The sequence below is a fragment of the Macaca thibetana genome, chromosome 18 (assembly GCF_024542745.1).
Source record: "Macaca thibetana thibetana isolate TM-01 chromosome 18, ASM2454274v1, whole genome shotgun sequence".
Classification (NCBI taxonomy): Eukaryota; Metazoa; Chordata; class Mammalia; order Primates; family Cercopithecidae; genus Macaca; species Macaca thibetana.
Genome location: NC_065595.1, coordinates 67,595,437 through 68,560,796, shown reverse-complemented (window position 1 = coordinate 68,560,796; position 965,360 = coordinate 67,595,437). Strand labels below are relative to the sequence as shown.

The 965,360-nt window shown below is 43.1% G+C and overlaps 6 protein-coding genes, 3 long non-coding RNA genes, 1 other non-coding gene and 4 pseudogenes across 45 annotated transcripts in view; 4 read left to right on the top strand and 10 right to left on the bottom strand.

Moving 5' to 3' along the window:
* Nucleotides 1-34,327: 34,327 nt before the first annotated feature.
* On the bottom strand, nucleotides 34,328-169,684 carry ANKRD12 (ankyrin repeat domain 12). Of its 13 annotated transcripts, none has more exons than XM_050767337.1 (13): nucleotides 169,345-169,684; nucleotides 129,408-129,545; nucleotides 116,617-116,764; nucleotides 107,522-107,590; nucleotides 103,281-103,427; nucleotides 100,308-100,508; nucleotides 95,253-95,395; nucleotides 90,128-90,275; nucleotides 52,563-57,271; nucleotides 47,493-47,591; nucleotides 42,407-42,550; nucleotides 38,469-38,564; nucleotides 34,328-37,174 (listed from the first exon to the last, which is right to left on the bottom strand). In XM_050767337.1, the coding sequence occupies exons 2-13, from the start codon at nucleotides 129,492-129,494 to the stop codon at nucleotides 36,989-36,991; spliced, it is 6,177 nt and encodes a 2,058-aa protein (XP_050623294.1). In that variant the 5' UTR covers nucleotides 129,495-129,545; nucleotides 169,345-169,684; the 3' UTR covers nucleotides 34,328-36,988. The 13 variants fall into 13 exon arrangements, 12 of the variants coding, with proteins under 12 accessions (XP_050623294.1, XP_050623297.1, XP_050623293.1 ...); XM_050767340.1 differs by having other exon boundaries at nucleotides 103,287-103,427; XM_050767336.1 differs by having other exon boundaries at nucleotides 169,476-169,684.
* On the bottom strand, nucleotides 40,306-40,406 carry LOC126941601 (small nucleolar RNA U13). The gene has a single exon (XR_007721383.1). It is a non-coding gene; the product is annotated as a small nucleolar RNA U13 (small nucleolar RNA).
* LOC126941137 (uncharacterized) lies at nucleotides 154,916-168,559 on the bottom strand (annotated as a pseudogene). The gene is made up of 2 exons (XR_007721088.1): nucleotides 161,388-168,559; nucleotides 154,916-160,114 (listed from the first exon to the last, which is right to left on the bottom strand). The product of XR_007721088.1 is annotated as an uncharacterized LOC126941137 (transcript).
* Nucleotides 169,685-172,432: 2,748 nt separating the features above from the next.
* NDUFV2 (NADH:ubiquinone oxidoreductase core subunit V2) lies at nucleotides 172,433-507,438 on the bottom strand. Of its 3 annotated transcripts, XM_050767405.1 has the most exons (9): nucleotides 507,429-507,438; nucleotides 207,166-207,318; nucleotides 189,531-189,596; nucleotides 188,071-188,133; nucleotides 187,869-187,985; nucleotides 184,454-184,622; nucleotides 182,083-182,192; nucleotides 180,172-180,248; nucleotides 172,433-172,583 (listed from the first exon to the last, which is right to left on the bottom strand). In XM_050767405.1, the coding sequence occupies exons 2-9, from the start codon at nucleotides 207,217-207,219 to the stop codon at nucleotides 172,490-172,492; spliced, it is 750 nt and encodes a 249-aa protein (XP_050623362.1). In that variant the 5' UTR covers nucleotides 207,220-207,318; nucleotides 507,429-507,438; the 3' UTR covers nucleotides 172,433-172,489. The 3 variants fall into 3 exon arrangements, with proteins under 3 accessions (XP_050623362.1, XP_050623361.1, XP_050623363.1); XM_050767404.1 differs by lacking the exon at nucleotides 507,429-507,438 and having other exon boundaries at nucleotides 207,166-207,347; XM_050767406.1 differs by lacking the exon at nucleotides 507,429-507,438 and having other exon boundaries at nucleotides 182,083-182,144; nucleotides 207,166-207,347.
* LOC126941135 (adenylate kinase 2, mitochondrial-like) lies at nucleotides 201,206-203,115 on the top strand. Its single transcript, XM_050767413.1, has 2 exons — nucleotides 201,206-201,684; nucleotides 201,993-203,115. Exons 1-2 carry the CDS (start codon nucleotides 201,225-201,227, stop codon nucleotides 202,196-202,198), a joined length of 666 nt encoding a protein of 221 aa, XP_050623370.1. The 5' UTR covers nucleotides 201,206-201,224; the 3' UTR covers nucleotides 202,199-203,115.
* On the bottom strand, nucleotides 285,918-287,084 carry LOC126941130 (40S ribosomal protein S4-like; annotated as a pseudogene).
* Nucleotides 331,631-413,866, top strand: LOC126941139 (uncharacterized). The gene is made up of 6 exons (XR_007721092.1): nucleotides 331,631-331,692; nucleotides 362,310-362,441; nucleotides 396,884-396,994; nucleotides 397,560-398,007; nucleotides 398,265-398,416; nucleotides 401,951-413,866. It is a non-coding gene; the product is annotated as an uncharacterized LOC126941139 (long non-coding RNA).
* On the top strand, nucleotides 429,980-440,580 carry LOC126941141 (uncharacterized). Of its 2 annotated transcripts, XR_007721100.1 has the most exons (4): nucleotides 429,980-432,479; nucleotides 435,707-435,893; nucleotides 436,100-436,591; nucleotides 439,201-440,580. It is a non-coding gene; the product is annotated as an uncharacterized LOC126941141 (long non-coding RNA). The 2 variants fall into 2 exon arrangements; XR_007721099.1 differs by lacking the exon at nucleotides 436,100-436,591.
* On the bottom strand, nucleotides 444,461-569,759 carry MTCL1 (microtubule crosslinking factor 1). 10 transcript variants are annotated; one of them, XM_050767353.1, is made up of 16 exons: nucleotides 568,602-568,752; nucleotides 557,786-558,010; nucleotides 555,944-556,102; nucleotides 499,192-499,251; nucleotides 497,983-498,060; nucleotides 492,325-493,638; nucleotides 491,074-491,229; nucleotides 483,837-483,959; nucleotides 480,394-480,624; nucleotides 478,538-478,735; nucleotides 469,784-469,951; nucleotides 463,652-463,906; nucleotides 458,341-458,637; nucleotides 456,042-456,073; nucleotides 451,297-452,830; nucleotides 444,461-445,630 (listed from the first exon to the last, which is right to left on the bottom strand). In XM_050767353.1, the coding sequence occupies exons 1-16, from the start codon at nucleotides 568,635-568,637 to the stop codon at nucleotides 445,397-445,399; spliced, it is 5,100 nt and encodes a 1,699-aa protein (XP_050623310.1). In that variant the 5' UTR covers nucleotides 568,638-568,752; the 3' UTR covers nucleotides 444,461-445,396. The 10 variants fall into 10 exon arrangements, with proteins under 10 accessions (XP_050623310.1, XP_050623316.1, XP_050623313.1 ...); XM_050767359.1 differs by having other exon boundaries at nucleotides 458,341-458,553; XM_050767356.1 differs by having other exon boundaries at nucleotides 483,837-483,929.
* A 45,208-nt stretch (nucleotides 569,760-614,967) lies between these two features.
* LOC126941144 (uncharacterized) lies at nucleotides 614,968-663,681 on the top strand. The gene is made up of 4 exons (XR_007721103.1): nucleotides 614,968-615,034; nucleotides 615,499-615,758; nucleotides 648,244-648,341; nucleotides 662,666-663,681. It is a non-coding gene; the product is annotated as an uncharacterized LOC126941144 (long non-coding RNA).
* On the bottom strand, nucleotides 644,909-672,872 carry RAB12 (RAB12, member RAS oncogene family). The gene is given in 8 exon segments (XM_050767396.1): nucleotides 644,909-646,116; nucleotides 647,684-647,788; nucleotides 648,421-648,510; nucleotides 650,708-650,846; nucleotides 658,062-658,122; nucleotides 672,318-672,597; nucleotides 672,600-672,772; nucleotides 672,806-672,872. Coding segments are annotated over 8 exon segments (1,029 nt in total). The 3' UTR covers nucleotides 644,909-646,002.
* Nucleotides 672,873-721,185: 48,313 nt separating this feature from the next.
* On the bottom strand, nucleotides 721,186-722,459 carry LOC126941104 (aldo-keto reductase family 1 member B1-like; annotated as a pseudogene).
* A 116,974-nt stretch (nucleotides 722,460-839,433) lies between these two features.
* On the bottom strand, nucleotides 839,434-841,116 carry LOC126941119 (E3 ubiquitin-protein ligase COP1-like; annotated as a pseudogene).
* Nucleotides 841,117-846,140: 5,024 nt separating this feature from the next.
* Nucleotides 846,141-965,360, bottom strand: part of PTPRM (protein tyrosine phosphatase receptor type M) — an 835,753-nt gene continuing 716,533 nt past the window's right edge. For 7 of the 11 annotated variants that reach the window (XM_050767360.1, XM_050767361.1, XM_050767363.1 and 4 more), the window contains 15 exons: nucleotides 958,678-958,765; nucleotides 939,974-940,050; nucleotides 935,616-935,652; nucleotides 909,537-909,634; nucleotides 881,689-881,805; nucleotides 880,884-880,934; nucleotides 876,867-877,021; nucleotides 876,473-876,608; nucleotides 874,653-874,802; nucleotides 873,485-873,658; nucleotides 872,385-872,516; nucleotides 868,155-868,280; nucleotides 865,615-865,778; nucleotides 858,619-858,754; nucleotides 846,141-846,886 (listed from right to left, as the gene is read on the bottom strand). In XM_050767360.1, coding sequence (XP_050623317.1) covers nucleotides 846,833-846,886; nucleotides 858,619-858,754; nucleotides 865,615-865,778; nucleotides 868,155-868,280; nucleotides 872,385-872,516; nucleotides 873,485-873,658; nucleotides 874,653-874,802; nucleotides 876,473-876,608; nucleotides 876,867-877,021; nucleotides 880,884-880,934; nucleotides 881,689-881,805; nucleotides 909,537-909,634; nucleotides 935,616-935,652; nucleotides 939,974-940,050; nucleotides 958,678-958,765 — 1,695 coding nt within the window. In that variant the 3' untranslated portion in view covers nucleotides 846,141-846,832. The remainder of the gene's footprint in view (nucleotides 846,887-858,618; nucleotides 858,755-865,614; nucleotides 865,779-868,154; nucleotides 868,281-872,384; nucleotides 872,517-873,484; nucleotides 873,659-874,652; nucleotides 874,803-876,472; nucleotides 876,609-876,866; nucleotides 877,022-880,883; nucleotides 880,935-881,688; nucleotides 881,806-909,536; nucleotides 909,635-935,615; nucleotides 935,653-939,973; nucleotides 940,051-958,677; nucleotides 958,766-965,360) is intronic. The other 4 variants (XM_050767362.1, XM_050767366.1, XM_050767369.1 and 1 more) reach the window with 1 other exon arrangement.

The following is a 965,360-nucleotide window of genomic DNA, read 5'->3' as shown; positions in this document are numbered from 1 at the left end:
GAATGAAAACAGCTGATTGGCTGAGGGGTGGATTGCATTACTGATACTAGCCCACTTTTGTACAATAAATATAGGTTTTAAAAATCATCCCTGAAAATTATCCTGGAGAAATGATTAAGGGTATACCCAAATTTAAGGATAAGATTCTTATTCTTGGCATTACATACTAGTTAAGTGAATTAGGAAACTTCCGATCAATGCACTAATTCAGCCATTAAAAAATGATACTGCAGATCAGAGGTTCTCAAACTTTTTGGTCTCGGAATCCCTTTACACTCTTGAAAATTATGGAGCATGCCAAAGAGGTTTTGTGTATGTGTGCTACATCTGTTAATACTTTCAAAATTAAAACAATTTTTACATATTCATTATTTCATTTAAAAATAAACCCATTATATGGTAACAAATATTTTATGAAAAGTAAGTATATATTTTAAAACAGTAGGAAGAACAGCGTGGTTTTACATTTTTGCTATTGCCTTTAATATCAAACTTAATAGCCACTGTTTTTATATCTGCTTCTGTATTCAAACTGTTGCAGTATCATGTATTATGTAGTCTCTACTTAGTATTATGTAGTCTCTCTAGTAGAGAGAATGAGAGAGAAAAAGTCAAATAATGCCTTAGAATTAAAATTAAAATAGTTTTGAGCTCACAACCCCCTGAAAATGTCTTAGGACCCCTCCCTAGCAGCCCCAGATCACACTATGACAACTAGAGTTGCAGACGAATATTGCAACTAGAGATATTCATGATACATAAAAAATGTTAAAGTACCGCATAGTGTTTGAATAATTAATTTTGTTGTTGTTTGTTTTTGAGACGAAGTCTTGTACTGTCACCCGGATGGGAGTGCAACGGCGTCATCTCGGCTCACTGCAACTTCCGCCTCCAGAGTTCATGAGATTCTTCTGCCTCAGCCTCCCCAGTAGCTGGGATTACAGGCGCACACCACCATGCCCGACTAATTTTTTTGTATTTTTAGTGGAGACAGGGTTTCACTATGTTGGCCAGGCTGGTCTCGAACCCCTGACCTGGTGATCTGCCCGCCTCGGCCTCCCAAAGTGCTGGGATTACAGGCCCAAGCCACCGCACCTGGACTAGAGTTATTTTTAAAGTGCTGGAAAGATAATGATGGTGTTAGTGATTATCTCAGTGAGCTGGAGTGTTGTCTGTTGTTAATGATGTTTTTTTCTTTTTGCTTGTCTGCATTTTCTGATGTCTTTGCCTGTATTAATTTGATAATAAGAAAATTAGAGTTATTTTTAATTTAAATTAAAGATCCTCTTTGATAGGACCTGGAAGGTCAAACGGTAGTTGAGCCCTCAGGTGAATATCAAGTAGTTCTGGATCTCAAATGGTTGGCCATTTGGGAATCTGGGAGCCACGGGGGTCACTGCAGTGGCTATTTTATTTTACCAGAAGACTTTCTGATCATTGCAAGTGAGTCTGACAACAACATGATAGACCTCCTTGTAGAGTTTAATGAAAAGGTCAAAGGATTCCCTCCCAACCCTCAATCAGATACAGATGTGTCAGTGGGTGGAGTCTCTCAGCCAGCCACAGCTGCTCTAACAAATTACCTCATATTTAGTGGCTTAAAACAATACAAATTTGACAGGGCGAGGTGACTCACACCTGTAATCCCAGCACTTTGGGAAGCCGAGTCAGGAGGATACTTTGAGCCCAGGAGTTCAAAACTAGCCAGGGCAACATGGCACAACTCCAACTCTACTAAAAAAAATTTAAAGATTAGCCAGGCATGGTGGCATACACCAGTGGTTCCAGCTACTTGGGAGGCTGAGGTGGGAGGATCACTTGATCCTGGGAGGTTGAGGCTGCAGTGAGCTGTGGTCATACCATTGCACTCCAACTTGAGCATGGTAGTGAGACCTTGTCTCAAAAAATAAATAAAATAAAATAAAAGAGCACAAATTTATTACTTTACAGTTCTGGAGGCCAGGAATTCTAAAATCAGGGTGTCAGCAGGGCTGTGTTCCTTCTGGAAGCTCTAGGAGAGAGCCCATTGTCTTGCCTTTCTAGCTTCTAGAGGCCACCTGAAATCCTTGGTTTGTGGTCCTTCCCTCCATTTCAAGGCCTGCAGCTTTAGCATCTTCACATCAATACCTCCCTCCTATTTTTCTCACTTTTTGTCTCAACTCTTCGACCACAATCACACTCCCTCTGCAATTCTGACCCTCCCATCTCCTCTTTACAATGCCTTGGGATTATGTCCAGCCCACTTGGATAATCCAGGATAATCTCCCTATCTCAAGATACTTGGCTTAAACACATTTCCAAAGGCCCTTTTGCCATATAAGACAACATACTCACAGGTTAGGATACAGAAGTCTTTAGGGGTTGGTGGGGCAGCATTATTCTGCCTACCATGGGGTTATAACAAGGACAATTGTAGTTTGTGAATTTCTGATCTAGAACTCACTTCTCAGGGCTGGTGGATTATACCTTCTCAATTCTAGGCCTTCCTTTGCCCCAGCTAATCCACCCCAGAGAACAAGGAATGAAAAGAGGTTGAAGCACAGGTTAAGTGCTCCTATTGGTCTGTATTCCCCACTTCTAAGCTCCACATTGTTGGTTCTGTATGGCGGGAGGGCAAGCCCCAGCCCTAACCTGCAGGAGGTAGGGTGAGGAGTCTGGGAAGGGAAGCTTTCCAGCATGAGGCCCTGCAGCCCAGTAGAGGCCTGAAAATCACTGTCTCCCCTGGGTGATCAGCTGACTGGCAGATTGGGATTTTGGTTTAGAATCCATATGCCCATTCTTATCTCTTTCCACTGGAGTGAGTCAACTGAGTGAGCTGATTTGGTTTTACAGATTTGGAATAAAGTGAGCTACACTTTCTCAGCCCCTCAGCCTGCTCTTGCGGGAGGGAAGACGTGCTGGGGGTAGAAGCCTGTATGAGGAGAAGCCTCCTCCTCTCCTCTGCTCTCCTCCCTCCTCCCTCCCTGCTTTGTTAGGGGAATTACTGCAAAGGGGTCAAAAGAATGAGGAAAGAAAAAGGAATTACTTCCAAAGACCTCTACACTCTTCCTGTTTTAAACAAGAAGAAATATAGGAATTATCAAGGAGGTTTTGGTTTGTTTTATTTTGAATTCTGAAGTCCCTGTACTTCCCTCTACAATTAAGGAGTTGTTAATCCACCAGGCAAACGTAAGGTGCAGGGGCTTGGGGGCTGTAGGATTCTCAGGTAGAGCCTGGAAAAGGAAGCATGCAGGCCCCTCCATACTGCTCTTTCAGCAAAAGATATTTGCAAACAGTTATCAAGAGCTATTGAGATATTTACAAATGTTCTTAAAAACCTCTCAGGCTTTACAAAATCCAATATTTATACCTGGCTCATTGGTGCCTACCAAATTTGGTCCAAACACTACAGCTTATATATTTAAAATATTTAGTAATTTTCATTTTAGCCCTCTCTCCCATTACAGAAGCAATATATGCTTGACTGGGGAAAATCCAAAAACTATGGAACTTCATAATGAGAACCCCATGCCATCAAATCCCCTAGATATTACTCCTAGCAAGAGTTTCAGGTATATCCCTGCTTTCTTTTTTTAGTTATGTATCTTAAGATGTATTTGCAAAAAGAAAAGAAAAAGAAATTATCTTAAGCACACTACACTGTAATTTGTTTTTTCCACTTAATATAGGCATACCTTGGAGATATTGTGGTTTCAGTTCCAGACCACTGCAATAAAGCAAATATTGCAATAAAGTGAGTCACATGAATTTTTCTGTGTCCCGGTGCATATAAAAGTTACGTTTACACAAGAATGTATTAAGTGTACAATAGCATTATGTTAAAAATGTACATACCTTAATTAAAATATACTTTATTGCTAAAAAAAATGCTAAAGATCATCTGAGCCTTCAGAGGATTGTAATTGTTTTGCTGGTGAAGGGTCTTGCTTGGATCTCGATGGCTGCTGACTGATCCAGGTGGTGGTTGCTGAAGGTTGGGGTGGCCGTGGCAATTTCTTAAAATAAAACAACAATGAAGTTTACTGTATTGAACAACTCTTCCTTATATGAAAGATTTCTCTGTAGCAAGCAATGCTATCGTATAGCATTTTACTCCAAAAGAACTTCTTCCAAAATGTTGAGAGCCAGTCCTCTCAAACCCTGCTGCTGTTTTATCATCTAAGTTTATCTGATATTCTAAATCCTTTGTTGTCATTTCAATAATGTCCTAAGCATCTTCACCAGGAGTAGATTCCATTTCAAAAAACTACTTTCTTTGCTCATCCATAAGCAGCAACTTGTTATCCATTTAAGTCTGATCATGAGATTGCAGGCTCCATGTTTTCAGGTTTCACTTATAATTCTTGTCCTTTTGCTATTTCTACCACATCTGTACTGAAGTCTTGAGCCTCTCACAGTCATCCATGAGGGTTGTACTCAACTTCCTCCAAACTCCTGTAAATGTTGATATTTTAACCTCCTCCCATGAGTCACAAACATTTTTAATGGCATCTGGAATGGTGAATCCTTTCCAGGTTTTCATTTTACTTTGTCCAGACCCATCAGAGGAATCACTATGCATGGCAGTGATAGCCTTACTAAATGTATTTCTGAAATAATGACTTGAAAGTTGAAATGACTCCTTGATCCATGGGCTTCAGAATAGCTAGCGCATTAGCAGGCAGGAAAACATTAATCTCCTTGTACATCTCCATCAGAACTCTTGGATGGCCAGGTGCATTGTCAATAATCAGTAATATTTTGAAAGTACTTTTTTTTTTTTTAGCAGTAGGTCTCAACAATGGGCTTAAAATATTCAGTAGGCCGGGCGCGGTGGCTCAAGCCTGTAATCCCAGCACTTTGGGAGGCCGAGACGGGCGGATCACGAGGCCAGGAGATCGAGAGACGATCCCGGCTAACACGGTGAAACCCCGTCTCTACTAAAAAATACAAAAAAACTAGCCGGGCGAGGTGGCGGGCGCCTGTAGTCCCAGCTACTCGGGAGGCTGAGGCAGGAGAACGGCGTAAACCCGGGAGGCGGAGCTTGCAGTGAGCTGAGATCCGGCCACTGCACTCCAGCCTGGGTGACAGAGCAAGACTCCGTCTCAAAAAAAAAAAAAAAAAAAAAAAAAAATATTCAGTAAACTATGCTATAAGCATATGTGTGCTGTCATCCAGGCTTTGTTGTTGTTCCATCGTTAGAGCACAGCAGACTAGATTTAGTCTAATTCTTTTTTTATTATTATTTTAATTTTTTTGGAGATAGGTTCTCTGTCACCCAGGCTAGAGTGCAGTGGTGCACAATCTTGGTTCACTGCAGCCTCTAATTCCTGGTCTCAGGCAATCCTCCCTCCTCAACCTCCTGAGTAGCTCAGACTACAGGAACACACCACCAGGCCTGGTTAATTTTTTAATGTTTTGCAGAGATATGGTCCTGCTATATTGCTCAGACTGGTCTTGAACTCCTGGCCTCAGGTGATCCTCCTACTTTGGTCTCCCAAAGTGTTAGGATTACTGATGTGAGCCACTATGCCTGGCCTAAATTCAGCATAATTCTTAAGGACCCTAGAATTTCTGGAATGGTAAATGAGCATTGGCTTCATCTTAAAGTCACCAGCTGCAATCCCCTAATAAGAGAGTCAGCCTGTCCTTTGACATTCTGAAGCCAGGCATTGACTTCTATTCCTAGCTACTCCTAGATGGCATCTTTTCCCAATAGAAGACTGTTTTGTCTACATTGAAAATCTGTTGTTTAGAGTAGCAGCCTTCATCAATGACCTTAGCTATGTCTTTGGAAAAACTTGCTGCAGCTTCTGCATCAGCACTCGCTGTTTCACCTTGCACTTTTATGTTATGGAGACAGCTTCTTTCCTTAAACCTAATGAAGCAACCTCTGCCAGCATCAGACTTTTCTTCTGTAGCTTCCTCACCTCTCTCAGCCTTCATAGAATTAAAGAGAGTTAGGGCTTTGGTCTGGATTAGGCTTTGACTTAAGGGAATGCTGTGGCTGGTTTAATCTTCTGTCCAGACCACTCACACCTTTTCCATATTAGCAACAAGGCTACTTTGCTTTCTTATTGTTTGTGTCTTTACGGGAGTAGCACTTTTAATGTCCTCCAAGAACTTTTCCTTTGCACTCACAACTGGGCTGTTTGTTGCAAGAGGCCAAGTGTTCAGACTATCTCAGCTTACAATGTTTCTCACTAAGCTTAATCATTTCTAGCTTTTGATTTAAAGTGAGATACTTGTAATTCTTCCTTTTTCTTTAACACTTGCAGGCCATTGTAGGGTTATTAACAGACCAATTTCAATATTGTTGTGTCTCAGGAAATAGCAAGCCCCGAGGAGAGGGAGAGAAATGGGGAATGCCGGTCAGTGAAGCAATCAAACACACAGTATTTATTAATCAAGTTCACATCTTGTATGGGTGTGTTCATGGCACCTCAAAACAATTATAACATCAAAGATCACTGGTCATAGGTCATCTTAACAGATAAAAAATGTTGAAAAAATTGAAATATTGCAGGAATTACCAAAATGTGACCTAAAGACACAAAGTGAGCACAGGCTGTTGGAAAAATGGCGCTGATAGGCTTCTTGACACAGGGTTACCACATACCTTCAATCTGTAACAAACATAACATCTACAAAGTGCAATACAGCAAAGCTCAGTAAAAGAAGGTATGCCTGTAGATATGTAAGACATCTTTCCATACCAGTCTAGGTAGTTCTACATCATTCTTTTGGATATTACACAATTCCACTCCATTGGCCAAGCTGGTCTATTTTCACACTTCACACTTTTCCACTCTTATATTTCTTCACATTCTTCTTTTTGCTTGGGACAAGATTCTTTTTTTTTTCTGGCAACACAAATTCTACTTACTCTTTAAACCGTATTCAAAGATCCAATATCATCTTCCATGAGCCAACACAGTGCCTGGCACACAGCAAGTGCTCAATCCATGGTTACTGAATGTATCGGTTAAACGAAGGGCCCTCCCAGCTGAAGTCCCCAACAGCCTCTGAGCTGCTAAGCATGTATTTGCACTGGCCTTTCACTACTATTGTACATATGTTTTGTTTTTTCAGCTAATTTGAGATGCTTCCTCAGAGCAGGAATTGTGTCATTCACGTGTCATGTCACTGTGCGCAGGGATTGCTGAGGTACTTAGAGGACCCACAGAGACTAGGACTTGTGGTCTTCCCTGTATTAGCCAAGATGGCAGCAGTAGTCCAGAGGTAGAGATAAAAGAATTCATGAAAAGAGAAGACTGCATAGGCAGAGTCAAGAGCTTAATAGGTACTTTAAGAGATTAGGAAAAACAGAAATCAGTGAAGCTGCAATAATTAGGAAGACTTCCTCAAGACTTATGCTTGAACTGAAGGGGAGATTGAACTTGAAGGGGCAGAGGGGAAGGAGACATTGCAGTGGAGGTGAAGGAGGGGTAATGATGGTAGGATGTTTGGCTAGCAGGACACCTGAGTTCCCTGCAGCAGGCCACCGGGACAACCATAGTCCCTGCTGGCAGAGCCACATTACTGTGCACAAGAGGGATCATTCAAGCGCCCAGTAGACTTAATGCTCATTGTGTGCGCATGGTAAAGTTTACATATCATAAAATTTACCATTTTAACCATTTAAAAGTATACAATTCAGTGGCAATTTAGTGGTTCAATTTAATACGGCCACAATGTTAAGCAACCACCATCACTATCAAATTCCAGGATGTGCTTATCACCCCACAAGGAAACTCAGTACCCGTTGAACAGCACTCCCCATTCATTCCTCCTCCCCTATCCCATGGCAACCACTAATCTGCTCTCTGTCTCTAGGAGTTTGCCTATTCTGGACATTTCATGTAAATGGAATCATATAGTATGTGGCTTTTTGTGTCTGGCTTCTTAGCACAATATTTTCAAGATTTCTCCCTGTTGTAGCATTTATCAAAATGTCATGCCTTTTAACAGCTGAATAATATTCCAATGTTTATATATACTACATTTTGTTTATCTACTTATCAGTTCATGGACATTTGAGTTGTTTCTGCTTCTTGGCAATTGTGAATAGTAGTGTGCTGTGAATGCTCGTTTACAAGTTTTTGTTTGAACACCTATTTGGGTTTTTTTTTTTAACAGATCAAAGTGTATGTATTTATCATGTTGTACATGATAAATGTTTTGAAGTATATATACATTGTGGAGTACTTAAATATAGCTAATTAGTGAATGCATTAACTACCTCACATAGCTATCATTTTTGTGGTGAGAATATAATATCCATCATCTTTGCATTTTTCAAGAATATAATGTATCATTATTAACTATACTCACACTGGATTTCTTGCCCTTATTCCTCCTACCTAACTGTAATTATATATCCTTTGACCAACACCTTTGACCATGATTCTAGTTCTCTACTTTTTATTTATTTATTTATTTATTTATTTATTTATTTACTTTGAGACAGTCTTGCTCTGTCACCCAGGCTGGAGTGCAATGGCATGATCTGAGCCCACTGCAATCTCTGCCTCCCAGGTTCAAGTGATTCTCCTGCCTTAGCCTTCCGAGTAGCTGGGACTACAGGCACACACCACCACGCCCAGCTAATTTTTGTGTTTTTAGTAGAGATGGGGTTTCACCATGTTGGCCAGGCTGGTCTGGAACTCCTGACCTCAGGTGATCCCCTTGCCTCGGCCTTCCAAAGTGCTGGGATTACAGGCGTGAGCCACTGCCCCTGGCCGCTCTAGTCTCTACTTTATGAAACCAACTTTTTAGATTCCACATATGATAAGATCATGTGGGATTTGTTTTTCTGGACCTGGTTTATTTCACTTAACATAAGGTCGTCCAGGTTCCTCCAAGTTGTTGCAAATGACAGGATTTAATTCTTTTTTGTATCTGAATAGTATTCCATTGTGTATATATGTCACATTTTCTTTCTTTCTTTTTTCTTTTTTTAATTGAGACAGCATCTCACTGTGTCATACAGGCTGGAGTGCGGTGACACAATCATAGCTCACAGTGGCCTTGAACTCCTAGGTTCAAGTGATTCACCTTCCTCAGCCTCCTGAGTAGTGGGGACTACAGGTGCATGCCACCACGCGCAGCTAATTTTTGAAAATTTTTGGTAGAAACAGGGTCTCGAAGTGTTTCCTAGGCTGGTCTAAAACTCCTGGGCTCATGCGATCCTCCCACCTAGGCCTCCCAAAGTGCTGGAATTGCAGCATGAACCACTGCACCAAGCCTCATTTTTATTTTTATTTTTATTTTTTTAGAGAGAGGGTCCCACCCAGGCTGGAGTGTAGTGGCTGTTCACAGGCTTGATCATGGCTCACTGTAACCTCAAATTCCACACTAACAGGAGTGAGGCAATATCTCATTTTGGTTTTGATTTGCATTTCTTGAACACTTGTTTTTAGTTTCTTTGGGTATATACCTAGGAGTAGGATTATCGAGTCACATGGTAATTCTACGTTCAGCCTTTTGAGGAACTGCCGAACTACTTTCCACAGCAGCTGCGCCATTTTCCCATTCCCACTGGCATCGTGTATGGGCTCCAATTTCTCCGCATCCTTGCCAACATTTCTTATTTTTATGTTTTTTGTATTGTAGCCATCCTTGTGGGTGGATGTTTGTATCCTGCCTTATTCCATGAAGGATTGGAGAGGCTTACAGAAACTCATACAATATAGAAAAGGCCAAGCAAGAAGGGGGCATAAGGTTAAGATTCTCTTAATAAGATCTTAAAAAGATTGAGGCACAGAGTGGCACGAAAATGACTCATCTAGATGAGTGTAACATATTAGTTCTAAGTATCCTAGCAGTAAAGGCAAAGATAGAAAGCACAACCTATTATGATATGAACAGTGTTTGTGGGATAAAACTAGAAGTATTACTTAATACTGATGTTTGAGAGGAATTTATCCCACAGGTTCCCATGAAAAAATGCATTGAATGATTCAAAATAAGTATATATTTGATCAATAGGTTGAAGATCTATTATATGCCAAGCACTGTGTGTCAGGCACTGTCTATTGCTAGTGTGTAATTCTGGACAAGTAACCTAGCATTTCCATGCCTCAGTGTCCTCATTTGTAAAATGGAGAGAATAATAGTATCTACTTGTTTTGATTGTTTTGAGGATTAAATAAGATAATGTCAAGTGTCTGGCATACAGTAGGCTCTCAAGGAATGTCAGCTGCTGCCACAGTAATGATGATGTTGGTCATGATGATAAAGAAGATGCTACCCGAACTTTGGAGCTAACATTTCAGTGTGCATTTGGGGAGGAGGGAGACAGATGATAAACAGATAGACAACTAAGTCTATAATTACAAAATAGGATGAGCTCTTTGAAGGAAGTTAACAGCATGCCAAGAGAGAGAATAATAGGGAGAGCCTCACTTAGATAGAGTGATAAGGAAGGTATCTGTGTGGAGACGACATGGAAGCAAGAACCAGGGAGAGTTCCAGGCAGAGGGAACAGCATGGATTAAGTCTCTAAGATGAGAAAGAAGAAATGAGGTTAAAAAGATAGACAGGAGGCGCCAGATCGTGCAGGCTCTGGAAGCCCTGGGAAAGATTCTAAGTGCAACGTGAAACTGCCGAAGGTTTTAAAGCAGGAAGTGGCATGTGTACATTGATGTTCTTAAAAGATTGACCCTGGCCATGATGTGGAAACTAGATTTAAAGTAGGTGAGGGTGGAGCAAGGAGACCAGTGAGGCTGTTGAGACAAGGACGGTTTCAGCTGGAGTGATGGCTGTGGAGATGGACAGATATGATGTATATTTTGGAGTAGAAATGAGACTAGGTAACAGACCAGAAGCAGGAGGGTGTAAAGGAGAGAAAGAGGACGGTTTGAGGATGACTCCTAGGTTTCTGGGTTGAACTGTTGGTGGTGCCATTGAGTGAATTGAGGAAGAAGGGGAAAAGAGCAGGTTTCAGAGAGGAAATCAAGAGGCTGGGTCATGGAAGTTTGAGATGTTCGTTAGGCATCCACATGGAAGTGTCGATTAGGTTGCCACATATGGCGTTTGGCACTTGGAGGAGAGATTTGGGCTGGTGACTTAAATTTAGGGATGCCTACATCCCTAAATTTTCAGTGTCAGTGACACTGAAAGTCCTGGAAATGGGTGAGCTCCCCAAGTGAAAGAGTTATATAAAGAGAGAAGACAAGACGACTAAGCCTTGAGGAAGTCTCACATGTAAAGATTTGGAAGTGGTCAGAGAAGTAGGAGAAAACCAACTCTTGCTCCCCTACATGGTGTAGGATATGCTATCCTTAGCACCAGGCTTGAAATAGGAAAGCATTCTTGAATAGAGAGGGAGTACAATACAGAGACATTTAGCTTTTCTATGAGGCACCAAAACAATGTGGCTCAATTTACTCAATTCTCTGCACTTGAGTTGTCCCCTTTCTAAAGGTCAGTTTCTTAGCTCATTGCAAGTTAATTATTTTTTTAAAAGCCTAGGTCTACTTGGGGGGAAAAAATGAAAAAGGCAATGGAATGAATATAAGCTGGTGCAAAGCAATGGAGACAACTGCTTGGATTCACCTTTTGCTTTTGTCGCAAGTGTTATGTGGTGGCCCTCTTTCTCCACACATGGAGCAGACTCTAGGATCTGCAGTTACTGTATGATGAGCCCTTCTGAGTATTTTGCTTGGTAAGTGCACACATGTCATGTCCCTGATTACAGCAATGCGATGTTGGACATTTTATCACCAAGAAAAGTGGGCGTGATTGTCTGGCTCCAATTCAAATGCTGGCATTTGCCAACTAACAATAGTTTCAACTGAAATTCATTTAACAGGGAAAAGAAGGAATGGCTTTGATGAGATTCCAAGTACAGTACAAACACCAGGCTGACCTGCAGGTTGGGCACAGCAGGGTCAGAAGCAGCAGGGGAGCCTTGCTGGGCTCCCCACTCTCATCTGAACAACAACATAACAGCAGGACCTTTCACATAGAGTTCCCAACCATGTGAGAACTGTAAGAGCCACGCAGTCTAGTCCTACCTCCTCGTGGGGCAGCTGAGGAAGGGGAAGCCTGGGAAACTGGGGGTTGCCCAGGGATGTGGGGGTATTTTGTAGTCAAAACTCTAAGAAAGTAGTGGGGATCAGGCCCTGAGTGTTGACATATTCATGGAGCAACAGCCATGTGTCCAGCACAGGGTGAGGCACTAAAGATATGTCAAACTTAAATAATGAGATTTAGAAAACATTAGTAAGTATATAGTTTATTTGAGCACAAACCTTGAGAACAGCCACTCAGGGAAATAGACTCCAAATGAATGGGATCAGCATTCCAAAGTGGAGAAGTTAAAATTTCACTTATGTAGGTAGAGACAAAGAAGTTTTAGCTGGATTATGATATTTTCCATATGAGACTAGTGCATACATCATAACTATTTGATTGATTACAGATTGCTACACTCCAAGGAAGTTTACTTTATTATTTGATGAGGAGGGATAATGGTCTGAGGGGATCTTATCTCTGATGCCATTTGGTCTTCATAATTATTTACAGGAAAAAAGGGCGGAAGTTGCAGCTGCATGCCACGTGACTCAGGCTGCATGGCCACATTCCTCTCAAGGCTCAGAATAATCTAAAGTTCCAACAGCTTTAAGTTTGAATTATTAATTGCACAGATACAAAGAGGAGCAAGACCAAGAAGAGATAGAGAGCTGTAAACAAATAGCCATGAACAAATAACGAATGAAAGAATGTGACCAAGTTTTCCAACAAAGGTGTGAACACAGTGCTATGGAAACCAAGAGGCCAGCTGGCTCTAACTTTGTTTTTAAATCTAAATCAGAGTCAGACTGATAATTGCCATTTTTTACTACAAATTGAGGATATAGTGTTATAATCAGTGCTTCGGGCTGAGACGGAATGATAGTTAATGCTCTCAAACCTATAGTGGCCTTGTTTTCTTTATATCTCTAAGCCTGAGTCACTGTATAGATCAGAATAAAAATGTGATGATGTTATATCCCATACTGGGAACCTGACCATTCATGGATAATAGAACCTGGTGCCTGGCACAAAATAGGTGCTCAAGTATTTTAATTAATATCTCTACAAATAGATACATTAACACTGCTCAGACTTGGAAAATAATTTAAGCTCATAAAAAAACAAACATTGGTAATGCAGCTGATGATAAATACATCTGTAGCATTTTAACTTAAGTTAGATATAAATACTGTCTGCCCAGGTAGCATGTAGTCCTCTTTCTTTATCTTTCAAAATCATCTCAGAAAATTTCCTTGTGCATATGTCTCATATTCCAGTTACTATTGCTACATGACAAATTACCCCAAAACTCAGTGGGCTACAACAACAACAACAATCATTTTTCTTCTCTCATGTGTTTTGTGGGTCAGGAATTCAGGAAGGGCTTGGCTTGGTGGTTTTCTTCTCAGCATCTCTCATGCAGGTGCTGGTGGACAGAGGCTGGAGCTGGAAGGGGGAGGGCAGGTGTGCAGTTGCAGCAGCTGGGGATGGGCTGGGCATTGTTCTTGCTTCATGTAGTCTTGGGTCCTCTCAGGTGGTGGCTTGGATCATCTCCTTGGGCTTCCTCCCAATATGGTGGCTTCAGGGCAGTTGTTCTGCTTTTATGGCAGCTCAGGACTCACGAGTGTCCCAGAAGAACCAGTTAGGAGCTTTTTTTTTTTTTTTTTTTTTTTTAAGACGGAGTCTCACTCTATCGCCCAGGCTGGAGTGCAGTGGTATGATCTTGGCTTACTGCAACCTTCGCTTCCTGAGTTCAAGCCATTCTCCTGCTTCAGCCACCCGAGTACCTGGGATTACAGGCATGCACCACCATGCCCGACTAATTTTTGTATTTTTAGCAGAGGTGGGGTTTCACCATGTTGCCCAGCTGGTCTTGAAACCCTGACCTCAGGCAGTCTGCCCGCTTCGGCCTCGCAAAGTGCTGGGATTACAGGTGTGAACCACTGCACCCAGCCTGAGCTGTGTTACCTTTTATGACCTAACATTGGAAGTCACATAGTACCACTTCTGTTGTCCCAACCTCACCCAGATGAAAGGAGTGTCATTGTAAGAAGAGTATGTGGAATGGAATTTATTGTCATGGCCAACTCTGGAAAATACAATCTATCACATCCCACAAAACCCCAAGATTCTTATAATGGTTCCTTTTTATTTGTTTTTGTTTTCATTAACTCAGCTTAGAGATAACTTAAAACTTGCCTTTGCAGTTGTCTTCTCTGAGTCTGGTCTGCCAGATAAGATAGCAATAATGAATCAGTGTGTCTCAAAAACGCGTCAGTAATTCATAGTTTCAAGAGACCTGATTAGATGTTGCTTGAAAATAGTTAGAAAAATGAGGGATTGAATAGGTTTCTTTTTTATAGAGCTTTTCAGAGCTCTTAATTTACTAATGAACCTTTTATGATAGATCATCTGTGGAGCACTTGCAGGACTAGAGTTCCAGCAACACTGGCCACTAATTATTTTGGATGCTTTGCTGGATTCAACTATAATCTAACAATAAGTTTCTTTATGTATCAGGGTGGAAAGTTTCTGTGTCAGGTATGTGTATTTATAATTAAAATCAAATATTGTTACCATAGGCTTTGCACCTGGCGAGGTAACATTGAGACTAGATAATCTCTACACTGGAATCCATCTGGAAGACCACTCAATAACTCATCATTAGCGGGACATGTGGTGCAAGCCTGGAGTCCCAGTTACCCAGAGGCTGAGGTGGGAATATCGCTTGAGACCAGGAGTTCGAGGCTGCAGTGACCTGTGATTGTACCACTGCACTCCAGCCTGGGTGACAGTGCAAGACCTCACCTCTTAAAAAAAAAAAAAAAAAAAACTCAAAAAACCTCATCATTGAGCACCTATAATGTGCCAGCAACTGTACTCAGTGGTGGTGATTCAAGGGCGAAAAACCAGGGTCAAGACCCTTGAGCAGTCACCATCTGATCAGTTAACTGGGAAAGATGAATTAATGCCCTTCCCCAAGATTCTTCTCTGATCCACAAATTCAATTACCAAGTTATTTGTTCACTGCTCTTAAACTTAAATTTTTTTTAGTAGGTAATAAAGATATACCAATGTAAACACTCTTAAAAAGAAAAAATACAAAAAGAAGGAAAAGGAAGGTCTATTCAAAATAAAGTATTCCAGATATCTGACATTGCCGCATTGCTGTATCATTCATTAACATTCACAAAAAAAAAAAAAAAAAAAAAAAATGAGTACCTTCCGTGTGTGCAGGCACTGAAGATTTCGCATTAAACCAAAACTTCTGTTCTCATGGCACCTACCTACTAGCAGATCCAAGCCATGGTAGTTGTTTAAGAGCCTTCAGCTCTTTTCTGCTCTGTTGTCAAAGGCTTCTAAAATTGGGTCCCCTCCTCCTCAGTTCTTCCTGACATCTGACAGGGATCCTGTGCTTCGGTCAGGCTCCAATCCCAACCACCACCAACAATGAAATCACAAGAAGACACCTAGGCTATTATTCTTAACCTGTTTGCCAGTTTCAATTTGTTAACCCCCTCTGGATTAGGCATTATTGTCTTTGGTCTTGAGTTTTGTCTGCCTCTATGTGAAGAGTCTATTTTTGCTCACTGAATTTTTACTCATTAAACTTTACTGGTGCTATGCTTGCTAACTTATTTCAGATAATTAGAGCTTTTGGATGCTTTCTCTAGGACAAACTGTTCCTTTCCCCATCCTCAGTCTTCCATGCTGTTAATGTACAAAATCAGATGATTTAAACAGAAATAATCTTGAACTCTAGAATGGCCTGGTCCCCTTAGGGAAAAGCCATGGCATCCAACACTGCCCCTCAGTAGTGATGGCAAGGCTCTATGGGCAGTTGTTTAACCATCATCCCCAGGTGCCCTCACCCACAGCCAGCCTGCTGGAAGGACTATTTCCCATTCAATAATGACAGAGCTAGGAGGGAGGCCGAGACTAATAAAGACATATAAGATGTTACTGCAGAGGCCGGGCGCGGTGGCTCAAGCCTGTAATCCCAGCACTTTGGGAGGCCGAGACGGGCGAATCACGAGTTCAGGAGATCGAGACCATCCTGGCTAACACAGTGAAACCCCGTCTCTACTAAAATACAAAAAAAATTAGCCGGGCGAGGTGGCGGGCGCCTGTACTCCCAGCTACTCGGGAGGCTGAGGCAGGAGAATGGCGTGAACCCGGGAGGCGGGGCTTGCAGTGAGCTGAGATCCGGCCACTGCACTCCAGCCTGGGCAACAGAGCCAGACTCCGTCTCAAAAAAAAAAAAAAAAAGATGTTACTGCAGTGCAGCACACCAACATGGCACAAGTATACATATGTAACAAACCTGCACGTTATGCACATGTACCCTAGAACTTAAAGTGTAATAATAATAATAAATAAATAAATTTAAAAAAAAAACTTATTTGATGCCAAAAAAAAAAAAGATGTTACTGCAAATTCTTCTTTCTATCCATATGAATTATAAACTAACTAAAAACTATTGACAAATATTAGCAATTACATTGAAAGAAGAAGGTGGTTGTCAAAAATAAAAACCATTGTTATGTTTTATAAATGTTATTGAAATCTACAGGAAATACATTAATGTGGTGGTTGTAAAATTGGAAGAGTTGAAAAATGTAGGCAGTGGTGTAACCACAAACACAATCATGACATTTCCCTCCCTCCAGAGTTTCCTTTTGTTCCTTCTCCCAATCTCTGTTTCCTGTCAACTAATTATCTGCTTTCTATCACTGTAATATTGCTTGTTCTAGGAAATTATATGAATGGAATTTTCTATTATGTGGTCTTTTGTGTCTGACTTCTTTCACCAATTATACTGACTTTGAGATTTATCCATGTTGTTGCATGTATCAGTAATTCATTCATTTTCATTGCTAAGTGGTATTGTATGAATTCAATTTATCCGTTCATCAGTCGATGGATGTTTGGGTTCATTCCAATTTTGAACTATTATAAATAAAGTTGCTATAAATAATATGCAAGTCCTTATGTTAACTTAAGTTTTCTTTTCTTCTGGGTAAATTTTCTGGAGTAGAAATGCTGGGTCATATGGTAAGTATATGTTTAACATTGGAAGAAACTGTCAAGGAATTTCCAAAGTGACTGTACCGTTTTACATTTTATCAGCAATGTATGAGCGTTCCAGTCGCTCCACACTCTCACTGACAGTTGGTATTTTCAGTCTTCTTAATTTTAGCCATTCTAGTGGTTGTGTAGTGGTGTGTCATTGTGATTTTAATTTGCATTTCCCTAATGACCAGTGATGTTGAGCTTTTTAAAATGTGCTTATTTGCCATTTATACATCTTTTTAGGTAAAGTATGTTCAAATTTTGGCCCATTTATTGGTTTTTGTAGTTACAAGAATTTATGTATTCTGGAATCAAGTATTTTATCAGATACATGTTTTACAAATGTTTTCTCCCAGTATGTGGCTTATATTCTTATTTTCTTAACAGTGTCTCTGAAGAACGTATGTTTTTAATTTTAATGAAGCCCAATCTGCTAATTTTTTTGTTTTACAGTTTGTGCTTTTTCTATGCTACTTAAGGAAACTTTGTCTCACCTAATGTCACTAAGATTTTCTCCTGTTTTCAGCCGGGCGTGGTGGCTCACGCCTGTAATCCCAGCACTTTGGGAGGCTGAGGTGGGCGGATCACCTGAGGTCAGGAGTTCGAGACGAGCCTGAGAAACATAGAGAAACCCCATCTCTACTAAAAATACAAAATTAGCCAGGCATAGTGGTGCATGCCTATAATCCCAGCTACTTGGGAGGCTGAGGCAGGAGAATCACTTGAACCCGGCGGGGCGGAGGTTGCAGTGAGCCAAGATTGCACCGTTGCACTCCAGTCTGGGTAACAAGAGTGAAACTCCACCTCAAAAAAGTAAAAATAAACAAGATTTTCCCCTCTTTTCTTTTCCTTTTTCCTTCCTTCCTTCCTTCTTTCCTTCCTTCCTTCCTTCCTTCCTTCCCTCCCTCCTTCCTCCTCTTCCTCCCCTTCCTCCCCTTCCTCTCCTTCCTCTCCTTCCTTCCTTCCTCTTTCTTTCCCCCTTTCTTTTCTTTCCTTTCCTCCCTCCCTCCCTCCCTCCCTCCCTCTCTCTCTCCTTCTTTCCTTCCTCCCTACCTCCCTCCCTCCCTCCCTGTCTCTCTCTCTCTTTCTCTCTTTCTCTCCCTCTCTCTCTTTCTCTCTCTCTTTCTTTCCTTCTTTCCTTCTTTCATCTCACTCTGTGTCCCAAGCTGGAGTGTAATGGCCACAATCTCAGCTCACTGCAACCTCTACCTCCCAGGTTCAAGCAATTCTTGTGCCTCAGCCTCCCGAGTAGCTGGGATTATAGGTGCACGCCACCATGACTGGCTAGTTTTTATATTTTTAGTAGGGAAAGGATTTCACAACATTGGCCTGGCTGGTGTCAAACTCTTGAGCTCAAGCGATCCACCCTCCTTGGCCTCCCAAAATGCTGAGGTTACAGGCATGAGCCACCATTCCCAGCTGTTTCCTGTTTTCCTTGAGAAGCATTATTCTTTCAACCCTTACATTGATGTCTTGATCCATTTTAGGTTATGTCTTGTATGTGGTGTAAAGTAAGGGTAAAGGTTTATATTTTTGCGTATGGCTGTTCACTTGTTCCAGGACCATTTACTGAAAGCACTATCCTTCCCCACATTGAATTTCCTTGGCACTTTTGTTGCAAATCAATTGCCTCTACATATGTGGGTCCATTTCTGCATTTCTAGTCAGTTCCCCTAATATATGTGCCTATATTTATGCCACTACCATGCTCTTGATTACTGTAGTTTTTATAGGAAGTCCCAAAATTAGGTAGTATAAATACTCCAACTTTACCCTTTTTCAAAAATTTTAGGGTATTCTAGATTATTTGCATTTTCATATAAATTTTAGAATCACCTTGTCAAAATCTACAAAAAAAACCCTGCTGGGATATTGATTTGATTTGTGTACAGACAACTTTCTGTATTGATTGGAATTGTATAGACAACTTATGATTGACATGTTAACAATATTGAGTCTTTCAATCCATAAGTATGGTATCTTTTTTTTTTTTTTTTTGAGATGGAGTCTCTCTGTGTCACCCAGGCTGGAGTTCAGTGGTGCAATCCTCAGCTCACTGCGACCTCCGCCTCCCAGGTTCAAGTGATTCTCCTGCCTCAGCCTCCCAAGTAGCTAGGACAACAGGCATGCACCACCACACTCAGATAATATTTTGCATTTTTAGTAGAGAGGGGGTTTCACCATATTGGCCAGGCTGGTCTTGAACTCCTGACCTTGTGATCCACCCACCTCGGCCTCCGAAAGTGCTGGGATTACAGGCGAGTATAGTATATCTTTCCCTTTATTTCAGAATTTCTCTCAGCACTATTTTTTGGGTTTCAGGATATAGAGCTTGCACAATTTTCTTGAGTTTATCTTTATTTCATATTCTTTTTTATTATTTTATTTTAATTTCCAGGGTACATGTGCAGGATGTGCAGGTTTGTTACACAGGTAAACATGTGCCATGGTAGTTTGCTGCACTGATCAACCCATCACCTATGTATTTTGCCCACTATGCATTAGCTATTTTTCCTGATGCTCTCCACACTTCTGCCCTCCTCCAGCAGGCCCCAGTGTGTGTTGTTCGCCTCACTGTGTCCATGTGTTCTCATTGTTTAGCTCCCACTTATAAGTGAGAACAAGCAGTATTTGGTTTTCTTTTTTTTTTTTTTTTTTTTTTTTTTGAGACGGAGTCTTGCTCTGTCGCCCAGGCTGGAGTACAGTGGTGAAATCACAGCTCACTGCAGCCTCAACCTCCTGGGCTCAAGCAATTCTCCCACCTCAGCCTCTTGAGTACCTGTAACTATCAGCATACGCCACCAAGTCCAGTTAATTTTTGTATTTTTGTAGAGACAGGGTTTTTCCATGTTGCCCAGCCTGGTTCTGAACTCCTGGGTTCAAGCAATCCACCTTGAGCCCACCTGCCTTGGCCTCCCAAAGTGCTGGGACTATAGGCATGAGCCACTGTGCCAGACCCAGGGTGTTGTTTTAATCTGATAATTTATAGTAATTTGTTATTAGGAATTTTTGCTTGTTCGTTTTTGTTTAGAGTCTTGCTGTGTTGCCCAGTCTGGTCTCAAATTTCTGACTTCAAGCAATCCTCCCACCTCAGCCTTCCAAGTAGCTAGAATTACAGGCTCATGCCACTATGCCCAGTTTATTAGTAATTTGATATGTAGTAATTTGATACTAGTGTAGCAGCAATAGAAATCTAATACAAAAAGCCTTTCAGAACTTTGAAGACTTTCCACTAGAGGCCACAGAGCATAGTTATGATCACACGCTCTGGAGCCAGACTGCTTGAGTTTGAATCTAGCTCAGCCACTTTTTAGCTGGCTAATGTGTACTCTTAAGCAAGCTGTTCAACCCCTCTGCGCCTCAGTTTCTTCAACTGTAAAATGGGCATGATAAGAATACTCCTATCCCATAGGTTTGTTGTAAGGATAAAATAAGTTAATAAAGTGCTTTTAATAGTGCTGATGGATGTAACGGCAACCATATATATATAGATAGATAATGCTTGCTATTTTTCCTTTTCCTTTTCCTTTTTCTTTTCTTTCTTCCTTTTTTTTTTTTTTGAGATGGAGTCTCACTCTGTCTCCCAGGCTGGAGTGCAGTTGTGCAATCTCAGCTCGCTGCAACCTCCGCTTCCCAGATTCAAGTGATTCTCCTGCCTCAGCCTCCCAAGTAGCTAGGATTACAGATGTGTGCCACCATGCCCGGATAATTTTTGTATTTTTAGTAGAGACAGGGTTTCACCATGTTGGCCAAGCTGTCTCGAACTCCCAACCTCAGGTGATCTGCCCGCCTTGGCCTCCCAAAGTGCTGGAATTACAGGCATGAGCCACTGTGCGCGACTCACTTGCTATTATTATTCCATTGCCTTTTAGCATCCTGTTTTAGTTGAGAAGTCTGTGAGCTGATTTGATGCTCATTCTTTGTAGTTTATCTGCTCTTTCTCCCTAGATGCTTTTAGAATTTTCTTTTTCTTTTTAAGGTTTAGAAATGTCACCAGGATGAGCCTAGTTAGGTATATGTCTTTGCTTTATTTCCATTTGCCATTAAGCCCTATAGACCTGAACACTCAGATCTTTATAAAGCTAATAATTATTGTGTGTGTGTGTGTGTGTGTATGTGTGTGTGTTTGACAAAGAATCTCGTTCTGTCACTGAGATTGGAGTGCAGTGGTGTGATCACAGCTCACTGCAGCCTCGACCTCCTGGGCTGAAGCAATTCTCCCGCCTCAGCCTCCTGAGTAGGTGGGAATACAGGTGTGCACCACCATACTCATCTAATTTTTAAAATTTTTTGGTAGAGACAGGGTTTTGCCACATCGCTCACGCTGGTCTTGAACTCCTGGGCTCAAGCGATCCACCCGCCTCAGCCTCCCAAGGTGCTGAGATTACAGGCGTGAGTCACCATGGCCAGCCTTTTGTCTCCTTAAAAAAAAAAAAAAATTATCCCCTCTCTGTTTCTATGCACAGTCTCTGTAATGACTACTCTATTTATAATGGAACTCCTGGTTCACTTATTTATGTTTTCTTTCTTTCTTTCTTTTTTTTTTTTTTTTTTGAGATGGAGTTTCACTCTTGTTGCCCAGGCTGAAGTGTAGTGGTGTGATCTCGGCTCACTGCAACTTCCGCCTCCCGGGTTCAAGTGATTCTCCTGCCTCAGCCTCCCAAGAAGCTGGGACTACAGGCATGTGCCACCACACCTGGCTAATTTTGTATTTTTAGTAGAGACAGGGTTTCTCCATGTTGGTCAGGCTGGTCTCGAACTCCCAATCTCAGGTGATCCACCCGCCTCAGCCTCCCAAAGTGCTGGGATTACAAGTGTGAGCCACTGTGCACAGCCTTATGTTTTCTTAATTTTCCATTTAAAATTTACATTTCTTTTGATAGGAGATGGCAAGTGCCCATGGACTCCCATGGATGCTTCAAACAAACCTAATGTACTTTGTTTTGTTTTTTTAAAAAATATCTGAACAAGGTGATTTAAAATTTCGACCAAAGACTGAATATTTAGGAACAGGCATGAGATTTTTTTTAAAAGGATAGTATTGAACTGACATATAAAAGAATAATAAAAATGATTTAATATTAGTACCAAACAAATAGATTAAAAAGAGAGAATCCTAAAACACATTCATATATACTCAACTTTAATACCATGGTAGAATCAGTATTTCAGATTGGTGAATTTGTGCAAAAAGCAGATGAATTCCCAGATATCCTCCTAGTCCAGACTGTGGAGCAATAGTAGTCTATTTTCTCTATCCCGACAGATAGAGTTTTCTAATAGCTCTTGATTTTCAGAATACAAATAGAGTAAAATTATAGTATGGCCACCCAATAGATTCATTTTGCCCACTGCCCATATACAGCCAATTTATCAAGACAGGGGAATTGCATCAGAGAAAAAGTTTAATTCACACCGAGATGACTGCATGAATTAAACCCTGTATGGGATACCAGAGTTTTCTTGTGACTCAAACCAGCCTCTCTGAATTCAGAGGCTAGGGTTTTTCAGCGGTAGTTTGGCAGGCAAGGGAATGAGTGCTGCTGACTGGTTGGAGACACAGTTGCAATGGTGTGGAAAATGGTTCTCATGTGGCTGAGTCTACTTCTGGGTGGGACCACAGGGCCAGTTGGTAGATCCAGGTGGAGCCATCAGTTGTCAGAAATGCAAAAACCTAGCCAGGCCTGGTGGCTCACATCTGTAATTCCAGCAATTTGGGGGGCTGAGCTGGGCGGATCACCTGAGGTCAGGAGTTCAAGACCAGCCTGGCCAAAATGGCGAAGCCCTGTCTCCACTAAAAATACAAAAAATTAGCTGGGCACAGTGGCGCATGCCTGTAGTCCCAGCTACTCAGGAGGTTAAGGAAGGAGAATTGCTTGATCCTGGGAGGCAGAGGTTGCAGTGAGCCGAGATCATGCCACTGCACTCCACTGCAGCCTGGACAACAGAGCAAGACTCTGCCTCAAAAAAAAAAAAAAAAAAAAAAAAAAAGAAGCAAAACCCTGAAAAGACATCCCAAAAGGCCAACGTTAAGTTCTATAATAGTGATGTTATCTGCAGGAGTAATGAGGGAAGTTGCGAATCTTGTGAGCTCTATAATAATGGCTGGTCGTTTGTGGCTACCCCTTAGCAGAATTCAGGCTCCTCTCATTCTGCTAGCCTGGTGGTCTTTCATCAGCTTTACAAAGTCAGTTTAGTTTGGGGGAAGAGCTATTATCATTTAAACTATAATCTAAATTTCTCCCAAAGTTAGGTGAGCCCAAGCCCAGGAATAACTAAGGGCAGTTTGGGGGTTAAAATCAAGATGAGGGTTGATTAGATCAGATCTCTTTCACTGTCATAGTTTTCTCACTGTTATAATTTTTACAAAGGCAGTTTCAATGGAGTACAAGTCTCTATGTTTCCCTTCTCTTCTCACTGCCAGCTCTGTTCTGCACCTTAAGGACCCTTGCCTGAATGTCACCTTGAATGAATGTCACCTTGAATGAATGACACCTTGCATTATGATCTTCCATGAATGATGATCCTGTGAGGACCTTGCATGTCATCTTGCAAGAATGTTGCCTTGTGGGAATGACACCTTCCATGAATGATGTCTTCAGTGAATGACACCTTGTCTGAATGTCACCTTGCATGAACATCCTCTTGCATGAATGTCGCCTTCCATGAATTACACCCGTGAATGACACTTTGCATGAATGTTGCTTTGCGAGAATGACGCCTTCCATGAATTACACCTGCCATGAATGTTGCCTCGCATTGATGTCGTCTTGCATGAATGTCCCAATTCTGTCCACACTCTTCCAAACAGCAGCCCCTTGGCCACTACTTGGGTGTTGACACCTGCAGAGAAATTCACCCTCAGGGAACAGATCCAGAGGAAGGAACCATATGGACCCTGAAAGTGGCCTCAGGGTTAATTGGGTAGGGGATTAGTGTCCAGGAAACTTGTAGCATGGTTAAGAAAGGGGCTGGGGGAATGCATGTGGAGTCAGTGAGCACGTTCCCTTGCCTGGCAGATGCCCCATCCTGTGAGGACCTCTAAAGCACAAAGTCTAGGACAGGGGCCCCTCCTGGTTGGGGCTAAGGCAGCTCTGCCCATACGGTACAGTTTGCCCCAAACAGACTCTATTTATACCTACTGTCATGATGTGCTTTTTAATAGAGCTTCCTTTCACTCATTAAAAATGTCCAAGTTTGGATGACAAATTCTATAGTCACTCCGCATGTAGACTTCAGTTCTATGAGGGCAGGAACCACATCTATCTGGCACCTAGCATAACATCTGGCACCTAATAAAGGCTAAAAAAACCCTGCTGAATGGATAGTTTATCTTTCATCCATATTGCTGACCAAAAGAGTCAAACTCTCTCTGTAAAATATTTGAAGAGGTTTATTCTGAGCCAAATATAAGTGACGAATGGCCTGTGACACAGCCCTCAGGAGATCCTGAGAACATGTGCCCAAGGCGGTTGGCCTACAGCTTGGTTTTAAATATTTTGGGGAGACGTGAGACGTCAATCAATGCAGGTAAGATGTATGGTCTAGAAAGGAAGGACAACTCGAAGCAGGGGCTTCAGGTCATAGGTCAAAGATTTTCTGACTGGCAATTGGTTGAAAAAGTAAAGTTATTGTCTAAAGACCTAGAACCAATAGATGGGAATGTCTGGGTTAAGATAAAGGGTTGTGGAAACCAACTTCCCATGATGTAGAGGAAGCCTCTGGTAGCAGACTTTAGAGAGAATATATTGTAAATATGTCTTTTTTTTTTTTTTTTTTTTTTTTGAGACAGAGTCTCACTGTGTCGCCAGGCTGGAGTGTGGTGGTGTGATCTCAGCTCATTGCAATCTCTGCCTCCTGGGTCCAAGCCATTCTCCTGCCTCAGCCTCCAGAGTAGCTGGGGTTACAAGTGCATGCCACCACACCCAGCTAATTTTTGTATTTTTGATAGAGACGGGGTTTCACCATGTTGGCCAGGCTGGTCTTGAACTCCTGACCTCAGGTGATCCACCTGCCTCAGCCTCCCAAAGTGCTGGGATTATAGGCGTGAGCCACTGCGCCCAGTCTGTAAATGTGTCTTATCAGAGCTGATTCTCTTTCAGATCAGGAAAAAGGCCTGGAAAAGAAACAGGATTCTCTTCAGAATGTGAATTTTCCCCACAAGAGACAGCTTGCAAGACTCCTTCAAGACACGGCAAAGAAACGTAATTTGGGGTAAAACACTTCAATTTCTTTCAGGACCTGTGATCTGTCATGTAATGCTATACTAAAGTCAGGCTGGAATTTGGTATCTTATTGTTACCAACAGTCTTCTTTGTCAGTCGTTAACACCTGTTTTAATGTTAATGCTGGTCAGCTAGGCCTGACTTCCAAAAGGGAGGAGGGTGCAATGATGGGTGTCCAGCTCCCGCTTCCCACCATGGCCTGAACTAGTGTTTCAGGTTATCTCTGGAATGCCCTTGGCTAAGAGGAGGGGTCCATTCAGATGGTTGGGAGTCTTGGAATTTTATTTTTGATTTACAATATGAAGTTATATTTGAATTTGTCATGAAGTAGGGATCTATCATTTTATGTCCTCCAGCTGACCCAGTACCACGCATAATCAATATTGTCTGTTACACACAGACAATATACAGGAAATACTGCCTATATCATGGTACAGAAGTTCAGTATATATGAATCTGTTTCGGGATTCTCTCCATTTGATTTATTTGTTCTGCACTAATATCATATTATTTTTTGTTTAGCCCATTAGAGAATGTATATTTAAACCATTATTGTTTATATAATCTGTTTGTATAACACATCTGTAGAATATTTTTCTTACCAGAAGTGTTGTTCCAGAGGGTGGAGGCCCTGGAGGAAAGAATTTTCGAATAGCCACAGCTGTTCAGAAATAACAGGCTGGGCGTAGTGGCACATGCCTATAGGCACCTCAGTTTCAGGAGGCTGAGGTGAAAGAATCACTTGAGCCCAGGAGGTTGCTGCTGCAGTGAGCTGAGATCAGGCCACTGCACTCCAGCCTGGGTGACAGGCTCTAACAACAAAACAAAACAAATTAAAACAAAAAACGAAAACCAAATGACTTAGAAAAGTGTACCTACAATGTAATGTATTAAAAGCAAAGTGTCAGATCTCAAACTCAGGAAGCCACCGGGGGAATTTAATTCTTATATAGCACCAGCAGCCATCAAGGAATTGGTGTGGGGGAAAATTTAGGTTTCCATTTAAATTTGGCAAAAACCAATCAACCAACCATATAAGTCTAGTTCCTTTCCCTTCTGTTATATTTACACAGTAACTCACTGGGCAAATTTATAATATATTTTTACTCACCTTTATTTTATAGAAGTGCTAAGTCAGCAGTTCTCAAAGTGTAGTCTACAGACTTTCTAATGATAGGAAAACATTCTTTATTATTTGCAATTGTAACAGTGTTGCCATTTGTACCCAAACAATGGTACATGAAACTCTTGGTGCCTTAGCACAAACTGAGGCAGCTGCAGCCAACTGTACCAGTAATTATTGCATTCTCCACTGCCAAGCTCTCATTGTTGAAAGCAAAAACCAACCCCCACCCTGCCAAAAAAAACCCACCAAATTAGCTGGGAGTGGTGGCACGCACCTGTAGTCCCAGCTGAGGTGGGAGGACCCAAACAGCGGAAGAATACAAGGTTATAGTGAGCAGTGATTGTGGCACTGCACTCCAGCCTAGGCGACAGAGCAAGATGCTGTCTGAAAAAAAAAAAAAAAAAAAAAAAACCAACCTTTTTTTTTGAGACGTAGTTTCACCTTGTTGCCCAGGCTGGAGTGCAGTGGTGCAATCTTGGCTCACTGCAACCTCCACCTCTTGGGTTCAAGCAATTCTCCTGCCTCAGTCTCCCAAGTAGCCAGGATTACAGACATGTGCCACCACGTCCCGCTAATTTTGTATTTTTAATAGAGATGGGTTTCTCCATGTTGGTCAGGCTGGTCTCAAACTCCTGACCTCAGGTGATCTGCCTGCCTCAGCCTCCCAAACTGGTGAGATTACAGGCATGAACCACTGAGCCTGGCCAGAAAAGCCAGCTTTTTAATGTTGCTGATAAAACAGTAAAAATCATTGATTTTATTTAACCTCAACCCTTGGATCCACATCTTTTTGTTACTCTGTTTTAAAAAATGGGAGAATGCATAAAATACTTTTGTTGCATACCAAAGTAAAGTGATTGGAGAAAAGTCCTTGACTGAGTTGCAAATCCAACTGCTTTTTCCATGAGACATCATTTTTACTTGAAAAAATGACTGACTGACAAACTGTGGCTATATAACCAAATATCCCAGCCTTGAAAGGCATTTTGAAACCTTTGTCGCTTGGGCCAGGCGCGGTGGTTCACACCTGTAATCTCAGCACTTTGGGAGGCCAAGGCAGGTGGATCACCTGAGGTAAGGAGTTCGAGACCAACCTGACCAACATGGTGAAACCCTGTCTCTACTAAAAATATAAAAATTAGCCAGGCGTGATGGTGCACGCCTGTAATCCCAGCTACTTGGGAGGCTGAAGCAAGAGAATCGCTCGAATCTTGAAGGCGGAGCTTGCGGTGAGCCGACGTAGCGCCATTGCACGCACTCCAGCCTGGGTGACAAGAGTGAGACTCCATCTCAAAAAAAAAAAAAAAAAAAGAAAAGAAAAAGAAACTTTTGTTCATTTTCTTCCTAACCTCAAAACATAGCCTTGTACTTCAAAACTCTTTGTTTCTCTCCCTTTGCCACCAGGCAGTTTCCGTGCACAGCACCTACTTGTCTAATTGCGTGTTTGCTTACAGATTCTAGGGGCCAATTTTAAAACAAACCAGGCGGGGTGACCTCGTTGCAGAATCCCTTCCCTAGAGGGAGTTATGAACAATTAGTCCCTCACCACAGGCCAAGTCAGTATGATGCAAACTGGACGTCCAGATAGGCGGTTCCTCAAGATAACCACGGGAAGGAGACAGGGAGTCCCCAGATCCCTTCACTCAGCCCAGAAGGTTGAGATGGCTTCTTTGAGGCAGAAACCTGGCCATCTCCCATCTGCTAACATTTGATCAAAAAAGTTGCTTTCCTGCCAGGCGTGGTGGCTTACACCTATTAATACCAGCACTTTGGGAGGCCAAGGCGGGTGGGTCACTTGAGGCTAGGTCACTTGAGGCCTGGCCAGCATGGCAAAACCCCATCTCTACTGAAAATACAAAAATTAGCTGGGTGTGGTGGCACACATCTGTAAACCCAGCTATTCGAGAGGCTAAGGCAGAAGAATCGTTTGAACCCGGGAAGCAGAGTTTGCAGTAAGCCGAGACTATGCCACTGCACTCCAGCCTGGGCAACAGAGTGAGACTCTGTTTCAAAGAAAAAAAAAGAAAAACTGTTATCTCAGCACTTTGGGAGACCAAGGTGGGCGGATCATGAGGTCAGGAGTTCGAGCCCAGCCTGGCCAACATAGTGAAACCCCGTCTCTACTTAAAAATATATACAAAAATTAGCTGGACATGGTGGTGGCGGGCACCTGTAATTCCAGCTGGGGAGGCTGAGGCAGGAGAATTGTTTGAACCTAGGAGGCAGAGATTGCAATAAGCCAAGATCATGCCATTGCACTCCAGCCTGAGCGACAAGGCAAGACTCTGTCTCAAAAAAAAAAAAAAAGAAAAAAGAAAAAAAAAAATTGCTTTCCTTTCATCACACCTGGGTTCTCACGTTTGGCCTCTGTGTGGCGTGCAGCCAGACTTGAGCAGGTTGCAGTTATGCACACGTGGCTCCTTCACAGACATATTCTTGAAAATAAATGAAGCGAGCATGTTACTTTTTAAGGAAAACAATGGCAATTGTTTGTTGCCAATGAGAAAGCCTATGCCTTCAAGTGAAAACTGGGATTTTGGAAAACTTGTGTACGTCATGTTAGGCAGGAATCTAGACCCAACATGGTGGCATTACCCGGCGTAGCAGACCTTTTGTTAAAGACTCCCTTCACCCTTGTACACACCCGCAGACTTACATACGTCAGAGGTTCTGGCTGGGCAACCACACTTCAGCTCACCTGCAGCTCACCTGCATTCCACAAGTTCGTAAACAGCAGTTTCGGTTAACAGTTTCCAAAGACCCCTTCCTCATGACCCTTACTCAACTCCTGCCCTAGTAGTTTCAAGACCCCCCAGGCTCTGTTTGCACAACCAGCTTCCCTACCTCTCGGGCTATAAAAAGCCCCTACCCTCCTCCCTCAGCGCGACTTCCTCGGCCCGTACCTTTCGACAGAGGAACCTTGCCCACGAGTCCTAATAAAGGCTATTCTCACTGCCATTTGCCTTGTGTCTTCATTCCCGGTTTGGCTCCAGCCTCAGTTTACCTTTACACGTCATATAGAGTTTAAGAGCTTCCTACTACTTAGAAGATTTTTCTGATGAGATCACTGGTGATAAAAATGTGAATTTTTTTTTTGATATTGTATAATGAAAGGTGTCAGCATTTGGAAGATCTGAATACTTCAGTGAAACACTATTTTCCAAATGATGAAGGCATGATGGTACAAAATAATGCATTGGCAAAAGATCCATTCAAAGTACAAGACGGTCAAATGAATTTTAATGTAACAGAATTAGGAAAAGTTCCTAAAAGCTCATGGATGTGGTTTCCGATTCCACAAGGCAACTAACCTTTTAGAAACTGCTTGTCATGTTTTGATGTGGAATTAAATAATAATGCCCATAATTATCTAAAAATCTATTAAAGTATTTCTCTTTTCCTACTACATATTTGTGATGTCATGTTTTCTTTAACACCAAAAGAGCAAAACCAAAACAGATCCCAACACACTGAGTGTGGATGCAGAAATGAAATTCCAGCTGTGGCCGGACACAGTGGCTCACGCCTGTAATCCCAGCACTTTGGGAGGCTGAGGCGGGCATATCACAAGGTCAGGAGCTCCAGACCATCCTGGCTAACACGGTGAAACCCCATCTCTACTAAAAATACAAAAAAATTAGCCAGGCCTGGTGGCGGGCACCTGTAGTCCCAGCTACTCAGGAGGTTGAGGCAGGAGAATGGCGTGAGCCCGGGAGGTGGAGCTTGCAGTGAGCATCATGCCATCGTGACAGAGACTCCATTAAAAAAAAAAAAAGAAATTCCAGCTATCTCCTATTAGGCTACACATTAAGAAGATTTTCCAAAATGTAAAATAATGTACTTTTCTGATTAACTTTGGGAATATATTTTTTATAAAAATAAACACAAAATGGGTTTACTGATCAATATTCTTTAAAATTGTTTTAATCTCTAATATAGTAAATATCAAGAGATCTCACAGAGACAAAAGCTCTCAAAGTACTTTAGCAGTCCAGAGGGTACTATGACCAAAATGTTTGAGAACCAATGACCCAGGTAAATGCTGTGTAAATCCTCAAGTGATACAGACCCTGACACAACCCATGGAGTCCTAAGTGTGTGCTGGTTGGTTTCATGCATAGATGCATGTAAATCAGCAGGAGGGCTGGAAACTTGCTCACGTGACCCAGTTCAGACAATTTATCTCCTTCCTAAAGTTCACTATGATACCGGGCTTTTTCATGACCATCCACCGTGTGCTTAAAAAACACCCTGTATTAAGAACAACAGAAATACTTGTTCTACAACCCAGGCAATATGGAAAGGGTGTCAAGAAGTAATAGGTTAATTCAGGAGGGGGTTTTGAAAACTCCTTAATGTAAAATACAAATGGCCTTAAAATGAATAGAGGTAGTGCTCCTAAGAGACCAACAGGTACTGTGTACCCATGTGGCCTCATGATCACTAGTTATTAAAGTGAAAAACTTGTTTTTTGGGGTGACTTAAGATATCTACTAAATACTCTGGGAGGATCATCATCAATTTAAAGGAATGTTAAAAGGTGAGGAAACTAGTCGCTAAGAGAAATGGAAAGGCAAGCCACACACTGGGTAAAAACATCCATGACAATTGTATCTGACAAAGGACTTTTATGCGGCTTATAAAGGACTCCTACAAATGAATAATAAAAAGACAACCCAATTAAAAATAGGCAAAATAGGATATTTCACAAAATAAGATGTATAAATGGCCAGTAAGCATATGAAAGGTATGCTCAATCTCTTCAATCACCAGAGAAACGTAAATTAAAACCACAGGATACCACTACACATCTAGGAGAATAGCTGAAATTGAAGACTGACAATACCAAATATTGATGGCGATTCAGAGTAACTGGGCCTCCTGCTGGTTGCTGGTAGGGCTATAAAATGATACAACTGCTATTGAGAACTGCTTTTTTTTTTTTTTTTTTTTTTTTGAGACAGAGTCTTGTTCTGTTGCCCAGGCTGGAGTGCAGTGGCACGATCCGATCTTGGTTCACTGCAACCTCTGCCTCCCAGGTTCAAGCGATTCTCCTGCCTCAGCCTCCCAAGTAGCTGGGACTACAGGCACGCACCACCATAACCAGCTAATTTTTGTATTGTAGAGACGGGGTTTCACCATGTTGATCAGGCTGGTCTGGAACCCTAGACCTCAAGTGATCCAACTGCCTTGGCTTCCCAAAGTGCTGGGATTACAGGCGTGAGCCACCATGCCCAGCCGATAACTGTCAGTTTCTAATAAAATGAAACATGCACCTACTCTATGACCTAGTGTTTGTACTCTGTGGTATGTACCGAAGAGAAATGAAAAAATATGTCCACAAAATAGGCTTGCAGATTCACAGGTTTATTAACAATAGTCCCAAACTGGAAACAATCCAGATACCAACAAGAGAACGAATAAACACATTTGTACAATATACTACTACTCATTAATAAATTACGACTCATTACTGATAGGTGCAACACGGATGAATTTCAAAACGTCATGTTGAGAGAAACAAGGCAGACACAAGAAAGTATGTATGACTCCGTATCTATGAAGTTCAAGGCTAGGTACAACTACCGTATGGTGATGGGAAATCAGCACAGTGGCTGCCTCGGGGGTAGTGACTGGAGAGAGGCATGAGTGAACTTTCTAGAGTAATGAAAATGTTTTACAATATCTTAATTTGGGTGATGGTAACATGAGTGTTTACATTTGTCAGGATTTATCAAACTGCCTAGTTGAGATCCGGGTAATTTTATTGAATATAGACTATAACAATGAAAAAAAAACCTGAGAAAGTTATTGATATTCTCGAGTGATGGGTGCATAGGTGGTGCCTTTTAAACTTGTAAACACATGCTACATATGTGATAGACTTTTTTTTTTGGAGACAGAGTTTCACTTTTGTTGCAACGGCATGAGCTCACTGCAACCTCCGCCTCCAGGGTTCAAGCCATTCTCCTGTCTCAGACTCCCAAGTAGCTGGGATTACAGGTGCCTGCCACCACCCTTGGCTAATTTTTGTATTTTTAGTAGAGACAGGGTTTCACCATATTGGTCAGGCTGGTCTTGAACTTCTGACCTCAGGTGATCTGTCTGCCTCGGCCTCCCAAAGTGCTGGGATTACAGGCGTAAGCCACCTCACCTGGCCTGTAATATACTTTTTAAAAAAAAGGTGAGAAAAAAACATGGCTACCTAAAAGCTTCGTATCTAGTACTAGTCAGATACGTGGATATGGAATCCAATTTTTAAGAAATGCAATTAAAAGCTCATCAACAGAATAAATCAACGTACTTTATATATTTGTTCACTTCTCTGAGTAACTAACGGACCTAATAAAACTGAATCCCCATACAAGCAGATTGCATTCATCTTTAGGTTAAAAATTTTAGGCTGGGCAGAGTGTCTCATGCCTGTAATCCCAGGACTTTGGAAGGCCAGGGTGGGAGGATCACTTGAGCCCAAGTTTGAAACCAGCCATGATTGTGCCACTGCACTCCACCCTAGATGACAGAGTAAGACCCCGTCTCAGGAAAAAAAAAAAAAAAAATTTATATATATATATTTTTTGGAGATGGAGTCTCACTCTGTCGTCCAGGCTGGAGTGCAGTGGCATGATCTCGGCTCACTGTAACCTCCACCTTCCAAGTTCAAGCAGTTCTCCTGCCTCACCTCCCAAGTAGCTAGGACTACAGGCAGGCACCATCACGCCTGCTAAGTTTTGTATTTTTAGTAGAGAAAGGGTTTCACCATGTTGACCTATTTTGTGAGGATGCCATCCATGTACTATTATCTGCAATTATTATATAGGATTTAACCACTGGGAAAACCCAACCATTTTTTTTTAGTTTTGCTATTTTTATGCTAATAATTTGTTTAAAGCCATTTGTTTAATTTAAACAAATTAACTTGTTTAAATTAATTTGCCTCAGTTTCTTCTATGAATTCTGCTTTTACTGACTGGAAATACTTTGGGTGACTATTTCTGTGGAGGTTTAAAAGAAAACTCCATTTTAGGTACAAAGACAACTCCCAAGAAGCCACTTGAAGAATGATGAATTACAAGATATTTTAACCACTAAACTCACACAAGCTTTTCCATTAGTATCTAACAATTTTGCCCTAAATATTTAAAAATAATTTTTACAAATGGTGAAAATGCTTCCTTTAAACTTAAAAAGAGGACTATTTCATTGAGTTTTACAGAGTCAATTTCTTCTATATAAAAATTTGGGTTTTTATGTTTTAAGGTATCAGAGACAATAATTTTTCTTTTTGGAAATGTACTTAGGTCTGCACTCAGTTTCTAGAATAACTGTCTAATTGTTAAGTCCCATTCAAATGAGCTTCATGGGGTCTTTGACATGTTTCCAGTTAAGTTTGTAGCATGTCTGATACAGGCAATCCTGTTTTACTGTGCTTTGCTTTATTGTGCTTTGTATATATTGGCGCTTTTTACAAACTGAAGGTTTGTAGCAACCCTGCTTCAAGCGTCTATTGGTGCTCTTTTTCCAACAGTATGTGCTCACTTTGTTACCATTTTTTAGCAGTATTTTTAAACTTATGTACATATTTTTAGACATAATGCTATTGCACGCTTAATAGACTATAGTATAAACACAACTTTTATACACACTGGGAAACCAACAAATTCCTCTCGACTCGCTTTGTTGTGGTATTTGCTTTACTGTGATGGTCGGGAACCTAAAGTCTATCTGAGGTATGCCTGTACTTAAAAATTCACTTGTGAGACTTCCCATTATTAAATAGATTTGAACTTGAAAGGCTAATTCTTCAAAGGCTGTTTCTTTTCCCAGGATGAATATTTCTGCAATTTTGCTAGCTGCCCAAGTAAAGTTAAGTAAAAAACAGTTAGCACACATTTCACTCTTATTTTTTCTATAAAAATATAACTCTTTATTAAATAACATGCACAAATATCAACTAGTCATTAAACAGATATTTAGAACAAATTGTAAAGAAATACAAATCCTTAGGTACAATTTAGTATCTTGTTCATGATATTTGAAGAGTTTAAAAAGAATCACTGATTAAACTGACCATCCTTTATTTTTCTTTCTGAATTCAAAACCTTTTCAGGCATATACTCCATTCCAAATTTTTTTCTAGCATTTCAGAGCTTCAGAATATCTTTAATACCAAAAGCCCTTAACTACTTATTTGATTATACATTTCCAATGAGAAGGCATTAACTTTTCTTTTAAGCTATCATTAGCTTTGAGTCTCTTTACAAAGGAAATTTGTAGAAGCATAATCATGGCAGAGAGGCTCCAGCTTTTTGAGGTACCATTGAAGAAAGTGAGAACTGTGGTTAAGACTAAAAAGCTGGGATGACTAAAATTCACCAGATTCCTTCTTGCTCGCTTTTATCTTCTAAAAGGTTGTTCTGTTTGGTCCAGCAGTGCTATTTCCCAGCCCTCTGGTTGAACCATCAGAACAAAATGCCCTAATAAACTTACCCCTCTCTGATTTTCTATAACTTCAAAGTTCAATTATCTGGTTTTTGATTTTTATGATTTGCCACAGTATCCCATCAAATTTCCTTTTTTAGGCAAAAGTATAAACAAACTTTGCAGTAAGTTTTCATATTAAAAAGTATTGCTTTTATAAATTAGCTTTTAATGTTCCCAGGCTTAATAAACTTAACTTCAACAGAACCAGTGCTTCGAAATCTACCCTGCCTTTCTGGCCCAATTTATGCAATAAAAAAGGCCAAAATCTCTCACCTAAATTTCTAAATAAAACTACATCCAACCTTTATAATAAAGTCCTTGCACTGTGTATTTTTTTTTTTTTACATGTGCTGCATTATTGCGCATGCCAAGTACAGTAAGAATTAAAATATAAATTGACGTATAAATTCAAAAATTCCTAAGCTTAATATGTACCTTTGCACTCAAAAACATTTACATTCTCTCCCATTAGCTGGAATTTCCAACTTCCACTAGATCACCTCATTCCTCACATATTTGCTTCACTTTTCTCTATTGGAACAGAAAACATTCAGTATTATAATTCAAGAAAGTACTGTGGAAAATTTTGCAAATTTTACCTCATATACTTATGATATTGTACACTAACCTAATTTCCTTTCAAAAATGTCTAACAAGTTCAGCAGCAGATTTCAGACCTGAAATATTCCTGAATATTTAATTTACATCATGTTATAGGAGAAACTGGATTTTTTTTCTAAGTATATTGCTAATTTATTATAAAACAGCATACCAAGTTTTATTTCAATTATAAAATTTTGCAAATTATGTTTTGCATCTTGATACAAGGAAAAAAATACAACATATTAACCTGTTTTTCATAAACATTTCAGAGACTGACTGGAATATTCCTATATTTCTTTTACTTATTTTGACTACCAAATATCTTTTGATTTGCATACTTGGTTTTTATTTTAAAAGTGCAAAGGCTATTAAGCTTAAAACATTAAGCAATGTAAAAAAGTTTTACAATGATTTAACATGACCAATAAAATTTATTAAACATATTTACATATATTCACAGATTTTTTCATAGTTGAATATTAAAATAGACATTTACAATTTCAGAATTTTCATTCAAAGGCATTTATTTTTTTCCTGGGGAAATAGGCTCTACTGTGAGATGAAAAAAGAGCTAAGTTTCTTTGTATGACTAAGTCTAAATAATATGTCCAACACAGTAAGTCACAGGTCTACTAGAGGAGACTAGTATGAAACGCCTTACACTATTGCAGGCATCAATTATGGAGAGTTAAATTATAGGAAGCATGCAATACAACTAAGCCACATCTTTGCAGTTATGGTGATGAAAACAAGCTAACTGAAACACATGCATGCTGTATTTAAAAGTTTTCTACCTGTACACACTACTACTACACTCCATACAAACCACAACTTTGGTCCAATAAAACATGAGACAAAACAGTTTTACAGGTATTTCTTTGTACATGTTTTGACTACCAATCCCTTTGTATACAGTTTGACCATTAATTACAAGATTTACATCTGCACAATATGTATAAAATAAGTTATTAAAAAGGAAGACAATATTAAAACTTTGAAAAAGAAAACTGTACAATTAATTTACAGATAATAAACTGAAGAAATTTTGTGCCAAGTTTTTCTCCCACATTAGAAATTTTTTGGTAGGAACTGAACCTTTTAGTTTATTGATATTTTTTTAAATAAAACCTGAAAGAGATTTGAATACTAGTGGTTATTACTCAGAGTGCTAACAACTTCCAGCGCTGTTAGCAGATTCTCAACTTTTTAAATATCTACCAGTCTGCCAACATGCTCTAATGCAATAGTTACCTTTCCCAATATAAATAATAGTTTTCTATTAGAAACTGTGTTTGGATCTAAGATCCAAAATAATTCTCATTTTTAATAAAATGACAGTGTTTACTACATAACCAACTATAATCGAACTTTACTAACAATTGTAAAGGCATGAGTATTTTTGTCAAAAGGCAGTATTCCACAGTATAATGCCTGAGCATCACCAGTTTAGGACAAGACCATCAGGAAGTACTGACTGCTATATAGGAGTCAATTCAAAGTCGTCGTTAACATCAACAAGGGGAACATAAAACTCCTGGATTTCATAAATGCTGATAGATTTATAGGTGGCAGGATCAAGTTCCTGGAGTTTGAGCTGCCATTCTAATCTCTGGACAGCATTTAAAGCCGCAGCTTCATGTTGTTGCCTCATTAAAAGACAGGTCTATTTAAAAGAAGAGAAGAGTTACTTGATTATTCTGTTAACTTTGCTTTGTTTAAAAATTAATCTCATCCAGTTTCTTTAGGGACTAAGATGGACACATCAGGAGCATAAAAAGCATTTGAATTACAAGTCCATTTCTTTCTTTTTTTTTTTGTGACAGAGTCTCGCTGTCTCCCAGGCTGGAGTGCAGTGGTGAGCTCTTGGGCTCACTGCAACCTCCGTCTCCTGGGCTCCAGCGATTCTCCTGCTTCAGCCTCTCAAGTAGGTGAGACTATAGGCATGTGCCACTATTCCCAGCTCACTTTTGTTTTTGTTAAAGATGGGGTTTCACCACATTGGCCGGGCTGGTTTTTAACTCCTGATCTCAGGTGATCTGCCCACGTGGGCCTTCCAAAGTTCTGGGATTACAAGTGCGAACCGCCACACCCGGGCTACAAGTCCATTTCTGTTTCATCCTGTTTGTACACACATACCAACTATTTGTGGGTCTGCAACTTCATTTTCATCTTATACAGCAGGGGTCCCCAACCCCCGGGCCATGAACTGGTACGAATCCATGGCCTGTTAGGAACTGGGCCACACCGCAGGAGGTGAGTGGCAGCAAGCAAGCATTACCACCTGAGCCCAGCCTCCTGTTAGATCAGCAGTGGCATCAGATTCTCATAGGAGCTCAAACCCTACTGATAACTGCACATGCGAGGGTTCTAGGTTGCATGCTCCTTATGAGAATCTAATGCCTGATGATCTGAGGTGCAAGTTGCATCCCCAAACAATCCTCCCAGCCCAACCCATGGAAAAATTGTCTTCCACCAAACTGGTTCCTGTTGCTAAAAAGGTTGGGACTGCTGTTACAGATTTTAATTTGAAAATATTATTTCAAATTATGAGATTTCAAGTTATCAAAAGAAACATGAAAATCTAGGGGGAAAAGACTTCTGAAATGATTCAAAATCTCAAAAAAAATAATTTATAGATTTGAAAATTATATTCCTTTTCTTACCATTCTCCTATTCTTTTATATGTTCAAACTATAACTAGACAGGTACACTGGATAATAAGCATGAAGACCCACACTAGAAACTGAATCTTCTGTGGTAATTTCCTCTTTCATACTACAGCTAGTCCTTAAAATGGGCTTGTGGTCTTTATCTTTCCAATTGTGACCCAGTGTGAGGATTCATGACTAACCAGTATTTCCTCTCCTAATTATTTCTCCCTAATACAGCTGTAGAGCTTTTTTTTTTTTTTAAGAAGGGGGAAACATTCATTCAAACTGACTTCTAAACATACATACCTTTAATTTGTCAAATTTATCATCCACATCTTGTAACCAAGACATGAATTGTCTTGCATTAAAGCGATCCCTCACAGAAGTTTTACTGTCATCAGACTAAAAGAGAAAAGTTGAATATTACAAAATACAATAAACCACTTTAAAATCTATATGCCATTAGAGTATTTTTATGGGATATGCCCCTTTCTTAGTAATGATGAAAATATATTTTGAAAAATACATAAATTGAATACTGTTGAAGTTTGGTAAAGCTTTTATTTCCACATTGTGTAGACAGATTGGTTATTAGAATTCTTGGGATGGTAGGTTTAATTATTAACTAAAATAGATTCCTATTGCTCTAAGTCAAAGATGTTTCACAAAAAGGCATGTTACATTAAGTACTGTGCCTGTGACATTATTACTGTATAATCAATTACAGATTTAATTTTAATGTTATAGTTTACTATCTGTAGGGACAAAAAGTATCCAGTTGGGAGAGAGCTGCCTTTGAGGCCAAAATTTCTTCCAGGACCAATATCTGGGGTGCTTATGAAGAAATTCTTTTTTTTTTTTGAGACGGAGTCTCGCTCTGTTGCCCAGGCTGGAGTGCAGTGGCGCGATCTCGGCTCACTGCAAGCTCCGCCTCCCGGGTTCACGCCATTCTCCTGCCTCAGCCTCCCGAGTAGCTGGGACTACAGGCGCCCACAACCGCGCCCAGCTAATTTTTTGTATTTTTAGTAGAGACGGGGTTTCACCGTGGTCTCGATCTCCTGACCTTGTGATCCGCCCACCTCGGCCTCCCAAAGTGCTGGGATTACAGGCGTGAGCCACCGCGCCCGGTGAAGAAATTCTTTATCAACACTTAAGAATACCAGTTTTGGAATTAACACAGTATATTCAAATTTCAGCTCTGTATCTTATTATGTAATCTTGAACTAATTATACAGTTTGATTCTTCTACTCTGTAAAATGTAGTAACGGTACCTCTCTTCAGCTTGTTTTGAGAATGAGAAGTGTCTATAAAGCCCTCATCATAAGGCTTAGGTACACAGGAAGCACTCAATGCAGCACTCACTCCCTCTATTACTACCACTACCAGTGCTGTCAGTCACTTCCAGGCAGCAGGTAGCCCCACACTCACAATTTTTTTTTTTGAGACAGAGTCTTGTTCTGTACCCAGGCTGGAGTGCAATGGCGTGATCCTGACTCCGCCTCCCAGGTTCAGGCGATTCTCCTGCCTCAGCCTCCCAGGTAGCTGGGATTACAGGCATCCGCCACCACACCTGGCTAATTTTTGTATTTTTAGTAGAGACGTGTTTCGTCGTATTGGCCAGGCTGGTCTCGAACTCCTGACCTTCTGATCTGCCCACCTTGGCCTCCCAAAGTGCTGGGATTACAGGTGTAAGCCACCGTGCCTGGCCACTACTCACATTTTTAGTCGTTATAATTTCTTCCTTGGTCTCCAAGTTACATGTTTTGACTATTTAAAATGTATATTGTTGGCTCTTTTAAATATTACAAGTTTATTTATTTTTCTTTACCACATTTCAGGTGCTCAAACAAGTTTATTTTGAAAAGGAAGAAATGATAAGAGAGTAGACTAATGGATGATCCAACCCCTACCCAAAGAAAAGTAGACTTTTTTCCCTTTAGTTCCTTCCAAGGCTATTCCCATAGGAAATAACGCATGCCACCTGAGACCTTCTACTCTAAAGCCAGCTGTAAAAGGGTAGATAACAGTTCCATATTTAAGTAAGTCACCAAAAATGCAGAAATGTTTTTAGCCTAAGTTTCTCTCTGTCAAGAGAATACACCTCACATTTTGGTATCTCATCAAGCTAAATTTCTTACCCCATGTCAGACAGGTAATGCGTGCACAATGCAACAAGGTTTGAGAGAGGCCTGTCTCACACAGTGTGAAAACCCAATCATCAGGCTTATGATCCACAAAAGGATCTCGGCAAGCTTAATTTAATCTAAAGTCAGGTGGTCTGGATCACTAAGAAAATCTGGGGCAGGGTAAAATGAATTACTCAAATTCTCAAAATCCCTTTATAGCTGAAAATTTATACTGTTCTAGGAAAACGCATTTTTTAAAAAATTCTCTTTTTAATCTATATGATACTGGGCATTCCTCAACTCTGCTGTATTTGATTACCAGTATGTTTTCATCTATTTTAAATCTTATCAGAAATTCCTTAATGTTTTTGTCTAACAGTTAGTTTCCCACCTCAATTTCCAGGTCTGCTATGAATTTGTTTTTATTTTTAACGAATTTAATTAATTACTTTATTTTTAAGAAACAGGGTGTCGCTCTGTCACTCAGGCTGGAATGCAGCGGCGCAATCACACCTCACTGAAGGCTCGAACTCCTTGGCTTAATCCATCCTCCTATCTTAGCCACTGGGGGTAGGCTGGGGCTACAGGCATGTGCCACTGTGCCAGGCTTTTAAATTTTTGCGTCTTTTGTCATTTCAATGAGTTTTGGGAGAAAGAAGAAATCAAGAGGTATGTATGTTTACTCAACCATTCTGAGCTAGAAATCTTCAAGAGACTTTTCATTGTAGCTTGATTACAAAGCTCAATTTATATTGCTCTGAAATTCATTTCATTACTCTATGCCTGCTCAAAACTTGAAAAGACCTCAAGATACCACTGTTTAGTCCAGCCTATAAGAATATGGTTAAACTGTTAATTGCAATTATTAAAAACCATCCATTCTTCCCTTTAAACATCTTTAAATATGAAAGTTATAGAAAGTCCCTCAGTGGCCTCTCCAGTGCCTATTTCTTTAACACACAGTTCTTTCTGAAGAGATTCAATTATTCATGTTAATAGCATCCTCAGATATCTCTGAACACTTTCATTTGAAATAAAAGTTGATGCCTTAAAGTTTTTTTTCTTTTTTTTTTTTTTGAAACAGGGTCTTACTCTGTTGCCCAGGCTCGACTGCAGTGGTGCAATCCAGCTCACTGCAGCCTTGACCTCCCAGGCTCAACAGATCCTCCTACCTCAGCCTCCTTGGTAGCTGGGACTACAGGTGTGCCCCACTACACCCGGTTAATTTTTGTATCTTTTTGTACAGACGGGGTTTCACCATGTTTCCCAGGCTGGTCTTGAACTCCTGAGCTCAAGTGATTGCCCACTTTGGCCTCCCAAAGTGCTGGGATTACAGGCACGAGACACCACGCCCATCCGGTGCCTTAAGTTTGAAATCTACCTATCTAGTTCAATCTTGATTTTTTTATAGATGAGAAAAATAAAGCTCAGAAGAGTCTAAAAATATTTTTCTGTGAAATACCATATTATCCTTTGTATTACTAGCTTATTTCCTTAACACAGCATTTCCTAGTCTGTTTTCAGGTGATAATCCTTCACTGTTTGTTATAAAAATTTTAATCATTAAATTCTTTCTTTTCTGGTTTATGAGCCATAAAAAAATTCTGAAAACTAATATGACTGGTTCTGAGTTCATGTAATTTATATGTAGCAGTAAACTTTATTGAAGGTATTTCTCCAGTCTTCCACCATTCATGTATTCCACCAACATTCAAAGTTAAACCAGAAGATTCGCTGTTTTTAGGACTGTCACAACCTAGAGGTACCATCTAGCTGCACTATTTTTCAGTGTACAATAGCTTTCTAGCTGCCTGAAGGTCAGAACTAAAGGTATAAACACTCACTTTAGAAACAAATTACGTGTACCTATAAGGGCACTATCCTAAACGTACAGGTGTTTTGTGATCATCTGCTTTTATAATAGAAACCTAATGTTTACAGTGCTTTAGAAAATAGAGGACCAGTTGATCTGGAAGTACTCTGGCTTGAAAGAGTTTTTCTTCTTTGACCTTAATGATTGTTGAATTCAAGTTCTTTCCATGGAAATAGATTCTAAAAACACCCAAGTTGCATTTTTTTCAGAGCATTCCTTCTAAATGTATCAACAAACATTTTACCTGAGAGTCCAATGGTACATTGTATACTTCGGCATCCAGCAAAACAGTACAAGCACTAAATGGCAGTGTTTGATTTGCCAATGTTCTTGCAGCTCTGTAATGAACTCGCAAAACTTCTTGTTCGTTGGATACAATGAGTTTTTCCTAGTTGAATAGAGAATTAAAAAAAATAAATTCTTCAACAGTTTTTTTTTTTAAAGAACAATCTTACTCTCTCGCCTAGGCTGGAGTGCAGTGGTGTGATCACAGTTCACTGCAGCCTTGACCTCCTGGGCTCAAGTGATCCTCCCACCTCAGCCTCCCTAGTAGCTGGAACTACAGGGGTGTGTCATCAAGCCCAGCTAATTAAAAATATATATATATTTTTAGAGATGATGTCTCACTATGTGGCCCAGACTGGTTTCAAAATGCTGGGCTCAAGTGATCCTCCCACCTCAGCCTCTTAAAGTGCTGAGATTACAGGCGTGAGCCACTGTGCCTGGCCTCTTCTCACTCTGTCACCTAGGCTGGTGTGCAGGCATGATCATAGCTCATTGTAATCTCGAAATCCTGGGCTCAAGCAATCTTGCCACCTCAGCCTTCTGAGTAGCTAGTACTATAGGTGTGGACCACCACACTTGGCTAATTATTATTTTAAATTTTTTTGTAGAAATGGGGGTCTCACTATGTTGCCCAGGCTGGTCACCATCTCCCGGGCTCAAGTGATTCTCCTCTCTCAGCCTCCCAAAGTGCTGGGATTACAGGTGTGACCCACATACCTGGCCCGCATATTTTAAGTGATTTTATCTTATTTCAAAAACAATTTGTTAGGCCAGGCATAGTGGCAAGACCACATCTCTACAAACAAACAAACACACACATACACACACAAGCTAAAGAACCCAAATTTCAGAGTAGTCTTTTCTTCACAGTAGGCTTAAGAAATTTGAGAACTCCCAGTGTTTCAAAAGTAGAAATATATTCTCTCTCTCCAAAACCAGCAGTTTCTCTATTTTAAAATTATTTTTCAAAGTATGGTGGTATAAAATAGTGGCTTTTAGTGTATTGACCAAGATGTTCCACCATCACCAGAACATTTCCATCACTCCAAAAAGAAACCTGCTACCCATCAGCAGTCACTCCTCATTCCCCGTACCCCTTCCTCTATGCTCCTAGTAACCACCAACCTAACTTTGGTCTCTATGAATTACCTATCTTGAACATTTAATATACATGGAATCATACAATATGCAATATGTGGTCTTTTATGATTGACTTCTTTCATTTGGCATAATGACTTCAAGGTTCATCCATGTTGTAGCATGCATCAATACTTTATCCCATTTTATGGCTGAAAAATATATTCTACTGCATGGATATACCACATTTTATTTATTCATCAGTTGACAGACATTTGGGCTTGAAGGGTGGCAGAAAATGCTACCCCAAAATATGCCTCTTTGGCATAAGGATTATTTTGAGCTAAAGGCAATTTGAACTCAGCAGGCTCAAGAGTGCTCTGACCTCCCCTTTCTACCTGAAAGCCAGAGATAAAACTCCCATGGGAAAGATGGTCTCCTGAAACCAGGAGGAAAGAAACATTCTTATGACTAGTGACAGGGAGTCAAGACCAAGAGAATTCTGTACAAACAGACCTTGTTAAAATAACTTTCAGGCCGGGCGCGGTGGCTCAAGCCTGTAATCCCAGCACTTTGGGAGGCCGAGACGGGCGGATCACGAGGTCAGGAGATCGAGACCATCCTGGCTAACACGGTGAAACCCCGTCTCTACTAAAAAATACAAAAAAAATCTAGCCGGGCGAGGTGGCGGGCGCCTGTAGTCCCAGCTACTCGGGAGGCTGAGGCAGGAGAATGGCGTAAACCCGGGAGGCGGAGCTTGCAGTGAGCTGAGATCCGGCCACTGCAGTCCAGCCTGGGCAACAGAGCAAGACTCCGTCTCAAAAAAAAAAAAAAAAAAAAAAAAAAAAAAACTTTCATCTTCCTTTAGCCTTCCAGTGGATTTTAGTTACTTTTCCACAGCCGCCTTTCTTTCTTCAACCTAGCATAAAATCACTCAGGTTTTGCCAGTTCTTTGGCTCCCATGTGACATAAATCTCATATGAAATAAATCTGCACATTTTTCTCCTGTTAATCTATGTCAGATGAAGTAAGATAAAAAATCACTTAAAACATGCTGGCCAGGCACGGTGGCTTCCGCCTGTAATCTCAATGCTTTGGGAGGCTGAGGTGACCTTAAGGCCCAGCTGGAGATCTTAAGATGGTGGAGGTTAACTTTTGCCTCCCCTACAGGCTGTTTACACTTTGAGGCTAATATAAAAAATGCTGCTATAAACGTTCACACTCAAGTTTTTGTCTGGATGCGTGTTTTCATTTCTCTTGGATAAATAAGTAGGAGTGGAACTGCTGGGTCATCTAGTGACTCTGTTCAACTTGTTGAGGAACCATCGAACTGTGCCACAGTAGCTATGTCATTTCACATTCCTATCAGCAATGGGAGGGTTCTAATTTCTTCACATCCTCGCCAGCACTTGTTACATCTATCTTTTCGATTACAGCCATTCTACTGGGTGTGAAGTGGTATGCCTTTGTGTTGGCAGCTTTTTTATACTGAATATTTTTATAGAAATAAACATACTGTATGATGACGCCAACTACTTGTAAACCTGCCACACACAATAAAATCCTGCCTGGATGTATTCAGTGGGGCCCAAAACTAATGTAATATGCAGAGTCACTCTACCACAAGGTTCATAAAACGATCCAGGCAATCTTCTGCATTTAGCAAACTGAGAATTCCTGGGGTCCAGCTACAGATCCCAACCCATTCTAATCTTGGCTACAGATTGTGCCATCTGGTCCTAACTACATTCTTTGGCCTAAATATCAATGGGGATAACCCTGGGACCTGTGGCTAGCTAGAACTTCATGGAGAGGTAAAGTGACTCCAGGAACTCGCCAGTTTCATAACAGATATCATTTTATTGGCCCTGTCTGGAAGGCTGGGCTGGGAGAATACAAAGAATGTGCCTAGTCTTCTCCTCCCCACCATGTTTCCCATTCTCTCCTCAACTCCAAGGAACTTTGGTCTTCTCCTGATGGAGAAAACAGGCCACAATATATCCAAATATGTATTATTGCAGAGTTTTAATGTTTTCATAAATTCACGAAAAAAAGAAGCATGGTCCTAATTAACTTAATTCTTGTATGACAAACGATATTCAAAGAGGTAGGCCTAACGCTTTTGATTTATTAAGTACAATTTAAAGTGTAACTTGAAGTAATACATATCCAAAACCTTGACGCAAAAGAAAAAATAGCTAGATGTGTCTTCCTAAAAAGTTGGCTGTAGTACTGTAGAGATTAAGAGCAATAACCAAAAATCCCTCAAAAGCAAACACCATGTGAGAAATACATTTTCTTTTTTTTGAGACGGAGTCCCACTCTGTCGTCCAGGCTGGAATGCAATGGCGCGATCTCGGCTCACTGCAACCTCTGCCTCCCGGGTTCAAGTGATTCTCCTGCCTCAGTCTCCAGAGTAGCTGGGACTACAGGTGCCCGCCACCACACCAGGCTAACTTTTTGTAGTTTTAGTAGAGACGGGGTTTCACTGTGTTAGCCAGGATGATCCCAAAGTGCTGGGATTACAGGCGTGAGCCACCACGCCTGGCAAAAAAATTTTTTAAAAAATTAGCTGGGTGTGGTGGTGCATGCTTGTAGTCCCAGCTATTTGGGAGGCTGAGGCAAAAGGATGGTTTGATCCTGGAAGGTTGAGGCTGCAGTGAGCCATGATGATCACACCACTGCCAACCTGGGTGATAGTGAGACTGTCTCAAAAAACAGAACAAAACAAAATCCCTGCAGTTATGAGATTTGCTGCTACATGACACCTAACTGCAGTTCTGTGTAGAGATACTTGTATGACATAGCTGGCCAGGATCAAGCAATTTGGTAGCTAGTAGTTACTGAGCCACCAGATGGTGAAGTGGTTTGTTCTCACGTTGGTGAGACATTTAAAGTTGCCCTCGAGTATTCTGCAATTCTAAATTGTTTACTGGTCAAATACATGGAAGATGTATCATTCTGTTATGTGTTAAAGTTCTACAAATTGCACAATTCAAATAAGAATTCTTAACTGTAAGGTGGCAAGACTTTCTGTAACCTGGACAGGTACACAGATGAATATACACCAGGTGACTTCAAATGTCTGATAGTTGAAATAGCTTTTGATGTGTGTTATATTACCTAACTTCTTATTGCTGACAAATTGCTCACTGTCAATGGGTCATGCAGTGTTGTAAATTCTGTATTGTGCTTCTTTTATTTGTTGCTTCTCTTTGTAATCCTATGAATGTTTTTTTATTTAAAAACATTCTGAGAAGAGGTTCCAAATTTCCCAGACTGTTACAGAAGTCCACAGTAGGAAAAAAGTTAAGAACCTGTGCCAAGAAAATCGATCATATATGAATCAAAGAAATTATACACAAATTTTATTTGCATATGAGTATGTATACATTTTTGTGAAGAAGGATCATAGTTTACACCACATTTTCAGAGGTCCTCAACCCTCCCCCAAAATTAAGAACATACTATATTTTGTAAATCCAAGTGAAATGACTTATAATTTCTATAAATACTCTGAAAAAGGTTTTTCTTCCTATAATTTCAAGCCAAGACTAACCACCGGAAGGCCGATACTAAGGCAGACCTACGTGGACAAATAAGCATAGCCTTTATAAGTATTTTGCCCTTTTGCCCTGAAATAGCTGGAACCAAGCAACGATTCCAAAACTTGGAAATTCAAATACTCCACTAGGAATCTACTGTTATAATTCTACAAATTCAACAAATAACAAGATGACAGAGACTTACATATTAAAAATATATTCAACATAAATTATAATATGGGAGCAGCAATCCTAAAATAGGCTTAAAATTTTTCCATCTAATTAAACACAAGATAAAACCAAACCATTTCTCAAAATGGTTCTAAATTTTAAAAATCCACTAATAAAAAATTATTGGCCATTTTAATGTATTGGTAAAAACCAGTTATTTTTAGTGTAAGTACAAATTTAAACATTTCTTACCCTTTCAATACTGTGTTGCAAACGTAGTTTCATCCTTACAACTTCCTGTTGCCGAAAAAGCTCTTTAAGTGGATCTGACAATGAAGGTGGTGGTGTAATCTAATTAAAAAGACATATATAGTTTAAAATATTAGGTTTTATTTACAATAATGGGCTATTCTTTTAAAATTAAACCCTTTTAGTGCATAAAAAAATCAAATTCCAATGTCCTGTGAATTAAATAATACAGCACTAATTATAGAACTAGTTGTTACTTCTGTTTGAAACATTGAGCACAGTTTAGATGTTTTGATTCTAAGGCCACAACAAATTTCAAACAGCAAATCAGAAGGACTACCAGACACATTTTAGATCCTCAGTGTCAGCTCACAGACAAGGAGGGAAGGAGGGAAGAGTCGCAAAACCAGAAAAGCTGGTATAAACATGGAGGAAACACTCCTTAAGATTAAAGCAGTTCAACTGTATCTATATAGTGAGGTCTGTCTGCAGACATAATACAATATCAAACACTAAAGTCCTGAGTGTTACACTTAATTCTTTTATAAAAGTAGATGAAATGGTCTAACGAATTTTTTTCAAACTTTATCCCACATGACTTTGTCTATTCATACTCCAAAAAGCTTTTGGTTAATCTCCAATTTGATATTGTAGTGAACTGTGTTTTCTGGTAAATGCTGGAGGTTAAGGAAGCTGATTCAATCTATGCATGTAACTCCACTCTTAAAGTAAGATACACTGGCCAGGCACGGTGGTTCACACCTGTAATCCCAGCACTTTGGGAGGCTGAGGTGGGTGGATCATGAGGTTAGGAGTTCGAGACCAGCCTGATTAAACGGTGAAGTCCTGTCTCTACTAAAAATACAAAAATTAGGCAGGTGTGGTGGTGCATGCCTGTAATCTCAGCTTCTCAGGAGGCTGAGGCAGGAGAATAGCTTGAACACAGAAGGCGGAGGTTGCAGTGAGTTGAGATCATGTCACTGCATTCGCATTCTAGCCTGGGTGACACAGCAAGACTCTGTCTCAAAAAAACCAAACAAAAAAAGGGACATCTTGGCTGGGCATGGTGGTTCTCACCTGTAATCCCATCACTTTGGGAGGCTGAAGTAGGACTGCTTGAGACCAGTAGTTTGACACCAACCTGGGCAACATATTGAGACCCCATCAAAAAAAAAAAAAAAAAATTTAAAGTTAGCTAGGTGTGGTGGCGTCTGCCTGTAGCCTCAGCAACTCAGGAAGCTGAGATGGGAGGATAGCTTGAGTCCAGGAGTTTGAGGCTGCAGTAAACTATGATCGTACCACTGCACTCCAGCCTGGGCAACACAGCAAAGCCCTGTCTCGTAAGTTAAAAACAAAACAAAACAAGAGATGGCAAAAACCATCTGTGATCCCTAAATACTCTTTTTCTACCCCTTGGAGAATTTGTATTTTCCCCCTCTTATTCTTGCTTACAATTCTTGCTAGCACATTAGTGCAAAGGAAGGTATCTCAGTATGTTTTGGCAAGTTATAATACTTCTGGTTTAATAGTCAATTCTATATGAAAGTGGGACAACCAGGTATTTTCCACTTCTTGATGTAGTGCCACAGGAATCATAATACACCACCATATATGAAAAGCTCGACAAAAATCACACCTGGCTCTACAGACTCTGTAATCAGCAGAGACTGAAAATATGTTAAATACAACCACAAAGACTCAATCAGTTCAATCACAATGTGGAAAATTCTACAGGACAAATAACTTACTGGAACTGATCATTTCTCAGGCCTCTAATAGAAGTAATCCATTTGTTGGATTTCTGCATCCTGTGAACTGCTTTAAATTTAGCATGAGTTATAGGTAGTTTGGTGCTGTTTTAGTTCTAGAAAACCATATAGGCCTCTAGTTATTTCAAGGAATGTAGAGGACGGATTATCTGTCTGATACTGAGGTGCCAGAGAAAGCTTCCTCAAGAGGGTAAATGCCTGACCTGCATCTTATAGGAAGTGCCGGAGTTAAAGAGTTAGTGAAATGAGTCATGTGGGAAGAAAGGAAAAAGAGGGAGAGAGGTAATTCCCAGAAGACAGGATGTCATGCAAAAACAAACAGAATGGTATCTGCAGACAACTCCAGGTTGGTGCAAAAGTAACTGGGTTTTGCCATTACTCTCGTTATCCTCATTTCACACCATTTTGTCCAACTTGATCTTCTAAGAACTTAAGATCGCAGAAGAGATCAGCAGGGGCAAAGTAATGCAGGCTGCAGTCTACACTGTAAATGTGCTTTTCTTAAAGTATGTTCCACAAAAGATTGGGCCCACAATTTCTCTCACAATTCTTTACAATCTTACAATTCTGTGAAGATCCACAAAAATGCTTCTAAGAACAAGTTTGGAAAACATGGTATAAACGTACCCACTTAGAAAACTCCCAATACATCAAAGTTTCTGGTAAGTTCTGCAGTGAACCTATTTTTAGATTAATAGTGCTTCCCAAACTTACTTGACCATGAAAGCCTCCCCCATTTGCACAGGAGGTTTTCAAATAACATACTGTGGAAGAGATATTATGTAGAACATGTTAGAGTTAAGTAACAGAGAACCATGAAAGGTCTGACAGCTTGCTGCTGTGTGTGAACAGACACTATGGGGACAACATTGTAGGCAAGGAATTGAGGAAGCAGATTACTATTGTGTTGGTGTGAGATGGAGGAGGGAGTGAAGGAAATGGGTTGGTTCAAAAAATACTGGTGACTGGCCCAATAAACATAAACAAGAGGGAATACCTCAGAAGGACTTGAGGCTTAGTGTGAGAACTGGAGGGTGGTAAGAGAGGCCACAGGAGGGAACAGGAGAGGAGAAAGAGAAGCAGGTTATTGGGTAAGTTCAGCTCAGTGCTGACTTACTGAGTTTCTGAAGCTTATGGACATTCAGGTGGAGCTATGCAGTTACAAAAAAGAAGTCAAGGAGAGAGATCTGGGCAGGATATTTAAATGTAGGAAACATTAACATAGATCGCATATAGCAGAAAGGGAAAATCACCAAAGAGATACGGAGGTTTTCTGAGGAAGCTTTCCCTCTGCTGTTTTCCTCCTCTATCTTTTAAGTAAATCATGCTTGGAGATTTTGTCTTTCAATATCCGGGTCCCAGGAGTCTTGACAATACTCCCTTGACAGCTTCTCATGGATTCACTTTCCTTTGATCATCCACTGTTGGAACCCCTTCAAGATTTCTGTAGTGTGTAATCAGTGGCCACAGCAGAGACTAGATTGTAACAAATCTCATCTTCCTCCCTGTTCATTTGATTTTGGGGATTTGACCTGCAGTTTTACTCCCCTTGATTTCTTCTGGAAAAATGGCAGCATTTTGGTTAAATTATGATTAAAGTACTGGAAGAATAAACAAACTGACTCTGGGTATGTTTTACCATATTTGTTTCATTTTTCATTTTTAGTTTTGTAGACATCTTGTTGGTCTTGAACTCCTGGCCTCAAGTGGTCTTTCCACCTTGGCCTCCTAACGTATTGGGATTACATTTATTGTCATCAGGCCTGGCCTCCACTTCACAATTTCTAATGGGTTTTATAATTGGAGTACATAAATGTGAGGAAAGATTACTTTCATAAAATGGCAATTAGTTGGCTGGGAGGAAACAAATGGATAAAGCCATATTGGAAAGTAAGAAAAAGAATGTAGTGCCCACAAGATTTTTGTTATTCTGGTCTTTATTATTTTTCAAACTAAATTTTAAGTAAACGAGTTTCAGTCCAGTAAACTCAAACACACAGCATTTTATGTACAAGTCTGGAGTTCATATATTAGCTTGAATAAATACGACCCTTACAGTGATTTGCAGCTGTATAAAACAATGGTAACCACCTTAAATCTATATAGTGTTTTAAAGTTTTAATGGGCTTTGGCATATACTATTTCAACCTGCTTTGAAGTAGGGTAGACATTTATTCTTGTTTTACACATGTGAAAACTAAGGATCAGAGATGGGAAATGAATTATTTAAGATCACACAGTGGGTCTGTAGCAAAATCCAGACTGCAGTAATATATGCGAATTGGAAATCTACAGTGCTTTCTATTATATTGTGCTGTGTTTTGCTACTTTAGTAATTCTCATTAAAAAACGAAAATTAAAAAAACTTCCCACTACATCCAGGAATATTTCTCACCTCTGCTTATAGTCCCTTTTAGAACAGTATTCGATACAGCTAAACTTCTAATATAACTAGACATATCCCAAGAATCGTTTCAAGGAAGTCAAACTTGAATTATATCACCTTTGCAAGAGTAAGAAAAGGTGACAGTACAAATATAACAAACACATTTAGGTGTTTACAATACATATGCAGATTCTATGTAGTCTATGTGTATAAATCCCTGGATAAATTTATACAATAAATGTATACATATATAAAGTCAACAGACTGATTTAAGGCAGCAACCTAATATGGTTCATCTGAAACGATTTTTACTGAAATTGTACAAAGTTCTAATTTAAATTTGTTTTTTATAGTTGTACCTATATTTCTTTTTTTTTTTTTTTTTTTTTTTTTTTGATACGGAGTCTTGCTCTGTGCCCCAGGCTGGAGTGCAGTGGCGCGATCTCGGCTCACTGCAAGCTCCGCTCCCCCGGGTTCACACCATTCTCCTGCCTCAGCCTCCCGAGTAGCTGGGACTACAGGCGCCCGCCACCTCGCCCGGCTAATTTTCTTGTATTTTTAGTAGAGACGGGGTTTCACCGTGTTAGCCAGGATGGTCTCGATCTCCTGACCTCATGATCCGCCCGTCTCGGCCTCCCAAAGTGCTGGGATTACAGGCTTGAGCCACCGCGCCTGGCCAGCTGTACCTATATTTCAAGGCTATGTCACTACATATTATTTTGGCTAAAACTTCTTAAAGGGAAAATAAAGTTGGGGAATGAAAGAAGAACGTTACTAGCTTTATATTTCTTGACTCATTAACAGACAGCTTTGCTGAAAGAATCTACCTACTAGAAAACTTCAAATTACCTATGTGGCTAGCATTATACTTCTATTGGGCAGTGTTACAGGTGTATAGGAAGGGATGATGTTACTTACTGTGGGAATACAAATCTTGCTTAAGGGGTTTCCATCCAGGAGATATGATCCGTTAAATGTTACATATTCGTCATAATACTGAGGTGCTTGAGGAATCACACTACACAATAATTTGCGTTTTTCTTCTATTTTTTTCCTTATGTGCAAGTACTCAAAATATGGATTTGCTCTCTCTGAACTGTATGGCTGAATCTCATCTAGTTTCAGAGAATCTACAATGGCTGCCAGAGATTGCTGAGTTTTCTCTTTTGCTTGTAGTAAAGAGGGACTCACTTGCACAGGCTGAGGTACACGTGACACTTTCCTTTTCCGCGGATGGTGAATTTGTGGATCGTCATCTTCAGTTAATCTTATTCTTCCTCTAGGAGATGAGGATTCACTGTCTTTTTCTGATAATAGTGTACAGCTAGCAAGAATCTGTTTGCTTTGATTTGCCATTGTATTTGCTTTGTTTCTAGTCATTCTTTGAGGAATTTGGTTTTCAGTTTTATCATCTTCGGCATTTTCTTCTAATTCTACTTTAACTAACTGACCATATTTATGCATTTCTGGTTGAGCTGACTGTTGTGAATGGTTTTCCAGACTTGATAAAATGCTTTGTTGAGATTCTTCATCTTCTATGGAAAGCAAACACTTTTCACTTTCAGGACAATGTTTTGGATCTTTTTCATTTAGGTTTCCTTTTGGCATCCCTGCGTTCATTTCACATAAATCAGAATCACACCTATTCAAATGAGTTAAAACCAAACCCTCCAGTTTTTCTTTTTCATGTGAAATGACCTGAATATCAGTTGTGCTATTCTCAACTTCATGGCCACTGGAAGACTTATAAGTTAGTTTGCTAAATGCATAATGTGTATTTAGCTGGGTAGAGGCATCATTTCCATTAAAGTCCTTTTCTGATGGTAACACAGGTAAAGTATAAGCCTTCTCAAAGTTTGGTGATGCTTCTTGAATAGTGCTGTCAGAGTACACTGGGACAAAGGCATCTGTTTTTTGAACATCTCCTAGGACAAAAGTATTTTCTGCATCTTTTGTAGATTCATTATCAGTATCTAAAACAGAACTACTAATCTGAACTGCATTTTTTTGCTGTAAAATACCTGGCTCTTGATTGGCAACATATGACAAAGACATATGTTTAGAAATTGATTCAGCATCTGAAAGTGATTGGCCGGGGAAAGAGCAAGGCTGCTGTGAAGGCATAAAGGATGCTGGATCCTGAGCGCAAGAGTTTCCTGGCAGTTCAGTCTGGGGCAGGGATAAAAAATCAGCATTTTCTTTCAGTATTTTATTTTCAGAATTACAAAAACTCTGAAGAGAGGATTCTTGATCGGGTATGTTAGAATTTGGGCAGATAAAGTCTCTAGTGCTTAATGTCTCTAGTCTATCAACAGGCATCTCCCATGACTTATTCTGGATCACACCAACCTGACTAGATGGCTCTAAATGCACTGGACTGTCCATTACAGTGCCCACTGGGGCAGTATTTTTGATGACATTTCTATCAGCTGAAACATATTTGCTGTTTGAAGCTCCAGTTGGAGAAATTGCAAAACCGGAATGTATGTTAGACACATTTGAAAGGTCTCTTTCAGGCACATTTGAGAATACCTCAGGTTTGGGAGAAGGACTAGTATCTCTTGGCACAGTTAATAAGCTACCTTGATTGCTCTCTTCTGATATTGTCTGGAATTGTTTTGTATGTTCACAAATGACAGAAGGCATGCTACATCTTCGAACTTCTACAGTAGGTCTCCCCTCGCTTATAATTAGTTTAATATCTTCTACAGAAGATGACCTAAGATGGGATGTTGAAAGTCTGTTTGCATATGGTGGTTTAATCCGCTCTGGCAAGTCAGCCAGGCTGTCCAATTCCCTTTCATGCAGGGCAGGAGATTTGGCAATTGACAAAAAAGGTGACTGGGAAAAGGACATTTGGGATTCTGAACTCTCTAACATAAAGTCAGAGTCATACTCAACTGGAGGCCTTGGGGTTGTCACTGTAGTATGGCAGGAATCTTCTGAACTAGCAACAGAAATCAAGGATACAGATCTGGAGCTGAGACCCGGCTTTTCATTTTCTGATCTAGGAGACCTGTTTAAGCTATTATCTGAAACAAAAGATGACTTCCCTAAAGTCATTACATTTTTGGTGTCAACAGATTGTGATCTGTTACTCACAGCATCTTTAGGTTGTTTCTCCTTGGTATATGCATCAGTCAATTCTGAACTCTTTGACCTAGTAAGTTCTTTATTTTTGGATTCAGTTGGTGTATGCTTTGTTTTTTCTTTATCTTTTATTTTAAGTTCTAAACAGTTACGGTTTCTCAACCGTTCCTTTTCTTTTTGTTTAATTTTTTCCTTATGTTTTTTGTGCCACTGCTCTATTTCTAGGTCTTTAAGGCTTAGCATCCGTTCAAAACTTGTCTGCATTAAATCATCATTCACTAACCTCTTTTCTTTAGGCCGGGTATCTTTTGATGCTGGTGATGACTTAGGTTTAGGCTTATCTGCTTCAGATTTTAGTTTGAGTAAGCTATTTAGTTGAATTTTATCTTTATGTTTGTCTCGTTCTTTGTATCTATCTATATCTTTCTTATCTTTTTCTTTTCCATCTGGAGTTTTCAAAGGTTCATCTTTTGTTTTTTCTTTAAGGGATAAGGGTTTTTCATGTTGTGCTTTATTACCGTCTACTATACTTGATTTTTTTTCTTCCTGTATGTGTTTGGAGTTAGTTATATTTATACTTTCTTTATCTCTAGATTTTTCCTTTTTATCTAGCTCCCTGTCTTTTTCCTTATTTTTGCCTTTTTCTGATTTAGTATACTCACTATTATCTGATTGTTTATTTTTTTTCTCCATCAAGTGCTTTTCTTTGCTTTCTGTTAGATGCCTCTCTTTTTCAGGCTTTTCTTTGTCATGTTTCCTATCCATCTTTTCTCTACTTTTCTCTCTGTCATCAGTTTTTTTAATAGCAGCAGTATTTTTGCTCTTCTCACTTTCTTTATGGCATTTTTCTGTGTGATGCGAATATAGCCTGTCCTTTTCTTTTATTTTATCAGCACATTCACTAAGATCTAATTTGTCTTTTTCTGACTTATGCTCATGTTTTATCTTCTTTTCTTTTTCAAAGTTTTTTCTTTCCATCTTCTCAATGTCCTTTTCTTTAGTTTGAGATCGCTTCTCAGGTTTTTCTTTACTTTCCTTTATATGCTTTTCTTGTTTTTCAACATCTATTTCCTTTTCCACTAAATGAAGCCCCATGGATTCCTCAATGGCACTCATACCCAAAGTAAATTCTGAGTCTTTATCTGTGGGTATGTTTTCTCTCTCTTCTTTTAGATCTTTTATTTTTTCCTCCCTAAAAGATTTCTCGCTTTCCTTTTTAATCTTGTCTCGTTCCTCTTTAAAGTTCCTCTCTTTTGAGACATGCTTTTCCTTGGTTGATTTATCTTCTTTGATGTTTTTTTCCAATTTTGATTTTTTTTCTAATGTTAAGGATTCATGTTCCATATTTAAAAAGAGATCTTCAGTTTCATCACTTTTAAAAAAATTCTCTTTCCAAAATTCTCTATCAAATTCCACACTCCTCTGCAGTTCTTTGGCACTATCCTTATTTTTGTATTTTTCCTTTTCACCTTCGATTTCTTTTTTATGCTTTTCTTTTTCCCTCTCTTTATGCTTCAATTTATGTTTTTTTAATGTTTTACCTTCTTTATCCATTTTTTTCAGTGTGCAATCTGAATTTTCAAATGCTGGACTATGATCTTCATCCTTTATTTTGGCATTTGATTTTTCACCAAATTCTAAGTGGAAATCTTTCTGATGTTTGCTTTTTTCTTTATGCTTACAGGATTTTACACTTGAACTTTCTGGCAAGAATTCAGATTCTGTATTATCATACCGAACAAGATCAGGTTGTAATGACATTTCGGAACTTCCTGGTGATAAACATGTTTTAGTATGTTCTTGTTTTAGTGGTGTTGACTGTTTTTCACTTAATCCACAAGAATGTTTGGGAGATTTACCAGTCGAAATATGAAATAAATGTAATGAAGTATCATCTTTTGGGCTAAAAGATTTCCTAAAATTCCCCTCCTCTCTGGTCTTTTCTGAACAATCTAGTCCAGTATTTACTGTCAAGTTTGTTATTCTTGTATTTTCTTTTCCTTCCTTTTCTTGCTTTAGCTCTTGGTTCTCTTTATTTTTATTCTGATTTTTCAATTTTCTTTTAACTTTGCCTTTCTGTTTGTGTTCACCTGAAACTACATATTCCTTTTTGGTCTGCATATCAGAATTTGATGTTTCAGGGATGACAGAACATGAAGTAGAAATCTTTTTATTCTGAAGAGCTTCTTCATCAGAACTTTCAGTACTTGAATATAAGACCCTAGATGGCTTTTGTTTTTTACTTTTAAATGATTTAGGATAGAAAGCTTTCTCCTGTTTTGCAAATAAATGAGTTTTTTCTGCTTCAGGTTCATTTTCTTTTCGTTGTTCTTTCCTAAGAATATGCCTATCATCAATCATCTTATTAATTTCTTCATCATCATCATCTTTGAACTCATACTCATCAAGGGCAGATGGAAGAGGTGCTTTACTGGGAAGTATTTGTTTACTTTCACAGATGAGAGAGTCCTTCTCTGTTTCAGAGTCAATATTTTCATCAACACTAGAAGGATTTACAGATTGAGCCTCTTCGGAATCTAGAATAAAAAAAGAAAATGTGGTGTTGGTCAACACACAACTGTCAGAATTTTTTTTTTTCTTCTGAGAAAAAGATATAGCTTATACAATAAACACTTCAAATTCATAATCACTTCAGATTTATACGGAAATAATGTAATAGCAATATGTAAGAACTCTGATAGTGTTGTAGAACAGCTTTTCTAGAGAATATGCTTTATGGTGAGGCTCCTTTTGACACTTCTAAAAGCACAGTGTATGTTAAAATCACAATATATAGTATAAAAATATAGTCCTGCAGTCAACATAGAAGTGCATATCTCTTTTATATACTGATTCCCTTTCTTTTGGGTGTATACTCACTCAGCAGTGGGATTGCTGAATCATACGGTAGCTCTATTTGTAGTTTTCTGAGGAACTTCCAAACTGTTCTCCAAAGCGGCTGCTTCCCACCAACAGTGTACATGGGTTCCCCTTTTTCCACATTTATGCCAGCATTCATTACTGACTACCTTTTGGATAAAAGCCATTTCAAATGGGGTGAGAGGAAATTAGTATATGGAAGAGATAACTGCACTCCCATGTTTACTGCAACACTATTCACAATAGCCAAGATATGGAATCAATCTAAGTGTCCATCAACAGATGAATGGATAAGGAAAATGTGGTTCATATACACAGTGGAATATTACTCAGCCATAGAAAAGAATGAAATTCTATCATTTGCCACAACATGGATGGAACTGGAGGACAGTACTTTAAGTGAAATAAGTCACGCACACTAAGACAAATATAGCATGTTCTCACTCGTATGTGGGAGTGAAAAATTAAACTCATAGAAATAGAATGACAGCTGTCAAAGACTGGGAAGGGTTGTGGAAAGGGGGAGATGAGAGAATTAATGGGTACAAAAATATAGTTAGATAGAATAAATTAGATCTAGTGTTCAGTAGCACAATAGGGCAACTATAGTTAATTATTTATTCCCTATTTCACCATAACTAAGAGAGGAATTAGAATGCCTCTATCACAAATAAATTATAAATGCTTGAGGTAAACCAATTACCTTGGTTTGATTTTTACACATTGTATACTTTAGCAAAATATCACATGTACCCCACAAATTACATACAACTATTATGTATCCATAATTAAAAATTAAAAAAATAACCAAAAACATACATATTTATATATACATTTATATACATACGCATTTATATATATAACCCAGGGGTCTTAAGGGGAAACATTAGGTAGTAAAATGTGTAAATTCTGCACATATGCACTTTTTTAGGAGAGAGAATATTTAACTCGAATAAGATCCTTTAATCCAAAACTGACTAAAAAACACTAACTTAAAGGGTTTAATTATATAAACATCACAAACTGTTTTATGTGTTTCAGAATATTTTTTGTATTTTTGGTAGAAATGGAGTTTCACAAATTGCTCAGGCTGGTCTTGAACTCCTGAGCTCAAGTGATCCACTCGCCTTGGCCTCCCAAGGTGCTGGGAATACAGGCATGAGCCACTGCACCCATCACCCAGCCCTGTAAATTCTCTTAAGGGAGTTAAACATAAACTGAGATATCCATGGTTTGTCATTTGTGTTCCTGATTCATCAACTTGAAGCAATGCATTTCAATTCAGATATGTCTTTTTCTAAAGGTTTTTTAAAAAGATGCCTACTTTTTTTAAAACGAAAGAACGTAAATTCTAACATAAATAAGTTTTCCTGACACTAATGTCCATGATGAAAGCCAAGACATTTCTACAGCTGAATGACCCTCACATGGCTCTGGATCCTGGGACACACATGCCCATCAGACTCATCCCTCTGAACACTGGTTTCTCAGTGTCATCTGCAATGACCCTGTGTTGCTCAACCAGAGGCTGGCCAGCCTGTGGGCCTCAGCAAAGACCACTACACCCCCATGATGCCATTTCACTTGCAGACCACTTCCCTTTCTTTGCCTGAGCAGTCCCAATTTTTAAATTTACTCTAATCACTCAAGAACATAGCTCAACCTGGTCCTGGACTCCAGTGGGGCAGTAACTCTTCAAAAAAAAGTTTGTTCTGCCTTTCTTAGTAGATGACTGCTATGGTGAGAAATCACCTAAAATCTCCAAATCCTCAAGTTCCCTTAAGTAAAAAATGGCTATGTTTATCATTACACTAGTTATTTTCCATTTTCCCAATTTTTAAAGTCTCTGCTATCTATAAATTTAAACCTGTATTTAATAAAATATTTTATACAATTATTTTTAACAAAACGCTCTTTAAAAATTTTTAATGTTGATCATCTCAATTTATTCTCAACAATTTTATTTGGCAAACTAGGAAAGAAAGTGAGAAATAGGTTAAGCAACTGTTAAAACATTTTATTAAAATTTTTATTAAGACATTTTTCTTTTTTCTTTTGAGATGGAGTCTCACTCAGCTGCCCAGGTGGAGTGCAGTGGCACGATCCTGGCTCACTGCAACCTTCGTCTCCTGGGTTCAAGCAATTCTCCTGTTTCGGCCTCCCGAGTAGCTGGGATTACAGGCACCTGACACCATGTCTGGCTAATTTTTGTATTTTCAGTAGAGACAAGGTTTCACCATGTTGGTAAGACTGGTCTCAAACTCCTGATCTCAGGTGATCCGCCCGCCTTGGCCTCCCAAAGTGCTGGAATTACAGGAGTGAGCCACTGCGCCCAGCCAGCATTTTTCTTCTCCGTGAAAAAAAATTAAGTTCTATCTTATTATTTAAATGCATTTAAATACATTCAAAAGTTCTTGTACATCTCAAGGCGGCTTCAGATATTTGCAACTAAAAGTGTAACATTTAAAGAATGGTGAAAATGTTATCCTTAGGCTTAACTGTTCTCCTGAACCATCAATTTCCATCTTTTCTTGTATGGTATGCAAATGGAACTGCAACCAAACGAAGCAGATGTGGCTGATGTGGGGAGATAATAATATATAGTGTAAATCCCTCCCTCAAACTCTCTCAAAAAAATAATAGGCAGAGAGGTGTTGACACATGACATCTATTCTCATGTTGACATCTGACGAAGTAACTACATTTCACATGCCTAATAAGAGATGATTTAAAAACATTTGAATTGTACTAATTACATATTTTTAGAAAATATAATTATGACTGTCACATATATTTCAGGGGTAGGTGATAATGATACAAAACTAAATATACCATAACTAAAAAAACAACAAACAAACAAAAAAATTATAGTCATAAGTTCCAGTCTTTACTTCCAATCTTTCCTCTGATATTCAACCTGGATATTCCTGGACTCCTTACAACTACCTCAAAAACAAGACAGAAAACATTCAACTCATTACTTTTCCTTCCACAACTGCTTTCTCTTACTGCTTAAAGTCAGTATTCCTCACCTCTGTGGCACACCAACCAATCCGGCTATTCATATTTAAAAATCTTAAGAGTCATTTCAAACTCTCTCAATTCCTCAACTTCCAAATTCAACTGCTCAGAGTTTTCATTTCTGGACTCTCTTGTTTTTTGAGAGACAGGGTCTTGTTCTATTGCCCAGGCTGGAATGCAGTGGTACAATCATAGCTCACTGCAGCCTCCTACCTGGGCTCAAATGATCTTCCTGCCTCAGCCTCCTCAGTAGCTAGAACTACGGGTGTGCGCCACCACACCCGACTAGTCTCTTTTTTGTGTGGAGATGGGGACTCACTATGTTGCCCAGGGTGGTCTTGAATTCCTGGCCTCAAGCAATCCTCTCACCTTAGCCTCCCAAAGTGCTGGGATTACAGGTATGAGCTACTGTGCCCAGCCTGGACTCTTAAATCCATTTTCTCTCTATTCCCACTACTATTATCTCAGCTCAGGGTCTCATCATTCCTTGGCTAGATCAGTAATCACCTTAAACAACAACGTGGCCAACACTATCTATCATCTCTCTTCTCACCTGAGGGCTCCCCACTGTAAGATAACGTAAAAACTCTGACAAGGATAAAGAACTCTCAAAATCTGGACCACCATCTCCACTATAACCACCATTTTCTTTTAAAGCTAGTCAAGTGAAGTAGTGGGAGTGGAGCAGCAACAAAGATATCCGTAACTAGTTGTAATCAATTAGCTGTAAATACCAGTGCACTCAGAATGGCCTCTACCACTATTTAATAAGCCCTATCATTAGCCGAGCAGATAATATATGGTCTTTAAAACAGCTGTTATTATCCCCATTTAAGAGACGAACCGAGCTACTAAGTAGTTTTTCCAAGGTCACCTACAAAGCAATGCAGCCCAGAGTATTTTTGTCTGATTTCACAATGTGTTATACCATGACTCCCCTCTTTCATTGCTTCTTGCTATACACATTAGCCATAATAGTGGAGTACACTTCCTCTTCCCCAAAATTCCATGCATATTTATGTGGGTTCCAATCAGTTTCTCTATTATTTTCCAACTTTTTAGGAGATATTTCAGATTAATGGTCAGGGAGAGGAGCAGTTCAGGAATTTATACCTATGTTAGTCCAAGTGCAATGGTGTTTAGAACTAACTGATCACAACCAGTTACAGATTTATTCTTTTTCTACTCCCACTGCTTTATCTGACTAGCCTTTTAAAAAAACGTATAGATAGGGATTAGGGTAGTAATCTGTTGAGGGAAGGAAGATGGGAAGTAGACTTGTCTTGAGAGTGTATTTGCATTGGAATTTACTTAGATTATGTTTATTTGAAGTGGTTTGGAAGGAGGTAAAGTTAACCTCCCAATCACTCCTTGGGAACATCACTGGTTTAGAATCATTTCAAAGGTATGCATTTCTACCACAATATCCCCAATGCATTCTATGTATTCTAGATGAGTAAGTGCTCAAACACACACATTATTTAGCTTTCTGTAAACTTATCAAAGCACCACTTTATTAAGAGCACCATTTATAGCACCCAGGGAATGAAACTTTCATATGTCATATATGTTCAGTGAAGGATGACAGGGGTGAGAGGGTGAGAGTGTGGTTACTGAGGGAAAAAAGGCCCATTTATGGAATTTGGAAGTCTTCTGTAGAGAAGGTAACGTCATTATGGTGGCTGTAAATTTCTCCTTTTGTTTTCCACATTATTCAAAAGTTACTTCCAATATAAGCCTGTGATCTACACAGAGAGACTTTCGTAATGTCTAGCACATAGTAGGTGCTTAATGTTAAATGTCCAATGAGTTTTAGAACTGTATTAAGACATCAAGAAATTAAGTGGGGGTGCTTATGGTGGGATAAGAGAGAAGTGTAGAAAGAGATACAAGCATCAAATACAAATTTATTTACCATATAATTTTGTGTAGTATCCAGGTGGCAACTACTGTCTGGATAATTCACTGCTGATGTTTCCTCTAAACTCGGCAATTTGAAGAGGTGCCAAATGTTTCATCCATATGCCATGATTTCCTGTACTGCCATGTGGAGCACAGACATGCTATTTGATTTGCTTCCCATGCCATCCATAGCTATCACATAGGATGCACTTTCACACATGCACTGACTTGCCTGTCTTCCTACTTTTCTCAGTTGTTGAACATTTTTGCCAAACAAAATTTCTTATTTTATACAATGGAGCCACGTTTATATAGTGGTGTTCGTATAATTATTTGTATATGTACTTTATGAATATAAAAAAACTGCAGACACAGTAACACAATTAAGATAAAGGAGGAAATGATTAGGTAAAATGAATCTTTAGCCTCCTTCAGAAGCTCACTGAAAGACTGTTCAATTGTGAAGCAAAGGAAAATTAAAGAACGTATATGAAATACTTATGTCACTTAGAGAGACTGAGACACAGAGTCATTAAGTCTGTCAACATTTTGAGAAACAGCAATGAAAAATAAGGTTTTAAAATTATGGGCAAGTCATTATGTAAATGATTTTAATAATTGTACAGCAAGTTTATGTCAATACTGAGTGCCAGAAATATTTCAAAAGAAGTCTGATGTTCATTTCAGTCTTGACAAAAATTAAGAAAATCGATCAGAACCATTACAATTACGATCTCATGTTAAACCCCAGCAAAATCCCCACATGCAAGTTGTTCTTCCCAACATTGAAATCACTACAGGTTAACTGTAAAAACTTGAAATAAGATAAGAAAACACTTGAATAAATGTGCTTTAAAAGAAACTATGGGTTGGGCGCGGTGGCTCATGCCTGTAATCCCAGCACTTTGGGAGGTTGACATGGGCAGATCACTTGAGGTCAGAAGTTCGAGACCAGGCTGGCCAATATGGTGAAACGCTCTCTCTACTAAAAATACAAAAATTAGGTGGGCGAGGTGGTGGGCGCCTGTAATCCCTGCGACTTGGGTGGCTAAGGCAGGAGAATCACTTGAATCCGGGAGGTGGAGGTTGTACCATTGCACTCCAGCCTGGGCAACAAAAGTGAAACTCCATCTCAAGAAAAAAAACAAAAACAAAAACAAAAACAAACCAAAAAAACTATGGAGATGCAATACTCAAAATCCTGACTCTGGGAAAACTTATCAGGGAGATTTATCACATTATTTCAACAGAAAATTGCAAGAACATAAGAAAAAAAGGAGGGGGAGTATCTATAGATTAAAAGATACTCAGATATATCAACCAATTGCAATATACGAACTTTACTATTATTTCAAAAAAGCTTTTTAAAACACATGTTTTTATGAGGCAATTAGAATAACTGGATATTTTAAGATAAAAATTAATTAGCCTAGATATAATATTGTAGTACACTTAATCACAATAACAAGCAGCCCTATAATTAAAAAAAAATTTTTTTTTAGATAGGGTCTCTGTCCATTGCCCAGGCTGGAGTGCAGTGGCACGATCACAGCTCACTGTAACCTTGAGCTCCTGGGCTCATGCGATCCTCCTGCCTCAGCCTCTCAAGTAGCTAGGAGTACAGGTACACATCACCACACCAAGGCCATTTTTTTTTTTTAGTAGAGACGGGGTTGGCTGTTGCCCAGGTTAGTCTCGAACTTGTGGCCCCAAGCGATCCTCCTGCCTCTGCCTACTAAAGCGTTGGGATTACAGGCACGAGCCCAAGGATTTTAAATTAGTTAATAGTAGGCTCTATGGCAAAACAAACAAAATCATTAATTTATTTCATTTTCAGCATCCTTTTTGCCCAACAGAAGGTGTAACAGTCAAACATAATGAAGAAATTGTCTTGGCACACTTCAAAATAGGTGTAATTAAATCAAATAAATGTACACAAAATTCATATTCCAGTTACATGCTAACAGCAGGATCATCTGACTCTAAACTTCCTATACTCAGTAACAATCAGCCTGGTGTAATGCAAAGTCACATTGGTTCTGGCATTAGCCCTAGGTTCAAATCTTTGTTCTTCCATGCAAAAGGTCAGTAATCTAGCATGAGGAATTAATACTCACAGGACTGTTTTAAGGATTAACTAATTTATGTAAAGTGCCTGACATACACCTGGCACATATACCATGCATGTGATAAGTAGTAACTCACTGCCTACAAAAAAGAGAAGAATGTATCATGTAAATTAAAAACTTTTAGGCCAGGCATGGTGGCTCATGTGGTCAGGAGATTGAGACTCGAGACCATCCTGGCTAATACGGTGAAACCCCGTCTCTACTAAAAATACAAAAAAAATAGCCGGGCATGGTGGCGTGAACCTGTAGCCCCAGCTACTCGGGAGGCTGAGGCAGAAGGATGGTGTGAACTCAGGAGGCGGAGCTTGCAGTGAGCCACTGCACTCTACCCTGGGTGACAGAGCTAGACTCCATCCAAAAAAAAAAAAATTTAAATAACATATTTTTGACATCAAACACTACCAAATTCAATAAAGCACATATGTCAATGTTAAAAGGCCAAAGTCTAATCCCTTATTTGTTTAACACTGTACTATAAGATTGAAGACAGAAAGATTCAAGCTTGCTCTGGGCACTTATTTCACTTATTACAGGGCTACAATGGAAGTATGTGGTCCTTTAGAATAAGGGCAATGGAAACCATCAGTCTTTCAAATAAACAATGGAAATATGTAGACAGTAATTTTTCATGGGCAGGGAAGGAAGGGTACAGGGAGGCATAAGGGGAAAGAAGAAGTAGAGTGAACCAAGAAACTTATTTTCTTATATCTAATATTTCATGTATTAGTGTTTGGTGGAATTTATACTATTATTATAAAAGTACTAGTCATAATTGACAGTTATTTGTGTAACATATTTTCCAGTACTCCTTAAAAGGGAAAGGAAATGGAGTGGAGACAGCAAACAGGGGAGGGACACAATAATATCAACTTTGTTGCATTTGCTAACTACAATTTAATGCCAGTATATAATGTTTAAAAGTTTCTACAGCTAAGCAGAGAACTTTTCACTGAAAATAGGCCTTAGTAAAAGGTTAAAATGAATACTGTGTTTATGCAAATCTATAAACTGTCTCATTCATCTAAGTCTATCTTACATGTCTAGAATACCACTATGTAATGTTAATAATACATCTGTCATGACCATAAAGCTAGTAAGTGGCAGAGCTATGTCTTCAAATCCAAGTTTCTCTGACTCCAAAACTGGTATAACCATTGTGCTATGTTACCTCCTAATATAGGTAAGACAGAACCAAATATAGGTACCACAACCGTATAAACATCCAAAAAAATGATGCCATACTTTGTAACCTTTCCGTAAGTATTTGAATATTTTCTACTTCTATCTTGATGTCATGATTGAGTATACTGACAAAACAACCCTGCCACAAAAATCTAGGCTCTAGAACAAAGTATTATTTTAAAGGAGATTTACTATTATTGATTTACATAAGAGTTCAATTTATAAGTTTTAAATTAAGAAAACAAAATGCTATGAAACATACTCACCTGAGATTAAAATTGAATTTCAAATATGAATTTTGTGTTTGTCTATTCTTTACCTGATTCTGAGATATTCACAACTCAGGCATAAATATCTTGATTTACATATAAACTATTAATATAGTTTATAAAGAAAATAGTGATGCCTTGACCTTAAACAATTACAAACTAGTGATTATAAACTGGTCTTTTTATTTTTTTGACAGGGTCCAGCTCTGTTGCCCCAGCTGGAGCATGGTGGAGTGACCAGTGTCCACAGCTCACTGCAGCCTCAACCTCCTGGGCTCTCCCACCTCAGCTCCCTAAGTAGCTGGGACTGCATGTGTGCCCCACCACACTCACCTAATTTTTTTCTTTTTTTTCTAGAAATGGGGTTTTGCCATGTTTCCCAGGCTGGTCTCGAACTCCTGGGCTCAAGTAATCTGCCTGCTTTGTCCTCCCAAAGTGCTGGGATCCCAGGTGTGAGCCACCACATCCGGCCAGGTATTCTTTTAACAGTAGAATTACTACTAAGAAAAACTGCCTTTACATTGGGAACGGTATTTGTTTATATGGCCTTTTTTATTCAGATGGGCTAAGTGCATAAAAAAGTCCTAAGGTATATTTTAGTGATTATTTTATTTTAAAATAACATTTATTGTGCTTCTGTTATAAAACTTCATGTCAGAAAGTCACAAAAACAGAGAGATGGGTAAAAGAAAAGAATAAACGCTACCTATAAAATAATCTCACCACCCAGGAGAAACATTTTTAAGCTTATTTTAAAGTATTATGGTTGATTTTATCTGAATTTAATTAACTTGGAAATAATAAAGAGAACTTTTAAACCTTAGGCTTGTCCTCTTGGCCCTTTTAAATTATCTGATCTACGACTGTCATTTCAGAAAGCATGCTTATACTCCATGAGAAGTCCAAAATCATGCTATTATTTTAGCCTGCGTCATACTTACTGAAATTTTTGTCTCTTTTCTTGTTCATCAGCACAAAATGCCATCATATCATCAACAGCATGACACAATGAACTCTCAGAATCAAAATCACACAATACAAGTACTAGGAACTACTCTTTTCTTGATAACATTCTTCACAAAGTTCTCTGAAATTTTGTTATAAAATACGTCAATTGCTTGTTGCTGTCATTCTGGAATTTTTTATCAAAATCTTGAGTTAGAGCTGGGCATGGTAGCACACATCTATAGTACTAGCTACTCAGGAGGCTTCAACAGGAGGATCTCTTGAGCCCATCAGTTCAAGACCAGCCTGAGCAATACAGCAAGACTTCATCTCAAAAGCAAACAAACAACAAACGGAGTTAAGCCTCCATGTCGTTTAGTTTTATATTTTGTGTCATTAAAACGCAGTATTTTTGAATAATTTTCCAGAAAAGGAATAGAAAGTATATCCAAGGATGTTTTTAGCCTTTTTACCTGATTGATGGTTGGCTGATGACAGCATTCTAGGTTTAAAATAACTCCCTTTGATCTAAAAGTCTGTCTTCAGTTAAGAGATACTTTCATTCATTCATTTTTTGAGACGGAATTTCGCTCTTGTTGTCCAGGCTAGAGTGCAGTGGTGCGATCTCGCCTCACTGTAACCTCCACCTCCTGGGTTCAAATGATTCTCCTGCCTCAGCCTCCCGAGTAGCTGAGATTACATGAGCCTGGCTCATTTTTCTTTGTATTTTTAGTAGAGACGGAAACCGGTTTCACCATGTTTGTCAGGCTGGTCTTGAACTCCTGATCTCAGGTGATCCACTCTCCTCAGCCTCCCCAAAGTGCTGGGATTACAGGCGTGAGCCACCGCACCTGGCTCAGGACACTTTCTTCAATTTAAAAAACTATCTTCTTTCTAATATTTGCATTTTGTAAGATAAATAATGTATGTTTTGTCCATTTTCTTAAAAAACCATTTTCCTCATATTTCCAACATCTTTGTTTTCTACATGCTTCATATGTTATCAAATTAGATCTTCAGCAATGTCTAGTCTATTACTTAGTTCTCGATAGAATGTTTACTTTAGTAACCATGTATTATCTTGAATTCCAAGGACTTTCTTGGTCTCTGATTACCCTTTTTCACTGCAGCTTTTTGTTATGGTTGGTGGATCCACTGCCCTCTGTAACCTCCAAGGATACTCGTAACTTACCCTTCTGTTTCCTACATTATCTGTTTGAGGATCAACTGTTTTGTTTGTTCATGCTGTCCCTTCTTATCTGTAATCCACTTGATTTTCCTCAAATCTCTGGATTTCTTTTCATATTGATACAGGGAAAAATTCATTTTTCAGCGGTTTTGTGGAGAGTCTCCTCTGAGTGAGAGGCCTGTCAGTAGTGATCTCAGCTGAATCTGGTTCCCTGAACCAGCTGACTCTGAATTTCAGAGATTCTCTGGGGCATCACTGGGAGGAACATTTCACATCTGCAGCAGGACTCTGCCTCCTATTGAGTGGTTCCTTTGTTACACAAACAGCTCACTAACTAAAACTAATGTATTCAAGAATTATGTACATGTAACTGTTATTTATGTTGCCTAAACAAGTAACAGAAAAAAGCACCTGCACTTTGGGAAACAAGTCTTTACAGCTTTCACATCCCCAAACTGATGGAGCAAGGTAGCTTCGAGACAGGAAAATCAAGTACGAGGTAATTTTACATAGTCTCTTCTAAATTTCCATTTCTAAATCTCAATTTTCTAAAGGAAAGGTTATGAATTTTAATTCTACTTTACAAAAGAAAAGTAGTCACAAACATCTGTTCAGAGATAAGTATGCCAGAAAAGAACTTATTTTCGTTGTATTACTATAGTATTACATACTGGTAAGAGAATTACAGTTAGGACTTTAAGTGTGAGATGGGGAAGGAAGAGAATATAATCAATAGCTGAAAATACCTGTCTAAAAGCAAAATCTACATACAAAATAAAATCAAGTACCTAAGTCTAAAAGCAAAATCTACATACAAAATAAAATCAAGTACCACAGCACTCTATGTACTCCCCTCAATCATACAATGCCTTTCTACTAAATTGTAACACAGAATCTGATTCTATAATTAATCAAGAATTTTTCCTCTGAAAATAAGACTTGTATCACTACAAAAATTTTGATGTCGCTAAAGGAAACTGACAAAATTACCCAGTCTCAGCTCTTCCATCATAAATATATACATTACATGAAGGTCCTTTTAACCCATGGCTAGACAAAACATTTTTCTGCAGACAGGATGAGATCACTAAAGCTGAACTCATTTTTTTTGTATGCATATATGATATTTTTAAGCCAAAGGTATTTTTTAGTGTTCTGCCCAAGTGTACCCTTTACGCAGAGTTTTAGTCTTAAATATTCAGCAATATCTCACTACTATAATTATGTGACAGACTCACTTTAAGTTGATAGGCACTGATAGAAATTCAGTTTCTAAGGAAAACACATCGCTAATATTTTAAACAAAAAAACTATTAGCTTTGGTATCTGCAATAAATAACTACATTTTTTGGGCAAATACATTTGAAATTTGTCTACTATATTTACATGAACTTCAAAGAAAGATATTTAATAGTCTTATGTACCATAAAGTTTAAAGACTTACATTAATTTGCAGCCATCCAGAAAACACTGCAGCTGCAAGCACAATTTGCCATTTATTTTTCTGGTATGTCTGTGTGTGTGCGCGCGTGTGTATGTACACATATATATGTGTGCAAGTCAAAGATGTTTCGATTTATAGACACTGCTAAAAGTGATTTCTTACAGTGTATGTTAATTTACGTACTCGCAATTTCTTTCCTTTTTTCCTCTGCGTAACACTGACATATATTTTTCTTTTGGGGGAAAAAAAAATCTACCTGGAATTTAAAACTCTTAGGCTTTGGAGCTAGCCTGATATAATTCATTTACATTTGTATGTGTTCCGTTCGCTTAAGACAGAGGCAGAAGTTGGTGATATATACATTTAAAAAGTTTAAAAAACTAAGATTCAGAAATCTGTGTGTAAAGCACACCACATACGTTACAAAGCAGAGCAGGAAAAATAAAGCATGCAAAACACTTTAAGTGTTCATTAAAGAATACCTCATTGCCTATCATGCTCTATGCTCAGCCCTCTGCACATAATAGATACTTAAGTGCCTAATTTTTCTAAGCACTCGTATCACAGGGATACGAGATAAAGGTGCTGAACACCAAACACGATGCTTGCTGCTATTCAACAGCCTCAGAAATAGGCTTAATCAGGGAGGTAGCTAATAGTCCTGGTTAAATAAAACAAGGTTCTTGGTTTACAAATGGATTGCAATTTTTTGTATGAAGCCTGAATTATTACCTAACACATACACTGGAAGCTACTAAGACGTCATTTAGAAAGGACAAAAATAAAATACTATTTACATTTTAACTACATGTGAAATGAAAAATCTTGTATTCTAGGTATACTAATATGTAAACTACTCTATAAAATGCTCTATGAAGTCTAGATTCCCAATGATCAAATTTGTTGATATATGTATTTGGACATACTAAAAACACCCAATGTAACCTCTTCTTGTAGTCTTTATGCTTCTAGGTTAAAAAAATTTACTTTAAAACTTCCTAAGCTGGCGCTTCTCCCGATTTATGGTTAACTGTTAACATCATATAATCCATTTGATAAAAAATTCTGGTATATTTTGACTTAAATAATTGGGTTTTTTTTTTTATCTCTTGATTTATTAACTATTAAAACTCCATGTAAGTATGTACCAATAGTTGTATTTTCATAGTTCCTGAAATATAAAACTGACGAAATAAGTTGTACAAATTACGACAATATATTTATAATAGTACAATTTACTGTTATAACACTGAGAAAAGTAGGCTTCAAAGGCCTGGTCATTTTTTTTTTTTAATTTTATGACACAGAAATGCACTCAGTAAACCAATGGGTAACAACATATTACTATAATTTCCAATCTCCTAATCTGTCTTCAGTAAGCTCGAAAAGTAGCTTGTCTATTTATTAATGAAGCATTTTCTTGATTAAGTTGAAGTATGCAAGTGAGGAACATTTATAGGAGCCGCTTAATAAACAAAACCAGTTTAGACAAAGTAAGGTAGAAAATGGTGACTAGCTCTTTTGACAGTGACTGGCATTTTAAACTTTGTTCATCAGACACTCTAAGTAATAAAACCAGTGTCTGGCAGAGTTGTTAACAAAATCTCTACTGGCAATTAATGAGTGTCAGAAAGTATGCGGGAGGGGTGTTATGTGACATAAGTTACCCACTTCTCCATTTCCACGATTATGGTTTATGAGCAAGATCTGGTTCTCTGAATATGACTGAGTTCTCGCACAGTAGCAAGAAGCAATCATTTGTAGCAAACACTATTGCTGGATAGAATTTCTATACAGGAAGGTAACATGTACTTAAACTAAGGGAAAACGGCAGAAGTTAGGGGAAAAATGACTAAATAATTGGCCGGGCGTGGTGGCTGATGCCTGTAATCCCAGCACTGTGGGAGGCCGAGATGGGCGGATCACGAGGTCAGGAGATCGAGACCATCCTGGCTAACACGGTGAAACTCCGTCTCTACTAAAAAATACAAAAAAGTAGCCGGGCGAGGTGGCGGGCGCCTGTAGTCCCAGCTACTAGGGAGGCTGAGGCAGGAGAATGGCATAAACCCTGGAGGTGGAGCTTGCAGTGAGCTGAGATCTGGCCACTGCACTCCAGCCTGGGCGACAGAGCGAGACTCCGTCTCAAAAAAAAAAAAAGACTAAATAATTATGTACATCTAAAAGTGCCAAACATTTATACACAAATAAGCTGTATTAACCAGGACATGTATTCCTGCAACAATATCATAAATGTCTGATATACATGATATAAAACTACTACTCAAAGTGTGGTTCATAAACATAGGCCAATCTGCAAATTATTACTGACCCATCATAAAATAAGGAGCTGGTACCAAACATGGAAATCAATTATGTCACTAAGCACACTGCTTATTTTAGTGGACATTTTTTCCATAGTATTTTTTCCTTTCTAATGAAGGAAGCAATGCACTGACTGACATTCTGGCACAGGCTCCTTATCTTGAGGGCTGGTAACAAACAGTTAATGGAAAGGCTACTCTGAGTAGCACTGGCATAAAGCGCAATGACTAATGGAATAAACCGCATTTAGAATGCTACATACATGACACCCTCTTAGTTACTCCAAATTTATTAAGTTCTGAAATTCATAATTTTGGTTATTCTTTAACTTTCAACACTTAAAGTGTATCTGTCACATAGATGATGTGCTGTATTAGATTATGCTACTCGGCTTCATATATACAAACATCTATGGGCACTTATATGATTATACCCTCATATGTTCTGAATTTAGATTGGATGAAGTTTGGTACAGTTAAATCTAATAAGGACCTCATGTAAATTAAGTAATAAATTTTGGGTATTTTCATCAGTCTTTTTCAGCAACTCCAAAATCTTTATATGATACTTACTGATGATTTTTGTATCATTCCTTGAGGGACTTTGACCAAGCAATAATTCAGGCACATTCACCATGTGGAAAATAAATATTCTGAAAAATCAATATATAGCTGATGAACACATGAAACAATCAAGATCAGTGAAAATCAAAAAGGTTCTAGAAGGTGTGTTCTGCACTAATTAAACATGTAAGTTCAAATAAAATACCTCCCTTCTTCCGTGGGAAAATTTGTTGCAGCACTTCTTTCTAAAAGCAAGTTTATAACAAAGCTGCTTTTCATAGCTACAATCTTCAGAAGTGACAGCAATTAAAAGAATTAGCTGATTTTTGGGATTTCTTAATATCCAGAGGGCAGCCAAATATATAATATTTAGAATAGCATAACAGTTAACATACCATATAAACATTTTTTACCTTTAAAATCTTATTTTCTTTCCTTGGAGACAGGGTCTCACTCTGTGTCGAGGTTGGAGTACAGTGGTGCAAACACAGCTCATGGCAGCCTTGACCTCCCAGGCTCAAGTGAACCTCCTACCTCAGCTCCATCCCGAACAGCTGGGACTCCAGGTGTGTGCCACCATGCCTGGCTAATTTTTTATTTTCTGTAAAAATGGGGTTTCACCACGTTGCCTGGGATGGTCTTGAACTCTTGGACTCAAGCGATTCATCCATCTTGGCCTCCCAAAGTGTTGGGATTACAGGCGTGAGCCACTGCATGCACCCAGTCTTAACATATTACTCTTACTTTCTCACGGAAGTTAATGCAATTCCAGCTATTATAATCTTTATTCCAGTTTAGATTGGACGAAAACGTTCAAAGGACTCTTGGCTTTTAGCGGGAAGATGGATTTACAAATATTTTGAAAGCTGAAATTGACAGGAGTTACTGGATTATGTTTTCTCCATTTTCTTAATCAGCTGTATCCTCAGTACTTAAGCAATGCCTAACCTATAATGAGTGCTCAAAAACAGATGTTGAGTAATTGAAAGAAGGAAAAGGAAGGAGTTTAGATGACTCTCGAGTGTATGACTTATATGTGCAGATGAATGACGTTACACTAATTAAGTGAGAAAAAAACACGAAGAGGAGTGTAATGGTGGGGGTATGCTGATTTTTGAGATTTAGCTGAGGAAATCCAGGTGGAAATATTCAGAGAGCCGCCAAATATGTAAGTTTGAAGCTTAAGAGAAATGTCTGAGACAGATGTATTTGCAAATCATTATATAAATGGCAGTAAAAACTCTAAGTGTGGGTGAAATTTATTTGAGAGAGTATGCACCATGAGAAGAGGGGTCCAGAAAGTAAAAATCTTGGGAAAACCAACACAGGGGTATTATGGAAAGGAAATGAGGATGCTATGAAGACCAGGAAAACCAACACAGGGGTGTTATGGAAAGGAAATGAGGAAGCTATGAAGACCAGAATCTAGGAGGAAACTGAGAAGGAAGAGTCTGGGGAGCTGGATGAAAGCCAAGTTTGTCCCAGGAACCAAGGCAAGAGAATTTTAGGAAGAATATGGTCAACGATGTCAAATTCTATGGAGAATTTCAAAGGATAAGGACTGAAATATGACTGTGGGATCTGGCAGTGACAGCAAGTGCAATCTCAGTAAAACTAGGTTCCATGCAGGAGAGTCAGTCAGTCTACAATGTACCTTAAAAAGCTTAGTTGTAAAGGGAAGGGCATAAATGATTAAACAGCGATGCAGGGCAGAAGATGATTTTGCTGAGTCTTGTAAATATATGTGTAAAAAAATTATCAATGATTGTGTTCGACTGTACTTCGACCCTTCTATCCATCCAAATCATCATCTCCTCTGCCACTAGCTCCCTAAGACATGTCTCCTTAATGGCCTGGTACACACCCTTCCAGATTTTGCTCCATGCTAATAAAATTTTACACAAACATATGTACATAAACATACATACAGATTTTAAAAACAATTCATCTTACAAAAATGAGACATAACTGTTCTTGATTTTTTGAACTCAACAATACTTTATAAAAATGTCTTCAAGTAACCTTACAACTCCAAGCACGGCACTGACATGTTTTTTTCATGGTTGTGCCATAGTTTATGGTGAGGCTATACACTGATTTAATCAACCAATCCCTTAGTGATGGCTATTATGTTTTGCCCCTAAAAAGAATGTTATAACAAACATAAGATACTCCCACAAGTCTGACTGCTAGATCATGAAGCCTAAGTATTTTTAAGAGCATTTTTGTGATGGTAAATTTTTTACTTACACAAAAGTGAACAGAATGTTATAGAGACAATTTGTCTCAGCTCCACTGACCATCAATCTTTGACCAGTTCACACCTCCATTCGCCCCATCCCTGTATCATTTTGAAGATCTTGTTCATATCCTATCATTTCATTGATAGATATGTCAAGTATGTATCCCTAGGACTCCTGAGTTTTGTTAGCTGCTGTTAGACTCTTTTTCTAAAAGATGGTAAAATTTACATAACCTCCATTTTTACCCCTTTCCTTATTAGGTAACCATTTTATAAGTTGTTGGTTTATTCTCTCATTATTTCTTTTTTAAAAATGTGTAAGAAAATATATGTATTTATAGGCTTTTAAAATCTTTAAATGTTTGCAATTATCCTTTTACCCTGACAGATGAGTAATATCTCAGCCAGGGACAGGATTCTTATGTTGCAGTTCTTTTCTCTCAGTAGTCTATCTTCCACTATTGCAAATCTGAAGTTCAGTGCCAACCTGACAGTATTTCTTTGCCCATAACTTGTCACTTCACAGCTAAAGAATTTGGCCAATGTATGTCAAGGGGTATGTATGTGTGTTTTCACCAAATCAATCTGAAGTCCACTGAACTTCAAAACTGATAGGCTTTTCCGGCTCAGAAAAATTTTCTTCTATTATTTGCATAAATATTATCTATCTTCCATCTGTTTTTCTCCTTTTTAAATTCCTATAAATATTATTCCCATTAGCTCTGTTATGTCTCCTGAATCTGTTCCTTAAGTCTTTTACCTTTTCTTTCATGATTCTCTTCCTATTTTTGCTCTACATTGTGAAGATTTATCTTACTTTATTTTTCCAGTCTAATAATAGAAGTCTCCAGTTGAATAATTTGAAGTCTCCACAGTGACCATCCCCCGTTTCATTGAGTTTTAAGCTCAGAAAAGTATTTTTATGCTGTACTTGAATTTTCTTAAGTGCCCATTTTTGTTGTTGTTTAAGCTGTTTCCTCTAGTAGTTTCACTTTGGTGGGTTAACATTCTGTTTGTTCAATTTTATCATTCTCTCACTTTTCTAGGCAATCTTGGAGGGTTGGTAAGCTCGTTTATTTTTACTGGATAGTGAAGAGGTGAAAATAGATATTAAAAGCAAAGTTGCCACCTTCACCATTTTTTCTATAGTTTTAGCTCCATTCATTATTTCCTTTAAATATCGATGTCAATCCTTTACCACTGCTATCTTTTTCTTCTTCATTCCCCACTTCCCCTGTCTCCTCTTCCTAAATTAGTTCCACTTTTGGACGGGTAGATAGTTTAGTGGAAGCCGTAATTGTTTCCTAAGCTAAACAAAAGAACTATCACTATTGCTGGTCTCTTCTCAAAAGCGTGGAAAACGTATCAGGCTTTTCCCTTAACATATAATCAAAAATTTCTCAGTACTAAAAAAAAAAAAAGGTCCCTCAATATCTAGATATTATATATGCCATTTATCTTACCTGAGTTTTCTATAAGATTTTCCCAGAGAAGAATAAATCAACTATTAAACACATACTTCTCAGTCTTGCCCATTAAAAGTCTGATGTGCCTTTTAAATCATTTTTATTTTTTTCTACATGGTCTTCTTCTGTTTCTTTTCCACACAAAATATCTGTTAAAGAACCAAGGCTGTTTGGCCTTCTCACAATCTGGAATTTGCTGATTGCATACTCTTGGTATAGTTCAACTTGCTCCGCTGAACTTGGCATTTCCTGCAAATTGGTAGCTGGATCCTAAGGATGAAGAGACTAAGGTTTGACCCCTTTGATAAGGCTATAGCAGGAGTACAGTATATTCTTTCATCAGGTGTGCAAGAATATAGTATATTCTTTTTCTCTTTAGTGTTAGCAAGTGTTGATATTCAATGCTTAGATATATTAACTATGGCAAAATAGTCATATTTTAACTTTTTTCTTTTTAGCTGGATTAATATTACAAAGATACTTCTCCTTACCTGTGACGAAATTATCCACTGACAGAGTTCATATAACGAAGGCAAGATAAAGGAATTTTTTCTCCTCCTATTCCACTTTTGTTTTCGTTAACAGACATGATCTTTCTATGTTGCCCAGGTTGGCCTCAAGGGATCTTCCCACCTCAGTATCCTAAGTAACTAAGACTTCAGTTATGCATTATTAGGCCTAGCTATTGGCCTGTTTTTTAAGATGACAAACTGGTTCTCTATCACCTTCTTGTGATGATGAATTAATTTTTAACTTATCATAAAGAACTAAGCAAGATGGCAGACTAGAGATGGCAGACACCCACCCTCTCCAGAGTGAGCTAAAATTACAAATAGGTAATCATATCTTGAATAGGTTATCTAGGAAGAGAACATTAAAGTCCAACAGAGAAGTCACAGGAAACACTTGAGGCAGAGAAGGGGAAGGAACCAAGCAGCCTACTTGTCTGAGATCTGCTGGTGGCCATGAGGGGCTCAATATTGGGGCAGGGGAAAGAGTACGTGAGAACTTTAGTAGTCCACAACCCCATCACAAACTGCTGCAATCTCAACCACAGGAGAGCTCCTCTACCCACACCAACCCTGAAACTAATGTGGGCAGTGATTTGGAGACCCTGCACAAGCACTGCACCAGACAGGGAACTTGCACTGGGTCACTACCCCATCTCCCTGCCCCTGGTACCTAAGCAGCTGGAGTTGGGCACCACCGCGAGAGCCCAGCTATCATGGGACTTCATCATGTGCTGGGAACCATAGCCCCCGTATCTCCACATCCCAGGAGCTTCCATTGACACTCCCCCAGTCTCTACCCAGAGGGCTAGAGTGGCACAGTGCTGGCTGGACCCAAAGATGCTATGGGGTTTCTGGTACTCTAACTCAATAGAGTATTCTCCAGGGAAATAATAATGCACTGTACCAAAAGGGAAGCCCGTGGGACAAAGGAAACTAAAGCACCAGCTTTCTAGAGCCCAGAGCTCCCTGCATACGGCTGTGAAAAGTGACCCCACCACCAGCAGTGGCACAAACTCTATGCTCAGCCTTGTGGGAGTGAGACCCCCCACCTCCTACTAGTGGAGCAGCTTCTGTGCCTGGGCTCACATGTAGAGTGGGACCCCTTCTCCCACTCCAAACACCAATGCAGGCACAGCTGCTGCTGCTACCACTGGATGTTGGGGGGAGCGAAACAGAGAGCTGCCTGTCTAGGCCTGTGAGTGGTGATTGTGCCCCTACTGGTGGCATGGCCTTTGTGCTGGGGCTTGTGTACGAAGGCTGTATTCCCTTCTCCATTCTGTGCAGCTCTGCTGAAGAGAGTGAGAGAGCCTGAGAGTTGTGTCTGGGGCTGTGCGGTGACCCTGCACCACAGCCATTGCCAACACCAGCATTCACTACTTAGAATCCAGGGGATCATCCCACCACTGGCACTGCCCATACCACACTGGGACCTGAGAACCTGCTCACCTGCCCAGCCCACTGTGCCGTTACCGGCATCTAAGCAAGCTACCTGGACGTCTAAGAACTGACCCACCTGGTCCTGCTAACACCAGTGCCAGAATATGCTAGGCTGGGGCTCAGAATAAGCCATGTTCAGCCCACCACTGCCACCACTGGGGCCAAAGACTGGCCCACCCGACATGTCTGTCCCTAGCAAAACTTCACCATAAACTCCACTAAGTGCACCCTAAACTACCAAGGAAATCACAGACACCAATAACACTGTTTACAGCCAAAGAAAATCATACAGAGTACACTGCACTATCATACGCACTCCGAACCAAAGCCAAAGGGCCCTATCAAACTAACACCATTGACACATCCTTGGGAAGAAGCTCTCCCCTATGAAAGCAAGTTCGAAAAGCTGGAAGAAGTACTATTACACCAGATACACAGGTATGAATGCAGGACACAGGAAATATGAAAAAAGAAGGAAACATGTAATTCCCGATCAACAGATCCCAATCAAAAAGAAATTCAAGAAATCCTGGGGGGGAAATTTCAAAACCATGATACGAAGCAATCTCAGTGAGATATAAGAGAATTCCAAAGATAATACAAAGAAATCAGAAAAGCCATTCAAGAGAAGAATGAGAAACTTACCAGAAAGAGATCATAAAAAAGAACCAAACAAAAATTCTGGAACTGAAGAATTCCTTGAATGAAATACAAAATACACTAAAAAACTTCAACAACAGACTAGACCCAGCAGAAGAAACAATCTCAGAACTTGAAAACAGGTCTTGGCCAGGCACGGTGGCTCATACCTGTAATCCCAGCACTTTGGGAGGCCGAGGTGGATGGATCACTTGAGGCCAGAAGTTTGAGACCAGCCTGGTCAACATGGTGAAACCCCCGTCTCTTATAAAAATGCAAGAAAGTATCCAGGTGTGGTGGTGCACACCAGTAATCCCAGCTACTTGGGAGGCTGAGGCACAAGAATTGCCTGGACCTGGGAGGCAGAGGTTGCAGTGAGCTGAGATCACACCACTGCACCCCAACCTGGGCAACAGAGCCAGATTCTGTCTCAAACAACAACAACAAAAAATTAGGTCTTTTGAAACAACCCAGACAAAAATAAAGAAAGAAACAAAAAAAAGAATGAACAAAGTCTTTGTGATATATGGGATACTATAAGCAATCAAATATATGAATTACTGGTATCTCTAAAGGTGAGGTGAGAACAAAAGGGATGAAAAACCTATTTATCAAAATAGCAGATGAAAACTTCCCAAGTCTAGCAAGAGATTCAGACATCCAGATGCAGGAGGCCCAGTGATCCCCAATGCAAAAAGGTTTCCACACCACAGTATAGTCCAACTGTCTAAAGTCAGTAACAAAGAGAAAATTCTAAAACACTAAGAGAAAAGTATCCAGTCACCTACAGAGAGGCCTCCCTGCACCACCGTGAGACTAACAGCAGACTTCTCAGCAGAAACCTTATAGGCCAGGATATAATAGGAAAATAAGTACTGAAAGAAAGAAACTGTCACTCAAAGATACTACATCCAACAAAATTATCCTTCATAAACGAAGGAGAAATAGAATCTTCCCCAGACAAGTAAATACTGAGAATTCATCACCACTAGACCTGCCTTACCAGAGATGCTCAAGGGAGTCCTAAACCTGGCAGTGAAAGAACAACAGTTACTACCATGAAAACACCTGAAAATATAAAACTCACTGGTAAAGTAAATACACAAATGAGGAAGAGAAAATAATCAAATGGTAGTACCACAGAAAATCAGCAAACAATAAGGACAACCAAGACAAAAAGGAACAAAGAATAATACACAAAATAACCTGAAAACAACAATACAACAGAAACAAAACTTCACATATCAATAAAACTGAATGTAAATGGGTTAAATTCTCCACTTAATAGATACAGACTGGCTGAATGGCTAAAAAAACATGATCCAACTATATGTTGCCTATAAGAAATGCATTTTACCTGTGAGGACACATATAGATTGAAAATAAGGGGATGGAAAAAGATATTCCATGCATATGGAAACCAAAAGCAAGCAAGAGTAGTTATAATTATATTGGATAAAAAATATATATATTTTTTGAGATGGAGTCTTGCTCTGTTACCCAGGCTGGAGTGCAGTGGCACAATCTTGGCTCACTGCAACCTCCGCCTCCCAGGTTTGCACTATCCTCCTGCCTCAGCCTCCCGAGTAGCTGGGACTACAGGCGCCTCCCGCCACGCCAGGCTAATTTTTTGTATTTTTAGTAGAGATGGGGTTTCACCGTGTTAGCCAGGATGGTTTTGATCTCCTGACCTTGGGATCCACCCACCTGGGCCTTCCAAAGTGCTGGGATTACAGGCTTGAGCCACTACGCCCAGCTCGGATAAAATATCTTTAAGTATAAAAAAGTTTAAAAAAAGACAAAGAAAGTAATCATATAATGATAAAGAAATCATTACAGCAAGATAATATAACAATTCAAAATAATATACGCACCCAACACTGCAGTACCCAGATTTACAAAGCAAATACTCCTAGATACAAAGAAAGACTCCAACACAGTAGTAGTGGGGGACTTCAACACACCACTCTCAGTATTAGACAGATCATCTAGATAGAAAATAAACACTGGACTTACAATGGACTTCAGACGAAAGGACCTAACAGACACTTTCAGAACGTTTTATCCAACAACTGTAGAACATACATTCTCATCAGCACATGGAACATATATATGACTGACCATGTTAGGCCACAAAACAAGTCTCAACAAATTTTTAAAACTTGAAATCACACTGTATTCCACAATGGAATAAAACTAGAAATCAATACCAAGAGGAACTTTGGACACTACACAAATACACAAAAATTTAAAAATATGCTCATGAACGACCACTAGATCAATGAAGAAATTAGATGGAAATAAAAAAAATTCTTGAAACAAATGAAAGCAGAGGCTGGGCACGGTGGCTCATGCCTGTAATCCTAGCACTTTGTGAGGCCGAAGCAGGCTGATAACTTGAGGTCAGGAGTTCAAGACCATTCTGGCCAACATAGTGAAACCTCGTCTCCACTAAAATAAAAAAAAAATACAAAAATTAGCCAGGTGTGGAGGCACACATCTGTAGTCCCAGCTGCTTGGGAGGCTGAGGCAGAAGAATCTCTTGAGCCTGGGAGGCAATGGTTGCAATGAGCCGAGATCGTGCCACTGCACTCAAGCCTAGGCAACAGAGCTAGACTCTGTCTTGAAGAAAAAAAAAAAAAAAAAAGAAGAAGAAAGTAGAAACACAACATACCAAAACCTGGGGACACAGGAAAAGCAATGCTAAAAAAAGAGGTTTATAGCAATAAACACAAATAAATATTTCAAATAAACACTCTAGTGATACACACCTCAAGGTACTAAAAAAAGCAAACACAAACTAAACCTCAAGCTAGCAGAAGAAATAATAAAGACCACAGCAGAACTAAACAAAATACAGAGACTTTAAAAAATGCAAAGGATCTATGGAATGAAAAATCAGTTCTCTGAAAAGATAAACTGCTAACTACACTAACCAAGAAGAGAGGAGATCCAAACAAAATCAGAAATAAAAAAGGGATATTACAACTGATATCACAGAAATACCAAAAATCACCAGAGACTATTATGAACTAAACACAACGAACTGAAAAACCTAGAGGAAACGGATACAGTCCTGGAAATATACAACCTGCCAAAATCAAACCAGAAAGTAATAGAAAATCTCAACAGACCAATTCAGTAATAAAAAGTCTCCTAACAAAGAAAAGCTGGGGACCAGATGGACTCACTGCAGAATTCTACCAAAGAATTACTACAAAGAAGTACAAAGAATTACCAATTAGTACAAAGAAGAACTAACACCAATCCTCCTGCAACTATTCCAAAAAACTGAAGAGGAGGGGATTCTCCCTAACTCATTCTACAAAACCAGCATCACCCTGATTCCAAAACCAGACAAGGACACACCAAAGAAAGAAAACTATAGGCCAACATCCCTGATGGGCCAACATCCCTGATGAACAAATGTAAAAATCCTCAACAAAATATTAGCAAACTGAATCCAATGGCACATCAAAAAGATAATACAACATGATCAAATGGAATTTATATCAGGGATGCAAGGATGGTTCAAAATATGCAAGTCAATAAACATCATACATCACATAAACAGAATGAAGGGCAAAAACCATATGATAATTTCAACACAAGCAGAAAACACATTTGACTAACAACTGATAATCAAATTCAGTAACGTTGCAGGATACAAAGTCAAAATACAAAAATCAGTAGCATTTTTATACACCAATAATGAAACAGCTGAAAAAGAAATCAAGAAGGCAATCTCATTTACAATAGCTATCAAAACAAAACAAAACAGAAATAACTTTAACCAAGGAGGTGAAAGTTCTCTACAAGAAAAACTACAAAATGCTGATGAAAGAAACTGAAGCAGACACAAACAAATGGAAAAACCTCCCATGCTCATGGATCCGAAGAATTAATGTCATTACAATGACCAGGCTGCCCAAAGCAGTCTACAGACTCAATGTAATCCCTATCAAAGTATCAATGTCACTTTTCACAGAAATAGAAAAAACAATCCATAAACATGTATGGAAACAAAAAAGAGCCTGAAAAGCCAAAGCAATCCTGAGCATACAGAACAAAGCTGGAGGCATCACTTCAAAATATATTACAGGGACTGAGAGAGCACAGCATTAGTATAAAAATAGACACAGAGACCAATGAAACAGAATAAAGAACCCAGAAATAAATCTGCATATTTACAGCCAAATGATCTTTGATAAAGCCACCAACAACATACAATGAGGGAAGCACACTCTCTTCAATAAATAGTGTTGGGAAGACTGGATAACCACATGCAGAAGAATGAAACTGGATTCCTATTTCTCACCACATATAAAAGTCAACTCAAAATGAATTAAAGACTTAAATGTGAGACTCAAAATTATAAAACTAGTAGAAGAAAGCACATGGACAACTCTTTAGGACATTGGTCTAGGCAAAGATTTTAGAGCTAAGACCTCAAATGCACAGGAAACAAAAACAAAAGTAGGCAAACGGGGCTATCAAACTAAAAAGCTTCTCCATAACAAAAAGAATCAAGAGGGTGAAGAGACCTCTCGAATGGGAGAAAATATTTGCAAATTACTCATCTGACAACGGACTAATATCCAGAATATACAAGAAATTCAAGTATCTCAACAGTAAAGAAAACTCCAAATAACACCATTAAAAAATGGGCAAAGGACTTGAAGACATTTCTCAAAAAAGATATACAAATGGCTAATATATGAAAAAATTCTCGACCTCACTAATCATCAGGGAAAGGCATCAAAATCACAATGAGATAGCATCTCACCCCAGTTAGAATGGCTATTATCACAAAGACAAAAAATAACAGTTACTGGCGAGGGTGTGGAGAAAAGGGAACCTCTTTTACACAGTCAGTGGGAATGTAAATTAGTACAACTGCTATGGAAAACAGTTTGGAGAGTTCTCAGAAAACGAAAAATAGAATACAATCCAGCAATCCCACTACCAAGTATCTATCCAAAAGAAAGGAAATCAGTACATCAAAGGGATACCCGCACTTACACGTTTATCGCAGCACTGTTCCCGACAGCAAAGGTAAGGAATCAACCTAAATGCCCATCAATGGATGAATGGATAAAGAAAATGTGGTGCATATATACACTAGGAAGGAAACCAGTCACACAAAGGAATGAAATAATGTCATTTGCGGCAACATGGATGTCATTTGCGGCAACATGGATGGAGTTAGTGAAGTAAGTCAGGCACAGAAAGACAAATACAGCATGTTCTCTCACTCTTATGTGGAAGCTAAGAAACTTAAGCTCATGGACATAGAGACTAGAATGACAGATACCAGAGAATGGGAAGGGGATTGGTGGTGGAGAGTGGGGAAGCAGTGGATGTGGATACAAACATAGGGTTAGATGAAATAAGTTCTAATGTTTGATAGCAGATTAATGTGACTATACTTAGTAACAATATTATGTATATTTCAAAGTAACTAGAAGAGATGACTTGAAATGATACCAACACATAAAAATAACACTTAAGGTGATGGATACCCCAATTACCCTCCCCTGATCATTACACATTCTTTGCATGTAACAAACTCACATGTACCCCATAAATATGCAAATTATTATATAGCGATAAAAGGGGGAAATCATCATTATAAACTCATGGGTTACAACATATTTGATGGGTTTCAAACCATGGCAATTTACACTGTTCTTGAAGCTCACACTGTCCCATCTTTGGTCAACACAAAACTGCTCCAAATTGTCTCCTAATACCTTTCGGTAAGATCTTATATTAGTCTTTGATAGCTTCCCTGAAACCTGCAATTTTAAGATATTCCAAGCTCAGATATTTCCTGCCCCAGACCTGGAATCATCTTCTAAGAAATCTTGGTTTTCTTTTTGTAGAAAACATTTTTAGATCATAATCTGGGAGGTAGGAATGATAATTGCTATTTTAGTCATTCCTTTTAGTTATTTGTATATATATTTAATTTTATTCAGAAATAATTTCACACTCACAAAAACTTAGAGAAATAAAAATACTGAATACTATATATCTGTAACCCAGATTTATCCAGTTAATGTTTTACCTCCTTGCTTTATAACTTGTTTTCTTTCTAGATATATATGTATATATATTACATATCTTCTTCTGAAGTATATGAGTGTAAATTAAATGCATCATGGCCCTAAACCATATATACTTTAGTACTTTCCTAAGTACTAAAGGAATGTCTTCAACTTATTATATAAGTCCTAAGACACAAGAATATTCTCTTCTGTCAGCACAGTAGTCAACTTCATAAATTTACACTGATATGACACCAATCTACTGTATATTTCCTTGTTAAATGATCTAATAATGTTCGTTATAATCATTTTTCCCCTCCAGTACAGGATCCAGTCTAGGAGCAGGTACTGCCTTTAATTACCATCTCAGGAGATAATTTGGCATATTTCTACTGCCTTTATTGGTCTCTTATGATAACTGCCATTTCTTAATCTTTCATTACATAAAACTGGCTTTATTTTTTTTAAAAAAGAGCACTTCTCATGATGATGCATTCTCAGCTGTAATACTAATAAAGTGATGTTATATCCCTCTTAGGTATCCCATCTGGAGGCAGATATGGGCATATCTCCTTCCTTTGATGATGTACATAGAGATCACACAGTCTAGGTGCTGCTGGATTTCTCTACTATATAATCATTGGTCTATTTTTCCTCTACCCACCCTTTCTGATTTGAAAAGCGTATGTAAAAATCTACCTCCCAAGTTTATCAGCAATTAGTCATTACTGTCTAATCATGTTTACCATGATGGGTATAAAATGATCAGTGGAAGGGGCAGGAACTGACCAGGAAGGGGCATCAAGGAACTTTCAGGAGTGATGGAATTTTTTTTTTTTTTTTTTTGAGATGGAGCATCGCTCTTTTTGCCCAGGCTGGAGTGTAATGGTGCGAACTCAGCTTACTGCAACTTCTCCCTCCCAGGTTTAAGTGATTTTCCTGCCTCAGCCTCCTGAGTAACTGGGACTACAGGCACGCACCACCACACCTGGCTAAATTTTTGTATTTTTAGTACAGATGGGCTTTCACCATGTTGCCCAGGCTGGTCTTGAACTCCTGGCCTCAGGTGATCCACCCACCTCAGGCTCTGAAAGTGCTGGGATTACAGGCGTGAGCCACCGTGCCCGGCCTTGGAAACAGTCTGCATCTTGATGGTGTTGGATTATACAGGTGGAGGCATTTCAAAAACTCATATGTACATTATATTTAAGAATTATATCATGAATATTGCAAAAAAATTTAAACTCTAGTTAATGAAATGCACGCTTAAGTACTTAGGAATGTCTTCAACTTATTACAAAATGTATCAAAAAATAATATGGATTGATGGATAGCTATGTGATAGTGTAATAAAGGAAACAGAGCAAAAGGTTAACAACTGTTAAATGTAGTTAGTGGGTACAGGATGCTCATTATACAATTCTTGAGCTTTGCTACATGTTTGAATATTTTCGTAATAACATATGGGGATTTTTAAAAAAGTACTGTAAGTGGTTATGTTATAAAAAGCACAAATTTTAAGTGGGTAATCTGGGATAAATTTTCCTATGGCATCATATTTGGATTTCAAAAGTACTGAGTATCTAAGGTTGTGGACAGAGAAGTTAAGATGGAAAATCATTCGTGGCTAAAAGGTGGTTCTGGTGTTGATGAAAACATTGATTTCAAAATATGTGAACAGTTTTTACAAAATCATTTCAGGACAGAGTAGGGGGAAAATTAGTATTTCTACATTAATACATATGTTATCTCAAATGTATATATTTGAATACTTTTTTTTAAAGATAGTCAGGCTCTGTCAACCAGGCTGCAGTGCAGTGGCACGACCTCAGCTCCTTGCAACCTCCACCTCCTGAGCTCAAGCCATTCTCCCACCTCAGCCTCCTGAGTAGCTGGTACTACAGACACACGCCACCAGGCCTGGCTAATTTTTGTATTTTTTGTAGAGATGGGGTTTCACCCTGTTGCCCAGGATGGTCTTGAACTCCTGGGCTCAAGTGATCTGTCCGCCTCGACTTCCCATAAGTGCTGGGATTACAGGCATAAACCACCATACCTGGCCAAATAAATACTTTAAATAGATGACTATTTTATCCCTATATTGTTTATTTATTCAAATAGTTCACAAGCCTTTTGTGTTTTTAAAATCTTTATTTCCATCTGTTGTCTCTTAATTACTAAAGAGGTGTTCTTTTTTTTTTTTTTGGAGGCAGGAGCTTGCTCTAATGCCCAGGCTAGTCTCAAACTCCTGGGTTCAGCTCCTGGAATAGCTGGAATTGCAGGCACATGCCACCATGCCTAGCCCACAAGACTTTTTAATTTTTTAATTCTTACTGGAGGAAAATGTAGATTATCTTTTATTTTGGTATATACAGTATATAGAAGAAACTTAACTATATCATTAGAAAAATTTACAAACACAATGACTACACAAGATACATAAACTTTAAAAATTATTTCTCTGCCCATTTTGGGGCATTTAAGTCATTCTAACTTTTTATTACAAGCACTAATATGTTAACAGCTTTACACACATATATAGTCAGCACTTCTGGTTATATCTTTGCAGCACTTCTGGTTGTATCTTTTTGAATTTTTCACACTTATTAACAAACTGTTTTCCAGAAAGCACTCTCAACAACAGTGTATGATGCCAACTTCACTCCAAGCTCACCAACATCCGAATACTATTTTTTTTAAATCTTTACCAATTTTATAGGGCAGTTTTATTCAAGCACTTCTGTATGTTAAAATTACTGTGTTAAACTGAAGACTGTTCTGCAGTTTTCTAGTCTCAAAGTATCAGGATTTTGCTGGCTTAAAAAAAAGCTGCAGCTGTTTCTACTTTTATTCCATTAGACCATTTAACAGTATGGCAACCTGAGTTTGCCTACACCTACCCCTCTCTCTGCCTTCCAATCTTTCTCCCTTCATATCCCTCTTTCTGTCTGTGTTACTGTCTGCTCTGTGTTGATCATTTTTAAATCTTTTTGGTAACATCTATATACAGTATTCTGTTAAAGTCTGAAAAAACATTTTATACTTTTGTGGTTCTATCCATTTTCTTACTCATCAGTGACGTTTATGAATTTCTACTCATTTTTCCTTAACTAGACTTCCTAGATGTTCTAGTTAATCTTGTCAGAAAAGCAACTCCTGGTTTCATTCTGCTGTATCGTCTAGAAATATTAGGACATTTGTTTCTTTATATAATACTTACAAAATTTGTTTTCCAGTCATTTAATTGTGCTCTTTATTATCTTGCTTTTCTCTGTGGATCTGCTTTTACTTCCTCCTCTTGATTTCTTAAGTTCATTTATTTTCATTCTTACCAAGTTTAATGAAGGTAACTATGAACTTTCAGCGAACACAGAACAACTCTGGTCTCATCACATAAGTACTAATGGTTATGTATACAATATCTATAACTGAGACTTTCTACTTAATAAGAAACTGCATGTGCTGGAAAAAAAAAAAAAAAACTTAGATTCTAGATTCCAACTAGTATTCTGTTTCTGGTCAATTTTATCTTGTATTTCTAACAACTTTTGCTTTATATATTTTGACAGTGTTATCTAGTGCTTAAGGCAGTACACTTTTCTTATTTTTTTTCCCCAAACAAAAGCTACATTCAATTAAGAAGGCAACAATACATTTTTATCTTTGCTTTGTTCATATGCTTCTATTATCACAAAATTATCTTTTGTCATGCGCTATTTTCTGACTTTAATTCTTTGTCTAACGTCAATACTGAAATTCTTACTTTGTCTTCAAAAGCATTTTTTATTTTTATTTTTTTTTGTATTTTTCGTAGAGATGGGGTAAAAAACAATTAGCTGGGCATGGTGGCATGCCCCTGTAGTCCCAGCTACTCGGGGTAGGCTGAGGCAGGAGAATGGCATGAACCGGGGAGGCGGAGCATGCAGTGAGCCAAGATCACGCCACTGCATTCCAGCCTGGGCAACAGAGCGAGACTCCGTCTCAAAAAAAAAAAAAAAAAGAGATGGGGTTTCACCATGTGATCTGTCCGGGTTGGCCTCCCAAAGTGCTGGGATTACAGGCATAAGCCACCACACCCAGCCCTGAGTTTACTATACTTTTATCATCACCTCTCAAACGTTGTTGTTGGTTTTAATTTTATACTTAAATTTCAGATAATTAAGTTTTTTCATTTTTCCCTTTTCAAGTATGATGATATTTACATTCAATTTGACAATATTTACCACAGTTATTTAAACATCTTGTTTGTAATCAGTGCTCACTGCCAAAAGTTTTTATTCCGTGACTTCATTTTTTTTTGTTTATAATTTGGCATCATCTCAATCAGTTGGAGTATATTTACAATTTTTGTTCAACAAGTAAAACGTTATATTCAGAAAGTGCATTCTTTCAATTGCCTTTCCATGTGAAAGATAATTTAACTATATTACATGAAAATAAAGGGTAGAACTTTCTGCCTCAAAACTATAAATGATCCACTGCCTTCTGGCAATGGCTGACATTAAATGAGTAAAGTATGGTTTTTACTCCTTCATGCGTAATATAAAAGTAACATTACCTAATTGTTTATAGGAATTATTTAAGACTTTATGAGGAAACAGCCATTTGTAAGACTGATGAAACTCTTTTTCATTGAATTTTGCCTGAAATATGGTAAACCCCTTCTATATAAAGACGACTTTCAACACAGTAAAGGTTTTTTTGTTATCTTCGAAACAAAAATTGTGTTTAAAAAAAAATTGTCCTTCCCTGCAACAATGATCAGAATTCAACCATCTAAATCACAAAAGTAAAACCATAGAGATGACTCGTTAACACCAGGACACCAGAAAAAGACATGAAGTGTTTAGTTAGTAGCTCTGTAATTTATAACAGAATGAAAAGAAGTCAGAGTAGCAGTGGTGGCAGCTATGCATGGGGAGAGGTTCTGCAGCAGGCTTAAAAGTAATAATGAGTACTTCAGCACTTTATAGAAAACAGAAATGGGGCAATGGCATTATGACTCCATTCACACAGGGTGTATGTAGTAAACACCTAGGTTACTAACTTCATCATTCTTAGCTAGTTAGCTGAGTATGATTCTAGCTGGCCAGCAATATTCTAAGGTATGCAAACATTTTGTATATTATAAATGAATCCAGAATGTTCTATCAAATATCATGTTAAATGAACGAGATGAATGTAGATTATCGGAAACAAACCTGTGTAACTTTCATCATCATCAGATAAAGGCACCTCTCTCTTTAGTAGCAACTCCAACTCCTCTGTTTCTGCTACATCCACTGGACGCTCCCCATGTTTATTAGCTTGAAATGGATTTCCACCATGACGAAGTAACAGCTTTACTATCTGCAACAATAAAAAACAAGACGACTTAGTCCCTTCACAGACTGTATCACTGCACCCATTCTCTTGATAATACTCGTAGTATCCTTCTGAGTGTTATCTCATTTACTCTGAATCCATTCCTCACCATCTACTCTAAATTGTTATTCTCTTCAAGATCCATTTTCACTGACACTCCCCTATCAGATGACCTCAACTACTACAAAAAAATTTCCTCCTTAAAATTTAAACTGGGTTACTTTAGCAATTAATCTCATCATTTTTTCATCCTGTTCCATCATAAAGTCAAATATTTATTGAGAACTTGTAATAACTACATTTCCGAGTTCTGCTAATAAACCAATGAACAAAAATAACAAGTTCCCTGGCCTCTTGAAATGTGTATCCTAGAAAAAGTTTCAAAGAAGTATTTCCCTTCTGCTTTAGGCTAATATCACTGTCAATGCTCTTTAATCTTACTCTATTTCTCGTAGCCCAGGAACTGTAAGTATCATGAACTCCAAAGCTTAAACTTCAAGACCCTTCACTTTCATGGGTCCTTACAGGAGGATGCTCTATCTAATTTTGTAGTCATCACTTTGAAAGGACCTCTCTCCTTCTCTAACAAATTACATAAGCTTCAAGTTCCACATAACCAGGATCTGCCCTGTTAGTTATTACTTGTTTTTTCTACATATCCTCTTCCTTTCATAGTTTTAACCTCTTTTTGGTTGGCTCCTTTTTAGAAGCCCATCTTTCCACAGTTCATATTTCTTGCAACTTAAAAAATAATGGCATTAAAGAAATGAATCATGGACAAAACAAGGAAACTTTGTTGAAACCTATATCCTCTTCCCCTAGCTAACCTTTCTTCTTCACTGTCAATCTCCTGAAAAGACATCTGCCCTTGCAGCTGTTACTTGTTGGCCCTTCACTCTTTCACCTACAACTCTGCTACCATCAATCTTATGGAATGGCTCTTTTAAGACCTGAAAAGATCTAAACCAATGATGGTTTCCCTATGATGCTGTCCTTGATATACTTTCTCACGTTCTAATATATATATCATCTCTTTGGAGAACTTATCCACTCTGAATGTGATGACAATTATGAGATCCACCCATTCATTCTCTTGTCTGTTTTCTCTCTCAGCTCTCTTGAGCTCCAAACCCAAACATTCAAATATTCACGGGATACATCCAACTGATTGTATTTTGATACAAAAGCATAAAACCAACAGGATCTGAATGGAGTTCACTAAACTTGTACTATTATCTTTTATCTATTTCCATTCTCAATAACTGCCACCAAAATTTACCCAGTCACTGAAGCCTTGAAGCCAGAATTTGGGAGTCATCATTAATTCTTTTTCACTCATACTCTACATCAAAGAGGTAGCCAGGTGTTATTGATTCTGCCTCCTTACCATCTCTTCTTGTTTTGATATTTTGTGTATTTCCATTAACACTGGTGTGTTCTATCATACATATAAATTCAAGTCTCTATTCTATCATACATAAACCCATACTACAATTCATTTACACATTTCTCCCCTTGAACTATAAGTTTCATATAAAATCAAGTCTCTATTCATCTCTGCATTCCGAGGACATAACTATGGTGTTTTCTGGTACTTAGAAAATATCACACCTTTAAAAATACTTAAATGAATAACATGAAACAGATGAATATTGACTGCATTTACCATCAAAGGAATAATTTAAAACAAGATGCTGAAATCAGAAATTTGTAACGAATTAAGAATGATTCACAATGAATAAAGAAAAAAAATTTCAAGATTACTGCAGAAAATGTGAAATGTAATAATGTGTAGAGAAAACAAATTACTCATACCAACTGTAACTGTTTAATTTTTATCAAATTACACATGCTTATGATTTTAAAAGATCAACTAGGTTTCCAAATCTGCTGGTGAAGAACAATTGTCCCTGATACTTATCTCCATATTCCAGTCATCTACCAGGGTGAGAGAGGTGCAATTACTGGGCTGTTAAAGATTGGGGAGAGGATGCGAAAGCTAAAAAAAACCTTTATCTAATAGCTGTTTCCAGTCATATCTTAAGAAGCACTTCCAGAGGTCATTGGTGCTACCAATTCCTAAGCTTTTTTTTTTTTTTTTCTTTCTAGGATTCTGTGTTGTAATGGCTTTGGTTTCAATTTTCTTGTCTCTTTTAAATCAGAGGTGGGCAAATTATGACCTACGGGCCAATCTGGTCTGCCAGTTAAGAATAGTTTTTATATTTTTAAAGGACCGTTGAAGGAGAAGAGTTGGAGACGGACGAGGTGAAGGAGGGAGTATGTGGCCTGCAAAGCCTAAAATATTTACTATTTGGCCCTTTATTGAAAAAAATTGTCAAACCCTGTTCTACATCAGTAACTGCTCATTTCTCCAATTTCCATCTTCCAAAATATTTGTTTCTTCTGTTCTTTGCCCTTGTGGGTCTACGTCCTTTGAAACTTCCCCTTACTGTCATTTTAGGGATTTGAGAAAGTAACTGAAAAAAAAATCTTCTAGTCATTATAAATAATACTGCAGTGGATATCTTTGAGTTGAAATTTTTCCAATTTTAGGCTGATTTCCTTAGACTACAGCCCTAGATTGAGAAAACAGAATAAAGAATTTTGATATTGCTGAAAACTTTCTATCCCCATCAGGAATACATCAATAAATACTTATTACATGACTATGAAGAATCAGGTACAGCTGGTTCATTCATGTTACAAACACCCTAAATCAAATAATCAAGATTTTACAGATCATCCTCAAATGCAAGTAATTGTTCTTAAAGTTGCTTAAAACGTTAACAGTCAACAATTAGAAGTAGGTAAAAATGATGACAAAAGAAGACAGGTATCTAAAATAGAACTAGAAATAAGGCTAGTATTAAAATGTGTATTATGGTGAGGTGCGGTGGCTGACACCCATAATCCCAACACTTTGGAAGCCTGAGGCAGGAGGACCGCTTGAGCTGATGAGTTCAAGACCAGCCTGAACAACATAGGGTCTCCACAAAAAAAATTTAAAAATTAACCTAGCATGGTGGTGCATGCCTGTACTCCAGCTACTTGGGAAGCTAAAGCAGGAGGATCACTTGAGCCCAGGAGGTTGAGGCTGCAGTAATCTGTGACTGCACCACTATACTCTAGTGTGGGTGACACAGCAAGATGCTGTCTCCAAAAAAAAAAAAAAAAAAAAAAAAAAAAAAGGGTTTTAGGAATTACTACACATTTACAAACAGCAAGTCAAAAATTGGGTTCTTAGTAAGCTATGTCAATCCTCTCTATAATAATTTAGACCTGGCTACAGAACTGTTATGTTTCTGCTTTTCCCATCTTAAAAACGCTTTATGGATGGCTGAAGTTGTCATGACTACTACTGAAAGAAAGAAATCTAATTATTTGGGAGCGGCTCAAAAATACACATTATGGATATACAAAAATGAATTTTTCATGACTCTCCTTCTTCTTCCTAAGGCACAAGTAAAAGGAACAAGGAGAAAATAGCTCTCAATAGCTCTTGAATGGTGACTCCTACTATCCTAGGCATGCTGGTAGGAGGAAAAGCCAAGGTCCCTCCCTCTGGGAAGAGACTGGAAATAGTGTGAGTCCTTGTAAGTACATGAGCTCAAAAGGTCAGCTTCTGGAAATATCTGCAGCTATGTGCATATTTAGAAACTTGTGTTCACAGAAACCATGTCTTAGTCACAGGCACAATTCTTTAAAATTACACTTTGAAATCGGGAAACCTTTATTATCATATTCAAAGGAAAATCATTCATTCCTGGTAAACTATTTTTTAAAAGGGCAATATTTAAAATATCAAAGCCAGAAAATAAGTCATTTTCCAATAAATTCAGAGGAAAGAGCAACGTACCCTACATGTTGTCGGACCTGATGGATTAAGTTTTTGTCATTCTGCCTATCCTCAGTTACCCATTCATCTACCTATCCATCTGTCTACAAGTGCATCCATGATGGATTTACTGAACATTTCTAGGTGACAAGCAGTTCCAGAGTAAATAACAGAAAACAACACAAAATGCCAGCATGTACGGTAGTATTTACAGTCTAGTGCCAGAAACATGACATTAGACAAGAATACCACTAAAAAATAAGGTAGTAAATGCTATGACATACGTTTGTACAAATCGCCAAAGAAGCACAGAGAAAAGAGTAGACCACTGGTAAGCAAGAATCAGTTTAGAAAAATTATTTATAGGCTACATTTTTCTTCATTCAAAATAAGAGTTCTTTACTAAGAAACATGGAAAAATGCCTTATAACAATGTAATTGAGAAAAATAGCATTTTTAACTTCTGAATTTTAGGTGTATTTGACTGCACCCATAAAGGCAACTTTTAAATCTTTTACCCCTGATATTTCTAGACCATCTTAAATTTCAATGTGCATTTACATGTAGTGTCTTTTTTTTCCTTCGAAGTATCAATTTTAGATAGGTATTATTTATCATATAATTTAAAGATGAGGAAATGGAAGTTCCAAGGAGGGAAGTAACCTGCTCAAGATTACAGAGTTAGTAAACTGGCCAGGCCAGAACTGCACTTGTATCTATCTTTACTCCAAATTCTATTTTTGTCTCAAATAAAGTAAAATGCCTTTCAAAAGATAGGCAATTCAACACTGTACAATTTTTACTATATATAATATAGTAAAATAAAGTATATATATACCCTTTAATACATCCAATTGTCTTATAAAAGAATGCCTTGAAATGAAAGTTTTGCCAAATTATTTAATCAACTATCAAATTAAATGGGTTTTATGAAAAGAAAATGCTAAATCTAAACTATGAACTAATAGTTAGAAAGTAGAAAAAAGGGAAAACAAAATATAGATGAGTTGATCAAGCAATGAGTGGAATATGACACAGATCATATGACTAAGAAGTAAATGAAATTACTTTGGGTTAAATTTGTATTTTGAAAATGTGTATTATTGATTTTTTTCTATTATACTTACATCTCTGTGCCCACTACTAGCAGAATCATGGAGTGGAGTGTCATCATCTAATCCTTGTGTGTTAACATCTGCTCCAGCTGCTATAAGTATCTTAGCAACATCATAATATCCAACATTGCAAGCTTCATGCAGTGGTGTCCAACCTAAAGTTAGATTATTAATTTAACATGATTCACTTGCGCTACTTCAAAATAAATGCTTTTCATATACATACCTATGTGTGACACATCAATTCTAAAATTGCACATCGTGCAAAAGAAAAAAGAAGTGATAAAGAAGCTACTAAAAATAAATATCTAAGAACAATACCAATTTACTGAAGGTTCATTCAAGATAATATTACAGTTGACCCCTTGAACAAGGTGAAGGTTAGGGGTGTTAACCCCCATGCAGTCAAAAATCCACATATAATTTTTGACTTCCCAAAATTTAACTACTAATAACTGACTGTTAATTGGAAGCCTTACCAGTAACATGAACAGTTTGACTAACACATATTTTGTATATATATTAAATATTGTACTGTTACAATAAAGCAAGAGAAAAATTATTATTTAACAAAATCGTAAGAAAAATCTATTACTAAGTAGAAGCAGATCATCAAAAAGGTCATCTTCATCATCTTCACGGTGAGCAGGCCGAGGAGAAGGGAGAAGAGGGGTTGGTGTTGCTGTCTCAGAGGTGGCAGAGGGAGAAGACATAAAAGTAAAGGTGGGAGAGGCAGGCACATTTGGTGTAACTTTACAAAAATACACTGTAATTTGTGTCTGACGTTTTTGCTTTTTCATTTCTCTAAAAATGTTTTAACACAGTACCACCGTCCTTCTTCCACTGTTTGCTTTGGTTTCAGTGCCTGGATCATACAAGCGCTCATGTTTTTAAAAAAAAAACAAACTCAAAGCAACTTTAAATTATTGGAAACCTCTAAGGTCAATCTGTTTACTGGCAGGGCTTCTTCTGTCTTCTTCCTCATCACCTGAAACTGGTTCAGAACCACTCAGCTCCATCAAGTCACCTATTAATACCTCTGATGTGCTATCTACTAGCTCCTCAATTTCTCCAAGATCCATATTTTGAAACTTCACCCCCTATCACCTTTTTTGCCATATCCACAATCTCTTTCATGATTTCCTTGACTGGTCCTGTGGTAAATCCTGCAACGTCATGTTCAACATCTGGACACAGTTTCCTCCAGGAGGAGAGAGCTTTCACAGCTTTTTCTTTAACAACGATGGCATCTTCAACGGTGTAATCCCTTCCAGACTTGCATGACATTCTATCGGAGTTCTCTTCTACAGCGTTGTGTAATGAGCCTTAAAGTGCCTTATGACCCTCTAATTAGAGGCTGGTTTAGAAACACTGTGTTTGTAACCCACTTCAATGCCTTTGGTGTTGAATTCATAGGGTTCCAGGAGGCCAGAGGACACTAAAAGACAGCCTCCTTCCCAGCAAAGTACTTCCTGACTTCGGGAAGAAATTAATGACATCAATCCAGAAAAGAGTTCTCATTGTCCAGGCCTTCTTGTTATATAACCAAAAGACTGGCAGCTGGGTTTATCTTTTCCCTTCAGGGTTCAGGGGGCAGTCCTGACCATAAACCCAGCTGTATTTACATAAAACAGGAGAGTTAGCTAATCCCTTCCTGCCCTAAATCTTGGTGCTTCTCTTCCTAATAAATGTCCTTTGTGGATTTTTCTTTTTCCCAGAATACAGTACTTTTGTCCACATTAAAAAACTGTTCAGGCAGATATCCTTTCTCCTCACTGATTTTCTTAATGGTATCTGGGAATTCATCTGCTGCTTATCAATGGACAGAAGCCACTTCGCCTGTTATCTGGGCATTTTTTTTAAAACTAAACTTGCTCTAAAATTATTAAACCATCTTTGCTGGCATTAAATTCCCCAGCTTTAGATCCTTCACCTTCCTTAAAATTGTTGTATAAGATAACTTCACGTTTTCTTCAATCTAACTTATAGGTACACTTTTTTTTGTTTTTGTTTTTTTTAGCAATCTTGCATCCACATAAAAGCTGCATGAGACAAAAGAATGTTTTACAAAAAAGTGCAAGGTTTTCAAACCCACTAGCATAGATGCAGCAATAGCTTCACAAATTTCCTTTCCTTTTTTCCACTGGTCCTTATGCTGGATTCATTTATCTTCAAATGGCAGGTAACCACAGCTGTAGACCTCAATGTATTATTACCAAGTACATTATCAAGCAATTCACTTTTTTCTTTTAATGTCTTAACTTTTCTGTTTCTTAGGAGCACTTCTGTTATCACTAGGAGTACTTAAAATGGGCCCCTGGCGTTATTCAAGGCTTACGGTATCCTACTAAACACGATGAAAAACATGCAAGAATCAGATGTTTCACTGTGGCATGCAACTTACTAGAGAGATGAACTGCTTATGTGGAGATGATTTGTGTCAGTCACATGGTGTTTTAAGCAGATAGTCCCAACATTTGAGCTCACCACAATGGCAACAGGAGGTAGCTATGCAATTATTACAAGAGTACAATATGTACTATGGTAAATTTTATGTAGTTATGATTTAATACTGTATCTTTATGTCAGCTTACATTTCTCCTGACTCTGAATGGTGCTATGTATAGCCTATGTTTGTATGCATATGTTTTAACTTTTTAGAACAGATTTGTTTATATTTTACGGTAGTAAGTGATAGAATAGTATCTAGGTATCTTTTATGCACTTATAATGTATTTAATTTTTTCCTATTTTCAACATTTCTAGGCTATGCAGTTCATCTGAGTTTTTCCAAATTGTTCCAAATCTCAAAAAAATTTTCCAACATAATTACTGAAAAAAATCCACATATAAGTAGACTTACATAGTTTCAAGGGTCAATAGTATTTCCACTGTGCTAAATTATTTGACAAAAGTATTAAATATTTAAGCTTCCAATAAATATAAGCTTGATATATTTTCAATAATTTAAACTATGAAAAAGAATATTAAAGGGGTGAAATATTAATAAGCTTGATTAGTGTCTTTCAGTAAACAAAACTCCTAATATCTTAAGGGCTTTATTCTGTTGATACAATGTTTTCTGGACTTAATACTTATTTTAACTAAAATAAACTTAATTACTTTTGTAATTAAAAAGTTACATGTTCACAAAAGATTAGATAAAAATACAAAGAAAAAAAAACTGTCCATAATCTTACCACCCAGATATAATAATTTCAAGAATCCAACATAATATCTACTAGCTCTCCCACATATTTATAAAACTTAGAAGAGTAACAACCTGCTTCCTCTACTTACTAAAGTGAAAATAATTACCTATGTCATTATACCTTCCTACAACATAGTATTGTACTAATCAAATACACCATAATTTCCTTCAACGAGTTCCTATTACTAAGGGTACAGATTATTGCTAGTTTTTAATTAGAAACAATGCTGTAACAAGTATCATTACAACTAAACCTTCATGTTCATCCATGATTAACTATTTAAAATAAACCCTTGGAAGTGGAATTGTCAGATGAAAGAAATATTTTTTTAGGTTTTTGATAAATAATGTCAAGTTTTCCTCTAGAATAAATGCCATGCATTTTAAGTCTCATTATTTAAGGTAGATACTGTATATCCCACTCACACCAAATAAAGACCTAAATTCCAGGTGTATTATAATAGGGCTACATGTAAAAACAAAACAGAAACAAAATTTGAAAAAAACAGAAAATATAGGAATAGTTTTATGATACAGAGAAAGAGAAGGCCTTCTTAAATAAAATACCAAACCAAGAACCCATAAAGGTCAATTGATATGATACATAAAAGATGAAAACTTTAGTACAATAAACACTGTAATGACAGTGTATTCAATCTAAGCCACAGACTGTGAAAATCTTTACATATTTGATAGAGAAAATCTAGACTAAATAAAGGCTCTTGTAGGTTAAAAACAGTACTAAACCAAAAGAAAATGAGCAAAGGAGTGGACCCAACAATTCACAAAATACACATAAATTCAAAATAAACATAAGAAATGTTTACCATCACTACTGATCATGAAAATCCAAATTAAGATTTTTCATTCATCAGATTGTTAACAATCAAAAGTTGATAATATCCAGTTTTAGTGAAGCTATGCGGAAAACGGCTCTTTCATATACTCTTGATGGTAGTATGAACTGATACAGAATTTTTGGGGGGACAATTTCCACTATTTCAGAAATTTAAAACATGTATCTCTTTTGATTTAGCAATTTCACTTCTACTGAAATACTCCATAACTATACACAAAGATGTTTCTATATAGGTATTTACTACAGTGTTGCCTTTGGAACGCTATACCAGAAAATATTATGCAGCTATTAAAAATTAATGAAGGCCTACCTATATATACTGACCGAAATATCTGTAAGACATTAAGGCAGACTGATAAAGATGCAATAATTTCATTTTAAAAAGTTGATATGTAAGTAAATACTTTATATATATATAAAATAAAAATGAACTGAATGAGTAACCTCCTAGGTGTTAACAATAGTTCTATGGAAGAGAAAGAACCTGTGTGGGAGGCAGGGTAAGGTTGTGCAGTATGTGAAGTTAAAGAAAATTTTTGTATTGTTCTCTACATACTTTTACTGTTGAATTATTTACAGTAAGAATGTACTGGTATGCTACTTGAATACTGAAAATGAAAGTAACACCACACTCTTACAGTCCTCATGGTTCAAGCTAATAAATGTTCTTAAAATACTTGTGAATGAATCAACTACTTTGAAAACATATAACTCAATCTCATCTAGGGCAAAACCTAACATGGATAGACAACGATACAGCAAGTAATACGTCAACTAAAGTATAAGTTTAGTATGTAAAAATATGAGTAAATTATTGACATGGAATTGCAGTAGAGATCAGGGGTTTTACGTGCAAACCTCAAAAGTTTTGTAATAAAGAATATTTTTAGAACGCTTTCATTTCAGCTAAAGGAATAAAAGAATATGGATTAAATTGTAATCAGGATCCGTTTAAATGTTAGTGCCTCAATAGTAGGTATTGAACTACTAGTCTTACCTGCAAAATCTTTCACATTCACATTTGCCCCTAAACTTATTAATTCTTTAACTTGTTTCACATCTCCTCGAATAGCAGCCATGTGTAAAGGAGTTTCACCACGTTCATTTCTTTTATTAACTTTATCTTTCTGTCGAGATGAAGAACTAGGAGTTTTCTTTTGGGCAGGTGTTGTTTGTGACGGATGATTTGGTGTGGAATCTGTAAGAAAGAAGAAAGTTAGCAGAAGTTCTAGGCTAAATATTTTGTATACTTACTTAAAGGTTTTTATTGGTAATATGCTAATCTCCTGAAACACAAGGAACACCTTCTCCCCCTAACAACCTAAACGTTAACTTGGATGATACGTTAGTGACCCAAATACACAGAGATCTTCCCTTAGGGCTATCATATATCATGAGCCAATTAAAAAAAATGTTTTGTCAATTCATAAAATTGGTTTAAAATGATAAAGTATCAAATATGTACTCTAAAATGTTTGCTTAATGATGTGATGAACTACAAAATATTTTTCCTAGGTATGTCATGCTATTATTCTAAGACCTACAGGAAGTGAAATTGAAGGCTGGAGTCCACACCTCTGACTCAGACAAAGCATTGGAGTTCTGTTCTTATATTATGTGTAAATCAAGGTCATGATGATTATACTATGAAAATGAAAGAGAAAAGTTACAAAAAAATAAGGGCAGTCTGGAAAAGGGCCTTTAAAAACTGTACTTTGCCTTCTCATATTTTGATATTTGTTCTAGTTTCTATATTTAAAATAAGCTAAATTAGATGATGCCCAAAGTCTCCCCTCCAATTTCAAAACTACAAAAAAAAACAAAAACCGGTTTCTTAATTAAGGATTCAAGACATACATACAGTGTTAATTAATTCTGAACATTTACAACTATCTAAAAGAAACTGCTCTAAGAGAAAAGAAATCTATGGAAAAGAACTTTTTACCAGTTTAAAACCTAACATGATTAGAGCTCTAAGGCAATACCATCCTTTCCTCAATAAAAAAAAAAAAAAGTGTTAAGGTTCACCTTTTAGACTTTTTTTTTTTTTTTTTTTTAGATGAAGTCTCGCTCTGTTGCCCAGGCTGGAGTGAGGTGGTTTGATCTCGGTTCACTGCAACCTCCGCCTCCCGGGTTCAAGAAATGAAATTCTCCCACCTCAGCCTCCCGAGTGGCTGGGATTACAGGCGTGTGCCACCATGCCCAGCTGACTTCTGTCTCTTTTAGTAGAGACAGGGTTTCACCATGTTGGCCAGGCTGGTCTCAAACTCCTGGCCTCAAGAGATCCGCCTGCCTCAGCCTCCCAAAGTGCTGGGATTACAGGTGTGAGCCACCATGCCCAGCCCTACCTTTTGGATTTTAAAGTACATTGTCTCAGTAACAGTTTCCTACATAAGTTTTTCTAGAAATTTACACTCCTTAAGAGAAGGGCCTTATCTATCTTACTCATCACTGCTTAGAAGACTTTTTACATACCACAGTGGTATTCAAGAAATATTTGATGAATGAATAAATTTTAATATAATCCTTATAGTCAAATTATTTGTCAAGAGAATTTGCTTGCTGAATTTCTTAAAATCTAAAGACGTATCTAATGAATAAAACAACCATAAACTCCGAGTGTATCTGTATGATGGCAAACATCTTGATATTTCAAGTTTTCTATTTTAATTCTATACATATTAATACAGAGAGTTGACTAAGAATCACCCTTAAAAGGACCAACTGCAGAACAGTATTATAGCATACTCCTATTTATACTAAAAAAAATTAAAAAAAAAAAACCCATAACAAAAGATACATATTTGTATGTTTATGCCTAGGAAAGCCACACAAATAAAGATAAGGAACTGTTAACAGTGGTCACCTCTTGAGGGGAGGTGACTGGAGATGAAAGACTTTTACTTTTTATCTGTTGGTCTTTTAATTTATTCTAAGAAGGACAAAGGTTCACGTTATTTTAAAAAATCAGTTTTAACAAATGTCTTTCCATTTAACTATTAAATCAGACTTAAAGTCAAAGTCAAAATTTTACAGAAACAAAGTTTTTACATGGTAAAATGTCTTTAATTTGGTCACAGACTTTCCCACATTGGAGGTGGAAAAGGTAGGAGTAACCACAACGTACTCTATTTTTAAAAGCAGGAAGCCCTAAAACGTTTTTTTAGCGGTGACAGATATTAGACACACTTATGCTTTGAAATTATAATACTCAGAAACTCTTAAGAATTTAACCATGTCATCCCATTTTTTAAAAAGGGCAATACAGGAAAAACTCACTGAAAAAAAATATCTTTTTCAGTACATTTCAGCATGATCTGTTATGTAACCCAGAGTCTTACATAAAATTGCTTTGAATTCAGGGCCAACAGAAATTTTCTCCAGACAAAAGTGATTTATTTTCTTGAATCAGTCAATGAGAACTATGTAACTCAAAATTTTTCCTCTGTACTTTTAGCTGCCAGGATGTGAATAGTAATAACTGTCTCAGGCCAGCTGTCTGGATTTTATCTACCTTTTTAGCTCCCTTTTATAAATTAGCATGCTGTTTGGTTTGTTCCCTTTTTGTTTTTGTCCTGCTGGTAAGTCATCATCAATTATCTTTGGAGCACACAGTATATAAACAAACATACATACATGTGGCACAACACCTTAATTGGAAATGTGACATAAAATATGAAATAAACATAATATACTGCTGACATTTTTCCTTATAAAAGAATTCAGATCTTAATAAAATATGGCTTACACACAGTGTGAAGAGCCCTACTCTCGTATAGCTTCTACTTTAGCAGAGGATACAGATGATAAACTGTCACACAAATAATCATAAAATTACCACTGACTTACGAGTAATTCTGATTAAATCCAAGAAAGAATCAAAATTGAAAGCAGTTAAAATAATTGTTAAGACTACAATTGTGTGAGGAAAACTAAGGATACACATTAACTCAATGATGGTAGGTATCACCTGGACTGTTGTCTCTTGCTGTCATCTGCATAAGAAGTGCCATCTGTTTTCGCTCAGAGAGTGGATAACCAAAAAGAATGCTAACTGGTGTGGATTTCTTATTTCCAGCTTCCTTTTTTGTTTTCTTCTTTTCTGGACCTTCTTTCTCTGGAATTATTAACACATATGTAAGAATTTGAAACAAATCCAAGTACTCAAAAGCAAGGGTAAGATGATCTTTTTGATAGATGCTGTACATATATATGACAAATGTGTACAATATATGAACTAGTACTAGCCAGACAAAAGCACAATGGGTTTTATATTATATAAACAATTTTCTTCCTGACTGCTTTGAAAAACATAGATTCTTAATTCTATTGTTTTCAGAAAATTAGTAATACTTGGAAATTTATTACTAGTAAAATTTTACCTTAATGACTTATTCTAGTAAAATTTAATTCCTTGATTAACAGTGCAGACATTCTTTAGTATTGCATCTTTGAAACCTCTTTTATTCAATTTTATTCATAATCGCTGATAAGCCTATATAGCAATGCTCCTTCAAATTACTTCCTTAATTCCAGCAATGATTCATACAATCTTCCAACGAGCTAAATATTTAAGACAAGTCTTATCACACAGAATAACTACTGAAAAAAAGTACCACATCATTTTATTCCAGTCACAGGATAGCTGAACATGAAATAGTCAAAGCCAAGAATGTGCAAATTAAAGATTCTGTGTGGCTATGGGTTAACAGATCTTGCAAAGATCCAAAAATTTTCAAGGATCTTTTCAAAGAGATCTGACCCATCATCAAGTTAGCTCTCAGATTTAACTATCTGGAAAACCCATTAGCAATGCAGCCTGCATTCCCCATTAAGTGTCAGCACATTCAGACTGAACTGAATTCTATAAGTAAGAGATACAGATGTTTGTCTTCTCTGTAAGACTCCTTTGGGAGTTAAGGCAGGTGCTCTGTGCAACCAAATGCAAAGGTCTGGCTATTACCTGTCCAGGCATCTATTTCTTGGGAAACCCTATACAAATATCTGGAATTTATTGATCCAGGATTGAGGGTACCTGCAAAGGGGAGCTGCAAAAATAAATAAGTAAACTAAAGAATATTTAAAAATAGCAAAAATGGGAGAAGGAAAGGCTTAGCAGTCAAAACAGTGTCTTTTTTCAAGCATATATGAAGAGCAGCTAAAAAACTCTAAAAGAAAAGCATGTTTTAATCTAGCAAGTTTAAAAAAACGAATTAAAACCTGATATTATTAGCAGGCATAAGAAATTAAAGTAATAATTCTTCCAGTGTGCCACTTAATCAGGATACTGTCACCTTTATGGCTGAGAAAAATCAGAGGTCCTAATTTTAAAAACTCTGCTGCCCACAAATCTTTCAAAATTAGACATTTCCTAAAAAGTCCATTTTCTTGAATATTTGATTTTGCATAAAAACAAAATTTCAAGACTTATTTAAATCGACTTTATTTTTTCCAGTATAATCTTTTTTCATATTTATTTCATTATCATAAATGATCCAATTGAGTATAAATCCAATTTTAGCACAGTACTTTTCCTAACTTACACTGTATTATAAAGCCCTAAACAGATCTTTGGAGAAGCCAATTTTTTTCCTGAAGCATATATGGATTTTTTCTCTTAATTTTCTGCATATCCTGGTTCTCTAGTATTTAATAAGGAACCACAACCATTCTTGTTTTAATGGTTTTCCATTTGAATAACAAATCTTTACCTATAATGAATGTATTTCTCTCCTAAAATAAATATATTTAACTTTATGAAAATTTTATAGAAAATAGAAAAGATGTTTCAAAGACAAGAAATAAAATCTAGTAATAAGAGGAAACAAAAAATACTTAGCATCTATCCTCAAAATGTTTTCTAAATATTGGGGAAAATTTCGTATTTTTGTTTGTAAAACGAGTGCCTTTTTTTTTTTGACTGCATTTTAACACAAGGTTTAAAAAAGCCAGTCTAACGTGATAAAAGTAATATATATCCAGGCAACAGTAAAAAGATACTTATAAATGCATCATTAGAATGCCATGCTGCCAAATATTTAAAGATGCAATTATTTTGGAAAGAAACAAATTGTATACATTCCAAATATTTAAAACAAAAATTCGAATCAGATGCTAACATCCAATATAAACTCTATTTTCTTTGAGTTACGATAGTCATATGTCTGAGTTCATATTCTGCATGAGACAGGAAAGTAAGAAAACAGCAGCCGGTGTAAGACAGCTAGGAGAGAGACAACTATACTGTTTGTCAAAACTGTGTTAGACTAGTATGTTCCAAAGTATGCGTTTTCAAGTTTAAAGCAGTCAACAAGACTATCTGGGATTTGTCCTAGAAATAATTTGTTTCCTCTGATCCATCGTAAGTAACAAATGATAATATACTATATATCTTATAAAGAGTTACCTACTTCTCTTATCAGGAAGGTGATTCAGTAATACTTAAAAACAGAGCTATTTCTCAAGATTCAGTACCTGAAAAATGTATTTATTTGCCCTAATAGACAAGAACTTTAAAGTTTAAATGCTAAGTATACTGACAAATGTGCTCATTTAGCACAGTCTACTATAAACTTCCATTCAGACAGCCTAGGGATTTTTTTAAGAAAATATACATGAGATTCAGTTAAGACTATTCAAAGCAAACAGAGAAATGGACTTTTCAGCGCTCCAACATTCTTTCAAGGTTTAGAGGATCTTCAGATATACAAAGATGTTCCAGTTTTATAATGCTGAAAATTAATGCTTTCTTTTCAGGTCTTGTCAGAATAAATAGAAAGCTCAATGTCATCACATCCCAATTAAGTATTAAGTACCTATTATGGAGAAGAGACAAAATTGTTTTTCTTAGGGAACTCGGTTCATAAACCTATTAGTGTCTCAGAAATTAAAGAATATAACATCTTCCCACAAAGCAGTCACTATAAGAATCAAACAATGGAATCACAACTCAAAGATGAACATAATTAAATCAATCCTGTTTGCAATGTGCATACTTCAATTCTGAAAAAAAAATTGCCATTACTCTCTGGTTCTAAAATATCTACATGAATCTTTTAATTGAATGTCTGCATCTTTTGATTTCCAGCAATGATACTCAGATTTTGGATGGCTTCATATACATACAGCTCTTTCAGGGGCACTTTGGTGCTTAGAAGTCACCTTTTAGAAAAGCATGCATAATTCCACAGTAACTGACTGTAAATATGTGCCACCCCCCTCAATTTTGGTAACCAGGCACTACTGATTTATCAGCTCAATTAAAACTTTCAGGATAATTTGAAGAATAATTATTTGGTTCTTCCACTGCCCCTACCCAACCCCACAAATGTATAAAATAAATAAAAATTGTATAAAAACAGGTTTACTTTAGTTTTTATAGCTAAATGTCATATGCTGAAAACTAGACACTTAGACACCCCGGGACTAAAAAAATTAACATTTTTATTTAAATTCAGAGATAACAAAGTTAGTCAATTTAAAAAAAGATAATCAAAAAACATTTAACTAATTAGCTTTCACATACTAGAAAACACATTTACTCTTTAAGAGGACACAATACTTGTATATTCTCTTGTATTCTATCTGGAGCAATTATGGATCAGTAACATATAATAACAGGTGCCACAGCTTAACAGAGAGGTTGCAACACAGTTAGTGGTAACGCCATTTCTCTAGGTAACCTGGTATTTTAATTTAGTTATAGTTAAATTTAACCTAGGCAACAAAGTCAATAAAGGCTAATGAGTTCAATGGAAAAAAATTGTATTAAACGTGTTTTTTAAAAAACATCACATGACTAAAGGGTAAGATGACACTGTCTACTGAAATCAGTACACTTGGTATACCTTGTGAAGGGTATACAACAAAACACTTGGGTATCTTCCCATAGGAGTCACTGCACTACGCAATACCAGGGGTTGACTTTCACACTGTTTTCTACATGAATGGTGTTCCCCACATCGTGCTGTAAAAAATCAGAGTGGAGGTATATAGCAGTCCTACTACAAGGTTCACACAGCTTGTGTTGGATATGATACACTGAGTACCTCAGAGCAAAAATGGGAAAATGTGGTGTCACCCATGTAGTTCATTTATTTAACCAAAAATATCTATATACTGGTTTGAAAATAAGTTACTTATAGTACAATAATTAATTGTAAATGTGACAGAAACCACTGGCTAAACAGGAGCACCTGATAATCTAATTACCTGAGTATGTCCTGTAAGAAGATATAAGTCTCTCCCCCCAATTTTCACTTGTATGTCCTGGATCTGAATCTACAGAATGAGAAGAGACAGGAGAAGAGAAAAAAGCACACGGAGGGAAATGCAGAATTCAACAAACCAACATTTTTCAAAAGACCACCAGTTAATAAGCTGTCATTGTTTTGCCAAAAGATTATTTTTAAAGTAAAGCCAAAATTATATTTAAAACACAGGTTTGATCAACACCTAATATTTTAAATTCTTCAACAAAAATATCTTAAAGTTGGGAAATTCAATCATGCAGTTTCAATAACAGGTATTACTGATGTCATATATTAAAACATACTATCTTTTTTGAGGCTATGTATTTTTTCAACCTCTGAATAACAGTAAAAGCGCCAGTACTTTATCACTGGTTTTCTGTTTAGAACTTGTCTTACGCTTTTTGTTCTGTGAGTGCCAAAACTACTCTGGAGATAGTAGAACACTCTGGACTGCACTATCATCCTACACCACAGACCTTTCCACAAATTATATACACTTCAAATGGTATAAATTACTACAGTGATTACTACTGAAGACCGCCTGGAAAGAAAGTAACCTAAATCAAAACAAAGTTTATCAGTTAAGAATATGGAATTCTGGCTGGGCGCAGTGGCTCACACCTGTAATCCCAGCACTTCAGGAGGCCAAGGTGGGTGGATTACCTGAGGTCAGGAGTTCAAGACGAGTCTGGCCAACATGGTGAAACCCCATCTCTACTAAAAATACAAAAATTAGCCAGGTGTGGTGGCGCATGCCTGTAATCCCAGCTACTTGGAGGCTGAGGCAGGAGAATCGCTTGAACCCGGGAGGCAGGGATTGTGGTGAGCTGAGATCGTGCCACTGCACTCCAGCCTGGGTGACAGAGTGAGGAGACTCCGTATCAAAAAAAAAAAAAAAAAAAAAAAAAAAATATATATATATATATATATATATATATGGAATTCTGCCTAACAATTCATGACAGAGAAATATGAATATGGAGAACTGACTTTGGTAATATGGCCAGAGCAGATATTTTTACTTATAAATATATTTTGACTTACAAATGCCATTTCAACTCACAATATTATTGTGATCTTCATATCCTTAATTGACAAACTTTTTCCCAGGATCACTGTTACACAGTATTCATGATTTCAGTTAGGTATAAGTAACCAAGTGTTCAAAAAAAAAAAAAACAACTTAAGAGAACAAATAAACCCTAAGCATCGTATTTGAAAATTTTACAGATAACCCTAAAAGTTTAGTGATGAGAAAGTTCACTCAACTGAAAGAGGAATCATCAATAACATTTAGACCAACTCTAAACAGGTAAATGGGCTGAATGGTAAAACTTTCAATGACCACATATTTCAAAATGGAATACATTAAGTTAGCAACTAAAAAATTTCATGAAAAATAGTATTTGACAAAGACAAGCAAAAAAATTTAAATAACCACCACAGATTGCAAAGCAAACCAGCAACCATTAAATTGTGCCAATAGGATTAAATGAATTGTTGAAAGCAGATATTATTTTAATAGATTAAACCACAGTGAATAAACTAACCTTTCAATTATATTAATGTAGTTTAACAGTTTATCCAAATCTTCCTTTGGAAGTAAGCAACCACTCTGACCCCACATTGGCTTTTACTCAAACAACTATATTTCTATTGGTGGCATTTGCATAGTCTACAAAGCTTTAACTCAGGAACTAGAAAATTAAAGCTTCTATTAACATATCCCTGTCCCCTTCCTCAACTACTTCCTTTTATGCTGTACTAAGACTAGGCTGTATGAGATTACCACCGTTTATGAGACTGATACAAAATATTGAGTGCAAAGCAGAGCCACTCTCTCTCCCACACATGTTCTTCATAGTGAGGCAAAACAAGTGATACTTGCATTTTAAAACCAATCTTTTTAAGTTAGTATTCTGCTTGGGTTGCAAGGAAATAAGAGAAAAATACTAAAAATAATTTTAAAAGCCTGTACTGTATGTTTGAAACTTTCATAATGAAATATCAGGAAGGGGGCAGAGGTAAATGTATCATGAATAACTGCCAGGAAAAAAATCACCAAAGGTGATTATTCTTACTAAGCAAAGCACTAATTTTATCTATTTTAATATAGTTCCCAGAAAAATTGTATCTATCTGTTTTCTTTTCAAAAGAAGCTCCTCTCCTCAAATTTGATTGAGTCACATTATAATATGGTAAACCCTTAAATGGCATCTAAAGTCTTAGGAAAATAGAACTAAGGCTGGCTGGCAGAGATTTTGTTAATAAAATTTCAACACATTCTACAACTGCCTCCATAGACTTAGTGAACACATCATACTGTGTTCTCTGAATTTTCTCATATTCTTTTTAAAATGCCAAAAAAGGTTGGGCGCAGTTGCTCACGCCTGTAATCCCAGCACTTTGGGAGGCCGAGGTGGGTGGCTCAATTGAGGTCAGGAGTTTGAGACCAGCTTGGCCAACATGGTGAAACTCCACCTCTACTAAAAATACAAAAATCAGCCAGGTGTGGTGGCGCATGCCTGTAATCCCAGCTACTCACTCAGGAGGCTGAGATAGGAGAATTGCTTGAACCTGGGAGGCAGAGGTTGCAGTGAGCCAAGACTGTGCCACTGCACTCCAGCCTGGGTGAAAGAGCGACACTCTGTATCACTAAAAAAAAAAAAAAAAAAAAAAAAAGCCAAAAAAATTAGTAAACTATTTGCCTACTAATAATGCTAAGAGGAAACAATTACTTAAAGAAAAAAGTGAAAGACATTCAATCTTTCTGATTATTTAAACATGCAAACTAAAATGACAAAGGACTACTGGTTTATCTCTATAGAACATCAGATTTATCAACCTAAAGAAAAACGTGTCCCCCAATGCTATCTGAGGTTAAAGAACATTCATGTACTGCTGGAGGCTTTCTAACTAGGTATAATTATTTCGGAGAAACCTGAAGAATCATAGAAATGTTTAACCCTTATAACACTGTAACCTTACTCCTGGGAATGAATAAAGAAACAACTCAGTGTATGACAAACATCACAATCTGCAAAGATGCTCTTGATGGCATTATTCACAACAAAAGAATTATAAATTTAGTTTGAGGGCCAAGAAGAGACTCTCTCATGTAGCCTCAAGACAGCTGTTTAACACTTTCACATTAAGAGAGTTTGGCTTTCCCTTGGACACTGTAAGACTAGGGAAGAAATTAAGTATGATTTCGTGACTGATAACGCAGGAATAAAGTTCACTTAGGTGGAAACTGTATTAATTATTAAAGACAACAAAAGTTATCAGTTATTGATTACACTATATATGGTGGCAGATATTATATGATACCTATACAACATTCATTCTCTTTTTCTTACCAGGAGTACCCCAGTTTTGATCAGAGAAACAATATGCCCGGCTGAAAGTATGATTTTTCAGACTTCCCTGCAACTAGAATAGCCTAACCAATCAGATGCAGAAACAAAAAGGCCAAATCTCACTGGGAAAAAAACACTTTTGTCCTTGGTCTTTTCCCTCCTACTTTCTACCCAGGAAGAAGCAATAATCTTGTGATTATAAGGCAAAATGATTAAGGATAAAGCCCATGTATGAGCTAAGAGTGGCACAGCATTAAGATGAAAAGAGATCAGAGTCTGATGGCATTATTGAACTGCTATGCCAACCCTGTACTGCCTATGCTTGGCCTTCTTACTGCATTAAACTGTAAAATTCCTATGTAATTAAACCAGTGTTAGTTTTTGGTTATGTTTAATTTAGTTTTATAAGCTAAATTTACATGCTATGTCACTTGAAGATCACAATTCTCTGAAACTGATACTATTATATGTACTTTTACAGATAAGGAAGCTGGGACTTACAAAGAAGTCAAATTACTGGGCCAACGCTTGTAGGGGACTGAGGGTCAACACCAGTCAGATTCCAAAATCTTTAGTAATAAACACTGCCATGATTTACCTCTGCTACAACTAAAAAATTTATCCTGTCAATTCTAGAGTAGCAGAGAATGAAAGGAGAAGGTAAAAATTAGTGATAAAGCAATCTGATGTAGGTGTTAAGAAATGTCTTTTAGATAAGCAGTTGCTTTTTACTTCCATAGGTTCAATGGGTCATTGTATATATTGGCTTAATGTTCCACAGGACAAAATTCATGGGAATTCTTTGACACAGTAAGACAATGTTAGTGATTTGTTGAAATAAATTAATTCAGAATGAACATAGTACTATGATAGAGCTACAAGGACCCACTGGCCTGATTTCAAATTACGTTGTAATTCATTCCCTGATTTTTTCTGTCTAGCCAAGCACTTACTTTTCTAGAAAGTGTTTTCTTTTTTAAAAAAATTAGTAAGTATTAAATAATTGAGAATTTAGAAAGTTTAAGACACACTATGATGCCTTGCAAAACGGAGGCTAGGAATCTCTCATTCAGTAGACAGCACTGCTGCTAATCTGGGGTGCCAGTGGGCTTTCCTTGGACAATGTTATGAATATCTCTTTTGAAAAGTAGTGACTTTATAAAAGTAACATATGTCCATTATTTCAAGAATTCAAGCCATACAAAAAGGACCAAGAAGAAAGTAACAGATACCCCACATCCAAGAAATAAAGTGTTAACCTCTGGCAAGCATCATTCCCAGCATCCATCTAAATACGTATTAATGACAAAGGAACTAGCAGAGACAGTAATAAATTTATGTAAGAACAAGAAAATAACACACATATGCTGTTTTGAAATAAAAGGCTTAAAGACTTATTTTAATCCAACATTAAAAAAAAAACTAAAGGCATTGCTTCTTCCTTATAAAAGATACTACTATAAAATATAAACAAAAATATAAAGAAATTTTAAATACAGGAACATTAAAAAGTTTATATAATCATTTTAAGAAACTATATACTTTAGATAATATCAGTTAATCCCTTGCTTAGAGATAAGATGATATGCTTTCTCTTTATTCCCTACCCCTTGTTCTATTATTTCCTTAAGTCAAGGTTTAAAACATTTTTATTTTGTTCTGTACCTAAAACACATCCAACAGGTATAGTTCCTACAGTGAAAAAAGTCTTATATTTAGACAGTCTTAATCTTTCCATGTGTTAATATACATGTGTGCACATATATACACACGATAAATGTAAATACACAAATTACAATTTTAATGCAAATAGCACATCCTGTTTCATAATCTAATTTTTTACTTCCAATATATCATGATCATCTTCCCATATTATGTATTCTTCTACAGCTGGAGTACCGTGGCATGATCACAGCTCACTGTAGCCTCAACCTACCAGGCCAAGCAATACCCATGCATCAACATCTCAAGTAGCTGGGATTACAGGCGCACACCACCAAGCCTGGCTCAGTTTTTAATTTTCTTGTAGATACAGGGTCTCACTCTGTTGGCCAGTCCGGTCTCAAACTCCTGGCCTCAAGTAATCCTCCTGCCTTGGCCTCCCAAAGTGCTGGGATTTCAGGTGTGAGTCACCATGCCCAGCCTTACAACATTATTTTTAAGGGTGAAAACTATTTCTTCATTGAATTTATCATAATTTAACAAATCCTGTATTAGTCAACACAATTCTCCTGATTTTTTTGCTATTATAAAGAAAGCTCAGGCTGGGCACAGTGGCTCAAGCTTGTAATCCCAGCACTTTGGGAGGCCGAGACGGCGGATCACGAGGTCAGGAGATCAAGACCATCCTGGCTAACGTGGTGAAACCCCGTCTCTACTAAAAAAAAATACAAAAAACTAGCCGGGCGAGGTGGTGGGCGCCTGTAGTCCCAGCTACTCGAGAGGCTGAGGCAGGAGAATGGCGTAAACCCGAGAGGCGGAGCTTGCAGTGAGCTGAGATTGCGCCACTGCACTCCAGCCTGGGCGACAGAGCGAGACTCCGTCTCAAAAAAAAAAAAAAAAAAAAAAAAAAAAAAAAAAAAGGCTGAGATAAACATCCTTAAAAACAAATGCTTTCATCAATAACTATTTATTAGAGGCCAGGCATGGTGGCTCACTCCTGTAATTCCAGCACTTCGGGAGGCTGAGGCTGGCAGATCACTCGAGGTCGGGAGTTAAGAGCCTGGCCAATACAGCGAAACCCCGTTCCTACTAAAAATATGAAAATTAGCTAGGCAGGCACCTGTAATCCCAGCTACACGGGAGGCTGAGGCAGGAGAACCACCTGAACCCAGGAAGCAGAGGTTGCAGTGAGCTGAGATGGTACCACCGCACTCCAGCCTGGGCGACAGAGTGACTCTGTCTCAAAATAATAATAGTTATCATTATTATAATAAATGCCCAAAGAAAAAATTAGTCAAATGTTAAGAAACAATTTTTATATACATTGTCCTATTTACCTTAAACAAAGTATTTCTATAATTTAGACCCACTAAAGCAAATTCCTATGTCCAACCCGTAACTACTGGGTGATTCAGACCAAAAACAATTTTGTCATTCATCATAAATTGTATTTCTTTGACTACTACTGATGTATTTTTTCATGTATTTCTTTGCCAACTATAATTGTTGTTCTGAACTGTTTGTATTTTTTGGTCCATTTTCCCATTTTTGAGTTTCCTTTTCACACTTAAGAGATCTTTAAATGCTACATATATTAAGGGTTTTGATGAATGCTGCATATGTTTCTCCCTTCTGTATCTTTATCTTCACAGTTTCAGCTAATAGTTTAAAATATAGCATACTACACAAAAAAGATAAACGTCAAATATGAAGTCTGATGCTGTATTTTTCATATGGGAAATATCACTTAATGGTACTGAATTCTACTTTTGTTTTAAAGTTATATAAAAGACACTTGAATCTAAATAACACATTTTGTACTGGTACTAGGGAAATCCTCCTTAATGTTTTCATTGTGTGTGATATGTTAAACCAAAGACGTCATCTATTACTTTCTAAAATTTATAAACAAAGCCTACCAAAAAAATAAATACAATTGACCTTGAACCACCTAATTTTGAACTGCACAGATCCACTTACACAGGAATTTTCTTCTGCCTCTCTGTATCCCTGAGACAGCAAGATCAACCCCTCCTCTTCCTCAGTCTACTCAGTGTGAAGACAATAAGGATGAAGATCTTTATAATGATACACTTCCATTTAATGAACAGTAAATATATTTTCTATTCTTTATGGTTTTCTTAACATTTTTTTCTCTAGCTTAAAGAGTACAGTATATAATATAACATGTCATCTAAGACTTAGTAAAGAAAAAAATAAGAGTACACAAAAGATGTGTTAATTGTTTATGTTATTGGTAAGGCTTTGGTCAACAGCAGGCTATTAGTAGTTAAGTACTTGGGGAGTCAAAAGATACACAGATTTGACTGTGTAAGGGGGGGAAGGATGGGGTTAGCGCCCCTAGTCCCCACATGGTTCAAGGGTCAGTTGTGTTTTAAATCCATCAAAATTTTGTTTGGTGACAACATGTAACTTTTCAAATGAAAGAATAAGTGTTATGAAACAGTCTTACAGAGAGTTACAATATCCCAACTAAAGTCCAATAGTAGAAAAAAATGTAAGGGGGAAAGTGTATATAACCCAATTTTAGACATATGAATTAGGTTACATTTATTCAATACCTAAATTTTTATCTTCCTAAGTAACATTTTCTCCTTTATTTTATTCTAAATAAAATAAAAATCCATCTGATCTAATGACAAAGGCTCTCATGAAAAGATTATCTTGAAACTTTATTCCTTAAAAATACTAATATTCTTCAAATTTATCGAAATCTATTTTTCGAACAACTATTAGAAATATACTCATTGGAAAACAAAACCCGAGTAACATAATTTAAAAATGACTAGCAACGAAACTTTTAATATGCGAGAAGAGCTCAATCTTAAATGGCTGTCCAAAGGCACATAAGCACCTTCTTCTCAGCTAAGCGACCTAGTAATAGCTTGAGAATATCACTTAGGATGCTTCGAGGGGGAAAAAAATAGGTTCTGAATCTCCCAAAGAAACCAGTGTAGCTTAAAATGAAAAAGCACATGATTTCGTAATCACTGCAAGAAAGAGCAATCTTCAAAGTTTAAAAATGTCATGAGTGTTTAAGAACAATTTTTAATTCACACAACAGCAGTGGCAAAATACACAAAAGGAGACCTGGCTACCAAAAGCGTATACTACACGATTTTCTAAAGCTATGTTAGTATAGAATGTTTCAAAAATCTTATGAGTATTTTCAGTTTCTGGAGTCAAGATCATTTCTGAACTGACCATTAAAATGACTAGAAAGATATAGGCAGAATATAATCTATGTACATAAACTCAGAATGGAATACTTTCTCTGAGGCTAAAACATTTTTAAGAACAGTTCATTATTAATATTTCATGCAATGACTAAAACTACAGTAAATACATACATTCAAGTTTGTATTAGTTTCAAAAATCGGTTAGTTCAGGGCTAAAACACAAGCTAGTAATTTATTAGATAGCAATAATAAGAATCTCATCTGCTATGAATAACTGGGATTGGTTGATTTCAAGTATCAATTTCTGGTATGTAGGAGTTTTGGGAAACAAAAATTCTATGGAAAGCACTGAGGCAGTTTAGCCTCAATGTGTGTGTGTGTGTGTGTGTGTGTGCGTGCGTGCGTGCGTGCGTGTGTGTGCGTGATGCATGTTTCTAATTCATTTCTGAATCTAAAGTGCCTAAACTTCTTTGGGGTGTGACCTTATGTTCATAAAAGCTCAATAACTTTTTCTCAAATCTGCATATTCTATTGCTTCCTTATCACTGAGTAAATTTTAATCATTTGAGTGCTCCCCCCAAAATTAATTTCTTGATGAAGAAATTCACAATAAACATTCAAAGAATAAGGAATAAAGAAAATTGTTGTCATCTCTGGTTAGAAACCACACTTGGCATGACAGATGAATTTCTGCCCCAAAATGATAAATCTGAAACAGTGAAATACAAATATTTCTCAATAAACTGGGATGTCAAGAGGAGTGGTGTACAAGAAACAAAAATCAGAATTAAAGAATGAACAAGATTTTACCAGAGAACAGCAAATTATTCTACCTGTGTCTGAATCTCGTTCTTCATTTCTTGATGGGCTAATGGTAAAAGGAAGTTTACGTTTCATGGATGATTTCTCTTTCATCTCCTTGCTCACATCACTGCGTTCAATTTTTGGAGTTTTGCTGTAGGATGCAATCTTGTCTTTACTCTATTAAAAAGTCAAATAGAGTAAAGTTATATCAACATTAGCTAAGCAATACAGTATAGAAACCCCTCCTTACTGGGGAAAAACATACACAAAAAGAGAGACAGTGTTACATATCACTGTATTCAATATACTCATGACTCAGCTTCAACAACTGTATTTTTTCCTAACCTGTTTCATATTTCCCTACTCTTATTTAATAACATAATTTTATATTTATTTTTAAATATTTTACGTTCGGGGTACCTGTGCAGGTCTGTTATATGAGTAAATTGCATGTCACTGGGGTTTGGGGTAAAGATTATTTCATTACCCAGGTAATAAGCATAGTACTTGATAGGCAGTTTTTTGATCCCCTCTCTCCTCCCACCCTCAAGTAAGCCCCAGTGTCTGCTGTTCCCTTCATGCCCATGTATACACAATGTTTAGCTCCCACTTATGAGATCACGTGGTATTTGGTTTTCTATTCCTGCATTAGTTTGCTTAGGATTATGGCCTCCAGCTCCATCCATGTTGCTGTGCAAAAAAACACGATCTCATTCTTTCTAATGGCTGCATAGTGTTCCATGGTGTGCATATACCATGTTTTCTTTATCCAGTCTACTGTTGATGCGCATTTAGGTTAATTCCATGTATTTGCAACTGTGAGTAGTCCTGCAATGAACATACGCATGTATGTGTCTTTGTAATAGGACAATTTATATTTTTTTGGGTAAACAAAAATGGGATTGCTGGGTTGAATGGTACTTCTAACAACAATTTTAAAACAACAGTAAAACAAAATATCTTGAATAGAACCACTATATCTAGATGTAGCGCCAATGAATATGTAAATTTTAAAAAGCAATTCTGAATTGAATCAAACTGATGGTATTTTATTTAAAAAATAAAGTTGGCTGGGCATAGTGGCTCATGCCTGTAATCCTAGCACTTTGGGAGGCCAAGGTGGGGGTATCACCTGAGGTCAGGAATTCGAGACCAGCCTGGTCAACATCGTGAAATCCTGTCTCTACTAAAAATACAAAAAAGTAGCCAGGTGTGGTGGCAGGTGCCTGTAATCCCAACTACTCAGGAGACTGAGGCAGGAGGATCGCTTGAATCTGGGAGACAGGGGCTTCAGTGACCTGAGATCATACCACTGCACTCCAGCCTGGGCAATGAGAGCAAAACTCTGTCTCAATAAATAAATAAATAAATAAATAAATAAATAAATAAATAATCTGTATCAGCAGTTCTCAAAAGGCTTCTTGACTAGCAGTATCAGCATCACCTAGAAACTTACTAGAAATGCAAAATCTCAGACCTACTGAATCAGAATCTCTGGGGCTAGGGCCTAATGATCTGTTTTTAATAGTCCTGCCACATGATTTTGATGCATAGTAAAGTTTGAGAACCACTATTATTTATCAATAAAGAAGAAAATATGTAAGGGTCACAGGAACCAAAGAATAATCTATCCAGGTCAGTAGATTACAACCCTATTTCTTAAATCAGAAAACCAGAAATGGATTTATAATTCAATTCAGAAAAAGAATGACATACCAAATAAAAATACTGTGTACTTGCCCAGTTAGGTGAAGTGACCTATAGGTAATATGAAGTTCACTCCTATAATTAAACATCCAAATTGATATGGCACATCTAAAACCAGAGCATGACAACTCCTTTGTGAGAAATGTGCTTCATACTGATAACTAAGCCACACTGCCTTAGCAGGAGATCTTAAAAGAACATTCCCAAGCTATGATAAGAAGTGATATTTATCATGATTGCCAAGATCCTCAAAAGCAAATGAAAAGTAGATTCAGACTATAAAAGATACCAGTTTTCAATCCAAGATGAAAAATAAAGGAGAGATGAGGAGGAAAAAGGGGCATGACAAATTAATACAAAAGATGACTCTAAAAGAGCAAATGAATAAACAAACCTTTGGTGAAATCTAATAATGAAAATCAGAGAAAAGATTAAAAAAAACAACAACACTGAGATTGAGCCTCAATACAACTATAGAGGGAATATTAAAAAGTTATGCAAGAATGCTGTTGGCTGGGCATGGTGGTTCATGCCTGTAACCCCAGCACTTTAGGAGGCCGAGGTGGGCGGACCACTTGAGCCCAGGAGTTTGAGACCGGCCTGGGCCACATAGGGAGACCTTGACCTTGTCTCCATAAAAAAATTTAAAAGTTAGCCAGGCATGGTGGCATGCGCCTGTGTTCCCAGCTACTTGGGAGGCTGAGGCAGGAGGATTGCTTGAGCTGGGAGGATTGAGGCTGTAGTGAGCCATGTCCTCACCACTGTGCTTCAGGCTGGACAACAGAGTGAGATCCTGTATCCAAAAAAAAAAAAAAATGCTGTATTTAGTTTTATACTATTAAAAAACTTACAGACTGTAAAAATTCGGTAATTTCCTTGGAATATATGGATTACTAAAAATGAGCTCATGACAGGATGACAGGAAGGGAAAACCAGAATAGACCAATTACCATAGAAAACAGTAAATCAGGCTGGGTGCAGTGGCTCACATCTGTAATTCCAATGCTCTGGGAGACTGAGGCGGATGGATCACTTGAGGACAGGAGTTTGAAACCAGCCTGTGCAACGTAGTGAGACCTCATCGCCATAAAAATTTTTTAAAAACTAGCTGGGCACAGTGGCACACAACTGTAGTCCCAGCTACTCAGGAGGCTGAGACAGAAGGCTGCAGTGACCTATAATCACGCCACTGCAATCCACGCTGGGTGACAGAGCAAGACCCTGTCTCTAAAAAAAAAAAAAGAGGAAAAAAAAGATAAATCCATAGTGAAACATACGTTTAAAAAGGCACCTACTCCAGAAGATTTTACAACAGAGTTTTAACCAAATAAACAAAACTTCAAGAAACAAGTATTTTCCATTTCTTATAAATACCAGAGCACAGAAAGATTAGAAGTTACCCAATTCATTTTAAAAGTCTAAAATAAAACTGATACCAAAAACAGTACAAGATACAAAATTACAGACAAAAATCAACTTATGAACATAAATGCAAAAGTCCTTAACAGACTATCAAGCCAAATTCAGTATCTCAGAATATATTATAATCAAGCAGGGCTCATCTAGAGAATGCAAGGATAGTTCACGGATAGAAAACCTCTTAATTCACTGTATCAAAACATTAAAGAAAACCAGATGATGGCAAGAACAAAGTGACAATAATAACAATAAATTCTACATTCATTCTTGATCAATTTCCAAGCTTTCAAGCAAAATCCTCGAGTTATTTTTTCACTTCTGCCAATGAAATGGAGCTTCAAAGACAAGGTGTTTTGCTTATAAGGTTGTTCAAAATGTAGGTTTTATTATATGGTGAGACCAACAAATCAGGATATTACTGCTATGGAAAAGATTGTTACTCACAGTTCCAAGGGGTGGGGGGCATGCCATGCCACATCATGCCACTCCAGACCACACAGGGAAGCATCAGGGTGGTTGGTCAAGAGGTAAAAGAAGAAAGATGAAATGTGAGCAAGAGCCTTTATTGTAGTTTCCACAGGAAAGAAAGTGTGAAGCAGGGTAAGCAGGCTTGGGATTGGCTACCTTGAATAATTTCAGCGGGCTCTGGGATATAGGAGCTGTTTCTCTAATTGATACCTGGTTCTGGGGTGATCAGGACAGATGGCTAGTGGCCCAGAATGCGAGAGCCCAACAAAGTTGGGAATTTGGATGTGGGGTCTAGATAGGTCAGTCTGCGAATGAAAGATGTGTTCACAGTGAGTTTATTATCTCTAGGAACTGGCTAGGCCTGGTAGATATAGTATCTCAATGGTCAGCAAGGCCTGAGAAGTCAAAGCATCAGAAATACAGAAAATAAAAAGACACAGCTAATACACAGGTTAACCAACAAAACTCCAGTAACTTGCCTTAGAAAATGAATCATTGTTATGAATAAAAGATTTAAGAATCACTTAAAAATCCCTTCTCCCTTGCAGCTATATAGGATACAGGTCTGTGCTACAAAATGAGTTTAAAAAAAAACCTATGTGATACCATATTGAAAGAAAACAGCATAGGAATATATGGAATATGTTCTCCCGTGCAATACGGTGATAAGTGTAACTATTCATAACTGCTAACTACTTGTTATGTCCTCTATAAAACTGTCCTTCAAGGCGTATTTGAACAAAGGGTTTCTGTGAGATTCTTAACACTTTAATTTTCAAAAGAAATATTTTTGATAGTCGTGAAATTTCTGTATTACCGAAGAGTAGAAATACTCTATCGAATTCAAGAGACCCTCATTAGCACATACTAGGCCCATAACTCTGTTAGGTTTATTATCTTCAAACATTTCTGGAGTCTTTTCATTTAACATTATTGTCCCAATAACTGGCAACAACCATCATACATAATAATGAAAGCATCAATGGTAAGAATTATCTTCTATTAATTCTATTAAATGATGTATTGATAGCCTCTGTCATCTCAGTAAGATAGAAAAAATGGTAAAAAATGTATCCAGAAAACAAGAATATATATACACACATGCACATATATAATCAGAAAAGTCGGGAACAACATCAAGGCATACCTTGGAGATATGGCAGATTCAGTTCCAGACCACCATGATAAAGCAATTATAATGATAAAACAAGTCACACAAATTTTTTGGTTTCCCAGTACAAAAATTATGTTTACACTATGATGTAGTCTAGTAAGTGTGCAATACTATTATGCCTAAAATATATATATGCCTATTTTAATTTTAAAGTACTAAATATACTGAAATATGCTAAGGATAGCATGGGCCATCAGCAAGTTGTAATCTTTTTGCTGGTGGAGGGTCTTGCCTCAGCTTGATGGCTGTTCGTTGATCAGGACAGTGGTTTTTGATGGTTGGGGTGGCTATTACAATTTCTTAAGACAACAATGAAGTTTGCCGTGTGAACTGACTTTCTCTCACAAGAGATCTCTCTGTAACATGCAATGTTGTTGACAGCTTTTACCCACGGAACTTCTTTCCAAATTGGAGTCAATCTTCTTTAATTCTGCTGCTGTTTTATCAACTAAGCTTATGCAATATACTAAATCCTTTGCTGTCATTTCAACAATGTTTATAGCATCTTCACCAAGGGTAGATTCCATCTCAAGAAATACTTTATTTCCTCATCCACAAGAAAGATGAGCTATTTTTTCTCTTTTGCCAATGAAATGGAGCTTCAAAGACAAGTGTTTTGCTTATAAAGTTGTTTTAAAACTAGGTTTCAAGTTTGATTATGAGATTTCAGCAATTCAGTCACATCTTCAGGCTCCACTTGACTCTCATTCTCTTGCTTTTTCCAATCCCATCCACGGTTACTTCCTCCACTAAAGTCTTGGACCCCTCAGTCATCCATGAGTGTTAGAATCAACTTTTCCAAACTCTGGTTAATATTAGTATTTTGACATCGTCTCATGAACCACGAATGTTTTTAATGGTATCTAAAATGGTGAATCCTTTCAAGATGGTTTTCAATTTACTTTGCATAAATCCATCAGAGGAATCACTCTCTATGGCAGCTACAGCCTTACAAAGCATATTTCTTTAACAAGGCTTGTTTGAAAAGTTAAAATTATTCCTTGACCTATGGGCTGCAGAATGGATTGCATGCCAGCAGCCATGAAAACATTATTCTCCTTGTATGTCTCTGTCAGAGCTCTTGGGTGACAGCTCATTGACATGTTGTCAATAAGCAGTAATATTTTGAAAATAATCCTTTTTTCTTAGTAGGTATCAACAGTAGGCTTAAGCTATTCAGAAAACCACGCTGTGAACAGATATGCTGTCATCAGGCAGTGTTTTTCCATTTATAAGCTACAGGCAGAGTAGATTTCACATAATTCTTACAGGTCTTGGCGTTTTTGCAATGGAAAATGAGCACTGGCTTTAACTTAACAGTCGTCAGCTGCATTTGTCCCTAACAAGACAGTCAGCCTGTCCTCTGAAGCTTTGAAGCCAGGGATTGACTTCTCCTCTCTAGCTTTCAAAGTCCTAGCTGGTATCTTTTTCCAATAGAAGGCGATTTCATCTATACTGAAATCTGTAGTGTAGCCATCTTCATCAAAGATCACAGCTAGATCTTCTGGATAACTTGCTGTAACTTCCACATTAGCACTTGGTGCTTCACCTTGCACTTCTATGTTATGGAGACAGCTTCTTTCCTTAAACCAAACCTCATGAACCAACTTACGCTAGCTTCAGACTTTTCTTCTGCAGCTTCCAAACCTCTCTCAGGCTTCACAGAATTGAAGAGAGGGCCTTGCTCTGGATTGAACTTTGGTTTAAGGGAATATTGTAGCTGGTTTGATCTTCTATCCAGACCACTCCAAACTTCCTCCGTATCAGCAATAAGACCGTTTTGCTTTCTTATGGTGTGTTCACTTTAACAGCAGTTTTAATGTTCTTCAAGAACTTTTCCTGTGCAAAAGCTGTCTCAGCTTTTGACATACCTTCCTAAGCTTAATCATTCAGAGTTTTCAACTTAAAATGAGAGACATTCCACTCTTCTTTTTCACTTGAATACTTAGAGACCATTGAAATACAATTTCAAAATTGCTGTTTCAGGGAACAGGAAGGCCCAAGCAGGGGCGGAGTTGGGAGAACAGCCAGTAAGTGTAGTAGAACACATACAGTATTAAGCTTGCCATCTTTTCTGCATATAGCTTGTGGTGCCCACAAAACAATTACAACAGTAACAAAGATCACTAATAATCATAATGATAATGAAAAAGTTGGAAATATGAGAATTATCAAGATGTGACACAGAAACAAGTGAGTACGTGCTGTTGGAAAAATGTTGCCAATGAACTTGCTCAAAACAGGGTTGCCACTAATCTTTAATTTGTAAAAAGCACAATTATCTGCAAAGCACAATAAAGTGAAGGGCAATAAAATGAGGTATGCCTGTAAACCAAAATGTTAACAGCTATCTGTCAGTGGTGCCATTACAGTTGTGCTGGGACATAATTCTCTATGTCTCTCTTGCATTTTTGCACATCTTGCAAGCAGAAACACTAATTTCCTTCGTCCTGGACTATCTTTTCATGGGTATTTGTATGATAAACAGCCTAGAAAGAGAGACATAGTGTCTCCCTCTAAAGCAAAGGACATACCTGTTTGCTGTCCAGTGTAATAATGTCTCCTTCTAGGGAAAAGTGCAGGCAGACTTACTGCCCATCATAAAAGATTTGGGGTTTCTACCCTGTAATACAACCCACTGCATATGCAGTTGTCATCTGCCCATCACTGCATCCCCCTTGTGAGAAGTGAAGCTCAGGGAACAGGCACACACACTGATACTCCGGCTACTGCTATTGCTGAGTAGCAAATATTCCCTCATCACTGACCTAGCAACTGTGTCTTCTGCCAGCATCCATGAAGCTAATTAGCTTACAAGTAGGGTAAAATCTCAGAACCTTCACAGTTGTTGACAAGGTAACTGGTAATTTCTATTTTCATTATTCTTAAATGTATTTTCTAATTCTTCACAATGAACATGTATTATAATACTTGGATAATAAAAAAAAATTATCAATAGTCACTTGGAAAGGAAATAATGAATGTCTGAACTACACTGATGATGAAAAGATACGAAAGAACTATTCAGATGGTTAAAACAATTAACATCCCCTCTCACATTTTATGAATTTAACCAGGTTTTAGATTATCTTAACAGATTTTATAAAAGATCTGTTTTGCAAATTATAAATACTGATTTACAGCTAAAAGAGTAGTAGAGAAATTTCTAAACTAAACTAGAATCAATGGGAGGAAAAGAACACAGATGAGCAGTGAAAGGTGTGAATATTCTTGCCAAAATCCTAACTATTTTAGTATTTAATGAGAGGACTTTACATAAAAATTAAATTGCTATAAAATACGATTATTTAAGTTATGCTCTACTTAAATGAATTTAAGGAGTGAAATTTTGGTTTAGGTTATTTTGTTAATTTAGGACCTCATAACAGCAATAGTCTGTCATATTGAACTGTAAACGGGGTGTCTACTTACCTAAGAGAACTGTTCAAAAAAATCAGAAAGGAATAGAGAGAGACAGGCTCCTGCTCTGCTGCCCAGGCTGGAATGCAGTGGCACAAGCATAGCTCATTGTAGCTTAAAGTAATCCTTCCACTTCAGTCTACCCAGTAGCTAGGAATACAGTTGTGTATCACCACATTCAGCTAATTTTTTTTTTTTTTGGTAGAGATGGGGGGTCTTGCCCAGGCTGGTCTTGAACTCCTGGCCTCAGGGAATTCTCCTGCCTTGGTCTCCCCAAAGCACACACTACAGGCACGAGCCACCATGCCCAGCCTCATTTCTAAAAATGTTATGGGGGAAAAACAACTTAGCAGAACCCAGAAGCTGGCTTCAACGCCACTCACTATGAAAAGACAATCAAAGAAACATGCAGTGAAAATATACACATGAATAATGGTCATGCCTTCTACCCCCAACCCCAACTTACTCACTTTGTCTTAAAAACGAGCAGCAACATGGTCTACACCTAGCATCTTTGGAATAAAAACTACAGCCCTTCCTCTCAAGGTAAAATAAGGGGTTAAATATTCACTAAAAAACTGAGGAAAATACTTCTAACAATAGCTTTTGACATCAAATTGCACTGAAATCCCAAAGCATGGCAATTTAAGTACAATGCATGTTGCCTTAAAAGAGCTTCTGATCCTTACCCAAACTAGTGATCCTGAAAAACATACAGTTAAACAGAGACTGAGAATAAATACATCCCTTTATGTAAGCCAAACATTTGTTAACTAGAGGAATGTAATAGTTTGTATTCATTCTTGCCATTTATTTCATAAATCCAATGATTAACAAGTATTGTTAACTAATGAATGTTTTAAATAGAAATACGTTAGTGAAATATTTGGTTTTTGCTATTGTTGTTACACTTTTAAGAAATCACACTTTTTTTCGCACCACTGCACTCCAGCCTGGGCGACGGAGCGAGACTCTGTCTCAAAAAAAAAACCAAAAAAAAAAAACAAGAAAAGAAAATAAAAGAAACTACAACTTTTAGGAGGGCAATATTCAGGCACTACTTATTTAGTGACAACTTTCAAAAGATACATGAAAAGTACATAGGAACAATTAAAGCTTCACTGAGTTTAGCCTTATAAATTCAAATCCAAAAAGTGGCATCAAGCAGCCCAGATGAATTTCCACAAATGTAACCTTCACTATACCTAAACATGCAGAAATAAAAGTTCTGATGCTTTCTTAAAGTCTAACATTGTATTCTGTCTCCACATCTCCACGCAAACTACTTTGATCAAGGTCATTTAAAATGCGTCAATGGCCTCATCTTTCCTATTAAACTCTCTGTTGCATTTGGCAATGCAGACTCTCTCCTCCCTTAGCCATTCTCTGTGGAAACTCCCTTGGTTCTCTCTCTGTCCTCCTCTTCCTTTGTCTCTTTACTCCTCCTAAAATATTTGAATTCCTCAGAGTATATCCTCCTCCATTCTTGGGCCACTTTATACACACTTTGTACACTCTTTTGCATACTTACTTTCTACAAATCCTAGTATATTTATTTCCAATCTAGCCTTGTTTTGAGTTCTTACACTCTCATGTAACTGCCTACTAACCACTTCTACTTGGATGTTCCCAGGGCCAACTCAGTTCAGCAAGTACAAAGCAAATTTATTCAAACAACCTGTTCCTTCTCTTGAATTTCCTTTCAGGAAATGGCCCAATCATTAACCTAGTAATGTAAACAAGCATCAGAGTGGATCCAGACAATTTTTTCTCCACGTACAAGTTTAATTCATTCAACAGCTTTTTGATCAGCCAACTTCTCTTCATCCCGAAAGCCACTGTCCACACTGCCTCCTACTTATATTTAATTAAACAGCACTCTGACTGCTCTTTCTATGACCCTTCCCTCCCAAGTCACTGACAACAGAATAAGTTCCAAGATCCTTCACAAGGCACACAAGGCTATAATGAACTGCTTTTTGTCTAGTGCTAGACTCACCTCCCATCCTCCATAGGCTACATTCCAACAAGTTTTTCATTTGCTGTTTCTTTCACTTATACTACCCTTTACTTTCACTTTCCTTCTGGTCAAATATGTATTCAACCTTGAGAACCCAGATTAAGTACCTATTCTACTGTTAGGCTATCCCTGAACCTGTTAAGTAGCATTCTCTCCTTTTTTCCTCCCATCACTATACACTCAGTAGTTTCATTAATGAGCTTATTACACCGGTATAGCAGTTCTTAAATTATGGTCCCTGAGACCAACTGAGGAGATCTGCAAGGTCAGTATCTTCATAACAACATTAAGATGTTATTTTTTATCTTTCTCATTATCTCAAGAGTATATATTGGGGTGAAACTTCTAAAATTGATTGTGGTTGTGACTGTACAACTCTGTAAATATAAAAACAATTGAATTGTATACTTTAAATGTATGATATGTGAATTATATCTCAATGAAGCTATTTATTAAAAATGGCAAAATCAGCCAGGGCATGGTGGCTCACATTTGTAATTCCAACACTTTGGGAGGCTGAGACAGGTGGATCACTTGAAGCCAGGAATTTGAGACTAGACTGGATGACATGATGAAACCCTATCTCTGGGCATGGTGGTGTGCACCTGTGGTCTTGGCTACTCAGGAGGCTGAGGTGGAAGGATTGCTTGAGCCTGGGAGGTCAAGGCTGCAGTGAGCTGAGATCATGCCACTGCACTCCAGCCTGGGCAACAGAGCAAAACTCTGCCTCAAAAAGGAAAAAAAAATGGCAATATCAAGATATTCCTACCTAGATCAAAAAAAGACTGACAGAATTCATGGCTGAAGACTTGCCTTATAGTAAGTACTAAGGAAAATTCTTATACCAGATAGTAACTTATATCTATAGGAAGAAACTAAGAATACCAAAATCAGTAAATTTATGGGGAAACCCGAAACTTCATAAACACAGATTTCTCTTGTTTCTTTAAAAGATACATTTTGTATCAAACAATTATAACATTCTTTTGTTGGGTTAATAACATATCCAGATTAATCGATGTTATATAAATAACACGAAGGAAGAAAATGGAGCTATATTGAAACAAAGCTGCTATATTTTACTGGAATTGTGTCAAGATCAACCTGTAAGTAGACTGTGATCAATTAGGATGTGTATTACAATCTCTAGGATCAACATCTAAAATAATAAATCAAAAAACACAGTTTTAAAAAATCAGAGAAATTAAAATAGTACACTGAAAAATATTTAAAACCAAAAATGGCAACATAAAAGAGGTAACAAAAAACACATGGAATACATAATAAAGAGCAAAATTGCACATATAAATTATCATCAGATATAAGTCATATCAATAATTACATTAAATGTAAGTGGACTAAATACTGTAATCAAGAAGAGTTTGCCAGTGCAATCGGGGGAAAAAAGTGGGGGAATAAAGGTAATCAAGCAAAACAAGAAATATCCAGACTGGAAAAGAAGTAAAATTATCTTTATTCACAGATAATATGATGCCATACGTAGAAAGTCCTAAGGAATTACAAATTGTTAGAACTAATAATTGAGTAACATCACAGGATACAAAGATAACTACATCAAAAATAATTATATTTCTGTACTAGCAATAAAGAACCCAAAATAAAACTATCCATAATAGCACTGAGAGAATAAAATACTCACAAATAATTTACCAATAGAATGCAACACTTTTACACTGAAAACTACAAAGCACTACTGAGACAAACTGAAGATCTAAGTAAATGAAAAGATATTTCATGTTCAGGGATTGGAAGACAATATTAAGATGGCAATACGACTCAAAGTGATCTACAGATGCAATGAAAAAATTCAATAAAATTCCTTCAAAATCCCAGCAGGTATTTCTAGAAACTGACAAGCTGATCCTAAAATTTATATGAAATCATGAAGGACTCAAAACGATTTTGAAAAGAATAGTTTGAAAACTTATACTTGATTTTGAAAGCAGATTTGGGGTTGCCTGGAGGGTTTGGGGTTGCAGTGGAGACTGACTACAAATGGGCAACACAGGTCTTTCCAGAATGATGGCAAAGTTCTAAAACTTTATTGTGATGATGGTTGCACAATTTCATTAGCTAAAAATGTCTGGGAACACCTCAGACATCTTTCCATAAGAAAATGGCTTTAAAAAAGACTTACAAAAGCAAACAGAAAAAAATTCAAAGACAATGTATAAAACCAGAGATAAGGAGAGACTAGGAATAGTGAGACCAGTTAGGAGACAAATTGCAGGAGTCCATATGAAGGTTCTGAGGGTCTAAATTACGTAAGAATGAAAAAGGATAGATATAAAAAGACAGAATTACATGTCATTGACAATGACTAATAAGAAAAATTTTTCCCTCTCTCAATCATTATTTCTTAATTGCACAATCTTAGTAATTGTGTTTTACTTAGTAGTTGTGTGTTCACCTTAGGGAATGATAAACAATCACTTCCCCAGGAATCCAATTTATTTCTAAAGAGCATAAATGGTTTGGGTTTACCCAGCATCCATACTGGTTTTTATCTTATGAGAAATTACTAAAAATACTTAATTGGGAGTCTTTTTCCCAGTTCAAAAAGTCAACAAATCTTTAGTATAATCACATACCTTTCTTCCATATGGTTTCTCTACCATATTGCTGTCACTGTCAGAATTTTCACTCTGAACTGGTTTTGTAAACCCAGATTTGGGCATTTTATAGCTGTTCAGCTAGCTGCTTCTTTTGTCAGTCTTCTCATCCTGGATCTGTAAAGAATGGATAGGTAAGGGTTATTTGAATACATATACAATAGAACCTACTTGAAGTTTATGAACCAAAGTTAGTTCAATTTGTTTTCTCTCTGTCTCTGTAAGATACCTTATTTTCTCAGAGAGGCTATCCTAAGCTAAAATAAGTTTCCGCTTTATTTTAGCTTCTGGTTCTCTTAGTCAAGTCCACTCAGCTTGTCACCGAAAAGAAAGGAGAATTACTTTTATAAATATCTTCCCATATTCTCTAGACAAGTAACATCTCCAGCTTTGGGTATCCAGAAGCAGTGAAAGTGGAAGCCGTGACAAAACGTTTCTCTTTTCAGTAGGAATCCATAATGGGAGCTCCTAATCGATGCCCTTGTAGTTTTGTGTTGGTTTGGAAGTCATTTCTGAAGACCCAATCAAGAACCTGCTAGGTTTGATCAGTAATTTTACAACAACTAATTCCCTACATTAAATCCTTCCCGTTTAAAATCCCTAGAGCAGTTTATTTTCTTTACTGAACATCCTCAGCCATTTAGTCACTTTATCAAACTATTCACTAATATACTTCTATTGTACTGCAATCACCACTGTATACATTATTTTATTTCCAATTCATTCAGCCTTCTCTTTCCTATTCTACAAGCTTAATAGGTCAAAGATTCTCCCAAGAGCTTATGATTATGACAAGTTGATGACTGAATGATGCAGAAAAAATTCCAAGGGGTTTTACATGTTAAAGAGGAACCTATGAGGCTACAACTATGTTGCTGTCAGATAATCTATTACCTACATGTGGCAATTTAAAATTAATTAAAATGAAATTAAACTACCCACTGTACTATACAGCATAGATATACATTTATGTAATCACAGAAAGGTCTACTGCACAGCACTGGGCTAGATTGAGGCTGTTGGCCAAGGGGAGTATTACTTCGGCTACAACAAGCAGAATGACTGACAAGATTACTTTGAACTCTTTCATGCTATAAATCTCCTACAGATGGATATCATAGATATAAGTCAGCTGTCATTCTAGTATCTACGTAAATTATTAAAACTCAGACACCTTGAACAGAATATTAGTAAAATCTGCTGTCCTGTTAGTGCTTTAAAATTTCTTTCATTTTGACAGAAACAAAACCAAAACTCCCTTAAATAAATTGAACTAATTTGTAAACTATCAAAACCATATTAATCTGGCAATAATTAAATTAGACTACATTACAATACAAAAAACTACTAAAGAAAAATTGTTCAGATCTTTCATTTTATAGAGAAGGAAACAAACTTGAAGAAATTAAGAAACATTTTTAACATTACACTCAAGAAGCAGAACTTACCTTGGGGCCATTCAACTGTTTCATTAACATAAACAATCATTTAAACATAGCACTGTCCTCAAAGCTAGCCATTGGTAAAGCGTATGGAGTTAAAGTTATGAGCCACATGAAAACAAAAAGACTGGCTCAAAAGCAAAACTGAGCTTTTGCTTTTGATATAAACATCGGCCTAAGTGAGACTGTGAAGATAAAACGATGTCTCCTTTGTAGATGAAGCAAAGCAAGTTATTAGTGAACTAAAGGAGTGCCAAATATTTTCTGAGAACATTCCACAGGGCAATATTATTATTATTATTATTATTATTTTTTTTTATTTTTTTTTTTTTGAGACAGAGTCTTGCTCTGTCACCCAGGCTGGAGTGCAGTGGCCGGACCTCAGCTCACTGCAAGCTCCGCCTCCCGGGTTTACGCCATTCTCCTGCCTCAGCCTCCCGAGTAGCTGGGACTACAAGCGCCCGCCACCTCGCCTGGCTAGTTTTTTGTATTTTTTAGTAGAGACGGGGTTTCACCGTGTTAGCCAGGATGGTCTCCATCTCCTGACCTCGTGATCCGCCCGTCTCGGCCTCCCAAAGTGCTGGGATTACAGGCTTGAGCCACCGCGCCCGGCCAGGGCAATATTATTATACTAAATAGATTCTATGTAAAGAAAAGCTTATATTATTTCTCAATAACTACTTAGAAAAATGCCACCAGTAACAATAAAAATCACAACTGGATTCCAAAAATATTCCTTCAATCAACAAACATTAAGCATTTAATATTGAGTTAGCTTCTGGGTGCAAGATGTATACTGTAATCCCTAAAGCAATCACTATATAATAACTACACAAAAAGTAATACAAATCACACTAGGTAAGTTAAAATGGAATATTAAAAAAATACAAATAATCCAATGGAAGGCAGGAAAAGAAAAATTGAGCAACAAAGAACAGAAAGAACAAAATTATAAAATGATATAGATCTAACCCCAAATACGAATAATTATATAAAACACAAATGGCTTAAACACACCAAAAGATAGAGAATGTCAGATAGTGGGGAAAAAACCAACAAGAAGTTCGCTTCAAATATAACAATAGGTAGGTTAAAATAAAAGAATGGAAAAAGAACCCATGGAAGTACTTGAGTTTCCAAGTGCTTAGAAAGAAAGCAAGCTTGAGTGGCTATATTAACAATATCAACAAAACAGACTTCAGAACGAAGAGGGACATTATATATGACATATTGATAAAAGGGTCAATACACTAAGACAACATCCCAATCCTACATATGTACGCAACCAACAACAGAGCTTCAAAATACATGAAAACAAAAACTGCCAACTGATAGACAAAACAGATAAATTCATAACTACAGCTGGAGGCTTCAACTATTATACTTTTTATTGACAGAACATCAGCAAGGATTATATAAGAACAGAAAAACACCATTAATCAGTTGGTTCTAATTGATATTTACAGAAATATCTGCTCAACAACAGAATACTCTTTCAAGGGCACACGGGACATTCCCCAAGATAGGCCACATTCTGTATCATAAAACAAACTTCAACAAATTTAATTAAAACCATACAAAGTTTGTTCGTAGACAACAAAGAAGTTAAACCAGGCCAAGTATGGGAGCTCACACCTGTAATCCCAGCACTTTGGGAGGCCAAGGTGGGCAGATAGCTTGAGCCCAAAAGTTCAAGACCAGCCTGAGGACAACATGGCAATACTCCACCTCTACTAAAAATAAAAAAATTAGCTGGGCATGGTGGTCCGTGCAGGTGGTCCCAGCTACGTGGGAGGAGTGCTTGAGCCCAGGAGGTTGAGGCTGCAGTGAGCCATGATCACGCCACTGCACTCTAGTCTGGGTGACAGAATGAGGCCCTGCCCCTGTCCCCGTAAAAAAAAATCAATCTTTATAATTTACTGTATTAATTCAAACCACAAAAATATATGACCATCTCAACAGATAAGAGAAAATGTGTTAGATAACATTCAATACCCATTAATAATAAACAACTCTCAGCAAACCAGAATTAGAAGGGAACTTGAATGCTTTCTCTTCTAAGATCAACAATGAGGCATGGATGTTGAGTTCGCTTTTACCATTCCTATTCAACATTGCACTTACTGGCAGTCCCATATAGTTCAATAAGGCAAGAAAAAAAGGCATACAGCTTGGAAAGTGGTAAAATGGCCTTATTTCCAGATACCATGATAATCTATGTAGACAAAGATATCTACAAAGAAGCTATTAGAACTAATACATGCGTATAGGAAGTATTCAGACATAGAATACATGATCAATATATAAAAATTAATTTATTTCTACATATTAGCAATAAGCAATTAGAAATTAAAATTAAAAATACAACCTACAACAGCACCAGAAATACTAAATTCTTAGGGATAATATAACAAAATATGTGTAAGAATACATGGTGAATATGTGAAAAACTTTTTCTACATACTAGTAATAAGCAATTAGAAATTAAAATTAAAAACATAACCTATGATAGCATCAAAAACACAATTCTCAGGAATATAGCAAAATGTATATTATAAGACTGTACAATGATAAATACAAAACACTTCGGAAAGAAGTGAAAAAAGATCTAAATACATAGAGAGATATGCCATGCTCATGAATCAGAAGACTCGATGTTGTTAAAATGTCAGTCTCTCCAAATTGCTCTATAAATTCAAGGCAATCCTAGTCAAATTTCCAGGATCCTTTTTTTTTCTTTTTGGAAACTGACAAATTGTTTCTATAATGTATATGAAAATGTTAAGAACCTAGAAAAGTCCAAATAATGTTGGGAAAAAATTAATTGGTAGACTCACATCACCTGACTTCCATAGTTACTAACAAAGATACAGTAAGCAAGACAGTATTTACTAAAGACAGACTTATAGATTAATGGAACAGAATGGAAAGTCCAGAAACAGATCTACACATATACATCCAATCCAACAGATTTTCAACAAATCTGTCAACGTAATTCACTGGGAAAAGGATACATTCCTTTCAATAATGGTCTTGGAAAAACTATATATCCAAATGCAAAAAAAAAAAAAGAGAGAGAACCTTGACCCTTACCTCACTCCACAGAGAAAAATTACCTCAAAATGCATCATAAACCTAAATTTGCCGGGCACGGTGGCTCAGGCCTGTAATCCCAGCACTTTGGGAGGCCGAGGCGAGCGGATCACGAGGTCAGGAGATTGAGACTGTCCTGGCTAACATGGTGAAACCCCGTCTCTACTAAAAAATACAAAAAATTAGCCGGGCGTGGTTGCAGGTGCCTGTAGTCCCAGCTACTGGGGAGGGTGAGGCAGGAGAATGGCCTGAACTCGGGAGGTGGAGCTTGCAGCGGGCGGAGATCGCATCACTGCTCTCCAGATTGGGGGACAGAGTGAGACTCCATCTCAAAAAAAAAAAAAAAAAACAAACAAACAAACAAAAAAAAACCACTAAATTTATGAGCTAAAACTACACCACTTCTAGCAGAAAAAAGAATATTTTAGTGGCCTTGGATTAGACAAAGATTTCTTAAATAGGCAATGAAAAGCAGAAATTACGAAAGCAAAAAGTGGATAAATTACACATCATAAATACTTCTGCTCTTTAAATGATCCCGTTAAGGCATTAAAAAATGAAAAGCCAGCCATACTGGGAGAAAATACTTGCAAATCACATCTTTATAAAGGACTTATATCCAGATTATATAATTCTAAAGGAATTATATCTGGAACATATAAATAACTCTTATGAATCAATAAGATAACCCAATTTAAAAGTGAGCAAATGATTTTTTAACAGTTCAGCAAAGAACATATAGTGAATGGCAAATAAGCACAGGAAAAGATGTGCAACCTCACTAGTCACCAGGAAAATTAATGAGATGTTCTCACTCATATGTGAGAGCTAAAAAAAGTTGATCTCATGAAGGTAGAGAGAATGACAGATACCAAAGGCTAGGAAGGGTATCTGTGGACGGTGGGGGATGACAAGAGGTTAATTAAAGGGTAGAAACATAAATAGAAGAAATAAGTTCTAACGTTTGACATCACAGTATGTGACTATAACTAACAACAATAGGTTATATATTTCAAAATAGCTAGTAGACAGGACCTGAAACGTTCCCAACGCAGAAATGACAAATACTCAGTGATGAATATCCTAAATAATCTGACTTGATCATTACATGTTCTATGCATAGAACAAAACATCACATGTACCCCCATAAATATGTACAAATATTATGGGTCAATTAAACGATTAAATTTTTAAAATAATAAAAATGAGATGTCACCCACCGGAATGGTTAAAATTAAAGACTAAGAAGACCAAAAATGTTGGTGAGAAACTAGAACTCTCAAATGTGGCTGGAGGGTGAGAGGGGACGGGCAAGATGTATAGCGGTACAGCCACTTGCTAAATGAAAATACTTGGTGGTATCTTCATGTGGCTAAGAAGAGTTCTTCATATTCCTCCAATCTTTGTGTAACAATCTTGGTGGCTATTACACAGATTGCACTTCAATTTCCATGCCCTAAGGGCTGCACAGAGGTATTAATACTTGTTCAGGGCTACTTTCCTGTGTAAGCCAACCAGCTGCAAGCTCTACTGTAGACTTTGTTATCCAATGGCTAAATGATGCAGTTTACAGATTCTGTTCTGCCTTTGAAGATGTTTCTTCCCTTAAAATTAGTATGTTCTTGCTCCTTACAGACCAGTCTATGTATTGAACAGCAACTGACTGGCAGGATTATCGAACAGCAACTGACTTTCAGGATTAACATTCTCTAAATGTATGCTATTAGACCGTTTTCCACTCTAATTTACAGCAGTAAAATATACCTTCTTCTAAAACAAAATAACCCAGTATTCTTTTGGTGTTTTTTTTCAAATGGCATTACTACTTGGGATCACTCAAGGGATACTAAAAATATATTGTTCAATATCACTGCTATTTCTAAATAATTTTGTTTATAATGAAAGCAAAACATTCTAGTTGCTATTCTGAGGTACCAAGATATACATACATCAAAAACTCTAGTGTAAACTAAACATCATTTGGGTGAAGAAGATGTACAGATGCCTTTTTTTTTTTTTTTTAAGTATATGCACCTTAAGAACTGAGTTTGGGCTGGGCACAGAGGCTCACACCTGTAATCCCAGCACTGTGGTAGGCTGAGACAGACTGCTTGAGCTCAGGAGTTTGAGAGCAGTCTGGGCAACATGGTGAAACCTTGTCTCTAGAAAAAATTTTAAAATTAGCTGGCCATGGTGGTATGTCCCTGTAGTCCCAGCTACTGGGGAGTCTGAGGTGGGAGGACTCCTTGAGCCTGGGAGGCAGACGTTGCAGTAAGGTAAGGTTGCACCACTGCAGTCTGGCCCGGGCAACAGTGCTACTCCAACCTGGGTGACAGAGCCAGACCCAGTCTCAAAAAAACAGAACGGTATTTGTCTGTTTTCTAATTCAGTCAAAACTATAACCAAAACTAAAATTTTCTATCATTCAAAGATATTAGGCAAACAGAAATGTTCACCTAGCTGTGACTCCTCATAGATAACCAGTATCATTATCATAGCAATGTCACTAAACTAATGCTAAGTTATAATAACAAGACTAGCAGAATCAAAACACACAACTCAAGACAACAGCAATGATACACAGATAAACATCCTTCTTGAAAGCTGAGGTAAGTGCAGTACAACAAGTCTTGTTTGACAAACTTCTAACTACAATAACTAAATTGACTCTTCAGGAAACAAATAGTTCTTTTTTGTTCATGAATTGTCCTTCATCCTAAGGCTAACAATTTGAATTTGGAGAAAATTTTATCTTAGCAGAGGGTACAAAATTACCTATAGGATGAGGCTGAACTTTGTCAAAAAGAGGTTTTGGCTGGGTGTGGTGGCTCACGCCTGTAATTCTAACACTTTGGGAGGCCAAGGCAGGCAGATTGCCTGAGCTCAGGAGTTCAAGACCAGCCTGGGCAACATGGTGAAACCCCATCTCTACTAAAACACAAAAAATTAGCTGGGTGTGCTGGCACGCGCCTACAGTCCCAGCTACTCAGGAGGCTAAGGCTTAAGAACTGCTTAAACCAGCAAGGCAGAAGTTGCAGTGAGCCGAGATAGTGCCACTGCACTCCAGCCTGGGTGACAGAGCGAGACTGTCTCAAAAAAAACAAAACAAAACAAAAAAAAAACAGAGGAGGCTTTGAAAAGCTGATCAAGTGATCAAGAAGGACAGAAGCCTTGGGACCATTTCTGTGGAGGAAAAACTACTGAACACTGACAAAAGGAGGGAGAAATGGAGGAAAATCCAGTAACAGAGAAAGACAACTCAGACTATTTACAAGATAGGACTGAGAGAAAAAAACACCTCTAGTTGCCAATGTGGCCTAGAGGACTACGGGGAACAGAAGTAATAGAATTTGCAAATCTATATGCTACAGACATGGAGACTGCACATGTATAACACAAGTGAGTATCTACAGAAGTGTTCCAAATACAGAAAGTCTATTTTCAGATCACTTTATAGTCCTGCAGCATTTAGTGAGTTCTCTCAGAATCAATGCTTTAAATGCTTTGGTCATATAAAAACTTAGCCAAGAGTGGTGATGCACGCCTGTATTCCCAGCTACTCCAGAGGCTTAGGCAGGAGTTGCTTGAACCTGGGTGGTGGAGGCTGCAGTGAGTCGACATCACACCACTGCACTATAGTCTGGGCAACAGAGCAAGACTCTGTCTCAGGAATGAACAAATTAAATAAATAAATAAATAAATAAATAAATAAATGTTTTGGTCTGTTTGCTCTAGTCACTATCTTCCAACTTAAGCTTGACTTGAAAATTCTTCATAGCAGTTTCACAAAGCACTGGGATTATTCCTCAGCTTCCACCTGTAAGACAAGAAGGGGGCAGGAGGGGCCAAGATGGCCAATTAGAAACAGCTGCAGTCCATGGTGCTCTCAGAGAAGAATGACAACAGCAAGTGAATTCAGCATCTTCAACTGAAATGTCTAGGTTCTCACACCGGGACTGACTAGGAGGACGGCATGACTCACAGATAACAAAAAAAAAAAGCAGGGTGGGGCAATGGCCCACACAAGAGCACTGGGGAGCCAAAGGAACCGCACCCCCAGCCAAGGGAAGCGGTGAGTGATTGTGTAACCCCACTCAGGAAACCATACTTCTCCTACGGATCTTTGCAACCATGGATCAGGAGATCCCCTCATGAACCCAGGCCACCAGGGCCTTAGGTTCAATATACAGAGCTGTATAGAGTCTTGGCAGAGCAGCTGCTCAGGCTTACACAGAAACCCGAGAGTTTTACAGACTCCAGCCTTGAGAATCCCAGCAAAGTGAGAAATCTACCCATAAACTCCCCTAGGAAGGGGGCTGAATCCTGGGAACCAAGCAGTGTCGTTCTGCGGGCCTCACTTCCATGGCACCTCAACCCACTGGCTTGGAATTCTAACCAGCCGGTGCAACAGGCTACAGACTGCCTAAAATGGATGAGTTCCCAGGAGGAGGGGCGGCTGCCATTTCTGCAGTTCAGTTGACCCAGCTGTTCTAGCCTGCTCCCAAAAATCCAGGTGGTCCTGATGAGGAGGAGTCCCTCACAGGGCAGCACAGTTGCTGTGCCAGACCATGGCCAGACTGCTTTTTTAAGTGGGACCCCAACCCATCCCTCCTCACTGGGTGGGGCCTCCTGCAGGAATTTCAGCAACTCCAGCCAGGGTTAAAGGAACAGTACTCTCATCTCTCCCTGGGACAAGCCCCTAGGGGGAGGAGTGGCCAATGTCTCTGCGGTTCAGTTGACTCAGCCTTTCTAGGCTGGCTGGCTCTGGAGAGTCCAGGCAGTCTGGGCAAGGAACGCTTACTCCCAGTGCAGCACACCTGATCTCAACCAAAAAGCAGCCAGACTGCTTCTTTAAGCAGGTCCCTGATCTGTCCCTCCTGATTGGGTGAGACCTCCTAACAGGGATCTCCAGACACCTCCTACAGCAGTGTCCAGGCTGGCAACAGGTCAGTACTGCCCCCCAACCCCCCACCGGGATGGAGCTCCCAGGGGAAGGAGCAGGCTGCCATCTCAGCTGTTTCATAGCCTTCACTGGTGATATACCTACAGGTAAGGGAAAGACCAAGGCAACTAGGGTCCGGAGCGATCCCCCAGCAAACTATAGCAGCCCTATGGAAAAGTGGACTGACTGTTAAAAGAAAAACAGAAAACAACAGCAGCATCAACAAAAAAGACACCACAAAAACCCCATTTAAAGGTCAGCAACTGGCCGGGCGTGGTGGCTCATGCCTGTAATCTCAGCACTTTGGGAGGACAAGGAGGGCAGATCACCTGAGATCAGAAGTTCAAGACCAGCCTGGCCAACATGGTGAAACCCCGTCTCTACTAAAAATACAAAAATTAGCCGGGCATGGTGGCAGGTGCCTGCAATCCCAGCTACTCCGGAGGCTGAGGCATGAGAATGGCTTGAACCCGGGAGGCGGAGGTTGCAGTGAGCCAAGATTGTGCCACTGCACTCCAGCCTGGGCGACAGAGCTAAACTCAATCTCAAAAAAAAAAAAAAAAAAAAAAAAAAATCAGCAACCTCAGCTGGGCAGAGTGGCTCACGCCTGTAATCCCAGCACTTTGGGAGACTGAGACGGGCAGATCACGAGGTCATGAGTTTGAGACCAGCCTGGCCAACATGGTGAAGCACCATCTCTAAAGATACAAAAAATTAGCTGGGCATGGTGGCGCGTGTGCCTGTAATCCCAGCAACTCAGGAGGCTGAGGCAAGAGAATTGCTTGAACCCAGGAGGTGGAGGTTGCAGTAAGCCGAGATCGTGCCACTGCACTCTAGCCTGGGCAACAGGGCGACACTCTGTCTCAAAAAAAAAAAAAAAAAAAAAAAAAAAAAAATCAGCAGCCTCACAAATCAAAGGTAGGTAAGTCCACAAAGTTGGGAAATAATGCAAAAAAAAGCTAAAAACTCAAAAAGCCAGAGTGCCTCTTCTCTAAATGACCGCAACACCTCTTCAGCAAGGGCACAGAACTGGGTTGAGGCTGAGATGGTTGAACTGATAGAAGTAGGCTTCAGAAGGTGGGTGAAAATGAACTTGGCTGAGCTAAAGGAGCATGTTGCAACCCAATGAAGGAAGCTAAGAATCATGACACAATGGAGGAGCTTCTAAATGGTATAGCCAGTTTAGAGAGGAGCATAACTGACCTGATGGAGCTGAGAAACACAACACAAGAAATTCACAAAGCAACCACAAGTATCAATAGCAGAATAGACCAAGAACAGGAAAGAATCTCAGAGCTTGAAGAGTGTCTTTCTGAAATAAGATAGACAAGAATAAAGAAAAAAGAATGAAAAGGAATGAACAAAACCTCGAGAAATATGGGACTATGTAAAAAGACCAAACCTATGACTGATTGGGATACCTGAAAGAGATGAGGAGAACGGAATCAAATTGGAAAACATACTTCAGGGTATCATCCAGGAGAACTTCCCCAACCTAGCAAGAAGGGCCAATATTCCAATTCAGGAATTCCAGATAACCCCAGTAAGAAGATCAATCGCAAGACACATAATCAGATTCTCCAAGGTCAAAATGAAAGAAAAAATGTTAAGGGCAGCCAGAGAGAAAAGCCAGGCCACCTACAAAGGGAAACACATCAGACTAACAGCAGACCTCTCAGTGGAAGCCCTACTAGCCAAAAAAGATTGGGGACCAATATTCAACCTTTTTTTTTTTTTTTTTTTGAGGTGGAGCTTCACTCTTCCTGCCCAGGATAGAGTGCAATGGTGTGATCCCAGCTCACTGCAACCTCTGCCTCCCGGGTTCAAGTGATTCTCCTGCTTCAGCCTCCCAAGTAGCTGGGGTTACAGGCATGTGCAACCACACCCGGCTAATTTTTGTATGTTTAGTAGAGATGGGGTTTTGCCATCTTGGCCAGGCTGGTCTTGAACTCCTGACCTCAGGTGATCTACCCACCTCGGCCTCCCAAAGTGCTGAGATTACAAGCGTGAGCCACCGCACCTGGTCTCAACAGTCTTACACAATTTCCAACCCAGAATTTCATATCCAGTCACACTAAGCTTAATAAGCAAAGGAGAAATAAAATTCTTTTCAGACAAGCAAATGCTGAGGATATTCATCACCATCTTGAAGGAGCTCCTGAAGGAAGCACTAAATATGGAAAGGAAAAACTTTCCTATTTGGCAGACATAAACAAGTCTGCCAAATAACCAGCTAGCATCATGATGACAGGATCAAGTTCACACATACCAATATTCACCTTAAATGTAAATGAGCTAAATGCCTCAATTAAAAGACACAGAATGGCAAAATGTATAGTTAAGACCCATCAGTATGCTGTCTTCAAGAAATCCATTTCACATACAAAGACACACACAGGCTCAAAATAAAGGGATAGTGGGAAACTTACCAAGCAATGGAAAACAGAAAAAAGCAGGGGTCGCAATCCTAGTTTCTGACAAAACAGACTTTAAAACAACAAAGATCAAAAAAAGATGAAGACCATCACATAATGATAAAAAGTTCAATTCAGTAAGAAGAGCTAACTATCCTAAGTACATATGCACCCAATACAGGAGCACGTAGATTCATAAAGCAAGTTCTTAAAGACCTACAAATAGACTTAGATTCACACATAATAATAGTGGCAGACGTTAACACCCCAATGACAATATCAGACAAATCACAGAGACAGAAAATTAACAAAGATACTCAGGACCTAAATTCAGCTCTGGATCAAGCAGACCTGATAGATATCTACAGAACTCTCCACTTGAAAACAACAGATTATATATTATTCTCATTACCACGTGGCACTTACTCAAAATTTGATCACATAATCACAAGTATTAATAACACACTCCTGAGCAAATGCAAAAGGACTAAAATTGTAACAAACTCTCTTAGAATACAGCACAATCAAATTAGAACTCGAGACTAAGAAATTCACTCAAAACCACATAACTACATGTAAATTGAACAACCTGCTCCCGAATGACTCCTGGACAAATACAATTAAGGCAGAAATCAAGAAGTTCTTGGAAACTAAGGCAAAGAGACAACGTACCAGAATCTCTGGGATGCAGCTAAAACAGTGTTAAGAAGGAAATTCATAGCACTGAATGCGCACATCAAAAAGCTAGGAAGATACCAAATTAACAACTTAACATCACAACTAAAAGAACTTGAGAACCAAGAGCAAACAAACACCAAAGCTAGCAGAACACAAGAAATAACCAAGATCAGAGATGAACTGAAGAAGACAGAGACACAAAAAAATCAAGTTGGCTTCATCCCTGGCATGCAAGGTTGGTTCAACATACACAAATCAACAAATATAATTCATCACATAAACAGAACTAAAGACAGAAACCACATGATTATCTCAACAGATGCAGAAAAGGCCTTCATCAAATTCAACATACCTTCATGTTAAAAACTCAATAAACTAGATATTGAAGGAACATACCTCGAAATAATAAGAGCCATATATGACAAACCCACAGCTATTATACTAAATGGCAAAAGGTGGAAACATTTCCCTTGAAAACCAGTACAAGGCAAGGATGCCCTCTCTCACCATTTCTATTCAACACAGTATTGAAAGTTCTGACTAGGGTAATCAGGCAAGAGAAAGAAAGAAAGTGCATTCCAATAGGAAGAAAGGAAGTCAAATTATCTTTGTTTGCAGAAGACATGATCCTATATGTAGAAAATCGCAGTCTTCGTGAAAGCTTAAGCTGATAAGCAGCTTCAGCAAAATCTTAGGATACAAAACCAATGTGCAAAAATCACTACCATTCCTATACAGCAACAAGCAAGCAAGCAGAGAGCAAATCATGAATGAATTCCCATTCACAATTGCTACAAAGAGAATAAAATACCTAGGAATACAACTAACAAGGGAAGTGAAGGACCTCTTCAAGGAAAGTACCAATCACTGGTCAAGGAAATAAGAGAGGACACGAACAAATGGAAAAACATTTCATGCTCATGGATAGGAAGAATCAATACGGTGAAAATGGCTGTACTGCCCGAAGTAATTTATAGATTCAATGCTATTCCCATTAAACTACCACTGACATTCTTCACAGAATTAGAAAAAACTACTTTAAAATTCATATGGTACCAAAAAAGAGACTGTATAGCCAAGACAATCCTAAGGAAAAAGAACAAAGCTGGAGGCATCATGTTACCAGACTACAGGGTTACAGTAACCAAAACAGCACAGTACAGTACTGGTACAAAAACAGACACACAGACCAATGGAACAAAATAGAGAACTCAGAAATAAGATGGCACACCCACAATCATCCGATCTTTGACAAACCTGACAAAAACGAGCAATGAAGAAAGGATTTCCTATTTAATAAATGGTGTTAGGAGAGCTGGGTAGCCACATGCAGAAAACTGAAACTGGACCCCTTCCTTACAATTTATACAAAAATTAACTCAAGATGGATTAAAGACTTCAATGTAAAACCCAAAACTTTAAAAATCCTAGAAGAAAATCTAGGCAATACCATTCCAGACATAGGCACAGGCAAAGATTTCATGATGAAAACGCCAAAAACAATTGCAACAAATGCAAATATTGACAAATGCGATCTAATTAAACTAAGGAGCTCTGCACAGCAAAAGAAACTATCATCAAAGTGACCAGACAACCTACAGAAGTGGAGAAAATTTTTGCAATCTGTGCATCTGACAAACGTTTAATATCCAAAGTCTACAAGGAACTTACATTTATAAGAAAAAACAACCAACCCCATTAAAAAGTGGGCACAGAACACAAACAGACACTTTTCAAAAAAAGAATTCATGTGGCCAACAAACATGAAAAAGAGCTCAACATCACTGACTACTAGAAAAATGCAAATCAAAACCGCAATGAGATACCATCTCATGCCAGTTAGAATGGTGATTATTAAAAAGTCCAGAAACAGATGCTGGCGAGGTTGTGGAGAAAAACAAATGCTTTTACGCTGTTAGTGGGAGTGTAAATTAGTTCAACTATTGTGGAAGACACCGTGGCGATTCACCAAAGATCTAGAGGCAGAAATACCATCTGACCCAGCAATCTCATTACTAGGTATATACCCAAAGGAATATAAATCATTCTATTATAAAGATACATGCATGTGTATGTTCACTGCAGCACTATTCACAATATCAAAGACGTGGAATTAACCCCAATGCCCATCAATAACAGACTGGATAAAGAAAATGTGGTAAATATACACCACAGAATACTATGCAGCCATAAAAAGGAAAGCGATCATGCCCTTTGCAGAGACATGGATGGAGCTGGAAGCTGTTATACTAAGCAAACTAACGCAGGACCAGAAAACCAACCACCACATGTTCTCACTTCTAAGTGTGAGCTCAATGATGAGAACACACGGACATACTGGGGTGGTGGGGGGAGACACACACTGGGGTCTTTAGGAGGGAGGGGTCGGGAGAGGGAGAACATCAGGAAGAACAGCTAATGGATGCTAGGCTTAATACCAAGGTGATGGGTTGATCTGTGCAGCAAACCACAATGGTACATGTTTACCTACATAACAAACGTGCACATCCTGCACATGTACCCCGTAACTTAAAAGTTGAAGGAAAAAAAATTAGCTGGGTATGGTGGCATCCCCCTATAGTTGCAGCTATTCAGGAGGCTGGAGTGGGAGGATGGTTTGCACCCAGGAGTTTAAGGCTGCAGGGAGCTATGATTGCGTCACGGCACTCCAGCCTGGCAACAGAGTTCGAGACCCTGTCTCTAAAAAAAATTATAAATAAATAAATAATGTATGTAAATGTTCTCACTGCAACAAAATATGTAAGTATGAGCGATAATGAAAGTGTTAGCTTGGTATAATCATTATATATATACATGCATATATATACACACACATACACACACGTATATACGCATATATACATATACACATATATATATGTATCAACACATCACATAGTACTCCGTAACTATATAAAATTCTTTTTTCAATTAAAAATAAAAACAGAAATTGAAAAAAAAGGACAAAAAGGGATCAAAATTAAAGTCTGTCTACAAATCTTTCACAACTAAGTTTTCAGATATACTTAGCTTTACCATGGCTACATACTGAGCAAGAAGTACACACTCTTTAAGAGCTCATTTTTACTAAGGTACTGGAGGTCATGGAGAAGGATGGCTTCCCTCTGATTGAACTAAGGTAAGCAGGAGTTTTTAAAAAATTTAAGGAAAAAAAAAACCACCACCACCACACACACACATACACACACACAGGCCAAGTCAAGAGGACTGTTTGAGCCCAGGAGTTCAAAACTAGCCTAAGCAACAGAGTAAGACCTCATCTCTACAAAAACAAACAAAAAAAAACTAGGGGAAACCAAGGAGAACAAAACACACCAAAACTAAAGTGATGGACGAATAATGACTACAGATTAAATTTACCCGAAATCTAAACATGGATGCAACAAGCTAACAGTTTATAAAATGATTTCTTTATCTCATTTCAATCCTATCTAAGATGACTTTTAAAGACAATCAAATTGTGTTGGCACTGTTTTTAGCTTTGATTAGGTGCTCCTTGATTCATAACAACTGCTTCTAGAACATTACAATTTATTCTCAAATTTAATAAGCTGTTCTTTTAGGCTCATAACACTTGATAATGCAAACTTGCCAGGATACCAGAAGCAAGTAGAATACTTTTTTTAAAAAGATACAGATCCCTACCTTCATTTTCAGAGCTACAGAATCGGAGTATCTGAGTAGAGTGATAAAAAAACACTTTTTAGAAAGCTCCATCAGTGCTTGCCAGGGGATTAGGAAAACATGGAGTGACCGCTTAATGGTTACAAGGGTTTCTTTTGGGTGATGACTGTATTCTGGAATCAGGCAGTGGCAACAGTTGCACATCATTGTGAATATACTAAAAAAAACCACTGGATTGTATACTTAAAATAGTTCAGGCTGGGCGTTCATGCCTATAATCCCAGCACTTTGGAAGGCCAAGGTAGGAGGATCACTTGAGGTCAGGAGTTTGAGACCAGCCTGAGCTGGTAAGAACCCATCTCTAAAAAAATTATTTTTTAATTAGCCAGGTGCCTTGGCACACAGCCTGTGGTCCCAGCTACTCAGGAGGCTGAAGTGGGAGGATCACCTGAGTCCAGGTAGCTGAGGTTGCAGTGAGCTGTGATCATGCCTCAGCCTCCCAAGTAGCTGGGACCACAGACTCACACCACCACACCCAGCTAATATTTTGTATTTTTGGGAGAGACACAGTTTCACCATGTTGCCCAGGCTGGTCTCAAACTTCTGAGCTCAAGCGATCTGCCCACCTTGGACTCCCAAAGTGTGGGGATTACAGGGATGAGCCACTGGGCAAGAATAAAAAAATATTTTAAAATGAGCTGCGTGTGGTGGTGGACATCTGTAGTTCCAGCTACTTGGGAGGCTGAGGCAGGAGGATCACTCGAGCCCAGGAGTTTGAGCCTGCAGTAAGCTATGATCGTGCCACTGTATCCTAGCCTGGGTGACAGAGCAAGACTCTGTCTCAAATAATTTTAAAAAAAGAAATCTGAAACTACTATACATGTATAAAGAAAATGAACAATTAAATATTAATAAATGGATGGTGAATAGAAGCCAGATTTCTTGCTGTTGGAGTGGGAGATTACAGATAGACAAGTCAGGAGAAGGCTAGAATGTGGTAATGGATTACAGCTGGAAATACGAATATAGACTCATGTTTAGTTTAATGCAGATACAAAGTTACATAGGCATTATAGATATGTATATAGAGTTAGTAATATACACATACATTTCCTTACTATGTCAGCTAGAGAGAATCCACAAGCTGCAACAACCCAGTAGCAAGAAGCACACCTAAAATGCAGATCTTGGTTATTAACCTTTCTCAGTAAAAGGAGAAATGGCTGATCCCAGGCCAAGGCAGGAAACAAAAGATGAGTCTGGATAATCTTGCACTCCCAGAAAGGAAGTACTCAAAAAGTATACATAAATAATAGTGATATGTCAAAGGCATACGGGTGCAAAGTGAAAGGGGTCCCAACAGACAATGCCAGAAAAAAACTGAGAAACAGAATACAGTAGTATTGGATTATAACCCAAGGTATCAACATCTGTAAGTCCACACTGATTAGTAAATTGAATAAATGAGAGAGAAAGAGTAAGTCTTCCATGAAGAACTAAATGAGAGAGAATGAATAAATGAGAGAGAATGAGTAAGTCTTCCATGAAGAACCACAGATAGTTTATGTAGACACCTCTTCTCAAGGAGGAACAGCATGGAAGTGTGGGCTGGGCAGAGTGACTTTCTTCCAAAGCATACAGCACGGAAAGAGGAGTAAAAAAGAGTAACTGTACTGTGGAGAAACCCGACAAATACTGTATCAGCCAGGTGATCAAGGTTAACACTAATAGTGCTAAGTCATGTTGATAGTATGTACACTTGATGTAATGTGATAAAAATGACATTTTAACTCTGTGATCCTCCTCCTCAAAGCCATAACCCCAGCCTAATCATGAGAAACCTTAAGACAAATTCTAATAGTGGAGCATCCTACACTTACCTCACCGTAATCCTTAACACTGTCAAGTTCATCAAAAATAAGGAAAGTCTCAGAAACTGTCATGCCAAGAGCAGCCTAAGGAGATATGATAACTAAATGTAATGTGGTATCCTGGATGGGACCTTGGAACAGAAAAAGGACATTCAGTAAAAACCAGGGAAATCTGAATAAAGTATGAACTTTAGTTAACAATCATTTATTAACATTGATTTTTTTTTTTTTTTTTGAGACGGAGTCTCACGCTGTTGCCCAGGCTGGAGTGCAGTGGCGCGATCTCGGCTCACTGCAAGCTCCGCCTCCCGGGTTCCCGCCATTCTCCTGCCTCAGCCTCCTGAGTAGCTGGGACTACAGGCGCCCGCCACCGCGCCCGGCTAATTTTTTTGTATTTTTAGTAGAGACGGGGTTTCACTGTGGTCTCGATCTCCTGACCTTGTGATCCGCCCGCCTCGGCCTCCCAAAGTGCTGGGATTACAGGCTTGAGCCACCGCGCCCGGCCAAGATTGGTTTTTTATATGTGACAAATGTATCATCCCAATTGAGGCAACTGGTATAAAGGTGTACAGGACACCTCTGTACTATCTTCATAGTTTTTCTGTAAATCTAAAACCACTCTACGAAAGTAAAAAGTTTATTTTAAAAAGTTTCTCAGGTAACTGCTGGTTTGGAAGCCATTAAGCAACGACTCCATCCTTTTCAGAGCAAGCTTCTACATCTCTAGTTACTTGACCTCATATTGACTTTGTGTCACTCACAGCCTTTATCTCTATGTCAAATCCTGTCCCCATCCTGGTTTCATGTCTATACCCCATCTCAGTCTGACCACTTAGGTTCTTTGACTTCTCAAAATTAAAAACCTTTTCTACTCCACTTAAGCCACTTACTTTATTTTTGTTTTTCAGAATTTTTGTTAGTATCTTTGGTCATTTTTCTGCTGTAGCAATCATTTTCCTATCAATTTGTAAGAGAAAAACCGATGCTGTCATTTTTGTTACATATGTTCTAAAGCTGTGATTAAATATACATAACATACTGAGGCAGAAGAACTGCTTGAACCCAGGAGGCAGAGGTTGCAGTGAGTCAAGATCACGCCCTGCACGCCAGCCTTGGAGACAGAGCAAGACTCCATCTCAAAACAAACAAACAAACAAAAATACACACACACACACACACAATGTACTATTTTAACCATATTTAAATACAGATGGTCCTCAACTTACAATGGTTCGACTTACAATATTTGGACTTTATAAATAGTACAAAAGTGATACGTATTCACTAGAAACAGTACTTCGATTTTTCAATCTTTACCTTTTCCTAGGCTATTGGTATGTGGTATTACACTCTTTTGTGATGCTGGGCAGCTTCCAGTCAGCCACACAATGACAGGGGTAAACAACCACGAGATGATCAACACTTTATTATAAAATAAGCTTCATGTTATTTTGCTCAACTGCAGGCTACCGTAAGTATGCTGAGTACATTTACAGACGCTAATCTAAGCTATATGATGTTCAGTAGACTAGGTGTATTAAACGTATTTTTAACTTACAGTATTTTCAACTATTGTTTAGTTGGGATGTAATGCCATTCTAAGTCTAGAAGCACTGTCTAGAGTTCTGTGGCACCAGGTAACATCCACACTGTCATGCAATCATCACTACCATCTACCTCTAGAACTTTCTCATCTTTCGTAACTGAAACCCATTTAACAGTAACAACTCATTTTCCACTTTTCCCAGCTCATTTCCCACTTTTCCCAGCTCCTGGTAATCACCATTCTACTTTCTGTCTCTATGAACCTACTCTAGGTACTTCGTGCACGTGCAATCATATGATATTTTTCCTTTTATGTGACTAGGTTATATCACTTAGCATACTGACTTCATGCTGTAGCATGTGTCACAATTTTTTTCAATGCTCTCTACACAGCCAATACTTTCCTTTTTAAAGCTGAGTAATATTCCATTTACGAATATACCACATTTTGCTGAGTGGATATTGGGTTGTTTCTACCTTCTGGCTATTGTGAATAATGCTGCTATAAACATGGGTAAACAATGAAAACACATTTTTGATGCTTGTAGTTTTCTTGATAAATCCTTCCTTTGCTTTTAGATATAAAGCTTCTATAGCTGAAGATCAGAATACATTCAATCTTATTTCAACTACTTTTGATGTTTAACTCTTTTCATCCACTTATCTATAATGCCAACTTTTATTTTTAAACCACAATCTTACTCCTTTATATGTTAATAACTAAATCTCTTTTCAGGCTTTCTAGTCTATTCCACCACTACTCTGTCTTTCCACTCTTGTATCAATACTGTATTGTTTTTATTGTATAGCTTTCTAATACTAATTTTACTCCCTCCTCACCATTTTTCTTTTTCAAAATTATCTTAATTCTCACCAAATGAAATTTCAGAATTAATTCTGACAAGGTAAAAATGTTGGTATCTGGGACAAAAAAATATAAAAATTAAACCACAGAAGTATTAGGGGAAAAAAATCCTTGGAGAGAGAAAGCCTTTCCAAAATACGATATGAAAGTCAAAAGTTTTTTTTTTTTTTTTTTTTTTTTTTAAAGACAGAGTCTCACTCTGTTGCCCAGGCTGGAGTGCAGTGGTGTGATCTTGGCTCACCACAACCTCCACCTCCCAGGTTCAAGTGGCGATTCTCCTCCCAAGTAGCTGGGATTACATGCAACACCACGCCCAGCTAATTTTTGCATTTTTAGTAGAGCTTCAGTTTCATCATGTTGGTCAGGCTGCTCTGGAATTCCTGGCCTCAAGTGATCCACCCACCCCAGCCTCCCAAAGTGCTAGGATTACAGGCGTGAGCCACCATGCCCGGCCTTAAAAGCCATTTTTACAATGTAAATATCATAAACAGAAATCAGAAGACAAGTGAAAACATTTGCAACACTTACGAAAAAGAACAAACCAAGAGGTATAACAAAACAGTGAAAAACAGAAAACTCATTACAAAAAAAAATCAGACATGAAGAACAAAGAACAAAAAACACACAAGTTAAATAAACATACAGAAGTATGCAAACTCATTCACAGTTTTGAATCTATAAAACAATGACATGACTTCTCACTTAAAAGTACGACCAAGATTAAAACTGTTGGCAAGGGCTTGGGAAAACCAGCATTTTAATCCACTGCTGATGGGGATACAAACTGGGATATTCTCTTTGGAGACGTATTTGGCAGAAACCATAAAAATTTAAATGCTCAGCCTTCTCTTCTAGTAATTCTACTTAAGGGATTATCCTACAGGTGTACTTACACAAACATGTAAAGATAACATAAAAATATATTCAACAAACTGTTACTATAGTATGCCCAAAACACTGGAAGGGAAATCTACATATCCATTTATACCTGGTTAAACGAATTATGGCGCATTTTTATACTGAAAATTATCTTCAAGCATTTATCCTTTGTGTTGCAAACCCTATTATACTCTTTTAGTTACTTAAAAATGTACAATTAAATTATTTTTGGTTATAGTCACTCTGCTGTGACAGCAAACACTAGGTCTCACTGATTCTTTCTACTTTTTGTACCCATTAACCCTCCCCACTTCTCCAAAAAGCAGCTTTCTTATTTTTTTAACCTCTTCTTTTCTGAAGAACTTGTAAATATTAGGAGTGCCTCAACATTTGAGGCTAGGTCACTTTTTATTCACTAACCCAGGCTACCTAAATGTGTGAAGTTAGAAAACCTAATCCAGTCTCACGGCTTTGAATACCACTAATAAGCTACTGATTTCCAAATTTGTATTTCTAGTCCTAGACCTTCTCTAGAACTCCAGATTTGTGTATGTAAATACCCACTTGACATCTTCACATGGATATCTAATACACATAACCAAACCAAAAAGGACTACAGAACTCTTGTCTGTTAATCTTCTCTATTCCAACACATGCCACCAACATCCATCCATCACTTAAACCAGAAATGCTGATTCCATCTCTAAAATATACCACAAATTAAATTCATGTCTTCCCATCTCACTTGCTACCATCTTATTCCAAGCCACCATCACCTCTTGAATAGACTATTGCAAACACTTCCCAAATTATCTTCCTGCTTACATTCTTGTCACCAACTCCACCTTATATCCTATCTTCTACAGGGAGTAGCCAGTGTTTGTTGTTATTGTTGTTGTTTAAGAGACGAGTTACACTACGTTGCCCAGGCTGGCCTTAAGCTCCTGCCTCAAGCGATCTGCCCACCTGTTGCCCAAGCAGCTAGGAGTACAGGCAAATGTGCTTCTGCACCTGACTTGGAGTAATCATTCATTCATTCATTTATTGAGACAGGATCTCGTTCTGTAGCTCAGACTGGAGTGCAGTGGCATGATCATGGTGCACTGCAGTCTCGACCTCAAGTGATCGATCCTCCCACCTGAGCCTCCCAAGTAGCTGAGACTGCAGGCACATGTTACCACATCCATCTAATTTTTGTATGTTTTGTAGAGACAGGGTTATGCCATGTTGCCAAGACTGGTCTTGAACTGCTGGGCTCAAGTCATCCTCCCGCCCTGGCCTCCCAAAGTGCGGGGGATTACAGGCTTGAATCACTGTGCCCAGCCGCAGAGTAATCTTTTAAAACTAAAAATGAAATTATATCACTGCCCCGCTTGAACTTTTGTATTGGTTTCCCATTCAAACTAAACTATGTATACAAAGCAGAATTAATGGAAAAGACATATGAAGAATTTTTAAAACATTTAAAAGCCTCTTAGAGCTAGAAGACTGATAACACGTAGAACTAAGTAGTTACAAAAAAGAACCAATACAGAGTATGAACATACATGGGTTGAAATAAAGAACTCTTCAGATTAGGTATATAATAGATAAGCCAAAGAATGAATTAGTGAGCTAGAAGAACAAGTAGAGAAGACAGTCCCACAGAAGACATCAGGAAGGGATTATAAAAAAAAAAAATATATATATATATATATATATACACATATATATATATAAAGCTTAAAAGATATAGAGAAACCAGAAGTGAAAAAATCCATATAACAGAATTCTCATAAAGAGAAGAAAACAAAATATTGGAAAAAATGACCAATTTTTTCCATAAAGAGAAGAACATGGAGAAAACAAAATATTTGAAAAAATGACCAGTAATTTCCCCCAAATGAGAAAAGGTGAAAGAACTGAGATTAAATTGACTGGAATACATCCTGGGACACACAGTAGGCTCCCAACAAATTCAATATTTGGTAAATGAGTAAACATGAATCCAAGGGCCAAACCAGGAAAATGAACTATACACAGACACATTATAACGAAACTGAAAAAGACGAAATATTTCAAAATGTTCTAGAGAGGAAAAGAAATCAAACTGACATCAGAACTTCCCCAAAGTAATATCAGAGATAAGAAAACAATGTAGTGATGTTCTCAAAATGTTAAAGGGAAAATATTTAAAACCAAAATCATTACTTGAACTAAGCTACTGGTGATAGTAAGCTATCAGCTATTCATGAGGCTTAACTAAAAATATTTTCAGACATCAAAAGGCTTTAGAAGGACATACAAATACCCTGTTTGAAAATCTGCTTTTGAGTAGGCACTCAAATAATAGAAAAAAATCTATGGGCTGGGTACAGTGGTTAACGCCTGTAATTCCAACACTACGGAAGGCTGAGGTAGGAGGACTGCTTGAGGTCAGGAGTTGGAGACCAGCCTGGGCAACATTTGAGACCTGTCTCTACAAAAAAAATTTTTTTAAAAGAAATATATGAGGATATTATGTAATATATGGGAGTAACAGTGAGTTTATAATCTAATAAGTCTATTTCATACAAAAAGAAAAAGGACAAATATGTAAAAGAATACCCCTATCAATCAACATGGCTTCTGGGAAAGGGTATGGGTCGAGGAGAGGGAAAAAGGCCACAGGAAAGTGAGAAAGCACTTAAAGGACTTATCTGGCTTAGAGGAAAAGTACACATTAAAATTTAAAAACTGTAGAAAATGAATAGAAATATAGGTCTCAATAAATCAAATGGATACCTTTGAAAACAAATGAACATTCAATCTATGTGACAGAAAGCAGAAAAAAAAATGTTTTTAAGTGTGGTAAACAGAATGTAAATAATTTCCAATATATATGTTACTAAAATAAATGAAATTCACTAATCAAGAGTCTGTAAGAGTGGATAAACAGAATCCAGCAATATACTTTAAAAAAAAAAAAAAAAGGCAGACCACAAAAGAAGACCAAAAATGGTGACAATAAAAAGACAGGAAGAAGTTATATCTGGAAATACAAACCCAGGCTGGTAAATGGCCTGTTTTTTAAGGCCCTATTTATGAAAAATTGAGAGTCCTCCTGGTCTGGACTTTTACTCAAAGAGCCCAGTCTCGGCTTCCTGCCATTCCTGGGCCGATGGATTCCACTACTACATTAAAGCTCACACACTAAAGGTATCTTTTTATTTTCCCTATAGGACAAAGTTTCAACTTACGTTCTCTGTTATGACTGTGTTTTTTCATTTCAGGCACCTGCAGATTCCCCTTTCTTTAAATGTTTTATTTTTATCTAGCATTTCCATGTTTGAAAAAGAAGGGGGCATCTCCAGTCTATCCTTTTGTCCAGAAGTCCCTAAAACATTACTTTAGATTAAATACAACTGAGAGCAAGTTCAAATTATTTTTTTCTTTTTGTTTTTTAAGTATTGAGACCAGGTCTTGCTTTGTTGCCTAGGCTAGCCACAAACTCCTGGCCTCAAGCAATCCTCCTGCTTCAGCCTCTCAAAAGTGCTGGGATGACAGGCATGAACCAATGCACCTGGCCTAAATTACTTAATTTCATCATCTATATTATGAATGATAAAGTTCAATCAAAAGGCTATGAGAAGTAACTAAAATTATACCTTAGCATAGACCCCAGTGCATATAAAATATTCAAACTTACCACCCACTTTGTATTCTAACTGGAGAAAGTAAAGAGAGAACTCTGAGCATGGAATGCAAGTTCCTAACTTTATTTCAGTTCCAGCTTCCACTGAGCTGCAGCCGCTTTCAGGGCAAAAATGCTTTCTTCGAAATTGATTTGAGAAAAAAAGACAACTAGTAAAGGACCAAATCATAGTAAACAATTTTGAATGGCCCTTAAGGGTCATTCAGTTAGGAAAGTGACCATCACTTTTCATGTAGTTTGATCTGGGAGCTTGAGGTCCAAGATTCTACTGAGATCTACTAAAGACTTTTTGGTTGACCTTCATCAGTTCTCATTATTTCTGTTTCTTCTTGAAAGTAAAATTAGATTAGATGACATTTAAGATCCTCTCGTTACAAAATTCTGATTCTTGCATAAGAGGTTTAGAATGATTTCACTTCAAATTCTAGTATTTTTTTTTTCTTTTTTTTTTTTTTTTTTTTTGAGACAGAGTCTTGCTCTGTCGCCCAGGCTGGAGCGCAGTGGCCGGATCTCGGCTCACTGCAAGCTCCGCCTCCCGGGTTTACGCCATTCTCCTGCCTCAGCCTCCTGAGTAGCTGGGACTACAGGCGCCCGCCACCTCGCCCGGCTAGTTTTTTGTATTTTTTAGTAGAGACGGGGTTTCACTGTGTTAGCCAGGATGGTCTCGATCTCCTGACCTCGTGATCCGCCCGTCTCGGCCTCCCAAAGTGCTGGGATTACAGGCTTGAGCCACCGCGCCCGGCCTATTTTTTCTATGAATGCAAAATGATACCTTAAATTATTACATGTACTTACTGCTGTTTTCCTCACATGCAAAAAATAAACCATTAGACATGAACACTAATTCCTACTTAAACCGAGCAAACAGCTTAATTCCCTCACATTTTTAAAATGGTTTTGAAAAAAATAATGGAAAAGGCCTCAAAATAAATAGCCGTGCTTCTGAGATAGTAACTGGACTTCCCTCCCTGCCTTAACTATTTAAGCCATTCAAGTGAGAATTCAGTCTATAAAAAGGGAACATGCTCTCTTTATCATATTTTCCTAAAGTAATGGTTAATTTTCACCACGATGTTTTCTGGCAGTTATTCCATAACATTTTCCCACAAAAACCTAATGGCTGCACTCCAGATCAAGAAATTAGTATCCTTTTTTTTTTTTTTTAATCACAAAATTGGCCGGGTACAATGGCTCACGCCTGTAATCCCAGCACTTTGGGAGGACAAGGCAGGCGGATCACGAGGTGAGGAAATCGAGACCATCCTGGCTAACATGGTGAAACCCCATCTCTACTGAAAATGCAAAAAATTAGCTGGGTGTGGTGGCAGGTGCCTGTAGTCTCGGGAGGCTGAGGCAGAACAGTGTGAACCCGGGAGGCAGAGCTTGCAGTGAGCCAAAATCGCACCACTGCACTTCAGCCTGGGCAACAGAGCGAGACTCCATCTCAAAAAATAATAATAATAAATAAAAATAAATTAAAAAATCACACAATCACAAAATTTAACCACCAACAGCATGCAAAAGATGAAGAAAAAAGTACAGGCATCTACAATCTTTTACAATAAACTGTCCTCAATGATGTCCTTAAAACAATGTTCTTAAAAGTTCTTAAGGAATTTTTATGGTCTATTTTATAAAGTTCTCTAAAGTTTTAACTTTAGAATGGACATGTATTGCTTTTATCAGCAAATAAAAATTCTTTTAAAATAATAACATAGGTCCATTTCTACTTGATTTCCTCTGGAGTCCTAGAGCATTCTGGGTAGAACTCAAGAGGAAGTAATACATGAGGCGGCAGGTAACAGAGTGTTTCAGACAGTGGTAGATGAAAAGAGATAAAAGGTACTTACATATTTTCTAACTCTAAAACCACAACAGGGAAAGAAGCAAAAGATTTAGGACACAAGCTCAAACCATTAAATATAGGCTTCATTTTTTATTAGTGTTGCTAAATATTATACCTTTCAGGAATCTGAGCATGAGAGAATTCAGAAGACTATACAAAATAAATACATTACAGGCCAGGCACGATGGTTCACTTCTGTATTCCCAGCACTTTTGGAGGCCAAGGTGGGCAGATCACCTGAGGTCAGGAGTTCAAGACCAGCGTGGCCAACATGGTGAAACTCCGTCTCCACCAAAAATACAAAAATTAGCCGGGCGTGGTGTGCGCATGCCTGTAGTCCCAGCTATTCAGCAGGCTGAAGCAGGAGAATCGCTTGAACCCAGGAGGCGGAGGTTGCAGTGAGCCCAGACTGCACCACTACACTCCAGCCTGAGTGACAGAGTGAGACTCCTTCTCAAAAAATAAAAATAAAAATAAATAAATACATCATTACAAATAGCCAATTTGCTTTAGCTATATGTCTATCATTACTTTCAAAATTCCACAAAGGTAAACCTATAGGATAGAGTTCTATATAGATAGTCCAATTACCTGAAATAATAAACAACCAATATCTACTAATCCTAGCCAAATCTAGGTAAAATACATTAGAAGGAAATTAGGAAAGTAGAAAATAAGCACTACAAGACTTGGGTTCTAATTGTAACTTGAAATTTCTAGTACACTCTTTGGCTTTCAGTTTCCTATTTTAAAACGATGTCCATTCCAATTCTAAAATTCTACCATTCTTTATCTCCCCCAGCCATCACTTTCCTTAATATAGACATCATGAAAAGTATGTTCAATAAACACTAGCTAGTCTAAATCAACTAATTCTCCTTAAAACTTCAACAAAAATGAATGAAGTCTGTGATGTTAACTTATTTAAGTGTGGGTATTTCCTTTAGCTATCATATCCTAGTTTGCTCATGCAATTATTCTATCACTTAGCATTTACTAAACACTTAACATGTCACATAATGGAACTAAGATGAACAAAACACAATCCTAGCCTGAAGAGAACTGACAGCCTTTAACAGGAAAAAGACAATTTAATTACTACGCAGAATAATAAATGCTATGTAAGCAAGCACCCAATTTGGGTGCATGTGTACGGAGGTAGGGGTGGGGAATTACAAGAAAAGGGAACACTAAAATAGAGTCTTGAGAATGACTGAGGCAGGTAGATATAGATGGGGCTGGTGTGGGAGCAGGATAAGCATATGCACAGGTGTACACACATGCACACACAGAAGCAGACCACAATGAAGGAACAGCAAAAGACTGAAGCAGAGTGGGATAGAAAATGAGGCTGAAGAAAGCAGGAAGGGATCTCATCATGAAGCCCGTTGTCATTGTGTAGTCTGTTCTTTATGGTAACAAAAAAGGGTTCCAAAAAAGTAGTGACATAATTCGAGTAGTGTGTTCAGAAAGGTGCCCTTGGTGAAACTCTGAAAGACGGACTTGAGAGGAATTAGCTAAGACACAAGGAGACCACTTAAAGCACAATGACCAGATTGTGGTGGGAGGAGGGTCACAGGGGGCAGGGGTGGAAGAGTAAACAAGAACAAGAAGGCTAGAATGAAACCTAAGTTTCTGGCTCCAGCAATAAATAAGAAGTAAAATTCCTTTGGAAATAATTTAAATAAGCAATTAGCATTTATCTGTTGTATTTATCTTTGAATAGTAATAATACCTCAAATTTTTAAAAAATAAAATTCTTGTTATCTCATCAAATATTTACAAGACATTAAAGAGATGTTTTTGACTATGTGAAACACCTGATTATAAGGGATCAATTCTAACAATGCATTTAGAGTTTGTAAATAAATATGGGCAGTTGTATTTACAATTATCTATTTGCCTAGGGCATCTTATATATACATACATATACATACGTGTGTTTGTGTGTGTATATAGTCTCCCCCCTCCAGAATTGTTAAGGTAGGTATACAAAATATTCATCTGCAATTGAGACGGTTGGCACAGATGACTTCTAAAGGTCTGAGATTTTTAAAATGAGTTGCAGAGTTTACTGACCTTCTGGCCCTAACAGGTTCTAAATTGCTGCAACTTCCATAAACCAGTAGAGGGCTGCAACAGCTCAGAGAAAATGGTTAGGCAGCTTTACTTGCATTTCTGGCACAGGGAGCAGAAAATACTACCAATGCTGAAAAGCAGAAACCTAACAGCCACTGTATTCACTTCACTGTCAACAGGGAAAAAGCTTACAGGTTCTAAAAGGATTCTAAAATTCTGAAAACTAGAAACATCCACAATTAAGAATTCTGCTATCTCCTTTCTCTTCTAGCAAAACGGTAAACTGTTTGAAGGCCGAGTAAAATTTCATAAAATAAGTACGGGGAAAAAGTCTATCAAAATGAGTTGGCAATTCACCACTTCCTTTTAGACCTATTGTGCCACACAACTGATCTTCCTAAAATAATTATTTTGTATCTTTCCTCTCAAATCTATACTTTATCAGTTTTGTCCTGCATATAGTGGAATGTTGAAGTTTAGCTTTCACAAGATTTCTAGGTACCTTCCCACCTCATACATAAATCTTATTTTCAACTCCTCTAGTCACACTGCTCTCAATACTATATACAATGTGCAACAGAGTTAAGATGGAAGAGGTCAGGCTTCACTGAATAAGTCACAGTTGAGATGAACCATGAAGAAACAAAAGGATTTAAATAGGTCTAGAGAAAAGGGAAAGTTCATCATGCTATTTTTTGTACCTTTTAAATTATCTAAAATATTCTAAATAATTTTTTTTTGTATTTTATTTTTGCTCCCTCTGCGGCCCCCTCCAAAAGATAGGCTATTGCAGCCAATCTTTGCAACATATCATAACAATTATAAATAAGGCTGGTGCTACTCTTAAGTATTACTCACAGCTTAATCCCCAAAAGGGCCCTGTCTCACTTTTACTGCTTTCTATAAAAATGATAGGCACACACTTTAGCCTTAAATGAAAGGATTTTTAATTATTTAAATAATGGATACAGTTTTAGCAGTGGTACATAAGATAAATGAGATTGGGATAGGTCATTAAGAAACCAGAATAGTTTACAATAATCACTGCCTCTGCAATATAAGCCTGAGATCCTAAAAACTATGTCCAAATTCTTGATGCAGTTGTGGAGAGCTGAAATCAATCCCTACGAGACAGCAATCCAAGTAACAAAGTATTTCTAACTTACATACAACATCATTTCCACCCTGATCCAACAATATGATGAGTTATAACACTGCTCAAATTACAGATTAAAATTGACACTTCCATGACTATACCAGGACTGAATTGTTTGGGCCTTTATTTTAGTCTTGATCTGCTACCTTTTTCTTTATCCTGCTTACTCTCCAACACAAACCTACCTCCTACAATACACACTAGATTTCAGAACAACTGTACATTCCAGGGCATTCAAAGGAAAACACACTTTAAACTGGTTTAATGTAGCATTATATGTCACTGGTAGCTCTTCTGACCAAAGTCATTTAGAATTATAAACTGTTTTCCCTGACAAAGCATGTTGATAAGAAAGAGAAATATGGTAATGAAGGACCAGAACAGAGTAATTTCACTGTATTCTAATAGCTGAAAGAAAGTAGTATGAAAAAGCTGATACTCTGAAAACTCCAACAACGCAAAAGAATAAGAGTGTATTTGGTTGGTTTTTACTTTTTTTTTTAGTTTTATGGAGATGGAAGCTCATTATGTTGGCCAGGCTACTTTCAAACTCCTGGCCTCAAGCAATCCTCTCACCTCTGCCTCCCACAGTGATGGGATTACAGGTGTGTGCCACTGTGCCCAGCCAAAACTCCTTTTTTTGTGGATGGAGTCTCACTATTTTGGCCCAGGCTGGGCTCAAACTCATGCTCCTCCCACCTCAACCTTCTGGAGTAGCTGGGATTACAGGCATGTGCCACTGTGCCAGGTTTGGTTTTATTTTTAAAATAGAACACTTTCTGACATATAACCACACAAATGTTTTTGAATCGGGGGAGAAAAAGGCAAATGTCACTGATGGTGCAAATGTTAAGCAGGTTTACTAAAGGAATTGTATTATAAAAAGTAACGCCTAAAAAAGAAATTAAGGACTCTCTAAGAATCTAAAAGTTCTACAGCAAAAACTGAACCTACATTTCCAAGTCAGTGATTCTCGGCCTCTTTGAAGAGACCTATTTCAGTACCTAAAACACACAGGTCCTTTTCCCTGAACTCATATTTACCAAAAAATCTACAACTTCAAAATACACACAGAACCTCTTCCTAATTATGCATCTTGATTTTAGGTAATTACCTCTTCTTGCTAGATTTTAAGTTGCCCATAAACAGAGAATGCCGTCTTCAGATATGTGCTTACAACTGGGGCCTAAAACCTTAAGAACCTTTCTAAATAGTTACCTCCTATTTAAATTCTATACCTCTAGAATTACTTTCTAAGAAAATGCGTATTATATCATTTCCCACCTTGGAAATTAATTTTTATTAAGCCCCTCATCCTAGTAATTGTGGCTGTTCTCAACTGCTACCCACTTTTAGTCCCAGTTCATCCTCTTATGCCAGTCAGACCATCCTCTTGCCACTGTCACTGAGGTGATTCTCATTGATTCAATAAATATATGCTAACCATTTACAACACGATGGAATAGAGAACAAAACAGAATGATTTGTGTCTTTACACGGCTGACCATGTTCCTTTCCACATCAACTAGAAAGCAATTTGGATGATTAAGGAATAATACTATCCTCCTATGTGATTATGTCTGTATTTTGTTTCCTGAGTGTGAATTCTTAAAGAGACATATACTATAATATTGCCTTCACTTGTATCTTCCCAAATCCCTGCCTCAACAATGCTAAATGTAGTGCTGTACCTAGAGACATTCCTTTAAAAACTGTTAATTATGTGTTTAAAATTTCACTACATCCAGAGTCTGGCATGGTGGCATACACCTGTAATCCCAGCTACAAGAGAGGCTGGGACAGGAGGATTCCTTGAGACCAGGAGTTTGACGCTGCAGTGAGCTATGATGGCACCACTGTACTCCAGCAGGGGCAATAGAGCAAGAACCCATATCTAAAAATAAAACTAATAAAAACTTCATTATATCTAGAGTACTTGTTCATTGTGGTAAAACTGGAAAATTCAGAAATGAGAAGATAAAAATTCCAAGACTTTCAAATTCAAGAACCCATTACATTTTCAGACTGAATACTTCATGACTTTTCACTTTTTACTCCTTGTAAAAATCCATAATCATAATACAAATTACATATTTTCTCCTAAAGTGTCTAAATTTATCATTTTATCTTTTCTTTTAATATCATCATCTTTGAAGGCGCAGTACTGAAAGGAAGCAATACAGTCACCATCACTTACTAGATATGTGTAACTTTAAATGATTTAACTTGAACCTTAGCTGCCTATGATCAACTATGGAGTAGTTTTAATTATACCTCTGCCAGTCTATTAGCACTTCCTAATGAATATGACTCAAGTGTGAGAGTACATGTTTCCCCTATGCTCAAAAGATTCTGTTTTCTGCTACTCCCACCCTAACATCTGAGTATACAAAAGCTATAGGGAGGGGAAATTCTTAGACTAGGAATGTGAATGGAATAATAAAAGAGCATAAAGAGTAACCACCCCAATAAGGGAGTAGTACTCTGGAGACAGCCTGTTTCTTCTGGGGTTTCTGAAGGGGCACTGGTGCTATAAAATAAAATTTGTAACATATAGAAGACTAATAATCACTAATATACAAAGATTATGCAAAAGGAGGTTGGAAAATTAATAATCTTTTATTACAGTCTTTAAACAATAGCATACAATACTTGCATGCTGTAAAACCCTAATAAAAATGTTAAAATATTATTTGTTTAAATCATTGATTGCTACTCCTAGAAGTTTTGAGTAAGAAAAAAAGAAAAATGGCCAAAGGATATGATGTGTCAAGTCACAGTAGAGAAAATGCAAATGATTATTTTCTCCGGCGTTAGCTAATGTAAAATGAAAGTAATATAATTTTTAAGTTTAACAACACAAATATAGGTATGTAAGGCTCTATGTAAGTATAGACTAATTTTGAATGGGCCCTTCCAAGAAAGAGCGCTAGTGCCTGAAGGAAGAGGAGGAGCCTCAAAGGATGATAAAGGACAAGGGAAAGAATGAGTAAGCCAATTTGCTGTCAACCATTCTTGCTTACTTTCAATAACATGAGGACAAATAGAAACACAGTAAAGGGGGGGGGTGGTGGTGGTGTTTGGTCATATTCAACTGCAGCTTAAAGAGAATTCTTGGCAGGGAGCAATGGTTCACGCCTGTAATCCCAGCACTTTGGGAGGCTGAGGTATGTGGATCACGAGGTCAGGAGTTCGAGACCAGTCTGGCCAAGATAGTGAAACCCCGTCTCTACTAAAAATACAAAAAATTAGCCAGGCATGCTAGTGGGTGCCTGTAATCCCAGCTACTGGGGAGGATGGGGCAGGAGAATCGCTTGAACCCGGGAGGTGGAGGTTGCAGTACGCCAAGATCATGCCATTGCACCCCAGCCTGGGCGACAGTGTGAGACTTCATCTCAAAAAAAAAAAAAAAAAAAAAAAAAATGTTCTTCACTCCTGATATGTTTTTACAAATCCTGGAAGATAAGCATAATTTCTGAAGGCTGAATAACCACTACTGGATGATCACGTCAACTATAAATACACTAGTGAATTGGACTGATCTTAAGAAAAAATTTCTCAAAGTAACAAACTTAAATTTATATAATTTATAAATTTCAACTTAAGTTCTTGAGTAAAAAAGATCCAGTTAGAGATATTCTGACAACTTTCTGAAGTGTTTTCTTAACTAGATATTTAAGATATCTGCACTTACATGTAACATATATGAAGGTATCTAATAGTATGCAGCATACAGACGCTCAAAAGTAGTTCTTTTCCTTGATTACCAAGTAACTCCCAAGTAGTGAGAATTAAACTCTGGTAGAAAGGATTTATTTTAACTCAGTGGTTCCAAGACTAACATGGAACACTAGAATGCAAGTCAAGGCTTTATTCCTAGTTACAATATTCTTGTGCAAATTACAGTAGGAAATGTGTTATGAAATTTTAATTTTCTTATCTAATCGTCTTTATCATCATTAACCATTACAACTAAATTGTTTTTTTTTTTTGAGATAGCATCGCTCTGTCTCCCAGGCTGGAGTGCAGTGGCTCAATCTTGGCTCACTGCAACCTCTACCTCCCAGGTTCAACCAATTCTCCTGCCTCAGCCTCCCAAGTAGCTGGGATTACAGGGGTGCGCCATCACACCCAGCTAATTTTTTTGTATTTTTTAGTAAAGGGGGTTTCACCATGTTAGTCAGACTGGTCTCAAACTCCTGACCTCAGATGATCTGCCAGCCTCAGCCTTCCAAAGTGCTGGGATTACAGGAGGGAGCCACTAGGCGCCTGGCCCATTACCACTAATTATTAAAAGCCGTACAAGGAATGTTTTTAATGTTTACCTCTACTCTGTTTCAGAAGAGGTAAACAGAATAGAAAGTTGTGTACAATTTGAATTTCGTGGGAGAAAATAAAAGTGCATGTCTCTCCTTTCTCTTCCTTTAGGTTTGCTAATGCTTCTCTTTCATGAGTGAATTTCAAAGGAATCTAACATTACTCCAGATAATTTTAACCTGGATTCAATCCATGGCTCAATATCATCAGATTACCTGACAATCCTTGTTTTGCCTTACTGAGCTGTGAGGTTCAAAAGAGAATCAGATGTAAAAAGCACTGTGTGAACTACAAAGCACTACAATTTTTAAGGTACTACTTTTCTTTTATCTTGAGAGTCAATATAGCTATTTCTAGGCAGAAGAGAGAGCCACAAATGGTTTTTGTTCTCTATTAGAAGTCAGAATGCCGACAAAACTCCTATGTGGGAGGAACAATCTGAAATCTGAGAAGCTATAGAGGTCTATTATAACTCTTTGCTATTGTTACAATAAGAGACTACATATCCAGGTAAGGTGGCTAAGACCTGTAATCTCAGCTACTAGGGAGGGTGAAGCAGGAGGACTGCTTGAGGTCAGGAGTTCGAGACCAAAACTAGTCTGAGCAACACAGTGAGACCTTGGCTCTAAAACAAAACAAAACAAAAACAAACAAACAAAAAAACCCCTATTTATTTTGAAAGGTTAACAATTCCCCAACCTATGCATATTATTAAAGATTATTAATCTTATATTGTCAAAATAAGACAGATAACAGACACAGGGTAGTTAAAAATGTACTTATCGTTAACATTTGTGTTATTTTTCCCAGTTATGGCCTAAATACACACCGATAACCAGAAAAGTAAACTATTACATATTTTGAAACAATTTTAGCCCAATAAACAGATGTTAAGGAATTGGCCAAAGACGACACAATTTTTTTAATTTTTAGAATTTTTTTAAAGTCAAAGAAAAAGAAATGACTTCCACCCTGTAACTTGCAGCTTCATAATCTACCTCCTTCAAGTTGGAAGTGTCTCCATGTTACAACTGAATTTTCTAAGGACTTATGTTTGAATTTAAGTTTCTTAGAATTTTGGAGGATCGCACCAATCAGAAAACCTGATCTTGGATACTGTTTTCTAAGCTGGACAAACTCAGCAAATTTTCTATTGCTGGATCTATTTCCTTATGAAAGTCCTAAATGAGTTTGGTTAGTTTTTTCTTCACTCACTGTGACGAAAGAATGTCTCTTTAGAAGAATGGTATCAATAGAAAGGTGGAATTTGTTAGGATAGCCAACAACCATGGCCCTTTCCGTAGGTGGTAAGAATAATGTGCTCTGACAACTAATAAAAAACCACCACCACAGCAACAAGTATATCTGCATCTCATAAAAAGGGTTGCTGGCCTATGTTCTATGATTCCCATAAAGGTACTTCTTTTTTTTTTTTTTTCCGAACCACCAAGAAGGTAGAATAGCTGTCCCCCAAATGTTTTTCATGAAATCTGAAATTTAAGAATCCTTGCCTTAAAACTCTTAGAAAACCAACTTAATTAGAGGCACAGCAGATAAATGGTTAATAAAACAGGACAATGAAATCTATTATTTAGTGTGTAAAATCTACACATCACATAACTGTTCACAGCCTCAGTTTCCTCTCCATTTTACAAGGTTATTATGAAAATTACCTAAAATGTTTCACTTAAAACGAAGATTTGCATATTCTAAGTGTTCAGCAAATATTATCTATGATTATTAGTAGCTTTATTTTCAAAACTATAAAAACTTCGATAATCTATGTAATACTACAATACTGATGTTGGTTTCCAGGATTATCAATTTACAGCACTAAGAAGTTTCAAACTTAACAGCAAAGGCAAACAAAAACTGTTTTTAACACTTCTAAATATTTTAGATATACCAGATAACCATAACATGAACTATTCAAAGACGAGTTTTTAAAGGAAATCATCTCCTGCTTTTGCGTATCTGAAAACTAGCAAGAGTCAAATAAATTAACATTGCTACTAAGATTACTTTCACTATTACTTTTAAAAAGCCATTGTCTGTTACAGAAACAGATTATGAATGCATGAGTATGTATGAGAATATTTTCAAATGCTAAAGAAACTTCATATTCTCCAGGGAAAGTCAGATTAATAACTGCAATATTTAAAATGTTCATAAGCAGCTTAACTAAGGTTAGAACTAAGTGGGGATCAGAAAATGTATCTACAGGAGTTATAATCTGTAAAACAGCAGAAGATGAAAACAAAGCTAGGGCTATGCAAAAATTCAGGGATCTAAACACCTTGTTATGCTTTAAGAATTGTATTTTCTTTAAAAATAACATCACCACGTTGTACAGAAGTTTACAGTATACAATGTGCTTTCTAAAATATTCTCATTTGTTCCACAGAATAACATTAAATTATGCAGGAAAATTACTTTTGCAGGTTAAGAAGGCAAAGTTATTATTATTATTGTATTTTTAAAGTTGCAGCTGATAGAAGGCAAGGTTCTGAAAGTGAATGCGATATGTCAAAAACCATTGTTAGGAAGTGAGGAAGTGATAAATCAAGAATTTAAACCCAGGCCTTCTCACTTATATTTCAATGTCCTTTCCACAACTCCATAAAACTTCTGAAGAGGCAAATTAGCATCTTCACAGAAAGAAACCTCTCGGTCAAACCACAGGTTGTTTTTAACTAGCTGCAGACTAGCTTCAAGTGTTTTCACCTTTATTTTCTCATGTGTAAAAATAAAGGAAACGAATAAGAAAATCAGAGGTCCCTTCCAGTCCCAAGGATAAATCTCAACACTGTACCCTTTATAAGGCATACGCATTTTACAAATACATGTTGTTAGCAACAAATTCCAAGTTAGAAAGCAGTGTCAATAGCTCTTAAGCAACCTACAGCAATTATTAGACAAATTCTTCACGACCACGTGATACATGTTACCTTAACATGACTAAGTCTATATACAGAAAGTAGTAGGAGAAACCTCTTATGAACTAGGATGGAAATGACTCCATTAACCATCCTCTTTTTGGACTGAAATAATGCTATTAAAACGTAAGAATGGTTTAAAGAAAAGTTTACGTGTCAGCTAATAGCAAGAAATCAAAATGATACTTTTACAACCACTCTTAATATTTTTTTAAGAATAAAAATCTCTTCTCCAACGAAGTGTTTTCCAAATATCCTACCATTTCTCCAATCTACTTCAAAAGACTATCAGTCATGTTTTCCAACTTCTATAGGGAAAAAGTAGTATCGACAGCTTGATAAAAACATCTTCCTTTTAAACTCATTCTACCAGCTGGACACTAGTCTGCAAATAAAATTCAGGCTTTTTTCCCCCCTTCGGTATTAACAAACCAGTATAAGTCTGCACAATGTATTTTCAGCTAAATTCTTTCCTCGTCTGAATATTTTTGTTCTCTTTACTCCTCCTCAAATATTCTTCATGGAATACACACCCAGAGATTTCCACTTTCCCAGTTCTGTGTAGTTCATGAAACTATTCCAATAACTAATTCTTAACAACTACTATGAGAACTATGAGATTAAGAACATTAAAAGTATCCTACATAAGTACACTTAACACTCATTTTCCTTCCATTTTAACATCTCGTCTATCTCTAACATAAAACACATAACGAGTTAAACTTGACCTTAGCCAAGATGCCTGTAGAGCTTCAGAAATGTATTCAGTGCCTGTATCAAATAAAAGATTCTTAAGCACTAAAACCTATCTCCCCTTGTCTATAATCTCCAGGGGAAAATATTTCAAATCTTTAAAGATTTCGCTTTTAACCCAAATTAAAGATTTTTCTCAACAAGATTAGTTAATATAACGACTTCATCTTACACAGTGGACACTATTTCATTTTGCTTTTAAGCCACTTGGCACCAATAGAGCATATGTTCGGCCAGTTCTGAGCTAATCTCCAGGAAAGGCTTTGTATAACAATTGAAGAAACTCAGATCTGTGCCCAAGATTTTTAACGTCCTACTTCAGCATATGTTTTTGGTTTTTTTGTTTGTTTTTCTGTTTGTTTTTGAAAAGGAGTTTCACTCTTGTTGCCCAGGCTGGAGTGCAGTGGCACGATTTCGGTTCACTGCAACCTCGGCCGCCTGGGTTCAAGCGATTCTCCTGCCTCAGTTTCCCAAGTAGCTGGAATTACAGACATGCGCCACCACGCCTGGCTAATTCTGTATTTTTAGTAGAGATGGGGTTTCACTATATTGGTCAGGCTGGTCTCAAACTCCTGACCTCAGGTGATCTACCCACCTCGGCCTCCCAAAGTGCTAGGATTATAGGCATGAGCCACTGCACCCAGCCGTGCATATGTTGTTAATAAACAGTTAATTTATGTTAAAATATCTATTTCCCTAGCCTTTCTTTATAATTTACACAAACCATTCTAAAATGAAAACGAAATACACGACGGAAGATGCAGACTCATTTCAACTTTAGGATTAGAGATAATTCCGAACCATTACATACACAGCACTGGATGTGCAACACACTTCACCTTAGTTCGCAGTTTAACCACGGGTGTCCAGTGGAAATTACAATCCCTGTGACAACACTGCTTTAAATGTTTCCTAAGGTTTCAACGAGTGCAACAGTAACTTCCTATCCCAGACAGCGTCTTACTGTTATTACTAAAACAGCTGTCAGCTAAGCTTCGGATACCTCTTTGTACAACCGTTGATTCAACGCTTTGGGATCTGGAAGGATGCGTCATTCCACATCACTCCTCAAAACGAGATCTAAGCACCTGACGTGCTCCAGGGGTCTTGAAGCATCTCAAGTGGGCACTTGAAAAACGATGAACCGCCTGCCCAATGCGGCAAGGTTAGATTACGCCGACATTTAAGACAGAACTGTAGAGTGGCAGCTCTTTCCCCGTACACTACTAAAGCAGCAATTTCCCCTTCCTGCTTTCATCCACCTCTCCCAGGACCCGGGTACCTCCAACGCTCCCGGCCCGAGCGGCCCCAGCAGAATCCCCGGCGTCGGCGCACGCCCGGCGGCTAGCGACGGGAACGCGCGGCGGGCCAGGCGCGCCCCCGACCCCGCGGGTCCGACCGCCGCACGCCAGCGGCGCCCTCTCGGCCGCGCACACTCACACTCGCACGCACACGCTCCTCCGGCCCCGCCATGTTCCGGGAGGCGGCGGCAGCCCAGCCCCGACAGCCGCGGTGAGGGCGCCCGCGCCCAGGCCAGCTCGCGGTCCTCCACCCGGCCCCCGCCCCGCCCCGCGCGGCGCCCCCGCCCAGTTGGCGGCTCCCACCTGCGCCAAGGCTCCTCAAGACGCGGGGAGGGGCTGCGGCAGCGAGGCAGGCGGGGCCCCGGCGGACCCGCGCCGGGGGGCACTAACGGCCTGTCACTGTCAGGCGGGCTGCGGCTCGGGCCAGGCTAGGCGGGCGGCGCGTCGGGGCCGGGTGGGGCGGGCAGGGCGCGTCCCCTACCTTGCTCTGGGGTGGGGGAACGGGAGCAGCGCAGAACTGAGGGGGTCTCCTCCCAGGCGCCGGGGACAAGCTCGAAACCGCGCCCCTCCTTCCTCCTTTCCTGTCGCCACGCCCCCCTCACCCGCACGGACCCGAGGCAAGGCCGGCGCAGGAGGCTTCACCCCCGGAACGAGTGCCTCGGCGTGGCCGTCGCTGTCGTTGTCTTCGTCGCCGCTGCAACCGCCTGTAACACCGCCGGGGCCGGGCTTGAAAACATCTCCGGTCTCGGTCCGTCTCTCACCACAGCCTCCTCGCTCCCAGGACAGGGCCGCCCCGCGATTGGCTGCGACGCGAGCACGTGACACCTGCGGACACGTGACTCCGGCGGGCACGGGACGGGCGGCGTGACCGCCCCGCCCCCCGGCGCCCGCCCCTCCTGCTGCTCAGGCAGGCTCCGCGAGCTGCAGGGCGGGGAAGCGGGACGTACCAAGCGGCAGGCGGCGGAGGGGTGCGGGCCGGAACTCCGCCCTTTGTGTTAGTCGGTCTCCACGCCCCACTCGGGCTAGTGTTACCGCCTCCCCGCCGCAGACACCATCCGACAAAGGAGGGGGAATCAAAGGCTGGGTGAAGAGGCAGGGCAGGCGCCGCTGACGCTGCTGGGCAAGCGGGCTCCGCAGAAGCATTTGTGGCGACCGTGGCAGTGGCTGTGACTGGAAGCTTCTGGAAAAGGCGGCGGCGATGAAGATCCCCACATAGGGTATACACCTGTTATTTTTACACGGGATGGGTGGACGAGCGTGATCCAACTCAGGCAAAATGACGCTGTGACCGCAGCTCGAGGACTAGGCGAAGTTCCCCCGCTAAGCCGGCGGCGGCCGCCTGGCCCCGCACCAGGCCGGAAAAGCTGCACCTGCGCCCAGAGCCCGCGGCCCCCCGCCCCAGGTGGAGCCCTGGGCCCCGCCCCGAAAGCGCGGTAGCGTCCACCTGCCCTGGGACCAGGGGATCTAGAGCGCGTCCCCTTCCAGCCACGCCTTCCAGTGGCCCCTTTAAAGAGGAATTCAGTGCACGTTCCCACACGTAGTGTTGGGGATTCGAGAGGGAGCTGCTCAGGTACTGGGAAGGGTGCCTGAGGAAGATTGACCGTCGCAGCGTGGCAACCCCGTGTGCTCACTTCCTTCTGGGCGCGTATTATTTACGCAGAGGTTAATCTGCAACAACAGCGTCCGTTTATGACTTACTGCATGCAGTTACAAGTTTATGTTAAACTGTCCTTTAGTCTTGATGAACTGAGGGTTCAGATGTGATCACAGCAGATGAAATGACATTCAGACCTGACAGGGACGGCGAGGTCCCATCAAATTACTATATAAAGCATAAACCTGCATTAAAGATCAGGAGTTTTCCCTTTCCTAGGTTCCCGATTTCTCCCATCTACAAATCATTAGGGTCAACAAGACTAGAAAGAGAGCACCTTACGGCTAGAGGTGGAATAGTGTTATTTAATTTGGTTATGATGTGAAATACAAAGAAAAAGTCGCCTATGAGAAAGTCAAGAGAGCTCCAGGCTAGGACATTTTCATTACTTTTTTGTGCCACTTGGAAAATTAACTCTTGTTTACCGTGTCTCAATTAAAAAAAAAAATTCTTAAAGATATACCTAAAAATAATCGTTATAGCCGAACGCGGTGGCTCACGCCTGTAATCCCAGCAATTTGGGAGGCTGAGGCGGGCAGATGGCTTGAGCCTGGGAGTTTGAGACCAGCCAGGGCAACATAGTAAGACCCTGTCTCTAAAAAAATATATGAAAATTAACCAGGTTGGTGGCACCTCTCTGAGGCCAGAGTATTGCAGTGAGCCATGATCACACCACTGTACTCCTGCCTGGAGACACAGCCTGTCTCAAAAAAAAAAAATAAATAGTGAATGGTCTGTTTCAAGTACAAGTGACTTTGAGAAATCAAGGATAGATAAATCTAATATATATAAATTTATTCATGCATTAAAGCTGGCTAATCCTATTTGTAAAACTAATGTACTACAGCTAGTTTTTCTTTTTTCTTTTTTTTTTTTTTTTTTTTTTTTGAGACGGAGTCTCGCGCTGTGTCACCCAGGCTGGAGTGCAGTGGCGCGATCTCGGCTCACTGCAAGCTCCGCCTCCCAGGTTCACGCCATTCTCCTGCCTCAGCCTCCGAGTAGCTGGGACTACAGGCGCCCGCCACCACGCCCGGCTAGTTTTTTGTATTTTTAGTAGAGACGGGGTTTCACCATGTTAGCCAGGATGGTCTCGATCTCCTGACCTCGTGATCCACCCGCCTCGGCCTCCCAAAGTGCTGGGATTACAGGCTTGAGCCACCGTGCCCGGCCTACAGCTAGTTTCTTAATACACAAATGGTTTTATCCTTTTTTCTAAGTTGTAATATCCATACCACTGCAGAGTGTATACAATCATGCTTCCAATACCTTCACCCAATTATTTTTTGTGTACTTGCAGTGTCAGAATAGCTAAGGATAATGTCAAAAGTGTTTTGGACCTTTCTTTTCTAAAAATGGTAATGCTTTGGTTGGGCACGGTGGCTCATGCCTGTAATCCTTGCAGTGAGCCGAGATTGCGCCACTGCACTCCAGCCTGGGAGACACAGCCAGACTCCGTCTCAAAAAAAAAAAAAAAAAGGTAATGCTTCTAGAGACTAGAGACAATTACCATATCCTCCTTAAACCTACAGTGCACTTGAGGTCTCACCAGTTGGAAATACAGTAACCATTATGTGTTGTAAATACAATAATGTTTCCAAGGAACACTGACAAAAGTTTATAGAAAGATCATGTTAACTTAAAACTTGGCTGTGGCTAAAGATGGGAAAGCAAAACATGTGAAATTTGACCAAATTTTTACTTCACAGTAACCTGATCTTGATAAAAGCAATCTGGAAATTGAAAATGGGTGACACCAGAGTAACTGTTAACTAGATTATGTAATGTCTTCACAGTCATAGATAGAAGACTTTAAAATGGTCCTCTGTCATTATGACATAATACTTAGAGCTGCAAGTTGCTAAGGTTACCACGAGGATGTACACAAAGCAGAATAAACATAATATAAAAAGTTTATGTAGATTGGAAGTCCATATTTTATTTCTCTAGTGACATATTTACAGTTCAATATAAATTAAAGGCCTGCTTGTACACCAAAGCCAGGTCCCTTGGGTGGTTCAGTCAAAGAGGTAAGACCTCCAGCTGGCTCACAAGAGAAACGTCCACTCCTGAAATGAAAAGTAATATTAAACTATTAATGATTAACATTTTTAAATTTCTACTTAAATTGTAATTGTTACCTCACAAGAGCCCAGTTAAGTAACTATTTTTACCCCAAGAACTAGCATGGATTATTTAATTCAAACATTTCAAGTGATGCAAGATCTTCTCTTCCTAAATATAGAAAAACATCAGACTTCACCATAAACATAAAAAATACAAAAGTAGCACTAACAATAGTTCCTGTTTACTGAGCAGTATGCATACATTAGCTCATTTAATCTTTACAATGCCACAAGTGATACTGACTTTATTTTACAGATGAGAAACCAAATTTGGGAGCTTCAGCATCTACCCAAGAATCAAAGCAAAGAACTATGGCAAAAATACCCAACCCCAGAGAACATTTTTAAAAACCATGTTTTAATAAACTAGAGCACTGTATTTCTTATAATTGAATTTTATTTAGATCAAGATCCACAGTCACAGTGAATACAGGGAATACACACACTTATATATTGTATTTGGAAATAGAGAGAAACTGGATTCCTTGAGGAAATATGATTTGGGACAATGTCCCTTAGAAGCAGCGAAGTCAAAATCAGTTTGTATTTATGTATTATAAAGACTGTATTAGTAGCAGTAATTTTCTGGAAAAGTTTCCAAACCAGGATGGCCACAGCAGCCACAAAAGGAAGCAAACAAGAACAAGTCCTGATGGAGCAATTTATGAAGACAGGCAGCATAGAGGGAGAAGAACCTGTCTGTCAACCCCACACACACTTTCCCAGGTAATTGCTCACCTCTGCCCTATCTGACCTCTGTTTCTAGAGCCCAGCTCAGCGCTTACCATATCATGTCACCCGTCCACCACTATTGCCTGGCTTTGCTAATTTACCTGTTCCTGCCACAGATTTACCTAAAGAAAGAACTTGTTCAGTTTATATCTTTTCAACCCCCTCTGGCTTTGCCCTTCACATTGTGTCATCAATCCTTTAAGTCCGTTCTTTACAGCCCTAGGAAATCATTTTTTGTTGGAGCCTGGGAAGTGACACCACATAATATTTATAAGATCTTTCAAGACAGCATATAATACAAGTTACTAAGTAATGAACAATGTCTACAAAGTCAGAAATCAGTTAATATATTTGGATTACAGGTCTTGTTCACTACAAAAACAGATCAAAAAGCAGTCGTATATTGTAAGAGCCTGAAACTTGTAGAGTAAGCAGCAAAATGATACTTAACTAAAAAAAAAAAAAGTATTATATTTTGCAATTTTTAAATTTTATTTATTTTTGAGACAGGATCCCACTTTGTCACCCAGGCTAGGGTGCAGTGATGCAATAAAGGCTCACTGCAGTCTTGACCTTCCAGGCTCAGGTGATTCTGTCACCTGAGCCTCCCGAGTAGCTGGGATTACAGGTGTGCGTCACCATGCCTGGCTAATTTGTGTATTTTTCATAGAGACGAGACTTCACCATGTTGCCCAGGCGGGTCGTGAATTTGTTGGCTCAAACAATGTGCCCGCCTCAGCCTCCCAAAGTGCTGGGATTACAGGTGAGCCACTGTGCCCGGCCTGTAATTTTTTATGTTATCTATTGATAGGCACCACTGCTGCTCTTTAAATGCCAATGAAATTATTTTGGAGAAACTTTATTCGCCTTTACTAGGTTTCTTCTTACGGTTTAAGCTCAGCTACCTGTTTTCTGCCTAAAACTTTTGATCAAATGTCAGAATGGAATAGGATTTGAAAGTTTCATTTTAGATGTCTTCTGAAAGCTGAGCATTTGGTATCTTAAAGTGTCTTACCAGTTTGGATAGATACGGATCTTCTAAAATTAATAAGCTCCTTAATATCGACACACAGTTTTTCAACACAAAGGATCAATTTAGGAAGATTATAAAAACTGAAGTTTCCGGAACAATAAATGGGAGAATTAATCGTAAATACTTCCTGAGTTCTTCACAGGATTATACAATTTTATATATGGAAGTAATTTTATTTTATTTATTTATTTTTTTGAGATGGAGTCTTGCTCTGTCACCCAGGCTGGAGTGCAGTGGTGCGATCTCGGCTCACTGCAAGCACCACCTCCCGGGTTTACGCCATTCTCCTGCCTCAGCCTCCCGAATAGCTGGGACTACAGGCTCCTGCCACCACGCCTGGGTAATTTTTTGTATTTTTAGTAGAGATGGGGTTTCACCATGTTAGCCAGGATGATCTCGATCTCCTGACCTCGTGATCCGCCCGCCTCGGCTTCCCAAAGTGCTGGGATTACAGGCGTGAGCCATCACGCCTGGCCGGAAGTACCTTTAAAAATAATTTGGTCATTTCCTAAAGTTTGTTCCATAAAATTACAATCCCATGGCATTGTCTAGAAAAACGGGAGTTCCAGTGATCCAGTATGTCTGGCTGTAAACCTCCCTTCCTTGCCATTCACACAGTATACCTTAAAATACTACAAAGGCTACAAAATCCTCCAATAAAGCCTATCATTTTGTTTAATCTACTAAAAATGTAACCCCCCCTTTCATCTGTAAACATGCTTCAGAACACTCAAGAGGCAGTGAGCTAGCCCTATCCACTCACCTGACAGCCACAATTTACACTAGTGTTTTTCACTTACTAAACAAAAAATGATTTTCCTGATATCTCATGCTTAAAATGCCATCTAGTAATTACCTTGTCTTCACTAAAATTCAAAAAGTATGGTTCGTCAGTCATTCCAACGCTATACGTATGTGTACCATTTTAACTCATTTGCATTCTAGAAAACTTGGCCTTTCTGTAAACTTTCATGGCTTAAAGTAGTTTGTATACACAAATCACTTTATGAAAGTTTAGTGCTTATCTTTTTACTATTGCTGAGCTATATCCAGCACTGTTCCTACTTTTAGTATAAAAAACCAAAAGTGATACTATTGTCTAGAGTCATCTACCAACCGCACTGGAACTATAGCCTGGCTCTATATTTTTTACATCTCAGATATTACCTGCACCCCATGGAATTATGCAAAATTTAAAATGTCTTTATAAACTAAATATGCAGAATTAAAATTGGATTTAAAATGAGTTATAAACTAATCCACGCTAAAAACTTTCTATTAGTAACCTGAAAACAAGTTTAGAATTTTTCAGTACTTTAAATTCACTGAAAATAAGAACAATCTCAGCACAAACATATTTAGTAATGTCAAGTTTAAGAGAGTACAGCTGACCCTTGAACAACACAGTTTTGAACTGCATGGGTTCACTTATACATGGATTTTCTTCAGCCTCTGCCACCTCTGAGACAGCAAGGCCAACCCCTCCTCTTCCTCAGCCTATACAACATGGAAATGATGACGAAGACTTGTATTATGATCCACTTATTGAAGAGTAAACATATTTTCATTATGATTTTAATAACATTTTACTTTTTCTAGATTATGGTAAGAATACAGTCAATATATAATACAACATGCAAAATATGTGCTATGTTATTCGTAAGGCCTCTGGACAACTGCAGGCTATCAGTAAAGTTTTGGAGGAGTCAAAAGTTACACACAGATCTTCAACTGCATAAGCAATCAATATCCCTAATGCCCATAGTGTTCAAGAGTCAACTGTACTATCTTACCACTGCTTTAATATTTTCAGTGGTCATTCACCAACAATAATACAAAAGCAGTTTTGAAGCACAAATAGACATCAATCTTTTACTAATTTTGGCCAGGATAAGACCTGGCAGTGGTACTCAGGGATCAGTTACTATTGAAGCAGTTTAATTCCTCTCGGTTTTTCATTACAGAGACTCACCATTAGTACTTCTTTCAAAGAGCAGAGATATTTATTATTAAAATACCAATAAAAACGGATCAGACAGCTTTGGTTAAAGAGTTAACTATAACTGTATTATGGTTATTGCTATCCCAGTCTCTGTCATTATCCTATATATCCGAGATACTGGGTAAGTAAAGTGAAAAGTTCTTGTTTTCATATGCTGACAAGACATTCTAGTATTGCTATGTCTAAATACAAGCTTTATATAATACAGCATTGGTGGATGCTTGCAATTATTGAAACCTAAGTAGACTTTTGTCTGCTTTTTAAATGAGGTAGTAAGTTAAAAAAGTAGATTCAGACACTAATAATTTTAAAATATCTGGTTCAAATCCAGAACACTATCAAGAAAATCTCAGTGAAAAACTATTCATGATTACTGATAAACAACATCCCTATTATTATCAGATGTTGTTGAAAATGCTTAACTGAGTACTTAGTTCCTGCTTATTGTTAAAGTACAATGTTATAGTACCTCATATTACAAATAAGATTTTAATTTCACCCCGATGTCATCCGGATTTATAACTTTAAATACTACCCTTAATAACTGATGAATCCCCAATTTGCATTTCCAGCCCTAACCTATTCCCTATATTCCAGGTTCATATCTACCTATCAGCATCACACCATGGATGTCTAGCAGGCATCTCAAACTTACTATGTCTAAAACAAAATTTGACTTTTCTTCCCCAAACTTGCCCTACCACAAATCTCCATTTTCGGTAAAGGAACCTCAGAGATGCTCAAGCCAAAAAGCTGGAAATCACTCATAAATCCTTAGTCCCACACATCTACTAAATTCTAATCTCCACATAGCAACTATGACAATATTTTTTAAGATGGCTCATTTCATTCCCTACTGAAAACATTCCAACAACGGTTTTTATTGTATTTAAGATTCAGCCCAGATTACTGATCTGGGCCTTATCTCTCTGACCCCTTCCACTGCTTGCTTTCTTGAGCACCTCACTACAGTCACACTGTTACCTTACTTTTCTTCCAGGACTTTGATACATCCTCTTTCCCCTCCCCAGAACACTGTTCCTTCCACTTCACATGGTTCCCTCTAGCTCTTCATTCAGTTCATGGCTCAAATGTTACCACCTCTAAGAGGCCTCTCCTCACTAAATTTACTCCCAATCTATCCCCTAACCCTGCTTCATTTTATTGTGTAGCCTTTTTATCATTCACATATTACACTAGTCATCTGTTTCCATCACTAGAAGATGAGAACTTTATTTTGTTCATAATTGTACGCGCAACCTAAAATAATGCCTGACACAGCAGGCACTCAAAAAAAGTTTGTGAAAAAAATGACTTTTGAGTATGTAATGTAATGTGACATAACAAAGTAGACAAAGCAACTATCAATTTGTGTGGCAGGAGAGTAATAACTGGATTAATGTTGTGAACCATAGATCCCACAGTTCACAAGAAGCAAAGCAGAAAATTCTAAACACCAAAGTGGCCGGGCGTGGTGGCTCATGCCTGTAATCCCAGCACTTTGGGAGGCCAAGGCAGGCAAATCACTTGAGGTCAGGAGTTCGAGACCAGCCTGGCCCACATGGTAAAACCCCGTCTCTACTAAAAATACAAAAATTAGCTGGGCATGGTGGCACATGCCTACAGTCCCAGCTGCTCAGGAGACTGAGGCAGGAGAATCGCTTGAGCCTGGGAGGCAGAAGTTGCAGTGAGCCGAGATCACACCACTGCACTCTAGCCTAGGTGATAGAGCAAGACTCCATCTGGGGGTGGGGGGGGGGGACCCAACAAAGTTATGACTATAGAATTTAAAACATCTAATCAGAAGAGAGGGGCCATCTAAAGAACCCAAGTGGATTTCACAAGGAAATCTGCACTTGAGATATTCTTTAGAGTACCCAAAAGGTGAAAGAAGTTATGGGTTGAAGTACAAACCTAAGAATAGCATGAATTTATTTTAAAATACCTGACTCCTAAAAAGCAGGTGAAGCTTGTGGAAAATACTATGGAATTTGTACTTTTAGTGGGGGGAGAGTGTCTGTCTAAAGCAAGAATAAGTAAGAGATAGGAGCACTAGCTAAAAAGATACTGTAATGTTAGATGACTAAAGATTTCACTTCAGTTGCCTCCATAAAGGAGAATGATTTTTCACCAGGGAAATGATTTACCTCCTTAAAAAGGGGGTATACCCAAGCAAGTGAGGAATTAGGAAGAAAATGCCAAAACTCCTTAAGGAAATTCAATTCTATACGCTCAGGGTGTTGAAAACAGTATGTGTTTCTTAGAAAAGAAAGTAATGGTCAACAGAGGTCAGCTAACATTTACTAAACTTAAGTTATCCTGAATCGACCTCATTTTCTCATTAAATAGGGTATTATTAGTAGTTTTAGCAAACTATAGAACCACTCATACCCTCTTAGTAATTCTACTTCAGGGAATTTTTATTTATAATAAAGCTTAAGAAAAATATTTTAAAACTGGAGTAAGAGCACATCACAGCTGTTTTAAAACATTAGAATTACCGTATGGACATCAAAACCTCCAAATGTGCTGAGGGAAGAAAAAATTTATATATATAAACACAAAAAATTTGAGGGATTATGACTAAAACCATGCAAACATTTGCTAGTATTAAGAGAAAATTTTGAGTGATTTAACACTTATATATGGAATAAGGGTTTGTTTAAAAGTAAAAGTTCAAGTTCATAACTGAAAGGAAAGTAATTAATGTAACACAAGTATGGGATAGGAGCAACCTGGATAAACTGAATAGAAAAAGATCTATGTATTATTAAGTGCAGTTAATTGCGTAATGTCTCTGAAGTAGGAGTTGATGTAATTAGGCAGAATTATTACAAGCATAATGTCTGGAACAAAGGAGGCAGTCCCATAATGCTCTGTGCTGCTCAGTATGTATCTCAAAATACCATGATTAGGCTGGGCGTGGTGGCTCACGCCTGTAATCCCAGCACTTTGGGAGGCCAAAGTGGGCAGATCACGAGGTCAGGAGATCGGAGACCTGGCTAATATGGTGAAACCCCATCTCTACTAAAAATACAAAAAAAAAAGCCGGACGTGGTGGCAGGTGCCTGTAATCAACAGCTACTCAGGAGCCTGAGGCAGGGGAATCGCTTCTACCTGGGAGGCAGAGCTTGCAGTGAGCCGAGATGGTGCTACTGCGCCATTGTACTCCAGACTGGGTGACAGAGTGAGACACCGTCTCAAAATATTTAAAAAAAAAACATGATTAAGCATCACATTAAAGCATTAAAGTCACTAGCCAACTAGAAAACCCACAGAGGAGGGAGACCAAAGCTATGTCATATGAGAAAAACAATGAAACAATTTTGGATATTCCATCTAAGAAAAAGATACGGGGAAGACAGGGTAGCTATGTCAAATAACTGAAGAGCTGTCATTTGGAAGAGGTACTAAAATTACCTTTTGTTGATTCAAAGGGCAGAACTGGATTTTGAGGTAGAAATTAAGAAGGAGATAGTCTTTGGGTCAATCTTCTATCAGTATGAACTTCTAAATAATGGAATAGATTTCTATTTGTAGTAAAATTTCCTTCTCTATAAATATTCAGATAGGTATCAGATGATTATCAGACACGGTTTTAGAAAAAAAAAATTCTTGCTGTAGATAACATTCATACAGATAATACTATCCAAAGCTCCTGCCAATTCCTATGAACTTAAGGTATAAAATTTTTTAAATTAAGTTTATGTGAAAGATTAATTTAGGTGAGCCACTAAAACTTCTTATATATAAATAAAGCATACCTTGGCCCAGGTTTTGGGATTTTGCCAGCCTTGAGCTCATCAATAATTTCTTCAATATCCTTAGGTGTCAAATCCTCCTGGAAAAAAATTAACAATAGTCATATTGAAATTACTTTCTTTTATATCAATATATTTATAGAGACAAGGTCTCACTATGTTGCCCAGGCTGGTCTCCAACTCCTGGGCTTACGCAATCCTCCTGCCTCAGCCTCCCAAAGTGCTGGGATTATAGGCATGAACTACCACGCCTGGCACAAAATTACTTTCTACTGCTGAAATCTGTAAATCCCTAATGCCAGTTATTTTATTGTCTATCTCAGCTCACAAGATAGTTACCAAGGCATCAACAATTAAGTAACTCCTATATATAGTACACACTGCTAAATATAATATGCAACAAGAGCTGCAGCTGAAGAGGCAATACAGAATATTGCTTTGAATTGAAACATATTTGCATTTGAGTTCTGGCTCTATCACTTACTAGCTAGTAATCTTGGACAAGTTACCCAGCCTCCTCAAGTTTATTTGTAAACCTAATTCAGCATGTTTTTGAGGATTAATGAGAAAATATATAAAGTAGAACAATGTCAAGGTACATACTAAATAAATGCTGTATTCTTGAAGAAACAGTAAGGTACAAAGTACCTGTAGTAACTTGTTAACTAGATGCCTAATATCTATCCCTAAAGATCTAACTACTGCTAACTGAAAGAATATCTATCTCAGACAAATCCGTCTACAGGCTACTATATTTAGACTTAACAATGCTTCACACAAAGCCTTGATTGTCTAATTCCTATTTAAATCACGAAATAAGTACCCAGAGGCCAAATTCTCAAGGAAAACCAAAGAAAAAAAGTGGAACATCAAGCAAACTTGGCTTCAGGGTTTCAAAGCTTAGAGGGGCAAGGGGCAAGGGACCCAGCCAGCCCCAGAGAGTCTAACAGAAGACCATATAAGCTACACAAGTTAAGGTCCCCAAAAGCTTTAACCTCAGTATAAGGGTAAACTATCCCTCAAAGAAAACTGCTAGTCTGGAACCTTTCACACCAGAGGAACAGAGGCCTAGGGTATAAGGAGAGGGGCTTTTCTGGGGCCAGCAGTAGTGCCAGGAGCAAGAGAGAAAGCAAATCCCTTCTTAAAGAAAATCTACCTTAAATACAGTCCCTCCAAAATTTCCATAAACAAATTTCTAAGAAATATGAGCTAACAAGGTATCTTGAATTAAAATTGTGATATAATTAGGGTAGCAAGCAATTTTTAAAGAAATAACTAGAAAATGCCATATATATGGATATTAAGAACATTTTTAGAAACTTACAGGTCAAAGGAATCAAAATGAAAAACTTAAAAAAACAATAGAAACAATCAAAAACAAAAAAGACTGCAAAACTTGTGAGATCCAACTGCAATACTCAGAGGTATGATACCATCTCTATAAAAACTTTTTTAAAAGCCATATAACGTATTAGTATGGCTGCATACATATATAGACACAATTTATGATAATGATAAAAGATATCTCTGGGATAAAAGGAAGAGAAAAAGATTTGGGATGGAGTATTTCACCTGTATCTGTAGCTTATTTCTACAAATGATGATGATAATATCTGAAGTAAAATGTGGCAAAATATTACTCTTAGTTAAGTCCTGATAGTTGGCTACACAAGGATTATTTTCTGTACTTATATCCAAATTATTAAATTTTTCATAATCTAAAGTTTTAAAATTTGTCTTCTGAAGTTAAATGCAAAAATGTTTAAAAAATTTTTTTAAACCTGGATATTTATGGTAACCATTTCTTCTAAATGAATAATTCAGAAACCAACATCTAAGGACATAAGATCAAATATTTAAAATATTTCAAATATGAATCATACAACTTTAACTTATATTACATGAAATACTCACATAGTAATTGTCATTTATTTGAACCATTGGTGCGTTCACACAGGCCCCTAAACATTCCACTTCTATAAGAGTAAAAAGTTTGTCAGGTGTAGTCTCCCCAACCTTTATTCCTAAAAATATAAACAAACACTCTAAGGACCAGGTTATATTTTAATAGTGATTTGGTTAAAAAAAAAAAAAAAAAAAAAGAACAATTTTTACAGAAGTAAATTAAAAGTTTAAGACTATTAAGTTATTTAAAAAGAGGCCAGGCACAGTGGCTCATGCCTGTAATTCCAGCACTTTGGGAGGCCGAGGCAGGTGGATCACGAGGTCAGGAGATTGAGACCATCCTGGCTAACACTTGTGAAACCCCATCTCTACTAAAAATACAAAAAATTAGCCAGGCATGGTGGTGGGCGCCTGTAGTCCCAGCTACTCGGGAGGCTGAGGCAGGAGAATGGCGTGAACCCGGGAGGCGGAGCTTGCAGTGAGCCGAGATTCGGCCACTGCACTCCAGCCTGGGAGACAAAGCAAGACTCCATCTGCCCCCCAAAAAAAAGAAAAAAAAAAGTTTTTTAAAAAGAAAAAACTCCTAGGCCAAATGCAGTGAGTGGCTCAAGCCTATAATCCCAGCACTTTGGGACGCGGTGGTGGGAGGATGGCTTAAGCCCAGGAATTTGAGACCAGTCTGGGCAACATAGGGAGACCCAGCTCTACAAAAAAATTAAAAATTAGTAGCTGGTATGTAGTCCCAGCTACTCAAGCAGCTGAGGCAGGAGGATTGCTTGAGCCCGGGAGGTTGAGGCTGCAGTGAGTCATGATTGTGCTACTGTACTCCAGCCTGGGTGACAGAGCAAGACTCTCTCAAAAAAACAAACAAACAAAAAAAAACCCAAAAAAAACCTCTTTATGTAATTTTAACATTCAAGGAAGTTTTTAGTGGACTTGTTCCTTTAAAAGCAATCATATTTCAGAGGACACAGTGTTTGTTGTTATACAGAAGTGCATCAGGCTGTATTATTTTCATTTTGATTGCAATAATTAAACTACTAAAATCACAGTCACATTATCAGATTTGCTAAAGACTCAGAAAACTTCTAACGTCAAAGATTATTAAGGGATGTGAAGAAAATGGGTAGTCTCATACATTTACGGAATGCATTTGGGAAAAATACAGCAAAGTCTGACACTACAATTCTACTTCTTGTAAACAATCTCAGTATACAACAGGACAAGTATGCAAAGATGTGTGTACATCAAAGTAATTGTAACAGAAAAATGAGGCAGGCCAAGCATGGTGGCTCACACCTGTGATCCCAGCAGTTGGGAGGCCAAGGTGGGAGGACTGCCTGAGGCCAGGATTTCACAACCAGCCTGGGCAACATAGCAAGACCCCTCTCTACAAAAACAAAAATCAATTAGCTGGGTTTGGCAGTATGCACCCATAGCTCCAGCTACTTAGGAGGGTGAGGTAAAAGATCACTTGATCTTTTAAATGCAAAAATGTTTAAAGAATTTTTTTAAAACCTGGATATTTATGGTAATTGGAGGCTGCAGTGAGCCATGATTGAGCCACTGCATTCCAGTCTGGTGACAAAGTGAGACCTCAACTCAAAAAAAAAAGAAAAAAAAAAATGAGGCAGACATATATATTGTGCTGTAGAAATACAGCCAAAATAAAGTCTAAAAAGCAAGCATACATATAGTACGTTTATATATTTAATAATTAAAATGATATAAAATCTACAACTAATATATCCAATTGTTATCAGGATTTATACCTTGATGGTTTTGGGGGTGGGGATTTTGAGCCAACTTCAGCTTTCTGTTTTATATATTTCAATACCACCCAGCTATTTTTACAACATGCACGTACTTTATATTCAATAACAAAATAGTACTTAATTTGACATATATAGTTAGAAGTGTAGCAATAGCAGTTTTCTAGGGGAAAGTGCCTGTTTACTTTTAAAATGCTACTATAATAACATCTGTTTCAAATTTCCCTTCCCAAAGCATTCTTACTATGCTTATATCTTATTTGTTCCATGACTTCTTTAGAAGAATATGAGGACAATAATGGGTCACTTTTCAATATACCACATGCTGTCACAGAATAATAAGTGAAACAATTTTCTAAGTGAAACAATCTTCTAAACAATGAATATTTTATAACTTCTAGAAGCATTTCAAACACACTGATTAAAAATGAAAAGATTAAAAACTCAGCTTTAAGAACCGAGGAAGAATACCAAATAGGAAGAAATAAAGATGTGGAAACACAGATCCAGTAAGATGGCACAAGTTGGAAATTTTAGATAGAAATGTATCAAATCTAGAGAGACAATTCTATTTTTTATCCATGTTACAAATATCATGTATTCCCTACCAAGCTTTTTCTGAATGGCCTCCAGTATGCTGTCAGAGTTTCGAAGCATGCAGGGTGTAGTAGTGCAGACCTGAATGTGATACTTTCCAACTGGCTTTCGATTATACATTGTATAAAAAGTTGCTACTTCATATACTCTCATTGGAGGTACTTGTAAAACTTCTGCAACCTAAAATATTAGGACATTTAAAAATAAGATAATTACAATGTTAGTAATGGAGCTTTAATTATGTTGTACAAAGTATAATTTCAATATTGGCTCAATTTGGTAAAAACAGAAAAGTTCTTCAAGAGCAGAAAACATACTTGTCTTGGGTAACTGGGAGATATAAACTCTTCAATTTTTGCAGACAATGTACTTACACTTAAACCATACAGAGCCCAAAAGTTAATGGAGTTAACAGAACTTCCTCCTTCTACCCTACTTCTCACCTCTGTAAAAGGATATTCTTTTTCTCTAAATCTTTAAGTCTTTCACTATTAAGAATTTCTACTTTGATCAAAACTCATATTTTGTAATCTGTCTAAATGGCAAAAAATTGATGGCCAAACTCCAATAAAGGAAGCAATTAGATTTTTAAAACCCTCACCAATTTTTTTCCAAAAAGCCTACATACAAATGGTACAGCAACAGAAAAAAAGGTTGAAAATCAAAGCTAATTGGCCCATATTTTAAATATGTAAACTCAAAATTTTATAACTCTACATATATGTATACACATATTATCATACTTACACAATCACACACTCTTCTCCCACAATAATCCAAAACACTACTTCTATTTCATATCACAATACTCTTTTGAAAGTTGGATCATATAATCTAGTACTTTCTAACCCTTCACATCAAGACATTAATCGAAAACAACTGTTTTGACATTCTGGTGTTCAGAACTAAGGGGATCACCAACTCAGCATGCTTTTCTTAGGGCAAGTCTGTTAGGGAAAACAAGGCTTTCTAGCTGTTTGCCAGGGCCGGTCCTTGTCTATTGTAATTTATAATTCTGTCTACAACTTTCTAGGTGACCTATTATCATTAAGACTTACTATCTGGTATTCTTAGAAATTATACATATATCCATATTCTGATATAAAAGAAGAGTGGGCATTTCAGACAAGTATGTTGAACTTTCTCATACTAGGAATTCTAAAGGAAATGTATTCTCAAAAGATGTCTAATCATGACTCACTTGTGACAGATAAAGTAGTTGTGCTATTTCATTCGGCAGTTCTAAATCAAGGATGTATTCCCAAATCTGTGGAGCTCTCCATCAAAATATACATGCTGGAACCCTACCAAAGGAATAATTTAATAAATCTGGAATGAGACCCTGGCTCATTTGAAAAGGCTCCTTCCTGGAATTCTGCACATCTCCCTACACCTTAGTGATGGTTAAATATTAAGCTTCTGGATATTTTTTGTTGTAAGGTTGGGTGTTTCATGGGTTGGGGGGAGGGGCAGTAACATTAAAATAAATGTCCCAAATGTAAAGTGCAAAGAATCTTGAGTCTATTCCCTATACCCTGAACTTCCTGCCTTTCGCCGACACAAATCCAACCCTAAATATAATAGGACAATACATAAATACGTATTTTTTAAGAGATAGGGTCTCACCATCTTGTCCAGGCTGGTCTTAAACTCCTGAGCTCAAGCAATCCTCCCACATCAGCATCCCGAGTACCTAGGACTACAGGCGTGCACCACCATGCCTTATTTTTTAAATGTTTTCACTTTCAGTTTCTTATTTATTTTTAGTTTGCTCTGCTAACGTGACACTCAGCAAGATTTCCAACAGGCTTATCATTATTAAAAACATGATGTTTTCAAAATAATAATAAAATTATAATTAGAAACATATACCTAAATCATTATAAAGTTGGCTATTTTAATTTTTAAAAAATGTTAAGTAACTTCTCAAGAAATATATAATTTATCGAAAAAATAACCACCTATGTTTAGTCAGGATAGTAACTCACTAAACTTGCTTTATAACATTTTTCATAGGGAAAAAATACCAAGGATCCACACAGTGTTATAATACTATACAATGCAATAAAAGATCAATAAACTAAATCTAAAATTTGCATTTAGGATCCTAGTAGATAAATTGAGGATATTCCTATTCTCTTAGAAAGATGATAGTCTAGCCTAACAGTTATAACAAAATAAAGTTTAGAAAGTGGTAAGAATGAAGTACAACAAAATCTCTATTATAGTCGGTCAAGTAGAAAATGCATTGATTTAGAAATGAATTTAGTCCTAGTACTACTGCTTAGAAATTGTAACATAATAGGCCAGGCACAGTGGCTCATGCCTGTAATCCCAGCACTTTGGGAGGCCAAGGCAGGCGGATCACAAGGTCAGGAGATCGAGACCATCCTGGCTAACAGTGTGAAACCCCGTCTCTACTAAAAATACAAAAAATTAGCCGGGTGTGGTGGTGGGTGCCTGTAGTCCCAGTTACTCAGGAGGCTGAGGCAGGAGAATGGCGTGAACCCTGGAGGTAGTGATTGCAGTGAGCCGAGATCGCTCCACTGCACTCCAGCCTGGACGACAGAGCGAGACTCCATCTCAAAAAATAAAATAAAATAAAATAAAATTGTAACGTAATAATTGGAAGAGATCTACCTAGTTCAAAACTTTCATTGCCAATGAGGAAGCTCAGAGAAAAATCAGGTGTCTTAGTTCTAAGTCAAAAATACTTTCCATTATATAACACGGCTTTAATAGTTGTGTAATTCTCATCAGAATCAAACTTTGTATATGGCACTTTATAAATGATATGCTATAATACATCACCATACAAATGTAATTATTTATATTAATAGGATATGAATAAACTTGAAATTTGGATTACTGCTGAAAACTATTAGAAAAAATGAATCTTATATGAATAGAGTAACTTCGTATAAAATGGGTCATCCATAGCATTTCTATAGGTCGATTCCAAAGTAGCATAAACTGTATAAACATCACATATTATACAGATTTTTCTTACAGCCTACAGCCAAAGATATAAAATATTAAAAATCTTCAGACTGTTGAGCAGATCTTTTTTTCTGTAATTCTAGTGTTTAAATATTACATTCATTTTCAGAATATCTTGGTACTAAGTTATACACATTTGGAATCTTTTATCTTTCCTATGACCATTTCCTTCAAAAGAAAAAAAAAACCACACATACCCTCTTTCACCATAATGCCTTCCCTATTTCCTGCAAGGTTAGAAATCACCTCTATGCATTAAGGGAACGAACAAAAACACAAAGACAATTCAAGGAAACATACAAATGGCTAAAGGGCTCCAAAATCCTAGATTCTGACACTGGAGATGATCAGAGTAATTTCTATAAAAGGAAATTATCATACACAATCTCTTCTCTTTTGGAACTAAGGCAAAAATGAATCCAGTACCTTGTTCATAGCAGAGATGGGCAACCACCCATTCTGCCTTTGGGCTAAATCCAGGACTGGAAGAACAGCTGCTGCTTTATGGCCTTCTGGATAGTTTTTTACTATTGCCTCTATCCTCTGTGTAAAAGAAAGAACATCATTTTCCACATCTAGAAAATATTACCTATTTGGTACATTAATTATAATGTTAATTTAGCCATACCTGATAGTTTTCTGGTGTGAAATCAAATGGAGTATCAGGGTTATTTTCAGGAGTATCTCTGTGCTACACAACAAAAAAAGGTTTTCAGAATTATCCGAATTCTCTCAAGTGTGAATAATACTGTACATTACTATACTATTACTTATTGTTTAATCTCTCCATTTTAATTCCAACATGATATATGGCACCCTATCCTTCCATCAAAAAGAATGACTAAACACACATTTGATGAGTATGACTACCAAAGTAAAGTTAGAATTTAAAATTTTACAAAGGACCATTTAAAGAATAAGAAAAGTACCTTTAGGAACAAAAAACCCAAACAACAAAAAGTGTTATCTAGCTTCATTAGAGAATAAGATCTTCTGACAGAATTACCAAAACATTACCAATTATTGGAAGCCTTTATGAAATTAAAACACAAAATTTTAAATGTGAACATGTGTATTTTCCCAAAAGAGAGGGTATCAGATTGTCAAAGGGATCTGGGATCCAAAAGGGTTAAGACCCATTACTTTAGGAGGGTACAAAAGGACCATCTCAAAAAAAAAAAAAGAAAAAAAAGCACCATCTCTTTCCCACATTTTCCATAATAGCCAACAGCAAGAAGCTTGATTTCTTCTTAAAAGAGCAGACGCAGGCCCTCTTCAAAAACGGACAAGAAATGGCATGTCAACAGGAAATCAAATGAGTCACACTGAGATTAACACTTACGATCAATTAATGTTATGTATGTGTGGTGAATACAGAAATGAATCTCTTGATATGTTAACTCTCAGAGTTCTGCTTTTTAAAGGACATAAACCAAAAGAGGAAAGAAAACAGAAACTCTAGACAATGATCTCAAATATGTGGCCAATTTGATGATTGATATGTAGCAGGAAGCTACTTCTTACACCACTAACTAAATCATCACACAAGTCCACTATATTTCCTTTACAGAAGAGTAATCCCTGAAAACTGCACCTTGTCAGAAAAGGGAGATACAGTATCTTATCCTTTCCAAATTGTGCGACTAATCTGGGGAGTTCATAGACTTCTATCTATAGTTAAAACTCCGGAAACTAAAAATATAAAGACCAGCTGCTTATCTAGTTACTACATTACTAAAACCCATAAGTTTCAAACTAGTGTCATTTTGGGATTCAACAAGTTACAATCTTCAAACCCTCAGTAAGCCAACATGACTGAGAATCCAAAGTGTGATGAGAATCAGGTTAGGGCTCACACAGTAATTTCACTGGAAATAAATTCTTATTCCCAGAGTTTTCCTGGTACTAATTTAAACTCATGAGGTTCAACTGGAACTACACGTCTTTTGAAATGTAGTAAATTCAATTAGCTATATGTAAATTCCCACAATTTTAGACAACGGTATTTAAGATATTTTGGATTTTTACAACGGATTTACCCAAATTTCCAAGTCTTTTCTTTCCAAAGAAATGTAAGTAATTACTTACCACAAATAAAGCTCCTCCAGCTCCATTTTGCATAGCTGTCTTATGTAAATTCCTTACATGTCTTCCCTAAAATTTAAAATTTTAAGGAAGTTTAGTAAATCACAGCCTTACAAATTTTTTCATAAAGAAATACTTTAGGATTCATAATTTAAAACAATGGAATCAACTTATAAAAGATCTTAAGAAATACGGTATACTACCCTACCCATCTCTATTTCAGGAGAGGTATTTTACAAATGGAGATTCAAAGGCAAGATTCACCCGCCTAACATCACACACACGAGTCAATAGGAGAACCAGGACAACCCAGATCTGCTGAGTTGTGTACCTTCCTGCCATGCTCTGCTGGCATGCATTTGGTGAATTAATGTACTATTAACTTCTTGACTTTCACTTTTGTCTGAATCAAGTTGGATGCCAGCTTTCACTTAGTGTGAAACATGTTCATAAACATGTTTTCATTCTGTACAAATGAGTCATATACTCTGTACAAATGAGTCAACTGTATCCTCCTTTTCAATCCTTTACTAAATTAGTTCTGAAACTCCAGCTGTAAAAAGTAGTTTCTAGCCGGGTGCAGTGGCTCATGCCCGTGATCCCAGCACTTTGGGAGGCTAAGGCAAGCCGATCATGAGGTCAAGAGATCGAGACCATCCTGGCCAACATGGTAAAACCCTGTCTCCACTAAAAACACAAAAATTAGCTGGGCGTGGTGGCACACACTGGTAGTCCCAGCTACTCAGAAGGCTGAGGCAGGAGAATCGCCTGAACCCGGGAGGCAGAGGTTGCAGTGAGCCGAGATCACACCACCGCACTCCAGCCTGAGCAACAAAGCAAGGCCATCTGGGGGGGCGGGGAAGAACAGTAGTTTTAGAAAGCTATTTATGATGCTATGCAGACTGACAATGTTCAGTTGCTTTGGAAGGAATCTGATTATTCTCTCAGCTGCATTTCATTTCTCTTGGCCCTCTTGCTCCTATCCTCCACTCCTACCCTGTCCCCCACCCCAAGTATTTCAACTACTATTCTGGATTCCTCCAATTTCTGAGTTCTGCTAACCACAGACGGCAGAACACTGGGTTAAACCAAGCATGGAACTAGCAAAGAGTTGGACAATTCAAAGGCAAACATAGAAGAAAGTAAATGGAGTAATACAACACAATAGTATATTTAACTTTTCCCTAGGTCCAAATGGTATTTCAGTTGAAGAAATATTAATAAATAAGTTTACATGGAACATCTGCTTTAATTAAGAAAAGACTAAGGTACACGATGTGAGACAGGTACAAAAGATGGGAGTGATAAATATCAATTTCAGGATAACTGGGAGGCAGGGAGGGATGCAGTCAGAGAGAGGTGCACAAGGGGGCTTCGACTGTGTTGGTTTTGTTTTGAAAAATTAACTGAAACTAAAATTTAGAAGACAGTCACTGTCATCTTAGCTCAGAAAATTTTTTTAATCTAATAACAATTTTTGAGTAACATCAGTGAGTTACTGAACTAAATCCTGAGAGAAAAGACTGTATATTTATAATAAAGGAAGGATTAATTTTAAGAGGAGGGAAAGTATTCAATCTTCTCTTTAATTTCTGAACACTAAAATTTTCTGTTTATTGGCTTTTTATCCACTCCTTGCAGGTTGTCCTCAGGGCTCAGTTCACACTTCTATCTTCTATTCTCTATAAAGCCTTTGCCTCTGAGAACTCATCCGTTAACCCTACACTGGTGAGTCTTAAATCTTGCACATGTTTGATGACAAGAGGCTAATAGCCTGAAGAGATCATAAATGCATTTAAAAAATGAAAAAAATGAGTAAAGATCATGAACAAGTTTCACAGAATTCAAATTGCTTACTAGTAACTAAAAGCATGCAATTTAAAATAACATTACTAGCTATCAAACTACCAACTCTACCAAACTTGGTAAAGATAGCACTCCATTCTGTTGAACATATAGAGAAACAAGCACACTTAAAAATTCATATAGCCTTTTAGAAAGCAAATTACCATGAAATATGGAAAGCATAATAAATATGTGTCTTTTTTCTTTTCTTTTTTTTTTTTTTTTTTTTTTGGAGACAGAGTTTCGCTCTTATTGCCCAGGCTGGACTTCAATGGCATGATCTCAGCTCACTGCAACCTCCGCCTCCCAGGTTCAAGCGATTCTCCTACCTCAGCCTCCCAAGTAGCTGGGATTACAGGCATGTGCCACTCACTATGCCTGGATAATTTTTTGTATTTTTAGTAGAGACGAGGTTTCTCCATGCCGGTCAGGCTGGTCTTGAACTCCCGACGTCAGGTGATCTGCCCACCTCAGCCTCCCAAAGTGGTGGGATTACAAGCGTGAGCCACTGTGCCCGGCCCCAAGTGTCCATTTTTTAACTTAGTAATTCTAACCTAGATATTTTTCCTATAGTACAAAATGAGGATAAAGCTGTACATGAAAACATGTTGTTCCTATCATGTTTACTACAGCAAAAACACAACCTAAAAGCCCAATCTGAGCATATTTTAACTAAATACTAATAATTCTGACACTAGAACGTGATATAGCTACCAAAAATATTTTGTAAAAATAATCACATAGAAACTGGAATCAGGGTTAAATAAAGCAAAAAAGCAAAAATGCATAAATTATCTCAATTTACAGACACTGATTAAAAGACTAGAAGGCCATAAATAATTAAAAGTGCTTATCTCTTATTACGATGTTAATGAAATAAGGGACTCTATTTTATATTTTTATATTTTTCTCTATTTTCCAAATTTCCTATTAGCATGGATTAACTGGCCCAAAAAATCCTACTTAAAACACTCATCAGGTGTAAGAAAAACTTTTCTCTATTGTAAAACCTATTTCTCCTTCTAACCTCCTTGTATATCAAATTAAATAACACCAAATCTCTAAATTAAAATAGCTTCCATTTTGGATTAATATTTGATCCCTTTCTCATTAATCCAGGATCTGGCATGCACTTTTATTTAAAATAAAAATATAGAGATAATCTTGAAAATTATTATTTAGGCCCATGTTGCTACATATTGGAAAATCTATTCTGAGGCATTCTCTTGCTGACCTGTGAAACTCTGGATATGCACATGAGTTCACAGACATATTTCTAAAAGTGGTTTAAAGTCCAAATCATTGAAGACAGACTACTGATTGAGAAGGGTCAAGATAAAGTAGCTAAATTCTAGGAAAAAACAGACTTTCAGATTTTTTATAATTGTTGTTGAGAACTTGGGTTTAGATCACCATTCTGCCACTTACTAACATCTGACCTTGCACAACTCACTTAATTTTTTTTAAGCCTCAATTTCTGTACCTATAAAACAGGGTTATCTTCTCATTGGACTATTTTGAGATTTAAGTCAAGTTCTCTGAAAGTACTATATAACCTGTAAAGCATTATAACCTGTTTAACTGACATAAGGATAAAACATTTAATAACTAAAAAAAAATCCAAACAACTGCATTTTAAAAACTACACCTATTTTTTAAAATTGTGCTGTTAGTTGACTTTATCAAAGAGTTACTGTCAAATACAACATACTGCCAATATTCTTGCATTTGCACATAATTAGTTTTTCTTTATATCCACATATATAAGGCTTACAGTTTTTCTAGTGAATTTATAATGTATTTGATGGTTAAAAAACCATCTACTTCTCCACTGAAATTAACTTATAAATTTCTTTTTTAGTTAAAGAAAGTGGGGAAGGAGGAAGAAATAGGCTGGTAGAAAGATTTGTGGGTCTCAGGTTTGTGCACATTTTGTGAGCAGCAGCGCTGAACAGCTTTTGTTTCAGACTATCTTCTCAATTATTTTTGTAGAGAATATCTTCTCCTGGGGCAAAAGCTGAGTGAGTTTTCTTACAGACAGGGTTTCCCAAGCTCAAGGTCCCTTAGCTGTGATGCACAGCATTCACCTGGGCTGTTCCATATCACTCCCGTTGTACCAGGACAAACCGCAGACGAAACCCCCAAGACACCGAGTTAAAGAAGGAAGGGCTTTATTCAGCCGGGAGCTTCGGGAAGACTCACGTCTCCAACAACTGAGCTCCCCGAGTGAGCAATTCCTGTCCCTTTTAAGGGCTCACAACTCTAAGTGGGTCCATGTGAAAGGGTCATGATCAATTGAGCAAGCAGAGGGTACGTGACTCGGTGGGGGCTGCATGCACCGGTAATTAGAACGGAACAGAACAGGACAGGACAGGGATTTTCACAGTGCTTTTCTATACAATGTCTGTAATCTATAGACAACACAGCCAAGTAGGTCAGGGGTCGATCTTTAACTACCAGGACCAGGGTGTGGCTCTGGGCTGTCTGCTTGTGGATTTCATTTCTGCCTTTAGTTTTTACTTCTTCTTTCTTTGGAGGCAGAAATTGGGCATAAGACAATATGCGGGTGGTCTCCTCCCTTACCATTAGATATGAATGTCAGGGGGAACTAACATGAAGTTCATGCTGCCTACTGACCCAGGATGCTGCCCCCTGCCAGTATCCATGAAACTGAGGCAGGTTAACTTGTTAGCTTACAAATGGGGTAAAATTTCAGATCTGTCAAAGTTCTTTTTAAGAAAGTCAATAAAATCTAGAAATGTGCCAGTTTCCATTTTTTACTGCTTTTTCTATCAAAATATCTCAACAGAGACATCATAAAAGAAACCAGTAACAGCTGCTGTCTCTAAGCAGAGGAATCAAGGATCTGGAGTGGGAAGAAAATCTAGTCTTTACTGCCAGGAGAATATTAAGCACTTTACATGAAATACATCTCTTTTTTTTTTTTTTTTTTTTTTTTTTGAGACGGTGTCTCGCTCTGTCGCCGGGGCTGGAGCGCAGTGGCCGGATCTCAGCTCACTGCAAGCTCCGCCTCCCGGGTTTACGCCATTCTCCTGCCTCAGCCTCCTGTGTAGCTGGGACTACAGGCGCCCGCCACCTCGCCCGGCTAGTTTTTTTTTTGTATTTTTTTAGTAGAGACGGGGTTTCACCATGTTCGCCAGGATGGTCTCGATCTCCTGACCTCGTGATCCGCCCGTCTCGGCCTCCCAAAGTGCTGGGATTACAGGCGTGAGCCACCGCGCCCGGCCGAAATACATCTCTTAATGCTCTCAAGAACCCTATGAAGTACACACTGTTATTATTCTGTTTCTGCAAATGAGGAAACAGGCTCTGGAGCTGGGCTTTTAATTGTTTTGTTACATTGTCTCTCCATACATAGAGTATTTATGGAATATTAGATAACAGTGATACATCCCACTTTCAGAGGTATTATAATGTGGAAAGTTAGGACGTGGGATGTATCATGGGTTAACATATATAATATATGCAACATATATTTTTTATAATACATATTCTTGTATCCCTACTCTGTACTGTTTTATATATATATATATATATACACACACACACACACTATAATATGTAGCCTTGCTTACTGTTTGAATTTTTTGCCATTATATGTATTACATTTAAACTTTTAAAAACCAATGAAGGGCTGGGCACAGTGGCTCACACCTGTAATCCCAGCACTTTGGGAGGCCAAGGCAAGAGTGTCACTTGAGGTCAGGAGTTCAAGACCAGCCCGGTCAACGTGGTGAAACTGCATTTCTACCAAAAAATACAAAAATTAGCTGACTGTGGTGGCGCACACCTGTAGTCCCAGCTACTCAGGAGGATGAGGTGGGAGAATTGCCTAAACCTGGGAGGTGAAGGTTGCAGTGAGCTGAAATCACGCCACTGCACTCCAGTCTGGGTGACAAAGTAAGACCCTGTCTGAAAACAAAACCAACCAAAAAACCCAATGAAGTCTTTAGTTCTGTCCCTGTCTTACTATCACCACTATTTCAGACATTATTTCATGTCTGTACATTACTGTAAGTCTTCTAGCTGATCCCTTTGTCAATTCAAAACATCTTGTCTAATGTCACCAAACTAATCTTAAAAATACCATCCTTCTGGCCAGGCACAGTCTGTAATCCCAGCACTTTGGGAGGCCAAGGTGGGCGGATCACAAGGTCAGGAGTTCGAGATCAGCCTGTCCAATATGGTGAAACCCTATCTCTACTAAAAATACAAAAATTTGCAGCATGTGGTGGCGCACACCTGTAATCCCAGCTACTAGGGAGGCTGAGGCAGGAGAATTGCTTGAACCTGGAAGGTGGAGGTTGCAGTGAGCCGAGATCGAGCCACTGCACTCCAGCCTGGGCGACACAGCAAGATTCTCTATCAAAAAAAAAAAAATCCTTCTGATGTTGAGTGTGGTGTAAAAGACAACCAACACTAAACACGTTCTAGTATAGGAAGTGTCAATTTCAGCATTTCTAAAAAGCACATTTTCCACATTCTAGCACTCTGAAGGTGGGATGTATCACTGTTATCTAATATTCCATTAATACCCTATGTATGGAGAGACAATATAGCAAAATGGCTAAAAGCTCAGCTCCAGAGCCTGTTTCCTCATTTATAAAAAGAGAAAAATGATGGCATGTACTTCATAGGGTTCTTGAGAGCATTAAAAGATGTACTTCAGGCCGGGCACAGTGGCTCACACCTGTAATCCCATCACTTTAGGAGGCTGAGGCGGATGGATCACCTGAGTTCAGGGGTTCGAGACCAGTCCAGCCAACATGATGAGACCCTGTCCCTACTAAAAACACAAAAATTAGCTGGGCGTGGTGGTGCGTGCCTATAATTCCAGCTAACTGGGAGGCCGAGGCAGGAGAATCGCTTGAATCCAGGAGGCAGACGTTGCAGTGAGCCTAGCACACGCCACAGCACTCCAGCCTGTGAAATAGGGTGAGACTCCATCTCGGGGGAAAAAAAAATGTACTTAATAAAGTGCTTAATATTCTGCCTGGCAGATGGTAAGTACCATATTAGTGCTGGCTATCATTAGCTATTATTATTAGAAGTACTACATGTCAGGCACTAAGCTTTTTATACATTATTTAATTCTTAAAGTTTCCTGCAAGGTGGGTATAATTTCCAGAAATTTAAACAAGTTATGCAAACTTCTCAAGGTTAGGTCACATCACTAATTATTGGCAGAAATTATGTTAGATCCTAGGGCCACATGACTACAAAGGCCATGGCCTTATTATCAGCCACTTGACTATTTGATGCCATCAAAGCTTTAAAAGAACATAGTAGGTCTAAGAAACCAAGGAGTTTAAGGAAGAAAATTAGGCCTCCATATATATACAGGCAGGCAGATAAGAAATGAAAAGCCCTGCCTACTTGGCTTACAATGCTCCTGTTAAGAGAGAAAGATGCAAATTATTTGATCTTTTTTTAATCCTTGCCACCATTCTCTTCTATTCCTGCAAAAAACCTGAATGTATACACACTAGCATAACATTTGAGCAACTTAATTTCAAAGTCTGAAGTCGACCTCTTCAAAACTGCATTAAGGGCTGAGACAATGTTTATAAAATAAAAGAAGCTGGCCAGAAACAGTAGCTCATACCTATAATCCCAAAACTTTGGAAAGCCAAGCCCCGTAGATCGCTTGAAGCCAGGGGTTTGAAATCAGCCTGGGCAACATAGTGAGACCCTGTCTCTACAAAAAATACACAAATTAGCTAGGCATGGCGGCACATGCCTGTAGTCCCAGCTACCTGAGAGGCTGAGGTGGGAGCATCGCTTGAGCCCAAGAGGTTGAGGTCGCAGCGAGCCATGATCATGCCACTGTACTCAAGCCTGGGAGACGGAGTGAGATGCTGTCTTAAAAGAGTAGTAAGTAAACAAACAATAAAGAAGTAAACTAAATAGTGAAGATAAACTGATAAATCTTAGCGCTGTTTTTTTCAACTGGCACAAACTGTTACTCATCCCTATCAAGTTACAGGTGGCCTGAAAATGCCTTTGAAAATTGTTTTTTTGTGTGTTTAAAGAATATCACCTATTTTACATTCATTGTAATGTCTATGTCAGACACTTTCAATAAAGGAATAAAATATTAAAACTTCTCATTAACATCTTTACACTACTTACTGGGCCATTTCAATTTTGTTTCACTTTGAAATAAAGAGGCATTCCAGGACCAGGCTTAAAACTGGAAAAAACAACTTAGCTAGGCTGGAATGATTCAAAGAATAAGCTGAGTTCCCACCCATCCCCTTCTTTGACTACCTATAGTCTTTTCTCTAGAATCTGGCTTCTCATTGGACTCTGAAATGTCTATACCTCAAGAAATTCCAATTGAGTTCAATTGAAAATGCAAGTAACTTCCCTTTTTTAAGAAGAAAAGCATGGAACCAAGTAACTTTTTTAAGTAAATAAGATCATAGCCTAATATACAACTAAAAATTATCAGTGGGTTTGAATTCTAGCTTGTGTGTGTGTGTTTCAGAAGGAACAGAGATTTAAGCAGGCCAAAACAGTGGCTGCCTTTGCATTGGATTCAAGGAAACTTGAGTGCCTCTGTGTTAAGCTCTTCTACATACTTTTTTTCAATTCCTAAAAAATCTGTAGTGAGTCATCATTTCCATTTTACATTTACAGAAACTCAGGCTCAAAGACAGTAACTTGCCCCATACCGCACATTTAGTGACAGCTGGATTTTGAGCCTAGGCTCTTTGAATCTAAGGACCCTGTGCTCTTTCTACCAGCCGAAATTTCCCTTTCACTGTCACTGGCAATACCAACAGCTCAAAATGACAAAAATTAAAGTTTTATATTCTCCTCAAGAATAAGATTCCTTCATTGTTTTTTCATGGGCTCTACTCTTTTTCTGAATTTCTTCTGTTGTTCAAACAATACTGCCATCCAACGAAGCTCTCCTTTCAGTTCTATCAGACATTTGCATTACAGAAGGACGCATCCAGCTAACAGAAGTTAATAAGAGACTCAGAAGCCAGTAAAACAAAACTGACAGAAGCAGTAATCTAATTATAAAGACAAGACTAAGGTCAGGCAATTCAAAAACTCTTTTTTCCCCCTTATCAGAGGCCAGCTAAGGCAAGGAATATATCTTTTAGACGATCCCTAATATTTACAGATTAAATCCACCAAGATGTGTATTTGCCTATGCAAGAGTCACAGTGCACACGTGAAACATCTCCGGTGAATCCAAAGTGGTCTGAGGTCCCTCCCTCCGTGCTTTCCTCTCACTGTTCACATCATCTGCTGACTTGTTACTTACAGCGTTCCCCATTGCCAGTTCAAGCAAGAAACTGAAACCTCCTCAAAAAGTCAGCGTCTGTAATACATTCATTCAGACTAAGTATTTTTACATTAAAAAAAAAAAAAATCCTCGAGGCTGGGTGCAGTGGCTTATGCCTGTAATCCCAGCACTTTGAGAGGCCAAGGCAGGTGGATCACCTGAGGTCAGGAGTTTGAGACCAGCCTGGCCAACATGGTGAAACCCCATCTCTACTAAAAATACAAAAATTAGCCAGGCATGGTGGCATGTGCCTTTAATCCCAGCTACTTGGGAGGCTGAGGCAGGAGAATCACTTGAACCCAGGAGGTTGCAGTGAGCCAAGATCACGCCACTGAACTCCAGCCTGGGGGACAGACTGAGACTCTGTCTCAAAAAAAAAAAAAAAAAAAATCCCTGAAAAACAAAAGTTTTTCAGTGCATTTTATTTTAACAAAGTTGATGCTGGGTTAATAATTGTGAAATCTATTTCAAGGATAATCGTAAATACAAACGCTTACTCTATGTCAGATTTCATGGTATAAACTTTACAAATCTACACTATAATTCATTTAATCCTCTCAGCAAGCCTACCAAGTAGGTATTATTATCTTATTTTACAGGTGAGAAAACTAAGGCTCAAAGAAGGGGGAAAAACTCTCCCTATATCACACAGCTAAATAAATGAAATACTACATACAGATTTTCCTGACTTCAGTACATGCCTTAACCACTAAAATTTAAGTTTTGCTGTATTTTCAGATAGACATAGGAGGACTTTTACAAACATCCTCCAAGTAAAATTCCATCAGTAACTTAGCTAAAAATGTTATTCAGGTTAAAATGTAAGTAATTTTTACCATACTATGAGAGAATTAACCAATGTAATTTGGCTAAATTTTATATTATAGAAAAGCTGCACGAACAGCCCAGGTATTACAGGCACTGTGCATTACAGATTAAGATAACAACATTAATGATTCCGGTCATCTTGACCATACATTAAAGAAAACATTCTTTAAAGATATAAAATCCCACATGGATACAAGCAACAACCAACTGTTCTAAGGACAAGAATAATTTATAGAAATGAAACACCCATCCAGTGGACCTGAGGTTCAGTCTCATCTCATGTTCTTCACTGTCCTTGTATATGTAACTAGCTATACCTACGGCATTATCTCAACTTACACCTTCCACTCATCCATCATGACCAAGGTTAACCTCCTCCTTTTACCCCTTTAAAGCCCCTAAACCTCCATCTCTTTTCCCTAAGCAAAGTGAAATCATTTCCCTAGTCTGCTTACACTGGCACACCTTTTATTATTAGAGTGCCTATTAAATTTAAATCTTCACCATACATAGTGATTTCCCTTAGCAACTTCAATTGTTTCAGCAACTTCAGAAAGGTAGATTAAAAACAAAACAAAATAGGACTTGCAAATAAACCCAGCCCTTACTACTGTGTGATCTTGGGCATTTATTTGTCCAGCAATCTTCATATATCTTACAGGTAACACCTAGCAAAATATCCCACAGATAAAGCCACCTTCCCCCTAACCAAAATGTGTGTAAACTGTCTTTAATGTTTTGTTGAATGAAAGACATTTCCTACAACTGATTTATAACATGCTTCCCGAACTGATTCAAAAACTACTGACAAGGTTCCCCATTGGAAAATCAGACTGACTTTCACTTAATAGGTTATACACCATGGTCAATAGACTTATAATTTATTACTCAATGTACTGAGCACTAAGGTACTCAACAGTGCCCAAAGAGAAGGGAAAGCCAACTATTTATAACTTTGAAACGGAAACTGAGTTCGCGTGTCTAATAAAAAGGTCACGTCTCTAATAAAAAGGCCTACTGAAGCTCACTGCATAGTTTGTTCATTCTCTCTCTCCTTAAACTGCTAATTTATGGCTATGGCAGGCAGAATAATGGTCTCCCAAAGATAACTACATCCTAATCCTGGAAACCTGTGAATATTAGTTTACACAACAAAGGAGAATTAAGGCTGCTAATCAGCCAACCTTAAAATAGGGAGATTATCCTAGATTATCTAGGTGGGCCCAATGTCATCAATCACAGCATTCTTACAAAGTGGAAGAGGAAGGAGAGTCAAGGAAGAATATGTGATGAATGCCAGAAGTAGGGTCAAAGTGATGCATGTAAGAACTAGACCTGCCTTTGCGGGGTTTGGAGATCAAAGAAGGGATCAAGAGCAGCCTCTAGGAGCCGGAAAAGCCAAGAAAAGAGATTCACCTCTAGAGCCTCCAAAAACGAATGAAGCTTGGCCTACACTTTAATTTTAGCCCACTGAGACCTATGTCACTTTTAACCTCCAGAACTGTAAGGTAAAAAATGTGACGTTTTATGCCACAAAGTTTGTGGAAATTTGTTACAGCAGGAATAAAAAACTAAATGTTTTGGGGTGTTTTTCCTACATTAACTTCTTTAGAGTCCTTTGAGTCACAATGGAGATACACTGGGAAATTACAAAATCAAGTTTAAGAATCTCTAATGGAGAGTGAGAGACTTCGGTGGACATGGCTCCCAGCGTGCCAGCAGCAGAACCCGAGTATCCTAAAGGCATCCGGGCTGTGCTGCTGGGGCCTCCCCGGGCCTGTAAAGGCACCCAGGCACCCAGATTGGCTGAAAACTTCTGTGTCTGCCATATGGCTACTGGGGACATGCTGAGGGCCATGGCGGCTTCTGGCTCAGAGCTAGGAATAAAGCTGAAGGCAACTATGGATGGTGGGAAACTGGTGAGTGATGAAATGGTAGTGGAACTCACTGAGAAGAATTTGGAGACCCCCTTGTGCAAAAATGGTTTTCTTCTGGATGGCTTCCCTCGGACTGTGAGGCAGGCAGAAATGCTCATGGAGACGCGGAAAGAGCAGCTTGATTCTGTGATTGAATTCAGCATCCCAGACTCGGCTGATTCACCCAAGAGTGGCCGTTCCTACCATGAGGAGTTCAACCCTCCAAAAGAGCCCATGAAAGATTGCATCACGGCCGGGCGCGGTGGCTCACGCCTGTAATCCCAGCACTTTGGGAGGCCGAGGCGGGCGGATCACAAGGTCAGGAGATCGAGACCACGGTGAAACCCCGTCTCTACTAAAAATACAAAAAATTAGCCGGGCGCGGTTGTGGGCGCCTGTAGTCCCAGCTACTCAGGAGGCTGAGGCAGGAGAATGGCGTAAACCCAGGAGGCGGAGCTTGCAGTGAGCCGAGATCGCGCCACTGCACTCCAGCCTGGGCGACAGAGCGAGACTCCGTCTCAAAAAAAAAAAAAAAAAAAAAAAAAAAGAAAGATTGCATCACTGGGGAACCCTTGATTCGTCGATCAGATGATAATGAGAAGGCCTTGAAAATCCGCCTGCAAGCCTACCACACTCAAACCACCCCACTCATAGAGTACTACAGGAAACAGGGGATCCACTCTGCTATCGATGCATCCCTGACCCCTGATGTCGTGTTCGCAAGCATCCTAGCAGCCTTCTCCAAAGCCACATCCTAGTATCAGAAGGCCAGACAAGACTACACCACTGCTCATCACCCCGCGGCGTGATCCCTGCTCTTAGGTGCTGGGCAGAAGGGAAGGGTGGTCAGGGTGAGGATGGTGAGGGAGGGCTGGTGAGGGGCTCAGAGGAATACTGGGAACAACAGCAGTGTTATTGTAGTGTGGCAGTTTCTTTTATACATAGGTGGGAGTTTTTAAAGTGTAAGGGAAAAATTAATTTTAAAAAAAAACCATGCTTGGAGGGTGGGGGTAGAAATAGAGAGATACAGTATTGTTTCTAAGGAATTGGGTTTTCATTTACTCTGGACTGGTGAAAATATTTTTTAAAGCCAGTGCACTAAGACGTCAGCTTTTATCTCAGAACCCCATGGGTTCCAGACCAAGAGTACAGGAAATCAAATTGTCGTCCTGTGTGTCTATAGCTTGCAACAGGGAGGCTTTGATTACTGACCCTGGTTCCACACACTGTAAGATCAAAAAACCGTCTCCACATTTGAAAGAGACGTAAGGTGTATTCACAGGGATGGTGGCTCAACAAATCAAGCATACTGGAATCAAGGGGAGGGGGAAGGGAATGGAATGGAAAGGGAGGCTGATTCCCTTCCCCTGACTTACCACTGATTTACTAGGCTACCTACTCTCATGAGTAACCTCTCACAGCTACCCAGCACATGCCAGTCCTATGCTTCTTTTAGCTGCAGTGTGTGAAGGGACTCTTTTAAATAAATGAGCAAGTGTCCTAAGCTATGTCATCCAAAGATTGTCCTTTCCATTATCAAATCCTGTGACTGGGATCACTCAACAGCACTGTGATGTATTATTTTCAATGAGGTGCCTTTCTTAACTGACCAAATGCTGCTTTGTTTGGCCCCTAAATCAATAAAATGTTAAAATTTGTTTAAAAAAAAAAAAAATCTCTAATGGAATGGGGAAAACATTTCATTGTACAAAACTTAAAATTTGGAAGGAAAAGTGCCACCACACAAGATGGCATACTTCTAGTATGGCTAAGTAGACACTGTCAGGGCAAACCACTGAATAACTATAAACTCTGGACAAAATATTTTATAAAAACAAAAGCTTTCTGAAGGCCCTGGGGAACAACCAAACAGGCAGACACAGAAGGGGAGTCTACATGCATAAAAAGCCAATGAGGTTTTTGTTTTTCCTTTACATCTTTTAGCCTGAAGGCAGGCCTCACTTAGAGTTTAGAACAACAACAGACATGGTAAAGTGGGAAATCCCAGAAAAGGAAGAGTCAGAAAGGGGGAGGGAGTCCTATACATTCGGTATATAAATTCTACGGAAATCTCTGGCTGAACCCTGAACCATGCATGTACATGCTGCAGACTCCAAGGAATCTAGCTAAAAGAACAGAACCAATATTTGATCTGCTGCCCACAAGGGATATGGATAGCAACAACAAAACACACTATTTGGAGGAATAAAACAGGATCTAGAACCTCTACAACATTATCATTCACAAAATTCAGCATACAATCCAAAATTGTTCAACATATGGGAAACAAACAAAAAAGGAAAACACATTTTCAAGAAGAAAGAATCAACTAGAAACTTCAGGACAGCTATAATCATGCTTAAAGACATAAAGGAAAATATCCTCAATGAATGAAAAAATATACAATACAGATGATCCCTGACTCACAATGGCCTGTCGTGCAATTTCCCAACTTTAAAGCATGATGAATATTCAGCATGCTCCTCGATTAAGTCCAGATAACCCCACTGTAAATTGAAATTTACATACTTTCAATTTACAGTGGGTTTAATCAGGATGTAATCTCATTGTAAGTAAAGGAGTATCTGTAATTGAAAATGCCACCACAATCCTCTCACCTTCAAAGCTACAGTAGCAGCTTGGGAATGAGGCAGTGGTAAGTTCTAAAGTGGCATCAACATTACAGAAAAACCATGGGCAATTACTGAAGAAGGGAATAAACTTATTCTGATTATCTATTACTCCATAATTTATAACTTTTAGTCAATTACTACAATCACCTATGAGGTATTATCTCACTTTACAGAAAAGAAAAATGAGGCTCAAAGAGATTGTGATGGCTCAAGGTCACACAAACTAGTACTTAATTCTGGCCATATTTTAAGCAACAATGAGCTGAAAAGCCTCTTCAAGAGAATGGCAGCTAGCAAAGCAGAAATTAGAATAGGCAATTTATTTGAAAGCATAATCATTAAAGGTTTCTCATTTAGGCCGGGCACGGTGGCTCACGCCTCTAGTCCCAGCACTTTGGGAGGCCGAGGCGGGCGGATCACCAGGTCAGGAGATCGAGACCATCCTGGCTAAAACGGTGAAACTCTGTCTCTATAAAAACACAAAAAATCAGCCGGGCATGGTGGCGGGCACCTGTAGTCCCAGCTTCTCAGGAGGCTGAGGCAGGAGAATGGTGTGAACCCGGAAGGCGCAGCTTGCAGTGAGCCGAGATCGCGCCACTGTACTCCAGCCAGGGCTACGAGCCAGACTCCGTTTAAAAAGAAAATAATAAATCAATAATAAAAAATACTACTAAAGGTTTCTCATTTAGGAAAGGAACTTAGGTAGACTTTTCTTGTACTTTTCTTGATACTTGCTCGGTTTAATGTGAAATCCCACTACTTGTGAAAGGTTAGAAGGGCCTGGTTATATAAGCAATAGAACAGCCTCACAATGGAATGCTATGTAGCATTAAAATGACAGTGTAGAAATGTCCACTGATAAGGAAAGCTGATCAGAATACATTACAAAAAAGTAGGCTACCAAACAGTATAAATAATATCTTCCCCATTTTGTAAAAACTAATTATCTGTAAGGTCTGTTAAGTGTAGACATCAAAATGTTAACAATGGTAATTTCCAGGTTGACAAGACAATGGATGATTTTTATTTTTTGAGCTTATTCTGTGTGGTAATCTCAATACTGTTTTTCCTATAACGTATTACATGTGTAATAAAAATTACTTATTCATCAACTCAAATATTGTGTACATACTGCATATCAGGTACTATTTGTTTAAAAAAAGCGGGGAGGGAGAGGCGGAGCGGGAGGGAGACAGAGAGGGAGAGAGGGAGAGGGAGAGTTGTAGAAACATTAAACCTGATTAAAATGGTCCTCCACTACCTCAAGTTGTTCTTTTTCATTGTTAAAACTGCTTTTCAATTTATACTTCTAGCCCCTTTGCCTCAAAAACAAAAGAAAATCTACAGGCACTCTTATTTCTATTCTTTCTACCATGTCTGATGCTCATCATCTTTCACCCAGCATTCTGCAAGAGCCTCTTATCTACTTAGTCTCCCAGTTTCTGGGTCCAAATCAAACCCATTCCACCCTCAGTCGTATCCAGTGACCCACCCAAAACAGAAACCAGATCTTATTTCTGTACTCTAAAACCTTTCACTGACTTCTTACTGCCTCTGAGATAAAATCAAATTCTTCAGTATGGCACGCAAGGAGCTCCAATATCTGGCCCCTGTCTCTCCCTTATTTCATTTGGGAACACACCTTACCTCCAACAGCAGAGGTGGCTTCTCATACATACCGATCTTTTTCTTGCCAACAAGGCTTTTTTTAAGTTGTCCTTTCCACCTAGAATACCCTCTGACCCCATGCCCAACCTGTTAGTACTACCTTCAGGAAAAATCTTATGCACCTTGAAACCACATTGGATGACCCTATTCACATCTCTAACACTGTGCTTTTACATCGTCTCATATTTATCTTAAAGTTCCTCTTACGTGAGACTATCAATTCCAAAAGAATAGGAACTAAGTCTTTTCCTTATCTGTAATATGAGGAAAAAGTAATATCAACCTCAAAAATGGGATGTGTAATGTAGATATTTAACTCAGTGCTTGGCATACAGAAAACAGTTATCAAATGACTATCATTATTATCCACACTGTTACCTAGAGCTCAGCAGTGCATGACCTACAGTAAGACTTCAAATGTTTACTGAAAGACTGAACTCTGCAAAAAGGAATATTCCCATTTTACAACTGAAGAAACTGAGGAAGATTAATAGCACAAAGTCATAGAGCCACAAAAGGCAGTTAAGCTACCATCCAAACTCGAGTCTAACTCTTAAAACCCTGAATTCATTCTCAACGAACATACACTATCTCCCTCTTGCTGAGAAATGACTTAACCTATTTTACTCCTAGAAAACAAACAAAACTAAGGCTTCTTTCCAGTATTACTTGTGTAACAGGCCCTGTTGTTATAATTGACATTTCTGGAATCTGCATTTTTAGATTAACATGAAGGAGTGTTTCAACTTCTCTGCAATTCAATTTCCTTGCCTACAATGAGATGTACTTGGATCTCAAACAGACCATTTAACCTCTAAAATCCTGTGGTTCTTTAACTGGGTGCAGTTATTTGCGGCGCCGTTCTTTCAGAGTTAGTTTGATACCATTTATTTAGCCAGCATTTCCGATATGCAAAGCACAACTGCAGTAAATCAAACATTGGTCACCCTCTTCCAGCCCTAAGGAAGTTCTCCGTAAGCCTTCACGAAACAAGCCAGAGCTCTCCAGTATGCTGCAACCTAACAGCATCCAGGTCACTAGGCTTGAAATGCGAGGTGCCTCCTTCGGGGCGGGGGTCTTCGAAACTGATCTGGCCAGGGCAGGCCTAGATTCTGCGCTACAGCGAAATAGCAAAAAAATAAAACAAAACAAAACAAAACAAAACACATCACCAAGCAGCCCCTCTTTTCTGTCCTCCTCGACCAAACTAGGAGTACACTTCCCAGTCTGGCAGCCCTCCCTCGAGGCTTCTCTCTCACGGTGGGGCTGCAGCGGCCTCCCTAAGAGGGCGAAGGCCGCCGTGTCCTTGCTGCCGCCTGCAGGCCCGTGCAGAGCCCAGGGCTCTCCTGCGCCCAAAACTAAGGGAGACACAGAGAGCAAGAGAAGGGCGGCAGCAGCGCCGGGCTCAGCTCGAGCCTCCTTACCCAGTGGGCGGTGAGGCCAGCCGCCCTGGCCCGGAGCGCCGCGGAGAAGAACATGGCGGGCCACACTGTTCACCTTTCCCCGGCCGCGCCAGGCGAGAATCCCGAACGAGCCCAGGACGCACAGCGTGCGCGTTCCCGACCCCAGGCCTAGGCGTCCCGGGCGGCACGCCGCTCCCTACGCCGAGGGGCGGTGGCCGACGGGAGGGAGCGAGGGCGCGCGGGGGCTGCTGGGGCCCTGTGGGCGGAGACTTCCCGGGGGAGGGGCGGGGACCAGCCCGTGCTCGGAAAGGGCGGTGTCCCACGGGCTGCCGCAGGGGTCCGGGCCTTGAAAGGAAGTGTCCGGGAGCTGCGCCCTGGGCTCCTGGGTAACGAAGCGCCCGCCTGGATTTATAGGAGTGAGGTTCCCTCATGGAGAGCCTTGTGAGGTTTAGCCACCTCCTCTTATATTGCTGTTAGTTAAAAATAAATTCGGGTTGCAACCAACTATAAATCTTGTTCTACATGTTATAAATTCAAAACACAGAAGGCTGCTACCCAGTGTGCTAGCCATAGACACCAAATGTCTTGGTTCCCATTCTTTTGCATTAGAGATATGTGCGACATATTTAGGGGTGAAATGGTATGATGTCTGGAATTTGCTTGAGAATAGTGAGGAGTGGGAGGTGAAAAATAAAGCAAGTTGGCCGTAAGTACGGCCATAGAAGCTGCATGGACGTTCTTATTTACTATTCTCGGTATTTTTGTACACATTAGATATTTTCCATAATAAAGCTGAAAAAAAAAAACCCACTTCCTTCTTCATGTTTGTTTGGTTATCTCTGGAAATTCCAACAAGTATTTACTCAGTAACAGCTCTAATGTGCACAGCACTATTTCCTGGTGTGGACTACCTCTTGATTTTTTACGTCACTGCCTTCTTTTCTGGAGTGTCAAGTCCTGTACCCACCCCCTTCCTTTTGCCCATTTTCTTTGCTATAATAAACTTGTGAATAGTTTCTAGAACATTCACAGTAGCACAGGGATTTTTAAAATTTATCCCCCATTAGTTTAAAAACTCAGAAATATTCCATTGCAACCCCTATGAATCATATTTCGCAAATTATAGAATTCAAGACACGGAGGACTGCTGCCCAGTGAGCTAGAAATAGATACCAAATGCCTTAGTTCCCACTCCTTTGCCTTATATTTTATGTTAGTTTGCCTCTCCTAACTCAGCTTCAGTATTTCCCTTTAAAAGGGAAAGACAGTCTGGCTCTTAAAGTAAATGTATTTTGTTATAAAGTTACCTAAATACTTATACACCTGGCCGGGCGCGGGGCTCACGCCTGTAATGTCGGCACTTTGGGAGGCCAAGGCGGGCGGATCACGAGGTCAGGAGATCGTAGACCATCCTGGCTAACAGAGTGAAACCCCGTCTCTACTAAAAATACAAGAAATTAGCCGGTCGTGGTGGCGGGCACATGTAGTCCCAGCTACTCGGGAGGCTAAGGCCGGAGAATGGCGTGAACCCAGGAGGCAGAGCTTGCAGTGAGCTGAGATCGTGCCACTGCACTCCGGCCTGGGCGACGGAGCAAGACTCCGTCTCAAAATAATAATAATAATAATACTTATACATCTAACACTATTGTGCACATAATAGTTCTTACTGCTTATACAGCTAAAACCAAAACATGTCACAAATACTTGATGGATGATACAGACATTATATGGATTCTTTTTGAATCTGTAATGCATGCTTTTACTGGATTTTATTAGGGCCTTCTCTGATTCCCAATCCAGATTAGTCCTCAAGATACCGTCCCAAAATATGCCTGCCCGCACTTTCACTACATTTATGACCAGATTATAACCTCCATGGATGGAGAAACCTGCCCTTCCCATATTGTTTGGTGCAGCAACTTGCACTATACCTGGCAAATGGAAGGCATTCAGTAAATATTTGTTGGCTGAATGAAAATCTTGCTTATAGTGCAAATATTGTGCCTACCTAAAAGGGTTAGAATTATGCTCATTTCTATTTGTCTTAGGTCCGAATTATGCTTGTTTCTATGTGTATCAGTGAGAGTGCTTTTCACTACAAGCAACAGGGGATCTAACAAGTAGATTAAAGGATACTGAGTTCATCATGTCACATGAAAAACAATTCCAGAGATAGAGTAGTTCCAAGGTTAGTTAATTCAACCCTGCCCAATGATGTCTTCAAAATGTTTAGCAGCTTCCATCTTTTTACTCCAATATACTCAGCCGTGTCTCCTATTATAGACACAAGATACCTGCAGCAGTTCCAAATATCATATGCAGATGACAACATTCCAAAGAAAAAGAACTCATCTCTAAAGTGTCCCAGATGTTCCTCCAGCAGACTTCTTGTCTCACTGGCTTACAAGACATAGTGGTTAAGAGGGAAGCTCTAGAATCAAACTATGGGGGTTCAGCTGCTGCTTTCTAGCTGTGTGACTTTAGGCAAGTTAATCTCTGTGGGCTTTGGTTTAATAATGGTACCTTCCTCATGGCTTTATTATGAGAATGTGAAAGGAAAATAAATCTCGGGACCCCCAAATCACTAAGCCGAGGGAAAAGACAAGCTGGGAACTGTGTCAGGTAATCTACCTCCCATTTTTTTTCCTAAATAAGATAGCTACAAAGATAAAAAGCTACATACCTCCCTCACAATTTGCCCACAAGGAAATTCCTTATGGACGAAGGAGAGACGCAGCTCGATGTCATCCCTCTGAGGCTCGCCTGAGACAAGAGCATATCTGATTGCTTTCTCTGCCCTATTGTTCGTGTGAAAATGCAAATTCACTGAGCCAGACTAAATTTTGTATTCAGTGGAGGGCTGATCAAGGACTCAAAAGAATGCAACCTTTTGTCTCTTATCTATTTAGGATTTGGAAGCTCTCCCTCAAGTTGTCTTGCCTTACCGAAGTGAACCAATGTACATCTTACACATATTGATTGATGTCTCATGTCTCCCTAAAATGTATAAAAGCCAACCACCTTGGGCACATGTCAGCAGGATCTCCTGAGGCTATGTCAGGGTGTGTCCTTAACCTTGGCAAAATAAACTTTCTAGATTGATTGAGAACTATCTCTTTTGGTTTACAAGAATGAAACTGAAATGGCATCACTGTCTGGGGTAAATATCCAGGGTTCGGCATCTCCCGCCAAGAGGATTAAGGAAACGGACACGTGGGTGGGTTAAGGAGCTTAATAGGCATAAGAAAGGGGAGAGGAGAGCAGCTCCTTGTAAGACGTCTGAAAAAAGGGGCAAGGGCGGACCACAGCAGATTTTATAAGCAGGCTTGAGGAGGCAGTGTCTGATTTATGTAGGGCTCACAGATTGGTTTGACCAGGTGTGACGTGGGGAAGGCTGGTCTCCCAACCCTAATCTTATTATACAAATGGGCTTTCCACTTGGGCAGTGCCATCTAGTCTGCTTCTTACTGTACATGTGGCTGGCAAAAAGAGAAGATGGTGCTGCCACTTTGAACATGCCTCATCCCGAGTAGTATATTCCCATGGGCACAACTGCCGGAATTCACCTGTGCAAGCTCCTAGTTTGCTTGTCTATGTCTGCAGCTCGATTTTACAGGCTGCTCTTTGTTAGAAAAGAAAATGATTGGGGGCTGTTTTTATTAAAAGGAAAACCTTACTGAGGACTCCCATACCCTCACTATCTGCCTAAGCAATTTCTTCTTAACTCCTGTATCGAAATGAGTTGATACCTTTTAAAGTTCTTTAAAAAGTACCTAGCACAGAGTAAACGCTTAGAAAGTGTTAGCCTTCATTATCATCATCACCATCATCAGAACAAGACATTACAATATTATGATGATTAAGCCACTAATTAGAAAGGAGAATGGAAGAGCTAGTTTGGGGCCCATTAGCTCCTGAACAAAATAGCTCTGCCAGCAAGGAAGGGGCTGAAGAAGTAAATCTAGGTAGGCAACTAATGGGGTCATCCACAGTAGACCACCCTCTTTTTGAGTTCATGACCTATAGAGAAAGTGTATATCCCATTGGTGCCTGACACTAATCAAGGACTTACCAGTTGCCTCCAATTTCTGTTACCTAAGAGCAGAACCAAAAAGTGCAAAGAGTAATGTTTAAAACAGTAAGGATGAGTGCTAAGGGAGCGTCTAGCCTGTTAACACCTTCTTGAAGATGTTACAGAAAGTAAGATGCTTTTAGTTCAATTCAACTTTATTTCAATACAACTGCCAGTAAATGTGGCACCACACTGTTCACCAAGTCAAAAGACTTGTTAACGTCCAGCACAACTTTGGCTTATCCTTAGCCCAAATATTTATTTAGTGAGAAAGTCAGGATGAATATCTTTTAACATCCAGTAACGTAAGTTAATTTCTGGAGCCACTCCACTTATAAAGTAACCTCGTGTGCAATCAGCTATTCTCAGAGTCCTTAGGATAGAATTGTGGGGGCTGTTTGGAAAATTCATCTTCTTCCTCCCACTATCAAAGTCATTATTTCTGGGCACAGACCAGCATGGACATCGATGATTTCAAGTTACTGACCTAACCCTACAAGCTTGACTGAAATTGGCTTGATTATGTAATGAACCTGTAATGAACACCATGGCTGCCTGGTTTGATATATTGCACTATTCTAAGTTGGCACTAGTATCATAAGCCCAGGGAAATTGGACCTAACTATAATGGTCAAGCTGTTAAATAAAGAATGTGTGGGCGTTGGGGGTGGGGAGTGAGGGACTGGAGGCGGGGGAGCTAGGATAAAGTCTAAAGGGATGACCAAATGTGGGAACTTTGACTCTTTCATTCCTGATTTCTTGGCCATTTAAACCATCACACACGGGCACTCTCAAGGACGTGGTATAATGAAAACCATGAGCTTTGTAATTGGATTTGAATTCTGACCTTATCACTTACTCACTTTTGTGAAGCTTTGGTTCTCAGTTTCTGAAAGTATAATTAGAACATTAAATCATTCAGTTTATGGAAAATGATGAACATGGTGCCTGGCACACAGTAAGAGTTCAGAAAAGCTTTGGGTTTATTTGGTGTTTTTTTTGTTTTGTTTTGTTTTTTTTCAGTATCTAACAAGTTGTCCACTCCATCTATGGAACAGTTTAGTCAGATATTCTATATTGTGATTATCTCCTAAGTCACATCCTACTTATTAAAGCAGCCACAGGTAGATCGTGCACTCTGGCTCTCAGCATGCCCTCACATAACAATATTGACCTGCCTGCCTTGCTGGGTTTTCTAATGAAAAATGTGAGCTGCAGGCCCAGTCCTGCTTTGCAGGAAGAACTGAGAGCCAGTTGGTATAAAGTCAAAACTCAATGGAAGGGAAGGATGGGATAAGGTTACTGCTGGTGTGTGTGTGTGTGTGTGTGTGTGTGTGTGTGTGTGTGTGAGAGAGAGAGAGAGAGAAGTATTTCCAGCAGGAAACTGGAGCGTGTAAAGAAGAATGATCTGGTCACGTTGGTAAACTGAAGTGTTAGACCCATTTCGCACTGAAGTGAGCAGGGACATGAGGTTGGCGAATGAGTTCTGCATGATTCTTCCAGATTCTTCTCAAGTTATTCTTGCATGTGCAAGACCAAAAGGGAAAATGAAAATCAAAACAGCCAGTAACTTAACTATATAGACTTCAAGAACAGAGTGTTTTAAAAAAATAACATAAGCAGAACGTCGCCTAAACCATTATCAGATTCACATCGCTCGTTACTTCCCCAACATGGGACTGATCCTAGCAGCTTCCGTGGCTGAAGTGAAATTTTCTGTCAGAATTGGATCCCTGCTTCCCTAGCAAGTAGTCAAAGTAATTAAACAACAATGAATGTAATTCTTGCCTGATAGATTTGCAGATTGCTGATCACTGTTGTTGTGGAGCTACATGCTCTCATTGGTGATGGTAGGAGTGTGATAAAATCAGCCTCTGGAGAGGGTAATTTGGCAATATGTATTCGGTTTCTTAATATGCATTTATCCCAAGGAAGTAACTGAAAAAGTATACAAAAATGTTCATCACGGTGTTATTTGTAATACTGAAAACCTGGAAGCTATGTAAATGACATCAACAGAGAATTTATTAAGTAACAGTGCAGACATACAATGGGATATTGCTCTGCAGATTTAAAAATAATAATGAAGATCAATATTCATTGTAAAGGAAAGATGCCCATAATGTGTGGCAGCTTAATAAAAAAAGATTACAAAACATCATGTATAACATTACTACATTTTCTGTATATGCATAGGAAAAAATATGGAAAAGTAAAATGTTAATGAGAATTCTTTCTGAGTGATGGGATTAAAGGTAATTTTCATTTTTTTCTTTATGCTTTTTGTATTGCCTGATTTTATTTCAATTAACACATGCTATTTTATGGTAAGAAAAAATAAAGCTATATTCATTTTGAGAAATAGTCTAATAAAGGAAAAACAAAAGTGAAAAATTTAATAATTCTCTTTTATACTCATTTATTTTTAGTGAATGTAAACCTCTTTAGAGTATACTTCTTTTGATTGCTATTAATTTTTATTCAGGTTTGAATTTAGGGTATTGAGGAGTGTGGGCTGAGAAGAGGCAAACAGGCCAGTTCTTAGATTCTTCAGGCAGTTTGCATTCTAGACAGAATAGCTCTGGACTCCCTCCCTCAGACTGCTCCTTAAAATCCCTGTAAATATTTGAATTCATGTCTTCCTTGACCGGTTACAAAAATATTCACATAAAGTTTCTTTAAACAGTCAATTTTCTTGCACGTTAAAATTTTCCTTGACTAAGAAAAATCATAATGCATCTCAGTGGTTCATTTGCTGCATATGCTTGTGTAGCAAGATGTAAATAGTCTAAGCTGTATAATGAAAGAGTGGTCGGAGCAGGATGAAATTGGTCAGAAAAGACTTTCATTTATGCATTTACTATGCAAATATATGTTTAGCTCCTCTTATATGCCAGGCACTAGGGTACTGGAGATACAAAGGCAAGAGACATAGCCCTTCCTGGGAAGACCTTACATGCTAGCAGGGAAAAGATTATAGTGTATGTGCAACATGAATTGGGAACTCAGAGAGGAAGGAATCCCAAAGTCTTATTGGGGATGTCAGATGTCACAGGGCATGTAACACTTGAAGATTACACAGGAATTTGCCATAAACAGGGTTTCTTGGAGGTATGTTTTCACCTGAAAGAAATGAAAGATAAGCATTGCTAGAGAGCAGCTAGAAGGTCAAGGTGGCACATAACAAACCTAAACAGATTCTGATAATAAAGGTTACAGCAGACGTTGTTCCCCTTCTTCCTCTGGGGCCCACTTCCTGCCAGGTCATTTCAGTGCATAGTAACAGAGGCACGTGATGTTGGTGCCGAGGCTTTCATCGTCCTTTGTGGATGCTTTTGGGAGGGCCTCGCATACTGTGTGTGTTAATTGTTGTGTGCTAATGGCAAGATGACATACGATAGAACTTTCAAGCCAGATAATAAGGGGCTTTTGCTATCAGGGGAGTGGAAGGACAGGAACTGTTGTGTGGATTCTGAGATAGCCTGACTTGATGGGCCCTGGTGTCAACATTTTAGAGCAGGAAAGACTAGAAAACATCTGGTCCAATCTCCTCATTTTATAGGTTAAAAAATAAAAAGTTACTGAGAACGCCAAGATCTTAGCAACCGCCTTCTTCATGAATAAATTATTGAGTGTGATAATTTTGTGTAGTGTTGCTCTAGTACGTCTCTATAAACCTTAAGGAGAAGATTCATTTTGTTCATCTGGCTGGCAGAGAAGTCCTGCTTAGTTACCTAGCTCTAGCTCATGTGTTTCTTATGTTTATATAGTCAAAGGTCAAAAGCTGACTAAGAACAGACGAGTTCTTTCCTTTTGCATCATTTTTCAACTTCTCAAAGGGCTTAAAATAAACGATCATTTTCCACTATTTACTTAAGGGATTTGTTTTTGCAGTATCCGTAGTTCTTGGGAACCCCCCCACCACCACCCCGTTGTAGTTATGAAGTGCACAATCTGATTCTTACTCATCTATCAACATCTAAGGAAGGCTAGTGTTAATATGTATGGTCTAAGTCACCCAAAACGGAATAAGAATGTTGAAATGGCCGGCGATGTTTGTGACTTTCCACAAATATCTTACATGTATAGAATCAGGAAATCACTCCTCCTAAGACAGAGGTGATAGACAAATTTGTCAAAGGAAAGAGAGTGTGCCCTTACTTTCTCAGGGACCATACCTACAGCAGGGTGTGAAAGGCTGGCTTCTAAGATAACCATAGCAGGCCAGTTTGACTTTGTGTAAGCATATGACGCAGGGGAATGGAAAGTAGTAGGGTTAGCATCATTTAATAAACATGTACAGTGGTTACAGAAATTCCAAGTTCAGCTAAAAGCCTCCACCAACAAGTGTCATGGTGTATCTAAATAAGAAGAGTCATGAAACGCAATATGAAATTATCTATTAAAAGTATTGGCCAGGCATGGCGGCTTGTGCCTATAATCCCAGTATTTTGGGAAGCTGAAGTGGGAGGATCACTTGAGGCCAGGAATTTACGATCAGCCTAGGCAACATTGTGAGACTCCATCTCTAAAAAAAATTTTTAAATTATCCAGGCATGATGGCATACGCCTGTAGTCCCAGCTACTTAGGAGGCTGAGGCGGGAGGATCGCTTGACCCCAGGAGTTTGAGGCTGCAGTGAGCTATGATTATGCCACTGCTCTCCATCTTGGGTAACAGAATGAAAGCCTGTGTCAAAAAAAAAAAAAAAAAAAAAAAAAAAAATCAGTTTACTCCAGCTGAGGCTTAATTGGGTTATGCAAGTAGGCTATCTTTGTGAATACTGATTTTGCTTAAAAATAAGAGAACCGCTCAGAATGTTTGTCATTTTTATGGAATATCCCAGTAAAACAGTACATATGTGTATTGAAAGAAAGCCGGAAAGGAAAGAGGGAAGGAAGACAAAGAAGAGAGAGAGAGAGGAAAAGAAGGAAGAAGTGAAAGAATGAATGAATGAGCGTTATGTATATTAGTTATGAAACCAAGGAGTAATTTCTCTTAATAAATGAACTTCCTTTTCTTTTTTTTTTTAACAATTTTGCATGTTTAAAAATATTTATTTTTTTCTTTCACTTTTATACTTTTTAAAATTTTTTTTGTCAATTATACTTTTTGGGGTTTTTTTTTGTTTTTATTATACTTTAAGTTCTAGGGTACATGTGCACAACGTGCAGGTTTGTCACATATGTATACATGTGCCATGTTGGTGTGCTGCTCCCATTAACTTGTCATTTACATTAGATGTATCTCCTAATGCTATCCCTCCCCCCTCCCCCCACCCCACGACAGGCCCCAGTATGTGATGTTCCCTACCCTGTGTCCAAGTGTTCTCATTGTTCAATTCCCACCTATAAGTGAGAACATGCGGTGTTTGGTTTTCTGTCCTAGAGATAGTTTGCTCAGAATGATGGTTTCCAGCTGCATCCATGTCCCTACAAAGGACATGAACTCATCCTTTTTTATGGCTGCATAGTATTCCATGGTGTATATGTGCAACATTTCCTTAATCCAGTCTATCATTGATGGACATTTGGGTTGGTTCCAAGTCTTTGCTATTGTGAATAGTGCCACAATAAACATACATGTACATGTGTCTTTATAGCAGTATGATTTATAATCCTTTGGGTATACACCCAGTAACGGGATGGCTGGGTCAAATGGTATTTCTAGTTCTAGATCCTTGAGGAATCGCCACACTGTCTTCCACAACGGTTGAACTAGTGAACTTCCTTTTCTAACCAGCATTTCTTCTGAGGTAAATGCTAAAACAATGGACACATTCTTAAACCCACGGAAGTCCCAGACTTCTAAGAGCTTACGAAATTTTATAGCTGTCCTTATATAGAGAGGAGAAATTTACACAAGTTTTCACAGGAATTTCCTCTTCTGCTGAACTTCGACTCTGAATCTCTGTGGGCACTACTCCCCAGAGCATATGCAGTTCCTAAATGCCTGCTGGTTGACCTCACTAGATAAACCTAGATTCACATTCTGTTTGCACAGTGTCTGGGCTCTAAAGGCTCATCCGACTGCCCTGGCAAGTGTGGATTTTACTGGATACAATTTCTATTTGTTCACATTATAGGTGTTCTCAGATTTGCATTTTGAAAAGTATTATTGAAAAATGAAGATAGGCAGGGCCAACATGGGGAAAGCCTTGTTGACATTCATTTAATCAAGTATTCCTGAAATAGGCTGGGTGCGGTGGCTCACACTTGCAATCCCAGCACTGTGGGAGGCCAAGGCAGGTGGATCACAAGGTCAGGAGATCGAGACCAGCCTGGCCAATAGGGTGAAACCCCATCTCTACTAAAAATACAAAAATTAGCCAAGTGTGGTGGCACACATCTGTAATCCCAGCTACTCAGGAGGCTGAGGCAGGAGAATCCCTTGAACCTGGGAGGTGGAGGTTGCAGTGAGCTGAGATCATGCCACTGCACTCCAGCCTGGGCGACAGAGCAAGACTCCATCTGAAAAAAAAAAAAGTATTCCTGCAATAGTAAATTTACCCTTTTTATGACCACTTTCTAAATTTCATAATATTTTGTTAAATGCGTACCCTGGGACATGGGATAGATTTGTCATTCACTAGACCATTCCTCAAACCCTTTAATGTTTTCCAAGTTTCTTTCATGTGTCAGGGAAGGGTACGCTAAGTGTTGAAGATGTCAAGATATTGGATATAGTCTTGCCCTCACGGAGCTCACAGTCTAGTTATTAGTACATGACCGGGTTCATAGTGGACTTGTCTGCTAAAGAGTATGAAATTTATAACCCCAAAGCCAGGCGCAGTTGCTCACGCCTGTAATCCCAACACTTTGGGAGGCCGAGGCAGGTGGATTACGAGGTCAGGAGATCAAGACCATCCTGGCTAACATGGTGAAACCCCGTCTCTACTAAAAATAAAAAATAAAAAAAATTAGCTGGGCGTGGTGGTGGGCTCCTGTAGTCCCAGCTACTCGGGAGGCTGAGGCAGGAGAATGGCATGAACCCAGGAGGCGGAGCTTGCAGTGAGCCGAGATCGTGCCACTGCACTCCAGCCTGGGTGACAAAGCGAGACTCTGTCTCAAAAAAAAAGAAAAAGAAATTTATACCCCCAAACTCTCCTATTTATGGTCTGCCCCCTCTGAAATCTGATATTTGTGTTGCTGTAGAGCAATCTTTCAACTTGTTTTGTTGTCTTGGGAATAGTAAGCATTCAAAATAACAAATATTATCAAGCTAGGCGGTAAGAACACATGATAGGCAGACTTATAAGATGGCCACCAATGATTCCTTGTGCTCATGGCCTTATGTAAGAAACCCCCTCCTCTTGAGTGTTGGCTAGACTTAGTGACTTGCTTCTAACCTATAAGATACAGCAAAGGGGATGGGATGTCCCTTCCTTATTAGGTCAGAAAAGATTGTGACTTCTTTCTCTATTGCTTTCTTGGCTTGTACACTTTGGTGAAGCAGACTTCCTATTGGAGAAGCACACCTGGCTAGGAACTGAGCCCTTCAGTTCACCAGTCCATGAAGAACTGAATCCTGCCAACTACCATGTGAACTTGGAAGCAGATTCTTCCCCAGTCTGTCCTTCTGATGAGACCAAATTTTTGGCCAACATCTTGATTACAGCCTTGCAAAATACTGAAAAAAGGACCCAGTTAAGCTGTGTCCAGATTCCTGACTCACAGAAACTAAGACAGTACATGCATCTTGTTTTAAGATGTTAAGTTTTGGGATAACTTGGTATGCAACAACAGGTAATTAATTTTAAAAAATTCTGTTCTTGAGGCTGGGCGTGGTGGCTCAAGCCTGTAATCCCAGCACTTTGGGAGGCCGAGACGGGCGGATCACGAGGTTAGGAGATCGAGACCATCCTGGCTAACATGGTGAAACCCCGTCTCTACTAAAAAATACAAAAAACTAGCCGGGCGAGGTGGCGGGTGCCTGTAGTCCCAGCTACTCGGGAGGCTGAGGCAGGAGAATGGCGCAAACCCGGGAGGCGGAGCTTGCAGTGAGCTGAGATCCGGCCACTGCACTCCAGCCTGGGTGACAAAGCGAGACTCCGTCTCAACAAAAAAAAAAAAAAAAATTCTGTTCTTGAGGAGTTGACAGTAGAGCTGGAGTAAGGCAGGATGCCAACTACAGCTCAATGTTAAAGGTAGTGCCATCTTCAGTGATTCCACAGAGGTTGCTAATTCTGTGCATTTAGCATTTTAATTCTCGTGTCAAGCCATCTTGATTTCTGTTCTTATAGATTTTCCAGCTGGAAAGACTTGACCAACCCTATCTCTGCAGCTTTCATCCTGTATTCCACCTCAAAAGAATGATGATAAATAGTTTAATGTCCAACAAGACTACAAGTTCCTTGAAAGTAGGAAAAGGACCAGGCATGGTGGCTCACGCTTGTAATCCCAACACTTTGAGGAGGCCGAGGCAGTAGGACTCCTTGAGCCCAGGAGTTCAAGACCAGCCTGGGCAACATAGCGAGACCTTGTCTCTACAATAAAATACAAAAATTAGCCGGGCGTGGTGACACACTTGTAGTGCCAGCTACTCAGAGGCTGAGGCAGGAGGATCGTGTGAGTCCAGGGATGTTGAGGCTGCAGGGAGCCAAGATCATGCCACTGTACTCTAGCCTGGGTGAGACCCTGTTTTGAAAAAAGAAAGAAAGAGAAACAGAGAGAGAGAGAGAGAGAGAGAGAGGGAGGGAGGGAGGGAGGGAGGGAGGGAGGGGGAGAGAGAGAGAGAGAGAGAGAGAAAGAAAGAAAGAAAGAAAGAAAGAAAGAAAGAAAGAAAGAAAGAAAGAAAGAAAGAAAGAAAGAAAGAAAGAGGGAAAGAAAGAAAGAAGTATTTTATACTTAGTGCTCTTTCATAGCGCCTAGTTCATGCCCTTTCATGTGGAGGGAAGGCTCACTAAATATTAAATGATGAACTATATTCTCAGAGTTAGTAAAAGAGCAAAAAACACAGGAAAGGCCTCTGAGAATTCTGGATGCATCTGGACGTAGGTTTTGGTGGGGGGCTTGCCTGAGCAGTGTTATATAGGGCTCTGATGCACAATTCATGAGCTAAACATAAGGTAGGGAAGAATTCTACAGGTAATAATTTTGTGATACTTACTCCAGAAGCTTTCCAGAATGTCCAATGCAGCAGCTTTGAGTGCTGTTTTTACTGATTTTTATTTATTGTAACTTTGTTATAAATCATAAAATTCATAGCACAGCTGCCTGTGCTATGCCTGTAAGCCCTAGATACTCACTATCACCATCACCATATATCACAGGGCAACCTACTGCAAGCACCCACAACTTTCCACTTGAGGGCTTCAGTCTGAAGTGCAGGTGCACCCCTCAGCCAATGACCGTGGTAATGGGAGGGAAAAACCCTAAGCTTTCTTGCCTTTTTTATGTGGCAGGACTCTGAGATGTGCTCTATGCTGTCATTCATAGTTCTCTAGTGGGACTGAACCCCATGGACTCACATGGGTAATTCATTCAGGAATACTTCCTTGGGTCACCCCTAAAATAAACTACTTGGACTCAAATCCTTGTCTCAAAGTTGGATTCTCAGGAAATCCAACTTATGATGCAAATGAACAGAGACAAAGATAGGAGGCTTGGCTGGGCACAGTGGCTCACGCCTGTAATCCCAACACTTTGGGAGGCTGAGGCCAGAGGATTGCTTGAGTTTAGGAGTTTGAGACCAGCCTGGGCAACATGATGACCTCATCTCTACAAAAATTGGCTGGGTGTGGTGGCATGCACCTGTAGCCTAGCTACTTGGGGGGCTCAGGTGGGAGGATAGCTTGAGCCTGGGAGGTCAAGGCCGCAGTAGGCCATGTTTGAGCCACTGCACTCCAGCCTGAGTGACAGAGCAAGACCCTGTCTCAAAACAAAACAAAAATAAAAACAAACAGAAAAAGAAAGACGGGAGGCTTAAGTGCTAGTCATTGATTTAGTCAAGCACCTCAGGAAACAGCTAGACTTAGCTTGGTGAAGTGGGATCCAGTGGAGAAGGCTGGGAGGGGCTGGACTTATAAGTTGACTTGCTCACTGGGGTGGGGTGACAGCTGAAGCCAAAGGGTGTGTAACAGGAGCTGGTAGCTTATGGGAGCAGCTATGGCACTATGGCAGGGATCTGGCCTGCAGGAGTCTGGTAATGTATCAGACAGGAGAGCACTGGGTTGGCAAATCCTGGTTGGATTTGGATGTCCAGGCAGCCAGGGAGTAATGAGAAACGTCATCAGCAGGGAGCCAGATTCTGGCTTCAGTCAGGGTCGGAGGGGGCTTTTCATCCTCTAAGGATGAGCTGCTGGGACAGAGCGGCACCCCAGTGCTTAGGGAGACTTTGGTGCTGAACATGAAACAACACATGGCCTCAGGCAAAAGAAACGCAAGAAAGCTGAATCCAAGACCAGGCATAAAGACTGATGAGAGAGCAGCATGGGCTTTGGAATCTGAGAATCCTTGGTTTGAATCGGCTTCCTAACTTTCCAGAAGTGTGACTTGGGACATTTTGATTAGTCTTTCCGAGCTCAGTGTCCTTATCAGGAGAATGGGGACAGTGGTTCCTCCCTCACAGGGTTGTGGTAGAATTTTAATGACGTAAATATGAAGAGAGAACACGAGGACAGTGGATCACTTCTATATCTGAGTAAACAAGGACGGCTCTGAGAGGCCACGCTTTCCACTGGAATCGGAACTTGCTTTGAATACAGATAGAAGATAATGATGTTCTCAGAAACATGATTGATCAAAGAACCCTATCATATCCTTTCTTACGTTACTTCCTCGTACCAGGCAACCACTTTTGCTGAAGATGATGCTTTTCAGGCAGAAGGCAGAGGAAGCTGCGTGACTCAGACATCATCACCAGGGATGTTAAGCAGGCTGGCCCATCGCAAGAGCCAAGGAGTGTATGTGAGTGCGTGTGCATGCATGTGTTCCAGAGAGGTGGGGTGCAGGGGGTGGGATGGGGAGGTCTTCAAGGTGTCAGATCGTGTTTTCGCTCCTGGGGAACTGGCATTACATCCATGTTGATGAGAAGAGAGGTTCAAATAATTCCTGCCTAAGGTTTGATGGGTCCTAGAGACTGGAAGAGGTCAAGGGTAAGGACGAAGAAAATAGCCCAACAATGAGAAGAGAAAGGTTGGAGAAGCTGTGGAGTAGGAAGGGTCCAAAGCCAGATTTCAGTGCTGAGGCACTAAACATGCCAAGACCCATGCACCTGGGGCAATAATGCCCTCCTGGGCCAGAGTAACATTCACGATGCTGAACTACTGGTAAGGTTCAGGTGCTAGCAAGTTAAGACGGATGCTGGCCAGCAGTACGTCAGTGTTTTCAGCCCTGGCTCCAGGGGTCTGCCAGATAGCACCAGGAGTACGTATCTATTGGTGCCCCAGGTAGTAATTACTACCTAGAATCTGCTGAATGTTCTATTTCCAGGACTCACACATATGAGGCTAACTTTGTATTAGGCCTGTTAGAAAAGAGAGGAGGTTACAAAAAACACAGGAGCTTTCTGGGAAATGTGGCTATTTAAATAACAACACTGACGTTAAATGTCCTTAAACTGACCGAGAAATCTAGGGGAGAAAATTCTCAAGCTGTATGTTTCTCAAAAAACAAACAAAAATAACCAAAAAAACAAAACCATACTACTTTCCGTATCTTTGGGCTGACAGATAATATTTTTTAATGATGTAGACTTCCCAACAACTTTTACAATACTGACAAATAAAATCGTGGCTAACAACTATAAATCAACACAGAACTCGATTTCCTTCGAAATCGAGCTGGAGGAAGGCTTAAGTCATTTCCACAAGCCCCATTTCTGTGAGGCAAGGTCCAGTGAAGTCCCAAGGAAGTGGCTATAGTCTTGTTGTGGCTTCTCAACCTCCTAAACCCTCCCAGCTCTTGAATGGCAAAAGCCAAAAAATATGGGTCACTTTTACTGCTGCAACTGGCTCCAGCTCTAGCCACCCAAACCAAGCCTGCAAGGGGCCTAGTAACACTGGGGAAGTGCAAGTGTTTATTCTTAAGTAAACAACTTTTTTTTTTTTCCTAGTTTAATCAAAAAACCTCTGATAAGGTTTGGTTTTAAACTATATGCAAATATCGCAATCTCTGAAGAATTTAGCAAAGATTTATTTTTTTCTCTTTCCAGATTCTTGACAGACACAGCCTTGCGTAAAAGCAAGCTGATTCTAAGAGCACACAAATCGGCAAACGCATTTTAGTGCATAAATTCATAAATTCGACTGTGGAGTTGTACCTTGGTTTCCTAGTTTCTGCTTAAACATTTATAAAAAGCAGAGTTAGGTGCAGTTTTCAGTAGATAGCCTCCACTGTGTGAACCAAGTCAGATTTCAATTCTTCATCTAAAGGTACTGATTGATGTTGTCAGATGCTTTCTGACGTAGATCCCCAATCCAAGGGCCAGCAGGTGAAACAGAAGCAGAGATGGAAGAAAAACCTTCAATAATTCTTTTTAGAAAATACTCCCTTTTGGCCAGGCGCAGTGCCTGTAATCCCAGCACTTTGGGAGGCTGAGGTGGGAGGATCACTTGAGCTCACGAGTTCAAGACCAGCCTGGGCAACATGGTGAGAGCCTGTCTCTACAAAAAAAAAAAAAAAAAGTAGCCAGCCACAGTGGTGCATGCCTGTGGTCACAGCTACTTGGGAGGCTGGGGTGGGAGGATTGCTTAAGCCTGGGAGGTGGAGGTTGCAGTGAGCCATGATCATGCCACTGTACTCTAGCCTAGATGACACAGGGAGGCCCTGTCTGAAAGAAAGAACGAAAGAACGAAAGAACGAAAGAAAGAAAGAAAGAAAGAGAGAGAGAGAAAGGAAGAAGAACAGAACTCCCTTTCATCATAACACATGTGTTGTTCATGCTAAGAGATGTTGTGTGCTTTGTATGTTTGTTTAAAGAAGTTATCTTTTGGGAAGTGCTATGGCTTGAATGTGTACCCTCCAAAATTCATCTTGAAACATGATTCTGATTGTGGTTGTATTAAGACTCAGGGGTTTTTGGATGTGAGATGTGATTAAGTCATGAGGGCTTCCCCATCAAGAATAGATTCATGCCTTATAAAAGGGCTGGAAAGAACTAGCTTAGGCCCTTTTGCCTCCTGTCCATTCCGTTATGTGAGGACACGGTGTTTGTCTGCTCTGGAGGATGCAGCCACAAGGTGCCATCTTGGAAGTGGAGACTGGACCTTCAGCAGACACTGAATATGCTGGCACCTTGATCTCAAACTTCCCAGCCTCCAGGACTACGAGAGTAAGTTTCTGTTCTTTATGAATTACCCAGTCTATGATATTTTGTTACAGCAGCACAAACAGACTAAGACAAGGGGAAGATTTCAGACCAACCTGACTAATCCTGTGTCCAATCTGAGTTTTTCTTCAAAATGCTTTCAACTTATCTCAATGTGATCTTCCTCAGGCCGAAAGCTGTTTTATTGCTCTGGTGCGATCAGCGACTATTTTCAGGGTGTCCGTGAGTGAGGTTCATGCTGGGCATCAAGTAATGTTTTTTGCATGTCATGACTGTAAATGGAAATTGAAGTTAGAGCCCTGCTCCATCCCCATGCTGACTAGGGTACAGTTGCACCCGCAGGCCCTGCGGGTCCTCCTCCTGCAGCCCCGGAGCTCTGCAGCTCGGTGGTCAGAGGGCAGACAGGAGGCTTGTCAGGATCTATGGCGAAGAGCAGCAAGAGTCTAAACACACCACTGCTATTTTTTGCAATATGTTTTCACTTATTTATTTATTTATTTTTGAGACAGAGTCTCACTCTGTTGCCCAGGCTGGAATGCGGTGGCGCAACCTCAGCTCACTGCAACCTCTACCTCACAGGTTCGAGTGATCCTCCTGCCTTGACCTCCCTAGTAGCTGGAATTGCAGGCAAGCACCGTTACTCCCGGCTAGTTTTTGTATTTTTAGTAGAGATGGGGTTTCATCATGTTGGCCAGGCTGGTCTCGAACTCCTGACCTGAGGTGATCCACCTGCCTCAGCCTCCCAAAGTGCTGGGATTATAGGCGTTAGTAACCATCCCTGGCTGCTTTTATTTTTTTAAATAAAAGTGACATAATATTCAGATCAGGTCCATTTTGCTACCTTTTTAAATTACTTTCCTCCACTTCTCTCCCCAGAGACAATAACTAATAGTTTCCTTTAGTACATGATTCTCTTTATTATTTTCTATGTATCCATTATCAATATATTTGGTGTTTTTACAATTAAAACAATTTTATCACACTATGGAAATATTTTTGCAACCTGCTTCTTTTTTCTTCTCAATGATTTTTTGGTAATCTATGTTAATAACATCAATACCTAGAGCCCTGGTTCATGTTTTAAACTGCTGGGGATTTTTTGTTTGCTTTTTCTTGCTCTATTGCCCAGGCTGGAGTACAGTGGCACAATCATAGCTCACTACTGCCTCGAACTCCTGGGTTCAAGGGATCCTCCCACCTTAGCCGCCCGAATACATGGGGCTACAGGTGCATACCACCACATCCAGCATCAACTGCTGTTTTAATGTTCTTGGGAATATTCAATTTATTTTTCATTTCCCTACTGATAGACTTCTAGATTGTTTCCAACTTTCTGTAGATGTCTTCTATGCAAATATTTGCAAGTTTCTCTAGAAAAAGATTTTCTGGGTCATAACATACATTTTTGTTAGATATCAGTAATTCAATATCAAAATGGCTGTACTAGCTTTCAGTCCCACTACTAGAATATGTAAGTTCCTATTTTTTTTTTTTTTTTTTTTTTTTTGAGACGGAGTCTTGCTCTGTCACCCAGGCTGGAGTGCAGTGGCCGGATCTCAGCTCACTGCAAGCTCCGCCTCCCGGGTTTACGCCATTCTCCTGCCTCAGCCTCCCGAGTAGCTGGGACTACAGGCGCCCGCCACCGCGCCTGGCTAGTGTTTTTTTTTTTTGTATTTTTAGTAGAGACGGGGTTTCACCGTGTTAGCCAGGATGGTCTCGATCTCCTGACCTCGTGATCCGCCCGCCTCGGCCTCCCAAAGTGCTGGGATTACAGGCTTGAGCCACCGCGCCCGGCCGTAAGTTCCTATTTTCTACATCCTTTTCAACATCTCATATGTCTGGATAAATATTGTAGATAATCAGAGGTATATACCATGGTATCTCATTTTAAGTTTTTTCTCTAATTATAGTGAGGCTGAGCACACGTTTGTGATTTTGGTGATTTTGTTTTCCTTTTCTGCTTCTTGTTCATATTTTTGCTCATTAAACAAATTTTTTTTTTTTTTTTGCTTATTAATTTTTTCCTTGTAACTAATACTTTGTTATACGTGTTATACCTTTCCTTGGTTCTGTGGCTTGTTTTGTAACTTCAATTTTAAATTAAGCTTTTAATTTTAGTGTCATCTATAAAATACAAGCAAATTTATAAATCTTTCCCTTTATAGGCCAGGTGTGGTGAATCAGGCCTGTAATCCCAGCACTTTGGGAGGCCAAGGCGGGCAAATCACTTCAGCTTAGGAGTTTGAGACCACTCTGAACACCATGGTAAAACCCTGTCTCTACCAAGTATACAAAAAAAAAAAAAAAAAAAGAATCCAGGCATAGTGGTGCATGTCTGCAGTTCCATCTGCTTGGGAGGCTGAGGCAAGAGGATCACTTGAGCCCAGGTGGCAGAGGTTGCAGTGAGCTGACACACTGTGAGACCCCGTCTCAGAAAAGAACTTTTCCTTCATGATTCATGTCTTTTCTGTGTTAATAAAATTTGCTTAAATTAGTCACAATAACAAAGACATGGAATCAACCGAGGTACCTATCAACAGTGTATTGGTTAAAGAAAATATGGTACATATATTCCATGGAATATCATGCAGCCATAAAAAAGAATGAAATCTTGTTATTTGAAGCAACATGGATACAGCTGGTCATTATCCTAAGTGAATTCATGCAGGAACAGAAAACCAGATATCACATGTTCTCACAAATAGGAGCTAAACATTGGGTACACATGAACATAAAGATGGGAAGGAACAATAGACACTGGGCACTACTTGAGAGGGGAGAGAGGGAAGAAGGTCAAGGGCTGAAAAACTACCTATTTGGTACTATGCTCACTACCCAGGTAATGCAATGATTCATACCATCATGCAACACACCCATGTAATGAACTTGCACATCTAAATCCAAAATAAAAGTTGAAGTTGGCTGGGTGTGGTAGCTCACACCTGTAATCCCAGCACTTTGGGAGGCAGAGGTGGGGAGATCGCTTGAGTCCAGGAATTCGAGACCACCCTGGGCAACACAGGGAGACCCTGTTTCTACAGAAAATAATAATAATAATACAATACCCAGGCCTGGTAGCTCACCACACCTCTAGTCCCAGCTACTCCAGAAACTAAGGGGGAAGGATTGCATGGACCCGTGAGGTAGAGGCTGCAGTAAGCTGTGACTGTGCCTCTGCAATCTAGCCTCGGTGACAGAGTGACACCCTGTCTTAAAAGAAGACATTTTGCTCGGCCGGGCGCGGTGGCTCAAGCCTGTAATCCCAGCACTTTGGGAGGCCGAGGCGGGCGGATCACGAGGTCAGGAGATCGAGACCATCCTGGCTGACACGGTGAAACCCCGTCTCTACTAAAAAATACAAAAAACTAGCCGGGCGAGGTGGCGGGCGCCTGTAGTCCCAGCTACTGGGGAGGCTGAGGCAGGAGAATGGTGTGAACCCGGGAGGCGGAGCCTGCAGTGAGCTGAGATCCGGCCACTGCACTCCAGCCTGGGCAGCAGAGCGAGACTCCGTCTCAAAAAAAAAAAAAAAAAAAAGAAGACATTTTGCTTCATTCGAAGTCATGAAGATAATCTTATAATAATATACAGTGTTTGTTTCATATATTTTCTACAGTTCTATCTGTAACTAAACAGTGAATGGTGTCCGTCATGGATCTAATATTATTTATTTAAGTACAGGAAGCCAATTTTTTTAATGCAGTTATTTTTACAATGCAAAATCTTTAATGGGTCCTTCTGATGAAATAAATAACGATCATTGTTAAAATTCAAATAATAATTGGCTGGGCGTGGTGGCACAAACCTGTAACCCCAGCACTTTGGGAGGCCGAGGCAGATGGATTGCTTGAGCTCAGGAGTTTGAGACCAACCTGGCCAACACTGCAAAACCCCGTCTCTACTAAAAATGCAAAAATTAACAGGGCGTGGTTGTGCATGCCTGTAGTTCCAGCTACTCAGGAGGCTGAGGTAGGATAATCACTTAAACCCAGGAAGTGGAGGTTGCAGTGAGCTGAGATCACACCACTGCACTTCAGCCTGGGCAACAGAGCAAGACTCTGTCTCAGAAAAAAAAAAAAAAAAAATATATATATATATATATACACACACACACACACAAACACACACACACACACACACACACACACACACATATATATATATAGAGAGAGAGAGAGAGAGAGAGAGAGAGAGAGAGAAATATATTAAAAATCACCAGAGGCCAGGCATGGTGGCTCATGCCTGTAATCCCAGCACTTTGGGAAGCCAAGGCGGGCTGATCACGAGGTCAGGAGATCGAGACCATCCTGGCTAACACGGTGAAACCCTGTCTCTAACTAAAAATACAAAAAAATTAGCCGGGCGTGGTGGCACGTGCCTGTAGTCCCAGCTACTCTGAAGGCTGAGGCAGGAGAATCACTTGAACCTGGGAAGCGGAGGTTGTGGTGAGCCGAGATCGCGCCACTGTACTCCAGTCTGGGCGACAAAGCCAGAGCCAGAGCCAGAGACACCTGGGATTACAGGCGTGAGCCACCTCTCCTGGCCACAAGTTTTTTTGTTTTTTGGTTTTTTTTTTGAGACAGAGTCTCGCTCCTGTTGCCCAGGCTGGAGTGCAATGGCATGATCTTGGCTCACAGCAACCTCTGCCTCCCAGGTTCAAGCAATTCTCCTGCTTCAGCTTCCTGAGTAGCTGGGATTACAGGCATGCACCACCATGCCTGGCTAATTTTTGTATTTTTACTAGAGACGGGGTTTCTGCATGTTGGTCAGGCTGGTCTCGAACTCCCTACCTCAGGTGATCCACCAGCCTTGGCCTCCCAAAGTGCCGGGATTACAGGCATGAGCCACTGCGCCCGGCCCCACAAGTCTTTTAGTATCACATCTAGTATGCCAGGTTCATCTCACTAAATGTTTTCAAATTAAGACCACTAGTACATCATCTTACAAATAAATTATTTTTAACTTTGTCATAGAAGTATGCAACGAAAAACAACCAATTCTTAGAAGAGCATGATATAACTTACTTTGCTAGAATGTGAAACGGGAAATACCTGAATGACTCTAATTTGGAGGTTCTATGGAAGGAAGTCATTTACTGTATGTTGTCATCACTGAGAAACAGACGATTATCTTTCTCCTGCACATGAATACCATCTTTCAGGATGTTAATAGTTGCCATTCTTCATGAACTTCATAGTTAGATTCTTTCATGTGTACATTAAAATATATTTGATTTGTGAATTAAAGTATCAATCCCACACATAGACTATATTTATCTGCCTTTAAGATGAGAGTCCTTTTATTTTCTGCCCCTGGGTCTACTTAGATGTCAAATGAACACTGATGGGGTTATTTAGTTTTTATGTAGACATCCTACAATATATAGAGTATGGGTTTTTGCAAATACATTCAGTCATCACTCATTTCTCTTCCAAGGTAGTTTAAAATGCTTTAAATGATTATTCAGTATAGAGTTCAGTTATAAATTGTGGTACTGTATGAAGAGATTTGGAAGAGCTATATAAGGATTAAGTCCTTCACCTCAAATATAGCAATATAGAGAAGCTAAATAATAAGATACATGTCTTATAATTTTGCCTTGTGTCAGTTCTGTGTCTTCCCCTTTTGACACAACCTAAAACCAATTGTCAAGAAAAGGAAACAGCTACCGAAAAGCACAGCTGGTGCGTTAGTGGGACTGAATTCATAGCACCAGTCACTCATGAATTTGTGTACACACAGGTGGATCGGAAGGACTTCTTTTCAAGGCACATGCAATTTAGCCAGGCACTGACCAGCTCCAAATTCTCCTTAACCACTTGCTACCTGAATACCCAAGGCCCACTTGCTTCTCAATGCAAAATTAACTCAGGCTACTAGAGTGTTCTACTACCTTAACCTGTTAAGTTTGGAAAGCTGTTTTCCTCGAGAACACTCACAAGGAGAAGAGCAAATACTGCTCATAAGTATTTCTGAAACGACTTCGAGAGGTTTTTAGCAGGCAAACATTTTCCATCGTGTGAGTCTTTTTGGTGCCATCTGAGCGATACTGTGGTTTTCAGCCAGCTTGGTGCTGTTACTACAATCACTTTACCTGACCTCTTTCTCTAAACAGGCATAAGACGAGGCTGAGCTCATACTTTCAGGAAAGCCACTCTGCCACCTAAGCAGAACTAACACTGTTAGAAGAGCATGCAAATTGTAATTTAAAAAAATCCATAGGCCAGCAGTTTCTTTTAACCGCAGTGGCTTTTTTCCCCCTCCTGCTCATTCTGCTGATATAGCAGCACTGGTGTGCACGGCAAAGCTTTAGCTTTCTGCTCTAATTTGCTGTTCCTCTGATGAGAATTGTGCATTTGAGGATGCCTTTGTCTCGTGTGTGTTGAGTGCTGCACATCCAGCTGGATTTTAAGTTTCCGAAGGCATGGACCCCCTCCCTTTTATCCATCTCTTCTATAGGACCCAATATAGTATTCTATTGTAGGTGCTCAATTACTGTATGTTGAATGAATGTATGATTGAATCAATGAGTGGCTGAACAGATATTTCCAGTCTCCCATTTTGTAAACTCAACAGTGCAAACTGGATGGGATTAATTTTAATCAGAAAGGAAGGTGTGTGGCAATGCAGAAATAAAATGATGAGTAAGAATAAGAAATAAAGATGAGATCAATATAACAAATATATTTATATATTATAATCAGTTTCATGAGAAATAAAGATGAGAATAAGAAACAGACTAAGGCAGGAGCTAAAGAGTTCACTAATTCCACAGTGAAGGTGGTTTAGATGTGTAGATGACTGAATCTGTGCAGTGGAGTATATCTATATGTGTGTATATACATGTAATATGTATCATAGATTTAAATACATATGTATTTATGTGCCAGCGTGGGCAACATGTCTCTACCAAAAATACAAATTAGCCAGTCGTAGTGACACGTGCCTGTGGTCCCAGCTACCCGGAAGGCTGAGGTGGGAGGATTGCTTGAACCCAGGAGGTGGTGGTTGCAGTGAGCCAAGATTGCATCACTGCACTCCAGCCTGGGTGAGAGTTGAGACCCTGTCTCAAAAATAAATGAATAAAATAAATAAATAAATATGTATTTGTGTAATTATCTGTATACTTTATATATTATATACATATCTATGATGCATGATATATGATGTATGTATATGCATATATATTATATATGTGTATATATGTATGTGTTTGTGTGTATATATGTGTATATGTGCATACATGTATATATATTTTTTTTAAAGAATTTATACCAAAGTTCCTCTTAGAGAACTATCTTTGTCTGGAAAAATGCCTTGATTAGCCACTTGTGGGTGGAAAGTAAGACCCTGGGGCCATTGGATGAAAGAATATAAGGTAGTAAAGTTATAGCTAAACCACTCCACGTCTAAACATCAACAATAATTTGTAAGTGGGAGTAGAACAGTCAAGAGAAGAAAGGGAGCCGGGTGCAGTGGCTCATGCTTGTTATTCCAGCACTTTGGGAGACCAAGGCAGGCAGATCACTTGAGGTCAGGAGTTTGAAACCAGCCTGGCCAACATGGTGAAACCCTGTCTCTACTAAAAATATTTTTAAAATGAGCTGGGTGTGGTGGCACATGCCTGTAATCCCAGCTGCCCGGGAGACTGAGGCAGGAGAATCGCTTGAACCCAGGAAGCAGAGGTTGCATGAGACTAGCTCGCACTACTGCACTTCAGCCTGGGTGAAAGAGCAAAATTCGGAAACTGGTCTCAAAAAAATTAAAAAATTAAAAAATTTAATTAAAAAAAAAAGAGAGGCGAGGGGAGAGAAATTAAAGATATAGAGATGGGATTATATAAGGCTTTGCCTTGGGAAAGTGGTTTGGAAGAAATCAAAGAAAAGAGGTTGCATTCCAGGACAAGATTGTCCCAGGGCAGAAAAAGATGACAACAGCAGAAGTAGACACCAACACAGGCATGCATTCAGCAAGGGCAGGATTGTGGAACTGGAAGTGAACATGTGTCTGCAAAACCTCAGGAATTAACATAAACCCAGGGAAATCATTAGACTTCTTACAGAGCTTGGGAAGAAGGCTTAAGCACATTTTAATTAAAACTTAAGGCCGGGCGCGGTGGCTCAAGCCTGTAATCCCAGCACTTTGGGAGGCCGAGACGGGCGGATCACGAGGTCAGGAGATCGAGACCATCCTGGCTAACATGGTGAAACCCCATCTCTACTAAAAAAAATACAAAAAACTAGCCGGGCGAGGCGGCGGGCGCCTGTAGTCCCAGCTACTCGGGAGGCTGAGGCAGGAGAATGGCGTGAACCCGGGAGGCGGAGCTTGCAGTGAGCTGAGATCCGGCCACTGCACTCCAGCCTGGGCGACAGAGTGAGACTCCGTCTCAAAAAAAAAAAAAAAAAAAAAAAAAAAAAAAAAAAAAAAACCTTAAAAGGTACTCTTACTGGCTAGGCACAGTGGCTCATGCCTGTAATCCCAGCACTTTGGGAGGCCAAGGCAGGTGGATCACCTGAGGTCAGGAGTTCGAGACCAGCCTAGCCAACATGGTGAAACCTCGTCTCTACTAAAAATATAAAAATTAGCTGGGCGTGGTGTCAGGCGCCTGTTATGCCAGCTACTCGGGAGGCTGAGGCTGCAGAATACCGTGAACCCAGGAGGCGGAGGTTGCAGTGAGCCGAGATCACACCATCGCACTCCAGGCTGGGGGACAGAGCCAGACTTCATCTCAAAAAAAAAAAAAAAAAAAAAAGAAAGGTACTCTTATCTCAATTTATGTCTCCGATTTCCTTAAATCCAGATTTAGGGCAAGTAATTTGGAAACCCTCTCCTCATTCCAACCGATAAGTTTCTAATACTATCTTCTTAAAGCCCTGAGTTACAAAACAAAGGAAAACAAAACAAACAAAAGCAAGAAAATGAACAAATAAACAAAGTCTACATCCTCTTTCAGGGGTTATTAGCGATTGATATTGGACCTGGGAAGACATCACAAGCAACCACAGTCCTGATTCCAGTGCCAAATCTGAGCAGACCCAGCACTCCACACAGAGCGTCCCTGATTCAAACTGGTGCCCAACAGGCCTCTCCTCAGTAGTGTGGCCAGGTTAGGGCACCAAAGGGGGTAAACTGTGACAATGTGGCAGGTTGGTAAAAATGTTCCTAACCTGGTATTGAAATCTTTTCACCTTTTTCTCTGGGGCTATTTTCGTTAATATATGAAAATGCCAGTGTCATTGTTACACTTCTCTGATGTAGATGGTTATTGTTCCTGTTTTACAAGTAAGAGAACTGCAACAGAAGCTTGCTCAGCACGCCCAGAGCAGGATTCGGAGAGAGGAATTATGATTTCCCAGGCTGGGCTTGGTTCACTGGATACCATTGTCCTCTACAAAGGGTTTATTGTGAAAGGTTTACAAAAGCACTTTTAGGACGAGTTCAATGTCTATTTCTATCTTGGTGAAAATGTGGGTGAATCTGTGTGCGTGGTGGTAGAATCCCCTTGTAGAAGGGAGCAGGGAATGAACACTGGCTGTGTTCTTACCATCAGCCCAGGACCAGAGCTCTTTCCTTCCATTCTCTGCACTTTCTGAAAGATAAAGCAGCAGTGACAAACTCTGGGGCGATGTAATAATCTATAACTTAATAGGATGCGTGCAAGATATGCATTTGTAGAAAAGTATCAGGCAGGGTGCAGTGGCTCACACCTGAAATCCCAGCTTTAGTAGGCAGAGGTGGGAGGATCACTTCAGCCCAGGAGTTTCAGACCAGCTTGGGCAACATAGGGATAATCTGTTTCTACAAAAAATAAAAAAATTAGCTGGGCGTGGTGGCGTGTGCCGGTAGTCCCAGCTACTTGGGATGCTGAGATGGGAGGATCACTTGAGCCTAGGAGGTCAAGGCTGCAGTGAACCATGAGGCACCACTGTGCCTGGGTGACAGTGTGAGACCCTGTCTGTAGAAAGAAAGAAAGGGCTGGGCATGGTGGATCACATCTGTAATTCCAGCACTTGGGGAGGCCAAGGCAGGCAGATCACAAAGTTAAGAGATCGAGACCATCCTGGCCAATATGGTGAAACCCCGTCTCTACTAAAAATACAAAAATTAGCCAGCCGTGGTGGCACGTGCCTGCAGTCCCGGCTACTCAGGAGGCTGAGGCAGAAGAATTGCTTGAACCCGGGAGGCAGAGGTTGCAGTGAGCTGAGATCGCGCCACTGCACTCCAGTCTGGCAACGGAGAGAGACTCAGTCTCAAAAAGAAAGAAAAGAAAGAAAAAAGAAAGAAAGAAAGAAAGAAAGGAAGGAAGGAAGGAAGGAAGGAAGGAAGGAAGGAAGGAAGGAAGGAAGGAAGAAAGGAGAGAGCATCAAATGGCACAGTTAAGATTTGCGCAGCTTGCTCTTTTTAAATTTTACCTTAAAGGAAAAAGAACCATCAGCTGGGGGCAGTGGCAGTGCCTGTAGTTCTGGCTACTGAGCCTGAGACAGGAGGATTGCTTGGGGAGTAGTTCAAGTCCAACCTGGGCAACACAGTGAGACTACATCTCCTAAAAGAAAAAGAAAAAGAACCATAAACAGATATTGAGCTCTAGTTAATTACATGGATGCTGAAATGTTTCATTGTGAAATCTTCTTATGTCTAAAACTTACTTTGAAACGCATCCAAAAATTACGATGGACTGATGGACGGTTAGAGGGATGGTTAGATGGATAGAAACGTGATGAAGCAGGTATAATAAAATGTTGCTTGTGGAATCCAGGTGATAGACACCTGGGTGCTTATTGCGTAATGCATTCAACTTTTATGTCTGAAAATTTTCCTAATTAAATATTAGGAAAATGGCTGGGTGTGGTGGCTCATGCCTGTAATCTCAGCACTTTGGGAGGCCGAAGCGGGTGGATTGCCTGAGGTCAGGAGTTGGTGACCAGCATAGTGAAACCCCGTCTCTACTAAAAATACAAAAAAAAAAAAAAAAAAAAAATCAGCTGGGCGGCCAGGCACAGTGGCTCATGCCTGTAATCCCAGCATTTTGGGAGGCCACAGCGGGTGGATAACCTGAAGTCGGGAGTTCGAGACCAGCCTGACCAACATGGAGAAACCCCATCCTTACTAAAAATACAAAAGTAGCCAGGCTTGGTGGCACATGCCTGTAATTCCAGCTCCCCGGGAGGCCGAGGCAGGGGAATTGCTTGAATCCGGAGGCAGAGGTTGCAGTGAGCCAAGATCACACCATTGCACTCCAACCTGGGCAACAGAGCAAGACTCTGTCTCAAAATAAATAATAAATAAATATTAGGAAAATAAAAATGGTACTAACAGTTCCTACTTATCTGGCTACTACAGAATGTGGGTAAAAGGTGCCCTTGAAAATAAACCAGCTACTCACGGTTGACATTTCTACAGAGGTATCTTTTCCTTTCTCATGTGCAGTGCTCTCCTCTTTGAACTGCTGCTGAGCGCTTGGCAAGCTTTACTCATGGGTTGTATTCCCAGCTGCCTTGGGCACTGCTGGCCACTTCCTCCTTATGGAACTTTCTCTTCTCTTGACTTGTTAGACACCACACTCTCCTGGTTCTTCTCCTACCTCTCCGGTAGGTCCTGCTCCAGCTCTTTAACTGCCTCCTTCTCCTTTGCCTTTTTTTTTTTTTTTTGTTAAGATAGGGTCTCACTTTGTGCCCAGGCTGAAGTGCAGTGGCACGATCACAGCTCACTGCAGCCTCGACCTCCCCTAGTTCAGGCGATCCTCCCACATCAGCCTCTCGAGTAGCTGGGGCTACATGTGTGTGCCATCATGCCTGGCTAAGTTTTATATTTTTAGTAGAGATGAAGTTTCACCATGTTGCTCAAGTGATCCTCCCACCTTGGCCTCCCAAAGTGCTGGGATTACAGGTATGAGCCATGGTGCCAGCACCCTTTATCTATTTTTAAGAGTAGAGGTTTCTCTGGGCTTGGTTCTGGATCTTCCTTTCTTTTCATCATACTCTTTTTCCCAAGATGGTCCCATCAGTTTTGATGAATTTTATTACCATCTCCCAAAGCAATTAGCTCCAACGTAAGGCTCTCTTTTCAACGACACTCTTAAATTCAAGTGCCTCCCTGACATCTCCACTTGAATGTCTCCTAGACAGCTTGCCCCTAATAAGTCTACATCTAAGCTCCTGATGATGCCACCTCCCCAGTCACCAAAGCTGTTCCCCTCCTGTTCTGCACCTTCACGAGTGACAAACCCACGAGCTCTTTATCAAGCCACACTTTGGAGGCATGTCCCTCTCCCTCACTCCTCTCATCCCATCCAGCACCAAGTCTGGATGCTTCCCTTTCCTGTCACCTCCTCAGCCACCGCCCCAGTGCTGTCACCACCATCTGTCCCTGGGGCCTCTGCACTGATTTCCCACGCGGACTCCCACTCCATTCTAACCCAACAGAAACTGCCAATGCCATCTTTGAAAAGGTCTGATTATGTCTCTTCTCTACTTGTAACTCAGCAATGGCTTGCCACTGATCTTCGGATAAACACAGAGTACTTAAGATGGGCAGCAAGGCCTCTCTCACCTGGTCTCTGGCCACACACCCCTTTGCATCGTCTGCTCTGCCCACATGAGCTTTCTTTCAATTCTTCCAACAAACTAAGCATTTTCCTACCTCAGGGCCTCGGTATAGGGGAGTTCCTCTTCTTGAAACCATTCCTGAAATCTTTCCTTGTAAATCCCTACTCATCATTTAGGTCTCAGCTTAAATAATACTTTTATTATTATTATTATTTTTAGATGAAACCTCACTCTGTTGCCCAGGCTGGAGTGCAGTGGCGCCATCTTGGCTCACGGCAACCTCTGCCTCCCGGGTTCAAGAGATTCTCCTGCCTCAGCCTCCCAAGTAGCTGGGATTACAGGAGTGCACCACTATGCCTGGCTAATTTTTGGATTTTTAGTAGAGATGGGGTTTCACCATGTTGGCCAGGCTGGTTTCGAACTGCTGACCTCAGGCAATTCACCTGCCTCGGCCTCCCAAAGGGCTGGGATTATAGGTGCGAGCCACTGCGCCAGGCCTAAATGATACTTCTTGAGAAAAACTTCCTGCCACACCCCTCCTCCATCCTAATTATGTCTCTTTCCTGCTAGTGTCTCTCATAAAGTCTATTTTTTCGTTTCCCCGTAGAATTAGTAATGATGTGTTTGTCTTTGTGCTTTTCAATGTAATGTCTCTCTCCTGCTAGACTCCAAACTCCACGTAGACAGGGAGCCTGTCTGCTGCTCTCAACTTTGGACTCAGCATCTAACGTAGTCCCGGGTGCTTAGGAGATGCTCAACAAATACTTAACAATTGGGTGAACACATGGCTATGTTGCCACAGAATTTGAAAGGTAATGGACAATGTGATAAATGAATGTGGTATTAGGATTTAGCATGGGCTGGAAGCAGTGGCTCACACCTATAATTCTAGCACTTTGGGAGGCTGACGCGGGCAGATCACTTGATGCTAGGAGTTCGAGACCAGCCTGGGCAATATGGTGAAACCCTGTCTCTACAAAAAATACACAAAAATTAGCTGGGCGTGGTGGTGTGTGCCTGTATCCCAGCTACCTGGGAGGCTGAGGTGAGAGGACTGCTTGAGCCTGGGAGGTCAAGGCTGCAGTGAAACATGATTGTGCAACTGTACTCTAGCCTGGGCAGCAGAGTGAAACCCAGTCTCAAAAAAAAAAAAAAAAAAAAGATTTAGCATGAATAATACCTGTATTGCCATCCTCCCAGAACCCATTCCACATTGGGAGTGAGAGCATTACAGGTGCTCACAGGCTGCTCTGGGTCACTTCTGTCCTTCTGTGCTCCTCTTCACTCCCTCCAGCTCATTCCCCACATGCGGATGAAGAAGAAGCAACAAAGAGCATCTAGCACATTGAATGCCTGGTGAAAAGGCATCCTCTTCCTCATCGACATGGATGGAGCATTCATGCCATGCCCACAGAAATGAAAGGCAAATAGCCTGACTCGGAATCAATGCTTAGTTCTTCCCTGGCTCTGTGATTGCATAGATGTATGGTCTTACATGGAGAAGTTTGTATCCCTATGGATGCCCCACCCATTTCATGCATCTAATAGGAATATGAAATGTGCAGAGGTAAGTGAGAGTGCTTCTTATGCTCTAAACCTGTGAACCACCACATGGATATGTCACTGTGTGGTGTAAAGAATGACAAAAAATATTAGATATACTGGTTTTGCTGTTTTTAACAACTGAAGGTGCTACTATTAGGTATCTTACTAATTGTCTTCATGGTAAGAATAATGAGCAACTTGATCTTTCCTCTTTGAGAAGAATACTTAATTATAGATAAGAATAGGTAGAAGTGACCTAACTTCAAAAATATTTCCAAAATCGGCAATTCATGGTCAAGATGAACTTAGCACTTAAGTTATGTGACCTATTAGTAATAACTTTCTAGGTTGTGCTATACTAAAATGTATGTTTTTCTCTGATAGTTATGTATTATTCTATAACAAAACACTTTTATTTTTCTGTTTGTAAAAGTAATACATACTCAGATTCAGATGATACAAAAATGTCATAAATTCGCAAGAGAAAATCATTCATAAATGTCTTCTCTTTAGCTACTTCAAAAAATATTTTAAAATAAGTAAAACTTCTAAGTTAATATAAAGAAGTTTTATGAACAAATATTACCTGTGGGGATTTTAATCTCTCATACGTGTGGTTATGTCAAAAGAATATGATCATATTGCATAAAGCATACATTTTTGTTTATGATACATTTCCAACTTATCAGCTATTAGTTCTTGCAGGGAAAATGTCTTGCCAATGTGTACTTGAGAAGACCATCCTTTTCAGTTGAACAACAAGAACCAAAATGTTAATCAAATATGTTCAGTGACTTTACAATTTGCAGAGCAACTAAGAAATATAGAAATTGGGCTGGGGGAGGGGTGGCTCACACCTGTAATCCCAGCACTTTGGGAGGCCAAGGCGGGTGGATCACCTGAGGTCAGGAGTTCAAGACTAGCCTGGCAAACATGGAGAAACCCTGTCTCTACTAAAAATACAAAAATTAGCCAGGCACGGTGGCACATGCCTGTAATCCCTATTACTCGGGAGGTTGAGGCAGGAGAATCACTTGAACTCGGGAGGCGGAGGCTGCATTGAGCTGAGATCTTGCCATTGCATTCCAGCTGGGGCAACAAGAGTGAAACTCCGTCTCAAAAAAGGCCAGATGGGGTGACTCACGCCTGTAACCCCAGCACTTTGGGAGGCTGAAGCAGGCCGATCACGAGGTGAAGAGATTTAGACCATCCTGGCCAACATGGTGAAATCCCATCTCTACTAAAAATACAAAAATTAGCTGGGCATGGTGGCACGTGCCTGTAGTCCCAGCTACTCAGGAGGCTAAGGAAGGAGAATCGCTTGAGCCTGGGAGGTGGAGGTTGCAGTGAGCCAAGATCGTGCCACTTCACTCCAGCCTGGGCAACAGAGTGAGACTCCATCTCAAAAACAAACAAACAAACAAAAACAAAAGAAAAATACGGAAATTGTTAGCAATGAGAATGATGTGAGGAACTCAGTATTTTTAAGCTGTTAGATGGTAGGGGGCGAGAGATAAAACCTTCACGGCATACGCTTACCTTGTAGGTCATTAATAAATACAGACAATACTACGGCTCTGACTTTACACAGCCACAGTTCATCCACATTGCCACAAGGAAGTAGCCAGGGATATTACTAATTTTAAATACCAGCCTGTCAGCAAGAATGAAGCTGAAATTCAGGGATGTTCCAAGAAAGGGCAGAAACATGCCAGGAGCATTAAGTAAACTTTCAGGCGGAATCTTTGTGAATTACTGGGGAGTCCTGGATTTCGAAATTCTTTTGCAGTTCACACCACCCACGTGTCAGTAAATAGGCTGGGGCTAAGGCTATTCCTGTTCTATACTGCCACCTAGTGGATGATGATACTCGCGTTCCTTCGTGCATTTGCTTCAGAGAGACTTGCCCTAGTTAGCAAACCAGCTGATGAATATTATTTGAGACACAAATGAACTAACCTTTGAGTTTGTTTCCTTTGGACTTTGAAATATCTGTTTACTGAAGCGAATGTGGCATTTCATCATCTTCGATCAGCCTGTAGGAAAAAATAAGCAGCATTTATAAATGGCATCTCTTTTCAATAATTAAAAATGCATAAGGGTGGTAATATTCCCACTGAGTAGCCATCAATAATTAAGTTTTAAAATTTCTCTTTTTCTCCTTCTCTGTCTTTCCCATTTACTTGTGAACCTTTAACTACTCTACTGTGTCATTTCAGGCAAAAAAACAATGTTAGACCCAGGTTTCAGATTCCATTGTTGCAGAAACAACATATTGGCCAGGCGCAGTGGCTCACGCCTGTAATCCCAGCACTTTGGGAGGCTGAGGCGGGTGGATCACGAGGTCAGGAGTTCAAGACCAGCCTGGGCAAGATGGTGAAACCCCATCTCTACTAAAAGTACAAAAAAATTAGCCGGGCGTGGTGGCAGGTGCCTGTAATCCCAGCTATTTGGGAAGCTGAGGCAGAGAATTGCTTGAACCCAAGAGGCAGAGGTTGCAGTGAGCCGAGACAGCACCACTGCACTCCAGCCTGGGCGACAGAGTGAGACTCTGTCTCAAAAAAAAAAAAGAAACAATATATTAGTGAATCCTGGTATCAATATAGCAGGTCATGAGCAGCATCGAAAAAAGGAAAGATCTATTTTATTTATTTATTTGAGACGCAGTCTTGCTCTGTCACCCAGGCTGGAGTGCAGTGGCTCAATCTCGGCTCACTGCAAACTCTGCCTCCTAGGTTCAAGTGATTATCCTGTCTCAGCCTCCCGAGTAGCTGGGGACTACAGGCACGCACCACCACACCTGGCTAATTTTTGTATTTTCAGTAGAGACGGGGTTTCAGCGTGTTGGCCAGGCTGGTCTCAAACTCTTGACCTCAGGTGGTCTGCCCGCCTCGGCCTCCCAAAGTGCTAGGATTACAGGTGTGAGTCATTGTGCCTGGCCAGATCTATTTAAAATGATTTGAAGAGGCCGAGCTCATGTTACGTTTTTACCACTTTTTTTTTTTTTAAGATAATTAAGGAAGACTATGAACAAAAATTTTAAAAAAAGAGAAAGATTAGACTAGAATCTAAAATGTCAGAAGGGGCTGGGTATGGTGGCTCATGCCTGTAATCCCAGCACTTTGGGAGGCTGAGGCAGGTGGATCTCTTGAAGTCAGCAGTTTGAGACCAACCTGGCCAACACGGTGAAACCCTGTCTCTACTAAAAATACAAAAATTAGCTGGGCATGGTAGTGCATGTCTGTAATCCAGCTACTAGGGAGGTTGAGGTGGGAGGATCACTTGAACCCACGAGGCGGAGATTGCAGTGAGCCAAGATTACACCACTGCACTCCAGCTGGGCGACAGAGTGAGACTCTGTCTAAAATAAAGTAAAATAAAATAAAATAAAATAAAATGTCAGAGTGCTTCTCACAGATAGAGTAAATGTTGCTCTGTGAAATTTCTGTTGCACACGTGTGTATTTGTGTATACTAGGGCATGACGTAAAGGGCTTTTCTTTCTGTAGGTCAAGGTAAAAAAAGTTCAAAAGCTTCTGTTCTATTGTTCTAAAAAAATCAAACTAAAGCTAAAATCCACATTGTATTTCAAATAGGTTTTCTTGTGTATAAACAGGTTTCTATATATTTCTTTTTCCTTTTTTTTTTTTTTTGAGTACTGCTCTGTCGCCCAGGCTGGAGTGCAGTGGTGCTATCTGGGTTTAAGTGATTCTCTTGCCTCAACCTCCTGAGTACCTGGGACTACAGGTGCCTGCCACCACGTCTGGCTAATTTTTGTATTTTTAGCGTTGGCCAGGCTGTTCTCGAACTCCTGACCTCTGGTGATCCACCCGCCTTGGCCTCCCAAAGTGCTGGGATTACAGTGAGCCACCATGTCCAGCCAGTTTCTAAATATCTTTGTTTTTTTTTTTTTTTTTTTTGAGACAGAGTTTCGCTCTTGTTGCTCAGACTGGAGTGCAATGGTGTGATCTCTGCTCATTGCAACCTCTGCTTCCCCGGTTCAAGCGATTCTCCTGCCTCAGCCTCCTGAGTAGCTGGGATTACAGGCATGTGTCACCATGCCTGGCTAATTTTTGTATTTTTAGTAGAGATGGGGTTTCTCCATGTTGGTCAGGCTGGTCTTGAACTCCCGACCTCAGGTGATCCACCTGCCGTGGCCTCCCAAAGTGCTGGGATTACAGGCATGAGCCACCGTGCCCGGCCATATTTCTTTAAAAGGCTGTTAAAATGCCCATGGCAGTAAATGGGATGGAATTTGAGGCACATAAATGGGAAACCTATGCTTGCCAGTCCAGTCTATTCTTTTCTCCTTGATGCTGGGGTAACATATGACTGACCTCTGGAAGTTCCATCATGATGACGCCAAGCCATTCAAGCAAGACAATCCTAGTTTTGAATTTCGATGCATAAACTTGCTAGCTGAACCTCAGCATCCTAATCTGAAAATGAGAAGCCAATAGGTGATGTGCCCACCACATGGTAGATACTCAACATTAGGTAGGTAGCTATTAGAAACAGCATGAGTTGCCAGGTGCCACAGCTCATGCCTATAATCTCAGCACTTTGGGAGGCTGAGGTGGGAGAATCACTTGAGCCCAGGAGTTTGACACCAGCCTGCACAACATAGCATAGGGAGACCCTGTCTCTACAAAAAATAAAAATTAGCCGGGCACAGTGGCTCATACCTGTAGTCCAAGCTACTCAGGAGGCTGAGGTGGGACGTCAAGGCTGCAGCGACTGATGATTGCACCACTGCACTCTGGCCTGTGCCACAGAGCGAGATCCTGTCTCAAAAAAAAAAAAAAAAAAAAAAAAGAAATAACATAAATCACTAATTCACAGACACCATTTAAATAGCTGCAGGAGCCTTCATTGCCCTAGATTTCTCTATCTTAGAATTGTAAATATCTCTAAACAATTTAAAGCCTACAGCTGAGCCTGAACCCCAACAAGGACTTTTTACCTTTTTGGGGCACTCTGACAAGACTCTTAACTCTATTCTTTTACTCTGTTTACAGCTGTTATTTATTACCAATCTCAGTGGAACTGCTTTCCTTCCTTGTGTAGTGCCTTATATATTTTACAGAGCACATAGGTCCCTGGTAGTTTTCCTCTCAAAGCAGGGCACCCTTCTGTCACCCAAATGTCAGGATGGTGTTCTGCGGGAGTGGGACGGGCCTGGAGAGGAGTGAGGGCCTTCCCTTCCGCGTGGTCTCTCTCCCCCCGTCGTCCCACTCTGCTTCCTCCTTCCTCTGCTGACCTGCTGCAGCTTATCCCAGAGGAAGTGGAACTGACAAACCATTGCTAAAAATACCCCCAGCTTGCCTCCTCAAGGGGGTGTCCCGTGAGGAAATGAGAAAATGAACCAGCAGTCTATAAGACCAACAAGGGCTACACAAACACCAGAGGCGGTTTTTATGTTATGGATCCACTCCCAGTAATGTTAGGGGCAGGGACTTGGTGAGGCAGCCGTGGCCTGCCCCTTACTAGCTGTGTGACCTCAGGCAAATCATCAAACGTTTTGAAGCCTGGGTTAATTCCTTTGTAAACTGGAAAATAATACCTACCATTCTCAGGGTTCTTTAAGAATCAAAGCACACAGGCAAGGTAGTGGAGACCTTAAAAACATCCTAGCCATTATAAGTGATCCATAAATACCAATGGTTGAGTTAAAATTTTTTTTTTAATTATTTTATTTACTTTTTTTAGAGAAGGTCTTGCTCTGTCCTCAGGCTAGAGTGCTGTGGTGTGATCATAGTTCACTACAGCCTCAAACTCCTGCCTCAAGCCATCCTCCTGCCTCAGCCTCACAAAGCACTAGGATTATAGGCACAAGTCACCATGCTGGTCCCAATGGTTTTTATAATCATATCTCCTCAGATTTGCTGCCTTTGAAGGACCAGAAAAGTGTTGCTCAAGTTCAAGTTAAAAAGTTGAAGTTGGCCGGGTGTGGTGGCTCACGCCTGTAATCCCGGAACTTCGGGAGGCTGAGGTGGGTAGATCTCCCGAGGTCAGGAGTTTGGGACCAGCCTGGCTAACATGGTGAAACCCTGTCTCTACTAAAAATACAAAAATTAGCCAGGTATGGTGGCACACACCTGTAATCTCAGCTATGTGGGAGGCTGAATCAGGATAATAGCTTGAACCTGGGAGGCGGAGGTTGCAGTGAGCTGAGATAGTGCCACCATACTCCAACCTGGGCAACAAGAACAGAACTCCATCTCAAAAAGAAACAAAACAAAACAAAAAAAGTTAAAGTTTCCCTTAAGCTATAGTTAAAATGTTATGCCCTTTAAGACTCGTGAGTTGTGGGGAAAACGGAGGAAAGGCAAGAAATGTGGGGCAGAGGAGCCTTCTTGGTGCAGACACTCATATCACATCGTGTCAACTGCAGTGACACTGCACCGTATCGGGTGAATTTCCAAACTTGAAATTTGGCTTCAGAGTGGCCAGTGTCACGATGAGCTCCATGATGGTCTAGTATTCCATTTTCAGTTAACAGTGTTTTCAAACCACAGAGGTTGCTTATCACTTTGTAAGTCTCGCTGTAATACTGTCTGCTTATCTGCTGGAAATCGCCGTCTCCCTTAGTTTATGTCCTTCTGAGTCATAGAAGGCAGGCAGACCTCAGGTGCAAAAGGCACTGATGGTGAAGATGTGGGAGGAGGAGGAACATAAGAGACTGAAGGAGAAAGGCAAGGCGTGGGAGAGACAGTGGAGTGCTGGAAGAGGAACTTTCTGATTGTGTTTTTAGGGGAAATGTTTCATCAAAGGCTGCTATGCCTACCACTCCTAATGGAGGAGATGATTTTAGGTGGTAAACAGTTGAACATATGAAACTTCAGGCCAAAAAATGAAAAAAGATAAAAATAAAATAAATTTTTAAAAGAAATAAAATGCCAGGTCATGCATGGTGGCTCACACCTGTAATCCCAGCACTTTGAGAGGCCGCGGCAGGTGGATCGCTTGAGTTCAGGAGTTTGAGACCAGTCTGGGCAACGCGGCAAAACCGTGAGAACAGATTGGGGTTGGGCCCGGTTTCTGACAATCGTTCCGGATTCGAAGGCTTGTGAGGCGAGGGTCCTTAGGAGTAACCTTGTCTACTAAACGAGCTCTTTGCCCAGGTAAGCAAATCACCTGCCCAAATACATTGATTTGCAGGAATTTTCTGAAGCAAATTGCCAAGTTACATATTGGCTTACACTCTTATTTTCCTGGGCAAGTGTTTCCTGGAACAAAAAGTTGTATCATATTGATATAGATGGACTCAGTTCTCATAATTATTTGTTTAGTTAATGTGTGTTTGAAAATATATAACTAGGCCAGGTGAGGTGGCTCACACCTGTAATCCTAGCACTTTGGGAGGCCAAGGTGGGCAGATCACCTGAGGTCTGGAGTTCCAAGACCAGCCTGGCCAACATGGTGAAACCCTGTCTCTACCAAAAATACAAAAATTAGCCATGTGTACTGGTGCATACGTATAATCCGAGCCACATGGGAGGCTGAGGCACAAGAATTACTTGAACCCAGGAGGCGGAGGTTGCGGTGAGCTGAGATTGTGCCACTGCACTCCAGCCTGGGCGACAGAGTGAGACTCTGTCTCAAAAAAAAAAAAAAAAGAAAAGAAAAGAAAATATATAACTAGTGACATTTTGAGGTGGATGATTCAAATAAAATAAAAAACAAAACAAAAAATAAGAAAAAAAGTAAATATATAACTAGCACATCCAACCACTGATCTTGAAGGTAATATTATTTAGGACAACACTGAAGAATATTGGGTTTAAAGTTAAAAACTAAGTTGATTTAAAGAAAAATACATTAAATAATTAATAGTACGGATGATACTTATTTATCTATGACAAAATCTATTCATCTAGGACAACAATCGTGACCACTGTAAATGAAAGACCGAAATGTGAAAAGCACTGCTCAACACTCAAAATATCCCGGTAGGGTCTAGGCTAGAGGACAGCCCTAGCACAGGGGCAGGCATGTAACTCACAGGTGAATCATCAGAAGGAACCAGGGGAAGAGAGTGGGGTTGCAGAGGGGGTCACCTGATCTGGGAGGGACATGAACACCCACTGGGTTTGGTGTCGTTTCTGTTGTGCAAATGAACTGAGAATTAGAAAAGTCCCCGGGCTGGAAACAGAGTTTGTAGTGGACCTACTTGGGTCTAAAGCTTTCAAATAGGAAGTAACAGCTGGGTTGGAAGATCCCATGCAAGGCAGTTGGGTTCCCCAAGAAAGGCACCTGCCATCGCGGTCACCAGGCCACACTGAGAACAGGCCAGGTGCCAACTGAACAGCACAGTGAAGAGAGGCTGAGATTCATTTAAGGTCAAGCCAGCCTATACGGCTTGGTGAGGAATATTTCGGACAAACCGAGAAGGACAGAAGGCAAAGGCAAGGGCAGCTTCTGGTTTTCTAGGAGTCTGGGCCAAAGAAACTTCTAGGGTGGAGCCAGTATAGGGAAAAGGTAACATTCAAATCAATGCAGGCCAAGGTTAGCTTGAATCCAAGAAGAGGAACCTTTGGGACCAGACAGGGAATGGCCTTTCTTTGGTAGAAACACCAGCAATCAGGGCAGAATCCTGAGCATCTGCTGTTCTTAGGTGGCTGCTGAGACCAAATAAAGCTTGGTCCTGGGTCAGGGGCTGATGTAGCAAGCACAGACGTGGGTTCTGAAAGTTGCTGAGAATCTCGCTGCTGGGAATCACCCGGGGACCTAAACCTTAGATAGCTTTACCAGCATTCTACTCAAGCCAAACCGGGTGGGATCCATCCTAGAGTAAAACCTAGAGAATCCAGAAAGAAGACATTCTAAAAGTAACCCTAGGCCAGGTGCCATGGCTTATGCTCATAATCCCAACACTTACGGAGGCCGAGGCAGGAGGGTTGCTGGAGCCCAGGAATCCAAGGCTGCAGTGAGCCAGTGAGCTTGGGCGATAGAGCGATACCTTGTCTCAAAAAGAAAAAGTAATCCTAGCCCTAGTCCCTTTCCTTCAAGACAAGGACAAAATATTGTCGATATTCTACAAATCCACGATTTCTAGTGATTCTTGTAACAGCTGCAGTGTTACTCACTGCCTTGTTAACTCCTTGGTAGCTTCCCCGACCAGTGTTGCGCGTTGCATTGCGGCTAGAAGTGGCTCCATGGTCAGACTGTTTAGGTACACGTGAAATGAATGTTCCATCATTCAGAACTCAGAGCACCTCACACCAGTCACTTGCCCTCTCTGAGGCTGAGATTTTTGCCTTTGTACCTACTTTGTGGACGTACTGTGAAGTGGGAGTGACAGAATTTATGTAGAATGCTCAGCACATGGCGAGCACTTCATAAATATTAGCTGTTAGCTCTTAATTAATTAATTTAAATCTTTTTTTTTTCTTTCTAGCTCTAATTTTTATGAAGCCTTAAGGGAATTTTTGATTTGGGATTTTTGCTTCCCCTGGACCTGGAGGAAGAGAAAGGAAGGCCAATGAGTGAGCGATGACAGTGCAGAGGCACCTGGGCAAAGCTCCGTGGCCTTTGGGAAAAGAGGCTACTCGGCTCAGGTGATTAAGTACATGTGTGACCTTAATTCCTCTGTCAAAACAACAACAACAAAATCCCCAAACTATGAAAAGCCACAGACTTCTAGGAATAGAAGACAAAAGGAGGAAGGACGGGGAGGAGGAAGATACCAAGGGGAAAATGATGGGAAAAGCTGATTTTGTAGCCCTGAGCATATAGGAAACGCCCCCACGCTGATGACTTCTTCGAATAAATGTTGCTTGAAGAAAAGAAAGGCACCAGAAAGAGCAGAAAACAATTGGGTGAATGAAAGAATGTCCTGCAGAGGAGACGTATGTGCAAATGCAGATATTCCATGAAAAGCTATAGCTTTTTTTTTTTGAGAGGGAGTTTCACTCTTGCTGCCCAGGCTGGAGTACCATGGCCCAATCTCGGCTCATTGCAACCTCTGCCTCCCAGGTTCAAGCGATTCTCCTGTCTCAGCCTCCTGAGTAGCTTGGATTATGGGCACCCACCACCATGCCTGGCTAATTTTTGTATTTTTAGTAGAGGCAGGGTTTCACCATGTTAGCCAGGCTGGTCCCAAACTCCTGACCTCAGGAGATCTACCCACCTCAGCCTCCCAAAAGTGCTGGTATTATAGGCGTGCACCACCACACCTGGCTAATTTTGTCTTTTTAGTAGAGACAGGGTTTCATCATGTTGGTCAGGCTGGTCTCGAACTCCTGACCTCAGGTGATCCGCCCACTTTGGCCTCCCAAAGTGCTGCGATTACAGGTGTGAGCCACCCCCTGTATAGATTTTATGTACTATAGATTTTATGTGCATATAATTGTAATTTTGTGAAACATGTATCTACCTTCATAATAATTAGAAGAGAATTTAGAATAATTAAAATAAATTCTTCAGTAAATATTTAAAGATACTTAATTCATAAAAAATATAAAACAGCCTGTAATCCCAGCACTTTGGGAGGCCTAAGCAGGTGGATCACTTGAGCTCAGGAGTTTGATACCTGCCTGGGCAACATGGCAAAACCTCATCTCTAGAAGAAAAAATACAAAAAATTAGCCAGGTGTGGTGGTGCGCGCCTGTGATCCCAGCCACTCGGGAAACTGAGGTGGGAGGATTGCTTGAGCCCAGGAGGTTGAGGCTGCAGTGAGCTGTGATCGTGCCACTGTACTCCAGCCTGGGCAACAGAGCAAGACCCTGTCTCAAAAAAAAACAAAAACCAACAAAACAAAACAAAAAACAAAACTATGTTCCCATAGGAACATTGTTTTTGTTGACTCCCAGGCTATTACTTTTTTTACAATTTTATTTTATTTATTTATTTATTTATTTAGGAGACAGAGTCTTACTGTCAGAGGCTGGAGTGCAGTGGTGCAGTGGTGCAGTCTCAGCTCACAGCAACCTCTGCCTCCCGGGTTCAAGCAATTCTCCTGTCTCAGCCTCCTGAATAGCTGGAATTACAGGCACCCGCCACTACACCTGGCTAATTTTTGTTTTCAGTTTCACCATGTTTGCCAGGCTAGTCTTGAGCTGCTGACCTCAAGTTATCTGCCCATCTCGGCCTTCCAAAGTGCTGGGATTACAGGTGTGAGCCATGGCGCCTGGCCCCAGGCTATTATTTTTGGTAAGAAAATGTTTCGTCATTTTGCATTTGCCTACGAAGGCAGTGACTGACACATCTGACACATTTATAATCACAAATTCAAACAAAAGCACCAGAACTCCCCAGGTCAGATAGGAGGCTGTTTATGCCGAATCGGAGCATGCAGGATGTCAGAGGACTTCTCTGAGGGCGCTTATATTTCCTTATTCTTTATTTGCATCTGGTTCTCCTTTGTGACTCTGTAATGCCCTATATTTCTCCAAATATAGCACTTACCCACCGTATTATAAGTACCTGTTGATTTGTCTCTCTCTCCGCCTTGAACTGCAAATGAAAAAAGTGATGATAAATATGAGTTGAATTAATGAATTCAACAATTTATTAGATGCCTAGTGTATGACAGACACCTTTTAGGCATTGGGGTTTGGTGCACAATGGCAAATAGAATCCCTGACTTCATGGAGTTTTTATTGTAGTCAGAGGAAACAGATCATAACAAGGAAATAAACATCTGTACTACCTCAGACAGTGATAAGTGCTATGGATAAAAATAACACGGGGGCCAGCCGCGGTGGCTCATGCTTGTAATCTCAGCACTTTGGGAGGCCTAGGTGGGAAGATTACTTGAGCTCAGGAGTTCAAGACCAGCCTGGGCAACACGGCGAAACCCTGTCTCTACTAAAAACAAAAAAATTTAGCCTGGTGTGGTGGCGGGCACCTGTAATCCCAGCTACTAAGGAGGCTGAGATAGGAGAATCACTTGAACCTGGGAGGTGGAGGTTGCCGTGAACCAAGATTGCATCATTGTACTCCAGCTTGGGCAACAGAGTGAGACTCTGTCTCAAAACAAACAAAGGAATGGGGAATGCTGGGGTAGGGAGCCCTGAAGGAGCAGCAGGAGCAAGCCCCATGGACAGCTGGTGGAGGGGGCACCTGGGCAGAGGGAGGGGCTGTGTACATGCCAAGGGCCAGGCACAGGCATCTGTGTTCCAGGTATTGGGGGCAGGGGGATGGGGAGGCCATGAGAGGACAGTAGTCAGATATCAGATCAAAGAGATATAGAACCTGGCACGTCACTACAAGAAGTTAGCCGCCTTCTTCTCCTCCTCCTCCTCCTCCTTGTTCTTCTTTCTTTGGCTAAAGCCATCATCCCCTCAGCCTCTTGAGTGGCTGGGACTACAAGTGTTCACCACCACACCTGGCTGGCCTTCTATTCTGAATGAGTTAGGAGTCAATGGGAGGTTTTGAGTAGGAAGTGATATGATGTGGTTTTCCATTTTGAAAGGACCCTGTGGCTGCTGAATTGAGAACGGTGTGAGAAAGTAAAGACTGAAGCAGCAAAACAGTTTGGAGGCTACTGCAACAATCCAGGCAAGAAATGATGGTGCTTCAGCATGGAGGAAGGCAGCCACTCAGGTTCTGGATAGCCTGGGGGGTTGAGCGAGCTATGAAATGGGAGAGAAAAAGAGGAATCAAGCCTGATTCCGAGGCTGCTGGCGGGAGCGCCTGGAAGGATAGCAGTTACCTTCTCTATGGAGGGGAAGCTATGGGAGAAGACAGCATGGTATGTGAAGAAGTCCAGAAGTTTGGTTTTGGACATATTAAGTTTCAGTCGCTTAGTAGACATATCTTTCCTATTTATGTTGAATTCTCCATCCAACTTAGAGGGTAGACAGGGTTTCTTTTTCAGTGTTACAACCTAACAGGAACTGAGAACTTACATAACAGACCAGTAGGAACTGAAACAGTAGAAGGGATGGGGAAGAGGGTTTTGAGTGTTTTTGTTTAAATATAAGGAGACAAATTTACATCCCACAATCCATTTTCCTTCAGCAACTAGTAGTACTTCTCATGCAGTCTTTAACAGTTAGCCCAGGGCCACTAGCTCTCAGTGTTGTACCCCCTTGGATTAGGTAATTCTGAAGGAAAGATTGCAATAATGAGAAGTATGTGGGTCCTATTGGGAAAGGCAGCCCACCATGGACCCTGAAGGTCCCTGCCTGTTCTTGCTGAGTGTGCTGGAATTTTTTTTTTTTTTTTTTTTGAGACGGAGTCTTACTCACTCTGTCACTCAGACTGGAGTGCAGTGGCATGATCTCAACTCACTGCAAGCTCTGTTTCCTGGGTTCAAGCTATTCTCCCACCTCAGCCTCCCGAGTAGCTGGGATTACAGGCATCCACCACCATGCCCGACTAATTTTTGTATTTTTAGTGGAGACATGTTGGCCAGGCTAGTTTTGAAACCCTGACCTCAGGTGATCCGCCCGCCTTGGCCTCCCAAAGTGCTGGCATTACAGGCGTGAGCCACTGTGCCCAGCCGAGTGTACTGGATTTTAGGACTGATCTGTCTCCTGATACTGAATGGTTTCTCTGGTTAGTCACACAGGCAATTAAACAGGTCAAAGTGGAGAAAGACTGGCTCCTTTGTTGCTTGCTCAAGGGCCAGGCCCTTAGCCCTGGGTTCCTCTCCTGTAACGCAACCCACTGCATGTGCAGGTATCATCTCGGACTATGATGTCATCCCTATGTTGTGTATGGGGAAGAGAACTAGGGCAAATATGCTCATGTTGTTTGCTGTGCTGTTAGTAATAAAGTCCTTTGTCTCTGACCCAACAGGCTTCTGCTAGCATCAATGAAACAGTTAACAGTGTAAGTTGGAGAAAGTTCCAGAGCTTTTACAGTTCTTGACAGGCCTCATCTCTCTCAAAGGAGTCTAAAGCCCCATCTGGGATTAAGGGGTAGCTTGGGGTGAAACATGATGGGGATCTGGCCAGATGCCCCAGGTCCAGCTAGGAAGAAATCCATTTTCTCTTGGGGACTTTGGTACTGAATGAAATATTTGGGGATAGGAGCAAAATGAAGGACACAGATTATATGGAGTTTAAAGGATTAGGCTAATTTCCAATTTGTTGATACTCTTTGACCCAACATATAGTGGTAAACATAAGTCCTTTTTTAATCCCTTAGGCTTGAGTGGAAGATGGGGACAGGTGGAAAGTGCATTTTCAGAGTAAAGACAGCAGATAATGACTGCTGAAACAAAAGAAATCCAAGTCCACTTTCACCTAGGGAGAGACAGTTGGCCAGGCTACAAAAAAAGGAAAAAAAAAAAAAGAAAAAAACAGCAGGACCTGAATTTTTACAAAGAAAACCAATTTGCCATTTCCTTTTAAGAAATTTTAGCCTGGCTAGCCCACTGGTGTGCTGACCCTCCTCATTCACATTAATTACTATCAAGTCCACCTCCCTTCTCTGTGGCACTGATGCCCAGTGAGAGACCAGCCAGCAGACGCCTATGGAAGTGCTCGGGGAAGTACAAAGGCCTAGAAGAGTTTATTTATTGTCTATGAGAACACCAGAAGGAGATACCATTTCAGTAAGCATCAACCTTTTAAAAATGGACAGTAGTAATGTAGAAATGTGCCAAATACCTGAAGATCTGCAAATTTATTATTATTATTATTATTATTATCATCATTATTATTATTTTGAGACAGAGTCTCACTCTGTGGCTCAGGCTGGAGTGCAGTGGTGCAATCTCAGCTCATGCAACCTCTGCCTCCCAGGTTCAAGGGATTCTCCTGCCTCAGCCTCCCGAGTAGCTGAGATCATAGGCACGCACAATCACACCTGGCTAATTTTTGTATTTTTAGCAGAGATGGGGTTTCACTGTCTTGGTCAGGCTGGTCTTGAACTCCTCAGTTCAAGCAATCTGCTCACCTCAGCCTCCCAAAGTGCTGGGATTACAGGTGTGAGCCACCACACCTGGCCCCAAATCTATTGTTTATACTATATGTGGTATAATCCTTCTTCCTTCTATTGGAGCCCATCTTTTTTGAGTTGATACCAATGATGAAAAAGGGAGAGAGTGCATGATGGCGTTTGTCTGGAACCATTGACACAAAAAGCACACAGATTAATCAGTACTGCAGCAATGGGCTTGAGTGAGACACAGGGAAATCTCATGTTCCCACCAGTGATTTCATCAGTGGTTTATGCCGTGGCCCCTCTAGCTTCTTCAGCCCTCTGGCTTGCCAAGTCTGTTCCTAGAGGGATGAGGAGAGGGTTAGTTTGACACACTGTGACAAATGTTACATAAGTACCTGATGTTGACAGACATACTCTATCTTGATAGTCTTTCCCTTGCCCCCTTAAGAAAGTAGAAGGCTGTCCCTGTGGCTATGCCTGTAATCCCAGCACTTTGGGAGGCTGAGGTGAGAGGATCACTTACTCCTGGGAGTTTGAGACCTGGGCAACAAAGTAAGATCCCATCTGTGGAAAAAAAAAAAAATCAGCCTGGCCTGGCACGGTGGTACATGCCTGTGGTCCCAGCTACTTGACAGGCTGAAGTGGGAGGATCGCTTGAGCCCAGGAGGTTGAGGCTGCCGTAAGCCCTGATCATGCCACTGCCCTCCAGCCTGGGCGACAGAGCAAGACCCTGTCTCAGAAAGAAAGCAGGAAATACTTAATTCCTATATTTCCTTTTATTCCTTTGAACGACACTGCCATCCCCAAGAGAAAAAGATAAGAAAATGGAAAGATGATGAAATTAAAAGATGCCAGAAGCCACTTTGATAAGAAGTAGAAGCTCTGTACTTCTATACATAGATAATACTCTTATTTCACAGAGTGTGTTGGCTGAATTTTAAAAAAACTTTATCTTCCCCCATACAGAATAGTCTGTCTTATTTTAATGTGCAAAATTTCTTATTACTCCTCTTACTCACTGTTCCAAGTGTTTCTATAAAAGGACAAACATGATATCTCAAACTGAAGTCTACATCATCGACTTCCAAATTAGATTCTAATTATTTCTATCCTCTTTTGCTCTCATGTCTTACAACAAAAAAATACATTAATTGCAGACAGTCTCCAAGTCAGGCTCCTGCAATAGGGTTGGTGAATTAATGGATGTTTCTGCATCATTTAAAAAACGAACAGCACTAGTACAAATGCTCATTGTTTCTACAGCAGGGATTTTTGTGGGTAATCATTATCCCACTGAGTCCAAAGACACAGATATAATTACATTCTTCTCTGGGGAGTGGTCTGTTGAGAAAAACACTTTCAGCTTTGTTGCTGAGAAGCAGTATTAGGGCTAGAAAAAAAAAGAAATATCGATTATCATGTGTTCTGGAAGGGAAGGACTGATGGTCTGAGAAGGAAGCATGTACACTGCAGGTTTTTGAGTAGAGAAATGTTTCCTCTCGGTCCGCAGCTTTTCCTATGCATTCCAGACAATCCCTAGGTTGTGGTAATGGGTAACCAAACAGGCCTATTTTTCAGGGTACCCGAACAGCCACATATCAGCCCTCTAACTATAGGGTTGTCATTGTGCTGTCCACTCCAGGACGTCAGACCTTCACACATCAGTCATGTGTTGTTTCCCATACAGTGGGTGGGTTTGGTTGCTTGGTGGGTGACAGCCCAATGACCAGAACCAAAGAGGATTGTTAACAAAGGGATTTTCTTACTTGCAACAGAGCAGAAGAACACCTGGGATAGCTCCCAAAGCAGTACCTCCCTGGACTGGGAGCTGGATCTGGTTTTTATAAGCAAAGGGTAATGAGGCATGATCTCACTGGATCCTGCCATGGGGTGACGCCACAGCTCAATCTGATTGGATCCTGGATCCTGCCATGTTGTGTCCATTTCTTAATCCAGTCCCCCATCCTCAGCCTGAGCACTTAGGTTTCCCCTGTGATTCTTGGTTCATCTGGGCATGCCCAAGTCACGTGACCCGAGGGTCCAGGGCAGCTGAAAAACAATCCGTAACTTTGTTATATAAAAGATGAATCAGATGGGTCTGGTGCTATAATGTGACTATGGAACCTGAAACCTAGCTACTTTAATTGGAATGTGTTGTAAATGTAAAATACATTTTGGATTTCTAAGACTTAGTACAAAAAATATGTATGTAAACCATCTCATTAATTTTTACACTGATTACATGTTGAAATGAGAATATTTTGGATATATTTGGCTAAATAAAATATATAATTAAAATGAACTTCACCCATGTCTTTTTGCTTTTAAAACTGTGGCTACTAGAATTTTTTTTTTTTTTTTTTAAACAAAGTCTCACTCTGTTGCCCAGGTTGGAGTGCAGTGGCACAATCTCGGTTCATTGCAACCTCCACCTCCTAGATTCTAGCGATTTTCCTGCCTCAGCCTCCCAAGTAGCTGGGACTACAGGTGCCCACCATCACGCCTGACTAATTTTTCTATTTTTAGTATAGACGGGGTTTCACCGTGTTGGCCAGGCTGGTCTTGAACTCCTGACCTCAAGTGATCCCCCTGCCCTGGCCTCCCAAAGTGCTGGGGTTACAGGCATGAGCCACTGTGTCTGGCCTGGAAAATTTTAAGCTAGATGTATTTCTATGGGAAAGCACTGCTCTAGAAATTCAGAAAAATAGAATAATTGCACGTCAGGGAGAAGGAAAACAGGAAAAAAATAAGTATGCTGACTTTTCTTCCTCCTCTGGGTCCTGAGGGAATTAGAGAAGAAAAATATATCTTATATCTTAGAATTTTAGAGCTAGCAAAGCTATTAGAAATGATTGAGTCTGATATGTCTCAAAGCAGAGAACCTATCAGCTTCTGATGTAGAGGAGTCCTCAGAACTCAGCTTGAGAAGCTATGGTGGCATCCAGCAAACTTACTTTGCAGATGAGGGAACAAAGACTGAGGGAGTCTAAGAGGCATAAGGGCACCCTGCTAGTCAGTGGAGACCTACGACTAGAAACCAGGTCCTCCCTTAGCCTGCTCTCCTCTCTGGTACCCTGTGAAAATGTTTGCTTATTTCTCTTCTTAATAAGAATATCAAATAAGAATTTCATGCTTTTATTTTTAAAAACATATCAGTACTGCACATATAGAAAAGTGATATTATCCAAATAAATGTCAAGTTCAGTTCACTTCCTTTCACTCAACTGCCATGACACTTCCATATTTCCCTTTTATTCCAAATATTCTTAAGACTCCCCTTTGAGGCTTTATATTCTATTTTCTGCCACCTTGATGAGCCTTAAAAAAACCTCATTTGGATAGCTGCCTCTCTGGATCCAGACATGATTTGAGCGGATATTTCCTTTCCAGATTCCTCTCCTTTTCAAATTAATGTTTCCTCTTTAAAATATATACCCTCAAGCTATTCAGTCTTTTCTTCAGGATGCCTGTTAATAAAATGTGTCTTGTAACAACAGTGTCTATGGCCTCCCTGCAGCCAATTCAGCTCACTGAGAGGCGGCCCTCTATAGTACACTCTGATAAACTTCTTTAGTTTCCTTCTATTGTAGCTCCATATTTCCTTAAAAAAAATCAGCCAGGCGTGGAGGCTCACGCCTGTAATCCCAGCACTTTGGGAGGTCGAGGCGGGCAGATCACCTGAGGTCAGGAGTTCGAGACCAGCCTGGCCAACATGGCAAAACCCTATCTCTACTAAAAATACAAAAATTAGCCAGGCGTGGTGGTGGGCACCTGTAGTCCCAGCTACTTGGGAGGCTGAGGCAGGAGAATTGCTTGATCCTGGGAGACGGAGGTTGCAGTGAGCTGAGATTGCACCACTATACTCCAGCCTGGGCAACACAGTGAGACTCCATTCTCACAAAAGAAAAAAAAAAGAAAAAGAGAAAGAACATTCTAGGAATGCTCCAGTTGTGTTTTTGCTGTACTTTTTGTCTTGCTTGGTGTAGATGAAGCCCTGTAGTGGATACCTGGCAGCCTTTGCCATAGTGTTTCCTTGGTCTAAGGGAGTTCAGCCTTGCACTCAAGTTCTTCACCCCGAGGCAATTGTGAAATTGACTTTAGTAATTAAACACAAAAGTTCTCTTTCATCTTTGTCTACTCTGAATGCTTTAGAATCATTAAATACAAATATTAGAACTGTCAGTGGTCTTTAAGATAATCTACTTAGCCCACCAGTACTTTCTCTTTGGAGTCTCTGTGATTGCTTTGCAGAGGAAAGCTATTATGAAGAAATAGTCTAACGAACTAATTCATGCCAGGTAAGTCTGTTTCTGTTTATCTGGTGATGACTAATACTGGCATTCATCTGGCTGTTAAGTGTAACGATGTAAAATTATTATATTGTGTAACCAAAAGATGGCAGTACTCCCTCTTCCTGTTTGGTTTTAGGACAAAACGGAAAGGTCATTTTGTTCTTATTACATTTTTCCCTTTACTCACCACAAAATGAAAATAGTGAGTAAAAATTACATAAGCAAATAAATAAAATATATTCGCAACCTCTTTAGTACAACCCTAATTACTTGATATAGCCATATCTACGCAAAAGAATGCAAGTCATTTTCTTTTCTTTTATTCACTTGGTTTACTTTTCTAACAGTAGATGTTTGCTTCTATTTAGAACATTTAAAACGCTGACACCAGAAACCTCCATGATCCTTCCCAAAGGAGAGAGAACATGTAAGTTTCACTGAATGGTAGTTCATGTCCATACATGCCAAGAGAATATTGGACAAAAGCAAAATGTAGCAATAGTGATAGTTTGTTTTCTGATCATTACATTTCCCAAAATTATTACTCCACTCACCCTACTCCATCTTTTCTGAGGCATCTGTATTGATTTATCCTTTAAATCCCAGCAATATTTTTCTTTTATTTATTTCTTTTCTTGTGAGATAGGCCACTAGATAAGTAATATTCTATCTAGAACATTACAATTACACCTAGACCAAATCTCTGTTTAAATAGAAAACCATACAGTTTGGCATAGCCAATAAATAATTTGACTCCTGATGGTGCTAAACTCCCTCAAAAATAATGATTCTAATTCATTCTCTTTCAGGTGGCTACATACAAAGCAAACTTGTGGGCATCTGTGTTGACACATTGTATGTTGTAGTCAGATGGGCTTGAATTCCTGCCTAGACCTTGCTAGGCACTGTGATTTGGAGTGAGTTGTGCAACTTTGGGCGAGTTTCTGCCTAAGAAAAATGGGGATAAAATACCTACTTCTCAGTCTTGTTTGGAGAATAAGGTGAAAATATATCTACACTGTGTTTAGCAAACAGTAGGCACTCTGTTAACCTAAGTCTACTTCTTTCCTATTAAAAAGACAAACATATACATCCACTATTACTGTTGGCTGCTCAATGGAAGAAAATAAATAGGCTATATGTCTATAAATATTCTGTTCCTTTAGGAACAAATATAGCAGTAACTAACATTTACTGTATGCCAGGGCCTTTCTAAATGCCTTTACACAGATTAACTCCTTTTCCTCACAGCATCACCAAGAAAAGATGCTATCATCCCTATTTTACAGCAGGAGACTTGGAGTCACAGAGCTGTTAAGTCACTTGTCCGAGGTCACACAGCTAGATGAAAATCCTAGGATTCAAATCCAAGCAGACTGCCTCTGGAGTTTGGGTTCATAACCGTCATGCCATTGCACATCTCTGAAACCACCTTTGTGAAAGTTCTAATAGTGAGAACCCTATGGCAGTGAAAGAGATCTGACTTAACCAACTCCATCTTGCCTGTAACCTCCATTCCTGGGTGTGGGCCAAGCTAACTATGAGAGAAATCTATCCTTAAAGCAAGGATGATAGTAGCCCCTCCCCAAACCAAATTGCCTTTGTAAAACTAATGAAAGCCCACAAGGTTAGGGTTATGAGAAGAATCTGAGTTCTGCCAAGATGTAGGCATAGTTAAAGGATAACCAGCCATCGTTCTGGAGGTCACAAGATTTGTAACTTCTCCAATTACTCCTGTAAATAACATCTACTATTGTAGAACCTAAGATTGGCCTTTGGAGATATCTTTTCAGACTTTAGCTTTTCTGATGGCCAAGATGACTCCATTTGGACTTATGACTCAATGGGTCCTGTGGCCCCCACCCAGAAGCAGACTCAGGGCATGAGGACCATTTTCCACATCCCTGTGATTGCATTCCCAACCAATCAGCAGCACCCATTCCCTAGCCCCCTGCCCGCCAAACTATCTTGAAAAAACCCTAGCCCCTGAATGTTTGGAGAGGCTGATTTGAATAATAATAAAACTCTGGTCTCCTGTTGAGCTGGCCCTTTGTATATTGAACCCTTTGTCTATTGCAATTCCCTTGTCTTGCTAAATTGGCTTTATCTGGGCAGCAGGTGCGAAGAACCTGTTGGGCAGCTACAGCTCCAGTTTCCCTGCTAAAAAAGAAGAGGAAAAGTACACTGGAAGGATGTTTTTTCTCCTGATTTTTGGAGAATATGAGGGACCTTTACTGTTAAGATATTAACTCAGCAGAGAAAAAAGGGGAGTGGACAAACAAGAATATATCTAAAAATGGTGAGGGTAGCAAAGAATTATGTCAGAGCTATTGGGAATCCCAGTACTGGGAGATCTTCCATCCTGAAGCTGTGAGTTACCATGGATATTTCTCTTTGTTCATTAAGACATTGTAGGGACATTTAGTATTCTTCAGAAGCCTCAGCTCTCCATTTCTCCATGGGTGGTTATTAGTTCCATTAAAAGGTGAAGGCTTTCAGAGTGAATAAATTCTCCTTCCCTTACTGTCAGAGAACGAGCTTCTCGGGTATAAGATAACACGACATTGTTCCATATTCCATTCCCAACTCTGAGCTAAAGCTAGTGAAGGTGGTACACTTCCAAGGTCATTTAGACCCAAAACATTCATTGGGGCCCTAGTATGCACAGTCACAGGTCATTGCTCTGCCCATTTTATTACTAACTTGAGGATATGAAGCCTACCATATTTCACCATATTCTGCCGCTGCCATCCAAAATGCCAATTTTCCTGGTCTTCCAGTCCCTCCTTTTCCCAGCCCCTATTCCTGTGCTTCCCCTTGTTGTCAACCTCCCGTCTTACACTTTCCACAGTGTTTGCTGGATTTCCTATTCCACTGTAAAATCATCCTAGCCTGCCATTTGACTTTTAGCATTTAAAAAATTGAAAAATGTTTAGTCAAATGTACTGAGTTATTTTCTCAGTCTTTCCTTCCATTGTTTTTATGCTTAAGAAGTTAGTAAACCATTTTTAAAATCTCCTTACCCATCTTACAGAATAGTTTCCCCACAACAGGTAGCTTGGGTGGTTTTAAGAGCCAGTAGAGACCAGAGTTGTGAAATTCACAATTCATATTTAAAGTTGATACTTAGGCACTTAAGTAGCTTTTAATATTTATATAGTAGGTCTAAATATTCATATCACTGGGTTTACATATTATATAGTAGGTCTAAATATTCGCATTTAACAAGAGCAAAACTCCATCTCAAAAAAAAAAAAAATCAGATCTCATGAGACTTACTCACTACCACAAGAACAGTATGGGGGGAACTGCCTATGATTAAATTATCTCCCACTGGGTTCCTCCCACAACATGTGGAAATTATGGGAGCTACAGTTCAAGATGATATTTGGGTTGGGACACAGCCAAACCATATAATTCCACCCCTGTCCCCTCCCAAATCTCATGTCCTCACATCTCAAAATCAATCATGCCCTCCCAACAGTCCCCCAAAGTCTTAACTCATTTTAGCATTAATTCAAAAGTCCACAGTCCAAAATCTCATCTGAGAAAAGGCAAGTCCCTTCTGCCCATGAATCTGTATAATCAAAAGCAAGTTAGTTACTTCCTAGATACAATGGGGGTAAAGGCATTGATAAATACACCCATACCAAATGGGAGAAATTGGCCAAAGTGAACGGGGTAAAGGCCCCATGCAAGTCTGAAATTCAGTGGGGCAGTCAAATCTTAAAGCTCTAAAATGATCTCCTTTGAATTCACGGCTCACATCCAGGTCACACTGATGCAAGAGGTGGGTTCCCATAGTCTTAGGCAACTCTACCCCTACAGTTATGCAGGGTACAGCCTCCCTGCCAGCTGCTTTCACAGGCTGGTATTGAGTGTCTGTGACTTTTCCAGGCACATGGTGCAAGCTCTTGGTGGATCTACTATTCTGGGGTCTGGAGGATGGTGGCTCTCTCCTCACAGCTCCACTAGGCAGTGCTTCAGTGGGGACTCTGTGTGGGGGCTTCAACCCCACATTTCCCTTCTGTATTGCCCTAACAGAGGTTCTCCATGAGAGCCCCATTCCTGCAGCAAACTTCTGCCTGTATATCCAGGCATTTCCATAAATCCTCTGAAATCTAGGCGGAGGTTCCCAAACCTCCATCCTTGACTTCTATGCACCTGCAGGCTCAAAACCTTATGGAAGCTGCCAAGGCTTGGGGATTGCACCCTCTGAAGCCATGGCCCAAGCTGTACCTTGGGCTTTTTTAGCCATGGTCAGAGTGGCTGGGATGCAGGGCACCAAGTCCCTAGGCTGTACACAGCAGGGGGGCTCTTGACCTGGCCTCAGAAACCATTTTTTCCTCCTAGGCCTCTGGGTCTGTGATGGGCGCACTGCCGCAAAGGTCTCTGACATGCCCTGCAGATATTTTCCCCATTATCCTGGAGATTAACATTCAGCTTCTTGTTACTTATGCAAATTTCTGCGACTGGCTTAAATGTTTCCTCAGAAAATAGGTTTTTCTTTTCTGTTGCACCATTAGGGTGCAGTTTTCAAACTTCTATGCTCTGTTTCCCTTTTAAAACTGAATGCTTTTAGCAGCACCCATGTCACCTCTTGAATGCTTTGCTGCTTAGAAATTTCTTCTGCCGGATACCATAAATCATCTCCCTCAAGTTCAAAGGTCCACAAATCTCTAGGGCAGGGGCAAAATGCCGCCGGTCTCTTTGCCAAAACATAGCAAGAGTCACCTTTACTCCAGTTCCCAACAAGTTCCTCATCTCCATCTGAGACCACCTCAGCCTGGATTTCATTGTCCATATCATTATTGGAATTTTGGTCAAAGCCATTCAGCAAGTCTCTAGGAAGTTCCAAACTTTCCCACATTTTTTTGTCTTCTTCTGAGCCCTCCAAACTGTTCCAACTTCTGCCTGTTATCCAGTTCCAAAATTGTTTCCACATTTTTGGTTATCTTTATAGCAGCGCCCCACTGTACCAGTACTAATTTACTGTATTACTCCATTTTCACACTGCTGGTAAAGACATACCCAAGATGGGTAATTTATAAAGAAAAAGAATTTTAATGGCTCAGAGTTCCACATGGCTGGGAGGCCTCACAATCATGGTGGAAGGCAAAAGGCACATCTTACATGGTTGCTGACGAAAGAAAAGGAGACCCAAGCAAAAGGGGAAACCCTTTATATAAACATCAGATCTCGTGGGACTTATTCACTACCATGAGAACAGTATGAAGGAAACTGCCCCCATGATTCAATTATCTCCCACCAGGTCCCTTCCACAACACTTGGGAATTATGGGAGCTACAATTCAAGATGAGATTTGGGTGGGGACACAGCCTAACTATATCACCTATCATACATGCTCTTCTGGAAATTTGCCATTTCCTCATCAAGAGGTGGAATGTGTCACTACTGGAAGACAATTCTCCATGGGTCCCTCACATTTCTGAATGTCTTGTGAGCATAAGTACTGGTGGCTTTTCTTCTGGATTATCTTTTCAAGGATCTTAGAAGATAGCATAGAGGACAGGGTTGTTTGCTGTCCAGTATAATAAAGATAATGCCTCACCCTGGGACAAAGGTCAGTTAGGTTTTCTTGCAGTTTAGGGTTCCTCAGATGTGATGCAAACCCACTGTATAACATATAGATGCGTAACATCTGTTTGGATCCATGCAAGTTGCCCCTGTGGGACTTGGTGGGCAAGGGGAACTGACACAAACCTGAAGCTCCAGCTTCCTGTTATGCTATGAGTAATAAAGTCCTTTTTCTCTGACTCAGGAGTCTCGTGTCTTCTGCCGGCATCCATGAAATAGTAACAGGCTAACTTGTTAACTTGTACAATCAGTGCAAAATCTCAGACTCTTCCCACTTCTTGCAGTTCTGGTGATGAAAATGCGATTCAGAAAGAGTCATGTCTTTCTGGAAGGGGAATGAAAATCCCTGGTTAGGATAGGTGACGTGAGAATAATTCCTGGGATTTGATTGTGAATGCTCTTGCCCAAGTGTTGGTGGGTAGGGAGTAAGATCTCCCAGTTCTTAGCTCTTAATGAATGGTTTAGAGGCTATATGGCAAGAATTGAAACAAGTACCTTCCAAATGGTGCTTTAGTTGTCGCTCACTCTCCTCCAGGCGGGAGGAAGTGCTGGGTCACACACACCTTTCTAAGTGCACCGGGAAACTTAGGTGATGGGTGGAGGCTAATCAAACTTTTATGGCTCTGTTGAATACAGATACGAAGGTGATTATCATACCCAGTTCTGTAGGGGGAAGGGCAGAAAGATTCCCCTGATGGGGTTTGGGCAGGGTTCTCACTGGAAAAAGAAACCTAACAGGAACTTGTGGATGGGGCACTTTGTACCAAGTCCGTGTACTGTTGTTGGACCCGGTTTGAGCTGAATTCTTTTCAGTGTCCCCGTGCACTCAGATAGACCGTACGGTTTGTGCATCTACCAGGTCAAAGGTGCTAGGAAACCAGCAGACTTTTGAGGTCCTACAATCCTAGTGACCTCTTTGAGCTACAAGTCTCTGTGACTGATCGATTTTGCCAATTCAAATTTCTTACAAGAAGAATCAAAGGGAGACTAACCCTGAAGAGTTAGAAGAGCTCCATAATTTCCTGTGGGGTCAGCTGAGGCCTCTACTGCAAATAAATTGTAACTGGACTTCTCTGTCTGCCCAATTCTGCTTCCTCTTCCTTCTTACAAATGGTGTTGTCCAACAACCTCCCATGTAAAAATCTCAGCCTCAGGATGTGGGTTCAGCAGAGGAGGTTGGGAGAGGTTGAGAGGTTGTGGGAGTGGTGAGGTGAGAGATCAGAGGAAACTTGGACCTTCAGCATCAGGTGCATAACGGCAGTGTCTAAGCTCCTACCCACCATTCTTTTTTTTTTTTTGAGACGGAGTCTCGCTCTGTCGCCCAGGCTGGAGTGCAGTGGCCGGATCTCAGCTCACTGCAAGCTCCGCCTCCCGGGTTTACGCCATTCTCCTGCCTCAGCCTCCCGAGTAGCTGGGACTGCAGGCGCCTGCCACCTCGCCTGGCTAATTTTTGTATTTTTTAGTAGAGATGGGGTTTCACCGTGTTAGCCAGGATGGTCTCGATCTCCTGACCTCGTGATCCACCCGTCTCGGCCTCCCAAAGTGCTGGGATTATAGGCTTGAGCCACCGCGCCCGGCCTACCCACCATGCTTTACTGCTTCCGTTCTGCAAATACTGGCCTTAGTTTCAATAACTGGGGAACAATACCATCAAAGTACAAACTTGGGGGAATCTCTGCCCAGGATTATATTTTAAGACACAAAAGGCCAGTCATTGGTTCATTGCCTGATAAATCACCATCTTCCATATGGCAGAATGGGAAGGAAGAGAACTGACCTAAATTTTCAATTTTATTGAGTAAGGAGTTGGTTGTGGATAGAGAGGAAGAGAGAGGGGGTTATAACTGAAGTTTCATGAAATTGAAATCAATGTTCTAGAAATATTTTGGATGCAACTTTAATGAGGGAGACGCCAACGAGGGCAACATAACCATGTGGCTGATCTTCCCTTGAGAGCCATCTAGCGATCACGTAGCTATTGCAGCAGTGATAGCCCTTCACAGCAGACTCCAAATAACAACACACTCCTCTGAATCTCATTCATGTTATTTTTAACATAGTGTTTTGTTTTGTTTCGTTTTTTGAGACAGAATCTCGCTTTGTCACCCAGGCTGGAATGTAGTGGTGTGATCTCAGCTCACTGAAACCTCCGCCTCCCAGGTTCAAGCGATTCTCCTGCCTCGGCCTCCTGAGTAGCTGGGATTACAGGCACGTGCCACCACGCCCGGCTAATTTTTTTGTATTTTTAGTAGAGATGGGGTTTCACCATGTTGGCCAGGCTGGTCTCGAACTCCTGACCTCAAGTGATCTGCCCACCTCAGTCTCCCAAAGTGCTAGGATTACAGGTGTAAGCCACTGTGCCTGGCCTTAGCATAGTGTTTTGAAATAAGCTTTTGAAGTAAAATATTCAGGGCTGGTAGCCTTAAAGCTCTTTCTTGTATCCTTTCTACATATGTAAAACCAATACTTCCATACTTGCAATTTGTATAGAATTTTTTAAAAAGGGCTTTATGTAGCTGTGGCCAAACAATTAGGTGAACATTATTTTGTCACAAATATTGAAAAGCTCCTTAACTGCTGGCACAATTGTAAAATTGGATCTCTATTGACACTTCAATGAAAAGACATAAATTTGTTTATTAAAGTGTTACATATCTTATTTCTCCCCCCATTATTAATACTTTTTCAATACTTTTTTTTTTTTTTTTTGCTTACTATTTTGCTTCAGTAAATTATCTCAAGTCAGAAAGTGGAAGAAATTGAAATGATGCTACATCAAGGCAATTCGCTATCTGGTTCTTGTTCAGATAGGCAGATCCATAGTGAAGGTGCATTTAACTTTTCTAGTAGGGGACAATAATAGTAATGCAGTAATTACCGTTCATTAAGGACTTACTCTGTTTCAGGTACTTTGTTAAGTACTTTATACAAAAATTTAGTTTAATCCTCAATTTAACTTTATTAGGCTGGTGTTAAATTTCCATTTTACACCTGCAAATTTAGCAGATACAGCATCTTTGCTAGGGTGATGTGAAAACGTTTATGTAACACAACGTCTACCTAGTTTATGATCAGAGCTGCATTTGTTTTCATTTTCTCTGGTGAGGAAGTGACCTACAGTGGTTTGGCATTTTAAGCAACAGATCTTTGAAGAGGGTGGATGTGTTTACGGTTCAGATTGATGTTTTTCTCTCACTATAAGTATGTCAGATGCTTATTTCTTTGAACTAGAATTTAAAGTGAATACAAGTCAGCAGACATGTATTTAGCACCCAGGGTTCCAGGCATGGGGCATACAATCCCAGGACGGTGCTTTACCCTATACCTTTTAGCTCTCACCCTCCTGATGGCCCATCCAGCCCCAGCCAGAAGTAACCACGAATCTACCTTCCGTCTCTATAGACTTGCTGAGTCTGGACATGTATATAAATGGAATTGTATAATATGTGGTATTTTGTGTCTGGCTTTGTTCACTTGGAATAATGTTTTCAAGGTTGGTCCATGTCATAGAGTGTATCAACATTTCATCCTTTTTTATGGCAGACAGTTACGACGATACTACATTTTGTGTATTCATTTGTCTGTGGTTGGACATTCGGGTTTCAACCTTTTGGCTGAATAGTGTATTTAAAAACATTTATGTACTTGTTCTTGTGTAGACATATGTTTCCATTTCTCTTGGGTATCTATCTAGGAGTGGACTCTTGCTGGGTCATATGCTAACTCTATCTTTAATTTTTTTTTTTTTGAAACAGAGCCTTACTCTGTTGCCCAAACTGGAGTGCAGTGGGATGATCTCAGTTCACTGAAGCCTCCACCTCCTGGGCTCAAGTGATCCTCCCACCTCAACCTCCCAACTAGCTGGTACAAAAGGCGTGTGCCACCACACCCAGCTAATTTTTGTATTTTTTGTAGATACGGGGTCTTACCATGTTGCCCAGGCTGGTCTCAAAATCCTGGGGTCAAGCCATCCACCGGGCTCAGCCTCCTAAAGTTCTAGGATTACAGGTGGGAGCCACCATGCCTGGTTCTTTAACTTTTTGAGGAACTGCCAAAATGTCTTCCACAATGGCTGCACCATTTTACATTTTCACCAGCAACATATGAGGGTTCTAATTTCTCTATAACCTTGCCAACATTTGTTATTTTCTTTTTCTTTTTTTCTTTTTTTTTTGAGATGGAGTCTCACTCTGTCGCCCAGGCTGGAGTGTAGTGGCCGATCTCGGCTCACTGCAAGCTCCGCCTCCCAGGTTCACCCCATTCTCCTGCCTCAGCCTCCCGAATAGGCGGGACTACAGGCGCCCGCCACCATGCCCCGCTAATTTTTTTGTATTTTTAGTAGAGATGGGTTTTCACCATGTTAGCCAGGATGGTCTCCATCTCCTGACCTTGTGATCCACCTGCCTCGACCTCCCAAAGTGCTGGGATTACAGGCGCGAGCCACCATGCCCGGCCAACATTTGCTATTTTCAGTTTTTAAATTCTAGCCATCCTAGTGGGTGTGAAGTGGTATCTCATGGTTTTGATCTGCATTTCTCTTATGGCAAATTATGTTGAACATCTTTTCATGGGCTTTGCACATTTTTAAATCAGGATTTTTGTTTTGTTTTGTTTTACGGTTGGGTTGTAGGAGTTCTGATATATTCCGGATATTAACTCCTCATAAGATAGATAATTTGCCAGTGTTTTCTGTCTTTCCATGGGTTATCTTTTCAGTCTGTTGTGTCCTTGGATGCATAGAAGTTTTAAATTTTGATGTAGTTTAATATATCTATTTTGTTGTTGTTGCTATTGTCTATGTTTTTTGGCAAGAAAGTATTGTTAAATCCAATATCATGAAAATTTTACCTATATTTTCTTCTAAGAATTTTACAGTTTTAGGTCTTAAATTTAGGTTTTGGGTCCATTTTGAATTAATTTTTCTATGTGACATGAGGTAAGGGTCCAACTTCATTATTTTGCGTTTGGATATCCAGTTACTCCCAAGATTATTTGTTGACATACCATTCTTTCCCCCATTGAATAATCTTGGCACCTTTGTTAAAATTCAATTGACCATTCATGTATGGGTTTATTTCTATTTCATTAGTCTCTATTCTATTTCATTTTATTCTATTTCATTAGTCTATATGTCTCTTTGTGTCAGTACCACACCGTCTTGGTTATTGTTGCTTTGTAGTAAGTTTTGAAATCAGGAAGTGTGTCTTCCAACTTTGTTCTTCTTCTTCAAGGTTGTTTTGGCTAGTTGGGGTCTCTTGCATATCATATGAGTTTGACGTATTCTTATTCTCCCCTGCAGTGACATTCCTACTGGTCCAATTTGGTCAAGAGAGCTCTTTGCCAGAGCCACAAGGATACTGCTCTTTTAGTTCACACTCATGTGCTACAGTCATTCTGCAAATACAGCACCCAAGCCTGAGTCACCTCCCTCAGGCCCTTCAAGAAAGAGTCCTTTGTGTTCTTTCTTGCTAACATTTATCATTTGGAATGCCTTCAACCTATTAGAGCTGTTCTAACATTGAACTCAAAAGAGAAAGGCCCAGAACCTTTCCTCCCAGGAGACTCCATAGTCTGTATGCAAATGAATCCACTGCCACCCCAGTGTCAAACTTGTTAGATAAGTTGGTCTAATGCAAAGGCACAGAAGTCACCAAAGTGATTTTGTCTATAATAGTAAACATTTTCTCTAGAGTGACTTACAGCCTTCACCTCTAAAAGGAGATACAGGCCAGGTGTGGTGGCTCACACCTGTAATCCCAATACTTCAGGAGGTGAAGTCGGGTGGATCACGAGGTTGAGATCGAGACCGTCCTGGCCAACATGGTGAAACCCCGTCTCTAATACATGGGGACATGCACCTGTAGTCCCAGCTACTAGGGAGGCTGAGGCAGGAGAATCTCTTGAACCTGGGAGGCAGATGTTGCAGTGAGCCGAGATCGCACCACTGCACTCCAGCCTGGCAACAGAGTGAGACTCCATCTCAAAAAAAAAAAAAGGGAGATACAACTAACATCATTTGTAAGATTGGCTGTGTCAGCACCTTGCTACAAAGGAGCGAATCCTCCCATTCCAGAGCAAAGCATAACTTTTGTTTTATGTCCTTCATTAAAGAGGAAACTTAATAGGGTTCCTCCAGCTTTGTGCTAGAGCAGTGGTCCCCAACCTTTTTGGCACCAGGGACCCGTTTTATGGAAGACAATTTTTTCCATGGACAGGGGTTGGGGGATGGTTTCAGCATGGTTCAAGTGCATTACAATTATTGTGCATTTCATTCCTATTATTATTACATTGTAGTACATAATGAAATAATTATACAACTCACTATAATGTAGAATCAGTGAGAGTCCTGAGCTTGTTTTCCTGCAATTAGGCGGTCCCATCTGGGGGTGATGGGAGACAGTGACAGATCATCAAGCATTAGATTCTCATAAGGAGCATGCAAGCTAGATCCCTCGAATGCGCAGTCCACAATAGGGTTTGTGCTCCTATGAGAATCTAATGCTGCCACTGCTCTTATGACCGGAGGCGGGGCTCAGGTGGTAATGCAAACAATGGGGAGTGCCTAGAAATACAGAGGAAGCCTCACTCACTCGTTTGCCCGCTGCTCATCTCCTGCTGTGCAGCCCAGTCCCTAACAGGTCACCGGCCACTACCAGTCCATGGCCTGGGGATTAGGGACCCCTGTGCTAGCGGAAGGAGGAAGAGAGGGTAGGAGGCAGCTGTGATTCCATGAGGGGGCAGAATGACTGCATCCCCAGGTCTCTTACTAAGGATCTCAGATTTCACAGAATCTTGGGGGTATTTAGTGGCAGGCAACCTTAGGAATCATCTCATCCATAGTCTCTCCATGTGACACTTTTCACAAACGTGTGCTTCCTTTTGAGAGGCTGTGAACTTTTTGTGGAGCTGAAACTGTGTCTCCCTATAATCCATATTGGATTGTCTAGACAACACAGACCGGGGCAGGAGAAGGTAGGCTTAGTGAGGATAATAGCTAATACCTAATGAGTGCTTATTAATGCTAAGCACCGTGCCATGCGTTTTAAGTAGTTTTTCCTTCTAATGCAACAAAATCTTACCGGTAAGTCCAGTACTATGATTCTTGTCTGGATTTTACAGCTGAAGCTGTTTCCAAAGGTCACCTAATAAGTTTTGGCACTTGTCTTCACCTTTATGAAGTCTCTGTGATGGTGGCTAGTGTTCCTGCTCTTACCCCAAGGGATACGGTCTCTTAGGACACTGGGATGCTCAGATTGCTCCTGGGATAGGTGTCCAAAAGGAGGAAAGGACTTGAAACTTTTTTGCTTCCTCTCCCAGTTTTGCCTGGGACTTGATCTGAGGTTGTGGCTGCCTTTGGATTTCCTGATTTACCAAATGCCAAAAGATGAGGATTAAAGATAAACTAAATCCCCAGGTGAGTGGAGCCAGTAGCTTCATAGACTTGAAATTTCAGAGCTCTAGAGAGTAGAACCACCTTCATGCTGAAGTTCCTTTTGGTCCTAGTGATACTGCTATTTGTGCTGAGATCTGCACCAATGCAACGAAGATTTTTAAAGTCTCAGGTGAGGCTGAGTACAGTGGCTCACACCTGTAATTCAAGCACTTTGGGAGTCCGAGGCAGGTGGATCACTTGCGTCCAGGAGTTCGAGACCAGCCTGTGCAATGTGACAAAACCCCATGTCTACAAAACATACAAAAATGTGCTGGGCAAGGTGGTGCAATGCCTGTGGTCCCAGCTACTCAGAACGCTGAGGTGGGAGGATTGCTTGAACCTGGGAGGTTGAGGCGGCAGTGAGCCGTAATCATACCACTGCACTCCAGCCTGGGTGATGGTGAGACCTTGTCTCAAAAAAAAAAAAAAAAAAAAAGTCTCAGGTGAAATATCCAGATAGGGAGGTAAAAACAACTATTGTTCCATGATAGTCTAAGCTGTGCTATTTTCCAGGCATGATTTTCTGTATGCGTGTTGTCTGCCCTTTCCCGATAGATGTATTTGAATCCTTGCCCCTTTCTCTGTGTTACTTTTCTTCCCTGCGGTGTTTGTCTATAACTGGTCTTTGTTGTTTGTTTGTTTTTTGAGACAGAGTCTTGCTCTGTCGCCCAGGCTGGAGTGCAGTGGCGTAATCTCGGCCCACTGCAACCTCCGCCTCCCAGGTTCAAGCGATTCTTCTGCCTCAGCCTCCCAAGTAGCTGGGATTACAGGCGTATGCCACCACACCTGGCTGATTTTTGTATTTTTAGTAGAGACGAGGTTTCACCATGTTGGCCAGGTTGGTCTCGAACACCTGACCTCAGGTGATCTGCTCAACTCGGCCTCCCAAAGTGCTGGGATTACAGATGTGAGCCACTGTGCCCGGCGCCTCTATAACTGGTCTTAATATAAAAATAAAACATATTTTAATTTATATAATCATTTACTATGTATATATTTCTTGTTATTAATATAAAAGGCAAGCATGTAGAAGATTTTAAACTTTTTCTTCTAAAAATAAAATTTCTTTTTAAAAAGAAGCAGAAAAACAAAACCAGGTGGCTTGTAACTTTTTCTCTTTCTCTTCCTGTGGATTAATAATTCTTGATTTAGAAAAACGTTCTCTAGCCCTACTTTAAGAGACAATTAGGCCTGAGTTGTTTTCTTCCTTCACGTCATACCTGAGAGAAGCACTGAGGGGGAGATTGTTAGTACCTGTTAATTGGCCTCAATATTTAGAATAATTTTTTTTGTTTGTTTTTTTCAGATGGAGTCTTGCTCTGTTGCCCAGGCTGGAGTGCAGTGGCGTGATCTTGACTCACTGCAACCTCCACCTCCGGGGTTTAGGCGATTCTCCTGCCTCAGCCTCCCGAGCAGCTGGGATTACAGACACTCGCCACCTTGCCCGGCTAATTTTTGTATTTTTATTAGAGACAGAGTTTCACCATGTTGGCTAGGCTGGTCTCAAACTCCCGACCTCAAGTGTTCTGTCCGCCTCGGCCTCCCACAGTGCTGAGATTATAGGTGTGAGCCTCTGTGCCCAGAAGAATAACTCTTAAACAGAATATCTGAAAACAAAACCGCCAGATAGTGAAAAAGCTTTTAAATATTCAAACTTGAGGAGTCTACAACTCTACTTAGTTGGTGATTAAGAGAAAAAAATAACCATTTAAAAAATATTTAGGAATGTGCATTATTCAATTTTATTAATATATTAATAGCTGTTCTATCAGATTTAACTCCTACATAGAATAAATTATGTATTTTATTCTGAGTGTTTCCCTGCTTAACACTCAGTATTGAGACTTTTCCTATGGAATTTGGAATAAAAAGTCTAGAACATTTGGATGTACATAAATGTTGTTTCCAAGTACTTTGAAGTGTATCCTACCCTGTTTTCTGTCTGTGTCATTTAAAAAAAATTATGTTTATTTTACTGTAGTAAGAATACCTAACAAGAGACCTACCATTTTAAGAGTTTTTTTTTTTTGAGATGGAGTCTCGCTCTGTCACCAAGCTGGAGTGCAGTGGCACGATCTTGGCTCACTGCAAGCTCCGCCTCCTGAGTTCAAGTGATTCTCTTGCCACAGCCTCCGAGTAGCTGGTACTACAGGCACGCACCACCACGCCCAGCTAATTTTTGTATTTTTATTAGAGACGGGGTTTCACCATGTTGGCCAGGATGGTCTCGATCTCTTGACCTAGTGATTCGCCCGCCTCGGCCTCCCAAAGTGCTGGGATTACAGGCGTGAGCCACTGTGCCCGGCCAGTTTTTTCTTTTACTGTGGTGTCTGTCTCATTTTGGCATCAGGATAATGCTGGCTTCACAAAATGAGTTTGGAAGTGTTTTCTATCGTCCATCATTTTGTTGTTAACTTTTCTAATTTAGTATATACAAGAAGAACAATGCAAAAATCGTGTTGATACTGAAAGTTACTAAGTAAAACCTGCTAAAATGGCACCTGGGTACTGTTGCCATGGGGACAGGCAAGGAGAAGAATGAATGCAGCTTGAATTCTTAGAAAGACAATATGTGAGTTGCTCTTCAGTAAACTTGTGATGAAAATATCTTAAATGTGGGCACTTGGTTGCTATTTTTTAACAAAAACAAACAAAAAGCGGCAGCAGCATTAACAAGGGCAAAGAACATCACCAAAATCCTAAATCAAATAACTTCAGCTCAGTTGACCTTTGATTTGTGTGTGCTTGTTCCTTATGATAATTACCTAAGTTCCTCTGCAAAGCAGTGAGCCTGGGAGGCATGACATCTAACATGGGTGCAAATTAAACCCTCACTCCCACCCCGGCCTCCTCAGCCTCTATCTCTGAAGAAAATATGGGATTTACCTAACGTCTATTCAAATAGTGTATATTGAACTAGAAGACAAAAAAGGGATTTTGCATGTTAAGCTGCAGCTGGCATAAGAAACACATTCATTCTATCAGAAAATTGGGTAATCTGGATTATAGTCCTGGCTTTGGCACTGCCATTGGCACAGCAATGTATTTCAGTGTGTGTGTGTGAGGGGCAATTTATAAGTATCTGCAGTTCTCAGCCTCCAGCTTCCAAGGAGGAAGGGTGCTTTGTACAGACTGGAGTTGTATTATGCATATCCCTGAAAGGATGAAGTTGAGAGAGTTGGATGGAGCTGAAAAAGGCCAAAACAATTTACATTTGAAAGAAACAAATACAATATTCCTCAGAGAGGAATGGTTCTGAACAGATGAAAGGAGGAGTGAAAACAGAAACCCAATGAAGCTGATTTGGAGAGATGGAAAACTATAGGGAAGAAAGGATTTTTCTTCTCTTTTCTTTTTTTTTTTTGCGACAGGGGCTTGCTCTGTTGCCCAGGCTGGAGTGCAGTGACATGATCTCAGCTCACTGTATCCTCCGCCTTCTGGGCTCAAGTGATCCTTCCACCTCAGACTCCTGAGTAGCTGGGATTACAGGCGCAGGCCACTAGGCCTGGCTAATTTTTGCATTTTTTATAGAGACAGGGTTTCGTCGTGTTGCCCAGGCTGGTCTCAAACTCCTGGGCTCAAACCTACACCCACCTTGGCCTCTGAAAGTGCTGGGATTACAGGCGTGAGCCACTGCTCCTGGTGGAGAATTTCTTTAAGTTTACATACACTGGAATGCACCCATTATAAATGTACTATCTGATGAGTTTTGACAATCGTACTTTTAAACAAAATTATGGGAGGCTGTTGTTTTAGGCTGAGCTCCTGTGCTAGGCCCCAACAGACCAGACCAAACCAAAATAGAGTCACTGATGCTAAATGCCACATAATCAAACTGAAACTTCAAGGAAGCAAGCGGATAGATCCCCAGCCAGACCAGTTTTTTGAGAACAGGAGATTCCAGTCTACCTGAGTCAGCATAATAAGGAAGTTCCTCTGCTTTAACTTTCAGGAAAAAAAAGTAACCTGATATTAATCAGTGCTATTGTTCTGTTTCCTTGTTTTCATCTCACAAAGCCCAGTGTTCTGCCTTAGCTTGGTGGGAGTTCTCATCATATTTTGTAGAACGGAGGCTGTCCCAATTCACAAGTCTTGAGCAAAGCTAAACAGATCTATAACCAAATCTGTGGTAATTTTGTCTGTTGACAGTATACAGCTACGTAACTACTACTGTGATTAACATGAGCATTTCTGTCACTCCACAAAAGTTCCCTTCTGCCCAGTCTTCTTTCTGTTACTAAAGATTAGATTTGTCTTTTCTCATTTCATATTAATAGAATCATACAGTATGTACTATTTTGTGGTTTCTTTTGCTCGTTGCAATATTTTTGAGATTCAACTAGGTATCAGTAATTTGGTTCTTTTTATTGCTGATGTGTTTATTGCAGGGATATATACAACTTTTTATTCAACTACTGATAAACATTTGAGTTGTTTTCTGTTTGGGACTATTATGGCTGATGCTATTGTCATTAGTATACAGATTCTTGGACATCAATTTTTATTTCTCTTAAAGAAGATACTTAAAACTGCAATAGGGCTGGGCGCAGTGGCTCACAGCTGTAATCCTAGCACTTTGGGAGGCTGAGGCGGGTGGATCACCTGAGGTCGGGAGTTCGAGACCAGCCTGGCCAACAAAATGAAACCCCGTCTCTACTAAAAATACAAAAAATTACCTGGACATGGCGGTGGGTGCCTGTAGTCCCAGCTGCTTGGGAGGCTGAGGCAGGCGAATTGCTTGAACCTGGGAGGCGGAGGTTACAGTGAGCTGAGACTGTACTCCAGCCTGGGAAATAAGAGTGAAACGCTGTCTCAAAAAAACAAAACAAAACAAAACAAAACTGCAATAGCTAGGTTAGATGGTAAGTGTATGTTTGACTTTATAAGAAATTGCCAAGCTATTTTCCTGAGTGGTTATACTGCTTTACATACTCCCCAGCAATGTATAAAAGTTTTGATTGTCTTAAAGCCTCTTCAACAGTTGGTATTTTCAAGCTTCTTTTTGTTGTTGTTGTTTTGTGAGATGGAGTCTCGCTCTGTTGCCTAGGCTGGAGGGCAGTGTCGCAATCTTGGCTGACTGCAACCTCTGCCTCTTGGGTTCAAGTGATTCTCCTGCCTCTGCCTCCCAAGTAGCTGGGACTACAGGTGCACACCACCACGCCTGGCTAATTTTTGTATTTTTAGTACAGATGGGGTTTCACCATTTTGGCTAGGCTGGTCTCAAACTCCTGACCTCAAGTGATCGGCCTGCCTCAGCCTCCCAAAGTACTGGAATTACAGGCATGAGCTACCGCACCCGGCCCTCAAGCTTCTAATTTTAGACATTCCAGTGGGTGTATAGAGGTATCTCCCATGGTTTCAATTTGCTTTCCCTAAGGACTAATGACTTTGTGCACCACTTCCTGTGCTTATTTGATATTTGTATAGCTTCTTTGTTGAAATGTTGTTTTACCCATTTTAAATTTGGTTATTTATTATTTTATTATTAAGTTGTAAGAATTATTCATATATTTTCAATATTAGTCTGTCAGATACTGCAAATATTTCCTCTCAGTCTTTCTTATTCGCGTTTTTTAAAGAGCAGAAAAATTTAATTTTGAAGTCTATTGGTCATTTTTTTTCTTTAATGATCTATGGTTTGGTGTCTTTTTGTCTATTGATGAGACAGAATCTCACTCTGTTGCCCAGGCTGGAGTGCAGTGGTGCAATCACTGCTTACTACAGCCTTGACTTCCTGGGCTTAAGCCATTTTCTTGTCTCAGCCTCCCAAGTAGGTGGAACTACAGGTGCATGCCACCATGCCAGGCTAATTTTTATATTTTTTGTAGAGACATTGACGAGGCTGGTCTCAATCTTCTGGGCTCAAGTGATCCACCCACCTCAGCCTCCTAAAATGCTGAGATTATAGGTGTGAGCCACTGCACCTGGACTTTTTAGAAATTTTAGTGTTTTCTACATATGTCATCAGCAGACAGGGATAACTTTAGCATTTTCCAGTTTCTATGCCTTTTATTTTTTAAATTAAACTTATTTTAATTGATAAATAAAAATTGTACATATTTATCATGTGCAACGTGATTTTTGAATTATGTATGCATTGCAGAATACGTAAACCAAGCTAATTAACATGTATTACCTCACCTACGTATCCTTTTTGTGGTGAGAACACTTGAAATCTACTCTTTTAGCAATTTTCAAGAATAAAATACACTGTTACTCGTTAGCGTCACCATGTTGTACAATAGATCGCTTGAACTTGTTCCTCATATCTAACTGGCCAACATCTCAAACCTCCACTGCTTTATTTCTTTTTCTTGTCTAATTGCTCTGGCTAGAACTTCCAGTACTATCTTGAACAGTACTGATGATAGTGGGCATCTTTGCCTTATTCTTGGTCTTAGACGAGCATGTGATTTTAATTGAGCATATTAATCACTTGGAAGGCATTACAAAATTCTATTGGATTCTCCTCTTGATATTTGCTTTTTAGCAAATCATTACATTGTAGACAATCTCTTCAAATTAAAGGTTGTGTGGAAGCTCAGGATTGCACAGTTAAACGGGTTTTGAAAGATGTAAATTTCCTTTGTACTTGCATTGAGGTCTACAACATACTACTGGGACTATAGTTTGAACTTGAATAATATATCCAGTGCAAACTTGTGTCAGGATGAAGATCTCACTTCTCATTTTAGCTTTTGTTAGTACCAGAAGTAGACAAAGCAGATTGACATTACTTATGATTCAAACATTAGTAGTGGTCAAAATGACTGTCTTAGTCTATTTGTGCTGCCGTAACAAAATATCATAGAGTGGGTAACGTATAAAGAAGAGAAATTTGGCAGGGTGCAGTGGCTCAAGCCTGTAATCCCAGCATCTTGGGAGGCTGAGGCAGGTGGATCACCTGAGGTCAGGAGTTCAAGACTAGCCTGGCCAACACGGTGAAACTCCGTCTCTGCTAAAAATACAAAAATTAGCCAGGCATGATGGGTGCCTGTAATCCCAGCTACTCAGGAGGCTGAGGCAGGAGAATCGCTTGAACCTGGGAGGCGAAGGTTGCAGTGAGCCAGGATTGCACCATTGCACTCCAGCCTGGGTGATGAGAACGAAACTCTGTCTCAAAACAAACAAACAAACAAACAAAAAAAGAAGATAAATTTATTTCTTACACTTCTGAAGGCTGAGAAGTCCAAAATTAAGGAACCAGCAATTGGTGTCTGGTGAGGGTTGCTGTCTGCTTCCAAGATGGTGCCTTGTTGCTGTGTTCTCACCTGTTGGAAGGTGGAAGGGCGAAAAGGGATTAAGCTAATTCCCTCAGCCCTTTTATAAGGCAATAATCTATTTATGATGGTGGAGCCCTCATGACTTAATCACTTTCCCAAAGGCCCCACCTCTTAATACCATTATAGTGGGGATTGTATTTCAATATGAATTTGGGAGGGAATACAAATGTTCAAACAGTAGCAGTCCACCCCTTGGCCCTTCAAATTCGTGTTTTTCTCATATTCAAAATACATTCATTCCATCCCAATAGCCCCCAAAAGTCTTAACTCATTCTAGTATCTACTTTAAAATCTAAGTCCAAAGTCTCATCTAAATATCATCTAAATCAGATATGGATAAGACTCAGGGTGAAACTCAAAATATGACTCATTTTGAGAAAAATTTATCCTAACTGTGAGCTTGTGAAATCAAACAAGTTATATACTTCCAAAATAGAGTAATGGGACAAGCATGGCATAGACATTCCCATTCTTAAAAGGGAGAAAAAGGCAAGAAACAAGGGGTAATAAATCCCAAGTAAGTCCAGAACCCAGTGAGGCAAACAACATTACATCTTGAGGCTTGAGAATAATCTTTGACTCCACATCTTAGCTTCCAGACACACTGGAGTGGGGATTGGGTCCCCAGTCCCCCAGGAGACCCCACTACCATGCCTTTGCTGGATGAAGCCCACGCTGCAGCTCTCAGGAGTTGGAGTTGGATGCTTATGGCTCTTCCTGGCTGGCATTGCATGCTGGTGGCTCTACAGGTTTGCAGCCTTTAGGAGTGGCTGTCTTGCATTGCCTCACTAAGCATTGCCCTACTGGGGGCTCTCTGCAGTGGTCTTGACCCTGTGGCTCTGCTGGGCATTGCCATAGTGGGGACTCTCTGCCACACCCTGCCTTGTGGCTGTTCAGAGCTCTGAGACTGAGGTTGTGAGGCATCCTTTGAAATCTAGGTGGAGGTAGCCATGCTTCCACCGTTCTCACGTTCTGCATGCCTGGAGAGTTAGCATCACATGGATGCCATGAAGATTTACATACTGTGCCTTCTGGATTGTTGACCTGAGTTGCATCTGGACCCCCTGAGCCACAGCTGGGGTGGTCAAGGAGTCTATGTTGTTGCATTCCAGTGGCACCAGAATTCAGGGAGCAGAAGCTTGGGGTGCCCCTGGGCTGTGAGCCCCAAGGTCCCATGGGTGTCCTGGGATCCTCCTTTGAAACGTTCTTCCCTCAAGGCCCTAGCACTCTGGGCCTGTGATGAGAGTCGCAGCCTCAAAGATCTCTGAAGTGCCTTTGGGGTCATTCTCCTATTGTCTTGATGAATAGCAACTGGCTTCCTTCTGTCCATACTAATCTCCTTAGCAATATTTTGCTTGGTCACACCCTTGATGTTCCTGCTCAAACACACTTTTTCTTTTTTAACGACATGGCTAGGCTGATAATTTTCCTTCTCTTTAACCAGGCTGAGTGCAGTGGCACAGTCTCGGTTCAACCGCAGCCTTGATCTCCCAGTCTTGAGTGATCCTCCCACCTCAGTCTCCCAAGTAGCTGGGACTACAGGTATGCACACCATGCCTAGCTAATTTTGTTTATTTTTTGTAGAGATGAGGTCTCATTATGTTGCCTAAGCTGGTCTCAAACTCCTGGGCTTGAGTGATCCTTCTGCCTTGGCCTCCCAAAGTGCTGGGATTATAGATATGAGCCACTGCACCCAGCCCTTTGTTCCCTTTTGATATAAATTCCATCTTGAATTCATTTTTCTCTTTCTGAATTTCATTATAAACAGTCAAGAGAAGCCATGCAGCACCCTGAAACACTTTGCTTAGAGATTTCTTCTATCGAATATCCTAGTTCATCACTCTTAAATTCTGATTTCTACAAAGTACTGACACAGACAAAATTCAGCCAGGTTCCTTTGCTAGTTTGTAACAAAGATGGCCTTTCCTCCAGTTTCCAGTAAGATATTCCTTATTTTCATCTAAGATCTCATTAGAATGGGCTTTACTGTTCACATCTCTACCAGCATTCTGATTGCAACCACTTAGATAATCTCTAAGAAGACCGAGGCTCTCTAAGCTTTCCTCTTCTTCTGAGCCCTCACCAGAACTGCCTTTAATACTCCATTTATGGCCATCTAGGATGTTTCCAGTATGCGGTTCAAAATTGATCCAGCCTCTACCCATTACCCAGATCCAAAACTGCTTCCACATTTTTAGGTATTTGTTATAGCACCATCTCATTTTCAACACTAAAATCTGCATTCGTTAGGGTTCTCCAGAGACCAGAACCAACAGGATATAGATGTAGATATAAATATATAAAAGGGGATTTATTGGGGAAATTGGCTTATGAGATTATGGAGGCTGAGAAGTCTCATGATAGGCCACATGCAACCTGGAGAACCAAGGAAGCTGGTAGCATGGCCCAGTCCAGGTCAGAGGCCTCAGGACTAGGGAAGCTGATGTGTAATTCTCAGTCCAAATTCCAAGGCCTGAGAAGCAGGGGCGCTGCTGATGCAAGTCCTGGAATCCAAAGGCTGGAGAACCTGGAGTTCTGATGTCCAAGGGCAGAAGTGTGTCCCAGCTCCAGAACAGAGAGAGAGAGAGAGAGAGAGAGAGAACAAGAGAGTGCACAAATTTCCTTTTCCTCTGCCTTTTTGTTTTATCTAAGCCCTCAGCCAATTGGATGTTGCCTGGTCATACTGGATGAGGGCAGATCTTCCTTATTCAGTCCACTGATTCAAATGCCAACCTCTTCTGGAAACACCTTCACAGACATACCCAGAAAAAATGCTTTATAAGCTGTCTGGGTATTCCTTAACCCACTTAGAAGGTTGACAACTAAAATTAACAATTACAATGACTTTACCACAGTGTAACATTTGCATAGAAGTGCTGTTTTGCCTTGTAATTTTAGCTTGACTTAATGAAGACACATTGTCAAATCTGCAGCAAAAACTGATTTTCTTGTTTTGAGACAGAGTCTCACTGTGTCATCCAGGCTGGGGTGCAGTTGCACAAACATGGCTCGCTGCAGCCTTGATCTCCCCAGCTCAAGTGATCCTCCTGCCTCAGCCCCACAGATAGCTGGGAATACAGGCAAATGCCACCATGCAACCATGCCTGTCTAATTTTTGTATATCTATATCTATCTATCTATATTTTTTGTAGAGACAGGGTTTTGCCGTGTTGCCCAGGCTGGTCTCTCCAACTCCAGAGCTCAAGCGATCCACCTGCCTCAGCCTCCCGAAATGCTGGAATTACAGGCATGAGCCACTGCACCTGGTCAACAAAAAGTAATTTCTAAATCCATTCAGTGCATAATAATGACAGGGACAGGAGGCTGGGAAATTCTGGGCAGAAGAGGGTGGGTTCCTGGCAAAGGCTCCACCCTCAAGGCGAAAAGCCTAATAATACTGTGGCCAAAACGAGGACTTACATCCCTGTTTTCCCACGCTCATGTTGCCTTTTCCAAAACCACCCTTAGCTCACCCCACCCCCTATCTTGTGCCCATAAGAAACTCAGAACTCAGCCAGCAGAGAGGAGAAGCCGCTGGATGTCAGAGACTACAGTTGGACATCAGAGAGAAGCAGCTTGACTTCAGTGATGAGCAGGATGGGAAAGGAAATTGGCCAAAGCCAGGTAAAAGGGCTGAGGAATAGCCATAGAGGGTTGGGGTCTAACCTGGAGTTTCACGAATCTGCCCAGTTGTGTAGCTTTCTTTAGCCAGTTGGATATAGAAGTCTATGTTGTTGCATTCCAGTGGCCTAATGAGTAACATGCTTAAAGTAAAAACAAAAAGCAAAGGAAAGTCAAAATACTACCCTCATTATGGATAAAACTGATAATTGAAGATGTGGCTTATATAATCAAGTGGACTTCCAAATACTGATCCCTAGAATTAGACTCATCCATCAGCCATAGGCATTGCTGAGGCACCTCAGGGCCCTCATTCCCCACTGGAGGCGGCCCCTATAACAGGGAGGGTGTGGGGAGCAGGGCCACTTGGACCCAAGAGAAAGATGTCCCCCAGTCGTGAGAGCCTTCTCCCCAGGATCATAAAGATAGAATGGAATCATCAGTGTGCAGTCACTGATCCCATGTTCACAATACTTAAATCAATGCCTCCTCTCCTGTTTTAGAAGTATCCTGTTTTAGAAGTATCTGGCATTAAGTGCTCCATTCTATTAAATCACACAGAAAATTAAAGTGCACCCTTTTAAACCAATACACATGCCCCACGAAGGATGCCTTTGAAATGTGGATGACAAATGGTTCCAGGCACCTGTTTGACCAAGGCTTAGCTGACCACAGATGCCTCTTCTGGTTCCAGGGTGACTTACCACCCAATTCTGCCATGAAACTACCCTTGCAGGCTTTCTAGAGTCGGAGGCTACCCAGCAATGAATCAATGGGCTGAGATGCCTTATTGCCATCAGACGTGTTCACGCACTGGATGAACACTCAAGCACTGTTTCAGAGGATACAGACGAGATTCCTATGGGCACAAGAGCTTTAGAACCACAACCACCAAGGAATCTGAAAATTCGAACACCCTATGGTTTAAAGGAACTGTAGTTTTTCTGAATTGAAGCATAAAGCTCATATCATCATCTCTCATCGTGATGTACGCTGCTAATGCTTTCATGAACAGTCCATGGAGCAAAATGATAGAAAGTCTGTTCATGAATTTACTGGCTAATCTAGCATACACAATCTAGTTACTGTGAGCAGTCAGATGGAGAAAAATGATTATGATGAAAAGACCCCAGGGAAAGGATTTTTCTGCTCGAATAGATGAATGTCAAAATTAAATTACTTCCACTGGGAAAAGCATATCAAATTCAAGATGGAAGGAACCACGCACTAAGAAATGGAGACTAGCCCCAGAATAATGTTTCTTCAATTTTTTAAAAACCACAATCCAAAATATACTTAACATCATGATGCAGCACACACACACACACACACACACACACACTTCTAACAAAAGTTTCACAAAACAACACTTACCCTTATTATAGGCAATGCGTTCTGACTTCTACTATATTCGGATTTTTAATAATTCTGTTATTGAAGCATAGCAAATAGGCAGAAAAGCACACGATTATAAGTGTAGATCTTGATAAATTTTCACACAATAAACACATCTATGTAACCTATATTTTATTCTACTTCTTTTTTTTTATTGTAAAATATTTATAACAGAAAAAGAACCTTGTTAATTTTTAAGTGTGTGGTTCTGTGCGTTAATTACATTCGCACTGCTGTGCAACCATCACCACCATCCATCTCCAGAACATTTTTCATCTTCCTAATCCCAAACTCCATACCTATTAAACAGCCATTCCCTATTTCCCCTCCTTTGCCTCTGGTAACCTCCATTCTACTTCCTGCGTCTGAACTTAACTACTCTAGGTACTTCATATAAGTGGAATCATATTTGTCCTTTAGTGACTGGCTTCTTTCATTTGGCATAATGCCCTCAAGGTTCTCCATGTTATAGCATGTGTCCAAATTTCTTTCCTTTTTAAGGCTGAGTAATATTCCACTGGATGTATATGTATCCACATAGATAGATAGATAGATAGATAGATAGAGAGATAGATAGATAGATAGAGAGATAGATAGAACATTTGGTTTATCCTTTCATTCATCGATGGACATTGCATTGCTCCTGCTTTCTGGCTATTGTGAATAATGCTGCTATGAATATGAGTGTACAAATATCATTTTTAAAAATACTAGTTGCAACACATTAAATTGATTTTCTTGATGTTGAAAACTCTGGTGTATTAGTTCAAAAATGGAAATCAAACATATTCTTTCCTTTGAGCCTGATTAAGCTAAACAGGCCACTTTCAGACTCTTCATTTCCCTGATTTTTTGAACTGAGAAGAGACTTAGTGTGCCTCAGAAGGGAAGCTGTAGGAGTAGATTTCCTTCCCTTTCACTTTGGAAGCTGCCCAACAGTGAAAGCAATGCCTCACCGGGACGGGGGGACCCCTTCACCTAGCCACCCTCGACACACACTCAGCCTTCCACTGTCTCTTTGTGAAAGTGAGATAGTGTGCTGAGTCGCCAGGTTTTTGGCATGCTCAGGGTTGAGATGTGGATCCATAGTTCCTACACTCCCTGCTAAATGAGACGAGCTGAATTGGACTTGCTCAGAAAATTTCTGAGAGTCCACAGGCTACTCTGAAAGTTATTTACCTGCTGTGACTAACATACTGTATATCCTTTCAAAAAGGTTTTGGGAAGAGAAACTACTTCCCTGAGGCATGGGTTTTCTATTGCTGCATAATAAAGCACCTGAAACTTTCAACAACAGCAGGCCTCTGGGTTGATGATTGGGCTGGGCTTGGCTAGTATTCCTGCTGTCTGGCCTGGGGTCACTTGCATGTCGTCCACAGGCTCCAATGGGGCTGGATGGCCCATGACGGCCTTCCCACCTGTGCTGGTTGCTGGCTCTCTGACTCTCTCATCCTTGTGGAGGCACCCAGGCTTTTCATGGAGGACTCAGGGTTCAGAAGGAGACAGAGGGAGCCACAAGGCCTTTCAAAGCTCCAGCATGGAAGTCCTATAATATCACTTTCTCCACATTCTATTAGCCAAAGCCAGTCACTAGCCAGCCCAGATCCCAGGAGTCAGGAAGTCAACTTGACCTTGGATTAATGGGTACAAATATATATGAGAGAGAAGATATAAGACCTGATGTTTGATAGATCAGTAGGGTGACTATAGTTAACATTAATTGATTATATATTTCCAAATAGCTAGAAGAGAATAATTTGAACATTCTTAGAATCAAGAAAAGATAATTATTTAGAGTGATGGATATTGGCCGGGCGCAGTGGCTCACATCCATAATCCTAGCACTCTGGGAGGCCAAAGCAGGTGGATTGCTTGAGCCTAGGAGTTTGAGACCAGCCTGGGCAACATGGCAAAACCCTTTCTCTACAAAAAATACAAAAAATTAGCCGGGTGCGGTGGCACAAGCCTGTGGTCCCAGCTACTGGGGAGGCTGAAGTGGGAGGGCCGCTTGAGCCTGAGAGGTCCAGGCTGCAGTGAGCCATGAGCATGCCACCACACTCCAACCTGGGTGACAGAGAAAGACCCTGTTTCAATTATAAAAAAAAAAGTGATGGATATCCCAATTACCTGATTTGATTATATGAATGTATCAAATTATCACACGTGCTCTGAAAATATATACATGTAACATGTGTCAATAAAACTAAATGTGTAAATAAATAAACGTGACCTCTTGATGATAGGCGCGGCAAAGTCACAGTGAACCGGAACATACAGAGAGACGGGAGGCATAACTGTAGCCATCTTTGCCAGAGTCTACCACTCTCCACCACAATCTACCAACAATCTATAACATCCTGTTATTGCTTCTTTTTACTTTCCTGCAAATAAGCTCATGCAAATCTTGTTTCTAAAGAGTAGGGTTTTGACTCAACATCCTTACTTCTGATAATTTACTTACAGATCTACCTGCACAACACAAAATGATCTATGTACAAGATTACCCATGTAGCACACTTCATAATTAAAAACAACCCAAGTATCCATTAATAGAGGACTACTTAAATAAATCATGGTACACCAACAGGAGAGGACACTGTCCAACTATAAAAGAAAAAAAGAAGCCCTTGCGTATCGACCTAGGATATACTGTTGACTGACAAAAATCAAAGTGCTGAGCAATATCCACTGTATCCCAAAAGTCTTAGTGTAGTTCGAAACTTTTTATAATGTTAGAAGTACAAGTACTATAAACATAGAGGAAACACGACTTGAAAACTTAATTGTATAAATTTCTTTCTTTTTTAGATTAATCATGCCATATAATAATTATTATTATTTAATTAATTAATTAAATAATTGTTGAGACAGAGTCCTACTCTGACACACAGGCTGGAGTGCAGTGGTTCGATCTTGGCTCACAGCAACCTCTGCCTCCCAGGTTTAAGTGATTCTCTTGCCTCAGCCTCCCGAGTAGCTGGGATTACAGGCACAAGCCACCATGCCTGGCTAATTTTTGTATTTTTAGTAGAGACGGCGTTTTGCCATGTTGGCCAGGCTGGTCTCAAACTCCTGACCTCAGATGATCCACTCCCTTTGGCCTCCCAAAGTGTTGGGATTATAGACTTGAGCCACCACACCTGGCCCATATTATTTTTAATTACATACAAAGATCTAACATGTCACTCAGAGACCATTTCACCCACTGCTCTGTTTGGTCACCAGTCTCTTGTCTATCTCTTCAGCAATGGTGAAGTGCATACCCCTTCCTTGGGGAAGAGAAATCCAGGGTTTGTTGAGGTTGCTGTTGGCATCTTTCCCATGAACCACATCAAAAGAACCAGGGTGCCTCTCTCTGTTGGTGACCACACCAATTCTTCCCAGGTTAGCACCTCCAGTCACCATACACAGGTTTCCAGTGTCGAACTTGATGAAACCAGTAATCTTGCCATTCTCCAGATCAATCTGAATGGTGTCATTCACCCTGATGAGGGGATCAGGGTAGCAGATGGTGTGAGCATCGTGAGTCACCAGATGAGGGGTTCCTTTTGTGTCCACAAAAATTTTTCTCACTTTGCACAACTTGTACTTGGCCTCCTCAGGTGCAATATGATGTACAGGAAAGGGAGCCTTGGTGTCATAGATCAGAGGGAAATTCTCTACATCTTGTCAGTGCTCATGACATCCATGAATCCAGCAGGGTAGGTTACATTAGTTCAGACCTTGCCATTGATCTTAATGAAACTGTGCATGCAAAGCTTCTTTGCTTCATCTCGTGTCCGACATACTTAAGTCTCTGCTCTCTAGGAAAGGATGAGGGAGAAACACTTTCTTAGCTTGTGTGGATGGGTGGATTGATAAGGAGCAAACACACGGGTCAATTTATCCAGCATCAAATGCTATGAAGCTGCTGCCCGCTTCAGCTGCTTCTTGGGACCACAACCATGACTGCGTTAGGCAAGGAAAGAGCTTTTATTTTTTTTATTTTTGAGACAGGGTCTCTGTTGCCCAGGCCGGAGTGCAGTAGTGCCATCACAGCTCACTGCAGCCTCAACCTCCTGGGCTCAAACGACCCTCCTACCTCAGTCTCCGAAGTAGCTGGGACCACAGGCATGTACTACCACACCTGGCTAATTTTCTTTTTTTGGGGGGTAGAGACAGGGTTTTGTCATGTTGCTAGGCTGGTCTCAAACTCCTGAGTTCAAACACTCCACCTACCTCAGTCTCCCAAAGTGCTGGGATTACAGGCGTGAGCCAACATGCTCAGCCTTGTATACATTTCTTATTCACTTAGTCTTGTGAATTTGGAATAATAAATTTTAAACTTAGTATTTTTGTTTCGTTATTGTTTTCTATCTTTGATCAGAGATACTGAAACAAAAAATAAAATGTGCTATTTAAAATTCACAAAACTAAATAAGCGTAAAAGAGATTTATACAATAAAACTTCCAAGTGATGTTTGTAGCATTTATAATTCTGAAGTTATTAATGCCTAAAGTTCCACCAAGGCTTTTGGGTTACCCTATACAGGGTATGCTAACTTTCATTAAGAAAAAAGTGGATTCCATATCTTTGCTATTGTGAACAGTGGAAATAGGGTACATACACACCACGGAGTACTATGCAGCCCTAAAAAGAAAGTGATCATGTCTTTTGTGGGAACATAGATGGAGCTGGAAGCCATTATCTTTAGCAAACTAATGCAGAAACAGAAAACCAAATACTATATGTTTTCATATATAAGTTGGAGCTAAACGATGAGAACACATGGACACAAAGAGGGGAACAACACACACTGGGGCCTACTTGAGGGCAGAGGGTGGACGGAGGGAAAGGATCAGAAAAAATAACTACTGGGTATTAGGCTTAGTACCTGGGTGATGAAACAATCGGTACAACAAACCCCCATATCACGAGTTTACCTACATAACAAACCTGCACATGCATCCCTGAACCTCAAATAACAGTTAAAAAAAAAAGAAAAAGGTGGAAATAGTTGTGTTCATTTCCTGTGCTGTCTGTAACAAGCTACTACTAACTTAGTGGTTTAAAATAACACAAATTTGGCCAGGCGCGGTGGCTCAAGCCTGTAATCCCAGCACTTTGGGAGGCCGAGACGGGCGGATCATGAGGTCAGGAGATCGAACCATCCTGGCTAATACGGTGAAACCCCGTCTCTACTAAAAAATACAAAAAACTAGCCGGGTGAAGTGGCGGGTGCCTGTAGTCCCAGCTACTCGGGAGGCTGAGGCAGGAGAATGGCTTGAACCCGAGAGGAGGAGCTTGCAGTGAGCTGAGATCCGGCCACTGCACTCCAGCCTGGGTGACAGAGCAAGACTCAGTCTCAAAAAAAAAAATAAAATAAAATAAAATAAAATAAAATAAAATAACACAAATTTATTCACTGCTAGTTCTGGAGGTCAGAAGTCTAAGGAACGCTGCCTTCCTGGAGGGTCTAGGAAACAATCCATTTTCTTGCCTTGTTAACTTCTGGAGGCTGCCTGCATTCCTTGGTTCGTGGCCCCTTCCTCCATCTTCAAAACCGACAGTATAGCATCTGCCAAGTTCTCTTTTTTTTGGACTCTGACCCTCCTGCCTCCCCCTTAGAAGGTCCTCTGTGGTTACACTGGGCCCACTGGGGTAATCCAGAATAATCTCCAATCTCAAGATCCTCAGTTCAATCACATCTGCAAAGTCCTTATTCCACATAAAGTAACAAACAGGTTTTGGGGATTAGCACAAGGACATTTTTGGGAGGCCATTATTCTGACAACCACAGAAGTATATTGATTTTTGTTTATATCTGCATAATGATACACTGGAAGGATGTATTAAAAAGTAGTAGAGGCCGGGCGCGGTGGCTCAAGCCTGTAATCCCAGCACTTTGGGAGGCCGAGAAGGGCAGATCACGAGGTCAGGAGATCGAGACCATCCTGGCTAACACGGTGAAACCCCGTCTCTACTAAAAAATACAAAAAACTAGCCGGGCGAGGTGGCCGGCGCCTGTAGTCCCAGCTACTCAGGAGGCTGAGGCAGGAGAATGGCATAAACCCGGGAGGCGGAGCTTGCAGTGAGCTGAGATCCGGCCACTGCACTCCAGCCTGGGCGACAGAGCGAGACTCCGTCTCAAAAAAAAAAAAAAAGTAGTAGAAGTGGTTACTTATGGGGGCAGAGAGGAATGGGAACAGAATGGAAGTGAGAATTCTTAACGAATATCATTTTATGAGGATTTGATATCTGAATATATGAGTGAATTATCTATTCAAAAATAAAATGAATAATACGTAGGGTCTGTTTAGTTTCAGGTATCTCTAGCTTAGAGACACTTAGATTTTTGTAAATTCAGATGTCATGGACATAACGCTAAAATGGCTGAATTGATCCTATAGATTTGGAACCACATGAGTTTACTTACATGCAATGAACTATACATTCTATGCACAGCAAGTCTGGAATCTGTCTTCAGTTCCTTCTCACGAAGGAAATGTGAAGTCAGTGTGACTAACCAGTGGCTCCGGTTCACCCTGGGACATCTTAGCATGGTTCAGGCTTCCCAGCTCTTCCTGTGGGCACGGTGTTTCCTGCCTTCAGGATTTCAGGATAAGCTGCAGCCCGGGCGTGGTCTCTGCTGTGCACTCACGTATGCTGGGGTGATTTGCATTCTCAGCCTCTGCCTGTCAAATGAACTGCACTGGGCCAGGTTTCAGGAACTGTGGGCCCACCCCACTGAGATAGGGGGAGGGAGGATAGGTCCTCGTGTCCTTAAAGCACTTTAGTCCCTGAGGCTGCTGCTTGGTGTTTGTGTGTGAGCCAGCTCTGACTCACCACATCGAGAAGAAAAAACTTCCACTGAGGACAATTTGCCAAGGAAATGTGCTCAGGCCCACGCGGCAGTGAGTCCAGCAGTTAGGACGGAACCTGAGAGGAGGCAGTTGGGGAAATAAACAGAGCGCCAACTCAACAATCAGAGCCTCTGTGCTGGCAGCCTGCGATGGGAGAGGTTTCTCTGCCTTCATGGCTGCTTGCTTCACAGATTCATGCAAGCAGGTGACCTGCGAGCTCTCACATGCGTTCGGTGGGCGCCCCGGGGACTGTCTTCCTCCCCGCCTCCTCCTTGGGCAGGAGCCTGGTTTGTGTTTATTTTTGGTTGTGCCAGAGGGAAACTGCACTTTGAGGAAGAAAAACAGTTGCTGGTTGTTTAGGAGGGGCAGTCTAATCCGAGACGGCCTTGTCTTCTGCAGAAAACAAGCGAGGCGCAAATCAACCCAGGCGCAGCCAAGGGACCGCGGTCCCGCTGAGTCACAGCCGGCTCAGCGCTCAGCGTGACTCAGGGCCGGCCGCCTCCCTGAGGCATCTGTGAGTGATCCCAGGCGGAGGAAGCGGCAACTCTTTCGTCTACGGCATCTCCAGACTCATTTCCTTCCTCTGGAGGTCAGGTGCCCCGTGGGGCGCGGTTGGGGGTACCAGGCACCTCTGCATGCAGCTCCCAGAGAGCGGCCATCCGGCAGGGCCCTGGGGCCCACGGCCTGGCTTGAGGGGCTGGGCCTGCCTGGCCCCACCTCCGCCACAGGCTGTACCCTCAGACCTTGCCAGCCTCTTTCCAACACACCCATTGGTCTCAAGGTCAAGTCGGGTAAGAGGGCCTGGAGGGATTACAACAATAGAAATGTAAGACAAAGTAGCAAATGTAAGAAGTCACGTGTGCTGCTTTCTGCCTGCAGCAGAATGTCACAAAGCCCCAGCCCGGTGGCAACTTGCTGCTCTTGGGGAAAGATGCTTTGAGGACCAAACAGGCTAGAGCACACGACCCCCAACTCTCTTGCCTGAGTCACTATATTCCTCAAAAGATAAATGAGGCCAGGAGCAGTGGCTCCCGCCTGTAATCCCAGCACTTTGGGACCTGAGGCGGGATGATCACTTGAGCCCAGGAGTTTGAGACCAACCAGCCTGGGTGACAAAGTGAGACCCCCGCTGCAATCTCTATGAAAAACATTAGCCAGCCATGATGGCCCACACGTGTGGTTCCAGCTACTCAGGAGGCTGAGGAAAGAGGATTGCTTGAGCTCAGGAGGTTGAGGCTGCCGTGACATATGTTTGTGCCACTGCACTCCAGCCTGGGCAACAGAGCAAGACTGTCTCAAAAAAAAAAAAGATAAATGGTCCCAGTCCTTGCCTTTTTCTACACATAAGATCATGTCTGGCAAGTTAGTGATTATGCCTATGTAATCTATAACCAAATGCACTTTACACCCAATGCAACTTCTAAGGAAGTTTGATGAGATTTTGCAGAAACAAAATCTCCACACCGGTATATAAGCAGTGAGCTGAAATGCTGCCGCTGTAGTTTCATGGACCTCTCTAGAGGTCTGCTTCTGGGCTGTAGCCCTCAGTGATACGTCTGAATAAAACGGACTTTAATTCTTCTTCTTTTTTTGTTTTTTTTTTTTTTGGTTTTTTTTTTTGAGATGGAGTCTTGCCCTGTGACCCAGGCTGGAGTGCAATGGCACTGATCTTGGCTCACTGCAACCTCCGCCTCCTGAGTTCAGTCGATTTTCCTGCCTCAGCCTCCTGAGTAGTTGGGCTTACAGACGCCCACCACTACACCCAGCTAATTTTTGTATTTTTAGTAGAGACGGGGTTTCACCATGTTGGGCAGGATGGTCTCGATCTCCTGACCTTATGGTCCGCCCGCCTTGGCCTCCCAAAGTGCTGGGATTACAGGCGTGAGCCATCGTGCCTGGCCTCTCTATTTTCAACAATACAGGTGGAATCATGTTTTTAGAAATTTGATTTTATGCAATTTAAAGGCCTTCTGGTGATTTCAACATTTGGGGTCTCCTGTAGTTGTTCTGTCTAATCAATTCCTTCTGAAGGAAAAGAATAAAAGATGACATTTCCCCCTCTGCATATTACTCAACCTGGAAAGGTTTCCCTTAGAAGCTAAGAAATGTTCTATTGCTTAATTACTTACCATGACAAACATCCTTTCCTTTAAATGGAAATCTGTTGGACAATAACTGCTTTAAAGGCATCCTAATGGTAGCTAAAAGTGACAAAAATGCTATAGATGAACTTAAATATGAACATAGACTGTGCTTTCCTGACATTCTGGATGCTTAAGTTTTACTCTTAGGTCAGCTGTTTGCACAAAAGAACTGGAGAAAGTGACTGTTCCCCATTGTCCTGAACCTCTAAATCGACCTGTGCTGTTCCACCACCCTGCCACAGAATGACAATAAGGTTAATGAGTGCTTTTGATGACAAGGATAGATGGCAAAAGTCCTAGCTCTATCTCAGATCTCCTGTGTCACCTTACTTACCCTCTTCGAGTTTATTTACTTGTCTGTAAAGAATCTGACAAAAAAATATGAGGCAACCACATTCCAATCCAAAGAGCTAATGGTAGGAAAAAGAAACCAGCACCAAACAAGATTAAAGACGTAGAATTCACTAGGGGCTGAAAGCATCCAACATCAACAGATGCAGAGGAGCCATCGCAGTGGATTAGTGACTGTGAGGTTTAGGGGGCTACGCACTAATCCGGGATTCTAGAAACTAGGGCTGCAACTAAAAGATAATACATGTTTTGCCCTATGCTAGTTAAAATGCTTTTAAGCAGCACAAATATAGAGGCATCTGCAAAATGAGGGCATCCAACCATCTGTTACCACTCCTGATCACCTGAATACAGCATTCCTCTCAGCTCCCTCGAAGCTAGGCAGTCCTGCAGCCTGCAAAAAGAGGAGAGGCTGGGGGAAAGAAGAGCACAGAGAAGAGGTGGTTTCTAGAGTGGTCTGGATACATTTGTGTACATACAATAAATATTTTTGGCAACTTCTATATGAGACAAATTAATACTGTGCTTCATTTTCCTGGAAGAAGAAGGACAAATATGGTATCGGTCTGGATATACTTTATCTACCTTTACCCAAATGTCACTTACTCATTTACTGATCTACTCATCTATCCAGTCAATCAATATTTATTGAACACCTATTATATGCCATGTTCCATTCTAGGTGCTGGGGAGGCAGATACAGATGTAAAAGATACTCAAATAAAATGCTGTGAAGAAAAAAAAAAACAAGATAAAGGGGGATAGTAAGTGACAGGGGACATATCGCAGCATAAGGAGGTGGTTTTATTTGAAGAAATATGATATAGATAATGACTTGCATAACAGCTGATAGGGAAAGATTTTGTGTTTTTAAATAACACTCAACTTTTTGTGTTTGTATTCCAATAATTGTTCTATAAAAGAACCAGTTTCCCCTATGAAGAAACATAATACATTATTTTCAAGAGTAATGCATTTATGTGTAGAGGTATATAGATAGTATATCAATTACAAATTAAGCAATTAATTTCCAGGATGTCACAGGTTAGGTATTCTAGAAACAGATGCCAGGTTGAAATTTGATGGGCACTGTGTTTGTTACAGATCAACACTTGTGGAAAGGAGATGAAGGAAGCAGGGTTTCTCTAGGGGAGTGGTTGAACTACAACGCAGATCAGTAATGCTACCCTGTGGAGAGCTCGGGAGTGTCAATGGCTTGCCAGAGCAGGACCATGGTGGGCTGAAATGGCTGGACCTTTACACCCTACAACAACTGGTCCATGGATATGGGTCACAGGAAGAGCATACTCTTGGGCAAGGCAGCTCTCTGCAACTGAGGCAAGAGACAGCTGGCACCAATCTTCCTTGAAGGGGTTGTAGGCAGTACATCTTCATGTCCCCCACATAAGGATATCTATGTGGCAAACTAAGAGAAATACTTGCAACATAGTAATAGGCAGATATAAGATGCCTAAGAGCCAAATAGACCTTAGGAATCAATGAATGAAAAAAATTAACACTACAATTTAACCATGAATATATATATACACAGCATTTGATCAAGAGATACAGAAAACAGATAATAAATACATGAAAAGTGTTCAACCTCACTGAACTTTAAAACTATATAAATCAGAGTAATAAAATAAGATACCATTTTCTATCAGAAAGAATAAAGAATATCAGAAAGAATAAAGAAAAAATGTAGCACTTAACAAGAGGAAGGACTGAGAACATGAGCACTCTTATGCAATTCTTCCTGGGAGTGTAAATTGGCATAACATTTCAGGAAGGCAATTTTGCAATCTACATGAAAAGCCTTAAACTATACATACCTGATAAGCCAGCTGTATTCGTTGTCTATTACTGTGTAACAAATTAACCAAAGCTTAGTTGCTTAAAACAAAAGCATGTATTATTTCACAGTTTCTGTGGAATTTGAGAATAGCTTAGCTGGGTTGTCCTAACTGAGGGTTTCTCACGAGGCTGCAGTTGAGCAGTCAGCTGGGGCTGCAGTTATCTGAAGGCTTGACAGGGGCGGGAGATCTACTTCCATGATCGTGCCCTCATGGCTGTTAGCAAAGGGCCTCAGTTCCTCAGTTCCTTGATGGCTGTTGGCGGGAGGATGCTGTTTTAGGCCCCTCCATAGGGCCACTTGAGTGTCATTGAGACATGGCAGCTGACTTCCTTTAGACAAGTGTTCAAAGAACAAACCGGAAGTCACAATGTCTTTTATGACCTACCCTCAGAAGTCATGCTCTGTCAGGCTGGGCGTAGTGGCTCATATCTGTAAACCCAGGATTTTGGGAGGCTGAGGTGGGAGGATCACTTGAGTCCAGGAGTTCGAGACCATCCTGGTCAACACTGTGAAACCCCTGTTTCTACAGAAAATACAAAAATTGTCTGGATGTGGTGGTGTGTGCCTATAATCCCAGCTACTTGGGAGGCTGAGGTGAGAGGATTGCTTGAGCCCAGGAAGTTGAAGCTGAGTGAGCTGTGATTACACCATGGCACTCCAGTCTGGGCCACAGAGTGAGACCCTGTCTCAAAAAAAAAAAAAAAAAAAAAAAAAAAAAAGAAAGAAAAGAAAAGAAAAAAGTCATGCTCTGTCATTTATGCCACATTCTATTCATTAGTAATGAGTCACCAGGTGACTCACTCAAGGGGAGGGGAATTAGCTCCACAGAAGGGAGGGGTGTCAAATAATTATTAAAAACTCCTCTGCCCACTGACCCAAAATTATTTATATTCCCCTACACATACAAAATGCATTTACCCTCTGCTAAGACTTCCCAAAGTCTCATTTCTGAACAACATGCAGTCAAAATAGGACATTGATATCTTAATTCATTCCAGGTGCAGATGAGCCTCCTCAGTGATGGTCAAGGAAATACAGCTTCTCCAGCATAGTTGTTCTTGGTCTGAAGATATGTGAGGTTCTGAGCCAAGTTCTATTTCTGGTAATTTATTCTGTCAAAGCATAATTTTCAAAAAGTTAAAAACATGACTCTCATACAAATATACAATTAGAACATGTCAAATATTTGTTCATTAGTGAGAGATTCAGTAAGGTGGTAAAGCTGGTTGAGAAAGCATTTTGAGGAACTGGGCATTCAAAGGAATTTTTTTTTTTTTTTTTAATTGAGACGGGGTTTCACCATGTTGCCCAGGTTGGCCTTGAGCTCCTGAGCTCAAGTGATACACCTGCTTCGGCCTCCCAAAATGCTGGGTTATAGTAACATTTTTAAAAGAACGTTCAAATAGGCCAGGTGTGGTGACTCACACCTGTAATGCCAGCACTTTGGGAGGCCAAGGTAGGTGGATCACTTGAGCTCAGGAGTTCGAGACTAGCCTGGGCAATATGGCGAGACCCCGTCTCTATTTATAAAATTATTTCTTTAAAGAAATAATTTTTTTTTTTTAAAAAGGATGTTTAAATAACATTGCTAAGTTACATACATAATTGCATCATATGGTGCAGGACAATGGTACCATAACCTTTGGAATAAGACCTTCTACTGGATGGAAATATATAAGGCCACAGAGACCTCCACAGTGTCTGAGTTATATTCAAATAGTAAATACTAAAGGCAAACACAGGGACATTCTGTTAGAGAATTAAATAATCTTCAGTGGGCTTTTTAGACAATGCTCCAGCATGTTGCTGAAAGGACATGCACGCTCCCTATTAATATCCTTAGAATAAAACAATTTTAGGGAAATTTTTTTGCTGACACACATTAATTCAGTGTTTAAGGATGTTCATCACAGTTCTCTTTGCAAAGCATAGTTTGGAAACTGGCACCCGGGAAAAGGAGACTTTTTCTAGTGTGCTAGCTTGAGCTCTTGCCATCTTTACTCCCTGGAACCCTTTCATCTAACCATCTAGTCTCACCAAGCTATTTTCTTTATTTTTGCTTCTATCATTTCTACAAAAAGGAAGTGGATATGGGCCGAATGTGGAGCACTTTTGTTCTTTAGATTTTCTTTTGAAGGTCTTCCTTAAATCCTGAAGAAGCATGGATACTTTTGGATATTATCCCATCCATACCTGAGAGGGTTGCTCTCACCATTGTTTCAGAGAAAGAAAGGCTAAGATTTATTTATTCTGTAAATATGTGTTAACTTGATGTTGGTCACCTCATAAGTGTTGGAGATACAAAGATGAATAAGAAGGTCTCAAGTCCAATACCAGGAAGACTAAGTATAGCAACACACACAATGACTCACATTCTTGCCACCAAAGTGTGGTTCCTGGACCAGTAGCACGGATGTCACCTGGGACATGGGAGCTTGCTAGACATGCAGAATTACTGGCCTCGTCCCAAATCTACTGAATCAGAATCTTCATTTTTAACAAGATCCCAAGTGATTTGTACACACATTTGCTATAGGTTGGATCTGTGTCCCACCCACATCTCATGTCAAAATGTAATACTCAATCTTGAAGGTAGGGCCTGGTGGGAGGTGATTGGCTCTTAGGGGTGGATATCTCTGTTTAGTGCTGTTTCTGTTCTCATCATAATGAGTGAGTTCTCACGAGATCTGGTTGTTTAAGTGTGTGGCACCTCCCCACTCTCTCTCTTCCTCCTGCTCCAGCCATGTAAGACATGCCTGCTTCCCCTTCGACTTCTGCCATAATTGTAGGTTTCCTGAGGCCTCCCCAGAAGCTGAGCAGATGCCGTCAGTGTGCTTCCTGTACAACCTGCAGAACTTTGAGCCGATTAAACCTCTTTTCTTTATAAATTACCCAGTCTCAGGGATGTCATTACAGCAGCGTGAGAATGGACTAATACAACACTCAAATTTGAAAAGCCCTGTTAGTCCATTCTGAACCTACTTGTGTTTTCTACTTATCACCTCTTATTTAAAGTGCAGAGATGAATCCACTTGTTTTTCAATAGCTGGTTTGCAGAGCCCCCACCACCACTGGTCTACAATTTTAAAGCTTATATTTCGACATGGTAATACTAGAATGTCTTACCAGCAGGTGAAAATAAGAACTTCCCCTCTTCTTTCCCAAGTTAGTTTCTTGGACCTGTAGGATACAGAGAGAGACTGGAAAAAGAGCAGTAACCAAAATGTAGTAACAGTTACTCTGTTAAGCTTAATTTCCTACAAAGTCTTTTAATAAAGGGTGGTTAATTAAAAAAAATACATTTATTTTTATTAGACTTTATTTTATAGAGAAGTTTTAAGTTCACAGCAAAATTGAGAGGATGGTACAGAGATTTCCCATATACTGCCACCCCACACACCCACAGCCTCCCCCGTTGTCAACATTCCCTACTAGAGTGGTACATTTGCTACAATTGATGAAACTACATTGAGATATCATTATGCAAAGTTGATATTTTACATTACGCTTCACTCTTGGTGTTAAACATTCTATGGATTTGGACAATTGCATAATGACATATATCCACCATTACAGTCTCATAGGGAGTATTTTCACTGTCCTAAACATCCTCTGTGCCCCACCTGTTCATCCTTCCCTCCCTGCTAACCCCTGGCAACCACTGATTCCTTTACTGTCTCCACAGTTTTGCCTTTTCCAGAATATCATATAGTTGGAACCATAGAAGATGTTCAGATTGTCTTCCTTCACATACTAACATGCATTTAGAGTTCCTCCATATCTTTTCATGGCTTGATAGCTCATTTCTTTTTGGTAATGAATAATATCCCATTGTCTAGATGTATCACGATTTATATTTATCCATTCATCTAAGGACATGTTGTTTGCATCCAGGTTTTGGCAATTATGAGTACAGCTGCTATAAATGTCTGCATGCAGGTTTTTGTGTGGGTATGTTGTCAACTCCTTTGGGTAAATACCAAGGAGTGCAATTGCTGTATTTTATGGTGAGAATATGTTTAAGTTTTGTTTGTTTGTTTTTGTTTTTGTTTTTTGTTTTTTGTTTTTTTGATATAGAGTCTCACTCTGTTGCCCAGGCTGGAGTGCAGTGGCATGATCTTGTCTCACTACAACCTCCGCCTCCCGGGTTCAAGTGATCCTCCTGCCTCAGCCTCCCAAGTAGTTGGGACTACAGGCATACGCCACATGAAAATGTTGCTTGTAGAACTTTAAAAGCATCTCTGGTATGTCTCTAAAAAACAAGAAACTGTTTCAGGATTTTTTTCCCCCTAAATAGGGCAAATCTGCAAAGATGGAAAGAAGAGGAAATACTAAAAATAACTTTCCCCAATTAGTGAGAGCCGAACACATATGGTAAGATGGAAATAGTTTTAGATGGCCCAAAGTAACACTGTGATGCAAAATGAACTCCCCAGGCAGAGGGGATAATTAGAAACAGCCACAAAAATTTACTCAAGACGTGATGGGAACAACAGCTGAATATGATATTCAGGGGATGTGGAGACCCTGAAGAGGTGAGTATGGTCTTGCAGCTTTTTGGAACCTGGAGAAATTGAGGAACTGGTTCTGAAAACGTTCCTGCCTATTCCTTCCCATGAAGGTTCCTTCTTGGGAAGTCAGACATTCTGGATCTTTTACTAGAAATTCTAAGGGGTATGAGATCAGAGTCGCACATTTCATGAAACCCACAGGCAAGTGGCTGGGCCGCTCCTTCTCTGCTGGCAGGGATTCTGTTTCCTCCGGCATGCAGGAAGAGCCACCTGTGGGCTGTGGCCTGACGCGAGGGCACAGGACTGCGGAGATCGGGCTGCGAGCCTCAGCAATCTGGGCTCCGGCCCAGCTGGCCAGCTGGCCACCCTGCCCCGGACACGTGGGCTGCCGCTCAGCCAGCCGGACAGGTGCTCGCTGCCAGGGCCACCTTCCCCGGCAGGGAGGGTCACCGGTGGTGATGACAGGAGCCTGATCTGACCTAAGAGCAGCTTCTCCATGCTGTGCCACGTTCCCTTTTGTCACTGACTGGCGTGCATGTCCTTTGGTGACCTCGGGTATTCAAGTTTCTCTCTCCTCTTGCCTATACCCCGTGCAGACGTTCAGCCAGTGTGCGCCCCGTGAGAGCAGCGGTGGGTAAGACCCCGGGCTGCTCCATCCTGGTCAGGAGCTGGTGCCCTGAGCTCCCGAGGGCTCCAAGCTGCTGGGCACCTCTCCAGGTGTCTGACAATCTGTCTGACTGCCCTGTGTCCCATGCCCACGGTCATTCTTTTTTTTTTTTTTTTTTTTTTGAGACAGAGTCTCGGTCTGTCGCCCGGGCTGGAGTGCAGTGGCCGGATCTCAGCTCACTGCAAGCTCTGCCTCCCGGGTTCACGCCATTCTCCTGCCTCAGCCTCCCGAGTAGCTGGGACTACAGGCGCCCACCACCGCGCCCGGCTAATTTTTTGTATTTTTTAGTAGAGACGGGGTTTCACCGTGTTAACCAGGATGGTCTCGATCTCCTGACCTCGTGATCCGCCCGTCTCGGCCTCCCAAAGTGCTGGGATTACAGGCTTGAGCCACCGCGCCCGGCCGCACGGTCATTCTTAGTGTGAATTTTTCTGTCTACACCTGTTATTTCTTTCCTTTCCTTCCACCCACCAATCTTTAATTTCCTATCTAATCACCCCCAAACTCTGCTTTTGGGCACCCCATTAATCCCACGCTCTCCTCACACAATCTCTGGGCCAGGACTCCTTTCTCTCAGAGTCCTGGGCCTCACTCTTCACTTTTCCCATACTGACATGATGGTCTTGCTTTCCTCTGCATGTCCCAGCAGCGACCTGCGAGTGCTTAGTCCCCTGCTGAGGAACCTCATGCAGGATGGTGACGATGGCTGAAGGTGGAGAACCCGGGACAGCCTGTCACTTACAACATAGCCACACTCCCAAGAGTCAGCAAGCCTGGCCTGGTGCAGTGACTCATGCCTGTAATTCCAGCACTTTGGGAGGCCAAGGTGGGCGGATCACCTGAGGTCAGAAGTTCGAGACCAGTCTGGCCAGCATGGTGAAACCCTGTCTGTACTTAAAAAAAAATACAAAAATTAGCTGGGCATGGTCATGGAGGACTGTAATCCCAGCACTTTTACAGTACTGGGCGTGGGTGGGGGACGCTTGTAATCCTCAGCCTCCTAGCACCTGTAATCCTGGGAGACTGAGGCAGGAGAATCACTTGAACCCAGGAGGCAGAGGGTGCAGTAAGCCGAGATCGCACTACTGCACTCCAGCCTGGGCGACAGAGCAAGACTATGTCTCAAAAAAAAAAAAAAAAAAAAAAGAAGAAGAGTCAGCAAACCAGTGACATTGTTTTCCTTGATGCCTCTACTCAGCCTGCTCCAGGATGGAGCTGACGGAACTCTTTGCTCCCTGCCTGCTGATCAGTTTCCTCAAAATGTGTGAACCAAGACTCACTGTTCCCAGGTGGTCCTGCCTCCAGTCTGGCTGCAGGTCTCTCTTCCCCTCTGCCTCTCTCAGTGGTCAGTCCCACGTCTGCCTTTGTTACATAGAGCACCACTAGTTGACCATCCTCCTCCTATGAGAACAGATTAGAATGCAAATAACAATTCCCTGGGCTGTTGTCTGACACCAGGGATCCTTATATACCTTGGGAGATACCACCTCAGAATGACTGAAATAGAATAACAAATTGAAGCTGCTGCAATTTCACAACCTGGATGAATGAATTGAGTAACCACCTCAAGTGAGAATCTGTGTGTGCACACACAACACAGCAAAGGACGATGTCCCTCCTGGAGTTGGAGTCTCTGGTTTAGAGAAAGAGAAAATATAATCTGAATGGCATTAGGAGACAGAAAGGAAGTGCTTGCAGAGCAGAGAGATGACACTTTGGCTGGGGAAATCAAGAGACGCTGGATGAGAGGAGGGTCATGGGCCTGGGGAAGAGACCAATTGGGTTCAAATCCCAGCTTTGCCATGGACCAGCTCCAGGACCTCACTGTGCCTCGGTGCCCTTAACCATACCTATCTCAGAAGATTTCTGTGAGAATTACATGAGAAAACACTCATAAAGCCCCCAGCACACGGCAAGTGTTGATTAAATGGAAGCTGTTGCTTCACAAGTTTCATGGAGACCACATTTGATCTGGATATGGACATGTGCACGGGGAGGGTCCATGGCAGTGTCAGGCACTCCCACAGGAGAGGGCTCTCAAAGGAGTAACAATCCCCTTCTTTTGTGCGGAGAAGCCTTAATGGTACCAATCCTCAGTGATACCAATTTTCAAAAATTTATCTTTAAATGTAATAGGCCTTGGAATCAACTGCTAAAGAAAGCCACTAATTAAAAAAAAAGACAGGGCGCACAGGCGTCCATTGTGGGAAGGACTAAGGACTCTCCAAGTTTCATGGTCTAAAGCTACCCACCTGTAAGTGGGCAAACAACATTCAAGTCTGGACGGACTTGCCCAGAGAGGGCATTTCTCCCCGAGGTGGCTAGGTGGCGATAGAAGCACGCTGAAGCAGTGAGGATGTACCGGTCCCCAGACGGCTCTGCAGCTCTCAGGCTCAGGGTAGCAGGCATCCCCCACCCCCCAACACACAGCCCACCAGCACCCCACACATCCCCACCGCCTTCCTCTCCTCTCATCCTGCCTTTCTGTCTTCAAATATTTCCTGAAAGACTAATATGTCTCAGGCAAACACATGCACTACGATGCAGAAATGTATGAAAAATTCTATGGAAGGCCGGGCGCGGTGGCTCAAGCCTGTAATCCCAGCACTTTGGGAGGCCGAGACGGGCGGATCATGAGGTCAGGAGATCGAGACCATCCTGGCTAATACGGTGAAACCCCGTCTCTACTAAAAAATACAAAAAATTAGCCGGGCGAAGTGGCGGCTGCCTGTAGTCCCAGCTACTCGGGAGGCTGAGGCAGGAGAATGGTGTGAACCCGGGAGGCGGAGCTTGCAGTGAGCTGAGATCCGGCCACTGCACTCCAGCCTGGGTGACAGAGCAAGACTCCGTCTCAAAAAAAAAAAGAAAAGAAAAGAAAAGAAAAATTCTATGGAAATACCAAGTTTTATGTTTAATATGAATGTTACGTTGTCATGTTTGAGAAATGCATATCTGTTAAGAAGTCTCATCAAAACCCTAAAAGGTCCCCTCAAAGCTTTTACCTACCTAAACGCTGTTCAACGTTGTTGGGACTACACTTGGTTTAAGAAAACAAAACAAAACAAAACAATTTAACAGTAAGTATGGAAAGAGGACGGCTTTGCCAAAACACAGTCTTGAGTTCAACTCCTGGCTGCAATACCAACAGCAGTGTGACCTCAGACAAGCAATCCGATCTCTCTGAGCCTCAGATTCTACAACTATAAAAGGTGATAGATCATTGCACGTATATGGATATGACATTTAGTAGGTGCCCAACAGACTGGAGATCCTTGCACTGTGCTCTCTAGAGTAGGAAAAGCTCAGCATGTGGCTACCTGCGTAGAGAAAAGAGGGAAGTGTCTGAGCCAATGAGTAGAGATACTCACTCTCCAGGCTCACCTGGGGAGAGACTGAGGGACTAAATGCACACAGCTCTGCACGCATCAAACATCGGTTAACTTAAGCACCCCCAGCACTTGAAACTTAGAGGGAGAAGATTAAGGTAGTCTGAGATGTGCTTATTACCAAGCAAGAAGAGTTCACGCCAAGATTTTTCTTGAGTGCTTAATCTGGGTGAGGCCCAAGTCAGGCAAGAGAAGAATTATCACAAACTGAGTGGGAAACTGTCCAGGTGGCGAAGCTTTGTGAGCAATGGTGTGATGCCTGGGCAAAGACAGAGCGGGGGCAGAGAGAAAGGAAAGAGAATCGAGTCGGGAGATCTGTTCCCTGGCGTGCATGCCATTATTAGTCAATTTTGTCAGCTGGTTTCTGGGTAATTGATGGCACAGGCTCAGAGCTGACTGACTTGTACCGAGAGGGGACTCCCAGGGGAATCTGGGTCTGGATTGAGCCGCAGTGAATTTGACATGTAGTAAAGTATTAGGAACTGCAGGTGCTCCAGATGACCTCATAAAGGGTTCATTTTGAGATTGTGAAGTTTGCTGTTAGAACAGAGCTGTGATGTGTAAGAAGAAACTTAGACTTGTCTAGAAAGGGCTATTTCTCCCCAAGGTGGGTTCAGGACCTTTGCTTGAGGGAAGGTCCAGTGTCACTATCTGTCCCCCGTGGGACTTTAGACAGGTAACTCATAACTTCTAAATCAGGCTAAAGCAGGGCTTGTGGTGGGCAGAGTCCTGGGCCTTCCTCCTGGTATACACCCCCTGGATAACCCCCTCCCCTGAGTGTCATGGGACCTGTGAATATGGTGGGACATCACACCCATGATTATCTTTCATGGTATGGCAAAGGTGAAGGGTTTCTGCCACTAGAGTATCCAATCTGTTGATTCTGAGTTAATGGAGGGGAGGTTATCCTGGGTGAACCTGGCCTAGTTAGGTGAGTCTTTGAAAAGAGGGTCCAGAAGCCAGAGACAAATGGGAGTCAGGAATACTCTCCTGATGGCATTTATTTATTTATTTATTTAGAGATTTATTTATATCTCACTCTGTTGCCCAGGCTGCTCTCAAACTCCTGATCTCAAACGACGCTTCTGCCTCAGCCTCCCAAAGTGTTGGGACTGAAGAAGCAAGATGCCTTGCTGTGGAGAAGACCACACAGCAGAGAATGATAGGCAGCCGCTAGGAGCTTAGAGCAGCTCCAGCTGACAACCAGCAAGAAAGCAGGAACCTCAGTCCTATACCCATCAGGAACGCTGGCTGCCATTGCAGGGGGGGCAGGTCATCTCTGGAACCAGCCACTAGTGGGCTTGGACGAAGACTTCAGTGAGATGAGATGAAACGAGACGAGACGAGACGAGATCACAGCCCAGTTGACAGCTTGGTGGTGTCTCAGCCTTGAGAGACTCTGAGCAAGGGACCCAGCTGAGCCATGCTGGACTCCTTGACCCATGAAAACCATGAGATAATAAATGGGTCCTATTTTAAGCCACCAGGTTTGTGAGGATTTGTTACATAGCGATAGAAAACTAACAAAGGACCTGTACTGCCTACTTTGCAGAGTTGTTTGAAGATTAGGAAAAAAGTATGTAAAGTACCTGGCATGAAGAAGACTACAATAAATGGTAGCTTTAAGTCACGCAGTCCATAATGATCCAGTTCTTTTTTTAGAGGGAATGTAAATTTCTTTCTTTTTTTTCTTTCTCGAGGCAGAGTCCTGCACTGTCGCCCAGGCTGGAGTGCAGTGGCGCGATCATGGCTCACTGCAACCTTTACCTCCCTGGCTCAAGTGATCCTCCCATTTCAGCTTCCCGAGTAGCTGGGACCACAGCATGCACTGCCATGGCTGGCTAATTTACGTATTTTCAGTGGAGATGAGGTTTCTCCATGTTGCTCAGGCTGCTTTCGAACTCCCAGGCTCAAGCAATCCTCCCATTTTGGTCTCCCAAAGTGCTGGGATTACAGGTGTGAGCTACTGCACCTGGCCAAATCTTTTCTTTGCAGAATAAATCTTGTGAAATGCTTAAAACTGTTGAGAGGACTGAATGAGATCGTATGTCTAACATGCTCTAGTGCGGAGTCTAGCACACAGTCAACAGTAGGTAATAGCAACAATGAGGATGATGTTTGTAGTGGTTTTTATCCTGGTAAAAATGAGGCATGTATTGTAATAGACATAGATCTTTTTTTTCCCCCTTAAAACCACTTTTGCCTTGCTTTACAAGTAGCATTTCTTGCAGAAGTTCCAGAGACTGTAACAGAATTATCCACTGTTTGAATAGAAATGAACCTTAGATATAATGTGGCCCAACTTCGCTTTTCAAATGAGAAAACAGTGAGTCTGAAGTCAGCTTGTTTGACGCCACAAAACAAATTAGTAGCAGAATCAGGATTAGAATTTAGGTATCTTGATGTCAAGGCCACTTCTGTAGAACCATATATAGTTGTCCCCTACTATCTGTGGGGAATTGGTTCCAGGGACCCTGAGAATAACACAATTCCTGTATAAAATAGCACAGTATTTGCCAATAAGCTATACAATTCTCTAGTATACTTAAATAATCTCTAGACTACTTACAATAAGAAATACAATGTAAATGCTATGTAAATAGTTGTTGTATTGTTTAGGGGAAAACGATAAGGAAGAACGTCTATATATCGCAACCATCTATGTTTTTAGATTTTTTTTTTTTTTTTTTTTTTTTTTGAGACAGAGTCTGGCTCTGTCACCCAGGCTGGAGTGCAGTGGCGCGATCTCGGCTCACTGCAAGCTCTGCCTCCCGGGTTCATGTCATTCTCCTGCCTCAGCCTCCTGAGTAGCTGGGACTACAGGCGGCCGCCGCCGCTAAGCCCGGCTAATTTTTTGTATTTTTTAGTGGAGACGGGGTTTCACTGTACTAGCCAGGATGGTCTCGATCTCCTGACCTCATGATCCACCCGCCTTGGCCTCCCAAAGTGCTGGGATTACAGGCGTGAGCCACCGCACCCGGCCTTTTATAGAATATTTTTGGTTGAATCTGCAGATGTGGAATGCAGTTCTGGAAAGCCAATTGTATTTATTTCTCTTCTGAAATGTTTCCTCTATTTAAAACTCAATGCCATCTTGACTCATAAAGTATCAATATTCCCTTGTAAAACTCACCCTGCACACAATTTATCAGTCACGAACGTTTTTTTCCAGCTACCTCTCCTGAAGTATTTATCATTGAGAGTGATTCTTTCCATTAATGTTGATTGAGAGCCTACTTTGTGCTACATTTGGAATCAAGCTTGTTAAACTGCAGTCCCAAATCACTCCAAAATTAGACACCAAATTTATTGCAAACCCATGGGCCATAACGACCCTATAAAGGAGGTCTGCTGTGACTAGTATTTTGACAGATGAGGAAATTGAGACATAAGGAGATTCAGGGGCTTGCCTGGGCAGGTCCAACAACTAAGAAGACATGGAGTTGGGATTTGTACGCAGAGCTGACTAGCTGCCACTTTTAGCTTCTGTCCACTTTTAATTAGACTGCTTCCCAGAAGCTGGTTAGGCTAACATTTTACAATAATAAGTAGGATGGGTCTAGACTCCCCTCCCTTTGGCCCCATCACTAGTAGCTCTACTGGATCTGGGCTCATGTTGCCTCCTTGGTCCTAAGGGCCAACAGCACAAAAGCTCACAGCACTAAAGACGCATGATGAAGGAGCTGAACTTTGCCTTCAAGAAAAGGTCTTTCTTTGGGCCTTTTCCTCTTGTTGGGAGAAGTCTCAGTATCTTCTTCTTCCCCTTCTCCTTGCAGCTTTGTTTTTATTTTTTATTTTTTATTTTTAGAGAGAGGATCTTGCTCTGTCACCCTGGCTGAAGTGCAGTGATGTGAGCATAGCTCACTGCAGCCTAGAACTCCTGGGCTGAAGTGATCCTCCTGCCTCAGCCTCCCAAATAGCTGGGACTACAGGCATTTGCCACCACACTTGGCTAAATTTTTTTTTTTTTTTTGTAGAGACAGGGTCTTGCTACATTGCCCAGGCTGGTCTTGAACTCCTGGCCTCAAGTGACCCTCCTGCCTTGGCCTCTCAAAGTCCTGGGATTACAGGTGTGAGCCACCACACTGGCCTCCCCTGCAGAATTTAAGAGAGAAATCTGAACTCCCCCTGTTCTTGGTTGCTTTGGTTGAAGCTCCTTGAGATTGTCTGAGATTGTCTCCACAGTGGTCCCAGCTGCCTTCTCGGCCTCTCTCTCAGTTAGATATTGAAATACTTCCCCAGAGTTTTTAGCTCCCTTTTAACCAGAATTCTCCTTTTTCCTTGGCAGGCATCTCAGACACTCGGTCAGGCAGCAGCTGGAGTGTCTGCGATGGTTTCCCCGCCCCTCAGGAATGACCCTGCCTCTCTGCAGATGGCCTCTCAGACCTGCCTTCACAGGAGGGCGGCCTTTGTTAGGTAACCATGCCCTGGCTTCAAGGTGGGGTTAAGCTTGTCTGTAGTGAGAGCAGGTGTTCAGGTGTCTGTAGCGAGAGCAGAAAACAAGTGCCAAGGAAATGCCACTAAAGAATGGAGAGGAATCTTCCAGCCCCAGGGGCTCATAGACCACTCCCTCCTGCCATAGGCCTGTCCTCTGAACGCGACTCCCAGGGGAGGGGCCCTTCCTGTGAGTCCTGCGTTTATGAACCTGGACAAGTAGGAACAGGAGCAGAGCAAGCCTGAGAATGATTGAAATGTTGTCTTTCCGTCCAGCAGAGCAGAAAACCTGTGCTTGGGGAACTGAAGTTTGAGAAACGCAAAGCGCCTTGGTGTTCCGGGATGAGCACATTGGAGCTTAGGTCCCTCCATTCCTGGTAGTAGAGAAAGCAGTGGAGGGTTCAGCCTGGAGGCGGAGAAAGAGCCCAACAATTACAGGGAAGCTCAAGGTCAGCACAGGGATAAGGCCAGAATCTAACCACAGATGCATATGATTTCAGCTTTCCGCATGCACTTGTGTTGAAAGTAACTGTTGGAAAATTGTAGTCTGCTCATTCCAATTGTTCTTTTAAAACCATCCACATGTTGTTCTTAGCAAAGTCAGTGTCTGAAAACCCCTGTGAGGCTCATCACGCTCGAATGCCACCAAGTACATCTGTAGGCTGAATTGTACATAGCGTGTGAGGGCGCTGTTGCCATCTGTAAAACACAGCATTCATTTTAAAATGTCACTTGTCAATCACATCAGTGCACTCCAGCCTGGGCAACAGAGTGAGACTGACTCAAAAGAAAAAAAAATGTCACTTGACAATAGGATTTTTAAAATGAATGATACAAGCACTGTTAATGAGACCTATGAAGTTTCCTAACGTTACAATGCATCTCATACTCGAAAAGGTGGGGAACCGTTGCCTTAAAGATCTAGCTAAGGTCGGGCACAGTGGCTCATGCCTGTAATCCAGCACTTTGGGAAGCAGAGGCAGGCGGATTACTTGAGATCAGGAGTTCGAGACCAGCCTGGCCAACATGGCGAAACCTCGTCTCTACTAACAATACGAAACTTAGCCAGGTGTGGTGGCGGGCACCTGTAATCCCAGCTACTCAGGAGGCTGAGGCAGGAGAATCACTTGAACCCAGGAGGCAGTGGTTGCAGTGAGCTGAGATCACACCATTGCACTACAGTCAGAGTGACAGAATGAGACTCTGTCTCAAAACAAAAACAAAAACAAAAACAAGTCTAGCTGTGGAGGTTTCTGGAACTAGGTAGAACTGCCACTCGTCCACCTTCATCGTTAAGCTACTGTACGGACAAGGGAAGCTACCCCTTAAGTTTGCATCCGCATCTCATGTTCCCTAGTACCTGGTACTGCCCTAGGAGAGGTGTCTCATGTGGCACCTGATATATCTGGTCCCCCTTCCCGGCCTAGGAATTACCAAGGCAAACTATAAAAAAATTTTTTTTTACACTGGATTTATAAGATTTATTATAAAAGCACATAGAAATACATTTATATTTCTGTGCCAGTGTTAGACTGATTAGTCCTCAATGGTACTTATGAGAAGTGAACGGCCAGTGAACAGCAACAAAAGCCACATTAACAGGGAGCCTAAGTAGCTATTGGAAAAAAAATCAATGCTAGCCTGCCTGGGTGCGGTGGCTCAAGCCTGTAGTCCCTACCTTTGGAGGCTGAGGCAGGCGGATCATATGAGGCCAGAAGTTTGAGACCACCCTGGCTAACATGGTGAAACCCTGTCTCTATTACAAATACAAAAATTAACCAGATGTGGTGGTGCACGCCTGTAATCCCAGCTACTCGAGAGGCTGAGGCACGAGAATCGCTTGAACCCGGATGGCAGAGGTTGCAGTGAGCCGAATCGCGCCAACTGCACTACAGTCTGGGTGACAGAGTGAGACTCTGTCTCAAAAAAGAAAAACAAAAGCAATGCTAGCCTGCATTGATGGAGGTGTGAGGGGGTTCTGTAAGGCATAAACTGCTCTGGGCAAGAGATAGTTGGGACCACTGATGAATTGTTTGCTTTCTATTACTGCAGACAAGCATGGATGATTAGCTCCTTATTATTTCTGCTCCCAGGCTGTCTCCAGGGCAAGCTGTTTCTCCCGCTCTCTGTACAGTCCATGAGACTAAGCAGGCCCTTGACTTTAAGTGAGGTTCCCTCAGTTCTCTCCTGTTCCTTGAAGTCTGGGTCCATTGGGTAGACTTGGCCTGTTCAAACAAACCATTAATGAGCACACCTCCGGCAGGGCATTTGGAAATAAAGTCAGAAAGCCAGCGAATGGTTTGGCCTTTTCTTCCCATCTTTCCATCCCCTGCTGGGATTCACCTCCTCCTCTTGCCCTGGGGCCTCCTGTGCCCTTTCTTCTTCTCAGCCTGGTCTTACCCTCCTCCAACCGCTGCTGTTGCAAGTAAATGAACTAGGAGTGGAATCTTTGTTTTCTACCTCAAGGGTATTTGCTTTGAAAACCTTTTCTCTTGCTGTGGATCAAAATGTCCTTTGCTCCTTGTTAAATTAGGTTTAGGCTCAGTGGCTCTGGTAGAAGAGGTTGTTTAAACTCCACAAATCACACAGTTACCAACTTTCTCTTTCTCTGTGTACAGTGGTCCAATGGACAAAACTCAAGTGAGTGACAGTGGTGGTGGTGACTCTGTGGGTGTTCATCTGAATCAAGTGCTGTGTTGAGCACCTTGTTCCATTGTGGCTGTGACCCTGAGGCAGGTACTTGTTTCCTTTTATGGAAAAGGAAAGGAGGCCTAGTGAGGTTAATATCATGCTCAAGATGACTCCAGAATTGAAAATTCCAATTGTCCCACTCTGAACTTTTAATTCCCTTCAGGTTGTCCTCTTCTTTTCTGAGTAGCATTGATCACATCTCCTTTCTCCTTTAACTTCCTTGTTGATTGGTTTATTGCACACGGTCAGTCTCTCTGCCTCTTCCCTGTGCCCCAGTGAGAATCCACCTGCCCTACAGAGGCAGGGATTTTTGTCAGCTCACTGGGGCATCTCAAAGGCATAGAACACACACACAGTAGGGACTGAACAAGCATTGTTAAATGAATAAACCAAAGTAGCCAAGGTAAGATTTTACACGTTAGCACCAACTTAGATAAAATAATGAAAAATAACCTAAAATAATCAAAAGGGTCAGAATCTAGTTTTGAGCACAAAGTTTGAGGACAGCCACTCAGGAAGCACAGATTCCAAAGAATGGGAGTCAGTGTTTCAAAGTACAGAAGTTTGGGATCATTTATATGGTCAAAGTTTAGGGAAGCTTAATAGAATTCCACTATCTTTCTATATAAGGCTGATTGCATAGTTACAATTATCCGATTTGTCAAGGTAATTTTTTTTTTCTTTTTGGGAAAGGTATATTTAACATTCCATACTGCAGATTTAACAGTCAGGGGTCTTTTGCACCGCCTGGTCTAAGTTTGATACAGGATAATAAAGGAGGCAGTTAATCTATAGTGAAGAACAGTGATTAGAAGCAGGGGAGGTCTGGTCTCTGTTCTCTTAGTCATTTACAGAACAAGAACAATGAAGAAGAGAGTTCATCTTACTCTAAGAAACAGAAGTTGCAAGCACCTACTATGTAACTCAGATCACAGTCATAGCTCTCTCAAAACTTAAAGTTTTTTAAAAGCTTTTAAATTTTATTTATTTTCAAAGCTATCACCCAAAGCCCTCAGAGTCCTCGTTTTCTTTTCTTCTCCTCTCTTCTCTTTTTCTTTCTTTCTTTCTTTCCCTTCCTTCCTTCCTTCCTTCCTTTTCTTTCTTTTCCTTTTCTTTCTTTCCTTTCCCTCCCTCCCTCCCTCCCTCCCTCCCTCCCTCCCTCCCTCCCTCCCTCCCTCCCTCCCTCCCTCCCTTCCTTCCTTCCTTCCTTCCTTCCTTCCTTCCTTCCTTCCTTCCTTCCTTCCTTCCTTCCTTCCTTCCTTCCTTCCTTCCTTCCTTTCCTTCCCTCCTGAAAGATATGCAATTTATTTCTTCTGTCCTGTCAGAAAATAGTGTTTGGAGATTTTACGCAGTTGAAGGAACCCATGTGGCCTTCAGCTGAATGAAGTCACCAGCAGCTTTGGATTTCCTTCCACCCACCTTACATGGAGGCGTTTTCCATTGCTTATGGCCACAGATAACCATATTCATTATAAGAATTGAGCTTGGCCAGCAAGGTGACTCATACCTGTAATCCCAGGGCTTTGGGAGGCCCAGGCAGGATGATCGCTTGAGCCCAGGAGTTCAAGACCATCCTGGGTAACGTGGCAAAACCTTGTCTTTAAACAAAACATGGACAAGAAGAGTTGAGCTCTTTGAGCGTCACTGTGGAATGTGTTGGTGCCACCTAGGGACTCACATTGTAATTTTCAAGACCCTCTTATGGGCATTTCTCCTTTTTGGCATTGGATTTTTCCACACTGCCACTGGCTTATGTATGTTTCTGCTTCCAGTCCCAGTCACGTTTGTAAATAATCTCTCACCTCTTCTCCAGGCCTCCCTGCCAACTGCCTTCCAAAATGAACCTGACTCTGTGGTTTGAACACATTTATCTGTGTGCACGTCCTGTGCTATTTTTCTGTCTGTTCCTTCTATAGGGTTGTTCTAGAATTATTTTTCTCTGTATGTGGGAGTCTGTGTCTGCTTCAATGCTCTCTTACATAATTATTCTCTCTAGTCATAGAGTTCTCTATTCATATCGTTAGCTTCAAAAAAAATTCTGCATACAGTCTCCCATACAACTCTCCCACTGCCCATGGGGCTGGGCAGGTCAGGTACAATTATTGTATTGTTTTACAAATGAGTAGCCTGAGATGAAGGAGGGTTAAGTTTATTTTCTAAGGTAATAACGCGAGGAAGAAGCAGAACGGGGGCCAGAACTCAGTTCTGCGGAGGCCGACCTCCAGGCCCTTCCCACTACACTGGTCCAGCTCCTCATGGCCCCTCGGCCATGCTCCTTGTGCAGTGGTATGCACTGTCAGGTGCTTAGTAAATGCTTTGCAAAGCGGGCGTTTCCTGAAGCTGAAGTAATGGTCCACGTGAACGGTATAAAAATAATCAAGCTAAAGAACAAAAATATGATCCAAGGCAATCAGAGAGGCTTAAGGGCATCATGTGAGATGCAAGGAATAAATAGATAGTAGATCAGGTGGAAAGCAGATCATTCTGACGGTGAAAGGCCAGGGATGGGCTGAATGGGGGAAAAAAGACTTACACTGGAATAGTGATTTTTCACTTTCAGGTAAATTATCTCCTTTATTCCTCAGACCAAACGTGTGGGTAGATGTTAGCAGAATCTCCATTTAATTTATAAAGATTTTGCATATCTTTATACATTTTTATAAAGAGTTTAGTACTTTTTTCTCCCTCCAACACCACTCAACTAATTAGAAAGGCCCATATTCAAAGCAGCCCCTCTGACTCTAAAGGCTGAATTCTTTCACTCTAGGGCAGGACGTAGATTGTTTTGTCCCCCAAGAATGCTAAGTAAGCCTGGGTCCTATGTTAGACCTATGTTGTTCTTCTATAGCAAAAATGGCTACCTCTTTGGTTTCCCCTTTTTTTACAGTAGGTTCTAGAGGGGCTGGAGGGATTTAGTAGTACACATTACAGATATGAGTTCAAATCCCTGCTCTGCCACTAACCAGCTGTGGCAGCTGTGTGAATTCAAGCAAGTTATTTCCTTTCTCTGTGCCTCAGTTTTGTCATCTGTAAAATGGGGATAATCATGTGTCCAGCACACAGGATTATTTGTAAACCAAAAGTAAAATTCTAAGTGCCCGCCAACCAACTGAATGGATCCCTCCTCTTGGCGAAAGGCTTTCTAAAGTAAACCTGAAACAGGCCATGATGAGAAGGGGGATCAGACATTCCTCATTGTACCTTCCTCCCTTTGGAATTCAGGCACAGCTGACCAACAATATTAACATTAACTGAGATGTTAAGACTGACAAAACAGACTCTTTGTAGCAATAAGATACCAACATGACAGATAGTAGGCCCTGATACAGATCAAAGTATTTTACCCCAAAATACATTTCTTTGACATATTTTGAAATGGTCTTGCAATACTGCCTCTGGGGAAAATCTATATTCAGTACAGGATCTCTTTCCTTTTCCAAGTCTTTTTCCTGACCCAGGAGAGAATTAACTAAGAGTCTAGCACCTTTTCAACGCTGATAAGAAACATTTACCACCTATTTCCTCTGAGGCCTGCTACCTGGAGGCTTCATCTACATAACAAGAACCTTGGTTTCCACGATGCTTCTTTCAACCCAGACCCTCCCTTCTATTGATTAAAGGTCTTTAGATAAACTCTTTCAACCAATTGCCAATAAGAAAATAAGGAATCTACCTAAGACCTGGATGCCCCCCACTTTGAGTTGTCCCACCTTTTTGGGTTGAACCAATGTACATCTTACATGTACTGATTGATATCTTGAATCTCCCTAAAATGTGTAAAACCAAGCAGTGGGCCACACCCGGCCACCTTGGGCACATGTTCTCAGGATCTCCTAAGGATCAAATGAGATGTATATAAAGTGCTCAGCACAGAGTTTAACATCTAGAAAACCATCAATGAATATCCACTGTTGTCATTGTGTTGTATAATAAAGAATGTGTCTAGTTTTTGTTTTAGGTTCCAGGGACATGGCGTCTAAATCCCTGGGGTTTCTTGAGTAATAGCAGTATCTGTTATTCATCATGGGCCCTTGGACCACAGCAGAGTTGATGCTAACAAGGTGACTCAGGATGGGGCCAGTCTTGTGGAAAAGCCAGTCCTGTGATTAGAGGGTTGGGGCTTTGAGTCACTTAATACAGGCCCGACCTCCTGACCCCTGGAGAGGGGTGCTAGAGATGGAGTTTTATAACACGGCCAATGATTCAGTCAGTCATGCCTACCAAATGAAACCCATTCAAAGCTCCAGACACCTGATGATCTCCCTGGGTATTGGTAAACACATCCATGTGCCAGGAGGGTAATTTTGCTCTGATGCTGTGGGGAGAGGGCACGGCAGCTCTGCATTCAGGACCCTCCAGACCTCATCCTGGGCATCTATTTATATGGCTCATCCTGACTTGTATCCTTCATAATGAAACTGTAATCCTAAGTGTAGCGCTTTGAGTCTTTCTAGTGAATTATTGAAACTGAAGGAGTCATGCAAACCCTGAATTTGTGGCCAGTTGGTCAGAAGTGCAGGTGGCTTTGGGATCCCCAAACTTGAGACTGGTTCACAGTAAGGGGTAACTTTTTTTTTTTTTTTTTTTCCCAGAGAGGATCTCTGCTCTATTGCCCAGGCTGGAGTGCAGTGGCAAGATCATAGTCACTGCAGCTTCCAACTCCTAGGCTCAGGCAATCCCCCTGCTGCAGCCTCCTGGGCTGCTGAGACTACAGGTGTGAGCCACCACACCCAGCTAATTTTTTAATTTTAATTTTTGTAGAGAGAGAGTCTCGCTATGTTGCCCAGGCTGGTCTTGAACTCCTATGCTCAAGTGATTGATCCTTTAACCTCAGCTTCCCACGTAGCTGGGACCACAGATATGTGCCACCATGCTTGGGTAATTAAAACCCATATTTTTTTTTTTTCAGAGACAGGGTCTCACTATGTTGCCCAGGCTGGTCTCAAATGCCTGGGCTCAAGCAATCCACCTGCTCCAGCCTTCCAGAGTACTGGGATTACAGGCGTGAGCCCCTGCACCTGGCCAGTGAGGGCTGTCTTGACGGGGACTGTGCCCTTGGCCTGTGGAATCTGTGCTAACACCAGGTGGTTAGTGTGAGACTTGAACGGCAGTAGCACAGGTTTCTATCACTGGATGAGACAGTGCCTGACTGACAAGAGAAACTAGATTGTTACAGAAAAAGAAACACTTCCAGAGGGCCAGGTCCTAGATTGTAGGGGAAGGAAAAACAGGCCATGTTTTAGTCAGAAACTCAAATTCCACAGAATCAAGTCCTCAGTCTTCTTTGGATGAAGAAAGAGGGTCTCTTCTTGGATGTTTCTAGGAGCGGAGATGGGAGGGTGGGACAGAGCAGGGATAAGGAACAATATTAGAACTGTATCCCAATTTAATTTCTCATTTTTATTTATAAGTAATGTAATATTCTGAGGACACAGCAATTTTTTCTAGAATTAAAATAACTATGATATTATTATCTTATTTAAAAAATTTTTAAAATTCTTGTGAGTACATAACAGGTGTATATATTTGTGGGAGTCATGAGATGTTTTGATGCAGACATGCAATATATAATAATCAGATCATGGAGAATGGGGTGTCCATCACCTCAAGGATTTATCTTTGTGTTACAAACAATCCAATTACACTCTTTTCATTATTTTTAAATGTATAATTAGGTTTTTGACTATAGTCACCCTGTTGTGCAGCCAAATAGTAGCTCTTATTCATTCTTTCTATTTTTTTTGCACCCATTAACCATCCCCACTTCTCATCTACCTCCTACTATCTGTTCCAGCCTCTAGTAACCAACCTTCTACCTCTATGTCCATAAGTTGAATTGTTTTGATTTTTAGATCCCACAAATAAGTAAAAACATGTGATGTTTGTTTTTCTGTGCCTGGCTTGTTTCACTTAACATAATGACCTCCAGTTCCATCCATGTTTTGCAAATGACAGGATCTCCTTTTTATGGCTGAATAGTACTCCATTGTGGATATTATTAATAATTAATAATATTTATATATAACATATATAAATACTATTAATAATTTAAAAATCCCCAAAGTGGCTTATTGAAAATTGAATGTATTTTGAACAATCCGTATTTGCCTGGGCATTGGGCATCCTTTTAGGCTCTCTCATCTCCAAAGCAGGTTCTATTACCAAATGATGGTCCCCACTTCTCGGACCCCTTCCAAATGCTCCTAGTTGTGCTGTATTTTCCAGTCATGCTTCCTTTTAGAGGCCTGCTTATTCCCTGAAGTTGACCTGGCTCTTACTGTGCAGGACGAGGCAGACATTGGGAAGCCTGCTGTTCTCCCAGGGCTTATCCTCTTGCTTTGCTTATTTCTTCTTTTCACAGGGTTTCAGGTCTGCTCTCTGTAGCCTCCTGCCATCCTTGCAAGTTCCTACACGTGGAAAAAGCCTTCTGTGGCTTCTGTGCCAAGTCTCCTGCTTTTCCTCAAGTTCTGCCTTAAGACATGTATCTTTTCTGAAGTCTTTTATGGAGATTTTCTCACCAGAGTCTTCCCATGATTTGTAGCAACTGAGCAGTTGTTTTATCTTTCAGATTCATCTTGGAGGATAAGCAACAGCAAGAGCCCATGGAGGCAGGGAAGAAGCCTCTGTCAAGTGGTGCTGTTTACTTTTGTAGTTCTCTAATAAAAATGAAGTTTTCAATCTCTATCAAAATACCAATGATATTCTTCACAGAAATAGAAAAAAAATTCTAAAATTTATACGGAACCCCGAAAGACCCAGAATAGCTAAAGCTATCCTAAGCAAAAGGAACAAAACTGGAGGAATGACATTAACTGACTTCAAATTATACTACAGAGCTATAGTAACCAAAACAGCATGGTACTGGCATAAAAACAGACACATAGACCAATGGAACAGAATAGAGAACCCAGAAACAGCCGGGTGCGGTGGCTCACGCCTGTAATCCCAGCACTTTGGGAGGCCGAGGCGGGCGGATCACAAGTCAGGAGATCGAGACCACGGTGAAACCCCGTCTCTACTAAAAATACAAAAAATTAGCCGGGCGCGGTTGTGGGCGCCTGTAGTCCCAGCTACTCGGGAGGCTGAGGCAGGAGAATGGCGTGAACCCGGGAGGCGGAGCTTGCAGTGAGCCGAGATCGCACCACTGTACTCCAGCCTGGGCGACAGAGCGAGACTCCGTCTCAAAAAAAAAAAAAAAAAAAAAAAAAAGAGAACCCAGAAACAAATCCACACATCTACAATAAATTCATTTTCAACAAAGGTGCTAGGAACATACACTAGGGAAAAGACAGTCTTCAATAAATGTGACTGGGAAAACTGAATATCCATACGCAGAAGAATGAAACAAGACTCTTATCTCTCACCATATACAAAAATCAAATAAAAATGGACTAAAGACTTAAATCTAAGACCTCAAACTATGAAACTAATATAAACAAAATTGGAGAAAATCTCCAGGGCATTGTTCTGGGCAAAGATTTCTTGAGTAATATCCCACAAGCACAGGCAACCGAAGCAAAAATGGACAAATGGGACCACATCAATTTAAAAAGCTTCTGCACAGCAAAGTATACAATCAACAAAGTGAAGAGACAACCCACAGAATGGGAGACAATATTTGCAAACTACCCATCTGACAGGGGACTAATAACCAGAATATATAAGGCGTTCAAACAACTCTAGGAAAATGTCTAATAATCCAATCAAAAACGGGCAAAAGATTTGAATAGACATTTTGCAAAAGAAGACACACAAATGACATTTGAAACAGGCATATGAAAAGGTGCTTAACATCAGTGATCATCAGAGAAATGCAAATCAAAACTCCAATGAGATATCTTCTCATCTCAGTTAAAATGGCTTATATCCAAAAGATAGATAACAAATGCTCTTCAGAATGTGGAGAAAAGGGTGGGAATGTAAATTAGTACAGCTACTGTGGAGAACAGTTTGGAGGTTCCTCAAAAAACTAAAAATAGAGCTGCTATATGATCCAGCAATGCCACTGCTGGGTGTATTCCTAAAAGAAAGGAAATCAGTGTATCAAAGAGGTATTGGCACTCCTATGTTTGTTACAGTACTGTTTACAATAGCCAAGATTTGGAAGCAACCTAAGTGTCCATCAACAGATGAATGGATAAATAAAATGTGGTACATAAACATAATGGAGTACTATTCAGCCATAAAAAAGAATGAGATCCTGTCATTTGCAACGACGCAGATGGAACTGGAGGTCTTTACGTTAAGTGAAATAAGCCAGGCACAGAAAGACAAACATCACATATTCTCACTTATTTGTGGGATCTAAAAATCAAAACAATTGAACTCACGGAGATAGAGAGTAGAAGGATGGTTACCAGAGGCTGGGAAGCGTAGTTGGGGGAGGTTGTGGAGGGGAAGTGGGGATGGTTAATGGGTACAAAAAAATAGAAAGAATGAATAAGACCTACTATTTGATAGCAAAAATTGGGTGACTATAGTCAATAATTACTTAATTGTACATTTTAAAATAACTTAAATAGTATAATTGGATTATTTGTAACTCAAAGGATAAATCCTTGAGTGGATGGATACCCAATTCTCCATGATGTGCTTATTTCACCTCGCACGCCTGTACCAAAACATTTCAGGTAACCCGTAAATATATACACCTACTATGTACCCACAAAAATTTAAAAATTAATAAAAAATCACACATACACACACACACACAAATGAGGTTTTCCTTGAAGACAACGATGTTGAGAACTAGCAAAATGCACGTTCTCATTCTAAGGCCAGTCCACATTCCCTGAGCCCCTGACGAGTTGTTCGGCCGTGAGGGGCAGGTGGGAGACACTTACCATGGAGAGAAGGAGGTCAGCTGTGGCCATACCCAGCCTCCAGCCCTGGGGACAGATGCCTCAGTTCAGCCACAGAAAAACATCCTTAATCCTGAGGGGCAGTCACACTCGTTTGCGGCGTAACCGGAGCCTCTTCACATTAATTGTGAAACCCATTTGAATCTGTTTGACAACAGTACTTTCGCAGCAAAAATCAGAGCAAGGACCAATTTCCAAGAGACTTTACAGTTGTCTCCTCAGTCAAACACACCCTTGAGAACCCACCTTCATGGAGGAAAGTGTTTTTCTTTTTATCCTGCATCCAGCCTTTCTCCTTTAACCGAGGGAAACCTGCTGAAAACACTTTGTGTGAGAGAAGCTGCTCCTCCGTGTCCAGCAAGCAATCAGTGTAGCTCTGCTGTTCCAGCTCTGGCTATCTTGACACAGTTTAAAAGCTGTCTCTGTGACCTCATGGGACCTCACTGAGCCTCAGTCCTCTCAGACGGGGGTGACATGACAGTACTTTCCTTAGAGAATTGCCTGAGGATTAAATGAGAGAATCCACGTAAGCACTAAACACAGTGCCTGGCATATGTAAGCATTTTGTAAATGTTAGGGGGAAAAGGAAATAGCCATTAAAAAACAAAATCCACTCGGGAAGCTGGGGTAGGATCTCTTGAGGCCAGGAGTTCGAGACCAGCCTGGGCAACATAGCAAGGCCCCTGTCTCTACAAAAATAAATAAATAAAATTAGCCAAGTGTGGTGGCAGGCGTCTGTAGTCCCAGCTACTCAGGACGCTGAGGTGGGAGGATTGCTTGAGCCTAGAAGTTCCAGGTTGCCATGAGCTATGACTGTGCCACTGCACGCCAGCCTGGGCCACAGTGAGACCTCATCTCTTAAAAACCAAACCAAACCAAAAAAACAACCAGAACTCCCTAAAGTGACTGTTTGGCTTCCGCACCTGTGAGCAGTACACGAGGCTCTGTCATTACCCACGGTGTCTTCAATTCTCCTAATGCCTGTCAGGAAATTCAGAGTGGGTGTGATGACTATCACCTGCCAATGAGGAGACCCAAGCGATGAGAACTCATAGATCTTCACCAGAGGGCACACAGCTAGTTAGTCGCAGGAAACCTCTTACCTAGCGTCACCCACCTGAGACTGTGGAACTCCACGCTCACTGGAGAAGTGAGGAACAGAAACAGACAAGTGTGGACAGGCGGTAGAGTTGACTCTGCAGGCCTAGGTCATTCAAACCCTGCACGTCTAAGAGAAAGGTCTGGCCTTTGCCTGGTTCCTGGGAGATAACCTCCAAGCCCTTGGAATATTCTGCCTGATAGGAGTGTCTTTGATAATCTCAGACCTTGGGCCACGCTACCTAGTCTAGCCTAACAGTGTTATCTATGGTGGGACCTTGGGCCACACTGTTCCGCCTCTGGAGAGGCTGAAATTCAAATAGCTAAAGTCAGTAACAAGGCACTCATGCCTGAAAGCCTAAGCCCAGCAAAATCCCTGGACACGGAGGCTTATGGGAGCTTCCCTGGTTGGCGATACTTTGTACATCTTGTCCACAAGGTTCCTGGGGAATTGAGCACCATCTGCATGACTTCACAGAGAGTAAGAACAGGAGGCTCACCCCCGCCACTCTCTGGGCTCTGGCCTGTGCATCCTTTTCCTTTGACAACAGTCTGTATCCTTTTACTGCAACAAACCATAACCACGAGCACAGTGGCTCTTCTGAGTTCCAGGAGTCCTTCCAGTGGATCACAGAATTTGAGCTTTGTCTTGGGGACACCTGGCTAAGTGGGGAAGCAAGGATTTGCCCCCTTAGGATGGGGACGAAAGCTCTGGAATCTGGATGCTGCATTTTGGTTTGGGACCATCTGTCTCCTCCTTCAGCAGTGGGCTCCTCCCTTCCTCCTTCCTTCCCCCCTCCCTTCCCCCCTCCTTCCCCCCTCCCTTCCCCCTCCTTCCCCCCTCCCTTCCCCCCTCCTTCCCCCCTCCCTTCCCCCCTCCCTTCCCCCCTCCTTCCCCCCTCCCTTCCCCCTTCCTTCCCCCCTCCCTTCCCCCTTCCTTCCCCCCTCCCTTCCCCCCTCCCTTCCCCCTCCCTGTCGTGCCTAGGTTGTCCAGCCTCAGGCCAGAGGCAGCCCTCTAGGGTGGTTTTCCTAAGAATAACCATTTTTGAAAAGGGCTAGGGAAGACAGGAAGCCTGCCTTTCTTGCAGCATATTTGGTTTCACTCAGGAAATGGACTAAACTGAATTTAGAGGACATGTATTTGGTTGTTGAGTCAAACTCTGACCCAGGTATTTATTGCAAACATGGTATTTATTTCCCTGCTCTTTGTTGAGGCATGCAGAGGGAGAACTGGCTCTGACTGTACAGGCATTGACAGGATTCAGAGGCTCTTACACCACTGGCATTTTGGCAACCCATACCAAGACGATGTGAGTACTAACCTGCAACCCCAAGCTGTGATATTTATATGGCATGACTGATTTTACTCCTGGGTAACATCTAAAAACAAAAGCTAAGATATCTGTGTGATCTGAACCTCACCCAGCAATTTCCTTGGCTGGAACAAGGAGGGAAATGAGGAATGAGGGGAAGGACGTTGGTGGGCAGAGGAGAATGAGGATTGGGCAGGGGTTGGAAGGGGATGGCAGGGAAGTAAGAAAGATGAAAGGGCCAGGCATGGTGGGACCTGTAGTCCCAGCTACTCGGGAGGCTGAGGAAGAAGGTTTGCTTGAGCCTAGGAATTCGAGGCCAGCCTGGGCAATGTAGCAAGATCCCTGTCTCAAAAAAAAAAAAAAAAAAGAAGAAAGAAAGGTGGAAGGGAGGGAAGGGTGAGGAAGGTGTGACACATCAGGTGAGTTTGGAAAGTGGCTTCTCAGTTTATTGATTTCGATTCACTTAGATGCTAAATAAAAGTGTTATGTTTTTGTTTTTGTACAAGTTTATTCTTTGGGGACACATTTTTCCCTTTTAAAATTCCATTTCCTTTTTAAAGCACAAGATTTTTCCAGACAACGTTTCTTTTAATGGGATTCCAGCACTCTGGGGAATCTCTCCCTTTCCTCCATCCAGCTGCCTCCTGATCTCCTTTGGGCCTTGGCTTAGATGTCACCTTCTCTTTGGAGACCTGCCCCAACTCCAAGTCCAGGCTAGTTTGCCATCTGGGTGGCTTTACAATGTGTCAGCGTGGCAAGGCAGAACCGCATTTTCCAGAATTCCCTTCCCTCCACGTTTCCAGTAACGGTCAGCACTGAAGAGAGTTTTGCAAAAGGGAGGCAGCGGAGACAGAGCAGCCGCCATTCCCGGGGCTGCCACAGGCGGTCTCGCCCCCACGGGCTCTCCTCCTGGGCATGAGGTCTGGTCTGGGCCTGCCACTCCACCCTCCCGGGGACCTCCTTCAGCATCTCCAACTCTGGGGCCAGGTGTGTGCGTTTTGGTCCATGACAAAGAACGCTGGCTCATGCCTGACACCCACATCAAGGACGGGGCAGTAAGGTGGACGTGGACATTAGTCCCTCCTTGTAGGCTCCAGTTTGTGCTATGGGTTCCAGCATGTTCTACATCTCCCCAGTCTGCAGCCATCTTTCCTTCCGCGACTCCCTGCCCCATGGACATTAGACTACAGCCTCAGACGTGAAGGTAACAGCCTCACAATGACCGCATAAGGCCAATCCCTGCCACAGTTCTATTGAAACCTCTTTGTGTCTCCCTTTCTCTATCCATTCACCCACCCACCCACCTACCCACCTATCCCACCTACCTATCTCCTATCTCCCACGGGTTCTCCTTCTCTGAGTGAACTATCCTAATTGCCGTCTAAGCTCTCCAAACTTTCCTCATTTTAACCTTTACAACACCAGGCTTTGATTTCCTGTAATTCCCAAATGTTCCCCAAGCTCTTCAGCCTTCCCTTAGTGTGACATTCTACGTACTTGACTGAGGACAGCACTTCATGGAGGCAGGAACTATGCTTGGCTTGTTCTCAGCTATAGTCTCTGGGCTAACATAGTCCCAGTCCCTGGCATATAACAGACACTGAATAAATATTTGATGCATGAAACACTGAATGAGTTTTGTTTCTGTTGAATCTTTTTTCCCCCTGTTCAGTAGGAATTTGTTTTAATAGGATCTGGAAAATAGGCCCGTTTCTTGTGCACACACAGGGTAAAAAAGGTCAATGTGCAGCAATGGTGGGGAGAGGTAAGCATTTGGTTCTGGAATCTTCTGGCAAACTAAAATGGTTTAAATCATTGTATTGTACTGGAATCACATGCATAAATGATTCCCATGCTGTTACCTTTGGTTAAGTGCACACGTGCACATACTGTTCTGTCCACTTTGCTCTCTCCATTTTCTTTTTGAGACAGGGTCTTGCTCTGTTGCCCAGGCTTGAGTGCAGCAGTGCGATCACAGCTTACCATACTCTTGAACTCCTGGGCTCAAGCAATCCTGTCACCTCAGCCTCCTAGGTAGCTGGGACTAGAGTTGTGCACCACTATGCCTGGCTATTTTTTTCTTCTTTTTCCTTTCTTTTTTTTTTGTAGAGACGGGATCTCACTACATTGCCCAGGCTGGTCTTCAATTCCTGGGCTCAAACCATCTGCCCACCTCAGCCTCCCAAAGTGTTGGGATTACAGGTGTGAGCCACTGCCCCCGGCCTGCTCACTCCATTTCTTAAGTGTGTTGTAGAGGATGAGTCTAGCCTCATCCTGCCCATTCTGTTGCTTAAGTGTATTATAGAGGATGAGTCTAGGCAGGCAAGTCGAAGTTTAAGTATCATGAGCCATCAAAGCCTGACTTCCCCCACTGTGTGACCTCACTCAGGCTACGTGAACTCTCACCTTCCACCTCTGCAGAATTAGCAGGTAGAACTAGTAGATTTCTAATCTAGCTTAAGACGTCCTGGTTCTGCCCTCAGAAGTTTCTATTTATTTCTTCAGGCTGGCTGCTTCTACCTGCCGGTCTTGCAGAAGAGCATCTCATGACCACCTAGCAGAATAACATCATGTGAGAAAAATACTTTGTGTTCACAAATAGAAGAGGATATTTAAGGGAAAAATCTAAATTTCCGCCCTTGTGAGTTTTCTTTTTTTAATTGCAGTAAAATATACATACCATAAAAATTATCATTTTAATCATTTTAAGTATACAGTTCAATGGCATTAAGTATATCCAGATTGTTATACAACCAACACTATCATCCGTCTCCAGAAATTTTTCATCATCCCAAACACAAACTCTGCACCTGTTTGTGCACACTAACTCCCCATTCTCCCTTCCCTAATCCTAACACCATCGTTTTACTTCCCATTCCTATGAATTCGACACTCTCAGGCTCTCATATAAATGGAATCATACAGTATTTTTCTTTTTATAACTGGCTTATTGCTCTTAGCATAGTATCTTCAAGGTTCAACTATGGTGTAACCTGTGTCTGAATTTCCTTCCTTTTTGAGGGCAAATCATATTCTCTTGTGTGGACACATCGTATTCTGTTTATCCATCCATTCACCCATTGATAAACCCCAGAGCTGCTTCCGCCTTCTGGCTACTGTGAACAAAGCTGCTATGAACATGGGTGTGCAAATATCTGTTTGAGTTTCTGCTTTCAGTTCTCTTGGGTATGTACTCAGAAGTTAGATTGCTGGATCATATGGTAATTCTATGTTTAATTTTTTAAGGAATTGCCATACTGTTTCCCACAGCAGCTAGACCAGTTTACATTCCCATCAGTGATATATAAGGGCTCCCATTTCTTAATATTCTCACCAAAACTTGTTATTTTCTGTCTGCTTGATTTTTAGAGACAGCATCTCCCTCTGTCACCCAGGCTGGAGTACAGTGGTGTGATAATAGCTCACCACAGCCTCGAACTCCCGGGCTTAAGTAATCCTCCTACTTCAGCCTCCCAAGTAGGTGGAACTATAGGCACACACCACCATGCTCAGCTAATTTTTAATTCTTTTTTTTTGTAGAGACAGGGCCTTCCTGTGTTGCTCAAGCTGGTCTCGAACTCGTGGCCACAAGCCATCCTCCTGCTTATCTTCCCAAAGTGCTGAGATTACAACTGTGAGCCACTGCATCCAGCCTCTGCTTTTTTGATTATGGACATCCCAATGGATATGAAGTGAATTTTTTCTTTTAAAATTCTGTGGTGTTTCTACATTTCTGAGCAAAGCTGGGAAGTTAGGGTCAGGAAAGCTGTGGCTCTCTGGACCCCAGCTGCCCATTAGAGAGGCTCTCCTTGCATCCACTTTAGACTTTAGACTGGTTGTAGCTTCCAGTTTTCATCTTTGCCAGAACAACCTTCTTAGTCATTGTGTGAGCCATGGCAGCTGTTCATGCAGTAGATTCCGGATAAAAGATAGATGCTCTATTCTCAGAAAATGAATTTGAAAATCAAATTCATCTATATTTATATTTCAGTAGAACCAATGGTATCAACCCCTCTATTTCAGAAGCTCTTGCTGGCCTTAATCCTCCTGCAAGGGTATATGATTTACACAACCCATTTCTTTCTACATTCATTTCAAATTTAAATGAATATACTAAATGCCTACTTTGAGCCAAGCACTATGCTAGATGCTGCTGTATATATTATCTCAAGGAATTCTCTCATTAAAGGATGATTATTCTCATCTATAAGAGAGGAAAATGAGATTCAAGTCTGTTGTTTCTCAGAATATGAGCGCCTACATCAGAATTCTTTGGGAAGTGTGTATTACGAATCGGGCACCAGGACCATCTCAGATTTTCACAGGTGCCCCAGTAACTCTTGTGCACTTGGAAGTGTGAGACTTATGGCTCAACTGGTAAGTGGGGGCTGGACTGAAGCCCTGGTCCTTTCCAGAGCCTCCTCCCTTGATGTGGGGTGCTGCTAGCAGCGCTTGATGGGGTAAGGGGTTGTTGACAGATGCTGAGAAAAGCAGCTGCTCTGCAAGGGCAGGAGAGGACACCGCTGAGATGCTGCCACAGAGAAAACTGCATGGCGAGGGGGCTGGGATCAGAGCCAGGCAATCTCAGGGTGGTGGGGACGTTGGAACTGCTGTTGCAGCCATGAAGTTTCATGGAAGAGCATTGATGGGTGGAGCTTGGGAGGGTCTCGGGGTGAGAGTTCGAGCAGGCAGTCTTGCTGCACCGTCAGAGGACGGTGGTGTCCCAGCTCCCAGCCTGTACACGTCCCTCTGGAGAGAAAGCTTCTCTTCCATAGGTTGTAACTTACCCTTCCTGGGTGAATATTTGCAGATTTGTTTTCTTTTCTTAATTCAATGCCTCCCTAATACATAACACTCAGGGTACTTGTAGTGTGCACATGCCCTGCTGCTCAGTCAGGTAGATTTTTCTAGGTTTCTGGGAAGGGTTAGACCCAAATAGGCTGAGCAACCCCTGCCTAGCAACCCACACTCATGTGCTAGGTGGAGCCCCTGAGTGCTGCATGCAGTTCCATGATTGCATCTGAAAACAGGCCTGGAATTGATGATGGTGCCAGAGGGAGCTGGAATATCAATCATGTTCATTAACAGGAAGCTGGGATCCTAATTTTCAAAATATTGTTATTGTGATAAAACATATATCACATAAAATTTACTATTTTGACCATTTTTAAGTGCACAGTTCAACAGCATTAGGAACATTTACATTGTCACATGACCATCACCACTAGCCATTTCTAGAACTTCTTCATCATCCCAAACCGAAACTTTATACTCATTAGACAGTAATTCCTATTCCTTTCTTCCCCTACCCACTGGTAACCACCATTCTACTGTCTGTCTCTATGTATCTGACTACTCGATGGACCTCTTCTAAGTGAAATCAAATAAGAGTTGTCCTTTGGTGTCTGGCTTAATTCATTTAATATAAAGTCTTCAAAGTTCATCCATGTCATAGCATGTATCACAATTTCATTTCTTCCTGAGGCCAAACAATATTCTGTTGTATGGATAAATCACATTTTGTTTATCCATGTATCCATCAGTGGGCATTTGGGTTGTTCCTACCTTTTGGTTATTGTGAATAATGCTGCTATGAACATTGGTTTGCAAGTATCTGTTTGAGTTTTTGTTCCCTTTCTTTTTTTAAAAATTTCTTATTTATTTATTATTATTTTTGAGATAGGATCTCACTCTGTTGCCCAGGCTGGAGTGTAGTGGTGGGATCATAGCTGACTGTAGCCTTGAACTCCTAGGCTCAAATGACCCTCACGCCTCAGCCTCCCAAGTAGCAGACACTACAGGTGCATGCCACCATGTCAGACTCCTGCTTTCAATTTTTTTTTTTTTGAAACGGAGTCTTACTCTGTCTCCCAGGCTTATCCCAACTCAGGAATCACAGAAGCAGATTTTGAATAATGAGTGGGATGTTGATTTGTGGAGAGTAAGGGAAAAAGGAACTCCACATAGAAGAAATAGCAAAGCAAAGAGAAAGAGTCATAAAAGTGAATAGCATTGCCGGTAACCACAAGTGAGATGGTGTGGCCAGTGTAGGTTTCACTGGTCAACGTCATGAGAAAACCAACAAGGTGGTTTGGGACTATGTCATGGAAAGTTTTGAACCTGAAGCTAAGGAAATCTTAATATTTTAAATTAATAATCTGCACCTTTTATTTCCAAATTATATTGAAAGTTAGGGGATTTACTTATATTTAAATACAATTTAACAATTGTAGAGTGCATTGTCATAAAAGTTTAAGCCTGATGCTTTTTACTTGGGTAAAAATGATATTTAAATGACAGTAAGAAATTTTTAAAAACCTTTCTTACATAGTCATCTATCCACAGTGAGTCTCTCTGTGTGTATGTATGTGTGTGGTATGTGTGTGCAGTGTCTGTATGTGCCTATCTGTGGGGGGCATGCAGTGTGCATGTGTCCGATGTCCATGTCTGCATGTGTGGTGTGGTGTATGTGTGTGTAGTCTGTGTGTGTGTGTATGGTATAATGTAATGTGTGTGTCTGTGTGTGTGTGGTAGGTGGGTGTTCAATGTCTGTGTGTGTGGTGTGTGTGTGGTGTGTGTGTGGTGTCTGTGTGTGGTATGGTGTGGGGTATGTGTCTGGTATTTGTGTGTCTGTCTCCGAAGGGTGTGTGTATGTGATGTGTGTGTGCTCTGTGTGGGTTTGGTGTCTGTACATTCCTGTGTGTGGTGTATCGTGTGTGTGAGTGTTTGTGTGTGTGTGTGTGGCAGCTATGGGAAGGTGTCCCTCAGATCTCCAACTGCAGGGAGTGTGACCGGGCAGCCCAGCTGCTGTGCTCTGAGATGCATTGCTACATCCACTCCAAGACCCTCCTTCCTGGACGGAGGGCTGCAGGTCACTAAGGCAGCCTTCCCTCGCAGTCTGATGGGCAAGCTTGGCTCAAGGATTGGGCAACAGCCTTGTTGAGCTCCTGAGCACTGCAGAGCAGCCTGGAGCTTCTGTCTGAACTTCCTCCCTCCCTTCTCCTTCACTCATGGCCCAGGCTTGCCTTGCAGCCTGATGGCTCTTCCTGTCTCCTCGGCTCCCTCCTCACTGCCTCTCACAGGCCTTTCCCCTAATGAATTTCTGGCACAATCAATCCTGTCGTGGCATCTGCTTCTGGGAGGACCCAGAAGACACAGTGGGGACAGGAATGGGTTGAGAAAGTAGGCACGGAGCTGGGATGTGGAACTGGCCCACCCGCCCTAGCAGGTGGAGAGGTTGCGTCCTGGCTGGGAGCTGGGTCACTTCGAGTCCCTGGCCTAAGGCTCCAGATTTGACCAGTAGTGGCCTGGCAAATGTTCTGGGAGGGGACAATGCGGCGCGTGCCATGATGCAGGCGTTTTAAGAATACGGGTGGAAAATGCCTACAAAAAAAGGCAGAGTGCGCTGGATGTCACTCAGCTGTTTTGATGCACACAGAGGAAAGAGAGACAAAGGCCTGTTCATGCAGGGCCCTGTGACCGCTGACAAAGAGGCCTCCAGCTCCTGCAGAGGAAGCACAGACGCACAGCTGAGACGCAGGCTGAGGACCTGATTGTTAGAGTCATGGAGCTCCAGAGAGGTTTAAATGCTCGGCCAAGGCAGGTCTGTTATGCAAAGGTCAGGGCCCTTGTGGGGAAAAGCTAGGATCCTAAATATGGGACAGGGCTATGTAGGTGCTGGCTGCCAGATCGCCCCTGAAGATCTGGACTCCGCACTCTGCTCAACCCCTTGGGCTTGTGGAGGTGGCCCACCCCTCCCTAGGAAGGCCTAGCCTTCCCACTAAGCTGGCAGATGCTGGCAGGTTCCCCGCACCCACCAAGGCAGCAAGTGCCCGCTGAGGAGCCATGCCTGCCCTCCTCCTGACTTCAGGGAAGTGTATTAGCAAAGACATTCAGTGCCAGAAGAGAAGGTGAAGGAATGGAGTCTGACCATTAGACCTGCTCCTGCGTTAGACAATGCTGGGAGCAATCCTTCACTACCTGCTCCATTAAATTCTTGCTCTTGGAAGATAACACTGTGAAGCAATTAAAGTGGCTTCTTATGAAAACTAACAGCTTGCTCATAAAGGCTCACTTCAACACCCTCATCTCAGCGGGGCACAGTGACTCACACCTGTAGTATCAGCACTTTGGGAGGCCGGGATGGGAGGACTATTTGAGGCCAGGAGTTCAAGACCAGCCTGGGCAACTTAGTGAGAACCCATCTCTACAAAAATAAAAACTAAAAAATTAGCTGGATGTGGTGCCACGCCCATAATCCTAGCTACTCAGTAGACAGAGGCAGAAAGATAGCATGAGCCCAGAAGTTTGAGTCTGCAGTGGGCTCTGATGGCACCACTGTATTCCAGCCTAAGTGAGAGAGTGAGACTCTGTTTCAAAACAAAACAAAACGAAAGACCCTCACCGCCTTGTGTTCACCTCTTCAAGCCTATTATATCTTAATTTTGCCCAATCTCATCTCGTTTCTTGCCAAGCATGTCTCAAAATCACATAATCTGGGCCGTAACACCCTCCAACACCCTTTCCTAATTTCTCTGTTTTGAGATACTTCTAAAACTCTGACACTGTAGTATTCTCCCTTACTGCTATAGGTCTCATATACTCAGATTTGCTTGATCAACAGATTTTTCTGGTGGTCCCTTTGGAAAAACAATAACGAACACAAAATATACATAGATCATAGTAATATAGAATAAATGTAACATACTAGCCATTCTCACTACAGTGCTGACCTATTCTACCCATGGTGTGTCTGGCCTGAGTCAGTTCTGATCCGCCCACTTTCTCAACAGGGAAAAGGTAACACACATTTCAGAAATGCATATCAGTCTGAGAACGGAATCTAATCCTGAAATATATAAATGAACGCTCTTCACATTTCAGGTTTAAAGAAACAGTATTTGCCTCACCCGAAGGAGGAAATAATGATTTTTTTCCTCCTGTAAGGGTTCTTGGTTAACTCTACCCTGTTTGTTTTACTTAAAATGTTACATACTTTGCATTTATTCAGTTGATTAAGATTTATCTTGCTTAGTTAATGACTAACTTCTGGCTGGCCTTTTTAGGTTGTGAAATAGTTGTCAGGTCTGTGTTTGCATATATTAGAGATATAAAGAACAGTATCTAGTACACCTAGGCTATTTGAGCACTTAGAGCAAAGATCAGATTTTGACAGGAATGCCCCTGTTAATGGATCCAGAGTTTGGCCCCACTAACAAGAGGCTTCATTGTTCGAATTGGTCATTTGGGAATTATTGTAATTATTCTGACAAATGAAGAAAACAAACCTATCAAAAGACTTTATTTATTTGTTGCTGTTATTTATGATTTTAAAATGTGTTTCTATGTGTTTTAAAATATGTTCATACTATAATAGGTATGAAAACAGACATAATAACTTTTCCCACATACTGCTCCTGTCTCAAATACAAATTCTGCACAAACATATGCAAATTATGCACAAATTCTACCCCCTGCTCTGTAGATACTCCTTGAAAATTGAGTACAGATCCAGGGTTCACAAATCTGGTTTTCGTTCCTCTTAGTTTCCTTTATAATTTCTAGTCTCAGGCCAGGCACGGTGGCTCATGCCTGTAATCCCAGCACTTTGGGAGGCCGAGGCAAGAGGATCACTTTAGGCCAGGAGTTTGAGACCAGCCCGGGCAACATGATGAAACCCCATATCTAGCAAAAATACAAAAATTAGCGAGGTGTGGTGGTGTGCACCTGTAATCCCAGCTACTTGGGTGACTGAGGCATGAGAATTGCTTGAGCCTGGGAGGCAGAGGTTGAAGTGAGCCGAGGTCAAGCCATTGCACTCCAGCTTGGGCGACAGAGTGAGACTCTGTCTCAAAAAAAAGAAAAAAGAGAAACAATGTCTAGTCTTGTCATCATTTCTAATAAGAAATGTGTCCTGAGCATTTGCCATTCATTATTTGCTGCCTCCATCCCAGAGAGTCTGTAATGCAGTTCTCTGGTCCTAGTTCTCATTGCACATGAGATGGAAATTGTAGTTCAAAAGAGTAGGTGACTAGTGCCGGCTGAGTAGCCGGTCGATAAGGGTCTTAGTGCTAATTGCTAACCCTTGAGCTTTGAATATTTGTCTCTTTCCTGATGACCCAAGGCTTTCTGCCAAGTAGCTAATCTGTAAACATATGCTTAAATATACTCAAGGCGTTCCTATTATTAAAGCACTATTTTGATTGTACTCTTGATTCCCTGATCAAAACTTTCCATTGACTACTGAGAAAAGTCCAAAGCACTCAAGCTGAAATTTCCAGCTTTCTAAAGTCAGATCTCTATTTGCCTTTCCAACCTTATCTTCTGCTATTCTCCTGTGCACTCCAGAAATTTCAATCAAAAAGAGCTACTCAATACTCCCTGCAGTGCTGGCATTGCTCTGCCTAACCCTTGCTTATCTCTTTCAATATTTCAGCGCCATCCTCCCTCCCCTGAGAGGCCCGGTCAGGTGAAATGTTTAGGAAGAACCAGCCTGTGGTAAGGTGAGAACAGGGAAGGGGGTGGATCTGCGCTTCAGTTGCGATGGGATAATTAACATAAAAATGCATCACTCTTGAAGATCTTTCTCTACTTCTCTCATGCTCCTGTTTTCTTACTTTCAGTTAACATCGCTTTTTTTTTTTTTTTTTTTGAAATTGAGACAGTCTCACTTTGTCACCCAGGCTGGAGTGCAGTGGCACAATCTCAACTCACTGTAACCTCCACCTCCCAGGTTCAAGCTATCCTAGTGCCTCAGCCTCCTGAGTAGTTGGGATTACAGGCGTCTGCCACCACGCCCGGCTAATTTTTGTATTTTAAGTAGAGATGGGGTTTCGTCATGTTGGCCAGGGTAGTCTTGAACTCCTGGCCTCGAACCATCCATCCACCTTGGCCTCCCAAAGTGCTAGGATTACAGGTGTGAGCCATCATGCCCAGCCTGGTTAACATCTTTTTATCATGATTTTCACAAGGGTCGTGTAAGCATACCTTCAAAACGGATGGGGTGTGCTCAGGGAGAGTGCCTGCTCCTCTCACTGCAGCGCCACCTGCTGTGTTCAGCCTGCTTTGTCTCTGCTCATGGATGGCTCACCCTTCTCAGTTCCAGCTCCTGCCCCCACTGGATTCCCATGAACTTCCTTTGTAACCAGTGGTACGGTAATGAGGTCCTTCACACATGCAAATATTCTCTAAGTATTTCGGTTCCTCCCTCACCTGTTGTTTGGGAGCTGGGATTCTGCTTTATAATCATCTGTACCTCTTCATCTCCTAGCACAGGGCTTTGCCTGTGGTACATGGCATTGAACCCATCAAATAAAAGCAACCAAAGAGCAAAATATTTTTGCAATCTGAAGAATATATTTACAATGAGAAACATCACTTGTAGCTGCCTGTAGTATATGGCAAACACTGTTGAAACAGAGCCACATGTATGGATGGTCGAAATGTTTTCCTGTTTGTTCACCCTGTCTCCATTTTTACCTAAGTATGGAAGAAGGCAGGTGTCCGCTTTGGTCCCATTTCATCTGGGCAGTGGTAGAAGTGGCCTGTAATTCATGCAGTAGGTTGCTTTGTCTGTAAAGCGCCAAAGAATTGATATCACTTGTTGTTGTTGTTTTTAATTAATGAGTTGACTTCAGCAAACCGTGGTTTGGGTATCTCAAAACAGCTTGAATCTGACCAAAGAGAAAGACTCACAGAAAAACAAAGAAATTTCATGTAGTGTATGAGGTTTCATCTTTGAGCAGGAAGTTCCCAAGATTTCAAGGCAGAAGCACAGAAGAGTAGGTGTAGAAACGTCAGCAGCACCAAATTCTTATCCTCATTCTGACCCCAAAACTCTTGGGTCTTCATGAGAGGAGTCTTTTCTTTCGTTGAGTCTCTTCTTTGCACAGGCAGTTGCTAGGAGGTCACTTTCTTCTGTCTCCTTTGCCCTCGAAAGGATGTTTTAGGAGGCCACGTCATGATAACCCGGTCCTCCTGAAGAACAGGTCAGAACAACATTAAATGGTTTATTTGCTTCCTGAACCTATGTTTGTTGCCTTCCAAGGCACTGGAAAACCAAAGGTTGCCTTTCTGCTGCTGTGAGAAATTATTCTGTTTAGAATATTTGATCACACACCCAAACAGGTGCCAAATGGAAAATATCATGCTAGATGTCAACCCAGGCAGCAGAAAGTTGGCCAGGACACTACATCTCTGAATTTAAATGGTCCAGAACTTCACATTTTTCCTGAATGGTCTTCTTATGCCAACTCTTCAGAGATCATAGAATCCTAGAGTGCTGAGCAAACAGATATCCTGCAGCTCACTGCATTCATCTTTCAGAAATCCAAACAGGTGAGATGATGTCTCTAGCAATTAATACCCAGTGGCAGATCCAGTTCTAGAAGAAACCTAGGAGAATCCAGGTGTTCTACCTGCAAACTGTGACCAAAAAAGTGATCTCTACTCATATGCTTTGTGTTATTTCAGAGCCTAGGATGGAGACATTTTATTTCAGAAGTGATGACCCACTCCTAGCCAATTTCAGCAGATAACATGGAACAAGCTAAATCTGTTGCAGAAAAATAGATAGTATTTGTCAAATACAGAAAGGGGGGTGTTGAATATGCATTAGGTCAGACTCCAAATTTTTCTCCCCAAACGGTTGGTTGAGAACAGTCACATGTTTTATAGTCATGTATCCCAGAACTGTCTGTTACAGCAACACCTTCAGATTCCTCACAGGCTGGATGTGGAGGCTCAGGGCTGTAATCCCAGCACTTTGGGAGACTGAGGCAGGAGGATTGCTTGAGCCCAGGAGTTTGAGACCAACCTGGGTAACATAGCAAGACTCCATCTCTACAAAAAAACTGAAAAATTAGCCAAGCACGGTGGTGTTCACCTGTAGTCTCAGCTACTCAGGAGGGTGAGGTGGGACAATCATTTGAGCCTGGAAGGTCGAGGCTGCAGTGAGGAGTGATCACACCGCTGCACTCCAGCCTGGGCAACAGAGCAAGACCCTGTCTCCAAAAAAACAAAAATGAAAACAACAACAAAAAACACTCCTTGCCTATCTTTAAGAGATTAACTACATGAGCAGGCTTTCATGAGCAGCTGAATTTTTACCCTGGATGCATTGTGAGCAAGCTTCTTGGAGTCTGGTGAGCCTTTTGACTGTAAACAAAAAAAAAAAAAAATTTTTTTTAAATAAATAACTGAGGCAAGTCTCAATCATTTTTAGAGGTTTATTTTGCCAAAGTTGAAGACATGCCTGAGGGAAAAAAAGGGTAAAAACCACAGGAAACATTTGTGTTCTGTGATTTTTTCCCAAAGAGGGTCTGGGGACTTCAATATTCAAAGAGAAAAAGAGCAGGCAGTAGGGGAAAAAGGAAGGAGGAAAAGAAAGGAAAGGGTAGATAAAAGAGGCAAACAATTGCATTCCTTTGAGTCTTTTGATCAGTGAAGACACTTTTTTCATGTAAGGAGGGAGGAGAGGAATAGTCAATTATGCGTTTGTCTTGGGCTCAGTGAATCTCCATTTTTACATAAGGTAAAATAAACATAGGAAGTAGAGGAAGCAGTTAGATATGCATTCATCTCAGTTGAGCAGAGAAATGATGACTTTTAGTTCTTGGTTTTCGTTCCCTCTCTGCAGAAGACTAGCTGTTAATTTATTAACACATTGTAGGGTGAAATTCAACAGAACTGTCTTAGGGTAAAAATCTTGGGGCTCACAAGAGATTTCCTTGTGAGGAAATTGTGAGGGAAGAACGTAGCCTTTTATCTTGTAGCTATCTATTTAGGAACAAAGTGGAAGGCAGGTTGGCCTGACCCAGTTCCCAGCTTAATGTTTCCCTTTGGCTTAGCAAGTTTGGGGTCCCGAGATTTTATTTTCCTTTCAGATGCCACAGGAAACGTAACAACTGTAGAAGCGAGATTTCTGAGCTGGGCCTCTCAAGACCCATTTGACTACAAGGTCAGAGAGAGAATGCTGGTCCTCATAGGCCTGTCCTGAGTCTGCTCTGGACACCTGGAGGCCACAGCTGCAAGAGGGAGGGTGAGGTCAGTGACCAGAAGGAAGGTATCACTAGGGAAAGAGCATGGAACCCTCAATTCCAACTGTAACCCTTACCAGCCCTGTTATGAACTGGAAGCTTGTGTCCCCTGGAAATTCATATGTTGAAATTCTAACCCCCAACGTGATGGTCTTAGGAGAGGCATTTGGGGGTAAGTAGGTCATGAAGGTGGAGCCCTCACAAATGAGATTAACACCCTTGTAAGAAGAGATACGAGAGCTTGCTCACTCTTTCAGCTCTTCACCACGTGAAAATGCAATGAGAAGGCATCACCCACAAACCCAAAAGTGGCCTGGAAAGTCCAAGATCAAGAGGTTGGAATATCTGGAATCTGGTGAGGGCTGCTTCCTGGCCATCCCTGGATGTTATTTCCTTAGGCCCCTAGTCTACTAGTGGTACCCTGACCCCTTCACTCGGGCACCCCAAGTAGCCTTGCCATCACCTGGTCCTCAGTAAAACCCCTATCCCCAAGTTCAGTTAGGTGTTAGAAAAGAAAGATGTCTGATTGAGTGGGTCCACACTCAATAGCTATTAGCTTCAGAGTCCTCTGGGAAATATGCATGTTTTGAAAAAAAGGAGCTCAATAACCAAGATGAATCGCAAATCAGTTGAATTTCAGACAAGATAAAAAGTTCAAAAGGGAGTGTTCTGAGAAGCCATGATGGGCCAGGAGTGATGGTTTATGCTTATAATTCTAGGACTTTGGGAGGTCCACATGGGAGGTCTACTTAAGGCCAGGAGTTCAAGACCAGCCTGGGCAACATAATGAGATCCCCATCTCTATAAAAATTTAAAAATTTGGGTATGGTGGCTTGTGCCTGTAATCCTAGCACTTGGAGAGGCTGAGCCAGGCAGATCACGAGGTCAGGAGATTGAGACCATCCTGGTTAATACGGTGAAACCCCATCTGCACTAAAAATACAAAAAAATTAGCTGGGTGTGGTGGTGGGCGCCTGTAGTCCCAGCTACTCGGGAGGCTGAGGCAGGAGAATGGCATGAACCTGGGAGGCAGAGCTTGCAGTGAGCCGAGATCGTGCCACTGCACTCCAGGCTGGGCGATAGAGCAAGACTCCGTCTCAAAACAAAACAAAACAAAAATCTAGAAATTTAAAAACAATTAGTCAGGCATGATGGTGCACATCTGTGATCCTAGCTACCCAGGAGTCTGAGTCAGGAAGATCACTTGAGCCCAAGAGTTTGAGGCTGCAGTGAGCTATGATCATGCCATGGCTGGAGCTATGATCACTCCAGCCTGGGCAACAGAGCCAAACCCTATCTCAAAAAAAAAAAAAAAAAAAAAAAAAAAAAAGAAAGAAAGAAAAGAAAAAAACCTACAAAAACAGAGGAACCATCACGACAGTTTCACTTGCGTCCATGTGAAGAGACTGCCAAAGAGGCTTTCTGTGAGCAACAAGACTGTTCATTTCACCTGGGTGCAGACGGGCTGAGTCCGAAAAGAGAGTCAGTGAAGGGAGATGGGTTAGGGCCGTTTTATAGGATTTGGGTAGGTAAAGGAAAATTACAGTCAAGGGGGTTGTTCTCTGGCTGGCAGGGGCAGGGGTCACAAGGTGCTTAGTCGGGGAGCTTTTGAGCCAGGATGAGCCAGAAGGAATTTCACAAGATAATGTCATCAGTTAAGGCAGGGACTGGCCATTTTCACTTTTGTGATTCTTCAGTTACTTCAGGCCATCTGGATGTACATGTGGAGGTCATGGGGGATATGATGGCTTAGCTTGGGCTCAGAGGCCTGACAGACAGCAGATCCAGTCCTGCCTCAGAGCCTAGAATATGTCATCAATCAGAATATTCTTGCTTTTCACATAGTCCTCTTCTTCTCATCCTTTTCTGAACACTGCATCACCCACCCCGCTTTGATTGCCAGGGCTCTGGCAGGTATAGTAAGAGGGTGCTTGCTGAGCCCTTTGATGGCAGGGGTCATACGTAATTCCTGGATTTGCATTTCAGGGACTGTCCAGTCTGTTTTCCTCTGGGCAGTCATTCCTCTGGGCAATCATTCTCCATCTTTTAGGAGACAGATATTCCAAGTGATGTAATTGCTTGAGTATGGGTGGTCAAGGTCTCAAACCTCACCTTTTCCATCCTGAGATATGGTGTCTTCTGATTTTGAGGGCAATTAATGTACTTTATATGCATCTATATCCATCACAAGGTCTAGAATTTAGTACAGGCTCAAGTAAGTGAATGAAATACTAAAATCTGATAGATATTACTAGTGCTCCTCTCCATCAGGCACATGAAAGACTATATGTCAAACCTCCCTGCCATTAAATGGGGTCATTTGAGTAGTCCTGGCCAATGGACTGCAAGAAGTGATATGTGGCCCTGTTGGTCTGAACTATAGATGTGAGCTGTCTGTGCAGGCTTTTCTCTTGCCTAGGCCACTGGCCACATTACAGACAACAAAGCCTCATTTACCCTGGGTTCCTGAGTGGCTATGTGGAGCAGACTACCCCCCCTTACCTGCTCACCTGTGCTGGAGAAATATCATGAACAAAAATTATACCTTTGTTGAAGGATTTCAGGGCCTGTTTGTTCTGCAGCATAACCTAGCCTGTCCTGACTAATACAGCCAATGGCCACTTGAAGGTACAGGCAAAGAGGCTGCATATTTTGTAAAAATCATAAGTGCTCTTGAGGATATTTTGTTGTCTAAACTTTGATTATTGTGAGGCTTCACTCTGTGAGTCACGAAGGATCTAAAGTTTAACAGCCCCTTGAAGAAGTTTACTCAATCTGCAGAGTCTTCCTGGTGTGAGCTGAAAGGCATGCTGCCCTGCAGTGATTGTGAGTCAGTTCCCTGGCTGCACCACTGGCTAGAAGAAGGCCAGATATCAAGAGGATATGCAAGACACTCTGACAACCACTTCATGGCATCCTACTCACATCCTTGGAACCACATTCTCGGTGGATCTGTGCATAAATGTTTGAAACGCATTTTATTTCATTTTTTGGTTTTGAAATAAGTTGACATTTGCAGGAATGAGCACCATATGTGCCTTGTCATTTCTCCTCAGCAGGGCAAGGCCATCCTACTGCATGGTGCCATCTACTTTAGCAATCTCCTGGGAAACCTTGTTTTTCATCCATGGACAGCATTTGGCCAGAGACTGCAAGCAGAAGGGATAGAAATGGGAAGAGTCCATTTTTTGGCAGTGTCTCCAAATTCACCTCACCAAAAATTCCAATTATTTTTGGTTTCTGCGTTGGCAATGAATTTTGCTAGGATGGGTACCATATGTTCTAGTGTTTCTGAAACCATTCCAGTTTCTAATATTTTACTTGTCTCTGTAATACAGCAAAATGCCCCAGAAATTTCAATATTTTAGTATACAAACTACATCTATCCGACAACTTTTCACTCTAGGAAGCAATACAAAAATTCATTTTGAGATCCCGTGCCTCAACGTTTCGTTGAAACTAATGCACTTCACCTTCACACACCACAAACTGTATAATGATATGGTTTATTTCTGCCCCAGCAAATTCTGGTCAAAAGGGCAGTGTATCTTAGTCTGGAATATCCATTTTAGAATGTCATCTCCCTGGGTCACTTAGAGCTGTAATCTGTTCTTTAACAGAAAAGTATTTGCCCAGTTTACCATTAGCATATTTTAAGAGTTTTATGAGATGAACCTTTCGGGCTTGAAACATCGCTTCGTCTTTCAGCAGCTGGGTCGGAAGTGTGTGCCGCCTCTCAGTTTCTGCCCGGTGACTGGGTGCGTTTGGTGTTTTAGGCTGATAGTCCTGTCTGCTCCAACACAACGCTTAGCACCGGAAGAGCAGGCCATGGGGCTCAGTGCAGGGTCCAAAGTGCATAGTGAAGACGGACTGCTCGTCACCATCCCTAGGGTTCTGTCCCAAGTGTCTGAAGTGCTGTCATTAAAGATTCATCCTCAGGTTGAAAGCTTAAGCCCTGTGAAAAGCCAAGTGCCCCAGGGAGCCCCTCATGTTAAATCATGGACTGTGAACCCCTTGGTTTCAGGGCACTAACGAGCTCCTTCCCAAAGCACATCCTCTAAGAAGGAGCCCTGGAAGAATGGAGCTGGGCCAAGGCAGGAGGGCTTTCCAGAGAAGAGTGGAGAAGGACACATGAGCAGGGCGGTGCAGGGGTTGCAGTAGGATAGGACACGGGCTTCCAGGTGGAGAGTTTGTGGTCATGAAATGCAAGAGACTGAGGGAAATGACCTTTGTTGAGCCCTTATTCCATGCCGGCAACTACGCAAAATGTTTTCTATGTATTTTTATCTGCTTTAGTTCCCTCTGTCCCCTGGGAATTAAAGAACATGTTTCCTTTATAGGTGAAGACAGCACCAGTCAAGGTGGTTAAGTGACTTCCTGTATGGCAGGTGCAACTGATAGCAGTAACTAAAGCAGACCCTGAGAATGACCCTGTGGTCTAAGAAGAATGTGTGTCTCGGAGTGGCCAACCCAGAGACTCACTCCTTATCTATGAGGGACATCCAAACCCCTGGTCCATTCCTTGGAACACAGGCGTACAGGGGATTGAAGCCTTTGTTTTCATTTAAACAGAGGTTGATAGACGGAGGGTGCGAAGTGAAAATTGCCACATAAACGGCATGCCTTTTCAAACAATGGCAGTTGTCATGTCTAGCCCCCTGTTCCTGGACTGCCCTGTACGTGGGTCCTCACTCAACTCTTTCTCTCGTCTGCTAGCTCTGGGTCTCTTCTTCAGGCTCTCGGACAGGGTGCCATCTTTGTTGGAATCAACAGGGGTCCGGCACAACACTTCCCCAGAATCATACACCTGGGATGTAATGGAGCCATGATCTGAACCCACGTCTACTTCTAAAACACTTACTGTCCCACCAACTAAATTGGCCTGGACCTCTAAGTCAATTCTAATAGAGTTGGGATGAGTTACTTCTCACTAGAACTATTGCTTCTTACTAGACCTTCTGTCCGTGAAGGGACAGAAGGGAAGCATTCACCAGGCACTTGGAATTGTGTTGGCCACTATCTCAGTCTGTTCCTGCTGCGATAACAAAATACCTGAGGCTGGGTCATTTGTAAAGAACAGAAACTAACATTTCACAGTTCTGGAGGCTGGAAGTACAAGGTTAAGGCATCAGCTGGTTCAGTATCTGGTGAGGGCCGTTGTCTGCTTCAGGTGGCAAACCTACCACCACGTTGGGGATTAGGTTCCCACACCTGCGTTTTGGAGGGAGGGACACAGACATTCACACCATAACACCACCTTCACATATCCCACGTAATCCTCACACCAACCCAGCAGAGCAAGGGCTATTATCCTTATGTTTACTTATTGTATCCATTTTTTATGCTGCATAACAAATTACTGTAAACTCAGTGGCTTAAAACAACACACATTTATTATGTTTCTGTGGGGCGGGTGTCTGGGTCCTCAGCAAAACTGCAATGAGGGTCCTGACCAGGGCTGTGTTCTCATCTCGAGATGCTCGTGGGTAAGAGTCTCCTTCCAAACTCACCAAGGTTGTGGAAAGATGTAGACCTCATGGTAGCTGGCTTCTTCAAATCTTTCAAGGAGACCAAGCCTTATACAACTACATAATCCTGAGAGTCACACTGCATCACGTTGGTCATATTTTGTTGGTTAGGAGCAAGTCACAGGGGTCGTGGGGCCACCTTGAAGTCTATGCCATACACATACTCACAAGTGCAGAAACTTAACCTCAGCTAGATGCTCATTTCTTTCAGCGTAGTTAGATGTCATGATGGGATGGAGATGGCGTGATGCTGAGGAACCTTTGACTGTGGTGTTCCTTATGTGCATGTCCTCTTCCAAGGCCTGGGGAGGGGCCCGTGGGTGGGCCTAAGTTTTGTCCCTGAAGCTTGTGCATATATGCAAAATAACAAATATAAAAATTGCTAGTGCCCCTCCCAGGACTTACAGGTGACAGGCCTTACAGCTTAGGTTTCTTGGTAAATCTGCCCCCTGGGGACATGTCATCACTATTATTCGAATTTCCTTGGGGTTGTTTACCATTTAGTCTATCACAGGATCTGGAAAATAGCGATCATTCAAAATACTGCACATCCCTAAGTCAGTAGAGGCACTCTCTCCGTGCGACCTCTTCTCCCGCCGTTTGCTTCCCCCACCTCCCCCCTCCGCTGCCACACTGGCTCTTGGTGCCACCTGGTTGGAAGTGGTGCCGCAGCCTCTGTTTCTCCCTCTCCCTCAGCCCTCACCTTTCTGTTTTCTTCTGAAACCAGCTAGGTGTTCACAGAACCAACTCCCTAGCTCATTTTTTCTTAGTGTTGTACTCATCTGGCAGAAACCCAATCCCAGATGAGACAAGAAGTATCATATATATGTGTGTCTGTGTGTCCACGTGTGGGGGTCTGTGCCTGTGTTTCTGTGTGTATGTGTGTGTTTCTGTGTATGTCTCGGTGTGTGTCTGTGCATGTGTCTCGGTGTGTGTGTGGGTGTCTGCGTGTGTGTCTGTTTCTGTGTGTGTCTGTGTGTGTGTGTCTGTGTCTCTGGGAGTGTGTCTGTGTGTGTGTCTGTTTCTGTGTGTGTCTGTGTGTGTGTGTCTGTGTCTCTGGGAGTGTGTCTATGCGTGTGTGTGTGTCTGTTTCTGTGTGTGTCTGTTTCTGTGTGTGTGTGTGTGTGTGTGTGTGTCTGTGTCTCTGGGAGTGTGTCTGTGTGTGTGTCTGTTTCTGTGTGTGTCTGTGTGTGTGTGTCTGTGTCTCTGGGAGTGTGTCTATGCGTGTGTGTGTGTGTCTGTTTCTGTGTGTGTCTGTGTGTGTGTGTCTGTGTCTCTGGGAGTGTGTCTGTGTGTGTGTCTGTTTCTGTGTGTGTCTGTGTGTGTGTGTCTGTGTCTCTGGGAGTGTGTCTGTGTGTGTGTCTGTTTCTGTGTGTGTCTGTGTCTCTGGGAGTGTGTCTATGCGTGTGTGCGTGTCTGTTTCTGTGTGTGTCTGTTTCTGTGTGTGTGTGTGTGTGTGTGTGTGTGCGCGCGCGCGCGCATACTTTCTCTCCGCTCCAAGAGAGCCACACCCCAGCACGCAGGTCCTGCCATGCTCAGGGGTGTGATGCTTGCCCCTCGCTGTGTCTGTGGCCCCCTCGCCCTCTCACTCTGCAGAGCACCCATCGCGCCGTCCCTCTCCTGGCTCTCAGCTGCCCGCTCCTGCCCCCTCCTCCTCCTCCCTCTCAGCCACTGACTGAGCATCCCGCTTCACAGAGAAAATAGAAGCTACCAGATGGCTGTGCCTGTCTTTCTCCTACCGTGTCTGCGAGCCCCCTTTCACCCTCCGCATCCTGGTCTTCCTCTGGGGAGAAGTGGCTAACTCCACACCAGGCTCACTCTCCACCTGCGCTCTGGGCCTCCCTGCCCCCACCCCTGCTGCCTTCTCAGAAGCCTCACTGTATGGAATACCCTTTTCCCCTTCGAATGCTCTGTTTTATCTTTATATCCAACCCCGCCCCCCCAACCCCCGAAGGACTTTCTCATCAGTTTTTAGACATCTGGAAACAAAACCAATCTGAGTCAAAGGAGAGGAAGGGAAAATGACTCTGAGTTGTCCCTCCACACCCCTCACCCCTGCAGCTCCGCCCCATCTCTTTCCACCTCTGCACAGCCAAGTTTCTGGAAACACTTGATGATAGGCGCTGTCTTCATTTCCTTATTTTATATTCATTCTTCAAGGCTCCACTTCTGTGATGCATGGTTCAGCTTTGTTTAGGTGTCCTGCCATCACTAAATTCTGGACGGGTTCATTGTCTCTTTCAACCTCGTCTGACACTGCCAGCCTAACCACTCCCTCCTTGCAACACTGGCCTTCCTTGCCTTCTGAGGAAGATACTGTGGGCTGACTCATTCAGCATTCATTCTATTCCTGCTGTGCATACCTTCTTGACAGTGGGGAGAAAGCTAAAATTGACATTTTCCATATTCCCCCTCCACTCTTTCCAGTTGAGGTTTCAATTCCACCCGTCAGGCGCCCTCTCTGGGACTGTCATTTGAAACTGAGATGCTGGGCAGGCAGGCAGGGCTGGAGGCATCACTTTTTGCTGGTGTGCATTGCAGCGGGGCAGGAAGGTTCTCTGGCCAAGAGCAGGGACATAGCTTCCAGATCGATGACTGCCCGATGACGGCAGAGGCAGCAGCTCCTCTGACCGTTATTCCTGGAAGCTCAGCCTAGCCTCTGTGTCCTTGCTTTTCCTAACAATTCTATGAATTGCTAATGACTTTAAATACATGTATTTTATTTAAATTAGCTAGAGCGTATTCTGTTGTCTGAGACAGCATTGATCAAAGCAACGGCCGTAACACAGCACTAACTTCCTCTTCTTGAGCCTCATGGCTTCTCCTCCTGTTGGTGGCTTTCCGACTGGCCATGTAATGGAGCAATCCTCATGGCCCCGTCCTCACCTCCTTCCTTGTCTTCTTCTTGTCTTTTCTCCTACGCTCAACATTCCTATCCACGTTCATGCTGCAGTCAGCACCTAGATAAAATGATGCAGGGATGCGACGTCCAGCCAAACCACCTTTCTGTAAACCACTCAATTTGTGGCAATTTGTTAAGGCAGCAATAGAAAATTAATACATTGGTAGAAACTAAGTTTCTAAATAACCAATGTATTCGTTTTCTATTGCTGACCTAACAAATTGCCACTAATTTAGTAGCTTAAAACGATATCCATTATTATCTCACAGTTTTGTGGTTTCAAAGGGTGTGTGCAGTGGGGCTCAGCTGGGTCCTCTGCCTAGAGTCTCACAAAGCTGAAATCAAGCTGTCAGCAGGGGAGCATTCCATTCGAGGCTCTGCAGGTGAATCTCTGCCAAGTTCACTCAGGTTGTTGGGAGAATTTGGTTCCTTGTGGCTGAAGGACTGACGTCTCTGTTTCTTTGCTGGCTGCCAGCCAGGGCCTTTTACAGCTCCTTATGGCCACCTGCATTCCTTGTCATCTTGCCCTTTCCTTCTTCAAACCACCAAAGGTGTATTGAGTCTTTCTCTTGCTGTGAATCCTTCTGGCTTCTTCTTCTGCCTTTTTTTTTTCCTTTTTCTTTTTTGAGACGGAGTCTCCTTCTGTCTCCCAGGCTGGAGTGCAGTGGCGTGATCTTGGCTCACAGCAAGCTCTGCCTCCTGGGTTCACACCATTCTCCTGCCTCAGCCTCCCGAGTAGCTGGGACTACAGGCGCCTGCCACCACGCCCAGCTAATTTTTTGTATTTTTAATAGAGACAGCGTTTCACTGTGTTAGCCAGGATGGTCTCGATCTCCTGACCTCATGATCTGTCTGCCTTGGCCTCCCAAAGTGCTTGGGATTACAGGCGTGAGCCACAGCACCTGGCTTCCTTCTGCCTTTTTTTCTGATTGCAGTTGGAGAAAGTTCTCTGCTTTTTTGTGTTGTGCTGTCTCTTTTTTTGAGACAGAGTATCACTCTGTCTCCCAGGCTGGAGTGCAGTGATGCAATCTTGGCTCATTGCAACCTCTGCCTCCTGGGTTCAAGGGATTCTTGTGCCTTAGCCTCCCGAGTAGCTGGGATTATAGGCGCCCAGTACCACGGTCAGCTAATTTCTGTATTTTTAGTAGAGATGGGGTTTTGTCCATCTTTTTGTTGGCCAGGCTGGTCTCGAGCTCCTGGCCTCAAGTGATCCTCCTGCCTTGGCCTCCCAAAGTGCTGGGATTACAGGTGTGAGTCATCATGCCCCATCTGTTTTTGCTTTCTTAATTCCCTTTTTTTTTGCAGTTTTTTTATTGAGACAAAAATTCACATAACATAAAATGCATCATTTTAAAGTGTACAATCCCATGGTTTTTTAGTATATTCACAATGTTGTGCAACCATCACCATTGTCTAATTGCAAATCATTTCCATCACTGCAAGAAGAAACCATGGAAACCATAAGCAGTCACTTTTCCCCTCTGCCTGTTCCCTGGCAACCACTAATCTATTTTCCATCTCTTTGAATTTGCCTATTTTGGACATTTCACATGTTGCTACGTGACCTTTACTGTCGGGCCTCTTTCACTTAGCATAATGTTTTTAAGGTTCATCTCTGTTGCAGCATGAATCAGCACTCTGTTCCTTTTTATAACTGAATAATATTCCATTGTATGGATGTACCACAATTTATTCATTCATCAGTTGATGGTTATCTGGGTTGTTTATATTTTTGGCTATTGCAAATAATGCAGCTGTGAACATTCATGTGCAGATTTTTGTGTGAACATACATTTTCAATTCTTTTGAGTATATACGTAGGAATTGAATTGCTGGGTGCTATGGTAACTTCATGTTCAACTTTCTGAGGAACTGCCAGACTGTTTTTAACAGTGGTTACCTCATTTTACATTCTTCCCAGCAATGCATGAGGGTTTTATTTCTCCACATTCTTGCCAACATTTGTTATTTTCCTTTAAAAAAATTACAGTCATCCTAGTGGCATCTCACCATAATACTGAAGTGGTATCTCACTGTGGTTTTAATGTGCATTTCTCTAGTGAGTAATAACATAAACATCTTTTCATGTACTTGCTGACCATTTGTATAGCTTCTCTGGAGAAATGTCTATTCAAGTCTTTCACCCTATTTTTGATTGGGTTTTTGTCTTTTTATTTCTGAGTTGCGAAAGTTCTTTGTATATTCAGGATACATAGTTTCCAGTAAGTGTTGTTCAATAATTCAATAATGAGCTATTATTGCAACCATAATAGGTTTGTTGCCTAATGCACACAGCAAGTCAATATGCCAAGACACCAGTTGGCAGCAGAGGAAGAGGTTTAATTATAGAGCCACCTACTAAGGAGTTGGGAAGGAACCTTAAATCCATCTCCATGAAGAGTTTTAGACTAGGATTTTTAAGGGTTTGGAGTGAGCCAAAGTGTGGAGATTGCTGATTGGTTGAAGAGTGCAGGGTGAAGTCATGGGACAGGGAGATGAAGAAGCTGTGTTCTCATGCTGATCCCATTCCTCCATGGGGTCTTCAAACTGGTTGGCGTCAGCTGTTTCACTGGAATTTGGGGTCTGAGAAACATCTTAAGCATCCTTAAGCAAAGACTTTATGATTCTGATGTCAGCGATCCTATGTCTAGGAGCAATGGAGATGCCAATCAATTCTTAGGCAGTCTTAGGACCTTAATGTCAGCAATCCTGTCTATGGGAGCAATGGAGATGCCAGTGGTCAGGTGACTTTCAGCAGCAAGGAAGTGGACCAGAGTGCAGCCTGATTAATGCTTCATTACAACTATATTTCTGTCTAGAACCCAGCATGCAATTCTTGTGGACCTGTGGGGACAGTGTCATTATGTTGCAGTTGTTGCTAGTGTCTGGATAGAGACAAAACTCCTTAAGGGTGCCTATGAGACCCTGTGTGGCTTGGTCCCTTCCTCTCTCTCAGACTTCACCTGTCATTGTCCCCCATGCTCTGTGTGCCCCATCTGGGCTCACCTTCATCCACACCCTCGTACACCCCATGACCTCGGCCTGGATTTTCCTTCTCTTTCCTCTTCTTCACCTGGTAAACTCTTAAGACTCTTCAAATCTCAGTGTAAGTGCCACTTCCTCGGGGAAATCCTCCCTGGGCTCCCTGACTTAGGCCAACTGTTTTAGGCACTCATGCATGGTGTATGGCGCCTCATCACAGCTGCAATTTTACATTCATTTGTGTAATTATTTAATGTACCAGTGTCTCCCTCACTAGGCTGGAAACTCACCAAATACCTCTAGCCTCTAGCACACTGACTGGCATTTAATTAGATTCACAGTAAATACTTGTTGACCAAATGTAAATTCTTGTAGAATCCAAAAGCATGAGGACACTAGATCAATCATTTAGTCTACCCTGTCTCATGTGGAAATGAATGAAGACCACCCAAATGAGAATGAGCAAAGGCTGTGTAGTCAGAACTTCTAAGGGAGTCAGCCACCATCACTTGCATTTTGGCAGAGATTCAAAGGCAGGCAGAGATGTGGAAAAGCTTTCTAGTAGAAAAAAGAAGGCTTGGCCAGGCACAGTGGCACCTGCCTATAATTCCAACACTTTGGGAGGCTGATACAGGTGGATCACTTGAGGCCAGAAGTTCCAGACCAGCCTGGCCAACATGGCAAAACCCTGCCTCTACTAAAAGTACAAAAATTAGCTAAGTGTGCTGGCTTGTGCCTGTAATCCCAGCTACTTGAGAGGCTGAGACACAAGAATTGCTTGAATCTGGGAGGCAGAGGTTGCAGTGAGCCGAGACTGCACCATTGCACTCCAGCCTGGGCGACATGAAAAAGGACAGCTTCAGATTGGAAGCTGTCACCACGGGGAAGGTATGAGTGGCTAAGTAGGAGTAGGTCATCCCATGCGATTGGTTAGGGGTGCATATTTTATTTTCTCTGATTGGTCCTAATTTGGGAGCAGGGACAAAAAGTAGGGAAGCTGCCAGTTAATTATTAAGTCTTGAACATTTGGGGCCAATTGTTACAGGGGGTGATTGTCCAGTTTGGATTGTTTGCTGGAGAGAGTGATCTGACTTTCTCTAAGGGTGACTCGTAAATAGTAGGTTGGCTTCCTGGGCTGGTCACTGCAGATTGCGGGTCAGAGTTCTATGTTTATATGTGGTCTGGCTGTTGTCCATGTTTCTATTCAGTCTCTCACTCACATATACAGGAAACAGGATACAGCAAGGATGTTAATAGACTTGTCCAAGTTCACACAGCTTGCTAAGAATGAGTCTGGGACCTGTGTCTAGTAATGTACACCTTATCCTGCCACCTTTTTCCATTCACCCAAAGGCAATCTGTGCCTAGGATGTAAATGACCAAGTTGTGTCCTGTAACCTCTGAACCAAGGACCGAGAGTCTTTTATGGTACCCTTAAAATTGGCCGGGCACAGTGGTTCACGCCTATAATTAACTTTGAGAGGCCGAGGTGGGTGGATCACTTGAGGTCATAAGTTCAAGACCAGACTGACCAACATGGTGAAACCCTGTCTCTACTAAAAATACAAAAATTAGCTGGGCGTGGTGGTGGGTCCCTGTAATCCCAGCTACTTGGGAGGCTGAGACAGGAGAATCCCTTGAACCTGGGAGGCGGAGGTTGCAGTGAGCTGAGTTTGCGCCATTGTACTCCAGCCTGGGTAACAAGAGTGAAACTCCATCTCAAAAAAATAAAAAAATTGTGGATAAACTATAAAATAAGAACCTTCAAGGTTGATAATATGGTCCTAGTGTTACGAAAAGCTCCACATGTTCCCTTGACAAGTGAGTTAGCTTCCGCTTTCCCTGGTTTGGTGAGAGGGTGTGGACCACTCATTTCAGTGCACTGCTTCCCTTTCTTTAAGCGTGTGAGACTCAAGCTAGCTGACGCTCAGGGCCTGTTGGGCACATATGCCCTTTGGAAGGTAATTGTGCCAGACATGGGAATAGAGAACTATAATTTTTAGACCTGGGAAGGATCATTTTTAGCTTCAGGGAATTTCTCAAGGAAGCTCTTGTCTGGAATGTAGGCTGACCGAAAGACGAGTGTATTGGAAATCTGAGTCCCTGTGATTATCATCAGAGTACGAGTGTCTCCTCGGTAGCCCCTGTGGCGTGGGCTCCCCCTGTGTGAACCACATCACTGGCCCATCCTCGGACTGTGTTATGGAGCTCAGTGGGGAGCAGTGAAGGCATCGAGGGAAGAGGCCCTGCAGGACCCTCAACGGTGTGCCCAGGACACAGCCAGGCCTCTGCTGGTAATGTGGCAACATCAACCTTGTCTGGCTGGCTGGCACTAAGGCCCAATGGAGACAAAACATTTCCAGAACTATTAATATTCTCATTTTAAAATAAATACTTTTAAATTTTATTTTAAATTATAATTTAATTTATTATATATAAATATATAAAATGCAAACACATAATATACAAATATAAAATTTTAAAATGAATATTTTAAATAAAAACACTATCAGCTCATCTAAATATATTTAAATGAATTATGCTATCAAAAGGAAGCTTTCCAGCGGAAGGAAAGAAGTTAGCAATATGGCAGGAGTGTTGATGTGTAGTCTTAGTCGGAGTAACAAAGAGAACAAAAGATAAAAGAAGCCAAATGCTGCTTTGCATGAGAATGGGCCAGACGTTTAGACTCGTCGGGGGAGACACTGTTTTTCTTAAACCATCTATTATGGAAAATTTTCAAAAGTGCACATTCTTCAGAATATTTTAGAGCAAATCCCATAAGTCATGTCTTTTCACCTGTAAATATTTCACTGCATATCTTTTTAACAGATGAATACTTTTTAAAGTAATAAAAATACCATTGTCACACTAAAAAAAAATCCAACAGTAATTTCTTAATACCATCTAAATCTCAGGCAATGTTTATACTCTACAGATTGTCTCAAAACTGTTTTATCAGGGTTAGTTTGTTTGAATTATGCACCAAACAAGATCCGTGTATTACATTTCGCTACTGTGTCAGTAGGCCCTTTTGAGTCAAGGGAAACGTTTTCTTACATTAGGTTGACACAGAGGATGAAACTCAAATACCTCTGAGAGTCAGGCAGTAACTGTAAATGAGTGAAGTTAGTTTTTAAAAAATAGTCTTTTATTACATGCATGCTTTGCATATTAAACACCTAGGAATACACTTTGCTTCCAAAGAAATCTGAGGAAAACATTTTCTTATATTAGGTTGATACCAAGGATGAAACTCAAATACCTCTGAGAGTCAGACAGTAACTGTAAATGAGTGAAGTGAGTTATAAAAAAGTCTAATTACAGGCATGCTTTGCATACTAAACATCTAGGAATACACTTCACTTCCAAACTCCCCATCTCATGTCTTGGTCTATTCTTTTTTTTTTTTTGAGACAGAGTCTTGCTCTGTCACCCAGGCTGGAATGCAGTGTCGCAATCTCGGCTCACTGCAACCTACCTGCCACCCCCCTCCCCTGGGTTCAAGAGATTCTCCTGCCTCAGTCTCCCGAGTAGCTGGGACCACAGGTGCATGCCACCATGCCAGGCTAATTTTTGAATTTTTAGTAGAGATGGGATTTCACCATGTTGGCCAGGCTGGTCTCGAGCTCCGGACCTCAGGTGATCTGCCCGCCTCAACCTCCCAAAGTGTTGGGATTACAGGCGTGAGCCACCGTACCTGGCTTATTTTTGGTTTTGATTAAGATGTAGATGCAAGAATTTCCTGATATTGCTGCTGATAGTTAAGAAGCACATTCTTGCACTGCTATAAGGAAATACTTGAGACTGGGTAGTTTGTAAATTATAAGAGGTTCAATGCCTCACAGTTCTGCAGGCTGCTTAGGATGTATAGCAGCTTCTGCTTCTGGGGAGGCCTCAGGATGCTAACAATCCTGGCGGAAGGCCAAGAGGAAGCAGGTGTCTTATATGGTCAGAACAGGACGAAGAGAAACTGAGGAGATGACACACACTTTTAAACAACCAGATCTCACGATAACTCACTCATGAGAATAGCACCAAGGGGATGGTGCTAACCCATTCCTGAGAACTCCAACCCCAGGATCCAATCACCTCCCACCAGGTCCCACGTCTAACCATGGGGATTATAATTCGATATGAGATTTGGTGGCACACAGATCTAAACTGTATCACCCTCTGAAGGTTCACTGAAAAATCAACTGACAGAAGGCAGATTTAGTCTTACAAAGATCTCAAAGCAATGGCCAAATGGTTGATGCTTTCACACCATTGGTGACCTAAATGGAAGAAGCTCAGGTAAAATGAATATAAGTAGAGAGTTTATTGGGGCCAGGTTTGAGGATTCCAACCTGGAAGCATAGATTCAAGTTGACCTGAATAGAATCTCTGAAGTGCAGCAGTTACAAGTGGATTTTTATTTTATTTTATTTTATTTATTTATTTTTGAGACAGAGTCTCACTCTGTTGCCCAGGCTGGAGTGCAATGGTGTGATCTCAGCTCACTGCAACCTCCATCTCCCAGGTTCCAGTGATTCTCCTGCCTCGGTCTCCTGAACAGTTGGGATTATAGGCATGCACTACCACTCCCGGTTTAATTTTTGTATTTTTTAGTAGAAATGAGGTTTTACTATGTTGGCCAGGCTGGTCTGGAACTCCTGACCTCAAGTGATCTGCCTGCCTTGGCTTCCCAAAGTGCTGGGATTACAGGCGTGAGCCACCGCGCCCGACCACAAGTGGATTTTTATAGGCCAAAAAAAGGGGATCTGGCAGTGGGCAAATGCAAAGTTGTTGTCAGGAATTCTCATTGTTTTATAGAAGTAACATTGATTAGTGATGGGTTATAATGGTTAAGCTATAGGGTGTGAGTTTTAGTGTCTGGTGCGATGTTATTAGGTTAATTTATAGCTACTTGTGGCAGTAGCAAGCAGTTTCAAGAGATGATTACATAGCTCAGGCAGGGAGTAGGATGTGATTGAGGTCTCATTTTAATGTCTCTCCAGGTGTGATAATTAAAAGGACTTGCATTCCTCAGATAAGTTCTTTTGTTTTCCTACCATCTTGAGGTTACAGAAAGAACAGAGGCTTGGATCGTGGCAAAACAGGTTATGGTGGTAAAACGAGTTTATGGGAGGGAGAGAAAAGGAGGCCTGGCTAGTAAAGGGGGTCTTGTTTTGTAGATGAAACCTCAGAGGTAGCAGACCCCAGAGAGGATAGATGGTAAATGTTTCTCTCAGGTTTTCAAAGGTGTCAGACTCTCAGTTAATCTTTCCTGGATCTGGACAAGGCAGAAAAAGAGAAAGGCTGGCTGCATAAAAGCAGATTTTCTCTACAGATGCAAACCTCACCCACGAAAAACAGCTTTTCAGCTATTCTTGCATTTCTAGCTCTTCTGAAGAGTCATATTGAAATATGTCAAGGAAATATATTTTGGGGTGACATAGTTTGGTTTCCTTCACTAGGTGATTGTCCCAAAGCCGCACCCTGTCTCCACGCCCCCATGCTCCCAGGCTGTGCCTGTGTTTCGGGAAGTCAGGGACTCTGAATGGAGGGACTGGCGGAAGCCGTGGCAGAAGAACATAAATTGTGAAGATTTCATGGACATTTATTAGTTCCCCAAAAATAATACTTTTATAATTTCTTATGCCTGTCTTTACTGAAATCTCTGAACATAAATTGTGACAATTTCATGAACACTTATCACTTCCCCAATCAAAAGACAGGTACAGATGATTTCCTGCACCTGTCTTTAATCTCTTAATCCTGTCATCTTCTTTGTAAACTGAGGAGGATATATGTTGCCCCAGGACCCTGTGATGATTGCGCTAACTGCACAAATTGTTTGTAGAGCATGTGTGTTTGAACAATATGAAACCTGGGCATCTTGAAAAAAGAACAGGATAACAGCAATGTTCAGGGAACAAGAGAGAGAAGACTTCTGGCCACCAGTGAGCCAGATGGAACAGAGCCGTATCTCTCTTCTTTCAAAGGCAAATAGGAGAAATATTGCCGAATTCTTTTTCTCAGCAAGGAACATCCCTGAGAAAAAGAATGCACCCCGAGGGTAGGTCTATACATGGCTCCCTTAGGGTGACCGCCTTTTACAATCGAAGAAGGGGTGAAATAAGCCCCGGTCTCCTGTAGTGCTCCCAGGCTTATTAGGACGAGGAAATTCCCACCTAATAAATTTTGGTCAGACAGGTTGTCTGCTCTCAAACCCTGTTTCCTGATAAGATGTTATCAATGACAATACGTGCCTGAAACTTCATTAGCAATTTTAATTTCGCCCTATCCGGTGGTCCTGTGATCTCGCCCTGCCTCCATTTGCTTTGTGATATTTTATTACCTTGTGAAGCATGTGATCTCTGTGACCCACACCCTATTCGTGTACTCCCTCCCCTTTCGAAAATCACTAATAAAAACTTGCTGGTGTTACGGCCGGGGGAACCTCACGGAAACTGCCGACATGTGATGTCTCCCCTGGACACCCAGCTTTAAATTTCTCTCTCTTGTACTCTTTCCCTTTATTTCTCAAACCAGCCTAGACACCTAGGAAATAGAAAAGAACCCACATTAACCATCGGGGGTGGGTTCCCGATACGCCTGCAGACCTCACCTCTCTCCAGGAGAACACTTCATCCTCCTTCCCCTGTCTTACTCTCTAAAGTCCTTGCCCTTTGTGAAATGAAATAATTCAAACTTAGAGCTGTTGGAACTTTAGATTCTTCTGAGCCTTGGGAGGAATGTGGCTATGTGGCCCGAGTCACGTGGCATGCAGCTGCAACATCTGCCCTTTTCTTTCCTATAAAAAACAAGAACCCCTTAGATCACTGCCCCTACTCATGGAGTAATAAAGTAATCTTCCTTGGAACGTAGTGTAAACTAAAAATAAAATCCTAAGTCCCCGACCAACTGAACAGACACCCTCTTGACAAAGGGGACCCCAGAAAAACCTTAAAAACGGAATTCCCAGTCACAATGGGAAGGGAGGTTGGACACCTCTTCTTATACCCTCTCCTTCTGGAGTTTAGGCACAGTAACTGATCAGTATTAACGTTAAAATAGAGATTATACAGCTGACAGAACAGACTTTTTGTGGCAATAAGATACCAAATCATAAACAAGACTAAGGCCATGCAAGGCAACGGTTAAGTCATATCTGCAAGCCATGAATCTTGCTACATAGCATTCTCATCATAAAACATTACTTTCTGGCCGGGCGCGGTGGCTCAAGCCTGTAATCCCAGCACTTTGGGAGGCCGAGACGGGCGGATCACGAGGTCAGGAGATCGAGACCATCCTGGCTGACACGGTGAAACCCCATCTCTACTAAAAAATACAAAAACTTAGCTGGGCGAGGTGGCGGGCGCCTGTAGTCCCAGCTACTCGGGAGGCTGAGGCAGGAGAATGGCGTAAACCCGGGAGGTGGAGCTTGCAGTGAGCTGAGATCTGGCCACTGCACTCTAGCCTGGGCCACACAGCGAGACTCCGTCTCAAAAAAACAAAAACAAAAACAAAAACAAAAACAAAAACAAAAAAACAAAAAACATTACTTTCTGCTGACTCCAAGTTTTAGACAGAGCCTTACTCCTTTAACCAATTGCAAAATAAAGAATCTCTGAATCTACCTATAACCCAGAAGTCTCCACTTCAAGATATCCCACCTTTTCAGGCCAAACCAACGTGTACCTTCCATTCACTGATTTATGTGTTTGCCTGTAATTCCGGCCTCCCTAAAGTGTACAAAACAAAACTGTAGCCCAACTTCCTTGGGTGCACTTTCTCAGGACCTGATGAGACTGTGTTTCCCTAGGCTTCAGTCATTCATATAGGCTCAGAATGGAACTCTTTAAAATAACTTACAGAGTTTGACTTTTCCGTTAATAGTAGCAATCTGTAACCAAATTGCTATAACATTGATATAGGAGTTAAGAGGAAATTATCTAGGCAGATAGTGACATTACTGGAGTCCTCAGTAAGGTTTTTTTTTTTAATGAAAAGCAGCCCCCAAATCCTTTTCTAACAAAGAGCGGCCTGTAAAATTGAGCTGCAGACATAGATAACCAAGCTGGAAGCTTGCACGGGTGAACGCTGGCAGAGAAAGCTACTTGGGATTAGGCATGTTCAAAATGGTGGCTCCATCTTTCCTTCTCCCTTTACCAGCCACTTGTACAGTAAGGAGCAGGCAAGATGGTGCTGGTCAACTGGAAAGCCCATTTGCATAATAAGATTAGGGTGGAGTGGCCAGCCTTCCCCATGTGCTATGTTACATCACACCTGATGGAACCAACCTGTGGGCCCTACGTAAATCAGACACTGCCTCCTCAAGCCTGCCTATAAAATCTAACGGACTCTTCCACCAGCCAGTCTTTTTCCTCTCAGGAGCCCCTCTCTCTTACTAGAGAGAACCGTTTTCCTTTCTCTTTCTTTTGCCTATTAAACCTCTGCTCCTAAAATCCTCATCTGTGTTCATGTCCGAAATTTTCCTGGCACGAAATGACGAACCGGGGTATTTACCCCAGACAATGCGGCCACTTCAACATGTGCACTGGTCTCCTATGGAAAATGTTGTAATCCTGCTAAAACTTCTCTGTCTCTGCCTACATAAGTGAAACCTGAACTTCTCCATCTTGGAAACACTAATCCCCGTCATTTGGAGTTGATGTCTCCCAGGTGGCCATCTTCAACCTTTGGGCTTGAATAAACTCCATACTTAGTCACATTTTCTGAACCTCATTATTTAAAATTGACTTAAAGCCTTATCTTTTACCCAACATTCACCCCTCCCATCTTTGCTTTCTTTATTATTTTGTTTGTTTATTATTTTTACCTCATCCTGGACTCCCCAAAGGCAACCCCTCCCATCTTTAAAGCCACCTTTGCAAAGGTTATGACTGACAGAAGCCTGGCATAGCTGACTCCATCTTGCTGCTAGCCCCACAGGCTGGCTGTCTTCGCTCATTCCTGGACATAGGCCAAGCTAATCGTGGGAGTAATTTAGTTTATAGTCTAACTTTGAAACAAGGATGATAATAGCTTCTCCCTAAAACTAACTTCCTCCTTGTTCAGGGACTGAAAACACCTTTGTAAAACTAATGAAAGGCCACAGGATTAAGATTATGGGCGGGGCCTGAATTCTGCTAAAATTTAAGCATAATTTCTATAATCCCTTACTGCTCAGCAGTCATGTGGCCAGGGGTCATAAGATTTGTGAGTTCCCCAGTTGCTCCTATAGATAACATCACTATTGTAGAACCTAAGAATGGCCTTTTGAGGTGTTTTTCAGATTGACCCCACCTGGACCCAGGTCTCCTGATTCAACCGGTCCTGTGGCCCCTACCCAGAGGTGGACTCAGCACACAAAGACTGTTTTCCATAACTCTATTATTACTGGTGGAGGGTGTCCAGGTTCTTGGCATGTTGAACAAAGAATTGGACAAAACACACCAACAAAGCAAGGAAAGAATGAAGCAACAAAAGCAGAGATGTATTGAAAATGAAAAATACACTCCACAGGGTGGGAGTGGGCCTGAGCATAGGAGCTCAAGAGCCTAGTTACAGAATTTTCTTGGGTTTAAATACCTTCTAGAGGTTCCTTTTGGTTACTTGGTGTATGCCCTATGTAAATGGAGAGGATATTTCCTGCCATAATGGAAGCGTTTCCATTTGATTTAGTTCTAGGAAGTCAGCGTGAATTGGCCTTATGTTCCCCGCCTCCAGATCCTGTTCTCCTGCCTCCTTATGATTGCATCCCCAACCAATCTGCAGCACCCATTCTCTAGTCCAGTGTCCACCAACTATCTTTGAAAAACTCTAGCTTCTGAGCCTGTGGAGAGAGTGACTTGAGTTCTCCCATGTGGCTGGCCTCAAGTTAAACTCTTTCTTTACTGCAATACCATGGACTCAGTGAACTGGCGTTGTCTGTGCAGTAGCAGGAAGAACCTGTTGGGTGACTACATCTTTTTTGGATGTACTAGTCTTCCACACCAAAGAGAAGTCCCAGCATCCTTGTCTGGTCCGTGTCCTGCAAATTCTGATGCTTTGGGTGTTTTAAGGATTTCAAAGGCTTATTTCTCAGCTCAAGAGACTAGTGAGATCTATAACCACACCTATTTGTAGTGTTTGTGTCTTTGGTTTCCTTACTTTGTAATAAAGAAATTTCTTTTCTCTAACCTTTGCTACTCAAAGCGTGTCCATCAGCTGGTAGTATTGGCTGGCCTAACCTGGGAGCTTGTTACAAACACCAAGACTCAAACTTCATCCTAGACATGAAGATCCCAGGTGATCATATGCACATTGAAGCTTCAGAAAGTCTGTTCTAAACAACCAGATGAGGCCAGGGATGGTGGCTCATGCCTGTAATTACAGCACTTTGGGAGGCCGAGGTGGGTGGATCACCCAAGGTCAGGAGTTTGAGACCACCCTGGCCAACATGGTGAAACCCCATTGCCACAAAAAAACCACACAAACGTTAGCTGGGCATGGCGGCAGGTGCCTGTAATCCCAGCTACTTGGGAGACTGAGGCAGGAGAATCGCTTTAACCTAGGAGCTGGATGTTGCCGTGAGCCAAAATTGTGCCACTCCACTCCAGCCTGGGTAAAAGAATGAGACTCTACTAAGAAAATAAAAATAATACTCTGATGTTGAAACTTTTCTTTGAGTTAGTCCTTCATCCTCAAATGACTTGAAACTGACCTTCATGGAACAAACATTTAATTCTGACAAGCATCAGTGTTTTGCCCTGATGTAGTTCACAGAACACCCTTCTGTATGATTCTGGTTCCATGGGAGCTATTTTACAGTTCTGTAAATCACTGTAAATCACCCGCCCACTCCACAGTGTAGGATGCAAATTATGTCCCGTCTGCTGGAGGTTCAATTAACTTCCCTCCCACTGTGGGAAAACCATTGTGCCTCAATTTGCATATCAATTTTCATACAACTGATCCATAAATTTGCTCTTTGGAGTTTCTTTTAAACTGGCTATAGTATTTGTCTGCTTCCCTCATGGGTAAAATAGAATCTTTACCATGGGTTCATTTTTAATATCTGTATGAGAGTCATGATCTTGTCTTTTTTGAAAACTACCATTTAACAGTGATAACTGCCTTTCTTCTCTTAGGTTACAGAGCAATGCTTCTACCTCAACACCACTGATGTTTTGAGACAGATAATTCTATGTGGTAAGGGCTGTCCTCTGCATTGCAGGATGGTAGCAGTCTCCCTGGCCTCTGGCCACTAGATGCTCCTAGCACTGCCTCCCGCCAAATGTCTTCAGACATTGTAAAATGTCCTCTCAGGGGGAAAATTACTCACCCACTCCCCAGGTTAGAACCACTGGTTTATCGTTAATAAACACGACAACACGTGTCACCGCTATTGAACTAACAGGGAAAATGCAGTTACAGAAATAGCACATTACTTTTTGATAATGAAGGAAATAAAAATATTTTACTCTAAAATACATTTCTTTGACATATTTCGAGATGGCTGCCAGAGAGCCAGCATACAGAAGTAGCCCTGCAAAGCTGTCTTTTGTGGGGAAAATTTGCATCTACAGAGAATCTGCATAGAGGAAGCCAGGCTCTCACTTGTCATAATCCAGGAAAGATGAACTAAGAATCTGTCAATTTTAAAGGTCTGAAAGAAACATTTAGCATCTATTCTTTCTGAGGGCTGCTGCCTGTGGTTTTATTTACATAACAAGACTTTCTTTGCTAGCCAGCTCTCATTCCCCTCCCCTCCCATAACCAGATTCATCACCATAGCCTTGTTTTGACCATGCTCTGAGCTCACACAGAAGCTTCTGCAACCCATTGGTGGGTTGGGTAATCACTCTGTGATGCTCCCCATATTTTGTATGCTTTTCCTCCAATTCATCTGACTTTTGTAAGTTGATTTTTCAGTAAACCTTCAGAAGAAGTTTTCCTTCTGCCCCTATAATATTTTCCTAAAAATAGAGGAATGAGCAAGCTGCTGGGAATATCATGTTTCACACATTATGAAAGGTCATGAGCAGGAGGAAAAACAAATAATACTGAAATCCAAAACACAAGCCAAGTGATACCACCTTTTGGCAGAAGTCCTTGGCATAAGGGCAATTTGGAGGCTGTAGCACCCTCAGGTCCTGAGGAACTGGCTGGGGGAGGCCACTGGTTACCACATGAAGGTAAGTATTTGCTTTGGGCTTAGATGGAATGAAAGAGGCTGAATGTCTGAGGTTGGTGCTGTGGGTGATATTCCTGAGCTTCCCTGTCTCCAGCCATTCCGACCCCAGGAGACCCCCCTGGACAATAGGTTGATTTAACATGCATTCATTCATTCACTCATTTGCTCACTCATTCATTAGCTGACTCTTGACCAGGGGCCAGGAGCTATGTGTCTGAGTGAGGGAAAACGTGAAATCGCCTTTGCAAATGTTATGACAGTGACAGAAATCTAGCAGGGCTGACTCCATCTTGCTGCTAGCCTCACAGTCTATCCTTGCTCATTCCTGGGTGTGGGCCAGCTAACAATGGGAGAAATTTAGTTTATATTTTAACTTTGAAGTGGGGATGATAATAGCCCCTCTCTGAAACTAACTACCTCCTCGTTCAGGGGACTGAAACCATCTTTGTAAAACCAGCGAAGGCCACAAGATTAGGATTATGGAAGGGGCCTGAATCTGCTAAAATGTAGGCATAGTTTCTTCCTTCCTCCCTGCCTTCCTCCCTCCCTCTCTCTCTTTTTCTTTCTTTCCTTTTTTCTTTTTCTTTTTTTTTTTTTTCAGTCTCACTCTATCACCCAGGCTAGAGTGCAGTGGCACTATCTCTGCTCACTGCAACCTTTGCCTCCCAGGTTCAAATGATTCTCAGGCCTCAGCCACTGGAGTAGCTGGGATTACAGGCATGTGCCACCACACCAGGGCCACACTGTGGCCCAGGCTGGAGTGCAGTGGTGTGATCTCAGCTCACTGAAACCTCTGCCTCCCGGGTTCAGGTGATCCTCCCACCTCAGCCTCCAGAGTAGCTGGGACTACACACATGGGCCACTATGCCTGGTTAATTTTTCTATTTTCAGTAGAGATGGGGTTTTGCCATGTTTCCCAGGCTGGTCTGGAATTCCTAGGCTCAATCAATCTGCCCACTTTGGCCTCCCAAAGTGCTTGGGATTACAGGGGTGAGCCACCACACCTGGCTTGTAGGCATAGTTTCTATAATCCTAATCCCTTACTGCTCAAGAGTCATGTGCCAAGGATCACAAGATTTGTGACTTCCCCAATTGCTCCTATAGATAACATCACTATTGTAGAACCTAAGATTGGTTTTTTTGGATGTCTTTCAGAATGACCTCACTGAGACCCATGACTCATGACTCAACTGGTCCTGTGGCCTCATGAAGGAGTGGACTCAGCACATAAGGGCTGTTTCCACACCCTGATGATTACATCCCCAACCAATCAGCAGCACCCATTCCCTAGTCCCCTGCCCACCAACTATATCCTTGAAAAACTCTTCCCTTTGAGCCTTCAGGGAGACTCATTTGAGTGATAACTCCAGTTCTGTCATGTAGCCAGCCTTGCGTTAATTTAACTATTTCTTTACTGCAATACCACAGTCTCAGTGAATTGGTTTTGTCTGTGCAGCAGTCAGGAAGAACCATCACGCGATTACAAAAGGGGTACAGAGGTAGATATGTTCTTTCTAGGGAGGATTCAGTCTACTGCTATAAGAATAGGGATGTGGTCATCATAGCAATGATTATAGCATTTATTGAGTGCTCTGTGCTCGTTGTGTATGGCCGTTTAATAATGCTCAGAGCAATTCTAAGAGGTAGGAATGACTGCTCTGCTTTCCATTGAGGAAATTCAGGAAGGCTAAGTAACTTGTCCAAAATCACACAGCTTAGGACAGAGCAGGGACTGGAATGTAAGCTGTGCTTGGTCCACTCTGTTAAATCACTGTCCCTCCCCCACTCCACCCTCTGTAATAGACACACAATCATTCCACCAGAGCACAGAGCATGCAGGCTAAGAGAGGAGAGCTTCTTGAAGGAGATGACATTTGAACTGGGCCTTGAAACATGAGTACTCATTCATCAAACATTTATGGGGCATCTTCGTGGGCTCAAGGACCCTGCACTGTGAATTTAAAACTAGGCTTTAGGCCAGGTATGGTGGCTCATGCCTATAATCCCAGCACTTTGGGAGGCCAATGCAGGCCGATCACCTGAGTTCAGGAGTTTGAGACTAGTCTGGCCAACATGGTGAAACCCCATTTCTACTAAAAATACAAAAATTAGCTGGGTGTGGTGGCGTGTCTGTAGTCCCAGCTATCAGGAGGCTGAGGCAGGAGAGTTGCTTGAACCTGGGAAGCGGAGGTTGCAGTGAGCTGAGATGGTGCCACTGTACTCCAGCCTGGGAAACAGAGTGAGACTCTGTCTCAAAAAAGAAAACAAAAAGTAAAAATAATAAATAAATAAATAAAACTAGGCTTTCACTCTTTCAGATTTTTGCCATTTAAGAGTCTATTTCCTATCCTCTTCCATTTTATGTGTAAGTCGTATAACTCAAAATTGGTGGTGGTGGGATGGGGTGCTATTGTGAATAATGCTGCAATAAACATTCATGCACAAGTCTTGGTGTAAATCCTTGCTTTCAGTTCTTTGGGTGTATATCCAAGAGTTGAATTTCTAGGTTATATATTAATTCTATGTTTATCTTTTTTTTAGTAACCACCAAACTGCTTTCCACAGCAGCTGTATTGTTTTGTATTCCCACCAGTAATGCACTTGCATTCTAATTTCTTTACATCCTGTCCAATATTTATTTTCTATTTTCTATTTTTAAAAATAATAGCCAATCTTGTGGGTATGAACTGATATCTCATCATAGTTTCAATTTGCATTTCCCTAATGACTAGTGATGAATATCTTTTCATCTGCTTATTGATGTCTATTCAAGTCCTTTGCCTATTTTTTAATTGGGTTGCTTATTTTTTGTTGTTGTTGAGTGCTTTATATTTTCTGGATATTAATCCCTTATCAGACAGATGACTTGCAAATATTTTTCCTCATTCTGTGGGGTTTGTTTTTTACTCTTTTGATAGTATCCTTTGATATGCAAAAGTTTTAAATTTTGATGTAGTCCTATTTATTTATTTATTGAGAAGAAGTTTCACTCTTGTTGCCCAGGCTGGAGTGCAGTAGCGTGATCTCGGCTCACTGCAACCTCCGCCTCCCAGTTTCAAGTGATTCTCCTGCCTCAGCCTCCTGAGTAGCTGGGATTACAGATGGCTGCCACCATGCCCACTAATTTTTTTTTTTTTTTTTTGTATTTTTACTAGAGACAGGGTTTCACCATGTTGACCAGGCTGCTCTCAAACTCCTGACCTCAAGTGATCTGCCTACCTCAGCCCCCCAAAATGCTGGGATTACAGGCATGAGCCACTGCACTTGGCCTGTTTATTTTTCATAGACTATGCTTTTGGTGTCATACCCATGAAATCATTGCCAAATCTAATGTCATGAAGGTTTTCTCCAGTGTTTTTTTCTGAGTTTTATAGTTTTAGGTCTTACATTTAGACCTTTAACCCATTTTTAGTTAATTTTTGTTTATGTTGTAAGGTCTAAGTTCATTCTTTTGCATATGGATATTGTAGGTGTGGAAAAAAGTATTTTTCTCTACCCATCTTAGGTTCTCCAGCTGGGGTCCCGCAAATAAGACTGGACAATGGCAGATTAACAGAGGACCAAACAGAAGTTCATTAACGTGTTCGTTGCACAAGTACACATGGAAGCGCCTGGAGATGAATTACTCAAAAAAGAGGTTAGATCATGGTTTCAAATATCTTCTTAGGCTAAAACGAAAGGGGCTTTGGGCTTCTGAGTTGGGGAGGCAAGTTACAGAAACAAGACCAGTGAAATTATCATTGTTTAGTAAGGTATGTTATACAGATTTAAGTTGGTGCCATCTCCATTGATTAGAGTAAATGTCCTTTTCTTTCTGGTATAGGAGACTCAGAAGTCATCTCTGCAAGGGGAAATTTCCTTTAAAAAATAAAAGAAAAACTTGCACACTGTTTTTAGAGCTTTTCCTTTGTCTGTGTGTTCTCACTGGCCTTAGCTTGAGACAATCCACATGCCAAAAAGGCGTATTTGTGGTGGTATAATGCCACACTAAAATCTAGTGCCCTTTAGTGTCCAGCTTTTCCAGCATCATTTGTTGAAAACACTGCCCTTTGCCCAATTTAATGATCCTGGCACCCTTGTCAAAAATCAATTGACCATATGTGCCTGGTTTATTTCTGGGTTATCTATTCTCTTCTGTTAGTCTATGTATTTGTCTTCTTGCCAGTACCATATTGTTTTGATTACTGTAGCTTTCTAGTAAGTTTTGAAATTAGGAAGTGTGACTTCTCTAACTTTGTTCTGCTTTTTGAAGATTGTTTTGGCTACTCGGTGTCTCTGAGATTCCATATGAATTTGGGGATGAGTGCCACTACTGGTTTTAATGATATAATTCCTAGGGTACTTTTTAGTATTCAGAAGTTCAGCTCTCATTTGATGCTTTAAATTCTCTCTACTAAATCATTATCAGGGCTCAGAAAATGCAACCCCAAACTTCTTTGAACTGAAGATGATGGGGTGGATCTCAGAAGCAAGAAGGTTACCCCAGCCTTTCTGTGTGACAGCTGGACATAAAGGAATTCTCTGATCTACCTTCCCTGGAAGGAGATCTTAAGACCCTCATGTGCAGGTGGCTTGCCCTGTACCTGGAGGAAAGGACAGAGAGGCCAAGAAGTACCTGAACAGACAAGCCTTGCTGAGTTCCCTACAGTTTAGTACCATTAGGTCATACCTGCTTTTTGTACAATCACATTTCTATATGACTGTCCATTCTTCATAACATCCAAGCATAAAAATACACTTTTCTCTGGTTCTTTGGGTCTTCCTTTCTGAAGGTTCCCATGTCATGTAAAACTCTGTTAAATAAATTTGTACCTTTTCTCTTATTAGCCTGTATTTTGCTATAGGGGTGTCATTTTGGTGAACTAAGGTAGCGTGAAGCTTTTTATCATTTGAAGAAATACAGGTAGCAAGCAAGGGAGCAATAAGCAGGTTTCTATTCCTATTGTAACTCCTATTATAAGAGTTTTAAATCTTTTTAGCCCTGGGAACCATTTTCCAAACATGGCCCCAGGATCAAATCCATGCCACACTTGCACGGGCACATGTACCAGTTTTGTCATCTCTCTAACTATGTCTTCAACTACTTGCCCTTGATCATCTATGTGTAGACAGCAATTAGTAAGGTTAAATTTTCTACAGACCTCTCCTTCAGCTGTTAGCAAGTAGTTGAGAGCCAATCTATTCTGATAGCATTTCTCATCGGAGCTTCTTGCCAGGCCAGAATAGTCAAGGCTCTGCCAGTCTTATTAGTGATTATTTCTAAGACAGTTTGTAACCGTATGATTTGGTTGAGCGTGTAAATGGGGGTCTGGCATCCCCATGAGCTATCTTGTGCCCAAGTACCAGGCCTGTAATATTGTATTATTCTCTCAGGGGGCCATTCATCATCTTTTAAATTTTTTATAACTATGCTTCTCTTTTTGCAGGAAGCCCAGACAGGGAAGCCCAGCAGTTCACCTGTTTTTATGGGCAGTAGGAAGAAAGATGGTTTAATAGTGCCAATAACACAACTACTTTCCCACTGGTCGGGTAATTTGGTGTAAGCTCCATGCCCACATGTCCAGTATAATCCAGTGGGGGCTGTCCAGTCCCGGTGGGACTCCGGGTGGGTTCACACAGTTTGCAACTTCGGGAATTTACTAAATGGATTTTTCTTAGTGTGGTTTGAACTCCACTAGGTGGCTGTTTTTGGAGTATTATTGTACAGTTTTTGCCTAAGGCAGCTGAATCTTCCTACAGGAAGGGTGAAGTCCTTCCTTACTCTTGCTATATACAGTATTGTCTAATGATTGAGGCTTTTAGGACCTAGAAGTTATCAGGTGATTCTTCTGAGCTGGGAATTCATCAGGAACTGGGTCTGTAGGTACAAATTCTCGGGCTTCCCATGGCCATTGATCTCCTATTACAGTTCTTCTACATACATAAAATGAAGTGACATTGAGAGACTGGGCTACATGCTCAGCTAATTGCAAAAACAAATTTTTTGTTTTTCCTGGAATTTCTGGTACTGGCACATTCAGTTCATCATAGAAGGTTTGACATATTGGCTCAGGAGAGCGTTTATAAACTTCTCCTCAAACCACGATATTTACTCGAGGATCTAGTCCAGCCCTCTCATTTTCTAGGGTTATACGCTCCCCTTTTTTCCAGCGAGAATCAAAGGGGTTGGTTATTACTAATTCTGAGGGGTTACACTGACCACTGGTACAGGAAGGGCCACTTTTCCTTTTCTGAAGGTGGACAGGATCTTTTTTATTTTTTATCCAAGTAGCCTAAATGACACAAGACCAGTATCCACATTCATTTCCACACAGTCCTAATTCTGAAAAATGTACCTATTTTCTGCCATATAGCCTCTTTCCTAATTAAAATAATTGCATTCTATCCCTAACTTATTACTTTGAATGACAGCACAGACATCAAACTTCAAGGTGACTTGTTTGGGCACCCTTTTTTCTTTCGTTTTGGCTAACACTTTACTTATATCATTTATGAGCCTCCACAAGTCCTCAGTCCTTAATCTTATTTAAAAAACTGTGGTCATGGGAGGCTAAGATGGGTCAAAACACACATCAGGTTGGTCATTTCCTGGGCTACATACCTTGCATAGAATAGCATTATACAAACAAGTTTTTTTTTAGAGTCCCGGTACACTTATAATGATCGTAAAATTATAGGACTGCAGCAACTTTTTGTCCTACCTCCATGACTTGGTGTATACACTGGGAACAGTCCTCAGTCTGAGGAAGGTCAGTTAAAGTCCTTACTGTACAATTCTAAATTTTAAGGAAAATGAGTCCTGCGATGTTTTCTCATGCTTTAGCCATGCGTGGACCAGTGAGCTTCTGAGTATGACTGGAGCAGGGCATGTCGTCTTCTTCAGAGTCACTTTGCAGGGGTTGGCGAGGCTGCTCCCGTCCACATACCACTCACAGTATACTGATGTTCAAGGATGGTTTCAGAGGTTGGGCCTGCTAGAATAAACTGAGTCCAGCACTTCTACACAGCTATGTTCACCTGGGGTCTCTGATACTGGGAGCAAGGTGGCGGGGTTTAGGGTGTTACAAACTTCAATGGTTATGTGGGGATTTTCACATAGCAAGCTTTAGTACTTGGTTAATCTAGCATTTGTTAACCAATGATGTCCTTCGGTAGTCATTAAAGTTACCACAGCATGGGGGGGGGCCTTTATATTCAGGTTTTGCCCAAGGGTTAGTTTATCTGCTTCTTGTGCTAACAGGGCTGTTGCTGCCAGGGCCCTTAAACATGGGGGCCAGGCTTTGGAAACCTCGTCTAGTTGTTTTGAGAGATAGGCCACTGGCATTGGTCAGAGCCCCACAGTCTAACTGCCATTTTTTCTCTTTCTGACACATAGGGTGTAAAGGGTTTTGTCAGGTCAGGTAGCCCCAGGGCTGGGGCCGACATGAGTTTTTCTTTTAACTCATGAAAAGCTCTTTGCTGTTGGTTGTAATAGATGTAGTTTATCTAATTTACATTTTTATTAACTCTCACCTACCAAAATATTGACTCAAATCCTGTAGCTATTTGATTTCAAGCTTTAAATTGATCTGGTATTCCCCATGAGACTCTAATTGTGTCTAAATGGACGTGAGAGTCAAAAGACCCATAAGGGGCTTCTCTTGCTTTATGACATCTTATTTTTTCTCCCTCTGGTTGATGAAATGCCAAGGTGAAAGGGATAACCAACTGGACTAAAGCACAAGTGCCACTCCAGTTATTCGGCAGAGTGCCCAGTAAAGGTCCACCACAATACCACCACACATCACAGAAAAACTGGGTGATACCTCTTTAACTTTAGCTAATATGTTTACACACAGAATGTTTTTTATAATTAATGTTTTAAAGCTTGCTTAAACTTTCAAAACAATTTTTTTAACCTTTTAATGTAGGTAAAAATTTACATTCTTATGCTGTTGTAACCAAGCGAGTTAGAGAGATGCCACACTTTGAGACAAATTCAGGAGTCCTTTATTAGCCGGTGACCGAGAGACAGCTAATGCTCGAAATTCTCTCGGCCCCGAAGAGGGGGTTAGATTTTCTTTTATATTTTGGTTTAGAGAGGGGAGGGGGATTTTAGCTGTAGCAATCTTACAGAAGTAAAACAGACAAAAAAGTTAAAAAGACAAATGGTTACAGGAAAACAAACAGTTCCAGGTGCAGGGGCTTTAAATTCATCCCAAGGTGATAGGTGTGGGAGCTCTGGATGTTATCTGCTGGACACAAATGTGGGGGCTTTATGGTACTATCTCCTGAGCAAATTCCTGGAAACTGCAGGCATTACTTGCCTCAGTACCTTATCAGTTAATTGCACTCTTTGATATGCTGAGAGTCAGCTTGCACAAGTTAAGTCTTTGAGGAAAGGGATGGGTAAGGAGCCCTTGATGTCTTGCAAATGAAGGAGCCAAATGGAGTCCCTCAGGTTTTCTCAGCTAAGGGTGAGTCTTTTTACATTAAAACAAGGTGAGGTATCTAACAAGGTGTGGTTTCTAAGGGAGAGTCTATTCATGTTAAAACAAAGTTAGGTATTACAATGCCTCCTTATAATCCTTTACCAAAGGTATATTTTACTTTTCGTATACACCTTGCACACAAACTGTTTTTTTCCCAATAGTTTTACATTCAGGAGGCCTAGTTACTTTTAAATTATACAATATTTCTTGCATAAATTCTTTTTTTATAACATTTTTCTCTTTAACGACTTTCATAGACAATTCTTCGACATGCCTCAACTTTCTGACTTATTGCAAACATTTCTTTCTTTAAACAACCAGTTAATTTATTTCAGGACAAGAATTTACCATATAACACTCTTTTTACATAAATTCTTCCCCCCCTTTCCCCACCTCCTTTTTTTTTTTTTCGAAGATGATAACCATTCTTTTCTAAAGCAAACTTCCTTTATGTCTGTGGACTAGACTGTCTAAGGCCACAAGATTAGAAGTTACTATAATACATGTTACACTGTTAACTTTTAGCAAACTTTACTTCTGTTGAAAACCTTGTAAATTTGGGATTTTAATTATCTTTTGCTATTAATAAGACCTCGTTTTGTCCAAATTAACTTAGATTTGGTATAGATGGCTTTTCTTTTTTCCCTCAATTACCTGGGAGGAACCATCGATCGTCCTGTCCTGAAGGGAGTTCCTCCTAGGTCTGGTCAGACCTTTTTATGGTAATTAAGATTTAGATTCCCTGTTAGGAAACCTGCTGGGTTAAGGGAATTTTCAGTGGTTAATGTTAAAACATCCTTTTTCCCCCCCGCCGCCCCCCGCACCTTAGGATACTTCTGAACTGGTGAGGGTGAGGTGTACTCACAATGAGGTTTCCTCTAAAAGTTTTTTTGTACTTTTTACTGTTAGCAAAGCAGTTGCCGCTACAGACTGAATGCATTTGGGCCACCTGTGGGTTACCGGGTTAAGGATTTTTGATAGGAAGGCCTCAGTGCTTTCAGGATATGCCCTTGTTTACACTGACAGCAAAATGGTATTGGAGTGTTATAGGGTTATGGAGAATACCTTCAATTATTAATTATAGGTTTTAAATTTAACTTGGCTTTTAAAAGAATAGGGTACATTGTTTTTTGGTTTTTGTTTTTTTTTTGAGACAGAGTCTTGCTCTGTCGCCCAGGCTGGAGTGCAGTGGCATGATATCCACTCACTGCAAGCTCCGCCCCCCAGGTTCATGCCATTCTCCTGCCTCAGCCTCCCGGGTAGCTGGGACTACAGGCGCCCGCCACCACGCCCGGCTAAATTTTTTTTATTTTTAGTAGAGACGGGATTTCACCATGTTAGCCAGGATTGTCTCGATCTCCTGACCTAGTGATCCGCCCGCCTCGGCCTCCCAAAGTGCTGGAATTAGAGGAGTGAGCCACCATGCCTGGCCTGGTTTTTTTTTTTTTCATTACTACTTGTATATCTCTCTCTTTCTTTTTCTCTTTGGTTTTCTGTCTCTTCTTCTCTTTGACTTTCCTTTTGCCTCTGTCTCTTTCTCTCTCTCTCTGCCTCTCTCTCTCTCTCTCCCTCTTTCCTTGACTTCCACTTTGTCTCTCTGTCCCTTCCTGTTTCTCTGTCTGCTGGTCTTTCCTTGCCTCTGTCAGCCCCTTATGCTGCTGTTCTCTCAACCACTGTTGGCGGGAGGCTAAAACCAGCTGTAACCAAGTGTCTATGTATGGAAACTGGTCTAGGTACCCTGGCTTACAGGTTACCTTGTGCCATACCTTTGAAACAAGGGACCCATCCAGGCTTCCTTCTGATTGCCAACCCATCTCTAATGCTGGCCAGTCTGTCTTACACAAAGTTTTAAGTTTTCCTGGTGTCATAGTACTCTATAGCCTCCCTTAAATCCTTTCTTGAAATTTTTCAGCATAGTTCTTAGTGGGGTGGGCTTACTTTGTGCCTGACTTATGCTTCTTCGAGACAAAACACCACGCTCACACCATAGGCACACCACAAAACAAAGAACGGGTAAAAAGGGTACACACACACTCTTACAGTTTATACCAAACCAGAATCAAAACCAAAATCAGAGTATCAAGAAATCCAAGCCAGGTCAAAACCAAAACCAAAGTATCAAGCTATCCAAGTCAAGTCAAAAACAAAAACCAAAGTGCCGGTACAGGCACACTGTGGGTGATCAGGCCACGCTTCCACTCAAATGGAGTGGGCAAGTTCCAAAGAGTAGTCTTACCAAGTTTCAGATGTCCGGACTCCAAGTACCAGTTCCTTCCAGGTGTTCAGCCACTGTGCTGATCCTCCACAGGGGCCTGCCATGCGCTGCTCTGGCGAGGCATTCCACTGGGGCAATTGTCTACTCAGGAGCACTCTCAGGATCTGCTTCGCTCAAGCTGGCCGGAGTCCCTCGCAGGGATGCTCCATAGGGCAGGCCTAAGCAGCCTAAGGGGTTGCCTCGACCATCCGTTAATCACCTCGTTTCCCAGTCAGGGAACCAAGAAATGTAGCAGGACAAGCCGCAGACAAAACCCCTCAGACACTGAGTTAAAGAAGGAAGGGCTTTATTCAGCAGGGAGCTTCAGCAAGACTCACATCTCAAACAATCAAGCTCCCTGAGTGAGCAATACTTGTCCCTTTTAAGGGCTCACAACTCTGAGGGGGTCCGTGTGAGGGGGTCTTGATCGATTGAGCAAGCAGGGGGTGCATGACTGGGGACTGCATGCACCAGAAATTAGAACGGAACAGAACAGGACAGGGATTTTCACAGTGCTTTTCTATACAATGTCTGTAATCTATAGATAACATAACCAATTAGGTCAGGGTTGAATCTTTAACTACCAGACCCAGGGTGTGGCTCTGGGCTATCTGCTTGTGAATTTCATTTCTGCCTTTTAGTTTTTACTTCTTCTTTCTTTGGAGGCAGAAATTGGGCATGAGACAATATGAGCGGTGATCTCTTCCCTTATTCCGAGTAGCTGGGATTACAGGCATGCACCACCACCACGTCCAGTTAATTTTTTCATTTTTAGTAGAGATGGGGTTTCACTTAAAATTTTTAGTGTATAAATAGGAAGGCTGAGTGTGGTGGCTCATGCCTGTAATCCTAGCATTTGGGGAGACCAAGGCTGGAGGATCACTTGAAACCAGGAGTTTGAGACCGCCCTGGGCAAAATAGCTGGACCTTATCTCAACAAAAAAATTTAGCTGGATATGGTGGCTCACACCTGTAGTCCCAGCTACTAGGGAGGCTAAGGAAGGAAGATCGCTTGAGCCCAGGAGTTCAAGGCTGCAATGAGCTACGATTGTGGTACTGCACTCTAGTCTGGGAAACAGAACGAGACCTTAACTCTTAAAAAATAAAACAATAAATGGGGAAAGTTGCACTTCTAAAAATAACCTCATATGTATCTACTTGTCAGATCTGCTAAGTATTTCTACTTGTAAGGGCATAACTATCCTTTTTCTCACTCATACATATATTTAAACACTAAATTAGTCAATGCTACTAGGCCTGCCTTTTATTTCCCAGAATAGTGTGTGTTTGGAGAAAATCTAGAGGCATCTGACTCTTACAACAAAATGCAAAAACAAAGCATTCTTAGGCAACTGGGTGTTTTAAAAAAGAATGAAACAACCAAACACAACTGTGGTCTTTGGCTAACTTTCTAGAGAAAAGAAAACAAGCCATCTGCCGGTAACAGGAGGCTCTGGGGATGGCTGATCACAGGGCCGAATGAAACATTCATAGTAATTAGTGGCAGCACCAAAATAGAAACTTCAGCAGTGCTTTTCCCGTTGTTATGGTGACAGCCCCCCAACAGCCCACCTCCCCACAAAGGGCCTGGCTTGGTGCGTTCTGCGGCCTTCCATCTGGTGTCCTCCCATTGAATGCAGGGAAACTAAACTCACTGCTCATTGGTCCCCTCGGGGTTGTGTGTGTGCTGGGCTGCCAAGAGGAGGAGGGCGTGGACTGGAAGATTCCACAGGGCTGGGCCAAGGCTGTCCCCAGTGCTCAGCCAGAGCCACAGGAGAGCAGCTGATCGCCCAGGCCGCCAGACAGGTGCTGCCAAGGGGCCGAAAATTCACTGATGTCAGGAGACGGCACCCGGGTGATGATGAATGAGGCCTGGCCTGTGGCCAACAGGTTCTTAACCTGCCGGTGCGGCAGGGGGGAGTGCTCCCTAGGGCTTCCAGTTACCTGAGCGGCCCACGCATCTGCACCCTCTTGTTGAGCAATTTCCGTAGGTCCTTCAGAAGTTGTTAAGTGTCAACATTCTTGTTGCTCTGCTAAAAATCTAAGAATTTGGCCAAAAAGTCTGGTTTGCTCCTGCTCAAAGATTGAAGAAATAGAAATTGGGCTGCTTATTTTCCTTAGTCTTATTTTGGAGGTCAATGTTTAAAACATTGATTTGAGCATATCAATATCACATGCTGCTGTCAATGCCCTGTCTCTGGAGTCTCCAGGGGCTGCAAATTGAGGAAACTGTCTGCAGTATTTGTGTAATGGATAGAATTGATATAATTTGTCTGCTGCCTAGTGAGATGATCTCATGACATTTCTGGGTAAAGGCTACTGATAGGAAACACACACTTTCTTTTTTTTTTTCCTCGAGACAGGGTCTCATCCTGTCACCTAGCCTGGAGTGCAGTGGTGCAATCATAGCTTACCGAAGCCTCAAACTCAAGGGCATAAGTGTTCCTCCTACTTCAGCCTCCTACATAGCTGGGATTACAGGTGTGCACCATCACACCTGGCTAATGCTTTATTTTAATTTATTTTTGTAAAGATGGGGTCTGGCTATGTTGTCCAGGCTGGTCTCAAACTCCTGGCCTCAAGCAATCTTCCCACTTTGGCCTCCGAAACTGCTGGGATTACAAGCATGAGCCATTGTGCCTGGCCTCAGGAACACAGGCTTTCAAGCCACAGCAGTCCCTATTTATATAAACCACAGCCTCAGGGTCTGCAAAGTAGGTGGCTAGCCTTTTTTCTTTGCCAGAGCCTACCTGGGGGTTGATAATCTGCACATAGGTTGGATACAGTCCTGTGAAATAGAATCATTTTGGGTAGCAATTTACTAGATGATCGACTGTTAGAGCTGGAAGCTCTCAGGAGTTATCTAGTCACATTTCTCAGAAAAGCAAATGGGTCAGTGAACTGCTGCTTACAGGCAGAGCAGGGCTTGGGGTCCTAGCACCTCCCTCCATCCCAAAGCCCTCTATAGTCTAATTTAATTGGAGATGTTTGCACATGTATAGTGTGTGTGTGGCGGGGCGGAGGATGGGTGTGTCAGATGGACTAAAAAGAGAATAGATGTGGCAAATTCTGGTCTAGTAGGAAAGATGAGACACAGGAGTATGTCCCAGCTGGAAAGTGTTCTAAGGCTGATGAGAAGCACATGTGGTGTCATGTGACCCTCTCCTCGGTGGGTCCCCCGTATGGTGCTGGAGAAAAATAGTGACAACCATAGGTTCTTAGTTGGAACAGATTCCAGTTATAAAAGACAGATTAACAAGAAAAAACCCAACAGTTTATTCACATGTTTGTTTCACATACACATGGAATCACTCAGAAACTGAGTAGTTCTCAAAGAAGTGGCTTTGATTTCAGCTTATATAGCATCCTCAACAAAGAACACTAAATTCATTTAAAAGTGAAAGCAAGTTTATTAGAGAAGTAAAGAAACAGAAGAATGGCTCCTCAATAGACAGAGCAGCAGTATGAACTGCCTGACTGAATATACTTATGGTTTTTCTTTCTTATATGCTAAACACAGGGAGGGCAATTCATGGGTTTTTTTTGTCTCTCCAACCCCCACTTTTATTAAAAACCAATCATGGTAGACTGATTTGTTTGCAAGATAAGTTTTAACCTGACTACACTTGGCCTGATTATTTGTATAAAGTGCATGAAGAATAATTATTCACCATACAGGCTCTTTTAAAACTGGCTTTGATGGAACTTTGTTCCACAAGGAATCTCAGATTGGACCTCTCAAAGTCTTGAGCCCAGCCACGGGTTTGTACTTGCAAATAACTGCCTGAGGGGTAAATTCCTCTCCTCTTGAGGTCCCAAGATAACTTGCAGCTCCTGGGCCTGTCAGAAAGTGACATTCTTTATTCTTTACCTACCGCAGGTCAGGAACCTTGTACAAAGACTGTGTAGACAAGGAATGAGACTAGCTTTCCCTAGGGGCTTTTATTGGCTCTATAAGTCAACTTTGATTCCTTAAAGCACTCTGTTTATATTTAAAAGAATACCATTCCAGCCAAGGCCCTGATAAAATAACCAGTTTCTCCAACTGTGTCCTGTTACAAAGAAAACAGATTTTTATTGCACTTATGCAAATAACTATATTGCCATAAGTTAAGAATACTCATGAATAGTTTTGAAATTCTAGAGAAATCAGGTAGAAGGAGGGAGCTACGCTCCAAATTTTGCTCATAGGTGTATGCTCCACTCAATTGCCAAAAGCTGTAAATAGTAACCCCCAAAAAGTTTTCTTGGCTCTGAAAAACAAAACAGAAAGGATTGACAATATTTCAAGCAGAAACCCACTCTGTGCGTTATCTGTTTACTGATTATTTCTTTTGCTGTAAAGAAACTTTTTAGTTTAACTAGGTCCAAACTATTTATCTTTGTTTTTGTTGCATTTGTTTTTGAGTTCTTGGTCATGAGCTCTTTGCCTAAGCCAATGTCCAGAAGACTTTTTCTAGTGTTATTGTCTAGAATTTTTATGGTTTCAGGTCTTAGATTTTAGTCTTTGATCCATCTTACATTGATTTTTGTGTAAGGTGAGAGATGAGAATCCAGCGTCATTCTTCTACACGTGGCTTGCCAATTACTTCAGCACCATTTGTTGAATAGGGTTCCTTTCCCTACTTTATGTTTTTGTTTACTTTGTTGAAGATCAGTTGGCTGTAAATATGTGGCTTTCTTTCTGGGTTCTCTATTCTCTTTTATAGGTCAATGTCTTTATTTTTTATACCAGTACCATGCTGTTTTAGTTACTATAGCCTTGGAGTATTGTTTGAAGTCAGATAATGTGATGCCTCCAGATTTGTTCTTTTTGCCTCGTCTTGCTTTGGCTATGTGGGCTCTTTTTTGGTTCCCTGTAAATTTTAGAATTGTTTTTTCTAGTTCTGGTGATGGTATTTTGATGGGAATTGCATTGAATTTGTAGATTGCTTTTGTTAGTATGGTCATTTTCATAATACTGATTCTACCCATCCCATGAGCATGGGATGTGTTTCCATTTGTTTGTGTCACCTATGACCTCTTCTAGCAGTGTTTTGTAGTTTTCCTTGTAAAGATCTTTTACCCCCTTGATTATGTATATTTTTAAGTGTTTTTTTTTTTTTTTTTTTTTTTTTGCACTTGTAAAAGGGGTTGAGTTCTTGATTTGATTCTCAACTTGGTCATTGTTAGTGTATAAACAGTGTTACTGATTTGTGTACATTGATTTTGTATCATGAGACTTTGCTGAATTCATTTATCAGTTTGTAAGAGTCTTTAGGGTTTTCTAGGTATACAATCATATCATCAGCAAACAGTGACAGTTTGACTTCCTCTTTACTGATTTGGATGCCCTTTATTTTTTTCTCTTGTTGGATTTCTCCAGCTAGGACTTTCCGTACAATGCTGAATAGCAGGGGTGAAAGTGGACATCTTTGTCTTGTTCCAGTTCTCATGGGGAATGCTTTCAACTTTTCCCTGTTCAGTGTCATATTGGTTGTGGGTTTGTCATAGATGGCTTTAATTACCTTGAGGTATGTCCCTTTATGCTGATTTTGCTGAAGGTTTTAATCATAAAGGGATATTAGAATTTTGTCAAATACTTTCTCTGCATCTATTGAGACATTCGTATGATTTTTGTTTTTAATTCTGTTTATGTGAAGTATCTCATTTATTGACTTGCATATGTTAAACCATCCCTGCATGTCTGGTGTGAAACCCACTTGATCATGATATATTAGCTTGTTGATATGCCATTGCATTTTGTTAGCTAGTATTTTGTTGAGGATTTTTGCATCTATGTTCACCAAGAGTATTGGTCTGTAGTTTTCTTTTTCTGTTATGTCTTTTCCTGGTTTTGGTATTAGGGTGATACTGGCTTCATAGAATGATTTAGGGAGGATTCCTTCTTTCTCTGTCTTTTGGAATAGTTTCAGTAAGATTGGTATGAATTCTTCTTTGAATGTCTGATAGAGTTCAGCTGTGAATTCATCTGTGTCCTGGATTTTTTTTTTTGTTGGCAATTTTTAAATTACTGTTTCAATCTTGTTACTTGTTATTGGTCTGTTCAGAGTTTCTATTTCTTTCTGATTTAATCTAGGAGGGTTGTATATTACCAAGAATTTATCCATCTCCTCTAGATTTTCTAGTTTGTGTATAAAGGTGTTCAGAGCTTTGAATGATCTTTTGTATTTCTGTGGTATCAGTTGTAATATCTCCCATTTTGTTTTTAATTGAGTTTATCTGGATCTTCTCTTTTCTTTTCTTGGTTAATCTCACTAATGGTCTATCAATTTTGTTTATCTTTTCAAATGACCTGCTTTTGTTTCATTTATCTTTTGTATTTTTTTGGTTTCAATTTCATTTAGTTCTGCTCTGATCTTTGCTGTTTCTTTCCTTCTGTTGGGTTTGGGTTTGGTTTGTTCTTGTTTCTCTAGTTCCTTGAGGTGTGACATTAGGTTATCTATTTGTGCTCTTTCAGACTTTTTGATGTAGGCATTTAATGCTGAGAACTTTCCTCTTAGCACCACTTTTGCTGTATCCCAGAAGTTTTGATAAGTTGTGTCACTATTATTGTTCACTTCAAAGAATTTTAAAATTCCCATCTTGATTTTATTGTTGACCCAAAGATTATTTAGAGGCAGATTATTTAATTTTCATGTATTTGTATAGTGTTGAGGGTTCCTTTGAAGTTAATTTCAAGTTTTATTCCACTGGGGTCTGAGAGGGTACTTGATATAATTTCAATTTTCTTAAATTTATTGAGACTTGTTTTGTGGCTTATCATATTGTCTATCCTGGAGAATGTTCCATGTGCTGATGCAAGGCATGTATATTCTGCAGTTGTTGAGCAGAATGTTCTGTAAATATCTGTTAAGTCCGTTTGTTCTAGGGTGTAGCTTAAGTCCATTTGTTCTCTGTTGACTTTATGTCTTGATGACCTGTCTAGTGCTGTCAGTGGAGTATTGAAGTCCCCCACTATTATTGTGTTGTCATCTATCTCATTTCTTAGGTCTAATAACAATTGTTTTATAAATTTGGGAGCTTCAGTGTTAGGTGCATATATATTTAGGATTGTGATATTTTCCTGTTGGTCTGATCCTTTTATCATTACATAATGTTCCTCTTTGTCTTTTTAACTGTTGTTGCTTTAAAGTCTGTTTTATCTGATACAAGAATAGCTACTCCTGCTCGCTTTTGGCTTCCATTTGCATGGAATATCTTTTTCCACCCCTTTACCTTAAGTTTGTGTGTCTCCTTATGCATTAGGTGAGTCTCTTGAAGACAGTAGATACTTGATTGGTGGATTTCTATCCATTCTGCCATGCTGTATCTTTTAAGTGGAGCATTTAGGTCATTTACATTCAATGTTATTATTGAGATATGAGGTACCATTTTATTCGTCATGCTAGTTGTTGCCTGAATACCTTGATTTTTTTCCATTGTGTTATTGTTTTATAGGTCCTGTGAGATTTATGCTTTAAAGAGGTTCTGTTTTGAGGTTTTGTTTCAAGATTTAGAACTCCTTTAGCATTTCTTGTAGTGCTGGCTTGGTAGTGGCAATTTCTCTTAGCATTTGTTTGTCTGAAAAAGACTTTATCTCTCCTTCCATTATGAAGTTTAGTTTTGCTGGATACAAAATTCTGGCTGGCAATTGTTTTGTTGGAGGAGGCTAAAGATAGAACCCCATCCCTTCTGGCTTGTAGGGTTTCTGCTGAGAAATCTGCTGTTAATCTGATAAGTTTTCCTTTATGGTTTACCTGATGCTTTTGCCTCACAGTTCTTAAGATTGTTTTCTTTATCTTGACTTTAGATAATCTGATGACTATGTGCTTAGGTGATGATCTTTTTGTGGTGATTTCCCAGTTGTTCTTTGAGCTTCTTGTATTTGGATGTCTAGATCTCTAGTGAGACCAGGGAAGTTTTCCTTGATTATTTCCTCAAATAAATTTTCCAAACTTTTAGATTTCCCTTCTTCCTTAGGATTACCAATTATTCTTAGATTTGGCCACTTGAAATAATCCCAAATTTCTTGGAGGCTTTGTTCATTAAAAAAACTTTTTTTCTTGGTCTTTGTCTAATTGGGTTAATTCAAAAGTCTTGTCTTCGAACTCTGAAGTTCTTTCTTTTACTTGTTCCAGTGTGTTATTGACACTTTCCAGTGCACTTTGTATTTCTCTAAGTGCATCTTTCATTTCTGGAAGCTGTAATTGTTTTTTCTTTATGATATCTGTTTCTCTGGAGAATTTTTAATCCATTATACTATATGTTTTAAAATTTCCATAAGTTGGTTTTCACCTTTCTCTGGCCTCTCCTTCAGTAGCTTAATGATCAACCTTCCGAATTCTTTATCTAGCAATTCAGAGACTTCTTGGTTTGGATCCCTTGCTGGGGAGCCAATGTGGTCTTTTGGGGATGTTGTAGAACCTTTTTTTGGTCACATTACCAGAATGACTTTTCTGATTTCTTCTCATTTGGGTAAACTACTTCAGTGGAAAAATCTAGAACCCAAGGGCTGCTGTTCAGATTCGTTTGTCCACAGGGTATTCTACACCATCTTCCCCTAGGGATGGGGCTTCCTCAGAGCCAGACTGCAATGATTGTTACTGCTCTTCTGCATCTAGCCACCCAGTGGGGCTCCAGGCTCTTGGCTGGTTCTGGGGAATATCTGCAAAGAGTCCTGTGATGTGATACAACTTCAGGTCTCCCCGCCATGGATACCAGCACCTACTCTGGTAGAGGTGGCAGGGGAATGAAGCAGACTCTGTGAAAGTCCTTGGTTGTAGATATGCTTAGTGTGCTGGCTTTCTTGAATGTATGCTAGCGGTGAAGTTGTCATGTGGACAGACTCAGGACCCCTGGTTAGCCAGGATGTTGTAGGCAGTAGTATTAGCTATTGTATTCTCCTTCCTTGGAGCAGGGTTATTCTGTCATGAGTTGCTGTAATGGCCTGAGTTGGTTGGCCTCCAGTCAGGAGGTGGCACTTTTAAGAGAGCACCAGCTGTAGTTATAGTAGGGAATATAAGCTTGCCCTGAGTTGACCACAGGAAGTACTCTAGTTTCCCAGGTGATGGGTGGGGCCATAAATCTCCCAAAAGTTTATGTTTTTTTATGATTGGGCTATGGGGGCAGGTAGAGAAATACCATTAGGTGGGGCAAGGTTGTGGGGGTCTGAGCTCAGACTCTCCTTGGGCAGGGCTTGCTGTGGCCACTGTGGTGGATGGGGAGTGGTTCTCGAGCCAATGGAGTTATGTTCCCAGGGGGGATTATGGCTGCCTGTATCACCAGGGAATGAGGGAAAGCTGGTAGCAATAGGCCTCACCCAGCTCCTACACAGCTGGCGAGGTCAGTCTTGCTCCTGCTATGCCCCAATAACAGCACCAAGTTTATCTCTAGGCAGCTTGCATGCAGGACTCAGACCTTGCCCCAGGCTATAAGCTTCCCTTCTGAGAAAGCAAGCATTGCTTTCAGCGTTCTTTCCTCCCCGTCTACTCATACTGTCAGCTGTGGTTCCTGCACTCCTTTCTGTAGCAGTTCCTGTTCACCCCCCGGATTCTGCTCAAGAGAGTTTGCCCTTGTCAAAATTATTACAAAGTTCATTTGGGAGCTTTTTTCGTCCTGTAACCCCTCCCAAATTCTGCTGGCTGCCTTCCCCGAGGGCCCGTGTGAGATAGAGTCAGGGATGGTTTCCCCTGGGCTTGAGCTGGAGAATGGGAGTGCCTACAAGGCTCTTCCTGCCACCGCTTCTACATTTATGTTTCACACTGAATCCGTTTCAGCTCCAGGTAAGGTTAAATCTTTCTCCTGTAATCTGGATTTTCAGATTCCCCAGTGGGGATATGTGTTCAGAGGCAGGTTTTCCCCCTCTTACACTTTGAGGACTCACAGTTTTTTACGTGTCTTTCAGAATTTGAAGCAGCATGCTATTTACGTCAAAGGATCCGTGAATTCTTTCGGTTTTCCTAGTATGTTCCTGCAGTGATTCTTGCAGCAAAAGTCCACAGTGTGAGTCTCCACATGCTGTTTTGTCTGTTCCACAAATCTGTCTGATTTTAATCAGTTTGACCATAAGGCAAGATTCTCATAAACCTTTTATAACCCTTCACAATTTTCTGAAAATTGTAAAATTTACAGAAAATTTACTGAAAATTCTGTAAACTGTAAAAAAGAGCAGATTAGTGTTTTATGATAATCCTGTTGTGCTTTTATTTCAATGTTCAATTTGTGTAAAAACTAAATAATACCTGTTTAACTTTAACCAACGTAAGAACAGTAAACTTTTAGAGAACTTACAGGACAAGGAAAAAGACTTTGATTTTCTGGAGGTAAGATCTTGGAATAAGACAAATAAATGGCAGCCAAAGGTTGGTTAGCAAAGCATTCTTCATGTGTCATCTCCAGGCCAATAAGAGTCCAAAGTTGTCTTCAGTGGTTAAACTTTGTTCTCTGTAGGAGAAGTGGTGGGTGGCCAGGATACCTTTTGTCTTTGGAAATCTATGTGTTGATTTTAGGCAAATAGAGGGAGAGCAGAAAGCTTTCCTGGGTCTGTTTCTTCCTAACTGCCTTCAGCTCAGCAATACTTCATACTTCGGGGCAGCATGTGCTGGTCTGCCCCAGTGTGGGGTCAGACCGCCTAGGTCCAAGTCACCATTGCACCTCTTGCTAGCTCTGTGTCCCTGGGAAAATAACTTGACTTCTCTGTGGATTTCATTTTTTTACTTGTAAACTGGGATTCGTAATCCTGAATCTTCTCTGGAGTTTTGGAGATTCGATGAGGTGACACAGAAAGTCTGGGCACACTGCTTGGTATGGAGTAAATATGCAGTAGATCAGTTATTCCCATTAATCAAGCAAATTCCTCATTGCTCCTTCCTGCCTGGCTTTTGCTCATGATTTCTTAGACCTGAAGCTTCCCCTTCAGACTCTTGGTGGAGAGATGGCACGCCTCTCCCTGCTAAGCAGCTGTTCAGGTTCCAGTGGCAGATGGCCAGCGTCCTCATGTCATTAGCATCTGACAGCCTTTGTGAACAGCAACAGCCTAGGCCTGCCTTGACCAGTAAGGCCCAAAGCATCAAACCCAGGGCTCCACGGCGGCTCCTGCATGATGGATGGGTCCTGCTGGGGAGGGAGAGGGCTCCCGGTGGCAGGGCCAAGTCGAATTTCTGAGAGTCTTGTTCTCTATGCTGCCAGCCTTCCTTCTGGAGGCCTCCCAACCTTGAGCCTGTCTCATCTTTACCTGTCAAGAGAAATTGATTCAACAAACATATCTGAGCACTTACCACATGCCCAGCCCTATGCTCAGCGCCAAAGACACAAAATCAAAACAATAGTCTGTCTTTGAGTTGCTCACAATCTAGTGAACTCGATGCCTAGATAGCAAGATGGTAAAGACAGTCAGTGATACAAATTTCATGGAATTATCATAGAAGGAATGGACACTCCTGCCACATTTAGGGCTGACCCTACTTCCAGCACTGTTCTGGAGAGATCTTAGTTCATTGAGTCCTCACCAAGTGGCTCTGATGTAGGTACAAATATCCTCACTTTATGGATGGGGAAGCGGCAACCTGGGGGGATTAATGGCCTGATCAAGGTCACCCAGCCTGAATGATTGCAGTGGGAGTTGAAATTTATGCAGTACGCTTAGATGTGCAAAACCAACATACCTCTATTATTTCTGTTTGAGCTCATCTGGATCTGGGTGAGATTCTTGCTGATGGGACAAACTTAAATGTGTCCTTTAAATGTACTTCTTCCAGCCCTTTGCAGTTTAGAACAGTCAATTTGAAGGACACTCCCTACCTAGCCTCTTTCCTCTATCTTCCTCCTCCTTCCAAAGGTGCATCTGAGTTTAAGGAAGAACTTCCTCCTGACATGTTTTTCTCTGTTGGCTCCAGCTGACCCCGGTATTGAAGTGATGGCCTGTGGTCTCTGCTCTTATATGGTGGCCTCACCTGATTTTTTTAATGTGTTGTTGTTGTTTTGAGACAGAGCCTGCTCTGTCACCCAGGTTGTTATGCAGTGGTACAATCATTGCTGACTGCAGCCTTGAATTTCAGAACTCAAGTAATTCCCTTGCCTCAGCCTCCTAAGTAGCTGGGACTGTAGGTGCATGCCACCACATCTGGCTAATTTCTTAATATTTTTTGTAGAGACAAGGTCTTGATATGCTGCTCAGGCTCTTCTTGAACTCCTGGACTCGAGCAATCTTCCTGCCTTGGCCTACCAAAGTGCTGGGATTACAGGTGTGAGTCATTGCACCTGGCCCCCACGTGACTCTTTTGGTAGCTGTGCAGGCCCTGGGCACTGATATATCTGAAGCTGATCTGTAATAAGTTGGGGTCTGGTGTCTTAGCACAGAGTCTGGGGCTTTTATAACTCACCTGTCTGACCCTACCCCAGCTCTGGGGAGCTGCAGGGTCTTCCCAGCCTCAGCCTGGACCTCCATCTGACCCCAGTGGTAGCGACTGCCTTGCTCCTGGTCAGCTCACCCATATGCACGAGCCCCATGGCAGGCTCCCCAGCTCTCTGTGAGCCTCCCCCGAAAGTCAGTAGGACTGTCTGACCCCAAACTGTCTAGTTCAAGTCAGCCTGTAAGGGGAGTCTAAAAATCCCTTTTTGTCCCCAAAAGTCTGAATTGTTTGATTGTTGTCTCATGACAGGCTCCAGAAAGTCAGCCTTGACTTTCTGGTTCAAAGCAGATCAAGGACTTTTCTGTTCTAGGCAGTACCTGCTCATTCTTTTTACTTGAGTGAAATCCCTGATGGCTGAGCTTCTTCAGTAGTATAAAGCAAAGTGATGAGTGATAAGGGAGAGAAACATCAGGAGACACATCAAAGACACAGCTACCCCATGGCATGCAGCAGAAGCTACTGTGCCGTTTGTGTGCATGTGCTGTTCACCATGCCATAGCCCTCACAGTGTGTGTGGCTGTTCTGGGAACACAGAGGAGAAGTGGGGTGAAGAGCAGGGAGACACCAGGAAAAGGGAACTTCTAACTCTGACTTTTTCTTTTCTTGAGACAGGCTCTCGCTCTCTCACTCGGGCTGCAGTGCAGCTGTGCCATCATAACTCACTGTAACCTCAAACTCCTGGCACAGCGATAATCCCACCTCAGCCTCCCCAGTAGCTGAGAAAGGTGTGTGCCACCATGCCCAGCTAATTAATTTTTTTTAAATTTTATTAATTTTATTTTTTTTAGAGATGGGGGTCTCATTGTGCTGCCTGGATTGATCTTAAACTCCTAGCCTCAAGCAATCTTTCCAGTTCAGCCTCCCAAAATGCTGGGATTACAGGAGGTTTGAGCACCACACCCTGCCCTAGCTTGGTCTTACAGGTAAGGAGTTAAGCTAATTAATTATAAGAGGGATAGTGTTGGGAGTAAAAAAGGCAGCATGAGAAATGGAAATATGAGAGTACAGGACAATTTGTGGAATGGCATCTGTTCGTTCATTTATTCAAGTGTTTTATCAGAAGGCCATCATTGCTAGGCCTGGGTATGTATTATCCCAGTCATCTCAGCTTTAAACCTAATGAGTTTCTCCCTTTCGTTCCAGAGGGCCACTGGGCAACTCTGTGGATGGTGGTACAGTCATTGTTATGAGGGCCACAGGAGTGGAGAGGGCATGGGGGAAATGATTAGTTCCATTGTGGGCAAGCTGAATTTGTGATGCTAGTGGGCAACAAGACAGACATGCCTAGCACATTTCTGATGAAATTGGTCTGGATCTGTGTCTCAGTTCTTTATTTCTGGGTAACAAACCACCTCACAACTCAGTGGTCTAAAGCAAACAATGTTTTATTATCTCTTGTGATTCTGACTGAGCTCAGCTGTGTGGTTCTTCTGTTCCATGTGAGGCCAGTGGCTTGCTTGGGCTGAAGAGGTCCAAGATGATTCATCCACGTGCAGCCTTGGAGGGAATGGCTGGAGCTCCACTGGGCCTCTTCTCTCTCTCTCTCTGTCTCCCCACACACACACACTGCCTCTCTCCCTCCAGTCTTGGGACTTCTCTCCATGTGGTAACTTTTCATGTGACTTTTCACATGGTAGTTAAAAGTTCCTAAAGGCATGTGATCCAAAAAATGAGAAGCGGATGCTGCCAAGCCTCTTAAGGCTGGGCCTGGAATTGGCATGTAAGATTTCTACCACATTCTCTTGGTTGATGTGAGTCACAGGCCAACAGAGATTCAATGTGGGAGAGGACTCTCCAAGACATGAATATCAGAAAGTGTGGTTCCCTGGAGGTCATCTTTGTAGGGTAGCTATATGTAGCTAAACTTGAAAATAGTACTCCTCATTCTTTTTTTAATTTTTATTTATTTATTATTTTTTTGAGATGGAATCTTGCTCTGTCACCAGGTTGGAGTGTAGTGGTACAATCTTGACTCACTGCAACCTCCGCCTCCAGGGTTCAAGTGATTCTCCTGCCTCAGCCTCCCAAGAAACTGGCACTACAGGCACGCACCACCACACCCAGCTATTTTCTGTATTTTTAGTAGAGACGGGATTTCACCATGTTGGCCAGGATGATGTCGATCTCTTGACCTCGTGATCCACTTGCCTTGGCCCTCCCAAAGTGCTGGGATTGCAGGCATGAGTCACTGCACCTGGCCTCCTCATTCTTTGAATCCGTCACCAACTATTTCAGAGCTTGTGTCTGGGATAAGCCTGTTAGTAAAGTTGCTTTGATTAGTTTAAGTATTCCCTGAACAGGCTCCTCATCTCTGTCTAGTCCATAGGCAACTCAAGTGAATTCCTGGTGGTATAATCACAAACAGATCTTTCACTTGGAACCAAAGTGAGGGAGTGTATTAGTCTGTCCTTGCACTGCTATAAAGAAATACCTGAAACTGGGTAATTTATAAAGAAAAGAGGTTTAATTGACTCACGGTTCTAGAGGCTGCATAGGAAGCATGGCTGGAGAGGCCTCAGGAAACTTACAATCACGGTGGAAGGCAAAGGTGAAGTAGGCACATCTTACATGCCTGGAGGAGGAAGAGAGAAAAGCGGGGAGGTGCTATACAATTTTAAACAACCAGATCTTGTGAGAACTTACTTGCTATTACAAGACCAGCAAGGGGGAAATCTACCTCCATGATCCAATCACCTCCCACCAGGCCCCTCCTCCAACACTGGGGATTACAATTCAACATGACATTTGGGTGGAGAGATAAATCCAAACCATATCAGGGAGTGAATATTCTCAATCTGCAAATGCATTCATTATGCTGTGATAAGAAGAGTAGACCGGGACCCTGTCAGGTCCTCAGAACCTTGGAGAGTGGCTGTCCCATTCAGCTCTACATAGCTGATGGCTGAATAGTTAATTTTGGAGGGGAAAGAAGAACTCTTTCATGTTCAGTTACTGTCTGTCATTGGAATTCTATCACATACTTCAGTTTTGGACTTTGTGGGTTTTTAGGGTCATCTGCAGATATGTATTGAAATATTCAATAGCATAGGCAGAAAGTAACACAGTCTTTATATTATTAAATACATTATATTATTAATATGTGTCTTTGAGAGTTTTTAAAAATGAGAATTTTTCTGTGTATTTCTCATGGTAAAGATAAAATGAAATAAAAACTCTCGGTATACTGCAATTATTGCTCAAAAAATAAACAAATATGTACTGTCTAGGAGTTCTTGTCTTCTCTTGCATGTTTTTTAACTTCAGGTTTGGTCCCTGAATCACATTTTCTTGGTATAAGGAGGACCCATCAGCCAATTTAAGAATGGTCCAATTTCTCTAAATTGGCAATATCTCTAGATATAACAAATACCACACAAACAGTCTGTGAATTTCATGAGCACTCAGAATCGATGCTGGCCATTTTTGTGCTATACCGCCTCATATTTTTTTCATGTATAAAATATGAGTCAAAATTTATCTTCAAATAATAGTTGGAATAAATGAGCAAGTGAAAAGCACTTTGAACATATATAGCACAAAACAACTGCACCACTAGTTATTATTACTATTCCTCAAAACATGTAGTATTTCTAGTCCTATTGTCTATACTTCTTTCACCTTTCTAAGAGGTGTTGGGAAATTCATTCTTAACACTGAGATTATTAAGGCATAGCTATTATTCCCCTATCTTGTGGCAATAAAGTATGTATTATTTCAGCTATAGCTACCTTATAAAAATGTTCAATTACTTATGTCTTAGCCCAAGTGAACATACATTATTATGCTACATTCTTTACTATTTGTAAAATAGTTGTCAGCTACAAATGCATTATCCTGCACATTGAAGTTAGTGATGGAAAAATGCTGCTGTCACAGAAAATTGGATTGTGAAAATAGATAAATGCTCAGGTGCTTGTCTTTAAAATAGGAAGCATTCATCTTGTGATAGTATTGGCTTCCAGTAGGTTTATCTCCATTACATAAGTGCCAGGCAGACAATTACTATCCTGGAAGAGTGTGAGGACTTGTTATTTCATCAGCAGATACACAGTCTTCCCACCAGATGCCATATATGGTGTGAAGTCCTGGACTCCAATCCAACTTCTTCATTTAAACAATTTTTAATTTGTATATTTTTAAATATAAACAATGATCCAAAATTCAGACACTTCAAAAAGGCATATAATGAAATGTCGCCCTTCCCTCCTCTCCTCCAGCCACACAGGGCTGCACCTTGAAGGCAAATGATATTAATGGTTTCTTGTGTATATCCAAGATATTTTATGCATATATAGACATAGATCTGTATATCTATTTTCCTTATTGCGCCCTGTTATGAACTGAATTTGTATTCCCCAAATTCTTATGCTGAAGCTTTAATCCCCATTATGTCCTGCATTTGGAGATAGGGCATTTAAAGAGATAATTAAGGTAAAGTGAAGTCATGTGGGTGGGCCCTATGCCAATATGATGTCCTTATAAGAGGAGGAGACGAAGACAAACACATGCAGAGGGAAACCACGTGAAGATACAAGGAGAAGATGGCCATCTGCAAGTCAAGACGAGAGCCTCCAGGAAAAACCAAACTTGCTGACACCTTGATCTTGGATTTCTAGCTTTCAGAATTGAGAGAAAATTTATGTTGTTTAAGCCACCCAGTCTATGGTATTTGTTATGGCAGCCCTAGCAGACCTGTACGCCTCTGCTATTCTTTTTAAATTTTTACAAACTAGTAGCATACAACACCCACTTTGCTGGACCCCTCTTTTTCACTTACTATATTTTTCACGAAGTACATAAAAGCTTCCATTTATTGCTATGGATATAGGAATTATTTTTATTGTATGGTTGTCGCGTAACTATCTGACCACTCTCCTATTGATGAATATTTAGAATATTTCCAATATTTTACTACTAGAAACAATACTGTCGTAAATAATTTGTATATAAATAATTTTACACACGAGCAAGTATATCCATAGAATCAGTTTTGAAAACTAACACGACTGCATATAAAGACATTTGCAGTAATATTTTGGGTTTAAAATTAAAAAAAATTTTTTTTTTTATTTTTTGAGATGGAATCCCACACTGTTGCCCAGACTGGAGTGCAATGCTGTGATCTCAGCTCATGGCAACCTACGCCTCCCAGGTTCAAGTGATTCTCCTGCCTCAGCCTCCTGCGTAGCTGGGATTACAGGCGCCAGCCACCATGCCTGGCTAATTTTTTTGGCATTTTTAGTAGAGATGAGATTTCACCATGTTAGACAGGTTGGTCTCGAACTCTTGACCTCTGGTGACCCACCCACCTCAGCCTCCCAAAGTGCTGGGATTGCAGGCATGAGCCACTGCATCCAGCTTGCAGTAATATTTTGATAGTTATTGCCAAATTGGCCTTCCTGGAGGACATACAGACTTATACTTCCTCCAGAAAGAATGAGAGTGCTTACTTCCTACTTCTTCCACACACAGTTTGTCATTGAACTTTTTGATTTTTACTTATCTGGTAAAAATTTTACATCTCAGGAAGTATCATTTTGCAATTTTTCATTGTGGTGATGTTGAACATCTTTTCATAAATTTAAAAGACATTTATATTTCATTTTTTGGTTAAGCTTCTTTTTTCACTGGGCTTTTCATCTTTTTTGTATTGTAGATGTTCTCTTTTTTTCCTTTCTATTTTGAAACAGGGTCTCACTCTGTCACCAAGCCTGGAGTGCAGTGGCACAATCACAGCTCACTCCAGCCTTGACCTCCCCGGCTCAAGCAATCCTCCCACCTCAGCCTCCTGAGTAGCTGGAACTACAGGTGCACACCATCATGCCTGGCCAATTTTAAAACAATTCTTTGTAGGCATGAGGTCTCACAATGTTGCCCACATTAGTCTTGAACTCCTAGGCTCAAGTGATCCTCCTGCCTTGGCCTCCCAAAGTACTGATGTTCTTTATTTGTTAGAAAAATTAGTCATTTTCAGTAATATGAGTTGCAAACATTTCCCCCAGTTTGTATTGGTCTTTTTACATTACTTCTGAGGAGGTTGTGTAGAAAATTTTGAGTTTAATATTATCAGCTTTATCAGTCCTTTTTAAAAGAGTGCAATGGCTTCTGACAATAAGCATCCAGAGTGAGGATAAACTTCCTGGGGACCTAGGGACCCCTGGACTTGCAGCTGATGCCTGAAATGAGGCTCACGTCAGACATCAGCTGCAAGTCCAGCCCAGGGGTCCCCAGGCCACCTTCACTCTTGACCAACTGGTTACAAGTTCAGGGTTCCCACAATCCTCTCAAGTTTCATAATTCATTAGAAAGATAAATAGAACTCAGGAAAGAGCTATACAATTTTTAAAATTACAGTTTTATTATCATAAAAGGATTATGAATATGAATCAATCAAAAGAAGAGACAGATAGGGAGAGGTCTGGGAGGGTCCTAGATGGGAAGCTTCTGGTGGCCTCTCCCTGCAGAGTTGGGATGCATCATCCTCTGAGCACACTGGTGTGTACAATATGCAGAGTACTGTCAATCAGGATACACACTTGAGCCTCAAGTTCAGAGTTTTTGTTGGGTTTCATTATGTGTGCATGATTGATTGAAACACTGGTCACTTTCTGAACTCAGTCTCCAGTCGCCCCTTTCCCCTCCCTGGAGGTCAGGGCTGATATCACTTGGCTCAAATTCTAACCCTCTAATCACATAATTGGTCTTTCTGTCACCGGCCAGCCCCTGTCTCGAGTCATCTCTTAGAAACTGTCTAAGATCCTCCTATGAGTCACCTTATTAGAATAAACTATCAGGGCATACCATGAATAACAAAGACATTCCTATCACCCAGGAAATTCCAAGAAGTTAGATATTAACTCCCAGGAACCAGGGACAAAGCCCTTTATTATTTTTTCTCTAAACTTCTTTATTCTTTATTACACACGATACAGACTCTGGATTTGGTATCACACATAGAAAGCTCTTCCTTTTCTAAGATTATTACAAAAACAAATTACCCCATGATTTCATCTAGTACCTGAATGATTCCATTTTTTTCCAACACAAAAGTGTGATTACAGATTCAAATATTTTTCTTTTTCTTTTTTTCTTTTTCTTTCTTTTTTTATTTTTTTTCAAGACAGGGTCTAGTTCTGTTACACAGGATGGAATATAGTGGTGTTATCACAGTTCACTGTAGCATTGAGCTCCTGGGCTCAAGCAATCCTTCCATCTCTGCCTCCTGAGTAGCTGGAACTATAGGCATGTGCCACCATGCCTGGCAAATTTTTAATTTTTTTTGTAGAGATGGGGTCTCCCTATATTGCCCAGGCTGCAAATTGTTTTCTTGATAATTGTCCCCTAACCATTTGTTGAATAAACTGTTTTTCTTCTACTGATTGAAATGCTAACCTTATCCTTTAGTAAATTTCTGTGTGTATATGGATCTATTTCTCAACTTCATAATGTGTTCAATTGCATTTTTAAATGTTTATACCACATTATTATAATTTTATAATTTATTATTCAAATTAATATTAATAGTAAATTTCTTAAACTTCTAAAAAACATATTTTTGGAAGTAGATTTAAAATCAAATACCAATTAGAGGTGGTAAGACACAAATGTAGCTGTCAGAGGAGTAGACAGCATCCTATTGATCTGGTTTGTCAGCTGGTTAGCAGCTTAGCATAGGAATTGTTCCAATGAATTCACTTACTTTATTGCCAGAATTGAAGAAAACTTACAAAACTGTGCTCCATTTATTTGTGTTTTATAAGCAGTTATTCAGAATCAAATGGAAAATTTTCACTGCATTGGAAGTAGTCTGGCCAGCTCCTCAAACTCCACGGGAGCAGTTTAGGTGTTTGGTCTTCTCAACGGTCAGCTGTTGGATGAGTTGGGCACATGTTTTCCTCAATGACCACCTCCTGTACATCTTGACCTGGAGCCAAGCTACTCACTTTCTCCTAGCAGAATTAACTGGGCCTGACTCTGTTCTTGACCAAGATGAGTTCAAGTCAGCCAGTGCAACCAGATCCAGTGTAGACAGAATCTGGTTCTTTGATCATCGACGCTGGGAGGAATTATCATCTTCATACTAGTCTTTTCCTTCAGTCTGGGCAAAGAACATTTGTGGAATAGACCATATTTGTGGCTTTCACTGGTAAAAATGTAGCTTTGTAAGCTTGCCTGAAAACAGCATGAATGTCTGATCCTGGCTCAGCTGCACTGCCTAACTTGGGTAGATTTAGAAGTTAAGCATCAGCAAAAAATGTCCCTGTCTGACAGCTTTGAAGAGAGTAGTGGTTCTCCCAGCACAGATTTTGAGATCTGAGAATGGACAGACTGCCTCTTCAAGTGGGTCCCTGACCCCCGAGTAGCCTAACTGGGAGACACCTCCCAGTAGGGGCTGACTAACACCTCATACAGCTGGGTGCCCCTCTGAGACGAAGCTTCCAGACGAACGATTAGGCAGCAACATCTGCTGTTCTGCAACATGTGCTGTTCTGCAGCCTCCGCTGGTGATACCCAGGCAAACAGGGTCTGGAGTGGACCTCCAGCAAACCACAACAGACCAGCAGCTGAGGGTCCTGACCGTTAGAAGGAAAACTAACAAACGGAAAGGGCATCTACATCAAAACCCCTTCTGTATGTCACCACCGTTAAAGACCAAAGGTAGATAAAATCACAAAGATGGGGAGAAACCAGAGCAGAAAAGCTGAAAATTCTAAAAATCAGAACACCTCTTCTCCTCCAAAGGAACGCAGCTCCTCGCCAGCAATGGAACAAAGCTGGATGGAGAATGACTTTGACGAGTTGAGAGAAGAAGTCTTCAGATGATCAGTAATAACAAACTTCTCCAAACTAAAGGAGGATGTTCGAACCCATCGCAAAGAACTTAAAAACCTTGAAAAAAGAAAGATTAGATGAATGGCTAACTAGAATAACCAGTGTAGAGAAGTCCTTAAATGACCTGATGGAGCTGAAAACCACGGCACGAGAACTACATGACGCATGTACAAGCTTCAGTACCCAGTTTCATCAAGTGGAAGAAAGGGTATCAGTAATTGAAGAGCAAATGAATGAAATGAAGCGAGAAGAGAAGTTTAGAGAAAAAAGAGTAAAAAGACATGAACAAAGCCTCCAAGAAATATGGGACTATGTGAAAAGACCAAATCTACGTCTGATTGGTGTACCTGAAAGTGACGAGGAAAATGGAACCAAATTGGAAAACACTTTTCAGGATATTGTCCAGGAGAACTTCCCGGAGCAAGGCAGGCCAACATTCAAATTCAGGAAATACCGAGAATGCCACAAAGATACTCCTCGAGAAGAGCAACTCCAAGATACATAATTGTCAGATTCACCAAGGTTGAAATGAAGGAAAAAATGTTAAGGCAACCAGAGAGAAAGGTCGAGTTACCCACAAAAGGAGGCCCATCAGAATAACAGTGGATCTCTCAGCAGAAACTCTCCAAGCCAGAAGAGAGTGAGGGCCAATATTCAACATTCTCAAAGAAAAGAATTTTCAACCCAGAATTTCATATCCAGCCAAATTAAGCTTCATAAGTGAAGGAGAAACAAAATGCTTCACAGACAAACAAACGCTGACATATTTTGTCACCACCAGGCCTGCCTTACAAGAGCTCCTGAAGGAAGCACTAAACATGGAAAGGAACAACCGGTACCAGCCACTGCAAAAACATGCCAAATTGTAAAGACCATCGATGCTAGGAAGAAACTGCATCAACTAATGAGCAAAATAACCAGCTAACATCATAATGACAGGATCAAATTCATACATAACAATATTAACCTTAAATGTTAATGGGCTAAATGCTGCAATTAAAAGACACAGACTGGCAAATTGGATAAAGAGTCAAGACCCATCAGTGTGTATTCAGGAGACCCATCTCATGAGCAGAGACATACATAGGCTCAAAATAAAGGGATGGAGGAAGATCTACCAAGCAAAGGGAAAACACAAAAAAGCAGGGGTTGCAATCCTAGTCTCTGATAACAGACTTTAAATCAACAAAGATCAAAAGAGACAAAGAAGGCCATTACATAATGGTAAAAGGATCAATTCAACAAAAAGAACTAACTATCCTAAATATATATGCGCCCAATACAGGAGCACCCAGATTCATAAAGCAAGTCCTTAGAGACCTACAAAGAGACTTAGACTCCCACACAATAATAATGGGAGACTTTAACATCCCAGTGTCAACATTAGCCAGATCAACGAGACCAAAAGTTAACAAGGATATCCAGGAATTGAACTCAACTCTGCACCAAGCAGACCTAATAGACATCTACAGAACTCTCCCCACCAAATCAACAGAATATACATTCTTCTCAGCACTACATCGCACTTATTCCAAAATTGACCACATAGTGGGAAGCAAAGCACTCCTAAGCTAAGCAAATGTAAAAGAACAGAAATTATAACAAACTATCTCTCAGACCACAGTGCAATCAAACTAGAACTCAGGATTAAGAAACTCACTCAATTTGGCAGACTGAATTGACCAATTCTTAGGACCTCAGTTGCACACTTCAGTCAAGTTAATGTCCATCTTGGGCATCCTCTTTTCAGTGGAAGAAAGAGTAGCTCCACTTCTGCCTGTCCTTCCCATAGGGGAAAGGGAAGGAGAGGGAAGAACAGCAGCACAAGTGGCTGACAGAGGCAGGGAAAGAACAGCAGAGAGGAAAGAGAGAGAAAGAGAGGGGAAAGAGAGAGAGAGAGCAGAAAGAGAGAGAGAGACAGAAAGAGAGGCAAAGAGGGAGAGGAAGAGAGAGAGACAAGGAGGGAGTCAAAGAGAGAGAAAAAGAGAGACAGAAAGTCAAAGAGAGAAAGAGAGATAGATGTAGTAAAGAGAAAACAGTGCAATATATTCCTTTAAAAGCCAGGGTAAATTTGAAACCTATAATAGATAATTGAAGGTCTTCTGCGTGATCCTATAACACTCCAATACCACCTTGTTGTCAGTATAAACAAGGGTGTAGCCCGAAAGCACTGAGGCCTTCCTATCAAAAATCCTTAACCCAGTAACCTGCAGATGGCCCAAATGCATTTAATCTGTAGCGGCAACTGCTTTGCTAGCAGAAGAAAGTAGAAAAATAGCTTTTAGAGGAAACCTCATTGTGAGTACACCTCACAAGTTCAGAACTACCCTAAGTCAAAAAAAAAAAAAAAAAAGGCCGGACGCGGTGGCTCAAGCCTGTAATCCCAGCACTTTGGGAGGCCGAGATGGGTGGATCACAAGGTCGGGAGATTGAGACCATCCTGGCTAACACGGTGAAACCCTGTCTCTACTAAAAAATACAAAAAACTAGCCGGGCGAGGTGGCGGGCGCCTGTAGTCCCAGCTACTCGGGAGCCTGAGGCAGGAGAATGGCGTGAACCCGGGAGGCGGAGCTTGCAGTGAGCTGAGATCCGGCCACTGCACTCCAGCCTGGGCGACAGAGCGAGACTCCGTCTCAAAAAAAAAAAAAAAAAAAAAAAAAAAAAAAAAAAAAGCAAACATGTAGCTTACTAACTCAAAAATCTTACAGTGTGGGGCTATTTTCTGTTAGAAAAACATGATTTAACATTAACCACTGATAATTCCCTTAACCCAGCAGGTTTCCTAACAGGGGATCTAAATCTTAATTAATTACCACACAAAGGTCTGACCAGACCTAGGAGGAACTCCCTTCAGGACAGTTCCCGAGAGGATAGATGGTTCCTCCCGGTGACTGAGGGAAAAAGACACAATAGGTATTCAGTAATTGACAGGGAAACTCTTGTAAAAGCAGAATTAGGAAAATTGCCTAATAATTGGTCTACTCAAATGTGTGAGCTGTTTCCACTCGGCCAAGCCTTAAAGTACTTACAGAACCAGGAAGGAACCATCTATACCAATTCTAAGTTAATTTGGATTAAACAAGGTCTTATTAACAGCAAAGGATAATTGAAATACCAAACTTACAAGGTTTTCAACAAAAGTAAAGTTTGCTAAAAGTTAACAGTGTAACATGTTATATCTCTCTGCTGTATCCCAAAGTCTGGCACCTTGTGACTCAGCCCCCGAGGGCCATCCAGCTTCCATCTCCCAACTGTAAGTTAACTTTGTTTCTCTCAGGACAGGGAGGAAACTTAGCGATCCTCGGAGACCTGAAGGGATGCAGTGAGCATAAAGAATTTTCTAGAGCTTATCAGTCAGTCAGCCCTTGTTCATCATTGAGTGGATGTGTGGTGGTATCGTGGTGAACCTTTACTGGACACTCTGCCAAATAACTGGAGTGACACTTGTGCTTTAGTCCAATTGGCTATCCCTTTCACCCTGGCATTTCATCAACCAGCGGAAGGAAAAATAAGACATCGTAAAGCTAGAGAAGCCCCTTATGGGTCTTTCAACTCTCATGTCTATTTAGACACAATTAGAGTCCCATAGGGAATACCAGATCAATTTAAAGCTTGAAGTGAAATAGCTGCAGGATTTGAGTCAATAGTTTGGTGGGTGACAGTTAATAAAAATGTAGATTGAATAAACTACATCTACTACAACCAACAGCGATTTATTAACTACACTAGAGATGCTGTTAAAGAAATAGCTGTACAATTAGGGGCTACTAGCCAGATGGCTTGGGAAAATAGAATAGCCTTAGACATGGTATTAGCAGAAGAAGAGGAGTTTGCATCATGATTCAAATTCAATGTTGCACTTTCATCCCAAACAACACTGCCCCTAATGGAAGTATAACAAAGGCATTGCAAGGTCTGACTGCTCTATCCAATGAGTTAGCTAGCAACTCAGGGGTAAATGACCCCTTTAGAGGATGGCTAGAAAAGTAGTTCGGTAAATGGAAAGGAATAATAGCCTCAATTCTCATTTCCCTCGCAACTGTAATAGGATTATTTATTCTTTTCGGGTGCTGTGTCATACCATGCATCTGTAAGTTGGTGGAGGGGCTCATAGAAATGGCACTTACTAAAACTTCCCTTAACTATCCTTCACCTTATCCAAAGAAGCTTCTTCTTTTGGAAAATCCAGCAGAACAAATAAGCCAAGACATGTTTTAAAAGTTTGAACAGCAAAATCTGTAAGGAAATGCAAGAGGAGGGATTGTTAGATATAAGTTCTAAATTTCTCTTCAAAGATTCAGTATGTCAGTATGTTTAATTCTTTGCCTCCTACTTTTAAACTTAACTTCCTCATAAAGCAACCTTTTTCGATTACCTACTCCACCCTGGCTCATTCTGATTACCTGCTACCTGCCCTGCTCTGAGTCATTCTTCACCCTGCATAACCATTTTTTTTCCCTCCAAAGCACTCACCCCGTCACTCTCTTTAGCCAATTGGAATTAGTTTAGCCTGTGTGGTCTAACCCTAGCCAATAGGGGAATGATACAGCAGCAGGGGCCACGTGCGTCAGGGATGAGGACTTCTTCCTCTCCCTTGTCCAAGTGTGCACTCGCTGCTGCTCCATCTGTAAGGCGCACCCTTATACAGAAGCACCTTGCCTTGCTGAGAAGTAAAAGAAAATTTTATATTTGAGTGCTATTTATTTTGTGGCACTGAAACTTTATATATAACATTAATCTTATTTGTGTATGCATATATTTATTTTTATCAGACATTCATTCACTGCCAAACACCTACTATAAGTCAGCAGCATGTGTTGGAGATAGAGGGGTAGTAAGACAGATGGGAATTCAGGCTTCCCAAACCTTGGGTCAATTTGGGTAAATTAATGGGGACTAGACATTTAGAAAACAACCCCTATTGTATTTTATGGGAAGAACTGAGTTGGTAGTGTTATAAATAAAGTTTCGGTGCCACAAAAGAAATTGTGCTCAAATATAAAATCTTCTTTTTAATTCTCAGCAAGGCAAGTTACTTCTTTTTTTTTTTTTTTTTTTTTTTTGAGACAGAGTCTTGCTCTGTCGCCCAGGCTGGAGTGCAGTGGCCAGATCTCAGTTCACTGCAAGCTCCGCCTCCCGTGTTTATGCCATTCTCCTGCCTCAGCCTCCCGAGTAGCTGGGACTACAGGCGCCCGCCACCACGCCCAGCTAGTTTTTTATGTATTTTTAGTAGAGACGGGGTTTCACTGTGTTCGCCAGGATGGTCTCGATCTCCTGACCTTGTGATCCGCCCGTCTTGGCCTCCCAAAGTGCTGGGATTACAGGCTTGAGCCACCGCGCCCGGCCAAGGCAAGTTAGTTCTATAGATGGGTGCACCCTTGCAGATGGAGCAATGGTGAGTGCACAATTAGACAAGGGAGGGAAAGGAGTTCTCATCTCTGATGTATGTGGTCCCTGCTGCTGTGCCGTTACCCTATTGGCTAGGGTTAGACCGCACAGGCTAAACTAATTCCAACTGGCTAATTTAAAGAGAGTGACGGGGTGAGTGCTTTGGTGGGAAAAATGGTTATGACAGAGCGGATAATCGGAATGAGTCAGGGTGGAGTAGGTAATTGGAATGAGTCAGGGTGGAGCAGGTAATCGGAATGAGTTAGGGTGGAGCAGGTAATCGAAAAAGATTGCTTTATGAGGAAGTTAAGTTTAAAAGTAGAAGGCAAAGAATAGAACTCATATCTAACAGTAGGACTCCAGGTGTAAAATAATCCATGAGAACACATGAATATTTGATGCTTTTATTTCTCACTGTGTTCCAGAAAGGATGTGAGGGGGCTTAAATGTTTTACTGACATGAAAACACCCAGTAAAGTAGTATATGCACAACTAAAAAACCAACGAAATTCTATTATACATTAAATTAATAATAATGGATACTATGCATTTGAATATCCACTTTCCTGTGGCAGGATGGTTTGTAAAATATGAAGTCTTTTTTGCTAGCTCATGCATTGAAAATCCAACGTTCTTGGCTTATATATTCAAAAGGAAAGGCCCAATTGTGATGTGGAAAGGAGAACAGATGGGTGGAGTGGATATTGTTGCAGCGCTCACTGGTATCCCCTCTTTTGGACAGAGGCACCCATTTCCCAGCAACTGTGAACAGCAGGTATCTCTCAGCTGGGTCTATCATCAGAAACTGCCCTCAGCCACAGGGAACTGATTAGGCATCAACCCCTTCCGCAAGGTAAGGCCTCACCCCCTTCCTCCAAGAAGTGGCTTGTGGCCAATGACTGGGCAATGTGGGGATATAAAAGCCCAGTCTCCTTGTCTGAGTTTGGGCCAACTGTGAATGGCCATCAGAGTTGGAGCTGCAGTTTACAACACACTGGGGGACAACTTCTCTTTCAGCCCCCAGTCCTGCCTTTCTCACTTCTGGAGGTTAGCTGGAGGTTACAGAGAGAGAGAGAGAGAGTGAGAGACAGAGAGAGAGACAGAGAGAGAGACAGAGAGAGAGAGCAGGACTCAAGACTGGATGAGGAGACCCACCATCAGAAGGTATGGCGTGGACAGTTAAGGATGCAGCTGTGTCTCATGGAGACCATTGTAGGCAAACTTCTGAGACCCCATCGCCCCACCCTGGTTCCAAGTCCCTGGTATATATGCACCTAGAAGCTGCTGTGATGGCATTTTGCCGATGCCATTAAGTTACCACATCAGTTGGTGTGAAGACAGGGAGACGATCTGTGGGGAGGGGGAAATAACCTAGTCACATGATCCCTTTAAAAGCAGTTTTCTCCCTCTGGCTACAGATAAGGGAGTCAAGTTTGAAGCCCATGGAAGATTTGATGCAGCCTTGCTGGCTTGAAAATGGAGGGGTTCATGTGTAAGGATGTGGGTGACCTCCCAGTTGAAGGCCAGCAAGGAAACCAGGACTACAGTCTCACAACCAAAAAGAATTGGATTCTGCCAACAACAGGAATGAGCTTGGAAGTGGATTTTCCCCCAGAGCCTCCAGAGGACTTTGCTCCCTTGAGCAGTGAAGCCAGCCATGCTGTGCAGAATTTCTGACCTACAGAACTCTGTGCTAACAAATGAGTGTTGTTTTAGTCTGCTAAGTTTGTGGCAGTTTGTTACACAGTAATCAAAAATTAATGCAGAGGGGGAAAATGAAATAGAAGGAGCTCAGATAAGCTCCTCCCCACCACCACAAGCTGCATTTAAGTGGATCACACCAGCTCCAGGAGGAAATCAGGGAAGGTATGTTCTGAATGTGATTAAAATGGAAATTTCACTGCATTTGATTAAATTTATCTGAGGCTAGGTTGAGTTTTCAAACTAAAGACAGAATGGGGGGGCTCAAGTTAAAAATTGGTAAAATGAAGTTACATTTTTATGCTTTTGAATCTATGACCTGTGAAATTTATACTCACTGTTATTGGTTGCTGAAAGTGGTTAAAACTGTCCTTGCCTACAATTTCCACGGGACAACACACATTTATTTTGCTTTGTTGCAGACGACTCATGTGCATTTCTCCTCGTGCCTGGATCTTCATTGGAACATGGATTAAAAGACTCAAAGGGAAACATCTACCAATTACAACACATGAAGCTTCATATAAGTTTTTGGATCCTGATCCAAAAAACCATCAGGAAAACAAATTATGAGGTAATGGAGAAATTTGAACCTGGTTGAATATTTTATAATGTTAAAATTATACACACACACACAGACACACATACAGATATGGATATATACATATACAACGAAAGGCTTGTAGGTGAAATAATGTAATGTCTGTGATTTTCTTCCAAATAATCAGAGGTGGAGGTGGGGGATTGGTGGGTTTATAGATGAATTGATCATGAGTTGATGATTGTTGAATCTGGGGTGGTGGGTTCCTGGAGGTACATTGTATTTGTTCATTATGACAAATATGTATTTTTAAAATTTGGTATATTTGAAACTTTTTGCTAATAAAAAAAGAAGCCCATTTTGGTTTCTTTCTGATTTCGATGCCTGAAGCCACAGCCAGGCCATGCCCTGCTGGGCACTAGAGTCCCTCAGCAGGTCCCTCCTCACCGAGCAGGAGCTATTCAAGGCACAAAAGGCCCTGTCGTCAGCTCCCTTCATTTCTGTCAAGGTTTATTCGCAAAATTCCCACTACTCTTCTTTTATATCATCTCTTTTCTATTTCCAAACTCCACTTTATGCTTTTTCTAATTATTCCCAAGAAAGAAGAAACTTGATATCCGCATATGTTGAGACTAAAGATTGCATTGCCGAAAGGGCATACAGAAATAACCCAAAGATAGAATTCTTTTCAAGGAAAGTAGCTGGGAAAGGATTTCTGCCTTATGTTTCTTTAAAGTAAGGTTATTTAACATAGGTCTGAGGAAAGCATAGTGGGCCACATTTTGTTTTCCTGCTGATTGCATTTGAACTGAGAAACAAAAGTAAATAAAATGAAAAGTAAGCTCCTTGAAAATATAAATTTAATTTGTTAGACCCTATTGGAGCAGGGCAAAGGAAAACTCTTTATTATGTAGTTTATTTCCAGTTGATTAACTGTAAAATAGCTAAAGTTTAACCAGAAGCCTAAAACTCCTACGTAGTTTGAAATATCTGTGTTCTATCTTAGAACCATTAGCAAGGAAGGCCTTCTTAGTACTGAAAAAACAGCAAGAACTGTCCCTTACAATAGCATCAAAAAGAATGGAATACTTGGGTATATTTTTAACAAAAGAAGTACAAAACTTAAATGCTCTGAAGACTACAAAACATTGTTAAAGAAGATCTAAATAAATAAATAGACACCTCATGTTCAAGAATCAGAACACCTAGTATTGCTAAGATGGCAACACTCCCCATAATGATCTGTAGAGTTATTTAGTGCAATCTCCATCAAAATTCCATCTGGGTTCTTTGCAGACATTGATAAAATCATCCTAAAATTCATATGGAAATGCAAGAGACTCAGAATCGCCAAAATAATCTTGAAAGAGAAGAACAAAGTTGGAAGACTCAATTTCCTGATATCAAAACTTACCATAAAGCTATAGTAATCAAGATAGTGTGTTAGTAGCATTAGGAATGATATATAGACCAATGGAATACAATTGAGAGTCCAGAAATAAACCTTCAAATTTTCAGTCAATTGATTTTCAACAAGGGTGCCTAGATAACTCAATGGGGAAAAGAATAGTTTTTTTAATAAATGGTTCTGGGACAGTTGGATATCCACATGTAAAAAAATTAAATGGATGCCTTACCTCACATCATATACAAAAATTAACTCAAAATGGATCAAAGTCTAACTGTAAAAGCTAAAACTATAACATTTGTTAAAAACAATAGATGTAAATCTTTGTGACCTTAGATTAGGCAATAGTTTCTTAGATATGGCACCTAAAGCACAAGTAGCCAAAAAAAATATAGACAAATTGGACTTCATAAAAATCAAAAACTTTTGGGGTTCAAAGGAGACCATCAAGAAAGTAAAAAAAGGGCTGGGCACAGTGGTTCATGCCTGTGGTCCACACTACTCAGGAGGCTGAGGTAGAAGGATTACTTGAGTCCAGGAGTTTGAGGCTGCAGTGAGCTACAGCTGTGCCACTACACTCCAGCCTGGGCAACAGAGCAAGGCCCTGTCTCAGAAAAAAAAAAAAAAAGACAACCCATAGAATGGGAGAAAATATTTGCACATTGATATTTAGAATATACAAATAACTGTTAAATATCTAGGATATACAAATAATTATAAAAAGACATACAACCCAATTAAAAAATGGGCAATGGATCTAATAGACATGCACCAAAGAAAATATGCAAATTACCAATAAGTGCATAAAACGACGCTCAATATCATTAGCTATCAGAGAAATGCAAATCAAAAGCACAATGAGATACCACTTCACTCACACTAGGATAGCTCTAAGCAGAAATACATATAATAAAATATGTTGGCTAGGATAAAGAGAACTGGAGTCTTCATATATCATTAGTGGGAATATAAAATGGTGCAGCCACTGTGGAAAACAGATTGGCAGTTCCTCAAATGGTCAAATATGGAATTACCATATGGTCTAGCTATTCTACTCCTAGGAAAGTACCCAAGAGAAGTGAAGACATATGTCTACATAAAAACTTGTAGATGAATGTTCACAGTAGCATTATTCATAGCCTGGGGGCTAGTTGACTACTTATAAGATGGCTCACTTGTAGGGTTGGCACATTGGTGCTGGCTGTTGGCTGGGAGCCCAGCTGGGGCTATAGGCCTGAGGACCTGGGTCTCCTCTCCGTGGACCTCTCCATGAGCTGTTGAGCTTCCTCCCAGCAGGATGCCTGGGCGCTGAGAAGGAGGAACATCCCAGGAGACAGCAAGTAGAAGCTGCTGGTTTCTTAAAGTCTGGGTCCAGAAACTGGTACCATAACTTCTGTTGCACTTTATTGGGTAAAGCAGTCACAGAGCCTAGATTCAAGCATAGGGGACAATGGACCCCAGCTCTTGATGGAAGGAGTGTTAAAATTTTGATGACATGTTTTGTAACTTTCACACCCCATGGTGATTTTCAGAGCTGGGATTGAATCTAGTTATGTCTGACTTCAGAGTTCAAAATCTTAAAAATTCTGCTTTGCATTTCAAGTAGGAGGGGTGAGAGACCCTCAGATGGAATAATGAACAGGCTATTTCAAATAGAATTCGTTGGTATTGAAAGGGGTGCTTGTTATGGCTATGCTACCCTGCTCATAAACCAGATCATTTTGAAAAAAGTGCTTGTAGTATTTATGGCAAATTTCAATGATGTCACTTTAATGCTGAGTTTCTGGAGGTGGGAAGGCTGCTTACATCAGAGATGAGGCTATTAAAGAACAAACAGGAGATGGGCTTGTTTTCCTTTTAGCAACAGATCTGTGGCTAGGAGTTGCCATTAGCGGAAAAAACTCTGTCTTTGCTTTGGTTTAGGCAGAGAAGAGCATTCTCTTTACTGCCTTAACTCAACACCAGGTAACTCAGCAGGACTTTAATCCTTGGGCTACAATCAGGCCACTCAAACCCCCATTATTCCACCTGACAGATGGGCATGTGTCAGCATGATTCAAACTTGGTAGCACATCAAAACGGGGAGTCAGGGCTTCATTCAGCCGTTGGTGTTAAGATGCAAATAGAATCCAGCCTCTTTTTTTCTTCTATTTTGTCAGTGTTCCCAAAAGTTGCTGCCCACAGGATGGGGAAATTCCAGCCATCGCCTACATTTGATTTAGAGATCTTGGATTTTGATACCCTAGAGATGAAGATGTGCATAAGTCACAGCTGCTAAAAGATGGGTCTAAGAGAATACAACGTGGCAAATAGGATCTTCTGCCTGGATAATAAGAGATGTTCCTGAGTGAACCTGTGTGGAGGGACTGGAGCCTTACCATGGAAGTGACCTAGGGAGTAGGTCCAGGGATGCGCTATCTTCCCATGGTACCCATTAATAAGGAGAACATAGTCATCTTTGCTAACCATAAAGCTTATTTTCTAGAATAAGGCATCCTTACTGGGATTTCCAAGAGCCATGATCCTGGAACCACACTGGGATGACCCCCTCCCAATGCAGCACGGCACAGGCTGTATCTATCCAGATGCTTCCTCCAGGTCCTCATCCTTGGAGTGGTCCAGCTTAAAGTGCTCTGTGAGGATAATTTGCAGAGTGGCTACAGACTTTGGGAGAAGGATGACTGTCTACAGACAGTTCTATTACAGTAATAATCAAGAAAACTACTTTATGGGATGACTGCAAGGGGTTGTGTCCCTAGGACTAGGAAGGACGAGGAACCTGGCATAGGACAGAACCGTCTGTCAGAGGGCCCTGTGACAAGGTTTTTCCTTCTACTGTGCCCTGTTCTGAGTGACCAGAGAACTACCAAGGAATATTCCCAGAGTCTGTACCTGGCAGAGCTGATGGTGCAATTCGCTGCAGACTTGCACAGGCTGTAACTCTTCCACCTCTAATGGACCAGACGCCATTAGCATCATCGATCTCTGGCCAGGATGCAGACTGAACCCCTCCCTGGCTGATTTATGAGAAAGGTACTCAGACAAGAGCTTCGACAGACTGGCTCCTGGGGTGTGGTCCAGGCTGTGGCTGGAATCCTTTCAACACCAGCCTTTCATCAGGAGCAAAGACCTCAGAAGTGAAGAAGAAGAAAAAAGCAGAGAAGTCGAGGCCGACAATTTGTCATCAGTTGGCAGTCTAAGGCAGCATAGGTAGAAAAAGCAGCCTGGAGGTTTAGGAGCACAAAGCTGGTAGAATGAGGACCATCAGGAGAGCAAAGGTTTAGGTGAGCAGCTCATCTGGAGAAGTCAGGGTCAAGAGTAAAAGCTTAAAGGCATCTGGTGGCCTCTGCCTTCCCACTCCTTGCAGATGGAACTTGCCTGTCATTTTCAGATCCAGCCCTGCAGAGTTCCTGCATCAGTCCTCACTGACAAGACAGTATTTCAGCAGCAATCTCAGCCCCTGACCCGGGGGATTTAGAATTAAGTCAGTGATCTGGGATACAGAGGCCTGGTCACAGTGGGCAGGCTCCCTCGTCTCTCTCAGGTATGATTCTCTTTTGCTGCTCTGCTGGCCCGAGCCCCAGAAGAGGTACGCTGTGTGCTTCCAGATTGGCCTTGTACATGACTTTGTGCCTTCTTTCTATCTTCTGTCTGATTATGTTACCCAAGGCCTCTGAATCGTACCCTGTGGGGGTTTGTAACCTGCTGCCTCCCATCAGCCGCCCATCTCCAGGCATTCATGGATCCCTGGGGGGCCCTGTGGTGGTAAGAGGTGTGTGCTGACTGTTACCCCCCTGCCTGACTGGCAGCTGGATTGCAGCCTGCAAGACCCTGAGCTGAGGACCCAGCCTGCTGTGACCAGGCCTCTATATCCCAGATCACTGACTTAATTCTAAACCCCCCAGGTCAGAGACTGAGATTGTTGCTGAAATGCTGTCTGCTCAGCAAGGACTGACGTGGGAACTCTGCCCCGGGCTGGATCTGAAGGTGACAGGCGAGCCCCACCTTCCATAGACTCCAGACCCATGGATGCTGTGCGATCATAAACACAGGTTGTTTTAAGCTGGTAAATATCTGATAATTTGTTACCCAGCAATAGAAAAAGAACCACCATGTTTGAGCTTTCTGCTGCCTCCTCTGGCCAGGCTGTCTTGTTTGTGTGTGACCTGGTCCCCCCAGTGTCATGTTCTATCCTTCCAGGGCAGAGTGTCCTTCCAGCAGCTGCTCTGGAGTCCGGCTGGCGGGACTTGCGCACCTCAGTGGGTGAGCTCCGCTTCAGACGGAGGACCCTGCTTCCCAGGCTGCCTTCCCCTCTGTTTGGGCTGAGATGAGACCCAGAGCATGACAATGTCCTCAGAGGAATGTAGCAACTCAGCCCCTGGTGGTTTCAGGAACACAATGAGAAATGATGTTTAGATCTCCGAGCCTCCCGCCGGTATTGCTCTTGCCACCCAAGTTCTGAACGAATTGAGAAAAGACAAAGGAGTTGGCAGACAGAGACCAACCTAGCACCTTTCCTACCGATGAGGATGGTATGTGAGGAGGAGGGTTAGATCTACAGGCATGGGGGCTTCTGATCACAACAGCCCAGCAACCAGGCAGGCCCAGGCCGAGGCAGCAGGCACGGGGAATGTGGAGCAGAAGGTGGGCTTCCTGCAGTGGGACTGCTCCCAAGCAGATGCAGACAGCAAGGGGCTGGGTACACGACGCTCTCCCTCACGGCAGAGGCCACTCCACTTTTGCTGAGCAGAAGTGAGGAAGACCAGAGGCCAGAATGGCCTGGTTGTTAAGATTGTTTCTGCGTGGAAGAAAATACCAGGAGCAAAGAGGCATCTCCCCGACTGCCACTATTGGTAAAGGGGAGAAGCCTCAGACACACGAAGTCCTCTCTGGCTAACCTTGCAAAGCTGGGACAAACCATCCCACCCGCAGCTCAGCTGACAGGCTGGGCATCTTCAATTCCAACGGAAGCGGAGGCAAAGCCAAAATGGCCACAAAACACACCAGTAGATACACTTGCTGAGCACATAGTTCTTAACCTAATTGAGCTGTTTGGTCAGAGATTTCCTGGTGAGGGGAATGTCTATTAGTTACACAGTACCAATTCTTAAAAAAAAAATTGTGGTAATACATATGTTATTTTATATGACATAAAATTTAGTGTTTAGCCATTTTAAGTGTGCAGTTTAGTGACAATAAATACATTCACATTCTTGTGCAAACATCACCACTATTCATCTCCAGAACTTCTTCATCTTCCCAAAGTAAAACTGTATCCATTAAACACCAACTCTGTGTTCCTTCCTCTAGCCCCTGATTATCACCAATCTACTTTCTGTCTCTCGGAATTTGACTACTCATATGTCTGAGTCAGTTCAGGCTGCTATATAACAAAAATACTATAGATTAGGTAACTTAAACAACAAATACTTATTTTTCACAGTTCAGGATCTGCCCCCGCCTGCATTCATAGGTACCAAATACAGAGTAGACTTTCACAGGATTCAGGTTGTCTGGCCAGTACATGTGGTAAAAATTGCACACTGTTAGTATTGCCCCCTTGAGCTGAGCATCGGATGCAGTGTTTGACTTGCGTTTAGAGGCCATTTTATATGAAAAATTTGAATCTGTATCAACAAAATCACCTTCAGGATGGCAAGATGCTCACCAGGTGAACTGCCCCAGATGCTGAGACTGTCCTCGAAGATAGCAGAGCCCTAGCTCCACTCCCTGCTCATGCCAAGGCACAGGCCCACTGGGTGCAGGAGGTGGGTGGCACGTGCTGTGACATGGTCTTTTCTCACTCTCTGCAGGTCATAATGGGTTTAATTTGCATATTCACTCTTAAAGGGCATATAATGTGGCTCCACTCTCAGCCACAGGCAGCTGGTGGCAGCTGGTTTTCCTGCTGGTTCCAGAGTCTATCACTGCCTTGCTCCTCTTTGGTCCCATTGGCTGGGAGCACCTTTGCTTTCTGATCTCAGTGTGGCTTTTGGCCTTGGTTCCCCTCCTGGATTAACAGCTCCCAGTGATTTGGCTTCTGGATTGTCGGGGCTGTTTAGCCCTTACGTTGTGGTCTTTTGTGGCGTGGTTTGCTCTGGGGTTAACTTTTCAGCTTGGACTCGTGGACTTTGGGGTTCAAGTTCAAAATGAAGTGCCTTGTCCCCACCTCAGAGTGTTCCAGGCCACCTCTTAGCAGGGGCCCTCTCCATCGGAGGGCCAGGTCAGACACTGGAAAGTTCTCATTCTTCTGGAATCTGCTTACTAGTTTGGTCCTGGTTATTGCTTTGAATTTCAGGTCTGCGGCTGGGTTGCTCTTTCTCTGGGATATCCTGGTTCCACTCGAGTGAGGAAGGAAGTTTTCCACATCACTTCGGAAATATCTTCTGGGATCTAGGTTGTTGTGTGTACTCTGATGGAGTGTTGGAGCAGTGCATGAGGTTCATTTCCTGAACATCTCTGTGCGCTATTGTTATGCTCCATGCTTTCCCTGCCCAATGGAGGATGGCTCATCATCACAACTCCAGGAGCGTGGCGTTAATATCTCCCCACTGTGCTCAGTGGAAACAGATCCAGATAGCTCAAGCAACTTGCCCAGGGGCTCACAGCTGGTGACCAGCAAATCCTGTTCTGCCTGATTCCAAAATTCATACCTTAACACTCTACCACACAGTGCCCAGCAAAATCCTAAAAGTGGGTAAATCTTATCTTAGTTTCTGTCAGCATCTTTCATCCCTCTACACTCCATCCATGAAGCCACAGCTCAATACGGTACCACATGTTGTCCCAGGCTCTTGGGCAGAACCCTATAGTTTATTCCTTAATTTCTTCCCTCATTCTCAAATAATTTGCCCTAAGGCCATCTCAGCAGGCTTGGCACTGGGCTGAGTAATTTATAGGGAAAAATGACTGCAATGTTAGTAGGAATCTGTGTTTCCATACTCTTTCCTTCTGTTAAAATGTTTGCACTTTAACGAAACTCTAGCTCAGAGGACCAATGGTAGGAATTTGAAATGTGTCGTAACCCTGGAATGGCAAATACTTTTGGATAGGTGTTGCAGCCTGAACTCTGTTCCCCCAAAATGTGTATGTTGAGGTCCTAATTCGCAGTACCTCAAAATGTGGCTATATTTGTATTTAAAGAGGTAATTAAGTTAAAACAATTAAAGCACTAATCCACTATGACTGGTGTCCTATAAGAGAATATTACAACACAATTTGCACAGAAGGAAGATGATATGAAGACATAGGGGGAAAAATGGCCATTGCTAAGCCAACTCCAAAAATGGCCATCTCCAAGCTTAGGTAGGGAGAGGTGTCAGAAGAAACCAACGCTGCTGACAGGGTTGATCTTGGACTTCCCAACTTCCAGGACTGTGAAAATATAAGTTTCTGTTGTTTAAGCCAAGTCTGCAGTCCTTTGTTACGACAGCCCTAGCAAACTAATACAATAGGTCTTGTCAGTATACCGCAAATATCAAGTCATGCAGCAGAGGCTAATGCATATGGGCGGGAACTGCAAGCTCCAGCGACCCCTTGGCGGGGAGGGGAAAGGTACTAGCTCCTTCTTGGCTTCCCACCACTAAGTGCTGTAAGGAGCCGAGAAGAGCTTTGTGGTCAGCACATCTAAGCACTTTGATGGGATATATGAGATCAGAGACATCGTAATCACCTTCCAGGAGCCAGACAGAAAGGCAGGGTGATGGAGTGGTAGGAACAGCTTGGAGCCAGGCCTGTGTAAATCCAGGATCTGCCATTTGTGCTACACAACCAGGAACAGGTCAGCACCCTCTCTGGGCTGTGGTTTCCTAAGACAGGAATAACAATGCTGACCTCATAGGGCTGCAAGGGTTATGTGGGCGTTCCACATTATTAGGAACACATGTCCTTCAGGAGCAATCAGGAAATGAAATCCCATAAAGTGCAAAATGGGCTGCGTGTGGTGGCTCATGCCTGTAGTCCCAGCGCTTCGGGAGGTCCAGGCAGGAGGATCACTTGAGGCCAGGGGAGTTCAAAACTAGCCCCAGCAACACAGTAAGACCCTGTCTCTGCAGAAAAAAATTAAAAATTAGCCAGGCGTGATGGTGTATACATGTAATCTTAGCGACTTAGAAGGCTGAGGTGAGAGGCTGTCTTGAGCCCAGGAGTTTAAGGTTGCAGTGGGCCATGATTGTGCCACTGCACTCCAGCCTGGGCAACAGAGACTCTGTCTCAAAACAAAAAAAGTGCAAAATGGCAGAGTGACCCTATGGCTGTCTTTCCTTATTCCCAGATTAAGATAATTCACTGTGGGTGGCACCTGGCGTTTTGCTCACATCTCAGCCATACGTCCCAGTGTCAGGAGGTGCAGGCCTGGCCTTCCCTTTCTGGAGCCGCAATTTAGGACTTGTCCAGTCTGGGCCTCATTCTCACCCTATCAGTCACACATAGACCCGGAGAGGCAACTCTGACCTAGACAACAGCGAAGTTAATAAAAGATATGAGAATAAGCCCTTTGTGACTACTATGATGGGAAGGAAGCAATGCTTGCTCTTTTCAGCCCAACATACACTAAGAACCAGACCAAGCATGAGTCTGTTAGCCAGGAATGGCCTACTGCCATTGTCACCACTGCTGGGCCATGTGGCCTGGCAGAGGGGAGCAAGCTGACTTCAGGTGAGGTCTGGTGAGAATTCCCAGGTCGCAGCACGCAGGAGACTCCAGGGCCAGCAACCCACTGGGGGCTCCAGTTGCATTTGCCTCTTGCCAAAGAATTGATATGAGCCATAGCAGGTCATGGGCATGGAGGACACTGGATGGGTGACTTTGGCTGAGCCTCAGAGGGTGACCCACCCTCATCCTCAAAGAAGAAAAGCTGATTGGCAAAAACAAAAACAAACAAACAGAAATCAACAGTGGAGAGCACATCTTTTCCAACAGACAGAGCCAATCCGAGGGAACACAGAACCTTGAAGCTCAGCAACAGAGTCTTAGGGAGCTGGTAGGGAAGGCAGTCGGGAGACAGCCCTTTGCTGGCAATAGTGGGAAGACACATGGGCACTGTGGAGGAGGCAGAAGTGCTGGCAGAGAAAGAGCGACAGGGCTTCAAGGAGCTTCAGTAATTTAGTGAACAGGTGGACATCAGGCAGGAAGCAAGCAGAGAAAGTCCAAAATGTCCTTGAATTCAGGAAAGTCCCCAGGCCAGTCTGATTTCACTAAACCAACGCTTCCATCGCCCCCATCAGTGAATTATTTAAGAAGCTATTTCCAAAGTGTGGCAGCATGGACATTATGTTGAGTGGAAGAAGCCAGATAAAGGAGTAGGTTTTCTATAATTCCACTTATGTAAAATTCAAGAAGAGACAAAACCAGTTTATGCTGGTAGAAATCTGAACAGTTATTTTCCCAGTTTATGCTGGTGGAAATCTGAACAGTTATTTTCTAGCTAGGGAGGGGAGCTGTTGCAGGGGATTGGCTGGAACAGGAAATAGAGTGTTCTGAGGTGATGGAAAAGTTTTCTATCTTGATTGGGTGGTAGTTGCTTGGGTACAAAACTCAATGAACAGTACAGTTGAAATCTATGCATTTTATTGATTTAAATCGTACTCTGATAAAATTAACTGATATACACACACACACGCACTTACTTCCAAGTACCTGCTATGTATAATTCATTGTGATAAGTGTCTATATGTTACAAGCAAACCAAAACAGAACCTGCCCTAAGAAAGTTTACAAAGAATAATAGTAGAGACAAGATAAAAGACATGGTCCACAAGTCATAGTTTAAGACAGATAGTGATAGAGTCCCCAAGAGAAATAGCTATAAAGTGATATCAGTAGCCAGAGGAAGGAAGAAGGCCTCTGGCTGGAGGGACTCATTTGGCTTCATAGAGGAGGCAGCACTTGAGCTGGGCCTTGAAAGAGGTGGGCAAGAACATTCCAGGTAGAAGAAAGAGCAAAATAAAGGCAGAGTGGCAGTATGTCTGGGAAGCAGCAATAGTTCAACCTGCTTGAGATGCAGATCATGAGAAGAGAGCAATGACAGAAAAGGTTACAAAGCAAGTAGGATCAGTTTGTACAGGACCTTGAATGTCAGGCAAAAGAGTGAATTTAGCTTGGCCAACATGGCGAAACCCTGTCTTTACTAAAATATACAAAAATTAGCCGGGTGTGGTGGCACACACCTGTAATCCCAGCTACTCCAGAGGCTGAGGCATGAGAATCGCTTGAACCAGGGAGGCAGAGGCTGCAGTGAGCCCAGTTCGTGCCACTGCACTCCAGCCTGGGCAACAGAGCGAGACCTCGTCTGAAAAAAAAAAAAAAAAAAGAGAGAGAGAGTGGATTTGAGCAGAGGTGTGATATTGCTACAATGTACAGGTTAGACCCGGGTGGAGAGAGTCTAGAGGGTGGGCCTACTTTTCACAGTCATGTAGTTCCTTGCCTTCCAAAGAGTGATCCATAGACCAGGACCATTGGCATCACCTGGGAGCTTGCTAGAAAGGCAGAGTATCTACCAATAAGACCTAGTGCATCAGAATCTGCATTTTAACAAGATACATGGATAATTCTTAGGCAAATCTAAGTTTTAAAAGCACTGATCTAGATGTTAAAAGCACTGGTATGGAAGTGAGATAATGGATTTGTCTTCCATACCAGCAGGGGGATCTGAATCAGTCCTTTGCTACCTCAAACGCTGAGCCCAACAGGGAATATAGGTAGATAATTGATCTTCATGTTGCTGTTTGACGTAGCAGGAAGAACAGTTCACTCCTGGAGGCCCGCTGAAGAGCATGTGAAATCTCAGGGTGAGGAAGGGGTAAACAGTCTAAAGCAGAGATGCTGTCACTCCTCCATTTCATGTTGGCATCTCATCATGAAGACCTCTGTGGATTGGTGATGCTCATCATCATTAGTGATGATGTGGATCAATGCTCTTGGGCTGTGGTGAGTGGAAGCCAAGATTATTTCATCTGAATAATTTATCATCCCCTAGCATTAGAGATTGAAGATGTGGCCAGGTACTATTGAGTTCTTTCAAAGGTTATAGACCCTTCTGATAGTTTCTTGGCTGCCATTTTTAGTTAGGTCTCCATATGCTTTGCCAGACTTGGTCAAGATAATTCCACTTAAGGAAAAAAAAAAAAAAAAGCTACTTTTGTCCGAACCGTCTGTGAATTCTCCTGTTTTGAGTCTCCACTTAGCCAGCACCTTGACTTGTCAATGATGAAGAAGCAAGAGGCAAGGAAACCATGGGCCCATCCCACTCAAAGGCTGACTCCCTTCTAGCTGCTTCCCAGTGGTTCTGCTTCGTTGATGATCTTACATCACGTTCCAGAGAGTGATGGAAGATTGACAGAAAGGATGTAAGCATGAGCCATTCCGAATATACTAAGAACTTAGTGAAGACATAGGGATCTATAACTTCTATCCTATTCAGACTCACAGGGAATGTTCTGGAGATAGGTCATGGTTCTCCTTTAACTACAAATCTGGCATCAGGTCTCAGGGAATGCCTGGCAGCTTCAAAATAAGTCATGAATCTAAATAGCAACAACCAAACATGCTGAGTTCGGACTCCCAGGCTATTCTTGTGACGAGTATTAGCAGGAGTGCTTTAATTGCTAGCACCTGGGAAAAACAGGCACTCAAGTTCTGTTGTGAAAAGACCAAGCTGACAGTCAAGAGACCTCACCTGGGCATGAAGATCAGCTCTCCTTCTCTTGTTCTTCCTCATACCAGCGGAATGACGTTGTGAGTTATTTCATCTATTTGAGTCTTAGTTCCTCATTTGTACAACGTGAACAAAAACAACACTGCACCACTGGGATTTTGTGAGAATCACTGAGTGTTCTGAAGCGGTTCAGCCACATTAACACCAGAACCTACTGATGAATTCCAGTTCTGTAAAAGAATCTAAGTAGCCCAAAAGGCCCTCAATTAAATACATAAGGAATCCCATTCCTTTTGAACAAAGAAGCAAATAGGCTTTAATCTCATTGAAAGAGTAGCTTGGGAGCATCGTTTTTAAAGAAACCAGAAATAGAAAGTTATTTTGAGTGTGTCTTTAGGCAAGGCATTCTTTTTCCATTACCCGGCCTACCATATAGAACTGTCTTCAGAGCACTTAAGAAAACCAAATCTAGAGACGGCACAGGCAGACCTGTCTTCTCTGGAACACTCAGAACCTGGACCATGCCTGCTCTGGCCCCTGGCCTCTCATAAAGCAACTCTCTCCCACAGATTAAGAATCTTTCAAGAAGAGATTTTTGTGGTTCTCATTTGTTCTATTGCTGTCAGGTTAGAATCTTTGCTCTTTCTCCTGCAAAGAGGGAGAAAAGTGATTACAAGACTCTTTTACTATCCTGTATTTGGGAAGCTGCTAGCCTGAACAACCTCTAAAGATCTTCCAAAAGCAAGATTCTGAGACTGTTCACAACTCTTACAGACTTCTTGGCATACATTAGAATGTGCAAAGAATACCTCTAGTGTCAGCAAAAAACAAACAGACAAAAAACCCAAACAAAAACAACAACAAAAAACCTTTCCAGGAATAAGCCATTCAAAAGAAGTTGCATTCTTTTGGAGAATCTCAGAAGTAGTTTGAGAGAAATAAGATTGATCTAGAAAGATGATTTTCCCACTCACGTAGTCACATTCCTGCTTGAGAATTTATAATGATCTGTCTGGTTTCCTATTTCTGTATGTATTTATTCATTCACCAGTAAACATTTGTGGAATGCCTATAGGTATATAACCTATATAACCCTGTAGGTTTATAGCAGGAACATGAGAGGGATATGGTCCCTGCCGCATAGTGTATACTGCAGAACCTCAGTTCTGGTAGCCCTCTCCTAGACCCTGGAGTTCATTCTTTGCCCAATCAGAAGGAATTTAAAATATAGTCCCATAAGATTATAATGGAGCTGAAAAATTTCTATAGCCTAGTGACATTGTAGCTGTTGTAAAGTCATATCACACTTACTGTATTTTAAACATAAGTTTAGCGTAGCTGGAGTGTACAGAGTTTGTAAAGTCTATTGTCGTATACAGTAACATCCTAGGCCTTCACATTCACTCACCACTCACTCACCCAGAGCAACCTCCAGTCCTGCAAACTTCATTCATGGCAAATGCTTTATACAAGAGTATCTTTTTTTTTTTAACTTTATAGCAAATCTTACTGTACCTTTCCCATGTTTAGAAATGTTTAGATACATAAAATATTTACCATTGTGTTTCAATTGCCTACAATAATCAGTACGGTAACTTGCTATACAGGTTTGTGTCCTAGGAGCATTAGACTATAGCATATAATCTAACTGTGTAGTAGGCTACACCATCTAGGTATGTGTAAATGAACTCCATGGGTTCACATGATGATGAAATTGCATAAGGATGCAGTCTTGGAATGTATCCCTATTGTTAAGCAACACATGACTGGACTCTAATATTCCAGTGACTCATCAAATCAGCCCTGCTCTAATCTTAAAAGCTGTTGGTTCAAGTAAGTAGCTCCAGCCTTCCCTTTGAAGTGTAGCAAAGGAGGAACAGCATGATGGATAAGCTGCCTGGGATCTGATAGGCCAGGGCTCAACCTTGGCTCACCCACTTTCTGGCTGTGGGGTGGGGCTTAGGATGAATTACGTAAGTTCTCTAACCTTTAGTGTCTTATCTGTAAAATGGGTATGTTAGAAGGCTTAAGCAAGCTGAGTTTCGAGAAGTGCCCTGTTCAGGGCCCCGTACAGTGAGTATCCAATAAATAAATGATGGCCATTATTACTATTATTCCCCTGTTTAACTGGTCTTGTCCTATAACCTTGTACTTGAGTCCCCGTTCTAGTACTTTGGCCTGTCTAAGACTAGCATCTTGCCCTATTCATTTAACACAATTTTTCTCATCACTTTATATTATGAAATTTTCAGGCACAAAGAAAAGTTGAAGGAATTTTAAAGTGAACATCTATATACCAACCACCTAGACTTTACTATTTTTTACTGTCTTTGTTTTATCACATATGTATCTATTTTTCCATCCCTCTATTCATCCATCAATCCATTTAACTTTTTTCTTTTGAGGTAAATTTTACAATCAATGCAATGCTCAAATATTTAAGGTTATCATTTGTTGAATTTTGGTAGTTGCCTAAATCTGTATAACCCAAACCCCTGTCAAGGCATAGAATGGTACTGTAATCCCAGAAAGTCCCTTATGCCAGCTAATTCCCACCATTCCTTCCTCCCCAGAGGCACCATCAATCTGATTTTTTTGGTATCATCATTGTTTTGATGGATAGCTCTCTTTTTTTTGTACATTCATTTTGCTTATTCTAGATTTCAAATAAATGTAATTATAATGTATAGACAGTAGTACATACTCTTTTTTATCTGGTTTCTTTCACTTAGCATGGTTTTGAGATTCATTGATGTTGTTTTGTGTATTAATAATTTGTTCCTTGTTATTACTGAGCAGCATCACATTATACGAATATACTGCAGTTTGTGTATCTGTTTTCCTATTGATAGATACCTGGGAGTTTCCTAGTTTTGGATATTACAAATCTGAGCTTTTTAAATGAATATATATTTCATTTCACTTGGATAAATGCCTAGCATAGAACTTTTGGGCCATAGGGTAAGTGTATGTTACCTAGCAAGAAATTGCTAGATACCACTATACCTCCACCAACAATATATGAGTTCCAGTCACTCCACTTCCTCACCAACATTTGTGGCTGTCAGTGTTTTTAATTTTAGACATTCTTGTGGTTATGTAGTGGTATGTCTTTTGGTTTTAATTATTTGCTGCTCCCTGATGACTAATGGCATTGAACAATTTTTTACATCCTTATTGGACATATGTATACCTTCCTTGTAAAGTATCTGATCATATTAATTGACCACTTTTTAGTTGTCTTTTTATTATTGGATTGTAGTAGTTCTTTATTCATCCTACATAATCGTTTTTAGTTGTGTGAATGTTTTGTCCAAGTCAGCAGCTTGCCTATTTGTTTTCTTAACAGTCACTTGATGAGCAAAAATTTTCAATTTTGAAAAAATCTACCATTTTTTTCTTTCATTGTTGTTATTTGCTGTATCCTATCTAAGAAATGTTTTCCTACTCTTAAGTTTTAGAGATATGCTTTCCCTTAAAAACTGTATTACGTTTATGTTAACTGCTACGTTCAGGTTATGCACCCATCATGTAACATTTTCTGTTTGATGGGAGGTAGGTGCTGAGGTTTATTTTTTAGCATGTGAGAATCTAGTTGTTTCTATATAATTTATTGAAAAGGCATTCTTTTCTTTATTGCATTGCTTTGGCACCTTTGTGGAAAATCAATTGAACGTTTGCTTCTGACCAAGATGATGTAACAAGTACCAGACGGACCGCTGAGACTTAAAACACTAAAAACCTTAAGGAAAATTTATGAACCGATGGCTCTTACCCTGGGCAACAGGCAGCATGAGAAAGTCATTCCCGTGACAGGAGAGGCGAGTGAGGCGGCCCGCGACGGCCCCAGCTGACTGTCTGGAGAGTCTCTTGAGCTGCAGCGCTGGGTGGGGGACCCATGCAGAGCCTGGTCGTGTCACAGCTGAGGAGGCCGCATGGAGGACGGACGCAGAGGAGCGAGCGCCCGGGACCCGGAAGTGGCCCGGAAGTGGGCGCTCACAGCCGCGGGGGTGGGGCAGAGGCCTTCTGGGCGGGTTCCCGGTGCTTCTTGTGGGGCCCGCGCTGCCCTGAGGTTTCTCAGTGTCCCTTCCCCACCTCGGCCTTCACGGCCGGACGCAGAGGAGCGAGCGCCCGGGACCCGGAAGTGGCCCGGAAGTGGGCGCTCACAGCCGCGGGGGTGGGGCAGAGGCCTTCTGGGCGGGTTCCCGGTGCTTCTTGTGGGGCCCGCGCTGCCCTGAGGTTTCTCAGTGTCCCTTCCCCACCTTGGCCTTCATGGGCTGACTCTGCATCCGCGCTCGTTGCTACTCTGTGTTAGGCTCGTGGTGGCTTCTCTGCTCTTCCAGTCCTGCCTCCCAGCCTCCTCAGGAGCCCCGACGGAGACCTTGGAAAAGAGCTCGCGTGTGAGTACGAATGCCCGCTCCTTGTGTCTGGGACTAACGTTGTTGCGCTTAGGCCACACTTAAGAATTTATTACCATTTTAGCTGTTTCCTTCCAACCTGCTTTTTCGGGCAGCCATGTCCTCCTCCATCTCTTACAAAGGTGTGTCCCCTTTGGTCGGAGGCACTTGTCAGTCTTTGGAATTGTGTTCACTTCATTGTCTCGTAGCCTCACCTCCTCAGATGGGCTCAAGAAAAGTTACGATGTTTTAGAATGTCAGGCTTTTTCTTGTTAGAATGGAAGCCACATCCTCCTAAGCGAAGTGGAACTCGGCCTCATTCATTTTAACAAACATTTACTGAGTGCCTTGCTTGTCAGGCTCTGCACATGCAGACAGATGAAACATGGCCTTCTCTGTTCGCAGACCATCTACTGAACCAGACGAGGAGCTGTCACCGCAGGATGTGGTCATTGTCTTTGTTTATGACAATTGGGCACCCGAGGCTGTCTGGGACAGCCAAGAGCACTTTCATCTGGAAAGTAAAGCTCATGTGAATGTCTTGCAGAGAAATAGAGGTTTCCAGGTGGGCAAAGGAGGTGAGGACATCCTAGGCAGAGAAAACACCACACCTATAGTCACAGTGGGATGAAAGAGCAAAGCTGTCCTCCTGAGGGCCTGGTCCTGAACCCCAAGTTTGCTGCTGGAGCTCCCTGACAGTCACCAGCCATCTAGATTTTATACCAGACAACTCCCCACCATAAACACAAGCCTATGCAAGTGGGCCTTTCAGGGATCCTGTTGCCCTTGTCATAGCTTTATTATACCCTCCCATGATGCAGGATCCCTGAGTCTTTGTCAGCCACTCTCCTAGACCATGAGCTCCTCAAAGGCGGTGATGGTTTTATACATCTCTGCATTCCCTGCACCCAGTTCAGTAGCTGGCTCGGTAGAAGCTCAGGAAGTGTTGGATGAACTGAAATCAAATAATGTTCCTGAATGCCCCATCGGGGTGTTGGATCACTCTCTGGCTGCTGTTCCTCAGATCTGAATGCACCCCTAAAAAGCAGGGTGTCTAGGAGGTCAACATACAGATTTCATGGTCATTTTGTTTGTTTTTAATTGAAGCAGGTGGCAGACGGTAGGGACCATCTTATTCCAGGCTCTCATTACCTCCTGGAATTTGCAAGTCTGGTCTTTTCTAAATGTTAACTTTTAGTGAGCTGAATTATTCATTCATTCCCCTACCCCGGTGACATTTTGATTGCTGCATTCACTGTTTAAATTTTGAATGATCTCAGATTCTATTTGAGCCTGCCTCGGACGCAGTAATAACTGCCACAGGAGAACAGAGAATCTCTTGCTCTGCAACAATGGTTTCAACTGTAATTTTACAAAGCAAGTAACTTCCGCTTAAACCAAGGAAACAACGGAGGAATCTGTTTTCAAATGTGACATTCTTTCCCATGGGAAGTGCTTTCAAATGTGTTTTGGTTCTGCCTTTTGCTTTTGCCTGCCTTCTTGTCTCTTACCAGGAGAACAATGTCATATTTTGCTAGAACATAACTATCTTGGGTACATGGGATAAAAGGATGACTTGAAATAAAAAACACTAAAATTTTCTATTTAGTAGTTAATTGTGGGAAAGTTAAGACTATCAAATGAAAATATAAAGAATAGTTTATTTACACATGGTTTAGTACTTACTCAGATGTTTAAAATAAGTAAAAAAACACACTTATAGTTATGTTTATAGTTTTGGTTGCAGAGCTGAGGGAGAAATGAAATCTGGAGCATTCAGGCAGGAAAGCCTAGGAATGGCTTCAGATAAGTCACAGTGAAGCTGGTTCTTGAAGGATGTGTGAGAGCTGACAGGGGAGGGCTGTCCAGCGGAAGAAACAGCGAGTGCTACGGTGCAGGATTAGCTAGTTTCTCTAGTTTAATCTAACCAATTGTAACTAAATACCTATTTTTGTCATATCTCCTTTTTATGTACTTCGAACGTTTCCCTTTGTTTTTAAATGAAACTACTCCACCACCTCAAACAAGAACTCTTCCCAGATGATGGGTCTGTGTTACTGTCTCCTTCCCTGTTTGAACTCTCAGCCTCATTTCTGTTTGACTCCCATTCCTTTTGTGATTTGACTTCACATTCTTTCTCACCACCCTCCTGAAAACTTCTTTCCCCTCTTGCTGCCGTCTGGCTTCCTCTGGCCCCTCCCTGTCTGCTGGTGTGCAGTGAGCATGCAGTTGGAAGGCTCCTTCTGAAGATGGATGGTGGCAGGGTCTGAAAATGGAACAGACAGCAAATAAGCTCACGAATCTGTTTGTATTTTCATCAGTAATACACGTTTACCAAGTTTTTGTTGAATACCTACTATTGAGACAGACATATGAACAAAAATTCTCTAATATGTTGTCCAGTTATGTGGGCTGATAAGTTATACTAAAACATATTAAGTATTAGACATAAAGTGCTCTGGAACCTCGGAGGACTTCCCTTTCAGGAGGTCATGGAAAGCTTCACAAAAGTGATGATCAGGGCAGATCCAGGTTTAGAGGGGTCTGAAGCGTTTGAAGGTTGTCAGAATCAAAATGGAGTCACTTGAGTTAAAATCCTGACAAATGGGGGCAGAGAAGGCCATGAAGGGAGGGTTCTCACGCATGTGTGCCTCATAACAAGAACTGTTACAAAAGATGGCAAAAACTGCAGCCTTGCACAAAAGCCATAGTAACCTTACACAGAAAATACTTCTGCGTGGACGTCTATCCAGCAACTGCCTGTCTCACCTTGGACTGATGCCACCCTTGTTATTGAACCTTGTAGGCAAGGATACTTGATTCAAAATACTTGATGTATTTCTTCTCATTTTACCTTTAAAAACTTCCCCTTTGGTTGGGCGCGGTGGCTCATGCTTGTGATCCCAGCACTTTGGGAGGCTGAGGCAAGTGGATCCCTTGAGGTCAGGAGTTTGAGACCAGTCTGGCCAACATGGTGAAACCCCGCCTCTGCTAAAAATACAAAAATTAGCCGGGTGTGATGTCATGCATCTGTAATCTCAGCTACTCGGGAGACTGAGGCACGAGAATTGCTTGAACCTGGGAGGTGGAGGTTGCAGTGAGCCAAGATTGCACCACTGCACTCCAACCTGGGTGACAGAGTGAGACTCCATCTCAAAATAAATAAATAAATAAATAATAAAAACTTCCCCTTGCTCCACCCTTCTCGAATATGCACATAGTTTATTATGACATTCACATTCTCATTGCAATGCTATTCCCAGATAAATATAATTTTCTTTAGAGAGTCTCCATCTCTGTTTGTTATTTAGTTTAAGATTATATCATTTGGATGGCCCTTTAACAAAAAAAACCTTAATCCTATGATTTTACAAAAATACAAATGTCCACATGGATACCTTGCTAAATCTCTCCCGTGGTCTTTGTAGAGACCTGTGGAATTGAGAGGCCTGAAGCTTAAATTTCATTGGCTTTGAAGTAAATCTTCCTCTGGAGATGGCATTTGCATTGAGTTTGGAAGGTTGTCTAGGAGTTTGCCAGACAAAGAAGGAAAGAAATAACTTACCTGGCAGAGCTAATAGTATTTGAAAGGGCCAAAGACATGAAAAGCATGTATACCACAGCATAAATTGCATGGGGTTGAGTGATGGGAGATGACATCAGAGAAGTGGTCCTGATTGAAGATGACGTTGATGTACTGAGGGGTTCTGATTATATTCTACATCATATTTGATTTAACAAAAGACTATTGTGACCACATTTGTTTAAGACAACTTTTTAGGTATAGGATGAAGAATACGTTTTCACTGGAAGTGCTTGAAATTCTTGGTGATTGATATCATCTAATTGCTGAGTCTTGGAATTACTGTCCTGAAGTTTCAATCAATTAATTAAATCTATATGTTTCAATATAAATAGATTTTGGAAACATACAGTTAAGTGGAGGAAGCAAGTTGCAGAATATTGAAATGGTATGATATGTTTATGTAAAATATTTTATAAACCCTACACAACCATACCACATTCTGTTCATGGATACATATGCCAGAGGCTCACAGGAAGCTAATCTTATATTTCCTCTAGGAGCAATGGTTTGGTATTTGAGAATTCAGTGTTTGTGGTAACTCTGTGGGACATAAATACCAAAAGTAATGCGAGCCAATTATAATTTTTATAATATATAAATGTTAATAGATTTTAACTATTCATTCTGTTGGTGGATACATAGGTATTGTTAATTATTCTGTTATCTATATTTGGTTTTTGAAAAGAACATTTGCTTTGGAATGTAAGCTTAGGATAACTTAAACATTTTTTCTGTCTTGCTATGGATATTAGCTAGATAGGTACACTCACAGTTCTCACCAAAAAAACAAAATAAATAAAAAGGAGGGGGCAGTGGATTTCTAATCAAGGGTTTCAAGAAAGAAAATTGCTAAGGTGGTTATCTCCTGTACTGCATGAACCTTGCAGTCTCTGCATAGTCTCATTAGACTTGGATCTCACTTGCTTTTGAATCTGTGTTTAGATTGGCATGAGGTCCTTGCAGGATTCTGACCCTGTCTCAGCTGGCGGAACTTCACCCATTTGTCTTCCTCTTTGTAACACCGAGTAGATAAAAGTTCCTTGGAGCCAGCTTTTGGAGGGAAGAAGAGAAGGCAGACCGAATGAACCTCTCCCTTGTGCACCAGCCAAGACATGGCTTGTGGCTCAGCATCCCTGCTGCCGGTGAGGGCAGCAGTCAGACACAGGACTCTTGGTCCCTCCAAGCTGCTTAGATGGTTGCCTTTTAAGTGCACAGTTCATATGGAAGCCAGCAGGCTGGCTTTTCATCTTCACAGGAAGGAGAAAGAAGTTGCTCTGTCCCTTACTCCCCAAATCAGTGATTCTTTTGAGTATTTAGTAATGAGAATAGGAAGAGAATTCCCTTCTGTCTGGCGTTTTGGAAACAGATGCTGCACTCTCTTAAGTCTATTCTCAGTCTCCTGTATAGTAACACAGCACACATATAACTTCCTTATTTTTTCTTGTTTTATATATCTTTTTCCCTACAGTATTTTCAATCTTCAGAGAACAGGTAGTGTATTTCAAATATGCTGCTTGTTAAACTGGGCAGTTTACCAAAATGCTGCAGCACAACAGAAAGAATATTTGTCATTTTCCTGATGCCTGAGTCAGCAAGAGCTTTTGGGGGATAGAATATATTTGGTTATCTTCTGGGGTCTAGTGAGGGTTTGTGACTCCTTTGCACAACTTGTATTTATTAAGTGTGTTCAATGTCTCCAGTACTATGGGAAATCAAAGGCAAAAATATCAGAATGTTCCTGATTCTTTAAGTTGAAATAATTATAGAATAAACTTAAGTCAGTGGTTCATGCGGCTGCAAGGTCTACCATATAACTACAATATCATCAGTGGCCTCCGAATCTTCCTCTTCACCCTAACTCTTCAGTTAACCTATGTGGCTTCATCTTCTGCATTGTTAATGATCCATTCCATAAGTAAGCCTCACTCTCCCTTGACTTTAATATGTCAATGACCTTCACTTTGACTGCCTGTCAACCACCTGTTCCTGGGGTCATATTCGTCATTGTGTCTTTACCTGGAAGTGCTCCATCTCTGAGATCTTAAACTTGAGTGTTTACACAGGCCTTTTGCAGAGACTGCTAGAAAGCCTTCATTTGCCATTGAAGGGTACAAAGTTGTTCAGAATAAAGCCTGTATTTTCCAGCCTCCCTACTAGATGGCTGTGGTGATCTGACTAAATTCTAGCTCAGTGGGATGTGAGCAAAAGTGGTGTATGCAACTTCTGAGAACTGTCTCCATAGAAAAGGGCCAATCTGTTCTTTACTTCTTTCTTCTTGTGAGGTGGAATAAGGATGTGATGACTGGGTCTTTTTTTTTCTTCCTGTGGATTTTATTTTTATTTATTTATTTATTTATTTTTATTATACTTTAAGTTCTAGGGTACATGTGCACAATGTGCAGGTTTGTTACATATGTATACTTGTCCCATGTTGGTGTGCTGCACCCATCAACTCGTCAGCACCCATCAACTCGTCATTTACATCAGGTATAACTCCCAATGGCATCCCTCCCCGCTCCCCGCTCCCCATAATAGGCCCTGGTGTATGATGTTCCCCTTCCAGAGTCCAAGTGATCTCACTGATCAATTCCCACCTATGAGTGAGAACATGCGGTGTTTGGTTTTCTGTTCTTGCGATAGTTTGCTGAGAATGATGGTTTCCAGCTGCATCCATGTCCCTACAAAGGACACAAACTCATCCTTTTTTATGGCTGCATAGTATTCCATAGTGTATATGTGCCACATTTTCTTAATCCAGTCTGTCACTGATGGACATTTGGGTTGATTCCAAGTCTTTGCTATTGTGAATAGTGCCGCAATAAACATATGTGTACATGTGTCTTTATAGCAGCATGATTTATAATCCTTTGGGTATATACCCAGTAATGGGATGGCTGGGTCATATGGTATTTCTAGTTCTAGATCCTTGAGGAATCGCCATACTGTTTTCCACAATGGTTGAACCAGTTTACAATCCCACCAACAGTGTAAAAGTGTTCCTGTTTCTCCACATCCTCTCCAGCACCTGTTGTTTCCTGACTTTTTAATGATTGCCATTCTAACTGGTGTGAGATGGTATCTCATTGTGGTTTTGATTTGCATTTCTCTGATGGCCAGTGATGATGAGCATTTTTTCATGTGTCTGTTGACTGTATGCATGTCTTCTTTTGAGAAATGTCTGTTCATATCCTTTGCCCACTTTTTGATGGGGTTGTTTGTTTTTTTCTTGTAAATTTGTTTTGAGTTCTTTGTAGGTTCTGGATATTAGCCCTTTGTCAGATAAGTAGATTGCAAAAATGTTCTCCCATTCTGTAGGTTGCCTGTTCACTCTGATGGTAGTTTCTTTTGCTGTGCAGAAGCTCTTTAGTTTAATTAGATCCCATTTGTCAATTTTGGCTTTTGTTGCCGTTGCTTTTGGTGTTTTAGACATGAAGTCCTTGCCCATGCCTATGTCCTGAATGGTATTACCTAGGTTTTCTTCTAGGGTTTTTATGGTTTTAGGTCTAACATTTAAGTCTCTAATCCATCTTGAATTAATTTTCATATAAGGAGTAAGGAAAGGATCCAGTTTCAGCTTTCTACTTATGGCTAGCCAATTATCCCAGCACCATTTATTAAGTAGGGAATCCTTTCCCCATTTCTTGTTTTTCTCAGGTTTGTCAAAGATCAGATGGCTATAGATGTGTGGTATTATTTCTGAGGGCTCCGTTCTGTTTCATTGGTCTATATCTCTGTTTTGGTACCAGTACCATGCTGTTTTGGTTACTGTAGCCTTGTAGTATAGTTTGAAGTCAGGTAACGTGATGCCTCCAGCTTTGTTCTTTTGACTTAGGATTGTCTTGGCAATGTGGCTCTTTTTTGGTTCCATATGAACTTTAAAGCAGTTTTTTCCAATTCTGTGAAGAAAGTCATTGGTAGCTTAATGGGAATGGCATTGAATCTATAAATTACCTTGGGCAGTATGGCCATTTTCACGATATTGATTCTTCCTATCCATGAGGATGGTATGTTCTTCCATTTGTTTGTGTCCTCTTTTATTTCACTGAGCAGTGGTTTGTAGTTCTCCTTGAAGAGGTCCTTTACATCCATTGTAAGTTGGATTCCTAGGTATTTTATTCTCTTTGAAGCAATTGTGAATGGAAGTTCATTCATGATTTGGCTCTCTGTTTGTCTGTTACTGGTGTATAAGAATGCTTGTGATTTTTGCACATTAATTTTGTATCCTGAGACTTTGCTGAAGTTTCTTATCAGCTTAAGGAGATTTTGGACTGAGATGATGGGGTTTTCTAAATATACAATCATGTCATCTGCAAACAGGGACAATTTGACTTCTTCTTTTCCTAACTGAATACCCTTGATTTCTTTCTCTTGCCTGATTGCCCTAGCCAAAACTTCCAACACTATGTTGAATAGGAATGGTAAGAGAGGGCATCCCTGTCTTGTGCCAGTTTTCAAAGGGAATGCTTACAGTTATTGCCCATTCAGTATGATATTGGCTGTGGGTTTGTTATAAATAGCTCTTATTATTTTGAGATAAGTTCCATCAATACAGAATTTATTGAGAGTTTCTAGCATGAAGGGCTGTTGAATTTTGTCAAAGGCCTTTTGTGCATCTATTGAGATAATCATGTGGTTTTTGTCTTTAGTTCTGTTTATATGCTGGATTATGTTTATTGATTTGCATATGTTGAACCAGCCTTGCATCCCAGGGATGAAGTCCACTTGATCATGGTGGATAAGCTTTTTGATGTGCTGCTGGATTCAGTTTGCCAGTATTTTATTGAGGATTTTTGCATCAATGTTCATCAGGGATATTGGTCTAAAATTCTCTTTTTTTCGTTGTGTCTCTGCCAGGCTTTGGTATCAGGATGATGTTGGCCTCATAAAATGAGTTAGGGAGTATTCCCTCTTTTTCTATTGATTGGAATAGTTTCAGAAGGAATGGTACCAGCTCCTCCTTGTACCTCCGGTAGAATTCGGCTGTGAATCCATCTGGTCCTGGACTTTTTTTGGTTGGTAGGCTATTAATTATTGCCTCAATTTCAGAGCCTGCTATTGGTCTATTCAGGGATTCAACTTCTTCCTGATTTAGTCTTGGGAGACTCTAAGTGTCCAGGAAATTATCCATTTCTTCTAGGTTTTCTAATTTATTTGCATAGAGGTGTTTATAGTATTCTCTGATGGTAGTTTGTATTTCTGTGGGGTCGGTGGTGATATCCCCTTTATCGTTTTTTATTGCGTCTACTTGATTCTTCTCTCTTTTCTCCTTTATTAGTCTTGCTAGCGGTCTATCAATTTTGTTGATCTTTTCAAAAAACCAGCTCCTGGATTCATTGATTTTTTTGGAAGGTTTTTTATGTCTCTATCTCCTTCCGTTCTGCTCTGATCTTCGTTATTTCTTGCCTTCTGTTAGCTTTTGAATGTGTTTGCTCTTGCTTCTCTAGTTCTTTTAATTGTGATGTTAGAGTGTCAATTTTAGATCTTTCCAGCTTTCTCTTGTGGGCATTTAGTGCTATAAATTTCCCTCTACACACTGCTTTAAATGTGTCCCAGAGATTCTGGTATGTTGTATCTTTGTTCTCATTGGTTTCAAAGAACATCTTTATTTCTGCCTTCATTTCGTTATGTACCCAGTAGTCATTCAGGAACAGGTTGTTCAGTTTCCATGTAGTTGAGCAGTTTTGATTGATTTTCTTAGTCCTGAGTTCTAGTTTGATTGCACTGTGGTCTGAGAGACAGTTTGTTATAATTTCTGTTCTTGTACATTTGCTGAGGAGTGCTTTACTTCCAACTATGTGGTCAATTTTGGAATAAGTGCGATGTGGTGCTGAGAAGAATGTATATTCTGTTGATTTGGGGTGGAGAGTTCTGTAGATGTCTATTAGGTCTGCTTGGTGCAGAGTTGAGTTCAATTTCTGGATATCCTTGTTAACTTTCTGTCTCGTTGATCTGTCTAATGTTGACAGTGGGGTGTTGAAGTCTCCCATTATTATTGTATGGGAGTCTAAGTCTCTTTGTAAGTCTCTAAGGACTTGCTTTATGAATCTGGGTGCTCCTGTATTGGGCGCATATATATTTAGGATAGTTAGTTCTTTTTGTTGAATTGATCCTTTTACTATTATGTAATGGCCTTCTTTGTCTCTTTTGATCTTTGATGGTTTAAAGTCTGTTTTATCAGAGACTAGTATTGCAACCCCTGCTTTTTTTTGTTCTCCATTTGCTTGGTAGATCTTCCTCCATCCCTTTATTTTGAGCCTATGTGTGTCTCTGCATGTGAGATGGGTCTCCTGAATATAGCATACTGATGGGTCTTGACTCTTTATCCAATTTGCCAGTCTGTGTCTTTTAATTGCAGCATTTAGCCCATTAACGTTTAAGGTTAATATTGTTATGTGTGAATTTGATCCTGTCATTGTGATATTAGCTGGTTATTTTGCTCGTTAGTTGATGCAGTTTCTTCCTAGCATCGATGGTCTTTACACTTTGACATGTTTTTGCAATGGCTAGTACCGGTTGTTCCTTTCTATGTTTAGTGCTTCCTTCAGGATCTCTTGTAGGGCAGGCCTGGTGGTGACAAAATCTCTAAGCATTTGCTTGTCTGTAAAGGATTTTATTTCTCCTTCACTGATGAAACTTAGTTTGGCTGGATATGAAATTCTGGGTTGAAAATTCTTTCCTTTAAGAATGTTGACTATTGGCCCCCACTCTCTTCTGGCTTGGAGAGTTTCTGCCGAGAGATCTGCTGTTAGTCTGATGGGCTTCCCTTTGTGGGTAACCCGACCTTTCTCTCTGGCTGCCCTTAACATTTTTTCCTTCATTTCAACTTTGGTGAATCTGACAATTATGTGTTTTGGAGTTGCTCTTCTCGAGGAGTATCTTTGTGGCGTTCTTTGTATTTCTTGAATTTGAATGTTGGCCTGCCTTACTAGGTTGGGGAAGTTCTCCTGGATGATATCCTGCAGAGTGTTTTCCAACTTGGTTCCATTTTCCCCCTCACTTTCAGGCACACCAATCAGACGTAGATTTGGTCTTTTCACATAATCCCATATTTCTTGGGGGCTTTGTTCATTTCTTTTTCCTTTTTTTTCTCTAGACTTCTGTTCTCGCTTCATTTCATTCATTTGATCTTCAGTCATTGATACTCTTTTTTCCAGTTGATTCAGTCAGTTACTGAAGCTTGTGCATTTGTCACGTATTTCTCGTGTCATGGTTTTTATCTCTGTCAGTTCGTTTATGGCCTTTTCTGCATTGATTATTCTAGTTATCCATTCTTCCATTCTTTTTTCAAGATTTTTAGTTTCTTTGCGCTGGGTATGTAGTTCCTCCTTTAGCTCTGAGAAGTTTGATCAACTGAAGCCTTCTCCTCTCAACTTGTCAAAGTCATTCTCCGTCCAGCTTTGATCCGTTGCTGGCGATGAGCTTCGTTCCTTTGGAGGGGGAGATGCGCTCTGAGTTTTTGAATTTCCAGCTTTTCTGCCCTGCTTTTTCCCCATCTTTGTGTTTTTATCTGTCTTTGGTCTTTGATGCTGATGACGTACTGATGGGGTTTTGGTGTGGGTGTCTCTTCTGTTTGTTAGTTTTCCTTCTAACAGTCAGGACCCTCAGCTGTAGGTCTATTGGAGATTGCTTGAGGTCCACTGCAGACCTGTTTGCCTGGATATCAGCAGCAGAGGCTGCAGAAGATAGAATATTACTGAACAGCAAGTGCTGCTGTCTGATTCTTGCTCTGGAAGCTTCGTCTCAGGGGTGTACCCAGCCGTGTGAGGTGTGAGGTGTCGGTCTGCACCTAGTGGGGGATGTCTCCCAGTTAGGCTACTCAGCGGTCAGGGACCCACTTGAGCAGGCAGTCTGTCCGTTCTCAGATCTCAACCTCCATGCTGGGAGATCCACTGCTCTCTTCAAAGCTGTCAGACAGCTGTCAGACTCCACCCAGAGGTGGAGTCTACAGAGACAGGCAGGCCTCCTTGAGCTGCGGTGGACTCCACCCAGTTCGAGCTTCCCGGAGGCTTTGTTTACCTACTTCAGCCTCAGCAATGGCGGGCACCCCTCCCCCAGCCTTGCTGCCGCCTTGCAGTTAGATCTCAGACTGCTGTGCTAGCAATGAGGGAGGCTCCATGGGCGTGGGACCCTCCAGGCCAGGTGTGGGATATAATCTCCTGGTGTGCTGTTTGCTAAGACCCTTGCTAAAAGGCAGTATTAGGGTGGGAGTTACCCGATTTTCCAGGTGTTGTGTGTCTCAGTTTCTCTTGGCTTGGAAAAGGGATTCCCTTCCCCCTTGCGCTTCCCAGGTGAGGTGATGCCTTGCCCTGCTTCAGCTCTCGCTGGTTGGGCTGCACCAGCTGACCAGCACCAATTGTCCGGCACTCCCCAGTGAGATGAACCCGGTACCTCAGTTGAAAATGCAGAAATCACCCATCTTCTGTGTTGCTGGCGCTGGGAGCTGGAGGCTGGAGCTGTTCCTATTCGGCCATCTTGCTCCCGACGGATGACTGGGTCTTGAGCAGCCATTTTGGACCATGAGTTGGAAGCTATCATGTTGAGGGTGATAGAGCTACAATGTAGAAGGAGCCTGGGTTCCCTTATGATCATAGCACTCTGTAACAGCCCTGTGTTGCCTACGTTTCTATGAGAAAGAAATAAGCCTCAATCTTGTTTAAGGCACTCTTCTTTTGAGTTTTGTGTCCTGCTAGCCATTTTCAGTCCTAATGTCTACAGCCACAATCTCCTGTTGAACTGTCTTTTCTCCATTTTGTTTGTATTTCAACCTCCTTGAGACCTCAGTCCTGCTTCTTCCAAATTCTATCATGGTATAATTTCCTTCTTTATCCATACTTCTTTCCACCCTCCATAGTCCATGCAATATACATCATGAAGTGATTCAGTGTTACATGGTGACCTCTCATTCCATGGGCTACACAGAAATTGTTTGTGTCTTTGTGTCTATGCAATGGAGGGTCCCTTTGCAGATCGTATTTCAAAGAGAAGCCCAGTTTCTCTCATCACAGCAGCTACAGCCCAGGAGGACACCAATTTTTTCTTTCTCTGCAGAATCATCTCTTATTCTGAGTTGGGAGGATGCACTGGGGATCTCTTAATAACCAGTGCCCTGGAATGAACGAGAGAATGATGTGAATGGAAGATGGATGGATGGATGGATGGATGGTGAGGTTGGGGCTGGACAGAAAGGTGGCTGAACAAACAGGAAGAAATAGTAATAATAAGAGTGAAACTGAGAATTGAGGCGGAGACATTGAACATCTCTATCATCTGGCTTGGCTGGCAGGATAGGCACTAGAGTTATCAGAGTCCAACAGTAGTTTCAAATACAGTTGGGGGCCGGGCACGGTGGCTCACGCCTGTAATCCCAGCACTTTGGGAGGCTGAGGCGGGTGGATCACAAGGTCAGGAGATCGAGACCACAGTGAAACCCCGTCTCTACTAAAAATACAAAAAATTAGCCGGGCACGGTGGCGGGCGCCTGTAGTCCCAGCTACTCAGGAGGCTGAGGCAGGAGAATGGCGTGAACCCGGGAGGCGGAGCTTGCAGTGAGCCGAGATCGCGCCACTGCACTCCAGCCTGGGCGACAGAGCGAGACTCTGTCTCAAAAAAAAAATAAAAAACAAAAAACAAAAAAACAAATACAGTTGAGATTTTATGCATACCCTACTCCAAGCCTGCTCATTCATTATACACTTATTATAAGCTCTTCATGATAGCTTTACCTGCACAATTAATAGAAGAATGGATATTGGAGGGTAGCGATGAGGATGGGAATGAAATATGTGCCTATTGTATTTCTTGGAAGGTTTTGAGAAATGGGCTCATTCACACAGATCACCTATTTTTAACAAAATGTCACCTTACAGAAGCACACTGCTTGGCAAACATCAATGTGTTATGACTCTTGGCCCTGGGCCACTGCAGATACTGGCCCTGCCTCTGTCCTTATGTCACCCATAGCATCTGGTGCAAGGGCTCTGACTTAAACTAGTTTGTTTGCAACCATGCATGTGCCCACTTTTCAAATTGCACCACAAAAAATTCCTGTTAAGAGTCATTGCATTTAACAAATGCCTGGGCAGGTTTTTGGTGTGTGACAGGTCTGGTGACAAAGCCATTAGCTCCATGAAGCTAGGAACCTGGTCTCCTCTGGTTCCTGCCGTACGTCCAGCCCCTTGCAGAGCACCAAGCACAAGGTAGAGCTGAAATACTTGCCAAATGATTGCAGACAAGGGGCCACTGTGCAGGGACTGGGACAGGATTTGTCTCTCAGGACTAAGGGAGGTGTCTGTTTATAAGGTCTCTAGGTATGAACCCTTGACATACCACCCATGGGGCTTAATCGGTCTTACTTGAAGACGATGACAGGATTTGAATGTCTTATCTACTCTGTGATGTCATTGCTGAGCTACCAGTAGAGTGGCCACACCTTTCCCCAAGCCTCTCGGGTGTCTCCCTGCCTTGTCTAACATGCTCTTCTGAATGTATTTGCTTGGATATGTATCTCCTTCTTTTGAGTACAGGAACTAGGTTTTCTTTGACTTTGTGCCCAGAGTGTAGAAGAGTGGCCAGTAAGGATGGGTACTCCTGAAATGTTTGCTGAGTGAATGAATACATGGACATGAAACCTCTCTGCCACCTTTCACCGATGGCCCCCAAGTGGGGCATGGGTAGGGAACAATAGTAGTAATGATGTATTTCTGGAGCTATTCAGAAGTGCTGCTGGAAGATTTCTGTATGGAATCAGGGAAGAGAGGCCGAGTCGCACGGAAGGAGCATGAGCTGGCTTGACTACAAGCATGGGTTTTGGGTCTGACGGTCTAGGATCTGAACTGCTGGTTCCACTCTTACTCCCTATAAATGACCTCACCTCTCTAAGTCTCCATTTCCTCATCTACAAGATGCTTAGGGGGAAAAAAAAGATGCTTAGGATTGTTGTATTATATGAGATAATCCGTGGCACATGGTCAAGTGCTTAATAACTAGTTGTTATCATGTTTATTATTGATTAAAAGACTTAGACATATTTGGCTTAGCCAATAATTCTGGGGACTAAGTGGAGGCGGTTTACTGGCGGTAGAGGGGAGAGGTGAGGTTTCTGACACCTCCTTTTCCTGTCTCCCCTTTCCCTTTAGTCTGGAATAGCTCAGGACCTGTTTTGATGTTTTCTGGAAGCCCCTCAAGGGGAATCTGAGGGTAGTGAGGCCCTCTGAGAGCCTCCCAGGGAGAGCAGTTAGTAGCTTCGCAAGCACCTTAGTGACAGGGAGAAGGCCTGAGCAAGGGAGAGTTGTAGACAGTGTTGAGAAAGTGACTGAGTGTGAAAAGTACTTCATTCAGGTCCCCAAGTCCTGAACAGTCAAGGAATGATGTGTATAAAAGCACTTTGTGAAACCGTCAATTAGCATATGCACTGTAGTTATTAGCATTACAATGTGCTTATTATCATGTCTGTGTTTATGCTAGGCAATGAGTCTTTCAGGTTATATGGCTTAGGCTATATTCTTGACATTTTATAATTTTTTATTTTTATGTTTTAATTGTTCTTTCTTTCTTTAATTGTTCTTTAGAGACAGGGTCTCTCTGTCACCCAGCCTGGAGTGCAGTGGTGTGTGATCATAGCTCACTGCAGCCTCAAACTCCTTGGCTCAAGCGATCCTCCTGCCTCAGCCTCCTGAGTAGCTGGGACTACAGGCACACACCACCACACCTGGCTAATTTTTAAAATGTTTTTTGTAGAGATGGATTCTTGCTATGTTGCTCAGGCTGGTCTTCAACTGGGGCTCAAGCAATTCTCCTGCCTCAGCCTCCTGAAGTGCTGGGATTATAAGCATGAGCCACTATGCCCAACCTATTTTATATTTTTTAAATTGACAAGTAAAAATTACATATATTTATGTTGTACAGCATGATGGGGTTTTTTTTGTTTTGTTCTGTTTTGTTTTTTTGACAGGGTCTGGCTCTGCCACCCAGGCTGGAGTGCAGTGGTGCCATCTCAGTTCACTACAACCCCTGCCTCCCAGGCTCAAGTGATCCTCCCACCTCAGCCTCCCAAGTAGCTGAGACTACAGGTATACAACACCATGCCGGGCTAATTTTCTGTATTTATTTACTTTTTTTTTTTAGAGATAGAGCTTCACCATGTTGCCCAGGTTGGTCTTGAACTCCTGAGCTTAAGTGATCTGCCCACGTCAGCCTCCCAAAGTGCTAGGATTACAGGCGTGAGCCACCGCATCCGGTGATATTTTGATATATGTATATATTGTGGAATGACTAAATCAACCTAAATAACTTGTCATTTACCTCACGTACTTATCTTTTTTGGTGTGATAAGAACATTTAAAACTATTATCTTAGCAATTTTCAATTATACAGTACGTTGTTCCTAACCACAGTCACCATGTTGTATAGTAGATGTCCTTAACACATTCCTCCTAATTCCTCCTGATGTTATAGTTTGATCAACATCTCCTCAACCCACCACCACCTCTGCAGCCCCTGGTAACCTCTATTCTATTCTCTGCTTCTATGAGTTCAACTTTTTTAGATTCCACATATAAGTGAGATCATGTAGCATTTGTCTTTCTGGGCCTGGTTTATTTCACTTAAAATAATGCACCAGGTTCATCCATGTCTCAAATGACAGGATGTCCTTTTTTACATATTCCTTAAATTGTAATGTACTGACTCCCCCAAAATTAGGAATGAGAGTATTGGATCCAACAAGCATTTATTGAAGGTCTCCTAAACTTATGCAGAGCACTGTGAGGTCACAAGGAAGAGGCTGCTCCTGTTTCCATGGTGTCTACAAGGCAGTGTGCCCATGAAGCCATAATTTGTTAATTCATGGTTCCAGCCAGGCCAGTAAGTTGCCTTAGCTTTCCTGTCACTGCACGCGGCAGAGCGGCATCAGCCTGCGGAAGCCGGAAGCGGAAACCAGCCTTCCCTGGCAAGTGCGCAGCTGCCTGCTGGGCTGCACCACCTGTCTGGACGCACACAAGGTGCGCTTCCGCCCTGGGGAAGGAGATCTTGTCATCTTAAATGCAGAGGCAGAGGTAGGTGTTCTGGCCTCTGACGCACATGCCCCATCCGCTGCATTTTATCTGCCACCTGGTGCAGTGATTTAAAGCTCATTTTATGCTTTGTTGAAATGCCAGAGTAATGTGTTAACCGGTTGTGGCTACTGATGCTTCTAAGTGACGTCTGCACGACATTGCTAGGCAACAAGGCGGGCTCTTGCACCTCACTGGGCCACTTGCGTCACTGCCCTGCCTGCAGCCCCCTGGGTGCTGCTGTCATGCTTAGGTGTTAACTGCAGCCCTTGCTTTGACTGCCACGGATGCACTTTTCTGCCTGTCTGATCTCACAGACGGCAAGTTAATCATTGGATTGAACCTTGAAACTATTGGTTTTGAGGCTGCTTTATGGGGCATTTGTGCCTTGAATACAGTGTCCCAAATTTCGTTTTTAAAACATCGGCTTGGTTCTGGCTCCTCCCCTAAGTGGGGCAGGGTAAATTTAGACGAGATCTATCATGGCTCTGATAATTCAATTCAGTTTAGATTTGACTTTTAGGGACACAGCGTTCTCAGGGGGATGATGCTTTTGCTTTGTTATTTGGAGTGTTTGCAGCCAATATGGTCTAGGGGTGACCTTGTTCACATTCAAGGTGGAGCCAACAAGGCAAGAAGTGACTGGTAGGTCTCTTCTATGGCCAAGAGAATGGTGACTTTCCATGTGCAGAAATCCCTTCTACATTCTTGGGGGCATCAAAATTACCAACACAGGCAGTTAGTCCTGCAACCCTGTAGCTCCTCGCCTCTGCAGGGGAAATTTTGCCTTAGCTCAGTTGTGGCTGTTCCAGAGTTCCTAGGTAGGGGCAGCTTAGGGGTTTCATTCTAATTGAATGAGGACGAGGGAATTTCTGGAAATGGTAGTGTCACTCTACGTAGCGGGGAAAAGTCAATTGTTCATGTCCAGCTATAGGAGTAAGAGGATGATGGAGATGAGAGAAGATGAGCTGAATACTTGTCTTCCTTGCCCTAAGGTTTCAGCCCTCACACAGGGTGAGGCCTTGGTGGGGCACCTGGGGCGATGCACTGGTGACATCTTGTTAGTGATGAACACACATTTTAAGTAAACAAAGTAAACCTGTGGTCCTAAGGGTGCTGGGTACCCCATCTAGTACTGTGGTTGTATACTTTTTTTCACACATTGGGTCAAAGTATTATATATACTTCAGGGTGTAGAAGTGCTTTAGGCAAATTCCCTATCTTCTCCATAAGCCATTCAGCAAATATAATGATGTGTCAGTAGTGTCTGAGTTCATCCTTCTGTGTCATGAGTTATGTGAGGATTTAACAGGCCATGATCCCTTTAGAAATGGTACCACATTAATAAAAGAAACAGTCATCAGTAGCTATTGCTTTTCTAGAATACACTGAGGAAAGGATTCTGGTCAAATAGGTCATTTGGGGCTATTTTGCAACCTTGAAAAGAGATGAAATTAAGTCAATGAAATTCGAGACATGATTTAGTCTACTGAGCTCCAGAGCAGAAGCAGGTGAGCTGAGATGGGCCCAGGTCCACCATGACAGCCTACATGTGTCCTTTAGTGAGGCTGGTTCAACAATGCGCAGCCTGGCTCTGTTTGCTTTCCCAGAGGGGTGGTTAGTGCAGTGGGTTTGGGTCAGTTTGCAAGTACCTGGTCAGTATAGCATTGGTGTGAAAGCCTGCTTTGCCAGTTATTACTGCGTAATCTTGAGACAGCCAAATACCTTTCTGATTCTCAGTTCCTGTAGCTATAAAATAGGGGAGTCACCTTGATTGGCAGTTGACTGGGAGAATTCAATGAGACAATAGTAACTTGGACTTGTTGAGCAGTTCTCATGTGACAGGCCCTGCACTGACTCACAGCCTCATTAGTCCCTCAGAGCCACCTTGGAAAGGTGCTGTCATTCTCCCACTTGACAACATGAGAAAACTGAACTCCAGAGAGGGCAAGGAACATGCCCAAGATCACACAGTATGGTAGGGAGAATTTGCACCCATGTTTGTCTGACCAGACCTCAAACTCTTAAATCTGCTTGCCACCATGGCTCCCAAATGTTGCTGCAAAGTAGAATTACCTGGGGAGCTTTAAAAAGTTCTGATGCCCAGATCTCACCCCAGACCACTTACATCAGGAGGTCTGGTCTGGGGTGGGGCCAGGCACTTATTTATTTATTTATTTTTGTGTTTGTTTTTTTTTTTTTTTTGACAAGGTCTTGGTCTGTCACCTAGGCTGGTAGCATGATAGTGTGATCATTGCTTACTGCAGCCTCAAACTCCTGGGCTCAAGTGATCCTCCCGCCTCAGCCTCTGGAGTAGTTAGGACTATAGCTATGCATCACCACACCTGGCTAACTGTTTTATTTTTTGTAGAGATGGAGTCTCACTATATTGACCAGGCTGGTCTCAAACTCCTGGCCTCAAGGGATCCTCCCAAAGTACTAGGATTACAGGCATGAGCCACTGTGCCTGGCCTGGCATCAGGGGTTTTTGAAGCTCCCCTGGTGATCCAGCGTGCATTATAGTTTGGGAACCACTTGCTTAAGAAATTCTCCTCTACTGTTGATCCTAGCTGCTCATTAGAGTCACCAGGGGAAACATTTAAAATATTACCAAAAGCCACAGCCAAGAGATTCTGATTTGCTTGGTCTGGGATGGAGCCTTAAGTCACTCCAGATGATTCTAAGATGCAGCCAGGTAGACTGCTGTGCCACATTATAGGGAAAGCACCTGGCACTAGTAAGCAGCTAGAGAATGTGGGCAGTTATTGAAAGTATATATAAAATGAAGATTTGGTAAGGATGTTCTTAAGGTCCATTCCAACCTGCATTTGTAATTCCCTAGGAAAATTGCTGTTCACCTTTGTCTCTGTGTTCTGGCTCAAGGGAGGAAGGCAACCTGTACTTCTCCAACAAGTGTTTGGAGGAAAAAGGAATAAGGGTAGGAGCAGCATCCTGGGAATATTTAGCCCAGTCTCTTGTGCCTCATACATGTAGTTAGTTCACTAGTGAGCTCAATTCTACTTTCATCTACCTTCTTAGCCAAAGGAACTGAAAGTTTCTTTTATTATGAAGTCAGAGAATTGAGTAAGGGAGAAAAAAACTTTGGAGAGCTTTAAATTCTTTTACCTCTGTTAATCTGAAGTGGCATTTTTATATGCTGTGGAAATTCTATCTTCTGCTTTGATTTCTTTCCCTGATGTTACTTACATATGTATTTCCATTTTTTTTAGACAGTTATTCAGTCAGGATTGGCCAAGTTATGCTGCATTAATGAACAGTTCCCCAAATCTCAGTGGTATAACGCAGTAAGAGCTCATTTTTCACTCATGCTTCGTAACGTGGGTCCACGTATCCCAGTCACTGAGGGATCCCCTCATGTGATGCTTCTACAATTGCTGAAGCAGAAAAAGGAACATGGTAAGTGGGCATTGGCTCTAAAAACTTCCCGCAGGAAGTGACAGTGGCTACTGTTCACATTTTATTGACCAAAGAACTGTACCTCACTTCAAAGGGCAGTGGAAAAGTGTGATTTTATTATGTCTTCAGAGGGAGCAAATAGAATATTTTGAGCCGCTCTAATGATTAACACAACAAAATTTATATATATATCTCCTTTTTGTTAGCACTACCCTGAGAACTTTGGCACCTGTCTAGAGTGTTTCTCGCAAGTAAACAGCCACAAACCCACAAGACAGTATGGATGTTGCTGCCGATGTCAGGAGGACACGCTGGGGGAAGTTGACATGAACTGATGGGAAGCAAGGAGGGAGAGTTTTTTTATGGGACTAGGATGAAAGGTGACTCTTCCTACAAAATGCCATAGAAGGTGGTATGCCTGGAAAGGAGTGAACTGGTGTTCTGCTAGGGCATGCACTGCACGCCGTCAGCTGTTACTAAGGGATTTCTATGTGAGGATGGATGGCAGGGTCCTGGGTATCAGGAGGGCTGAGCTCCTTTTCCCCACTCTGGTTTTGTATTTATCTTGATAACCCCCCAAAGGAGTAAAATGCATAACCTACGTAGTACATTTGAAATTTTCTCTCACTCTTTCTGTTCCCTCCCCATTTCTACCTGCAGAAATCTTATGCGTTCAGCAAAGGACTCTTACCAAACAGGTCAGTGTAAGGTCTTCCTAGACCATCCTCCCAGACAGAATGAAGCCCTTCAGGTGCTCACTGTATCCTTACATATACTATTATAGCACTTATATTGTGTTATAATTTGCCATTTATACCATTACTTCATTTAACAAAATTTAGTACCAGGTACTATTCTAAGTGCTTAACCAGTATTATCTTGTTTAGTCCTCATAACCTGCCTAACAGTGATTACTGTTATTACTTCCGTTTTGCATATGAGATAATTCAGGCTCAGGAGTAGGTACTTTCCACAAGGCCATTGGGTGAGAAAGCACTGGAATAGGATTGGAGCCCAGGTAATTGGACTCCCTCAACTAGGTCAGGAGCCCCTGGGGAGCAGGTAGGTCATGGTTAGCTTTGTTTCCTCACCAGGCTAGCTCAGTACTTGGCCATTAGGAGTGTTTATTAGGTGAACAAGCACAGTAGTGAAACCTGTTGATGGACCATAACTTGATTAGCCTGTTTCTAAATTTTACGGTATTGTACTGCTACAAATATATTGTATAAATTAGTTTGATTTCATTGGGGTTATTTGGGGTAAATTCCCTTAAATGAAATGACTCAAGAAATATCAGCAGCAGTTTTATAGATAATTGCTTACATCACCCTCCTGGGATTTGGAATTTATCATTCCAACAGCTACTTTCCGGTACTTTTATCATTGTGTCCTCAGTGCTTTGTTCTTATTCTAACAAATTTGAAATGATATTTATAGGGGACCACATGGGCTGGGATTGGCCTGTAGACCTGGGGCCACTGATGACGGATGAGTTCACTCTAGGATTACCATGGGAATTATAAACTTTTATTTGGATTCCCGGACCCCTGTTGAAGTTTATTAGCTCACTGGGAAGTTAAGAGAAGCCCCCGTCTTTGAAATGGGGTGGGTTTTTTTCAATCTAATACACAGAACTGGGGCCTTTCAATCTAATAGACAGAACTGGGGCCTTTCAGTTTAATAGACAGAACTGGGCCTAGGAAAAAGCAGCAGTCTTTCTTTGTGTTCCTTTTCTGTTCTCTCCGATTAGATTGTGCAGTAGCACCGAGAGCTGTGCCTACCAGCCCCACCCCCCACCCTACCAGCCCCACACCCAGAGACCTCAGTTGTCCCCTCCTGAAAACAAAATTAAAGAGAAGGAACTCATTTTTACCAAATTATAAATGACTGACGGTAGTTTGGAAGCACCAACCTAAAAGTTGGAGAAGGGGATCGCACCTTAAAAGAAACAAGGCAGACAGGCCTGTGAACCTTGCTGTGTAATCCTGTGCCCTGAAAACAATGGGGTTTAGAAGGTTCTTCTTGGCCCAAGGCCATTTGCAGGAAGCCTGGCCTGGACTGAGAGGCAGCAGCAGAATAACCAAGGGCTTCCTTCAGTTTCTGGCTGAACAGCTGGGGTAGATTCTGGAGTTTGGCAGCGGGGCCTGACAGAGCGTGGTTCCCGCCAAGCAGCATGCGGCTGGCCTGGTGGTGGTGAGGCCGATAACAGCAGCAGAAAACCTGTTCGAGCCATCATTGGTGCTTCCCTGGGTCAACACCACAGCCTTGTGTCTGGAAGCCTTCCAATCTCATCCACTTCTAATCCTTAACTGTAATCTAAAAATGCAGATCACATTATGTAATTCCTTGCTTTTTATCTTCCAGTGGGTTTTTTTTTCCCCTTGCCTAGAACAAAATCTAAACCCTTTACTGTGGACCACTAGGCCTCTTCTAAGCCCCCTGGCCCCTCCTCCTGCCCCTCTCTGGTGCCCTTGCCCACCTTGCTGTGACCACAGTGGCCTTTGTCCACTTCCTGGAACACACCAAGTTCATGCCCCCCAACCCATCTCCACTTTGCACCAGCTCTTCCCTCTACCTGGCAGACAGATTCTTGTTCATAGGCCTCAGAGCAAACGGCACCTACCCAGGAAGCCTCTTAGTTCTCTATCCCTCTTAGCCTTGTTTGCTGTGTGTTTCTCATAATTAAGCTCCACAAGGCAGGGAGCTTGTCTTTTCTGTATATATCTCTGGTGTTTGCAATTCTTAGAATGGTATCTTGCACACAGGTTTGTAAACAAACCTTAATCCTTACAATAGCCCTGGGAAGTATTACTGTTGCTGTTTCTCAAATAAGTCTTGGCTGGGTGCAGTGGCTCATGCCTGTAATCCCAGCACTTTGGGAGGCTGAGATGAGTGGATCACCTGAGGTCAGGAGTTCAAGACCAGCCTGGCCAACATGGTGAAACCCTGTCTCTACTAAAAATATAAAAATTAGCTGGGCATAGTGGTGCATGCCTATAATCCCAGCTGCTTGGGAGGCTGAGGCAGGAAAATCATTGCTTAAACCCGGAGGCGGAGGTTGCAGTGAACTGAGATTGCGCCATCACACTCCAGCCTAAGCAACAAGGGCAAAACTCTGTATCAAACAAAACAAAAACAAAAACAAGTATTAAAGAGATGGCCTGAGGTTGCATTACTTTAAGTGTGTGAACCAGGGTTCAAATCCAGATTTGTCACTCTCAGTGCCACTTGATTTTAGTGAACCAGAGTGTACTAAAGACCTACAGTCATCAAATTCACTCAAGTGACCAGTTTGTTTATGATTCAGAGCCTAATTTCCTGCTGTACTGGATTCTGATACACACTGCATCCAAAGAATGATGCTGAAAGGACCAAATGCAATCAAAGAAGAGCATGACAAGTATAAAATATCTACTGGTGGTCTCTTGAAACAACTAAGATGAAAGATTTAAGATTAAAGACACCAAAGTGCCTTAATCATGTAAACTGATTGTTGATTCACTGTGAATTACCTCCTTTGGGGGGAATGCTTAAAGATGTTTAAGGTAACCAGCCAGGTGCAATGGGTCACACCTGTAATCCCATTGCTTTGGGAGGCCAAGGTAGGAGACCAGCCTGGGCAACATAGTGAGACACCCTCCCCCTGCTGAAACAACCCTCCTCCCCTACCACCCCTGCCCACAGAATGCTTTTTTTTTTAAAGTTAGTTTGTTGTGGCAGTGTGTCGCTTGAGCCTGAGAGCTGTGATAGGGCCACTGGACTCCAGCCTGGGTGACAGAGTGAGACTATCTCTAAAAATAAGTAAATAAAATAAGGTAATCAAAGGTTTTGTTTTAAAAACAGACACATACCATCACCAATGAATGGATACATAAAAGTGGAATATTATCCAGCCTTATGGAAAGAATGATACATGCTACAACATGGATGTGATAGTGGCAGGAGGCAGGCACATGCCCAGGCAGATGGGGCAGGTCCCTGGTGAAATCCCACCTCCAAATCAAAGACAGTTAAAGCCTGAAAGCCAAGCTAAAAGTCAAATCCATGAACCGGATTGAGAACCTGTCTTCCCATTTGGCATGCTTTCCTTTGATTGATCCCCACCTTTCACCTATTTTACATATACCTACCCTTTCCTAATTGGTTTTCTACACTGTCATGCCCACCTTTGAGCACTGCCTTTGTTTTGACATTTTTTGCAAACTCACAAACCAGTCAGCACACATTCCCTATTCTGAGCCCATAAAAGTCCCGGACCCAGCTACACTGAGAGAGAAATCACCTAACCATGGAGGTGGGGGACCACCCCCATGTCCCCTCTCTGCTGAGAGCTATTCCATCACTCAATAAAATTCTAATCCACCCTCCTCCCCTTCAAATTGTCGGTATATCTTTATTCTTCTTGGACATGGGACAAGAGTTCAGGAACTGCCAAACATGGGTATAAGCTATAACACAGGCGGGCTGAGTGGGCGGGGCACCTCCAGTGGCAGGCCCAGGCTGAATGAGGCCTGGGCAGCAGCAGGGCATCTCTGGCCATGGAGGTCCCTGGTTGGCAAAGTGGCTGAGAAAAATCCTGCATCAGATGAACCCTGATAACTTTATGCTAACTGAAAGAAGCCAGACACAAAAGGCTGCGTGGTACATGATTCCACTTATATGAACTATCCCAAATAGGCAAATCCATGGAGACAGAACTAGATGAGTGGGTGCCAGGGGCTGGGTGCACTGACTGCTTAATGCATATGGGGTTTCCTTTCAGGTGATGACAATATTCTGTAAGTAGATAGTGGTAGTGATTGTACAACATTGTGAATGTACTAAATCCCACTGAATTATACACTTTGAAATGGCAAGAATGATAAATATTATGGGTATTTTACCTCAGTTTAAAACCGTGAACTGGAAAATAGAAAATGATAGTTGTACTTCTTAGTTGCTTTTTATTTATTTATTTATTTTTGAGACGGAGTCTCGCTCTGTCGCCCAGGCTGGAGTGCAGTGGCCGGATCTCAGCTCACTGCAAGCTCTGCCTCCCGGGTTTACACCATTCTCCTGCCTCAGCCTCCCGAGTAGCTGGGACCACAGGTGCCCGCCACCTCGCCCGGCTAGTTTTTTGTATTTTTTAGTAGAGACGGGGTTTCACCGTGATAGCCAGGATGGTCTCGATCTCCTAACCTTGTGATCCGCCTGTCTCGGCCTCCCAAAGTGCTGGGATTACAGGCTTGAGCCACCGCGCCCGGCCATTAGTTGCTTTTTAAACAAAATACATAAGCATAACTCTATCATGCTTAATAAAATGCAGAGATCTAACGTACAACATAAGGACTATAGCTAATAATACTGTATTGTATTTGGGATTTTTGCTAAAAGAGTAAATTTTAGGTGCTCTTGCCATAACTATGTGAGATGTTAATATGTTAATTGCCTAGTCATTTTACTTTGTATATGCATATCAAAACATCATGTACACCTTAAATATATACAAATAAAACTAAATTAAATTTAAAAAATAAGGAGTTTGTAAACCTTACGTTCATTGTACAGGAACAAAAAGGGTGAAACAAACGTATTACATAAGAATTGCAAGCCATTCTACAGGAAAAAAAGGTTGAAGCAAATGTGTTTAAGAAATAGAATTATGATGTACACAGATATAAAACATAGATGCATAATACTGAAAATGCTAACATGTTACCTCCTGATAAAAAGAGAGGGTGAAATGTGGCCACTATTGCCCAATTTGGCTGCAGTTGGACCAGAAATGTCTCTGGGCTGCTGGTGCTGGCTGTTACCCAGGGGGCAGGGCACGCCTGGCGTGTGAGGTCTGTGGCTATGTTTGAGGAATCTTTTGCTGCTTTCTTTAGGGCATAGAAGCAACTGGCACATTCATGGCAGCTCATGGAGCCATTCCCTTGAGGCAGCTGCTCCCCTTTCACAGCCATGTGTGACCCACATAGCAGCCTTGGCATTCATCTGGACAGTGGTGTGGAAAATGATTTCATCCTACTGTCTTGCCTGGCCTTTAACAGTTGGAGTGCTTCCACCCTAGACTTAAGAATACATATGCCCAACTTTTAGAAAATGAATGCTAGGAAGAAGTTCCCAGATGGCTTTCAAGGCACTGGTGCTGCCAGATGTGGCTTTTTTGATGAAAGTTCTGTTGCCAGCCTAGTTCCTGCATCACTGCCCAATGCGACCTGTGTCTATTCCTGCCCCTCACACCTCTGCTCCTCCCATCTCCCACTTGCTTCTCTTCCTGCACATTGAAATGCTTCCCGTACTGCCAATCCCAACTCAAGCCCTACTGTACTTAGAATTTCTACCACACCATTTTTGCATTTTATTGTTTTTGTGCCTGGGAATTTTACCTCTTCCAACCAACTGGCAAGTTCTATGGTGGTCAGAGCTTTTTCTTTGCAATTTTGGGGTGTCCCACAGTGGTATATAGCCTTTACTGCCTTCCTGACACCCTCTATTGTAATTGCACCCTGATTTTCCTTTGCTGGGTCTTCCTGTCACCATGATTGGCTCAGAGCCAGACATGAGATTTAAGCCCTACCAAATGAGAATCATTGGTCCTGGGCTTTCACTGCAGCTCCTGGTAAGAGATCCCCTTTCTCTAGGAGTTGCTAAACTAATAGGAGCAGCTGGGGACCATCGTTGCCAATTTTTGTGACGCTTGTCTGAGAAGAAAGCCACACAGAGTGTGGAGACCGAGCAAAGTCCTGATAGCATGGTTTGAGGCTCTCAGGCATGAGAGCCACAACTTCCCGTCTTGTTGGTGGCTGGTTGCTTCCAATTGAAGGACTACCAGTATACCACCCGGCATTTGCAATCTGCACAGAATGGGCAAAGAATATTTACTGACTGATTGTTTGCAGGTATATCTAGAGTGGTAAAGTGAAATATTTATATTTTGCATTTACTGGAAGTTTTTACAGGCACAATGGCTCATGCCTGTAATCCCAGCACTTTGGGAGGCCAAGGCGGACGGATCCTCTGAGGTCGGGAGTTTGAGACCAGCCTGACCAACATGGAGAAACCCCCTCTCTACTAAAATACAAAATTAGCTGGGCTTGGTGGCAGGTGCCTATAATCCCAGCTACTCGGGACTGAGGCAGGAGAATCTCTTGAACTGGGGAGGCGGAGGTTGTGGTGAGCTGAGATCATGCCATTGCACTCCAGTAGGGGCAACAAGAGCGAAACTCCATCTCAAAAAAAAGTTTTTAGGCCAGGTGCGGTGGCTCATGCCTGTAATCCCAGCACTTTGGGAGGCCAAAGCAGGCGGATCACGAGGTCAGGAGATCAAGACCAACCAGCTGACATGGTGAAACTCCGTCTCTACTAAAAATACAAAAAATTAGCCAGGCATGGTGGCGGGTGCCTATAGTCCCAGCTACTCAGGAGGCTGAGGCAGGAGAATGGTGTGAGCTTGCAGTGAGCTGAGATCATGGCACTGCACTCCAGCCTGGGTGACAGAGCGAGACTCCGTCTCAAAAAAAAAAAAAGTTTTTGTTGTGGTAAAATCTATATGCCATTTATCATTTTAACCATTTTTAAGTGTACAACTCAGTGGCATCAAGTATATTCACTGTGCACCATCACCACTGCCCATTTCCAGGACTTTTTCATCACCCCAAACTGAAACTGCGTACCCATTACACACCATTCCCCATTCCCTCCTCAAACCTTGTAACCACCATTTTACTTTCTCTCTTTGAATATGACTACTCTTGATATATAAACAAGATACATGGAACCATACAATAATTGCCATTTTGTGATCGGCTTATTTCACTTAGAATAATGTCCTTAAGGTTCATCCATGTTGTAATATGTCAGAATTTACTTTTTTTTAGGACTGAATAGTATCCCTTTATATGCATATACCACATTTTGTTGATCCATCCATCCGTCAATGGACAACTGAAGTGTTTCCACCTTTTGGCTATTATGAATAATGCTGCTCTATTGGTTTTTATTTTTTGAAAGTATTTCAGTTTAAGGATGAAGCTGTGGTAATGCTAGGATAGCCTATTACATTAGCTCATCTAGATAAGAAGAAAACTGTTGGGTTAATGAAGCGTTCAATGAAATATTAAAGCCAGAAGCTTCAGCCTGAAATCATTCTTTTTGGGCTCTTCAGTAGCCTCACTTCTTTGTAGGCTTCTACTCCACCAAACACTGAGAGGTGGGTGACATCTCAGGATCAGCCGTGGAAAGGCCTCTCCTGGCGTTACCGGCCACTCCCTCTCTCCTAACGAGCAGAGCCGGGAGAGAGGCCGGGCACACTCGGACTTGTAGGTAACCAGTTTCCTCACATCCCTGCCCACACCACAGTTTTGGCTTTTCAACAATAAAGCCGTCTCTCCATCCTAGGACTCTCTTACAGAGAACAGTAAAACTGCAACATGATCAGGTACCCAAAGCGTGCATTCCCCGCAAGATAGATCTGTTGTCTCTTTCCATGATCTCTCTCCCTCATTCCTGTAGCCATGGAAAACTTTCCATCGGAGTCCTTAGGAAGAGATGGAGGGTGTGTGAAATGAGAGCCCGAGACACGCTGCCATCTCGGAAGGGCTTTATTTCTACTTCATCACGGTCTCATACAGACTCAGAGGCACCAGCACGTGGTTCCATTTGGTATCCTCGTGCCTTTTTGTCGTGTTTTCCCTTAAGAAAACTTGGAGTAAACTCTGTACACTGCCAGTTAATCTTTTCACAATAATTTAAAAATGTTGCTGTTGGATCATCGATGCAAGAAGACCAACAATAAAAGTACAGTACAAGGAAATTCACAACATATTACAGTGGAACAGACTGAGTCACATTTAGGTGATGGCGAGGACACAGTAGCGGTATATACATGCACCCGAAGACGTGCAAGCCAAGTAGCATAATACAAGGATCATACAATGAAGTTTCTAAGCCCACTGAGGGCTTTGTACCTTTTCAAAAACGTCCTGTATCCCCTCCAGTATACAGAATATCTGTCTTGTCTACTAGCTTCATGGCTTTTTCGCTACAAAAAGTTCACTGAATCAGACAGTCTGAAGCATTAAAAAAGTCTTAAAAAACAGTAACACTGACAAAATAAAATTAACTTAATCCACTCTAATTCAACATGGAATAAACGGAACCAAGATGTAACAGGGTAAATTTAACAGAGAGACAGTCAGGTATTGACAGCAAGGGTGTTCAGAATCTCTTAAAATGTACATTTTTTAAAACTTTTATTTTTTAAATCTATTTATACCTTATTTACCTTTTCATTTAATATACTGTGTGTAAAAAAGATGGAGACAAAAATAGTCTTCTGAGCTATGAAAAAAATTAAGTTATTACAGGCACATTTACTGTTTCATTCTAGAAACATCTCAGTTTCACAGGTTGAACATTCAGCAGCTGTGTGTTTGTAAAAAACATTCTTTGACCTTGAGAAAACTAGATCTCTCTTTTTGGGCAGAGTTTTGTTCATGGCGATGGTGTGGTTATGCAAATTACAGTGAATTATACTGTGATAATCCATGCAAGCTTGCATCACGGTGTGGCTGCTCCTCGGGCGGCTCCTCGCCACCATGCTCCTCCGAGGACGTCGGGTCTCCGGGTGACTGAGGCTGTGAGGCAGTGGGGGAATGTGGGGCCCACCGGGACGGAGGGCGACGGTTTGCTGGTCTCTCGGGCCTGGAGAAGCAGGGCTCTAGGGATGGAGCTAGTGCAGAACAAGGTAGTTCCTTCAGAGCCGAGAAAGGGAGACAGGGTTACTCAGACCGGCAGTGTCACCAGCGGATGATTCCCCCAAACACACTTCTCAACAGACTCAAGTGAGATGAAGTACACACCACAGGCAACTCGTGAATATTAACGACGTTCTATGCTCATGCAGAATAACTTAAAATAATAAAGAATTCAACACATGTGACATGATCAGTGACATGAATGGGAAGAGACCAATTATGATTAAACACAGCAATATTGTGAGATGAGTCAGCTTGCAAAGCTCCTTTAGAATTGGGTCGGGGTATACAGAAGACATGGCAGAGTGACTGTGGCAGCGGTCTCCACAGGCCACTTCAGCATATTCCCATCTGGTAGATCTCTTCATTTGGTCCTTTAGAATGATCTATTTAGCTACAGTGGACAAATGAACTGGTCCTATAGGGCCTGGATCTACTGGGAGCCCACAAAGGGACCTCTGATTTCATTCAGCTGTGTTAGCAATGGCAGTCGTCTTAAACGAACTCTGCTACTGTTTATTTGAAATTGACTGGCAGTAGATTAAACAAACTCCCACAACGTGGCAAAGATGCTGCAGGCAGAAATTTTAATTTGGGTCTAGTTTTCTTTAATGACTCTTCAATTACAGCAGCATTTTAAAAAGTAGAATCAGAATGTACTGGTGGTTTTGTTTCAGGCATCCTAATGTTCTTTTTTTTTTTTTCTTTTTGAGACGGAGTCTCGCGCTGTCACCCAGGCTGGAGTGCAGTGGCCGGATCTCAGCTCACTGCAAGCTCCACCTCCCGGGTTCACGCCATTCTCCTGCCTCCGCCTCCCGAGTAGCTGGGACTACAGGCGTCCGCCACCTCGGCCGGCTAGTTTTTTGTATTTTTTAGTAGAGACAGGGTTTCACCGTGTTAACCAGGATGGTCTCGATCTCCTGACCTCGTGATCCGCCCGTCTCGGCCTCCCAAAGTGCTGGGATTACAGGCTTGAGCCACCGCGCCCGGCCCAGGCATCCTAATGTTCTGAGAACAGGTGACGCAAGACACATTCAACCATGTGCAAATCACCTAGAATCCTTATTCTCAAGCTACTTTGTTTTTAAAGAATGTTGAGTTCCTTGTCCTTACTCTACATGTTACAAAACCAGGACACCCAAACTTGGAATTTGCTGATACACAGAAATGTAAAAAGCTGTGGCATGAGGAAACTGAGCTGCCCAGCGTGAAGCCCGCTGGCTGGAATGACAAGACACTGGACGCTGAGGTGAACTGAATGGAAGGCACAGGAAGGATGACAGAGAACAAGGACTCTCAAAGAAAGGAAGTGAGTTGGAGGATGTAAAAAGATGTGACAAGCAACTGAAAAGACCAGGATGAGGACAGCCCAGCCAGTGGTGCAGGGGAGCAGCAGTGGGGGGACAGATGGCTGCACGGAATGGGCAGTGTCACTCGGGAGAAGATGGAACATGGCAGAGACAGCATGGCCCAAGGAGAGCGTGGGAGCCACAGGCTTCCAGAAGAGCAATGGGGCGAGTGGTTTCCCTGCCTCCCTCTGGGGTCAGCAGACAAGGAACAGTGGCCCTGGAGACTATGCTTCATGCTCCTTGTTGCTTTTGTGGCTGGCACTTCACACGGCCACAGGGAGAAGGTTCTGTTCCCAAAGCATTATGCTAACAGTACCGTGACAACCAGAAACACCTCTCCAGTTAAAACTCCACCAGCCACCAAGATGCAGACTAACTCAGGGTGCTCCTGTGTCATGTCACCACAGCCCACAGTGCTTGGCTGGGACACACGGTTTGGGAAATCTGTATCTGTTTTGTGTCTGTGCTCCCCTTGTTGTAAGAGTAGTGTGTGTGTTGTGTATTGTATATCTGTTCTGTGTGTGTTGTGTGTCGATGAAGCTGCTGTCATAGGTTTATCTGACACCACTGTATCCTGTTCCTCCTGGCTGGTGTTAAAGAGCAGGCTTTGTATGAGACCATTCAGTACCCCCTTTGCCAGCCTCTGCTTGTGAAGGAAGAAACGTTGTGAGTCTGCATTCAAGGGAATGAACCTTTTCCTTAGTAACACGCCAGCGTGTACAAGCAAATGATGCTGTGCTTTCCTGAGAAGCCACTGTGGTCGCTGCATGGCATCTTGTCCTGGGATGCCGCCCCTGTAGCACGTTTCTGGGAAATGGCCCTCCCCCCGTGTTCCTTGTCATTTTTTTCACGGGGACACGTCTGTTGTATTTGACAACAGATACTTTTGTACTTAACACTTCGAGTTAAGGCCAGTGGATGAGGTGAGTGAATGACTATATCCTTGATCAAAAACAAAGTATATCTTTTCTCATGTGCTTTGACTCAGACTCTGAAAGCAATTCTGAGAGACGTTCTCAAGATATCTGGAGTGGGGATGACTTTGTTCTTTATTCATTCAACAAATATCTATTGAGCATCTACTCTGTCACCGACGGTGCTCACTTGGAAGGACAAGATATATTTGGGTTTATTCCTTGTGGTATGATTGTTGAAAAATGAAAAAAAAGCCTTATCGCATTAGGGTCCCACCTCATTTCAGCACATGCCAGTGCACATATGTAAGCAAAATGTTGGTAACCAGTCCTGGGTGGCTGGGCCCAAAGACCCCCTCAGGCAAGACCCCTGTGCCTAGGATGTCCCCTCCTGGCCAGTATCTACTCAATTCTCTGAAAGCAAGTTGGCTGCAAATGTACAAAAGTACAGAAATCTCAGCAGAATCTCTATAACCTAAAAACCCTTCTCTGCACTGAGTGGTCAACCCTCTCGCAGGGCAGATGAGTCTCTGGCCCTGTCAATCTGTTGCTGGGTTTAGGGGAGCCTCGTGGAACCCGGGGTGAGCGAGGGTGCCGCCACCGGGCAGAACTCCCTCAGGCGATGAGTGTCGGGTGCCAACTGCGAGTTACACAACACGAGCTCTCCAGGCAGTGGGGAAACAAGGAAGAAAGCACTTACAGCGTGAGGCAGGCAGGGCTAGAGTCCCCAGGGGGCAGTTAGTAAGACAGTTTGGTTCTGGACAGAACAGACAGAGAAAGAAGAGAAAAGCAAGAAGGTTGGAAAGTGTTTTTTAAACAGGAGAACAATAAAGGTTTCAAGTCAGCAAGCCCGGAGGTAGAGGGCCGTCCCTCTCACTCAGGGACAGCCACCAGGAGAGACTTGCAGGCTCTCAGATCTAGCACATTCACTCCAAGGCAGGTGTGGGGAAGCGGCCGGGCGCTGGGCAGACAGGCCTGCCCTCTGCCATCTGCCCAGAGAGATGGAAACTCCAGGGAGGAGCCACAGACCTCCCTCCAGTTTCTATGCCGAGCCACCCTTTAGCATTTAACATTTCCAACAGCATTCTGGCAAACGGAGGTATGGAAATTGCATGACTGTTATCTAAAACAGAGACCTTTATTCGGCTGCGTTTGTTTTGGTCAAACCACCAAGCTACTGCCACTTACTCTAAAAAGTTCCCCTCATATTTTCCACTTAGGGGAGGGAGGAATAGCATTCCATTTTCAGATTGTTCCTTCTCTTCACACTAGAACTCCTCCTCACGGCTTCTCTCTGCACTGCTGAACTAGTGCCATGGTGTCGTGAGAAAAAGAGGCCTGAGTGGTTTCCGGAAGAGTGCAGTGAGAAAGGGAGATTGCCTGTCACCTGCGTCACTCCTGGGTCTGGATGCCTGAGTGAACATTCAGGGAGAGATTCCGCAGCAGGGCACCAGGTGGGCTTGGAATCAGAAGCAGTCCCGGGGATTTGGGAATGCATACCTAGAACTACTACATAATTAATGGGGCAATGGGAAGGGGCTGCAGTGGCCCTAATATATTACATCAATTCAGGAATAATCCCACTGGAATCCAGAACAAGCAAAATTCCAACAGAAATGGAAAAAAAAGCCCGTGGCATTGAGATGCTGCCGATGAGTGCTCCGTGCCCACTCTGAGTCCCTGCAACTGCGCTCCCTTCACGTCATCTCTTTTGGTGGCAAACACACCAAGTGAAGAGAAAATCTAAACGAATACTTTACGGAGGACAAAAGGGGTTGGGCCACTTTGTACTGATAAAACCATTTTCATGCCATGATGCTGGGATCCCATCATGAACCTGTTTTTGCTTGCAGGATTCACTATTAGTAATTCAAAGCATTTTTTGGTTCCTAAAAACCAATTTCTATTTGGTGTGTAATATAAATAGACAACACAGGCACAGCCGGTTAATGCTTTGTGACATAGCCTCAATGTCAACTGAAATCAGAGCCCTCGGGAGCCCTAAGAAGGCAGGGCATTCCCATATAAACAGACCCTTCTGCGGCAGCAGTACTTACCTGAGGACCCCAGAAGGATGGGGTGACAGTAGCCCAAAGGAGACACCATTTGTCACCTGAGAACATTCAACCAGCAGTTTGTCCTCAGAGCATGCAAACAACTTTATCACAAAGACTCAGATCTTGGAACATGTAGACCATGTAGCATCAATATTTATATTAGGTGTGAACCATGCGGAATTGCTATTTCTGTAAGTCACTGGCAGTTCCACAGGTTTGACCTATTCAGATTTGCAGCCTGCATTCTGAGTTAAACATTCACTAGTGGGCCGGACTGGGAAGCCAGCCATCATTTACCCTCTTGTGGGAAACATGGGCCAGGTGAAACAGGCAATACACCTTCTTCCTCTCCCTGCCCATGAAGCCAGGGCTGCTCGGGTCCTGGCGAGAAAGCAGCGGGCAGCCCAGGAGCATGCTGCCGTCCTCCTCCTCTGACCCCTACCGTCTGCGGGAGCAGCCTGGCTGGGGGAGTGCCCATGGGGCCAGGGGTTCCCAGCGTGGAGCCTGTTCATCCAGACTCCAGGCGAGTTGGACTCACTCGCCAGACAGACACGTCCTGTCTGTGCTGCACAAACCACAAAGTGGCATCCCCATAGCCGTCACCACCAGCATATCATCAGGCTTTCATTTTGCTCCCTGTTTGTACAAAAACACCACATGTAGATACGTATCAGAACCCAGTTCACAGTGGATTGATTTGTGAGTAGTATCAAGGGCAATAATGATAATCATATTGTATTAGGGCAGGATTTTGATTTTGCCTATTTGTTTCACTTGGTTTTACTGCTCAGGGGGCTCATGGCCACAAAGAGGGTAAGTGATTTGTGAGCTGCCAGATGGCTGTTTTGTAAGGAAGCCAGCCCAGGAATCGAGATCTTATGGCTCCTGATGAGATGTGCTCGTGCCCACGTTGTCCAGACCCTCTGCAGCTCACCTCATGCTGTCCCATATGAAGGTCTGCAGTATGCAGAAAGCCTGACACAACCATCCCATAGTTTGTACACATGCACAAATTCACACAGAAAGAAGGCAAGCTATGACCCCAAATGAAACGCCCTGATAAGCAAGGATCAATCACTTAGACTGGTGACAGAACCCACATCAAATCGTGTACTGTATGATTTCCTGAGGACAATAAAAGAACATTTTCTTTAGAAAAGTTCCTCAGGGTTTTTTCTGCCTATTCTATTCTCCCATAAACCCAACACCTCCCCAGCTCCTGACAACCAATCACGGACGATTCCTGAGATCAAATGACAGAGCACAATCCCAAATCCCAACCTGCCCCACAGCTAAAGGGAACAGCTGGCGGGGGAGGGTGTGGGGCACTTGGCGTTCATTACCTCCATGGGCCCTGGCTCGGCTGTGTCCCCCAGCGAGTGGCTGTCACTGTGGAGACCTGGGGGCCCGTAGGCAGCCTGCCTCCTCTCCTCCTTTAAGGCATGCTCCAGCAGCTTCTTGTTGAGGATCCGGGCCACGTTCTCAGTGAGTGTGTAGCCAGGGGGAGCAGATAAGTCCTGCCTCACTGGCGTGCCCTCTCCCCCTTCCTCCCTGCACATCTCTGAGCCCACCCCAATGGGGCTAGGTGACCTTCCTCGGGAATTGGTGCCTGTTTCCTGGCCTGGGGCCAGCTCCGGTGGGGGTTCTGCTGAGCGAGACCGACTGCCGGCCCGCAGCCCCTTCTGGAAGGGGTCCTGCACCACGGGGCTGTGGTCGATGATGTTGAAGAGGCTGGAGAGGCCATCATTGATGGTGGTGTGCACGGGGCTCTCCCTTGTGGTGGTGGAGCGGGCCCAGGCTGACTCACTGTACCCTTTCTGGGCCATCCCTGGTGACGTCCTGTTATTTGGCTGGTCAGCTTTGGGGAGGGGCTTCCTCTGCAGCTTGGGAGAACCATACTTGGGGGAGCAGCATGTGCGTTCAAACTTGGCCTGCACCTTCTCGATGGCAGGGGCCACCTGTCTGCTCCTAAGGCTTCGGGAAGGAGACGACACGGGTGTAGCACCGCCCCCAGCCTTCGGCGTGAGACACTTGTGGGGGCTGCTGGTGACACCGCTGCCACGCAGGGCTTCAGTCTGCAAGCCCACACTGATGGTCTGAACAGTCTGGGTCCCCATCGTCCGGGACCCATTGGTCTGGCAGGCCATGTCCTTGACTTGTGGCTCACCAGGGCCAGAGCAGATGGCATTCCTGACAGAGAAGGCCACCTCCTTCATGTCATCACTCAAGTTCTTGGACATCTCCAGGCTGTGCAGTGGGGAGGCAAACCCCAGGGAGGTACAGAGAGGGCTCTCGAGGGGGCGCCGTCCCCCCTCCACGTAGTCCCGGGAGTGCCTGGGGGAGGTGCAAGGCCACCTGCTGAGCATGGGTTCTGGAGGGCCCCCCTTGGTGTCTCCCAGGCTCCCTCTGGCTCTGCTTGTGGGAAAGGGACTCTCGCCACCCGCCACCGTGATGCTGTCGACCCTGCGCACGGCAGGCGGGCTGTGTAACACGCGCACCCCCGACTGCTCGGTGAGGACGTGGCTCCGCAGCGGCTGCTTCTGGCAGTGCTCTGGGCTGGTCATGGTGTCCGTGGTCATGGTGACGCTTGTCGTCAGGTACCAGGAGGAGTCGGGGAAAGGCTCTGTGCTGTCCTCATGCCCTGCCCGCCCCACCTCGGTCCTGTCGGCCCAGAGGTCTGGCCCCCCACCATTGTGGCCCCTGGTGGGTGTGTAGTCCCAGCTCTTGTTGAACTCCTCAATGTACTTGAGGTCGTCTGGAGACAGGGGTGGGGTGATGTCCTCCTTGCTGCTGGTGGACGGCAGGCCCTTCTCAGGCAGGAACGGGGAGATGTCCATGAGGCGCTGGAACTCAGACATGGAGGACACGGACACTGCCCTGGGAAAAGCAGAAAAGCGGATGTCAGCCCCCCCACACCACAGCACCCACGTCCTGCCCTGCGTGGGAAGTGTCGGGGAAGGCGCCTGCTTCCACCCACACCAGGAGAACACTTTCAGCTGCTCATGTGCTGCACTCACGGGCTTATCCTGCGGGCAGCTATTGGACTCTGTGTGGCTCTGGAATTGTTCCTGAAGCCCTGCATTGGTCAGAATTTAATATAACCAACTCTGGCTCACACCTGTAATCCCAACGCTTTGGGAGGCCAAGACAGGAGAATCACTTGAGGCCTCAGTGCCTCAGTGAGAATTCTCAGGAGACTTGCTCGGACCACAATTGAAGGGTGAAGACGGTGAGTCACGGCGATGGCCAGGTTTTGGCAAGCCGCCACCTGACAGACACAGATTTGGTGTGGATTCTAACGTGTGTCAGCACTTTCAATCTGCCATGAGTTCGCTGAGTGCCTCTCGCACGCCCGGCAGGTGCTGCAGGGGTGCCAGCAATGCTTCCAGGCTAAGACAGAAAGTGGCCGGAGTGCTTGGGCACAACTACCACCAGGGCAAAGAAGTGGTGGTCAGGAACGGGGCTGGGGCTGGCTGTGCCCGGTGTCTCAGGCAACAGAACCTCTTTGGCCTGGAATCCCTCCAGCTGGGGTGGGATGGGGAGGTGAGGTGTCTGCAGACTCACTGTCCAGATTCTGATAGGACATACTGATATTCCTTTCACCCCACAAAGCACAGGCTTAAACCTAGGGATCTAGACTAGTGCAGGCCCTGTGGAAGGGGTCCCAGATTGAGTGTATGGACCACTCCTCCACAGGACCTATTAATATGATGAGGCCAGAACTGGGGTCTGCTCTGAGCAAGTCCCCATACCATGTGCACTGGTACACAGAACCAGCAAAGCTCTGGGCAGCTTTGCTGACAGCTGGCTTCACCGTGGGGGCAAGGCACCCACCCATGTGGTCAGCCCCATGGGGTAAAACAGCAGGCTAAAAGTGACGTCGTTAGGCATTCCATCTTGTTATCTTTTTGTTGTTGTTAGAAATAATCTACCAACTGTCCAGTGGTGCTGGCTAGATCCAGGGCCGGAAAGGAAGGGCAATGGTAGGGATGGGTTGATTTGTCCCAAGGTCATGAGCTTTCCAGCAAGTATGAATTTCCTTCTTCTCAATTCAAGGAGTTGCTGAATTAATAATGAGTTTCAGAACACTGTTCGCTGGGGACTGTAAGTGCCAAACACATGCCGACACCCTGGTCCCTTCCACATTTCTGTGGACATAGCTCATCTAACCCCCACTTCTGCCCACAGAGGAACTGTCTCAGAGTTAAATCAGTGGCACCTACCTGGGTGGGAACTCAGTGCCTCTGGGGCATGGATGGACATGGTGGAACAGAGATGATAAAAAGACAGAGAGAGCAGAAGCATTAACCTCAGCAGTGGCCAAAGCAAACAAAGCCCATGAACCTCAGCAGTAGCCAAAGCAAACAAAACCGTGATGAGAAAATGCAGGACATGTCTGGAGCACGTGTAGGCGCTTCCGGGTGCATCGAAGAGAGTGGTGCAAACATACCAGGCAGCTGGAAGCCAGAGGAAAAGGGGCCGGTGGGGAGGGCACATCCAGTTTTCACTTTGGACATTTCGAGATATATATATATATATATATATATTTTTTTTTTTTGAGACAGAGTCTCACTCTGTCGCCCAGGCTGGAGTGCAGTGGCGCAATCTCAGTTCACTGCAACCTCTGCCTCCCAGGTTCAAGCAATTTTCCTGCCTCAGCCAATGTTTCCATTTTATAACAAGCATGTGTTACTTTTGAAAGCATAAAGGCTGATGGCTTGAGTGGTGGAGTACAGTTGCTCCAAAGCCTAACCGGAAACACTGATGTGGCTGCTTCTGTGAATGGGGAAGGTGGGAGGGTGTAATGACTAAACTCTGTTTACTGCTTGTTTTGTGCCATGTGCTGCTTTCATCATGTGTATTAACATACATAAGCTGCAAAAAAAAAAAAAAAAAAAAAAAAAGATAATCAAAATACCTCCTGTATACAGATAAGGAAACGGAGGCACAAAGCAGTTGAGTAACCTACGCAAGGAGGCAGAAGTGATTTAAACCCAGGCAGTTTGGGCTGGGCGCAGTGGCTCACGCCTGTAATCCCAGCACTCTGGAAGGCTGAGGCGGGTGGATCACTTGAGGTCAGGAATTCGAGACCAGCCAGGCCAACATGGCGAAACTCTGTCTCTATTAAAATATAAACATTAGCCCGTTGTGGTGGGGTTTGCCTGTAATCCCAGCTACTTGGGAGGCTGATACAGAATTGCTTGAACCCAGGGGGCAGAGGTTGCAGTGAGCCAAGATTGTGCCACTGTACTCCAGCCTGGGAGAAAGAGTGAGACTCCATTTCAAAAATAAATAAATAAATCAACCAACCAATCAACCCAGGCAGTTTGGCTCTAGAGCCTGAGCTCTCAAGTACTGTCCTGTACCACCCAAGAAGGACCAGAGAAGACAGTGTGAAGGACTGAAGTGTGCCACAGGCACGGCTAGGTGCTGCGGAGAGCAAATGGGAAAGGGATGGTCATTCACAGACTCAAAGTTCAGAGGGAAATCAAGGATGAGGCGATCTGGAAATGTTGAATTGCCTGAGAAGAAATTTCATGTAGTAGAAATGGTATGTATTCATTTGGAGAATGAAGAAAAAGTAAAACTGGAGGAAATTAAACTGGGGAGGAAAAAACTGGTGTATAACTAACATCCACACCAACCACTATATATCTCCTTCTAGGACTACTGCCCGAAAATATTTTAATAAATTCTCTTAGTGGAGCTTTTAAATACAGTGTATAAAACATCTCACAGCATACGAGAGAGAGATTTCCCAGACTTTAAAAGAGAAAAGAGAAGTTTCCATGGACCTTTCAATAATCACTAAACACAAGCATTCCTTTGTATACATAACACAACTACAACTGGAAAGTCTACCATAAAACTCATACACCCATGACACAGCATGTCTAGCTTCTTTGTTGTTAACAATCAAAAATACCACGTTTATGAAATGAATAGTAAAGCAGCCACTTCTTCAGAAGTGGCATAATTTTAAGTCATTTTGGAGAGAGTGGTAAAATAGACTGCATTGACAAAACAGAATTTTAAGACCAAGACATTTTTATTCCAGTAATCTATTTTTTTCATCAATCTTACTTACCTTTGAAGATTCCCCTTGTGATTTTCTTCTTCCTATAAAGAAGAAATGACTTCGTCTGAATCGGTTAATTTTGGTTGCCTAGAACTAGGCCTGATTGTACTTAAGTGATTCGTTTGCTCTGCACCCCCAGGAAAACACCATTTAAAATGTACACTGAGGCCAAGCTCTGGTTAGGAGTGCTACTGCCCTGAGGCCTTTGAAGTACAATAATCAAAGCGAGTCCACAGCATGATGAGGGGTTGGAGCTTCTGCAGTCCAGGGAGGAGCCCACATGAGTGAGAACAACTGGCTATAAACTTTGTCATGGAGGAAGTGGCTCTTCTGTGCTTCCTCAAAGGACCTCACCGACTACATGAATTTCAAAGCCAGCTTTTGTAACAACCTAAGTGTGAGAGTGAGACTGAGAGAGAGAGAGAGTGTGTGTGTGTGTGCTGTTAGAGAGGAAGATGGAAGGTGACAGAATAACCTTAGGAGACTGGTGTCCCTTGGTCCCAGTCTTGCTGTAGAAGTTGACGTGACATCCTTAGGCTCGGGCACTTGATTTTAAACATTCCCATTTAGAATCAGAGGCAAAGTACAGTGCCTTCCCCTTTAAGAAGAATGATGCTGTGTTTGTAGAGAACAACAGAAACCCAAGGTTGTCTACTGAGAAAACACTCTTGTGCTGACGTGGTTGTGAAACAGCAAGCCTCTGACTAACTTTAATGGAAGCATATTTTTCAAGACAGTAAATAGCAAGGGGTATTTATCACTTCCCCTTAGTAAGCATGCCCCTTGTCTCTGCCATGCAGGTTCCAGTGGGCTGGAACCCAGCCACAGGCTCCCGACCCCACCCCATGTTACCTCTGCTATGTAACTGGACTGTACTAGATTGCCAATAGATCAGACAGGGTGGGACTGCAGCAATGTCCTGTCAACCTGATACACATTGCTGAGGATAAGGCATTTGACCTTACTGATGTGAGTGAAGTATAATTTCCGCATATTTCAACAACACTATTTGATATGAACTCGTCTAAGTCTTAAGTGTTTAGGAGACCAAATGATACGTGCAGCAACTGTTGAACTGCTTCACAGGTAATGATTCCTAGAATCAACTTTTTTTTTTTTTTTTTTGAGATGGACTCTCACTCTGTCACCCAGGCTGGAGTGCAGTGGTGCGATCTCAGCTCACTGCAAGCTCCACCTCCCGGGTTCACGTCATTCTCGTGCCTCAGCCTGCCAAGTAGCTGGGACTACAGGTGCCCACCACTACGCCCGGCTAATTTTTTAGTATTTTTAGTAGAGACGGTGTTTCACTGTGTTAGCCAGGATGGTCTCGATCTCATGATCTCGTGATCCGCCTGCCTCAGCCTCCCAAAGTGCTGGGATTACAGGCGTGAACCACCACGCCCAGCCCTGGAATCAACTTTTAAAACAAGGTTTTAAAAATCTTAAAGCCAGAAAAACATAACTGACGCTGTGCCATGGAAATGTCTACAGCCTAGCTCACTCATTTGGTGGTCTAATTTATGTAAGGTTTCTAAGTGTTGGATGTTTTCCCTTTGCGCAGAATTTTTTTGGTTATATTAGTTTTCTAGAATCAGAAGACTGTACTATTATTTCAAGAAAAGTTGAGGCTGGGTGTGGTGGCTCACACCTGTAATCCCAGCACTTGGGGAAGGAAGGCAGACAGATCACTTGAGCCCAGGAGTTCGAGACCAGCTTGGGCAACACAGGGAGACCCTGTCTCTACTTAAAAAATAAAATTAAAAAAAATTAGCCAGGCATGGTAGCACGTGCCTGTGGTCCCAGCTACTTAGGAGGCTGATGGGGAAGGATCAATTGGACCTGGGAGGTCAAGGCTGCAGTGAGCCGTTATCGGCCACTACATTCCACCCTGGGCAAGAGAGTGAGACCTCCAGCTCCAAAAAATCAAAAAAAAAAAAAAAAAAAAAAAAAAAAAGGAAAAAAAGAAAAAGAAAAAGTTGAGCATATACACGTCCCAGAATTACTTACTTCCTCTTGTGTGTTTTATGGGACACACTCATTTGTGAGACCTGCCTTCTGTATAGGACTCTAGTCCAGTATTTCTAAACCTGAAACAAGGGGCAAAGTTAAACTGACAGCAGGGCATGCTAATTGAGGGTCAAGCAAAACCCTTGGTGTTGTGAAGATTTCATTTTTACTCAGTTCGGAGGTTGCAGTATGCAAAAGTGCTGGAGCCCGCCAGGAGAGGAATCTGGCAGATGCCTCTTAGGCTTCATGACGGCTCCCTTATTCCATAGTAGTCAACTAGGATGGAGAAAACCTGGCTGACCTCAGGGAGGCGATTCCTGAACTCCCTCTCGGGCCTGTGGGCTGGTGGCTCCTCTGGCTCGTCATCCAGGGACAAGGCATCCAGGTAGAGATTCTCACTGGCCGAGCACCTGTCCGACTCCTTCAGCTTGGACAGCGGCTGGTCTTCAAACGGGATGGAGTCGGCGTCTGCACAAGGCCACATGGCCACAGGACGGGGCACGCGGTGGCTTCCCTGGTGGGGAAAGGGGCGAACGTTGCCGTCTTTTTGATCACAGAGGAAACTGCCACCTCTCCAGGGACTGTTCTCTTTCTGCAACTTGAGAATTTTAAAAATGAAAATAATTAGCCTCACTTTTCTGTCTGATGGTCTCCCTAAGACCATTGTTTCTCCACAATTTGGAATTACTCATAGGTCAGTTTGAAAAACATTGTGAGAAGCAAATGTTCTTAACGTTCTGATCTTAATTTCAAAAGGTAACACAACATTACAGATGCTTTACAAAACCCACAATTTTATCTGGCCCAGAAAATCTGCATTAACCACACACAAATAGGGTGAACTCTTTCTGACACCAATATATGTGTTACTGTACATAACTCTGAGAGTTGTGCTCGTGGGAAATTCTACATTTATTACTATTTTTAAATCTAATGCTGTTAAAGAATATGTTTAAAATGCTCTTTGGAACTTCCTTCAGAACTGAAGACACTCAGTGGAATACTGTCAGTGACAGCAAACTTCTAAGTGTGAAGCTGATTTTCCTAACTAGTCCCAGGGCATGTGGAACAGGTCCTATCAATAACTCAAGTGAGCAAACTTGAGTTTGTAACCATTTGGTGTTACAAACTCAAATGGCTGTTAACCATTTGGTGTTAAACATAACTTACTCTTTGAGATGATAAAAACTTAGCTATAAACGCAAGTAAAGATCTGGTATGACTGAGTGAAGAAAATTTTAAAAAGCCACTTTACATTATAGTCATACTTCTTGCCTGACTCGGTTGAACTCAAGAAGCGGCAGTGGGCGAGCACAGGGCCACCTGGAGTTAGAAGACCTGAGTCGGAACCATTGATGTGTGGCTTGCTGGTTCGCAGGCAGGTGCAAGTTCCCGACTCTCCTGAGCTCAGCTTCCTTATCTGTAAGATGGGTTGTGCACGTGGGCTCACAGGAGTCAGGCTGGCTAGTGGGGGCCCAGCCCACGTAAAGGCATTATGCCTTTCTGGGCCGTTTTGGGCCACTAGATGGAGATCTTGTGGAGGTGGCTCAGGAAGGGGCCCATACGAAATCACAAGGAACTGCTGAGGCAGGCAGGCAAATGGCTTGCAGGGCGCACGGCCTCCCTCCCCACAGGAGCCCTCACCAGCTTCCACTCCATTCTCCTGATCCCTCCTCATTGCTTCTCTTTCTAAAACGGCCACAGAAAGCACAACTGAGACCTGAAGCTATTTCTGCCTATGAGTCTTTAACGGAGCCTTTATTGGATGACAAGCTCACACTACAGGATTGACTGCTCTTCTGAATAAGTAAAGTATCTGAACGATGAAAGTGACATTTGGATTTGACCTGAAGGAGTGGCCAAACAATGATTTAAAGTCCTCAAGTGCTGAGACGGTGCCAGGAAATTCTAAAACCTCCTTGAATGCAGATCAATTCATTTGTTTTAAGCATCACTTACAAACTGCATCTCTGTGTCCTAATCTGAGCATTCGTCCACACGTTGGATGCAAACATGCTTTCTGTATAGTCAGGAGAAAGCCATGGAAGACAGGAAAGACAAAAGGACGCTGGCTCATTGTTAGTAATTTCTAAGGCGGCGGAACAGAGATTTATCTTTATCTTTGAGAAAGATGGAGTCTGATGCAGCCAAAGCTTACATGTTAGCATCTGAGGCAGTTCACAGTCAAATGAAGGACCCAGCAAATCCTAAAAACTCTACGTTTTAGCTCTGCCCCTCTGCTCTCTCCTCCTCCTCCCTGATGATGACACAGTTCTTTGCAGTTTTCTTAAAGATGCTAACTGCTTTCTTTAAAAAAAAAAAAAAAAAAAGGAAGGCTTTTTATATGTTCATTTAATGCATGTAGGCACAATTTAGTTTCAACACATGATCATCTCTAAGCTATTTTGGGCAAGAAATTAAAATGCAAGAATCCCATCTGAAGCTGCAAATGTGCGCCAAGGGTGTGGAGTGAAGGGGGAAAAGAATGACTGAAGAGGAGAGCTATGAACAAGCACCTTCTAACTCAGTAAAGTGGGATTTCAAAAATAAACGCAGGCAGCTAGGAGCAACTTGTACTCAAGCTGCTAAGTGTTAGGTTTCCTAAAAACGAACTGGAGTGCTTGTGGTGGAGAAATCTGCTGCTCAGATGCCTCTGGGGTGTTGTAATAGAACGGTCCTCAGAGCGGGAGGGCTTCCTACAGGAGTCATTTCAGCCAGCATCAGCACCTACTTGCAATCTTGGAGTAAAACAACTTTTAATGCCAGTCGAAAATGTTAAAGATTCGTATTTTAATACAGGAAACAATAAAGGTGACCTCAAGAGTGTCACCTTACCCAGACTGGTAGAAAGAAAAAAGGCCACTTTGTAAACAGGTTTTAAAAGAATGGATTTTTTTTAAAAGAATGGCAGCTGATTTAAGAAAGTTACTGGAAGGAGAATGCATGGATGACACTTTTTAGCTCGGTAAGTACCGCAAATATAACAGCAAGTTTTACATCATCTGTATGTTCACTGGGAACTCAACAATTCTAAGGAGAAATGTAATGTGACTCCATAAAGTCTCCTACCCCCACCCCGCAATCAAACTGGGATTGAGACAAGAGAGGCTGATAAGATAGATAAAATGTGTTATATGACCTTAGCCACATTCCCACAGTCATACATCACATAACATGCCTCATGTGGTGCAGAAATTATGTAGGAATTTAATGACACCGGACAAGTATGAAGCATGTGTTCTGAAAGTGGAAAATGGATTTAGTGTTACTTGTTTCACCATCTGTATTAGGTTATCACAGTCAAGGTTATATTATATGGCTTACCAAGCAGTCAAATGTTGAGAGGATACATTGTGAAGAATGTTCAGTTACATTTCTCATTTACCTACGGCATATGTAGCTAGAAGTTAAATGAACAAGCAACCCAATGACTGATAAAGGAACCAAATCTACACATGCCCAGACACACTGGAACCAATATCCTCTTTTCAGGAAGTTGAGATAATGCCTATAATTGCTTTCCCTCATTATCAGGATGGGGCACTGAGATTTAAGAAATCGTCTTTAAAAATGTTTACTATTTTGGAGAAAAGGCCAGATTTATTTTTGAAAGCCACAATTGCATGTCTGAAGCGTCAGTTCATTTGTAACCAATCGTCTTCTAAAAACAGCAATGACATCATTGTACAGAAACTGTGGGATCCATCAAACAGATTTCAGGAACAGATGCATGCCCGAAACTCACGTGTTTCAGATCCACGATGCTCAAAGATGTCCACCTTGAGGACTGGGTTCTGAGGCGGTCAGTGTGGCCAAACTATTCCAATACTGACAACTCGGAATTGGAGGTCAGCTCCTGACGACTACTACCTTTCCAAAATATAGTCTCAAAATGAGGCTGTGGCTCATCTTTAAGTCACTGACTTTTCAAAAGTTGAGTATCACCACAAGTGTCTAATTTTTCCTTTAGCAGAAATTCTTCATTCCCAAAAGTAAAAATAAAAACCTAAAAGACTTGCTTAATTTATATCCAAGGTGTGACTTCCCAAACAAATGAAGCCTGTGACTAGTCCAACAAGCCACCATGGCTAACAGGCGAAGGGCACCCTAAAGGGGCCATGGCAGGGATCACGATGGCCTCACCGGGGTCAGGAGGGATGTAAAAAGTGAGTGGCCCTAGAGCATGGGCCAAGAATGAAGCTCCCTGGCGACAAGTTGCCTGGAGTTACTGTGACACCGGTCAACTAAAGTTGGATATAATAAATTAGTGCCACTTCTATCCCTAAGATTTCCACCTAACCATAGAGCACAGACACACAGGAGATTTAATACAGGAGACTCTTCACAAGTGCTGCATTTCCAAGCCAGAAAGGAAGTGGCCAGCATTCCTCTTGATAGGATTTGGGGAATATCAAAGATTAGTAAGGTGACTCATTTGTGTAAGTGGTGAAACCTGGGAAGAGTTTCAGCTCTTCTATATGCAATGTACTTTCCTTCTTTTGTTTTTTGGAGATGGGGTCTCGGTCTGTCACCCAGGCTGGAATGCAAGTGGTGATCAAAGCTCACCTGTGGGGATTTTATTCTTCTCAGTGGTTTCCAAGCCAAAGGCTCTTGGTCTTTTTTACCATTTAGTTCATTCTGCCTCCGTCCCTATCCAACATATGCATACACTCACCTTTGTCACTGTACCTGCATAACACAGGCACCATGTCTATGGATAATAGAGCACATTTTTCAAAAGGCTCTATGGGTATTTAAAATAGAGTAATGAGATTATTTTTCCTGAGCTCAATTTCTTAGTGATTAATACATTTCCTTGAGACCGCATAAATTTGTAAGTGTGTGACTGGCTGAAATAAACAAAATGTATACTATGTAAAAATCCAGCCAGGGAAGAATTCCAGATCTTCATCAATTTAATTTGTGTATCCCTCAGGAACTACTGCAACTATGCAAACTGTTCTAAGTCTGATGCAATGCAGAGAACGGTTATATTGGCAGAAAAACGACTACCCCCGTCCTCCCCAAATTCATCTGAGTTTCTGAATTGTTTGTTTAGCTAAGATGATGAGCTACCAGCTACCTCTCTTGACTATGGTCCATCTAATCACAGCTCAGCAATATCCACAGCGGGCACACTCACCAGCAAACAGCCTGACTTCCAACTGAATTCAGCAATTTCTTTTCTAATGACAACAATTCCATTCAAGTCGGAGCAGTCACTGTGACCACATCTTTAGTAGCAATCTTAAAAGTTATAGTTTGTTTTCAACTGAATAAGACCTGAAATAACCTCCTCTTTCCAGTTTAGTCTTTAAATTCCTTTAAAAAGTTATCCCCCCTCCCACAACCCCCACCCACCCTGCGCTGCCACTACCACACGTACACACGGGAGTTACCTATGAACTTTGCAATGAAAAGATCTGTGTCACGGAGAGGCATGAGCCTAGGTCTCCAACACAAGCGATTCTAGTATTTCTCTCTCATCCTTTGGAAGCCCATGCATCCTGATGCTGCAAGGACCACAAAGCAGCCTAATGTTTTTGCTTTCTGGGTCCATTGAGTAGTCTACACTCTGTGCCTATGCTCCAGGGCCCGGGGTGCCTCCTTACCTGCTCTATCCTCCACAGGAGTTCCTTCTTCTGCCGCTCCCACTCCTGCCGATCTCTGTCCAGGCGGTCGAGAAGTTCCACCTTCTCCCGGTTCCAGTTCTTCTCGCTGTGATGGATCTGCCAGCGCAGGTCCATGACCAGGCTGTGACTGTCGGCCAGGAGCTTCTGGTGCACCTCTCTCTCCTTCTTCAAGGCCCCCTTGCTCTCAGCGGAGGAGCCTAGTTCTCCCAACTTGTTCTCAGTCTTCTCTTCCAGCTGTCAAGGAGAAAAGACTTAGGAATTCCCTCTCTGACAAGTCTTGCATTCAAGGATGAAGTCTCAGCACATTTACATGTGATCCCTGGAAACATGTTTAAACCGAGGTTTGACCAATCCCATAGTATAAACAAATTTTATTTTTAAAGTCCTAATTAAGAGCATTTGACACAGTCACGAAGAATGTTAAGCGGTGAGTAAACTGAGCTTCCCATAGCCAGCTTCCCTGCTCCACTTTCCTAGTCTAAGTCACCACTGCCTCTTGCCTGTACTTCTGTGTAACTCCTTGTGGGCAGGTACTACAAGGTACCTGTCCCTATATCCTTAGCTCCTATATGGAACCTAGGGATGGGACAGTTTTCAATAAATATTTGTCAAATACCCAGGAGGTTAAATATCAAAACCAAACAAGATTCTACATCTTATGTATTCAAAATTGTGAAAACCAAAGACAGGGAAAAATGACACATGCCATAGAGGCAGGAAGACGAGAATTCCAGGAGACTTCTCATCAGAAACTTTGCAAGTCAGAAGATGATGGAGTGGCATCTAAAGTGCTGCAAGAAAAAAGATCTCAACCTAGACTCAATTCTGTACGCAGAAATGGTATCTTTCAAAACAGAAGGAAAACACTTTTCAACAAATGAAAACTGAAAACAAAAACAAAAACAAAAACAAAAAAAAAACATTGCCAACAGACCTGCACTTCAGGAAATGAAAAAGGAAGTTCTTTAGGCAGAAGGAATATACTAACAGACACTTTGATCTCTACAGAAAATAAACACTGGAAATGACATCTGTGTAAATATAAAACTCATTATTTCTGTTTTAATTATTTTAAATATTTGATTATCTAAAGCAAAAATTGTTACAATGTGTTGTGTTTGCAGAATATGTAGAGGTAAACTATGACAGCAATAGCACAGAGGATGGGAAGGAACTGGGAATATACTGTTGCAATTTCCTCAGGCACCATGAAAAGTAGCCTAATAGGATTTCAAGGTAGACTCTGAGTAATTAAATACGTATATTATAAACCCTAGGGCGAACACTAAAACTGCACGGCAAACACTAAAACCGCACAACAGCTTGCTGTTCAGTGCCTTGTTTTTACCCTCACAAGCAATCTCTTATATTTTATTAAGTGCACAATTTTAACAAATTGTATACTTTTCAAAGAAAGGCCTTTCACACAGATTGCCTCACTTGGTCTCTACTGCAATCCTCTACGTATAGGTATCCTTATTCCCAGTTTATTTGTGAAGAAATGGCAGCTCAGTGCTTCAGGGACTTGCCAAAGGGACATGCTAAGTCAGTAACCAATATTCATATGTAGAGTTCAATTAACTTTCTTATAATGAGTTACTTCAAGACCCACTAAAATAATTCATGGCTGATTATCCATGTCTAAGCAGATTGTTTTAACTTTTCTAAGACGATATATATGTATATAAAAATATAAAGATTAATGACTTAAACCAGCCAGTATTATTATATTTAGAAAGACGTCTGTATCAGTGCTGTAGTTTGGATGTCTGTCCCCCAAACTTCACGTTGAAATTTGATCCCCAGTGTCAGCGATGGGGCCTAGTGGGAGGTGTCTAGGTCATGGGAGTGGATAGATTCATGCCCTGCGGCAGGGACTGAGTAACTTCTCCCTCTATTATTTCTTTAAGAGCTGGTTGTTTAAAAGAGCCTGGCACCTCCTCCCACCTGCACTTCCTTTCTTGCCCTATGATCTGCACACATCGGCTCCCCTTTGCCTTTTGCTGAGTGGAAGCAGCTGGACCTCTCCAGTAGCAGGTGCTGGCACCATGCTTCTTGTGCAGCTTGCAGAACTGTAAGCTAAATAAACCTCGTTGTTAAATAAATTACCCAGCCTCAGGTATTCCTTTACAACGACAGTAAATGGACTAAGACAGGCTGCTGAGTGTGTGCTCAGTTAAACTGAAAGTTCTTGCCCACCAGGGACTCACTGGGAGAGAGCTAACATCGAATCTCGCCTCTGTAATAAAGGCAAACCCTTCATTAAGTGGGGCGAGCACACTGTTTTGTCCCTGAATCTGAGTGGGACTCAGGCCTTCTTGGAGAGAAAGCAGGGAAAGGCCTGAGGAAGCAGATGACAGCCACGGGCACGGGTCAGTGGTGACACTTCTTGATCAATTATAAAACGCAAATCTGGGGAAAATAAAACTTTTTTTAAGTAGAAAGAACGCAGAAACAAAAGAGGGGAGAAACCTCCAGTGTTAGCTAACCAGAAGACTACCAGAAAAGCACCAAGCACCACAAAATCCCATTTTAAAAGAGCTGCTGGAAGCCCACATAACCCAGAATGAAAGGCCGCTGAGCCCCTCGCAGGTACATCTGTTCACCTGCAGATGCTTCCAGCCACCAACATGTCCTCTCTTTAGAATCTCCTCATGCAGCGTACCCCTTCCTGGGCCCCACATCGCCTCTGCTCACCTGCCTTGTGAAGACAGTGAAGGCACATTCCTTCTGCCCACAAACTCCTCTGTCCACACCTCTCAGGTCTCTCATGGTCAGGGCCACCCCCACCCCTCAATGCTTAGAGCCCAATCCCCCCGCCTACTGAGGGACCTCGTGTCATCAGTGTCCCTACACTGTCAGGTCTCACTGGACACGCATCCCCGTGACCCTGCGGCTCCTGTTACTGCACTGTCTGTGCTCCCTCTTTCCCCTTCCCTGCCCAACTCAACTTCTGTCCCTCTGCACAGTGCTACAGTGCTTCAGCCCCACACCCCGACGGCAACTGCTCTTGTCAAGTTTTCCAGTGACCTCCTCACTGCCAAGTTCAACAAAGCTTTTTATCCCTCATCTGTCCCGTCCTCTTCAAAGCATCTGATATTGCTGAACTCCACTTGGAACGCCATGGTGTCTCTCCTCTTGGCTTCTGGGACGGCATTTGCTCTGGATGTTCGTACATTTCTCTGGCTGCGCCTTTCCAGTGTCTTCTCCCTCTACTCATTTCTTGAAAATGAATATTTTGGTTCCTTCTATGAGCTCCTCTCACTCTGTGCAGTCCTGGAGAGTCCTCCACGGCCCTGCCTCCCACCTCCTCATTCACGCCTCATATATACGTCTTCAGCCCAGCCCCCAATGCCTGTGATGACACATACCTCAACTCAAATCCAACCTGTTCCCTTTCCATCCCAACTGGTTCTCTCTGCGTTCCTGTCTTGGTGATGGTGCCATCGCCCAGGCACCCACAGTAGAAACCTGAGAGCCCCGCGAGGTGCTTGTTGCTCCACGGTGTCTCATGAACCGGCCACCAGGCCCGGCCATTCTCTACTTGCTCTGCTTCTTTCAGGTGTGCACCCTCCACTCCTTCTCCACTGCTGCTGCTTTCCTTCAGAGTCACCCCTCTCACCTCCCATCTCTGCAACCCAGGGCTCCTCAATATTTTTACTGTGGACCCAGGTGGCAGCCTGGTGAAGCCAAAATTCTCCTCCTCACTGTTAATTCTGGGATATCCACAACAATTGTAAAGGGAAATGGAGAGATGTGTGATTACTTCTTATTCTTTCATTCCATATTTCCTTTCGAAAAGATCCGTGATTTCTGCTGGGCTTGTTGCCTACATGTATAACTGGAGGACACGCTCAGTTTTGGTGGAAAGTCAGTGATCGCAAAGATGCGTCTCTTTCCTATTCTAGTTCGGCAATTCCCTGATTTCAGTCTAGAGACCACTAACCCTAGGTTAATCCATTCAATTCTAACGGCTCCTAATCCATTCTCTATCTTGAAGCCAGAATAATCTTTTGAAAAAGGGAATCTAAGCTTTCGTGATAAAATCAGAATTAAAGGATCAATTCCTTAAATACTATTCTTTCCCCTCATACCTAAGCTTATCAAATGAGCCATGCTCCTTTCTTCACGATACTCTTTTTTTTTTCTTTGCCTGAAACTTCCTTTCTCTCCTTTTCCACATTCCAGTTCTTGTCCATCCTTTGAGATTTTTCTCAGCAGGACTTTCACAGCCTTCCCCGAATTCTCAAGCCAAGGCATGTACCTTGCATGTTCCTGTTCCCTGACAGCCCTATGTGCAAGCCTGGTGGGCACTTTCCACGCTTTTATAAAGGACAGCACTTGTTTGGGTCCCCCGCTGCACTGAGAACCCCTTCAAGGAACATCTGATTTGTTACTGGATCTTCAACATTTAGAGCAAGGCCTGACTCAGGAGTCTGCTGAAAGAATTGAGGACCTGGGAAGTGTCATCAACATGGGCTCCACTGAAGGAAGGTAGCTTATAGCAGAATTAAACTGTTTTGCATTTAAGTAGAAGAGAGTAAATATGGGATTATTACAAATGGGCTAGCATCATCCTATATTCATTGCTTCCTGGGTTGCAAACGTTTAAGAAACTTCCTAAATGATTTGGGCAGAAGATAAACTCTCTACCTATGACCACCTGCTGGCTTCTGGGTCTGAAGTTCTAGCTTTATGTTTGTGGTATTTAGGGACTCTCCCTAAGGGTTTATTTGTAGCAAACCTGTGGGTGGATACTACGTTCCTATAAAACAAAGATGAAATGTTTTGAAACTGGCTTGCATCGAAGATTACACCTCCCTTCTTTAGCCACAGTTCGGGCTTTGAAAACATTTAGCTCCCTCTATAAACATATTTTTTAAATAGGGTTAAAGGCAGCTCATCAGAGACTGTCCTTAGTCATTTCTCCTTCGCTGCTGACGCTGCAGGCGGGGACTTAGATAAACGGAGCATCTAGGTCAAATCTCCCGCGGGCAGCAGGCAGGAGCCACAACCAGGCCAGCTGCTCTCTCACTTGATGCTCAGGCCTGCAAGGCTGTGTCCCTGCCCCACCCAGGGCTGTCAGCCCAACATCGCTGCTTGCTGTGGCCAGGTGGAAATGCAGGGGAACTTGTGGGCACCAGGAGAGCTAGAGTTTATTTTTTTGTTTTTTATTCTTTTTTTTTTTTTTTGACACATCAAGCCTTTTTCATCTTTTATCAAGACCATGTGACAGGGGGTCTCCTTTCCAGGCAATTCTGTTCCTTTCATGACCAGGCCAATTCCTATAAAATTTTACTTACTTTATGGTTTGCCTCAAAATAGAATCTAGGAAATAGATTACCAAGGATACACAGATCTGCCCTCCCTCCTCATGATCAAGGGGCTAGAAGAAACCTTGAGAGCTGCTCTCAGCAGCAGATGCCATGTAGGAAGTCACATGACATTCAATGGTTTCCAAGGAAGAAACACTTAGGAAAGGATGTTTCTTGCTATGTCTGATCTTAACTCCTATGCTGGGGCTTCCCTCTGGTGTGCGGTGGAGGCAGGAAACCTGGGCGATCTTCCTGCCCTAGCACTAAATGGCTCTGTGATCTGAGCTGAGCTGTTTCTTCTGGGCCTCAGTTTCCTTTGGTATAAATAAGGAGACTGAAATTGATTAGAATTCTTGGGCATGCAGTGGGAGGTCTCGAAGTTCTTTCTGATATTTTGAAAAATCTCAACGAAAGCATGCATTTACCTTTTTCAAAGACAACTAAACCACAATCTGCTTTTGCTTTGCTCCTGTCTAGAGCGATGTCAGCTCAGTGTGATGACAGCTTCAGCTTGGCCATCCTCTGATGGAGCTAAATACACGCTTGTTTAATGCAGAATGGGAGAATACATGCTGCTCTGAAAATGCTGCTTGGTGGAGGCCGTACTGCATACGTGGGAGAGGGGACATCAGGGAAAATGAGGCCTCTGCACTTTAAGAAGAGACAGTGTCACTCCTCTCTTTTTTCCTGGACAAGAAGCCCATGGTTCTGAATCTCTCTGTGCCCACTCCCCTCCACATATCCTGGACAGCAGAGACACATAGTCAGGATCAAGAGAGACCTGAGAGGGTGGTACCTGTTCCAGACGGCACTTGAGCACGGCCCACTCCACGTCCCAGGCCGCCTTGTCGCTGGCATACTGCTGCTGCAGCCGCAGTCGGGCACGCTCGTCCTCCCGCAGCTCCGCACGGAAGTCCTCCAGCAAGGTCTTGAAGGCGCTGAACAGCTGCTGGTTTTCCACCACCTGTGGGAACACTGAGTCAGGCTCCACCACCTCCTGCAAGCGTACTTTTTAGGTCAGAAGAGGAGAGGATCTGGCCATCACGGTAGGGTGGGGGTTGTCTCCCAGGTGCTGTTGGCAGTGGGTGCAGGGCGGGTAGGGAGTCTGCAGTTTGCCAGGGAGCAAGGGGTCCCTGTTGCTGGCCATCGGTCTCCTGGGCCTGAGACCGAGGACCTGTTTGATCGGCAGGAAGGTAGAAGGAAGGCTGCCCTGGTGACCTGGCAGCTGTGTTCAGAGGCTGGAACCTGGGCTGGCGCTGTGGGAACCTGCCACAGAGGTGCTCTGGGCCCTGAGGAGCAGGAGCAAGGAAACTCTAGGAGGCCACAGGGAACCGCGAAGCCAGGGCTGCCAGTCACTGTGTGACTTCAGATGTCCAGAACACTGAGTTGGGCTGACAAGACTACCATGGGGGTGCAGATATGACAAGACCGATACACCCACTCATATATATGCTGCCATTCTAGTGCCAGATGTTGTACTAGAGGAAAATTAACAAAGGCCAAGGACTCCTATGCACAAGTCAGATCAGAATCTGACTTGTGGTTACTAAAAGGACACAGATATGACACGCATGGCCACTGTTGGTGGGTGGGTTTAATTATTAAACATTTTGATGCTTAATAATTAAAGCCAAAGGTGAAATGCGCAACCTGTTCATGAAGGCTTTATTGTGGTTCCTTGAGATGGAACTACTAGCCCCCACTTTTCTGCCTCTCAGAAAGGGACAAGCCAGACCCACCCTCACATTTCCAGTATTTGGCACAATCCTTGGCTCATGTTAAGCATGCAAATGTGTCTGGTAAATGAAGAGTGCATTTTTATTACTAATGCGCTTATATCTAACTTAAAATGGTTTATATGTTCTAAAACCTGCCCAGCCTTTTGAAGTCAAATTTCAAAGCCATGATTTCTGTCTTAGTACATTTCAGCAAGGGCATTATATCAGAAAGGTTTGGCCAAATGAATGAAACATGCGGAATCAATTATGGTACCTTGACAATAAAAGCCTCGTGAGCCCATCTCTTCCAATCAGCACTGAAAGCACATCACAAGCTCTCTGGGCGGTCTCAGGGCATTTTTTTTGGTGCATTTATGAAGCAGGAGTTATAAAAGCCCTCTTAAGTCCCATTGGATACAGACAAGCTCTAGTATGGAAAAACAGAGCCCCACCCTCTCAGAATTCCTCATCCCCCAAACTTGATAAACCTCTCCTCCCTGGTTCGGCAAGCACACTGGGGACCCCTCCTTCAGGTTCTGCGCACACACCGGCCTTCACTCCGCAGTCATGCTTCTAAATCCATCTAGTTGATCCACTAAACATACACAAAAATGGTTAAACATATATGGGAGGAATTTAAGATACTTTGGATGGATGTTTGTATTTATATAAAATTGTACAGCCACAAAAAAGAATGAAATCATGGCTTTTGTAGCAACACGGATGCAGCTGGAGGCCATTATCCTAAGCAAGTTAACGCGGGAACAGAAAACCAAATACCGCATGTTCTCACTTATATGTGGGAGCCAAACACAGGGTATACTCGGACAGAGAGGGGAACAACAGACACTGGGGATTCCAAAAGGGGATGCAAGGAGAGGGGCAAGGGTTGAAACACTACCTATCGGGTACTACGTTCACTACTTAGGTGACGGGGTCATTAGAAGCCCACACCTCAGCATCATGCAATATACCCATATAATAAACCTGCACATGTACCCCCGAACCTAAAATTATATATATATTAAAAAATATATTATATACATTTATAATTATATATTTTATATAATTTATATATTCAAAAATAAAGTTGTATTAAAAAGAGAAATTCTTTAATATGAGCAGATTTATTATAGGGATCTCCATAGTTGTCGCCAGTATTTAATCGAGTAGACTTTTTTTTTTTTTTTTTTGAGACAAAGTCTTGCTCTGTCTCCCAGCCTAGAATGCAGTGGATCACGGCTCACTGCAGCCTCAACCTCCTGGGCTCAAGCAGTCCTCCCACCTCAGCCTCCCAAGTAGCTGGGACTATAGGCGTGTGCCGCCACACCCAGCTAATTTTTGTATATTTGTAGAAACAAGGTTTCATCATGTTGCCCAGGCTAGTCTCAAACTCTGGTCTCAAGTGATCCACCTGCCTCAGCCTCAGAAAATGTTGGAATTGTAGGCATGAGCCACTGTGCCCAGCTACAATGGACTTTTGATGGAGTAGAAAGGCCTGTTTGTTCATATTTATTGCTCTTTTTCTCACAGGGAACAATTTTTACTTTAATAACTCCGGGACAAAAGGCATTAAGAGTACAGTTCAGTTAACATTTGAAGAACTCAGAAGCTAGGGAACTATCTATGAGTCTTATATATTCTTACCAACCAACTGAATAGAAATAAATTAGCACTATACTCAAAGACATGCTCGTCAAATATGTGAAGCTGTGACAAACACAGAACAGTTTTTAAAACTCCACGTCAAAAAGTACCTAAAAATTAGCCAGGTGTCATGGCTCTTGCCTGTAGTCCCAACTACTCAGGAGGCTGAGATGGGAGGATGGCTTGAGCCCAGGAGTTCAAGGTTACAGTGAGATACGATCACACCACTGCCCTCCAGTGTGGGTGACAGAGCAAAACCCTGTTTCAAAAAAAAAAAAATCTAAAACTTATCTAAGTACAGTTGAGTGATAAGACGTGTCACAACAATCTTTTCAGAAATATACATCTTCATATAGAATTTGTTTGCTGAATAATCACATATATTTTGTGGTAGATTTGTTTGGGAGTTTCATCTTTGGATTTTAAATTAAAAATCACTGCTTTTTGAGTCAAGAGTGTTTCAAGCAGAAAATAATGGTAATAATTTTGATCCAGTTTTTGGAGAAGTCATTTAATTTTCACTGAAAAGAAAGCAGAAAACCATATAATACATTGTTATATGTAATCAATAGTTTCCTATGAATGCCAAGTTACATATGGTATCAGACTATGCTGTTCTTGGCCCATACACCACACGACATTAGAATCAGAACTGTACAGTCCTCTTGCAGATTGGAAACCTGGTTTCTCTGGTAGCAAGTACTTTTTGGCTTTAACAGATACTGAATTCAATAAAATCTAAGCCTTAATGATTTATGCACATTTGCATCAGAGTAATCAAAACAGTGCTCTATTAAACCAGGATAATATTAATCAACGTGGAATGAGCTCCAGAATTGCTTTGGGGTGAAGGTGGCCAAAGGGAGCAAAAGAGCCCAGCTCAATGCTGTTGGTACCTGTTATCATCATTCCCCAAGAGCAGCATGTGGCACAGCAGGAAGCCAGGCCAGCTCCTACCATTAGCACACAACGGCATAAGTAGACGTCCATGTCAACATTTCTGAAGACCCAGAATGAGCTGTAGATGGCCATGATTTTTCTGATGACTTTCACACACATGAAAAAAAAAAGTAACGATAATTACTAATATTATAGGTGTTTCCTATGGCCAGGGGGTGTACTAAATTACCGCCAACATGACCTTATTTATATGTCACATCAATTTTGAGTGCATACGCTATGTTCCCCATTTTACAGAGGAGGAACTACGGCTTGGAGTGGCTGAGGGCCAAGGTTCTACTGTCAAGGAAGTGAGATCCTGGACTGCAGTCCAGGTCGTCCCCTTCCAAGGCCAACAAACGGAGCCAGGAATATTCGAATTCTGACATTATACCCTGCCAAGCCTTTTTCTTCTTCTTCTTCTTTTTTTTTTTTTAACTTCACCTTGCAGAAGCCATCTAATCCCCATGAAGCTAATTCCATTTCCCATATCAAGGGAAATTAATGATAGTGAGTCATTCTGAGAGAATACCTAAAAGTTAACTTCTCTTATTTTTTTTCCCCTGGTGGCACCCCTTGCTGGGCTACCTTTTGGGTAAAAAGATGACCCAAATCAAGTCAAGAATCAAATGAAGACTCAGGTCCATTAAGACGTCTTTATGATGTAAGTCTTCTTGGACGTGGGACTTTCTGAACCTTTTGTGCCGGGGTCTAGGATGCAACCTTTTAGCTTGTACATGTGTTGAGTGTAGGTCAGTTTCAACTCAAAAATCGGGCTTTTCATTCAGAGATCAGCTGGCTGATTTTCTAGCAAAGCAGCAGGATAAAAAGCTTCCAACTATTTCCCTCTCCTCCACCTACGGGCATTCCAGCCTCACCTAGCTCAGCTCTCTTGAGTGAGACTTACAATGTGCTGTAATACGTCAAACTTTTTAACAGGTTCAGAATTGGTCTTTGGTCCATCAGACTGCTATCCAAGTCTATCTAACCAAGTCTAATATTCAAGTCTATTAATAAGTATTACTAATAGAAAGTGAAATGGAAGTTTGTAGATAAGGTAACGTATCAAGGTATGTGTGATGCAATGCTGGCTATTTTTCAAAATTGTTCTTGCCTAAGATTTCTAGGATTTCATCAGGTGAAATCACAGCTCTACAAAAGAGCTAAACCACCACCAACTACTTTGCTTGCATCAGAGCCACTAACTTTATAACAGATTATAAGCTTAATCTGAAGCTGGAACACACATACTGACCTGCTGCTATGGGTTAACCCACAAAACAACAGTCACAAAATAGAGATGACAGCATCCACGTTTATTTAGGCTCCTTGACAGAGGCAGGGGAATTCCGGAATGATGCAGTAGCTGCTCAGACCCCCACAAGGCACGCATAGCTCCTTTTAGAGACCTCACTTAGCATTCAACACAGACAACTCCTCCACCAGCAGGAGTCCCTGGAGAAATTCTTTACTGTGAGATTAGCTAGAATTGATACGTTCACACAGCCGGCAACATTTTTATAAATGAGCCATTTGTTGTTCTCCTCAACGTAACCTTCACTGTTACATCCAGAAAAGTTCTTTTCTAAAAACCATTATCCCCTACAGAGAATGGGCCACTGAAGACAGACCCTGAAAATATAATCGATTAATATCATGGGAATTAGAGTCATTTAGACACGGAAGTCCTCTGCCCTCTGGCCAAGAGTCTGCCCGGCGATCCCGTCCAGGAGGGTTCTGGGCTGCGGTCTCTACAGTTGTCACCGAGAGCTTCCCAAGAACGAATGTGGATCCGGGAAAGAATAGATGAGGCACATATTTTATAAGCTGTAAACACAGTTTTCAACCCAAAGGCTTAGGAAACCAGGGCAAGTCTGATGAAAATCAGGTGGCCACTAGGGAAGAAACTTATTTGTGAGGTCCCAGGTTGAGTTAGGCACTTTGGAAGGCCTGTGGCAAACTGCTGGCCATGGTTGACTCTGGGAGGTAGGACGGGGCGGGGAGAGTCCTTCCACCAAGGACCCATCTGTGCATGTGAATTTTTACCTCACGCAGGGGCTACTTTCGGAGTGACAGAACAACTGCCACCACAAGTACATGGCAAAGATAAAACACTTCACGATCCCAAGCTCTGGTCTGGTTCCTTTTACAGAAAGAGAAGCATGCCTTATAGGGGAGGCCTCCCAGTTGCAGGATAAACTGAAGAATGAACCACAGTATGACGTACAAAATTGAAATGTAAACACCATCTAGGCTCAAGAGAACTTTCTTATAAAAAAAAAAAAAAAGTCAGGCAGATCACAGTTCTGATGTGAGGCCTCCTCTGGCAAGCGTGCAGTTTTTGCAACTTGGGCAAGCAAAGGTGGGCAGCCTGCATGGCCAGAAAGGAAGACTGCTGGGGCCTGGGAGAGCCACAGCCCCGGAGGCCCAGGGAGCCAAGGGCTTTCTGTCTGCAGGAGAAAGGCTGACTTTTCAGGCAGCCCCTGGAGGCCCTAATGCAGCACAGGAGCCCCGACAAAGAGCAGAGGTCCAGGGAAGTGGAGTCTACTCACTTCTGAGGCTGGACTGGGTGAGGCTCTTTAGTGACCTGTAGCAGGTGAAGACTGAAATATGAAATACAATTCCTTCAGCTCTTGCTATGAATTTTATATTAGGTTCTTCATACTTTTTTTTTTTTTACTTAGTTGTTTTATTAAATGATAAAGAGAATTAGGTCACATCCCTGAATGAGAAAGTAACTTCTTTTTAAATCAGTTAACCCAAGTAGGGAAAAGGAGCTGCTGGCGCCCCAGGGCCATCATTCCCACACCATTCATCACCTTGTGTGAAGAAGCTGGATTCCAGGAATTACGAATCAGTATGAAATGCATAAACAGCCTTAGGAATGCTGACCCCAAATGCTTAACGCAGTGGCAAGAGTCTTGGAGCTCAAGGAGAACTAGACGATTCCCTCTGAAAAGCATTCACTGTGGCTCTAGAGCTACCAGGTCATGACCATGAACTCACGTAGCTGAACACTGGGAACCAGGGAGTGTCTGCAGAGCCAAATGTCCGCCAACCTGATGATTTGTTATGAGCCATCCCAAGGTTGATCAGTGTATGCAGTTGTTTTTTAAACCTCTGCGGACATGATAAATGTTGCCATCTACTCGAGTTCAATTGTGAGAATGTTCCATATGTCACAAAGCAAAGACCAAGGCCTGAGGAACACTGTGACTGAGAACTTGTGCTTGGGAAAACGGCTTGGCTAGGTTTCCCATGCTACTAATCGCCTTGCGAGGTGCTCGGCGTTTCTGGAACGGCCCGGCTCTGTGCAGCTCTGCGAGACACGTGCCCTGGCTCTTGCATCCCAGCTGCCTGGCTAATACTCATGCCAGTCACAGAGAGGCAAATCCTCTAACTGGGAATGTTCCCTCCCAGAGAACCAGCTGTCGTTACAGTAGAGCTCGTCCATCTTCCGTCCTTGGACAGATGAGTGTTGTGCACGCAGTAGTGAGCTCCCTACTCACTACTGTGGACACTGGCCCACTCGGCAGACCTGGGTCTCGGTGTCTGGACCCCACCCGGCCACCTATCCACGTGCTTCTATAACACGCGGCCCGCAGTGGAAGCTCACGGGTCCATCTCTCGCTAAAAACTAGTGTTGGAAGAAGCAGGAAGCAAAGGGAAAACGACATTAAAATATGCCGAATGTAAGGTTCCAGCTGAGTGACTTCACATTATTTTCCACCCTGAGAGTAACGTTTTCCATGACTGTTGTTTAGAAAACCAGATGTGCGAGGTGTCTCCTTGTCCAGAGCATCTGCGTGAGTGCGTGGGAAACACGTTGTCTTAGATGCAGCAGGTTTGCGGTGAGGTGGGAACAGTGGCCATCAGTGGCAATATTATGGGAGGCAAGCACACATGCTTTATGAGATTGAATGACAACATTTCTTTCAAAAAAGTAAAATTAGTAGATTTTAAAGCATTATTTGCAAAGTAGCATTTTCATTTCTAACTAGATTATTGCTTGAAAACTCATTCCATGACCTAAATTCTCCCATGAACAATGGCATAACAGCATACTTTCTGATAGCTGTGAATAAAAGTTCCTTTGAAAGTATCATCTCCTTCTTAAGTCACGTTATTCAGGGAGAATGAAGGGGGGACGGGTGTACATAGGAAACAGCTGTTTAGGTGTGAAAATCTGATTGTATAGAGAGGGAGCAGGGGGAACCCAAATTCCCCTCAGCCTACACTCAGAAGGTCGCCGCCTGTCATCTGGATCCGAGCCAGCGCTCTGGCGACAGCCCGCTCCCATTAGAAGCAGCGGCTCTGGGCCCCGGGAGCCCGGGCCAGGGAGGAGCAGCAGTTGCGGCGTCCAGTGCAGAGGGAGTGCCCCAGAGTGTCTACAGCTGAGAGGCTAGAGCCGCGCCCATATGACTGCCGCCCCCCGCGGCCACCTGGCCCTGCGCCCTCAGCCCAGAACGCAGGCCTCCTAGGACAGGGGCGTCCAGCTGCACCCCAGGAGCCTACTGAGAAGCTTTATTATCATTAATACATAATAAAGCTGGGTTAGAGGGGACTCAGAAGCCTGGGAGCGACAGAGCGTTAACACAGGGTCCTACTCAGGAGCTCCTTACTCCAAATCCTCCGTCACTCACATTTTGGTATAAAAATGCAGGCAGTTTGGATGTTATCAGTAGTATCTTTTGGTTTATTAAGTAGAGTCTATTTCTATGGTGTTTGGCAACAATAACAGCTACTTAATAACACTGAAGTCTCACCTCTCATTCCACATACTTTTTTTTCAAGGTGTCATCAAATACTTTTATCTGGGAGCATTATGTTTCAAGTGGGCCAAAGAGAACTTGAAATATTTCTTCCACGTTGGGGGATTTTTTTTTTAACTTGTCCTTTGCTTCTTATATGTTATGCTGCCAAATGAATGATGCTGCCAATGACAGACTCTCTGAGGTAAATTCACTGGCCCCAGCAGGGACACCACCACTGATCTGGCCTTACAACAGTCCTTATTTATATGGGTAACTCAAATGAAAGGGTGGGCTGACATTGAGATGAAAGGCTTGATGAGGTGATTTCTAGGAAAAACCCAGCATCACAAATGACAACAGGTGACCGCAGTCAGGCAGTGGAATTTTCTGCTACCTGAACACCAACATTGGAAACAAAATGACACAAATGTGGCTTAGCAGTCTCCTCTCCCTGGTGTGGGCAGGGTGACGGGCTCGGGTTGAGGCACCCACCTGCTTGTGGGACTGTCCCCTGTCCGTGGTCTGCAGCCGTAAGCTGTGGTCTCCCATCTGCACCCGGGAGTGTGGGGAGTGCTCCCCGACTGGAAAGCCACAGCCTCGGTCACTGTCGTCGTGGTCTGGGCCATCCGCCTGGTGACTCCCCTGGACTCCAAGCTCCCCGAGCCCGGAGAGGGTCTCTGGATGCTCACCCTGAAACAGGCAGGAGGTGACGATCACAGTTTCAGCCAAATCCTTTTGCTGTAGAGCCTGATTTTCACTGTTTGAGGATAATGATCCATGTTATGGATTATCAGTGCCTATACTTCTCAGTCCTTACCCCTAAAATGCTCATTTTGGCCATTTCACTCATAGGCACTTTCTGCATTTAAATAGCACAGGGTGGGTGCTCAACTTATTAGAAGACATTAAGAGAAGACATTAGAAGACATTAAGGAGAAATTTTAATTCTACTGTTTTTTAAATTAGTATTACTAATAGCTATGGTTTTGTAAGTTAAAGGAGGAGGAACTCCAGAGTACTAATCAACAGGAAACTTTAAAACGATTTCTAGGCTTTGCTTAATAATGGTTTTCTATGTCACGGATAGTTGGAAGCTGGCGGAGTTAGTTTTTGAGACTTTCTTCACCCTGAGGAAAGAGAAGCACTGTATTTTCCCATTCCTAGGATGAGAACTTAGAATTACATACACTGTTCCCTAGAATGAAAACCAGACAAAAGGTCTTCGGGAGCTAAAAAGAAACCATCTATTCACAATGCCTCGCAGTAGCTGGCCAAGAAGCCAGGGTCGTGGATGTACAGAATACACAGAACACCAGTGGCTCCCGCCCCGGGTGCACCAGGAAGCAAGGCCAGGAAGGAGCCCGCAGTGCAATCAGTCACTCTGACGTAATCAATACAAAAGCAATCAGAAGGCAAAGATCTCTGTTCTGTTTCTATTATAAACCTAGGAATTGAGGCATAACAGGAAGAACATATACAAATTCCAGAGGTGGCAAAGTGAGTCATCTGAAGCTTAGAAAAGATCCTTTTAAAACTAACTGTGTGGGCAGGACGGCTTTTCACATCTAGGAACAAAACTCAAATAGAAAGAAGAGCAAGTTTTAGAAACTAGCTTTTACAAACCAGCCAGGTTGAATGAGATGGTGCAGGACCTCAGGGTGATAACATCAATGAATTGATAAACGAGCAGCAAAGGAGACAGGAGCGAAACTTTGCTACAGCGTGGAGTTATGGACCAGGGCACTCTTAAAACTAGGTCACAGCATAGCACGGAATTCTTAGTTTCATATATAACTGGACAAGCTGCTGCATTTCCATTTCTTGGATCAAAATTGACAAAACAATTTAAAATAATAATGACTTCACCACAACGCAAAATATCCATGTGGCAAAACTGCAATTGTATCCCATGAATATGTACAAGTAAAAAAAGAGAGAGTAGATATTGAGCAGGCAACCAACAGCACCTGCCTCTGCCAGTCCCTCACGAACATCACGCAGGTTTCATAGGGAAGTCTGTGGTTTTCTTCATGTCGTTCCTGCACTATTCTCAGTAAGTTTATGCCTAGCACTGCATACCTGTTCTTGCTACTGTAATGTTACTTCTGTTATATTTGCTTGTGTATAGGAAAATGATGGATGTTTCAGTCACCTGTGTTCAATTTTCTCTTATCTAAGCGTCTGTATGAATTGCTCTAAATGTTTTTTGTAGCAATATTAGATGTTAATCAAATATTGAGAAATAAAATAATAGAACATGACTGTGTGTAGGGTGTGTGGGGAGATAGCAGTGTCTGGGGTCAAGAACAAAACAGATGCAAATAAAAGGAACTCGACAGTGGAGTTACCTCAGTGAACTCCTCTCCTTCCTCCTCCATCTGCTTCCCTTGCCGCCAGTGTTTCAGCAGCCACCTGAGTTTGACGTAGAAGAGGAAAATGTTCTGCTTCAAGGACCGGAGCTCCTGCTGCATCAGATTCTTCTCATCACTCCAGGTTCGCTCATGGAGGCTGTTTTGCAAAGCCAGGCTGTGCATTTCCAGTTCTTTCCACCTCAAGGCATAGAGGTGCTCCTCCTCCATCTTGAACGGAACAAGAGACAGTGTGACAAGCGACTAATCCAATCCGCCACCCAAACCAAACCAAGAGTCCCTGCAAACTGCCACTCAGTCTCTGTCATGCTGCATATAAGATATGAAACACAGGAGCCCCCAGAAGTTTAGTTTGATTAAGGGCTTCAGACGTTTCCTGTTGACAAAACCCCATGAATCTTGTGATTCAGAAACAAGTGCTATTTCAAAATAAGGTATTGTGACAATTTTTCATTGCCAAGTCTCTCATGGTGTTTTATATGTCTCGGAAGTGCGGCTTACCACTGACTTAAATCCCATGTAAGCAGATTCCGTTTCCCCTCTGTACATGGGCTGGGCACTCAAACGTACATTAAATTGTAAAGAAGAAAAGAAGTGGAAATCCTTCCCCTCTACTTCCTGAGCCCCCTGACTCCCCACAGCCCTGACAGAAGAGAACCCCAGCTGGTGGAGAGCACAGCAGGCTGGGTGGAAGGAATTCTTCCAAGTACACAGGCCTCGACTGCATACAACAGCGAGGAAACAGAAAAGTGGGTCTGAGAGCCTATTTCCATGCTTAAAGACTTGACGTTCCTATTAGATGTGCATATCTCTTAGGAAAAGTGTCACTGAAAAAGTATCTTGCATCTCCACATTAAATTCCTGTTTTTTAAACACCCCTGGTATAGACACTCTTCTAAGCAACAAACGATAATTGTGTATCAACAATGAAAAGCAAAAGAGTGAATAAAATACCGCTTTGCACATAAGGGCACAAGAATAGTATCTATAAATAATATTTACAGTAGCTAAAGTGATACTATGGGATCAAAGCTTTGTGTTCTATAGACCAATAAAAGGTTCGAATGCCAGCCTGAAGGTTATCAGCTGTCCTCTCTTAACACTCCTTCTTATGCCAAAAACCAAGGAAGGGATTTATTTTTCTCTTTAAAGTACTAGATTAATTCTCAGAGGCCATGGGAATAGAACCACAGCTGCCGGAGGCCAATGCGCTGAAGGCCAGTGAAGATTCAGAGGCAGCTCTGCAAAGGTCCACAGGTCTAGACAACGACCTGGTGGCTGTTCTCCTGATACCTGACCTTTATTGTAGTTTTGGCCGAAATAACAGAAAATAGGTGATTTTATTCACCATCTCAGCAACCTTTAGCATTCCACCACTGTTCTCCCCTGTGGACACAAGGGCAGCCTAGTGCACCAGACACCCAGCATCTGCAATTTCCTACTGGTAAGTCAACGTGGTATTTTTTTGGGTGGGGGAAGTGTATTTAACATTTCACACTGAAGATGTAACAGTCATGGGATCTTTTGCACCATCTGGTTTGAGTTAGGTACATGACAATAGAAGAGGCAGTTAATCTATAACAAAGATCAGTAATTAAAAAGAAGGGCGGTCTGGTCTCTGGTCTCTTGGTCATTCACAGAACAAGAACAATGAGGAAGAGAGTTCATCTATAATCTAAGAAACAAAACTGCAAACATGTTCATGACTCAGTCTCCAGGACTTAACTTTGCCCTTGACATAATCCATTTAGAAAGTCCTGTAGTTTTATTTTCTTTTACAAGTCTTAGCCAACTGACTCCTGCTAGGCAGGCTTCACTGGCCTCAGGGGCCATGTGAAGATAATGTGAGCCCCTTCCCCGCCTGGCTCTGGAGAGGTGCCGGGCCCGGCTGTGGAGAGGCGCCGGGCCCGGCTGTGGAGAGGCCCCGGGCCCGGCTGTGGAGAGGTGCCCGGCCCGGCTGTGGAGAGGTGCCCGGCCCGGTGTGGAGAGGCGCCAGGCCCGGCTGTGGAGAGGCCCTGGGCCTGCCTGTGGAGAGGCGCTGAGACACTCGGACCCGCCTCCAGCACTGCGCCCAGGCCCTCCTGGAGAGCCTTCTTTTCTCTCCCTCACGTCTCCACTGCCCTTTCCAGCTCCTTCTGTTCCACGACTCCGTGAACTCCCCAAGTCTCAGAGCTCAGTCCTCTGCCCTCTGGGCACCTTGGGGGACACTTTCCCTTCCCTTCTGAACAAGCCTGAAGGACATCTCCTACCATTCGAAGGCTCTTCCGCAATACTCCTCCATCATCAACCCACATACTAGAAACACGTGGGCCCCGGACATTGTGCTAGCAGCATCTTCAGTGATAAACTCACTTTTCAAACAATTTTTGGTGCCATGCAAAACTTTTTTGTTTACTTAGGAATCTATCTTTCAAGTAACATGGAATTATTTTCCTCTGATAATAAGATGTGCAATTTGACCCCTAAATGAAACACTTAAAAATTGAGTCATGCATGTAGTGGTAGAAGTTGGCAGAAAGTATTTAGATCTTGGCATTCGGCCCTGCCTTCCCTAAGCTGCAAGGTACAGAGAAGGCACTCACTCCTTTAATCAGTTTGTGACCCACTTAAATCACATGGCCTCAGTCAGCATGGGGGCATATGTGTAGCACACATTCCTTGCCAAAGTAAGTTCTTAGATACACCAGGACTTTATTTGCATAGGATATTTATTTTAAAACACCAAGGTGCTCTATTCAAGATCAACTGCTTTGCTTTGTTTGGTTTTAAAGACACAACTATCTTTCAAGAACAAATACACAGGGGAAGAGCAGCTGCAGCAATTCTGAACCTAGATATCTGTCCACAACTTAATTAGGTTTGGGGTGGCAGGGATTGGGCCGTTCTCATGGATGTCCAGGGCGATGAGTGCCCACATCTGCGAATCCCTTCTACTGGGCACTCTGGGGAAGGATTTGCAGATGAAAGGTAATTAGCGAGAGTAACAGAGGTTAATCAGGCCACAGCTCAAGTTGCGGCAGTTTTCTGAAGGCAATGGCTTAGGGTGAGGTTGCTGATTTTTCTATCAGAAAATTCACCCAACATTAGCAGAGGTGACAGACACTTTTCTGTCCAGTTGCATTTAGGCTGTTACTTGATGTTAGCTGGTACTGCTGCAGGACAGTTTAGATTAGGTATGAGAAAGACCTTGCTGTGACCACAGTGTAGATGCCGAAAAGCATGTGCTAGAGCAGAAAGGTAGAGTTATCTTTAGGGGCATCTGAGGGGACAGCTCTACTGGGTGACCTTCCCATAGGTGCCCGGGAGTCTAGCAGCCTGTACGCAACAGACAGCCTTCTTTGAAAATGCATCGTGGCATTTCTCCTTTGGGGCTGTGCAGTTCACGAAGCGGTTGTGCTGAAAAATCCGTGTTAAATATTTACCTTATGGATCTTGTTTGTAAATATCTCTGTCTCCTCTTGATGCAGTCTGGCCGCCTGCACGAGCTGACCCTGTAGCTCCTCTATGGATACACTCTGCTCAGGTAAAACAGAGGGGCCCCTGAGCTGATCGGTGGGATAAAGGAAGGGGTTTAGTGGAAATGAGAACTCTGCCTGAGGTGATGACGCAGGACAGACATCTGCACAAGCCAGGGACACACACGGAGCGACACAGCATGTGTGGGCGCTGCAGCAGTGGAGTGACTGTGGCAGCTCCCCTGGGGTTTCTCGCTAGACCCCACCGCTCCCTGAGTTACCTGGGGAGGGACAGCTCCACCTGCCCTGCATCTCTTACCCAGGAGGGGAGTGGGCAGCGTCACCCGCCACCATAACCACAAACCAGACTGAGAGAAGAAGGCCAAAGTACACCAGAGGTGACCTTGCTCCCACAGTGGCTTCTGGACGCTGGGATGGTCAGAGCTGACTATGACCGAGGCAAGCATGACCACCTATTACACATCAGCCTCTTGGATTCCCTCCCCAAGTCATGGGGTCTTTCTGAGTTGCATAATTAATTTTTTCATATGCTTTCTTATTAGAGTTTTTCCTGCTCAGCCGAGGGTGTCTTTATCGAGGTGATCTGACCCCGATGCTCAGGGCAATAGGGTGGGGGTTCATCAATAAGCAGAGATGCACGGCTTCAGGCCTCCCAATCGCACATGTTGCCTAAGGAGAATCGCACAAAGATGTACTTACTACATTTAAAGACAGGTGGTGGAATCCGTATCATGACTTTTACTGGTAAAGTCTACCTTTTATGTTCTAATGCCATGATAGAGGAGTCAGTGTCACTACTTTTGAAATAAAATGTGTTTAGAGATGGAAACACTGTTATGCTAAAAATCTCAGGCATCATCAAAATTTAAGCATGACAGTTTACCCACTGGATTATGCTACTTGAAGACAGGTGATTTATAAAACTGAGAATTCGAGTAGATTGTTGCAATAAAATATGTGCTGTTTCACTGGTTCACTCTGAGTCCCTTTAACTCATCTACTACTTCTCCCTGAGGATACTGTTTGCTCCTCCTAATCTGATGGTACCTGGGTAGTCAAGAGTGAAGATCACACCCTAAGAACAGAAAATGCAAAAAATAAAAGAGAAGGGCACTTTTCTTAGCACTGGGGATATGAGAAAGGGGTATTAAGGAAAGAAGAACAGAGACAGAAAATCAGACACTGGGGATTCACCGAGTTTGGCATAAAATTTTGAAAACTAGAGATTTAAACATCCTATTTTCAGAAAACTCAAGAACTTCTGAGAGCATTAAATGCTTCTTTGATTTGCTAGTTGTTCGAGACTATTATAGTCTTTTATACATACGAAGCATTGTTTGGGGTTCTCGGAAAAGATGCATTTCCCTACATGTTGAATTGACCTCAATGACTAATTTTTCATTTCTAAAAGTTCTGTTACTTAAAAAATATGTGTGGTCTTTTATGATAGTGACATATTGTTGTCCTGTTTGGTTGCCTTTAATAACTGTGAACGCACTTATCTGATAGCGTCCATCTGAAAATTCTATTATCTGCAGTCTTAGGGTTGGATCCCATTTGTCGTGTCTGCCAACTCGTGTTCCTGCTGGACGTTACTGGCTTGTGTGACTTCATCTCCTAGGGGCACTTACCTATGGATCTGGTATGGATCTGGGTGGAGGATGTGCCTCCAGTCTGGTTTCCTGTTTGCTGGAGCTCGCAATATTACACAAATCCCTTTCTCTGGGGATTCCCGGACCAAACTGGTAACATCAATTCAAAGCCTGACCCTGGGTGAGGCCAGCTCTAACCCTCCCACTCCTGATGCAGAGCTCTTGCTGGGGAAACAAGTATCCGCACTGCCTCCTCGCTCCTTGCCCCAGGGCCAGCAGGCAAATGCTTCTCTGGTTCATTCATTTCCTTTCTTTCCCTGCGATGTCAGGCCCCATCCTCTGTTCCTTTGGAGCTGCTGAAACCCAAGGCTCCCAGTTACCAGTTCTGGCAACAATCTCCCTAATCCACCCACCCAAGGGCCACAGAGACCGCTCTGGTGCTCAATCGTTTGTTTGTTTGTTTTTGTTTTGAGACAGGGTCTCGCTCTGTCGCCCAGGCTAGAGTGCAGTGGCGCAATCTGGGCTCACTGCAACCTCCACCTCCCAGGCTCAAGCGATTCTCCTGCCTCAGCCTCCCGAGCAGCTGGGATTACAGGTGCATGCCACCACACGCGGCTAATTTTTGTATTTTTAGTAGAGATAGGGTTTTGCCATGTTAGTCAGGCTGGTCTCGAACTTCTGACCTCAAGTGATCCGCCCGCCTCAGCCTCCCAAAGTACTGAGATTACAGGCGTGAGCCACCATGCCTGGCCTTCTGGGTCCCAATTCTAAAATCAATTCCAACTCTTGAAGATTCCCCTAAATTTCCTGGGAATTCAGCAATGTATTTAAGAGGATACTTCGTATTTTATGCAGTGTTTTATTCAGTATTTACTGAGCACCTCCAGTGCTAGGCACCGTCTAAAGCGTGGGGGATACAGCGTTAACACTGTGGCCACACCTGCCCTCGGGGCTTCCCTCCTGTCTCAGGTGTTCCGTGCAGGACTGTTTCCAGGTCACCTAGGCTGCTCTCCTGCCAGCTTTACTTTCCAGCTACACATTACTCTATAAACTCAAAATGTAAAAATCCTCCTTATTTAATGCATTAGGTGCTAGCCAAAAGCTTTATGAGGTGTAAAAACAGACATCCTAATCAAGCGTATTGTTTAAGAAAAGCAAAGATCTATTAGTTTAGTTTCTATAGATTGCATGACTGTTTGAACCACACCTTTGAAGAGTCACAGAAAAGGAGGTCCTACGAGTCTGTTCACGGGGGAAGTCGGATTCACCTGCGAAGGCTCCAGTGTCCTCTGTAGACTGCTGCCTGCTCACAAGCAGACACGCTTAGATTCTCCTTATCTATCAGAAGTTTCATTTTCCTTTATTGTCCATTTTTGCTAATGCAATACTAAAACTCCCACGGACAACTGCTCCTAGCTGGGATGCCAGCGTCACTCCAATGTTACAAAAAACAACATACAAACATGCTATGGCAACAGGTTCAGCCTAGAATTACTCTACTGCCACACAACTGCATACGACCACATACATCTGGAGAAAAGTTTCACATGACACATAAATATCTTCTAAAAAAATAAGTATTTCCCTTTACCACCCAATCCCCAAAGATTTGATTCTTTAAAAAAAACCGTTCTTTGTTCACTTACCTAGGATTCTGATTATACATCAAATTCATTTTGATCTCCCTATTAAAGCAGCTCATCTAAACCAACACCACCCTCACTTGTTTCCGAGGCTGCTGAGACACTAGTCTTGACAACCGTAACCATTCTCCCCACATCAGTGTTCTGAAACTCCCGCCCATGTCTTCCCCAATAGAGCTGCATCCCACACTGATTGACAAAGGCTAACTTCCCCAACTCCAGAGAAAGCGGCTTATAAATTACTTCCCACACCTACGAAGATTATCTTCACAATCTCAAACACAAACAGAAAAGCAAAGCTTTTCATGGCCGTCACTAGAGTGCCTAGCAATACTACTCCTGTATTAGGACAATTCCATCACCAAGACCACGGCTTCATTTTCTGAAGGGTTCCATTTTGTCCTGGCCAGTTTCGCAACCACTTATTTCAAAAGCAGTACATGAGGCCAACACGTGTGCAAATACTTGGCATAAAACCCCATGTAACTTCCTTGGGGCTGGCATTTCACAGCTGAGGCACGTGGGATCGTGAGTGCTTTGTGTGCTTCCTTGATTGAAGGATAAAAGCAGGCACTGAGGAGAAGAGCTCTTTGAGATTTCTGACCCAGAAACTCAATCCTCTGGTCACAGGCCTGGTCTCCTTTATATCTGAAATCCGACCAGCGTCCGTGCATGGTTACTTCTCATTCAGGACTATTTTTAAGGTGCCTCACACATTCCAAACCATTCCACACACCACTCTCTCTTAACAAATGCGAATGTCTCACGTTTGATGGGAACCCCAGGGAGCCAAGTCAGGGAAGAGTCCAGTGCACAGTGTGAGCATCTCGCTAATATCTCCTGAGAAGAGCAGGCAGCAGGAACACTTGTCCTGAAGTCTGTTATTTTTTAGCAGTTCATTTTTGCGTGGTTGCATTAATGTGTTAGTGGGTGTCCGTGGGTTCTGACTTCAGTTTGCTCTGGCTGTGGCTGTAAGAATGCTGGCCTTGGAGAAGCCGCCCCTTTCCCGGGTTTAGTGAATGACGGCGTTGGAGCAGCAGGGCTCCTCCACTGCCCAGATTTGCAATCTGCTAAAATGTGTCATGTGTAAGAATGCACTTCTCTTTCTCCTCTTTAATGTTATAACTGCTGTGGCTGGTACAACTATGAGTAGCAGTCACAGTTTTGGTCTGGCCAAAATGCCTCCATCTTTCAAAATAATAACTTACCTTCTTTCCCCTTTCCCCAAATACAAAAATCCTTAAGGCAAAAGACACAGAGGCGTTTTGTAAGTGCAGCTGGAGACATGAATCCTCTTTAAAAACTTCTGCTCAAAGCCGGGCGCGGTGGCTCACGCCTGTAATCCCAGCACTTTGGGAGGCCGAGACGGGTGGATCACAAGGTCAGGAGATCGAGACCATCCTGGCTAACACGGTGAAACCCCATCTCTACTAAAAAATACAAAAAAAAACTAGCCCGGCGAGGTGGCGGGCGCCTGTAGTCCCAGCTACTTAGGAGGCTGAGGCAGGAGAATGGCGTAAACCCGGGAGGCGGAGCTTGCAGTGAGCTGAGATCCGGCCACTGCGCTCCAGCCTGGGTGACAGAGCAAGACTCCATCTCAAAAAAAAAAAAAAAAAAAAAAAAAACTTCTGCTCAAATATGGAAAGTTTCTTCTTTGATGCCCTGATACTAGGTGTGCTATTGGGCCCCTCCCACACCCCCGAGGAACTACGGGCAGAGAGCTAAAGGGGATCCACACAGGTACAGTCGTGGCTGGCCTGAGGGCAAAATTGGTGGTTATTTCAAGGGAAACGTAGAAGGGAGCAAAGAGAGCTACCGGCGGGACCTGCAGCTGCAGCCCTGCCTCAGTCTGCGTGAAGGTGTCCGTGTTGTGTTTCCCTCAGTTACTCCAGCCGGGTGTGCACAAGTCTCCGGCTGGGCGGCTGGGCTGACTTACGGGGGCTTTGTGTACTGTTTCCATTAGAGCCTCATGGGAAAGCAATTGTTGGCAGCAAATTCAGGGATGTTCTCATTAAAAGGCTTTTAAGAGTTCTGCTCCCCAGAATTATCCATTGTACAATTCCTTAACACAATGTCATATTCAAAGACCAAACTAACAAGGCTGTCAGAGTGACATTCACACCAGGGACGGGGCTGCCTCTCCCGACCCAGGCTCTGCGACAGATCCACATCCAGCTCCTCTAATAAAAGGAAACACTGTGGAGATTCCAAGTGGCTCCAGAACATGCCTTATTAAAAAATAAAATAAAATAAAATAGGATGTGTTTGCAGCATAATTGAGTTTTCTCTCCTGTGTGAAATGTCTTTGTGAATAAAAAACATCAGAACGAGGGATATTTGTTTAGAACTCCTGATTCATACTGCTTCCCCTTCTAGGAAATGATGCTCCCTAGATCTGGCCTTTCACTATGGAGATTTTTAGCTTTCTTGTTAAAATATACAAAATTAAAGGAAGCTAGATGGATGTGGTGCCATTCCATGGCAAGACTGCGGCCGTACAATTAGTTGTTAGAGTGACTCTTTAGAAACGCACCCAGGGGTCAGTGCAGGGCTCTCCCACCGCTACAGATCAGGCCCCTCCGGGGATGTGCTGGGGAGTGGGGGCTGCAGCTGGCTGAAGGCTGTTCTAGACCCAGTTCTGCCACCAACCAGGAGGAGAGTTTACTGGCAAGCCGCTTCACTTCTCGGGCTTCCTTTTTCTCATCTGCAGAATGAGAGCCTTCATCTGTAGACCTGCTGTTCCCTTCCGAGCTGCACCGTTTGGAGATCCTGTGCTGCCCCGTGGCACCAGCTCACTCTGTTAATCTACTTCTTGTGAAGCTTTATTGTCCCTCAGTATTTGGTTTGCTTCAACTCAGTATGCTTCTCTCTCCCAAATCACTCCCAGTTTCTGAAGCTATGCTATGCATTCACGATGGTGACCACTTATCACTGCTCCAGGTTACACAATAAGGACCTAGGAAGAATCCGGGAGGAGAGCTGTCTGACACAGGCTCTAACTGCACACAGCTATGTGTGACACACCTTGAAGGGCAGAACACTTGGAAAGGGAGATGCAGTTCCTGTAAAACCAACCATCAAAGGGAAGGGGGCCGCCCTGTGTAGCCGGAGCTGTGGTTCCAGAAACAGCCCATGGCAAAGAAGGAAGAGCTACAGTGGGAAGGGAAAACTGGCCCCTGACTAGGGGAGCTGTGACATACTTCCCCCTTGTAAGTCCCCAATGGCAGGACATTGCATTCTCTCTCTATTACTAATCATACTTTACACTGACACAGCATCTGGACTTTTAAAGGTGTTTCCTCATTCAACAGCTCCTTGGGAACCCCCTCTTTCTCTCCCGGGTGGGGCGGCCTGTGTCTAAGAGCTTTCACTCTCCCAGGCTTCTGGCAACAGTTCCAACCATGGTCCCTGTGGTAGCTGCAGCCTTGTGTACACTGGGTTACTGTGGTGAAAGAGCCTGCTAAGGGTGCCCACAGGTCAGAAGTGAGCCTCCCTGACTCTACCAACCGGCTGGCAGTATCACTCGAGACCGTGGGATGGTCACACGAGACACAGGCAACAACCGAAAAAGGGGAGCCCTAAGGGGAGTTTCCTCCAGAGCAGGGAAGCCCGGGCTGAGTTTTCATCCCTGTTCTCTGAAACTGCACAAGAAGCCACTGCGCGCTCAACAATCGGCCTGCCTCCAGGGGCTCCCGGTCTGCGGAAACAGGAGGTGGACAGCGCCTGCGGTGAGCTGTCCCTCTGTCTGACAAGCACAGCAGTTCACCGCATGCACCTGCACACACCTGCCTGTCCCAGTGCACACAATGGGTTTGCTGCCAAGTGAGTTCCACCTAGTTCCACATCCTCCTGCCATGTTCCCTCAGGGCCTTGTCCGAGACAGAAAACGTCACGCAGCCAGCCACACAGAAAATGGAAGGGGGGCGGGGATTGCTTGCCCACGCTGACCTCCAGACTGAAGCAGGTCTGGCCTCCCAGCCCATGGCTCCCGGCGTCCCCGTCTGCGCGGCGGTGCAGCTCCCGTGCAGTTCGGAGGCGCAGGCTCTCCCGCTCGTCCCCTCGGGCCGGCCCCAGCTGCCACTCTAGCTGCTCTCTCAGTCTGGACTGTTAGGTGCACGGGAGGGATTTTTGTTTTTTTAAAATTTTAAACAAACAAACAAAAAAAACAAAGGACAAGAAGGTGGAGGCAGGGAGAGGGGATAAAGAAAACAAAAATGGATAAGGGAGACGACTGAGAAAACGACCAAAGAACAGCACAAATAGAAACACCAGCTTAAAGACAGCAGTGGACGAAAGTGAAGAGAACAGACCCAAGATGAGAATGAGCAAAAGGGCGGGTGGACACATCCGAAAAGCAAAAAGAGAAAGTGGGGGTGCAAAACACTGGTTACGGGGCACATGCGATGGCGATGCGTGAATCCGGAACTCAACCGCAAGCACGCTACCCGTGAAGGAAACGGAAAACGAGGCTCTTCCTTCCTTACTTGTGGGTCGAGCAGCCAAAGCCACAGTCCAGGGCGGCAGCTGGGCCATGCACCCAGGCGAGGCTAGGACAGCAGTCCTCGGAGGCCCTCCGCGCCCTCCCCAGCGGCGGCAGGGCGGCACGAGCCAGCAGCGCTTTTCCACCAAAACCATCCTTCTCAGCACCGCGCTCCTCGCCCGCTTTGGCTGATCCTCCAGCGGGAATGGGGGCCTGGGCTGCCTAGGGCCTTGGACTGCACTGTGTCCCTTGAAACACACCCAGGAAGGGACGTGCTTGGTAGCGAGTCTGCTAATTATCCTGACTGTGACATGCGTTTGTCTTAGCCTCCTCACGGCTTCTTCAGCGTGTGGCTGGTTGGTTGAGATACCAAGAGAGGAGCAAGGCCGGCCTGCGTCGAGCCCTATCGCTTCCACTGGGCTTAGCCTCGTGTCTGGGAGGGCCTCTAAACCATGAGCCGTGGCGCAGTTAAAAATAAGACAGGAAAAAGGAAAAAGAAACAAGGCAATACAAGAAAACTTAAAAAAAAAAAAACAAAAAACAAAAAAAACGGAGCCCAACCAAGAGAGAGGATCCGGTTGCCCCGGAGGCTTTAGTACAATGCAGGTTTGAAATCATAACCAAGCAGCCGTGAGCAGCGTGAGCCCGAGTGCAGCAATGCCAGCGAGAAGGAGGAAGAGCAAGGCGGAGCAGGGAGGCGAAGCCACGAGCCCCCTTACCTGCAAGTCTGGGCCCAGCTCCTTCCCCAGGTTCCCGATGGGGGAGTCCCGGGACACGGAAGTCACAGTGGAGAGGAAGCTAGAGGACTCTGTGAGGTGGGGCAAGGGGGATAGGCCATCCCCAATGCGGTTCACCTGCTCCAGGAAGGCCTGAAGCTCTTTCTTGAAAGACTTCATCTTGGCGTTGATGGTCCCCAGCAGGTGAGGCTCCTGCTGGTCCCCCTCGCCCCGCTCCTCTTCACCCTGGAGGCCAGGCCCCGGCGAGGGTGCACCCCCCTGCAGCCCCGCGTCACGGAGGAAGCTGTCGGTGTCCGCGATGAGGTGCTCCACCGTCCGCTCTAGCCGCTGGGCCTCGTGTTTTAGGGTCACTAGGCACTCGGAGTCCTCCCGGGCCTTCAGGAGCTCCGTGGCGCACGGCTCGCTGGCCTCCGATGGCTTCCCGCTCCCGAAGCCCGACGTCTTCTCGAACATCTCCTCCGAGTCACTCTCCCCGCCAACAGGGCCTTCCCGCTTGGGCTGGGGCAGGCGGCTCTCCTCCCCTTCACTCTCCTTCTTGCCTGCATCGCTCTCGGCATCGCTGTCCCGGGGACTGGGGGCACGCAGCCCCAGGTGCGCTGCCAGGTCGCAGCGCTGGATGTTGGACAGCAGCGCATGGTTCTCGTGCTGCAGTTTGAGCACCTTGCCGCTGAGCTCGCTGATCTGCAGCCTGGCTGACTTCAGCTCCTCCTGCAGGGGTGCCCCTCCCCCGGCACCAGGACTCGCACCCTCCCCGAGCCAGCCCGGCTCCCGGGGAGGCTCAAACTTAAACTTGCTGAGCTCGTGGGTCAGCTGCCGGTTGTGGTCTTCGATCTCGGAGATGGACCTCCGGAGCAGCTCCGCTTCCTCTTCCACGAACTGCAGGTGGCGGCGGAGCTCAGTGGAGGACTCCAGGGAGTCGCCGAAGGGTGAGGTAGGAATGCTGGGTGCGTGGTCCCGGCCCAGGCCCTCCCGCTCCTGCTGGCCCCGCATGTCCTCCATCTCTGCCTTGAGGCCACGGTTCTCCACCTCCAGCTCCACGATCTTCCGGCCCAAGATGTTGGCTTCCTCCTCCACCAGCTTCAGCCGCAGCTTCAGCTCGGCCTCCCGGGTGCTGGGGGGCCCGCCTGCTTCCCCCGTGGGCAGGGGGCTGTCCACATCTCCATAGAGGGACTTGTACTTCTGGAGCTCCTGCTCCAGCTCGTCCTTCTCCCGTCCTAGCTTGGCCATCTTTTTGCGCATCAGGAAGGCTTCCTCTTTGGCAAACTGGAGCTGGCACCTCAAATCGGCACTGTCATCCTGCCAGGAGAGAACAGCCCGGGAGAAGGGTTATTTGAAAATACCAAATGTTCGTGTTTTTCATGATTCCCCTCACACCTCGCCCCCAATGCACACAAACATCAAACACCGATCTTCCCGTCGGTGCCGTTGAGTTACACAGAGAAAGACCCAAGACAAAGCAGGGGTGGGCCTGGGGCCTGTGAAAGGCCTACAGTTTGTTGCTTTGCCACAGAAACAAAAGAAACAAAAAAAATTAGTTTGGAGAAAAAAGTGCACGTGGAAATCATCATACAAGTTATGAGCGAAGTAGGGAAAACGAAATGAGGCGCAAAACCCAGCGGGAATGCGCAACACCTCATTGCTCTGTGGATCCCACCTGGTTCCTCACCGGCAGCAGTGAGAGCCAGCAGGACCCCTCACCAAGGCCTGGTGCAGGCAGGCAGCGTTCAGAGCATCTTCCACCCTGCCGCACTCACCACCTCCAACGTGCGGACCTCATTCTTTCAAAGTGCCCGGCAATCCATGAGGTCTGACCAGGATGGGGAAGTCAGGCCACCCCAAATAAGAGCTCAGCTTTCCCCTGGTTTCCTAAGGTACCTGAGACAGGGCAATTCGCTTCTCCCCATCCCGGTCTCCCCAGCCCTAAGGCCCCACAAGAATGATATGACAAAAAAAATGAGGCATGAGCATGAGGGTGCTTGGAAGTCCAGGCGCGTACTGAGTCAGTACCGAGCTCTGGGTACACACTGGGTACTGCACACCCAGCCACCTGGGCTCCTTGCAGCCTCTCGCCATGCAAGTGCAGCTGCAGAACCTTTGCTTATGTTCCTTTCCCTTTAGTTGCTATGACACAGCAGGAAATTAAACTCGGAGACCCAAGGCAAGGAGTTAAATGTTGGATAGTCAAGTGTATCAAAACCTGAGAAGTGTCCTCATAGGCCTTCCAGAGGGTTCTGGAGGATCCTCAAAGCTGACTCTGCTGTTCACAGCCTGCAATGCTTGGCTGAGGTCAGAACGGCACTTTTTGGATCCACTGGAAAGTCAACTCTGCTTTGCAGGGCTGGTCTCCTTGTTTTGAAGCCAGATGAACTCCCCATTTTGGTTTTGCAAAAACGTTTTACTATTCACATCCAGCAGATGGGAAAAATAACCGATTTCACAAATCACTCCTCTTTGATCGGCCATCAAAAGTTCCAAAAGGCTTCAGCAAAGGTTTCCCCCATCACACAGAGAAACTGACAACAACAGCTCTACAGGAGTCAAATCCCACAGCCCTCGTAGAGGAAAAGGCATCAAACTGCTCTCCAGGCCTGTCGCCCTTCTCTGGAACAAGTCAGCCCCCGGGGGAGAATTAACCCCTTCAGATCGTCACGTGTGCTCACAATGCAGCTTCTACACTCAGAGAGCATGGCTCGTTCTCTGCCGCAGTCTGGTCGCACACTCACAATTTGATAGAAAGAGAAAGCCTCCCTCGGCACCTCCCAACTTTCCTCCTTCCACTCTGCCTGGGCCCTCCTTGCTCACCACAAACCCCATGGAAAGGGAAAAAACGATATGACCAGGAAGGCTCAGGCCCACACCTACGATAAAGTGTGCAGCCACTGCCACAGGGAAAGCTTGCCCTGGCGCTATCTGTGCGTCCTCGGGAGGATGACATGCCCATTGTCATCTCTTAGCTGAGGACAAAACCAGGCCTGCTGGACTTGGGGTCAAACACGCTGCCCGGAGTCCTAGCTTTGCCCCTCCTACTGTCCAAGGGGCCTGGGCTAATCACAGACCCGCAAGGTTGTGATGAGGGTCAAATGAAATAATGGTCTGTATATGATAAATCATAAACCTAAAAAGTGTATTTTTTATATATAAACTGGTTTGTATATGATAAATCACCATGCTCTAGCTCCCTGAAATTATCTTATTTGTCTGAAACACAGTTAGTATTGGGTAAAGGAGCCAGTAAAGAGTTTTTTCCTTCTTTGCACATTAGGAGAATAACATATAAATGTCACATGGTCTTTGAGTCCTGAGAACTTATCACATGAAGGATTTGGTTGGGTTTGGGTTAGGCAGACATAAAAATCAATCCTGTGACTAACCTGAAGTAAGGCTGTGTGCCCTACTCACAACTACTGAGGCGAATGGGCTATCATCGCCACTGGGGTAATGACATATTTTTTGAAAGAACCTACACAGAATACATGGACTGTAAAAGACATACATTGTTATTTAATACTAATACTAGAGGAAAAGCATACTTGTTTATCTGTTCATTCATTCTTTTTTATTATTATTATTTTATTTTGAGATGGAGTCTTGCTCTGGTCACCCAGTCTGGAGTGCAATGGCACAATCCTGGCTCACTGTAACTGCCGCCTCCCAGGTTCAAGCAATTCTCCTGCCCCCTGCCTCTGCTCCCGAGTAGCTGGGACTACAGGAGCATGCCACCGCGCCCAGCTAATTTTTGTATTTTTACTAGAGATGAGGTTTCGCTATGTTGGCCAGGCTGGTCTCGAACTCCTGACCTCAGGTGATCCAGCACCTCAGCCTCCCAAAGTGTGGGATTACAGGTGTGAGCCACCGAGCCTGGCCTTGTTCATTCATTCTTTCAAGACATATTTATTAAGTACCTACTATGTACGAGAAGTTGGCAAGTTACTTTTAAACAACCCCAGCTTCTTAGAACTTTCGAAAGTAGAGCAAACAAAAAAGCACCTTTTCAATTTTTGTTAAACACAGATTTGTAAGAAATTCAAATACACAGACAGGTCTTTGTTGTTCCCATGAAGGAACGCAGTTTAAGCTAAAATACTTGTCAACAGAGATGGATTGTAAATACTTAAAAGCTTGGGACCAGAAAACAGGGGAGTGCCCTCAGCCCCATTGTTAATTTGAGAGCCAGTGTCCGTCCATTGTCAAAAATCATCTAAATGATCCCATCTCCACCTCTAAAGCACAGAAATCCACAGCAGCAGAGATCACAGAGGGCAGCGTCGTCCAGCTACGGGGAAACTCGGCCCACTCTCCACCCTTCTTGAGCCTGGGACTCGAGACTGGGCAGGACAAGGTCGGGGCAGGGCCGCCTGCTGTGACCAGCGTCCACAGAAACTTGCAGCTGGCGAGGCCTTGATGTGGTGGAGCCAGGCCAGGAGGGGCAGGCAAGGGGCACTGTTGCCTGCATGGTACGGGAAGCTTTTGGCTCAAACAAGCGCGTGGACCAGGGACTGAGGCAATCCCACTCTGCCTGGTCCCTCCTTGTTCACCACAAACCCCGTGTAAGGGGAAAAATGATATGACAAGAAAGGCTCAGGGAAATAGCTACGACCAGCTCCTTGGGGTCTTCCCCAACAAGTTGAACTGAAACATTGGGGGAGGAGGATCATCTCTGAGAAGGGTCCTGAAACACGCCGGAGGTTATACATGCTTATCTGCACCCCTCATGCAGGCAGAATGTCCCCATAGAGCCCTCAAATCACCTCGATTTCCGGAAACCTTCAACCTCACACCATTCCCCTCTGTCCACCATCCACTACAAATCTATCATAGAACAATTCTCTTCCATCTCCTTGAACCTAAACCCAGGTCAGTTAAAGCAGCAAGATCCTATGACATACTCTAACGAGTGTCAATGTGTAGATTACCTGAGGATTGATAAAATGTCCAAAACGTCTTCTCGTTCCTTAAAGAAAAAAGCTGTCAGTATGACAGCATGCTGTCATTTCGACTTGACAACCATGCATGCACTATGAGGCCTGCCACCAAGACTAAAGCAGCATTGAAAGACTGTCCTGGAAGCCATGGGAGAGTGTGTATTAAATGAAGTCACACGTCCTCGGTGAGGTCGAGGCAGCTAGGGCAGGGCCCGCTGCACCTGCGGGGTGTTGTGTGCAGGAGAGGGGCGGCCTGAGGGAAGCTGAGCTCGGCCTGTTCTGAGTAGGCGAAGCCACTCCTCATAAGATGGGGAATCACAGCTTCAGCTCAGGCAGTGGGAGGCTGGATGCCCATCTTATGTTGTAACCATAGACTTCTTAAAACTCTGCCAAGACTCTCGCGGGGCGGTGGGGGCGGGGAGCAAGGCCGAGTCTAAACTGAAGGATATCATTTCTGGTTTCAAGAGATCATTGGATAACCCCAGGAATGTGGTATGAAAGCAGGTCAAGTCCAACTTTCCATTTGACACACGATTCCTGTTGCAGGCAGAGGGCAGGCATGGCCAGGAGGGGAGACACCCAGGGGCCCACCACCATCACCACCAGCGGGAAAGGCCTTGTCAAGCCACAGAAATATATCGCTCCCTGTATATATTCTTTGGCTTGCAAGTCAGCCGTCCAGCCAGCACCCCGAGCGGGTGACTGCCCGCGTGCCTACCTTGCGCCGGGGCGCCAGCTTCCTTTGGGTTTTGGTTGCGGGCCTGCAGTTCCCAGCGCGCTCCATTCCACCATTCTGCTGAACAGAAACTCCTTCCTCAATCATCCCGCCGGCTGGGCGGGCGTTCAACGCATCCCAGGTACCAGGGTTTCGGACACGCGCCCGAGGAGCGGCAGCTCCTGTTCTTGGCCCGTTTTACCCACGGGGCGAATGCTGTTCATTTCACAATGTGGCAGAATTTCCCCTTTTAAGGAAAAGATCTTCCCTGGGCAAGAGCCAGTCGATTGAAAACACTCTCAGCCCAGGAGAGTGTAAGTACCCAGCAGTGGGTGGCAGACTTTAATTTCCCTATTATTAATGGATTCCAAAGTGAGGCTGGGAGGCTGGGGAGGGTGGAAGCAAACAGTTGAGCTTCCGCGTTCTGCTGCTGCAGGGGCCTGCCCCTCCTTGAATGATGCCCTGGGGATTAGTGAGTTTGGAGAATGGGGAAACCCAGGGGATCCTTAAGAGGGGAGTTCACAGGGACAGGGCGGCAGGAGGTCGGTGGAGGTTGCTGAGCTCTTAGTTACCCCGACTCATTGTGTCTCTCTAATTACCACTTGCTCTCAGACTGCAGTGAGCTGATATCCCAATAACACCTTTGTTCTCTCCACCACCTAATGCTAGCAGCAATTTAAAAACAGAATCCAGTAAAACAGATTTACAGAAAAGCTAAGAAAGTTTTGAAGAATGCATACTGTGCATCTAGAAAGGGCTGAGAATAGTTTACCTTCAATGAGGACCATTTAAGATATTGTTCAGCTTGCACATTAAAAAACAACAACAACATTCAAAACAGTGTCATATGAATGACTCGACTCCACAGTGGCTGTTTTATTTCACTGTGTGGATGACTTTGAAGGTCAAAACACTTTTTACCATTTATAAGTACCTCAGGCCCCCAAACTACACTTAATTCTGTTTCACACAAAGCCAGTTCTTTTTCCTGAAGAAATCACCAGCTTGTCAGCGTCGGGGAGAAACAAGAGGGAGGATCTGTGGGTTTGCAAAGAAAATGTTCACACTGTGGAGGTTAGGAATGAGTCCACGTGTTTGGACAGGTAATGTTTCTTTGAATGTATTAAAGGCAAAACTAACACTGAAAAAAATTCAAAATGAAGTGACTTCACTTACAGGAGATGTAACATTAGAATGAAAACCTCTGCTTACCTGGTTAAAGGTTTTCTTCTCCTTGTACATTTCCCGAGTGCTTCTTCTTTTTAGGGAACTCTGAAATAGATCCAAGTGACATTCTGTGACCAAGGGCTCACATGTGACAGCCAGCATTAGCAAACATCATCCCCACAGGTGGGGACACACACACTGGACGGAGGCTGTTTCCCACCAAAATCAAGAAACAACTTAGAGTCAATGTGTAAATGCAGTCGGAGAAGTTGGAGGAGGTCTTTGAATCTTAAGATTCTTGAAATCCTAATTATTGTATTTGGGGTATTCCTTAAGTATTCAGTTAATGAAAAAGGAGAGTGGCTGGGATAATTTTAACAGTGCAGAGAAGGCAAGAAGAGGAGGAGAAAGGCAGGAAGTTTGGGAACAGATAACTCATATTTCTGGAGCTGGTTCACTTTCCAAATCATGTTTTGTTTGGGCTAATATGAGAATTAATTGGTGTTTCTTGGCCAGGTGCAGTGGCTCATGCCTATAATCCCAATGCTTTGGGATACCAAGGTGGGAGGATCATTTGGGGCCAGGAGTTTGAGACCAGCCTGAACAACATAGTAATAAGACCTTGTCGCCACAAAAAAGATTTTTTATTTTATTTTCAGATGGAGTCGCTCTGTCTCCCAGGCTAGAGTGCAGCGGCGCGATCTCAGCTCATTGCAAGCTCCGTCTCCCGGGTTCACGCCATTCTCCTGCCTCAGCCTCCCAAGTAGCTGGGACTACCAGTGCCCACCACCACGTCCAGCTAACTTTTTGTATTTTTAGTAGAGACAGGGTTTCACTGTGTTAGCCAGGATGGTCTCGATCTCCGGACCTCGTGATCTGCCCACCTTGGCCTCCCAAAGTGCTAGGATTACAGGCATGAGCCACCGCGCCTGGCCACACAAAAAATAATTTTTAAAAACTTAGCTGGGTGTGGAGTCGTGTGCCTGTAGTCTCAGCTACTAGGGCGACTGAGGCGGGAAGACTGAGTTCACGAGTTCGAGGCTGCAATGAGCTATGATCAGGCCTATATACCCCTGTACTTTAGCCTGGGCAACAGAGCAAGACCTTGCCTCAAAAACAAACAAACAAACAAATAACTGGTGTTTCCTGAGTGGCCAGATAAAAAGTGCTGTGAAGGAAGAAGAAGGGCGGCCCTTGTTTACAGACAAAACCTAACTAGGTTGTGAAATTCTCAGAAAACCCACTCTAATTCATGGCTAAACCTCCATCTTAAAGATCTTACAAAGCTCATAACTTATTCCTATGTGAAATGAAGGCCTTGGCTGTGTCCTTCAGTGCCTGGGAGCCCTGCGTAGTTTTACATTATAGACTCCAGGCAAGAAATTGCAAATACATCTGAAAATACAAACAGAAGTATGAGTAAAGGGGCCTAGGGGTGTCTGCAACACACTAACTGGGAGATACACCAGCTCCTGCAAAGGGAAAGTGTGAAGGCAGAAAGAAATGAGGAGTGAGAAGCCTCCTAGAGGAATATGAACGGATTTGTAGCCTCTTAATCTGCAAAGATTAAGTTAATCCTGAGGAAAGCTGGGAGGAAGCAGGTGGGAAGCAGAGCTCTGCTGGCCCTAGACCTATAAGGCAAGTCTGCAAAAGGAAAGAGATTGTCCCCAACACCCACCTCCCTCCCCTCTGCACCTCCACCTCGGGGTCCAGGACCTCATCTGAGATCTGCTCAGAGCCCGGACTCTCTCGGCTTTACTCCTGGGTGCCCACCCTGTATCAGAAGAGTTTGCAAAGGAGGCTATATGCAAGTCACTTACATCGCAGTTAGAACTTAAGTTCATTAACTCAGTACTGTTCACATTTTAAGTGTCTCACTCTCAGAATGCCAGCCCTTGCCATTTATTGCAAGAATCCTAGGTTAAGAAACAGTTAAAATTCTAGCTGCCCCTTGGCCTCTAGGAGGCTGGAGACCCGGAAAATATAAAATAGATAATTGAGAGAAGGCCCTCAGGGCAGAGGGCTGAAGAGGGCCACGGAATCACCGTGGAGCAGGGGCGGCAGGCTCCCTGACTAACAAAGGTGGAGGGAACCCCAGCTGCAGAAGGCTTTATTTCCTTTAGCCTTTTTGGTAAAGCGGGTCACACTACAAAGAGAACCAGTCTCCACCAACAGGTAAAGGTAAGCCTGTCTTAAGGACAGCTTGAATTTCTCCACTCTTAATAAGAAAGTTCGCCAAGATGTTCACCTTCATGCTTCAGTTAAGAGGTTTCTTTTGTTTGTTTTGCTTTGAGACAGAATCTTACTCTGTTGCCCAGGCTGGGGTGCAGTGGTACGATCTCGGCTCACTGCAACCTCTACCTCCCTGGTTCAAGCGATTCTCCTGCCTCAGCCTCCCAAGTAGCTAGGATTACAGGTGCACACCACTATGCCCAGCTAATTTTTTTTTTTTTCTAGTAGAGATGAGGTTTCACCATGTTGGCCAGGCTGGTCTCGAACTCCTGATCTCAGGTGATCCACCTGCCTTGGCCTCCCAAACTGCTGGGATTACAGGCGTGAGCCACTGTCCGCGGCCAGAGGTTTCTTTTATTTGAATGAGCTGAGTGAGATAAATCCTGATGATTCAGCAGGCTCTCTGCCAAGCTTTAACCTAAGGGACTTAATTCCAGAGCTGTAATAGCGATCAGGGCCCGCAGTGAGTGCAGAGCCTGCTGTCCCTGGCTTTCATCACATTCTCCCAATGTACACCCTGAAAGAAAACTAAATAGAAGTAAAATGAAAGCTAGAACTGGAGACAAAATCTATGCAGAATCATGGGCTGCTGCGTTTCAGGCTGGAGGCTGGAGCACATTCTGGGTGGGAGCCCTTGGATGGACTCTTCTAGCCACCCCTACCCACCCCATGTCTCCCCTTCGCTTGCTGATGGGCTGTCAACTGTAGCCCTGAGTCCTGCCATCCTTCTAGCAATTCACAGAACAGGCAGGGAGTCATGGGACGCTCCTCCTCCCTTCACAGTGGCAACTAGAATGAAAAACACTGCAAGGGTTAAAGTTTTAAAGTTAACCAGAGGCCAGGGGCGATGGCTCATGCCTGCAATCCCAGCACTTTGGGAGGCCGAAGTGGGCAGATTACTTGAGGTCAGGAGTTTGAGATCGGCCTGGCCAACATGGTGAAACCCTGTCTCTACTAAAAATACAAAAATTAGCTGGGCGTCGTGGCTTACACCTGTAATCCCAGCTATTCGGGAGACAAAGGCAGGAGAATCGCTTGAGCCCAGGAGGTGGAGGTTGCAGTGGGACAAGATTGTGCCACTACACTCCAACCTGGGCAACAGAATGAGACTCCCTCAAGAAAGAGAGAAAGAAAGAGAAAGACAGACAGACGGAGAGAGAGAGAGAGAGAGAGAGAGAGAGAGAGAGAGAGAGAGAAGAAAGAAAGAAAAGAAAGAAAGAAAAAGAAAGAAAGAAAGAAAGAAAGAAAGAAAGAAAGAAAGAAAGAAAGAAAGAAAGAAAGTAAGTAAGTTTAGTTAACCAGAAAGGAAACCATAGAACACTGAAGATCAACATAAAATAATGCTTAATGCTGCCTAATGGGAAGACCTTGTTATAAAGAGACCATGTTTCTTCCGAACCATTTTGTAAGTATGTCATTTTAACCAAATTCCTTAAAATACACACACACACACACACACACACACACACATTCGAAAACTGTGTGTGTGTATGCGTATTTATACGTACTTTTTATGTGTTTGTGAGGGTGGTAAGAATGGACAAAATAATTCAAAAACTCATCAAGAACAGAAGTCGGCAAACCATAGCCCTCAGGACAAATCAACCCACAGCCTGTTTTGTAAACAAAGTTTAATTAGAATACAGCCTCATTTCTCACTGTCTATGGCTGCTCTGCACTGCAAGGGCAGAGGAGAGCACTAATGACAAACTGTTAGGGCCTGCAAAGCCTCAAACTACTTTACTGATCCCGATTTAGAAAAATAAATTGGTGAAAATTGCCAAGAACACTTTGAAAAGGAAAAATAATGACAGTATTTGTGCTATTAGATACAAAAATACAATGGTTCGGTGCTGGTACAAGAACAGACAGATTAATGAAACTAAACAAAAGGCTCACAAATAGATTAAAGAATATATGAGATTTTAACAATTGATACAGGTCATATTTTGAACTAGTGAGGAAAGGATGAACTACTTGGTATGTGTTGGTGAAATAACTATACACACTGTGAGATCAAAAAAGATGAGACACATACTATATCAAGATAAATCTTAGATGAATTAACATTTTAGATGCAAAAAAAATCATAAAGGCATGAGAAAAAAAAGATGAACTGATGTTTGTTCTTGGAGTATGGCTTTTATAAACACAGAAACAAAAGCAGAAACAGCAAGAGAAAAGATTGATAGATTGGCAAGATTTTTAACTTAAAAAAAAAATACATCAAAAGAAACCACTTGCAATATTAAAAGGCAAATGACAAACCGGAAAAAAGATGTTTCTAACACATGACAGACAAAAGAGTAGTATCTTGCAAGCAACACAAAACACGTCTTAATAAAATAAACAGACAGCCAATAAACACAATTACTGACAATTAAAATAAGTTTTTTTTCACTTAGAGATTTATAGATTCAAAAAAGTGGGGCACTCAGTGTTAGCACGAACCCAGGAAGACGGGCACTTCTGTGCAGAGGAAGGGGCGGGAGAAACCCGCAGCATCTGGGGTGGGGGATGGTGGTGCAGCTCGGCCTTACAAAGGCATAGGTTGAGAGGCGTAATTCCACCTCTGGGAACATACCCTAAGGACAAGAGACACGCACCAAGATTTATGAATGAGAATGCTCTTCACAGCACCTTTTATCATCGTGAGTACTATGGAGGTATTACAATTTTTTCCTTTTTTTTACTGTATATATTTAAGATACACAACATGATGTTTTGATATGCTCATCTCAGAATACACATAGTGAAATGATCGCTACAGTTAGGCAAATCAACATAACCATTATCTCATACAGTTACTTTCTTTCTTTCTTCTTATTTTTTGTGGTTAGCATCCCTAAAAGCTATGCTCTTGACAAATCACTAGTACATCATACAATAGGACTCATTATAGTCCTCATGTTGTATACTAGATTTCTAGATACAGTCATGCTTTTGAAGACTATTTAAGGATACGGGAAATGCTTACAACACACTATAAAGAAAATACAGGTTACAGACAGCATATATTTAGTGATCTCAAAATGCTTAAAATATATTTATATTTAATATATAACATGTATTAAATATATACCATATATTAAATAATATTAATATATAACATATATATATGTTAGGAAAGTGGCCTGGAGCAGGATACCCCCAAATGTTAATGGTCATCATGTTCAGATGACAGAATTACTAGTGATTTTCACTTTCTTTTTTTGTGGCTTTTCATAAATGATCTACAGTAAGTATTATTTCCTTTAAAATGGAAAAAAAAAAAGGTCAGGAAAATAAAACTTGTATTTTAAAGACGTCAGAGGAAAGAGACTATCACAGATCTCCTATGTGGGATTGCAATAACGATTCAATGGAAGTTATTCACCAGTTTCTTGGGTCTCTTCCCATAGGCTGATACTGTTTTCATCAGCTTGGTCCTTCGAGTATAGCCTATGCATATGTGGTTGGTTAAAAAGACCAGGAAGCCCCCTGGGGGTTGGGGAAACTGGCCAGGTACCCCACTGCATTACACATCTCCAGGCATATGGTCCCCTTGGCCAAGTGCCAAGCAGTCATGAGGAACAAGCACTGTGCCTCCAGCATGGAGCCGTGCAGGCTCCTCAATGGCCACCTGCCAGGGTCTTGTCCAGTGTCGAGTGCTAGATGCCACCGGACCCTGGGTGAAGTAACCGCGGGTGTAGGACAATTTGTGTGCACATCAGTCATGCCCAGTTTATTCCTCTGGATGCCTCAGAGATCCAATGGAGAGTCTCTTCCAAGGAACAATGAAGGGAAGAGGTAAATGCAGACTATTAAATAACATGAATCCCCCAGTGGGGGCTTTGCCTGGTGACTAATTCTACTCCCTCCTTTTAGCCTGATCAACTGCCAGCAAATCAACTGCATATTCCTACTGAAAACAAAAAAAAATTAAGTTTGTGAATCCAAACTGAATCCATCTAAGGCTGATACTTTGCTGAGTACTGAAAATTATTAAATAAAATACAAAGTTAGGCAATTATTTGGACTTTCATGTCAATTCTTAATGCTTCCTATTTTAAGTTGGCCAATTTCTTCCAATTTCAGAAAAATTAATAAGCTCTCAATTGCTAAAATATGTCAGAGACAGACTTTGAAAGTCTAAATTTTTTTAAAAAATTTAGATTGGTAATAAAAGGAGACAAATAAAAATTAAGATGCTGTAAATTATAAGTCAGTATGGGAACGAGGATGTAGACGCAGACTGATAATTTTCAGAATTCTTACAGATTCTTATTATTTAGAAAGTTTGTAGGTTTTTTGGGGGGTAGTTTATAGCACACACAGGTATAAAATCAGATTAACGAAATGAAGCTACAGAGGTCTTCTTCTCCCTTTTAGAAGCAAGTTATTAAGATTCCTTTACTCATATTAAATTGGTCATGGGAGCTCACACCTGTAATCCCAGCACTTTGGGAGGCTGAGGTAGGGGGATCATTTGAGGCCAGGAGTTTGATGTTGCCTGAGCCACACTGCAAGGCCCCATCTCTATCATATAAAAAAGATTATTTTACCCATATTAAAGTTGTCATGTAAGTGCTAGAAGATGGATGTGAAGGATGTGAATTAATTAGCCTCGCGTTCAGCCAGAAACACTACATCCTAGCAGGAAGATGCCCCCTCCCCCTTCCTCCTCTTCACTCATCCCTTTATTTGTTTCTATTCTAAATATTATGCCGTAAGAGGTATTATTTATTTATGTTTTCACCTATCCCTTTAACAGTTCCGGGGAACCTGCTTCCTTTCACACCATGGGGCTGCTCGCTTCACCTCGCACTGGAATTTCACAGCAGGACCCAATAAACACAAATCCCCTTCTCGGACCCAGCGGAAACCCTCCTTAGCCATAATGCAAAGGAAACCCTTTCTCCTTGGCCCCGTTAAGAGCACAGTAATGATAATGATATTAACAACTACCATATGTGCTGGGCACTCACTCATGCCAGGCACAATGCTACACTCTCTTTACACATCTGTTATGGACTAAATGTTTGTGTCTCCCCAAATTCATATGTGGATGCCCTAATTCTCAATGTGCTGGTACTAGGAAGTGAGGCCTTCGGGAGATAACTAGGTTCCAAGGAGGTCGTGAAGGTGGAACCCCCACAGTGGGATGAGCGTCCTTATAAGACGAGGAAGAGGCACCAGAGCTTCCTCTCTCTGCCACGGGAGGATTCATCGAGAAGGCAGCTTTCTGCAAGCCAGAAAGAAGGTCCTCACCAGAACCCAGCCCGACCTTGGACTCTGCGGCCTCCAGAACTGTGAGCAACAAATGTGTTCTTTAAGCCCCCAGCCTGTGATATTTTGTTACAGCAGCCCAAGCTGACTAAGACAATATCTAATCTAATTCAATCCTGATGAGAGCCTGGGGACACATTATGTTATTACCACTGAGTAACAGACGAGAAAACTAAAACACAGTCAAAAGTCGGGTAATGTTTCAAGATCCCCTAAACTTGGAGATGGGCTACCAACCTGGGCCCAACCCTAAGCCTACATTCAAGGTCACAGCCCTCAGACCCTCAGAGCCACCTTCCAGGGCTCTCATAGCCCGATCGCCCATATTTGGGCTGTTTTCTGGTTTCTTAGCCCCAAATTGCCATTTTTTCTCATCCAAAAAATCTTTGCCTTTCTTTAGCAAAAGAGCACAAAGGACTATTCTAGGAATGGTTACAAGTTGCTACATTCGCAGGTGCCTGATGGCTATGAAATAATATTTGTTGGCACTGATGACTTCTCAAAGGATCTGAGACTGCAGACAGCAGAATTCCTTATTTGGAAAAGTAAGACACAAAACTATTATTAGAGGACAAACGTTGTAAGTACATGAGAGAAAGAAGAGGAAAATTACATTGAGACACTTTGGCTAAAGAAGAGTGGAGCCATGAGCCACAGCATGGTTCAGGATTCCCAGCAGCCAAGTCAACGAGTTTGGGAAGGTCCCAAAGGCAACAGCCTGTCCAGCAAGTGGAAGGTCAGGGTCACCAGGCCACCTGGGATGGACACAGGTGCCCAGCACACCCCCCAGCAAATGCCACTTTCTCCTGGAGGAAGAACGCTGCACATGCAAACTCGGGAACATGACATACATTTGCTTTGCAGTATGAGTTGGTTGGCTCATTTTAACCTTTGTGATATGTACCTTGAAGCCTAGTTTTTGGAAAAAGCTAGGTATGTTTTGCCTAAAACATACTATCATATAGTACTCTGAACCAACATTGCAAAATAAACTAAACCAAAGGTAATGAAGTAAAACTGTAAATTACAATTACGGTGCAAAGTAAAATTGAAACTGATGACCATGACAAAACTATAATGATGACTACACCCAAAACACAAGGATCCTTCCCCCAGAATCCAAACTCTGGGCACATCCGTGCAGGCACTCAGCAATACCATGGAGCATGGTAGGAAATACGGAATCAGAATCATACATTTGAGAAAACCCTACAGATGAGCCCTTGGGCATTTACAAAAGTTGAAAGTCTGTAGAAACACATGACATTTGCCTGTCAGACTGAATATAAGGCTGTGTCTTTTAGAAAATAATTTGTTCCTGGCCTGGCGTACTGGCTTATGCCTGTATTCCCCGCACTTTGGGAGGCCAAGATGGGTGGATCACCTGAGGTCAGGAGCTCAAGACCAACCAGGCCAACATGGTGAAACCCTACCTCTACTAAAATATAAAAATTAGCCGGGCCCATGTGCTAATGCACACCTGTGATCCCAGCTACTCGGGAGGCAGAAGCAGGAGAATTGCTTGAACCTGGGATGTGGAGGTTGCAGTGAGCCAAGATCGTGCCACTGCACTCCAGCCTGGGTGACAGAGCGAGACTCCATCTCAAAAAAAAGAAAATAATCTGTTCCCACCTCTGCCATTGGTCTAGTGGAAGGAAATCTACCAGTCCATCAAGAGAGGCAAATTATTTCCTAGTTTGATGAAATAATGCAAGAGAGTTAGAACTACTTTGACAACAAAACAAAGCTGAAAAATCATACAAATAAATGATATATTAAAATGTTGCCCTCTTTTCAGAGAAAACCCATCATCAGTTTTTCAGATGCATGTAATGTGAAAAAATATTTAACTGTCAAAGAGCACATAAGAAAGTTCTGAGTTACTCCTGATACTATTTTATACTAATCTGCCAGTGTCCCTACAGACCCTCTGATTTGACTTTAAGTATCATTCTAATTATAGAGTACACCATTACAGTAGTAAAACTTTGTATATACAGGTGTCAAAACTCAGTAAATGTGAACTAAGATCTGTGCATTTCTGTCCACGTGAGTTTACTCAAAACCTATATAAACAAAAATTTAGCTCTAGGTAACAACGTGTAGTTTGGAGAAAGCGAATAGGCATCTACAATTTATTTTCAAATGCACCAAAAAATAAGATGGGTGAATGAATAAAAAGATGTGTAGACAGACATGTGATAAACCGAGTATAGTACAATGTTAACACACAGTGTGAATGGTGGGGATAACAGGTGTGTTCACTACAAAATTATTTTTGCTATCTGTTTGAAAATTTTCACAACAAAATATTGGGAAAAACAAAATCAGGCACATAAATTTTCATTTGCATTAAAAACAGTTAATATTGTATAGCCATTAAAAATTGTGATTACTAAAAAATTTTAATGACAAAATTTTTTATAAAAGATTCACCTTTTAAACATAGGATTAAAAATATATACTTGGCCGGGCGCGGTGGCTCAAGCCTGTAATCCCAGCACTTTGGGAGGCCGAGGCAGGTGGATCACGAGGTCAGGAGATCGAGACTATCCTGGCTAACATGGTGAAACCCCGTCTCTACTAAAAATACAAAAAACTAGCCGGGCGTGGTGGCGGGCGCCTGTAGTTCCAGCTACTTGGGAGGCTGAGGCGGGAGAATGGCGTGAACCCGGGAGGCGGAGCTTGCAGTGAGCCGAGATCACGCCACTGCACCCAGCCTGGGAGACACAGCGAGACTACGTCTCAAAAAAAAAAAAAAAAAAAAAAAAAAAAAAAAAATATATATATATATATATATACTTAATATAATCTCAACAAGATTAAATATTTTTGTCTTGGAAATGTTTGGAAGCAAATACACTAAAATGCTAACAGGTCTTATCAATGGGGAACAGAATTATGGATGACTTTATGTTTTTGTTTATAGATTTTTTTCCATTCCCCCAAATAATCAAGATTAATATTATTTTTTTTTTCAAATCAGAAAGGTTCTTATTTTTTAAGGACAACGGAATTGACCTAGTGTAATGCAAACATCCCACACCTTCATTAAACCTCTGCTCCGTCTCACCTGGAAATGATGGACAAGACTGATGGGCCCTGGGTACTCAAGCCAGACAGAAATGAACAGGAGATTAAACTGCAGGATTAACCCCCAGGCAGGATTAGCTCTGTGCCACTGTGGATCATCAAATACCTCTTTGCATAGAGGACAAAGGGCTTAATGTATATCTGAGGACAGCAAATAAAACTCTGAAACCCTAATTGCCTTCCCAGGCTGAAGGCTTCGTATCCAAGAGACTCTCCCACTAGGCGAGGCCTAATAACACCCTGTCCGACTTACTGACCCACATCTGCCTGGGATTCTTGTTATCTGGAGCCACTGCTTGGTTCCATAAATCATCTACTAAACTGTACTGAAATATCGAAAGCATCACTGGCTAGCATTACTGCACAAAAGCTATTGATGCCCCTTGGGCAAATCCTCAGCAATTCTCATCTCCAAGCACCGGCAGCTTGGATCCCTAGCTCTAAGCCCCAGGGCACGATACTTTAAGTGATTTAAGAGGAGGGGGTAACTTTCTGCTCCATGATTTCATGATTCTTAAGGAGCAAAAACCCTCCCTCCTCCATCAGCCTCTGCCACTGTCCTGGGAACTACAGACGATTTAATTAGGCAAGAGCAGTAACAGCTGCAGGGAGAGGCACAGGATGCAACCTGCTCCTACAACAGGACAAACCCCTGGAGGCTAGAGAGCTGCTCTGACGCTGCGGAAGGGGCTGGCCAGCCCTGGTCTTTGAGGTGGGTCAGCCAGTGAGGGCTGGGAATGAACACGCTTCTCCTAAAAGGCAACCTGGAAACAGAAAAAAAATCATCAAAGAACAATACCCAGCCCTGGGACTCAGGACGGGCACAGAGCAGAACAGAGGGAAGGATGTCCCAGCTGCACCTGCCCACCCTCAGCTCTGTCCTGCCGAGCCCTCTCCGAAGAAGGCGGCTGGGCCAGGGCTACAGCTGGAAGCAGGCATTCGGCAGAAAAATAAACAGCCATGCTTTCATGTGATGAAAACCAAAGCAGCCAGTTTGATTATCTCTGGTGCTGTCTGGAATGAACACACAGGCTAAGAAGGTTAACACCCCCAACTGTGAATATCTCTGCTAGTATATTATATTTATGAGACAGAACATTGCAGACAGTGTTGAAAAGCAGGATCAGTTGCCAGAGCTGGTGTTTTCACTGCAGCCTTTCAACAGCTAAAGCCATGGTCTGCAAGTCCCCACTGGGACCCTCCGGGCCCCAGCCTCTGATGCAGACCAGGACACAGAGCCTACAGAGTGTCTCTGCAGCAGCCACCGGAGAGGCAGCTGCTCCTTTCTCCCAGAGCTCGGACAACTCATGCTTCACCTAGGTGGGAGCTCGGTGGATCAGCTCACAGAACAGACGCTCCATGGAGGATGAGGCAGGAGGCCTCGTGAGGCATCATTCTTTGGCACACCCCTGCTGAAACGCAGGCCTGGAGTGCTCATTACCCACGCCTTTCTTGTGTGCAGCATCTGCTGCATTGCTTTTAAAAACACATCCATCTCATGTTTTGTCTTCTAAATGACACCGATCTATGACCAGCTTCTCACATCTGAGAAAATCCAGATGTTGCTGGATCTTTATTTGCAAGCTATAAAAATCCGGAAGGCCTCCTGTGGGTACATGAGGGCGAGTGTGTGCATTATTCAGACTTGTGGCAGCGTCGTGTCGGGATGGCTCCTCCTGGGGCTGTCTAGATCCATTGGTGCAGTCAGGCTGGTTTCCGAGTGGACAGAAAGAAAGAGGCCCCGTCAGGGAGCTCTGTTTGCTGGAAGCTCTGCCTGCTTCCTTCTCTGATGTGGCTGCTCCCTGCTGGGACAGACCTCACATCTCCCAGGAGCCCGCATGACTACTTCTCTTCTATCACTGTTCCCAGGATGAAAGTACATGTCCTGGGTCCTTCTAATGCTTAGGTTCTCTGATTTTATTATTCAACACAATCACTCCCACCCAAAAGAGAAGAGAGAAGCTTCCTTGAGGAAGCATGGGAGGAGTGGCTTGCCCGAGTAGCTACAGCACCCTCCTGTTGGCACTTCCATCCCTCGTGTGGTTGGGTCCACTTCTTCCCGAGGACGGGCAGTGTGAGTCACTACCCCAGAAGAAAATGGAGGCGTGCGAAGGTTAAGTGACTTGCCCAAGGACTTGCTGGGGGAAGGAGGCTCTCGTTCGAGGGTGCTCTGCTTGACCACATCACAGCTGCCTCTGACGCGCACACAAGCAGGCCACCAACAGTGCAGAGACTTGGTGTGGAGGTACTTTTGCTCTTTCAATCAGTCGTCTGTTCAGCCAGTCATTTCTTGCCCCTTGGGTTCACTGGGGAAGAGCGTGGGTGTGTCTCTGGCATAGTTGCCCCAACTTTCCATCCTCCTTCTACCTCCGCCCCGCTCACCGGCTGCATCAGGCTTCCTAGGGCACACAGGCCTGCCACCATGACATCTATCCTGAGGTGCAAATGTGCTTCAAAAAACTAACCGGTGTTCAGAGAAGGAGCCTCTTGGAGATCAAGCAGCAAATGGCCTGCAGGTAGGTGAAGGCCAAGGGGAGAACCTTCCTTCATCCCACCGGGTATCAACTCCCTTGTTCTTCTTGCCACAAGTTCAAGCTTTGAGGCAGCCCCATGGTGCCCTAGTCACATAGCCACATAGGCCACTATTTTGTTTTGACTCTTCTGGGCATTTTATTTCTCTCTTTTGATCATTGGGAGTAATTGCACCTGTCAGTGCCTCTCAGTGCTGACTGTGTAATTTTAACTGGTTTTTAAAAGCCTCCATGATAATGCCTTTAGAAAAACTTTGAAAATTCAAAGTATAGTTTGTTTTGCATTGGATAATGAACTTTATTCCAAAGGTGACCCAACATCCTTACAAAGTCTCAATTGTCCAGCAACCATGTGAAAGTGCCCAGGCTATGCGGGTAAAATGGAAAGATGAATTAAGGACATGGACGCTCACGTCCAAATTCAGACACATCGAGCCAGCCTGTGGTCTCAATTTCCTTACTTAGAAGTGCAGGGTTGGGGGCCAGGCCTGGTAATCCCAGCAGGGATTACATGCCTGTAATCCCAGCACTTTGAGAGGCCGAGGCAGGCAGGTCACCTGAGGTTAAGAGTTCGAGACCAGCCTGGCCAACACAGTGAAACCCTGTCTCTACTAAAAATACAAAAAATTATCTGGGCATGGTGGCAGGCACCTGTAATCCCAGCTACTTGGGAGGCTGAGGCAGAAGAATCACTTGAACCTGGAGGCAGAGGTTGCAGTGAGCTGAAATCGCACCACTGCACTTCAGCCTGGGCAACAAGAACGCAACCCCGTCTCAAAAAAAAAAAAAGTGAGAATAATACCTTCCTTATATAAAGCATTCTTTTAAGGATCAAATGAAGTAATATGCTTAACAAGTGATAACCATAAAAAGCAATAGTACCCTGCCAATTATGATTCTTTTCTTGCTTAATATTTTTCAAGTGCTAATCACCCCCTCCTTTTTTTCAAAGTAGAGAAAAAGACCCACTATTAATCACTTTGGCTTTCTTCTCTCTCTAGGAGAAAAATCAATGTTTAGAAAACAGGCTTTTTCACTCTGCGTGGAAAATGTGTGTTTGAAGTATGAACTTTTTTAACTGTGTGATTTCTATCTATTCTACATATAGAACAGAATTAATTTAGAACCCTAACTTCACATTACGAGTATATAAAGTCTGAAATAAAAATCCCAATCTGTTAATTCCTAGGAAAAATTTTCACAACAAAATTCTCTCCCACAGTAAGAGGGCATTATTTCTATCATTTCAGGGAGATAAGTGGGTCAGATTTTCCACAATGCAATTAAGTATGCCAAGAGCCAATGGCAGAAGTGATTTCACACACAATTTATAGGATGAGTCAAACCACCAGGAGAAAACCGATGATGTGTGCTCTCTCCCCTGCTATTAGGGCCTCATTATCAAAGGACAGACACTCCTCTTCGGAACTGACAAGACTTTTTGTCAACATATTAAAATCAAATGAGCAATAAGGCTGAGAGAGACCTGCTGAACCAAAGGATATATAGAAGCGTGAAGCAAAGGAAAGGGAAATAAAAGGAAAAGAAGTTAGGAAAGTGTGAAGCAAAGGAAAGGAAAATAAAAGGAAAAGAAGTTAGGAAACCTCTTCTATACAAGAGTTTTAGGTTTAGATGGAAAGTGAGACGCTTATAGAGTGTGGCACGAGCTGGGCTGGAGACTCTCTGCTCCGGTGGTGGTGTGAGCCAGATGCGCAGGCACGTGACATCTCATTTGGAAGTGAACTGACATCCAATTGGAAAAAATGAGGACAGACTTAGATTATGTTCCATGGGGACTTTACAGCAGGTTGGACCCTGGAGTCTGGGCGGGCCCGTCAGGGAAGCCCCAGTCAGCCGGCCTCATTCCTACCCCAGGATGGCCACTTCACAGCTGTCCCTTTCTTGGACATCGCTTTCCTCCTCCTTGATTTCTAACCCCCTGGTAACTCCTGGTTTCAGTTTTGTTTTCTTGCACATAACTGAAGCCAGACAGAACAACTCGGCACATCTTGTCACAGGCCCCCTTCCTCCAGACAGACACGGGACATGTTATCAATGAGGACGTATTGAGAGGGCTTGGTTGTGAACTACCATTCCAGGGGGAGAAGAATTTCTTCGTGCAGCTAGCAGGTCATTTCAGCCTGTAGACTATATAGAAGACTTTATAGAAGCTACCAAACAATAATTAAGAATGAAATTAACAAAGAGGAGACAGAGTACACGGAAACGGAATCGTAACTCAGCCCAGAAACAGCCACTGTGACAACAGATGGGTGCAGACGCTGCTTCCCAAGCCTGAGCGGGCACCACACTAGCCCCCTTCTCCCTGTGCTCTCACGCTCATCTCCTCCTTCCCGCCTATCCCACAGAGCCTCAGACCTCCTGCTTTTCCTGCCCCTCACCGAGAGGGGCTCCCCGCTTGCTTCCTTCCTGCACACCCCGTGCTGCGCATGCTGACGTCTTCTCGTACCTCCCTTTCAGCTGCCAGCATGATCGCTCCTGTTGTCATCCCTGCGGGGGTTCTGGCAGCGGCTCTGTCCTCAAGGGTGGAAGCCAGGAAGTCATCATCGACTTCCGTCCTTCCTCACTCCACGTAGGAAACTGCCTCCTGTGGGACAGCACCTTTTCTCTATGTTCTTCTGTTCTCCATGGCCAAGGAAGACTCTGTCATCCCGAGTGTTCATTCGAGAGCCTCCTTAGTGGGGGCGTCCCCCCAGGGTTGCTCTCCTTAATCAATCCTGAACATTGAATAATGTTGGGCTGGGAGCAGTGGTGGCAGCTACCCTAGTTGAAATGTCCCAGCGCACGCCGCGTGGCTGCTTCTCGGCTGATGCATGGGTTCTGTACTGTGCATTCACAGGCAGGGGTGCAGCTTTACCATGGAGACCGCACAGCAACATGCCAGGTACCTGCCCTCATGACGGCAAGAGGATGCCGTTCAGCGAGGTGTCCTCGAACCTTCTCTTGGAAAATCTAAACTTACAAAAAGACGTATTTTAAGGCACTAATTATCAGGGATTCAAACCTATACCAATACTCATAGCAGCACGATTCACAATCACCAAAAGGTGGAAATTACCCACGTGTTCATCAACACATGGAAGGATGAACAAAACCTAATCAGTATGTCCCATGGAATTCTATTCAGACATAGAAAGGAATGAAATTCTGATACATGAATACACCTTGAAAATGTTATGCTAAGTGAAATAAGCCAGACAAAATATGAACGAATACTGTACGGCTCCACTTACATGAAAATACGGTTAGGCTGTGTCCCCACCCAAATCTCATCTTGAATTCCCACATGTTGTGGGAGGAACCTGGAGGGGGGTAATTGAATCATGGGGGCAGGTCTTTCCTGTGCTGTTCTCGTGATAATAGTAAGTCTCACGAGATGTGATGGTTTTATAAAGGGGAGTTTCCCTGCACAAGCTCTATTCTGTTGTCTGACGCCACAGAAGATGTGCCTTTCACCTTCCACCATGACTGTAAGGTCTCCCCGGCCATGTGGAACTGTAGGTCCATTAGAGCTGTTTCTTTTGTAAATTGTCCAGTCTTGTGTATGTCTTTATCAGCAGCACGAAAATACACTAATACATATGAGATACCCAGAATAGACACATTCATAGAGAGAGAAAGAACAGAGGTTACCAGGATGACGGGCAGGGAGGGGAGTGAGGGATTATTGTTTAATAGGTACAAGCTTCTGTCTGAGATGAGGAAGAAGTTCTTGAAATAGATAATGGTGATGGTTGTCCAACACTGTGAATGTACTTAATGCCACCAAATTGGTGCTTAAAAAAGGTTAAAATGGTAACTTTTATGTTATATTTATCACAATAAAAAATACTAATTACACCAAAAATTATCTATTTTCAGTCAGAAGCACCCCAAACAAAGCTCTACATGTGACTCAACCTGGCTTACATTTTGGGCATCACTGTGCAATCTGTGATTTATTGCACCTTCCATGTGAACAGCGCTATACGTTCGCTTTTCTCTCCTTTTATGGCCAAGAAGCTAAGACAGGCGAGTACTGCCTTTAATCTGTAAAATACACATCCAGATAGACCCAGACTGTTTATAAATTTTGTGAGGGCAGCCTTTAAACAGCGACCAAAGCTTTAGCAAGTTTTTTCTCCAAAGACCTTACTTTTTAAAAAAATGATGACACACATTTAAAATTTTTATATTATTACATCTCTAAAGGCAGTTTCTTCTCTCTGGACATTTCAAGGCAATATATTTTAATCAACCATTACACGCATCGTTTCTTCATAAGAAGTCACCATTTCTCAATCCTTATTTGTGGAAAAATATTTCTAAAATTTACCAGAAAATACTAGAGGAAGAAATTTTAATTTTCTAATAGAGTTGTAAAATCTTAAAATTGGTCAGAAATAATGGAAGAATGCCTTCTACAAAAGCCCATATTTGCTTTATGTAAATGCACATATACATACACGCAGACACACACACACACACGGTTTCTTATGGAAACATGGGAAGAAAAAAGAATGAAAGGAGTAAAGAAAGTTGGAAATAATGGAGGTAAGGAAAAAAGGAATGAAAAAAGGAAAACATTGCAAGCATTACTTTCTATTCCTGATATAGCTCTAGTTGACCCTCTGTATTGACTGAGAAGTCAAAATCCTAACATTTGCTTCCTAGCAGGTCAGTGGGACCACCTGCTGAGATGACAACACATCCCCCAAAGTGCTTTCCTAGAGAACGCCAGGGGAGTTAGCAAACATGGAGCTTGCATCTGCGTCTAACTTTAGATGGCCAACACTTTATATTCAAGATCCCCAATCCTAATACCACCAGTATGAGGTGGGGACTCTTGTTCTCATTTTCTGTATGAGAAAACAGGCTCAGAGGAAGTAACTTGCCCACCACATGGCCAGGATTTGAACCCGTTCTCCTTCCCCACAGCCTGCGACCCTCCACAGCCCGGCACTGCCTCTCGGAGAAGGGACTTACAAGGAGGCAGGTTGGAATCACTGAAGGACCGTCCACCTCCTGCTGACCGCTCTCGCGTTCCAGATGGACACGAGGTGAGCCCACGTTTCAGAAGAAGATATGACAAGTAATGTGCTGTGGCTTTGGGATTTTGGTGACTCCCAAAGGGGGCAAATAGAGGTCCAAGCGCTTCTCATACAGCTGGAGTCGCTTCTGACCTACTTTACAGCACAGCCCGATGTGCCATGGTGGAGCAGACCCACCCTCAGGACACCAAGGCCCCATGAGCATGAGCCCCCGGGGCCCCTTGGAGAAACCTGGAATCGCAAACCACGCCACCCTCCCTCGGCCAGGACGTGCACCTCTCCCTGTTGGGTGCCACCTCTATCCCTCTTCAAGCTCTGGGACCCCCCGCAGACCCAGACCTGGCATTTTCTAGATTACTGGCAGAAACAGAAAATCGATTATAATAACAGGTTGACATTTGCGGCCATCACACTTTTTTTCTGGAAATTTATGCCAATTATGTGCTTCTCTAAAAATCCTGGGCTTGGAAGGGCAACTCCCTTGTAATAACAGCCTCATCGTGGCCTCCTGCTCTTTGAAAAGGTTTCTTCCCACGAGATTGTTTTTGGGTTGTGACAAATGAGAACCTCTCCGACTCTGCTGCCAGAAGGGTCTCGGAGTGCCCTTGGGAAAAAGCAGCCTCAGAATGAACTAAGCACACAGGGAAAGGATTCAGGTTGCATATTCCTAGCTGTACGGAAGAAATCATAGTCAACTCTTCACCCTCAAGCAGTTAATGTTCCAGCATTCCAGGATTCTTTCCAAATTCCTCCTGAACTCAGCTCAGATACCAGCTAGTGACCAAGAATGAACAAAGTACTGAGCCCCAGGAAAGATGCTGAAAATACTTCACAATGTTTTTCTGCTTTGAGAGGAACCAGCATTTACTTTCAGACCGAAGTCATACAGATGATCTCTGCAGAGGACATGCTCGGTGGCCTGTTAAGACATCAGTAAGTGTGGAAGCATTCAGCATCATCGTGCATGTGATCTGCTACTTAAGTCTTTCCACACGAAGACTTTGCTCCCAGGCAATTTTCTTCACAGTGTGATCACAAATGCAGAATTACAAACAGTAACAACACCCCCGTTTTCCTCCAGGATGCTCTCCACACCCCCTGCTGTCCTCTTGTCCTTCTGCCCCTCTGCTGTCACTAGCTTGGACTGAAACTTCGGAGGAGGTGTTTCAACTGGATTTCACTAGCTCCAATAAGTGGAGGGGGAAAGGGAGGAATTTTTTAGAGAAATCTGCAAGATAGATGTATTTGGTCCTCTCATCTCTATTTGGACTCTTGTCATCTGGTTTCCCTGGGTATCAGCAGAATTTGCAACAATAGTTTTGTTTCCTTGTGCCACCCATTACTGTGTGATCACAAACTCATGATAATCCCCGGGCCCTTGGGAGATGAGAGAGCGCCTGGATATGGGATAAACACAAACTTTTCTCAGGAAAACGTCAGCACAAAGGAACGCAGTCATATCGCTTATGCAAGACCAGGCTGTGTTAGATTTATCAAGTCCTAGAGCCTACCTAGAATCCTAAAGCAGAAGCACGACCCTAATCACAGGTGAGATTAATCAGCCTGAAAAAATGTATCCCTTGCCTTCAATTACCCCAAATCCTATGGATGAAGGAAACCCCAGGTGAAGGACACTGCTGAAATCCATAGAAGAAAATGTGTGAAATTATTTCCACCTAGGAAACAAGGAGTGAGCCATGACTAGATGAGTGGAAAGATCTCCTGGTGGTATATCTGGCATAACTCCGGTGGGATTAGAAGAGTGGGTGCAGCTGGGCACGGTGGCGCACACTTGTAATCCCAGCACTTTGGGAGGCTGAGGCAGGCAGATCACCTAAGGTCAGGAGTTCGAGACCAGCCTGACCAACATGGAGAAACACTGTCTCTGCTAAAAACACAAAATTAGCCAGGGGTGGTGGTGCATGCCTGTAATCCCAGCTACTCAGAGGCTGAGGCAGAAGAATCGCTTGAACCCGGGAGGCGGAAGTTGCGGTGAGCCGAGATCGCGCCACTGCACTCTCCAGCCTGGGCAACAAGAGTGAAACTCTGTCTCAAAAAAAAAAAAGAGTGGGTGCTACCCATCGACTTTGAGTCACTAATGAAAACCCTTCACAAAGGAGCGGATTGTGCTTTTCCCTTTTATCTGTCTTGGATAAAAAAGCTGACAAGTCAGTCTTTAAAACCTTTTCCAGCCAAATCCAAGGTTCTAAAACCAAAGGAAGAAAAATTATGTCATAAGAACCATACATTTTATTGATAGCAATAACAATAAAAGACAATGAGAGCATTTAACTCACAGTAAGAATCTATTGCTTTCAAAGAACTGTGAAACTTGATCAGATCACCTTTATTAAACAATATTCGTGAAAAAAAACCCTCAAAAATGCAAATGTATCTCCAAACATACCCTGGCATTTACCATAGATGTGCTTCTGCAAGGGGACGTGCCCCTTGCACACACGCCCCCTTCCTGTTCTAGATCCCTGCCTGGGTCTCGTCACTGCTGACTGATGGTCAGTGACAGCATATGCTCACACGTACGACAGGTCTCCCTGCTCCCCAGCCCCTTCTATCTTTGTTTTTAACCTGTTTTCTATAAAAACTGTATGGAAACTTTCTTAAAGGAAGAACTGAATCACCTGTTACAAAGTCTAGGGGGTCTCCTTGGTTGCCGGGACACACATCTTTTACCCTACGCTGACTGCTCTTGATCTGGCAACCTCAGGAAAACAGGTTTCCTATGTTTCCAGGGAAATGAAGCTTTCTCCTGTAGAAGCTAAAACTTAAAGCAAGAATTAAACACACAGAGTCAAGCATTATAGATGGCTGTGAAGTTCTAGACTCCCAAATTCTGAACCTGGGATGAAAACAGCACCGCTGCCCACGGCATTCAGCAGTGGGACAGCCAGTATTTCTCATTCCCAGGTACTCTTTCCGAAAAGGCGCAGGCTATCTCCTGCCTTCTTATATGAACTTCACAGAATGCAGGTCAACATCTTCCTTGTGTCTGGGGTCCCCTTACCAGTCTTTGGGGACCCTACCTTGTAGCTCTCTGGCTGACGATTCCACGGTGCTAATGCTGCTCCCCTCACTCATCACTGGGGTGTCAGCAGTGCCCTTTGCTCTGCAAGTGTCAAATCCACTAGGGGCTGGGGCCTTAGACAACCACAGCCACTAGAAGATGATAGAAATCCAGCTAACTTCACAGGGAAGGGCTCTAAGAGGAGATCCTGCCCACTAAATATATTGCTTGGGATTCCCTGCAACTTCTTTGGGAACTCAGAGGCTTTCTGAAGCACCCTGTGGTTTGGCCACATCCCAGATGCTCAGAACTGATGATGCCTGGACTCTGGACATCACTGCGTAAAGAAATACAAACACTCCTATTTTTTCTTTCTTCCTCGCCTGTAAAGGCTCTAAGTTTTTCTTTTCTCCAACAAGTTTGCCTCTCCCCTTCAATATTCCTGAAACTCCATCTAAGTGAGAATTTGGATATCTTGCCTTTGATGTATACACACTTCTTTTTCATGGCTAAGGCTGAAATCTCACACTGTTCTGTAGTGGAAATGTGACATGGGTTAGAAGTCACCAGGTGGTCTGACAACCTTCAAAAAGGCCCTGACCCTACAAGAGAGACCCCAGTATGAAAGTGCTAAAGCTTCTACACAGTTATTCTTTATTTTTTTTTTTATTTTTTAGACAGGGTCTCACTCTGTCTCCTAGGCTGGAGTGCAGTAGTGTGATCTTGGCTCACTGTAGCCTCAAACTCCTAGGCTCAAGAAATTCTCCCACCTCAGCCTCCTGAGTAGCTGGGATTACAGGTGTGCATCACCATACCTGACTTACTTTTTTATTTCTAGAGACAAGGTCTCGTTATGGTGACCAGGCTGGTTTTGAACTCCTGGGCTCAAGTGATCTTCCTGCCTTGGCCTCCAAAAGTGCAGGGATTACAGGCGTGAGCCACCATGCCTGGCTCATAATTCCTACTCTGAATACAGACCTAACAAAATAGATGATAAGAATCACATGTGTGTCATGCTTCACAACTTACTGTAGAACCTCCATAACCACATCCTCCTCCTTGCCCCACTGCCTGTGAACAGACATTCTGTTGACTTGATTGGACTGTATTCTCTGAAAGAGGATGATGGTCTGTCTTTTAAAGGTGGCTTAGACTCTAAAGATAGTCATGATCTGCCACAAAATAGGTCAGGTTCTCGTGGGGCCCCCCTGAGAGATGTCCTGGAACTCAGAAGCTGCACTGGCCTCAGGAAGGTTTTCTGGGACAGACCCGGTCCCAGGGAGAGTGAGGAGAAGCATGTGAGATGTCCCTGAAGTGCTCCTGGGAGAAATGGCAGCTAGCTTGGTTCATCACCGTTTCATAAAGAGTGACACTCACACACTCTGCAAGATTGGGGCCAAGGAACGACCTTGCCACCACCGAATCTCTTGTTAAACTCCAGCCTGCTGAGGAGAGAGTCAAGGACTAAACACGGTGCTTTGTGCTGATGTGGTCATTTTCATCTCAAACCAATCCAGGGTAAAACAACAAAAGTAACAAACGACACCCCAAATAGCACCTGCGACATCGGCAGGAGAAGGCCTGGGTCTTGCACCTTGTCCTGTCACGTGTGTGACCTTGGGCAAGTCCTTTGGTGGCCCTGAGCCACAGTCGTCCCATGCATTGAGAAGTTACCATCTAACTCAGAGTGGCAGCGAGAGCAGCCGTGGCGCGGGGGCATCTGGTGCAACAGGCGGTGTGACTCAAATGCACTGTCGCCAATGTAGCCATTTTCACAAAAAAGTGACCGAGGGACTCCAAAGCATTATCAGTGATTCAAGATAACCCCTGCAGGACCAAACACACCAGGCTGCTCACATCAGGGCTCTCTGATGCCACTAGGTAAAAAGGACTCTCAGGTGTTCTCCACCTGCAAGCTATTTTCTTCCCATCAAAAAGCTTGAAGAGCTAAGTCCTCTTTCCGCTAATACTCCACACATCAGAGAGACAGGGACCAAGAAATGGAGAACAACAGAGAATATAAAACAGAATTGAGAAGAAAAAGGCAACATTAGATAGCAGGCATTTTGCAGAACTGCACACATCTACACTAAAGCTATTAGGAACCTGGGTGGCTATGGCTGCAAAAATACAAATTTAAAACTCTGCATCTATCATAAGATTCTATCAAAATCTTACAAAATGACTTGGTTCCCTTTTCCTCTGACATTACTGGTGTCTAATTACCAGGCACTTGATGGATTTCCTTTGCTTGTTTCCTGTAATGCTGTTTCATCACTCTAACATGTTATAAAGCCAAGGGCAAGAACTGAACCATTTACTTCTTCCATATTCCCAAAAGCTCCTGGTAGAGTATTATACACTTATACACATGGGGTTATTTTATAGATGCTTGCTTAAAAATAAAGGAGAGGCCAGGTGCGGTGGCTCACGTCTGTAATCCCAGCACTTTGGGAGGCTAAGGTGGGCAGATTGCTTGAGGCCAGGAGTTCAAGACCAGCCTGGGCAACACGGTGAAACCCTGTCTCTACTAAAATTACAAAAATTAGCCAGGCGTGGTGGTGCACACCTGTGATCCCAGTTACGGAGGAGGCTGAGACACCAGAATTGCTTGAACTCAGGAGGTGAAGGTTGCAGTGAGCCAAGACAGTGCCACTGCACTCCAGCCTGGGCAAAAGAGGAAGACTATGTCTCAAAATAAATAAATAGGAAGTAGGGGAAAAATTGCAACCAGTTGCTTGTCATGTAAGTCTGTATGAAAAGCAATAAAATTTTCAGTTTGTGATAAGAATTAACATATATTTTAAATTTGAAGTATATCACCAAATGGTACGAAATGGTCCCATATTAACAGTCACAAACTGGAACAGTCCCCTCAGATTTTTACCTACAGTATCATTATTTTTATAGATTTATGTCATTAGGAGACAGTCTTCATGGGGCTCTTCACTCCTATACAGCTTGCTGGGTGTGTCGTGAATGTAAGGCTGGAATCATACACTACCTGGACCATTTCTCAGGACTGTGTTTGCAGTGAGAAACCTTACGGCTGAGGTGACGTCTCCCTCTGCAATGAAGAGCAGGCTTGCTTACTATAACGTGGTATAAAATGGCTATAACATGGTGGGTTCTCCAGGCTGTGTTCCTCAGCTGTGACACCACAGCTCACATCAGGGGCTCTCTGACGCCACCAGGTAAAGGACCAGTGAGTCAGGGCAGAGCTGGACTGTTTGCATAGCATCCATCTGGCCCATTGGGTCATGCTCACTGGACGTGGGGATAAGGAAAACTAACTGTGCTGATGCTGCCTGCTGTGCCCTGAGTAGAAGTCCTTTGTCTCTGACCCAGGAGTCTCGTGTCTTCTGCCAGCATCCATAGAATGGTAGGAGGGTAGCTTGTTAGCTTGTGAGTAGAGTAAAATCAAATCCCAGATCTGTCAATACCTTTATTTCAAATAAGAAATGTCTCCCATTTTTAAAAAAATTGACATTATAGTTGATTCACAGGTAAATAACTGGATTAGAAGGCCATGCCTCTAATAATGGAATGTAGCACTGGCTATTTTAAACAATGATTTTAGCATTTTATGAAAACATTCTTGCCCATGTTGGGCTTCCCTGGGTCCAGGTATGAATGTGCATGAAGGTTTCTGTCTGTGCCATGCACAGATGCAGCCGGCAACCCCACTGCCTGACCAGGAGTTTGGGCTTATTTGTTCTACTCTCATCTTTTTCTGTGGGCTCCTGTGGCTCTGCTTGAGGCCACCTGATCTTATAGCCTAGGGGTCTATAGTAAAAATCATCCCTGGCTTTGGCCAGTTCCATCCTCTCTCTTTATACAGGAGCAGGTCAGGATGGCCATGTTCGATAGGGCGACGTCTTCATGCATTTGGCTGTTTGTCCACCGTATTTTCTGAGGTTGCTCATGTCCAGCTCTTTGTGGCACTGAACTCAGGCCTCATTATGGCTCACTGTGCACTGTCCAAAGCTCCAAAGCCCAGAGCAACCTTGTGTCATTCCTCTTGGAGGCAGGGGATATGCTGTTTGTAGAAATAGCCCACGCACCCAGCAATAGGGTGCCTGAACCCCAGGAGCAACTGGTAATATCTGATAAGTGGCTGAATTGATTCTTCATCATTTCTAGACTGTCTTTATGACAATATTTTTCAATATCATTCTATTGTGTTTAGCAATTGGGATGGTAACAAGCAAGATTTTTAAACAGTTACCTCCCAAGAACCTTGGAAATACTCTGTGTGTCTGCGGCATAAAAACTCAGCCCTCTAAGATAGCAGACATTTGCACTCTTTAACGTGCTATGCCACGAGCATTCCTCTGGGACAAGTGCCAGGCCAGGCCTTCGTAAAACTTTCCTTCAAATCAAACATGAAAAAAAAAGAGGCACAGTCGCTAAAGAAAGCAATAAAACTTTTTAAAAAATCTGTTTAAAAGTTAAGTTAATAACGATCAGTTCCTATTCAACTAGTACATGGAGGTTTAAATAGTAAAAGATAAAACTTTAACAAATTTTTCAAAACCACTGCTCTGTACTTTGGATAGGCAGATGACTTTTTATAAGCAGTCACAATATTTACACATCTTACTCAAAATAAAACTTTTTAATGTTCTAACTTAAAACATTGGATTGTATTTAGTTTTATCTCATACTCAGCAAGTCAGTGCTGACCTGGTCCTCTTCTTCCCAGGTCAGCCCTCTCTATTTCTGTCCTAGAGTCAAAGCTCTGGGGTCCTTTCCATCCCACTCCTTTACCTTTCAGCCTTATAGATTTATCAACAACCTGCTTTCAAATCTCCTTCTGGGGCCTTCTTTTGACAGAACACACACCAGCTATGTCCAAATATGCTAAAATTCCGAATAAACATTCAACTGAAAGTGCAGTCTGCGGCAGCTTGGCCTTACAAATCTCTTTTCCACGTCACCGCTGCCCTAACCTAAATCTTCAACACCTCACGCACAGGTCAGTGAAACAGCTTTCACAGGTGAATCCCACTGGCTCCATCTGTCCCAACTCAGAGCACTTCTAACCTCATCTAGTCTTCATAACAGCAAAAAAGGATTTTTTTAAATTGTGACGTCTCCCTCTTCTGCAACAGCAGCCAACCTCCCTTCAACTATACCCCTCACATCTGCCTCGCACGTACCCCGTCCTGCACTGGACCCATGTGACTCAGACCGATAAGAAAATTCACTTCAGATTTCCTTGACTGTTGAAGGGAATGGAGCTAAAACCCTCAAAAACAAAAAGCATTTGTTTTTAGAGTGTTGATGACATGAGTGTCAAAAATAGCGGCCCAGGGAGAAACTATGGCACAAAATGTCAGTTTTCTCGTCCCAAAACACCACCACTCTATTCTGGAAGGATTTAGGTCCCCACTTTCGAGCAGTAACAGTAGCAGCAACATCACTTACATCCTCAGAAGCATAGATCAAGCATCATATTTCACTCCTGGGTGGTCACCAAAAGAGGCATGTTTAATGTCTGCACACGCAAAACTTAAAACAGACAACTGAGGGCCTGGTGAAATATCCTTGTGGAGCCTTCTTTTGACAGAACACACACAAGCTATGTCCAAACATGTCGAAAATTCTGCATAAACATCCAAGTGAAAGTGCAAAGTCATCAGCAGCCTGAGCCTTACAGATCTTTTTTGCATAAATATTTTGTTCTCAACAGAATCCAGACAGTCCATGTGTGGGTAACATGTGTGCATGAGTCATGCACATGTGCAGTCAGATGCCCACACCCACTGGTCCTTCTGGGGGCCCGCTGCCCAGGGCACTGTCCGCCCCATCCTCCTCCTCCCTGGAGCACGAGAGGGCCTGGCCATGGTGCACACTGTGCATCTGTCCACCCCACCCAACACTCAGGCCGGCTTGCCAGTAACTTTATCAATACATCCAGAGAAGGCAACTACAGGCCTCATTCCCAGCCATGCCAAAGGGGGACCAGCTTGGAACTCCCGGAAATAAATTCAGTTTTATCAGCAAGTCATTTCCCTGTAATGAAGACAAAGCACTCTTAAAAGCCAAGACTCCCTTAAATCAGACACATAATCTGATTATAATTGCAATGCATTCAAAAAGCATGTTCATAGTCTTGTTACAACTTTTCCCATGCCTAGAAAACTGTTCTCAAGACGGTTGCAGGGCAGTGTCCTCTGGATATAGGCATTTGGAGTCCAGGTTTGTAACCCCAAGGAAGAACTGGTAGCATTCAATACCTCCTCCCTGCCCTCCATCTGATTAGAAGATAGAAACTTCCTTCCTTCCTTCGCACCTCCAGCCAGCCAGGAGACAAGCGCAGGCTGCACTGGCCCCAGCTGCCCAGTCTTTCCTGAACAGTGCCCAGGGCACAGAGAGCAGCAGGCGGGGCCCCACCTGGGAGGAGGGACACCCTCCAGGACTGGGCTCTCTCCAGGCGTATTTGGCTTAGGCAGTCACACCAGGGAAAGTCATAAAATGACACTGCCGGCCGGGCTCAGTGGCTCACGTCTGTAACCCCAGCATTTTGGGAGGCTGAGGCGGGCAGATCACTTGAGGTCAGGAGTTCGAGACCAGCCTGGCCAACATGGCAAAACCCTGTCTCTACTAAAAATACAAAAATTAGCTGGTGTGGTGGCATGAGCCTGTAATCCCAGCTACTCAGCGGGAGGCTGAGGTGGGAGGATCACTTGAACCCAGGAGGCAAAGGTTGCAGTGAGCTGAGATCAGGCCATTGCACTCCAGCCTGGGTGATGGAATGAAACTCTGTCTCAAAATAATATAAATAAAAATAAAAATAAATAAATAAAATAAAATGACATTACCATCCAGCTAACAGCAACTTTCATATTCCCTATGGGTTAACAGAAACAAACTGAAAATACAGTTTTATGTCTTTTTTTTTTTTTTTTTTTTTTTTTGAGACGGAGTCTCGCTCTGTCGCCCAGGCTGGAGTGCAGTGGCGTGATCTCGGCTCACTGCAAGCTCCGCCTCCCGGGTTCACGCCATTCTCCTGCCTCAGCCTCCCGAGTAGCTGGGACTACAGGCGCCCACAACCGCGCCCGGCTAATTTTTTGTATTTTTAGTAGAGACGGGGTTTCACAGTGGTCTCGATCTCCTGACCTTGTGATCCGCCCGCCTCGGCCTCCCAAAGTGCTGGGATTACAGGCGTGAGCCACCGCGCCCGGCCTTATGTTAGTCTTAGTAGTAAAGTTACTCTTAGAGCAAAGCTTTGTTTTACTGAAACATTGAAACAAGCTTACAGCCGGGTCCCAACAACTCAATTTTACAGGTGCAGACACTGAAGTTCAAGCCATTACGCAACCTGCCCAAAGTCCCATAGCTGCCAAGGAAAGAACAGGCTCCCAGGTCTGCAAAATCCAGGATCATGCCCCAAGTCCTGTTCGCTAGGGTCCAGGGCCAGGGCCAGTGGGAGGCGCTGTGCTTACAGGTATTTACAGGGGGCCAAACCCCATCCCTGAGCTCCTGTCACTCTCTCGGGCCCACCATTGATTGCATCTGCCCAAGCTCAGGCTCCGCTTTCTTCTCACTTAGGCCACGGCAACAGCCTCTTCATTGGCTCTGTCTCCTCACTTCACTCTTCCTGTGCTTACTTTCCAAAAATACAACTGCCCATGTCATTCTTCCTTGAAAAACCTCCTGTGGCACCCACTGCCTTCAGAGTGCATCAAACACCCTGAGCCAGGACCCCAGATCCATGTGGTCCATCCTCAGCCAGCTTGGCCTCTCCATACACTTTGTCCTCTGCTATGGTGACAGCATGGCTTGCAGCCCCAGGCTGGCCAACTCTTAACCTGTACCCACTGTCCTCCCCACCCTGATACAGTGTCATTACTGGTAAGGCCTGAGGCAGCGGCAACTGCATTCGGGGGTGCCACAGCACACCTGTCATTCTCCAGTTGGCTCTCCCATGCCTTTATGAAATGAGCTTGCAGATGCTGCATAAGAAGGGATGTCCCAGGAATGGAAAATGCTGCTGGCTGATCGAAGGCTCCACCTTTTAAAGCTGCCAAACAAGTAAAATATCTCACAAGGTCATCTGAGGCAAGTCCAGGGTCTCCATTTATAACAGAACTAAAAGTAGAGATGATGTGTGCCATTTTGACGGCAGCATCATGTGCTAACAGAGTGAACAGAGGACACCCCGTCTGTCCTTGTGCACAAGAAACTGCTTTGAAGGAACTCAATCTCTTAGGTGATTGTGATGACCCTGAAGAAGGAGCTGTGACCACCTGACCGTAAGATACAAAGGTCCCCTGGCAGTTTCATTTTACAAACCACGTGGCTTCCTTCATTGAAGTCTTGCCTCAATCCAGTGACTCCATCCCGAAAGACAGGACTGGCTGATATCCTGAACTAATGTTAACATTCATATTAATGGTAATACAAAAATATACATGTGTATACACACACACGTAGAGTCTTCAGAACTTACTTACATATATATAAGCTGAATTTATTTCGGGGAGTCAAGAATATACACATTCAGAATATATATATGTGTGTGTGTGTGTGTGTGTGTGTATCTATGTATGTATGTATATTTTTTTGGAGACAGGGTCTTGCTTTGTCACCCACCCAGGCTAGAATGCGATGGCACAATTATCACTTACTATAGCCTTGATCACCTGGGCTCAAACAATCCTCCCATCTCAGCCTCCCAAGTAGCTGGGACCACAGGCGTATGCCACCATGCCTGGCTAATTTTTAAAATTTTGTAGAGATGGGGTCTCACTATGTTGTCCAGGCTGGTCTCCAATTCCCAGGGGCTCAAGCAATCCTCCTGCCTTGGCACCTACTAATGTATGAATACATTTAATGTTGTGAGGCCTCTTCAAGCAGACCTACCTGGCAGCTTTGTGCAAAACTGACTGCAGGGGAGGGACGAAGGAAGGGGTCCAGCTTGGTGTGAGGTCTGGGCGCCTCGGTTCAGGGGAGGCAGAGAGACTGGAAAGCAACAGGGCAGAACCAGGAAACTGTGTGAGGGAGAGAGCTGACAGGGGTGTGGGGCCCCAAAAGAGGCGGCCACAAGCAGTTCTGAGGGGCATCGTCTGGGGACGGAAGACCAGGGGCACCAACATGACCTGGAAGGAGGACACAGAGCTTAGGTGTGTAGGGGACATCCAGGCAGTTTTTCTCACAACCTGCCAGTGAACTCCAGCATGGGGCACACAAGGAGGACACAGCGAGGACAGGGGCCTGCACAGGGCTGCTGAGGCTATCCTCTGGAGCCACTCAGGAAAAACATAATGCAGATGATACTAACAAAAAATAGAAAACGCGAGCCCACTGATCCTGTCCTCACAGGGCAGGGCAGTGTCAGATTCCTGCAAAACTTCCTCAGGGCTCACTCAGCTTCTGTGCTTTCCTCTGTGTTGTAGGCTAAACTATTTCCCAAGAAGATATGTTCAACGGCTACCCCCAGTGCCGGGGAATATGGCCTTATTTAGAAATAGAGGCTTTGCACGTTAAGAGGAGGACCCACTAGACTGCATGGGCCGGATCCAGTATGACTGGTGTCCTTAGAAGCCGAGGACGGGAGACACACACAGAGAAGTCAGCTGAGACTCAGACACACAGAGGGAAGTGGTTATGTGATGACAAAGGCAGAGGCAGACATTTGGGTGGCTCAGCCACAAGCCAGGGAGCGAGGCACAAGGCATGGAACAGACTCTCCCCTAGGGCCTTTCCAGATAGTGTGCCCTGCAGGCACCCTGATCTCGGACCGCAGTCCCCACTGCTGTGATAGAATAAGCTTCAGGTCCTGAAGCTGTTTAGTGGGGGGCCCCTTGGTTGCAGCCATCCCAGGAAAGACAGAGTCAGTGTCTGTGAGGACCAGTGGTGTCCAGACCACAAGAGGCATGGTGTGGGCTCTGACCTGTCTCTCCAAAAGGCTGACCATCTCTGATGTCCACATGGAAGGGCCGGGGCAACACAGGACACCGGAAGGGTGAGCATCGTCGCGATACCCAGGCCCAGGTGACAATGCTCAGTGGAGGTGGAGAAACGGAACTGGCAGTCCAGGTTCTCCAGCTAAATCCTAAATGGGCTTCCCTGGCCCATTCCACTTTTGTCTCCTTTCTCTGAGAACAGAACTGCCCCCTCTCCCGCCACCCTTTTTGTATTTATTGTAGGTACACGTGGTCCTCAGGTATATATTCATGACTGTTTGATATAATGAGATAATTATCTGTTTAATAATCCCACATCCATAACCCACATCCATCACTGCCCAGGCCTGGATCCAGCACGCTGTAGGGACTCCTCTGTCTCCTGCGCCCACGTGGGCAGGAGATGGGGAGCAGTGCAGGGACCCGTTAGCAGGGTCTGCAGACCCCACAATACAGCTTGAGAGAAGGCTTCTGCGCAAGAAGGAAAACCAATTTATCCTCAATCTTATTTTTACTCTACATAGGACAAGAAAGTGCCCACTTCAACATATCCAGGGTTTTCCAGATTCAAATCCATGGGATTCCCCCTCTCCACACTTCAAAGAATGACAATGCTGAGAAGAGTGACAGCCCCTGTTTAAGTAGCCTCAGCACTTCAGATATTTCACCTCAAGCCCTCACGACCAACCAGAAAACAACCAGAGTTGGCAAGGATGTGGAGAAACTGGAAGCCTTGTGCAATGCTGATGGGAGTGCAAAACGGTGTGCCACGTGGAAAACAGTGGGGCAGCTCCTTAACAAATTCAAAGTAGAGGTATCATCTGATCCAGCAATCCCACTTCCGAGTACACACCCAAAAGAACTGGGAGACGTGAACAGACATGTGTACGCTCACGTTCACTCACAACAGACAAAAGGCAACCTAAGTGTTTATTGATGGATAAACAGATCAGTGTGGAGTACCATGGAATATTATTTAGCCTTAAAAGGGATGGAAATTCTGACACATGCTGCAACACGGATGGAGCATGGATTCAGGACATTTATGCTAAGTGAAATAAGCCAAACACACAAAAACACAAATACTGTCTGGTTCCCATTATACGAGGAACACGGAACAGCAATTTCATGGAGGTAGAAAATAGAATGGGGGTTGCCAGGGGCTGGGAGGGGGTTAGAATGGGGAATTGTTGTTTAATGGATACAGAGTTTTACTTCTGCAAGATGAAAGAAGTTCTGGAGATGGATGGCGGTTGCACAACAACGTGAGTGTACTTAATGTCACTGCACTGCAACTGAAAGTTGGTTAAAGGGATACATTTTATGTTGTGTATGTTTTACCACAATTAAAAATAAAAAGATAAAAGTTGAGCATGTGCACGCCCTACGGCCCTGCACATCTACTCCCGGGAACACGTTAGAGAACTTACTGCACGTGGGCACTGGGAAACGAACAGTGACACGTGTTCATGGACACATGTTTTGTAATAACAAAAACCAGGAAGCTCCTGAACAACCCAAAACACAAGAGAAGAGACTAATAATGTGTGGTATATCCAGACAACGGAATGATAAAGAACAGTAAAAATGAATGAACTCCAGCTGCAGGCATCAGCATGTAAGAATTTCAAACATGTTGCCAAGTGACAGAAGGATGCCGCAGACGGACGGCTACAGTGTGACTCCGTCTCTTGGCTTATTCAAAAATAAGGAAAACTAAACAATATGCATCCGAGGGATACACACGATGTTGGCAAACTGTAAAGGAGAGCAAGGAAAAAATTAACACCATTAATAGGGGGCAGACATATCTGGATTTTGCAACCAATTGATAATGCTTTATTTCCTAAGATGGGTATTCTTTTTATGATTCTTTAAATTATATAGTTTACACAAAATATACATTCTTTTTCTATGTAATGATTATTTTTTAATCATAAAAATAATTAGGTCATGAACTTTACTTATAACTGAGACTCTCCAATTCCCAAAGCCTCTCAAAATCAGGAGGCGGCAGGTGAACTCACCGCTCTGACCCTCCATTGGCGGCTGTAATGTCTTTACGGATCACGGGATTTGTGGAGACCACAGAAGGCCACGGCCGGACAGCTCAGGGGGGCTGGATGCCCTGCTCAGGGCCACCCCTCCCAAACACTCCCTGCATAAGCCTCTAGACGTCAGAGCCAGGGAACTTCTGGGAGGTGGCGGGTGGGATGGAGGACTGTTGTACAGAAGTTTGGTGTAACCCACATCCTTGCAACAAGCAGAAGGGACAGAAGAAAACCACCAGGTGAGTGCGCCCATCTTGAATAAAGGGGGCGGTGGTGGTTACTCAAAAAACCTAACAGATGCTACTTGAAAAACCTAACAGATGCTACTCAAAAAAAAAAAAAACATACCATGCTTTAAATGGGACAGTTACAAATCAGGTTGATACGCTCTAAAAAAAAGTATCCAAACCTGTGAAAAGAAAAGAATTAAAAACAGAAAGAAGATAAAAATAGAAAAAAATATGGGACGTAGTCACAAGCAGCAGCAGGAGGCAGGGTGAGAAACGAAAACCAGGAGAAGTTTTTATCTCAGAATTTCCACAAAAATCTGATGTGTTTGAACTGAGTAACTTACAATAGAATTAATGTTCCAAGAGGATGAAGAAAATACAGTGTCCATTAAAGAAGGAAGTCAGAAGCTACAACAATTTAAAAGGTTTGATAACACCGATGATATTTCAATCTTTCAAAGAGAAGTTCTGGAAAATGTATTATTACTCATGTCACTGGAGGAAAATGTGAGCGAGCAGAATGGCAGAACGGGAGAAGAATGCCAGATGGGAAACCGGAGACCTGGCAGCTAACCGCATGCACCTAGCAAGCGGCGGAAAGGGCGCCAGTGGGCCCGGGCAGCTGCCAGTCACAGCTGTGAGACTCAGCTCTCTGTCACTTGCTAGCTATGGGACCTAGGGCAGGTTTGCTAGCTACTCCAAGCCTCAGTTTTCTTATCTTACAAGACATATAAAAATGGAATATAAAAACGCCCACTTCAAAGGGCTGTCCTAAGATAGATGAAGATTTAGGAGCAGCCAGCATCCAGTTATGCACCATAAATGTGATGCCCTGGGCCTCAATTTCCCCACCATGCAAATATAAGACAGAATAAATGAACTCCAACCTCACCAGCTCTCAAGTTTCGCTTTCCTACTACAGTAGCCAGAATAATGCCCTTCAAATGTCCACGTCCTTGATCCACAGAATATGTGACTGTATCATGCTATATGGCAAAGGGAGTGGAGGTTGCTAATCAGCTGACCTTGAAATAGGGAGATTATCCTGGATTATGTAGGTGGACCCAATGCCATCATAGGGTTTTTAAAAATGAAAGAGGGAGTCAGGAGAGAGTATCAGACAAATGGCAGGGAAAGCTCTCAGCCCGCCATTGCTGGCTTTGAAGATGAAGAAAGAGGGCCTGAGCCAAGAAATGTGGATGGCCTCTGGAAGCTGGAATGAGCAAGAAAATGGGTTCTTCCCTAGAGCCTCCAGAAGGAACACAGTCTTGCAGAAAACTTCCTTTTAGTGCAGTGATGCCGATTTCAGACAACTGAACGACAGCAGTGTGACACAATAAATTTGTGTTGTTTTAAGCCACTACATTTGTGGTGATTTGTTACAGCATCAATAGTAAACTAATATCTTTATCTGTAGTACTAAGACCTTCTGTGCTTAGGACTGGACCTCTACTGTGCTGGGAAAGACAGAATCACGCAAGTAAAAGGAAAAATAAAGAAAAAAGAAAACATAAAACGCCAATATGTAACATGTGATTACATTTATCAATTCATTTATGTATGTTATATATTTGCATGTGTTTACGTCATTTAAAAACTGTTTAGCCTTACCAGCCTGCTAGAACAATGTTCTGTACTAAGGAACCGGAACCTATCAATGAATCAAAATTAGACTACCTTCTCTAGCTCCTCCACACGGGACTTCTCCATCTACGGCTCCACCAAAAGCAGTTTAAAGTAACTTACGCAATTTTCCCTAGTTAAAGTAACTCATTCAAATTTTCTAAATAGTTTTAATAAGGTGATACAGTTTTAATTGCGATGAGTAGAAAAGTAACAGTAATAACTTCTATTGCCAACCTCAAAGTGAAAGTCAAAGGCATACAGGTCCATGAGTAGTGCACGTGTTTTCAAAGTTCACAGTATTACTGTAGTCATATTATTGGTGTCACACTTCCTCCCTAAAGGTGAGCTTCGTTAAGGGAAAACTGTATAAACCATGGACTTCTGTTTGTTATACGCTTTACATTTTCCACAGAAAAATAAGAAATTCAGAAGTACTAAATAACGTGTGTGTAGGTATTTGAGATTTGCTTTAAGATGGTCAGCATAAAGGAAAGGAAGGCGATATGGTTTGGCTGTGTCCTCATCCAAACCTCACCTTGAATTGTAATAATCCCCACGTGTCAAGGGTGGGACCAGGTGGAGACAACAGAATCAGAGGGTGGTTTTCTCCATACTGTTCTTGTGACAGTCAGTGAGTTCTCAGGAGAGCTGATGGTTTTATAAGGGGCTTCCCCCTTTGCTCGGCTCTCACTTCTCCTTCCCGCCACCATGTGAAGAAGGACTTGCCTCCCCTTCTGCCACGATTGTAAGTTTCCTGAGGCCTCCTCAGCCATGTGGAACTGTGAGTCAATTCAACCTCTCTCCTTTATAAATTACCCAGTCTCAGGTACGTCTTCATTAGCAGCATGAGGACGCACTAAGACGGAGGGAGAGAGGGAGAGCAGGAGAGGGAACAGACAAAAGCAGTCTGTGGAAAGGTTGGAGACAGGTATCTCACACATCCTTACATTATTCTCTGTATACATTTGAAACTCTCCATAATAAACAAAAGTTCTTAACCAGGTATGTGTCCCACCTGCCTACATACTCCCACCAAACTGGGATTTGTCTTGTCCTATCTAGAATTGGCTTCTGCCTGTCTGAAGATATTAGGCTTGGCTCCACAGCACAGTGCTTTGTTTTCTGCCCTGCATCAGAGCTCCTGAGGACACCAGGGCAGGTCTGAATAGGATCAAGGAAGCAGGCGTTTTCTTGGAGACACAAGCAACTGTTTTCCAGCAGCTTCCCCTCAGACCCACTCTTCTTTGCGAAAAACAAGCTCTTCTACCAGCGGATGCGCACCCTGCGGGCTGAGCCACGCTAAGCCAAGCGAACACAGGCCCTGGCTCCCAGCTGCCTCAAGCCAGCTTGTTTCAAGAGCCATTTAACTCTCCATTAAGTTGATTTGATGAGTTCCTGGATGGCCACCAAGTCCACCGAGAAAAAAACTCTCAAACAGCAAGCACATCATCATTTACCGTACCCATTAACTGATTTGTGAGTCTGTGCTGCTTGGCACGAAAGTAAATCATTTTTGTTTTCTTATTTTCCTTCCTGTCCTTCCTGGGTTGGGTGTGCATGAGTTGGTGCTCAGTCGCAGTTTTCTATTTAGCTGTTATGTCCCTTTTATGTTTCCCATCCCATAATCTTTTACTTAGCTGCACAGTTTGCTCTTGCCATTCAGGTAATTTTTGCCCTGGAAAAGCAGCCAGTTCCTTCTATTAAGGAATCCAATTGAAACCCATCCTTTAAACATTCTCAAGTGTTAACAATAGAATAAAAGGTACTTGCTATTAAAAGCAATTTATTTGCAGTTAGGAAAGCAGAAGCTGAACAAAGAACACTGATGAATGACTGAAACAAGAGTGTTCTCATTAATTCCACATGGACGGCAGGGAAAAGGACAGCCAGACAGCCAGACATAATTATTCCTGAGTAATTAATGCCACTGTAATGAACCAAGGTCCTGCAGTCCAGACATCTAACTTCATGCAGACCACCTTCAAACTCCTTCTACCCATCCCACTTCAGAGTGTTCCCATCCCCAAGTACCTGCATGCATGAACCTGTGTAGTAAGAACATTTGATGGGGACTCAAGAAAATCCTGGCCATGTCCCTTAACCATTCTGGGCTCTGGTACTGCCCTATGTAAAAGGGGTCAATTTAGGGTTGCTCTGTGGAAAGAACGGAGTCTGCGGTGAGAAGACCTAAGAGGCAAAAGATCTGGTCTGGTGTTCACTTTTCAACTCAACTCAACAAATGTAAGGGTAACTAGGACATCCCAGGTGCTGCCTTAGGCTATGGCTGTGGATTCAACAAGCAAGACCACACAACCCCTGCCCTCAGGAAGCCTAGAGTCCCACAGCTTCATAACAGGAGTAATCTAAAATTGAGTTCTTTCGGCCAGGCGCGGTGGCTCACCCCTGTAATCCCAGCACTTTGGGAGGCTGAGGCAGGCAGAAGTTAGAAGTTAAGAGACCAGTCTGGCCAACATGGTGAAACCCTGTCTCTACTAAAAATACAAAAATTAGCTAAGTGTGGTGGCGGGCACCTGTTAATTCCAGCTACTGGGGAGGCTGAGGCAGGAGAATCACTTGAACCTGGGAGGTGGAGGTTGCAGTGAGCTGGGATTGTGCCATTGTACTCCAGCCTGGGTGACAAAGTGAGACTCTGTCTCAAAAAATTAATTAATTAAAATAAAAAATTGAGTTATTTCATTTCCTTGGGCCTCATGGTATTTGTCCCATGAGGGTGACAAAATAATCCGCCTGCCTCACAGGGCTGTAACTCAGTTTGGCCACTGTCTTGCTTCTTATGGATTTCCAAATGCTTCAGAGGATTGGTTCCTGCGTCCCTAAACACATATGAGTAACAGAGCTCTAAAGACTGGATTTTGATTAATGGGAAAACAACCTGCTTTAAAAACAACTTAAAGATAAGTGAGTAAAAAGAGCAATATACAACTGTTTCTTGACTAACCAATTACTATGATGCCTGCCTCCAAATTCACTCAGCAGGATGGGCTGGAGGAGACATTAACATCTTTTACAAGGACAAAGCAATTGTTATAATTACAGCCAGAAAAGAAATGTTACTCTCATTTCCTCTTTACAATCTCCTTGGCCGGGCGCGGTAGCTCACGCCTGTAATCCTAGCACTTTGGGAGGCGGAGGCAGGCGGATCATGAGGTCAAGAGATGGAGAACATCCAACATGGTGAAATCCCATCTCTACCAAAAATACAAAAAAATGAGCCGGGCGGGGTGGCATGCGCCTTTAGTCCCAGTTACTCGGGAGACTGAGGCAGGAGGATTGCTTGAACCTGGGAGGTGGAGGCTGCAGTGAGCCGAGATCAGGCCACCGCACTCTGGCCTGGCGACAGAGCAAGACTCCGTCTCAAAACAAACAAACAAAAATACAAAAACAATCTCCTTAATGCAGATACTTGTGGCAGCCCTCCTGGTATCAGCACTTAAACCCACACACAGGCCTCCCCTCCTAGCAGAAGGCTGTATGACCAGACAGTGCTGTTTCACAGTGTTCTCCCTGAACTTGTCAGTTTCTCAATTACTCTGACCTCTCTGAATATGAAAGACGTTGTTGTTGATCTCCGAAAGATGCATTCTCATTATTAACATGAGAAGAAGAATCCTAGGCAGTGTAGGGTATCTCATAAACACCACAGATATGCACAGGAACTCTTTGTGGGAAGCGCATTCATATTCTAGCAGAAAACCTTTCTGTGTTGCTTCTCTTCCACCGCGTATGCACGCCCACCCCAAACGTGCTTGGAGGGTGTGCTTTCTGGTGACACAGTCCCCTGCCTGCTCCTGACTAGTATCCTCACCCCTGAGCATCCCATATTTCAGGGTGTTCTTTAATTTTTATTTTTTTTTCTTACTCTGTTGCCCAGGCTGGAGTGCAATAGTATCATCAAAGCTCACTGCAGCCTGGAACTCCTGGGCTCAAGAGATCCTTCCGCCTCAGGCTCCCAAGTAGCTGAGACTGTAGGTACATGCTACCACACCTGGCTAAATTTTTTAATTTTAATTTTTGTAGAGGCAAGGTCTTGTTGTGTTGCCCAGGCTTGTCTTCAATTTCTGGCCTCAAGCAACCCTCCCACTTTGGCCTCCCCAAGTGCCTGGGATTACAGGCATGCTCCGTCATGCCTGGCCAGGATGTTTTTTTTAGATGAACAAGCGACATGCACCAAAATATACTAAGTCCAGACTTCAGGGATGTCATCTATGAGTTAAGTGAACTCTCACTTCAACATAGTATTGGCTGTCCAAGGTTTTAACTTGGGTTTCTTACTCTGTTGAACCTAGTTTTCAGATGTCATAGACGCTGCAGAGGGGAGGTTAGCCAAGGACTGTGTGAGCCTCCCTATCCACTCTCAAAGCAGCGCGTCCTTATCAATGCACCAGGTAGGTCTAACCTGACTTTAAAAGGCAGTTATTCCCTATAAAAAGCAAAACTGTATTGTGCGGAGGAAAAGGAAGAGAAACTCAGAAGAAGTGTCTCTATTTTCTATTCTGAAAGCAAAAGAAATGCCACACCATTGTTCTCTGCTAATCATATGAGGTCAACTGGACCTCCAAGTCTCTCCCAAAGTCGTTTTTAAATTATTAGTGTCCACTGGCCAACATGTCTGTCTCAAGATATGAAAGAGCACCACCTAAAACATTATGCTATAAATCCACAGGGCTTCACATTAAAAGTACCTATAAAAATGATTTTACAAAAGAAGACAGAAATCACCTCCTTACTCATGAGTTTCCCACCACACGGAAACTGGGAATTATATGTAAACACATGTGTCATACCCATAAATCCAAAGAATATTAGTGTATAGAGTAACTTAACAAGAACAACAAACATTGTCTTCTAGCAAATGATTAATGCATACAATTATTTTTAAAAACTGCACCAATAACCTCAGAGCCCAGGTGGGAACGGGCCCCTAAGCTTTGCGGTGAGAGGAGGCCCACCCCACCGCGTAGCCACCCAAGAGAAAGGAGAGGCGTTCTGGTTTGGAAATGCAAGACCAGGCAAAACTTTCGGAAGGAAATGATATTAGCCATGAAATTATTGACTAAACTGTTGCTTCTTAAATACTATTGAAGGAGAAATAAGAAAAATGAAAAAGTATGTTATTGATTCTTTGAGACCAACACACTCCAGTAAGACTGACATGATGGCTGCCTAAACCAAACTCACTTTTTCTCATCTTGCTGACATGGCCCCAAAAAGCAACAGACAGGAAAGCCAGCCCACCGGCCAACTGGAGTCATGGGTCAGATGGGCCATGACCTTGGTTTAGTAGCAGATTCTGTCCTGCAGTTGGTAACGGAGCCCTGCACGACCCCAGTCCTTGAGCAGTTCTGAAAGCACTGAGGGGCTACCTTCCCCCATGTGTATGTCATGGGACTCGAACCCACTGCTCAATCCTCAGCCTGCACTGTTTATACAGCATTCCCTCTGTCATCGTCTCAGCCCTGAGGAAACTGAGGGAGACCCCGGATGCCTGGCTGCCCTCGCGTTGCTCACCTGCTTAGCATCTTAGATGGTTTCTGCTCATTTCACTTGCTGTCAATCAGGTTCTGAGAAGAGTTTCAACAACACGCACCCTGATGGCCAGCCCAGACCCCACGGCCGTGACATGCCCCTCACTGCCCAGCCCAGGGTTTGTTAAAGATACAAGAAGCTGTTGGAACCAGCTGTGAATTTTAAATACAGGTACGAAGTGAGATTACTACAGGAAGCTTCTTAATGCTTTCTCTAAACCCATCCTTAAAACTCGTTAAACTTCCCTGTCTCTGTTTAAGCTATTTACTAAATGTCAAAACAGAGCCTAGTGCAAGAACTCAAGAAAACTTTATCATGAACATCAGCGACTCTCTTAGTTTGGTTCGTTGCTGCGAAGATGAAAGTGAAGGGTGGTGCCAGCGTCCTGCGTGTGAATGTCCCGTCCAGAACTTCACTGCACAAGGGAATACGCAGAGTTACAGGCAATATCCAGTGCAGCTCACAGGAATCCTCCAAAAAGGTGTCCTCTGGAGTCAGACATAGTGGCGAACAGCTCTTCAAATCCCCTCACGCCTCCTGAGGTTTCTACTCAGGTAGGAATAGTTGGGGCACAGGACATAACAGGGCTTATCCAAGGGAACTTTAAAAAGACATGGATATAGACAGCCCCCAATGTATGATGGTTCCAGGTATAACTTTTCAATGTTACTGGTGGAAACCTGACTGTACAAATCATTGTACAGTCATTCTGTTTTTCACTTTCAGTACAGTATTGCAATCGATTACATGAGACACTCAACACTTTATTATAAAACAGGCTTTGTGTTAGAAGACTTTGCCCAACTGTAGGCTAACGTAAGTATGCTGAGTTTGTTTAAGGCACGTGAGGCTAAGCTATGACATTCAGTAGGCTAAGTGTATTAAAAGTATTTCTGACTTACTATAGTTTCAACTTACAATGAATGGGCTTGTCGGGATGTAACCCCATGACAAGTCAAGGAGCATCTACACATACCATATTTCACTGAATTTAAGACGCACGGTGTCACATTTTAACATCTCTGAACTCAGGCTGCATGTTATGATCTATGGCATGTCATCATGTAATTGGCAGCATGCTCTACTTTCTCCTAACGGTGTACCTTTCAATCAATGGCAGAGCAGGTGAAATATGCTTTGTCCATAGAAGCAGCTATACCCTGGCTGCTTATGTGACACAGGATTAAAAAGTGAGGAGAAGGACTTTTATTTGTCTTCTTTATTTTGTACACACACAGCCTTAATATATGATAGTAGACAAATTTATACATTTCACACAAATACTGCTGAATTTCCCCATTTCTTTTCAGAAAAGGAAAAGTGATTTTGGTTAAAAATAAATACATAAAGTATTTGCTCTGTCCCCTACAGTCCATGGCTCCTACTGGCGCAAGGTCCTGTCTGCCATTCACAAGTTGTATGACCTGGGGCATGCCACTTACTCTCCCTGAGCTTTGATTTTTCTCAAGGGGAAGTGTGCCCTGACACTGGGTTGCTTTGAGCACTCGAAAACACTCAGCCCGTGGCTCTGAGCGGGCCCTCACTCATTCAGCTCACACGCTCTTATCTCCCACTTTCATTCAACTCCCATCCCTACCTCCACGGCCACCCCCCAACTAGAGGAATTTCCAGAAGTAATGCAGAGTAAGCCTGCCCAGGCTGGCAAACTCCCCTGAACCTCCTCCTTTATAGAAAATGTGTTCTACCACCCCTAGAGCAGCAGGGATCAAACGAAACCCGGCCTTTGAAGGGGATGACTTGAAAAAGGCAGCCAGGAAGGACAGGTCAGAGACCACCCACATTCCAGCAAGGGTTCCCGTCCTGTTAGATTCCGTCTGCCATTGACCCACGGAACAGAGCCACACAGATTCAGTGCCATCTTTCACAACAGCCAGAACAGTGTGCTCTTCAGCTGAGCTAAAGGGGAAGAGGACAGAGGAGAAAAGAAACTGAAGGTGGCGGAGGAGTGGAGTGGAACTGATGAGTGGCAGGTTCAAATCCACCGTAGACAAAGGCCATCTTCGTGCATATGCTAGAATCTGACCTCAGATTTGCTTTAGGAAAACTGTAACAGGAAACCATATAGTTATTGTCCTTTACAACTTCTGTAGTCCTGGAAATATAAAACTCATGACTGGGAACTTACTAACTCATTAATTATATATCATAGCTAAGTTGTCTGGGGCCTTGGCTTTCATGGAAAGAGGTCATTTGTCCAAACAAGTGACTCCGAAGTCTCATGTTCACAAAATGCCAGTTTGGGAAACCCCTACTTTTACCCTTCATTAATCTGACCAACTCCCAGCCCTTCTCCTGGTGGAAAATTGTTAGCTTCCGTGAAGGAGATGCTGTAGGCACACTGCTGCTGACCTGAAACCACCGGCGAAGTTCTAAAAACCACAGATGCCGGGGTCACCAACCCAGGGTCTGATGTAAGAGCCAGGGTGTAGCTTGGGCAGCAGGATTCTTAAAAGCTCCCCAGGGATGCTACCGTGCAGCCAGGGCCTGGCATCACTGGCCAAAGGGCTTGATCCCGGGCACGCACTCTACAATCTTTCACCGCCTCAATAAAAGCAATGGCACAAGAAACCACTTGTCAAAACCTGCCCCTGGCACTGCCACCCTCTAATCTTCCCACAGAGAAGGGCCCAAACATCTATAGAGTCACTTAAAAGGGTGTTTTGCAAGAGGTTGAGAATGAAGGTGAACATGGGTGTCACCTTCTACCCATCTCATCAATCAGCTAGAAAATGCAGGATACCCTTCAGAAAATACATAACGAGCCAAGCTGGAGACTTCACGGCGATGGCTCTGGAGCAGGGTGTGACCCGAGACAGTAAGAAGGGAGAGACGAGAGAGTTCTCCTAGGTGCTAGAACATACCTTGTGCAGCCAACCCACAATCTTGTCAAACACATCCTTCAAGACAGTTGAAATTCTTCAACACCAAGTACTCGGGGTCAAGCAACGACTCTTCCCTCCAAAGCTTCAGGGGAGTTGGAGGGGAAAAGAGTTCTTGATTGTCACAAATTGGGGAGGGGGGTGCTACTAGCATCTAGTGGGCAGAGGCTAGGAACATCGTTAAGCATCCTGCAGTCCACGGGACAGTCCCCACAACGAAGCAGGACCCAGCCTACAACGGCAGCAGAGAAACGCTGCTCCAAGCGGATTACTCAAGTGATTCCTCTAGCAACCCTCACCTGTGATGTTTCCACGAGGGTTAGATGACAACTGGGCCTTATTACTTAGGTGACCCTGTGAGTAACCTTGTTTACAAATAAGTTCAAAATAATGTTTATGGCTCTTTCTCAAGGGAAGATAAAAATGACACATCCAAACCCAAACCAAGATTCCTACACGAGAACCCTTGGAAACAAACAAGAAACTCTGAGTGTTACTTCAAAATTGAAAAGTAAAAAGGGCCTGGCCAAGCCCCAACTCTGACCCAGCCGGCTGGCCGGCCCACTCCCACCCGCGAGGACGCTCCTGTAGCCTCCTCGGTACCAGGGCTTGAGGCTCTCAATTATTAACAGGATGCTAACGGCCAAGCACAGTGGCTCACACCTGTAATCCCAGCACTTTGAGAGGCGAGGTGGGCGGATCACTTGAAGTCAGGAGTGCGAGACCAGCCTGGCTAACATGGTGAAACCCCGTCTCTACTAAAAATACAAAAATTAGCCAGGCGTGGTGGCAGGCATCTGTAATCTCAGCTACCGGGGAGGCCCAGGCAGGAGAATCGTTTGAAGCTAGGAGGCAAAGGTTGCAGTGAGGCAAGATCACGCCACTTCACTCCAGCCTGAGCGACAGAGAGACTCTGTCTCAAAAACAAACAAACAAACAAAAAATGAGGCCAACAGAAATAGGAACTTGTTGTGAAAAACTGTATCATCTTTAAATTTTAATGTTTCCTATAATTTACAAAAACAATACATGGAAGATTTTTCAGCAGTGATTTTGTTTCTCTCATTTATGAAAAAAAAGCTTTACTAATCCCTATGAATAAACACAGAGGACCAAACACTCCCCAGCCTCATCTCACCTCGACCCACCAGGTGGTCTGACAGTCCCGAGGGCTGCCCTGCGCCCTGACTCCCAGGCACCGCACCCTCAGCTCTCACCTTCCTCCCTCCTGCCAGGAGAGATGAGCCACGTGTGATGGGAAAACAACTGGCAAAGGTCTACCGCAGCTGTTCAGCGCTAAACGGTACACAGATAGATGTCTGCTAAATGAACACGGCTTTGCCTGGGCGACCACAGCACATCCGCACCCAAAGATGAACAGTGTCTACGTTCAAATGCCAACTGCCTGACGAACGCCTTCCCCATTTCCTGCTTCCCTTGTCCCAGGAACACTGCTGAAGGTCACACAAAAGCATATCTAGGACGCAAGGAATAAGCATGCACCTAACTGCCCCCACCCCCAACATTCTTTCAGGGGAGAATGACCACCCTGTACAAACAGCCATGGGGAGCGGCGCCCTGCCAGCACCTAGGGTCCGTCCTCTCTCTGGGGCTTATCCTCAGGTCAGAATTCAAGTACCACCTGATTACCTGCCCAACAGGGACAGACACTCAGTTGGGCTGCGTAACTGTGTGCGGGTAACTCGGCGCCTTTTCAGTGCTGAATGATTTTGTATTACTAGGGAGAAAAAACAATACAACTGCTTATTTGGCTCACAGTCATACCATTTCAGTGTACAACGGCTCACCTGAGTCTGAGCAACACCAAGAAAGAGCACTTGGCCGGGCGCGGTGGCTCAAGCCTGTAATCCTAGCACTTTGGGAGGCCGAGACGGGCGGATCACGAGGTCAGGAGATCGAGACCATCCTGGCTAACACAGTGAAATCCCGTCTCTACTAAAAAAATACAAAAAACTAGCCGGGCAAGGTGGCAGGCGCCTGTAGTCCCAGCTACTCGGGAGGCTGAGGCAGGAGAATGGCGTAAACCCGGGAGGCGGAGCTTGCAGTGAGCTGACATCCGGCCACTGCACTCCAGCCTGGGCAACAGAGCGAGACTCCTTCTCAACAAAAAAAAAAAAAAAGAAAGAAAGAAAGAGCACTCAGGCCGCAGAGAATACCACGGAGTATTTTCTAAGCATTTCTATTTCTCTGACTCTTGATTTTGCGCTTGAAGATAAGTTACCTAAACTAGCCAAACACAGTAGCTCACACCTGTAATCCCAAAACTTTGGGAAGCTGAGGTGGGAGGATTGCTTGAGCTCAGGGGTTTGAGACTAGCCTGGCAACACGGTGAGACCCAGTCTCTACTAAAAAAAAAAAAAAAAAAAAAAAAAAAAAAAAAAAAAAAATTAACAAAATTAGCCGGGTGTGGTGGCACACGCCTGTAGTCTCAGCTAGTCGGGAGGGTGAGGCAGGAAGACTGTTTGAGCCCAAGAGGTCGAGGCTGCAGTGAGCCATGATCCCTGGGCAACAGAGCGAGACCCTGTCTCAAAAAAATGAAGATTAAAAGAATAAAGTTACCTAAATTATATTACATCAATAACATGACTTGTAGCATATAAATTCAACAGACCCCCAAGAGATTCAAATATAAATTTTGAGGCGGGACACAATGGCTTACGCCTGTAATCCCAGCACTTTGGGAGGCTGAGGCAGGCAGATCACTTGAGGTCAGGAGTTCAAGACCAGCCTGGGCAACATAATGAAAACCCGTCTCTACTGAAAATACAAAAATTAGCCAGGTGTGGAGGTGCGCACCTGTGATCCCAGCTACTCAGGAGACTGAGGCAGGAGAATCACTTGAACCTGGGAGGCCGAGGTTGCAGTGAGTTGAGATCACACCACTGCATTCCAGCCTGGGTGACTGAGCGGGACTCCGTCTCAAAAAAAAAATGTGTTTTTGAGAAGAGCAGTAGTTTCTATTTTTCCCATAGAACAGACAATGCTACAAATTTGATGCAGCTGACTGCCTAGTGAAAGTCTAAATTATTCAGAAATATGTGCTGTCTATATTTTAATTATTATTATTATTTTTTTTTTTCTTGAGATGAAGTCTCGCTCTTGCCCCCGAGGCTGGAGTGCTACAATGCAATCTTGGCTCACTGCAACCTCCGCCTCCCAGGTTCAAGCGATTCTCCTGCCTCAGCCTCCCGAGTAGCTGGGATTACAGACACCTGCTACCATGCCCGGCTAATTTTTGTATTTTTAGTAGAGATGGGGTTTCACCATGTTGGCCAGGCTGGTCTTGAACTCCTGACCTCAGGTGAGCTGCCTGCCTTGGCCTCCTAAAGTGTTGGGATTACAGGCGTGAGCCATCGCACCTAGCCTATTTTAATTATCATTATTATTTATTTTTATTTTTTTTTAGACGGAGTATCACTCTGTCGCCCAGGCTGGAATGCAGTGGCACTATCTCGGCTCACTGCAAGCTCCGCCTCCTGGGTTAACGCCATTCTCCTGCCTCAGCCTCCCGAGTAGCTGGGACTACAGGCACCCGCCACCATGCCCGGCTAATTTTTTGTATTTTTAGTAAAGACAGGGTTTCACCGTGTTAGCCAGGATGGTTTTGATCTCCTGACCTCATGATCCACCCACCTCGGCCTCCCCAAAGTGCTGGGATTACAGGCGTGAGCCACTGCGCCTGGCCAATTATTTTTAAGAAAAGCGACTGAAGCACAGTGCCCGTTTCACTACAAGTCAGAGGTTCCATTCTAACATGAAGGTAAAATGTTGAAACGCCCTGCACATTATCAGAGATTCGCATTTTCCAAGAAAGGCTATCTTAGAGAAGGGCAGAAATAGATGGATCTTCAATCTCTTGGGAAGTCTGCAAAGTAACAGGTTGCTCACATAGCATAGCTGTGTCTGATGCAGCCATCCCGAGGGTGCCATAATCTGCCCTAAAAGGTCCCCCGGAGCCTGCAGTGCTGTGGGTGAGACTGCACAGGAAATAAAAAGAAGGCAGCTGTACGGCACACAGGGCACAAGCCGGTGTTGTCCAAGCCCGGCGAGGAGCCTGGCTGACGTTCAGGAAGTTGATGAACAGAAGCGGCTTCGCTTATCACTAACCAAACAGGGCAATTTCATGACTCACAGTCATTGTCAAAAAGCTTGACCTACAGTGGAATTACTGGCTTTTATTAACTATCCTGAGGTAATGATATAAAGAATCAGAAATTCCTCAGCAAGAGATTTTTAAATGATGTTTTGGCTCTTTCTCAAGGGAAAATAAAGATGATAAAACCTTCACCCATGGAACAAATATTTATCCAGCATTTCATAAGGATGAGGCTATGTAGAGACACACAGACATACCGAAAGCAAAGAGGTGAGTGGGCCAACATGCCACTGAGGGACCAAATGAGACTGGCATGGACTCCATACCAAGAAAGCACTTTCAGGACATACACAGCTAAGAGATCAAGGCTGGGTGGCTCTGGCAGAGATCAATGGAACACAGCAGAGAACCCAGAAATAGGCCCAAACACATGTGCCCAACTGATTTTTGACAACAATGCAAAAGTAATTCAATGGAGGAAAGGTGGTCTTTTCTTTTTTTTTTTTTTTTTTTTTTTTTTTTTGAGACGGAGTCTCGCTCTGTCGCCCAGGCTGGAGTGCAGTGGCCGCATCTCAGCTCACTGCAAGCTCCGCCTCCCGGGTCTATGCCATTCTCCTGCCTCAGCCTCCCGAGTAGCTGGGACTACAGGCGCCCGCCACCTCACCCGGCTAGTTTTTTGTATTTTTTAGTAGAGACGGGGTTTCACCGTATTAGCCAGGCTGGTCTCGATCTCCTGACCTTGTGATCCGCCCGTCTCGGCCTCCCAAAGTGCTGGGATTACAGGCTTGAGCCACCGCGCCCGGCCGGAAAGGTGGTCTTTTCAACAAACGGTGTCAGAGTAACCGGATGTTCACAGGCCAAAAAAATGAAACTTGACCTAAGTTTCATACCATATACAAAAATTAATTCAAAATGGATCACAGACATACATGTGCAATGTAAAACAATAAAACTTTCTGAAAAATACAGAGGAGAAAATATTCAGGACGTAGGGTTAGGCACAGAGCTCTTAAAATTGATACCATAAAAGGAATCATTCGTAAATTGGGCTTCATAAACTAAAAACTTTTGCCCTGAGAAAACCCTGTAAGAGGATGAGAAGACGAGCTACAGAGTAAGAGAAAATATTTGCAAACCATATATCCAACGGAGGACTTGAATCTAAGATACGCCAAGCTCAATGGCTCACACCTAAAATCCCAACACTTCGGGAGGCCAAAGCAAGGGGATCACTTGAGTCCAGGAGTTTGAGACAGCCTGGGCAACACTGCGAGACCCCAGCTCTACAAAAGATTTTCTACAGTCAGCTGGGTGCGGTGGCGTGTAACTGTAGTCCTAGTTACTCAGACGGCTGAGGCAGAGGGTCCCCTGGGCCCAGGAGTTCAAGGTGGCAGTACACCACGATTATACCACCGTACTCCAATCTGGGTGACAGAGGGAGACCCTGTCTCTAAAAAATTTTTAATTAATTAACTAATTTAATGTATAAAGAACTCTCAAAACTCAACAATGAGAAAAAAATATATAACAGGCAGGCCTTACGCCTGTAATCCCAGCACTTTGGGAGGCTAGGGCAGGAGGATCCCTTGAGGCCAGGAGTTTGAGACCAGACTGAGCAAAATGGCAAAACCCTGTCTCTCCAAAAAATATGGAAATTAGCTGGGCATGGTGGCACTAGCCTGTAGTCCCAGCTACTTGGGGCCAGGGGTGGGGGTGAAAGGCGCTTAGGCGAGAGGACTGCTTGAACCCGAGGAGGTCCAGGCTGCAGTGAGCTGTGATCACACCACTGGACTCCAGCCTGGGCGACAGCAAGACCATGTCTCAAAAAACAGTACAATAAGCAAGCCATCCAGCTGAGTGTGGTGGTTCACACCTATAATCCCAGCACTTTGGGAGGCTGAGGCGGGTGGATCACCTAAGGTCAGGAGTTTGAGACCAGCCTGTCCAACATGGTGAAACCCTTGTCTCTGCTAAAATAAAAAAAAAATTACCTGGGCTTGGTGGCACGCGCCTGTAAGCCCAGCTACTTGGGAGGCTGAGGCAGAAGAATTGCTTGAACCCCAGAGGTGGAGGTTGCAGTGAGCTGAGATCGCACCACTGCACTCCAACCTGGGCGACAGAGCGAGACCCTGTCTCAGAGAAAAAAAAAAAAAAAAAAAAAAAGAATGGGCAACATAAGAAGGCCCCACATGAGACTAGCATCAGTTTTAGAAAGAATACAGGTGATGAAAGGAAATACGATTTGAGAAAATTTCACTATCGAACACTATTTGGAGTGAAAACTCTCCAGATTTCATGACAGATTTAATCAGACTGATGGTGAATGCTGAGCAAAATAAGAATAAATCTAGACAAAGCGGACAGAAACTATACAATACCAAACACACACAAAAAAAGTATAAGAGTCATCAGGAAGTAAAGACAGATTAGCTACAAAAATAAAAATTATGCTGACAGCAGACCTCTCTATAGCAAAATGAGCCAAAAGATAATAAAATATTATCTTCAAAGTGTTGGAATTACATGCCCAACTAAATAGATTTCAAGACATTATGAAATGAAGGCATTTCAGGCAATACTGTTTACTGAAAAGAACCCCTGAAGGATGTATTAAAAGATCAGCAAGAAGGAAACCGAACTCCTCAGAGGAGTAACACTCAAGAAGCAATGATAAGTAAACAAACTGGCAATTAAATTAACTGTAAATTAATCTAAACAAGCATTAGCTATTAAATAAGTTTTTAAAAGGTCATTTTAAAAAGATGAAACAGGCCGGGCGCGGTGGCTCAAGCCTGTAATCCCAGCACTTTGGGAGGCAGAGACGGGCGGATCACGAGGTCAGAAGATCGAGACCATCCTGGTTAACACGGTGAAACCTCGTCTCTACTAAAAAAAAAAAAATACAAAAAACTAGCCGGGCGAGGTGGCGGCGCCTGTAGTCCCAGCTACTCGGGAGGCTGAGCCAGGAGAATGGCGTAAACCCGGGAGGCGGAGCTTGCAGTGAGCTGAGATCCGGCAACCCTGTCTTTGGCAGCAACACGGATGGAGCTGGAGGCCATTATCCTAAGTCAAATAACTCAGACACAGAAAATCAAATACTGCATGTTCTCACAAGTGAGAGCTAAACAAACAGTGGGTGAACATAGACACCAAGACGTAAATAATAGACACTGGGGAGTCCTTAGGCGGGGAGAATGGGTGGGATGCTGGTGAGGGTTTAAACAAATTATCTACGGAGTACAATGTTCACCGTTTGGGTGGTGGGTGCACTAGAAGCCCAAACCTCACTATTGTCCAAGATACTCACGTAGCAAACCTGCACACATGCCTCCGAATCTAAAATTGAAAAGAATTTTTAAAAGAATTACCAAAACCCTGGGGTTCAGATCACCACCATCTCTCTCAAGGATTTACTGGAGAAGCCTCCTAACTTGCCTCCTCTTCTCTCCCCTTTTTATGGACTGAGCATTTATGCCCCCCCCCCCCAAATTCATATGTGGAAGCCCTGACCCTCAGCGTGATGTTCTACGGAGGTGGGGCCTTGGCCCCATGATGGGGTTAATATCTTTATGAAAAGAGGAAGAAACACCAGAACATGTGCTTGTTGCTCGCTCTCTCTCTTCTCTTATTCTCACTCTCATGCTCTCTGCCATATGAAAACACAGCAAGAAGGCAGCTATCTGTAAGCAAGGAATAGGGCTCTCACCAGGAACCACACTGACTAGCATTTTGATTTTCAACTTCCCAGCCCCCAGAACTGGCAGAAATAAATGTCTGTTGTTTAAGAAAAAAAAAAAAAAAAAACAAAACAGAAACAAAAGCTATCCCAAGCCAACACTACCCAAAAGAAATTTGGTATAGATGATGAAAGCAGATAAAAAAGACTTTACAGCAAAAAGCAATACATTAGAAGAAAGAGGTCATTACCAACTGATAAAGGGAATAACTCATCACGAGGAAGAGTCCTAAATCTGTTTTCACTTAAAAATTTGGCATCAAAATACATAAGGCAAAGTTTGACAAATTACAAGAATAAAATTAAAATACATAATTATAATGGGACAAAAAGATATAAAAGATATAGAAAATTTGTATACAGTGAACAAATGAGTTAACACATTTTCCCAAATTCCAACAATACACTAATGAACTATAAATCAATCTTATAACCACCATTAAAAAATTTTTTTAACTGAATGGAAAATATCAGAGTGCACCCCAAATGACAAAGGTAAGCATTACCTTGTTAAACTTTTGTTTATAGTTGTATATTGAGTGATGATGCCCTTTTTGCTGTGGGTTACAATTGAAGTTTGAAGTCTTCAATCTAATAGATTTAAATCAAAGTCTGCACCCCAAAACACGTTCCTCTCAAGTACACAGGAATTATTACAAAATCTGATGATTTACTATGCACAAAAGAAGTCTCAACCAAACCCAGGGAATCCATGTCATTTTCTGAGCTTGAGAAAAGGCGGCCACAAGAACCATCTCTTAGTTGGTTCCCTGGGACTCTTTTCAATAACCTGAGCTCACCGGAATGATCTAGAACATGTCTCTCATCCCTATAAGTGCTGGCTAACCTGGCTAGTTGTTATTTGTGTCTAGCATGTAATAGAACTCTAAAAATTGGGGGTAGAATGAAATATTGTTCAGTGAAAGAATTAGGGCAATCTTAGAAGTGGAAACTAAGCCAAGGTTAACCATTTCCTACTTTTTGAGAGACTCCGCTATACATAGAGTTGAATACTAGAAGAAATATATCAGGGAAAAAAAAAAAGGTTGAAAATTGTTTGAGCTTTGGTACAAGCAGAGGGCATGTGGGTGCCTGGGGTCACAGACTCCAAGAGTGAACAGGCACAGGATGCCAGCGAGAAGCTGGCTAGTGGGAAGGGACAATTCTAGCCAGATCAGCCCTTTTTTATCAATAGAGAAAGTAACTTTTCAAAGACACACCTCTAGCAGTTCAAAAAGAATCAGAGTACACAGTCCCCATCAGCCTTCTAAACCGCTCTTCCATTTCAGGCCAATGTCTACAGCCCTGGAGTGGCAAACCCAACAGCGCGCCAGGGATGGGTCAGGGGGTAATAGGCTGCTGTGTCATGTGAAAGAGTTAGACAAGCCAAGGCAGGTCTGTCTGTCTAAGCAGAGTGAGATGGTCAGAATTTTGGCATGCAGCAAGAAAAGGAAAGGACTAGAAATCGTGTATACATTCAACGTGCGTGGTCAGCCCACACTGTCAGTTCTCAAATACTCGTCTGAGGTGGGGGACTGGTAAAAGTATGGATAGGCTGGAAAAAGAAAAATCTTTTTTTTTTTTTTGAGATGGAGTTTCGCTCTTGTTGCCCAAGTTGGAGTGCAATGGCATGATCTCGGCTCACTGCAACCTCGGCCTGCTGGGTTCAAGCAATTCTCCTGCCTCAGCCTCCCGAGTAGCCGGGATTACAGGTGCGCACCACCACGCCTGGCTAATATTTGTATTTTTAGTAGAAACAGGATTTCATCATGTTAGCCAGGCTGGTCTCGAACTCCTGACCTCAGGTGATCCACCCACCTCAGCCTCCCAAAGTGCTGAGGTTAAAATTCACATAACAGAAAACAAGCCATTTTCAAGGGCACAACTCAGTGGCATTTAGTACATTCACGGGTTGTGCAGCCACCACATCTATCTCGTTCTAAAACATTTTCATCACCCCAAAAGGAAACCGCCTGCCCATTACGCAGTTGGTTCCACTTCTCCCCTCTCCCCAGCCCCTGGAAACCACGAATCTGTTTTCCATCTATATGAATTCATCTACTCTGGATATTTCTTATCAATGGAATCAAACAATATGTCTGGCTTCTGTTACTTAGCAGATTTTCAAGGTTCATCCATGTTCTATCAGGTATCAGTGAGAAAGAAATGTCCAAAGCCTGCAAAAGCCAAACCTACAGCACTGAGCCAGCAGCTGAAGAAGGGAGAAGAGGGTTAAGGGTAACGCCATTGTCAGCCTTGGGGACTGAAAGGACTCAGGGACCGTTACACAAATAGGAGACAGAGAAGGTGCAGGGTGGGGCAAGGGGCGATTAGTTTCTTCTGGACAGAGTCTACAGTGCTAGGAAAAACTCATATTGGAGATGTCCACTAGGCAGCTGGAAACAGTCTAGAGCTTCAGAGAGAAGGGAATGGTGGCTCCAGAGGAAAAAAAGCACGGAGATGCTGTCTCACAGACCCCTGAGGCCGAGGGGATACACACACACCTGCGACAACTGCTGCTGCTCAGACACACAACCCATGAACTGTCCTTGCCGTTTTCAGGAAGTCACACATCCATTTACAAAACTCCAGGGGTGAACAACAAAAAGTGAGGCTCAGGATAGAAAAAATATTACCCTCACCCCAGAGCAAAGCTTAGCCTGTTTGTACTGGCTTTTGCAAAAAGAACCAATTCACAAAGACAGCAGTTGGCATTTTCCAATAAATATTTCCTCCACCCCCTTTGAACCTTGTATTACGAGATGCCATCGTTCTCTGCTTCCAGTTTAATCTACCAGCATCTAACCCTCCTGGGACTCCTGTCAGTTTTATGATTCATTTAGAAGTTTGGTGTAAATATACGGTCCCACCACGCTGACTGCAATTCTGGAAGTAAAATACTTATTTCATCCTAATTGAACAATTCCTCTCAGTAATTCTAACCTACAAAGGGAGGGCTGATCCCTCTCCATTCTCTCCTCACATCCACTCTGAGCCGGCATCAGGCTCTCTGAAGATCCTTGTCTCACCCTGGCCTTGCTTTTAAATGTCAAGAGCAACAATAATTGTTTCTTCCTCCAAAGAGATGCCAAGTCCTACACAAATCCATTTAAATGTATGCAAAAGAATCTTCACCTACTTAAAATATAGATTTATATGTTTATGTATTTATACACAAATGTATACACATATAAAATTTTATAAAATATACTTCTATGGTTGACTCTTGAACAACGTACGTTTGAACTGTGAAGGTCCACTTACACTCAAATCTTCTACCTATGCCACCCGAGACAGCACGACCAAACCCTCCTCTTCCTCCTCTATCTACTCAACGTGAACACTATGAGCATGAAGACTTTTACGGTGGTCCATTTCCACTTAATGAATAGTAAATATTTTTTCTCTTCCTTCTGATTTTAACATTTTCTTTTCTCTAGCTTTATTATAAGAATACAGTACATAATACATACAACATACACAGTATGTGTTGATTGGCTATTTTATATCAGTAAGGCTTCCAGTCTACAGTAGGCTATTATTAGTTAAGTTTTAGGGGAGTCAAAAGCTATATACATTATTTTCTCTTTTTTTCTTTAAGAAACAGGGTCTTGCTGTGTTGCCCAAGCTGGCCTCAAAGTCCTGGGCACAAGCAATCCTCTCGCCACTGCCTCCCTAGTCTCTAGGACTACAAGACATGCACAGATTTTCAACTGCACAGGAGATGACCCCCATGCCCCCCATCCCCACGTTGTTCCAGAGTCAACTGTAAACTATTTTCTCTACCCTCTAACTGTTAAGGTCAGGCTCAAACTGAGAAAGGAAATTATTCCAGCAAACTTAGAACAAAGGAATGGGAGGGAAGTAAAGCACCAGCAACTGGTACTTTAATTGAGGCAGAGCTCCTCAGTTAGAGGACAAATTCCTGGAGTCCTGGGGGCAGATACAAGTGTAAGTTAAGGGGTGAGGGTTACCTGTGATGAAAGCAAGCTCCCAGAAGCTAACCTCTTCCTCTGGGAGGCCACCTCATCTCCCAGGCACGCTCTGATCACACAGCTCTATGCTCTGCTCCCTCATTCATTCCTCCACCCAGCATGTTCCAGGCACTGTTCCAGGCATGAGGGCCCCACAGTGAGCCAGACAGACAAAGCCCCTGTCCCTGCCCCACAGAGCTTGTGATCCGAAGGGGCACCAGTAAAGGAGGGCAGGGATGAAAGACAGAGAAAGAAAACACAGCATTGTCAGATAAGCGGTGACAATAGACAAATAATGTCCCAGAATACGTATGTCACATGGGAAGGTGAACAGGGCTGGCCAGGGTGGAGATGGGGACAAATTTCACGAGTGTTGAGGGGAGGGGCTGAGTGAATCTCAGGACCCGAAAGAGATAAGGGAATGAGCCACAGGTGAGTGCCTGGAGAAAGAACCTTCCGTGAGGATATGCGTGGGAAGAGCAGGGAGGCCTAGGCAGCTGTGAGCAGAGGGGTGGGGGCAGAAGCAGAGAGGGGCATGCCTGCTACTTTGCTGTGATTTGTTTATTATCTATGCACCTGATTGAAATGGAGGCGCCCTGAGAGCAGGGCCTGCACCACACACGCACAACTCTACCCAGAGCCTTTCGGGCCAGAACCAGGTGCGGCGGATGGGAGGGAGCATGGATAGGGAAGAACCGGGTGAATCAGGAAACTTTTCCAAAGGAAAAATGAGCCGCTAAGCAAGGCTGTTGGCAGGTGCAGGTAACGTGCCAGAATTCACTGTAAGCTTAAAGCCTTCGCCAAAGGCTTTTAATTTCAACACATGCAGGACATTTTCCAAGAAAACACTCTGCTTTAATCTTATAATGGAAGTCAATAACAAAACAGGATTCGCATTGCTGTATGCACATGAGAAAAAAAAATTCATTTTCCAGACTACTTTGCTAGAAAAATCACTCCCTAAAATTTAAAAATGTCTATATTTAACTCATTTTAGCTACATAGGTGGCATACATACATTGTCTGTTTACACAGCTTTCATAGACAACCATAACATACTTTCCAGTTCACTGGAGAAGACTCTGGGGAAAAAAGCTACTTCTTAATTCTGTATTCTAGCAATAATAGCCTCCACTTGGACACATCAAAGGAATTAATGGTCAGCTCATCTGAGTGGTAATTACAAAAACTAGCTTTAGACCAGGCCCCAATAAGCCTTTTCTATAAAGGGCCAGATAGTAAATATTTTAGGCTTTGTAAGCATCACACAGTATTGAATCCATAGCCTTCTTTACTTTTGGGGGCTTTCTTTCCTGCGAGTTTTGCTTGTTTGCTTGTTTGTTTACCATGCTAGGGAAAAAATGTAAAAACAACCTAACTTCTGAGCCAAACAGGCCACGGTTTGCCAACCCCGGCTTTCGACCACCACGAGAAGGGGGCACGTGGAGTTCCAAGCTCCTCCTTATTAAATCCAAAGGGGCAGGAGCCCCACGGTTCTGGATTACCTCTTTCAGTCTCTCCAGCTCATTCTGGAGGGCCTGTTTGGATATTTCCACTTCAATCATCTGCTGTCGGAGAGTTTCGTTTTCATCCTCAGCTTTAGCGCGCTTTTCCTCCACCGTCTTCAGTTCGTGGTGCAATCTGACAGATACATCTTTGGCTACCTGCATCGACCCACAGAGATCATTATCAGGATATGAGGCTTTGTGTGTGCTAAGGGTACTATCAGACAACGTCAGAGGCAAAAACATTAATATGATATTGCACCACATAGCAAAGACCCTAGCAGTACATAACCGACCTATTTTTAAAAGGAGGAGGAGATTCGTTTAAAAATGAAATCAACATCTGGACTAAAAGGCCACTCCGGCTGGTCTGATAGTGGTGCATTATCAGAACGTGCTAACATTACTGTCACTAAAGTTGGTATACAACCCCCCCAACTGCTAAAGTTAAATGGCTTTAAAATAAATAGTTTTTAAAGCCCACTTTGGATAACCCTCCTCCCCCATAGATGGTCACCACGAATGCCAATTCTGCCCAGGCTCACGGGCTTTAAGCGAGAAATTTAAATAATAGTAAACAAATAAACATTTCTATTCACTAAAGTAATACCGAACCCACCTGCTAACAAAACAAATAAGTTGCCTGTAATCCCAGCACTTTGGGAGGCAAAGAAAGGAGGATCACTTGAGGTCAGGAGTTTGAGCCCAGCGTGGGAACCACAGTGAGACCCTGTCTCTAAAAAAATTATAAAAATAAAAAATAATCCAGGCATGGTGGTGCCTATAGTCCCAGCTACTCGGGAGGTGAAGATGGGAGGGTCGCTTGAGCCCAGGGAGTCTGAGGTAATAGTGAGCTATGATGGTGCCTCTGCACTCCAGCCTGAGTGACAGAGCAAGATCCTGTGTCTAAAATAATAAAAAAAAAATGCTGCATGCTTAAGATGTTCAATGTAGTCAAGTTTTAAATTTTGTACTGTGGCTCTGGTATGGTAAACCATTTGAATGAGCAAAGCAGTTAAACATGTTTACTTTCTAAAAGCAAATGAGGAAAGAGGCCTTGTAAGAGAAATATAAATCACCCTTTATTACACCGAATGACATTTTGTTAGTGGTTTATAACTTTGGTAGAATTACAGAGGTTCTTTTCCTGTTATCACACTGAAAGGCTAGATGAGACTTCACAAGTACTCTGGTAATAAAGAGAACAGTATGCATAATTCATCTCTAGATAAATGATCTGATAATCAGGTCATGAGGGCCTCACTGCCCACGGAGAGACAATGGCATAAAGTCTGGGATTTCTTCCCATTATTCCCACTTCTCCCAGTGGTTCTCAAAGACACCTTAGACAATTTGTGATGATTTCTCCTGGCGTTAGATCCTCACTACACAAGTCTCGCTTGGGTTATGGGAATGTCAGGATTTCTGCATCCTAGAAACCTAAATAACAATAAAAAATGTGAAGTGATATGGTCAACTTTTACGAGTGGCCTTTGACTACACTGATAATAGATTTTTTTTTAAATAGATTTTTTTTAAATTTCATATCTTTCAGAGTTTCTGCAGAATTTCTATCCAATTGTCAGACCCATTGGCATGTATTAATTCTTTGTTATCGCAGATTATTATCATTTTTTTAAAGTTAACATTATGACAAATTTAAACCTTGGGCTGTCAAAGTCACACAACTACACACACTCTATAAGCCATAAAGCAAACCAAGACTGTTTCTGCTGCAATCTGTAGAGACAGACACAAGCAGGGAAAAAACACCAGGGCAATGTGCACGTGGCCAGCCAGTCCTGCAGCCTCGGGGGTGCACGCACCACCCCTCTCACTCACCTTCAAGTCCTGCTCCAGGCTTCGAATAAGCTCGCCATCCACCTGACCTGTCTCAGCCACTTTCAGGCTTTTCTGCTCAGCTTTCCGAAGACGGTACTGCAGGATTCGGCAGTTTTTATTAGCACGGTCCAGTTCTCGCCGAAGTTCCTGCAGCTGGTAAACATCTTCCTCTAAATAACTGTCTCTCATCTCTTCCATCTCAGCACGGAGTTCATCTAACTCATCCTATGCAAACCAGACAGAGAAGATTTATGAGCGAAGTACATCAAAAAAGGATGGTGTGTCTCTCCTTCATCCCCGCTCCTCAATACTAAATATCGAAAACCTGCACGCTTACCCATCAGCTCAAGGCCACGCCTGTGTGATAGGCAGCAGAACCTCTGGAAATTTGCACGAGATATATATAACTGAGTATCTGTTCAAATCTTATGTAACCAGAAGCTAATAAACTGGATTATTCACTGTGGCGTCTCAGAACTTATCCCACTCCCAACATCTCCGTACATAATCAAATAAAATCAATTCTGCAGATAATCGAACCTTTCGATTCAAACCAAACACTGACCTAAGCCTTTATCTCTAAGGCATAATCTAGGTACTAAGATGAATCATAGGGACCCTGCCTTCAAAGAACATACACTTCAGGCCGGGCGCGGTGGCTCAAGCCTGTAATCCCAGCACTTTGGGAGGCCAAGACGGGCGGATCACGAGGTCAGGAGATCGAGACCATCCTGGCTAACACGGTGAAACCCCGTCTCTATTAAGAAATACAAAAAACTAGCCGGGCGAGGTGGCGGGCGCCTGTAGTCCCAGCTACTCGGGAGGCTGAGGCTGGAGAATGGCGTAAACCCGGGAGGGGGAGCTTGCAGTGAGCTGAGATCCGGCCACTGCACTCCAGCCTGGGTGACAGAGCGAGACTCCGTCTCAAAAAAAAAAAAAAAAAAAAAAAAAAAGAACATACACTTCAGTAGGATAACAACTGCTAATTGCCCTGGAACTGTAACATACCTGCAAATGTCCCAAAAATTCTGTTCCACAAGACGCATCTCAGCATCAACTAAGCGACTCTATCCACAAATGAGACATTTTCCATTATTTTAAATACACACTGGGTATGTTTCTTCCCATTCACCCATCCTGTATTTCCCACACCTCCACTCTTTGCTGTCCACAGGAATGTACCGTGAATACAGGAGAACCCAAGGAGTCATTCCTGGCTCTCCCTTCCCTCCCATTTTGCAGCCAAGCCCTCAGCCAGAGCTGTGCCCCTTCCGGACGGATCACCCTGGTCCAGGCCTCCATCCCTGGGGGAGGGGAGCCACACACAGATGTAAGTGGAGACACACAGGTGCCCACTGCCCAGCTGGCCCTTTAGTCCTCCTATAGTGTGTCCCCCACCCAGCAGAGTGATCCTTTTAATGTGCAAATCAGACCACCTCACTCCCTTCTCAAACCCTCCAGGGGCTTCCTTCTTTCCAGGCCTCCTAGGGCCTCCTGGCCACACTCCCTCCCTGCCCACGACTAGCCTTGCAGGGTCTGAGACTGCTCGCACCTTTGCTTCTTCAGGCCTCAAGACCTTACCTGCTATTCCCACTTCTGAAAACACTCCCCACTCCAGATGTCTGCAGAGTTCATTCCATCATATAACCTGAGGTCATGCAAAGCCTCCCCGACCACCCTCATCAGCCCCCAAGTCTCTAGTCTCTTGCTGGCTCTATTTCCTTCTCACCTCTGAGTGCCATCTAATAGTATTGGTATTTTTTCCTACTTACTGTCTGTCACCTACACTAACAAGGTAAGCTTCAGAGGGGAGCAAGCTTGTCTGTCTTGCTCCTCTGCATCCAGAGCAGCATGGAGCACACGGTAGGCCCTCAATAAATATTACTGAGTGAACACACAGGTGCGCCAGTGAACACTTACAAACACCAAATCAGAAAGCCAACTAACATCAGACACAACTGCATGCTCGCTTTGTTCCAGTCTTGCAGCCCAATGATGAAAGCTTCTTCCCAAACCTACAGACGTAGCTGCAGGTATGAGATACTCACGCTACTGAAGTGTTACACAAGATTTAAAGGAGGAACACTTTGGAAGGAGGAAGATTAAGAAAACACTCTAGGGGTTTTCTTGACTGGTTTCATAATTGATGTTTTAGATGCCTCCAGAATAGCATGCACTCAGTTATTCCCATTTACTTTATTCACTTAATATTAAGGTTCAAGAAAAAAAAGTATCGCGTACACTTAGACACCCTAATTGTCCATTCTTGTCCTGCTATTTAGTTTGTTCCTGGATTCTTACCACTCATGCTAATCCTGTATTTATTCTTAAAACCAGGAATTGACTAACAATATAAAACAACGTGCCCAACATCTGAGCCTCAGACAAAAAAAAAAGAACAAAAAGAAATCTCCTGAAGATGTGTTTATCCTAGGTAAGATTAAGTACAAGAAACACAACAAATAAAATTGGGAATCCTTATGGAAAAATAAGAGTTGGCACAAAATGGGGTGACGAAGATGCTTCAGTCAACCTTAGCTATACACAATGGTCGACTGGATAGGGCACAGATATGGCAACTCATCCCCCAATCCAGCCTGTAGGTTCTCTCCACTCTGCCTACACTATCCCATCAAGAGAATGAGCTACTCACTTGACCAGGACTCAACTGGAGCCTGTTTCAATAGGCTACCAAGGAGAACAGATGTTAACGAAGAGAGCTTCACCAACTTCCCAGTAGTCAAATGCATAAAATGTTCTTCTTCTTGGCTCCTAAATGTTCCTACAGAATTTCTATACCAATGATGAAAATATTAAAAATATAAGATGTCCTAATGTGTCCTAAGAAAGATCAATCTTAACACTGAAAATGTTGTGAACTCTGAGTTTCATTTCTTTTTTCCTCCATGGAAATCTCTCCTGGTAAATCCTGGTCCTTGTGGTAAGATCTGCTGGAACTGGAAGTTACTGAACTGAGCATAGGAGCTGATCAGCTGAACACACATAAACAGAATGGGTGGTCTGGGCTCTTCAGGGGACCAGAGAACACAGCTCTTTCAGGACAGTGCTTGCCAACCTTCCAGAAATCTTCCACAAAGAGGAGGCTGTTACTGACGCCTGATCACTGAGGCTTTGATGACGCCCTATGGGAGCTGTACCCCTACACTACCCACTCCTAGAGGAGGTCAACTGCAGACTGAACGCTTTAAAATGAGCCTTGTGGTTGTCACTCTTTCAATAGAGTGGGAAGTTAGTTCTGAATCTTCAAAAATCAACATCAAGTTTGATTCACACCCCATCCATGAAACTAATGGATCAGACTTTAAGAACCTAATAGCAATGCTTGTTTCTGAGTAAAGAGGTAATTGTTTCACTGAATCATTAATACAAATCGGTTCAATACAAGCAATAATCATTAAATGTTCAACACTAAGTCAATATACGTATATGTATATCCCTACATACAAATATACAGTGACTGTGGCCATTCTGTTCATGAGAAGAATGGTTTGTGGTTGCTTTTCCTTCCAGAAAGCCTTCCAGAGTCATTAATGCCTGGGATTATCTTAACTCAGACAAAAGTTTTTAAAATGCAATATAGCCCTAAGATGCAAGATACAGCTTCCAGGTATAAAACCTCTCTAGCTTTCAGACTTTGCAACAGGAGAACCCACATCCACCCTAATGTTAAATGCTACATTTTCATACATATGTTACAGGTGATGAAAACTGTTCAAGGGCTAGATGCAACCACGCCTCCACATCATTGAGCAGGCCAGATGTAAATAGCAATATTTTTTGGCACAAATATCACCAACATTAGCTGTACTGAAAAGAAAATTAGGGGCCGGGCGCGGTGGCTCACACCTGTAATCCCAGCACTTTGGGAAGCCGAGGCAGGCGGATCACGAGGTCAGGAGATGGAGGCCATACTGGCTAACACGGTGAAACCCCATCTCTACTAAAAATACAAAAAATTAGCCAGGCGTGGTGGCGGGCACCTATAGTCCCAGCTACTCGGGAGGCTAAGGCAGGAGAATGGCGTGAACCTAGGAGATAGAGCTTGCAGTGAGCAGAGATGGCACCACTGCACTCCAGCCTGGGTGACAGAGTGAGACTTTGTCTCAAAAAAAATAAAGAAAAGAAAAAAGAAAATTAGGGAGAGACCATATGATATGGTTCCCCATACCATATGGATCCCCACTCAAATCTCATCTTGAGCTACAGCTCCCATAATCCTCATGTGTCATGGGAGGGGCCCAGTGGGAGGGTAACTGAACCATGGGGGCGGGTTATTCCTGTGCTGTTCTCGTGATAGTGAGTAAGTCTCAAAAGAGATCTGCTGGTTTTATAAAGGGCAGTTCCCCTGCACGGTTCTTACGGGCCTCCATGTAGTATGTGTCTGTGCTCCTCCTTTGCCTTCCACCATGATTGTGAGGCCTCCCCAGCCATGTGGAACTGTGAGTCCATTAAACCCTTTTATCTTTATAATAATTACCCAGTCTAGTGTTTCACAGAAGTATAAAAATGGACTAATGCACCATAACTGCACGTATTTAAATAACTGCTCTTATAATTCATATTTTATCTAAATTTACAGAACAGGCGTCGTTTATTAAGCACCTCACCCTCATTACCAACCCTACAACAACCCTGTCAGGAACATATTACACAGTTTCTAGACAAAAAAACAAAACCGAGGCTAGTTACATGTGTCCAAAGCTTCACATCTAGTAAACGGAAGCCACACTGCAAACCCGGGCCTGTCTGTTTTCAAACACACACTCTTTCAAGTAAATACTATAAATTATTTGCTTCAACCTGGACGAATGAAACAATAACAGACCTTCAATTGTACTTTTAAAAGCCGATCATCAGTGTAAACCAATAAAAGCAGCCTAACATTTACAGCTCGACAAGTGACAACACACAAGCATATCCATTAGAGCAACTGGCTCTTAGGAAGACACTGCAATGTGCGGCAAAGATATCCATGCCTCTTCCCTCCTTTTTTTAAAGAGACAGGGTCTTACTCTGTGACCCAACCTGGAGCACAGTGGTGCAACCATGGCTCACTGCCAGCCACCTTGAGCTCCTGGGCTCAAGTGATCTTCCTGCCTCAGCCTCCTGAGTAGCTGGGATTACAAGCACATGCCACCATGCCTGGCTAATACTCCCATCTTTAAAATGAGGAAACTGAGATTCTGTAACTATAAATGGCTTTCTACCACTGGTCTGTTGCAGAGATAGGACCAGGGCCAGTATTTCAACTCTCCCCAGAGAGCCTAGAAAAACGCAATTTTCAGGTTCAATGAAAAGCAGTTAAACAGAAGCAAATTATAAACCATGTAAGCTGGCAGCAGCCATCTGAAAAGCAAAAACTATGATTATTGGAATTAGGGTCATGATGGATAGCGATTTTCAAACTAACATTACATTAATTTTCTTACAGCTTGCTCCAATGTAGAAAACTGTATTGCAGAACCTTAACGACATCTGCCTACTAAAAGTTTACGTACACCAAATCTAGCAGAGCATATGATGTTTCTGACAGGTGTAACTTAAAAGATAGTAAATAAAATTGGAAAATTGCTATTGTCTTTTTATACACGGAAATAAGAAAAAAAAACTGTCCTTAATAGTTTTTTACCGAATTAACACCAAGTCTAGAGGATACTTAAGTGTTAGATCATTATCTCATTGAAAAGCTAGTTTTAATTAAGTATCTTTTTTAAGTTTTGTATATAAAATGAAATCTTGAAGTACTGTGAAGTCCGGTCAACTATTCCCCTTTGCCTGTGGCTGACAAATCAAGCCTTATCATGTATCTCAAATTAGAGGAATAATGAGGTACCACGTGTGCACTAGAGTAAACCAAGATTAAAATTACATGTTTCGATGAAAACCTCTAACAGGATAGTTATTCATAAATATATAATAAAAACCGAATCCATGTTTCTTAGTAAAGTGATGAAAACTCTTAATCATGTTAATAACTATATGAAAATCTGAATCTCTTTTAAATACCCAAAATCAGTAACTATCTCTATTTTAGCACCTCCTCTTTAAATAGACCCAGTTTGGATGGTAGAAGCAGTCATCTGGCTACTGCTGCAATAATTCTATCTTCTGGGCAGACAGAAACTACTGTCTTTTGTAACATACGAATAATCCACCTCACTTCCCTCCGGACAAGGGAAATGTTCTCCTCCAAGAGTTCCAGCTGTAACTAAGGAGGTGCAGGGCCACTCCCACTGTCTACCAGGTGACGGTCCAGCCAGCAGCTGGTGGCCGCAGCTCTCGCCTACATTAGCTGCCACTGAAAATGATCACAGCCGCTCTCTTTCACTGGCTGAATACACAGCGGGTATGGACAGCGAATATCGGGAAAGAATGGGGAATACTGTCCATGTTAACCCTTCCGAAAGAGAAAGGAGTAGGAGGCGGGGAGCAAGGAGGCGCTGAGACACATCAGCAGCAGAGCACCGCCTGCGCTCCTCTCCAAGTGCCCCTCCACCCCCAGGCCACACTGAGCCCAGGTACCTGGGCAGCCCGGCAGCCAAATGTCACTAACCAGGTCAGGGCCTGAAACTCAAAAGGCTAACTCCAATGAGAAGCAGGATGGTAAACTTGGATCGGCAGTGAGACACTGCAACCCATAAAACCAAAGCTCAACCTCTCCCTTAGGAAATCACATTCCTCTCCAAGAAGCCAATTTTATCTGCCCTTGTATCTAGCACCAACTTGTTTTCTTTTAACAAAAAACAATTCCTATGAAATAACTGAGAAAGCAAAGCAAAAAGAAACAGCTCTTCCCACCCCAATCCTCACCCACCCTGCGGAGGTCAGCATGACAAGAGGACACTCTTTGGGGGTGGGGGAGGTGTGAGGTTATGGCCACTAAAAGCATTTTCAAAATAGGCTAGTAAATGCCAACTGATTAAGTCCTCCTGAAAAGCCTGTGGAAACAGAGAACATAATTAATATGTTGACAATGAGCATTCCGGCTTGTCTGATTGTCTCAGAGCACTCGAGCAAAACACAGGCCTGGCAGCCTGGCAGGGAAGGAACACACCAGCACTTTACCCAAGTCCTCAACATTAAGGAAGTGCCTGGGTTTTATGAGAAGCCCAGGCCTTTGGATAACTCAACTGAAGCACTCACCTGAATTTCGGAATACTTCCAAATGTATTTGAGTTTATCAGAGGTCAAAGGACAACAAGAGTGCTTTTCTGTCTGTGTTTTCCCACGAAAGCCAGCTACCTGGATTGATTTTGCATTTTTCACCTAGTCACCCAGGCACCATTTGATGAAGGTGGAGAAGGAACAGAAAGCAGAGTCAGAGATGATGAAATTGTGCTCTGTTACAGCACAACAGAAGGTGTCCACTTCTCTGTTGACACTGGCTATTTTAAAAAACACAGGCCAGGCCGGGCGCGGTGGCTCATGCCTGCAATCCCAGCACTTTGGGAAGCCAAAGCAGGCGGATCACCTGAGGTCACGAGTTCAAGACCAGCCTGGCCAACATGGTGAAACCCTGTCTCTACTAAAAATTCAAAAATTAGCCAAGCATGGTGGCAGGCACTTGTAATCCTAGCTACTCAGGAGGCTGAGGCAGGGGAACTGCTTAAACCTGGGAGGCGGAGGGTACAGTGAGCCGAGATCACGCCACTGCACTCCAGCCTGGGCGACACAGCAAGACTCCGTCTCAAAAACAATAAATAAAATAAAATAAAAAAATACAGCAGCCTGGCTAAAAGCCAAGATAATTCCACTTAAATGTCCTGATCCATAGGACATCCTCCTAAGGTTTTGCTGGACTTATTTTTCTGCTGAATTGGGCTTTGGTCATTCTAGTTCAGAAACTGCAACAGTCTTGTACAATGATGACAGCACTTACTTGGAATCCTCCAGAATACAGCAACATAAAATCTGTGGGCCAAGCCTCTTGTCAGATACAATGGAATAGATGGATGCTGTATCTAATCCTGAGAGTTAGTTCTGTGCAGCTCCCTAACAAAGCAGCAGGTCAAGGATGTACTTTTATCTACCCTCTTTAAAAAGTACCCCTACGGAGCACAGAGGCTCAAACTTGTAATCCTAGCACTTTAGGACGGCAAGGAGGGAGGATCACTTGAAGCCAGGAGTTCAAGACAAGCCTAGACAACATAGCCAGACCCTGTCTCTATAAAAAATTTAAAAAGTTAGCCCAGCTTGGTGGTGTGTACCTGTGGTCCCAGCTACTTAGCAGGATGAAGCAGGAGGATCACTTGAGCCCATAGTTTCAAGGTTGCAATAAGCTATGATCATGCCACTACACTCCAGCCTGGGCCACAGAGCAAGACTCTGTCTCTTTAGAAAAAAGAAAAGAAAAAAACCAGAAAAAAGTACCCCTGAAAACAACAAAAAGAGAAGTTTTGATTTATAAGGGGCACACGCTAACCACCACTGCAAAGGCATGACTACTGCCTATGCCCCATGGGGTCCCTGAAGCTCTGGACCCAATTTTGCACATGTGGGCAGGCTCCATGACCTGTAGGAAAAAAGTCCATTTGGATCCTTGCGTTTCTTTCCCGAACTGAACTATTGTCATTTAAGCTTCTGAGTGACCAAGTGAGCACCTCACATGCATACACGTCATCATCTGGTTTGCTAGCCTCCTTCAGAACCCTCTTCTCTCCCCTCATGCTGGCCAGAGGAAGGGTGGGGAAGTGGGCTCAGGCAGAGTAAATGGATGCAAGTGACACCTCCTCCACAGTAAATGGCAACTGAACAGTCCTCACAACTGAAACACTGGCAGTGGGATTTATGTGACCATTCGTACACAGGCTAGTGGAGAGACGGTCATGACGGCCCTCTCACCTGAAAACAGAGGGCCCCTAGAAAAGCTCACCACAAGGAACATTTTGAGCTATGAAAACAACTGAGAAGCAGTGTGCTCAGAGGAAAGCAGCCTCGCTGGAAATACGGCTGCATCCCGGTGCAGTAAAATGGGCAGAGGCGCTGGGGAAACACAGGTGCCACCAGTTACTCATTGCATGACCTTGGCCATGTCACTTCTGTTTTAGGTTCTCAGCATCTCCGTCTGTGAAATAGTAGTTATGACCATGATACCACCACCACCATGCTATGTTGCTGGGAAGATCCACTGAAATACCAAATACACTATATGAGACTCCAGGCTCAGACACATTTCATTCATTGCAAAAAAATAAAGCAAATAACCAGTTGCACCAAGGATGAATTTCAAAATAATGGATAGCCTACCTTAAGATCAAAGGTATAATGAGAAACTTCTTTAAAGAAATACAATTTTCCCTTGCATAGCAGTCATTTGGATAAACACCAATCAATCAGAAATTAAGTCAGGGGTTATGCTAAGAGCCCAGGATACAGAAACAAGATTATCTTTGTCACCCTCAGGGAGCTTACATTTGTTGGAGATTTACAAAACAGCTGCTTTCATGATGGAGTCACCCACAACATAGTTGCCTTTGAACTTCACTCCGTTGTCTATTACCTAAGAGTAAGTGACAAAAGCAAACATACTATCTGAGACATCTTGCTGTAAGTCCCAATCTTTATTTTGTCACCTCTCTTTCTCTGCCTCACTGTTACTTCTTGCACAAAGTAAAATAACTACAAGGCTCAGCTGGTTGGAGCAGCTCCATAAGAAATTTAGGCTTGGGACCACCCAGCAGTGTTAACGTGCTCTGATTGTGAACTGCAGACTTCACCACCGTTCACCTTAAAACCCAGTCCTCAATCCCATTAGCCAAAAACGAGAAAACAGCTCAAATCACATAACCCCCTGAAGACGCAGGGCCACACCCCTGGGTTTGAAGGCTGCTCACTAAGACTTAACAGATACACAGATTTATACCACCGGAGTTGTTTACGAACCTGAAGATTACAATAAATAAAACAGTTGCTATCAGTACAACTCCCCTTATTTTCTCTCAAGTCACCTGGATCGTCCTGACCCCGGGAACCCCGTCTGCAGCGTCAGCCCCTCTCCGTGGAGAAAAGATGGAGCCGGATTAAGCACTCAGTGCTAAGGCGACTAAGAGGCCACTGCCGGCAGGCCCTGCCGGAAAATACTCAGAGAGTGCAGCAGGCGCCGCGATTCCTTAGAAAGTGCTGGCGTGGCCTCTCCTGACACAGAAAGCCGGCTCCTGGATGCTTACAAAGGACTGGCCGGCGCAACACTGTTGCTCCTCAACCCGGGCCACACTCCAAGGACCACTACTGAGCTTCAGCTTGGTCACCGAAAACGGCGCGGCCCCCTCCACCCGGGATGTCGGAGCCCAGGAGACCCCGAGGGCCCCCAGCTCTTTCTGTTATTGCAGAAGCGGCGGGCGGGTCCGCAGCCGGGGCCCCCCAGTGGCATTGTCCTGAACCGCCACGCCTGCACGTGGCCCGGCTAGAGCTCCCTGGCGAAGGATCACCTGTTCCCACAAGTGAGGCTGGCACGTTCTGAGCGGGGACGGGGGTGTCGGCTGATGTCCCCAAAACGATTACAGCCTCCTAGGCCCCAACAGGTCAACAAAAGTAAAAGTAGCAGCGAAGAGAGGCAAGAGTTCTAGACGCGAGAACAGCGAAGTGGGTTGCGAACTGGCGGAGACCCCCAGGTCTTGCTGCTCCTTCCAGAAGTTTAGGCTTAAGTTCCCAATGCCTGACAATGCGGGGGCAGGACCGTGGAGGGCAGGAGGGAGAAGGCGCTGGACAGGCCCAGGAAGGCGGGGTTGGCGGGTCCCCGCCGCAGCCAGGCCCTCCGGGGGCGCCCCGGGACACCTGCGGCCGAGGCGCGGCTCACCTTGAGATAGTCGTTCTCCGAGCGCAGCTCCTCCATCTCCCGCAGCAGCTCCTCTTCCTCCGCCGCTGGCACGAGCCGAGGCTGCTCGCCCAGGCTGGGCTCCTTGGGGGTCCCGGGGACTGGTCGCTCCGGCGGTGCGCGACCCCGGGCATCCTCCGCCGCGCCGGGCCCCGCGAAACCCCCGGAAACCCCGCCCGGGAGGCTCCGGCCCCCGGGACAGGAGCCCGCGGCGAGGGGCGCGGCGAGGAGCGCTGGGGGCTCGGGGCTGCCCGGCGGCGCTCCTCGGGCTGCGGGGCTCGGCGTCGGCGCTCCTCGGGGGGGTTCTCGGTCGCTGGAGCCCGTGCCAGATTCGGCGTCGCTGCTGGCGGCAGGGAGCAGGCGCTGCTCGTCGGACAGGGGTTCGGAGGGGCAGTCGGAGAGGTCGGAGCTGCTGTCCGTGTGGCTGATGCGCGAGCAGCGGACCGGAGACCCGGCCACCGAGGTCACCGCGAGGGTCACGGCAGGGATCCGGGCGGCCGGGGTCGGGGGAACGATGGTGCGGGCGGGTGGCGCCCGGGAGCCGCGCTTGGCTTTGCGGCCCTTGGCAGCGGCGGGCGGCGGCTCGGCTCCAGGAGGCTTCCCAGCCCGGGACAGCGGCTCCGCGGGCGCCACGCGCGCCGCCCTCCTGCTTCCCAGGGCAGCCTTGGCACCGCCCGCCGCTCTGGCCCCGGCGCCCGGCGGGGGCTTGTCCTTCGCGCCCGGGACGCCGCCGCTGCGCCGGGAGAGGCGGCCGGGCGCGGCCAGGGACCCCGGCGAGGGCGGCGCCTTGCCCGCGAGGTTGGGCGAGCGCGGGGCGGCGGACGCCGGGGCTCGGCCCGAGGAGGGGACGGCCGGGCCGGGCGCGGCGGGCCGGGCGTGCAGGTCCTTAAGGAAGGGTCTGGCGGGCGAGGGCGCTCGGTGCAGCCGCCGCCTCTCGGCCACCGGGTGGAGGTGGTGGTGGCGGTGGTGCTGGCCGGGCGGCTGCAGCTTCGCGTCCCGGGCGCCTCCGCCCGCGGGGCCGTTCAGCGTCTCCATGGCGGGGTCCGCGGGCAGCAGCTCAGGCGGCAGACGCTCCGGGCGGCGACGGCTGCGGCGGCGGCGGCGGCGGCGTGCAGCCTCCCCGCGCACTCGCTCATCACTGTCCCAGCCCCGCCCGGGCTGCGCCCCGCGCTCCCGCCGTTCCCCGCCCCTCGCACCCCGGCCCCAAGGATTCCCGCGGGGTTCGCCGCCGCCGCGCTCGCCCCTCGCTGATGTCACCGTGGATCGAGTTCTCCCGGCTCAGCAGCGCGGCGGCTCCTGGCCGCTCGCATCCCCGGACCCCGCGCTCCGGGTTCGCGGTCACCGGTGCCGCGGCGGCGCTGGCGGCGCGCGCCCGACTCCCGCGTCCCGCTCCCCGCCCACCGCCGGCCCGCTACGGCCCGCGCCCGCCCCCGCCGCTCCCGGCTGAGAGAAGCCGCACGCGCGCGCCCCGCCGCCCAGCGCCCTCGCCCGCTGCCCGTGCGCATGCCCCGCCTCCAGCCAGCCGGCGCCGCGCGGGGGAGGGGCGAGGGAAGGGGCGGGGCTTGCGCTTCCCGGGGGGCGGGCGCCCGGCACGGACGGGGCGGGGCCTGCGCGCCCTTGGGAGCAGGCGCAGGCTGGGTCCACGCGCCCTCGCCACCCGGGGACCTCCTTGCTTTTTGAGGCCCTAGAAACGCTGCCAGGAGCTAGGGAGGAAGGGAAGAGGCGGAGGCGAAGTGGGGGCAAGGGGCGGCACCGGCCACTTGGGGAAGGCATGTGCCGCGGCTGACAACGCCCCCCTCGTGCCCCTCCATCCGCCGCCCGCCTCCCCGAGGCCCGTCCCCTCCCCCGCGTCCTGTCTAAGCTGTGCCCCTGGTCCCCGAGCTCCTTTAAGGATCGCTGGTACCAGACACAGCTCTCGCGTCAAAATGGCACGGCGGGCGCTCCACAGTTGGCACCCCTGTGGCCTCGGGAGTTCAGAAGAGGAGGAGCTGCTGCCCAAACAGGAGAAGCCTTTGCCAAGCTGGGGTCAGAAAGGGAACTCGCATTTATAGTTCCGGCTGCGAGCCAGGCCTGCTGGCCACTTACTGGGCATTGTTTTATTTAAACCTCACCACAGTCCCGGATTGGAATTGCTGTCTTCGGTAAAGACTAGGGCACCGGCGCAGGGAGGTGAAGTCACTTGCCTGCGATGCCTCACCCAGTCCCTGGCTGAGCGGGCTTAAACTCAGGTCCTCAGGATTCCGAGTCCTGCAGGCTCTCCGCTTAGACAGCCCGGAGCCCGGGCACCGGTTCTACCTCTTGAAGGCACTAGACCTTTCTGAGCCCCAGTTTCCTCGCCTGCATCATTAAAACGTACTGCCACCTGAGTGTGTGTGAAGATTGAGCAAATACCAGAACACACCGTGCAAACTGTAAAGTCCAGTTCACATCCCATTGGGTGCAGTTTATGTCCCAGGCGTTGGATGTTGGCCAGTGTCCATAGGAATAAGGGCCAGCCTGTCCTCTAGCCCTGGCGTTGCAGGAGACAGAGGGTCAGGTAATAATTACAAGGTGGAGGGCGGGAGCGTAACCCCGCCTGGGAAGGCTTGCATTTTCCTGGAAGGACGGGTTGGTCTCGCAGCTGAGGGCCCAGGACACAGTAGAGCCTGCAGAGAGCAGGGCCCCTAGGCGGGGAGGCAGGTGGGTTAGGGATTAGAGGGGAGACTGGAGGGTGTGTGGCACCGAATATCCTACCAAGGCCGTTGGGCATTAAACTAGAGGCGGTAGCCAGGGCAATTCTGAGCAAGATGATCTGATGTGCTCAGAAAGACCCCGGGGGCACCAGCCTGGAGGAGAGGGAGGTGGGCCATGGGAGCTGCGAGTGGCTGTGGCAGTATGCGCGGTGAGGGGGCCGAGGGAGCAGGGACAGAAAAGTGGGGGGGGGGGGCGACTCACAAAAATAAAGAAAAAATCGACTCCAAAGTCTGTGATCTTAACCACAGATTTACCCTACTTAGCCATCTCCTTCAAAAAATGCAGGATGAACCCTTTTTTTGTAATCCTGTAAGTCAGGAGAGCCCTGCCCCGAAGTCGTCCTGCCTGGCCCTGGCTGAGCTCTGGGGACACTGAGACCTCGCCTGCTCCGCTGCTGTTGTGCGTGCTCTTTGTGAGTCGTTTTTCTGGGAATGCCTCTGAATGTGAGACGGCACGCACGAAACCCAATCTCCACGAAATCCAATTCCTTAATCTCCTTTGAGGCTAATGCCCTAGCCGTTTCTCCCGCGCTGGGAGAAGGACACTGTGGGCTCCGCGGTGGGCGTGGATGACCACGCAGCCCGAAAGGCTTGAGAGGTGTCGGCCGCCGCGCGCGCCGGGCCGGCTGTCCCCAGAGGGCGCTCTAGCTCTCCCCTTCCGCGGGAGGGGGCTCGCGGTCCGGCCAGAGCACAACCGACCTCTGCCTAGAACTTCCTCCAGAGACCCTGAAGCCTCCCACACCCTCACATTTCCGAAGAATTATGGCCGGGACTCTCAGCACAAGCTTGCCAGCTTCTCACACCAAATACACTCAAGGAAAGGGCCCCCCAACAATGTTTCAATACGTTAGTCTTCCAAAGACAGTAGCTTGATGACCGTAGGATTTGCAGCCAGCTTCTCTTTCTTTCAGGTAATAAGTCAGATAAAATTCATCTTCCTTATTACTTATTATTTGCCCGGCAAATGGGACTACTAGCCCTTTGTAAGGAAGTATTCAATCAATGCTTTCCCTTTTTTTTCTCTCTTCCTTTTTTTTTTTTTAAGAGATGGGGTCTTGCTATGTTGCCCAGACTGAAGTCAAACTTCCTGGGCTTAAGCCATCCTCCCACCTCAGCCTCCCAAGTAGCTGGGACTACAGGCATGCACCACCCAGCCCAGCCAATAATGCTTTCTTTGTTTTCCAGTATTCAGTGAGTTACAGGTATAAAGAGATACCTGCTTGCATAATAGATGTTTTTAAAGTCACTCAAAAAAAAAAAAAAAAACAGAAAAGAAAAAGTAGCCCAGGTGTGGTGGCTCACGCCTGTAATCCCAGCATCTTGGGAGGCCAAGGTGGGCAGAGAACTTGAGCTCAGGAGTTTGAGATAAGCCTGGGCAACATGGCAAAATCCTGTCTCTACCAAAAAAAAAAAGCAAAAATAAGCTGGGCATGGTGGCGCACACCTGTAGTCCCAGCTACTTGGGAGGCTGAGGTGGGAGGCTCCCTCAAGCCCAGGAGGGGAGGTTGCAGTGAGCCATGATCACGCCACTGCACTACAGCCTGTGTGATGGGAGTGAAACCCTGTCTCAAAAAAATGGGAAGGAAAGAAGGAAGGAAGGAAGGGAAGGAGGGAGGGGAGGAAAGGAAGGGAGGAAGGGAAGGAGGGAGCAAAGAAAGGAAACACGTGATTTTAAGGTCTTTTTCTGTTAAATCAAATGAATCTAAAGGTAATAGGGGATTTACTATTTAGGGGAACTGTAAAGTGCTTATTCCGTGAAATAACAAACCCCAGCATGGGCATGCCTGTTTTCATCTGTGTGCCTCAGATCCAGTCTTGCCCTTGCGCTACTCTGCGGTGAGCGGAAGCGTGGATTTCCAGGCCGCTGGGTTTGCTGACTGGGTTTGGCCAGTGGAGGTGCTGTCAGGAGATGGGAGTGGACCCAGAAGGAAGAAACCAGGTTATTTCTTACCCTCTTTACTGCAGGCGGCTTCTCCGGCAGTGGCTGGGTCTCCATGAGGAGTGGATTTCTGAGGTTCCAGCCATCACCGGATGGCCTGCTCCTCCTGGTAGCTGTTCGTCCTCCACTGCCTCGTGTCCAGGGTGGTAGTGGCTTCCTGTGCCTGCAGATCTCCGGGTTGCTTCACTGTGGCTGATTCCCTGCATTGCAACCCTGGGTTGTAAATGCTGGCACAAGGCCCAGGGCCCCATCGTCTCATTCCTCTGCAGAGGCCCAAGTACCGTCCGTCCTAGGGAGCCGCGTGCAGCAGTGCTGTGATGAGTAATGTTTGTGTGCTATGTTCACAACCTCTTTGTCCAAGAACGGTATGGTATGGTGACAAGACCTGAGACTTCGACACTAGGTAAATCTGGGTTCAAATCTTGCCCAAGTCATTTGCTGTCTGTGTGGCCTTGGGTAAGGTATTATTATCAATGTTATCATCATCATTATTTAACGCCAGTGAAATAATCTTCAAAACTCTTAAAATATGAGCAAACCAGATTTTTCACTCAGATTCCAAACTCACTCAGAGAGTTAGAAATCTATTCTGTATCTATACAGTTATATAAAGAGAAATGAATTCTTTTTTTACTTGGTTTGACTCATAGACCAAAAAAAAAAAGTGACTTACTCAGGACTATGCTTCACTCTATACTCCCAGGCAGAATTACATGCAGAATTTCTATACCTTTAATACATTGTCCAAACCCAGGCATATATGTATCTTCCCGTTTTTCCCCTTATTTTAACAGAAAGGCACATTTAAAATATGAAAGCATTCCTGGTTGAAGTCATGAGAAATCATCCTCTTTGCAAAGAGTGGAAAGAAGAGGGAATTTTTCAGAGTGAGTGGCTTTTTTGGGCGCTGCAGGAAAGTTACGTTTGAAAAGGGACAACCTGATGCCTGATCCCCCTGCCTCCCCACCACCCGCCAAGGTTGAAGCTGGAGTCTGCATCCAGCACTAGGGTCTGTGGGGACCTCCCAGCTCTCTTTGCAGGGGTGATTGCCAAAATGCCACATGGGACCTGAAAAAGGCTTCATATCCACATTGGCAGCTGTGCGTGGTGTTGGTGGTGACAATGACAATAACTTAAGAGGCTCTTAAACCTTGAGGACATTAAAATCTCCTGGTGAGACTGTTAAAAATGCACATTATCTGGTCATATCCCCAGGGATCTGATTTAAGAGAGATTAGCCTGGAAAGCTGTATTATTATTATTATTATTATTATTATTATTATTATTTTGAGGTGGAATCTTGCTCTGTCACCCAGGCTAAAGTGCAGTGGCGTGATCTTGGCTCACTGCAACCTCTGCCTTCTGGACTCAAGCAACTCTCCTGCCTCAGACTCCTGAGTAGCTGAGATTACAGGTGCCTGCCACCACGCCCAGCTCATTTTTTTTGTATTTTCAGTAGAGACGGGATTTCGCCATGTTGGGCAGGCTGGTCTCAAACTCCTGATCTTAAATGATCCGCCCGCCTCGGACTCCCAGAGTGCTGGGATTACAGGGGTGAGCCACTATGCCCGGCCAGAAGGCTGTATTTTTAACAAATACTTTTGATGCAAGTAATTATCTTACTTCTCATTGAAAAGCACTGCATTAGTGTTTCTTTTTTCTCTCTTCCTTCTTTCTTTTTTAAAAAAGACAAGGTTTTGCTTGGTCACCCAGGCTGGAGTGGAATGTGCAATCATAGCTCACTGCAGACTCCAACTCCTGGGCTCCAGTGATCCTCCCACCTCAGCTTCCCAAGTAGCTGGGACCACAGGCACATGTGTTATTGTTTCTACACAGGTCCAAGTGTCACATGGCTTGTCATTTGCATTCTTCCTATTTCTGTTCAAAACTCCTTCTGCTACTGTGCGGGATGACCCACCTCTATGCATGTGAGATGCTGGGTGATGGATATTTGCTCACTTAAACCTGAACTAGAGAGTCCCAACCTAGCATGCCCTAGAGTCTGCTGGGAGAACAGGGGAGTCTCCCTGTGACGTGAGAACCAGAGGAAGTAGAGAGCTGAAGGTGTAAGGAGGCCCTTTCCTTCCTGACCAGTGGTTCTTCATAGGGGCGTAGAGTGCACCCACGGGGAGCATGCTAGACATATATTGCGGTGTTTTCTGTTGTCACAACAACTGGATTAGAGGGTGCTACTGGCATTTAAGTGAGGGCAGGGGAGTAGTCAGGGTGGCTAGATATCTTGCAATGTGCCCAGAGAAGGGTCGTCCCAGGCAGGATGAGGTGGCTCACACCTGTAATCCCAGTACTTTGGGTGGCTGAGGTGGTGGATCACTTGAGTCCAAGAGTTTGAGACCAGCCTGGCCAACATGATGAAACCCTGTCTCTACTAAAAATACAAAAATTAGCCGGGCGTCGTGGCATGTGCCTGTAATCCCAGCTATTCAGGAGGCTGAGGTGGGAGAATTGCTTGAACCCAGGAGGCAGAGGTTGCAGTGAGCTGAGATCTCACCAGTGCACTCTAGCCTAGGCGATGGAGTGAGACTCCATCTCAGAAAAAAAAAAAAAAAAGTCATCTCTCCTACTACAGGACTTCCAAGTGTCCCCTGAAACATTCACGTGGGTAAAAAAAAATCTGTTTATCATTATCTAAGGCTAGAAGTACATGTTTTACATGTAAATGCAACACTTTTACATATAAAGCAGTATTTTTTAAGCTTTTAAAACATTTTTAAAAAATTAATATAACTTTTAATTGACAAATCATAATTACATTGACAGAGTGCACCATGTTATTTTGATATATGTATACTAAAGCAGTATGTTTTTAGGGCTGTTTTAATATCAGCTGAATTTTTTTTTTAGGAATGAAACCACAATAGAAATCAAGACTGGACTGGGCACAGTGGCTCATGCCTGTAATCCCAGCACTTTGGGAGGCCAAGGCCTGCGAATCACTTGAGGTCAGGAGTTTGAGACCAGCCTGCCCAACATGGTGAAACCCTGTCTCTATTGAAAATACAACAAAGTAGCCGGACATGGTGGTACATGCCTGTAATTCCAGCTACTTGGGAGGCTGAGGCAGGAGAGTCACTTGAACCCAGGAGGTGGAGGTTGCAGTGAGCTGAGATCACACCACTGCACTCCAGCCTGGGTGAGAGAGGGAGACTTTGTCTCAAAAAATAAAAAATACAAATAAAATGAAGACTATTTTATTTGGAGATTTTCAGTGCATTTTTTATCTTTGATCATTTCATTGAGTCTGTGCCACTCAAGGGATTGGAGTCATGAATAGAACCCACCTGTATTTGTCTGTGTTTTAGCAGTTGCTTCTATGTAGAGCATCTGACTACTTTATTATGTATTTTGTAGTATATCTGTACCTAAGCTTTATATATTGAAATAGATATTATTTTGTTATAAGTTGCTTTCTTATTATTTCTTTTTTGCATTACCATTAGAGAAGTATAACAGTTTTTTTAAATATATGGTTAGGGGAGTGACAACCACAAGTAATGATTCTCATTTCAAGAAATTAAAGGGCATTTTTTAAAAAAAAAAAAAAAAAAGGCGGGAGGTGGGGCTCTGGGGCTGGCAGGGTTGAGAGACAGCTCCTGCCCAGGGAGAGCCGCGATGTCCTGCGGGGTGCCGCCTTGTGGTGGCTTTTGGGATGGCACCCTTCCCTACAGGGATAAAATAAAATCTATTATAGAATGGTCAGTCCCAGGGTGATGGGTGTGTGTATAATTTAAAACAGCCTCCAGGTGGTTCTAAGAATCTTCTTCATCATGGGAGGCAGAATTCCCTTATACAACCTTTTGGCATGTTTGCTACATGTTTGCAACCTTTTGGCATGTTGCCTTGATATTGAACATTTGAACTCTTTTTCTCTTAAAACATAACTGCTAAACTTTCAAAAATTATCCTGGGATTCTAGGCTTGTTGCACAGGGAAAATACGTTGTTATGTAAGGAAAACTAATCAAAGCTCTCTACCTTTCCTGGTCAGCAGCATGTGTTTCCAAAAAATTTAAGAGAAATTAACAGGTTAGTTGAGAACATTCTACATCTCACCATGTTTGCTCTTATCATAATTCACCATTGCTGATTTCTCTACCTACAGAGTTGCTGAACCCGGCTTGATTTGCCCATAGAGCTGAAGCCTGAGGAACTTACATTTGTTTTGTCTGAGTTTCTTTCTCAGGAAACCGACCATCAGGCCTCCCAGATAGTATCAGGGAACTGAAACTTTTCAGATGACGGCATTCGGTCATGAGATGCACCTGCTGCCTATTGACCAATGCCCCTTCTTTACCTCTCCCTAACTCCCTACTATATAAACCCCTAACTTCAGTTGGTTAGGGAGACAGATTTGAGACTGGTCTCCCGTGTCCCAGCTGACATTACCTGCATTAAAGCCTTTCTTCCCCAGCAACACTCATCGTCTCAGTGATTGGCTTTCTGTACAGTGACAACAAGACCTGGCCTGGGCTGGGCGCGGTGGCTCAAGCCTGTAATCCCAGCACTTTGGGAGGCCGAGACGGGCGGATCACGAGGTCAGGAGATCGAGACCATCCTGGCTAACCCGGTGAAACCCCGTCTCTACTAAAAAATACAAAAAACTAGCCGGGCGAAGTGGCGGGCGCCTGTGGTCCCAGCTACTCGGGAGGCTGAGGCAGGAGAATGGCGCAAACCTGGGAGGCGGAGCTTGCAGTGAGCTGAGATCCGGCCACTGCACTCCAGCCTGGGCGACAGAGCCAGACTCAGTCTCAAAAAAAAAAAAAAAAAAAAAAAAAAAAAAAGACCTGGCCTGAACCCCTGGCATCTGGCAACATTATTACCTGTCAAAACAGAAGTAGAGATTTGAAATAGAGGATGCCAGTTCCCATTTCTTCCTGCTGTCTGGAAGGAAGTCTGGCTTTCCAGCCCAACTCTAAGCTCATCTTTACATACATAATAAGGGCATGTTTACATGGAAAGCAAAAATAGAACCATGGATTTATAGAAAGTTCCATAGCAGCAAATAACAGTGCTTATGAAATAAACATTTTAAGTATCATTCCTGTGTAAAATTATTGTCAGGCATACTTTACCAATGAAGAGATAGAACAATGTGGGTTCTATGCCTGGACACAATGATTTGTTTAGTGACCTTGCACAATGTAGGCTCAGTCTTCCTGGGCGTTAGAGGCCTTGTCTATAAAATTAAGGAGTTGAATTTAAATAAGCTTCAATATTATTCCCAGCTTTATGAATCTGAGAGTTAAGGTGGACTTAAAGGTGCTATTTTTATTACTTTTCACATTCCTTTTTTTTTTTTTTTGAAATGGAGTTTCGCTCTTGTTGCCCAGGCTGGAGTAGAGTGGCGTAATATTGGCTCATTGCAACTTCTGCCTCCTGGGTTCAAGTGATTCTCCTGCCTCAGCCTCCTGAGTAGCTGGGATTACAGGTGTGCGCCACCATGCCTGGCTAATTTTTTGTATTTTTAGTAGAGACAGGGTTTTTCCATGTTAGCCAGGCTGATCTCAAACTCCTGACCTCAGGTGATCCACCCCCGTCAGCCTCCCAAAGTGCTGGGATTACAGGCGTGAGCCACCGTGCCCCACCCTTTTTACATTACCTTTAATGGCAAAAACCACAATTGCTTTTGCACCAACCTAATAATTATCAATATGGGATTATTCACAATAAATTGTAGGTCACCTGTGTTCAGGCATTTCTGTGTCACCATAAAGAAATGCCTGAGGCTGGGTAATTTACAAAGATAAGCGGTTTAATTGGCTTGTGGTTCTGCAGGCTACACCAGCCTGGTTCCGGCATCTGCTTCCGGTGAGGGCCTCAGGGAGCTTCCAATCATGGTTAAGGTGACAGGGAGCAGGCACCACGTGGTTAGCGTGGGAACAAGGGTTGGGGGAGGTGCCACACACCTCTAAATAACAGATCTCATGTGAACTCAAAGCAAGAGCTCACTCATCACCAAGGGGATGGTGCTCAGCCATTCATGAAGAATCCACCCCCATGATCCAAACACCTCCCACCAGGCCCACTTCCAACACTCACCATTTCATGTGAGATTTGGAGGGGAAGAAACATCTAAACCGTGTCATCACCTCCGTTCATTCTCAGACAAAATATACTCAAAAGATGTTAACTAATTTTAATAGACTAGCATAATTAGGAAGGTTATATGACAGAATTAATATAACAAATGCTGGTGAGTCAAAAAAACAAACTCAGTTGTCTCCCACTCTACCCTCACAACACCATTCTGATGCCAGATGTACAGCGATTTTTCCCCAGCAAACAAGCAATTAATTCTGCAGTGGACGTCAGCTGGGTGTCCTCTAGTTCAATTCTGACACTGTCTATCTGGAGATGGCCTCAGATTACACAGGTTGAGGCCCCAGCCCCGTAAGGCCACCCACCGTACTTCTGATGCTCATCAAAAGCCCCAGGTTGTGACCTGTGCTTCCAATCTGGCTGTAAATCGGGATTCCCATGACCCCCTCCTTGGATTTGATTGATTTGCTAGAGCAGCTCACAGAACCCAGGGAAACATGTTTACTGGTTTATTATAAAGGATATTACAAAGGACAGAGAAGAAAAGATGCACAGGGTGAAGTATGGGGAAAGCGACATGGAGCTTCCATGGGCATACCAGCCTCCGGGAACCTCCATGAGTTCAGTGATCCAGAAGCTCCCTGAACCCAGTCCTTTTGGGTTTGTGTGGAGGCTTCATTAAGTAGGCGTGAGTGATTAAACCATTGGCCATTGCTGATCAACTTAACCTTCAGCCCTTTTCCCCTCCCCGGAGATGGGGAGGTGGCGTTGAAAGTCCCAGCTCTCTAATCCTGCCTTGGTTTTTGCAGGGACAGCCCCCATCCTGAAGCTACAGAAAGGCATTTATCACTTTGAAGAGTCCAAGGATTTCAGGAGCTGTATACCAGGAGAGGGGGAGGAAGACCAAATACATATTTCACAATGTCACAGTTAGTTCTACATATTCCTGAATACCTTACTGGGGTAGAATGTTGAGAGTTAACCATGCTTTTGTGTTTTTCAATACTGTGGATTTAGAATAAGTAAATTTTGTATTTCCTTCTTTAAATATTGCCCACAGAGCAGTCAGAACACACACAACATTGATCAATTAAGTCTGTCATCTCATATGAGTGCACCCCAAAACAATTACAATAGTAACATCAAAGATCAGCGAGCAAAGATCACCATGACAGATAATAGTCATAATAGTCATGATAAATTGTGAAGTATTGTGAGAATCGCCACAATGGGACACAGTGACACATGCTGTTGGAAAAGTAGTGCCAATAGACGCACTCAATGCTGGGTTGCCACAAAGCCTCAATTTGTAAAAAACACAATATCTGCAAAGTGCAATAAAGCAAAGCACAATAAAATGAGGTGTGCCTGTAAATAAAGAAAAAAATGGCTGGACGCGGCGGCTCACGCCTGTAATCCCAGCACTTTGGGAGGCCGAGGCAGGTGGATCACAAAGTCAGGAGTTCAAGACCAGCCTGGCCATTGTGGTGAAACCCCATCTCTACTAAAAAACTACAAAAATTAGCCAGGCGTGGTGGTACACTCCTGTAATCCCAGCTACTTGGGAGGCTGAGGCAGGAGAATCGCTTGAACTCAGGAGGCGAAGGTTGCAGTGAGCCGTGACCGCCTGGCAACAGAGCGAGACTCCATCTCAAAAACAGAAAGAAAGAAAGAAAAAGTTATATATATAATAACATATAAAATATATATGATAGAATACGTATGTGTATACATAATATATCTCACAGGATCTAAGAATCTGAGAGCAGAAAGAGCCTTAGAGCCCGGGTGTGGTGGCCCAAGCCTGTAATCCCAGCACTTTGGGAGGCAGAGGCAGGAGAAATGCTTGAGCCCAGGAGTTCAAGACCAGCCTGGGCAACATGGCAAGACCCCATCGTCCCCCCCCCCCCAAAAAAAACTAGCAGGTCATGGTGGCGTGTGCCGGTAGTCCCAGCTACTAAGGAGGCTGAGGTGGGAGGATTGCTTGAGCCTGCGAGTTTGAGGCTGCAGTGAGCCGTGAATGCACGACTGCATTCCAGCCTGGATAACAGAGCAAGACCCCATCTAAAGAAAAAGAAAGAGGCCTCAGAAAGCATTTGCTGTCCCTTCCTTCAACACCCAGCTTTAGGAAGTCCCGTGACTGGTGTCTTCTGGCTATTGTTCTTGTTCTGAAGCCTTCCTACCTTCTGTCATTAGGGTGGTCATATAGTTTATCATCCGGATCATAGAACGTCTGAGAGTGAAAGGAGATACTCAGTAATTACCGGAGACAACAGGTGCGAACTGGCCCAGGCCGGGTAACTCAGCCTGCCTGGTCAGCCATGACTAATGCACATTCCCACAGGTAAGAACATCTCCAAATTGAATCCAACTGGGATAGAAGACGAAGAATCCTCATAGCCTGTTCATCCGCTCACTCGTGTATACACTCATTCATTTGAAGATTCTTTATTGAACACCTTCAAAAATGCTAGGCCATGTGTAGAGGTTGGGAGCAGCAGGGATGAAAAAAAAAACATGGTACCTGCCTTGATGGGGCACATAATCTCATACAGGAAATGTCACAAGGAAGAGAAAAGCTTTGGCTGACATCAGGAGCTGGCCCCCATGGTCACCCTGGCGTTTGTGTTCCTAGGACCTCACCTGGCCCTCAGAGCAAGGTCCTGTGTTCTCCTGCTCAATATAAACCATTTCACAGAACCTTAGCATTGCACAAGGGCACTCTAAGACTGTGACAATCAAGACAAAAACAAGACCATAAATCTTTCTGTTGTGCAATGCCACTTTTAAATGCAAAAAGCATGAGCTTTTAGCTCACGCTGGATCACAGATATTACACAATTTGTATTTTGAATCCCATATACTGATATGTTTTGTTCTTACTGGAACTGTAGAAACACTGTCCCAAACTAACTCAACTGTTTTTGTTTTGCTTCTTGATATTCATGTATTTTACAAACACTCTTCCTTCAGCTTACTAAAGAGTAGGGAAGAATTAGAAGAAAAAGAACAGTGGGTTGGCTAGTAGAGGGAGACAGCATGAGTGAGAAAGGATGTGATAGGGTTTCTTGGCCATCTGTGCGTATTTGAACACTACTGTCTGTCTCCTTTCTGCATTCAAAAGCCAGTTCTGGTCAGTTCCTGGCCCGAAGGAAAGCATGGTCTCTCAGAGCTCCAGCGCCTCTGCCTATTTGGTCATGGACACGACACCCTTACCTTGTATTTGCGTTGAGCCTTGCTGAATTCCATATATCATGGCCCAATGGAACGCTGTGCTCAGGGGCCACATGAATGCAGTGTGCAAATCAGATGGCAAGGAACAGCAGACATGCATCTTGCATGTGCCTGCTCTGTTAATCCATACACTCCATTGTCCCACTGGATTTCTCTTAAGAAACACAGTGTCAGAGATCAATGGGCTAAGAATTTCAAGTTTAATGCAACAGCAGAGTATTAAACTAAGGATGAAAGTCTTCCTTTTTTTTTTCAAGACAGAGTTTCGCTCTTTTGCCCAGGCTGGAGTTCAGTGGCGCGATCCCAGCTCACTGCAACCTCCACCTTCCGGTTTCAAGCAGATTCTCCTGCCTCAGCCTCCCAAATAGCTGGGATTACAGGTGCCCGCCACCACACCCAGCTCATTTTTGTATTTTTAGTAGAGACAATTTTTCACCATGTTGGCCAGGCTGGTCTCGAACTCCTGACCTCGTAATCTATCCTTCTCAGCCTCCCACGCTGGAGTGCAGTGGTGTGATCTCGGCTTACTACAAGCTCCGTCTCCCGGGTTCATGGCATTCTCCTGCCTCAGCCTCCCAAGTAGCTGGGACTACAGGCACCAACCACCACGCCTGGCTAATTTTTTTGTGTTTTTAGTAGAGACAGGGTTTCACTGTGTTAGCCAGGGTAGTCTTGATCTCCTGACCTCGTGATCCGCCCACCTCGGCCTCCCAAAGTGCTGTGATTACAGGCGTGAGCCACTGTGCCCGGCCAACAGTTCTTAACTCATAAGTTATAGTGAGGATTAAAATTTAATAAATAAACATGAGAGTCACATCACCTGGCATCTAGCGCCACCTGAATGAGGATGAGCTATTATTAGTGGAGATGAACATGTGAGGCCATCATTGCTTCACAACACCAGCGCCTCTGAGCCGTGTGCAGCCAACATCCTGACAATAATTGAGCTTCCTGTATAAATCTGCTCACAGGCAAACAATGTGCTTGATAGTTCCATTTCTCATCGGAAAATAAATAGGTTTTCTGTTTTGCAAATTTCAAAAACAAGAACAAAAACCTACACGGGAAGTAATTAGGTTTGGCAAGGCTTTATGGTGAAGGTAGCAAAATGAGCCTTGTCAAACGCAGTAATGGGTCCTAAGTTGGGGGAGGCAGATACTATTTTTCTGTCAGTGCTGCAGATGAAGAAACCAAGACACAAGGCGAAGAAGCCACCCACCCTACAGCATAACACTGTTAAGTGGCAGAGCCGGGCTTTGAACTCTGAATTGCCTGGCGGTGCACACACTCCTGCCCCACTGGGTGCTGCCTCCTCTCATACACTCTCTACTCCCCGCGGGGACCAGGCCGCCATCAGAGCTGGGGGCTTTCCCAGGAGCGAGACGGGCCGACTTTGCAGGATGCACAGAGGAAAGAGATGCCAGAGAAGCGGCTGGAAGGAAAGAGCTGAGGGTCCTCAGACGGCAGACAGACACGCCGAAATGTCTTGCTTCCTCATGGAAAGTTCCCACCAGATGTCTGCCCTGGGGTTCTCAGTGCCAGGAGCAGCTCTGGAATTTCCATTTGCAAACGAGATGACGGTGGAAAGAAGGTTTTATGCTCATCAGGAATCGGAGGCCTTCGGGAGTGCATGGAGCCCACAGAAGAATGAGTTCCACTCAAACGAGTTCTGTACAAGTTAAAAACGGGAAAGATGAGGAAGAAAATGTTTAATTAAAACACGGAATAGGGCCGTGAGTGTGGAGGGGCACAGCCCCCATACACTGATCCAGGAAGAGGCTGGCTTTGAGCTCCTGATTAACGAGTTGATTTTTGATCCCTCCAGAAGTTTAAATTCGGTCCTGGGAGAGTGTTCTGAGAAGACCGAGGGAGAGGGGCAAGCGGTTCGATTCTTTGAAACTTTGGGAAAACAAAACCCATTAAGGCTCAAGGAAACCTGCTTGTGACATTTCAGCTTCCATTCAACAACACGACCGTGTGTGGCCCAGCGTCCCTTTGTGCTACGTGAGTAAACACGCAGTGGCCAAGTGTCAAAAGCCCAAGTACGTGCTTGGATTGTGCTTCTGTGGGTGCGGTGAAGAAGCATGGCCTGTCGCAGTCTCAGAGGCTGATTTGAGTCCAGGCAGTGTGATTGAATCAAATGCTGATTTAACAAGGTGCTTTAGGAAGGCCCTTGACAATAGGAATAGCATTGCAGATGCAAAAATGATGTCATCAGGATTCATGATGTTTTTGATGGGGTGCGTGTGTGTGTGAAATTGCCTTAGCTTATTAGGTCATAGATGGAAACATTTGCAGCTTCTCATCTCCCATGGCAGTTTCTCCACATTACTGAGTGGGGAAAGACTTGCCACAATCCCCCTCTTCCTGTTTGTTTGTCTTGGAGGCCAGTGGGGTCTCCCAGGAGCTATGTTCTGATCGAGGCTCTGATCCAACCAGGGAGAAGAGGGAAGACCAGGAGCATGAGCCTGAAACTCTAACAGGAAGTGTCTTCTAGAAGGCAGAGGAACAGGCAGATGCTTAGAGATGAGAAGCCTCCTTGTCTGCACTGCTTTTCTGCTCCTTTGAATTGATACCGGGCTCTGAAAGTTCATCTTTGACCTCCCTCTCCCACCCCTTCCCTGAAGACTTCTGAGCCACCTGTCTAGAGACTCCACCTTTGTTGAGCATCTACTGCATGCCAGGCACAGCCAGCGCCCATCCCTGTCATTGTGCTCCCCCTTCCTTAGCCCCTCAGGTCTACCCTGAACACCCACCCAAGGTCTCCTAAGGCCTCAGTGATGACCAGCTTCCAATTTGCTGTCCTTGCATGTGTGGCTGGCGTCACCAGACAGCTTGGGAGGGAGAAGCCCCAACCAGGGCCTTTGCCGTAGGAACCAGCACATTCCCACGTTTATCCTGCACCAACCACCAGAGCGTGTGCAGATTTCAGGAGAAATCTCACAGCAGCACTTCCAGTTGCTGAGAAATGTCTTGAACAAAGGAGAAATATATGTATGTATTTATTTTTGCTGTGCAAAAGTATCAATGTTTCCCTCCAAATATTCAACCTGAGTGTTTACTTTTTTAATTTTTAAATTTAAGGACAGAATATACCACATCAGTTGCTGTTAGGTACGCTGCAAATCTCAAATGAGGGGGGAAGCAGAAAAAAGACACCTCCATGTTTCTGCTCCTGATTTCACACTGTTCACACGACCTTTGTTGCTGTCAGACAGCTTGTGAATTCAATGAAATATAAACATCTTGATAATAGTTAATTTGGTAGGGAACTAACTAGAAGGCTAACTTGAATGTACAAAATGCCCATTTTTTTTTCCAATTTAAGAAATGCCGCCTATTATGTACAGTAATAATAGGAACTGAGCAGCAGATGTTCATTGCTGGTTTGAGAATTGAGACCCTGCCACCACAGTCTACAACAGACGCTGGGCCAGAAGAGCGCCATCACAGCCAGGGAACGCAGAGTCCTTTTCACTGGGTCCTGCATTTACTTGGACCACAACAGACGGAGTGACCCTAACTTCAAGAACAGGCTGTGACAAGAAAGAAAGAAACAGAAACTTGCCAAGGAGAGAGCCGAGCTTTGCAAGTGACCTGACCTTAAAGTTGCTGAAGTTGTTCAGAAATCTTTGAAGAATACAGCTCAGAGGAGAGTTACTAGCTCAAGGTGAGCGTGAGAAGGGCGTGGAGCATCTGATGACAGGGAGTGCTGGGTGCGGACAGTTACCGCAAGTGTCCAGTGGTCCAGATGCTCCTGAGTAAGCTCCCAACAATTATCAGAAAATTGTAAGCGCTCAGAGCTTGGCTACAGATGTGGAATGATAAACAAATGGCAACATAATAAAATCTCAGTTAAAAATATTAGTGAAATAGGCCAGGCACAGTGACTCACACCTGTAATCCCAGCACTTTGGGAGGCTGAGGCGGGCGGATCACCTGAGATCAGGAGTTTAAGACCAGACTGGCCAACATGGCGAAACCCTGTCTCTACTAAAAATACAAAAATTAGCTGGGTGTGGTGACCAACGCCTGTAATCCCAGCTACTCAGGAGGCTGAGGCAGGAGAATCACTTGAACCCGGGAGGTGGAGGTTGCAGTGAGACGAAATCGCATCACTGCACTTTAGCCTGGATGACAGAGCAAGACTCTGTCTCAAAAAAAAAAAAAAAAAAAAAAAAAAATTGAAATAACTCAGAATTTGAGTAGCTCCGGGGAAATAAGGGCAAATATGTTTGTTCTGGACTGTCCTGCAGAGAAATCCACCAAAGGCAAATGTTTAATTCGTGTAGATCCATTTGTTTGTTTTATTTCTTTCTCCCAGCGAAAAGTATATTTTGATAGCAAGCTTTTCATTTTATAAGTGCACTATGAGTTACCCAGAATATCATAGATTTCATTTCTTCCCCAAAACATGCAATTAAAATGCACATATATTATAATATCACTTATGTTAAAAATACCCAGTACTCAGTTTTGAAAAATAGGCAAGAAAGTGTAGGAGAAAGCTGAAGAATGCACATTTTTACACCTAGTACATTTTGCTATGAATCAGAAAATTGGATGGAAACCTGAATGTGTTTGTAAAAACTGAGCATTAAAATCTTTGAGTGATAAAAAAAAAAAAAAAAATGGAGACAATCTTAGCTCTGTTCCCGGTAAGCATAGAATGACCTTCGAATGTTCTTTTCTGGGACCAGACTGACCTCAGCCGAAATCTCAACAAACCTCATTTGACTCCTCCACTCATTAACAGAGTAAGTCTGGGCAAGTGGCAGCTCTGTGTGGCTTCCCTTAGAGCAGGGCAATAATAGTAATAAAATACTCACCAGAGAATTGCTGAGAGGATTAAAGGAGGTATTGCGTGTAGTATTCTTTGCACATTGGAAACACATAGCAAATTTCCCATTCATTAGCTCTGAGACCTTTGGGCAAGTCATTTAACCTAACTGCGTTTCCAGTCTCTCCAACTCTAAATTCTCTTTCCAAACAGCCTTCAAAGATTATAGAGAATCGTAATTAGCATATCAAGTACCAGCCTAATTCATGCCAACTCCTGCTGTCCCTGCAATCATGAGGTTTCTATGCAAATGTCGAAGTCCCTGAATGAAGCCACCCCGCTCAACTAAGGAAACAGTGTCTCTGGTCTTGTTGACACTCTACATTTCCTTAGCAAATCCCTGTGCATGGAGAACACAAAGGTACACTTCTCAGCAGTCCCAGAGGAACCAATGAGGTTGACACAATGCAGTTTGAGTGTCCAGTGCTTTTCTTTGCTTTCTGTGATGGGAACCGAAATGACCCTACACATGAGTAGCATCTCACCTTTCTGTAAGATGTGCGTGTTCTTTGGGAGTAAGGCAGTAGAAACTAATTCTTCTATTTGAATGGACCATTGCAACTAGTCACCAGAGCCATTTAAAGCTTTTTTTTTTTTTTTTTTCTGAGATAGAGTTTTGTTGCTTTTACCCGGGCTGGAGTGCAATGGGGTGATCTCAGCTCATTGCAGCCTCCAACCTCCACCTCCCGGGTTCAAGTGATTCTCCTGCCTCAGCCTCCTGAGTAGCTGGGATTACAGGCAAGTGCCACCACACCCAGCTAGTTTTGAATTTTTAGTAGAGACGGGATTTCATCATGTTGGCCAGGCTGGTCTCGAACTCCTGACCTCAGGTGAGCCACCCATGCTGGCCTCCCAAAGTGCTGGGATTATAGGTGTGAGCCGCCGTGCCAGGACCATTTAAAACTTTTTTAAACTGAAAGGGAATTTTAAGTGTCCTGAAATCACCATTAAGATGTGTGTATGTGTGTGTGCGTGCAAGGTCAAAGGGAATCTACAGTCAGGAAGGGCTGATTGCCTGGGTTTTAGGATCTGCTAGCCAACTCCCCTTGCCACCCAAACATCTGCACCAGCCCTAGTTAAAGCTCATTCATCCAGCAAATACATTTTGCCAAACACAGAGAATACAAAGATGACTAATCATTGGTTTGGCCCTCAAAGAGTCTCATTAAGGAGCCGTCTAGAAGCAAGGACAACAGTATTGTGCTGTGTTGGGGAGTTGGAGCTGCCCTGGGGCACAGAGGAAACAGAAAGCAGTTTTCCCCTGAGGAAGGCGGGAGGGGCTGGTGAGGAATGATCTAGTAAGGAGTGGCCATTTTTTCCTTCTCAAAATGTGTGTTCCTCCAATAATGAGGACTTCTTCCCTGCTCCTCATCCTAAAGAAAAGATGCTAGCTCTTGCCATCTGTCAAGTTTTCAGGCCTCCTGTCTGGGGACAGGACATTGTCCCCAAGCTAAATGTGTCGGTAGGAGATTGGCTTGACTAACAACTGCAAGCAAATCTGAGTCCTGCTGACTTGCTCGGGCACGTTCCCTGTGAGGAGTGCTCATGTTCACCTCCTCATTAACCTCCTTCTGGACGGGGAACCAGGCCAGCCAACAGTGTATGGTTATCACAGGGCCAATGGAGCTGCAGTTGGGCCTGTTGTCTGAACAAAGCTCCACAGTCCACAGTGGAAACAGCAGGAGGCTTTTCACTGGGTCACTGTCTAAGCCCCTCTCCAGGGAATCATTTATTTATCGAAGGGAGGCCACTTTGAGCCAAGAAGAATATGGAAAACCGGCACGTGGGTATGTCCCCACAGGGTGAACAAAAATTGCCTGCTGGGTTCTGCACAGAAATATAGTTATAATCAGCATCAGGCAGGCTGCACTCTGGCCCACTGCCTTGTTGCTGAAAGTCATGGAGCCCTGGACCCTGACCACTGGCCTCCCTATTGTTTCTGAGATTTCTGACATTAGGGTCAGAAGACTGCATAAGAATTAATTTGCCTCCCCATTGTTCTTATAGACAGGATCGCTGACATTAGAAGTATAAGGACTTTGTTTAATGATTTTGCTTAAGATGTTTTTCAGACCCTGAATTCTAGCATCCAGCTCGAAGACCCCACAGAGGAAGGGATCAGCCTGAAAACACAGCTTCTTCCTCTCCCTGTCCCACAACTTCACCCTGCAGTCTCCCACCAACAAGCTCCACATCTCGGCCCACTCCAAACCCTTAAAAACCCTGGCCCCAAACTCCTTGAGGAGATGGATTCGAGGTTCCCTCCCATCTCCTTGTTCAGTGACCCTATGATTCAACCTCTTTATCTGCTGCAACCTGGTTGTCTTAGCAGATTGACGTGCTGTGTGCATCGCACAAGGAGCCTGTTCTGGTTACATCCTTTACTCCTGTACCACCCAACCCAAGCCCAGTCTTCAGAGGAATCCAGCAAGCACTATATGAGCTGCAGCGTCCTGAGCGCAGAGGTTCTTAAATGTCATGCATGTCGGCATCACCTGGATCTCACACGGCTGGGTCCCACCTATAGAGTTTCCTATTCAGTAGGTCGATTGTGACTGGAGACTTTGCATTTCTAGCAAGTTCCCAGGTAAGACCACTGCTGAGGAGAACATTGAGACATTTGCTGCCTCAGAGCTTGCCTCATTGTCCTTGCCTGAGCAAACTTTCAGACAATTTGTATATGAGATTAGTACAATCTTGCACTCAAAGGAAAAGTCCCCTGTTAGAATAATACAATTTCCGGCTGGGCACGGTGGCTCATGCCTGTCATCTCGGCACTTTGGGAGGCCGAGACAGGTGGATCACCTGAGGTCAGGAGTTCAAGACCAGCCTGGCCAACATGGTGAAACCCTGTCTCTACCAAAAATACAAAAATTAGCTGGGCGTGGTGGTGCATGCCTGTAGTCCCAGCTACTTGGGAGGCTGAGGCAGGAGAATCACCTGAACCTGGGAGGCAGAGGTTGCAGTGAGCTGAGATCATGCCATTGCACTCCAGCCTGGGTGACAGAGCCAGACTCCGTCTCAAAAAAAAAAAAAAAAAAAGAAGAATACAATTTCCTCTTGGCAGGGACATTTTACAGGGGGAAAAGTTTATCAGATGATCATCAAGGGGCCAGATACAACCCGAAAAGAATGTTTGATTAAAGGTCACTTTCGTCTTGCTTGACTGGGTGAGTAACAGGTTTCCCAGAACAAGTCTTAACCCCATTAAAGTTTAATATTAAATTGCCTTAATTTTTCAAAATCAAAAATGTTGATTTCTGGTGATGAAGTCTTGCATGGTAAAAGAAAAATGAAAAAAAAAAATTTTAAGTAAAAAAATTTCTTCCCAGAAGTTTGGGGATTACATCACACAAAATTAGGTTCTGTCCCTAGATTAGATTTGGAACATACACTTTTCACTTTTTTACACCAAGAACACAAGCTCACTTGAGTCAACATTAAGTAAAAGATGGTTTTACTAAGGATACAACAGTTACTCCCTCACGCCTCTGAGAAATGAAATAGCATGCAGCCACATCACGCTGGAAAATCAGAGACCTCTGTCTTCTCTGCACTGTGGAGTTCCTTGTGCCTGCTTCTCTCCGCAAGTGATGTAGCCTGGCCCACTCGTGGCTTCTCTCGCCTCCTGTAATTTATCTGCACATGGCTTTGGTCTACTGCAACAATAGCTCAAGCTATGACCATATATGACACTGCAGTTCTGTTGCCTGCAGCACATCAGCTCCTTTTCTCAGGACCTGTGTTCCAAAGCTCCCGAGAGAGAAAATCCAACTGACCCAGCCTGGGCCAGTTGTCTGCCCCCAGCCCAACTGGTGGAGGAAGGGGTTAGATTCTATGGGAAGCAATGACAGCTGTGTGTCCCTCGGCCTTTGTCTTACTGTGTAATGTAGGACCATGTGTAAGACACCCGGCACATTGTAAGACAGATACTGGACACTTGATGAAGATTTGTTTCTAATCCCAGCTACGCAGGAGGCTGAGGCAGGAGAATCGCTTGAACCTGGCAGGTGGAGTTTGCAGTGAGCCGAGATCACGCCACTGCACTCCAATGTGGGCGACAGAGTGAGACTCTGTCTCAAAAAAAAAAAAAAAAGTTTCTTCTTCACCTCGTTCTTCTTCCATCAGGAGTTTAGGAAATCAAGTCGCGGGTTCTGGTCCACTGTGTCTAGCAGCATAGCACAGTCTGCCGAGGATGCTCTTCTGAACTGAGAGGCTGCACAGCCAGCACAGTCTCCGCCGCACAGAGCGGGTGGGACCTCAGGGCTGCGAGCCCAGGACACCAGGGAGGAGCGACACACTTCTCCTTCACACTCATCAGAAGTGTAACCATTTGGTCAAAGATTTCTTTTTTACAGAAAAAGTGACAGAAAAATTACAGATGTGTAAAATTGCACCTTGATCTCAAGGGTCTAAACCATGCCGTTAACTGTAATCCAAATGCTGCTTGAATATGTGGATTTATTCACTTCAGGGAGATTTATTTCCTTTCCTCGTCTCCCCTCTACTTTCTTCCCCTCTTTATTTCTGGTTTTGTTTTGTTTTTCGAGACAGTCTCACTTCATCACTCAGGCTGGAGTGCAGTGGTGCAATCTCGGCTTACTGCAACCTCTGCCTCCCGTGTTCAAGCGATTATCGTGCCTCAGCCTCCCTAGAATTACAGGTGTCCCCCAACATGCCCAGCAAATTTTTAGTAGAGACGGGGTTTTGCCATTTGGTCAGGCTGGTCTCAAACTCCTAACCTCAAGTGATCTGCCTGCCTTGGCCTCCCAAAGTGCTGGGATTACATAAGTGGGCCACCACGCTGCCTCCCACCCTTTTTTTTTTGAGATAGAATTTCGCTCTTGTTGCCCAGGCTGGAGTGCAATGGCACCATCTCGACTCACTGCAACCTCTGCCTCCTGGGTTCAAGCGATTCTCCTGCCTCAGCCTCCTGAATAGCTGGGATTACAGGCATGCGCCACCACGCCCAACTAATTTTTGTATTTTTAGTAGAGACAGGTTTTCACCATATTGGTCAGGCTTGTCTTGAACTCCTAACCTCAGGTAATCCACCCACCTCGGCCTCCCAAAGTGCTGGGATTACAGGCATGAGCCACCGCGCCCGAACTTTTGTTTTTAGAGACTAGGGCTTACTCTGTAGTACAGGCTGGAGTGCAGAGCATAGCTCCCTGTAACTTCGAACTCCTGGATTCAGGAGATCCTCCTGCCTCAGTCTCCTTAATAGCTGGGACTACAGGTTCACACCACCACACCCAGCTAATTTTTATATTTTTTGTAGAGATGCAGTCTTGCTATGTGGCCTAGGTTGGTCTCAAACTCCTGGCCTCAAATAATCCTCCCACTTCAGCCTCCCAAAGTGCTGGGTTTACAGGCCACTGTGCCTGGGCTATTTGTTTTTAAGTTTTAATTTTATCAACATTTCTAGGACTTTCTGACAATAGAATTCGCATTTTCATTGGCTGCATTTTTGACTCAACACAATGTTATGCTGAAAGACAAGATAGGAACTTGGTGCCACAATCAAAGGTCACCTTCTGCGTAGACTTGTGGCCCCTCACTTTGAGTCTTCAGTAAGACAGTGTCATCCAGGGCTTCCGAGCACCTGCAAGTTCAGGTGCACCCTTGACTTCACTGTGGCGGGGGCCAGTCTCTGTGGGAAAAAGCTACTGGTTTTACTTTAATTTCAAAGCACTTACCTTTCTACCTAGAGTACAATTAGCCATACATTGGTTTAGCATTTGTTATTTCCCAAAGCTCAAAAAGAAAATACAGGCAGGCACAGTGGCTCACATCTCTAATCCCAGCACTTTGGGAGGCTGGAGCAGGAGGACTGTTTGAACCCAGGAGCTGAAGACCAGCCTGGGTAACATAGAGAGATCCCTGCCTTTACAAAAAAAATGAAAAATTAGCTGAGTGTGGAAGCATGTGCTTATAGTCTCAGCTTACGTTGGGGACTGAGGTGGGGGGATCACTTGAGCCCTGGAGGTTGAGTCTGCAGTGAGCTATGATCACACCACTGCACTCTAACCTGGGTGATGGAGTGAGACCCCATCTCCAAAACAAACAAACAAACAAACAAAAACAAAAAAACTTCTTCCTCAGTTTTTTGGGTTTTTTGTTTTGTTTTGCTTATGTTTTGTTTTGTTTTGAGACAGAGTCTTGCTCTGTTGCCCAGGCTGGAGTGCAGTGACACGATCTCAGCTCACGGCAACCTCCACCTTCCAAGCTCAAATGATCCTCCTGCCTCAGTCTCCCAAGTAGCTGGCATTACAGGCGCCCACCACCACGCCCAGCTAATTTTTGTATTTTTTTGTAGAAATAGGGTTTCACCATGTTGGCCAGGCTGGTCTCGAGCTCCTGACCTCAGGTAATCCACCTGCCTCAGTCTCCCAAAGTGCTGGGATTACAGGCGTGAGCCACCTCGCCCAGCCCTTCCTCAGTTTTTTTAGCTATGAGTACACTACTATTATTTGCTATTTATCAGGCCAGCCATTGATTAATTAGGCACTGTAAGAAGGAACATATTGAAACATCTCCTTTGGGAATTCTGACTACTGTTTTTAATCATTTTCAGGTCAGGAAGAAAGAAAATCCTGAAGATAAATTTCACTGTGTTTATACACCTTGGTAGTTTCCTACATTTTCACCAGTGATTCCCAAAAGAATTTAGACAAGGAAACTTCAAAGAGAAAAGTTCAAACTAAAAAGTCATACTTTCTCTTTCAGATTAACTATATTTTTCAAATTGTTTGGCCAAATTATGGAAAAGAATATTTATCACTAGTTAGAGTTAAACATGTGTGCACTTTCTGTAACCTCCTCTCCTTATTTTTCAATTCTCATATATTTTGGGAAGAAAACAGTTTATCCAGAATTATTCTCTATTATATTTTGTTTTTCTGCTTTGAACTGTCATCTGAAGCTATTCATAGAGTCTTCTGAACTTAAAAGTAATTTTCATGTTGGAAATATGGGGCAATGGTTCTCGGACTTTTGTGTGCATCAGAATCACCCCGAGGGTTTGTCTAAACACAGATTGCAGGGGGCCATTGCCAGAGTTTCTGTTTCAGCAGGTCCAGGAAGAACTCGCATTTCTAACAAGATCTCAGATGCTGGTCCAGGAACAGTCCTTTGAGAACCACTGGTTTAGATAGAGAGAAGGTAGCAGCTAAATTGGCCTTCGCTCCTCAACTCCTGCCTCACTACCTGTCCCTTTCCTGAGTCCCTTTCACCCTTCTAAGATTTGGCTTTGTCGGTCTCTGGAGAGGGTGAGCAGAAGCCTCAAGTCAGATGTCTTAATACAGAACATGGCAGGATGCGATGGCTGTCACCTGTAATCACAGTGCTTTGGGAAGTCAGGGTGGGAGGATCACTTGAGTTCAGGCGTTCAAGACCAGCCTGGGCAATAGAGTGAGACCCTGTCTGTAGGAAAAAAATTGAGAGAGAGAGAGAGATAAACAAATCTCATAGGTAACCTCACCTTTCAATGATTTACAAACACTCTCATTCAATTATAGAAAAAAATATAAAAATATTTTGTTCGTCATAAAGTGCCCGTTAGATAGGTCTAATCTTTCAAAATCCTCACTGCAAATTTCCCTGCCTCTGTGCAGTTTTCTTTTCACTACACCTTGCTCTCTCTCATTTATTTATAAAAACAAATTAAGTCTTACTTTAAGTGGTTCTCTCTTCTGAGCATTGGGAAATTCCTAAAGAAGAAGTAAAGCATTCACTGTCAAGCCCCACGGACTGTGCCACTTAAGGGCATGTAACTCCAGGTGCAAATTTCAAGGAGGGATGAAAACTAGAGGTTTGGCTTCCAGAATTGAGATACTTTTTATAAATGTCTACTTAAATTTTATAAAAAGAAAATGGCAGTTGTGCAAATGAAGGACTAAAGAGTTTCATAAGTCAATTTTTTTCCTAACTAAATGAAGTTTGGTCAACCATCAATTTAAGGAAACATTTCACACTCTATTAGCCGGAGGGCCTGGTAAGACATTTTTCATTTATAAGGGAAAAAATGTACTCTTCTTAACCTTACTAAGTTGAGAACTTTAACACCTTTTGGATTAAAATGTAACCACCCAAAGATGAGACAGTTAATTAACCAGTGAAAATGTGCAGCATTACAAATTTCCTTACTCAGAAATGAAAGAACAGTGTGAGTAGCATTATCTTTTCTGCTATGGATTACAAACACATACAAGAAAAGTCCGTTGAGGAATACACCAGTAAAAATGCCTTTATTTAGTCTGAGTATATGAAAAAAAGACAAAAATTCATAATTTATTTTATTTTATATTTATGTATTTAGAGACAGAGGCTCACTCTGTTGCCCAGGCTAGAGTGCAGTGGTGCAATCTCAGCTCACTGCAACCTCCGTATCCCAGGTTCAAGCGATTCTCCTGCCTCAGTCACCTGACTAGCTGGGATTACAGGCACGTGCCCCCACGCCCAGCTAATTTTTTGTATTTTTAGTAGAGACAGGGTTTTGCCATGTTGGCCAGGCTGGTCTTGAACTCCTGACCACAAGTGATCCACCAGCCTGGCCTCTCAAAGTCCTGGGATTACAGGCGTGAGCCACCATGCCCAGCTCTTTATTTATTTATTTATTTTTATTTGTTTATATATTTTTTGAGACGGGGTTTCGCTCAGTCACCCAGGCTGGAGTGCAGTGGTGTGAACTGAGCTCACTGCAAGCTCCGCCTCCCGGGTTCATGCCATTCTCCTGCTTCAGCCTCCACAGTAGCTGGGACTACAGGCGCCCGCCACCTCGCCCAGCTAATTTTTTTTGTATTTTTTAGTAGAGACAGGTTTCACCATATTAGCCAGGATGGTCTCGATCTCCTGACCTCATGATCTGCCCACCTCAGCCTCCTGAAGTGCTGGAATTGCAGGTGTGAGGCACCACATCCGGCCCATAATTTATTTTTAAATTGAAAAGAGAGAGCAAAAACTCTGCCTAGAGACTTGCTTGCACTCCAGGGTGACAATGACAATGTCTCTGGAGAGGAGAGTCACTAGGCCACCGGCAGCCCCTTCTGAGATTGGGGGTCTCCTAGGCTCAGGGCTCTTCAGCTGTGCACAGATCCCCTGTCTGTGCAGCCTCCCCAATGCCTGCCTCCACGGAGTCCCCACGGGATTGGGAGGGTAAGAGGAGCTGATTCAAAATCAGTCGTCGGCATCCATACGGATCATGGTTTTCTTACCGGGCAAATCTATGGAAAGGTAGCAAGTCAGCCTGGCAGCTCCCACTACTGCGGTTTAGGACCTCCTTGACTGCTCATCACTCTTTTGTGAAACCCCTTTTCACTTATTTTGCCAATTTTCTACATTTTATATCTGTGGCAATTGCTTATATATTGTGCGTATAAGCCCTTCATTATTTAAATGTAACGCAGTATGCATGTGTTTGCAGATAATAAGCAGAACAGTTTTAAAGTGCGTAATATTTAGAAATAAAAGTATATAAGCCGTAAGTGTACAACTTGATGAATTATCACAAAGTGCACACACCCAAGTACTCACCAATCAATAGAACATCACTAGCACCCCAGAAACCTCCTTGTGCCTCTACTAGAGTGGCCACTGTCCTGACTTCCAGCGCCGTAGGTTAGGTTTACCTGTTTTGAGCTTTACAGAAATGAAATAGTTTAGAGGTTTTTTCTTTTGTGTCTTGTTTCTTTTGCTCAATATTATGTTTATGAGTTTCATACACACATATTGTTTTTCATCGCTGTATAGAGTTCTATCACAACTGCCACAATTTATCCATTCCACTGTTCACGGTAGTTTCAATTGTTTGCATTTGGGGGATATTAATATTGCTGCCCCAATAAATATAGACAACTATTACTTGTCAATTTAAAAATGCTACTGTGGGACCGGGCGTTGTGGCTCACGCATGTAATTCCACCACTTTGGGATGCCAAGGCAGGTGGATCACCTGAAGTCAGGAGTTCAAGACCAGCCTGACCAACGTGTCAACACGCTGTCTCTACTAAAAATACAAAAATTAGCTGGGCGCTGTGGTGCACGCCTGTAGTCCCAGCAACTTAGGAGGCTGAGACAGGAGAATCACTTGAACCCAGGAGGCAGAGATTGCAGTGAGCCAAGATCACGCCATTGCACTCCAGCCTGGGTGACAACGCGAGACTCCATCTAAAAAATAAAAATAAAAAAAATGCTGATGCACGTGTGCATGCAGTTCTGTTGGCTATAATTTTAGTAGATAATGCAAAAGAAGTTTTCCAAAATGATGTCTGTACCGCAGTCTACTCCCATCAAATTGTATGAGAGTTACTATCCTCCAACATATGGAATTATTCTTCTAGATAAATTGTAAAACCAGCCTCAGTTCCAATAAATACACACATACACACAAAATATACATACATTTAGAATTTGCACTGAACATACTGATGATCTCTCTCTCTCTGCCTTTCTCTGTAATATTAACACAGTATTTGTTTTCTAAAACATTTAAATTCCTACCTACGTTTAGAAGGAGAGATGTTCTTAAAATTTTCTGTTCTTATAGAGCAGTTGTTTTTAATTATTAGGTTCATGGACCCTTTTCAGAATAAGACATATAGACTTTTTCCTCTATAAAATGAATGTATGCACAAATGCCCATAGAATTCTACCTGAGCAAGCACGGAGACTCAGAAGCCCATGTATTTAGGGACTCCAGATTAAGGACTCCGTCATGAGGCACAGGCCTGAGCAGATTCCTCTCGAGGGGTCTTCCAGGACTGCTTCCAGGTTTTTTTGCTTTTGTTTTTTTTTTGAGACGGCCTCTCGTTCTGTGGCCCAGCCTGGAGCGCAGTGGCAAGATCTGGGCTCACTGCAAGCTCCGCCTCCCGGGTTCAGGCCATTCTCCTGCCTCAGCCTCCCGAGTAGCTGGAACTGCAGGCGCCGCCACCTCGCCTGGCTGGTTTTTTAGTAGAGACGGGGTTTCACCGTGTTAGCCAGGATGGTCTCGATCTCCTGACCTCGTGATCCGCCTGCCTCAGCCTCCCAAAGTGCTGGGATTACAGGCGTGAGCCACCGCACCTGGCCTGTTTCCTGCTTTTTAATCTCCTCCCTTATTTTCAATGGAGGAAAGTCCCAAGTTCTGACCTTGAAAGAGGCTCATTTCAAGGAGCGGAGGGTCAGCTCCCGCATGCTGTTGTTCCAAGGGGTTGGAGGGCATCTGAGCTGAGCTCATTCCCTGGCGACATCTCACTGCCCCTCCTTCCTTGCCCAGGAGCCTCTGCTCTGCTGGCATAGCTGGTGTTGCCTGTGGTGCCAACTCACATGTATCAGTCGTGGGTACCCACCCTCCAGCCACTGGCTCAGTCTATCCCATCTCCGCACTTCCAAGAAGGAACTATCATCCCCCAATTTCCACATTTCCAGGGGACAAATAGAATTGGCTGGAAGTCCTGAGCCAGCGGATGGGTCGGGTGGTGCAGAGTCCCATGGGTCCCGTGCCCTGGCTGCCCGTTAGAATCACCCAGAATACAGATGCCTAGCCCCCACTCCGTCAGATTAGATCAGTGTCTTGGGGCAGGGGCCAAATGTTGGTGTATTTTAAGTTTTCTCGGGTAACTCTTCTGATGCTCAGGGAATGTTGTATAGGCCAAGGGCTATAGACAGGCAAACAAGGTAAAAATGTTTTCTCCAAATGTATAGGAGAGCCATCTTTATGTGAAAAAGTATAAGGGGATGGAAGACACTTCTGCAAAACAGAAAAGATTGCTCTGCAGTGCCCTGTTAAGTTCAGAGTACCTGGAGCAAGTAGGCCCTCTCCACATTCCATCCAAACTCCCCTCTAGCCAGCAGCCAGAGACAAAAATCAGGTCCTCATCCTCGCACAGGTTGATTTAATTTCTTCTCTTTAAAAAATTAAATCCTTAGTGTTGCCCCAGGCGTGGTGGCTCATGCCTATAATCCCAGCACTTTGGGAGGCTGAGGTGGCAGATCACTTGAGGTCAGGAGTTTGAGACCAGCCTGGCCAACATAGCAAAACCCTGTCTCTACTAAAAATACAAAATTGAACCAGGCGTGCTGGCAGGTGCCTATAATTCCAGCTACTCGGAGGCTGAATCAGGAGAATTGCTTGAACCTGGAGGCAGAGGTTGCCGTGAGCCGAAATCATACCGCTCTGCACTCCAGCCTGGGTGACAGAGCAAGACTTCTTCTCAAAACAAAAAACAAAAACAAAAAACCTTAGTGTTTGTTTTTTTTTGTCATTAAAATAATGCATACTCAACAGAAAGCAACTTTTAGAATATACATTACTCCATATAATTTTAAGTAACTAAAGAAACTAAAAATCTGCCTAAAGAAACATGATTGTTAACCATAGTCACCTTCAATTTTTCTCTATTCATTTGACTTGCTTTTTTCCCACATGTAGTAATTATCACATTATGTTAATTAAGTTTTCTGCTTTTCCCCTTAAATTCTCACATAGGTGATTTGACTGGCTACTATATAGCTTGAAAATATTGTTTTAAATTGTGCTGACATTTTAAATGCATATGCCCATAATACCATCACCACAAATAAGGTAATAGAGATATCCATCCCCTCCAAAATTTCTTTTGTCTTCTCTTCTTTCTTTTCTCCTTTATTCTTTTCTTCTTTCTTTCTTCCTATTTCTTTTGGTGAGAATACTTAGCATGAGATCTACCTCTCTCAATAAGTTTTTGAGTGCACAACACCATATTGTTAACTATAATAACTAGGTTCTTTCGTATTTTCTTTCTTTTCTTCCATTTTCTTAGCACTGCATTGCACTACATTACTTGCTTCTGTCTCTTACTAGTGTGAACTTTTGGGCAACTGATTAACCCTCTCTGTGCCTCAGTGCCTGAGTTCTTCCATTGTAAAATGGGGATAATAATGGTATCTATCTGTTTCCATTTTATGTGTATATTTGATTTGACAAGCAATTATATAGGATTCAGGATCAGGACCCTGCGGTAGACACAATGAATATCAGTGCATTTAATCCCAAAAGGGCTGTGAAAACTGTGAAAGTTGTCAGAATCAATATGGAGTCACTTGTGTTAAAAATCCTGGCAAATAGAGCCAGGGAAGGCCACGGAGGCCTAAAGACCTGATAACAAAAACTATCACAAAAGACTCTGCAAAAACCACAACCTTGCACAAAGGTCACTGTAACCTTACAAAAAAAAAAATTATTCTGTGAGGACATCTACCCAGGAACTGCCTGTTCAAACTTGGACTGGCACTACTCTGGTTATTGGTCCTAATAGCCAAGGAAAACCATCTCAAAACAATTATGTAATCCCCCTCATTTTCTCTTTAAAAACATTTGTCTTTCTTCACCTCCCTGAATCCACACATTGTTTACCCAAGGCATGCATATTCCCATCACAATACCTATTCCGAAATAAACACCATTTTCAAGACAGCTTCTCTCTCTGTTATTTATGTTGACATAATGGTGTCAGAAGTGGGACAGAAGTGAGCTCACCTGGGGTGAGTCAGCAGCCCCTGGAATTGAATGTGGTACCAGCTGAGCCCTTTGTGCTCTCCACTTTCATGAGTTGCTCTTTCTGTCCTGGTGAATCTCCTCTTGGATTCTTGGACTACTTCTGTTTGATGGGTTCTTTTTGACCTCATTCAGGATCCGATTTTATCATAAGGCCTCCTTTCACAGAGAACCTTGGGTCCCTCTTGGGAATATAAAAGGTTGTTTTTGTTTTTGTTTGTTGGTGAGCCCTTTCTGGTATAAGGGCAATGTCTGTCTGGTTTAAGTACTCTGCTTTCTACAGAATTTACATTCTGTCTGGGAGGCATGTCTTTCGGGGTGACTTCACGTCTGGTTCTGTGTACCTAGTTTAATACTTTGTTTCATCTGCACAGCTGGGCTAAAATTTTTGTGAGCACTCTGATTTTGGTTTCATTTTGGTTTGGTTGGTTTGGGTTACACATGTCTGGAAATGAATTGACTGTTTTTTTCCCTTGCTTGTTTCTGAACATCTTCTGAGAACAAAAATAAACATTCTTTCTTATGTATGTATTTATTTATGAGACATGGTCTTGCCATGTCACCCAGGCTGGACTTGAACTCCTGGGCTCAAGTAATCTTCCAGCCTCAGCCTTTCAAGTTGCTGGGTCTATAGTTGTGGCCTACCATGCTTGGTTCAAAAATAAACATTTTAAATGGTGGGCATGAGATGGCTAATTAAAATCCACTAGGGTGGTTGCTGCCATCTAAGATACTGATCCAAACTCCTTGATAGGATTTTCTTTCCTCTCAAGAGATTAACAATAAATGAAATAGGTTCCTCAAACATTAAGGAATGCCAACTTTCTAGGACTCCAGCTGGCTAAAAGTCTTTCCTTGTGCATGTTTTTAAGTCAGTGGCCATCATGGGGCTCATTCAAGTTTCCCAAGCTTGTTTTTCCCTTAGAACTGAATTTAAAAACTGCAACAGACTATAGAGTCAACATGTAGAGACTTCTAAGTTCTCTGTCTCCCTCTCCTTCTATTTTTTTTCTGTCTGCTTTGAATCTGCTAACTTTTTTGCTGGTGTTGAGATAATTTCCCTGCTTATGGCATTCCAGCCAAATTTCTTTTTTAATGTCTTAAAGGGCTTTCAAATTAATGGCTTTATAAATTACAACAGCTGTATGGTAACCAACAAACTAGATACCTTTTGGAAATGTAATTTAGGTTTGCCTGACTCACAATTGCTTAGAGTGAATAGTTAATTGAAGGACTGATACTCTAAAATAAAATAACTAGATAAATGTTTATAAAAGTTGGGCTGTCTTAGATCAAACGGGTCAAAATCTTGGGTTCAGAGCAATAACATAAGCTATCTTTGTCCAGCATACAAATTGATTTGTCTGCTATATAGGGGCTACATGGCAAATGTTTCTCCATCTACATTGACTAGTCAAGCAAACCAGACTAGAAACAAAAGATAGATTAATTCAAGGCCACTTGGAGATTTTGTTTTTTGTATGTAATTCAGCTAGTTTCAGCTGAAATATAAACATTTAAATATTTAACCATAAACTCATTTGGAACTGGAAAAAAAGGTTAAAAGAAGTATTTTTTAGTAAAAAATCCAAAATTTCGGTCCACAGCCTTTGTTAGACTATTTATCAGGAAAAATAAAATTTAGCCATGTGGACAGGTCCCACTTTATCAGAAATATAATTTAGATCTGACTGTCTTTTGTAAACTGATGTATTTGTATTATTAAGTTTTACTGTCTCATGACTAAAGTTCTAAAATTAAAGCTGTAAGATCTTTAATTATGTGTATGTGTGAGTGTATTTACACATGTGTTTAGTTGGCAAAATGTGGCATAGTCGGCCAGAAATCCCTTAAGGAATTTTACTCAGATTAGCTTAGATAAATGAGCACTCATGTAAAATATATATTAATTAACCCGAATGACTTTTAGTTCACTTGACTTAGGTAAATCTTTGAGCTAGTTGTAAATTTGTTGATAAGATGAAAATAGAATGTCTTCAGAATTATCAGCAGATGCTTTTGCCTGATTTTACTGGTCAGGCAGGGCTATATTTGTCTCTGCTACGTGTTTAAAGGTCACAAAACTATAAACCCAGCCTAAAAACAGGACAATTTTTGTGTAACTCTTTGATAAATAAGACCAATGAAATATTACTCATTTCATAAAAACAGCTGTATCTCCTGAGTTTTTGAAAAAATATCCATATATTTAACTTTCAGGTTTTTTCTTAGGTGAACACCTGGTATTCACAGGCTATAAAAATGGTTAACAGAGAAATAGCTTGAAATGATGATTAGCTTTGTTTGATATCTCCGTTTTCATAAGTAATCTAGGTAGAATTATTAAAAACAAATAACTTAGGTAAATGTAAATGGGATAAACATTTATAAATGAACTTTTCATGTCACTTAAAACCTTGAAAGTTATGTTATATTAAATTAAATGGTACTCATTAAATGTCTGAGTCATTTCCAAACAAGATAAAACACTGAAGCATAAGTTGCTGCCCATAAATGTTTCTTCTTGACTTTTAGTATTTCATAAAAAAGACTAAATATATTTTGTTCTATCAATATACATAACAACTATATTTTGGGGAAATATATTTCAAAAATTACAAAATGGCTCATCTCTATAAAATATATGACAGTCTAACATTTCTTGCTTCCTTGGTTTTCACTGGAAATTAGTGTTACTACCAGTTAAAAATTCTAATTAATATACATGATTCTGTATACAAAGTGTACAAAAATGTTTTTGATATAAAAATGATAAGGAAAGCATAATATATGTTCTTTATTGAGAAAAAGGAATAATTTTGTCTAACTTCAGAAGTTATTAAATGTTGTTTCAAAATATGCACTTAGGAAGAAAATACAATAGAAATAAGATAGAAAGTAGGAGAGAAATGTGAAGAAAGTTATCGGTATAAGGATATATTATTGGTAAAGAATATTAGAAAGAGAATAATTGTGTATGATAAAGAATATTTCATGGTAAATTTTTGTCCTAAAGTAAACTGGTTAGTTATTTAAGAAAGAAGAAGTATAGGACAAAACTAAAATTCTAAGCATGTTGTGGAAGGTCTGTTAAATAAAAGAAGAAGACCTGTTCATAAAAGGTCTGTGTAGGATGAATTTATGAGAGAAATTTTTGCATGTGATCAAGTTGGCTACAATTAGAAGGAAATTGTTTATAAGCCTTTCTTTTCTTTTCTTTTTTTTTTTTTTTTTTTTTTTTTTTTTGAGACAGGTTCTCGCTCTGTTGCCCAGGCTGGAGTATAGTGGCACAATCTCAGCTCACTGCAACCCCTGCCTCCCGGGTTCAAGTGATTCTCCCACCTCAGCCTCCCGAATAGCTGAGACTACAGGCATGTGCCATCATGCTTGGCTAATTGTTGCATTTTTAGTAGACAAGGGGCTTAGCCATGTTGACCAGGCTGGTCTTGAACTCCTGACTTCAAGTGATCTGCCTGCCTCGACCTTCCAAAGTTCTGGGATTACAGACGTGAGCCACTTCGCTTGGCCATTTATAAGCCTTTCTAAATATTGAGCTTTGATATTAAGAATACACTAACACAAACATAAAAATTTGGTTCCGTATGATGCTAGAACAAGAAGGCTTTCTTGAACTATTGAACTGCTCTTAGTAAAATTTGCAAAAGGTTTTGATTTAATTCTGAAACCTGTTTTTTAAAATACATTTTCAATCATCTTCCAAACTGTAGCTTTAGAGTTTGGAGCAATGTCTTTCTCTAGTATAACTTGAGTCTTACTCTTGGCTTTTTTTTTTTTTTTTTTTTTTAGACAGAATCTCACTCTGTCACTCTTGCTGGAGTGCAGTACAGTGGCAGGATCTTGGCTCACTGCAACCTCCACTCCCGGGTTCAAGCAGTTCTCCTGCCTCAGCCTCCTGAGTAGCTGGGACTACAAGCGCCTGCCACCACGCCTGGCTAATTTTTGTGTTTTCAGTAGAGATGGGGTTTTACCGTGTTGGCCAAGCTGGTCTTGAACTCCTGACCTCAAAAGATCCACCCACCTTAACCTCCCAAAGTGCTAAGATTACAGGCATGAGCCACGATGCCCAGCCGAGTGTTACTCTTAGCTTTTCTTGATGTGTCAGAATTGTTCCATATAACCAGAAAATTTCCCATGCTTTTACTAAGAGCCCTGTATTCCCCTGCTCAAGCTGCTACCTTTCTTGTTTACATTTATCTATAATGTGGCATACACTCATAATCTTTGGACATACATTCTTCCTGTGTCTGACTAAATTCACATATCTTTGTAATCAGGTTTGACTTCTAGGTTATCCAAACAGGCGCGCCATAAGAAGAAGCAATCACACTGCAGGAGGTTTTTCTTTACCTATTTGGTAACTTTCCTAAGAAAAAAATATTTTCTGACTTATTAAGATGATTTCCTGTGTTGCCTGTATTAAATTTTTTGATCAGTCAGGAAATCAAGCAGAACAAAAATAATTACATAAGATTAAACAACTGATGAAGGAAATGTTTTTATGACTGTTTAAGACATTGTTGGCTCATTACTTAAATGTTTTGTTTTTCAGATTTCATAATTTTTTTCTCTTAAGCTCTCTATAGTTTATAGTAACTGGTATAATACACTTTTGTGAACACAGACAGAAGCATTTACTTTTTTTTCCTACTTGATCTCACCAGAATTTGGAAACTATTCATGAGTATTCTTATGGCAATATGGTTATTTGCATACATTCAGTAAGAATTTGCTCTCTTTTTATAATAGGATACAGTTGGAAATATTGGTTGTATTACCAAGGCTTTGACTGGAATGTTATATCCAAGAATGTACATAGCATACTTACCTGGCTGGGAACAAGGGTTCCCAGCATTGCAGCAAATGAGTAAAAATTGCCACTTCCTGGAAAGGCCCAGGAATCTTAAGACTGTATGTAAAGTCTGAAATCTACCTTGGTTCAGCTTTCTAGCCTCAAGAGCCTTTGAAATCTGAGATTCTTTTGTGATCAACGTAGAAAGAAAAAAATATGTTTCTAAATAAAAGCGATAGTACACCTGTAATTAGACTGTAGTCCTGAACACTGTTTTTGAGTTCTCATTATTTACCTATAGAGTAAGCTAGATCCTGAATTCTTCTAGATTCCTCCAATCCAACTTTCTTCCATGGAATTACTAAAAACAGGAACTGTTCTGTTCCTGGAGCATTATAAACTGAAATTAGATGAATTTTAATGAGTAAGTCTAGCGCCTGATGTATGGATCACACAGAAAGTTCACCAAACTGCCTGATGCCATAACCAGAAACGTTCACCCTGCAAGCCGGGGCAAGAAGCTGACACCTTCACCCTGTAAACAGCTTTTCCCAAGATGCCCAAACTTAACGACTCCATATTATAATGAAACTCTTACCATTCTTAATGCCTACCTTGCCCACTTGGCAGGATAATGGTATCGTTGAAATTTTACAACCAGTGTCTTCTGCTGGTAACTTGACAGAACCTGGCCTAAGAGATCCTTTAGTCGGCCTAGTAGGTGACCTCGGCAACATTCCTAATACAACTGTTGCTTGCTCTGCTTTAATTCAATCCAGCCATAGGATACTAGATGCTAAAATTACTCTATAGGCCAGGTGCGGTGGCTCATACCTGTAATCCCAGAACTTTGGGAGACCAAGCGGGGAGGATCACCTGAGGTCAGGAGTTTGAGACTAGCCTAGCCAACATGGTGAAACCCTGCCTCTACTGAAAATACAAAAATTAGTCAGGCATGGGGGTACATGCCTGTAATCCCAGCTACTCGGGAGGCTGAGGCAGGAGAATCACTTGAACCTGGGAGGTGGACGTTGCAGTGAGCCAATATCACACCACTGCACTCCAGCCTGGGCACCAAGAGCGAAACTGTGCAATAAATAAATAAATAAATAAATAAATAAATAAATAAATAAAATAAAATTGCTCTACAGTATGTGTTGGTTAACTAAGGAAATGCCTGCACTATTGCTAAAGCTACATGCTGTACCAGGATAAATTCCTCCAGGAAAGTTGAGACCCACATACACAAAATAAGAAAATGGACAACATACTTACTATAAATCTCACTTAATTCCCTGTGGTCATTTGATTTATTCAATTTGATTGTCTTTAAGCCTAGGTTTATGGCTCAATTATACAAATTGAGGTTATCATTTTACTTCATATTTTCCTTTTTAAACTGTGTACTTGTTACTTGTTAAATTTCTGCATGAGTACAGCAGAGTAATGCTGGCCCAGCACTTTGAGAGGAAGCAAACAACTACAGAACAGACAAAATTGAGCTGCACAGTGGACTCCGGGTCCACTGTGGGCCTAACATGAGATCCACTCCCTCCAACCTCTTTTGTTGCTCAAATGTAGCTAGAACGGTTTTGATGCTGACTCCTGGTTACTAATCACTTCTTTCCAACAGGACCAGACCAGACCAAACTGGGACAGGTCTGTCCCAGCACCAAAAGACAATCAAAATCTAACCACAATCCAGGCACAGTGGCATGTGCCTGTAGCCTCAGCTCCTCAGGAGGCTGAGACAGGAGAATCACTTGAGCCCAGGAGTTTAAGGCCATCCTTAGTAACATAGCGAGACCCTCATCTCCAAACAACAGCAACCTAACTACATGATGATTGATCAGCAATGCTTTTGGAGAAAAATTTTGATCAAAAGGGGAAAATGTGAAAGTTGTCAGACTCAAAGAAGAGTCACTTGTGTTGAAAACCTTGACAAACAGATCTAGGGAAGGCCATGGAGGGAAGGTTCTCATGCATAAATGTCTGATAACAAGAACTATCACAAGAGGTTCTACAATACCTGACATCTTACCCCAAAACTATTGCATCCAAAAAACAAAAAAATACCTCTTCAAAGACATCTACCCAGCTATTGCCTGTTCAACCTTGGATTAGCACCACTCTTGTTCATTGATCCTTATAAGCCAGGTAATTATCTGACTCAACAATGATATGATCCTCCTAATTTTCCCTTTAAAAATCTTAGTCTTCCTTTACCTCCCTGAATACACACATAGTTTACTATAACACACATACTACCATTACAATGCCTATTCCCAATTAATCATTTTCTTTTAGAGCATCTCCCTGTCTGTTATTTAGGTTGACAAGACTAAACGAATACAGTTTACACACAATGCATAGGGTAGAGTGAGTGTGCAAAAAGTACCAGCTAGCATTACTGGTTATATTCCCCATCTGCTCATCCATCTCCTTCATCCCCACCTTCGTGAAGTCCACTCACACCTGTGCAACCCTCCTTTTTGCCCATGGTGTGCACACATGTCTGCAAAGGACTAAGCACTCTTCTGATGACTTTCGCCTGAAAGTCTCCATCTGCTTGTGTGTTATTTTAGAAGCAGAAGTGCTCAGGGAATAGAGTGAGACCAGCAGACTTCCTGGCTGGCGAAGACCTCTGAAGGATGTGTGGGAAACTCCCACTCAAGAGAACATGAGAAATAAAGGCATGTACACAGGAGATGGGATGGTACCATATTTGAGGAGTGGTGAGGACCCCAGTGTGAGCACAGCCTAGAGTGCAGGGCATGAAATTGGAGATGAACATACTTTCAGAGATGGTGGGGGGACTTGCAGAGATGGGGGAGTTTCCGACATGCCACATAAATGGAATCACACAGCGTATGGTATTTTCTGACTGGCTTCTTTTACTTGGCATAAGTGAAACCACTGGAACCACTTCAAGTTTCATCCATGTTGTAGTGTTATAGCTGAGTAATATTTCTTTTCATACTTTCTTTTTTTTTTTTTTTTTTTTTGAGACAGAGTCTCACTCTGTCACCCAGGCTGGAGTGCAGTGGCATAATCTTAGCTCACTGCAACCTCCACCTCCCAAGTTCAAGTGATTCTTCTGCCTCAGCCTCCCGAGTAGCTGGGATTACAGGCGTGCGCCACCATGCCCAGCTGATTTTTGTATTTTTAGTAGATACAGGGTTCCACCATGTTGGCCAGGCTGGTCTCAAACTCCTGACCTCAGGTGATCCACCCGCCTCAGCCTCCCAAAGTGCTGGGATTACAGGCGTGAGCCATGGCATCCAACCAAGTCATATTTCATTGTATGTATAGACCACATTTTGCTTCTCTGTTTATCTGTTGATGGACATTTGTGTTGTTTCTGGGTTTTGACTTTTATGAATAATGCTGCCCTGAACATCCAAGTACAAGTGTGTATGTGATATATGTCTTTGTTTCTCTTGAATATATATCCAAGAGAGTAGAAGTGGCTGAGTCATATGCTGGGTCATATGGCAAAATGTTTAACTTTTTGAAGTGAGGCCGAATAGGATCTGGAGGCAAGGAACCTAAGGGTGATTCACCCTGACTTCCTAGAACTAAATCAAAAGAAAAATCCCAACTTTCCACGCCGAAGTAACAAAAGGACCAGAGGCTACTCCCTTTGCAAACCCCCACCTTCTCTGCCAGGCAGATGGAAAATTCAAAGTACCTCTAGTTGGTTGCTTTCTGCAACAAGACGTTTGCATAGGAAGGTAACTGTGTAACTTCAGACTCTGGTTGTGGGCTAAGTCTTCATTTGCATAGGAGTGCATCTTTGTAACCTCACTTTAGCTTTGGATTGGTTGCTTTGTGTACCTAATCAGACTGATTGCAGGCCACCACTTCGTTTACATGGGGTGAACGCCAAGCGGCCAACGGGAAACCTCTAGAGGGTATTTGGACCCAAGAAGATTCTGTATCCGGGGCCTTTGAGCTGCTGCTCGGGCTGCTCCCACACTATGGAGTGTACTTTCATTTTCCATAAATCTCTGCTTTCGTTGCTTCATTCTTTCCTTGCTTTGCTGTGCATTTTGTCCAATTCTTTGTTCAAAACGCCTAGAAACTGGACAACTTGCAGTCAAGAGCCTCCACCAGTAACAGAAGAACTACCAATTTTTTTCCCAAAGTGGCTGCACCCTTCAATATTCCCACCATCGATGTAAGACAGTTCCAATTTCACCACATCCTCACCAACACTTGATAGTGTGTATGTTTCTGATAATAGCCATCCTTGTGGGTGTAAAGAAGGCTTTCATTCTGGTTTTGGTTTGCATTGCCCTAATGACTAGCGATGTTGAACATCTTTCCATGTGCTTTGGCCATTGGTATATCTGCTTTGGATAAATGTCTATTCAAATCATCTGCCCATTTTTAAAATCAGGTTGTGTTTTCATTATTGAATTGTAAGAATTCTTTATATATTCTGGATATAAGTCCTTTGTCAGAGACATGATTGGCAAAGATTTTGATATAGACAACAACATTTTTTGTGCATTGTTTTTCCACTTTCTTGATGATATTTTGTAGCACAAAAGTTTTTAATTTTTATTTTTTTATAGAGACAGGGTCTTGCTATGTTGCCCAGGCTGATTTTGAACTCCTGACAAAAGTTTATCATTTTGATGAAGTCTAATATATCTGTTTTTTCCCTTTGTTGTTTTGTGCAATTGGTGCCATATTTAAGATGACATTACCCAAAGTCACGAAGATTTATTCCTAAGTTTTATTTTAAGAGTTTTAGTTGGACCTATTTTGACCTAATTTATGTGTATTATGTGAGGCTGGGGAACTGACTTTATTCTAGACATCCTATCTTTACCAAATACTTGAGTATCTATTACTGAATGAAAATTGTTTTAGATTTTTGACAACTGTTCTTGAATTTCAGAGCAGGGACTTGGCCTCATTATCTTTGAGGCCAAAGGTAGCAAAGGATTCCTTTTCACAGTAAAAACGAATAAAACCCTGATCTCTTCATTTGTTGAACAGTTTCTTCTTTTCTGTCTTTAGTTCTCTCTCTTTGTCAAAATACTGAACTTTCCATCTTTTCTTTATTCTTTTTTTTCACTTGTCATTATACTGTAATATCGCAAGCACATTCCAATATTAGACACACACACACACACACACACACACACACACACACACACACACACACACACACACGTGCATGGCCCCATTTCTCCGACTTCTTCATCTATCCTGTGCTTTCGTTACCATTCTCTAGGTCAGCCCAGGGTTCTGGTCAGCAAATGAGCCTGATGCCATCACTCTCTCATTCACCCCACATCTCTTTGGGGCAAACCAGAACCCCCACCAGACTGACCTCCAGTTTAGGCTCTGCCATGTGCTGAACGTGTAGATCTGGCGAAGTAGCATCCACGTCAGGCCCCATGCAGAAAAGGGAGGGTTGGATGGGATCGATCACAGATATTGGAAGGATATGATCCCTCTTCCGATCACTCACAGTGGGTCTTTGCTCACCTCAGGTGTGTATTGACCTTACAACAAACTGCACAATGGATCCCTCCCAACCCGAGGCTACCTTCCTTTCTCTTGGGTGAAAAATTGCAGTTAGAATGAAGCACAGATCCCTCTCCAAGGCCTGCGAGTCATGTGAGCCACTTACCTACCTTGGCCACTGTCCTCTGCTGGCCGGGGCATATCTGGCTGGCTTCTGCTCCCGAGCCCTGCTGGGGCCTGTCCCCTGGTCTTCTTGAGGCTGCCCTTCCCCTAATGTCTTGGCGGGCAGGTCTCTGTCTCGGGGGCGTTCTCTGAGCACCTAGGGAGGTCACAGCCCCTACCTCGGCTTCTTCACTTCTTCCTGTGGCCACATGTGCATCCCCTCAGGCCCCGCTGCTCCCTTGCACCTCCTGTCCGTGTCCCCTGCAGGTCAGCAGGTCAGCCTGGAGGACTGGGACCCAGCCTGCCTCACTGGCAGTGCCTCTCTCCATTCCAAGCTGGGACTGGCACTCGGAATGAGCTTAGATAATGCCTCTTAACAATCATTAACTAGGCTTTTTTTCCTAGGTACCCATGCAGCCTCTCTTTTCCTTTCCTTTGGCTTCCGCCTGTCCTGCAGGGACCACTAAGGGAGCAGTCAAGGTTGGGGAGCATGGGTGGAGGGGGAGGAGGATGACCCTTCAGATCAGCTCCATAGCGCAGATGACAGGGGACAGATGGCAGCTCACTGCGGCTTGCCAGGCCGGACAGCGAGTAAGGACGCCGGGGACAAGTTAGCATGGCCAGTTGCAGCCTGGGTCCCGCACCTGCTCTCAAGGGCGTTGAGCGACCTCTCCTGCTGAGTTGAACCCACCTGCATGTAGGGGCGAGTTGGGGGGCGACCGGTGCCAAGGGTGTCAGGAGTCAGTCACTGGCCATGAGGCCTGCACAAATCATGTCCCCTGTCTGCATCTGGGATTGCCTGTTTCTCAATCAGCATGAACAGTGCCCATCTCCTCGGTTATGGTCAGGGTGAAGTCACTGTGACACACGAAGCCCTGAGAATAACACCTAACAGCTAAAGGGGTGAGTTTGCTGTTATTATCACATGAAGGTGTGAGTTCGCTGATATTACATGAAGGTGTGAATTAGCCGTTATTCCATGAAGAGAAGGAGAAAACGAGTAATATAGAAGTGGTGCAGGCAGCCCCTCTCCCCAGGCATCCGCCCCAGGGCCTCTGCACTTTGCATACAGCTGGCGCCCAGCCCCTTAGAAGTCACCGAGCTGACAGCACAATGGGGCAAAGAAAGGAGCGGCTGAGAATAAAGACTGAGCTGGCGACCGTGGCCCGGGGTTCCTATTGTCCAGGCACATTCTCCTCACGCCTCCTCCCTTCAATTTTTTTATTTTAATTAGCATAACTAAACTGAGCACCCAAGGTCTTTGTCCTCATCGCCAGCCTAACCTGCAGGCTCTTCGGGAACATGGTTGGGAGAAGCGATGGTCCGAATTAGAAACACAGGGTTTTGCACAAAGTGCCAATGCAAGGAGCATGTTCATTTTCATCATTTTCAAATCAAAAGCACTTTCCAGCCTCCTTCTGGGGGAAAGCAATGGGCACGCGTGATCCTTAAACAGGCTCCTCACAGAGGCAGATGCGTATCAGGTGGACCGGGTAGGACTGGGCACCCTCAATCAGCAGCAGCAGGATTGGATTAGCTTTCTGTCCTCCTGCGAGGTCACCCGAAGCCCAGCTGCGAATGCAAATTTGCAATGAGAAAGGGTGCGGTTTCCAATCTCCACCAGTCAGCGGGAGAGCCAGTTACCTAGGTGACAGGCTGTGCTGTTTTCCTGGTTAAATTCACAGGAAGGAGAGGAAGGGGAAAATATTTAAATGAGCCTGAGCCAGAAGCTAACCCTCCTCCCTGGTGAAGGCTGACCTCCAGCCATCGCTGAGAATCGCAGAGTACATTTTAACCTGTTCTCTCACTTCCTAATCCTTCTTGCAGTCAATGCCATCGACTGCAAGTTTGATTGTTCCTGGTGGATTTTTCAATTTGTATCAATAGGCAAAAGAAAGCAAAAGGCATCAGGGCAATTTGTGTTTTCACAAGTGAGTTTTATTTGCTTCCTATGTAGCAATTAATGCTAAATTCTCAGGTTACAATATGAAAAAGAAGCTTGTATGAGAGAGTAGTGACTGCTCTTTCTCTGTCCCAGAATTATAAAGAAGTAGCAATACTTGAATAACTGTAAGGTTGTGGTTTAAATGCATCTATGTATCCATTTATGTACCTAGACAGACACATCAGGGCTGTATACAATTTTCTTCCTTCGTTCCCTCCCTTCTTCCCTCCCTCCTTCCCTTTTTCTCTTCCTTCCTTCCTCTCTCCTGCTCTTTTTCTTGACAGACACATTTAGACTGAAATGTCCCCTGTCCTTAAACACTTCACAATCTAGTTGGAAGACAGACCAAGAAGTAGTTATATCTCAAATGTCAAGCAGCCTTTTCCAGCCCGCTGAGTCAGGAAAATCACATTAACATTGACAACCCACAGTTTCCATTCTCGTCCCCTCCTCCACCCACAGGACTTCACTCCCAAGTTGCCTCCCCTCCAGTGTGGCTGATCAATGAGGCAGGCTGGACAAATCGAGGGACAAATAAATAAATGAACAAAAATTATATAGGGTCCAATCAGGTATGCCTTGATATAGGTATGAATATGTTCCTGAAAATTGATTTGATTCATGTAGATCATCTATTTTAAAACACAGGATGAGAACTTACTATCTAAAGTAACTTAATAGTGAATCATTTTGTAAAGCACAGAAATTACTTTCATTTTGTAATGATCATGATTAATTTTTTTTGGCATGGATTTTCACATATGGATTTTTCGTTTTCTTTTTGTTAGAGACAGGGGCTTACTGTATCACCCAGACTGAGTGCAATAGTGTGATCACAGCTCACTGTAGCCTTGAACTCCTGGGCTCAAGCCATCCTCCTGCCTCAGCCTCCCGAGTAGCGGGGACTATAGGCCTGTGTCACTAAGCCTAACTAAATTGTTTTATTTTTTGTAGAGACAGTGTCTCACTATTTTGCCCAGGCTTGGAATTTTCATATACAGGTCTCATAATATTCTAGAGACTCTGTGTACCCACGAAAATTAAACATATTTTAAAACATTCTAGAGACTCATCCAGGAAGCTATGACGAATCCCAGACAGTCAGAAGCCAAGGTCAGGAAATCCCACCTGAATTTGCTACTACAGTTACCCATCAGGAATTTGGTAGGAAAGCTTTTTTTTTAAATTTATTTTTTATGTTTTTAAATGAAGTCTTCTCTTTCCAGAAGTGAGTACTGACTGGCACCTGCAGGATGGTTAAGCTCGGTGAGTGAGCAGCTCACAGGCCGCCCATACCAGAGCTTGTAGGAACATAGCCAGTGAGTGTTTTGTAAAAGCCCAACCATGGGATACCTTGCGAGTCCACTTGTCTAATACTCAACAGCCGCAAAACTGGTGTGTGGTGGTAGAAGTCAGGAGGTATCTTTGGAAGAGAGGGAAGAGCTAGTCAAACCAGAACACGATTAACGCTTCAGAAGTGTTAATCAGATTAACGCTAACAGAAGTGCTTGCTGCGTGCAGGATGGGAAATACCAGATTGGATGAACGTGCGAGGAAAGCCTGGCGCAGGTGCTTATCTGAGCTGGGAGGGACGCGCCTGCAAACTTCGGTGGCTGGAGCTGGGAAAGGAGTCTGAGCTGCCTGTTGCTGGGTGACCCTGGGCACGTCCACGGCCACTTTGGAGTTTCCCTCTCTGTGAGGTGGGGCTGGTGAGCTCTTCCCGTGGACTTTTCAGGGTTTGGGCTCCCGGCGAACTGTTGGGAAGCGCAAGGCCAGGCGAGGCTCTCCCAGGAGCACCCACAGCCAGGCACGGGGCTCCAGCCCCAATCCCACAGAGCCGCTTGTCCTTCCTCTGACACTTCAGTGAAGGACTTACGCATGGCTAAAGCAAAGTCTTGAAAGCCAAGGGCCTGCCTGGATTTCTCTGGTCATCTGAGGAGGGTGGAGAGGGTGCTGACATGGGTGGGGGCTGTGCAGGGAGGGGACGTGCGGCCCCCTCACAGCCAGAGGAGACCTGGCCCCCCTGCGAGCTTGACCTGGAGCCCGCCTGGCCTCCGGGGAGCAGGCCCTTCTTCGCGGCAGGAAAGGAGGGCGTTGGAACCTCTCAGCCCGCGTGGCTGGGGCGCTCACAGGTGCGTCTCCCCCCCACAATCTCATCTTACAGACGGAGGGACTGAGGCTTCAGAAAATCCAGCGCATTTTCCCAGTTCACAGTCAGGAAGGGCAGGCTTCCAACGCACATGGAAATCTGCTGGGGTCCAGGCGTCTGCCCCGGCTCGGGCGTTCTGCGCGGGGGCTGCGTCTCAGGCCAGCCCATCTCCAGCGGCCACTTCTGTCACGGACGGCCTGCGAGGAAGCCGAGTTTCCATCTGAGCGTGGTCATGGATATCAGCACCGGGAGTCGCCAAGATACATGAGGGAAGAGTAAGTCCTTTTAACTTCATCATCTGCAGGTGCCCAGACGACTGTCTCGTCGGGTTGGGGGGGGTTTCTGGGGAGGTCAGGCTGGTGGCCGCCCCTGGCTGAGTCATCCAGGCTGCTGTGACGGCGCCTCTCTTCCTACCCCCTCTGCCCCCTCTCTGTGGTGCTTCTCTCCTGGCCACTCTGCCCCAGAGCCTTTGTTACAAAGTGGTTTATAGGTGATTGAGCCTGTGCATGATGTGTTCAAGCTCCTTCACCGAGAAGCTTTCCAGAGAGAAATTCCACAGTGGCGCCATAGAAACCCTTCCCTAGGACAACCAGCTACTCCTATAGTTTAAGAACGGCAAGATGTTGAAACACAATACAAACTACCCTTGCAAATGTCATAAAATCTGTGTGGTTCCTCCGTGCCCCAAATTTCTTAGAGTCCTGTTCTCTTCCCTGTCCCCAACTAGATTCCTTGTGAAGACAGAGACCATCATTTCAGCTCAAAAGACATTCATTTTTTTTTTTTTTTTTTTTAAAGAGAGGGCCTCACACTGTCACCCAGGCCAGAGAGCAATGGCACAATCATGGCTCACTGTAGCCTCAACATTTTGGGCTCAAGTAATCCTCCTGCCTTAGCCTCCCAAGTAGCTGGGATGACAGGTGTGCATCTCCATGCCTGGCTAATTAAGTGCTAATTAGCCAGCTAATTAAGTGCTGCCTGTAATCCCAGCACTTTGGGAGGCCGAGACGGGCGGATCACGAGGTCAGAAGATCGAGACCATCCTGGCTGACACGGTGAAACCCCGTCTCTACTAAAAAATACAAAAAAACTAGCCGGGCGAGGTGGCGGGCGCCTGTAGTCCCAGCTACTCGGGAGGCTGAGGCAGGAGAATGACGTGAACCCGGGAGGCGGAGCTTGCAGTGAGCCAAGATCACACCACTGCACTCTAGCCTGGGCGGCAGAGCGAGACTCTGTCTCAAAAAAATAAAATAAAATAAAATAAAATAAAATAAAAAATAAAATAAATAAATAAATAAATAAATTTTTTTTTAGAGATGGGGTCTCACTATGTTGCCCAGGCTGGTTTCAAATTCCTGGGCTCAAGTGATCCTTCTACCTCAGCCTCTCAAATTACTGGCATTATAGGCATAAGCCACCACACCCAATCTCATTCTTGACTTTGCAATAAACCTACTCTGAGGACAGAGTGATGACAGATTTCTCTGCAGAGAAAATACAGAAAACTTTCTGCTGCCCTTCACCTGGGGTGATCTTCGTCCCCACATGTAACTGAGTCAGGACGGGTGAGAACTGAGAGCTGGTAGGATCCTTCCAGGACAATGAAGGCGCTATCTAAGGGGGTCATTTCATGCAGTGCTAAGGGAGGTTGGCTGCTGGACCAACTCCCAAGGCCAGGCAAGCATACCCTGAGCTTGCTGACTTGGCAGGTTGCTAGTTGCCATGGCAACACAGCAACCTCCAGAGATGGGCAGGATGGGGCCAGAAAGGAGGAAGGCCCAGCAGGTAGCTAAGCTATTGCATGGGAGTGCGGTGGGCTCAGGGGTTCCGGAAGGAGCTCCAAGTATATGTAGGACCTTACAGTTTATTTTTTTATGGTGAAGGAAAAATACCATAAATGGTGATGATGAAGAAAGTTGTGTGATAATGGAGAAAGGAAAAGGTCACCATAAACACTAGAAAAGAACCAAATGAAGGCAACGGACAGTGAGAAAACAATACCTTGGTGGAGTTTAAAATCTTGCCGAGGAGGAAAGGTAAAGGAGGAAAGCAAGCAGCAACCTGGATCTTTGGAGCCGAAAAGAAAAGAAATGAAAGCATCTACAAAGGCCCCTGTGCATGCAGCCTGGGGCAGTGCGTGACCAGGGAGGCCCAGGGAGTGACCTTGGTGATGACAAAGCCAGACTTGTGTCAGAAATGGAACAGCGGCAGCTGCCCTCCGCAGCCAGAAGCACACAGCATTTTTATATTCAGTGCTGATGGTGGCTGGAGACTTTGCTCTGCCTTGAATTTAAAGCATTTCTTCCTATGAAATCAGACCTTTCCTATAACGGGAAAATGGATTTAAGTGGCAGTTTCAAGTAGTAGTCACAGGTGATGCCAGGCACAAAATGCAAAAAAGTGTCAGGCTGGTTCTGAGCAGGCAGACTTTACTGCTGGATTAGGCCAGTCGGCAGGTGCTCCTGGCTCTCAGGAAATCTGCTCCTACGTGCCTGCTGTCACCCACCTTGTCAGAGATGAGACCTTCAGAGGGCCAGTGGGTGTAAGTCATCGCCTTGCCCTGGGCCCTCACTGTGAAGTGATTAAGAGGATGTGTGGACAGCCTGCCAGGAGTGTGAACACACATTATGACTTGAGTCAGAGGAGCCACCACCAAGACAGTCCCTAGCCTTCCTGACGATCTCACAGGGACTACCTGAAAAGCCCTAACTTCTGAGTGACCACGGCCAGGGTTAACTTTCTCTGTAAATTCATCTGAGCAGAAAGTGAGCAGAACCAATGTTGTTATTTCCAAATCAGTGAAAACAAGGCCAAGGTTCTGTGTAGCGCCTGTTTGCGCTCATTTGGTATCAAATCATTAGCCATATATGAATCATTCTTTTTTTTTTTTTTCTTTTGAGACAGACTCTGTTGTCCAGGCTGGAGTGCAGTGTCACGATCGCAGCTCACTGCATCCTCTGCCACCAGGGTCCAAGTGATCCTCCTGCCTCAGCCTCCAGAGTAGCTGGGATTACAGGCACATGCCACCATGTCTGGCTAATTTTTTTGTATTTGTAGTAAAGATGGTGTTTCACTATGTTGGCCAAGCTAGCTTCTGATCCAAGTGATCTGCCCACATTGGCCTCCCAAAGAATCATTCTTGTTATGCCAATCAGTCATTTAGACCACAATCTGAAGGAACACTCTATTGGAAGATGCTGCAAACAGTTGTCCGGTAAAACACAAAGTCACTTATTCATTGGATTGAGTTTAACTTGAGCCTTGGTTCTTGGAATTGATCCTAGCAATGGTGTCGGCATCTGCTACTCTCTTCCAATGACTGTCCAGGGAAGCCCAGCTGCCAAGGAAGGAGGCTGGGCATGCCACAGCTTCCTGCAGCAACACGGGTGACTCCCACAAACATCACGCTGGGCAAAAGAAGCCGGCACAGAAGGGCGCTCCATGTGTGGTTCATTTCTGTCAAGTTCACAACCCAGCAGCCTAATCCAGGGGGTCAGGAAGGCGTGCGGGGGCACTTCTGAGGTTCTGATCTCTTTCTTGTCCTGGGCATAAGGAGACTCATCGTGAGGAAAATCTATCGGTTGAACAACTCATGATTTGCATTCTTTTCTTTATATTATACTGCAACAACAGCTACCAATACAAAACAGAACCAAACCAAAACCCCCCAGGGGAACTTGCCCCCAAGACGCCCTGGTTCCCCCAGCCCAGAGGATCCTGGGCCCCCGGGAGCCACAGCTGGCCTCCCTGATGGTTCCCCGCTAAGAGGCCAGGAGAGAACTGTCTTTTTCTCAACTCTTTCTTACCACCTACCCCTGCTCACCCCACAAAGGCCTGTCTAAGCACACCCTCTGCCTAATCTCCATTGCCCAGGAAAGAAACCGAAGCAAAGTTAGTATCTTTCCTGACTTCCTAAACCTAATTATTACTTGCCTATCATTAGATAGCAGGAGAAATCATGCTCTCCTTTAGCTGGTGTTAGTTAGATCCCAACTCTATGGTATCCTCGCCCAGGCTACCTCCATACAGAATTCATCAGAGCATCTACTTGATTCTCCCTCTTTGTCCTTTGCAGAGACTTTTTGATACTCCCAGTCTCTTTGCTGCTGACACTGTACTTGAGAGTGCTGAGTCCTCCTCCTTCTTCCTCCTCCTCCTCTTCTTCTTCTCCCTTCTTACCTCTTCTCCCCCCTTCTCCCCCCTTCTCCCCCCTTCTCCCCCCTTCTCCCCCCTTCTCCCTCCTTCTCCCTTCTCCTTCCTTCCTCCTCCTCCTCCTCCTCTTCCTCTTCCTCCTCCTCCAGCTCTTCCTCCTCCTCCTCCAGCTTTTCCTCCTCCTTTTCCTCCTCTCCTCCTCTTCCTCTTCCCTTCTTCCTCCTCCTCCCTCTTCCTCTTCCTCCTCCTCCAGCTCTTCCTCCTCCTCCTCCAGCTCTTCCTCCTCCTCCTCCAACTCTTCCTCCTCCTCCTCCTCTTCTCCCTTCTTACCTCTTCTCCCCCCTTCTCCCTCCTTCTCCCCCCTTCTCCCCCCTTCTCCCTCCTTCTCTCCCTCCTTCTCCTTCCTTCTCCCTTCTCCTTCTCCTTCCTTCCTCCTCCTCCTCTTCCTCTTCCTCCTCCTCCTCCTCCAGCTCTCCTCCTCCTCCTCCAGCTTTTCCTCCTCCTCTTCCTCCTCCTCTTCCTCTTCTCTCTTCTTCCTCCTCCTCCTCTCCTCTTCCTCTTCCTCCTCCTCCAGCTCTTCCTCCTCCTCCTCCAGCTCTTCCTCCTCCTCCAGCTCTTCCTCCTCCCTCCCTTCTTACCTCTTCTCCTCCTTCTCCCTCCTCTCCCCCCCTCTCCCCCCTTCTCCCCCCCTCCTTCTCTTCCCCCCTTCTCCCCCCCTCCTCTCTCCCCCCCCTTCTCCCCCCTTCTCTCCCCCCTTCTCCCCCTTCTCCTTCCTTCTCCCTCTCCTTCTCCTTCCTTCCTCCTCCTCCTCCTCCTCTCTCCTCCTCCTCCTCCTCCAGCTCTCCTCCTCCTCCTCCAGCTTTTCCTCCTCCTCTTCCTCCTCCTCCTCTTCCTCTCCTCTTCTTCCTCCTCCTCTTCCTCTCCTCCTCCTCCAGCTCTCTTCCTCCTCCTCCTCCAGCTCTCCTCCTCCTCCTCTTCTTCTCCCTTCTTACCTTCTTCTCCCCCCTTCTCCCCCCTCTCCCCCCTTCCCCCCTCCTCTCCCCCCCTCCTTCTCCTTCTCTTTCCTTCTCTTTCCTTTCCTTCTCCTTCTCCTCCTCCTTCCTCCTCCTCCTCCTCTTCCTCTTCCGCCTCCTCCAGCTCTTCTTCCTCTTCTTCCTCCTCCTCCTCTACCTCCTCCTCTTCTTCCTCCTCCTCTCCTCCTCTCCTCCTCCTCCACCTCTACCTCCTCCTCCTCCTTCTTCCTCCTCCTCCTCCTCTCCTCCTCCTCCTCCTCCTCCTCTCTCCTCCTCCTCCTCTCCCTCTTCCTCCTCCTCCTCCTCTCCTCCTCCTCCTCTCCTCCTCCTCTTCCTCTTCCTCCTCCTCTTCCTCCTTCTCTCCTCCTCCTTCCTCCTCCTCTTCTTCCTCTCTTCCTCCTTCTCCTCTTCTTCCTCTTCTTCCTCCTCCTCCTCTACCTCCTCCTCTTCCTCCTCCTCCTCTTCCTCCTCTACCTCCTCCTCTTCCACCTCTACCTCCTCCTCTTCCACCTCCTCCTCTTCCTCTTCCTCCTCCACCTCCTCTTCTTCCTCCTCCTCCTCCTCTTCTCTTCCTCCTCCTCCTCTTCCTCCTCCTGTTCCTCCTCCTCTTCCTCCTCCTCTACCTCCTCCTCTTCCTCCTCCTCTTCTTCCTCCTCTTCCTCCTCCTCCTTCCTCCTCCTCCTCTTCCTCCTCCTCCTCTTCCTCCTCTTCTTCTCTCCTCTTCTTCCTCCTCCTCCTCCACCTCTACCTCCTCCTCTTCTTCCTCCTCCTCCTCTTCTTCCTCTCTCCTCCTCCTCCTCTTCTTCCTCCTCTCTTCCTCCTCCTCCTCTTCTCCTCTTCTCCTCCTCCTCCTTTTTCCTCCTCCTCCTCCTCCTCTTCCTCCTCCTTTTCCTCCTCCTCCTCTTCTTCCTCTTCCTCTTCTTCTTCCTCTTCTTCTTCCTCTTCCTCTTCTCCTCCTTCTCCTCCTTCTTCTTTCTTCTTCTTCCTCCTCCTTTCTTCTTCTTCCTCCTTCTTCCTTTTTCCTCTTCTTTCTTCTTCCTCTTCTTCCTTCTTCCTCTTCTTCCTTCTTCTTCCTTCTTCCTCTTCTTCTTCTTCCTCTTCTTCTTCCTCTTCCTCCTCTTCTTTCTTCTTTCTTCTTCTTCTGACGGAGTCTCGCTCTGTTGCCCAGGCTGGAGTGCAGTGGTGCAATCTCAGCTCACTGCAGTTCCACCTCCTGGGTTCAAGCAATTCTCCTGCCTCAGCCTCCCAAGTAGCTGGGACTACAGGTGCCTGCCACCCACCCAGCTAATTTTTATGTTTTTCATAGAGACAGGGTTTTACTGTGTTGGCCAGGCTGGTCTCGAACTCCTGACCTCGGGTGACCCACCTGCCTTGGCTTCCCAAAGAGCTGGGATTACAGGTGTGAGCCACCACGCCCAGCTGGGTCTTCTTTAAACACTTTCCCAGCCTTGTGAGGACAGTGCCACTTTGTGGAAACTAGCCCTTGACTACTCCTATCTTTTGTGGATTATTTATCTACAACCCTCCCCACTGTGTCACTGACAGACCCCCACTCCTGTCCTCAGCAGGTCCTGTGATATACGCCAAGGTCATGAGTCACCATCTTTGAGTAGAGTCCATGACTAAAGTTTAAAAAGCAAATGCCAAGTAGATTTAGTGAATAAAATACAGTTTTGTCTTCCTTAAATGGCACCTAGAAAAAAAAGCAAACAAGAAATGTTATCAAAAGAGTTACCTTTAAAAATTATTGTACACTGTCTACATTTAACAATTCCTTATGCTTAAAAGTCTTCAGCCTTCTATTTAGGAAAATTCCCCTGAGTTCCCACTGAATTCATTATGTCTCTTCAAATTGCAGCTAAAATGTAGGGCATAATTTTTAAAATTTATATTCCTCTTCTAAATTATACCACATCCACATAGTCAAATGATCTATTTTAATTATATATGTTTTTTAAAATAATAAAGATTCTAATTTAGAAAATAATTGTACAACGTATGAGAGGAACCTGAATTTTTATCATTGGTACTCTGGCTCCTCCTAGTGGAAGCTTTTTATAATTGCACCTACTCTTCAGAGATTATTATAGCACCAGAATTTTTTAGAGTCCATATAGTTTCCCAAGAGATTTGAGGTGGCTTAATGGACATACACACTATAACAAAGTAAAATGAATAAGTTGAAATGCAGGTTTACAGTGTGTTCACGAAAGGTAATAATGGATTCCATGAGAGGTTTCCTAAAGTTGTTTCATTTTAGATGAAGGCATGACACCAAGTCAAGACAATTCCTGGAGTCAAGACCATGGTTTCCTCACGCAGCTCTGTCCGAGCTATCTTGACCTGGGAAATAATGCTAAAAGAAAATAGCAGAGAGTGCGACTTTCAAACTGTGCTTCACAGGATTTTCGATAAAGTTGAGCAGCAGATATTTGAAGCTGGTATTCAATTTCAGCAGCTTGGAGTGTGGGCAATTTGTGTAGCTGATTAAGAGCAATCCGTATGTTTTAAAAGCACCAAACAGATGGTAGGACTGCTGTCATTTCTGGTGGAAAATTAAGAACCTAATGAAAATGCTAGACTCAAGAGATGACCAGCCTGGTCTTAGTATTCAGTTTATTCACAATCACTTGATACTTCCATTGCTTTGTCAAATAGGCTGTGGTAAGTTATTTTGGGATCGGTCATGGGGGGAAAGAGAAGGAAACTGACAAAGCAACAGATATTTAAAAGAGCAGGGACTGTGTTAGCAACCTGCATTTTCCTATCTCACTTATCATCGTAACAATTCTATCAACCTGCCTCACAAAGCCAAACGGGGTTAGGACTTTGCTGGAAGAAAGATTTCTCCGTTTTCTTCTAGAGGATTTTTAGCTTTAAGTGTCATGCTTAGGTCTGTGATCTTTTTTTTTGTAGAGAGTGCAAGGCTTAGATTGAGGTACATTTTTTTTTCCATATGAATATCCAATTGTTCCGGCACTATTCACTGAAAAATCTATCCTTTCTCCATTGAATTGCCTTTCCAAACTTGTTGAAAGTCCATTTGCCATACATGTATGAATCTATTTCTTGACTCTATTCTGTTCCAGTCACCTGTATGTCTATTCTTCTCCACTATTTTTCTTCTTTTTTTCTCTTCTTTTTTTTTTTTTTTTTTTTTTTGAGACAGGGTCTCACTATGTTGCTCAGACTGGTCTTGAACTCCAGGCCATCTTTCTGCCTCAACCACCTGAGTAGCTGGGACTACATGCATGTACCACCATCCCTGGTATCCCTTACGCCTTGATTACTGTCGATTTTTAGTTAAGTCTTGAAATTAGATAGTGTGGCTCTTCCAACTTTGTTGTTCTTCAAAATTGTTTTAGCCTTTCTAGTTTATTCGCTTTTACATATAAAGTTTAGAATTAGCTTGTTGATTTCTACAAAAAATCCTATAGGGATTTTGATTGGATTGGTATATATCTCTCTACTTATTTAGGTCTTTGATTTCTTTAATCAGAATTTTGTAGTTTTCAGCATGTAGATCTTACATATATAATTTTTTTTGTGTGTGGGTATGTGCGTGCTATTTAAACAGTACTTTGAAAAAATCCAACCTTCAAGTGTTTATTGATAGTAAATAAAAATAAATTTTTGTATATTGACCTTGTATCCTGTGACCTAGCTAAACGCACTTATTAGTTCTAACAGCTTTGCTGTAAATTATTTGTGAATTTCTATGCAGACAATCATGCGAATACTTTTGTTTTATTTATTTGTTTCTCTTAATTTCTTCTTCTTGCCTTATTGCAGGCTATAACCTTTAGTATGATGTTTAATTTAAAAAAGAAATCCTTGTATTGTTCCTATTCTTAAAGTTAAGGCAACAAGTCTTCCACCATAAAGGATAAGACTAGCTGTTGGTTTGTAGGTAACATTTACCAGGTTGAGAAAGTTCCCTATGTTTTTTTTTTTTTTTTTTTTTTTTTAAATAGCTTTGGAAGTTTGTAGTCTTTAGGAAATTTGTCCATTTAATCTAAGCTGCTAAATTTACAGACTTAGAATAGTTTGTGCTGTTTCCTTCTTATTTTTTTTTTTTTTTTTTTTGCGACAGAGTTTTGCTTTGTTGCCAGGCTACAGTGCGGTGGCACGATCTTGGCTCACTGCAACCTCTGACTCCCTGGTTCAAGTGATTCTCCTGTCTCAGCCTCCTGAGTAACTGGAATTACAGGCATGGGCCACTGCAGCCAGCTAATTTTTGAGAGATGGGGTTTCACCATGTTGGTCAGGATGGTCTCGATCTCCTGACCTCGTGATCTGCCCGCCTCGGCCTCCCAAAGTGCTGGGATTACAGGTGTGAGCCACCGCGCCCGGCCTCCTTATTATTCTTTAGCGTCTGTAATGATTTCTCCTCTCCCATTGCAGTTATGGATAATCGTCTTCCCACTATCTTGGTCAATGTGGCTAGAGGCTTATCAGTTGTGTTAATTTGGCTGGGCATGATGGCTCACACCTGCAACAGGCATTTTGGGAGGCTGAGGTGGGAGTATCACTTGAGGCCAGGAGTTTAAGACCAGCCTGGGCAACCCACTGAGACTCCTTCTTAATAAATAAATAAAAATAATTTTTTTGAAGGTCAAGTTTTATTTAATAAATTAAAATACATTATTTAATTTTAATTAATTTAAAATTTTAAATTATACTTTAAGTTTTGGGGTACATGTGCAGAACGTGCAGGTTTGTTACATAGGTATACACGTGCCATGGTGGTTTGCTGCGCCCATCAACCCGTCATCTACATTAGGTATTTCTCCTAATGCTATCCGGAACTCCTCTAGCTCGCCCCACAGGCCCCAGTGTGTGATGTTCCCGCCCCTGTGTTTATGTGTCCTCATTGTTCAACTCCCACTTATGAGTGAGAACATGCAGTGTTTGGTTTTCTGTTCTTGTGATAGTTTGCTGAGAATGGTGGTTTCCAGCTTCATCTATGTCCCTGCAAAGGACATGAACTCTACCTTTTTTATGATTGCATAGTATTACATGGTGTATATGTGCAACATTTTCTTTATCCAGTCTATCATTGATAGGCATTTGGGTTGGTTCCAAGTCTTTGCTATTGTGAATAGCGCTGCAACAAACATATATGTGCATGTGTCTTTATAGTAGAATGATTTATAATCCTTTGGGTATATACCCAGTAATGGGATTGCTGGGTAAAATGGTATTTCTGGTTCTAGATCCTTGAGGAATTGCCACACAGTCTTTCATAATGGTTGAACTAATTTACACTCCCACCAACAGTGTAAAAGCATTTCTATCCTCTCCAGCATCTGTTGTTTCCTGACTTTTTAATGATCGCCATTCTAACTGGCGTGAGATGGTATCTTATTGTGGTTTTGATTTGCATTTATCTAATGACCAGCATGATGAGCTTTTTATTTTTTTTCATGTGTTTGTTGGTCACATACATTGTCTTCTTTTGATAAGTGTCTGTTCATATCTTCACCTACTTTTTGATGGTTTTTTTTTTCTTGTAAATTTAAGTTTCTAGATTCTGGATATTAGCCCTTTGTCAGATGAGTAGATTGCAAAAATTTTCTTTCATTCTGTAGGTTGTCTGTTCACTCTGACGACAGTTTATTTTGGCTTTGCAGAAGCTCTTTAATTAGATCCCATTTATCAATTTTGGCTGTTGATGTTGCTTTTGATGTTTTAGTCATGATGTTTTAGTCATCTTTGCCCATGCCTATGTCCTGAATGGTATTGCCTAGGTTTTTTTAAAAAAAATTTTTTTATTATTATTATACTTTAAGTTCTAGGGTACATGTGCATAACGTGCAGGTTTGTTACATATGTATACTTGTGCCATGTTGGCGTGCTGCACCCATCAACTCCTCAGCACCCATCAACTTGTCATTTACATCAGCTATAACTCCCAGTGCAATCCCTCCCCCCTCCCCCCTCCCCATGATAGGCCCCAGTGTATGATGTTCCCCTTCCCAAGTCCAAGTGATCTCATTGTTCAGTTCCCACCTATGAGTGAGAACATGCAGTGTTTGGTTTTCTGTTCTTGTGATAGTTTGCTGAGAATGATGGTTTCCAGCTGCATCCATGTCCCTACAAAGGACACAAACTCATCTTTTTTGATGGCTGCATAGTATTCCATGGTGTATATGTGCCACATTTTCTTAATCCAGTCTGTCACTGATGGACATTTGGGTTGATTCCAAGTCTTTGCTATTGTGAATAGTGCCACAATAAACATACGTGTGCATGTGTCTTTATATCAGCATGATTTATAATCCTTTGGGTATATACCCAGTAATGGGATGGCTGGGTCATATGGTACATCTAGTTCTAGATCCTTGAGGAATCGCCATACTGTTTTCCATAATGGTTGAACTAGTTTACAATCCCACAACAGTGTAAAAGTGTTCCTATTTCTCCACATCCTCTCCAGCACCTGTTGTTTCCTGACTTTTTAATGATTGCCATTCTAACTGGTGTGAGATGGCATCTCATTGTGGTTTTGATTTGCATTTCTCTGATGGCCAGTGATGATGAGCATTTTTTCATATGTCTGTTGGCTGTATGAATGCCTTCTTTTGAGAACTGTCTGTTCATATCCTTTGCCCACTTTTTCATGGAGTTGTTTTTTTCTTGTAAATTTGTTTGAGTTCTTTGTAGGTTCTGGATATTAGCCCTTTGTCAGATGAGTAGATTGCAAAAATGTTCTCCCATTCTTTAGGTTGCCTGTTCACTCTGATGGTAGTTTCTTTGGCTGTGCAGAAGCTCTTTAGTTTAATTAGATCCCATTTGTCAATTTTGGCTTTTGTTGCCGTTGCTTTTGATGTTTTAGACATGAAGTCCTTGCCCATGCCTATGTCCTGAATGGTATTGTCTATGTTTTCTTCTAGGGTTTTTATGATATTAGGTCTAACATTTAAGTCTCTAATCCATCTTGAATTAATTTTCGTATAAGGAGTAAGGAAAGGATCCAGTTTCAGCTTTCTACTTATGGCTAGCCAATTTTCCCAGCACCATTTATTAAATAAGGAATCCTTTCCCCATTTCTTGTTTTTCTGAGGTTTGTCAAAGATCAGATGGCTGTAGATGTGTGGAATTATTTCTGAGGGCTCTGTTCTGTTCCATTGGTCTATATCTCTGTTTTGGTACCAGTACCATGCTGTTTTGGTTACTGTAGCCTTGTAGTATAGTTTGAAATCAGGTAGCGTGATGCCTCTAAGGATTGTCTTGGAGATGCGGGCTCTTTTTTGGTTCCATATGAACTTTAAAGCAGTTTTTTCCAATTCTGTGAAGAAACTCATTGGTAGCTTGATGGGGATGGCATTGAATCTATAAATTACCTTGGGCAGTATGGCCATTTTCACGATATTGATTCTTCCTATCCATGAGCATGGTATGTTCTTCCATTTGTTTGTGTCCTCTTTTATTTCACTGAGCAGTGGTTTGTAGTTCTCCTTGAAGAGGTCCTTTACTAACCCTTGTAAGTTGGATTCCTAGGTATTTCATTCTCTTTGAAGCAATTGTGAATGGAAGTTCATTCATGATTTGGCTCTCTGTTTGTCTGTTACTGGTGTATAAGAATGCTTGTGATTTTTGCACATTAATGTTGTATCCTGAGACTTTGCTGAAGTTTCTTATCAGCTTAAGGAGATTTTGGGCTGAGATGATGGGGTTTTCTAAATATACAATCATGTCATCTGCAAACAGGGACAATTTGACTTCTTCTTTTCTTAACTGAATACCCTTTATTTGTTTCTCTTGCCTGATTGCCCTAGCCAGAACTTCCAACACTATGTTGAATAGGAGTGGTGAGAGAGGGCATCCCTGTCTTGTGCCAATTTTCAAAGGAAATTTTTCCAGTTTTTGCCCATTCAGTATGATATTGGCTGTGGGTCTGTCATAAATAGCTCTTATTATTTTGAGATACGTTCCATCAATACCGAATTTATTGAGCGTTTTTAGCATGAAGGGCTGTTGAATTTTGTCAAAGGCCTTTTCTCCATCTATTGAGATGATCATGTGGTTTTTGTCTTTGGTTCTGTTTATATGCTGGATTATGTTTATTGATTTGCGTATGTTGAACCAGCCTTGCATCCCAGGGATGAAGCCCACTTGATCATGGTGGGTAAGCTTTTTGATGTGCTGCTGGATCTGGTTTGCCAGTATTTTATTGAGGATTTTTGCATCGATGTTCATCAGGAATATTGGTCTAAAATTCTCTTTTTTGTTGTATGTCTGCCAGGCTTTGGTATCAGGATGATGTTGGCCTCATAAAATGAGTTAGGGAGGATTCCCTCTTTTTCTATTGATTGGAATAGTTTCAGAAGGAATGGTACCAGCTCCTCCTTGTACCTCTGGTAGAATTCAGCTGTGAATCCATCTGGTCCTGGCCTTTTTTTGGTTGGTAGGCTATTAATTACTGCCTCAATTTCAGAGCCTGCTATTGGTCTATTCAGGAATTCAGCTTCTTCCTGGTTTAGTCTTGGGAGAGTGTAAGTGTCCAGGAAATTATCCATTTCTTCTAGATTTTCTAGTTTATTTGCGTAGAGGTGTTTATAGTATTCTCTGATGGTAGTTTGTATTTCTGTGGGGTCGGTGGTGATATTCCCTTTATCATTTTTTATTGCGTCTATTTGATTCTTCTCTCTTCTTTATTAGTCTTGCTAGCGGTCTATCAATTTTGTTGATCTTTTCAAAAAACCAACTCCTGGAATCATTGATTTTTTGTAGGGTTTTTTGTGTCTCTATCTCCTTCAGTTCTGCTCTGATCTTAGTTATTTCTTGCCTTCTGCTAGCTTTTGAATGTGTTTGCTCTTGCTTCTCTAGTTCTTTTAATTGTGATGTTAGAGTGTCAATTTTAGATCTTTCCAGCTTTCTCTTGTGGGCATTTAGTGCTGTAAATTTCCCTCTACACACTGCTTTAAATGTGTCCCAGAGATTCTGGTATGTTGTATCTTTGTTCTCATTGGTTTCAAAGAACATCTTTATTTCTGCCTTCATTTCGTTCTGTACCCAGTAGTCATTCAGGAGCAGGTTATTCAGTTTCCATGTAGTTGAGCGGTTTTGATTGATTTTCTTAGTCCTGAGTTCTAGTTTGATTGCACTGTGGTCTGAGAGACAGTTTGTTATAATTTCTGTTCTTGTACATTTGCTGAGGAGTGCTTTACTTCCAATTATGTGGTCAATTTTGGAATAAGTGTGATGTGGTGCTGAGAAGAATGTATTTTCTGTTGATTTGGGGTGGAGAGTTCTATAGATGTCTATTAGGTCTGCTTGCTGCAGAGTTGAGTTCAATTCCTGGATATCCTTGTTAACTTTCTGTCTCGTTGATCTGTCTAATGTTGACAGTGGGGTGTTGAAGTCTCCCATTATTATTGTATGGGAGTCTGAGTCTCTTTGTAAGTCTCTAAGGACTTGCTTTATGAATCTGGGTGCTCCTGTATTGGGTGCATATATATTTAGGATAGTTAGCTCTTCCTGTTGAATTGATCCCTTTACCATGATGTAATGGCCTTCTTTGTCTCTTTTGATTTTTGATGGTTTAAAGTCTGTTTTATCAGAGACTAGTATTGCAACCCCTGCTTTTTTTGGTTCTTCATTTGCTTGGTAGATCTTCCTCCATCCCTTTATTTTGAGCCTATGTATGTCTCTGCATGTGAGATGGGTCTCCTGAATACAGCAGACTGATGGGTCTTGACTCTTGATCCAGTTTACCAGTCTGTGTCTTTTAATTGGAGCATTTAGTACATTTACATTTAAGGTTAATATTGTTATGTGTGAACTTGATCCTGCCATTATGATATTAACTGGTTATTTTGCTCGTTAGTTGATGCAGTTTCTTCCTAGCCTCGATGGTCTTTACATTTTGGCATGTTTTTGCAATGGCTGGTACCTGTTGTTCCTTTCCATGTTTAGTGCTTCCTTCAGGGTCTCTTGTAAGGCAGGCCTGGTGGTGACAAAATCTCTAAGCATTTGCTTATCTGTAAAGGATTTTATTTCTCCTTCACTTATGAAACTTAGTTTGGCTGGATATGAAATTCTGGGTTTAAAATTCTTTTCTTTAAGAATGTTGAATATTGGCCCCCACTCTCTTCTGGCTTGCAGAGTTTCTGCCGAGAGATCTGCTGTTAGTCTGATGGGCTTCCCTTTGTGGGTAACCCGACCTTTCTCTCTGGCTGCCCTTAAGATTTTTTCCTTCATTTCAACTTTGGTGAATCTGGCAATTATGCATCTTGGAGTTGTTCTTCTCGAGGAGTATCTTTGTGGCGTTCTCTGTATTTTCTGAATTTGAATGTTGGCCTGCCCTACTAGGTTGGGGAAGTTCTCCTGGATGATATCCTGCAGAGTGTTTTCCAACTTGGTTCCATTTTCCCCCTCACTTTCAGGCACCCCAATCAGACGTAGATTTGGTCTTTTTACATAATCCCATACTTCTTGCAGGCTTTGTTCATTTCTTTTTCTTCTTTTTTCTTTAGGTTTCTCTTCTCACTTCATTTCATTCATTTGATCCTCAATCACTGATACTCTTTCTTCCAGTTGGTCGAGTCAGTTACTGAAGCTTGTGCATTTGTCACGTATTTCTCATGTCATGGTTTTCATCTCTGTCAATTCGTTTATGGCCTTCTCTGCATTAATTATTCTAGTTATCAATTCTTCCACTTTTTTTTCAAGATTTTTAGTTTCTTTGCGCTGGGTACGTAATTCCTCCTTTAGCTCTGAGAAGTTTGATGGACTGGAGCCGCCCTTCTCTCATCTCATCAAAGTCATTCTCCGTCCAGCTTTGATCTGTTGCTGGCGATGAGCTGCGTTCCTTTGCAGTGGGCGATGCGCTCTTATTTTTTGAATTTCCAGCTTTTCTGCCCTGCTTTTTCCCCATCTTTGTGGTTTTATCTGCCTCTGGTCTTTGATGATGGCAACGTACTGATGGGGTTTTGGTGTGGGTGTCCTTCCTGTTTGTTAGTTTTCCTTCTAACAGTCAGGACCCTCAGCTGTAGGTCTGTTGGAGATTGCCTGAGGTCCACTCCAGACCCTGCTTGCCTGGGTATCAGCAGCAGAGGCTGCAGAAGATAGAATATTGCTGAACAGCGAGTGTACCTGTCTGATTCTTGCTTTGGAAGCTTCCTCTCAGGGGTGTACTCCACCTTGTGAGGTGTGGGGTGTCAGTCTGCCCCTAGTGGGGGATGTCTCCCAGTTAGGCTACTCAGGGGTCAGGGACCCACTTGAGCAGACAGTCTGTCCATTCTCAGATCTCAGCCTCCATGTTGGGAGATCCACTGCTCTCTTCAAAGCTGTCAGACAGTCGTTTGCATCTGCAGAGGTTTCAGCTGCTTTTTTTTTGTTGTTGTTGTTGTTGTTTAGCTGTGCCCTGTCCCTAGAGGTGGAGTCTACAGAGACAGGCAGGACTCCTTGAGCTGCTGTGAGCTCCACCCAGTTCGAGCTTCCCAGCCGTTTTGTTTATCTACTTAAGCCTCAGCAATGGTGGGCACCCCTCCCCCAGCCTCGCTGCTGCCTTGCCGCAAGATCGCAGACTGCTGTGCTAGCAGTGAGGGAGGCTCTGTGGGCGTGAAACCCTCCCGGCCAGGTGTGGGATATAATCTCCTGCTGTGCCCATTTGCTAAGATCCTTGGTAGAGTGCAGTATTGGGGTGGGAGTTACCCGATTTTCCAGGTGTTGTGTGTCTCAGTTCCCCTGGCTAGGAAAAGGGATTCCCTTCCCCCTTGCTCTTCCCAGGTGAGGCGATGCCTCACCGTGCTTCAGCTCTCGCTGGTTAGGCTGCAGCAGCTGACCAGCACCGACTGTCCCGCACTCCCTAGTGAGATGAACCCAGTACCTCAGTTGAAAATGCAGAAATCACCTGTCTTCTGTGTCAATTGTGCTAGGAGTTGGAGACTGGAGCTGTTCCTATTCGGCCATCTTGCCGCCTAGGTTTTTTTCTAGGGTTTTTTTTTTTTTTTTTTTTTTTTTTTTTGAGACGGAGTCTCGCTATGTCGCCCAGGGTGGAGTGCAGTGGCCGGATCTCAGCTCACTGCAAGCTCCGCCTCCCGGGTTTTTACGCCATTCTCCTGCCTCAGCCTCCCGAGTAGCCGGGACTACAGGCGCCCACCACCTCGCCCGGCTAGTTTTTTGTATTTTTTAGTAGAGACGGGGTTTCACTGTGTTAGCCAGGATGGTCTCGAACTCCTGACCTCGTGATCCGCCCGTCTCGGCCTCCCAAAGTGCTGGGATTACAGGCTTGAGCCACCGCGCCCGGCCTTTTCTAGGGTTTTTATGGCTTTAGGTCTTACATTTAAGTCTTTAATCCATCCTGAGTTAATTTTTGTATAAGGTGCAAGGAAAGGGTCCAGTTTCAGTTTTCTGCATATGGCTAGCCTGTTTTCCCAACACCATTTATTAAATAGGGAATCCTTTCCCCATTGCTTGTTTTTGTCAGGTTTGTCAAAGATCAGATGGTTGTAGATGGTGTGGTATTATTTCTGAGACCTCTGTTCTGTTCCATTGGTCTATATGTCTGTTTTGGTACCAGTACCATGCTGTTTTGGTTACTGTAGCTTTGTAGTATAGTTTGAAGTCAGGTAACATGATGCCTCCAGCTTTGTTCTTTTTGCTTAGGATTGTCTTGCCTAAACGGGTTCTTTTTTGGTTCCATATACAATTTAAAGTAGTTTTTTCTAATTCTGTGAAGAAAGTCAGTGGTAGCTTGATGGGGATAACATTGAATCTGTAAATTACTTTGGGCAGTATGGCCATTTTCACGATACGATTCTTCCTATCAATGAGCATGGAATGTTTTTCCATTTGTTTGTGTCCTCTCTTATTTCCTTGAGCAGTGCTTTGTAGTTCTCCTTGAAAAGGTCCTTCATATCCCTTGTAAGTTGTATTCCTAGGTATTTTATTCTCTTTGTAGCAATTGTGAATGGGAGTTCACTCATGATTTGGCTCTCTGTTTGTCTATTATTGGTGTATAGGAATGCTTGTGGTTTTTGCACATTAATTTTGTATCCTGAGACTTTGCTGAAGTTGCTTAACAGCTTAAGAAGATTTTGGCCGGGCGCGGTGGCTCAAGCCTGTAATCCCAGCACTTTGGGAGGCCGAGACGGGCGGATCACGAGGTCACAAGATCAAGACCATCCTGGCTAACAAGGTGAAACCCCATCTCTACTAAAAAAAAAAAATACAAAAAACTAGCCGGGCGAGGTGGCGGGCGCCTGTAGTCCCAGCTACTCGGGAGGCTGAGGCAGGAGAATGGCGTGAACCCGGGAGGCGGAGCTTGCAGTGAGCTGAGATCCGGCCACTGCACTCCAGCCTGGGCGACAGAGTGAGACTCTGTCTCAAAAAAAAAAAAAAGAAGATTTTGGGGTGAGGTGATGAGGTTTTCTAAATATACAATCATGTCATTCTGCAGAGACAATTTGACTTCCTCTTTTCTTAATTGAATACCCTTTATTTCTTTCTCTTGCCTGATTGCCCTGGCCAGAACTTCCAATGCTATGTTGAATAGGAGTAGTGAGAGAGGGCATCCTTGTCTTGTGCCAGTTTTCAAAGGGAATGCTTCCAGCTTTTGCCCATTCAGTGTGATATTGGCTGTGGGTGTGTCATAAATAGGTCTTATTATTTTGAGATATGTTCCATCAGTACCTAGTTTATTGAGAGTTTTTAGCATGAATTTTATCGTAGGCCTTTTCTGCATTTATTGAGATAATCATGTGGTTTTTGTCACTGGTTCTTGTTAATTGTCTCTCTTGTTGATCTGTCTAATATTGACAGTGGGGTGTTAAAGTCTCCCACTATTATTGTGTGGGAGTCTAAGTCTCTTTGTAGGTCTCTGATAACTTGCTTTATGAATCCAGGTGCTCCTGTATTGGGTGCATATATATTTAGGATAGCTCTGGCCGGGTGCAGTGGCTCAAGCCTGTAATCCCAGCACTTTGGGAGGCCGAGACGGGTGGATCACGAGGTCAGGAGATCGAGACCATCCTGGCTAACATGGTGAAACCCCGTCTCTACTAAAAAATACAAAAAACTAGCTGGGCGAGGTGGCGGGCACCTGTAGTCCCAGCTACTCGGGAGGCTGAGGCAGGAGAATGGCGTGAACCCGGGAGGCGGAGCTTGCAGTGAGCTGAGATCCGGCCACTGCACTCCAGCCTGGGCGACAGAACGAGACTGTCTCAAAAAAAAAAAAAAAAAAAAAAAAAGGATAGCTCTTCTTGTTGAATTGATCCCTTTACCATTATGTAATGCCTCTTTGTCTTTTTTGATCTTTGTTGGTTTAAAGTCTGTTTTATCAGAGACTAGAATTGCAAACCCCCACCCCCCGCTTTTTATTTTGCTTTCCATTTGCTTGGTAAATATTCCCTTATCCCTTTATTTTGAGCCTATGTGTGTCTTTGCACATGAGATGGGTCTCCTGAATACAGCACACTGATGATGGGTCTTGACTCTTTATCCATTTTGCCAGTCTGTGTCTTTTTTTTTTTTTTTGGGACGGAGTTTTGCTCTTGTCTCCCAGCCCATAGCCCTCACCTTCTCTCACCTGAGTACTTTGTACTTGTTGGGTCTCTGCCTATGGGGCTCTTCCCCACTGCTTACTTGCCTTTCTTCTTCTTTTTCTTTTTTTTTTTGATGGAGTCTCACTCTGTCACCAGGCTGGAGTACAGTGGTGTAATCTTGGCTCACTGCAACCTCTGCCTCCCGGGTTCAAGTGATTCTCCTGCCTCAGTCTCCTGAGTAGCTGGGATTACAGGCGCCTGCAACCACACCCAGCTAATTTTTGGTATTTTTAGTAGAGACAGGGTTTCGCCGTGTTGCCTAGGTTGGTCTCAAATTCCTGACCTCAGGTGATTCACCCACCTCGGCCTCCCAAAGTGCTGGGATTACAGGCATGAGCCACTGTGCCCAGCCCAGTCTGTGTCTTTTAATTGGGGCATTTAGCCCGTTTACATTTAAGGTTAATATTGTTATGTGTGAATTTGATCCTGTCATTATGATCAGCTAGCTGGTTATTTTCCCATTAATTTATGCAGTTTCTTCATAGTGTTGATGGTCTTTACAATTTGGAATGTTTTTGCAGTGGCTGGTACCAGTTTTTCCTTTCCATATTTAGTGCTTCCTTCAGGAGCTCTTGTGAGGCAGGCATGATGGTGACAAAATCTTTCAGTATTTGCTTGTCTGTAAAGGATTTTATTTCTCCTTCACTTATGAAGCTTAGTTTGGCTGGATATGAGATTCTGGGTTAAAATTCTTTAAGAATGTTGAATATTGGCCCCCACTTTCTTCTGGCTTGTAGGGTTTCTGTAGACATCCACTGTTAGTCTGATGGGCTTCCCTTTGTGGGTAATTCTTTCTGGCTGCCCTTTACATTTTTTCCTTCATTTCAACCTTGATGAATCTGATGATTATGTGTCTTGGGGTTGCCCTTCTTGAGGAGTATCTTTGTGGTGGTCTCTGTATTTCTTTAATTTGAATGTTGGCCTCTCTTGCTTGGTTGGGGAAGTTCTCCTAGATAATATCCTGAAGAGCGTTTTCCAACTTGGTTCCATTCTCCCTGTCACTTTCAGATAACACAAATCAAACTCAGTTGGCCTTTTCACATAGTCCCATATTTTTTGGAGGCTTTGTTCTTTTTCATTCTTTTTTCTCTAATCTTGTCTTCATGCTTTATTTCATTAAGTTGATCTTCAATCTCTGATATCCTTTCTTCTGCTTGATTGATTCGGCTATTGATACTTGTGTATGTTTCACGAAGTTTTCGTGCTGTGTTTTTCAGCTCCATTAGGTTACTTATGTTCTTCTCTAAACTGGTTATTCTAGTTAGCAATTCCTCTAACCTTTTTTCAAGGTTCTTAGCTTCCTTGCATTGGGTTAGAACATGCTCCTTTAGCTTGGAGGAGTTTGTTATTACCCACCTTCTGAATCCTACTTCTGTCAATTCATCAAACTCATTCTCTGTCCAGCTTTGTTCCCTTGCTGGTGAGGAGTTGTGATCCTTTGGAGAAGAGGTGTTCTTGTGTTTGGAATTTTCAGCCTTTTTGGCTGGTTTTTCCTCATCTTGGTGGATTTATCTACCTTTGGCTTTGAAGCAGGTGACCTTTGGATGGGGTTTTTTGTGGATGTGTTTCTGTTGCTGTTGATGCTATTCCTTTCTGTTTGTTCGTTTTCCTTCTAACAGTCAGGCCCCTCTGCTGCAGGTCTGCTGGAGATTGCTGGAGGTCAACTCCAGACCCTGTTTGCCTGGGTATCACCAGCAGAGGCTGCAGAACAGCAAAGATTGTTGCCCGTTCCTTCTTCTGGAAGCTTCCTCCCAGAGGGGCACCTGCCAGATGCTAGCTGGAGCTCTCTAATACAAGGTGTCTGTCGACCCCTGCTTGGAGGTGTCTCCCAGTCAGGAGTCATGGGGGTCAGGGATGACCCACTTGAGGAGGTAGTCTGTCCTTTAGCAAAGCTCGAACGCTGTGCTGGGAGATCCACTGCTCTCTTCAGAGCTGGCAGGCAGGAAGTCTGCTGAAGTTGCGCCCACAGCCACTCCTTCCCCCAGGTGCTCTGTCCCAGGGAGATGAGAGTTTTGTCTATAAGCCCCTGACTGGGGCTGCTGCATTTCTTTCAGAGATGCCCTGCCCAGTGAGGAGGACTCTAGAGAGGCAGTCTGGCTACAGTGGCTTTGCAGAGCTGTGGTGGGCTCCGTCCATTCCAAACTTCCCAGTGGCTTTGTTTACACTGTGAGGGGAAAACCACCTAATCAAGCCTCAGTAATGGTGGACAGCCCTCCCCCCACCAAGCTCTAGTGTCCCAGGTTGACTTCAGACTGCTGTGCTGGCAGCAAGAATTTCAAGCCAGTGGATCTTAGCTTGCTGGGCTCCGTGGGGGTGGGATCTGCTGAACTAGACCACTTGGCTTCCTGACTTCAGCCCCTTTTCCTTTGGAGTGAACAGTTGTGTCTTGGTTGCGTTCCAGGCTCCACTGGAGTATGAAAGAAAACTGCAGCTAGTTCAGTGTCTGCCCAAACAGCTGCCCAGTTTTGTGCTTGAAACCCAGGGCCCTGGTGGTGTAGGCACCCAAGGGAATCTCCTGGTCTGTGGGTTGCAAAGACTGTGGGAAAAGCGTAGTATCTGGACCAGAATGCACCATTCCTCACAGCAGAGTCCCTCATGGCTTCCCTTGGCTAGGGGAGGGAGTTCCCTGACCCCTTATGCTTCCGGAGTGAGGCGGCACCCCACCCTGCTTCTGCTTGCCCTCCGTGGGCTGCACCCACTGTCAAACCAGTCCCAGTGAGATGAGCTGGGTTCCTCGGATAGAAATGCAGACATCACCTGCCTTCTGCATTGATCTCATTCATAGCTGCAGACTGGAGCTGTTCCTATTTGGCCATCTTGCGAGCCACCCAATAAATAAAATTTAAAAGAAAAAAAAAAGTTTCTTTTTAAGTCTGAATAATTAATATTCCATTAATTATTGTACATGTATGTACATGCCAGATTTTGTTTACCCATTCATCCACCAATCGACACTTTGGTTGTTTCTACCTTTTGGCTCTTTTGAATAATGCTGCTATGAACATGAATGTATAAATATCTTTTTGAGTACCAGTTTTCAGTTCTTTTGGGTATATACCCAGAAGTGGCATTGCTGGGTCATATGGTAATTCTATACTTGATTTTTTGAGGAATCACCATACAATTTCCACAGTGGCTACCTATTTTATATCTCATTTAGCAATACATAGAGTTCCAAATTCTCTACATCTTCACCAACACTTGTTGTATTTTCACATATAATAGCCATCCAAATGGGTGTGAAGTGGAATCTTGTGGTTTCATTCTGTATTTTCCTAATGATGAGTGACGTTGAGCATCTTTCCATGCACTATTGGCTATTTGCATATTTTCTTCAGAGAATTGTCTATCAAGTCCTTAAACATTTGTTAATTGGGGTTTTTGTTGCTGTGGAGTTCTTTGGATAGTTTTGGTTTTTCTCTATTATCATGTTCTTAATTTCATTGAGTTTATGCTTCATCTTTATTATTTCTTTTCTTCTACTTCAGATACATCATACAATTTTTTTTTTTTTTTTTTTTTGAGACAGTTTCACTCTTGTCGCTCAGCTGGAGTGCAATGGCACAATCTCGGCTCACTGAAACCTCCACCTCCTGGGTTCAGGCGATTCTCCTGCGTTAGCCTCCCAAGTAGCTGGAATTACAGGTGCCTGCCACCATGCCCAGCTAATTTTTGTATTTTTAGTAGAGACGGGGTTTCACCGTGTTGGCTAGGCTGGTCATTATACAAATTTTGATATATTGAATTTGGGTTTTCGTTCCATTAGAAATACTTTAAAATTTCCCTTTTGTCTTCATTTTTTCCCACATGGGTTATTTGAAAGTGCACTGTTTGTCTGCTACATATTTGGAGATTTTCTAAATATTTTTGTTATTATCCCAGTTTAATTCAGCTGTGGCATAATACATGCTTCATATGATTTTTTTAAAAGTTTGTTAAAAATTTATGGCCCAGAATATAATCTATTTTGGTGAATGTTTCATGTGTATTTGAAAAGGATGAATATATTCTGCCTTTTGATAGTGTTCAATTAAGTTGAGTATAATTAGGCCACGTAAGTCAAATAGGTCTTCTATACCCTCACAGATTTTATATTGACTTGTTCTGCTGACTGAGAAAGGAGCATTGAAATCTCCAACTGTAATTCTGAATCTGTCAACTACTTGTAGTTTTATCAATTTTTGCTTCATGTCTTTTGAAGCTCTGTTGTTAGGTGCATGCACATTTAAGATTACTGTCGTATTAGTGAATTGACTCCTTTATTATTATATAATGCTTAGCTTTTTCCTGGAAATATTTCTTGTTCTGAAGTCTACTTTGTCTGATAGCAATAGAACCACTTCAGCTTTCTTTTGATTAGTGTTTTCACGATACTTCTTTTTCCATCCTTTTAACTCATCCTTATATTTAAAGTGGGTTTGTTGTAGACAGCATATAGTTAGGTCTTTAAAAAAATACAGCCGGGTGTGGTGGCTCAAGCCTGTAATCCCAGCATTTTGGGAGGCTGAGGTGGGTGGATCATGAGGTCAGGAGTTCGAGACCAGCCTGGCCAACATGGTGAATCCCCGTCTCTACTAAAAATACAAAAATTAGCTTGGCATGGTGGTAACGTGCCTGTAATCCCAGCTACTGGGATTCAGGAGAATGGCTTGAACCCAGGAGGCAGAGGTTGCAGTGAGCTGAGATCATGCCACCATACTACAGCCTGGGTGACAGAGCAAGACTCCATCTCAAAAAAACAAAAACAAAACAAAACAAAATCAACAAAACAATATGACAACTTTCTTCTTTCAATTTGTAAGTTTAAACTGTTTATAGTTAATGTAATTGTTAATACAGTTGGATTAAATTCACCATCTTGGCCAGGTGTGGCAGCTCACGCCTACAATCCCAGCACTTGGGAGGCCGAGGTGGGCACATCACTTGAGCCCAGTTCAAGACCAGCCTAGACAACATGGTGAAACCCCATTTCTACCAAAAAAAAAAAAAAAAAAAAGAAAGCTGGACATGTTGGCACATGCTTGTAGCTACTTGAGAGGCTGAGGTTGGAGAATCACCAGAGACCAGGGAGGTCGAGGTTGCAGTGAGCTGTGATCATGCCACTGACTCCAGCCTGAGCAACAGAGCAAGACCCTGTCTTAAAAACAAAACAAAACAAAAAAACAAAAAAACCATCCTGCTAATTGTTTTCTGTAGATATTTAAAGCCAGTGCTCATCTTATAATGATTTGTGCTTATAGTGATTTCTAGCAAATTAAAATGACACTAAGAACATAAGCCATTTGGGCCATCTTCTAGTTGGTGGGAAGCCAAAAGCCTGCTTGGTTATTAGAAATAAATAAGTAACATGCTACTATATACTTAAGCCAAAACATTAGTAAATCTTTTCAGACTGTGAGAAGACAGCAAGGAGTCTAAAGACCTGGGGCTCTCACCCAGCTCTATCCCTTGCTAGCTGTAGAGATTTGGGCAGTTGCCTAATCTTCCTGAGACTCAGTTAAATAGGCAAAATCATACCATCTACAAGCAATCAGTGGAACTCTCTCTAAATCTTGGGCACAGTTGGGGAAAAAAATCTCTCCATTTGGGGAAAGTCCAGAGAAAAAGGAATTTCTGAATCTGGATGACAAAGTATGACAAATGGAATTTCTGAATCTGTTTGATGACTTGTCACAGTAAGCCTGGGAGTATTTTTGTAGACAGGGAGAATAATCACAATATATGCACAGACCAGTGACTGCTGCAAGCATACAAATGAGAAACTAGGGACTTCAATTAATGCAGAAGGTTGGAGAAGAGGATTTAATTCAATGGGGCTTGAAGACCAATGGGATGTAGGGAATAGAAGAGGTCTAAGACCACTCCCAAGTTTCAGATTTGGGAAGCTAGGTAAACAGTGGTTACTTTCACTGAGGTATGAAATATAAGAGGACAAGTTGGAGGGGGCTGGTTTTTAAATAGAAGGTAATATTAGTTTTACTGTCAGTTGATTGAGGTGTCTATACAACCAAGGCGGAGATGCCAGTAGGTCGTCTGATGGGTGTATTTGGAGTTCAGGAGTAGTCTGCACTACAGTCTTGGAAGTCATCAGTGTACAGGTGGAGGCTGGGCCATTGTACACTGACAGTCGGACCCTGACCTCTGTCTTCTCTGAGCTTCCCCAGGACTTCGTGCGTCTTCTGTGGATTCACAGAAGCTGCCCTGCTGCGTGTTCCAGTTATGGATCCACCATCCCTTGCACCTGAAACTCAAGGGTTGTTGTATTGATCTAGGCCTTGCACAAAGCAACCACGCAGCAAATTTCAACTGTGACTACAGTGTCACAACAAAAATAACGGGTTCCTTCTATCACATCCTGACCTACTCTTATGCAGCTTGTAAGCTGAGGTACAAATTCTAGGCAACACGTCATCTATACACAAGGACTTTCCCTCTCCCTGGTAATGTAAGTCACTCATGGAAAAAGCCCTAATTTGAGGAAGCTTGTTTGAGAGCTGGTGACACGCGAGGCAAATCTCCTGTTCTGTTGTCATCAACGAATATTCACCCTTCACATTTCATTTTAAAGAATTTAAGCAATTAGTTAAATTAAACCAGCTGCCCACTAGTGACTCCATTTTGAAGCCCGAGGAGATAGAAAGAGAATGAACCTGTTGTTTCCCCACTGCTTGACAAGAAATCCACTGTAATTCATGAAGCTGCTCAACTCCAGGATGTTTAGCATCCAGTTCACAGACTAGAAATACAACTTTGTGGCCATAACAACATCTGCAGATCTTGTGGTCTTGGGTGGTTTTTATTTGTTCTTTCTTGGATTATGTTTCTATCTGCATAGATGACTGAAAATTCCTTTTATATCTGGCTCTACTTACTTCAGAGTCTCTGTGAGAACCAAATAAGACGCTAACCTAGTACAATGAGCTATAAACGTATAAAATATTACTTGCAACTGTTCTTCAAAAAGACAGTTCCTAGATGGGCATGTTGGTTCACACCTGTAATCCCAGCACTTTGGGAGGCAGAGGCAGGCAGATCGCTTGAGCCTGAGCTTGAGACCGGCCTGGGAAACAGTGAGCCCCCATCTCTACAAAAAGAAAAGTTAGGTGGGCATGGTGTCGTGAGTGCACCTGTAGTCCCAGCTCTTAGGAGGCCGAGATGGGAAGCTCACCAGAGCCTGGGAAGGTCGAGACTACAGTGAGCCATGATTGCACAAGTGCACTTCAACCTGGGTGACAGATTGAGACCCTCTCCCAAAATTAAACAAAAAAAATGACAGTTCCCTTAAAATATCTAGAGGAGTGGCCGGGCACAGTAGCTCACGTCTGTAATCCCAGTACTTTGGGAGGTCAAGACAGATCACTTGAGGTCAGGAGTTCAAGACCAGCCTGGCCAACATGGTGAAACCCGTCTCCACTAAAAATACAAAAATTACCAGGCATGGTGGGAGGCACCTATAATCCCAGCTACTTGAGTGGCTGAAGGTGGAGCATTGCTTGACCCTGGGAGGAGGAAGTTTCAGTCAGCCAAGATTGCGCCACTGCACCAGCCTGGATGACAGTGAGACTCTGTCTCAAAAAACAAAACAAAAATTTAGAGGGATCAAACTGCGTTTCAGTTGATCAGACAGTGGACTTCTGGGCTGTCCAAAGGTGAGACAGGCCACTGACAGCATGAGAACCACTGCCCAAATACTGAATAACCAGCCCCTAAGACAATGTGGGGATTAACAGTCTAGAAAATTTAGCCCTAGTCCCACTCTCATAAATCGCATTCATTGGAAGAAAAACCCAAAAGTATACTTACTGGAAAACCTAAGAATAAAAATTTAATCAGTCTGGGCCAGTGGCTTATGCCTGTAATCCCAATACTTTGGGAGGCCAAGGCGGGTGGATCACCTGAGGTCAGGAGTTCGAGACCAGCCTGGTCAACATGGTGAAACCCTATCTCTACTAAAAATACAAAATTAGTTGGGTGTGGTGGTGCGCACTTGTAATCGCAGCTACTTGGGAGGCTGAGGCAGGAGAATTGCTTGAACCTGGGAGGTGGAGGTTGCAGTGAGCCGAGATCACGCCATTGCACTCCAGCCTGGGCAACAAGAGCGAAACTCAAAAAAAAAAAAAAAAAAATTAAACTCAGGGGCTACCAACCACACTGCCTTCTTGCAAAGTCCAACTTTAACCCGCAAACTATCCTACTAAACAAGAATAGCACTTTTGTTAATACTACAGTTGACAGACTGAAAACGCAGATACCAAGATTGAGTTGTAAACATAAAATAGACCACAGATTGCTGAATGAGCTACAAACGACCATGCCAAGCACCACCTCTTTTTTGTTGAACTCATGTTTGAGGATCTGTTTCCTGAGATCACTCCTGGTTCCAGGTCCTGTCAGGAAGACAGACACGAATGCGGGATATCTAAACAGAAGGATTTAATACAGGGGACTACACGGTTGTTCAAATTCTAAACCAATGAAGAAGTGAAGGAAGCAGCCACCATCCCTAGGGCCCTGGGGGCAAAAAGAGGAGGGCACTGCCACAACTCAGGAGCTCAGAGGAAGGACGCCGGCAAGGCTGGATCCAAGCTTCTGAGAGGGGAATGCAGACTTGGAGGAGCGGGATCCCAGGGGGCAGAGGGACTGCTGAGGGTACAGTCCAGCAAGGGCTAGGATGACCCGGCTGGCAAGACACTGACAAGCCCCGATGCCACTGGTACCTCTGACAGGTCACAGTGAGGTTGGAGCCGGGGGTCCCGCAGGAAGCTGGAGGCTAGAGCTGGTGGTCTGATGTTGCTCCAGGGAGGCTGATGAGAACGGAAAAATGGCAAGCAAGCCCCTTCCTCCGCCCTCCCAACTTCTAGCTCCTCCACCAGCAGATTTTCGCAGGAAGAGGAAGAGGGTTTGGCGAATGTAGTTGGGAGTCCCAGCCCCAGCATCACAGAGCAGAGCACAGAGGGGCAGGCTGGGAGGTGAGGGTCGTAAATCACCGGCAGTCGTGATCAACTGTGGCTGATAAAGGCACATACACGAACTGAAACTCTTTTCTAGAGGACACGACAATCCACACAGTTTGCTACAGTTCAGTGGCACTAAAGTCCCTGCACACTGCGGTGCTGCCATTGCCACTGTCCATCTTCCCCAGCTGAAACTCTGTACCCAGAAACAATGCCTCATCGCCTCTCCTGCCTGCCTGGGAACCACCGTTCTACGTTGTCTCTACGAATCTGGGTGCTCCATACACCTCATGTAAGTGGCATCAGGCAGTATCAGTCCTTCTGTGACTGCTTATTGCACTCGGCGTAATGTCAAGGTTCATCCACGCAGCACGTGATAGGATTTCCTTCCTTTTTAAGGATGAATATCCCATTGTTTGTATAACACACATTTTGTTTATCCATTATTTTCCTGCTGGACATTGGGGCTGTCTCCACCTTTTGGCTCTTGTGGACAGTCCTGCTGTGGGCACTGGTGTACAAGTACCTGTTTGAGTTTCTGCTTTCGATCTTTTGGATATAAACCTAGAAGTCAAATTGCTGGATCATACGGTAGCTCTATGTTCAGCCCTTTGAGAAACCATCGAACTCTTTTCCCCAGTGGAGGACCAGGCTTTTCCTGTCTGAACACTCAAAAGGATTAAGCTGTGGAGCTCATGGAGAATCCTGTCATATGTACAATTTATAACTGGATAAATAAATATGGCAACTCAACTTCATTCATAAATACAAAATTTTATTTGCACTTCATTAGTGTAGAAAGACCACAATGCTTTTCATACCACAACACTCAAGACACACCAAGTTATTCAAATACACAATTACTTATTTACCTTGACTAAACAAAACAGTGCAGTTTAATAAAAGATATACCAAAGATAGAGTTCACAACTTCATTATCAGACCAAAAAAAAAAAACAACACACACACACACAGTCTAAGCTTAATCGGAATAAGCTTCCCTGTAAAGGGGGAGTTTCATCATTACAAAGGTACAGAGTGTTTAGGCAAATACACATATGTTCTCTGATATAGTAAAATGCATCTCTTTAAAATTCCTTTAAACAGGATTTGTTTAGGAGAGCAGCGTGTTTTAAAATCTTTTTCTATAGGTTCAAAAACACTTCTTTCTTTATTGAATCTTTGTAGTTCTTAAAAGCATAAAGGTACGTCCCTTAGGAAGCCATGAGAGAGATTCTGCGGCCTTAGGACCAAGTCAAATCCAACCCTCTAACTAGTCATATTCTACTGTTACGTAACATTAATAAATAACCTTCAATGACGGCCATGAATGGAGCTTTGCTTCGTGGCAGAGACACTCCAATACTTCAGATGCTACCACGGGGGGAAATGTCTTGTAAATAAAGAAAAAGCACTTAAGATAGCTTTTTTCCAAAAAGTCTTTAGTTTTACAAATTTTCTTTAAAACAGTAAGCAAAGCACCACGTTCTCTCTTATCAGAGTATCTTCTGTCCTCATAATATAATTAACAAGGACAATTATATTATTTATTTCAAGAAACATTATACCTTTCATTTCTCCCATTCTTCATATTAGAAGTACTAGGTTTCCCAGTGTATGTACACTACACACTGGGGTAATGAATGAAATATAATAATTTGGAGGGAAATAGGTAACTTATAACCAAAACTTACCCAGGATTGCATATATGCATATTTACAAGTTAGTGTATAGCTCTGACTTGGATTACAAAGTGCGAAAGGAAATTGTCAAAATGATTGTAGTGCAGAATAGAACGTTTTTTCCCCTTTCCAGGAATCGTTTCCACTTTGTCTCCAAAGTAGGAAATCAACAGCATCGGACGTGTGGTCTTGGTGGAGGCAGTTCTGGCGGTATCTCGGGCTCTGGTTGTAATGAGAGGATACTATTGGACAACTCATTCCTTAAAATATCCAGAGGCATCTGAAGGATAAACAGAAAAGACAAATCCATGTTAACCTTAGAAGGTACACATACAGCTGACCCTTGAACATGGGTTTCAACTGCACAGGTCCACCTATATATGGCAGCAAGACCAACCCCACCCCCCACACTCCTACTCAGTGTGAAGACGACATTGCTTCATGAAGACCTTTATGGTGGTCCACTTCCACTTAATAGTAAATATATTTTCTCTTCCTTATGATTTTCTTAATAACATTTTCTTGGCTTACTTTAAGAAAGTCAAGTTATACTCAGATTTCTGACTATTTAGGGGGTCAGCACCTCGAGCCCCCTTGTTGTTCAAAGGTCAACTGTAAATGCTTTCCAAATTATACAATTATATAAAAAAAAGTATTGTTATTGAAAGTCCTCTGATCGTTAAAGATCATTAAAATATTAAGCCAAAAAAAAGCCACGTTCAAGACACTTCATATCAACATCATAACGCCCAGCCTACTTAGTACCCTATGGTAGAAGAGACCAGATCAACCTCATAAACATGGATTTTCACAGAACCAAGTAAAATAAAAATCCATTAATAAATTTTAAAAATGGTCTGCATTCCAAGGAGTAGTTGTATACTTAAAAAGAAAGACATAACCTATGTTGGCAATTATATAAATTTTTTTTTTTTTTTTTTTTTTTGAGAGACAGCATCTCATTCTGTCACCCAGGCTGAAGTGCAGATACAATCATAGTTCACTGTATCAAAAACTAATTTTTTAGTTTTTTTGTAGAGATGGGGTCTATGTTGCCCAGTCTGGTCTTGAACTCCTGGCCTCAAGTGATCCTCCCACCTTCCAAAGTGCTGGGATTATAGGTGTGAGCCACCACATCCAGCCTGAACAATTATTTTATTAGAAGCTTCTGAATTATGTTTGAACTGAGCAAATTTCACTTAATAACATAAACTTCAGTTCTTATTAACAGTTTTTGAATGTAAGCCTAAAGATGCCTGAAGAAATCGCTGCTGCTCAATGAAGCTGTCCAGCAATTTTCTTGCAACTCAGCATCACGGAAAGGTCTTTGTAAGGAAGTGGCTCCCACCAGGGAGCAGAGCTGGAAGGGACGCGAGCGCGGCACCACAGGACTCTCTTCCGCTAAGACACCTGCAGACTCGGCTAGGTCTCCAACTGAATTCTCACAGGAAAACGGGTGGAAAAAAAGCAAATGTCAAACACACCACATTGCTACACCCGGTTTAAGTCTACCCTGCCATACCTTACGGCGAAGCGAGTACGCCATATACCAACTCCAAGCACACCAGAGGCCCCGGGCGGGAAGCGGCTGTCGGTACAGCAGGCCGGGTGCCCGTGGCCGAGTTAACAACCACACCTGGTTCTTGCGCCTGAGCACGACTACTGTACTTTGGTTTCTAAATACAATATTCTCAATAAAAAAGTAACAAAGGAAACAACAGGTTTCAGATGATATACTTTCATAATGTAGACTCCTTGGTTTCTAAATACAATATTCTCAATAAAAAAGTAATAAAGGAAACAACAGATTTCAGATGATATACTTTCAAAATGTAGACTCTCTTTACCTTTTTCAGAATGTCATCGACAAGTTTCAGAAATATCTCGTCCACATTGAAGTTATCCTTGGCACTTGCTTCACAGAACCGCATCCCAGTTATTTGCTGTGCAAACTGAGAAGAAACACACACCTATTTCCTCTGTGTGGGTGTCACACAGACCAGCGTGCGAGCATGAGGCCTCTGGGTTCAGTTTCAAGGGAAGGGCTGGGATTAAGGGGTAGAAAAGCCCACTGATGCTCAAATATAAAGTTCACAAGTGTAGCACATTCTTACATTATAAGCAACTAGCAAAACAAAAGACAATCAAAATCCTTAAGGTGATGCCAGAACCTTCCAGTGAAACGACTTGCCTAAGTTTCTAAAAGGGTAACATATCTGACATTTAAAATGTGAATAGCATCATTTCTCCATGATTCAATCCTTAGCAAAAACCAAGGAAGTTTAAAGTACATTAAAGTAAATTATACAAGCAACTTTATGGCTTAAAATATGTTTCTCTGTATAAAACGTCAGGTTAGGTAATAATGCTGTATACACTAATGTGTTTTTTTCTCCCTCCATTTCAGAATGAATTTAAAGGAGCAGGAAGTCAAAACAGCACAAACAAATGAGGAGGATATGACTGAGTTATCACTGTGTCAATCATTTCTTCGTAATTTTTAAAGTAAGTAATTTATTAAAAGAAACAGTACCTCAAGCGCTAAGCACAGTGTGTGGCAACCATGCCTCCCGCTCCCTCTCACCTTTTCCCCCTGCTGCCTGGTGATTTCTCTGTCCGTTTCACAGTCCAGCTTATTTCCAACTAAGAGAAGCTCTGCATCTTCTGAAGCATACTGTAGAATTTTAAAAGAAGCCACATTTCAAAGATGGGCATCGCCATACACTGACAGCAGAAATGTAAACCAATACGGTATTTTTCATTAATTTACATTTGTCCATTCACTTCCACTGTCTTTGAGGGTCTACCAGGTCCCAGGCAGGACTGGGCAGGGTGCGAGGCAGGGCTCACTACGTCTTAGAAAGAAATGGGGCACAAGCATTAAGAACCACAATGCTCTTGGCTGTTGACCCAACAATTCCCAAGACCCCTTCCTAAGGAAATGATTCAAAATGCAGGCAAAGCTCTGTACTCAAAATGGTTATCAACTGAATAAAACCTAAAAGTCAAACAAAATGGCTGAAGAATCAAGTTATTTCAAAAACACAGGCATTTAAAAAAACACACGCTGCAGAGGAACATGGAATGACACAGGAAGGACTCCATGACAGAATATTCACAAATAAGCAAGACGTAATGCTAAACAGAGTGAAGCCAATTTGCTTTTTCAGGATGCCAGAGCTACAGATTTTTAATTTACGTTTGTGCTTTTCTTCATTTTCCAAATTTCTATAACGAAGGTATCATTAATTTTATAACCAAGAAAAAAAGTTAAGCTATACTTTTAAGTTTAAAAATACATACAGGCGCAATAAGATTTCTCTCTTTAAAAATGAAGTTAAAGTCTCTTGAGCAACTAATTGCGTATTTCTAGAAAGTTCTTTGAAACCGATTGCAACAAAAGGCACCTGAATGGTGTGGCCATCGCCCAGGCATGCAGCCAGGTGAGGAGTGCTGGCCCCTTATCAGGGAGCTGTGGGTCACAGTGACAGCACTTGCCGCAGGGCAGGGGCAGTGGGCCCTGCGCTCAGGAAGCACTCAGGAAATGATGCTGTCACTCAAGTAAGGTGAAAAGCAGCAGTTGATGACAAAAGGAGACAGCATTAGACCTCAAGACCTGGGCACAGACTTACTCAAGTACCAAATGGGGTAGGATTTAGCCCATTTCTTTTGGTTTTGTATTCATCCTATTAGTTCTAAAAGTTTTAGACTATCAGGACTGTTCGCTTCTAATTTCCATAGGACTGCACTCTGTGACTTCCACATGAAGGGACATCAGCATCCACTGACATGCCAATGGAGAGCCCAGTATGACTGATGCCCAGTGCAGAGCAGGCTGGGGCAGGCAACCCACCTCAGGTCTGATCCAACCTTGCAACCCTGATCATAACACTTTTTTTTTAATTAAGAAAAAAAAAAGAGAGAGAGATGGAGTCCCACTATGTTGCCCAGGCTGGTCTCGACCTCCTGGGTTCAAGTGATCCTCTTGCTTTAGCCTCCCAAAGTGCTGGGATTACAGGTGTGAGTCACCACACCTGGCCACCAATCCTAACGCATTTTAAAGAGGCATACATCATCAATGACATGCTTGGTAAAGCTGCCAAACAAACATCCTCCAACGTTATCTAGCAGACAGGTTTAAATGCAATGTGTAGACAAAATCCAATTTATCTTGCATATGCTTGTTATGCAAAGGAACTAAACATGAAATTACTGCACAAGGGGGAAAAACTCAAAATGTGGTCAACGGTATATCATCACATCCCACTCCCAACTGCTCTGCCTTCTAAATGTGTATTTGGGAACACGTTTCTTAGAGGAGAACCCACGGTTTACATTAACCACAGGGACGCAGGCTATCTGTATGATTCAATCATGAGCCAAAGGAGAACGCGAGCTCCTCTTGTTCAAAATGAGGAGCTAAAGGGCATCTGTAATTGCAAGGACAGATGTCCAGTGGGTGACGGAGGCGCGTGGGACATCCACAGGCACCGTGGAGAAGGCCATCTCTTCCAGGCTGCCACTCAGTGGATGTGCATGAGATGAGTGTGCACGTGACCTTTCTGCAGAAATGAAATGTCCTGTAACTATTCCACGAAAGCGCTGGATGTAGTGGAATGAGCATGTTTGGCCTCTGTAGTCTAGACAGTCCATGCTACCAGAATAAAAATCCTGATTCTGGATAAATTTAATTCTTCTTTGCCTCATCCACAATACAGGACTACATCCCTATCCCGAAGGCTATAATGGGCTACATGATGTTTAGTCTGTATAAAAACATGCTCAATAAATGTGTTTCTGCCACTTCTTTTAATAATGATTAAGACTCACAAGCAGAGAGTTCACACTGGACGGAAAAATGTAACATTTACCTTATCAATCATCTTCATCCATTTTGGCAAATCATCAAACGTCTCCTTCTTAGTGATATCATAAACTAATATGATCCCCTTGGCACTTCTGTAATAAGCTGAGGTAATGCTGTTGAATCTCTCCTGACCTGCTGTATCCCTAAGAAAAAGCAGCCAAAGTTAGTTCCCAAACAATGCCCAAAGTGAGCACCACCACACTGCAAAGCAAACACAGATTATGCTTCAGTTTTTCTGCGACAAAAGAACAAGAGTAACCCGTATTTCTCTTTGGCCTGATGACTACAATTAAAGAAAGTAGGAAAAATTCAGGTTGACTAAAACTATGACGCACAAAATACCTTTGTATTTAACAACTAAATTAGATGAATGGAGATGAATTATGAACCGAGATCAACATACTCTCCTGAATAACTTTTTCCCTTAAGACAGAAAATCAGCAATAGGAATGCTAATATAACATCAAAATATATGATGTTTTTCTAAAATAAAATGGGGGAAAAGTTTTTAAAATACAAATTTCCAAACAATCCCTAAGAATTCACACTGTAGGTGATTTACAAAACCATTTGTTATACCCAAGAGCAACAATGTCACACAAGGAGCGCACACTTTATACACATGCATGACCGACTCCACGCACGCACACACACACACAGTAAGTGGTGCGGATCCTAGGACTATGAAAATGAATGCCCTCCAAGCCACAAAGAATTCATTTCTCGCTCACTAGCCACCACCTAGAGTGCTGGGGGCAGGCGTGGGGCACATGTGGCAGCTTACAATGACCACTTCAGATGAGAAAAGATCCAGTTACAACCCCAGCAGGCACAGTCAGGCTAGCAGCACTGGGTCTGTGGAGACAAGCAGGGCCAGCTCCTGAGAATGCCTCTGTCTGGGTCCGGCCACTGGGAGCTCCTCACGTCTGCACTGTTATCTGTGCACAACCACTCCTGTCAGCGACAGCAGCTTTTCGGAACTAGTTACACTCAAACAAAAACATCAGTGAGTCCCAATTACTTTTTTTTTTGAGACGGAGTCTAGCTCTGTCACCTAGGCTGGAGTGCAATCAATTATATGATCTTGGCTCACTGCAACCTCCGCCTCCCTAGTTCAAGTGATTCTCCTGCCTCAGCCTCCCAAGTAGCTGGGATTAAGAGTGCCCGCCACCATGCCTTGCTAACACTGTATTTTTAGTAGAGACGGGGGTTCACCACGTTGGCCAGGCTGGTCTCAAATTCCTGACCTCATGTGATCCACCTGCCTTGGCCTCCCAAATTGCTGGAGTAATAGGTGTAAGCTACCAGCCCAGTCTCCAATTACTTTCAAATCAAGATTTCGAAAATTAGAAAACAAGAATTTTCACAGCAAAAAAGATCTGAAAATCCTGTACACAGTAAAACTTTAAAATTTTTTTTTTCAAATGAAATCTCTTTCCAGTGTGAAATTTTGTGCAGAAATAAAGCATAAAGTAATTTTTTATTTCTTACCTCATACCTGAAGGACTAATGTAAGCCAACATTAGCTTTGTAATCAATGTGCTGGCCTTCTAGAATAAATCATAAGGGTACAAGGAAATTTAATACTCTAAATTACAGATGTGTACTTGACCATATTTCTTCCCCTTACAAAACCATAACTTCTGTTCTAGAAGGTTCTGAGTCCCCAATCTACTGCACTCAGAGGGAAACGGACATGGAGGGAGCCCAAGGAATAGTGAAGATGTGCCGGGAACTGGGCAGTAGGCTGCTTTTTCCCAATTTTCTCAGCTGGGCGTGTTGGTAGGAGCCTGTAATCCCCGCTACTCAGGAGGCTGAGGCAGGGGAAGTACTTGAGCCCGGGAGGTGAAGGTTGCAGTTAGCTGTGATCGCGCCACTGGTAAGAAACATTTAGTCTCTTCTCTCTGAAGCCAGCTACTTGGAGGCTTCATCTACATGATAAAACCTAGGTCTCCACAACTCTTTAGAGTAACCCAGACATTCCTTTCTATAGATAATAACTCTTTAAACCAACTGCCAATCAGAATATGTTTAAATCTACCTATGACCTGGAAGCCCCAGCCCTTTGAGCTGTCTCACCTGTCCAGATCAAACCACTGTAAATCTTAAACATGTACTGATTGATGTATTATGTCTCCCTAAAATGTATAAAAGCAAGCTGTACTCTTGACCACTTTGGGCACAGGTTGTCAGGACCACCTGATGCTGTGTGATAGGTGTGTCCTAAGCCCTGGCAAAATAAACTCTCCAATTGATTGAGACCTGTCTCAGATACTTTTTGGTTTATATCCTGTATTGTGATAAGCCTAGAAACTGTTTGAGAACCACTGCAAATTTCTAATTCCAATAAGGCTCAATGGAGAAGGCTTCCAATAGGAAGGACTGACACTCGCAAAGCGATTTCTTTAAAGACCATCTATGATTTAGCTTTACCCAAAGAACCCCAACCAAGTGCGCCACAGTGGAGTAAGCTGGGGGGCAACAGGCTCTTCCATGCAAGGCCACCAGAGCCTCTCATCCCACAGCAGGGAGTTCCTGAAAGGGGAGAACACTTCCCTTAGGCATTTGTGGGACTGGGTCCCTAAAAACACAACTTGACCATGTTGCTATAATTTATGGCTTTCTTCAGAGGAGACCTGCCACCAAATTAGTTTACATTAGTGATGCCTTATCATCAAACAAGCAGAAAAGCTCACTGGCAAATTCATTTCCACATAACGCGAAGTCATTTGCTTTGCCTCAGATGATGAGGATCCCCTGCTGCCCTGACTGGAAGGTGAGGAGGGCAGAGGCAGGTATGTTCCTGTCTACCCAGGTCCTGCAGTACACCATCAGTAGATATGCGTTGGTAACATGTTTAAAAATTAGAAAGTTGACGCCACGTCAGGCAAGACAAAGAAACTTCATATTTTGACCTCAGAACTGCAAAAAAAAAAAAAAAAAAAAAAAAAAAAAAAAAAAAAAAAAAAAAAAAAAAAGGAAATCTGAAGAATATGATAGATGGAGACTCAATTTTTCAGGATTTCTAAAAGCAACTTAAAGACTATACTAATAGTCACCTTCAAGGCGGCTGAGAAGGAACAGAGTTGATCCCATTTGGTTTCCATAAAGGGTCAGTGAGTAAGATTATTTCTCTAATCCTAAGCATTTAGGGGTATACTTTACTGGTTCCAAACCAACTAAGAGTTAAATCTTTCAGAGGGTGGTTTACCATCCTCACAAGTTATAGCTTGTCTAAATCAGGCTTCAATGAAACGTTTTTAATGTTGAGAAATATTTTGTGCTATTTGATTACTGTTACGAAACATTTTCCATTTCTTTAAAAAGTTAAAAAAAATAAGCATTTTTTCTACTCTGAAATCGGTGGTTAACACAATATAGCTGAATCACAAATTTAAATAACAATCAGATTTAAGATCTTCAATAAGCATTTTAGGAATTACATACTTTAATAAACTTTTACTCTAGGCAATTTAAATCTGGTTTTCGGTATAAGTCAACTCACATGCACTTCTATACACATCGAATGACTTTAGAATCCAGAAACTGGAGGCACAAAACCAGAGAAATTACAGATAATAGGTGTTTTAATAAAAACAATCGAAGAACAGGGATAGTCAAAGCCAATTTTGATGTAGCTTAAAATGTTTTTGCATGAATAGCACACTTAGGAATCGTAGAAATATTAAGAACCTCAACATGAAGAAGTCAGCTGCCTCTACTGACTTTAAGTCCAATGTAAGGAAAGAGGATAGAAACCTCAAAATTCAAACCCTGAGGCAATCGTTCTAACGCAAATGAGCAGATTGGTTTAGTTTACAAAAATCCCAATGAGGAAACATGAACTAGTTCAGCACTCCCCATTTAAGCCCATTCCTTACATGCCACTGTCTGGGCCTGGCTCTGAAGGCTGGGGGTAGAAAAGCATGTTTCTTTGAGAGACGATTCCATACTCCCAAAATATTTGAGCTGAGAAAGCTTTTATTTTCTATTCCTCTCAAAACTGCCTTTGCTTGATTTATTTCCCTTACATACTAAATTATCTGCTGTCATGTAGAGCCAAAGAATAATAAGTGAAATGCTAATTCCATTCAGCAAGTATTTCTTAAATATCTACTATGTGCCAGCACCATAAAAATCCCACACAAATCTCTACTTTTCAGAAAATTAGATCATATCAATGCACTGATCATGCTTTCACCTTTCTATGAAAAGGCAGAATCCTACTATTTCCCTCTTTTTCTTCACAAACCTGAGTTTTCACTGTAATGATAAGGAACGGATTTCTAGAGGTTTGCAAGTTTTTAATGTCAGCTCAATCATCGTTTACCACAGTTAGCATATGCCACCTTATTCTGATTTCTCTACCTGCTTTTTGTGCAAATTGAAAAATCCTGCAGTTCTGTTTTCCCAGTTTGGTAATACAACAACGCTTGGAGAATTCAAAGCCTCTTATTTGCTGTATTTAATACATCCACTTAAATTATTTAATTACTAATTTTCAGGGCATACACCAATTTAGGGTATGAAATATTCCCCCTCTTCCAAGCGGAGAACAAAAGGAACGATGCCAACCTAAGAACGCTGGTTAAAACAAAGTCCCCCAACACTGGACTGGTTCCACAGGCAGAACAAAGGGCCCTTATACGAAGCATTTCAATTCTGTTTGCCTAAAGGTAAGAGGCAACTTTCATGGCTTCAAGTCCATCTCAACACAACTCCAAGTTCAGTGTAAATAATTTCCAGGACACCATTTGGATATAAATTCATCAAACTACATTCTAGTCAACACGTTTTATTTTAGCTACTTACACAGAGTTCTAATATTCATTAGAAATACTTTAAAGTACAGAGAAGGGAAAAATGGTCCTTTTTCTGACCACAGATAATCAACTAACTGACATACGTGGCAATGACATAAAACGTGACGGAAAAATGTAACAGACACTTGCAGCTTTTCGTACTTTTAGCTTTTAGGAATCTACAGTGAATAACGCACTTCTTTCAACAAGACCCTCCTATGAAAACCGAATGGCAATGCTTTCATGGCAGTCTAGAAAATCGGAGCAGAGCTATCTATTATTAGCATAGCACAATCCACTGCACCTCCTTGAGGGACCGTTTCCAGCTACACAGGCGCCTCTACGCCCTCAATGGATGAGAGTGAAACGACAACATGCCCACAACGAAGCAGATTACGCCAGCAGCAGCACGAGGGCTGCGCCTCACTCCAAAAGAAGCCACCCATTACTTTAAAACAGTAAAACAAGATAGAATCATGATTCTAACACTTCCTTTTTACCTACTGCATAGCAATAATGAAGAAAAAAGTTTTCATCTTTTACATAAAATATTCCAGAAGATAAAAATCTTATTTTGAGTATTATGTGACCAACAAAACGGCTGGCCTGTAGTAGATATATGAGTCACTGTTCAAAACCTCCCTGCAGGAAAAGACAACCCTGCAGGAAAAGAGTCACTGGAATATTCCACGTAGAAAACTTGCAATCAACCATTCCATAAGTCCAGTGCATGTCATTCTTCCTCCCTTAGTTACGCTCGCTGCCAGTGCTGAGCTGCAGATTTACAGAATGAAAAAGTAGTCAAGAGTCAGGGGAGAATCAGGAGAGGGAGGGGTCATTTGGAGAATGCTGTTCCATACAAGAGAAAAATGGTTTCTGAGTGCCCGCTGCTCTTCGCAGGACCACAGTATCTCACTTTTCACATGGGCGGGATTCATTTTCTACACGGGAGGGGGGCGGGATTCCATCAGGTAGGGCCCTCTTAGCTCAGAGTCCAGGGCACTGTAGTCAGATTCCAGGAGTGATCAATGTCACCAGCACAGACTTAGTGGGCAGAGCTCTAGGGAGGCACCAGGACATTTGGACATACTTTATAAACCAGAATACTGCCACCAAAGATGAAGATGGAAGTATTAGTGCATTAATTAAGACATGTGCCACAGTCATCAGGCATGGCTGTCACCCATTAAGGCAGGTGTCACATATTCTAATACTGTTTACATCACTTTTGTGGGGCAATATTCTCATCAAAAAGTACCTCACACAGGTACTAGGAACAGAGAGAGGCATATCCCAAATCCTTTTGAAGATGGTTTTTACCTTACAGAGCTTATCATTAGAAACAGCAGCGTTTAAAAGCTGGGCTGCAATGTACAAAAAGTCTGCAGGACTAGCACAGGAAGAAATATCTATTTGCTATTTATTTAAGTATTTAGACAAGGCTTAATGTTTCATAATCAAGCCAAAAACAAAAATATGCAGACCACACAACACAAAAGAAAACAAACAAAAAACCCAAATCGAAAAATCTCTCAAGTGTGTCATACAGTGAAGGGCGACCAAATGAAGATATTACCTCAGACACCTCCAGTAGGCAGGCACTGCGGCTCGGCTGCAGCTGCGGCCCAGACAGGGACACGGATGAAGAATGAAGACATGGCACTAACATTCAAGCATTAGGTGACCGATGATGCCACAGATGAAGCAGCAATTAACGCAGATGAAAGCAAACACACACATGGTGGACAAACAATCAGAGCTGAGGGTGACCTGCCAAGAGGAGTTAGTAAGCTGAGTACACCGCAGCTGTGGCATTCAAAACAAAACGGCATTCTCAGAGGACCTCAATGGGGCCACTTTTAAGCCACCGCCAGACCACCAGACCAGATCTTATCCCTTCTTCCACAGAGAGGTCGCTAGCACCTGCGGGCTGTTAACAGGTTAATAGCGAACAGAAAGCTCTTAGTGCTGAGTGCAGTTGTAACACAGCTGGTTGAGCCTCTCATTCCAACTGTGATTTGAGAAGGGGTCTGGATTCATTTCTGGTAGGCATTAGTGGGGGCTCACGTCCCGTGGAATCAGCAGCACAGCCAGAAGGAGTATGCCCACTCGTAGTAATAGTCACACTGTGCCAAGAAGCTCTGGAACGGTCTGTAGGGACCTGCCTTCAGATTGCGCAAATCTGGTTATGAACATATTGGGCTTTCTTTGACTACTATCATACAAAACGAAGACATGAAGACAAGCATCTGAGCAATCATTTTAGTAGTGACACTTTTGATATCACATAAATGATTTGAAAATAGAGGCAAAAAGTTACCATTAAGGTAACATTCTTCTGTCCACAACTGCTCCCCATGTGCAAGTGGCATATAACGTAACAGCCTTATCTAAATTCTCTCTCTTGATGGAAACACTGTCCATTTAATTTTAAAATGAGCAAAAGAGGAGAAAAGTAGGAGAGGCAAATCAGCTCAAACAGTTCATTTTATTAGACAAGTGCATGGACTGTTAAACACACAAAGCACATTACTGGGTGCAGACTCTCCCACTTACCAGATCTGTAATCTAATTTTCTTTCCTCTTAGCTCTACAGTTTTGATTTTGAAGTCAACACCTGTAAATAAAACAAATAAATGTGAAGCAAGAACAACAAAGATGCAATTTGTCATATAAAATAATCCTACTCGTGTATTTTGATATCATTATCAGAAAAAAAGAAAACCCCACGAAACTTGACATCACTTAATTCCAAGGAAAAGGAGCATCTGCACCGGTATCTGTGACCTCCCATCTCTCACGCTTCAGTCCGCACTGCGAAGGGAAGGTCGGCCCATGTTATGTCTTATCCTGAGTAATTGGTCTAGTATTTGCTGTTCATAACACAACTTATTACTACCACAGTTCAGCACAGAAACCAGTTTAAAATTACATTTAGTAACTATATCGACAAATAAGTGGCTTTAAAAGGGTTTCTCAGGGCAAATTCTTACATGGAACACTGGAAACTTAATCAAACTTAATCAACCTTAGTCAAACAGCCTTAGTCTGAATTTAGAAATTATTGTACTAAAAATTTCAGTCCTCATGAAAATTTTAGGTAAATATAAGCATAACATTATATTATCAACAGTGAGATTTAAAAATTTACTTTTATACAAATTAACATACCCAACTTTAATTTTTATTTGTTTCAATATTGCTAAGCCAATCATCATGCATCTTTCCTTTTCAGTTTAGCCTGTAAAGCTTCAGATATATTTTTAAAACCAAGTTTTCATTTATGTATGCTACCTTATATGCCTTCCAGTTATACAAAACGTAAATATTTCACAACAATATTTTATTACACAATTTTCACAACTAAGGCAAACAAAAGGGATGCTGGCTGAATTTAGAACTAGAGACACCTCCCCTACAGAAACGGCTTCCTGACAGCTTCCCTGGGACCCAGGGTGTAGATGATCCCAGTTCCCCGGGCCAGCAGGTGCCCACGTTTGTGAGTGGTACGGTGGCCGCAGAGGAACAGGCCCTGGCCATGCTCTGACTGCCCATCTCTGGGCACTGATGAGGTGCTGCAGTCAGATGGGGTTCTTGAGGGGAAGTGGAAGACATGTGACGGATTTTTGTAATTAGTAACACTGTGGACATCAATGCCACACAAAAGGCATGTTTACAGCCCTGGGGCGGTGTGTGGCCAGGGAGGCAGCCCTCCTGCCCCAGGAGAGAAGCTGCATGAATATAAAATGTTACAAGAAAACAAAGCCAGAGAGCGCTACTCCATGTCAATTGTTAACCTCTCACATAACACATAATTTCAGATGTCCCTGAAGGAAAGCTAGTTAATTCAATTTCACTTTCAGTTCTGGAAATGATTTGCTTTCCAAAGTCAAAGGAAGCTCAGACACTGCCTTGACCCAGGAGGCAGGTTCTGCATGATGGAGAACCTTGAAGAGAGTTAACTCAGCGGCAAGGAAACCGCAATTTCAAGTGTTACTATACAAGACACACAAAATAGCGTAGATATTTGCTATCTGGTTTAAAGCAGCACACTTTAATGACAAAACACTGTCTTCTCTATGTCTTCTTATTAACATAGAGTTAGGATTTCACTGCTGTCATGCTACTCTGTGATGGAATTTACTAATCAAATGCATAATCTGTGATGACTACTAGTCTATTTCACTTTTGTTTCCAATTACTTCAAGTAAGTTTGTTTTTAAAACGTAATTAAAGCAGCTGTAACTTTTGTAAACCTTGTGGCAGTGGCTGGTACTTTATTGAAACGAACTGGCAGATGATACTTCTTTTGAGCTCTGCTTCAAACTGAGTAAGAGTCCCTGAAAGGGCTAGAGCAGATAACCTTTGTTTTGACTACACTGTTTTCTCTGCTAACAATGGAGTCTGAATATGTCAGACCGCCTTTTCCAACCAACTTGAGCAACTTATCCAACTCCAGCAGTCCTACACTAGGACTATTTGGTAACCACAAAATTTAATGAATAAAAAGAAAAGGCTAGGACATTAATATTCAAAATCAGGAAATAAGTGGTAACATTATCACTATGTGATTATAAACACATTATGAGTTCTAACAGGAAAACAAAGCAAAGATTACCTGACAGTAAACAGGGCTAAGAACCTGTTTTAGTACTGAGTACTCACACACAAAAAGAAGGGAACAGACACCGGGGCCTACCTGAGGGTGAAGGGTAGAAGGAGGGAGAGGACTGAAAAACTACCTGTCGGGTCCTATGCTCACTGCCTGGGTGACAAAATCATCTGTACACCAAACTCCCATGACATGCAATTCACCCATGTAACAAACCTGCACATGTACCCCCTGAACCTAAAATAAAAGTTGGAAAGGAAAAAACAGAAGAAAAAAAGAATCCGTTTAGCCAAAATGAAGACTATCTTACAGTGAGTAGATGAATGACAATTAACAACACAACAGGAAAACACCCAGGGGCCAGATCTACGGTCCCGTGAGTAAAACCAGTACCTTAAAACAGTCCTCGCTCTTACATGAAATACCCTATACCTATACCGTATCTAACAGCCATTACGTAGCCTGCAGTGACTGGAAACTTAATCCAATTTTTGGCTTAGAAACATACACCTCTATCAAAGTACACAACTAAACATTTCTAAAAACTTTCTTACATTAAAAGTCAAAAATATCCCTTAATATTGTCTATTTTAAATATTGGGATGTCATAGAAGTGATAATGATCCTCAATAAAAGGAAAAAAGTCATCAATAACCTCAAATATCTGGCAGATTATTTAGGAAAAATCAACAGAGTTCTTGTCACAGAAGAGGAAATGTTTACAAACAACCAAGGGACAAAGAGGGTGGTGATTTCACTACTGTCTCCAACCCTGTAGAAAACCGGCTTCTCACAGGTATCTTGACGAAGGGAGGAAACACCATGCCCTCACTGCTCAGCTGACGGGGACAGTCCTTGCCTTCGCAAACCTCAGTCATACTGACCTAACGTAACACACCATGCACTTGGCAGAGCGTCTTTCTTTGCTGTTCTCTCTTCTTCGAGAACCTCCTTGTCTGCCCAGAACCCTCTGAAGCCCTAGATTTCCCATCTGAACTCTTCTGATTGCACCCGCCTTCACTCTTGTCTTTATCTGTGTTCCAGTTCTTGGCCCTGAACTCTCTTCTAGCCCATATCACATCGTTCCTTCTGTGCTGGCCTCCCCCACAGCCTATGTGCCTACCCTCTGAGGATGCAGTCATCTTCAGCCCCCTAAAGTCTAGGACACTGCCCGGCACACAACGGCAACTCAATAAATCTGATGGCTGGAAATCGCTCCTTCTTCTCCATCAAATGCTGTATATGTAAGAAGAAATGTGACTTATTTTTGGAAAAAACAGGGAAATTCAGGACTGATTAGTTAAAAAAAAAAAAAAGGCATCTGAGTAGCAGGTGTGGAATGGAAGCAGTGAACACAGGGGTGCCCAGCACACAGGAGAAATATGAGTGCGCGCAGCAACACAGCCTCTTTCCTCCTCCAGTTGCTCACAGGATGGGGCAGCCATCCTTGCTCACAGCCTCTCCCTACACACACTGATCCCAGAGGATTACGGTAACAGTTTCTCCATCCAGTCCCTTAGACAGAGAACTGGTCTACTAGGTGAATTATTCCGGTGAGAGGAGCTTGCTTTTCTTTAGGCTTACCAATTTTACGGAAGTCTTTCTAAAAGTATTTTAACAATGCTATCAAAAAGCACGCAGGCTACAGAGTTACACTATTATCAAAGGTCTTAGACTGCTCTATTTAAGTCAGTCTTTTTTTTTCCCCCTTGAGTCCAAACAAACAAACAAACAAACAAAAGGCGGCTTTGTCACCCAGGCTGGAGTGCAGTGGCAGGATCATAGCTGACTGCAGCCTCCAACTCCTGCGCTCAAGTGATCCTCCCACCTCAGCCTCCTGAGTCCCTGGGTCTACAGAAGCGCACCATTGCCACTAACTGATTTTGGTTTCTGTAGAGATAGCATCTCACCATGTTGCCCAGGCTGGTCTCAAACTCCTGGGCTCAAGTGATCCTCCTACCTCAGCCTCTCAAAGTGCTGGGTTTACAGGCATGAGCAACTGTGCCGGTGTCTTATTCTTGACCTTAATTTCCTTTAGTACTAGACATTGGACATCAGTCAAATACTCCATATCCAAGCCTCACAGCAGCCCAGTGATGGGGAAACTATTACCCCCTTTTCATACAGACATCATCATGAGCAGAGACAGGACAGGGTAATTTGCCTATAATCCTACCACAGGCCAGAGAAGCAGCAGCACCAAGACTCCAATTTACATCACTGCCCACAGTGAAAGGTTATTATAGTAGAAGTCAGATGGGTGAAAAAACAGAAAAGTGTAAGATGTTCTCAAGTGGCTCATAGTTCCCACAGCCAAGCTGTGAAGACAACGTCTGACTCTGCGCTCTGCCTTCTTGCTGGCTGTCTTTCACATACACGTTGTAGCAACAGCAGGAGGAATCCCCGGACTTAGTGCTTGTAAGATTTCTATGTTCCCCTTCACGCAAAACATTTGCACATTACTGTTTCTTTTTGCTGGGCCACAAGAAGTTACAAAAGTGAAAATGGCAAAAACACACAGAAACTTCTTTCTTTACACTCCTTTCAGGTAAAAAGCCTAAACACCACTGTGGTCCAAATCTAGGAGTACGGCTGAGTGGACTGTGCCCTCTTCTTCCATGCCCAGGTCACTTCTCCTCGTTCCACCAAAGATCTGGAGTTTGGACCAGACCATAGATTTTACTTAATACTTTGGAGAAGTTGAAGGATTTCCATATACTTGAAGGTAAGTCTCAATACAAACAGTGGTTGTGATGTCACTGCCAATTTATAATAATGACCTTAAGTTTTGAACAGTGGCTTTTCTTCGAAGGATGTATCTTACACAATGTTATCTAAAATTGGATGTAATATTCTACTAAGGGATTGGATTGTAAGCATTTTCAGTGAGTTGTGAGAAAATAAATTAAGGAACATGTTAAGGTTACAGAGACAGGCAAATCTAGCTTTAAAAACAAGTTGTGTGGGCACTGAAAGGAGCTGGGCACATTCCTCAGCCCCCGGGCTCGAAACTCCCTGAGCCTAGCACAAACACATCCCATCCTCCCATCCCACCACCATATATCTCTCAAACTCCCTGAGCCCAGTATAAACACCACCTGGAAAGTCTCCGATAAGGGGACAGCTGTTCAAGGTTACTGAAAGCGCAGGAGCCAAAAGAATTTCTTTGTTCCCCTGCAACTTTCGGGCTATAAAAAGCAAACGCTCGCATTGTTCGGGGCCCTCTTGTATACTGTGTAAAGGAGGGACCAGGTTTGAACTTGTAGTAAAGATCCTTGCCGCTTGGCTTTGACTCTGGACTCTGGTGGTCTTCTTTGGGGAACAAACAGTCTGGGCATAACAGGCACAAGGCCGGTCTTCTGCCCAAACTCTACCACCTACCAGGGAAGAACTCAAAATGAATTCTCGTCCCATATAAGGAAAAGGGAATGTGGCCAGGTGCAGTAGCTCACGCCTGTAATCCCAGCACTTTGGGAGGTCAAGGCGGACAGATCACGAGGTCAGGAGATCGAGACCATCCTGGCTAACACGGTGAAACCCCATCTCTACTAAAAATACAAAAAATCAGCCAGGTGTGGTGGTGGGTACCTGCAGTCCCGGCTACTCGGGGGGCTGAGGCAGGAGAATGGCGTGAACCCAGGAGGTGGAGCTTGCCGTGAGCCGAGATCGCACCACTGCACTCCAGCCTGGGGGACAGAGCAAGGCTCCATCACAAAAAAAAAGAAAAAAAAAAAGGAAAAGGGAATGCAAACTCACTGCTAGTAGACCTGTCTTGTGACATCCTACTATTTAATATTATCTGGCTTTTCCTATCTAAGCTGTGTGGTAAGGATTTAAATAGAAACTAAGTACCATAACTGTAAAATATTTTGATCAACTCAGAAGCAGGTACTATTAAAATCCTAATGTTACCATGTGTCATTAAAAAAATGCTTATCCAGGCCTGAGGATGTCAAATGTGCATCCAGGTGTAAGCAGCTCTGTCCCCGCTTGCACTCCAGGGTTGGCATACTCCCACCGAGCAAATAAAGCCCACCCTGTACACAGCAGCACAAGGAGACAGCCTTGCACTTGACTGGAACAATGACCCACGGACTGCATCAGGGAGGGGAGGTCAGAGGGACAGTTGGAGGTCCTGGGCCTCCAAGGAGAGGCACGGCTGGAGCCCAGCAGAGCGACTGGACAGTTCCTCTCACGGAAGTATATACGTATGAGAATTCCACAGAAAGGTGTATGTTCTCTTTACAAATCAAAAGATTAAGAACTTGTGGTGTTTGCTATATTTCAGATAATATTCTAAGGGCCTTCATTAACTTACTGCAATGTATATTCATTAACAGTATTATGAGATAGATATTACTGTCTACATTTTATACATGAAAAAACGGAAGTCAGGGAAGCTGGTAGACTGCCTAAGGTAACCAAGCTGGTGAGCATGAGGGCACAGATTTGAACCTGGGCTGCCTGGCTCCGGGCCGTGCTCCCCCCTGTGCACTGTGCAGCCCCACCTGATGAACAAGAGGTAGAGGCTGGAAGGGAGCTAAGAACATACACCTAAGGCTGAAAAAGAACTCTGCATTGCTAGGCAAGTATATAAAATTAACAGTAAGGCACGGTGGATGGCTGGCTGGCTGGGACAGACTCCATCCCTGTGCCAGGCGGCCTTCTCCACTCCTTGGCTTCAGACAAACTCCGATCTGAAATGCTACCATGTTATTTTGAGTTCCTCGTCAAAAGAGGAGAAGAATATTTAAAGGGAAGAGAAGAAAAAACTCATGATCAAACAGTGGATTGTTAACATTTTCTTCATACGCAAAAACTTGAACTTCGCTACTACTCAGAATGGATCCATGAAAACGCAGGGACTGTCAAACAGATTATGTTTTATCCAGGACATGTGATTACATTTTGAAATTTGTATCATCTGTATATATCAGTGTAAATCATTAAAGGGTAAGGATTTTTTTATGGAGTGTTTCAGAGTTTTCAGATCTACAGGATAAATTAGGAGAATTATAAATTGCCTTTTCTATGCCAGACATGTAAGATATTTTAACTTCATTTATGCCTATACTGTGACATGTGAAGAAAGTGTAAATCCCGCTTTGTTTTTCTTCTTAAGACACTGAGGTAAGTTGCTTGCCTAAGGACAGCTGGCAGCCTGTCATGGAGCTGGAACTTACATGCAGGACTCTATGCCTGCCTCTGAAATCTCTTTCCACAAACACCATGGCTTGGGAAGACAGTGGTGGCCAAGGAGAAGGTGGAGCGTTTTTTCTGTTTTGAGACAAGGTCTCACTCTGTCACCCAGGCTGGAGTACAGTGGCACAATCACTGCTGGCTCATCTCCAGTACACTGGCACATCTCCCTGGCTCAAGCGATCCTCCCGCCTCAGCCTCCCAAGAAGCTGGGACCACAGGTGTGCACCACCACACCAGGCTAATTTTTGTATTTTTTTTGTGGAAATGGGGTTTCGCCATGTAGCCCAGGCTGCTGTTTTTTCAAGTAAAAAATTAAGTGAAAATTTGATTGCAGGTGTGATTGCCAGTCGACAAAAGTGTCGAGATCCTACCACACACGGCTTGAAGAGGGGAGAGGAGGCATGTGAAAAACACAAAAGCTCCTCATTTACAGGGGCCCATTACTTCGCCCAAGTGCTGACATGGAGTTGGAATTGCAGGTTGTTTGGTTAACCAGGCACCAGAAACCAAAGGTTGGAGTTTGTCATAGTTGGAGGGAAAACATTTTCTATGGAATCCAGTGCTCTGCTCAGCTTGTGTTGTGTTTCCCAGTTTTAAAAGTTTTTTTAATTTTTTTAATTTTTTTAACAATCACACTCAATTAAGGGCACAATTTTTGGTCTGTAGTTTTGGCTTTCCAAATACTTTCCAAATGTCAAAGATGTGAATTAAAGGACAAAAGGACGATAAATGTCTTCCTCAGCTGAAGCAGGAGGCGCTCTTTTCTAACACTTATTATTATGCCTAGCTCCGTGACTCCCCTCCTCTCTGAAAAGGGTAAACCAGGTGTGAGCTTTGTGCCCAGGGGAAGGTCGAGCAGGACGGTGTCTTACATAAAGAGAAAATGCTTCTTAAAACTCTTTGTAGAATGACTACTGTACAAAGCTGTTTTCTTTACAAACTAACGCTTATTTGGAACAATGTATCTGGCACCCAAGGATAGAGAATAATTTGGACCTATCAGTTCTCAAAGGAACCTACTCTGCCTTCTACAGTCAGTTCCAAGATCCATTAACAGATGGCTTCTGGCAGATTCCACAGAGCAGAGGGAAAGAGGCAATCTCTAAGAATCTGGATCTCTGTCATGTATAATAAAATCTTTCTTCTTTAGTGTAAGTGCAGACAGTGAGAGAAAGGCTGAATGCACTTCAGCCAGGTCTTTAAATAGATTTTTATTCAACATAAACAACCTAACACCAACTAAATCTGCATGCTTTCTCTGAAAGATGGCTACTTTAATCCACAAAAGGGGACGTTTTGTCAAGCCTCCCGGCTTGCATTAAGTTCATTAAATAAACCTGATCACACAACACACAGCATATGTGGGTATAAGAACTAAATGTTGGTTCCTCTCATGCTCACATCCCTGAGTCATCATGTTACATCATTTTGGCAGGGGAGTCCGTGTGAGGTTCTCTCCAGATGGAGCGAAACCACACTGCAGGGCTGCAGAGCTTGGGCTTTTGGACTGGAAATTCTGGACGATTTTCCTCAATTCTCTCTTAAGTGAAACATGGGCAGATTGGTCATGGCTTAGAAGACTGTGTACAAATACAGAAGAGCAAAATAAAATACAGTTAAGCATTTGAATCCAGTATGAGATGTTCATTTTGGGTTTTCTAACAAAAATCTCTGCCCTAAGTTTCCAGAATAAAGTACAAATAGTCAATTTCCAGGTGAAGACCCTGGTGGACTGCACTTGACCTGTCATGCGACCTAACATTCAAGGGCAGACCTCCAGAGAGCATTTCTGCAGGAGATTCACACTCACCTGTTTCTCGGACCTCTACATTCTGTTGCCAGCTCAAGCGCAGGTCCAAAGAAACAGAGTCGCTCGCACTACCCTACTTCCCCAGCGCAAGCAGTCTCAGGCCAAGGCCCCAAAAGTGGGCATCCTGAGTGCACCCTCGTGTCAAGACAGGCCAGAGGGGAGTCAGGCAGAGAGCACACAGGACTGCGGCCCGCAGCAGAGTTAAAGGGCTTCACCGAAGGGCTGCCATCCTTTAAGGGGGCCGGGCTGTGAAGTTCAGAGCATTGCCACACAATGAAAAAAATGAAGATAAATTTAAAGAAGTTTTGGCTGGGGGCGGGGGCTCACACCTGTAATTCCAGCTCTTTGGGAAGCTGAGGAGGGTGGATCACGAGGTCAGGAGTTTGAGACCAGCCGGGCCAACATGGTGAAACCCTGTCTCTACTAAAAATACGAAAATTAGCCAGGCGTGGTGGTGAGCGCCTGTAACCCCAGTTACCTGGGAGGCTGAGGCAGGAGAACTGCTTGAACCTGGCAGGCAGAGGTTTGCAGTGAGCAGAGATCGCACCACTGCACTCCAGCCTGGGTGACAGCGTGAGACTCCATCTCAAAAATAATAATAATAAAAAATAAATAAAAAACCTTTAAACTGTGATATCTTATCTTTCCTAATTTTTAAAAGTCATTTTAAGTCTTTTTTTTTTTTTTTTTTTTTAATGTTCTAACTTGGTAAAATAAAGAACTGGCAATCCTATCCTGGCCTCCAGCATTTTAAGGGAAACTTTACTACCCAGAAAAATCAGAATTCTGGTCAGATTGCCTTACTTTGACTTCTCCTGTATTCAAATATACCTATTTTGGTATGTAAAAGGCTTAAGACATTTGAATTTGAATGATGGAATATATAGATTAAAAAGCAGTTCTTGGAGCATTATTTTAATATCCAAAAGGCAAGTGACAAGCGATGACAGGGACACACTTAAAGAAAATCAGTTTCACTAATACCATAGGATAATTACGTCACTATCTTCACAGTGCTGTAACAAGGACCAAATTCTAAAACGAGGAAAGGGCTCCATCACGTCTGACCTTTATGTGTGTGAGCCATCAGTATTTTCAACAAAGCAAAGTCAATCTACCTAAGGAACAGACAGAAAGATAGTTAAAAAGAATTCACTTGCAGCCCTGGCCCTGACCACTTGTTGAGCAGCTGTGCCGCAGCAGATAAATTTCTACCTCTGTGAGACTTCGTGTCCTCATCTGTAAAATGGGGATAACTTTCAGGGCTGTGATGAGGCCTTCTGCTGGTGTAGTTAAGTGCTCACCATGTAGCAGTGACTACTAATACAATATTCTATTTATATGCACAGACAACTAAATCACTTATCCAAAGTCACAAACTAGTTAGTGGCAGAGCCTGGAGCAAGAATCCACATTTCTTATTACTCTAGTGTTCTTCCTAGCATGCAATGCTGTTGGAGCAAGGGTGGGGGTAGGTTTTTAACAGGTAAAACCATTTCAAACTAAACAAAATTAAACAGCTTCCAACAGTAACACAGAAATAAAACAAAGATGGACAGATATATAATTTTATGGAGTTTTTTGAAATATACTTTAAAAAAAGCATATTTACCTGTTTATGCTAAAACTAGTGGGAGTCAAACAGAAGGAATCAAGATCAAGAATTCGGCATTACTAGATAGAAATGGTTTCTACAGCTGCACTTAGGAAGTAATAATGTCAACTTGCGAAAGCACACACAGATTCATGGAGGATACGTATGCTTGTGATACAGGCACTGCTATGAGAAAAACAGTGGACCAGGCACGTTAGTTGTAAATTTCTTTGGTCAATTACTTTTTCTGTTTCTCAAACTTTGAAAAGCTACTCTTGTACTTTTAAAAAGAACTTGTAGATTATAATCAGACTAATTAAATTCCATGAAAACAAAATCCCATTTGAAAATAAGAGACAATTCCATCATACAATTTCCATTAAATAGGCCAATTAGTAAACACAATCTCTGTTTTTCACACCCTTGTGAATTTTGTGTATCTTTTAAACCAGTTTCTGATGTGATTAACAATAAAAAAAAATCAACATTTTCTTCATTTATAATTGTACATAATTAATAGTTCATCATCTCGAATCCCTAAGGACTTCCACTACGGATCTTTTATAGAAAGTTCAAATGAATCCCATTTACTTTAAAAGGGCACTTACTGGTCAGCAGGGGCTCACTCACGCCTGTAATCTGAGCACTTTGAGAGGCCAAGTGCTTGAGACTAGGAGTTTGAAACCAGCCTGGACAACATAGCAAGACTTCATCTCTATTAAAAATCAAAAACGGGCTTGGTGGCACACACCTGTACTCCCAGCTACTCAGGAGGCCGAGGCTGGAGGACTGTGTGGGCCTGGCAGGTCGAGGCTGCAGTGAGCCATGATCATACCACTGCACTCCAGCCTGGGTGACAGAGCAAGACTCTGTCTCAAAATAAATACATAAATAAAAATAAAAAGGCACTTATTGCAAACACTCTCCTAGCCTCGGAATTACACAATACTACCACTTTAGTGACCCGTCTTGGTCCAGGCACACTCGGGGACTCTTCTCTGGGCCATGCTGTGAGGCTCACCATCTTTCCCAGACGGCTGTCGTGAGCAGCACACATCCATAAGCCCTGACAGGGTAGGGAAAACTCCCACTGTGGAAGAGACTCTTGCTCTATATGGAACTCACTGTACTACATGAAGATCAAACTAGAAAAACCAGCCTGGGAAGAACACTGTGAGCTAACTGCTCAAACGGTAACCGTTCAGGTGAGGCAAGCACAATTCTACACCACACCCGCTACCATATTTAATTTGCATGTTTCTAAAGGAACTAGAGGAACAAAGTTATCTTCAAACATTCCAATGACGAGGAAGCCTTCTGTGCCCAGGCCTCATCCCTAGCCCCAACTGGAGATGCTTTCACTGTGCTCCCAAATATCCATACACATCTGTCACTGCCCTGACGAGCAGTCATGCAGCTCCCAGAAGCTCCGATCCACTTCTGGGCAGAGCCCGTGTCCCGTTTAACACTGAATCCCCACTGGGTAGCGTAACACCCAACACACAGTAGGTGCACAACAAACGATCTGATGAGTGGAGGGGAAAAGCAGCTCTGAAGCAGAAACTGAAGCGGAGCTGGTCAGCTTTCTCACAGTGTCTTCACGCTCTGCGGCAGGCCAGGGGCCATGATCATTCTCTGAACATCCCACAGTTAGAAGCATGCACTGAGTACTAGAGTACTCCAGTATTCCAGGTATTATAGGCTACATGTGAAGCAAACAAAAATGAACAAGACAGAAATTCAACCACACTCAATAGGGAGTATGTGCTCGGGTAAGTGCATGTTTGTTAAGGGACACAGAAACAAACTGCCTGGTCTCCTTGCCTCCTGGTTTCTTCCTTATTCGCAAACATCCTATGCAACTCTGCCAAATCAGTTTCACTGTTTTCGTGGCAATGCCTTACTAAGATTTTGGTTCCAGGTGCCCATAGGATAGGGTCCACTCTCCTCAGCATGGCAGTGAAGGTCTCGCAGCATCCATTCCCAAGTCCCCTAAGGACCCCTCCCCAGAGGTGGGGGGCTGCTCCACTGCTGCCAGGCTTAGAAAATCCTTCTTCCTCTCTCCTCTTGTGCATTCTAAAGCACACCTTTGCTCATCCATCTCACCTTCCATCCACTGAAGCTTTCAGTTACCCACCTGATTTCTCTTCATCACACAGCGCAACTCTATTATCCCTCATTTTTATATACTGAAGTACGCAGCCATAAAAGATTGACAATTCTGAATTGAATTTAACCCTGCTTTATTTATGTCAGGTACTAAACCACCTCTCATTTGATGGTTTAACAACTCCCTGTTCTCTGTATGATCTACGACTGGATATTTGAAACAGGTATAGTTATGCGACTCATTTTAATACCATATACCCAATGCCAACATTTTTAAAACATACGGTACAGACATCACAAATATTTCCAAAATGATCCATTCCAAAAAAGCATTAAGGGAAGTAAGTTCTTGAAAACAAAACAAAAAGACAACACAAAAATTGGAGGTTTAATTTTCCAATAAGACACTTTGAATGTAGTACTGTTTTGTTACATGACAATTTCAAACAAAGTCATCTCAAAATCGTACTGACAGCCTTGGAACTAACACTGGTTATAACACTATTAATAAACAGAATTACATGAAATTATACTTTCAATTCTGTCTATCAAATCTCCTGACTACTCAGTTTCTTGGACCGCCCCTGGGGAAATCTCTCACTTCCTATCACAGAAGGTGACTGCCCTTTAAAGAATGGGGTTCTCCTAGTTTGGACATCTTTTAAGGGGTTTTCCACAGAAGGAACTGCTACCCACATCCAAGTGACAAATCTCAATGTCAAGTCCTCTAAGCATGACTTCATTAAAAAAATTTCCCCTGCAGTTTCCATTTCAGATACGCGGCTATTCTCCTCCTTGACCCTGGAGCGTTCCTGTATTTACTTTACTCCTGTCCTTCACCGAAAAGAGCCGCACTGGACGAATCAGCCCCACGCCCGCCAGTCACCGGGTTGTTTGAGGTCATGGATAAATACAGCTGAAGTTCCTCTGCCCCGTACTTACGGCTAGCATGAGAAACTTACTGTAGTTTTAGTCTTAACGTTCTCCATAGGTGACTTTAAACTTCATTACTTCTTGAAAATGGGTTCAAAATAAGAAAACTGCCCTGGTTGCGAAGGGATCACACCCGCAGTAGACGGCGCGCGCTGGCGTTAGTGGGCCGGGGCGGCCCGGGCAAGAGCGGCCTTCGGCGTTCACTCCCCTGCCTGCCTGCGCCCCACTCGAACCCAGCCTTTTCTTGGGCGAGAACGCAAAGGGTCGAAGTTTCCATGGAGAGCCGCCCCCACAGGCCCCAGGGGCTGCCAGGACCTCTGAGGCAGCGCCGGGGGCCAAGGGCAGGTCTGCACGGAGGCGGCACGAAAACCTCTGCCAGGCTTTGGGATCGGGATGCAGGGCCCTCCACGGAGACCCCCGCCCCCAGTTTCACCGAGAGGCCCATCCCCGTCTGAAAGGCTCCCAGGCTCGATGAGACCCGAAGCCCCTGGGGCGAAGGGCACCGGCCCGGGCGCCAGGAGGCCCGGCCCGGGGTCGCCGCGGCGCCCTTACCCACGGTGGACTTGCAGGCCTCGCAGAAGGTGTCGTCGGTGAAGCGCTCCATCAGGCTGGTCTTGCCCACGCCGCGGGAGCCGATGATGATGACCTGCAACTTGAAGTCGGCAGGCCTGGGGGGCTGCTTCCTCCGGCGGCCCTGGCCGCCCGACAGCGCCGGGGAGCCCGCGCCCAGACCGCCGCCGCCGCCGCCCCCGACCCGCCTCTGCAGCGCGGCGCCCGGATCCATGCACGCATGCGGCTCCCGCTCGGCCCGCCGCCCGCCGCCGCCCGCCCCCCCCGGCCGCGCGTCCCGGGCCCCGGCGCCCCCTCGGCCTCCGCCGCGCGCGGGGGGTCGGCCCCGGGCTCGGCTTCCGCTCGCTCGAGCGGCTCCGGCGGCCCGTGGGCTCCGCGCTGCAACTGCGCCGCCGGCCGGCTCTCGGCGCCCTGGTCCCCTCCTCCTCCTCCTCCTCCTCCTCCTCCTCCTCCTCCGCCGCCGCCTCCGCCGCTGCCGCCGCCGCCGCCGGGAGAGGAGGAAGGGAAACAGCTACTCCGCAGTAGCGGCAGCAGCATCCCGGACGAGGAGGGGCAGGAAGCGCAGGCGCGGGCGGGGCGGCGGGCCGCGTGGGGCCGGAGGCGGGAGGGCGGGCGCCCCCTGCCGGCGGGAGGACCGCGCGCCCGGGCCTCGGCTGGCTGCTGCGCGCGGGGCTTTCCCGCAACCGGCGCTGCTCTTTTCCTGCCTCCTCCCTTCTGCCCGCCCCCGCTTCCCTCCCTCTTCCGTCGGCTCTTCCATCTTTTCTTCCTCTTACCTCTTCCCTTTTCCCCCTTTTCACTCCTCCCTACTCGGCTTTCACTCTGACGCGCATTTATAGTTAACACAAGAAACTTAGTGTCGTTTTAGTCTTAAAATTCTCCGTAGGCAATTTTAAACTAAGTATTTCAGTGCATCATGAAAATAGGTTCAAAATAAGAAAAAGAACCCTGGTTGACAGTGAAAACACTCCCATGCGCACAGTCCCCAAACACCATGCACATGTTTTCGCCCCCACGCACTCGGTGTAGCTGGAACGCTGGGAAGGCCTCCCCCCCAGGCCTGCGCCCCCGGGCCGCCCGCGTTGCGTTCTTGTCTACACACGCGCTCTCGCACAAACACCCCCACACCCTCCATCACGTCTGTTTCCCATTTTCCACGGAAACGCACGAAATCAGTTATTTTTAACTGATTGCTGTCTCAGATTCAGAAGTTTTTATGCTGTTTAATTTTTAAATTAAGTAAATGGCATACCCTTTTGGGGGAATAAACGAGTTAAAACTCAAACAGTGCGAGATCGAAACTTTGGGAATTATGGACTCGGGTCGTATGTCTTGCCATTTCTATTTGGAAGGATTTAAGGATACAGAAAATCACTGCTGATTCCTTGCCAGAGATTTGTTTAGCAAATTCCTCAGCTTGAACTTGAGCACCTCAGAACACAGGGTTCTGAATATGATAGGGGCTGGCAGCGTTTGCTGGATGATTCACGTTACCCACCAAATTTCAGCTGTACTGTATTTAGAACTAGGTTTAGTAATGCACAGTACATGCGTGTGTTACACAGCAATCCTGATGTGTAAAAATCTAGCGTTGCCCACAGTGTACAGTGGAAGTTTACATCTATGAGAGTATTCTTAACAGTGCAATCACTGTAGGGATCTTTATAATATGAATTCTGAGAATATGTAAAATATGATCCCTCTGTATTATTTGAAACACAGATCCATCACTTACCATCACGGAATTTACTTTCTTTTTCTTTCATTTTGTTTTGTTTTGCTTTTGAGACAGCCTTGCTCTGTTGCCCAGGCTGGAGTGCAGTGGTGCGATCACAGCTCACGGCAGCTTGGAACTCCTGGGCCCAAGTGATTCTCCTTCCTCAGCCTCCTGAGCAGCTGAGGCCACAGGCACGTGCCACTACGCCTGGCTAATTTTAAAAATTTTTTGTAGAGATGGGGTCTCGCTGTGTTAACCAGGCTAGTCAACAGTGTGAGACCCTAAACTGGCCTCAAGTGATCCTCCCACCTCAGCCTCCCAAAGTGCTGTGATTATAGGCATGAGCCACTGTGCCCCGCCGCAGAACATTTCTTGCTGTGAGTTTCTCTTCTGTTCTGTGGGAATGAGAGTAGTGACCCCTCCTTTCATCTATCATTGTTAGGAAAAAAACAACTAACGATCTCTGCAGTCTGTTGCAACCATAAGGCACTATATAAATGTAAGGAATTAAAGAAACTGATTTATGCATGGCTTTTCAGGAATACTGTGATTTTACAAAGCAAGACGCATCTGCAAAGGTAATCTCAAGATTTTTAATTTGGTCCATTCTGATTCATAGCACTGCCTGTCCTAATGCGCAGATGCATGTGGCATGGCTTGTGGGGCTGAAGACCTTCTTGCCCAAAATAAAATACCTTCCCCATAAGGTAGACCTGTAGTTTCTGCCACTAGAATAATTAATGAACTAAATGACAGAGGTTGGGTAGTATTTCTGGAGGACAGGTAAGTGCATATTCACCATTTTAAACCAATTATGATAGTGCCCCTAATCCCCTGGGAATATGTCCCACGACCCACAGTGGATGCCTGAAACCTCAGAGAGTATAGAGCCCTCTATATACTATGTTTTTTCTATACATACATACCTATGACAAAGTTTAATTAAAAAATTAGGCACAGTAAGAGATTAACAATAACTAATAATAAAATTCAACTGACCCTAGAACAACACGGGTTTGAACTGTATGGGTTTGTTTATATGTAGATTTTCATCGACCTCTGCCACCCCTGAGACAGTAAGACCAACCCCTCCTCTTCCTCCTGCTCCTCTTCAGCTCCTCAGTGTGAAGATGACAAGGATGAAGACCTTTATGATGATCCACTTTCACTTAGTGAATAGTAAATGTATTTTCTCTTCCTTATGATTTTCTTAATGACATGTTCTTTTCTCTAACTTACGTATTTTGTAACTTACAATATAATATTCCTATTAGAATACAGTATATAATGTGTATAGCATACAAAATATGTCTTAATCGACTGTTTATGTTATCAGTAAGGCTTCTGGTCAACAGTAGGCTATTAGTTAAGATTTGGGGGAGTCAAAATTATACACAAATTTTTGACTGCATGCTATCAGCACTCCTACCCATCACATTGTTCAAGAGTCAACTGTAGAATGGCTATGATGATATATACTATAATAACAGTTAGGTGAATGTGGTCTCTTTCTCTCGCAAGATATCAAATTGTACTGCACACGGTATCAGTCCACAGTGCTCTAGCATCTGGAACTGTGCCTGATACACGGTACAAGTTAGTAAATATTGGTGAAGTGAATGAATTAATGAAATTTTTATAGCTATCTATATCCATAGATATCCATTTTCATAGATATCCATATAGAACATTTCATAGGTTATCCATAAACTTCATTGGCTCCTTGGGCTCTGTCTTAAACCTAGACACCCCATATCCTGCTTTTTCCCAAAAAAAACCCTGCCTCCTATCATTTGGTAAAGTCCCCTTTTTCCCCTTTCTCCACTTTAACATCATCACCACCACCTGAGGTGGATGATGTGGTTTGGCTGTATCTCCATCCAATTCTCATCTTGTATTGTGGCTCCCATAATTCCCACGTGTTGTGGGAGGGACCGAGTGGGAGATAATTGAACCATATGGGTAGTTTCCCCCACACTGTTCTCATGGTAATAAATAAGTCTCACAAGATCTGATGGTTTTATAATGAGTTTCCCCTTTCACTTGGCTCTCACTTTTCCCTTTTGTCTGGTGCCATGTAAGACGTGCCTTTTGCCTTCTGCCATGGTTGTGAGGCCTCCCCAGCCACGTTGAACTATGAGTCCACTAAATCTCTTTTTCTTTATAAATTACCCAGTCTCAGCTATGTCTTTTTCAGCAGCATGAAACCAGGCTAATACAGGGGAGAAGTTTCAAGTATAACAAAGGCCAGAACCAGAAGAGTATGTAGAGTAAGAAACAAAAGGTCAAAAACAGAGCTCCACCATCACCAACATCCAAAAGATAGGCAAGAGAAGAGAAGCTGGAAAGAAACCTGGGATGGGAAGGAGGGGATACTGGAGATAGTGGGGTCATGGAAAAACAGGGCACAATTGTGTTTCACAAAGGCGGGAATGATCAAAAGAGCCCTATGTCACAGAACGGTCACATAAAATAAGTACAGGCAGTCACAGATTTGCAAGGTAGACACCATAAAAATCATTGTTTAAGCTTGAATAGTACAAAGTGATCTTAATAACCAATGGGAAAATTATTATTTCATGGCCTTTAAAATTTTTGTCAAAACATTGAGAACACTCCAACTGTTGCTATAAGTGTATAAAGACATGAAGAAAAAAATTGTAAAGTTAGTGTTTATTTAGGACACTAAAATGCCAGAAACATTGAGAATTAAGTATTTTGTTTTTTTTTTTTTTAAATACTTAGCAGGAATAGTTTGGGCCATGCATGGTGGCTCATACCTGTAATCCTAGCACTTTGGGAGGCTGGGGTGGGAGGAGCACTTGAGCTCAGGAGTTCGAGACCAGCCTGGGCAAAAATGTGAGACTTCATCTCTATTATAATAAAAAAATATATAAATAATAGTTTGAACAGTGCTTGTCTTTTTCTTGCCGTATAACTTAATTCTTTCTTTCTTTATTTTTTTTTGAGACAGGGTCTCACTCTGTTTCCCAGGCTGGAGTACAGTGGTGTGATCTTAGCTTACTGAAGCTTCGACCTCCCAGGCTCAAGCAATCCTTCCACATCAGTCCCCCAAGTAGCTGGGACTACAGGCATGCACCACCACACCTAGCTAATTTTTGTGTTTTTAGTAGAGACAGGGTTTCATCATGTTGCCCAGGCTGGTCTCGAACTCCTGAGCTCAAGCGATCCACCTGCCTTAGCCTCTCAAAGTGATGGGGTTACAGGCATTAGCCATGGCGCCCAGCCCATATAACTTACTATAAGGAGTTAACATCTTTTTTATGCCTTGCTGAATTATCATACTCCATTCTAAATTTGGATCAGCTTCTAATTTTTCTTTCTTTCTCTTTTTGAGATGGAGTTTCTCTCTGTCACCCAGGCTGAAGTGCAGTGGCACGATCTCAGCTCACTGCAACCTCTGCCTCCCAGGTTCAAGCGATTCTCCTACCTCAGCCTCCAGAGTAGCTGGGATTACAGAGATGTGCCACCACGCCCAGTTAATTTTTATATTTTTAGTGGAGAGAGTGTTTCACCATGTTGGCCAGGCTGGTCTCAAGCTCCTGACCTCAAGTGATCCGTCCACCTCGGCCTCCCAAAGTGCTGAGATTACAGGCATGAGCCACTGCGCCCGGCCTCTTAACTTTTCATCCTTTGAGCTTTCAATGGCATGAAATAGCTCTGAGAGTTTCTTTAATGTTAGGCTTTTTGCCCGTGTCTCTTCCTCAGGGCCACCTTTGTCCTTTCATCACAGTCACTTTCCTCCTGATGACAGTGACGAGCTCGCTGTTACGGAATTCCTGATTGCACATCTACAGCCTCCCGAGTGGCAGCAAAATCACCTTTCCCACAGTCAGCTATTTCCTTTATGACTCCACTTACAGTAGATTCAGATTTCACTTCCAGCATTATCACTTTTTGTTTCCTTTTTATTGTTATGAAAATAATTTTGAACTCACAGACCCCCTGAAAGGATCTTAGGGACTCTGGGTCATCCTAGACCACACATGGAGACCTGCTGCTCTGGGGATTACAGTCTGCGTCCTGAACTCTTGAGTCTTTTCCGAGTTTATATTGCAGCACTGCTGGTAACGTGCAGGACACTTGTAACTGTATGAGTCCACCCCCTCATCCTTCATGCTGTAGCTTTCGTATATGTTACATCTACATATGTTACCAACCCCACAATACAACTGTAGAGTTTTTGCCTGAAACAGTTTGATGTATTTTAAAGACATTAAAAGGAAAAATATATTTTGTATTTACCTACACATTTACCATTCTCTTTATTCCAGCCTGTAGCTCTGTTCTTCCGTCTGGTTTCATTTCCCTTTTCTCTGAAGAACTTTTTTTTAGCATTTCTTATCGTGTGGGTCTGCCGATAACAAAATCTGTTTTATCTGAAAGCAACTTTATTTCGTCTTCATTCTGGAAGAATGCTTTCACTGGAACAGCATTTCTATGCATCTGTTTGCTTGTTTATTTATATATTTATTTGCAGGACAGGGTCTTGCTCTGTCACCCAGGCTGGAGTGCAGTGCATGGTCTTGGGTCTCTGCAATCTCCGCCTCCCAGGCACAAGTGATCTTCCCACCTCAGTCTCCCAAGTAGCTGGGATTACAGGCACACATCACCATGCCCGGCTAATTTTTGTGTTTTTTGTAGAGTGGGGTCTGACTTAGTTGCTCAGGGTGGACTCAAATTCCTGAGCTCAAGCAATCCACCCACCTCAGCCTTCAAAAGTGCTGGGATTACAGGCGTGAGCCACCATGCCCAGCCAGGAAAAGCATTTCTGAGCTGACTTTTTCTTTCAGCATTTTAAAGATGTTCTACTGTCTTCTGGCCTATATCATTTTTCATGAGAAAACGGTGACATTGAAACGTTGTTCTGTGTATGCAGTGTGTTCTTTTTCTCTGGCTGCTTTCAACATTTTCTCTTTCTCTTTGTTTTTTAGCAGTTTGACTATGATGTGCCAAGGGACACTTTTTTGTTTTTTTATTTCCAATTCTGCTTTGAGTTTTACTGTGCTTCTCGAATCTGAAAATATATCTTTCACCAAAGTTGGGAAGTGTTCAGCCATTATTTCTTCAACTATTTTTTCTGCCTCATTCTCTCTTTCCTCTCCTTCTGCCCTGGAACTTCCTTTAAATAACTTTCTCCTCCCTTCAGCACAACTCCAAAAAAGTCTTCTAGGATGGGCTAACCTGGGTTCTCCAGTTTCTGACCTTCTTAGGAACGGAGTACACTCCTGTCCGTCATGGGCTTGTGCACAGACCCCAGTGCACAGCCCCCAACCAACATCTCCATCCATGGCTGCCGTGTGGCACATTTTGTTTCTTTGCTGCTGCGCTTTGATCTTTGTTGGCCAGTTTCTTCTTTTGATTGCCTATTTTTGTGAAATGTCACATGGGCTTATTACCACTGAAAGACAAGGAGGCATCACTGCTACATGCTTTGCTGTCTATGTATGAACTGAATGACTTACACAGAAATCAGTCACCAAGAGACTTTGAAACAAGTGGTGTTGTAGTAAAGAATCTAACTCCATTTTTTTTTTTTTTTTTGAGATGGAGTCTCACACTATCTCCCAGGCTGGAGTGTGGTGGCATGATCTCCACTCACTACAACCTCCATCTCCTGGGTTCAAGCGATTCTCCTGCCTCAGCCTCTCGAGTAGCCGGAATTACAGGTGTCCTCCACCACACCCAGCTAATTTTTTGTATTTTTAGTAGAGACAGGGTTTCACTATGTTGGCCGGGCTGGTCTTGAGCTCTTGACCTTGTGATCTGCCCACCTCGGCCTCCCAAAGTGCTGGAATTACAGGCATGAGCCACCATGCCCGGCCTAACCCCTTTTTTTGATGTCTGACTGCTAAAGTCTCACCTCGCCCTCTTCACCTTCTGCCCCACATCTGGGCAAGAAAGCCTGTGTGCTCCCTCCTTTGGTGACAGATTCAAACCATGCAAGTCCCCGCTTATGTGTAAAACTCTCATCCTAGTTCACTCCCCAGAGCACAATAAATACCCCCAGCCAGTCTCCCTTCCTCTGTTCAAGCCATTTTCAAACCAGCTTGGGAGGGCTGCCCTATTCTTCCCAGAAATAACAAACCAATGTAAAGAACACATACACCTTCTTGGTGTGTGTTTATGGTGTCATCGGTCTTGACGTCCAAACCAAAAATTTTGATGGGAGTTCATCCTATTCTTCAAAGTGTCCACAACAGACATCATTGATCACTGATTATGATGTACATGTTGTTTATTTATGTAGTGATCTGTGAACTAAAGAGCTAGCTGTGAAGTTTGCACTTCCTGCAATTACTCATAGTTAATATACCATGGTAACTGAAATCTGAAATGCTGGGGAACTGGTATTATTTAACTAAGCTGTGGTAACTGAAATTTCTACCATGCAAAGAGGACTGTCCATATTTAAAGCATTCATTGCAATGAGCTTGGGAGTGAGATTGCACTAGACTGAGTAACACATGCAAAGTGAAGGTCAGAGATATAGAGAAGCAAGCAGGTCTTAATCTGGTTCCAGCCAAGATGCATTTTAGCCATTTTCATCACACATTCCGATAGAGACATACCACATTATGTGCCATTCCTGTTGCTCTAATTATACCTTAATCCCTCTGTTCTTCCTCAAGAAAGCACATCAGAATGCCAGTGAGCAACTACAGCAATCACTGTTGGTTATCCACACAACCGCCACTTCCTCATTCTTCTCCATGCTAACAGAACCATGACTTTTGTTTAGATACCCACACTGCTCTGTGAAATCAAGTGTTTCAGTCAGAGCTTGCTCAAACATCAGAACTGGAAGTTGAATGTTGATTTTCTAAGTCAGTCGTTCTGATTCTATTCTCCAGAGTGTGGCTTAGAGAAATGGCATATGACCACACTCTGGTCAGTGAGACATGAAGGGAATTTTTAGGAGACTAGAGACTTCTGACAAAAGGTTGTTAGCTCTTTAAAAATGACCATTTTGTAAGGCCAAGACAGGAGGCACACTTGAGCACAAGAGCTTGAGACCAACCTGGGCAACATAGTGAGACTCTGTCTCTACAAAAAAAAAAAAAAAAATTGGCTGAGTGTGATCCTACACCTGTACTCCCAGCTCTGGAGGCTGAAGCAGGAGAATCACCTGAGCCTGGGAGGTTGAGGCCGCAGTTAGCCATGTTTACACAACTGCACTATAGCCTGGATAACAGGTGAGAGTAATAGTAGTAATAATAATAATAATAATAATAATTTAAAAGCTACCATGCTGGGCACAGAGGCTCACGTTTGTAATCCCAGCACTTTGGGAGGCCGAGGCAGGAGGATTCCTTGAGCCCAAGAGTTTGAGACCAGCCTGGGCAACATAGTGAGACCTTGTCTCTACAAATAAAAAATCAGCCAGGCATGGTGGCATGCATCTCTGGTCCCAGCTACTTGGGAGGCTGAGGTGGAAGGATCACTTGAGCCCAGGTGGATGAGACTGCAGTGAGCCGTGATTGTGCCAGTGCACTCCAACCTGGGCAGTAGAGTGAGACCCTGTTTCAAAAAAACCAAAAAACAAAAACAAAAATGACTGAAGGGAGAGATAGTCACCATACCCCACTTTTTTTTTTTTTTTGGCCTCAGAATCTCTGTGTGGAAGGGTGTAACCACTACAGTTGCTGTTGCCATTTGCAATCTTAAGGAGAGCTAGTTGATAGGTTGTAGACAGCAGAGTAAAAAGATAAAAAGTCCTCAAATTTTGATGTAGTTGTGAAGTCACTGAATTAATCAACCACGAAGGCTCCCATCTAAGGACATTCTTACCATGCAAGATAATACATTCTTTTCCTAGATAAGCATTTGAGTTAGGCTTTTTCATTATTTGGAGCTAAAAGTGTTCTAACAAATGTATGAATGCATCCTTACAAATATAATGACATTATAGAGGTAAGCTTGAATCACCCCTAATCTATTAAAAAAAGAAGACAATTGATAAACATTGTTACTTTAGTGATCAGTAACAATTCACTTGGCCGTGCCTTACGTCTGGTCAAGTGTTCGATGGTACTGTAGTTGAGAACTGTACTACATACTAGTTACGGGGGAAGGCAACAGATAGGAGCCGCTAGAGAATGCTGAGTTCAATATATCTCCCAATATTGGAAGTCAAGGTAAAATCTAGTGAATATGGCAACTGATACCAAAAAGCATCATCTACAAACTTAAGAGTGGATCCAGGTTTGTGGGGCTTGAAGCCTTTACAATTTGGGGGTTCTTCTTCAAGGAAAGGAATTTCAAAATACAAATGCAAAACTGCCAAGAACTGTGAAGGGTCTGAGACTTTGCTCTACTCACAAGCTAAATAGCCTCTCAAAGTTTCACAGATGCTGCTGCAAGACATGAGACCCCTGGGTCAGAGATAGAGACATAGGGAAGCAAGCTCTCAATCTGTTTTTGCCAGGATTCAATTTGTTACTTTAGCTGGTTACTTTATTACAGTACAGCAAACCACATGAGCTTCATATTTGCCTCAGTTCCTTTTGCCCCCAAGTCCCACATAGTGACACAGGGCTGCACCCAGGTGAATGTGGCACACACAGCAGGTTTGTATCACAGCAGAGGAACCTCAAGCTTAGGAAACCCCAGTTTTTAAAGGGACTACAGCTAACTTACCCAAACTGCCCAAGAGGGAGACATTATTACACTGCTCAGCAGGCAACTCCTCCCTCTATCCTGGACGGAGACACAATCTCTATCTTCCAAAGTTGTTTACTATGCAACCATTCCTAAAAAGATACTCTGGAACGAAAGTGGTCAGTGCCCCTGCTCACAAGATGTGCAGAAACATGAGAGATCCATGGAGGATTGTCTCCCAACAAGCTCCGCCTCTTGGGTTCAAGCAATTCTCCTGCCTCAGCCTCCGGAGTCGCTGGGATTACAGGCACCAGCCACCATCCTCATTTATTTTTGTACTTTTAGCAGAGATGGGGTTTCGCCATGTTGGCCAGAACTGGTCTCGAACTACCGACCTCAGGTGATCCACCCACCTCAGCCTCCCAAAGTGCTGGGGATTACAGGCGCCCACCATCATGCCTGGTTACTTTTTGTATTTTTAGTAGAGATGGGGTTTCATCATGTTGGCCAGGCTGGTCTCAAACTCCTGACCTCAGGTGGTCCGCCTGTCTTGGCCTCCCAAAGTGCTAGGATTACAGGTGTGAGCCACTGCGCCCAGCCCACTTCTACAATTTTTTTACTACATTTATTGGCTGTATACATTTAATCATATGACGATGATTTTGTAATATCATCTTTTAGAGAGATAACTGAAATGCAATCTTTCTTTTAGAATTGTTGACTGGGTTTTGTGCATGTGATTAAGTGTTGAAATGTGTAAATTATGTGACTTCCTATTCAGACATACTCCCTGTTCATTACCTGTGCCTTAGGCTTGTGTCTACAAATATGGGAATTATGACCGATTTTTTTTCACACCATTTTCATCCCAAGATAAAACAAAATGTACCATTGCCTATGCTTCATCATGAAGAGCACCCCTTACAAGGGAGAACCCCACTTTGCTTAGACATTGATGAAGACTGATTCTCCACTTGAACTTTTATTTTCCTGTCTGACGATTGGAAGAATTTTTCACAGATGAGTTTGCAGGTCCATATGCTGCTTCCCCATTGCCCGCACACCTGTAGCACATGTTCCAATCGCAGTGCAGCTTATGACCACGACCCTTTGTGTCACGGCCTTGGACCGTGGACAGAAAACTCGTTCTTAACTTGGAATTGTTAGCAGTAATTTGGCTATCCATAAAAGTGACTGTGAACCACATAAATAGATCCCATTAAGCTTGAACTGAAAGTAACCACAGTTTAATTTCCCCTTAGGTCTGGCCACTCAAATATCACCTGACACAAGGGGAAGTGTGATAGACAGAGAAGGCACGAGACAAGACAGTGGCCTGAACAAATCACGGTCAAAGTACTTTCCTGCTCCTTCCTTTCCTTCCCTTCCCTTCCTTCCCTTCCTTCCCTTCCTTCCCTTCCTTCCCTCCTTCCTTCCTTGCCTCCTTCCCTCCCTCCTTTCTTCCCTTCTTCCCTTCTTCCCCTTCCTTCCTTCCTTCCTTCCTTCCTTCCTTCCTTCCTTCCTTCCTTCCTTCCTTCCTTCCTTCCTTCCCTCCTTCCCTCCTTCCCTTCCCTTCCCTTCCCTTTCCTTCCCTTTCCTTCCCTTTCCTTTCCTTTCTTCCTTTCTTTCTTTTTGACAGAGTCTCACTCTGTCACCCAGGCTGGAGTGCAGTGGTGCAATCTCGGCTCACTGCAAACTCTGCCTCCCAGGTTCAAGCGATTATCCTGCCTCAGCCTCCTGAGTAGCTGGGATTACAGGTGCCTGCCCACTAATTTTTTTGTATTTTTAGTAGAGACAGGGTTTCACCATGTTGGCCAGGCTGGTCTTGAACTCCCGGTCTCAAGTGATCCACCTGCCTTGGGCTCCGAAAGTACTGGGATTATGGGCGTGAGCCACCACACCTGGCCCAAATTTTACAAAAACACTTGACCACAGGGACACAGTGCTAGGACCCTTCCCAGGCCTCGGAGGGGCCTCTGCAAATGAAGGGCTCTGACACTTATACTTCATGACTTATGATAAATCTGCATAGAGCCAAACTCTCAGTTGTATATTATTCCAAATCAAAGTAACCTTTTTCTCCTCATGACAATTAAGGTGAATAAATATTTCAAATATGAGTATATAAGATGTATTTATAGTTTAAAAAACACACTTTAAAAAAATGTGTTTTGTACTTGGGGAATCGATATAAAAATTTATGTCTGTTGGAAACTTGATGGACAAGTAAAAAAGAAAAGAGGCCAAGCACTGTGGCTCATGCCTGTAATCCCAACACTTTGGGAGGCCGAGATGGGCAGATCACCTGAGGTCGGGAGTTTGAGACCAGCCTGACCAACATGGTGAAACCCAAAACATAAAATTAGCCAGGTGTGGTAGTACATGTCTGTAATCCCAGCTACGTGGTAGGCTGAGGCAGCAGAATCGCTTGAACCCGGGAGGTGGAGGTTGTGGTAAGCTGAGATTGCACCATTGCACTCTGGCCTGGGAACAAGAGCAAAACGCCTTTTCAAAAAACAACAAAAAAAGAATTTGTGTTTGGGAGGCCAAGGAGGGAGGATCATTTGAGCCCAGGAGTTTGAGATCAGCCTGGGGAAAACGGGAAAACCCCATCTCTACTAAAAATAGAAAAATTAGCTGGGCATGGTGGCACACCCGTGTAGTCCCAGCTACTTAGGAGAAACCCACCTGAGCCTGGGAGGTGGAGGTTGCAGTGAGCTGAGACCGCACCACTGCACTCTAGCCTGGGTGACAGAGCGAGATCCTGTCTCAAAAAAAAAAAAAAAAAAAAAAATTGTGGACAAGAAACAGAGTTTGAAACCTACCGAGGGAAGAACTGAGAGAGCAAAACCCTGGAAGAGATGGGAGGGCTCTGAGCAAAGACAGCTGCCCCTTTCCTCAGAGGAAAGAGGGGTGGTGGGTGGTGGTCAGTAAGTTTGCAAGGAAGGAAAGGGGACAAGGTGTGTCCCTTGGTCCCTTGAGTAATCTTGAGTATGTCAAGGTTACTCAAAGCCCCCCAACAGCCACGATGTTATCATGTCTGTGAAGTCCCAGGGTGACCCAAAACCTCGAGAAGCCCGAAGTCATGAAGAGGATGTCCTCCACTGCTACCTCCCCTGTGTGCCATTCCAAAGAAGAGACAGCAGAATTCAATACAAATGTGAGAAGGGTGTTAGGGGTTGAATAGTGACCTTCAAAAAGATATGTTAAAGTCCTAACCCCTGGCTCTTCAGAATGCAACCTCATTTGAAGGTAGGATTGCCACAGATATTATTAAACTAGGGCGAGGTCATACTGTAGCAGGGTGGGCCCCTAATCCAGTGTGACTGGCATCCTTGTAAGAAGGAGGAGACCCAGAGACACAAGAAAGAACATCACATAATGATGACAGAGGCAGAGGAGAGACTGAAGTGCTGTAGCCGAAAGCCAAGGAAATGCCAAAGTATCCCGGCCCGCGGGATAGTCAGAGCAGGCCCTGGAAGAGGGGGTGGGAATTTGGGGAACAAGAGACACGAGAAACGGAGACAAGACAGTGCTCTGATCAAGTCTCGTTTAATGGCGGTAATGCACTGCCTTATATACACTTGGAAGGGAAGGGGTTGGGCTAAGGCGGAAATGATCTCATTGCCGAGGGCGTGGCCAGGTTAGTTTCGGTTTCTCCGGTAGGATGTCATGTTGCGCTTGCTACTAACTAACAATTTTCCCTGGCGCGGGAAAAGTGAGTGAAGAAGAAGCAGGAAGAGCGCCATCTTTAATGAGGTATTAGTACAGGGGAAAAAAGGCAAAGATAGGGAGAACGTGTGGGATGGAAATGAATATAGCTCAGGCGTTTTAATCGTTAATTATTATTCGCTATGGCCGGGGCGTGCAGCTCCGGACACCAAAGGTTGCCAGCAAAACACCAGAAGCTGGGAGAGGAAAGGAAGGATTCTTCCCTGCAGATTTCAGAGCCAGTACGGCCCTGCTGGCCTCTTGATGACAGACTTCTCAGCATCCTCTCTGCGGGACTTTGCTGTTAGCAGTTGTAGGAAACCAACAAAGGGCCGAAGGATTCTGGTGTTTGTCTTGATAATTATCCCTTTATGAAGTTCTTTCTTGAAATCTCTCCCTGCCCCTCTTTTTTGGTGCCTCTGTTTTACTGGTGCTCCAGGTATAGGCTTGGTCAGCTGGTTGTGTTTTTCAGAACAGAAATTCTTTTCTCTCTGTCCCTGTAATGTGTTTGGCGATCATTACAAAGACCTAGTCAATGTTCTGCTTTTAGGATCTAGCTCTAATGAAACCAGAGTCAGCACCTTGGAATCCCAGAAACCAACCTGGCTGAACCCCCACCTGCCACTAGGCGATAGCAGTGCCCTCAAAAACGGGAAGCTTCTGCAGAGGGACACAGTAGGTTCTGGGAAGGAGAGCCACAGTGACGCAGTCAGGCTAAGGGAGTGCCACAGACAGCAGATGACTTGTGAGGGTCATGGTGTTATCTCCTTCCTGCCCCCATAATCTTTGTCAGTAGCCCACCATCTCCCTACACTTACTTTATTTTGTTTATTTTTATTTTTTGAGACAGAGTTGCATTCTTGTTGCCCAGGGTGGAGTGCAATGGTACAGTCTTGGCTCACTTCAACCTCCACCTCCTGGGTTCAAGCGATTCTCCTGCCTTAGCCTCCCAAGTAGCTGGGATTACAGGCATGTGCCACCATACCCGGCTAATTTTTGTATTTTTAGTACAGACAGAGTTTCACCATGTTAGCCAGGCTGGTCTTGAACTCCTGACTTCAGTTGATCCGCATGCCTTGGCCTCCCAAAGTATTGGGATTACAGGCGTAAGCCACCGCACCCCGCCCCTACACTTAGTTTTTAAAAATAGGCTTGTTCCCGGAACCAAGCCGAGTCCGGCAGTGTTTTCTTGAGGCCCAATAACAAGAAGCAGACAAACTAGGAAAGAAGGGAATTTATTGCTGTAACTGGATACAGGGAGAAGGCCAGAGATAATTCCACCAGACCAACTCAAAGCGTTACAGTTTTCTTAGTGGTTATATTGGTTGGGGTTCTGTGCCTGCATGAAGTACAGTATTTGCCTAAGTCTATTAGTAACTAATTTTGTTTCAAATGGAAGGTCACAGGCAAAAAAATGCTTGCCAAGTCCACTTAAAAGGGCCTCAGTACCTTCAAGGCCTGTCTACTGTGGTACTGGAGTGATTATTTCTATCCTATCTCCTTTACAGCTTGGGCCGGAGAGCTGCCTTAGACTCTCCATTGAATCTATTCAAACAGCTGCCTCTGTCACCTCTGTTACCTTGACTCAGATTCCGACGACCCGAGATGGGTCCTGGCACTAGGAATGTAAGACTGTCTTTATTATTTTGGTTTGCTCCAGGTTAGGGAGAAGCTCACGCGAGGCGCCTACTGACCATATGTTTCTTTTCTAGCTTTGATGTCTGGGCACTGATTTCTCTAGGTTTAACTGTTTGCTCAATGTTCAGGCGATTCTGAGGAAATCTGTCTGTGTAACTGAAGTGCTATGCAGGCCTGTCTGCGTGACTGTCATGCAGGCCTGTCTGTGTGATTGTCAGGGAGAAATGGCCTGCCACAGGCTTTCTTTTTTAGAGCAGTCTTAGGTTCACAGCAAAACCGAGCAGAAGGCACACACCCTCACACATGGGCAACCTCCCCCATTAGCAGCATCCCCCATCAGAGTTCAACATTTCTTGAAACTGATGAACCTGCATTAACACATCATTATCACATTAGGATTTGCTCTTGCTGTTGTACTTTCTATGGGTTTGGACAAACGTATAATGACACGTATCTATCAGTATAGTATCATGGATACCGCAGAGTACTTTCACTGCCCTAAAAATCCTTGGTTACGTACCTTTTAAAGGCATATTAAATATTACCTAAGAGTGAACCAATTCATATTCTACCAGTGTATACTTTTCTGTATTCCTCAATTCTGATAACACTAAGAATTATAAGAAAAAATCTGGCCAGGCGCAGTGGCTCACGCCTGTAATCCCAGCACTTTGGGAGGCCGAGGTGGGCAGATCACCTGAGTTTAGGACTTCAAGACCAGCTAGGACAACATGGTAAAACCCAGTCTCTACAAAAAATAAAAAAATTAGCCAGGCATGGTGGCAGGCACCTATAATCCCAGCTACTTGGGAGGCTGAGACAGGAGAGTCACTTGAACCTGGGAGGCGGAGGTTGCAGTGAGCCAAGATTGTGCCACTGCACTCAATAGACCGAGACTCCATCTCAAAAAAAGAAAAAATTCTTGTCAATTTGATAGCTGAAGGATGACATTCCACTTTGATTTTTAAGTGAAGTTTAGTGAGTCATATAGTTATCGGTTATTTGAATTCTATAAGGAGGAGCTGGTACCATTCCGTCTGAAACTATTCCAATCAATAGAAAAAGAGGGAATCATCCCTAACTCATTTTATGAGGCCAGCATCATCCTGATACCAAAGCCTGGCAGACATACAACAAAAAAAGAGAATTCTAGACCAATATCCCTGATGAACATCGATGCAAAAATTCTCAATAAAATACTGGCAAACTGAATCCAGCAGCACATCAACAAGTATATTCACCATGATCAAGTGGGCTTCATTCATGGGATGCAAGGCTGGTTCAACATACACAAATCAATAAACGTAATCCATCATAAAAATATAACCAAAGACAAAAACCACATGATTATCTCAATAGATGCAGAAAAGGCCTTTGACAGAATTCAGCAGCCCTTCATGCTAAAAACGCACAATAAATTAGGTATTGATGGGATGAATCTCAAAATAATAAGAGCTATTTATGACAAACCCACAACCAATATCATACTGAATGAGAAAAACTGGAAGCATTCCCTTTGAAAACTGGCACAAGACAGGGATGCCCTCTCTCACCACTCCTATTCAACATAGTGATGGAAGTTCTGGCCAGGGCAATCAGGCAGGAAAAAGAAATAAAGGGTATTCAATTAGGAAAAGAGGAAGTCAAATTATCCCTGTTTGCAGATGACATGATTGTATATTTAGAAAACCCCATCATCTCAGCCCAGAATCTCCTTAAGCTGATAAGCAACTTCAGCAAAGTCTCAGGATACAAAATCGATATGCAAAAATCACAAGCATTTTTATACACCAATAAAAGACAAACTTATGATTTGGAAGCCAAATCATAAGTGAACTCCCATTCACAATTGCTTTGAAGAGAATAAAATACCTAGGAATTCAACTTACAAGGGATGTGAAGGATTGCTTCAAAGAGAACTACAAATCACTGCTCAATGAAATAAAAGAGAATATAAACAAATGGAAGAACATTCCATGCTCATGGATAGGAAGAATCAATATCATGAAAATGGCCATACTGCCCAAGGTAATTTATAGATTCAATGCCATCCCCATCAAGCTACCAATGAGTTTCTTCACAGAATTGGAAAAAAACTACTTTAAAGTTCATATGGAACCAAAAAAGAGCCTGAATTGCCAAGACAATCCTAAGCCAAAAGAACAAAGCTGGAGGCATCACGCTGCCTGACTTCAAACTATACTACAAGGCTACAGTAACCAAAACAGCATGGTACTGGTACCAAAACAGAGACATAGACCAATGGAACAGAATAGAGCCCTCAGAAATAATACCACACATCTACAACCATCTGATCTTTGACAAACCTAACAAAAACAAGAAATGGGGAAAGGATTCCCTATTTAATAAATGGTGCTGGAAAAACTGGCTAGCCTTATGTAGAAAGCTGAAACTGGATCCCTTCCTTACACCTGATACAAAAATTAATTCAAGATGGATTAGAGACTTAAATGTTAGACCTAAAACCATAAAAACCCTAGAAGAAAACATAGACAATACCATTCAGGACATAGGCATGGGCAAGGACTTCATGTCTAAAACACCAAAAGCAATGGCAACAAAAGCCAAAATTGACAAATGGGATCTAATTAAACTAAAGAGCTTCTGCACAGCAAAAGAAACTACCATCAGAGTGAACAGGCAACCTACAGAATGGGAGAACAGTTTTGCAATCTAGTCATCTGACAAAGGGCTAATATCCAGAACCTACAAAGAACTCAAACAAACTTACAAGAAAAAAACAACCCCATCAAAAAGCGGGTGAAGGATATGAACAGACACTTCTCAAAAGAAGACAGACATACAAAAATATGCTCATCATCACTAGCCATCAGAGAAATGCAAATCAAAACCACAATGAGATACCATCTCACACCAGTTAGGATGGCAATCATTAAAAAGTCAGGAAACAACAGGTGCTGGAGAGGATGTGGAGAAATAGGAACACTTTTACACTGTTGGTGGGACTGTAAACTAGTTCAACCATTGTGGAAGACAGTGTGGCGATTCCTCACGGATCTAGAACTAGAAATACCATTTGACCCAGCTATCCCACTACTGGGTGTATACCCAAAGGATTATAAATCATGCTGCTATGAAGACACATGCACACGTATGTTTATTACAGCACTATTCACAATAGCAAAGACTTGGAACCAACCCAAATATCCATCAATGATAGACTCGATGAAGGAAATGTGGCACAGGGGGTGCCCAAGATGGCCTAAAAGGAACAGCTCCAGCATCCAGCTCCTAGCGTGAGTGACACAGAAGACGGGTGATTTCTGCATTTTCAACTGAGGTACAGGGTTCATCTCACTGGGGCGTCTCGGACAGTTGGTGCTGGTCAGTGGGTGCAACCCGAGCAGTGAGAGCTGAAGCAGGGTGAGGCATCGCCTCACCTGGGAAGTGCAAAGGGGAAGGGAATTCCTTTTCCTAGCCAAGGGAAACTGAGACACACAACACCTGGAAAATTGTGTAACTCCCACCCTAATACTGCGCTTTACCAAGGGTCTTAGCAAATGGCACACCAGGAGATTATATCCCACACCAGGCCCGAAGGTCCCACGGAGCCTCCCTCATTGCTAGCACAGCAGCAGTCTGAGATCTAATTGCAAGGTGGCAGCGAGGCTGGGGGAGGGGCGTGCGCTATTGCTGAGGCTTAAGTAGGTAAACAAAGCTGCCAGGAAGCTCGAATTGCGTGGAGCCCCACTGCAGCCTGCCTGCCTTTGTAGACTCCACCTATGGGGACAGGGCATAGCTAAACAAAAAGCAGCAGAAACCTCTGCAGATGTAAATGTCCCTGTCTCACAGCTTTGAAGAGAGCAGTGGTGCTCCCAGCACAGAGGTTGAGATCTGAGAGTGGACACACTGCCTGCTCAAGTGGGTCCCTGACTGCTGAGTAGCCTAACTGGGAGACATCCCCCACTAGGTGCAGACCGACACCTCACGCCTTACACGGCTGGGTACACCCCTGAGACGAAGGTTCCAGAGCAAGAATCAGACAGCAACATTCACTGTTCAGCAATATTCTATCTTCTGCAGCCTCTGCCGCTGACACCCAGGCAAACAGGGTCTGGAGTGGAGCTCAAGCAAACTCCAACAGACCTGCAGCTGAGGGTCCTGACTGTTAGAAGGAAAACAAACAAACAGAAAGGACATCCACAGCAAAACCCCATCTGTACGTCACCATCATCAAAGACCAAAGGCAGATAAAACCACAAAGATGGGGAAAAAACAGAGCAGAAAAGCTGGAAATTCAAAAAATCAGAGCCTCTCTCCCCCTCCAAAGGAACACAGCTCATCGCCAGCAACGGAACAAAGCTGGACGGAGAATGACTTTGACGAGTTGAGAGAAGAAGGCTTCAGTCGGTCAAACTTCTCAGAGCTAAAGGAGGAACTACGTACCCAGCGCAAAGAAACTAAAATCCTTGAAAAAAGAAAGGATGAATGGATAACTAGAATAATCAATGCAGAGAAGACCATAAAAGAACTGATAGAGATGAAAACAATGACACAAGAACTACGTGACAAATGCACAAGCTTTAGTAACCGACTCGATCAACTGGAAGAAAGAGTATCAGTGATTTAAGACCAAATGAATGAAATGAAGCGAGAAGAGAAGCGTAGAGAAAAAAGAGTAAAAGGAAATGAACAAAGCCTCCAAGAAATATGGGATTATGTGAAAAGACCAAATGTACGTCTGATTGGTGTGCCTGAAAGTGAGGGGGAAAATGGAAAAGTTGGAGAACACTCTGCAGGATATCATCCAGGAGAACTTCCCCAACCTAGTAAGGCAGGCCAACACTCAAATTCAGGAAATACAGAGAACGCCACAAAGATACTCCTTGAGAAGAGCAACTCCAAGACACATAATTGTCAGATTTACAAAAGTTGAAATGAAGGAAAAAATCTTAAGGGCAGCCAGAGAGACAGGTCGGGTTACCCACAAAGGGAAGCCCATCAGACTAGCAGCAGATCTCTCGGCAGAAACTCTCCAAGCCAGAAGAGAGTGGGGGCCAATATTCAACATTCTTAAAGAAAAGAATTTTCAACCCAGAATTTCATATCTAGCCAAACTATGTTTCATAAGTGAAGGAGAAATAAAATCCTTTACAGACAAGCAAATGCTTAGAAATTTTGTCACCACCAGGCCTGCCCTACAAGAGATCCTGAAGGAAGCACTAAACATGGAAAGGAACAACCGGTACCAGTCATTGCAAAAACATGTCAAAATGTAAAGTCCATCGATGTCAGGAAGAAACTGCATCAACTAATGAGCAAAATAACCAGCTAATATCATAATGACAGGCTCAAGTTCACACATAACAATATTAACCTTAAATGTAAATTGACTAAATGGTCCAATTAAAAGACACAGACAGGCAAATTGGATAAAGAGTCAGGACTCATCAGTTTGCTGTATTCAGGAGACCCATCTCAAGTGCAGAGACACATACAGACTCAAAATAAAGGGATGGAGGAAGATCTACCAAGCAAATGGAAAACAAAAAAAAAGCAGGGGTTGCAATCCTAGTCTCTGATGAAACAGACTTTAAACCATTACAGATCAAAAGAGACAAAGAAGGCTATTACATAATGGTAAAGGGATCAATTCATCAGGAAGAGTAACTATCCTAAATATATATGCACCCAATACAGGAGCACCCAGATTCATAAAGCAAGTCCTTATAGACTTACAAAGAGACTTAGACTTTCACACAATAATAATGGGAGACTTTAACACCCCACTGTCGACATTAGACAGATCAATGAGACAGAAAGTTAACAAGGATATCCAGGAATTGAACTCAACTCTGCACCAAGCTGACCTAATAGACATCTACAGAACTCTCCACCCCAAATCAACAGAATATACATTTTTCTCAGCACCACATCGCACTTATTCCAAACTTGACCACTTATTCCAAATGTGACTACGGGCAGATCACGAGGTCAGGAGATCGAAACCATCATGGCTAAAACGGTGAAACCCTGTCTCTACTAAAAATACAAAAAAAACTAGCTGGGCATGGTGGCAGGCGCCTGTAGTCCCAGCTACTCTGGAGGCTGAGGGAGGAGAATGGCATGAACTCAGGAGATGCAGCTTGCAGTGAGCTGAGATCGTGCCACTGCACTCCAGCCTGGGTGACAGAAAGGGACTCCATCTCGAAAACAAAACAAAAACAAAATAGTACTGAAAGAAACTCTTCCAGTGGGCAGAGCTGCAAGTGGTATTCTCAGTTGTTCCCCTATGTGGAAAGTGGTCAGAGGTACAAGTGTCCATAGATTCCTGGGCAGTGGCAAATGGCTTGGCCAGACAGGGATGTGACTGCTAGACTTGAACTCCATGTAATTAATGAAATTGAATGCAAGATACATAGATGGGCTAAAGTATTGTAGAGATAGTTGCACAAAGAGGATATAAGAGCTGGTGAGGACTCCATACTTAGAGATGAGATCCAGGGCTCGATCTGTAAACACTCCTGTGCCATAACTGCCTGTGCGTTGGCAGAACATTTGGCTGTGTAATATCTACTGTCAGGAAAACGGATTCCTGCCCCTGAAAACTTGTTGCATCTGCCTCAAGGGAACACTTTCCTGTAGGGTGGTCATCAACTTGGGATTTCACAGAGCTTACAAAAGAGACTTTATTTTCTGCTTTGTACCTGCCTATTAATAAATATTTATTTATTGAATATTTATGCATGTGAAAGAATCCCTTTTGAGACATATTTTCTTTTCTATCTTTCTTTTTTTTTTTTTTTTTTTTGAGACAGAGTTTTACTCTTGTTGCCCAGGCTGAAGTGCAGTGGTGTGATCTCGGCCCATGATAACCTCCACCTCCTGGGTTCAAGCGATTCTCTTGTCTCAGCCTCCCTAGTAGCTTGGATTACAGGCATGTGCCACCATGCCCAGCTAATTTTTGTATTTTTAATAGAGACGGGGTTTCACCATGTTGGCTAGGCTGGTCTCGAACTCCTCACCTTACATGATCCGCCTGCCTCAGCCTCCCAAGGTGTTGGGATTACAGGCCTGAGCCACCACACCCGGCGAGACGTGTTTTCATGATAGTTTAGCACTCACTGTAGGCAATCTTGACTCACCTCAAATATTTTGGTGTCTACCATTATTAACCTAAGAGTCCTGCATGCCCTCGTTAGCTTAAGAAGCTTGCAACACAAGCAACTGGGCATGGGTTAGCGTCCTGGACCTGATCTACACAAATACCAAAGTGATTATTACAACAGAAAAGTAATTACAACAGTACAGTACTGATACAGGAATAGATTAACAAACAGGACAGGAAAAAGTTCCCAGAAATATTGATGTGGACGTTTGGTTTGTGGCAGAAGTGTACCATACAACAGTGAGGGAAAGGTTATATTTTTAAAGAACTGCTCTAGGAGAATTGAGCATCCATATGGCCACAAAATGAAATGAGGCCCCCATCTCACGCCATCCATCAGAATAAATTCCAGGTGGATTAAGGGTTATATGAAAAGACAAAACTATAAAACATTTACAAGTTTGTTTGAAAAAAAACTTCATGATTTGTTATACAAGACACAAAGAGCTCTAGTCACACAGAAAAGTGCAATAAGTTGACTACATTTAAATTGAAGAATTTCTGTCCATCTAGAATATATGAAGAATGATCATAAATTAAGAAAAAGATCACCCAGTTTTTAAAAAAATGGGCAAAATACTTGAACAAGCATTTTACAAAAGAGGAATTCCAAATGTCAGTTATTTGACGAAACAGTGCTCAACCTCCAATGAAATACAACTTTTCAGTGATCAGTTGGGAAAAAGTGGACCTGTACTGCAATGCTGCCTCTGTCATGAATTCAGATACACACGTCTGAATTTCTGGACACTCAATTCTGTTTTAGAGACCCTCCATTCTACCAGTTTAGAGAGTAAACCCCTGTCTTATGTTGAGATGGAAGAGGAGGAGTTTCTACTGCATAAAATCAGGAGGAGGGTTGGGATTTTTTTTTTTTTTTTTTTTAATGAAACGTACAACAACCAATTCTCCTATTTATCTCTTGCTTCTAGCAGTATCTGGGCTGCAATTCCTGAGTCCTTTGGCAGGTTTTGTGCTGTCTATCATGTTGCTTCTCAGCTTTCTTTACAGCTGGCTTAAGTAAATTTCCTTGGGTTTACTGGGTCATGTAATGTATAACTCTTCCATCTGCTTTTCATATCTAAATGTTGTTGTCTCCTTTTCCATCCTTGTGGGATTATTTTCTTTAAAAACAAAACCCAAACCCATTATTATCCTCTTAGTGGGATTTCAGGAGGAAGAGTATGTCTACAAATGTGCCTGTCTCTGAATACATGTTATTTAGATAAATGTTTCTAAAATAAGTTTAATAAGAATCATAATATGGAGCCGCTGACTCAGTTTGCCATGGTCAACAGAATGCAAAGAGCCACACAAGAATAAATGGTTTTATTGATTTTTAGTCAAGTTTTCTGTCATTGCCATTTTCTTGTTTCAGCCCCATGTGGGGAAAATCTTCACGATCCCTCAGTATATTTGGGAGAAAATCAAGACCTATGAATCAGTCAGGCTGACTGACGGTGGCCCTCAGGGTGGACACTGGTAAGTCTCAGGAGTACCCTCTTTCTAGGCTTAAAGAAAGTGGGGTGTCCCTTGTCCATGGAAGCATAGAGAGGGTACAGACCTGTTCACACCACCATTCAGGTGTCCATTATAAACATTTATTTTGTTTGTAGCTCATCATTTGCATACTAGGGGAAGGAGTCAAAATTTCATTCAGTTCCATTCAGTTGACTTAGGAAATGTTTAGTTGTTCTTTGTAATCTATTCAGTCTCAGAAGCTCTCCCCACAGCCAATTTCTTCTCCTGCAAGAGCATGTGTTAGTGGAGGAGCTCACCGTGGCTTCTTTGCAGAGGGATACCTTGGGTCTTTGGGGGCCTCTGGTGCTGAAATCCATGGGGAAAGAATCTGGACCATTCTTTTGGTCTAAGAGATATTTCCAGAAAGCATCGACCGTCTCTTCTTGCTGGCCGGCTCCTACCTTGGCTCTCACTGGTTAATAAAATCTAGGCAAAAGCTGGGTGTGGTGGCTCATGACTGTAATCGCAGCACTTTGGGAGGCCGAGGAGGGTGGGATTCTTGAGGCCGGGAGTCCGAGACCAGCCTGGCCAACTTGGTGAAACCCCGTTTCTACCAAAAATACAAAAATTAGCTGGGCATGGTGGCGGGTGCCTGTAATCTCAGCTACTTGAGAGACTGAGGCAGAGAATCACTTGAACTTGGGAGGTGGAGGTTGCAGTGAGTCAAGATCACACCACTGCATTCCAGCCTGGATGACAGAGCAAGACGCCATTTCAAAAAAAAAAAAAAAAAAAAAAAAAAAAATCTGGGTAAACTCTCAATGGACCCCTAAATCTGCATAATTTGTGCTGCAATTCAATGACAGGACTAATGCACAGAGTCTTTGGGCAGCTTCCCCAGCTGTAGTAATTCACTCACTGTACATGTATATCAAACACCATGGTGTCCACCTTAAGTACATAATTTTTATGAAAAATAAAGGTGAAAAAAGTTATCCACGTCAAATAAATGAATGTAAGATAGCATAAAATGTAAATGGTCAGTAACAATAATTAGGTTCTTCGAGTCAGAGTTGGTTGAAAAATCTCTGCATTGAAAATCTGCATAGTGTTTCCAATGCATAATCGCTCCAAGATACCGATTTCTAGAAATGCTCACTAGATTTTGTAGTGACATTGTAGACCTTGAGCAATTTTTAAAAATTTTTAATTTTGAGAAGCTGTGTTCTCCACAGGTGACTGAAAATGGCAGGGTTAGATGTATTTTGTGAATTATGAAAATACTCAGAGGGCAGGAAGGGCAAAAATAATTAATTTTGAAATCTAATGTTGGGTCATAAATTGTGCAACCTGTAACCAAAATGAGTGTTCTTTCTTCTTCTTCTAGAATTTTCTAATTTTGAAAAGTTGGTTTCAGTGTCAGAAAACTCTGCAATTTGTTTCACCTAAATAACATGTTTTTCAAAATAAATACTACTGCATTTTTTCTTCAAAGAACTTCTCAATTCCTTTGATGCTTTCATGGTCATTAGTACATTAAATTTTTGTTACTGCATCACTTTGCTTATAACATTAATTTTACTTAAATCATGATTCCAAATAAGTACTGAGCAAATACAACTGAAAGTAGGTATTTTTAAAAAGCATAACTTTCGCTTGCATTCTAGAATATGCATCTTTATTTATTTTTTTATTTTTATTTTTTTTTTTTGAGACGGAGTCTCACTCTGCTGCCCAGGCTGGGGTGCAGTGGCCGGATCTCAGCTCACTGCAAGCTCCGCCTCCCGGGTTAACGTCATTCTCCTGCCTCAGCCTCCCGAGTAGCTGGGACTACAGGCGCCTGCCACCTCGCCCGGCTAGTTTTTTGTAATTTTTTTTTTAGTAGAGACGGGGTTTCACCGTGTTAGCCAGGATGGTCTCGATCTCCTGACCTCGTGATCCGCCCGTCTCGGCCTCCCAAAGTGCTGGGATTACAGGCTTGAGCCACCGCGCCCGGCCACATCTTTATTTATATTTTCAAAAAGTTGTATGTGGATTAATCTGAGGCCTGATGTCATCAACCTTGCCTTCTCATTGAGATTTAACATTTTCAAATTTATGCTTAGCAAATATCTTCTCTTTTTTTTCCTTTTCTTTTTGAGACAGGGTCTTGCTGTCACCCAGGATGGAGTGCAGTAGCATAATCACAACTCACTGCAGCCTCAACCTCCCAGGCTCAAGTAATCCCCCTCCCTCAGCCTCCCAAGTACCTGGGACTGTAAGTGCACACCACTACACCTGGCTAATTTTTAAATTTTCTGTAGAGATGAAATCTCCCTATTTTGCCCAGGCTGGTCTTGAACTCCTGGGATCAAGTCATCTGCCTCCCTCAGCCTCCCAAAGAGATGGGATTACAGGTGTGAACCACTGTGTCCTATCATGTGTTCTTTTTTTAATTCTTTTTTTTTTTTTTTTCCCTCTTATAGATAGAATCTCTGTCACTCAGGCTGGAGTGCGGTGGTGCAATCATAGCTTACCACAGCCTCAAACTCCTGTCCTCAAGCGATTCTCCTGCTTCAGCCTTCCAAGTAGCTGACACTACAGGCATGCACACCACAAATGGCTAATTTTTAAAGTTTTTTTGTAGAGGCTGGGTGCGGTGGCTCATGCCTATAATCCCAGCACTTTGGGAGGCCAAAGCGGATGGATCACCTGAGGCCAGGAGTTCGAGACCTGCCTGGCCAACATGGTGAAACCCCATCTCTACTAAAAATACACAAATTAACTGGGTGTGGTGGAACATGCCTGTAATCCCTGCTACTTGGGAGGTTGAGGCAGGAGAATAGCTTGAACCCAGGAGGTGAAGGTTACAGTGAGCTGAGATCACACCACTGCACTCCAGCCTGGGCGACAGAGAAAGACTCTGTCATTGAAAAAAACAAAGTTTCTTTGTAGAGGTGAAGTCACACTAGGTTACCCAGGCTGGTCTTCCTTGGCTGAGGGAGAAGGGTCACTTGAGCCAAGGGGATAGTCCAAGTCTTGAGTCTTTGAGACAGAATAAAATAACGATTACAGGTGTGAACCACCACCCGGCCCAAGTGTGTTCTAACTACACTCCAATATTCACTGAAGCACCAAAGTTGTTGTGTAGTTCTTGGATATTAACAAAAATTTCAGTGTCACAAAAAAGTTTTTGCTGCAATGCTCACCAACATGCTTAAAAATGTTCGAAACAAGAAATCTAGGATGCCCTAGAATATTTTTTGTGGTTCTACTCTTGCAGTCTATTCTATTTTCTAGGCATACTTACAGCCTATCAAGCATTTATTAATCTAGTTTTGGTATTAGTCTTTGAAAAATGGCACAAATTCTCATTAGCCATGTCATCTTCTGGGCAAAATCACATGATGCACTCACATACAGAATATTTGCGTCTTGGAAATCCAGAAGTAAAGCAATAATTATCTGCTGTATGTGACTACATACGGGATTTTATCTAAAACAGATGTGTAGCATTTTACATTTCTTACCTTATCAAAGTTAGTTCATTCACCACTTCTACTGCACTTTTATGTGGTTTTGTGTTTTATTCCCTAAATAATGTGTAATATTTCACATTGATCCTTACATTCTGTGTAAATGTTCAGTTATAATGTTATTAAATTTTGCTATTGTTTCTACCAAATGGAGAAAATTGCCACTATCATATTCATAAAAGCTCATAATCCTCTGAGCACTAGACATCGTCTACAGAAAAAAACTGTATCATGTATATTGTACGTTTAGTGTGACAATCTTTTTTTGTATTTTCACATAATTCTGCCCTAAGGCTTAGACTATTACTTTTTCCCCCACATTTTTACTCTTATTATTATTTTTGACATGGAGTTTTGCTCTTGTCACCCAGGCTGGAGTGCAGTGGCGTGATCTCGGCTCACTGCAACCTCCGCCTCCTGGGTTCAAGTGATTCTCCTGCCTCAGCCTCCCAAATAGGTGGGATTACAGGCGCCCGCCACCACACCTGGCTAATTTTTGTATTTTTAGTAGAGACGGGGTTTCACCATGTTGGCCAACTGGTCTTGAACTCCTGACCTCAGGTGGTCTACCTGCCTCGACCTCCCAAAGTGCTGGGATTACAGGCATGAGTCACTGCGCCCGGCCTATTTTTAAATACTTAACATTATTGAAGATGTACATTTCACTTATTTCATGTTTACCAAGCACATGTGACAATTACTGACAATCTCTACATCCATTCTCATACCTCAGTTAATTATTTTTTTTATCCCTAGATAGTTTGCAACACAGACAATTTAGAGTCTACGAGATAGAATAAAATAAGGAGGATCCGTTGATAATCTCCTTTCTCCACTTGGGAATAACTTGTGTATAGTAAGTTTCTAAATCTTTCTGCCTGTACTACTTTCAGAATGTTTCTAATAAGGGTTTTCAAGATGATCTGGCTTTTAATGTTCAATCACATGGCCATGTACTTGGCTGGGCAGAAAACACATTTGGTTTAATGCATTCTCTTAAAAAAAAATCTTCTAGTTTTTCTGGAAATCGACAGTTACGGTTGACATGGAATCAAAGCGTTTGATCCCGTGCTTCTCATTGATGATACAGCCCTGTTACAGTCTTCTCTGGAGATGCTTCATTTTAGTTTTACATTTTACTTGCTTTCTTCGAATATTTACTTAATGATCAAAGTAGTTGCAATCATTTGTGGTTTAGTTTTCTGTTTACTGACCCTGATGATTAATTTTTTTTTCTTGCCATCTTGGGGGTAACTATATAATAGTTTAGTTTTTTGTATTAGATTTTTAACTTTAAGAAATAACACGTGCTTAACAAACCTCTCAACTTTAACAGCCCTTAGTTTTTTACTAACAAGATTTTTATAACAGCAAATTAAACAATTGAATTATGAAATATAAAATTTAGTCAGTGCACTGATATCAGTAAAGGGTTTAAAAAATGTTTAAAGATGCTCACTGACCAGTACATCAGACCAAAAACGGCTCCTTGTTTAAAAATACATATTTATTTTAATGAATTTGATTAACAGGCTTTGACTATTGACTGATTCCATCTTCATAAGTCAATGAAGAATCATTATATTCTACACTATTGGAGAAAGCCTTTTCTTCTATCCATCAAAAATGATCAAAGTATACTTATTTTGTTAAAACAAGATATGTTACTGCCATCTCCTAGAAAATTGTCATCATAATTATACAACCTGCTCCCCACACTCTTTTTGAGACACAGTCTTGCTCTGTCACCCAGGCTAGAGTGCAGCGGTGTGATCTTGGCTCACTGCAACCTCCGCCTCCCAGGTTCCAGCAATTCTCATACCTCAGTCTCCTGAGTGGCTGGGATTACACACATGTGCCACCACGCTCAGCTAATTTTTGTATTTTCAGTACAGATGGGTTTTTGCCATGTTGGCCAGGCTGGTCTCAAACTCCTGGCCTCAAGTGATCCACCCGCCTTGGCCTCCCAAACAGCTGGGATTACAGACGTGAGATACCACGCCTGGCCCAAATTGCCCATTTTTAAGTGGATAAAGATATAATATTCAAAATCTATAATGATAGAGAGTCTCTCATGTGAATGACTCTCTCCTTATATGTGGTGTTCTTGTGCAGGGCACAGTCTGAACAACTATACATTCTGCTCTTACCTTCTGGGTCTAGTCATAGGGGTTTTTCTGGATACCTTCCCTCTCACAAGGGAGATTCTCAGGAGAACTTGGGGTTCCCTCTACCTAATAACAGTCATTTCTTCCAGATTTGAAGAGAAGAAGTGAGCAGTTTACAGACAGAAAGTACGCAGATACCCTCCGACCTTGAGCTATGCTGTGTATCACCTGCGTGTTCTAAACTCTCCCCTCACAAGGCTTGGTCTCAAAGAGGAGATGGTGAGGAGGATCAAACAGGAAAGCCCAAATGCTTGCCTTTCTCCTCTTCCATCTCCCTTTCCCTCTCCTTCCCGTGGTGCCATCAGTGCAGGAGGGACAGGGCACTCTCTTATTCTCCCATGCCATATCCTGCCTCTTCTAACCCCCAAGCCTTTGAGGTTGCCAGCTTCCCTGCCATGAGAGAAGGTCTACATCTTGTCACTGTGGCCTTGACGTGGGAGCTAAAGGAATATAGTCAACCTTCTCCAGCGTCTGGCTAGCAAGGCCCACAGCCGGCCCTCCTATGCAGAGGAGGCCTCAGTGGCTGCAGTGGGGCATGACTTAGAAAAAAGTCTCAGGGCGTCAGTGTAGTGTCCCTGCTGTTCAGTTGCTTCAAAAGATGAATTACACTCTGTAATTTGGAAATGGAAGAGCAGACTGACTTCATTTTTGTTCTCGATCAAGACCACCCAGACTTTACACCTAAGTCATCATAAGCTTTAAAATAATTTTCGTAGCTGGCCATTCTAATTTGTGCACCAGAAAGCTGCAGGAGCTTTTAAACTGTAGAGTGGCCATCAAGTCTGGACACACTGATACTGTTATTTATCATATAGAATATGGCAACAATAAGTTATTGCTATGTATTTGACCATTACATATGTTTCCACTTCTGCTGTAACAAGCTACCATGAACTCAGTGGCTTAAAACAACACAGATTTATTATCTTACAGCTCTGGAGATCACAAGTCCAAAACGGGTCTCACAAGGATAAGATCAAGGTGGCATCAGGACTGTGCTCCTTCTGGATGCCCCAGGGGAGAATTTATTCCTTGCATTTTCCCAGCTTCTAGGGGCCACCTGCATTCCTTGGCTCATAGCCCCTCCCTTCATCTTGAAATTGCATCACTCTAATCTGTGTTTCTGCATCGCATCTCCTCTCTCTAACTTTGACTGTCTTGCCTCCCTAACTGTGAGGGTCCCTGAGATGACACTGGGCCCACCCAAGTTATCCAGGAAAATCTCCCCGGGCCAATATCCTGCAAATTTGCACACACCCTCGGTATAACCCTTGACCCCTGACCACCAGATGGGACTGCATGTGAAAATACACCTTGCCTGGCTCGGGTGGGGAGGCTGCCCCTCTGTGGCGGGGCCTGAGCTCTCCTTGGCTGGCCTTTCTCCCCCGTCCTGCTTTCCTACTGTCTGTCCCATCTCCCCACAAACCTGTCCCCGGTGCGCCACTTGCACATGAAGCTTCCTTGGAATCTACTTCTGGGGAGCCTGACTTTGGGCACCCTCTGACTGTTTCATATGAAAACAACACATCAATGGTCAGGACAGACACATGCATCTCAGAGAGGCAGAAGGGTGTTCAGGCCAGTGACACCTGACTTTCGTGCCACTGTACTTAATCATGTGTCCACAGCAACGCTATCCAGCAGAAACCAGAGGCAAGACACAGGTGTGATTTCCAATTTTCTGGGAGTCACTTAGAAAAGTGAAAAGAAATAGGTGAAATGTATTTGAATGATATTTTCCTTAACCCAGTATATTCACAATAGCATTATTTCCATGTGACATCAGTATCAAAATTAAGGACCACTTCACATTTGATTTTTTCCTACGAAGTCTTTGAAATCTACGTATTTCACACTCCCACACATCTCATTGCAAACTAACCACACATCAGGTGCTTAGTGGCTGCTTGCAGGTGGCACGGGCCATTGTATCGGACAGGGCAGCCCTAGAGCATGACCATGAGAATCAGAAAGAAATTTAGAAAATTAGTGAGGAGAGAAGGGTTTTTAGGTGCCGCCCTGAGTGCTGTCTGGCAGGGAGGGCGTCTCAGCCACAGGCTGCCTGCATTCTTCATCTCCTGCTGGGATTGCAGGTCACTGAACTTCCCTTGCCGGTGTGCCTACGGGGAGAGGCTGGCCTGCTCAGAACAGCTGCAGGTATTAAGTCCTCCTGACCATTCCCACACTTGTGAAAAAGCGGCATGGTTAGTGAGTCTGTCCTTGAGAGGGCGCCTACACTTGGCATTCAGATTGTCAGGCTTCTGATCCTGCAGGGAAGAGCGCCAGCGCCTCACGGAGGAGGGCGGGTGAGTGTGCAGGGCTGCCAGTGCTTCCCCAGGTTACTGCATCTGCTTATCAGTCCTGCGCCCAGCCTTGCCCAGAGCTTGAAACGTGGCCTGCTCTGCTTGTACATTGACTTATCTAATTTCTACTGTGGCTTCACAGGCAAATGTTGGTTTACAGGCTCTTCAGAGTCTGGGCTTGTCCTTCTTCCCCCCACTCTTGCCTCTGAGCCTTTGCACATGTTAATCCCTTTACTTGGAAAACTAGTTTCTTTCCCTTGCCCTAAAACTTCAAGCCAGCCATAAGCAGATCTAAATTTTTCTCTTCTTAAAAATTTTGATTTAATTTTATTTTTTAAGAAAGAGGTGGGGTCTTACTATGTAGCCCAGGCTGGTCTTGAATTCCTGACCTCAAGTGATCCTCCTGCCTCAGCCTCCCAAAGTGCTGGAATTACAGGCCCGAGCCACTGCCTCCAGCCACAGATCTAAATTTTAAAATGTTTTTTTCTGTATTAGAAATAAAATATCTTATAAATTGTGAACAAAAGCCTCTAGCTTCCAACAATTTTTGTAGTGAAGGTATTTTTGACAATCCAAAACAGCTTTTCAAAATACAATGAAAAAAACCTTTTGGCAACATGTACGTTAATTCTGAAAAAAAGAAAAATCGATTGTAACCTGTATTGAGTATGCAGTGTGAAGATCAAAACATGAAGCAGCCTACTGCAGCGTACACTGGAACAGTGATGTCCAAAGGTCCATATACGGCCAGCTTAATTAGCAGAGGGCACTGGGCTCGGGACCAGGAGGAATTAGGTCAAAGGAAGCCATGCTATGGGAAAGTAAAAACAATTACTACAAACCAATTATGACCTCCCGCCCAAGCCATCATTAAGGCATTAACTAGACTCCACCCCTGGCTGCAGCCTTCCTGTCCCCAGCCCTTTCCTGGCATCGCTGTGGCACTGATCTGCACTGTGCCAGTGACAATTTTGCAACTTACTGACAATGTGACCTGAAGGTTTTAGCTTATTTTTTAAAACTTATTTATAGGTCAGGATACATGGATGAGGTCTCTCATATTTTCAGAACTGGTACGAAACTAAAAGGGTGACCCTAGTGGAAAATATCAGGTGGTCTGTATCAGTTGATTGAGATCTATTGCTATCCCACTCTTTGTGCAAGGGTTTTGAGGCAGTCTAATGCTTTCTATGAGGATGGCTCACAGGATTTTGAATGTCAACTCAAGGCCCTCGTAGAACGGTGCTGGGAAGACAGCAGGAGCTTCATCAATACATGGGTGGCTGTGTGCAAGGACAACTGTGCTCCTGAAATACACACATTTGAGGACACGTAGCTGACGCATGCCACTTGCTGATGCAGTGCCATGGACTAAGGAGGAATGATATATAATAAAGGCAGAGATCCTGCAAATCCCACGGCAGCCAGGCATTCTCCAGCCCTGGGCACGGTGCCTGAATGTCACAGGGCTGCCACGCCAGTGTGCTGAACAGATTAGAAGCAAAGAGCTGAGAGGGGACAGAAACCCTGTCTCTAGGCAGCACATTTTCAGGCCATATCAAGCAGTAAACAAGTAGAAAAACGAACCAGCAGAGCCACTGGAAAAGCGAGGGAGATTTGTGCTCAGAGGTCCTCAAATCTCCCTCCACTCCCGAGGTCTCTGGCAGCTTCGTCCGTTCTCCAGTTCTGCACTTGGCTGGCTGCAATTCTCCTTCCCCCCACACCCCCTTTGCTTCCTTTCTGCTTTAAGTGACTTTACTTTCTTATTTTTAACCAACGTAACACATTTTTTGGTAACAATATTATAAACTGTCAAAAAATATTTTTATATTCTTGATTAATGTAACAAATACCAGCCCGGAGCAGTGGTTCCCGCCTGTAATCCCAGCACTTTGGGAGGCCGAGGCTGGGGAATCACTTGAGGTCAGGAGTTCAAGACCAGCCTGGCCAACATGGTGAAACCCCCGTCTCTACTAAAATACAAAAATCAGCCGGGCGTGGTGGTGAGCGACTGTAATCCCAGAGACTCGGGAAGCTGAGGCAGGAGAATCGCTTGAACCTGGGAAGTGGAGATTGCGGTAAGCCGAGATTGTGCCACTGCACTCCAGCCTGGGTGACAGAGCAGCACTAAGTCTAAAATATATATATCAAATACCTAATAACAAATACTCAAAGAGAAGGAGAAACAGAGGAAGGGAGGGAAAAGAGAGACAGAGTGGGACGGATGCAGAGGAAGGGAGAGGGATTGCTTTCTTCTTTAAAATTTCTGGCTGTATGGGCTGTGACAGTGTATTCATCCTCTGTCATGGAAATCAGGATTTAGTGCTCAAATAGCATCTCTGCTTCACTTTCCCTCTCTTCATCTTCTCATTCTACAATTTTTGTTAAAAATTATACGAATTGAGTTTGGTTAAGTTATACTTCCATTTTTGGTAACCTGCCTCTCCTGGTCTTTCTGCAACAGCCCTGAAATCCTTAGACTCTGCACACTTGGTGTGACCCTTCAGCCTACTGAATACAAGTCAATGCCATTCATTTACTTGTATTCAGTAGGCTTTTCGGGAAGTGTTTCTTCATGTACTATATCTGGATGAGTTTTTTAAAATCCACTCAAGTCATAAAGCTGTTGTTTTTTAATCTTACAGCTGAAAAACAACATTAAACATGAGCATATCAAAACTCTTTGCCCAAGCCATTTATACTAATTTTGCCCTCCACATTAAAAATCATACTATCCAGCCCTAGAGTGGTTCAGAATATTTGAGATCCTGTCTGTATTGCTGAGCTGTATCACTGGATTGAACTGGTAAAATCGTGGAACTGGCCTGTACTAGCATTAGCAGTTTGTGAAGAAACTTTTGGAAAATCTCATTCATTTTTTCAACAGCCAGCAAAGTCCAGACAGAAAAGCAAGCACAGACAATGTTGGTTTTGGTGCTTGAGATCTGAGTGCAATCCCCGAGGAATGGTGTTTCCCTAAGAGTTGTGCTGGGCCAGAATGTTGACTCCAGAAGTTCCCAGCACCCGGACTCGTTGGCACAGGAGGACCGTGAATGATAATATTCCATCAGCTGAGAGTTTGATGCACATTTTCCAGCCTGTGTTATGACTCACATTACAACAGTTACCTAAACAAAGATCTTTTCTCTTCCTGGATGAGTTTTCGGTGATAAACGAATAAAATGGCATCAAACAACTCCCCGTCCTAGACGTGTCATGTCTGTACACACAAGCTCTGATTCACCCTCTGCTCAGCAGTGGTTTTGTCCGATTGTCAAGCACGGTGTCTTCTAGCAGGGACGTGTGATAGTAATTGCTTTTCCACATTATCTGCCATTGACACCATGTCACCCTCTACTGCATCCTTTGATAAAAGGATTCTACAAGTAGTTTTTATTTCTCCTTCTGAGCATGACATTTTTAATTAACTTTAACATTACTTTTCCCAAGTTTCTGAAGAATCCTGTGACTTGCACCTACTTCTGCTATAGGGAATGCGACTTTAAATGCAGTTTCTAAAGGTTGTTTTGGTCTTTTTTTTTTTCTGCGTAAACAACTGATTTTTTTTTTCTCTAGGAATCATTACTGACTAGGCACAGTGGCTCACACCTGTAATCCCAACACTTTGGGAGGCCAAGGTGGGCGGATCACGAGGTCAAGAGTTTGAGACTAGCCTGGCCAACGTGGTGAAACCCCATCCCTACTAAAAATACAAAAATTAGCCGGGCGTGGTGGTGTGCACCTGTAATTCCAGCTACTCGGGAGGCTGAGGCAGGAGAGTCACTTGAACCTGGGAAGTGGAGGTTGCAGTGAGCCGAGAGTGCGCCACTGTATTCCAGCCTAGGCGACAAAGGAAGACTCTGTCTCAGAAAAAAAAAGAAGAGGAAAAGAAATCATTATTTTGAGATTTTTCTAGGGAGAATTCATGGAGTTTACCAAAGGAATTTCATAGGGCCTTAAAAATAATATAACAGCTTCAGTGGTTTTGGACTTTCGTTTGGCAAAGTTTAAGACAGTGACAGACTCCCATCCATTTGCATTTTTCAATGTTGGCATTTTAAGCAAGACCATCCCAGTTGGAGATTCGCTTGTTCTAACACCTACAGATTTACTGAAGTAGTACTCACATTTGTTTTCACATTATTTTGAAATGCATTAGCATCATTTTCAACACTAGTTTTACACCTGATGAGCCGCTTGTGAATCACTGCTCCATATTGTGATGTGTGCATATGAGATGCACGGTGGAAAGAAACGAAAACTCCAATTTAATGAACAGAAACAACCGAAATAATGTGAAACTCTGTTAGCAAGGACAAGCTACAGACTGATAGCTGAGATGGCCTGACCAACAGTTCTTATAGCCAAGTGATTTTAAGACTATCTGGGATTTCTTTGAAAAATCTCATTTTACATTGAAAACTTGAACGTATATAAATCACTTCTTTCATGTATTTTGTTCTTTGAAATTACTCAGCAGCCTGTGGAGTCACTGATAGACCACCAAGGATGTCAGCAACCAACGTTGAGGAACACAGCTCCGGGCCAAAGTAAGCAGCTGCCTGGCACCAGAACTCCTGCTCTGCTGTGAAGGCTGGAGTCCGCTTGGCAACACCAGCCCACTTTTCCAGCAGGCACTAAAGGCTCTATGCAAGTCCTTCCAAGCATCAGTCAAGAAGCAAGAAGATATTCTCTCAAAAGAAGCCAGACCTCAGCCAGATTCAGGAGAATGGACTATGAGCCAGGATGACCCCACTCTCTGAGAGACTTCAATCTCTCTGAACATCAGTTCCCTTCTGTAGAAAAAGCAGATTATAATGTCTCCCTAATAGGACTGTTGGGAGGAATAGACTAATTGAGATGTCAACTATCATACACAAAATACAGAGACTGGCACACAGCATGGACTTCGGAATTAGTAGTTGTAACTATCTTCTATTTTTTTATGTCCCCATAGTATTTAGAAAGATGGGATATTAAAAGCTGGAACACTTAACCCCACAGTAATGAACTTACACTTGGTAATTCCAACCCACAGGGGCAGAGGAAATATTGAAATAGCCTCCAGAGGCCGGGTGTGGTGGTTCATGCCTGTAATCCTAGCACTTTGGGAGGCCAAGGCCGGCAGATTGCTTCAGTCCAGGAGTTTGAGACAAGCCTGGGCAACATACTGAAACCCTGTCTCTATAAAAGATACAAAAAAAAAAAAAAAAAAAAAAAAATAGCCAGGTGTGGTGATGTGTGCCTGTAGTCCCAGCTATTTGTGGGGCTGAGGTGGGAGCCTTGAACCTGGGAGGCAGAGGTTGCAGTGAGCTGAGATCGCACCACTGCACTCCAGCCTGGGTGACAAAGCAAGACCCTGTCTCAAATAAATAGCCTCCAGAAACAATACGTAGAAGCCTGAGAAATGGCAGAGGCTCATAGGCCACCCAACACAGAGCTCAAAGCAGTGCTTTCATCCTCCTTCAGCCTCAGAGTGAAGTTTCACCATCACAAAAAAGGGTGACCACACAAGAACTCATTTGTACGTGATAAACCGATATGGACAATCAACCCTTCTTTTTTCTTTCTTAGAGATGAGGTCTTGCTCTGTCGCCCAGACTGGGGTGCAATGGCATGATCATAGCTCACTACAGCCTCCAATTCCTGGCCTCTAGCAATCCTCCTGCCTCAGCCTCCCAAGTGGCTGGGTACTATAGGCCCTGATCCTGCTTAAGGATTCTGTGTTTGTATTTCTCTGCTGTTGGTCATTTATGGTGCTGACTAGGTTCATGAGTGAAGGGGAGTGTCAATGGGGAAGAAGGGAAAAGATAGAAAAAACATCTGGAAGGCAGGAGGAAGGCTGGAGGTGGGAGGAGACATGGGGAATTGAAGAGAGTCATTGTGGACTGGTAGATATGAACTTTGTGGGTAGATATGAACAAGGCTGTGACAGTTGCCTTGAAATTGGGGACTTCAGGGATTTGGATGGATAAAACAGATTTCTAGGAAATGTTGCTGCTGTGTGTTATGCAATTTAATGTCTCCTTTTTGGGGTTTGGACTTATGTTTCTTTTGGATGTGGCATTATGCTGAAACAGGCAATACGATGGATTGCAAACATTGCCACAAATTCTTCCCATTCGTGTTGCAACACTCCACAACATAATATTGCAGCTCCCTGGTCAAGAAAAGATGTCTGTTTTTTCTCCTCTTGAAGCTGGGCTTAGTCTGTGTGACTTAGTCTGGCCAATGGGACACTAGCAAATGTGCAGCATGCAGAGGCTTGCAAAGTGCATGCATGTTGGAACTTGCCTCTCTTGCTGCTCTTGGAAATGCTTGAACCAACACCCTTTGAAGGAGCCTGCCTAGGCTGCTAGATCAGAGGGACATGACCTGGTTTTCTCCACGGGCCCTGCTGATAGTCACTGCTAGACACATGAGTGAGGCCACTGACTGGTGGCTGATGGCATGCATGTGTGAGCACTGCTGCAATCCCACAGAGCAGAGACCAGCTGTCCCAGCAAGCTTAGCTCAAAGTGCAAACAAATAAACAGTTGTTTTAAGCTACGCTGTTTTGAGAGGGTTTGTTATGCAGCAAGAGCTAACAGATACAGGCAGGAACAAGAATCTCCAGTATTTCATAGGTTTGTTATGTGATGGTGCTGTGTGCCTGGGGCTGAGTTAGTGCTCAACAACTAGTAGCCTATAAAAGAGCAGCTGCTGTCCACTCAACAGTGAGCCATCACCAGAGCACTGTGGCAATGCCAGTGTCCCTGGAGCATATCGACTGCAACCTGCCTCTGATGCAGGAGTCCGTGACACCATGCCCAGCTGGTCCTGCTATGCCCGGTGACTTCTTGTGGCAGACACTCCCCTGGCTGGCCACTCCACATAGAGAGTTGGGATTAGTGACGTGCTGTCTATTGTATTTAGCCAAGAGCCATTGTGAGTGAGGAATGAATTTTATTTTCAGAGTAATCCTGAGTCAAGGGACGTGAGGTGAAGGAGAAAGACCAATATTCCTTTGAGCTCCCTTTTGCCTATCCCCCATCCTTTACCCTGAAGACATCTGCTGAAGTTCTGAACTGTGAGAGCCTCTTCCCTTGAAATGACCCCATTAATAAGCTGGTGTGGGGTGATTTGGGTAACACCTATTTAAGGGTATGAAGCCTTGGAATCTGGGTTGTTAGGGAGCGAAGGGTGCTAAGAAAGGAAGGTCAAAGCCATGGGCATAGGAGAAGTCAAGGAAGAGACACTGTGCAGTGTGCGCAAGGTGAGAGGCCTATGGAATGAGACAAGGTGTGTTGTGATATACTTCAGATGTGTGTGCACAGGAAATGCCACACTCAGTAAGTATGCTATGGCATGATTTTCTGTGCTCAAGGGACAGTTTGCACAAGCTGCATAGCAAGAGGAAGTTGACCTGGGGTAAGGTCAACTTAGTGTCCTCAAGATTACATAGCTTGTCAGTCACTCCTTCATTATTCATCAAATATTTACTGAACACTAGGTTCTGGGGTTGCAGTGACCAAAATGTGAAAAGTATCTGAACTCATGGAGTTTCCATTCTAAAGGGGGAAATCGCCAATTCACATCTTATTACATAACATAATTTTGTGTGCATAAAGCAGGGTGAGGGGTTGCAGAGTGTTCGATGCCTCTAGATGATGTGGTCAGGAGAGGCCTCTCTTAGGGAATGCTGTTTGAGCAGAATCCAGAATTGGTGATGGCACCTCAGGCAGAGAGCACAGCAGTGCAAAGGCCCTGAGAGGCGATGGTGCTGGTGGAGGATAGAGTCGGGCCCTGATGGTACAGGGATCAGTGGGAGATGCCTGTATGCAAGGGTTATGCAGGGGTTCCTAGGCCATGGAGAGCACCTTCACTTGGTTTACAGTAAGTGGGCTGGAAGCCTTCGAGGATAGGGAGCAGGGGAGTGACTTGATCTGATTTTTGTCCCGAAAGGATTCTCTGGCTGTTACGTCAGAACAGAAGACTTCGGGGGAGCCTTGGAAAGACAGAGCTGGGTCTGGAAGCTAGAACAGCGGCTCCCCTGCTGGGCGATCTTGACATGTAGGTTAACCTCTCTGAATTGCAGAGTTCTTGTCCATACCTTGGTGACAACTATTATACCATTTTCCTCCCAGCATTGTTAAACAATTTAACAGATTTTTTTTGAGGCCCAGCTCTGTGCCAGGCATGTGGTGAGGCCCCAAGCCATGTGGAGGACTGAGTAAGTGATATAGGTGGGCCCAGCATGCTTCTACCACACAGCAAGGTTCAAGAATGATGACCATGCTAGTACCTTTATTATCAGTCACTGGGTGTCCTGGCCTACGGAGGAAGCAGCTCTGCATCTCAGATCAAGGGCTACAAAGAAGGGTCCATGTGGGTGGTCTCTGTCACTCTGGAGACCCAGGCCAAGTGCTACGGAAACCTCAAACACCGCCACCTGGTTTATCACCTGCTCCTACCTGCCTTCTGTTTTATTTCTTAAATTCTATGATCTCTTAAGTGACTTGCATTCATTTGCCTTGTTCTGGCATATCTTATCCTTTGTCCTATCAATCTCGGAGTACTTGATTTAGACTTTGTTTTTGGTATATTAATGATCCCATTCAGTCAAAATCCACTTCCCTGTAGCTTCAAATGTTGGTCTGCCTTGGTTTCCTCAATCTAAGGGCTCCAAGAGGAGTGTTTTGTGTCCGATTATTTATTTATTTATTTATTTATTTATTTATTTATTTATTTATTTATTTTGAGATGGAGTTTCACTCTTGTTGCCCAGGCTGGAGTGCAATGGTATGATCTTGGCTCGCTGCAACCTCTGCCTCCCAGGTTCCAAGCAATTCTCTTGCCTCAGCCTCCTGAGTAACTGGAACTACAGGCATGCACCCCCATGCCTGGCTAATTTTTTTGTATTTTTAGTAGAGACAGGATTTCACCATGTTGGCCAGGCTGGTCTCAAACTCCTGACCTCAGGTGATCTGCCCACCTTGGCCTCCCAAAGTGATGAGATTACAGGCATGAGCCACCGCCCCCAGCCACATTGTTTATTGGTTTCATTATTAACACAACCTCAGACAAATTATACTAAGGAACTGTAGTTTAGAAAGTATATTTTATGGCCGGGCGCGGTGGCTCAAGCCTGTAATCCCAGCACTTTGGGAGGCTGAGACAGGCGGATCACGAGGTCAGGAGATCGAGACCATTCTGGCTAACACGGTGAAACCCCGTCTCTACTAAAAAAAAAAAAATACAAAAAACTAGCTGGGCGAGGTGGCGGGTGCCTGTAGTCCCAGCTACTCGGGAGGCTGAGGCAGGAGAATGGCGTAAACCCGGGAGACGGAGCTTGCAGTGAGCTGAGATCCGGCCACTGCACTCCAGCCTGGGCGACAGAGCGAGACTCCATCTCAAAAAAAAAAAAAAAAGAAAGTAATTTTATTATTTTTATTTTTAACGTAAAATACACACAACAGAAAATTTACCATTTTCACCATTTTAAAGGGTAAAGTTTAGTGGCCTTAAGTATATTCACATTGTTGTGCAACTATCACCACTATTCATCTCCAGAACTTTTTCTCCATCCCAAACTCAAACTCTGACCTGTTAAACAATAGCTCCCCATGTCTCCCTCCACCAGCCTGTGGCAGCCACCACTGTACTTTCTGTCTCTATGGATGTGGCTATTCCAGCTCCCACATGGAAATGTCATCATTCAGTATTTGTCCTTTTGTATCTGTCTTCTTTCACTTGGTATTTTGCCCTCCAGGTTCATCCATGTTGTAGCATGTGTCAGAATTATCTTCTGTATTGGAAAAACCAAACTCTGTAAAATATTTTAAAGAGGTTTGTTTCTGAGCCTATGTTGTCAGAGTAGGTAGCTAGGCAGACATGAGCAGGGCGGGAAAGGCCGCCGCACTCCTGCCCAGGAATGTCAGGCGACCATCAGGTGATGGTCAGGCAGTTGTTCAACTGTCTCGAAAATAACAATTGGTTGCAGCTGATGCCGGGGACAGGCAGTCACCTGAAGGTGGTGATCAGCAGCTCCCCGATGAGATCTTGGGAACTGGGCAAGAGGGCTCATGAACGTGCACTAAGAGGCAAAATAGCAGAGTTATCTGGAATCCGACCTTCCTTTAGGAACACTTGACTGGTAAGGGAAAATTGTCTCAAATGAGTATGTGCACAACTTCAGCAAATGCACTGTGCACGCAGCCCCTCCCAAGTGCTGGCAGGCCACTGTGCATGTGAACGGCGCGCCTTAATGAAAAATCAAGCGGGGAGAGACCTAAACTACAGAACCATGCCAATGTGTGAAACCCCAAGTCAAAGGCCAAACAGTGTATGTGGATCTCTCAAGCTGAACGCTTGGCCCTCTTCCAAGTGTACTTTACTCCCTTTTGTTCCTGCTCGAAAACTTTTTTTTTTTTTTTTTGAGACACAGTCTTGCTCTGTCGCCATGCTGGAGTGCAGTGGTGCAATCTCAGCTCACGGCAACCTCTGTCTCCCGGATTCAAGTGATTCTGCTGCCTCAGCCTCCAGAGTAGCTGGGACTACAGGCGCCGCCACCACACCCGGCTAATTATTATTATTTTTTTTAGTAGAGATGGGGTTTCACCATGTTGACCAGGATGGTCTCAATCTCTTGACCTCACGATCCCCCCACCTTGGCCTCCCAAAGTGCTGGGATTATAGGCATGAGACACCATGCCTGGCCTCTAAAACTTTTTAATAAACTCTCACTCCCGCTCTAAAACTTGCCTCGGTCTTTCACTCTGCTTTATGACCCTTGGCTGGGCTGAATTCTTTCCTCCGAGGGAAGAATTGCATTTGCTGCACACCCGTCGGATTTGCTACTGCTAACAATATGAGTGGCTGTGGCCAGGAGAAAACACAAACCCAAGAATCCCTGAGTGAGTGATCACAAAGTGGTTGGGTTACAGTTTGGTTTTCTACATTTCAGGGAGACAAGAATTGTAGGTAAAATCATAAATCAATAAATGAAAGGTATATATTGGTTTGTCTAGAAAAGGCAGGACATCTCAAAGCAGGGGGTTACAAGTCATAGGTGGGTTTTCAGGATTCTTTAGTTGGCAATTGATTGCAGGAGTTAAGCTTCATCTAAAGACGTGAAGTCAGTAAAAAGGAATGCTTAAAATAAGGGGGTCTGCTGTCTCTCATGTGATGCTATACTAGAATCAGGTTGGAAAATAAGCCACGTTATATAATTGAAAAAAACAATTTAAGGAGATTTTATCATTTGTAGGGTGTGATTTAACCTTATCCTTGCATAGCCTTGGGTCTTATTTATTTATTTATTTGAGACTGAGTCTTGCTCTGTCTTATTTATAATTCGGTATCTTATTGCCACAGAGGGTCTGTTCTGTCAGTCTTATCTCTATTTTAATGATAATGCTGGTCAGTTGTGCCTGAACTCCGAAAGGAAGGGGGTATTATGAGGCATGTCTGACCTCCCTTCCTGTCACGGCTGGGAATTAAGTTTTTAAGAATTTTCTGCGGTTCCCTTGGCTAAGAGGGGGTCCTTTCAGTCAGTTGTGGGGACTTACGATTTTTTTTTTTTTTTTTTTGAGACAATCTCGCTCTATTACCCAGGCTGGAATGCAGCAGCACGATCTTGGCTCACTGCAACCTCTGCCTCCTAGGCTCAGCCTTCTGTTTCAGCCTCCTGAGTAGCTGGGACCACAGGTGTGCGCTACTGTGGCCAGCTAAGTTTTCGTATTTTTTGTAGAGATGGGTTTTGCCATGTTGCTGAGGCTGATCTCAGACTCCTGAGTTCAAGCAGTGCTCCCATCTTGGCCTCCCAAAGTGCTAGGATTACAGGCATGAGGCACCACACCCAGCTAGGATTCTATTTTTAGTTTACTCTTCCTTTTTTAGGCTGAATAATATTCCATTGTATGTATATGCCACATTTTGCTTATCCATTTATCCACTGATGGACGCTTGGGGCTTCTTCTTTTTTTTTTTTTTTTTTTTTTTTTTTTGGCTACTGTGAATAATGGTGCTATAAACATGGGGTTCAAATATCTCTTTGAGACCCTGCTTTGACTTCTTTTGGATATACACCCAGAAGTGAAATTGGTGGATCATTTGGCAATTATTGCCTTTGCAAAATTATAACAGTAAGAGAAATCTGACATAGTTGACTCCGTCTTGCTTCTAACCTCCAAGCTGTCCTTGGTCATTCCTGGGCATACGCCAAGCTAACTTTGGGAGGAATTTATTTTTATATTATTCTTATTTTTTTGACACAAAGTCTCACTCTGTCACCCAGGTTGGAGTGCAGTGGTGTAGTCTTGGCTCACTGCAACCTCCTTCTCCTGGGTTCAAGTGATTCTACTGCCTCAGCCTCCCACGTAGCTGGGATTACAGGTGCCTGTCACCATGCCTGGCTAATTTTCAGATTTTTAGTAGAGATGGGGTTTCACCATGTTGGTCAGGCTGGTCTCCAACTCCTGACCTTAAGTGATCCGCCCACCTCGGCCTCCCAAAGTGTTGGGATTACAGATGTGAACCACCCTTACTTGAAAGTGAGGATGACAATAGTCTCTCACTAAAACTAACCCCCTTCTTGCTCAGGGACTGAAAACCACCTTTGTAAGATTAATGAAAGGCCACAAGAATTGGACTATGGGAGGGGTCTGAACTCTGCTAAGATGCAGGCATAGTGTCTATAATTCCTTCCTGCTCAAGAGTCATGGGGCCAGAGGTCACAGGATTTGTGACTTCCAGCCAGGCATGGTGGCTCATACCTGTAATCCCAGAACTTTGGGAGGCTGAGGGTGGATCACCTAAGGTCAGGAGTTCGAGACCAGCCTGGGCAACATGGTGAAACTCTGTCTCCACTAAAAATACAAAAAAAAAAAAAAAGTTAGCTGGGCATGGTAGTGGGCACCTGTAATCCACTAAGGAGGCTGAGGTAGGAGAATCACTTGAACCTGGGAGGCGGAGGTTGCAGTGGGCCAAGATCGTGCCACTGCATTCCAGCCTGGGCAACAAAAACGAAACTCAGGTCTCAAAAAAAAAAAAAAAAAAACTATAGAAATTACAGGTGTGAGCCACTGTGCCTGGCCTATATATGTCTATCTTTATGTCAGTAGCAGGCTGCTTTGATTACTGTAAATTTCTGGTAAGTTTTGAAATCAAGAAATGTGAGACATGCAACTTTGTACTTCTTTTTCAAGACTGTTTGGACTCTTTAGGGTCCCTTGAGATTCTATCTGAAATTTAGGATGGAATATTCTTTTTCCACAAAAATGTCACTGGGATTTTGGTAGAGATTGCGTTGAATCTGCAGACCATTTGAGTTATATTGGTATGTGAAGAAGATTGTCTTCCCGGCCATGAACACAGGATGTCTTTCCGTTTATTACTGTCTTCTTTCATTTTCTTCAACAACATTTTGTAGTTTTCAGTGTACAAGACTTTCGCTTGCTTGGCTAAGTTTATTGCTACGTATTTTACTCTTCTTAACGCTTTTGTAAATGGAATTGTTTTCTTAACTTTCTTTCTGGTTGTTCACTGTTAATGTATACAGGCAAAACTGATTTTGCTTGTTGATTTTGTATGCTACAACTTGGCTGAATTTGTCTATTAGTTCTAACAGGTGTGTGTATGTATAACAAAAATTTTTTAATCATAAAGAAATTTTATTCTATTTTTATTTTTTCAGATGTAGGGGAACATGCGCAGGCTTGTTACCTGGGTATATTTCATTATGCTGAGGTTTGAACTTCTAATGATCCCATCACCCAAGTGTGAACATAGTACCTGGTAGGTAGTTTTTCAACCTTTTCGACCCTCTGTCTCTCCCCCTCAGAATATTTTTAAAACACTTTCAAAACCATCCTCTCCCTATCTATTAGGAGGCTATGCATGAATGCTCTTTGCATCTAATGAATGCTGAATGCAGATGTGCAGACAATCCTGACCATGCCATGCTGGCACCAGTGAAGATAGAAAAGCGGATCACGATTGCTAAAGTGCTTTGAATCTCAGTTACACAAAATCAAGCATAAATGGTTGACGTTCCAGGTTGAAAATGTTGACAGAAGAGAGGAATATTTAAGGGATCTTTTCAGAGGTTTCCAATTTGCTTAGTGTTAAAATGTGACCTCTGAATACATTTCAATTGTGGTTATCCTGGCATGTTAGTATTTCACAGAAAATGGTAAATAATGTTTAGTAGAAAATTGCTTTGATTTGCGGGATCTCCTGCCACACCATAAATGAGGTATAAACAGCTTTCTAATTTAGGAGAAACAGTGAGAAGATTTTCCTGCTTGAGAAAGGCAGTTGTACCCACTGTCAAAGTAATTGAAAGGACTTACTGAAAACGTGGGAACAGAAGAACGCAGAGGCCAGAGAATTTCTGGAGTGTCCAATTAGAGCTACAAATACAGGATGTGTGCATTGGAACTACACATATAACTGCAAGGAAAAGGATGTACCTCAAAAAGTGAAATAACATGCAGCTGCTTCCACTGCTTAGGCGCTTGTCCTGGGGTCAGCTCTACCCTCTTCTGCGTCCTGTCCTCCAGGTGACAAAAGGGAGGGGACCCACGTATGCAGTTGCTGCCTACTTGGTGCAGAAACAAGACACCTTCACCTGGCCCCCAGAAGCCCAGGACACCTGTACCTGGGCTCCAGGAATGTGCTCTTTAGCCTTATCCTAGACAATGTTCCCTCCAGATGGGGAGGCTGGGATTAAAACAGGTGGGACCATAGGCATTTGCAACCCTGAGGCTCATCAGGGTCTGCAAGGGGCAGACAGCAGAACGTGGCAGCTCTCTTGAGTACACGGGTTCAGTAAGTCAAAGCCTTCCCCGTTCCTCCTTCACCTGAGGGACAGATGACCACCGAACTCCTCCCAGACCTTGCATGGCCCTGTCTGTAATTACCGTTTCCTTTAATTTCTGGTGACTCACCTCATTACAGTCCATGAACCTAATGAGAGGGTCCCTTCGCCTGGCAACCAGGGATGGAACAGGTTTGGATTAGACTCTGACTCATTGTGTTTTGTTGGTCGGACTCCAGTTGTGTCTGCTCCTGGCTTACCTCACTTCTGTGGTCCCAAGAATACAGACCACGGCTCGGTTCTGCCGGGCTCCACTCCCCACCACTCCTAATTCTGGCTGGCCTATACGGCCTTTCCTGAGTGCACTGAAGTAACTGTGATCATTTCTGCTCACCCATCCTGATGGCTTTCCCTTTCCCGACGCATTAGACTCCCCCTCCATTAATATTGCGCATTTGGCCTCTATTCCACACACTTCACGTGCCTTTCTAGATGGCTTTATTCCTATGAAAAGCAACTGATTATTGTTTTTCTCTGTTTGTTCATGTTGTTTTACTTATTATTTTACTTCTCCCTTGTGTTATTCCAAATCACAAGAAAAACAACAATTCCCCCTGCTATTATAATTCCTATTTGAAACTACATACAGCTGGGCATTGTGGCTCACACCTATAATCCCAGCACTTTGGGAGGCCAAGGTAGGAGGATTGCTTAACTCTAGGAGTTTGCGACCAGCCTTGCCAATGTAGTGAGACACCTATCTTCACAAAAAATTGAAAAATTAGTGCACCTGTAGTCCCAGTTACTAGGGGACCTGAGGCAGGAGGATTCCTTGAGCCCAGGAGTTCGAAGCTGCAGTGAGCTGTGTTCACACCACAGCACTCCAGCCTGGGCCACAGAGTGAGACTCTGTCTATATATTTAAAAAAAAGAAATAAACTATGTAAAATATTAACTGTCCTAATACCATTTCCCAAAGGGAAACGTCCTCTTAATGATGCCAGCCAATGCATCAGGAAAGATTATCTTTTAACTGTCATGGATCACTATGACTTGCTTATTTATCCTATTATTGTAAGTGTGCCATGCTTCTGTTGCTAAAGCATTTCTTTTGTTAAAAATGTGAAACTTTCAAGCTTAAAGAAACTTTTAAACTTCAAATTGTGAGTACACTACACAACGATTTTTTCCTAAGTTGTTTGAAACTAGTTTGTCCACGTCATATCCCAACTCGCCCCAATTTTTCGGATGTATTTGCTACAAGGCCATCTCCTACATAACCACACTACACCATTCCAATCAGAAAATTAAAAGACACATACCTCCATCTCATCCTCAATCCTCCGTTACATTTTTTCAATTATCCTGAATGTTCTATGCAGCAAAACGACTCAATCCAAAGTCTTATATTGCCTTCTGTTTTCCCTCTCTCTTTCTTTTCACAAAAGCACTTTTTATCTGAGGCAAAGAGAAGTCTTGCTGTAAGGATTATAGTTCCAAGCAGCCGAAACTCAACTGTTAGAGGCACTATTTTGACTCTGCAGATTTTGCTCCTTCTTAATCAGAAAAGGGTATTCAGGTTGTACTTTCTTCAGCTGAGCAAAAATGGCAAAGAAAGTGGGAAAAGAATTCCACTCTACTGATGCTGCTCTTCAGACCTGACATCAAGCTTGACAAGCCCTTGCTGGCAGCAATCACTGCAGATTGCTGCCCCGCTGCTGAGGGATACAGGCCGTACTACATTAGCAAGAAAACAATGAGGTGGGAAAACCAGGTGTAGGTTACTTGAGGAAGAGCAGACATCCACAGCTTCGAAACTCTTCATGGCATGGGTGATCCTTGGGGGAGGCTCAGCTTACCAAGGCATAGACCCTTCAGTTCCTGTTCCAGCTGAGTAAGGAGGTCATATCCTGGTTGCTCAGTTCAAAGTCAAAGACCTTGAAGTTCTCAGCAATGTGTTCCAGTGTCACCGGTGTGGGGATCACCACCAAGTTCCTCTGTGTGAGGAGCCAGATCAGAATCTGGCTACAGTTTCATTGTGCTTGGCTGCAATCACTTTGATCCTGGGGTCCTCCAGGAGGGAAGGGTCCTTGGGCTTGGCGCTGGGCCTGTCAGGAGAGCCAAGGTGGCTATAGGCAGTCACCATGTTGCCTCTGGACTGGCAGTACTGGATTAAGTTCTCCTGGGTTAGGGACTTACAGTGGTGCTCAATCTGATTAACTGCTGCTGGCTTACACTTTTTTTTTTTTTTTTTTTTGAGATGGAGCCTCACTCTGTTGCCCAGGCCGGAGTGCAGTGGTGCCATCTCAGCTCACTGCAAGCTCCACCTCCTGGGTTCAAGCAATTTTCCTGCCTCAGCCTCCCGAGTAGCTGGGACTACAGACACGTGCCACCATGCCTGGCTAATTTTTTTGTATTTTTAGTAGAGATGGAGTTTCACCATGTTAGCCAGGATGGTCTCGATCTCTGACCTCGTGATCCACCCGCCTTGGCTTCCCAAAGTGCTGGGATTACAGGTGTGAGCCATCGCGCCCAGCCAGTTTACACTTTAAGCCAGATTTGTTTAAGGTCCTCTCTGCCGGGAGATGGTGATGTTGGAGATGCCAGTAGCTTTCACCAGCCCCTGAATGAGTTGCCTGATTCATCTAACGAGGAAAATTCCTTCCCAGGCTGACAGCCGGTTGGCCAGTGAATAAGGTGGAGGTCCAGGTAGTCCAGCTCCAGGCCACTGAGCACCTTCCGGCAGGATCTTCTCACAGGCACTCCTTGTGGCACATGCCCCATGGCTTGCTGCTGATGAAGAGCCACTCGCGCCTCACCACCTGCTCCTTGAGCTGCTCCTGTTCTCGTTCTGGTGCACATAGGTGCAGTCGATGTGGCAGTACACAGTGTTGATCGCTACCTTCACAGCCTCGGCCACCTGGCTTGGAGGGGACTTCCAGGTGCCCAGCCCCAGCATGTCCGTCTTGGCACCATTGTTGATATGGCTGTCATGGCTGTGTTGCTTTACAGACCCCTGCCTGCAATCAATTTGCCTCAGTTGTCATCTCTTTGGTCTTCTTCAGTCCCGAATAATTTTAGTGTTTCCTTGACTTTCATTACCCCGACCTTTTTTTTTTTTTTTTTTTTTTTTTTTTTTTTTTTGAGACGGAGTCTCTCTCTGTCACCCAGGTTGGAGTGCAGTGCTGCGATCTCACGATCTCAGCTCACTGCAACCTCCACCTCTCAGGTTCAAGTGATTCTCCTGTCTCAGCCTCCTGAGTAGCTGGGATTACAGGCATGTGCCACCACACCCAGCTAATTTTGGTATTTTTAGTAGAGATGAGGTTTCACCATGTTGGCCAAGCTGGTCTCAAACTGCGGACCTCAGGTGATCTGCGCCCCGTGGCCTCCCAAAGTGCTGGGATTGCAGTGACGCTGGCTTTTGGAGATAACAGGCTAGTTATTTGGTAGAAAGTCCCTGGATTTGGGTGGGTCTGATGTTTCCTCGTGGTAAAACTCAGATGATGCCCCTTTGCAGGAATATCACGAGGGTTGTGTTCTCACTGAGACCTTGCACCTGGCACGTTTCCATTTGCCTCATTAGTGGTAACATTCACTTCTATCCCCTGATTAAGGTGGTGTCTCCCAGCTTCCCCTCCCTAACGCTATCCTTTCTTTCCCTTAGTAAATGACAAATATTTTAGGGAGAGATTCTCTGATCCTTTGTAAATATCCTGTTCCTCATGAAACTTTCAAGTTACCCATTTATTTTCTTATTTATAGCAACATGGTCCTGTGGGTTGTAATGTCACTCAGTGGGTTATATCTATTGCTATCATTATCTATTTGTAAGCTCAAAAATGTCCCAGGTCTGGTGGGGGGCCCCTTCAAGCCAGTTCTGTGTCCCTTTGCTAGGTTCTCTTGTTCCTGGAGCACTGCCTGGCTCATTGGCACGAGGAGAGACTCTCGGCTCATTTTGTGCATTCCCCGCCCCTGTCCCAGAATCAGCCACTTCTTAAGGTGCCCTGGTTCATCTTAGTGGAAAATGCTGTTTAGAAACTAAGCAGTGGGGGCCGGGTGCAGTGGCTCACGCCTATAATCCCAGCACTTTGGGAGGCCGAGACGGGCGGATCACGAGGTCAGGAGATCGAGACCATCCTGGCTAACACGGTGAAACCCCATTTCTACTAAAAATACAAAAATTAGCTGGGCGTGGTGGTGGGCACCTGTAGTCCCAGCTACTCGGGAGGCTGAGGCAGGAGAATGGCGTGAACCCGGGAGGCGGAGCTTGCAGTGAGCTGAGATCGCACCACTGCACTCCAGCCTGGGCGACAGAGCGAGACTCCGTCTCAAAAAAAAAAAAAAAAAAAAAGAAACTAAGCAGTGGGCACTGCATGTGCTCATTGCTATTGGATGCTTGATGTTCCCACGCCTGGCAGTGTACAGAACCACACACACACACGCACGCGCACACACACACACACACCCCTGTATCTATTTCTATGTCTATCTCTCTGTACTGAAAACCTTGATATCTCCAATTCCAATCAAACAACAGTGTTCATGCTGGTTTTCTCCTTTCCCACTGGGGTGGGCAGTGAGAAATCTGCCTCCCATTATCCTCAGCATATTGGCTTATTTGGTCAGTCTCCAAGCTATACCCAGTCTTCTATCACCACCACTCCCATGTCCACCTCCCTCTGCACACACCCTCCCTACCCCACATGAGAGGGCCTGCTCACCCTACACAAGTTGGTGTGACCCTTGTGCCAGGCCAGCCCCCTGTGGGGACCTCCTCACTCTCTGCAGGGCTCCTTTCCACCCCTCACCCTCCAGGCAGACACTTACTTTGCTTGGGTCTACCTGGTGCTCTTTGAATGTTACTGTTCAGAAAGGGAAGACAAGAGAATGAGTCCAGCACGTATTAAATGTAGTGCCCACCTTCACTAAATGTAAATCTTCTTGCCACTTGGCTACCCATGATCTAGAAGACAAATTCTTTTGCTTACTGTTTTATTACGGATCACTCTGGAATATTAAGGATACAATTCTGAGCAGACAATTAAAATGTCTTGTATTATCTGGAAGAAACAGAAACCACCTGTGGGTCAAAAGTATTGTGATGAACTGACTCACCTTATTACAACTTTATCCCGGCGGTCCCTGCCAGCACCACCCTTGGACCCAGGCAATGGGACTCCCTTTCCATCTGGTGCTTCAGAGTCCCCTACTTCACCCCTCCTCCAGCCATGACCCTCACAGGGAGTGGAGTCATGGGGTCAAGGGGAAGTGCCCACTGGGGCCCATGTGTCCCTCTCCCAAGCCATGCTGTGAACACTGGGGTCCCTGGAACTCTTTACCCAAACATTCCTCGAGCCCGCATCTAAGGCCTGCACCAGCCTCTCCTCCAGATCAGGGTGAATGGCATCCCTGGTTCATGCACTCTTTAGCTGGGGAGCAGCCAAGCAACAGCTATTGGAAACGGTGGGGAGAGGCTCGATGTGCAAGTTGGAGCATCGAGACCAGGCACCCACTGGGCCCTTGTGGGTGCAGAGTGAAGCTGAGGGTGGAAAGAGAAAGTGGATGGCCAATCACCATGTTCTGGTGCAGAATTCCAAGGAGCCTGAACATTCTACATGTGAGACTGGCCTTCCAGATTGTTAGGAAGGGGGATAGATTGTGTTTTACTTTCCAGCCATTAGCTTGCTTTATAACTTCTCTTTTCTTTTCTTTCTTTTCTCCTTCCTTCCTCTTTCTTTTCTTCTTTTTTCTCTTTCTTTCTTTTTCTTTCTCTTTCTCTTTCTTTCTTTTTCTTTCTCTCTCTTTCTCTCTTTCTTTCTCTCTCTCCCCTTCCTTCCTTCCTTCCTTCCTTCCTTCCTTCCTTTCCTCCCTCCCTCCCTCCCTCCCTCCCTCCCTCCCTCCCTCCCTCCCTCCCTCCCTCCCTCCCTCCCTCCCTCCTTCCTTCCTTCCTTCCTTCCTTCCTTCCTTCCTTCCTTCCTTCCTTCCTTCCTTCCTTCCTTCCTTCCTTCCTTCCTTCCTTCCTTCCCTCCTTCCGACAGGGTGTCACTCTGTGGCCCAGCCTGGAGTGCAGTGGTGTGATCTTGCCTCACTGCAGCCTTGACCTTCCAGGCTCAATCAATCCTCCCATCTCAGCTTCCTGAGTAGCTGGGACTACAGTCGTGCACCACTATGCCAGGCTAAGTTTTGTATTTTTGTAGAGACAGGATTTCACCATGTTGCCCCAGCTGGCCTTGAACTCCTGGGCTCAAGCAATCGCTTGCCTTGGCCTCTCAAAGTGTTGAGCCTCTGTGACTGGCCATAACTTTCAAATATCTAGATATATAGTATATGAATCTACATTTGTATTCTTGCCCCAGATCCATCAAATATTATAGACAGGCCTGCCCCTTGCACGCAGTAGGTTCTCATATGTGTGAGTTTTCTTTATGTGCCGCACTTACGGAATGCCCCTCACATCCCCTCCAACAGGGCCTATTCTAACTTGCTGTCAGGTTTGTGCTACGGTTTGGGATGTGTGCACTCACAAAGCTTGTTCTGGACATCCTTAGACAAATTGCGCTTGCACTCATGTCCACCCTGCCCAACCTAGAGAGGGCTGTGCTGGAGAACTGTTGTTCGCCTGTTGTGAGGGGCTTGGAGAGTAATGATGCTCCTCAAATAGCAGTGGCATTTATTGATATCTATATGCTGCACTTCACGAGTAGAAATTATCAAGATCATCTGAAAAGTAGATGCCTTTCTGCATTAACATATGTCACTGTCATCTGACAATTCTTATTTTCTAGCTTTTAAAAAATGTGATAACAGCTTGCACTTATGTATTATCTCACACTTTCTAAAACACTTCACATTTAGTATGTCATGGAAAATTGAATTTCTGCATTAGTTCCTTATTTATATCGCTTGAAAAATACCTTCTTTTTTGTAGTGGGACATCTGATATGTTCCTAAGTTTAAGACAATCTGCATAGTCATTTATTTCTTTTTTTTTTTTTTTTTTGATACAGGGTCTTACTCTGTTCCCCAGGCTGGAGTGCAGTAATGCATTGACCTTGACCTCCCTGGCTCCAGTGATCTTCCCACCTCAGCCCATCGAATAGCTGGGACTGCATGCGCATGCCACCATGCCCGGCTAATTTTTTGTTTTTTTGTAGATATGGGATCCCATTATGTTGCCCAACCTGGTCTCAAACTCCTGGGCTCAAGTGATGCTTCCCCCTCAGCCTCTCAAAGTGTTGGGATTACAGATACAAGCTGCTGCGCCTGGCCAATTTATATTTTTTGGTAACTTGCTGTGCATTTTTCCTAACCTTCTTTCTCATCTGTCTTTCAAAATAAAAGACAAAGGGTAATGCAGAGCTTTGCCTTCTCAGAACCGCTCGTATCTACCGTTTTTCATCCTCTGTAAGTTTCTACTTAAACACATGCAAGGAAACAAATCAACAGACAAAAACTTGGGGTCTCTTCCATCAGTCACCTGTTAAATCAAAGGCTCAAAAAAAACCTTTCAGAAGTTCTGTTCTGATTCCCACAACCGGGCAGGGTGGCTTACGGCAGAGTCATTATTCACAAAGATGAGGTGAGGTTTGGGTCGGTTCGAGGAACATGAGGAGACCTGCAGACATCTTGCCAGTGACTTACAACTCATTACAATGAGTCCTGGAGCCAGGAACCCGTTCTCCTGGCTTTAAACCCACTCGACCACACTTCCAATTTTGAGAATATGAGCATAAGTCAGTTATAATCCCAAAGAGCTGTTACATTATTTTTATGATATTTCTACATTTCTTTCTGTTTACCTTTGTATAAAACTCAATGTCTGTAGAACTTTGTAATCCTAAATATAACTTTGAAAGGAATCAGTACATGGAAAAAATGTAGTTGACATTAATGACTAATAATTTTATTTATAACAATATAATTTAAGATATTAATTGCTTAAAAAACCCAACAGGGCCCAAATAATGATTTACAAGTAGATATGGTTATTTCTAGAAATAAACTAAAAAACACAATTATTTATATGCAAAATTCTTCTAAATAGGTAAAAATAGGAATAGAAAAGTGATGTTCATTCTAAACACATATTTTTTCTTTTCTGTTTGAAAAGGCATCTCAGTTTTGGGCAGACAATTGTATTATTACATTAAAAAGTGTCAGGGAGTGGCGATTTTTATGGGTTCACACTGCCTTTGACCATTACAATTTCTTGGAGATAGATTTACCTGTCCTGAGCAAAGTAAGATAATTGACCTCAATTAAGAAACTACAAGTTAGACAGCTGGGTGTTCCCACAGCAAGATATGAAGGGCGGTGGATATCATTTAGGAATGAATGTAAATAGGCAGTACCCAAAAGACATTTCAGTTGCCTGCAAAAGCCACCAAAGCATACTTAATTATCTTTGTGATAATAAGCCTTCAGTCTCGTTTCAAGTGCGTAATTTTTTGATACACTACATTTGAAACGCAACATTGCAATTCTTCTTAGACTTACAGACAGGTCATCTTCACTTTCATTTTACTAAAATAGCTCCCTCAAATTTAAAATTGATCAGATTAAATTAGTCTAATCAATAAGAACAAAACAGGCATGAGCCTCTTTTATCTAACTCTAATAGAGTTGTAATTTTAAAAAGGCATTAAATACAAATTTTCAAAAACCACTTTCCTTGAATGACACATTGTCATGCTTCATAAGTCCACATGTCTGTCTTTCAGGGTGATTTCAGTGATTATTCAGTAGTGAAATTGGCTAATTTTGTTTCATAAGGCTTATTTTGTAAATTTAGACATTACATATATAAGGCCTAACAGCTGGTTAATTAAGTTAATTCAGTAAAAATCAATTGATCACTCAATCATCTTATAAACAGATTAAATTTTTTCCACATTAACCCATTGATTAAAAATCAGAAGGCACAATCTAGTCCTAAAATGTAAATCCTATTAAATTATGCAGAAAAGGGGGTCGCTTTCATCACCATTTTCACCCACTTAATAGTTTGTCCATCCGTCTTTTTTTTTGTTATTGTTTGTTTGTTTGTTTTTCTTTTGAGACAGAGTCTCACTCTGTCGCCCAGGCTGGAGTGCAGTGGTGCGATCTCGACTCACTGCATCCTCTGCCTCCCGGGTTCAAGCGATTTTCCTGCTTCAGCCTCCCGAGTAACTGGGATTACAGTCACTCACCGCCACATCCAGGTAATTTTTTGTATTTTTAGTAGAGATGGGTTTCACCATGTTGGCCAGGTTGGTCTTGGACTCCTGACCTCAGGTGATTCGCATGCCTCGGCCTCCGAATGTGTTGGGATTACAGGCGTGAGCCACAGCTCCCGGCCCATCCATGGTATTTTTTAGTTGGAGCTGGACTCCGTGTACCTGAGCTGATCCCCCTGAAATACCCTCCTCCTCTTGCAGACTCATGGTCTGAGCTTAGTCCTGCTGTGAGGACACCATCCAGTGGCAGAAGGCACTAGCCAGTTGTTGTGGTGTGTGAAGGTGGCTGAACTCCAAGGTAGAATACCATAAAGCTATTTCTAAAAGGATTCAGGACTTGTGATGGACTTCAGTCATTTGTCGTATGTCAAAATTAAAGAAGAAAACATCAGTGACCACTTCACAGAGGGTAAGTCTGAAGGCAAGGTAGGTGGCAACTGTAGCCTGCCTGATGAAGGGCACAGTGTAATTAAGCAGTAGCGTCTGTGAGCCACTGTGGCCTGGGACATTAATGGTATTGCATAAGAAATATGTATCTGCCTGGCGAGAAACTCACTTTCAGCTGGGCCCTGTATCAGTTAGGATCAGGTATCACTACAGGTAATAAAAAAAATTCTCAACTAAAAAATGGCTTTTAAAAAAGCAGTTGATTTTTGCCCTGGAGTTAGGTAACCAGGGCCTTTAAGTCATTAGGGACTAGCTTCATCCAGTTCGCCATATCTTACTGCAAGGGAGGCTGGGAAATGTAGTCTTTTAGCTGGGTGCCTATCCACCCCCCAGTGATGTGTCCGTAAGCCAGCTTTATCCTCCCCCCACCCCAAAGTGGGAGATGGGGAGGGAGAGAGAAAGAAACTCCTGATTGTAGCATTTGCTAATGTCTGCAGTATAAATACTACCACCACGGTCAATTTCAAGCTACCAATGGTTTAATGATTAGTTTACACAATTCCCACAAATCTAATAATTGGCTCTTGGGAGCTGGTACAAGCTTGCTCTAGTAGACTACTGGGCTGCAAATAATATCAAGAGTTTTATTACTAAGGAGAAAGGGTGGGATGGCTGATGGGTAGACATCTGACAGTGTCTGCCACAGATCCCAAATGGAACACAACTATGTATTTTGACCAGAAGTAGGATTAGAAATGTGTGCTCCATGATTCTTGCCAAAAAAGAACACTGATTTCTGATGAAACAACATAAAAGGCAGGAGGAAACATGGGCCACAGAGGCTGCTGATGTTTAAAGAGCTGCAGGGCCAGGAAAACCCATCCTTGGTGCAAACAGGTGCCACAAGCAGAACGTACTGGAATTAATCCCGTGAGAATGCAAAGACCCCAAATTAGATGATGAAATGGAACTCCAAGGTAGAATACCATAAAGCAAGGCAACTGGGATCATCTGAAGAGTAGAAGAAAAGGGATAAGATTTAACGATGCATCTTCCCTTTAGACGAAGCTTTCTGGGCTTGGGACCATGTCTTTCCTGTTCATTGTTTTATTTTTGGCATGTAGCCCAATCCTTGGCACCTTCATTCATTCAACAAACACTTAGTGTGCTTACCTGTGGCAGACACTGTTCTATGTGCTGAGGGAACAGCAGTGAACAAAACTGGCAGAAGTCCAGGCCCTCATGGAGCTTACACTCTATTCAGAAGGCGAGAGAAATAAAATAAAATAACTTCTATGGTGCTAAATGCTATGGGGATAATCAGGCAGGGAAAGAGGATCGGGAGGGTTATAAGTGCTCAGTCGTTTAAGAAAAAAAATGATTTATTTTTTGTTATTGAGATGGGGTCTTGCTGTGTTGCCCAGGCTGGTCTTAAACTCCTGGGCTCAAGTGATCCGCCTGCCTTGGCCTCCCAAAGTGTTTGGATTACAGGCGTGAGCCACCGTGTCACCTATGAAAAGTGTTTTTAAACTAAATGGTGTTTTAGGTTGGATTTCCTAGAAGCAGTCCCTGAGATGAGAACCCATGTGCCAGGGATGTGTTAAGGATGTGCTGGGAGGCACCAGCAGCCTCAGTGTTTAGACTGGGTATCAGTGATGTTCAGGCCAGGGGCCTCTTAAAAGCAGAGCCGCAGCAAGAATTCAAGTCCCATGTTCTATTTGGGAGGTTTGAGCCTTGAGCAGTGAGAATGAGGAGATAGAGGGAGCGAGGTGGGGAAAAACACGAAGTGACGTGATACCTTGCCACGTTGGTCAATGCACCCAGCGAGCTCGCAGGCAGGCCTGGGCACGTGCCCAGCGTGGTGGACCCATCTGGAGATTTGCAAGGAGAGTCTGCGTGTGGAGTAGGCTGCTGGGGGCAGGGGTAGAGGAGGGTGGGTGGGCACTGTCTGCTTACTTCTCTCCTAACTTCTTTTTCCAACTGGCCAAGACACACTCCGTGGGGGCCACTGCCCCGCCTTCTGGGGCAGCACCTGGCTCTTCAAGCCTTCTCCAGAAGTGGGAGCCTCCGCCTGGTGCTGTGACATTTTATTAAAGCCTGGAAGGGGAAAGGCAGCCCACGTAGGGGGCTGGAGGTGTGGAGCCTTTCGAGGTGTTGTTGGACCAAGAAGAGAAAGAAGAAGGCAGCAGAAGGGCGTGAGAAGCTGCCCAAGGTCCCTGTCGGACACGGCAGGCCGGCAGTCCCTGCTTGGCTGCTAACCCCCTCGCAACCTTGGGCACCTTACCCAACCTCTCTGAACTTAGTCTGAGCGAGAGGGCTGGGGTGGGGTGGGACAGTCTTTCAAACCCCTTTGACTGAAGCCGTCTGCTTCGGCGGCAGTCAGCATCCGGCCACTCTCCTGGCAGCCCCTGAGCGAGCTTGGAAATGATTCTAAACGCCAGGCTTTCAGCAGTCACAGCTGCTGGCAAGGAACATAGTCCGCTGGATTTGAGCAGAGCTTTTGAAAAAGGGTAGGAGGGAGCTTTCACCCTCTTCTTACGCCAGGGGATGTATTTCTTTCACCCTGTAAAAGGGGAAGGAGAACTGACTTCAATGATTTCTTTGTCCTTGGACAAATCTGCTACTAACAACCCTTCAGTAGTCAGCGGGGGCCCACTCAAGTGAGTTTAAACAGAATTTACAGCATAAATAACTATAGGTAGCTGCAAAGGGAATATAATAATAATTTTTAAACCCCTCAATTCAAAATACTGTGATGTGTTTGAATCCAATTGCCAACAAAATATAAGCACGAACTCCACATGGCCATAAGAGCAGCGGGGACTTGGGGTCAGGGTGGGGAGAATGTGGTCCCAGAGGAAACTGAGTGATCGCAGCTACTTTATGTGGCTGTTCTTGAAGTTAGACCAGAAGAAAATTATTGAAGCACCTCAACTGCACATATGGCCTGGAATCACCCTCAGCTCCGCTGGTGCCTGAAGGACAGATACAGGATGCTCTATAACAAGTGCCAGGAACTTCCTTGGGCAATGAGTCCCCTTCACCAGCAGGACGGCCCCCCAGCAACTCAGCCTGCAGTTCTAGGACCATGACACCACATCCCACAGCTCCCACAGCACGGTGCAAATGGTATCCAATGTGCAAATGTGCTTGGCAGGGGAGACGGGGTTATTGGTTTCCTTTTCTGTGTGTGTGCACGCCATCATGTTAGATTTTTGAGAATAGAATACTAAACTGCATATCTGATTACATATCTTAACACTAACCTTCATCACCTCAAAGTAGGATTGCCAAATTTAGCAAATATCAACACAGGTTTCCCAGTTAAGTTTGAATTTCAGATAAAAATGAATAATTATTCATCCCAAATATTGCATGGAATATAATAAAAATTATTCATTGTTAATTTAAAATTAAAATGTAACTGGGCATCCTAAATTTTATCTGACAGCCCAACCTCAAATATCACATTTTCTGCAAATACAAATATTTGTGTCTATAAATATGAATATATTTTATTTTTCACACAAATGGTAGCATATTGCACACACTATTCTGTGTCTTGATTGTCTTATTTAATAATAACATACATGGCTGGGCATGGGGGCTCACACTTATAATCACAACACTTTGGGAAAATGAGGCAGGAGAATTGTTTCAGCCCAGGAGCTTGAGACCAGCCTGGGTGACATAGTGGGACCCCATCTTTACAAAAAATAAAAGTTAGCCTGGTGTGGAGACACACACCCGTGGTCCAGGCTACTTAAGAGACTGAAGGGACGGATAGCTTGATTGCATCACTGCGCTCCAGACTCCAGCTTGGGTTACAGAGTGATACCCTGTCTCAAAAAAGAAAAAAAAGAAAAAAAATATATATATACATATATATATTATTCCTTATCAGTGCACATATATCTGCCTCATTTAAAAAAATTATTTTAGGTTTGGGGGTATATGTGAAGGTTTGTTACATAGATAAACATGTGTCACAGGGATTTGTTATACATTTTATTACATCACACAGGTATTAACCTCAATAGTTATCTTTTCTGCTCCTCTCCTTTCTGTCACCGTCCCCCGTCAAGTAGACTCAGTGTCTTTTGTGTCTTTCTTTGTGTTCCTAAGTTCCTATCATTTAGCTCCCACTTATAAGTGAGAACATGCAGCCTTTGTTTTTCTGTTCCTGTGTTAGTTTGCTAAGGATGATAGCCTCCAGCTCCATCCATGTTTCTGCAAAAGACATGATCTCATTTTTTTTTCTTTTTTTACCTTTTTTTGAGACGGAGTTTCACTCTGTCGCCCAGGTTGGAGTGCAGTGGCAAGGTCTCGGCTCACTGCAACCTCTGCCTCCCAGGTTCATGCCATTCTCCTGCCTCAGCCTCCCAAGTAGCTGGGACTACAGGCGCTTGCCACCATGCCCAGCTAATTTTTTGAATTTTTAGTAGAGGTGGGGTTTCACCATGTTAGCCAGGATGGTCTCAATCTCCTGACCTCGTGATCCGCCTGCCTCCTCCTCCCAAAGTGCTGAGATTACAGGTGTGAGCCACCGCGCCCAGCTGAGCTCATTCTTTTTTATGGTTGCGTAATATTCCATGGTGCATATGTACCACATTTTCTCTATCAGTCTCTCACTGATGGACATTTAGGTTGATTCCATGTCTTTGCTGTTGTGAATAGTGCTGCAATGAACATACACATGCTTGTGTCATTATGGCAGAATGCTTTATGTTCCTCTGGGTATGTACCCAGTAATGGGATTGCTGGGTTGAGTGATAGTTCTGCTTTTAGCTCTTTGAGGAATTGCTATACTGCTTTCCACAACGGTTGAACTAATTTACACTCCCACCAACTGTATATAAGCATTCACTTTTCTCTGCAACCTCACCAGCATCTGTTATTTTTTTGACTTTTTAATAATAGGAATTCTGACTGGTGTGAAATGGTATCTCATTGTGGTTTTCATGTGCATTTCTCTGATGACCAGTGACATTGAGCTTTTTTTTCATATGCTTGTTGGCCGCATGTATGCCCTCTTTTGAGAAGTGTCTTTTCGTGTCCTTTGTCCACTTTTTAATGGAGTTGTTTATTTTTCTCTTGTACATTTAAGTTCCTTATAGATGCTGGATATTAGACCCTTGTCAGATGCATAGTTTGCAAATATTTTCCCCCATTCTGTAGGGTTGTCTTTTTACTCTGTTGATAGTTTTCTTTGCTGTGCAGAAGCTCTTAAGTTTAATTAGATCCCGTTTTTCAATTTTTGCTTTTGTTGCAGTTTCTTTTGGTGTCTTTGTCATGAAATCTTTGCCTGTTCCTATATCCAGGATGGTATTGCCTAAGTTATATTCCAGAGTTTTCACAGTTTTGGGTTTTACATTTAAGTCTTTAACCCATCTTGAGTTGATTTTTGTTTATGGTGATCCACTTTCAATCTTCTACATATGGCTAGCACCATTTACTGAATAGGGAGTCTTTTCCCCATTGCTTATTTTTGTCAGCTTTGTCAAAGATCAGATGGTCGTAGATTTGCAGCCTTATGTCTGAGATCTGTATTCTGTTGAATTGGTCTATGTGCCTGTTTTTGTACCAGTGCCATACTGTTTTGGTTACTGTAGCTTATATAATAATATAGTTTGAAGTTGGGTAATGTGACTTCCTCCAGCTTTGTTCTTTTTGCTTAGGATTGCCTTGGTTATTGGGGCTCTTTTTTGGTTCCATATAAATTTTTAAATGTTTTTTTCTAGTTCTGTGAAGAATGTTGTTGGTAGTTTGATAGGAATAGCATTGAATCTGTAAATTGCTTTGGGAAGTATAGCCATATTAATGGTACTGATTTTTCCTATAAGAAGGGGATGTTTTTCCATTTGCTTGTGTCTTCTCAGATTTCTTTGAGCAGTGTTTTGTAATTCTCATGGTAGAGATCTTTCACCTCCTTGGTTACCTGTATTCTGAGATTTTTGTTTGTTTGTTTGTTTATCAGCCGAAGGAGCTTTTGGGCTAAGACTATAGGGATTTCTAGATATAGGATCATGTCATCTGCAAACAGAGATAGTTTGACTTCCCCTCTTCCAATTTGGATGCCCTTTATTTATTTCTCTTGCCTGATTGCTCTAGCTAAAACTTCCAATACTGTGTTGAATAGAAGTGGTGAAAGGGCATCCTTGTCTTGTGCTGGTTTTCAAGGGGAATGCTTCCAGCTTTTGCCTACTCAGTATAATGTTGGCTGTGGGTTTGTCATATATGACTCAATATTTTGAGGTATATTCCTTCCATACCTAGTTCATTGAGAGTTTTCAACATGAAGGGATGTTGAATTTTATTTAAAAAAAGCCTTTTCTGCATCTATTAAGACAATCATGTGGTTTTGTCTTTAGTTCTGTTTACGTGATGAATCACATTTATTGATTTTAGTATGTTGAACCAACCTTGCATCCTAGGGATGAAGCCTACTTGATCATGGTGGATTAGCTTTTCGATGTGCTGCTGGATTAGGTTTGTAAATATTTTGTTGAGGATTTTTGCACTGATGTTCATCAACAATATTGGTGTGAAGTTTTCTTTTTTTATTGTGTCTCTGCCAGGTTTTGGCATCAAAATGATGCTGGCTTCTTGCTGGCATTTAGTGCTATGAATTTCCCTCTTAATACTGCCTTAACTGTCCTGGAGATTCTGGAATGTTGTATCTCAATTTCTTTTGGAATACTTTCAGTAGGGATGATACCAACTCCTCTTTGTACATCTGGTAGAATTCAGCTGTGAATTCATCAGGTCCTGGACTTTTTTTTGTTGGCAGGCTATTTATTACTGATTCAATTTTGGAGCTCCTTATTGGTCTGTTCAGGGAATCAATTTCTTCCTGTCTCAGTCCTGAGAGGGTATATGTGTCCAGAAATTTATCCATCTGTTCTAAGTTTTCTAGTTTGTGTGTGTAGAGGTGTACATAGTAGTTTATGATAGTTGATTTTACTTGTATGGGGTCAGTAGTAACATTGACATTGTCATTTCTAATTGTGTTTATTTGAATCTTCTCTCTTTTCTTCTTAGTCTGGCTAAAAGCCTATCTATTTTATTAATTTTTTCAAAAAAAACACAACTCCTGAATTCACTGATCTTTTGAATGGTTTTTCATGTCTCAATTTCCTTCAGTTCAGCTCTGATTTTTGTTATTTATTGTCTTCTGCTATCTTTGGGGTGTATTTGTTCTTGCTTTTCTACTTCTTTCAGTTGTGAAGTCAGGTTGTTGATTGAAGATCTAATTATTGATGGGCATTTAGTGCAATGAATTTCGCTCTTAATACTGTCTTAACAGTCCTAGAGATTCTGGTATGTTGTGCATTTGTTCTCATTATTTTTAAAGAACTTCTTGATTTCTGCCTTAATTTCATTATTTACCCAAAAGTCATTCAGGAGTATGTTGTTTAATTTCTATGTAATTGCATGGTGTTGAGCTATTTTCATTGTGTTGAATTCCATTTTTATTGTACTGTGGTCTGAGAGTCTGTTTGGTATGATTTTGATTCTTTTACATTTGTTGAAAATTGTTTTATGTCCAATTATGTGGTCGACTTTAGAGTATGTGCCATGTGGCAATGAGAAGAATGTACATACTTTTTTGGTGGCGGGGGGAGGTTGGAGATTTCTGTAAAGGTCTGTCAGATCCATTTGGTCCAAAGCTGAGTTTAAGTGCTCAATATCTTTGTTAACTTTCTGCTTTGAGGACCTGTCTAATACTGTCAGCGGAGTGTTGAAGTCTCCCACTATTATTGTGTGGGAGTCTATGCCTCTTTGTGGGGCTCTAAGAACTTGCTTTATGAATCTGGGTGCTCCTGTGTTGGGTGCATATATATTTAGGAGAGTTCTGTTTTCTTTATCATTATGTAATGCTCTTCCTTGTCTTTTTTACCTTTGTTGGTTTGAAATCTGTTTTGTCTGAAATTAGGATTGCAGTCCCCGTGTTTTTTTCTGTTTTCCATTTGCTTGGTAGATTTTTCACCATTTCTTTATTTTGACCCTATGAGTTTCATTACAGGTGAGATAGGCCTCTTGAAGACAGCATACCATTGGGTCTTGTTTTTTTTATCCAACTTGCCATTCTGTGCCTTTTAAGTAGGGCATTTAGCCCATTTACATTCAAGGTTAGTATTGATATGTGTGAATTTGATCCTGTCATTGTGCTGTTAGCTGGTTATTATGTTGGCTGATTATTATGTTTGCTTTACAGTGACACTGGTCTGTGTCTTTAAATGTGTTTTTGTATTAGCTTTTAGTGGTCTTTCCTTTCTATATTTAATACTCTTTTCAAGATTTCTTGTAAGGTAGGTCTGATGGTAATGAAGTCCCTCAATGCTTGCTTATCTGAAAATGATTTTATTTCTCCTTAGGAAGCTTAGTTTGACTGGATATGAAATTCTTGGTTGAAAATTTTTTTCTTTAAGAATGTTGAATATAGGTCCCCAGTCTCTTCTATTAATAGCTTGTAGGGTTTTAGCTGAGAGGTCTGCCGTTAGCCTGATGGGGATGTAGGGTGACCTGCCCTTTCTCTCTAGCTGCCTTTAACATTCTTTCATTTTGACCTTGGAAAATCTGACAATTATGTGTCTTGGGGATGATCTTCTTTTGTAGAATCTTGCAGAAGTTGTCTGTAATTCCTAAATTTGACTGTGCCCCCTCTAGCAAGGTTGGGGAAGTTTTCATGGATGATATCCTGAAATATATTTTCTAAGTTGTTTGCTTTCTCCCCCTCCCTTTCAGGGATGCCAGTGATTGGTAGATTTGGCCTCTTTACATATGCCCATACTTCTTTTACAAGAAGTAAAAATGAACTTCTTGTTCATTTCTTTTTATTCTTTTTTAAAATTTTTGTCCCTCAATGCTTGCTTATCTGAAAATGATTTTATTTCTCCTTCACTTAGGAAGCTTAGTTTGACTGGATATGAAATTCTTGAAAATTTTTTTCTTTAAGAATGTTGAATATAGGTCCCCAGTCTCTTCTATTAATAGCTTGTAGGGTTTTAGCTGTGTAGGGCCTTTATTCGAAGCTGACTTCTTGTCACAGGTTCAGAGGGTGGTATGTTACTGAGGTGTTTTTTTGTGCTGAGGCTTTGGGGTATGATCCAGCAGGTGGCACTTAGGCTTATTGGTCATTCGATAGACTCTTGCTTGGTTGTGTGGCTACCCTATGTTTCCTCACAGTTGCAGCCATGTTCCTTCTCAGTGTTCTGAAAGTGTGGGTTTCTCTTCCCCTTGAGTGTTCACTGCAGATCACGACTTGGCACTCCTGGGCTGCCCACTGGAACTCTGGGGTGATCTCAGTGTTTATGTTCCTTCCTCAGCTTAGAGGCAGCAGAGGAAGAGATCTTAGTAGTGGTTATGGCCAAGGATCTTTTGCTTGACTCCTGGGGGTTCCACCCCAGAGAGATGCAGGTGAGCAATCACTCAGTGCAGTCATTCCCGGATGGAGGATCTATGATGTGGCCCAAGCCAGGGGTTCCCTGTCTGGTGACAAGTCATGGGGAGTATGTGATACCTGTGGGAGACAGGCTGGCCCCCTCTCCTTAGGATGACTGCAGCTTGTTGGAGGTGTGTATAAGGCACTTAGGGTCTTTACTCCTTCATTAGTCCACGGATGGGAAGGGCAGTTCCACAGCAGAGTCAGTAGCAAAGACGCTTTCAGTTACCACTGGAGGCTCTTTCCAGGGAGTTGCTGAGTTGATATTGGCTCAATAGCTCTGGCAGGGGGTGTGGTTGGAGGTCCAGGCCTGGAGGACCTGCCTTGTGAGGAGATATGGGAAGAGGCACCCGTGTAACAATCTGGCCACTTTTCCATAGGGCTGCTGCAGTATGCTTGGGGCCCACTCTAGTCCTTAGTCACCTTGGGTTTTCCAGAACCAGGAGGTGTCACCAGTGATGGTTGTGAAACAGCAAAGATGACAGCCTGTCCCTTCCTCTGGGAGCTTTGTCCCAGGGAGGTATGGACCTGTTGCCAGCCCAAAGGCATCGTAGGAAGTGGCTGGAGACCCTGGTTGGGAGGTGTCGCCCAATGAGGAGGAATGGGATCAGGCACCTACGTAAAGCAGCAACCTGGCCACATTGTGGTAGAGCAGCTGTGCTGTGCTGGGGGATCCCTCCTGCCCTGGGTGGGCTCAGACTTTCCAAAGCCCAAAGGCTAGAATGGCTAAATCACCCAAACAATAAAGATTGTGGCCCACCCCTCCCTCTGGAAGCACCATCTCAGTGGGAATTCAGATCTCTGTCACTTGGAGAGCTTAGTTGGGGCTGGCTGGAGGCCCCGTTTGGGAGATCCTGCCAGTGAGGAGGAACAGGATCAGGTGTCTGTTTAAAGCAGCAGTCTGGCCATGTTGTGGTAGAGCAGCTGTGCCATGGTGGGTCATCCTTTCTGCCCCAGGTCAGCTCAAACTCTCCAAAGTCTGAAGGCTAGAATGGCTAAGGTGTCTAAAGAGCAAAGATGGCAGCCTGCCCCTCCACCTAGGAGTTCCTTCTTAGGGAGTTGCAATGCCACTACTGCTAGCTGGGTGGAATTCCAAACCAGTGGGTCTTATCTTGTGTGGTGCTGTGGAAGTGGGGCCTGCAGGCTGTTGCTGTTCAGCCCCCTGGATTCAGCCTCCTTCCTAAGGGTATGTAGAGGAGTCTAACCTCCTGCTTTCCCAGAGCTGCAGCTACTTTTGCCAGAAAGCCCAAGTATGTAAGGCTCCAGGGTCTCCATGCATGCCTAAGTGACTGCTCTGCCAAGACTTCACGTAGCTCTGTCTGTTAGACTGGAGGCCCTGGTGGAGTGGGTTCACAAGGTGATCTGCTGACCCAAGGGTTGCAAAGATCTGTGGGAGAAGTGTGTTTTCCCAGGGTGTCTCATTCACTCACTGTGTCTCTGGGTCAGGGAGGATCTTCTGGTTCCGTGTTGCTCCAAGGTGGGCCATTGTTCCATCTTGCTTTTCCTTGTTATCTGTGGGTCAGGTTGTTTCCTTGGTTAATCCTAATGCAAGGACTTGGATGTTTCAGTTGAAGGTGTTGTATTTGCTTCCCGCTTCTGTTCCTCTCTGTGAGAGCCACGCACACCAGCTGCTTCCAGTCAACCATCTTGGCCACCCTGCCTCATTCTTTTTAATAGTTGCTGAATGGATGGACTATAGACATTAAGCCATCTATAGATACTTGCCCCCAACTTAGCCTTTTCATGGTTGCCAAATAATGCAAATTTTTAAATTTGTGCTCTCTTCTCTGGGGCTAATCTAGGTCTCTCTTATGCTGTCCTCTTGCTGATGGAAAGGCCTTGTGGGCATTACTCTACTGTATCATTCAACACACAGTCAGCAGCAATCATAATTGCACCCTGGAGGCCCTTCACATTCTGATTTCATTGTGGCCTGGTTGCTCATCAGGCATATACAAATAGTATTACAGGTCTTATCTTCATTGCTATTGTGGGTTGAATCTATTGTCTCCTGGATTCCATGTTTTCATCTTTCTTGATCTATACCCTCATATTATGGGAGAACATTCTCTAGGAGTTTTCTTAGAAAGACAGCTTAAGAAGTAATATTATAGGTCTTTGCATGTTTGAAGATATCCTATTCTGCTCATATGTTAATGCTAGTTTGGCTGGGTATAGAATTCTTAGCTACAAATACTTTTCTCTTAGAATTTGAAGACCTTATTCCATTATCTTCCAAATTCGAGTGTTACTATTAAGAATCCTGAGGCCATTCTTATTTGTGTTCCTTTTTCAGGTAACCTATGTTTTCCTCTTTGGAAACTAATAGAATTATTCCTTTCTGGTGATGAGAAATTTCTTTAAAACTGCCTTTGTGTTGGTTTTTTTTCTTTATGGTACTGGGTTAATAATGGATATAGTAATTCTGGAAACATATCTTTTAATTAAGGCTCATATTTTTGTATTTCTTGGATACTTTCTTCTGAGAAATTTTGTGTATTCTCTCATTTAGAACACTTACATTGGCTTTTGTGTGTGTGTATTGAATCTCTATTTTTAAAAATCTTGTCTATTCTACTTTCCAGAATATTTTTAAAAATTTTTATTTCTCAAACCTTTTAATGAATTTTTTAAATGTTGCATGTTTAAATGTCGAATATTGTATCAATCAGCATAGACGAGGCTATGCTGGGGCAATGACATGAAACTGCAGGTAAAGGGGAACGACCGCAATACATCTGACTACATGTTATATTTTTAAATAGCAAGATTGTGTTCTTGTTTTTAATTCATTCGTTTGATTTAGGGGTTCAATATCATCTTGAACCTCTCTGAGGGTACTATTTACATTTTATTTATATTTTAAAGTTTTTACCAGCATGACTTCTATTTCCTCTAGTTCCTTTTTTCTGTGTATTTTTGCCTGTATGTGGTGAGCTCTCCCTGTACTTTTTATACCAAGGTTGCCCATTCAGAAATAAGAGTGAGTCACTTAGAAGCAGATGGGAAGTCGCCCAGCGGGCCTCTCTGTTGAGTGGGTGGTGGGCAGCTTGTCAGGAGACCAGCAGTTATTGGTGTGTGGATGTTGTGTCAGCCGCCGTCCAGTTGGTAAACACATGGATGTTCCAGACGGGGCCAGGGAGAAAGTTGAACAACGGGACTATAAGGGGCCAAGGGGACCAGGGATGGATGTGAAGGTGCTCGGTGGTGACTGCAACAGCCAGGAGCCATGACCACCTGAGATCTGGAGAGATAGAAGTTTCTGGACTCTAGTAAATGCTCCTACCTGTGGGAGAGGGGCTTCTCAATAGGAATCATTGTCATAGGCAGGGGAATGCAGCCCTGGCTGAACCACAGCCTGGCGTGAAGAAAAGGTAGAATAAATACACCAGCCCTCTGTGTGTCCCCAGCCGAGCAGAACCCACCCTAAAGCCACACGGAGACAGCCCAAGGGACACAGTGTGTGTGGTTCACCTCCTGGGGACGGGCATGGTAGAGAAAGGTGGAGAGCAGATCTGAGGGGTCGGGGGAGAATGTCCCGTACAGAGAGCTCTCCCTATGGGACAGCTAGGTCTCCAGGGAGGGTCCTTGAGAGCCTGCTGGGGCATTCTGCACACATGGAGGGAAGGGGGCTGTGAAGCCAGCTGCTCCATGTGAAGCCTTTCGTCTGAGCCCTGCTTTCTTCTCCAGCCTCAGCCTGGCTTCTGTGGCGTCTGCTGCCCCAGCCTCTGGCTGTTCAGGGACAGGTAGGATAGGCTGGTTCCTTTTCTATGTGTGATTAGGGGCACATACTTTAGGCTGTGGCTTCCTCTTCTCTGCTAAACCAGTTACCACTTCTCTTCCAAGAATCTGTTAAAAAATACCTTGATTCTGTTTGCATTTCCTTTTTTCTTATTCCTCTAATTTATTTTATTAGAAAATGAAATTGCTTTACATTTTTATATTTATTTTCACAGGACATATGTGAATTATGTACAGTACTTTCATATTATCCATAATGTCCTGTACAAATATAACATAACTGATTAAAGTAGCTTAAAAACAATACTCTGACAGTGTATCCTCAGGGGAATATATTCTAAGGACAAAAATAAAATTAAGAGGCAAAGATGGTTTAACCTTAGTATTGGATGTGTTTTTTAAAAATGGTGTTGGCACCTTAATACTAAAACTCTTAGGTGTGAACTGTAGATTAGCACACAGGAATCCATATATCCCTGTTTCAGGAAGCAGGGTTTTCACTGTGGAAGAAGTGGAATGAGAGAAGCTGAGGAAGAAGCCTGTGTTACTGGATTTGATACTCTGGCTTCAAACACCAACAATACTATGTGTTCCTGCTGTGAAGTAGTGAGAAGTTCAGAAATTCACCAAATAGTGTTCTTGCCAGAAATGTTTCACCTAAATATAGTCACAAGGAAAGAGACGAATATAGACTGTGTGATGTTTTACCGGGATCTTCAAAGGACTCATTGTCACCGGGTGAGGGGATGGGATTGTTCTATATTAGGGAAAAACAACAAGGAGAGCCTTGATTTCATTCTGAATTGAAAGGAAAATGAACTATTTAAAACATCAGTGGGACAATTGGGGAAATTGTGTTAGATTCTTTCGTTGAATTCGTGTCAGTTTCCTTAGTGGTGGCAGAAGCATTGTAGTTGAAGGGTCTAGGGGGCCCGTCAGGCACCTGTGTCCTGCTTTCTAATGGTTCAGCAAGAGGGAGATGTGTACAGAGGGAGACAGCATGGCCAGGGTATGGTGTTAGCAGTTGGTGGGCTTGGGGCAAGTTCATTGTATTGCTATTTTGAAAAATCACAATTAGTCTGGGTGCCTCGGCTCATGCCTGTAATCGCAGCACTTTGGGAGGCCGAGGCAGGTGGATCATTGAGGTCAGGATTTCAACACCAGCCTGGCCCACATGGTGAAACCTTGTCTCTACAAAAAATACAAAAATTAGCTGGGTGGTAGTGGCATGCTCCTGCAATCCCAGCTACTTGGGAGGCTGAGGGAGGAGAATCACTTGAGCCTGGGAGGCAGAGGCTGTAGTAAGCTGAGATCACGCCACTGCACTCCAGTCTGGATGACAGAGTAAGACCCTGTCTCAAAAAAATAAAAAATTTAAAAATTTTAAAAAAAGGAAAATAAAATCAAAATTAAAAGATGAATGAATTTTAAAAGTGTACCACAAAACTTCAACCTTTAATATTTAAAAAATTCTTGTGGGAACATACCAGTCCTTTTTTAGTTTTTGCAGAAGCACAACTGAGCTTTGCTTTGTGACTTAAATGACTGAGGTACACTGAGAGAAAGGACGATAAAGAGGACATCCTAGAGAAATCTGTCCGGGTGAGGAATGCAATGTGTTCTCCTCTAGGAGAATGTTTGCTCAAAAAAAAAAAAAAAAAAAAAAAAAAGGCTGCTTCTCCTTGAGTCTTCATCCTGCCACTGCCAATGGCCAAATACCCAAACCCAGCCACCCCAAGTCCTCTCGAAGGAGGGGATGGTCAGATACTCTGCAAGAACCGGAAACCCTAAGGATATGACTCCTCTCCTCAGTGGCACAGCTCCAACAGAGGCCCCATCTGGAGAAAATGCTGACTTAAGATTTGAAAACAAAAGCTTTTTGTTATGTACAGGAGCTAAAATCCTGACATGGCTTTACCTCTGCTGGTCACTTAGGGGCAGAAGACAGCAAGGGACAAGATCTCTCTCTCAGATATGTTTTGGCAGCATCCCAGAGAGGTGAGAAAAAATAAAAGAAACAGTAAGACCTCCTCATGCTTGGGCTATCCAGCTGCTGGAATAGCCATGAAATCTGCTCTTCTAAACTTATTTCAGTCACAAGTTTTTCTTCTACTTCCCTCTGAGCCTTTCCCTTAAGAGGGCATGCAGACAGCACGGGTGAAGCCAGTGGCTTTACATAGGGACCTAGAACACCTGGTGGCAGCTGACCTAGATTGCTTTCATGTCTGGATAGGTCATACATAGTATACATGTGCCACAGATAGGACGGCAGTGCACACACAGGCAGTAAACATATGCATGCTAAAAGCATATACGCAAATGCCTTGGCTTGTTACAACAGAGAGATGCTTTGGGAAGGTTGACGCTCCTCCCCATCTCTGATCCCCCTGAAGGAATGCTTGTATGCCTGCTCCCTTGCTTTTCCAGAAGTGGCTGTGATGGAGCTAGTGTAGACACGTATGCCAATTTGCAGGAATAGATATGATTAAAATGTGCATGGTCATGTATGCACAGCAGCTGCGTGCTGACATACACACGTGTGTGCGCATCATTTGGAACAGTACAGAAAGGTAAAAGTTTGTAGCTCTTGGCTATTTGTCTCTTTCTGGAGTGATCTGACTCAGTGCTTCCTCTTTCTAGGCAACAGTCTACAAATGCTGTTCGTCCCACCCAGAGATTAGAGGGAACAGAAAGGAAAATGTGGGGAGGGGAACCGGAGAGATGAGTAGGGGCCTGGAACTGGAGGCACTTTCACCTGTGATGGACTGTAATGCTGCAGGAAAGAGCGAGGGACTTGGTCAAGGCTGGGTGACAAGAGGAGCCAGTCCCAGAGGGACAATTTGTTCTCTTCATCAGTTTTTCTTCAAGGACCAGACAACCTAGGACCCTCTCTTCTGTCATCTCAGAGTTGAGTCCTTCCACACCTCAAGGATTTCTGTAGGCTTTCCCAGCTGGATCCGTGCCACAGTGAGTGGGTGGGTCCCATGGATGATGGAAAGCTCTTGGTCTCCACATGGAAGCAGCACCTAATGGTGGGGGCTGAGAGTCATCAGCAAACAGGTGTTCGGTCTGCCTCCAGTGATGCCTCCTCATGGCTTCCATGTGTTGAGGGTGGGCTCAGAGCAGCAGGAGGCAACCCAGAACACGCTCCACATTCAAGACGATCTTCCTCCATCCAGCCAAGAAGTCTACATCCATGAAAAGATGGATGTGAGAGAGCCCTCCTTGTTCAGAATGTGCAAGGTCTCACAGAGAGATGGGGGTCAAGGAAGGGACCCCCTGGTAGCAAGCTGTTCCTCTGGAAGCACCGACTCCCTTCAGGATTCCTTCTTGGTGCAGGCATGCAATTATCTTGTGTTTTATCTTTAAAAATTGTCTGTTTCAATGCTTCAAAGCATATTCTGAAAACGATTCATCACATCCAAGTTCTCTACATCCTCTTCTCACACATTCTAAGGGGGAAAAAAAATGATGAGCAGAGTGGTTAGGTTATTGTGTTTCTGTTTGTAGCTACTAGCAGAGCATTAGATGAAGAAATCTACAGAACTCCTGCGCAATAAGTTACCAGAACAAGAGATGAGAAAATTTGTTCTGGATTGCTATCCTGTGTCTTCTGCGGAAAACTTTGTTTTTAGGATCAAAATACTGCTTTGTAATGACAGAATATTCCTCCCACGCCTGCAGGACACATCTTCTCTCTTCTTTCTTGGAGCTGTCCGGAGGGAATCTTCGTGTGGATGGCCCTGGCCAGCTACGGCTCCTCTGTTTGCACCGCACACCGGTGTTGGAGAAGGAGATGTCCACATTTCTCCAAGTGAGGCTTCTCTTCCAGTCTGATTTCCCAGTGACAAGGGTGGTAATGGGAACAGTGGGAGTTCCTGCCGTTTGGGAAAAGAGTTTCTCAGGCATTTATGTCTAAGTTTTAAGATAGCCAGTCATCGTGGCTAGGCTTTATAATTTTCTTGGCTGGCATTATGATGTGCTAAAATTGGACAACTTTGGTTTCACCTTCAGCTTGCTGAGGTTTCCAGAGTGGAGCTGAAATTGCTGAGCACACTTAGAATTCAAATTTGGAAAGACAGAAAAAGTCTTCACTTTCATCATAGTCAATATCTCAAGATTCATTAGGGAAAATCTTGAAATTTAGAGATTTTTCTTTTCCAGAAAGAGAGTGCCTTGACTTTTAAGAATTTTTAAATACAGTTTTTAGTAGCTCACCCAGGGCAGAGTCCTATGTTCTGTATACAGGCTAGGTGAGTGATGACGAAGTCTGGCTGTTTAGGTCAACCCATCTCTAATAAGGCAAGAGCTGAAGGCAAACATCCCACAGTTCAGAAATGCGGATATATACTGCTACGGTTTGAACTTACGTGTCTCTCCCAAAATCCTATGTTGGAACTTAAACCTGAATGTGATAGTAGTAAGAGGTGAGGCCTCTAGGAGGTGATTAAGTCGTCAGGGCAGCACCCTCATGAATGGGATTAGAGACCTTACAAAAGGACTTCAGGGAACCAGTTAGGCCCTTTTTGCCCTACCACCTTCTTCTATCTGAGGACATGGTGTTCACCTCCTCTGGAGGACACAGCAAAGGCGCCATCTTGGAAGCAGAGACCAGGCTCTCAGCATACATCAAACCTGCTGTTGCCTTGATCTTGGACTCCCAGCCACCAGAACTCTGAGAAATAAGTTTTTATTATTTATAAATTATCCAGTCTGTGTGTTTTTTTTAAAAATAGAAGCACGAATAAACTAAGACAAATACATATTACCAAAAATATATGCCCCTGAGGTTTGGAATACTTTCTCCAAAGAAGGCTTGCTGCTTTCAGCAGGCATCAGTAGGAAGTAGGACAGAGAAGGGCATTCATTTCCTACCTGCTGCTGTAACAAATTACAACAAATGAAGTGGCTGAAAGCAACACCAGTTTACTCTCACAATCTTGAGGTCAGAAGTTTGAATCCATTTTAGTGGGCTAGAGTCAAGCTGTTGGCAAGGCTGGTTCCTCCTGGAGGCTCCAGGGGACAATCTGTTTCCATGACTTTTCCAGCTGCTAGTGGCCACCTGTATTCTTTACCTGGTTCTTTTGTTCCATCTTCAAAGTGCATCACTCCAATCTCTGCTTCCATAGTCACATCTTCTCCTCTGACCCTGCCTCCTCTTATAAATAGCCTGTAATTACATCAGGCACACCCAGTTATTCCAGGATAACCCCAAAATCTCAAGAACCTTAACTTAATCACATCTGTAAAGGCCCTTTTGCCATATAACACTCATAGGTTCCAGGGATTAGGACATGGACATATTTGGAGGAGGGACCATTATTTAGCCCACCATATGAGGTAAGTGGGGCATATCAATGGGTGACTCTGAAAGATGATACGCTGAAGACCTTGTACCCAGGGGTAAAATCAGGCTCCTTCCCTACTGCTGGTCTTACCACTCCCATCTTAGATTGAAGTTACTTTATTTCACAATTCATATGTAAATATTTATGTTTTTAAAAATGGAAACATTATCAATAGAACTAATTCCTCTGACCATCTTCCATAATCCTGATCCTCTCTTCATCTCTTTCTCCCACCCCAAAGGTCAGCATTGTTCTTTGCTTGATACACATCAGATGTGTCTCTGCATGTACATATATTTATTTGTTCCCATAGAAAGTATAGTCTTGGTTATGGCTTCCCTCGGTGTAAGTTATATTGTAACAGATATATAATATAATTCAGCCACATGCTTTTTTCATACACCGGTGTCTTCAAGATCTTTATATGACAGCACATATTGGTGGACCTCATTCTTTTCAATTACTGCACAGTATTCTTTGAAATGAGTATACCATGGTGTATTAGTCTTCTTGGGCTGCTATAACCAGAAAAGAAACTTGGTGGCTTAAAACAACCAACATTTATTCTCACGAGCTCTAGAGGCTAGAAGTCCAAAATCAAGTGTTGGCAGGGCTATGCTCTCTCTGACATTTCTAAGAGACAGCCTTGCTTATTCCAGTTTCTGGTAGCTGTTGGCATTCCTTGGCTTGTGGATGCATCTCTCCAACCTCTGCTTCTGTCTTCACATGGCTTTCACTTCCTGTGTGTGTCTCTCTCCTCTTCTTCTAAGGGCATTGCCATTGGACAAGGACAAAAGGAGAAGAGGAGGGCATGCTCCTTCCCTTTAAGGGAACATCCTAAAAGTTGCACAGTCTCTTCTCACATCTCATTGGCTGAAACTTGGTCACATGGTCACACTTAGCTTCAGGGGAGGCTGGGAAGTGTAGCCTTTAGCTGGGTAGTGAGATTGTTATGACAAGGCAATGGGGAACAGATGTGGGAATGACTGGTAGCCTCTGCCACCCGGGTGTTTCTCTAGTGTGAGGATGCAGAGAAGGATGACTGGCCATGAGGGCTCTCTTTAATTGTGGTATTGCCAAACTATCCTCCAATGCTGTCATGTAGATTTACACTCCCAACATCAATATTGATATTATCCTTTCCCATTTACTCACCAACCACTAATATAAACAAATTTTAATTTTTTTGTCATTTCAATTAGCAAAATGACATCTCAGTTTTTAATGTTTTCATTTTCATGATCCCTAGTGAAGATGAGCATTATTTAATATATTTATTGGCCTTTTTTTTTTTTTTTTTTCCTGAGACGGAGTTTTGTTCTTGTTGCCCAGGCTGGAGTACAATGGCACAATCTTGGCTCACTGCAACCTCCGCCTACCAGATTTAAGCGATTCTCCTGCCTCAGACTCCTGAGTAGCTGGGATTACAGGCGTGCACCAACACGCCTGGCTAATTTTGTATTTTTAGTAGAGATGGGGTTTCATCATGTTGGTCAAGCTGGTCTCGAACGCCTGACCTCAAGTGATCCACCCACCTCGGCCTCCCAAAGTGCTGGGATTACAGGCGTGAGCCACCGTGCCCGGCTTTATTGGCCATTTCTATTTCATCTTCTCTGATTTTACTTTTTCTTTTCCTTGTTCATTTTTCCTACTAAATTGTTTGTCTTTTTTCCAGTTGATGAGTTCTTTACAATTTTCTCAGCATGAATATTTGCCTGTCATAACTATTACAAATATTTCTCCCAATTTGTCATTTATATTTCAATTTTGTTTAAGACTATATTTTGTCATAATAGAAATTTTAGATATGTTTTATTTTTATCATCTAAAAGCATTAATTTAAAAAAAGGAAATGTTGGTTCTAAGCTTTTTGATCTAGGATACTAACAAATTCAAATATGATTGACTGAAGAGCATTATATGCCCTAGTCTAAGTAATAAGGATGTAGAAAGCCAGCTGGTAACTCGTGGCACCATCTCACAAATCTCAACGGCATCTGCTTCTTCCAGGTTGTCTACACAAGGCCCTTGCCATCAGTCAAATGAGTGACAGCTTTCTGGCAACCGTGTGCATACTCTGGCTCCTTGGAAAGCCAAGGCATGTGGCTGAGAGCAGAAGGCCTTCCCTATTACCTATTAGAGTCTATTTGGGCTGCAGGGCACTCACTCACAAACACAGAGCCATCCAGGTGGCCAAAGTTTGCTGTACCCATAGGTTTTATCCATAGTTTACTGTGGTATAACAAAAAGATTCCAGTGTCAGAGCCTACTTGAGATAAAGTTAGATAGAAGAGAGTGGATCTCCTAAGCAAGCTCCCTGAAGGCCCATACTCACTATCCCTGAATCAGAGGGGAAGTGGAGCTTTTGGAGAGATTAGATATTTTATGCCACTTCCAGAGTGGCCATGGGTACGCAGGGCCTGCCTGGGATCTTCTTCAGAGAAAAGCTGCTCCATCCACTGTGTCCCCGGGGACTTTGCCCTTTCTCAAGGAACTTTGTCTTTAAAGCACCAAGGGGCCAGCCTGCGCCTGCACAGAAAAGGGAATGAGTTCTCGGACCCGCTCTTGTGATGATGAAGGTAGCACATCTCTTTGGCTGCGTATCGACCACTTGTCAGACTTTTAAGGCACACGTTATTTGGGTAAGGTATTGGCTGCAACATTATCAAGGCATCAGGCATCTGGTTCCAGGACTACCTCCCCGATCCCTATGGACATCTCACCACCTCTTCAACCCCTCCCCCTTTCTCTAAGTGAAAAAACAATTCAGAAAACCCCTTAAAAGAAAAAAAAAATCCATTTTAAGAAAGAGCAATTCATGCCAGCGTGGTGGCTCATGCCTATAATCCTGGCACTTTGGGAGGCCAAAGTGTAAGGATCACTTGAGGCCAGGAGTTTGTGACCAGCCTCGGCAACACAGAGAGACCCCGTCTCTACTTACAAAAAAAAAAAAAAAAAAAAAAAAAAAATTAGCCAGTCGTGGTGCTGTACACATGGAGTCCCATTTACTCAGGAGGCTGAGGCAGGAGGATCACTTGAGCCCAGGAGTTTGAATTTATACTGAGCTATGATTGTGGAAGGCACCACTGCCCTCCAGTCTCGGCAACAGAGCAAGATCCTATCTCTTTAAAAAAAAATGGCAATTCGGATCATAGCCTCTCTCAAACAGCCTCCTCCCCATCTTCACCCACATCCAGAAAAAGAGGAGTAGCTAATTTTTCGTCTTTAGAATGTTAGAAAATTTCTTGCTGAAAACAGTGAACCAGGCTATGATCTAGGGCCTCCCTAATTACTAGCAATCTAGGGACAAAGCTATTCTTCATCAAGGTGAGCATTATTTAATACATTTATTCGCCATTTCTATTTAATCTTCTTTGCTTTTCCATTTTCTTTTCTTTGTTCATTTTTTTGTTCTATTAGATTTTTTTTTGCTCATAAACTGGAGCAAAAGATTTCTACCTGATTCCCCAACCCCAAAAATATCATCCCTGTCACCTACAGCATGTTGTAGGAAATCAAGATAACATAGAGGAGATGTACACAGGGTGACCTGCAAGGGACAAGAAACACGAGATCCAGGTTTGGACCCAGCTTCATTGCTTACCAACCAATCGGCTTAACCCCCCTCCACTTTCCTTCCATGAATGAAGAGGTTTCATTTACGTTTAAGGACCAACAATATCTGCTAACACTAACTCCTCTTCTTATCTTTGGGCATAAATTTGGGTATCCAGTTACTAGACCTCTTCCCAGGCTGTAGACTGTATTTTCCTGTGTTGCCTTTTCCTCTGAAGTTTCAGACCACAGAAGTGGAGAGCAGGACACCCTCCCTGCCCCAGCTCCTGGGTCCTGGCCCACCGGAGCCCGAGCCCAAGCCCATCTCCCTTACACTCTGCTTGTACTGAGCTTGCTTCTCGGGGTCTGCTCCCTCCTCAGATCTGTAATCTTTCCTTGTTTTGCTGTTGCTGTTTGTTTGAGAGAGGGCCTTGCTCTGTTTCCCAGGCTGGGGTTCAGTGGCACCATCGCTGCTCACCACTGCCTTGAACTCCTGGGCTCAAGCGATCCTCCCACCTCAGCCTTCTGTGAAGCTCAGACTATAGACAGGCAGCACGTGCCAGGCTAATTTTTCTATTCTTTCATTTTTTTGGAGTGATGAGGTCTCACTGTGTTGCCCAGGCTGGTCTTAAACTCCTGGGCTGAAGTGATCCGCCCACCCCAGCCTCCCAAAGTGTGGGGGTCACAGGTGTAAGCCATTGTGATCGGCCTTCACCTTGTTTATTGGCAAAAGGTGGTAAAAGCACACACTCATGTTAGCAAGGGGCTGGTTCTCCTCTTTCCTTTTTAGGATATTTGGTAATATGATGACTTCTTTACAGGTAAGTCATCTTCGGGTGTTCAATCCTTCCTGTTTCTTGACAGGAGGTATAGCTGCCCCATGCACCATGGCTGATGCCCAATAAAAATGGGCTTTGGGGATTCCAGCCCCATTTGGAGAAGGTTCCCCTGTCAGTGCCTTGCCTGGATTAGCTTGGTTCTCACTATTTTTCAAATATGCAAAAGGCCTTTTGCTCTACTCTGAGCACCCATGATTACCAGACAGCTTCCTGCAGCACAGGAGCTTGCTCGGCCGAGGGGCAGGCTAGAACTGCTGGGAGGCCAGAACCCTGGGGAACAGCCCTCAAACACTGACAAAGAGGCGCTCCTTGCCCTCCTGGTGGAACAATGATGACGCGTGGTCTAAACCAGGTCGGCAAACTTTTCCTGTGAAGAGCCAGCTGGTAAATTTTTTGGTCTTTGCGGCCCATATGGTCTCTGTCACAACGACTCAACTCTCTCCTGGTAGGACATACGCAGCCATCGTGTAGAGAACACAGAAACACAGGCGTGTGGCTCTGTTACAGGACAACTGTATTCATGGCTACTGAACCCTGAATTTCAATAACTTTCATGTCACTAAATATTTTTCTTTGATTATCTCTCAACCATTTTAAAACATAAAGACTCCAGCCTGGGCAACATGGTGAAACCCCGTCTCTACTAAATAAACAAAAATTAGCCAGGAGTGGTGGCAGGTGCCTGTAATCCCAGCTACTTGGGAGGATGAAGCAGGAGAATCACTTGAACCCAGGAGGTGTAGACTGCAGTGAGCCAAGATCATGCCACTGCACTCCAGCCTGGGCGACACAGTGAGACTCTGTCTTATAAAATAAAATATAAATATAAATATAAACATAAAGACCATTCTTAGCTCATAGGCTATGGAAACCCAACGAACTGGGTTCAACCATAGTTTGCTGATTACAGTCTAAATCGTCTCCCAGAGGTCCCAGTGAGGTGGAGCCCTGCTTGTCCGCAGTGGTAATCTGGAGTGATTGGCTTCTTCCCTTCCCTGGTTTACTCTGCCTACTCTTCTGCGTTCACCTTCCAAATAAGCTATTTGCACTCAAAGTCCTCTCGGAGTCTGGTTCTGTTCTTAGACCTCTTCCCAGACTGGCAAATTTGATTTTCTGTTTCTCCATCCCCCAAAGTTACAAACCAGGGATGTCTAGAGCAAAGCAACTCTATCAGCAGCTCCTGGAGCCTGGCCCTCCTGAGTGTACCTGCTCCACCCCCTGGCTACCCCACCCTGGATTGTCACATTGAGCCAGCTTCCATAAATCTTGGCTTTATGTCCCATTTCCTGAGGACACTTTAGTGAACAAGATCGTCCTTGTTTCATAGGTTCATGCTTTCATTCTGCTGGGGATGGGGGAGGGCGAAGCCACAATTGTAGTGCAGTGTGATAGCCAGGAAGGATGGCAGGCTGTGCCACAGGAGTCAGGGGGATTCGAATCTCAGCTCATCCTTGTGATGAGGAGGAGAACTTGCCCAAGCCTGTTTCCTCATCTGAAGAGGAGAGAATCTGAACTCAATCCTTAAGGGGTGGGGGTAAGGAAATGAAATACACGTCCAATGCCAGCCATGCATTGTATTGCAGGGCACACAGTAGGCACTCGGTGAGCAGAGGTGACCACTGTCATTAATAGACAAGTACTCTAGGAGCCACAATGGGAGGGTCAGTGGGGGCCAGTGTCATCATGGGAGAGGTGGCAGTGTGTAGGCAGGCCCTTAGGAGTGGCAGGATGTGGGTGATGGGCTGGGGGAAAGGAGCACTTAACACAGGAGGACAGCATGAGCAAAGGTGTTTCCATGAACCCAACAGAAGGAACTTGGGTAACTAATCCAGCTTTTATCTTGCCAACACAGGCCAAAGAAGGTGGCTTAGAAGCACCTGAGGTATGCTTATCTTTATTATGTTTTTGAGTCAGGATGTCACAGTGTTGCCCAGGCCAGAGTGCAGTGGCATGACTATAGCTTACCAATGCCTCCAACTCCTGTCCTCAATCGATCCTCCCTCCTTGGCCTCCCAAAATGTTGGGATTGCAGGTATGAGCCACCATGCCTGGCCAAGGTAACACTTATTGAGCATCTGTTGAGACCCTATGGAGATGCAGGCCATGTTCTAAGTGCCCCGTGGGTCATCTCATTCACCCTTACAACAATTAGGTAGGAATTGCTAGTATCTACATTTTACAAGGAAGAGACCAAGCCTCCAGAGAGGTTACGTTGCCAGTATGAAGATTCCAACCATGCCCATCTAACTGCAGAAACTCTGTTCCTCCCCACTAGATGATTCTGTAGCACGTAGAATAGAGACTGAGCTAGACTTGGGGTTCAGAGAAGCCATTCTGAAGGAAGTGACATCTATGATGAGATCTGAAGAATGGGCAGAAATCATCCCTGGGAAGGCAGACAGAAAGTATTCCAGGCACTAGCATGTCCTGGGGTTCAACGGCAGGCTAGGAGGCTCTGGGAGTAGTGTGGTCTGGCTGCAGCATATAGAGAGTCAGAGAACGAAGCTGGGGGATGAGAGATGTATTCACAGGCAGGAGACCAACCCATGAAGAGCCCTAGAAAAGACATTAAGGCATCCGGAGTTTATCCCAAGGCAAAAGGGAAGAGTTTGGAGGAATAAAGAAATAAAGATTTCTTTCAGTTTAGATTTTTTTTTTTTTAAGACGGAATTTCACTCTTGTCACCCAGGCTGGAGTGCAGTGATGAGATCTCAGCTCACTATAACCTCCGTCTCCTGGATTTAACCGATTCTCCTGCCTCAGCCTCCTGTGTAGCTGGGATGACAGGTGCACGGCACTATGCCCGGCTAATTTTGTATTTTCAGCAGGGACGGAGTTTCACCATGTTGGCCAGGCTGGTCTCGAACTCCTGACCTCAGATGATCTGCCTGCCTCAGCCTCCCAAAGTGCTGGGATTACAGGCATGAGCCACCATGCCTGGTCCAGTGCGGATTTTAAGACAGGTCTCTCGTTAGTGTGCAGGGTGGACTGGAAAGGGGCAGAGCTGGAGACAGGAATACCAATTAGAAGGCTGCTTCCGTGCAGTAACCCAGAATGCACAGGCCCTGGATGTGCTGGTGCTATTCCTTGGAGAGAAGGCATGGCTAATGATCACAGTTTTTGTTGTAAGACAAACTTCTGGGCTTTGGAGGGCATGGTGGTGGTTGGTGAACAATCATGTAATTACTAAAGGTCAGGGACTGTGCCTCAGTTATCTCTTCTATGTCATGGAGAGCCAAGGTGGGCTCCTTCCTGGCATCTCTCATCCATGAGTGCTCTTCAACTAGCAACACCTCTGAGCTCATCTTCTCAACTGGGATTTCAAATGTGTCTTCTGACAAGCTCAGGTATACATCTTCTGAGAAATTTGTGAATATGTCTTCTGGCAAAGTCTCATCTGTGGGTATGAGGCATTGTTCAGTGATGACATTTTCAACCCACAGATCTTCAGTCCCATACAGGGGGTCTCTGGCCATGGAGGGATCCAGACTGGTCACTCTGACTTCTGGTCTTCTGCCTTCACACAGATCCTGCAGGAGCCCTGGCCCAGCATCATCAACCAGTTCCCGGAAGTCGCTTTCTGCAAACAGGGGAAGCTGGACTATGGTTTTGGTGGTAATGTTCTGGCACGTTAGGACTTCAACTCTGTGTAGCTCACCTTGAATTTTGGCAGAAAACACACCCTTCTTCAGAGCAAGGAAACACTCATTGGCTGTGAATGATGCAAATCGCTTCACGTGGGACATGTAGTCTCTGGAGGACTGGAAGTAGAGCTTGTCCGCTTGGCATAGCCACAGCGACATCAGAAACTAAGTTAAAATACAGACCTCTCCTGAGGACCCTGCCCTGATAGGCATATGTGATGAGGAAATGCCGCCTCTTCCTTCCTTGGGAAATCTCCGTGGCAAGGAATTTTTTCACTTTGTTCGTGCCGAGGATGGTTAAGAGCTGCCTGCACTTGAACAGAAAGGGCTTGCTTGTGCCTGTTTTAGTCTCTGCAAGGACCACACTCATTATTTTGATTCTCAGTGGGAATTTGTCTTTTTTCCTTTCTGTATATTTGTCTCATTGTCACAGTTTTAAAGGGCAGACTTCCTAAGCCTGTAATATGAGTGACATGTATGTCCAGGTAGGAGGGGATGGCAACCTGGATTGCACCTGGGGAAGTGAGGAGGGAGACAATTAGTAGGAGGTTTGAAGGTGCAAAGGAAGACAGCAGAACCCAGGTGACATGGTTTGTCTGTCTCCCCCTGCCAAATCTCATCTTGAATTGTAGCTCCCATCATTCTCACTTGTCCTAGGAGGGACCCAGTGGGAGGTAATTGAATCATGGGGCAGGTCTTTCACGTGCTCTTCTCGTGATAGTGAATAAGTCTCATGAGATCTGATGGTTTTATAAACAGCAGTTCCCCTGCACATGATCTCTCTTGCCTGCCACCATGGAAGACATGACTTTTCTCCTTCTTTGCCTTCAGCCATGATTATGAGGCCTCCCCAGCCATGTGGAACTGTGAGTCCATTAAACCTCTTTCCTTTATCAATTACCCAGTCTCAGGTATATCTTTATCAGCAGCATGAGAACTGACTAATACACCAAGTGACCAATAGGAGTTTTTCACAGAGGGACAGAGCTAACTGCAGTAATTTGGTCAGGAATATATACTCTGTCCTCACTCTTCTCCACCCTCTGACCTGTGGGAAGCCCCGTTTCTCATCTGAACTGAATCTGTAGCCAGACAGCAAGGGAGGTGGGTTGATGCCAGCCTCACAGGTCAGCTTCAGCCTCTGGGGCAGGGCACAGGGCAGAATGGAGAAGGGGCAAATGAGGGCTGGGACACATGGAGGGTCCTGTAGAGAGGGGTTAAGTGATTTGCTTGAGGCTGAGATAGGAAGGAACAGATGTGGGAAAACAACTCAGGTCTTTAGACTTGTTTAAGTGCTCTCTCTACACCACCATATGTGGGCGTGAGTAAGAGCTCATCAGAGTGCAAGTGTGGCGGCAGAGCCCTCTCTTGCTTAAATTCCCTATGAAGATGAAAGCGACAATGCACTGCTACTCAGGCAATGGTTTTCAGAACATCTCAACATGGTCATTTAAGCCTCAACATTCTAAATGGAAAATAGCCACAAGCAAGTGATGAGAGAACCAACATTTATACAGCATGATGAGCTGGCAGCTGGCCCATCATCTCTTCATCTTTCCTTTCAAGGTTTCCAATCAAAAATTAAAATTTTAAAGTGACTATAAGGAAGCTTAAGTGTATGTGTCATTTTTATGACCAGTGGAAGCAATAATTCTCTCTGAGCTGGGCTTATGTCTGAAGGCTACAGACTGATGTGGACCCCTAAGTCTTCATGTGTAGAAGGATATAATGGGATCAAAGTCAGCTGCTGCAATTGAGACCTCACTTTAATTGGGGAGGAAGACTTACCCTAAAGTAAAATATTGGGAGTCTGACTATATTTGATTGATTCCTGAAAACTGAAAGTGAGGCCCCATTCTTTTTAAGGGATACCTATATATAAACATGCACTATAAATGACCTATGGAATTGTACCCAGATCAAGAATGCTCATTGCCAATGGTTTTAGGAGTATCTGGACATGGTCATTGAAACTCCTGGAGAAGGTAAGAAGTTGAGAAGGGAGAATTTCCTTAATGAAACTCAGAGTATCAACTTAGACATACATTTCATTTAAGCAAAATATGGGGCCAGCCATGGTGGGTCACACCTGTAATCCTAGCACTTTGGGAGGTGGAGGCTGGAGGATCACTTGAGCCCACTAGTTGGAGACCAGCCTGGGCAACATAGCAAGACCCTGTCATTACCATGTTACAAAAAATAAAAATAAAATTAGCCAGACGTGGTGGCGCACGCCTATAGTCCCAGCTATTCGAGAGGCTGAGGTGAAAGGATTGCTTTGGGCCAGGACTTCGAGGCTGTTATGAACTATGGTCACGCCACTGCACTCCAGCCTGGGTGACAGAGTGAGACCATATCTCAAAACAAAACAAAACGACAAGTAAAAACAAAACTATAGGAAGCCATGAAACAGATATGGGCTGTTGCAGATTGGATCCAGGATTCCTGGGAGGTGACTGAGTCACTGAAACAACAACATGTAATGCCAGGTTGAAGGGGTAAACTGAGGAATGAAGACCAGTCTGTGGAGACCAAAGTCTTCAGGGCAGGAAGTGGGGCCCATGAGATCTGCCACTTCCTAGCCATGACACCGCATGCATGTTATCTAACTAATCTAGGCTTTGTTCTCGTTTGTAAAATGAGAAAAATCATCACTTTCTTTTTGCTTATCTCACTAATAGTTGTAAAGATCCAATGAGATCATGGATGGGAGAGTGCTGTGCAAATCGTTTTGGGCTCACAAAACTAAGGTATTATTTTTGTTCAACTGCAAATATCTTCCTCAGAAAGTGTAGAAATGTACACCACAAATCCAAAATCCCTCAATGCCCAAGTGTTTACTAGCATGAGTGCAGTTCCACAGGTGCCCTCAAATTAAAGGTTTCTTGTGATCATATGTGATTTAGGAACATTTTCAGCAGTTAATGCACAATGCTTCTGAAATCTAAAGTAAGCAGAGGCTTATTGTCTATTAATGAAGGTCTCTGGGGGCTAGGGAGCTAGGACAGATGCCCCAACTCCAGTTCCAGATGATGAAAGGACTCCAGAGCCAGAATACCCTAACGAGGCTGTTTGCATCCCAAAGAGGTAAGGCCAAGACACCTGGAAAGAAATCTAGACCCATCGGTTGGTCCAGAGTGAGGACTTGGGCTAGAGGAGACAGCAGTCTTCACAGCGGATGTGGCTAAGCAGGGTAAACCCCTGGTGTGGCTCCAGTCTGATGGACCTTGGGTACCCAATCTTCTGCCACCTTTCTGGCTACAGCCTGCCCTGCTTCCTGGACCAATGTCCCAGCCAGTTGGTTGGTCCAAAAACTATATCCTTGATCTAACCTGGACTGGGGACTGAGAGCCACATAGCTCCCTCCCTCATCAGGCAGACTCCGCCTGAAGTCTACACCTGCCTAGGCTGCCTAAAGCTTGGCCACCCACAGGGGACCTTGCTCTTTTTGCTCTTTTAGCCTCATCTTTTTTTTTTTTTTTTTTAGACAGAGTCTCACTCTGTCTCCCAGGCTGGAGTGCAATGGTGCAATCTCAGCTCACTGCAACCTCCACCTCCCGGGTTCAAGCGATTCTCCTGCCTCAGCCTCCCAAATAGCTGAGATTACAGGTGCATGCCACCACGCCCAGCTAATTTTTGTATTTTTAGTAGAGACGGGATTCCACCATGTTGGCCAGGATGGTCTCGATCTCTTGACCTCATGATCCACCTGCCTTGGCCTCCCAAACGGTTGGGATTACAGGTGTGAGCCACCGCGCCCGGCCTAACCTCATCTTTAATATGAGGAATAGCAGCTGTCTCACACAAAAGCTGTCCCAGAGATCAGCTTATGGAAAGGCTCCGGTCTGACTCTTCCCATCCTTTCTTCTAGCCTTTCCTTCCCATTTTACTTCCAGACACTAACTGGCCCACCCTGTTCATCCACCTGTGTGCTTTGCCCTCCCACGTAGGAAACTCAGCATGAATTGGAGGCTTGAGTGTTTGGAGGGAGAGTGCTGGGGTGGGCTGGGGCACAGCTTTGTACCTGCCGCCCTGCCAGGAATTGGACAACAGCCGCAGCCCAAGGACCGTGGGCAGGGCCAGGAGGCTACCTTTGACCGGAGGAGGTTCAGCTGACATCCTGGGAGAACAGAGCCTCTCCTGCAAGTGAGTTTTGTGGGTTTTAAGGTTTTAGGTGGCACTCTCGCATATCACGCCCTTAATTTAATAGAAGAGTTAAAAGGCTGATTCAATGCAAGAGTATGCTTTGTCTGTCAATGTCATTAATCCAGCGTCATATTTTCATGAATATTATTCATTCTTCTTAGTACCAATCGTTGCAGCCCATATGGCATAAGTGTCTGAAGCAGGAGCACAAATGAAAGGAGAAACTGTTAATCAAGATTTGATTAGGAGGAAGAAATGAAACCCATTTTTTTTTTTTTTTTGAGACGGAATCTCGCTCTTGTAGCCCAGACTGGAGTGCAATGGTGCGATCTCAGCTCGCTGCAACCTCCGCCTCCTGGGTTCAAGCGATTCTCCTGCCTCAGTCTCCTGAGTAGCTGGGATTACAGGCACATGCTACCACGCCGGCTAAGTTTTTGTATTTTTAGTAAAGACAGGGTTTCACCATGTTGCCCAGGGTGGTCTTAAACTCCTGACCTCAAGTGATCCATCTGCTTTGGCTTCCTAAAATGCTGGGATTTCAGACATGAGCCACTGTGCCTGGCCTGAAACCCAAGTTTGAATTTGCATGTCCCCGCTCAGAGACATGCTTCTGTAGTCAACAACACATGCAAAGCACCTGGATAGAGGTGGATGATGTACTCCTCACCCTGCAGCCTGCCAGGAACGACAGTGCCATTGACTAATCACCTCTACTGCTCTCATCACTGTTGTCATCGTTATTCAAAAGATGGAGGAGCATGAGAAGGACAAATGGACATGAGCTATTGAGATGCGATGAAGTGAGGATTAGAGAAAGCTCAGTATTATAGTCTGAATTCAGCCAATTAGCAAAGACATAACAGGGCAAATCAAAGCAAGGTTTCCACTGGAAACTCTAATAATGAAAATATGAATACTCTAGCCCTGCCATGAAGCTGAATGATTTTTTTTTTTAAATAAACATTGCCTCCTGAAAGAGATCTTCTGGCAAGCTAAATACTAAGTCTGTTATAAATTTACACTTCATATAACATTTCTTTTCTGCAAAGGAAAATAAAATGATTCCGTCCATGAGTAGATAGAAAAATGAATTGGAGTTTGGCATTCACGTGAACTACACAGTCATAAAATTAATGTGTGGTAAAAGCCTGGCCTTTATGACAGCATATAAGAAAATGCACCAATAATAAATTTGCTTGAAGGATAAGCTTTTTTTTTCCCTGCCTGCAGCCCTTCTGGTTGTCACCTTGAAATGAATATTTATTAAGGGAATAAAATTAAAGCATTTTAAGTCTACGAAAGGAATGTGTTTAAGCATATATAATGACAAAAATATAATAATAGATGATGAGATGGACTGAATTTTTAAAATAATAGAATAAATCAAATTCTTTGGGAAGAATGTGTTACGAATATGTGTTTGGCATCTAATCGTTCTTCATAAATCAAGATGTGAAGTCAGTGAAGTAAGAGATGAACAATTACTGGAAATGGAATCTCCACAGCTTTTTCTGGACAACCTCAGCCCATCCATCTACAAACCTCTGTGCCCGGCCCGTTGTCCAGGCTGGACCCCCAGCCGGATGGCGTATTAGGAGTTACCTTACATGCCTGCTGGGGGCGACATCCTTTCTCACATTTGTAACAGTGAAACAGCAAAAGAATGAACATGACTAACTCCATTTTTGTTTGAGTGGCCCTTATCTATGTTTAGATACCCATTCCTGCATGTGGGCTAGAATAATTTTAGAGCGCTGGGATAAAACACGACAATAGCAGTCATGTAGTTTTTGAAATGATCTCTGGGATTAGAAAGGAGTATTTGAGCAACTATATTTTGTTAAAGATTTATAGGAGGCGGAGGATTTATAGGATTTATAGGAGGAAGGAACATTGTGACCTGACCAGGGACAAAGAAATTCCCAACTTCCTTGGACCCTTGCTGGCACCCACCTGTCTATGGTCATAGGTCATGTGTTGATCCCAACACCCTCCTCTTCCCCTGCCCTTAACATAAAAAGAACCTGAAATATGTACCTACTTGAGATGGTCTTTGTGACACTAGTCCATGTCTCCCCAGGTTGCCAGCTCTCGAATACACCTGATTTTCCTTCCACCAAGTCTTGGCTCTCCAGTTTGGCTTTTGAGTGGCGAGCAGCTGAACCTGAGTTCAGTTACACATTGATGGTGAAACAGCTCCAAACCACTTCCCCTTACTCACCTGGCCAAAGTGCCATCACTGAGAAATAGGGATACAAAACCAGATGACCAGCAAAGTTCCCTGGAATCAGGGCACCAAGACTCCTCAAGCAATTCCTCACCGCTGCCCTGACATGCACTTCCTCCCTGCAAGCAGGTTCCACCTCATGCGCTATAGATGGAGTAGAGCAAACCATCCTGGCACTCCAGGAACGGACCCTGGCAGACCATGGGGAGGAGCAAGCTTAGGGGCGGGTCTTCTTCCCCAGGACTGTGCATTAGGAGCCTCTTCCCTCAACTCTTTTCAGTGCCAATTGAGGACAATTTTTCTCCTTTTTGAGCACTATGGGTAGCTCTGCTGTGAAGATGGGGGCCAAATTCTGGAAGCAGGAAGGGCTTCTGTGGGTAGTGGGACCGTGGGCAACTTGGACCGAATAGAACTAATCAGCCAGTTTCAAACTGGATCTGCAATCAGCTGGAACTTTCCAGCAGAGAAAACAACAGGAACAAAATGTCCAAGTCCATCAGTAGCAACACAAAAGTCCATGAGTAGCAACACAAAAGTCCATCAGTAGCAACACAAAAGTCCATCAGTAGCAACACAAAAGTCCATCAGTAGGAACACAAAAGTCCATCAGTAGCAACACAAAAGTCCATCAGTAGCAACACAAAAGTCCATCAGTAGGAGCACAAAAGTCCATCAGTAGGAGCACAAAAGTCCATCAGTAGGAACACAAAAGTCCATCAGTAGGAACACAAATGTCCGTCAGTAGGAGCACAAATGTCCGTCAGTAGGAGCACAAAAGTCCATCAGTAGGAACACAAAGGTCCATCAGTAGGAACACAGCAAGAATTGTGACTCCAGGCCAAATTCCACACTCTTTACAAGAACAGTCCTGCTTCCATAATGACATTTCTATCAAGATGGACCCGGTGATGGTGGTCCTATAAGATTCTAATTTTCACTGTATCTTTTCTATGTTTAGGTACATGCATACTTACCACTGTGTTACAGTGGCCTGCAGTATTCAGCATGGTCATATGCTATGCAGCTGTGCAGCCTGGGAGGAATGGGCCATACCACACAGCCTGCGTGTGCAGCAGGCTCTACCAGCTCGGTTTGTGCAAATCACTCTACGATGTTAGCACAGGGCTGGACTCACCTAACAATGCATTTCTCAGGCTGTATCCCGGTCATTAAGTGATGCATGACTATACACGTTTCTTATTTTATTTTAGAGACAGAATTTTGCTCTTGTTGCCCAGGCTGGAGTGCAGTGGTGCTATCTCGGCTCACTGCAACCTCCACCTCCCAGGTTCAAGCGATTCTCCTGCCTCAGCCCCCTGAATAGCTGGGATTACAGGCATAAGTCACCACACCCAGCTAATTTTGTATTTTTAGTAGAGATGGGGTTTCTCCATGTTGGTCAGCTGGTCCGGAACTCCTGACCTCAGGTGATCCACCCACCTCAGCCTCCCAAAGTGCTGGGATTACAGGCGTGAGCCATCGTGCCTGGCCTGTTATTTTTTAACGCAACTCTTCCCTCACCTGCTGAATTCCTAACAGCGACTGGGACCCACTAAGTCTCCCTCGGAATCATCCCTCCTCCCCTTCCCAACCCACACCCTAGGTCAGGCCTCAGCGTCTCTCCCCTTCACACAAAGTGGTCTCTGTGCCTTCAGTCTCTTCCCCTTCGCAGAGACTTTCCTGACTTGCACACCATTCTTGTGTTCAATCCCCGCAGTGGTCTCCATCGCCCACTAGCCTCTTGTCCCTCAGCCCGTATCCGCAGGCCCCTCTCCCAACCTCCTCCCAGCACCTGGCCCGGCGCAGGCCACGTCTCAGTGCTCCCCTGAGCGGGTCTCTGTCCCCTCCCCTCCCAGGCTGAGCACACTCCGCCCTCTCCTCCGACTGTCAGAAATCTCTGGCCTGACAGGCACTGTCCCTCCGGGAGGACTTCTCTGGGCTTGTCCATCATTCTCTCAGCCTGCATCTAGCTCATGGCCTTCATTATCTCCAGGATCCGTTTCCTAACTCAAACCTGTGGTCCAAAGTGTTCCACGTGCTGTCCTGGAGGGTCTGAGGGACGCCAGTGCTCCTGACTGCAGCACTCGTGGGTTTATCTGCCAACCATGCGGGGTGCTCCAGAGAGCAGGGTGACAGCACCCAGCAAGATCAGGGCACAGCAGGTGCTTGTGAAAAGTTTGCTGTCCTTGAGGGGAACAGACCAGCTAGCAGGCACACGGGAGTACAAAGCAACCTCTCTAAGGCCTGGAAACTAGCTGCCCTCCTTGTAATTGGCTCCAGGCAGCACTTTTTGTCACCCAGCACGCACCTGATCTTTCATTTTAACCTTCTACTGTTGCCTGTCGTCCTTGGTAATCAAATTATTCTCCTATAAGGGAAACCCGCTCACTGCTGGAACCCTTTCCTCTTCCTTCCTGACATCAGTATCTCAAATTTCTGTATGTTTTGCTCTGTGTTGGTATTTTAAACCACCCATTTACTTTCTCAGTTGGGGATTGGGTGGGACTGACCCCACCTTAAGGTCCAGAGGCCGGTTAGCATATCCTCTCCCCTGCTACAGGGAGGGGCCCTGAGCCATCGTGACTCACACGGCGGGTTGGGGGGGCCCACATCTCAGCTTGTCTGTTCATAGCCTTAGGCCTGCTCTGGGAATCCTGACACCTGCATGCTCTCGTTCCCAGGCCCAGTGGTGTGAGGACAGAAGGCACAGAACCACTGTCGCCACAGGGAGCACTGGGAACTTCACTGGAGGGTCCCTGGGAAACCTGAGGAGGATGTGGAGCTCAGACCTGGGTCCTGCAAGAACTGAGTCCTAGATCAAGCTCTGCCTGAAACCAGGATTTATCACTGGACTCTTCAGTTATGTGAATAAAACCAGCCATTGTAGGCCAAAGCCAGTTAGACCAGGCTGGCCAATCAGGGTGGTCCATTCCTATGGCCCTTTCAGTGCATTCGCTGGGATTTAGGATTTCAGTTACAGGGATTGTTCACTGACACCACATATGCTACAGCTGCTCATGACCTCCCCTAAATGCATACAGGAAGTTATATACAGTAGCAGGGAAAGAGGCCAGTGGGTAAGAGGAGACCTAAAAGCAGAGCCAAGACACTGAGAGAGAATAAAAGACACAGACAAGGAGGGTATTAGTCTGTTAAGGCTACTGTAACAAAAATACCATATAAACAGCAGAAATTTATTTCTCACAGCTCTGGAGGCTGGGGAGTCCATGATCCAGGTGCCAACAGATTTGGTGTCTGGTGAGGGTTCGTGTCCTGGTTTGTAGTTGGCTGTCCTTTCCCTATAACTTCACCTGGTGAAAGGGACAAGGGACCGCTCTGGGGCCTCTTTCATAAGGGCACCAATCACATTTATGAGGACTTCACCCTCATGACCTCATCACCTCCCAAAACCCCACTTCCTAACACTATCACCTGGGGACTAGGATTTCAACATGTGCGTTTTGGGAGGACATAGACATTTAGACACAGCCGGGGGGGAGGAAAAAAGAAGGAGAGAGAAAAAGAGAAGTAATTGACATATAGCCTCTGGATCTAGTAAAAACCTCTACATTCCTCCTCAACATTTTGGTAAAAAAGTCAGTGAATTCCCCTTTTGATCCAAGTTATTTTAAACTGGTTTTCTGTCACCTGCAACTGAGTTTTTACTAATAGATATGCCTCTCATCTCACTTAGGGCAGACAACTCCAGAACTGGTATCTACTTGTATTTCAGTCTCTGGCTGTGTCTGACACATTGTCAGTGAGCAATAAATATTCAGTAACAGCAGCAACTGTTGTTTAATTATATGCCAAGTCACATGACTGAAACAACTGAATATTTGGGAGTTTTTGTTTTAAAAAAACTATTTCTAGAGGGATAATAAGAATACCTGGCAACTTTCTTTTTCTATTTGATTTTCACAGGTAGGCTGTTTTTTGGTTTGATCTTTAAAAAGCAATAAGCAGTGTTCCTCCCACCAAAAGCACAGGCAACAAAAGAAAATAGAGATAAATTGGGCTCCAACAAAATTAAAAACTTTTGTGCATCAAAGAACACTATCAAGAAAGTGAAATGACAACCCACAGAATGGGAGAAAATATTTGCAAATCATGTATCTGATAGGGAATCAAGATCGAGAATATACAAAGAACTCCTACAACTTAACAAATTAAGATCTAGAATATATAAAGAACTTCTACAACTCAACAACAACAAAACAATCTTACTAGAAAATGGGCAAAATATTTTATGTTCGACTGGTACGTGTAATGCAAATATTCCAAAATCTGAAACAAATCTAAACTCCAAAACACTTTTGGTCCCAAGCATTTCAGATAAGGGATATTCAACCTGTATATACATGTATATACATACAATGGAATATTATTCATCCTTAAAAAGGATGAAAATTCTTTTCTTTTTTTTTGAGACTCACTCTGTCTCCCAGGCTGGAGTGCAGTGGTGTGATCACGGCTCATTGCAGCCTCAACTTCCCCCGGCTTAGGTGATCCCCCCACCTCAGCCTTCTGAGTAGCTGGGACTACAGGTGTATGCCATCATGTACAGCTAATTGTATTTTTTGTAGAGATAGGGGTCTCACCGTGTTGCCCAGCCTGGTCTTGAACTCCTGGGCTTAAGCAATCTTCCCACCTCTGCCTCCCCAAGTACTGGGATTATAGGCGTGAGCCACTGCGCCTGGCCTAACTCTGATGCATGCTACAATAAAGATGAAGCTTGAGGACATTATGCTAAATGAAATAATCCAGTCACAAAAGGACAAATTGTGTGATGGCACTTGTATGAGTACCTAGAATAGTCAAATTCAAAGAGACAGAAAGTGGTCAAGTGGCTACCAGGAGCACAGGAGACAGGGAATCACTGTTTCATGGATACGGGGTTTCTGTTTGGGGTGATGAAAAAAAGTTCTGGAGATGAGCAATGGTGATGATTGCACAACAATGTGAATGTATTTAACGCTGCTGAATCACACACTTAAAAATGGCTAAAATGGGCCGGGCGCTTACGCCTGTAATCCCAGCATTTTGGGAGGCCGAGGCAGGCGGATCACGAGGTCAAGAGATCGAGACCACCCTGGCTAACATGGTAAAACCCTGTCTCTACTAAAAATTCAAAAACAAAATTAGCCAGTTGTGGTGGCAGGTGCCTGTAGTCCCAGCTACTCGAGAGGCTGAGGCGGGAGAATGCCATGAACCCAGGAGGCGGAGGTTGCAGTGAGCTGAGATCGCGCCACTGCACTCCAGCCTGGGTGACAGAGCGAGAGTCCATCTCAAAAAAAAAAAAAAAAAAAGGGCTAAAATGGCAAGTTTGATGTTATGTATATCTTATCATCCCCTCAAAAAAGCAATGTTTCTCAAGGCGTATCTATAGAGACAGACAAGATTAGTGGCTGCCTGGGGTAGGGGGTGGGGGCAGGGGATAACAGTTGATGGGCACAGGGATTTCAGGGGGCCAATGAAAATGTCCTAAAACTGATTTTGAGTAATGATTGTACAACTTCGGTCAATGTTCTAAAAATCTTTGAATTCTACACTCGAAATGAGTGAATTATATGATATGTAAAATATTCTTCAATAAAGTTATAAAAAACCCAGCAATATTTCTAGAAACATTTCTTGGAGGAATCCGAGCTCTGCAATGTACTAACAGGAGTTCCTGCATAAGGGAGCTGTGCAGGGAAGAAACCTGCTCAGCCTAACCTGGCCTCAAATCCTCTGAGTGCCCCTTAACATGCATCCTTTCCTCCCCATGGCTCTTATTTACCCCCCTCTGATCCCGTGTCCGACGGAACATGCTTCAGTGAATGCTAATCAAGAGTTTAGCAGGAATCGCTTCACTTGGCAGGCAGCTGCATAGGATCATTTTAATTGCTCTGTCTGGGTTCCTGAAGTTGTTTACTTGGCATTGCCTGGGGTGTAACCAAAGGGAATGATTCGGCTCAGCAAGTGCAAAGCTTGCCTGAATGCTCTGCCAGATCCTGTCTATCTGCGTCGCCAAAGCTAGCAGTTTGGACATCGACGGGGCACCAGAGCCCCACCACAGGGAGACAGGAAGGGGCACAGACTTATCCCTGGGCTTCCCTGGGGAACCGCCTGGTCCCCCACCCCCATTCATTTCTCCTTCAGTAACACAGCTCTTACTAGGAAAAGACAAACTTTTCTTAGTTTTCTTGATAGAAGAATTGATCCAAGGTGAAATCTTAGATAGCAACTTGTAAAGGGTCTTGTGAAACTCACTGGATAGTACAGAGCATTTATTAAGCACCCACTGTATGCCAGGCACCACCCTAGGTGTGTCCTATGTGTGTCCCTACTGACTCAGGTAATCCTCTCTGCCAACCTCTGTGGCAGGTGGTGTTCCACTGTTTTGCAGGCAGGAACATGAGGTGCAGAGGTTAAGACACGTGCTTGTCAGCTTGGGTCACACAGCAAAGCCTGGGTTCAAGTCCAACTTTGGCCTTTTCATGGCCCGTGTTCTTCCCATGACACCACATGTTGAAAACCTGGTCAAAGACAGCTCAAGAAAATCATGGACAGTGGAAAACAAGGTGCCAAAGGTTGTATCAACCGGGCATCATTTGGCAGAAAATCCTAGGTAATGATGTGTGAATAACATGAACACTCACACACCCCATTAGGCAGTTCGGGCTGTGAACAGGGAGACGGTATTGCACCACACAAAAAGACAGGAGAAGGGCCAGAGGGTGCAAACCTTTAGCCGGTAGTCTGGGAATCCGGCCGCATCTGAGCCAGGGCATGTCTCCTGGTGAGTCTAGAAGAAGTTGGGAGGCAACCACAGGCCCTCATCTCTCGGGCTCAGCAACTCAGAAGGCTATAATTCACAAAAGAACCAAGAATGCCCAGAGCGGAAAGCGGCACACACTGATGTCAGCATGTAAACAGGCCAGCAGGGCTCACCACCCCGGGGAGAGGGGGAGGTTACCTGCTCTGTTTCCCGGGCCAGTTCAGTGGCCCTGCTGCCAGGCAGGGGGTCATTAGCTACCTGCCCTCCCTCCAGGAGGTCAAGTTCAAAGTGGTATCCGAGACCTGAGGCCAAATGCACCTTCCTGTCTCCCAGCAGCCCAAGGTGGCTGGGCTGAGAACCACAACTGCGGCTGGCTGGCCCCTGTACAGTCACCTCCTGTGCTCAGAGCAGGTCCCTGGTGACAGCCCTAGATGGTCATGCCACTGTCATCCTTTTGTGATGCTCTGTAAATAATAAAGCCGCCAGCGCCTCACACAATCCACCTCATTCAATGTACATATGTCAAAACAGCTCTGACGTAGGTAGCATCGATCCGTTTTACGGAAGCAGAAACAGAACACACAGAGGTCAAGCAACGTGTCCGAGTCTCAGAGCTAACAGGTGTGCAACCGAACCCAGGCCTCTGCATGCAAAACCTGCGCTCCGAGTGACTTACAGACACGGCCAAACAAGACTATGCATTTTACTTTGTCAAAATGTTCATGTAAGATCGAAGTCCAGAGTGCCTGAGTCAGTTCTTATCCCTGTTTTGAGAACCGCCCATCCAGCTTCCTGCTTCTGCACTAGCTCTTACGCCTGCCATGTGCCGCTCACCCTGCACAAGGGTCAGCCAATTCCAGCAAGCTGACTTGTCATGCTCTGTGGGTGGGGCCACTTCTTCAGCCCCTCATCTGTCCAAAGCTCAGATGCAGTGCCTGGAACATAGTAACTGCTTAATAAATACTTGTTAAACACCATATGCTCTCAAAAAGCACCCAAACAGAGGAACCAGAAGAGAGAGGTAACTGTCATCAACTGTCACAATTTCTAGTCACTAGGTACCAGGAAGCTGAGTGGGCCACCGAGACCTGGGCTTGTCTAGTCTCATGAACCTTCCTCTCTCCCCTGCGTTCCTGCCTTCTGCAGGGGCTCCTGGGCACTTCTGCCCAGGGACGTGGCTTTCCTACACAGCAACAGGCTATTATGAAGGTCTTTAAAAAATGTATATACATGTACAGCTGACCCTTGAACAACATGGGTTTGAACTGCATGGATCCACTTATATGTGGCTTTTTCCAGTAAAACTCACACCAAGTGTGCCTTGCCTCTCCTGCCTCCCCATCCACCTTCTCCACCTTTCCCATCTCTGCCACTCCTGAGACAGCAGAACCAGCCCCTCCTCTTCCTCCACCTCTTCCTCCTCCTCCTCAGCCCACCCAATGTGAAGAAGAGGATGAAGCTGAGACCGAGACCTTTATGATGATCTGCTTCCACTTAATGAATAGTAAATATATCTTTCTCTTCCTTATAATTTTCTTAATAACATCTCCAGCTCACCTTACTGTAAGAATACAGTATATGATACATACAACATACAAAACATGTATGGATCGACTATTTATGTTATCAGCAAGGCTTCTGGTCAACACAGGCTCTTAGGAGCCAAGTTTTTGGGAAGTCAAGTTATACTCAGATTATTGACTGTGGGGGGCAGGGTTGGCACCCCTAACTCCTGTGTTATTCAAGGGCTGACTGTCTAAAACAAGACAAATGGGATCTAATTAAACTAAAGAGCTTCTGTACAGCAAAAGAAACTACCATCAGAGTGAACAGGCAATCTACAGAATGGGAGAAAATTTTTGCAATCTACTCATCTGACAAAGGTCTAATATCCAGAACCTACAAAGAACTCAAACAAATTTACAAGAAAAAAACAAACAACCCCATCAAAAAGTGGGCAACAGACACTTCTCAAACGAACAGACATATGAAGGACATATGCAGCCAACAGACATATGAAAAAATGCTCATCATTGCTGGTCATCAGATAAATGCAAATCAAAAGCACAATGAGATACCATCTCATTCTAGTTAGAATGGCGATAATTAAAACGTAAGGAAACAAGAGATGCTGGAGAGGATGTGGAGAAACAGGAATGCTTTTACACTGTTGGTGGGAGTGTAAATTAGTTCAATCATTGTGGAAGACAGTGTGGCGATTCCTCAAGGATCTAGAACTCAAAGTACCATTTGACCCAGCGATCCCATTACTGGGTATATACCCAAAGGATTATAAGTCATGCTAGTATAAAGACACATGCACACGTATGTTCACTGTGGCACTATTCACAGTAGCAAAGACTTGGAACCAACCCAAATGTCCATCAATGATACAATGGATTAAGAAAATGTGGCACATATACACCATGGAATACTATGCAGCCATAAAAAGGATGAGTTCATGTCCTTTGTAGGGACATGGATGAAGCTGGAAACCATCATTCTCAGCAAACTATCGCAAGGGCAGAAAATCAAAGACTGCATATTCTCACTCATAGGTGGGAATTGAACAATGAGAACACATGGACACAGGGCGGGGACCATCACACACTAGGGCCTGTCAGGGGTTGGGGGGGCTGGAGGAGGGATAGCATTAGGAAAAATATCTAGTGTAAATGACAAGTTGATGGGTACAGCAAACCAACATGGCACATGTATACCTATGTAACTAATCCTCACATTGTGCATATGTACCCTGGAACTTAAAGTCTTAAAAAAAAATAAAAATAAAAATAAAAAAAATCACTGCATATACAAAACCTCTATTGCTGTCTTTTCCATACTGGAAGAGTAATACCTAATGTTCATTGTTTTAAAATAGTCGGGGAAGGGCCAGGCGCTGTGGCTCACGCCTGTAATCCTAGCACTTTGGGAAGCTGAGATGGGCGGATCACCTGAGGTCAGGAGTTCAGGACCAGCCTGACCAACAGGGTGTTACCTCGTCTCTACTAAATACACAAAAATTAACCGGGCGTGGTGGCAAGTGCCTATAATCCCAGCTACTTGGGAGGCTGAGACAGGAGAATCGCTTGAAGCCAGGAGGCGGAGGTTGCAGTGAGCCGAGATTGTGCCACTGCACTCTAGCCTGGGCGACAAGAATGAAACTCCATCTTGGAAAAAAAAAAGTGGGGGAAAGAAGGTAAGTACAAATAAGAAAGTTAATATTACCTATAATGCCACCTTTGCACAATAAGGAAGGCTAACTTTGGCTTTATACGCTGAAGTGATTTTTCTCAAGTATTTACGTATAGTTACAAAAATGAGGTCATAGTCTGTTTTATAGTCTTTTTTGAACCTATCTGCATAGCGAACATTTTTCTATAACATCGCATGTTCTTCTACAGCCAGACTTTTTAATGCCGGCCTATATTTCACCATGGTGGGTCTCTCCTTTTTTGGATGTTTAGTTTACTTTTACTTTTTTCATTATCATGGAAAAATTATTTAACAAACACTCTTGTAACAAAATCTACGTGTACATTTGAATATTTTCAAGTAATAAATTATCAGATGAGAAATTCTTGGTTAAAAAAATTTTAAGTACAATTTTAAAACTTTTAAAGATTTATAAAAGCAGCATACTCTCATTACATAAAATAGAGAAAAGGTGTGAAAGTTGAAGAGTCACTATTACCCATAGTGACAGCTCTTTCAAAACAACCATGGATAATATTTCATTTTACTTTTTCTGAGTGTTTTGTCTATGCATTCAAAAAAGCATTATAATCAATCACTTCCTACAATTTTGCATTCGGTGGTTTTTACTCTACACTGTGTGGCAGGATAATTTGTGTTTCCCCTATTCTTTGTGTATTCCAACTCTCAACTTCAAAGATTTTCCCAGAGGAAAACCCAGAGCTGCTTAAACAGTATGGATATTTAAATAAAGGAACAATCCCTGGCCCCAGACACTTTTGCATAGCTTCTGCTGAATGCTTCGAATTCCAAGGAAGAGCCTAGGCCTTGGGCCTTGGCTGGAGAACTGGAGCCCTGCCCAGCCTGAAGGGCGCAGGGAGTACGGGGTGGGGATGAGGAGGGAATCCCATCCTGCTCAGGGCCAGACCCTGGGGAGAGGATGTCACCTTGGGGAATGAGTTGGCCCGCCCGGGGCACACAGGGAGGCTGGAGACTGGCCAGGGGCCTTTCTGCCTCCTCTAGGCCCCTCACCCTCAGGCATCACAGAGAGGCTGGAAAGCACTTGGGCCAGAAGGGACAGAGCTGGCTAGAACCCTGAGCATATTGGAGGGAAATACTTATCCAAGAGACATTTCCTAGGGATGTGTGTCAGCACCACTGAAGGTACCGGGAATTCAGTGATAAACAAGGTGGACGAGGTCCCCCCTTCTCCTTGGGCTTATAATCTAGTTGGTGGGCGGGGGGGATGGGGAATGAGTGCACGAAAAAGAAACCTAGCATGTGCAGAGTGCCCTGTCAATAATCAAGATCGGGTAAAGCGATAGGTGTGACCTCCGCAGAAATGACTCTCGGGCTGAAGAGCTGGCCATGAAATGACCCCGAAGGAAGCCATCTCAGGCAGCGGGCAGCTGGTACAGGGCTCGGGCACGGCTCAGCTTGAAACGCGTACAGAACGAAACGGGGGCTTCTGCAGAGAGGGCAGGGAGAGGGGAGGGTGACAGTCACAGCACCAGAGCTAGGAGGGCTTTACCAGCTAGAATGGGAGGTAGGACATGCCTTGGGCGACTGCAGGAGGGTTGTGGGCAGGAATACAACGTGTCCTGCCGGATTCTTCTAAAAGATCATTCTGGATGCTCTTCAGAGGCTTCGGAGGAGTGGATGGAGCAAGAGGGGCTTCAGGAAGGCCAGTCAGGGACCAGTCCAGGGCGGTAAAGGGGATAGGTAGGTTGGGACTGGGAGGACAAACAGACCGGCCGTGGGCTCAGGGGGCGTGCACCTGCTGATCCTGGGTGTGAGGTGGGAGGCAGAGGAAGAGACAGCAATCCAGGAGTGTGGCTTGAGTTTAGTTTTTAGCAGCTATATGGTGGAGACGTAATTTACTGAACTGGAAAAAGGTGAGGGAGGAATAGATTTTGCCTGGGATGAAATTTCCTGCTAGTCCGGGGAGACGAAGGCTGCATTTGGATTTAATTTCATTTAAGAACGTAGGAAATGAATATTTCTGTCTCCCCCCACGTCTATGGATTGGTTCACTCCCCTGCAATTATAACACAAGCATGTTTATTACTGCCATTATCACTTAATATACTATTAAGTAACTAGAATCTGTTGAAGCACTAGTGGCAATGAGACAAAGTGTAAATAATTCAGTATTTTATCACCGAACATTTGATTACTGAACAATTTGGTTGTCTGCCATTTTTTCACAATAAATAACCGCTGAATTGAGCATTTTTGTGTTTACTTCTTATGATTATCATAAGATACAGTTCCAGAAATGGAATTATTCAATTAAACTTAAAGATACAAACTCATATACATTGTAAAGTTGTTTCCAAAGCAATCTAAACCATTAACAGAGAACAGAGTGCAAGTTTCATTCTTGCCAGTAATGGGTGTTGTTGTTTTTAAAATCCGTGTCCTGGGCTCTGCTTCTAAGGAACCAGACTTAAAGTGTTTGATATCAGGAGTAGTTCTAAAAGTAGACTCTAGACATAGGGCTCTTGCATTGCGTCACCCACCAGCTTATCAATAGTGAGGACCCAGCACTGGTGGCAGGTGGAATAGTCTGGGGTGCTATGGCCCCTGGTGTGCCAAGGCCACTGGGGTGCTACAGCCCCAAGTTATCTGCAACTACTTAAGATCACCCTTCCTCCATTGTGCAATAATTCATTCCTTATTTCTGCTTGAGTCTTCACCAGAAGCACCTGTAACCACCATCTTTCTACTAACAGCCTTTTCAAGAAAATCTAGGATGTGCTTCTAGCCTCTACCTATGACCCAGTTCCAAAGACACATCCACATTTTTAGGTATTTGTTACAGTAGCAACCCACCTCCCAGTACCAAACTCCCAGCAGCAGCTGACAGCTAGCAGGAGACTGGGACCTCAGTCCTACAACCATAAGGGCCCAAATTCTGGCAACACCCAGGGAGCTTGGAAGAGGACCCCCTGTGCCAGATGAGAACTCATCCTGCTGACATCTTGATTCTATCCTGGTGAGGCCCTGAACAGAGAATATAGCCACACTGCACTCAGACTTCTGACCTACGGAAACTGTCAAACTGTGAGATAAAAAATGTGCATTGTTTCAAGTTCTAGTGTGTGCTCATTTCTTATGCAGCAACAGAAAGAAAACTCAGACAGGCCAGGTGCAGTGGCTCATGCCTGTAATCCCAGCATTTTAGGAGGCTGAGGCAGGAGGATCACTTGAGCCCAGGAGTTTGAGACCAGCCTGGGCAACGTAGTGAGACCTTGTCTCTACAAAAAAATTTTTAAAAATTAATCAGGTATGGTGGTGTGCACCTGTAGTCCTAACTACTCAGGAGGCTGAGGTGGGAAGATTGCTTGAGCCCAGGAGTTTGAGGCTATAGTGAGCTATGATGCCACCACTGCACTCCAGCCTCGGTGGCAGAGCAAGACCCTGTTCAAAAAAAAAAAAAAAGACAAGAAAACTGAGACGGTGCTGGTGAGGAGGAAGTTGGCACTGTTGTAAGGTTCAGCACAGTTGTTCTCCTGCAGACCAGGGCTGATGGCAGGAAAGGCTGTTCAAGATTTGGCTCCCTGACAGCAGTGAGAGCAACAGGCAAAGGGCATCTGGAATGGGTGGTGGGATCCGGCAATGATGAGCATCAGTGGCAGCCTTGGGACCGATTGCTCCAGTGGGGCTGCAGCTTGCCCCTTAACTCGCATCTGGTGAGTTTTCCCAAGTCTGGGAGCAGCCAGCATGCTAGTGCTGTGGCAGGATGGGGACTCCTCAGGTGAGAAGCCGGAGGATCTGAGTGGGGTGAGGGGTGGCTTATAGCAGGTGCTATCATGCTCTGCCAATGCCCTGGGGGCCTTTTGACCAGCTTGCTTGGTGCACCCATCTCCCTGCTGCTCTTGCTTCTGTGGCTAACGGTTTGCACCTGTGACCTTCTCTAGAGGCTTGCCCCCATCTTTCAAAATCACCCCTCTTGTTGCCCAGGCTAGAGTGCAGTGGCACCATCATAGCTCACTGCAGTCTCAAACTCCTGGGCTAAAGTGGTCCTCCTGCCTCAGCTTCTATAGTAGCTGGGACTACAGGCATGCACCACCAGGCTCAGCTAAGTTTTAAAATGTTTTTTGAAGAGACAAGGTCTCACTATGTTGCCCAGGTTGGTCTCGAATTCCTGGGCTCAAGCAATTCCTCCACCTCTGCCTTCCAGAGTGCTGGGATTACAGGCATGAGCCACTGTGCCTGGCCTCAAAGACACCTCTCTTCTACTGCCCCGGCTTCTGCCTCTAGCAGCCCATGGCCCAGGACCAAAGTGTAGGGATATAGATATCTCATTCACCTGCCTCAAGACTGTGTGCTAGAATTCACACTCCAGAGCAGGATAAAGCTGAAGCTAGACTTTATCCGAAACCCATGTTCTCATGTGGCTTCTTTCCCTCCCCTCCCTGGACTCCTTTACCATTTTCTCCTGAGAATACACTCTTGATATATCATACGCTCTGCATCTAGAGAATCCAGGTTACAACAATGCCTCTTCCTCCTTTTGCTTTCCAAGTGTGAATGTTCTTAGTTGACAGCTTGCTCTCCAGCCTGGACCTCTCTCCTGAGTTCATGACTTACCCAGGCACTTCCCTCCTGTGGCCCTGCATGGGTGCGGCCCTTCCTCTTGGGAACTGTGAGTAATAAACTATCTTTTCAATGACAGCCATCTCCTGATTTGTTGGCCTCACCATACTTGAATAAAACCCAAATCCTGGGTACATTTTAAAACAATACATTAATTCATTGAGTTCTCACAGTGGCCCCATAAAAGAAAGCATGATGATTTCCATCTTAATAAATGAGAGAATAACCAACTGAAGGTCACAGAGATAGTAAATGTAAAGGCAGAATGAGAAGCCAAGTCTAAGTCCAGAGTTCATATTTTCCAACAACCATTATTATGCATATATAATACAAAGCTGCACTTAGTTATTTTGCTCTATGTGACTATTAAAAGTGTTTTGTTTTGTTTTTGAAATGGAGTCTCACTGTGTTGCCAGGCTGGGGTGCAGTGGAACGATTTTGGTTTACTGCAACCTCTGCTTCCTGGGTTCAAGCGATTCCTCTGCCTCAGCCTCCCAAGTAGCTGGGACTACAGGCGTGCACCACCATGCCCAGCTATTTTTTGTATTTTTAAATAGAGACAAGGTTTCACCATGTTGACTAGGATGTTCTTGATCTCTTGACCTAATGATTCACCCACCTTGGCCTCCCAAAGTGCTGGGATTACAGGCGTGAGCCACCGCACCTGCCCTTGAAAGTGTCTTATGTATATTTGATAGCAGGATTTCCAAGGCAAGTAATACACTTTCTTCAGCCCTATATTTTCAACTTAAAATTAATTCAACAGAGTAAGAATGAAAATGTCTTTTTTGCATCCATTGCCTATTACTGCTGTAACAAATTACCACAAATCTAGTGGCTTAGAACAACACAAATTTATTAACTTACAGCTTTGAAGTCAGAAGTCAAAAATGGGTCTTACTGGGCTAAAATCAAGATGTTTTCAGGTGTGTGTCCTTTGTGGCGGCTCCGGGGAAGAATCTGTTTCCTTGCCTTTTCCAGCCTTTAGCAACCTCCAGCATCCTTTCACCTGTGGCCCCATCCTCCTCTTCAAAGCCAGCAATATATCCTCATCATCCCATCTCCCTCTGACTCTGACCACTACTTCTCTTGTCTCATCTTCTTGCCCTCTAACCCTCCTGCCTTCCTCTCATAAGGACCCCTATGATTCCATAACCCCCCATCTCAAGATCCTTACTTCAATCATGTTTCTTTCGCCACACAAAGTAACATATTCACAGGTTCTGGGGATTAGGACATGGATATCTTAGGAGATCATTCCAAGAAAACATTTTCTGAAATCCAAAATGCTTTCTTAAACCAAAATTTACTCATCATAGTTTCCCTACTTCTTTTCCATTTTAATTTCACTCCTTAGAAGTACTTTCAGTAATTTCCTATGTGTATCCAAACATAATTGATTTATTTCTCTATTGCTACCAAATAACAGCATGTGATACCCAATATTCTTTTACTTAAAAAAAAATTGGCTGAGCATGGTGGCTCATGCCTGCAACCCCAGCACTTTGGAAGGCTGAGGCAGGCGGATCACTTGAGATCAGGAGTGTGAGACCAGCCTGGGCAACATGGTGAGACCCCCATCTTCACTAAAAATACAAAAAATAGTCAAGTGTGGTGTTCCACACCTGTGGTCACAGCTATTCGGGAGATTGAGGCAGGAGAATCTCTTGAACCCAGGAGGCGGAGGTTGCAGTGACCTGAGATTGTGCCACTGCACTCCAACCTGGGTGACAAAGAGAGACTCTGTCTAAAAAAAAAATTAATACATGATATAGTTTGGATATTTGTCCCCTCCAGATCTCATGTTGAAATCTGATCCCCAATGTTGGAGGTGGGGCCTAGTGGGAGGTGTCTGGGTCATAAGGGTGGACCCCTCATGAATGGCTTGGTGCCATCCCCATAGTAATGAGTTAGCTCTCATTCTATTAGTTTATGCAGGACCTGGGTGTTTAAAGGAATGTGGGACCCCCTCCCCTCTCGCTCTTCTTTCCTCCCTTTCTCATCATGTGATGCCTGTTCCCCTCCTTCTCACCATGATGGGAAGCTTCCTGAGGTCCTCACCAGAAGCAGATGCTCGTGCCATGCTTCTGGTACAGCCTGCAGAATCGTGAGGCAAATAAACCTCTTTTCTTTATAAGTTACCCAGCCCCAGGTATTTCTTTATAGCAGCACAAATGGACTAAGACAATACAGCTGAGATTTTCCATGTCACCATATACAGATTATCTTGTTCTTTCTGATGGTATACAAGTTTCCATTTAATGGATGCACCATGAATATATTTAATCAATTCCTTACGGATATTGAGGTTGTGTGATGGGCACTATTTGTTGCCTTCATAACATCATCTGTTCCCTCCTTCCATTCTAAGTTTGTTCAATTATTTATCCCTTCCCCCAGCACCAGAAGGGAAGACTGATTAACCCAAGCCCTGCAGAACCCAGCTTTACCCAGGTGATAGTTGTTGGTCTGGGAATGTATACCTAACCTAAACTGATCAATTAGACTGAAGGTTAGGGCTTAGAGTGCATGCATAGATAGGGCAGAGGAGCTATGCTCTGCCTTCTGTCTTCTTCGTCTCCCCTCTAGACAGGCACCAGGAAATGTGCAGCCAGGTTGCAACTGTGAGAAGAGGTGCTGATCCAAGAAATGGCAGAGCTGAGCCAGGAAAGACGCAGCTCCTTGGGGGCAGCTTGGAGTTGTTTCTCACACCACATCTGGGCTTCTAACCTCTGGACTTAGAGTTATATGAGAGACTGACTTTTCTGTTTTCTTAACCTAGTTGGAATCACAGTTTCTGAAACTTGTGTATCTTAACTGGTACAGGACTTCTAGGAAGACTTATCAGTTTGTATTTGTAAAATGCTTAGAATGATGCTTAGCACATAGTAAGCACTGCATCAATGTCTGTTGAATAAGTAAATAATACGGGTTGGTTTTTACCTTTCTTCTATTACAAGTAATGCTATCATAAACCTCCTGTACATATATCTTTGCACACTTCTACCAGAATAAATACAGGCTAAATGACTAGAAGAGGAATTGCTGGGTCAAAGGGTCTCTGTACTCGAAATAGGAATGGGTATTGACAAAGGGCCCTCCAAAGAAGTTGCTGAATTTACACATTCACCAGCACAGTATAAAAGTGTTTATTTTCATATGCTTTCATCAACAAGTCAGATTAGCAAGGCTTTTTAAATCTTTGCTAATATAATAGGTTAAAAATGGTATATTATTGTTTTGTGTTGGACTTCCTAGTTGGGATTGTATGCCCTTTTTTTTATATTGGTGATTTGTATTTCCTTTTTAAAATCACCATTTATAAATTCTAGTTTCAAATAATCAGGACCAATTAATTTTCCATAGATTTAACTATGTAAGAAATAAAACATCTATATGTTAAAAAATCAATAAAATACAGCCATTAAATACAGAGCATAAAAGACAGTCTCTGAACAAGGAACACATCACTGCAATACACATGAAAATGAATAATACAAATATCTCTTCTAAACTAATAAGAAAAAATAAACACTCGACTTTAAAACAGGTGGAGGGTATGAACATTTTACGGAATTCAAATAACCAATAACTACATGACTCATTAAAACTCACTAAAAGATCAAAATGAGATATCGTCATTCAGCTATCAAATGGGTAAAGATGCTTTTCTTATAATTCTGTATTGGTCCTTTCTTGCACTGCTATAAAGAAATACCCGAGACTGGGTAATTTATAAAGAAAAGAGGTTTAATTGGCTCATGGTTCTGCTGACTGCACAGAAAACAGTGACCTCTGCTTCTGGGGAGGCCTCAGGAAACTTACAGTCATGGCAGATGGCGAAGGGGAAGCAGGCATATCTTACATGGCCAGAGCAGGAGCAAGAGAGAGGACGGGGAGGTATCACAAACATTTAAACAACCAGATCTCAAGAGAACTCACCACAACACTAAGGAAAGTGGTGCCAAACCCTTCACAAGAAACCACCCCGATGATCCAGTCACCTCCCACCAGGCCCCATCTCCAGCACTGGGGATTACATTTCAACATAAAATTTGGGCGGGGACACAGATCCAAATCATATGAAATTCTAGTGTTACAAGAATTCTGGAGTACAGAAACTTTCATACACACTGGTAGAGTATGAATTGCTCCACTCTTAGGTAATATTAAACTTGCCTTTAAAATGTGGGTAACCAAGGATTTTGGGGACAGTGAAACTACTCTATGTAATTCTATACTGGAAAATACATGTCATTATACATTTGTCCAAATCCATAGAAAGTGCAATACCAACAGCGAACCCTAATGTAAAGTATAAACTTGGGATGATGACGATGTGTCCATATAGGTCATCAATTGTAATAAATGCATCACACTGGGGGTGAACCTAAAATTGTTCTAGTAAGTAGTCTATTAATTAAAAAAAAAACTTGAATGTATGAAACGTACTCAGACACACCTATTCTACTTACAGAAATTTATCTTAAGGAAGTTATCAGAGATGTAAACAAGGCTTCTTATGTACAGATTATTCACGGCACCATCATTGTAGCTGGAAAAAATACACAATGTTCAGTAATCTGGGAATGTTAAGTAAATGCTGGTGTGGCTGTGCAATGGAATACTATGTAGATGTTAATACTCGTGAGCAGACTATGAAACCACAAAACAGCTTGTTCATGATCTATTAAGGGGGAAAGATCACCAGGCAAGTACTAACAATGGGATCTCAATGTTGTGTGTATGGGGTGGACTGTGTTTGTGCTGTGGAAGGCACAAGCAGCCACAGAGAAAAAGATTGTGAATGCACACAAAATGTTTACTGTGGCCATCTCTAGGTGATACAATTGCAGATGATCTTTATTTCCTTTTGTACTTTTCTGTATCATTTCCATTTTATTTTAGAAAGAGCAAGAAGTATACCCTTTCCCCTAATCAATAAAGCTATCCGAAGTATTTTCCACTGTATCAGTAATTTTTGTATAACTTGTAGTATTCTAGTTTGCAAGAAACTGAAATAATGCTAGATAATTTTATGCAACAGAAGTTGGATATTAATTCTTTAAAAATAATAGCTCAGTTATTTGCATGAAAATACACTCATTTATACTGGCTTCTGATAGATTGTTGGAAGACCCAATAATCCTCACTCTGGAGTGGAAGACCATATATTATTCTGCTGGACATAATATAGCTGAGGTTGTTTTTGAATAAATAATTGCAGCCGCACTCAGCAGTGTCTGAAAAAAAAAAATCTCAATGTTAAAGCTTCATTTTTCACAGTCACAAATGATTAGTTGAGACTCACAGTAAGAGGACTTTTCTATGCTGGAAACTACTGGGTTGTGTTTTTTAGAAACATGTAATTTGAAAATTAAAATGATCTTGTTCATTTTCGTTTAGGTAGCAGTTTTAAAAATTAAATTAAGATGAAAGTGCGTGAGTAAGCACCATGTCTTCTTTTTAATCCTATTGTCGTTTCTAAATTTACTTCTAATATACAAAGAAGCTGGAAATTAGCCTGATATCCAATGGGGCAGAAAACTTACTTATCTTGATGAGAGAAAGAGAGAGCGGCAGGGGAAGCTGTCCAATTTTACATTAAAAAATGACAGCAACTTGCTTACTGTATGGACAACTCCATTTGGGCCTGGACTCACCGTTTGAGTTTCATGCTTTTATTCTCACTGTCCATTTTTCTCTGAACATGGGAAAACTTTGCCCTGAGCTTATGTTTGGTACTCCCTGAAGAATTATTAGTATTTTTATTACTATTGCTATTTATTTATGTAGAGACAGGGTCTTGTTCTGCTGGAGTGCAGTGGTGTGATCACGGCTCATTGCAGACACCAGCTCCTGGGCTCAAGGGATCCTCCTGCCTCAGCCTCCTGAGCAGCTGGAACTACAGGTGCATGTCACCATGCCCAGCTAATTTTATTTTATTTTATTTTATTTTATTTTATTTTATTTTATTTTATTTTATTTTATTGTAAAGACAGGGTTCTCACTATGTTGCCTAGGCTGGTCTCAAACTCCTGGCCTCAAGTGATCCTTTCATCTCAGCCTCCCAATATGCTGGAATTACAGGCATGAGCCACCGCATCTGGCCCCCTGGAGAATTATTAAGCCACAAGTAACCTTCTCTAATGCCCTCCTTCAGAAGTGATTATGTTTTCTATCTAACTGTTTCCCTGTGTGTCACAAACACAGTCCACCACAGAATCAACTGTCAAACTGTGAAATCACATCTTCAGTTTCCAATGGTTTTAATCGAGAGGGTCTTTCTTTAGAAAACCTTCCCTTGGTGTTTGGAGTAGCTTTTGATTTAACTGGATCATGGTCCCCACAGAGGGAGCCATTTCCTGGTTGCCGGAGGCTGGGTTTTAGGTAACAGCTGTAGTCTTCGTCCCTACCAGACACGCTCCACAAGTCATAGGAAAACGTGAGTCATTTAAGTTTGAACAGGTTTTCTACTGCTTTGCCCACTTTCTTCCAGAAGTGCTAAAAGAACAGGAACTACTGGAGTCTTTCTCGTCTACCTGACCTCTGAAAGCTGGGACTCCTGAAGGCTCAGGCAGTCCAGAGTCATCTTCCCTTTTCTTTCCATACTTTCTTCCCATATGACTGCATAAGTTCCCCTCACTTTCAGTTTCATCTTCATGCTGCTGTCTCAAGTCCATGCCTTTCAGCCTAGATCTCTACTCTGAGATATGAGTCGACATGTCTAATTTCTGGAGAGAGACCAACCTAGACCAAGTGTTGGAATGAAGGTTGTTGAGTTGTGGGAGGGGTACGTTGAGATGATTTTATTCAGCCTTTTGATTTCCCAGAGGAGTATTCTGAGACCCCCAGGGTTATGTTCATTTGGCATTTTCAGACAACCTCCTGTTGTATCTGTCTGAAACACTGCAATTAATTTTGCATGTTGTAAAGATCTCTTTATTTCCCCCTAAACCACCTCTTCACTGCCCGGTTTTGCCTCTGACAGTGAGTGGTGCCATGACTTTCCACTTCCTTAAGCCAGAACTGAGGAGTCACACCTGATTCCCCCACTTTCATCATTAGTCCATCAGCAAGTCCTATCAGTTCTCCTTCTAAGATATGCCTCAAATTTGCTCACTTCTTGCTTCGGCCACCATCTCTACCTGGTCCACGCCACTGTCATGGAGGGCTTGGACCACTACCGCAGCCTCCTTTCAGTATTGCCTTGTTCTAGTCCATTTCCCAAAAAGCAAAAAACAGTGATCATCCTAAAATGTAACTCGAAACCCAAGAGGACCTAAGAAAACAGCACATCAGAAGCTCAAAGCAGCAGAGCTGGTGGTGAATTTGCAGAGCCCGGGGCCCCCCGGTGGCTGGAAGGCAGACTGTGAGGAGCTGATGGGAAACAGAGTTGCTGCCGAGGGAGTCAGCCGGTGCCCTGGGCACAAAGCTGTGCATCAAGTTCTGCGGAGCTGGAGAGCAAAGCACACGGGCAGCTGGTGCTGTCCCTCTATAGTGGCACTGGATGCAGCCAGCCCTGTCTTCTGTAAACGAAGACCTAGCCCTGACCCCTGAGCCTTGAATGAAAGAGTTGGATGGATGATCACTGTGGTCCCTTCCAGCTCTGTTACTCTGTCATCCTGTAAATTTAGATAAGACTTGGACTGTGTCTTGCTGTACTTCATACGGGGGCCTGTCCTGGGAGCTGGACCATCTGTGATTTAGTGCATTAGTTTTATGGAGGCCCTGGCTTGCCTAATGCCCACATTGAAGTAATAGTTTTTCTTTGACAATCTCTCCCCTTCCTTCTCTCCCCTTCTCTTCCTTCCTGGCAGCCTTTATCCTCCATGAAGTTGAGTGTTCAGGCCGCTGTTTGACTGTCAAGGGCCTTCTTGATTTCGGACATGGCTCCCCATACTCTAGGTGGACAAGAACTAATATTGTAAATTTCTATTGTTTATAAGGTATCCAGTCTATGGTATTTTGTTATAACAGTTTGACTGGACTAAGACAGCTAGCCAAGTTACCAAATCATGAATAAGAGTAGGGTAAAATGATTTTAGACCCACAAGGTCTCAAATTTCATTCTCCATATAGTCTTCTAAGGAAGCTACTGGAAGATGTCCTCCTCCAAAAGAAGTGAGTGAGTCAAGAAGAGGAAGACGTGGGATTTACCCAGGAAGAGAGGTATAGGGACATCGGGAAAGCAGCCAAGGTTATAATGGGATGGACACCAAGAAGGAGGTCTTAAGAAAGAAGATGAAATTGATGAGATGATCTGAGGCATTTGAACAGATTGTAAGGAGATACTACAAGTGGCAGAGAATTGCAGATAAATTAATAATCAAAGAAAACAAAAATGAAAATTTGTAGAAGGGACATTTAATTACTGTACCGTATGTGGCTCAGCTGTGAATAATATATAATTATAATAACATAAACCTTGATGTTGGTGTGTGTTTATGTGGGTTGGGGTAAAAAAAAAGAGCTATATATTCATCTTCTATAACAGAAACCACAAGCACTATCTAAAAGCTTTTTTGTTTAAGTCAAAAAATCACAGTATTCCCATTTATTTAGAAATATGGAGGCCAAAACCAGAAGGAAAAGTTAAAAGAGCGGTTGCTTTCTAAGAAGTCAGAACTGGGAGTGAGGAAGGGTGGAGGGAGAGATGCCTCTTTTTTTGTTATAAGCCTTCTAAAACTGTTTGGCTTTTAAAAACACTTATATACATAAAACTGTATGAAAGGGAGGAAAGGAAGAAAGAAAAAGGAGGCGGTGGGGGCAGGAGAAATAAAGGGGGAGAAGGGAGGGGCCTGATAGATTACCTCATATTAAGATAATTATGGTCTGAAGCAGTTTAACGAATTTCCTTTCCCAAGAGCAGACACATTTTAAAAGGTGACAAGAAACACCATTTACACTTTAAACCAAAGAAATGAATCAGGGCCGGGTGTGATGGCTCACGCCTGTAATCTCAGTACTTTGGAAGGCCAAGACGGGCGGATCACTTGAGGCCAGGAGTTTGAGACCAGCCTCACCAACATGGTAAAACCCCGTTTCTACAAAAAATACAAAAATTACTAATACCTGGGTGTGGTCGTGCACGCCTATAGTCCCAGCTACTCGGGAGGCTGAGGTGGAAGGATCCCCTGAGCCTGGGAAGTTGAAGATAGAGTGAGCCGTGATTGTGCCACTGCACTTCATTCAGCCTGGGGGAGAATGAGACCCTGTCTCAAAAAAAAAAAAAAAAAAGGAAAAAGAAAGAAAAAGAAAAGAAAAGAAAAGAAAAGAATTAGGCCCTGGAGTGGGTAAGAGGGGGATATGTGTGGGAACTTTATAATCTGAGGTTACACAGTGTCTTGCAAACCACAAGCAGAAGAATAGGAGGATGTTGGACACCTGGAGGAAAGAAAAAGTCATTCCAGCATGCATGATAACACAGCAAGGACTGCTGTGTTAACCCCTGGCAGGGCCTGAATGACAGAAAAGGGGAGCTGAGCACAAGCTTGGGAAGCTTGGGCAGTGCCTGGTTGGCCCAAGAAGAGGGACGGAGTACAAACAGAAAGCCAGAAACGACGTCCACATGCTTATTTGTTTTGGGGGCCATAAGTACCTATCATGAAAGGTGTAGTGTTCAAGCTCAGGACACCTGCTCCACCACCACACCCTGGCAGAGGGTTCCTTCACTGAAGACAGGGTGATAATGATCTGGTCTGTGGCGGGTGGGGTTAATTGTGAATCCTTTCTTAACATTATGCGTCTTAAGTATTCTCAGATATTGTTTGTGGAAGTGCCAGTGGGTACTTCCTGTGGAAAGCAGGATGGTGATAGAGGCCTGTGAATACGTGGATATCCTTCAATGCAGTCATTTTATTTCTGGGACTGTATCCTAAAGTAATAATTCTAAATCTAGGCTGGGTACAGTGGTTCACATCTGTAATCCCAGTACTTTGGGAGGTTGAGGTGGGTGGATTACCTGAGTTCAAAACCATATCACGAGTTCAAAACCAGCCTGGCCAACATGGTGAAACCCCATCGCTACTAAAAATACAAAAATGAGCCAGGCACAGTGGCACATGCCTGTAGTCCCAGCTACTTGGGAGGCTGAGGCAGGAGAATTGCTTGAACCCGGGAGGCAGAGGTTGCAGTGAGCCAAGATCAAGCCACTGCCCTCCAGCCTGGGTGACAGAGTGAGACTCTGTCTCACAAAAAAAAAAAAAAAAAAAAAAAAACTAGACAAATTTTTGCACAAAGACTTGCACTGCAGTATTATGCATAATAGCAAGGAATAAGAAACAATCCTAGTTTACATATTTGCTTCTCTTTGGGGAGGTTTTTTTGTTGTTGTTAGGAGATGAAGTCTTGCTCTGTTGCCCAGGCTGGAGTCCTGTGCCACAGTCAGCTCACTGCAGCCTTAAACTCCTCAGCTCAAGGGATCGGCCTGCCTCAGCCTCCTGAGTAGATAGGATTACAGGTGCACACCACCATGCCCAACCAATTAAAAAATGACTTTTTTTTTTTTTATAGTGATGAGGTTTTACTATGTTGCCCAGGCTTTGGGGAGTATTTTTAATAATAAGGTAAATGTATGTCTGTGCATAACTTTTTGTCTATATTAGAACTGTTGTGCTGTTATTAAAATGATATTTATAAAAAGTTCGTTAACAGAGAGACATAATGTTAGAGGAAAAAATGAAATAATGTGTCTATCATCACAAGACTATATTTTAAACACTACATAAAAAGAAAACTGAAAGCAATGTATGAAATATTAACAGTAATAAGAATATGAATCATTTATCTTCTCTTGAAATTTATATGGTTTCAAATTTATATAATGGACATGTATTTCTTTTTAATGGAAAGTGTAATTAGTATTTGTAAGAAAAATTCCTATAGCATCAATAGATTTATGTCACTGCAATCTGGTTACTAATAAACAACCTCATGAAACATATCCCAAGGTTCCAGTACCTTCTAACATATTTAGCTACTTTTGTTTCCAAGCTCCTATATCAATATTGAATTTTTAAAAATTAATCAAAAAATCCAATCATCATAATATCTATCTGTGGAAAACTGTAGAGTTATTGTGGATCTCAAGCTATTCTTCAGATTCTCTGGTAGAAGTCTCAAGCTTATTCCAAGTGTTTCAACACGTTACTATAGTATTCATTTTAAATTATTTGATAAAGATTACTAGATTTTCTCCAGGGTGCATAGCAGTCATAATTAACAAGCCCAGCTGTCATTCAAACAGGAACACATCAAATCAAAAGGCCACAGAGCATGTTTGCAGACAGGGCTGTGCACGTCTCCCTGAAAGCAAGATAAGGCCAGGCAAAAGGGAACCCTATAAATATTGCATCCTAGAACACTGACATTGACCTACACTGTTGGACAGAAACATTGAAACACGGAGAGATCTGACACATCCTACGGAAATGTCTTTTCCCAAAGGTAGCCAGGCTTCAAGCCTTGAGAATTGAGAAAATTCAGAAAGGTCTCATATCTATTGTTACCGTTTCCTTGTCACATGGAAAAGGCTAGACAGCTCTTTCTCCTGGCCTGGCCAGTAAATTGGTTGCATAGGACCACGGATAGATGAACATATTATTCCTTAAGCTACAGAGATTTCCCAGAGCTCAAGTTCTTGCCAGTTCTCAAGCCTGCCCTCCTCTTTACTTGTTCTTTCTGTCTTATTCACCTCCCCCGACTCAGGAGAGCAGCGCAAACGCTGACACGGTGCGGCGGGAAGGAATGGATTTTATTGATTACAAACAAGCACTTGTCCCAAGCCGCATTTTAGGTGCTGATAGACTGAGAAAGGCTTCGTGCGGTCCTATTCCTTGGAGCTGATACTGCACAGAACCACAAGATGGCTCTGTAGCCACAGCAAAGCTTGTGAAGCACCAGTGATGTTTTCTATGAGGGTACCTGAAACTGGCGGCCAGGATTCATCGGGTCTCCTGGTTATGATCTGGAGGCAGGCGTGCTGCTTCTCTGATTCTTTATTGGTTCCTTAATTTGTTACTGGGTGACTTTTAGTGTGTGAAACAGGATACTAACACTGTAGAAAAGTACATCTGTAAACATTTTTGTACACGGTTGTTTCGAACATCACCAGTTTTTTCCTTACAAATTTTGTGTAAATGGGGGGAAAATAAGCTGTGTCTAAAATCGTGGAACAATTTTTGTCCTATAAATCCCCAAGAAGACATTTCCCAATGCAATTTTCAAAATGGGTTGGTTTCTGCTATTAACAGGCAAGAAGTACACTGTTCCTTATGCCTGATTCAATTGAAAAGCACTTAACTCAAGGTCTCAAGGGCAAAGGTAATTGATGGGGACTCAGGTAGCTTTCCGTTTCACTCATGGAAAACAGTGTTTTCTGAAACAAACTTCGTGCAGTGCTTTGGTAATATAAGCAGTCCTGTTTGTGTGCACATTTGGCAAAGATACCTTCCTTCAACGTCACAGCAGTGAGGTCTCACACGCGTGCACTCGGTCCTGGGGGTGGGGTGGGGGGCGGCAGGGTTAGCAGAGCCTGAAGCATGCCCCGAGGGAGCTTCGGGACTAGGGTGGGAGTGGGGGGGTCACCTCTCCAAGTAGTGAGACATGAGAAGTTCTGCAAGGCCCCGACCTACCTTCCCCACCACTCTGCCCAGGTACCACGTTCCTCTGCAGGAAGCTGGGAGCACATCATACTCGCAAATAGCAATAATAAAAAAGCAAGATTAGTAATCTGATGAATAGATTTACGGCCTGGGCTGGAGATGGACAGTGACATGCTGAAAACTCCCCCATTTGATTATAGTTTGCAGACAAGGTGGAGAACAATTGGGTTAATGAACTCACAGGCGAGAAGGTGCTGGAGTAAGACACCTGTCACCCTCCCCGCCACACACACGCTTAGCACCTGGAGGAATTACTTCACAAACTGTCCTGTAGCACCTTAGAGCCTCTGGAAGATACAGAGGGTGAGGATTTGTAATAGTGGCTGGGGTCATTAGAGACAGGGCAAGGTAACTTCTAAAGGAAGTGCTGGACCCCCACCAGTCCTGCATGTGGTTCAAAGGAGAGAGAAACGAAGCCAGGAGTCGGGCTCTGTAATGTGCCAGGTGTCTGCATTTACGCCACTTCATTTCATCTCACTACCATCCTGCAAGGTGAGATTACCCCGTTACCGATGAAAACACTAAGTGTCACAGTGATTGTCTGCTTTGCCCAGCATCACACAGGAAAGAAGGAAAACGGTGAGCTTTCTGAACCATAGACAGCAAGCCGGGATGAAGGGAGGCCTGGAAAACAGACGAGGAGCAACCGAGATTGGCACCAGCAAGGGCTCCAGAGTCCAGCAGCAGCCAGACCCAGGCTGCACTGCCCCAGACGCGACTTGAGCTGGGAGACCAGCAAGCCCCACCATGCCTCACACCCACGGCCGAGATCCTACTATCATCACTCCCGCTTGCGGATGAAGAAACCGGGGCTCAGAGAGGCTAAGTGACTCTCCCAAGGCCTCACATCCAGAGTGCAGCGGGGGTGGGGCCTCGGCACCTGATCGTGCTCCCTTCCGCCCTTCCCATTCTGTGCTTTTCTCTTTGGAGTCCTTCCACCTGCCCCTGGAGGCTTTGCTTTGCTGCACCATCTCGGCATCCTCCGCCTCCTCCTGGAGCACTCCCTCCGCTCCTCCACCTGCTGGCTATGCCTGGAACTGGACTCTGCCAGGACCTCCTTTACCCTGCAATCCCAGGACGGCAGGGTCCGCGTTCTCCTGCTCCCCAGTCCTGTACCTGAGGAGTTGCCTTCGATGGTCACTGTCCCTTGCCAACTCCTCCTCCCAAACATCTATGGAAGACTTGTGTCCCTGAGCTCCTCACCACACACTCTGCCTATCACAAGTCCCACACCACCTGAGACAATGACAAGTCAGCTCTTAGCTCCCCATCTCCCCAAGCCCTGATCTCCATTGGCCTGGATCTGCACTCCACGCCAGCCACCCGCCCCATTCTGGTCCTTCCTCACCCTCAGGCGACTCCAGCTCTAAGCATCCCAAACGCCACTGCTCCCTCTCAGATCCTGTCAGCCGGTGGTTCTCCAACTCTAGGGTACATCAGAATTTCCCAGAGGGCCCCACCCCTAAAACATCTAAGTCAGCAGGTCTAGGGTGGGGCTCATGGATTTGCATTTCCAGGAAATATTCAGTGCTGCTGCCCTGCCGTGGGATCACCCTTAAGAAGTGCTGCTTTGGCTGGAAACCATCATTCTTAGCAAACTATCACAAGAACAGAAAACCAAACACCGCATGTTCTCACTCATAGGTGGGAACTGAACAATGAGATCACTTGGACTCGGGAAGGGGAACATCACACACCGGGGCCTATCATGGGGAGGAGGGAGGGGGGAGGGATTGCATTGGGAGTTATACCTGATGTAAATGACGAGTTGATGGGTGCTGACGAGTTGATGGGTGCAGCACAGCAACATGGCACAAGTATACATATGTAACAAACCTGCACGTTATGCACATGTACCCTAGAACTTAAAGTATAATAATAATAAAAAATAAATTAAAAAAAAAAAAAAAGGAAGTGCTGCTTTGAGCCGCACCTCAGCCTGGTCTGCTTATTCCAATCACCTGGAGGGCTTTAGAAGCCAGCAAGGTCCCAACTCCACCCTAGTCTAATTAAATCAGAATGGCTGGAGTTGGGCACACCTAGAGTTTTTCAGAGCTCCCTAGGAGATCTGATGTGCAGCCAGGACGGAGGCCTGCCGCTGTAAGGGTCTCCTCCTGCTGTTTCTTCCCCCTACCTCTGATTCCTCAGTCTCTCTCTGATCAATATCCTCAGGGTCCCTGACTTGCTTAGCAAAATCGCAGTCCTAGGTCAATCCAACTTCCTGCTGCTTCCACTGCTGAACCTGGGCTGCTGAACACACACAGCGGACAGATTGGGACTGTTACAAGCGTGGAGTTTCCAGCTTCTGCTGAGCACTCAACGCTGCCCAACCACCCTATGATGCCTCCCTCACCACCTCCCTACAGGCTCCTCAGCCACGGGCCTGGTGCCAGACACGCCCCAACCAGGTCACAGTTGTTCCACCTGTCAAAAGGCAAGGACAACCGCCAGGCGGAGGATGTTGCAAGGATGAGAGAGAATCCTATATGTGAGGAGCTCATCAACAGTCTTGTTACTATTTTGTTATTTGTTATTATTTTTTTAGTTGACAAAATATTGCATAGATGTATGGTGTATGACATGTCATTTTGAAATATGCATATATTGTGGAATGGCTAAAGCAAGCTAATTAACATCAGCATCAACTCACATACATCTTATTTTTTTGTGTGTAGTGAGAACATTTAACAGTCTACTCGGTGATTTTCAAGTTTATGACACATGTTGTTAACTGTGGTCGTCATGTTGTACAATAGACCTGGAACTTACTCCTCCTGTCTCACTGAAAGGTGAGTCCTTTAGTAGTCTTGTTATTATTGTTTTGGTGCTTGTCACTTACTCCCAAAGGATGTTCCCACTACCAACCACACAAACAGCCAGGAGCCCCTCAATTTCCAGTTTATCTACTTCCCATGTTTGTGAAAGTGTCTGGGGAAATAGTCTCTCCATTCTTCGTTCCTGCCTAGGTCTATTACATGGAAACCTTACTGGAAAAGTCCGGAACCTGGGAAGAGCCTCTCTATCCCTCTCTCCACCTCCTCCTTTGCTTCCACCGGTGGGTAACTGTGGGAGGAGGAAGGCGACGGGGCCCAGCCCTCTTCTCGCTCTCTCTTTGGCATCCCCAGGCTGCCAAATAGCCCTCCTTGGCCACACGTAGTAAACGGTTTCCTCTAGCACAAGATGCTGTGATCTGCGGTGTGTCCTGGTGGGAAATTGAGTGCTGGAGTCAGGGTGTGTGGCTGGGGTGGAGAGAAGAGTGAGAGGAAAGGCCCTGGGTCCAGAGGAGAAGCCAGGAATCTCAGCAGCTTCTGATCAGAAATCAGGCTGCTAGATCTCTGGCTCCTTCTTTCTTAGGTTCTAAAGGTGGAGGGAAGAAACATAAGTGTGTGATTAACTATCTTCTCCAGACTCCTGAGAAGTTGTATTTCCTGGTACCCTCTCTAAGGCTAAGTTTTCCATCTGTGCCCAGGATCCCAACCCCTCACTACCCCAGGGACGAATCACCCCTTCCCCAAATGCATCTTCATCTTCTCCCTTTCCCCAGCTCTTTCTCTAAACACACACACACGCATGCACACATACACATGCACGCACACACACACACATGCACACACACACACGTCTTTTCCTTCTTAGAAAAAAAAAGCCTAAAGCCAACTCCTGTCGTTGGCCGTACCTCTCCTGCCCTCGTGGCCTGGCCAGTGTCCTGCTGTCTATACTCATCATACTCACCCTCCCCGCCTCCTCCCTCCACTCCCTCTTCCCGTGCTCCTGCCTGCAGCTCCTCCCCTGCAGCTGACTGTGTTCTCCCCAAGGCCAGTGCTCCCTGTAGCTACTACATTCTATGCTCCTCCATCTACAGTGCTCGACCTGTTGACCAAATCTGTTTCCTTGAATTTATTTTCTTTTTAAAACTGCACGGCCACTCCTTCTCAGACACTCTGGAAGTCTCGTTTTCTTAAGCACAGGTGTCCCCCCTTAAGGGCAGGTGTCCTTTCAGTGGCATCTGTCCTCTCCTCCTCCCAGTTCATCCTTTCCTTATACAAGCTTAGCTTCTCCATAGCCTGATACCATGAGGAGGATGCCCTCCTCCCAGAGAACATGCTCCAGCCCCAGGATCACACATCAGGTTGCTCTGGACAACTCTCCCTGGAGTCCCAGAGCCTCTTCAACCAGACTCCATAAGTGGCCTTGCCAGCTCCCACCTGCTCCCCAACCAACAGACCCCAGCAAGAAACAAAAAGCTTCATGGGTGCCCATCACCCACATCAGCATAAGATGGGATCTGAGGCTCTTCATAACCTGCTGTCTGACTAGCTGTTGGCCTCATCTCCAGCCACCCCCATATAAGCCTTCATGCCCTAGAAAGAGGAGCACTTGTGGTTCAGCCACACGCTGAGCTCTTCAAGCCTGCTGTGCTCCTGCCATTCACTGTGCCAGCCTAGGCTTCTCTCTGCAGCCTGAAGACTCAGTGCACCATCCATCAGTTCCCCTATGAAGCTTCCCTGCAACCCATTCTGCCTGGGCTAGGTGCTCCTTGTGTATTCCAATCACACCAAGGTGCATGGATCTAGCACATCACTTACAGCATCGTGTGGTAGACTGTTGACATTGCACGTAAACTAAACTTCCCTCCCCATGTACGGGGTTGTGGCTCCTTGAGATCTTTCACCTTGGGGATTCCATGTTCCCAGTGCCCAGCACAGAGCTTTGTATCAGGCAGGTGCTCAACATCTGTTTGGTCTCACAAATGTTTGGGTTCCACTCAAGAGGTGTGGGGGCCATGTGGGAGTAGCGCATAACCCTGGCTTGAGACCTTGGTCTTCATTTCTATATCCATGGGTTGGTGATTTTAAATGAGTTAGTTCCTTTCAAGTGATTAACTAGTGGCTGGCACTCCGAGTATCTTATTATTGATTATTGACAGTGTATAATCTAGAGTCCAGGGATAAGATCTGTTTATGAAGCCGTGCAGGGGAAGGGGAGAATGGCTTTGCTCTACAGGTGGAGGGAAAGGGGGAAGAGGAGGGAGGGGAAGGGGCAAGGGAGAGAGGAGGATAAGGTGAACTTTGGGAACGTGGGTGAATAACATACCTTTGTTTAATCAAGAAAAGCTGAAACTTCCATTTCTTCTTCCCAATGCTGTAGTGTGTGCGTGTGCGTGTGTGTGTGTGTGTGTGTGTCAACAGCACGATTTGGACTCTGAGCTTTTTTGTATCAGAAAGTTGACCATGAGTCTGTAATAGGATATGGCTTGTTATTTAACTACTTACATCGAGATTCCTCGTTTATAAGTCCAGGATTATAATACCTCTTTTACAGAGATATCACAAGAATTAAATTATGGTTTTAAAGGTTTTCTCAATCTCTTTTTGAAACATATCCTTATGTTACATAAGGATAAAGCATTGTGATGATATTATCATGCGTCAGCCCGATAAGCCTCAAACCATGCATCCTGTTGAATTTTTAAAATACATTTTTAATCCGTTTTCCCACTGGCTATCATAGATGCCAGGAGAACGCTAAAATATAATGAACAATGATGAAAACGAATGAAAACTGAGTCAAATATTGAAGCAAACTGTAAGAAGTCATTACATAGGCTCTGTTACAAAATAGATCAGAGATAAAAGTACACGGAAGTTATTTTATATAATAATCACTTTGTGAATTATTTTTCAGACTGAAAACATCCCAGTCCAACAACAACAAAAAGTACAAACAGATTTTCTGTCTTAAATTCACTAGACCATCTTTCAACAGACCTTGACTGTCAGATTTAGGTATGTAGTGCCGATATTATGCAGATATAACAGACTCACTTCCCTTGGCTTAATAGGATAATTCTGCCAAAATACCTCAGGTTCTGTTACTGTCTCCATGAGGCTGGACCATAGATCAGGCCATCCCCAGCATTCTACGAGAATGGCTCATCTTATCTCACCTAGAGAGGTGGGATTCAGGAAGCCACCTGCCTCACCACTGCCAGTGACCACCTCTGAAGCTTACTTAAATGTGACAGAGTCTGTGGACTCATCTTTTCAATCACAATAGAAAATAAGGGTAACACGCTGCTTCTCACTCCTCAGCCTTTATGGGTTTGTCAGGGGAACACTGATGATGACCTTGGCTTCCTTCTCAGGTCATCGGGGCCATGCTCATCAACAAGGACAGAAGGAAGTGGGAGTATTTGGAGAAGAGTGACTCAAGTAAATGGCATAAAGATGCAAGGAAATGAAAGGGAAAGGGGAGTTTAGGAGAAGCTCTGCTTTGGCTCGGGGGCTGGATCTACATCACAGACCAGCTGGAGTGGTTGGCTAGAGGCAGCTGCCCTGACCTGGGATTTGGCCCATTAGGTGGGCCACATGAGGAGAGACTAGGACATCACAAGGCTGTGTTGTCACTAGCAACATTCACCCATGAAATTACTATCTAGGTCTGAGGTTCAATGCAGAGAGGCATTGATGTGGTTGGATCTGTGTCCCCACCCAAATCTCCTGTTCGGTTGTAATGCCCAGTGTTGGAGGTGGGGTGTTGGGGGGAGGTGACTGGATCTTGCGGGCGGGTTTCTCATGAATGGTTTAGTGCCATCCTCTTGGTACTGTGCTCATGATGGTGAGTGAGTTCTCACAAGCTCTGGTCATTTGAAAGTGTGTAGCACCTCCCCTGTCTCTCTTGGTCCTGGCTCCTGCCATGTAAGAAACCTGCTCCCACTTTGCCTCCCACCATGAGTCAAAGCTCCCTGAGGCCTCCCCAGGAGCAGATGTCTCCATGCTTCCTGTACAGCCTGCAGAATGTGAGCCAATTCAACCTCTGTTCTTATAAATTACCCAGACTTTGGTATTTCTTTATAGCAATGTGAGAATGGACTAACACAGCCATTTCACTATGCATCTATTTACTCCTTCATTCTCTCAACATTCTTCAGTTCCGCCCCACAGGGGTTAGCTAGGAAAAAATAAAATAAAATTCAAACTCATGGGATGTTCTGGATAAATCCAGTAGGCGGCGTTTTGTCCTGGGATCTTTGGTTTTTACCTGCTGCTACAGCTCTTGCCCTCAAAAGATGCAACCTGGTTTTCCAAGATGATGATCCTGGCGTTAAGGATGCAAATATTCGCAGCCTGGCGCCCTTAGCCGGCCAACCTGCACATTTGAAGGTATCATATCACAGCCTCCAACCTCTGATTAGTTCAATGAATCTAGGCTTCTGCTGACTCTGAAGGAAAATGCATTCCTGAGTACACAGGATTATCAGGCTGTCATTACCTCCTGGAAGCTGGGCGCCCGTTTGAGGAAGGCTGAGCCCAGCGGAAGAATTCCCTGATGAAGAAAGGAAGTTTAAATGGCCTGATACGATTTTTGTCAGCAAAGGCTCTAGAAAAAAATCAATATGTAACCCCATCCTCAAAAAAAGGACCCCTAAATTTACCAGCTCATTCCTGCCCCCACTGGATGGTAGTAGCTAACTGGCACCAGCCTTTTATCTTTCCTACTTATTCCACCACTGAAATAGCTCCATTTGAGCAAACTCCAAGTACGAATATCATCTATTCTAAAATGAAGGACAATTTCCCAATTTTCTTTTCTTTTTTTTTTTTTTTTTTTTTTTTTTTTTGAGACGGAGTTTCACTCTTTTTGCCCAGGGTAGAGTGCAATGGTACAATCTTACCTCACTACAACCTCTGCCTCCCTGGTTCAAGTGATTTTGCTGTTTCAGCCTCCCGAGTAGCTGGGATTACAGGCACGTGCCACCACACTCAGCTAATTTTGTATTTTCAGTATAGATGGGGTTTCACCATGTTGGCAAGGCTGGTCTCGAACTCCTGACCTCAAGTGATCTGCCTGCCTAGGTCTCCTAAAGGGTTAGGATTACAGGTGTGAGCCACCATGACTGGTCCAATTTCCTATGGAAAGCTGTGTGGCTTTTGTAATCAGAAAAATAATACATGAAATTTTAATGTGAGAAACTGAATAGAAGATTTCCTGATATACCAGAACAGAGCAGGACATACTACTTCAATAAGAAACATGAATGTCCCTTCTAATAATCTTTCTTTTTTTAGTGATGGGGTCTTGCTACATTGCTTAGGTTGGAGTGCAGTGGCTATTCGCAGGCGCAATCCCACTACTGATCAGCACAGGAGTTTTGACCTGCTCCACATCTGACCTGGGCTGGTTCACTCCTCCTTAGGTGACCTGGTGGTCCTTGCTCCTAGGAGGTCACCATATTGATGCCAAATTTAGTGTGGACACCCAATCAGCATAGTGCACTATAGCCCAGGGCTCCTGGGTTCCAGCGATCCTCCTGCCTCAGCCTCCCAAGTAGCTGGGACTACAGGCATAGGCCACTGCACCTGGCCCTCTGTAAGAATCTTAAAATTGCTCACTTTTTTGTCAATAGCAGCACCAGAAAGAACCGTGGTGATTCACGCACCAGGGACAGCTGCATTGACGCCAGTGGGAGGGAGTGGCACATACACATAGCAGCTGAGGAGGATGTCAGCTGAGCAGAGACCAGCCCATATTTTTATCAAAGGACACATTATAGGTTTTCCCTGTGGGTAGGTCAGGCTATCAGCAGCGGCTGAGCTTCCTGAGCCTTCAAAGCAGCAGTGACTCATTGGACCCTTCGGTTCTGCTGGTGGGAATAGCCAGGCCCGCCAGCGCCGGTCACGGGAATTATCCATGTGGTTTCTTTGGACAGGGCAAGACTTCTCAAGCTTGGCAAGTCTTAGAAAATGGCATAGGTCCACTAGGATAGCAGTATTTTCCCTTCAGGGGAGAATGAGCTTTTTGAAAATCCTTGGGGTCTGGATCAATCCTCTTTGGACTGTGGGAAAGGGCAATTCCCTCTATACACAGACTAACAGGCCTCCCATTCAGTGAGACCTTCCCGTATGTCCATGGCTGTATATCCATGGGACCCTCCCCAAGCTGTGAAACGGGTATCCTTATCTAGATTAACGGGTGGAAACAGACTGTCAGAATCCAAGTGGTTAAACCAGTGATGTGCTGGTAAACCAGTGCACAACAAATAAAACAAAATAAGGTGACCCCAATGGGCAGTGTTTGTGACTTTCCATGCTGTGATACTCCCTTCCTGGGCAGTGTCAAGGTACCAACTGCTTAACACTGGCTCACAAAAATCATGCTTTTTTTTTTTTTTGAGACAGAGCCTCACTTTTGCTCAGGCTGGAGTGCAGTGGCGTGATCTTGGCTCACTGCAACCTCTGCCTCCCAGGTTCAAGTGATTCTCCTGCCTCAGCCTCCCGAGTAGCTAGGATTACAGGCGTGCACCACTACATCTAGCTAATTTTGTGTTTTTAAGTAGAGACAGGGTTTTACCATGTTGGTCAGGCTGGTCTTAAACTCTGGAACTCTAGTGATCTGCCTGCCTCAGCCTAAAAGTCATGCATATTTAACCACTAGCTCTCCCTAGCTGATGGAGCCAGCTCCAGGATGGTGTGGGCTGAGGCATGAGGGCATCCTCCCAGCTGGATATATGAATGAAGGCTTAGAGATTCACTAATTCATAAGATAAATATTTATTCTGTTTCTGCAGGTTCATCTGATAAATTAGGCCAACAGGATTTTGTCTTCTGTGAAAGGAATCTGCCTCGTGGACAGCATCCCGCAGCCAGGAACAAGGGTACAGGTGGCTGCTGGGCAGGGGAACAGAGGAGGCACACTAAAAGGCCTTCCCTCCTCACTCAGTACCTTTCCCACCTCCATCCTGCAACCTGCGTGTTCTGTTCTACTGAGCCCTGTCAGTGTCCTCTCCCTGTGTCTGAGGCTCATCCCTCTGGCTGGACACACATTCTTTGCCAGGACTCAGAGAATCAATCCTCAAACACTCAGTTCAGCACCTTGCACAAAGTACAAGCTCAGAAAATACTTACAGAACAGTTGGAGTACAGATACTCATTTCAACATGTGCACTGCCAGGATTGACAGTGCCCTGGACTGTTTTGTGATAGTCTTAATTTTCTAGCTAAGAAACATCGTGCACAGAAAAACCTCTCTTCACTGTAATTTGTGGTGGATCACAGAATGCAGAGACAATCGTGGCCATGAGAGAGCTTGGGTAGAGGTGACTTTACCAAGGATTTGCAAGTCCCCTGCCCAGGCTGACTCAGGAGCTCAGATGTTCTTCCCTGGGAACTACCTGCATAGCCATAGGCAGTCCCCAGATCAGAGCCAAAGCATTCCTCATCACAAAAGCAGGAAGTAGTATTCTGCAACCTGGAAGAAGGCTGATACGATCAGGACTGAAAAACTAGGGGAGAGCAGAACTCTCTAGATCCTCTGCCAACTGCTGGATCGAATGAGCTTGGTGTCGAGGTGGGAGAATGCTAAAAACACAAGTGGCTGCAGCTGGTCTCCACAGAGATCATGGAGGAGCTCTGCTGATGGTTCAGAAGAGAGTCTGGGAAAGGGATGGGCTGACGGAATTGCAAACCCTCAAGCCCTAATGCACCTCTGATTTTGTGCCAGAGCCCAGGTGGTTACATCTTGCAGGGTTGGTTTGTTTTGTATATTTCTTACACAGAAGATCAGATTCTTCCTCCTGCTCAAATGACAAAGCTGAGCCCCATTTGTTCTGGTGACAGGATCCAGAGCAGTGACCAAAGATAAAGCACTGAGAGTGGAGACAAAGGCTTGTCTCTCCAGGAGACACTGTGATTTGGGGAAAGTCAATGAAGCCCACATACCAAGTGGAATCTATTGCCAGGTCAAAGTGACAGTTCTTGCAGATAGAACCTGGCCACAGATTCTCTAACGCTTACTCTCTCCAGCATTCGATTTGCCTCATAACGCAGTAGACAGAAATGTGGGAAAGACAGGTGTTAGGCTTGCCAGTCACATGAGTCCCTTGGGATATTAGCAAACAGAATGCAGAAAGTGGTGTTGGTGGCTCTTCCTTAGGAAAGAGTTAGTGATTCGGGGCAAAGCAGAACGTTTCTTTTTTCCTGTTTGTTCTATTTCATGCAGTCAGCTCATGATGATCCCAACTGAGAGCCAGACTGGATGAGAAAGCATGCCGAATCAGGCGGGAAGGAAAGCGGCTGTGACTGAGTCATTTATCACAGGGACGACCCTCTGTCAAGGCTGGCATCCTGCCTGCCTCTGTCAGGGAAGCCAACAGGGTGCATAGAAGGGCCAGCTGGGTGTTTGCTTCTGAAAGCTTCGAGTCCTTTCTGGAGACCTCATGGTGTTCTGTCTGAGCTCTTGTTCCTCTACTTTTCCTTGGATCTCACAGGGAAACAAATCATCAGTGTCTTATTTCCCGTCTATTTTATCCTCTCCCCTTTTGACTTAAACGAACAAGTTCAGTGAAGAGCCTGTCCCCAGCACTCCCCACCAACCTGCACTCACCTTAGAACACTAGCAGCAGTGCTGACCAGCTGCTGTTGGACTCACCATTACAAATAATAAAACATAAGGCTCTGCTCCCTGACACAGATTTCCAGGCCTGAAACTTTGTGAACAGAAAGCCGCTGCACACCAGACCAGTGACTGTGGTTTTCCCCTCCCAGTTCCATAGCTGTGTGTTCCCAATGGACGCTCTGGGTAGATAAATGCCCTGTGATCAAGAAGAGGCCAGTCCAGGGATAAGACGAATGTCTAGTGTGCTGGGAGGAACGTTTAGTCGCTTCTTGGTAGGCTCTCCTTTCACCTGCTGTTCTATTTTACAGGCCACTTACATCCTATTGCAATCAATAGACACATCAGCACGTTCCGCTGCAACCAGGCACATTGGCAATCTGGGAGGTGGGCTCCCAGAGGTCCCTGGCATGGTGCATTAGGCAGTGGGCCAGCAGGTTCCCATCCGAGGAAGCTCTCCATCTCATTAGTTTCTCCCTGTACAGCAAAACGCACGGCCATCTAGGTTACAGCAATCAGGGCAGAATTGCTTGCAGTTGTGATGGGAGAGGCACTAGATTTCAGAGACTTTAGACAATGCCATTCTGTGAACTGTGGCGTTTTAAAGCGGGGCGAATGCAGAGATGGGAAGTGGGTTTATCCGGCTCAGAGGTTTTGGTTCTCACTCCTTTGTTCTGAAGGGGAAGCTGAGAAATTCTTCCAGGTGTCAGCCTTAGATCATCAACAATCCCAAGGAAGCTCTTCTCTTGGCTGAACAGCAAAACATAACACGATCCAGGAATAAGCAGAAAATGTATTTTGCTCTGCTTCAAATCCTAGTAGGGGCTTTAAAAGTCAAATAGGATTTGAGAGCCAAGAAATCTTTTCATCTGTAAAGTTAACAAACTGGGCCTGAGACTAAGATGTTGAAATGCCCATGGTGTCTGGGCGTATATGGATGGATAAGGGATAAATTGCTTCACAAGACTATTATTGATCTTACCATTCATTCAATCTTCAGTGGATCATTCGTTTTCTTAATTGGAAGAAAGCTGGGGAACCAAATGGGTAGATGACAGTCGGGCTTAACGTTCATGAACATGGTAATTGATTTCTACGAATTCCTCAGCTCAACTCAACACATTGAGAATGCACTCAATTGCAGCCACTGTGCTAGGTTTGTGATTGGTTCTTGAAATCTTCTGGATTATGACTTGGCAGGAGAGGGGTAAACAGGCACTTAAACACATGATTTAAACATACGGAGAAATATGACCGTGGCATGTACAGCTCAGTCAGTCCTTATCTGGTCTGGGGCTGAGGGAGAGGCTGTTAGGTGAAGTGAGCCCTAACCTGAGTGTTGGCCTTTATCTGCAAAGATTTCTGGTCATGGGAGGTGGTTTTCTAGAGTGGTCCAGTCACCTCTCCTGTTGGAGGCAGAACAAGGCAACACCCCACACACTTAGTCCAGCTGCACAGACTGGGCACAGTGGCCTCTGGAACTAGACTTTAATCAGCTGCAAGATCTGGGGCCTGGGGCTGGTAAGAGAGCTCTGGAGAAAACTACAGGAAGTGGAAGGAACGATTCTGAGCTATGGGAAAAGTCAGTACATCAAGATGAGACACCCACTATGCTCCAATGAGCCCGTCGTCCTCCTGGTGAGAGCCTCCAACCTTGGGGATCCAGGTGAACACTTTGAAACCTTGAAGGGCCCCATGCAGCACTTGAGAAAGAGTTTGCCTCTGAGCTTTTATAAAATATGCCTGGATGACGCCTGACCTGAGTCGGGGGTTGAGGTCATTGGAAGGGGGACCACTCCCTCACCTGTTCCAATCTAGCCTCTGCTTCCTTCTGTCTTCCCTCTGTCTGGGTTTCCTGCAGAGACAGCCCCAGGAGGCCTGAAGGAAAGGGCCTGGGTTCCAGACCTGACTCGCTGCAGGAGGCTACAAAGCACATCTCTGTGGTCAGGGAGGAACTGGAAACCATGGAGGCCGGTGGTCTGTGTATCCCTCTCCCTCAGTCTCCAAAGCCAGGGGACCACTGAGTGTCCCCCATCCTTCCCTTGCAGTGTTTCTTTGTTTCTTCTAGAAGGGCCGGGCCTGCACTTCCACGGAAGGTGGGAGATGGGATTGGGAAGGGGAGCAGCAGGCAGTGTGGACGTGGCGCACATGGAGGACACACAGGGAGTCCAGGCTGGGGCTGTGGTTCAGGTGGGTGGAGGGCAGCACCTTAAATGAAGCTCCCGCACGTTCAGTGGGGAATAAATATTATTTCTTTCTGTTAGGATACTTTGGAGGCAACAAACAAAAGGCCTGTCAAGTCCATTTAAACAGCAACTGGGCTCTACTGGCCCACGCCAAGGGAGTGTGGGGCTGGTCTGACCACGCTCAGGCTTTGCTCTGCCCTCTGTGGAGCCTTGCTTGTGAGCAGGGTGTCCCCAGGGAGAGGGAACATCAATCTTTCCTTCCTTTCTCCTTCCTCCCTCCCTCCCTATTTCTTTCTTTCTCTCTTTCTCTTTTCCTCTCTGTCTCTCCCTTCTTTCCTTTCATTTAGACATACAAAAAAAAAAAAAAAAAAAAAAAAAAAAAAACCCAAAAAACCAAAAAAAGACCTTCCTGTACATATTTAATTACACCATTTGATGAATATGAACCCATGAAACCATCATCACAATCAAGGTAAAAACAGATATATTGGGCTGATCTTGCATCGTTATAAAGAAATGCCCAAGACTGAGTAATATATAAAGAAAAGAGGTTTAATTGGCTCATGGTTCTGCAGTCTGTACAAGAGGCATAGTGCCAGCATCTGCTTCTGGTGAGGCCTCAGGAAGCTTCCAATCACGACAGAAGGCAAAGGGGGAGCAGGTGTGTCACATGGTTAGGGTTTGGGTGAGAGTGGGGGGGGAGGTACCACACTTTTAAACAACCAGATTGCACGTGAACTCATAGAGTGAGAACTCACTCACCACCGCAAGGACAGCACCAAGCCATTCACGAGGGGTCTGTGCCCACGAACCAAACGCTTCTCACCAGGCCCACCTCCAACATTCGGGGTCGCATTTCTTTTCTTTTTTTTTTTTTGAAATGAAGTCTCGATCTGTCACCCAGGCTGGAGTATAGTGGTGCAGTCTTGGCTCACTGCAACTTCTGCCTCCTGGGTTCAAGCAACTCTCTTGCCTCAGCCTCCCGAGTAGCTGGGATTACAGGTGCACGCCACCACGCCCGGCTAATTTTTGTATTTTTAGTAGAGATGGGGTTTTGCCATGTTGGCCAGGCTGGTCTCGAACTCCTGACCTCAGGTGATCTGCCTGATCTTGGCCTCCCAAAGTGCTGGGATTACAGATGTGAGCCACTGCGCCAGGCTCAGGGTTGCATTTCAACATGAGATTTGGAGGTGCAAACATCTAAACCATATCAACAGAGCCATCACCTCCAAAAGCTGCCTCATGCCCTTGGTTTTTTTGTTCTTTGTTTTGTTTTTTGGTGTGTGTGTGTGTGGTAAAAACCCAATATGAGATCCACCCCCTTGACAGATTTTTAGTGCAGGCCTGGCCCTCCTTTCAGAGCCCTTCACAATCTGTCCCCCACCTCTCTAGCACCTCTTGTCACCCTGTGGCTACCACCCAAGCTCTCTCCTCCCTGAAAGGCTGGGGATGATCATGGCCCGCATGTTTGTTCAGTGAGTTTTCCGGAATCCAACCCCCACCACCCACTACCCCTGACAGGGTAACCAGCAACCCTGGCTTCCCCTGGCCTGAGGGTATTGCCTGGATGGGGAAATTCTAGTGCTAAAACCAGGAAGGCCCCCAGGCATTGGGACAAGTTGGTCACCCTACTTCTCTATCTCCCTCACTCCAATTACAAAGTAGACTCAAATGCCACTCTTCCCTGCAGCCTGGACAACGGCAAACCTAACCTTCAAAGGCAGATCTTTTTGATGCTAACCCTTGCTCTTTTTACTATGTCATGCAGCTTCCTAACAACTGCCTGGCTCAGCTCTCAGAGTAATGAGGATGAAAGGAGATGCTAGAAGTAGATATACGTTTAGAAAGTCTTCTACGTTGGAAGGTATTCAGAACTCCCTATCATAGACTTAATCGTTGTCTTACTCAAAATGTGGATATGATTTTAACCACATTGTTAAGCTCATGCATTTTCTGTTGTGCTAAGGAAAAATGCTATACATTAAAACTAGCAATGAAAAAGCGTGAATGCTTTTTTCAATTTATGTACAGACAACCATGTGGTCGGATTCCAAACAGTGGTCTAGCCCCCAGTTCTCACACCCCCGATAAGTAGAATCACTATGCCATACCAATAAGCGTCCTTTAAGACACCCCAAAATGTGGCGCTGACGTGGGTGACTTGCGGATGAGACACAGGTCTATTAAGGAGTGCCAGCTTTTTGCCAAGAAATCATAAGAATGCACACAGCACGTTGCTTTACACAGAAATTGCATGTTAACAATTTCATATCGACCACACCACCCTCCTTACTTTTTCCACTCCATGGAGAGGATTTTTGTGCCTCCCGGTTTGGGGCTGCCTACCAGGGAAGGGTGGGGCGTTTGTTTGTCCCATTCCTTAAAGTGATATAAAAATAGTAAAGGCAGTCAATAGTGATTGATTAATTTCAATAACATAAATAATGGTTGTAATTGCAATTGAAAGAGAAATGCTTCCCACTTTGATTAATCTGACCCTCTGGGCTACCATTAGAATGCAAATCAGAAAATAAATGCAGAGAGACAGGCTCAGCTCGGCAGGTGTCCAGCTCCGCCTGGTCTTCCCCAGCCAAGTCCCTGCTCTCCCTGCCAACCCTCCTGTCGTTTGCACTGTCACCTAAAACATCCCTCCGTCCAATAGGAAACATCACATTTCATTCCCAAAGCTTTCTTGCTCTTTCGAAGCTCTCACCACTAGAGAAACACCCTGGCTGGTACTTTGAACATTGCCCATGGCGATTTTAAAGCACTGTGTGACCCTTGGTGGCTTGGTAAGTTGGCTACATGGCTGGATCATTGTCCCCATTTTACAGATTATTGGGTAAAGACATGGAGAGGGGAGTGGTGTCGCCAACCAGCTGGTGGGAGGCAATCACAGAAGTAAATGTGCTTCTCAAAATCCAACCTTGCAGCTGTGTCTCTGGCAGGAGTTGCAAAAGCGCTCTAGGGCCACCTCCCCTGCTCTTCCTTCTTCCTGGGTCACCCTCGGGGCTCCTGGGCTGCCCACTGCCTCCTCTCACCCACTCCTGTCCCACCCGGCTCACTCAAGCATAGAGAGCCACTGCTTCTGATCAGTCATTTCTACTTATTTATTTATTTATTTATTTATTTATTTATTTATTTTTGAGACAGATTGCTCTGTCGCCCAGGCTGGAATCAGTGGTACAATCATGGCTCACTGCGGCCTAGACTTCCTGGGTTCCAGTGATCCTCCCACCTCAAGCTCCTGAGTGGCTGGGACTACAGATGTGAGCGACCATGCTCAGCTAAGTTTTAATTTTTTTGGAGTGATAGGGTCTCATTATTTGAGACCCAGACTGGTCTCAAACTCCTGGACTCAAGCCATCCTCCCATCTCAGTCTCCCAAGGTGCTGGGATTACAGGCGTGAGCCACCGCACCTAGTTGATTAGCCATTTCCAACTCTGCAGCTCCATGTCCTTTTTAAACTACAGGTTTAGAGTGGGCAGGTCTTAGAGTCTCAGTGGCAGGAAGAGAGACCAGAGGACTGACCCAGGAGGCAAGCCATTCTGATTGCTTGTGGTCCTGGTGGAAACACAGACCTGCTGTCCCTGCTGTGGTGAGGGCAGGGCCAAAGTGCAAAGTCGCCCGAAAGAGGGGAAGCAGGTGAAATGGGAAGAGTAGACTTGCCACGTGGGGGCCTCCTGCCTGCCCTCTGGCTCCCTCACAAAGCCTGTCCTCAGAGTTTTTGCCACCAGTCACTGACAGCTCAGGTCCTATGGTAAAGGAACAGCTCAATGAGAATATTCTGGACCTCAGTAGGGGAGGGGGCATTGTGAAATGAGAAAGGCAGGTTCCATGTTAAACATGGGGGAGCGGGCTGGTCACTTGGGCTGGCTGACAGCCAGGACTAGAGGGACGTTGCCCTGGGGAACACAGGGGACTCCTGTCTTCCAGGTGACCCTCAGATCCCATCCCCAAACAAACCCTGATGCTGGAAATGCTTTTCCAGGATCTAGAAATGCTGTGTGCAGAGATGAGCTACCAAGATGAGGTGTCTAGTCCTTCTTTTCAGGGAATCCATGCTGAAACGTCTTCATTTGAGTTCTAGGAGAGGTTGGAAATGTGTGGCTTCTTAATCGTTGTACAGAGCCTGGGGCCTCTGGATCCATTCTTAAAACAACGCAGAGGCCACCCAAAAGAAGAAAAGATCTTCCTCTACCTAGACAATTTTCCTTACATCGTAGTTAGTTGTGTTAGATACAATTATGGAAGGTCATTAGTTTGGACTAAGCTCCTGCACCAGGCCCAGCGGACCAGACCAAATGAAGTCACTCCTGTGAATTCAACACCACCAAGTGGAAACTAAGATCTTTAGCGTGCCAAGAAATTACGGAGAGAGGTGATAGTCAGATCCCCAAACAGGCCAGTTTTAGCGGCATAAGGATATCCCCTCTGCCTGAACCTTCACAAGAAAAGTAAGTTTGAAATGGCCGATCCACTGTCTGTTCCCTGTGTCTGCGTTCCTCAGCACTGTCTAGAAAACCAAGCTTCTCTGCTCAGCTCTTTGGAACATTTTCTATCTTATAGAACAAGGTGTTTCCCAATTCTAGAATCACACATAAAAGCCAATTAAGATGTTTAAATTTATTGTAAGTTGTCTTTTGACAGTAGTCCTGTGTTAACATCTGAGCATTGTAACTTTTTATTAACAGCCATTAAAAACGGTCTTTTGATCATTTGTCCAAAATTCAGTGCCTTACACATTCTGGCACCAACCACCCTGCAGCTGACACAGCCCCTCACTTGATTCAGAGGGGTGGAGGACTCCGAGAGAGGGCAGCAGTTTACAAGTGTTGCAACAAGACACAGGGCCTCGGGAAGGGCTTTGCCAGGGATACTGCAGCTCCCCACACATCAGGGATGCTGCAGTTCCCCACACACCCAGTTCCAATCACTGCTTCCTTCCAAAGATGGAGAGAGAAGAGTCTCACACTGCTGTGCTTTTGAGCATTAGGCTTAAATTGAACCGGTTTTTGTTTGCTTTTCTAAACAATAATTTCCGACAGTCTCATATATGTATGTCTGTCTCCATCCTTCTCAGTCTGCATCTGAGGCCCCCTGTCGCTAGGCTCATGCTTCCTCCTTGCCCTTCTCTCTTTATTTCTACCTCCCATGGCCTCAAGACTCTTCTCTGTCACTCTTAACTGATCATCAAATAAATATGAAATTCATTTAATCTTATTTTATTTTGTATACTCTTCCCAAGTTACAAAAGACTAATGGAATATTTTTATTCCTTTCTATCTCAAAAAACCAAACTAAGCAAAACCCCACCAACAACCCGCACCACTGAACTGCAGGGTCAATGCAGCCCCTGAATCAGTCTTTACCACAGTGAGCCATCAACTTTCCAAAGCCAGCTTCTCCATGTAGGAACATTTGCTGATTACACCTGTCATGCGATCGAAAAGGTTTCAGGTTTTCTCAGATACGGTAATCTCCAGGAGGAACACTGCTGGTGATGTAATAAAGGAAATATAAGCATGTGAGATGTCCTCGTTCTCATGCCTCAGTGCCATGAGGAGTTTAGAGCACTGTTCGCGGAGCTCACCTAGGATTGAGCAGTCAGCCTTCTGGGCCTGTGTCCCTGGAAAATGCCCATTTGTGACTTGCTTTCCAATTAAGCAAAGTTCCAACAGGTACTGTGGATAACTTATTTTCATGATCCTGGCAAAACTAAGCAAAATTTACCTCCTCTTTTCTCCCTACACACACATACTCATACTCCAAAAAAGTTCTCAAAAGCTAAAATGGAATATTGTATATTTCACCTTCATATCCAAGAAATATATTGACCATGCCCAGAGACTTCTCTTCATCATTCATTTCTGCTGAGGTTGGAGACTATGAGGCCAATGACTGTGATGGTGGCCCTTTGGAGAATGACAGATTACACAGTGACCCTGAAAGAGTTCATTTGCATGGAAATGTTGTCAAAGGCTGACGTTATATTCCAACATTTGTATCTAGTACTTCTATTGGTAAATGACAATTTCAAGAAAAAATTTGGTTCTTCAAACTTGTTAAATATGACTTAAAGACAGATGGATTCGTCTCAAAAACAAAAACAGAAAAAGACCACTCTTTTGGGTAAATCTAAACCGTTTATAAAGAGGCAGAATTTTAAGTATGTCAGAATGTGTAATGCATCTTAAAATGATTTGAAATGATTTTCTTGCAGTAAGTGACAATCATGATTTGCCTTGCCCAGTGGGCAGAGTGGCCACCCCCCTCATTTTCAGCAGTTGGCCCCATTTTTCCTGTTATAATAACGTAGAGAGTGTTGGATGGTTTTCCGCTGTACAGGCAGAATTCTCATGAAGCATGGGAAAATGCCTACAGCACTGACATGATTTTTTTTTCTGTTTGTTACTATCAAGCCAACAAAAGATAATTTTTCAGGATCATGCTTATCTACGCCTTAGATTTTGTGTGTCAAATTGCAGTAATTTCTTTTTTATTTTTTGAGATGGAGTCCGGCACTGTTGCCCAGGCTGGGAGTGCAGGGGCACGATCTCCGCTCACTGCAACCTCTGCCTCCTGGGTTCAAACCATTCTCCTGCCTCCCGAGTAGCTGGGACTACTACTATTAGCCCACTACTATTAGCCCACCACTATACCCAGCTAATTTTTTGTATTTTTAGTAGAGATGGGGGTTTCACCATGTTGGCCAGGCTGGACTCGAACTCCTGACCTCGTGATCTGCCCACCTTGGCCTCCCAAAGTGCTGGGATTACAGGCATGAGCCACTGCACCTGGCCCTTGCAGTAATTTCTTAGCAAAGTAAAAAATATTCACTGCTCAAAAATAACTTTGGGGTGGGTTTTTTTTCTTCCTTTCTAGGGAATCACTATATTTCAAATAGCCACTAGTGAATAGCATCCCTCCCCATCCTCCTGTCAGATTAAAAAAAAACCCCGCACCTTCAACTAGCAGGAAATATGACAACATACACTGCATTTAAATTCAAGCAAAGAGAAAATCTAGAATGTACATTTCATTCTGCCCAGGGCTAAGGAAAGTACCTTAGCAAATAAATACGTCTTCCATAAACAGAGCACTTTTTCTTTCTTTTCCAATACTCTATCATCTTGGGAAAAGAAAAACGTTCTCCTAAAGCTGTAGTGTATTAAAAAGAAATAAGAATAGGGTATTTTTAAGTAAATTCATTCCAGTGAAAGGACAGTCAATTTTTCAGAGCACAGCATTGATTTGAGGTGATCTAGAACATAGACTTCCTTCCCCTGCTCCTATTCCCAAAGTCCTACAAGAAGGAACCTTAAGCAAGCCCACATTTCTTACCCAAAAAAGAGTTTCCCCTGGTCACCTCCACTTGTCTAGGCAAGGAGTTCTGGTTTACGGAACTGATGTGAGAATTCCAAGTTTGCTCCCTGGCCACTGAGATGCTTTTCTCCTAAACGACATAGTCAGCACCACCCAAGGAAATAAACTGAGAGCAGAAGTTGTCCCTTGCCAGCAGGTAATCAGCCGCATGACCCTGATGGTGACCGTGATAGGGAGAGCGAGGAAGCAGCTCAGCTGGCTCAGGAGAAGTGCTCACTCACCCAGTGATCGAGGATTGGGAGAGTCAGGACACCCATTGATCACCCGGAAAATGCTCTCAATCAGCTCTTGGGGAGTCTGTTGTAGACTAGAGTGTCCCAAACTCTAAGGTACCTGAAGTCACCCAGGGATCTCGTTAACCTGCAGACTCCGATTCCATAGGTCTGAGTGGAGACTGAGCATTTACATTTTCGGCAGGCTGCCAGGTGATGCTGACACCGCCGGGTCTGGGACCGCTCTTTGAGGAACAAGGTGCTAGAGATGTGAGTGCAACGGGGCACTACCCAAAGTGTGGTCCGCAGACAGGCAGCATCAGCATCACCGGGGAGCTGGGCGCATACAGGTGATCAAGCCCCACCCAGACCTATGGGGTCAGGATCTCTGCGGGCAGGGTCCGGAAAGCTGTGTCTAATAAATGATCCAGGGGATCCTTTTGTGTGATTGAAGTTTGAGAAACTGCTCTAGAGCTGTGCCGCTCATGAGCACTCACAGCGTGATCCTCAGTTGGATCATCTCTGTACGCTAGAAGGTGACAGGGAGGCAGAACCTCAGGCTCTACCCAAGACTTTCTGAATCAGAGTCTGCATTTTAACAAGACCCCCGGTGATAGGTCTGCGCATTCCAGTCTGAGAAGCACTGCCCTGAATAACTATTCCGAAGAGTAGTAACAGCCCTGAGCATTTAGCAGGGGACATGCCTTAAACCTGGGGGCAGCTGCCTGCAGCCTAGACCCCTGTGTCTGCTGAGACAGTGTTCTGCCAGCACCCACACAGCTCAGAGCTCAGCATCCCTGCCAGGCAAGACCAGGCCCAGGATGGCCACCTGCGTGCTGGGCTACAGCCCCCACCAGCACCAGTATCCAGCTACCAGTCACCAAGCCTTTCACCAGTCACCAGGCCTTTCATTCAGCTACCAGTCGCCAGGCCTTTCACCAGTCACCGGGCCTTTCATTCAGTTACCAGTTACCAGGCCTTTATTGCTCATATTTTTTCTTCTTCATTTAATGAGAAGAGTGATATATGTCTATTGTGGGAAATTAAAGTGTAAAGAAGAACAGTTCCCCATAATCCCTGATCCAGAAAGATCCATCATTGACACTTTGCTATCTTTTCTTCTAGTCTTTTTTCTACATGCTGTTAGAATTCCACTTTTTTTCATTTGATACATTTTAGGCTTTAAAAGAGCTTCATAAACAAATTTTTAATTCCTATAAATGCTCAACAGAAATAGCAGAAATTAATAAACTTTCTCACACTAATGTTAGACATTTGGGATGTTAAAAATTTCCTTTCTATACATGCAAGGATGATCTTTATATTCATTTCTTATTTCCTTTGGATAGAGTCCTACAACTGTAATTACAGTAATTACTGTGCAAAATGGTTTTATTATTTGTAAGACTTGCATTATCTATTGCCAAGCTGCTTTTCAGAAAGTTTCAAGTAATTGAAACCCTCACTTGTACATCAGGGTGCCCATCTCTCCTTGCACCCACCAGCTTTGAATACTACTGGTTTTGGAATATTTGCTAATGTGATGAAAAATAATTTCATGTTTCTTTTTTTTTTTTTTTTTTTTTTTTTTTTTTTTGAGACAGAGTCTTGCTCTGTGCCCCAGGCTGGAGTGCAGTGGCCAGATCTCAGCTCACTGCAAGCTCCGCCTCCCCGGGTTCACGCCATTCTCCTGCCTCAGCCTCCCGAGTAGCTGGGACTACAGGCGCCCGCCACCTCGCCCGGCTAATTTTCTTGTATTTTTAGTAGAGACGGGGTTTCACCGTGTTAGCCAGGATGGTCTCGATCTCCTGACCTCGTGATCCGCCCGTCTCGGCCTCCCAAAGTGCTGGGATTACAGGCTTGAGCCACCGCGCCCGGCCGCGCTTTCATGTTTCTTTATGTAGTGATGGGCATTTGTTCACGTCTATAGCCAGAACTTGTAAGAGCCATCTATTCTAAGAAACTTGACTGTTTTCCATCTCTCCTCTTGAAAAACTCCCTCTGCCGGATGTGGAGAAACAGGAACGCTTTTACACTGTGGGTGGGAGTATGAATTAGTTCAACCATTGTGGAAGACAGTGTGGCAATTCCTCAAGGATCTAGAACTGGAAGTACCATTTGACTCAGCCATCCCATTACTGGGCATATACCCAAAGGATTATAAATCATTCTACTACGATAAAGACACATGCACACGTATGTTTATTGTGGCACTATTCACATAGCAAAGACTTGGAATCAACCCAAATGTCCATCAATGACAGACTGGATCAAGAAAACGTGGCATATATATACAATGGAATACTATGCAGCCATAAAAAAGGATGAGTTCATGTCCTTTGCAGGGACATGGACGAAGCTGGAAACCATCATTCTCAGCAAACTAACACAAGAACAGAAAACCAAACACCACATGTTCTCACTCATAAGTGGGAGCTAAATAACAAGAACACATGGGCATTGTGAAATCTCTCATTAGGTCTGAGTGAGGAAAGCACCTCCCTTCTCCCCCAGTGCCAGCAATGCCACTCTACAGGAATCCCTTTCTCCAACTTTTGCATTTCAACAACTTTTACCTTAAAGTGGGCGCTGAGCTAAGCACCTTCTTTTAGAATGAGAAAGTTACTGAACTAGACACTCACTGAAACCTCCTGCGGCACGTGTTTGCTCTCTGGTCAGGTCACTTGCTCCATTCTAAAGTCAGGTTTTCTGTCATTGTCTCTGTTTGTTCCCATCCCCTGCCTCCTCTCAGTTGTTGCTTGTGGCCTCAGAGCTGGCACCAGCCCACGTCTTGCTCAGGGAGGAAGCAGCTCTCATATTGTGAGAGTGCAGGTGTCTGCTTTGAGCCTGAGAAGAAGGACAAAGAGAAGAGGGCAAGAGTGCTGGCATAGGGAGAAGAACAACTAGTGAAGAGAATCTACTTGTCTTGGAGTAACGACTGGAAAAATGGAGACGTCAAGGGCCATCAGGTCTAGATGACAGTCTCATCGGAGAGAAACTCAATAGCAGAGCTTCTTGCTGTTAAAGATCGTTAACAATAATCAGAAACGACAGCCAGTGTTCCCAACTCTGCCACCAAGACACCTCCATCCGAGAGGCATGCATCTGAGACCACAGGATCTAATAGTGGTGAAGTCTATCCTACTGCCGCTGGTAGGTAAAATCAAGACCATCCTGGCTAACACAGTGAAACCCCATCTCTACTAAAAAATACAAAAAATAGCCGGGCGTGGTGGCGGGCGCCTGTAGTCCCAGCTACTCGGGAGGCTGAGGCAGGAGAATGGCATAAACCTGGGAGGCGGAGCTTGCAGTGAGCTGAGATCCAGCCACTGCACTCCAGCCTGGGCGGCAGAGCGAGACTCCATCTCAAAAAAAAAAAAAAAGAAAAAAAAAGAAAAAAAAATTTGTAGACAATAGTTAGGATGATGCTTTGTTCCATAAATTTGCTTCTAAATGAATTGCCATGCTGTTTATAATCACCACCAAAAGTAACATCCTCTAAGTAGCAACCTCATCAGTCTTTTGTACACATGTCCCAAGGTAGGCGGTGGGTCTGCTGGACTCCGGTGTGAGAGAAGTGGGAGAAGCTTCCTGGGGGAGACAGAGCACTCACCTTCCCGAAACCACTTTGAGTGTTTACTTTACTCCAACTTTCTCCTAAAAATGGCATTGGGTTTCTGTGTCGATGATTGTATCAGAAGACTATGGGGGAAAAACACCTCTTCACAAACTTCCTTAACACTGAACATAAACAGCTCACTCAAGCAGCCATGTGCCTGAAATATAAGCCCAAGTCCAGAGAGGATGCCCAGAACCATTGCCACTAATGGACAGTCTAACAACACAACCTAAAACAAGGAAACTCTTAATGGGAAGGATCAGGTAACTGGGTTGATCCTTTTGGTCACTGCATGCACATTTCTTTCTTTGTGGGAAGCAACTTTCAATCAAATAAAAAAGATATAAACTAAGTAATCAAAGGGAACTGTGAGCTCTCTTAGTGGCTGAATCACACCTGGGCATGAGTTCTGTAGGTGTGGATTTCCTGCATAAACCAGAATTTCATGCAAATAAAACAATATTGTAAGTGGTAACTATTTTTACCAAAAAGAGCTTTCCTTGTAGCAAAATTGTTGTTGTTGTTGTTGTTGGTTTTCAAAATTTTCAACACAGTCCAGAGACAGGTGTCTTATTTGTGTTTCCGATATTGTCAGTTTTATGCTTGACAATTATAATGATTTCAATTCATCATATAATTCTCCCTCACAAAACAGTAGCATTAAATATAACACAGAATTATAGGGGCGCATAGTAACACAAGGAAAGGTGAAAGATTTGTCAATCACAAAGTCATTGGAACCACCATCTTTGAAGAGAGTTTAAGTTCTGTGTAGAGGTGGGGTCTTTTATGAAAAGCAGAGGCCTGACCAGGAAGTCAGGATGACCACCACCCATGTCCTGAGAAGGTGACCCAGATTCACTCACATGAGGGTATGTCCAGAGAGACGTGATCTGCAGAAACCCATGGTGTATGAAAAAAGCAAAGTGTGGCCAAACTCTAAGAGTGCGGCTCTGTATGGTGGTGTCAACTGCATGCCCGCCTACGACAAGCGGTGGGAGGGATTCTGCAAGGTGCTCCCATGAGTGAAAGGCCCCAATTTTTCATTTGACATTTGGTTAAATTTCACCTGTGTGATATAGAAGTCTCAACTGCAGAAAGACCAAAGGAACTGGGTGACAAGACACCCCAGAAGCAAATGACCACATCAGAGGTAAGATGTGTTTCCACCTTGGCCAAATTTAATTCCAAGTCCCACAGATTTTGTGCAAAAATGACTTTGGACTGTCCAGAGACCTGAAGAGGGTCTGAGGAAGTCAGTCAGTCCCACAGTCTCTCTGGACCCTGGAGCAGGGAAGGGAACCTTTTTGGTCCCTAGGCTAACATCATCCCCACAGAAGGAATCACTGCTCTTTTATTCTGGACATTAGTATATTATTCTTACAGAAAGTGTGGTTACTAAACACCACAGCCATTTCTGCTCCTATTCGCCGTGGGAGGCCACTTTGCTCACTGAAGGCAGCCAATGTGAATTCTTGCATTTTCAGGTACTCTTGCAGTGCGGAAGGGCCATGTGACCCAGCTCTGGCCAATGGGATGAAAGGAAAGTCTGTGATGGGAATGTTTGGTTTCCTCCTAAGAGACAGCTTCCTCCTCTCATGCTCCAACCTTGCGTGTGTCTGGGGCAGCCACCTTGTGAACACGAGGCAACAAACATGAAAATGAAAAGAGCCCAAGGACAGCAGAGCCCAGAGATGGAGCCAGCTGAAGGCCTCGGTGACACCCCTGAGCAGCTGAACCCACACCCAAGCTTCCTGTTTCCAATCTTCTTGTTGATGATAAAAATAAATTCCTCTTTAACCAGCAGTTCATTAGGCTTTCTGTTGTTTTTGGCTAAACACACCTGTCTAATTCAATTACTAACTTTCTTGAAACGCAGACTTTACTTCTTACATGTATATGTGTTTCTCTACACATAGAGAAGTATGTGGGAAGAGAGAAATCAAGCCAATGACTTTGGTTATATTGAAAGTCTAGGGGGAGATCAAATATGGAGGAAGGAGATAAAACAGAAACAGAAAAAAATTTCCAAGAAAAATTTTTTTAAATTTAAAAAATTTTTAAAGAAAATTCTTTTAAATTTAAAAAATTTCAAAGGAAATTCTTTTTAATTTAAAAAAATTTAGAGAAAAAATTCAAGCGAATTAAAAGTAAAATTTAATTTAAAAATTTAAAAGAAAATAACTTTAGAAGATTATAAATTATATATATATTTCATTGGTAAGACCGTTGATGTTGGTAAATACTTGGAAATAATTGTTTAGCTAAAGAGGTTTGGTATTTGCAAAAAATAAAACTCTCTGAAGCCATTAACAGATGTTGATGTGTATATGTTGTTAAAGGGGTGTATGTGTGTGATATATATGTAAGTACATATATTTTATATTTATGTTTTACATAAACAAATATAGTAGAATCCTATTTTTATGTCTGTGTTCAGGGAAGCAGCTTGGTTGGATGGATGTGTGCCAAAATGATAATAGTGGCCTCTTGATTGTAGTGTTTTGGGTCATTTCCCCCAAAAGCTTGTTTGCCTGAATATTCTAGTTTTTTGGCATTAGCTTGTATTTCTTCTATAATATGGGAAAATTGGGAAAAAGTCAAACATGACCTCTAGACCTCTAGAAGACAGCTTGTTCCTCCAGCAGAATCAGAGCAGCTCAGTAGGGACGGGGAAGGAACCTGGGGGAAGCTGTGGGTGCTGGAGATGTGGTCTCTAGAACTCGGTCTCACACTGCTGAGCAGAGAGGGCCCGTGCCAAGACCCCATCTAGGCACCGACCTGTCAGAGATGACGACAGGATTAATCAGATTTTAAAATTGCCTGATAAAACTCTATTAGCGCCTTAGAGATATTCAGGATGTAAATTTAAGGTGTTATTATATTATTATGGCTTTCCCATCCTGGCCGGCGCTGCAAAATCAAGACTATTAAATATTATAGGCCTTACGTTCTATTTTTACTATCGAAGTACCGGATAATAAATTTAAATAGGAGAGACTGAAAAGTAAGATGACCTCTTTCCTACCAATTGTAACAGTTGAGAATTCAGCTCTAAATTTGGAAAACTGTGTATTTTTTTTCCAGGGGAGAAAAACGACTTAGAAATTGAGATCCATGTAGAAGAGTTTCTGCAAAGGTGGTAAAAATAGCCTGTCTAGGAGCTGATCCTCCTTGGGAAATTTCACTGAATGGAACTTGATGGTGGCTAGTCTTAGCTGAACTAGATTTTTTTTCCCTGTCTCCTTCCATTAGGTCTAAGTACATACCTGTCTTTTTCTTATCCATTTCAAAACATGATTTTTAAATATTGCAGAAATATTTCTTTCCTTTTAAAGATGCTTGTTTCAAGTTTTTTCCCCCAGCATTGAATCCGTAATTTTGTAGGTTAGTCTCATTTGCAGATTTTAGAAAATGCCTTTTATTCTTCTCTAAGTGTTAAAGCAATTTAGATTAATGGGCCTCGGACTCTTTGATACTCATTTTTAAGGCATTTTAAAATCCATAGAAGATGCTACCCTTTCATATGCAGTAAGTAAAAATCTTGGCAGATGAAAGACTTTCTTTCTCCTTTTTGTTTTTGCACAAAAGAAAATCCTTGGAGCCACAGAAAAACCGCAGAGGTGAGAGAAAACATCTTCGTACTGCGGTTTTATTCCTCCGTGTTTCAGCACCCTGCCCCTGGAGGCTGCTCGAAGGAAGTGGGAAAGACCTCGGTGACATCACTGGGCAGTTGAACCCACGCCCAAGCCAGGAGGGGGCCAGCTCTGTGGGCAGGGAACAAAGGAAGACAGGCTGGCCTCATGGTGACCCACACCCAACCTCTGCACCTCACAATCACCACCGTTGCTCCCGAAACCAGACATTTACCGAGCATAATATTCCATGTTATGGTCCATCCATCAGCTCATGGGGACTCTACGAGCACGAGTGTTAGGGATGGCTACTAATGAGCCGTGCAGGCCCCTGGAGGGTAAGCGGATTCTCAGAACCCTGAGTGGTGCTGACCGCATGTGGGGCAGGGCCTCTGTGGCTCCCACTCCCGGGCAGGAGCCTCAAGCTGGGAGCAGAGCATGTGGGGTGGAGGTGGGGCTGTCTGCTCCTGTCACTCCTTTTTGACCAAGGCCTGTCAGATACCCCTGACAGCCCGTGTGCTTGGAGGGAAGGAAAGGGAGGCCTCGTTAGGCTGTGGGCACGGCTCCAGCTCGGCGTGCATGTGTGTGTAAGTGTGTCTCTGCGTATGCATGTGGGGCCATTTGTCTGATTTACCAGTTACTGAGGATGGTTATTGAAGGCAAGGAAGAAAAGAGGCAAAGAAGTCACATAGTGTTTTCCTGCACTTGGCCATAGACTCAATCTTTTTCTTTTCTTTCACTGAGACAAATGCCAGGATGTGGGTAAATTTCGTGCCCATATGAGGGAACATCCCTCAGCCAAACACCCAAGGAGGGCTGTAATGAGCTGTGAGTGGGGGGCTGCTTGCTGGAGAGGGAGGACTTCTGAAGGGGCCATGTTTACTCCTTCTAGCTCAGGGCCTAAGATGTCCCCCATTAGTGTCACGGTGGCTGTGACCACAGTGATGAGAATTCAGAGTAGAAAAGTTCACTCTGGAGGTTCCTGATATTAACACCACCAAGGACACATTTTATTGTTTTTCTCTCCGAGGACATCAGATGTTGAAATATTTTGTTCATCCAATTGCACGTTAGAACTAAAGTCACCTTCTGGGACCTCCAAAAAGTGGAAATTAATTATAATCCATTTAATTTTGCTGGTACGTTTTTGAATTTCAAAACACCAAGTACATTTTTTCTTTTTGTGTTCATCAAAAACATATAAAGAATTCTAGGGAGTTGAAGTCATCTGCATTCATCTGAATCTCCCAACAAATCCTCCAAAAATCAGTAGACAACAACAGGAAGGGCAGACAAGGTGATATGAGGCCCAACTCTCAGCACACGTAGGAGATGGAGAATTCACAAACTGTAAGCTGCTGGTGAGTGGGGCAACGAACACCAAATCTCAGCAAGCCATTTCCCATGTCCTGGCCTCAAGATGGTGGAAAGCAAGGGCGGTATGGGAAAAAGGGAATGGAGGAAAGGAGAAGCCGCCCAGGGGTGGGTCTGAGACTGCCCCAAGATGACTGCCCACAGGAGAGGCTCTTACTGCAAAGATACAAAGTGAGCAGTCTCCAAAGGGCATCACTTCTAGGGCAGAAGCTACAAGGAAGGAAGATTCTTTAGAAGATAGGGCATAAGTGGGAAGTTTTAGTGCTCTGAAGGGCAAGAGAGAAGGAAAAAAACGTTCACGTAACCCTTCGCCCGTGCCCCTCCAAAACAAGCCACCCTTTAAAGAAACCACACTTTCCTATGCCGACAGAGAGGTGCCCTTAACTAGTAGTCTTGTAAGCCATCCCATAAAACGAATAGGCAGAGCAAACGAAATCCATATAAACCTACTTTAACAACGAGAACCCTCAGTGCACCAAACTCTTCCTCCCCCAAATGATCACAAACCAGAAGACAACGGTCACATTACACTCACAATTCAGTGAGATCTCATCAAACAAATATTTCAGGATAGAAAATATCATCTTCAAACAGAAATTAAAGAGCTTAAACCAGAAAGACAAAAATAGAAAAAAATAAAGAGAATTGATTGATCTCAGAAAAGAAAATGAAAAACACAAAATGATCTCAGGAATAAAAAATACGTTCCCAGGTGCACAAGGGATAACAGACAGAAATGAAAATTTAAGAAGAAGCATTGAAGAAAGGCAGGAGAGTAGCTAAAAAATAAAAATAAGCTAAAGAAAGAAGAAAAAAGTTCAGAGAGAAAGCAATTGAAATGGAAGAAGCAGACAATACACATAACTGAAGACCAGGAAGAAGAAAAACAAAATGCTGGAACAAAGCTTATACATCAAACTACTACATTGCAAGAAAGCCTTCTGGAAATATGAGGAAACTGAAATTTTGATACTGAAGGGGGCCACTGAGTAACCAGATAAACCAAAAACCATCAACTCTGAGACATATCCCAGTGAAACGATTAGAATACAACATTGCCAGCATCTGTTATTTTTTGACTTTTTAATAATAGCCATTTTTGACTGGCCTTAAATGGTTTATCATTGTAGTTTTGACTTGCATTTCTCTAACAATCAGCGATGTTGAGATTTTTTTTCACATGATTGGGTTGGCTGCATGTATGTCTTCTTTTGAAAAGTGCCTGTAGAACAGAACTTTAAACCTTCTAAATCCCAAAAGAAACTATTTTAAAAACTAAAAGAGTGAAATAAACTCATCACATAGAAGAAGAAACATAGCACTTTCAACACAATGTGGTAATTTTAGCACAAAGTAGTATGACGGAGCTGAGACCAAACACTGACTTCTGGCTTCCAGAACTGTGAGAGAACAAACGTCGGCTGCTTGAACCATCCATTTTGGGGTACTTTGCTACAGGCGCCCTAGAAAACTAATACAGTAACTCACAATCAATAAATCAATACCTCCATTCAAAAAGTAACAAAATAGATAAGCTACTAGCTAACTTAGAAAAAAAGAGGGGGTAGAAAGCATAAATAAATAAACTAAGAAATGGCGACAAGGAAATAAATTGACACAAAAGAAGTTTAATAAGCATGAGATCACCTACAGGTTGAGTTGAAAGGGACAATTTCCTTAAAATATACAGTTTACCAAAATTGATCCTATTAGAGACAGAAAGTTATCAGGGAACTCTTACACAAAAAGGCATCGGACTCATACGGTCTTATAGGATAATTCTACCAAAGTTTCAAAGACCAGGTGTTCCCAATGCTCTTTTTTTTATTTCTGCCCGTTTTAGAGATGGAATTTTTAGTAAATGATACCGAGACAACTAGTTAACTTGAAAAAACATAAAAATCAAATCCACACCTCATACCACACACAAAGATAAACAAGGTCTTGAAGGTACAAACTTCGGTTTGAGCAAATATTAAGCTTGTTCTTGGACAGGGCAAGTCAGCAATATGAAGATGTTAATTCTCTCTATTTTAATTTATATATTTAACACAATCCCAAGAAACTTTTAAAACCCTGACAAGTTGATATTAAAGCTCATCTGCATAAATAAACATGAGTGGATGTGGTGGCTCACGCCTTTAATCCCAGACCTTGGAGAAGCCAAGGTAGGAGGATTACTTGAGGCCAAGAGTTCTAGTCTAGCCTGGGAAACATAGCAAGATTCTATCTGATATGGTTTGCGCTGTGTCCCCACTCAAATCTCATCTTGAATTGTACTCCCATAATTCCTATGTGCTGTGGGAGGGACCTGGTGGGAGATGATTTGAATCATGGGGGCGGTTTCCCCCATACTGTTCTCATGGTAGTGACTAAGTCTCACAAGATCTGATGGGTTTATGAGGACATGTGTTATTTTTTGGCATCTTCTTCATTTTCTCTTGCTGCTGCCATGTAAGAAGTGCCTTTCACCTCCCACCATGATTCTGAGGCCTCCCCAGCCATGTAGAACCCTAAGTCCAATTAAACCTCTTTTTCTTCCCAGTCTCTGGTATGTCTTTATCAACAGCATGAAAATGGACTAATACACCATCTCTGTAAAAAATAAAAAATAAAAATAAAAATTAGCCAGGTGTGGTGCTGCACACCTATAGTCACTGCTACTCGGGAGGCTGAGGTTGGAGGATCACTTCAGCCCAGAAGGTCATGGCTGCAGTGAACTATGATTGCACCACTGCACTCCACCCTGGGCAACATAGCAAAACACTGTCTCTAAAACAAGCAAACAAATATGCAGGGATAGCCAGAACATTACATAGATATATATGAGGGAGGCTAGCCCTATCAGACAATGAAACATACTATAAAGCCTCTATAATAGAAACGATCATATTGTTGCACGAGTAGGCAAAAAGACCTATTGAATAGAACACACACACCAGAAACAGACCAAACTACATATGAAAATTTAGTATATGGTAAAGGCGGCATCTTAAATCACTTGTGGCAGAGATGGAATTTTTAGTAAATGATAGTGAGACAACTGGTTAGCCACTTGGAAAAAGATAAAAATTAGATCCATACCTCATACCACACACAAAGATAAACAAGGTCAGGGGTCCAAATGTAAAAACTGAAACCACACAAGAGCTAGAAGAAAACATGGATGAATTTCTCTGTAACTTATTACCTGGATGTAGGGAAAAGCTTTCTATGTCTCAAAATCTAAATGAAATAAAAGAAAAGATTGATAAGTTCAACTACATAAAAATGAAAATAACTTTTGCATATCAGAAGAAAATGAAGATCTGGGGAAAAAATTGCAGCATATATAATAAAAACCTAATATTCCTAATACATATATCTGCAAGAAAAATGGGCAAATACATGAACAAATGATTCACAAAAATATATTAAAGTGTTCCTTAAATATATGAAAAAGGACTCAACATCACTGTTAATAAGAGGACAAATTAAAACTAATTGAAATATACTATTTCTTGGGCCGGGCATGGTGGTTCATGCCTGTAATCCCAGCACTTTGGGAGGCCAAGGCAGGTGAATCACAAAGTTAGGAGATAGAGACCATACTGGCTAACATGGTAAAACCCCTTCTCTACTAAAACTACAAAAAATTAGCCCAGCGTGGTGGCACGTGCCTGTAGTCCCAACTACTTGGAAGGCTGAAGCAGGAGGATTGCTTGAACCTGGGAGGCAGAGGTTGCAGTGAGCCAAGATTGCAGCACTGCACTCCAGCCTGGGCGACAGCGAGACTCCACCTCAAAAAAAAAAAAAAGAAAAAAAAAAGGAATTTATTATTTCTCACATATTTATTAGATCTGCAAAGATAAAAAGTGTAAAAACACATTGTTGGCAGGGCTGTGGGGCTGAAGGATTTTCTTCCGAACTCATTCATGTGGCTGTCAGCAGGCTTCAGCTTTGTGTGTGCTACTCCATTCCTCATCATGCCCCTCAGGACCCTCAGAGGGCTGGTTACATTATAGCAGCTTGTTACCAGCAGCTTGAAAATTGAGGGAGAGAGGGAGAGAGATTGACAGAGAGGGGAATTGGTAAGTGTAATACAATGTTAACTTTGGGGGAATCTGGGTTAAGGGTATGTGAGAATTCTTTGTTCTATTCTTGCCATTTTTCTGCAGTCTGAATTTACTTCAAGTTGTTATCTGCTTGCTTTTTGTTTTTAAGAAATGAGTCAGGAACTATACAAAAGCTACCGAAGGGCAAGTTGGAGCCTCTGATCCCCATTTGATTAGCAGAGCTGCCACACAGACGTGGGGTAAATTGAGCAGTTTTGGCTTACTGCTTCTAAATGCATGATTTTTTTATACAATTTTAAAACACTGACCATTGGATAACTTCAGAAGGACCTGGGGTCTCAGACTGTGAACTACAATTAGTACCCTCACTTTACAGATGAAGACACAGAGGGGATGTCTGCCCCCTGTCCTGGAGGGAGGACTTTGGGGATAGTGACTGACTGCTGACAACTAAGGGGCTGGGGTGGGGATGCTGACTGAGTTGCCTAAGGGGTTACCACCAGTTCTGATCTCCACCTCGCAATGACCTTGTGGTGAGCTGAGACCTCAAGTGGCCCGTCCTCTCTTCTTGGAGGAGAGGGGATCCTCACTCCCAGGTAGTTCACAGCCAGGTAAGGTTGGCAGGATTCTGAAGATGTCCCCCTAGATTCCCATCACTGGTTACCCAACCAAACACTAATCTAGGTACTGCTTTAATGGCGTTTTGTAGATGCAATTTCTGGATTTTCCAGACAAGCCCAAACTGACCACTTGGCCCTTAAAAGCGGAGACATTTCTCTGGCTAGAGTCAGAGAGATTCAGTGAAAGAGAAAAGCAGGAGAGACGAGGAAGGTGGGGGATCAAAAAGACTCACAACTTTTGATTTGCTGCTGCCAGCTTTGAAAGGGGTGAGAAGTCAGACAGCACAAGTGTCTCTAGGGACCAGAATCTAGGGACCAGACCTGGTTGAGCACCCACAAGAAAACGGTCCTATACCCACACAGAACTGAATCCCACCACAGCCTGAATGACCCTGGACACGGATTATAGAGACTTCCAGAGAAGGACGTAGCCCAGCTGCCACCTTGATTTTGGCCTTGTGAGAATCTGAACAGAAAACCAGCTGAGCCACACTGTGCTCAGACTTCTGACCCCAAAGTGTTAGCCCAATCTTGCATCACTACAAAGAAATACTTGAGACTGGGTAATTTATAAAGAAAAGGACTTTAATTGGTTCATAGTTCTGCGGGCTAGACAAGAAGCATGGTGCAGGCATCTGCTTCTGGTGATTCTTCAGGAAGCTTACGATCATGGCAGAAAGCGACAGGAGCCACAGCAAGAGCAAGAGAGAAAGGAGGGAGGTGCCACCAGCTTTTAAACAAGCAGATTTCCTGTGAACTCAGAGTGGGAACTGACTCATCACCAAGGGGATGGTGCTAAGCCATTCGCGAGGGATCTGCTTCCATGATCAAAGTTCCTCCCATCAGGGCCAACCTCCAACATGGGAGGTTGCATTTCAACATGAGATTTGAAGGGGCAAATATCCAAAGCATACCACAGGAGAACTGTGAATTAAAAATGGGTGTTGATTTAAGCCATTAAGTTTGTGGTAATTTATTACAGCAGCAATAGAAAAAAAAATGCATATGCCAGGTAACTGGGAGAGCGTGGGCTAGGGGTGGGGAGATCCAGTAAGTAACCCTGGTGCTCTCTCCTCTCTACAGAGCAGTTACAACAGCGCTGCCTTGGGCCAAGTGCTCTTCAAACAGTCACTGTGATGAGGATGGCCACCACAATGACACAGGAAACTCCAGCCTGGTGTGAGATCCCCAAGCTGCAGCTCTTCAGTCTGCAAAATCACTCTAAATTCACCTTCATCAGCCCTTCTTCCCATGACAATAACCTCAGTAACACTCCACTAGTTAGTCAGGAAAATTCTGGAGTGTCCCTGGATGCAGGGCCTTGATGGAAAACATTCAGGGAGAGGGTCTGAGGACGCTCAAAGAAATGGAGCCACCAAGGCCTCCCTGTATCTGTATCTGGGGCTCTGCGTCTGTTGAGGTAGCTGCTGGACTGTAATTTTTAATTTTTAAAAAATTATATTGATTTTTGGCCGGGTGCGGTGGCTCACGCTTGTAATCCCAGCACTTTGGGAGGCCGAGCTGGGTGGACCACGAGGTCAGGAGATCAACAACATCCTGGCTAACACGGTGAAACCCCATCTCTACCAAAAATACAAAAAACTAGCTGGGTGTGGTGGCGGCGCCTGTAGTCCCAGCTACTCGGGAGGCTGAGGCAGGAGAATGGCGGGAACCCGGGAGGCGGAGCTTGCAGTGAGCAGAGCAAAGATCATGCCACCGCACTCCAGCCTGGACGACAGTTCGAGACTCCATCTCAAAAAAAAAAAAAAATTATATTGATTTTTATTTATTTTGAAGTTGGGTCAAGGGGAATATGCCATCAAAGATATGGGGGAGTAGTGTGCATATGTTTTATGACTCTCCAAAGGTCATAGGTCAACAGATGTCAAGGATGTTGCTTAAGGCCTCTTCAGCTGCTCTGAGCAACGCCTTGGCCCCCACTTTGTGTGAGCTCTGCAGGACCAAAGGTGGAGCTCACTCAAGCGACTTGGAGTCCCAGGCCTCAGTTCCCTCATCTGTTGATACAGTTTGGCATGTCCCCACCCAAATCTCACCTTGAATTGTAGCTCCCATAATTCCCATGTGCTGTGGGAGGGACCCGGCTGGAGATGATTGAATCACAAGGATGGGTCTTTCCCGTGCTATTCTTCTGATAGTGAATAAGTCTCACGAGATCTGATGGTTTTATAAAGGAAACTCCCTGCACACGTTCTCTTCTCTTGTCTGCTGTCACGTGAGACTTGCCTTTCACCCTCTGCCATGATTGCAAGGCCTCCCCAGCCACGTGGAACTGTGAGCCCATTAAACCTTTTTCTTTTGTAAATTGCCCAGTCTCGGGTATGTCGTTATCAGCAGCATGAAAACAGACTAATAACACATCTGTAAAACAGGGAGCGGGTAAAATAAAAATTCTAAGATTTTTTGACCTTTAAAACTCTGTGGTTTCTACGTTTGGCCAAAATGTCACCCTCTACATCCTCGTCGGTCACCAGGTCTGTTTCTGCTTCCACCTTTCTCTTGTGTCATTTAGGGTATAATGATATGAGCAGATGCATAATGCCAGGCAGGGTTCTAAATGCTTCACTCAAATTAATCCATTTAAGTCCCTCCACAACCCTATGAAGTAGATGACACACATCCCCATTAGCAGAGGGGAAACAGAGGTACAGGGAGGGAGGGACCTGGCTGAGGTCGCTCAGTCAGTGGCAGAGCTAGAATTCAAACCCAGTCACTGGCTCTGTGCCCCCGCCTACCACGGCAATCCTTCCTCAGGGGCACGGCCCTTTAGCTTTGTTATTGCTGTTTTTTAAAAATTGTATTAGCAGTTCATTTATTTTACACCACAGTAAATTGCTACTATTTGATGGGCAGGGAAAACTGATTTCTGTGCCTCTGTAGTTTAGGACGATTACTTGTTTGATTGAGATTTAATGAGTGGAAATAAAAAATGCTTTGTGCATATACATTATCAGGTAATATATATTCAAAAGAGGATATTCAAAGTTAAACATCTGCTAAGATACATTAATTTGTGTGGGAATGCTATTGCCTTGTTCTGATATGAATTTACTGACAAAATCCATCACTCGATATTTACAAATTGGCTTTGATGTTCTGGGCAGGAGCCTCCCCCCAGAATTGATGAAATGTATTATGTGGCATCAGTGGGCTAAAACGCCATTAACCATGAGGAAGATATGAATTGCAGCAAAGCCCTGGGTACAATGATGAAGTCATAAGCACGTTTTCTGCCTGTTGATGGAAGACTTTATATCGGGAACCCGTCCTTCACAGTTAGCTCTGCTCAGCTCTGCCGGCTGAAGCGCCTTCCCCACTTGGACCCCCCGAAGCCCAGCTTGCTCCCCCCAACTCTGAGGAACTGGATTTCAAGTCACACCACCTATGCTGTGACAACTGGGTGCACACGGAGTGTGCTGCTGTGATGCGTCTATCACAGCCGGCAAGCTCACCACGGAGCTGGGGCCACCTTCAATCCCCTCCAAGGTGGCAGGGCCAGGGCAGGAAGAGCCCTTTCGACCACTGTGAAAACTGCAGGAACGCCACCCTCGTGCTCTGAAGGGACAGCCACGTGCCCGGGGACCTGGTGGAGGCACAGGTGCTCTGTGGTCCGCAAGGCGCCTCAACCTCTTTGCAGGAGGCACTTGGCCGCCCATGGAGGGTGAAGAAGGGAGCCTGGGACTGCTCCGGCCTTCCTTCCAGGTACGGAGCCGAGGCCAGACGAGGAAGGCTCAGAAGCGCGTCCGGAGCCTCTGCTTCCTGGAGACCACACTTCCCTGGGAGAACTGATTTGGCTTGACACCTTCCTGCTCTTAAGCCAGAGTAGGGACCCCCTTTTTTAGGGGCTTGTGGCCCCCTGAGCAAGCATGGAAATAAAAGAAAATTTCTAAGTTCCTTCAAGAGAAATTCCAGGCCCTGAGAAGGAAATGAGCAACTTGAAAGCAAGAATGTCATAGTTGCCTAAAACAATAGCCGAGGAAGTTCAAGTCCAGAAACCTGCACCCCCACCCCCGCCACCGAGGACCCTCAGCAAACAGACCGACTGCAGGCAGAGCTCAGATGAGGGGAGCTGAGGACTGAACCCTGACGGCCATTCTTTCTTCTAAGTTTCTTCCTGGGGGACTTGGAGGGAGTCACTGCCTCCCTCCCCGCCAGTTAACATTTCTTTTTTGCTGACCGTAAAATTTAAACAAACTTCGCCCCTGAACCAACAGCAAAGACCACTGTGTTCCCTCCACATGTTGATTACAACCGTGCCTGAAGCATCCACTTTCCTGCGGCACAGGAGAGCCCTTGCCCGCAAGCCATCCGGGAGGCCAGGACTGAGCAGAGGCTGCTGGGCCTCCTTGCATGGTGCCCTGTGAACAAACACCTTCCTTTCTACCACTGCAAAAGCTCAGTGTGACTATCTGGTTCTACCGCGGCAGATGCGTGGACCCCAGCTCAGTTCAGTAACACTCGGGAGCATCAGGCCCCCGCTTCTGTGCACACAGCGAGGGCGTGTGGGGCCAGTGTGGCTTCTGTGAGGCATCCTGGTGCCACAGGACACTGTGGAGGAGCAGCAGGCTTCCTATTCCTTCCACTTAATTAATCTAGGGGACAGTGGAGAGATGGGGTTCGGAGTCAATATTTTCTGTCACTAAAAGAGTTTGCCCTGAATTACTTCGAATGTGGAAATGGGATGTATTCTGGTTGGTAGAGTGGAGGTTAGGGGTTCTGCGGTGATCATTTACTGGCAAAATTCTAGAACAGGGCCCAGGGGTTTACATGCTGCTACAGAACAGGTTCACTTGGAGTGACAGGCATGTTACTCATTTCCCTCATTTCCGTTATAAATTTTAAACACTTGAGTTGATAACCTAACTACTGTCTGTTAAGTTCTTGTTAAATGCTTTTCATATTGGATCCTTTAGAATGCTTTTTGGTTGCAAATGATAGAAAAGATACTTGAAATGTGTTTAAATAAGATAATTTGTATGGCTCACATACCTGAGTCACTGTAGGGATCAGATGTGGTTTGACAGGGGTCCTGGCTCAGTTACCCTCCTCTGTTCTCCTGTCCTCCTCAAAGGCCAGCCTCTTTTTCAGGCTGGTTTCTTGGCAGCCAAGAGCTCCTGGGGTTACTTACAGTCTTCGTAGACACAGTCGACCCTCTGGATCCACAGGTTCAGCATCCTTGGATTCTACCAACTGAGGACCAGAAAAAAATAAACAACAATCAAAAATAACAATCCAACAATGAAAAATAATACAAATGAAAACCCAATACAGTATAGCAACTATGTACATGGCATTTACATTGTATTAGGTATTCTAAGTAATCGAGAGATGATTTGAAAAATACAGGAGGATTGTTGGAGGTTATCTGCAAATACTACCCCATTTTATATCAGGAATTTGAGCATCTTTGAATATGGTATCCTCAGGGGCCCTGGAACCAAACCCCCGCAGATACCAAGGGATGACTGTACCATACCATCAGGGCAAAAAGGAATTTATCTTCCCCAAACCATCCGAGTAGGAACGGAGCTTTACTCTGACTAGACCAACCTAGGTCACGTGCCCTAGGTCACATGGTTGGGATTAAGCCAGTCAAGCCCTGAACTGGTCAATCCCACCCAAACTCCGTAGTAGCTGCACTTGGGAAGGAAGCCACGGAGGCAGCCGTAATTAAGAGGGTCTGAAATGCACGCGCTCTCTCATTTAATCCTGCAACAACTCCATGACATAGTAATTTTTTCCCCCTTCTCAGGCGAAGCAAAGCAACATGTCCAAGGTTACCTAGCTTACGAGAAAGCTTGGAGGGAATCCATATCTGTGACTCCCCAGCGCATGCCTTGAGTCTCTGCCTTACTGCCCCCCGTTTTAGAGATGAGTAAGAGTGACGGATTGACATTAGGGCCCCCGTTTGGCAGTGCGTGCTGGAAATAGGCTGGAATTACAGGGAAAGAGGCATGGTAAAAATGAGAAATGGCAGAAGAAAGACTGAGGGTTGACTCAGGGGAGAAGAGCTGCAAGACCTGTCAGGATGGGGGTGGGTGAGAAGGTGTGAGGGCAGAGGCCAGTGCCAGAGAGTCTCTCCGTGAAATGGAAAAGCCTGGGAAGGGGGTGCCTACTGACATTCTCAGAAGAGAACAGAGCCAGAGTATGGGAGCTCGGATGGTCCGTGCAACGGGCAGGTTAAACTTGAGTGCTAGGAATTAGACCCAGTAGCAAATGACCGTATTTCACAGAAACTAACAAACCATCAGTTCTAAGATGCACCCATTTTGTGAATCACTAAGAAAAGCATTTCCAATAAAGCTGAAACAATGCTTTATATCATTTCAAATTTTTCTTTATATTTATTGAAAGATGTCTTTTTGAAATTCATAGACATGGATTGTATCATGCCACTCTCATACTTACATAAAATTGAATAAATGAGTGAAATACATTGGTGGGGATATTTCTAAAATTTTTTCTCTATTCCACATCCGTATGCAACTGCATGGCTCTTGTTTTGGGCTCAGAGCTTAGGCCTGTGTTTCCCATGGTGACTGGGCTGTAGAGTGCAGTAGAGCCGTATGTCTCTTAAAAAGCTGTTTCTGGGATTTGGTGATCTCTTGGCCTTTGGTGTTCTAGGTGTGTGATGGACAGTTCCTTCTCATGGATCACTCTTCGTGGTGTGTTGCTTTGTTAGGTTCTATAAAGCCCTTGGCTATGACTTTGCAAAAAACCCCACGAAATAGAAGTGAGAAATATTTGCTTTGGTGACATCAAAGTTACACCCTGATGCTCTGTGTACATGCTCATCAAACACACAATATTTTTTCATTTCAAGGCCAAATTATAGTGTAACATTTTTGAGGATATTTTAAAATAGCAATTAAACTCTCCATGTGTTGTCCAATAATGCCCATTAAAGTGACAACCATATGAAACACTTTGATGGGGTAAGCACATGCTTCAGTAATGACGATGGCAGCTTTAATACCTGTCACCCGCCTGACAGTGATTATAAGGAAAATCTCTATCAGAATCCCGAAATGTGCATCTTTCAGTGGACTCAATATTGGCAGTTACCCGCCTTACGTATAATCAATCATGTATTTACCAAAGATGGGTAAGGGCTGCCCAAGGGGAAGAAGAGGCCATCAGTGGGTCTAGCCTGCACATTCGAACCACCTGGGGACTTAAAAAAGGCCCAGGGCCGAGGCCCCATTTCCGGAGATTCTTATAATGATGGGTCTGGAATGGGGGGCTATTTCCAAAGCTCCCCGGGTCATTTTAAAGTGCTACAAGGGTTAGGTGTCAGTCGGCCATGAGGTTCCAGGCTTCCTGGGAAGGGGGAGAGCCCCCCATCAGGGCTGCCCTGAGCGATGGCTTCATCTCTGCCCAAGTGCTATGGCGAAACCTCAAAAGGAGCAACGTGGCTGTAGCCCCTTGGGAGTCCCTGACTAAAGGGGATGGGAGATTGTCCTTGTCCCTCACTCTGTGGGACACCTGGGTGGAATGGTTGTCCCAGGCATCCCGTGCTGCACAGGCCCCAGGACAGGAGGGTTTAGGTTTGGTTCTGGAACTCTGCCCTCTGCAGGGAACCAGGCCCCAGACATTGTGCTCCTGGTCTATTCCGACTTTTCCCACTTCACCCTTCCACACACACAGGGACCTGTGTCCACTCCCAGGTGCACACACCCGAGGACCCATGTCTCCCAGACACATCACCTTCTGTAAAGATGCCTGGATATCAGTGCACACATCCCCCAGCACACTGTCGCACATGGCATCTCAGCTGAGGCTCAGCCTCCAGCTCTGTGTTAAATCCAGGCTGACTTGTATTTCCTGCTCGGATATGGCAGATTTATCCAAACACTCCCCATCCTCAGTAGACAAGTCTGGCTGATCCTGGGCTCTTGCAGCGGAAGCTGGATGGCAGCGGCCTCCATGGCCTGTGCAACTGGAGCTGCCCTGAGGCGGAGGTCGGCGGCCACCTGCAGAAGCCCCTCCCCGGGCAGCGGCACACAGTCGTGTGCAGTCTAATTGGAAACTAGGGCCTCCTGGCTCCCTGACTGATTCCCTGTGCTGGGACAGTGGGAGGGTGTGTGTGCTTAGGCGGGGTTGGTGGGCTGGGGCTAGAGCTGCCAGCATCAGAATGGTCAGAGCGCAGGAGGCAGGTGCTGGGAGGGACTCCCGTTTGGAGAACGGCATTTCTGCCTCTTTCCCCAGCATGCTCTCCCCTGCATGTCTAGAGTCACCAATCCCCTCTGCAGCCAGAAGGAGGGTCCCACACTCAGCTCCTGGCCTCCCATGCGTTTTGGAGACATTGCATGGATGCATTGAGTGTTTGTTTTTTTACTGTCGTGTTCTGCACCGGGAAAGTTCCAAACACAGACATTCCGCTTTATATCATTGCCAAACTGGAAGTGATTCTATGTTTTATTCAAGCATTTCAACCACACTCTGATTAGAAAACTTTGATTTACCATGTTCTGGGAAGAAATGAATTATCTAGAGCAGAGATAAGCCTGTGGGCTAAAAATGGGTCTCAGGGTGTCCATGGAAACTGAAAAGGTCACGTTTGTGTGAGTGACTGTGTGGTTTTCAAATGGGAGAGGATTCAAAACTTTCTCAGATTCTCAGATGGGTGGGTGACCCCCCAGTGGCTAAGAACTCTTTCCTGTGTAGGAAAAGAGCTCATTCATCAGCTCTTGGAATTTCATCTCGCATGTTGCTCAGGTGGTTTAATAGAATTTATGAAGGAGCCACAATGGAGTCTAATGTCAGTCACTGAGGAGTAAAAATGAGAAGCAGGTGAGAAAAGGCCAGGTGCGGTGGCTCACGCCTGTAATCCCAGCACTTAGGGAGGTCGAGGTGGGTAGGCAACCTGAGGTCAGAAGTTCGAGACCAGCCTGGCCAACATGGCGAAACGCCATCTCTACTAAAATACAAAAATTAGCCAGGTGTGGTGGTGTGTGCTTGTAGTCCCAGCTACTCAGGAGGCTGAGACGTGAAAATCGCTTGAGCCTGGGAGGCAGAGGTTGCAGTGAGCAGAGATCATGCCACTGAACTCCAGCCTGGGTGACAGAGCAAGACTCTATCTCAAAAAAAAAAAAAAAAAAAAAAAAAAAGGATTGGAATATAAAACAAAACAAAGACACCTGAGGCCAGTAATTCAATTCACAATTGCCAAAAGACGGAAACAACCCCAGCATCTACAAATGGATGAATGAAGACACAAAATGTGATGTATACACACAGGGGAATATTACACAGCCTTCAAAAGGAAGGGAATTCTGACACAGACCACAACATGGAGGAACCTTGAGGGTAACAAGCTGAGTGAAAAAAGCCAGCAACGAAGGGACAAAGAGTTACGACTGCACTTATATGAGGTACTCAGAGTACTCAGGTCATACAGAAAGGAAGTAGAGTGATGGTCACCAGGGCCTGGGGGAAGGGAGCTGTTCTTTACTGGGTACAACTTGGGCGGATGAAAAAGTTCTGAGATGGATGGTGGTGATGGTTACACAACAGTGTAAATGTAGTTAATGCCACTGACCGGTACATTTAAACTAGTAAATTTTATACCCTCTAAAGACAAACAAAACAAAAATGACTCTGGAGGCCAATGTCAAAATACCGGAGTCCTACACATGGGTGGCCAGCAGATTGCCAATCCGGCTCTGAGCAGCCGAGTCTCCAGCGTTCCTCCTCGGAGAGCGAGGGGCTTACCTGGCTTATGAAGCAAAACACTTTGTTATAATGGCCACTTAAGTACCAACAATTAAAGCCGATACCTATTACACGGTCGTTTAGACATGTGACAATCTGCTAATGCTTTTATCAGCTAAGGAGATCAGAGAGAGAAGGAGGATTATGTTCTAACTGATATATACAATTTTAAATGAGGGTAATAGCCAAATAATTGGTGTTTTATGAAATAGAGATTCTGAGATAGTGCAAGGAAAAGGGGAGACAGGCAGATGGACACAGATCCCCCACTGACTCAGCAGATGAGCAGAAAGCCAAGCACTCAGACCCAGGTGGGTCGCACGCACCCCAAATCCAGTAGGTTTCCAGCACCAGGAACATCCCTTGGGCACTGCTAACCAGACAGGAGCTGCTGGGTCCAATGTGTGGTCTGGAGGGGTGCAGCCGCCCGCATGTGTACCCATGAATCTCACTTCCTCTTGGCAGCTTAGAGTAGGTCCCGGAAAGATGCCAGCACTGGCCTGCTCCAGCAGTGAGGTCCCTGGAGAGTGACAATCCTTCAATACCTGGGTTGCTAGTTCCGTAGTCCTGCTCCCCTGATGGGGTCACCTGGAGGGGCAGCTGTAGGCTGATTTCCAGCATTGCCAGCTTATGCTCCTTGGAGGCAGCAGGTGGGCCTGAAATGCCCTCCTAATGCAGCAGTCATCTGTCCTCCCAGGGAGCTCCCACTTAGAACAAGGAACGGCTGGAGCGCCTCCTCATGCCCGCTGTGCTCCCTCCAGCCCCCACCTTCAGGCTGGGCCTCCGTCCTGACTCAGTGGGTGCGTGGGGATGGCTGCGGCCAAGGAAAGGGCAGGATTTCCCCCACCCCAAAGGAGCTGTGTTCTGCTGGCCTGTGGGTAGCGGGCCCACCTGTCACTTCTAGGGAGCATGAGTGCCCCCCCGGGAGATGAGCTCAGCTGCTGGGGCAGGTGAGGGAGGGGCTGCCATCAGCTTCCCTTTCCCGAGGAGCCCCTTTCCGGCACTCCCCACGAAACCCTGCATCTCCATCCTTCTCCAGGGCCAGGCAGGAGCACTGGGGCAGGGCAGGTGCAGTGGGCAGGGAAGGCCTGCAGGTGCTGGAGGGGAAGGTGCCATTCAGCAGGCGACTGTCGTACTCCGAGAGGCCTCTGTGCAGGTGCTGGGACCTGAGAAGGCAACACCAAGTGTGAGTGAAGCATCTTCCGTTTCAATGCTCCCTCCAGGTGGCCGGGGGCTCCATCCAAAGGCCCAGGAAGACTGGGCACCCTGTGCATGTCACACATGCGAGGGTCTGAGCTGGCTGTGAGAAGTCCAGAGTGGCTCTGATCCACTCCCTCTCGTGACTGCCTCTGAGTCTTTAAAGGATGACGGGCATCAGTGTTCCGTGCTGGGATTGCCCGTCCTGTCCTGTGGTTTCAGGCTGGTGGATTGCCCGAGGCTGCTGGTGACGAGTGGTTCTGAGTCACACTGCAGGACTGAGCGCTTGCTGCAGCGAAGGCATCCCCCGGCATTCATTGCTGCTCCCAGGCTCACTGATCTGCACCGCCTCCGCCTTCATCCCATGAATTAGCTGCCAATGTGCTGTCTTCCATGTGGGAGGAAGGGGAGGCAGCCGCCTCCGTGGAAATGCCCCGGGCGAAAACTGCCAAGGCCACACTAGTCACAAGACAGCGGTTCGTTTTCAATAAGGGGAAAGAAGGAAAGGAAGGAAGAACCCAGGCATGTTCTCAGAATATGCAGTATGTGAGGAAGAACTTAACTGAGTTGATCTGATGCAGGAATTAAGATACAGAGATTAGACACACTGACCAAGATCAAAGAGCCCAAGATCAAAGAGCCCAAGAACAAGGCACTGGCAGCTGGGACCCAGGCAGTTGGCCCTAGATCCCCAACACCACAGCGGGGGCCGTGGGGCTCGCAGGTGGGGTCAGCCTGAGTTGAAATCCTGCAGCTGCCCCTGTGCAGCCATGCAGCCTCAGGGACGCCACTCATCCTCCCAGAACATCAGTTTCTTCACTTGTATAACGGGGCTGATTACGTTGGTTTCCTGGGGTCCTTTGTGGGGAGTAAATGGCACAGTCCACCATGGGGCTGGTGACAAGTGGCTCCAAATCTAGTCTTCAATACACCAGGAGCAAGGGGCGACTTTCAGAAATGCTTTTAATTGAGTTAGCTGTGGCAATTGCATTTTCATTCTATTATTTGTGTTAACAGAGAGGGATAAAGGGCATCTTAGCGTTGCTTTAATGAACCAACAGCAAACCTACATGGGCTGCCATCACTTTTCCAAAGTGGAAAACCAGCACTTTTCCAATCCATAGTAAATGAAATTCAGAAGTGTTATGAAAATAAACGCTTATCTTTGCACCATCTACAATCATCTTGTATACCACACTTGGGGAAATATCCCATGGGCAGAAGTTTCCAGAACCTGGACCATAGGGAACTTTGACCTATACCTTTAAGTTTCTAGGTTGGAAGTACCTCTCTCTGGAACCTCCTAATGGATGCCAGAACGAGAGCCTAAGTCAGAGGTACAGAATTATCCTCAAAATTCCACAGCTTAAAATAACAAATAGTAGTGATCTTGCACAGTTTTGGAGAGCCGGGAGTCAGTGTGGTTTGGGTGGGTGGCTCTGGTGCAGCGTCTCTCGTGGGCTTGCAGTCAAGGTGTAGACGGGGGCTCTGGTCACTGGATTGCCTGGGCTGGAGGATCCACTTCCCACTCAGTCTATGACTGCTGGGTTCTCGCTGGCTGTTGGTTGGAGGCCTCAGTTCCTCATCTGTGGGGCTTCTCCAAAGGGGCATTCACCGCTGTGCCTTCTCATGACCTCGTCCTGGAATTGTACACCTTCATTCCACTTTGTCCTCATTGTTACAACTGAGTCACTCAGTCAGCCCATATCCAAGAAGATGGGAATTAGGCTCCACCTCTTGCAGGGAGGTTCAGCAGAGAATTTGTGGACCTAGTTTGAAACCACCACCATTCCCCTCGGCGCGAGCACTGGAGAGGAGGTAAGAGTTGTTATTCTGATGTGGGACACAATAGACTGCGCACTGGTTGCTCCCACACTTCAGACTTCCCTTTACAGGAGTGTGTTTCATCCGGGGCTGAGACACTGTATCACCGCAGCCAGTTAAATGCCATTAGCTAGAATAAAAACAAGTGACGATGACATGCTGTCTGATGTTTGCCTGCATTTTAAGCTCCCTTCCTTTAAAACAGGTACCTTTCCTTTGGCTTTCCACAATTTTTTCTATCAGGACCAAGACCAATGTCCGATTCCTTTTTCCTTTCTAGCCTGGACTTTACAGCAGTTTCTCAAGAAAGAGCAAGTATTTTTTTTCTGGGTGTTTCAGAGTTTGTCAAAACCCAGAACAGATTCTCCAAGTATATAGGTTTTGCCTGTGCATACGAAGGGCTAGCAAGTGTACTGTTTGTTGACTCCTGCCTTCGTCCACTTATTCTACCAGTACTAATAAACACGAAGTGGCAGGCACTGTGTGACGCTTCGAGCCCTACGGGGCTTCCAGTCTGGTGGGTGACTCAGACATTGAACGTGTGGATACAGGGACACTGAGCGTTAGAAAGGAGGGAGAAGAGTCCCAAGAGACAGATCAGTGAGCACAGCCTGCGGGGCCAGGGAAGGGCCTCTGGAATGAGGCGGGATACCTTTTTGAGTTGGTGTTTCCTTTCGGTTATCATTTCCCTTTCCCCTTGGAAGCGGGAATGAGGCTTTCTGAGTCTTAGCTTCCACGACCTTTGCTGGTGGGAGGAGAGCACACAGAAGTAGTTGTTACAGGCGTCCCCAAGCGGGAGGGAGAGACTGGGAGAAGTTGCACAAAAGAGAAACAATGTCTCAGGACTGTGGAGAGAGAATGAGCCAACTACGCAGCCATCTGTCGTTGCAACCCCAGGAGGTGGCAGGACCCCAGAGAGGCTGTCTGGGTGGTGCACACAGAGGGCAGGGCTCTGGCCACCCGGCGGCGCCGCCTTCTCCAGTGTCCTGTGGTCCAGGCAGCTCCAGGAAACAGTGGAGCCTGCAGGTCCCATGACCACATGGACTGGACAGGGGTTTCCAGGCAATCACAGACAGAGGCAGACTGATGAACGCTGACTGGACACTGGGGGCTTCCCGCATAAGACCCCAGGATTCTGTAAAATTTGGAGGGTAGGGTAGAGTAAAAACCTCAGGAAAGACGGAGAGCTAATTTTCCTCCAGCCTGGCATGATAGGGCTGGAGTCAGATATGAGTTGACTGGAAGAAAATTTTGAAAGTGAAACTTGCATCCCCTGTGTTTGTGGAATAAGTCATGCCACTAAAGCTGGAGGACGGGGAGGAGATGGAGACAGAGTGGAGTTGCTTTCAAGGCCGAGGGCAGAGCATATGCCAGTGTGTTGAGATGAGAAAGAGCTGAGATGCAGAGGACCTGAAGGAGGACTATGGCCCCCAGGAGCAGGGAGGCTGGATGAGGTGACTGGCCACATGAGGCTGGCTGAAGAGCCAGAGGTTTTTCTCAAAGGCAGTGGGAAGGCAGAGAGTGGGAAGTAGGGATGAGTGACAGGCTCACATTTGGCTTTCTGAAGGATCAGTCTGGGTGCAGACCGGTGGGTGGATTGGAGGAACAGGATCAAATACTAAGAGAAGAGTTTGCCGGTCAGGTAGAGACCAAATACATGAGGCTTGGAAGCACCTTGTTGGTGGAATTAGAGAGAACAGAATGGATCTATGAGATATTTAGGAGGTTGTCTGAGAATGCTTAGGTTCTCTGATCGAGCCCCTGGGGAAATGGGGTGTGACACGCAGAGGCAGTGAGAAGGACCTCCTGGGGGAGAGGAAGCAGCCGGCACCTCCTGTCCCTGTGGGGCCTCAGGGACCATTCCTGCTCTTAAGACTTGTCTTTTGAAGGAGGGAAATGATTACTGTTTCTCCGAATGTGGCAAAAATGGGGTGGAAACATAACAGGTGTGGAAACGTAACAGGTGTGAGGGTGAACAGCTTATTTTTCCTGTGGAGTAGGGAAGAAAGCCATTGCTATAGCATAAGGAGCCTGAGTGTGGAGGAACCTCAGATTACTGGCCATGAGAAGTGTAAAAGGAAAGATGGATACCATGAATTTACAGCGGCAATAAGATACTCATTTGTGTAATTTTTTTTCCTAGCTGCTCTCAGCAGCTTGGTGTACTGAAGAAAGCAGCTGGCTGTGTTTCTTTATTTGTTGTTGTTGTTGTTTTAATGTTTAAAGTGGGTTTCTGGTAGGCAGCATCTAGTTGGATCTTTCTTTTTATTCAATCTGACAGTCTCTGACTTTTAATTGGGGTGTTTAGCCCGTTTACATTTTAATGTGATTATTGATAGCGTTAAGTTTAAATCTACCATCTTGCTCTTTGTTTTCTGTTTGTCCCATCTGTTCTTTGTTCCATTTTCCCTCTTTTTCTGACTTCTTTTGGATTGAGTCTCTTTTAGATTCCATTTAATCTTTTTTGTTGGCTTAGTCACCATAACTCTTTGCTGTGTTATTATAGTGGTTGCTCTAGGGTGTGTGTGTACATCTTAAACCTATCACTGTCTACCTCCTAGTGATGTTACACTTCATGCATAGTAGAAGAATCTTATAGCAGAATACTTCACTTTTTCCTCTCCCAGCTATTGTTGTTAAACCTTTTACTTCTGCATATGTTGTAACCTACATACATTAGTTTTATGTAAAAATTATCTTTTAAAAATATTTAAACAAGAAAAAAGTAATATATATATACATTTATTTATTTGTGGCTCAATAAACTTTTTTGCTATTTATTTTTATGTAAAAGAATGTGTTTCCCTATCACAAAAATTAGGTAACCAACAACCACAACACCAACAGTAGCAATGTCTGTGGAGTGACACTGATGGTGCAGAGTTCACTGGGTATTCCCCATGTCCCAAAGGTCACAGAGGAGGAAAAAGAGAAAAAGAAAAAATACTCAGAACAAATCCAAAACCCATAATGACTCTGGGGAGAGACATCGCATGACATTTTCTGTTTCTTCTCTCATTGTCAACTGCAGATGTATTTCAGCAGGGTCAAGCACAATTAGACTTGAGTAAACCCTTCATACCAATTCTAGCACCTTAATTGTACCCTCACTGTTAGCAGCAATCTGCACACTGAACTCTGCATCTGGTTGTGCCCTCCAGCATGTGGCACTAACAAATTCATTTGTATCATCTTCTTTTTGGCCTTTGTCCAGAACGCTTGTGACTGTATCAAACTTAAAAGTTAGCAAAGTCTTAGAAAGTCCTTCATAGTACAGGTTGAGAGAGTTGTTCTCACTTCCACAAGCTATATAATCTCCACGGGAGGCAAGGCCTACAAAGTTTTTTTCATTGATATGACCCTTGAAGGAATGTGGGCAGTACAGTTTCCCTACATTCCACAGCGTTAGCCTCACCACTCACAAACTTTGCACAAGAGACTGCTTTTCAGTGTCCTTTGAATACCACGATGGGCTGTTTAGTGTTACGAAGATCACAGTAGTGGACACAGTGATCTGCACAGCCAAAAGCCAAATGGCATCTGGAAGAGAGGCTGAATTTAACACAGCACACATCAGCCTTTGCCGCAATGCTTGCCACTGAGTTGTCCAGACCGGTAGATCACAGCTTCACTTTTACATCATCAGAACCCAAAGTCAGGAGTTTAGGGTCCATCAAATTAAACACTTCCACACCTCTTCTCATGCTCCTGTTAGACCTTTGACCTCTGTCCTGTGAATCCATCCCATAGGATAACAATGCCTTCATAATCACTGCTAGCTAACAGATTCTTATGGTAACTACTCCAACTGATACAGCTGATTTTGGAATTGAGGTCATTTCATTCACACGGTAATGAATATCCACTGCATCCTGGATGACTGTGCCATATTCATAGACTTTAATCTTCATTGTAACCTCAGGAATTGCAAAATAGTCACAATCCTGGTCAAATTCAATACCAGAGACTATCCTGGAATCATTATAGAGATCACTAGGGCATGATAATGTGGTTAAAGTTTGTACCAATTTATACTGAGTAACCTTGGACAAGCATTTCTGAAATTCATCCAATTGGCTGGCAGTTCGACTATCATCTGAGACGTGAGACATCCTTGTAGAAAAGTAACACTGCTCCAGGTCTTCAAAATGAGCAGTGGGCCATTTTCATTTTGACGCTAATGTGCTGTTATGTCAAGGCTGTTTCTTTGTCTAAGAACTGCCACTGAAACCTGGATGTTGGCTATATCCTGTGGAATCCATAATGCTACTGTGTGACGCAGGAGGAGCTTCAAGTCGAGGCTCTGTGCTATTCTCACTGACAGGAGAATATAAGCCACTCATTTCTTCCACTCTTTTAATATCCTCTTCCAGAACATGTAGCTCCTTCTGCAACTGTCCCAGTTGTTCTCTCCTATTTCTTCTTACAATCTTGAGGAATTGTATAAGATTCTGTAGTTGGGCTGTATGTGATTCTGCTTCCAGTTGTTTCTTCTTCTGCACTAGTAGCTCCAACATGAGGTTGACATTGGCCAAATCAAGGTTATCTTGGTCAGTTCCCAACAAATCTTGAGATATTCACCATCTGTGGCCATTGGTGCTACTCACTGAGTGGTCCAGTTTGAACCTCTTTTCCTTAGATCTTTGCTCTGTTTGAGAATGAGCTCGTTCACCAACAAATTAGGAAACAGATGGTTAGTATAGTCCACAACATAGTCACACTTGCTACATCTATTATTGTCCTCCAAACTCTGATGAATATACTTACAGCAAAAGCTGTGGCCACATTTTGTCATGTATGCCTCTTCAATCATATCAAAGCAGATGGGGCATATGAAATCATTGCTGTTGTCCTTATATGAGTGGATGAGCCTGATACAGAGGGGAGGGGCAAGCAGAGGTTGCTTCCTGCTGCTGCCTAGTCTACAGCTGCTGCCTCCTATACCAGCACTGGGCCTGGACACGCAGCTGAGCTGGGACAGGACTATGGATACCACCCTGCCACTGCCTGACACAGTGGGCACCACCAACACGGCCACACTGGGCCCCAGGGCTATCCAAGCTGGTGGCCTGGGCCACCCCGCTGGACAGCAGCCGAAGCTGCCATAGTGGTGGCAATGGGGAAGATGATAAGGACAAGGAGGCAAAAGTCACCAAAGAGCATGAGGAGCAGGGGCTCGTCCCAGTGGAGTCTGACCTGGTGTGGTGGCTGAGAGGGCTCTCACGGGTGGGTAGGAGCCAGAATGTAGTGGGGAATCGGCTGACGAGGCTGGAGACACAGAAGGGTCTCTTAGGCATGGTGAGGAGTTTGGAGTTTGAATGTTCCCAGAGCCCTCGGGAGCCATCAGCAGGTTTGGGATCCAGTGATGCAATATGGTGTTCAAGTTTTCAAAGCCCCCTAGGCTCGTGTTGAGTTTTGGGGACAGGAGGCTGCTGTGTGTGGCCAGGTGATCCCCTGTGGTGGTCTGGTGAGCAAAGGTGTGAGGTGGAGAGAAGCAGGTAGGACTGAGAGCAAGGTGAGCATGGCATGGGCACCCTGGCCTGAGGTGTCACCTTCCAGAGAGCCCCCTCCTGGAAGCATTTGGGGAGTGTCAGGCCTAGTTCCCGTTGGACCCAGGCCACCTCAGGCTATATTAGGAAACAGATGGTTAGTATAGTCCACAACATAGTTAAACTTGCTACATCTCTCAGGCTTTGTAGTTTTCATCTCTTGAAGTTCAATTTGGGTTGTTGGAACTATTCTGGCCTGTGTGAACTCTGACTATTGTTCCTTCTAATCTTTTTGTTTTCTGTAATGTCCTTACAAGCTTGTTGTGATCAGTACTTAGCTAAAGACTTGAGGGGGACGCTCTGAGATCTTTAGAATTCTCTCTCTGCGTAGCTGTATGTCTCACACTCTGCCCCGTAGATGTTCGCCACTTTGGCCCTTTGAACTTTCAGCCTTATCTCCTCAAACAGGAGAAACCATGTGGCTCCACCTGGATCTCCCCTCCCTGCACCCGTGTTCTAGAAGTTCCCTCAGGCCATAAGCTGCGCAATCCTAGGAGTCACCCAATTTGTTTCCTGTGTCCTGGAGATTGTTATCCTCCATTGCCTGATGTCCAGTATCTTGCACACCATTTAAAAATATATATATATTTCCCAGTTATTTCTTACACTTAGGAGGGTAAATTGGTTTTTGTTACCCTAGTTTGTCTGAGATTAAAAGTCCCGGAAGTTTCTCTAAGATTAACCATTTGTAGAGTGGATATTACAGAAGTATGAAGTGTCAAGGGCATGAGAGGGTGTTAGCAAAACTGGTTGAAGTGATACATCATGGAGCTCGGGTTGTTCTGTGGAAAAGGTAAGAAAGGGTGCAGCACTTGGGATTGGACTAGGGGTTTTCATAGATACGAAGAACAAGAAAAAAAGAATATGGCAAAGAGAAAGCTAGCAGTTGAAGAGGTTGGAGTCAGAATTTGGCATGTTTTTTAAGATTTCAGCGGTCAGGCAGTTCGAGGGGACAGGCTGCAGGGTGTGGCCATCCGCTCAAGTGGAGTATGAGGGTGGTTGTTGAAACTGATTACATCTTTGAGACATGAAAGAGTGACTTACGTCTATTTGAGAAAGTTTCAGAGGGGGCATTTCCATGGAGTTTAGGGAAAGAGAGCCTCGTTAGTCAAGCCTGTGTTAATCGAGTTTATTTACAATGGAATAAAGTTTCCTTAGGGCATACTACAAACGACTTGGAGCGCTGTCTGTAGTAGAAGGTGGTAGGATGAAAATGCATAGCAGGACAGACGGGATGGTATGTGGGGGGAGCTTTGACTGGCAAGCCAGATGTTCCAGGGATGAGATTTGCTATGCTCCAGCCAACCAGCCTGCAGATGCTGAGGTGCTGGCTGATATGGGAGGTCTGAAGCTGGCCAGCAGGTTGTGGCCAACCTCCCAGATGGCTCCAGTGATCCCCATGCCCTGGTATTTGTGCAGTCCCCTCCCATAGTGAATAGGACTGACTTCTGAAACTATAGGGTATTGTGGCAATGACAGTATATGATTTCCAAGGCTAGATCGTATCAGAAATTGTGGCTTCTGCCTTGTTCCTTTCTGAACCCCTGGAAGAAGTCAGTATTATGCTGTGGGGACAGTTAAGCAGCTGTGGACAGGCCCACATCGGGGGAAACAGAGGCCTCCCATCAACAGCCAGTCACACTTTGCCAGGCCTGCGAGTGAGCTACCTTAGAAGTTTATTTTCAGCTCCAGTCAAGCTCTCAGACGACTGCGGCCCTGACCCAATCTGATGGCCACCTCATGAGTGATCTTTGAGCCAGAATCATCCAACTAAATCATTTCTGAACTTCTGACCGACAGAAATGGTGTGAGATAATAAATGTTCATTGTTAAGTTTCCAACTTTGGGGACAATTTGTTATTCAGCAGAAGGTAACTAATGCCCATTTTCGTCCTGGCAGTAGGGTACCTTAACGAAACCTAATAATGCAGGCATGAGTTTGACCCAGTGAGCAGAGGTGGGAGGGCCCTTAGGAGAGAGCTGGGGGAGCTCACACCAGTTATTCACCTGCGGGGCCCACAGCTGCTCTACCTCCTGAGTGCAAAAACGATACAGCTGCCGTTTCCCTTCTGCCTCTATGTCTTAACCAAACGGCCCCTGCAGCACACCCCACCTGGAAATATACAGAGAATGGAATCCTGGAAACGCACCTCAGTCTTGCTGTGCTGACATGTTACAAAAGCATCCTGAGGGGCTGCTGTGAAGCTGACTTGGAGGAGGACTGTGCCAGGCAGTCGGAGGCAGGACCATCAGATGCCAGAGCAGTCCCAGGCTTTGAAGTGTGTGGGGGGTTCCGGACGCCACAACAGAGGGGAAGCCAGAGCACTGCGGGAAGACAGAAGGACTCTCAGCCAAGAGGGTGGCTTCTCTTGCTTGCGAGGGGCAGAAACTTTCTCTGTGTACTGGAAATAACAGGTCTCAATCACGCTGCGAGGCCTCATGGGAAATCTGAAAAAGCCACAAAATGCCTGTGCCTTTGTTTCTGTCACTATTTCCATTAAAAGGTGAAATAAGCGAAAGAAAGATAAAAATCCAAGAGATTGAAAACAAGTGGCTCCAATGTGAGACCGGGGTATGATGACGCAGGGAACGATTGCGAAGTGGCTGGGTCATTAGACTCGCGCATCTCAGATCACTTCCTCGCCATGCTCAGATGAGCTGCCTTTGTGCCCAGGCTGAGGGACTGGAGCACAGAGCCACGCCACCATCAGGGAGGGCCGGGGGCTTCACCACACTCCCCTGGTCAGGGCGAAATTCACCCACAAAGGGGACAGCGGTCCATACGTCTTCATCCCTATTCCTATATCCTGGAGAAATCATTTGGAAGAGGGACAGACAAAAATAGCAGCCGGCTAGTCTTTTAGGAGCTTAGCAAAGAGAACTGGGTGGGATGGCGGGGACCATCCTCCAGGAGGAGTCTGCGTGGGAGGCACTGAGTGCAGACTCGAAGGTCTGCTGCAGTCAGCTCTTCCTAGGGGACAGAGTCCCACCCACCCAGTTTAAAGGACGGGTCTAGAGAAACTTACACCAATCGGGGCATATAGATCACTCAGGGTACAGCAAAGTAGTAAAGGTCTAACATGCAGATGTCCAGGTCAGTCCTCTTGGAGGGCAACCTCTGCCCTTGAAGTCTTTGGTCACCAAGATCCCCAGAGCAGGCAGGAACAGTGGCCTCCAGCCTCTCCACTTTCCACAGGGGGTGGCAGGCCAGTTCCTGTCTTGGCACTAGCGGACTCTGTTCCTCTGCCGCAGTGAGGGTGCTGCCCCTCCACCTCCCATGGGCTCTGGAGGCTTCTGGCACTTGCTAGCCAGTGTGACTCTGGACAGGTGATTCAGTCTTTTCCAGCTTGAGTTTCTTCACCTGTCAGGTAGGTTTCATCGTCATACCTGGCTCGTGTTTTGGGAGCATGTGCTACCACACGGGAAGGTGCTCTGCATGGTGTCTGGCTCACAAGAGGTGTTCGACAGAGCTTCGTCTCTGTCAGCTCTTGGCAATCATTAACACAGCCTAAAACCCAAGCTAAATGCAAGCTGCAAGGCCACCGTGCACCTGCCCTCTGTGCCAGCGGCCAGAGCCGGGGTGGCGCGGAACAGGAGCCCTGCTGCTCTCTCCATGTGTGGCCATCTTTCCCTTCTGGTGGGAACTTGTTCAGCTCGGTGTCCTTAAATGCATTGATTCTCTAACCCTTTACAAACTGTTCTTTCACCAAGTCTTAGGTTGGCCTGAGGCATAGAGAAGAGAGATATTATCCCCTGGAGACTGAGGGGAAATAGAGAAAGGAAGAGGATGCTCCAGTTAGCAAGTCCCTGCCATGGCCCCTGGCCTGGCTGCCCCACAAGGTCAGGGCTCATGCCCTACGGTGCAGGTTCATGGCTGAGCCTCCTCAGCACCAGGGCAGGCCACTGTGACGGGCCCAGCGCTCTCACTGACGAACACTCTCTCAAAAAACTCTACCCTACCTGCTCCGACAAACAGGCCCCGGCAGCACTCTCTCCCCCTGTGCGCTGGCGTGACGGGTGCGGCCTCCACCGCCTGTGTGCTGGGACACCAGGAACACGCCACGGCTGCTTACGGGTCATCATTTATTGAGTTGAGAATTCACATAGAGTAACATCATACAGAAAATCGTTTCCAGGCCTTAAGAAAAATGACGGTCACTCACTGTGCTTCACAAAAATTTCTTTTAATGAATAAATAATTTGATGAAATCAAAAATATTTACAATATAAACACATGGAAAAGCTCTAGGTCCGTGAATCCGATCGTCGAGTTTTGCATTTTGTGAACTGAGTCCTCCCCCAAGCTTTTCCCTTGGAAACAATACAAATCTGATAGAAACGACGACTCATACAACATGTCTTTGTTCATTACACATTTATCTGTTAGTCCTGGAAAGCTACATAAGCATATATTATGCAACATGTTAAAGTACAAATATTACCTAAAATAATATATTATCATAATGCCAGACAGCATTCTCCACAGAACAAAAACACACTCAGCTGTAACAATAACAAGGGTCACGGGCCACAAAATAATACCCCAAAGGTACAAATTCCTTCATAAGAATATAGTTGTGCTCTTCAGTTTACCAGATGTCTACGCTGCTCTAGGAAGCCGGTGGCAAGGAGTACGGGATTTGGCGACTGTGGCTGTGTATGTGTTTCTGTCAGGCAGCAGCATTACTGGGATTGGGCAGTGCAAGCAGTTTTAGAAACACTTTCTTGGGCTCTTAAAAAGAGCCAATTATGCAAAGCAAAATAAGCATATTGAGAAGTCTTCATCTCTTCTGCACAAATACCACGGAACGTCTTGGCTTTGTGGTATGAAAGGGATTGTTTGCAGAGCTGTTTACGCCATCAGCCAGAATTCAAGTATTCCAGGGCCACCTCGTAGCAGAACTTGTACTGATCCTGGAAAACAGGAGGGGAAAGTGTCAGCTCAAGAATATCTCAACGCTGTTCCTAGTAAAGCAATTACTGTAGAGTAGGGTCTTAATGGGAAGACATCAATCTGGGAAGCATTTGAATTATACACGAATCAGAAAGTCACGGTTCTGAACTCCAGAGACATTCACTGTTTGGAGATGCTCCCCACAATGCTGGGTGAAAGGTATTTTGCTACCTGTGCTGGCTAGAATTCCCGGGAGGTTCTGGACACTGGGAACTCTAAATGTTTGTCCACACATATGATTTCCAGGATATCAACATACTGAGCTTCGTGCAGGAGGGTCAGGGATAGAAGAAAAGGTAACGAGTGCTTGAGGAAATGCCTTCGTGCCATCTCTCACAAGGCCCTTGGTACCTAGACGAGGCCTTACGCGTGATCCAGTTTTACCTTTGACTTTCAGTCTGTAGGAATTCCTCAATCTCATGAGAATTTCATCAGCACCTCCTGAATACCAAGCCGCTTGACCTGGTCCCTGATTTTGAGAAGTCCATGATCCAGTGAGGAGGATGAGACAGGTAACCCAATGACAACACACGAGGCGGAATGGTCCCTATCATGTGCGGTGGGCTCAGGGGAGGGCAGGTCTTCTCAGGGAAGATGGCAGTGGGAAGTAGGTGGACAGCACCTTCCCCAGAGGATGGAACTGATGCATGGAGTGTGGAAGCAGCCTTGGTTTGCCCTGGACGGTCCTGGCCGCTGCCTGTTGTCTTGGCATAATCCTCTTTAACTCTCAAAGTGCCCTAGTTTGGATATAGTATATGGCCATCCTCACCAGTTACTTAAAACAGGCATTCCAGGCAGAGACAACAGGACGAGGAAAGGTACAGAAGGGGATATGTTTGAGATCCTCTGGGACCCACAGACCAGTTCTTCATCAGGCAGGGAATTAATTTCTCCCTCCTAGCTTTCTTTTCTTTCTTTTTTTTTTTTTTAAAGAAACAGGGCCCTTTGTCACCCAAGCTGGAGGGTGGTGGCATAATCATGGCTCATCGTAGCCTCGAACTCCTGGGCTCAGGCAATCCTCCCACCTCAGCCTCCTGATTAGCTGGGACTATCAGCATCAGCCACCGCACCCAGCATTGGATTCATTTTTCTTGAGTTCAGCTTTCCTGGATCATGTACCTTGGCCTGAGCGAGCCCTGCACAAGGTCCTGGCTGAGGTGTGGTCTCGGGTGGCCGGGGAGAGCATTCTGCACCTGTATGCATGGAGTGTGCTGACAGAACCAAGCCTGGGAGTGGTCTCTGAACCCAGCAGCGGGACACAGGGCTGTCACCTGGCAGGAGCCCGGCCCCGGAGAGCGCCTCCGCCACTGGAAGGCTCTCTTCCACCTCTGGCGGAGACAAGCTTCCACATGTGCGAGCGAGGTTCAGCACCACCGTCTCTACCCATCACAGCCACAACCAAGGAAATGCATCTATTATTTTTCATTTTGCCAAATAAATTGAAAATGTCTAGTATTTCTTAAGTGCCTCCTAATTTGTCACTGAAATTTCCTTTTCTTCACCTACACTGTTCTGTAAATACCCCAGTAGTAGTCTAACCTATTTATTTGAGGACAAGAGCCATAGTTTATCCCTCTTTGGGTAATGTAACAGTCTCTAGCTCAGAACTGACACAGCTGAGAGTCTAAGTCGGCCGCATGTACACACGAAGACAAGCAGCATATGATCCAACTCAATACACATGTACTGCTAGAGACTGGGGGTTTTATGACACAGTCAGTTCTCTGGGAGGTCACGATCCAGAGGCAAAGACAGATAACAAGGAGATCATTTCAATCACTGACAGTGCCACGAGATTAACATCAGTGGCAAGAAAATCACAGGTGTTAGCGAGGGCGTGGAGAAAGCGAACCCTCATACACAGCTGGAGGGAATGTCAAATGGCACAGCCACTTTGGAAGACCGTCTGACAGCTCCTCAAAAGGTTAAACACAGAATTCCCATATGACCCAGCAATTCTACTACTAGGTATACAACTAAGGAAACTGAAAACGTATGTCTACACCAAAACTTTGTAAACAAATGTTCACAGAGCATTATTCCCAACAGCCAACAAAGGTAAACAACTCAAATGTACATCAATAAAATGCAGTATAGCCATAAAGTGGAATATTACTTGGCTATGAAAAGGAATGAAGTACTAATACATGCTACAACGTGGATGAATTGAAGCATGGATGAATCTGCTGAGTGAAAGAAACCAGATTTGAAAGGGCACACACTCCTTTTCCATGAAACGCCCAGCATATGCAAATCTATAAAGACCGGAAGCCAATGGGTGGTTGCCAGAGCCTGGAAGTGAGTAACGGGGAGTGGCTACAAGTAGGTCTAGGATTTCTTTGAGGGGACTAAGGGGGTGATGGAAATGTTAAACATTTGGATTGCGGCGATGGTTGCATAACTCTGTGAATATACTGAAAATCAGTGAATGACATACTTTAAAAGGGGATTTTTTTTAATTTGGGGTACATGTGCTTATTTGTTACACAGGTATTATACATGTAATGGTGGGGAGTGGGCTTCTAGGGTATTCACCCCCCAAATGAATGTTCATAGTGCATTACACAGCTGGTAGGAATGCAAAACACTGGAAACTGATTACAACTGAACGTTATACCCAGTAGGTAATTTTTCAACCTCTCCTCCCTGCTTTTGGAGTTCCCAGTGTCTATTGTTTCCATCTAAAAGTGGAAATGTTATGGTATACATATTATATTCCAATAAAGCCTTATTAAAAATGCTTATTCCATGATGTGAATCCTACCTTTAGTGTCTATCAAGGGCTCAGGTGGGACCGGAACTGGGCAGACTCTGACACAGGAAACATGAATCCAGTTGTTTTTTGCTTTCTAGAAAGTCATGGTGCTCCACACTGACCAGGAGCCTCAGGTCCTATTAACCATCCCCGAGATCCTGGCTAATCCAGTCCCCTCTGGTCATAAAACAGGGGGTTGGATCACATTTAAGGTTCCCTTCCAGCTTTCTCAATTTAGAACTTTAGGACTTGGTTTGCCTTTAAAGTAAGTCTGATGACATATGAGAAGGTGTTCCTAAAATTATCTCCTGGTGCAAATAACAAATATTTTGCTAGCCTGTCATTTCCCTTAAATAGACCACTTTTTCCATACACAATGAAATGCCAATAAAGATAGAAGTTTTTTTTTAACTTTTTAACTGGAAAAAATTATTACTTGCCCTAGGCAAATCAGATTTCTGATTCATATTCTAGTATTTATTATTTCAGAATTTGATACTTTTATTTTCAAAATATTTGAATTTCAAAATTCCAAAAGGCCACGTTGTCAGATCACCAGGCTGACATGTTGGCTATGAAGTGCTCCTGTCATTTCTCCGCTTTTGTGAATCACAGGAACAAATTTTTTTGTAATGGAAATCTACATGGTCCAATCCCTTACTGCATAAAAATGATTTTATACAAGCCTAATTGTCAATTCATTTCAGTGCCTACTCAGAGCCATCCTTTTAACATATTAAAACGCACCTAGTGGGGAGAGGTGGCTGCGGCCCTCAGGCCACAACACAGGCTGGAAACTCAGGAGGGACTTTGGGCTTCGCTTCGAAGGAGCTGCTGCTTGGAAGTCACCGAAGCTGCCCTGTCTCAGGCATGACTGTAATTTTCAAAATGAATTCTCCCTCTCCCACCTTATCCTTCCTGAGCAAGCGGCCAGTCCCCATAGACTCTGTGATGACTGGTTTCTGAATCAGAAAAATAAGGGGAAGGAGAAGGAAGACCATAAATCGCTGTGCCCCCTCCCCCAAGCACCTGGGTAAATGCCTGAATCTTCCGACACTGGAAACTGATTACATTTGATCACCAGGTACAGGCCTGTCTTCTGCAGTTTCCTCTCTCAGCTCACTCGCTTTTGAACGGTATAATTAAGCCACATGAGCCATCCCTGTGCTCCAGGGGAAAAAGGAACGTTTACGCCTTGGTCCTGAGTGCTCCAATTTGGGCGACATTAGCTGGCTTCAGTCATGAGGAGGTGCCCTGAGTAGGGACTCAGGTGGGAGCCTGGCCTGCTCCTCCTCACATCCTTGGGTCAGACCATAACCAGGGCGACCTGCTGCTATTCCTCACCAAGGCCCCTGACACTGGCCTCGCTCCCGATCAGACTTCCTGGACCTATGAGCCGGAGAAAGCAAAACCTGCAAGGAAGCTGGAAATTGAGGTTTGCTGTTAAAAGCCACTGGCTCGCTTGGTGAGGGCATCACGAGGCCAGCACACCAGTGGGTGACGTTGGGGGCCTCCATCAGGGGCCCGAGCCCTGTCGTTGTCTGCGCAGGCTGCCTGTGTCTAAGGAACTCAGGCTGGCGGCCAGCATGGGCACTTCAAACAGCACGTCAACGGCCTCCAAAGATTCAGAGAGAATAGCCTCCACTGCTGGCCTGGTTGCTTTTGAAAGTAAGGCAAGCTCCACGATTTTGGCTGGACCCTGTACTGACAGATCCTTCGGGCTGGAAAAATTCTTCTGCATGATGCTCTGCCAGGAGGGCGGGCTGGGCCCTATCACCGTGGTGGGATCCTTCAGTTCAGTGTTCCCAGCCAGGCTGTGGCCAGTCACTCTGTGCCAAGGAGACCAATAAATTCACATCCCCGCTCAAGCGAGACAGCAGCATGCCCCTGGAATGATGAATGGCTCATTCCTTTCCACTCTATCTTTAAAATACATAGGTAGAACTTTCTTCACCAAAGCCCCCTGCAAAATCCATGCCCAGTTCCTTATTGAGGCCCTGCTGAGCACAGCCACAACCTCCCCTAGGTTGGAGAGGACAGCAAAGGGTGCCTCAGGTTGGAATCGGGTCTGGCTGCAGAGAAGAATGCTCAGTCACTCAGCAGATGCTCACTGGGCAACTCCTGTGAGCCAGGCTTGGCTGGTGCTGAGTGTGGGGCACGGGCTGGGCAAGTGGAATCTAGGGGTGGGGAAAGGGAATGGGGTATTAGCAAAAATTATTACAAACCTTCCTCAAGAGTATAGGAAGACTGACTATGGGTGGATTCAAGGTGCCTGGAGTGTGGATTGGGGACCCTAGCTCACCTCTGATTCCCACTCAGCTCCTGCACTCACCACGCCAACACGTGCACACACACGTGCACAGCCTGTTAAACTGGCTGCAAATTTCACAGCGAGAGCTACTGAGGGGCAGCCTATCCACACCAGGTGGTGGCACAAGGGCGAGAGCTGTAGGCCCCACACCACATTGTATTTTGTAGGTGAGTCCACTGCTGGCTTACTAAAGGGGAGGCGAGGCTGAGTCTGCAGGGTCAGCTCTCAGATACAGAGAGGGCAACTTGGACCTGGGCAGCAGATGCGCAGATCGGGACGGGGCTGGCTCTGGAGTAAGTGGGATGGAGGGGGACGGGCAGCGAGCTGTGAACACGGCCGCACCGCCGCAGTGGCACTGCAGGGAAGGGAAAGGCCCGGGGACCCTCCAAACCAACTTTCTCAGCCCTGTGGCACGTCCATCCTGCCTGGCGGGGGCTCCATCCCAGAGCCTCTGGCTGAAGTGGGCTGGGGCACTGGTATTTCTGAAAGCTCCCCCAGGAGTGGCAGGCGGAGAGGCAGATTCTCATGCGCAGCCTGGGCTGAAAGCGCGTCTAGAGCAGACACGGTTCTTAAGCTAGGCTGCACGAGAGACTCACGGGGTCTTTTAACACTCGGCTGCTGCAGCCAGGCCTCTGACCAATCGAATCAGTCACTGGGTGGGCCCAGGGATGAGAATCATTCTAAAGCTCCCAGGTGACTTCAATGGGCAGCCAGGCTTGAGAACCACGAGGGACACGTTCTTTTCTGAATCTGACAAGGCATGTGGGGGTGGACGGGGCTGTTCCCGTTACACCTGGTCTGAGATGAAGCTAGCACACACACTGATTGAGCTTTGCCCTGTTCCCAAGTCCCCTACACTTACCTGTGCCCTCTTTCTCCCGGTGCGAGAGCACACACTGCTTTACCACCCTTTCTCCTGGATTCCTCCTGGCAACTGAGTAACAAATCAACCCAGGGAGGGGTTATGACCATCACCTTCCTACGGGCCCCTCCCTTTCAGACTCCCAGGTGGGGTGGGACTGCATATCCAGCTACATTCCATTTGGAATTTTCGTCCAATGGCTTTTAGTTGTTGGTTTTTTCCCTTGCCTTTTCCACCCATTATGAACCCCGAGAGCCCCGCTGGTGTCCAGCCTCCAGGCTGGGAGACAGGTTGGGGGGCTCCTTTTGGGGTGGCTGAACATCAGCAGGCTTGGAGCTGGGAGGAGGGATTGGGGTCCGGATTTGGCTTGCACGAATGACGAAATGCTGGACTTCTTTGTAAAGGGGGTGCAGCGGCAGCACCTCCCCCGGCTTTTGTGAAGATGACTGAGTGTAACAAGTAACTCTCCGGACGAGTTCCCTAAACAGAAAAGCCCCGTAGCCTTCTGTGAATAGTATTCTTTTTTGTTGTTTCTGATGTTACTTTTTAAAAAACAACAGCTTTGTTGAGATATAATTCACATACCATAAAACTGGCTCCTTTAAGGGATACAGTTGTTAAATAAAATTCATGGGAGGCCACTGCTTGGATGAGGCCCTGACAGACTAGACCAAACCAGAACGGAGTTCCTCGTGCTAAGTGCCACGCCGCCATCCAACTGAACTTTGAAACAGGGCAGCTTGCGGAACATCAGGAGAAGTGCAGACACCAGTCAGAAGCAGGCCGGTGTTCCCGAGCTGCCGTGATAAAGCAGCCCCTGTTTTAATCCTGTGCCATGATAAAGCAGCACCTCTGTTTTAACCCTGTGATGGAAGGAAGTTTGAAACAACCAGTCTGCTTTGTGTTCCCTGCCTCTACCTTCCCAAGCCCTTTTCTGCCTAGAAAGCAGCCTCCTCTTCTCTAGAAAGCTGCTCCTCCAAGCAGCTCCTTGGAGCCCTCGTTCTATTTTACAGAATGACATCTTGCCTGATTCTAGGGTCACTCATACAAGCCAATTAGATCTTCAAATTAAGTGTGTTGTAATTTTGTATTTTAACACAGTTCAGTGGTTTTCAGTATATTTAGAGTTGTACACCATCTAAGTCTGAAACATTCCCATCGCCTCAGAAAGAAACCCTGGGCCTATTGGCAGTCACCCCATCTCCCTCTCCTCCAGCCCTCAGCAACCACTACTCTACTTTCTGTCTCATGGATTTGTCTGCTTTGAACATTTCACAGACAAGGAATCATAGAATATGTGGCCTTTTGTGACTGAATTAATATTCCTTTTTTTTTTTTTTTTTTTTGAGAAGGAGTCTTGCTCTGTCATCCAGGCTGGAGTGCAATGGTGTGATCTCAGCTCACTGCAACCTCTGCCTCTGAGTTCAAGTGATTCTTCCGCCTCAGCCTCCCAAATATCTGGGTTTACAGGTGCCTGCCACTACGCCCTGGCTAATTTTTATATTTTTAGTAAAGACAGGGTTTCATCATGTTGGTTGGCCAGGCTGGTCTCAAACTCCTGATCTCAGGTGATCCGCCCACTTTGGCCTCCCTAAGTGCTGGTGAGCCACCGTGCTTGGCAAGGCTTAATATTCTTATTCCCACTTTACAGATGAGAAAACTGAGGTTCAGGGAGGACTTTTGCGTCTCCAGTGAGTTCTAAGCTCCATGTGGGAGAGACCATACCTTCTACTTTTCTTGCATCATGCCCAGTGATGCTGCACATAGAACAGAGGCTGAGAAATACGTGTAGAATGGCATGGAACTAAGATAAGATGCCAGGCCAGGCACCATGGCTCATGCCTGTAATCCCAGCATTTTGAGAGGCTGAGGCAGGAGGACTGCTTCAGGCCAGGAGTTTGAGACCAGCCCGGGAAAAATAGCAAAACTCCATCTCTAAAGACATAAAAATAAGAAACCAGTCAGGCACATGCCCCTTTAGTCCCAGCTACTTGGGAGGCTGAGGTGGGAGGATGGCTTGAGCCCAGGGGTTTGAGCTATGATCACGCCACTGCACTCCATATTAAAGTGTGTAATTACCTGCAGAGGTAGCTTTGTCAGACCTGCCAAGGCATGTGCCAGTTATTCATTTCCTGGGCAGTGCACTAGGCTGTGCGGGGGAGTCTTCCAAAGTTCCCACCGCCTTGCAGGAGATACTGTGTTTCTCTAGGCAAGAAGATACTATGTTTCTCTAGGCAAGCTCTGCCCTCAAAGACCATTTCTTTTTCTTTTTTTTTTTTTTTTTGAGACGGAGTCTCGCTCTGTCGCCCAGGCTGGAGTGCAGTGGCCTGATCTCAGCTCACTGCAAGCTCTGCCTCCCGGGTTCACGCCATTCTCCTGCCTCAGCCTCCCGAGTAGCTGGGACCACAGGTGCCCGCCAGCTCGCCCGGCTAGTTTTTTGTATTTTTTAGTAGAGACGGGGTTTCACTGTGTTAGCCAGGATGGTCTCGATCTCCTGACCTTGTGATCCACCCGTCTCGGCCTCCCAAAGTGCTGGGATAACAGGCTTGAGCCACCGCGCCCGGCCCTCAAAGACCATTTCTATGTTAAAACAGAGCCTGGGAACTTCAAAAGCCATTAAAGAAGGCAAAAGTGAGAAGGGAGCTGCCGTGGTGAAGCAGCCGCTTTCCTGCAGCCAGAGTCGCTTCAGAGGAGCTCAGGTGCCAGGACCCATTCTGAATCTAACTAGGCGAGTCGTGGGGAATCGCAGGCTGTGCTGTCCGTGTCCACCCTCCTGGGACCCAGTTCTTTGATGGGGACTTGAGGCCGGTTGAAGAGATGGATAACTTAGAAGCAGGGCGGAAAAAGGGTTCAGGAAAAATGCAGCTGCCCCTGCTGGATACAAAAAAAAATCTAGTCTTGTATTAGAAACTATTTTGCCTCCTGGCAATCCACTGGCTTTTCTCCAGAGCCCCCAAAGCGAAAAATGTGCAGAAATACTTCTTTAGGGCTTTCTGGATCTCCCTGGAGAATGCCATGCTTCAGCACGAACCGACGCATCTTCCCACTCAGAAGCAATTTAGAAAAATCAGAGATGCAAAGAGAGATGGGGAGAGACACAGCGTCCCTCTGTGCGCTCGCCCGCCCTGGCAGGGAGGATAGAGCGGCAGCATTTGCCTGTTCTGAATGGAAGGGCCCATGAGGGATGCAGCCGCACACATGATGTATAAGACCTGGTGGGGCCAGGGCGAGGGCCCCTCTATTGCACCCCAGCCTGAAGCGCCCCCAGGGCTGTCTGGCACATGCTCGTCATCCTCTGAAGACGCAGCTAAGTAGACTCAGGACACTGCCCTTTTCAGCTGCTGGCGCAACATTTTGTGCTTAGGACACACTCGGGCCTCAGATGGCCTGTGATGCCCAATAAAACTGTACCAGACTTTATCACCCTGACCTAAGCTAATTTAATTATCTCAGCCAACATACACAGGTATCAACACCAAACCAAACAGAAGTCGTATTTACAGACAAAACCAAATGACAACAGGTCCTATTCAGTTCTGGAAGCTTCAAACCCACTGAGAAGAGCACAGTGACTTTTTTCTCTGTCACCGGTATTATCTAATACCCTAACAGCCACCGTGACAGATATGTCACAGTTTTCTCCGGAAGTTGCAAAACTTCCCTACATTTCTCAGACCCTGACCTTATCCTCCAACTGGTGCTGACCTTTGGTCTGGGCACCCAGAAATCCCATCTTCTCCATTAGGGTCACACATAACTACACAAAGTCCTAAGTTATTATAGAATCGTGGGTTGGGACTGCAAGCTCCCTTCTGGTTCAGCCACCTAAGCCTCCATTTATTTCATGAAAAATCACCCCCGTCCTCTAACGTGCACCACTGATTTGGTAAAAGCCCCGTCATTCCTGCCCGTAAAACCTGGTGAGTGATGAAAGCTGCGGCCGGAGCCATTACAGGAAAGGCCTGCAAAGACCTGTTTCTAATGATCTGCTTAATTCAGGCTGCAGTGAGAAGGAAGTGACATTTTTTTTGATCAAGGTCAGCTGTGCCCAAGTACCAGCCAGAGTCTCCAGGCTGCATACCTGTCCCTGAATTACTGAGGTTAACTACTGCACGAAGCCACAGTCAGAATATTTCATTCATGCATTTGTTTCTATCCTCTGCCGGCCCAAACTCAGGTCTCCGCCGACAGCATGGCCACTCTTTGCTCAACTGCCTCCGTCCTGGAAGACTGGGAATTCCATGGTGGTAGAACTCTTTACCATTCAGGCCGGGATGCAGGGAGGGAGACGGTCCTAGTGAAGCCCCACACCAGCCCTTCAACAACCCACAGGAAATCCGTTACTATGTCCAGGGCACTTAGAGCCCTTCTGCCAGGCCACTGACGGCATCACGCCTGGCAGACGCCTCCACTCTCTACAACCACCTCTCCCTTTTCCAATTTCCAAAACACTTCACATCTCTCTGCATGCTGGCTACCTCCATGAGTTAATGGTATCCCTAGTTTACAAAACTAAAACCTAGAGGAGTTAACTGATTTGCTTAAGGACACTTAAATGACAAGACTAATGTGTTGGGGTCACCTAACTAGAATTAGCAGCAGAGTTGAGACTAGAATTTGGGTTTCTGTGGGCTCCCTGTAGGGTGGGGAGGAGGGGAGCAGGAGTCTGGGGAGCACAGTCCTTTCTGCCCCTTCCAGAAGCCAACATGCTAACAGCTGATGGGGCCAAGCAGGTGTGCCACATTCCCCGACCAGCAGCCATGCTTCTTGGAAATGGAGCAGCTCCTCAGGCACGAGACATGTATCTGGGCAAAGCGGATGCCCTGGAGAGTGGTTCGTGCTGAGCGGGACACGTTTGGGAGCTCGTTGTCATTGGTCACTACTATTAGCAGCACTGCTATTATGACTTCTTAAACTGCATAGGGACCACGGCTACTTTCTCCAATTCAGCTTGACTCTCAACTCCCTCTTAAGTCTCTTTATTTTAATTTTTAACATTAACCCCAGTGCTGTGACGCCGTGGACCTGGGAACACTGGCTTTGGAGCTTGTCACATCGGCCACCTCTTTCTCCCTCTCCTGCCCCCAAGCCATTTTCCAACCTTGGATTAGTCCTGCTGTTTCCTTCAGCTCCTTCCTCCGCTCACAGAGAACTGCAAAAACCTAATCTAAAAGCTCCCTCCTTTAAACTATTCTAGAGTCACAGTGGTTGGCATTTCAACAGCTCCACATAAAAAGAGATTTCATAAAATACTCTTAAGAAAATAATTGCACATTGTCCTTTGTTTCTCATCTCCTTTAATCCTTTTCTCAGATATGGCCACCATAATTAAATGCAATATTCTGGATGTCAAACTAAAATTCACAGCTTTGATAAATATTAGGCGATTAAGCTATTTATAAAATATATAATTTGAAAATCTGGCATTTCACGTACTATGATTATTTCTTCTCTGTGAAGACGAAGTGCTTAGCCACGTGGAAGGCACTGCCAGGAAGGGAAGTTAATAAGGATGCTCACTTGTGAGTTTCAGCTATTTCCCTATTTCGAATGAGCTGGAGACAAAGTCTCCTTGTGAAGAACAAAGAGAGGAAGAGGGAGAACAAGAAAGAAGGAAAAAAGCCCTACATGCAAAGTGATTACATTGTGATTTTGAAAATGAGTCTCTTCCTCTAGGCATCAGTCTCCCCGCGAATCTGGGAGCTGGCGTGGATTCTAATGCTCATGGAGGGTCTCATGGAACAGCTCAGAGGGGGTGTCCTACCAGGAGGTCGACCATGTTGGGCTTGTTGTTCCTCAGTGTCTTCACAGCGTGGAAGACATCCACGGTTCTCTGGTGCCGGAGCATCTCACACACGATGCTGATGGCGCAGAACGTCCCACTGCGGCCTCCGCCATTCCTGTTATGAAAGAGATCAGATGGCTGCACTTTATACCGCATCTCGCAAACACCTGTGGAAACGAGCTGTTGAAACCCTGGCCAACCGGTAACAAGGAAGGGCTCTGAGGCCGAGGGACCGCCTACCTGGGCAGGTGCTTTTAATTAAAGCAAACAGAGCAAGCCATCCGCAATGTTTGGCCACAGGTCACCTGACTGAGAGCCTCTCCCAGCTCCGCTCAGCCCTGGTCACATTCTCTGATACAACACTTCATCGATAAGGGCCCAGATAGAAAATTTTCAGTGAACCTTATTTAGGGTCTGCCAGGAAAATTGGTGTGACAAGTATGGGTTATGTTCAAAGACATATCTGGCCTTTAAAAACACCCATTAGCGGCCAGGCGCAGTGGCTCATGCCTGTAATCCCAGCACTTTGGGAGTCCGAGGCAGGTGGATCACCAGGTCAGGAGATCGAGACCATCCTGGCTAACATGGTGAAAACCCGTCTCTACTTAAAAAATACAAAAAATTAGCCAGGCGTGGCGTCAGGCGCCTGTAGTCCCAGCTATTTGGGAGGCTGAGGCAGGAGAATGGCGTGAACCCAGGAGGCGGAGCTTGCAGTGAGCCCAGATTGTGCTACTGTACTCCAGCCTGGGTGACAGAGTGAGACTCCATCTCAAAAACAACAACAACAACAAAACATCCATTAGCATTTCATTATTTATCTATAAAACATAGAGGCAATTTTTAAAGAAAACTTTTTACTCTGAACCCATTTTAGATGTGCAGAAATGCTGTAAAAATCGCATAGAGAATGCATATCCAGCTTCCCTGATGTGAACACCTCACATGTCCACAGCACATTATGCAAACCAAGAACGTGATGCTGGGACAATACTATTAACTAAACCACAGACTGTAGCCATATCTCACTAGTTCCTCCACGAATGTCCTTTTTCTGGTCCAGGATCCAATCGTGGATGTAGCTGTCCTATCCCCTTAGCTTCCTTCAGTCAGTAACACTTCCTCAGTCTTTCCTTGCGTTTCCTGACCTTGACACTTTTGAAGAGCACTGATCAGTGATTTTGTAGAATATAAAGAATGTAGAACACAGAAGTAGACAGTAGCTGTCATCCCCAGCCACAATCTGAGAAGTCATCACAAACTACAACATGTAGACCATCCCTTCATTTGGGTTTGTCTGATGTCTTCTCATGGCTGGAAATAAGGCCGTGCATTTCGGTAAGAAAACCAGAGAGGATGTTACCTCCTCCCAGGGGTTCAGGATGTTCCTCTGTCTTATTACTGGTGATGTTCACTTGCTCACTTGTTAAGACGGTGTCCGCCAGATTTTCTCACTATAAAGTTATCATCTTTCTCTTTGCAGTCAATAAATATCTGGGGGGAAGATATTTGGGACTATGCAAATATCTGGTTTCTCGCCCACTGATTTGAGCATCCGTTGGTGGATCTTTGTAACAATTATCACGGTGGTGTTTGCCTAATGGTAATTTCTTGTTTCCCTCTCTTTGAAGATTCTACCCTAAGAAAAAGCTGTCTCTTTTTCCCCATTAAATTATTTATTTGCTTATTTATTTTATGATTTATTTCAGTGTGAGCTTATACATAATGTTATTCTATCAGCTAAAATCTGATGGTACTAATATTGATTTTGTTCACATTATTTCAGCTTTGGCCAGTGACAGCTCCAACAGGGTAGCCCTTTTGTTCTCTTCTGACAAGCCCCCAACCTTTCTTCTTTCTTTACTTTCTGCAACCACATGATGGTCCAGGCTCATTCCGCACTATTCCTGCGCCAACTCTGCAGTCCCTCTTTCCTCAAGGAGATAAGGGACCTTTTTTTTTTTTTTTTTTTTTGAGACAGAGTCTCACTCTGTCGCCCAGGCTGGAGTGCAGTGGAGAGATCTTGGCTCACTGCAAGCTCCGCCTCCTGGGTTCACGCCATTCTCCTGCCTCAGCCTCCCATGTAGCTGGGACTACAGGCGCCGCCACCACGCTCGGCTAGTTTTTTTTGTATTTTTTTTTTAGTAGAGACGGAGTTTCACTGTGTTAGCCAGGATGGTCTCGATCTCCTGACCTTGTGATCCTCCCGTCTCGGCCTCCCAAAGTGCTGGGATTACAGGTGTGAGCCACCACGCCCGGCCATGGGACCTTTTTATTTTTAAACACAGTATAAGTATCATACCTAAAATAACAAACATTACTGTTTAAAAATAATCAAATTTCTAATCTGTGTTCCAATTTCCCAGATTGTTTCTTTCAGCTGCTTTTTAAAAAATCCACATTTAGGCAAAGGCCACAGATTGGATTTGGTTGGTATGTCTTGCAAATTTGTTTTAATCTGTGAGCTCCTCTTTGCTCTCTCTTTTTTCTTGGGAATTTATTTGTTGAGGAAACAAGGTCATCTGTCCCGTAGAGAGTCCCACATCCTAGATTTTTCTCATTCATCACATCTCTGTGATATCATTTAACATGCTGCTTTCTAACTCTGTATTTCCTGTAAATTGGTAGGTAGTTCCAGGGCTTGATAAGAATTCAAGATTTATTTATTTATACAAGGATACTTAAAGTATACTTTCATTAAGAAGCAAGCCAAAAATATCTGGTTGTCCCTTTGTTTTATGGTTTTAAGAGTGATCATCGTGTTCGGATATCAGCTTCATCAGCCCATTATGAAATTCCGAATCAGCTTTTTAACTGAAGTATAATATACCTACAATGAAGACCATTAGTAGATAGCTGACTCAATTTTTACCAATGCATATACCACGTAACCACCACTTAGATCAAGATACAAACCACGGTCAGTCCCCAAGAGGCTCCCTTACATTCCTTCCTCAACAATACCATCAGTATCACCAAAGATAATCCATTCTTAAGCCTAGCATCATCAATTGCTTTTGCCTGTTCTTCAGCTTTGTGTAAATGGAACCATATACTATGTCTTCTCCTGAGACTGGCTTATTTCACTCTGTGTTGTCTGTGTGAGAATCACCCACGGTGTTATATTGGTAGTTTATTCTTTTATAAGGCTAAGGAGAATTCCACTGAATGAATACCCACTGTACAATTTATCCAACAGCTGATGAATGTTTGGGCTGTTTTTAGTTTGTAAATATTATGAGTAAACCTGTGATAAGCTTATCTTTTGGCAGATGATTCATTTCTGCAGTCATTTCTCTAAGAACAGAAGAGCTCAGCCTCAGAGTGCCTGTATGTTTAGCTTTGGTAAATGCTGTCAGTTTCCAAATGGTTGTACAGTATTTACTTCCTTCCTACAGTGTATGAGAGTTCCAGTTACTCCACAGCTTCACTAACACTTGGGATTATTATTTATTTGTCTGTCTTTAAAATTTCAGCCATTCTGGTGAGTACACAGTGGCATCTGATCCTGGTTTGAATGTGGATTTGCCTAAAAACGAGTAACGTTGAGTAACTTTTCTATGCTTATTGGCTATTTGGGACTTCTTTTTTTTTTTTTCTCTTCTTCAATGAAGTACCTGTCAAGTTTTTTGCCCATTTAATAAATTGAGTTGTCTATCATTTTCCTATTGGCTTGCAGTACAGCAGTTAATAAGACATTGTAGCCGAGTCCTTTGTCAGACACTTGTATTATAAAACTCTACTCCCACTGCCTTGCTTTTTCACCCTCTTATTGACGTCTTTTGATGAAGAGAAGGGTTTAATTTTAATGAAAGTCCAATTTGTCAGTATTTCTTTTAAGGCTAGTGTTCTGTGTCCTGTTTAACAAATCTACCTGTGGTCATGGAGATTTTCTCCTGTGTTTTCTTCTAGAAGCTTTGTTGTTTCACTTTCCCTGTTTGGTCTACCATCTATCTGAAAGGGATTCTGTACATGGAGTGAGGGAGACCAATGTGTCCAGGCAGTCTCCCCCACAGTGCTGTGTTGCAATGGCATCTTTGTTGTAAGTCAGATGACGCTGAGGTATGGATCTGTCCCTAGACTGTTTCTTCTGCTAATGAGAAGATTAGCTGTTTTCTATCCTTGCATTAACATTATACCACTTTTCCCATCAGCTTTGCACCTAATGCTTTTGGCAGCTGTTGAAGACCACTGTCTAGTCCATTATTTTCATCAAGAGTTGCAAAGTGGTGAAATCTTAATTCTATCCATTTAATCTAGTTTTATTAGCTGGGATGAAACTAGTTTTATTAGCTGGGAGACACGTATAAAGAAAAACACTCCCTATTTGCATACCTTGAATATCTGTGGCTCAAGCACCATTCACTTCAAAGCACCTGCAGGTCTTGCCTCAGCCGGGAACTCTCCACCCACAGCCATTAGGTGGCGCTACACTATGCTGAATGCCATGCTCTTACCTCCAAGAGGAACACTGGAGTGGTCTGATTATCTTCTGGCCAGTACTGGCGGATGCCAATGTAAACTAATTTTCTTTCTTATAGCTAAAAAACCCCCTTAGATTTAGATATATAAATGTAAACAAAAATAAACATTCTCACCAGGCCTAGGTCTCATGCCCACCTTGATGCTAAGAGAGCAAGAGACAGTTCCACATGAACCAAGGCGGGGCTTTAGAGAGGGGGGAATGTTCCAAAGAAGAATCAAGGTTCTCTCAGCGGAAAATGGGAGGAGATGCTGCACAGGCAGGAGAGAAGAAACAACGGATGCCTCCCACCGTCCACTGTGAAGAACAGCTGATTGCTTTAGGTTTCACATGGAACAGCAATGTCACTGTTTAGTTCTGTGGTCACAGCTGCCTCTGGGAAGAGTGTTGTTGACAAGGTGCAGTGATTTAAGAAATCTTTATGTCCTCTTGTTAGGCCTGTCCCGGTGCCTCAACTTCTTCTAGTCACTAGTAACTTAGTCCTGTGGGTTAAAGCACTGACCCTTTTTAGAAAGTACTAATCCCGGGGGGAACGATGTACATCTAGCTCAGATGCTGGTCTCCAGATGCAGGCAGGGATATCTGCAAACATTTTTAGTATTTTAGAAAAACCTGACATATCTAATAATAAAAATGAACTACAATGTTAATATTCTTTGCTGCGATTGTATCATCTCAGTGTGAGCCTCTTATTCTGATCAGAGGTCGGATCTGGATTGAAGAGAAATAAAAATAGGGATGTGGACTGCTAATGAATTTTTTTTGTCGTTTTCTTGATAGAGATTTTTTTTTTTTTTGAGATGGAGTCTCGCTGTGTCCCCCAGGCCTGAGTGCAGTGGTGTAATCTTGGCTCACCGCAAGCTCCGTCTCCCGGGTTCATGTCATTCTCTTGCCTCAGCCTCCTGAGTAGCTGGGACTACAGGTGCCTGCCACCATGCCCGGCTAATTTTTTGTATTTTAAGTAGAGACAAGGTTTCACCATGTTAGCCAGGATAGTCTTGATCTCCTGACCTTGTGATCCGCCCGCCTTGGCCTCCCAAAGTGCTGGGACTACAGGTGTGAGCCGCTGCGCACGGCCGATAGAGATTTTTTAATGCACTAGGTCCAGGAGAAGAAAGTGGGGATGACAGCAACTAGAGAAAGGTGAGGTTGATAAACTGCTTTTTAGAGGACAAAAGATTGGAACTTTGGTTGAAGACAACTGTGGGTAGTTCTTACAGCTCTTTCCAAAGGAATATCAGTTTCCTGCAGGATGAGACACTATCGTGTTTTGATTGCTGAGAGGCAGGCAGAGTCCTGGGCTTCCCGGGAGACCTCGCAGGCCCGGGGTAGGAGGTGGCATTGCATCAGACAAGGGCACTGACTGGAGAGTAACCCACGCCCTGAGCCAGGTCTGCAACTTTAACTAGACTTGAACTACCCGGAGTGAATATTTTGCCTTCAATTTAAGAGAGATCTCGGTGTGTACTTCTAATGATACTTCACTGAAAAGTGACATACGCGTATACTTTAAATTTCCCCCAATTCTCTAAGCATCTTCCTTAACTGCCATGACTTTCTAATTGCCTGTTCTATTAAGCCGATTCCAGCTGGTTGATTAGCTACATATCATTGCCAAGGAGAAAATGCAGGTAAAAGTGCTTTGAGAAGCGTGGCAGTCTCTATTCCGTGGCTCTCAACCTTATTATCTCAGCACATTGAAATCACCAGGCGTTTTAAAAACACACCCCGGTGTGGGCCCGACTGCCAGAGATTTTCATTTAATTGGTTGGGGTGTGGCCTGGGTGTGGGCTTTTTTTTTGTGTTTTGTGTTTTCATTTAAAGCTCCTCAAATAATTCTGAATGTGCAGGTAAGGCTGGGAGCCATGTGGAGCAGAGGTGCCCACATTTAGCACCTGCAAAATCTGCTGGCCTGGAAGCCCCGTTTTGGGGACACTGGCTGTAACCAAATCCTCCCAATATACACATTCTCCCAAAAAGCGCGCACGCACTTGCACACACACACACCCATTCCTCTGAGACCTCTGACATGATTTCCAATTGAATAATCAAACAATGTGATGGTAAACTGGCTTTGGCTGGTGGGATGGAGCCCTGAGTTGTAGCATTTGTTGATTTCCATGATGTAAATCCTTCTACCATGGATGAATTCAAGTTACCAACAGTTGAAGACCCAGCTCAGAAAATTCCTGAAAGCTTAACAATTGGATCTCAAGAGCCGATTTTTTTTTTTTTTTTTTTTCCAGGGGAGAGGGCTCCTAATCAAAAGGCCAGTGCTTGTTTATACAGCAGTGGCACACCATCCAAATGAAGGATGTGCATATCCTGTTTCCTGAAAAGCCAACCAATCCCTCACTGAGTGTCATGACCACCCCGTCACCTAGACCTACTAATTTCTTCTCCATTTCTAGTGAAACAAAAGACAGAGAAACGGGGGGCGAGAGCGAGTGTGGGGTCTGGCTGTTCTTAAATGAAGAGCTCTGTCAGGCACTTACAAGCAGTGCACAACAGTGCGGCCTTCCCCGCCGTTGTACTCCTCTTGCCATTTGTCCACCTGGCGAATGAGCTTCAAGAAGGAGCGCTTGGACACTGGTGTGTCCCTGTACATCGGCCAGCCCAGGAACTGGAATTGCTGCACCATCCGATATCCGTCTTGGGGCTACAAAGAACCAGGCGACAATCAGGGAGTGGAAGGAAAACAGGCATTATTTACTGAATTCCAGCGGGCTCCTTCCACCCACTTGATCTTCCCATTATTAAAGGTGAGTCCTGCCTACAAATTACCAAGGTGGCTTCTGCTGGCCTGAAGAGTTACGGTTTTTAATCTCGAGCAGTTAAAAACAACCAGGGGTTTTAAATGACAGGCCAGACAAATACGAGTGAGGCAGAATGCTTCCCATTCTGCAAAAGCCAAGAGAAAAATAACACAGCATAAGCACTGACCACATTGTCATGTTAAGCGGTAAAATAACTTCAATTACAGGTAAATTACAGGTAATGAATAACTTAAAACCTGGAGATGTCTGTGAGCTCAGTGTGAAGACAGAGAACACTGCTTCCTGTGAGCATAACACGGTTTTGCTTATTGATGTTGAATCTTGCTAAGATAGCAAGTTAATTAATCCTTAGTCATAGCGAAATAGAATTGCAGAATTCAAAAAAGTGTTACTTAGCTTATGGTAGAAACATGAAAACAGCTTTAATCCGGCCATGGCTAAATCACCTGGACTATATCTTCTGTGGCCTTCAGCGGCATCTAACACGGGTGACACTCTCTTCTTGTCAACATGCTTTCCTCACTGGCTGGTCCTTCTCCCACAGCAGTCCCTCCCTCCTGCTCTCTCTGCCTCAGTCTCCCCTTCTCCCAGAAGCCACCAGGCTCAATCCCTAGGGCGCTTCCTCTTCTGCTGCCTCTCATTTGATTTCACTGATGCTCATGGCTTTAGATATTACCAATATCCCAATAAGTCATAAATTCATATATCTGGTTCAGCCCTCTCTCTTGAATTTCACCCTTATATTTTCAAAGGCCTACCTGATATTCCCACTTAGGGGCCTAACAGTCATCCCAAACCTAGTATGTCTACAATTGAGCTTCTGATCCTCTCTCCATAATGCCCCCCACCCCCAAACAATCCGGTTACACAGGCAGCCTCGGCAACAACTCAGTCAGTATCCATTCCATCATCCTAGCTCTCAGGACAGGAACCTTGAGTCCCCTCCATTCCCTGGGATCGTGCTGGCTCTACCTTCAGAAAATACCAGAACCTTCCCCTTCTCATGACCTCCACTCCTGCTCTCTCCCGTCTCACCATAATCTCCTTTCCCATCACTGTCATCTCTCCTTATCCCAACAGCCTCCTGATGCCTCTCTCCTCCAGTCTATTCTCAACCCAGGAGCCAGAGTGCTCCTTTTAAAATGTAATTACACCACTGGATTCTTGCACTCAAAACTCTGGAATGGCTCCTTATTTCCTTCAAAGCAAAAGCCCAAATGCTGACAGTGACTGCCAGGCCCTTCGACCTGGGGACCCCAGGCCACTGTCCTTCCAGGTGAACTGCTCACTCCCAGTCAGCTACTCTTGCCTCTGCTCCTGAGCCTGGGCCACGCACCTCCTTGCTGTCCTGGCACTCACACTGGCGAACACATCTTGGGGCCTCTGCACTGAACCTTCCTTCTGCCTAGAAAGCTGCCTCCCCAGAGAGCCTCAGTGCCCTCTGGCCTCCTCCGTCGTGGCTCATAGGGCACGCATGCTTACAACAGAGCGTGCTTCCGCTGTGCAAGGCCCTAGCACTTTCTAACCCCCCTGCTGATTTTCCTGTAGAATTTGTCACTTCCTAACTTACTGCATCTGTTATTGTATCTGTTATTTATTGTCTGATTTCTGACAATAATTCTTTGCTTGACCAAACTTTCGCCAGGCTCCTGAACCTTCTCCTAGGCCTATCCATGAACTTTCTTGTAAAATCCAGTTTTAGCAATTTCTGCTAAGTCACCGTGGCAAGAACCACCCACCCTCAATGTCTGATCATATTTGGTATCTGATCAGGTTCCTCATCCTCCACCATTCCCCAGGTATGTCTTCAGCCAGACAGCTGAGGGCCTGCCTTCAGCCAGAATCCTGTTAGGTCAGTTTAGCCAGGGATCAGTCTTGATGCCTCCCCTTAGTAATTTTCCATCCACGGGCCCCCACCCTGCCTGTTGGCTAGAAATTCCTGCCTGCCCATGCCATACTCGGAGTTCAGCCCACTCTCTCTCGTCCGCTGCAAGGTCCTGTGACAGGGGTCCCTGCAACTATCATGATGGTCTTGAATAAAGTCTGCCTTGCTGTGCTTTAATAAGTATCATTACTTTCTAAATACTGCCCCTGTTATAATGTAAGCTCCGTAAGGTCAGGAATTTGTGCTTTTTTGGTTCACTGACATATTCCAAACTCTTGGAACAGTGACTGACATAGAGTAAGTGCTCCAAATAGTCAATGAGTGAGAAAATAAATGAAGCCATAATCACAGGCACGATGGGCCCGTCTCTTACTCTGGCTGCATTGTAAATACGGAATATCCTGCTGATGATGTCCTCTTCTAGGTCAGCAGAGACAAATTCCACCTGGATGGGGCCGTGTCTGTGTACTCCGTTTTCTGGCCAGTACTGTGGACACAACTGAATTCAAAACATATAAACACAGGGTTAATTAAAAGAGGAAATTTACTCCCAACAGTTTGGATAAGGTTAGTACTGACATTCAGTAATCTTTTTTTTTTTTTTTTTTTTTTTTTTTTTTAAGAGATAGGGTCTTGCTCTGTCTCCCCAGCTAAAGTGCAGTGGTGTGATCATGGCTGACTGCAGCCTTAAACTCCTGGGCTCAAGCAACTCTTGCCCCTAAACCTCTCAAGTAGCTGGGGCCACAGGTGTGTGCTACCATGCCTGGCTAATTTTTGTATTTTTGGAGAGACAGGGATCTCGTTATGTTGCCCAGGCTGGTTTTGAATCCCTCTTCTCCAGTGATCCTCCTGCCTCAGCCTCCCAGATGGCTGGCTGGGATTACAGGTGTGGGATGCTGTGTTTGGAGACATCATTCAGGAATTCTGAAGACTTCACTGACTCTCTTTGTTTTCTTTTCTTTCTCTCTTCTGCTCCCAGCAATGTAGGCTTTTGGACTTCCTTGCTGGCTGATTCCTCAACTCCACCTGTCCTTTTCCTGGGACTTTTTCCTTCATTTTCTCAGAAAGCACCTTTTAGCCATGAGTAATTCTGCTTTCCTATGAGGTCATGTGAATGGCAGTCGCCATGTCCCCTTTTGCATGGTGAAAGGAACTCTCATCAGGCCCCAGGGAGAGGCACCAGGTGCCACCCCAGGATGTAAGGTACTCAAGATGGCTATACAAGTCTTAATGCCCAGATCTCCATGCTCTGCTGGCTGGGACTGCGAGTGGATTTTATAACTACTATTGGGAATAAGGCTATTTTGTGACAAGGTTTGGAACTGATAACATTGTTGGGTTGCATTTTTATGTTCCAGTCCAAACCCTTGCAGCTCAGATCTAGCAAATCTGTTGTAAGAGTAAATGCTTTGCTGTTTTACCTGGAAGTGGCCTAATTAAAAAAGCAATTTCCTAGAGCCTCAAACTCTAGCTATTGTTGATACTGAGTAACTAGAACTTTTGCATGAATGTAAATGCACAACTCAGTGCAGTAGGAGTGGTGCTGAGCATGGTGGCTTATGAAGGTGCTTATTAGCTAGCACCCCACAAAATTCCTACCCTTGGAAACAGTCAGGAAGGAAGAACTGCTAAGACTTTTCTCTTCAAAAACGCTTCGTAAAGCCCCGAAACCTTAATAGGCATTTAAAGTTTGAAATTACAGGGACTTCTTATTCCTATGACTTTTTTTTAGGTAGCATCTACTTTTTTTTTTTTTTTTTTTTGAGACACAAGCTCGCTCTGTTGCCAGGCTGGAGTGCAGTGGTATGATCTCGGCTCACCGCAACCTCCTGGATTCAAGCGATTCTTCTGCCTCAGCCTCCCGAGTAGTTGGGACTACCGGCATGTGCCACCATGCCCGGCTAATTTTTGTATTTTTACCAGAGAGGGGGTTTCACCATGTTGGCCAGGATGGTCTCAATCTCTTGACCTCATGATCCGCCCACCTCGGTCTCCCAAAGTGCTGGGATGACAGGTGTGAGCCAACGCGCCCGGCTGCATCTAAGTTTTATCTTTCTGATTTAGCTGAGGGACAGGTGGCCTATGGAAAGGCAAGGAGAGAACTGCTTTATTATATAACCTGTTTCTATACTGGGCCAAGAGCAGAGGAAGACAACACCTAATTTTGTGCAGAATGATGTGTCACAAAAAGAGGATCCACTGGTTGAATTTCTAGATGATTTCTATTTTCCAAAGGATCTAAAATCTCATTGTCAAAGGTTGCTAAGGTTGATTTATACCCAAGATTGCAGGATAGTTTTCAGTGAGCAGTGGGTCAGCCGAAACGGCAATATCTCTCTCTCCATCACAGAACAGTTAAGGTGGGATTTTATAAGTAAGAATGAGAGTAGGGTAACCAAGTGTGCTTTTTATGTTAGCTAAGCTGATAGTATTTTAAAAATTACATTTATTTATTTTTAAATAATGCTTCCATGAAATATTTCCTCCCTCACCAGCACTTCCTGGTGATAAGTTATAAAACTGCCTTGTCAAATAATGGCATGCTGATGTTTATTTTCTTTTTGATGCCCAAGGGTACCCACTGTTAAAATTAACAGGCATTATGATGGGAAGCCAAGATATTAATAAAAGCTGTAACATGCACATTTGAACCGTTCTGCCCATTTTTCTACTGCCTGAACTTACTCTGCTTTCTGCTTGCTTTCTTCGTTCAAGCTCCTGACCAAAAGCTTGCCACTTACACCAAAGAAGTATGAGTGACGCGGCTTGTGCTTGCCTCTTGGCACGTTGCATTCTATGCTCTGCCCAAGTAAACCATGTAGAAAATGGCTTAAATGGTGCATAACACGTCCGTGAACCGGACCTATAAATACTTAAAATCGTTGAGTGCTATTCTTGTAGAATTGCAAAGCCTTTACATTCAAATGCTCAGTTTAGTGTTGGCTAAAAGACTGAATCCCAGGAGCCTCTTTTCTCTCACTCTGAAAATCAGCTCTGTCTGCTGAATAGAACTGGAGTCTTTTTGTCTCTCTTACCCATGAGCCAGCCAAGGCTTGGTTTGAGTCCAGATAGTTCAGGTTTAGATGCGGCTTTAGAATTCCAATGCAGTTGTTCAAAAAGAACACACTAGAATCACTGATGTCTTGTTCACTAATACGAACAAAAATATCTCCACATTTCAGGATTCACATAAAGAAAAAAACCATAATGATTCTAAATAAGGAAGAAGTCCCTTATTCTATAAGTGTCTGTGACTTAAGACTCTAGAATTAGTGAAATTTCAGCCATGCCACTGTAAGGTAGAAAATCAGGATCCTTGGTTCTATTTTGAGTTGAGTCTTTGAAGCTTCCCAAGCCGTGGTGTCTGCTTGTCTTTATAAATGACCATAAGCTAACCTTCTCAGAGCATCAATGGGGAAGAGTTTTAAAATATTTAAGCTTCTTAAGCCAAAAGGACTGGATAAGAACAAAGATTATCATTATTATTTCATTAACCAGCTTTCAGGCGAGAGCTTTACTATATAATGCAGTGCCTCAGACATAATTAAAAACCTTATAGAACTGAATTGAATGTCCATGCCATTTATGGTTGGACGATGGCAAGAAAATAGATTGTAGGAAGGAAAAATCTGGCCATGATGTCCAGTTGGGATGCTGAAATGCTTCAAACCTTTTTTTTTGTTTTGTTTTTGTTTGTTTGTTTTTAAGAAAAAGAAAGAATTTGTGTCTACTGGACAGGAAATTAATTCAGTTCCAGAACAAGTTGTTTCTTAAAACACGCTAAGGTCAAACTTCCCATAATGCCTACTGTCATGATGGTTGTCTATGACTGGTATAGGCACATCCCAAAGCAATGAATTCATCTCCTAAAGGGCCACTGCGCTAATGCTTGCCTGACAACCTGCTTCAAGAAAATGTGTCTAACCCTATTACTAACATTGAGTCATCGCTGTCCAATTCTTTCTCTTTAATGTTTAAGAGTAACTATGCAAAAGCCCCATCTATCATTCCAAACTTCTCTTATCTCCAAGTCCCAGTATTATTTCTTTTTAATATCTTTACCAAAGCATTGAGAAAACTAATTGCTGTGCCTTAAAATTGCTTGCCTGTCTCCGCTGTCATCCCAACACTGTCACCCTGCATGACAATCTCTACCTGTAAGCTCCCAGTGAGCCATGCCAGGAAGCACACAGTTGCTCCAGGAATGGGATCAGGGGCTGTGTCAAATGCTATCTTCCCTTCTCCACTGTCCTCTGGTCTGCTTGCTCTGCTTTGGCTCTGCGATGTTCAGGTTCCTGCTGAGCCCTGACTCGGTCTGCGACCTTGTCAACCTCCAGTGGATATTTCCATCTTTCAGGAACAGCTCAACTTTCGGCCCTGTCTTGCCCTGTCACCTCAACCATCTATGATTTCAGCCTGTATTTCTGGTTTCAACTGACTTTCTAACCCCTAATTCCGTCTGATTTTTAACCTTTGTGTTCAGCATCCCCAGTTCTCAACTTCAACCGGCACTTGAGACCTGGCACCAGGGCCTGCACTGCTCAGGTGCAAACAAACTTGACCCCCCGGCACTAGCTCTGACTGTAAGAAGTCCGGGTCTCACCTGGGCAGGATCCACATCATTTAGCATAACGACGGATGTGCAGTGATAATCCAGGACCAGTCTCCAAAAGTCTTTCACTGTGTTTGGCAAAGGATGCTGGGTGACTATAAAAGCTGAAGGCTGTTTATAGCTCTGCAAACACAAACAAGAATGCTCCAAATATACTCAGGAAAATGGGAAGAGAAGAAGCTAAGTTATTTCATGCAGAAGGAAACTTGTGGCACAAAACACTGAACATGTTTAACAGGTGTTGAATTCTGTCACCATTGTCAGCACCAACATAGACTAAATACAAACTTCTCTGCAGAATAATAGTGATAAAAGTCTTACTTTGATACCAAGAAAACTTAATTAGTATCTCTTATCAATTTTTAGAAAATTTCTGGTAGAGCAGCAACATCGAATCTATACATAATTATCTTGATGGAGAAAATTTAACTTTACTTTTAAAATTACACATAATTAAAAGTTCTGCTTTTTCTAAAACTTGTTGGGTAGCAATTTGTATGTATGACAGTGTTCTTATTTCTGCCATAAAGAATACATCTACTTTTTTTACAGCTCTGAAGAGCTTCAGAAAAGTTTAGGTACCTTTTATGATATGACACCAATAGAATTAAAATTTCCACGTTAGCAGAGAACACACCCATTCACTCTTTCCATCAACTGAATAGCAACAAGTAAACAGACTGATGGGAAGTAATGAGTTGCGCTTTCCCCTAAGTTAACTACAGGCTAAATTACAGGAAAATGAACTAAAATAATGCTGCAAACCGATTAACCCATTTTCCTGCCATGGTGACTTCACAGCTGTCCCCTGCTCCCCGCCCAGCAGATTAAAAATCTCAGCGCTCAGAGGCAACTGTGCCATGTTGCATTTATCGATACTTCTGGCCTGGTGGTCCCTGAGAAACCAAGGATATCAGCCCTGACACAAAAACATACGTGGAATCTGAAATCTATTTTTTGTTGGAAACAAAAGTTTGTGTCTTAAAAAACAAAAGGGCTGGTGAGCACAAGAGGAAGACCCACGCCTGTTCTGCAGCCTCCCCAGTCCAGTCACCCCAGCCTCGGACCCGTGCGCGAAGCAGGGCACTCACGTCCATGAGGGCAGCGTTGATGTAGTTGCTGCTCTCCCCGTCGATGGTGATGAGGAAGGGCAGGCAGCGGTCCGGGGGCAGGATGTCCATGCACCGGTTTTTCTCATGGTTCCGGGGCAACAGCGCGATGCTGCAGTCCTCCACTCGCAGCGTTGGCGTCACCATGTTTAGGGTCTACGTGAGAAAAGAAAGGCACGTGAGGACAAGAAGACTTGGCAGCGGACTCCTCTCACGTGCAGTTCTGGAAAGATGCACACTTCCTGTGGCTGACTGCAAGACGTTCCCCTCCCCTCCGCAGCCCTCCCCTCCCCTCCGCAGCCCTAGCCCTTCCCCTCCGCAGCCCTAGCCCTCCCCTCCGCAGCCCTCCCCTCCCCTCCAGAGCCCTCCCCTCCGGAGCCCTCCCCTCCCCTCCGGAGCCCTCCCCTCCCCCCCCCCTCCGCAGCCCTCCCCTCCCCTCCGCAGCCCTCCCCTCCCCTCCGCAGCCCTCCCCTCCCCTCCGCAGCCCTCCCCAGTTCGAGTTGGATTTCTTCCGCTCCTTGGATTTTGTCCACGGACGGTGCCCATCAGACACAGGGGTCAGAGGCAGAGATATATGGGCCACTGTGGGTCCCTCCGATTAAGAGCCCTCAAGTCCCAGTGGAGTGGGACATCTGGGGATTTGGCAGGTCAGAGACGGGGGAGGAGTCTGGCCTTGAGTCAGGTACATTTGGACAAAATGCAAATGTGAGGAATACAATGGAGAGCCCTTGGTTGGAAAGTCTTCCTAACACACACTTCCGTGGCGTGACTGCGCGTGGTTATGCTGTGGACAAGGAGCCATGGTGTTGGGGACTGCTCCGTGTCTGCTTTCAGACGGGAGGGGTAGAAATGGCTGTTAGACTAGTGGTTCTCAACCAGGCATTTCTGTCCACTGCGGGGACACCTGGCAATGTCTACACGTGTTTTTGTGTGGTGGTGACGCCATAGACGTCTTTTGGGTAGAGCTCTGGGTTGCTGCTAAACATCCTGTAGAACAGCACATGCCAACAAGAGTTACCCAGCCCTCAATGCCAACAGTGCTGTGGAGGCCGAGGAACCTGTGATTCAAGGGCTGACTCAGGTGCTGACCTTGAAATCCTTCTTGAGGAGCAAGTCACCGTGCAGTGCCCCTGCCTCAGGCATCACTTACCCGGAATTCCTCTTTAATCTGGCTCGAGTTTGTCTGTGGATCCAGTTTGTTCATGTCATAATACAGAGACCTAACTTGGGAAGCCGGCACAGAGGTGTCCCCGCAAAGACAGGCTTCCAGGATCGCATCGTGGATAAACACATACTGCTCCTGGAGAAGGAGATGGAACAAGTTACTAACTTTAGAGAACCAGAGGAAGAGGAAAGACAGTATCAATTTTAGCCTCACATCATCAAGAGAGTGGAGACAATTCCTCCAGAGAGAAACACAGTCCAAGGGCTCAAGTGCTAGGAGACCGGGTCACAATGCCAAATATTATAGATTGATTAAAACCAATCAGACCCAATACAAACCACCACACGCACTGCGGCACCATGAAAACTGTGGCTAAAGACCACTGTCATTCTGATCCTACTCACTGGGAACTCAGTATTTCACATGAGGAATGAGCAGAATTTTATCTATGGTAGGATTTGCTGATCAAAACAATAGTGCAAAGAAGGTCCAGAAAAACTTGGCATTACTATGAAGACAAAAAGTTCTGAAGTTCTTAATTCAGAACATGAAAGTACTTAGAAGTTCTTATTTCAGAACATAAAAGTTAATATGATGATTATGAAAGCTCTTAGAGGTACAGAGAGCTGTTCTCATATATATGTTCAGTGAGTACACAGTGTAAACACAGGGCCTCTAACTGATTTGGCACTGACTTTTCTTAAAATTCATTGTTGGAGTCTTATCATATTTATTATTTTTAGTTATATGAAAAGTTTAAAAAGCCTCTTATTACAGCTAATTTGGTTGATTTCTATACATAAATGGGACTTTTAATTATTTTTTTCAGCAACCTCTTGTCCAACAGATTTATTCCCAAAAACAGCACACTACCACTAAATACCTGAAAAAAGAAGATCCACGTGAGAAATGGGAGTGGCAACATTGATTAACTATAAAGTATATTAAAAGATAAATTATTATGATTATCTTTCAAACACAGTATCCCCTTTCTAAGGAAAAGGGCCCATGAAAGCAGCATTTACAGTTTCTGTTATTTTTGTGTTGGCTAAAAAAAAATGGGATTAGGTTTCCCAGAGGCTTTCATAAACTTAAATGCACAATCTAAATGGAAGGGGTTCTTCCTTCTTCTGCACTTCACTTCGTGAATCATTTTCCAGGTGGTGGGTGTGACGCCTACTTAAAACAATCAAATATGAGTAAAAATATGAATGTCCTAAGAGCAGGATGTAATATTGCTTCTGGAAAAATGGAAATTCCCCATATACCTTGAACTTCCACGTAAAGAGTTACTAGTTAGCATAGACATATAGAGTGCTTCACAAAATGGGCAAATCCCCACGACGCCAGACACTGGGCAGGATCTTTAGGGTCAGGAGGCTTCTGCTCTGCCCAGGACCCCGGGAGAAGAACAACGTGCACAGAGATAGCCCTTCAGGCACTGTTCTCAGGAGTGGTCTTGCTCTGGTTACCAGCTAGTTTAAAAGATAGAATAAAAGGCAATGGTATTGAAAGTCTGAGCACTTAACAGGACTTTTTTTGGTCCCTTAACACAGAAAAAAATGTGCAAATTTGAGCTCTTGATTCTGTTACCTGGAAAACTCGTGGGTTGGTTTGGTTTGTTTATGAAAGGCAAAACAAAAAGGAGGAATGGAGGGAGGGAGGGAGGGAAGGAACAGGGAATGCCAGGTAGATCACTTGAACAGATAATTGCCTGGATTCCTTGTGTCCTTGGCCCTGAAATGGGGAGATCCAGGAGAGACCTCAGGGACCAAGGCCCCAGGCTAGGTGATGAGCGGGAGTACCTCTGTTTGCACCATGTTCACCCTCCGTGACCGCAGCTCCCTGACGCAGTTGTAGATGTCAACGACCCCTTCCCTTTCAGCCATGTCCAACATGATATCAATGACGATGAAACAGCCAGTCCTCCCTGCACCAGCACTGAATGAAAAGGGGGGTCTGTCAGTGGATGAAGAAGGACCATACTGCTGCTGCTGCTTTTTAAATATTTTATCAAGGTGAAATTTACATAATACAAAATTAAACCTCTAAAAAGGTACACTCCAGTGGCATTTAGCGCTCCCAAAATGTACAACCATCACCACTCTGAAGTTCTAAAACATACTCATCATCCGCAAAGGTGGCCCTGCACCCATCACCCACTGTGGTTCCTTCAAGAGGCTCTGGAGCTCTGCTTACCTGCAGTGCACCACCAGTGGGCCTGCATTGGGTGGGCTCTTGGACTTGACTTGCCGCACGAATCCCAGCAGGCCGGTGGCATGGTAGGGGACCCCATGATCCGGCCAGCCAGTGAAGTGAAACTGTCTGATCTCTCGGATTTCATGCACACCTCTCTGCAGTAGTTGTTTAACCACAACAAGGAAGAGAACAAGGGAAAACAAACCACAAATGAGCAGGGATAGCTGGGGGAGTGGAAACAGTCCTCACGTAGCAAGTCTAGGGCCAGGAAACAGTGGACTGCTGGGGAAGGAGGCCATCCTTGGATCTTACACACAATGTGGAAGGCATTGTACCCTTAGGAAGATGGCTGGGTATGAAAGGGAGATGATGTTTGGGAAAAACGTTAATTTTTAGGTGTAATTCCAGCAAACGGATGAATTGGTTGGGTTGTTTGAAATTCCTTTCTAAAAAGTAGACTATGTTAAAAGTTTGTCTCACTTAGATCACACGGTGTCTGGTGAGGTGAGAGTCTGTAGAGAAAGAGGCACAGAAGGGGGGCCTGAAGGAATTAGAGGATATCTGTGTGCTCAATACCAACTCCGTGTTGGGGTTTTCCGGTATCCTGGAACCTCTCACAGCAGGGACTGGAGTGGTGCACACTCACTGAGCATGCTCAGATGATGCTTGCAGGAGGAATGAATGAGGACACCTTTCTAACTAGACAGGTCAGAAAACTCATCTGCATTTACAGCTCTGTTTCTTAGGTTTCTCTTTTTAATGTGGGTAAATATTTTACCCATTCATCCAATCGCTGGCAATCTGAGTGATTACACTGTCCCAGGCATTATGTGAGGTGCTAGGGCTACAGAAGTATGTTTTTGAATGGCCATCACAGTCTGCTTGTGGCAAACAGGCATGTAAGCCAATATATACTATGGGAATTGAAAGGTATTTTTGCTGGAATTCTATGCTAGGTCAACAAATTGAGGGGAGCTGCCTGCTGCTCAACTGTAGTGAAGGCAGAAAGAAACAGACTTTATAGTTTGCTTTTGGTTTTAATTTACTTTTGTTTTGAGAATAATTAAGGTAATTTATACCTGTCTATTTTGTTTTCTAAGTATGAGCCTATATATTAAGACTGTGTTTTAAAGCAAAAGACTGTTTTGAAAACAAAACCAGAATCAACTCTGCATGTACACCTAGGATCAAATTGGACTTTCTTCCTTCTCTCATTCCATTTTCTGAACCATTTCTGCATTTGGTTTTATTGTCTCTTAAAAGTAAACACTCATTAGCCTTATCACTTTCACCATCAATCATTGTTCACACATACTTAGTGAGCAAAGAAGAAATTCAGAATTTTTATGTGCTTTGAAAGAGCAGAAGAGCAAACAACTGCAGACTTGCTTGGCACCCACGTGTTAATACGTCTTCATTTAATAACCCATAAATGCTGAAGCTTTATTTCTCTGTGAAAATGCCATTCTTGACCAGAGTTTAAGCATTAAGGAATTAAGCAGTCAGGGATTCACAAATGCAAATCAATATTGTCGTCTGCTAAATAGGCTCTGTGATCCCAGAGTAGTCTGATTAGGTCGTTAGGAGCCCAAATTCCTTATTACCAAAACCAAGGGAACATTTGCCAGTCCCAAGGTCTCCATTAGGAAACATACAGCTGAGCCTGTGTCAGCCTCCAAACCCCTAAATAGCTCCCCCAGCTTTCTGCATGATGACCCAGGCAGGAGTGATCCATTTTGGTGGTATGCATTCCCATATATAAACTGGGACAGCTTACTGACGATAAATATTTTATTCCAAAGGGAAAAAAGGGCCTATCTTTCTCCATATCCTGGTGAGTTTTTTTGGGTAGTGGGAACATGGGCTGTGCTTCTCTCTCTGGCTTTGTTAGATTTCAGTTCCAGCAACCTCAAGTCCTGAACTACAGCTCTCAACTGATCTAAGACTCTTTTTCTGAGCAAGGTAAATATCAGTTTCTGGAATGTAGAAAACGTTTCTCAAAATTAAACCTCCACCCTTGAATATGTTTGCTATTGACAAGAGTGGCAAAGGAAATTGCTTCTGATCCAGCTTTCATTCTTGTTCATTGACACAGCAGTGGCTCCTTTTATCTGCTTTGGAATGTAACACATTTGGGGAAGAACATGATAGATGCCATCAGTGGTCACAGCCCAAATACCTCCCAATTTGATACTATTGCTTCCTGATTTTTCATTATAACAAGCATGAATGTTATATATAAAAATGTGAGAGTCATTTAATTTTTTTTTTTTTTCCCAAGACAGGGTCTCATTCTGTTGCCCAGGCTGCAGTGCAATGGCACAATCATGGTTCACTGCAGTCTTGAACTCTCAGGTTAAAGCGATCCTTTAGCCTCAGCCTCCCAAAGTGTGGAGATTAACAGGCATGAGCCACCACGCCCAGCTAGTCACTTAATTTTGAACCAAGTCATACAATAGTCCCTGGCCCAAAGTGGGCGCTTAAGAAATACTTGTGAAATGAATAGTCATGTTCTGTCTTGTATAGTACATGTTCTGTCTTGGAGACAGGAGGATCATCTTCTCATGCCCTCTCTGAATCCTAGGCAGCTCCTGGGTAGCGAGAATTCAGTGACCACTGTCAACTTTGTTTCTCCCAGGATAGGCAGGGGTAGATTCACCAGACAGCCTAAATCCATGGAGACTTCAGGATGTCTCCCTTCTGACACTCTGGGTACCGCATATTATTTAAAATCTGTTTAGCTTGGAATCATCAGCTATGTGGGAAACAAAAGACAACAATCAGATGCAAAGCAGGAATTCGTGAGTTCCAAAGTGCATTGCGTCTGCTTGTTTTGCAGAGCAGAGCCCAAATCCATTTTCACCTTTAGGTCCCTTGATGCAACATGCTCTCAAAATAGAATCAGAATTGCAGGCATCTCAGAGTACATGCTTACCCGTTTTCTTCCTTCCTTTCTAATGAGAAAGTTTAAAACCTACAAGAAATGTTCTACAAAAGTACTAATGATTTGTTTTCCTTAAAGATTCCAATTGCCCGGTTAGAAAATCACTAACATGTCATTTTGATTTCCCCAAATGCATTAACAAGCTCCTCCTTCCTTCTCTTCCCTCCACCACCTCTTCATTGGGTGTCTAGTGACTAAAATAACTGGATATTTCAGACACATTTCTGTGCAGCTGGGAATTTGGGAGAGGACAATAAGAGGTTAAAAAAAAGAGCAAAGAAACAAACAAACCCTTCCTTTAGCTACAGAGATGCATTTTCAGCTTATTAGAGAGCTGACTATTGTTCAAAAAACTCCATGTTTAAGTGATGGCTTTTGGATGATTTTTTTAAAGAAAAAAAATATCGAGGGTCTTTTATCGCTGTTTTAATGCGGTTATTCATGAGTGCTCTTGCCAACAGCCATACAAAAATCCTCCATGTGTTTTTTTTCCCAATCCTGCCTAAGAAGGAAAAAATTGACATCAAAGTGTGAGGTTCAGAACTTGAAGAATTGAGTCAACCAGAACTCCTCATTCTTTGAAGTCTCCAAGCTTTCTGCCTGCTTATTAAAAAAGATAGGCTAAGAAAAAAAATGCTAAATAGTATGAGAAACAGATTAAAATAAAGTCTTTCCAGCTTTGTGATTCTATGACAAATTTGGATCTGCAAACCAGGAAAGGTAGTTCAAAACATCAGACTAAATTAGCCAATAAGCAGATGTTGCAATTTCCTTGATTTCCTAAAACTGGTCTTGTTCATCTAAAAAGCGCATTTAGATGCAGTGAGAATACAGAGTGGAGAGGAAGGCCAAAATCCAATTCCCTAGCAATCTGCCTGTAACCCAGGTCTTGCAAGAAGACCTGCTACTATTACACGAGCATAAGCTGAACAAATTCACACCAAGATCCCTAAGTCCAGGGCAGCTGTGCAGGGCTCAGTTATGGAGAATCAACTCTCCATAGAAAAGTCTGTGGATCTTTGGAAGGCAGAGTGTTTCTCAGCCACATCACCTCCACTTTCCGCAGAGCCTACCTGTGACACTTCTCTGGATGGACTGCAGTTTGCTTCACCTCCGGCCCCTCCCTATGTCAGCAGAAAGAGGGGGAATAAGGAAATTCCCTGTTATGCCCTACAGTGCTTCCCAGAGAAGAAGCCCCATCCATGCACATGGGATGAGGCAGGGCAGAATCAAAGCAGAGCATTCACCGACCCAACACCAGTGACTACAAAAGGGGAGAACCAGTATGGGAGTGAGCATGAATGAATGCGCTGGTTCATGCAAGAGTGTCCCATGTCTAATGGAGATCAGTCACTTAGGTTTCCAGGTAGGTCACTTCCACCTGGAAAATCCATCAGTCCACATTAAACCAGAGCTTTGGAAAGCCACAAGGAAGTGAGGGATTCCAGGAGGAGTTAGGACCTGTGTCTCAACACTGATACTAACTCCCTACTGGGAAATGCATTATGGACATACACCATGAAGGAAATTTACCAAACTGGAAGGACATTTATCAAAATTTAACAAACTTTGTTCTGTGAACAAAGAAAGAGAGACGGGCAGAACAATATCAACCAGGGAAAGAAAATAAAGAAATAGACATTAACTTTTGGTTTACTTACAAAACATAGATTCTTATGAAATGAGAATGATTTGTTTTAAAGATGGAACTGAACTATTATAGAATCAGAGGGCAAGATGCAATCTTGAGAAACCATTGGATTGAGCCTACCTGCATTTGGATATAAGCATGTGTAAAGTATCCTAGATAAGTTAATGAGGCTAGTATGATACCATGAGTGTCTGACCATAGCTTTTAAAAGCAGTATGAAAACTTACCTTTTCAACAGCAAATGTTCTTATCACATATTCTGCCAGTAGTTCTGTTTCTATGAGGGTAACTTTAATGTCTTTATATATCTCTGTGTCATCTGGCCAGTATTTGCAGCATTTGACCTTTAGAAAACACAAAAGAAATTACAGGTTTACAGTTTGGTTTTTTTGGAGTTCCTCCAATGATGGGTCACACTATGATTTATAGGATAAAATTTGCACACAAAAGTTAATTGTATACTCAAGAGCAAGGTCTATTTTTTGTAGATCACCTATGTTTTTATTCTTCTCAGAAGAAAACAATATTTGGGCTGGGTGCGGTGGCTCACGCCTGTAATCCCAGCACTTTGGGAGGCCGAGGCGGGCAGATCATGAGGTCAGGAGATTGAGACCATCCTGGCTAACACGGTGAAACCCCATCTCTACTCAAACTACAAAAAATTAGCCAGGTGTGGTGGCAGGCGCCTGTAGTCCCAGCAGGGTGAGGCAGGAGAATGGCATGAACCCAGGAGGCGTAGCTTGCAGTGAGCTATGGGAGTTATAGGAGAAGTAAAGCCTAGAAAAATGGTCTAAGTTTAAAAAATTGTATTTTTACCACAAACATCCCAGTTACTGTAACCATTCATTTCCTGTGCATCTCTACTCAGAGAACAGCCTGCAAAAATAAACTGTGAAGGAAGTTTGCAATATTTTAGCTCTTCTTTTGAATTCCTTCTAGTTTCAGAAAGTGATTGAAAACTTTTTATTTTAGGAGGAGTGGGCAGAAAATAAGAATGAACACTAAAGATTAGAATTATTTTTTTCTGAAGGAAGTAGCTATGTCATTTTCCCAAATTAGAACTACAGATTCATTTTAGTATAAGTAAATTCAATAAACAAAACTTCCTAAAATATGAAATTGTCTGTCCATATTGACTGAAGTCTCTAATCTCAGGTGGAAGAAATTTACTGGACTTGGCTTCTCCTAGCAAACTCTGTGTGTGTATTTATATATATATAAATTTATTTATATATAAATTTATATATATATAAATATATATATATTTATATATTTTTTTTTGGTAAGAATGTTCTTCTAGACATCATGATGAGGGGAGAGCAGGACCAGAGGCTGGGCAGGAACATGTGACTATCTCATCTCAAGGCTCTGTCCTTGGCCTCTTCTGCCTCCCCAGGATTCCTGGCATTTTCATCTACTCCTGTCACTGCCCCTCCATGGATGAGTTTCTATTCTGTAACTCTAGCCCTGTTTCTCCATGTGCTGAATTTAATGTTTTTTGTTTGTTTGTTTTTGTTTTGTTTTCTTTTTTAGAGACAGGGTCTTGCTCTGCCATCCAGGCTGGAGCACAGTGGCGTGATCACAGCTCACTGTAATCTTGAACCCTTGGGCTCAAGCGATCTTCCCTCCTCAGCCTCCTGAGTAAGTAGGACTACAAGCACATGTCACCATGCACAGCTACTACTTTTACTTTTTATAGAAATGGGGTCTTGCTGCGCTGCCCAGGTCTTGAACTCCTGGTCTCAAGTGATCCTCCTGCCTTGGCCTTGAAAAGTGTTGGGATTACAGGCATGGGTCACTGTGCCCAGCCTTCTGAATTTGATTTTTAACTTCTTTTGTGAGCATTTCCCTTGGAGGTCCTAGCAGCACCTCAAAGACCATAAGTCTAAAAGAGAATTCTTCGCCCCACAGCCACTGCTCTCCTCCTGACTTCCTATGGGACTGCTATGATTCCCTTAATCAACCCATTCCTTCTCCAAAACCCAACCATTTGCCAAAGCTAGGAGTGTCTTTGAAGTAGCTCTCAAAGTGTGGTTTCCAACTTCTTAGTTCCTCTGCCACAATCCTAAATTTAGGCTCCAGTGTCTTCCTGCATGGGCATTCTACGTATCCCAATACCAGAAAAACTCTCTCAATGTGTAATCCCAATGCCATTTACTTGTTCTGCTCAAGAATCTCCTATTTCTAACTACTTTCTGAAACTAAATAAAAATTATTTGGCCAGGCACGTAAGAACCATTTTTTAAATATGGCCCCAACCAGCATTTCCGGTCTTATCTTTTATAGCTGTCTTTTCTATGCACATATATTTTATGTTGAAGGACAAGTGCTTGCCCAGATTGCCAAACATACCCAATGATCCAAACTCCTACTCGCACCATTCCTTCTATTTAGAATGTTCTCCTCCCATCCATTTCTTCCCAGTTGAAGACATTTTGCATTCTTCGAAGTACATCTCACATGCCGCACTCCTTCAAAGTCTCCTCCATAAAGGTGAGCTCTTTTTGCTGCCCTGATGAAACATGCTTGTTCTGACCCTGGTATCATGCCCTTCTTGCACTGTTTGACTGTAAGCTTATTCCTGGCCAGCACATAAACAGTGTTGTTTTGCTTATTTCTGCAAACCCTGCAACACCTGATCGCTGTGTCCTGTGCACACTAAATATGCAATGTATACATATAAAACTGAATCTCATGCAGACAGTGATAGGCTCAGTGTAGAAAGGAAAGTTCCAGACTGGGAAAGTTTACAAAAAAGAAATCTGAGCTGAGAGGACCTCTCCCAGAATGCCAACCCCCTGAGGTACACTGATGTTCCCCATGAGCTATGTGGCTGCTTATTTTAGCTGCCTCCTTGTGAAACTTTCTGGCCATGGATTCAGGGCCCTTCCAGGGAAGCCTCATTACCTTTACTTGGCAAGACGTAAACCAGATATGCTAGGAGTTGCAGATACTGCAGAGCAGGTGACAATGACGGTCCCTGCCCTCGGTAAGTGTTGTCTTCTTTGGAATCTTTTCCCCCCTCATTATGGGAATATTATTTGTAACTTTACAAAGGGCTTATCTATAATATCTCGGAAATTTACATCATGGATACCTTTGCTCTATCAAAAATATCCCAGAGTAGGAGAGACCTACAATTTCTCCTTTCCCAGATGTAAAGTCAGTTTGAGCAGATCATGTATATTTGTGGAGATGTCTAATTTGACAGTAACAATAATTTCAAGAGTGTCCAGCACCACACTTTCATGAGGCCAGTTAGCAAATATGCTTACTAGATTCTCCTGTATATTGGGGGATTAGCTTTTACCCTTTTGTGACTTCAGTTATGCAAGCAGAAGGTAGTGGGATAGATATAAAACTACATACATAGTACACAGGCACACTTTAAAAATAATTATTGGTGAATATACACTTTAAAAATTCATTTCTCTGAAAATGACAACTGAACAAAACACACACCCGCAATGTATGTTATACCAGGTTTATCTTATCTAATAAAAACACCTTATCAAGATTTATCTTAAGCAATAAAAACGATTTTACTAATTACAAGATGCAATTGATGTATGATATTTTGGATGGTCACCTAGTCTTCCATTTAGACACTTTAACCTCCTTGTTCTTGAATTTTCAGAAATATGACAGTGGGGTGCGTCAGTGCCCAGAAATCAGGGAAATCATATGCCCCTTGCATGCACTGAAAGCTCGGTTTCTTTGGAATTATTGGGAGGTGCGCTCCCAACTCCTTCAACTCCCTGGAGCGAGCTCTGGTTCCCTCCGAAATCCGACCCTGGGCCCTCCCGGGCTGGCTGTCCCCCGCACCCAGCTCCAGGCTCTCAGGCTCCTGGCCCCCCGCGGATGTAGCCGGGCGCCCTCGCGCGTCGGCGGCAGGCAGCAGCCGCCAGGGCTTCCAACTTGGGCCGCGCTTCCGCAGAACAGGTGCCGCGGCTCTCCCAGCGAAGCGAGGGAACAATGAAAAGAAAATGCGATCTGCTCTCAACTGCTCGGCACGGTGCTGACTTCGCGCCGCCCGGATGCCTCCGACCGGGGGGGGTAATTGCGAGGGAGGAGGCGCGGGGCCGCTTCCTTCCAGAACGCGTGATGGGCAGGGTCCCTCCCAAGCACAGGCACCTGGCGGGGCGGACCCAGAACAGGCGGCCCAGGCATTTCGAATCCGGTCCTCCCCATCTCATCTCCCAGAATATCCCGAAATGGTTTGCCACATCTGTTTTCAGCCTACTAAAAGCCCTTCTAAATTGGGTTTCTTTTAGTATCTTTTTAACTGCTTGGACTTGTGTCAAGTTATTATTTTGCTAAAAAAAAAAAAAAAAGAAAAGGAAGACAAAATATGCTTCGTTCTCGCTGCATTTAGACTTTCCATGTCTGGAGACTGTGGGGCTCGCAGTCGCCTCCTGTCCTTTAAGGTCTTAATACAGAGATGCTGGAACTACTGGTTTGGAGGTGCCCGTTGAAGCCCAGGAACCAAGGAACCGGAGGCTCCCCTACTCTGATCGTGCTCCTGGCTTGGCTGCCTCCTGCAGCCCAGCGCTATCTGCACAGCTTCTACGAGAGGCTGCGCCTCCCACGCATCCTAATCATGTAAGGCGGCAGCCTCCAGCCCAGAAAGCAAGGTCCGGAACCCTATCGTCTAATTACCTTAGTGCCCTGGCGGTGGTTCCATCAGGCCATCAATCAGGCTAACAGTCCTGAGCCCTGCCACCTGCTCATTACTGCCGGAGGGCGGCAGGAATAGATGTACGGTCCCTGCTCCAAAGGGGTGATCCTTGTTGGCTTTACAACTCACAAACACGAAACAGCACAGAAAGCGCTATAACTCCAGGATTTCTAACTTCCTGAAAAAAGATCTTTGAGGTGGGTCATTTTAAACCAGCAGCCCAGATAATATCCAGGTAAATTAAAGTAAGAGGATGACTAGGAGCCAGTGCTGTGGCTCCTGAGGCTGCCAGCACATGACTGTAACCTTCAGGGCATTTGACATGACTACAGCAGCTGTTATCAAAGTGAAGCAGGCATGAGACTCCCTTGGAGGGCTTCTGAACAAATTCAGTAGGTGTGACTTTGTGGGGCCTGAAAATGTGCACTGTGAACAAGCTCCTAGGTGATGCTGTGGTCTCTGGACCACACTGTGGGCAGCAAGGATTGAGATACCACAGCCGCAGAGTCTGGCCAGCCTGGAGCCCCGGCTCTCACGCAGTGTTGACGTGAGCTAGAGGGGCTCACTGGAATTTGCTCACCTGCAGGGGCTTCATCTGTAAACAGGGCATGATTATAGGTCCTATGGCAGAGAGTTCTAAGAAGTCAGTGGTTCCCAAATTTGCCTGCATATTAGAATCACTTAGTTGGGGGGAGGTAGGTCTTAACAAATTCTACAGCCCAGGCCACACTCTAATTAAATCATAATTTCTGGGGTGGGACAGAGGTATCAGTAGTTTATTGAAGCCCCCCTCCCCCTAGGCCATTCTGAAGTGTAGATACATTTGGGAACCACTGGATTAATTGATAAAATGTGATGAAAACAGCCATGTGCCAAGTTTATCCAAAAATGGAAATTGAAAAAATGAAAATTCTGACTATTAAGTGATAGTTTGTGATCTGGACCCTAGATGTCTACAGGAATTCAGAGGCCAAGGAGCCCACGGAGGCCTGGAGAGAGAAGGCAGGGTGTCCCGGAGAAGGAGGAGGGCAGAGGTGAGTACTGACAATTGTGCATGGCTTATGATCGTGAAGGGACAGCTGGGGGAACCCTCTGCTGATTCCTCTCTCCCTCAAACCTTATCTGAGAAGATGAGAGAGAGGGAGAGGGAGACTGGCATGTCCATTTGCCTATCAGTGTGGTTTGATTAACTCCCAACACAATAGGTGGTTTTGGAGAAAGGGATTCAAATCAAATACAGCTGTGAGGAATCCCGGAGACAGTCAATTTCCAAACACTCATTTTCAAGATTGTCGCAACTCCCATCCACCGAGCAGTTCCTACTTTGAACTGGACACACTGGATGCCTGCATTCTGTTATCTGTGGCCTCACTTAGTGGCTGGAAGAGCATGTGATTTGCCCAGAAGAGACCTAGCAAGGGCCAGGCTGGTCTCGATCCTTTTCATTCCTTGTATTTCCTCGTGCTTCTGGAAGGAAGAAGCAACAGGCAGGGCTAGGGAGGGCAAGTGGCTTGCTCAAGGCAGTAAATTAGATAGTGATGAATGAGAGGCTGAAACACAGGCTCTGACTCCAGCTGCAGGGCCCTTTGGGAGGATGTAACTCAAGGTGCTTTACGCTTTCCTCAGTCTTACCTGGAGGCTTGGCCTCTTGAACAGAAACAAAGTAGGAAGCCCTGAAATGACTTCAGCTGCCTTTTGTTGGGGGGCAGAAGAGGAGATGGGTGGAGGGGTGGGGCAGGAGAGCAGAATGCACGCTCTCAAACCATCATCCTCCTTTGTCCGTTAGCACAAGCTGCTGTGTTTTTGCTCTGCCCCCTGTGTCAGCAACTCTCCTAGTCCGCAGGAGGGAGCCTCGGCAGAACTGAAGGTGTGTTTATGTGCATGCGCATGAGTATTCATTTTGCTAAGAAACCCATGATGAAGAAGGACCAAGAAATGTAATTGTTAGCTCTTAAGTTGGGGGCACCATAATGTGATCCAATAAACACAACTTTAAAGGGGAAGAAGGGAGGAAAAAGAATAAGGCAGTTACAAGTTTTGATTTGTCAAGAGTTTTTCAGACACTCTTCTTTGTTTGTATTGAAAAAGATATCCAAACAGAGTATCCATACTTCTATTAATAGCTGTGTTGGGCCGGCTGAGAAGAGGTTTGATGGACATTGGATAGTGAGAGCAGAAACACTGCCATGAGGCACAGCTACCACACAGAGCCCAGCCAAGAGCAGCTGCCAGCTTTGTTTCCAAGATAACAGATTTATTGTATCCCCAAACCTTTTGGTTTAGAGGTCTCAAAGGAATAAAACATTACTCATTTAAATATCCTGAGAACACAGATTGCTCTGGTCTCAGTGTGACGGAGTAAGATGGACGTGGATTTTTTTCCATCTTCCTTGTGATGGTGCAGCAGGTGACTTCCACCCCGAGCCTGTTTTCTCATGCATATATGAGATCACATTATTAACTTCTTAGGGAGGGTGTGAAGATTAGATGAGATTTTTAAAAGTATATATAAAGTTGCTGATTAAGTACCTGGCTTATCATAGCTTTCCTAGATTCTTCCTTTCAGACTGGCTTTATTTGGAAGGGGGGACCTTCCTTGGGAAACATCCTTGAAGATTATTTCAAAACTGGCAGCCAATCAAGTGCTTCTGGAAGTCTGGATAGTTTGAGTTTGGGAAATAACTTCATATCGTAAGTAAATCTCTCTTTCATGCCTTTACGGTCCTGCCTAAAGTACCCTCACAAGGCTTCTGTTTTCCAATTGCATCTATTAATTAATGTTATTATTTAATGGGCATACAATACTTATAAGCACAAGGTCACATCTGTATCCACAACGCTGGTTTTCATCAGCTGTAAAGAAACATGCAGCCTGGTCCCCTTGTGGAATTTTAAGTGTTATCCTACAAACCACACGAGAAATCTGTCTTGTTACTTTCCTCTCTTACCTCATCTTGATGAAAACTTAATCAGAAAGCATCATCACTCAAACCGCAGCCAGACTTTCAGGAGACATGTTATTTCCACTGCTTGTTCCCCATCTTATTCAAGAGGTTCAGCTTGACTTTTAGCTATTCCCCAAATGTAAGTCCTCCAGGTGGCCAGGGGAGGGAGATTTGCCACCAGCAAGGGCAACAAACAGAGAGTGTCACATACTACTCTACAGATTATTCTGAAATAAGAACTTCAGGAATCTTTTGAGCAATGACATTATTAGAACACATATATATACCGCCAGGTACATCAGAGAGGACATTTCTTAGAGTGGTACGTGATATATCTGTTGAGAAAAGAAATCCCTATTTTCTGTCATTGTCAGTCTTCACATGTGTCAGGGTCACAGTATAGATCTATGACTTTGTGCCAGTCACAGAACTATTCTGGCCCCCCATTTCCTTATGTGCCAAAGACTAGATCACATGCTGGTGAAAATGATTCCAACTCCTAACGCTATCTGATGATATGCCTGCTCCCATTAACTTTGTGGGGTAAGTACTATTATCCTTATTTTACAAACAACATAAAGCTGGGAGAGATTAAGAGACAGGAGAACTAAGGGACCAACACTGTGGCTGCAATGAGGGAAATCCTGTGTGTAGCTCAGGGCTGTGGTGTCCAGGCTGTCCTGCCAGTCATTCAGACAGCCCTGAAAGCCCATGACAAGCAGAGCCCGGACTGGACATTGCTGGGGATGCAGAGAGCAAGGAGACATAGTTCTAATAGTCACTGACAGACAGATGTGTAAACAACAAACTCACTCAAGGCAGAATGAGGGGTAAGTTTACTGGTCAAGAGCACATTCCCTAGAGCCACACTGTGGGTTCAAAGCCAGGTCCCATTTATTAGCTGTGTGACCTTGGCTTCATTTTCCCATCTGTAAAATGGGATAAGAGAGTTGTTATGAATATTAACTCAATTCTTTCCTTGTAAAGCACCTAGAACATGCCTAGCACAAGTAAATGTTCATTAAAATTTTAAAAATGAAAACTGCTATTGGCAGTCAGAAGCATGCTAATTCCAAAGAAAGGTATGCAAAGCTTCGTAAGGGAAACTACCTTACAAATGAGACAGAAATATGGAGTGCTGTCTCCATGGGTGGATATGGAAGAGAGGGATATTCTAGACTTGGGGAGTTGGCAGAGGGCAGCTGGAGTGGTCTTGAGGCCCTGGCAGATGGGGGCTGGGAGGGTGCGATTCTCAGACAGCAGCAGGAAGCAGTCACTATTTTGTGACCAGCAGCTGCTTCTGAGGCCCTTCTCGCTGCACTTTGATGCTACACTTTGAAGTAAAGGGAATTGTGTTGAGAAGGAAAGTTTGTATTCAACAGGAGTGGGAGGACACAGGAATGGGTTTTCTGTAGGAGCAGGGTTTTTAAAGGATACCGAGTTCCTTTGTGTAGGGGCGTGGAGTCACTGCCACCACCATGGGGCTCTCTGCAGCGGAGCCAGCTGCCCTGCTGGGATGGGCTGCTAAGTGCAAGGTGCGAACGAACTGCGACAAGGGACGTGTGAGCAGGTCAGATATGGCAGAGCTGGGAGCAGTTGGGGCCGGGGATCACCCAGGATGATGTGCCAGGCAACCCCTCACCAGCGGCTTGCTTGGATCCTTCACACTGCCTGAGAAGAGGGCAGCAGCTTCAGGACTGGGGTGGCAGGATAACAGGCACAGGTCAGGGTTCCTAGAGCTGGTAAGCTCAGGCACTGGGTCTCCTGTGTCTCCCAAGTTGCCAAGATATGACCTCTCTGACTTAGCCAAGACCTGGGAAAGTTCTTGAAACACACATATGCACATGATATTCTTTTCTTCTAGATAGAAGGATAACATTTTAAGAACCTCGGATAAAGTTTTTATAATGAACTTTATCTTAAAAATGAACATTTAATGATGACACAGTGTGCTGTAACTGAAAGAAGCCTGGCAGGCAGGCAGGAGGGCTTGGGGCTAATCCTAGCTGTGTTCCAATCTAGCCCTGTGGTCCTGTGCAAGTCACTGAACATTCTGGTACTCAGTTTCCTTACTGGCAAAAGAGGAAACAAGACCATATGATTATTACAGGTATTCTGAGTCCTATAGTTATCTGATTATGTGATTCTAGAATGTGGTTCTTTGGAAGCCTTAGGAGTCAGGAGCATGGGTTCCAGGGTTCAAATTCTGGGTCCCACATTAACTAGCTGTATGAAGTTGGACCAATTTATTAATGTCTTTATTATACAGAGAATAGGATAACAATCATGTCTATTTCTTAATCACTCTGATGAACTAAAAACTCACCACACTGTCTTAAGTTACTTACATAAGAAATGTCCAGTAACTGTTAGTGGTGGTCACCATTACCCCAGCACTTCTGCTATTGAGAAGGGAACAGCACTCAGCATAGAGCTCCAAGTGCTTCATTTATTGTAAGACAGAATGCTTTATGGTCTGTATCAGTATTAGGAAGACAACAAGCTTTAATTTAAGAGGCATTAATCAGGGCTAAGTGCCTCTGAGATAGTCTGAAGCACGTACCTGTCCCAGCTCATCTCTGAGGAAATAAAGGGCTCTGGGGTGAAGGAAGGAAGAAAGGAAGAGGAATTTACAAAAGACATGGGTCAATCTGAGTCTCAACACCATCACCCTCTTCCTTAGGTTATCACAAGGAGCTGCTAAACAGATCAAAAGGCACTGAAGGATGGAGTGACAGGACATATGACCTGCCCGAGCCTTGCCTGCACATCACATAAGCAGTCCTAAGGATGTGAGGTATAATGATGCCGCCAGTTGAATGGATTGAAGCTCCTACACATACACTGTTGGTTTCAGATTCTCTACCCTACAACATCAGAAAAGAATCTATTTTTGGTGAGATAACAAATGTGCTATGTTACTCTAGAATAAAGAGATCTGTTTACTTACAATTTTAAGTGATAAGCGTTCTGCTTCTACTTTATAGTAGACAATCTAAAGCTAAAAGATGTAAATCCAAACAGTGTCGGGTGTTGAAACACCTACTCCCAGCTTCCTTTCACATCCCCTTCTGCAGGCAGTCTTCCCCACTGTTCATCCCTGGTCTCCTGCAGTGCATCTGTTTCAGCCTGTGCTTCTTTATACAGAGTCTTAGCAAGTAATCCCGTGCAATACCTGGGGACTAACTCACCTCTGCTTCCTCAGCTAGTACTGGCCAAGGTGACCAGTACACTTCTGGAACTCAGCAGTACCCCCACAACTTTCTAATCATGTTACCCAAATGCACATTCCTTGTCCTGAGCTCTACCAACCTGTAATTCAGGCATAGGGAAGCAACTGACACACTATCTTCCTGTCGGGTACGAAGCGGGTTTTTGCATGGATTTCACCGCAGAGGTGTGTCCAGACCTGTTCCACCTTCTCGCTGCTAGAAACCCGGTTCCAGAGACAGGGAGTGGTAGCTTATGCATAAGTTGCTGTCTGTCTCTGGTCTTAGACATATGGCAGGCACTTTTAGTGAAAATATTCCGAGGCAGTGAATTCTGGTTGTCTGTAGCCTACTGAATTTTATTCCTCCTTATTTATTTTCTTAGTTCATGAAACTAGAGACACTGATGTCTTTGCCAGTTTGTTAATCTGAACGCAATTGTGTAAAGACTCTATCTAAAACCAGTTACTGGACTATTCTGTTTCTTTGGTCCTGTCCTCCTGGAAGAGGCCCCAGTGGTTACTCATGTATTTATGTGGCCAGACAACCCTAACCCTTCAGGGAAAGGCAGAGAAAGGGCTCCGATTAAAGGAGTAGATTTGGAAGTAGAGAAAGGAGAAAAGAATTCTGCCTTCAAGAAAGGACCTCATTTACTGCTTTTCAGCAAATTGTTCAAGAATAGGATATACCTGCTGTGCGCAAAACGGGAGAAAAACCGACTTTCAAGGGCTCGTGTGAGCAGAACAAGGAAGGAAGGCTATCGCAGCTCTGAGACCATCCCATATTGCTTCCAATGATGGAGCCAGGAAACTCCAGCTGTGCACACCCGAGCAGGTAGGAGTGTGCCGGAGTCACGCTGTAAAAGCGCTCGGGCTGTGATGCATCGGTCCCAGGTGCACCTGTCCATCTGCTACACATGCAGGCTCCCCGCCCTTTGAAGCGCTTTCCAGATACAAAGGCAGGTGACCATCTGTATGTACCCCAAGGACTGTGGCAGACAAAGTTGGAGGTGACAGAGTGACACAACAGAGGCCCCAAACCCAGGCCAGTAAAATAGCAAAGAGACAAGAAGTCCAGGCACAGGTGCAAGTGAGCATTTTCCAGGGTCGTCCAGTGGGAAAGCAGCAAGAGCGTCCACTGAAGGCAAGCGACAGGGCTCCGCAAGGGTGACCATGGAGGCAGGCGCCCAGACACAGGCGTCTCCACAGGCTCAGCTAGAGAATGTTAAAGAGCTGATCTGCACGCAGCTCGCAGTTACCTGGGGGAGCCGGGAGAGCGTGCTCAGAGCAGCACTTGTTATTCAGACCTGCAAATTTGCTTTGATCCTGTAATATCCTGCCACTGTGGCAGCATGAGAGATGGCTGACACAAAAGTGTCAGATGACTTATAGCACATAAAGAGTTGTCTCTGAAGCCTGATTTGTATTCATCGATATTTGAGTAAAAATGACTTTTGCTTTTTTTTTTTTTTTAAAAGGGACATAATGGATTAGGCTGAATTACCAAGTATTTAATACAAAAGGATTAATTGGGTAGGCTAAATGTAGATACATTGCTGTCATTTCAAACAAGTGTAGTGACTTTCACTGACATCCTTAGTGGATATATTATACATACTTGTATAATATGGCTTCAGATTCAAGACTCTTCTTCCAATGTAGAAGAAATCAACAGAAGGAGGGCAGTAACACAGAAATTCACCTCATGTGAACTCAGTTATTTTGCACCAGCTTACATGTTCCTCTGAATTCTTCTTCCATCTCTCCCAAAACAGTCACTGATACTTCCTCTGTGTCCAGTCTTTCGGGGTTCGGCTCACAGAAGCCTGTGGTCTGGCAGGGAGGGCAACATGGCAGCTGAAGGTGTATTGTTCCTTCTTGTGTACAACCTATGCAATACCTCTGTAATTGGGCTGTATATGTCTTGAAAGATCCTCTCTTTTATTCTCTGGCTTTTGCCTAAAGCAGGCTGAGAGGTCTCCTGACACCTGCACAGTCACTGGCTGCACACATACCAGGGAGCAGAACCAGCAACAGAGAGGAACAGACTCCAAGGGGTTAAGGTTTCTAATCCCGGCAACAGCAGAGACACAGGAGGTGTGAGAAACAGATAGGAGGATGATCCTGTCTCCCCCACAGAAAATTCATCCATTCATGGTGACATCTCACCTGAATTCAGAACAAGAGGGACCACGGTCTGCACTCAGGACAGACAGTGGCTTGCTGCTCCCAGCAAAGCAAAGAACATTTCCGAAATGGAGATAGGGATGTGTGTGTGTGCATGTCCATGTGTATGTGTATGCATGTGTGTGTGTGTGCGTGTGACATGCGCATACATTTGTGAAGAACCTCTGATCAGATATGGGGAATGTGAAAACTGTAAAAGAGATCTAGTCTGGCTACTCATGCAGGCAAATGTGTGTGTGTGTGGGGGAAATAGCCTTAAATAAAAAAATGTGTGTGTGTGTAAATATGTTGTGTATATATTTATTTGCAGGAATACTATCAGAATAAAGTTTACAGAGGTTGGGGTTGGCATATGATATGAAGTTTTATATAAGAAACCTCATGAAGTTATAAAATGCAGAACTTAGTATTTAATTTAAAATACTGAATAAGCCTTCAATAAGATTGGAGAAAAAAGTTGTATGGTTTTCTCCTTGCTTTAGTCTGAGAGTATGTGTTTTCTTTTAGTCTCGTATTTTTCAAAATCATTACCCAATTTGTAGTCAATTAAGTGTTTCCTGGTTAAATGGAGTTGTTTTATAATTATATATGTTTTTGCATCTCCTTTATACCACAGTTTACCTTTAATTAAATGGATTTGCTGCCCAAATTGAATTGACGGATGTGAAACGATGATTCGCTATCGATTAAACACTTGGAGTAAAATAGCCCTTTCTGTGCATATGGAGACCTTCCAGAGGTAACAGTCACACTTGCAATTATACAGAACGCAACGGGGCATGTGTAGACATCTTCAGTCAATCTCCGTGAGAGTCCTCCAAAGAAGCCACATTCTCTCCAAGGACTCCCTCCCTACTGCAGGCAGCTGATCACTGGGTAAAAACTCGGAAATGTGCTCGCCGGGTGCGACTGATTGTGCCAGTTGATAAATCAGGGGGATTGCTATAAGTAATTTTGAGAACTTCTGAAAATAATCTGTTTCTTCAAAAATCTTAGTTTACTGTAGTCAGATTATTTTCAAAAGAAGGTCTATAAATTAGAGAAGTGACTGAATCTCTTTTATGGTCTGCATAAGTTAAAATACAGATGGATCACTGACAGAATTCGTTTCACTGGTACCTAATTACATGGCAACATTCTGTTCCAGATCCTCTACACAATTCGTGCGAAACAGTGCAGAGGACATGGGAGCGGAGGGCTCTCTCCTAAGGGAGTGACAGTCCTCATGTTTTTGTCCTGAATCATTCCCCTTTAACAATCCACACTCAATCGTTTTCTGCTGTTGGTGGTATTCAGAGCGTGTAGGAAGCATCAAGGGCTCTGGAAGCATGTGGATTAAACCGGATCTGGACTGCAGATGCTTTTGTTATTCAAATGGATCCCTTCACCAAAATATAAACAGCAAACAGGAAAATATCCTTCATATAAACATGGACTTTTAGAGTTCATATGGATAGTTCCCTTCATTCCACGGTTGCAAGAAGTGAGGCATGGGTAAGAATGGGTTGGTTTTCAGTTCACCTAGAAATGCTTACAACACCCTATTCTCCTTGGAGTCACATTCCCCTACCGCTAGTACCTGGAGGATTTGGGCTATTGGCTGTCCTGGGATTCCACCTACCTACATCCTGTAGCTGCCAACTGGAGTCTCACTTATATCTGCCCATCCTTACCTTCTCTCCAGAGAAGAGGTCACTCCCATTCCAGGCGAACTCCTTTACCTGTGTCCCTGATGCATCCCTAAAATAGCTACTTCCCTTTTCCTCCAGCTTCTCAGCCCATGGCCTTGCTCCTTACTACACGGGGAAAACCAGTGTTACCAGGAGAGGGTGCCATCCTGAGTGTGTTTCTGTTTGGTTCAATTTATTTAAGTGTGTCCACGCCTGTCTCTGCTCTGCAGGCTCAGAGGAAAAGATGTCATCCTTTGTAAGGCTGAATGGAAGACCTGTGCTCAGGTCCCTTCCCTCCTGGCTCCCTGGCAAACACTCCATCCACTTCTCAAGATGTCCAGTCTCTCCCTCTCTTCTGATTCTTTTCCTTAACACATAACTACTGTCGAGGGTCTTTCACCTTGTAAATACCCTTTGATCAGAAATGCTCCTCTGTTTACAGCTGCACTCCTCTCTTTTCCCTGCAGAGCTAAGCTTCTGAGAAGTCTACACTCAGTCTGTGCATCCTCATTTCCTACTCCTACGCCGCAGGCTGGCTTGAGTGCTTGCCATTTGTAATGAACGCATCATTTGGTCTGTCAACATCCATTTCATCCATTCATCCTTCCTAATGGATCCTTGACTTCCTTTTGGGGAATTACTTCTTCCCTATGGGGTGGCTTGTCAATTAGAGGCCCTGGACAGCGAGGGATAAGCACATGAACCAACCTTTGGGAGTTGGAGGTTCTATCCTTGTTATTAGAATCCTGAGCACAGTGACAAAGAGACCAGAGAGCTCACTGTCTTATAGCATTAGCACCTTGACTAGACTGTGGCTGAGAGACCCACCTGGCTCACTAGCCCTCTGGAGCTGTTACCTTCTTTCCTATTTTTTGCAAGCCTTACTCTTCACATCAACATTTTGAGCTTCTGATATTCTTTTCCCTTTTCCTGGCTAATTTTCCTGAAATTAGCCAGAGTTGATTTCTGTTGCATGCTATCAAAGAACTCTGATAGGCCATCACTCTGAAAACACTCAGGCAAAAGGTTGCCAGTAACCTTTTCCTTGTTAAGTCAGATGGTGACGGTTCTGCCTTTGGATGACCCACACTGTCTCTGCAGCATCTCCAGTGTGGCCCTTTCCCCTTGTCACTTCCATACCCAAATCCTTTGGGGCTATTGTTCATGAGCTGAAGCCCAATTCCTGATGTGGTATATCCATGACAAGGGCCTCAGTTCTCCCTGTAATCCCCATCCCCCATCTCTCCTGGTTCACACTGAATCCCTGCAGCTTCCCTCCAGGGTCCTGTGGTTGCCTCTGTCTGGAACACCTTCCCTCCCTCCTTTGCCAACTAATTTTCATTTGCTCTCCCACCTCCTGCACTCAGCACCAGGCACCCCTTGCTCTGAGAAGCATTTACTGACAAATCCCTCCAACCTCAACTCCACGGCTAGATGAGGTGCCTCTTTCATGAACTTCCACAGCACGCTGTGAAATCTTTATCATGGAATTTCATCCCTTTGCTTGATGCCCCCTCCCTGTGTACAGGGACTCGCTTAATTTATCTTAGCATCCCTGGCTTTCTGTGACTCCACATTGAGTGGTGTGAATGCAGCGTATGCTTGTGAACTGAAGGCATCCCCTTCTATCTTGTCTGTGAATTTCCTCTGTCACTTTTCCCCTTTATTTTCTTGTACCTTTAGTCTGAGATTGCAATTACATCTTGTTTTCAGACTCCCAGTTACTCTTATGTCTACTCTATCACTAAACACACACACACTCCCAACCATTATAGTCACTCTCTAGACCCTGTTCCCTTCTAGGTGCTGCTTCATCTCTCTCCTGTGACTCGCTGCTCCAAGAACGAGCTACAGTTGCGTCTTTGCTGCACACTTAGCCACTGTTCTACTGCTGCTGGATTCCTGGTTCTATCACCCCATGGGAACTTGGTACACACCAAAGACCTCTCCAGTGCTAATGGGGGGGCACTGTGGAATGGGGGAGAGAGCATGGGCTTTGGAACTGGACAGACCAAAGTTTCATTTCTAGCTCTATGCCCTTGGCCAAATTATTTAACCACACCAAGCCTTACTCACTTAATTCAAAAATAGGAATCTTTAAATGTACTCAGAGGGTAGCTGTGATATGAGCAATAGGGCTTGTGAAACATTTAGCAGGATGCCTGACTCAGTACATTCTTTCTCTCTACCTTGCTCTCTGATTCCTGTTTACCTGGCCTTTCTGTAGCTCGTGACCTGGTCACTATCCCCTTCCTGTTGAAATGCTGTCTTCTCTTCATTCTCATGATCCGAGTCTCTTTGTTCATGCCCTAGTCCTCCTGCTTTCCTTTTCCAGACTGCATCCCAGCTGTTCTTCCCGAATGCCCACAGAAACAGATATTCTCCAGTGATCTGTTGTGAGTCCTCCTCTTTTCTCTGTCCACTTTCTCCCAAGAACGCTGTTCTGTTACAGTGGTTATCACTTTGCATTATACTTTTTTTTAGACAGAGTCTCGCTCTGTCGCCCAGGCTGGAGTGCAATGGTGCAATCTAGGCTCACTGCAACCTCCGCCTCCCGGGTTCAAGCGATTCTCCTACCTCAGCCTCCCGAGTAGCTGGAATTATAGGCACCTGCCACCATGCCCAGCTAATTTTTTGTATTTTTAGTAGAGATGGGGTTTCACCATGTTGGCCAGGCTGGCCTCAAACTCCTGACCTCAGGCAATCCACCTGCCTCGGCCTCCCAAAGTGCTGGGATTACAGGCGTGAGCCGCCACGCCTGGCCGCATTATACTTTTTGGTTTTTGTTTGCCTTTTTGTCCCATAGTTTGTGCCATGTCTTTTCATCTTGATAGGCCAGTGCAGCCCAAAGCCTAACACACAGTAGATGCTTGTGAATAAAGGGGGACGCTAGCATTTCATAGTTTTTTTCTGTGTCTTCAGCTCACATCTCTCTCTCTCGAGCTTTCTGGAAAGCATCACATTATTGCTCATTCAGCTTCTTAAACTCAGCATGTCCAGGATGAATCACATTGCCTCTCCTTACAACTACTTGTATTGGGGGTGTGTGGGGGTGAGGTGGAAAGAGATACCCACTTTTCGTTAATACCCTTTAGAGCAACCCAAGTCACAGTGGTAGAAGCCCTGGTTCATTCTCAAGTTCCCCTCTTTCCTTATCAGCACCACGTACCCACCATAACACCCAAACTGTATACTCCTCATACATTCCCAGTACCTCTGCCCAAACTCAAGCCCACATCCTCTTTCATGTAGAGCCTTGCTCTAACCTCCTAATGTGTCTCCATGCTCTTCCACAGCCTTTCTCAGCCTTTCCTTAATGTTCACCAAGATTGTTTTTCAATACCAATTAGAACACATGATTTACCCCCTCAATGCCTTCCATTAAAGTGAACAAACACACACACACTGCCCACTTTCTACCTCTCCTTCCTTCCTAGAAGCGCATTTCCAACCCTCATCAACAAGCCCACAGTTAGCTTCCCGGCCTCAGAGTTCTTCCCTCCGCAGCTGCATCAGGCAGGCCACTCGCTCTTTCTCCAACATGCCATTTCCTCCCTTTCTGTGCTTTCCCTTCCTTATGCTGCTGAAGTGGTTACTGTCTCACTCCTGCCATTTAAAATGCTTCCTCGGCAAAGACATGGAATCAACCCAGGTGTCCATCAACGGTAGGCTGGATAAAGAGAATGTGGTATATACACACCATGGAATACTACATAGCCATAAAAAACGAAATCGGGCCTGGCGCGGTGGCTCACGCCTGTAATCCCAGCACTTTGGGAGGCCGAGGCGGGTGGATCACAAGGTCAGGAGATCGAGACCAGCCTGGCTAAGATGGTGAAACCCCGTCTCCATTAAAAATACAAAAAATTAACTGGGCGTAGTGGTGGGTGCCTGTAATCCCAGCTACTTGGGAGGCTGAGGCAGAGAACTGCTTGAACCCAGGAGGCGATGGTTGCAGTGAGCCAAGATTGCGCCACTGCACTCCAGCCTGGGTGATAGACCGAGACTCCACCTCAAAAAACAAAAAACAAAAAAGAAAGAAAAAGAATGACATCATGTCCTTTGGTGCAACATGGGTACAGCTGGAGGTCATTATCCTAAGTGAATTAACTCAGAAACAAAACCAAATACCCTATGTTCTCACTTGTAAGTGGGAGCTAAACGTTGGGTATACATGGCACAAAGATGAGAATAAACATTGGGGAATATAAAAGGGAGGAGAGAGGGAGGAGAGAGAATGGAGGGCACGGTTTGAAAAACTACCTACTGGGGACTATGTTCACTGTTTGGTTGATGGGATCATTAGAAGCCCTAACCCCAGCACCACTAAATATACCCATTTAACAAACCTGCCCATGTGCCCCCTAAATCTAAAATAAAGACAAAATAAAATCCTTCCTCCTACTAAGGTCCAGCTCTTTACCACGTGCTCCGAGAAGTCCTAGATTCCCACAGGCAGAATGAGTCCCATCGTCGGTACTATCACACTCTGAACACGTCTCACAGTTCATTGCTGATACACGGTTCTCAATGACCACAGGTGATGAGATTCTTTGAGGACAAGTGAATTATAACTATCTTTGGATTCTTAGTGTCATAGATACAGTAAGTACAGCACTAAATGTTGGATTAAATTGTGCTGAGAAGGAATTAACAAGCCTATCTTTGGGCTAATTTGTGAACATGACAAATCGAGCTCTTTGGCTGAACTTTTTACAGAGGGGAACTGAGGTTTTCAGGCAGAGAAAACCTCCAGCTTCCCCAGGGCAGCCAGGGAACCATCTTTCCTGGAGGAGCTGGTGTCGAGGAGTCTGTAGAAGGCCTTTCTCCTGCTGCTGATAGCTCAGTACTCGTTAGCGCCTCCTTTCTTGGCTGATGTGCTGGGGGTGGTGGCGTGAAGCCTGGCTGTACCTGGATGGGAATCATCACAGGCTACACTGCCAGTTTCCTCTTTGACTCCTAGTTTTGTGTTAAAGTTACGACAATTCTAGTTTAGGAATTGCTGATATTTCCAGCAGAAACAGATAATTCATGACTACAGAATTGACGGAATTCAAGGAAAGGTGCAAACTCCACCATCTCTGACAACAGAGAGGCCGTCCCTGCGGCCAGATTTAGGGAAAGGGTTGTTGACCAACTGCTTCTACTGGGCCTACCTGGAAGGACCCACAGCCTGGTAGCTGTGCACAGGAATGGCTGAGAAGGTGAGTTTGCAGAAGTGGAAACAGGCACAAAAGATGCTCAATTTATTTTGTAATCCTTACAGTAATCCCATGGCACAGGAGGGTGTGTATTAGTGCACGATTCCCTATGCTTAACAGATGAGGAATCTGGGGCTCAGAGATGTTGCAATGGGCATGGGAAGAGCCAAGATCTGAACCAAGGCCTTCTGATTCTCTGACTTACTATAAATGAGGAAGGGCTACAACTTATACTAAAGGACAGAATATGGCAAGTGACATACAGAGAGGATGCTGATGATGGAGATAAAAGAGCCAGTTGAATAATCAGGTCAGGCTTCCTTCTTAGAAAGGGTGGAATTTTCAATTAGTATTAAAAGAACGGCCCTGGTTAAGCAGGCAGAGGGAGGAAGGCAAGGAGGTGCTGTCCCTGCACTGTCCCAGACAAAAGCCATTAGTCACATGTGGACATTTCAATTTAAATTAATACAAATGAAATAAACCTCAGAAGTCAATCTCTCAGTCACAATAACCACACTGAAAATACTTAGTAGACCCCTGCGACTAGAGGCTCTGCAGGGACTGTGCAGACCTAGAGCATTCCAAACTGGCAGGGGTTTTCCTGGAGAGCTCCACTGTGCACAGGCCAGATAGCACCAAAGGCACAAGGAATGCAGTGCTGGGCGCGTGTGGCAAACGGCAAATACTTTGGCCGCCTGGCATTTCCAACACTTGTAAGAGAACGCTGGGAAGCAAGCTTGGGTGCTGTAGACTAGAGCCACACTGTGAAGGCACAGAATTTTTCGGATCCTGAGGTCTGGGCTTTGTTCTGAATTCGACGGGAATCACTGAAGGATTCGGAACAGATGAGTGGTGTGTCAGGAGCTAATGTTTATAAAAATTCACGCAGCACTGACGCACAGAGTGCATAGAAGACAGTGTTGTCTAAAAGACCACCAGGATGGCTGGACAGTAGGAGGGAGAGCTTTATTGGGGTTATCTGTTTGTAAGCTGGGAAGAGTCTCTAGCATGGACTGAAGGTGCTCTCTCTTTAGAACAAAGGACAGGTTGGGTTTTATGCCTCACCAGGTCTGTATCACACACAAGAGTCATATATATCAGCAGGTTCGGGGGAAAAGCTATACATATTTATAAGGGGAGCTAAGCACATGTGCAATAGGTAAACATACATCCCATGTTCACTTTGGGGTGGGATTTTTACTGTGAAAAGGAAATGGCATTTGGCTCTTTACATCAAAAGGTCAGCTACGGGACACAAAGACAGTCTGTGTGCAGCCTCTATGAGCGGCCAAAACGGGCTGGAGGTCTGCAGCTGCTTATCAGGAAAGAGTGTTTGCAAGGCTGGTCCTCTGTCCAATCAGAGTTGCAGTGGTCTGGGTTGTGACTCAGAGCTATAGCTCCTATCGGTAGGGAGTTTGGCCATAGGAACTTAGAGGATTTGCTATGACAGGCCCTGAACCGTCAACCTGTAGGTAACTCTGTTTCCTTAACCTTTCCGTCTTGGTAATGGGACATCCATTTTTGTCTCTGAGACCGCAACAGCACAAGGTGACCAGTGTGGACGCTGGGGTGACCAGTGTGGATGCTGCTGCCGGGACTGATAAGAAAGACTGTGAGTTCCCAAGCTGCAGGGAAGGCACCATGAAAACAGGAGGCAGGTGTGCTGTTCACACGGTGTTTTTATGGCTTGACATTGGATTGGGCTGAGTACAAAATGAAGTTTGTTTTCAAGCCTGAATGATAAGAAGAGGTACTGGGGACCAGGAGTCTGAAGATGAATGGACGAGCTTAGTTTCTGAGGTGCTTGTTTTGTGTCAGTTGTGGGACACAGAGGTAGAGATGGCCAGTGAGCAGTTAAATGCCCAGGTGTAACGTGCAGGAGGGAGGTAAGGCTTATGTCAGCTTCATCCCTATGACAGGTGAAAGGATGACAGATCGAGATGAAGAGTGTTTGCTGAATGAGCATAAATTATTCAAAGGCTAAGATTGTAAATACACAGGTCACAAAATATCAATCTTAAATACCAGTTTATGAAAAAGGATCTATGAAAGTAACAGTGAGCGCTCAAGACGGAAAACTGTCAGCAATGTCTATAAAAACAATTTCCCTCTTCCCTTTCTTATGAGTTCGATGTCTTGGAACAACTTAAGAGATTTTGTAGTAAAAACAATTGCTAATATTTTTATTCCTGTAATTAACCAGTATGGGGCAACCTTGCCTCTCTCTTGCTTCCTCATTGATCCTGGGTCTGGTGGCTGTTGCAGAAAAGAAGATGTTTTTTCTTGGCTGTGAGAGGAGCACCTGGAATCTTAATACACCTTCCTTGTATGTGAATTAGAAAGTTGTTCGTTCTGACGTCTAGTGTTCATTGTAAACTTTTCCTTTCATGACTCTTTCAGTGACAAGTACCGTGAAAGGAATTTTAGGGCAGGCTCCTTGGGTGGAAAATAGCCAAGAATCCACATAGGTGGTTTCTTCCCATCCCCGACTGTGACAGAGGTCCATAGCTCTGGTCCCCACTTCTCTCAGTTCCAAAACATTTTATCTTCTGTTATCAGAACTATTCAGAGTGACTCAACAATAATTTTCCTAAATGACTGTGAGACCTCATTTGGATTTTTAATAAACAGTCACATTCTAATGAGGTCTTCATAAAACTGACTAAATATGTTTAGAAATCATTAGCTTAAATTACCGGTGCAAAAGTCTCCTTTGGGAGTCCTGCAGATTTGGTTATAAGACTTCTGGCAGATGGTGTAGCTCAACACCGCAACACAGTTTTTGAATCTCCACACAAACGGTGTAAATGGGAATGCCTGGGAAACAGGCGACTGGATTAAAAAACTAAATGTCCCTCAGGTGGGTTCATTAAAGAGGGAAAATAATCACAACACGTTCCAGCGCCATTTCAATGCCAGGTGTGCAGCCGGCGGCAGGTGCCAGGAAAACCGACAAGGGTCCCTTCCCAGAACACGCGGGCTAAAATGGGAGGCACGGTGGTGACAAGGAAGTCTTAGATAATGACAGGTCCTGGCAGATGTACCGGGGACCCTGCTGGAGGGAAGTGCAGCATCTGTGTCTTCTGCACCAGGTGCTGCGACAGGAAAGGTCTCCTGGTGGCTCCAGCACCAGCAATTAGGGCCGCCTAATGCAGAGCGCTTCAGGGCAAAATGGGGGGAAGCAGGTCCCCAGCTCTGCCTTAATGAATCGGCAGCAAGTCTGAGTAAACAAACACGCATCCGCCTAGCTCATGCTTAATGCATGAAGGACGCACCATGTGTGGTACACATGTTAAGTAGGTAGCTACTGCCCTTAAAAATCATGTCATTTTGATTTCTTGGGTGGTTTCTTGTTGTTGTTTTGAAGCATGGAAAATGGAGGAGCTATCTGTAAACAAAAGTGCAGGATTAACAATGGGAACCAGCCTGGAACAAGGAGAGTGCTTTTCCCACAAGGGAACATGACCTCTTGTCAAAACCCCCAAATCATGCCAGACATTTCAAGGACAGATGCCATAATTTCATTACTAATTGAAGTCAGGCCCATCCAAGGGGTTGATGGCAATGAGGTGGGGCCTCTTCAGAGCTTACCCATGTCCCCACAAACTTGGTAAGGATTTGGAAGAATTTTTTTTTTTTTTTTTTTTTTTTAATAAGCTTACCAGACCTAAAATGGTTGAGTTACTTTAAATCTACAGATTTAGATTTATGGGTAAACCAGAAACCTAGTTACCACCACCCACCTCAGCCACACCTTATTGGAAACAAAATTTCCATGGTTATTTGTCAGAAGGAATAGTTGCTGTCATAAAAATCACCAGTGACTACCCTGGACATGACGGGTCCCGGTGCCTGATGGAAGGAACAGTGACCACCACTGCATATCATTTTCATTCCTTTTCTAAACCCAGGTCAGTCTGAATGAAACCTGGCTCCCTGCAAATGTGCCATGTCTGAGGCACAGTGGGCGTTAGTGTGTAATTATTATTTTTTGCTGCAGTAATTTTACAGCACAATCTTCTTTTGACTTTTCAACCAAAGACTATGCTGTCCTCGTCTTTTCTTAAAGTAAAAGGCTGTATCATATGACATCAGCTTAACCTCTTAAGCCACTGAGTCCAGACACAGTGGTGTGTTTTGTAATTTCAATTAAGCAAAAAATAGATGTGCTTTTATTTTATAAAATCCAGTAATACTTGTTATTTAGCAGTTATCTACTTTTCAAAATAATTTACTTAGGACTGTCTTGTAAGTGAGCTCCAGTGCAAATATTGAACGTGTGCATGGGTGCACAGCTTTCTGGGATGCTGGGTTTGTGAAGGGAAGGCACCCGAGAGTGGGCTCCAGGCACCTCTTTCTCCCTATCACATGTGGGCGGTCAGCAAGGATGTGTGAAGTGAATGAAGGAGTCAGATGGGAGTATACCTCTCAGCGGAAGAAACACAAGCACATGAAAGCAGGTGAAATGTTTAGGCTATATGAGGTGGCTCTGGTGTGCTCACACTATGGTGAGATACTCTCTTTATTCACCTTGCTAGGCATTTGCTCAGGGCCCTGGGCCTGGAAGGAGAGGCCACTGAGCAACGCCGTCTCTTCCCTTCAAGGAACTTGCTTTCTGGTGGAGCTGGCCTTATTTTCCCCAATAGTCATTAATGTTTTCATAGTAAAAGTAGGGAGATTTGGTGTGCGGAAGAAAAAGGGTCTTTTTCTTCAGTCTTAGGTTTGTTGGTGGAAACCTAAGGTTATACTAACAGCTGTATTATTGAGTCCCTGAAATGGGCAGGAACTTCTGTAACATGTGGAAACTCACTGAATCTTTACAAGAACCCCATTAAGCAAGCTGTTATGGACTGAATATCTGTGTACCCCCAAAATTCATATGGTGAAGGCCTAACCCCCAAGTGTGACTGTATTTGGAGATGGGCCTCCAAGGAAATAATGATGGCTAAATGGTCATTAAGGTGGGGCCCTCACCCAATAGGATTTGCGTCCTTGTAAGAAGAGACACCACGGAGCTTGTGCTCTCTCTGACACATGAAGTTGCAGCGAGAAGGTGGCCACATGAAAGCCAGGAGGGCCCGCACCAGAAGCAGAATCCTGCCAGACCCGGCTTGGGACTTTCCGACCTCCAGTGCAGGAAGATACTACATGTCTCTTGTGTAAGCCTCCCAGCTTGTGGTATTTGGTTATGGCAACAAAAGAAGATGTTTTTTCTTGGCTGTGAGAGGAGCACCTGGAATCAATACACCTTCCTTGTATGTGAATTAGAAAGTTGTTCGTTCTGACGTCTAGTGTTCATTGTAAACTTTTCCTTTCGTGACTCTTTCAGTGACAAGTACTGTGAAAGGAATTTTAGGGCAGGCTCCTTGGGTGGAAAATAGCCGAGAATCCACACAGGTGGTTTCTTCCCATCCGCAACTGTGACAGAGGTCCATAGCTCTGGTCCCCACTTCTCAGCTCCAAAACTGTGTGGACACACAGTACTGCTAGTTTCCTCTTTCCAGAGAAAGGTCTGTGGAAGGAGAGGCCCAGCACCCTCTTCTGGGCCGGGCTGGTGGCCTCCCTGCCTCAGCAGCCTCCTTGCCAACTCACCTGCACTCCCATGCTGGCACTCGGCAGAGGCATCATTGAAAGAAAGAAATGGTTTTTATACTTTTAGTACATAAAATATTGCTCTGGAAGTGTTTAAACTTCGCATGATAGCCCCATAGTACCTCCCCGCCTTTGTCTGGTCGCTTACTATATCCTTTGTCATACAGAGGATTTTACGTAAATCTTACTATCATACATTTTCCTATCCTATTCCTTAATATGGTGGGCTTTTGGTGTCTTACATCTGGCCTGTTTTGACCTACTGGTATATTCATCTCTCCCTATCTATGTGTGGCACCTATAATTTTACCTTTTCCTGTAGTCTTATCTGGTTTTGATATTGAGGTTATACTAGCCTCTTAAAGTGAAATAGAGGAAGAAGCTTTCTTTCCTCTTAAAATGAAATGGGGGAACAACCTTTCTTTTCTGTTCTCTTAGATTTTTATAAAATGTATATAATTTATGTATTTTTATGTATTTATAAAATGTTATGTATTTTTAAAATGTACATTTGAATTATCTGTTCCTTGAATATTTAGTACCTATAAATACACTGGTACATTTCCATGGGTCAATTTTTAACCAGAATTAGAGTTTAAGATAATAATAATCTACTCAGAATTTCTGTTTCTTTTTGAGTCAGTTTTGGAAAGTCATATTTTTCTAGAAAAATTACCTAATTCATCAAATATATTGTTATTCATATTATTCTATTGCAGTAAAAAAAAAATCTGCTATTGGCTATATGTGGTTTTTCTCTGTTTATTTCTGATCTGTTGCCAGAGGTGCATGTTATTAACCTTATCACAAAACCAGCTTTTTATTTTGTTGAACTTTATTACTGCTTCTGTGCTTTTTAAGTTAATAAATTTCTATTCATGTTTATTATTTCCTTTTCTTTTCCTTTGGTTTTGCTCTGTTCTTCATCTGTCTTCTTGAATTAGATGCTTAGTTGGTATTCCTTCTTTTCTAATAACAACATTTAAAAACATGTATTTCCTTTCCTGGTACCATGTTATTTGCATCTGACAACTTTAATACTACAATGATACTTCATGATTCACGGTTCTAATTATTTTCTGATTTTATTAGGTGTTTACTTTGACCCTGGAGTTGGTGGAAGTGCTTCACCCCCACAGATCCTACCTAAGTGAAGATGGTGTAACTTCCTTGTCAATTCCCTGGGCTGGCTGGTGCTCCTCTCCCTTCTCCCTCCTCCCCCTCCCTACCTCCACTTCCCCAGTTTGCCTTTCTCTGAGGGTCTGCTCTTTGTGGGTTTTGGTTCTGTGTGGCAGTTGACATGCAAATTCTTAGCATTGTACACGTCCACATTATTTCCTGCCCTCAGTGGGCTTTAAAACCCAGGATCCAAGATCACAAAGACTGACGCTGCCCACCCTCCCCCAAGACTCACACAGAACCCCCTGCCCAGCCTCCTAAGGGTGCATGCAAGCGCTACACTCCCTAGGCTCTCTAGTCCTCACTTTATTTCTGGTCTGTAGTAGCTGTCTTTATTAAGGGGTAAGCTAAACATTTAAAATATATATATTTGCATATGCATGTGATATACATATAAACATATTAAAATACATATTCATATTTTTATCTAGAATTTCTAGATGTTTATAGGAGGATTTTCAGCTTAATGTGCCATTTTTGCTAGAATTGTGTGTATGTGTGTATATATGTCCTACGTGTGTGTGTGTGTGTGTATATATATATATACACACACACACTTACTGAATATTCTCATTATGAGAGAATTGTGATGTCCTTCTTCTTCCTGGTTTGTGCTTCCTGAAACCTGAGACTCTTAAGAGACGATCCCTTTATGGTTCCTATCCCACTGCTTCAATTCTGGGATAACTTCTAGGCTGCCTTTGCTGAGGGCAAATCTCATGACGCCAACTTCTCTTCAGTTAGCACAACCATGGAATTCAACCTACTGTAAATAAGGCAACTGCACGCTGTGTGTTTGCTCATTTTAAAATTTCACTTTGGAAATAATCCTAGAGCATACCACTACTGAAATTACCACTATGTAACAGCTTCCTGGTTAAATAAAAGTACTGCTCAGAAACAATTACTAAGGAGAAGGTAGTAGAAGACCTTCAGAAAGATGACGTTTTCCATCCTACAGGTTTGGAAACTGAGACACAGGAAAGGCCAATTTAAGCAAGAGAAGATGCTGGAATTCTAATCTAAGGTTTGAATCCAGAGCTGCACACTGTTTTTAGAGCCAATTTTCTTGAGTTTGGGAATGTAGTCATGTCTAATGCAGCACCCATTGAGTTTTGACACTCAACAATCAGCATTCATGCTTAGAGGTATTTTTGTGCACTCAATATAGCCCGATAACAACTGCTTTTAAATCTTGAGTGCCTTTCTGTCTGTTGCTATCGCAACAAATGAAAGCAATTCAAGCTATGTTTACTGATAATTTATAAGCAAGTGCAGCAAGCAATAGGAGGAGCTGCAGTAGTTAATGTTTTTGGGAGTACACATAATACTTCAAAAGCTTGCCTCATGCCTTACTTTCTGTTACCAACTAAGTAAGGAACAAAATGGCCTTTTGCAGCAGATGGTCCACTCACCCTTCCCACTTCCACAAGATTGGTCACCATGATGATGCTTGCAGTGTTTTCGTGCCACACCATCCTCCAGAAGTCATAGATGGTCTCCTGCATTGGCCCTGCAGCAAAACAGAACAGAAACTTTTTGTTGTTGTTGTTGTTGTAAGTTTCAACTGGAAAATTTCCGGTGCTTGCAAATACATCTATTAATACCCACATGCAGTTCCCTCACTTTTACAGATGGACACAGGTCTCTAGTGTCAATGCAAAAAGATACTCTTTCTAAAACTGCACCTATAGAAATATCAAATTTTTCATTCGTCGCTGAATTTTCTCATGTCATCAAACATCTGCATTTGAGCTCTTTTTACCCTTCTTAAACTACTACCATGAAAGAAAGTTATTTCTCCATCATTTAGCTATTTATCTCCATAGTACTCAAGAGTGAAATTTAAAAAAATAGGTAACATTACTCTTTCTGCTAACAATTGGCAGATATCCCAGGGAAGTGGTATATAGAATGAAATGAACCTCTACAGGAGAAATGGCCTCTTCTTGTTTCTAATATTTTTCTTCTTCTGTGCTATCTGTCAAATTAATCCTTTTTTTTTTTTCCGCCTGACTTTCTAAAGTAAGAGAGAGAAGTTAAGAGTTTTAAGCAGTTGCGCTTCCTCTCACTGAACATAAAGATTCCGGGCAGAACATGAATAGCCATCTACTTCCTTAGCTCTTGGGATCTGAGCATTAAAAAGCTCTTTCCTATGGCTTGGAAAAAAAAAAAAAAAAAAGGAAAAATACATATTACAAAAGGCCAGTGCTACAGAAAGAATCGGGTACAGAAAGTTGGAATTTACAATTTCTTTTAATTCAGATTAAAAAAAATCCCAAACTCGACTTTGTGCTCATGCATACTTGAGGGTATAAATGTAATAGTAGAAATCTTTATAAGACATATAGAAAGGCAAGGAAATGAGAGAAATGCAACTTCAAAGGCTTGGAGAGTCACACGGTATATGTGAAATCATACAAACGTTCAGGCACATCCAGGACCAGAACCCAATTGTACTAGGTATCTTGACATTTTAGATTGCCAGAGCTGGAGCTCAAATATTTGAATTTGAGATTTGCTTCTGCCTTTTAACTGGCTGTGTGATTTGGGGCAAGTTACTTAGCCTCTATGAGTTTCAATGTCTTCTTTCTTTATGTACTGATCACAGTAACACCTCTCAAGGTTATTTTGAGGATTCTTGGAATTAATGTATACTTAGGCATTTTATAAACAACAAAGCAATAGAAAGAAAACGAGATGCATTTAAGGATGTTTATTAATAGCTGTCCTTTTGCTGCAGCCTGGACACTGAACAACAGTGACACACCCAAGGGGCCCTTCAGTCACTCCCTATCCTTCTTGACCAATTAGCAATTGGTTCTTGTGTAATTTTTCTTCTCCTTCCTCCCTGTCCAGGCTTCCTTCCTTTCCTTCCACAACACAAATTCCTATCATTTCTCCCTTGCTGCTTCTGACTACACTGTTACCCTCCCCAGAAAAGCTGACTTGGTCTCCTGATGTCTCTGCATCTAATCCCTTTGGGGAAGGGACCATGCACGCCACCTCCCACAAAGCTCCACCAGTCATTCTGGCCACGTCCCTTGGCATGTGCGTGCCATTCTCCTGATGTAGAGGCTGAAGATTTCAGTGACTTTAATCTAAGGTTACAGAGGGGACAAGTAAACATCGGATTCCATCAATCACTACAGTTCTGGCTTGCAGAGAGGTACATTCATTGTGTACTTAACAGCTTGTTACTTATTCACAAGGGGGAGAAAAAGCACTGAGTCCATCTTTGAGCAAACAGCCCAATGTGACCCCTGAATCAAAGAGGGGCCTTCACTAGGCACACAGGCCTGTGCCACCTACTCAGAAGTTTCCAGAAATAGTTCTGATGACAGTGGCTCTAGTGGATGAATCAGAGGTCCCAGCATCATGGACGGCTTGTGCCTGCAGGAAGAGTAAAGCCACCTCCCTTGTGAGGGCCCAGCAGGGGTCTTCTCAGAGACACTCTAGGCAGGGGCCCCATTTTGCCACCAACATATTCCTCACTCCCCCCTTCTTGCCAGTCGACATCCTGGGATTGATTGGTGTAAGACCCCTCCTGGAGGAGAACTCAGCCTTCTTTGTTCGCTGCTGTTTTCTTAGCGCCCTAGGAAACGCCTGGCACACAGCAGGAACCCAGTGAATCAATGAATGGATGGTAAGTCTGTATGCATGTGTGTAAACTGTATTATTATGACAGTGTTATGTTAAACCCATACTAGGTATGTCAGATTAAGACATAATGTTTTTACGATTCCCTTTCTCAACTTACATTTCTAAGATAATCTGGAGAAGCTTGAAAACACAGCACCTTTCCTCCTTTTCAATTCATGGAAAGGCGACATCTTCTGCAAGGATTTCTTCAGAAGGAGCATGATTATCTCTGTCCTCAGAGCACAGCCTTGGAGCTCTGGAATTAAACCACTGCTCCCAGGCACTATACAGATCACTCCTCTCAGTTTCCCCACCCAAGGCTCTGCTTCCAGCTGAGCTCAGTCCATCACCCTAGGTAACCACAGTGCAATCCTAGCTTCCCAGTGACTGTTCTCTATGGGAGGCACTGGTTCTCAACTCTAGCTGCTTATTAAAATGACTGTGGAGATTTTGAAAAATTCTTATGTCCTAACTCAAGAGACTGTGACTGAACTGGGTTTGGGTGGGGGTTGGGTCTGGGTGTGTTTTCAGATCTCTCCTGATCTATAGCATCAAGGACATTGGCTTTGTCTTCCAATCTAACCATCAGGTGCTCTCCTATGGAGTTGTAACTGTGAAACGCCAAAGATTTGTTTGTTCTGAATCTCCTGATTAGTCTAACCTGGCCTGCAAGCTCTGTGAACCATGGAATCCTGTTTTCCTCGGATGTAGAAGGAACTCTATTCATAACATGTCATCTAGGAATATGACCATGCCACCTCACCTCTGCGGCTGGGCATCAGTTAAGATGGCCTGGGTTTTTACATGTTTACATAACTAAATTCGCATTGTCTTTAAAATAAAGGGTGTTTATAAGCACTAGCAGCTCACTTGGCTGGTAATACACACTTAGTTTTTGTGATTTTCTTGTCCATTGACCTACGCTCAAAAAGATTAGGATACAAAAATAAACTAGGTGAAATGCTTTTCAATGCTGAAATTAGATACGTGGATCCAGAAGAACAAAAAGAGTTTGGTGTTAAAATCTAAAAATGAAATTGAACACAAAGATTATTCTAAATAGATCCCAGAAAGAAAAAAAAAAGTGCAGGCGGAGACATCTCCCTGCGGTGCAGCCGGCCTCGCTCTCTCCTGCAGGCACCGGGCGCTGTGCAGCCAACGCTTGGCGGCCGTTCCTTCCGCCACACGCGTGGCTTCCTCCCTGGCCTGGTCACTGTGGTGGCTCAACAGTAAAACTGCTCAGGAGTGGGCACTGGTGATTCGTGGCTGATGATTCAAGATGTTTTTCCAAATGTTCATTCAAATCCTGTTTTTTATTTTTGTGGGTTTTTTTTTTTTGAGGGTAGAAAATAGGGAAGGTGTCCAAATAAGGTTTTTAATGCAGCATGTATCAATCCTGTTTTTCTTTTCTCTTCCACGTATTTCAAATTATTTCCCAAGATCTCAATAAAGTATTACTCAGCTACCTGTCTCCTGGCAAAATCAGAACGTACCCTCCAGGCCAGGGGAGGGGTGGACTTTACTGTCACCAAAGCTACTCCATTTGGATTCGGCAGCTCCTGGTGGGGTCTGAGTGACCACGACCATCATGAGCCAACATCACATGTCCAAAGATGTGAGCCTGGTACACAAGGAGGCTCCTCTTAGCACCCATGCCCTTGAAGGACCTAAAGACAGGGGGAACAGCATGGGAGGTCAGTAACCCTTTGCCTTTGACCTGTGACTCCCGAGATCACTGTGGATTGCTCACAGAGTGCACAAACCAATAAACTCCCAAGATTTTTTCAGAGCAAGGAGCTCTGAAAAGCCTCCCTCTCTCAAGGTGTGAACAGGTGCGACTGCAAGACAGGGCATTCGATTTCCGCAGTTTCTGGCTGGGGGGAGCCACTGTAATTGCTGTGGTGGTGCATTTACAGATGTTTGCACAATAGGCAAGACGGTTCATCTCAGCAGTTGTCCCCCTGTGGGAAATCCGCAAGGTAACATCTAGAAATTTCAGTAATATCAGGCCAGTAATACATTCCATCTCCTCCAGCTGGCAGGCACACAGAGGCCTCTGCTGAGAAGGAGAGGTGCAGGCGGCCATTCTTGCCACCACCAAGCCCCAAAGGAAAAAAAAAAGGGTGGAAAGTTTTTTTTTTTTTTTCCAATAAAAAACATTAACCATTAACAAGCAATGAAAAGCATAAATGAAAAACATTCAAGGATGGGCTTTATTGTATGAGTTCTCTAGTTCATGGGAAGTGAGAGATATTAAAAACGATCATTTCAACAATGTATAATATTCAGGTGTGGGTGCCCTAGAAGCCCACACTTCACCACCAAGCAATATATCCACGTAACACAACTGCACTTGTACCCCCAAATCTATAAAAATGATTGTTTTCAAACCTTGATGACCTGTACCCCTGTTTTTCACATTTGAATTTCTATACACTACGTTTTCTATGGTAACTAGAGCTGCTGAGAAGTCAAGGTCCCTTAAGCTCACAGTGGCATTTTCGAGTTTTTTGAAGTAAAGAAAGATAATATAAATACGAATTGGCATTCCATCATAAACAGAATAATACCTAATGTCCTTTAAACACTTACTGTTTCCCAGGTCCTGTCTGAAGTCGTTTACATGTACGATTGCATTACATTTAGAAAACGCCATCCTACGGAACAGGTCCTACTGCTCACCCCCCATTTTACTGACGGAGACTGAGGCACTGGGAAGTCAAGCAAGCTGTCCAAGGTCACACAGCTAGTGAGCCATGGGGCTGAGTTTTGAACCAGGAGTCGGACTCCATTACACCATGCCGCCTCATTTGAACATCGGAAGCAACTCAGAAGGGCCCTACCAGACAGGTGTGTACCACACAATCCCAGCAAGAAGAAAACAGGAGATAACCCATGTTAACCACACGGAAACCACCTCTTTAAAGGTGTTTTCATCTCAGGTCACTTCCCTCCTTTAACTCCTCCAAGGGCCTCCCATGGATATAGGATCAAATTCAGCTTCACAGCACAGCCAGCCCCCAGGCATCTCTGCTTAGCCGGCAGGACTACTTCAAGAGCACAGCACACCCTGCTTCCCCCCTCTCCATTTCTGTCCCTGCTCCAAACCCCAGCCGCCATGACAACTCACCTATTTACCAAGTGGATGAATACAACTCCCCAGACCCACATGGGGCCTCCCCTGAATCCGTTCCCTACCCCTCAGCCAGGGCTCATCTATGAAGACTGCAAACCCCGCATATCATTTTCCTGTGTACATCTTCCCATGGCTTTCCGTTGCTCTCAGAGTAAGCCCTAAATTCTTTAATAAGGCAAATGCGGTCCCACACGGTCTGTCCTGGACTGTGTCAGGGCGCCTCCCCCTCCCTGACCATCTATCTCCCTCACGCTCCTCCCCAGCGTCCTCCCGCAAGACCCGCCTCTGCTGATGAGTCAGTTAAAGCCTGCACGTCTCCTTGCTGGTTTCAGCTTAGCAGTCTGAAAGTCACTTCCTCAGGCCACTTTTCCAAGACCCAGGTGGAGGCTCCCTGTTTCTTCATGATGTTTAAAGTGAGTTGTGGTGCCAGTGTGTTTTCCATGCATGTTTTCCTAACGTGGCCTCATGCCAAGCTTGCTTTGTTCATTTATACCACTGTCCTGGCCTCACTGGGTGAGTGGCCACCCCTGCACGCAGCAGTTGAGCACTCAGCCTAGTAGTAAATGCCAGGCATTCTGTGAGGTATGGTAGAGATGTAAAGGTGAGTAATATATACACGGTCTCTACCATTTAGAAACTTGAAATTTTCTAAGGGAGAGATAAGAACAGTCCACACTCTCATGTAAAGTACAGTAAGGTAAACATCCTGAGACACTTAAACCTCGAACTGATGTAATTCCAGCCACTCAGAGGCTGAGATGGGAGGACTGCTTGAGCCCAGGAGTTTGAGACCAGCCTGTGCAACATATTGGGAACCTATCTCAAAAAATAAATAGATTAAAAAAAACCCTTCAAACTGAGCTACGCATACCCTTGGAGATACATAAAGACGATCCAAGGCATATATGAGTAGTTCTTCAAGTATTAATTTCCAGATAGTTAATATCTATAAGGACTCTGCCAAAACTTATTCCCTAGGCAGGAGTCTCCAGCCTCCATATGCAATAGTCTTTCTTTTATTTCTTCTTCTTTTCTCTTTTCATTTCTTTCTTTTTAAAATGTATTATTATACATATTTTTTGACGATTGCTCTGTTGCCAGGCTGGAGTGCAGTGGCATGATCTTGGCTCACTGCAACCTCCGCCTTCTGGGTTCAAGCAATTCTCCTGGCTTAGCCTTCTGAGTAGCTGAGACTACAGGCATGCACCACCACACCCAGCTAATTTTTGTATTTTTAGTAGAGATGGGGTTTCACCAACATCTCGATCACCTGATCTCGTGATCTGCCCACTTCAGCCTCCTAAAGTGCTGAAATTACAGGTGTGACCCTACCTTTCCCTTCCCTTCTCTTCTTCTCTCATCCTCCTCCTTCTCCTTCTTCTTTTTCTTCTTCTTCCTCTTCCTCCTGACCCCTCCCCCTCTCCCTCCTGCTGCTTCTTCTCTCTCTCTCTCTCTTTTTTTGAGACAGAGTCTAGCCCTGTCGCCCAGGCTGGAGTACAGTGGTATGATCACGTCTCACTGTAGCCTTGACCTCCTAGATTCAAGTGATCCTTCCACCTCAGCCTCCTGAGTATCTTGGACCACAGACACTACGCACAGCTAATTTTCGTATTTTTGGTAGAGATGGGGCCTCACTATGTTTCCCAGGCTGGTTTTTAACTCCTGGATTCAAGCGATCTGCCTGCCTCATTCTCTCAAAGGGTTGAGATTACAGGGATGACACACTGTGTCCAGCCTCACGATAGTCTTTCATACACTTGAAAAAAACACCTATCTCAAATATGACCATGGGGCACTGCCCAGCTGTAAAAACCTACAGGTTTGCCCTGGAATACTGGCTCCAGAAACGCACTTCCCTGTCTGAAACAATTCTCTTAGGAGTAAAACTTAGTATTTTGGCTTATGTAACAATGTTCTGAACTCACAACCCCTGACGCAGTAGAGGTTGGTAATATTACTTTGTAATTTTTATTTATTTATTTATTATGAGACAGTCTCTGTCACCCAGGCTGGAGTGTGGTGGCTCGATCATGGTAAGAGGTGACAACGTGCTAGCAGCCCTCACTCATTCTTGGTGCCGCCTTGGCGTCGGCATCCGCTCTGGCCATGCTGGAGGAGCCCTTTAGCCCGCCGCTGCGCTTTTGGGACCCCTCTCTGGGGCTGGCCAGCCCGGAGCTGGCTCCTTCTGCTCTGCAGGGAGGTGTGGACGGAGAGGCGACCGTGGGAGCCAGGGCAGTGCAGCACTCGTAGGCGGGGGCAGGTTCCAGGTGGGCGTGGGTTCCAGGTGCTCCGGGGTCAGCACCTGCTGGGCTTGACTGGGGGAGGAGCTCCCTCTGGGCTGCTGGAGTGCATGAGCCAGGTGTGGCAAAGTCCCATGGCCAGTGCCAGTGAGATGAAGCCGGCTGGGCTTCTGGGACTCTGGGAAGGGAGGGGACTTGGAGAACTTTTCTGACTAAAGGATTGTAAATGCACCAATCAGCACTCTGCGTCTAGCTAAAGGTTTGTAAATGCACCAATCAGCACTCTGTGTCTAGCTAATGGTTTTTAAATGCACCAATCAGTGCTCTGTGTCTAGCTAATCTGGTGGGGACTTGGAGAACTTTTGTGTCTACCTAAAGGATTGTAAATGCACCAACCAGCACTCTGGGTCTAGCTAAAGGTTTGTAAATGCACCAATCAGCTCTCTGTAAAATGGACCAATCAGCAGGATGTGGGTGGGGCCAGAAAAGGGAACAAAAGCAGGCCACCTGAGCCAGCAGTGACAACGGGCTCGGGTCCCCTTCCATGCTGTGGAAGCTTTGTTCGTTTGCTCTTTGCAATAAGTCTTGCTGCTGCTCACTCTTTGCGTCCGCACCACCTTTATGAGCTGTAACACTCACTGCAAAGGTTTGTAGCTTCACTCCTGAAGCCAGTGAGACCACCAACCCACTGGGAGGGATGAACAACCCTGGACGTGCCACGTTTAAGAGTTGTAACACTCACCACGAAGGTCTGCAGCTTCACTCCTGAAGCCAGCGAGACCACGAACCCACCAGAAGGAAGAAACTCCGGACACATCTGAACATCTGAAGGAACAAACTCCGGACACACCATCTTTAAGAACTGTAACACTCACGTCGAGGGTCCATGGCTTTATTCTTGAAGTCAGCGAGACCAAGAACCCACCAATTCCAGACACAATGGGTCACTGTAACCTCTGGCTTCTGGGTTCAAGTGATTCTCCTGGCTCAGCCTCCTGAGTAGCTTGGGGCTACAGGCATGTGCTACCATGCCCAGCTAGCTTTTGTGTTTTCAGTAGAGATGGAGTTTTGCCATGTTGGCCAGGCTGGTCTCCAACTCCCGACCTGAAATGATCTGCTCGCCTCAGTCTCCCAAAGTGCTGGGATTACAGGCATGAGCTGCCATGCCTGGCCATATTTACTCTTTTAAATGGAACCAGAATGCTTTCGAGGAGTGCTGAATTTTCCTGGATGAAAACCGTAAGTTAAAGTTTCATGAGTTTTCTTTCAGGTTTGATATGCTTGAATCTGTGAGGCAGTTAAAAAAATCACATATCATATTTATCTTAATTACACCAATCCTCATCTTATCTTAGAAAATATTTCATACTGTCTATCTCTTATTAACAAACACACTTGCATAAACATGATGAAAGTTTTCAATATCAAACTCAAATGTTTAGAGCAGGTGCATAATTTCTTCAAACTTCTTCTGGCGATACACAAGAAGAAGGCTGAAGGCCAGGGTCAGTAACTGACGTATGAGGATGCCTGTGACAGTCAAAGTCAGGGAGAGCTTAGGTCTGACTGGCGAGGCAACAGCAGGATTAGCATTGTTGAAGTCAGGCACCTGCCATAGGTCTCAAAGGACAGAGTGCAACTCTGAAGGAGGGGGGAGGGGAGAGGGGATGGGAGGGGGGATGGGAGGAAGGGGGGAAGGGAGATGGGGGAGGGGATACAGGGGAGGGGAGGGAGGGGGAAGGGAGGGGGAAGGGGGGAAGGGAGATGGGGGAAGGGAGATGGGGGAGGGGATACGGGGGAAGGGAGGGGGAAGGGGGGAAGGGAGATGGGGGAGGGGATACGGGGGAAGGGAGGGGGAAGGGGGGAAGGGAGATGGGGGAAGGGAGATGGGGGAGGGGATACGGGGGAAGGGAGATGGGGGAGGGGATACAGGGGAGGGGAGGGAGGGGGAAGGAAGGGGGAAGGGGGAGGGAGGAGGGGAGTAGGAGAGGAGAGAGGAGGGGAGGGGAGGGACGGTGGGGCTGGCACGTCCTCCAGCAGGAGCCACTTGTTGCCACTTGGGAGGTGAAGGGACTCCCATGGGGCCCTCTTGTAAGAAATGTAAAATTCTGATAAGATTTGCAAGTTGAGTTTAGGAGTGGAAGACAACCCTGACAGATACTAAAAACATGACTAAGGAAAGTTCCAGTTTTAGAATCAAAGCTCGGGAAAGTTAGAGAAAGAAAACAGAGGAAGAAGTGTTTGGTTGTCGGAATGGACTCTAGTGGGGGCACCTGTACTGCAAGGAGGTTTGATCAGGTGTGGGCTCAGCCTTAGGTGTGACCAGCTGTTAGCAGCCAAGGATGAAGTAAGTGGAACAGGAGGAGCAAGGTACAGTGGGCTGAGAGAAATAGTAAACTGAGCCCAGCAACCCAAAGCCAAGTCCAAAGGCCCCCACTGAGCTCTCCTGCATGTTCCAGACAGATGCCAGTGTCCAGAGCAGAAGTGTCTACTCTTTCCATTGAACAAAACTCCTAAGACACAGGAATCTGTTGAATGTGAACAGCAAAGAACAGTGAAATCATGGTCCATATTAATGAGAGGAAAAGTTTAAACATATTTTATAATTTTACAATTATTATGGCAAGAGCAGCTCCCTGGGCATCCAAATGGCTGGTGGAGATCTGCAGCAGAAATGTCCAGGTGGTGATGGGTCCGGAATCCAACAGACAGCAGCAACGTGGCTGCAGGGGATGGCTCAGCACAGGGAGAGCCTGGGGGCAGGAAGGTCAGAGCTTGTAGGGCAGGGGCCAGGCCCTAAGCCAGCCTCGTGTGGCTGGCACGGCCAGCGTGGGCTCCAAGGCTCCCCAGTGTGGCAACGAGGCTCAGGTGGGATCAGGAACCAGGGGATTGGTGGATAGGCTGACCTCTTGATTCAGACCAGGGAGGACTGGGGCTCTACTAGGAAGACAGTGTTAAAACCAAGGGGGACTCTTGCCATCCCTAAAGCTCTGTCAGCAATAAGAGATGCCAAGGCTTCTAGCCTGGAATAAGGGGAACCCAGGACAAGGGTGTTGGACAAATAAACAGGTACAACTAGACGGCCCCTCTGCCAGGCAGGTGCTGGATGCTGCTTTTTTTTTTTTTTTTTTTTTTTTTTTGAGAAAGAGTCTTGCTCTGTCGCCCAGGCTGGAGTGCAGTGGAGTGATCTCAGCTTACTGCAAGCTCCGCCTCCCAGGTTCATGCCATTCTCCTGCCTCAGCCTCCCAAGTAGCTGGGACTACAGGCGCCCACCACCACGCCTGTTTAACTTTTTGTATTTTTAGTAGAGATGGGGTTTCACCGTGTTAGCCAGGAGGGTCTCGATCTTCTGACCTTGTCATCTGCCCGCCTCGGCCTCCCAAAGTGCTGGGATTACAGAATGATGGATGCTGCTCTTTATACGCATGATCTAACTCATTCCCCCACCACAGCAGTGTGAGGCACCTACTCCAGCACAAGAAACAGGCTTAGGAGACGAAGTGCCTTTGTTACAGCTGCAAGGCCAGTATGTGGCAAAGCTGGAATTCCAATTCCGGTCAGCCCAGCAACACTGTTCTGACTGTAAAATGAACTCACCTCCTCGCGGAAATGTTTGTTTCTAGCATGGTTCTGGGACCTGAAGGAGGGAGTGTGTGGTGTGGGTACACACCGAATGGCAGAAGTGCGAAGCGAAAGGGGAGGGACGTGAAGGCGAAGCAGCTGCAGGAAACCTGGGCTCCATCCTTTGGGCACTGGCAGCCCGTTCCCTCCATCAGCCATGAAGACGGCTGAAGGTGGGACTTGAACGCAGAAGACGATGAGCCTGAGAGTCAGGCATTTATTTTAAAGCTCTTGCTACATGAATAAAAGTGGTCCTAAACTTTTGATCCATGATTGCTCCTGTTGCCATTGGCGATAATCTATAATAAGGGTTATGAAGTCAGTCACTCAACATTTACAGAACTAGTTGTCCCTTCGGTGGTTTTCTAAGTTTTTATTATAAAGCTTTATGTGATTTTTCAATATGATGCTTCCATAACACTTAAGTCTATAATTTTACATTGAGTAGCTTTTCATTTTTACAGTAGTGAGAGGTAAATGGTAAAATATGCCACCATGCTTTAGGGACTGAATTTGCCTCATGTGTCACAGAAGTGGTAACAGTGACACAGAATATACTTGGCTTCAGCATTAATAATCCTTAACATCACTTATTTGATAGTTGCATTTGTTCTCCCCTGAGGCTACTTATGTTAAAATCATGCAATTTTCATGAATACTTTTTTGTTTCAGCTGCAGAAAAGGAAAAGCAAAGTTGAGATGGGTGGGTGCAACGGACGTGATTTGCTCATTAGCCCGAACTGCTAAGAGTATCCCAAGAAAATTACCATTTAAAAGTAACAAGAGAAATCAACTAATGAATTACAAGCAAACACGCTGAGAATTGTTCTATGATGGGGAGAACTGGGGAATACTTTAACCTAAAATCAAAAATATAACTGGCCTGTTAAAAATAGCATTTTCTAAGGACAACTCTCACATGAAAAACTCTTTATGTCTAGAGTTACAGGGTTAGAAATGTACACCCGTCCACTGGAATTTTAATTTGGTGATAGTAAAAGAAGAGAAAAGCTGTAACAAAATATACCTTTTTAGAATTAGTGTTGAAAATGATGACTTAAATAATAAATGTTAAAGAGTGTTTTCAGTTAATAAATTCCAGTGATGCCACACAATGACACATCTCTTCTTCTCAACTGGAGGAGGTTTTCCTGCGACAAGAGTCTTTTCCCTTCCCCTGGCCCTCTCTGGTTGGCAGGCACTTGCCGTTTGCCCAATTTCTTCTAAATTGACTTGCAGATGTGTACTCTTCTTATACCTCCAATCAGGAGTACACTTTCTGCTATATCCATGATTAGACTTGCCTCCGGAACACACAACCCACATGTTGATGCTTACATTTCCCCCATTCCATTCCCCAAAATTCTCCTTTCAGACTGAGGTAAGAAAGTGTGACAATACAAACCATCTGACTCTTTGTGGCTTTCTCTACATAATTAGTTTCATGGAATGTTTGTTCCTGGCTGTATTTCTAAAACATATGAAATCCTGATTGGACACCAAAAGGTTATGTCAAATTTCATTAAGAGAAAATTGGCATAAACCAAATATTAATGGACAGGTTTTAAATAAACACTAAAATAGCCTGGGAAACCTCTGTCTATAATATGCTATATAACCCTTCAACCATCATCTCTTTTCTCTTTTCTGGTTAATAATCTTTTCTTTTAATCATTTGTTCAATTAAAATGATTATGAAATGTTTAAAAACACAAAAAGGATAAATAATTACATAGTAGATATTATTTAGTATGTCTTAATAAAGATAAATTTACTCAACAGCCATTTTCTTCCTAAGAAATACAAGGAACTTACCATGTTAAAGCGCCTCTCTAAAACGCCCCTGTGTAATTCTTATCTCAGGAACTGCTTTCAGTGAAGCCTGTTAGGAAGGAACTTGTCTGGTCTTTGGAATTAAGCTGTTTTCACTCACATGTCATCTGACTAAAGGTGTGCACCAGGGAAGCCTTCAGAACACCAAGATGTGGAGCTGGCACTGCTATCAGGGCTGCTCAATTTCAGCGAGACTTCAAAAACAGAAGCAAAATATGCTTTTCCAGCTTATGATGCAGCTGTTGTCTTTCCAACCTATGTCTGTCTACAGTTTAACAGTGAACAATGATGGCACTCTTTGTACTCTGGAGGGAGTACAGGATGTTGGTGCACACTTAAGTGGCTCCCTTTGGTACATCCTTCGGGAAGGAAGCATTAACAAGAGGTGTAGGATGTATCAGCTTTTATGGAAACTATATGAGTATACACTATACTAGGGTTAAAACCTGAACTGCTTCTCTGCTATTGAGAGATGTGTCTTTTGGAACATACGAAATGATAAGAACAATAACTGTAGCTAATGTTTATGGAGACATTACTTGCAGAGCTGCTTTCTGAGCGTAGGCTGTGTAACTCTAGAGTCTAGGCTTTTATTAACCATTCTGCCTACTGTCCTTTAGTGGGGAGTGGACAGTCCTGGCCTAGTTACTGGCATAAAACATGGTTGTATATGGAAGAAATTTTAAGGTCAAGTTGAAGAGATCTGATTGTTACATTTCATAAAGCAAAGAGATATCTATGGGTAAAACCAATAATGGGGTGGTTTGTAGCCTAGCATGACTTGCTCTTGGAATTGAAATGCTCCAAAGCATTTCTGGAAACTTCATCTATCTAAAGAAACCATTATTTGAATTTTGTTCTTTTTGGACAATATTCTGTCATCTTCTAGAATCAGACCTCCCTACCAGTTACGTAAACAATTTCAGGTTGCAGTGGTACCACTGTGAGAAGGAATAAAAGGTTTCTATTATTCTTGACATGGAAAGCAGGTCGAGAAAGGCAGACCTATCAGATTTGAGTGACGGGATACAGATTAGGGCTCCAAAGAGGATCTGTAATATAGAAAATAATAAAATGGGGGTAGGTAGATTGTGGCAATAATACGCTCTACAATGCAGAGATACAGACACTGCTTCCAGAGGGACCTTCAGTCCCGGATCCCTGGGACAGACTGAATGGTGGTGTGCATGCGGAGTTGAAAACAGGTGCAGGAGAAAGTGCTGTGGCCTCGGAAGGAAGGAACATGACAGATGTCCACAGCACAGAAGCATCCTGCTGGCGGAGGTACAGAGCATTCCTCAGTATCGGTCTCCAAAGAGAACGCTCAGAAACTGAGCTTGGGTACTTGTGCATGCTCTAAAGAGGGGAACAGAGAGAAGACAATCAAGGACAGAAAAAATAAATGGCAGCCTTCAGAATGGAGGGGTTTGATGACCCAAAGGATCTGGCTGCCTTCTGTCAAGGAGAAGTAAAGTGAAGGGAACAGCCTATATTCATATACTTCAGGGGTTACTGCCAGAGAAATAAAAGCTTTCATTAGTCTGTATCTTCCTTAATTAAGCTCTTCTCAGTACACAAGTGGAATCCTCTTTTATTTAAGAAAAAAGAGAATAAATCTAATAAATGAATGAAATAGAGATAAATTGGCTCCCTAGACATAGCTCAGTGCAGGCAGTCTCATATTTTCCATGGCCGTGAAGGGTTGCAGAAGGAAATTTCCAGCAGCTTCATTTTGAGTGAGAAGGCAAGAAATAAAAGTCACTGGTTATAGCCAGAAACTTCCTAAACTGTTTGCTGCCTTGAAAAACTTGTCCTAAACTGTGCCCATGGGTGAAAAAGAAACCTGGTGCCCAGATTTCTGGAAAAGTGGTTCTAGGGCTGCACGGGGTCTTATTTTTTCATCTGCAAAATGGGGCAGGGGTGGATAAGAGAAATGGCTTAAAGAAGTTCCCAGGCCGGGCGCAGCACCTCATGCCTGTAATTCCAGCAATTTGGGAGACCGAGGTGGGAGGATTGCTTGAGGCCAGGAGTTTGAGACCAGCCTGAGCAACATAGCAAGACCCTGTCTCTACAAAAAGTAACATAAAAATTAGCCAGGCATGATTGTTTATCTCTGTAGTTCTAGCTACTCAGGAGGCTGAGGCAGGAGGATCCCTTGAGCCCAGGAGTTGGAGGCTGCAGTGAGCTATGATCATGCTACTACACTCCTGCCTGGGTGACAGAGTAAGACCATGTCTCTTGAAAAAAAATCAAAATAATTAAAAATCAAAATGAAGTCCCAAAATTACATTAAAATCAAAATGGAAGTCCCACTTTGGGAGGCCGAAATCTGTGGGTACATTACAAAAAAAATCACTGTAGTCCCAATTGGGAGGCTGAGGCAGGAGAATGGCGTAAACCCGGGAGAGCTTGCAGTGGCTGATCCGGCCACTTTCCAGCCTGGGCGACAGAGCGAGACTCCGTCTCAAAAAAAAAAAAAAAAAAAAAAAAAAAAAAAAAAAAAAAAAAAAAAAAAAAAAAAAAAAAAAAATCACAAATTAAAAGTAGTAAGAGTTGGGTGTCATTTATTTATACCTCCACACTGGGTAATTCTGAGGTCACTGGTATATTCCGGATCCTGTGCTGATCCTGGCAAGTGACAGGTGCACAGAAACCTTTGTTCAGTTTTGAATGAACCAGGCTGTAAAGAAGTAGCTTTGCTTTGCAAGGGCTCATGGTGCTGGAGGCACAGGGAAGCCAGCACTTTGGAAAGTACATGGGTATCAGTTTCAGCTCTCTCCTTTTAAGGGGCTGAACCCGGGATAAAGATGTAACCTCACAGTTTTTCTCTCTGTTGAATAAAAGGCCCTATGGGGCAACAGGTCTGTCTTAACACATGAGGTTTCTCCTAGGTTGAAATTTGCACACACTCTATTAAAATATGAACGTTAGTCCATGCAGTTTGCAAATACTTTTGTATATATGACTCACTTGAACTTATGTGGATGAAGGTCACTCAAATATAGTTCTGCTTTAAGTGTCAACTGTTTTAATTATAAAACAAGGAAACTGGACTGTTTCTTAAAGTTTCTATCACCTCTAAAAGATTCTACAAATTTTCTACTTCAAATGAGGAACACCTCTAAATCCTCTTGAAGGTTTAAAAAGCATTTGTTTTAAGACACCTTAAATCTGAGTGCCTGCTTAACAACAGGACATCATTTATTTTCAAATTATTTTGTATTAACTTAGGTTCTATTATTAGAGGGCCACATTTTCCTTACAGCATCTGTAATAACATAGGTGGATGTTACCCAACATGCTCTATTTTTTACTTCATCTTTTAATTTTAACTCTTTCCTTAAATGTTCTCATTGCTAGTGAGCAAGTTTATTTAGAGCATAGGGATGAGAAATGTCTATGAAAGTGACTATTTGGCTAATTGGCCACTGTCTTTTGAAATTAATCTAGTGAGCAGAAACTATTGTTTAAAAGGAAGTTTCTGGATAAGCTGCTAATTGCAATTGTTCATTCTCTCTTGGAAAACCACAGATGGTTGGTAAAATGCAGGCAGGTTCTGTATAAACTTGGCCCTGGGTAGCTGGAATACTTATGACAATGACTTTTATGGAGTCACTGTTTGCCTGTATATAAATCACATTTTCTCAAAGCGTCCCTATTTAAATTTGGAAGCCAGAGAATACTCCACTTCACTAGGTAATACTTTTAAATTAGTCTCAAATAGGAAATAACAAATGAATCCAAAACATAACCTACAACCCACTGACAACGCAGGAACAGCTTTGCCAGGAAGCACAGTGTTAGCTAACACAAAATTTGCACTTGAAGTGCAAACTGCACTGGTGCTTGGAAGAATAAAAACAAAAGTTGTTTACTGAAGGCTGAGCTTTTGATTTAAAAAAAAAAGTTCTTTCAATTCTACTGAGAAATAATTTCAAGTGTTCATCTCCATCTGGAGGCCAGAATGCAAGAGACAAAAGCTGCTTTACAGAGCGTGCAGAAGTTACACTGACGCTCTGAGAACCCTCCACTACCGGAACGGCTTGCCCAGGAAAGTCAGTATAGTATTCAAAGCATTATTATTTATTGCTTCAGAGGCCTGAAGGGGAATTTTGAGCTGGGAAAATATAAACCATATTTATCTTTTTGAAAAATCTTTATTAAAAATATACCAGAAGTATGTGGAAGAAATATAGAAGAAAAACAGATTGACAGCAAAAAGAATGAAGTCACTATAGCAAAGTTTCAACTGCTGTGCAGTGTTTGAGGCTCTGTAAATATTTCCACTATAAACCTTCACTCCCCACATTTTTATTATTTTCACATAAAAGTTTGTTCCTAGCTGAAAGTGTCTGGAGGGAAATTTTTAGGCTTCTCTTTTTCAAATTATGGACAAATGATAACTGCAGACAACACTGATCATACGTATGGGGACAGGGGTTGCACAAACAGGGTCAGGGTACAGCCAAGAAAAGTTACTTTAACCAGATGGACTGTCTTTAAAAACAGGATTTGATTTACTGCCATATGTAAAGAAAGTGTTTCTAAGACTAGAAGCTGACCAGCCCTTAACTTGAAACAGAAACAGTCAGAGATGTTGGAGATAATGATGCCAAAATCCACCCCAGGAAGTAGATGCTTTCCCGGGGCCAACATGAGCCATCCTTTCTACCTGGCTGAGATAGTCTACTGTCTAAGTGGTGTGCGGCACGTGGTAACTCCCAATCCATTCATTTATTCATTCACTCATTCATTCTTGTATTCTTACTGAGCTTATGTTTTATGCCAACTCACTACAAGACAGGTGGGGCATACTTAATGAATCATGAAGAAACTCTGGGACCCCTTCTTCTAATGCCCTGCTCATGATGAAGTGATCTTCTGCCAAGGCATCTTCCTCTTCACACAGAATGCCCCTGCCTGACCTTGGGCAGTTCTGTCTGATGGGCGGCTACAGTTTTTATTGTGAATGACTATCTGATATCTGGTTCTCTATATCAGTTCCTGTGGTCTTTGCCAATATGACCTGGCATCCTCAAAGATGACACTGAGCATCTGGATCCTCTGAGCATAAAAGGAAGACAGTGATGGCAGTGATAAGGTCAATGGCATGTGGCGGGGGCCTATCTGGATGGCCAGTTCTCCACAGATCACAATCTCTATGAATTGTTCCAAGGCTTCTAAACTATGTACAGCTTCTTAACTATGTACATGTGAGGAATGAAAAGTTCATGTTACTAGCTATTTATGGGTTTACATAAGACTACTTACATTGTGAAATGTGAACATATGCAATTAGTAAGACCTACTCTGTTTTGTCTGAGTATATTTTCAAGGTCAGCAAAGAAGGACATTATTTTGTAAATGTGCACTTACTAGGTATTAAAAACAAAAGGTCCCTCTGCTGGGGCCTATGTCCAAAATGCTATTTCTTAGGTTATATTCCAGGATTTTTATAGTTTGAGGTTTCACATTTAATTCTTTAATTCATCTTGAGTTGATTTTCGTATATGGTGTAAGGAAGGGGTCCAGTTTCAATCTTCTGCATATGGCTAGCCAGTTATCGCAGCACCATTTATTATTCAATAATAATAACAATGGGGAGTCCTTTCCCCATTGCTTGTTTTTGTCAACTTTGTCAAAGATCAGATGGTGGTAGGTGTGTGGCACTATTTCTGGGCTCTCTATTCTGTTCTGTTGGTCTACGTGTATGCTTTTGTACCAGTACCATGCTGTTTTGGTTACTGTAGCCCCGTAGCATAGTTTCAAGTCACATAAAGTGATGCCTCCAGCTTTGTTCTTTTCACTTAGGATTGCCTTGGCTATTTGTGCTCTTTTATGGTACTGTATGAATTTTACAATAGTTTTTTCTAATTCTCTGAAGAAAGTCATTGGTAGTTTGATAGGAATAGCATTGACTCTAAATTGCTTTGAGCAGTAGGGCCATTTAAACAATATTGCTTCTTCCTATCCATGAGCATGGAATATTTTTTCACTGTTTGTATCATCTCTGATTTCTTTAGCAGTGTTTCGTATTCTCATTGTAGAGATCTTACACCTCCTCAGATGTCAAAAGCAATTGCAACAAATACAAAAATTGACAAATAAGACCTAATTAAAGAGCTTCTGCACAACAAGAAAAACCATCAGGAGAATAAACAGACAAACCTACAGAATGGGAGAAAATATTTTCAAACTATGCATCCAATGAAGGTCTAATATCCAAAGTCTATAAGGAACTTAAATTAACAAGCAAAAACCAAATAACCCCATTACAATTTGGCAAAAAACAGGAATAGATACACTTGAAAAGAAGGCACCATGCGGCCAGTAAGTATATGAAAAAATGCTCGACATCACTAATCATTAGAAAAATGCATATTAAAACCACAATGAGATACCATCTCACACCAATTAGAATGGCTATTTCTAAAAAGAAAAAATAACAGACGCTGGAGAGGTTGTGGAGAAGATGGAATGCTTATAGAGTGCTGGTGAGAATGTAAATTAGTCCAGCCATTGTGGAAAGCAGTCTGGGAAATTTCTCAAAGAACTTACAACAGAAGTACCACTTGACCCAGCAATCCCATTACTGGCTGTATACCCAAAGGAAAATAAATCATTCCATATGATTCATGCATGATTGAGATACATACATACGTGTGCTCATCACAGCAGTATTCACATTGGCAAAGACATGGAATCAACCAAAATGCCCATCAACAGTAGACTGGATAAAGAAAATGTAGTACACATACACCAATGCAGCCATAAAAAAGAATGAGATTATGTCCTTTGCAGCAACATGGATAAAGCTGGAGGCCATTATCCTAAGTGAACAATCGCAGGAACGGAAAATCAAATACTGTATGTTCTCACTTATTAGTCAGAGTTTAACATTGAGAACACATGGGAACAAAGAAGGCAGCAACAGCCACTGGGGCCTACTTGAGGGTAGAGGGTGGGAGGAAGGAGAGGATTAAAAAACTACCTATCGGGTATTATGCTTATTATCTGGGTGACGAAATAATCTGTACACCAAGCCCTCATGACATGCAATTTACCTATATAACAAACCTGCACATGTACCCCTGAACCTAACAGTTAAAAAAACAGCCCCCTACAAGGTAGATTATTTTCATCTTCATTTATGATGAGCACAGAGATGTTAAGTAACTTGTCCAAGCTCACACGAGTTACCAAAGGAGGAACCAGGGTTGGGGATTGAGTTCAGACAATGTAGTTCCAGAGTCTGTGTTCCTAATCATTAAGCTATTCTGTGCTGTTTCTCAAAAACAGTATCAGTTCATACACACATGGCATTTGCTCCATGCCAGGAATTGCTCTAAGCATTGATGCTTACAAGAGTTAATGTAATCCCCGAGGTCACCCATGGGAGGCAGTATAGTGAGGTGGGAGGAACTTTGATGCTGGAGTTCAGTGGCTACTCCTGAATCTGGCCTTTGCACTTTTAGGTCTGTGACCTGGAGTTATTTCAAGTCTCTTTGTCTCCCTTCCTCTCATTTATAAACTGGGGACAATCACATATATCCCCCACATTTGTGGTAAAGATGAAATAAGCTCTGTATGTGTGAGTGCTGTCTGGTAAGGTCCTGACTATTACTACTATTTACAAACACCAGGACTCTACCTTAAATAAGTTTAGGAAGTTCAAATACCTTTTCTGTGACAGCACAATAATTTGGATCCCAGCCTTCTGGCTGTGGTACATGTGTTATTTCTACTACATCCTCCTTTTAAAAAATAAACATCAGCTATAGGACCAGCTACTCTAGTCTCTGTCATTCAGAGAGAACATTTTCTAATATATTATAATTGCTAAAATTGTTGAAAAGTGAGCAAAGGCATAAACTTTTCAGGCACAAATGCAAAATAACATATAGGCAGAAAACCCAGCCTGAGATGAACCGTCAAACCCAAACTGACCATGGTTCAAAATACTAACGATTATAACATTACTCTAGGGTCTTTTAGTACAAAGTTAGGCTAGTAAACATTTTAGTAATAGTTTGTTAGAGTTAGTAAAAATTTTGATGCTTTCAGGAATGTATTTCACATAGTTATAAACAATCTACGACATTTTGTTAACCCCTACGTACGGTTTTTTAAAAAAGTAGAACTGCATGTTCTGCACATGTACCCCAGAACTTAAAGTATACTACAAAAAGAAGATTAATAAAGTCTATGGTTTCTGTCTTATCCCAAAATAGCTTTTAATGTTTATGACCAAAGTAAAGTTCATAACCTGAGGTCCACAGAATTACTATAATTCATAAATAAAATTGGGGGGTGGGGGTAGTCCATGAACTACCTTAAATGAAATTTTCTTTCTGGGGAAATGATCTTGATATTTCATTAGTTCTGAAAGAAGTTCTGTGTCTCCCAAAGGTGAGGGACATTTGGGGCAGTGTGCACAAATCCTGTGGAAAACACAGTTGGGGGCACAAGGGTCTCCCTGTTCTCACGTGGCCATGGGGGCTTCTGTTGGGAGATCCTCTCTCTAGGCCTGGACTCCACAAGGGTGCTGTACAGAGCTAACACTGACAGAGACAAAAATAAACTATATATGGCAAGACGAAGGCTATGGTCGGAACCCCAATCAGGTAGCCAACCTTGTCAAATTAGCACAGTTCAGAAAGAAAGAAATGATGAAGTGGGCATCGAGGCACCTAAACTTAAAAGAGTAACGTGTGCATCTCAACAATCTATATAGCTCAGGTTACAACATCAAAGACAATAATAATTAACATGTATTTTCAGACATGACTGTATCATTGAACATTTGCTTTTTATTGTGTTGTCATGAGAAGCATCATAACTTAGAAAGCAGGGGCTGGATCTGGATTAACCACGTGGTTTTGGGGGGTGAGCATGCAGTACACGGGAAAGAGCACATCAGGCCTGAGTCTCTTTCTTGGGGCATCCCAGTGCACAGATGAGTCTGGAAAATGCTCACTTAGAAGTGAGGAAGGATGCTCAGGGCTGGGCAAGCTATGTCTAGAACAGACTCATAGCATTTTCTTCAGTAACAGCCTTGCATGGTCTTTCCCTGAGTTATCTGACTCTTGAGGTAAGTTTTAAAATTAAAACTAAACAAAGCTGAGCCCAATGGCTCATGCCTGTAATCCCAGTGCTTTGGGAGGCCATGGTGGGAGGATCCTATGAGTCCAGGAGTTTGAGATCAGCCTGGGCGACACAGGGAGACCCTAAATCTACAAACAATAAAATAAAATGTATAAGCCAGGCTTGGTGTGCAACTGTGGTCCTAGCTGCTTTGGAGGCTGAGGTGGGAGAATTACGTGAGCCCAGGAGTTCGATGCTTCAGTGAGCTATGATCCCACTACTGCACTCCAGTCTGGGTGACAGAGTGAGATCATGTCTCTAGATAAAGTCAAACAAAAATCAAAAGAACACTTATTCAGGGGCCCCATGGCTGCCACCATGAGGCCAGGAGGTGCTCTCTCCAGTCGGTTCTTACGTGTGTGGCTTCATCCAGCTTGCAGGCCACATAGTCTCCCAGGTTGTATTTTGATTGTGAAATATGATCACTTCTGGGCAATCCTACCCACTGCATGCTCTTCTGCCCTTTGCTTGAGCCTGCTTTTGAAATCTCCACTCTGCCCTGCCTCTACATACAGACATGCGGTAGCAGACACGACTTCCTCTTCTTTGAGCCCCTGGTTTGCTAAATCACAAATCTTGAATGCTACTGTTGTACTAATGTCTGGTCAGTCAGACATGATGAAGTTAATATTGGGTCATCATATATTAGTGGCCAGACAGAAAACATTTAAACCAAGGGGAGATAGGAAGAACATATTAATGCTAAAAAAAGCAACAGATCTGGCTTGAATGGGATGCTTTCAATTTGCAGGAACGTCACCCATTATTATCAAAGGTCAAAGTCAGTTACTGTTAGAAAAAATCAATAAAACTGAGGGTGGATGGGAAGGAGGAGACCCAATACATAAATTTATAATATGTCCTCTGTATTGAAGGAACTTGATGAACATCTGTGCATTACTAACTTTTAGAAGTAAAATTGGTTGTCAGCAAATTGGACCATTTGTATAGTTTCATAGGTTCCTGCTGTGAATATATTTTAAAGAATTATGTTAGTGCAAAGAGAGGAAAAATAGAGCAAGAAGACATTTAAAGATTGCATCTGCCTGTTGGTCTTCATCGCCCATTTTGTTGGCCTCTTGGAGGTATTAATGTTTTTTGTTTGTTTGTTTTTCAACAAAGGTGATCTACGAACATATTCTACCTGTCCATGCCAATTAGTGCCGATTATCATCAGTGATCTTGATTACTGGTAATCTAAGGCTATTAGTCCATTATGCTTGTGGTATATAATAGAAAGAAGATTCTCGCTTTCTCATCTGAACATCATGGTCTGAATGTTATTATTCTTAGTATGATATGTATAGTCTTGACTGCATGTTAGATTAAAAATATTCATTCATTTTCCCTCCTCTCCCTGCACCACCACCAGCAGTGACATTAGTACTGCCAGTTTGAGAAGTCCAGTCTGCACCCCACCTTGTACCAGGGAAAGGCTGCCACGACCTGGTAAACAGGGCATTAGTCAGTGCCCTTCTCCATTAAGGGCAGACTGCTTGTCTACTGCGAACTGATCACATTTGCTCTTTCTTATCCACTTACAAATACATTTGCTCATCAACACGTGAATGCTGCCAGAGAGGGTTACTGAGCTATTAAGTATCATTCATGCTAATTCTGCAGAAAGTGACCTTCTCTAGTGACATTTCTCTTTAAAGAATAATCTCCTACAGGGGGAGAGGGGCAGAGACAATGGACAAAAGGAAGGAAGCCTGGTAATGGGCCATGTCTAGACCTTGGCAGTTCAGTCTTTGCTTCAGCTGTTTAGTCACATTAATCTAGAGGGCCTCAATATTGAAAATACAAATAAGAGCAACTTAATGTTCTTGCTATCTATGAAAACACAGGTTGCTAATCAAGTTATTGGAGAGATAAGAAGCTCGGGAGTATTTTGGATATTTTACAATGAAATTTTCACATGAATTTACAAAAACTGTTAATGTCAAATTATCATAAAATGTATTAAATCTGATGTTGTGATGCTTACTTTAGAACATTCTGAAAGCGATTAGAATGAATTTCAAACCCCTAACAACAGGTTCCTCTAAAGGCATTGATGAATTCCATTTGGAAGCAGCAGGGTTAGGAGGTGTCTAGGACTGAACTCTTACATGTGTCCTTGTTCTATCCCATAGGTAAGAGCTCAAGCTGAGCCTTGCTTCCTGAAGACCTCAGCAATCTCTATGTAGTAGGACCTGCTCTGTGCCAGGTTCACACTGAAAACTCTACAGATGACTTTGCGTCTGGCTAGCAAAGTGACCTTGGAAGGAGCCATTACCAACTTCATGTCATAGACGATGAAGGACAGTGGGAGCTCCAGCAGGTCATCTAGACCTGAGTGCAGAGTAACTGAGTGGTGATGTGAGACTGTGGACTCTGTGTGGTGTCACCCAGGTTCACGGGGCATGGGGCAGGATCAGCTTCCACAGTGGTTCCATTTCAGCTATAGCTGGAGCTTTTCCACCCCAAAGCCTTGCTGTCCAATGCTACCACAGGGAATAACCAAGTGTAGCTATTTCTATCAATATTAAAATTCAAAATGCAGTTCCTCATTTGTAGTAGCTGTATTTCAAGCATGCAGGAGCCACATGTGACTTGTGACTTGCGATATGGGACAGCACAGACAGAGAACATTCCCAGCACTGCAGAAAGTTCTACTGCACGGTGCAGATCCAAGTGTTGGAATTCTGCTCTCTGGCTACAACAGCTTCTTCTCCTAACCTATGACTCATCAATGGGACCTAGCCTCAATCCGTTAGTTCCTTCCCTCTCATCATCGTCCAGTGGACACCTCTGATTGCCCTTCTTCCAAGCCTGGACTTTCCAACCCAATTACCTTGGCATCCTTGATTCCCTTGGTCATTGACTTTCTGTGTAGACCCCTCCCCCATGCATAACCTTTGGCAGGTCACATCCTTTTCACTTCCCTGCTACTGTTTCTGGGATGTAGTATTGCTGGAAACAACGATAAAATAATAAAATGGGGAGAACGTGTGCTGTTCAGCCTTAACTGGGTCTTCTCTGCTCCTACTCCTTCTTCAGTCCATCCCATATTGACTCACTGACTCATCCCTTAGGATGCCTCATTCTCTAAAACCTCAGCTCTCTCATGACACCCACCCTCTGCAGGTGACCCACTTCACAGGTTGGGAAAATCACTCAAAAACCATTGCCATTAGCTTCCTCAACATGTCTTCTAGCTTTCTTCTGTTTTCTTTAGCCAATGTGACCCACCAGCTGCTTTCCACCTGGGAGAACTAAACTCCTGCTCCCAGATCTTTGCTCATGATGTTTCTCCATTCAGAAGGCCTGTTCCCAATCTCACCTCTGCCACAAAATGGTTTTTGAGTCATCCCACCTGAAAGCAACCCCTTCCTGCTCCAAATGTCCCTAATGTTTTATCTGTATCTGTTCCTCTCACAGACGTCACCTGGCACTGTACCTACTAAAGTACATACAGGTGACTGCACACCTTCCCCACTAAACAAAACCACTGTGAGAAGGGGGTGCTTGCTGGGTTCAGCCTGGCTCCCCAGCAGCAACCAGCACAGTTCCCTGTGTAGAGAGCAGCTGGTGTATATTGATGGAATGGCTATCTATATATCTACTTTTGCAAATGTCCGACTTACTCCTAAGGTGGACAGATTGAATTCAATAAAGAATTGATGGACACATTTCTCCTAATGATCTCAACGTGAAGTTCTAACTAAACGATTTACATGACCAGGATGTCTGATGGGAAGACAAGAGAGTACCTGTTGATGGCTAGAACCGTAATAAATGTGCAATATCTTCCTGAAGGAGGGTGAAGTGGGTACAAAATGATAGGAGGCAGGCAAAAGAAACAAAGAAAGATAAGAAAGTAGAAATAAACTTACCTTGGGTAGCAATGTAATGATTGGGTCGATGATAACCCTAAAAATAAATAAAAGAGAATATTTGATAAACATAAAATCGATAAATAGCAGAGAAGTCACATGCTAACTTTGCTGAAATGAATGTGCACACAAATGCCAATAGCTGCATCACCTGAAAGTTAAACGGCCAACCCAGCACCTTTGAGTTTCTCTTAATTAGTGGAGGTGCATCAAATACAACAGTTCTGATGCTTGCACCAAAGGTGTGGGTAACTTAGTCATAACTGGTTATGAAATGATGGATGAGCAAGAAACACTAACAACTTATGGATTCTCTGAAATACCATGACCATTACTCTTACAAAGTGCAAACAGGCTGAGAATTTGCAACAGAATTTCATTTGTGTTTGGGATGTTAGTGGCAATATGCCAGGGGTTTAACGCATATTCTGTTGTATTGGTATAGACGGTTATATCAATAGTGATCTTCAAAACCATTCTTAAACACTGATAATACCATGACATGCTACTATAGCAAGGGCCAGGAATTTAAAGAGGCAGAAATTCTGAAAGATTCCTTCCTTTTATCATGACCCTGCAAGAAACAAGACAGATAAAAATTGAGGCCAAAGAAAAAGGGCTGGGTGTGGTGGTTCATGCCTGTAATCCCAGCACTTTGGGGAGGCTGAGGCAGGCAGACTGCTTGAGCTTAGGAGTTTGAGACCCGCCTGCACAACATGGCCAAAAACCATCTCTACAAAACATACAAAAATTAGCCAGGTGTGGTGGCATGCACCTGTAGTCCCACCTACTTGGGGGACTGAGGCAGGAGGATTTGCATGAGCTCAGGGGTTCGAGGCTGCAGTGAGCCAAGATTGCACCACTGTATATGTCAGCCTGGATGGCAAAGTGAGACCCTGTCTGGAAAAAAAAAAAAAAAGGAAACAAAAAATTGTAAGATAAATATCTGGGAAAGAAAAAATCAACTCAGAAAATTACACCCAGGTAACATATCACCATGGATCTTAATACTTTCTACTTCTGTCCCCCAAGATTGTCCAAAATACTGTGCCCAAAGCTGGCTGGAAAACAGAAAAAAGAAACTTGAAGAGAAAACTCAGATTTCTCAGATAACTTAAATGCATAAGTTAGATTATTTTGCCCATAATAACAAGTGGAAAACAATGAACAACAAAAGCAAACACATTCTTTTATACAATTGACTTGCTGTAGGTCTCAAATTACAGAACCATGACCAATATTAAATAGAACTCTTTAGAACATCACTCATTTCTCATCGGCTGGTAAGTCCCACGAGGGCAAGAACTTTGCCTGACTTATCTATACTATATGTCTGAGGGCCTAGCAAGGTGCCCAGTAGACAGGAGGAACTCATCTGATGGTGAAGTCGTCCAAAGAGTCCACAGGGCCTGTATTGCTGAACATCACCGACATTTCTCAGTCCTCATCTACTTGACCATCGGCAGCATCAGTATGATCAATCCCCTTGAAATACTTTCTTCCCTGGTTCCAGGATATGACTCTCCTGGTTTTCTTCCTACCTACCTCCCTGGCCACTTGTTCTCAATTTCATTGGCTGGTTCTTCCTTTTCAACTTGATGTGGAAGGCCTGGTTCTTCGACGTTTTCCTCCACCTGCTCTCACTCTCTGGGTGAGCTCCTCCAGTCCCGTGGCCTTCAAGCTCATCTGTACACTGATGAATCCTATATTCTTGTTTCCAGCCCAGACCTTTTCCTGGAAATCTTGATGCATATCCACTGCCTGTTCAGCACCTCCACTGGGAGGTCTAATATATATTTAAAGCTTCACACACCTAAGACTGAACTCCTCATTTCCCCCCAACCGCTACCTGAATCTGTTCTACCCACCGTCTTCTCCTCAGCATCCTTGACCCCTCTCTCCCTCCTGCACCCCGTACCCAATCTGCCAGCAGATCCTACTGGCTCTACCTTCAATGTAGCTCAAGGGTCTTGCCATTTCTCCCCTCCACTGCCACCTCTCTGCTCATTCCCACAGCCACACAGCAGGCTTCTCTGCTTCCTCTCCTGGCCACGTGCAGTTCACTCCCCTCCCAGCAGCCAGATCACGTCACGCCTTTGCTCAGATCCCTCTAACAACTGCCCATCTCACTCACAGTAAAAGCCAAAGTCCTTACAACTTTGTACGTGACCTGGCCCATGAAGTCTCCCCCATATCATGGAACTCCCCAGGCGCCTATATGCCACGCCAATGATTGCCTGCTTGCTTTTCTTCAAATTTGCCAGGCACAAGTTCCACAACAAGACCTTTGCTTGGGCCGTTTCTCGGCCCAGAATGCTCTTCTTCCAGGTATCTATGTAGCTCAGCCCCTTGTCTTCCTTGCTCACTTGCTACCTTCTCAGTGGGACTGACTACAGCCACTCGATTCAAAATTGCCATCAGGACCTTCAGGTCTGGCACTCCGAGCACCCCTTTACAGCTTTAGTTTTCTCTGCAGTACATACAACTTTCTAATTGACCATAAATAATTAACTTTTCAATTTATTGCCCATTTCTCCTAATTAGAACAGCAGCTCCATTGGGTCAAAGGATTTTTGGTTTTGGTTTGAACTGTTCACAGTTTTCCTGCTAGCACCTAGAAAGGTAAATAATGCATAAGTACTCAATAAGATCTATTGACTAAGAGAATAAAGGGGCCTTCAGTATTGGCTCTTCTCTCTTAAAATAAAATTCAAACTCATTAATCCAGTCTTTTCATTACTTTATAGCCTTGTTCATGTATGTGACTTCCTTGAGCTGCAATGTCTTCTCTCCTGCATTTCTACTTACTCAATTTAAAAAGCTTTACATTCAAACTACATCCTCTATGATGCCTAATCTGATCACAATGACTCCTTCAGTTGGTATTTCATGAAACACTTACTACGGGTTCTCTCCATATTCAGGCATGTGCCGGGTGCAGGGGATGTAAGATGCCTAGGACACTGTCCCTGTACTCAAGCACCCATTAGGGACTGCAGGAGCTGGGACTGGAGTGTGAGCGGTGTCCCCTGGTGCCTCTCAAGGGAAGACGTGCCACAGTTGGCCTGGAGGTAAGTGGACTGGATAAGACACTCATATTTCAGCTTCTTAGCTTCTGAGTTGGGAGACTGTGAGGAGGAGATAACTCATCTGGGACATCTGAGGACTCCCATGAGGTACTCACTAAACATCTGCTGAATAAAGGAGTAAGTGCAATGCACCTTATCAAGAAAAACTTGTTCTAATAAAAAATAAGTGGAACCTGGAGTGGGTATGGTTTTGGTTGTTATCAAAATAGTGCAGGGGTCTTCATTTGATGAATGAGATATGAACTATTCTTGAAATAATCATACCCCAGTCCCCACCCACAAATCTGTAACTGAAAATGTCAAATTTGTCTAATTAGCACTAAAAATAACATTCTCATAGTTATTTTTAGATAACTTTCTTAGAGATTGTGACGCCATTTAGTTTTAGCAGCATCTCAGTAATATTCAATCAAGAAAGCAAAACAATCCACATATATGGATCAATCCTGTCTACGGAAGTACTGATAGACTAAGCAATAGCGTGATGGCCAAGCACAGAGTATGCCTTCGGAACCACAAGGGAGCAGAAATGTGTTTAATGTAAACTTGGGCCTTGGAGGTAACAGCACCTTTCCCTTGATTTTTCAGTCTACTTTTGATTTCATTCGTTCTTTCAACCGAGAACATGCTGTCTCCTAAAGAATTTATTCTAATGTAAAACATTAAGTTAACATGATGCAGAATGAACAAAGAGGCAGTCTTCAATAATGAAGCAGCCTACATATTTAATGACATGTCTTGCTTGCATTAGAAGTCCTGGTGAACAGCTGCAGACTACTTTGAAGACAACTTAGAAGTGCAGTGATGACAAGGGATTGCAAATCACTGTATTAGGAATTAGAGAGTTTTGTCCCATTAATATGCAAACAGATTTTTTTAAGTGTCGAATAATACAAATTGTTGACGAAAAAATGGAAGGAACATTTTCTTAGTCCACATTAGCACGAGATGGCAAAGAAGGCATAGAATGTTACAGAGAAATTCACCAACAAATGGGCTGCCTTGAGAAAAGGAGTGACCGTATCTTCACTGTTAAGTTCTGTGGTGTGTAGGGTAATATTCATGTGTATGCTTTTAGATTGAGCCCAATGTATGTCCAACAATTGTACAGCAGACACACAATCTGGTACATGTCAGAATGGTTGGGTTTACTGAGTTTTATACTCTGATTTAATCATTATGCATTGTATACACGTATCAAAATATCATACATAGCCCCCAAATATGTACAACTATTACATATCAAATAAAAAATAATAAAATACATACATCGATATAATTGCCATTGATATAGTCTGAGTTTGTGTCTCCTTCTATTGTCTGCAGCCTCACTCGGGAATGATCATCTGCAAAGGAAAAGGGACAGAAAATAACAATTAACAAAAGCAATCTGGTAGGTGGCTCTGAGCCCCAGAATGTAAGCATATTACATAGAGATCACCCACATACACTCTGCTTTAAAGATAAAGAATTACATACTATACACCTTCTACTTCCTGTTTTGCTATTAAAATTGGGAAGGATTTATAATTTTTTACATTTTACAGTAAATCTCATTAACTTATGCTTTGATCATTGATGGGCCTAAAGCATTGACAAAGGTTTGACACTTTTACAAACAATCCTGTGAACCACAAACATAAGTAGTTCTTGGATTGGAAGTTTGAACGACTTCACTAAATCACATACAAACCCTGAGATGTTGAAGGTTGTGACACCCAGCTTGACAAATGATGATTACAAACTCACAGCCCAGGCTTCTGGGATGTGTAGATGTGATCCTAGCCTTAGTCACTGGTGAATTCCCTAAGTACTATCTCTGTATCTGCGGGCATCAGCCAGCAAGAGCAAAGCTGTCACCATCCATCATGCGACCACAGGCCAGGCAATAAGGGCACCAAGCCTCAGCCTCCTCATCTGGAGAAGGGGATGACACTATCTGCCTCAAAGTGGGCTGTGTCCAGGATTCAATGAAAATACAAATTGAGATATAAGTACTATAAAGGGTTCATATTTATGGTATTAATTAGCTATATTTAAATATTTCCTGAGTAAAAAAATTTATCTGCAAGTACTATTGATGTATCTCAATCATTTCCTTGAAAATGTATATTGTATTTTATTTGTTACCTTAATTTTTTTGCACAAATGGGGTCTAGCTATGTTGCCCAGGCTGGTTTCAAACTCCTGGCTTCAAGCAGTTCTCCTGCCTCAACCTCCCAAATGCTAGGATTATAGGTGTCAGCCATAGCACCTGGCCCCAAATCCATATTTTAAAAAGGGATGTACTTCCTATGTTGTCTCTCATAAATGGGAGCTAAGCTAAGAGGGCACAAAGGCATAAGAATGATACAATGGACTTTGGGGACTCAGGGGAAAGGGTGAGAAGGGGTTAGGGATGAAAGACTACACACTGGGTATGGTGTACACTGCTTGGGTGATGGGTGCATCAAAATCTCAGAAATCACCACTAAAGAACTCATTCATGTAGCCAAACACCACCACCTGTTCCCCCAAAACCTACTGAAAGAAAAAGTTAAAAATTAAAAAAAAAGAAAGGATGTGCTAATAGCACCCTAAGGGCAGAATTTTCCTGCACTGATCACTGCTCTGTCCCTGGCCCTTAGATTAGAGCCTGGAACGTACCAGCTTTATCCCCAAAATAACTTTGAAGAAATAAAAGGTGCATTGTTGTTTTTTGAAAATATACATCCTTTAAAAAGTATTTACTACTGTTCCTTTTAGCAGAGGGACCCTTCCTTCCAATTAAAGTGTATGCTAAAACTCAGTATTCAGAACAGATAAAAGCCAGCTGCCCTGAAAGGAAAGCACAGGGCGGCCTGATAAGAACATTCCAGAAAACTTCACTTCCAGTGTTGCTGGAGCAGTGGGAAACCTTGCTTCTAAACCGCGACCGCCTTTTTCTAATGCTAACTTTACTCAACATTTCATTTGGGTTAGTGGGTGAGAAATGAAGCCCACAGCTTTTGAGATAAAAGCCACGAGAGCTGCAGATGACGGACGCTGTTACCCCCGGTCACTGGAGCAAGTATTGACCTGGACCCATTCCTTGAAATGCTAATGGGTGAGAGTCAAAATTTCATATTGGTTTTTGGAGTTTAACCTCCTGTTGAGTAAATGTTTTGTTTGCTGTCAATAGCACAGGCAGAAGGAAATCGGTGTCAATTTTCTAACCTTCCTTCTTTGACGGGGCTTTCCACTTCATGACAGGTAGTCACGTATTTCATGTCAGTGCCTCACCATTAGTTGGGGTACAATAAGTTTATCTGGAAACTTAGTGGTGACAAGTTGGGCCAGAGAAGGAGAAAAGCTGAGAGGAGGTCGTGTCTTCCTGCTCTGCTCAAAGGAGACTATGTGATGTGCAAGTTCTGGGGTCGAGTGTGCGGGTAAGAATTGCTGCTGGTGGGTTAGAATCCTTCATGTGTGGTTTTGGGCCAGTTACTTAATCTTTCTGTGCTTCCTTCACTGTAAAATGGAGATGAAGAGTGCCTACCTTGTGGGATTACTGTGAGCATCAAAATAATACACATAAAGAGATCAGAAAAAAAGCTACACGAAGGGATGGATAGATGTCAGTTATTATCATCATGTGCTATGTAATTGACACCAACATTTTTCTTCTTGCTGTTTTTATAGATGATGTCCAAGCAGATAACAGCAACCCCAGGAACAGACTCACTGGCAGTCAGAATGTTTCCTCATGGCAATCTGCTTTAAGAACCAATTTCCTAGGACACATTTTGCTGCTTAAAACCAGTGGCTCCCTATGTATGTTTTGCCACTATTGGGGGCTGGGGGGAGGTGAGCAGGTGCACTAGGCACGTGTAGATTGTTATGGCTTTTGTGTATCTTAGGAGAGCCAGTGCCTACATGCAACTACTGCACGGAAGGGTGCCACAAGCACTGGCAATGCCATTTGAGCTTCAAGAATGAAAGAGGCACTCTAGAACTGAATCACGGCTACTCCACACACACCGGGCTTTCGTCAGCTCCTCTGAAGGGAGGTCAGGTTCACCTTCCTGGATACTCGGAGTTTCCCCGCGCAGGTTTTCAAAAGGCAGGCAACTGACCACATTAGAATCGTGCAATCTAAGCAGGCCTGTCTCGAAGATCTGTTGTACCCCTTCGTCAGAATCCCCTCTATTTTGTGCTTTATTTCTCTGAGTGCCTCAGGATGGGTGCTGCTCATTCCCTGTGATTTACCACCTGTGGGCTGCTCAGACTATTCTGGAAGGTTCTCTTTAGGGATGCCGGTCTCCACCAAGACTGAATTCCTATTTCCTATCAACAGAGCCTTTGAGGTAGAGTTTTACCATCATCTCCTACAGTTCCATCAGTTTACCCATATCCCAAAATTTAACTTGGCTGCTACTTCAACTGCCCTTACTCCCTTCAGGATGGAGAAACCTGTAAGACACAGTATAGCTGACTTCCTAACAGAATGAGATGGTTTTTGCCTTTATATACATGGTAGTACCTTTTTTTCTTTTATTGATTCTATTAGATTATAATGTCTTGTGGTCAAAGATAGTGTCACATACAATCTGAATATCCCTGAGAGTACCTTTCCCCAAGGCCACACACCCAGCTCCAGGAGACTCCATTCACAGCACAGAGGCACAGCCTGCAGTCCCACGTGCGGGGCCCTTCCTAATACACAGCAAGTGAGCAACAAGGATTGAACTCTTCCCCATGCTAATGAATGGGTGGTGGTCCAGGATCATCCAAGATACCCTGAATGGGTCCACAGGGCCTTTTCAAATTTCAGTTTTATTTATTTTTTATTTTTAATTAAAAAAATTTTTTTTGAGACGGAGTTTTGTTCTTTTTGCTCAGGCTAAAGTGCAACGGCGCAATCTCGGCTCACTGCAACCTCTGCCTCCCGGGTTCGAGTGATTCTCCTGCCTCAGCTTCCTGGGTAGCTGGGATTACAGGCACATACCTCCACACCTGGCTAATTTTTATATTTTAAGTAGAGATGGGGTTTCACCATGTTGACCAGGCTGGTCACGAACCACTGACCTCAAGTGATCCACCCGCTTCAGCTTCCCAAAGTGCTGGGATTACAGGTGTGAGCCACCGTGCCCAGCCTAAATTTCAGTTTTAATACAGGCTTGTCTAATATTGTCAGAATACTGAGCGGCTTCATCTTCTAGAGATCTCTTACCTAATCATTCCTATTCATCTCTAACTGTCCAAATTCTGCCAATTTTTCAGTATTTAACTCACATGTCTCAGTAAGCTCATTTATTCAGTGATTTTTTGAGTATCTGCTATACGCCAAACACCATGCTAAGTGTTGGGGATATGTAGTGGTAAACAAGTTAGATTCATGGTCCTTGAGTTCATAGGACTTAAGGCAATGGAAAACACATTAAACAGTCACTGTTTAAATAATGACTTAAATACAATTTTGATAAGTGCTAAGTTGGAAAGGACAGAGAGCTATGAGAGTGAATGGCATGGGTCCTGACCTACTCTGAAGAGCTAGCAAACAATTCCCTAATAAAAGGACATTGAAGCTGAAACCATGAAGATAGAAAGTGGACGGGGCAGAGCTCCTAAATTCCAAGTCCAGGAGATAGTGTGTGTTCAGGCCAGGAGGTAGGAAGGATTTAGTATGTTCAGGAAACCAAACAAGGCTGGTGTGAGGAATGTGCTGTCAGAAGCCAGGGAGGAGAGTGGTGGGAAATGAGAACAGAGAGGAGGGAAGGCCAGGTCATTAGGACCTTCATTCTGAGCACCACGGAAGCCACAGGGAGGGGCATGCCTCGTTTCCTCAGATGCCTGCTATTGTTGAGGACGAACTGGAAGGGCTCCAGTTGGGTCGGTGGGTGTGGGGAGACAATAGGGAGGCTATTGCAACAGTCCTGGGGAATTAATGGCAGCTTAGCATACAGAGGGCTAGTGGACAGGGCCGAATCTGAGGGGTATTGAGCGGGTAGGACTGACCATAATGATGTGGATGAGAAGAGGTATCATGCTGACTTCTAGGATTCTGACCTGAGAAACAGGGCAGAAGATGGTGCCATTGACTAAGATGTGAACCATGGAGAAAAGCCAGCTTGGGGTGGGTGATGGAAATGAGGAGCACAGTGTTGGATATATTTAATTTGAGGTGTTTACCATCTGAATAGAGATACAGAGTAGGTGGTTGGGTATAAATTCTCCTTCCTTAAATGTCAATAGTCCTTTGATTTCCCTTTTTGGTGCTCTTATATATGGTTATCTATAGACATGACTTATTTCTCCTGCACATCAAAAATACTTTAGCTGGATGTGATGGCATATGCCTGTAGACCAAGCTACTTGGGAGGCCAAGGCAGGAGGATAGCTTGAGCTCAGGAGTTCAAGACCAGCCTGGGCAACACGGCATTTTTATTGTTATTTTTAGAGACCTTGTCTCTATAAAAAATAAAAATTAAAAAAAGAATTAGCCTAGCATGGTGGTGCACACCTGTAGTCCTAGGGAGGCTGAGGCAGGAGTATCCTTTGAGCATAGTGGTTTGGGGTTGCAGTGAACTATGATTACGCCACTGCACTCGCCTGGGTAACAGAGCAAGACCCTGTCTATAAAAACAAAAACTATTTAAGAGGAGCTGTGTCTTATATTCATCTTCACCTTCTGTGTGCATGCTTCTATGAAAATAACAGTATAAATAAATATATATTGATAAATATATAATTAATAAACATTTATTTTTATAAGTAAGTGAAAAAAAGCCCAGCTTACAATTAGATACCATCACATACCCACTAGAAAGGCAAAACATTTAAGTCTGAACACCAAGTTCAGGTGAGGACATGGAATAATATAAACTCACAGATGCTGCTGGTGGAAATGAAATTAGTACAATCACTTTGGGAAACAATTTGCTATTTAGTAAAACTGAAGACATCCACACCCTATGACCCAGCCATGAGGAAATGGATGCTGTGTGCATCTTGAAACATACTGAAGCAATATTATTTACAACTGACAAACAATCCAAATGTCCATCCACAGAAGGGAGACATAAATTGTATTATATTAATAAAGTGGAATGCTATTTAGTAGTGAAAATGAACAAGCTACAGTTACATACAACTTGAACAAATCATACAAACATAGTTGAACAAAAAAAAAAGCAATACACAGAAGAGTATATACCAATGTTGTCCAGTAGAACTTCCTGCACTGATGGAAACATTCTATATTTGTGCTCACAAGTACAAAGGCCACACTAGTTCTGAGCACAGGAAATGTGGCTGGAGTAACAAAGGAACTGAAATTTTATTTTAATTTTAACGAATTTAAACAATTACATGTAGTTAGTAGCTACAATACTGGATAACACAGATATATGTTACATACTTTCACTTATGTAAAGTTAAAAACTAGGCAAAACATTATTATATTGTCTAGATCTGTACTATCTAATAGGGTATCTGTTAGCCACATGAGGCTAATCCTAACTGTGCTGTAAGTGTAAAATACATATCAAATTTGGAAGACTTAGTATGATAAAAAGAATGTAAAATATCTCCTTTATATGTTTTATACTGACTGCAGGTTGAAAAGTTGACATTTAGGACATATTAGATTTAATAAAATATATTACTAAACTTAAGTAATTTATTTATTTTCTGTTACTTAGTGTGGCTATTAGATTTAAGAACAATTTAATGTTATACATGTGGCTTACATTTATATTTCATAGTTTATTTCTATTGGACCATATGCTCGGGGATACATAAAACAGGAAGGGTTTCAACCAATCAGGCAGCCAACTCCCAACTCATCGCACCATGCTCAAATAAGCAGCTGCAGCCAATTGGGTGATTTCTCTACTTTGCTTCTCTGTCTGGCCTATAAAAGCCTGCCACTCACACTTCTAGGTGTAGCTCTCTGAACCTCTTCTGTTTCTGAGGGCTGCCCGATTCATGAATTGGTCTTTGCTCAAATAAGCCTGGCTAAATTTAATTTCTCTAAAGTTTGTCTTTTAACAGTACTTAATGGCACTGAACTTAAAAATGGTTAAGATGGTAAATTTTATGCTATGTGTATTTTTCCAAAAATAAAAAAGTACATTTTTTCCGTCCCTCCCTTGTATAACAGCTCCTCATGTTCCACTCTAGTCCCTGATATCCTGGGAAAGGGCATTCATGGGCTTGCAGCCTAGAGTCCTGTGAATTCTTTTGCTAGGCAGATTTTCCTGAGATGGCGAGTTCCCTTTCCCTGATGAAATCAATGCAGCAGTGACAGTAACTCTATAGCTTTATTTCTTTTCTTTTTTTTTTTTTTTGAGATGGAGTTTCACTCTTGTTGCCCAGGCTGGAATGCAATGATGCGATCTTGGCTCCCTGAAAGCTCCGCCTCCTGGGTTCAAGCAATTCTCCTATCTCAGCCTTTCAAGTAGCTGCAATTATAGGCACCTGCCACCATGCCCGGCTAATTTTTTGTATTTTTAGTAGAGATGGGGTTTCACCATGTTGGCTAGGATGGTCTCAAACTCCTTTCCTCAGATGATCTGCCTGCCATGGCCTCCCAAAGTACTGGGATTACAGGTGTGAGCCATCACGCCTGGCCTCTATAGCTTTCTAATAGAGGATAACAGTCATACATCATGTAGTTTATGAAGAATTTTTGTTTCAGTGATAAAATAAGGTGAACACTGACAAGTGAATCCACCTCCAGCCCAGGAGATCCCTGTGTTAGCAGTGAGAGTGGGGTAAGTCTCTAGAAGGGGTTCGGTTGGGGTGGAGAATGCAGGACATGTGTTCTGCCATGGAGAGCAACAGGCTGGTCATCACAGGACTGTCTAGATCTGTACTATCTAATAGGGTATCTGTTAGCCACATGAGGCTGAATTTCCTGGTTGAAACAGGTCAGCACTTCTCAAGTTAATCCCTCTGTCTTCCAGAACGCAAGAAATAGGAAAGTATCACCATCACTCACATTATGTCAGTGAATGTAAAAGCTAACAAAGTGAAATGATTGGGTCTTACAGCCACAGAACCCCCGCTATACTCTGCTACTTGGATGTCTAAGAATGACTTGGCACAGAAACTGCAGATTCTTACATGTCCTCTTTCAAACAAAGTTCTTAGATGACTATGAAAACAACAGACATAGACTGTCAGGGCAAATAAATCAGTATATGGATGCCCCTCACCATATGTTCTTGAAATATCATTCACCTTGAATCAGATGCCAATTACAAAGAAAAATACGTATCAACCATTCTTTTAGGAAAACTCAGTTATTCCTTGGGGTACTCTTGAGGCTAAATCATATCAAATTTTTATGAGGAAATGCCTCACAGACATTTCTGCCATCTGGCAAATGTGGGAGTCACTCAGACAAAGAATCCAAAAGAAATGCCAATTGTCCACTGATGAGCCCTGCTCTGCAGGTTTGCTTTGAAGGCTTACCAGCTGGGAGGGGCCCTCTCTCCGGGCCAGGGTCTAGCCATTGGGGTTGAAGGGAGGAAAAAGTTTGGAAAACTCAACTGCCTAGGCATAAGATTTGTAAAATTCAATCCGTTTTGTGGTTAACAACAGGTCAATTACTAACCATGAAAGCCACGGGATCAAGACTATGAGAACTTGGTATTTTCGGGGGACACAGTCTGGTAAGTTTGAGAAGACCTGAGCTGTAGTTTTTAATTACCATCTGTATTTCTCTGCCAGCATCAAAGCCATTTTGCAGGAAACGAAACTAACAGGGGCTCTGGTGTCCGAGACCATGATTTGATGCTGGCTCTACAGCTCACCTGCATCTGCACAAATCCGGAGGCCTGCTGAGCTTCATCTGTAAAAAGCGGTGACGAGGGGCTACTTTCCTAGGAGTTTTGGGAAGACCAAGTAAGATAATGCATAGTATTATCAGGTGCCTGGAACACAGTACAGTTAGTTCCCCTTAAAAAAATTAACCCTGCCGGGCGCAGTAGCTCTTGCCTGTAATCCCAGCACTTTGGGAGGCTGAGGCGGGTGGATCACCTCAGGTCGGGAGTTCGAGATAAACCTGACCAACATGGAGAAACCCTGTCTCTACCAAAAATACAAAATTAGCTGGGTGTGGTGGTGTGCCCCTGTAATCCCAGTTACTCAGGAGGCTGAGGCAGGAGAATCGCTTGAACCCAGGAGGAGGAGGTTGCGGTGAGCCAAGATCATACCATTGCACTCTAGCCCAGGCAACAAGAGTGAAACTCCGTCTCAAAACAAAAACACAACTCTTTTCTGTGAATGAAAGCAACATCCTTGTTGAAATTTACCAACAAAATCTTCAAAGCACAAAGAGCCAGTATGCTTGTTGGGGAACAGGAGAATAGGGCAGAACTGGAAACTTGAAGCAGCCAATCTTTCAGGGAAGAGGAGCTGGAGATACTTTTAAAAAGGAAACAGGAGAACGGTTTGAAGACATGCTGAATGCTCTTCAATAATTCCTACATTTTAATCTCCTGGTATCTGCTCAACAACCTATCCCTATTTCTGTGTAGTGGAGCACAGAGTTAGGATCCCGAGCTCCCGAGCCAGAATTCCTGTATGAATCTCAGTTCTGCTGCTTTCTAGTTGTGTGGCCTTGGATAAGTTATTTGATCGCTCTGTGCCTCAGTCTCCCCAACTGTAAAACTGGAATAACAATACTGCCTATATTATAGAGTTTTGTGAGGATTAACTGAGCTAATATAAATAATCATTAGTAAGCGGCTGGTATATAATAAGAAGTAAATGAAAGTTAGCTATCACTTGTCTTATTAGTGCCAATGACTTAATGACTTAATTTAAGACCTGATCATTTTCATCTGCACTATTTCATTTTTGCCTCTAGTTGCTTCCCTCACTAGTGAATCCACGCCAAGAGCTGCTTTTCTAAAACAGACATTTTTTCCTAACACCACTTTGGTAACCATTCAATGATATAAACAGGAAACTGAAGAATGGTGGGCAAACAAGCAAAAAATCTGATAAAATCATTCAAAAGGATTACTAGGTCTTTTTATTTGCCTGGAAAGATCTCTGGGACCTATTACAGAGTGAAGAAGAAAAGAGCAAGCTACAAGGCAGCATGTCTAATAAGAGTCTATTTACATGAAATAATCAAATACATTGGTGTACGTGTAGGTATGCATAGTGGGATAACTGGAAGAATGAGGTTTCTTCTGCAGGGGATAAAATCTGGAGTGATTTTTTATTATCATCTTTATGATTTTATGTACTGCTTTAGTGGTCTACAAGGTTTATATTATCTTTGTAATCAGAAAGAGAATAACACATCTATTCTCACTGAAAAACAAAGAGCAAAGAAAAAATCAAGTCAATAGCTTCAAGAGATAGAAAAATAAGAAGACTGAAATGAAACAGAAAAAAAATGTTAGCAAGGTTTGAATCTGGATGGTGAGATTCTGGGCTATGTTCCCCAAGTTTTCCACAGTGTACAAAGTTTCTTTAATGTGTATGAATTGGAGAAAAAGAAATCTATTTGCCATGTATGACTTGAATATGATCAAAATTAAACTTATGTTTATATCATAATCACAACTCAATGTTACCCCATCAAGAAATGTAACAAACTTTGCCACTTTGAGAAACTCCATCTGCATAAAAACTACTTGCTATTCCTCTCGTATCTCTCAGTAAAAGCCTTTACTAGATGAAACAGAGAAAAGCAGATATTTTTGGGTAAGAAACTGGCACATAAAGACCTTGTCACAACAAACCACTGCTTAGTGTGGAAGAATTATAATCTGCTGAGGTTTTCCCCCCGTGTACACAGGCATGCATTGCACTGGGGTGATGTGAGATTTAGGGCAGGCCCACGCTCCACCCTAAGTCTGTAAAACATGGTATTTCCGCTCTTTCCATCAGGTAACATTACGTTTAAAAATATCTCTAAGTAGCTTCAAATATTTTAACTCTTTCATATTAAACATGATGGATATTGGCAATAGCTATGCAATTTTAACTTGTGTGTGATTAGACAGTCCCACAGCGGCAGAAATGGAGTATGTCACTGATAATCTTTCACCAATTCTTTCTCTCTGCTACATACTGGTGACATATATAAGGCAAATTAGAATCACAATGATCTAAGTAACATTTGGCCTCTGAGAGAAGGCTGGAAATTAATTTTAATTACAATTGATTTCTGCAAATAATGGATCTGCTCCTCCTGTGACTGCATTTGGGCCAAGAACTGCTGTTGCGCTTGTTTCAAGGAGGATCTGCAGGAGAGCCGGTGTGCCTGCAATTCAGGAAGTGCTTGGCGCCTTACCCAGTGGAGATGCCACCTCCACTGCAGTCTCCCTGCTTGTTGCCCCCTGGGTTCCCAGCTCTGCCATGCAGGTTCTGAGCAGGAAGTTTGAGTTGGATGACGGTGACTCCGTATGAACTCTCCTCTTCCTGTTGGTTTCATGTGGGTCTTACCTTGTTTTCTGACTCTGACTAATCCCTGTGTCAGAGCTCTTACTTTATTCTTCAGAATCCTGGCAGGGATTTATTTATTTTACCCTATGCCTTCCTAAACATATTGTGTCCATCTGCTTCTCTCTTGCTCACGCCCACCTGAATTTAATGCCAAAAGCTCGCCTGCCAGTCCATTCTTACCTAACTAAACTCTGGTTCCCTCCCTTCAAAGATACTGTTGGAGTCACTCAATTAGCAGAGAGAAGCACACTGCTATAAAGCAAAACGTTCGAAAAGTGAAGCCTTCAGTGTGAGCAGCCAAGGTTGGCTGACTGGTTAGAAGAATCTGGGGTAGGTCCGAAGTTCCAGTCGCTGACTAGTCACACCTCGCTGTTAGGAAATGGAGTAGGAGGGTGTGGTAACCCACCTCAGAAGGGACCTCGTGTCCTCAGCCCTACATCAGAGTCTCTGCCATACTAGATCTACTAGATTTACCAGTGGGACCCAGCGGCACCCCTTCTCTCCAGGAGACAGTGCTCCCTGCACCAGCTGAGCAGTTCTGTCTCAGGATGGCCGTTATTAAAGCTCCTTTAGCTGGGTCCTGGGCCCTCTACACCCTCCTTGCTCCCTCCACAGATCACCTCCTCCTGCTAATGGCTTCTACCACCACCCATATGACCCATGAAATGGATCACTGATTGAAAATCCAGCCCAGACCCCTCTCTTTCAGATTTCACAGCAGTCTACAGAACTGTCTGCTTGGCATCTCATTTGCATGTTTCAAAACCATCTTAATATGTCCCCAAATCAAACTCATAAGCTGCTGTTGATCTCAAGCCAACCTGAGCTCCTCTCCACAGCTGGTTCCCTTCCAGTATTATCCATTCTGGATAATACTGGAAGGGAATGGCCCATCCGTCCTTCCATGTGTCTACCTGTTCAACTGCCCATCATCCATCTAACCATTCATCCTCCGGCAAGTCGGAAATGCAGGAATCACCTCGGGCTCTTTGGTCTTCCTCACCCTGTGTCCCATCCATCTTTCCGTTGGGTCCATTACTTCTTTTGAATTCATCTACTTATTTTCTTTCTAGCCAACATCATCATCGTGTCACACTCGGGCTACTGGAAATTCTTAACAGCTGTCCCTTTCAAACCTATTTTCTCTGCAATCAGATCTAAATTTTCCAATGAAATTTTATTTACACCCTCCCAACCCCTTTAATGAAGTTTCCCTTGTTCTCATAATAAAGACAAAAGTCCTCAACCTGCCCCAGAAGGCTCTGTAGGTCTGGCTTCCACCTCCTTCCTTCTCTAGCCCAACTCCTACCCCTATCCTTCCAGCTCCAGCCACCCAGCCTTCCTTCAGACCCAAGGGGCTCCCCGGCATGACAGGATCTGTTCACATGACCCCCCCCCTCCCAATTCTGCAGCATCCGCCCTGCTCCGTCCCCTCTGTTCAGTTGTTTACCATGTCCCAACCTCAGGGAGGCCTTCCTACAACTCTTCACTCGGTCCCCACGTTGTGAGTTTTCATAGTACCATGTTAACGCCTTCTGTGCCCTTAACTTGAATTTTATTTTGTAATCATTTACATCACCCCCTTCTCCCCCACGAAATCTCACAGGGCCATCAGCTTCATGAGGGCAGGGGCTCTGTTGGCTCTTGCTCCTGTGGTCACCCCAGAGTCCCTGCATCTCACACATCTGCCCCTACCCCACTCCTGCTGCTGTGGCAGCACAGCCTTCCCTGCTGTCCCAGCCACTTGGGCAGCCACACTCCTCCGCCTTCTCACCTGTTTCAAGTCCTGGTTGGCATCTCATCCCCTCATGGAGGCTTTCCTTGACCACAATCTAAAAACATCGCCCACCCTGACCAATCTCCGTTCCCTGCTTCATTTTCCTTGCCGCGTGCTCACCTCCTAACACGGGTGTTACACCCTGCTCAGCAATTGTTCCTGTCTTCCCCACAAGAAGGTGCAGCATGACACCAGCACAGCATCCTGTCTTTGTTCCCTGCTCTGTCACTGACACCTAGAATAGTGCCTGGTATGTAACAGGCACTCAGCAAATATCTGTTGAAAGAAAGACTGTGGTTTGGCACAGTGCCTGGCACATGGCAGATCAATACATATTTGTTGAATAAAGAACAGAAGAGAGGAGGAAGGGAGCCTGGGAAGCTTCTGCAGATTCTGGCTCATTATCTCCAATTGCCAGCCCCTCGAAAGAGAAGCCGGCTGCAAGGGGGCTGCCTCGTTAGCAGGGAGATTTGGTGTGTGCCTTAAGCTTAGAGTTAATTATAATTAGGAACTGTTGAGAGTATTAGGAGGGTTATGATTGTGTGTGGAGGGGCGGTAATGGTGGATAGGGTGTTGGTTTATATTTGGAAGGGGCTAGCTCAGCAAATTTATAGTGTAAATAAGGGAAAAGTTAACTTACTTAAGAGCAAAAGCCAATAAACAGTTTTAAGGACCATTAAAACTATTTTACATGCAAACACTGCTGCAAAACAATGAATGTGATCATTATACAACTTCTGTGTTCTTTGAAAAGCACTAACAAGAATCTCTAATTTATGCTGACTGAATCCCCAATTCCTCATCCTAGTTAGTGGTGTTATCCCAAGTCTGAGGCTCTAGGAAGCAGGCTTCCCAGGAACTGGAACTGACTTTTCTAGTTACATAATTTTTAGGCGGGGGATAGTAATACTATTCACTATGCCCATAAAGAAACAGCCGTTATGTACGTGAGTCATTATGTATGTGTGGGTCATTATGTGTGTGGGTATAGGAAGCAAACTAGAGGAAGGGGTAACACGGATGCCCAGGGAAGGGCTTCAGGACACCATGGAAGGTGAAAGGAAGATTAGGAGGCTGGACAGAGAAGCCTCTTTTTGACACTGTCCCTAGAAAGATACATAAATAACACAACCCAGTAAAGAAACACTAAAAGAGCACCGGAAGGGATGGGACGGAGGGCAGTGAGGGCTAGAAAATGTAGCCCCAGAGGTCACAGGTAAATGACAGCCCACCACAATGCCCGGAAACGGAAGCCAGAGTCCCGCCTGGGCAGAACTGGGCCACTGCACACAGAAGTGCTCACCAGTAAGGAGCAGGATGGTCCCTGAACTACCCACCAGCTCATCATTGGAATCTGAGACTTCAACATGCTGATTTTTTTTTTTTCATTTTAAATGAAGTAATGAATCTGCTAAACTCAAGAAGAGTAACACAGAAATAATGAAGACGTGAGTTTTTTTTCAGGAACAACGATCAATATTGTTTTAATGTGGCATTTCTATTCATTTACACAACACGTGATCTTTTCAGGGAATTCTGACATTGAGAAGGCTCACGACTCACCCAAGGTCATTGAGCCAGTACGTGGTAGGACAAGGACTCCAAACTGTTCCTCCTATCTCCAAACCTATGTCCTTCTCTTTTGTCTGAAAGGTCTTTCCTGATTAGTCTGCCACTCATCCACTCACCCTTCTCCTGCAAGTCCCCAATGGTGTCCCCACAATACATTCCCCATTTATTTATGGACCTGAGATCTATTATTTCATGCATATCTTATCCTTATCTGGCCACAGACTGCAAATTCATGGTGGTAGGAGGTAGATTTAAACTCATCCTCCCTCTGACAACATTGCGCCAGACACACAAATCACATTTGAGACCTACATTTGGGGTGCTGAAAAAATTGATCCTAAGTTCAGGGTCCTGAGAGTTGAAAACAATCTTGCTGGTAGAAATGTGCCCTGGGGGGTAGGAAAAAGCTCCCCTTGCAGAATCTGTTCTTCAACAAACCAGGAGTCAGCCAACTATTGTTTGTGGGCCAAATCTAGCCCATTGCCTGGCTTTGAAAAAAAGTTTCCCTGGAACATAGTCAGACCCATCTGTTTCTGTATTGTCTGTGGCTGCTTTCTCATGAAAACAGCAGAGCCAAGAAGCTGAACTGAGATTGAGATTGGCCTGTAAAGGCTAAAACATTTACTACTGGACCCTTTACAGAAAAAAGGTTTGCCAACCCCCTGCACTAGACTGTAAGTACTAGGAGGGCAATATCTATTTGTGTTTTATTATCTTCTTTTTTCTTTTTTTTTTGAGACCTCCGGAGTCTTGCTCTGTCGCCAGGCTGGAGTGCAGTGGCATGATCGGCTCACTGCAACCTCCGCCTCCCAGGTTCAAGCAATTTTCTTGCCTCAGCCTCCCGAGTAGCTGGAATTACAGGGACTTGCCACCACACCCAGCTAATTTTTGTCTTTTTAGTAGAGGCAGGGTTTCACCATGTTGGCCAGGTTGGTCTCAAGCTCCTGACGTCATGTAATCCACCCGCCTCAGCTTTCATTATCTTTTTTCGGCCTTCATTATCTTTTTATAGCAGTGCCTACCACAGAGTCTGGCAAAAAGAAAGTGATCAATAAATATTTATTGAATAAAGAGATAGATTATTGGACCCTTTTAAGTACGTACTCTCTGTCCAGCTGTGATGAGCAATGGGTAGAGGAACAGAATTCAGTGTTCCTGTGACAAACAGCTATATACCAAATACCTACAAGGGTCAAGTGGAGAGAAAGTGGGCAGGATCTCTGGAGGTATAAAGGAGAAAATCCGTTCGGAATGTGGTGGAGAGCCTGCAGATGTTTTATAGAAAGGAAACAATCAATATAAGGCCATGCCCATGTTTGCCTGCCTCCACCTCCTGAGTAGCTGGAACTGCAGGCATACACCATCATGCCCAACTACTTTTTTTACTTCTTTTTTTTTGTTTGTTTTGAGACCGAGTCTCTCTCTGTCTCCCAGGCTGGAGTGCAGTGGCGCAACCTCGGCTCACTGCAAGCTCCGCCTCCCGGGTTCACACCATTCTCCTGCCTCAGCCTCCCGAGTAGCTGGGACTACAGGTGCCCGCCACCATGCCCGGCTAATTTTTTTTGTATTTTTAGTAGAGATGGGCTTTCACCATGTTAGCCAGGATGGTCTCGATCTCCTGACCTCAGGATCTGCCTGCCTCGGCCTCCCAAAGTGCTGGGATTACAGGCGTGAGCCACTATGCTCAGTCAGTTTTTTTGCTTTTTTTGTAGAGACAGAGTCTCGCTTTGTTGCCAAGGCTGGTCTCCAACTCCTGGCCTCAAGAAATCCTCCCAACTCAGTCTCCCAAAGTGCTAGGATTACAGGTATGAGTCACCGCACCTGGTGAAAACCAGGCCAGTGGGACCAATGATCCCAGCGCCCATCAGGCAGTGGTTATAAAAGCTGCTCCTGGGCTGGAATCCTGCCTCCATTCCTTATTAACTGTGAAACCCTGTAACACTCTTTATCCCTCAGTTTCCTCACCTGGAAAACAGATACAAAAATATTACCTATTTCGTAGTGTTGTTACAGGAAATGAGCAAGTTTCTATGTGCAAAGTACTTAGTGTGTCTGGCATATGTAAGTGCTCAGCAAATGCTAGTTTTTCTCACTCATGATTAAAAAATATATCTCAGTGTCTCCACGAGGAGGTATTAAACTAGATATTGGGAAGAAGCAGACTCAATGTTGTATTGGAGAAAGGCCGTGTGGATCTCTCAGCATACCCAAGGCTACATCCCTTGACATTGCATTCTGTACGCTCAGCACGAGGCCACATCGGTGATGCTACGCAATGAAGTTATAGACTCAGCAATGTCCCTTCCACTTGGTATGGAAAGGGGATTCCCCACTTCACTTTCAAGAATCTCTGTGAATTTGCTGCAGAGCTGAAGGGACTCCTGGAAAGGATCTCATAAGCCGTCGGGAGAAATCTGAATTCTAACAGCGCAAAGCTTCGGTGGGCTCCCAGAGAAAATGAAGGAACTTGGAAGGGTCTAGATAGACCAAGAAACCATGTTTTCCTTCTCTGAGCCTCTGGAACACTGTGTACCGGGCTGCAACACAGCCCTGTGCCATTGCACTGGACTACCACCATAGAGATCTGACTGTCTGGTTGGGTCTGTCCTGGGGACAGGGGCACCATCTCATCTCCATGGCCTTTATGTCCTCAGTATCCAGTGTCAGGAATGTGTCCCACAAGTATTGATGGAATCCACTGAGGAGTAATCAACCCTAGACCTCAGACAGCATCTCCTACCTACAAAGGACTCTGACATGACCACTCTAGTGCTACTAAATACAGCATGCTCTAAAAGCAATTACAAACACATGAAGCTAGCATTTGCACCCGGCAACCCTGGCGATCATTTCTTGATGGCCAGCGGGAAAGCAGCATGTGCTCGGTTGGGACGTTTTGTGCCACATATAAGCTCCACACCTCCCCGCCCCCATTTCTTTTTCTAAAACACACTGAAATCTGTGCTGTCCAACGTAGTAGCCACTAGCCTCATGACCTGTTTAAGTTAACAATAGTAAAAATTAAATAAAATTTAAAATTCATGTTGTCAAACTCTTGAACAGCAAAAATGAGAAATAAAATAAAATTCAGTTTCTCAGTCAAATGGTCATATTCCAAGTACACAGTGTAGCTACTCCTATGTGGCTCATGGCTACCGTCTGGGACAGCACAGACATGAAACATTTCTACAGTCACAGGAAATCCTGTGGCAGCACTGCGAGAGAATCTGTACTGTCGCACTAAGAAATGTGAACTCAGGCAAAGACAGTTTAACAGTACTTTCACAATCAATAAAGCTAACAGATCGCTCCCCTGGAATAACCAAACCTTCCAAGTTTGTTCTCTCGTAAGGAATGAGACACGATGCGCGAGATGTTCTCTTGGCCTCATCAGCATTGTTGTGCTGTTTTTTAAAATTTATGTATCTTTATAAATAGTATTAATTATGGTAGGCGACTACAGTGGGCCCGTTAGTGCCTTGATGCAGTCACGGATGACGGAGAGCAGTTTAATGCAGGGGATAGATAGTGCGGGCTGTGGGAGAAGGGGTTTCATCAATCTAGCACGCGTCTCAGCATTGCTACAGAACATTAATGAGGCTGGGCTCCACTTAAAAACCATCCAAGGCATTATGGGTTGGGAACATTCAGTTTCACAGGCACTGGGTATTTCTAAGTTATAATCCTAGCTCTTTTGCTAATGAGTGTTGTGATACGGGGAGTATCATTTAACTTCTGAGTTTCAGTTTCCTGTCCTTAAAATGGGGCTATTACTGACCTACCTAACCCAGTGTCCACAGGATTAATGAGTTAACGTTAGCAGAGAACTCTGAGCTCCTTGCATTAAGGCATGCTGTGCATCATTATTTCCATTCATTCTCACATAGCAGCTGGGAAACATTAGGACTATTATGTTTACTCCATCCAATATGCATTTTCCTTCTCAGCATTTTAATGTTACCTATGTTACCCAAACCTTAAATCTAAAAGTAAAACGGGGCCCATAACAACAGTACAATGATGAAGTGGGGGTAGACAGTTATTCCTTTCTTTAGTTTGGGCATAACACCAGCTCTTCTAAAAGGATGAAGGCGGTAATTGCACTGTAAATTACCTCTGTATGAGCCTGGTGGTCAATCTTACGAGATGCGAAAAGGAAGTTCTACAACAGCACAATGACACTGTTGACACTTACATGCAATGATATTCCCGTATCTGTTCTTCATTCTGTTCTCATCTTTCTTAGCCGAGTCCCATGGTGCAGACTGCCCTTCAAAGAAGCTCTAGAAGGAAAGACAGACTGAGAATTACAACTTGGCACAGTAAACAGAGAGATCTTAACAATGGAGGATGTTCTTAAAAAACGTAAAACGGGTCAAGAAGGAAAGAATGCTCACAGGAACGAGGTAAGGGATCATTACACTATATTACATTTTAAGTATTTCGTTTAGCTTTTGCTAAACATTGTTTTCCTTTAGTTAGTATCTTACAAACACAGGGATGGAGGCTGAAGAGTGAACCCACGATTTCTCTGTCTAACCCAGCAAAAATGGTCACATGTTCATCCCCATCGCACCTGAATATTTAATACAGAAAAATTAATGTTTCTCTCAATTTCCTTATTGTCGTTTTTCAAATTCTTATAAGAGATACAGTGATGTCTTTTTCTCCCTAATTGCTAATTGAAGAAAAGTTATTTTTTGTTAAAACATGAGAGTAGGTAAGCTGAGACTGCATGACTTCCAGGCCAAAATCCTGTAATAAACTCTGCCAGAGTTTTCTCTTTATTTTTAATGGAGTTTAGATGTTCATTTATTTAGGGATTTCGCATTATGATGCCTGGAGTCTTTAATCTTCAGTTATTTTTTTTGTTCAGTTGTAATGAAAATGTCCTCTACTCTCGGTGGACAAGTAAAAAAAAAAAAAAAAAAGTGTGTGACTTTATTTCCACTTTAGTTCACACTACATTTTACCTTTATGTGGTCAACTATGTGAGGAGGTTATGGGAAAACCTCCCCTAGAAGTGAACAGGATTCAGTAAAGCTATTTCTTGTTTTTGCCACGGTCCTCATATACTTCCTGGCACCCACTGGGAAGGAAGAGAGAGGGAAAGAAAAGACGAAGGGCGAGCAGATGAACGAGCACCATTTGGGAATGTGTTGGGGCCAGAGAACAGGGCATTAGGGACTCGTGTCCTCAGATGTGCTCCAGGGTGGCTTTCAAGTTCTCTCACAAACAGAAGCTCTTCCTTCCTCCCCAGTCTCCATCTCACCTGTGGTGTTCAGCCATCTTGGCCATTTCCACCATTTACAATATTCTGAGATTAGTCTGTCGCTAGGTAGAATGTATTTATTCCCTTTTATGGGTCCGACTCTCCCTCATGAGGTAAACTGTTGCTTAGCACTGCTGCAGTAGGACACACTGCTTGCAGACGCCATGGGGTATCTGTGCCCCGCTCTGCCTGCCTGTGTGCTGCACAGTATTCTGACCACGAAGTGGACAGTGCTTGGCATCCTCTGTTGTTTCTGTGTCTGTCTCTGCCACCAGGCTGTGGACTCCCTGAGAGCGGGGGCTGTGTGTTCATCATTTATGTTTGGAATCCAGTAATTAGTTACTGAATGAATGAATAACTGTGGTGTTTGGTTGTAGTATGTTTTGGCTTTGATCTCAAAATGAAGCTTTATTTCTGCAGCTTAAGTGTGCAAGGGGCTCTAAGGCTTGGAAAGCCTACCTATCCACAGTCTGCAGATTTCATTCTGCCGTTGAATGGAATGGACCTGACATAGTTTGCCAAGTTCATGCCTTTTCTGTGGCCTGGTGGGTATGGATACTGCTGTTACCATACAACTGAGCTCGCATCAGAGACTGGCTGGAGAAGATCCCAGCCCCAGGTCTGTCCTGCCCTCAGGCTTCAGATCTTGTTCTCGGTACATCCACCCAACAAAACAGCTGAGCAACACCATTTTATCACACAACTCAGAAGAGTGAAAAAAATAACACTACACACCTAAGAGTTAAGAGGTTTAATCTACTCATCTTAACTTAAGGTCCCTTAGTTGTGATCATAGGTAACACTTTATTATCATAACAGTTTTTACCTTATATTTATCATTTCAAACATACGGTAGGATCAGACGTGAGATATACGAACAGCTGTGTTAACAGACTCGCACTATGTGTCGCTAGTTGAAGAGTGACATGGTTTGGCTGTGTCCCCACCCAAATCTCATCTTCAGTTGTAGTTCCCATAATCCCCATGTGTTGTGGGAGGGACCCAGTGGGAGGTAAGTGAATCACAGGGGTGGTTTCCTCCATGCCATTTTCCTGATAATGAGTGAGTTCTCATGAGATCTCATGGTTTTATAAGGGGCTTTTCCCACCCTTCACTCGGCACTCCTCCTTGCTGCCACCACGTGAAGAAAGACGTGTTTGCTTCCCCTTCTGCCGTGATTGTAAGTTTCCCGAGGCTTCCCCAGCCCTGTGGAACTGTGTGTCAATTAAACCTCTTTCCTTTATAAATTACCTGGTTTTGGGTATTTCTTTTTTCTTTTTTTTAAAATTTGAGACAGTCTCACTCTGTCACCCAGGCTAGAGTGCAGTGGCATGATCTCAGCTCACTGCAAACTCTGCCTCCTGGGTTCAAACGATTCTCATGCCTTACCCTCCTGAGTGGCTGGAATTACAGGCATGTACCACCACGCCTGGCTGATTTTTATATTTTTAGTACAGACAGGGTTTCACCATGTTGGCCAGGCTGGTCTCAAACTCCTGACCTCAAGTGATTCACCCACCTTGAGATTCACCTGCTGGGATTATAGGAGTGAGCCATTGTGCCTAGCCTCAGGTATTTCTTCATAGCAGCATGAGAATGGACTAATACAAAAAGTAAATGTATGATACAGGGCAAATACAAATAGAAACACTTTCAGGTTATTCATAAATTAACTCAATAGAAACACTATCATTAAAAATGGCTAGTTGATTCCATCTAGAACAAGACCTTTATATAATCAGGGGACTTATTCAAACATGTAACTTCTATTCTGCTGTGCAACATGCATTTAAAAATAGCTTCAGGGATTTTAAAGTCAGATACTCTTTTTCTGAATACTGTCTTTGTTACTCTATGAATGACAATAATTTTATAGTTGAGTAATAACTATTATTTGACTTCCAACGATTTAATTCCACTTTGAGTTTGTCATGATTAATTACCAATTTCACTTCCCTCTGCCTTTTCCACCCATCTAAAAAGTTCTCAGATTTTGTTTTTTGTAGGAAGATGGAAGAAGAAAACTGATTTTGAGACTTTGAAGTCTTCCAGTAAATCCACAGCCTCAACTCATACAGAAAATGCCCCTAGATTCCCTGAGCCTTCACGTAGGGACCCGAGCCACATGAGAGTCCCTGCCCTCTCTGGACACACAGAGGCTCCCTTGTGGGGAATGACGCTCACATCACAGCTGTGTTTCTTTAGCATCTGTGGTTATTACAGGACTGCCAATAGTCCTTGTATTTAAAAATAGTTATTTTAGTTGTATTATTTTCATTTAATTGGTGACCAAGAAACAGACACAAATCAACAAATGAAACAATAACCAATTGTACTGCATTTGAGCACTACAGTTTCCAGAATGTTTTCCTACAGATGGGGCCCAAGTTTTATCCATCTCTGAACACTTATTATGAGAGCATCAACAAGTATGTGCAGGTGAATGAGTCCATCATCTCACCTCATCCTCACTGGAGGAGAGGACATGAGCTGTCCCTTACAGCTGAGGACATGAGATGAAGACAGACACCTCAACAGCTTCTAACACAACCTAGATCAGAAGTCAGTGTCTCTGACTCTTTATCCACTGCTTTTTCTCTACTACCCTTACCCCAATGACCTTGAGAAGAAAACACTATTAAGTCAACTTAAATACACATCGCCAACAATTGTTTTCCATGCCGAGATTATCTCTGCTTGTCTCTGAAAGGACGTTTACAACAAAAGAATATTTCAAATGTCAACTAACTATTATTTTTATAAAACAGGATTTTTTTTTTCTCATACATATGTGTTCATTGCATGGAAGCCACTGCAGGAAAAGTTCAACGTCTTGCAATGAGCCTCCCAACTTCTTATCCAGGAATTATATGAATCACTATAAATGGCAAAATGTATTTTTTAAAAAACAAAACAAAATTAGAGATGCTCTGAGGAAAAGCTCAGATAACTAGTGCCTCCACAGATAAATGTCACTGTCTCCTGACTCCATACACATATGGTGACGGTGTCTCGCATTTTCTGTAAGTGTTGCTTCCAATTATATAGCCCATTTCCCCATGGATACATTTGGATTATTAAGACCACGTGTCCTTATCCCTGGCTTGGAAAATAAGGAATATACCTATGGGAGCCCAGAGAGAAAAGGGAAAGTCTTTCTAGATTGGTTGCCTTGGCTTTTATTTCCTTTTGTTACGGAGATTAAAAATGTTTTTTTCCTAAGATGGATCCAGTTTTGAATATTATGGCTTTTTTCTAGCATATACTTTCCAGATATCTGAGAAAATATTTACTTTAAACTTCTTCTTAGGCCTAAAGTGAGACAAAAGCCAATTGTTTACATTTTTAGTTAGAAAATAAAACTTTATCTGTAGCTCTGGAGCCACTGAGTACTCAGAGAAGCCATGATATGGTACATGGATCTCTCAGACTGTGCCCCTGGTTGCTTTCCCGGTTAACAATTCTCAGAGCAAGTGTGGTAACTGGGATAGGAACACTGCCGTCAGTGCCTTAGAATACTGCTTCATGTCTGGTTTGCAGCCAGGACTGCCACAGATGTGGAGCTGCAGAGGTGGCAGATACACTTCCTTCATTCTTCCTTCCCTAGAGAGACTGAGGATTCTCTATTGACCCTGTGAGTCCACCCCCCTTCTTTTTTTTTTTTTTTTTTGCAGACCATGAGATTGGCATAATCATTAATAAACACAACAGTAAAATGTGCCTCAGGAAAATCAAATAACATTGGGTTATGTGTAACTTTACTATGCAATTATTCTATTATGTTCCTTTTCACATGCTTTTTCACTTTTAAATATCTTTTAATAAATTAAGCAAAGTCAATGCACATTTTATAAGATGTTCGCCTGTGCATTTTTCTTTGGGCAAGAAAAAAAGGTTCTTTAGCTATCTTTTTTATCTTTAAGGGGTCAAAAGTTAAACATGTTCTTTTAAATTTACATAAATTGAATATTGAATACTTTAAGAAGAGTTCTACTCTGAACCAATATTCTTGGGAAGTAATCACCACATAATTTATTTTGTAGAAAAGAAGGGTTCCTCTCAAACTTGTTGAAAGTAAAGACAATCAGGTTTTGAATCCTTCCAGTGCTGATAGAAAGAAAAGAACTTTGTTCTTTGGAATGAGGATTTTCGAAGCATATGCCAACGACTGGCTTCTGGTCTCTGGGGGGAAATTTTGCTCATCTTCTCCTTGCATCTCTCTATGCCTGAGACAAATCCTTACGTTCAAGTTTAAGCACAACCTCCAACTCCTCTACCTCTCACCTCGGAGTCTTCCCTTGACAGAATTATGTTCAGGCTTGCTAAAATCAAATTTGACCAAAGCTCAGGCATAATTTTGCACAAGAGGCCCAATGAGAAAGAGCAGGAGGGATGGTTGAGGGAACCAAGGCTAAAACCATCATTTAGCCTCTGAGGACATCCCATCTGCAGAGTAGCAACTTAAGGACAAGTGTGGGAGGCAGGCAACGACGGCCCCTGCTCCCAGTACAAGTTTTATAGGGGGAATTTTGAATATAATATGTACATTTAGGCAATATTTAGTGTTTAGGGCAGATTCTAAATATGTGGGTATAATTTAACACACCCACTATGAACTTTCTATTATGAAAAAACACTACATGTGTTTCTGGGATTTAAGTTAATGGTCTCACTGCACCTTCTGTGAGAATTTTCATAAATATACTTATGCTCTTATTCTACTTAAAATGTAATTAAAGTGTTTCCTCTGACTACCTTAGCTCATATATACTGCAAAGAGGCAGCAGACCTGGGAACCACTCTGAAAGAGTAATCAGTCTCCAAAACAATAAAAATGAAACCAGGCAAGCTCCAGTGAATACCAATGACTTCCCCCACTTGAACATGCTGCACTCTCCATGGGCACAGAGCAGAAGGAAATTGAACATCCTGCATACTGTCATTTTTTTCTGAATAGGAAACATGTTTTTGTGATTCAATAACCTCCTTCCCCACCCCTCATACCACCATCATTTTCCACAGGATATAATTATACATCTCAGTTGCCCACCTCAAGAGAACATTACTCCAAAATGATGCAGTCTGTTAAAAATGCCACAGCTCCTAGATATTAAAAAAGGAGAAAAAAAATCCTGTTCAACAGAAAAGCTGCCAGAAAGAAAGGGATGCAGGTCAAGGCTGTACATAATGTACAGTATGTTTTCAGGCAGTGCACGGTCAAGTTTTTTAGATGCTTCTGAAATAGAATGTTTCCTCCCTTTCTCATATGAATAAAATTGTGCATGTAAAATGACTAAAATCGTCACCCAGAAAGAAGGAAGATGAACTCACTGGGGCATGCAAACTCTGTGAACTTTCTTTGTTTTCTGCTCAGACTTCTCTTCTGGTGCTTCGAAGCGTCTCATTTTATTAGATCCCATATAAACTATTTATTGCTATAGCACTAAAGCAACTGAAGACACCTAACTTTGCCTGATGGACCACAAAGCTGAGTGCCCCAGAAGTTCAGGCACAGTGGTGGCAATGGTCACTTGTCACTGTCATTCTCCAGTGTCCTGAACAAAGGCAGGCAAAAAGGAGCACGTGACATTTCATGGGCAAGAGAG

Bases quoted from the DNA above. Each gene is read 5' to 3' on its own strand.
- ANKRD12 (XM_050767337.1), bottom strand. From the start codon at position 129,494: ATGCCCAAATCTGGGTTTACAAAACCAGTTCAGAGTGAAAATTCTGAC. The intron at 103,428-107,521 runs GTAATTAGATTA...TAATAATTCCAG, and splicing joins TTCTTACAGGACATACTCAG to AGAAAGAAGGTCCAGAAAAG. The intron at 42,551-47,492 runs GTAAGAAATGTT...CTATTCAACTAG, and splicing joins TGCAACACAGTATTGAAAGG to GAAAAACTCATTGTATCCAA.
- MTCL1 (XM_050767349.1), bottom strand. From the start codon at position 569,654: ATGGAGACGCTGAACGGCCCCGCGGGCGGAGGCGCCCGGGACGCGAAG. The intron at 456,074-458,340 runs GTCAGCCAGGTT...TCTTCTTTATAG, and splicing joins TCAGGAATCGCCTCCCTGAG to GAAGAAGAAAATCACAAGGG. The intron at 452,831-456,041 runs GTAAGTAAGATT...TGCTTTTCCCAG, and splicing joins CACAAGGGGAATCTTCAAAG to GGCAGTGTCCGTGTCCTCCA.
- LOC126941135 (XM_050767413.1), top strand. From the start codon at position 201,225: ATGGCTCCCAGCGTGCCAGCAGCAGAACCCGAGTATCCTAAAGGCATC. The intron at 201,685-201,992 runs GCATCACGGCCG...AAAAAAAGAAAG, and splicing joins AAAAGAGCCCATGAAAGATT to ATTGCATCACTGGGGAACCC.
- NDUFV2 (XM_050767405.1), bottom strand. From the start codon at position 207,219: ATGTTCTTCTCCGCGGCGCTCCGGGCCAGGGCGGCTGGCCTCACCGCC. The intron at 189,597-207,165 runs GTAAGGAGGCTC...TTTAAATTTTAG, and splicing joins CTGGCCTCACCGCCCACTGG to GGAAGACATGTAAGGAATTT. The intron at 188,134-189,530 runs GTAAGTAATTAC...TTTGTTGTGTAG, and splicing joins CTGGAGGAGCTTTATTTGTG to CACAGAGATACTCCTGAAAA.